Source organism: Aspergillus pseudoviridinutans (genome assembly GCF_018340605.1).
Source record: "Aspergillus pseudoviridinutans IFM 55266 DNA, scaffold_1, whole genome shotgun sequence".
Classification (NCBI taxonomy): Eukaryota; Fungi; Ascomycota; class Eurotiomycetes; order Eurotiales; family Aspergillaceae; genus Aspergillus; species Aspergillus pseudoviridinutans.
Genome location: NW_025091281.1, coordinates 596,678 through 1,661,705, shown reverse-complemented (window position 1 = coordinate 1,661,705; position 1,065,028 = coordinate 596,678). Strand labels below are relative to the sequence as shown.

General features: G+C 50.3%; 359 protein-coding genes and 3 non-coding genes across 362 annotated transcripts in view; 180 read left to right on the top strand and 182 right to left on the bottom strand.

The window, feature by feature from the left end:
- Window positions 1-1,050, top strand: part of CweA (putative GPI anchored protein) — a gene marked incomplete at both ends in the record, with an annotated part of 3,426 nt that extends 2,376 nt beyond the window's left edge. The window contains one exon of the mRNA XM_043296897.1: window positions 26-1,050. Within this exon, the coding sequence (XP_043152832.1) occupies window positions 26-1,050 (1,025 nt within the window). The remainder of the gene's footprint in view (window positions 1-25) is intronic.
- Window positions 1,051-1,853: 803 nt separating this feature from the next.
- Asppvi_000587 (uncharacterized protein) lies at window positions 1,854-2,297 on the top strand (the record flags this gene model as incomplete). Its single annotated transcript, XM_043296896.1, has 1 exon — window positions 1,854-2,297. The coding sequence occupies one exon, from the start codon at window positions 1,854-1,856 to the stop codon at window positions 2,295-2,297; it is 444 nt and encodes a 147-aa protein (XP_043152831.1).
- An 85-nt stretch (window positions 2,298-2,382) lies between these two features.
- Window positions 2,383-3,889, bottom strand: Asppvi_000586 (WD repeat protein; the record flags this gene model as incomplete). Its single annotated transcript, XM_043296895.1, has 2 exons — window positions 2,383-3,586; window positions 3,636-3,889. The coding sequence occupies 2 exons, from the start codon at window positions 3,887-3,889 to the stop codon at window positions 2,383-2,385; spliced, it is 1,458 nt and encodes a 485-aa protein (XP_043152830.1).
- Window positions 3,890-4,178: 289 nt separating this feature from the next.
- On the top strand, window positions 4,179-4,957 carry Asppvi_000585 (uncharacterized protein; the record flags this gene model as incomplete). The annotated part of the gene is made up of 2 exons (XM_043296894.1): window positions 4,179-4,320; window positions 4,368-4,957. The coding sequence occupies 2 exons, from the start codon at window positions 4,179-4,181 to the stop codon at window positions 4,955-4,957; spliced, it is 732 nt and encodes a 243-aa protein (XP_043152829.1).
- Window positions 4,958-5,600: 643 nt separating this feature from the next.
- Asppvi_000584 (putative GAJ protein) lies at window positions 5,601-6,374 on the top strand (the record flags this gene model as incomplete). The annotated part of the gene is made up of 2 exons (XM_043296893.1): window positions 5,601-5,603; window positions 5,712-6,374. The coding sequence occupies 2 exons, from the start codon at window positions 5,601-5,603 to the stop codon at window positions 6,372-6,374; spliced, it is 666 nt and encodes a 221-aa protein (XP_043152828.1).
- A 1,249-nt stretch (window positions 6,375-7,623) lies between these two features.
- On the top strand, window positions 7,624-9,979 carry rim8 (pH response protein PalF; the record flags this gene model as incomplete). The annotated part of the gene is made up of 2 exons (XM_043296892.1): window positions 7,624-8,091; window positions 8,174-9,979. The coding sequence occupies 2 exons, from the start codon at window positions 7,624-7,626 to the stop codon at window positions 9,977-9,979; spliced, it is 2,274 nt and encodes a 757-aa protein (XP_043152827.1).
- Window positions 9,980-10,487: 508 nt separating this feature from the next.
- On the top strand, window positions 10,488-11,206 carry Asppvi_000582 (putative secretory component protein shr3; the record flags this gene model as incomplete). Its single annotated transcript, XM_043296891.1, has 2 exons — window positions 10,488-10,533; window positions 10,608-11,206. 2 exons carry the CDS (start codon window positions 10,488-10,490, stop codon window positions 11,204-11,206), a joined length of 645 nt encoding a protein of 214 aa, XP_043152826.1.
- Window positions 11,207-11,564: 358 nt separating this feature from the next.
- On the bottom strand, window positions 11,565-12,719 carry Asppvi_000581 (uncharacterized protein; the record flags this gene model as incomplete). Its single annotated transcript, XM_043296890.1, has 1 exon — window positions 11,565-12,719. The coding sequence occupies one exon, from the start codon at window positions 12,717-12,719 to the stop codon at window positions 11,565-11,567; it is 1,155 nt and encodes a 384-aa protein (XP_043152825.1).
- A 4,656-nt stretch (window positions 12,720-17,375) lies between these two features.
- Window positions 17,376-18,014, bottom strand: Asppvi_000580 (uncharacterized protein; the record flags this gene model as incomplete). Its single annotated transcript, XM_043296889.1, has 1 exon — window positions 17,376-18,014. The coding sequence occupies one exon, from the start codon at window positions 18,012-18,014 to the stop codon at window positions 17,376-17,378; it is 639 nt and encodes a 212-aa protein (XP_043152824.1).
- A 2,912-nt stretch (window positions 18,015-20,926) lies between these two features.
- Window positions 20,927-21,430, bottom strand: Asppvi_000579 (uncharacterized protein; the record flags this gene model as incomplete). Its single annotated transcript, XM_043296888.1, has 1 exon — window positions 20,927-21,430. The coding sequence occupies one exon, from the start codon at window positions 21,428-21,430 to the stop codon at window positions 20,927-20,929; it is 504 nt and encodes a 167-aa protein (XP_043152823.1).
- Window positions 21,431-25,140: 3,710 nt separating this feature from the next.
- Asppvi_000578 (Zn(II)2Cys6 transcription factor) lies at window positions 25,141-27,328 on the bottom strand (the record flags this gene model as incomplete). Its single annotated transcript, XM_043296887.1, has 3 exons — window positions 25,141-26,855; window positions 26,918-27,118; window positions 27,187-27,328. The coding sequence occupies 3 exons, from the start codon at window positions 27,326-27,328 to the stop codon at window positions 25,141-25,143; spliced, it is 2,058 nt and encodes a 685-aa protein (XP_043152822.1).
- Window positions 27,329-31,416: 4,088 nt separating this feature from the next.
- Window positions 31,417-33,107, top strand: Asppvi_000577 (M48 family metallopeptidase; the record flags this gene model as incomplete). Its single annotated transcript, XM_043296886.1, has 9 exons — window positions 31,417-31,818; window positions 31,946-32,187; window positions 32,246-32,486; window positions 32,540-32,564; window positions 32,616-32,661; window positions 32,743-32,806; window positions 32,862-32,893; window positions 32,945-33,003; window positions 33,064-33,107. 9 exons carry the CDS (start codon window positions 31,417-31,419, stop codon window positions 33,105-33,107), a joined length of 1,155 nt encoding a protein of 384 aa, XP_043152821.1.
- A 317-nt stretch (window positions 33,108-33,424) lies between these two features.
- Asppvi_000576 (chaperonin-containing T-complex subunit CCT8) lies at window positions 33,425-35,362 on the top strand (the record flags this gene model as incomplete). The annotated part of the gene is made up of 3 exons (XM_043296885.1): window positions 33,425-33,483; window positions 33,610-33,980; window positions 34,089-35,362. 3 exons carry the CDS (start codon window positions 33,425-33,427, stop codon window positions 35,360-35,362), a joined length of 1,704 nt encoding a protein of 567 aa, XP_043152820.1.
- Window positions 35,363-35,771: 409 nt separating this feature from the next.
- On the top strand, window positions 35,772-36,462 carry Asppvi_000575 (mitochondrial 54S ribosomal protein bL12m; the record flags this gene model as incomplete). The annotated part of the gene is made up of 2 exons (XM_043296884.1): window positions 35,772-35,996; window positions 36,130-36,462. 2 exons carry the CDS (start codon window positions 35,772-35,774, stop codon window positions 36,460-36,462), a joined length of 558 nt encoding a protein of 185 aa, XP_043152819.1.
- Window positions 36,463-36,982: 520 nt separating this feature from the next.
- Window positions 36,983-38,565, top strand: Asppvi_000574 (uncharacterized protein; the record flags this gene model as incomplete). Its single annotated transcript, XM_043296883.1, has 2 exons — window positions 36,983-37,457; window positions 37,526-38,565. 2 exons carry the CDS (start codon window positions 36,983-36,985, stop codon window positions 38,563-38,565), a joined length of 1,515 nt encoding a protein of 504 aa, XP_043152818.1.
- A 590-nt stretch (window positions 38,566-39,155) lies between these two features.
- On the bottom strand, window positions 39,156-40,738 carry Asppvi_000573 (velvet factor family protein; the record flags this gene model as incomplete). The annotated part of the gene is made up of 2 exons (XM_043296882.1): window positions 39,156-40,089; window positions 40,230-40,738. 2 exons carry the CDS (start codon window positions 40,736-40,738, stop codon window positions 39,156-39,158), a joined length of 1,443 nt encoding a protein of 480 aa, XP_043152817.1.
- A 4,118-nt stretch (window positions 40,739-44,856) lies between these two features.
- On the bottom strand, window positions 44,857-46,044 carry Asppvi_000572 (uncharacterized protein; the record flags this gene model as incomplete). Its single annotated transcript, XM_043296881.1, has 1 exon — window positions 44,857-46,044. The coding sequence occupies one exon, from the start codon at window positions 46,042-46,044 to the stop codon at window positions 44,857-44,859; it is 1,188 nt and encodes a 395-aa protein (XP_043152816.1).
- Window positions 46,045-47,076: 1,032 nt separating this feature from the next.
- Window positions 47,077-48,130, top strand: Asppvi_000571 (pre-mRNA-splicing factor SYF2; the record flags this gene model as incomplete). Its single annotated transcript, XM_043296880.1, has 3 exons — window positions 47,077-47,301; window positions 47,394-48,029; window positions 48,083-48,130. The coding sequence occupies 3 exons, from the start codon at window positions 47,077-47,079 to the stop codon at window positions 48,128-48,130; spliced, it is 909 nt and encodes a 302-aa protein (XP_043152815.1).
- Window positions 48,131-48,262: 132 nt separating this feature from the next.
- horA (ubiquinone biosynthesis protein COQ11) lies at window positions 48,263-49,303 on the bottom strand (the record flags this gene model as incomplete). The annotated part of the gene is made up of 4 exons (XM_043296879.1): window positions 48,263-48,684; window positions 48,751-49,091; window positions 49,147-49,201; window positions 49,258-49,303. 4 exons carry the CDS (start codon window positions 49,301-49,303, stop codon window positions 48,263-48,265), a joined length of 864 nt encoding a protein of 287 aa, XP_043152814.1.
- A 325-nt stretch (window positions 49,304-49,628) lies between these two features.
- On the top strand, window positions 49,629-50,506 carry yaf9 (YEATS domain-containing protein YAF9; the record flags this gene model as incomplete). Its single annotated transcript, XM_043296878.1, has 3 exons — window positions 49,629-49,661; window positions 49,722-49,746; window positions 49,806-50,506. 3 exons carry the CDS (start codon window positions 49,629-49,631, stop codon window positions 50,504-50,506), a joined length of 759 nt encoding a protein of 252 aa, XP_043152813.1.
- Window positions 50,507-51,493: 987 nt separating this feature from the next.
- Window positions 51,494-52,903, bottom strand: Asppvi_000568 (indoleamine 2,3-dioxygenase; the record flags this gene model as incomplete). The annotated part of the gene is made up of 3 exons (XM_043296877.1): window positions 51,494-51,874; window positions 51,943-52,560; window positions 52,610-52,903. 3 exons carry the CDS (start codon window positions 52,901-52,903, stop codon window positions 51,494-51,496), a joined length of 1,293 nt encoding a protein of 430 aa, XP_043152812.1.
- Window positions 52,904-53,397: 494 nt separating this feature from the next.
- On the top strand, window positions 53,398-54,960 carry Asppvi_000567 (kynureninase; the record flags this gene model as incomplete). The annotated part of the gene is made up of 4 exons (XM_043296876.1): window positions 53,398-53,560; window positions 53,617-53,954; window positions 54,008-54,485; window positions 54,545-54,960. The coding sequence occupies 4 exons, from the start codon at window positions 53,398-53,400 to the stop codon at window positions 54,958-54,960; spliced, it is 1,395 nt and encodes a 464-aa protein (XP_043152811.1).
- A 920-nt stretch (window positions 54,961-55,880) lies between these two features.
- On the top strand, window positions 55,881-56,535 carry Asppvi_000566 (uncharacterized protein; the record flags this gene model as incomplete). The annotated part of the gene is made up of 3 exons (XM_043296875.1): window positions 55,881-56,033; window positions 56,125-56,345; window positions 56,439-56,535. The coding sequence occupies 3 exons, from the start codon at window positions 55,881-55,883 to the stop codon at window positions 56,533-56,535; spliced, it is 471 nt and encodes a 156-aa protein (XP_043152810.1).
- Window positions 56,536-56,748: 213 nt separating this feature from the next.
- On the bottom strand, window positions 56,749-60,433 carry Asppvi_000565 (putative C6 transcription factor; the record flags this gene model as incomplete). The annotated part of the gene is made up of 9 exons (XM_043296874.1): window positions 56,749-57,207; window positions 57,268-58,160; window positions 58,208-58,629; window positions 58,687-58,742; window positions 58,800-58,983; window positions 59,888-59,972; window positions 60,023-60,083; window positions 60,159-60,237; window positions 60,405-60,433. 9 exons carry the CDS (start codon window positions 60,431-60,433, stop codon window positions 56,749-56,751), a joined length of 2,268 nt encoding a protein of 755 aa, XP_043152809.1.
- Window positions 60,434-60,825: 392 nt separating this feature from the next.
- On the top strand, window positions 60,826-63,375 carry Asppvi_000564 (uncharacterized protein; the record flags this gene model as incomplete). The annotated part of the gene is made up of 1 exon (XM_043296873.1): window positions 60,826-63,375. One exon carries the CDS (start codon window positions 60,826-60,828, stop codon window positions 63,373-63,375), a length of 2,550 nt encoding a protein of 849 aa, XP_043152808.1.
- Window positions 63,376-64,132: 757 nt separating this feature from the next.
- Asppvi_000563 (uncharacterized protein) lies at window positions 64,133-65,405 on the top strand (the record flags this gene model as incomplete). Its single annotated transcript, XM_043296872.1, has 3 exons — window positions 64,133-64,329; window positions 64,392-64,567; window positions 64,633-65,405. The coding sequence occupies 3 exons, from the start codon at window positions 64,133-64,135 to the stop codon at window positions 65,403-65,405; spliced, it is 1,146 nt and encodes a 381-aa protein (XP_043152807.1).
- Window positions 65,406-65,685: 280 nt separating this feature from the next.
- Asppvi_000562 (thiamine-binding protein) lies at window positions 65,686-66,284 on the bottom strand (the record flags this gene model as incomplete). Its single annotated transcript, XM_043296871.1, has 4 exons — window positions 65,686-65,755; window positions 65,825-65,927; window positions 66,002-66,107; window positions 66,216-66,284. 4 exons carry the CDS (start codon window positions 66,282-66,284, stop codon window positions 65,686-65,688), a joined length of 348 nt encoding a protein of 115 aa, XP_043152806.1.
- A 2,018-nt stretch (window positions 66,285-68,302) lies between these two features.
- On the top strand, window positions 68,303-69,367 carry Asppvi_000561 (inositol-pentakisphosphate 2-kinase; the record flags this gene model as incomplete). Its single annotated transcript, XM_043296870.1, has 2 exons — window positions 68,303-69,136; window positions 69,188-69,367. The coding sequence occupies 2 exons, from the start codon at window positions 68,303-68,305 to the stop codon at window positions 69,365-69,367; spliced, it is 1,014 nt and encodes a 337-aa protein (XP_043152805.1).
- A 991-nt stretch (window positions 69,368-70,358) lies between these two features.
- Window positions 70,359-71,265, top strand: Asppvi_000560 (nitroreductase family protein; the record flags this gene model as incomplete). The annotated part of the gene is made up of 3 exons (XM_043296869.1): window positions 70,359-70,820; window positions 70,883-70,997; window positions 71,060-71,265. The coding sequence occupies 3 exons, from the start codon at window positions 70,359-70,361 to the stop codon at window positions 71,263-71,265; spliced, it is 783 nt and encodes a 260-aa protein (XP_043152804.1).
- Window positions 71,266-71,426: 161 nt separating this feature from the next.
- Window positions 71,427-71,633, bottom strand: Asppvi_000559 (uncharacterized protein; the record flags this gene model as incomplete). The annotated part of the gene is made up of 1 exon (XM_043296868.1): window positions 71,427-71,633. One exon carries the CDS (start codon window positions 71,631-71,633, stop codon window positions 71,427-71,429), a length of 207 nt encoding a protein of 68 aa, XP_043152803.1.
- Window positions 71,634-72,384: 751 nt separating this feature from the next.
- Asppvi_000558 (chitin deacetylase) lies at window positions 72,385-73,254 on the bottom strand (the record flags this gene model as incomplete). Its single annotated transcript, XM_043296867.1, has 3 exons — window positions 72,385-72,446; window positions 72,502-72,866; window positions 72,917-73,254. 3 exons carry the CDS (start codon window positions 73,252-73,254, stop codon window positions 72,385-72,387), a joined length of 765 nt encoding a protein of 254 aa, XP_043152802.1.
- A 632-nt stretch (window positions 73,255-73,886) lies between these two features.
- Asppvi_000557 (CCDC47 family protein) lies at window positions 73,887-75,350 on the bottom strand (the record flags this gene model as incomplete). Its single annotated transcript, XM_043296866.1, has 3 exons — window positions 73,887-74,262; window positions 74,314-75,190; window positions 75,284-75,350. 3 exons carry the CDS (start codon window positions 75,348-75,350, stop codon window positions 73,887-73,889), a joined length of 1,320 nt encoding a protein of 439 aa, XP_043152801.1.
- Window positions 75,351-76,122: 772 nt separating this feature from the next.
- On the bottom strand, window positions 76,123-77,893 carry Asppvi_000556 (MDM34 family protein; the record flags this gene model as incomplete). Its single annotated transcript, XM_043296865.1, has 2 exons — window positions 76,123-77,506; window positions 77,559-77,893. The coding sequence occupies 2 exons, from the start codon at window positions 77,891-77,893 to the stop codon at window positions 76,123-76,125; spliced, it is 1,719 nt and encodes a 572-aa protein (XP_043152800.1).
- A 2,195-nt stretch (window positions 77,894-80,088) lies between these two features.
- Asppvi_000555 (uncharacterized protein) lies at window positions 80,089-82,111 on the top strand (the record flags this gene model as incomplete). Its single annotated transcript, XM_043296864.1, has 3 exons — window positions 80,089-81,264; window positions 81,317-81,606; window positions 81,667-82,111. 3 exons carry the CDS (start codon window positions 80,089-80,091, stop codon window positions 82,109-82,111), a joined length of 1,911 nt encoding a protein of 636 aa, XP_043152799.1.
- A 419-nt stretch (window positions 82,112-82,530) lies between these two features.
- Asppvi_000554 (cytochrome P450) lies at window positions 82,531-84,170 on the bottom strand (the record flags this gene model as incomplete). Its single annotated transcript, XM_043296863.1, has 3 exons — window positions 82,531-82,711; window positions 82,792-82,976; window positions 83,034-84,170. 3 exons carry the CDS (start codon window positions 84,168-84,170, stop codon window positions 82,531-82,533), a joined length of 1,503 nt encoding a protein of 500 aa, XP_043152798.1.
- Window positions 84,171-84,952: 782 nt separating this feature from the next.
- On the bottom strand, window positions 84,953-86,388 carry Asppvi_000553 (nucleoside transmembrane transporter FUN26; the record flags this gene model as incomplete). Its single annotated transcript, XM_043296862.1, has 2 exons — window positions 84,953-86,114; window positions 86,210-86,388. 2 exons carry the CDS (start codon window positions 86,386-86,388, stop codon window positions 84,953-84,955), a joined length of 1,341 nt encoding a protein of 446 aa, XP_043152797.1.
- A 588-nt stretch (window positions 86,389-86,976) lies between these two features.
- Window positions 86,977-89,457, bottom strand: mdr2 (ATP-binding cassette permease mdr2; the record flags this gene model as incomplete). The annotated part of the gene is made up of 3 exons (XM_043296861.1): window positions 86,977-87,468; window positions 87,524-88,159; window positions 88,213-89,457. 3 exons carry the CDS (start codon window positions 89,455-89,457, stop codon window positions 86,977-86,979), a joined length of 2,373 nt encoding a protein of 790 aa, XP_043152796.1.
- Window positions 89,458-90,059: 602 nt separating this feature from the next.
- Asppvi_000551 (Hsp90 co-chaperone CDC37) lies at window positions 90,060-91,581 on the top strand (the record flags this gene model as incomplete). The annotated part of the gene is made up of 2 exons (XM_043296860.1): window positions 90,060-91,018; window positions 91,077-91,581. The coding sequence occupies 2 exons, from the start codon at window positions 90,060-90,062 to the stop codon at window positions 91,579-91,581; spliced, it is 1,464 nt and encodes a 487-aa protein (XP_043152795.1).
- Window positions 91,582-92,162: 581 nt separating this feature from the next.
- Asppvi_000550 (clathrin light chain CLC1) lies at window positions 92,163-93,113 on the bottom strand (the record flags this gene model as incomplete). Its single annotated transcript, XM_043296859.1, has 4 exons — window positions 92,163-92,514; window positions 92,610-92,710; window positions 92,776-93,011; window positions 93,074-93,113. The coding sequence occupies 4 exons, from the start codon at window positions 93,111-93,113 to the stop codon at window positions 92,163-92,165; spliced, it is 729 nt and encodes a 242-aa protein (XP_043152794.1).
- A 453-nt stretch (window positions 93,114-93,566) lies between these two features.
- Window positions 93,567-95,030, top strand: Asppvi_000549 (CTD-interacting domain-containing protein; the record flags this gene model as incomplete). The annotated part of the gene is made up of 5 exons (XM_043296858.1): window positions 93,567-93,664; window positions 93,724-93,815; window positions 93,866-93,924; window positions 93,974-94,115; window positions 94,171-95,030. The coding sequence occupies 5 exons, from the start codon at window positions 93,567-93,569 to the stop codon at window positions 95,028-95,030; spliced, it is 1,251 nt and encodes a 416-aa protein (XP_043152793.1).
- Window positions 95,031-95,519: 489 nt separating this feature from the next.
- Window positions 95,520-96,878, bottom strand: Asppvi_000548 (t-SNARE syntaxin TLG2; the record flags this gene model as incomplete). The annotated part of the gene is made up of 4 exons (XM_043296857.1): window positions 95,520-95,795; window positions 95,858-96,198; window positions 96,257-96,789; window positions 96,856-96,878. The coding sequence occupies 4 exons, from the start codon at window positions 96,876-96,878 to the stop codon at window positions 95,520-95,522; spliced, it is 1,173 nt and encodes a 390-aa protein (XP_043152792.1).
- Window positions 96,879-98,398: 1,520 nt separating this feature from the next.
- Asppvi_000547 (calmodulin) lies at window positions 98,399-99,297 on the top strand (the record flags this gene model as incomplete). Its single annotated transcript, XM_043296856.1, has 6 exons — window positions 98,399-98,401; window positions 98,512-98,568; window positions 98,657-98,672; window positions 98,792-98,917; window positions 98,980-99,192; window positions 99,263-99,297. 6 exons carry the CDS (start codon window positions 98,399-98,401, stop codon window positions 99,295-99,297), a joined length of 450 nt encoding a protein of 149 aa, XP_043152791.1.
- Window positions 99,298-99,675: 378 nt separating this feature from the next.
- Asppvi_000546 (uncharacterized protein) lies at window positions 99,676-100,728 on the bottom strand (the record flags this gene model as incomplete). The annotated part of the gene is made up of 2 exons (XM_043296855.1): window positions 99,676-100,660; window positions 100,715-100,728. 2 exons carry the CDS (start codon window positions 100,726-100,728, stop codon window positions 99,676-99,678), a joined length of 999 nt encoding a protein of 332 aa, XP_043152790.1.
- A 1,623-nt stretch (window positions 100,729-102,351) lies between these two features.
- Window positions 102,352-104,332, top strand: Asppvi_000545 (glycoside hydrolase family 47 protein; the record flags this gene model as incomplete). The annotated part of the gene is made up of 4 exons (XM_043296854.1): window positions 102,352-103,064; window positions 103,118-103,909; window positions 103,977-104,234; window positions 104,287-104,332. 4 exons carry the CDS (start codon window positions 102,352-102,354, stop codon window positions 104,330-104,332), a joined length of 1,809 nt encoding a protein of 602 aa, XP_043152789.1.
- Window positions 104,333-104,565: 233 nt separating this feature from the next.
- Window positions 104,566-106,079, bottom strand: Asppvi_000544 (uncharacterized protein; the record flags this gene model as incomplete). Its single annotated transcript, XM_043296853.1, has 5 exons — window positions 104,566-105,163; window positions 105,237-105,379; window positions 105,439-105,663; window positions 105,717-105,821; window positions 105,885-106,079. The coding sequence occupies 5 exons, from the start codon at window positions 106,077-106,079 to the stop codon at window positions 104,566-104,568; spliced, it is 1,266 nt and encodes a 421-aa protein (XP_043152788.1).
- A 1,553-nt stretch (window positions 106,080-107,632) lies between these two features.
- Window positions 107,633-109,568, top strand: Asppvi_000543 (putative GABA permease; the record flags this gene model as incomplete). Its single annotated transcript, XM_043296852.1, has 7 exons — window positions 107,633-107,803; window positions 107,857-107,927; window positions 107,982-108,095; window positions 108,145-108,227; window positions 108,276-108,677; window positions 108,734-109,059; window positions 109,122-109,568. The coding sequence occupies 7 exons, from the start codon at window positions 107,633-107,635 to the stop codon at window positions 109,566-109,568; spliced, it is 1,614 nt and encodes a 537-aa protein (XP_043152787.1).
- A 2,553-nt stretch (window positions 109,569-112,121) lies between these two features.
- Asppvi_000542 (FAD binding domain protein) lies at window positions 112,122-114,184 on the top strand (the record flags this gene model as incomplete). The annotated part of the gene is made up of 2 exons (XM_043296851.1): window positions 112,122-112,125; window positions 112,191-114,184. The coding sequence occupies 2 exons, from the start codon at window positions 112,122-112,124 to the stop codon at window positions 114,182-114,184; spliced, it is 1,998 nt and encodes a 665-aa protein (XP_043152786.1).
- Window positions 114,185-119,463: 5,279 nt separating this feature from the next.
- On the bottom strand, window positions 119,464-120,637 carry Asppvi_000541 (homeobox domain-containing protein; the record flags this gene model as incomplete). Its single annotated transcript, XM_043296850.1, has 3 exons — window positions 119,464-119,631; window positions 119,688-120,464; window positions 120,533-120,637. The coding sequence occupies 3 exons, from the start codon at window positions 120,635-120,637 to the stop codon at window positions 119,464-119,466; spliced, it is 1,050 nt and encodes a 349-aa protein (XP_043152785.1).
- A 12,653-nt stretch (window positions 120,638-133,290) lies between these two features.
- Window positions 133,291-135,459, top strand: Asppvi_000540 (Zn(II)2Cys6 transcription factor domain-containing protein; the record flags this gene model as incomplete). The annotated part of the gene is made up of 5 exons (XM_043296849.1): window positions 133,291-133,526; window positions 133,644-134,045; window positions 134,120-134,545; window positions 134,602-134,831; window positions 134,888-135,459. 5 exons carry the CDS (start codon window positions 133,291-133,293, stop codon window positions 135,457-135,459), a joined length of 1,866 nt encoding a protein of 621 aa, XP_043152784.1.
- A 623-nt stretch (window positions 135,460-136,082) lies between these two features.
- Asppvi_000539 (alpha-amylase) lies at window positions 136,083-137,682 on the bottom strand (the record flags this gene model as incomplete). The annotated part of the gene is made up of 7 exons (XM_043296848.1): window positions 136,083-136,364; window positions 136,428-136,668; window positions 136,727-136,873; window positions 136,929-137,091; window positions 137,147-137,375; window positions 137,423-137,531; window positions 137,585-137,682. The coding sequence occupies 7 exons, from the start codon at window positions 137,680-137,682 to the stop codon at window positions 136,083-136,085; spliced, it is 1,269 nt and encodes a 422-aa protein (XP_043152783.1).
- A 975-nt stretch (window positions 137,683-138,657) lies between these two features.
- Asppvi_000538 (putative glucoamylase/glucan 1,4-alpha-glucosidase) lies at window positions 138,658-140,803 on the top strand (the record flags this gene model as incomplete). The annotated part of the gene is made up of 5 exons (XM_043296847.1): window positions 138,658-138,940; window positions 139,016-139,302; window positions 139,361-139,457; window positions 139,506-140,143; window positions 140,201-140,803. 5 exons carry the CDS (start codon window positions 138,658-138,660, stop codon window positions 140,801-140,803), a joined length of 1,908 nt encoding a protein of 635 aa, XP_043152782.1.
- Window positions 140,804-141,019: 216 nt separating this feature from the next.
- Window positions 141,020-144,177, bottom strand: Asppvi_000537 (glycoside hydrolase family 31 protein; the record flags this gene model as incomplete). Its single annotated transcript, XM_043296846.1, has 5 exons — window positions 141,020-142,081; window positions 142,139-142,709; window positions 142,775-142,945; window positions 143,007-143,426; window positions 143,480-144,177. 5 exons carry the CDS (start codon window positions 144,175-144,177, stop codon window positions 141,020-141,022), a joined length of 2,922 nt encoding a protein of 973 aa, XP_043152781.1.
- A 2,588-nt stretch (window positions 144,178-146,765) lies between these two features.
- On the top strand, window positions 146,766-148,777 carry Asppvi_000536 (putative C6 transcription factor (AmyR); the record flags this gene model as incomplete). The annotated part of the gene is made up of 3 exons (XM_043296845.1): window positions 146,766-147,742; window positions 147,810-148,260; window positions 148,334-148,777. 3 exons carry the CDS (start codon window positions 146,766-146,768, stop codon window positions 148,775-148,777), a joined length of 1,872 nt encoding a protein of 623 aa, XP_043152780.1.
- Window positions 148,778-149,774: 997 nt separating this feature from the next.
- Asppvi_000535 (glycosyltransferase family 31 protein) lies at window positions 149,775-151,232 on the bottom strand (the record flags this gene model as incomplete). Its single annotated transcript, XM_043296844.1, has 1 exon — window positions 149,775-151,232. One exon carries the CDS (start codon window positions 151,230-151,232, stop codon window positions 149,775-149,777), a length of 1,458 nt encoding a protein of 485 aa, XP_043152779.1.
- A 1,876-nt stretch (window positions 151,233-153,108) lies between these two features.
- Asppvi_000534 (signal recognition particle subunit SRP72) lies at window positions 153,109-155,250 on the top strand (the record flags this gene model as incomplete). The annotated part of the gene is made up of 4 exons (XM_043296843.1): window positions 153,109-153,429; window positions 153,518-153,791; window positions 153,848-153,992; window positions 154,047-155,250. 4 exons carry the CDS (start codon window positions 153,109-153,111, stop codon window positions 155,248-155,250), a joined length of 1,944 nt encoding a protein of 647 aa, XP_043152778.1.
- Window positions 155,251-155,564: 314 nt separating this feature from the next.
- Asppvi_000533 (Gfo/Idh/MocA family oxidoreductase) lies at window positions 155,565-156,707 on the bottom strand (the record flags this gene model as incomplete). The annotated part of the gene is made up of 1 exon (XM_043296842.1): window positions 155,565-156,707. The coding sequence occupies one exon, from the start codon at window positions 156,705-156,707 to the stop codon at window positions 155,565-155,567; it is 1,143 nt and encodes a 380-aa protein (XP_043152777.1).
- A 1,347-nt stretch (window positions 156,708-158,054) lies between these two features.
- On the top strand, window positions 158,055-160,843 carry rfeF (putative transcription factor RfeF; the record flags this gene model as incomplete). The annotated part of the gene is made up of 7 exons (XM_043296841.1): window positions 158,055-158,060; window positions 158,307-158,432; window positions 158,562-158,630; window positions 158,875-159,294; window positions 159,404-160,253; window positions 160,317-160,384; window positions 160,433-160,843. 7 exons carry the CDS (start codon window positions 158,055-158,057, stop codon window positions 160,841-160,843), a joined length of 1,950 nt encoding a protein of 649 aa, XP_043152776.1.
- A 2,071-nt stretch (window positions 160,844-162,914) lies between these two features.
- Window positions 162,915-167,918, top strand: Asppvi_000531 (aminophospholipid-translocating P4-type ATPase DNF3; the record flags this gene model as incomplete). Its single annotated transcript, XM_043296840.1, has 1 exon — window positions 162,915-167,918. One exon carries the CDS (start codon window positions 162,915-162,917, stop codon window positions 167,916-167,918), a length of 5,004 nt encoding a protein of 1,667 aa, XP_043152775.1.
- A 5,036-nt stretch (window positions 167,919-172,954) lies between these two features.
- On the top strand, window positions 172,955-174,877 carry Asppvi_000530 (homeobox domain-containing protein; the record flags this gene model as incomplete). The annotated part of the gene is made up of 3 exons (XM_043296839.1): window positions 172,955-173,289; window positions 173,346-173,545; window positions 173,598-174,877. 3 exons carry the CDS (start codon window positions 172,955-172,957, stop codon window positions 174,875-174,877), a joined length of 1,815 nt encoding a protein of 604 aa, XP_043152774.1.
- Window positions 174,878-175,857: 980 nt separating this feature from the next.
- Window positions 175,858-176,610, bottom strand: Asppvi_000529 (phosphatidylglycerophosphatase; the record flags this gene model as incomplete). Its single annotated transcript, XM_043296838.1, has 1 exon — window positions 175,858-176,610. One exon carries the CDS (start codon window positions 176,608-176,610, stop codon window positions 175,858-175,860), a length of 753 nt encoding a protein of 250 aa, XP_043152773.1.
- Window positions 176,611-177,092: 482 nt separating this feature from the next.
- On the top strand, window positions 177,093-177,611 carry Asppvi_000528 (putative small nuclear ribonucleoprotein SmD3; the record flags this gene model as incomplete). The annotated part of the gene is made up of 4 exons (XM_043296837.1): window positions 177,093-177,149; window positions 177,211-177,271; window positions 177,332-177,461; window positions 177,509-177,611. 4 exons carry the CDS (start codon window positions 177,093-177,095, stop codon window positions 177,609-177,611), a joined length of 351 nt encoding a protein of 116 aa, XP_043152772.1.
- Window positions 177,612-178,154: 543 nt separating this feature from the next.
- On the top strand, window positions 178,155-179,472 carry Asppvi_000527 (uncharacterized protein; the record flags this gene model as incomplete). Its single annotated transcript, XM_043296836.1, has 3 exons — window positions 178,155-178,983; window positions 179,040-179,345; window positions 179,393-179,472. The coding sequence occupies 3 exons, from the start codon at window positions 178,155-178,157 to the stop codon at window positions 179,470-179,472; spliced, it is 1,215 nt and encodes a 404-aa protein (XP_043152771.1).
- A 149-nt stretch (window positions 179,473-179,621) lies between these two features.
- Window positions 179,622-180,473, bottom strand: Asppvi_000526 (protein tyrosine phosphatase-like domain-containing protein; the record flags this gene model as incomplete). The annotated part of the gene is made up of 3 exons (XM_043296835.1): window positions 179,622-179,695; window positions 179,748-179,887; window positions 179,941-180,473. 3 exons carry the CDS (start codon window positions 180,471-180,473, stop codon window positions 179,622-179,624), a joined length of 747 nt encoding a protein of 248 aa, XP_043152770.1.
- A 4,151-nt stretch (window positions 180,474-184,624) lies between these two features.
- Window positions 184,625-185,250, top strand: Asppvi_000525 (Hpt domain-containing protein; the record flags this gene model as incomplete). Its single annotated transcript, XM_043296834.1, has 3 exons — window positions 184,625-184,669; window positions 184,729-184,904; window positions 184,962-185,250. 3 exons carry the CDS (start codon window positions 184,625-184,627, stop codon window positions 185,248-185,250), a joined length of 510 nt encoding a protein of 169 aa, XP_043152769.1.
- A 1,909-nt stretch (window positions 185,251-187,159) lies between these two features.
- On the top strand, window positions 187,160-187,780 carry Asppvi_000524 (uncharacterized protein; the record flags this gene model as incomplete). Its single annotated transcript, XM_043296833.1, has 3 exons — window positions 187,160-187,261; window positions 187,344-187,644; window positions 187,692-187,780. The coding sequence occupies 3 exons, from the start codon at window positions 187,160-187,162 to the stop codon at window positions 187,778-187,780; spliced, it is 492 nt and encodes a 163-aa protein (XP_043152768.1).
- Window positions 187,781-187,894: 114 nt separating this feature from the next.
- On the bottom strand, window positions 187,895-189,409 carry Asppvi_000523 (uncharacterized protein; the record flags this gene model as incomplete). Its single annotated transcript, XM_043296832.1, has 2 exons — window positions 187,895-188,910; window positions 188,959-189,409. The coding sequence occupies 2 exons, from the start codon at window positions 189,407-189,409 to the stop codon at window positions 187,895-187,897; spliced, it is 1,467 nt and encodes a 488-aa protein (XP_043152767.1).
- A 710-nt stretch (window positions 189,410-190,119) lies between these two features.
- On the bottom strand, window positions 190,120-190,847 carry Asppvi_000522 (uncharacterized protein; the record flags this gene model as incomplete). The annotated part of the gene is made up of 2 exons (XM_043296831.1): window positions 190,120-190,538; window positions 190,823-190,847. 2 exons carry the CDS (start codon window positions 190,845-190,847, stop codon window positions 190,120-190,122), a joined length of 444 nt encoding a protein of 147 aa, XP_043152766.1.
- Window positions 190,848-193,491: 2,644 nt separating this feature from the next.
- Window positions 193,492-195,406, bottom strand: Asppvi_000521 (CAAX farnesyltransferase subunit beta RAM1; the record flags this gene model as incomplete). Its single annotated transcript, XM_043296830.1, has 7 exons — window positions 193,492-193,771; window positions 193,831-194,109; window positions 194,162-194,279; window positions 194,334-194,461; window positions 194,523-194,597; window positions 194,653-194,808; window positions 194,883-195,406. The coding sequence occupies 7 exons, from the start codon at window positions 195,404-195,406 to the stop codon at window positions 193,492-193,494; spliced, it is 1,560 nt and encodes a 519-aa protein (XP_043152765.1).
- Window positions 195,407-198,346: 2,940 nt separating this feature from the next.
- Asppvi_000520 (Zn(II)2Cys6 transcription factor domain-containing protein) lies at window positions 198,347-200,782 on the top strand (the record flags this gene model as incomplete). Its single annotated transcript, XM_043296829.1, has 4 exons — window positions 198,347-199,459; window positions 199,518-200,369; window positions 200,425-200,623; window positions 200,682-200,782. 4 exons carry the CDS (start codon window positions 198,347-198,349, stop codon window positions 200,780-200,782), a joined length of 2,265 nt encoding a protein of 754 aa, XP_043152764.1.
- A 3,354-nt stretch (window positions 200,783-204,136) lies between these two features.
- Asppvi_000519 (putative RING and UBP finger domain protein) lies at window positions 204,137-206,385 on the top strand (the record flags this gene model as incomplete). Its single annotated transcript, XM_043296828.1, has 3 exons — window positions 204,137-204,347; window positions 204,415-205,091; window positions 205,159-206,385. 3 exons carry the CDS (start codon window positions 204,137-204,139, stop codon window positions 206,383-206,385), a joined length of 2,115 nt encoding a protein of 704 aa, XP_043152763.1.
- A 481-nt stretch (window positions 206,386-206,866) lies between these two features.
- On the bottom strand, window positions 206,867-207,883 carry Asppvi_000518 (3-demethylubiquinone-9 3-methyltransferase; the record flags this gene model as incomplete). Its single annotated transcript, XM_043296827.1, has 1 exon — window positions 206,867-207,883. One exon carries the CDS (start codon window positions 207,881-207,883, stop codon window positions 206,867-206,869), a length of 1,017 nt encoding a protein of 338 aa, XP_043152762.1.
- Window positions 207,884-214,151: 6,268 nt separating this feature from the next.
- Window positions 214,152-215,602, top strand: Asppvi_000517 (putative C2H2 finger domain protein; the record flags this gene model as incomplete). Its single annotated transcript, XM_043296826.1, has 3 exons — window positions 214,152-214,557; window positions 214,615-214,754; window positions 214,817-215,602. 3 exons carry the CDS (start codon window positions 214,152-214,154, stop codon window positions 215,600-215,602), a joined length of 1,332 nt encoding a protein of 443 aa, XP_043152761.1.
- An 848-nt stretch (window positions 215,603-216,450) lies between these two features.
- Window positions 216,451-218,656, bottom strand: Asppvi_000516 (RMD1 family protein; the record flags this gene model as incomplete). The annotated part of the gene is made up of 4 exons (XM_043296825.1): window positions 216,451-216,671; window positions 216,732-216,917; window positions 216,987-218,526; window positions 218,606-218,656. The coding sequence occupies 4 exons, from the start codon at window positions 218,654-218,656 to the stop codon at window positions 216,451-216,453; spliced, it is 1,998 nt and encodes a 665-aa protein (XP_043152760.1).
- A 1,406-nt stretch (window positions 218,657-220,062) lies between these two features.
- On the bottom strand, window positions 220,063-222,225 carry Asppvi_000515 (uncharacterized protein; the record flags this gene model as incomplete). Its single annotated transcript, XM_043296824.1, has 1 exon — window positions 220,063-222,225. One exon carries the CDS (start codon window positions 222,223-222,225, stop codon window positions 220,063-220,065), a length of 2,163 nt encoding a protein of 720 aa, XP_043152759.1.
- A 5,954-nt stretch (window positions 222,226-228,179) lies between these two features.
- Asppvi_000514 (putative aspartate aminotransferase) lies at window positions 228,180-229,788 on the bottom strand (the record flags this gene model as incomplete). The annotated part of the gene is made up of 6 exons (XM_043296823.1): window positions 228,180-228,281; window positions 228,334-228,393; window positions 228,449-228,736; window positions 228,799-229,439; window positions 229,524-229,602; window positions 229,669-229,788. 6 exons carry the CDS (start codon window positions 229,786-229,788, stop codon window positions 228,180-228,182), a joined length of 1,290 nt encoding a protein of 429 aa, XP_043152758.1.
- A 1,402-nt stretch (window positions 229,789-231,190) lies between these two features.
- On the bottom strand, window positions 231,191-233,212 carry Asppvi_000513 (U4/U6-U5 snRNP complex subunit SNU66; the record flags this gene model as incomplete). The annotated part of the gene is made up of 1 exon (XM_043296822.1): window positions 231,191-233,212. One exon carries the CDS (start codon window positions 233,210-233,212, stop codon window positions 231,191-231,193), a length of 2,022 nt encoding a protein of 673 aa, XP_043152757.1.
- An 800-nt stretch (window positions 233,213-234,012) lies between these two features.
- Window positions 234,013-234,730, bottom strand: Asppvi_000512 (aminoacyl-tRNA hydrolase PTH2; the record flags this gene model as incomplete). The annotated part of the gene is made up of 2 exons (XM_043296821.1): window positions 234,013-234,317; window positions 234,418-234,730. The coding sequence occupies 2 exons, from the start codon at window positions 234,728-234,730 to the stop codon at window positions 234,013-234,015; spliced, it is 618 nt and encodes a 205-aa protein (XP_043152756.1).
- Window positions 234,731-235,172: 442 nt separating this feature from the next.
- Asppvi_000511 (uncharacterized protein) lies at window positions 235,173-236,078 on the bottom strand (the record flags this gene model as incomplete). Its single annotated transcript, XM_043296820.1, has 3 exons — window positions 235,173-235,212; window positions 235,270-235,667; window positions 235,743-236,078. 3 exons carry the CDS (start codon window positions 236,076-236,078, stop codon window positions 235,173-235,175), a joined length of 774 nt encoding a protein of 257 aa, XP_043152755.1.
- Window positions 236,079-237,010: 932 nt separating this feature from the next.
- On the top strand, window positions 237,011-238,010 carry Asppvi_000510 (DUF4448 domain-containing protein; the record flags this gene model as incomplete). The annotated part of the gene is made up of 2 exons (XM_043296819.1): window positions 237,011-237,131; window positions 237,199-238,010. 2 exons carry the CDS (start codon window positions 237,011-237,013, stop codon window positions 238,008-238,010), a joined length of 933 nt encoding a protein of 310 aa, XP_043152754.1.
- Window positions 238,011-239,500: 1,490 nt separating this feature from the next.
- On the top strand, window positions 239,501-241,142 carry hcsA (homocitrate synthase; the record flags this gene model as incomplete). The annotated part of the gene is made up of 5 exons (XM_043296818.1): window positions 239,501-239,558; window positions 239,621-239,850; window positions 239,919-239,999; window positions 240,063-240,130; window positions 240,188-241,142. The coding sequence occupies 5 exons, from the start codon at window positions 239,501-239,503 to the stop codon at window positions 241,140-241,142; spliced, it is 1,392 nt and encodes a 463-aa protein (XP_043152753.1).
- Window positions 241,143-241,877: 735 nt separating this feature from the next.
- Window positions 241,878-243,824, top strand: Asppvi_000508 (sphinganine-1-phosphate aldolase DPL1; the record flags this gene model as incomplete). The annotated part of the gene is made up of 4 exons (XM_043296817.1): window positions 241,878-241,972; window positions 242,088-242,565; window positions 242,620-242,753; window positions 242,813-243,824. The coding sequence occupies 4 exons, from the start codon at window positions 241,878-241,880 to the stop codon at window positions 243,822-243,824; spliced, it is 1,719 nt and encodes a 572-aa protein (XP_043152752.1).
- Window positions 243,825-244,439: 615 nt separating this feature from the next.
- Window positions 244,440-244,724, bottom strand: Asppvi_000507 (mitochondrial 54S ribosomal protein uL30m; the record flags this gene model as incomplete). The annotated part of the gene is made up of 1 exon (XM_043296816.1): window positions 244,440-244,724. The coding sequence occupies one exon, from the start codon at window positions 244,722-244,724 to the stop codon at window positions 244,440-244,442; it is 285 nt and encodes a 94-aa protein (XP_043152751.1).
- Window positions 244,725-245,547: 823 nt separating this feature from the next.
- Window positions 245,548-247,824, top strand: Asppvi_000506 (SNARE-binding exocyst subunit SEC6; the record flags this gene model as incomplete). The annotated part of the gene is made up of 1 exon (XM_043296815.1): window positions 245,548-247,824. One exon carries the CDS (start codon window positions 245,548-245,550, stop codon window positions 247,822-247,824), a length of 2,277 nt encoding a protein of 758 aa, XP_043152750.1.
- A 237-nt stretch (window positions 247,825-248,061) lies between these two features.
- Window positions 248,062-249,627, bottom strand: Asppvi_000505 (uncharacterized protein; the record flags this gene model as incomplete). The annotated part of the gene is made up of 1 exon (XM_043296814.1): window positions 248,062-249,627. One exon carries the CDS (start codon window positions 249,625-249,627, stop codon window positions 248,062-248,064), a length of 1,566 nt encoding a protein of 521 aa, XP_043152749.1.
- A 442-nt stretch (window positions 249,628-250,069) lies between these two features.
- On the top strand, window positions 250,070-250,849 carry Asppvi_000504 (frataxin family protein; the record flags this gene model as incomplete). The annotated part of the gene is made up of 2 exons (XM_043296813.1): window positions 250,070-250,447; window positions 250,577-250,849. The coding sequence occupies 2 exons, from the start codon at window positions 250,070-250,072 to the stop codon at window positions 250,847-250,849; spliced, it is 651 nt and encodes a 216-aa protein (XP_043152748.1).
- A 628-nt stretch (window positions 250,850-251,477) lies between these two features.
- dph3 (CSL family zinc fnger-containing protein) lies at window positions 251,478-251,819 on the bottom strand (the record flags this gene model as incomplete). Its single annotated transcript, XM_043296812.1, has 2 exons — window positions 251,478-251,537; window positions 251,625-251,819. The coding sequence occupies 2 exons, from the start codon at window positions 251,817-251,819 to the stop codon at window positions 251,478-251,480; spliced, it is 255 nt and encodes an 84-aa protein (XP_043152747.1).
- A 258-nt stretch (window positions 251,820-252,077) lies between these two features.
- Window positions 252,078-253,424, bottom strand: Asppvi_000502 (uncharacterized protein; the record flags this gene model as incomplete). The annotated part of the gene is made up of 4 exons (XM_043296811.1): window positions 252,078-252,372; window positions 252,439-253,013; window positions 253,076-253,174; window positions 253,281-253,424. 4 exons carry the CDS (start codon window positions 253,422-253,424, stop codon window positions 252,078-252,080), a joined length of 1,113 nt encoding a protein of 370 aa, XP_043152746.1.
- Window positions 253,425-254,286: 862 nt separating this feature from the next.
- On the bottom strand, window positions 254,287-256,903 carry Asppvi_000501 (putative transcription regulator BDF1; the record flags this gene model as incomplete). The annotated part of the gene is made up of 3 exons (XM_043296810.1): window positions 254,287-254,619; window positions 254,676-256,728; window positions 256,800-256,903. The coding sequence occupies 3 exons, from the start codon at window positions 256,901-256,903 to the stop codon at window positions 254,287-254,289; spliced, it is 2,490 nt and encodes an 829-aa protein (XP_043152745.1).
- A 2,634-nt stretch (window positions 256,904-259,537) lies between these two features.
- On the top strand, window positions 259,538-262,157 carry Asppvi_000500 (WD40 repeat and Utp12 domain-containing protein; the record flags this gene model as incomplete). The annotated part of the gene is made up of 2 exons (XM_043296809.1): window positions 259,538-260,109; window positions 260,168-262,157. 2 exons carry the CDS (start codon window positions 259,538-259,540, stop codon window positions 262,155-262,157), a joined length of 2,562 nt encoding a protein of 853 aa, XP_043152744.1.
- A 384-nt stretch (window positions 262,158-262,541) lies between these two features.
- Asppvi_000499 (uncharacterized protein) lies at window positions 262,542-263,154 on the bottom strand (the record flags this gene model as incomplete). Its single annotated transcript, XM_043296808.1, has 2 exons — window positions 262,542-262,794; window positions 262,877-263,154. The coding sequence occupies 2 exons, from the start codon at window positions 263,152-263,154 to the stop codon at window positions 262,542-262,544; spliced, it is 531 nt and encodes a 176-aa protein (XP_043152743.1).
- Window positions 263,155-263,851: 697 nt separating this feature from the next.
- On the bottom strand, window positions 263,852-266,566 carry Asppvi_000498 (WD40 repeat domain-containing protein; the record flags this gene model as incomplete). The annotated part of the gene is made up of 2 exons (XM_043296807.1): window positions 263,852-265,491; window positions 265,789-266,566. 2 exons carry the CDS (start codon window positions 266,564-266,566, stop codon window positions 263,852-263,854), a joined length of 2,418 nt encoding a protein of 805 aa, XP_043152742.1.
- A 601-nt stretch (window positions 266,567-267,167) lies between these two features.
- On the top strand, window positions 267,168-268,466 carry Asppvi_000497 (Rab geranylgeranyltransferase BET4; the record flags this gene model as incomplete). Its single annotated transcript, XM_043296806.1, has 4 exons — window positions 267,168-267,176; window positions 267,240-267,350; window positions 267,438-268,026; window positions 268,081-268,466. The coding sequence occupies 4 exons, from the start codon at window positions 267,168-267,170 to the stop codon at window positions 268,464-268,466; spliced, it is 1,095 nt and encodes a 364-aa protein (XP_043152741.1).
- An 873-nt stretch (window positions 268,467-269,339) lies between these two features.
- Window positions 269,340-272,138, top strand: Asppvi_000496 (putative GTPase activating protein (Gyp5); the record flags this gene model as incomplete). The annotated part of the gene is made up of 4 exons (XM_043296805.1): window positions 269,340-269,375; window positions 269,441-271,012; window positions 271,079-272,020; window positions 272,076-272,138. 4 exons carry the CDS (start codon window positions 269,340-269,342, stop codon window positions 272,136-272,138), a joined length of 2,613 nt encoding a protein of 870 aa, XP_043152740.1.
- Window positions 272,139-272,775: 637 nt separating this feature from the next.
- Asppvi_000495 (Dabb family protein) lies at window positions 272,776-273,139 on the bottom strand (the record flags this gene model as incomplete). The annotated part of the gene is made up of 2 exons (XM_043296804.1): window positions 272,776-272,988; window positions 273,038-273,139. 2 exons carry the CDS (start codon window positions 273,137-273,139, stop codon window positions 272,776-272,778), a joined length of 315 nt encoding a protein of 104 aa, XP_043152739.1.
- A 1,302-nt stretch (window positions 273,140-274,441) lies between these two features.
- Window positions 274,442-275,774, bottom strand: Asppvi_000494 (4-hydroxyphenylpyruvate dioxygenase family protein; the record flags this gene model as incomplete). Its single annotated transcript, XM_043296803.1, has 3 exons — window positions 274,442-274,826; window positions 274,882-275,046; window positions 275,110-275,774. 3 exons carry the CDS (start codon window positions 275,772-275,774, stop codon window positions 274,442-274,444), a joined length of 1,215 nt encoding a protein of 404 aa, XP_043152738.1.
- Window positions 275,775-276,488: 714 nt separating this feature from the next.
- Asppvi_000493 (Ctf8 family protein) lies at window positions 276,489-276,974 on the bottom strand (the record flags this gene model as incomplete). Its single annotated transcript, XM_043296802.1, has 1 exon — window positions 276,489-276,974. The coding sequence occupies one exon, from the start codon at window positions 276,972-276,974 to the stop codon at window positions 276,489-276,491; it is 486 nt and encodes a 161-aa protein (XP_043152737.1).
- A 1,110-nt stretch (window positions 276,975-278,084) lies between these two features.
- Window positions 278,085-278,684, top strand: Asppvi_000492 (uncharacterized protein; the record flags this gene model as incomplete). The annotated part of the gene is made up of 1 exon (XM_043296801.1): window positions 278,085-278,684. The coding sequence occupies one exon, from the start codon at window positions 278,085-278,087 to the stop codon at window positions 278,682-278,684; it is 600 nt and encodes a 199-aa protein (XP_043152736.1).
- A 477-nt stretch (window positions 278,685-279,161) lies between these two features.
- On the bottom strand, window positions 279,162-279,758 carry Asppvi_000491 (Cnl2/NKP2 family protein; the record flags this gene model as incomplete). The annotated part of the gene is made up of 1 exon (XM_043296800.1): window positions 279,162-279,758. One exon carries the CDS (start codon window positions 279,756-279,758, stop codon window positions 279,162-279,164), a length of 597 nt encoding a protein of 198 aa, XP_043152735.1.
- A 957-nt stretch (window positions 279,759-280,715) lies between these two features.
- Window positions 280,716-282,092, top strand: Asppvi_000490 (MRG family protein; the record flags this gene model as incomplete). Its single annotated transcript, XM_043296799.1, has 4 exons — window positions 280,716-280,879; window positions 281,098-281,329; window positions 281,440-281,824; window positions 281,881-282,092. 4 exons carry the CDS (start codon window positions 280,716-280,718, stop codon window positions 282,090-282,092), a joined length of 993 nt encoding a protein of 330 aa, XP_043152734.1.
- Window positions 282,093-282,512: 420 nt separating this feature from the next.
- On the bottom strand, window positions 282,513-284,923 carry Asppvi_000489 (ARMH3 family protein; the record flags this gene model as incomplete). Its single annotated transcript, XM_043296798.1, has 8 exons — window positions 282,513-283,200; window positions 283,269-283,679; window positions 283,739-284,073; window positions 284,144-284,256; window positions 284,321-284,474; window positions 284,526-284,606; window positions 284,666-284,788; window positions 284,843-284,923. 8 exons carry the CDS (start codon window positions 284,921-284,923, stop codon window positions 282,513-282,515), a joined length of 1,986 nt encoding a protein of 661 aa, XP_043152733.1.
- A 903-nt stretch (window positions 284,924-285,826) lies between these two features.
- Window positions 285,827-286,628, top strand: isa1 (Fe-binding Fe/S cluster assembly protein ISA1; the record flags this gene model as incomplete). Its single annotated transcript, XM_043296797.1, has 2 exons — window positions 285,827-286,526; window positions 286,591-286,628. The coding sequence occupies 2 exons, from the start codon at window positions 285,827-285,829 to the stop codon at window positions 286,626-286,628; spliced, it is 738 nt and encodes a 245-aa protein (XP_043152732.1).
- Window positions 286,629-287,310: 682 nt separating this feature from the next.
- Asppvi_000487 (DSC3 family protein) lies at window positions 287,311-288,252 on the top strand (the record flags this gene model as incomplete). The annotated part of the gene is made up of 1 exon (XM_043296796.1): window positions 287,311-288,252. One exon carries the CDS (start codon window positions 287,311-287,313, stop codon window positions 288,250-288,252), a length of 942 nt encoding a protein of 313 aa, XP_043152731.1.
- Window positions 288,253-288,670: 418 nt separating this feature from the next.
- Window positions 288,671-289,325, bottom strand: Asppvi_000486 (v-SNARE protein VTI1; the record flags this gene model as incomplete). The annotated part of the gene is made up of 2 exons (XM_043296795.1): window positions 288,671-289,081; window positions 289,146-289,325. The coding sequence occupies 2 exons, from the start codon at window positions 289,323-289,325 to the stop codon at window positions 288,671-288,673; spliced, it is 591 nt and encodes a 196-aa protein (XP_043152730.1).
- A 1,198-nt stretch (window positions 289,326-290,523) lies between these two features.
- On the top strand, window positions 290,524-292,202 carry Asppvi_000485 (uncharacterized protein; the record flags this gene model as incomplete). Its single annotated transcript, XM_043296794.1, has 3 exons — window positions 290,524-290,737; window positions 290,787-291,520; window positions 291,600-292,202. The coding sequence occupies 3 exons, from the start codon at window positions 290,524-290,526 to the stop codon at window positions 292,200-292,202; spliced, it is 1,551 nt and encodes a 516-aa protein (XP_043152729.1).
- Window positions 292,203-292,422: 220 nt separating this feature from the next.
- On the bottom strand, window positions 292,423-293,977 carry rvb1 (RuvB family ATP-dependent DNA helicase pontin; the record flags this gene model as incomplete). The annotated part of the gene is made up of 4 exons (XM_043296793.1): window positions 292,423-292,887; window positions 292,941-293,488; window positions 293,544-293,763; window positions 293,834-293,977. The coding sequence occupies 4 exons, from the start codon at window positions 293,975-293,977 to the stop codon at window positions 292,423-292,425; spliced, it is 1,377 nt and encodes a 458-aa protein (XP_043152728.1).
- A 414-nt stretch (window positions 293,978-294,391) lies between these two features.
- On the top strand, window positions 294,392-295,030 carry Asppvi_000483 (mitochondrial 54S ribosomal protein bL28m; the record flags this gene model as incomplete). The annotated part of the gene is made up of 1 exon (XM_043296792.1): window positions 294,392-295,030. One exon carries the CDS (start codon window positions 294,392-294,394, stop codon window positions 295,028-295,030), a length of 639 nt encoding a protein of 212 aa, XP_043152727.1.
- A 677-nt stretch (window positions 295,031-295,707) lies between these two features.
- Window positions 295,708-296,802, top strand: Asppvi_000482 (putative alpha-1,6-mannosyltransferase subunit; the record flags this gene model as incomplete). Its single annotated transcript, XM_043296791.1, has 3 exons — window positions 295,708-295,999; window positions 296,066-296,499; window positions 296,572-296,802. 3 exons carry the CDS (start codon window positions 295,708-295,710, stop codon window positions 296,800-296,802), a joined length of 957 nt encoding a protein of 318 aa, XP_043152726.1.
- A 456-nt stretch (window positions 296,803-297,258) lies between these two features.
- Asppvi_000481 (trans-2-enoyl-CoA reductase (NADPH) TSC13) lies at window positions 297,259-298,342 on the bottom strand (the record flags this gene model as incomplete). Its single annotated transcript, XM_043296790.1, has 3 exons — window positions 297,259-297,941; window positions 298,017-298,232; window positions 298,306-298,342. The coding sequence occupies 3 exons, from the start codon at window positions 298,340-298,342 to the stop codon at window positions 297,259-297,261; spliced, it is 936 nt and encodes a 311-aa protein (XP_043152725.1).
- Window positions 298,343-300,228: 1,886 nt separating this feature from the next.
- On the top strand, window positions 300,229-303,798 carry Asppvi_000480 (peroxidase/cytochrome P450 family protein; the record flags this gene model as incomplete). Its single annotated transcript, XM_043296789.1, has 7 exons — window positions 300,229-300,495; window positions 300,555-300,652; window positions 300,708-300,756; window positions 300,809-301,001; window positions 301,054-303,232; window positions 303,282-303,408; window positions 303,472-303,798. 7 exons carry the CDS (start codon window positions 300,229-300,231, stop codon window positions 303,796-303,798), a joined length of 3,240 nt encoding a protein of 1,079 aa, XP_043152724.1.
- Window positions 303,799-304,888: 1,090 nt separating this feature from the next.
- tom1 (E3 ubiquitin-protein ligase TOM1) lies at window positions 304,889-317,395 on the top strand (the record flags this gene model as incomplete). Its single annotated transcript, XM_043296788.1, has 7 exons — window positions 304,889-304,936; window positions 305,010-308,886; window positions 308,967-312,791; window positions 312,844-312,924; window positions 312,983-316,828; window positions 316,898-317,242; window positions 317,301-317,395. The coding sequence occupies 7 exons, from the start codon at window positions 304,889-304,891 to the stop codon at window positions 317,393-317,395; spliced, it is 12,117 nt and encodes a 4,038-aa protein (XP_043152723.1).
- A 1,011-nt stretch (window positions 317,396-318,406) lies between these two features.
- Window positions 318,407-319,581, top strand: Asppvi_000478 (ribose-phosphate diphosphokinase; the record flags this gene model as incomplete). The annotated part of the gene is made up of 4 exons (XM_043296787.1): window positions 318,407-318,477; window positions 318,543-318,634; window positions 318,720-319,092; window positions 319,155-319,581. The coding sequence occupies 4 exons, from the start codon at window positions 318,407-318,409 to the stop codon at window positions 319,579-319,581; spliced, it is 963 nt and encodes a 320-aa protein (XP_043152722.1).
- A 976-nt stretch (window positions 319,582-320,557) lies between these two features.
- On the bottom strand, window positions 320,558-321,764 carry Asppvi_000477 (40S ribosomal protein eS6; the record flags this gene model as incomplete). The annotated part of the gene is made up of 7 exons (XM_043296786.1): window positions 320,558-320,654; window positions 320,725-321,043; window positions 321,118-321,170; window positions 321,235-321,280; window positions 321,343-321,363; window positions 321,451-321,523; window positions 321,660-321,764. 7 exons carry the CDS (start codon window positions 321,762-321,764, stop codon window positions 320,558-320,560), a joined length of 714 nt encoding a protein of 237 aa, XP_043152721.1.
- Window positions 321,765-324,204: 2,440 nt separating this feature from the next.
- On the top strand, window positions 324,205-325,071 carry Asppvi_000476 (uncharacterized protein; the record flags this gene model as incomplete). Its single annotated transcript, XM_043296785.1, has 2 exons — window positions 324,205-324,920; window positions 324,987-325,071. 2 exons carry the CDS (start codon window positions 324,205-324,207, stop codon window positions 325,069-325,071), a joined length of 801 nt encoding a protein of 266 aa, XP_043152720.1.
- Window positions 325,072-327,161: 2,090 nt separating this feature from the next.
- Window positions 327,162-329,355, top strand: Asppvi_000475 (putative HMG box transcriptional regulator; the record flags this gene model as incomplete). The annotated part of the gene is made up of 3 exons (XM_043296784.1): window positions 327,162-327,603; window positions 327,658-327,803; window positions 327,871-329,355. The coding sequence occupies 3 exons, from the start codon at window positions 327,162-327,164 to the stop codon at window positions 329,353-329,355; spliced, it is 2,073 nt and encodes a 690-aa protein (XP_043152719.1).
- Window positions 329,356-330,198: 843 nt separating this feature from the next.
- Window positions 330,199-333,804, top strand: Asppvi_000474 (DEAD/DEAH box helicase; the record flags this gene model as incomplete). The annotated part of the gene is made up of 2 exons (XM_043296783.1): window positions 330,199-330,220; window positions 330,272-333,804. The coding sequence occupies 2 exons, from the start codon at window positions 330,199-330,201 to the stop codon at window positions 333,802-333,804; spliced, it is 3,555 nt and encodes a 1,184-aa protein (XP_043152718.1).
- Window positions 333,805-334,533: 729 nt separating this feature from the next.
- Window positions 334,534-335,591, top strand: Asppvi_000473 (ribosylnicotinamide kinase; the record flags this gene model as incomplete). The annotated part of the gene is made up of 2 exons (XM_043296782.1): window positions 334,534-334,721; window positions 334,772-335,591. The coding sequence occupies 2 exons, from the start codon at window positions 334,534-334,536 to the stop codon at window positions 335,589-335,591; spliced, it is 1,008 nt and encodes a 335-aa protein (XP_043152717.1).
- A 165-nt stretch (window positions 335,592-335,756) lies between these two features.
- Asppvi_000472 (uncharacterized protein) lies at window positions 335,757-338,596 on the bottom strand (the record flags this gene model as incomplete). The annotated part of the gene is made up of 2 exons (XM_043296781.1): window positions 335,757-338,372; window positions 338,459-338,596. The coding sequence occupies 2 exons, from the start codon at window positions 338,594-338,596 to the stop codon at window positions 335,757-335,759; spliced, it is 2,754 nt and encodes a 917-aa protein (XP_043152716.1).
- Window positions 338,597-339,474: 878 nt separating this feature from the next.
- vosA lies at window positions 339,475-341,363 on the bottom strand (the record flags this gene model as incomplete). The annotated part of the gene is made up of 9 exons (XM_043296780.1): window positions 339,475-339,759; window positions 339,831-339,953; window positions 340,086-340,407; window positions 340,477-340,588; window positions 340,644-340,690; window positions 340,761-340,845; window positions 340,906-341,051; window positions 341,117-341,186; window positions 341,279-341,363. The coding sequence occupies 9 exons, from the start codon at window positions 341,361-341,363 to the stop codon at window positions 339,475-339,477; spliced, it is 1,275 nt and encodes a 424-aa protein (XP_043152715.1).
- A 6,416-nt stretch (window positions 341,364-347,779) lies between these two features.
- Asppvi_000470 (putative histone acetyltransferase) lies at window positions 347,780-351,114 on the bottom strand (the record flags this gene model as incomplete). Its single annotated transcript, XM_043296779.1, has 4 exons — window positions 347,780-350,298; window positions 350,369-350,416; window positions 350,476-350,555; window positions 350,624-351,114. The coding sequence occupies 4 exons, from the start codon at window positions 351,112-351,114 to the stop codon at window positions 347,780-347,782; spliced, it is 3,138 nt and encodes a 1,045-aa protein (XP_043152714.1).
- A 1,409-nt stretch (window positions 351,115-352,523) lies between these two features.
- Window positions 352,524-353,602, bottom strand: Asppvi_000469 (arylamine N-acetyltransferase family protein; the record flags this gene model as incomplete). Its single annotated transcript, XM_043296778.1, has 3 exons — window positions 352,524-353,030; window positions 353,090-353,135; window positions 353,193-353,602. 3 exons carry the CDS (start codon window positions 353,600-353,602, stop codon window positions 352,524-352,526), a joined length of 963 nt encoding a protein of 320 aa, XP_043152713.1.
- A 998-nt stretch (window positions 353,603-354,600) lies between these two features.
- Window positions 354,601-355,589, top strand: Asppvi_000468 (RraA family protein; the record flags this gene model as incomplete). The annotated part of the gene is made up of 5 exons (XM_043296777.1): window positions 354,601-354,657; window positions 354,729-354,804; window positions 354,878-355,197; window positions 355,256-355,354; window positions 355,413-355,589. 5 exons carry the CDS (start codon window positions 354,601-354,603, stop codon window positions 355,587-355,589), a joined length of 729 nt encoding a protein of 242 aa, XP_043152712.1.
- Window positions 355,590-355,770: 181 nt separating this feature from the next.
- On the bottom strand, window positions 355,771-357,160 carry Asppvi_000467 (3-ketoacyl-coA thiolase peroxisomal A precursor; the record flags this gene model as incomplete). The annotated part of the gene is made up of 3 exons (XM_043296776.1): window positions 355,771-356,569; window positions 356,638-357,088; window positions 357,151-357,160. 3 exons carry the CDS (start codon window positions 357,158-357,160, stop codon window positions 355,771-355,773), a joined length of 1,260 nt encoding a protein of 419 aa, XP_043152711.1.
- A 944-nt stretch (window positions 357,161-358,104) lies between these two features.
- Asppvi_000466 (uncharacterized protein) lies at window positions 358,105-358,875 on the top strand (the record flags this gene model as incomplete). The annotated part of the gene is made up of 4 exons (XM_043296775.1): window positions 358,105-358,212; window positions 358,267-358,585; window positions 358,655-358,716; window positions 358,780-358,875. The coding sequence occupies 4 exons, from the start codon at window positions 358,105-358,107 to the stop codon at window positions 358,873-358,875; spliced, it is 585 nt and encodes a 194-aa protein (XP_043152710.1).
- A 652-nt stretch (window positions 358,876-359,527) lies between these two features.
- Window positions 359,528-362,229, bottom strand: Asppvi_000465 (uncharacterized protein; the record flags this gene model as incomplete). The annotated part of the gene is made up of 3 exons (XM_043296774.1): window positions 359,528-360,473; window positions 360,533-361,125; window positions 361,186-362,229. 3 exons carry the CDS (start codon window positions 362,227-362,229, stop codon window positions 359,528-359,530), a joined length of 2,583 nt encoding a protein of 860 aa, XP_043152709.1.
- A 1,641-nt stretch (window positions 362,230-363,870) lies between these two features.
- Asppvi_000464 (NRAMP family metal ion transporter) lies at window positions 363,871-365,737 on the top strand (the record flags this gene model as incomplete). Its single annotated transcript, XM_043296773.1, has 3 exons — window positions 363,871-364,524; window positions 364,585-364,856; window positions 364,924-365,737. The coding sequence occupies 3 exons, from the start codon at window positions 363,871-363,873 to the stop codon at window positions 365,735-365,737; spliced, it is 1,740 nt and encodes a 579-aa protein (XP_043152708.1).
- A 234-nt stretch (window positions 365,738-365,971) lies between these two features.
- Window positions 365,972-366,698, bottom strand: Asppvi_000463 (putative SNF7 family protein (Cta1); the record flags this gene model as incomplete). Its single annotated transcript, XM_043296772.1, has 2 exons — window positions 365,972-366,556; window positions 366,633-366,698. 2 exons carry the CDS (start codon window positions 366,696-366,698, stop codon window positions 365,972-365,974), a joined length of 651 nt encoding a protein of 216 aa, XP_043152707.1.
- A 1,838-nt stretch (window positions 366,699-368,536) lies between these two features.
- Window positions 368,537-372,712, top strand: Asppvi_000462 (uncharacterized protein; the record flags this gene model as incomplete). Its single annotated transcript, XM_043296771.1, has 4 exons — window positions 368,537-369,217; window positions 369,278-370,687; window positions 370,746-371,420; window positions 372,014-372,712. 4 exons carry the CDS (start codon window positions 368,537-368,539, stop codon window positions 372,710-372,712), a joined length of 3,465 nt encoding a protein of 1,154 aa, XP_043152706.1.
- Window positions 372,713-373,514: 802 nt separating this feature from the next.
- Window positions 373,515-376,030, top strand: Asppvi_000461 (SET domain protein; the record flags this gene model as incomplete). The annotated part of the gene is made up of 4 exons (XM_043296770.1): window positions 373,515-373,555; window positions 373,811-374,383; window positions 374,475-374,734; window positions 374,790-376,030. 4 exons carry the CDS (start codon window positions 373,515-373,517, stop codon window positions 376,028-376,030), a joined length of 2,115 nt encoding a protein of 704 aa, XP_043152705.1.
- Window positions 376,031-376,271: 241 nt separating this feature from the next.
- On the top strand, window positions 376,272-377,931 carry Asppvi_000460 (NADH-quinone oxidoreductase subunit NuoF; the record flags this gene model as incomplete). The annotated part of the gene is made up of 3 exons (XM_043296769.1): window positions 376,272-376,532; window positions 376,637-376,708; window positions 376,774-377,931. 3 exons carry the CDS (start codon window positions 376,272-376,274, stop codon window positions 377,929-377,931), a joined length of 1,491 nt encoding a protein of 496 aa, XP_043152704.1.
- Window positions 377,932-381,975: 4,044 nt separating this feature from the next.
- Window positions 381,976-382,888, bottom strand: Asppvi_000459 (uncharacterized protein; the record flags this gene model as incomplete). Its single annotated transcript, XM_043296768.1, has 6 exons — window positions 381,976-382,188; window positions 382,245-382,363; window positions 382,419-382,536; window positions 382,592-382,663; window positions 382,733-382,798; window positions 382,868-382,888. 6 exons carry the CDS (start codon window positions 382,886-382,888, stop codon window positions 381,976-381,978), a joined length of 609 nt encoding a protein of 202 aa, XP_043152703.1.
- Window positions 382,889-383,336: 448 nt separating this feature from the next.
- Asppvi_000458 (putative MFS transporter) lies at window positions 383,337-385,148 on the bottom strand (the record flags this gene model as incomplete). The annotated part of the gene is made up of 2 exons (XM_043296767.1): window positions 383,337-383,961; window positions 384,049-385,148. The coding sequence occupies 2 exons, from the start codon at window positions 385,146-385,148 to the stop codon at window positions 383,337-383,339; spliced, it is 1,725 nt and encodes a 574-aa protein (XP_043152702.1).
- Window positions 385,149-386,096: 948 nt separating this feature from the next.
- On the bottom strand, window positions 386,097-392,983 carry Asppvi_000457 (nucleoporin family protein; the record flags this gene model as incomplete). The annotated part of the gene is made up of 6 exons (XM_043296766.1): window positions 386,097-386,210; window positions 386,276-387,949; window positions 388,006-388,242; window positions 388,405-392,171; window positions 392,531-392,623; window positions 392,887-392,983. 6 exons carry the CDS (start codon window positions 392,981-392,983, stop codon window positions 386,097-386,099), a joined length of 5,982 nt encoding a protein of 1,993 aa, XP_043152701.1.
- Window positions 392,984-394,449: 1,466 nt separating this feature from the next.
- Window positions 394,450-396,755, bottom strand: Asppvi_000456 (acetate--CoA ligase; the record flags this gene model as incomplete). Its single annotated transcript, XM_043296765.1, has 6 exons — window positions 394,450-394,512; window positions 394,566-394,840; window positions 394,895-395,024; window positions 395,084-395,344; window positions 395,405-396,649; window positions 396,717-396,755. 6 exons carry the CDS (start codon window positions 396,753-396,755, stop codon window positions 394,450-394,452), a joined length of 2,013 nt encoding a protein of 670 aa, XP_043152700.1.
- Window positions 396,756-400,345: 3,590 nt separating this feature from the next.
- On the bottom strand, window positions 400,346-401,291 carry Asppvi_000455 (uncharacterized protein; the record flags this gene model as incomplete). The annotated part of the gene is made up of 2 exons (XM_043296764.1): window positions 400,346-401,091; window positions 401,156-401,291. The coding sequence occupies 2 exons, from the start codon at window positions 401,289-401,291 to the stop codon at window positions 400,346-400,348; spliced, it is 882 nt and encodes a 293-aa protein (XP_043152699.1).
- A 1,351-nt stretch (window positions 401,292-402,642) lies between these two features.
- On the top strand, window positions 402,643-406,555 carry Asppvi_000454 (C2 domain protein; the record flags this gene model as incomplete). The annotated part of the gene is made up of 5 exons (XM_043296763.1): window positions 402,643-402,957; window positions 403,015-403,050; window positions 403,104-403,478; window positions 403,536-405,023; window positions 405,077-406,555. 5 exons carry the CDS (start codon window positions 402,643-402,645, stop codon window positions 406,553-406,555), a joined length of 3,693 nt encoding a protein of 1,230 aa, XP_043152698.1.
- Window positions 406,556-407,461: 906 nt separating this feature from the next.
- On the bottom strand, window positions 407,462-408,676 carry Asppvi_000453 (uncharacterized protein; the record flags this gene model as incomplete). The annotated part of the gene is made up of 1 exon (XM_043296762.1): window positions 407,462-408,676. One exon carries the CDS (start codon window positions 408,674-408,676, stop codon window positions 407,462-407,464), a length of 1,215 nt encoding a protein of 404 aa, XP_043152697.1.
- A 1,948-nt stretch (window positions 408,677-410,624) lies between these two features.
- Asppvi_000452 (putative DNA polymerase iota) lies at window positions 410,625-412,565 on the top strand (the record flags this gene model as incomplete). Its single annotated transcript, XM_043296761.1, has 3 exons — window positions 410,625-410,669; window positions 410,760-411,047; window positions 411,108-412,565. 3 exons carry the CDS (start codon window positions 410,625-410,627, stop codon window positions 412,563-412,565), a joined length of 1,791 nt encoding a protein of 596 aa, XP_043152696.1.
- A 1,156-nt stretch (window positions 412,566-413,721) lies between these two features.
- On the top strand, window positions 413,722-416,160 carry admB (ADAM family of metalloprotease ADM-B; the record flags this gene model as incomplete). Its single annotated transcript, XM_043296760.1, has 2 exons — window positions 413,722-413,791; window positions 413,861-416,160. 2 exons carry the CDS (start codon window positions 413,722-413,724, stop codon window positions 416,158-416,160), a joined length of 2,370 nt encoding a protein of 789 aa, XP_043152695.1.
- Window positions 416,161-416,603: 443 nt separating this feature from the next.
- On the bottom strand, window positions 416,604-417,545 carry Asppvi_000450 (uncharacterized protein; the record flags this gene model as incomplete). Its single annotated transcript, XM_043296759.1, has 1 exon — window positions 416,604-417,545. One exon carries the CDS (start codon window positions 417,543-417,545, stop codon window positions 416,604-416,606), a length of 942 nt encoding a protein of 313 aa, XP_043152694.1.
- A 442-nt stretch (window positions 417,546-417,987) lies between these two features.
- cdc31 (putative cell division control protein Cdc31) lies at window positions 417,988-418,895 on the bottom strand (the record flags this gene model as incomplete). Its single annotated transcript, XM_043296758.1, has 2 exons — window positions 417,988-418,479; window positions 418,611-418,895. The coding sequence occupies 2 exons, from the start codon at window positions 418,893-418,895 to the stop codon at window positions 417,988-417,990; spliced, it is 777 nt and encodes a 258-aa protein (XP_043152693.1).
- A 660-nt stretch (window positions 418,896-419,555) lies between these two features.
- Asppvi_000448 (uncharacterized protein) lies at window positions 419,556-421,454 on the bottom strand (the record flags this gene model as incomplete). Its single annotated transcript, XM_043296757.1, has 2 exons — window positions 419,556-421,066; window positions 421,127-421,454. 2 exons carry the CDS (start codon window positions 421,452-421,454, stop codon window positions 419,556-419,558), a joined length of 1,839 nt encoding a protein of 612 aa, XP_043152692.1.
- Window positions 421,455-422,504: 1,050 nt separating this feature from the next.
- Asppvi_000447 (ssDNA-dependent ATPase MGS1) lies at window positions 422,505-424,124 on the bottom strand (the record flags this gene model as incomplete). Its single annotated transcript, XM_043296756.1, has 1 exon — window positions 422,505-424,124. One exon carries the CDS (start codon window positions 424,122-424,124, stop codon window positions 422,505-422,507), a length of 1,620 nt encoding a protein of 539 aa, XP_043152691.1.
- Window positions 424,125-424,775: 651 nt separating this feature from the next.
- On the top strand, window positions 424,776-426,500 carry Asppvi_000446 (kynurenine--oxoglutarate transaminase; the record flags this gene model as incomplete). The annotated part of the gene is made up of 8 exons (XM_043296755.1): window positions 424,776-424,849; window positions 424,912-424,980; window positions 425,042-425,126; window positions 425,185-425,290; window positions 425,342-425,414; window positions 425,465-425,625; window positions 425,670-426,157; window positions 426,210-426,500. The coding sequence occupies 8 exons, from the start codon at window positions 424,776-424,778 to the stop codon at window positions 426,498-426,500; spliced, it is 1,347 nt and encodes a 448-aa protein (XP_043152690.1).
- A 498-nt stretch (window positions 426,501-426,998) lies between these two features.
- Asppvi_000445 (uncharacterized protein) lies at window positions 426,999-429,462 on the bottom strand (the record flags this gene model as incomplete). The annotated part of the gene is made up of 3 exons (XM_043296754.1): window positions 426,999-427,474; window positions 427,540-429,096; window positions 429,183-429,462. 3 exons carry the CDS (start codon window positions 429,460-429,462, stop codon window positions 426,999-427,001), a joined length of 2,313 nt encoding a protein of 770 aa, XP_043152689.1.
- A 1,828-nt stretch (window positions 429,463-431,290) lies between these two features.
- Window positions 431,291-433,513, top strand: prm1 (pheromone-regulated protein PRM1; the record flags this gene model as incomplete). Its single annotated transcript, XM_043296753.1, has 1 exon — window positions 431,291-433,513. One exon carries the CDS (start codon window positions 431,291-431,293, stop codon window positions 433,511-433,513), a length of 2,223 nt encoding a protein of 740 aa, XP_043152688.1.
- Window positions 433,514-433,953: 440 nt separating this feature from the next.
- Window positions 433,954-438,212, bottom strand: Asppvi_000443 (putative xanthine dehydrogenase HxA; the record flags this gene model as incomplete). The annotated part of the gene is made up of 4 exons (XM_043296752.1): window positions 433,954-435,637; window positions 435,691-437,648; window positions 437,712-437,915; window positions 437,979-438,212. The coding sequence occupies 4 exons, from the start codon at window positions 438,210-438,212 to the stop codon at window positions 433,954-433,956; spliced, it is 4,080 nt and encodes a 1,359-aa protein (XP_043152687.1).
- A 799-nt stretch (window positions 438,213-439,011) lies between these two features.
- Asppvi_000442 (uncharacterized protein) lies at window positions 439,012-440,894 on the bottom strand (the record flags this gene model as incomplete). Its single annotated transcript, XM_043296751.1, has 2 exons — window positions 439,012-439,087; window positions 439,159-440,894. The coding sequence occupies 2 exons, from the start codon at window positions 440,892-440,894 to the stop codon at window positions 439,012-439,014; spliced, it is 1,812 nt and encodes a 603-aa protein (XP_043152686.1).
- Window positions 440,895-441,555: 661 nt separating this feature from the next.
- aarA (L-aminoadipate-semialdehyde dehydrogenase) lies at window positions 441,556-446,022 on the top strand (the record flags this gene model as incomplete). The annotated part of the gene is made up of 4 exons (XM_043296750.1): window positions 441,556-441,924; window positions 441,973-445,252; window positions 445,332-445,656; window positions 445,719-446,022. 4 exons carry the CDS (start codon window positions 441,556-441,558, stop codon window positions 446,020-446,022), a joined length of 4,278 nt encoding a protein of 1,425 aa, XP_043152685.1.
- Window positions 446,023-447,027: 1,005 nt separating this feature from the next.
- Window positions 447,028-447,891, top strand: Asppvi_000440 (carbonic anhydrase; the record flags this gene model as incomplete). Its single annotated transcript, XM_043296749.1, has 1 exon — window positions 447,028-447,891. One exon carries the CDS (start codon window positions 447,028-447,030, stop codon window positions 447,889-447,891), a length of 864 nt encoding a protein of 287 aa, XP_043152684.1.
- Window positions 447,892-450,244: 2,353 nt separating this feature from the next.
- On the top strand, window positions 450,245-451,493 carry Asppvi_000439 (aldo/keto reductase; the record flags this gene model as incomplete). Its single annotated transcript, XM_043296748.1, has 4 exons — window positions 450,245-450,276; window positions 450,341-450,491; window positions 450,562-450,927; window positions 450,987-451,493. The coding sequence occupies 4 exons, from the start codon at window positions 450,245-450,247 to the stop codon at window positions 451,491-451,493; spliced, it is 1,056 nt and encodes a 351-aa protein (XP_043152683.1).
- A 393-nt stretch (window positions 451,494-451,886) lies between these two features.
- Window positions 451,887-453,662, bottom strand: Asppvi_000438 (uncharacterized protein; the record flags this gene model as incomplete). Its single annotated transcript, XM_043296747.1, has 1 exon — window positions 451,887-453,662. The coding sequence occupies one exon, from the start codon at window positions 453,660-453,662 to the stop codon at window positions 451,887-451,889; it is 1,776 nt and encodes a 591-aa protein (XP_043152682.1).
- Window positions 453,663-456,576: 2,914 nt separating this feature from the next.
- Window positions 456,577-458,105, top strand: Asppvi_000437 (DUF409 domain protein; the record flags this gene model as incomplete). Its single annotated transcript, XM_043296746.1, has 3 exons — window positions 456,577-456,931; window positions 457,003-457,621; window positions 457,676-458,105. 3 exons carry the CDS (start codon window positions 456,577-456,579, stop codon window positions 458,103-458,105), a joined length of 1,404 nt encoding a protein of 467 aa, XP_043152681.1.
- An 843-nt stretch (window positions 458,106-458,948) lies between these two features.
- On the top strand, window positions 458,949-464,964 carry Asppvi_000436 (proteasome activator BLM10; the record flags this gene model as incomplete). Its single annotated transcript, XM_043296745.1, has 3 exons — window positions 458,949-459,376; window positions 459,437-464,843; window positions 464,902-464,964. 3 exons carry the CDS (start codon window positions 458,949-458,951, stop codon window positions 464,962-464,964), a joined length of 5,898 nt encoding a protein of 1,965 aa, XP_043152680.1.
- Window positions 464,965-465,694: 730 nt separating this feature from the next.
- Window positions 465,695-468,485, top strand: Asppvi_000435 (H(+)-transporting V0 sector ATPase subunit a; the record flags this gene model as incomplete). Its single annotated transcript, XM_043296744.1, has 4 exons — window positions 465,695-465,820; window positions 465,894-465,972; window positions 466,061-467,529; window positions 467,586-468,485. The coding sequence occupies 4 exons, from the start codon at window positions 465,695-465,697 to the stop codon at window positions 468,483-468,485; spliced, it is 2,574 nt and encodes an 857-aa protein (XP_043152679.1).
- A 408-nt stretch (window positions 468,486-468,893) lies between these two features.
- On the bottom strand, window positions 468,894-470,043 carry fbp1 (fructose 1,6-bisphosphate 1-phosphatase; the record flags this gene model as incomplete). The annotated part of the gene is made up of 2 exons (XM_043296743.1): window positions 468,894-469,833; window positions 469,922-470,043. The coding sequence occupies 2 exons, from the start codon at window positions 470,041-470,043 to the stop codon at window positions 468,894-468,896; spliced, it is 1,062 nt and encodes a 353-aa protein (XP_043152678.1).
- A 4,657-nt stretch (window positions 470,044-474,700) lies between these two features.
- On the top strand, window positions 474,701-478,045 carry Asppvi_000433 (uncharacterized protein; the record flags this gene model as incomplete). Its single annotated transcript, XM_043296742.1, has 1 exon — window positions 474,701-478,045. The coding sequence occupies one exon, from the start codon at window positions 474,701-474,703 to the stop codon at window positions 478,043-478,045; it is 3,345 nt and encodes a 1,114-aa protein (XP_043152677.1).
- Window positions 478,046-478,583: 538 nt separating this feature from the next.
- Window positions 478,584-479,897, top strand: Asppvi_000432 (zinc-binding alcohol dehydrogenase family protein; the record flags this gene model as incomplete). The annotated part of the gene is made up of 5 exons (XM_043296741.1): window positions 478,584-478,706; window positions 478,760-478,782; window positions 478,842-478,961; window positions 479,032-479,591; window positions 479,692-479,897. 5 exons carry the CDS (start codon window positions 478,584-478,586, stop codon window positions 479,895-479,897), a joined length of 1,032 nt encoding a protein of 343 aa, XP_043152676.1.
- Window positions 479,898-480,664: 767 nt separating this feature from the next.
- Window positions 480,665-481,938, top strand: Asppvi_000431 (AHA1 family protein; the record flags this gene model as incomplete). Its single annotated transcript, XM_043296740.1, has 3 exons — window positions 480,665-480,887; window positions 480,947-481,029; window positions 481,111-481,938. 3 exons carry the CDS (start codon window positions 480,665-480,667, stop codon window positions 481,936-481,938), a joined length of 1,134 nt encoding a protein of 377 aa, XP_043152675.1.
- A 418-nt stretch (window positions 481,939-482,356) lies between these two features.
- On the bottom strand, window positions 482,357-484,122 carry lys9 (saccharopine dehydrogenase (NADP+, L-glutamate-forming); the record flags this gene model as incomplete). The annotated part of the gene is made up of 5 exons (XM_043296739.1): window positions 482,357-482,452; window positions 482,521-483,384; window positions 483,453-483,739; window positions 483,934-483,987; window positions 484,071-484,122. The coding sequence occupies 5 exons, from the start codon at window positions 484,120-484,122 to the stop codon at window positions 482,357-482,359; spliced, it is 1,353 nt and encodes a 450-aa protein (XP_043152674.1).
- A 376-nt stretch (window positions 484,123-484,498) lies between these two features.
- Window positions 484,499-485,809, bottom strand: Asppvi_000429 (undecaprenyl diphosphate synthase family protein; the record flags this gene model as incomplete). The annotated part of the gene is made up of 2 exons (XM_043296738.1): window positions 484,499-485,485; window positions 485,585-485,809. The coding sequence occupies 2 exons, from the start codon at window positions 485,807-485,809 to the stop codon at window positions 484,499-484,501; spliced, it is 1,212 nt and encodes a 403-aa protein (XP_043152673.1).
- A 1,027-nt stretch (window positions 485,810-486,836) lies between these two features.
- Asppvi_000428 (putative glycerol-3-phosphate acyltransferase Sct1) lies at window positions 486,837-489,297 on the bottom strand (the record flags this gene model as incomplete). Its single annotated transcript, XM_043296737.1, has 4 exons — window positions 486,837-488,030; window positions 488,084-488,352; window positions 488,416-489,010; window positions 489,124-489,297. 4 exons carry the CDS (start codon window positions 489,295-489,297, stop codon window positions 486,837-486,839), a joined length of 2,232 nt encoding a protein of 743 aa, XP_043152672.1.
- A 2,899-nt stretch (window positions 489,298-492,196) lies between these two features.
- Asppvi_000427 (uncharacterized protein) lies at window positions 492,197-493,098 on the top strand (the record flags this gene model as incomplete). The annotated part of the gene is made up of 3 exons (XM_043296736.1): window positions 492,197-492,207; window positions 492,350-492,521; window positions 492,580-493,098. The coding sequence occupies 3 exons, from the start codon at window positions 492,197-492,199 to the stop codon at window positions 493,096-493,098; spliced, it is 702 nt and encodes a 233-aa protein (XP_043152671.1).
- Window positions 493,099-493,615: 517 nt separating this feature from the next.
- Window positions 493,616-494,427, top strand: Asppvi_000426 (cytochrome b-c1 complex subunit 6 family protein; the record flags this gene model as incomplete). Its single annotated transcript, XM_043296735.1, has 3 exons — window positions 493,616-493,925; window positions 494,138-494,260; window positions 494,363-494,427. 3 exons carry the CDS (start codon window positions 493,616-493,618, stop codon window positions 494,425-494,427), a joined length of 498 nt encoding a protein of 165 aa, XP_043152670.1.
- Window positions 494,428-495,093: 666 nt separating this feature from the next.
- Asppvi_000425 (putative cell surface receptor/MFS transporter (FLVCR)) lies at window positions 495,094-496,749 on the bottom strand (the record flags this gene model as incomplete). Its single annotated transcript, XM_043296734.1, has 3 exons — window positions 495,094-495,957; window positions 496,067-496,528; window positions 496,603-496,749. 3 exons carry the CDS (start codon window positions 496,747-496,749, stop codon window positions 495,094-495,096), a joined length of 1,473 nt encoding a protein of 490 aa, XP_043152669.1.
- Window positions 496,750-498,476: 1,727 nt separating this feature from the next.
- On the top strand, window positions 498,477-501,301 carry Asppvi_000424 (involucrin repeat protein; the record flags this gene model as incomplete). The annotated part of the gene is made up of 3 exons (XM_043296733.1): window positions 498,477-498,638; window positions 498,707-501,130; window positions 501,191-501,301. The coding sequence occupies 3 exons, from the start codon at window positions 498,477-498,479 to the stop codon at window positions 501,299-501,301; spliced, it is 2,697 nt and encodes an 898-aa protein (XP_043152668.1).
- Window positions 501,302-501,751: 450 nt separating this feature from the next.
- Asppvi_000423 (uncharacterized protein) lies at window positions 501,752-503,215 on the top strand (the record flags this gene model as incomplete). Its single annotated transcript, XM_043296732.1, has 1 exon — window positions 501,752-503,215. One exon carries the CDS (start codon window positions 501,752-501,754, stop codon window positions 503,213-503,215), a length of 1,464 nt encoding a protein of 487 aa, XP_043152667.1.
- A 585-nt stretch (window positions 503,216-503,800) lies between these two features.
- Asppvi_000422 (F-box and WD domain protein) lies at window positions 503,801-506,534 on the bottom strand (the record flags this gene model as incomplete). The annotated part of the gene is made up of 2 exons (XM_043296731.1): window positions 503,801-506,202; window positions 506,297-506,534. 2 exons carry the CDS (start codon window positions 506,532-506,534, stop codon window positions 503,801-503,803), a joined length of 2,640 nt encoding a protein of 879 aa, XP_043152666.1.
- Window positions 506,535-509,033: 2,499 nt separating this feature from the next.
- Window positions 509,034-511,975, top strand: Asppvi_000421 (Rho family guanine nucleotide exchange factor CDC24; the record flags this gene model as incomplete). Its single annotated transcript, XM_043296730.1, has 4 exons — window positions 509,034-510,008; window positions 510,063-510,311; window positions 510,387-510,573; window positions 510,642-511,975. The coding sequence occupies 4 exons, from the start codon at window positions 509,034-509,036 to the stop codon at window positions 511,973-511,975; spliced, it is 2,745 nt and encodes a 914-aa protein (XP_043152665.1).
- A 1,939-nt stretch (window positions 511,976-513,914) lies between these two features.
- On the top strand, window positions 513,915-515,692 carry Asppvi_000420 (pyridoxal phosphate-dependent aminotransferase; the record flags this gene model as incomplete). Its single annotated transcript, XM_043296729.1, has 4 exons — window positions 513,915-513,996; window positions 514,126-514,601; window positions 514,714-514,999; window positions 515,073-515,692. 4 exons carry the CDS (start codon window positions 513,915-513,917, stop codon window positions 515,690-515,692), a joined length of 1,464 nt encoding a protein of 487 aa, XP_043152664.1.
- Window positions 515,693-516,040: 348 nt separating this feature from the next.
- Window positions 516,041-517,303, top strand: Asppvi_000419 (DUF4129 domain-containing protein; the record flags this gene model as incomplete). The annotated part of the gene is made up of 1 exon (XM_043296728.1): window positions 516,041-517,303. One exon carries the CDS (start codon window positions 516,041-516,043, stop codon window positions 517,301-517,303), a length of 1,263 nt encoding a protein of 420 aa, XP_043152663.1.
- A 321-nt stretch (window positions 517,304-517,624) lies between these two features.
- On the top strand, window positions 517,625-518,766 carry Asppvi_000418 (sucrase/ferredoxin-like domain-containing protein; the record flags this gene model as incomplete). The annotated part of the gene is made up of 2 exons (XM_043296727.1): window positions 517,625-517,981; window positions 518,044-518,766. 2 exons carry the CDS (start codon window positions 517,625-517,627, stop codon window positions 518,764-518,766), a joined length of 1,080 nt encoding a protein of 359 aa, XP_043152662.1.
- A 6,879-nt stretch (window positions 518,767-525,645) lies between these two features.
- Asppvi_000417 (putative C2H2 finger domain protein) lies at window positions 525,646-526,760 on the bottom strand (the record flags this gene model as incomplete). The annotated part of the gene is made up of 4 exons (XM_043296726.1): window positions 525,646-526,171; window positions 526,228-526,307; window positions 526,382-526,573; window positions 526,707-526,760. The coding sequence occupies 4 exons, from the start codon at window positions 526,758-526,760 to the stop codon at window positions 525,646-525,648; spliced, it is 852 nt and encodes a 283-aa protein (XP_043152661.1).
- An 8,680-nt stretch (window positions 526,761-535,440) lies between these two features.
- Asppvi_000416 (3-keto-steroid reductase) lies at window positions 535,441-536,912 on the top strand (the record flags this gene model as incomplete). The annotated part of the gene is made up of 2 exons (XM_043296725.1): window positions 535,441-535,508; window positions 535,628-536,912. 2 exons carry the CDS (start codon window positions 535,441-535,443, stop codon window positions 536,910-536,912), a joined length of 1,353 nt encoding a protein of 450 aa, XP_043152660.1.
- An 845-nt stretch (window positions 536,913-537,757) lies between these two features.
- Window positions 537,758-539,133, bottom strand: Asppvi_000415 (mannose-1-phosphate guanyltransferase; the record flags this gene model as incomplete). The annotated part of the gene is made up of 5 exons (XM_043296724.1): window positions 537,758-537,777; window positions 537,840-538,716; window positions 538,787-538,933; window positions 539,018-539,061; window positions 539,127-539,133. The coding sequence occupies 5 exons, from the start codon at window positions 539,131-539,133 to the stop codon at window positions 537,758-537,760; spliced, it is 1,095 nt and encodes a 364-aa protein (XP_043152659.1).
- Window positions 539,134-540,464: 1,331 nt separating this feature from the next.
- On the bottom strand, window positions 540,465-541,562 carry Asppvi_000414 (uncharacterized protein; the record flags this gene model as incomplete). The annotated part of the gene is made up of 1 exon (XM_043296723.1): window positions 540,465-541,562. One exon carries the CDS (start codon window positions 541,560-541,562, stop codon window positions 540,465-540,467), a length of 1,098 nt encoding a protein of 365 aa, XP_043152658.1.
- Window positions 541,563-542,302: 740 nt separating this feature from the next.
- Asppvi_000413 (i-AAA protease YME1) lies at window positions 542,303-544,945 on the top strand (the record flags this gene model as incomplete). The annotated part of the gene is made up of 5 exons (XM_043296722.1): window positions 542,303-542,332; window positions 542,396-542,542; window positions 542,602-542,716; window positions 542,774-544,491; window positions 544,547-544,945. 5 exons carry the CDS (start codon window positions 542,303-542,305, stop codon window positions 544,943-544,945), a joined length of 2,409 nt encoding a protein of 802 aa, XP_043152657.1.
- Window positions 544,946-545,634: 689 nt separating this feature from the next.
- On the bottom strand, window positions 545,635-547,576 carry Asppvi_000412 (glycerol kinase; the record flags this gene model as incomplete). Its single annotated transcript, XM_043296721.1, has 4 exons — window positions 545,635-545,904; window positions 545,980-546,146; window positions 546,207-547,201; window positions 547,314-547,576. 4 exons carry the CDS (start codon window positions 547,574-547,576, stop codon window positions 545,635-545,637), a joined length of 1,695 nt encoding a protein of 564 aa, XP_043152656.1.
- Window positions 547,577-551,149: 3,573 nt separating this feature from the next.
- Asppvi_000411 (DUF3429 domain-containing protein) lies at window positions 551,150-552,309 on the bottom strand (the record flags this gene model as incomplete). Its single annotated transcript, XM_043296720.1, has 4 exons — window positions 551,150-551,575; window positions 551,634-551,858; window positions 551,972-552,028; window positions 552,082-552,309. 4 exons carry the CDS (start codon window positions 552,307-552,309, stop codon window positions 551,150-551,152), a joined length of 936 nt encoding a protein of 311 aa, XP_043152655.1.
- Window positions 552,310-553,406: 1,097 nt separating this feature from the next.
- On the top strand, window positions 553,407-563,088 carry Asppvi_000410 (membrane morphogenesis protein VPS13; the record flags this gene model as incomplete). The annotated part of the gene is made up of 4 exons (XM_043296719.1): window positions 553,407-560,840; window positions 560,902-562,522; window positions 562,573-562,989; window positions 563,048-563,088. 4 exons carry the CDS (start codon window positions 553,407-553,409, stop codon window positions 563,086-563,088), a joined length of 9,513 nt encoding a protein of 3,170 aa, XP_043152654.1.
- Window positions 563,089-563,565: 477 nt separating this feature from the next.
- Window positions 563,566-565,869, bottom strand: Asppvi_000409 (putative G-patch domain protein (TFIP11); the record flags this gene model as incomplete). The annotated part of the gene is made up of 1 exon (XM_043296718.1): window positions 563,566-565,869. The coding sequence occupies one exon, from the start codon at window positions 565,867-565,869 to the stop codon at window positions 563,566-563,568; it is 2,304 nt and encodes a 767-aa protein (XP_043152653.1).
- A 392-nt stretch (window positions 565,870-566,261) lies between these two features.
- Window positions 566,262-567,250, top strand: sod2 (superoxide dismutase sodB; the record flags this gene model as incomplete). Its single annotated transcript, XM_043296717.1, has 4 exons — window positions 566,262-566,385; window positions 566,562-566,968; window positions 567,022-567,089; window positions 567,160-567,250. 4 exons carry the CDS (start codon window positions 566,262-566,264, stop codon window positions 567,248-567,250), a joined length of 690 nt encoding a protein of 229 aa, XP_043152652.1.
- A 381-nt stretch (window positions 567,251-567,631) lies between these two features.
- On the top strand, window positions 567,632-569,098 carry Asppvi_000407 (uncharacterized protein; the record flags this gene model as incomplete). The annotated part of the gene is made up of 1 exon (XM_043296716.1): window positions 567,632-569,098. The coding sequence occupies one exon, from the start codon at window positions 567,632-567,634 to the stop codon at window positions 569,096-569,098; it is 1,467 nt and encodes a 488-aa protein (XP_043152651.1).
- A 702-nt stretch (window positions 569,099-569,800) lies between these two features.
- Asppvi_000406 (uncharacterized protein) lies at window positions 569,801-572,998 on the bottom strand (the record flags this gene model as incomplete). The annotated part of the gene is made up of 5 exons (XM_043296715.1): window positions 569,801-572,143; window positions 572,199-572,482; window positions 572,570-572,647; window positions 572,702-572,785; window positions 572,860-572,998. The coding sequence occupies 5 exons, from the start codon at window positions 572,996-572,998 to the stop codon at window positions 569,801-569,803; spliced, it is 2,928 nt and encodes a 975-aa protein (XP_043152650.1).
- Window positions 572,999-574,732: 1,734 nt separating this feature from the next.
- On the bottom strand, window positions 574,733-575,565 carry psf3 (DNA replication protein PSF3; the record flags this gene model as incomplete). Its single annotated transcript, XM_043296714.1, has 6 exons — window positions 574,733-574,800; window positions 574,857-574,965; window positions 575,041-575,230; window positions 575,292-575,350; window positions 575,401-575,469; window positions 575,524-575,565. The coding sequence occupies 6 exons, from the start codon at window positions 575,563-575,565 to the stop codon at window positions 574,733-574,735; spliced, it is 537 nt and encodes a 178-aa protein (XP_043152649.1).
- Window positions 575,566-578,043: 2,478 nt separating this feature from the next.
- Window positions 578,044-580,743, top strand: Asppvi_000404 (uncharacterized protein; the record flags this gene model as incomplete). Its single annotated transcript, XM_043296713.1, has 1 exon — window positions 578,044-580,743. One exon carries the CDS (start codon window positions 578,044-578,046, stop codon window positions 580,741-580,743), a length of 2,700 nt encoding a protein of 899 aa, XP_043152648.1.
- A 932-nt stretch (window positions 580,744-581,675) lies between these two features.
- On the top strand, window positions 581,676-584,777 carry Asppvi_000403 (uncharacterized protein; the record flags this gene model as incomplete). The annotated part of the gene is made up of 1 exon (XM_043296712.1): window positions 581,676-584,777. The coding sequence occupies one exon, from the start codon at window positions 581,676-581,678 to the stop codon at window positions 584,775-584,777; it is 3,102 nt and encodes a 1,033-aa protein (XP_043152647.1).
- A 1,067-nt stretch (window positions 584,778-585,844) lies between these two features.
- kgd1 (alpha-ketoglutarate dehydrogenase KGD1) lies at window positions 585,845-589,217 on the top strand (the record flags this gene model as incomplete). Its single annotated transcript, XM_043296711.1, has 4 exons — window positions 585,845-586,060; window positions 586,144-588,188; window positions 588,249-588,622; window positions 588,679-589,217. 4 exons carry the CDS (start codon window positions 585,845-585,847, stop codon window positions 589,215-589,217), a joined length of 3,174 nt encoding a protein of 1,057 aa, XP_043152646.1.
- A 2,968-nt stretch (window positions 589,218-592,185) lies between these two features.
- dscB lies at window positions 592,186-593,158 on the bottom strand (the record flags this gene model as incomplete). The annotated part of the gene is made up of 2 exons (XM_043296710.1): window positions 592,186-592,809; window positions 592,892-593,158. 2 exons carry the CDS (start codon window positions 593,156-593,158, stop codon window positions 592,186-592,188), a joined length of 891 nt encoding a protein of 296 aa, XP_043152645.1.
- Window positions 593,159-593,415: 257 nt separating this feature from the next.
- On the bottom strand, window positions 593,416-595,406 carry Asppvi_000400 (TFIIH subunit TFB1 family protein; the record flags this gene model as incomplete). The annotated part of the gene is made up of 2 exons (XM_043296709.1): window positions 593,416-595,202; window positions 595,265-595,406. The coding sequence occupies 2 exons, from the start codon at window positions 595,404-595,406 to the stop codon at window positions 593,416-593,418; spliced, it is 1,929 nt and encodes a 642-aa protein (XP_043152644.1).
- An 836-nt stretch (window positions 595,407-596,242) lies between these two features.
- On the bottom strand, window positions 596,243-598,305 carry Asppvi_000399 (Leucine Rich Repeat domain protein; the record flags this gene model as incomplete). Its single annotated transcript, XM_043296708.1, has 3 exons — window positions 596,243-597,651; window positions 597,709-598,041; window positions 598,101-598,305. The coding sequence occupies 3 exons, from the start codon at window positions 598,303-598,305 to the stop codon at window positions 596,243-596,245; spliced, it is 1,947 nt and encodes a 648-aa protein (XP_043152643.1).
- A 2,970-nt stretch (window positions 598,306-601,275) lies between these two features.
- Window positions 601,276-602,313, bottom strand: Asppvi_000398 (zinc-binding alcohol dehydrogenase family protein; the record flags this gene model as incomplete). Its single annotated transcript, XM_043296707.1, has 1 exon — window positions 601,276-602,313. One exon carries the CDS (start codon window positions 602,311-602,313, stop codon window positions 601,276-601,278), a length of 1,038 nt encoding a protein of 345 aa, XP_043152642.1.
- Window positions 602,314-604,678: 2,365 nt separating this feature from the next.
- Window positions 604,679-606,115, bottom strand: Asppvi_000397 (phosphatidyl synthase; the record flags this gene model as incomplete). Its single annotated transcript, XM_043296706.1, has 1 exon — window positions 604,679-606,115. One exon carries the CDS (start codon window positions 606,113-606,115, stop codon window positions 604,679-604,681), a length of 1,437 nt encoding a protein of 478 aa, XP_043152641.1.
- A 1,601-nt stretch (window positions 606,116-607,716) lies between these two features.
- On the top strand, window positions 607,717-608,747 carry gldB (putative glycerol dehydrogenase (GldB); the record flags this gene model as incomplete). Its single annotated transcript, XM_043296705.1, has 2 exons — window positions 607,717-608,124; window positions 608,178-608,747. 2 exons carry the CDS (start codon window positions 607,717-607,719, stop codon window positions 608,745-608,747), a joined length of 978 nt encoding a protein of 325 aa, XP_043152640.1.
- Window positions 608,748-610,920: 2,173 nt separating this feature from the next.
- On the bottom strand, window positions 610,921-613,247 carry Asppvi_000395 (uncharacterized protein; the record flags this gene model as incomplete). The annotated part of the gene is made up of 3 exons (XM_043296704.1): window positions 610,921-612,560; window positions 612,632-612,999; window positions 613,195-613,247. 3 exons carry the CDS (start codon window positions 613,245-613,247, stop codon window positions 610,921-610,923), a joined length of 2,061 nt encoding a protein of 686 aa, XP_043152639.1.
- Window positions 613,248-614,374: 1,127 nt separating this feature from the next.
- Window positions 614,375-614,969, bottom strand: Asppvi_000394 (uncharacterized protein; the record flags this gene model as incomplete). Its single annotated transcript, XM_043296703.1, has 3 exons — window positions 614,375-614,427; window positions 614,515-614,847; window positions 614,960-614,969. 3 exons carry the CDS (start codon window positions 614,967-614,969, stop codon window positions 614,375-614,377), a joined length of 396 nt encoding a protein of 131 aa, XP_043152638.1.
- A 358-nt stretch (window positions 614,970-615,327) lies between these two features.
- Asppvi_000393 (uncharacterized protein) lies at window positions 615,328-616,330 on the top strand (the record flags this gene model as incomplete). Its single annotated transcript, XM_043296702.1, has 3 exons — window positions 615,328-615,393; window positions 615,497-615,609; window positions 615,673-616,330. 3 exons carry the CDS (start codon window positions 615,328-615,330, stop codon window positions 616,328-616,330), a joined length of 837 nt encoding a protein of 278 aa, XP_043152637.1.
- Window positions 616,331-616,512: 182 nt separating this feature from the next.
- Asppvi_000392 (glutathione S-transferase family protein) lies at window positions 616,513-619,072 on the bottom strand (the record flags this gene model as incomplete). The annotated part of the gene is made up of 6 exons (XM_043296701.1): window positions 616,513-616,881; window positions 616,937-617,020; window positions 617,085-617,262; window positions 617,320-617,450; window positions 617,675-618,254; window positions 618,327-619,072. The coding sequence occupies 6 exons, from the start codon at window positions 619,070-619,072 to the stop codon at window positions 616,513-616,515; spliced, it is 2,088 nt and encodes a 695-aa protein (XP_043152636.1).
- A 555-nt stretch (window positions 619,073-619,627) lies between these two features.
- Asppvi_000391 (putative MFS multidrug transporter) lies at window positions 619,628-621,438 on the bottom strand (the record flags this gene model as incomplete). The annotated part of the gene is made up of 3 exons (XM_043296700.1): window positions 619,628-620,531; window positions 620,591-620,920; window positions 621,227-621,438. The coding sequence occupies 3 exons, from the start codon at window positions 621,436-621,438 to the stop codon at window positions 619,628-619,630; spliced, it is 1,446 nt and encodes a 481-aa protein (XP_043152635.1).
- A 758-nt stretch (window positions 621,439-622,196) lies between these two features.
- Asppvi_000390 (S8 family peptidase) lies at window positions 622,197-623,602 on the bottom strand (the record flags this gene model as incomplete). Its single annotated transcript, XM_043296699.1, has 4 exons — window positions 622,197-622,550; window positions 622,623-622,711; window positions 622,777-623,221; window positions 623,279-623,602. 4 exons carry the CDS (start codon window positions 623,600-623,602, stop codon window positions 622,197-622,199), a joined length of 1,212 nt encoding a protein of 403 aa, XP_043152634.1.
- A 2,072-nt stretch (window positions 623,603-625,674) lies between these two features.
- Window positions 625,675-626,331, bottom strand: Asppvi_000389 (uncharacterized protein; the record flags this gene model as incomplete). The annotated part of the gene is made up of 3 exons (XM_043296698.1): window positions 625,675-626,084; window positions 626,140-626,257; window positions 626,326-626,331. 3 exons carry the CDS (start codon window positions 626,329-626,331, stop codon window positions 625,675-625,677), a joined length of 534 nt encoding a protein of 177 aa, XP_043152633.1.
- Window positions 626,332-626,831: 500 nt separating this feature from the next.
- Window positions 626,832-628,130, bottom strand: Asppvi_000388 (putative ATP binding protein; the record flags this gene model as incomplete). Its single annotated transcript, XM_043296697.1, has 2 exons — window positions 626,832-628,009; window positions 628,088-628,130. 2 exons carry the CDS (start codon window positions 628,128-628,130, stop codon window positions 626,832-626,834), a joined length of 1,221 nt encoding a protein of 406 aa, XP_043152632.1.
- A 291-nt stretch (window positions 628,131-628,421) lies between these two features.
- Window positions 628,422-630,605, top strand: Asppvi_000387 (putative cell cycle control protein (Cwf19); the record flags this gene model as incomplete). The annotated part of the gene is made up of 2 exons (XM_043296696.1): window positions 628,422-629,720; window positions 629,784-630,605. 2 exons carry the CDS (start codon window positions 628,422-628,424, stop codon window positions 630,603-630,605), a joined length of 2,121 nt encoding a protein of 706 aa, XP_043152631.1.
- An 877-nt stretch (window positions 630,606-631,482) lies between these two features.
- Window positions 631,483-632,757, top strand: Asppvi_000386 (D-mandelate dehydrogenase-like dehydrogenase; the record flags this gene model as incomplete). The annotated part of the gene is made up of 5 exons (XM_043296695.1): window positions 631,483-631,535; window positions 631,603-631,817; window positions 631,875-632,284; window positions 632,351-632,590; window positions 632,659-632,757. The coding sequence occupies 5 exons, from the start codon at window positions 631,483-631,485 to the stop codon at window positions 632,755-632,757; spliced, it is 1,017 nt and encodes a 338-aa protein (XP_043152630.1).
- A 538-nt stretch (window positions 632,758-633,295) lies between these two features.
- Asppvi_000385 (putative C6 finger domain protein) lies at window positions 633,296-635,959 on the bottom strand (the record flags this gene model as incomplete). The annotated part of the gene is made up of 3 exons (XM_043296694.1): window positions 633,296-634,161; window positions 634,229-634,646; window positions 634,928-635,959. The coding sequence occupies 3 exons, from the start codon at window positions 635,957-635,959 to the stop codon at window positions 633,296-633,298; spliced, it is 2,316 nt and encodes a 771-aa protein (XP_043152629.1).
- Window positions 635,960-637,779: 1,820 nt separating this feature from the next.
- On the bottom strand, window positions 637,780-638,734 carry Asppvi_000384 (putative formin binding protein; the record flags this gene model as incomplete). Its single annotated transcript, XM_043296693.1, has 2 exons — window positions 637,780-638,622; window positions 638,711-638,734. The coding sequence occupies 2 exons, from the start codon at window positions 638,732-638,734 to the stop codon at window positions 637,780-637,782; spliced, it is 867 nt and encodes a 288-aa protein (XP_043152628.1).
- Window positions 638,735-639,099: 365 nt separating this feature from the next.
- On the bottom strand, window positions 639,100-641,070 carry Asppvi_000383 (putative tubulin-specific chaperone; the record flags this gene model as incomplete). Its single annotated transcript, XM_043296692.1, has 4 exons — window positions 639,100-640,197; window positions 640,260-640,350; window positions 640,397-640,841; window positions 640,896-641,070. 4 exons carry the CDS (start codon window positions 641,068-641,070, stop codon window positions 639,100-639,102), a joined length of 1,809 nt encoding a protein of 602 aa, XP_043152627.1.
- Window positions 641,071-641,283: 213 nt separating this feature from the next.
- On the top strand, window positions 641,284-642,058 carry Asppvi_000382 (spliceosome assembly protein PRP11; the record flags this gene model as incomplete). Its single annotated transcript, XM_043296691.1, has 2 exons — window positions 641,284-641,295; window positions 641,354-642,058. 2 exons carry the CDS (start codon window positions 641,284-641,286, stop codon window positions 642,056-642,058), a joined length of 717 nt encoding a protein of 238 aa, XP_043152626.1.
- Window positions 642,059-642,737: 679 nt separating this feature from the next.
- Window positions 642,738-644,897, bottom strand: Asppvi_000381 (serine/threonine protein kinase CBK1; the record flags this gene model as incomplete). The annotated part of the gene is made up of 4 exons (XM_043296690.1): window positions 642,738-643,050; window positions 643,106-643,582; window positions 643,688-644,191; window positions 644,260-644,897. 4 exons carry the CDS (start codon window positions 644,895-644,897, stop codon window positions 642,738-642,740), a joined length of 1,932 nt encoding a protein of 643 aa, XP_043152625.1.
- Window positions 644,898-646,040: 1,143 nt separating this feature from the next.
- Asppvi_000380 (Tim22-complex subunit TIM54) lies at window positions 646,041-647,553 on the top strand (the record flags this gene model as incomplete). Its single annotated transcript, XM_043296689.1, has 2 exons — window positions 646,041-646,140; window positions 646,193-647,553. 2 exons carry the CDS (start codon window positions 646,041-646,043, stop codon window positions 647,551-647,553), a joined length of 1,461 nt encoding a protein of 486 aa, XP_043152624.1.
- Window positions 647,554-648,202: 649 nt separating this feature from the next.
- On the bottom strand, window positions 648,203-650,861 carry Asppvi_000379 (peptide alpha-N-acetyltransferase complex A subunit NAT1; the record flags this gene model as incomplete). The annotated part of the gene is made up of 3 exons (XM_043296688.1): window positions 648,203-648,666; window positions 648,718-650,697; window positions 650,780-650,861. The coding sequence occupies 3 exons, from the start codon at window positions 650,859-650,861 to the stop codon at window positions 648,203-648,205; spliced, it is 2,526 nt and encodes an 841-aa protein (XP_043152623.1).
- A 628-nt stretch (window positions 650,862-651,489) lies between these two features.
- Window positions 651,490-652,153, bottom strand: Asppvi_000378 (MIX23 family protein; the record flags this gene model as incomplete). The annotated part of the gene is made up of 2 exons (XM_043296687.1): window positions 651,490-652,001; window positions 652,081-652,153. 2 exons carry the CDS (start codon window positions 652,151-652,153, stop codon window positions 651,490-651,492), a joined length of 585 nt encoding a protein of 194 aa, XP_043152622.1.
- Window positions 652,154-652,641: 488 nt separating this feature from the next.
- Asppvi_000377 (putative formamidopyrimidine-DNA glycosylase) lies at window positions 652,642-653,806 on the top strand (the record flags this gene model as incomplete). The annotated part of the gene is made up of 2 exons (XM_043296686.1): window positions 652,642-653,234; window positions 653,299-653,806. The coding sequence occupies 2 exons, from the start codon at window positions 652,642-652,644 to the stop codon at window positions 653,804-653,806; spliced, it is 1,101 nt and encodes a 366-aa protein (XP_043152621.1).
- Window positions 653,807-653,941: 135 nt separating this feature from the next.
- Window positions 653,942-654,958, bottom strand: Asppvi_000376 (uncharacterized protein; the record flags this gene model as incomplete). The annotated part of the gene is made up of 1 exon (XM_043296685.1): window positions 653,942-654,958. The coding sequence occupies one exon, from the start codon at window positions 654,956-654,958 to the stop codon at window positions 653,942-653,944; it is 1,017 nt and encodes a 338-aa protein (XP_043152620.1).
- A 609-nt stretch (window positions 654,959-655,567) lies between these two features.
- On the top strand, window positions 655,568-657,432 carry nar1 (iron-sulfur cluster assembly protein NAR1; the record flags this gene model as incomplete). The annotated part of the gene is made up of 2 exons (XM_043296684.1): window positions 655,568-655,672; window positions 655,744-657,432. 2 exons carry the CDS (start codon window positions 655,568-655,570, stop codon window positions 657,430-657,432), a joined length of 1,794 nt encoding a protein of 597 aa, XP_043152619.1.
- A 555-nt stretch (window positions 657,433-657,987) lies between these two features.
- Window positions 657,988-658,313, top strand: Asppvi_000374 (Rpo12/RPC10 RNA polymerase subunit family protein; the record flags this gene model as incomplete). The annotated part of the gene is made up of 2 exons (XM_043296683.1): window positions 657,988-658,190; window positions 658,289-658,313. 2 exons carry the CDS (start codon window positions 657,988-657,990, stop codon window positions 658,311-658,313), a joined length of 228 nt encoding a protein of 75 aa, XP_043152618.1.
- Window positions 658,314-658,760: 447 nt separating this feature from the next.
- On the bottom strand, window positions 658,761-660,118 carry Asppvi_000373 (anthranilate phosphoribosyltransferase; the record flags this gene model as incomplete). The annotated part of the gene is made up of 2 exons (XM_043296682.1): window positions 658,761-659,720; window positions 659,789-660,118. The coding sequence occupies 2 exons, from the start codon at window positions 660,116-660,118 to the stop codon at window positions 658,761-658,763; spliced, it is 1,290 nt and encodes a 429-aa protein (XP_043152617.1).
- Window positions 660,119-660,471: 353 nt separating this feature from the next.
- On the top strand, window positions 660,472-661,536 carry Asppvi_000372 (mitochondrial 54S ribosomal protein uL10m; the record flags this gene model as incomplete). Its single annotated transcript, XM_043296681.1, has 1 exon — window positions 660,472-661,536. The coding sequence occupies one exon, from the start codon at window positions 660,472-660,474 to the stop codon at window positions 661,534-661,536; it is 1,065 nt and encodes a 354-aa protein (XP_043152616.1).
- Window positions 661,537-661,873: 337 nt separating this feature from the next.
- Window positions 661,874-663,307, bottom strand: Asppvi_000371 (phosphatidylinositol-specific phospholipase C; the record flags this gene model as incomplete). Its single annotated transcript, XM_043296680.1, has 1 exon — window positions 661,874-663,307. One exon carries the CDS (start codon window positions 663,305-663,307, stop codon window positions 661,874-661,876), a length of 1,434 nt encoding a protein of 477 aa, XP_043152615.1.
- Window positions 663,308-664,569: 1,262 nt separating this feature from the next.
- Window positions 664,570-665,994, top strand: Asppvi_000370 (putative 2-oxo acid dehydrogenases acyltransferase; the record flags this gene model as incomplete). The annotated part of the gene is made up of 3 exons (XM_043296679.1): window positions 664,570-664,725; window positions 664,781-664,852; window positions 664,918-665,994. The coding sequence occupies 3 exons, from the start codon at window positions 664,570-664,572 to the stop codon at window positions 665,992-665,994; spliced, it is 1,305 nt and encodes a 434-aa protein (XP_043152614.1).
- A 460-nt stretch (window positions 665,995-666,454) lies between these two features.
- Window positions 666,455-669,217, top strand: Asppvi_000369 (uncharacterized protein; the record flags this gene model as incomplete). Its single annotated transcript, XM_043296678.1, has 3 exons — window positions 666,455-666,590; window positions 666,652-668,356; window positions 668,416-669,217. The coding sequence occupies 3 exons, from the start codon at window positions 666,455-666,457 to the stop codon at window positions 669,215-669,217; spliced, it is 2,643 nt and encodes an 880-aa protein (XP_043152613.1).
- Window positions 669,218-670,183: 966 nt separating this feature from the next.
- On the bottom strand, window positions 670,184-672,483 carry Asppvi_000368 (terpene cyclase/mutase family protein; the record flags this gene model as incomplete). Its single annotated transcript, XM_043296677.1, has 3 exons — window positions 670,184-670,468; window positions 670,539-672,254; window positions 672,337-672,483. 3 exons carry the CDS (start codon window positions 672,481-672,483, stop codon window positions 670,184-670,186), a joined length of 2,148 nt encoding a protein of 715 aa, XP_043152612.1.
- A 777-nt stretch (window positions 672,484-673,260) lies between these two features.
- Asppvi_000367 (gluconokinase) lies at window positions 673,261-674,043 on the bottom strand (the record flags this gene model as incomplete). Its single annotated transcript, XM_043296676.1, has 2 exons — window positions 673,261-673,716; window positions 673,798-674,043. 2 exons carry the CDS (start codon window positions 674,041-674,043, stop codon window positions 673,261-673,263), a joined length of 702 nt encoding a protein of 233 aa, XP_043152611.1.
- A 2,786-nt stretch (window positions 674,044-676,829) lies between these two features.
- Window positions 676,830-678,610, top strand: Asppvi_000366 (vacuolar protein sorting-associated protein 26; the record flags this gene model as incomplete). The annotated part of the gene is made up of 5 exons (XM_043296675.1): window positions 676,830-677,049; window positions 677,136-677,608; window positions 677,673-677,697; window positions 677,806-677,922; window positions 678,396-678,610. The coding sequence occupies 5 exons, from the start codon at window positions 676,830-676,832 to the stop codon at window positions 678,608-678,610; spliced, it is 1,050 nt and encodes a 349-aa protein (XP_043152610.1).
- Window positions 678,611-678,929: 319 nt separating this feature from the next.
- Window positions 678,930-684,395, bottom strand: Asppvi_000365 (putative endosomal peripheral membrane protein (Mon2); the record flags this gene model as incomplete). The annotated part of the gene is made up of 6 exons (XM_043296674.1): window positions 678,930-683,501; window positions 683,555-683,643; window positions 683,699-683,905; window positions 683,952-684,128; window positions 684,193-684,259; window positions 684,318-684,395. The coding sequence occupies 6 exons, from the start codon at window positions 684,393-684,395 to the stop codon at window positions 678,930-678,932; spliced, it is 5,190 nt and encodes a 1,729-aa protein (XP_043152609.1).
- Window positions 684,396-684,977: 582 nt separating this feature from the next.
- Window positions 684,978-685,555, top strand: Asppvi_000364 (E2 ubiquitin-conjugating protein MMS2; the record flags this gene model as incomplete). Its single annotated transcript, XM_043296673.1, has 4 exons — window positions 684,978-685,050; window positions 685,116-685,195; window positions 685,253-685,378; window positions 685,439-685,555. The coding sequence occupies 4 exons, from the start codon at window positions 684,978-684,980 to the stop codon at window positions 685,553-685,555; spliced, it is 396 nt and encodes a 131-aa protein (XP_043152608.1).
- A 656-nt stretch (window positions 685,556-686,211) lies between these two features.
- Window positions 686,212-687,197, top strand: Asppvi_000363 (LYR motif-containing protein; the record flags this gene model as incomplete). Its single annotated transcript, XM_043296672.1, has 3 exons — window positions 686,212-686,260; window positions 686,332-686,492; window positions 686,565-687,197. The coding sequence occupies 3 exons, from the start codon at window positions 686,212-686,214 to the stop codon at window positions 687,195-687,197; spliced, it is 843 nt and encodes a 280-aa protein (XP_043152607.1).
- Window positions 687,198-687,864: 667 nt separating this feature from the next.
- On the bottom strand, window positions 687,865-688,648 carry Asppvi_000362 (RWD domain-containing protein; the record flags this gene model as incomplete). The annotated part of the gene is made up of 2 exons (XM_043296671.1): window positions 687,865-688,508; window positions 688,582-688,648. The coding sequence occupies 2 exons, from the start codon at window positions 688,646-688,648 to the stop codon at window positions 687,865-687,867; spliced, it is 711 nt and encodes a 236-aa protein (XP_043152606.1).
- A 418-nt stretch (window positions 688,649-689,066) lies between these two features.
- On the top strand, window positions 689,067-690,322 carry Asppvi_000361 (ACL4 family protein; the record flags this gene model as incomplete). The annotated part of the gene is made up of 2 exons (XM_043296670.1): window positions 689,067-689,623; window positions 689,680-690,322. The coding sequence occupies 2 exons, from the start codon at window positions 689,067-689,069 to the stop codon at window positions 690,320-690,322; spliced, it is 1,200 nt and encodes a 399-aa protein (XP_043152605.1).
- Window positions 690,323-690,711: 389 nt separating this feature from the next.
- Asppvi_000360 (putative histone deacetylase SIR2) lies at window positions 690,712-692,447 on the top strand (the record flags this gene model as incomplete). The annotated part of the gene is made up of 5 exons (XM_043296669.1): window positions 690,712-690,964; window positions 691,046-691,356; window positions 691,415-691,969; window positions 692,027-692,206; window positions 692,265-692,447. 5 exons carry the CDS (start codon window positions 690,712-690,714, stop codon window positions 692,445-692,447), a joined length of 1,482 nt encoding a protein of 493 aa, XP_043152604.1.
- Window positions 692,448-692,994: 547 nt separating this feature from the next.
- On the top strand, window positions 692,995-694,726 carry Asppvi_000359 (tRNA (guanine-N2-)-methyltransferase; the record flags this gene model as incomplete). Its single annotated transcript, XM_043296668.1, has 5 exons — window positions 692,995-693,108; window positions 693,276-694,168; window positions 694,220-694,425; window positions 694,481-694,605; window positions 694,664-694,726. 5 exons carry the CDS (start codon window positions 692,995-692,997, stop codon window positions 694,724-694,726), a joined length of 1,401 nt encoding a protein of 466 aa, XP_043152603.1.
- A 177-nt stretch (window positions 694,727-694,903) lies between these two features.
- Window positions 694,904-695,680, bottom strand: Asppvi_000358 (HIT family protein; the record flags this gene model as incomplete). The annotated part of the gene is made up of 2 exons (XM_043296667.1): window positions 694,904-695,172; window positions 695,227-695,680. 2 exons carry the CDS (start codon window positions 695,678-695,680, stop codon window positions 694,904-694,906), a joined length of 723 nt encoding a protein of 240 aa, XP_043152602.1.
- Window positions 695,681-696,692: 1,012 nt separating this feature from the next.
- Window positions 696,693-698,418, bottom strand: Asppvi_000357 (B-type cyclin nimE; the record flags this gene model as incomplete). Its single annotated transcript, XM_043296666.1, has 4 exons — window positions 696,693-696,790; window positions 696,848-696,986; window positions 697,043-698,296; window positions 698,410-698,418. The coding sequence occupies 4 exons, from the start codon at window positions 698,416-698,418 to the stop codon at window positions 696,693-696,695; spliced, it is 1,500 nt and encodes a 499-aa protein (XP_043152601.1).
- A 1,628-nt stretch (window positions 698,419-700,046) lies between these two features.
- Asppvi_000356 (mitochondrial 54S ribosomal protein uL2m) lies at window positions 700,047-701,328 on the top strand (the record flags this gene model as incomplete). Its single annotated transcript, XM_043296665.1, has 2 exons — window positions 700,047-701,159; window positions 701,227-701,328. The coding sequence occupies 2 exons, from the start codon at window positions 700,047-700,049 to the stop codon at window positions 701,326-701,328; spliced, it is 1,215 nt and encodes a 404-aa protein (XP_043152600.1).
- Window positions 701,329-702,318: 990 nt separating this feature from the next.
- Asppvi_000355 (putative C6 transcription factor Prf) lies at window positions 702,319-705,194 on the top strand (the record flags this gene model as incomplete). The annotated part of the gene is made up of 6 exons (XM_043296664.1): window positions 702,319-702,622; window positions 702,708-702,999; window positions 703,053-703,572; window positions 703,652-704,143; window positions 704,194-704,424; window positions 704,520-705,194. 6 exons carry the CDS (start codon window positions 702,319-702,321, stop codon window positions 705,192-705,194), a joined length of 2,514 nt encoding a protein of 837 aa, XP_043152599.1.
- Window positions 705,195-705,646: 452 nt separating this feature from the next.
- Window positions 705,647-706,972, bottom strand: Asppvi_000354 (WD repeat-containing protein; the record flags this gene model as incomplete). Its single annotated transcript, XM_043296663.1, has 3 exons — window positions 705,647-706,345; window positions 706,463-706,775; window positions 706,857-706,972. The coding sequence occupies 3 exons, from the start codon at window positions 706,970-706,972 to the stop codon at window positions 705,647-705,649; spliced, it is 1,128 nt and encodes a 375-aa protein (XP_043152598.1).
- A 986-nt stretch (window positions 706,973-707,958) lies between these two features.
- Window positions 707,959-709,482, top strand: Asppvi_000353 (ribonuclease P protein subunit p40; the record flags this gene model as incomplete). The annotated part of the gene is made up of 7 exons (XM_043296662.1): window positions 707,959-708,102; window positions 708,169-708,313; window positions 708,386-708,448; window positions 708,500-708,601; window positions 708,661-708,807; window positions 708,857-709,193; window positions 709,257-709,482. 7 exons carry the CDS (start codon window positions 707,959-707,961, stop codon window positions 709,480-709,482), a joined length of 1,164 nt encoding a protein of 387 aa, XP_043152597.1.
- Window positions 709,483-709,773: 291 nt separating this feature from the next.
- Window positions 709,774-714,977, bottom strand: Asppvi_000352 (bifunctional ATP-dependent DNA helicase/ssDNA endodeoxyribonuclease DNA2; the record flags this gene model as incomplete). The annotated part of the gene is made up of 5 exons (XM_043296661.1): window positions 709,774-712,304; window positions 712,365-712,626; window positions 712,679-713,173; window positions 713,229-713,324; window positions 713,382-714,977. The coding sequence occupies 5 exons, from the start codon at window positions 714,975-714,977 to the stop codon at window positions 709,774-709,776; spliced, it is 4,980 nt and encodes a 1,659-aa protein (XP_043152596.1).
- Window positions 714,978-715,627: 650 nt separating this feature from the next.
- Asppvi_000351 (uncharacterized protein) lies at window positions 715,628-716,088 on the top strand (the record flags this gene model as incomplete). The annotated part of the gene is made up of 2 exons (XM_043296660.1): window positions 715,628-715,887; window positions 716,001-716,088. 2 exons carry the CDS (start codon window positions 715,628-715,630, stop codon window positions 716,086-716,088), a joined length of 348 nt encoding a protein of 115 aa, XP_043152595.1.
- Window positions 716,089-716,460: 372 nt separating this feature from the next.
- On the bottom strand, window positions 716,461-717,453 carry Asppvi_000350 (carbon-nitrogen hydrolase family protein; the record flags this gene model as incomplete). Its single annotated transcript, XM_043296659.1, has 5 exons — window positions 716,461-716,475; window positions 716,522-716,824; window positions 716,899-716,977; window positions 717,034-717,317; window positions 717,391-717,453. 5 exons carry the CDS (start codon window positions 717,451-717,453, stop codon window positions 716,461-716,463), a joined length of 744 nt encoding a protein of 247 aa, XP_043152594.1.
- Window positions 717,454-717,881: 428 nt separating this feature from the next.
- Window positions 717,882-721,037, top strand: Asppvi_000349 (exosome catalytic subunit DIS3; the record flags this gene model as incomplete). Its single annotated transcript, XM_043296658.1, has 2 exons — window positions 717,882-718,077; window positions 718,129-721,037. 2 exons carry the CDS (start codon window positions 717,882-717,884, stop codon window positions 721,035-721,037), a joined length of 3,105 nt encoding a protein of 1,034 aa, XP_043152593.1.
- A 227-nt stretch (window positions 721,038-721,264) lies between these two features.
- Window positions 721,265-722,858, bottom strand: Asppvi_000348 (MCT family MFS transporter; the record flags this gene model as incomplete). Its single annotated transcript, XM_043296657.1, has 2 exons — window positions 721,265-722,584; window positions 722,631-722,858. 2 exons carry the CDS (start codon window positions 722,856-722,858, stop codon window positions 721,265-721,267), a joined length of 1,548 nt encoding a protein of 515 aa, XP_043152592.1.
- Window positions 722,859-724,056: 1,198 nt separating this feature from the next.
- On the top strand, window positions 724,057-726,651 carry Asppvi_000347 (LIM domain protein; the record flags this gene model as incomplete). The annotated part of the gene is made up of 3 exons (XM_043296656.1): window positions 724,057-724,156; window positions 724,280-726,273; window positions 726,328-726,651. 3 exons carry the CDS (start codon window positions 724,057-724,059, stop codon window positions 726,649-726,651), a joined length of 2,418 nt encoding a protein of 805 aa, XP_043152591.1.
- Window positions 726,652-726,984: 333 nt separating this feature from the next.
- On the bottom strand, window positions 726,985-728,166 carry trm8 (tRNA (guanine46-N7)-methyltransferase; the record flags this gene model as incomplete). Its single annotated transcript, XM_043296655.1, has 3 exons — window positions 726,985-727,691; window positions 727,754-727,941; window positions 727,997-728,166. 3 exons carry the CDS (start codon window positions 728,164-728,166, stop codon window positions 726,985-726,987), a joined length of 1,065 nt encoding a protein of 354 aa, XP_043152590.1.
- Window positions 728,167-728,686: 520 nt separating this feature from the next.
- Asppvi_000345 (ESCRT-II subunit protein VPS25) lies at window positions 728,687-729,361 on the top strand (the record flags this gene model as incomplete). The annotated part of the gene is made up of 3 exons (XM_043296654.1): window positions 728,687-729,067; window positions 729,122-729,197; window positions 729,249-729,361. 3 exons carry the CDS (start codon window positions 728,687-728,689, stop codon window positions 729,359-729,361), a joined length of 570 nt encoding a protein of 189 aa, XP_043152589.1.
- Window positions 729,362-729,581: 220 nt separating this feature from the next.
- Asppvi_000344 (BRCT domain-containing protein) lies at window positions 729,582-732,342 on the bottom strand (the record flags this gene model as incomplete). Its single annotated transcript, XM_043296653.1, has 4 exons — window positions 729,582-730,229; window positions 730,298-731,687; window positions 731,745-732,184; window positions 732,250-732,342. 4 exons carry the CDS (start codon window positions 732,340-732,342, stop codon window positions 729,582-729,584), a joined length of 2,571 nt encoding a protein of 856 aa, XP_043152588.1.
- Window positions 732,343-733,151: 809 nt separating this feature from the next.
- On the top strand, window positions 733,152-734,670 carry Asppvi_000343 (putative toxin biosynthesis protein; the record flags this gene model as incomplete). Its single annotated transcript, XM_043296652.1, has 4 exons — window positions 733,152-733,364; window positions 733,423-733,561; window positions 733,625-733,733; window positions 733,794-734,670. 4 exons carry the CDS (start codon window positions 733,152-733,154, stop codon window positions 734,668-734,670), a joined length of 1,338 nt encoding a protein of 445 aa, XP_043152587.1.
- A 313-nt stretch (window positions 734,671-734,983) lies between these two features.
- Window positions 734,984-736,123, bottom strand: Asppvi_000342 (ceramidase; the record flags this gene model as incomplete). Its single annotated transcript, XM_043296651.1, has 4 exons — window positions 734,984-735,161; window positions 735,215-735,731; window positions 735,786-735,972; window positions 736,028-736,123. 4 exons carry the CDS (start codon window positions 736,121-736,123, stop codon window positions 734,984-734,986), a joined length of 978 nt encoding a protein of 325 aa, XP_043152586.1.
- Window positions 736,124-737,211: 1,088 nt separating this feature from the next.
- Window positions 737,212-738,300, top strand: Asppvi_000341 (putative mitochondrial carrier protein; the record flags this gene model as incomplete). The annotated part of the gene is made up of 2 exons (XM_043296650.1): window positions 737,212-737,263; window positions 737,357-738,300. The coding sequence occupies 2 exons, from the start codon at window positions 737,212-737,214 to the stop codon at window positions 738,298-738,300; spliced, it is 996 nt and encodes a 331-aa protein (XP_043152585.1).
- Window positions 738,301-738,661: 361 nt separating this feature from the next.
- On the bottom strand, window positions 738,662-740,255 carry Asppvi_000340 (uncharacterized protein; the record flags this gene model as incomplete). The annotated part of the gene is made up of 3 exons (XM_043296649.1): window positions 738,662-738,871; window positions 738,934-738,999; window positions 739,062-740,255. The coding sequence occupies 3 exons, from the start codon at window positions 740,253-740,255 to the stop codon at window positions 738,662-738,664; spliced, it is 1,470 nt and encodes a 489-aa protein (XP_043152584.1).
- Window positions 740,256-741,866: 1,611 nt separating this feature from the next.
- On the bottom strand, window positions 741,867-742,353 carry Asppvi_000339 (putative prefoldin subunit 1; the record flags this gene model as incomplete). Its single annotated transcript, XM_043296648.1, has 3 exons — window positions 741,867-742,035; window positions 742,098-742,264; window positions 742,324-742,353. 3 exons carry the CDS (start codon window positions 742,351-742,353, stop codon window positions 741,867-741,869), a joined length of 366 nt encoding a protein of 121 aa, XP_043152583.1.
- Window positions 742,354-743,437: 1,084 nt separating this feature from the next.
- Window positions 743,438-744,651, top strand: Asppvi_000338 (uncharacterized protein; the record flags this gene model as incomplete). The annotated part of the gene is made up of 2 exons (XM_043296647.1): window positions 743,438-743,637; window positions 743,877-744,651. The coding sequence occupies 2 exons, from the start codon at window positions 743,438-743,440 to the stop codon at window positions 744,649-744,651; spliced, it is 975 nt and encodes a 324-aa protein (XP_043152582.1).
- Window positions 744,652-746,179: 1,528 nt separating this feature from the next.
- Asppvi_000337 (uncharacterized protein) lies at window positions 746,180-747,306 on the top strand (the record flags this gene model as incomplete). The annotated part of the gene is made up of 2 exons (XM_043296646.1): window positions 746,180-747,170; window positions 747,227-747,306. The coding sequence occupies 2 exons, from the start codon at window positions 746,180-746,182 to the stop codon at window positions 747,304-747,306; spliced, it is 1,071 nt and encodes a 356-aa protein (XP_043152581.1).
- Window positions 747,307-748,454: 1,148 nt separating this feature from the next.
- Window positions 748,455-749,871, top strand: Asppvi_000336 (Rcd1-like cell differentiation family protein; the record flags this gene model as incomplete). The annotated part of the gene is made up of 4 exons (XM_043296645.1): window positions 748,455-748,938; window positions 749,015-749,170; window positions 749,242-749,617; window positions 749,694-749,871. 4 exons carry the CDS (start codon window positions 748,455-748,457, stop codon window positions 749,869-749,871), a joined length of 1,194 nt encoding a protein of 397 aa, XP_043152580.1.
- Window positions 749,872-750,958: 1,087 nt separating this feature from the next.
- Window positions 750,959-753,752, top strand: Asppvi_000335 (putative PHD finger domain protein; the record flags this gene model as incomplete). The annotated part of the gene is made up of 5 exons (XM_043296644.1): window positions 750,959-751,129; window positions 751,249-751,346; window positions 751,410-751,629; window positions 751,682-752,524; window positions 752,580-753,752. 5 exons carry the CDS (start codon window positions 750,959-750,961, stop codon window positions 753,750-753,752), a joined length of 2,505 nt encoding a protein of 834 aa, XP_043152579.1.
- A 9,819-nt stretch (window positions 753,753-763,571) lies between these two features.
- Asppvi_000334 (HMG-box domain-containing protein) lies at window positions 763,572-765,225 on the top strand (the record flags this gene model as incomplete). The annotated part of the gene is made up of 3 exons (XM_043296643.1): window positions 763,572-763,760; window positions 763,813-763,887; window positions 763,954-765,225. 3 exons carry the CDS (start codon window positions 763,572-763,574, stop codon window positions 765,223-765,225), a joined length of 1,536 nt encoding a protein of 511 aa, XP_043152578.1.
- A 1,446-nt stretch (window positions 765,226-766,671) lies between these two features.
- Asppvi_000333 (uncharacterized protein) lies at window positions 766,672-767,049 on the top strand (the record flags this gene model as incomplete). Its single annotated transcript, XM_043296642.1, has 1 exon — window positions 766,672-767,049. One exon carries the CDS (start codon window positions 766,672-766,674, stop codon window positions 767,047-767,049), a length of 378 nt encoding a protein of 125 aa, XP_043152577.1.
- Window positions 767,050-767,496: 447 nt separating this feature from the next.
- Window positions 767,497-768,274, top strand: Asppvi_000332 (DNA replication protein PSF1; the record flags this gene model as incomplete). The annotated part of the gene is made up of 3 exons (XM_043296641.1): window positions 767,497-767,523; window positions 767,576-768,102; window positions 768,181-768,274. 3 exons carry the CDS (start codon window positions 767,497-767,499, stop codon window positions 768,272-768,274), a joined length of 648 nt encoding a protein of 215 aa, XP_043152576.1.
- Window positions 768,275-769,212: 938 nt separating this feature from the next.
- On the top strand, window positions 769,213-772,694 carry Asppvi_000331 (sulfate transporter family protein; the record flags this gene model as incomplete). The annotated part of the gene is made up of 6 exons (XM_043296640.1): window positions 769,213-769,444; window positions 769,498-770,841; window positions 770,898-771,097; window positions 771,153-771,386; window positions 771,434-772,611; window positions 772,670-772,694. 6 exons carry the CDS (start codon window positions 769,213-769,215, stop codon window positions 772,692-772,694), a joined length of 3,213 nt encoding a protein of 1,070 aa, XP_043152575.1.
- A 3,291-nt stretch (window positions 772,695-775,985) lies between these two features.
- On the top strand, window positions 775,986-777,853 carry Asppvi_000330 (uncharacterized protein; the record flags this gene model as incomplete). The annotated part of the gene is made up of 5 exons (XM_043296639.1): window positions 775,986-776,257; window positions 776,329-776,527; window positions 776,587-776,788; window positions 776,844-777,140; window positions 777,198-777,853. 5 exons carry the CDS (start codon window positions 775,986-775,988, stop codon window positions 777,851-777,853), a joined length of 1,626 nt encoding a protein of 541 aa, XP_043152574.1.
- Window positions 777,854-780,084: 2,231 nt separating this feature from the next.
- cpcA (amino acid starvation-responsive transcription factor GCN4) lies at window positions 780,085-782,025 on the top strand (the record flags this gene model as incomplete). The annotated part of the gene is made up of 3 exons (XM_043296638.1): window positions 780,085-780,191; window positions 780,633-781,243; window positions 781,295-782,025. 3 exons carry the CDS (start codon window positions 780,085-780,087, stop codon window positions 782,023-782,025), a joined length of 1,449 nt encoding a protein of 482 aa, XP_043152573.1.
- Window positions 782,026-783,194: 1,169 nt separating this feature from the next.
- Asppvi_000328 (asparagine synthetase domain-containing protein) lies at window positions 783,195-785,010 on the bottom strand (the record flags this gene model as incomplete). The annotated part of the gene is made up of 2 exons (XM_043296637.1): window positions 783,195-784,247; window positions 784,300-785,010. 2 exons carry the CDS (start codon window positions 785,008-785,010, stop codon window positions 783,195-783,197), a joined length of 1,764 nt encoding a protein of 587 aa, XP_043152572.1.
- A 400-nt stretch (window positions 785,011-785,410) lies between these two features.
- On the top strand, window positions 785,411-787,966 carry Asppvi_000327 (guanine nucleotide exchange factor VPS9; the record flags this gene model as incomplete). The annotated part of the gene is made up of 5 exons (XM_043296636.1): window positions 785,411-786,800; window positions 786,852-786,929; window positions 786,997-787,172; window positions 787,235-787,866; window positions 787,921-787,966. 5 exons carry the CDS (start codon window positions 785,411-785,413, stop codon window positions 787,964-787,966), a joined length of 2,322 nt encoding a protein of 773 aa, XP_043152571.1.
- A 1,174-nt stretch (window positions 787,967-789,140) lies between these two features.
- Window positions 789,141-789,440, top strand: Asppvi_000326 (uncharacterized protein; the record flags this gene model as incomplete). The annotated part of the gene is made up of 1 exon (XM_043296635.1): window positions 789,141-789,440. The coding sequence occupies one exon, from the start codon at window positions 789,141-789,143 to the stop codon at window positions 789,438-789,440; it is 300 nt and encodes a 99-aa protein (XP_043152570.1).
- Window positions 789,441-790,995: 1,555 nt separating this feature from the next.
- On the top strand, window positions 790,996-791,828 carry Asppvi_000325 (uncharacterized protein; the record flags this gene model as incomplete). Its single annotated transcript, XM_043296634.1, has 2 exons — window positions 790,996-791,159; window positions 791,219-791,828. 2 exons carry the CDS (start codon window positions 790,996-790,998, stop codon window positions 791,826-791,828), a joined length of 774 nt encoding a protein of 257 aa, XP_043152569.1.
- A 930-nt stretch (window positions 791,829-792,758) lies between these two features.
- On the top strand, window positions 792,759-793,784 carry Asppvi_000324 (VIT1/CCC1 transporter family protein; the record flags this gene model as incomplete). Its single annotated transcript, XM_043296633.1, has 3 exons — window positions 792,759-792,828; window positions 792,883-793,219; window positions 793,277-793,784. 3 exons carry the CDS (start codon window positions 792,759-792,761, stop codon window positions 793,782-793,784), a joined length of 915 nt encoding a protein of 304 aa, XP_043152568.1.
- Window positions 793,785-793,993: 209 nt separating this feature from the next.
- Window positions 793,994-794,596, bottom strand: Asppvi_000323 (DUF4202 domain-containing protein; the record flags this gene model as incomplete). The annotated part of the gene is made up of 1 exon (XM_043296632.1): window positions 793,994-794,596. The coding sequence occupies one exon, from the start codon at window positions 794,594-794,596 to the stop codon at window positions 793,994-793,996; it is 603 nt and encodes a 200-aa protein (XP_043152567.1).
- An 886-nt stretch (window positions 794,597-795,482) lies between these two features.
- On the bottom strand, window positions 795,483-796,891 carry Asppvi_000322 (uncharacterized protein; the record flags this gene model as incomplete). The annotated part of the gene is made up of 2 exons (XM_043296631.1): window positions 795,483-796,264; window positions 796,381-796,891. 2 exons carry the CDS (start codon window positions 796,889-796,891, stop codon window positions 795,483-795,485), a joined length of 1,293 nt encoding a protein of 430 aa, XP_043152566.1.
- Window positions 796,892-798,366: 1,475 nt separating this feature from the next.
- Window positions 798,367-800,670, bottom strand: Asppvi_000321 (putative C6 transcription factor; the record flags this gene model as incomplete). Its single annotated transcript, XM_043296630.1, has 3 exons — window positions 798,367-799,429; window positions 799,487-800,249; window positions 800,310-800,670. 3 exons carry the CDS (start codon window positions 800,668-800,670, stop codon window positions 798,367-798,369), a joined length of 2,187 nt encoding a protein of 728 aa, XP_043152565.1.
- Window positions 800,671-804,235: 3,565 nt separating this feature from the next.
- On the top strand, window positions 804,236-806,231 carry Asppvi_000320 (Zn(II)2Cys6 transcription factor; the record flags this gene model as incomplete). The annotated part of the gene is made up of 3 exons (XM_043296629.1): window positions 804,236-804,633; window positions 804,687-805,292; window positions 805,352-806,231. 3 exons carry the CDS (start codon window positions 804,236-804,238, stop codon window positions 806,229-806,231), a joined length of 1,884 nt encoding a protein of 627 aa, XP_043152564.1.
- Window positions 806,232-808,107: 1,876 nt separating this feature from the next.
- Asppvi_000319 (uncharacterized protein) lies at window positions 808,108-811,389 on the top strand (the record flags this gene model as incomplete). The annotated part of the gene is made up of 12 exons (XM_043296628.1): window positions 808,108-808,158; window positions 808,221-808,260; window positions 808,320-808,345; window positions 808,421-808,745; window positions 808,804-808,985; window positions 809,038-809,320; window positions 809,381-809,520; window positions 809,571-809,701; window positions 809,754-810,108; window positions 810,171-810,287; window positions 810,342-810,381; window positions 810,443-811,389. 12 exons carry the CDS (start codon window positions 808,108-808,110, stop codon window positions 811,387-811,389), a joined length of 2,637 nt encoding a protein of 878 aa, XP_043152563.1.
- A 289-nt stretch (window positions 811,390-811,678) lies between these two features.
- On the bottom strand, window positions 811,679-813,590 carry Asppvi_000318 (phosphoribosylaminoimidazole carboxylase ADE2; the record flags this gene model as incomplete). The annotated part of the gene is made up of 4 exons (XM_043296627.1): window positions 811,679-811,875; window positions 811,947-812,904; window positions 812,960-813,057; window positions 813,125-813,590. 4 exons carry the CDS (start codon window positions 813,588-813,590, stop codon window positions 811,679-811,681), a joined length of 1,719 nt encoding a protein of 572 aa, XP_043152562.1.
- A 614-nt stretch (window positions 813,591-814,204) lies between these two features.
- On the top strand, window positions 814,205-815,495 carry Asppvi_000317 (uncharacterized protein; the record flags this gene model as incomplete). The annotated part of the gene is made up of 3 exons (XM_043296626.1): window positions 814,205-814,237; window positions 814,296-814,947; window positions 815,005-815,495. 3 exons carry the CDS (start codon window positions 814,205-814,207, stop codon window positions 815,493-815,495), a joined length of 1,176 nt encoding a protein of 391 aa, XP_043152561.1.
- A 405-nt stretch (window positions 815,496-815,900) lies between these two features.
- Window positions 815,901-819,467, bottom strand: ctpA (Cu(2+)-transporting P-type ATPase CCC2; the record flags this gene model as incomplete). The annotated part of the gene is made up of 1 exon (XM_043296625.1): window positions 815,901-819,467. The coding sequence occupies one exon, from the start codon at window positions 819,465-819,467 to the stop codon at window positions 815,901-815,903; it is 3,567 nt and encodes a 1,188-aa protein (XP_043152560.1).
- Window positions 819,468-821,077: 1,610 nt separating this feature from the next.
- Window positions 821,078-822,107, top strand: Asppvi_000315 (PCI domain-containing protein; the record flags this gene model as incomplete). Its single annotated transcript, XM_043296624.1, has 2 exons — window positions 821,078-821,336; window positions 821,398-822,107. 2 exons carry the CDS (start codon window positions 821,078-821,080, stop codon window positions 822,105-822,107), a joined length of 969 nt encoding a protein of 322 aa, XP_043152559.1.
- Window positions 822,108-822,816: 709 nt separating this feature from the next.
- On the bottom strand, window positions 822,817-824,055 carry rgsB (putative RGS domain protein (Rax1); the record flags this gene model as incomplete). The annotated part of the gene is made up of 3 exons (XM_043296623.1): window positions 822,817-823,053; window positions 823,101-823,827; window positions 823,901-824,055. 3 exons carry the CDS (start codon window positions 824,053-824,055, stop codon window positions 822,817-822,819), a joined length of 1,119 nt encoding a protein of 372 aa, XP_043152558.1.
- A 1,053-nt stretch (window positions 824,056-825,108) lies between these two features.
- On the bottom strand, window positions 825,109-826,689 carry gcnE (histone acetyltransferase GCN5; the record flags this gene model as incomplete). The annotated part of the gene is made up of 7 exons (XM_043296622.1): window positions 825,109-825,129; window positions 825,192-825,899; window positions 825,953-826,067; window positions 826,128-826,336; window positions 826,397-826,453; window positions 826,509-826,603; window positions 826,668-826,689. 7 exons carry the CDS (start codon window positions 826,687-826,689, stop codon window positions 825,109-825,111), a joined length of 1,227 nt encoding a protein of 408 aa, XP_043152557.1.
- A 304-nt stretch (window positions 826,690-826,993) lies between these two features.
- Asppvi_000312 (putative DNA repair protein Rad1) lies at window positions 826,994-828,727 on the top strand (the record flags this gene model as incomplete). The annotated part of the gene is made up of 5 exons (XM_043296621.1): window positions 826,994-827,096; window positions 827,149-827,178; window positions 827,242-827,296; window positions 827,357-827,396; window positions 827,582-828,727. The coding sequence occupies 5 exons, from the start codon at window positions 826,994-826,996 to the stop codon at window positions 828,725-828,727; spliced, it is 1,374 nt and encodes a 457-aa protein (XP_043152556.1).
- A 296-nt stretch (window positions 828,728-829,023) lies between these two features.
- Window positions 829,024-832,927, bottom strand: Asppvi_000311 (MRX complex DNA-binding subunit; the record flags this gene model as incomplete). The annotated part of the gene is made up of 3 exons (XM_043296620.1): window positions 829,024-829,032; window positions 829,090-832,779; window positions 832,832-832,927. The coding sequence occupies 3 exons, from the start codon at window positions 832,925-832,927 to the stop codon at window positions 829,024-829,026; spliced, it is 3,795 nt and encodes a 1,264-aa protein (XP_043152555.1).
- A 2,605-nt stretch (window positions 832,928-835,532) lies between these two features.
- Asppvi_000310 (GATA transcription factor LreB) lies at window positions 835,533-836,665 on the top strand (the record flags this gene model as incomplete). The annotated part of the gene is made up of 2 exons (XM_043296619.1): window positions 835,533-836,556; window positions 836,622-836,665. 2 exons carry the CDS (start codon window positions 835,533-835,535, stop codon window positions 836,663-836,665), a joined length of 1,068 nt encoding a protein of 355 aa, XP_043152554.1.
- A 458-nt stretch (window positions 836,666-837,123) lies between these two features.
- Asppvi_000309 (uncharacterized protein) lies at window positions 837,124-838,233 on the bottom strand (the record flags this gene model as incomplete). The annotated part of the gene is made up of 3 exons (XM_043296618.1): window positions 837,124-837,529; window positions 837,587-837,886; window positions 838,001-838,233. The coding sequence occupies 3 exons, from the start codon at window positions 838,231-838,233 to the stop codon at window positions 837,124-837,126; spliced, it is 939 nt and encodes a 312-aa protein (XP_043152553.1).
- Window positions 838,234-839,321: 1,088 nt separating this feature from the next.
- Window positions 839,322-840,640, top strand: Asppvi_000308 (FAD-dependent oxidoreductase; the record flags this gene model as incomplete). The annotated part of the gene is made up of 3 exons (XM_043296617.1): window positions 839,322-839,663; window positions 839,718-840,106; window positions 840,157-840,640. The coding sequence occupies 3 exons, from the start codon at window positions 839,322-839,324 to the stop codon at window positions 840,638-840,640; spliced, it is 1,215 nt and encodes a 404-aa protein (XP_043152552.1).
- A 371-nt stretch (window positions 840,641-841,011) lies between these two features.
- Window positions 841,012-842,790, bottom strand: Asppvi_000307 (metallophosphoesterase family protein; the record flags this gene model as incomplete). The annotated part of the gene is made up of 3 exons (XM_043296616.1): window positions 841,012-841,273; window positions 841,334-842,709; window positions 842,776-842,790. The coding sequence occupies 3 exons, from the start codon at window positions 842,788-842,790 to the stop codon at window positions 841,012-841,014; spliced, it is 1,653 nt and encodes a 550-aa protein (XP_043152551.1).
- A 520-nt stretch (window positions 842,791-843,310) lies between these two features.
- Asppvi_000306 (putative Phosphoserine phosphatase) lies at window positions 843,311-844,398 on the bottom strand (the record flags this gene model as incomplete). The annotated part of the gene is made up of 6 exons (XM_043296615.1): window positions 843,311-843,468; window positions 843,527-843,675; window positions 843,740-844,042; window positions 844,106-844,182; window positions 844,236-844,249; window positions 844,311-844,398. 6 exons carry the CDS (start codon window positions 844,396-844,398, stop codon window positions 843,311-843,313), a joined length of 789 nt encoding a protein of 262 aa, XP_043152550.1.
- Window positions 844,399-845,045: 647 nt separating this feature from the next.
- Asppvi_000305 (tRNA (adenine-N(1)-)-methyltransferase) lies at window positions 845,046-846,552 on the top strand (the record flags this gene model as incomplete). Its single annotated transcript, XM_043296614.1, has 4 exons — window positions 845,046-845,151; window positions 845,215-845,361; window positions 845,423-845,493; window positions 845,554-846,552. The coding sequence occupies 4 exons, from the start codon at window positions 845,046-845,048 to the stop codon at window positions 846,550-846,552; spliced, it is 1,323 nt and encodes a 440-aa protein (XP_043152549.1).
- Window positions 846,553-847,267: 715 nt separating this feature from the next.
- Window positions 847,268-849,585, bottom strand: Asppvi_000304 (CCR4-Not complex 3'-5'-exoribonuclease subunit Ccr4; the record flags this gene model as incomplete). The annotated part of the gene is made up of 2 exons (XM_043296613.1): window positions 847,268-848,457; window positions 848,523-849,585. The coding sequence occupies 2 exons, from the start codon at window positions 849,583-849,585 to the stop codon at window positions 847,268-847,270; spliced, it is 2,253 nt and encodes a 750-aa protein (XP_043152548.1).
- Window positions 849,586-853,120: 3,535 nt separating this feature from the next.
- Window positions 853,121-854,290, top strand: Asppvi_000303 (class I SAM-dependent methyltransferase; the record flags this gene model as incomplete). Its single annotated transcript, XM_043296612.1, has 1 exon — window positions 853,121-854,290. The coding sequence occupies one exon, from the start codon at window positions 853,121-853,123 to the stop codon at window positions 854,288-854,290; it is 1,170 nt and encodes a 389-aa protein (XP_043152547.1).
- Window positions 854,291-855,784: 1,494 nt separating this feature from the next.
- Window positions 855,785-856,938, top strand: Asppvi_000302 (thioesterase family protein; the record flags this gene model as incomplete). Its single annotated transcript, XM_043296611.1, has 3 exons — window positions 855,785-856,109; window positions 856,354-856,523; window positions 856,585-856,938. The coding sequence occupies 3 exons, from the start codon at window positions 855,785-855,787 to the stop codon at window positions 856,936-856,938; spliced, it is 849 nt and encodes a 282-aa protein (XP_043152546.1).
- Window positions 856,939-859,714: 2,776 nt separating this feature from the next.
- Asppvi_000301 (putative ubiquitination network signaling protein) lies at window positions 859,715-862,838 on the top strand (the record flags this gene model as incomplete). Its single annotated transcript, XM_043296610.1, has 2 exons — window positions 859,715-861,464; window positions 861,526-862,838. The coding sequence occupies 2 exons, from the start codon at window positions 859,715-859,717 to the stop codon at window positions 862,836-862,838; spliced, it is 3,063 nt and encodes a 1,020-aa protein (XP_043152545.1).
- Window positions 862,839-863,521: 683 nt separating this feature from the next.
- Window positions 863,522-864,429, bottom strand: Asppvi_000300 (flavin reductase family protein; the record flags this gene model as incomplete). Its single annotated transcript, XM_043296609.1, has 2 exons — window positions 863,522-864,312; window positions 864,378-864,429. 2 exons carry the CDS (start codon window positions 864,427-864,429, stop codon window positions 863,522-863,524), a joined length of 843 nt encoding a protein of 280 aa, XP_043152544.1.
- A 402-nt stretch (window positions 864,430-864,831) lies between these two features.
- On the top strand, window positions 864,832-865,332 carry Asppvi_000299 (mitochondrial 54S ribosomal protein bL31m; the record flags this gene model as incomplete). Its single annotated transcript, XM_043296608.1, has 1 exon — window positions 864,832-865,332. The coding sequence occupies one exon, from the start codon at window positions 864,832-864,834 to the stop codon at window positions 865,330-865,332; it is 501 nt and encodes a 166-aa protein (XP_043152543.1).
- Window positions 865,333-865,863: 531 nt separating this feature from the next.
- Asppvi_000298 (sorting nexin 1) lies at window positions 865,864-867,899 on the bottom strand (the record flags this gene model as incomplete). The annotated part of the gene is made up of 6 exons (XM_043296607.1): window positions 865,864-866,022; window positions 866,079-866,681; window positions 866,740-867,120; window positions 867,185-867,675; window positions 867,750-867,803; window positions 867,866-867,899. The coding sequence occupies 6 exons, from the start codon at window positions 867,897-867,899 to the stop codon at window positions 865,864-865,866; spliced, it is 1,722 nt and encodes a 573-aa protein (XP_043152542.1).
- Window positions 867,900-868,471: 572 nt separating this feature from the next.
- Window positions 868,472-869,312, bottom strand: mde1 (methylthioribulose 1-phosphate dehydratase MDE1; the record flags this gene model as incomplete). Its single annotated transcript, XM_043296606.1, has 3 exons — window positions 868,472-868,583; window positions 868,640-869,115; window positions 869,178-869,312. The coding sequence occupies 3 exons, from the start codon at window positions 869,310-869,312 to the stop codon at window positions 868,472-868,474; spliced, it is 723 nt and encodes a 240-aa protein (XP_043152541.1).
- A 919-nt stretch (window positions 869,313-870,231) lies between these two features.
- clxA (calnexin) lies at window positions 870,232-872,177 on the top strand (the record flags this gene model as incomplete). The annotated part of the gene is made up of 5 exons (XM_043296605.1): window positions 870,232-870,357; window positions 870,431-870,713; window positions 870,774-870,904; window positions 870,970-871,623; window positions 871,680-872,177. The coding sequence occupies 5 exons, from the start codon at window positions 870,232-870,234 to the stop codon at window positions 872,175-872,177; spliced, it is 1,692 nt and encodes a 563-aa protein (XP_043152540.1).
- An 828-nt stretch (window positions 872,178-873,005) lies between these two features.
- Window positions 873,006-874,953, top strand: Asppvi_000295 (CoA-acylating methylmalonate-semialdehyde dehydrogenase; the record flags this gene model as incomplete). The annotated part of the gene is made up of 3 exons (XM_043296604.1): window positions 873,006-873,759; window positions 873,834-874,471; window positions 874,537-874,953. The coding sequence occupies 3 exons, from the start codon at window positions 873,006-873,008 to the stop codon at window positions 874,951-874,953; spliced, it is 1,809 nt and encodes a 602-aa protein (XP_043152539.1).
- Window positions 874,954-875,734: 781 nt separating this feature from the next.
- Window positions 875,735-876,635, bottom strand: Asppvi_000294 (uncharacterized protein; the record flags this gene model as incomplete). Its single annotated transcript, XM_043296603.1, has 4 exons — window positions 875,735-875,857; window positions 875,921-876,376; window positions 876,478-876,519; window positions 876,582-876,635. The coding sequence occupies 4 exons, from the start codon at window positions 876,633-876,635 to the stop codon at window positions 875,735-875,737; spliced, it is 675 nt and encodes a 224-aa protein (XP_043152538.1).
- Window positions 876,636-877,448: 813 nt separating this feature from the next.
- On the top strand, window positions 877,449-879,023 carry Asppvi_000293 (uncharacterized protein; the record flags this gene model as incomplete). Its single annotated transcript, XM_043296602.1, has 3 exons — window positions 877,449-877,487; window positions 877,558-877,617; window positions 877,689-879,023. 3 exons carry the CDS (start codon window positions 877,449-877,451, stop codon window positions 879,021-879,023), a joined length of 1,434 nt encoding a protein of 477 aa, XP_043152537.1.
- A 194-nt stretch (window positions 879,024-879,217) lies between these two features.
- Asppvi_000292 (dolichyl-P-Man:Man(7)GlcNAc(2)-PP-dolichol alpha-1,6-mannosyltransferase) lies at window positions 879,218-881,037 on the bottom strand (the record flags this gene model as incomplete). The annotated part of the gene is made up of 3 exons (XM_043296601.1): window positions 879,218-880,620; window positions 880,684-880,959; window positions 881,022-881,037. 3 exons carry the CDS (start codon window positions 881,035-881,037, stop codon window positions 879,218-879,220), a joined length of 1,695 nt encoding a protein of 564 aa, XP_043152536.1.
- A 1,661-nt stretch (window positions 881,038-882,698) lies between these two features.
- creB (ubiquitin C-terminal hydrolase CreB) lies at window positions 882,699-885,060 on the bottom strand (the record flags this gene model as incomplete). The annotated part of the gene is made up of 3 exons (XM_043296600.1): window positions 882,699-884,727; window positions 884,893-884,906; window positions 884,980-885,060. The coding sequence occupies 3 exons, from the start codon at window positions 885,058-885,060 to the stop codon at window positions 882,699-882,701; spliced, it is 2,124 nt and encodes a 707-aa protein (XP_043152535.1).
- A 4,074-nt stretch (window positions 885,061-889,134) lies between these two features.
- Asppvi_000290 (histidine--tRNA ligase) lies at window positions 889,135-891,014 on the top strand (the record flags this gene model as incomplete). The annotated part of the gene is made up of 2 exons (XM_043296599.1): window positions 889,135-890,628; window positions 890,694-891,014. The coding sequence occupies 2 exons, from the start codon at window positions 889,135-889,137 to the stop codon at window positions 891,012-891,014; spliced, it is 1,815 nt and encodes a 604-aa protein (XP_043152534.1).
- Window positions 891,015-891,325: 311 nt separating this feature from the next.
- Asppvi_000289 (putative ubiquinone biosynthesis monooxgenase (Coq6)) lies at window positions 891,326-892,935 on the bottom strand (the record flags this gene model as incomplete). The annotated part of the gene is made up of 2 exons (XM_043296598.1): window positions 891,326-892,689; window positions 892,767-892,935. 2 exons carry the CDS (start codon window positions 892,933-892,935, stop codon window positions 891,326-891,328), a joined length of 1,533 nt encoding a protein of 510 aa, XP_043152533.1.
- Window positions 892,936-893,815: 880 nt separating this feature from the next.
- Asppvi_000288 (uncharacterized protein) lies at window positions 893,816-894,209 on the top strand (the record flags this gene model as incomplete). Its single annotated transcript, XM_043296597.1, has 2 exons — window positions 893,816-894,040; window positions 894,093-894,209. The coding sequence occupies 2 exons, from the start codon at window positions 893,816-893,818 to the stop codon at window positions 894,207-894,209; spliced, it is 342 nt and encodes a 113-aa protein (XP_043152532.1).
- A 266-nt stretch (window positions 894,210-894,475) lies between these two features.
- On the bottom strand, window positions 894,476-896,070 carry Asppvi_000287 (sorting nexin-4; the record flags this gene model as incomplete). The annotated part of the gene is made up of 2 exons (XM_043296596.1): window positions 894,476-895,672; window positions 895,774-896,070. The coding sequence occupies 2 exons, from the start codon at window positions 896,068-896,070 to the stop codon at window positions 894,476-894,478; spliced, it is 1,494 nt and encodes a 497-aa protein (XP_043152531.1).
- Window positions 896,071-896,593: 523 nt separating this feature from the next.
- Window positions 896,594-899,189, bottom strand: kexB (kexin kexB; the record flags this gene model as incomplete). The annotated part of the gene is made up of 2 exons (XM_043296595.1): window positions 896,594-897,374; window positions 897,439-899,189. The coding sequence occupies 2 exons, from the start codon at window positions 899,187-899,189 to the stop codon at window positions 896,594-896,596; spliced, it is 2,532 nt and encodes an 843-aa protein (XP_043152530.1).
- Window positions 899,190-900,940: 1,751 nt separating this feature from the next.
- On the top strand, window positions 900,941-905,407 carry Asppvi_000285 (uncharacterized protein; the record flags this gene model as incomplete). Its single annotated transcript, XM_043296594.1, has 5 exons — window positions 900,941-903,790; window positions 903,851-903,976; window positions 904,035-904,237; window positions 904,291-904,586; window positions 904,638-905,407. 5 exons carry the CDS (start codon window positions 900,941-900,943, stop codon window positions 905,405-905,407), a joined length of 4,245 nt encoding a protein of 1,414 aa, XP_043152529.1.
- Window positions 905,408-906,456: 1,049 nt separating this feature from the next.
- trr1 (thioredoxin-disulfide reductase TRR1) lies at window positions 906,457-907,728 on the top strand (the record flags this gene model as incomplete). Its single annotated transcript, XM_043296593.1, has 3 exons — window positions 906,457-906,478; window positions 906,569-907,468; window positions 907,529-907,728. The coding sequence occupies 3 exons, from the start codon at window positions 906,457-906,459 to the stop codon at window positions 907,726-907,728; spliced, it is 1,122 nt and encodes a 373-aa protein (XP_043152528.1).
- Window positions 907,729-908,285: 557 nt separating this feature from the next.
- Window positions 908,286-911,531, bottom strand: aof2 (putative lysine-specific histone demethylase Aof2; the record flags this gene model as incomplete). The annotated part of the gene is made up of 1 exon (XM_043296592.1): window positions 908,286-911,531. The coding sequence occupies one exon, from the start codon at window positions 911,529-911,531 to the stop codon at window positions 908,286-908,288; it is 3,246 nt and encodes a 1,081-aa protein (XP_043152527.1).
- Window positions 911,532-912,617: 1,086 nt separating this feature from the next.
- On the bottom strand, window positions 912,618-914,008 carry Asppvi_000282 (TVP38/TMEM64 family protein; the record flags this gene model as incomplete). The annotated part of the gene is made up of 3 exons (XM_043296591.1): window positions 912,618-912,984; window positions 913,049-913,468; window positions 913,539-914,008. The coding sequence occupies 3 exons, from the start codon at window positions 914,006-914,008 to the stop codon at window positions 912,618-912,620; spliced, it is 1,257 nt and encodes a 418-aa protein (XP_043152526.1).
- Window positions 914,009-915,552: 1,544 nt separating this feature from the next.
- Window positions 915,553-917,865, top strand: Asppvi_000281 (CCCH zinc finger and SMR domain protein; the record flags this gene model as incomplete). The annotated part of the gene is made up of 3 exons (XM_043296590.1): window positions 915,553-916,478; window positions 916,537-917,241; window positions 917,295-917,865. 3 exons carry the CDS (start codon window positions 915,553-915,555, stop codon window positions 917,863-917,865), a joined length of 2,202 nt encoding a protein of 733 aa, XP_043152525.1.
- Window positions 917,866-918,313: 448 nt separating this feature from the next.
- On the bottom strand, window positions 918,314-919,450 carry Asppvi_000280 (HpcH/HpaI aldolase/citrate lyase family protein; the record flags this gene model as incomplete). The annotated part of the gene is made up of 3 exons (XM_043296589.1): window positions 918,314-919,024; window positions 919,080-919,300; window positions 919,411-919,450. The coding sequence occupies 3 exons, from the start codon at window positions 919,448-919,450 to the stop codon at window positions 918,314-918,316; spliced, it is 972 nt and encodes a 323-aa protein (XP_043152524.1).
- Window positions 919,451-920,007: 557 nt separating this feature from the next.
- On the top strand, window positions 920,008-920,719 carry Asppvi_000279 (DUF846 domain-containing protein; the record flags this gene model as incomplete). Its single annotated transcript, XM_043296588.1, has 3 exons — window positions 920,008-920,147; window positions 920,223-920,509; window positions 920,571-920,719. 3 exons carry the CDS (start codon window positions 920,008-920,010, stop codon window positions 920,717-920,719), a joined length of 576 nt encoding a protein of 191 aa, XP_043152523.1.
- A 1,616-nt stretch (window positions 920,720-922,335) lies between these two features.
- Window positions 922,336-923,936, top strand: Asppvi_000278 (uncharacterized protein; the record flags this gene model as incomplete). Its single annotated transcript, XM_043296587.1, has 5 exons — window positions 922,336-922,446; window positions 922,501-922,545; window positions 922,594-922,632; window positions 922,700-922,732; window positions 922,803-923,936. The coding sequence occupies 5 exons, from the start codon at window positions 922,336-922,338 to the stop codon at window positions 923,934-923,936; spliced, it is 1,362 nt and encodes a 453-aa protein (XP_043152522.1).
- Window positions 923,937-924,966: 1,030 nt separating this feature from the next.
- On the top strand, window positions 924,967-927,269 carry Asppvi_000277 (putative zinc knuckle transcription factor (CnjB); the record flags this gene model as incomplete). Its single annotated transcript, XM_043296586.1, has 13 exons — window positions 924,967-925,045; window positions 925,189-925,333; window positions 925,392-925,472; window positions 925,524-925,654; window positions 925,710-925,840; window positions 925,921-926,019; window positions 926,085-926,292; window positions 926,356-926,503; window positions 926,556-926,632; window positions 926,691-926,751; window positions 926,805-926,881; window positions 926,949-927,020; window positions 927,079-927,269. 13 exons carry the CDS (start codon window positions 924,967-924,969, stop codon window positions 927,267-927,269), a joined length of 1,500 nt encoding a protein of 499 aa, XP_043152521.1.
- Window positions 927,270-930,353: 3,084 nt separating this feature from the next.
- On the top strand, window positions 930,354-932,259 carry Asppvi_000276 (sugar porter family MFS transporter; the record flags this gene model as incomplete). The annotated part of the gene is made up of 5 exons (XM_043296585.1): window positions 930,354-930,442; window positions 930,516-930,649; window positions 930,715-930,903; window positions 930,975-931,914; window positions 931,965-932,259. 5 exons carry the CDS (start codon window positions 930,354-930,356, stop codon window positions 932,257-932,259), a joined length of 1,647 nt encoding a protein of 548 aa, XP_043152520.1.
- A 1,360-nt stretch (window positions 932,260-933,619) lies between these two features.
- On the top strand, window positions 933,620-935,418 carry Asppvi_000275 (putative MFS transporter; the record flags this gene model as incomplete). Its single annotated transcript, XM_043296584.1, has 4 exons — window positions 933,620-933,765; window positions 933,820-934,131; window positions 934,183-934,774; window positions 934,828-935,418. The coding sequence occupies 4 exons, from the start codon at window positions 933,620-933,622 to the stop codon at window positions 935,416-935,418; spliced, it is 1,641 nt and encodes a 546-aa protein (XP_043152519.1).
- A 592-nt stretch (window positions 935,419-936,010) lies between these two features.
- On the bottom strand, window positions 936,011-937,714 carry glnA (glutamate--ammonia ligase; the record flags this gene model as incomplete). Its single annotated transcript, XM_043296583.1, has 6 exons — window positions 936,011-936,028; window positions 936,080-936,501; window positions 936,555-937,059; window positions 937,404-937,496; window positions 937,592-937,627; window positions 937,712-937,714. 6 exons carry the CDS (start codon window positions 937,712-937,714, stop codon window positions 936,011-936,013), a joined length of 1,077 nt encoding a protein of 358 aa, XP_043152518.1.
- Window positions 937,715-942,197: 4,483 nt separating this feature from the next.
- Asppvi_000273 (RNA polymerase II mediator complex middle subunit MED1) lies at window positions 942,198-944,563 on the bottom strand (the record flags this gene model as incomplete). The annotated part of the gene is made up of 2 exons (XM_043296582.1): window positions 942,198-942,854; window positions 942,911-944,563. 2 exons carry the CDS (start codon window positions 944,561-944,563, stop codon window positions 942,198-942,200), a joined length of 2,310 nt encoding a protein of 769 aa, XP_043152517.1.
- A 483-nt stretch (window positions 944,564-945,046) lies between these two features.
- Window positions 945,047-945,933, top strand: Asppvi_000272 (uncharacterized protein; the record flags this gene model as incomplete). Its single annotated transcript, XM_043296581.1, has 5 exons — window positions 945,047-945,142; window positions 945,192-945,598; window positions 945,651-945,730; window positions 945,790-945,820; window positions 945,873-945,933. 5 exons carry the CDS (start codon window positions 945,047-945,049, stop codon window positions 945,931-945,933), a joined length of 675 nt encoding a protein of 224 aa, XP_043152516.1.
- Window positions 945,934-946,222: 289 nt separating this feature from the next.
- Window positions 946,223-947,607, bottom strand: Asppvi_000271 (SOS response-associated peptidase; the record flags this gene model as incomplete). The annotated part of the gene is made up of 3 exons (XM_043296580.1): window positions 946,223-946,929; window positions 946,989-947,523; window positions 947,581-947,607. The coding sequence occupies 3 exons, from the start codon at window positions 947,605-947,607 to the stop codon at window positions 946,223-946,225; spliced, it is 1,269 nt and encodes a 422-aa protein (XP_043152515.1).
- Window positions 947,608-947,910: 303 nt separating this feature from the next.
- On the top strand, window positions 947,911-949,347 carry Asppvi_000270 (TPR domain protein; the record flags this gene model as incomplete). Its single annotated transcript, XM_043296579.1, has 1 exon — window positions 947,911-949,347. One exon carries the CDS (start codon window positions 947,911-947,913, stop codon window positions 949,345-949,347), a length of 1,437 nt encoding a protein of 478 aa, XP_043152514.1.
- Window positions 949,348-949,797: 450 nt separating this feature from the next.
- On the bottom strand, window positions 949,798-951,230 carry cpcB (40S ribosomal protein RACK1; the record flags this gene model as incomplete). The annotated part of the gene is made up of 4 exons (XM_043296578.1): window positions 949,798-950,223; window positions 950,455-950,772; window positions 950,886-951,012; window positions 951,151-951,230. The coding sequence occupies 4 exons, from the start codon at window positions 951,228-951,230 to the stop codon at window positions 949,798-949,800; spliced, it is 951 nt and encodes a 316-aa protein (XP_043152513.1).
- A 533-nt stretch (window positions 951,231-951,763) lies between these two features.
- Asppvi_000268 (succinate dehydrogenase assembly factor 2) lies at window positions 951,764-952,722 on the bottom strand (the record flags this gene model as incomplete). Its single annotated transcript, XM_043296577.1, has 2 exons — window positions 951,764-952,191; window positions 952,263-952,722. 2 exons carry the CDS (start codon window positions 952,720-952,722, stop codon window positions 951,764-951,766), a joined length of 888 nt encoding a protein of 295 aa, XP_043152512.1.
- Window positions 952,723-953,357: 635 nt separating this feature from the next.
- On the bottom strand, window positions 953,358-954,305 carry Asppvi_000267 (emp24/gp25L/p24 family protein; the record flags this gene model as incomplete). The annotated part of the gene is made up of 4 exons (XM_043296576.1): window positions 953,358-953,376; window positions 953,456-953,756; window positions 953,843-953,969; window positions 954,093-954,305. The coding sequence occupies 4 exons, from the start codon at window positions 954,303-954,305 to the stop codon at window positions 953,358-953,360; spliced, it is 660 nt and encodes a 219-aa protein (XP_043152511.1).
- A 778-nt stretch (window positions 954,306-955,083) lies between these two features.
- Window positions 955,084-958,788, bottom strand: Asppvi_000266 (uncharacterized protein; the record flags this gene model as incomplete). The annotated part of the gene is made up of 2 exons (XM_043296575.1): window positions 955,084-956,229; window positions 956,287-958,788. The coding sequence occupies 2 exons, from the start codon at window positions 958,786-958,788 to the stop codon at window positions 955,084-955,086; spliced, it is 3,648 nt and encodes a 1,215-aa protein (XP_043152510.1).
- A 2,734-nt stretch (window positions 958,789-961,522) lies between these two features.
- Window positions 961,523-961,636, bottom strand: Asppvi_000265. The gene has a single exon. It is a non-coding gene; the product is annotated as a tRNA-Leu (tRNA).
- Window positions 961,637-961,922: 286 nt separating this feature from the next.
- On the top strand, window positions 961,923-962,036 carry Asppvi_000264. Its single transcript has one exon. It is a non-coding gene; the product is annotated as a tRNA-Leu (tRNA).
- A 786-nt stretch (window positions 962,037-962,822) lies between these two features.
- On the bottom strand, window positions 962,823-963,926 carry Asppvi_000263 (uncharacterized protein; the record flags this gene model as incomplete). The annotated part of the gene is made up of 1 exon (XM_043296574.1): window positions 962,823-963,926. The coding sequence occupies one exon, from the start codon at window positions 963,924-963,926 to the stop codon at window positions 962,823-962,825; it is 1,104 nt and encodes a 367-aa protein (XP_043152509.1).
- Window positions 963,927-967,134: 3,208 nt separating this feature from the next.
- wetA (developmental regulatory protein WetA) lies at window positions 967,135-968,841 on the top strand (the record flags this gene model as incomplete). Its single annotated transcript, XM_043296573.1, has 1 exon — window positions 967,135-968,841. One exon carries the CDS (start codon window positions 967,135-967,137, stop codon window positions 968,839-968,841), a length of 1,707 nt encoding a protein of 568 aa, XP_043152508.1.
- Window positions 968,842-969,505: 664 nt separating this feature from the next.
- Window positions 969,506-970,233, bottom strand: Asppvi_000261 (uncharacterized protein; the record flags this gene model as incomplete). The annotated part of the gene is made up of 3 exons (XM_043296572.1): window positions 969,506-969,909; window positions 969,977-970,093; window positions 970,161-970,233. The coding sequence occupies 3 exons, from the start codon at window positions 970,231-970,233 to the stop codon at window positions 969,506-969,508; spliced, it is 594 nt and encodes a 197-aa protein (XP_043152507.1).
- A 554-nt stretch (window positions 970,234-970,787) lies between these two features.
- Window positions 970,788-972,727, top strand: Asppvi_000260 (calponin homology domain protein; the record flags this gene model as incomplete). The annotated part of the gene is made up of 2 exons (XM_043296571.1): window positions 970,788-970,954; window positions 971,014-972,727. The coding sequence occupies 2 exons, from the start codon at window positions 970,788-970,790 to the stop codon at window positions 972,725-972,727; spliced, it is 1,881 nt and encodes a 626-aa protein (XP_043152506.1).
- Window positions 972,728-972,948: 221 nt separating this feature from the next.
- Asppvi_000259 (uncharacterized protein) lies at window positions 972,949-974,688 on the bottom strand (the record flags this gene model as incomplete). The annotated part of the gene is made up of 2 exons (XM_043296570.1): window positions 972,949-974,510; window positions 974,568-974,688. The coding sequence occupies 2 exons, from the start codon at window positions 974,686-974,688 to the stop codon at window positions 972,949-972,951; spliced, it is 1,683 nt and encodes a 560-aa protein (XP_043152505.1).
- A 306-nt stretch (window positions 974,689-974,994) lies between these two features.
- On the top strand, window positions 974,995-975,078 carry Asppvi_000258. Its single transcript has one exon. It is a non-coding gene; the product is annotated as a tRNA-His (tRNA).
- Window positions 975,079-976,126: 1,048 nt separating this feature from the next.
- Window positions 976,127-976,821, bottom strand: Asppvi_000257 (ORMDL family protein; the record flags this gene model as incomplete). Its single annotated transcript, XM_043296569.1, has 3 exons — window positions 976,127-976,180; window positions 976,231-976,589; window positions 976,689-976,821. The coding sequence occupies 3 exons, from the start codon at window positions 976,819-976,821 to the stop codon at window positions 976,127-976,129; spliced, it is 546 nt and encodes a 181-aa protein (XP_043152504.1).
- Window positions 976,822-977,876: 1,055 nt separating this feature from the next.
- Asppvi_000256 (zinc knuckle domain protein) lies at window positions 977,877-979,844 on the top strand (the record flags this gene model as incomplete). Its single annotated transcript, XM_043296568.1, has 2 exons — window positions 977,877-978,821; window positions 978,918-979,844. 2 exons carry the CDS (start codon window positions 977,877-977,879, stop codon window positions 979,842-979,844), a joined length of 1,872 nt encoding a protein of 623 aa, XP_043152503.1.
- Window positions 979,845-980,236: 392 nt separating this feature from the next.
- Asppvi_000255 (putative haloacid dehalogenase-like hydrolase) lies at window positions 980,237-981,303 on the bottom strand (the record flags this gene model as incomplete). Its single annotated transcript, XM_043296567.1, has 5 exons — window positions 980,237-980,446; window positions 980,515-980,677; window positions 980,753-980,962; window positions 981,021-981,053; window positions 981,176-981,303. The coding sequence occupies 5 exons, from the start codon at window positions 981,301-981,303 to the stop codon at window positions 980,237-980,239; spliced, it is 744 nt and encodes a 247-aa protein (XP_043152502.1).
- A 502-nt stretch (window positions 981,304-981,805) lies between these two features.
- Asppvi_000254 (uncharacterized protein) lies at window positions 981,806-982,696 on the top strand (the record flags this gene model as incomplete). Its single annotated transcript, XM_043296566.1, has 1 exon — window positions 981,806-982,696. The coding sequence occupies one exon, from the start codon at window positions 981,806-981,808 to the stop codon at window positions 982,694-982,696; it is 891 nt and encodes a 296-aa protein (XP_043152501.1).
- Window positions 982,697-982,881: 185 nt separating this feature from the next.
- Asppvi_000253 (putative metallo-beta-lactamase domain protein) lies at window positions 982,882-983,901 on the bottom strand (the record flags this gene model as incomplete). Its single annotated transcript, XM_043296565.1, has 3 exons — window positions 982,882-983,070; window positions 983,120-983,711; window positions 983,786-983,901. 3 exons carry the CDS (start codon window positions 983,899-983,901, stop codon window positions 982,882-982,884), a joined length of 897 nt encoding a protein of 298 aa, XP_043152500.1.
- A 662-nt stretch (window positions 983,902-984,563) lies between these two features.
- On the bottom strand, window positions 984,564-989,525 carry Asppvi_000252 (uncharacterized protein; the record flags this gene model as incomplete). The annotated part of the gene is made up of 3 exons (XM_043296564.1): window positions 984,564-984,719; window positions 984,778-986,190; window positions 986,265-989,525. The coding sequence occupies 3 exons, from the start codon at window positions 989,523-989,525 to the stop codon at window positions 984,564-984,566; spliced, it is 4,830 nt and encodes a 1,609-aa protein (XP_043152499.1).
- Window positions 989,526-992,375: 2,850 nt separating this feature from the next.
- Window positions 992,376-994,490, bottom strand: has1 (ATP-dependent RNA helicase HAS1; the record flags this gene model as incomplete). The annotated part of the gene is made up of 5 exons (XM_043296563.1): window positions 992,376-992,627; window positions 992,699-992,959; window positions 993,017-993,656; window positions 993,714-993,795; window positions 993,860-994,490. 5 exons carry the CDS (start codon window positions 994,488-994,490, stop codon window positions 992,376-992,378), a joined length of 1,866 nt encoding a protein of 621 aa, XP_043152498.1.
- Window positions 994,491-998,306: 3,816 nt separating this feature from the next.
- On the top strand, window positions 998,307-1,000,533 carry Asppvi_000250 (transient receptor potential ion channel family protein; the record flags this gene model as incomplete). The annotated part of the gene is made up of 2 exons (XM_043296562.1): window positions 998,307-998,679; window positions 998,741-1,000,533. 2 exons carry the CDS (start codon window positions 998,307-998,309, stop codon window positions 1,000,531-1,000,533), a joined length of 2,166 nt encoding a protein of 721 aa, XP_043152497.1.
- A 726-nt stretch (window positions 1,000,534-1,001,259) lies between these two features.
- On the bottom strand, window positions 1,001,260-1,002,062 carry Asppvi_000249 (putative U1 snRNP complex component Yhc1; the record flags this gene model as incomplete). The annotated part of the gene is made up of 4 exons (XM_043296561.1): window positions 1,001,260-1,001,579; window positions 1,001,643-1,001,726; window positions 1,001,802-1,001,930; window positions 1,001,996-1,002,062. 4 exons carry the CDS (start codon window positions 1,002,060-1,002,062, stop codon window positions 1,001,260-1,001,262), a joined length of 600 nt encoding a protein of 199 aa, XP_043152496.1.
- A 1,149-nt stretch (window positions 1,002,063-1,003,211) lies between these two features.
- Asppvi_000248 (glycoside hydrolase family 16 protein) lies at window positions 1,003,212-1,004,463 on the top strand (the record flags this gene model as incomplete). The annotated part of the gene is made up of 3 exons (XM_043296560.1): window positions 1,003,212-1,003,561; window positions 1,003,615-1,004,065; window positions 1,004,119-1,004,463. The coding sequence occupies 3 exons, from the start codon at window positions 1,003,212-1,003,214 to the stop codon at window positions 1,004,461-1,004,463; spliced, it is 1,146 nt and encodes a 381-aa protein (XP_043152495.1).
- Window positions 1,004,464-1,007,812: 3,349 nt separating this feature from the next.
- On the top strand, window positions 1,007,813-1,008,298 carry Asppvi_000247 (DUF3602 domain-containing protein; the record flags this gene model as incomplete). Its single annotated transcript, XM_043296559.1, has 1 exon — window positions 1,007,813-1,008,298. The coding sequence occupies one exon, from the start codon at window positions 1,007,813-1,007,815 to the stop codon at window positions 1,008,296-1,008,298; it is 486 nt and encodes a 161-aa protein (XP_043152494.1).
- Window positions 1,008,299-1,009,369: 1,071 nt separating this feature from the next.
- Asppvi_000246 (actin-related protein ArpA) lies at window positions 1,009,370-1,010,634 on the bottom strand (the record flags this gene model as incomplete). The annotated part of the gene is made up of 3 exons (XM_043296558.1): window positions 1,009,370-1,009,432; window positions 1,009,496-1,009,810; window positions 1,009,867-1,010,634. 3 exons carry the CDS (start codon window positions 1,010,632-1,010,634, stop codon window positions 1,009,370-1,009,372), a joined length of 1,146 nt encoding a protein of 381 aa, XP_043152493.1.
- Window positions 1,010,635-1,011,310: 676 nt separating this feature from the next.
- Window positions 1,011,311-1,012,037, bottom strand: alg13 (N-acetylglucosaminyldiphosphodolichol N-acetylglucosaminyltransferase catalytic subunit ALG13; the record flags this gene model as incomplete). The annotated part of the gene is made up of 3 exons (XM_043296557.1): window positions 1,011,311-1,011,449; window positions 1,011,503-1,011,641; window positions 1,011,713-1,012,037. The coding sequence occupies 3 exons, from the start codon at window positions 1,012,035-1,012,037 to the stop codon at window positions 1,011,311-1,011,313; spliced, it is 603 nt and encodes a 200-aa protein (XP_043152492.1).
- A 329-nt stretch (window positions 1,012,038-1,012,366) lies between these two features.
- On the top strand, window positions 1,012,367-1,013,577 carry Asppvi_000244 (mitochondrial 37S ribosomal protein mS35; the record flags this gene model as incomplete). The annotated part of the gene is made up of 2 exons (XM_043296556.1): window positions 1,012,367-1,012,919; window positions 1,012,979-1,013,577. The coding sequence occupies 2 exons, from the start codon at window positions 1,012,367-1,012,369 to the stop codon at window positions 1,013,575-1,013,577; spliced, it is 1,152 nt and encodes a 383-aa protein (XP_043152491.1).
- Window positions 1,013,578-1,014,489: 912 nt separating this feature from the next.
- Window positions 1,014,490-1,016,310, bottom strand: Asppvi_000243 (uncharacterized protein; the record flags this gene model as incomplete). Its single annotated transcript, XM_043296555.1, has 3 exons — window positions 1,014,490-1,015,625; window positions 1,015,684-1,015,753; window positions 1,015,810-1,016,310. 3 exons carry the CDS (start codon window positions 1,016,308-1,016,310, stop codon window positions 1,014,490-1,014,492), a joined length of 1,707 nt encoding a protein of 568 aa, XP_043152490.1.
- A 1,149-nt stretch (window positions 1,016,311-1,017,459) lies between these two features.
- On the bottom strand, window positions 1,017,460-1,022,042 carry Asppvi_000242 (putative chromatin remodeling complex subunit (Chd3); the record flags this gene model as incomplete). The annotated part of the gene is made up of 2 exons (XM_043296554.1): window positions 1,017,460-1,021,614; window positions 1,021,683-1,022,042. The coding sequence occupies 2 exons, from the start codon at window positions 1,022,040-1,022,042 to the stop codon at window positions 1,017,460-1,017,462; spliced, it is 4,515 nt and encodes a 1,504-aa protein (XP_043152489.1).
- Window positions 1,022,043-1,022,497: 455 nt separating this feature from the next.
- Window positions 1,022,498-1,023,958, top strand: Asppvi_000241 (RNA methyltransferase; the record flags this gene model as incomplete). Its single annotated transcript, XM_043296553.1, has 1 exon — window positions 1,022,498-1,023,958. One exon carries the CDS (start codon window positions 1,022,498-1,022,500, stop codon window positions 1,023,956-1,023,958), a length of 1,461 nt encoding a protein of 486 aa, XP_043152488.1.
- A 423-nt stretch (window positions 1,023,959-1,024,381) lies between these two features.
- Asppvi_000240 (putative SNF2 family helicase/ATPase) lies at window positions 1,024,382-1,028,011 on the bottom strand (the record flags this gene model as incomplete). Its single annotated transcript, XM_043296552.1, has 4 exons — window positions 1,024,382-1,024,495; window positions 1,024,555-1,027,515; window positions 1,027,581-1,027,811; window positions 1,027,892-1,028,011. 4 exons carry the CDS (start codon window positions 1,028,009-1,028,011, stop codon window positions 1,024,382-1,024,384), a joined length of 3,426 nt encoding a protein of 1,141 aa, XP_043152487.1.
- Window positions 1,028,012-1,028,702: 691 nt separating this feature from the next.
- Asppvi_000239 (uncharacterized protein) lies at window positions 1,028,703-1,029,521 on the top strand (the record flags this gene model as incomplete). Its single annotated transcript, XM_043296551.1, has 1 exon — window positions 1,028,703-1,029,521. The coding sequence occupies one exon, from the start codon at window positions 1,028,703-1,028,705 to the stop codon at window positions 1,029,519-1,029,521; it is 819 nt and encodes a 272-aa protein (XP_043152486.1).
- Window positions 1,029,522-1,030,573: 1,052 nt separating this feature from the next.
- Window positions 1,030,574-1,032,608, top strand: Asppvi_000238 (putative AP-3 adaptor complex subunit mu; the record flags this gene model as incomplete). Its single annotated transcript, XM_043296550.1, has 3 exons — window positions 1,030,574-1,030,620; window positions 1,030,688-1,031,107; window positions 1,031,201-1,032,608. The coding sequence occupies 3 exons, from the start codon at window positions 1,030,574-1,030,576 to the stop codon at window positions 1,032,606-1,032,608; spliced, it is 1,875 nt and encodes a 624-aa protein (XP_043152485.1).
- Window positions 1,032,609-1,033,336: 728 nt separating this feature from the next.
- Window positions 1,033,337-1,035,085, bottom strand: Asppvi_000237 (hexadecenal dehydrogenase; the record flags this gene model as incomplete). The annotated part of the gene is made up of 4 exons (XM_043296549.1): window positions 1,033,337-1,033,704; window positions 1,033,774-1,034,573; window positions 1,034,636-1,034,866; window positions 1,034,940-1,035,085. 4 exons carry the CDS (start codon window positions 1,035,083-1,035,085, stop codon window positions 1,033,337-1,033,339), a joined length of 1,545 nt encoding a protein of 514 aa, XP_043152484.1.
- A 1,122-nt stretch (window positions 1,035,086-1,036,207) lies between these two features.
- Asppvi_000236 (isocitrate lyase 1) lies at window positions 1,036,208-1,037,994 on the bottom strand (the record flags this gene model as incomplete). The annotated part of the gene is made up of 4 exons (XM_043296548.1): window positions 1,036,208-1,037,121; window positions 1,037,178-1,037,520; window positions 1,037,581-1,037,736; window positions 1,037,791-1,037,994. The coding sequence occupies 4 exons, from the start codon at window positions 1,037,992-1,037,994 to the stop codon at window positions 1,036,208-1,036,210; spliced, it is 1,617 nt and encodes a 538-aa protein (XP_043152483.1).
- A 1,648-nt stretch (window positions 1,037,995-1,039,642) lies between these two features.
- Asppvi_000235 (oxidoreductase, short-chain dehydrogenase/reductase family) lies at window positions 1,039,643-1,040,793 on the bottom strand (the record flags this gene model as incomplete). Its single annotated transcript, XM_043296547.1, has 4 exons — window positions 1,039,643-1,039,785; window positions 1,039,836-1,039,949; window positions 1,040,004-1,040,187; window positions 1,040,257-1,040,793. The coding sequence occupies 4 exons, from the start codon at window positions 1,040,791-1,040,793 to the stop codon at window positions 1,039,643-1,039,645; spliced, it is 978 nt and encodes a 325-aa protein (XP_043152482.1).
- Window positions 1,040,794-1,041,589: 796 nt separating this feature from the next.
- On the bottom strand, window positions 1,041,590-1,044,054 carry Asppvi_000234 (alpha,alpha-trehalase; the record flags this gene model as incomplete). The annotated part of the gene is made up of 5 exons (XM_043296546.1): window positions 1,041,590-1,041,719; window positions 1,041,774-1,043,515; window positions 1,043,593-1,043,714; window positions 1,043,787-1,043,859; window positions 1,043,932-1,044,054. 5 exons carry the CDS (start codon window positions 1,044,052-1,044,054, stop codon window positions 1,041,590-1,041,592), a joined length of 2,190 nt encoding a protein of 729 aa, XP_043152481.1.
- A 2,168-nt stretch (window positions 1,044,055-1,046,222) lies between these two features.
- Window positions 1,046,223-1,047,190, bottom strand: Asppvi_000233 (short chain dehydrogenase/reductase family; the record flags this gene model as incomplete). Its single annotated transcript, XM_043296545.1, has 4 exons — window positions 1,046,223-1,046,442; window positions 1,046,504-1,046,807; window positions 1,046,864-1,047,098; window positions 1,047,161-1,047,190. The coding sequence occupies 4 exons, from the start codon at window positions 1,047,188-1,047,190 to the stop codon at window positions 1,046,223-1,046,225; spliced, it is 789 nt and encodes a 262-aa protein (XP_043152480.1).
- Window positions 1,047,191-1,047,680: 490 nt separating this feature from the next.
- Window positions 1,047,681-1,048,676, top strand: Asppvi_000232 (deubiquitinase OTU2; the record flags this gene model as incomplete). The annotated part of the gene is made up of 1 exon (XM_043296544.1): window positions 1,047,681-1,048,676. The coding sequence occupies one exon, from the start codon at window positions 1,047,681-1,047,683 to the stop codon at window positions 1,048,674-1,048,676; it is 996 nt and encodes a 331-aa protein (XP_043152479.1).
- Window positions 1,048,677-1,048,807: 131 nt separating this feature from the next.
- Asppvi_000231 (putative thiol methyltransferase) lies at window positions 1,048,808-1,049,781 on the bottom strand (the record flags this gene model as incomplete). Its single annotated transcript, XM_043296543.1, has 2 exons — window positions 1,048,808-1,049,167; window positions 1,049,290-1,049,781. The coding sequence occupies 2 exons, from the start codon at window positions 1,049,779-1,049,781 to the stop codon at window positions 1,048,808-1,048,810; spliced, it is 852 nt and encodes a 283-aa protein (XP_043152478.1).
- A 731-nt stretch (window positions 1,049,782-1,050,512) lies between these two features.
- Asppvi_000230 (gamma-glutamyltransferase family protein) lies at window positions 1,050,513-1,052,505 on the bottom strand (the record flags this gene model as incomplete). The annotated part of the gene is made up of 4 exons (XM_043296542.1): window positions 1,050,513-1,051,787; window positions 1,051,855-1,052,204; window positions 1,052,261-1,052,279; window positions 1,052,341-1,052,505. The coding sequence occupies 4 exons, from the start codon at window positions 1,052,503-1,052,505 to the stop codon at window positions 1,050,513-1,050,515; spliced, it is 1,809 nt and encodes a 602-aa protein (XP_043152477.1).
- Window positions 1,052,506-1,053,400: 895 nt separating this feature from the next.
- On the top strand, window positions 1,053,401-1,054,842 carry Asppvi_000229 (uncharacterized protein; the record flags this gene model as incomplete). Its single annotated transcript, XM_043296541.1, has 3 exons — window positions 1,053,401-1,053,639; window positions 1,053,700-1,054,018; window positions 1,054,075-1,054,842. 3 exons carry the CDS (start codon window positions 1,053,401-1,053,403, stop codon window positions 1,054,840-1,054,842), a joined length of 1,326 nt encoding a protein of 441 aa, XP_043152476.1.
- Window positions 1,054,843-1,056,328: 1,486 nt separating this feature from the next.
- On the bottom strand, window positions 1,056,329-1,057,486 carry Asppvi_000228 (uncharacterized protein; the record flags this gene model as incomplete). Its single annotated transcript, XM_043296540.1, has 5 exons — window positions 1,056,329-1,056,451; window positions 1,056,507-1,057,056; window positions 1,057,123-1,057,230; window positions 1,057,282-1,057,307; window positions 1,057,361-1,057,486. The coding sequence occupies 5 exons, from the start codon at window positions 1,057,484-1,057,486 to the stop codon at window positions 1,056,329-1,056,331; spliced, it is 933 nt and encodes a 310-aa protein (XP_043152475.1).
- Window positions 1,057,487-1,060,685: 3,199 nt separating this feature from the next.
- Window positions 1,060,686-1,061,097, bottom strand: Asppvi_000227 (uncharacterized protein; the record flags this gene model as incomplete). The annotated part of the gene is made up of 2 exons (XM_043296539.1): window positions 1,060,686-1,060,786; window positions 1,060,953-1,061,097. The coding sequence occupies 2 exons, from the start codon at window positions 1,061,095-1,061,097 to the stop codon at window positions 1,060,686-1,060,688; spliced, it is 246 nt and encodes an 81-aa protein (XP_043152474.1).
- Between the last annotated feature and the right edge of the window lie 3,931 nt (window positions 1,061,098-1,065,028).

Genomic DNA, 1,065,028 nt, shown 5'->3' with positions numbered 1-1,065,028 from the left:
CCTCCTCCTTTCGCTGGCAACCCAGAGCCACCTCGTCCTCAGGCACCTCCTCCTTTCGTTGGCAACCCAGAGCCACCTCACGGAGTGGCCGCGGCAACGAGCGCCCCATGCACCACCTCCACCTTCCTTGAGACCGTCATCAAGACCCTTCCATACGAGCCGGTGCCTACCCAGCCCGCTGCCCCGTACCGGCCGCCTGAGCATCCCCAGGCCCACGTGCCTCAGCCATATGCTCCATCCGAGCCCGCTCATGCCGTCGAGCCCACCCATCCTGCCGAGGCCGTGCCAAGTGGTGTTTCTCCCACCCAAGAGGCTGAGGCTCCCAAGGGCCAACACAACCCTGGCTTCGAGAAGCAAGAGCCTGGCCGGCCCCCTTGCACCTCTTCCAAGGCGGAAGCTCATCCCGCGTCGGCTCCGACTGCTCCTTCGTACCCTCCACAGGGAAATTCTCAGGCCCACCCGCAGGCCAGCGCCCCCGGAAATTCTCAGGCACATCCTCAGGCCAGCGCCCCTTCTGACCCTGGTCACGGGCAGCCTCAAGCCGCCTCGACTCCCTGCCCCACGGGCGGGCCTGGAGGTCACCAACCTGAGCCTACAGCTCCTTCCAATCAACCGCATCAACCCCAGCACGCTGACGCCAAGGAGGTTCCGAAGCACGCGCCCACCTCGGCAGAGCCCCTAACCTCCATCACGTCCACCATCACCGTGAGCCACACCTCCACCTTCGCAGTGGTCCCCGTGTACATGGACAACAACCACAAGGCCTCCTGCACGTCCGCTGCAGACCGCCAGCGTCCCAGTGACGTGGACCCGCAGGCTCACCACGCGGCTTCTTCCCCAGCAACTACCCAAGCCGCCAAGCCCTCGAACCACGCCGCTTCGTCCTCGACGTCTAGCCAGGCTGCTAAGTCCTCGAACCACGCCGCCGCTCCGTCCTCGACGCCTAGCCACAACACGATGTTCACCGGCACCGCGGGCCGGATCGCACCCGCTGCTGGCGTCGTGTCCGCCTTGTGTGGTCTCATGGCTGTTCTTGCCTTCGTGCTGTAGGCTGTAATCGAGCCGTTGATGGGTTATGATATCTGATGTGTTGACATGTTGAATTTCTCCTTGTCTCGGTTCTTTAAATTTCTAATCTTATGTCTTTTATATTATTGACATTTGCTGTTACACTCGCTCTGTCTGTATTCTTTTCTTTTAGGATTATCTCCAAGCAAATGCTAGGTGTAATGTCTTTCAGAATCCTCTTTCCTCTGTAGTGTAACTTCCATCTTGTAGATACTTTCCCTCCAGTGAAGTGGGCAATCGCTCAGCGTCACTTGATTCTTGATCGAGGTCTTGGGTACCTTGCGGCCAGCTCCAGGTCGTGATGTCAGCGTCTCACGAAGCTAAGGATGTGATACTGAACAGTAAATACTTGTTTCTTGAACCTAGTCCATGAATATTTCTCTACGTTCTGCAGTTGTGTACTTGCTCTAGGTGATGTTGGCACCCTCCAAGGTCCTTATTATGTCACTGTTGCCGAATAGAACGTCCACCACCACATCACTCCAGTATGCTGACTTTACGAAACTTCAATTACGATCTGATATCAATCGATGTAGAATTGCTATCATACAGCTATGACTAAGCGATCCGACTGGGTTGACCTCATGCTTCTGATATCATAGTCCCATCATTCTCGAATCAAGGACCAACGGTGACATCAATTGCCCTCTTCCTCATCTCGACCGGAGCAGAAGTGAGTTTATAAGAGCTTCCCCTGCTCTTCATTGTTTCCGACCAGAACAATTCAAAGCTTTGAGTATACCAATAACCAAGCCGTCTTTGTGAAACAAATATACGAGTACAACATGTCTTCCGACGACGCTCACAGAGGAGGCGCCCTGACCGAGATGGCCGAACACGGCACCTCCATCCCCAACGACGCAGGCCTCCAAAACACTCTCCCCTCCGTGCTGCGCCCCGACCAGCTCAGCGAAAGCGGCCAGTTCGATAACCACGGCCTCGCGGAGCCCTCGCTGGCTTTTGCCGCCGACAACGCCACTGATCTGCCCCGGAGCACCAAGGAGATGGGCGCAAGCGGGGAGGTCGTCACGGGGACTGGCGACGCGTTTCCTGTCTCCGGGGAGACGAAAAGGATTAACCCTGGCGCGATGGATCCCGGTGCGCGCGGAAATGCGCGGACGATCAAGCATGCGAACCTCAACCGGAGTAAGTTCGATCGGTCTGCGAGAGAGGATGGGAATGCGCCTGAGTTCATTGGGGAGCATGAGTTCCGGAATCGGACGGAGTGATTTGCATGGTTGGGTTCTGTTTCGTTATGATGTACTGATATACTTGCGGGAAATGGTCGAGTAATCTATTTTTGTTTTGGCTCGTTTATGCTGGCGTAGAAGGGGCGATAAAGCCCCGGTAGATCTCGTCAAGAACGTCTCGTTTCCGCTTCCGGTCGGCTTGCTCGGCCTCTTCGGCCTCGTCGGGCTCGCCCTCGGGCTCCCGTGAGACCCAGGCGCGGATGGTCCCGTCGCCGTGCGCGGAGTACATCTCCAGTCCTTCGCCTGATCCGCCATTCCCGCGCCATACGAGAGAATTAATCCGGGCAGCGCTGAGGGCGCTGGATCGCCCGCGCATTTGCTGCCGACCAGCCATTAGACCGGGGACCTTGAGACGTTTGATGAACGTCCCCTCTCGAAGTTCGAACATAAAAATCTCTCCGCGATCGTCGTGTTCGTTGAAATTGGCCCACAGGAGTGTCTCTTGCCCTGGGGACATTAGTCCACGGGGCACGATCAGCGGAGCCCGCTCAGCAAGATGAGAGGACACGCCGTTCCGGACCCTGGGTCCAAAGTGGACGAGGGTATTGGCGCCTGTGGAGGCGTCCCAGACTCGGATTCGGGCATCTTGGCCGGCTGTAACGAGGTGCGTCCCGGTTGATGTCCAACGGACACCGGTCACAGCACCATTGTGCGCGCGGGCGTGCGGTGAGAACGCCATGCGGCTTTGGTAGGATGCCGGGGCGCACTGCGGATGAACTAGGCCGACCGCATCATCCATATCAAGGGTTGCGATGGCGGAATTGTGACCGGCCCTTCGAACGTCAAAAAGAATCACGCGGTTGTCTGCTGACGCGGAGGCGAGGATATGTGGCCGGTGAGGGGCCCATGCAACTGAGAGAACCGCAGAGCTATGGCCCGGAAGTCCGTGTGTGGATAGACCGGACCGCAAATCGAGCAAGCGGACTGCTCTCTCTGATGTGCCTACTGCAATAAGAAGCGTGGAACCGGGATGCGACGACATGGAATGAGAGTAAGGCGTGCAGTCAAGCCTGAATGTATGCATAGGCGTGATGGTGCCAGGCGCCAAGGCAGAGAGCTTGAGGCTTCCATCATGCGCAGTAGTCAAGATTGTAGACGGAGTCGGATCAAATGGGTATATTGAAACCGACGTAATCGCATGCGTATGGGCATCTTCGTGAGATCCCTTGTGGATAGAGGCAATAGGCCGGTGGATATGATCCAATTCGGCGCCTCTGGTTTCCAGGTCCCAGAAATGAATTGATGGGTCTGCGCCACCGGAAACCATGCTGTTCAATCATTAGCATCGAGTCGGAATTGATTGAAAAGAGTACATACAATCGTGAATCATTTTGATCGATGGCGAGTACATTCACGCCAGCCCTATGAGCAACAGCATCGCTTTCATACCCCGGGTTTACATCAAACAACGCAGAATCACGTCCGGATTGGCCTCCAGGTATGTCCCTCAGGCTTGAGAATCGAATGCGAGGAGCTGGCTCAAGGTGGTGAACAAGCCGGGTAGTTTGTGACACATGGAAGGAGTGCGGAGTAATGGACCCAAGGGCCCTGTTTAGGAGATACGAATTCATTCATCAGGGATCGAGCAACACAAGATCCTTTGATACGTCAAGGCGATGATTAAATCGATCTCCCTTCAATGCTTCCAATCAAGCAGAATAGATCGCCGTCTCTTATCGCAACGCGGGGGCGGAGAAAGGTTGCACCGGAGCTTGTAATTTCGGGATCATCGCAAGAAGCCAAAGTAAAAAGTAATCTGCAGACATAGCTCGTATCAGTCTATTTGCCTCGCTAGGTTCAGGGCTGACTGGAGATTCCCCCTGATGCTCTCCCACGGGTGACCCTCAACACGACAGGACTATGTCCTACAGCAAATCCCTTGCGCTGAGCCAGAATTCCTTCGTCCAGCCTCCGGACCAGGACAATGGCTCGCGCGACATTCAAGACGAGCCTTTGCTCCGGCGACAAAAACGCCAAGCGACTGTCTACGATGCTGTAGCTGGTTGGTAGGGCTATTCCGCTTTCTCCAGAGCTTACTGACAGGTACAGGTCGTGTGAATGCACATGGGTTTCTCCCCTCGGTCTCATATGCATCGAAACACCGCGACACAGCATCCTCCAGCGCTCGTCCCGTTCGTCCCGAGGAGGTACTCTTCCGTCGCCAGAATGCGCCAATACGATACGAAGAAAATGACTTTTACTTCGCAAACGAGTCCCTCCCTGCTGACCGCCCTCTTCCGAGCTCCGAGCTGCTAGAAGCTATTCACGCTTACACGGCCGATTTCTACGATCATGCAACGATCGATCGTGGTCAAGACGACTATCAAAGCATGGATGAGACAGCTCTGATAGCAATGGGAATACTGATGGAGGAAATGGCACGAGAAGCTCTGGGTGAAACCGGAGACTTGGTTCTGGTCGAGGGGGAGGAACTCTCGACGGACGATGATCACCTATCGTCGAGACTCGGAAGTCGCCGCGTAGGCCGGAAACGGGCCAATACCAGCCAGAGTATGATTTTGGCAAGCTCTGGCGATGATCTGGATAGCGTTGTTAGAAAGCGGCGGTCGAAGAAGCGCAAGTTGACCCGGAGGGCGTCGACTACCGATTTTGATACAGAAGCAGATGAGAGGTTGTGAACTCGGACTCAATTTTTGTGAGGGGCACCTCTTCGACGCTTTATGGGGGCCCGATCCACCTCCAGTGATTCGACTTCATGGTTAAGCCTGCCTGTTACGGCACATCGGTCACACTATACTCAAAGACAGCTGAGAGGCAGAGAAACCTAGTTTGGGGATCAATGCACAGAGCAAAGGTATTTAAGGTATAAATTGACTGTGTTAGAGAAACAACTGAGCATATTAAAGAGCTCGCAACTACAATGAATGTCGTGGGTGAAGGTTCGGTCTTACTGTTACAGCAAGTTTCTGCTGAAGATTTTGGAGCATCGGAGGACTGCGTTAAGTGTTCATTATCTATATTAGCAATTTGAATCCCCATTACATCATTTGCATAGCAATTGCACTGTAGACAATGTGAACCGAAGAACAACATGTTGTGTGACTCGATCTGGCATCGCAGAACTCCAGTCCTCTCTTGTGCCATTGTCAACGAGTTTTTCAAACGCATCACCACTCAGACCAGCTCATCATTCCTCCATCTAATCCATATCTGAAAGACACCAGTTTCCTATGCCTCCATCGAACGCCTTCCTAGGCCTTTAGACCAGCTCAACAACTACACATAGCATCGCTTGACGAACATCAACATCCGCCATCCAGCATGGTTTGCTCCCCGGCTTTCACTTTCCCTGATCTTTCAAAACCGATGCATACGCAATCAAAGAAAACAAACTACGTATCTACAGTTACTTGAGGCTAACGATCCTGTCAGCCACCAAAACTCTCTAAAAGCGCTAAGGAAGACTTGATAGTCGCGCATCTCCGGTCCACACGCACGTGCCACACCCTCAAAGACCTCGAGAAGATGCTTCCTTCGGTTGCTTCGATAAATGGCATACAGGTGAAAGAGTATATTCAGAACCTGACGGACGAGGGAAAGATCCGGGTGGAGAAGATCGGAAGCGGGAACTGGTACTGGTGTTTTGGCGAGGATGAGAAAAGGGCGAAGCAAAGACGATTGAACCAGCTGGAGAAAGAGGCGAAAGCTCTGCAGGCGAGCTATGGTGAAGCAGAGGCTAGTCTGACGGCCAAAAGGGACAAATGGGAAGAAGAGGGAGAGGATGGGGCATCAAACCTGGCAGAGAGGGAGGAGTTGACGCGTCGGAAGGGCGAGCTAGAAAAGGAAAGGAACCTGTTACAAGCCCAGTGGATCGCAACTACTACGACGGAAGAAGGGAAAGGAGTGCAGCAAATGAGAGAGGAGATTGAGGAGTTCCAGAAACAGGCGCTTATGTGGACGGACAATATCTACGTGCTGGAGGGGTACTTGAGAAAGCTGGCAGGAGGGGATCGGGATATTATTGCGGCTGTGCAAAGAGAATGCTATGGGGATGAGTACGTGGAGGGTGAGGGCTTGAGAGAGTTAATTATTTAGGCACACCGGATTTCATGAATTCATACATGACGAGGGAGAAAAGTGTTCTATATCTAGAGTGTAGTAGTCCTTGAGATGGATCGCAACCGGGAATATAACCCGACAGATGTGAGGTATCACTATTAGCAGAAGCATGTGGAGGCATGAATAATAACAAATGCAACACGAGAGCAGTCTCAAACTAAGGCCAAATAGCCAGCCCCCAAGAGAAGCTTGACTGTCGGCCTGCGCAAACCCGTTGGGTCTTTCCCATACTCCGCCTGGTTGGGCTTGTTGCTTATCGCGAACTTGTCCTTGTCCCCTCCCCCTTCTCAATCCTGCTGCTGTCACTCGGCCACCACCACTACTACTACTACTACTACAGTCCTTTGTTCAACCTCTTCCGATACTATATTAATTCTATATCGATCTACCACTTACAACGGTTACCTTACAGTCACAAGCGATCGGATATCCCCACCCGCTGCCTCTGGTCCCCCATAACCTCCTTCTGACCAATCTGTGTCTCGCAATCAACTCCATCCGAGTCCGCATCCTCCGACCGACGGTTCTCGCCTCTTCCTTTGGCCTCGACCGACTCGCATCCTCTACCCATCCATCCCTTGCCGACCGTGGGGGAGCACTCACGCATCACACGGTTGTCTCACCTCTGCCATTTTCGGTCATTTGCTGCGTTGTGCTTACTCAAGCATACCCTCAAAGGACATCCTCTGGACCCTTGTCCTGTTGTTCTTGGTCGATACGCGAGAAATAACGATGCGGCCCTCTCCGTCGTTCATGATCATCACGTCCTGACGTCCCTCACGACCGCAACACTCTGTCCCTCCTGTCTGGTTGCGCTCGGACGCGGATCTTCCCCTTCCCGCGACCTCGGACTAGAAGCAAGCCTGGATCTTTAGCTCGTGTCAAGGTTGTGCATTTACGCCCAACGGTGACATCGGCACTGGTGGCATTTCTTACCTGAACTTCCCGGCGCCTGGACGTGTGATCGGTGGATTCGATTCACGGAGAGTTTCCAGGTCCCTGTCATACCGAGTTGCTCTGCCAGTGTCTGATTGCACCTTCATCTACTTACTTTCGTCACCTGAATTGGGGTTATTCTATCCCGAGACAATCGGAGCTGGCTTCTGATAGTCTTGAGCTTAGCAATTCGTCTTATTTTGTCTTTGTCTTGCCTGATCGCCTCCCAACATCATATCACATCATAATTTCCCTCGTGTATGGCTTGAACACAGTGTGATTGTGTGTCATGTCCGTCAAGTCCTTTACCTCCCCATCCTCAACCTCGCCGCTCGGTCGGAATCGAAGCTCGCTATTGTCCAAATTCCGCGCGCCGTTCAGTCACCGGAATCGCAGCATTGCCGACTATTATATCGAGCCTGACGATCCCTGGCGCTCGTACTTTCCCGGTGACGTGGTCAAGGGTACTGTGGCCCTGACCGTGGTTCGACCCGTGCGGATTACACACTTGGTGGTCTGTCTACATGGATATGTCAAGGTGTTCAAGAACACTGTGCCTTCGGGCGAAACGGATCCCGATCTGGGGTTCCTCGGCCCAGGGCGTGGGCGTCGAGGACCAGAGTATCTGGGCAACGGCCTGGCCACTCTGTTCGAGGACGAGGTGGTTCTCTGCGGCGAGGGGCGCCTGAAGGAGGGCATCTACAAATTTCGCTTCGAAATGTGCTTCCCGCCTTATGCGCTGCCCAGTAGTATCAGCGTGCGTGACCTCCTTCCTATTTTGGAATTGATCTCCCCTATCCCGAGCTTCCAGATTCGCTGACTATTTCTGATGACTTCAGTTTGAACGAGGTACCATCTCGTATATGCTTACATCCACTCTGACCAAACCCACGACGATGAACCCGACCGTTTCCTGCCGAAGACGCGTCAATTTCCTAGAGAACATCGATATCGCTCCCTTTCCGGCCCCTAAGGCTCGCATCGTGACCCTTGAACCTGTTACCAAACGCTCAAAACCCAAGGGCAAGGCCAAGTCAGTAGAATCTGACGCGGTTCCTGATATCCAGTCTCGGGAGCCGTCTCTCAGTGGTGGTGGAGCGGTCGGAGATAGTCGCCCGCCCCTTAGTCCGGCCCCGAGTAATGTCAGCTCATCGAGTCGGCTCAGTAACAGCAGCCAAAGCTTTCAACTGGCCAGCGATCCTAGCTCGTCTGCTGGCGCCGGGATACGCAATGGCAGCATTACCCCTTCGATCGCGGATAAGACCATCACAGCGAAAACGGAACTTTTACGGGCTGGTGTGCTGGCGGGTGACACGCTACCGATCGTAATCACCATCAATCATTGTAAACAAGTGCGCAGCGCGCATGGAATTATCGTCACATTATACCGACAAGGGCGCATCGACCTTCATCCTGCCATCCCCATCGGCACTACAGGGGATGGCAAAAAGCCTGTTTACGAGGACTACTATCCGCGATCACGGACAGGACTGGGAGGCCTTACGATAGGCACTAGTCGCACCAGCAGCGTCTTCCGGAAAGACCTGGCTCAGACTTTTGCGCCTCTGGTGGTCGACCCCACGAACATGACTGCCGTGGTGAAGACTTCAATCCGTATTCCGGAGGATGTTTTCCCTACTATTACGCGCACTCCAGGCAGTATGATTAATTTTCGATATTACGTGGAGGTGGTTGTCGACCTACGGGGCAAGCTCACGTCTCCCGAGCGCTTCTTACCACGATTCAACATGGTATCGTCGGGGAGTAATTTCTCGCCGAGTGGCCAGGTTCTGAACGCAAGTGACGCCAACGGCAACTCGATTACGGCGAACTGGGCTGGCAACATTCTAGACACAGCACAGATACGCCGTGAAAAGGGAGTTGTAGCTGTCGCGTTTGAGGTTGTGATCGGGACCCGTGACTCGCAACGGCGCAAGGAGAAAGCCGAACGCACGCCCTCAGTGGCTGCGGTGTCTGAGATATATCCACCCCAGGCACATCCCGCTGTGGAAAGTGACCATTGGCAGAACGGTTATAGCCCTATGCCGACCGCGGACTCGGAGTATCCGCCTCAGACCGACTATGGCTTTCCTGATGAGTCGCAGTGGTCGATGTATATGGACGAAACCGCTCAACACTACCAGTCATTGGGCGGAATTGTTGCAACACCGCAGTCTGAAGAGCCGATGGATGAGAAAGCACGCCTGCGGCACGCAGAGCAGACTCTCTTACCCAGTCGGCCGCCGGATGATCCCGAACAAGGACCTTCGACCGGTCACTCGGCGATACCAACTGCGCCTGTGCTTCCTGAAGATGACCACATCAACGCCTATCACCATGTACCGTCGCCGGTGGAGAACGGTCTGCCTCGCACGTTGGGATCAGCTGAATCTGTGCAGACTGTAGTTGCCAGCAGCAGTGTGGCCGAACCCAATGGAAGCACAGCACCTCCCGGCGAGGATAAGCAGGAATTGGAACGACGGCGCCTCATGATGGAAGCAAGTGCTCCAGAAGACATGGATGTCCATAACGACCACTCCCCCGTGCATGGACCCAGTGCTCCGGTTTTCCATGATGACCACGACGAGCAACTGGTGGGAGGAGCAGCCCACGGAGACGAGTCATTACCGCGTTACCAGCGATAAGCAGTGAAGCTGTTAGGCGATTCATGACGATGTACGATTTTCATAGCTTGTATTTGTGTTCATCTGCCACTTGAGCATGGGGCGTGGATATACCTTTATCTTGCATTTTCGGCCCAAAGAGATACCAACTACGTTATTGAATTGTTTTATTTGTCTGATACGAGCAGCTGTAGCGCCATATTACTTAGCAGATATGATAATAATCGGAAGCAATAATCGGATCGGGCCCGTATAAAATAGACTTTTATCCCGCAATTAAGAGACTTACCCCGAGCTGATAGGCAGATAGATAACTGTCACATTAACCTAGGTTACTTCCAATTCCAATAGGTGTGCGTTCCAAGCGGGCTGGCTTGGCACCGTCTCTAAGCGGCCACGCGACGACACCTAATCTTCAGCGCATCAGCCGTTCGCCCTCGTCTTCTCCCCTATTCCTACCTCATCCTCCCTACAGCGCCCTCTCCCCCATCAATAATCCTCCCCAGCACGTCCTCCATCGCAAGCAACCATGGCCTTCAGGAACGGGTCCTTCGCGACCTTCCTGATCGTGTGTCGTAAGCCCCCTCCCAGTCCCTCCCCAAGAACAGCACCTCAGAAAGCAACCTGTCTAACAAACCCCAAAAAACAGCCGTCAGCTTCTTCCTCGGCATCATCTTCTCCCTCTTCCCCTATGACTACCCCATCCTGTGGTCCACGGCCCCAACCCCCACGGCCCACTATGACTACCTCGAAGCGCACCTGCGCTTCCTCCACGCCTCCCCGCCCCTAATCCCTCGCATCCTGCACATCGTCATCTTCGTCGGCCTCGCAGGCCTCGTCTCGAAACTCTACCGCCCCTCCGAGAGCAACATGCTCTTTGACGGCGCCTCGCTCGTCCTCTACATGTGCGGCATCACCGTCTACATCGCCAACATCGTCAAGGGGCTGCGTCTTGCCTCGGCGGGCAAGTACGGCGAGGAGCTGGCGGCCGCCCCCGAGGAGAAGGAGCAGATTCTTAACCGCGAGGACTCGCTTAAGGTGCTCTCGGCGAGTAATACTATCCTTGCCTTGGTGTTGGTGGGTGTCTTGGTGCTGCAGGCGGGGCAGTGGTATGCGGAGCGCAAGGATGCGCAGGAGTATGCTTCGTTGAAGAAGGGGCATAAGGAAAGTGGTGCTTCGTCGGCGGCGTCGGCTGCTGCGGCGGCGAAGCCTGGGAGACAGGGGAGTGTGAAGAAGAAGAGTACCTAGGTTTACTTTTCCTGTCTCTCGGGTCAAGTTGGCATGACTCGGTGTATTGCAGTTTGATGTTTATGTATGGGTGGAATAGGTCGCTTACCGGGAGGGGCTGATACGGGCGATGGAATGAGATATGCTATCAAAAGTATGCGAGTCATGGCTATATCTACTTGGGCTAGTTCTATGTACATGATAAAAGTAAAAAAAAGAACCAAGCAGCAAAGCCTTGACAATGTTTCGTGATGATCGTATATAAACATTATCGCAATGCAAAAGGGGAATCATACGATGAAGCGCTCAGCGACCATTGACGTCGCTTGGCTTACAGAACGAACGTGAGCATCATGACAAAAGAGTGGATGTGATCGTGTCACATCACTGTCTCGGGAGCAAATGAGAACGGACTCCGCGGCAAATCGGGCGACCTGGGACTCAGCGCTTTGGCGAATAGGTCCTCGCCAGAGTCGGCGCTGGATGTGCGCGTAATTGCAGTCATAGACGCAAAGCCACTGTTGTGATCATTGCTGTTTTGTTGTGCTTGGATGGATTCCGGCGGATAGAGTGCCACAGTCCTAAGACTGGCATCTGGCGCGGGGGAGGGATGCAAAGCGGCGTTGGACAAGGGTTGAATTGTATGGAAGGAGTTGAACGAAGAGACGGMGACGTCGGGCGATTGGGGAGAAAGGAGATGGCGCGCGTCCGCGGATGCTACTACCCCATTAGTTGGCGTCGAACTGGAGGAACGCGACGAGCCCATACCATCCGCCTTTGGAGACAATTCTCGCTGACTGGTCTGCAACTTAAGTCCCTTGAGCTTCTCGCCCAGCTTGCCTCCACTGCTGGGAGACACTGGCGTGGCGGGACCCATTGGATATTGTGAATCTTGCATGACCTGTGTCTGGGCTTCCGACTTGGAACCCACTCCAAAATTGCTCTCGATCCATTCCTTCTCCTGCAGCGCCATGTGCAGCGCGACGCCTTCCGCGTTGTTCATACATTCCTCCCGAATCTCCTTGTCCAGGACCTGCAGCCGCTTCTTGGCCCAGATCGTATGCAAGACACCCTTTTTCCCGGCCGAGCGACCAGTGGCACCTAACTCCGGAGGAAAGATAGCAGGTAGCGGATTGAGTTGAAGCGAATTGGTCTTCTGAGTCGGCGTCGACGCGGCCGAAGATGTAGTGGGAGGCTCATAAGAGAGAGTCACCACGGGAGGAATGGTGGCATGAGGCGGTAGAAGGAAGTAGAAGCGGCGAGTGTTTTCGCTTGTTCGCTCATCGGCAGGGAGGACCGTCGTCTTGCCTTCCCATGAAACATGCCATGAGCCTCCAGGAGAATCCGAGGAGCGGCCGAGGTCGTCGTCATCCCATTCGATCATGAGAATCTTAGTGCCATCATTTCCTTTGCCAGCCTCGAACTCGAAGCGGGCCAGCGCCGTGATGCTCAAGCTCTGAGATGGCACGCGGGGTGTGTCTAGACCAGCAAACTCACTGTCCGGAGTGAAGGGAGGGGAGAGGGCGCAAGACATGGCTAGACTATACTTTTGTGGGAAGAAGATAGCAGGGCGCTAAGCAAAGGGGGGAGGGAGTGCTGGAAAAGGAAAATCGTGTTTGTTTATTTTCCCGTCCCCCTGTCCTTCAGAGGATGGATGGCTGGCGCGTAGGGAGAGATGACACAGAGACCGATGGACAGTCAGGCTGAGAAGCTGAAAGGTACGTTCAAAGGGCAGGAAGTAAAGTGAGAGTGCGAAGGACAACAGAGCAGACCGACAGAGAGAGAAAGTGGTCGATCACGGGATGGCGGAGGGGCTGCGTATCCCAGCCTAGTTGATGGCCATGCTTCTTTATCCGTTCGTATTGTCCAGTCGAAAGCCTTGATACGATTCGATGGCCAATGTCAAAGGGCCCAGATGTCTTCGTACTACGACGTAGATAGCAGTCGTCCGAACGCGAAAGACTGCATATCTTTTGAGGGGTCTTCTTGGCCGCGCTTCTAAATATAGAATTATGGCCTGCAAGGCTACAACGACGGCTTGGCGCCTGACGATGTCGTACTACCGCACACATTGCCCCTCGTGCTACTCTTTACGGCTGGTTTGACCTGATCCGGTCTTTTGGTGGGTAGAGTAGTATATCCGTACAGCCCACTTACCTGGGTAGCAATGAAGAATTTGTCCACAATAGTTCTTCCATCCCAAAGACTGAGGAATGGATACACAGTCAGAGCCGCAGATCACTATCCGCGAGCTCGAGGTCAACGCACGCAAGGGCAAACAAGAGATACAGAAACAGTCTCGTACCTATCAGATTTGTGCATTCCACGTCCGAGAAAGCATAATAAGCATAATTGAAGGTCTTGAATTGACCATCCTCAATTTCGTCACGAGAACCGGTGTCTTGTACGGTACAGTACCATACAAAGGACCTATGGGACCATTGGAAAGACGAATCAAGTGGAGGATGCAGGAGAATGATCGTCTATAGAAGTGATGAGACGGTCGTCACTTCGGGAGACAATGACATGGATAAGGGGCTGTTGCAGATGAATGATGGTGAAGAAATCATCATGCAGGGGAAAGTACTTGACCTATCATGAACAACAACCGCTCTCATTAAGCAAGGAAAAGTTCTAACCTGGGTGCAGTCATGGAGATCTAAGACATTAGCTGAGAGAAGCTCGTTTACCTCAGAGGCAGAGGACGCAGGAGACGGTTGTCTGCAATATGCTAGTGCTGAAGGTGTGCATCAGCATCATGAACGGCGTCACAAGATAACCGCCTTGAACAATTGATGTCGGCTGTTCAGACGAAAGCAGGAACTCTTGACGTGACCAGTATGCATATAGCTCAAATGAAAGATCTCAAAGGTCGTCTATTAATAGAGTCAGCGCTACACTCTGTCCATTGGGAGAGTAGATACAGAACCCAAGCCTTGAGATACCAGGAAGACCAGAAAATCCAAGAAGACCAGACAATTTCTTTATTTGTGAGGGACAGGGGATGCCTCCTACTTGATCCAATAGATCAAGATCTAAATGCAAAGAACAGCAGATGAGCTGCTTGATGCGTATCGAGGGGTTTATCGTTAATAACTATGTCGTCTTCCTTGACATGCACGTTCTTTGAGACAAGCTATTTGTAATGAGTGACAGCAGAAGTCTGAGACTGAGCATTGAAGAGAGAATAATCTTTCAGCATGAGTGTTTAAGCATATCTTCAAGCAGATATATACTAACACATGGCATTGAAGCCGATATTGATCTCGCTAAAAATATCACTCCCTGTAACTAAGACTGCCTAGCTTCTGCAGGTAGTGTACCAGAATAGTAACAATCACCTGGCGAGAGACTAGGAGGTAGTACGTACAGTCAGCAGACAGGATCGACCACCGACCCCTCCCTCTCCATCATACACATGTAGGGATTCCTGTAGTCGAAACCAAAGCGCCAACCAAATGAACAGACACATCCCTCGACCAACGCATGCAATCAGACCTCTACCCCGGTCAAAATTCGTCACAAACTCAAGCTTAGGCAGTAGTAATACAGCTGAGAGCATTTCCTTTTCTTGTCATTCGATAGTCGCTGACAGAGCGGTTAGCTGAGGGGTTGTTGACGCTCATGATCCTGATCCGGGCAGATGATTCGTTTCGAATCCTTCAGATCACGGCGCCAAAACCGCCGCATTGTGTGATATCATGCATAGTGCATATACTTTTGCACGACTCTGTAGTCTGATTCTGCTAAATAATCAGTCAAGTATGGAGAATGGACTGTCTTCTGCGGATCTGCCTCGTAGACTCGAGACTCAGGCAACAGTCACAGACACAGAAACAGCAGTAGAAGAAGGCTTCGAAGCAGGAAAGTCCCATGTAGATGTAGGTGTATCCAAGAATAGCTTTCCTGGCGCTTACCTGGCCTTCCCTATGGAATACTATAGAGACGATGGAGCATCCAAAGTCAAACCACCAGACCCGCACGTCATCCCGGTTCCCCACACAGATGGTGTATCTTTGAGAAGGGAGCCAATCAGTTCAAAGTGCAGTCCCCAAACATCCAGCGGGGAGCCACCGGAAGGATCCACTATGCCCCAGTAGGGCATAGCGCCGGCGCTTAATTGCATCTGCCACGATGCCCCAGTGCTTTGGAACAATATCGCTTGGGTCGCTGATTGGCTCGTCGCTGCCACTGATGCAGGGTGATAAAACACCTGGTGATGTAAAACATGGTGGGTTACAGGGAAGAATTCGAGATGGGAGTAGCTGGTATGGGAGGTCGAATGAGGGGCATGAGGCAAGAGACAGAGAAAGTGTGCTACGAAACTCAAAATGTACTGGAGAATGGAATATGGATATAGAACTGTTGGTGGGTTTGTGTATTAAGAAATACAGGCATATTCGCTTTCTGATTAGTGTGGTGGCTTTACCAAACCTGCGGGACTGTCACATCTACTATCTTATGAAGTCAAGACATCTCGGTGTAGATTGACTGAGGGGCAACGATCAGATTGAATCGGCATGTCCGCACGGCAAGCCTGCATTCGTCATGATGAGTTGAAACTTCCAGCGCGTCTTGTCTTCCAATGATAGCCAATAAGTTGTTGTCTGCGTGGTCACAGTCTGCTTGATGTTGTGATATTGCCGGATAAACCACACCACGAACGAAACGCGCACTAATCCTTACTTGCGGGCCCGGACAAGGATCGTGGAAGATACTCTGGATGAAACCATCTACTAGTCTAGTTTCCAAGCGTCAACTATTGAAATGAAAAGGGGCGCGAGGTCAATCAATGTGATCGCCTGGGGTGTCGTATGAAATAGGAAATTGATGTATCCAGTCTGTAACGGTATGGTAATACGCCATCTCAATTCATACTGTATTTCCAACGTCAACAGCGACGACGCCCAGCGGCCCACCTGGTTGATCGCAACTCTTTTCGCTTCCAACACCAAGCAGACGTAACTAGTCGACCGCACTGATCCCTTGGGCTGCTATGCTGTGCATCCAAGGGACAATGAGCGTCTTGCTACCAACTTGATCGCTGCGACCGACCTCAAGGACAGGCATGGGGATCCGATCTAAGAGTAGCGGGCGTCAAAGGATCCTCGACTCGCCATTGAGATTGTATGTAGCTTGTTGGGCATACGGATCCTGACTCAGGCATCTCCCGCGTGGCAGCGCGTCTGTTTGACCGCCATCTTCTCTTCGCGCCGGGAAGCAGTCCGTGAGCCTCAACCCAGAGCAAGTGCGACTGGCACATCCAATCACCGCTGCTACCATGTCCTTGGGACGTTGGTCGCTACACTCCGTGCGCTGTTGGTCTTTGTTTGACCCGTCCCTCCGAGGAATTTGGGATCTTACCAAGCCCAGTAATGAGCCTCAACGCTGTTGGTTCATATTGACTTCCCCAAAGCCAACATTGCTGTCGCTTGGACTGACACGTGGAACGACTTGGATGCAATGGCGCAGAATGAGAGAACCCGATAGGATTTGTTGAGCAAAAATGAGCCAAAATAACCCGAGATGTGGTCCTGTTGTGAATCAGGCTGGTGGCCCATTCGTTTTCTTGTAGCTCTGAGCTGCCACGATCTGAATGCCGGCTTCGGGATTTGAGCTAGAGTTCAATCCTTGACCAGTGGGCACCAGTGCTTGCGCATGAGATAGTTGTTGTAGATGGCTTCTTTGTGATGTCTTTCAATGTATCCGGCGAATCGGAACGTTCCCAAAACAGAGTTGAGTCATGCACGGTCAGTTGATCGTAGAGTTTCCAAAGACTGGTAACCAAGAACCCATATTGGGCGAAGCTTAGTATGGACCGAAGTATGTCAATACGCCGTTGTGCTGGGCAACAACCAACAGACGTGGTATTGGATCAGACTTCACCAGGTAGAGTTGAACTGCCTGTGAGACTGTAGAACAATATTGTACCCAGGCTAGGAAAAGGACGGAATAGACCGTAAGATTGTGCTCAGCTCCCAGGGCATAACTGACGTATCTTGAATTACTATGTATGCAAAGTAAATGAAGCCCGCACCATGTCAACTAAAAATGAACGTGATGGATCTGCGGCGTACGAATTCGGATGCTATTTGTTTCGCCAGACTCCCCAACACCAAGCCCTGCGCTAATTGACCCGACCATATCCTAAATAAAACCGACTGACCGAAAGCCGTGTATAACAAAGATACTAAGTCTCCTTGTCTTCTTGGCACTTCCTTCGCTTGCCTTTAGGCGGAGCCTCGAGCTGCGTCCTCTTGTAGGTCACCGTTCGAGTCACAACGTGTCTCACACTAACTCGGCCGCTTGCACTCCGCGGCGCCTCAAAATAGCGCAGCTTCCAATCTGACGGAGAAAAAGGCGAGCGAATTGTAGTCGCACTCTGAGGAGACTCCGTTGTCGGTGAATACCTCAATGTCTGCGGTATCCGCAAGCGCCGCAAGGACGTTGGGTCTTTTCTCGGCTGAGATGCCGGTGCTGTGAACGGAGTGGGCGGCGGAAGTGAAGCGGTAGCAGATCGGACGGGGTCATTGAAGACGAAAGAGCCGCTGACTGCACTGGTAGGCTGTGATGTCGGAGAGTGGGCAGGTCTGTCGAAAGGGAACTTCGGGAAGCTCACTCCAGCGCTGGTAGGGCTGGAGAATACGGGGGTGAACGCTTTGAGGAACTCTGTATAAGCCGCAGGAGGCGTGATGGGCGTGGAAATGCCATCCTCTTGCTTCACTCCATCCGATAGACTCGACGAGGATTCATTGTGAAGCTCGGAAGGGAACTTTGTAGTAATTTTGGGTGTCTTTAACGGATGCAGAATCGGTTTTGCGGAAGGCATCTTGAAATTCACCCAGAGGAAACGAACTTTATGGGAGCCTCCTCAGAACAGTCGTCAGCACCGTCGACCGAAGATGCCAGTCCCGCGACTGTTGAGATGTCGTGCGTGGCAGTAGTTATACAATATGATATAGACGGCGCTTAGGACTGGAAGGTACAAAACGCCAGGAGGTTTTGTGGTAGCAATGGCTACAACAAGTCTGATAGGAAAGGGACAGAAAAATGGAAGAGGGAGTCAAGATATGAGCAGCTCTTAGGAAGGTAATGCGCTCCTTTTGATCCCTGACTGCCCGCAACGACAGAGATCGAAGGACGTGGAGTGAGATTTATCTGCAGCCTGGAAACTTGGGCACTCGAATGCCTGTAAGATACGTCGTATTGTTGCGCGAAACCGTAACAGTACGATACAGATACAAACTGCTGTAAAGTTTCCTGTCAGCTATCACGCGCTAAACCCAATCTAGCACTCTCAGCCCGAAGTGAGCGGCTGCGCTGCTGGACAACACAAGACCGCCTCTGCAAGTCAGAAGACGATGCTTTGGGTTGGAAAGCTCTCACTCACTTGTTTGCAGGAGGTAGTGGCGATCTTCCCGAGGAGAGGTCTTTAGACCAAGGTGTGAACGTTTCAATGAGGAGAATGAGGATGAAGTAGAGGGGTTCTTTTCACGAGCTGGCAATTGAGCTTCAAGCACCCTCTCAAGGACAATTGATGGGCAACGATTTTTGTTAGACCAGTATACGCTCCTCCTGCTCTTATATATTCTTCTTTTCGTCATGTTTACGCCATGGGCATGTGTTGTTCAACCCTTCCCAGCTGAATGAATCCTTCGCATTGTCGCGCGCTACCAGAATCAACCCTCTAAAACCTCCTCGCGCTGTTGACCCCCTGCGAACATAAGCATACTACTAACCTAGAGACGCTTAACTCACTCTACTCAAAAGCCACTTTGGGTTTGCCCTCCTATTGCCATCCCTGGTTCGCTCGGCGTCAACGCACGCGGGGTCTGCTGGCGGCTCGCCCACGGAAATTGCCCCTCCTTGAATCAGCAAAGTCGCTTAACGCACATTTAGCTGACAGGCTGGTTTGAACCTCCGAGTTAGATTCCTCTTTCCCATCAACTTCTCCCTAATGATTCCGTAACTAGCAGTCTGCTCCGGGACTTGCGACCCTTGTCGTTCCACCCCTACGCAGGAAAATACAGCGGCTGCATGTATGGCCGGCGCTTCCGAGATTCTTCAACAACCCCTCATTCTCATGAGCGTGCAGAATTGCAGACAGCTTCGCTTGTTGCCATGGAGAAATCTGCAAAAGACGCCGTTTGCAACAGATCTTCGTCGGTTCTTCTGCACTGCTACGTCTTGGCGGACTGATGAGGGTTTCGCACTAATTCTTGCAGAATCGCGTCGATTCGACAGCTTGCTTCTGGAATCCTGGTCCTCTTCATCTCCCGACTGATACTTCAGGCTGAACGTTGACGCTTGAGTATGGAGTTCTCGAGGTTGCGACGACATGGTTGGATCACAGTTGATCGTCCCGTCTACGCGCACTGCAGTCACGAAATTTACAGATGGATGGACGAGCAGGCGCTGAGAAGACAGGCTTCCTAGCATGAATCTTGAACCTGATAGACACAGATGCTGACCAAGCCCAGCCCGCTTGGGAACGCACCCAAGTAACTTAGGTTAATGCGACGCGGTTATCGATCTGCCTATCTATCTAGTTCGGCCCGTCATGTATCAACAACATTTCCTATCAAACAAGTCACTCTGATGTCTCCTTGCAACGAGGCTCAGGACAGCCCTTCCTTGGTGTGAGAGCAGAGCCAAATGTCTCGGTAACTGCTCACACCAATTCAATTTCAGAGGTACTTTCGGTGGAATAGCTGAACTGGTGCTTTCTAGCGCTCGGGGCGATGTCAGGATTGAATCGGATAACTGACCACACTGCCCTTCAAATGAGAGCCTCTCTCAGCTGGACAGACCAGGAAAATCATACAGGTCTTGATCTGAAGGCAGCAGTAAACCTGAGCTGACTTTATCGAGCTTCGATGGAAATGTGGAGGTATTACAGCGATGCAAGGACACGATGGGAAAGCTCTTGAGTAGTCAAATGGTAGTGAGATGTCGACCCGGATCTTTGCACGCAGACCTGTTATTATTCCATCAGTCAGTTAAAAAGCCATTTAAGCAAAAGGTCGAATCAATGGAGGCGTCAGTCACGGCGAAGAAATCCAGTACCCTTCCATGATGGGACAGTGTAGTATTACAACAGGTCGCTCGAAAGGAAAACTCATGGACTTCTTGGGTATATCTTAGAGTCAATCTATCGCTATCCACCAAGAGCGCCCTCTATTATCTCAAAACAAAGAGCTAAGATCATGGGGAAAGTCGCTACTCTTTTATCTTGACCATGACTCTACCGATAGCCGGAAAACATCGAGGCGAATGTCTTCCAAACCGGTTCCCTATGGTCAGTTGCCTAGTTTCCACGACTTCTATATCTTTTGCGACTAATATCTTCCCCCCGTCCTCCTACACGCTGTTATCGGTCTCACCGCCGTCTGGTACTACATTTTCCGCGAAGACTGTGCCCTGAATCACCTACCAATGTTTGTGTCATGCTTGCCCTAGACTGTCATTAAAAGCAAGCCTCTGGCAATCGCGCTCCTATTAATGTGTGTTAGGCTATATTCATTGCACTACTCCTCATACTAGCATACTGTAGAACACAAGCATTGCAGCTGAGGGAGGCAGGTGCGGATGGTGACATTTGAGCTTTCCCCAAACTGCTCTTTCCATAACTGTTCATCCCAGAGGTCAATAACAGCTGTTTCTGAAGTTTTCTAACTTTCTTAGCATCACCATCACCATCACCATCATCATAATCATAATCACCATCACAACTACGAACTACTACACAATGCCCTGGGCGTGGGCGCAAAACGCCGTGCTGATCATCGAGTTGGTGGGTGCGGGGGTCATCCTCCTGCACTTCGGGGTGAAGAGGGGGAGGGCAGCGAGGGAGACCTGGGATAGGGAGGAGGGCAAGCCTGTGCTGCTGCGACTGAGGAGCGCGGCGTGGACGTTCGTCCAGACAGTCGCCAGCCTCGATGCGGCCCGGGAGGGGGCAGGGGCAAGGTGGGGGAGATGGGGCGGGGGCAGAGGGGGAAGCGGAGGCAGCGGGGGCAGCGGGGCCATCGGGGTGTAGACGGGGTTGAGAGAGGAAGAGGAGGGGAGAGGGGGGAGGGGGGAGGGGGTCGGACCAGTCCACCGGTGCCTTGGGGGGGCACCGGTGCCTCGACTGGGGGGCCCCACACCAGCGTCGAGTTCACACTTCTGCGCAGTGCTGGTGACGAGTACCTGTTCGCTGGGGAACAGAGAAACCAAGATGAACTCACAAACAACAAGCAACTTCATGGATAAAGCAGTCATTGGACCCGCCACATACAAAACACATGCATTGCTTCTCAACCCAAGGACCCGATTTTCTCGATGCAGAACAGTCACCGAGATAGAGAATGCGAGCTTCGACTCCCTGAAGCATACGACGTTCTGCTGTGTCTCTATTGAGCTGCCATTCGAATTTCCCTTCTGGACTGCGGATTCGACTGAAACGAGTTGCCGCCAGTTTCTACCCTTGCAAAGCTGTATGAAGAACCATCAGCCTTTTTTCCAACTCGGAGAATAAAACAATCGTCCATGCCTTCACGAACCCGAGGAGAAATCAATCGAGCCCATTGCCACCATCCAAAGTCAGAAACCTCCAGGTGCCGTTGAAAATCAGATCTGCTATAGAGCTTTGGCGATACCTCACAATTCGACCACCACAATCCGTACACCTAGGATGTCATTAGCCCAGACCGGTGGCCGCGATCCAGTATTATGTTATTCGCGAAGACTGTGTTCCTAATGAACTGCTTCGTACCATGTCAACGCTTGCGCCATGCTTGCTGTGGACTGGCATCAAAAGCGATCCCTTGACAGGCGCGCACCTGTCAAGGTGTGTCAGGCTATACTCATCGCGCTACTCATCGCACTAGCAAGTCGGAATCTTCGGCGTGCATGTCTTGCGACATCTGAATAATACGTCGATTATCTTGCATAGTCACGGGGTGATGAGTCGGATATATTTCCGCAAGCAAAGCCACTATCCAATATTTCCAAATGTCTCGTTCCCTTCATATTGAAATGGGATTCTTCTGCATTGAGCCTCTCTGGCAATGCAACCGAATCAACACGACGATGGGAGATTGAAAAACATGTAGCCCCCACTTATGTACCTAAGAAGAATTAGCCATTGTTTGGTTTACGGTTCAAGACAGGATCATCTTATTTGATATGTCGATGGTTGGACCCGTAGGTTGATCGCTTGTAGAATAAGAAAGGAAGCTGCGGGAGGCTTCTTGCGCGCAGTTGATCCGTTCACTGCAAGACTGTCACGGTGGTAAAACCCCTGAATAACATATTGAGAACGTTCTCCTACTGGAATTAAGAAGGGTGAACCTAAGAACTAAAAGAGCTAGATACTAATAGTAATAGAAGAAGGTAAGGAAATCTATGACCATGAAGCTTGACCAAAGTATGCAGATGATGAGAAAGCGGTAGCCATTTATGCCTCAGCTCACCCATAGTAAATGCTACCTTATAGCTATTCTGTCCAGGCTTCCTGAGGCTATCTAAGTGTTGTTTGGATTACCTAAGTAGTTCCTAAGGCCTCATTTATTCAATACTGGTTTGAATCCTCTGATTGCGTCTAAAAGACCCTCGAATCCTCGCACTGATTCTGTGAAACCTGAGATGTTCACCCCTCCTTAAGGTTTTCCTAGGGAAAATGTTTTTAGTATGATTTCTACTCAAAAACCTCCTAATATCTACGTAATCAGACACTGAGCAAGACGTAATACACCATGATGACCATGGAATGGAATGGGTTTAGGTACTTAAGGTCAGCGCAACCTCCCATTGTGTTGACCAGTTCTCAACCTGTACTTGCTACTATGCTTATCCTGCAATATGCCTCTGATCGGTTACAAGAGACAGCACTTCAAAACTTTAATGAAAATTGCCAGTTCAGTACAACTGGACACAGTACGAACCCTTAATGCGCAAAGTCCAGCATCTCTCTACTGTCTCCCTGTTGAGTTGATCTGCCACATCTGTCAATATCTTCCTATCGCTGAGACCTTCTGTCTGATGATCAGCTGTGCTCGCTTCTGGTATGCAAGAACCGGTATTCAAGCTTTTGTCCGTGTGCAACAGAAGTTGGATGCAACAGCCTGCAATAGCTGGTGGCTTACTGAAGCACGTTTTCATATCCTCCGCCTGATGGAATTTGATAAACGTTTTGGGAAAGGCATCAGGTCTTTTTGTTGCTGGGCGTGTATGGAGACTCACAGAAAATCATATTTTTGGCCCTCGCAGGCGCAGAGACCTGTCAATTTGAAGTTCTCAATTGAAGAACAAAGGGTAAACTGCTCAGATGCTGTTACCCGCGTCTGCGGATATCGACGCAGGAGTATCTGGGTTGGCATGTGCCATGAAATGACATTTGTTGAGCTCCGGAATCTAGTGCGTGGAATGGAGACTTGCAAAGAGAAAGTTGGCTCATCTATTATGATCCCTGCTGGCGGCTGCTTTTCAGAGCATGTGGAGTTGAATCTAAAGACCATGCATATCTTATCCCGGTTCTACCTTGGCAGACTCTCAGATCTTGGGCCGGTTGGCTTTAAACATCTATGTCGGAATGCAGGGCTTCCAATATGTCCACACTGGAGAACTCATACGCTTGCAAAGTATTTCTTCCGACCTATGAGTCCAGGTAGTGTCCGTCAATGCCTTTACTGTGGGGCAGAATTCTATGTGACAATCACCTCCGATGGATTGATTGAGCTCCATATCTCTCGCTATGTTGGCAACCTTGCATCAGGGCGTTCTCCCGTATGGCTTACGGCATCATATGGATCTGTCGACCATGCCTTCCTTGATCATTGCCGGGCATTTGCAGACTGGTTGGACAGCATGTATAATCCACAAACTGGTGCAGTGTATAACGGAGGCCAATTTGAGATATTCACGCCAGCTCGAAAACCAAGGTACAGCTTCCGTTCGACTGAACCATAGCCAAGATGGATACAACCGAGGATGCAGGAACCGGTCTGGATGACGACAAGTGAGCTGAGCTGGGATACTCAACATAGGAATCAGTGTTAGGAGATTCTTGGTTTTTAACCTTAATGGGATTTGCTGTTCTTCATTTTGAACTCTGTACAAGCACTGGTCTCAAACAACGAATCGTCAAGGCAAGCTAGCGAGGAAACAATAGTTCTGAATATTAGCTCGGGTTGAGCAAGATGACGGAGCCAGCGTACGTACCATTGATCTCGTTCTTCTAGCCTGGGGAATTTCGGGCCATTTCTCTGTTATTTAGCTTATCTTGGTTTGTTGGGATAAATAAGCGCCAGGTGTTCCAGATCATTCATGTTACTCTATTAGATGGACAGATGCTCTACCTTTTGATGTGACAACCATATTCCTATCAATCTGATAGATAGCGCTCTGTCAGACGAGGCGTAAACTGCTGTGGTCTTTTGAGTAGGGGAAGTGGTCGGGGATATAGTGACATTGCATACAAACATAACATCAATCACTCATAAAGCAAAGCATCAAAACAACAGAATCATATCCCCACTGGATATCATTCACAAAGCAGAAAATCAGCAACACCAATGACTCCACAACCATTTCCATGTGAGAGGAAATGACTGCATATGAGTTTGCGCCTTGAGAATTAACCCCGCAAGTCCTTTGCCAACCTCGCCAGAAAAAAGTGCTTGTCATGTCCCTCACTGTCCTGCAGGATATAACTCGACAGCACCAGGAAAGAGTGGAATAGGAGACTCTGTGTGACGAACAGAATGGAACGCCGATGTTGCTTCGGATTCTCTCGGAATCGTGAGCACGATCGGTTACCCGACTGGAACGTCGTGTCGATGTGCCGCGCGTGGTCCGCAGAATCTCCAAGTTGGTAGTCAAGTGGCACGAGTCCCGTCAAGGGATTCTCGGCCGTCATGAGACTCAATCTCGTGTGAGAACGGAAAAGAAACGCAAGGAAACACACATCTTCCAATTCAGATCAGCAGATAGTGCCAGCCATTCCGCTGCATCACGTCCCGCCAGTGGACCTGTTGTTTCTTGATCTCTCTCATGCCTGACCCTGTGCCGTTGCTCTCTGGAGATGCAGACCTCTCGATCTTGGGCACGGGACTGCCCGACGATGCTGAAGATGACGACGTTTCCTCTGGCGTATAGTAGCCGTCGGTCGGCTCGTCGGTAAGTCGCCAGACCTCCTGCAGTAGTCGATACATGCGGCCAAAGCTGCCCAGGTCGGCGTGATCGCCTAGCAGGGAGGCGCGCTCGGCCAGCACAGCTCGGAAATGGCTTGTCGGCGCAGAGAATGCACCCGTGATCAACAGGGGCCAGACAAGGGAGCGGTCGAAGCCATTGGGGCCGGTGGGGATATAGTTCAAGGTGTTTGCGACTGCTGCAACCAAGTTGAGGTTACTTGGCTGGTTGCGGTCAAAGCCGGGGACCAGGCTGCAGAGATAGATTCTGGCCGCGATGCGGAAGACCGTCGTCATGTTCTTCGTCAGAACCTCGGGGCGAATGGCTCCTGTAGCGGGTGAAAACGGATGCTCCAGGGTTTGATCCACCGGTTCGGTAAACTCCAGTTGTCGTCCGAGAGCGGACACATGCGAACACACGGCCATTGCGTCTACGCGACCTTCGGTCTTCAACGCGTCCAGACAGGTGATCTCCGAGATGAGGTACATGACACGGTCGTCGCAGCCCATGAGCTCCCTCAGACCAGATGACGAGCCACTAAGATGCTTGGCACGATAGGTGTGGGCGAATTGGGGTGTCCTCCCTTGCATTGTGGAACCCAGGATATCGATCCACGATGTTAGTGTCATGCTGAAAGGAGGCAGTAAGTACGGGTTTCCATCAGGGACCGCTGTCGGGAGACCGAGCCTGTTGACCAGATTGGACGCGGCTTGAAAGTGGTCGAACCAAGGGATGTCAGGAAGATAGTCATCCGCGGGACCGACGGAACAGTGGAAGAAAATCATAGCAAGCGTGGCATCCAGGATCTCTTCATGGTTCACGTCCTCGCCGAGAGCCTGACATAGTTGAGAGACAGCTTCGAACCGGTGGCGCATGATGTCATGATCAATCTGCTCTCCGACGAATCCTTCGGTGGTCTTGAGGTGGATGGCGGCAACGCTGAGACAGCAGTGAAGGTAGCACTTATTGGTTTCCAACGCCTGCAGGATAGCCTGGGCCCGTGTGTGGCCCCGTTGATGCGCCTCTAGAACCGGAAAGATGATGCGCAAGACATTGTGGATGAAGTGGTCGAGTAGTGGACGATCATGGTCACTGACTGGAATATTTGACTGTAAAGTAGTGTACGTCTGCCCAATACTCTGCTCACAAATCGCCGGGTCAATACCTGACACATTCGGTGCTTGAGAGAAATATTCATCTTGTAACCACTCCTCGCCGGGGAATGTGGGAAGGGGCGCGCTTAACTGCGGAGCGGTAAAGGTGCTAAAGGTCGAGATCGAGGAATCATGGCGCAAGGGGACGTCATTGATAAAAGTCTGTCGTTCTGTCTTGACATCGATCTCGTATGGAGCGTAAGGTGCATACATCGTCTGGTTCAGACCGGGCGTCGGCAGATGTGATGAAAAGAGATCGTATGTCTCGGTGTAACCCGGGCGATTGAATTCGAATACCGGTGACAGGGGCGATGTGGCAGCCATATTGCGACTGCGAGCTAACGGGTCTATTGTAGCCCTACTGTTAGAGCAAAGACAAGTAAGTTGAGTGAAGGTTCAGTAGTCCTACCAGTCGCGGACCCATTACGCTCATTCATCTTCGTCTGCTTGATCTTATTCTTGATGCGCTCCTTTTGAAGCCTTCGCTGTTCGGCATTTCCCCACCAGATCGGACGCTTATATTCACATTTCACGCAGAGATTGCTGCAAGCACCGCAGGCTGGGTGCTTTTCATCACACTTCTTCCTGCGCAGTCGACATGTGAAACAGCCTAGACTCGTTAATAAGACGATCCGACCAGATAAAAACTGAAAAGATGATGCCAATGGAGCAACCAACCAGATCGAGAGCGCTTGTGCAGCTTGGCGGTCTTCTCTGGCGTCCCTACGGACACTCCTTCAGCGGGCGAGGGCGATTGGGTGGAATCGACCCTCTTGACGGCGTTCGAGGCCGAGGACTTCTTCCTTGACGCTACAGGCATTGTGCTAGCAGAGTTGTAGAAACACGTCTTTATCGGTATCGGTCGAAGTCGTTTGGTGCCGGTGAATGACGACGGGAATGACAGGACACAGGTCGCCTGGAGCTCTTGCTTGTCACACCGAGTATTAAGTCGCAAAGCTGAACCAGCAGCCTTTGCTATATCTATATTAGAGATAAGAAAAGAAAGGCGCGGCTATGCAAAGGACAAGGCGATGGTATAACTCTGACAAGGTAACAAGTAAACATCGGCCGTGACTCCGTGGGATTGATGAACCTTTAAAAGCAAAGTTCACACCCGACAGGCACGCCATGATGTTTCTATTTTGGAACGAGATAGCCGAGAGAGAGGACGGACTTGCAGTGGTGAACGCCTCGAGCGKGGGATGGCAGGGGAGATCATCTCTGGCGTAGTACACTAGCAGGGGGCATAAGCAAAACTAGCGGGAGAATTCCCTGCGCTGATAGTAAAGTGTTGGTCTGCGAAGTTAGCCAGAGCTAATTTTGGATAATTGTGATCATTCTGGGCATTTGCTGCCTCCAAATTGGCGCCCATGCACTGGATGATGCGGAGATGATTGGACTCTTCTTCCATGGCTGGGAAATTGATTGGATTTAGACTCATCTCAAGGTCTGTGCCCAACGAATCCATGCAGATATTGAGGGAAATTGGTGCAGCCATTATGCATGTTAATATGATAGTTTCCTTGATTCTTTGTTCATGATACAATGTCATTTTTTGGGTGAGAGATAACTTCGTATAGCGAAGGATGGCAGAATCAAAGCAGACTGTATGTCGACATTCTACTGTAGGCTCCTCCTGGTTGACACCACCAACCGGGAAGTGCTTCGCTAGCAATGACCAGCAGAAAGCAGAGTTATCGTCCTGTAGAAAAAGTATGACAAATTGCTCGTGATCTCGCTGATAATAAAACTCTATAGCCAATGAGACTCATAGCTCATCTGTTCTCGAGAAGTGGAATTAGCTCTAAACTTCAATCGCTTACCGGATATGGAAAGTGTAATAACAATCACGGTGTAGCATGAAAAGGAGACAACGCATATTGAGTCCAATCGTAGCATCCAGTGACGTCTTCCTGAATCCTGGGGACCTCCAGAGTTCAGAGGGGAAACCAGAGAGTGTTGGCAGAGCCAGCAGTCAAATTGACAAGCACCAATCGATGTCTCTTGACGAGAAGCCTAGAACACTAACAATGCACCATGAGACCAGGATGATTGCCTTAGTCCCACCAATCAGATACACAAACGGAGCGGACGAAATCAACAGAAAGTCGGGAAACACAGAATGACCAGAAAGGCTTTGCGGGGCTAACCTTAGCGGGATGAGCCAAGCTTCCTTGTACAACAGGTGATTGGCTAGAGGCTTCTATATTGGTGGACGCCATCGAGGGTTCAGCAGGATCGTGTTGTGCAGAGCGGGAAACCCGCAGCCAACCGTGCTGGGTGGATCGAGTCAGTGCTACACCAACAGAGTTTTGCCAAGATACTAATTTGTGATGAATCTGATGGTTGATAAAGTTGACTGACAGACCAACATGTAAAGTTGCCTTAATTAGTAACATTTAGCCGCCAAGCAGAAAGCCAAATGCCTGTTAATCTGTCAACCACTTGCTAATTTGTCCCATATCAGCTATCTTCGCAGAGATTACTATTAATAATTTTCCCACTGTTCCATGTTATTTCACAGTAATTAGTTGGGATTTCCTACACCCCATGTTCTTAGGTGATGATGGTTGGCTAATCCCGGAGTCTATCCGATGCGCATCTGTCAGTCAGGGAACTTTAGCTGTGGCTGGTCTGCACACTAGATCTCGAGTCACACCGTCACTCTTCGAGTCTTCGGAGTACTCCACAAACAATCCGCTTGTTTGTATAGAGCCCGGTGTATGTGAACCGACTTCTCTTCCCACTTCAACATTCTCGTAGCTTGAGTTACATACTCTTTAGGATTCAATACATTTCATTATCTTCCTCTCCCCTTTTACCACCTCCAAGAAGTCAAGTTAGTCAACATTCAAATATCATCCTTCCCACTGGCCCCCCGTCGTCACCTGCCCGTGAAGTTTCTTATCACATTCCTGCAGCTGCAGATCTAATTGGAGTGATTTAGTGCAATAATTGTCGGCGATAATTAGCGTCAAGGCCAATCGTAGACTGGAGTGGCCGATCACGGTCCTGCAGGATCCCCTGTCAGTAGCACATGCCAAGATGTGACAAATACCTTACGGAGTTACATATGGGAAGTACACTACCTAAATCGGTATAAGCCCATCAGAAAAGGACTGCCCGTCCTATCTCTGGTACTACGATCATCGCGACTTGCTCTGTCAAACACAAATCAATATGACAGTATCTTATGAGCATTTGGCTGTCTTTGCGACCAACCGTTAATCCAACATAGTTGAGTCCAACGACGGATTTATTAATCCATTATGTGACAATGTGACAATAGCACCATCGAATGTCAGCGCTAACCACTCCCCGCAGCTTAACTTTCGAAAGCTGGGAGTAGATGCTTAGTTACTCTGGGCCAGTTCCCCGTGTTGAAATCGGAGCCCATGTTCTCTCCTCAATGCAGCTAATTAATCAGGCTTATTGTTATTTATAGCGAAATTATTCCTGGAAGAGGAATTTACTGCTCAACCCTTCCTTCTGCCCATTTGGGTATGCACGCTCAGATCTATTCCCCTCATTGTGGGCGGATACCACCTGACGATGTACTCAACGGTTATCACATCAACTCTTCCAGCTCTGGGTTCAATGTAGAGGATAGAGCCAAAGTGCTGGTCTCCTTCACTTGTCTTCCAAATAGTCTACGAAGCACACTGTGTGTTCTCCTTGCGTTGAAAGAGTTGCGGCGTACAGAACATCTTGAGATAACTCTGTATATACTTTCATATTCTTACTTTCCGGGTGAATCAGCCTATTTCTCATCATCATACACTGGAGAGCGATCATAGCTCGAAACCTTAAGCGGCATGAACTGTCGCTGCAGTAAAGACCTTGCATTGATAGTCTGCCATGTGCTCTCAACGTCCTTCGCCCTAGACTCTGAGAGGACCCTTCTAGAAATCCGGATCTTCGTCTTGCCTTCGTCGCTAAGCGCCAGCTGTAAACTTAACTCTCGCTCTATGATTTCGTCTTAAGCCACGAGCAATTCCCCTCGAATCCTTAAGCGCCCACAATATCTGTGAGTTTCAGCCTCGACTTATCCAAAATAGAAGTAAATACTGCTTCTCTTGTCTCAAGAGCCGAGCCTCACACTTGAGTCATTGGCGATGCATCCCTATCGTTCGAAGCATGATCTGGCCTGGGTGTATGCAATGACGTGGTATCTAAACATATCTCAAGGCAGACTTGCCTCAGCCTGCTATCACGTTGTGTCTGCATGGCGAAGCCCCGGTTAGTGTCAAAGGCAGTTGCGTGTGGATCATCTCAGGCACTCTCTCGACTCTGTCATAGGTTAAGTGCGCCTGAGCTTTGTATGACGCTCTTTTTGTTCTTTCCAAATCTGCATGAAGGTGACATGGGCGAGTCTCAGGACAAGAGACCCAGAGGGCCAGTCACACGTATTGTGGAAGAGTAAGAGTCTTTGTAGATACTAGAGGCATTGTCCTGTCCGTGCTTAAGCTTGTAGCCTTCATAGCCGATTATGTGTCCGGATGTCAAAGTGATCAGTATGCTCGTAAATACATGGCAGCACTGAAACAAGTTGATGTGGATCGAGCAAAATATATAATGACGTAAGACCGGCGGGATGTAGTCAATTCTCAAGATAAAAGTCTCAAATGCATTGTTTCGAATTCCGCTATAATTGCTGAAGAGGTCAGTAGTTCTCTGTGTAGGTGATGTAAAACCATGTTTGATGTAGAAAGGCATGTTGATAACAACATGGTGCGAGCTTGGGGCTCACACATGCAGCATGTTTAAGCTTACCGTCAATCGCGGCTGATCTCTCCGCTTCTCGATGATTCCTACTTCCGGCAATCCAGCATTATCTTCCGCGAGACTCCCGCCATCACTCCTCTCATCCGAGCCCAGGATCTGCGATAGCATGTATCTGTGGTCGCCATGTTACGTTCACCGATAGCCCGTGCTATATTCCGCAGCGCTACAGCGCGATCAACAATCCCGTCTTCGTCGCAGTCGGCCTCGCGTTTTGCGGTCCCTATCCTCGATTCTTCCTACTTCTCCGGCCAAACATTCCGATACCCACGTTTTCCTTCTGCAACACTTGGACTCACCTCAAGGACCTTCAAACCTTCTTCGCAGACTTTTCGCTTTCCCAACAGATACCTCTCCTCGTCGGCCAGGCTATCCTACAGATACGGCGGTGATAGATATCGGCGATTTGATGGCCTCAGTCGCGGAACGCTTTTTCAGCGATTGTTGACAAATGCGAGGCCATACCACTTTGTCATAATTGGCGTAGTGATCGGCGGTATCTATACCAGCAATGTCGAAACGGTGGAGGTGAGCTTGCTCTTTTGTCTTCGATAACCAGTCCAGTGTGATTTCTGAGGATACTTGGAGGATGGAAATTGAATGGCGCCCAATCATTCGTTGTCTAGTACCTCATTTCTGACGCCTTTTCTCCCAGATGACCGGCCGCCGACGATTCAACTGTGTCTCCTCTCAGCAGGAACTAAAAATGGGTCAACAGAGCTATGAAGAGGTTTTGAGGTCAACACGCGGGAAGATTCTCCCCGAGAATCATCCGCTGACCATCATGGTAAACCGCGTGCTCCGCAGACTGATACCGCAAGCGCCAATTGAAGGCGCAGATTGGAGAGTTCATGTCATCAAAGATGACGGCATGGTCAATGCTTTTGTTTTGCCTGGGTATGCATGCCCTTCAACATCACGGCCTGTTGTCGTATGCCACTGACCCTACACACAGTGGGAAAGTATTTGTCTATACAGGCATCCTGCCAATTTGCAAAGACGAGGACGGGCTTGCAGCTGTGTTGGGCCACGAAATTGCTCACGTTGTCGCGCATCACCCAGCAGAACGCATGAGCAACAACATCCTGACAGTTGGAGCAGTATTAATTATCTCCCTGCTATTTGACATTTCAGGCCAGATTCCTTCGCTACTGCTCAACTTAATGTACAGCTTGCCTAATTCGAGGACACAAGAGGTAAGACTTGCTTCCCTGCCCCGCAGATGACCCGTACGCTGACTACTTTCTAGGCTGAGGCAGACAATATTGGCTTGAGTATGGTTATCAATGATGAAAGATTGTGTATTTAATGCTAATCTGGACTAGTGATGATGTCAAAAGCTTGCTTCGATCCTGAGGCCGCTGTCGGACTGTAAGTCATTACCCCTGGTCCACTGCATTTATGACAGAAGTATTGTCGACTTTGATATGCGCGGCTCACATATCTTCACAGTTGGGCGCGTATGCAGAAAGCAGAGCAGGAGACACCGCCTCAATTTCTGTCAACACACCCTTCGGTAATACTCAACCCGCCATGAGTCTTGCAGTACCGTGATCTGACCTTTCTAACAGAGCTACAACCGCATGGAATCAATCCGTGGATGGTAAGACCTCCGACTTCCACCGTCCTCTGAGGTGTGCTGACGAAGTTCTAGGCTAGGGAAGGCCGAGGAAATCTATGAAGATAGTGGATGTAGTACCCTGGGAAACTACAGTAAGTGCTCCTAACAAACCAGTCGCTCATCCTGGGGCTTGACTAAACAATAATCTTCAGTGCCAGGATTTCGCCAAGCTTCAAACGACTTCTACAGATGGTGAGCGATTGTTACTGGGATGACCTGGGTTGTATTATAGGATATAATCTTACGTATAATTATGAAATCACGACTCATGCAAATTAATTATAATTGCCAGGATAAGTCATCTGTATGAGTCCAAGTATTATTGTATGTCCCAAAAAGGAAATGCCCTAGCCCCTCCAGATGCAAACCAGCCAAACACCCGCCGCCGCCTGACCGTCTCGAAAGCTCCATCAAAAATTCCCGGAGCAGCACGTAGCTTGTGTGATAGCACTGTCTTGCTTTCTTCTTCCTCTTCCAGTTTTCTGTCTGCTTCGAGGGGAAGCTTTCTTCAAAATGTCGTTGTCTATGCCTGGTCCCAGCCAGGCGGGTCTTTTCAAGCCTGGATACCAGAGGTAAGCGAGTTCTAATTGTGGAAAGTCCCGCTCAGCGCACTCCGCGTCGAGTTGAGGAGATGAGATCCAGCAACGCATTCAAGCTCTCAGAGATAGTCAATATAACTGACACCGCGATTGATGCAGTCACGATGCTGAAGACGGCGCCGTCATTCGCAATATCGAGGCCTGCCAGGCGATTTCCAAGACCGTCCAAACATCGCTCGGTCCTTATGGCCGCAATAAGATCGTCATCAACCACCTGCAGAAGATGGTACTTACGTCGGACGCCGCTACTATTCTCCGCGAGCTGGATATCGTGCACCCGGCTGCCAAGTTGCTTGTCATGGCGAGTCAGCAGCAGGATGCGGAGATGGGTGATGGTACTAACATGGTCATTATTCTGGCGGGAGAGCTGTTGAAGAAGGCCGAGGAACTGTTACGGATGGGCTTGAAGACGAGTGATATTACTCAGGGATACGAAAAKGCACAGAATTATGCTCTCAAGGTACTAGAGGGTGAGTTATTTGGTCATGCACTTTCTCACCGCGTTTTTCAGGGGCTATCCAATATGCCTCGCTTCTGAGCGCATTTTCTTCATGTACTGACCGATGTTGTGTTGATAGACCTCGAAGTCGATCGCTTGAAGGAACTACGCTCTCACGCAGAACTCTGCAAGGCTCTTCGTACGGTCATCGCCAGCAAGCAGTCCGGAACAGAGGATCTCTTGGCATCGTTAGTTGCGGAGGCTGTCCTCGCTGTTCTGCCGAAGAATCCTGTCAATTTCAATGTCGACAATGTTCGCGTCGTCAAGATCATGGGTGGTAGCTTGGAACAGTCTCGTGTGATTAAGGGTATGGTCTTTGGGCGGGAGCCTGAGGGTACCATCAAGAAGGCCCGCAAGGCAAAGGTTGGAGTTTTCAGCTGTCCTATCGATATTTCTCAGACCGAAACCAAGGGCACCGTGCTCTTGAAGAATGCCCAGGAGATGCTTAACTTCTCAAAGGGAGAGGAGGAGCACCTGGAGGCAGCCATCAAGGAGCTTTACGACTCCGGACTTCGTGTTGTCGTTGCTGGCTCGTCCGTCGGTGACTTGGCTCTGCACTATCTCAACCGATTCAACATTCTTGTCATCAAGATCCTTTCCAAATTCGAGCTTCGCCGTCTCTGCCGTGTCGTTGGCGCTACGCCCCTGGCTCGTCTTGGCGCTCCTATGCCCGATGAGATGGGTAGCGTTGATGTTGTCGAGACCACTGAGATTGGTGGTGACCGTGTGACCGTTTTCCGTCAGGAAGAAGCCAACGCTGTAACGCGTACTGCCACCATTGTCCTGCGAGGAGCGACTCAGAACCACCTAGACGACGTCGAGCGTGCTATTGATGACGGCGTCAATGCCGTCAAGGCTATCACGAAAGATCCTCGACTTGTTCCTGGCGCTGGCGCTACTGAGATTCAGCTTGTGGAGAAGATCTCGGCTTTCGCTGACAAGACCCCTGGTTTGCCCCAGTATGCCATTCGCAAATACGCCGAGGCTTTCGAGGTCATTCCTCGTACTCTCGCGGAGTCCGCTGGCTTAGACGCCACGGAGGTTCTCTCACGTCTCTATACAGCACACCACCGCACGGCCAAGGCCTCCGAGTCGGAGGAGTCCGAAGAGGGCAGCTCTGAGGAGGAAGAGCCCTACTGGACTACAGGTGTTGATCTGGAGGCTGGTTCTTCGACCGGTACCTTGGATGCGGTTGATGAAAGTATTCTGGATCTCCTGGCATCGAAGAGCTGGGCCATCCGCCTGGCCAGCGAGTCCGCTCGGACAGTCCTCAGTGTTGATCAAATTATTGTCGCCCGACAGGCGGGTGGTCCAAAGCCTCCAGGCCCTAACCCCAACTGGGACGAAGATTAAATGTTTTTAGCTATGACGAAATCTTTATAGTATGGGGGCACAATGCAGGATGCCATTAGAGGCATGATCTTACGAAAAGTCTATTGACTGGAAATTTGAGACAATATGTATAAGACATGCAACTATAGCGGTAATACTATCTATGACTCTCAACCCAGTGCGACTGGTAGTAATAACACTCAATCCTCGTTCACAATCGCTATATATTGTCAATGAATAAATCTGGCGCGCCGGAAGTATGGTGACCTTGACGGATGTGATGTCACGTGACGAATTGGATTTTCCGGGCCGAAGCTCGACTTTCTTTTTCATGAGTATCGGTTGATCGCGTTGTCGAGGCCCTTCATCGTTCCTGTCCCACACCCTCCCTCCGTCTTTCCAGTTACGACCGTCAATTCCGCTGTTCAACATGTCGCTCACTTCGCAGGCCGCAGCTCGCTGCTGCAGACAGCTCGTCCGCCCCTCCGTTCGCATCTCTTCCACCACATATCTGAGCCAGCGGACACCCAGCCGGAGGTGGAACTCGACAGAGGCGCAGGCTGCTGCTCCTGCCAATCCTAAGATCACCCAGATTGTTGATCAGATCAGCCAATTGACGCTTCTGGAGACGGCGGATCTCGTTGCCAGCTTGAAGGTCGGTTTTCTTCGTCTCCTAGGTGGTATCGCAATTCGGTCCACCATTTGGCTTCTGTTGTATCTCACAACGCTTGATGAGGGTTGACTACTCTGCTGTATCATTTTCATACTGACATTTGTATTTTGTACAGTCTCGCCTGAATATCCCCGACCTCCCCGTTGGAGGCTTCGCCGTTGCTGCCCCCGGTGGTGGTGCTGCCGCTCCCGCCGCTGCTGAGGAAGAAGAGGCTGCTCCTGCCGCGCAGGAGAAGACTCTGTTCAACCTGAAGCTTGAGACAGTGGATGCTGCCTCCAAGGCTAAGGTCATCAAGGAGATCAAGGGTCTGCTCGGCCTTTCCCTCGTCGACAGCAAGAAGTTCGTTGAATCGGTACCCAAGCTCATGAAGGAGTCCGTGCCCAAGGAGGAGGCGGAGAAGATCATCGAGACCCTGAAGGCTGTGGGTGCCAAGGTTGTCATGGAGTAAAAAAGGGCGCGATGATTTTATCAATTGGTCATCCTCTTTTTGTGTCTGCTGAATGAGCGATGAGGGCTTGTATGGATCTGTACGCTGTGGGTTGGACTGCATCATCCTGCCGGAGTTTTATGTCTTGCACCGCCTCTTCTTTATGTGTTTTACTTCTCCGTCATATATCTCTACACGGTTCCTGATATAACTGGAAAGCGGGAAACAGGCGGCAAATGTACATTATCAACTTTTGTTTGGACAATCTGGATACAAGCTGGACGGACAGTTCTTTTCGGGTCGATTCTTGTCGGTCTTCATGGTGTTCGTAATTTTGAAACATGCTTGCATCGCTAAATGTAACGATGTCAATTGTAGATTATGCATATGGCTGAAGAAAGATTATTTGTGCCCCATGGAGTAGCATCACGAGTGCGGTACAGCTCCGAATTTCTCTCCGCCGCACCTCCGAAGCAACAAATCTTCCGCCGCTCATTTTATGAGCAGACATTTCCACACCCGAGCTTTCGCTTGAGCTACGATGTCGCTCGCACGAACATCCAACGCCCTTCGAAGGTGGCCATGTCTCTACGATAAGCCTCCACTCTCCCTGTCTACCGGCTATATCCCAAACAACACCCGTCTATCGGACAACCGCACCCCTCGCACTACCAAACACAAAACCACATCTCCACAAATCACCAGGCCATTCCACTGTACAGCCACCTGCAATGCAGCTCGATCTCCGGCCGCCCGTCGAGCTCAGGCTCAGACTCAGCGGCTGCGGCCAGTCTACTCCAGCGATGGCCTATTCAACCTCCCCGCGCACGGTGACCTGACAGCACGTCTTAGGTACCTCGACGAGAAAGGTCCGCTGCTATGGATGTCTGCATTGGCCGAGGGGCTCCTTGACGACAAAGTCACGAAGAAGGAGTTTTTAGATATCGCGAAGCGGTTACTAGAAACCGCTCATAGAGAGCTGCCGTCCGCAGACGCCATCCGGGGGATATCCTCAGGTGCGACACCACCCACCCTCTCCAATTCCTCCAAAGAACGCATCCCTAACTCTCTAACGCACACATAGATCCCGACCTCATCTTCCAAATCGGCTACATCATCTCCGGCGGTAACCCAACCTTCCGAGAATGGCTCCTCGCCTCCACCACCCACGCAGGCGCCCGCGTCCCCCTCCTCATGTCCGCCGCCCGGTACCTGAACTCCCTGCGCGACGCCGCCCCAGTCCGCACCCCGACCCTCGAGAAAATCGAGCATCTCGCCCTCCACGACCGCGACCCGCGAGCCATGACCCTCCACGCCAAGATCCTCGGCCTCCGGAAACGCTACGCTGATGCCCTCCGGCTCATCGAGCAGGTCATGGCCCTCATCTACCCGTCCAAGGTGCCCGTTGCAAAAGACGGGGGGTTCGCGATGGCGCGCATTGAGCCGCCCTGGCGCGTGTACGCGTGGCTGAAGGAGAAAGCGAACGCAACCACGAAAACAGGCACAGCAACTGCTGCCGAGGCTGGAACCCAGACAGATGGCCTCCTGCGCTCCGCAGCGCTGGATTACCAAGATCCCCAGTCGCTGGTCCAGTACGCCGCGGCGCGGATGCAAGCGGGCGATCTGGCCATGTATGAGGATTGCATGAGCCGGGCCGCGACGGCGGGGAACGCCGAGGCGTGCCGCCGTCTAGCTAACTTCTACTATCTTACTTCGCTGGGACGGTACCCGCGGCGTGGGGTGCGCGAGGCCGAGGCCGAGGCCACGGCCCCCGTGGAAGCAGCGACGGAGCCAACCTMCAGCGCATCCTCGCAAACGAGTGAACCGAGCAATCGGGGAAAGTTCTCTGCTCTGCTTTCCAGTGTCTTCGGGCCGCAGCCCCGCGCGGAGTACCGCAAGCTAGCGACAGAATGGTACGAGCTGGCCTTCAGCCATGGCAATGAGCAGGCGGCGGTGGTTCTGGCGGTGCTGCTGCGGGAAGATGGTTTCGCGGCTCGGGGGTTGCAATTGCTGGAGCAGATTGAGGGATCACCTTCGCTTGGGCCCCTTGTGAGGCAGATCAAGTCTCAGTGGGATGAGCAGGATCAGGAGGTCGGTATCCCCGCTGAGCTGCTGGACGTTTGATCTGCCGGAGATGATTTTCTGGCAAATGCCCCTACATGTCTGTATGTTATTCTGATACCCTTAACGCATGAGATCTTTCCTACGGAGCAGTATGCTTCTGCTGTTATTTTCGTGGCATCTAGCCCCCATACGGCCGCCTACTGGACGCCCCGAAACCGGATATATGGCGGTGTTGTGAGGTGGCTGCGGACCAGATCAAAGCTTCCTATGTTATTGTCTTGCAAGAGGTCAATTCTTCAGGCAGTCTGACCTGGAATAGTTCAATATATTGAAAAGATGTCACCCGACCATGTAGCACGCATTTCGCCAACGTTATAGATCATAATGAATCATCAAGCTCATCTGATTTGGACTCTAAAAACAACAAAAGAGAACGAAGATGGTATCGGCCAATTCTTCTCATATAATCCCATTGTGAATGCACGCTCTCCATGCATAAAATGATTAGTAACCTAGTCCAAGAATGAGCATCCAACGCCTGAGAGCTCCCTGTATGGCCAAAAATGACCCCCCGAAAGAAAAAAAAAATTAAAATAAAATAATAATGCAAGTCATAATCTCGTTGCAGCAAATCGACCTCGTATCGCCCATCATCTCCGCCGCCCCTTGCCTTTCCCCTTGCCCCTGGTTTTAAGCTCCACGAACCCGAGCTCCTTCAAAGCCTCAGTCAGAGGCGACGAGTCCCGCATTCCAGGAAAGTCTTTTGCGGGATACACGCGGAAAGGGTCGGACCAGACCTCAGCCAGGACGGGCATGGATTGACCTGTATCTTCCACAAGACCCCAGTTCATGAGCCGGAACTGGAGCCGATAGACGCCAGCAGCCCGGATCGACAGGTCGGGGAAGACGAAGAAGGTCGCAGGGACTCGCATTTTGGTCAGATCCAAGTCGTTGGTAGAATTGACCGCCCCAGGCTTCGTCTCTACCTTGTGATCCGCGCTTGTCGGATGAGGCGGGGCCGTCTGGGGATCCGGATCCAAGTCGACGTGGAAAGGCGAAACAAAAGCTTTTCCTGAAAGTAACGGCGTGCCTGGGCCAGGAGCATTCTCTTCAACCCTTTGAGAGGCCGTGCGGTCCTCTCGGTTTGCGCACGACCCATCGGCTTCGGGCGAGCCTGGCCACGAATTCGTTGCTGGAACTGGGAGGAGCAGACAGCCGACGGTAAGTCGAGGATCTTGGAGGATGTCCAGATCGGCCTCTGACTGCGGGTCGAAGTCGGTGAGGAGCATCTGGATGATCGGCGGCGGATCTACTGGTCGTCGGTCCCTATCGCCAGCACCGCAAGCCCGAGCAGCTATGGGTTGTTGTCGAATGTGTAGGTGGTAACGTGGGGACGCCGAGACTCGTCTTGGAGGCGGCGATGGCCCTGGAGAATGATTGAGTAACCGATCGAATCCCATCGGGATGCCTGACGAGACTTGTCGTGGCGGTTGCGGGGGTAGGGCTGGTAACCGATTTAAGCTGCCACTAAGCGCTGCTGAGCTGCGGTCAGAATGAACAGGACTGGGGATTCTCGTGGAGTTACTATAGGGAAAGTAGTTGGTTAGCACTGTGGGTAATGAATGATTGAAATAGGAGCCGTGCGGGAGATATCTCCTTGCTCGTTGAGTTATCCGTCTCTCTCTCACTCCTCTCTTTTGAGGTTGAGTGAGCGGATGACTTACCAAGAATCGACGTCCCTTGTGTTATCTCTGGGGCTAACAGCAACTTGTCCATGACTGTGATTTGAGACCCCATGGTGAGGAAATTGTGAGTAGTCTCCATCGGTTGGTGGACCGCTCCATCGCATTTTCATTTGGCCTATGGAATCCGCACTGGCAGGGGCAACACTATCCCAATGATCCGGCCCCCTTTGCTGACCGCTCCGCAGTACCTTTATTTGTGGTACGGAACCAGCACTGGCAGAGGCGACGTTATACCTCTGCTCGACGCCACCGAGCAAAGGATGGACAGAAGAAGAGAATCGGGAGTCGGTCGCAGTGGAGACGACTGGCGGATCGTAGCCTTGGGTGCCTTGAAAGATAAACGGCGACGGCGGTTCATGCTTAGAGTAGGAAGAAGCAGGCTTTGGCGTCACCTCGCCCCGTTCACTGAAGGATGCGGAACTTTTCGAGTTGAGATATCGGCTGACGGAAGTGGAGTAATTCCATTGTGGAAACGGCGTGCCCGACATCTATGCAGAACCGCACCGGTGCTCGAGGGGCCTATCCTCTTTTGCCTCCGTGTAACCATTCACTGCGTGTTAGAAGAAGGCAGAGGGCGAGGTCCCGCGATATGTAAAGAAGCGAGGCATCCGTGAATGAGACTGATTGCGGCTGGAGAATAGGGTTAACTGTGTGAGGGGCTTGAGTGATATCCTGATTGGTGCAGAGAAGCAAACTGATGATGCCGTTCTGCGAAGACCAAGAAACATTTATTGCCTATAGCCTGATGCTGCGCGTTGATAACAAGATCGGGCCGCAAGACAATTCTAGACAGTCGAACTTGGTTTTGTTGGAATAATAGAAGGTGACAAGTTGGAGAAGATCATTCGTTGTGGATCAATAATGTCGAATCTATCTGAGTATGTTGGTTAGCATGGATAATTTGCATATACGTTGTTCTTCGACGACGACGACGTGCGGGCCACGGCCGTAAGGCGCAGCTGTTCTCCACCTTTAGATTATTATTGGAGAGAGTTTGAAAGACACATGCTTAAGGAAACAGAATACAAGGGCCTGAAACGAAAGAGTCGAATCAGCAAAGGACAAGCGTCTGCTTGCCGAATGACAGAGGCTGATGATGCTCCGAAGGCTGAGTGGGCGTAGACTTCTAGTAGGTACTACTGACCCTGGGATGACAACACCGTAGAGCAACTTCAAATCAGCCAATCCCAGCTCAAGTAGAAGATCAAATGGAGCCGACGCAACCAGAATGCCAGGCGGACCTTCCCAACGGTTTTGTCGGTAAGTAGTAATGATAACTAATAGTTGCCTGGAGTCCTTGTGTGTGTGTCGATGAACAAAGAGAAGGGAATGGACAAGCACAGCCGACCATGCAACGGCAACAACAGTGCGTCCCTGGCAGATGAATTACAAGGTAAGTCTCCTGTGTCTGACTGCGGCTTCGGAAGAGCAGATAGAAATCATAATCAAAACTAAAATTACATACGAGTCTGATGGGGGGAAAAGTACACTCACTGTTTTTCAAGAGTCCAGGGCTAATATTAAATACTGATACTCTGATGATCCAGATAGACAGTTTCTAACAAAGAAACAAACAACAAAGGAAAGCTGGGACTGGAACCATGGATTGCAAAGTGGATATCCTGGAACGCTAACTAATAGAGTGCGGCGGAACACTCCAGGTTCCGGGATTTATTATTATTGAGTCTACCTTACCAGGCAATTGATCACAGATACACTAGACTAGGTTATAACAGTAGGCATCGAGCATGATATTGTGTGAGCGCAGAAAAGGGGTTGCGACTTCCAATGGAAGTTGATACTTGATCCCAGACCGTATGCCGGAGGTCTCGTAACAGTAATATTAATGACCGTCTTGGGTTTGCTGGATCATTGATTTGTTTGTGAGATTTTTGTAGGTATCCACAATCGGAGAGCAAACAACAGAGCAGGGAGTCTAGGACTCTACCGCAGTAGAACTTATGCAAGCCAACGGGACTAGTTAGTGCCCACCCAATAAATCCGGAATATAAAACCTAGAGCGAGCCATACCGATGGTTAGTATCGAGTGTTTCTAGGAAATAGACAAATAGAGGGTCTCGTCCGTAATAGTACTATGGAAGCCGGGATAAACGTGAGATCTGGTGTAACCAGGACGCTGGACGCCACATACGGGATATTGATTGATTGGTCGCGACTCACAGCCGTCTTTTTGATTGAATCATTAAAGCCTTTGGGAAATTGGGTTGGCGACTTGATGATCCATTACGGAATACTCCGCAGGGAGTGCCAGGTCATCAGAAGACAAAGACTGGCGAGAATCTAGTCTAGCGGTCGGAAAATCGTCCCCACTTGGATAGCGGTCTTTGGAGAGGACCTACCTTAACTAGGTAACCAAGTTGCTGATCCATCAAGGGCATTCCTTTTCGAAGGGTCCCTCTCCACTTCGTATGTGGAGAGGTATTGAGTATCGGAACTTATCTGTGTGCTCATTGCTCACTGCCGAGTAGACACTCCGTATTGCAGCACACATGAATACTAATGTCTCGTTTCTTCCTGATCTGCATCGGTATGAGAAGATTCGTCGGCAGATGCAAAATCAGATCCAGGAATGACCCCAATGGATCTTCGTAGATGGTTGATGGGCTGATTGCATTGCTCTACTAGGTCATTTGACGCATTGGATATCAGACTAAGAAATGAGGTTCGCTTACTGGAAAGCTATCAAGTCTCCAGAGTCCAGACGTGTTCCAAGAACGGGCCGTAGAAGGTTTCGGTTCCAAATGACCGAACCGCGATGGCAGGGTACGGTTGAAGTGGTTCGATCTCCCCGCATTTCACAAAAACCAGGAAACGATAGTACTAGTGAATTAGTGACAGGGACAAAGTCACGGAGGAGCTACTCGGCGCTTCATTTGCTTGCGGCCCTACCTTAATTAACAGCCAGGCACGATGCCGTAGCTGCATCACAAGATTCACATCGTTTCAACATTCCAGCTGGAGAAAATGAGGCGCAGTTCGAGCAAGGCAGGCACTCGACTTCATGTTTTCGACGGCGATCATGTTTTCCTTTTGCCTTGAATTTTGCATTCGCTCTTCCCAGGCCAGGGATATGCACTCAAAGAAAACTAACGCAATGCGAGGTTGCCTTTTTGCCTAGGCTGGTTGATACGTCACACACTTTGACTCGATCCTCCTGGCAGCCAAGGATTCAAGGCATTCTGTATACCTACGATTATGTGATCCGTGCTCAATATCAGTAATGATTGACTGGTCACACTGGGATCGTGGAAATCTTGCGAGCAGCGAGGAAAGTGTCAAAATTCGGAGCCAATATTTGTTCGAAGTCCTCCATACTAATGTGGTATTTGGAACGCATCAATCTCATGTAAGTTCGCCTGCCAATCTTCCTCATTCGGGGCTTGCAGTGTCCCTCATTCCCTTGGCTATCGCAGGGGCGTGAGGTTTATTCCCTGTGCTTCCTGCAATGCCATGTTATTCCTGCACAGTGATTCTTTGTCGTGAAAATGCAAGGGCCCGAATGTGAGTATAGCTCACCATCGTCAGTCTGCACCGAGCTCATCAAGCATGGCCGGCAAAAATCACAGAATGCTTGAATGCTTCTATGGAACGGCTGCGGCCTCATACCGATAATGCTGACATACTTGAGCGGACCAGAGCAAGGTGATACTGTTGAACAGCAGCTGACAATCCGCACAGGACGCTCATTTGATCAGTGCATTACCTCATCAAGTCCGAGTCTTTCGAGGCAGTCAATCTGACCAGCCGTTCCGTGATTCGGGAAGAAAATAATGAGATAATATCATGTTTTCGCTGGTAGGATCTGCCCATTGCCAACAAGGGGTCTAGGAAAGGAAAAGAAAAACGTCCACAACGCACGCCCCGCTTGCCAGATACGGAAATAAGTACACACGCCCACTAGGGTCGAGTTTGTAAACCGAGCACTGCAGCTTTTAAGCGGGAAGAAACCCAGTAGCCAGATACAGTAACTTTGAGAATACGTCGATTTCTTTTTCTTCATCACAAATCGGCTCAGTGCACCTTAGAGGAGGGATAACGAACAAACCATTTGTCGCCATCAGATATCCAGGGGATTGCCTTATAGTACCATCGTAGATCAGAATTATTAGATACTCCAAATCGTGATAATGTGAGAGGACAAGTTTCAATGGATGGTGACAGCTAAAATAGCGCCTCAAGCTCTGATGGGGTTCCAGGCAGGTACTGTTTTGACAGATAGGCAGGTGTCCGCGCCCTCGCTCCATTGATGCTTGGTTATTGTCCAGGTCGCGCGGGGAAGGCTACCTAATCACATCATTACAGCCATGCCGAGATATCCTGCCTTGACGGTCTCAAGCCACACTTGATAATCCGGTATGTGTTTGTGCGGCAGATGCAGCTCACTCTGTCGAGATCCGATCTGGTCCCTAATTCAGCTCTTTTAGCTAATGCTAACTAACCGCTGGCATTAAGGAATACAGCTGTGTAGATCCAATGAGCTTTACACTTGGCAATCGGCGGGTTTGGGACTGGCTCGCCTTGCTCTAGTACTTTATCGGTGATGAAGTGATCTGAGACAGCAACCAAAGGAAGCAAGGGCACACGTTCAAATCACCAAATCTTTACATGGATCCACATCAAGATAGCATTTGGTGATATCGAGTTCCGGTGACGAGTGATTGCGCCTATGTTTAGTTCTCTTAAAGTCGCTTCGCAGTTGGATTTTCATTATCGAATTGAGATCGAATGGTATTCGTGGCATATGCGACTGGATGCCCGGTCTTATTCGGCCCTGAGCCTTCCCGACAAAGACTGCGAAGAGCTGGCCTGAAGTGCGGTCCAGGGCTACCATATGGCCCGATTCTCTCCATTCGTGCTCCGAACTGGGTGCTTTGGGCTTTATGATCAGATATCCCAGCTGCATCAGGTGCAGTGAGCGAGTATCTGCTGGTGACAACCCGGAATTTTCAGGGTCGAGCCGGAGCAAACCTAGAGAGGAAGGTGAGCTCGTCGTGTGTTCCAAAGGTCTCACTTCAGAAGAGTCTAGAACATCGACGGGGCAGCGTTGAGGTACCCAGGCCAGCTCTAGCGGTGTATTTTCAGTGGATGATTGAACAACCGGAATCTGTTCACCTCCGTGCTCGTCTAAGCAATTGGCAAGTCTGGTGAGATCTGAAAGCGATCCAGAACAACCTAAAGCGTGCATTTCGGCAATCAAGCGTTCGCTGCTTTCGTATCCAGTACTGTCTCCGTCCATCGTAAGAAGAGGGTGTCCGGTCGCATTGTAACTGATGTCAGATATACTCGTGTGAAGAGATTCGTCGGGCAGCCAGCTGATCCCTAGCCTCTTCTCCATGTGTTCGAGTTGGACTTCGAGTATCTTGAGGTATTCATCCTCCCCAGAGAGACGAGATAGCAACTCGCAAACTTCTTGATTAGCGAGAAGTACACTCAGGTTTTTGAACTTCGATATATAAGGAAGCCTGTTATCAGCGCGCTTTGAGATTTCTTCCAGATACGTGGTGGCCATCGCGACATCCCCTTCCAAAATCAGGGCCATTATACAGGAATAGGCAGTGTGGAAATCGTGATCGGCTGGTTTGGCAGACAAACGCCTCAGAACTTGGCCCCATACGGTATCGAGCAATTTACGGCTCTTTAGCTTGAGGAGCACTCTAAAATACCGGTCAATTGATGCGACCGGTTGTGCAGGTAGAGCCCAAACCAGTATGGTGTGCAGATTGACTTCTGAAGTATCATCGACGCCCGATTCGCCAGTCACTTGCTTGAGCATAGAACAGGTATCTGGATGATCTCCTTGACGCTCGAAGGATCGGATGGACATGTAAAGCGCATCCACCAGGGCGACACTTGGCCTCACACCCAACTGCCTATGTCTGACAGCAAGTAAATCTCTCAGATGTCGTTCGAGGGCAGCTGTAGAATAAGAAAGGCATGCGTAGTAAATCCCCAGAGTGTGTAAGTTCCTATGAACAGGCGCCTGCAGTTTCTGTAGTCTTGAAATGATTGCATTGATAGCGACAAGGATCTCCGCAGCCGAGTGGTGTCGTTGACAACGCTCCAGCGCCTGCACCAGAAATTTACAATGATCTGCCTGCAGTAATACACAAGGCGCATGTCCATTAATGTGTCTTTCTATGAAGATCTGTAGATGACGAAGATTCCGCACATCATGCTTGAGACCTTTGAAAAACACTTCCTTATCAGTGCTGGCGGTTTTTGAGCGGAGAGAGCTCCACAAAGGTGGAGGTAGAGTAGTCAGGGGCCATTCGCCTGAGAACACATCGTTCAAATGGTCGTCCAAGTCCTGCTTTGACACATCTTGTCGCAACGTTTTTGTCGTTCCCGTCAACGCATACCGAAGAATCTGAGATGGAGTAGGTTCATGGTTTGGGGCTTTTATTTTAGTGATTGCCGATACCAAACGATACTGTTGCGATCTGTAGCGTTGTGGGAGGCTGAGATGCTTCAATGGATGGTCAACTCGGCGACACAAAAAGTAAGCCATCTGCCACTCTGCATTGCCAGGAGAATCATAAACCGATAATCTCACTCTGAGATATCGGTGGTGAGAGGGAGATTTGGAGCCTGAGTACAAAATACAAGCTATGCTAAAGGCGGTAAGAGGATTGGTGGTCAAGAATACCAGAGCGCTGTCGTAGATTGAATTTCATCATCGATCCTGCATCCAGCTTCCATCTATCTCGCCTAGCCTGCATTTGAATTTCCTTGGCCTACAACATAAATTTGTACCAGGTTCGACGTATATTTCAAATAGAACCCCTGAAGGACCTGTGCGACTGCCATGATTATGCCTTCCGAGTGCGTTAACGAAGTGTCTGCGGCCAAGCCTTCCGACGACAACGCCGCTTCAAACCAGACTCAGTCTAATGAAGACCCTGCTGAGCCAGCAGCTTCGGGAGAGTCTCAACAGAAGACCTCATCCGAAAAATCAGAGAGCAAAGAAGATGATGCAGCTGCGAAAGCTCGCCAGCGGCAAGAAAGATTCAAGGCCCTTCAAGCTCGTGCTGTGAGTAACCACGGTCGCAATCGTCAAATGATCCACCATTTCAGCTTCTCGATTGCCTTCTGAAAGTCATGTATATGCTGATGCTCAAACAGAAAAATGCAGCTGAGCGCAACCTGAAAGAAACTGCGGCCGAAACCCAGCGTCTAGCTACTGATCCTGCATTGCTCTCTTCATTGTCGCGCAAGCACGCATTTGCATCTCACAACCTTCTCAAAGCAGATACAGAGGCTGCCGGCGAAGATTTCGAGCGTAAGAGAGCCTGGGATTGGACCATCGACGAATCCGAGAAATGGGATCGGCGTATGGAGAAGAAGCAGCGTCACCGCGACGATGTTGCGTTTCAGGACTACACGCAGGATGCACGGAAGGTATACAAAAGACAGCTACGCGAAATGCAGCCTGATCTGGAGGCCTATGAAAGGGAGAAGCTGGCTGCGATTGAGAAGGCAGCTGCAAATGGTGACTTGGAGATCGTTGAAACCAGTGATGGTGAGATGATTGCGGTCGACAAGAACGGTACTTTCTACTCGACGGCAGATACGATTGGGTTTACGGAGAACAAGCCGGATCGAGCTGGAGTCGACAAATTGGTCGCGGATCTGAGAAAGGCCGAAGAGGTCCGACTTAAGAAGCGCAGGGAGCGCCGGGGAGATGAAGAACCCGACGTCACATATATCAACGAGAAGAACAAACAGTTCAACCAGAAGCTGGCACGATTTTACAATAAGGTATGGCTCTTCACGAAGACTTCGTCTTTACGAACGGAACTAATGCCTTTCAGTACACTACGGAGATTCGTGACAGTTTCGAACGCGGTACAATGATTTGATCCAGTGATACCTGCTTAGGTCTAATATACAGAGCGGGACTCGTTATTACATCCCAATCGGTGAAGTGCCTAACCTCATCCACCTCTCGGCAGCGGCCTGCCAGGCAATCTCGAAAACACGAGAGGTTGGATTCAAAGCATGCTTTTTCTCCACGCTTTGGTTGCCAGGTTTTCTATCTGCTTCGTTCCTACCGCACCGCGAATGGACTCGTCCTCCATCGCTTCCACTACAGCTTCGCCCACAAGATCCACCTGGAAAGGCTTATCGACCATCGCACCGAGGAACCGAAGCCTGTCACCCAAGAGAGCGTTGAATTGGGAGGCAACAAAACCACCCAAGGCTATCGGAAGCGTGAATTTTCTGCTTGAATCATACATGAAGGGCGGCCTGATGAAGATACTTCGCAACTCTGGCAGTTCGGACGCTATGGTTGTTTCAGCTTCTCGCTTCGTCGTGATATATCGACTGGGTAGCATTGGTGCTCCCGAGGCGGCTGATATGTATACGAATGTTGGAACATGTTCTCTGGATGACTCCTTCGCTAGTGCAATGGCTGTTGTTTCCAGTTCGCAGTCAGCTCCGCGTTTCTAGCAAATTGATAGTCCCAATATATACGAACCAGAATCCCTGTTCATGATCTCATATGTCAATTGTCCGTCTTTCTCCTTGGGCTCCAGCCGCTCTCCATCTCGCATCGTCAGAGGGTTCTGGCTACCCAGTTTCGATGAGCTGAAAGCCCTCTGTAGGCCACTGATAACGGGCTCCTTCCCGCGTACCACACCTTTGTAATCTGCTTCAAGTAGGATGCCCATACTATGGACCACGACGTCGGCATCACGCAAGAAAGGTTTGTATGTGTCAGGCTTAAGTAAATCTGCCTTAGCCCATTCAACGGAATTGGCCCATGTTGGCCGATCGTGTGAGCTGGTAACAGTATCCCATCGAGGTTCTCCGGACCGACTATGCCGTCTAAGCAGGCGCCACCAAGACCGAGGTTCGGGTTGTGAAAGTATACCTTAGAGATGTGACAGACCAGCCTCTGTTCGCTGCCGATTTACAAATCCGCGATCCTAATTGAAAGTCAGCCCTTAGCATAACGCTATTCAAGAGCGGAAGAATCACCCACCCAAGAAGCCGTTTCCGCCGGCAACTACTACTCGTTTTGAAGCCATTCTGGCAAATGGCTGATGAGGAGATTGAGTGTTTTGCAATAGTTAAAAATAAATCAAGCGGACAGTAGAAAAATGGTCCTTCATAAGTGCCTCGTAAGTTCATCAATAAAATTGCTGGAGTAAGCTAAAGCTACGGAACGCCTGCTTCCGACTATCGTCATCGGCCATCGATCATTGATTATCGGTCACGTCACGTGCCGATCAAAGGAGGCAGTTTGCGGTACAGGTCCGAATAATTAAATCCAGAAGCCTACGTTCCAACAGCTCGTTAAAGCCCATCAAATTGCCGCATCTTCAGTTATACTTTGGGTTAATATCACGCAGGATGCCTTCAGCGACCGGAACCAAGCGCGTCAGGGTTCGTGCCAAAGTTGATCTCTTCGATCAGTTGCAATATACTGACCAGTGCTCATCGCAGGGTGTCTCGATTTTCAGACCGTTCGGTATGTCAACTTGCCCATGCTCTTGAATTTGTAGGGCTTCAACTTCTAACCCTTCCCAGTCTTTGGCAGCGAAGCACGGCCATTCGACCCTGAGAAGAAACCCCCTCATGTCCCAGCAGATCACACCCACCAGTGGCGCGTATTTGTGAAAGGAGTCAATGACGAAGACATTTCCTACTGGCTGAAGAAAGTTCAGTTCAAGCTACACGAGACGTACGCGCAGAATGTACGCACCATCGAGCAGCCACCGTTTGAGGTGACCGAGACCGGCTGGGGTGAATTCGAAATCCAAATCAAGCTCTACTTCGTGCCGGAGTCCGGCGAGAAACCACAGACACTATGGCATAGTTTGAAACTACACCCATTCGGGCCCGGCGCGGAGGTCAAGAAAGAGCGCAGGGAGGTGGTGATCAGCCAGAATTACGAGGAGATCGTATTTAACGAGCCTATGGAACCGTTCTACGACCTCCTCACAGGCGGACCTGCCTCCCAGCAAACGCAGAAGGGCAAGGGAGGGAAGAATACAAAACAATCTGCGCAGCAGCGTGGAGGTCGGACCGCCGAAATACCTCAGAATGAAACCCCGGAGAACCCCTACAGCAAGACGACTGAGAATAAGGAGCTGGATCGTTTAGAAGCGGCCAACCAGACGGTTGAGCAAATGATTAAGGAAGAAAAGGAACGGCTGATTGAACGCGAAAAGAGGCTGGCCGAGCTGCGAGAAAGCGAAGGCATCCCTGCCAGCACTAAGAAGAGATGATCGTTCTTTGCCCGCCGGACAGCTACTAAAACGGATGCTCGCTTCGACTCTTGGGCCATCACGCACCCCAATCTATCCACTAGATACGAGACCTCTGCGACATGCTCACTGCGTGCTCTTCGTACCCAGGAACAAGTCGGCCTTCTGCCACCGTCTCCTCCGCCTCCATCCACCCAGCGCCCCGACAGATGAATACCTTACATGAGTATGCAGTCATAGCCCCAATTGAAGGCTCTAAGGTCGGCACATGCGCGTCGGTCCAATCAATGTCTCATGGTTCGCTACTTTCAACGCAATTGGGCATTTCCAGTGAGTTGGCATGGGGATACGGGGCCAATCACGACAATTCTGGGGAGTCAACACCTGTAAATTATCTTCAAAGACCTTCTAGTGCATAGCACCCAATGTCAGTCAGGATATTATTCTCATGCTTGCAAAAGCACCCTCTCAAGAAATGTTTCTCGCGTCAACGTCCTACCATTGATCGTTACGATTTCTGTCTTGTAGCCAACCAATGAAACGATTGTCCCACTTCATGTCAATCTCATAAATACGCGAGGATCGTAGGGCCGCCTTGAAGTTAAATCTTAATTTTTTTTTTAACTGATCATATTTCTTCCCCTTGCATATTATTTAATAGTCACGCGGGTCTTTGATTGGGGTTCCGCTTCCGTATCCGCTTCCGGACGCATTGTCCAATATCCACTCATATCCGCTTTGAGCCGGATGTTATGGAAATGACAGAATGTCAAAGAAAGTTATTCATCATGACATATTTGCGAATATGTGTGGGGCCAGGTTTAACTACATGTATGATATGCAATGGGTAGGTAGTAAAGCTGAGTTCTCATTCAAATGAATAAAGATGAAGTCATTTATGTACAAACCCTAACGCCGTGTTCCGTACTCCATGCTCCGTGCTCTAAAAAGCAGTGAGGATATCTACTCTCTACTCCTTAATACTCGCCTCTGACGAAAAATCCCACCTTAATCAGTATACTTGGCCGCAGCTTTTGTCGTATCCCGAGTCTGTTTCAAGAATGGGATTAGGTCGGTTCCGCCTGTACCACTGTATCCTGCTGGAGTGTCATTCGGACGTGCGACTTGCTTCGCTGCTGTCACGGTTGCGAGATTGACTTGCGCAGACGAATGTTGGGTTGGTTTTTTCCTCGAAGGCGTGATAATGTATCGCGAGACCATCTGAATATGCTTATCCCGGAATGCGCCAACAGCCATGACTGCCGCGTTGTATGCGTTCCTGACCTCTGTATCTGCTTTGTAGCTCATGGAGAATTGGCGCACGTTCGAGGTTCGAATCATCATCTCCAGGAAACGTCGGTGAGGGCCAGGCATGTAGTTTCGCATGTCCTACGTCGAGGATAGTTAGTTGCTGGCTCGACTTTGAATGAGGAGCCCGATTGAAAGTAGATGCTTACCTGAATGTAGCCAATCTTAGGCTTGGACTGAGGTGCACTGTTCACTTTCGCTTCTCCCGTGGCTGAATGCTCCACACCCAAGAAGATATCGAATGTTTGGATTAGCGAGCTCTGCGCATTGCTTCCCCCGCTGTACTGATGCCACTCTCCGTGGCCTCCCAGATCGTAGAAGACACCCTGCGGCAGTCCAGCTGAGGCCATATTCTTGCTACCAGCCAAGAAAGGGCGAAGTTGATAGAAGAAGACGGAGGGGTTGCACTTTTCATACATCCTCTCCAGAATTTCGCCAAGCTCTTTCAGGCCATCTCTCAATTGATAAAGTAAAGTTGTGACTCTTTGATGGTCAGCCAGGTTGGCTGCATATATAGCATTGAGCATCAGGGTAATTAAATCCGCTCCTTTGGCTTCGATAGCAACAGAGATCATGAAGAACCATTCTTCATCCTTGGTGCCGGTGAACGTTGTGATGATAGACAAGTTGTCCGGGTCAGTGAGATCAATATCAGGGGAGGAGACTTTAAAGTTCCAGAGGTTCAAAGCGGCATAGGTAGCACATGGTGGCAGCTCTAAATGCTTTGAGACCTCCAGGATGGGGCACGACACTGCTGGTGGGAGAACCTAGAGGGCCGTGAGAAGCTGCAATCAAATAATGACAAAGGACGCATACGTCTTTTGGCCGCTCGCCTCCCCAAATATAGGCATGAGTGATAAAAGCAAGCACAACATATGCTCGCCGCCATTCTGATTCTTCCTGCAGCCTGGAAATTGAGAGGATAGGAAGACTGTCAACCGCTTGCCGTACATTTCCCGCTGCGAGCCGAGCTGGTAGATCAGCGACAACTTCCTCCCACGGAGAGTAGTATGGATCGGTCAGCTTCTGCAGAGGAAGGGTGTCGGGAAGAAACCCGTTTCGAAGAGAAACGCAGAACTGGTCAAGCACGATTTCCGGTGTGTTAAGCATGGCGAGGGCCTATTCGACAGTATGAGAAGTGAGTGGCCAATTGTGCAAGAGACTTTATAGTCAGAGATTCTGGTAATAAGCTTTAGAAATAGGAATATTCACTCTGTCCATGTCGAAGCCAGAATATATAGGAAGGAACTGGTCGGGCGGAAGAGGGCCGGATCCATCACGGAACGACAAATTGGAGGCATGAGCACAGGAAACAGTAAGGAGGTGATGTGATACCCGAAGAATGGGGACATGGACCACTTGTGAAATCAAATCACCATACCAATAATTGTGAAAATCAATATTGCGGGTATCATTTTGACAATCATTCCTTCCATGAGCACGGATTCCGAGGCGGAAGCGGATAAGCCTCCCGCTTCCGCCGGGGTCGATGGAATCATCTCGAGACAACGTATAAAGCAAGGAGTGTCGGACAGGCTGTCACTGTCAAAATCTTTTTGCTGTGATCTCACACCAACAGCACTGGTGCCACATCTTCATCCATCATGACTACCAACGGCACACTATCCAAGCCTGAGTTCCCTGCCAATGCGGCAAGCAAGGAGTATGCGGCCTCTCTGGACGCTGCAGACCCGCTCGCAGGCTTTCGAGATAAATTCATCGTCCCATCAAAGGCAAACATTACCTCTACCAAACTCGCGAAGCCTGGTAAGTAGGATTATACTCCAAACAACCGCTCATCCTCGCTGACGAATGTTCCTCAGGCCTTTCATCAGAACCATGTATCTACTTCTGTGGCAATTCCCTTGGGATTCAGCCCAAAGCCACCCAGAAATATTTGGAGGCGCAATTGGACACATGGTCATCAATTGGCGTCTGCGGTCACTTCACCAAGATTGAAGACTCCCCATTAAAGGAGTGGCAGAATCTGGCTGAACAGGCTGCCGAGTCCATGTCGAAGATCGTGGGAGCGGCGCCCGAAGAAGTCGCAGCAATGGGTACATTAACAATGAATCTGCACTTGTTGCTCGCAAGCTTCTACAAGCCAACTGCAACCAAACGTAAGATCCTGATGGACTGGAAGGCGTTTCCCAGCGATCATGTGAGTTTGATAGCGTCGCCCTACCCGCGTGAGTTATGCTAATTTGTCACCAGTATGCCATCGAATCACATGTTGCCTGGCATGATCTAGATCCTCAGGAGACCATGGTGCTCATCGGTCCTGATGAGGGAAAATATGAAATCACCACGGAGAAGATCTTGTCTTACATTGATCAGCATGCAGACGAGGCAGCTCTCGTCCTGCTTCCCGGAATCCAGTACTACACTGGGCAGTTATTCGACATCCCGAAGATCACCGAATATGCGCACTCACGAGGACTTATTGTCGGATGGGATCTGGCTCATGCCTACGCCAATGTCCCACTAAAGCTACACGACTGGGAGGTCGATTTCGCAGCTTGGTGCACTTACAAATACGGCAACGCCGGCCCTGGGGCAATGGCAGGTCTCTTCGTCCATGAGAAACATGGTCAAGTCGACTACAGCGAAGGAGAGGATGCGCCAAAGTTCCGACACCGTCTGACCGGGTGGTATGGAGGCGATAAATCAGTGAGATTCAAGATGGACAATAGTGAGTTCTCGTCTTCCGTGCAGATGACTTGACCCTATTCAGTTCTAATGTCAGAGCAGAGTTCAAACCAATCCCTGGCGCGGGTGGATACCAGATTTCGAACCCTTCGGCGATCGACCTTGCATGCTTGTGCGCTACTCTGTCGGTGTTTGATGAGACCTCCATGGCTGAGCTGCGCAAGAAATCTGTCTTGATGACGGCGTACCTCGAATACCTGCTGTTAAAGGACGCCACGGACGAGTCGCGGCAATTCCAAATTATCACGCCTTCCGATCCTGCCGCTCGAGGTGCTCAGCTCAGTCTTCTGCTTAAGCCTGGGCTATTGAACAAGGTAGCTCATCGACTGCAGGAAGCAGGGATTATTTGCGACAAGAGAGAACCAGGCGTTGTCCGCGTCGCACCTGTTCCATTGTACAACACTTTCACAGAGATCTGGATGTTCGTTCAGCAACTCAAGGCAGCTCTGGAAGAATGAATTTTGCTGAGTCGTCATGTTCAAGGCTCAAGTGTAACGTGAGATGATCTTCGGTTACTCCATCGTTGATCTGTGTTCATATGGCTAATTCCTATGCCAAATTCCGCAAGAAAAATGAGGATAGAAGTATACCCAGGATGACTGTTTAGCAGCTGTCCGTTTCAATGAATCGTGCCGCTCGTATCATAAATCTCGTAGGAGAGGTAGCTCCAATCCCGTATTTGTGCCTGGCCCTCCAATGACGATGTTTTATTTTCAATTTGCGACTCTGCTGTTCTAAAATGCACACTTCGTTGTTTTCAAGCCATTTTTGGTTGTCGCCTCGAGGTGGGAATGGGATAAGTGGGTTGGGTCGTATTCGTTTCGATGCCCAAATATGGATAAACCATCTGCGATAATACAAAATATGCCTCCACTCTCCTCCTTCAGTGCCAGCGGGTTTCACCCTTCTGACTGAAGATTGCAAATTTAGACCCTTTTCCTTTTGGATATACTCATTGCTACCGTGTCAATACGCGTATGCGAACCCTGATCGAGTAACCCATACGAATGCGAGACTTGACTGGGAAACTACCTCATATGACGGCTGCTACAATGTTCCTCGGTTTGGAAAAGAAAGAGAGAAAGACAGTCTTATTGCTTATGACGACTGTATTTTTTTAGCTGCCATCAGATAACTGCAAATCTTTGCGTTGTTGGGACAATTCCTCACCGCAAGGCAGGCTTCATCCTGTGCCATCAATACTATTTGCATTGTTAGGCATCAGTCAATTGACCCGACTACTTGTGACGGTCAATTCATAGAGCATCTGTAATGGCCAAAGCGAGATCCACTGGTATCCTACCTCCATTGAGTAAGCTATTTGCATAAATATCGGGGACCGCCGACTCTATCACATTCAACACTCGCATAGGTCAGAATGAACCTCGCATTTGAGAACCACCCCAAGATCAAGCTGCGCCTCCATATCATTGTTGGCGCGTTACTTTTCCCGAACTTCGTCCTCGTCATTGCACGCATAGCGGATAAGGGCACGCCCAAGACGAGGTCAAACACCTGGGGTATTGTCGTGGTGAGTGTGACCGTATTTCTTCTGTGGAGTGATCGAGGCTGGGGATAGCGAGATGCAGCTCAAAGCTGACCCGAGACGTCGAGCTCTTCAGTGTCTGAAGGCTGCCATCTTCCTGGCTTACGAAGTTGTCACGGCTCATGTAGAGCGGTTCAAGCGCTGGGCAAGTGCGAAGGCGTACATGATTCTCAACATTATCGACACCGTTTTCTGGTTTGCTCTCTTCATCATCAGCATCCTGGGAGCGAACGGCGCACACAGTCCGAGCAGCCGTGCGCTCGGTGGCATTGTCGCTACGATAAGCATAATTTTGTGGTACGTGAGTCTCTATCAGAGAGGTGTCGTGATCATCCATGCTTATTGGAGGCGTGCTTCCAAGTAAAAGCGCTGATTATTGAGCTTTTACAGTGGAATCGTTGGCTTTCTCACTTTCATCTGTTTTCGTGGATGGAGATACTTCAAGCAATATGGCGTCCTTCCAGGCACGTTTAAAGGATCGAACTGAGGATCTGATTGATCACGATGTTAACAACGACTCTGCCAATGATGCTTCTCAGATTGAGGGTTGATCTTGCATGGTGCAACGAGAGATCGGGGTGATCTGTTTGCATTCGACGGGTTCGATATGTTTAGGTGTTTTAGATTCTGTAGAAGTTAGGTGTCTCACGTAAAAGACACTTGTATGTTTGTATACAGATGAGTTCGCCAGCAGGATAAATTAGAAGTTACCAATCCCTTCTCTGCTGTCACTGCCACGTAAGAACTCTTGTCCCTGGGAGAAGAAGTTTGTGGCCAAGATAGATAACTCATCGTTGAAGAAATCTGGATGGCGCGGAGAAATTGTTGAGCCCATGGCATAGTGGGGTTCAACCGGCAGAGCAGGTTGAAAGCCATATTCAGACGTTCGTGACCCTGGATGCGATGGTTCAGAGTGTGAGTTCAGGCGAGTGGGTTCGGGTAGAGGAGACGTCTGCGATACTTCCATGTCAATGGTAGGGGGTTCGCTGTACAACGAATCGCCGAACAAGCGACGAGCAGAGCCCGTATCCCTGTTAAACGAGTATTCGAGGATTTCCCAAAATCGGGACAGGTCTATCAGTAGGCTCTTATTCTGAGCCCGTGGCTCAGGTTGATAAGAGCCTGAAACAGCGCCTTCCAGCCGTCGTAATTTATCCGCCTGTAAGATAAGTAGCATTGTTAGTCAACTCATCTTGTAGAATATGAGAGAATCGCTGACCAGCTGCGCCATGTGAGGCCACCTTTGCCCAATGTTTTCCACGAACTTGACACATCTATAAAAGCGATCGCGCTTCTCTTGTCGGATGGTTTTATCTTCAGTAAAACTTAACTGCAGCTCGATGGTCGCCACCACAGCTGCGCTGTACCCTAGTAGTGGATCCGAGACGACGAAGTTCTTATCTTCAAAGTAGTTTATGAAATGAATGATMCAGGTGGTATGTGAAGAGATAAGGTCCGAAGTGTGTTGCAAGAATATCTCTGGAATGGTGTTCCTGAAGTTCCTCAGGCTAAGCGACAGGAGAAGCGGATGATTGAGGAGACAGAGGTTTGTATGATAGAGAAATTGATTTAGGAACCACGGACCCCAGTATCCTCGGTTGGCTTGAAGCTCCTCAGTCGTTCTCTCGCTGAGATTGGCCGGTTTGAAGCGATGGATGTAAGGCATGCGTGTTTCCAGGTCCATTTGCAGCGCGATAATTTTGGAGTACTCTGATTGCGAGGACCACGGTGGGACACTGCTCGGCCGGCCGTGGCGACGAACGTATCTCGTGGTTTTGGCGAAAACCTCGCTTAGAATGATCACATATGCAATGATCCCCTGGTCTTCCATACCAGTAGACCGAGCCTCATCGGTTGGACTGCGCGGCGAAAAGGGAGAATGAGGGCGCTCAGGGCTTTGTGGGAACGGGGGGAAACTTCCATCAGGGAACCCCATGCTGTCAAATTCAACACCATGAAAGCGCTTTAAAAGGCAGATGCTCCAGAAGCAGCGTCGCCGCTCTTCACGGACCACCGCGGACAATGTAGCGTGCGTTTCGGAGCCCAGATTGGCGCATTGAGCCAAGTTCATTGCAAGGCTACTGTGAATGCTCGAGCGATGTGTGTTGCCGTCTGAACGGCGTTAGACTCGAATGCCGTTGACCAATGACTAGACTTACTGGTAAAGTCGATCAAACTTAGAAGGCAGAGACACTGTAGGGTAGATAATTCAACCGGGCCCTCTGAAACTCTCCTCATGACCAGTCCTCTGGCTACCTCTGTGTAGCCGCTCACAAGAGTAGCAAGATCATTCAACTCCTGGCAGACTCCGTCAGAGAATCGTATACTCAATGCGAGGATAGCGTAGAGGATTTCAGGGTCGCGAGTGCTGAGGCTGCTAAGGAAACTTCCTCGGTGAAAAAGAGGAAGGGGCTGGGACTCGCAATATAAGAGATATAATTCTGCCACAGCGAGCACTTTCTCCCAGGTAGGAAGTGGAGTAATGGCACTGATCATCGATGAGGTGATAGGGCTGCTCAGAGTATTTGGCCGAAGAGATGAATCGTCTGTCCTCTGCTGTTCGGCCCTAGAGCTATTCCGTCTAATTGGAATCATCAGTCACTGATCGGGTCTGAGACAAGTGTAGGAATCGCAGTACTCTAGAGCATCAAGAACTTTACCCATCTTCGCCTCCAGGCTCCCGAGACGATCCTCCTGAGACACAGTCAACGTGGAAAAAAAGGGCGGATTCGTACAGAGAAGCGAGCTCACCAATGTTCTAGTAACTCGCACTTCAGGAGCATCAGCGGCAGTAAAAGCGGCGACGGAGGGTGATCCGTCTGGAGTTGCATTTGGTAGCGACCTGCGTCTTTCTCCAGCGTACGCGCATCTCTGGCGCAATCGTGCGCAGAGCGAGCAGACCGGCTGCTCACCAGGACATTTTGCCTTTTTGCGCCTATGAAATGGTGAGCCAGCATGCCGAGTCTCGAAGAAAGATGGTCAGGCTTACCTGCATGGTTCGCATGCCTGCCGTACGCGTTTGCTTGGTCGCTCAAGAGATGTTCGGTTCATCTCAGAGCAGACCGAGTTAGAATCGTGTAGTTGACTGGATGTACGTTGTGTTCACCGTGTCATAGACAGACCATGCTCGAAATCTCATATGAATTGCCTACAGAAGCGCTCTGTGGCTTTTTTTTTTCGCACAAAAGTGAGACTTTTCCACTGTATTTCGTGTCGCATGCCCCTTTCAAATATTTGTATCAATCGCCTTATGGATCACATTGAGAGTCAAGGCATTATTGTTAGTGTTCGAAGCGGACACTGGGTTGTATCCCATATCCGTTCGGTTGATTACTAATCCCACCTTGACGGTACCACAAGAACGAGCAACATGGCTGAGAGATATCGAGATGGGGGCTCAATCGTATAGGGCTACAAAGTGGGAGTCTCACGATTACTAGTAAGCGTACAATACATGAAAGGCGTCTAGCAGATGGGCAGCTCGGAGTATTAGAGAAGGCGAGCACCTGTTCCAAGGACTTCTTTCTTTAAGATTGATTAAGCGATATCCGATGGCATTCAGTATATAAGACCGTCTTGCCATAGCTCAACCGCTGGAATAATTCGACGAATCATTTGAACAGACTGATCAACTCTTGCATTGATACCATTGCTGATCTTATATACAACGTCGTGATATTTCCTCTCAAAGCAACACGTCTGTCGAAATAGAAATACACCGCTAATGGATCCAGGAGACGCTAGTCCATGTGTTTGATCGGAAATTGGCGAGGATTTATCTAGTTCTTGCCGAACCAGGTCTTGTGGCCCTATTTGAATGTCAGTCCACGAACGCGCACAAGCCGCGAGGATAACCGGCTCCAGGGACATCGTAAAGGGCAGGGATACTAACAAGGACCATACGGCACATGGCATAGGTGGTGGCTAAAGTGAGTTAGCTACGAATGACTCCTTCAAAGTGTGGCAGAACTCACCAATGCCCAAACCGTAAACGGAGAGGAGGTAGGGGTACATGAGGTACTTGCTACGCTCGGTCTTCAATGAAGAAAGTACCAGTCAGCGAAACACAGTCATTGAAATATATATGTGTGAGCCCGCGGGCCAACTGACCTTCCACCACTGACGCTTGCCATCGTGCTGCTGGAAGAGACGCTGGTAGTAAGGAACACGGTTCTCGCGGAACACGAATCTAGGAATCCCAGGCAAAATGAGTCAGTAAATAGCATAGCGCAATTGAGTATTCCGAGGAGAGAGATGGCAGATTGCCGACAGGAATTGGACGGTCATAGGCGATCATCCCACCCGAGTCGTGTTGAGGATACCGGTTCGGTAGGAATTGAATCGGGAAGAACGTACCCAGCCATACGGGGAACAGTGCGGAACATCTTGACGGTGTGTAGATGCTATATCGCAGCTTCTAAATGAGGTAGACAAGTTTGGTGGGAGAAGGAAGACCAGCAACAATGATCAGTCGATGCCGTGAAGTGTGGATCCGGATTTGGAGCTGCAAGTCAAGCCTCAGGTGACTTTCCTCGTTCTTCCGCCAATTCGGATTAAGTGCTTAGTAATAGTCACATGACTTGTATTCTCTCTATCACGATCATTCCAAAAGAAGTATCTGTCATTGTAAAGTTGAGAGCTCTATGCGAAACGATTGGAGCCATTCATTTATTTGTCGCTTCATTCTCAATGGTCTGTATCTGTCGATTCTTGGACTGTCGATGAGGAGGATGCCCAGAGGCCGCTCTATCACCTTACCTTTCCATTCTCAGGACTCATGCGCCCGGCTCTCCTTCGATTATTGAAGAGACCGTCCGCCGTTTCGGTTCTCGACTCTCTATTATCGAAGTCCATCGGCATCGAGAACCTGGAGTCCAAAACTAAATGTTTACAATGCAGCTTGCGGAAGGCGCACCAAAATACGGGCGTTCGGCGATGCGAGGTCGAGGAACCCAGCAGCAACGAAACTCATATGCGTTTGAATCAATCATCGACCTCGCGCCCCTCCAGCTTTCATGTGTATGACATACAGTCGCCTCGGAATACAAGACAGGACTGTACATTGCGACAAGATAACGCTCTCAAATCCTCAGTGGCCGACAAAGACACCTCTTTGCGCTTTTATCTACAGCCCGACAAGCTAGACTTTGAATCGGATATCGGCCATACCCAGGACATCGGTACTCGCCTTGTCGACGATCCGGCCTACCGACAGAGGCTGGATCTTTGGGAGCAGCTGCTTCGCTATCGGCAGCGACACTATGGAGACAGAGGAACACTGGACATCTGGGTAGCTTTGACGGACCGAGTGGACGGTGTCGACCTGCCGGTAGTCGGGGAACAGGCCGATTTCTTCTGGCACAGTTTCGTTGATCTGGGGCTCAAGCGGGAAGTTATCATGGGGGAGGTGTTGGCCTATGCGCTGGAGCTTTGGAAGAGGACTGGAAGCCGATGGTACAAATTTTACGAAGTCGTCGTTGGTGGATACCTCGAGCGAGGTATGCCCCAGCATGCTATTCGATGGCATAAGAAACTTCAGCATCCCCATCTATCCTGTCCAAATGATATAATGAGGGTCTTTGAACCAACTCTAACTATGGTCAATGAATCGACCAAAATTGTCCTACCAACGACGGCCACACGACGCTCTGTATCTCCTGGCATTAGCGCTTTCAAGAACATATGCCGACTTACGGACGGTCATCAGATATATGGCTGTGCCATCTCACAGCTGTTGCAATTGGGTCGTGTTGAGGATGCATTTTCTCTGCATTCGTTTCTGGTTGAGAGACATGACCATCCGCAATCCTACGAGGAGATCCAGCCCCTGCTCCAATGTGCGAAGGAGCTCAGCCCGAGAAAATTCTACGAACTCCAGGCTTACAGCAAGGATCGCTTCCCCGACCGAGTGGCATCGGCTGAGGAGCGTGCCTCTGCTAAAGAAGACTATACGCGAGAGTCCAGCGGAAAGGTTTGGCTGCAAGAAAAGCCTTTCAAGGATGAACTGGGCGCACGGCTCTTTGCCACCAAAGCCCTTACCTTCGACACAACCGTCGCGGGGTTACGAATGTTCGGTGTACAGGCTATTGGGCCGCAATCTCTGCGAGAAATGGCAGTTCGAGCTCAAGGGAGCCAGGACCTTGCAGCTCGATTGCGAGAACTTCACAGAGCGGGCATCTCCATTGGCGATTCGGTTTTCGCACGACTAATCCGTAAACTGGCCTCGGAAAATCGCGACATACTTCTGTCGGACTTACTCCATAGCGATCAGCATCCCGATGTACTGGAAGATGCGGCGATGCAAGAGTCGCTGTTAATATCGTACTATATCGCTCGCGACTGGCGCCCTTATAATATGACACTTGCCATACTTACGGAAATATTTGACGATGGTTCTAAACTGAGCAATATCCACTTTCGCAAATTCATCGCCTCGGGGGAATGGGCTTCTGCGTCCAAGATGGTGGACGAAATGACACTAAGTGGTCAGAAACTCGCCCAAGAAAGCGTGGACTTTATGATTAAGCATACTCTTACTCCGCGTCGACCAGGAGTAGGACCTGTCCAAGGGACAGATGTTTCATCTAGCAAAGAAGTTTATTTTGTTTTCCGTGTTTTGCAGCGCGTCGTCCCCATGGGCACATCCGTGTCTCCTGATCTCTGGATTGAGATGCTGAAACGACTCGGGATGACGAATCAATGGGATGAGCTTCGCAGATGCTGTCTCTGGCTTGCTCGCCAATATTCCGCTGTCCCAAAACCGGGCGATGCAGTTTCTCTCATCATAAATTCTACGGACCGGCCAAGGCGTGAAGCTGACGGTGTAGCTCCGGATGATGGCGACCGAATGTTGCAAGCTGTCTTTAGCAAAAACATGCAGGCAGCTATTGTCGCGTGGGGATTCAAAATGCGAGTGTCCCCAAATCCCGATCACGACGGTTATAGTGCCCTAGGGCTTGAGAACCTTGTACCCTGGGTACGAGGTTTAGTGCTTTTACGCGAACTGGAGCACAATGGCGTCCGTCTTTGGCACAGCTGGATTCGTCGGGCCTGCCGACATCGCTTGGCTGTTCTCTTTGGCCACTCAAGGCAATCCAGCCGACACATGAACCGTATGTTACGAAGGGAATGCCCCTATGCTCCAGAGCGTGTGATTGCAGACATCGACCGTGTGTGGGGAAACCCACCCCTTTTCAACGGTCAGCAAGACGACGATTTATCCCAGCTGGTCAATCCTCCATGTTCGAACATGTCCCAACGAAGGACCGGACGAACGCTATGGAGAGAAGCTCGCCTGAAAGGAGCGGCATTCGTCAAAACCAAGTGAATTGCTGTATATTAAGGACCACTATGTACATACAACTTTATATCATTAGTCCTCCCCCAATGCTGTAGCTCCGCGCCACAGTCCATCTAGCAGTCAGGAGTACTACTATGTTTGAGGGTCCAGATCACTGTATCGACAACACGTGATTGGAACCCAGGCAACGTCGATAAAGATGCAAGACACTCTGAGCCACGGCTATGGCGTGTGTGTCGTTCCTTGGCGAGTTAGTTCGTTCATTTTGGGGTATTCCGTTCTAAGAATAGTCCCAAAGGCAACGCGGCCCAGGCTTGCTGAATCATTTCTGACTTTCTCTGTGGGACAGGGGCCCACCAGCGCAGTCAGCACTATCAGATCGCCATCCAATCCTCTCTGGCTTTCAAGCCTAAGTGGATCTCACAACGCAATCACTCTGATGCCGAGCTGTCAAGCACAGCCCGTTAGTGGATAGCGAGTTTGAGTTGATACTTTTCCTAGACCGTGTGGATAACATCAAGTGCCTGGGGCAGATTATAATCAATAGTCAATAATAAACAGTTACTTCAGAGCTTGGTTTTCACCACCATTCTTCATTACATCAAACCCCTTTCCCATTCTAATCTGAAACAAGTTTCTTCTGCATTTTTGTACTGCAGAGAATATCTACATTCCGGGAATCTGCATACCGAAGATCTATTCCTTCCCCAGCCAGTACTTGCATAGTCGCATCTAGATAGCAGTGTCGTGTTCTTCATCACAAGTTACAGGAGAGGCAAGCAGCATGCTAGGACAATTAGGACTCGGTGCCCTATCACTTCTCCCTTTGACATTCGCAACAGCGCTGCTTCCTCGAGATACAGCCTGCAATAACTCTCCTAGTCTCTGCTCAAAGTCCTATGGGGAAATCACACATCTGGGGACGCATGATAGTCCGTTTGTACGAGATGCATCGACCGGCTATTCGACCGCAGCGAACCAGTAAGTTGAATTCGCAACATATTGTACGGCAGCGGCCAAGCGTTTGCTAATACTTACTACAGATACTACAACACCACTTTACAACTAGACGCTGGCGTTCGCATGGTAACGGCGCAAGTCCATTTGCAAAACTCGGAGTGGCACCTGTGCCATTCGAGCTGTGAGCTGTTGGACGCGGGGAAACTGAGCACATGGTTAAAAGAGATCAAGAGCTGGTTAGACTCGAATCCGAATGATGGTGTGTCCCTATCTTTGACTCGGCTATGCATGGCTAGCTGAAGGCTGACATTTCTTTCTCTCCAGTCGTCACAGTTTTGCTGGTCAACTCTGATAACGCCTCTGCCTCCGATCTGAATTCCGAATTCGAAACTGCAGGAATAGTCGACTACGCATATAAACCCACCTCCTCATCCGCACCAAGCTCATGGCCTACCTTGCAGACTTTGATCAATAATGGGACTCGGCTGATGGCCTTTGTGGCGTCCTTGGACTCCAACACAGATGCCCCTTACCTTATGGATCAATTCTCGTTTGTATGGGAGACGAGTTACGACGTAACTTCGCCATCGAACTTCTCCTGCAGTCCCGATCGGCCGTCCACCGTGAAGAATGATCTCTCCGCTGCGCTTTCGTCCAACCGCCTGCCATTGATGAACCACTTCCTGTATGCAACAACCATCCTGAATATTGAGTATCCCAACTCCACTTACGCCCCAACCACAAATGCACCCTCCGGCGGAGCGGGGAATCTAGGAGACACAGCGACGAAGTGCCAGAGCGCTTACGGCCGTCAGCCGGCCTTTATCTTGGTGGATTTCTTTGACAAAGGCCCAGCCATCGATACCGTGGATAAGCTGAATAATGTCACCTCGCCTGTTGGGCGTACCAACCTCACAACGAGCTCAAGCTCGAGCACGACCACGCAAACGAGCTCTGCCTCAACCTATTCGAACGTCTTCAAGGGATTGGTTGAGCTAGTACAGCAGGCCAAATCGGGCTCGAATCCCAGTATGGGCGACTGGGTTTGGGTTGGGGGAGACTGGGGAAGTCTTCTCGGCGGCGGTATAACTCTGTAGCCGCAGCGTCATTTCATGCCGCTCATCCATTACTTCAATTTTGCGATATTCTTGAACCGCGTGTATTTCTGTGTCGTACAGTGCATGGTTGGTGTTTGGGAGTTGGGAATCATCATGCAGCAGAGATATCTGGGTCTTGTGTTGTTATATCTATGGGCGATTTTCAATGTGGATAGTATTCCTAGACCAATATAGAATTACCTGTGTATCCTAGAACCCGCAACGCCTCCGCAATGCCAGACGATCGTACACACTTCTCTTTACCAGCACTCAATTGCGTTCACTGATCCTGCGCCAACAATTGCCGCACCTTATTTACTTTATCCTCAAACGATTGCTCCTTATCAGTCCTGGAACGGGAAATCGAGTCAGCTKGCGCCAAAACCAAATCAGGGACGTAGGAAGAGCAGAGTACAAACCTCGAGCCAACCCGGATATCAGTCTGGATCCGAACGATACCCTGTTGGTGCAATAGCATATGCGCCTGACCAATGACCTGGTGGACCTTGTCCCAGGGACCCTCTATTCCAAGGACCGATATCAGTGACCGCGCCAGTTGGCCAGCTTCAGGATGAATGCAGGATTCCAGAACGTACCCAACGTTGTACCAGCCGAGTGCATCACGTATTTGAGTCCGGACTTTTCGATTAGGCGCTGGACGTCTGCGATTTGGGAGGATACGGAAGGAGAGGAGGTCCCGATCTGTGATTTGTGAGTTCAAGGTCAGTATCTGTATGTATGCGCTGGCCGTCTTGAGCATCCGAGCGGATTGATGGGTTATTGAGTGGTTGGGGTGGATGGATGACGCACCGGAATCAAGCAGAAGTCTGCCGTGCAGTGAGGGGGAGTCGGGATGGATGCAATGTCTGCAGATGCCATGATTTCGGTAGATTGAACGGGATTGTTTGCGCAGTCAATTCGTTGGTGAAGATTTTGCAACTGTGACTCGAAGCGATGGGACTTGACTGGGGTAGGATCTTGAAGACGAGATGCTTGATCGGAAAGGAAACTCTTTCAAGAACGCGGGGTACAAACACTGCAGCGGCGGGGCACTCTCCGTATAGTATCGCGATTGTTCAGAATTTCAATCTGCTGTTTTTGCAGCCAAACTTGCGATACTTGTGCTCGAGTTTACGCAGTTAAGTTATTCCCTCCCAATGACGACATCTGTTTCTAATCTTGCTACTATACATGATGCTGCAGCTACAATTGCTTCTGCAACGCCACTTCTCATATTCACCGCAGATGATATCTCTTGATTCCTCCCCTGCTATTGACGGACTGCCGCAATGTAGCTGTACACTATCTCAAACTGTACATCTTCACTTTCCAGGTGTTATTATCGATTCAGACGAGATGTGATAGACCCACGGATGCTCTGCTGCACCAAGGGACTCGACAGATGGACCCATCGCCCGAGTACTCTAGGTTGATACGTCGGTCATCGGTTATCGGTAGCCTTACTGCCTTACCATTTTTTTCTTTTCCTTCCCCGGATTTTCCGAGAGACCCCAGTAGTTCCTCGTGCTGGTACCAGGCTTTGCCAATTCGACAGGCCGTGAGACGGGTTTTCTGCTTCATTCCTTTCGGGGGAGCCAAGGTGGATGATAAGGTTACGCGAGATGAGAAGGATGCCTTGGCATATCCTTCAATTTGCGTCATCTTTCGAAGATGACTTGATTGAAAGCATGGGAGTAGAGAGGCACCTTATCTTATGATTATTTCTCTATTTGTTGTCCGTCCTCTCCTTTCCGCCTCTATTTGCTCGCTAGTGAGGCCCATTCCACGGTACACAGGGAGACCCCAGCAGACCACTTTGAAACTGGACGTGACCCCCTTGTCCGTCTGAGCATTCGTCCTATGCAATTTTCCTTTTCAGTTTCTCATATTACTTGCATGATTCTACTGCCAGTCACCGTTACGCCATCGCATCAACTGACCACGCATCATTATTCCTTCAGTGCGTTGCAGGTCGTCTGAGCGCATTAATAGGCTTCCGATGCGGCGCTGACCGCCTATTTGTTAGAGCCGTGCACCGTTTGTCGATTGTTCAGTGACAACGCTGTCGGCGTGCCCGACGCCCGAGGATTGAGCATCTGAGCTGCTGGACGGCTTATTATATTGTTTGAACCGTGTTGTGGTCTTCGATGGTTCGTTTCTCGTTTCAGAGACTATCTTAAAGAACTTGCAATTCTCCCCAGCAATACTCCGCTGTCGGATGCACTCGAGCTACTGAACTTATTGAGCCGATCTTCAAATCGTTTCACACTACTCTGGCCGCCACCAACCTGATTGGGTGCAACCTGCCTAAGACTCCCAGGGTCAAGGGCCACAGACACCACGAAGTTGGCAGCTCTGTCTCCATCGGCTATCAACCAGGCACAGACTCCTTGATCTAATCCCACTCGGTCTAAACGGTATCGGGGTTGGGGTTCTTTTCCGGTGGATATCTACCAGTGACACAGTTGGCTACACACTTCCACTGTGTTAGGGTAGAATAGCAGATTCAGGCTGACATAGATACCTCTGAGAGCCTGTTTACTTCGCCCTACTTTGTTGCCTCTCCGGGACCATAGCGTTCAGTCACGCTCAGCGAAAAAGTAACTTGAGACAAATACAACTTTTCGATTCCTGTTCGGCAATGCTACAGCTTTGATGTCCTATCGTCAATTTGAAGTCTGCACTACACTACTCGTTTCCGACTCACGTGCTCGACTTGTTTGAGTATATTAACCGTTATCTAACAGTGTACAAAGAGGAAGGTCAGCCCAGGATACTCGAACAACATCTTCGAGGTTTCCTCCGGAACTACTGATCTTCCAAAAGCCAATTCTCGTCAGGAGACAATGGTTCATATACGGAGAAGGAGTACCATACATCGACAGGCCACTTGACGAATGACAAAACCCGCTTTTCTGGAGCTCCCCGCTGGAGCTCAACTCATATACCTCGCTGAGGGTGGAGCCAATATCATTTATCGTATTGCTTCAGCTCCCTCGCCCAGTCACATCGGCCCAACGGTCATTCATAGCGCTTCTGGGCCTCATTTGACGGTTCCTCCAGAATTCAAGGGGAAATTGCTTCGACTTCGAAAGGAAACAAAGACAGGAATCTCGTACCAGGAGATTGCGCGTAATTTCGACAGAACTATCCGCCCATTGTTCAGTCCTGAGGAACTGGTGGACCAGGAGCTTGTGTACCTTCCGAATGGACTTGTGCAACGTTGCAATGAGCAATTAAGCGCAGCGGAGCACAATGGCGAACGTCCCAAGAAGCGTCAAGGGGTGTATCTTTCGGTCACAGAGCCTTGTGGGCTTCTTGTTACGGATATGACGACTCATTGTACCCCAGATACCGTGCTTGCGGAATTGAAACCTAAATGGCTCATGCAGTCACCATCAGCGCCAGTTAATGCTCGGAGATGTCGCACGTGCGCGTTGCGGGACATGAAAAATCACCAGAGTCGGAGAGCAGGTGGGGCTGAAGAGCTCTCGTTTTGTCCGTTGGACCTAGTATCCGACAAGTTCGAGAATGTCCTTCGCGCAGCCAAGTATGTCAAGGGCAGTGAGGACCAGGCCAGACTGGCAAGAATCCTCTATCGCAACCCTACATTACAGAAACTCTTGACGCATCAGAAGGCTATGCGTGATGTGGGGCTGCATGGGCCATCGGCGCAGTCTCGAGAGCAGTCTCTTGCGATGACCTTGCGAGACTGCACGATGTTCATAAAGGTAGGCCACTCGACTCCCTCTATGTCTGAGACGATTCACTAACGACTTTAGTTTCCGCGTGACGAGATGGGACCAGTGGAAATTCGCCTTGGCGACTTGGACCTCAAAACTGGAGCCGGTGGTAAGGCACAATACTGGCTCAATTTGGAAAGCCAGTTGATCGGAGAAGGCTGGTATCTGGGCAACAATAGTGACTTGTCCCCAAGTGAGTGCCTGCTGCAGCGTTCTTAGGCGTAATGTCATGCCTAGAGACCTTGCAGTCTCCTGACTACGCTCGCTTCTTCATTTAACTGCCAGCATCGAAGTTTTCCCATGGCACCATGCTCTAACAGCATAGTCAACTTTTTAAACTTCTAGATTTGATGAAGGCCTCGGACATATTCAGCACTTTATTTTCGGTTATCAATACCGTCATCTAATCCTGGCGACACCTTTTGGACATTATTATGGGCGGCTTTTGTTTCCATTTAATGTATATTAGAACACCTTCAAGATAGCGTGGCTGCTACTTATGATATCTCACGAGGTTATTTTCATCTGCTTTGATAGTTTTGCATGAATGCTCCTGACCAGTGCCCTGACTAGTCCGTATTAGTTAAGCTCCAGCCCGGAGATATGACGTCATTTCATCCCTATCGACAGTCTTTCAATGAAGGAGGGTCTAGACCGTTATATCCGGAAGTCTAGACTGTTGCTTTGGATACAGTAGAAACCATTATCTCGATGAGAAATCGTCTCAAGTGTCAAAGTACAGATTCAGTATCATCCGGGCTCCTCACAGTCGTCGAACTCAAGGACATCACCACGTTGCGGAATCTACGTAGGCCGTCAGAGGTTGGCATCCAGAACTCCATACGCAGATCAAAGATCAGGACTGATACGGCTTCAACAGACGTGGTTAAAGCCTGCTGTCGTTGCAGAGATCATTGAAATAGGGATTCTATGTCTCTAGACCGCTATCTCAGTATATTATTAATAAACGCCTTCGATCTGACTAGCCTCCGTTGAACTAACGGGTAAAACCGTTAATGATCCATTCTTCCGTAATTCCGAGCGAGCTTAGATTTGATGACTACAGATTATATCAATATTATGCCACGTGGTGTTGATATTTCTATAGCACATCCGACCCTCTATAGATATATAATTGCCCTTCGACTGCGCGGAATTATGCTCCGTTCGCTTTATCCACACCCTCAAGTACAAATACAGATACAAGAACATGGCATCCCCTCGACTCCTCTCTCGTTCCCCTCTATCTTCGTTCCTTCGTGTCCCCATCCAGACCACCAGCAAAGCAGCCCTCATCTCATCCACACTATCAAGAGGTCATAGATCCTTCAGTTCTTCGCAGACCAAGGCGGCGGCACCCAAGATGTCCAACACAGGCACGCTCATCGAGCTGGCCAAAGCCCGCCGCACAATCTACAAACTTGGCAAGAACAGCCCAGTTCCGGACTCCAAGATCGAAGAGCTCGTCAACGCAGCTATCCAGCACATCCCCAGCTCCTTCAATACCCAGTCCACGCGGCTCGTGGTACTCCTGCACGCCGAGCACGAGCGCCTCTGGGAAATTGTCATCGACACCTTCATGCAGCTCGTCCAGAGCGGCGCCGTGCCCGAGGCGACATGGAAGAATCAGACCCTACCTAAGCTGCAGGGCATGAAGAATGGTGTCGGGACTGTATGTCTCTCCATCAGAAGTCTCTTAAAACAGATCCATGAATCTAACCCACCACGCCATAGATCCTCTTCTACGAAGACCCAGCACACATCAAGCCCTTCTCCGAGAAATTCGCAACCTACAAGGAGCACTTCCAGCCCTGGGCGGAGCACTCGAATGCCATGCATCAGTACTTCCGTACGTTTTTCTCTCCGTATCAACTGCGTTTGCGCTTGTGCATACTAATATCCACGATACAGTCTGGACAGCCCTCGAGTCTCTCGGTTTCGGCGCAAACCTCCAACACTACAATCCCCTCATCGACGGCCCCGTCGCCAAACAATGGGACATCCCCTCGGACTGGCGCCTCATCGCGCAGCTCGTCTTCGGTAGCCCGGAGGGCGAACCAGGCGAGAAGACGCAGAAACCCATCGAAGAGCGGGTTAAGATCTTTGGCAAGCTATAACTGACCTCATCCTTGTACCACTACACTAGACATAGTGTGAGTAGAATAGATTTAGATTAGAGATTAGAGATATATATATACAACAATACATATATACACAGCATGAAGTCATCACTCGTCACTGGCCACACTTGACGTCAAACGTCAGGAGGAGATATGATCTATCCCCGCTGATACCCCTGTCCCGCCCACCTGGACGGAGGAAAGTTGTAGTCATCATACCCCTGGCCCGCATATCGACCCTGAGGAAAACCATAAGTATCATCCAGATCTTGCTTGGCGGCTAGGACCCATCCGGCGTCTGATAATCGTTGACGGAGTGCCTTGAGACTCAGTATTCGCTTGAGTTTGGTCAGGAGGTCGCCCATGGTGGGTTGTATATAATTAGTTAGGTGGAGGCGGCGGAGGCCGTAGAAGTATAGGATGTTGGGTGCTCGATGTGCGAAGTTCGATATTCAGTGGAGCAGGTAGAGGACGTTTCGAGTGAGTAACTTCTAATCCCCGTGGAGCTTTTATTTATCCCTTCAGAAATTCAAATCGAGACCCTGGTAGAATGTTTGGGTAGGGAAGAACGGTTCCCTACTTCGCCGCTGATAATGTGACGGCCAAAGAAAGAGGTGACGTGACGTGAAATCAGGAGGACTTGGACAACCATTTTGACCAGCTTTGAGCATTCTTTACATTTATATCTCTCCAAACGGCTCAGACCGCGAGTCCTACAAACAAAATAAAATTACGCATTGCAAAATTTCTCCTACCTTGTTGCTTCGGCGGGCCCGCCGTTCGACGGCCGCCGGAGGCCTCGCGCCCGCCGAAGACCCCAACATGGAGTGGCGAGAAAAATGTTATCGACGCGGGAAAATGCGAGGGTTTTCCGAGTTTCAGCCGAAGATCGATCTTTGTATGCATACATTAAACCTAACTACCTACTCCGTACAATAAGAGATAACTTAGTAAAGTTACCCTTCGCGACAAATGGTCAAATCAAGAAGTTCAACACAGCAGAACATTTAGTTGCAGGGGAAAGCTCCAAATCAATCATTGGTTTTTGAAGAGGATATAAAGCAAGAAACGGCAATCAACGGCAACGAGCACAATCTAACTACAAGGACTCGTGACTCAACGAGATGTTCGGTACCAAAATGCCTCCGGATCCCCCAAGCATTCTCCAACTGTGACCGCTGTCGACGGATTAGCATATGTTAAGCGTAAATCACATTATCAATAGACACATACTCTGCAATCCTCTCGCGCGGATCTCCTCAAGCATTGCCATTGTTAGTGTATGTACGGTTTGCTCATGCACATCGTGGGACAGGATGATGCTTCCGCCGGCGTTCAACTCGTTCCGGAACTTTTCAAAACTGCGGGAGATCAAATCGGGATGGTCATTCTCATAGTCCTTCGTGTCGATACTCGCGCTGATGACATGGTACCCCAGGTCACCCATGACCGACAGCACCAGCCCATTGAAAGCGAGGAAAGGAGGCCTCATGTATGTCGGATAGAATCCTAGGACTTGCATAAAGGCATCTTCCAATTGGGTCATCTGCGCGACAATGGCGGGATAGTCCAGCGAGGTGAGATAAGGATGGCCCCAGCTAAGAACAACTGTAAACTCCTACAATGGATTGAACCGGTGGATACGTACGTATGCGAGCCAATCTGATGACCTTCGTCGAAAATACGCCGCACGACAGCCGCGTCACCATGGAAGCTCCCTTTGTTTTGGCCATTGAGGAAAAAGGTCGATCGCGCACCGTATGCACTGAGAAGTCCCAGGAGATCGGGTGTGTAGACGAACGGTCCGTCGTCGAAGGTCAGAGCGACCGTACCAGGAATGACGCATCTGTCCAAGATGGCTCCGAAGGGCACAGGGGAGTTTCGTTTTCCAATGGTCTCATTCAGAGGAGATGCCCAGCTTTCGCGAACAAGGTTTGAGGCAGAGAGGAAAAGAACGAACATAGCCCAGCGGCGAGAGGAGACCATGATGACGACCGGCAGCTAAGCAAAGAGTAAAAATGAATAAAGAGTGTGAAATATTGATAGTGCTTTAGTAAGTGGTATAGGTAAGGGTCTGGAGGTCTGTATAGGAGGAATGACAAGAAGAAAAGAATCGGCATTGGACACAGTAGACTCAGCGCAGAATATTTATAGCCTTCTGCCTGAGATGGAAAAGGAAAGACGAGGAAGGTGTAGCTCAGGATAAGGAAGGCGTGTCTGCCGCATCGTTGTGATGCTAGCACTTGCAAGAAGTTTGAGTGGAAAGAATATGGGAAGGAGGAGACGAGGACTTCTAAGCATGTAGAGACGCAGGCTTTCAAAGCTTTTGTGGGTGCCTTCAGAGCATGCGCTTTATGGACTATTAACAGTTTCTTTTCGAACTGGAAGATTATGATGACATTAAACAGGCCAAGTGCATGATTTTCGTAAATGATTTTCGAAAGTATATCTCTGTGAAGTCAGCATTCCATCAAGAAAGCTTTCAAGTTCATCTTCCGAATCCCAGCTACATCGCGCACCCACACATGACAAATATAGTTATGAATACATTGATATAAAGGTAAGGAGCAACGAAGAAAGACCGTCGATTTCCAATATCGGAAAGAATCTGAAAGCGATCATGCTCTCTTGGTGTACTTCTTCATAGAACGTCTCTGGCCCTTTTGCGATTCACGCTCAAGGAACTTGCGCTGCTCTTCGGCAGTCATGCCACGGAGGAGTCGCTCTCGCTCCTCCTTCTTGATCTTCTCAGCTGCCAGCCTGCGTTCCTCTGCCTTTTCTTCCTCGTCAGCGCGGCGAAGCTTCTTGATTTCTTCTTCACGGACGTGCTTGATCTTGCGCATCACCTCCGGACGGAAATGAGCAGACGCAACGAGCTTGTCAGCAAAGCAAAGGAACTGGTTGAACAGTGGCATGGTGGCGGAGTAACCAGAAGCAGACGAGGGGAGAGACACGGAATAATGAATGCGCTTCCGGGGTGTAGTCTCCTCGATCCTGGGAGTAGTATTAGTCTCGATGTTCCGTTTTAACCATGGAATGACTCACTTCAAGGGCTTGTCGATGGGCTGGTCAGTGACAATGAAATATCTGAAAGAATCACCAGCCTTCTCGATAGCCTGAATCAATTCAGGTGTGAGGAGAGTGTCGGTGATTTCGGCACTCTCTGTCATAACGGTAACCCAGGATGGTAGCTTGGCATTGTCCTTGGTAAAAGTCATCGACGCATCGTAGCGATCCTGGCGGAACTTGCGCATGTGGTTCTTGTGCACAACAGCCCAGATGAAGCCATCGTAGGCCGAGTTGTTCACCTTCAGGGAGGAAGTATCGTTGGCGGGTACGGGAACAAAATCCTTTTCTCTGCCATCAAAGGTGTAGGCGACTGCGTCGAACGTCTCGGTAGGAGCCTGCCAGCTGTCGAAGAAAAAGCTGAGAGCATAATCGGACCAGTAAATGATGGGGTTGTACCGCTTGGGCAATTTGATAGACATGTCAACGAAGGCGACGTTCTGTCTGCCGGTGGCATAGGAGATGAACTCCTGCGCAGACTTCTCCTTCAAGATGGACTCCGGGGAGATCAATTCCGCAGGAGCAGTATCGGCCTCGCCGGTGGATTTGTGGACACCATCGAATCCCACGACCGCGAACTCGCTCTGGAGAGCCGGCGCATGAGCCTGAGCCCATTCCTTGACTCTCCGTCTATTCTTGCGCGTGCCCCAGAGATGAAATACAACAATCAGAAGGATCAATGGCATGACCATTGCTTCCTGCATAAAGTCCTTGGGAGAGGTCCGCTCCCAAACACGGTACCATTTTGTGTAGGGAACGGCGGTGGCACCCTGGGTGTCGAGGGCAGGGACCGACGACGACCCCGCTACTATGGACGCAGGGGACGGCTCGGGAGCCTTCACAAAGTCGGCAAAATCTAGAGAAGCGACAAGTACAGGTCAGGAGAGCAATGACAATAGGAAGAACGGAGCAAATGATGCCTTCCCAGAACCAATGGGGCAGCACTCACCATCCTCAACTTTGGCTGGATCTGACGGCTGAGAGCCGCCAAACATATTCTTTAGCATGCCAGCCATTGTGGAAGGAAGACCTGATCAACGGAGGCTTATCGCAACGTGGCAGAGGAGAGAGAGGCGAGGAAGCGAAGAGGGAGGGAAAGGGTTGGGGTCGATTTGACGTTCGCGATCGGAGCTGCGCTAAGGTGGTTTAGTCTGTGGAGCCGAACTCTGGGCAGCTCCAGACATAACCCCGAGATAAGTGATACCACGGTGCGCGACCGGTGAGGGCACGAGCTTCGTCTAGACACACAAAAATTTGATATCAAGGGTGACGACGGGGTGTGCTCATGAAGTTTACGATCTCAGTAGTAGATTAAGGAATTGTTGCCAGTAACATTGAGGCTTGTGTTAACACAATTTCGATTCCACCATCCCATCCTATGCCGAATACCAATGGCTAGTCGCTACCACGATGGATATAAAGAACAAAGAGAGATATGAAAGAGAGAAAGCGAGTGGGTGGGCGAAACAGCAGAGACAGATATACAGTTCGGACAAAAGAGTGAGTGAAGGAGTGGTATCCTGGGCAAAATACAAGAAACACCGCAAAGAAGACAAAAAAAACGCCGACGCCTTTTAGATATACAGTTCATCATACAGAAAGTCTAGGACCCGCTTCAAAAGAGACACCAGATGAATAAAATAGTCGAAATAACCAGCAATTAAAGGCATTGTCGTATCGGTCATTAAGTTTCCAGACTCGCTGGATTTTGAGGCACAGAGCCATGGAAGGAAGAAGAGAAGAAGAAGAGAAGAACAAGAGACTCATGAGTGTCCAGAATAATATGGATCAATGGCCATAGGCCGGCGGAGGGGACTCTTCTTGGCTGTGGCGGTCCCAAAAGGGACCGCAGGCGTTGCTTGCCATGAATTTCTCGTCTCTCATGCGACGCGCAATCTCTCCGGCGAGCCTTTCAACCAAGGCCTGGTCGACAACCCCGCCGGTAGGACTGTCATTGATAAACGGAAGGATTGTGGAGGGTAGTTGTCGCGATGACCCTGCAGACGAACCAGCGGCCTGTTTTCCCTTTTCAAGAACAGAGGCACCATGGGCGCGCACAGTGGCACGAGGCGTGGCGCTCATGTCCTCGTCCTGAGTGGCCTGTCCGACAGGGTTGGACGATGGTTTAGATTCTGCCGTATCGTGGATCATCTCTGATGCAATCTCACGGCGGAGCGCAGGCCGAGAAATACTCATACGGTGTCGTTCGGGAATTGTAGGAAGGTGTAGATCACTATCCGGGGACAAGGGCGGCGTCACCGGATCATCGGTCTGTTCATCTAGGACGGGAAGAGGGGCTGAGCAGATGGAGGGAGCGCTGGTCGACTCGGTAAATGCGCTCTCATCGCTCACGCTTGGTGCGTCATCAGTAGTCTTTGGGCGACGCAGATCCACAACACGCTTCTTTCGCCTTCGAGCATGAGCCTTCGAATGACGGCCAGCCCCTAGACTCAAGCCATATCCGCTAAATGTGTGGGAAGGTGTTGAAGACCGACCCTGGCTCGAAACCATGCTGGCCGAATCTGGGAAGGACGACATACTGCCAACGTGGGACTGCGTTCTGGAAAGGACGGGACTGAAAGGTGACGTCACGCTTCCAGAGGCATCGGTAGGATCTGAAGGCGAGGTCCATGCGCGGTAAACCACCTCTCGAATGGAAGGGGTGAAGAGTGATAATGTTCGTTGAGAATCCGTAAGGGCAGCCAAGCGCAAAAGGTTTTTCTGAGAAAACAGCGAATGAGTCTCGACAGAGGAATCCAAGGAAAGCGATTCGATTTCTGACTCGTTCAAAGCGTTTCCTAGAGCGTCGACGGGATCTTGTGGTGGGCTGGCCAGAGGATCTTGACCAGGTCCTTCGCCATTTGTGCTTTCCGTTTGAGTCTGCAATTCCTCTCCAGCTCGGTACTCCGGAACCCACAACCGGAGCGACAATCGATGTATGATAGCGGGTAACTCATCCATAAAGAGGATACGGAGCTGCGCTTCAATTTCCTTTTGCAAGAAATCGCGCACAAACGGGATAGAGTCAAAAGTCGAAGAAACCTTGAGTGATTCGAGCGGATCGTTTCGGAAAACCACGGTGATTCCTTTTTGTTTCGAGAAGACCAAAATGACAAAGCCGGATAATTTAAAATCGGAAAGAGTAATTTGAAGAGGTATTGTCAGAGGAGTACTGGAGAAAAGGGTCAGCTTATGCAGAGGGACAGCAAAACCTAGTCACTTACGCTGCAGCCAGAGGTAGGGGCGTTGCAAAGGAGGGTCGTGTGAGGAGATACGTATTCAGCGGATTCGCTTGGACTCGCGTTTTGAGAGTCAGAAATGTGTCACCCGAATAGGACATCTTGAAGATGCCTCGAAACCGGTCCTCCGCCAGGTCTCCAATCTCCAAGATCTCCAGCTCCGGGGGAATGGAACCAAGGTTGAGCTCCGTTACGATAATATCGTCGACGATGATGGGCGGTTTCGGCGACTTATTGAGCGCAGCTGTTAATAAATCTTGCGCACGAGTGTAGAAACTCGCGTCCGCCATAAGCGGCGACCAGTTGAAGTTGAATGCCATAGCAAAGCATTGAGTGAAGATGGAAGTGTTAGCTGACGGAACCCACGGCGCGCTAAGAAAAAATTATGTCCGTCCTTGAACGACGGGTAAGGCGTAAAGGGGGAATAAGAGAAACTGAGGAATAGGATGGAGTGGGAAAAGAAGATATGAATAGAAGATGGGATGTGAGGAGGAGTTGATGCGATGAAAGAGCCTCGAGGCTATGGGTTAATGCGAAAGGAAGGAGAGAGAGGAGTGAAAAAAGATGGTCGAAGCGAGGATTCCCGAGGCGCAGGGCTCCCGGCGGTACAGTGGGTAAAGTACCCAGATGGCAAGTTGACTCGCGTGATCCACGCGACACCTGGTGATGAGGTTCGACTTAAACAATGATCTTGAGGTCGTGGTTTAGGTTTTACAATTAGCCCATGTCAATGATTACTGAAAGCTATAGGAATACAAACAAGGACTGATGGAGTTGATGTTGTTTTTGGCAACATAGTGGTTGCGTTAATCCGTATTCGTCTTACAATCTTCAAGGGGGCGGGAAGGAAAAATAGCGAAAATAGGAGAACAAAAACAGAAAAAAATACGTCACTCTCAGTCAGCTTCAACAAGGCTCCTCATGCAAGTTACCTCAATTATTGCCTACATACTTAGCGATATTATTCCTTAGTGATAATGATATGCACAATTATGGAGTCTCTCAGGCATACTAAATTAATGGAGATCTCGCAGCAAGTAATGATGCAAGAATAATAACAAGATGACTCCATTTATCCCCATCAAACCCACCATCTTCGTTCCGGACTACCCCGAGTTTTCCGTAGACCCTCGAAAATTTGTTTTTCATCCTCTATCTAGCTAGACTAGGTACGCTAGCAGGTATGTATTGTCTCCGTTCGACCGTCTTCAATAATGACAATAATACTCTCCGCGCACCTGCACCTCCTTGTTTCAATTAATCCAATGTAGTAGATATTCCGTATTGTCAGCACTCGGCAGAGATCTAGGTCAATATTCAATGACTAGCGGCTCATTTCAGACGGGTTCTGGAACGTCTGGCGGGGAGCCAACGGGCCATAACCAGTTGCTATAGTGCAGATCTTAAGACCACCGCTCCCCCCCTGCATCAATTCAGTCGACAAGGCCGTCCCAATTTATCCCGTCATTAAACCTTCATCACGATGGTGGTTTTGGAAGGTTTTGTATGGTGACAGGAGTGACAGAAAACATCAATGCAACCACGCCGTTGGAAGTTATGCTTCGGCTAAGAGCCTAAGGTCGTCGGGCGTCAGATTCCTTTCTCGCTGCTCTCGGGTCTCGTTTTCCCAAAAGAGGTCTGCAGGGAAACAGCTTGAGGAGCCAGCCGTTCTGCCTATCGTCTTCCACGACCTCGCTTCGAATGCTGGTGATGATTGCACTGATCAATGACTACAGACCGTCTCATATGCCATCTCATATGCTCCGACCATTTTCCTCAGTCCGCACTTCCACTAATGCGCGGCCTCATACCATACATGGCCCTGCATAGCTTTGCGTGTGAACTGAACCTGAGGTCCAAAACTCATTTGGCATGCATTGTCCCGCCCTGCTCAAGTGAATCTGATCTCGCGGAACGCGGACTTGCAATGAAGGCGGCTCTCTTCTTCTGTCCCATTAACGAACACGAGACTCGAGCAACGGGCATGCCACCATAGTGGTGCACGTATCATGGTTAAGGGTTGTGATTTATATCCTCTGATGAACTAGTCAAATTCATCAGGACAGTTTCACATCAGAGTACGACATATCTTCCGTCCTTATGGAGTAGATCTGCGAAGTTGAGCAAAGGCCCAGAGATAACAGGAGAATGTGTCTACTCGGAGATTTCACCCGCACTTGGCAGAATTCAGGAGCACATTTGCCCAGTATTCAAGCCTGCAAGCTTTTATTTTAGAAAGAAATGTCTGTTGAACAAGTTCCTGGCAAAAAGGGTTGGATAATGAACAAACAATGAGAGAAGATTAGTATATAAATCAAGTCACGTGATCTCGCCAAATGCCAGGTTCACCCGGGCAACTCCACACTAGTCTGGTTTTGGAAATACATCAATAGCCCTGACGTCCAGATTGTCCTCTTATGAATACCAGAATGAACGGCAAAACAAATCCCATTTGATGGCCGGTTCCCCTGAAAGATAACATACATACAATATCCCGACAATAATCCCCATCACGATGCTGGTACCACCCTCACCAACGACTGCAACCTACGCGACATCATGGGATTCGAAACCAACCTCGAAAGCACGCGGTGCCCAAAGAAGAGTCTATGGAAAACGGAGAGTTGATGCGCCGCGAGCAGTCTTTGAACAGGGCAGCCCAGTAAAGTCTCTGGAAAGGGCGACAGAGAAATTAGTTCAGGATGCCGTGGACTGCATACAAGCGAAACTGGCTGAAGTTACATTGAACGAATCTCCTGTAGATGCGGGGAACGAGCAAAAACCTGCACAATCCTTGCATGAAGGAAATGAAGTGGAACATACGCCCACACCAAAACTCGAGCCGCTGAAGCCAGAGATCGCCCGTACTCCATCGCCAGCGCAAAATACACCGAAATCAGAGAAACGCTATGAGAGAATGGTAGAGGTCAGAATAACTCCGAGAAAGCTTCAGACAGAGCCTACGAGCGAGAAGAAATACGAGAGCGTTACACACAACAAAGCTAGGAAGCCGAGGCAGAAGAAGTCCGCACAACGTCTGTCCTCAGGCTGCGTCCCCGACGGAAAAGTCAACGCGTATGTCCGCGCCGTACTTGACGAGGCTGTATCGCCGATTGCCGCCCAGGGTGTCCAGAAATTCAGTTCGTGGGCTGCTCGAGCTGGCAATGCGCTTGAGGTTGTGAAATTGGCTGAAGGATCTTACGGAGAAGTATACAAGCTGCGTTTGAGAGAGGAAGTTTGCCTGAAAGAAATGTCCAAGTTGAAGCTGGCACGCTTAAGGGCCTACGGCGATGGAGTATTCAAAGTCGTTCCGTTACGAGCGCAGAGCGGCCCCGGTTCGAAAAAGTTCACGAGCATTGAGGAAATCGTTTCCGAGGTCAAAATGCTCAAATACTTGGATCCGATTCCAGGATTTGCTCGTTTTCGAGAAATCCACGTCGTTCAGGGTCGATTTCCGGACTCTTTCCAAGTTGCCTGGGACCATTATAAAAAGACAAAAGACGATTGCATGAATCCTAACCCTTCGAGTAAAAGGGCGTATCCCGATACACAGCTGTGGGCGATAGTGGAGATGGACGATGCCGGCTGCGAATTAGAGAAATTCTCCTGGTCTTCAATCTTTCAAATTTATGATATATTCTGGGGCGTTGCAATGGCGCTCGCCAGAGCGGAAGAATATGCATTGTTTGAGGTGAGTACCAGCACAGTATACACCGAAAAGCCAGTGGCTTACCCTGTTGAAGCACCGAGATCTTCACCTCGGCAATGTGTGCATCAAGACAACACGTCCGGACGGTTGTATGGCGCCTCCATCCGATATCGAAATAATGCGCCAATCATGGACTAGCGGCTTTGGCCTCAGCACATTGGAAACCACTATCATCGACTACTCTCTCTCACGCGCGGAGCTGCGGGCCAGTGATGATTCCGACGAGATTGTGGACATTGCTTCATCAGATCTCGATAAGAAGCAAATTTTCGATGCCATCGGCCGAGACGAGGACGAGGTTCTGTTGAGAGACACGTATAGACAGTAAGACCAACCCTTTCGTAACGTATAATATGGCAATCATGATATTAACTTGACATTTAGTATGCGCGCAGAGCTATACACGGGAAATCCGGTCGATACCGGAAAGACCCCCGATATTCCAGGCATCTGGGCGGAATACGCGCCTCGAACAAATCTCATTTGGCTTTTATTCATCCTCAAGAATCTTCTCAAGAATCGCAAGAGCGAGCCCTCTCAACCGGCCGCAACAAGATCACCCTTGGCCCCCTGCTCACCCAATAAAAATATCGAAACGAAGCAGGCGAAAAAATTCGGCGAGAAAGCTAAGAAGCCACTCCTTGGGCAAATACATGTCACGGAAGCAGATAAAAAAGTTTCTGTCTTAAAGAAGTCACTCGAGGACAGACTAAAGTCCGTCTTAGACCTGCTAGATCTCGAGCATGGCCATAAGGACATGTGCTGTGCTGCGGATCTGGTAGCTTACGCGATTGACTCGCAGTGGCTAAGCGAGGAGGACTTTTTCTGAATCACATCATTGATACACCTGCATCTGGGAGGCGACAGTGGCTTATTTCGGAGTTAGTTACATTGCAAGCATACAGGGTCATCGCAATGGTAGCAGCTGCACCGGACGTTGTATTATTATATTTTCCTTTGGATCAGCCTACTCGCATCTGCACAGCCATCGCCAATTTTGAGCGTTCTACATTTTTTCATCATGTTCATCTTGAAGTGGAGGAAATATTCATCTCTCCTATTTAGGCTGCAATTCGAGGAACTGGCGCTATTTCATTCTTCAAATGCTATTTCATCCATTCTTTCACGATGGGATAACCCAGCTATGAATCCAAGTGCGCAGCTGAATGCGGGCGAGCTAAGTCACGACCGTTGTACAAGGGGACGAAACAGAGTTTTGAGGCTACATTTTGTGAAGGCATCACTGAGCTATTCCATGCTGTCTTCTTCATATCGGCCATCGGCGCGAGAGATCATTACCTTCAGCGGAGGCCTATTCCACAAGTTGTAGGATTCCTGATCAGCCCAGTCACCGCTTTCAGGACATAGTTCCATGTCTAAATGCCAGAAGACCTTGGCTAGGATGAGTCGCATTTCCGCATTTGCTAGGCTGGAACGAATTAATTATCTGATGAATTGAGGGCAATCTATTGAAGATTTGGAATTGGGCTCCAAACTGGAATCACTTACTGTTGGCCAAGACAATTGCGAGGCCCGTATGAGAAGGGCTGAAAAGCCTCTTTCCTGTCCATAGCGAACCGGCCATTTATTTCTTCCTCAGGACGTGCGAGCCAGCGTTCAGGCATGAAGGAATCCGGGTTGTGGAAGTTCGCGCTCGAGTGGAAGATCGACCAGAGAGATATCGAGACCGATGTCTAGATCAGAGTCAGCTGAAAGGAAGCGAAGAGAGTTCATCAGGGGCCCGGACTTACCCCAGCAGGCACGTATTCTCCATGTATCATCGCTCCCTCATCGGGAACAAGCCGTGGTAACATCGCAGGAATTGGAGGATAGATCCGCAGGCTTTCTTCCAGCACGGCATTGAGGTAAGAAAGCGTGGCAATGGACGACAACCGAATCTCCGATGGGTCTTGGAAACTGCTGCGGATTTCAGTCACCAGTCGCCGGTAGGCACGAGGGTTCTTCAAAAGATAGAAGGTACACCCAGACAGCAATGCAGCCGTGGTCTCACTGCCGGCCAGAACCAAAGTCGCAGCGTTGGCGTCGATTTCTTGCCGCGACATGCGGTTCTCGTCGTCTTTATGCCTGAGGATATACGAGATGAAATCTGGGCGGTTTGTCTGTCTGTGCAACCGACGGCTGACTTTCTCCACGGTCAACTGGAAACTTGCCTCTCGTCGTAGATGCAGGTAGCTCGGGACCAGCAGCTTCGTCAAGGGGCTTAGGAAGGGGAAGAACCAAAGAATCTTGAGGTAGACGCTGAGCTTGACTGCATCAAGCATGATGGATACCCACCAGTGATACTTACTATCTTTCAGGCAGTGGAACGGCTCGCCAAAAGCGAGGTCACCGATGAGATCAAACGTGGTGTAGTTGTACCATCTGGTGATATCGACGGCCTCCGAGCGCGAATGATGCAGTTGCTCTCGCAGCTTTTGGACGAGAAGATTCGCATAAATGTGCAGTAGCGGTTCCTGCTCCCTTAGGGCTCTGTCCGAGAATGCATGGGCAAGGAGCCGCCGCATGCGAATATGATCGGACTCTGCCGCTGTGATGATTGCGTTCACGCCATTAGGTGTCGGGACATAAAGGGAAGGATCCTTGGGAAATGTTCTTTGGCCCTTTTTCGTTCTGTGTCCGTATATCTCCTTCCAGGCCTGTGGAGTTCGGTAGACGAGTGCATTGGGACCAATGCGGACCACGTCGCCATATCTGTCATGAAGATCTTTGACTTTTGAGTGCACTTTGCCACGAATCTCCCAGACAAGAAGCGCAATTGGGGATATAGCAGCAATTTTGGGTCCTGGATATCGGCTCAAAGGGTGAAAGTATATAGCATAGATCGAATGGCCGATGAGGTAGATAGAGCCCTGTTGTCCGGTCAGCATCCGACGGCGACAGTTTGCGGTTTGTGATTGCTTCTCTACGAACCAGAAGCATGCTCCAACTCAACATTACCGAGAGCATTAGCCTATCGAAGTCATCGTGAATCCACAGAGCCATTTCAAGTCAGATCTTGAGGTTTACTTGTAATAGACCTTGATATGCGGCAACGCTCCTCATCAAGACTAGAGAGTGAGGACCGCAGGTTGTGAAGTATAGACCGAGAGTATGTCGTTGGTGAGAGATCATCGATCATCACCAGCGAGTTGAAGTAATTCAGATTAGATGATAATATTCCGGCATATTCATGTACAACTGATGGAGGCCAAAGGCCAGCTAGATGCCTAGCCATTGGCGTCTATTCATGGCCTGTATCCCTCACGTCTACCTTACCTGCAGTAGTGATGTAGAGCCCATCAAAACCGGACTCCATCATACTAGAACGACTGCCAATGAGGCACTATCTTCAAATAGGATAACCAATCAACACTTCAAGGTGTACTGCGAAAAGAGCGTGGATGTTAAAGGTAGCCTTAATAGGAAAATGTGTGGACAGGGGAGAAGCGAGGGCGGTTGTCACAAAGTACGGAGGGCAGTGACACGTTGCTACCGAGAAATACAGAACAAAGGAGATGAATCAGAATTCTCGTTCGTGTCCTTGTGCTCAAGGTGGAATGGCGAGTCCTCTTATTGGACAATGCAACAAACCTAGCATTATATGGTCATGATCCGTGATATTATAGGTCAAGCCTATCTCGTCTATATGCTCTTGCCTCCCAGAGGACATTCATATGTTGGCGATAAGGAAGCTCATGAGACTTCCTGCAGCCAAGCCACCCACAAGAACCATGCTCATGAATCCACCAGCGGCCTCTCGTTCATCCACAGAAACCCATTGACCAGTTCCCATCATACAACTGCTGCCAAGGTATCCATTGGAAACCCCGAACAAAAGCTGTACGACGAAGAGATAGAAGAGATCACTCTGTACGATGGCCCCTCTCCCGGCAATGTTACAAAGCAGGTAAAGTGGGATGAACCCAAGGCGGGCCAGAGAAATGAGGAAAAGGACCCAAGGACGATGGGCTAATGAAAGACTGGGGACAATGACTAACATTCTCCCAATTAAATCACCAGAATTCCAAGAGAGAAAAGCCACTGGAATGAAGACTTCTCGAGAGAATAACCGGGAACGATTGGGATCTTGATGTACGGACTCGATTTCTGCGGTGAAGACCGCGTACACCATAGTAATGGCAAAGCAAAGGAACAGAGCCGATGCAAGAAACCGTAGCTTCTTGAACAAAACCCAGAGACTCACCGTCTTATGAGCATGACCAGAAGGAATTGAATCGTGTTGCTCCTCTGACAACTGTAGGGATATACCCGACCGTCGTCTGACAAGGGAAAGGAAGGCGACCAGCGACATAGCAGCAATTGTGGTGGCTGTGATGAAATACATAAATGCGGACTTTGATGAAGCCTGAGGCATGTTTTGTCCCTTTCTCTCTGGCACTGCCAAAGCAGAGACAATTTGCACCACGCAGGGAAGCACGCCGGCTACTGCCTGTCCTGCCATAATTGCTTGTGTATATTCTTCTCTCCCGAACCCAGACACATAGGCAAAGACACCATTCTGATTGATGCCGGTTGCTAAGCTTGCCCCAAATACCATGAACATCAGAAAGCTGAAGTAGGCTTTAACATCGACATCTTTCATAAAGACTGTCGAAAGTGCCAATAGCGAGAAGACGACAATGTTTATTAGTAGAGAAAGCGTTACTCGTCTCGGGTATGACGCCCCTTTCTGCAGTTTGGCGAGAATGAATGCGGAGCCCAGGTTAGTGATGGTCGAGACTGTCAGAATCGAGGGTTGAAAATGGGTTGCTGTCCAGTTGTCCGACTGGAAACGGAGATAGAAATACGGTGCTGCGGCAAGAAACATATTCCTAATCCAGGTAAGGCAAGAGTCAGAAAGCTTTCAGGTAAAATCGGTAGGACAGAGGTCAGATGGCGAGGGAGGTACACAGTCGTGGGAACGTACCATGCCCACAACATTGACACCCCCAGAATAAAGAATACAGCATATTCATATCTGGAGAAAGGCGATTCATGCTGTGATCGTGGGGAGATTGAACCATGATCATCGTCATCAACCTCTGTAGGATGCACTATCGGCTCGTAGGCCTGTGGGCGAGTGATCAACCGCCGGACGCGATCCATTGCTCTTCTATATGGTTCGTTCAGTCCTTTCCAACAATAGAAAATGGATAGATCAAAAGAAAGCAATCAAGCCATAGTTAACATTTGATGGCTTGCAGGAACCACAGCCCGCCATGAAGCCAAGGTGCTTAACAGTGATGGTCGAAGGTGCTGTCAGGAGGAATAGTGCCAAGACTTGTGACCTGCGATGTCATGTGTTGTTGCCTTACTTTTGGGTTGCATTTAGCCAACGGACTACTCCGTAGAGGAGACTCGACAATCACCGATTTCAATTCCACGATTTCAGAGTGCTGCAGATGGGTGCCACTCGTGAGCACTGGTTGTGCCTATACTTCAATTTGACTCACTACATGTCCAGTTATGAGGTTTTCCCAAGGGACCTATTTCAATAATGAAATTCCGCCAACCTTTTGACACTATTGACCGTCTAGGAATAAATTTATAGACACAAAATAAAGGGGATATTCTATATGCCAAGATGCCAAACTCGCGAAGAGAGGAGTTAACGTAAGAAAACAAAAAGAAATAAGCGGACATGCAAGGGAGCCTATGGGAGCGCCTGGGGCCCCCGATAGTCTATCTAAAGCACTAATCACTCTTTCGCGATTCAGGGAAGATGTTGGTATCCTCGGACACCTCTGTCACGTCCTCGCTCTTCATGTCCCAAGCGGTTTCCTGCGCCACCGGGTTGGCAGCAGTGACGGGCTGGTCCGCAACCTCACCGCCACTCATCTGCCATTCCATCAATTTGGTGAAGGCGCCATCAGGGCGAGCACTGAGCTCCTCATAACTGCCCTGTTCGGCTACCCTTCCGTCGGGACCAAGGACAATAATCGTATCGGATCTCTTAATTGTAGAGAGTCGATGAGCGATGCTGATGGTAGTATTGTTACCACGAAGGAGCGCGGTAAGAGCGCTGTTCACAAGAGTTTCCGATTCTGCATCGAGAGCAGAAGTTGCTTCATCAAGTATGAGAATATCAGGATCCTTGATCAGAGCTCGGGCAATCGCAATGCGCTGCTTCTGGCCACCAGAAAGCTGAGCGCCTCTGGGTCCCACCTGGGTGTCGAGTCCATCCGGCTGGACAACAGAGTCAGCTGCATGTGTAAACCAAAATGGAGGTTGATTAACTTACAAAGTCACTTATAAACTGGCAGTTCGCCTTGCGCGCAGCTGCAACGATCTCTGACCGTTTGGCCTGAGGCTTACCATACGCAATGTTCTCGGCTATGGTCCCCGAAAATAGGACAGGCTCTTGGGAGACGATGCCAATCTTTCGTCGAAGGGATTTGGCGTTCATATGGGCAATGTTTTTGCCACCGATTAGAACTCTTCCTTCGGTAGGAGAGTAGAAACGGAGCAAGATGGAAGCGATAGTTGATTTCCCACCTCCCGAGGGCCCGACGATAGCAACGTTGGTCCCTTGGGGAATTTCGAAATTGAGATCTTTAAAAATGGGAACAGCAGGCCGAGTTGGGTAACTAAAAGTCACGTTTTCGAAGCGAATAGGTCCTCGCGCCGAAACGACCTTCTCGCCCTTGGTGGGAGATATGGTTGGCTGACGATCCTGCAATTCGAACAGTCGACTAGCTGCCCCGACACCTTTCATCAGTTCAGAGTAAAAGCTCGAAAGACCGAACATGCTTGACCCCGCGTACGCCGTGTACATCAGGAATGAAGTTAATTCTCCAATGGTTATGGAACCAGTTTGGACCATGCCTCCTCCTACGTAGAGCAAAGCCAGGATGGTCATGTTGCCAGCGAACCCGGTCTAGACAAGGTTAGATCTATGCAAAGCGGTAGGGTTGGGTGACAGATGCGTACGGAGCTAAAGAATGTGGCACTGATCAAGGATTCCCTTTTGCCAAGTTCAAAAATCTTTCGCACTTGATTGTTATACCGGTGAACCTCGAGAACCTCGCCAGCAAAGGACTGGCTAGTCTTGACATTGCCCAGACGCTCCTCCGCAATCTTAGTCAATGTTCCAAGATTTCTCTGGATTTGACGGCTCAGGTTTCGAATCGCTCGTCCGTAGAAAAACGCCCCAAGGCCGATAGGAGGGAGGAGGAGAGCCAATATACTGGAGAGCTTGAGACTGACGTAGGCCATTAGACCGAACCCCGCTGCACCGCTAACTGCCGCGCGCAGTCCATCGGACAGGTTCTGTGTAATACTCTTGCCGACAATAATGGTATCAGAGCTAAGACGAGAAATCAAGTCACCGACCCGATTCGCATCGAAGAACTCTGCATCTTGCACAAACGTCTGGCGGAAGAGTTTCGAGCGAAGCCTGGCAACGATGCGCTCACCAACAATACGCAGGATGATAATGCGACCATAGTTCGCCGCAGCGCCCAGAGTGAGAATTCCAGCCAATGCACCATAGAACATGGGAAGGCTCAGACCGAAGAGCTCATTACCACCTTCTGTAGTCGCTTTTGTAGCCGTATCCATGATCTTCCCAATTGAAAATGGAATGGACATCGTAATACCAGACGATACCAGTAAGAAAAGAAAGGCGAAGACGAGCTTCTTCGCCTCCGGTCGAGCGATCAGTAAGAGCCTCCATATTTCCCTGAACCCGGCCTTCTTTCCAGCAGCACCATCTTTGGCGAGCTTCGCGCTGAGGTTGACCTGTGCTGCCTGAGCGGCTCTCTCTGATAGCTCAAAACCTTTCTCGATGTCCTCAAGCTCCTGATCCTGGCGTATCTCTGACCTCACTTCCTGACCGAGTGTCGATTCGACGTTCGGCTTTGCCTCCAATGGTCGCTGGGAGGTGGAAAGCAGCCTGACTGTACTCACAAATCGCGGTTGAACGGTTGAAAAACCATTACTATAGACATTGGCGTATAACGAGGACGGGATTGCGGATTGACGCGGGCGCGGATTGCAACTGTTGCTCATTGACCCGGTGCAACCCGAAAACTGTCGGACGAGACCATTGCGAGCGCTGTGCGTTGAGGAAATCGCGCAGGCGTTAGGATATAGCTCAGCAAAGAGTGCTTGTCGAGGAACTCGCTTCGTGCTCAACCCAGGAGCCCAGCAGGGAAGCGATCTAATCCCGCGCATCTGGAAGTTTGGAGAGAAGATGCGGAATTGGATGGGGATTCAGAATGATGTCACGGAAGAGAAGCTGGATGCCATATCTCGTCGCGGAAACACTATTGTTGTGCTGATCATGACACTGTCGAGCTCAATTGCTGCTCGAGGAATGGACAGGTGCTAGCAACGCTGATGCGATGTAAAATGCGAGCGTCAGCTGAAGTTGAAACTATGCTTGTTCGGTCGGTCGGACAGGCATCGGAGTCGGCAGCGCGGCTTTCCCTAAAGGCAAGATTTTGCCGTCTTGAACCGCCTTCCACGGAGGTTCGGCCGCAATCGAAGCTGATCGAGAGCTTTCGATGCATGTGACTTAAATATAACATTGAGGTTCACATTTGTTTTGAGCCGCTAATTATCTTGCTGGCCTTGATCGAGTAGCTTGAGTCATTCAAACTTGATGATCTCTAGCAGCTTTTCTCTTGAAACGCACATCTTTGTGAACATAATTGTCTCTTATTATCATTCGTCGTCCATACTGTTGTAATACTTTCTTTCTACCCCGCCTATCGCACCCCTCATAACATACCAGCAACAGCTCTTCGTTGAGCGTATTACCACGAATCGCTGCGATGGTTTTGGACTACAGCAAATGGGATGCTCTTGAACTGTCCGATGATTCGGATATTGAGGTTCACCCTAATGTCGACAAGCGCTCCTTCATTAGAGCAAAGCAGGCTCAGATCCATCAGCAACGGCACCAGCGCCGTATGGAGATTGAGACACTAAAGTATGAGCGAATTATCAATGACGGTCTCCTCTCACGCATAGATAAGCTCCTTGCATTGCTTCGCGAGCATGAAGGTTCTTCACGGGATCCTGAGGAGCTGGTTTTCCAAGCCGTGATGGAGTCGGCAAGCAACCCTGCTGAAGACCAGGCACCTGCCCCACCAGAGGGCGTTCATACACACGAAAAGGAGCAGCCGAAGTACTCTCAAATGCTAAGTGCTTTAGTTGATCAAGTTAAGAAGGAGATCGGCGAGGCGAGTCCCGATACCCGATACCAGGCATACATCAAGGGGGTAGAAGGTCACCAGGACAAAGTTCAGGGGTTACAGAAAGAATTGCTGGCTCGTCTTGCGCAGCTGGAGAAGGAGGAGTCCAGCAAGATTACGAGCGATATGCTGCATACTGGATTCGACACATCCTACGTATCAAAATCAATGGATAAGGGCAAGGCACCGGCTACGGCGAAAGCAGAATCTGTGGAACTTCTAAATCCACGTGCAGTACACAATGATGCACCGAAAGCTGATGATAATGAGGAAGTCGACCCGGAAGACGTCAAAGCGAGCGATCTGGCGAAGAAGTTTGCTCGCATCAACCGTAATGACTATAGGGCATTGCTTCAATTCATCTCGGAACATCCAGAGATTGTCGCAGAGAAAGAGACAGACGGCCTTCTAGTTGAAGCTTTCAACAGCCAGATGGAAGGAAAGGAGGAGTATGCTCGTCAGTGTGTACACCAGGGGCTGTTGTTGCAATATTGCCGCTCTCTAGGTCGAGACGGAATCTCACTTTTCTTCAAGCGGTAAGTTCAAATTGTCAGTAAATGTGTGGAATTGTTGCTAAGATAGTCTGATCAACAGAATAACGACGAAAGACCATCAGGCGTCAAAGCTTTTCCGCAACGACGTGAACGAAACGTACAATAAAATCAAAACCCGTGCAGCGGAACTTGCCAAAGATAGCTCAGCTGCCAATGACCCTGCTGGAGTAGAGCAGATACAATTGCATGCCGTCGATCCCAACACCAAGATCACTATCAATATCCCGCCCGCAGACAGCAATGACCCGGCAGAGATCGAAGCTCGCCAGATCTTCGAGTCTTTCTCGGAAGATCTGCAGAAGGCACTGGCCTCGGAATCCCTTGATGAAGTCAACAAAGTACTTGGTAAAATGCCCGTTAACGAGGCCGAAGAAGTCGTGGAGAAGCTTGGGGCTGGCGGCTTGCTAAGCCTTGAAGAAGGCATCGTTGACGCGACCACAGAAGAAGGCAGGAAGAAGCTTGAGGAAATTGAAGCTGAGGGCAGAAAGGAAAAGCATGTGGAAGATATTGGTGAACCTGGCGGAGATATTACCGAGTTGGATTAACGCAACTGGTGAATGTTATAGTTACTCTTTGAGCCGATTGAGTTCAGTCGTCTATTCTGCTCAGTGTATTGCAGACTGTATCCAGGGTTGTTCTCTCCGGCTTTGAAGGATTCCAATCAAGACCACGTAACAAGTGCCACTCGTCGGCCATCTACTGCATGCTACCATAGGTTTAACCCCTGGCGACTTATACAAATTGTCTAGGGTGGGAGCCGCATGGAAGGCGAACTATAGGAGTAGTTATTTCGTACACATATTTACGAAGCTGATAAATAGAAGGGAACAGACCGAGGTTTAAAAACACAGGTGCCAGAAGGATATGCCAGTAGTAAAGGAATCAAACTGTAGCTGGAGCACATACGCAAGCCATCAAAGCTGGAAACCTCGCGCTCTAATCATTGTGATCAAAATGATAAAACAGAAGGCATCGTTGATCAAACGCAAGTAGTGATGTTCGTGAGCAAGATGCGAGAACGGTATGAAACAGGGTGTATTGTCATTAGATAATTTATTTCTTTCAGTCTCTCGATGATCCGTCGTCCTCCGTCTTGCTTCTCATGTCAAGGACTGGCGCCCGGCCTTTAGATCCCACTGACACCTGGGGCATTCTGATCCTTCTTCAGATCCAGTAGCAACTCACGGAAACGCTCCTTGCCGGATCCACTGGCACCACCTTTTGCGCCCTTTCCTGAGATGTCGACGAGCTTCGCGATGCGCTCCCAGCTGGTGCCACCAGCAGAGGTGTCTTCTCTGTTGGCAAGGAATTGTTCCGCATCAGCGCGGGTTTGAGCCCGGAGCTTGTCCGTCTTGTTATTGTAAGATACATAGAAATCGTCGATGTCCTCTCGAGCTTTCTTGATAGTCGCCTCCTTCTTCTCGTTCGAAATTTCGGCACGGCGGGCGATTTCTGCATCTCGTCTCTCACGCCATTCCCTTTACAATCCATATCGTCAGCGTGTGGATCCTCGCAGGTGGGCGAGAGCATAAGGAGTGGAGCGTTGCCAAAACAGCAAAGCTATGTGACGTACCTGACAGGCTCTGGCTCTTCCTCTGGCTCTTTGTAAGAAGGATAGCCGGTTGGCGGGAAGGGTGCGCCTGTTCCGGTGATTGTACCGCCAGGAGCAACTTGCTGTTAAGGAGAAGGGTATCAGTGCTCCGCAAACAACCTCGGCCCTAAGACGAGCAAAATAATACCTCATTCTGTGTTTCTATAGCAGGAAACGACGACTCAAATCCTGAGATTTCCTCAGGGGCTGCTTCGCCAGCTGCGGCTCCTTCCGCACCACCCAGTAAATCATCACTGATATCTGTAGCAACGTGGTCTTGAGCAGTAGCAAATTGTTCCGCATCATCTCCAAGAATAGCGCGCTCCCGAGCAAGGAAGTCGTTTTCATCCGATGCGCCGTTGGTTTCGACAACGTCAGTCTGGCCTGGGTGTATCCAGATTAGCATCATCAATCAGGTACTAGCGGGATTGTTGCGGGCAACCAACCCGCAGAAAAGTCCTCTAGTGAGGGGAAACGGTCCGCCATTTTTAAGTTGTAATTGAGACGGTTAAAGTCCCAGAATTGGCCTGCAAGTGCTGTAGTCAAGGTTGATGAAGGAAATGAGAATTGAGGTTGAATGTAATGCTCCAGCTGGCGCTTTGAGGAGGTGTGAATGAGTGTTGATGGAGCCCGGGGATTCTGCCGCGAAGGGCGGTCAGGAAGCTTCCGTAGTTGGTCTGGAGCTTCGATGAGCTTCACTTCATGAACACTGTCATCTTCACATTACTTACATATCATATCTTCGATGATCTGCTCTCACTCGAAGGTGCTTATACTGTTTGTGTTTCTCCATTGACCCAACGCCAGCACCCATTCATTTGTCCATATAACTTGCTGCTAAGCAATCTGGAGCAATACCACTAAAGAATCCACTTCAGCTGGTGTCAACTCATCAGCACATCGCTTTCTAGACGCGTTCGGTCGTGGCTTTCTTTCAGCATGGCATACACTGATGATGCTGTCAAAGCCAAACTTTCGGCGCTAAACGAGACGCAGGAGGGTATCGTCACAGTTGCCCAATGGGTTATGTTTCACAGGTAATGGAGCCACAGTAATGAGTCTCTGAGAGGAGATGCTAATTACTTTCCACATTCAGACGACATGCAGAACGAACGGCGCAACTTTGGCTACAGAAACTTCGCGATTCGCCAGCGCCCAAACGGCTGAACCTTATCTACCTTGCTAATGGTACAAATCTTGCAAATCGGACCGGTGCTCTTGAACTAATGAGTGGTTAGAGGTGGCACAACAATCAAAAGCCAGACGGAAGGATGATTTCCTCATCGCATTCTCTCCGGTTGGTACTCCTTTGCGTGGCCGTAAGAATGGACGTTAATTCAATGTAGATCATTGCGGAGGCCGTGGCAACTGCATACAAAGGTGCTTCAAACGACATCCAGCAGAAGCTCCGACGAGTTGTTGAGGTGTGGAGGCAACGGTCAATTTTTGAGATACCTATTCAGGAAGCTGTAGAGGCTCGCGTGGATGGTAAGCTTTCCTCATTATGCCCGGCCTAACTTTCAATTGGCTTATCGAATTATAGAGATTGATAAGTCACGGTCGACCGGTAAAAAGCCATTCTTGGGCGGATCCCTTTTCTCGAGCCCGTCTGGTTCGGTCCCATCCGAACTTCAGCCGCTGGTGCCTCTGCAAGCAGCTTTGTCCAAAGCGACAATGGCCTCCGGTGCATCTGCTACTGCAGCAAATGGAGAGTACGACAAAATGCATGATCCCGCTGCACCCCTACCAACTCCTCCAGTGCACGCTGCACGTCTAAGCCAACTATTGAAAGCGCTTGCAAATGCTGAAAGTTCTGTGTCCGAGGTCATCAAATCGCGCTTGGCACTTATCGATGGTCTTGAGAAGCTTCTTGAAACCAATCGTGCAGCCTTATCAAAAGAGCAATCCGTTCTCTCGCAGCTGTCTGAAAGGAAGGCGGAGACTGAAGCGAAGAAGCGGGACGTAGAAGATAGCATCATGAGAGGACTTTCTGTCGACAATCCACCCGTTGCTCAGCCTAGCGACGCGGGCGCTGAGGCACCTGCCGCGGTTCGTCCGGAGGTCGAGGCTTTAACGCCCCCGCCAGTGGAAGCAATCACCCCTGTTGGGTCCCCGAAGCAAGGCCCCCAGGAGAAAATTCCAGGGCCCGTGGAGGAGGTTCAGGTGGATGGTTTTTCGCTTCCTGGCATCGGACAGCCTACCAATATTGCGCCATCCGATACGGAACTACCAGGTCTGTCGAATCTTTCCAGCCTGCTCCAGCAGGGCAGTCCCAACGGGGTCAACTCGAAGAAGCGTAAGGTTGCCCACGAAGAGGAGGACTATGCGCAATTCGCTAGCGGCGACCTGGACGCTGATGTCGCCGAGTTACTGAATCAGGAGGGCTATCCACAGGAGAGGTAGCATCCTTAAAACATCTAACCCGCCGGCCCTACTTTTCTCATCCGGGCATTCTTCTTTATACTTCTGGCTTTGATCCGTATTCCCCAACATAGCTTCGTTGCGGTGTGAAATTACTTCTGGTAGGCTTGGTCTATTCAATCTCCGTTTGCATGTGACCGATATCGTGCTGGAGTTATTTGTCAGTTCATTACAATGGAACCTTTATCTTGTGACTTTCAATTCTGACTTCCAATGTTGACTCTCGGGTCGTCGCTGTCCCAGGACATGAGCACCGTATGTAGGTTCCGTTCCGATAGCTAGTTCAATGGCTGGCACTACGAAATATCTCGTTTCCCGTTCTATTCAAGATGCCACTTTAAATGCGAGACACAGAGAGCGATGGGCCTAGATAAATTACAAAACTACACCTAATCAGATCCTCACTTCCTGAAGGCGCTATAGATGGTGATATTTATGCATTATTCTTGTCATAACCGTATCTGTCATTGACTACCCATTTATATCCGGTTCGAATAACTTGTCCTCTGAAGACTGAATCGGAAACGGACGTCTCTTTCTACGATAGACAGATGAGGATGTTCGAGGAAAAAGACTCGGCGGCTGCTCAGCTGGCGGCTGTTCGACGGGTGGGGGAGGGGACGTTGTAGGAGCTGGTGAGCTATGCCTCTTTGGTTTGACTATTAGTAGGATGATCATCCCTGCAATCAGGATGATAAGTAGAAGGAGGATTTTGCGTTTTGTCGTCCGCCGTTGATAATTGGTGGCCTTTAAGCAGCATTTGTCAGTCCATTAGCAGCCCATCGATCTCTCGTAAGCGATGAACATACCACTTTCAGTTCCTTCTCGGCTGCTTTGACCTCAGTACCCATCCGTTCGATATTATAGTCTATCCGGTCCAGCATGGTTCCCTGATCGATGACCATCGCTTGTAGTTCACGAAAGATGTCAGACAACTCAATGATGCTCTTTGCGATGTCGTTGATCTCTCGCTCTCGTTGCTCAATGGCTTCGTCATGTTGACCGGTGAGTCGCTGCGACGTTTGCATGAGAGTTGATTGAGAAAAAGACTTGTCTGCGTCGGACTCCATTAAAGAAGGATCCATGTAGGGATTCTGTGGCGTCGGGGCGCGGTCAAAAGGCGCCGCAGCACCCTCCAGCCCTCGTAATTCTGTCAAGTCGCGCGTTACAACATTTTCCCAATGACCATGAAGGGTAACAGTGCATACTCTTCAGATAGGTGCTCTGCTTCTTCCTAAACCGAGCACTAGCCTCTTGTACCCTGGAAGCCAAGGATATTTGGATGTTTTTCGCCATGGTCTCGTCCCCTGCACTCACGCCGCCCTGTTGCTTGGCCTCGCGCACCATCACTTCGATCCTCTGAATCGCCTTCTGACACTCATGGAACCCACGAGTTATATCCTGCGTGAGTCGCTCGATCATACGTTCATCCTGTTTCCTTACATCCTCGTCGCCGAAGCCCGGTAGCAGATGCTTCTGGTGTAGCTTGTCCAGCTGTGCCGACTTTTGCGCAATGTCCGCGAGCAACTCGGTCACCTCGTCTTGAACATCGACCCACCGCGGGGGCAGCAGATCCATCTCAATGATCGCATCGCCATCATCTTCTAAACCGCCGGAGTCAGATATTAGTCTGCGACTCTCTTCGGATTGTGAGGGTGTGTCGGTGAAGCCATTGGACGGCCCGATATAACGTGGCTTCTTGGCCGGGTGGTGCGCGAATGATTGACGGTAGGAGATATATCTGGGAAGGACAGGATTATTGTCAGCTTTTCCTGCCAGCTAAGTCCTAAGGGCTGTAGAGGAGTACAAGTTCGTGCGGTCCCGCCACATCGCGACATGTAATCTGGGGTATGAGCGATTCCTGTGGTAGTCTTTGGTGGAGAGCGGCCTAGCTTGTCCGGATCATCGTTGGTCAAATATGAAGTTCTGTGACGGTGTAGTATATGACGGCGGAAAGCAGAGGCTGGCTAGGAGAAATAATGTGGTCGGAATAGGGTATAGTATGAAAAGGGAAGGAATCTGAAGCTTATAACTCGTCGCAATCACAAAGATATCGCCGACATCCGCAGCTCCATCCCCAACAATGGCCCACGTGAAGGGGCACCAGTCCGTATGACGCCATGCCGCTTCAGGGAAAGCCGTTCTGGTACTTCCCGTAACGGATCTGTAATCTGGGCTCTCCAGAATCCAGATTCATCAGGTAAGTGCCTGATAAATAACAAAGGTATTATTACAGATATCTGGGAAGTCTGTTGTACAGCAGGGAAATTTGGTGACGATGAGGATATTTTACCTTGGATGTTTACAATGTGGACAATACAGCGACATGGGTGGAAGTAATTAGTGTCAGAGGACTGCTGAATCTGATTAAACGAGCAACTTGGCTATCTAATTAGGTAGATGGATAGGTCATGATACATGGAATGGAGTCATGGACGAGAGCGACAATCTCCACCTCAAGTCGTTTGTCTCGTCGGTTGATCAATGTACTAAAAGTCGTCACATCCAGGGGTAGACACATTGGATTCGTTGCTAGGTTCCGGGAATTCAGGCAGATGATTGAGTTTCTGAAGAGGCTTGTATGCACGCCGCGTTCCAAATGTATTAGACAAATTTGAATCGGACAAACGTAGGAAACGAGGCTAAAGGACAGACATCACCAGTTAGGAACATTGACAGGCAAGGCAGCCAGGCTATATATACAAGAATGGCATCTAGATGAGATATTCTGTGCTATAAAAAGCCGAATAGTCGATGTTTAAAGAGCACTGCCACCGCTAAGGAACGGTAGCCAGAACTTGTTGCCTTCAAGCTTCACTACTCGCCTTGGATCCACGAAGGCGTCGTCAGCAATGTAGGTAGTAACAGCCCGGATATACCGAAGGGCGGCACTCCGATGGCACTATGGGTATTGCTGAGCGCAGTTGCACATGTGGACAAAATTCTCCGCAGCAGAGCCACAGGATCCGAGAGCCTCTGCCCTCTGCAATAGATAATGGAGATGGCAGACAGTCAGTAACCTTGTCCTGCCAACCTTCAGCAGTTCAGCCTTTCAGCCCTCTTTGGGCGCTTTGGCCAGGCAGTGCTCTGGGCGGGTCACGTTTTCAGGCCGTCAGTCCTAAGATTAAGCACCGGCCTGATTTGCCAGGCATCTAGCTCGTTCTCTGGCGGGTCCAGTTTATTATTGTCGACTTGGCTCAGCTTCCCCTTAAACACTTCTTCCCCCGCTACCATCACTACCTCGCTAAACCACCGGCTGTCCAGCCTTTATATACCCTTTCCAGGCCACTGTTCAACCAGCTCAACACTTTACATTTTTCTCGTCGCTGTCAACATTCCCTCTTTTCACCATGGTATGCGTTCTCGTTCAATCGCCTTGTTGAGTCCTGCTGAAAGTCCCCCACTTTGCGGGGCAGATCGACTGGTATTCTGGACAAAAAGTTGCTGACATCCAACTGTTTAGGCCGACTCTTTGACTGAGGAACAGGTTTCCGAGTACAAGGAGGCTTTCTCTCTCTTCGTAAGTGAATTGTTTAGCCCCTAGTCGTTGCATAAGAGGAATTTCCGCAATATTGAGAGTGTGCGCTCACGCGAGATTCGGCCTATAGGACAAGGATGGTGATGGTTAGTGACCTTTTTTCCACTCCTCGAACGTCGGATTCCTCGCGATCATGTTCAAATGCCAACTTACAGTATCCGGAAATGACCCATCAATACTGACAATATCTATGTTTGACTATTAGGCCAGATCACCACCAAGGAACTGGGCACTGTGATGCGCTCCCTGGGCCAGAACCCTTCCGAGTCAGAGCTGCAAGATATGATCAACGAGGTGGATGCTGACAACAATGGCACCATCGATTTCCCTGGTATGCGGATGCATCTAGCGTGACCCTGGGAGGGAGGAGAACAATCATTAACTCGTATTCAGAATTTCTTACTATGATGGCTCGGAAGATGAAGGACACCGACTCCGAAGAGGAAATCCGGGAAGCCTTCAAGGTCTTCGACCGTGACAACAACGGTTTTATTTCCGCTGCGGAGCTGCGCCACGTTATGACCTCTATCGGAGAGAAGCTCACTGATGACGAAGTTGACGAGATGATCCGCGAGGCGGATCAGGACGGTGACGGTCGGATTGATTGTATGTTGATCAAACAGCTTTCCTTGGTCAGACCCCGATTTACATGGGACATTTTGCTAATTGTTTGTAGACAACGAGTTCGTTCAGCTCATGATGCAAAAATAAGCGTTTTGTTCGGCTGTTCTGTTCATTCTTAGCTAGTCGGGTGTCAATGCATATATCCACTGTTCCCATCTGATCTTCGTTGCTATTACGACTGTAGCTGATAGATATGGAGTATGGATCGAGGTTGGCTTTTACGACCTTTCTGCTTGAATCTGTTGGTTCGCCTGTGGAGACGCCGAGATGATTGTTCTGTCTCTGACTTAAGCAATTTGGGTAATTGATGAAAGGTCTCAGTAGGACAGTAGATGTCTGGTTACTTCCACATATTCTGTGTGATCGCCTCGTTTGTCTCCTAATGGCTCTTTGCTCGCATTTGATCATCACCATACCTGAATTCTACTCATGATCTGAGTGCTCTCGGGCATTCAGACATTGCATTCATCTGTTAAACCTGAAAATCTCCATAAACTGTCTAGCTAGGTCCGTTCCCGCATCCGGGTCCGGGTCATCGTCCTGGTGTAGGGCGTGATCCTCATTCCTTGGTGCCGTCTGTCCCTTGTTCTCTTGTAATTTTAATTTCTTCAACTGCTCTTTCACCTCTCTGCCAACATCTGGTACAAGGATCGCTTCTCGCGCTCCCTCGATCCCCAGCTTGGCCCAGAACTCCCGGATCAGAGCTGCAGTTGCAGAGTACTCCGCATCGATATCCGCGTCCTCTATACCGCTGAAGAGCGCGAGGTCGATCCCCGAGTCATGGTCATTATCCAAAACATCGGTGGCCCCACTTAGATTCAACCCTCGTTTAGAATGTACGTATTGAGCGGAGATTGAAGTCACCAGCGACGGGCCCCTGTATTCTATCTCCACGACTGTGCCTCGAACCCGGGCCGCGGGCTGCGTCTGCCGCACGTCGCCGATACGTAGTCGGAAATCGCCGACATCGTAGACCATCCCTCCCGGTACAGCTACTGTATGTCGATGGCACCAGAAGGGTTGGCAGGCGTAGACGAAATGCTTAAACAGAGATCCGGAAGAAGGCAGAGGCACGGTGGTCATAACCATGTCTGAACCGCCAGCTCCGGCGGTGTTGCTTGGAGTGGCTGAACCCGAAGCTGAGGTGAGTCCAGGCTGAGGAGTAGCAGAATTCGGGACGGGATTGTGCCCTGTCTTCTCGGGACTGTGGGATGTGTAGATGAATCCGTGATTGGGATAGTAAGATAATGACAGAAACTGCATGTACCGGGGTTGAGCTTGTCGCTGGGGCCCTGATCCAGGCACGCAGGAGGGAGTATCCCTCATCAACTTATGCTCCAGGGCCCATCGGCCTATTGCGACAGGCTCCTCTGCAACGGCGGAGTGCAGCCGTTCTGTGATGGTCGTGAGTGCTGTGGACGCATTTGGGTTTGCGGGAATGAAGAACACGCTGCACAAGCAGTTAGCATTAGATGGCTAGAACCAGAACTCGAGACACGTCTACCCTGTGATAGGCATCGTATGATTATGCCACGAGGCAAATTATGAATCAAAGCAAAGTGGATTAAGTATCAATCTTCGAGTGACAATTCTGTCGCAATATCACCCAAACTGATTATAAGGAAATGGATTCTGAGTAATAGAAGTTTGCAGTGCCGAGAAAAGTGTTCAAAATTAGGCCACTGTAGAGAGCATCCAAAAGATCAGAGTAATGAAACGCCTTCAGAACACCAAAGTAGGACCACTCTTGAGGATTCACTACACTATTGTTAGTATGGACAAAGCAGTGGTCTACTTGCATTGCGGCTCAATGGTACTTAGCCTACCTTTATCATACAAATAGCAAATGATATTAATTTCTAATGATCTCCAGCAGGAGTATGTTCACGAGCAAAAGGAGAAGGTATATCCAAGTAATGCAATGGCGAGGACTGAAGAAATGGCTTTATTGATCTGTATGGAGACTCCGATGCTAAATCCCATCGATGTCGTCTACATGTCGAGGCAACAAGGCACCAATACATGCAAACCATGCAAACTGGTTGAAAAAAGACCCTCCCTTGAAACTCAACGTTTCACAATTCTTTGCCAACCAAGGTATTATTTCGAATGAATGAATCTCATCTTACTACACAAGATTATGTTTCCTTATTTGCTCTATTATCCCCCAAGTTCTGGAGGTATTTGTATAAGCTGAAGCAGAAACTGACATGCGATCATGCCAAGACGCGGACCAAGAGAAGACGGAATTTGGCTGTCTTGGATTGTTAGAGGGCCAAACACTGGAATAGAAATTATCTCCACCCGCTAGAGAGGCCCGGGCTTAGTTTGCTTTTCCCATAGCTATCTAACTATGACTGGTAGTCTGTTCGAGGTATCAAGGGTTTGGGGGACCACCGGCTTACGCAATGAGGATACCAATCCACTTTGATTTGCACACCTATTGTCCTCCTATTCGACACTTCTTTCTCGATCAGCTTGGACGGTGCAGGAACAACATTGCCACGCCAATCTCGCGGGCCCCTTATTTCCACTGCATGCCGATCTCTACTCAGGGTCTTCAGCATACCCATACTCCGTAGACAGGTACAGGAATTTGAAGTCTGAAGGGCTCAAAGAATGAGGATGCGCGTTTCCAACTTCTTGTAAGCAGGCCTAGAAATCAATCATGCTAGAAGCTCCTTGCAGTGCTGACTTAGACAGTCATGGCAATCAATCGCCAGATTCGTCCGCCAATAATCACTATCTGTTTAATAGACGGACTCCCAAGGGTTTATTAAAAGTTTTAAAACAAGGGCGATCATGGCCTAGAATAATTCCTGAGTAGCGGCCCTGACAGGCTATTCTCCACTTTCACAGGGAAGCTGTCGTGTGTACATTAGTACGGCGGCTGGAGCTTCCCCCTCCCTTACTCCGTACTCAAGCTTCATTCTCAATAACCTCCGAATGTTGGCCTTTCTCGTTGATTTCCGACATTCAACATCTGTCAAGCAACTTTGCCTTGGCCATGCTGCATCAAGACCGCCTGATGCTGCCTCCTCGTTTCGCTATTGACTGATTTTCCAGCTTAGAGAAGCTCGGTCCTCTCATTATCTCCACAGCAGCTGTCCCTAGTCGGGGGAGCACCTCGTCTTCAGCGCTATGATACTAGGTCGCAGGCGCTATCGCTATGCCTTACCAACCATTATTCTAATTCTCGTTACCTTCTTTCTTTTCTCGAGTCTACCGCCTGGCGCGGAGCCTCCCTTTGACGACCACTCATACTACGCAGAGTACCATCCCCAACCCCCGCAGAGCGATGACCGTATCCATTGGACCAAACATACAGAAAGATATCCTGTCTCCAGTTTTATTCCTCTCCCTACGCCCGCGCCGTCCGCAATCCCTCGTGTCCAGTACGACTTCGCGAAGGAATCATGGTTTGGCCGAAGGAAAAGAGTGAACAGACAGAAAGCCGTCAAGGAGGCCTTTACGCATGCTTGGAAAGGGTACAAGAGGCATGCCTGGCTGCGCGATGAACTTTCGCCCCTCAGTGCTCGCTACCGAACCACGTTTGCTGGCTGGGCTGCCACTCTGGTGGACGCACTTGACACTCTCGTCATTATGGGTATGGACGATGAGTTCAAGGATGCGTTGCATGCCATTGAGAGCATTGATTTTACTACCACCGATGCCACCCAGATCAATATATTCGAAACTACTATCCGATACGTAGGGGGGTTACTTGGCGCCTACGACCTAACCAACGGAAAACACCCGATCCTTTTGAAGAAGGCAGTGGAACTGGCCGACATGATCTACGATGCCTTTGATACTAGCAATAGGATGCCTCAGTCACGCTGGCAATGGAGCAGGTAGGCTGGCCATTGCTTCTGGACCACCAAAGCTGCTGTTAACTAAGCCATAGATCCGCGCAAGGCCTGAGCATTCAGCCAAGCAAACAAACTATCCTTGCCGAATTAGGTTCCCTGAATCTAGAATTCACCAGGCTGTCTCAGCTGACCCATGATCCCAAGTACTTCGATGCTGTCCAACGAATTACAGACATTCTCGACGACGCTCAGAATAAGACCAAAATCCCTGGACTGTGGCCTATGATGGTCAACGCTCAGGATTTAGAGTTTACAGACCCTCGCTTTACTGTGGGCGGAATGGCCGACTCAACGTATGAGTATTTACCGAAAGAGCATATGCTACTAGGAGCCCAGACGAATCAATACCGCAAGATGTATGCCGCCGCCATGGAGGCGATCAAGAAGCGCTTATTGTTCCGGCCCATGACCAAAGATGGTGAGGATCTTCTCTTCGCCGGGAACATTCACACGAGTCTCGCAAGCAACTCGCCCCCTGAGCCTCAGTGGGAACATCTGAAATGCTTTTTTGGGGGCACTGTGGGTATCGGGGCCAAGGTCTTCAACCGCCCGGAGGAGCTCTCGATTGCAAGAAAGCTAACAGATGGTTGTATCTGGGCATACAACGTCATGCCCACAGGGATCATGCCGGAAATTATGCATCTCAGCCCTTGTCTGAGCATGGATAACTGTGAATGGGACGAGCAGAAGTGGTATCAAGATGTCCGGCGGCGACTGGCCAAGGGATCAAAGGCGAAAGACACTGTTCAAGAAGCCAAGACAATCATCAAGGAGAGTGGGCTTCAACCTGGCCTAACTGAGATATCGGACCCTAGATATTTGCTGCGGTATGTGATTTGCTGATAATTGTTTTCCGTCTTGCATCGGGTGCAGTAGTGCTGATCTTGGCTCTAGACCTGAGGCGATCGAGTCTGTTTTCATCTTGTACCGCATCACTGGGGACAAGAAATTGCAGGACGATGCATGGAGAATGTTTCAGAGCATTGACAAAATGACTCGGACCAAGTATGCCCATGCTGCAATTGAAGACGTGCGGGACTCGAAGGCAAACCAGTTAGATTACATGGAGAGTTTCTGGTTAGCAGAGACCTTGAAGTACTTCTATCTTATCTTCTCCGAACCAGATCTTGTCAACTTGGATGATTATGTGTTGTATGTGCTGATGTCTTGTGAGGAGTTTTGGCCAAAGCTAACGATCAAGCAGGAATACGGAAGCGCATCCGTTCAAGCGTCCCTCTGCTCGTACATAGATTTCTCAGTCAAACCCTTCCTTTGCATCTCAAAATATCGGGCCTTGTGCTTTGGCATGGTTAGGTCGCGTTTTGCTCATGGGAAATGGTCTAATCATTCTATTTACGGATTACAAGAGGGCCAACCTAGAGCATTCACTCTAGTATCCAGTTGGGCTCCTAGACTATATAGAATTCACTGGTGAATTAACATTAAATTATCATTCGGTCTTTATATATGGTACAGTGTCGTATTATGACTCGTTCGTTACATAAGTATCCCAGTACTTTGCATCAGGATTAACACCCGAGTCTGGTCTTTTCCGCTTATACTCAACCGAGTACTGCACGTCCTTTCGGATGATCATCTTCGAGGTCCCATCACTTCCTGCACTGGTCAACCCCTTCCGCTCCGCCAGCTCAATAGGCGGCGATAAAGGCGCAATCGTTGACCCCTCGGTACCGATCCCCCCAGCAGCCAAACACTTCTCAAGGTCAAGGTCTCCCGCATGCCCAGGCTTTGCCGCCCGACGCTCCCACAAGAGCGATCGCCACGTCCTCCTCTCCTCGCCGCCCAAGGGCCCGATTCTAGACTTGGATCCGGAGCTGTTGTCCTTGGGCGTCTGCGATGAAGACCCCAAGCTGCTCTTCAGGTTCGAGTCGCCCGCCGTGCCATAGTTTGTGCTCACAGCCGCCATGAAGGGCCGCAGGCAGAACACGCTGCATGCGATCAGGGCGTAGTTGAGCTCTACCTGTGACCAGATCTTGGATGTGACGATTGAGAGGGTCGGGTCTGGAGAATGGTAGTGGCCTTTTAGGGTGTAGATGTGGAAGATGGTGAACATGATCAGGCTGGATTAGTTAGAGTGAGAATTTGAATTTGAACTGTGTGTATAGAATGGGAGGTGTTGGGCTAAGGGCTTACGGKAGTCGGAAGAGAAAGGCAGAGCCGATTTGCAGTTTGCGTTTGAGAGGCATGAAAAGGCCCTGGAGGAGGGTGACTGCCAGGGCGAAGAGGATGAGTTCGGTAACGATGTCCATTGCTGTTATGAATTCCCATCGTTGGAGCTGGATGTGTGTGAGTGAATAGAATAGTAGGGACGTGCTCTCAGAAGGACGTGGCTCACCAGGTGGCGGCATTGGCCTCCTGATGTCTTCCAGGGGCGGTTCATTTCACAATTGACGGCGAGGATGAGTGCGCTTGGGATAATCCATAACGTGCATAAGATGAGAGTTGCCCAGGAGATTCGGTTGTGGGTCTTTTGAGGCGTCAGCCGGAGGTAGATGCCCACGACGCAGCATTTGGAGACGTAGATGGTGACTAGGTAGAGGACGTCGCTTATTGTGATCAACTGTAGCTTGTGAGAGTTGAGTCTTGGGTTACGTGACTTGCAGGCTCCCTTACTGTCTGGATCCTATTGATTTGCTCTTGCGCCAGCAGGCTGATCGAGGTCCCGAATCCTTGAGAGGCAGCTACAAAGATCAGTGTGGACTGGGCGATAGCAACAACCTGAATATGAGAGAAGTCATTAGCCTGTGATTTGACCCTGGAAAGGTTGGGCTCAAAGCTTACCGTTGCCCCAAGAAGAACGTAGTCATCATACGCAAAGGGAGGACTGAGAGCCAGTCGCACATACACCCGGATGAGAAGACAAACTAACGAAACGACCAGCCCGAAGGCGGCGGTTATAATTATCCAGGCGCCGTGATGCAGGTCATCCACCACCTGGAATGGTGGTGACTGTCCTGGAGGAACATACGGGCCCATAGCAGCATGAAAGCCGAGGGAGATGCTCAGCTGAAGACGGGAGGGGAATATATGTATTCCAGAGCAAACCCTCACAATGCTGGCAGCGGTCGAGTTTTATTCCTCTGCAGCGAATTTGATTCGATGCAAGTCTGGCCAGAAGCATAGTCGTTCCTATTTGATAACCATTATCTGAGCCAAGGGGAGTATCCATCAGGTATGTGATGTGCACTCAAAGACGGTGTCGTGGCTGGCAGTAGCAGCATGGCACATTTCTTTTTGGGTCTCGGAACTGACCGGTGTCACAAACATCATTGTTTTCATGCAAACCCCCACTGAAGGATGGGTGCAGAACAAGAAAAAGGCAAAATTCGAACCCAGTTCCGTCAAGCATGAAGGTGTCGATACTGGGACAGGATCATCCATCCCAAAACTGGAGGACTCGAGCAGAAGAAGGAAGGGGGGTAACCATGTGGGAAAAAAAATGACTCAGTTTCCAAGCAGAACTGACGCGAGGGGCGAGACATTATTTTCGACTGCCACGGGGCAATTGTGCTTGACAATGTGAATGACCACAGCGCTTGGACGATCTACCAAGCCTCATCTCACCGAGAGATTAAGCTCTACCGAGGGGCTTGCATTGCCAGGGTGGTCGGTGGCTGCAGTAACGGTGTGCCCTTTGAAAGGAGGCCGCACGGTTTAATGAAGCCCAGTCACTTCCATTACCGAGCTTGTTTCTGTTGCAGGAGTATCTACTGTTGTGATGCCGAATACTCTTGTCGTCCTTGAGTTCCGGAGCAAAAAGATGACCCAGTGTGGACCAAGGGATCGCCATGGCCCTGTGATCACCATTTGCGCGCGTTACACAAGGGCTACGTGGGGATGAGCTTTGCCTGCATCTCTTTTCTTTCCTAAGCTTCGGGTCGTACATTCCTCGCCTCTGTCATCCTGCGAATGGGATGGATCGGGCGTTAACTATTTCCCAAAAGAATGTATCTGGCACAAAGTGCGGCATTGCATTTCTCGTCGAATCGAAACTCTCGTGGGTAGAGGGATGACATCTGGATTCGCTCCCACGTCTCGTTTGGCTGCACGTTTGTGGTGGTTCTTTTTGATCCTTGGCGTTATGCAAGGTGCCTTCAGAAAAAAGCAAAGCACGATAACAACTCAAATTGCAATCAATTGATCGCCAGCGGGTCCGGGAAAGTGCACTATTGCTTACCCTTGTATACCTGCTTGGACCATGTCTGGTAGGGATGTGCGATTATGCAATGTTGCACTGGCAAGTCCCATCGATTATTTCGCCTCTCCTCTCCTTCCCACATGGCTGGGTGTCTTTCTGCTCTCCTTGCTTTTGGCGTGATGACCATTGGTCGATCATTCTCAGTGAATACTGTAAAGCATTCGCTTTCTTGTTTGAGGCAAACGCACCAGCCGACTCGCTATTTCTCTTCATCAGAAAAAGAGTGCTCCTTCCTCTGTACCTGAGCTGTATGCCGCCAACTTGACTTGCATGCTGAGTTTTTAGCATCAGTATCTGACTAGCTTTCAGTGCTCTCTCATCTGCGGTCCTCATGGCGCCTCAAGATACCCATCTCGGGGAAAGTAAAGCGAAATGCCGCGAACAGGATGATGTCGCTCAGGAGGCCGGGTACCCTGTGAAGGGTCTTGTTGCCCCGAAGTACATGGGCACAGTTGCAGATCAACGAGACATGAGCGCGTTAGGGCGAGTGCAGGTTTTGAGGGTTAGTTGGTGAGGTTTGCTCATTTAGGAGACTTTCTAACAGACCTCCACCAGAGAAATTTCCGCTTCATCTCCATTCTTGGGTTTGGCTGCACGCTGATTTCAACGTGGGAAGTCATATTGACGTCAGTTCATCCTGCATTTCCCAGTGACCAAAGCAACTGACTCCGGAGTTGAAGGCTGTTGAGCTCCGCCTTGACTGACGGGGGCACTGCAGGGTTGATATGGGGCTTTCTCATTGTCACAGCAGGATTTGCCCTCGTTTTCGCAAGTATAGCGGAAATGGCTTCCATGTGAGTGTGTCTTTTCACCCTGGATCAAGCTCTTTTTGACCGTTTTTAGGGCTCCGACCTCCGGGGGTCAGTACCATTGGGTTTCTGAGTTTGCTCCTCGAAGGGGCCAAAAGTTCTTGAGCTACATTACCGGTAGGCATCAAGGATCGGACGTTGCTAGGGCGAAACTGACGTTGGTAGGATGGCTCAGTGCAACCGGATGGCAGTGCGCTATCGTATCAATCGCTTTCCTCGCTGGCACGATCATACAAGGGCTGGTCGTCCTAAATGACCCAACCTATGAGTTTCAACGATGGCACGGCACATTGTTGGTGGTGGCAATAACGACATTTTCGATATTGTTTAACACATTCCTAGCCAAAAACCTACCCATGGTGGAAGGACTCATTCTGATCATTCATGTGGTAGGGCTGTTCGCCATCATTATCCCGCTCTGGGTTCTTGCTCCTCGAAACAGTGCGAAAGCAGTCTTTACAGAGTTTAATAATGCTGGAGGATGGAATAGTGATGGCACTGCCACTCTGGTCGGTCTCTCAACCACTATTACAGCCATGATAGGCTATGACTGTTCGGTACACATGTGTAAGTGTCATGTTTTCTCTTCTGTCCTCAAGAAGTATTACTGAACCGATTCCAAGCCGAGGAAATCAAGGACGCAGCGGAGACGCTGCCGAAAGCAATGATGTCAGCCGTCGCGGTCAATGGTGTTTTGGGATTTATCATGATTGTCACTCTTTGCTTCACGCTAGGCGATGTTGATAGCATCTTGCGTACTCCCACTGGTTTTCCGTTCATCCAGATCTTCTACAACACCACCAACAACTACGCGGCAACGAACACAATGACCGCGATCTTGGTGATCACGCTCACGGCCAGCACAATCACTGAAGTCGCAACGGCATCCCGGCAGCTGTGGTCTTTTGCTCGAGATCAAGGACTGCCATTTTCATCATTCTTTGCCTACGTGAGTCTCACGCCACCAGGCTCCGCCAGGGTTCTAGCAGCGTTACTGATCGCTCGATGCAGGTCACCCCGGGATGGAATATCCCTCTAAACTCGGTCATGGTATCACTAGCGGTCACTATTCTTCTCTCCTTGATCAACATTGGCTCCCAGGTCGCCCTGTCAGCTATTGTATCACTGACAATCACCTCCTTGATCTCTTCCTACATTCTGTCAATAGGCTGCGTGCTCCTGAAGCGTATCCGGGGCGAGGGCCTGCCACCTCGCCGCTGGACCCTTGGCCGCTTCGGAATGGCCGTCAATATTGCCGCTTTGGCTTTCTTGATTCCCATCTTCGTCTTTTCCTTTTTCCCGTTGACGGAGACAGTAGACACCAAAACAATGAATTGGAGTGTGGTGATGTACCTTGGTATGCTGGCCTTTGCGTCCGTCTATTACGTGCTCTGGGGCCGGCATAACTTCATTGCTCCCGTGGCGCTTGTGAAGAGAGAGGGCAGGTACTGCGCTTGAGATTTCGCATACACGAAACCCTGGTTGTTGATTTGTATTTATATTCTTGTTTTGTAGATTATGCTTTAGTGCAATGTGCATACATAGACGTTGTCACGTTGCCACGAATCTCACGATCGACTGGCGCGCTGGACTTCAACTAATTTTCGTTATGATAACAAGGCGGGTTACGTGCATTAAATGTCCGGGACGATTAGAGAAACAATGCCATCGATGTGCTGCGGCATTTTTAATACAATCTTTATTCCAGTAGCTGCTATTCCTAGCTAACAAAAGAATAATATTCTATGAGAACCATCATGAAACACCATTTCATCAGCTACAGGAGCTGTGATAGACTCCCGGGCTAGCCTACTCTTCCCAGTCCTATCGAGGACATCTTGGAAACATTAGCAGGACTCTGATCAGGCAAGATCATCGCTCTGCCGTTTCACTGATCCTTTGGCTGCGCAATTCACTCCTAAGCAGAAGGCAGTTGTGACCTATTTAAAGCAGCTGGAGAATCCCCACCCTGCTAGTCTCACCAGAAGGAGACTATTGCCCCTATTAAAGCAAGAGAAGCCACCGTAAGCCAGACCACTGGGTCAATGACCCAGCCGTAGGATCTGATAACTAAGTGACAAGTCAGGGGAATATCATTCGGATGAGATTCCTATTTGTCGATGGATTTGGCTAGTGCCTGAGGTCTATGGCTGATGGGCGAGATTTGCGTTAGTGGCGACTGGCGAGCACTATTGGTATTTACGAGTCGGGTGATGCCCTTGTCGTTTCGGGTTGTACGACTCTGTCGCGAGTTCAAGGAGTTGATGGATGAGATTGTCCGAGGTGATTTGCTTTGCTTGCGCGGTCGTGGATTTCCTTGAAAGCCTCGTACAGGCATTCAGATTAGCTAGATAGCATGTGGCTGTGGCCCAAATCCTTGGTTCCACCTTTATCAGATCAAATAGACTAGGTAAGGTGTGACTTCGTGCTCTGTATCCGTAAGGTACTTCGCTATCTGATTGATATGATCGAGTCCGACATCGGCATGTCCCCACTTTCGGAATTGACTGTCACATGAATAATAATCCATCACAGAGTACTCCGTAGTGTGCAGAGTAGAGTGAATGGCCTTCAGCGAATGATCTATCTGATGCGACTGCATGATAATAATAAACTCTATCAGTAATGTCAACCATCTGGATGTTCTTGGCAGAAACAGATATCCAGGTCGGTTGGCAAAGCGCATGTGCCCGGATCAGATAACCMACATACTCCGTACCGACCATCGGTTTTCAGCAGGTCCTCCATAAATCAGGTGGACGGAGTCAAATCCGCCTCCGTGGTGGGTATGTACAGTATAATCTGATCTTGGGCATACTGTGTACAGTGATATATCCAACTCATACGAGAGAAGAGAGCCAGGGTGCCATTTTAACCGAGGGCCGACGTATTTCTGCACAACAACAAGGGAAGATGGCGGCCGGATCAGATTAGATCGGTAAACGGTAAGGGGAACCGGCTGCGGTTGGTCGTACGGATTACGGTTCGATACATCATAGCTTACGAGACAAGCCGTCCTGGAGTACTCCGGATCTTTCCAGATTCTAGAGGAGCTTTTGTGATTCTATCACTGGACGTACAATACTAGAGCTGCTGGCTAGATTGTTTTTGACCAGCTGTCCATTCAGCTGCTGGCGATTAGTATCCATTATCTGACTTTGTCGTAGGTTAATGTAGGATGATCCGCTTAGCTGCAGGAGCGGATCTTAGTACAACCGTACAAGGATACAAGGGGAACTGGTGAGATCAGATAAGGGGTAGATGATATTGTTTGAAGACAATCAAATCAATGGCAGTCCGCCCCTGAAGTACAGAAGATTACATAAATAATAAGGAATTGCTCGATTGCGTCAGATACAGTCAGTTTAAATACGGAGTACTGGGAAGTTCGCCGACCGTTCCTACCTACGTAAGAGCGAGTGGCAAAAGGTTTACAACAGGATCGGTAATCTGATCTTCTTGATTTCCCGGTCCTAACATTCTGCCCTTTACTCTATAATTATTATTCCATCACTCTCTATCTGATCCTCCTCCTTGCATCTATACTCTTGAGCGTTGAGACATCGATTCTAAGCTCTGACATTGGAGGCTTTCTGATTGACATCCATATCTGATCCACCCGTTGTTACGCATCATTACCTAGCGCAGCGGAACCGCCATCCCGGGACCGGTTTTTGCCCCAGGCAGGCCTTTTCGTTCCCGCCATCATCCCACCCATTATTCATTCCTTTTTTCTCCGCGGACCATCTTTCCCATATCTCCCCATCTCGCTCGCCCTTCTCTTCTACTGTCCAGCCGAATCTGCATGCTCGGGCTTTGACGGCGCCCTATCTGTCCTGTCCTGACAGACTTTGCAGCTCAATTGCTGGTTTTCGTTGAGATTTTGTTTATCCGGTCATTACTGCTTGTGAAGTCAGCCAGCTGCCCTCCTATTCCCTCATATCCTTCTACTCTTCTGTTCCTCGACAATTCATTGCCATATCTCCGTTTCGAAACTTCTCAGCCGACACAATGGGTACGTCCGCACCTTTACTCGCACTGAGATATTTGAGCCAAGGCCTGACCCTTCGTTGTTTATAGTGCACGCCGTTTTACCACCAACGCCGTCCTCGACAAAGGATTCGAGGTTCAGTCACTCTAGCAATGGGGACTACCGAACCATCCCGGTCTCTTCCACCTCCCACCCAGATAACCCGGTTCCTGAAGAACCTCGCATTCGGTCGCTGTCGATCACTGACACGAGCTTCAATGGCTCGTCACCCGCTCAAGAAACCGAAGGGTCGACCGACTTAGATACCCCGTCGACTCCTCTCACCCCGCTAGATGAAGAGCAGCCTGATTCGCGCGAAAGCCAAAAGACATCAGCAGAGAACGGAAATGGGCATCAGAGACGAGCATCCACTGTCCTCATCTCACAGAACTCCGAGGACATGAGACGGGTCTTGGAGAGCGTGGGTACCGCAGGCACACAGAAGGTTCAGCCTCTCTGCTGCGGTGGTGGATGCTGTCGCAGCCAGCCGTTGACCAAGATCGGACCGGTACCTGGTGCTAACCCTGTCACTCCTCCGGACAACGAAGCCTTCAGGAAACTCAACCTCAATATTGAGTACCTTACATTGGACAGTAAACTTACCAACATCGTTCCCATACCAGAGAAAACTGTGTCCTTCTCAGCGGTCCCAGCATCGGCTGTGGATCTGAAGCTGGGTCCCGCAGATCACCCGCCGACTTTCGTTCAGCCACATCCCCCGTACAATGTGTACCGGGCGCCTTTGCATCACGCCCGAGAGCTCACCAAGTCTGGCGCGGAGAAGCGAACCTTTCACTTTGACATTGACGTGACCGACTACCCTGCGGAGAGCGGAGATGTTGATTTTGTAGTGGGTGGGGCGATTGGTGTCTGCCCCAAAAATAAGGAAGAAGAGGTTGATGCTATCTTCAACCAGCTTGGTATCCCCAAGTCCATCCGTGACAAGAAGGTCACGTTGCATACCACCAAGGGCCGGTGGCCTACGATTTGGGGCGATGACCAGCCTCGAGATTTGATCACCACGCGGAGAGAGCTACTGAGCTGGTGCTCCGATATTCAGAGCTACGCACCTAACAAGCCTCTGTTCCGACTGCTCGCCGAGTACGCGACCGAACCCAATGAGAAGAAGATACTCATGTTCCTTTCTTCGGCCCAAGGCCAGGGCGCTTTCTGCGATCTCCGCACAGGATCCTACATTACCGTTTCCCAGCTACTCCATGCATTCCCCTCCTCCCAGCCGCCCCTTGACCACCTTCTATCCGTTCTGAACACCCTGATGCCACGCTTCTACTCCCTGTCGCATGACCCCCAGATCTCATGCCAGAGGCAGGACACCAAGTGCCGTAGACTCATTGAGATCGCAGTGTCTGTGGCGGAAACCGAGGATTGGAAGGGCGGTATTCGGACCGGAGCCGGATCCGGATATCTTGAGCGGCTCGCCAGACAAGTCATCGATGCGGAGCGGAAGGGCATCGATCCCCGGACACTCGATCTCCACGTTCCCATGTTCCGTGGCCTGATGGCCAATCCTCTGGCCAAGCGGTTTGCCTCTGACGGCCCAATGCTCCTCATCGGCGCTGGTGTCGGCATCGCACCGTTCCGAGGGTTCGTCCAGCGCCGTCTGCAGTCGGCTAACTGCGCCAACAAGGTTTGGGTCTTGCAGGGTGTTCGCGATTCCCTTCTGGATGAGCTCTACAGCGGCGAATGGGGCGTTGAAGAGGACAAGGTGCGGACAGTAGTGCAGAGCCGTCGCGGCGAGAGCAAGTACGTCCAGGAAGAGGTTCGTCATCAGGCCGACCTCGTCTGGTTCGTCATCAATTCCCTTGACGGACGTGTTTTTGTCTGCGGTAGCGGTAAGGGCATGGGTGAAGGCGTCGAGGCGGCATTGGTGGATGTCGCTATGGCCAAGGGTAACCTGAATCGCGAGGAAGCGGAGCACTTTTGGAAGAACAAGAAGGAAGCCGGTCAATATATTGCCGTAAGTTCGCCCTACTTGGGAGGGAAAGGAAGACAATTTACTAACGAAGCACAGGAAACCTGGTAAACCTCGTCCGTGTACATTATTCGCCAGCTCGGCCTTTCTGCATTTCATTCCCCGTGTCAGCGCATCACCAGAGTTGATCTCGGCTGGACCACGGTGGTTCGACTGACCCAAACACTCGGGTTGCAAGGTTCATTTCCTGCGCTGGTTTATTCAGTTGGTTAAGTACTATGTAATCTTGGGACTTCTCGATTGATTTCATCTGTTTTAGCGATCCGGTGCATTGACCTCTTATTGTCGGACGATCATCTGTTTTCAATTTATCATGGGTATATACGCATATCTATATCATAGATCTACCTAAGACGGTAGCAATATCAAGGCATTGCATTCCAAGCTGTACATACCCGACACTGCGGTACAGCATAACAATGCGACGCAGTCCAGGCCGCACGTTGAAGTACTAGCTCAGTCTCTGTTAATTTAATGAAGGCAATCCTCAATTGAGGGGAGCAGACTAAGTACAATCCACCAAGCCAATCCATATCGTTGCACCCATGGTCCTAATACGCCGGGAAGAAGGCATACCAGCATGCAATACCCGCAGCTTGTACATTGTGTGGAAAGAGTAAGTGGGTGGGAAGTAATGAGTACACTTTTCTTAAGTTCTGCCTCCCATCATTGCCAGTCATCATGGCCTTACTTCCAGCAAAAAGCTCCAGGTCCGCCCAAGCGACGGCAGCACGCATCAAAAGCACCACTATCAAGGCAGTTTGTATAACCAGCAGAGCACTAATGTACTTCTTAGTACAAATACACATTAGCTGATAGAGAAAGAGGAGGGCGTACTTGATGATTAGGACCTGGGTAGTGGGCGGCAAATGGAGGACAGGTCCTTAGGACAGTCCCATCGTTGCAACATTGGTCCGTGAGCTCATCGTACTGTGGCCCTGTTCCACTTGGGTCTTGGCACTTGCAATTCTTACCGGCGAAGGCGCTGTTACTTGTCAGTATATAGTATAGAGATAATCAGACATAGTAGGGAGCCATAGGATCAGAGGAACAGAAAAATAAAGTCCTTTACCTTGCCGCAAGAGACAGCACAATAGCGAGAGTGAATCTCATTTTGAAAAGCAGAGGCTATGTTATAAGCTGTTGAGACTTGATTGGTGCAGTTGATGATTGCAGGATGATTTTAATGGAGTCCATAGATACCTTTTTATATGCTTCCCATTCAATATTGGCTCAGAGGAGCTTGCTGCTTAGCTGCTTTGCTTCATAGCAGATCCCACAATGTGACATGATGTATAGTAATCAGTGTATAGTAATCCGATTACTGATAGATAATCAAATAGATCCATGATCAAGTCATATATGATGCATCAAATCCATGGGCTGGTGGTAAGTGAGACTAGTGGGAAAAGCTCCCCTGCAGCGGTATTGGCGAGCACACTCCTGGGAATCACTCCTGACAAGAGGCACGCCCAATGGAGACGCACCATGCCTCATCTCTCCATTTATTGAATCTATACAGTCCGAGGCGAGAGATGGTCATTCTCACTGACTGAGATTTCGACTAGTAGGGGATTCGCTGGAATGCATAGGCCATGTCCGCCTAGTATTGTATCGCTCAACAGCAAGGGTAGTCCTGGGAAGAGAGAGAATAAGCTGACGGAACCCTTTGCAGCGAGCGTGAGCAGTCCTGGTTCAGATGAGAATCATGCACGTTTCATCTGAAGAGAACGACGCTTTGCTTTGCAGTCAACGTTTGAAGTTTAACAATCGAACCTGCGAATTGCAAGTGAAGTGGTTAGTTCGGACCCTGCTCATGACCAGCAAGCACAAGCATAGCAGTCTCACTGACACTGTTGTAAGATCAAACGATAATATCCATCAGTACCTGTACCCTGTACCCCGATAAGGCCATCACTCAATCCAACAACACCACGCTCTCGATCGAGTATCCGCCATGGACAAACAGTCAGCTGCCCTCGATTACCCCTCCTGCTCAGAACAAGGTCACCAAGGCGAGGGGAAACACGTGTGCCATATTTCTAAATGAGGAATCGTCAAAGGTGCAAGCTGCACCTTCGCCTGGACCAGGTCTTGGAGGCCATGTCGTACGACGAGCGATATGTAAGCCACCAGGCCCAACGTGCGGGCCTACAACCCAACGCGTGCGGCGCAGTCAACGCACAAGTGGTGCACCCCAAGCAAGCGTCCGACTCCGTGCCTAGGAGCGAACGCGTCGATCAGGATGTGATCAAAGAACATAGCCCCTCTAGTTGGTCTGAGAAATAGAAAAAGAAAGGAAAACTACTACCGGGACAAGCCGTCCTTGATAGCAGATCCGCGACCAGACCCCGATCGGGATTTGGTGGTTGGAACTAGATACATACTTCATTTTTGGCACGGTCTCTGGCATTATCGGAGGTGGCCGCTGTGATTACTTTGTGCTCTGTATGGAGCAGATGCTTATGAATGCGGTGCCTTAGGCAGTGCACCCAAGACCATCACACAAGACATATCCCGCTGAAAGAGCGATTATGATTGGTGCGGAAATATTTTCCAATGGCGCCTACCCTATTTGTCCTCCGCAAATAGGTATTTGTCAGACTGCGCGGTGAAGCAGGGGTTAGCCCGGTATTCACGACTCAATCTTACCATTCAGTAATCTATAGAATAGACTGAATGTGTACGCGTAGCCACTGCGACGATAAATGATGGAAGTCGAGATGCCTGATTGGGAAAACGGTGGCTCAGCGCCTGGAAAGTGGCAAAGGGACCCCCTAGTTTACGCTCGAACCATATAAATGCCAGACAAGGACGGAGTATTCATGTCCATGACAACCCCTCAAAAGATCAGCCGAGAGGCGCATAGCATAACCAGGTTACCAGGATACCTTGCAGAACGAATGGGAAACAGCCGGGATCGACAAGAGGGAGAAGGCTAATGTCAGTGACGGCTGCACTCGGTGATTAAGCCCGTCAACCAGGAACTGACAATGAAAGGAAAATCAACCCAATTTTCGGCTTTGGATCATGCCGATCCATGCCTAACCCACAATAGCATGATTGGCATCTGCTCTGCTCAGCAGCCTGAAAGCAAAAAATGGGGTGCATGAAATTTAGATTTCTTTGGGTTTGCAGATTGGCTCTTTGCAATTGACGCACCACCCTCTTTCCTCCAATTTCCTTGTTTCTTTTTCTGTGTCTCCTGCTATGTTACCGTATTTCAAGGTGCGATCACAACGCTCGGGCGCTTCACTTTTATGCAGAATGCAATGCCAACTGGCGAAGACCAGTCAGTAGTCAGTACCAGGTACGGAAGACGCGGAGAGTCTGGTGGGCCGTGGTAAAGTGTAATGGACCATGGCAAGTTATGCGACAAAGCATGGTAATTGGCCATTCCCCGCCTCCATGCCCAAAACGGATATTGCACCGCCTCAAAAAGTGTCAAAGTCATAACAAGACCGGCTAGCTTCAAAGTTACCAGTCTGATGGATCTTCATCGGTCGATGGCGATGGCGAGGGGCTCCTCGATGATGATGATGATATCCACCGTCGTAGACTTCATAGAGTACGTCAATAGCCACGAGCATAAGATGGCTCTACCGAGTGCTGGGAATGATCGCCCTTATTCAAGCGCCCGTTTGGTTGAATTATAGCGAGTCCTGTACCAGAATACATCTCCTCACGTCTTGCAGGGGTGGTAAACCAGGAAATCCGTTTCTCCTCGCCTGTCCACCTACGCAGTCGCCTTCACCGCCATGTGATACATCATGATCGGATAGATCGCGAACCGTCGCTCGGCAGCTCCCCCGTGCTTCATGCATCAGTGATATGTGCGCACGGGCTTTGGCGTTATATTTATTCCTTATACGGAGTCATTATAATACACCCTGCCAGATGACAGTTAAAAAGTAAACACTGTACCAATCATAAGTGTCCCTTCCCACATTCTATGCGCCATGCAAGCAGGGGAGGGGACGGTTGAACTGCCACTTCGTGCATGGCATGTTTCTATTGCCCATGGTGGTTGGACCGGGTAGGTCGTCCAGCCAATCACGTATGAATTGAAGAACCCTTCAATATTAGGTGCGGACTGTGGCACAGGATGTTGGAAATGCTCACTAGAAGTTCACATACCCAGATTCGAATCTCCATACTTTTGACTGTCGGAATGACGTGCATCAGTGGGTGCCCCGATTATGCTGATGCTGGAACTTTGTACTGTATAGCGTTGTTGTGGAGAAAGTATCCGCTTGGGTCCAAGACAGGTAGGTATCTTCGGTCCCACAAAAGCAGTTCGACTCCTATGTGGTCGTCCCAGTATTACCGATTCCAACAGGCCGAGTCCGTACTGTAAGCGATATCTATGCAATATTCCAACTTTCAGGAGAAACTTCAAAGTGCCAACCTGGCGTGCCAAGATCTGCGATAGGCCGGCGCAGCAAATCATGATGGGCGACATTTCTGCCTGAGCAGACTTTGGAGCGGGTCGTGTTGTCGCTTCCATGGTTTTGGCCTATTTTCCCCGAACCATGGTTCGTCCTAAGCCTTTAGCAAACTAGGTTCGAAAAGATCGGTCAATCTGGGTTCCATGGCTCACTGTTTTGCGGATGAACTAGAGCAGGCACGAGGGTTTCAAGCCAGACATTGGAACATGGATGGAATACGCCTCCGCATATCGAGCCTTCCCGCTGTCACTGTTGCCCTCCCGGCAATGCGACTCTCGTTTGTATTGACCCGTATTCGAAGACCATACAAAAAGAAGTCAAGGAGTTTGGTTAAATTATGCAATTTGCTTAGTATCCAGAAACGCAGAATCTTGTCTGGTATAGTGGGCGAAGAAGAGATAAAAGTGAAAGCACAGAATCAGTGCAGAGTGAAAGACGTAGCTGGGAAGTTCTACTAACATGACATGATCACATCATCCATACTTGTACAGATCGTTCAGATGCTGAAGGTGTCGCTCAAAAATTGCAACTCATCAGAAACCATATGACAACAACATTAAATGCATATCAGAAAAGGGAAGACACGGAGACGCATTGGTGTAGTATAAATAAGAATCAAACAAATGACAACCCGTAAACACCTGAAATGCATAACCAAGAGTACTTGGACTCTGGTGTCGAGAATTGAGTCTCAGACCGGATAATTCGTCCCGACATTGACATATAATGCCTAGCCGTATAGAGGATCATCAACGCAATTAGATTATTAGGAAAGGTTCGGAGGGTATCATGGTCGTACGGGGTGTAGTCTTGCTTGGGTTGGTCGTCGTAATCAGGGATGTTCCAAGAAGGGAACAGGAAGACGAAGAATGAGAGGGCGGCTCAATGCTTGTTCCCACTACTGAGCCTATTCGGTGACTCGGAAGACGTCTGTTCCATGTCACTAAACGGTGATTGCCGCTGTGAATCAAGGTCACTGGCGCCGTTTCGCATCTGATTGCGAAGCGCGGGAAGCTGTCGTCTCCGTGCATTGATAAACCAGTTGCTAATCTGCAGCGCGCAAGTCGTCAGCGAATGTGATCACGAATAAGGCTTGGAAAACTAACCTGGCTGATAGTAAGCCCTGTGCGAGTCATAAACATCTGTTTATCTTCCTCGCTCGGGTAGGGGTGATCCAGATGCTCATGGAACCAGGCCCGTAAAATATCAGTGACTGGTTTGGGGAGATTTCCTCGCCTGCGCTTGTTCTTCGAATCGACCGAGTCTCCCAAGATGCCAAAATTAGACTGCTGCGATGGCGGCAATGACTGCGAAGAGGCCTGCTCTGAATCGCTTTGATAGATGACCCCCGGATAAGATGGATACTGTGGCTGAGTATGCATGGCTGCCGGCACGCTGCTTCCAGCATATGGATCTCGCCGGTCACTCAATGAGCCCGGTAAACCGGCAGGAGAGTAACTTGGTGCGCCAACGGCACCCCCTCGAAATTCCTGCACCGCAAATGCATCCGTCCGGGATGGTCCCCGGTGATCTGGTAATCCGGCGGCTGGCGCATTCAGAGAGCGATCGGGGATGGTTTGAAGGTCTCGGATGGATGGCAGAATAGGACTTGGGCCACGAGCGGCGGCTGGCTGTACTCCGTTTCCTGGTAACCGTGAGTGAACAGGCGCCCGTTCTCCAGGCATTCTATCGGTCATGGAATAGTCGCGAACGTCCCCTACTGGGAACTTGGAAGGAGATCCGTAGGGTGTCCGGCCTGAGAGGGGCCTGGATCCAGATCCAAACTCATGGTTTAATGAAACAGGACGCTCGTGCGATGATGGTTGTCGGGATGACAGGTATGAGCCGGACTCGATTTCGTCATGCAGATGAGGCGGGAGAAGCTACAGACTGTCAGCTGCCCATGGTTCTATTCGGGAAACACGTCTTGCAAAATTTATGCTTTCCTTACCTCTCGAAACGAGGGCAGAGACTGGGTGTGATCGGCGGAAAGTCCACCTGCATATGAAATGGCCATTTTTCCACTCTTGTCATCCACCTCACCGTGCTGTGACATAAGACAGTCAAGACTGAGGAGTCGAGCTGGGTAGCGATCACTCGTCTAAGGATCAGAGGGAGGGGATTAGAGCAACTGCAGATCGGAAGGTATAGTCAGATGATTGAGAGGCACAGCCGGCCCGCGGCATCGACTCGGAGCCAGGTATTGGACTGCTCGGGCGACGATGATTGTTTGACGTAGTTTCAAGACGCAAGAACAGGAGTGCAGGTGTGCCTGTCCAGTTTCCTTGGTGCAGTTATATGAATGGCCAAGAGAAAGGAAAGTAAGAGGAGGAATATGAAGAGGTAAAGGATTGGTGAAGAAAGGCCGGTAGAAGAAGGGTTGTGGAAAAGCAAAAGGCTGAACTGGAGATGTAATCTGATAATGCTGATGAATGATAAAGGGAGGGGATTGGGCGACAATTATGAGTATTATATTTGATTATGTTACCTACAGAAATGAAAAAAGTAAAATAAATTAAATAAATCGAAGGGAAAATAAAATAAAATAAAAATTAAAAATTAGAAAGAACAAATAAAAATAAAATAGTCGAAAATATTGGTATCTTGACATTGCCGCTCACGATGACGATGGAGACAGCTGAACCAAGGTTATGCAAGGTAAAGAGTATGAGGCAGCTTAACAATTGGATCGGGGCTGGGCAAGATCTGTTGTCGGGGTTCAGACCTTCATTTCCCTCCTTCCCTTTTTTTTTCTGCTTTCTCGGTGGCCCAATTAGAGGATTAGAAAATATGTAAAAGTAGTGTCAGATTCTCACTTTAATACACATACTTGCCTAGATACCCAGATAGGACTCGGGATCAACAAATGTCAAATACGCAAAGCAACCACAATGAGAATTGTGACACACCACTGGGAATTTTGTACGGCCACCTATAAGAGCGTTAGTCTTGTAAACAACTTTAGAATGCTTAAGATTCTTGGAGACGTGAATCCATAAATCGCAGGATCCATCAGCTTGTTCCATACGGAGTGTTCTCAAGCGAATCCATGGAAGCAGTCAAGAAGTCAAGAACAGGGGGTGGGAAGAGAGGCGGATCCAAGACAAATCGATCATCGTGGGTGGAAGTGGATACAGTAGCCACAAACTACAGACGACCGTCAGTTCCTTCGTCGGGAACCAAAATAATGGCATCCATGATTAATCGGGTTTAAAATACGTAGTAGACTAAGAGGCTTAGACTAGAAGGGGAGACTGGCTGAAGGAGGGGAAGGGGTAAGGTAAGAGATTTTGGAGTCTAAAATTTACAATTCGGAACAGTTGGAGTCTTGGGCGGGAGGCTTGGAAACTTCCGCACAGGGGGAAGGTATCGTACTAGAAAAGTAATAATTTATAGAATAAGAACTAAAAAATTGTGATGCCGAAAACGAATTTTCAATTTGAGAAATAATTCCTTAAGCCCTATCAGAAATATCCCAAGTGGTTGACAGATGGAGCCAAGGATCTGGAGCTGCCCTTGATTAGTAGTATGTAGTAGATTGATGCCCCAGTCGGATTGCTGCACCAAATGCGATGACCTAAAAGGTCACGCTGCAGAGACAACGGCCCTTCACACATTGCAAGGAGGCTACTGGCGACGATCTGTGTGTCAGAGGTGGTTTTCCACATGCTCGTTGGCATAGTGGCTATCTCCACTGAAAGGGATCAAACCAGGAGCACAAACCTGGTCTAAGATCCATAGGCTTACCAAAGTATCAAATTAGAGGTATGACCATCCCTATGCACCGCAGGTATGGCCGATGGAGCCGTCAGAATCCACGGATCCCAATCATGAACCGACAGGTCTTCCTAGTCTTGTCGGTTGTCGGCATTTCTGTCAGGAAAATGGAGACATCCCCCAATCCTGGGCTCAAACTTGGTCAGGTTGATCAGAGAGCCCGAACGCTCCTCATGCCCAATGATTTATTACTAGTATCCTTCCAGAAACCAACTAAAAGGATCTAGTGTCTTCTAACTTTTTTAGGCGCTTTTACGAATATTGCTAGTGGCAGGGTGTCGTTCCTGGTGTCTGAACACCCTGTCATCTATGAAGTTTCTTGCCCCCATAGTCTGGGATCCCCAGGCACCGGACTCAGGACTTGGAGGCCCAAGGATGATGGCGCTCAAGCCTTTGCCTCCCGACTTGTTGTTAATGTCATTATCACCCCTAGCAATATCGTCACGCGGTGTTTTGATGGCAATACGTGTTGAGGATGAACTAAAGAGGAGGAACTACTGTTTCCAGAAGGATTTTGAGGCCAAATAGCCAATAAAACGTGGTAGCTTATCTGTAATCTGAATCAGATAGAAGGTTAGTTTGACGGTGGCTGACATTGTTTCAAACTTTCAATAATAACAATGCAAATAATACAAGTCCACCTAGATTCATGTCCAGGACAGCTGTCCACAAGTACAACCGAGGCTGCAACTGGAAATAAGGGACTCACAAATGGGCTTTGACGTTCAGAATATCAGTGGAATCTACCGGAAAAGCGAAAAGTGATCGCCAAGTGCCCCTCGCTGAGTTGGACCCACTTGGGTAATTGTGTCAGAGGGACGCGGAGCCTGGATGGGCAAAGAGTGAGGACAACAGCTGCAGATCAGGATGGTAGAGATAAGTAGGCAGTCTAGGTGAGAAAACTGTAAGATAGTGTAGAGCATAAATTGTGGACAGAAACCGTGTCACCTGAGATGAACATAAAATAATAGAGGACAGCAATGATTTGATCCAGAAAGAGAATGAAGATTTATCATGATTGCAGCATGAGATCCATTAATGGTACGGACTACTCCTCTAGAAATCCACTTTCTCCAATCATCCATTTTACCGGGCTCCCGCTGCAAGTAGCAGTAACTGGCATGAACCAACCGATCGACGGCTCAGAGCGTCGCAGCGAGATCGATCGAACTGTGGCAAAAGAACGGATGAAGATGCCCTGCCAGGGCTGGACTGGGGGGATGACTGGGCGACTAGATGACAGTCGAAACCCTAACTTGTTTGACGTCGGCAGCGCCTACGGTACTGTCAGATGAGACTAGACCGAATCCGGGCATTCCATTTCCCAACTTCCTGGACAAGGAAGGGCTGATCGCCCGAGGTGTTCCTTTGTACTAGCCCCACCCCTACACTGGGATTGGGGCTGCAATATGTGGTGTACCAGGATCCACGTCGTCCTGTCTCCTCCGTCACTGTACATTAGTTACATGCAGTCCACTGCACATCATTCACATCCTGGTCATCCAATTGCTGGATAGGATCGCTCCTCATGACTCCGATGACAGAGACAAGATGAAGGGTCGTGGGGGTGGGTAAGAAAGGTCCTTGCATAGAATTCGAATTATCGCACTGCCTGGCAACCGAGTTCCAATAATTGACTGCACAAGAAAGGGCCAGGTCAAGGCACGACAGTTATTCTGTTGGCAGTGTGCTGCTTGGTCATTGACTAAATAGTAGCCTCGCATGACGCTGATAAAGAGTCAAGAAGACTGATTGGTGTGACAACAGAGTGCCCATATTGTGTGCCCCGTAGTAGCTGTCCGCGCAGTGTAAACCAGGAGGTAATATGCAAGATCCGCTGCCCCGTGCATATGACATCTCAGCTATCGGCTAGGGGGTAGGTAGCGAAACTGACATGCGGCCATACCATCAGACATGGAACCATGTAGTACTAGTGGTTTGGGTTGTGCGCTTCCATATCGTCAGAAATCGAAAGTGTATGGAATATATGCTCCGTCCACTCTATACTTTGTAACTACTAAGGTAGCCATCACCACTTCTGCAGGCCTGTACAAACGAATGATACGACGTGCGCGATAGGCCAGCGCGGCTGCAACCAATTCGACTCAAGGCAGAGTTCCATAGTTTCGGAACCAAAAGACAGACATTTTGGCTTTCCTTCGTTTGGGTTTCTGGGATATCTTGAAAATGGATTCGCATTGTGCCAAGGTTGCGCCAAGATCGTCAGATGTTCCAATTCGGAGGGCCACATGAGATCAGAATACCACTAGTTGGGGAGGATAAATACAACCATGGAATCAACCAAGATAGTACCATGAACTGCTTCGATTTGTGGTTTCACCTGTGGAGTGCTTACATTGCACAACTGCGGATAGTCCCAGGTGACAAGAAAGCTGAGCAGACTCGATAGGCTGGAGTCGCAGGCTTCCATTGAGCTGGAGCTGTGGGCCGATCGGAAGATTCAACTTTCAAGATTTCCAGAAAACCGCATCGTTCTTCAATGATTCTAAGACATGGCGGTTCCAATGCATACATGGAGTTTAATAATAGACAACGTTGGTGGGGAGTTGTCACCCACGAGACATGACTTCGAAGAATCTTCTCGCTAGTCTTTATCCTAACTATGAGTTCATGACTCCCCCAATTCTCGCAGATCACAATGATGTTCCCCTCATGAGTACTAGACACTTAGACTTACTTTGTCATCCATGCTCTACAGCAGATGTAAAGTAGAGGTAAGGGTTGCTGTGGTATGCAGGACAGTGGCAGGAAGCCTCAAATCCCGGATGGGTCTCTAGAGTCTGAACCCATCCCATAGCCACATACACATAGGGGTGCATTTCCTGGGAACGGCAGGTCCGTGGGGCAAGTCCCAGCCCAGCGTACCTGATTGATCTATCGCACCAATGAATTGATCCATGACTGAAATAATACTAGTACGCATTTCGGGTAACCCTGTATGCTCTAATGGTTCGTGCGGCTAGCATAAGCTGCTAAGACTAGCAGTCACCATGACTGTCTAGTGTTCACCGACATTGCTCAGTGGACTTGGCTAGGGGAAAAGGGAAGTCCACGATCACCTGTGAGAGAACGGGTCAAAGCTTTTGTCTGGAACAATATGATGATGTCGGGGGATACCTGAAAAGAGCATTGTTCACTTACTGAGAATGGTAATAAACACCGGGCTGAAATACCTATGAACGAAGTCTTGGTAGTTTGGTACACGCTTACAGCCAAAGAAATTGGAGGTGGCGCCGTGGCGGACAACCTCTTGTTGGATAAAGTTCGACTCTACAAACCGCGGCGGCCTCGGCCCCATTGATGCTCAGCTCGCTTTTGGAAGAGTGTGGAAGTACTCGAGTTTACTCGATATTCAGCACAAGCGCAGATGTGCAACCATGAAATGATTCGCGTGGTTATTTTATTTTATTTTATTTCATTTCATTTTACACACTCATACAAACTAAGCTTTGTTATTTCTCCATTTTTCAGATGCCAATCGCCAATATTGACGGTTCGTCATCAGCATGCTGGGTAAATTTCGGCATGGCGACACAAATGAACGCCAGTAATCCTGATTAATGACGCTTGGTAGTTTAGACTCTAAGCGATGATCAAGCCACTGACATCTCAACCTGATGAACAAGGTTGACAGCGGATGCTCCAGGTCTTGGTCCCTTTTCCGAAAATTATACGACAGCCCCATCATTGGCGCCGAGTATGTTGTTGGCCAAAGGCGCAGTACATACTTCTACAGAGAGTCTTTAGCGTAGCAGTGCTGAGGTACTCCGTGATCGGGACTCCATACCTACGCACTCCATATCCTGGAACTGAATTCCAAATTCTACCAGCTGCAGCCTGCAAGAGGCAGGCTGGACAAGGACTGCCTTTCCGTGTGTCTGAAGTTAGGGGAGAKCCGAGGACTAAATCGAGGCTGAAATGGAGCCTGACAGGACGCCAGTCGCCACTAGTTTTTGCTCTGTAGTCCTAAGCGGCTTGGAGAAAATATTATAGTAGATACGTTATTATGGCGGGATCCTAGGAGGGTACTCCGTAACCCCAGCGTAAGGTATCATAGGCTGTATCTACCTACTACCTTTACCTAGATAGGTGTAGCGAGTCTAAGAGAGGGGGGCGCTGCCAGCCTGCCACAGTACCAGTGCCACGCATACCCACTTCCTACATAATACTACGTACGTACTAGCTTTAGTGCAGTCAGCCAGTCACCCGACAAGAACCAATCATCTCAGAAGACTCAGATCGTGCATAAATGGAGTAAGCGTGCAGATCAATTCTGGATCTTGCAGGATGAAGAATCTATCTTCTTGAAGACGGGATAGGATCGGAATGTTTCCCTGCAACATACCACATGCCTACCCCCAGAGAATTGCTACCATAAGAGATGATTGGAATGAACGATACGATATTGAAGAACCGATCTACCTTACCTATTGCTCAGGAGATCATTGTCCATCTACCCGAAGTTTCGGAACGTACCTCAGTCCTCTATGTAAAGTTGGAATGGAATTTGTCATCTTTAGCTGCCGTGTCACCTTTCTCGACCGAGAGCATTCCTGGTACCTGGGTTCGTCTCACTCTCGGCTGATTCATCTGGCACAGACATAAGAGTTCTTATCATTGTCACATTGAGCCATCTTTCGCTATCCAGTAACGTAGCATCTATCTACTAGTGATCTAGAACCTCCACAGTGGTAGGCGTCCAGTAGATATGCCTCCCCCGGATAGTATGAACTTTGAATTACACGTTGCTCACGGGATGTCTTATACTGTATCGGGTATGGCGTATATCTCGGAAATCTCTTGGGTTCGAACTTCGAATATCTATTGAACATTTAGAGATTACTCCGTCTTATTCTCTTCGCCACTACCTACTTGTTATTACGTTTCCGGGGAAGTGGCCGTTGACATCATTTTTGGATTCAAGATGTCTCATCGACAAGCCCACGCCTCCACGAGTCTTCCAACGCCCCATAGATAAACTACTAATAACACCCCTTTACTTTATAGCAATTCTCCGAGGTTTCCCCACTCTCTCGATATTTCGAGCTTGCCATGTTGGGAACTGGGGAACCTTGAATCCAATAGTCCAAGATTTGTCTCATAGTCCCAAACGTAGCTGGCGAATCATCCCCTCTCAAATGAACAAACCTTCCCCGCCTCGCATTACTTCCTGGAATTAGTCGCAGTGAAAATGCCACCCTGGTTCCCTGGGCCCTAGTAGGACGGTTCAGAAACGTTAGCTCACTCCAGCCTCGTTTCGACTCCGAAACCCTTCCGTAATTGGGTTAGCTAAGGTAGCACTGGACTTGGTGTTCATCGAGTCACGCTGCACTAGTCCGTCATGTGCGGATGATCGACGGCCGATTTCCCTGCGACAGGAGTTCACGAACTTCATGATCGTCTCACGACGGTTTTCTTGATCATGCTTTTTCGTCTCGTAAAGCTCTCCGTGTCTGAGACAATCGGCGTGGCATCATCCTTGACTGTTTATCCCCTTACGGCTCCACGATGTGTAGTTTTTAGAAGCGATGACTGGCAATTGTGGCCTAGGGATGAGTAGTCCACCAGAGCCACGTTTTTCGTCAATCATGATCTGCGCCGAGGCACGGTATTTGTCATGGACTCATGGTACCTTCTCGGTTCCTGTCCTGTTCTCTTGGAAATGAGAGATCCTTATTTCAATATTCGAGTCTCTTCTTGATCGTTCACCAACTATCGGTAGTTGAGTCTGACGAGCCTGGCCCCTAATCCCTTCTTTGGGATCAAAAACAGGAAAAAATGTGTATCTGAGAGAAGTGAAATCCGTCGGAATCAGATTGGGGAGCGGCCTTCCACTGCTGGAGGGTTTCTCGTACCTGTGCGGCTACTGCATTCAATACACAGCATATTGCCAACGTACTCGCCCCTTATCCCTGATGAGTTTCCATATCTGCGTTCTATTTGTTCATCGGTTATACCTGAGTTCCTTGCAAAGCATATAGAAAGTCAGGGCCGAGACGGATTATTTCACTTGAGTCTCCAACGAGAACCCCGCGTGACATATCGTCGGGGTCCGTTGCGATGCACTGCTGGCATCTCGATAGGTGCCAATAGGAGTAACAATTTTCGCGCCTGTCCTTCCGATACCTGTTTGCTAACCCTTCGCAATCTCCCCGCCAGAAGACAACGTTGGTCTGTGGGTTCAGCTTTAATGTAAGGACGTGATTCACTGATGTGCGTTCTCAAATCCGCCCCGTTTGTGCTTCTCACCGCCGTCTACCGGCAGAGATCAGGACCAATCCTCGTTCGGAACTCGCAAGGCGAAGTCCTCTATCATTGCACCAAACAAGGGAGATGGCCACAATACATAAGCGCTGTCCTTTCAGGACTCTGTCGGCGATCATCCAACGTGCGCCGAATTTGGTGAGTGCAGTGTTGAACAACAATTATGAGCCATTGCCCACCGACGAGTGGTGTTCTTCCTGGCTGGCATCGGAAGAATCCGCCAAGCGAACAGACGAAAGAGTCTCAAAATCACTTGATCGTGATCCTTCGCTGAGAGATAAGCCCGTTCATTTTATTGCCATGGTTGTTGTCTGCTTGAGGCAAAACGCTCTTGCTCTTGTCCAGACATGCACTATGGACTACATCGCAGGTGTTTCCACATCCAGCTTTAGAAGACCGAAGGCACACAAATCCAATGGGATTGTAGTTGTTGAGGGGGGTGGTTTTTTTTTTTCTGCGCTTCTTCTTCCGATTATTTCGACGATGGGTTGTCGTGTCCTGGCCGTTGTTTGATCTCAGTTTTGCAGCAGCCTCGAAGAAGATCCCATATTCAACAAGCCGCAAAATTGGAAATACGGACAATTGTAACAAGTGATGATGCTTAACTGTTGCAGTAGCTCTTGCAATTCGGTCAATATGAAGGAGCTTTGGTTGTTTCGAATTTGATTTTGAAGGTAAACGGCCACGCTGTCTTCGCTACAAGGGACTGAGACTCAGGTCAGGACTCGAGAAGAGTGATACTTGCGTTGCATTATCCCAATTCTGTTCGCTGCTTGGAACACATATTGACCGTGAGCGTGTTACTATCGCTCAGGACGTAGCGAGGCCTTCGAGTACCGATCAATGTCATGGTGTATATGTTGGCTGGATACTTGGCAGCAGGCAGTGCGGGTTCCTCACTCCGGTTGACTCCACTGATACTGCATCAGGAGGTTGAGATTGATGTGTAGGAAGCCTATCCCGCAGTGTTTATCGCAGAAGGTAGCATTTCGTTTCCATCCGATTAAGATTTGCAAAGTCCTACGCTGAAACGTACTAAGATTCTTCGTCCCCCGGATGTATCCATCAGCGAGCAATGCTCGCTTCATGTAGGCTTTTCGACTTTTGTGTTCCAGCACTCATCCCCTTCTCCGCGTGTGATGCGCATCATCTTCTAGCATTCGCTAAGAACCCAACCTGTGCACAGGATGGGACGGAGAGAAATCGAGCATCGTCGGCCATGTCCATCACTAGTGGCAAGTCATGAATGTCACCTCGTTTTCGGACTTCCTTGACCACCAGATGTCCAGCAGGGGTCTCCGTCAATGAGACCTGAAGAAGAGATGCATTGGGAAGCCAGTAATGCTCCTATTTCCAATTGCTTCTGGCCTCCAGGGTCCCCATGTATGGCGAGCTGGTTGGGAAGGAGTGATGCCTGCACTTGCTGGGGCATTCTAGACGGACTCCGTAGGTATAGGATCTCACAGGGCGCGGTCAGTTCAAACCTGTCGTACACTTATCAAGGTTAGTATCGCTCATGGGAACGGGCAGGAGCCATTCAATGCGAAGCTCGAGAACACGTTACAGGAATTTTGACCGTCGATAGCCGGCCAAGGTCGATCAATTGATGCAAGAGAAAAAGATTTTCTCTGTTTACTCCTGGGCGTTGCAGAATTGGGACGAATTGGCGCCCCGTTCCTAAAAACATTAGGTAAATGCATTCTACCAAGCACGACTGGCCAGGATCGCAGTGTTACACTGGCTGCACGGAATGGAGTCGTATGTTGCCTGAGGAAGCAAATATCATTTGTCTAGACCCTTTCACGTTTCTTCAATTGACAGTATTTATACTCGCACAGAACCACAGCAGTAAGGATATCTTTTCTGAAGAATGCCCTCCAGTTTATCAACGCCTTTGTTCTTCTCTCTGACGAAATCTATTCAATCTGACATCCGTTCCTGGGCTAGTCTACATACAAGATGGGCTTGATGTGCACTGATCTCGGCCTATCGGTTTCCTTCTGTCATCGAGCTGAATCTTACTTTCCCACTGGATGTTGAAAGATTGGCTTCACACCACCAGTCACTTGACAACTGGCTTAGGAGGATGATCGTCGATCGCAAAGTTTGCCAAATACGAGTGTGCCACCTAATGAGCGAGCCGGAAAAAAAAATTAAAAAGAAAAGAAAAGGGACAAAAAAGGCAGAAAGAGAATAAGTTGGACCTTGATTTGCCCATGCACACCAGCTTCCCCTCAACTTCCTCTTCTGTTTCTCTGCAGTCAGATCCTTTGCTGCCTTGCAGCAGTTTTTGAAGAAATCGTCATGGTCAGGCCATTCGAGCATCAAGCAATCAGATTGGCAAAGGACAATCTCCAACATACTTTCGGATGCAGGTACAATCCTCGATACGGATTGCGTTATCTCTACAGTCGGAGCTCTCCGAAAGCTCTCGGTCATTCAGATTTGCGATAATCTGTCTTGGTCTCAGTGGTGTGATAGCTGATATTTCCTTTGCAAAGGTCAATTGGACGGCATTATTGCGCGATAGCATGTGAGACATGTCTATTTAATAATGCAACCATTTTATCAAAGCTGCGGGGCGTACATGAGCTGCCAAGGCCCATGCCAATTGTTGCCAGCGTCCCACTGGTTAACTTGGACAGCACGATGGGAGCGAAGAACGAGGGCTGGCTTGGCGTCTATCGCAAAAATGAGTAACCATTGGCTGGCACGAGCAGGGGGCTTGTCGCCTGTCCTCTCAGTTGAAGGCACACTAAGCATGATCCCTGTTCTTCATGACCGCTGGTTCCTGCTCCAAGTGTCTTACCCAACGAAATACCTCACAGAGACCGGTGAGGAGATTGGCACATGCTAGTGGCAGGAACTAGCCCAAAATGCGCCTTTTTCCCTTACGCTCAGACATCTACGGTTCCTTGCGGCTTGTCACCTTCCAAAATAAGCTATGCGCCGGTGGCCGAGGTAGAATCCTGCGCTAGAGATTGCTTAACAGAATCTCGACACTAATTAAAGCCTCTTGGCATTGCCTGTACCTTTCCAGCTGGTCAAATGGCCTGTTGTGCTTCCACAAAGTGAAAGTAAGTTCGGACAGTCCATTTTCCTAATTAGACAGGAGTTACGGTCTACTGGCTAAAGTTGTCCAGAGTCTTGACTTTCAGTTACCAATATTATTCTGTCTGGGAACGGGCTCATAAGACTGAGACTTTTCATGCGGGGATGTTGGGAACATCATGGCAGCCTATTCCGATTCACATAGGGTCCACAAGTCAGCTGTTAATGTCCGGTGCCTGTCGGCCAATGGCACGGGATTGACCAATGCGCCTTTACGACGTGGCTTTGCACTGAACAGTCGAACCCCTGTCCTGCACTACTGATCACTGAATCCTGGAAAGTGAAGGCTGTTCATCAAGTACCTGACCGTGGGCTGCAGCAGGACAAGTGCAGAAGCGAATCAGGGTTCTAAGTGAAGCCATGACTCCATAACTGCAATAAACAGTGACTTCTCCTCACAGGACCAGTCCGTTCAGAAGCTTCCCATGGCTTACTGCCCGAACACGAAAGGTGCATCAACTTGTACCATATGCAACACTCCTATTGGGACGGATCGAGATTAATCTCCGACCAGGCAGTAACCGGCAAAATAATTACCGTAACTAGCCGTTTTATTCCACCATCGAAATCACAGTGTCGGCTGCATGGGATAGATAATGGCTATCTTCGCACTGGTTGGTTCGATATAGATACAATTTCGGCGACGATCGCGCCTGCCTCACCAGTCACTAGTCATGCTTTGCAATCGCAGATTCGCAGGCGCCCAAGACTGATTTGCACGATCTGCCGTATCCGGTTGGCCACACTAAATTTTAAATGCTTGGTCTCTTTTCAAAGCCACAAGAGTGATAGCGAAACAGAAGAGACAAGTGAAGGGAAATTTGATTAAGGATGATTAGATGGGACCGGAAAGAGGCCCATCGGAATCGCTGCTCCACTGTGGGAAAATTAAGACTCAACGGCCAAATGCAGCATCCAGACTCCACAAGATTGCCATCTTGGATGATCAAGATAAGCAACGTTGTGTATCAACAAATCAAAGTGTCCCGGACAATGTCTTCCAACTAATTGCGTGCTTGGGTTCCTTTTCTCCTTTTCTTTCCATCGCTAAACCTAACCCCTCATTGCTGTGGAAGCGGGAATTTCAGAGAATCCGGTTCTCGTCGGATGCAAAAGGATTAACATGGCGCATGTCAGTCAACCCCTCTTTGACTGCAGCCTGCAAGTATCGCTACCACCTTCTTCTGCCTGTTTCTACTTTTCTAGAAGCCCGCTAGAGGCGCCTCTTGGTTGCATCGCGCCCCTGATTAGCTTTTACCCCAGGTTCAAGATAGGTTGGCTGGCCGTGGCGGCGCGGAATACCAACTTCCAGCGGAGTCTATTTCGTCAACGGCTAGCAAGCTAACACCATTCATGCCCCTAGCCCATCATGGCCTGTTAAAAGGCAATTGTCTCGCTCCACATATCCAATCTGCTTATGATTTGCGCTGGATCTTCGTTTTCTGGATTCCCACGCCTGTCTGTTCCCTCTCCACCTATTAGATAGTCATTGTCATTGTTTGGTTGCCGATCCATCAGTACCCATTCTCTGATGCCATGACGCGCACCACTTCTGTTGAAGATGTCAAATTTGAGATCCCCACGTGGGAGAACACGAATGTTGATGTCGCTGACGGCAGCGGCCGACCAGGATCCAGTGCCAGCGGCGACACAATTCGTCCAAAAGGTCGCATACGACGATCAATGACGGCCTGTAATACTTGCCGCAAGCTGAAGACCCGGTGCGATTTAGATCCACGCGGTCATGCTTGCCGCCGCTGTCTCTCCTTGAGGTTCGTACGATAGAAACTCTACATTGAAGGATACGAGCTGTTCAAATCCTCAAAAATCTCCCTTGCTTCAATTGACCGGCGAGGATCGCAATTTTGCTGAATATGTTTTCCTCGCAGGATAGAGTGCAAGCTGCCTGAGACAGCTGAGCGCTTTCAAGATAATGCTTCAATGTGGTCGGATGCAACGGCAGCTATTCCGTCCATTGAAGAGCGCCTCAACTCGCTGGAACGAAGTATGACAGAAATGACCAGCATGATGCGACAGATGATGGACCGGTCGCCCAGTATATCTGGCAGCTCGGTATCCATGTTGACAAGGAGTGGTATCACCGAGGAGACCGCTTCGATCGAAGGAAGTCAATCGTCTTCCTTCGCTCCTAGACCTATCCGTCTCATTCAGGACCTGCAGTCCGACTTCATGGGAGAGGCAAATGTCCTATCCGCGGATTCGAGGTCACTCGGTGATCCTTTCTCCAAGGGAATCATCGACCCTAAATTATCTCAGAAACTAATTCAATTGTATGCCACTCCCTTCCCCTCGTCTGACTTTGATCTGTCTTGAGAAACTCCCCGCTAATTCATTCGTCCCAAAGGTTTGTTGATCATTTTGGTATCTGGATCTCGATCGACAATCCGTCCGATATTCATAATGAGTTGAGAGCTACAGATCCGCTGCTCTATAGTACAGCTTGTCTGCTAGCATCTCGCTACGTCCCCGGTATACCATCATCCGTAATCCATGCTATGTATATTCAGATACGGCATGCAGCAGTCAACATCCTCTGGAACAATCCACCTCTCAAGCACGAAACTCTTCAGGCTCTTACTCTTCTTGCGTTATGGCCAACAGCAGTACAAAAGGAGACTCCCATGGATAGTTGGTTGCTGAGCGGGATCTCGATCAACCACGCTATCATTTCCTTTGACTTTCTCAACCATGCTCCTGCCGAGCTTATTGTGGACAATGACATGGTCGCGAAACTGCGCGTATGGAATGCTCTATGTCTGACTCAGTTACAGTATGTGTTCCTCGTATTCAAAGGTTTACTCGACATTTGCTAAGAGAACTTCCTAGGTCTGCCATTGGAAACGCTCGTCCCTTTCACATACAGCAGAGGTACCTTGAGCATTGTCCACGACTTCTTGAGCACCCAGCTGCTACACTTGAAGATGGCAAAATTGTAGCGGAGATCCAGTTATATCTGATCGCGCTAAGGCTGCAGAATTTTAGCCACCGTATGCGGCTGGGAGACTTCGAATACGAGGAAATCGAACGCTGGAAGATGGAGTGGGCACATCTCTTGAGTAAGTAAATAACCGTTGATCGTACGTCGTACGAGGTGGACTAACTGATTGAGCAGCTGGCGAGCAACATTCGACACTAGAGCTTAGCCTTTGGTATTGCCAACTACTACTTTATCGCACAGCAATGAGGTTCCATTGGGAGTCCGAACACCTCATCTCAGAAATCCTTCGTAATTCGCGCCTCATCCTCTCAAGATTCCTATTGGTCCGGTTTCCAAACGCACTCGCCTTCCCAGATCAGATATACTACATTGTGGGCTACGCCGCCCTGAATCTCTGCGACTTTAGCCCGATGGATCCGCTTATCGACCAAATCCAAACCTTCCTTCTTCATTTGTCACCGAACGAAGATCACATTTCCTACCGCTTCTCATATACAATCACAGAGCTCAAGCGGCGGTGCGCAGCAGGTTCTAACCCCAATAGTGCAGTCAAAGGTGCGTTCGGGGATACTCGGAAACTGAGCATGGGGCAGCAGATACCATTCATGAATCCACTGATGGATACCATGATGGGGGAGTATGGTGGCTTGGAGCATCTCATACCCGAAGTTCCTCCACACTCCTTGCCCGATATACTCACCAGTGTAGCCGGTGAGCTGCAAGCGTTTCGTACGGCGATACTTTGATATGCCAATCGTACATGGAATTCTGTATGCACTAAGACCAATATGAAAGTGCTTCGTGCACGAAACAGCCGTCCGTACAGCGCGGCAGTAATGTATTTAGTTTCTTCTTTCCCCAGGGCGAAGCAGGCTTCACCCCCCGGCGTCAACCTATTTTCAAACAAAGTTATTTATTCAACTTTGGCTGTTATAATTTTGAACTCGCTCCCCTCTTTCTGGTGCTAGGTTTCATCAGGTGTAATCATAGGAATTCTGATACTTTATTGCTTAAGTCTATCGATCCTTCTTTTGGAGGCGTAGCGACTCAGGGAGGAGACTTTAAGTTACAAGTACCAGTCTAAATCTTCTTAAAGCCAATTATGGCACGAGCCCCTAGATCTCGATCTTCCAACAATGAACCCTCAAACAACACTTGGCATTCCTCTCTCTCGAGGTATATTTTATCTTTCCGCGATATATATTTAATTGTAGCAGTAGTATATTGATCGGCATAATATAACGCAGCCATGCAATTCGTGATATATGTATACATATATATCAATTCCAAAACAGAACACATACAAAGAATTCAAATGCCAATGGAGCCCTCAGAGAAACCGTATCGCCCTTATTCGATGCCCTGCTGCTCAAGTACAAAATTTACTTCCGTTCAGCCCAGCTGTCGGGTAAAACACCCGGGGCAAGCCACTAGCCATGGCAACGGGGACCTTCCCATCTGAGTCTACGGTCACCGTGGCGCAGGAAAAGACCTCAGTCAGCTGTGTTCCAGCCGCATAGCCTGTTCCACTCAGTGAGAGCGTGTAGGAGTTTCCGGAAGCACCGAGGTTCGAGAGGACGGTGACGACCTGCGCTCCGTCGGTGCCTTTCCTCATGGCGATGGTGGAGGTATCTTGGTAGATGGGGTTATTCTGTGGACTGAGTTAGCATGGGCGCGGTCGCGTATGGTGGCTCCGGGAGTGAGTGCCGTGTACCTTATAAGTCACGTAGGCCGGGTCCTTTCTAATGGCATGATTCCGGATGGCGTTTGCTGTCGCGATGAGCTTGTATAGCTCGCTGGTTTTTGAGTAGCCGGAAAGCCAGACTGCCTCGCGGTTTGCGGGATCCGCGCCGCCGCTGTAATGTTGCTCCTGACCGGCGTAGATGATTGGGATTCCATCGGAGAGAATGGTGAATGCTGCGGCATTTTTGGCGAGAGCCATGTCGTTGGTATACCTGCGAGCAGGGATTCATCAGGACGCTGGACCGAGGGAGAGTCTAGGAAGAAACTTACGATGCTAGCCGGGGGGTATCGTGATTTTCCACGAACGTGCCCAACAGCGTTGAATCTGCGCACTTCGACTTGACCGTGTTGATCATATTGTAGAGGTCACTCATACTGCCACTTGTAGACTGGAAGGCTTTCAGAAGCGGATAATATCTGCTCTAGTTAGATGCGCGGTGTGTGCAGAGGTCTATATGTGTATGCCACTCACATAGGGTAATTCAGCACCCCGTCCAGGACCTCTTGGTAGGGGCAAGTGTACGATGGATCTCCGTTAAATACCTCCCCGATGCAGTAGACGCCCGCAGCGTCATTGAATCCCGGCCAGAAATCTTTCTGGACGTGCTTCACAGTGTCAACTCGTAGGCCGTCGACTGTAGCATATCGGTCAATCCTTGTCTTGTGCAGGTACCAAGAGTACGTCCTTACTGGAATAATTAGACACTAAAGAGCCCACCCAATTGTACCAAATCTTTTGGACATCCGAGTTTGTAGTATTAAGATCTGGCAAAGGAACAACATTGTCTCCCAACCAGCAATCTTCCACGTTTGTCTGATTATTGTAGTTGCTGATGAAGCACAACGGATGGAAGTAGGCCTGAGAATTGAAAGGTTTGAAGACACTATAGTCAACCGAATTGCCTGCACCTGCATATCCCTGTTTCAATCAGCAAGCAGTACATCGCCGGGCTGAACATAACGAACCATGTGATTAGCAACAACATCGACCATGAGATACATGCCTCTGTCGTGAAGAGCTGACGCCAGGGCTCTCAGGTCGTCAGCCGTTCCATAGTTGGAATTGACCGAATAACTTTCCGAGTTAGCAGGAATTGATACCGGTATTGGGGATGATTTGCTGCTCACATGTCTTGCTGCCAGTACCCGTGGTATGCAGTGCCTTCCGATGTATGCTGGTGAAGTTGCTCGGTGACTGGGGTTATCCAGATTGCCGTAAAGCCCATGCCTTGTATATAGTCGAGCTATATTGACCTAAATTAGCCATTGCTATACTCTCAAACTCCACACTAGTTAGAGAACGCTTGCTGACTTGTTTAATGATGCCTTGCCAAGTACCACCACAATATTCCTGTTTCACGTGTCAGTGCACCATAGCTTGGGGAAGGGAGGCTAGTGTAGCTGACTCGAGCACTAGTATCACACGAGGCCGTCGTGGAACCGTCAGTCCGTGCGAATCGATCAGTGAGTAAGAAGTAGATGGATTGGGATCGCCATTGCGCTGAAGTGGCCGCGAAAGCTGTCCCAGCAAGGCAAGAGAGAATCAAGGATGACCAGCGTATAGGCATGCTGACCGTGGTGTACGCGGAACAAGCCCGTAATCTCTTCTCTTGTCACGACTGGGAAGAGCCAGGTAGGGGACTCATTAGGGTGCTTTTATAACCTTCAGACAAAGATGAAGTAGGATACCGACAGACAGTAGATCACCAAATGCGTATTCCACGATTTCCACCCATCTCGAATCGTCAGCGATCAAGAATACCTTCGGAATAACCTCAGAAGCGGACGAGAGTGCCATTAAGGATTCAAATAAATCCCCTGTGAATGTCCGCCCCTGGTCATTTAGCACGAGGATCTGCCGGTCGGTATTCAGCTTGTGGACTACTGCATCGCCCTTGCAGCTTCGATAGAGGAAGATCAACATCGTCGTTGGAGTATAGCAGCTGATTCGACGCCACATATGGAAAATGGACCGATCTCATTTTGCACCGATAGGCTGACGTGGGGAAGATGTGGTCAAGAAGGGGCGTCAGGTGCTTGGTCTTCGGCTCTCTTTCAGTCTTGCAGTGTGACCGCTGAGCTTCTCGTCTCATTTTCCTTTTTCCCCTCCATCATCATTTCTGTGATCCACTCAAGACAGTCCATCAATAAAAGCATGTGAAGGCTGTGTATGCGAGGCAGTCTTCGTCCGCCCTGATGAAATGAAAGATGAAACATCGCGTCCGAGCGAGATGACGACGAGGCAGTTCCTGACGATCGCCATAGGCGTCTTGACCACTGTCAGCGCTCTCTCGGACCCCGCCCAGATTGTAATCCCAGCAATAATAACGCCCCAGACAACGGATCTTTTGGAGTCGTGGTTAGCGCAGGAAACTTCATATGCCCTCGATGGTGTGTTCAACAATATCGGACCGAATGGGGCCAAGGCGACCGGCGCTGACTCCGGCATCGTCATCGCTAGTCCTAGTCAAAGCAATCCGGACTGTGAGTGATCATTTCCTCCTTACAATTGATGGTTTCTTCATTTACTGCAACTGTCAAGGCTGACCTGTGGTTGAGACTACTACACCTGGACTCGAGATGCCGCTCTCACTATCAAATACCTCGTTGATTCTTTTGCCGCTGATAACGATCCTGCACTCCAAAGAATCATAGAGGATTATATAGACTCCCAGGCGCACTTGCAGACCGTCTCTAACCCTTCTGGAAATCTTTCAAGCGGAGGCCTGGGGGAACCCAAGTTGAGGGTGGATGGATCACCATTCCGCGGCTCCTGGGGCCGTCCACAGAGGGATGGGCCAGCGCTGAGAGCAACAACATTGATATCTTACGCAAACTTGATGATTGTATGTTTTTGTTGTCTTCGGTAAAGAATGAGCTTCCTAACTTCGAGCATTTTAATAGGATAATGGTCATTTCCCTACGGTTGAGTCAAGCGTCTGGCCAATCATTCAGAATGACCTTTCCTATGTGACGGAGTTTTGGAACTCTTCTACTTTTGGTACGTTTCTCAGATGCGGGATGATAATCCACTGACCAGATCCGAAAGATCTTTGGGAGGAAGTTCGCGGCTCCTCATTTTTCACGACGGCAGTCCAGCATCAAGCCCTTAGCCAGGGTGCAGCCCTTGCCCAGAGGCTTGGTAAAACGTGTTCGAACTGCCTGTCACAGGCACCACAAGTCCTTTGTTTTCTGCAGACTTACTGGACTGGCTCGTCGCTATTGGCCAATCTGGATAGTGATCGGTCCGGGAAAGATGCCAATTCCATACTAGGCATCATACATACTTTTGACCCCAGTGCGGGCTGCGACGAAGAGACGTTCCAACCGTGTTCTGATCGGGCGCTTGCAAGCCACAAAGAAGTTGTAGACTCTTTCCGCTCGCTCTACCCGATCAATGCGGACATCCCTTGGGGCCAAGCTGTAGCCGTGGGTCGGTACCCTGAGGATGTCTATCAAGGCGGACACCCTTGGTATCTGTGCACTTTGGCAGCAGCTGAGCAGCTATACGATGCACTTTACCAGTGGGAGAGCTTGGGATCCCTCACCGTTACAAACGTAAGCCTCGCGTTCTTCCAAGACCTGTACCCATCAGCTACAGTTGGAACCTACGTGAAGCACACCAGCGTATTTGCCTCTATAACTGCAGCAGTTAGAGATTACGCAGACGGATTTCTCCGCGTCGTGGTAGAGTCACCCCCTACCCTTTACCAGAACCGTGTCAAGTATTAACATAACCAACAGCAAAAATACACCCCCACGAATGGCGCTCTCGCGGAACAGTTCTCGCGCTACGACGGCACTCCCGTCTCAGCGCAAGACCTCACTTGGTCATACACCTCCCTTCTCTCTGCAATTCAGGCGCGAAGACGTGCTCTCAATTCTTCCGCATCGCAAATCAAACCTTTCCCCTCAAACACGACCACCACTCTTCCCCAAATCTGCTCTCCTTCCTCCGCACGAGGACCCTACCGCCCTGTTAAGCGGATCGAGTGGCCCAGCCCAGAGTGCCTCTTGCCCCGGCGTACCGTAGCAGTTCGGTTCAATATCCTGGCAACAACCGTCATTGGTGAGGACATATTCCTCGTCGGTTCCATTCCCTCGCTGGGCGAGTGGGATTCTCGGCATCAGGCGTTGAAGTTGGATGCAAATGAATACTCGAGCATCACGCCCTTGTGGTATGGGACCGTAATGTTGGATGCTGGGGAAGAGTTTGAATTCAAATTCATTCGGAAAAGCGTCGGAGATGGCAAAGTCGTCTGGGAAGAAGGCCAGAATCGAGCGTTTGTGGTGCCGAACGAGTGTGGCGCTGCCAATGCCACGATAAATGCCGTCTGGAGATGGTGATTTCAATCCCTCACTATATATATCGTGAGCAACAAGCTTATGGGGCTTTCAGGCTACTGTGTGGCTTACACATAGAGCTACTTTCTCGGGTTACGTTTTCGATAGTATTTGGTAGTATGTCCACAATGATGAGCTAGTTCTTCCGCTATATTAATCTGAGTAGCTATGCAATCATGAAATCATTCATCACCAGACAACATATGATCTGTAGAGAAACTACCACTTCAGAACCCAATCGCCAGCCCAAGCGCCATGGGGCGTCATGCTTTGCAATCCCTGCACAGACAGCACCTTTGAGGTAGCATTGTATTGCACCGAGCTAGGCTGGACGTTGCGGCCGTTGAAGGTCACAGCGGAAGGCTTCGCAGCCACGCCGAGGACAGTCACCTTATCCAGGCGGTTCTTCTCCTCCCAGGTACCCTTGACCGAGACCTTGATGCTCGAGCCGGCAGCCTGGAAGTCGACGTCGAGGGTGGAGGACGGGTTGACGCTGCTTCCGTCGTCGAGATACAGCGAGCCTGAGGCAGTCTGGTTGCCGCCCAGAGCGGCAAGTAACGACCAGGGGGTGTTGCGGGCGTCTCTGGTGGTGAGGGCGGGTTCCTGCATGGGCAGGATGCTGCCTCCACGGACGTAGACGGGGATGTGGCCCAGCGGAGCGGGGATGGTGGTGTTGACGCCAGGTTTGGCGTCAACAGCGGTCTGGGTGTACCAGTCGTACCAGACTTCGCCCTTGCCGACGCCGGGGAACACGCCCTTGACGGTATCGACGAGGGGCTCGAGCACGGGGACGACCATGATGGAAGGACCGACCATAAACTGGGTGTCGACGGCGGCGAGGGACGGGTCCGTAGGGAACTCCCAAGCGAGAGCGCGCATGACGGTGGAGCCGGTGGTGTGGGCCTGGTGGAAGAGAGTGTAGAAGTAGGGCAGGATGGAATAGCGGATCTTCATGGCGGCCTTGGCGGCTTGCGTGACAGAGGCCCAGCGATAGGGCTCCTGGGGGATAGCCGCAAGGACATTGTGGTTGCGGTAGAAGGGGAAGAAGGCCGACAGCTGCATCCACCGGCTGCAGAGCTCCTCATCAGTGTTACCGTTGAAACCGCAGGTATCCACGCCGAACATGGGAATACCGAACAGCGAGAACGACAGACCCTGCGAGATGGACAGGAACATGGAGCCCCATTTGGAGTTGTTATCACCGCCCCAGTGACCGGCCCACTTGCCCGAGCCAGCAAAGGTAGACCGACCAATGATGAAGGGTCGCTTCTCAGTGAAGACCTGGCGTAGTCMGTAGTACGTGGCATTGAGGATCTGGTGACCCCACAGACTATGAACATCGTATTCCTGGACACCGTCGACGTGGGTAGAGTTGGGAGAAATGGCGTGAACGGCAAGATCATGACCATCCTGAACATGATTAATCACATAAGGAGGGTAATTCACATCACGGACGCCCGGCGTGGGCGTTGTCCGCAGATACGATGTGGAAGTTGACGTAGTGCCGGTCTGGGTAGCAGCAGCAGCCGAAGCCTGACTGGCGGAGGCAGCGGAGGCAGAGGCAGCTTCTGTAGAGTTCGTCACGTTGAAGGCCTCGGGGTACTCGTAGCCGATATTGCCAGGTTCACCGGGAAGCTGAAATGGTGGGTGAACCGGGTTCAGATGTAGCTTTCCTGTTCCACAGCTGCCGACGCAGAAAGAGGATACTTCACTCATATCAATCCAGATGCCATCAAACGCAATCTTCTTCCACCAGGTGACGAGTTCGTTGGCCCAGTAGTCAAATGCCTTAGGGTTGTGCCAATCGGGGAAGACAGTAAAGCCGGGCCACACTGCACCAATGTAGAGGCTTCCATCGGGATTCTTGATGAAAACGTCATCCTTTGCCCCTCGAGCATAAGGCTCGTACCTGGAATTCAAACTTCCGTGAGAACTTGACCATCTAACAAAGAGAATAGGATAACAAGGACTTACGCATCCGATGCGTTGTCGGGATTGGGAATATAGATTGCCGAGTCAACGATAGGAACGTAGTGTCGGCCCGACTTGTGCAGTTTGTTCAGAAATTCCTCGCCTTCATCGTATGAGAACCGTTCGGGATCATTTTCAAAGTCACGGTAGCCAAGCATGTAATCGATGTCGCTCCTGGAAGGGATGTAAGTAAAAGAAACTGGGAAACATGTATAGACTCAGAAACCAGACTGACCAGATGTATTCTAGGGGAATCTCAAATCGCTCAAAGTTGTTGACCACTTCTTCGAGCTGAGACCAATTCCGGTAGCCCCAGCGGCATTGGTGGTATCCAAGGGCGCTGTACTGCTGCATTGCAGGAAGTCCAATAGTGGAGAGCTGGTAACTCTTTGTGACATCCGCTTGCGTAGGACCGGAGTAGAAAGTCAAATCGACGCTACCACCGATTGTGCGCCAAGTGATGTTGCGGGGTTGCAGGAGAACTTCCTGACCATGAGAGTTTCTCAGAAAGACACCGTGGGAGAATGATTCATAGTCCTCCGACATGTCCACCTCGTCAGTGTTGACAAGCGAGTAGGACCCATTCGCGCCTTTAGTATAGTATCTGGTGTCCAGATAGAACGGGTGCTGTCCGTAGATGTTCCTGGAGAGCTGACTGTGAGCTTGTGGACTTTGTTCATTGGGGTTCAAAAATGGTCAGCAACATACCTATCAATCGGGTCTCCCACATCCGCTGCATAGGTGGTTAGGGTCGCGTTCCTCAAAAGCCGCAGCTGGGCCATGCGCTCTCCCAAACCGTACAGGTTGTAACCCTCGGGCAAAGAAGAGACGAACTCGATAAATTGGTTCTCAAAGACCAAGACGGAGCCCTCGGTATCGAAGAGGACGTCTCCAGTAGCCTTGCGAATCACCTTGAGGTTGAAAGAAGGTTCATTGGACCACTTCACTTCAAAGTCACTTTGAGAGGCGGACACGCCAGAGCCTTGAGCCCGGGGCACCAAGTCTTCCGAGAGGAGGTACCAAGAAGCGTTGGAGGCATCCACGTCGGTAGGAACGATTTGGATATTCAGGCGATCCTTGGCCAGATAATCCACCGTTAGCGACAACGAATCGACGTCAGTCCCGTACACGTTGCATGGGTCTCCCGCGAGCTGCAGGCTGGCGGTGAAACCTCGGGACGTTTGCTGCACATTTGAGGCTTTGTAGCCCGGGCAGACAGACTGCGCGTCGACGGCAAGAGGATCGTCGATGTTGGCGATCAATTGAGCACCAGTGTCAACAGAAGATGGTAAGGTGTATTGCGCGTATGCTGAGGTTGCGGACGTGCTAGGGGCAAGCGAATGGCTTGCGCCATAGGCCATGGGGAGGAGCCAAGCACCGGCGACGAGGCCCAGGAAGCTGGCCATGGTGAACGTCTCAGGAAAACAGGACCAAACCGTGCTGTTGCCGATAGAAAGAAAATTGAACGTCATTCCAGCGAGGCATCGTCACCTTTATATCATTTCCAGGTACGGAGCAGATACGTTGGAGAGCGAATTCCTGTCTTTGTGACGGAACCCCACTTACATTACTGCTATGCGTGGTATGCTGGCCGGACAGTCGAGACTCTGGAAAACATCACTCTGGGACACTGATGAATTACTCCGTCAAATGCCCGAGCAGAGCTCCGCAAAGAGCATCCCAGAACTGGAAGCTGGGACGAGAAAGACGCTTTCATCTCGCAGGATTATTAAGAACCGGGCTTCCTATTCTGACTGTTGTTGCTTCTCCGCTTTAGGCCTGTGCGGGGGCGTAAGGTCACTGGAGTATTGCACTGGGGGAAAGCTTATGCACAAGAAGGGGGGAGAAAGGGACCGCGGGCCGGAAAAGCATTCCTCCAAGCCCGGGGTTCGCGCCGTGCCGTGGATACGGCGATGTTACCGTGTATATTACAGCCGATGTTCGAAGCTAGGTACGGGGTACTACAAACACGAAAATTACATGTCGGACCGACAAGAGCACACCGTCACCCACAGCGGCCGGAGCCAGGGAAGATTGTTCGAAGTTAACTCTTACTCGGCAGCCTTTGCCACGCTCTAAACCTTGTCAAATGATGTAGTGGACGTAGAATAGTAACCAAAACAGACACAAATTGCCTCAAGCTTTTACGCTCTGGAATCAGGTTGCAGGACAGGAAAAGGAACCTTATTGGTGACAATGGCCTTCTCCTGAGTACCTTAGTACCTGGATCCGCTTATTGATCATCTGATACCAAGGCCTTGATTGGTTCTGAGCCCGATAAATTCCCGAGGCGGTGGAAATATCTGGATAATGTTGGTTAACGTTGCATGCGAATCATTGATAATATATCCTAGTTGGATCTCTCGGTGAGGGCTGTGAGACTGGCATTGTCTGATCTCATCCGTATAATATCAACGGGACATTAATGAATTCACCTTGGTATAACTCTTATAACTCCCCTTGTGGGTCAATCGTGTTTAGGCCCATCTGTAGCGAACTTTGACCACACAGATGTTCTCATACCTTGATTACGGGAGCAACCAAGAAGTTCAGAGCTGGAGGAACCTCTTATGATCCTATTACCGGCAGGTCATCAGCTCGTCATTTGATACTTGTCCTCGGCTTCCCGAAACCACCTTTACGTGGATGTCAGCACGCCTCCCCTCGGCAAAGTGCGACAAAAGCAAAAAACGGCAGTTGGAGGGACTCTCATTCGTTCTGTGGGCTGTGGCCTTGGTCTTAGTCTAATTAGTGCCTAACAAGGCGCTATTATATGCTGGTTCACTTGTCCATATCAACTCGACCTTATGGCGACTAGGATACCTACCAATATCCATTCTTAGATCCACTATGTGCACCTAAACCAGGATGCATCATCATCACATATGATGATATGATTCTTATAGCTGATGCCTATCTGCTACTTGAAGGGTCATTGCACAAAATAACGCATCCATAACACCATGTCTAATCGGTTGGTTCGCAGACCATGCTGGCGTCAGCCCTTTTAATCAACCCCTCATATTCGGTTTACTAAATATTCCATATTCTTACTCTATGACAATGCCCATGATTGAAACTTTGTGGTAGGTGGCGGCGAGATCCGGGGGTGATGTAAAATAAATCTGTGGGGATGAAGCATAGGAAGTTCCACTGTCCAGCTAGGCTATCTTCCAACTATCCCCTCCTTACACATGCTGAATCGATGCCACATCTCGCGTAGAAGTTAGTGAGTTTCAAGAGCCTTTTAGACAACTCTCTTTTCCCTTCCTTCGTATTCTCCCAGAACAAGCTGCGATCCGGTTCCATGAAGGTTCTAGTGAAAGTCTTAGTGGGTGATGAGGATAACGCGGGGTCCAACCTAATAGAGGCACCCAGCCCCTAGGCTTAATAATAAAATATATTGGATGTTACGAAGAATACCATGGATCACAGTATACATGTACCGTCTTGACTTGATCTGGCCTAGAAAGATACCCTAGTAAACAAATTTGGTGTATTGGCCATAGTCAACGGATACATGTTTAATACAGCTATACGCCCATTACAAACTTCTGTGCCCTGATCTCGGCCGTGCTTAGTACCTGCAGTACAGCTGCATAGAACTGTGAATAGTAGGTAGTATCGAGTCCAGTCTATCATCGGTTTCAAAAAGTGCTCTAAACAGGCTTCATTTTGCTCCTTGCAGCTCCCCGCTTCTTCCCCAGATTTTTTTTTTTCTGTCCATTTTCATGATTTACTCTCCCTCCTTGAACTTATCTCCTCCTTCGACCTCGACATCTGTTTGTTGACTTTCATATCGTGCTGGTCATGGTTGTATCTATGACTGAATTCTACATGTGACTTCATCGTCTTATGAGAAGCGATCTACAATGACCTCAAGACGTTGAGATTTTCTGGCATGCAAGGTCGTGTCCGTAATATCTTCTTCCTGACTTTACATACTATATCCTTCGCTTTTCCGTGAGAAATTTGCTTGTGTCCGAGTTTGGCAATGGACTTTCCCAGTGATACCCCCGCGAAATCTGAACAGAAACCGTGCAAGCAAGCCTGCGACAATTGTAGGCGTCGGAAGATCAAGTGCTCGAGAGAGCTCCCCTGCGACAAGTGCTCCCGGCTCCTCCTTTCCTGCTCCTACAGCGATGTTCTGCGCCGTAAAGGCCCCAAGTTCCGGACTCTATATCCTCTGGCTCCTATCCATCCACTCATTTCACGGCCTCGAGATACCTTGCATTATGGCCCTCGACAGCATACCCTGCACAAGGAGCTCCTTCCAGAGGCCGGAAGTTACCCCATAGGAGCTTCTCCCACGTCTCCTCCGTTTTCCGTGGTGGATGCCCAGTTCAACCCCCAGGAGTTCCTGGACTCATTTACACGACTCGCGCCTCCGGAACTGGTCTCATCCCCTGACTCGACTAACTCAACTTCTGACTCTGGAACCGGTCAATGCTCTCCTTTTTCAAGACGTCTCTCGTCGCCTGTTCTGCTGGCACACGTGAACGTCTATTTCAAATACCTCTTTCCCATCATGCCAGTGGTACGGAAGGAGGAAATACAGGCGGACTGCCACCAGCTGGAAAGACTCTCTTCACGGAGGTATGCTTTCCTGGCTTCGTTGTGTGCCGCGACTCATATACAGCTCAAGTTTGATGGTGCCATGGACCCCTCTGCCTTCCACACTGAGGGACAGTACATGATGTCAGGGGAAGAGTTGCTCGCGGAGGCGGTACGGGCCAGGAAGGAGTGTGATCCGGTGGACGAAATCAGCATCGAGAGTCTTTTGACTTCTTTCTTCCTGTTTGCTTGCTATGGCAATCTCGACAAACAGGAGCAAGCGTGGTTCTACCTGTGCCAAGCTACATCCATGATCTTCACTCTAGGCTTGCATCGGGAGGTGACCTACTCCGAATTCAGTCCTGAAGAAGCAGAAGAAAAAAGGCGTGTCTTCTGGCTGCTCTTCATCACAGAGAGGTGAGTCTATCTGCATCTGACGGTAATTTACTGCTTGGAAGCCGAATTTGACACTTGAGTGATCCAGGGGCTACGCATTGCAGCAATCGAAACCGGTCATGTTACGCAACTCCATCCATAAACCACAAGTCCTCCGCTCGGACGATCCCATTCTGACATATGGCTTCATCAATCTAATCAACATCTTCGAGAAACTGACTCCCAACCTGTACGACTGGATCTCCGCTGGTGGCGGGGATGGCTTCTTCGAGATGCCTCCCATATCCTCCATCCAGTCCAGTCTCTCCAAACCCATGTCACTAGACGGGGTAGTAGAGATCCAAAGAGTCGACATCCTCGTGACACAGCAGTGGCTGCAGGCGATGATCTGGAAGCTCTGCATGGCGCACGTCTCGCAGCCCGGGTCGCGGGAGGACGCCGTCCTTCCCTTCCATCTCCCCCTCCTGGTAGGAAAAGCAGTGATGGACGTCATCAGCGCTGCATCCCAAGGGTCTGTCGATGCCCATGGAATCGGCATGGTGAGCCTTTTCAATTCCGCCTCCTGATCTCCTAACCCGACCAATCGACTGACTGGCTTGCCTTTCTTTCCAGGAACAAAAACTCTTCGAAATAGGCATGGCCGTCGCAGATGTTACCCGCTCCCTCGGCTCAAAAGCCTCCCACCATCTCGCCGAATCGCCCGTTGACCCCCGCGAACTCCTCTGGGGCCTCCTCAGCACCCTCTCCCGCATCCGCGGCTCCCCTTCATACCTCTTCTCCACCCTCCTCAACCGCTCAAAGACCATCCTCGGCCTCGACTGCTCCATCGATATGAGCAACTTCCTCCCCCTCATCACCGCACCGCCCTCGGGGCCCACGCCCTCCTGGCGCGATCAAAGCCAGAGTCGATGGGACCTGCTTACGGCCGCAGATCCAGAGCCAGAGGAATCGKACCGTGTCTCTGTCCCTGTTTCTGTTTCTGTTCCTGCCTCTGTATCGCACATTCCATCGCTCTTGGCATTTCACGATACCCATCTTGTCCGGGCGGCACGATAATCGACCATGAAGTAGAGAAACGGATGTAGATATGGATATGGATACCCGCGTTGTGGTCTGTGTTTTTGGCTTCGATGTATATCCTTATGTTGATTATCTGTACATATGTTTGTTTGTGTACGACTCAGGGATCCAAGGATGGACAATGGGTTGCAGGTGTACGGAGTTAGGCATATTCACTGGTTCCCAGCTGCTATACTCAGCGTACGTTGACTTGAAGATAATCAGTAAGCGCAAGAAACAAATAAGCATTCGGTGAGCTGGCCTGGTCTGCCGGTAACAACAAAGTCTATTAATTTATCGGTCTAGCCTACAAAGAATTGTAAATTCTGCCATGGACTTCAATATATTGATCAACCATCATCGCTGGGGTCAAGCCAAGGTCTGTCCCCATTACTCTTCACCGTAGGCGTATGCATAAGCGTTCCTATCAACTCAGGACTCAGTTCTGTAATGCATTCAAGCCTCAATCTCAAGCTAGACATTGTGCCAACGATGAACCATGAGGACATGGATAAAAGGGAGGCGGCCATGTTTGGGTCTTTTGAGGTGCTTGATATATAGATAGATCCATAACTTGTAATGCCTATTGCGGAGGCCGTGCTATTAGAGCACGAGCACGGTGTGTATAGACATGGCGGTCTGTAGTTGTGTTTTGGGCTTCCTGAAAACTGATTACATTTGTGGAGTTATACGATATAATTGAGATGAAAGCAAACTGGAAAAGAATGGGTATATTGCATATCATTATGGAACTATCAGCAAGAAAGCAAGCCATTTTAGAGCAAGCCACCCCAAAGCCATAGGAAAGAATTAATTATTGGTAAAGGTGGGTGCAGCGGTCTCAAAGTCTATGGACAGTTGAAGAATTATGTACGTGAAAACATGCCAGGCATCAAGGCGTCATCTAGAAAAGCCATCGCATAAGCAAATAGTGAAGGAAGAACGATATCCGCACAGTGAGTGTACCAAAGCCATCTCAGTGTGGGAGTAACGTCTATGCCGTCTTCCAGATCAACTCGATAATCCGATCGCCCTTCTCGGCGTCGCGGTGGACGTACCATTGGCGCACTTGGTTGCCAAAGAACACCGAGTCTTCGAGAATATAGCTGATTTTGCCCATGTCCTTGGGCCTGAGAGGACCGAGCGCATGCAGGAACGACTCGTCGACGGCTCCGTTGTCGCCGACCCACGAGACCTCCATGGTCTTATCGTCCACGTCGATCTCGGTACTGTATTTGGCGATGGAGAAGCCATTGGTGAGGGTCCAGCCGTCTGAAAACTGCCACTGGCGCAGAAAACACTTATCCCCGCAGAGATTCGTGATGACGCTGAGTTTAGCCATGTCGGCCTGGAACCATGACTTCCAGTGATGCACGGATAGCGGTGGCTCGCGCCCGGACTCGAAGAACCCCGACACGTCGCCTCGCATGTCGAGTTGCCGCAGTCGATAATCCACAGTCAGCTTCGTGTCCGTGTGCTGATATATGCAGAGCGAGATTCTCCGGTCCCCGGTGTGAGGCATGGCTTGACAGGCTTCGAAGACGTCGTGATTGCTCAATTGCTGCACCAGGGGACGAGACAGAAAGACGCCCGCGCCGCCGAATCCCATCAGGCCGAAAATGCCAATCTGCGAGACACTCTCCGACACACCTCCAATGTACATGGGTTTCGTGTCGTCGTACTTGGCAAGTGCATCCACCAAAGCCGCCATGGACGGGAAAAAGGTGTCATCGTCAATTACGCAGGCCCAGCGCGTCCGCGGCCGCATGTTCTTCGCCAGATGCGCAACCAATGAAAAGTATCGAGTCTGATACTCCTCCTCCGACTGCGTCACAAACAGGTTGATCCCCAGGCTATCGGCCTTGGCTTGGACTTCCTCCACTCGCTCATCCGGTTCGATTAACGCGAAAATACGAGTGCGCGTGTAACCAGCCCAGTGGGTGAAGGCGTCCAACGAGTCGTTCAACCGTTCTAACGTCGTAGCAACACCAAAGTCAATGTGCGAAGCATCCACATTCGCAGGTGACGGAGGCACCCGCACCGTAACGGGGGATCCAATATAGCAATCGTCCTGCGACGGCAGACCCAGCCTACGAGCCTCATCGCTCGACGATTGTTGCTGAAATAAGGGGATATTGAGCCGCTGTCGGATCGGCAGATTCAACTCCGAGGAACGAGCGACGATCATCTCACGCCGTTCATACTGAGTAAGGTTCCGAACATCCAGGTGGCGGAGAAGGTCGATGTCGGGTTCGCACTTGACGCCCGAGGCGATGGTGATATTTTGTATAACTGTTGGGGGTTCCTCGGGTATATACTCGACGCGGGGCCACAGTTCATAAGTAAAACCAGCGACCAGAAGCAGCGCGACAGAGAAGCGCAGCACTCTCCTTTTCCACATCCATGATGCGCCCATTGCCGGTCGGGGCTTCTCCTCGAATTTCGACCACATTTGAGTTTGTCTTGTATGCGTTCCGCTTTCCCTCGCTCAACCCAAGCTCGAACGGACAGCGACGATAGAGACAGAAACCGATTAACGCGTCGAAAATGGCATGAGCATCTCGACCGACTGCGAGGAAACTGGGTTGGAGTTGGCGGACGCGGACTGAGCGAGGCCAATATAGGAGCCCCTCCGATGATAGGAAAAAGGGACGGGGGAGACTAATCCAATCAGGAGGTCACAGCCGGGTCTAGACCTCAAATCTAATATACAGGGGAAGAAAGAAAGAAAGAAAAGAGAGGATAGAGCTGTAGTCCTTCTTCCCTTCTCTATTTTTTTTTTTTCACCTCAGAAGCGAAGGAAACAGGTGAAAGATAAAGAAAAGATAGAGAGAAGGGAGGCAAGCAGGAAGTCGGTCTCCAGTTAAGATTCCGGATAAAAGAAAAGTATCTCCAATGTGCCTGGGCCTCAACCACGGGATGGTGGGATGCAACACCGACTGCCACTTAAAAAACCCGTCATGGAAACGCAAAGAGGCGAATAAGAAGGGACGAATGGCCAGGGAAAGTGGGGCGGTGGACTAGGGATCAGCGGCCGCGTTCCCTTGACCTTGGCCGTGATGGCTTTTCCGACCCTCAAGGTCACGTCTCATGGAGTCCTGTTCCATAGATGCTGGGCTTCATTCTCCTCATCCATTCGTCATTATTATGGTCCATGTACGGCGGGAGTAAAGGACGTTGACGCATTCGTCGACTATCTATCTACCTCATCTGTCATGACTCCAGTAGTGGCGGTTTTTGATTTTCAGTAGGAACACCACCATGCAGAATCAGTTCTTTTGGAAGTAGGAGATACTACAAAGATGGCAGTGTATCAACTGTCAATCCTGTCGTTTCTTGGCCTATCAGTTTATTTCAATATACTAGTACTATCTATCTATTATTGGAACGAACCTGCAGAGTGTACTCCGTACCTCTTATCCAGACTACGAACGGAGAAACGGGCAGTGGCAAAGACGACTCAACTGGATCATTGGAGAAGGGGTTCAAGCGACCATCACCACCACCATTGAATTATTATTATTTACGCAATGACGCGCCACCCAGCAAATCGCGTAAGAATTGGCAGTTCAATACCCAAGACATCCAAGCAACGAGGCATTCAGACGAAAATCAATGCTCAACACAGCAAGTGGAGATACGGGATGACGACGATTATCTTGGCGGTCACGTGTGTCTAATCTAGACCTGCGGGAATATATACTACGTAGTGTAACTGCACCCTTTTTGCTGGATGCTACGTCCATTCTCTGCTCGTCCAAGTTCATATCAATGACATATGTTCATGTGTGAATAGAGATGAAACGTGCCTCAAAGTGATCGGGGAATCAGGAGAGCTTCAAGTGAGGGTGAATTGTCGGCCACCCTCAGCCAATAAGAATATTGGCAACCCAGCACTTGTACCCAGATAGTGTCCATAGGAGCATTACTACTAGCATTAATAATTAAATCATAGTATTATTATTGTTGAAGTACACCCATAATAATTTTAGCAGATCAATGCAGCATGAGTAGATCTCTTCTGGTGCATGAAGCCGCCATCACTTTAGGCGGCTTAGTCATCAACTGTTCCGCAGGGATCACGGCGGTCCACAAGCACCATAAATGCAAATTCCCAAATAAGGAAATATCTGTCTTCCGCACACTGTGGCATGTGGAGGATTCGAGCCAGAACCCCGGATTATTCAGTTCGCCCTCGAACACAAAGGCAACCTTGTCATAACGGCAGAACTGCACCCGGAGGACTTGATCAACAATAACCGAACTCCGCAGCTCCCATTTCTCGTGCTGGTAACTTCCAACCGCAGCTCCAACCAACCCCCGCCGCCATGGCTACCCAGTCATTGAGCTCGTTGCTGCAACGAGCCTCCATTGACGATCATGAAGAGATGCTCAGCTCCGCCAATGCGGCGCTGGAAAAGTCCAAAGCGGACCTCCATGCCCAGCATGTCAAGGTGGTGGCCTTGTTGAAACTTGACCGCTATGAGGACTGCCTGCGCGTGTTTGAAGAAAGCGGGGATGCCTTGAAGAAGAAGGCTGCGTTGGAATACGCATATGCCCTCTACAAGCACGGTCAGCCCGATGAGGCGATAAATGTCGTCTCCGGTCTAGCTCGTGGAAGAGGGGCCAACCATCTGGAGGCTCAGGCTGTAAGTGCTTTCTCTTTTCTATTTATAGCCCCCAAGAACAGCGCATGAGGAACGGGACGCGGCTTACAATGAATTTCCCTGTATCTAGAGCTATCGCGCAGAGAAGTTTCACCGGACCGCTGAACTTTATGAGGAATTGGCCGAGGATAAGGCGTCGATGGGTAATGAAGAGAACGACCTTCGGATCAATTCGTGGGCTGCGGATGCGCAATTGCAGTGGAAAGGATACCCCGAGTTCGTACGACATGCTAGGCCAACAAGAGAGGATCTGGAGGCGTTCGAGACTGTATACAACGCGGCATGTCTGAGCATCGCCAAGGGAGATTTTGCACAGGGCGAAATGCTGCTGAAACGGGCAAAAGGTTCGCACCGATGGCATGTCGTTCCGACTGGCGAGCATGGCACTAACATCCTGCAGAACTCTGTCGAACCTCGGAAGACCTCACCCCGGAGGACAGGGCCGCTGAGCTGCTCCCCATTTCGGTGCAGCAGCTATACGTTTTACTCCGCCAAGGCAAGTCTGAGGAGGCCGAGTCGGTGCTCAAGGAAATTTCAGTAGATGAGTATGTGAACCCAGTTGCTCACTGTACCGCAACTCAAAGCTTATCTCGATACAGTATCCCCGAGCTTTCCACAAAGAAGATTGCCCAACACAACATCACCCTCGTTCAAGACACCGCTGCCAATCCCTATGCTCTGTACAAAGCCTTGCATCAGACACCCGACTCCACCGACAACGATAAGCTCTTTGACTACCAGAATAACCTGATGATGGGTAATTCTCACGCAGCGGACCTTCTAGTACAAAAGTACGACGGCATCATCCGCTCCGCATCCAAAGTACTATCCAAAGCAGCCTGTCCGTCGCTCGACTCCAGGACCAACCTGCTCTCAGTCTACAGTGCAGCCGCACACGCACAAGGCCAAACCGGGCCCAAGGCCCTGAAATCCATCCTCCCGGTCTTGGAAAGACGGCCCAAGGACATCGGGCTGGCCCTGACTGTCGTTCAGCTCTACGTCAATGCAGGCAATACTACTTCCGCCATCAACACGCTGGAGAAACTGCTGCAGAACCTCGACGAGTCCATTGCCGAGCAGGACAAGGACATCCGCTTCAGCCCCGGCCTCCTTACGGTGCTGGTGTCCCTGTACAAGCTCGAAGGCCGCAAGGGTCAGATTCAGTCAGAGTTAGCCAAGGCAGCGAACCACTGGCGAAACCGCGCCGAAGCCCCCGTACCCCTTATCCGCGCTGCAGCGGCTTCGTTACTACACTCCTCTGACCACGCAGACCTAACTCTCTCAGGAGAACTGTTTAAGGATCTGTACCAGAATAACAACGGCGACCAATTCGCAGTGGCCGGCTACGTCGCCTCGCAGGCCACCCTTGACTACTCCAAGGTAGAGTCGCAGCTGGAAAGCCTCCCCGCCGTCGAGGATCTGATCGCAGACGTCGATATTGCCACTCTCGAGCAAGCAGGCATCTCTCCTTCCTCGGCGACAGCCGCGGCCGCGGCTGCCGCGATTGCCGGCGCAAGGAAGAGGACTGCAGCGGAGAGCCAGACCCGCGCAACGAAACGGGTCAGAAAGTCGCGTCTTCCTAAGGACTACGACCCTAACAAGACTCCGGATCCGGAGAGGTGGTTACCGCTCCGCGACCGGTCGACTTATCGGCCCAAGGGGCGGAAGGGCAAGCAGCGTGCTGCTGAGAGGATGCAGGGTGGTGTTGTTAATGAGAAGGCGGAGGAGGCGCCAGCTACCACACAGCCAAAGGCTCAAGGTGGAGGCGCCAGCTCGAAGAAAAAGAAGAAGGGAAAGCGGTAGGCGCATGTTGCATTGAGCGTTATGAGAGATGCCTTGCATGGGAGCGATCTAGACTATGGTGAATTGTGGCTTGCGAAGCATGTAGATGACCTCCATCCTCCTAAACAATCTTCAACCTCCTGTATTGATACTCAAGAAGGTACCGAAACATATTCAAGAACTGAAATCAGAATATCCGAGCTCCGCCAGTGCGAGATTCTAGGGGCCACGACCGGCATGGAACGAAGTCAGCTAAAGTGACCTCGGCAAATCATTCAAGACAATCGTTGAATTCAAGCTTTCATGACCTTCACGCTTCACCACCCAAAAAGCTTCTAGCCAAGGGGAGTTCGAATGGTCCCACACTGCCGATCGTACTGCTCGAACATCATCCGGAACAACTTTAGATCCTGGAGACCATCTACAGCCGTCGTCTTGGCCGGCTTCCCTTCCATGAGAAACGCATACAGCGCCTTCAGTTCCTCCCGATACCCATCCTCCCAACTACTCACACTCTCCGTCTTCCTGAGCAAGCCCTGATCATCCATCTCCTCCACCACCACCCGCAACAGCTGGTCGCGCGCATACGGAAGCTCGTAGTAGATGCTCACTGTCTTCGTACGGCCGTAGATAGCCAGGTGCGCATCACACCGCGGCACGGAGTCAGTACCCGTCTCGTACACCAGGGTAAACGGGTGTCCGCCCCTCGCCGCAGTATCCGTGTAGTGGAAAATGGCCGAGTAGAACGGATCGTTCACCGAGATCGTGGATATCGTATCCGGCGCGCCGAGCGTATCCCGCATCAGGCCCAGATCATGACACCCCAATGATGCGAGGAACTGGCACAGCGCGACGCGGTCCTGGCTTAGCTCTTGTCCGCTGAACACTTCCTCCAGAAGCCTCTGCAGGAGACGCTTGTCGCCGGTTCCCGCGCCGTTGCTACTGCTGCTGTACGTCTTGGTTACCGTCGGTTTTTGGGGCGTCGTGGCTGAATGCGCTGTGTGCGGGCCTGCGATGTTCCGACACCGAGCATAGTAGATCCGGTCGAGGCTCGCGACTTCTTTCCTGAACACGTCCTCGAAGCACGGAACGTAGCGGCGCGCGCAGGCGACAAAGACCTTAGCCCCTTTCGAGGCGCGCTCCTCGGCTGCGATGATCCGTTTGGTGCTTCGGATGCTGAGGCTTACAGGGGTTTCGACCATGACATGTTTGCCTGCCTCGAGAGCGGCGATGGTGTAGGTCTCGTGGTACTCGTTAGGGAGGAAGTTGAGGATGAGATCGACATTGGGATCATGGATGACATCGTCGATTGAAGTTGTGGTTCGGGAGGAATCCGTATTGTTGGCGCTGCTGTCTGTGCTGTGAAGGACTGCGATGGTGAAGTTCTGATCCAGGGCTTGTAGGGCAGGCAAGTAGATGGTCTGGACTACTTCGCTGTCTGCGCCGAGGATTCCTACTCGGAGGGGTGATTGAGTCATCTCCACAAATTGTCAGCTGTATTGGAGCGAGCTGAGATAGCCTTCGAGTGTACTTGACTGCTACTTAGGTGGGTAGGAAGCTATCTTGACAGGAGCTGTCCATTGGAAGATAGCGACACGAGATCATCTCTCCAGAAGAGAAGCGACACGGTTTTCAAAAATACGTCTGGAGTAAGGGACTTGTTATTGAAAGTCATAGACGGAAGGGTTAAAAGACCACGTAGGAGATGATAAAAGGGAGCGAGTCCTGCATTTCCCCCTTCCTTAAACCTACCGTCAATTGACCGGATCTCGTTATGGGATGACATCAGCCATACCAAGTAGTGGCCAATAGATGCTATATGGCCAGTACATGTGCTGAGATCGCATGGTCTTGGTCATATGACCATAACCATTTAGCAGATACTACCAAATGAGCATAATCCTATCTCAGGTCATGTATGGTGTTTTGCTATAAATTGAGCTGGTTTACAGATTATAGGAGGTTTATAGTTGATGACTCGTTTATATGGAACTGATCAGTAAGCAGCGCATAACTCTCTTAATGCATCAAAATTATGTAACTTGTGGATGAGCACACAAAAGGTATCTTCAGATATTGTCACCTCATACGCCAAATCAACTATGCTGTTTATCCAAAACACTCAGGTTCATGCGATCCAGAGAAATATATCTAAGTCAGCTAAAGCAGTGTATGAATGCCCACAAGGTAACAAAAGTCTCAGCGGCATTAAGTGATATCAGCCACAGCAGGTGGAAAGAGAAGGTTCAAGAGCCAAGGCTTGTGCAGCCCAGCACAGCCTGGAGCCTCCATGGTTCAGTGGTTTGATGAGTTTCGGAGTCAGGAGGGATCCATGGTTGATTGAAGGAGGAAACCATCGCATTGGGATGTACTCGATGCGATGTTTTTCAATGTTCTATGCAATTGTGGCCTCCAGATCCGATTAATAGCTTCATCGCGGTGCTTTCTCGCATTTTGCTAGGTGAACCACATTCATCTCCTATGCCCTCTGCAATCTATTCTCTCGTACATATATAGCTTACAAGTACTCAATCCTGCATCAGCCATATAGTAAAAATCAGTTGTTTTCCTCCTCAACCGAAGTTGAGTTATATTGTGCTAGTTTAGAGAGATACTAAGAATAATACTACCCATAAGCGGGTCTCATGACAGGCTAGTTCCAGCTGAAAGTCGTCATCAGTTACACTGCTGCTCTAGTCGAGCTTCCATCTTTGTTTCGGACTTCATGATCATTCCATCTCTGACATTCTCCCTTCTCACTCTTTCTATTTGTCCCATTGAACTGTGACATTCCTATCCCAGTTTCAAGAGTGCACACCGCAGCCATGGGGGTAAGTATTGCCATCTCTAAAAAGAATGCCCCGCGTCTTCTGCCCCGCTCCCCCTAAACGGAGTTTGTTTGTCTGAAATGGGGGGTGATGAGTTGTGGTCAGTCGATCAAAACAAGGACAGATATCAGAAGGACAAGGCTGTATATGACAAGGATGATGATGATGACGATGATGATGATAATAATGATGATGAATATCAACCCTCCGCTCGCTGAAGACTGACGTTTTACTTGCTTCTGTATACAGTTTGCCTCCAAAATCGCCAACGCTCAAAACAACGCGCAGAAGATGGGCGGTTCTTATTCGGGAGCTCCGCCTGCTGGCTACACGGGAGGTCCTCCTGCATCGCTGCAGCCTGGTGCTGGTGGATATGTGAGTCCACTTTTTTGCTTTTTTTGCCCCTCGTTTTACGATTTTTGGTATCATTAATCATGTATCGGCGTCATCGCTGTTAACTACGGTCGCAAGAATGTTTGCTAACGCTGATATTCGGTTATTCAGCAGCAGCAACAGCAACAACAGTATCAAGCTTACTCAGGTGCTCCTTCGCCGTCTACTCCTAGCAATTCGGTAAGCGCAATTTCTTGCTTACTGCTTGACGTCTTTTTCCCCCTCCCTTTTTCTTGATTTCTTTGTCTTTCCTCAAACAAACGCCCGCTGCGCCCAGCAATCTTTCCATCGAATGAAAGTTGTCCTCCCGGCTACATTGTCCCTCCACATTGCTCGTCTGCCCCTCCTTCCATCAGAGATTGTCGAACCCCCAATTCCTGGGACTACAAACTCAACTTCCCTGCTACTACTCCGGTGATTGAAGACGCCGTCCATCATCATGTCTCGACCTTATTATAACCAACAAGGATATCCTTCTCAGCTTCGACCTGGTTCGGCTCAGCCCCAGTCTCCCTATCCAACATCTACTCCGCCGCCGCAACAGCAACAGTATCAGCCCTATAACGCACCCTCAGTGCCTCCGAACAAGCCAGCTCCTTCGCCTTCCCCGGCACCTACATCCCACTCTCCTTACCCTACTGCTCAGTCGCCTGCACCTCAGGGATATCCGCAAGCACCGTACAGCCCCCATCCACAGTCACAGGGCTACCCTCAGGGTTCACCCTACGGTCCTGGACCTTCATATGGCCAAGGGCAGCCCCAGCAGGGTTATGGACGAGCCGCCCCACCTCCGCCACAGGCTCAGCCCTACGGACAGCCATATTCTCCACAGCAACAGGCATATGTACATACTGCGTTCCCAAATTGATCCGGTTGCCGTGTTTTGCAAATTTTGCGTCACTGTGCGACTCTATTGTTCCTATCATGATTGCTGACTGTGATTGCTTGTTTAGGGACAGCCTTATGCTCCTCAAGGCGCGCCGTACCAAGGCGGACCTGGAGGTCCGCCAGGGGGCCCAGGACAGGCTGGATATGGCCACCCTGGCGGCGCTCCTCCCGCCCGTGCCACTGAGCAGCAGATCGGTGCCTACAGACAGCTCTTGATTGGCACCATTCAAGAGAAGAATTTGCAAAGCTTTTACCCTCCTGACAAGCTGGATAGACTTGTCCAGTCGTTGGCCAATGACGCTCCGGCAAAGGTCGACAGACTTGTCCGTGAGTGGGCAGTGCCGCAGGAAGTGGCAATGGACGTCATGAAACTCGCTCTTTTTGATGTTATCCTTTACGTCGATGACAGTGGTTCCATCGAGTTCGAAGAGAAGGGGATGAGAAAAGAGCAGCTGAGACAGATTCTTGGCATCGTCGCGACCGGTGCGTCGACGTTCGATCAAGATGGCATCTCTGTGCGCTTCATGAACTCCAATGAAATTGGCGATGGTATCCGCAGCGTCGATGATGTCAATATGCTCGTCTCACGTGTTCGCTTCGCCGGCCTGACACCATTGGGTACAAGCTTGAGGAACAAGGTTCTTGAACCAATGGTTGTTGCTCCTGCTCGGGCCGGTCGTCTGCAGAAGCCTGTCGTGATCATCACCATCACTGATGGTCAGCCTGCCGGTGAGCCACACGACACTGTCGCTAACTCCATTCGATATGCCATCGAAGAGGTATCCAGAACCCAGTACGGAAGAGGTGCAGTTTCGTTCCAGTTTTCGCAGGTTGGCACCGACACCAAGGCCCGCGAGTTCCTTGCCAGTCTGGATGAGGATCCCCACATTGGAAGTTTGATCGACTGTACATCCAGTAAGTTGTGTCGCACATGCAACTCGCCCGTAGCACATAACACTAGGCTAACAGAATGGCCAGACTTCGAAGTCGAACAGGATGAGATGTCTCGCGCCAACCCTCCAATTCATCTGACTCGCGAACTCTGGGTAGGTCCTTCCAGGAAGAACCTGTCGTAACTGGCTGACCATTTCCAGTGCGCCAAATTGATGCTCGGTGCCATTGATTCCTCGTACGATACCCGGGACGAAAAGAGTGCAGGCCGTCCTGGTGGTCCCGGCGGTCCTCCCCCTCCTGGACCTCCTGGCCAGTACGGAGGTTACAACCCAGGCCAAAACTATGGTCAGCAGCCCGGCTACTATAACCAACCTCCACCCTCTGGATACAATCAGCCAGGACCCTATGGCCAGGGACAAGGCTATAACCAAGCGCCTTACTCTCAAAGCCAGGGTGGACCCCCACAGCCTGGCTATGGACAGTCGTACGGTGGATATGGAGCCCCTCCTCCCTCCGACCCATACGGACGCCCTCCCTCTGGTGCTCCTCCCGGTGGCTATCCCCCGCAGCAGGGATCCTATGGACAGCCTCCACCACCACCGAGGTACTAATCGCGAAATGCGGATGACACATGACTTGTGTACCTTCAGAGCGGGTTGTAGTCGTTGTCCTTTTTCTTGCTATGGCAGCATATGTAGAGCCTTGCCACGATACTGCTAATTGATACGGCCCTGAGGAAGTTGAGAAAGATGAATGGGCGAGGTTCTTCTGGGAACACTTGCTGGGGTAGGGTAGAGATGGTGACGATGTTGTTCCATAGCTTCACGAGACTTGTATTCTTTCAATTTATGATAGCTTGTGCGAGTTGTTTGGCATCCAAGCGAAGAACGCTACTTCCTCGATCTGCATTATCAGACAAGATATTTAGGATGACTAGCGGATAGTACCCCATTCAGTGCAAGGGGATCGTCGCACCTAAGAGCCGTTGTCGTTTACGCGCATGACGTAAGGCCGCTAGATGAGAGGGTGCCCTGCGTGAGCGGCCAGTCACATGATCAGTGCCTGCTTCGTGCACGTTAATGTGTCGAACCTGCCGACCATCATGCAAAACCATAAGACATGCTTGATTGAATCCGAACCTGAGCCTGGCTTTGGCTTCAGAGCGGCCCAAGCCAAGAAATCTAAGTTTGCCACCACACTACCAAATACTCCGTACACAGCACCCACAAAGCTGCGTAAACTTCTGTCAAGCATGTCCATGGTAGCCCTGACGGACCACAATTCAGTGTCCATTGAGATTGATTCCTCAGATGTACGTACCTATGTACCTATGTTTCGCCCGACGCATTTCTGTGGTAGGTTCAACGTGTGGCCCAGAATTGGAGTATGGAGCGCTCCATCCCGCCACACTCGACAGGGTCGTCCAGAAGTACCCACACGGTCATTCGAGAACTTATTCGCCTTTCTTTTTCTGTCTCATAAGGCCAAGGGGGCTGTGCACTACTGCATTTGCGATTAGGTAGTCTCGAAGGGCTGTGAGATGCAAGACTTGTAGTCTACTTGATCATGGGTATTATCATGTTTCGAATTTATTTTTGTTTTTAAAAATAGTGATAATGCTGAGGGGTTGTCAGATGGTATGGAGTGATATGCTGTAGCCTGGAGATAGACATGCCACTGCTATGGGATTATTTGGACGGGATTTGGAGGTGGAGAGGCCAATGTCCTCTGCCAACCTAAGCCTCAGAGGTTAATCCTAATTATTCTTAGGTCATTCTGCCCACGTTCGTTGCGTTGCCAGCCAGGTTTGTCTAGCCTAATGTCTAATTTGCAAATTGGCCTCCGTAAATGAAGTAGTAGAGATGACCCACGCCCTCCCAGTCCTGGACTCTGGAGTTTCTCCGCAGAGCAAGCCAAGTCTTGCAAGAGACAGGAAATTAGATATCTAATGATATAGCTTGTCGCTCATCTGTCCTTGTATTGCCTTCGATCGTTTCTTGAATCAATCTCTCAGATTATTGTAGCATTCCGCGCTGCTTGCATATCTCTAATTCTCGCCTGCCAGCAACAAACCGGCAAGTCGGCCATCTTTCCGGATTCGGTTCTCCCCGCCATTTTTCGATCGCGGAGCTTTTGTCGCCAGTCTGTTGCAACAAACCGCCTTCTGGGGCGCCGCCTGCGGAAAGGATTCGTTCTCTCTTATTTCTATCTTTCACTACTGGTTTAGGACGCCTTTTGTTTGTTTATACTTTTTCTTCTCTCTCTTGTACGGGTTTTGCAAGCTGGTTTATTTTCTTCTCTTCACTTTCTTTCTTTCTCCGATACCCATCGTGTTGGCTTACAGTCTGTCTTCATTGACCGGTTGCAATACCCACCACAGTCGTTTCTGTTTGAAATAAGCCGTCTCTCACTTTGTCCGCAATTTATCTGGCAATCGCAAGAGCAGAATCTCACGAAATCTGAAATTTCGCCCCAGGTTGCAGCAAATGTGGCAATCGTGGTAAGACGCTGGGATCAAAGCATGAGCCAGCATCGTCGGTTTTGATTATATCCTTACGACATTACCCATATTTCGCTCGATTCTGATACTGGTCCAGTTGACGGGTAAGAGAAGGTGGTAGATTGATGAGCGGATCTCGAGTCAACAAGTGAGAGATATCGTTTAGCGAGCGGCACCTTGCAATGTCCGGGCACGATACGTCAAGAGATGAGACTCGGGTTACGGAAAACACGATTCGAGAGGAGGATCAGGCAGTGACCGAGCAGTATCCAGCACACGGCTCCAATATTTCGGCGACTCATCCTCGATCTTCCATGTCGCCGTCTCGAATGTCGTCGGATCTCGGCCGAAGACCATCTCAGCCGCGAAATGTACGGTTTTCCACTGACCTCGAGCGACTGGAGGAATCCAGGAATACTCGGCCTCGCTCCAGGGGCCTAACAATCGATACGAGTATCACGAACACTGCTGTATCCCCGGTGCGTTCGCCTGTCATATCACCAGAGCGCGGGCCGACTTCACCATTATCCCCCAATAGCGCTCTTTCCCCCACGTCTCCGCAAAGTCCAGATGTTGGTCGCTCACGGTCCCGAAATCGCGGATATTCACTTCGGCGTACAATTTTCGCAAAGAACGTTCAGACGCAGTCTGATGTAACATCGCCGGGGGCTATTGAATTGGGCCCTGCGGTTGGCTCGCAGCAGCTGCCGGACACATCGACAGCGAACAATCAGCCACCGACGACAGGAGACGAGAAACAGTCGGAAGTCGTGCGTCCAACAATCACGTCGGAATCCTCCCCCAAGGATGACGGCTCAACGACGTACTACTCTGATCCCAAGGAGGGCAGGCACCTTTCTATGAGTGTTTCGTATGAGAGGTGGTTGAAGCGGAAAGCTGCTTGTACTATGTTCATGGTGCGACTAGAGAACGCGATTGAAACTGTGCGCAAGGCCATCCTTCGGATCAAGGAAATTCCTCCGACCAAAGACGGTCGTCATATTGATCTCGATGTGACTCGCACCGAGGACTTGATTGACGAAAGGACTGGTAAGCCATACGTTGGGAACTGGATTCGGTCCAGTCGCTATAGCTTCTGGAGTTTCTTTCCCAGACAATTGTTCGCTCAATTCACCAAGTTGGCCAACTTCTATTTCTTGATCGTGGCTATCCTGCAGATGATCCCCGGTCTGAGTACCACAGGTACTTTTACTACACTGATCCCTCTTTTGATTTTCGTTGGTATCTCGATGGGCAAAGAAGGTTTCGACGATTGGCGTCGTTATCGCTTGGACAAGGAGGAGAATAATCGTCTTGCATCTGTTCTTCGTCCTGGTACGAATCTTACCGCTGCTGCGGCCACTGGTTCCAGCGACACCCTTTCTGTTTCTAGCGATGCGCAGGATTGGGCCCTCATCAAGTGGCAGGACATCAAAGTTGGCGATGTGATCAGGCTAGAGCGTGATCAGCCTGTCCCAGCTGACATTGTCTTGCTTCATGCAAATGGGCCCAACGGTGTAGCTTACATTGAGACTATGGCACTAGATGGCGAGACCAACCTCAAGAGCAAGCAGCCTTGCCAGCCAGTGGCTAAAGTGTGCGGGACGGTGGAAGACATCTGCAGCAACTCCGTTCACTTTGCCGTCGAGGACCCGAACATCGATCTATACAAATTTGATGGCAATGTGATTGTGAACGCGGAGAAGTTGCCCCTGACGAATACTGAAGTTGTTTACCGCGGCAGTATTCTTCGAAATACGGAACGTGCCCTTGGTATGGTCATCTACACCGGCGAAGAGTGCAAGATTCGAATGAACGCCAACAAGAACCCTCGGATCAAGTCGCCTTCCCTGCAGGCAAAGGTCAACCGGGTCGTTATGCTGATTGTTTGTCTCGTCATTATCCTGGCGGTTGCTTGTACCGTTGCGTACAAATATTGGTCACAGGATGTTCAGCGCCGTTCTTGGTATCTTGCAAAGGCGAGTGTCAGGTACGGCCCCATTTTTACTTCGTTCCTGATCATGTTCAATACCATGATTCCGATCTCGCTTTATGTGAGTATGGAGATCGTCAAAGTTGTTCAGATGCTCTTGCTGAACGACATCGACATGTATGATGAGGAAACCGACACACCCCTTGAAGCGCGAACATCCACGATCAACGAGGAGCTGGGACAGGTCAGCTATATCTTTTCTGACAAGACCGGTACATTAACGAACAACTCGATGCGCTTCCGTATGATGAGCGTGGCGGGGACCGCTTGGTTTCATGACTTCGATCTCCGTGAAGAAGCTGCGAGAGCAGGTGATCGAGAGAAGTTGATCCACAAGAAACGGAGTGTCAAAGGCAAGAAGGCCGCGGCTCGTAAGTCCAACGCTTCAGATACTCGAGAAGTGTTAAGACCCTCGAATGTGTCGAACGCTCTGGATGTGTCTGGTTCGATGTCCATGGGCCCTCAAAAGATCGCAAAATCCATGGCCGATCGCCGTACCACCGATATGCTGAGATACATCCAACTCAAGCCATACACCCTGTTCGCGCAGAAAGCCAAGCTGTTCCTCTTGGCAATAGCGTTGTGCCACACATGCATCCCGGAGAAGGACAAGTCTGGAAACGTGTCTTTCCAGGCAGCATCCCCTGACGAACTAGCTCTGGTGATGGCTGCGCAGGACCTTGGCTATCTCGTCATTGATCGACAGCCAAACACCCTGACTATTCGGACTTACCCCAATGGTCCGGAAGAAGAGCCCCGAGAGGAGGTCTATGAAATTCTGGACGTCATCGAGTTCACAAGCACCAGGAAACGCATGTCTGTTGTGGTTCGAATGCCGGACCAACGCATCTGTCTTTTCTGCAAGGGTGCTGATAGCACGTTGATGCGGTTGCTCAAACGTTCCTCTCTTGCTCATGAAAAAGCGGTTGAGATTGAGCGGCGTGCCAGCAAACGCAAAGCGGCCGAGGCAAATCAGGTAATGAGACGAAATAGCGAGCACCGGAGCCAGAGGGATAGTGTGGTCAGATCCAGCTTCAGCCGGGCAAGCTTCAGTCGTCCCAGCTTCGGTCGGCCTAGCATGACGAAGAATAGACGCTCCAGTGTTTCCGGGCTGAACGTCTCTGTATTAAGAGAAAGCATTGATGTATGGCTTCGTGATCGTGAGACTGATGGTGGCATTTTGACAAGGGAATATGATGATGAGTACTACAGCCCGCGTCCGTCTGCTCAGCTTGGCAGGCAATCCACATCTTTCTCAGATTMGGGAAGCTCTGTCCACGAGGAGAACCAAGATGATCTGGTCGAGGAGGCTCTGGTAGTAAACGAGTCGGCAGTCTTTGAGAGGTGCTTCCAGCATCTGAATGATTTTGCTACGGAGGGCTTACGTACGCTCATGTATGGCCATCGTTTCCTCGACGATTCCACGTATCACGAGTGGAAGGCGGCCTATCACGAGGCTAGCACCAGTCTCATTGACCGTCAGGAAAAGATCGAGAAGGTTGGTGCTCAAATTGAAGAACAGCTCGAATTGACTGGCGCTACCGCGATTGAGGACAAGCTGCAAAAGGGTGTACCCGAGGCCATTGACAAGTTGAGACGCGCCAATATCAAGTTGTGGATGCTCACCGGCGACAAACGTGAAACCGCCATCAACGTCGGCCACTCTTGCCGTCTGGTCAAAGACTACTCTACACTTGTCATTCTCGACCATGAAACTGGAGATGTTGAACGCTCAATCTTGAAAATGACTGCAGATATTAGTCGAGGTTCTGTGGCTCACTCCGTCGTTGTCGTTGATGGACAGACTCTGGCGATCATCGAATCCGACGAGACTCTCCGGGCTCAGTTCTTCAAGCTGGCCATCCTGGTTGATTCTGTCATCTGCTGCCGTGCAAGTCCAAAACAAAAGGCGTTCCTTGTCAAGTCGATCCGGCTTCAAGTCAAGGATTCTGTGACTCTTGCGATTGGTGATGGCGCCAACGACATTGCCATGATCCAGGAGGCCCATGTTGGAATTGGAATCACTGGCAAGGAAGGCTTGCAAGCAGCCCGAATCTCTGACTACTCGATTGCCCAGTTCAGATTCTTGCTGAAGCTACTACTTGTTCACGGGCGGTGGAATTATATCCGAGTCTGCAAATACACGCTTGGTACGTTCTGGAAGGAAATGCTGTTTTACTTGACCCAGGCATTGTATCAGCGCTGGAACGGCTACACTGGAACCAGCTTGTATGAGCCATGGAGTTTGAGTATGTTTAATACTCTGTTCACATCACTTTCTGTCATCTTTCTCGGTATATTCACCAAAGACTTGTCTGCCTCCACGCTGTTGGCTGTCCCAGAGTTGTACACCAAAGGTCAGCGGCACGGCGGGTTCAACACCAAGATCTACCTCGGATGGACGTTCATGGCCACCTGCGAAGCTATGATTGTGTTTTTCGTCATGTATGGACTTTTCGGGAACGCCCTCTTCACAAACACCGGAAGCGACATCTTCTCGGCCGGGCTTCTCACCTACACCGCTTGCGTCGTCATCATCAACACAAAACTACAGGCCTTGGAAGTGCATAACAAAACCTATCTTTCTTTGATCGTCATTGTGATTTCAGTTGGAGGATGGTTCTTGTGGAACCTGATTCTCTCCCGCCGGTACCAGCTCAAATCTGGTAAGGGCATTTATCACGTGCCAGGGAACTTCATCTTGCATTCAGGCCGCGACCTGGCTTTCTGGGCGGTTCTCTTCGTTACGGTTGTCGCTGTTGTTGTCTTTGAGGTGTCTGTCAGCGCGATCAGAGCGAATCTCTTTCCCACAGACGTCGACATCTTCCAGGAGTACGAGCAGGACTTAGAGATCCGGAAGAGATTTGAAGAGGCCGCCGCGTCCGAGTTACAGCAAGGCTGGGATCATGGTAAGAAGAAGTCAAGCTACGAGCTGGCTCGAGAGGCGGTGGAGATGGAGGCGCGTGAGAAACAGGTCCAAGAGCTTCTGGCGCGGCCCAGGGTCATGACCAAGACCGGCTCTGGCCAGATTGAAATGCAAGAGATCGATCTGAGCGAGTTGAACAGTTCCAGCAGGGATGTCTCTGGATACGCGACGGAAGACGAGGGAACGAGCATGCCACGCCGATCAGTCGAGATTCACGAGTTGTTTTCCACAGGGTTTGGAGCCATTCGAAAGGGCCAGCTGAAATGATCGCTTTTGCTTTTTTCTTTTTCTCTTTTCGACTTTTGTCATTACAGAGCGTCATGGCGTTGGCACCGTATACCCCGGGATACTAGTCAGTCTATCGTTTGTTGGTTTTACTGTTTATATACCGTCCCTGCACTGCTGTACATGAGCCTGAGATCAGTATATTCATACCCACTGTATTAACCGTGTGTCTCGATAGAATACAACGTCTACTGTCCATGGAGTATACCCTAGAGTTTTCTCTCAGTATTACGGAGTAACTGACAAAATCTGTATGGAGCCTGTCAGAACGCTGCAGACTACAATGGTGGTGGTGTAGTGTGGACTCCTGCGGCTCGGCCAATACTCCCCTTGGGGTTGCCGTTCCTCCGGTGGTGAGTGTACGGTAGCATGATGCTTTGATGTTGTTGAGCTTGGTGAGATTTCTTGAGAGGGAGAAGCCGCTGTGCTAGGTCAGCTTCTCAGTCGTAAAGTAGGCAGGGAGGTGGCTGTCCGAGTCAAGGAGAATAGCTATCCGGACCTGGAGCATCAGTACGCTGTTGATTGTCTATAGATATGATTGCCGTGGCCGTGTTGTTCTGTGGCTATTTGGCGGTATGTCCATGCGATGGGGGACACTGCTGGGCTGATTGAGAAGCGGCCCATGCTATCCCTGTCCCGCCCTGGGGGCTGGCAGGTTGAGAATCGCTCGTCTGCGGGGTCTGAGACTAGGATAGTGGCGAGTGTGAGGGTGAAGTTGATACTTATTGCGATGCTTGTTATATCCCAGATAGAGTTGCATTCCCGGCAGGGGTTGTGGTTGCGGTGTTTGTACTTGTACTTGAGAAGCTTGTCTCTCAGCAATCATGTCGGCAGCGCTGGCGCTTGCCATCCAGGCTAAGGCTGAGGCTAAGAATCTGGCGGTCATTGGGGTAGTATACATGGCATACGCACAGGGAATAACTTAGAATCTGGGAGTGGGTGATGGAGGGGGTGGGGGTTTCTTTGTTTAAGATCCATGTCATCTATAAGGCTAATCGAATCAGATTATCAGACTGTGTTATGTATGGAGGTTAATTTAAGATAAATGGGCCGAGTTATCTGGGGTTTAGGAACCATGATTCATCGACGAGGTAACTGGTCAAGTTTCACTTCGCGGTCCGTTTAGTGATCATACGTACCTCATCTTGGCAACATAACATCAGCCTCCTCCGCCATATGGTTGCATGTTAGAGAGACAATCCTCACTATAAAGATTTATCATTATCCTTGTGCCTGCCTCATCAATCAAAGCCTCAACATCTACTACCAGCTCCGAATGGGACATGTGACTTCTTCCTCAGCTGGTCGATGCGAGCTTCGCGAAGCTAAAAGCATCCTTCATGGACAGACAGCTTGCTCCTGGTTGGAAATTTGCACCGTAGCATTGAGCGTATGGATGACTATCTACAGTGCCTCACGTATGGCCTACCGGGGCTACTGGTCCGAGAAAGGAGACACTGAGACGATGACCAACGCCGAGATAACTGCCTGCAACTTCGTCGGAGTGGGGATGCCAGTATGAGAAGGATCAGTTCCTCTTCGGCCAGTGGCATGTGCCCGGTGACATCTTGTCAACAATACTACGATTCAGGGTATCGCGATCTACCAGCACACCCCGCCTTGTACACAGACCAGTTCAACTGGACCTCCCTCGCCGCAGAACTCTACACCTTGAGCATTGACCTCAATTCGTACTGATCAGTGAGGATTGTCGCATCAGCAACCGCCGATCACCGTTGCTACCACCCCATCGTCGGCCCTGATAGCCAACTTAAACAGTTTGAGGGGCATGACAAAGCCCTAGACGACATCGTCTTTGCGAATGGGACTGCCCTCGAGAACCCGCCGCCGAGCTCGCATCCTGAACGAGTCGAAATCCTAAAGAACAGAACTGTTTTCAATAACGGCACAGTTCTAGAGAAGAAGCTCCCGGTCCCGGACATTAATTCCATCTTGGGTAAGCTTGAGAAGCTCGGTAGAAGTTCATTGTTAATGATGATGCTTAGGCTGCGGATGCATGGCACTATGACTACAAGACAAGAAATGTGAAACCTCGGTTGTCCTGCACATAAACTTAGTTGGAGCGTCGACAAAATCAATCTGCCCACGTTTTTGAGCCCACACTCGAATCGACCTCACAGTCTTTCCGTCTGAGCAGGCCTCACCTGCCTGTTTAGAGTGTTCGCGGTTCCTTGATTTTTCTGTGGCTGTAGGTCGTCATTACTGGTGTGGTTGGTCCCTGTCCCAGAGTGGTCTAGCGGCTGGGAACGATGGACTGCGATGGGCTAGCGGTTGGTTGGGCCAATGAGAATGTCAGGTGTCGGACCGAGAGCGCACGGATCGTCGATAGAGGAACCATAGGTGGTGAGAGTATGGTACCTTACAGAGTACGTACCACCTCACTGAAGAAGATGTTTGAGTCTTGTCACTCAATGTTTCTAGTCTCCTTGCTGCGCGCATCAGTTGTAGCATCCTGAGACGCTGCACGGAGTAGTTTTATGTGCACAGGCTCTGTGACCTAAAGGTGACGGCGTTATCTAAGCGACAGGGGACCATCGTAACCACGAGACATTACCGGATAGGCTGCACCCCCACAGCAGAACACCCAATAGAAAGAGTTGGGTACCTTACTCTTTGGCGCTGTCACTACAATTGTGTCCAATGAGCGCTGTGGCTGCTTGCTGGCTGGGTTAGGGAGGGCGGGTACCTGGATCGAAAGCTCGGAAACGTGTCAATTGATTTCAAGGATTTTAGTCCCTTCCCGGCTAGGACGGATTTACTCACGTTCTGGTCCGCAAATCGTATGCTTGACTCCAAATCCTGTCGTCTTTAGGTTCGGGGTACTATCAATAGAACTGAGAAACAAGGTTGGGTTCAAAGACAAAGTTTTTCTGTCCTGGAAACTCTGTCCAGTGGCAAGACAAACCTGAAACCAGATACTTCGTACGTCGGTTAGTGGTCGCATTGAAAACTGGCAAACCGCGGCAGACTTCCGGATCTTGATGTTTAGAATTAGGGCCTTGCTTAGTACAGTTGGGGGCTTGGAGGTCGGCAATAATCGAGTGGCTGCTCCACTGATCAGATCCATTGTGGAATACTTGTGTCGTCGTTGGGATCTGATTTTTCTTTCCTTTTCCTTTTTTTCTTATTTCGTTTTTTCTTTCCTTTTCTGCAACCGGTACCTCTACACGGACTACGGAGTAGAGTACGGAGTAATCGGAGCTACGTGTACAGAATTGACGATAATACCGCGAACCCCGTGCGTCTCCTGTTTCCAACGCCTCACGACAACGTGCATCTACGCACCAGATGAAGGAGTGGCCCGACCCGTTGTTGTACAGAGTACAATGCACCACGTTGGGCTCTGGACTGTACTTTGATGGATGTATTTCATCGTACTCCTTGGATCATCAGCGTCCGGAGTTGTGATACGGATGACCACAAGCCTGAGTCCAAGAATAGACATTGTCTACTATTCGTATGTGAATGCAGGCTAGTTTCTCTAGTCGGACTTACTATCGATACGGGGTACTATTATCAGAACTTCGGACGTAGCTGGCATTGTAGGACTAGTAGGGACTACTCGCGTACTAGAGCGACAGATACGGAGTCACCCCTCTACTTATGCGTCATAAAAAGCATTGGGCAGCAGATGCAGTTTCCGATGCAGGGGCCAAAACACATTCAAAATGGTGACTGATTATTTGTTGCCCCCCCCTACTCGAAGCGACCGCCATCCCGACTTTTATCCTTTTCTTTCTGTGGTACGGTACGGAGAAGACCAGAGTCCAGGCCTAACAGATGCAGCAATGGGTCATGAATCGAAGAATCGGAACGAGATCGTAATACAATAATAGATGATATACCAGATCGCTGGTAGGAAAGGGATATCCCTGCGACATTAAACATCAATACCAGACGATCAGAGACCAGCCTGCGATCTGCCAACCGTCAATACTATGGGAGGATGGGATCCTTCGTTATCAACTGATCATCGGGCTCCCAGCGTCTAGAAGGTACCTGAAAAGAGAAGGAGGGAAAGAAAATACATGACAGTTACCGTCACACTCCGGATGTCCACAAGAGGCACGCATAATAGAGAGAGCAAAAGAACCTCCACTTACACTTAGCCGACAGTAACTCCGTACCTGGTCTGTATCTGTAATGAAAGTCAGGAACAGCCGTGCCAGCCAGCCCCACTAGGCCCCTTTAGGCAATTCCCATCTCCTGACTGCGGTCAACCTCAGGCACTAAAACTTGTCCTTGTCTAGACTCTCTCTCCTCTGGGGCTCTCGCAGTCTCACTCCTCCACCCGTTTGTTTCCCTCGTCTCTCACTCGTTCATTCTTCCTCTCCTCTCTCCCTCTTCCTTACCCCCAGTCATCTGTCAGCCTTCCTTTTTCCTTCCCTCCCCCTCTCTCTTTTCTTTACGCTTCACTCTTTTATTTCTTCCATTCTTTCACTCTGTTGAGTCCACTCCTTTCACTTCCAACCTCTTTTATTGACTTTCCTGGTCGTTCGTTGCACTCCTTTACGACGGCCTTGGAATCCGCTCTCTTCGTCCACAACCTCGGATTGTCATCTCCCTACGCTCCTTTATCGTGCTGACAATTCCATCCAAGATATCCGCCCTGTCGCGAAGATTTCAGGATTCCTTTGATCATTATAAGCTGCTTGGCCAGCTCTCCTTTTTTGACAGCCCCATTTCTCGCCGTCCAGCTTGACGCTTCTGCGACGCGATCAGCTATACCATCCATCTCGGCTTGAGGTCTGGGAAACAATTCGGCCCTGATTCCGATCATTCCCATACCGTTGCCTTTTCTTGGATTACCTTGAATCCTCTCGCGCTTGACGCTGCTTTGAGAGACTCGAAAGAAAACATCTTTGCCTCTCTTTTTTTCTACCGTGTCGGCCGGATCGTCATATTTCTCCTTACCCTTCCCTTGAAACCATCGAACAAAATTGGTTTATATCTCATTTCTCTCAAATCTATATACTTCGAGCTATACTCTGCAAACAATGTCTTCGACAGACACGTCCGACCCTTCGACTATGTCGACAACCTCGACCGCCGCGAACACGGCTTCGTCATCTTCAGCCGCTTCGACCCCTTCTCCCTCCAACTCCAGTGTTACCACGGCTCCTTCAACATCGGCGTCGCGCCGTCCGCCCCGGAAGAGCACTCTGACCCAACAGCAGAAGAACAATAAGCGCCAACGGGCAACCCAGGATCAGCTAGTCACTCTGGAACTTGAGTTCAACAAGAACCCTACTCCCACGGCAGCCACACGCGAGCGGATCGCTCAGGAGATCAACATGACTGAGCGTTCGGTTCAGATCTGGTTCCAGAACAGGTTGGTGGAAGATAGATCCGGCCATGTTGGATTGTATGCACTAACCGCGACCACAGACGAGCCAAGATTAAGATGCTTGCGAAAAAGAGTATTGAAACCGGCGAAGGCTGTGATTCAATTCCCGAGTCGATGAGACAGTATCTGGCGATGCAATTCGATCCTAGCAAAGCGGGTGCGAGAGACCCATTCGGGCGCACAGGTGCGTATGGAACCAATAGTGCTTACCCGAACGAGTCTGCACCCTCAGGGAAAGTCGGTAAGTTCAAACTAAGTCATCTCGCTTTGTAGCGATTGCTGATGTAGCCAAGTCATTCATCACTTCACCTGTCGTTCCTTGACCGTTGGAAGCTGGCGGCGCATCGGGCAAAACGCTATGGATCTGGTTGTCTTCTACTCCCCCGAGAAGGCGTGCATGACTTATTACATCAATAACGATTCTGCCGGATACAAAATCGAGTACCCCTTTTCCTACATCAAAAACATCACTCTCGAGTCGGGTGATCCCAATGCCCAGTCCAACGGGGCTCCCACCAGGCCCGCTGGCCTCCTCGTGGAACTCAATCGTCCTCCGTTGTTCTACATGGATTCGTCGAACTCGGGTGGATTCTATCAATGTGGTGACTTCACGGAGGATCAGCAAGCGAGCCAGATCCTGGTGCACCATCTGGGAGGTCATCCCAAGGTTCTGAGTGTCCAATTGGCCAAGTTAGTGTMGCTGGAGTCTTTCCAAAACCGTCTGGCATACAGCAACCTTGCGATGGCACCGCCAATGTCGCCTCATTTCATTCAGCGCCCTGCCTCCCAGCCAAACCAATTCGCGCCGGCATTCATGAACATGTATCAGGATCAGTCGACCCTGAATGTTCCAGTCGCGCGCGGTCACAAGCGGCAAAGGAGTCGTTCCGTTCCGGTTGCTGTTGACTTCTCTGCCATGCAGATGTCTCACTTCCCGTCTTACACCATGTCCCAGACACCGGCCCCATACCATAACGCGGATTCGGGTATTTTTGCGCCTGTCCCTCAGTCGGCTCAACCGTTAGCCCTGAATCTGCGCATCGACACCTCCCCATCGTATGGTTTCGATCCTCGGGGTCATCCTATGTCTGCTACGACCACCGGCTCTCCTTCTGACTTTGCGAGCCCATCCATTTTCGCCACCAGTGCGACCGGCGAGTCTACCCCGGTCGCTACGCACATGGGCGGACCTTCATTCAGCCTGCCTTATGTGGCGCCTTCGGTGGATTCGTCCAGCATGGGGCATGCAGTTTCTTCCTTCTCGAATGTCAGTCACGCCGATCCTATGATCGCTGAACATTCGCCTCCCTTGTCGAACATGGCGCATACCCCGCAGGATATGTACACCCTGGGAACCGAGCAGCAGACCAATTTTGCAGATGATGGGATGGTTATGAATGACATGTTCGTTAAGCAGAGCATGGATTATTCTGTCCCTACTACCATGGGACTTGAAGGGAACACATTCGAACTGCCCATGCAGACCTTGTCTGGCCAAGCTTCGCCACTGCTTGCAACCGACTATCAAAGCATGGAGGGCGTTGATCTGAACTCAATGGCACCGGGATCATGAGCACCCTACCCCAGGTTGTTCTCTCATACCCTATCTGAAATGACTCTGCTGTCGTCCTCTCCACCTGATAGTAACTGAAGCAACGAGGTGACTATTCTTCTCAAGCCTCTCTTTGCGTTTTACCAGGGTTGGCCATGTTTCCCATACCCCAGGGGCATTGGATGGACTGTCAATATGACAACCCGATAGGATGGCAGAAATGCTGTCTTCCTCAAACTGCAACTTGGCGTCTCTCGGCCCTCGGTGCAGGTGAATAAATGCTTATATCGCCACATTTTTCGATATTTGCTACCGATACTTTTCCCCTTCTTTTTCATCTCTTCTTTTTATCTTCTGTATTTATACCCTTCTATCTTGCGGCTGGTCCTGACGCCTTTTGACACTTCGTGTTCTTGATGTTTCCCAACAATTTCTGTTGATTTTCTTCCCTACTATCCCTGTCCATTTTTACTTCTTGATTTCATTTTTGACCATGGCCAGGGTCATTTAACGTGGTTATGCCAGGAAGTGAGGAAAATGGGCGATATCTGCTGGGAATTTTTACTTTCATCGTTTTTGGTCTTCTTCGGGTCGGCGGGTCAGGAATTGTTTGCATTTTTACTTTGTGATGGTGTGATTCTTCTGGGATTCTTGAGCTTGAGTCTCCTACTCACATTTGTTCCTTTTGACTTCTATTCATCATTTCCGCATGTATGCGCTTGGGTAACTTGGCCGATACCTAGCCAGCTGTCACGCCAAACTGCTGGGACTCCTTTCGCGAGAAATGTTGCGCAGGCGGCTGGTCGGTTGCCAGGAGAACGGCAGACAAGATCCTGCCTGGCTTCAGGGCCAATCCATCTTAGGATCACAACCAAGAATGGTATGCATGTTGTGTACAGTGTCTGTTGACTTGGAGGCACGAGGCCTCTTGAGTATATCTACATATAGCTAGTAAAAGCGGGTATCAAATAAATATAGTACAAGTGATGAGGGGAGCTTCTCTACTGGCTCTCCCATCCCCTTGGCAGCGGCGCCTTCAATCCTCGAGATTCCCTCAGATATTTCTCGATCCAAATCTCCATCCTCTCGAGGATGTTCATATTCGGCCTCCCCTTGTTCGGATCGACGCCTTCGTAAACCCCATCACGACACCAGACGCTCCAAGAACCCATCATGGCCGCCATCAGCACATCCGTCCCCAGCCGATCCCCGACAACCGCAATCTCATCCGCGCGCGTCACCACCCCGCGCTTCCGAAACCAATCCATCACCTCCTTTCCACAAAACGGCTTTTTCTCGCTGCCTTCGGGCAATCGGAAGACCGGAATCCGCAGGGAGGACAACTGGTCCTCGATCTCTCGCACCTCGGCATCGAAGCGCGGATGGCTCCCTGCGCGGTTGGAGACGATGAGGATTGAGTCGGGGGCTGTGGACTGGTTGAAGGGCGAGGTGGGCGAGGTACGCAGCGCGGAGAGCTTGTCAAGAATCTGGGGAGGGAAGGTGGTTGTCTTGGGTGGGCAGAGGGTGTTGTCTTTGTCGAGGACGAGAGCGCGGATTGTGGGTGATTTTGTCGCTGCTGCTGTTGCTGCTGGTTTTTCGCCTGGAGGTTGTCTGTGGAGATGCGGACCGAGTTGTTCAGGGAGGTGGGTGAAGGTTGGGATTGTGAGGTGGGGGAGGAACTGGGAGGGATTTCGGAGGAGGGTCTGTACTGCGTGGTTGAAGCCGCGAAGGTTGGTGTTAGGTGTGCTGGCCATTTTTCTTTTTTCACAGTTGAAGCTGTTGTATGTATACGGAGGATGAGCGAGTTGGAGATAATTGAATGAGTGGGCCGAAAATGGGGACAGTAGAGACTGAAATTGGTTGTAATTACGTGTTCATGATTGAGGCAAGGTACCAATGAGGACAGTCCATGTTTATATACTTGAGGTTGTTTGACGAGGCTGAAGATGAAGCTCTACAAGTGGTACGGAGAAAGTAACGGCAGAGCCGCACAAGTAGGGGACTCTCCGCCTTTGACTGGACCTCCGCTAGCTTCAACCCGGTCAAGTCAGTTTATCGGCACCGCATTCTTTCTCTTCATCGTACTTAGGATTTTTGCTGTCTCTGTGAACGGTCTGCTTGAATTGTGGCCATAAAAAACGCACTCTTTTTTTGTCAGTTCCACTCAATCTGTTCTCGCGACGACCGTCCGCTTTTTTTCGCGTAACTTTGCTCGAATCGCATCCGATCCTTCAACATGGGCAAGTTGACCAGCACCATCGGTATCCCCATCAAGCTCTTGAATGAAGCTCAGGTCCGCTTTACTCTGCTGCCTTTATAAAGTATAATGGACTCAAGCTAACTTGCAATTGCAGGGCCACGTCGTAACGCTGGAGATTACTTCGGGGGTGGTGTATCGAGGAAAGCTCTTGGAGGGTTCGTCGCGCGTGACAATCAGCCCGGTGGTTTCAAGATTATGCTGACACTTTTGCCCAGCTGAGGATAACATGAACGTCCAGCTCAAGGATATCACAGTCACTGCTCGTGATGGTCGCGTGTCGCACCTGGACCAGGTCTACATTCGTGGAAGCCACGTCAAGTTCTTCATCGTGCCGGATATGCTGAGGTATTACATCTCTACTGTTTATGTGGTTTACGTACTGACGTCTGCAGAAACGCACCCATGTTCCGTTCGCGCGGCCAGCGCGGTAGAGGTGTCGGTCTTGCTCGTGGTAAGGCTACGGTGCAGAGGGCTCGGGGACAACGGAGGGGTTGATCTGGTGGAATTTTTTCGTTGGCGTTTCCTTTTTCTGTGTGGTTTTTCGTCATTCCTAATGGTACTTATGTGGGATTGAAAAATGTGATTCCTTGAGAAGACCGGTTTCGAGGCGATACCCTGCGATAACAGATTTTCACTTCTGGGTTCTCTTACGATGTGCAATTGTATGTCCAGCTGCAGGAAAGAATTGGACCCGGTGGAAGATGCGTACTGAGACATGCAGGCGTCGAATACCATCTTGAATTGCACTGGTTGTGGCGATAACCTGGCATGGCAACAAATAAAGCTTCTCTCAATATCTGGCTAATGACCTCAAATCTGATTTGACTAGCGATTAATCTCTCCAAACATGCCCTGCTGCTCCGTAGATAAATCCAACACCCCGAAATCTTCTCCGCCAAAGTTCCCCGCAACAAACCACATTCTCCAATCCACATGGCAGCAGAGCCAGAAGTACCAAGCACCTGAACAATTCTAAATAGACCAAATCTCAGCGACAGGTCTCCCATCCAGCGCAAGCCGACGCGACCCTCCACCGAAATGAGCTCCGCATCCCACCCCAACTCCGCAAGCCAAAGCCAGACCACCACCACCGCACCGCAAATCCGCAACCCACGCCGTCTCCTCATCCTCTCTCCAAGCTCCCACTCGACCTCAACGATCCCATCGCTCCTGCACTCTCTAACAGAAACCCCAGTCGCTGCCCCCCCGGCCTCCTTCGCAGGGTACACCACCCACCCACCCCTCCGCCTCTCAAACAAGTACTACACAGCCGACATCCCGATATGGGTCGACGAGATCCCTCTCCCTGCGGCGGCAGATGAACACGCGCACACACTCGCGCACACGGAAACAGAAACACAAACGCAGACACAGACAGGGGGGGAAGGGGAAAGCGCGCCCTCGCCCTCGCCCTCGCCCGCGCAATGGGCGGTCGAGTTCTCGGGCGCAGATGCACGGGTTGTCCGGGACGCGATCGGGGCGCTGGTGATTTGCATTAGGAATCTGGAGGATACGAGTGCGGGTTTGCCTGCGGGTGCGGGCACGGATGCAGGTACACCCGAGTCTCGAGCCGACGTGAAAAGCCTCAAGGAGTTCCTTTCTGCTGTTGGACGGGTCAAGGGTGTGATTGAGGAGGAGCGCGGGGAGGTCGGGGATGTCCCTGTGCTGCTGGTATTAGTAGGAGAGGGCCATAAAGATACGCGGTTGCGCGCCGAGGACGGTGATTTGGAGGAGTTGGATGCGAGCGATGAGCCGTTTTCTGTTGGGTGGTGGGAGGATCAGCTGTTTGAGATGGGGATGGTGGGGGTGGAGGTGCTCGAGTGGGATCCGAAGGGGGAGGAGGGGGAGCAGCGGAATGTCTACGGGGGTTTGTCTTTCTTCTGTGATTATTGTTGATGGAGTGTGGGCTGATTGCTGTGACAGAATACCAGGGTATGCGGCGCATTAGGGAAATCCTCGAGACGCATGACTGGGCCGCGCCGTCTGAAGATGCGGATCCCGGTGGATTTAGCGAGGATGATCTTGAGGAGCATCTTCTCGGATTGGATCGTGGGGAGAACGGGTTTGATCTTGAAGTCAACGAGCTGGAACGCGAGATGCTGGGTTTGCGGATGGCGATTGAACATGGGGGTGATGACGTGGATGAGCAGGATGAGGATGGGGAAAACGACGATGAACTCAAGGTCGAGTCTTTGGAGGCTTTGATGATGCGGATGCAAGCTATCAGAGGTATGTCTTTTCCCCAGGGAAAGTAAATTCGAAGGCTAATAGACCAGATATGAGTTCCGAGTTACCAGAGAGTGAGCGCAAGAAATTTGCTGCCAAAGCTGTACGAGATATCATGAAAGAGCTATAGATCCATGTTACGACAATATAAATATTCTAAGCTATAGAGGAAATGGATATAGCCAAGTCGTTGGCCTTCCATAATTGTTTAGATAGATGTACATCATGACAGCTCTATCACCCCCAGGGTAATCTTACAGCAACCTTAAGGTCTGACACTTACTCGGCTCTTCCCTTCTTCTTCATGACCTTGCGCCTCTGTGCAATCATGTGAGTGTAGAGAATGTAAGAGCCTGAAGAAAGAAGTTAGCGACTGGCGGCGCGCGTTGCCCAAGACCAACATACCGGGAACATAGATGGCAAGCACCACCACCAAGAACCACCAGTAAAGAGGATTCCATTCTGCAGCGGGCTTCAGAGCCTTCCAGACCATGATGCACTCACTGCTGATACCAATTGGGTAGAGCACATAGAAGGTATTGTACCTGCCATCGTCATTAGACACATACATATATACAACGAGACGGGTGGAAAATACCTCAACCAAGTCCACCAACTCGGCACACCACTGCCCCAAACCTGCAGCGCAAAGAACCCATACCGGATACACTCGGTTACGCCCCACGCCCCCAGACATCCCAGGAACGCATAATCGCCTACCTTGGCGCCAGGCCCATACGGCAATGTCTCGTGGAAATCCCCACCGACGATGCCGCCGTGCCCATCCCCGCGGTCGTGGAAGAGATACATCACGCCCCAGACCAGGAGCAGCCGGCTGGCGACCTGCATGGCGGTTGTCATGACGGGGGCGCGCACGATGCCCAGCAGACTGTGCAGGACCTCAAGGCCCGCGAGGGTCTGGGTCGTTGTGAGCAGCGGGGAGTAGATATGGTGGAAGATGGCGGGGAGGTGGCCGTTGGGCGCGATCGAGAAGACTAGCATTGCGCCGCGGATGACGCAGGTGGCCCAGAGACAGAAGCTGATGGCATTGTAGGCGAGGAGATAGACGCGAGTAAGGCCTGAGGCCGAGGCCCGGGGAGCCGATGAGGCTCTTGTGGTGGACTGGGACATTGTCGCCGACTCCTTTTTGTGTGTCAGTAGATGTGCTGTTTGGTTGGGCACCGGGGGAAGGGAAACTGGTAAGCTTCAAAAAGGGGCAGATATTCAGTAGATTTAGAACTCACAATTTATGATAAATTTAACTTGTCAATTGACCGGTGGACGCAACATCGGAGCTTGTTGAAGGTGGTTATTTTTGTTGATTTGATGGGAGGATGGGCGGTGATTATGTAATAAGTCTAATCAGATCGATCCTCGGATGTGACACCTCATGCGCTCCATGTGCGATTTCTTCGATGTACGGAGACGACGTACGAGATCACGATACAAAGAATGTCATACTGTCCTGAAGAATGGCAGCAGATAACCAGGTCACCCATCGGCAGAGACATGAATTGCTTAATAAACTGTCCGATATTAATTGAGAGGTTGAAGGCAGTGACCGTCTGAGCTATGCGCGGCATAGCAGTCGGTATTTACTCATGTATAAGCCTAAATGTCTGCATCCTGTAGTTCCTTATCAAAAGATAGCAGTATGCGGAGGACACCACTTTCATGTTGACGCTAAGAACAGACGAAGATTTTTTTGACTTTTGTCATCCGACAAGGTTTCCAGCCATGCGGTCTGATGTCATGTAAACAAAGTAATGTAAGTGGTGAGAGGTGTTTTCGAGTATCGACTGCATGCCCAAATGATAACAAGTTAGCGACATGCCTGTTTCTGCTTCTCGGATCAGATCCTTTGATAAATTTGTTCTCTATCAATCTGTTGTTATGCTGAGCCCTACGCAATTCTTAGGTGGTATTCTGTTTAGTTGATCAGTCGATGTGAAGTTGAGAAACATAACAGTATGCTAGTCAGGCCGATCAAGGTGTCCACACTGGTCAATAGTCGTAGAATGTCCTACACCGGGCGCCTAGATAACAGTGAATGCGTGACAGTCGGCAGGAACTGTCTATCCGTCTTTCACTCTCAGCTGATCCATTCTCCACTTTTTACCATTCTATTCAAGATTGCCAGTCTCTCTGATGGTCAGTCCACCCCTATTTTCCATATCAATCAGCTGTTCATAATAATAGTGACTGGATAGAGAGGTATATGCTGTAGGAGAGCCATTCGGCCCCTCTTCATACTTACAGCCGAAAGGACCCGAGCTTCAGCGAGACTTGGCAATGGCCCCCCTAACGTCATAGGCGAGCCAATATTCCCGAATTGGCCGTTTGTCTTCTCCAAACTTCGGATCGAACCCACTGTGATGTCATTTTGCCCACCTTGCTCGGATATTATTGGCTGGAAGTCACACCCAGGGCCGGGACTGACCAACAGCGGTCGAGTTCATCACCCTCAAATGTCGAAAATGGCTGAAGCCACGATGGGGAGAGGAAATGTCAGGTTCCTTGTCCCCCTCGACATGGAGGAGATATAAAGCCACATAATGCCTCTCGACTGGATCTGGCGAAGGAGGAGCAAGAAAGATGAAGCGAGAGTGCTAGATAACTCAATCAAGAGTCTCGGTGCCTCATCTTCATGTGACATCGATGCGAAGCCCACCAAGGCTGTGTGGAATGGCACCAACACTGTCGCTTGGGTATTCCACTTGGACGGATTACCCGTTTCTGTTTTAGTCTGTCAAACCCCGCTGGCTTCTGTTTGGCAAGCACACAGGTAGGGTGAGCACCAAGAAAACGCAGGGCTAATTGGCGAGTCCTTGTCGTTCTTGGGCTTCATTCTGACTCTGGATGTTTGCTTGTCCGGTACGTACTTTCCGGACGTCCACTATATCTGGGACGGTTCCTGAGGGCCCAGAACAGCCCATGGCCAGAGGTGGTGCCGGTTGTGATGTCAGACTGCCGAGAAAGACGGATTCCGTTGGATGCGAAACTCATTCGGAAAGGGTTTCACTCGTCACTGGACTAACGGATCGACAAAAAGTAGCATGTTGATGTCTGAGATAATATGACAGCATGGCCAGGGTCGGGGGAACGAGGACTTGGGAGGAATTTGATGATGATGTCGCAGTGGATCGAACCTCCCCCCCCCTGCCAGCGAACCTAACACAACCCCAGCGCCAATAAGAGGCTGACTGGCTGACACTCTACGTCAGTCTGTGGTGCGATGATTTCAACGTGCATCTCCAGCGAAAAAGTGGGGATGCATTCTGAGAGAGAACACAAGATGAAAATTTTATCTTTATATTCTTAAAGGCTATTGCTGAGGCTACCCAGAGATTCAATCATTTGGTGGAGATTGCATACTCACGAGGTCATAAAATGACGCCAGATGAAGCTAAAGTCCTCGTCTTCAATCATGATGCGTGAAGAAGGAGGGAGGGGGATACGGAGTATCAGAAGAGCGACTATTGCTTTTTGTCTCTTGTCGCTGTCGGTTGACCCCATTTATTAGCCTTTCTGGATTATTCTCCCGACAGTAGGTATTATTATTATTATTATCGAAATAGCTTCATTATTATTCCTCTACCTGAATGCAACTACTTGAGCCTTTGAGGGCATTCACAGCTAAAAAAGGATTCCTCCCTCTTTCTACGTTTCGGATATTCTGGTAGTTTTCTTGAAGTCCTCCCCGTCCATAGCTCATCTACCGAGACACGAGCTTCTGGCTGCAACTGTCAATCGAACATAGTCATCGCTGATCCCAAGGGCTAGTCTATCTCGTCTTGTCCCCGCCGCTCACCAAAAGGAAAAAAATAGCCCACCCACATTTTTGCCCCTCCACACAACTCTCTTGTAGTCTCCTCTTTTGAGTCTTGACCTCTTCAAGCGCGCCAAAACAGAAGGGTTAAACGGAAGAAAAAGGACAAAAAAAAAAAGGGAATTGTCAATATTACGGATAGTTTGTTGAAGGTAAAAGAAAGACTGTCACGCTTTCCCTTTCTCCAGTCAAACAATCAGCCCCATTCCACCTTGGCTGTTTGTGCTCTTGCTTTCTCCTTGCGCTCTGATTCCTCACTTTATCGTTTTTTGGATTCTTTTTTCTTTCGCGCTGTCGAATCTCTAACTTGCAATACTTCCTTTCGGCTTCTACTACGGTGACTGACTCCTCAGTGGCTGGTTTGGTAGCAAATCATATACTCTCTAGACTGCAGACACATCTCTTTGACCATCACTGTCTGTCATCAGCATCAACGGCATCACCATCACCATCATCTTCTACTACCACCACAACAATAATAATACCAATACAAGGTGGGATACCCCAATACCTACTACCCCTCCTCTTCCTCCTTCTCTCCTCCTCTGCTTCTCTCCTGTCCTATCATCAAATCAGTCCTCTCAGTCCAGACAGCTGTACTTCTTTCCTTTTCTTTCCTTTGTCAGCTACTATGATCTGTTCCTATCAACCCATGTGGACCCCTTCCCCTTTAGGCTCCGTCTAGGTTGTCTGTGTGGTTTGGTTTCGGGTCATCCCTCGTCCCCTCCTGTTGCTGCTCCTCGTCATGGCCTAAAATGCCTGTTAATCTAATACTTCCGCCCCATACATCCCTCCCTTTTCGTCGGTCTGCCCAAGTCTCTTCTGTCCGCATTAATACCGGATGTTCCTTTTGTGACTCCCCTAAACCGACCTCCGAGCCCTCAGACCACCGCTTGTTGTGGCGGCCTGTTAAGCTACTTTTGTCCCCGAAGCTTTTGTGCTCGATTGGTTCCACCTTGGAAACAACCCCGCTACATCCTGTGGCCTCAGCAACCAACAGGAAGGAAACGTACCGGAGGTGATTCTCCCTGATTCCCCTACCCCTCGTCCATCAGCCCCCATCATGTTGAGCCTCCTGACCACCTTCCCCTGTTGACTGTATATCTCTTCCCTCCCGGCTGTCTGGACTGTCATAGCCCCTCGCCCCAGTAACTTTCTCACTGCGTAGGGCGGCTACCCGTGACGGTCGAGTCTCAAGCGCTGAGCGCCTGTCGCTTGATCTTGCCGTAATCTGGCCCTGGAACTCGAGAAGCATGAAGCAAGTGACTTGGCGCTTGAACTAACCGTTTTGCACAGTGTAGATCGAATCGGTTTCCAAAATCGTGCTTTGAAGAGCCACATACGCCACGAAGAGGAGAAAGGTACAGCAGGCGCCAACTTCAACGAGTCCTTCTTGATCTATCTTTCGCTCATCCGCTGGAGGAACAGCGCTAAGCATCACATACTCGCAAACATGGCTCCTACAACCACTACCAAGACCAAGGCCGTTGAGGATCCTGTATGTTGCTGCCACTGACCATCGTAACTGCTTTTGAGTGGACACTGACATCTCAACAGCCCAAGGAGACTCCGACACCCAAGAAGCTTTCAGAGATGGGAGAAGTCATCGACAAGGCCACTTTCGACCAGATCTTGGAGATGGACGACGATGAAGACATGGATTTCAGCAAGGGCATTGTGTATGGATTCTTCGATCAAGCCGAAACCACGTTTGAGAAGATGGACAAGGCTCTGTAAGTGCTTGTTGCTCCGTATTGACCCTGCAGTTAGACTGACATTCGACATCACAGAGAGGACAAGGACCTAGATGAACTTTCTTCGCTTGGACATTTCCTAAAGGGATCGTCAGCGACTCTGGGTTTGAAGAAGGTCAAAGATCACTGCGAAAAGATCCAGCATTACGGTGCTGGGAAAGATGAGACCGGCACGGTCGACGAACCCGATGAGGAGAGGTCGCTGAATCACATCAAGGAAACCCTGGTTGAAGTCAAGAAGGACTATAAAGAAGTAGAGCAGTTTCTCCGCAGCTATTACGGCGAGACAAAGTCGCCCGAGGTCACCTCGTCCTCCTCTAAATAGTGATTGACCAAGGGAGAGAGTTTGCACATAGAGAGCAGAGGCAGAACGAGCATGGGGAGAGGGATGTGCTTCTGAATATACCACGCGACAGGTCGAGTTCCTACACATATACACACAATCACTCTTCACTTCAGTCCACATACCCACGAACAGTCCAGTCTGCAAGAGGAATGGAGAACAAAAGCGACAGATAATTTCCACCACTTACCTTTCAGTATCAAACCATTGGATTTCTTAAATGATGTCCAGCGTCTACCAAACTTCTGGTTTTGTATGAGCCATCATCCATAGCATGCAGGATTAGATTTCTTCAGTTTTATCAGACATTGCTTCCCCTTGCCAAAGCCAAAGCCTATACTACCGCTGTAGGCAGGCAGCATGCAACATTCTGACTTCTGTTGCTAGACAGATGGAGGACAATCGAACCAACAGAATAGCGGCATGAAGAGTCAGGAATACGAGTAATGTACAACATGCCATCCTGCGTGCGGCCACCAGACAGTCACAAGCAGCTGTCTAACACATTCCTGCCCCGTACCACAGTCAGGTAGCCTCACCCGTCACCGTTTAATATATTCAGAGTATGCAAAGGCCCAGCGCAGACTTGCACAACATTCAGCCCCTGCACCAAGCAAACCACGCCAGCTTCGAGAGGTTTCCATCATAGCCGGAAGAAGATTGGACGCCCTGTCTTCTCTTGGCTTCTTATTCTCTGGTAAGGCAGTCTCGAAAACGATCCAACTGCAAATACAAACACAGGCGCACTGCACTCGGATGCATGTACGGAGTACCTACGTACCATTCCACCATCCGATCCGAGACCTTACCCTTACACTTGCACTTGCACCATCTCATCTGCTCTTAGCTCAGTCTACCCTTCGGTACCTAGTATCGACTGGGCTCTCGCTGTCTGTGCAAAACGGATCATCAGGGAGGGAAGGACCTTGAGAGCGCGCGTAGCTTAGTCTACGGGCGATGGTTACACAGCAGGCGGATGAGCGTGGGACAGGCAATTCTGCACATTTGCGAATCAACTTAACCCAACCCTCTCTGGAAATATTTTTTTGGATTTGTTTCTGACGTTATTGGAGAATAGGTTGGGATATCAGATTTGGTTAAATGTAGTGGCAGCTCACCTCTAGGATGGACCCTGAGTGCAGTGCTTCTAACTCAAAGGCAGGAGAATGGAAGTGTAGGGGATGAAGAGCTGTCTAAAGTACGGGTACAAGTACAGTACAAGGACGGTATGCCGGCGTATGTGCAGCCAAGCAAACCGACCCCGGGTCGTGTGTGCTTGATCAAACGGTTTGGAGACTAGAGTCTGGAGTCTGGAGTTAGGACTGATTCGGATGTTCAGTCGATTGAATGGTTCGGATTTGGACACTATTTTCATCTACTGTTTGGGTGCAGTATAGTTGTGGTATTCATCAACTCCGTCTAGAGCATACTTATATCAGCTACTATAGCAGAAGAAACAGACAAGACAGTAGAGGAAGTATCATGTCAAGCAGCGCACCCACTAGCCAGGTCCACAGAGGAACGGACGGATACCTACAGCCCTGCAACCGCCGACACCTCAATCGCTCGCCCATCGACAATCGACAACGGCCTTGCAGATGCACGCACCAAACCAAACCCATTTCCGTGTCCTCGTCGCCAATCACAGCCCGTCCGAGCTCGCGGCCGATTGTCGTAGCCGACTGTCATGTAGACTTCGAGGCTGAGGGTGATGGGATGGCAGACAGGCGCTGTGCTACGTTCCTTTTTTTTAACCACGATGGTTCCCGGTCCCCAGAGCTTTTCATGCATGCCTCATTCTGCTTGCCCCTGGGTATAAGTTCGTGTCTGCTTTTGCTTCACGCCTAGAGGCTGTTATCTATACCTGCTACCTACTGAGTCGATCTTCGGGATGCCGGCCGTTGGACCCCGCGTGTCAAAGGAGGAGTTTATGCAGGCGCTGGGGCTGAACTCGCATGATCCTCAGCATGAGCAGTACTATCGGGCTATGAGGGTATTTCTGCCGTTGCTTCCAGTTCTCTATATGCCTATGTGCAGGTGCAAGATGTATTGTACAGTATGCTGAGTATGTACAGGATGAAGCTATCGTCGTATACAATCGTATGAATCAAGGTACCTCGGATCTGCTGGACAGCGTCAGAAACGACCCCAACACCCGACCGCCCTTTTTCTGGCACCATATCCGTCCGGAGAGACAACGATGGGGCATCATGGAGATCTCGCGGAACGCCGGGCCCCTGACGCGGCCGCTGTTCGAGCGCGGAAACACCACGGGAGAGTACGGTCCCAACTGGGTGGCTGGCTGGTTGCTGTACAGCGTGTTTCGGTCGAGGGATGTTCGCAATAACCGTAATCGACGGAAGGGTGACGATCATGGTAGGTTGTCCAAGTCACAGTGTCGATCCAATGCTGACAGCGTCCAGGCCAGGATTCGAAACGGGATAAGCAGACGGCACAATCGGACAGTGGACCGACGAAGAAGACGTATTATGACCCGGTGAGGAATGGATGATGCGGTGTGTTCTTAATGTTTAACGAGGCAACGGTGCTGGCTTGAGCTTTCCAACTTCCTTCTTTTGTATAGACAACCCGTTCATCGCTGGTCAATTTTCATACAATCAATCAATCAATCATCGTCTCTGTCGTCATTTGGCCGCTCTTCTTTCTGCGATCCATTCTTGAGTCTTCTCTCCTTCTTCAATGCCTCGGTAACGCGGTCGTCCTGCTCGTCTTTTCGTTCGTCCCAATCAACGTCATATTCGGCCGCGATGTTTTTGATTTCCCTGCGTATCGCATTGGCTTCATCAATGAGCGATTCCCACACTTGAAGGTCAATCCCTTTCATCTGGTAGAGTTTCTTTTGCCGCGCATTGATTGTAAAATCAAGCGCTGAACGATAGGAGATCTCGCGGTTGTGATACAGGAACCAAAGGTAGCCGCCCATCAAAGTGGACAAGCTGACCAGATAGGTCACCGGCTCCATCGTATCCCATCCCAGCTCCGTCTCAAAGGTCAGTTTGTACACAATGTACCACCAAAAGGCGAGGATGCCAAACCCGCCAAGGGCCACCCGTTGAGCACCCCGGTGCGCCAGCGCGTCACACTCATGCTTGATCTCTGCAAGACCCTGGATTCTGCGAGAGATTTTTCGCAGCCTCATCCGCAGGAAATACGTCCTCTCGTCGAAAGAGGGCACGGCAACGTGAATCTGTTCCAGCCCAGACGGTGCACCTTCGATCGTCACGATGAACTCCTTAGCCCGCGCGGCATCCCGGATGAAGTCTCCAATCTCGGTGGACTGCGACCACCGGATGAAGCGCTGCTCCTTGTCAGCCTGTCCAGGCCCTGGTCGTCGCAGATAGCTGAACGTTTCGTCCACTTCCTGGAAGTCTCCCCCTCGTTTTGCCACTGTCGCGTCATCCTTTCCTCCTTCGATTCTGTGAATTTCAGCATCGGTACCTTCGTACATACCCCTTTTCGGCCTGATGGCGTCCTCTTCAAGCTGGAGCGCGATGAACGATACAGCAGGTGGTTTCTTCTGACCGTTTTCGTCTTCGATTGGCGGTACCTCGGACTGGATTAGACGTTCTAGATGGGATAGGGGCTGCTGCGGGTGGATCAGAATGGCGATCTGCTCAATGTCTTGAAATTGTCAGCCGCAGCCGGAACCCACAACTACAGATAACATACCTTTGCGATTGATGGTCGTCAATGGAATGAGAAGCTTGAACAACCTCGACGGCGTCGTCAACAGCTTGCCTGCAATCGTATCGCCCTTCGTCATCGCCTTCGCAACTTTCCCTCCAGACTTCGTATCTCGGCCCGGCTCGTCCTTCTCAGTTTCATGCTGCTGCTGCACCTTTCTGACCTCGAGCCTCTCCAGAGGATCCGGTTCGGCCTTCTGAGGTTCCCGCTCATCTCTGTTTTTGGCACTCAGTTGGAAACTCCGTCTACCTGTATGTGTCACGCGACTCGATGTGGGCACTCCTGTGTATCGGATTCGGAATGATCTCGACGGCAAGGGCTGAGGTAATCGGTCAAGGATGTTCAAACCATTATATTGGATTGTAGCACACTGACATCCCAGCCTTGCAGACCGCAATGCAGCCGCAATGGGTGTGCGACTAACAAGCGCCCGCATCTGAAATAGTGTATCAGCTGTGAACCATGTGAAAGTGATCTGTAGCTTTACTGAGAAAAACAACCAGATCTATGCAATTATTGGAAGAAAAGAATGACCATTGTTGGAAAGTGAAGTTTATCCCAATTCTCCCCTTTTAATATTTTCTTGGACAGATCAGTTGCTGATAAACAAGGTCATTCTGAGCCGAGGCGGTGCCTTGGAACGTAGATGGATATACGTCATGATGCCTCAGCGGACAGGCAAACAGTGCAAACATAACACACTAACCAGCCATTAAGTATGGCCTCTAGATTCATGCCTCAGGTTTTGGAAACATCAGTACAAGGATTCTTATTGCCAGGTGATCAGGTGTTATCTTCCTTAAGAAACTGCAATATTGCTTCGATTGAACGATAGTAGCAAAGAGACATCCACCATCAAGCAGTGCTGGCCACCACATGCAGAAAAGGAAAAGACAATGCTCAAGCGAATTCCAGTAACTCAATCAGCCAGCCGAATCATCGTCATCTATAAAGGGGAAACTACATATCATCGTTGCATGTAAACCACTCTGGCAAAAGTCGCTTCAATCTATCAGGATATTTCAAGTCATGTCATCAATCGTAACGTCGTAAGGTTGTTTTTCTTTTCCTTTTTCCTTCCCCTGTTTGAGTTCAGCGATCTTCCAAACCCTCACGGTCGGCCATCGTCKGGTGAATTGCATGGCATTATCGTGCCCGGCTGCTAAAGGTGAGTGTCCTGGCTGGGCCTAGAGTCCGTGGGTCGAGACTGAGCCGGCTCCCCTCATGGCTTTCTGGGCTACTCCCACCGCTTCTGCTCTCTCCGCTCGTCGAGGTATCCGCATCGTCGAGGTAGCGGCTCTTCCGGCCCGTACCAATGGCCACCGGGATCCCCTGTACGATACCCCCGTGGTCATGGCCCGCCGGATACATGCCGTCGTTGACGGAGAAGTTCCGACAAATCAAGTACGCCCGCATGGCCGCATTCTCACGGGCAAGGGTCTCGGATTCGCACACAGAATCTGTTTGGTATTCGCGGTTGTTGACGCGCACAATGCACGAGTATCCGCCTGTACCTGCGTAGGACTCGTACAGAGGTTCTGGCCAGCGGCGGCGTCGACAAAGGCCTATTTCTCATGGTTATTGGCCGCTCAAAACGGTAGCTCAGGGCTAATGTGTAGAAGATGGAGAGAAACACGCCGTGGTAGTCATGGGTCAACGACAAATCAGAGTGATGCCGGATAACGCGATTCATGTGGTCCTCTAGTGAAACCGCTTTACAACTTGCAAAATTCTTGAAAGAAGCGAAAACGAGGCCAAATTCAAACAGTTCCAAGCCCAATCAAAGGACAGAGGTTTTGTGTATACAACAATCGGTAGGGCGCCGATAAGGGCAGATGGGGTGACATACTCGCAAGGTAGAGAATATAGTACATCGCGTATACAGATAAGCGGCCAATAAAATGTATGGGACGGAGCGGTATCGGTCTAGTATTCGCTGCCCTGGCTATGTTGACCCTGCGCGGCAATCCTAGCAATCAATCCAGAGGCATTCAACAAGCGTCCTGGGAGGTGTTTGTTGCTGCCCAATGCCCACGTTGTTCACACAAATGATGCGATTTGCTAGCAGGGAAGGATCAAAAGTCCTCTGCAGCGAGTCAATCGGCGTTGAGGATGCTTAGTATAGATCAATGGGGACAAAGAGGGTCACCAAAACGTGAGCACATTGGAACTAGCGGCCGGAGAAAGACAACGACATGGTATAGACGGCTTCAATGATGATAATGAGCGATCGAAAAAGAAAAGAAGGACGACGACCATCGGGCTAGGTATAATCGTCTCAAATAAACAGGTGGGGCTCCAGAAGCAGACGACAAGTCTGATGTCCAAAGGCAGAAGGGGTCAGAGGTTTCCAAGCGAAATTAACAAATTTTAGGAATGCCCTTTGTTCCACCATATTGGCTGGACTAGGAAGGTCGAATGTCGGTTTAATCATTATTGCACTAAGGACCTTTCCTGGGTGTGTTCTCCTTTGTTTTCTCTCAATTCCGAGTCGCGAGCCATATTGGACCGTTGATGCGTTGGCATGGCTTTCGACCAGTGATTAAGCTTGGGAAAATGGAGCTTCCTGGTCCATCCGCCACGGTGTTATTCGCCGCCGATCCATGCGGCAAAGATTGGCATGTCGCGCAGCATAACAATCTCCGAGCAAATCGTGGTCTCAATGTGCCATCGCTGCGCTGCTGCAGAATGAACGCCCAGCCATCTGAGCGGAGGCCTTGTTTAATCGGATTTTTCTGGCGCCTTTTTCGCTTCGGCGGTGATGCACAGTCGTGCGAAGGGGATCCCATAAAACCCCGCAGCATAAAAAGAATGCAGGACATTTACTATTGTCCTCATGTTCGAGACATTGGATCGCATCAGCGCGTTTAATGAAAGGCGCTGTAGAAAACCACTAATGCGCTTTCGTTCGTAACAAGATGCATGCCACGCAGGACGGCAGGAATCCCAATTCTAGCTCGAACCTAGAAGAATGGGAGATAAAATGATTATATAACCGTTACTACAGGGTGTTAGAAGCGGACTGAAAGCTTTTGTCCGCAAAACACTAGACAGCAGGAGAATTGCAAACGCTGTAAAGTGGCGTAAAGCTGCGAAAGAACTCTCATCCCACGCCACAACGGGGGGAGAAAGTCATAACGATTCGGTTAGTGTCCCGGGCATGACTCCTCTTCCAATATCGACCGCTTTCTCGGGATAATGCTTTCACTGTCCTTGGACTCAGAGCAGCCTCAAATTCCATCGGAACTAAGGAGGGGCACACGAGCTCCAACCCCAGGGTGAAAGTTCAAGAGCAAAACGGGATGAGAGGAGCCGGTTTTGCCTGTCTGATTGTGGTGGCCGTCATAATCTGCCATGCAGAATTAGACAAATGCAATAGGTTAGTCCTGGATTTTCGACGGATGATATTGGCCCAACGTCTATGTTGTGACAGGCAGGCATCGGATGCAATGATGAGTTGGCAAGTTCTCACTAGGTGCAGTGGGGAATCCATGCCACTTTTCCTTGCAGGAGTAATCGCTCCTGATGGGAAAGAGCAGCAGATAGAACAGGAAACGTTGATGAAGATTGCAGATGTCGTTGCATAGCATTCCACAGAAGTATACCCCCATAAATCGGGAGGAAATCCTGACGGTACTAAATCGAGTAGACACAGTCAACTTCGATGCTGACGACCCAGTTGTGGACGTAATGCAGGATGACTGTCATGGAAGCCAAACTTACTTTCACTGTCGGGGCATGGCGCAAGTCTGCCTTCTTCTCCCATACAGGCGCTCGGACGAGTCCTCAAGTAACGAATAGAGTATGAGCAATCTGACATGTCCGTAAATTCTTCACCCCAGACGCCGAGAATGGGAGCTAGGCCAGTGGCGGAATGGCTCATGCATTCTCATTTCGTCGAACTGCTGCTAATGATGAAAAAAAGATAAACTAGGTAACTTGAGAGATGGAAAGGAGAAGAGGGCGGCTAAGCAAGCGGCAAGTCATGAGGAGGAAAACAAGCGTCGCTGCCTCAGTCGCAACATCCGCTTAAGGAAACTAGTGAGTGATGGATGTCAAGGCGATGTATCAACTCTATGTTCCTGACGAGCTCGATACCCATACCAGCGATATTATCGATGCTCTCAACCTTCCGGGATGTCAAACTCTAACTGATCACTGAAACCACCGCCCCCTGCCTCATGAATGTCGAGGTAGGGACTGTGCAGACTGCGACTGCACTCCGCGATCCATAGCTTAGTAGCCTTCTATCCCTTGCTTCTAAATCACCAGCTTCACTTCGGTGGTCAGCCACTCCTTGATGACGCTGAGCCCACGTTGGAATAGATAATGTGTGCGACCCATGTGACATGGTAAGCATAGCCCATAAATTTGCTCTTAGTGTAACTGAATTTGAACGAGTTACATGTACATCAAGACTGTCAGTGTGCAGTGCACACGCTGCTATCAGCTTCGTCTCTTCGCTTTCTCAGACCTTTCCAACACCCTAACTCTTACTCCTTACTTTTCTCGGCTAGTCTACAGGTCGAATGATCGATTTTCAAACCAGACACGTATACCTTCGGCTGACTTGTGTGGAATGACAAAAATGGGATGGAAAGGAACGAGTCGGTCATTCTCAGCGAATACGCCAATGTCGGATCCTTGATCGTCCGAGGCGAGGTTAGGTTCGTACTTCCAAGAGAATGCTGAGCTGAAGTCATCCTTCGAGCTCGCACTTGAGTCAGTACAGTAATGGTGATATTGAACCGTGCTGAGCCCGGAGAGCGCATAACATGTATGGTATGAATCCGGGTGTCTGTAGACAATCAGACTATGCGCATTAACTGTGAATGCCGGGGCCATGAATTAACATACTTTCCCGGTTTGTCTCGAAGGCCGCCAAGCTTGCATTGGCAACAAGAAAGGATATATCTTGTCAATCCCTCTCGACTGTAAAGATTTCCGACGGAAGCTCGCTTAGGGCCTGCCACTGGCTGTGTGCCATCTAGCGCAGACTGGACGAGGGGCCAGCAATTCCCAACCCATTGGCTGTAACACCCGTCCACCAATTTATTGGTTCTGCCGGAGAAACCTCCCTCGGGTGCGTGTTGTCGAGCCGAGAGCCAAGAAAGGAGTGTTGCAACATTCATATATCTAATACACTCAGCAAGGGTAAAAAATTTGATCTGTGGATGCGGATTCTTACCTTGGCACAATCACTTCAGGCCGACCAAGGAGACAAAGACAGGCCAAAGCACAAAAGGCATAAGCGCCATGCGCCTCGGTGCCCGGACTCCCGGAGATACCACCTTCATAGGTCTGACCTGCAATTTCACTGTCAATCACAACCAGGAAGCTCAGCAAAGGACGCCACTTACATCGCGAAAGATATTCAGGAAGGCCATCGGTGAATGTCGCCAAACCATTCTGCCGAGCTTCGGCTTCCGGGGGCAATGCTAGTGGCAAATCGAGAAGGGCATGGACTACCATTGCGCAGTAGGCGCCTCTGAGCTGGCGACTCAGTAAAATGCTACATATGCAGAGAGAGACTGATAGGGAAATGTTACCGCACGTCCTCTTCTCCACCCTCACAGACGGTAAAGCCGCCATCAGGMTGCTTCAATTTTCCGAGCCATTTCCACCTCAACAAGGTCAGCGATGACTTCCTAGTAGAGGAGGTGCCTCATAATAACTCACATTGCCTTTCGATCAATCAATTCGAATGCATCTTCACCACCAACCATCGCGATAGACAGCACCGCAGCATAGCTTGATGCAACATGCGACATCTGGCCATGCCCTCCTCCAATCCCACCAGTGGGATTCTGCGCAGCCGTGAATGTGGAGATGACGCTGGCAATATAGATTTTAGTCGATATTCATATCGGACAGGGAGCACGACTACATAATATCAGGGACAAGCTTACCGTTCGCGGAATTGAGTCACATCTTCTCCTAGAAGGCATAGCCCTGCCAAGGCCCAGTAAACCATCCAAGGGCGACTAGCATCGAGCCCGACAAAGGAGGCCGGATAGTCCTCCAGTGAGTCGTAAAGATACTCCACGTGGTCTTTGCGTTGAAGAGCGGGGACCCCACACTGGTTAAAAGGACCTTTTTGACTGTTGTGGATTCCCTTCAGGAACGGCAGACATTTGTTGACTATTTCGTTCTGAAGGTCAGTGGTCTCTGTGGAGAGCGAGTCGTGGATCAGAGGCGGCTCCCTGAAGAGCGCTGGAATTCCGGGATGGACTTGGCTTTCCCCCATCTTCCCGCTCTGGGTGGACGATGAATGGTTGTGGGAACTGGTGGCCGCTGGGGAGCGACTATTGACCTGCAGGTTGGCGCTGAAGTTTCGACCTTTTGGTTTTCCTGCTGTCACGGATGGTCCTTGACTAGTCGAAGAGAAAAGGACCTTGCGACGGTGTTTCCCAGTCGCTGCAATAACAGGCATAGAATATCTAGGATAGTAATCAAGGTTCCGATCATACACTCATTTATACACGGGAGTAGAGCAATTTTCTTTGCGATGTTGCTATATCCTAATCATTGTTCTTTCCCTCGTCAATGGAAATCTTGCCATCGTCAGTCCATTGTTCTTCCGTAAAGTCAGGTGGTGGGCCTCGACCCCTCATGACAAGCGGGTACAATCAAATTTCCAAGCGGAAGAATTGTCCTTTTTTGTTCGCCTCCAGCAAGAACAGATGCGATCAAGGTCGGCGTCTCTTTGTTTTACATTTAGAAGACTAACTCAATCAACCTCAAATTTKGAATAGTCATCCAGTCAATCTATCCGTTGCTTTGTTGCACCCCAGTATCCCTAGCCGGGAAGATCCCGTTCTTCGTCTCTGCTTACTTTTTCTTCCCGAGCTTAGGCTCCTGCCAATGCTGATCGCCGAATGGATCTTCTTCCAGCCGTTCGAATTTCAAGCCCTTGACCTCTCAAGGTAGAGCCTTACAAACTACTCGACAACCTTTGATGCTATCATGCCTTTATGAAGGAGTAGATAGGACAGTTGTGCTGTCTCCGTCGGCAGCGAAAGTCAGCCTTCAAATTACCAATGCACAAAGACACTTAATGAAAGTCTGTAAGGTCATTTCAACGATATAATTGATGAGGACATCAAGAAATCAGTGAGAAAAGCGCCTCATTCCTGCCGACTGAGGACAACGTGATCACTCTGTGTACTCCGTCAAGACCTTCCTTCTCTTAGCACGAACGCATTGGTTCTATTTCTAACCTAACCAACAACCTTTTGAGGCTAGCATAAACAATAGCAGTCGGTTCGAAACTAGCATGCATCTACGCTGTGGAATATTTCCACTTTTCCAGATGCCAGACACTAATGATTGAAAACTCTATTTCTCGGATTAATGATTCAAGAGAGTAATTACTAACGACGTCGCAACATCATCAACGGGTCGTCCTTCAGCCATGAAACAAGAATGCAACCGATATGTTCTGCTTACGGTTGCTGGCGTGGCCCGCTGCAAGTAAGATCCAACAGGATGTCGATATCTATGAAGGGAGCGAATGAGGAACTCGTCTGCACTGTCAAACCGGAAGGTCAGTAAAGTAATCCGTACCCATCTCTCTAATGCTACGAATTAGTAATGACGGAAATACGGTGGCTCTGCCAAATCGATTTCCCAAAGACCCTTACTCACTTGGAACGCAGAAGACGTGCATGACCCCGTGCCGTCAAGCGTTGTCACTGACGCTGCGATCTTCCAGGTTTGTTGAGACTTCAAGGGTGCTCAGAAATATGATCTATCGCGATCTTGCTATGAAAACTGTCGCGAATAGACCTCCTCATTGACCAATAGATCCTGGTCTGTGCAAAAACTCTATGACTTGATCGTCCCTAAGACGAATTCTTGCTTGGCAAAGGACGAAGCTGAGGGGCCTTTGGCAGAGCAAAAACACACAAACAGTCTATCAAGGGAGTCCAGAGCTCTCCTATCGAACAATAATCATCACCGAATCTCGTCTTCTACCTAGCATCACCACAGGTAGCTTCGCCGAACAAGTGGCCTGATATGCTTGCTACATAGGCAATAATGGTCTCATTCTGACAAGCAGCATCCCAGTCTTCGTACGATAATGTCCGTGTAATTACGTACGGTCAAAGATGGAGCTGCTGCACGGTCAGCCACCCTAGTTGCCAACAAATCCCACGCTTGGTCTGAATTCTGGTCGTAATTGGTTGGTGGTCCAATCTATCACTGGTGATTGACAACTGGACCGCGTTAGTCGCATGTACGGCAGACTACACTCACATATGATCCATGATCGCCTCATAATCTCCATACAGATCGTAATGTATGGCCATGTACGATACTGTATGGCTTGTCAGCGGGGTCTGTCCGAGTATTTCCACGACCGTAGAAGTGAAAGGCTCTGCCAATCACGATTGATATTCAGATAATAGCTTCAAGTCAATCCGCTCTGTAAGGTAAGCGGCTGGTAAAACGGAGACTACTGGTAGTATCTTACTGATCTTGTTGACAGTTTCCACTGATCTCCAGTTCCCGAGAGTCTTCCTGGGTCTCGTCCACGGAGCAGTCCGTAGCGGTACCGTGGTACTAAAGCATCTCAAAGGAACTTGGTACGGAAGTCTTTACTCAGAGTATGCTGATGCTCACCTTTCAGAGTCTGTCAGGACGTAAAGTCGAGGTAGGTACATGTTTCAGAAGCGCTGCACCAGATGCATCTTACCTTAGATTCAGAAGTCTCTGATGACTTCTGTCAAATCAATGTACTGCCCACTTGGCAATTACTAGATGATCATCGTGATTCATGAGGTTGACCAACGTATCTGTACGTTCTGTACGCAAAGCGCACCTCTTCCGTCCTTATCCTCACTGTCTCAGACTCTCAGTCAATAAAATACCTGTCTTTTTCCCCGAAGCAGCCTAGCTTGGTAACATCGTCAGAGTAGCCTGGAAAATCAATGAGGCTTTAGCAGGAAACCGGCGTGGCATTTACTTTTGTCCCCAATTTACATCCAATCACCTCACTCATCCTCGACGGGTGACCATCAGCAGAGACAACAACCCCACCCACGATAGCGATAACTCCTTCCCAGGATCCTCTAGCGCAGCTCCGAAAGACGCAGCTTCCGCTCACCGCTGCTTTGTTCCCCACCGCCTCCTCTATGCCTGTGATTTCCCTCTTCTTCTTCCTCTCATACCCCAGGATTTTGGGCATTTTGCTCATCCGAGTGGCCTTTGTCCTCAGGCTTCTGCGACGAATTTACCTTCAACCTCTGTTGCTGTGAACTCTTCTGTACCACCCTCACCTTTGTCTGGTCTTTCTTTGCTGAGACTTTCCTTTTTTTCAATTATTACATTTATTTCCTTCTTGATCTCTCGTAAATAGCTGATTCTGACAATGTCCAATGTTGATATAACCAACGATGGCTTCATCGGGCTTGACTACGACTCGAGAAACTATATCCAGCCTCAGTCATGGCCCGTGGCGGTGGACCATCAGAGCTCCCATAGAACAGACGGATCGCGAGACATCTCTCCTCTGCAAACCAGCGGTCACGCTTATGAACAGTCGGTAGCTCAGGACCCCAACCTGATGGTCGACTGGCACTTCCAACAGCTGCAACCCCACCTTCAGTACACTCAGGAGGATCCTTCGTCGGCTCAGCAATACACGACTTCAAGCTACGGAATGCCCATCCATTCGTCTCCTGTGGATATCATGGCTCCGCCCCAAGGCCAGATGAGCTCAGGTCTTTTGGAAAATTCTTATATGCCTCTGCCTGCGCCAGTCGACATGGTTCCATTTGGCTACCAGGATCTCCAACCCGAGCTGATGTCCTTCCCGGACGGCCTGCAAGATTTGTCATCTTACGCTGCACCTCGCAACTTGATAGGCAGCAGCTCCCCCACGGACACTTACTTGGAAGTACGGTCTCTGTCGAGCAGCGATAACGGCTGGAGCGCCATCGAAACCCGGCACTCTCACGAATTCATGTTCCCCGATCAGGGCATCTTTATCAATCCCACGCAGACGTTGCACGACCGGAGCCTTTCTGAGTCATCGTACTCAACTTCCTACGGCAGTTTCGTTGACATCTCCAATCCAATCAACTCGCCCACCTCTGATCTTAACTTCGAGTCTGCCTTCAGCATGCCGAGACGGGTCTCCTACGATCACACTTCCCACGGCTCCCAATCCCCTACTGCAGTCAGCCCTGTAGCAATTGTGCGACCTATTCCGGTTCCCTCCAAGAAGTCCACTTCGCCCACCAGGTCCTCTGGATCACAGGTGTCGTCCTCATCGCCGCCCAGTAGGAAACCCTCGCGCAAAAGCCCAATCGCTGCCAAGACTGCCGAGACCAAAATCCGCAAGCAATCGCAAGCTGGAAAGCCGGAAGGCGAGAAACGCGTTGGAAAGCGAAAGGGCCCGCTCAAGCCGGATCAGAGAAAGCAAGCCAGCGAAATTCGCAAGTTAAGAGCATGCCTGCGCTGCAAATTCTTGAAAAAGACTGTAAGTCCTTCCAAACCGTAAATCTGCCAGCACTTGACTGACAGGGCAATCTTGGCAGTGTGATAAAGGCGAGCCTTGTGCCGGTTGCCAACCCTCGCATGCTAGATTATGGCAAGTTCCTTGCACGAGGATTGACATCAAGGAAATCGGGTATTTCATGAAGGATTGGAAAGCGGACTACGAGCGTCATATTACTCTCGGTTTTTCGGTTGGAAACATCAAGGGTTTCTCAGAGCACGAAAGGACCTTGTTCATCACCCATGGCTATGGTCAGATTCTTCCCATTAACGCCCGGGAGGTTTATGTTCGGGATGATCAATGCTTCAGTGTTGATTGGGTCGAATCAATGCACCGAGAACCCACTCAGTATGAGGTCGAGACCGCCAAACTATCTGCCGGTATGGAAGGTATCTCACATGCCATGTTGTCTGATTATCTCGACCGCCACATTGATGGCAACGGCACTTTTGAGAAGTTCGTCGACGACTACTTCGAGGGCACACCATTCCTAACGCAGATGCTCAAGACTGCCTTCCGGTACTACTTCCGCACCAAGTTACCTGTGATCCGTAAAGCATTGAAGCTCATCATTGCCTACAATCTGACTCTCCATGTCACAATGGTGGAGGGTATAGGTGAGGAAGATGGCTTCCTTGGCAAGATTGAGGACCCATCATCGAAGTTCAAGGGCAAGATCATGGCGCCTGTCATGATCAATTTCCAGGTCAAGTGCGCCATGGCTAATATGTGGCGCGAGCTGCAGAAGGATGTTCTTGAAGAGCTCTCGAGTCTTTACTCAAGCGTGTATAGCGGAGAAAAACTGAAGAACTGGCCTACGATCTTCATTTTAGCATGCATTCTATTGGCAGTGTGGGAGGAAATGCAATTCGACTGCCATTACCGCACACCGGTGAGTCGCAATTTACGCGCTGCTGTAAAAGGTTGAATTACTGACATCTTGGAAGGATGCTGCCGCTGTGGAGAAGTTCTGCAATGATATGGAGAATATCCCTGTCGGGGTCATCGTTGGCTTGTTCCAGGCAATTTCGCAGAAACTCCCCGCTTTCACTGATTGGGAAACACAAAAGCACCACCACTTGCTGTTTTCGAATCCCGATGTTTGCAACACCATGACCGAGGTTCGCGAACATGTAAAGCAATACGGTAAGCGGCCGTCTGTTTCGCCCTATCTGTTGCTGAGTATACTGACCTGCCCGAACAGAGAGCTATCTGAGAAGCCGCTCGAATTCGAAGTTCGACCGCAATGACTTTGATTGCTTGTCGAACAAATTCATTTCAAGACTTGTGGTCCGCGCAAATTAAGATGACGAGATATGAGGATGAAAACCACGACCTACATCGACTCAAATGCGTTACGGCTGAGCCAGCGCAATACAACACAATATGAGACATGTCGACCTTGATGTTTACGAGATTCGCCTGAAGCGAAAGCGACTATCACTCTTTTTCGCATTTGTGTCTTATTTTACGGCCGCTTTCCTGCTGTCTTGACCTTTTGTGGATTTTGATTGACAGCATTTAGTTCTTCCTTTTTTTCTTTGCTTCTTTCTCAAGTGATATACGTTTCTCGCATAGAGTTTCGACAGCGATGATGAGTATCACGAACGTCATGATATTGTACGGGCACGAAAATGTCTGATAGCAGAGATGATGAGCGCGCAACTGTGTTGCAAGACGTATGCTGGAGGCTAGTTCTCGCGTCATTTCACCGAGTTTTGCATCTTCCTTTTCATTAGCGAGCTTTGTTTTCATTATTGTGTTTAACTATGAGGGGCATTATGACCGCTCCACGGAAATCTAGGAGCTAGCATTGTTTACTCTCCGATTGAACTTCGCTGGATACCAAGGCAGTTTGCAATCCATGAATATTATATTATCACCAGTTGGGTTTTTCTCTCTTTGCTCGAATGGACTCCGGGTTTGATGATTGTAGAGCCGTCTTCTCAAGCAGTAGTGGGATTATCATTGTCTACCACTAGGTCGAGGGTCATTCAAACCGCATTCTGTGAACAATGCCGCATACTACAGAATCTGGAAGAAGTGGATACAGCTGGTTTACTTACGCATTGCCTAAGGCCTAAAGGCAGAGATACCGAATGCGAAGATCACATGACGCCTGATGGCTCTCCCGCATTACTATTTGTGGTAGCCTGGGGCGGCCGTCTTCAGTAACACACTATCAGCTGAGGTGTCCACTTTCCACCCCTCTCCGGCCGATAAGGCACGTCATCGGTGTATGACGCAGTGAGAAACTGAGAATTGGCGCAGCACAGAAATCCGGCGGCTAAATGTGGTAATTAACAGTATCAAGGAAAGCACGGCTGGATCAAAGCTAGATATTCGGAAGAAGAAATTTTCCTCTGAGTTTGGGCAAGGCTATTCGGATCATGGGTGTCGAGATGGTGTGAGACCAACCAGTGGCGTCAGTGGCGGGTGTGAACGGAGACAGACTCTACGTAGGAACATCCTTTCCGGACTAGTGATAGACTGAAAATAGCGATATGTCTAGTCGCGAGCTTTGCAAATAACGGGGACTCTAGGAAAAGAGATTGGAAGGTTTCGAATAGGGGCAAAGGTTAAGGATTGATGAACTTCCGCCCCCGTTGTACTCCGTATCGACATATCCTCACTTCAGAGAACCTTAGGAGGCTGTAGAATAAGCTCCTTTGTCATCAAGAGAGGACCGTTATTACTAACTACGATACAAGGTACTTACGAGGTACTTCAGGCGCCTTTTGAGTCATCGGGCCGAGCAACGACCGGAAAGGCAGTTTTCTAGCAGTTTCCCTCAGGTATCTGTAGAGAGTTTGGCCAGGCGCAGGCTGTGAATGGCCAGAGGAACAGAACCCAGGGAAAGCGCCAGGCGGTGCCAGAAAAATGTTCCTGCCGCTCCTTCTTTCAACCTTTCCTTGCGTCACGTTATCCCGCCTATCTCATCACTGATTCACTCTCGCCGTTTCTGGTCCTGGCCTGGCCTGACTAAGGCGCTTCGCCTCCGCCTCCTCCCCTCACCTCTCTCATGACTACTTAAACCTCTCCTCCTTCCATCTCTCGCTCCTGCTCTTTCATCATTTCATCATCTCCCCTATATCTCTCTCCCTTTTGTGGTATTCCTCTATCTCCTGAATATCTTCCTCCGCTGTTGAATACTCCATCATCGTCCTTTTAACGAACAGACTGAAACACTCCTCGCATCGTCCTCACCATGCAAATCTTCGTCAAGACTCTCACGGGCAAGACCATCACCTTGGAGGTCGAGTCCAGCGACACTATTGACAATGTCAAGTCGAAGATTCAGGATAAGGAGGGCATCCCTCCTGACCAGCAGCGCTTGATTTTCGCTGGCAAGCAGCTCGAGGATGGCCGCACTCTCTCCGACTATAACATTCAGAAAGAATCTACTCTGCACCTGGTTCTCCGTCTTCGTGGTGGCATGCAAATCTGTAAGTTACTTCGCCGTCTCCCGAATTTCGCCACCCTGGTGGCCACATTTTAGGATGGCTCGCTGACTCATTCACAACAGTCGTCAAGACCCTCACTGGCAAGACCATCACCCTCGAGGTGGAATCCAGTGATACCATTGATAATGTTAAGTCGAAGATCCAGGACAAGGAGGGCATCCCTCCCGACCAGCAGCGCCTGATTTTCGCTGGTAAGCAGCTGGAGGACGGCCGTACCTTGTCCGACTACAACATTCAGAAGGAATCGACTCTTCACCTAGTCCTTCGTCTGCGTGGTGGTATGCAAATTTTCGTGAAGACTCTCACCGGAAAGACTATCACATTAGAAGTGGAGTCTTCAGATACCATCGACAATGTCAAGAGCAAGATTCAGGATAAGGAGGGCATTMCCCCAGACCAGCAGCGTCTCATCTTTGCCGGAAAGCAACTTGAAGATGGCCGTACCTTGTCTGATTACAACATCCAAAAGGAATCCACACTGCATCTTGTCCTCCGTCTGCGTGGTGGTATGCAGATCTTCGTCAAGACTCTCACCGGAAAGACCATTACACTGGAGGTCGAGTCCTCTGACACAATCGACAACGTGAAGAGCAAGATCCAAGACAAGGAGGGAATTCCCCCGGACCAGCAGCGTCTCATCTTCGCTGGTAAGCAGTTGGAAGATGGGAGGACCCTCTCCGATTACAACATTCAGAAGGAGAGCACGCTCCACCTGGTGCTGCGTCTGCGCGGTGGATGTTAAACGGGAGAAGGCTTTCTTTCACTGATTTGACGACATTTTACGGCTTGAATGGCCTGCATGGCGTTTGGATGGCTTATGGTTTCTATTGATAAGGCTACGCTGGGCATACCTTTCTTTCTTATCGCCTCGATTAGGGCGCATTACATACTCTATTTAAGAATCCAATGGACCAGTTGATATCTCTGGTAACACTCAGTTCAGGCAAATTTGTAGAAGCTTGTAGAAGTTCACAAATAATCCTTCGGCAACCCCATTCTCTTATTCCGTCGTATGATCTGGTGAGTACGAAGTAGCCCCTTGTCAAATGCTCTTTGCCACAATGCACGTGACTCCGGTGTCAACCAAGGAACCGAAAGCGGAGTGATAAGCAACAATATATCCTGGAAATGTGAGGTAATCAATCAAGCTGCAATACTACGAGCAACTCGGCAATGTGAATGAGCATCGGTCGGGATGCCCTCCTACTTTTATCATTTGGCTATTGAATTGTTTGCTCATCCTCAGTCCGGTCTTGGAGTCGCCTCTCAGAGTGTCGACCATCGATCACCTACGTCTCTATCATTTGACTCCGCATGTGAAGCTCTGCTCCCGTTTCAGAAGCGGGCGCGACAGTCGATATCAACGATTTATAACAGCAACCAGTCTCGAACTACTTCTTCCCAATGTACGTCTCATAGCCTAGAATTTGCAGAACTCTGAAATGCATCATGCGGCTCTAACGCTAAATCCAGCGGCGAGCGCGATAGCAACGACGCATCCTACTGTACCCCACCATTACACGAAATCACCCACGAGTGCGAGCAACTTTGAGAACGATCTCCGACTAGACAAGATATCAATCGAATGCGTTGATATGGTACCCTCGGACCACGAAAGCGCAACGGCTTCAAAACGGATTGGCAAGCGAGACGTCAAGGACAACCCCGTTGCGACCGGGATCGGCACCGATATTCTCGGGGGGCTACGCACCAAGGGGAAATACATACCACTTGACCAGCAGACGTCGGAGAGTATCTGGGGTATTGTGCACCTTTACCGAGATGCAGAGGAGACGCCGTTCCTCGTCGGCGAGGATTACCCCCTGGAGCTGAAAGGGTCGGCGGCGGCGGCCAGACGGCCGTATGATCAGCTCAGTGGGCGCCAGGATGCACCGGCCAAGGGCCACTCACTTTCTCTGCGCCAGGATGAGGATTGTACGACTCTGTGTATACTTGCGGTGCCATCTTACATGTCCCCTTCTGACTTTCTGGGCTTCGTGGGCGAGGCGACAATGGATGAAGTGAGCCATTTTCGAATGATCAGGACGGCAAGGGCGAATCGGTATATGGTTCTGATGAAGTTTCGGAGCGGGAAGAAGGCGCAGGAGTGGCAGAAGGAGTGGAACGGTAAAGTCTTTAATAGCATGGAGGTGAGTGTCGTCGGCTTAGTGCTTAGTTCAATTTGTGTCGCATGTCGCATGCTGATGCCCTCGACAGCCGGAAACGTGCCATGTCGTTTTTGTGAAGACGGTTGAGATTCAAGCCGTCAATTCCGACTCTGACGTCTCAGCTTCCCAGCAGAGTGCACCTTCTGCTTCGCATGTTCCGACAAGCCCCCAGCGGACGGTCATATCCACCTCTGTTCAGCCGAGCTCCATACCCACTGCCACCCTCTCGAGTAAGCCGCTTGCGCCTCCCACGCCCGCGCTCATCGAGTTACCCACCTGCCCTGTCTGCTTGGAACGCATGGATGAAACGACGGGGCTGTTGACGATATTATGTCAACATGTCTTTCATTGCACTTGTCTACAGAAGTGGAAAGGAAGTGGATGCCCGGTGTGTCGATATACACAAGATGATTTCCGCAGGGGCAGTCAGGGAGCGGCCTACGGGGATGAGCCGGCAGAGTGCAGCGTCTGTCGTTCCGAGATCAACCTCTGGGTCTGTCTCATTTGTGGAAATGTCGGCTGCGGTCGCTATGACGGAGCGCACGCCTTCGCACACTACAAGGAAACCTCGCATGCGTTTGCAATGGATCTTGCCAGTCAACGTGTGTGGAGCTATGTAGGCGATGCGTATGTCCACAGGATCATCCAGAGCAAGACAGACGGCAAGCTGGTGGAACTACCTGCAGCGGACAATAGCGCACTTGATCCGCCCGACTGGACCGATGCGGTGCCCCGCGAAAAGCTCGAGAACATGAGCGTTGAGTACACACACCTCCTCACAAGCCAGCTGGAAAGTCAGCGCGCCTACTTCGAGGAAATCGTCGAGCGAGCTGCCGACAAGGCATCGCAGGCTACCGCTGCGGCCTCCATAGCACAAGAAACGGCCGAAAAGGCGACAGCCAGTCTACGGGCGCTGCAGGCGCAGTACGATAAACTGGCTGCAGAGACCCTCCCCGGTCTCGAGCGGGACAAGGCTCGAGCGGAGAAACGAGCGGAGAAGTTCGAGGCTATGACGCGCAAGATGGAGAAGGAATGGCGGGAAGAGAAGACGATGAACGAGAGCCTTATGAAGCGTATCGAACATTTGACGGCCGAAGTCGCGGAGCTCAAAGCTGCAAATGCAGACTTGACCGAGCAAAATCGTGACCTTACGTTCTTCATCAGCGGCTCGGAACGGCTCAAGGATCAAGGTGAGGACGTGGTGCAGGGGACAGTCAGTGTTCCGGACCCCCCGGCCAACAATAAGCGGAAGGGCAGGGGGAAGGGGAAGAAGTAGTTCAGACATCAGCCGTCATGGTTGTATGTCCATTGAGGACCTGCGAGGAGAACTTCTCTGTCGCCGTCCCACCGCAGTACCTTGATCCGTTGATCAGGAAGTTATGCAGAGGAGATTTAGACCAGTTGCTTGTCAGGTCTAATGACACTGCCCTCTGGTACCTTAAGTCCTCTGAGGGACAGTTCCTCGTTCGCGTTGCGAGTGGAATTGCGTGCCTTCTAGCCTACGCTAATGAGGAGAACCCCTGCGCATAACACGCTGGAGATCATTGACAGCTCGCCCTTGTGTGGATTGTTCCACCAGAATCAAGCACTTTCTAGCAGAATAGTCAGTGCTCATACTGGAATCAGAGCCAATATGGTCTAATGTCCTCAGTGAGAGGGATGGTACTTCCGTTGCCATGTCTGATATCCAAATCAGGTCTATACATAATATACAAGTAGCATCAGTGTTGTACATGCCCAGTACACGAACCTCCAGCTCAGCATCCACCCTTCCGCACAGCCCAGAAGTAGTTGCCCCAACTCTCCGACCCGGGAACCAACTTCCACCCTAAGCCAGGGAAGTACATGACACCCGTACATTTCCACTTCATACCCTGCAGCGCATCACTGCCCGCACGCGCCGCAGCCCCATCCACACTCCGCATCAACCCCTCCTGAATCCACCCCTCCAGCTCATCAGGATTCACAAACTTGCTCCATTCATGCGTTCCGCGGGGCACGACGCCAATCGGCCACGGCGCTTCGGCGATCACCTGGTTCACCAGCCACGAGGGCAGGGTGCGCGCGATCGTCGACCCGATCAGCCAGCCGCCCGGTCTGACGAGTCGAAGGCAGTCTGTCAGGAACGCGAGGGGCGAGGAACCCGCGCTTGAGTCGACATGCTCGAGGACCTCGAAGAGGGTCACGACGTCGAATTTCCTGTCTGCTTGGGCCTCCGTCGCTGTCTCGGGTACGGAGTTGGTGCTCGGGGTATCTTGGCGGAGGACCTCCGCGACGAGGTCCTCGAGGGTGCGGTTCTGGTAGCTGAAGCGGCCGGTACGGAGGTGGGAATCTACATTTGGGTCGAGGCGGGCGTGCTCTCGCGCGATCTTGATGAGGGTTGGGGAGGGATCGATGGCTGTGATTGAGCCCGCGCGGGTTTGGGTTGTCGGTGACGAAGCGGAGGTGGGGATTGTGCGGGCGAGGGACTCAGCGAAGATGCCGCCGCCGCAGCCGACGTCGAGGTAGCGKAGGGTGTTAGTGGTGGTGGGTGTGGTCTGACGAGGCGCGGGCAGGGACTCGGCCAGGCAGGAGGCGATGAAGTCATGGCGGAGGGGGTTCATGAGATGGAGGATGCGCGAAGGGCCGACGGGATCCCACCAGCTGCTGGCGAGGGCGGAGAAATGCGAGAGTTCATTTGCGGAGACGGAGGAGGTGGAATGAGCGCGGGGAGTGTCGAGGCGGCGGAGGAGGGGGGCAAGCGAGCGAAATGAAGTTGTCCGCAGAGAGTTCATCTTGATTTAGGTCGAGGATTTGTCGATACGTGCCTCAATATGTCTCTGCGATGGATCAATGCAAGTGCGCTTGCCTGTGGCTGATGCGAGGTTGTCTGGACAAACATGTTAGCGTAAGGCCTGTGGAAGCAATCGAAGTCGCGAACATAGAGTCGCTGAAGCTGATTATGGTCTTAGCATTTCTTACATCTTATAGCAAGCTGGCTTTATCCATCGCTGCTCTGTAGATAGAGGTTGTGGAAGCGAGATCAGTTACTGTTACGATGAAGCAATTCAATTCCGCGGTGGTTGTGATGTAAAGAACAACAAACATGCCAAGCCTTTGACAAGCACAGTACAACTATCCAGGTTTGAAGTTTAGACGATTGCTCTTACACTGACTTTTATACATGGATGATTCTCTTTCCATCTTTCTCTGTGTATTCGATATTTCTCGAATAGCGATCTGGAACAAGAGCTTCTTTCTAGTGTGAGTCGAGCTGGAAGCAAATATGCAGGAATACTAGCAGTCGGACATAGGCCGCAGATACATATATACTTGTCACTTTTCTGCATTTCTTCCATTGAACATGATAAATAGCTCTGGCAGCTATGGCTGACTATATGTCTGGAAGTATTTGTTCACTCCTTCATGTTCTTTGTCAGAATGAACTAAGCGGGGGTTTGCTCCATGCGGACATTTCAACTTTCAATATATATATATACTAGATGGACCTGTATACAGTATGGCACATACAAAGCCAACAATATCGTAATAACATCTATAGATCCCGTGAGAGACATGAAATGCGAGTGGAGCTACACTCTTGTCTCCTACGGCTCGGAAATCAGACGATGCAGTTGACCTGGCATCATGCTCCTATAGAGACTTCTGGTACGATCGACAAGTCCATGACAAAAGTACATCCAAGCCAAGGCCACAAAGACGTGCATACTACAGAATAGGGAAAAAGGGGCAAGGCTAGACTAGTAGTCAAGACTCAAGAGTGAGACAGATCGCGGCAATGGACATCATCGTAATCCAAAAAAGGAAATACGCCAGAACGTTCTTGATTTGCTCTGCAGCAGTTGAGTGCTGGTGGATCCTCCTGCGAGACAGGGAAATTCTACGCGTCTTCCAGAAGTCTTCCTTTTTTGATTTAATAATATCCTCTCGATGAGTAGTATGGTTTATGGGGCAAGGGAACGATCCATCCTATCCACCTACTAACCAAGTCTGTCGTAGAAAAAAGGCCGACTGTGCGACTAAAGTGGGTGATAGGTGGGCTCACTTGTTGATTTAGGAATGGTATCACCAACGAGTACGGAGTATGAACTATGGATAGCAGTACTCCTATTCCACGGACTATCTATCAAGCAGTGCTGACTGCTGGCGAGGGAGTATCTAGGTACCTGGTCTCGTCCACCTTCCCTTTACCCCTGTGCCATCCGTCACTGAGCAGACGTTCTAATCCAATCGGGTGCTCTCAATCTCGCAATCTTCGCCGGTTGGACGGTGAGGGAGAATCGCAGGATGCCCGGTGTGGCTTGCCGCGATTGCGGCAGTGCAGGTTGGGTGGAAAGCTACATGATTACTCCTGCTGTATCACGCTGTTGTACTGTATGTTGTGTTGTGGTGTGTTGTGTTGCTACGGAGTACTGCATCTATGAACTTAAACAACATATTTGCTTGCAGACCTGCAATGGCGGTCAAAGCTGGATGATTGTACAGTCTAGCAGTGTACGAAGTAGTACAACAGCTCATGAGTATCTATCACTCAGAACAGCAGAGTGACGAGGATGTAAGAAATAACGCAAAAAGGGGATACAGACGAACCCATCCATGGAAGTTTTCTAGAACATTACGCAGTCGGTACTAGTACAGGAGTGGCTTGAGAATTTATGCCTAGCGTCCGATAGCATGTCTCATGGTGATCGATATTATGATATTCTTATAAATTACTGGTAGCGTAGAGAAACACACAGACCCATTTTAATTATTTTAGTGCGTGTATCAGCCACCACAAGCGGGTGGGTTCTCCCCTATCTTCGTAGCCTTGTTCTGGCAGAGGCTACGGATCCCTACGGAGAGGCAGTGAGGCACGGCTCGAAAGTTGGGAACCTGAAACCACGTCAAACACTGAGGCGTTGATGGACTAAGCAATTCGTCCAATGAGAATGCTTGGACTGACTTTCCGTCGGTGGTATTCAGATATCGAGAAGCAGGCAATAACAATAGCAGAGTCCTGAACCTCATGAATGGGACCACTGATCATGGGGTGTCAACAATAGACTTCCCGGCTACTTTCGGCTCCGAATAAACCTGTACGGTATAAAGTATAAACTGAATCGCTGCTGGCGATCAGACGAGTCAAAGATGGTTCTATTCCGTACAAGGCAAGACGACAGGGAGAGGGGAGAAATGATCCGCGTCATGGGGCTGATGGTATGTTGATCGAGATTCACCACCACTGACTTCTGCAGCACTCAGATTGCGCTGTGATGATTAGGGGAAGTATACGAAAGAGAGTGGTCAGTAGTTTTGTAGTCCTTGAGAGTTGATGTTCAGACCTCCTAGAACCTTACTCGCAGGATTGCATGTGGCTGTGATGGATGCAGAAATGAGGAATCGGAACAGAGACAATAGAGAACAAGGCTTCCATTACGTCCCTGAATTCCTTCTAGAAGGATTTCGGAAGCCCGGGCTGGCCTTGGCGTTTAATCGCGTGGCCCCTGTGTGTCCTGACTCCTGACTCCTGACTCCTTAGTCCTGTGAAGCACTGAAGTCAAGTACTCTGTAGTCTCTGTACTAAAGTAGGCTCTGAAGTTGATGCGATAGTGGAGAAGCCAATTTGGACAGTTCACCAATAATCAATCCTGATCAGGGGAGAATGACCAGGTGTTAACATTATTATTGTTCCGTCGATACGGATGGTCCATGCAATGATGCAACTTAAGACACATAGTCTGGTTTTAGTGTCTCCAGCCAGCACTAGGCGGCTAGTGAGTTGGGAGTTAGTAACAGGACTATGCGAAACTAGCCCACACTGCTCCCTTGGTGTATGAGCCCACATATTCCATGTCATCAACTCAGTGGATGAAGTCCCCGGCTTCATGCTCAAGTTGGTGAAGTCTGTGATGGCCCAGTAAAGCATACAGTCCAACGTGACGTGCAGACTGATACAACAGACGGGTATGGAGCAGATACATACTACGGAGTACTCACTATCACTCCGGGGCCTAGAGACATAGCGTTGCATTGTTACCCAATTAGTGCCCTGTGCCCACCATCCACAATTCGAAACTTTCTAGAAGGAAATTAACTTTCCCACCGTTGCTGTTCGCTAATCTGACGCCATGCGCAATTATAATTTTCGCCGAAGGGGTTAAACAATGGTGATTCTGTGACCCTTGGAGGCTTCGACTGGGGTTACTCCGTCAGGCCGTCCTATGAAGACGATGCTCGTTGTTGATCGCTCACTCGCCAGGTCAGAAGTCAGCGGCATCCAGCCTTGAAGTCTGAGCAAGGGCCTCCCTGTTAACAAATGAGCATTGTCCCTATTTTTCTTAGTCTTCTGAATATCAGAACATTTCGTCAGTCTTGTGTAATTGATCCTCACTCATTGCCGGTAGTAAACTAGTATGTCTGCACTTGTAAGGTTCCATGTGTCGCACGATGGCGAGTAGTCTTGCAGCAGGGGAATAAGAACGGAGGCGGAAAGTGTCTCGCAAGTCCTAAAATAGTGATCGTATATGGCGTATTATCCACCCGCTTGTCATTGATTTCTCCTTTTTCTCTCTGAAGGTCAGCCTTGCAGAATGATGCATGCTCTTAAGAGATTCCGGGGTAGCCAGTAGAAAAAGTAAGCTTCTCAGGGGGCCATGGTCATGTACTGGTTCGTCTCGGTTCCTGAATCAGAAAGAAATTATAACCGAAAGCGCCCGCCCTGTTGCGTCATGAACCTTGAAGGCCCATGCCCGAGCTTATTAGGAGTCTCGATAGGAGATTTGATAAACTAGGAGGGACGGAGAAACACCCATCCACAGAGTAATTAATGAGCCACGAGATTTGAAATCTTGAGGCATCACAGGAGTGCCAGAGAAAACACCAGGGATCATCTTGTGTATCGTCTTCAATATGCACACATCGCTCGTTATCCCTTACTCGTCGTACAGATCGGCACCAGTCTGAATACGGTCTCCACCAGAGCCGAATCTCGCACGGCTAAGGGGACGGGGAAGGCCACGGTGTGGAGCCGAGGGAAAATGATGGTGACCTTCTGCTGCCGCCAGCTTCCTTTCGGGGGCCTGTTCAAAGTTCAAACAGTTCAAGTTCAACGGGAGCCACTTAGGCCTCTTAGGGGGGCGTTTTAGAAGAAACGTGCTGATACCAGTAGTAGTAGTAGTGTCCGTAGACTACCTCAGGTAGTTAGGCTGCCCAGCCCTGAACCAGTAGTAGGCCGGTAAACTAATAAATAATAAGAACCAATCAAATAAATGATTGTTACTGAAATAAAACGCCCTCAATACTTGCTAATAATAATCATCGCAATTAAAAAATCACGGACTAGATTAAATTGTTAAATAAATAAAAAAATGGCCCGTACGGTAGTGGTATGGTGGAAGAACGTGTTTCTGGAAGCCTTCCATCATAACTTAAGTAGGTACTCGATCTCCAGTAGTCGTCCCTTTATTATTGCTGTTGCTTGGTACCACTGTCATCATCATCAAAATCTTCTGGTCGTATTTCCTTCTCTTCACTGTCCATCATCCATCGAAGCGTCAAAGCACCTTTGTCCTGCCGACCAACGGTGACTGTTTCCCAAGCGGAAGAGGAGCGTCCCGTCGACATCATCTTGAACCCACGGAACTTTTTTTCTGGTCGCAGTTGTTTTTCCCTCCCTCGGCCTCTAGTTTCCATCCAAGCCACCGCTCGCAGCCTATCCATCCGCGGCCAGCTTCAGCACAGGATCTTCTCTTTCATTTTCCTCCTCCCTGGATACGGATTCTTTGTCGCGGGTTGTTCGACTTGCTTTTCCTCTCGCGGAGTCTGCTTATCCCGTATGTGCTCCCCCTCGTTGTTTCGCCGGGGCTCTACATGGTCCCCGCTGTCTCGTCAGCTCGTTTGTGATATGAGACTCTCTTGCCCAACCGCTGGACTCGCTCTTGGAGCGCTTGAGATCGTTTGACGCATCGGAAGTCGTTCAGTTTGGGGAGAATGGTTGGAAGCTATGAACATTCCGCGGACTTGATCCCCCTCTATACTTTGTGTAGACTCAGTTCTTTGGAATGCTCAACAAACAATGTTTTGCAATTTTTCGCAGCTGTCTGGTGCTCTCGGAGTGCAGATATTTACTATGGATTTCATGAAAGCTCAACCTGCTAACAGTACACTCTCAGAGAATAGTGACTTCTCGCCTCGCAGTACGAACATTCCGGTATTCAGCTCCTCGAAACCCTCCTCGCTTGAGACGCGCTCGAAACCGAATACAACCTGTCTGTCGCTGGAAAATCACCTGCATCCTCTTAATCTCCACCGATACCGATCCGAGTAGGCCGGGAGACCCAGCGAGAAACGTGCAACATTCTGAAGCTTGGTACAGATTCAAAGTTTGAAATCCCTGGTTTGTCGAGTTCGCGGGTATTCGCGATTTCCCCGTCGTTGCAGATCTGCGAGGGGGCTTGAACTAGTGTCTCAGTCTTCCTTGATCGATTCAGTCAGGGCTCGCGATTTGCGAAGGACGCTCAACATCGTGAGAATATCACGCCTGTCAGAAGAAGGAGTCCTTTTTCTCGCGCCAGGAAAGACAGGACTTGTGGCCGTCCTACAGTCTGCTCGCATTCCTGTGTACGATTTCGACGAGTCTGGCCATCGTTTCCTTCATCGCGCCTAGTAGGAGGACACGCCCCTATCAAGCAGCTCAGGAGGCATCTGGTGAGTTCTCTCGAATCTCCTTTCTAGTGCCACATTCGAGATGTGTCAGCTATTTTCACTTGTTCATCTAGCTGAATTCAGCGCAATCTTTCCCGGTTCTTTGCGTTCACTTTACTGACGGATACCTTGGTAAATCAGCGCGCAAACCGAGTTTGAAACGATTTTCTAATCACAACATAACGGCAGCACGAGAGCCACTCAGTTGGTTTACGCCGGCGGATCAACATATCGACGCCTCTTCAGGCTCAGCAAAAGCCGTAGAGACAGATCTGCGGCTGCTCATCGGGAAAGTTAGAACAGGACATTTTCACGTGTCCTTGACCGCCGTTTCTCAGCTCGTCGCTGGGTCGGGTCATGGACATCACAACTATTTTGAACAGAAAAGGGTCTACTGCCGCTATCGCTGCAGAAGCTCAATTTCAACAGCAATTTGTGCACCACAACCTGGATCCTGCCTCGTCACCCAAGATGAAGCCTGAGCCCGGGGTGTCGGAAGCTTCCGATCAACAAGTCTTGTCATATCCTTCGCACGCTCCGCTAAACCCCATGTCCAACATGGCCCAAGACATGCGGTATCCGCCTCATGGACAACCCAATAGTGGGATGCCAGTTCTGCAGAATCCTTACGCCCCTGGAGCTTATACCGGCAGTGCTCAAATTCCCAGTGGTGCGCCCCAAAGGGCAGATCCTCCGCCGAAGACCTTCCACTGCTCGACTTGTGGCAAGGGGTTCGCTCGGCGTAGTGACCTCGCCAGACATGGTAAGATTTCCATGGGAATACATGCGAAAAGTAAACATCGAGCTGACCACATTCTAGAGCGAATCCACACAGGGATAAGACCGCACGCTTGCGATTGGCCCGGCTGTGGGAAACAATTCATTCAACGTTCAGCTTTGACTGTGCACTCTCGCGTTCATACAGGAGAGAAGCCGCATATGTGCGAAAGATGCGGCAAGGTATGCAGACATAGTTTATTCTGTAGCTGATAAACCGTTTACTGACTCGAATATCTTGATAGCCTTTCAGCGATTCGTCTTCCTTGGCTAGACACCGCAGAATACATTCTGGAAAACGTCCGTACAAGTGTCCATATGCGAACTGTCAGAAGACGTTCACTCGACGCACGACCTTGACGCGTCATCAGAACCATCACACGGGAACCATCGAGGAGGCCGCCGCAGAGACGGAAGCCAACCTGAGACAGAACAAAGAGAGAGCAAGGGTACCTGGTGATGGGGTTTTCTCCGAGCACGCCTCTGTTCACTCGACGCCTTCCCCTGCGCATCATCCCGTGTCGATTCCACCTCCTGGTGACCTGCCACCTCTGAACATGCCTCGTTCCGCTGGCGACTACTACATGGGGAACGGATCTATCCCTCCTCACATTCGGGGGGATTTCCCACAGGCCAGCCCTCGCTCCTCGCCGACAGCCACGTCGCCGTCTCTCTCGAGCTTCAGCAGTGCACCACACCAACGACCATCCATGACCTCGCACCCCTCTGGCTACGCCCCCCCTCAGCCGCTTGAGCCGCCTGCTAATAGTGATCACCGGCCAAACAGCGTCAGCGGGAGTCCGCACATGACGAGTCTGGGCTGGGCCTCGCCCTCTCACGGTAGCATTCCGTCTCCGGGGTCTGTGAATGATTTCAACTACCCTGAGCCAAGTGGTCCAGCTTATCCCAGCTCCATGCCCCCGCACATGTACTTCCCCAACTCGACCATTAGGCGGCCAGCGAGCACTGAGCCTGAGAACTACGAACTGAAGCCGAGGCTGGGGGACAACGGGTGGTCTACTCCCGTGTAATGCGAGAATTCCCGTATTTGACAGCAGTCATCTACCGGCATTTGTTCGGCCTTACCGAATCAATTCCTTGCTGCGCAACGAAATGGCTCTGCGCACGGAATATCTGCTTTTCCTTTGTCACTTGTCCCCATCCATCTTTTTCCCCTTGTATTCCTAGCAGAAGCTCTGTATCATCGTTCTACTCGTCTCCTTTTGTCTTGTTTTTGCTCATATCCCTCATCATCATAATCATCCTTCTCCCCTTGCAGATTTGTTTTCTTTCTGTTCACTGTTACTTTGCATTGATAAGGCCTTGCATAAGCGCGCTGGGAGGAGTCCGGACTAGCTCTTATTTGTGTTCTCTATTCGTTTCTTTCTGCTTAATGTGTGACACGACCAGGATGAAGCATCAATAGAGAGCTGGATGGCTCATGGCTAGGTAGGACGGGGTTCTGGAATTCGGGTATCTGTTTTCTATCTGTGTTGTCATCGATATTGCTGGTTTTATCTTGCGTGCTTTCAATCTCCTTGCATCCCCCCTATACCTAATTTTGTCTGTGTTGTTGATACATTATTCCCCCTATCGCTTGTCTCGCTTTACCCTCAGAATTTCCTTTGTACCTTTTCCTTTGTCAAAGAATCAACACAGAAACCTTGTAAATGAGCATACACAACTGTATGTATGATAGAAGCATATTAAATATCGAAGGCTGCCGGATGGCTTTTGAGAGATGGAGATATATTAACAAGATCCTGGATGCCTTAGCAAACCACAGCAGTCAGTGCTGAGAAATCGGATATATGGATGTTGGCCAAGACGTAATGGAAAACCTGCATAATGATGGTCAGGCAAATTAGAAATGAGACGACTAGGAATAATGCGTCCCAAGCCCGGTTGCATTCATGCCAAATGCACCCTGCGCAGGACACGAGCAGGTTGCTGGATTCGAAGCGCGAGAGAAAAGCATGGCGCCAAAGGAAATGGAAGAGGCGTTTTCGCGGGCCGAGAGCAGACCAAAGCGGAGGAAGACCTCGGAGATTGTAACGATGATGGAGATAAGGATGAGGACGATGATGATCCAGGTTTGATCTAGTGGAGCCAATTAGTGAGAAAGTCAGTCAGATGGGTTAATCAGTGAGAAGGACGCACGGGATGTTCTGTTATCGGCGATAGAGTCGGAGAGGATCTCCGCGAGGTCGAGGAAGACTCGGCATCGTTCGTTGAGGACTTGGATCCGGGGTTTGATCTCGAGGTATTCGCGGACGGCGTTGTAGAGCGGGTAGAGCGTTGGTTCACTCTCCCAGAAGAAGTTGGGTACGTCCAGCATGTTGGACGCTATTACGGAGTGTGCTTGTTAGCTTGAGGAAAGGAGCTGGGGGCGAGGTAGTAGGGGGATGGACTTACAGAGATTGACTTCCACGCGGCTTTTGAAGAGCTTGCCCAAGATACGGAAGACTTCTTCGCGCTTCATGCCCAGGTTGCCTGTCATGGCGAGTCTGCGCGGGACGTCCTTTGCCTCGGCCATTTGGCGCGCCATGACTTCTTCAAAGAAGCAGAGCTTGGTGCTTTGCGCGATGCCGTGGCTGATGGCTAGTTTGATCATGTGGTCGCCGCTGCGCAGGGTGATCATGTCGTTAAATACCCGTGGCCGTGAAATCTCGGTCGAGTATTCGAAGTGGAATTCTTCTGTTTCAAAGTCCTMTTCGTCCAAGGGCATGGTTGCCAGGGGTATGCGGGACCCTGTGGCGGAGGAGTTTGCAAATGCCAGATCGGCTAGGAGATCCTTTTCTTGTCTCTCTGTCAGGTTCCAGAAAACCACTACGCCATAGCTGAAAACAAACATCTCTGCGACATCGTACGGTAGGCGTGCGGGCCCTGTTGAGGCAGGAGATGCTTGGGCTGGCCGAGGGCCAGGGACTGAGACTCTGTTGGTATCCTCTACTGTATCACTTTCAGAGTGGTGTAAGTCCTCGTCGAACTTGTGGATCAATGTGCCATCGAGCTCCAATGAGTCACTAACATCGCGCAATGAACCGTGTCTTTGATGGTGGCCGCCGACGGAATGCTCCTCTGCATCCATCACATAGTCATCATGATGGTCGCGAAGCTCGTTCCTCTCRATTTCTTCGTCCAAAAGGGATTTGCCTCCGGGTTTCTTCACCATCGGACTGCTTCGCACCCGATAGCCCTCAAGACCAGGTAACAGCGGTAAATGGTACGCCGTATACAGACAATCATCGTACAGCTTAGTCCGTCCGCCATGCTTGTCCTTGACAAAAGCCGCCAACGAACTCATCTTGTAAGCCTGCGCCGTGCAATAAGCAGTAACACGCGCCAACTTCTCAGCACGACGGGCCTTGGGTAGCCGCTCTGCGTAGCTTTTGGCCTTTTCGGGCGCAACTTTGCGTCGATGCAGCAGCTCCTCTTCGGCCAGCAAAGGAGCAATGTCATTGTCGACGCCGAAATCACCCCCAAGCCTCTTCTGTGTCAAGAGTGTCTGTCGCAAAGAATCGGGATCCAGATTCCTCTCCTTGGCCAGTCTCTGGACGAACTCCTCGTCCACCTCGTCTTCTTCCTCCTCGTTCAGATCCCCCTCCACTCCCTCTGCTTCCGGCAGAAGCACGAGCTTCTCGCTGACTTTTGTTGTGCGCGGAGGTAAACGCGGTTGCGCGGCAAGTCGTCCCATCGTTGCTGCGGTGTTGGCCAGCCGACTTCCGCTTCCAATGGGACCAGAGCCACCTGCACTACTTCCTGCACCGATCAATCCGCCAGCTGCAGATGCTAGACGAGAGCGTGGCCGTGGTTGTGTTGTGGTCGGGGGCGGAAGACGTTGTTGCATGGAGGGTACCTCGGAAGCGTATTGAAGGACGTTATCGACGGTTATAAAGCGTGTACCGGGGGCACGACGAACAGTTTGAGGTTGTTGCTCGCGCGAGTCCGTGACCTATTACTCCGTGTAATCCCATAATTAGCTTGATGTATGGGATAGGAAGAGCCTAATATGCGATGAAAGGAAAGCTCACCAGCACGTGGGGGCTTCTCTGGCCGGGCACTCGTCCACGGGCAGGAGACATGATCGAAGCAAGTCGCTGTTGCTTTCCTGTCGTGATATCAACTCCGACACCCAAAGGCCTCCTTGATTGTGTTGTCTCAAAGATGAGAGTACACTCGCAGGTCCAGGTAGTGTCTCAGGTTCTGGTCTCCGATTGCAACAAGTCTTCTCCGAGACTAATCGAAACTCGGGCAAAAAAGAGACTTAAATCAACATATCCGCAGTCTCAGCAATCTCAGAGCACGCAACCAACATCCGCACCATACTTCTTACTAATATAGCGACAAGATTAAAAGGAATAAACCACGCCAATCACTTAGGTAGTTGATGCTCAAACTCCGCCCTTCAAAGCTTCACCTCACCTCGCCCACCGCCTACTGAACAAAACGGTCCTAAGCCTTTTTCGGACTGGCTTGAACAAAGGATGACGTCGTCGAGCCTGTACCGTGGTGTACCTTACCTAAATTACCGTACTGAAACACTGTAATTAATACCTGGCAATACAGACAAATCCCAATCCCGGACTTTCGGCCAGCCACGTGCGCTACAATGGAGCTAGGCCCAGTGAGGCTTAGTGGATTAGCTCTAGGTTGATCCGGGGTAAGTAAGTTCCATGTCTCTCGTATTGGAATGGGACTAAGAGGCCGGGCTAAATGGCTGTGAAAGAGAGGATGTGTGAAGTACAGATGGTGTGGGACAATCTTCCAACTAACGAAGACAATGTAATGCATGATGAACGGCATTCATTTAGAAGCGGAAGAAACTAATGAATCTGACGAACAATGATGGAAGGCTAGAGGGAGGGGTAACAATGGAAGGATTCCTGAATAACCCGTAGTTTGCAGTCCCGAATTGGAACCGAAACGGATTAGATGCAGTAGTCTGAAGCCACGAAAAGTCCAATTACTTTGGTCTCTTTGGGGTTGAGTAGAAGAGCAAAAGAAGACGGCAGGAACCACCAAGAGAATATCAGAAAATGGACGAGAACCCTTTTACATCTGGAAATAACCTTCATACTTCTATTTGATTCTAACAATAGTCATTGCATTGAAGGCCCGCGCCTTGCAGATACTCCTTGCGTGACAACAATCCTCTTTTGTCTCAATTACATGCATATGCTTTTGCAGCACGATATGATAGGCCTCAAAGATGCAAATATACAAAATCAAAAATAAAAAGCAGAGGCCTGGGAAAGAAATTATCATCACAAACGCCTTAAAGCATAGTCCCAGAAAAAAAAAAAAAAAAAGAAAAAGAAAAAGAAAAAGAAAAGCTTGCTTCACTATGCTTCCATATGCAATAAGCTGTATGAAGATTATAGGCGTGCAAAAAATAGGGTCTCAAATGTCAGACACCTGTATCTGACTTCAGTAACAATTTTCAATCAATATGCAAAGGACTGCTTTGTCTCCGGGCCTTTAGAGACATTTAGAGACCATCCCGGAGTCGTCCGTGCTCGTCCCAGATTTCCTTCTTCATTCGTTGTAGACGAATATGCTGTCGTTGCAATCGCTCCAACTCCGCCCGCGGTGGGTCTGGATGCGAAGCCATGGAATCATGTAGTGCACGATACTTGGCATAGTACTGCTTGAATTTCTGCGACTTCTCTCGTAATTGCTGGCGCAGTAGTTCACGACTGAGAGGTGGCGACGCACTCCCAGTGCTGCCACTCGAAGTACTGACTGCTCGCCTCCGCTTGTGTTCTAGGTTGCCGGTTGTGCGGCCAGTCGTCTTGGACTGAATTGCAGGTGGCCGGTCTGTCTCTGCCTTGCGCTTCAAAGGATTCACGGACTCCGTTGACTTGGTAACTCCGTTGGTTTTGATCGCTCCAGTCGACTGTGTGACCTTGTTCGGTTTGGACAACTGCGTGATAAGAGGAGAGGACGAGGAACTAGAGGTATTGTTTTGACTCGAAGAACGACTGCGACTTTGGGCATCCGATGCATTGGCTGGGGGAGAGGATCCGAGAGGCGACGGTTTTTGAGGTGATCTCTGGTTCGGTGCTCGGTTGGACGGAGGTCTCTTCGCAGCGACAGACTTGGTGGCATGCTGGGAGGGTGGTTCGGCTTTGGAAGGCGGGGCTTCGAACTGATTCACCTTGGGCGTCGACGCATGGGAGTGATCTCCGAATTTGCTCGGCGCAGTCTGTTTGGGTTTAGGCTGGACCTTTGATTGCTCTGGCTTCGCCTTCTCTGGTGCTGGTGCAGACACCGGTGCATCCGGCATGTCTGTGTCATCTTCGTCCGATTCCTGAACAAATTCTGCCGATTTGAACTTGCCGTCCGTCTTCGATGCTGGTTTCCGCTCCGCCTTCTTGGTGACCCGTCCCGTCAGCGTGCTATTCGTGGAAGTCTTGCTCTTGGCAGGGTTTGTTCGTTTTGTAGAAGAATCTTTGTCATTGGCCCGTTTCTTCGGAGCTGGCGCGCAAGACTTGGGAGCCGGCTTTGGAGTCGGGCCATTGGCACTGGCCCTATCAGTCTCGTGACCGGTCGTATAGCCATCCTTTCCATTATCGTCAGATGCATGGACTTGAATTTTTGGAGTGAGAGCCTTTTTGATGGGCCCTGTCCGCAGGTCCAATCGTGACAAGCACTTGCCCTTGCCGCGTTCTTCTTTGGGGAGCAGCATTTGCCAGAGTTTATCCGCGCGCGAAATCCGCATCCGATCAAACGCCGATATGGCATTTTCGATAGCTTCTTGGCGCTCCTCCTGGGAAGGGTATGGGAAATTCCATACGTCCAGTTCTTTGTAAGTCTTGTCCCTAAGATCGAACTTTTCAGGGTCAATCCGGTTTTCGATGCCATATTTCCGAGCCAGAGCTGAGCAGTCTTCAAGGGACGATCGCGTTTGGCGTGCAAGAAATTTGGCAGAGACAGCACGCACGGCGAGAAGATGAATAAAAGGTACTTTGAGGGCATCGAGGCGAATACGGTCCTTGTTTTGAGAGGAGGGTGCGGATGTCGGAGTGAGGGGCGGTATCGGTGCTGGAGAGCGAGATACACCAAGGGCTGGGCTCGAGGATAAGGAACGGTTGGCGGTATTCTTGAGGAGACGATCTTTCTCTATTTCCACTTTTGTTGTCGGCTTTCGAGCCAGGATGGCAGCCTCTCTACCGGTGCTGGACCTGAGATCACCCGCTCGCAGAGCCTTGACTTCATCAATGCTCGTAATCATGTGTGTTTTCTTCGATTCCTTCCCTCTTTCGAAAGCATTCAGGCTCTGCTCAAGGTTCGCCAAGGCCTGATCGGTGGCCGCGGTGGCCTCTTTGGCCCGTTGAACCTCTAACCTGTGACTCAGAACGCCTGCGAAGTATAGGTTCTCTTTGTCGGCGGAGCTAGCGGCGTAGACCTCGGACCGGTGAATTTCGGGTGCGGAGTGAAATTGCTGCGTTTTGGAACCATAATATAGGGTCGGGTGTTTGCCTAATCGAATTCGAGCCGTTTGATCTTTCCGTAAGCTCTGTATGAGTTCATCGAGAGTACTCTGAGCCAAATTCAGTCGCATGATCTGAGGCGGTTTGGCAGTGGCATTGTTTCCGGGTTTATCTCTTAGTAGAGACAACCCAGTTTCGGGAACGTCGAGAGCAGACATGGGGAATTGTCAGAAAGTAAACTGATGTACGAACGGCCGATACGTCCAAACTTCGGAGGCAGGAGAGGGATTGGTAGGGTGAGCGGTTGCGAGATCCGGAACAGAGGCGGACAGCAGCGTGGGAGCTGCAGGTTAGCGGCCGAATGCAACAAAGGACGATGTAAGCCGATACGCCATAGATCAAAGCTATGGTTGACAATGGAGAAGGCAGAGGGGAATTTGAATGTCAAAGAACAAAGATTAATCGAGAGTCACCAAAACCCATGGCAGAGGGAAGGTTGGTGGTGAAGTTGTAGCAGAGGAGAGTGGAGGAAGGGAAAGAGAGAGAGAGAGAGTAGAGGGAGGAGAGACCGATGAGATGGGACGATGCCAAATGAGCCAGGCTGAGCAACGAGTGTTTAGTTAGTTAATTAGGCGGACTTGAAGCGGAGGACAAGAGCGACGAGAAGGAAAATAGCGAGGAGAAACACAGTCAATGAGTGGGGAGAGGAAGCGGTATCACTCAGGGTACCCTTTCTGGGCCAAGTTCGAGCCGGATGATAGTGTCAGGCCCGCTGAAGGTTAACCCAATCATTCAGAGGTATAGGTAGTGAATGAGGATGGAGTCCATAAAGCTAGGTAATTATCATACCTCGATTATTATTAATTAGTACAGTAGTCTGACTTCTACCTACTATCCATTGTATTTTTCAATTTCTTTCTCTTGCTACGTACGGAGGGAGTATTTCTCTTCAATATTCTCTTTAGCCACCACTACAATGGGCTTTACGTCGTGTGGAAACAATAGGTGTGGCAAGTCAGGGCCGGACAACAAAGTCATCATCACGAGCATTAGAGACAGGGACTCCCATTGGATGCCTATGTTACTCAGATTTTCCTGCGCCGCATTGATCCTAAGGCACAGAAGCAGGTGGCAGAGGTAGGTACATAACACATACAAGATCTGTTGGAAAAGTAATCAGAAGGGTAAACTCATGGGACACGATAGTACCTTTAGTCTGACGATAGTAAGAGGGTAAAAATGGTCGCTGTAATAACGGGCTCACTACCTAGTCATGACTGGTGTACTCCATCCTTCAGAGATTATTAAACAGATGGTAAGGCAGCTTGGGTAGATAGGTAGGATTGTTGGATCAGCCTGGAGGTTTACATTTAGATGGCTGTACGGAGGATAATCGGCGTAAGGGACATACGCCATGGTATGTAATGTTACCTCATTTTAACCAAGGTACCTTATCTGCTGTTCTTGAGTAGTAAATAATCGACTGCCAATTATTATGGTTGCTTCTAACAATTTCTGCTTCTATTTTGTGGTATAAAGCTATCCCTTTAAATTTTTCATAGTGCCTATACAGTGTTGACTGAATCTCTTCCTCCTTTATGTTTCTATTTTGGTCCATTTCTTTTGTCAGCGTCAAAGTGGCTTTGACGCCTTGGAACAATGCGTCTGAGGTAAACCTAAGGTAAGGTACCTTAAGGTAATCTGTATTGTGTACGGGTACGGAATACCATTCCAAACAGCGTAAAGCTGGGCTGAATAATTACGGATGACGGAACTGCTTGTCTGGACAACGCTACGGACGCTATCTTACGCCATGGCCATGCCCGCTTGTGGCCCCCACCACAACCAGGATCACTGGGTGACAAGAATGGATCCACCATTTGCTCCAAATCCTCCAGTAACAATCATTTATCCGTCCATCGATCCTTGATGGATCATTCTCTTCGTCATCTTATGGGATTCATTTATTATAGACTGCAGAGTGTCTGGTAAGGTACTGTAGTAATTGAGTAGAGAAGATAGTCTACGTTCTTCATTCCGTTCGTCCAGTCTTCTGACGGGGGAGGGCAGTTTCCCGTATGCCGAGGAGAGAATACGAAGCGGAGTACAGGATAGGTAGGTAGGTACAGTATGGCCTTATACCGGAGAGAATTTGTCTTCCATCAATCACTCTCGGTAAGTAATACAGACGCAGTTCGAGAGGGGAAATCAAGCAGAGAAACTTTATTAAATGAGGCAATATTAGCTGAGGAATTCATTCATGATTCTGTCTTTGTGTGTGTACAGTGTACCTTAAGGATACTAGGTGAGACAAGGAGATATCATCATTGTATCAACTTAACAATCCAAGGAGAAGTCAGTCCAGGCTCTCTGGTCACTATGAGAAACCAGGAAATCCTCTGATGACTGATTCAGGAGATTGAGAAGTCAAGCAGTTATATCACTTCTGCCGCTGACAATGAACTCCTGACCTCCGTGTGATTCCCGATCCTTCCTAGTTAGGTCGAATACCAAAGGGTACAGCGATCAGCGTCGAAGGGCTGGTTCAGCTTGATGGTGGTCCGTAGATCACCCGTCCAGACCAACGGCGAGTCTCGATCTTTGCTCTCTCTCTGTTCCTCTCTCGCTCCTCTGTATTACCTGATACTACTCCGTACAGATTATTACTACTACTCGCGCGACATCACTTCCCCACAAGTCCAGGATAAGGTAATGGAATGCAAGGGAATTCCGAGTATGTACTTTGGTGAGCGTGCTTCGACAGCCACAAAAATGTGCTTCCAGTTTCTCACTCAATTTCTATGACTGCCGACAAATATGCAATTGGACGACAACGAAAATGCACACACATAAGGCAATGTAGCGTGTATCAACCATATTAGAAATAATGATGATGTGCAATGATCCGATTCCCAATAGCCGGCCGGGATCTAACCGAAACAGACCAACCTGACGGTCACTCTGCACTAGCAATTCCATTGGCTGGGAGGTGTTCCTTGACTTCCTGGTCGTTCTGCTTGTGATCACTACTGTCCACAACCTTATGGTGGAACAGAAACAGCTTCTGAGGTTGGACGTTGTGTACGAACGGAGATTATTATCTACTGTACGAAGGAGGCACTCGGGATAGGTTGAAGTGATCCACAATCGTTGGACGGGACCTCCCTGTTAATTCGTATGGGTATATCTAACATCCTTGCAATGAAGCGTTTGAGGCGTACAATATCAGCTGCGAGATGGATTTCTTGCTTGACGCTGGTAACCAAATTTCGGCACCTGCATTTCCGATACCACTAGGTGGGTTCAACCTACCTGTTGGAATGACTGTGACAGCGAATCGGGCACCCAGAGAGAAAAAGGCAGTTGAAGTTGGAAGCGGAGCTTAGTCATCAATATCTGGCACCTTTGTAACTAAACTTTGCAAATGGTGGTCGGTAATAGTAGAACATGCAGCGAGTTCTAGTTACAATGACGGGTAATCGATGCGCTGTACGGAGTAGGGCCTGTCTACCATAGGGTCCTCTGTCTAATTCTTTCTGGCGCCACTCCAAGGAGGTTGGAAATTGTAATACCGATTGGACTACTCCAGAATCTATCGGCAGGGAATGAACTAGGGCCCCGAATCAGGTTTCTCCATAACTGTCTCAGCGATCGCCTTACAAGGAGTAACTCTGGCCATAGATACAGTCCAAAACTTGTCACATCTCTGGCATGCTTTGTCCAGTATGCCTTATCCTACGTAGCATAACAGACAGCGTTGCTCTTCGTATTATTCGTTTGCGAGACGGTCGTCCACGTGTTTCTCGGCCTCAACTTCCGCAGTCACTTGGTTGGCTAGCGGAAAAAGCGCTCAAGGAAGAGAGGAAGTGACTCAGGAATGGACGAGGCCCGGGTTAGACAGCTCAGCTCAGTTTTGTCACCGCGATATACTGAACTGTACGGTTGGGCGCAATCTCCTCGTAGATAGAGAGGTAGGCTATGTGATTCACATAGTACATCACAGGAGAATTTACTGGAGAGTGTGGACAATTTAGAGCACGTAGTGCAACCATGAATATGGTATGTACGGAGTACTGACGACGAATTAGTAAAGGCAGGCCCTCGCCAGGTTTCTCGCTGAATTGCAGGAGAACATCTGCTTTGCAATACGTAAGGTAGTTTGTACTATATACCGCGACTGATTGGCTAATCTGGTCATCTCATCTAGGTAGTTCTACAGTCTACACCCTCAATAGTGAGGTTATCTGCCTCTTCCAAAACTGAAGAGATGGCTGGCTGGAAGGTCGATCATTGGTGGGTCCTATAAGAACCAGGCACTCTGGGCAAAGTCGACACATCCAGATTGTTCCAGTAAAGAAGTACCACTCTACCTCTTGAATCTACTAGTGGGGACAATAGACTTTAATCACAAGTGCTGAATCTCAGGGCACCTAGAGCCATGACTTCGACGCCTATCAAGGGAGAGCTCACATATCTATAGTGAGATAATTGTTCGTACGCTACTCTACCTCTTATGGTTGATAGAAGACTACCAGGAGTAAGAACCCCCTATGCTTGGAAGTAGGTCCACATTTTGTACTCACTCCTGATTCGGGAAATTCCTTAACATCCAAAGGTTGTGGAAACCAAGTGGCCCTGTGGTCTCCATATAAGTGTATTCCGACTCCTCCCATGAGTGAACTATTTAATTGCCCCTTTACCCCTGTTTCAACTCACTTCGATTCTCATGTGCTATCTAATTAACAAATTGAAGGATTCTCTGCTAGTTCCCTGGAAGAACTTCCAAAGTTACTTCTAAAATTAACCGCCACTTCGTTGTACTTTCTAACCCATTGCCGGGCCTGATCTGCAAGACTCGAGACACCCAAGCCTCAGTGCTGAATGCGCCTCAGTATTCTACCTATCCTGGCTTGGGAATACCGTACTACCTTAGTAGCGCATCCATTAATTACGCCCAACTAAGAACCGTAAGAAACATGGAATAATAAGCCACTAAGGCGAGACATCGTAGTACCTAGTTGATAGATAGCGGGTAACTGAGAATGGCGCAGCCGCGCTACGCTCCAACTGCTACTGCTAGGTACAGTTTCGTGTTCCGCAATTTCGAGCTCTACCGAACAGAACAACTAGCACGATGTCAGTCCAGATCTTAAAACGGTGTTGCTGCTATTGCATCATTATGAATGGGCTCTGAGTGGTAACGATCCTTACCTGCTTTACATGGCAAACTCCACTGTTACAAGGCAAGGTACTTTAGGTAAGGTAGTGGACGGTAAGATATCATACCGGCCGAAGGTACCTAAATACTTCGTACCTAGGTCACGTACCTAGGTAGCTTCAGGTACCTAGCTTACTTTGCTCTGTAATACCATTACATACAAGGGCTACTAGATACACCCCATCCGACGGGCAAAACTCCTTTTAAAAGTCCAGGTAGGTAGGTAGGCAAGGTGCTCCGTAGGGGGCTGGGCTATAAGTACTACTAGAGAGCATCGCCCAGGTAACAAGCCGCAGGGCCATTGCCCGGAGACCCAGTTTGGCCTGCTCACTCCAAGGCGGTTTACGTCCTCTCCGCGAGCCCAACTCCAGCAGTCAGACCTCAAATCGTTCGGGCGAATCATTTCAAATGGCTCTCTTATCGTCACTGGGAAATGGTTTGATCTGTGCGAGTTGGTCGCACAGGCAAGTCAGTGCATGCAGCAGTGTATGGTCATGGTGTACAGGGTGCTACAAGCACTGCGTGCATTATCACCACCTGGATAGCGCTCGCATTGGTCTGCGGACTCTGTCATACATGGAGATAGGTACTGAGTACGCCTGGAGCTCTGTGAGAATTTTTGGTGGCACAGGTCGGAAAAATGGAAATAAGGACGGAGCCAATCGCAACAGAGTGCTTAAGGTGATTTCAAATACTCTACGCTACCTAGCTCTTGAAACGGGAACGGCCTCAGAAGCATGCTTGTGCGACGTACTCTGTTGTACGTCGATAGTGCTAGCTCAGGCTAACATACGCTGAGAGCTGAACGAAAAGAACTCATCCAATTTAGACCTTCAAGACGAATCATGCTCAAGAATATGCTAATATAACAGACATGGATATCAGTACAGTAGGGCCGGGCCCTGTAGGATTTTGTATATCATTTTCACATACTCGGGTCGCCTAGCTCGGCGTTTAACCGGTGACCTTGAAGATGGCCTCGGCCAGTCTCTTGACGTTGCCCGAGGTGATACCGGCGACCGAGATACGACCGTCCTTGGTAGCATAAACGGAGTGCTAAGGTCATGTCAGTGAGCTGGGTCAAATTTGCGATACCATGGATGCTTACCTCCTTGGCCAGAACTTCCATCTGCTCAGGCTTCAAGCCAGTGTAGGCGAACATGCCAATCTATCACAAATCAGCATTGATTCATTCTTGAGAACATAAAGAACAGTTTTCTCACCTGGCTAGTGATGTGCGACCAGTCGTGCTTGCTGCCAAGGTCCTCCAGGTTCTTCTTGAGGAGAGCACGCATCTCAATGATACGGTCGGCCATGCCCTTGACCTCGCCCAGCCACTGCTGGTTGAGCTCGGGGTCATTCATAATGGTAGAGGCGATGCGGGCACCGTGGACAGGAGGGTTGGAGTAGAAGGGACGGATGAGGATCTTAACCTGCGAGTCGACACGCTTCTTCTCCTCGGCAGATTCACAGACGAGAGAGAAAGCGCCAACACGTTCGCCGTAGAGACCCTGTTAGTTCAACATAATCAGTCCCTGAATTGTTTTCACGAGATCGAGCAGCCTGAGCTTACCATGTTCTTGGCGAAACTCTGGCACAGGGCAATGTTGTGACCCTCCTTGACGAAATGTCTAGGGGCGAAAGCATCACGGTCGGCGTTACCACTGGCAAAGCCCTGGTAGGCCATATCGAAGAAAGCAAAGTGACCCTTCTCCTTCATGACATCGCTAATCTGGCGCCACTGATCCTGGGTGGGATCAACACCGGTGGGGTTGTGAGCGCAGGCGTGCAACAGAATGATGCTGTTGTTGGGAGCGGCCTTGATGTCAGCGATGAGGCCCTCGAAGTCAAGGCCAATAGTGTCCTTGTTGTAGTAACGGTAGGACGCAACCTCCATTCCCGAGTCCTTGAAGACGGCGGCATGGTTGGCCCAGCTGGGAGTGGGAAGGTAGATCTTCTTAGCGTGAGGGTAGAAGCGCTGCAGGAAAGCACCTCCGATTCTCAAAGCACCGGTACCGGAAATGGTTTGAGTGATGACGAGACGGTCCTCCTTGATGACGGCGGAGTCGCTGCCATAGGCCAGCTCCGCAGCAGCCTTGGTGAAGGAAGGAATACCAGTGATACCGGCGTATTCTTTGTCGAGACGCGACGCAACGACCTTGTCTTCGGCAGCGCGAACGGAGGGCAGAACATATGGCTTGCCCTTGTCATCACCTATTCATTCCAAATATAGAAAATCAGTCGTTGCACGCAGCAATTGGCGTCATTTAAGCAATTCAAGAAATGAATAGTACGTACGGTAAGCACCAACACCAAGGTTGATCTTCTCCTTGAACGTATCGGCCTTGAATGCCTCGGTAATACCAAGGATAGCGTCCTGGAATCATCCCATTACGTTAACAATGACCCACAGAGCGACTTTCCGGACAATAGAGTGTATTACCGGAGGACCCTGAGGGACATTGGACCAGGCAGAGGCATGTCTAGCACCGACGACTACGGTGCGCATGCTCGCCTCGCGCGAAGCAGCCTGGCGGCTGGCGACTMTGAGAGTGGACAACATTGCGGTGTCAAGGGCGCTAATTCAGAAATCTAAGATGTAGAACTAGAAGCTCAAGATGTCCTCGAGGGAGGAGTGGTGGAAGAATCAAGGAGACAAGCAGGGGAGAAGGAGAAAGGTCAAAAAGGACACCGATTGGAGATCAGTCCTAATAAGAGTCGGAGATACAGCGGGTGAGTTTGTGTATTTTTTTGACTCATGTGAATAACCATAGGGAAATTCCGGGGAGAAAAGCGGCCGGTTCGGATTGGTCACTTTCTCCGCATCGCGGTTAAATTGGGTCCTGCTTGAGGTACCTTACTTTGTTACCTAGGTTCTCCGGTACTGGTACCTCCTGTTTAAGGGCATTGGGACTCCTAAACATGACTACGAAGAGGTAAACACAATGGCCTAGCTAATTGTCATGGAAATGTCTGATTTTTTAAGTATTGTTGTTGTCTGATCTGTCCCTGTACCAGGCAGTCACGTGACTCGATTGGATATCCTTGTTTCTAAACAAGGGACCGAATGCTTCGGGAGATATATAAAACAAAAATGGCAGTCGGGATTCTCTCTTGTCAGCGGAAGATCTCGTAGACCCATCTTACGTGACACCATGAACGAAGATGAGCCTTGATGGAACTAGCAAAATAACAAATTCTTGATATCGAAGTGTCTATAATAATGGTGATATCCATCAGTCATGGTGCCATCTCCTCACCTCGATTCCCGGTGCCCGCCCTCCGGTGAACTGATTGAGCATGTCGGCCCACTGGCTGGAGCCTGAGGCACTACTTGACTGGCCGGACCTGCTTGTGTTTCCCCTCACGAGAATTGGGGTAAATGGAGTTGCTCACACTTATCTAGACCTTAGAGAAGCTGCAAGTTACAAGCCACAACTGATGTCTACTCCGTACTGATACTCTGTTTTGCGACATACTCCGCTGCGGGTGGAATTATTTCTTTTTTCGGAACGTACTTCATATTGCTCTTCTACAGCGTACGCGGGTCAGACCAGTCAACAGCTAGAAGAGCGAGGAGGACTGCCGAGCTGCTGTCGAGGGTCGGTAAAATTCCACCCTCAAAAGCCAGACCATCAATCGGGATGTTGCACCACTCCTGAGGAGATCCAGATCTATCCAGATAGGGCTGATACTTGTAAGTTGAGCTATGTGATATTGCAAGCGCGTACGTATTTAGGACCGTCTTCCCATGACAAACGTAGTACACCAACTTTCTTAAACACCTTAACAGATATTGAATCAATGAACAGTATTATCAGAAACGAGCAAATCGTGGCGTACGAGGAATCCTCTGGTCTTATGAGCTTCATGGTATATTCAGGTGGCCTATCGATGCTAAACCCATACATCAACCATCATTAAGAATTGCATATGATACTAGAAAGCGGGCGAGTATCCAAGACTCATCCCAACCTCACACCAGCTTGACGGTTTTTCCGAGCCGTGGCCCCCATAGCATTGGTCATGCCAGTGTGTTGGCTGCTGTCTAAAGCGCTCATGGCTTCGCGCTTCTTCTCCTCTTCAATCTTCTTCAACCGTTTCTCAGTCTTCATCCTACCGCTGCCCTTGCCGTGGAACTGGTGACTAAGATGCTTGAAAGCTTCCTTTTGGTTCATCAAGCGACCAAATTCGTCAACGTACTTGAGCTGTACGTCGGGCTTGTATTCACGGTTGAAGACTTCCGCCATGTGCCGTGCATCTTGCTGGTCACGTTGCTTGTTCTCCCACCGCGCGTATTCTTCACGCTCGCGGGCCGACATCCGATCGAGTTTACCGGAGGCTCGGTCCCGTTCACGCTGTTGCCGAGCCCGTTTCTCGGCCTCCGTTTCAAGATGAGTCTTGTCGTGCAGGAAACGCTGGCGAGCCCGCAGGAGCGCGTTGTGCTCAACAGCATCGGAGGGTTTGACCAGTCCGCGCTGCTTGAGCATATTCAATGTGGCACCAAGCCCTTGATCCAATGTAGTTTCTTCCTCCAGCCCAGTTCCGGAGATTTGCTGGAGCTGAGATTCTTCCCTCTTGATGCGTTCCTTGAGATCTTCTTCATCTTCAATATCATTGTACGAACGCTCCATATCCACATCAGCGTCATCGTCGGCCGGTTCTTCCTTGATACTCTCGGCCGGTTCTTCCTTGACACTCTCGGCAGGTGTAGTTGTTCGTCGTCTCTCGCGGCGCTCTGGAAGGGTCGGCTTCTGAAGATTGGAAACAAATTCTGATGTCTCATCTAGGACCAAGCCAGGCTCTTCAGTCTCTTCATTCTCCGCCTCCATTGGCGTTTGCGACTCCTCTCTGAGCTGTCGTGCGATATCCTCGGGGCGCACTTTCTGCCGCTTTTTGAACGCGGCCCTTCTCTGGCGCGTAAGAGAGGCTTGTAAATCGTCATCGTCGACAAAAGATACGTTCTCACTGCTCTCCCATTTTCGAGGAGCTGGCGCGGGCACTCCGTTGCTGGCATCGACTTCCATAGCCCCGTTCTGCGTCGACTCAGTTGTAGGAAATATATCATCTTCGTCAATCACTCTCTGTCTGGTCGCCTTGACCTTCTTTTTCTTCGGCTTCTTGATTTTGATCTCGCTCACATCCATGTAATCAGAAACTGGAGTCGTCTCAATCGCACCAAGGTCGAGGCTGACAAGATTCTGCTTGAGCCTGTCAGATACCTCTTGTCGCTTGGCCTCTCGTTCTTCAACTGTAGACCCTTGAGAGTCAAGCGTGAAGCGTTTCCGCTTCTTGCCTTCAATCTCTTCGTCGTATTGCGCGAGTATGCCGGTATTCTCTTCGGTAGGATCGTAAACAGGTTTCCGCTTTTTTAATTCCAGCCTTTCCGCCACCTTCTCCTTTTCTCTGAGACTGACGTCCTCCAGCTCATCGCCCTCCTCCTCGTTCTCATCTATAGTCGTATCTTTGAGGGTAAGAACATGTTCTTCTCCTTCTTCGAACTCGCCAACCTCATGCCCAACTTTCAGCCCAGCCAGATCCGCCGTGGAGTATTCCGCAGCACGTTCACGCTCCTCTAGTTCTCGAGCGAGTTTGAGGGCGCGTTCCTTTTCGATCTTCTTCTGTCGCTTCTTCGCCTGCAGCAACCAGGCCTTCGTGTCCATATCCACATCGCCAGACTCTCCTAGCGTAGGGCCTTCGAGCATCCGATCGCGCTGAGCAGCATCACGAGCCTTCTTGATCGCAGCATTTTTAGCCTCTCGTCTCCGTTTCGCCTCAGCCTCCTCTTGAAGTTTCTTCCAGTTCTCCGAAGCAAGCGCTTGCCGCGATTCGAGAGTGCTTCCGAGATCTTCTTCAGATGCAGAGCCCTCTCTTGTTTCTTTAAACACCGGACCAGAGGTGGCGTCAGCACCAGGGACGGGGAGGGGTTTGAGCCCAAGGGCGACTCGGATTTTGTTGTTCTGCTCAATGGAAAGAGCGTCCGCCATCCTGGACGATGTAAAAATCAAGTAGTATCAGACTCAGCCAGGAAGTGTGTTGGTGATGTCAGGTCTCGCAGACTGGCATGGATGGTCGGCTTGACTGTTGATAGATTGCCTCCAACCTCCAACCGCAGGCCTTGAGTTCCATTGCCATTACATAATCACGTCCAGTCTCGGTAAGGCTTAGCGCAGCAAAATCTTAGCGCGCACTTGGCGCCAACATAAAAGGCCAGGATTTTTCCAAGCCTTCTCTTCTCTTTTTCTTCTTTTCCTCACCAATTGAACATACACGGATCTGTGTCCAGCGATCCTGAGCATGGAGCTGTTCCTCTTCACGGAGGGGCTGCCTCTGTGTCTCGGTTGATTGCTGGACAGTTCGACGACTTAAGGAGCCATCCCCTCGTGGATGGTTTTTATTTCCGGTCGACAGATCTCAGATCGAATGCTGGCATTAGGTATCACTCGGTCTTGAGCTCCCGCATAGGTGAGCTCGGCTGAGGGCCTAGTAGCTAGCGGCGTCATATTCCTGATCCCTTTACCGATTTGGCCGTCGGCTTGTGAGGTTGGGGAAAAACCATGACTAGCCAACATACCTTTTCCTATATCTTTTTTTTATAGCGCAGTATTTGTAGGATCTGTGTAGATTGAATGAACCACAAGCGATGGTCTCGTAGATACCTACGAAACTGGCCTCGCCTGGATCGTATATCGCGATATACTCTGTCCATTCCAGAAACTGGCTGGTTGAAGCGTTCGCGCATTCTACAATCACATACATACATTCGTCCCATTATCGCCATCGGCATTTACAGCAGCTTTAGATGCCCCGTTACTTGATCCACCACACTCTTTGGTCCCAAAACTCCAAGTACCGTCCTGCTTCCGCTGGCGATCTGTGTCCGCCCAGCATCCTGGATCACGCGAGCGCAGAGACCCAAGCTCATCGCCTGTGCTTGCAGCAACTGTAATTCCTCCTCCGACTTTGTCTGTAATGCGATCTTTGCTTGTCCCTGTTGTTCCCATCTCCGCAGGATAGGTGACTGCGGGTTATGCGCAATGAGGTATTTGTAGCAGGCGAGCGTTGCATGCGAGCACTGAGCGGCTATTTTGCCTATGTTAAGCGTGTCGTGTTAGCTGTATTCACTTCGACAACTCATGCGCTGGATCTCAAAAGCCCAGCCTAGGAAGGGAAGCATAAGGAAAGGATTTACCCTTGGTCATGCCCAGGTCCGTCCTCACAACCAGCACAAGCTTCACTTCCTCGTCGTTGTTGTCGAAATTGGCCAGCTCGCCACCATCGCCTTCCTCCTCGCTATCATCTTCGTAGTCTTCGTCCTCTTCGTCGGAGGAATGCTGCGGAACCTTCACATTGTAGCTGTTGGGCCAGCCTTCCTTCTCTTTTGCCGAGGAAAATAATCCCAATGAGGCGCCCTGTCCAATAAAATAACCAGTGATGCCAGCGAGAATAGCCGTAGCTATCACGTATGCTGTGGTGGAAGGAGGAATCCGGTCTAACTCGGCCATCTTTTTTATTTTTGGAAGTGCAAGAGTGGAAGAAGCTGTTCGGGTATTTTCCATCAATGTTCTAGCTGGTCCTAGTGGTAAACTAAGATCCGATCTGAGCTCGGGCAGCCGCCACAGCTCTTCTCGATCAGTCAACTACTTCCATACGGTACCTTCAAAGTCGACATATTTTAAAACAATCTATCCCACGATCTAAAGGCATGTAATAAAGTTCTCTAATCGAGATCCCATTTAAAGCAAATAGTAATGAATCGATGACATTTCCCCTCCACCTAACCAGCTTTAACCATCAGCATAGCACAAAGGAAGCTGGAGGCTGTTGAAATGCACCGACAAGATCCAAAGCAGCATAACCAAGATTATAATTTCCCAGAAGACACTGCTATTGCATTATATATACATTCCCGACAGTGCTGAGATTAGAGAACATCACCGTCATCTTCTAGTTAGGGCGAGGTCCCGTGTTGCCCATTCGGCGGCTCCTGTTTGGGATTAGCTAAACCAGAACAATGGTGAGAAAAGGAAGAATTGATACTTACATCAGGGTTCGACTAGCAAAGCTGATGAAGATCATGAAGAGCCAACTGGGGATAACGCTGAAACCGTGGATGATATAACCCACGGGAACAAGAAGGTTGTTCTGGGCTAACCAGCCGTCCGTTGGGTGGAGGGCACCTTCGTAAGCGGGTTCCTTTTTGTAGGTCTTCTCGGAATGAACCTTGTAGATGTCCTGGGCCGTCACAGTGGTCGTGTTCAGATACACGATGTGGAGAGGCGTCGCAGCACGACCCTCGCCAAGCTGAGCTTGAGGAACCTCGAAGTACCAAACGGACGGGGCGCCTGCAGACCATGTGGAGCACAGGAGCTGGTCCGATTCGCAGTTCAGATAACCAAGATTAGGGGAGGTAGGGTCTGCKGAGAACAGGAGGAGAGATTCCTTCAAAGTAAAGATGATTAGCCATAGGTTCTCAGGGTACTCGCATCTTCCACTACCCCTGTCTGAGGTCCTTACATTGAAAGCTTTGTCCGCGTTTCCGCAACGACCGAAACATGTCTTGTTACCGCCAGTAATGTACAGCAGCCAGTCTTGGGGCTCGGAAGATGGCTCCAAGTTAGACTGCCAGTTGCCCATATTAAAAGGGGTGACCGTAACAGCCTTCTGTTGGACCTTCTGCTCGACGACCTTATCGACCGTAGGAACGACAGGAGTCGCAGTTGGCAGGTAAGACTTGGCCTTGTTGAACCATCCCTGAACACGATCCGCAAGGGGAACCTGTTCTTGCGCCGCAGCAAGGGCTGGGAGGATAACGAGAACTTGAATGAATCGCATGGTGCAGCTAGCAGTCATGACGCGTGTCAGCAACAGTCGGAAGACGTGCTACCTATAGAGCATCCTCTATTTTGAAATCAAACGAACCTGAACTGGTTACAATGACGATAAGCGCACTTTGGGATTGAATGGACGGTTTGAAAGGCCAAAGTACGGACAGCAGGTAGCTAGGAAGGCGGGCTCCTGAGTTGTGAAGGAAGTGAAACAGCCACGATGGATGAAAGTGACTTAGTCTCCGCGATTGGCGACAGCTGGCCTAAGCGTCGGGAGAGCCAACTTATCAATGTTAGCGGGGGACCAGCTTTCCGGAGCAGTTAACTAGATGGTGTAAAGCGCAAAAGATTTGATTTGGTTGACGAAATGTTTAATGGCATCATTTATTGTGCCAGATATAAAGTCAGACCAACTGGAAAAAGATGTCTTTACATCACTGTCGCAAGAACTTTCCTGTTTGTTTATATAATGTTTTAGGGATGCCATTATGTCACCCTGATATAGTTCGCTTCTTTCGATCCTACCAACAAGATCGTCTCTTTCTCGACGTTCATGACCCAGCAGGAGTTTGAGACGGTAATGACTTTCAACACAGGAGTCGCTGGATATCTGGGCTAGATTCTTAGGAAAGCTCCAGATCGAAGGAGTCTGATGTTCTCCCTTGTACCTGATGACTTCTTTCATCTTTTGAATCTGCTGAGCCGATGTCGATTGGACGTGGCTTCCAAAAATGGCAGCGTTCAGCTCATGTAGTAGCTTCTCCTTAAGTTCTCGCAATAGAACTGCATTGATTGCCTCGTCCTCACAAAACCTTTGTGTCTCAGAGGGGCCTTCTAGCCATTGACATTGCATCTCAGAATCATAGTTTTTATCAGACGCATCCCGTATCCACCACAGAGTCAAAAGTATTGATCTGCACCAGACTATCATCTAAGGATCCATCGACAAATACGGAGATGTGGTGTCGTCTTCTTCCCACTTCAGCCCCGATGGCCTGGTGGCTCATGGTAGCGACCTTGATGGGCCACAGCTTTGGTGCTGCGCTAGGAAGAGGAGCGGATTCCTTGATTCCTCATGGTGAGTGGCTACGTTATACCCATCAGATATATGCCAATGCTTTATGTAGCTCACAAACATTCTCAAGCCACTTCGACTCTATTGAACGGGGCTCCTTCACAAGAGTCGCGCAACACTACAAATACCTCGTCATTCCAAGGCGACTTCCCTATCTGTACCGATTTCAATGGTCCAATAGCGCCTTTTTGTCTCCCTAAGGATGGTGCAGATGTTACAGTTGACGCGACGTACTATGTCACATGGAATGCCGACTTCTACCCTCTGAACGCGACGATCACAATCGAGTTGAGATACGCAAACTCTTCTCAGGGAGAGTCGGCATTCACGTCTGAGAAGACTGATAACAGTTACGGCTACATTTCGCTTCCTATGCAGAAGGAATGGCTCCAAGGAAAGCCTTTCAATGCTCTGACACTCTATATCATCGAGCTGGACCCTACGTCGGGTAGCCGAGCTAGTGCCCGGCAAGGCCCAACTGTCATACTCCATCCTAAGCCGATTGAACACTACAAGCCTTCCCCTCAGATACCCTTTAACAGGACGGCTCTGTATATCGGACTTCCAGTAAGCCTTGGTGTCGTCATTGCTGTTGTTGCGGGCCTGGCTTTTGGCATGCGTAAAAGCAGGAGGACTGGACTGAGAGACGTCGTGAGTGCCCGAGGAAGGGGCTACGGAATTGGGAAATCCAAGAACCAACGTCTTGGGAACAAAAGGGGGATTAATGGGCCGGATTCTTTTGCAGCCTTGAATAAATACAGAGAGGACTCTGGTGAAGGGTTCTCCGAATTCGAGGGTGCGGAGAAGTCTCACGGACTCGAGCGCAGCGGCAGCTTTGCGTGTAGACAAGAGGTGTCAAGGCTGAAGACATGGAGCAGTTGAAGGGGACTCGAGTTCTCCCTATTCCGCCTTGTATAGGGAGGGCAATGGGTAGCAAGAGGTGTCGTATCTTCATTTACCTTCGTCTTGACTGTACGGTTCTGAAAGGATTTGTTCACTTTGATGCCTCACAGTAGTTTTCAAGGGACTCAGGTTCGAAAGTTTTATCAAGCGATGGCTGGCGTATTTTTACCGGGCAGGGCTGATTCTGTCGCTGTGTTGCTTGAACGGGTGATTATTGTATGACAATACTTTGTCTCTTCATCCTGCTCATCATGCACATCTACAAGGACAGTGAGAACTCCAACTACCTCTCTATTTGTGACAGGTGGCATTCAGATGGTCATATGCAACAGTAGAAAATATGATGGCTTCATGATACATGAAACAAATGGTGTAGTGCGGTCTCGGCCAAGTAGGAGAATCCTCTAAAGTACTGCATGCTTTGTCCAGTTTGCAGACTGCAGCCGCGAATAGATACTCTTTCAGTGGATCTCGGTATCTATGAGGGAGAATAATGACTGTGAAATAAGAGTCTCTGAAGTCTGTACTGTATACATCTCTACATCGAGGTCCTGAATCTCTGTGATTATCAATTATTTCTCTTCTAGATTGTTTTTTCTTTTTGTTTTTTGCCTAAATGGAAGTTCGATGCTTGGTCAGAATGAATTCCTGTAACCTTTGTTCGCTCGCAGCCGAAACCCTCCAATCATGCTGTTCTCAGTTCAAATTACCTAGGCCGATGTCGGGCTAGGCACTCCGCACCTCGACTTGCTGCTCTTCAGTACGAACATTATTTCCTTTCCACACACCAGGAAATCAAACAGATGATGTTAATTCAACATGAGGCTAATTTCTGCCGAATAGATGATCCATCGCTTCAGTCAAGAGACATGTGGCGACATACGTACATTCCGTCCAAGGCTTGCCTCTTATGTACCTTGTCGATAAGCTGATTTGCGAGCAATAATATTACCACCAAGTAATGAGTAATCAATGGGGAAAGATCTTCGACTGATGGAGCAATCAGGATTCCGGTTGCGCTGGGAGAAGCAAAATGCAGAAAAGCATTGGTCTGGCGGAGAAAATCCCCACACAAGACCATATTCAGGATCTCAGATAACCACAGATATCATACTAACGGAGTATACGGAGTAGTCGTTTTGAGTTCTCTCCAAGCTCGGCCCTGTAAAATTTTCTTCGTTGCCGCTCAAAGTGCCCAGCGAGTCCGAGTCCGCTTCCCCCTCCGAGTCATAGTCCTTTGCAGACCGCCCGCCTCATAGACTCCACCCACTTTCTCTCTTCAGCGTATGACTCTTACCTCCTACTACACATATAAACCCTGAAATTCTTTGAACATCACCAGTGTCAGTCTCTTGATTTCCATCCCATTGCACTTATTGTCAATTGTTACCTAACCTTCGATCCGTTATACAGCCAGTCTCGTTCACTCCGACATTGTAATAGAAATCACCCCGCTCTCAATCTACAAGATGTGCCCCGGTGCAGACAATGAGCCCAATGGGCACACCAACGGCGCCAATGGCACCGGTATTTTTCACCTGGACACAGAAATATCGTGCCTGATCCGGACTAATCTTCCTTCTCCCCAGATGCTCACCCCGGCTTCACTGCCGTCGAGACCCGTCAAAACCCTCACCCTTCGGCTTCTCGCAACCCTTACGGCCACAACGTCGGCGTGACCGACTTCCTGAGCAATGTCTCTCGTTTCAAGATCATTGAGAGTACCCTTCGTGAAGGTGAACAGTTCGCCAACGCCTTCTTTGACACCGAGAAGAAGATTGAAATTGCCAAGGCTCTGGATGACTTTGGTGTTGACTACGTGAGTCATAGCCAGCTGGAGTCGACATGTTGCTGGGAGACGTGTATTGACCAAGACGTGCAATATAGATTGAGCTCACCAGTCCCTGTGCTTCCGAGCAGTCAAGAAAGGACTGCGAGGCGATCTGCAAGCTTGGCCTGAAGGCCAAGGTACGTTCGCTACCCTGAATCCGGATCTCAACTCGCATTAGTTCTAAAGTGTCATTGTCACAGATCCTCACACACATCAGATGTCACATGGACGACGCCAGGGTTGCCGTCGAGACTGGTGTTGACGGAGTGTAAGTGGGCCTACCATGATTGATAATCATGGCTGAAATCTCACTTTCTCAATACAGTGACGTCGTTATCGGAACCTCATCCTATCTCCGGGACCACTCCCACGGCAAAGACATGACCTATATCAAGAACACCGCTATTGAAGTCATCGAATTTGTCAAGTCCAAGGGCATTGAGATCCGGTTCTCCAGCGAGGATTCGTTCCGTTCTGACCTCGTTGACCTCCTGTCCATTTACTCCGCTGTCGACAAGGTCGGCGTTAACCGTGTTGGTATCGCCGACACTGTCGGTTGCGCTTCTCCCCGCCAGGTTTACGAACTCGTCCGTGTTTTGAGAGGTGTTGTTAGCTGTGACATTGAAACTCACTTCCACAATGACACCGGGTGTGCCATCGCCAACGCTTACTGCGCCTTGGAGGCTGGTGCCACTCACATTGATACCTCTGTCCTTGGTATCGGTGAGCGTAACGGTATCACTCCCCTTGGTGGTCTCATGGCTCGTATGATGGTGGCCGACCCCGAGTACGTCAAGGGCAAGTACAAGCTCGAGAAGCTCAAGGACATTGAGGATCTTGTTGCCGCTGCCGTTGAAGTCAACATTCCCTTCAACAACTACATCACTGGTTTCTGCGCTTTCACCCACAAGGCCGGTATCCACGCCAAGGCCATCCTCAACAACCCCAGCACATACGAGATTATCAACCCTGCCGATTTCGGTATGACCAGATACGTTCACTTCGCTTCGCGCTTGACGGGCTGGAACGCTATCAAGTCTCGTGCTCAGCAGCTCAAGATTGAGATGAGCGATGCTCAGTACAAGGAGTGCACTGCCAAGATCAAGGCTCTTGCTGATATCCGTCCCATTGCCGTTGATGACGCTGACAGCATCATCCGTGCCTACTACCGCAACCTCAAGTCAGGCGAGAACAAGCCTCTTCTTGACCTCACAGCTGAAGAGCAAGCTCAATTCGCTGCCAAGGAGAAGGAGCTTGCTGGCTCTGGTGTTATTGCTTAAGCAATACGCCATTGTATTCCACATTGTGTGATTCGATCTTTCTAGGTTGAATCCACCTGTCCACTTGTTTAGAATTTTGACTCCCTGTTTCTCTCAGCGTTTCACCACAGGGAAGCTCTGGATTTTCTCCCGTCATGATCTGATGTTTTTTTTCTTCTTTTGGTATGTCACGGTGTGTATTGGGATGTTCATATTTACGCAGGGTTTTCAAAAGTCTTCCTTTGTCCCTCAAAAAAGAAAGGGAGATTGGTGTTAAGGAGAGCGTTTGTTCTCTAAGCTGTATATAGCTAGCAGGCCTTTTCAAGGTCAAATGCATTATCATTTCTAGTGCCATCCTTTTGTTGATAGTAAGATTGTCAAGCTTACATGGTAGGGAAAGCCCCCTCTAGTGCCATTCCATGTTGATGCTCTCTTATTAATACTGGCAATAGCTAGGTTGCCATTGCCCGTGCACTTTTCCACAATCTGTGAGTGGCGGAAAATTTCAGGTCGATCGCGGTTGCTCGATTCAAAGTGATGATTGATGTTGCATTTGGCATTACCTGGCATGATTAACATGTGGAAGATGAACCGAGGCAGCTTCGACCGGCGCTCTTCTTAGTCTCCGCAGTCAACTTCCCGGAATCTCCGATTTAGCCACGCTCTCCTCCAGTTAGTTAATCCACCATCGTCATCACTTACCTAGAGGTGACCTATCCTCATCCACTCTCTTCTGGTTCCTAAAAAGTCTGAAAAATGGCTTCCTCGGTTCTTCCTGTTGCTTTGCAGAACAAACTGCTTGGCTACAGCAGGGCTCCCAATGCGCAGTTGGCTGCCTTGAACTTCGACCTGTAAGTGGACGAAACAACCCATCATTCCCGGTCCCCCGCCCATAGGGAGATCATGGAGTGACCGTTTCTGAGCATTGACATTCGAACTCTAACACGGTGGATACGCGAACTACAGACTCCGGAATATCATCTTTATCCTTTTTCTATTCCGTTATGTTCGCAAGACCTATTACTCTCTCCGCGGCTATGGCGTCATTGGCAGCATCCGTAATGTCTACGCTTCAATCCGACTGTTCTTCTATTCCGTATTCCTTCGTACCCCCGGGGTACGTGGCCAGGTCGACAAGCAGGTTTCAACGGCGATCGAGAATATCGAGAACAAACTAGTAGCCAGTGGCCCCGGTGTCACTAGGTATCTGACTCTGCCCAAGACAGGGTGGACGCCCGAGCAGATTCGCGCCGAACTCGATAAACTGGCGAACATGGAGCATACCCGCTGGGAGGACGGACGGGTCAGTGGAGCTGTCTACCATGGTGGCCAGGACCTGTTGAAGCTTCAAACGGAGGCCTTTGGGCAGTTTGGCGTCGCAAATCCCATCCACCCAGATGTTTTCCCTGGCGTTCGCAAGATGGAGGCAGAAGTTGTTGCCATGGTAAGTTTTCGCGGTTGTTTGGTGACGTGCTTGTTTAATATGGAGTGTTTGTAGGTTCTCGCCTTGTTTAATGCTCCTTCGGATGGCGCCGGTGTGACGACCGGCGGAGGTACCGAAAGTATTCTTATGGCCTGCTTGGCGGCTAGACAGAAGGCATTCACTGAACGAAATGTGAAGGAACCTGAAATGTGAGTCTTGCCCTATGCTTCGGACTGCTGAGTGGATTGAGTTGCTAACATTCACGTAGAATTATTCCAGATACGGCCCATGCTGCATTCTACAAGGCTTGCAATTACTTTGGAATGAAGCTTCATCGCGTTCCCTGCCCAGCTCCGGAGTACAAGGTCGATATTGCTGCTGTGCGGCGCCTAATCAATCCTAATACTGTTCTTCTGGTTGGCTCCGCGCCCAATTTCCCTCATGGAATTGTCGATAACATCCCTGCTCTATCCCGACTTGCGACTAAATACAAGATTCCTCTTCATGTCGACTGTTGTCTGGGCTCCTTCGTCATTGCATTCCTTAAGAAGGCCGGCTTTCCCTCCCCTTATGAGGAAGAAGGAGGGTTCGATTTCCGCCTTCCGGGCGTAACTAGTATTAGTGTGGACACACACAAGTACGGTTTTGCTCCCAAAGGCAATTCCGTGCTCCTTTACCGCAACAAGACATACCGCAGCTACCAGTACTTCATTTACCCTGATTGGTCCGGTGGTGTGTATGCATCTCCCTCCGTGGCAGGATCTCGCCCAGGTGCTCTGATCGCAGGCTGCTGGACCAGTCTGATGAGCGTTGGTGAGACTGGCTACATCAACAGCTGCCTTGAAATCATGGGCGCGGCGAAGAAGTTCGAAGCATCAATCAAAGAACATCCAGTTCTGTCCAAGAATCTCGGTATTGTCGGGAAGCCCATGGTCAGCGTGGTCGCGTTCGAGAGTCAAAATGGTGCCATTGATATCTACGACGTTGCCGATGGTCTGTCAGCCAAAGGCTGGCACCTAAATGCTCTCCAGTCTCCCCCCGCAATCCACGTGGCATTCACGATTCCGACAGCGTCTGCAGTCGAGAAGTTGACCACTGACTTGGTCGAGACGGTGGAGAAAGAGCTAGAGAAGGCCGAGGAGAGGAAGCGGCAGGGCAAGTCGTATGTGCTCAAGCGTGGCGACACGTCCGCACTGTATGGTGTTGCTGGCAGCATTCCCGATAAGAGCATTGTCAGCCGTCTTGCTGAAGGCTTCCTGGACACCCTGTATAAAGCCTAAAAGATTCATGCTTGATTGGACGGTTGCCATGGGTTTCACAAGTCACTCGAAACGTTGAATTGTTTCCTCACCTGTAAACTTCTCATCTTTGAGATATTGGGCTTTCGATTAAGTAGCTACGGCAGTGGCGTTTAAGGCGTTCAAGCAGGTTACTGTTTATACATTATATAATCATACAAATTGTTCTTCTCATCAGACCTTTGAAAATCAGTAACACAACACCAATACAATACAAAAAGCGGGGAAAGAAAAACAACCAATTTTGACATCCTGGTATAACAAATGCTGGCACAAGATATGTATAATACATGAATAGCTGAAAAGGACGAAACAGGGTTGGGTTGGCCATGTGAGCGAACATGGCCAAGTTTGAGAGGAAGTGTAGATGAGATACAACGTTTCCTTTGGTCGCAAAGGGCGTTCAAGCATCAGCACACTAGGCACCGGAGCTTCCATACAGAACGATTGCATCGAAGCATGTTGAAAACCATCGTCTCAAAGGCATCCACATATGCTTAGGAAATCGATACCATCACACGAAACAGCCGGAAACATCCCAGCGGACTCACATGGCCGAGAAACAAGAGCAACAAAGTTGGTAGTAAGGCACGCATTCTATGCTGACCTATTCTCGCTCCATTCTTCATTCGATGCCTTCTCGACATAGTATCCCGGATCCGGTCTCCGCTCAGCACGAACTTCTTCCTTTGTGAGCCGCCTGTCGACTTCTTGAACCTCAACAAGTTCCTTGACCTTCATGATCTGACCAGCTACCGACGACGATACAGGGTGGAAGACCGTCGCCATCCGCTTTTTGAGTCCGAGGGCCTTGAGGACGTCTGTTGTTCGTCGCGGGAGACCGATGGCGGAGCGGAGAAGGGTGACGCGGAAGTAGCTCATATTGATGGGTATATGAGTTTTCAGTTCGGGTCGTCGTTTTCGGAGTGCTCGGAAAGTGGAATCAATTGGCTTCTGTCTGTTGTCTTTGCTTGTAGTTGCGGCGTTCGGATATGAAGTGTAACAATGGCCTGGCGGAATTTTCTCTCAACGAAAGGCCCAGCAACTCAAGAAACGCAATGAACGGTCTATGCGACGAACGAATGAAGTCGTCAAATTGGCATAAAGTGTCTTACGCTCCACGCCCGCTCAATTAACTCGATTAGCTTGATATCTATTGTCCGCAAAATAGCGGGATTTTCTTTTGCTGATATGGTCGGTCAGCCAGGCGGAGAGTCACGTGTATTATGTTCTGCCAGTGTCCCAAGCGGCGGGCCGGTGGAATTCACGGCGAAGCTTGACCTGTGTAGCTTAGGTGTACTCTCCGTCATTTGCATTCACCAAAGCACGGTGTCTAGCTTATGGGCTGCTGCTGGGAATTGCGTCCAGCAATCAGCAATCTGGGTATGGAAACCGAAACAGGAGCTGTGGATTCCATAATCTAAGATTCGGCTCGAAACGGTCCACTTCCCTTCGGATAGACGCCCTGCGATAGGAACGCTGCGCGCTTTATCCTTCGCTACGTTTGTCTCGGGCTCTGTATTTGGTCTGTCTCCTTTTGTATTGGACTTACCATTCTTCTGAGGTTGCTCAATCTCACATACCAAGGCGACATTCGGTCCGATTAACGCGCTGCTCTATCTTTCCAACGCCCGCCAGGAGCAAAACATCGCCTGGGGGCGCACTCGGACATTGATAATAACTCCTCAATTACGTGTTTGGCAACATGGCGCGAGAAGGAGACTCAGACAGCACGTTGGCCATGCCCCGGCTAGACGAAATATTGCGCCACCCTGAAGACCTGGATAAGATTGCCGGATTGAAAGCCGAATACTCGCGAAAGAAGGGAGCAGTTGACTCACAGCTCCGGGAAGGTCTCCGGCATCAATTGGAGACAGTCCAACGGAGTATCAATGCCTTGACCGAGGGCCAGCGACAGGTCACGAAGACGAGAGACGAACTTCAGACTATAGATAAACTGTGCGCGGAATCACAAACGAGCGTCGAGGACTTTTCACGGATTGATAGATTGGCTAAAGTACAGCGGAACTTCGAAGCAACCCTGATGATGAAGAAGGGTTTGGAGAACTTCAGTACAGATCTTGCTGAGGTCGAGGAGCTTTTGCGAGAGGATGACGAGGATCTTGAGAATCAGCCGAATTTGTTACGGGTGCACATGCAGATCTCGCGGTTGAGAGATTTTCGAGACGAGGCAATGGATCAGATTCGCAAGGCTCAGGATCCGAGCAGCGAAGCGACGTTGGCGGACTACTTCCAAGGCCTGGATTCTGTCATTGATTGGTTTGACGAGCATCTCGGAACCGCTTGTATGAATCTCATCCCGCTAGTGCAGTCAGACAACCGGAGTATGGTTGTTCGGCTGGGTGTGATTGTCATGACTGAGGAGAAGAATGACGCGACGGTGCGCGCTCTTCAGGAGGCACAAAAGGATCATCAGGACTTGGCAGGCCGGTTTAAGTCCATGAACATTGGTCCTAAAACCGTTCGCGGCTACAAAGAGAAACTCTTGCAAGCAATCGAGCTGTATGCGGAGAACCAGTTTCGGGAAACTAAGGAGGCGTTTTTAGGCGATCCTGAGAATCTGGATAAGAGCTTCAAGTGGTACTTCAATGACCTCTTTTCCGTTCAACAAGGCATGCAAGCGCTACTTCCGAAAAAGTGGAAGATTTACAAAACATATACGAATATTTATCACCGGATGATGCATGATTTTCTAATCGAACTCATCAATGACCCTGAGTTACCGGCAGACAACTTGCTTGCGATACTCCATTGGAGCGAAAAGTATTATAAGAAAATGAAAAAGCTCGGCTGGAAGCAATCTGAGCTCCAACCGAACATTCTTGACGACCGTGAGCCCGAGCTCATCCGACAGTGGCAAAATATCATTATCAGAGCTGTGGAGGAATGGATGGATCGTATCACCGAAACAGACAGGAAAGGGTTTGTTGAGCGCATTCCCGATTCCCTTGACACCAACGCAGAAGGATACTTCCGTACAAAAACCCTTCCAGATATGTGGCGTATGCTGCACGAACAGATTGTGGCTTCCGGTGCTTCCTCTCGAACAGATGTTGTTGAGGGCATCATTGATGCTATGTTCCGAGTGCTCAAGAGCCGCCAAACGAACTGGCAGATGCTCATTGACGAGGAATGTGGGAAATACAAGGCGGTGGGCGGCGACCAACTCGAAGGCCTCCAGCTACTGCAGGATTGGCTCATTGCCGTTGCCAACGATCAGATCGCCTGCATTGACGACAATGACGAGTCGGGACAGCTGGGATACTTGAGCAAATTCAAGCGTGATTTCGAGCCATCCGTGAATCCGAAGTATATGGCCTCACGAGCCATACCTGAACTCGACGCTCTGCGGGACGGCTATGTGGACTTGAGTACGTATTGTCTCACTCAGTTCGTCGAACTGGTCTTCGCTGTCGACTTCCGCACCACTATCCCAGACTTCCTCACGCAAAAATGGTATGGCGACTTCGCCATCAAGCGAATCACCTCAACCTTTGAGGACTACATGACAGATTACGCTGCCGTTCTCCATCCTTCCCTAACCGACATCCTGGTTGAAGAACTATCCGACGAACTTCTGATCCGATATCTATCATCGGTCCGCAACAAGGGTGTCAAGTTCAAGCGGCACGTCGACCCGTATACCGACAAGTTCAAGGACGACGTCCTTACAGTCTTTGCTTTCTTCCAGAAATACCCCGACTCATTTGCTTCGATCAAGCAGAAGTGGCGGCTGGTCGATTGGCTTCTCCGTTTGCTTGAAGCAGAGAAAGGTCCAGCTCTGGTTGCAGTTTACGAGGACTTCAAAACGGAATACTGGGATCTACAGTTGTCTTGGGTTGAAGCAGTGCTGAGGACTAGGGATGATTTCGAGAGAAGCATGATCAGCGCCATCAAAACCAAGGCGGCGGAATTGTCAATAGAGAGAGGAACAGAGACGCTCATGAGCCGCGTGCGGTAATGCTGTTGGTTTGCCAGGCTAAGTTGAAGGCATTGAAGGTGTTTGCTCTTTTCCCATTCTATGGTGGCACTATGACTCGTCATCTGCCAATTGGATCTCCGGGGAGATATCCTACCAGCGAGGCGTTTTGGTGTCTTTTTCTGTTCGAGGGTCATGGATTCTCAATTGTCAGTACGACAGGAGATCCTCTAATGAGCATGCCATGATTATAGTATATATAGAGACCATTCGAATGCTCTAGATTTTAACGCCGCCCTCAACACTGCCGTCGCTGCTGCCAGCGTCATTAGATTCTTGTTTATCCTGGTGGCAAGCTTTGCCCTCGGGGACAACTTTTGGGTCCCCTGAAGATGTGAAATCCAGGCTTCTCTCTGCCACAACTCGGTATTTCTCTCCCAAACGTGCATTCATCCCACTATCGTCAGGATCAAGCTTCTTCGCGCCCATCTCACATATACATATTGTCTCGAGTGGGATGTCCTTCGCCCAGACGAAAGGGAATGCATCTACCCTCTTCAGAGATGACATTTTCTGTTTCTTTTCCGGGGGCGAATTGTGAAACTCGCTGCCACTGCCGTCTGTACTGCTGGCGGAATTTGACCCACTTTCGGTACCAGTCTCGTTGTTAGCGATTTGTTGCCTTTCTATTTCCTTGGGGTGAGAGGTCACTGTAATGGATGTAGACCGTGGCGTTGCCCTTTGACTATCAAGGTAATAGTCTCGGTAGTGAGCAAGAATATCTCGTGCATCGAAGGTGTATTGACTGTTTCGGCGGTTACCGCTGTTTTGAGGGCCTCCTCCTCGCCGTCGACCACGGACATAGATCGTGTTCACCACCGTAGCATGAAGGAGAAGCGGTCGAACTTTGAGCTTAGACTTCGTTTGCGTGGCGGTGGCGACCGTGGTCGTGATGGGTTCGCGAGTTTGCGAATGTGCTTGTGCGGACTCTTCCGCCAAATCGACGGGCATTTCTTGAAGAAGGGCTGTATGATTCTTGATTTGGGTATCTGTATGGGATTGAGGCTCAGCTCGGTGCACTGTACTCGTTGCGTCTCCGGTGTCCATTTCCATGTCTTTGGCTGACTTCTGGGGCTCAGTCTCGTCTGAGCCTGGCTTGTTCTTGATATGTTCGCCTTGCAAAAACCCTGCTTCTAAGAACTTGTTCCGTAGCAGAACGCAAAAGGGATAGAGGCGAGACGTGGAATCCACAGGAGCGGCATGAAGGACAGTAGCCGCGCGCCCCCTCGGAAGCGCATGTAAGGATTCGAGAGAAATCGTCAATGGTGCGTAGGTGCTCCGTGGGACGATGGCGGAAGCAGAGTCACCTTCGTGCTCCAGTCTTGATGGATGAGATTCCTCATGCTTTCCCACTGCGCCTGTAAAGTCAGACTGATGTCGAGGCGACAAACTCCTTTTCCGGGACCGTCTTGATCTCTTGGCAATCTCCTCTGCCTCATGCATTATGGACGCCAAATCAAGTGAGTGGAAGAACTCGATTGCTTCTTCCAGCCGTTCTTTCGTAGGAAGACTCATCACCCCCAGCGTTAGATGGAGAGTGCCGACGGGACGCACCGCGCCATCGGGGATGAGCGGCCGTTCAGCGGAAACTTGCTGTTGTATGGAGCCATTCTCATCTGAATGCGAAACCGAGGGAATGGCAGCTTTGAATGTTGATAAAGAAGATTCCAGCTGAGGTAGCGAGATGTCGTTCACCAACGGAAGGCACAAAAAGTGTGTCAGCGGAGGCCTCTTTTCCCTCTTAGGGAAAGTCCGTGGTGCTCCATTTCTCTTCTTCTCGGACATGTTCAAATGATAAAGACGGAAATAAAGGCTTGTTGATGGTTGAAGCAGAGGCCTGAAAGGCCTGAGAGTTTTCATATGTGATAAGAGTTATGCCGCTTGAGGATAGTAGTGAAGTGTCATATGGGAACTCGCCATAGCAAAAACATGGCCCCCTATATAGAAAAATTATAGTGATAAATGATCAGTTGCTACCACAATGAGTAGGAATAGACATAAATCGAGTCATTAGCTGCTTGAAGAATATGGGGGTATGGAGGAAAGGAAGCTCATGTAGAGCTATCCACAGCTAAGCTGCATCGAGGAAAGACTATGACATATGACGCGCATCTTCGTTTCTCCTCCGCATTTCATCCAACCTTCTCCATCCTCTCCCTGTTCGGCATTCACGCATMCCCTTTATAGTCGATTGAAGGCCAGCTGTATAGCTCAAAAATCACTCAAAATGCTTTCGCGCATTCCTCGATCTGCTGTCTTCTCCGCCGCTCGTCCTTCTCTCCGCGTATGCCGGATCCCAGCAACGGCGCCCGCAGCCATACATCTTCAACCCCGATTGAACAGCGTCAGCCACTCGTCCCAGGCATCCCGTCGAGGGTTCCAATCCACTAGTTGCATCCGCAAGGGCATCTTCCCTGATTCCGCAGACCCTCCCGCCCCGAACCCACAATCGAATAACGTCGCCGGCGCGTCCACTCATGTCACGGAACCCTCGCCATTGACTGACGCGCAGTATCACGAATTCGCGGAGTACTATCTCAATGTGATTCAGAATGAAGTGGAGAAGGCACAAGAGGAGGGATCTGATATCGAGGCAGAGTATAGTGTACGTATTGCGGGCCTGCGTTCTAGATTTTTTTCTTTTCCTTTCCTCTCCGAGGCAACTCATGCCGCCCTCGTGATCTGCAAGACATCTTTGGCTAACTCGCGGTTCGATTATGACCTCTAACTCTAGGCTGGCGTAATGAATATCTCAGTTCCTGGTGTAGGAACCTACGTCCTGAACAAGCAGCCTCCCAACAAGCAGATCTGGCTCAGCTCGCCAATCTCCGGCCCTAAGCGGTACGACTGGGTTGTCGAAGGGGACCGAATGTATGAGAAGCAGGACTCACATCCCTTCGGTGGGCAATGGATCTACCTCCGCGACGGGTCCAATTTAACGGAGCTGTTGAATGCGGAGCTGTCATTGAACATTGCAAAGGACGTCTACACCGAATTTGAGAAATGATTGTCGAGTTGGCCAAGGAGTATGCGGATGATCAGGCGATGTTTAAGGTTACCACATTCCATGACGAAGAGGTTACGGTGTATGATATGGTGATCTTGTTCAACATTTCAGTTTCGTCCATGGAAACGATGTAAAAACCCGCATCAAGTGTATATTCACTTGCTGCGCAGATATACAATCATGAATTGAGAGTTCACCAGAATAATGATCTTCTTTCATCCCAGAGCCAAATTTCTTCACAACCAAAACGCCCATACATGTCATACTTGACGTGACTTAGGTCAACCTTTATCATGACCAGGGTCGGATATAGCAGTGATGTGCCGTTGCCTCAAGGCAATGCGTCCTGACAGTGACGAAGACAATGTAGTCAACAGTTGAGTCGCTCGCAGTGTGCGCACATGCATTGACTTGGATACGCGAAACCAGAAAAGCCACGAAGACCCGACGGCTGCAGTTGTGGCGTGATTCTTATATCCTCCATCAACGGACTAGAATCGTCACTCCGAGGGAGGCCGTTTCGGTTTGATAAGTTGGAGTACGGGCTACCGGTAACTCGTGCGGCGTTTCAGGAATCGGCACGAGAGACCTTGTGTCCTCTTGATGATATCTCCTGTCTCTGGCGGATTTACGCTTGCACAGAAACTGCACCTGGTGCCGGCTGATTATCATCTTTGGGAAGATCAGACTGCAAGTAGAAAACATTGTCAGCGACCCATATTCTGTGATCCTGAGGAAATATTGATTCTGTCGAGGCAGAAATTGGCGAGCGTACCACTTCAAAGATAACCCGAATCATCAAGCTGCAACTAGGGCAAACAGCAATATCTTCGCCGTCGCGCAAATCATCGATTGCGATTTCGAATCTGTCGCCACAGGGGCACGGGTAATGGTATATCTGGAGATTTGGGTCGAAGGTCATGTCTTCGATCTCGATTTCGTCGTAAATCGAAAGAGCTTCGTCGGCCATATTGAGCGCTCGTATCTTCTCGTGTGCGCTGACGAGTCAAATTATGATATCTCTATTGTAATGACAAAGTTGAGAGCAGTCTATATCTTTATCACCGTAAAAATTTTAGTGGGTCGATCATGTGACTGCGGGGAGTTCTGATAAGGGCCAAAGGCACGACTCCGCAACTGACGCGCGAGTCCTACTCACGTCACACGTTGAAAGAACGGCATTGTATTCTTCATGAGCAAGGGTATCTCCAAACAATGTAAAAGGTTTCTAGACACTTAGTCTCTGAATCTCCAACTTCACCGCCTCGATCTCTTTTATGAGCGATCCGTACCGTCGGGCGATCTCTCGCATCGGGCCAGACTCAAAATGCTCTTTGGCGCTACGAGCAGATGGTTCATGAGCCTCAGAGTCCACACCTTCGTAGGCTTTGAGTTCCTCAAGAAGCTTTCCTTGTTTCTCCTCCAGTCGTTCACGAGTCTCCCGGAGATGCTGGCGGTATCGGTCAAGGGCAGTAACAACCTCGGGAGTATAGAGTGTTGCTGCGGTGTCTAGTTTCATTATACTTTCGAAGTCATGAGTTTCAAGGGACCTTGTCATCATGCGGAGTAATTCTTTTGATCAAACGTACCTTAGCTTCGCTTCCACGCCTTGCGCAACCAGAGCAAGATGTTCAGCCTTAGCCTTGGTAGCCCTGGATAGCGCGCCGTGTTTTACGCGCTCAAGCAACACAACCGTATGCTTCAGTATCTCAGCGCGTGTTTCCAGGACCTTTGCCGCTGTTATCGCCATCCGTGCACGAGCAGCTGGTATTCGCGACAACTGTATCTGGCGCAGGTTTTGCAGTCGCTCCCGGAGCTGTGATGCGAGAGGAGCCTGTGGTTTCACTTTGGATTGGTTACGGCTTGTTCGAACACGAGCCCGAGTAGGCAATGTAGATGTATGCGGTATCGCAGGTGCAGACGCCGCGCAATCTGGGCTCTTTCCGGCGTTCGCAACTGCTCGGAGATCTTCAAGGGCGGACGACAAGGCGTTCGAAAAAGGTATGACTAGTGCAAGAATGATGGAATAGAAGGCGTCAATATCCGGAGCCAGGAGGGATAGAGCATGAGAATGTGCGCTCTCGTGGTCGTCCCCATCCTCGAGGTCAAGCCGACTAGGGGATGATTCCAGGTAGAGGGTAATTACGGCGAGAGGGTCGCGATACTGTCCAAACAGACTTTTAGTAAACTAACGCTTATTTTCGACTCAGGTAAGTTTATCCTGACATCATCCGGCAACCCACTGTCAGCGTCAAAAGCCAGCTGCTGTAGCGTCTGTTGCTTGATCTTTTTGCTTGCGCTTCGCACTCGGCATCTTCTCAGTTCCTAGAAGCAGTAAAGCCACGGGTCAAATCTGCATCGTATTTGATTCTTGCACGGCCATTTTCATCCACGCTACCAATGCTCAAGTCAAGTGGCGGCTTGAACGTACTTCCAGTACTGCTTTTCTGGCTGGCTGCTCATCATTGGCCCGTGTCGAGCCGTCAGCATTGAGTAAATTCTTCGTCAAATGCTGATAGAGTTTTCCGAATTGGGAATTATTTTCAAGGATAACCGGGTCGCAGGGTGGTATCATTTTCGAAATCGGCTTGGAGTTGGAAGTTCCCAAGAGGTGTAAACAAAGCCGCAAAATCACCTGCCTATCTCTCCGTGCTCCCGCGTTACCGCCAGGTCGACCCGTGACTGCGGATGTAATCTACGACTAGAGGCACAAACTACAGCTAGGTATAAGTCAACAACCAGAACAAGAAAGGTCGGATTTCGAGGCTTTTGCGCTTTCATTTTCACATTTGTTTCGTAATCATACATGTATCTGCTGCGCCATAATCTTTTCCCAACGAATCCGGGCGGCGTCCTGCGAGCCCCGGGCACTGATACTCACATAGACGAGTACGCTCGTGCCTTGGTTCCAAGTTCCCTCACTCAAAGCTCTAAGGCCGACTTCAGGAATTTTGGAATTCTGCAAGGTGACACATTGTTCCCTCAACCAAGAACCACGGAACCACAAGAACGAGCTCGAGAGTTATGAAGTGGTATCATAGAAACAAGGTAATGGGTAGAAGAAACTGCCATGCTGCTGACCCTCAAATTCAAGCCATCCGCCACGTAAGCTGATCGTAATTTCGCTCCATGGACCTGCGCAGACTCGCCCGATAGGATAGTAAAAGGCAAAGAAAAAGAGGAGGGAAAAAAAAAAAAAAAAGAAAAAAACACAAGGTTCGAACCCGGAAGACGAGAGTAAGATGGTTATGTACAGAGAGTCCAGAACTTGATTTCAAGGCCAGACTGTCTTCCAAGACAAAACGAGTCGCTAAAAGGGCATAATAGAATCTCAAAGTTCATGCGTTGACTCAGGGGAAATGCTGACGAGTGACTAGTCATGGAGTTGCCACAGGAGGGCACCGTGAAGTTCCCGCGAGTTGGAGCAGACAAAGGGCCTACTCTTCCTCGCTTTCTTCAGAATCATCCTCTGAATCATCGCTACTTTCATTCGCTTCCACAGACGGGAGAAGATCGGGAGAACGGCCGCCACCGCCCTGGAAACGAGAGAGGTTGCTCTCGAGCATGTTAATCTGAGCCTCCTGCTCATACTTGCTCATAGGCTTATTCTTCTTTGGCTTTGGAGCAGCCATATTTGCTGCAGTAGAAGCGGTCATATCCTCCTCTTCTATGACATGCGGGGCGTTCTTCTTGACGAACTTCAGTAACATCAATAGAACCTCATTAGGGAGCTCATCGATGTCAAGTTCAATCTCGGTCTCTTGTGTACCCTGAAATGAAACATTAGTACATACCATTTGAGATGAAGCTGGAAGTTAAAACTCACTTTCAAAGCTGGAACGTTGCTTTGGATAATCTTGAGGGCTTCCTGCATCTTCTTGTCCGGAAGACTACTTATCCCGTTCGAGATGATCTGCTTTTCGTGATAAGTGACGTAGCGCTGCTTTTCTGGCTTAGATGACTTGGAGGAAGTCTTCTTGTCCTTCTTGCCCAAGGGGACGGTTCCGCTCTTCTTCGAATCCTTCTTTCCAGACTTAGACTTGCTAGGCTTTTTCGAACCAGGTGGTGTCTTCTTTTTCTTCTGTGTAATCGCTTCCACTTGACGTGACATTTCAGCAATTTGTTTCTGCAGCATGGTTAACTTCTCGTTATCGTAGTCGCTCTCGTCTTCCTCTTCCTCGCTTTCTTCAGAGGAAGAGCTAACGCTCTGGTGTTCTGGGTGGGGTTCATGAGCCTCTAGATAACGTGTCTTCTGAGCCCACTTGTTTTCGAATATCTCCTGGAATCTTTGTCCGGCCATGTAGGTAGGATCTCCAGGAATGTTGAACTTGAAGCAGTTCTTAAATATTTGACGTACGTCAACCTCAAATTCCTTGGCATTCTCGTACTGGCCAGTCTTGAGTTTGGACTGGACAGTGGAAAGATCCATTGGCTTCTTGATAATGCTGTGATAAGTCGGAATGTTCAGTGCAACCGGATCCACAGGGAAGTAGAAGGGGGCAGCCCAGTTATAGTGCTTGGGTTTGTGGAGCTCATCCAAGACTTCCTGACAGAAACGCAGTTCCCACTGGTACTTCTTCTTCTTGGGCTTGGTGGAGTAAGGCAAATCCCGTTTGGGTGGATGAATCGAGCGCTTGGGACGGCCGTCAGTATTGGTAGAGTCACGACGGATCAAAGGCAGGCCTTCTGGTCCAAGAGCAAAAGTCGTGGCCTGAGGGGAAGTGGCGGTCGGGCGAGCTGTAGACGTCCCAATGCTAGTGCGCGGTTCCCGATGGGCCGCTGAAGTTTTGGTGGAAACCTTTTTCGGTTTCTTCTCTTCGACCTCATCAGCCTTAGGTAGGTTCATCATTTGCTTCTCGAATGTGCCTTTGAGCTTCAATCCCTCTTGTGACACCACGTGGTCGGGTCCATTGAAAGTAACTGCATTTTGCACCATCAAATTGAAATCGTCCACGACGGCCTGAGCAGTCTTGTACTCATTATTCTTCAATTTGCGCTCGATTGTTCCAAGATCCATAGGTTGCTTGATAATCTGCGGATAATGGGGAATGTTCATCTTGACCGGGTCAACAGGTTCTCGATAGAAGCGAGCATCATTCATGCGCTTCAAACTCTGAATACCTTTGAGGACGAATTTATGTTGGACCTTAGTCATGGTCGCCTCCCCATTCACAGTGGTGCGGGCAGGTGCTTCGGTCACAGGTGTTGGCAGTTCAGGAAGCTTGACCTCAGCAGAGCCTTCATCTTCCAGCTTGGTACGTTTGGCAGCGGGTTCATCATAGCCGTCTGCATCGCGCTCCCGGGATACCTTCGTCGGAGACATCGGAACATCTGGCGCGTCAGGCATGTCTTGGTCGTTAGTCTGCAGACTCGGTGCAGTCGGCGCCTTACTAGTAGCGTCATCACCGGCCATGGTGTCCAGCTTCGCACTAGTAGGATGATGAGGCAGCTCGGTCTTCACGCCAGCATCCTGTCCATTATTCTCCACCTTGGCATCGGATGACGTATCAGTTGGTAGCTTTGATACATCTTGCGATGCCTCCGTGGCTTGCGGTGAGGCCTGGCTTTTACCAACAGTTGAGCCCGGCTCCCGCATCACAGACGCATTAGGAACAGAGTTGTCCCGGTTTGGCTCTTTGTTTGGTCCATCCGCAGGCGTGGAAGTAAGGGGTTTCTCTTCTTCCTTCTCCGTTGTCGTTGTCGATGGTGCAGGGACGTCCGCAGGTGGTTGAGTAGGTGACTTTGGGGGCGACACAGTGGAGCCGGCGCCATTTGTCAACGATGGCTGTTCAGTACCGTGGCCATTCACCGCGGCGGTCTTGTCATTTTCCTCGTTCGTACCATTGGTCGGCGCTGCTTCCGTCACATGATTCTGCGGGCTACTTCTAGGAAATTAGCGTGCTTGTCAATTTATCAACGTAGTGGAAGAACTCAGTATTGTCAAACGTACCTTGTGCGACCAATATCAACGGATGAGGCACCATTTGGCGACGGCGGCAGTTGAGGCTTGTCCTCCTTGACAACAGGAGGAGCCTCGGGAGGCGGCGTCGCCATTGAGGACAACAGTTATCACCTTTCTTGAGGAGCCCGTAATACAAGGATCTAACGGAGCAGGAAGAGGCTGTTCTCAGTTGAAGTTTAGATAGCGACAACGACAATAATGCACTGAATAGGTATTCTCTGCGCTAACACAGACTAAATGATTCGATTCGGTAACCCGTCAAGCAGAAAATCTGGTTAGATGACAGAAGACACAAGGAGAAGTGTTGCCTCTAGCGGTCGCAAAGAGTCGCGACGCCGAGAAGTGTTGCGGAAGATACAAAAACGAAAGAGATTAGCGCAGGTCGGAAGTGGAGAATGCGACAAGGAGGATTTTATATTGCCAAGAGGCGGTAAGTGAGTAGTCACGTGGGCGGCAAATCAGTTTGACTAAGCTGGAGGCAAAGTCGTAGGAGAAACGGAGAGATAGAAGATTAGCAAAGCGGATAACTTTGCGTCAACCAAAAGAGGAGTCAGGAAAAGGCTGAGAATCAGGTGATCTTCACGTAACAGGTCTCTGACACGTGCCTCTGTCAACACCTGAGGAAAATAAAAGCGTTCAGCAGCCTGGGGGTCAGGTCGAAACTGAAGCTTGGTGTGTTCAGAAATAAGAGTTATTTGACAGGAAATAAGTAGGTGCAGGGGGCTGCGACTGGGATTATGATGTGAGAGCGCGTCGCGAAATACGCGTTGTGATGATAAGAGGCAGTAAGTTGATGAATGTGAGGGCGGTAACCGAGGATACGGAGAAAATAAGATGAAAATATTAATAAATAAGGGCGGTCAGCATCCAGCAGGCAGACGGGGTACCAGATAAGGGTCAAGGTGAATAGGAAGGGCTAGGCGTGACCATGCGCGGGTGCAACGCAGCTCTCAGCTCAGCTCCAGAAACAGAGACTGAGAAAATCCGAGGAGGGTGCTAGAATCCTTAAGTACGAACGGCCGCGTCGCGCTCGTCCGTCCTCTGCCGCTAGCCCCATCTGTGGCGCTAATCCCAATCATTCTAGTTCAAGCCATTTAGCAGTCGCTGATTGGTTGTGCGATGACGCGTTCTACGAGATCTGATATATTATTGGTTGTGGCTTATTCTAGTGTGGGGCCCTTTGTACCAGAAGTTTTTTCTTGTCGGAACCATCATCCATCTTCGAAAAAGACACTCGTAAAAATGATCACAACATTTTCGGGTCGAATGGATCAAAGCAAGCTGCATAAGGAGTCAGAACAAGAGGAGTTAACCCGGCTGTAATGGAGTGAGTCGACAGCAAACTCTTCAAGTCATTTCAGTTCTGTGAGATAATGGTGAATTTGAGGTGAAACTAGCCAACTGGGAGGTCAGATATGACATACCCAAACCTGTTAGGCATTCACATTTAGGAAGAGTAGCATCACAAAATCCTTGGTTTGGAAAGGGTTGTGCTGAGGCTTACTCAGGGAAAAGATCCATGTGCTGGCCGCCTTCTGATTATGGAAGTCAGGGTTGAGCCCTGAGTCAGCCTTCCTTCCCGTCCCCTTGCGTTGTAGGCTTGTAGCTCGTATCAGGCCTAGCGTGTCACATAATGATGCAAGACTGCCTAGTGCCAAGAAGTACCACAAAATTGCGCAAGGTAAACAAGACTCGCCCAAGGCCCTTTTCCTCTTCTGGCAATCGCTCATATGGACACATCCGACCATGACAGAGGGAAGTATCGTAGTAAACCCAGATTGTATGTCTCAATGTAGGCATACGAAAGGACGACTTGACTCGACACACCTACTTCTCCTGAACAGCAAGAGTGATCAAATGCAGCCGAGAGTACTTGTGGCGCTGCCGCAGCCTTGACAATCAGCATCCAGCGAGGAACCTTTCCTGAAAAGCACATTGTACCGTAATTGGAAACTGGAGATGACCGTGTCTGAGCTGCCTCCCTGACTTTGACTGAACGCTTGTTTATGAGGTTGTCTTGAAACAGGGTGATTGGAAACGTACAGCTTCCTGCTCAGAAAGGTCCGTCATAATTGGTGATTAGTAGGCCGGCTGCAGTAACGTCCTCAGCATAGTTGGACGGATTCAGGAGGAGTCAAACATATCAATAGCACTGGTGGTCTGATGCTGTTGCTTGATGTCGAGGTCAGTAGAGATCTGCCGAAAAATGTCATGAGCCCTCATCGTGAAATGAAATGAGGTGAAGGAGACGACGAAGTCTCTTTCTTCATCGGCATGGTCTTCAATTTTTGGGGGGCAAGACAAGCATGACTGAAATTTTCAATCAAGCGAAAAGTAATCATGTTCTGCTGAGGCCTAGCCAGATGATAATCCACAGCCATTTCTTTTCGTGATATTTCAGAAATCATCTGGCAAGGCGACCTAAATAGCACTCTTCGTACTCGTGCTGAATGAACTTTTGAAATCCTTGAGCAGTATTTACTCCGTAGAATGCATGCAAAAGCGGACAGTAGCGGATTAGATAAGACATTTGCTCGCGGAACTTCGCAGACACTAGACCATTTCCAGACTAGCGCAATATAGCCTCTACAGAACTTTTTTTTCCTTCTCAGTAACACTGACCCGGATACGGCGACCGTTGGCAGCTCGACAAGGTCAAAACATTCAGGTCTGCATTGATCCTCATACTTATCGGCGTCTGTCTTGAGTCACCTTTACCCGCAACAATGGGCAAAAAGGCTTCTCGCCCTCCCGTTTCGAAGACTTCGTCCGCTGCTTCGCCCGCAGTGTCCGGCCTCACATACACGGGGAATAAGTCTTCGATACTGAAAGCGTCATTTGCACCCTCTGAGTATCAATTGGCGCTTTTCGCCTCTGTTATTCAGGGTCTCGATGCTCAGCACCTCCGAATTCACGACACAAATACCGGCCGATTACAATGCGAACATGTCCTAGGTCCTAAGGAGACTGTCACATCTCTAGATTGGGGCTACTTCCCTAGCAAACAAAGAGATCGTGATCAGCAAGGGAAGAAGAAGCGGAAGCGCCATTCTGACGTCAATGGTGCTAGCGGTGGATTTGAGCAAGGGGATGTAGTTGTTGCTTTTGGTACAAACGCCTCCGAAATCCGCATGTACTCGCCTACCGAAGACAAGATTGTGGGGGCACTCGAGGGTGTACATGACAAAGGTGTTGTGGATTTTAAGTTCACTGCGAACCGACCGGGTCAGGAAGGTTGGAGTATTGGTGGTGATAACAAACTAGTGCAGTGGGATCTGCGCACCGGAAAGAGTACCAGGTTGGTTTCTTCGACTCATTGACGTCTCAATATAACTCCAACTGACAGTGTTTTGTAGAACAATTCATTTACCGGCATCCACAGGTTATAGCACCCTTTCTCGCCCCGTGCCCTCCAATCCGCCCGTCGTTTGCGCCTCTCAAACGCCCTACCTGATCGACGTTGAGGGAGATGAATCGACAGCATCCTTCCCAGCGATGCGGAACCAGATTCGGGAAATTATCACTTCCTCCACAGAATCCCTCGCGACAGCTCTCTTTCTTGCCTCTGATGGCGATCGCTACATCAATGTCTTTGACGTTGAAGGCCGCAAGCTTGTTTTGAACCTCGTTGCAGATACAGAAGTATCATCCTTGGCGTTGACTACGGGTTCAGGACAAACTCCAGATGACGCTCTGGCGATGGAGAAGCAAATCCTCGCAGCTGTGACCGAAGATGGCACTATTGAACTTTTCACAAGACCATTCGTGCCGCCAAAGGATCAGAGCTCCAAGACCAGTCTCAAAGCGAGGGGAAGGCAGCTCACGAGGCGTGCGGAGTCATCAATCAAGATCACTCAGTCCGAGACTTCGGATGCCTCTGTACCTGTCGTCGCAGCAACTTTCCAAGGAACTGATATTCTAATTGTGTGGGCCGAAGGAGGCATTATTCCGGTCTTTGAGCGCATCAGCTGTATTGATATAGATACTGAGGAGTTAGCTTTCACGGGGTTGAAGAAGATTGTCAAGACCAAGTCTAGCTCGGTTCTTGCCTCGGTTACAACAAATGGAATTCGAGCGGCAGGTGAAACGCAAGTCGATGAATCTCGAGCAGTGGTCGAGCAAGGGGACCTCGTGGAGGATGATGTCGAGATGCAAGACAGCCGGGCGGATGCAACAGTGGCCGACAGTGAGGAGGATTCGGAGGACGACGATGATGATGCGAAGAAGCCGGTTGAGAAGAAGGAAACTCGGCAGCGGAAGCAGAAGAAGGATGCGGATAGTGACGTTGAGATGCGATCAGAAGCCGGAGATGAAGAGGATGCGGAAGAGGAAGAAACGGGAGAGCCATCCTTTGGCGAGCTTTTGCGGGCCAATGCTTCGGAAGAAATTGATGTGGAAGCCGAACTTGAGGACGACGTCCGTATTGGATCTCTTGTCCCTGGAAAACCCAGCGCAGCGGTGCAGCAGATCACCTCTGGCGTCACGTTGTCTACGGTCCTTACGCAGTCGCTCAAGACGAACGACAATGGGATGCTCGAATCATGCTTCCATACGGGTGATCTTACCATTGTCCGTGAAACTATTCAACGTCTCGACTCGTCGCTCGCTGCCACTCTGCTTCAGAAGCTGGCCGAACGTCTCTCATCTCGCCCAGGGCGGTATGGACACCTTCTCGTGTGGGTACAGTGGACGTGTGTTGCTCATGGTGGCGCTCTCGCCGGCAAGCCAGAACTGCTAAAGCGGATGTCTACCCTGTTCAAGGTTATGGACCAGCGCTCGTCGAGTCTGTCTTCATTGCTCTTGCTCAAGGGAAAACTGGACATGTTGCATGCGCAGCTGGGACTTAGACAGTCCCTCCGCGGCGGAGCTGAGGGCATGGACAGCGAGGATGAGGACAACGTCATTTACGTCGAAGGCCAGGAAGAGTTGGAGGATGAGGATAGCGATACCGACACTGCGAAGAACGCTGTAACGCCGCGGACCAAGTCGATACGCGATCAGACCTACGACGAGGACGAGTCCATGATTGACGGTGAGCAGTCTGGTCGGGAGGAGTCGGATGATGAAGAGGATGAAGGCAGCGATGAGGAGGATGAGAACGAGGAAGACGTGTTCGACGTTGAGGCGGAAGAGTCTGTTGGTTCCTCTGATGCTGAGGAATCTTTGGAGGACGAGGATGACGAGGACGACGATGATGCGGAAAGTGCAGGCTCGATGGCAGACTTCATCGCCGACACCGAAGATGACGAGTCGGATGACGGTGGACTCTCTGCGCAACCCCCGCCGTCCAAGAAAGCCAAGTTTGGCGGCAGTGGAGGAAAAGAGAAAAAGTCTGGAAGGAGATAGATAATACCCTGATTCTTCCGCTTTGGGCTCTCATGTCTGGTCTTTGTCTTTCAATTTTCTGTGAACTGCTGCTATGTGGATGGATATTTTTTTTTGAACAAAAGTAAAAGAGACTTTCATTTTTCTGGGTTGTGGCCGCCAACTGTGATTGCATTAGAAGGTGGAAGGACACATCGTTCGCTGTATACATTTAGTTACTACCTAGATTATTGTATATGCTGCACCTAATCTCAAGCTTCCTTCTGGCCCTAGTCATCCTGGATATGAGGCTCATACGGATTCTAAACTATCCCATCATGAACCCCCTCGGCCAATATGACTGATCTGCACGGTGGGAATGATAAATATATATTCTCTTTCCTGGTGATCGCAACCACCCAACCCTCAAAAATCAGCATCCGTCGCTTTACAAGCACCCTGATACAACACTCGATGCGCTGGTTCCTCATCCTCCCTCAAAGGCACAGCTAGCGCGACCGTCGCTTCATCACTTGGATACTCCGTATAATGCCCATCCGCACTAACATCCGCCGTATCCAACGCCAGAATCATCCCATGCTTGCCCCCAAGTATCCAGGCCTCGTCATCTGAATGGGGCAAAGTGATATGTGCCAATCCAGAGACGAAAACCACCCATCTTTCCTCAGATCAGCAACACTCCGGTCCTATATGGCTTTCTGTGGAGGACATAAGCAAGATAGGCTGGAAATGATACATACTGTCTCGTGGGGGCATTGTGTATCCCACCATCAAATTGAGCAGGAATAATACTGTAGGACGCGTTGTCTCCTACAGGTCCCAAGGAAAGCGTAGCGCTGCCTGCAATACCTGGTTGAGTTGATGAAGCGAAACCCGGTTCGAGTGACCAGCATTCCAGGGTCGATTGGTTGTTTCGGGCGCCGATGACCGTGATGTTGAGGGTGGTAGGCATAGATGTCACGGCTGTGGTCGCAATGGCACCTGAGAGAATGGATGCCACAACCTGCAAGGGGGACATCATGATTGCGACAGGCTGCGTGCGTAAGTTGATTGTAAGTTGTAAATCGCAAGCCTAAGCTTTTGAGGATCACTTTCCATCAATTTCAACCAAGCCAGACAAGTCTTCTACTTGAATTGCGCTATTGACCTCTGCGGAATGTCGATCCACGCTGTCTGATTATTATTGAGCCAGTAGAAGGACGCGCGATGAGGCATGCATGACCAGTCAATCCTTGCTAAGATTGACAAGGCCCAATTATCGCTCACAGACGAGACTAATACTATGTTCAACAGTTGCTGAATGGTGCACAGGTGAACCTTCGACCTGTTTACTCTGTGTATACTTCCATCTTGAATAACTGGACAGGGCTGGTACAAATTAGGGGCTAGTACGGAGTGTACACTGTGTACATTATGGTTATGCACAGGGCAAAGACAACATGATCGACACTATTGGATGATCGACCTTTCGAAACAAGATCGTTTGGAAACGAACCACGTAATTGGCCTGGTTCTGGATTCCATAAGCACTGGCGAGGATAGGAGACTATGGCCATTGGACATTGAATAGGAATACGTAAGAATACATTAAAAATATTTACTCTTCTCTGGTCTATAAACAACTTTTTCATCACCGTCCTCTGCCTTCGTGGATATGAATTCATATCGCACCGGAACTGGAACACAGGGGGCATTCCCACAAGAGAACATCCCAACTATCGGATGATTTCGTCCCCAGACTTCTCTAGCCCTTCGAGTCCTTCGAGAATCTGGCTTCCTCCGAAAGGACCGCAAGCTGCCGCCGTACTTTTCTTTGGCCCGCTCCACACCTCGTGAAATTTGACAGTCTGGTCACTTGACGCAACGATAATGCATCCCTCATCCAGCGTACGAGGACACCATAGGCCTCCTTCCTTTGCGCTTGGTCGTAATTGAATGGGGTGCGACGTACGGCGGTACGGTTCGCTTTGCCCTCGCCTGCACTGGACCGTGGACGCTGAAGACGAGATGCTGGTCGCACGATCGAGAAGATCCTGCATAAAGACCTGTGACTTCCCCGGATAACTCACAGCGCAGATAGCGCGCCCACAATGAACTGCACCAGCGTTGCTTATCCCATCCCAACCAGTGCCATACGGACCCCAGGGGATTGCAGCAAGCTGCTCGCAGCTTGGCCACGCAAAGACAGCGATCCTGTACGGGTGCTCTGGCTGTGCGAACCCAAAAGTGGCGACAATCTCCCTTCGTCGTTTGCTCCAAATAAGGCTGGTCACTTGCGCATACACATTGATGGTTGCCAGGCACGCCCCAGACGGGGCGTGCCAGAAATGAATGGCTCGGTCGTTCGAGCCGCCTCCGGTGGCAAGGAGAGACGGTTGCCATGGCGCAAAGGCAATTGCCTTGACGGCTGCCGCATGAGCTAATACATGCTTCTGCCTATTTGGGGGTATCGTTACCGTTCTCTCAGTCCCCAAGGTGAGCGACTCGGTATGTTTAAGGAGTGATGTTTGCGAAGAGCCGAGGCGAAAGTGAGACCACGAAGGAAGCAAATTGAGAAAGTCACGCCGCCTGAATAGTCGCTTGCTTGTGCTTGCAGAAAGACAAGAGAATGCATTCTGACATTGCACGCTTATCGACTGGCAAGTTTGAGCTGATTTACAAGGTTTCGTTGTACGGTTGAGCTGTCGCCAGGGCATGAGGTCACAGAGCTCGAAGATTAGACATGCGTTATCATTTCCTCCAGTGGCCAAGTACGCCCCATCTGGAGACCAGCTTATACCACAAATCCTCTGAGTATGTGCGGAAATTCTGGCAAGTAGGGTGATAGCACCGTTCCAACCAAATTGTTCTCGAATCTCCTCACTGGGCCATTCTACTGAGTAGTACCATATGTTGCCAAGCTCGTCGCCGACAGCAAGGTCCTCTGTATTGACTTCAACGTTGTGGAATCGCTCAGAGAACCTGCGCGTCACTGTTTGCCTGAAAGCCACGGAAGTGATACTGTTGGGATGACTAATTTCATAGCGTGGCTCGGCTTCAGGAGCACTCCAGAGGGTAACCAGCCCGCTTCGCCTACCGACGGCCAGGATGTCTTTGCCTCCGCTCTCGGACGAGAAAGATAGAGAGATTACGAAATTTGAGGGATGATGGTCCGCGAACGGGGGATACAGTACGCCAAAAATCTCCGACCAAACATACACGCGATGGGCAAGACCAACGGCGAGAACGCCAGAAGTAGGTGAATACGCGAGAGTTGTGCAGTAGAAGTCATCGCGAAGATAAGGGGCGTCCAGGATCCGGAATGGGCGCGCTGGTACGATGCACTCAGCGTCCTCTCTTGCATCCGTCGAGGTCCCTGTCAGGCACAAACGTTAGCACATCCGAAGATGGTTTGGAGCCGATACTTCCCGTTGTAAAAGTCTCATCGAAGAATTTACAAAGGACGATTATGTGGTATTATATGCCATTGAAAATCTTTGATATGTGAATGACCCGGGCAAACACAAGTATCTTTTTGTGTCAAAGGGTTGCCATCGAGCATTGTGCTGTAAGCTAACATGCTTTCATAGAATTTGGATAGCTCCCATCATTGAGATTGCCTCATTCAACGTTGATGTTTCACTAAAGGAAGAAAGTAAATTCGTTGACTTACATTGATCTGCCTCTCCCCTTTTCCAGGCACTGCCTTTCCACGTTAACGGAGAGAAACGTTCATAATCAGGGCGAGACGGACTCGGCTTGGACTCGAGCAGAGGCCATAGCCTGCACTTCAGTATCTTGACTATCGGGTCGATATTCAAAGCAAGAGCTACTCTCGACTCGTGCTTTTCTGGCTCTTCAGACGACGCAGCTTGAGAGAAAAATTTGGCCGTATGCACTGGAGCGGTCGCTCGGCTCGCAAGACGACCTCTCGTGTCACCAGGTATCCCTATAGATTGTCTACCTAGCATTGCGGACGTTCCACCGACGCTCCATACTGCCCCAGCGCTGACCTGTCTGAGAGGGTCCCGTGGTCCGAACTCACTGCCACTCCTGATGGCTGAGCCGTTGATGAGGTGGGGAATATAGTGAGGGCTGAAGGTACGCCCGGATTGTGTTCTCGGGGCACTTGCAGATCTGCGCGGCCGCTCAGGCATAAAGGGATCTGACCTCGGTGTGCGTTGTCGCAGAAGCTTTTCTTCAGCGGTCAGGCTCTGCGTAGGCTTTCCCACTCGCAACGGTGTGGACGGAGGATCAACGAATTCTCTCAAAGGGATGAATCTGTCAGGAGAGTTTAGGCTCCTAGAGCCCTTCGCCATTACAACACCATTGAAAGTCCGCCTAAATCTTCCGCGACCTCTCTCAATAGCGGTCTCTTCGGCTGTGCACAGATGCGTCGTAGCTCCAAAACTGTCTGTGCTATTGGGGATCTGCTGCCCGCGGTTCTTCATGCATGAACTTTCAGAAGCAAATGAGCTAATGGACAGCCTCCCGAAGGAAGGCAAAAGAGATTGTACTTCGTCCGAAGATTCACTTGATGTGTCAGATAGAGGCAAAGGAATGGTAGCAGAGTCGACTAATCGCAGGGACTCGCGTTCTTGGGTTGTCGATCGTGTATCATGCAAGAAGCTGCTTGCTGCAGAGACTTCTGAGCTTTTTGAAGAGCGACATGTCGAATTGGTCATTTTGTAACGTGCTCGAGAGACAATATGTATATACTATGTGGGCTGATAAGCGCTATGGAAAAGGAATGAAATATCGTGCCGCTAGCAAAACACGGGGCCATAAGTAGAAACTATGGATGACCAGCACATTGTTGGATCATAACAGGGCCCGACATTGTCAGATGCAAGAAAGTATAGGCAGTGTATGTGGTTGGTTGCGTAGGTTGTCTTTGTATGAGGGCACAACACGTGACCTTTCTGAATCTGGAAGGCAGCTTCTGTTAGGCAAGCGTTACTCCTGCTTCACCATACTTGTCAATCCCCGAAGGAAGTGTCGCAGGAAAAATCCGGAACGACCTGCATATGCTGATGTGACTATTACTTCAATATGGCTGGTGTATATTTCAACGATCTGACCAAATGTAATATGTTCACATCTGGACTAACTCTTGTTCCGTAGCATGGAATTCCCCGCTACAGCTCGTTGGGAGAGCGATCCGAAGAGGCCCTCCAACAGGAACTTCGCAAAATTCAAAACTATCAATCGCTTGACCGGCTTGTTCGTGACAAGGTAGGATTTGATTCTCTTGCTCGTATTTCCTGTTTATCTTCATCCATACCTCATAATAAACGGCAAAGGACTGATGAAGCTTGCAAGATCGCTGGACATGATTACACACCTGAAACTCTGCAAAAGATCTCTGAATTACTGAGCAGCAACCCAGAATACTACACCGTATGGAACTACCGACGGAGGGTTCTGCAACATGAGTTCAATTCGGCATCATCAAACGACTCAGAGGAAGCCGTAACGGGTCAGATAGCAGCGCTGATCAAAAATGATCTGCAATTTCTGATACCCCTCCTCCGGAAATTTCCCAAGTGCTACTGGATATGGAATTATCGCATGTGGCTTCTTGATGAAGCCAAGCGTCTTCTTCCTCGAGCTGTTGCTCGGAGTTTTTGGCAAGAAGAGCTTGCCCTTGTGGGTAAGATGCTTAGCTTGGATAGCAGAAACTTCCATGGCTGGGGTTATAGACGATTTGTCGTAGAGTCACTGGAAAGTCTTGCACCAGAAGACCACGAAGTGCGAAGCATGGCACAGGGGGAATTTGAGTACGCGAAGAAGATGATAGGCACGAATTTGTCCAATTTCTCTGCCTGGCACTATCGCACGAAGCTCATCCAGCGACTGCTGAGCGAGCAGTCCGCCAGTGACGAGACACGCAAGAAGATGCTCGATGATGGTCAGTTCGCCATTCGATCCGAATAGGTGTCTGCTGCTGGAACGATGCTGACAGGGGTAGCAGAACTGGATCTCATCCACCGTGCTCTGTGCGACCCTTACGATCAGTCACTGTGGTTCTATCACCAGAACCTGATGTGTACTTTTGATCCTTCACTATCAGATCAGACGATGGCGCCAAATCTCAGTAATGATGAACGGTTAGAATATTTGCGCAAGGAGATCGATGAGATTCAAGACATGCTTGATGGGGCAGAGGATTGCAAATACATATACCAGGCGCTGATCGACTGTACTCTTTTGGCAAGGAGAGTGGAAGGGACTATGTCGAGTACTGACAAGGAGAACATTTTAAGCTGGCTTTCCGAACTAAAGAAGTTGGATCCGCTACGATGTGGACGATGGCTAGATTTTGAGAAGTCGCTCTGTGCTGATGTATGAACGATTTGGCTATGTAGTGGAAATTCCACATCGATTTCATGATGACCCTCAACTGCATGATCTGGATTATTTATCTACCTTGTACGTTTCTGTCTCTTGAAGTTCCGCCGATCGAGGTGTGGAGCGGGTGACATTCATCTCGAAATTAACATCGGACCAGTTTCAGAATAACAAGTGGCAACAGCGTTTCAGTTACACGATGGGAGCGTATCAGTGGACACAGCAGCTGTTATCTACATTCCTCTATCGAACAGATTGTAGATTGACGTATTCACGTAGACGACCATCAAACTCAGTTGCGTAATAATGATGATGAGAGCTTAAAAATAAGAACAGTGGACAACTCGTACCTGAAACTGTGGGCCAGCCAATTCGCCCTCTCCCAACCGTAGAACTAGATCGAGACCTGCCAATCGAATCACGAAGATACTAGCCAGAAACAGTCTTGGCTCTCCCATCAAAATAACGGTACCTTAGATCCATTATTGAGCGGAGAGAGTTATCAACTCTAACTCCAAGGGACTCAAGAGTAAGTAGGTAGTCATCCATCAAGACATTGGATTTCTTGAAGTTGGGTTTGACCTTCTACTTGTCTTACTTGTTTCCCTTTTCCCCCCCTTTACCAACCCAAGAGTTGCCTGGTGGCTTTGTATCCATTCTTGAGTTCTGACCATCCAACCTCCGCTCCCTTTCGAACTTATCGCACCTCCGCCCACTGCTTGCCTCCCCCTTCCCTCCCCTATCATGGACTTTTGTTGCCCTGATCTCCCGGCACCTCTTATTTCATAATCGAAAATATTTTAGAAACCATTAAAGAGCTTTCTCTAAGATCGAAATCGTCCGCCTAGCTGGCTCCAGGCGGTCGAGTGCACCATGTCTTCCGGACGAAACAGTGCCGAGTACAACGGGGTGAGTCGTCTTTTCCGGCATTTGTTCCTACTTGGGAAATATTGACTGACGATGATGTTGATAAGGACTCATTCGATGACGCCTCTGAAGTACAGGCTACCAGCAACCCCAACCTCACCGTCTCGATTCCTCAGAGCTCATCTACACGCTCTCTCACAGACAGCCCTCCGAGCGGAACAGGTGCAACACCTCAGTTCACCGAAGCGCCATCTCTCCCACCTGTTTTTCAGAACGAAGATAAGAAAGATGAAGATATGGAAGATGCCAGGTCAGAAAGGCAGTCTGGGACGGATGAAACGCCTCGCAGGACCAAATCTCCAAAATCGCCCTTGTTGACGGCACACCGACTATCGACGACTTCTCTTGACGAAGTGAATCTTGCCAGTAACAATTTAGATGACGTTACCCTGCAGAATCACGACTTGGGCCAGGAGCCCATGCCCGACGTTCCCCCTGTACCTTCCCGAAATTCAGCATCCTCCGCTCAAGGCGTGCCCCTCCAAGGACTATCTGGCAACCTCCCTTCCAACTCGTGGGGTTTGCCTCCCGTGAACAAGACCCCGGCGCCAGCGGCCCCAGTTCCAGCGCCGCCCCTAACCCGAAAGCTTACCGGCCCCTTCGCCTGGCTTTCCCGAAGCTCAACGGCGAGTCGCGAGGTCAAGTCGCCTCCACCACAAACTAGTCGGCGGAACACGGCTGCGTCCGTCTCTACTCTCTCGAGCAATTCCGAGTTGACCAAGCATGACGGAGAAGATTTGGATGGTTCAGCGGCCAGGAGACCAAGGCGCAGCAGCCTAAAGGACCAATTCAAGTTACTAAGGATGCGGGATGAAGGACTGGTTTCGGAGAACGACGGAGCAAGTGTCGCGTCAGGACGGGCAAGCATCAGTCATTCTGCTGGAAGTCCTCCCAGTATACCCGAAGAAGAAGAACATGCCTCTGCTCCACCTCTTGCATCGCCGCCCACTGTTCCGCCTACGGTCAATCCCAATCTGCCCCCGGGAACGGTCTCGGGGTTATCTGCCTCTGCCACCGATGCGTCTGCCCCTGTCGATTGGGAAATGTGGCAGCAACTTGTAAATCATGGTCCGCAGGCGCTCAAAGGCCCGAATTCAGAAGAGATTAATGCGGCCATCAAGCGAGGAATCCCTCAGACCATTCGAGGTGTCATCTGGCAGATTCTGGCTGACAGCAGGAATCCGGAGCTGGAAGAGGTCTACAGAGATCTAGTTGCTCGCGGCACGGATAAAGAAAAGCAATACACAAACGGTACAGGGGAACCGGAGTCCCTAGCTTCGTCTCGCGCGTCTGTGCGATCAGAGAACTCAACCGCGCACTCGAACCACGGATCTTCTCCGAGCCCCTCCCAGGAGATTGATCCTGAGAAGCTGGCTAAAGAGCAGGCGGCTAACGAGATAGCTCGCAAAAAGAAAGCCAAGGAAGATGCCGTGGCGCTCCAAAAGCTGGAGAAGGCTATTCGTCGCGACCTTGGTGCACGCACCAGCTATTCTCGGTACTTCGTCTCACAAGGGAACCAAGAAGGCCTGTTTGGTCTGTGTAAAGCCTACGCTCTCTACGATGAGGCCGTGGGATATGCGCAGGGGATGAACTTTATTGTCATGCCACTCCTGTTCAACGTAAGGACTCAACCCTAACTTGCACTCAGTGGGAGAATCATATTGTCTAACTACAAGTCCCCGTAGATGGATGAGGCCGAAGCCTTCACGCTGCTAGTGAAGCTGATGAACAAGTATGGCCTCCGAGAGATGTTTATCCATGACATGCCTGGTCTCCATCGCAATTTGTACGTCTTCGAACGTCTGCTGGAGGACTGGGAGCCAGCCCTCTACTGTCACCTTCGCCGGCGAGGTGTCCATCCCCAACTTTATGCCACTCAATGGTTTTTGACCCTTTTCGCCTACCGTTTCCCGCTACAACTTGTTCTCCGAATCTATGACTTGATATTCGAAGAAGGTCTTGAGAGCACCATTCTCAAGTTTGCAATCGCTATCATGCGCCGCAATGCTGAGACCCTACTGACAATGAAGGACATGACGCCACTCACTACTTTCCTGAAAGAACGCCTGTTCGATGTCTACATTGACAAACAGCCTTCACCATCTTCGATTCTTGAGTCGGGGTTCTTCGGCAGCTCTGGCGCAGCGGACAAGGAGGTCTATAGGGCGGATATTATGGTGCAGGACGCTTGTGCGATTGATCTGGCCCCCGGAACGATTAGCGCCTACACTGCGGAGTGGGAAGAAAAAGTGCGGACGGAGCGAGAGCGTGAAGCTGAACTGGAAGGGCTCAGGAATACCGTGGCCAACCAAAGTGCTCGGATACGCCTCCTAGAAGAGCAAGCCGAGGCATCTGATAAAGAGCATGTACAGCTGGCTTCAGAACTCGTGCACCTCAAGGTGGAAAATGAGGAGCTCACCGACATCAATGATGCTCTGAAACTTCAGGTTAGCGAGTTGAAGATTGTTGTGGACAAGCAGCCCGCAGAGGTTGAGGAGAAGCTTCGCACAGAAATGGACCGGATAATGAAGCGCAATATGGAAGTTCAAAATGAAAATCGATCGTTGTCAGAGCAGATGGCAGAGATGGAGAGGGAGCTCGTGGAGGCGAAGATGCAATGGGCTGAGGTAAGCATTTAGCGATTGTTGAGATGATCTGTCCCAATCTAACGTTTTGCTGCAGATACACGAAAATTACGAGAACCTCAAACAGAAATGGAGTGATCTTCGCAAAGCTCTTGATTAGACTTGCGGATGTGTTATGCAATCCGATTCCGGGCCCTCTACCACGTTCAGCAGTATCTTCCGAGCTCTATTTTTGCCAAACCGCTAATCATACGGAGCCAGTGTGCACTGGCAGTTTCTCACGTACATTTATGACGCCTATCCGCCGGCCATGACCAGCTTATACTGCATGTCTACGGGAGCTCCACTGTGCAATTGGATGGATGTCGAAGTGTAGAAAATGTTGTTTCATTGTGACCTCCGCACGTCTTGCGTTCCCCTCGGCCTGTGGTTACTGGGAAGGGAAGACTACAAGCACCTGTCCTCGACAGCTTTGACGAGATGATGCGATGCCGCTTGCGAGGGACACAACTGCAATTACTGGGTCTCAGTTTGCCGCATTTATGCTGAACCAGTAATCTCCCTCATGTTGACTCGATACTATTGCCAGGTCCCTGACCGGAGAGTTCTGGATTTGCGATTATGGCAAAGAGCATACTTGATGTATGCCATGTATATCATCGAATAGAGATTATCCAAATACGTGCATGAACTCGTCATTCAGCCTAGCTTTCTATACAAGCATGACCGGTCCTGTATTCCCGTAATCATATCACCACAAGTCTTCAGGAGAACGTAACTAAACAATATTGACTTAATTACAGTACACTCTCGAAATAAGTCGTGAGAACATCTTCCTTCGCTGGCCCCGCCACAGCTTTCAGCGCCTTATGCGCCTCACACTCGTTATCATAGTACTTCATGTCCTCCATTGAGGCAAAGGTCGTCTTCACAGAGATATTGAATCCCTTGTTGCGAGGATCCGGGAACGATTCGCCAGCCGCCGCGCTGAGAATGTACGGTTTGCCATCCTGTGCTCCCGTCAATATCCATCCAACTTCAGAGCCGGAAGAAACAAACCTTCACAGCGGTTTTCGCAAGAACCTTGTACTGCTCCAAGATGCGGGCACGGTCTTCCGCCTTGGGGACGTTGAAAAGAGTGATGCGTTCGATGGGGGCCATTTTCGAGACCCGGGGCGCGTAATTTCCGCGGCGTATATACCTATAAGAGGGGATCTTTCAAGAGAAGGTAACGTACTTGAGATGGAAATAGAGAGGAGGGGAGGCTGATTCAAATAGGCTCGAGCCACCCTCTTTCCGCTACCGGATGGATATCGCCGGCTATTTATATGGGCCTGGGGGATCCCCGCGATGTGGGGTATGTGTAGACTTTTGGGTTTCCTAGTGATCGCTATGATTGTTCTTGGAGTCTCTAACTACATGCTTCTTAGAATTGGATCTGATTTATTATGCAAGGTACAGTGTAGTACAGGCCTGACTGCCGACGAGTGAGCACTTCTGACGGATGCGCGCAGTAGTGTCTACCCTCGGTTCAACAGCCACTTAATGTACTCTGCAATATCTGTCGAAAACCACACAGTCCGGGGATATTGAACACTACGAAGAGTATCATCCGTCGTTGTCTACCATTTCGCACATCTGGTTTGTGTGTTCATAGTTGTACACTTTTGAGTAGACAGTTGTGCAGACGAAAAGGAAGCGCGGAAATCCTCCGCTGCGGGCGCCATATTCCGCCCCGTTCTCTGATGAGCTTCGGCTAAGTGAGTTACAACGAGCGCACTCGCTCTTATTCCACTCAGCCTTTCATCTGCATATTGGTCATCGTTCCTGAGTTCTGAGGTAGTCGGACTTGGTTTTCAATTCAGAGTAGTGAGATGGTTCAGAAACAAACATGTACGCTGTCTCCAACCTATTAGACACTATGCGATGAAGAATTGTGTGATACGGAGTATCAACTGTGAAGTGCTCTTTGCAGGCGTTGCGATGGTGGACACTGCTCAATGATGAGGGCATGCTTATAACCACCATATATCGAGGTATGCGGGTTGAACTTGATCGAGGGGAGCTCTGTGAGTCCGACGTGATCTTTCGATCAAATGGGGTCTTTGATCATTCAGCTTCGTAGATGAAGTTCGCAGATCAAAAGGCATCCACGCCTGCATTCCTACAGTTTCGTGTTAACGCACGACTTCATGGTCTCGGAAGCGATTACTACATCCTTTGATACGACCAAGCGAGCGATTCGCAAGAAAATGAGGTGGATATTGACAATGGTAAGGGAAGTAAAGGAGCGTGAGTTGATTTAGCCGCGGATTCCAACAACGATGGATGGCTGAGGAATATTCAGATCAACGATGGAGTGGAGTATCCATTAATTCAGTCCCTTGCCGTGACGGCGGACGTTGATCTAAGCTAGTCTAGTCTACAGAGACGACCTGGGCCGCCAGATATCAGGGAATTAGTCTAAAGATTACCCCTTCGTGCTTGCTCGCGTTCAAAAGCCTCGAACAGACTCTTGAAATTTCCAGCACCAAAGCCGTCAAAATTGTTGCGCTGGATGACTTCGATGAACACCGTGGGCCGGTCCAGCACATGTTTGGAAAAGATCTGAAGCAAATATCCCTTCTCGTCAAAGTCCACCAGAATATGAAGCTTTTCCAGAACGGCAATATCCTCCTCGAGTATCAGTCCGGTGTGTGACAGTCGCTGACGCAGGTCCGAGTAGTATACGCTGGGAACATCGAGGAAGGATACACCTCTTTCTCTGAGTCGAATGACAGCTGTGACGATGTCGTGTGTTCGGAAAGCGATGTGTTGGACGCCAGCGCCGTTATAGTAGTTCACGAACCTGTCGGTTGGTCAGCTCTAAGACTTGTTTACCCGGCGGTGCAGCAATGACCTACTCCTCGATCTGTGACTTCTTTTTACCCTGAGCCGGCTCATTCATGGGCATCTTAATCACTTCGTTAGGCGACGCGACGACGATCGACCGCATGGCGGAATATTCGCCGCACATGTTTAAGTCATCTACAGTCCAGTACCGATGGAAGTTAAGACAGTCCTCGTAGCTGAAATGACGACAGTTAGCAACCTTCACCCTTAAGACAGCGCGGAACAGCAGCTATACGTACTACTTGACAATTGGATCGACACCGTTCCACGGCTGATTGCCAACGCAATGATCTATCTCAATGAAGTCGATCGATGGCAGCAACCGATTGATGGGATCGTCGTCTGTTACGGCTTCATAGCCTGGTAGAAAGGGGCCGGAGTAGTGGTGACGATTGATCAACGAATGCACTGTATCCTCATAGGTACCAATCGTGGCCAGGGTGATTGAACCATGCTGGTCATCCTTCAAGGTTGTCGGGACCGCAACTGGAGCTGCTCCGTGATCTACTGCTCTTTTCCAGACAGCTTCGATATCGCCCTCGATCCGGAATGCAACATCCTTGACACCGTCGCCGTGCTTGTTCAGATGACTGTGAACTTCCTCCAACAATCTCCGATCCGCCTCGGTAACGTCATCGTCATATTCGCCTGTTCCTGACAAGGAACGGATCGGAGAAGTGAGAACAAAGATAGCTTGGCCGTTGGAGACGACGTGCGATACGACGCTTCTAGAACCAGTTTCGGGACCGCGATAAGCGATTTGCTTGAATCCCATCCGGGTCACGTAGTAAGAAGCTGCTTGTTTCGCATTGCCCACATACCACGTAATGTGGTCAAATCCCACATATTCCGGGCCTAGATTGGAAGCGAAGATGTTCTCCTCGACCTTGTTCAAGACTGTCATGGTTTTGGTGACATGGGGGACTCGAATTTATTTGCCTCAGGAATAGCACAGGGAAAGCGAATGTAGGGGTGAAAGCATTTGTATCTTCTCGTTATCATTATTAGCAGTAGAGGTGTAAATAATTATTTAGCTATCACTTCACCGACCCAGTCCCGGCCCTTCGTCACAAATTGTTAATAAACTTTCAGTGTTCCGCGATCCCTGCAACCGGCCAGCCAACCAGACTTGGCTCACGCTTAATAGTGCGACGCCATTTCAATGGTTTTTGGTTTTAGCCCTGACTTGTATGACTGAGACTTGGACAGGTCAGATTTATTCATTGGTACCCTGGTACATTTTGATATAATGGCATATCTATCAGATTCTGTAGGACAAACTTCCATTCTCTGGGTTCATTAGGGATGAGATAGTTCTTTTTGAAGCAAATTGGCCTTCTCATCTGCTGACACTGGACGTTGGAACCAGGTATGCCTCAAAATTAGGAGGCAGAAGCGAGTGAGACCCTATATCACCTGCTCTCGGTCTCGAGTAAGCCACCCGCGACATCCGCGCCTCCGTATCGAAGCCCGTAATCTCGAGGGCCATTCTGTAGGCCATAGCGACAAGATGTCCCGACGCTTCCCGGTTCTCCTGGGACAAAACCAGTGTCCTTCGTAGCTCTCGAACACTGGCTTCTGTATCACATTCACATTTGCACCACTCCAGCACACCCCATCAACTATCATTGACTGGCTCCGGCCGATTCTTGAAGAGCAGCTTGTACTTGATGATCTCCACAATCTCCAATTCCTCGCCCTCGGACTCGGCGGTCCTGTCGTCGTCAGGACGCTTCTTACGCTTCTGCACCAACGCGAGTGGCTGCGCCAGTTTCTTTACTTCCCCCGTCATCCGCTGATACCGGCCGACGTACAGATAGACTCGCTTCATCCATTTCGTGTCGTCCGGTGACGTGGTTTGCGGCGAGTAGTCAGGGAACATGAGTTTGCCAATTGGTGTCTCGAACGCGGTTATGGCAGCGTCGGGATCTTTGGCGTCGGCGGGGCGAGGAACCGCGCCCTGATCGTCGAGGGATGGGAGGTTAATTGTGCCTTGTAGTTCGAGGATTGCCAGACCCGAGGGCGTTTGTAAGATATGGGGGAGTGGGTTGTGGGGGTGAGAGGGAGAGCTCGACGCTTGAGGATGGAGGGGTATCGACGGCATTCTGGCTTGAGAGGTTTTCTGGTGGTTTTTGGGGATTATATTCAACCCTAAAAATATTTTCGGGAAGGTTTTGGCTTTTAGGCTTTGACACAATATACAATAGGCAAATGATGTATAGGTCTTGTAGACTCGTGGGAGAGAATAGCGCGTTGCTCAGAATCAACTGGTCTTATCGCTTATCGATAAGCAGATATAATATCCAGCACAATATTATTATTGCAAGGAGGTATATACCGTCCTCTATCATGCACATAGCCAATCTATTATGTTTTTGAATGTTAAGATATCTTGTTTCCCAATTAGCTGCATTGACCAGTGGTACGAGCACCAGCATTTATGGTTGCCAGATTCCATCAGAGAAATAACAGGAGTAAGTGTTGTACGTGGCCCAAGTTGATGAAGTACATCAGTCCTGCCACTCCTTAGCTTGTGGTTTCTTAAGGACGTAGATACAGAGAGACGATCTTGTAACTGCCATATAGAGCTACTCAAGCGTGGGCACATCATAAATCATAAGCTATGACGTGAATGATCACTAAATGCCTGCAAGACAATACCATCACATTTCCATGACTAGCGTGACCAGTGACGAATGATGGACCAACACATTCACAAACTCACAAGCTCTGTACAAGGTATTAATTATTAGGGTGTCTATAAAACCGAATCTTCTATAACGCTGCTTCTGCATCTTGCCATGTCGCCATTCTCAGGAGCTTTCCTACACCGACAACACAAACATATTTTGCATTCGGAAAACTTCTGCACCTTGTCAAGGAGGAAAACGGGTCACTCCAATGCGATCGACCGAGACTCATATGTAAGTTCAAGAAATGAGAGGTCTGTATCTGTCGATCGTCTTAATTCCTTCTCTGTTGAGCAAGCTGAGACTGCTAAAAGAGTCCAGACATGTTCCGTATCTCTGCACCAGGATATAACTAATCTTTCCTTACCAGAGGCGAGCGATCTTAGTTCAGAGCACTCCAGTATCAAGCTGTTAGAGCTTCCTAAGGAAGTACGACAAAAACCCTGCCATGTGACTGCCAGCAAGTAGGCTAACAATCGAACAAGGGCGAAGGCCACGCTGGTCAGACACATACAATTGCAAACATGCCGTATACTTCTTCCAAGACATGGATCTCAGACATAATCAAGGAATGTGACAAATTCGCGAGAATTTTGAATAACTCTCTGTTTACCGCGCCCGAGTCGCCAAATGTCCCTGAAGCCTACTGCGAATGGCTTGAATATGGAGTGTTCATCAATCAAAGAACCCAGGAGGCAGAATCTCGACGCCGCACACTAAGAGCCTCACAACAACTCAGCCGGGCGAAAACCTCGATTCAGCCATTCGCTGGCAAGACGTTCAAAGACACTCGATCTTCCGTGCTGGCAATGGAGACGATATGGCTACCTTCTATGAGCTTCCATCTTGAACGGCCTGTCGCTCCCTGGCCATGCAGCGACGAGCTCATGAGCGACAGTACCACGAGAAGTATGTCTGGATATTCCCGCTTTCCACCTCTGCCTAGGGTACCAGGCAACGAGACCGTCGATTGGAGAAAAAGAGCACCAATAACGCCGTACCCGTTTGATACTTTTGGAATGCCCAGTCTAGGACTCATCGCCGGCGCGCCAGATACCGAAGATGAGATGGCTTTCTTCGTCGGTCAGGCCCTGCTCGAGGAGATCAATATTGATGAATTCTAGACTGGCACTGACTGGACGGACGATTCTGGAACGCGGCAGTTTTCATGAGGACGAGATACGTGGATTCGGCGAGCGCATGATTCTCTTTGACTTCTCTGCGTATTAAGGTGGTCCTGAAACATGAGTGCACCTCGTTGACTGTGAAAGATTTTCTCTTTTCTTGATCAGATGTCGGACTACTTGACGTAGAAAGGCCGCTTAAATTCTGAATGTTGGACTGTTCCCCGAACGAAAGGGGCGTAAGAGTGTACTGAGAACCTCATGTGGATGATGTGCGAAGGTCATCCGCAGAAGAACACCGGAATCGTCCAAGGTATACCGGTAGACTCCGGAGGGCGAAATATGCATACCCCATCGCGTAGTTTGTGGGATGTTTGGCGTGCTGCGGTCTTCGAATATTTTGTATCTCCGGGAGTTACTACGGCGGGAGAAGGGATGGAGCGTTCCGTTATAGTAAGTGAATGCTCGTAGCAGCATTCACTGCGATATCTTACGATAGCAGACTTGCTCGAGATGCTCGAGACCATCTATAGCCTCCTTTACCATCTCTTCCCCAGATGACCCTGCAGGCCCTTGCATTTTGCCGTACCGCAGATCACTCAGCTCGCCAACTGTGGCGCTGAGTCCGGACAACACAGTTGCTGCATCTTGGTCCACCTGGGAAATCTCATGCTCAATATTTGAGCATGCGGTCTCCATTGCGGACAAAAGGCTGGAAATGGAGTGGTAATCACTGGAAGCAGCATTAATCCCCTGACCAAAGAGCTGGACATCCATGTCCATCTCCCGGCAGTCTTTCTCCTCCATGCCGTCAACGCCGGTCTTCATGATTGCTTTTCGAAGTTCGGCTTTTTGCGTCTCTCCTTGACGGACTTCCTTATCAATATTCTCATTGACGGTGTCCATGTCTTGCTCTCGCAATTGTTGGAGCTCCCGGTAAAGCACTCTGATATGCGGATGAGCCCGCAATTTCTTCGGGAAGAGTTCAGTGAACTGTTGCAACGAAATGATGGTTGGCAATGAAGCAGGCGAAAGCAGAAAATTGCTCAGAATGGATGCCTCAGACGGTGCCATACTGAGGTGATGGGAGACCAAATAATAATGTCAATGAGGCTTCTCTTCCTTCCTTTCCGTGCTTAGAAAATGAAATATATTCCGACCCGTATGATCTGTTTTGCTAGTCTTCGACAATGATATTCCTTGATTTTGTGTTGGTTTCTGACTCCAGCACAATAGGACGCTTGGCGATTAGTGATAGTGAAGACAAGACACGTCTTCAGATTGATGAGGAAATTTCTGAATAACGCTTGGTAGATAAGTACAGAGACCCAAGGAGATAATAACTTATGATGAATTCACAAAAAGGTTGCTGACTATTGTGCAACAATCAACAATTACCTTAAAGCAGGGTTGTTCAAGAGGAAAAGAAACGCCGACAGGAAGGTAGACGCGTGCAACTCTAAAAAGTCAGTCCATTTTTGGTTCCGCTTCATTCTTACCGTCCACCCCGACGCCTCTCTGTCTTCCTTCAAACTGTCATCGAGACCACAACCACGAATCGGTCAGAAGCATCTATCTTCTTCACAGCTGTCATCAATTGAATACTTGCTTGATCTGACCCTGTCGCGTCTCCCGAGGAGGTGTTCGACTTTCTACATCTGGCTTCCGCGGGCATTGAGACCTTCGCGTCTAACGCGGGGAACGATTTGATATACGAAGCTGATATCTTCGTATTGTGATTCCAATCGTTCTTCTACAAAGATCAAGTCTATTGCCTTCGTCCGCCTCTCATTGACGCAACTACTGCGGCCAGTATTCGCTGATATCCCTGGTTGTGTCGCACGTGCTTCTGCCAACTCAAAGCCTTATTAGGCTGCATTGCCAGGAACATCCTCCTTAGTGTCTCATCATTCTCATCCTTCTGGGAAGCCCGTGTTGGTGGCTAAAAGTAATACTACCAAGTCCTCTTCCTCTGCTTCTTCCGGAGCAGACAGCCTTTTATCATACCTCATCTATCTCGCCACATCCAAAATGGCGCCAGCAAGCCAATCTACTTACCAAAAAGACGAAAGAGTCCTTTGCTTTCATCATGAGATTCTATACGAGGCAAAGATCCTCGATGTTAGGCACACCGATGCTGAGGACAAGAAAAGTCCGTTCGAGTACCTAGTTCACTACAAGGGGTGGAAGAACACGTAAGTACCATCCTGTTTTCGCTTTCTTTTGTTGCGGGTGGCGGGTCTCCTACACCCATGCTGCTCTGTTGACTTCAGATTCGTGATTTTACCGCGTGCCTTGAGCCAACTCTGTCTCAATCAAGGCGCTAAATTGCACCTGTTTGAGTACATTGATGGAACTCTCGAATCGCAAGATTTGGTACGTTGAATGGCTGTAGCTGACTTGTTCCACGCAGATGGGATGACTGGGTGCCTCAAGATCGGCTCCGGAAATTTACGGATGAGAATAGGGAGCTCGCTACTACGCTCCGTCGTGAGGCAGAGGCTGCTTTTCGCCAGAAGAGCACAAAGACTACGTTGAAGAGAAAAGCAGGCTCCGACCGCGGCTCCGCCCGGGACAGCGAGGAGCGACAAACATCAGTCCCTGGTCGCGCGACCAAGAGGGCCAGAGACAATGAAATTGAAAAGGTAAGCAAAAGTCTCTCCAAAATGAAGACTGCTGGAACATGCCCGCTATGTCCTTGAGGGATATTGCAAGTCTCGCTGCTCTGCGCATGATACTCACAATATGGCTACAGGAAGAACATTTCTATACACGACCATCCGTGAGGATTGTAATGCCGGACAATTTGAAATCCCTTCTCGTAGATGACTGGGAAAATGTGACGAAAAATCAGCAGGTTGTTGCTTTGCCGGCCAAAGCATCAGTCAACCAGATATTGGAAGATTTCATCGCGGAAGAGAAGCCCAAGCGTACGAGCTCAGCTGACCTGGATGTCCTCGAAGAAGTCATCATGGGTATCAAGGAGTATTTCGACAAAGCGCTTGACAAGATTCTGCTCTACCGATTCGAACGCGAGCAGTACAAAGCCCTCCGCAAGAAATGGGAGGCGGGATCCGGTGAATATTCCGAGAAGGGGCCCCTCGATATCTACGGGGCCGAGCATTTGACGAGACTTTTTGGTATGCTTCTCCATCGTTTGGTCTTCAGAAGTCTACTTACTTATTTATTCGTCCAGCAACTATGCCGGAGCTCATTGCGCAGACAAACATGGATCTCCAGTCCACCAACAGACTCCGGGAAGAGTTGTCAAAATTCACGCTCTGGCTCAGCAAGAACTCAGACAAGTATTTCGCCACGAGGTACATGACTGCAACAAATGAGTACGTAGAAAAGTCAAGGGGTAACCCCAGTTCTGCAGCTGTGGCTGCCACGACACGGCTCGTCTGAGCATGATGGGGTGGCTGGAGTCGTCGCTGAGATGTTTTCTTCGTATACGGATGACATGCGCCTGTCGTCGATCTTTCTTTACGGTGTGTTTTGGTTAATGTGCTGCTCATCTGCAGCGCAGGCTAGCAATCAGCTATGCGCACCATGGTTTATCATGTTTGAACTTGTATTATTAGATCTAGAATTGGCCAGATTTCATCACGAATTCTCGAGAAGACACTGCCTCATCACGATATGCATTCTGGCGTCCTAGGTATACAAGTCAGGACCCAGTTCTCATTCATCGATTCTGATCCTATAGCTATACAGGATGATATAGTTCAAAGAGGAACAACCAAGACAACGGTAATTTACAACCATTTGGGCCTCTTTCGGGGCACCGCAAGCACGCTCTTGCGCTGAGGTTGAAACGAGGAATTTCTACGCAACCAATTGCCGGGCATCCTCCACGGCGCATCTGGCCGCGCGCTTCAATTCCGTCTTCCAGTCCGCCTCACGCCATCTCGTCCACGCACTCAACCCCTCGGGCGGCTGAATACTCAACGTGTCGTAGCCCTGTTTGATGATCCTGTGAACTTCCCGGGGCGAAAGATTCTTCTTCCGGTTAGCCGGGATCGGTACAGGATTCGACACTTCACCACCAGGTTTCAAGCTCGCCTCAACGTTCTTGTCTGGGTTAAAAAGCAAAGTGTAGAAGTGGGTCGAGACGGAGATCAGAGTGTCGACGGCGGCGACGTGGATGTCCTTGCTGGCGACTGTTGTGGGGTCGGGAATCTTCGAGGCAGAAGGAGTTGGGGGCTTGAGGGAGTAGACGTCGCGAAATCGGGTGATGATGGGACCTGTTTCAACGAGTTTGTAGAACAAGTCGTCGTAAGATGCCGGGTCTGGGAGAAAGGTGTCCCCTGCGGAGACGCAGAACGCCACCAGGTCTACAAGGGAGGTGGTGAGAGTGGCGATGTTGGGAGAATTTGACAGATCCGACGCGTACGTGGTAAGGAACCGCATCAGGGAGAGCAGAGTCCTCCAGAGCTCCGACCAGTGGTATGTCAAACGGATTTTGTTCATTGATAGGTAGGTTAGGAGCCGAAGAAGGATGGCGATTGAATGACTTGAATGACGGGTGGATATTAGTCCCAAGCGTCCTGTTAGGTAAAACGAAGAAAAAAGAGAATTTACCTGTAGATGTTGGCATCAAGGCGCCGCCGGAGATTATGGGAAATTGTATCAATCATAATGTCGAAGATAACAGTTGCGAGAACCCTGTCCCCGGTGACGAGCGGGAGATATGGCTGCCTTTGCCGGCAAAGGCGCACTTTCCTTTTCTCCCCGTCACCGCAAAGCTGTTTACACAAGGATGAGTCTTCAGAAAGGATGCGAAGAGTGAAGAGGTTTAGCTCCGCATAGTGTGCAACCCGAGGAGATCTGTAAGCGTGCTGTAACAGGTAGCTCGTGACAGAGAGAAAGCTGGCAAATGGAGATTCCTCGCTCTCTTTCTCTGGCACGGAGTTAATGAGGTGATACCCAAAGAGCTTATTTGCATTTGCAAAGTCATAAGTGGCTAGAAGAATGGCTGCTTCCTGAGCCGGCCTGATTCCTGTTAGCCAACGGGGAAAATGTAAATGGAGGAGTACCCAAAGCGATCTTACAGAGCTGCAAACATCTCCTTCGCTTCCTCCGCTGTTAGCGCCTGTGGTTTATTCCTCGTGCCTGGAGCAAGTCTTCCAAGTCCAAAGAAGACCAGGGTGCTACTGAGTGTCCAGCCCTCAGGTGCATCGTCCTGTACAGCAATATAGCCGTTCCTCAGGGCAGCGCACGAAAGACCGACACCTTTGACGATCTTTTGAATGCTCGACTCGTTGACAAAATCGTCGAGGCGCAATTGGTATGGGTTTTGAAACTCGAACTTGTTGTAGTTCGCTAATAGTCCGAGAAGGAGGAACGGCTCAAATATTTGAATAGGGGTATCAGATTCGTGCACAAACTTCGGGGTGTGTCAGCAAAAACTCTCGAATCCAAGCAAGCAGAGCAACTACGGCTTAGCACAGTCATACCTTCATGAGGGAAGGGAATAGATCCCTATGAGTAAAGTAGGAGACGAGACTCGTCTTATATGCGCCACTGGTAAGAGCAATGGCTACCCGGATGGCTTTAATCCGAATATCAACTGCACGCTCATTAGCGGCCATAGTTTGGTCAACTTAGGTAGCCACTTCTGATTCGGAACTCACAGCTGCTCCCATTGCGAATAATACCATCTAGAACGGTGACAAGGTTCGAGATAACATGGTCGACCTCATCAAGCCCGGCAAGGACAGTGATAACATCAGAGCTAGGATTGGTATACTTCTTCTTCAGCACACATGCTAAGAACACTGTCAAGGTCTGGCTAAGGCATTAGAGCTTGGAGTGCAACTTCCACATCTGAAAGCTCACCTCTAACGCAAACTCGTTCACTGGGCTAACTCCAGAGTTGGCTTCCTTTATTGCACGCGCAAACAGCTGCTGGGTTTGAGCCTGGTACAGAGTCAGCAAGCAATATCAGGTTGGAATCTTTCTTAGGGTTGACGAGATACCTGTAAGTGAAGAGTATCTTCCGGACCGAGCCTATCTAGAATTAATGCAAGCTGGGCCCGATCAGGCGGCAACAAAAAGAACTCTCGCCAAAAACCTTCAGATGGTTCTGCATGATCTGAAGCCTTGGTAAAATAATTTAGCATGAGATGCAGAGGAATTGTAAATGGATCACGCACTTGAAAGAGATTTTCGTATAGTTGCACAATTTTAGGCTTGAAAGTCTCCGGTCTACTTTGCTGTGTTAAGGGGGATTCCATGATGTTATACACGAGACTCCAAAGAGTGTAGAACCATTGCAGCAATACCTGGGGATCAGCACAAGTTAGGAACTGCAATACCAATGATGATAGAAAGATTCCGAATATATGAATATCCAATGTACCATAAGTACAAGTGTCGAGGCATAATAATAGTTGTCTCCAGCCATTTCTGCCTCTTTGGGCCAGAACGCACTAGCCACATAAGCACTTGCGTTGTCAGCAAATAAGCCACATTTCCTTGAGTTTCCTTATTGAGGAGAGTCAACGATGTCCAGCCTTTGAATATCAGATGCTTTACTTCTTAATATGATCTTGTAAAAGCATGAGTGACTCTACTTCCATGGATTTTGAAATATTAAAGCTGTCAAAAAATCTAGATCATTGGTATTTGTTCGACTTCAGTTGTTTTTAAGGATGTTCACATATTAGGGAAGCATTATTAGACAGATAGGAAATCTCAAACTAGGCATGATGTAGATCAGTTGATAACAATCCTATTGAACAAGCCGATCTACCTTTGATCTTCTCAACATTGAAGCGCAATTAAGAACGATATGAGGGTTCTACTAAGAGACTCGACAGCCATCACATGATTTGAAGTGGCGCCACCTCCAGAGTGAACCTGGAAGTCCTGAATGACATTTCAGGGCGGGATGCGTAGAAACACCTCAGCGCTGATTGGCTGGTTGACTAATTATCCATGAACTCTTTGCCGAAACCCCGACTCTCTTCCGCCTACAAAACAGAATCATTTCCCAAAGTACCCATTTCTCTATATTTGATGACAACTTCTCCCCTGAAACCAGCAAGTCCATCGCAGATACAAAAGGATCTACCTCCTATTTCCCATTATTATAGATTGCAGTCTTCTCCTTTATACACATAGATTTGATTCCTATCATGTCATTCTACAGGGTTACTGTGCACCCTTCGKTGACATCATCCGCCACGATGTTGAGAGGCGCGAGCAGACCATTCAATACACAATGCGCGCAAGCGCTCAGGAGTTTCTCCTCATTTGGAAATACATATCGGTCATCGAAGCGTGATATGCAGACCGCTACTGCCTACCGACCCCATACCTTACCGTCTGTTTTCCCTCCTCCGTCCCGAAACGCCAGCACCCCAGACACGTCTATCGCAGCAGAATTTCCACCAACTCCTGACACGACGATGCAAAAACAAGAACAGAGTGGAGGCTATTCGAATGTGAGCCTGCGAGAAGGGGAAGCTCAGAAGTCGAAACCTGTTACAACCGCACCCACCACAAGCTCGACACACGCGGAAAAGCCCCGAAGAAAATTACGGGCAAGGAAGGCGGCCATGAAGTTAACGCCGCTCGCGGTTGAGCAACTCCGTAAGCTCCTGTCACAGCCAGACCCCAAGTTTATTCGGGTGGGTGTGAAGAATCGGGGATGTTCTGGGCTCGCCTACCATCTTGAATACGTTGAAAAGCCTGCAGCTTTCGATGAAGTTGTTGAACAAGACGGAGTGAAGGTTTTAATCGACAGCAAGGCTCTGTTCAGCATAATTGGTAGCGAAATGGATTGGCAAGAGGACAAGCTTAGCCGGAAATTTGTCTTCCGAAATCCCAATATTAGTAAGTCCCCATCATTTGTATACATCTTTATCACGATGCAGTTTGTCTAACGTTGAAGCTACAGAGGAGCAATGCGGATGCGGCGAATCCTTCATGGTCTAGAACATCGTTTTTGGAATGTTCGCTTTTGCTATTGGGTTAATTGGGGTTTCATGGAGGTGCATTTAACGGCGTTATTGCGGCTTGCTCACGATATTCACATAGACCTGATCCCTGGTCTTACGGCTTTCTTTTCTGGTGTTACATGCGTCGGCAACAGTAGATTGATACTCGGCCCAGCTGTGCTCTGCAAGGGCAGCATGGAGAAGGCAAGACTGGGGCTTTCTTATGGACCTAGTCCGCAGCTCCTATTTGCCACTCTTTCTCTTTTCTTAACCTGGCATGGGGTGTAGTCTTCTTCCGCGGAGCAGTTTCCCGGTTTGACGCTCAAGATACATTTGGGCGGAGTTTACAGAGACCTGTCCAGCTTCAAACAGATCGTACATATACCTTAAGAATTATAATGAAACTATATATTATGCTTATTGTCTCCTGTCTCCTGACTTTATTGTTATGTCATTTCCCCAAGCGGATGTCTGGATATCACGTGAGCGTTTGGAAAGCGGAAATCTGCTGGTAGTCGTCATTTCAATCGGTCTCTGTTTGGCAGTTTGCAGTTACTGACTATGCGATGAACCAACGCGAACGATGGATGGCAGACCGTAACCAGGATGTTTCTTCAATTTTGCTAAGCTGGCTTTTAATCGGTCGGCGCTTTGAATTCTAAATACCCAAGAGTGAAGATATGACTTCCCCCGCATTTCTAACCCCAGATCCTAAATGGGACGGGGATTCTGCAGATGGACCTCTTCTCCTGACTGTCCGTTTCTCTGCCTCGATTCCCGACCTCCCTCTTGACATCCAGGACCCTGATATCACCACGGCTGCCGGCTTAAAGCAATTGATCCGCACGCACCTTCCGCTGAACCTCTCATCACACCGCCTCCGTTTGATCTACGCTGGACGTGGTCTGGAAGATGCCACTCCACTCAGTGTTTCATTAAAGCTCCCACCTTCGCCTTCTAGGACTCCCATCGCACAAGACGATGCTACCACTGCCAAGGGAAAGGGCAAAGCACCCGTCCGGGAGCAGCCCCGGCTCTACATTCATTGCTCAATAGGCGATATCGTTCTATCGGACGCCGATCTAGCGGCTGAGGCGGCAATAGCTACCACACTTCAGCAAGAGCAGACGGACGAAGCTTATACAGGTAGACAAAAGCAGCCGCAACAGCAGCAACCTCCGCCGTCCACTACGTCCGCCCCCCGCGGTTTTGATCGGCTGTTATCGGCGGGATTCACCCCTTCCGAGGTGTCGGCGCTCAGATCGCAGTTTATGGCGATCCAGTCTGTATCGCGGACGCCGGATACCATGCCGACTGGAGCAGAGCTGCGCGAGCTCGAAGACCGGTGGATGGATGAGGGATCATCCGCGATGGCAGCGGGCATGGGAGGCGGAGGTGAAGGCATTTCCTTTGCGGCGGATGATGATGGCGGCTTTGGGGCTGGCTCCCGAGGTGCCATGGACGACATGCTTTGGGGCGCGGTGATGGGGTTCTTCTGGCCTGTGGGCTGTGCCATGTGGTTGAGGAGGGAGGAGGGCGTATGGAGTTGGCGGAAGGGATTGGCGGTCTTTGTGGGCGTCGTCATCAATGTTGCATTTGGCGCTATGCGCATCATGAATTAGATGGCTTACTCTAGCCTAGAAGCCGACTTTCTTCGGTGGTGTTTTGTTTCCTACAAATGATACCCTTATGCTGAAGGAACGCGCGAAGCGATCGATTGAGTGACCACTGGCTATAGTAGTAATATGTCTGACGAGTATTAATGCCTGGCGGATGCTATCATACAACGATTCATGTAGGAGTGCCCGCGCAAACAAACAAGAATAAGTCATGAGAGGATAATAAGGAAGAGGAAATCGTATCTACGCCTGTCAAGAACCCGACGCTAATGGAACTTGCTATAAATCACAGCAAAAATCAAAAGGACCAAAACTGTAATAATCGCGATCGTGATTATCCGATTCGTAGCCATCCTGCGAGAAGGGAAAAGTTCGAGATCAGCATCTTGAGATCACAAGACGGGGATTCCAAGGAGAGTCATTACCTACGGGCCATGCCCCTTAGGGTCTTGATGCTCGTATCTACATAACCTTCGCTCTGCTGCAGCCCCGCTCGCGCATGCTCGATGGTCTGCCGTTGCTGGTAGAGGTCGGCTAATGTATTACGGCCGACATCCTCCGTTTCGAGTGCAATCCGCTGGCTCTCCTGTAGACGGGCAGAGCTCCGTTCCAAACGTTCGGTGCCGGAAAGAAGCTGCTGCCTCTGCTCCAGATGCTCATCTTGTGGTTCGTCCGTGTAGCGGTCGCCAAAGAGTGCCCTGCGATCGTCGGAGAGCGATTTGAGCTTCCGCTTGGCTTCGTCGACGTCGGTGGCATAGTTGCGAAAACGAATGTTGACTTTTGACCGTGCTGCTGAGGGGATGTTCTGCTTCTCCATGCGCATTTGATCTAGCTGCACGTATTCAACGAGATGTTAGACGAGATGTAGAGGCGGGAGTCCAGGAAGCGCGACGAACCAACTCATTGGCCTCATCCAAGGCTCGTTCAGCCTGTCTTATTGCTGATTTCCGTTGCTCACCACTTGATTCCGCTATCTGGTCCAGCTTCTGGTTCAGATCGGCTTGTACCAGCTTCAGCTCCGTCTCATAACTGCTGAACAGCTCAGAGCCGGCATCGGTGTCTAGAGGGTTCGACATTGTCTTCGTGAATCGTTGACAGAACACAAAACTAAAGACAGGAAAAATGCGAGAAGACTACGACTGAAACGATCGGCGCGACGGTCGAACAGGTGTCGTTGATAAGCGGACTGTGATGGATCTCTCCCACCTTATCTTCGTGGCGGGTCTCCCTTAACGGCCGGAACTTGTCTCCCAGGCGGAAACGTTTTGAATCTTGGTAGAAGTTGTCACTTGATTTGCAGCTGACAGCCTACAGAAACTGATATAGGGGTAAATCAACAACTTGTAGAACCGAATCAACGACGACGAAAAAGAAAGAAGAGGCTGGACGATGGCAACTGCAGTGACGATCGTTCAGTGTCCGGCGATTAACCTCAAACTCCAGCCATCCACGAACACGTGACAATCGGCCGAGGATGAAGTGTCAAAGAGGTAAATTAAAACAGTTATATCTTCTCTTCACTTACTACTGTTACTCAGAGGGCAAACAATGAGCAAGCACTCTCATGATTCAATCTTACCTAGTCGTACCCCTGGCATGGAACCAGTTCATTGGATCCGCAAAAAGTACTTTGTGTTCCATTTCCTGTAGATGAACGTCATAGCATTTCCCCAGAGTATCTACCTCTCTTACTTTGTCACATTTACACCTTAAATCCTGTCGATTCATTGCCCTTTCCTGAGTTCATCACCGCTGATAGCTTTGACACAATATTCGAGATCACTCTAGAACCGTCAGGTCCATTGGTAATCATTGGCTGAGTCTCAAGTCGCTGTCATCTGATGTGGTCACACTTAAAAACTTGCAAGGAACCAAAGCGGAGGCTACCCTAACTGCCTCTCATAAACCTGTCGGCTGTTATCATAAAAATCAACGCCTCTAGATTCAATCTGCATATGGCTAGATTTCTGCTCTCATCTGCGGTGGACTTTCACCCGAAAGAGAAACGGGGCGCGTGGACGATCCTGGCAATGGGTAAGAAATCGGTATCCGAGGCTCCAACGCTCTCTTTTGCGTAGCATCTGAGTGCGCACATTGTCCAGGCCCTAGTACGGGTGGAATCGCTTTTCTACGGCTTTGTGGTGAAGCAAGCGCTCCTATTCCTAGAGTCCACAGTCATTAACATCTTGCCTTTATTCGCTGGGGCGAGCACTTCTGTTTTCAACCGCGATACAATGATACTGCTCCGTGGCCCCAGACCTGACAGATCGCGTCATGTCTTCCATACAGCCTAAACGTGTCGCTATTGTTGGAGGCGGATGCGCCGGGGTCACCGCGTTCTGGGCTTTACAGAAGTCCCCGCATGATGTTCATCTTTTCGAGGCCTCTGCAACCCTTGGTGGGCGTATCAAGACAATACAATTTGAGCACGAAGGAAATAAAGGCGCCGTGAACACAGTGCCGCCTGTATTCAATGCAACTGCTTCTTGTCAGTGCCATCCGTAATGGAACCAGCCCTGAGACTAATTCCACTGCAGCCAGCCTTGTTTCACTGCTTCGCTGTCTAGGAATTTCCACATCCGCAGCGGAGTTCTCCTTTGGAGTCACCGATGGTGTTGTGGCTGATCAATGGACTGGAAGTATACTTGGGGACATTATGCGTCGGCCATGGCTTCTGCGCAAACTTGAAACATGGCGCATGTTGTTCGATATTGCACGATTACGGTATACGTGTCTAGGCCTACTGGTTGACGGTCATCAGCGGAGTGAGCGCCATGCTGAGCACGAACCCGTGATGCGACATCATTTCTCAAATGAGGAATATTCAAACTCATTTTATGCGAAGTACTTGACATCAATGCTATCGGCTTTGTGGGGAATCAATGCCGGCAAAATTATAGACCTGTTGCCTGTCAAAGCCTTCGTTCGCTGCCTCTCGTACCATAACATTCTCTGTCCACGACCAAAGAGGCCGAAATGGCAACGCATTAATGATGGAGCCAGGCAGTTGGTGCTGGTAATGGCAAGGGGATTCCCATCTCATAGAATACACGTCAAGACCCGAGTGACAGGTATATCGAAGTCGACAAAGGAGCGTTTTGTGCTTATGACCTCTGATGGACAAAAGGCGCATTTTGACCACCTTATTTTTGCCATTCCTGCGAGTGAAATCCAGCACATTTTGGGTGCAATTCCTACTACTGAGGAAACTGAGATTCTACAAAAGTTGCAAACAGCAAGACATATCATGGTCTTGCATTCAGACCCACCTGTGAGTAATGTCAGCTCCTGAATCTCACTGTTATGTGTCAGAACCACTTTGTATTACAAAGTACTCACGAACTTCCTAGTTCACAGCAAACTTCGACTGGTCATGGCCTGCTAGTAGTTTCATAGTAACTTCCTGGGACAGACACAATAAGAACCGTCCTGAAGACCCTCCTGGCAACATAACCCCCAGGACATGCCTCAACTGCGTTATGAATGACGAGGAGGATCTTCCAATGCAGCTCTTCGGCCCGGTCCTCATCACACTGGATCCCTTCGCTCCGCCACATCCTCTCCTTGTCGCAGGAGTTTGGGAGCTCACTGATCTTGAGATCAGCATCGACACGCTCCAGGCTCTAAACTCTCTTCCTGCCATTCAGAACAAACGGGGGCTTAGCTTCTGCCTCTCATGGACGGGCCGTGGGTTTCTCGAGGACGCTATTACCTCTGGCCTCACGGTTGCCGTTGAACATCTCGGTGCCAAAGTGCCCTTTGCTTTTGAGCATCATCCGGACCTCTTGGATGCGACTGAGCTACCACAATTGCATTGGAGTCTGGCAGATCATCTCATTCGAACACTACTTAGCCTACTGCGTGTCTACGTCCTTGTCATTGAAATTTCACTCATCCTCCTGGGTGCATTGCCAGGCTCACTGAAGAATAAACTTTGCCTCCCAAGAAAGTGAAGGACCTTTTCTTAATATCAAGMTTGGATAGATACAAGCCAGAGAAATGAAGCTAGGCTATCTCCTGAACGATTACTGTTTGACAGGAAGAGCTTATGGAGCCAAAGTATCCTTTCCATTACGTGACATAAGAATTTGCATATCAGACATAGCATACATCTTTGCGTGGTTTTGTAACTCCCTCGATCAACCGAACCCCCATTAAATTAAGTGCATTACTTCATGAAAGGAACTTCTCACTGTCCTGGCTAACGATGGCGGCACTTCTCTTCGCATCAAGGAAAAGATCTTCGCACTCTGCAACATCCGCCTCCTCAATGCCTCCTGGTCGTCCATTCACGCGCGCGAGGATGCTAGCAGGGGTGAGCAGTTGCAGAGCGTACCGCAAGCTGACCTTGCTGCCATGCTCGGCGACCTTGTCGAGGGCAGGATCAGTGATATTGAGGCCTTCCGTCTTAGCGCGCAACCGGATGATGGTCTTGATCTCGTCGGGGGTGTAAGGATGCGTTGGGATAATGAGGAGACGCGCAAGTAGATCTGGGGGAATTCCATGCGCAGCAGTGACATCGTCTGTGCCACGAATAACAGTGTGACCCCGGTTGGACGCGAGAATGACGATAGGGGAGATGCTAGACTCGAGAGCGCGGTTGAGATAGGTGAAGCATTCGATGTCAAGCATGTGGACCTGAGAACGAGTCAGCACACTTGGAATGGGATGGGAAAAGGAGCTCGAAATACCTCATCAATGAAGAGCACGCCAGGAACAAGTTCAGCAACACCCTGGTCGATATAGCGGTTGACCACTTTGTTGATCTCCTGGCGCAGCTTGTCCGTGATTTCTGTTTTCTTCGGTTTCATGAGCTGGCCCATCATACTCATGACATCCTGTCCACCCTGTGGCCGTGCGTTGGCCATGTCCAAGTCATGAAGCGTCACGTCTTGCACAATTTCCTTCTTCTTGTGTACCTCTCCCTTCGGTACAGGAACGTATTCTTCCGCCTCAAGATCGAATTCAGTCGCATATGCATCGGACCGTCCAACTCTTTTGCAAGCTCCAGTGTTCGCTTCAATATAGATGACATCTCCGACGGTTACACGCTCCTTCTGGATCGCCTCGTAAATGCTAGGGTCAAGACGCAGTTTCTTGGTTCCTTTGGCCGACTTCAATCCGATAATCAAATGGCTGATGGTACGTCCGTAGCCGCCAAGTGGGTTCTCGGTTTCCTCAGGCGTGAGTTCTGTGACTTCTCCTTCGTATACCTCTTTCGTCTCGCGCACTCTTAGACCTGGGGATTTGTTAGTCACAATCTCAATCAGATATACGCGACGGATACAGCATACCAATCGCCCGGCGAAAGTTTTCCATAAGGGCCTCGGTCTTCTTGACCTCAGCAGAGTAAATTTCACTCCCAACAATCGGGCAGAACGGAACCTTGGTTCCCAGTTCCTGTGACACAGCTAGAGCAAGGGCCGTTTTTCCAGTCCCTGGTCCACCTGCAAGCATAATTGCACGTCCTGCCATTTTCTTCGCCTTGATTAAATCCACGACGACACCGCAGGCCTATCAGAGAAACATGCTAGTTAGCCCAAGCTCATCGTGCAAGGTGAAGAAAAAGACGCATGCTGCGCACCTCGCGGGCTGTTGCCTGACCCACGAAGCCATCGGCAGACGGCTCCGCAGTCCCATCTGGACGTAACCCAAGGCCTTTGATATGAGTGTGCGCCGCTGTTCTGTTCTCCCGCGAACTGCCCTTCACTTCACTAATCTGAACCATGGCGAAATATTGCGGCCTGGCGTGGAAGCTGATAGGTAACTCTCTGGATGAAACGAAAGCCTTTCAAGCCTGGTTCAAATATTAGAAATAGTCGTGAAGGGGGATCATGCAAAGGAAAACCTGCAGCAAGGAAAGTAATGCTTTTAATATCCAGCGAGGTGATGCTTCTGGCCGAAATTCAAGCGCGCAGCTGAAAGGGATCGAGCAATGATAGCGGTGCGTTGCCAAGGCGGTCAGCACCCCAAAGAATCCGCCCAAATTCTTTCCCTCTACCAGACTTCCCGATCATTTTACTAGCGGACGGTGTCTATCTGGCTACGATTCGTCTCGTCCACAGCCTTTTGTCAACTCAGTACACTTAATTTCCTACTGTCCTGCCATTGTTGATGCTGTTTCTATAACTTGATTATCACAATGGCAGGCCTCCAGAGTCGCTCGGCCATGACTCTTCCCTGGTCCCTCTCCGCAGCTTTTCGCAACCTCTCCTTATCAGTCCCGAAGCGCTCGTTCTCTACGACATTGGCTGCGCAAAAGACGAGACAATTACCGGAAGATGTCCCTCCTTACCCMTATGGACCCAACTATATCTTCAAACAATCAAACTCCGGCCTTTATGGTGGGGCTATGATCCAGTTCGGAAACAAGATCTCGAAGGGCCGAAACGAGGGTAAAACGCGACGATTCTGGAAGCCCAACGTCAGGCGGAAGAAGCTCTGGAGTGAAGCCCTCGGAGAGTACCTCTACATCAAAGTTACGCGAAAGGCTCTGCGAACAATCTGGAAGTCGGGCGGTCTCGACAACTACCTTTTGGACGACCGGCCCGGCCGTATCAAGGAACTGGGTATTTTCGGCTGGGAATTGAGATGGAAAGTGATGCAGACACCTAAGATCCAAGAGCAATTTCGCGAAGAGAGAAAACGCCTTGGTCTCCCCGAGCCACCGTCGTTCGAGGAGTGGGTAAAGCAGAAAGAGGCAGAAATCAAAGCCAAGGTGGAGGAAGAGACCAACATCAAGGAAGTTACGAAACCAACATACAACGAGAAACAGTACTAGGAGAATAAAAGATGTGACGGGAGTTTTCTGATCAGCATACCATGGACAGTCGATTCGTTTTTGTATTCTGTTGGCCAAGGACTGGGCGTCATGTACTATTATCTTGGACTATTTTCTGGAATTCAATGTACAACCACTTCAGACAAGAATCACTGGCCGGGAGTCACGAAAACCGCCCATTTTCCGTCTAACCCTTCATGCATTATGACCTAAAATACAATATTGCTTGAAATATTCAGTGCACATGCCATCTTCTCCGGGGCACAATATCAGATAGTCTTTCTGGATAAGCTCATAGGTCTGTGAAGATAGATGTTCGGGGCATGTATCACTCAGCTGCACGAATAGAGGAGTATCGCTGAGCTCTGCTGCAAGTCTTCTTCTTCGTTGAAGTAAATTGACGCTCTCATCTCAGATAACCCACATTCCGTCTGACGGAATCTCCTGAGAGTCCAGATCGTTGATTAGAACGTGCCATATACAAAGATCGGGCGAACGATGATCCGCCGCTCATTTCCGGATTCGGCAGATTGGCCGCCTCCAGGTACGACAGTCCAATCTATACAGCTCGTCCGGTTTGCCTTGCGGATATTACTCCCACCATGTCCTAATAGGAGGCATCTTCAGATCATACAGAGTCGCCCAGCAAGAGTCGCTGGGGACAGAGTCATCTCGTCATGCAGTTTGCTCTACCTCCTCGGAGGAATCCTCATACTTCTTCCCACACCCGCTCCTCCAGGCTTTCTTTACAACGCAAGAAACAGCTCAAGGCCGCTGCAATTTTAGGCTTTGCTATCCTCACCTTGTTCTTCCTTTTATCGCACTTCTTCCATTCGAGCACAGCGTCAATATCTGCCTCCGCGGGAGCTTCAAGCATTGTCATTGTTACGGTTCTAGATCGGGCCCGTTTCAGTGATGCCTACATCCAGAAGATCATCAAGAACAGAGAGCATTATGCTAGTCGACATGGTAGGTGAACTACGTGCAGTACATCAGCTCTACTTGAGTGACTGACTAAAACTTTCTAAAATGCAGGCTATACGAATTTCTTTGCAACTCTGTCTGATTACGAACCCGCGCTGGACAACGCCCCGCGGAGCTGGGCAATAGTCCCAGCAATGCGTCATGCAATGGCATCACACCCCCACTCAGCTTATTTCTTTCACCTCGATGCTCATGCCCTGATCATGAACCCTAGCAAATCATTAGGGTCTCATATTCTTGACAAGAATCGCCTTCAGTCTTTGATGCTTAAGGACGTTCCCGTTGTGCCGCCGGATAGCATCATCAAGACCTTCTCGCACCTGAAGCCAGAGGATGTCGATCTGATCATCAGCACGGATAACGAGGACTTGAACCCCGGAAGCTTTGTGCTTCGGCAGGGCGACTTTGCGCGATTCTTCCTTGATATGTGGTTTGATCCTCTGTATCGGAAGTACAACTTTCAGAAAGCGGAGGTGCACGCTTTGGTAGGTTTCCCTCCTCGTTTTCTTCAAAATGGCCTGTGATGATTTTCCTGACAATTGCCCCTCTTGTACTAGGATCATATCATGCAATGGCATCCGACTGTCCTCGCGAGAATGGCGCTTGTTCCTCAACGAAGCATTAATGCTTACAGCAAAGATTCCCCTGCTGCTTCTGCCGACGGCACTTACAAGGACGGAGATTTGATCATTCGGTTTTTCGGATGTGATTCCGATCCTAAGCGCAGCTGTGAGCAAGAGATAGAACCGTACTACAACCTTTGGGCGAAGAAGTTAAAGAGTGCATAAGCAGCTCCTCTTCTCCTGAATTGATCTTCCTGAGTTTTTTTTGCGCCTCGTTCTTCATATCTGTCTCTTATTATAGATCGGTGTTCATGGGTCATGGATGTAGCTATCATTTCAAACTTTGGATTTGGTTGACTAATGGGATTATATGATGAGACTTCTCTTTTTCATCGCTCGTTGTTTCTATAAACTATTAGGATAGGAGTAAGGCTTATAGGAGTTTGCGAGTTTGCAAGCTTGCAAGCGGCTAATGAAGAGAACATGTGCTCTCGTGAACAGCCGCAAGTGGAATTTGACGCGCATTGAAACTATTTTCGTAGCAAGCACTCTCCCTTTGTTGCGTAGCATCACAGCAACCCTTGCTAGTTGGCAAGTGTCTCACAGGATGCTTCGTGACCTGGCCATTCCTGTGGGAATGCTGGCTTTCCATACGCAGATTGGTCCAATCACCGAATATACTTAGAAGATTCCGGGAATTATGACAAACCTCTTGCGCTTGTACTTGTCACCGAACTCTTTGCGATAGCGGCGTTCCTTCTTGGCGGCCCAGCTAGCCATTATAGAACCTCCAATAGAGATGAAGAACAAGACACTCCAACTCATTCCGCTGACCAGATAGACGCCAATCCAGGCAATGATCTCGAACAAGTAATTGGGGCAAGTCACAAGGTTGAATCCGAAGCCGGATGGGATGCCCCTCTCGGTGGTACCAGGTCGACGCAGGTCGCGAAGCACCAGATGGGTATTCAAATTGGCCAGCTCGCCGAAGACGAAGAGGGCAAGACCGCTGTAGAGGAGGGCCGGGTTGGGTTTGTTGGTAGCAGCAGCCGCGTCTGGGCGGAAAACCCAGTACGCGATGTTGAAGCCGGCAAGAACCCAGTAGTGAGCGCTGTTCCTGAAGATGTGACGGACGGGCATCGTGGCATTGCTGAAACGGTGGACAAAGAGAGTCTCAAGCTCTCGCTTGACAAAGTGAATGGTTAAAAGCCCGCAGATCAGTAGCTGCAGGTCGGAAGGCTCGGGTAGAGGCTTGTCGAAGTTGTAGTAGATATATGGCCGGAGAGGGAACAAAAATAGAGGATGGACGAGAAGAGGCCCCAGGTACTCGATAATGAAGACTGTGCGCCATGCAATTTGGGGGCCTGAAAAGTGATGCAAAATACCACGTTAGTTCTCGTCGTGTTCGGAGAGTATAGCTGGATCAAATTTCAACACACCCAGATCCTTGACATGGACTACACTCTGATCCCTGAGTCCAATATCATTGACACTTGTGCCCTTCGAATTGGGGACAACTGTTCGGTCGCTTCCCTTGGTGATCCTCAAACGGTGGATGGAGAAGCCCGAAGCTTCCGCGAGCGAGCTGTAAATTTCTTGTGTAGAAGCATTGGGACCAATCTGAAGTTCCTTTGGAAGCTTCCTAATGGGTTTTCCTGTAAGCAATAGAATCAGCGTGCTGCAAATGCTTAGATTGAGGGAGAACGAAGACATTCAAATGAAGCGTACCCCGAGGTTGAACGACCAACGTGATTGTCGACGCCATTGGAATTGAAAGCGATCGCACTCCTTTCTGATCTCACGATAGCTCGTGCCCGTAAACTCGATCGAAAGTGAAGTCAACACACTCCGCAACAACAAGGGAGATGTGATGATACTCGAGGTACTACTGTCTGCAGTCTTGCTGATCCGCAAAATACTTCAGGCTAACAAACAACTAGTGTCTACGGTTTTGGCTCCATAACTGTTCAGGCACCTCGGCAACTCTCTAGTCACGTGATATCCGATGAATGAGGGACATGTTTCAGAAGTACCTTGTCGCACTTTCCCCATATGCACGTTACCCTCGAGACTGGGTTGGGAGTCGGAGGTACACGACGCTGCGTTGTACCACATTGAGAATACTTCGTGTCCTTAGACTTCCATCGAAAGAGAATGACTGTGGGTGGGGGCAGGTTGGTGGGGGTGCATGCATTCAATTAAGAGCAGTGAGAACAGAAAATTTGAGATAGTGTTACGATTAAATGCAGACTTCGTATACCTACCTTCTCAGAACAAGATAGGACACACTAATTGACTCAGTCAGCTCTCATAGCACCAAGGAGCGCCTCGGCCCTTGCTCGATGTCAGCCTGTCAGCCGGCCTTCTCCGTTGTCGAGTTTCAGGATATGAATTACCTATGTACTACCCGCTACGCGAACCACCATCTACGGTTGTCAGGCTGTACAGAGTACTGTGAATTGGACGACTCAGCCAGCCTCGTTCTTCCGGGACTATTTAGCGGCAATTTAGCTCGCATAAGGGTCCCACTGTCGTCGGCTGCGATCACCATTCCTTCTCAGCCAATCTTAAGTGACTTAAATGTATCTATCCGGGAGAAACTGTTGCCTGATCTGGAAATCACATGGGCGGCCTATCAGCTGCGTCACGACTCTTGAGCGGACGGGGGATCGGGGATCTGGAATCTGGAATTGACCTATCCTCGTGTCTCGTTCGATTATTGACTTATGAACTTATGACAATATGATTGCGCATTTGCCAACCAAGTTGTTGGTAGACTGGCAACCCCCCAAACATGTTCGCAGCTTTGTAAGAACTGCTGCAGCAGTGGTTGACGAAAATGGTCAACCCCTCGCAGGATCTTCATCATTGATGAACGAGCGCTATCATGAATTCAGAATAGATTGTACTTGATGTGGACTGCATATTCATCCTTTATAGGAGTATGTTTCGATGCTTTACTGATAATTCGTTCAGCTCCCCACACTGTTGCCATCAGCCATGTTCTGGCCTGTTTCTCAGCCATGGGCAGTGTTCCCAGCTGGCAGCCAAACTAAGTTGGTCTTCTTGTGCATGCGCGAATCAAATAGCCATATCGCGCACACTCTCCTGTGGGGCATTAGTAGCTTCGTTGGCGATGATGGTTATGGGGATGATTATTGCTAACTCCGTCAGCCATGAGCAAGGCTCCTTCAGCCGCACTTGTTTCTCACTGCTGCAGCCGCATGATAATTCGGTACTCCAATGTCCATGCACAATTATTCATACTTAATGGGACACTGGTCCTAAGAGGCCCCATTTCACTTTTCGATTTCTTTCCAGTCCACTGGCTCATCGATGGTTCCTAATCGCTAAGCAAAGCTATTGCCTTTGTATCCTTGTTTGGCTGTATTGATTTGTATATCTAGTGTGATTTTGCTTTGCATGCCACATATATCCTCGAATCTGATATTTAGCAAATTTGTGAGTACAAACCGCATTATATGAATACCCCCACGATGGTGTCCCACAAGCAAAGCGCATAGTGGATGTATCGGATGCTGCAGGCCTCTTATATGCCTTTTCTTCTCGCAAACATGCCCAGTGCTGATGTGACTTAGAAGTGCATTTGTATTTCAACCTAGCCACTTTTTGTTTTGCACACTATCCGCCATGTCTGAGAAGCAAACCGGTTCAGCCAATGGTGGACTTGGAAAGGCCCTGGCTCAGCTCGAGCAGGTTGTCTCGGCGTCGCTGCGGCCTATGCCTAGCCAAACAGGCGATGGCACCTATGTCACGGAGCAAGTGAAGACAGGCATTCTCAAAGATCTTCCCCACGTTGACCTGGGCGATGTCAAGACTCTCGTGGATGTCTCGAAGAGTGCCTTGACTGGTGAGGCTTTGGACGACAGGAAGTATATCATGGAGCGAGTTGTCCAGGTCAGTTTATGCGCGTATGTTAATGGCGAATTGGATTATTGATTCTGACCACATCCTAGCTCGCCGCTGGCTTACCCTCAACGTCCCAGATTGGTAAAGAATTGACGAATACCTTTTTGACCACTCTCTGGAATGACTTGGAGCACCCACCAATCTCGTATGTGGATTTCATGGAGCAATTTTCTATGGCCTACTTCTGACCGCACGGGTAGCTATCTTGGCCGTGACGCAATGTACCGAAGAGCGGATGGCTCTGGCAATGTAGGGCTCAATGACATCTGATGTTGGAATGCTTTGCTGACCAGGGGAACAGAACGTGCTTTGGCCACATATTGGTGCGGCTGGGACTCCGTATGCAAGATCTGTACGGCCCAAAACCGCGCAGTCTCCGAACCTCCCAGATCCTGAAACTCTTTTTGATTGTCTTTTGGCACGCAAAGAGTACAAAGAACATCCGAATAAGATATCTAGTGTATTGTTCTACATTGCATCCATCATTATCCATGGTAAGTCTTGGCAAATGAAGGGACAATAATTGGGACTGACAAATATACACAGATTTATTCCAGACGGATCGTAAAGATCCAACAATCAGCTTGACTTCTTCATACTTGGATCTATCACCTTTGTATGGCAACAATCAAGAAGAACAGGACCTCGTCAGGACGTTCAAGGATGGTAAGCTCAAGCCAGACTGTTTCTCGACAAAACGCATTCTGGGCTTCCCTCCGGGTGTTGGCGTAGTTTTGATGATGTTCAATCGTTTCCATAACTACGTGGTTGAGAAGCTTGCAATGATCAACGAAGGAGGCCGGTTTACAAAGCCGCAAGAGTCCGACACCGCAGCATATGCGAAGTATGACAACGATCTTTTTCAAACAGGTCGACTTGTGACATGCGGTCTCTACGTCAACATCATTCTGAAGGATTATGTTCGCACCATTTTGAATATTAACAGAACAGACAGCATCTGGAGCTTGGACCCCCGTTCTGAAATGAAGGACGGATTACTTGGCAGCGCAGCTGCTCAAGCGACTGGTAATCAAGTTGCTGCTGAGTTCAACCTTGTGTACCGCTGGCATGCTTGCATCTCTCAGCGAGATCAGAGATGGACTGAGAATATGTATCAAGAATTGTTCCCTGGGCAGGATCCCAGCAAGATCTCCTTACAGGACTTCTTGCGAGGACTTGGTCGGTGGGAGGCTAAGCTACCAGAAGAGCCTCAGGAGCGTCCGTTTGCTGGACTGCAGCGCAAGGCAGATGGGTCGTATGACGACGATGATTTAGTCAAGATTTTCGAGGAAAGCGTCGAGGACTGCGCGGGTGCTTTCGGTGCCTTGCATGTTCCTACCGTCTTCAGGAGCATCGAGGCGCTTGGGATTCAACAAGCCCGCTCCTGGAATCTGGCTACCTTGAACGAATTCAGGAATTACTTCAATTTGGCTCCCTACAAGACTTTTGAAGAAATTAACCCGGATCCACACGTCGCAGACCAGCTCAAGCGACTCTACGACCATCCTGATCGGGTTGAGATATACCCTGGTATCATTGTGGAAGACGCGAAAGAGGCAATGGTCCCTGGCAGTGGACTATGCACCAACTTTACGATCTCTAGAGCCATTCTCTCGGACGCCGTCGCTTTGGTTCGTGGTGACCGCTTTCACACCGTCGACTTTACGCCGAAACATCTCACAAACTGGGCGTACAGTGAGATTCAGCCTCAGGATTCGGTTGACCAGACCCATGTCTTCTACAAACTCGTCTTGCGAGCTTTTCCGAACCACTTCAGGGGCGATTCGATCTATGCTCACTTCCCCCTTGTCATACCATCCGAGAATAAGAAGATCCTGACCAAACTTGGAACCGCCGATAAGTATAGCTGGGATCGCCCCAATTATACGCCCCCGCCTCAGTTCATCAACTCCCATTCGGCCTGCATGTCCATACTGTCGGACCAGGAGACATTCAAGGTTACTTGGGGTAGTAAGATTGAGTTTCTCATGCGCCACAATGATCAGCCTTACGGCAGAGATTTCATGCTATCCGGTGACAGGACCCCGAACGCCATGTCGCGTCAAATGATGGGCAAGGCCCTGTACCGTGATAAATGGGAAACTGAAGTAAAGAAGTTCTATGAGGATATTACTTTGAAGCTGCTGCACAGGTACTCTTACAAGCTTGCTGGTGTCAACCAAGTTGATATCGTCCGCGATATTGCAAACCTGGCGCAGGTTCACTTCTGTGCTTCCGTATTTTCGCTACCATTGAAAACCGAATCCAATCCCCGAGGCATCTTCACTGAGTCGGAGTTGTACCAAATCATGGCGGTCGTGTTCACTTCCATCTTTTACGATGCAGATATTGGGAAGTCTTTCGAGCTTAACCAAGGGGCTCGCGGCGTGACGCAACAGCTTGGCCAGCTGACGCTGGCTAACGTTGAGCTCATCGAGAAGACTGGTTTCATTGCCAATCTTGTCAATAGTCTGCATCGGCACGATGTCCTTAGCGAGTATGGTGTCCATATGATTCAGCGCCTGCTTGACAGCGGGAAGCCAGCGGCCGAAATCGTTTGGACACACGTTCTGCCAACTGCTGGAGGAATGGTAGCCAACCAAGCACAGCTTTTCTCCCAGTCTCTTGACTATTACCTCTCAGAAGAAGGCTCCGTTCACTTGCCCGAGATCAATCGGCTGGCCAAGGAAGATACCCCTGAAGCCGACGATCTACTGTTGCGATAGTGAGTATCACCAAATTCTATGTCATCCTTCTTTACTAACACTTGATAGCTTCATGGAAGGTGCCCGGATGCGGTCGTCGGTTGCCTTGCCGCGAGTGGTTGCACAACCCACAGTTGTCGAGGACAACGGCCAGAAGATCACACTAAAACAAGGCCAGCATATTCTTTGTAACTTGGTGAGTAATCCATGAATCAAAATTCGCAATTGGCGATCCTCCTGCTCACGATATATTCACTAGGTTTCGGCTTCCATGGACCCTGTCAGTTTTCCAGAGCCCGACAAGGTTAAACTCGACCGCGACATGAACCTATACGCGCATTTCGGTTTTGGGCCCCACCAGTGTCTGGGACTTGGTCTTTGTAAAACCGCGCTTACCACCATGCTAAAGGTCATTGGACGGCTGGATAATCTTCGCCGGGCACCTGGTGGACAAGGCCACCTGAAGAAGCTTTCTGGTCCTGGTGGGATTGCCATGTACATGACTGCTGACCAGACTAGCTTCTTCCCCTTCCCAACGACGATGAAGATTCAGTGGGATGGTGATTTGCCGGAATTAAAGGACTGATCGAGACGGTGCATCAGAATTGGATCCCATATTGACTGACGCAGCTCGCTGGGGGCGCTTGTTATATTGGACATAAAATTGGCGTTCTCTGTCTCTCTGTGTATACATATAAGTCAAATAGCAATTTACGAGGCATCGATCTGCTTATCTGGGCGGACGGACGTCGCATCTGAAGCAGACACCAACTACTGCTTCCTGACGGTGAAGGTCTAGGGAGAAAGGTAGCTGGGAATGACAGATGCCATGTGCTGGCTTCCTGGGGAAAGGAAAATTGGGATCAAGCATCAGAATCGAGATGGACTTAGCCGGAAATACCCTAGCCCCTACTATACTTGCCTGACATCATACAGGAGGAGATAACCTTCAATCTTCTCAGGTGAAACCAGCGAGAGCCTAATGAATAATTGAGGTACGAAATTATACAATGTCTTGATGCCTGCCGTCATGGATAATGGGTGTTTTTGAAGTTTTTCTAGGGTGTAGTCGGCATCAGTGAATGAATTGTTCGGTGGGGAAGAACACCCGCTCCGGGCTGTTCTCTGCTTTGCTTGCAACGGAAGAGCACCAGAGCTCCATCATCTGGATAATTTCACGAACCTTCCAAACTTCACCACACCCTTCATCTTGACCTTTTGCACCACCTCCTATCATCCTGTCTCTGCTTTGGAGTGTCTCTCGATACTCATCTCATTAAGTCTTGACTGATTAGGTTGCTAGAGTTTCAGAGAAACGACCTGCACTTTGTTTTTCTCTGAACTTTTAAACGCCTATCGATACTTCCAAAGCTGCAACAGAATCCGTCATCTCATCTTCACCTTCCCCTCGCCCATCCTGACCTTTTTAGTTGGAGGGAAAAGCTTCTTTTACTTCATATTCATTCCCTCCATCTCCAACATTAATTGCTTCTATCCTAGTCCTACTCCGTTCGTTAGGTTTTTGCTGAGGAAGGAGAAGACCCGAAACGTCATAAGGCTCCTCCGCGACCCTCTGCGCGACTCAGGTCTTCACGACCTCCCCACCTTCACCAGGAGGAGCAAACAGGGGTGAAGCGAACCTCCTCATGAGCTGCTGTCTAATTTAAAACATCATCATGGGGAGAATTAAGAAGGTGGCGAGCCAAAAGCATGAGGCGACAATTGTAAGTTCATTCACCCCGCTCGATCTCCAGCTCTGGAATGCAGGCTGACTGAAAATTTTCTTTCCTGTTCCAGTCACCATACTTGACAGAATTCGTAGCTCGTGCCACGACTATCTCCGTACCAGAGCTTCCATTACACCTCAATACCTTTTCTCGCTTATGGCCGTTTCCCAGAGGTGATCTATATCACTGGATCAATGTATTGAACCGCTTTGATGATATCCTCGCGTCCGTCACCGAGAAGTATGCTCTCAACGCCGGCCCGCAGACCAAGCCCTTTGGCAGATATGTTTTGATCGACGCATACACAAGTTCCGACGTTCAATCCAATTCTGAGGATGCAGATTCCAAACTGAATGCTTTGGGATATGGGCCGGAGGGCGATAGGGAACTTGTGGAATCGATTCTTGATTTCTCCAGGCTTCTGTTAGAGAAATGCGGCAATCGCAGCTTGTATAACAGCAGCGAGCGCTTAGGGGAGCTTCTGAACACCACTTCACTCTCTCTTCTTCAGTCTACCCTCCGGTTGGCTCTTTGCCTGGCGCAAAGATACCATTCTCGTCAGCGTGGCGGTTCCCATCTTCAGCAGAGCTTGTTGGCAGCTCACTATAACATCGATCTAGAGAAGCTGCAGAAGCTTGCCGCGCCTTTTCCCCGTCCTTACACGTCCGGCAAGGCGTCTCTTCCTCTTACTGCCGGGACCAAAGGCAAGGAGAAAGGAGCTCATACCAGACATAATGCGAATGATTTGGTCTCGATTGCTCGCGAATCTGACATCTGGGATGAGTGGGGTCATGTACGCTTGATCTACTATCCTTCGGCCCCGGTTGAACCTGCTAAGGCGCCATCGGAGAATGCGCAAGTTGGACTGCCGTCACAACCTCCCACTACACCGACGCCTCTTCGGAGAAGCCACACCCATCCTACTCCGCAGCTAAGTCGTACGACAGTTGTGGAAGATTCACCGGGCTCCGTCACCAATTCTCCCTCCGGAAAACATGAGGAAGCGTTGCGCGGAGGCAAAGTTCTTGACATCCCTTACTCCAAGGTTTCGGCATCGAAAGCTGAAGATCTTCTCGCTGCGCATTTGGATGAGTTGCCGGATGAGTCGAAGTACGAACTACTTCACAGAGTCCGTACCGCCCAGGGTGTGGCCACATCCAATTCCACTCGAGAGCAGATTCTTGCTATCCGAATCCTTGCAGTTACCAACTTAGCTTATGTCTATCCTGAGACACTGTTCCAACAGAGGATTCTGCAGTACGATAACGAACAACCGAAACGCCTTCAGCTTGCATACCAGTTGGGCGAGCTAGTTCATCTCGGCGCAAGCGGCGATCTTCCGGTTTCCCGTACACTGCAGACCTTGGCTCTAAACGCGCTTGATGCATTAGCAAAGCACAAGTCACGAGCTATTGACGTTTGTGCCGCACTGAGCGTCAATGTCAATCATGGAGTCCTCATGTTCCTGACTCGAAAGGCTGTTAACGAGCTAGCTTCGGACGAAAGTGACAAGGATGAAGCTTATCAGGATGAATGGCGGGACGCTCTACTTGCTCTTCTGCGTACGCTTCCTGGTTCAAGCACTCGAACTCCGGAAACTCTTGTTTCAGCTGGGTTGATACCGATGTTTGTTGATATTCTGAATCTTCGCACTGAGAAGGCTCGCCGCGTTTATTCACGTGTCATGGAATTTCTCGATACCTTTGTTCATGCGGTCCGTGATGCTCTCGCGACGCTCACGAATGCGAAGGGCTTTGAGGCTATCTCAGACCTTATTGACTACGAGACCAAGACATCTTTTGAGAATGTCTCTAGGGGTGCTGGACTTCCCCCGCAGCACAAAACTCCGTCGATCGATTATCAGATTCCATATTTCCAACAACAAACCCTTCGATGGATGTTCCGCTTTGTCAACCACATCATGCAACACAATGGCGGTGGATTTGATCGAGTCCTACGGAATTTGATTGACTCGCCTCAATTGCTGACTTCTCTCCGGCTCGTATTCGAGAATGCTCGGGTATTCGGGTCACATGTTTGGAGCAACGCCGTTAACATTCTCAGTAGCTTCATTCACAATGAACCAACTAGTTATGCGGTTATTGCTGAAGCAGGTTTGAGCAAGAGTTTTCTGGAAGCTGTGACTTCATCTGAGCTCAAGACTCCAGAGAAACCCCCCGTTGTCGAGACGGAGGGTGCTGCACCTGAGGCTCAGCCTGGTGACCAACCAACTCCTATACCATCTGATGCCGTGAGTGGTCCATCGCCACATGGAGACCAGAAAGACCGAGAGTACAAGATGGCTAGATCGAAGGATGCGCGTCTTGCTCCCGGAATCATGCCTGCTGCAGAAGCACTGTCCTGCATACCCTCTGCTTTTGGAGCCATATGTCTCAATTCATCTGGTCTTGAGCTCTTTCAGTCTTCGAACGCGTTGGAAAGCTTTTTTGAGATCTTCGAAAATCCCCAGCACGTAAAGTGTCTAAAGGATGACCACAATCTCGTCCGGTCATTGGGCACCACCTTCGACGAGCTGGTGAGGCATCATCCAGCACTGAAATCATCGATCATGACCGCCATCATTGTAATGGTAGCACGGGTCGGTCTACTATGCAAGAGCAAGGCTTGGGCACATGGCATGGGAACGAAGATGTGGGTGGAAGGTCCTCAAGGAAAGCCTCAGATTTCTGGCGATTACGATGTGCTGGCCCTCGAGATCGGTGCCGCAATGGACGCATCCCTGGATGATTTTCGAAACCTTGGAGTGCGGGAATTGACTTCCAATACTCTTCCTAACGGTGGAAAACTCAACCTAGGGGATCTGACTCAACTTCTTCCATCTTCGCCAGAGTATGCAGAACCTCAGGACGTGGACGCGGCTGGCCTCACAGTTACAGATTACGTCTACCCTGTTGTACGATTCCTTGGCGCTTTCTTTGAAAACCAAGCCAATTGCTCATCCTTCATCGAATCGGGGGCTGTTGAATTCGTTTTGGATTTCGCGACTCTGCAGAGTCTTCCATTCGACTTTCACAATTCAGATGCAAATCAGGAGCTTACGGTACTGGTACATATGTTAGCAGAAACCAAACCGCACCTGGTCTTGCCGTCCCTTGTCACGCGAGCGGAGACTGCTGTCAACAGTCTTTCTGGCTTCTGGTCTGAGCCCAAGGATTCGGGCTTCTTTACTCCTCTGATTAAACCAGCCACCGAGAAGTTATCCGAGGAGAAAGGCAAGGAGATCTTGGACATCGCGAAGACCAATGGAACCTATTTTGCAAAGCATATGGCTGCCACTCTTGTCCTTACCGATTTGCTTCGCGAAATTTTTTCCATGCCTTTGTATCAGACCCGCCCTAGCCAGCACACTTCTGCTTTTGCTCAAGTCAACCTAGCTGATCGATACTGCGTGCTCGTCTCGGCTCTGGGTAGTTTGCATGCTGCTTGCGTGTGGGAGGAGATTCTTCTCGAAAAGAATATTCCTGCCACTTGGGATCAGGCTACAAAAGCGCAAGCAGGAGCTAGCTCGGACAAACCCAATGAAGGGACTGAACTACCTACTGCGGAAGGTGGCACTGCCGAACCTGCATCAGAAGGCTCAGCAAACCGTGGACCTGAACTGCAAGGCGCTGCTCAGCCGTCCAACGATAGCACCAAGGTACCAGAGGGTGGTGCAGCTTTCAAGAATGTGCAGGCACTCCGCTATCTCCTTAGTTCCCTGCCTTCTTCGATCACCGGTTTCTTCCACAACTTAGGACTCGGCCTGATAGGAAAGCGGCGGGTAGACTCATACCAGAGACAGAATGCGACCATGGTAGCGGACGCCATTGCTGGGGCCGTACTCAATCAATTACAGTTTACTCCTCCGAACTCAAGCGACAATCCCAAGCACCGATTCGCCTACCTTATTGTCATCCTCTCATCGTTTTCGCATCTGCTTTATGAAGGTAAGTTGCTCTAACTTTCCTACTTGCAAATTTGCGAGATCTAAACGGTCGTCTTGATACTGATTTAGTTGTGGTAACAGCTACAGCCGAACGTCCACATTCGCACTATCTCACCCTTGTTCTATTTACATTCAAGAAAAGGCACGGATTGAAAGTCATGAAAGAGATTTGCGATGTCTTCATGCGAGAGGTCAAGGCTCTCACGCCGCCTGAGTCTGTCCCTGAGTCCGAGAGTGATGTTTCCGCACGACTTACATCTGCTTATGGAGGCATCAAGATCATTCTCTCTTTCTTCGCGGAATTGGCCTCGGGCAAAAACATCGTTGATTCCAGCCAGACACAGGCCATTGCTACTGGTGATCGGGATCGAGATCGGCCAGACTATTTTCAACCCGGTCAATTTTTGGTTGATCTTCGGATGGAAATATTGCCAATGGCTCGAGACTTGTGGAATTCCGACTTTGCAACGCAGTCGTCAAGCTCTGTGGTCAAATGTCTAGTTGACATCCTTCGTTCATCACTGGACGGCGAATATGAGACTGGAGCTGCTCGTCGCTCCGACACTCCTCCTCTCTTAGCAGAAGCGACAAGGAAGACGGTTGTAGTCAATAAGGATCGCGTCAATAACTTACACGAAGAAAAGGGATTCGACAAAGATCTGGCTACCGAAGCTCTTTATCGCTGCAACAACGTATACCTCGCTGCTGAAGAGTACTGCAAGGCACAGAACCGGTTGCGAGCTCCACCGAGAGTCCCACCAAACCCCGAAGATATCGATTCTGCTGGTGGCGAGACGTCAGAAGATACCGCTCTTGGTGACGCACCACCTTTCAATAGCGGATTCCTGGAACGTTCCACTCTTGCCATGCTCCTTGCTCAGGCATCCGGACGGTCAACGGATGACGGTTCTCGCCAGCAGCAAGACCAGGACAGACCCGATAATGAGCTTGGCAATGGGACTGAGTTTCTGGCCAGAGCGTTGACTCAAATTCTCAATGATGAGCAAAGCGTGGCTGGCGAGGATCGTGATATGTCCTCGCATAGAAATGCTCGCAACGCCGATGCCTCAGGAAACTCTTCTGAGAGCTCGAACCAGGCAGGAACGGCCTCCTCAGAGCAACCTACAGAACAGACCTCAAGACGACGTGAGCTTACTACGGTTGAAGACTTGGACGGGGAACGTGAAAAGGTTCGCTCAAATTTGATCGAGCGTTGCCTGGATGTCCTTAATGAGCACCATGACGTGTCCTTCGAGTTATCAGACCTCATCGCGTCCGCGACAAAGAAGCACAGTGACCCCGAGAGCTTCCGAAGAGAGGTCGGTGAGATTCTTGTTCAGTCTTTGGTCTCGTTGCAGATGGAAAACTTTCAAGTTGCTGGTAAAAAGGTAGCAGCTTATGCCCACTTGCTTGCTTTGGTTTTGCAAGACAAAGACATGTATACTGCTACACTGGACGAGCTGAAGGAATGTTTCACAACCTTCCTTGGATTCATCAAAGTCTCTCCGGAAAAGTCAGCTGACGAATCTTTCCCTTGGATTGGGCATGTGCTGCTTATCCTGGAGAAGCTGCTTTCGGACGATGCGCAGCCACCTCAAATTCGTTGGAATCTGCCCGACAACTCGACTCCTGATGACGCAGGACCGGCGCAGCTTGAGGAGCCTTTGGTTTCCCTGGATCAGAAGACTCAACTTTATGAAGCCATAGTCGAAATCTTACCTAGGATTGGGAAGGACGACGCTTTAGCTCTCTCTGTGTGTCGAATTCTCGTCATTCTCACCCGAAGTCGCAGCATAGCTGTCCGACTTGGGGAGAAGCGGAGCTTGCAGCGCCTTTTTGTTATGGTTAAGCAACTATCGAGTTCTACGAACGAGAAACTTCAGAGCGCCTTTATGTTGATCCTGCGACATATCGTCGAAGACGAGGACACAATTCGTCAGATCATGAGGAGCGAGATTGTGGCCAATTTTGAGTCGAAATCATCTCGTCAGATCGATACTACCGGTTACGTTCGACAGATGTACCATCTGGTCTTGAGGTCGCCAGAACTTTTCGTGGAAGTATCCAATGAGAAGCTGAAGTTGCAGCGGTACGATAACCGTCAACGCCCGCAGATTCTTACTTTGAAGTCGGACAAGACCAGCGGCTCCCCAGGGTCCTCGGCAGCTCGAGAAGGAGGTGAAAACACGAGCCCTAGCAATAATAACGTTGCAAGCGGTGCACCTTCATTGGATGACAAAGACAAGGGTAAAGCTGCGGATTTGAAGCCACCTGTGGTAGAGAACCCCGACGGCGTTATCCACTATCTACTGTCCGAGCTCTTGTCCTACAAGGATGTCGAAGACAAGGAACCCTCAGCTGAAGCCGGGGATGCAGCTGTAAACGATCAATCAGAAACTCAGACCGATATAGAAATGGCGACCGATGAACCCACCCCGTCCGTCTCCAGCGCCGAACTGCAGGGTGCGCGTACCTCCAAGAAATCGGAAAAACCTCCATTTAAGGCGGATGAGCATCCTATTTACATTTACCGGTGTTTCCTCCTGCAATGCCTAACCGAACTGCTGTCTTCCTATAATCGCACAAAAGTCGAGTTCATAAATTTCTCGCGCAAGGCGGATCCCCTTGCAACGACGCCGTCGAAACCCCGGTCGGGTATTCTGAATTACCTGCTGAATGTCCTCGTGCCTTTGGGCACGATGGAGCATGACGAATCAGTTGCCTTCAAAAAGCGAAGTAACACTTCTGCTTGGACAATGCGGGTACTCGTCGCTCTATGCACCAAAACTGGTGAATTTGGGGGCAATGGAAGACGTCGCACTGATCAGAATGTGAATGAGGAAGATGAGCCCGAGCTCTCTTTCGTAAGGCGTTTTGTTTTGGAGCATGCACTACGGATATATAAGGAAGCGAATGCGTCTAATGAACAGCTGGATGTGAAGTATTCCAGGCTAATGTCGCTTGCGGATCTGTTCGACAAAATGCTTAGTGGGTATGCCTTCGTTTCGGGTGACACGACTTTCCCGTCCTCCACCAGGCAGCTCGCGAAGACCATGTATGAAAAGCATTTCATTGCTGCTTTGACCGCCTCGATTGCTGAGATTGACCTCAACTTCCCGGCATCCAAGCGGGTCATCAAGTATATTCTGCGCCCCCTGAACAAGCTTACACAAACTGCCGTCATCCTAAGCGAATCGTCGGATATTTCTACTCTTGGAGATACCGAGGAGGACGAAATCTCCTCGGCCACATCTGTCTCTGATCTTGATGATGACCGGGAAGAGACTCCTGATCTTTTCCGCCATTCTACATTGGGGATGCTGGAGCCTCGCCATGAGGAGGAGACTAGCTCTGAAGAATCGGAGGAGGAGGAAGACGACGAGATGTATGATGACGAATACGGTGACGAGATGGATTACGATGAAGACATGCCCGAAGATGACGGCGAGGTGGTTAGCGACGAAGAGGACGAGATCGAGGGTGTCGGACCTATCGAAGGCCTTCCGGGTGATTCCGGTATGGATATTGAAGTCGTGATTGACGACGAAGACGACGAAGACGATGAAGACGACGATGAGGAAGATGACGAGTCTGATATGGATGATGACGAGATCCTCGCTGGTGAGATAACCGGTGACCATGACAACGATAGCTTGGAGGAAGGGGATGAAGATGAATGGGAAAGCGAGGAAATGTCTGAAGATGACGAGGAAGCAGAAATCATGAATCAGTTCGAGGACGAGTTAGCCGATATTCGGCAAGCAGATCGTCGTGGTGATAGCCAGCGTTTTGACGACTTGTTCCGCGTCTTGAACGAAGCTGCAGGGGGTGTCGAGGATCTTCAGGCCGACAGCCTCGGCGATGCGCATGATGACATGGTCGATGATGATCTGAATGATGACGACGGTCAGTGATCTGGTCGCCATAGGAATTGTACAAATTGCTGACAGCATTTTAGAGGATGACGAAATTGACGAGCTTGAGGAGGAATTAGAGGGCATTGATGATGACGAAGGATCATACCAAGGCTTCGACGATGGTACGATGACTTGAGTTGCCCATCCATCGCTAGAAAATTACTGATTATTATTCAATAGATGAAGATCTGATCGATCCGTGGGGTTGGGATGGCGACGAGCCTCCATTGCACCGTGGACATCACCAGCGATTCCGCGGCCCTCAACCGACCTGGGCTGCCGTTACCGGAATGGTGCCCAATCGCCATGGCATAGTTCCAATTCAGCCCTACCGATTCCATCGAACGCAAGTCCCCGCTCGTGGTACCGACGACGGCACGAATCCCCTTCTTGTTCGAACCGACCGGGGTGCAGAAACTGCACAGCCTCGCTTGCCCGGCAATGAAGCTTTCACCGATTGGGTCCATGGCATGGAACCTGTTTCTACCGGACGTCTTGTTCCCATGGACAGCCCGGTAAGCTTCATGAACGCAATCATGCAGGCAATTTCCGGACAAGCGACACCGGGCTTCGGCGTGATAACTCGTCCAGACGGGATACATGTCCACGTCGATAGGCGAGCTATTCTACCAAACCGTAGTATTCAAGACATCTTCGGCCTTGGCAGACCACAAGCTCCTCCGGCTCGGACTCGCGATGATCCTTCTCAAGCCGTAAGCTTCGCTTTAGCCACCACTAGAAGTCGCTGGCAAGAGGAGGCTCGCATCCTGTTCAGCAGCACTTACGTCGAGAAGACACAGCGTGTCGTGAATTCTCTGCTGAAGATCCTTGTTCCGCCTGCAATTGAGGAAGAGAAGCAACGTGAAAAACAGATGGAAGAAGAGCGCAAGCGACGAGAGGAAGAGCGGGCCGAGCGTGAACGTCAAGAACGCATCGCTAGAGAGGAAGAGGAAAAAGAGCGTAAACGAAAGGAGGAGGAAGAAAACGCTCGACGTCAGCAAGAAAGGGAGCAGGAGGAGGCAGAGCGTCAAGCCGCAGGGATCGTCTCGGAGCCAATGGACGACATTCAAGAAACAGCTATCCAAGAGGCTGCGGAACCACCGACCCAGGCTGAAGTTGGCCCGTCCGAGCCTGCTCGTCGAGTGCACACAACAATCCGTGGCCGTCAGCTTGACATTACCGGCATGGAAATAGATCCTGAGTATCTCGAGGCACTGCCTGAAGAGCTTCGAGAAGAGGTTATCATGCAACAACTCGCGGAACAGCGTTCGCAGGCTGCCGCAGCTGGTGAAGAGCCCAGCGAAATTAACCAGGAGTTCTTGGAGGCATTGCCTCCCGATATTCGTGAAGAACTTTTGCAGCAAGAAGCAGCTGACCGTCGCCGCCGAGAGCGCGAGAGCGCACGCAGGCAAGCGGCGGCTGCCAATGCCCCAGCTCACGCAGAAGATATGGACGCTGCCAGCTTCCTCGCTACCCTGGATCCTTCCTTGCGACAAGCTGTACTTGCGGACCAACCGGAGGAAATTCTTGCTACTCTAGGTCCAGAATTTGTTACCGAGGCACGCGCTTTGCCAGGAAGACGATTGGCTCAGTTTGGCGATATTACCCGAGCTGATCATCGTCCTAGAGATGAACCAGCCGAAGATCAAGAGACCAAGAAGCCACAACGACGCCAGATTGTCCAAATGCTCGATAAAGCTGGCGTTGCTACTTTGCTCCGTCTGATGTTCATGCCTCTCCAAGGAAATGCTCGCCATCAGTTGAACGACATCCTTCACAACGTGTGTGAAAATCGCCAGAATCGCATTGAGGTCATTAGCCTTCTTCTGTCTATCCTCCAAGATGGGAGTGTAGACGTCCCGGCGATTGAACGCAGTTTCGCTCATCTTTCGCTACGTGCGAAGCCTTCTTCGGTCCAAAAGACTCCTCAGTCCGTCAAGCGTAACATGGCTTTCCACACTTCATCGAGTGTCAGCAGCGAGGTTACTCCAATTATGGTTGTGCAGCAGTGCCTGGGCACTCTTTCTTTCTTATCCCAGTACAATCCCCACATTGCGTGGTTCTTCCTTACGGAGCATGATCCTGCTTCCGCATTGAAACTGAAGCCGTCCCGGAAAGGCAAAGGCAAGGAAATTAAGGCAAACAAATTTGCTCTGAATGCTCTTCTTAATCTACTTGACCGCAGCTTAATCATGGAAAATCCGAACTGCATGGAACAACTTTCTAGTCTACTGAACAGCATTACGCAGCCACTGACCTTACTTCTTCGTCGTGAGAAGGAAAAGCAAGAGGAAGAAGAAGACAAAGGCAAAAAGCCGGAGCAGGCGCAGGTGGCGGAACCAAGTGCTGACCAGGAGCATGCAGTACAGCCAAGTGAAACTGCGGAACCGGCAGCTGGCACCGACGCAACCATGACTGATGCACCCGCCACTACTGTGGAAGGTGCAGAGCCCCAAGCTGCTCAGACAACAGCTCAAGAAGACGCTGCGCCGGTCGAGACAGACAAGGCCGAGGCAGCAAAGGAGACGGTGGAAGACGAGAAACCGAAGAGAAAGACTATTGAACCTCCTGTTGTTCCTGATCAAAATCTTCGCTTGGTTGTCCACATTTTGGCTGCTCGAGAGTGCAACGGGAAGACTTTCAGAGAAACGCTCTCGACTATCAACAATCTTTCAGCTATTCCCGGCGCTAGGGACGTCATTGGCAACGAACTTGTCAACCAGGCCCTGAGTCTCTGCACCACGATTTTAACGGATTTGGACGAACTTCTATCTCATATCCACCAAGCTCGAACAGGCACAGACATGCAGGGCTTGGCTTTGGCGAAGTTCTCGCCAGCCAGTTCAGACCAAGCCAAATTGTTGCGTGTCTTGACGGCACTCGACTATCTGTTTGATCCCAACCGTGTGGATAAGGTTAAGGCGCCTGAACCTGACTCCACCGCTAAGGAAGATGTCCTGCAAACGTTGTACGAGAGCTCGACTTTCGGACCTCTGTGGACTAAGCTCAGCGAATGCTTGACTGTCATCCGTCAAAAGGAAAATATGCTGAACGTGGCCACCATCCTCCTACCTTTGATTGAGGCGTTGATGGTTGTGTGCAAGAACACGACGTTGAAAGACACTTCCATCGCTCGCAACAGCCGAGAATTGTCTGTGTCTACCACTTCGGCCGATGCCGGTTTGAATATGGAAGGCTTGTTTTTCAGATTCACAGAAGATCATCGCAAGATTTTGAACGAACTTGTTCGTCAGAATCCTAGACTGATGAGTGGGAGCTTTTCTTTGTTGGTCAAAAATCCGAAGGTTCTGGAGTTTGACAACAAGCGCAATTACTTTACTCGCAAGCTTCATTCTCGTGGAGCTGAGCCTCGCCACCCTCATCCGCCTCTTCAACTTTCTGTCAGGAGAGACCAAGTCTTCCTTGATTCTTTCAAGTCCCTGTACTTCAAGACGGCGGATGAGCTGAAGTACGGCAAGTTGAACGTGCGCTTCCATGGTGAGGAAGGCGTCGATGCCGGAGGTGTGACCAGAGAATGGTTCCAGGTTCTTGCTCGTGGCATGTTCAATCCCAACTATGCCTTGTTCATCCCCGTTGCTGCTGATCGTACCACGTTCCATCCAAATCGCCTGAGTGGTGTCAACTCGGAGCACCTGATGTTTTTCAAGTTCATTGGGCGCATCATTGGCAAAGCTCTCTACGAAGGGCGCGTTCTCGACTGCCATTTCAGCCGAGCGGTCTACAAGTGCATTCTCGGCCGATCAGTCTCCATCAAGGACATGGAAACGCTTGACCTTGATTATTACAAGTCTCTTCTCTGGATGCTGGAGAACGATATTACCGACATCATCACTGAGACTTTTGCCGTCGAAACTGATGACTTTGGCGAGAAGCAGGTGATTGATCTCATAGAAAATGGCCGCAACATCCCGGTGACTCAGGAGAATAAGGAGGAATACGTTCAACGTGTGGTGGATTACCGTTTGGTCAAATCTGTCAAGGACCAGCTTGACAATTTCTTGAAAGGTATGCCGCTTTCCTTCTTTCCTCTTTGCTCGATTCAATCATGACAGCAGATACTCATTACCTTTATAGGCTTCCACGAAATTATTCCTCCTGACCTGATTTCCATCTTCAACGAACAAGAGCTTGAACTTCTTATCTCCGGTCTCCCTGAGATTGACGTGGACGACTGGAAAGCCAATACCGAGTATCATAACTATTCCGCGTCATCACCGCAAATCCAGTGGTTCTGGCGTGCTGTCCGCTCGTTTGACAAGGAAGAACGTGCCAAACTCCTGCAGTTCGTTACAGGAACAAGCAAAGTGCCACTCAACGGTTTCAAGGAACTTGAAGGCATGAACGGCGTCAGCAAGTTCAATATTCATCGCGACTATGGTAACAAGGATCGTCTTCCAAGCTCGCACACATGCTTCAACCGTAAGTCTTCGCTACATAATTGCGATTATGGCAATCAGGGACTAACTTGAGCAATCAGAACTTGATCTTCCAGAATATGAAAGCTACGAGACTTTGAGACAGCGTCTGTATACTGCAATGACGGCTGGCAGTGATTATTTCGGATTCGCATAGACTGTTGGTTCTTTCTTCTCATGCCCTTTCGTGGGGTGATGGCTTCTGGCTCTCTTCGAGTTTGTTTCACTTTCTAATTCTCTCTGATGCTCTAGCATTTGATGGCGTTCAAGATATTTTTCCTTTTCTTTCCTCGTGTGTATCATTTATGCTGGTCAAATTCTTCAGGACGGCACTGCAGGGGGTAACGACCTGAGACTTGGACGGTCTCCTATCAGGGTACTGGTTGAAGTGCAGGTCAACCAGATCTCTGTTAAGGGACAGGGAATGCCATCTCTGATGGTTATCCATGCGCTCTGTTACCTTTCTTCCGAGTTGTTTTCCATGTATGTAGTTCCGGATCTTTTAGAATAAACAAAAGTAGTTTCGTCCCACTCATTCACCTTAGTACTAGAGTCCCTGCAAGGCTTTCCTGCATAACGAGATTTTGTTCATTTGCTTGGCCAATCTCAGAATATGATCAGTGCTTGTCATCGAGACCCTTCGAAAATATATACATGATCTTATCTCCTCTTATCTGGCGATTATCGGCCACTACTATTATCAGGCTAATGGCGCAGCTCTCGCGTCTTTTGTCTGAGCGTATAGTTTTATTCTCACATCATCTGGCTTCTATCTGATAAGGTACCAAGGATGACATGCGTACCTCTGGTCTCCGCGCTTCAGTCAATTTGGGAATGTAGTGGATTGTCCTCCCAATGCTTCGTTTATCTCAGGACAAGGCGGTGAGTCGGAGTGGGGCAGGCAGGCAGAAGTCACGGGACGGCAATGGTTCGACTGGGGAAAAAAGTTCGATCAAAGTTGCCCGCGGGGCTTTTATCTAGGTCTTCATCCTTGGATTTACAGAAATTTGGATCTTTCTCTAGCATGACTCTACGCCTTTTGTTCTGAAAATACATCTTATTGACTCTAGCCTCTATATCTTCCAGCTGCTGTCCGCAGCTGAAGCCGAATCTAATTGAATCCTTTTCTTTTTGTGACCGTTTCCACTCACTTTGAGCCTTCGACACCATGGCCACCAATTCGATCAAGCTTCTGACTGGTAACAGTCACCCTGAACTTGCGAATCTTGTTGCTGCTCGGTATGCGCTTCCACAGCGAAGATTTACCTTGCGGTGCGGTGACTGACAGTGTTTCTTTATGGCAGGCTMGGCATCGAGTTGACCAAGATCATGGTTCTGCAGTATTCGAATTCGGAAACAAGTGTCACAATTGGTGAAAGTGTACGAGACGAGGATGGTACTGTCTCCCACTCCTGTTGTCCGGTGGTACAGGCGATGGTATCGGGACATTGAATTAACCTGCTCGTTTTTGCTCCTTGCAGTGTTCATCTTGCAGTCCACGAAACCCAACGATATCAATGACGGACTGATGGAGCTTCTTATCATGATCAACGCTTGCAAGACTGCCTCGGCCCGTCGCATCACGGCTGTCATCCCCAACTTCCCCTACGCACGTCAAGATAAGAAAGACAAGAGCCGTGCGCCGATCACCGCGAAACTGATGGCGAACATGCTCCAAACTGCTGGCTGCAACCATGTCATTACGATGGATCTCCACGCCAGTCAGATCCAGGGTTTCTTCAATGTCCCTGTTGATAACCTGTATGCCGAGCCTAGCATGTTGAAGTGGATCCGGGAACACTTGGATGTGAAGAACTGCGTCATCGTCAGTCCCGATGCCGGTGGTGCGAAGCGGTAAGCAAGATTGTTTTTACCCGACTTTGCGATCGCGAAGATATTGACTATGTCCTCGATAGTGCTACGGGGATTGCGGACCGTCTTGACCTGCAATTCGCTCTCATTCACAAGGAACGTCCTCGTCCCAACGAGGTTTCGCGCATGGTTCTCGTCGGAAATGTCAAAGACAAGATTGCGATCATTGTCGACGACATGGCTGATACATGTGGTACTCTCGTCAAGGCAGCCGACACTGTCATGCAGCACGGTGCGAAGGAAGTCAACGCCATTGTCGTACACGGCATTCTCTCCGGCAATGCCATTGAGAACATCAACAACAGTTGCTTAAACCGTCTCGTCGTGACCAACACAGTGCCCCACAAGGAGAAGAAGGAGATGTGCGACAAGATTGACACCATTGATATCAGCCCTACGTTGGCGGAGGCTTGCAGACGCACACACAATGGTGAATCTGTCAGTTTCCTGTTCTCGCACGCTGTGGCGTAGAATTGGGCAGAATCGGGGAATTTTGAAGTCATTGGAGAGAACTTCCAGTCTTTTTCAATATGACGGGTCGAAGGTGGCTTCTTGTTCTTGATTGCTCTGTTCTATCACTGCATTTGCGTTTTCTTCTACGGAAGTTGTCAATCAGCTTGCTCTGTTTTTCGAGCTTTGTAGGGCATGTTAGCCTCGGTTTTGCTCGTTTCTTCTTCTATTTATAACATGAATACTGGACATGATGCATGAGACACAAGAGAATGGATGGAGGGAAAAGTAGGCACTTTGCTTCTGATTTTGAAATCTATACCTTTGTACATATATAGAGTACTGAATGGCTGCCGGGCGCATTTTTGATTGCTTTGACGTCTAATTGATATTTCGACGGCAGCACCAAGGATATGGAGTTTGTTGCCTGGGGCTAATGGCTGATTAAATCGGTACCTATTTTGGATAAGAATGTCTCCCAGTAATGCTTGGATGCTTAGCCTAGGACTCACGTAATGTAATCGTGGCCGTGTGGTAAGCCGAGGCTCTTCCATGATTACAAGACCGGAATTGTGTTATGAAGCTGGAAAAAAATGAGATTGCGATGGGAATACAGACATTCTAGGAGAAAAACCAGAGAAAGAAAGAGCTTCGTTTCATTCAAGTAAGCAGTGCTAAGCAACCCGCGGAACCGTTACCATGCCATGCTGAGTGACGAGAATGGGGGAAAAAGGAACGACCTTTGTCGATGGTTGAGAAGAGGCAACCCAAGCAAGTAGGAACAAGAACTCTTTAACGTTTTTTCCCATTCACTCCGTGAAATTGAATTCTTAGAACTGAGTTTTAGTTTTGCACACCAAAGTGGCCCGGTTCCGCAGACGCTCTTCCCCCAAGGGCCTTCATTTTCACCTGGGTCGCCCCTGCGTTGAACTCAAAACCCCTCTTCCCTAGCCATAATAGAGACGTAACCCGACCATTAACCCCCGGAGAAAAACATTTACTTTCTCATCGAAGACGCTCTCCGCTTGCGGAGCTCGTCACGCTTGGCCTTCTCCTCGTGGACACGGGTGGCAAGAAGCTTGGCGTAGTCGTTACTGTTTGGAATGTTAGCGAGAGCAGATTTCCACCGAGCGTTGGGGCTGAAAGAAATAGGGTGGAGCTTACGCAGCCTCCTTGGCAGCCTCAGCGCGACGGCGCTTGAGGGCAATCCTGTGACGCTTGCGCTGGAGGCGCTGGGGAGTAACCAGACGCTGGATCTTGGGGGCCTTGGTGTAGTCGGGCTTGCCCTCACGGGTGACGGTACGACGGATGACGAACTTGCGGACATCGTCCTTCTTGTCGAGACCGAAGAAGCGGCGGATCTTGGTGGCACGCTTGGGACCGAGTCTCTTGGGGACAACGGTGTCGGTGAGGCCGGGGAGCTCACCCTCACCCTGCTTGACGATGCTCAGGGCAAGGACGGCGAGGTCGAAGTTGGTGATGGCTGCAATGACAAGTGTCAACTACGCGTTTCCTTCTCTCTGGGTGTTTCTGATTGTAGGACGGTTCGAGACATACCACCACGGACACTCTTGCGCTTTCTCTCACCAGTACGGCGGGGGCGGTAGCAGCTGCAATGACTCGTCAGCGACGCATTCTCTGGACACATTTCGGTATTGGCAGATGCGTAATTACCTGTGGCCGTCGGCAAGCAGGAGTCTGGTACGAGTGGGAAGGAGAACTGGTGATATCCGTAAGTTTTCTGACTTGTCTCTGATGTCGATTCTTGCAGTCGTTACGTACCACCCTGCTTCATGGGGAAACCTAGAGATATAGCGTCAGCAAACTGAATCATTCCGTCGCTATTTCACAACTGCTTGATTGCTGGCAAGCAGAATTCTCGAATCGTACCTTGCTTGTCGTTACCACCGGTAATCTTGAAGATGTAACCCTTGAATTCATCACCGAGGGAGTCGCCGGGAATCTAGAGAGAAAAATAGCCCGAATCAGTCTTCTGTTCTCCATTCGATATCCAATTCTCTTCCGGCTGAAAAAAATTCTCTTGCGTGGTTTCGAGGTGCCGGATACGTAAAGCAAAATAGGTCTGGGGGTGTGCTAACTTCGGTTCCCATGCGCTTCTCCATGAAGGGACGAAGCTTGCGCTCATCGTCAACCTCGATGATTTTCTGCGACCCATTGGCCGGGTAGGAGATGTTGAGCTTCATCTTGACGGGTGTGCGCGGTCAAGACGGAGGCGCGGGTTTGTCGACAGGTCGAGGAGGTTCAGGTCGTCGGAGGTTCGTTCTTCGTGGGATTTTTTGCTGTGGTGTAGCGAGATTTCCCTGTGTGGGCGGCTGACTAAGGCGCACTAGCCGAGTCCGGCACAGCGCCTCTCGGTAGGGCTTCTTATGTCAGCCCCTCCCATCTCTAACCTATCTTCGTCTTCGAAGAAGAGATCAAATCATATTGTAAGAGTAGTCCGAATGGCTCTTTCGCCCGTTAATGAAATAATCACTTCAATCTCTTATGACAGCTCTCGGTTCTTTTGATGATCAGAAAATTACAGATTGTGGTCGCAGCTTTACCGATATACAATGTTTGATTCCTTAGGCATCCGCTCAGAATCTGGATCGTCTCACTTATTGGACTGATACCTATGAAAAGAACAATATAGATATAGGGCATGAAGTCTTATTCTCCGGGGAGATAAATTGTCTGTTCATGGTCCTGGGGCTTAAATTGAAACATTTCGAATGGACCAATGGGCCATGGCTCGTACATCGAAGGCCTGTTGAACTTTGGTATGGCCGATCCCAGATGGTACCCATGGAGGTTAACGAACTGCACTAGCTGTTCAGCAATGGAGAGATCCTCACTGACTATACAATCCTGCTCTTGTCGCAAGAACCGATGTTATTCTCAATGTCTTCTGTTGGTACATATTGTCGATGGACTCTTATGTAGCAATACCAGACTAAGATTATGCCATCATTTGAGTACCTGACGCCACTCAAAATTACCTAGGTCAACGAGTTCTGGATTTCAGCATATCCAATAGAAGATGAGAGCACTAAACCAATATATTTTGGTCCAAAGTGGCATTAACACTGACTGCATCCCATGATCATCGTTGATACTTGGAGAAGTATTTATACTCCTCACACCACAATAACTTGCATTCCAGCTCCTCAACTTGACCAATGTATTTATTAGTGAATTAAATTGCAGACAGGGAACGAATCTCAAAACGGATTGGTATACATATCGACGATCTAACAAGAATATGACCTCCTGCCGATAAATGCGAGATGTGAACTGGACCTTATATCCAGCGGTCTGCAAAGGCCGAACAGCCGAAGCGCAAGAATAACAAAACCAGAAACGCAAGTGCTTAGCGATTTGGTGGCGCAGTACGCAACCCCCAAGTAGTCGTCGTCGTCCTTTTCTCTCGCATTCATTAAATCGTTCTCGGAAGATAAAACTGAGGCTGAAAAGACTTGAATCCCTGGCGATTATTGGTGTTTCATCAGTTTGAAGATATGACAAATGCATCACTGTCTACACATGTGGACCTGCAGAAAGGACGGGAGGTTGTGAGTGTGCACGCGACAGGTTACCACTACTGCCGCGCGGCCAGCCTTATGGAGGCGCAGTCTGCACTGTATCCATCATCCAACTATGTCCACCGGTACCTGGTTGTCATGAAATTGGTTGGATGATTGGATCTAACCTTTCTCTACTAAGGTAACCGGCCAAATTACACCTGCTTAGGCGTCCAACGGTTGCAACCAAAATTGATGGTGTCATAATTAAATTTCATTTCCTAGACAGCATCCCCCTTATCCCTTTTCCTTTCGGTTTGTCGCGATCGCCTTTTTTTATCCTGTAGAAATCTTATATTTCTGCGGCTTCTGCCAACTTTGGAACATTTGATCCATTATCCACCCCCCACTTGGCTAACTCCGAACTTGCTAATTATTGCACTCTAAATTCTCCTGTCATGCTCTTCAGTCCTAGAACGGAACGGCACTGCCGGAAAGAAGAATAATACCAGTCCCTATCCTCATCTCCCTTGCCCTTTTCCCTGGACAGTTGTCTCAGTATATAACAATCTACTCCTTATCCCCGAGTCAATTGACGCCAGTCCGCTTGTCAACGGAGGGAGGGGACCTGTCTCCTATTACGCCACTAAGTCTCTTTCTTACTCCCGATCGTCCCGGGTGTCTTTCAGGAGGCAGAACAAAGAAAACCGCCGATCGACGAACACTTGGAGAACAGCCTCCCGTCGCACCTTGTGATTGCTCTGGTGTCGGTTTCGGCCTCGACGGCTGATTGCGATGAGACTCTTCAACAGATTCTACTCCTTGTGCGCCTTGGCTGTATGTAGCATTCTGGCGTCAACATTATTCCTCGCCTCGCAGCACTATTATCGCCGAGTAGTTCCGGCCCATTTGGCGGCTACGGAGTTCCACGCCGCGGGCTCGTTTGATCGGAGATTGGTTGTCTTTGGTGATTCGTGGAGCGACAACAATGCAGGCGAGATTCATGGGTCAGTATGGACTGAATGGCTGTGTTCAATGGTGAGGGATATCCTGGCCAAGTTCAACCGGAGGGGCTATGTTGTGTGCTAATAATGAGACTCAGTACTCCTGTCACCATGAAAACATGGCGCAAACAGCAAAATCTCTAAGGGGAACTTACATTGGCTCCGTTGTGGATAACCAGCAGCTCTCGGGCACCATGCTCAATCTGTACCAGGCACCCCTGGCGGATTTCAAGGCGCAGGTGAAACAATGGACGACGGCCGAGACAGCAGCTTTGCAGTCCTTGTCCGACAAGGAGATGGGGTCTCGTCAAAATAATACGATTATAGTTGTCTCGTTTGGAGTCTGGGACCTATGGAACATGATCGGAAAGAGCTACGAAGATTCGACTAGTATGGTTGATCATAGCATCCAGGTGATCATGGACCAACTTAATGTGCTCTCTCAGCTCTGGGTCACAAATGACCTCAAAGTCATTCTCACGCTCACACCGGATGTGACTTTCCTTCCGGCATTTAGGCCGACAGCAGCCGAACAGCGCGTCAGTCGCCACAAAGACACGGTCAAGCTGACGGAATATTGGAATCGCAAACTGCGTGATGCCGCGGAACAGTGGGATCAAGGCGTGATCTACCTGTTCGACACCAACGCATTTATGGCAGACATTATCAAAGATTGGCAGCTCTTCGCTGCTGGGGTGGAGGAATCCAACGGGCTTGGAAAAAATCAAGATCCGGGCTGGGAGAACGTTGAAGACGCATGCGTCGAGACTGGCCAGCAATGGGTATTGGTCACCAAGGAGAAACAATGTGAAAATCCGGACAAGTACCTTTTCTGGTGAGTTCCAGACCTAGCGGCGACCCCCGTGTAGCCAATTCAGCTGGATACTGATGTTATCTTCAGGAACGAAATGCATCTCGGTCCATCAGCTCATCGTCTCATGGGAACTGAAGTGTTCCATGGGATAGAAGAGATGTGGCTCCGGTAAAGCTAGGTAGATGGCGTTTTCTCCGAATCGCAGCGCGATGGAACACTCGACATCTTGACGTAATGACTGCCAGGAAGTGCAGTGTAGAAGCCAAAACTTTGGTTACTCCCCGCTACAACAAACGCCTTGCAGCGGTCGCTGGCGGCAAGCAAGGCAAGCCACGACAGAGATCGATCTTACATTAGCGAACTCCCGGCCAGAAGCTATACTCCTTGCGGCTACATGGGGTCCGATGAAGACCAAGTCCGGAATAGGTTTTCTTTCTTTGACGGGCCCAAAAGATAAGAGTCCATCCGATTCTCGACAAAGCATCATGGTCGAGACCGAATGTTCTGGTCAAGGTGGTATGTCTCATGCGGAAGGAGCTGGGCTTTCTCCACTCGGTTCGATGTGCAACATTGATTGTGGGGTGGATAATCGATCATAACTTGGCAGGGGCCAGCAACATGACTGTACCATAGTCAAGGGGAACATGCTCTCCTTTATTCGCGTTAGTTGGATAAACCCTGCTGCCAACCTATGAGAAATGAGATCATTACAGGCGTGTCGAGCTTCTAGTCTAGGTTCCCTGATTTGGTAATACTCCGTACTCCGTAGATAAGGGGGCTAAGGGGTCGAGTGGAGGATCGATCTCTCATCTTTTCTGTTCGTTTCTTTCATCGATATTTCTTTGTTCCCCTTCCGTAAGTACCTTTAGGAATGATGCTAGTTATGAGAACAAAGGGCCCCAGTGGGGGGGGGTTTTGTCTTTGCGTTAGGTGGGGGAGCACGGGGGAAGCGATAAGGGGGCAGCAAATGAACTCCTCCCAGAAAGCAAATGTACCTCAGGAACTTGGCTACGTAATCAGTAAGCTTGCTGGATTAAGGTTAGCGGGCAGGCTAAAGGGCCAGACCAGGGTGACTTTCCGTGACTTCAGTTAGGCGGATGTCACTGGTCACAAATTGAAGCCAATCATTGGCTGTGCGGCCGTCTCTGGTGATTGGCTGGGGGACTCTCCTACGGCACGCCGCATGCGTCGACAAAAGACAAAGGAAAGCTAAGCTCAGACGAAACACGAAACAACATTAGCAGTTGAAAGAATAATGAAGTGAAGTAAAGAAACTATCGAAATTTAGGGAATGACATGACGGCAGCAGAACGAGGAGAGTGACCGAGTCTGTACTGGTGAACAGCACAATAACAGGCTTACCTACCTTTAGGTGCTCTATATCCAGGCTGTCTTTGTTGACTTCTCCAAAAGGGTACAAGTAGTACTGGACTGTTGCCCTCGAGGTACCAGCCTGAGGTTGCTTCTATTGTGTGATGATGTAGGGAGTATCCCAGCCATACGTACTGCACAATCGCCCCAGCCTGATCGCTACCTGACCAAACCAGAACCACAGTTCCTTTGTTACCTGCTCGTCCACCTATCTGTTGGATCGTGGTGCCAGTACCATCATGTTCCATCCGTTTGATCCCAGAGACAGTGTGTCCAGTGGGGGAAGGGCGCAATCCGAGGGGATATGTGTCATTCATCCAAAGACAAAGAACGTGGTTCGTAGGGTCAAGGTAGATCCAACACCAACAGGGGGCGCGCTCTCAATAGACCCAAAGATAGATTTAAAACAAAGCAATTTGGAAAAGAGCGCCAATCCTGGCTTTATCAAATCGTATTCTCTCCCTCGGTTGACTTTCTTTCATAGAAAACTCCATTTCATTGTCAAAGAAGGGGGGAAAAAGTAAAAAAGAATTCAAGAGAAATGTGACAGAACAAAGACAAAGGTCTCCAAAGAAAAGAAATCAGCCATATCGGGAGTCAAGCAAATCACGACTGACAGCCTGACAGGCATCAGGTCTAAATAAAATTAGGGCCAGCGAATTACGAGGGTTCTCTTGTCTTTCTTTAACCTTATATCTCTAATTCTTTCTTTCTTGCTTGATTGCTTTCGAACAGGCTATCTTCTTGTTCCCTGTCCTGTCCCGGGCTTTTCTACCAGCATCGCCTCCTGCGCCTTGTCATCTATCCATCTAATGTCCTATTCTCTCCGCCGAGCACAGCGACCTATTCCTGCCCATCACAAGGCGGCTTCGCTCCTTACCACCTTCTTAAATGTCTTACGATCGAGTCCTTCCCAAACCTCCTGCTCTGCTCTATGACGCTCCTCAAGTCCCTATTCCCAGGCGGTCCAGTAGCCTCCTCGACCACAAGATCATGAACGACGAGCCAACTACCAAAGTTTCCGTGGTAGACCATCCTGTCGAGGGTGGTTCGTGCAGGTACACTACTGAAGTACCAGCAACTGGGCTGCCTCAGGTGCATCTCTCTTTAAATCGGACGAAGCTCGCTCTGGGCAAGGCAGCCTCCGATTCTCCTACCAAGTCTCCCAAGTTTGCAGCACCAGTGCTCACCAAGGACATGCCCGTGCGAGAGCGCTCTTCTCAATCGGAGAGATCCTCCTCTTCCAGTCCTGTGAAGTCAACAGCGTCAAAGGAGTCAGTCATGCAGTTCTGTCTCTGTCAACCGGATCCCAAGATCCCTAGGCCAAGGAACGGTAAGGCGTTATCCATTGTTAAGTATGGCCACAAACTGACGGGAAGTACTTTAGCTTTTATCCTGTATCGGCAACATTATCAAGCCGCAGTAGTGGCTCAGAATCCGGGGCTTGCTAACCCGGATATCTCCAAGATCATTGGAGAGCAATGGAGGAAGCTCCCTCAAGAAACCAAGGATGAATGGAAGGCTCTTGCAGAGGTATGCAGCCTAGACCTCGATTTCTTTTTGCTTGTACACTTTCATTCTTGCTGACCTTCATTGGCAGGAAGAAAAAGCTCGTCATCAGCAGCAGTACCCTGAATACCGGTACCAGCCCCGTCGCTATGGCCGAGATGGCAGTTCGCGTGCGACCGGCTCTGGCATTAGCCACAGCCCTCCGGGCTCTGCAGTCTGCAACCGATGCGGTGGGCGAGTGATGACCCCACCTGTGTCGCCAGAGGCCGCTTTCACGCCCAGTGTATCTGCTAATGCAGCATCTCCACATCCCGATATGGTCATGGCTCGAAGTTATCAACGCCGGGCTAGAGATTCTGACAGACAACCGAATCCCATCCGAGTAGATAACCATGGCGATTCCTGTCCTCCTCGTCAAATACCATGGGAAGAGGCCGGTTGCCGGTCCCCAGACTCGAAGCGTCGCCGGTTCAACTCTCAGGTATCGTTGAAACCAACTGTTCATGGGGACCGAAGCCCCGAGTCCTCATATCCAATGTCGCCTTATACCCCCCGTACGGATGCACCCAACGCTCGGACTTTGCATCAAATGATCCATCCTTTGACAACGGCTCGATATAGCAGAGATCATCCACCGCATGATCCAAGTCTGAAGCTTCCACCACTACAGACCACAGTGCCTCTCCCGGGCTCCGTGACACCTATCACTCCGTTCCCAAATGATGGATCAAGTCTTGAGGCGACGGTCATGACGATCCCCTTCCTCAACAAAATCAAAGTCCTCGCCAAAATATCCCCACCACTCATTCCGTCCTTCCGTGACAATTCTATTCCTAAGCGAGGAGCCGTGATTGCTGTTGACGGGCAAGATCTTGCACAAGTAAAAGCAATGGTCGATTATCTCAACAATGTTTTCCAGAAGGAGGGAAAATACAAACCCCGCGTGTTCGAAGGCCCCGAGGTCCGCTCGCGGGAGAGTTACTCTGCGGCCGGACAGATGGGCGATGCCACCGTCGATTATCTCAACACCATTTCAGTATGGCATCGCATTTCGGATGACATTGTGAGCTTCGTGAAGCCTGCACGGGAGCCCTCAGAATCAAAGCCGGAGGATGATGACTCCGCCTCTGAGATTTCTCCCAAGACCATCATCCCGAAGACGGCTGATCTGAAGATAAGCTCTCCAGCTCAATCGAGCGAGAACGGTTCGGAATCAGCCTCTTCGGTTCCCGGCTCTGGCCTCTCACCTGTCCCTATTGCACTCGTCCCTCGCTACCAACTCACTAACGCAGATGCATTCGCGTGTTCAGTACCGATCAACGACTCGTACGCTCCCTTGGATCACTGGCAGTGGATGGCATCTCTCTGGCGAGCGTGCGTTGGGCCGGACATCACTGTCTACATCCGGGATTGCGAGAAAGACGAGTTGGATCGCTACGGAGGCAACTCTGTCGAGGTCCGTCTGCAAGATGCACGTACTGTGGTCGTGCGCAGACTAGCCGGCTCCCAGAAGGAGCTGGAAGAAAAAGCTTTGAAGCGCGTTGGTTTTGAGATTGAGGATTTCCTCACTCAGTAAGACTTTTCTGCTCAAATTCTCGTTTTTATTTAGCATGGATCATCAAATTGCGCGGAGGCGGCCTTTTGCTTTTAGTCAACATAAGTATCATCCCATTTTCGGAGGCTCTCGTCTGTTCTCTCTGGGCTGTTGTTCTTGTTGGTATATATTGTCATTTTGGTTGACAATTATGGCGTTTGGTGGACTTAACACTCATTATTTCTTCGTTCGTCTAACTTGTTATCAAATATAAGACTATATTAATCATCTAAGTAGGCTGAATCTGAATGCGATTAATTTGACAATGTTCTTGAAGCCAACTCCGTGTTGCTGCTTGAGGTTCAGTTCAGATAAGTCACGTGGATCTAAACACAACTAATATAACCCAAAAGGGAAGTCCGAGGGCGGTGAAAGGCATGAACCAATGGCGTTCGTAAGCTCGCGGAGTTATCGTCGCGGTCCTGGCGCAGCTTCATGATTATTCACTGACTGTCAAAGAGTTATGGTTTCCACATCCAGGATGGATGCTTCCATTCGTAGGATGACGCTGGTTTGAGACTTGAGTCAACTTCAGCAGGTCTGTGAGACGCCTTGTAACCATCATCTCCCAACTCCCAACTGTGACCTGAGATCTGTGACGCTCAATGGCCTCCTGCTAAGCGGATTTCTCGCGGCAGGGCTTTAGGGTCGATCTGGGGATTGAGTGGAAGCGGAGTGATCGAATATTGTGTTTCGTGAGATCTGCTGCTTTAAAGTATGGCGTTGGCTGGTTTGGGACCGCAACCTCGTGTTGCATCAATTCAGTCGCAGGTGTGTTTCTCCAATCTGCTGGATTCGCCTCTCCTGCTGCTGGGTTTATTCCACATGGATTTGCAGAGGGAATCTGGTTAGTCCATGCGCTGACAGGACGACTATTTGGCATAGATGATGGAAACAGATACCATAAGATTAAGTGAGCGTCCTTGCGGATCTCCCATATGCGACTACTCGTCGTCGCAAGTCACACCTGCGACCACACCCACGCCCTCATCTTCGTTATCTGGCTCTGGAAATAGGGGTATGGTCCCTGCACAGAAATTCATCCAAGAAAAGGACTTGTTCTTATCAAACTTGAACTCATACGTTGCCGTCGGTGTCCTGAGAAAGCGCAACGAACGCCACAATGCTGATGTCGAGCCTTCGATGGAAGACGACAACTATCCAGTTGGAGAGATTGGAATGTTGAAGAAAAGCAATTGGGTGCGAACATGCGAGTATACATATGTGAAGCACCCGCAATGGTGCTATGTTCGTGTCTATGTTCTGCCCGACGATGCTGGGCACAAGTACATTGACCGTTCAAGCAAGACATTGAGGGAGGCACTTAAAGTTGTTATGTCGAAAGTCAATCGGTCTGTCGATGCATGGGATGGGATCTTCTTTTCGGATGAGCGAGTCATCGATGGGAATTCCAACGATACCGGAAACGAGGACGAGTCACTATGGTACATATTCAATACACTGCGAAATCCGGAACCGCAAGTTGAGGCCGTGAAAGACCCTTACGCGAAGCTCGCCATGCGGCAACTTCTTTCTGTGGAGGGCGCTGGCGACACAGTACTCGATGCTGGTGTCACAGGACTCAAGACTCCATTGTACCCATACCAGCGTCGTTCTGCGGCTTTCATGGTTCAACGTGAAGCGCAGCCAGCCCAGATGCTGGACCCTCGTCTGCAGTTGTTCAAGGGTCCCAACGGACGCGAGTACTACTACGACGAAGAAGAAGGCACGATCTATAAAGAAAAGAAGCTGTATTCAGAAGCTTGTGGGGGAATCTTAGCGGAGACTATGGGGTGTGGTAAGACATTGATCTGCCTGGCTGTCATCCTGGCAACACGCTGTCATGTCCCTGCCATACCGCCTCTGTACCGGGAAGGGGAAGTCAAACGTGAAAAATGTGCGAGCCTTGTGGAGATGGCGGCGACAGCTGCTGGCCAGTCTTCGATGCCATGGAAGAGCTATTTTGATCGCCTCGGCCGTTCTGGAATGACCTTTGCACGGTGCATCAAAGCTTGCGAGGATAACAGAGGCGCGTATAAGATTCCTTCACCACCTACAAGGCACAGTGGTCGCGCTGGCGTCGCATATCCCAGGCCACCTCCTCAACTTGTGCGGCTTACTTCGGGGACATTGATTGTTGTACCTCCCAACTTGGTTGACCACTGGGAGGAACAAATTGCTCGGCACAGCCAAGGGCTCAAAGTTCTCGTCCTACGAAGCATGTCGAATGCTACTCCAAGTTCGGATGACCTCTTGCAATATGACATCATTTTGTTTTCAAGATGGCGTTTCGACCAGGAGGCCGGCGAGGCAGTTGACAACAGACGCGGCGTCTTCAACACTGTGGAGTCCCCATTACTTAGCCTTCATTGGCTTCGTATCATCATTGACGAAGGCCACAACGTAGCTGGATCTAGCCAAACTTCAAGAACGAGATATCTGCTGGACAAAATGCATATTGAGCGCCGTTGGATCGTGTCTGGAACACCGTCCAGTGGTCTTTATGGAGTGGAGGTGAGCTTGGCTTCGCACGAAACGAATACTAGCAGCGACACCGATCTATCAGAGGCGACCGAAGCTGTTCTTCAAGGAAAGAGGAAGACAGAGGCGAGAGACGACCAAGATCTCAGGAAGCTGAAACCGGTTGTGGTCAACTTTTTTGATTTGAAGCCATGGTCGAACCCTCAGGGCAATGACCATGCCGACTGGGCCAAGTACATGAGACTCGTAGGGAAGGATGGGAAACGTCGAAAAGTGCAGTCTCTTCGCGCCACGCTTCAGAGCCTTGTCGTACGGCATCGCATGGAAGTGATTCATAGCGAGATCACTCTACCAAAGCTTTACAACAAGGTCGTTTATTTGGAGCCAACGTTTTACGACAAGTTAAATCTGAACTTGTTTATCTTCGTTTTGGCAGTCAATGCAATAACCTCAGAACGGGAAGGCGATGACTACATGTTTCATATGAAAAACAAGAAGCACTTGAGGACCCTGATCAACAATCTCCGACAGGCTGGGTTTTGGTGGGCAGGCTCGAATCTGGATCTTTCGGCGACCGTGAAGAATGCTCTGGAATACCTGGAGAAAAAGAGAGCTCACATGAGCCACGATGATATCGCGACCTTGACCGAGGGAGTAGGGATAGCCGAGAAGGCAGTCTCCAGCGGACCTTGGAATGCTTTTAGGCAGCTGAACGAACTAGGCGTCTACGTTCGCGATTTCCCTTCTCATGCTCGAGGCTTGTGGGCACTGGACCCTTCGAAGTCAGACACTGAGCCCCTCCATATGGGCATTTATCAGGCTTGTCGCGCGCAGCAATTTGTCAAAGAACACCTGAAATCGGTTGACCCAGCCGAAGGCCTTGCTGGAGCGGGCATCAAAGCCCGCCGTGAGCAAGCGGAGGCCGCAGAGAAGCAAGGCCCTGAGTTAGGCTTTGCAACTTTCCCAAAGACTTCGAAGAAGGTGCCGAAGAAGTCATTCTCCAAAGGCCTTACGAAGTCACTGCCACCGGATTCTCCCCTGGCACAGACCAAGTTGCTTGGTACAACGTCGGCTAAGCTGTCGTATCTGCTTAGTCGAGTTATGGAGTTGCACACTGAGGAGAAGATTATTATCTTCTATGACAGCACGAATTCAGGCGTTTGGATTGCCGAAGGTCTTGATCTGCTTGGCATTGAATACCGCATGTATGCGAGTACGCTTAGTCCCGAGCTCCGGACGAGTTACCTGAATCTATTCCGAGAGAGCGAAGAGATCCGAGTATTCTTGATGGACTTGCATCAAGCATCTCACGGGCTCCATATCGCCAATGCGTCCCGTGTTTTCTTCGTCAACCCAATATGGCAGCCGAATGTGGAGAGCCAGGCCATCAAACGAGCACATCGAATCGGACAAACTCGGCCGGTATACGTTGAGACTCTTGTCCTCAAAGACACATTGGAGGATAAGATGTTAAAGCGCCGAAAGGCAATGTCAGAGAAGGAGATGCAAGAAGCCGAGAAGGATCTGCTTGATGATAGCACGATGAGCTCTATTATCCAGAACGAACGGTTCATTCCAATGCCCGAAGACGAGGGGTCGTCCCATGTCGCATATCTCTCTGCACCTTTAGGCTTTTTTGACCGCCATAAACTGGCAATTCCTGACGACGAAGGCGACACGGAGAAAACTCCTCCGAAGCGCAAACGTCCGTCGTCTAATAGCAAGAGCATTTGGGACGCCGAACCAGACATCATCACGCCTAAGAAGCGAAAATCTACGGCCGGTTTGGTGTTTCTTTCTCCGGGGGGTATCTTGATGACGCCCAGTAGAAATTCTCGATCTAAAACCCCTTCAGTCAGTAGCATCAACCAGGAAAAAGGCGGAAGCCGTGCAGTATCTGAGGCACCAAACGGTGTCCAACAGAGCACTGGGTCCATATTTGGGCCTTGAGAGAGCATTTAGATCCCAAAATATTTCATTAACGTATATTACTTCTTCTGAGGGACTGGTTATGAGAGAGGAGTCCGGGTACATATTTTCCTGTTTCTGTTTACTGGGGTTTATTTGGAGGATAAATACCATGGTTTGCGTTGCAAACTTTTAATCTACTGCTGCTTCACTTTCTATCTCGCCTTTTATACAACGGCTGTACCAAATGATTACCGAAAAGGGTACTTGAAGACTCCCCGGCGGCGGAGATCACGTTGTTGCCAGCATACCATTAACGTTCTAAGATGGAAAGAGAATAATGTCTACAATGCATTTGTTATCGTTTTCTTGAAGATGGCCCAGGAATCTGTGCGATGTCAACTTCAATGTTATCAACATTGAGATGCTCTCTGCCAGGACCCGGATTCGATCTACCCCACTACTAGCTGCTACCCCACTATCGCCGATTTAAGCAATAAACTAGCGCGACGCGCGATATCAACTTTCTGCCTATCCTCTTTTGCTCAATGCCTCTTCGTTCTTATGAACTATTGGATAGGACTTGTATTCTGTCATCTAGCTCTTTTGCAGAACCAGATATCCAGTCCATGAACCCCAAAGAAAGCAAACGACCACCCCCACCACTCATTATCATTCGATCCCAAGCATAGCCCAGCCCGCCTATCACCTCAAAAGCATCCACTGAAAACAAGAGAGAGAAGAGAAGCAGAAGCAGCCTTAAAGCTCAAAATGGCCGAAGCCGAAGCTGAAGCCAGCGCGCGATCGAAAAACCCAGTGACCGTAATCGGGATCTCCGGCCCCTCATCCAGCGGCAAGACAACCCTAGCCCGCCTCCTGCAGCGGATATTCTCGCATGCCAACGAAAACATGCAGACCTTTATCATGCACGAGGACGACTTTTACCTCCCTGATGATCGGTCAGTAACCCCCTCAAAAGTAGAGTAAGCAATCACGCTAACCAATCTAGAATCCCATACACGACAACCGCCTCCGGCAAAACAGTCCAAGACTGGGACACCGTCKAGGCAATCGACGTGCCGTTCATGGCGGCGGCGCTGACCTACGTCCGGCAGCACGGCCGGCTCCCGCCTCGCCTGAAGAGCAAGGAGGATCTCAACGAGGCGTCCGATTCGGGCGTCAGCGACGAGACGATTGCCGAGCTGCAGCGCGAGGTTTCAGAAAAACTGCAGCAAGTTGGACCAGCCCTGGCGGGAGATGGGGGAAAGCGGACGGTCGTCTTCTTCGAAGGGTTTTTGTTGTTTAGTCCGCCAGAAGCGGAGGTCAGGGAGCATGTGCTGCGGCCGGTGCATGAGCAGATCGATGTGCGTCTGTTTTTGCCGGCGCCGTATGATTCTGTCAAGGACCGTCGCGAGAAGAGGAGTGGCTATGTGACCATTGGGCCGGCTCCTGTCCCCCCGCTTCCGCACAGGGGATCGTCGGCTTCTGAGGATGTGAAGCAGCATGTTGATTTGGAAGCGGAGGATGACGCCCCGCCGCAGAACTTTTGGACTGATCCCCCGGGCTACGTGGATGATATTGTTTGGCCACGATACATACGAGATCATGCATGGCTGCTGTTACCTGAAAGCGGTTTTGACAATGATCGTTACCAGAACGCTAGGAATTCTGATGCTGACGAGTTGATCACAATTGTGGGCCAAGGGACGAACGTGAGAACTGATGCCGGTGTCGCTGTCGCTCCTGGGAAAGGTGCATTGCCCATGGTCGATGTATTAAAATGGGCTATAGAGGAGGTGATGAAGCCATTAGAGATGGCCGAACGATGACAACGGTTAACAATTTGGCAACATATTTCATTTCAGAGCTGTAATCATGTGAATATCTAAATGACATCAACCAAACACGATTTCTCCAGCCTTCAATGTTGCCACCAGCTTGTGGTTCGAGCTCTGCTCTGTCGAAGGGAAGGCCGTCTTCAATCTGCGGGGAGGCTAGAGCTCATCGGCAACGGGCCCCATCCATCCAAGCCAGTAATCAATCCTGTCCCTGACGGAGAAATGAGGTTGATCCTGGCTGTTACCAGACTTGACGTTCGCTGTTGGCGTGTCCTTGTCTTCCACAACCTTCTCTCCAATGTCCCCTGTCTCACCGCGATCCGCAAGTCCAGATTCCAGATCACTTAAACCGACGCCTGCCATGTAAGTCTCTTGAATGATCTCTGGCGTGTCGCTCGCAATGGCTCGCTCTGGCGCAAGCTCATTATCCAATAGCTCAGGCCGAGATTCCCAGTCTTCATCGCTTGGAAAACCTAGTCCGATTAGCTCGCCGTTTGCAGCAGTCAAGTTCGTGTATGTTTTGCTCAAAGTACAGTTCGACACGCTAGGGCAAGGAGGGAGCTCGAGATAAGACGTGAGGATCACCCAGATCATCGAGATACAAAGGCTTATAATTAAGCTTTGCATGCAATATGCCATGGAGTCAACCACTACGTTCGCGATTGACGTCTTCAACATCTGGGCTTTTTCCTCAGGCGGAAATGGTCCGTCGAAGAAATCCTTTCCTGACTGAACAAGATCTTCTTCGCGATCTTCCGAGTTATCTGCGTTGTGCTGGCCCCGGACATCTTCCCGATCGAACTCCACTACCTTTGCGAGTTGGTGTGCTGTTTCCTTGCGATATTCCGCTTCCAGCTCAGTAAATATTTGGCGAAGATTGTTCCTGTTACTCTCACAAGTGGTTGATGAGACCGGATAGATCCGTGGTAGCCAGTTTATAGCTTGTTGACCAGGAAGTTTGACCTTCCAAGCCACACCAAATGTATTCAGATCTTTGGGAGAGCAAATGACCTGGAGGTAAGAAACTCCGACTGGAATTCCTTTGTTTTCCAAGTTGATCATCTGCAGGCCCGTCTCCTGAGGCTCAAGCCGGCAATGAAAACGACCGTCAGGCCCGCCATCCAAACGTAGGAAGAAGCAACACTTTTCCGCCCAGAAACAGCGATTATGCAGCCTCAATGAGCACATCGCAATGTAATTTATTATCACATCCGCTTGCATGCCATTGTCCTCATGATCGGCGCTGGCAATGACTTGGTGGTCGGCTCGAATCTCCTGGTCCACGGTGAAGTCCTTGACAATGCCGTAGAATTTCTGGTCGCAGACCCGTAAAGGAACGACAAGGTCTCCGTGGTTGACGAATTCAGCGAAGAAGCAGTTCTCCACAATCTTGTAGCGCTGCAAGTTGGTAGTGCGGAACTCTAAGCCATGGTTCTCAGGGATCTGAAATAGGAAAAATCCACTCTCGCCAGCCCTCATCCTAGGAAGACCAGGAATGACCAGATTACTCCATCCTTTCGACTTGTCTTTCTCAAGAAGGACAGACACAGTCACGGTGAACTTGTAGATTGCTGGCCTTACATTTTCGGGGTTTCGAATGCAGAGGATTCCATCCTCAAAGTCGAGCTTGGGCTCGTTCATGGACGATTGGTAGTCTTCCAAGTCACAGGCTAGGTGATCATTAGGACCATGCGCCAGAGTTTGGTCCGCATCATCGTGCTCGGGAACTGGGGTTTTGGTCATGTCTCGATGGGATGTATGGCTCAATGTTTCCGGCTCAACACGTTGGTCAATGGTGATTGTCGGACCCTCGGGCTCGGTTTGAATACAAAGACCATCTAGGACATCGTGCATGCCAAGGGCTGACACAGGGAAGTCCTTTTCAGAGTTAGATTTTGTGCCCTTAGCGACCTCTGCAGCTACCGGTTCATTCGCTTCAAAAGCGCCTGGAAATTCCTCAGAAATCGACGTGACGATGAAGTCTGGGTCTCCCCGCTTTCTGCGGAATGTTTCAGTCATACTGGCCTGGGTTGGTGTGGGAGCATCTCTCTCTTCAGTAGGCTGTTTACTATGCGCAGCGGTTGATGTATCCTGCAACGCATTTGGGGCTGCAATAGAGACTGTTCCTCTCACCATGTCCTTGTCCAGCCGAGTTACGGGCTTTGGGATCATGCTAAGTGTTCTGGAATGTTTCCTGGGAGAGTTTCGCTCTGAAGACTGAATTGAAGACTGGAGCGTTCTTTCCTTCCCCTCGCTTGCATTTTGAGTTCGCTTATGAGGCTCCGAGGCTGATTTAACACCGCCAGAATCAGACCCAGAATCAGTAAGGGATGCGTCAGATGCACTCCTCTTCCGACCTGGGTTCTGCGTCTTGATCCAATCGGCACAATCTGCAACGTTCAAGCGAAGTTCAGAAGAGAGATCGGGTGGTGAGGAGAAGAGGTGTGACGAGGGCTCAAGTTCCTCGTCGTTGCCGCAGTCTGCGATACTTTCAACGGAAGAAAACACAGTTGCATCCTGAGAGCTGGTTGGGGATTCTCTCGCTGCGGTAAAGAGATCTCCCTCTGGAGTGCGGGAGTTGTAAGAAGTGGTACCGTCATCAGACTCTGGTGCGGAAAAAGCGAACAATGGGCTTTGAGGCGAACTGTCACTCGACTGGTTTCCTTGGCCCCATTCGTTAGACCGCAGGCGGATGGAGAAGGTCTTGATGAGAGATATGTTTGCAGATCTGGTGCTGAGAAGCTGAAGTTGTGTGTTTGGGACGCATCGAACCTGTGTTGACAGAAAGAATGACAGAGATCAGTACGCAAGTCCATCAAGAAAGGTACGGGAATCAATATCCAGAGATATCAGCTTACCTCAAGGGAGATTCTAAGGACTACCGGCTCAAGCTCATCGCCATTCCAGGTACCTCGTATCTCCAAACAGCTGAACTCGGGCGACCGCTGAGGCAATGAGCTCACATGGGCCTCGCCCCGTTTTGCTGGAGAAGCCATGTGCTTTCTGACACACCTATCTGCCCTTTAGTTAGCTATCACGGAGATAAATCCCAGCCCCAATGTATCTATCGTCGAAAAGGGCAGAGCGATTGAAGGACCGAAGACGGTCACGATGCACTGCGCTGGGAGAAGGTTGCGCAAGCTAAGGTAGTGGAGGAAAAAGGATGATGAAAGTGAATGAGGTGAAAGTCAGGGAAGCAACGGCCCAAGACACACACGCTCTTTGGTCCAGGAAGGGAAGGAACGCTGTGTTTATACTAACCTGAGGCACCTACGCATGACAATCGCTAAGAACTCTTTATCGTTGTCTGTCGTTCCATACCTTGTCTTAGGAAAGACTTCAAGCTATGCACCTCTTTCCTAAGGGCGCATCTTAACAGGGATGACTTTATATCCTTCAACGATTATTGCCAGGATTGATAATTCAACAGTTGCCCTGAGTGAGCAGACTCAAATGCTAGCCTCCTCACCGGACCGGGACATGCAGGTCCTGATTCGGCACAGCCAATATGTACAAAGAATATTTGAACGCCGTCACTCAGACGCGAACAATGGCAGAGAAGGAATAGAAAGAAGCAAAGTGAAAACAAGAATCAGAGAAACCCGCCAGCACGGTCACTCCTGTTTTGTCCCATGCGCCATGTATAACCCCGCCAGCCACCGATTCAGTTCCCGTAAAACACCCGCCCATCGGTCTATCCAAAACAGAAACGTGATAAAGATAGAATCAAACAGAAAGCAGAAACAAATACAGTCCTCCGAGAAAGGCCCCTGCCAACCCAAAAGACTTTTTTTTCCCCGATGGAGTATAAGAGTGGTAAAAAGACATCAGCCGAAGAAAGTGTAAAAGAGCAATCCGTATTCGCGTAGACCAATTATCGGGGTGTCCCATTATGTGAGCCAGGATGCTCAAAGGTTGTCTGACCGGGCGCAGCACCATATCGATCCCCTTCAGTTGAGCCCATGGGTTGTGATGGGAGAATAGGAGTTGCACCTTGCGATGCCTGATCGAAGTAACCTCGTGCGGATGCACCGTTAGCCCCTTGTGGGTAATTGCGATTTCGTTGCAAAGGTGGTAAAATTGTAGAACTGGTTTGGTACTGCTGCGATCGCGACTGGGGATATCCTTGCGGCATCATGGCGGCCGTCGAATCAGCGGTCTATTTCAGAAAAACAGAAAAATCCTTTAGCTCTCGTCTTTAGGGGTCATTGGCTTGTGGAGGGTCCATACAGGAGTACCAGGTTGATTCATCATGCCTAGAGATTGCATCGTTGCTTGCTGGCTGGAGCGTGCTTGGGCCGCTGGATCCTGCATCTGGGCCACTTGAGCGGATGGCGGGATCCCATACGAAATCTGCGCATCAATGTAAGCAGGTGTTCGAGTTTGCGCCATATTACCGGGTCCCGGGGATTTCACTGCAACCATGGACTCCACCGGGGAACCGTAAGATGACAGAGAAGCCACGGCAGGTTGTGGTTGACGAACCGCATAATCTGGTACTCCTGCATGTCCCGCAGGATATCCTTGCATCATAGGGGTCTGGTATGTTCCTGGCTGATTCGGATACATGGCGGTTGTTTGTGGATACGCGTCTACCTGGCGCATCCGACCTTCGGCGTCATAGATGCCTCTGTTCCCGTAGTCCACAGACGTCCGCTGACGTTTGACCGGTGTCCCGTAGTATGCATAATCTCTGCCTGCTGCCGGATAGCCAGTGAAAGCGTTCCCCGACATCTGTATTGAAGACCGGTCTGGGGAGCGAGGCAGCTGCTGCTGGGGATACTCTTCCGGCCGTGGCGGCCGTTTCCTGACAAAAAGAAGTCAGCCTTATCTGTTATGGGGCCAATCTGAGGTGCGCATCTCGCTGAGTACTTACAGAGACAGTGTGCGGGGCTCTTTTCTGATCCGTAGTTTGACACCCTGGTCGGCAAATGACCGAGAAAGGAACGTGGACTCTTGCATCCCAGGAAAAGTCTTTGGTGGCGAAACTGCACCCTGTTAGTCTGCACCACTCGCAGAATCAGTTGCGCAAGATAGTCTTACCAGTGAAGCGATCAGAGATAATGGATTTCAGGTAGGTAACCACGTCCCTACACGCGGGGAGATCAGCGTTCTGTCATACTTATCAACAAACAATGAAGGAAGGCAGAGATTGCTCACTTTCGCATCTCAAACAAGGTAAACTTCAGTCGGAACTCCCCTTCGATTTTGACTGACAAATCTCCAAATACAAAGAATCCGCCGTCTGCGCCGCGCGAGTCAGCAACGAAGCAGAACCACCTTTTACACACAAAAGTAGGCTTACCATTATTATCCACATCCTTCAACCGGTGAAGCGACGAGACAAGAGTGCCTGCCAAAGCAGTGGCCGGCGGTACGGGAACTGGCTGATCTTCATTGGCATCGTACAGACTGCAGCACATGAAATAATATGGGCTCTGTAGGTAGTGTCTACTCATGCAAATTAGCCCGAGAGTTTCCCCAACAATCCGAGACAAGCTCCCATTGTGACTTACTGCGCGAGATAGCTCCCTTCCTCTCTTACCCGGAGTTGCACAATCGGCGGTGGATCGACTGGCTTGCGTTCTGAAGAGCAAAATCCCTATGTCAACATCTGTTTGATCCCAAAGGAGGCTCGATGATAGCCATAAGTAGAGAGCCTGCAGACTCCCACGTACCTTTTTCCTTCCCACCGGCCACGCGCGCCCGATTGGGCTGCTGGCGAATGATCAACTCGAAGTCAGAACTGGTGTTGGACAACATTGTCAGTTGGAGACCCTGGACAGCTGAGTAAGAGTCGAGAAGACCATCCCGGTGCGAAGGAAGGTCGGACAAACCTCTGGGATTCGCGGGAAAGAGAGGCGTCTGAGAACGTCGACGCACTCATCAAGGCGAAGGTCTTGTCACACAAGTACCAAGTAGAGTAGAGCCAGAGGATCGGTTGTCCGTCAGAAGAGCGCGCAACGAACCACGTACGTATCGTACAGGGTTCACCAAATTCGAGCAAAGACGGATAAATGCACAACGCAAGAATATGTGGTTTTACAATACCAAGGGAAAAATGAGATAATAGGCTGGAGATTTCGGCTCTCTCTGGAACCTTGCAGCGGACACTTGTGGTTCGACGGAGCACTAAGGCAGGTAGAATAAAAAAGGACGATCCCTAGTAGTAGTAGTACCCAGTGGGGTGAAGGGACAGGTCCAGAGAAGAGGGGAAGAGAGGCGGAGGAATTGTCGTTGGTTAAAGACGGACACGACAGAGTATGATTGATTGATGATTCTAAGTAGTAGTTAGAGAAATGGAACTGGTCCAAGGTCCAAGTACCATGGGTGGAGACGAGACGAGCTGTGGGAATTTCAATACCAGCAGCTCTAAGTCCGGAACCGCTTTGAGCCTTGAGAAGCTGAGCAGGGCAGCTACCTTACAGTAGGTACCTTAGGTCGTGCGGGTGAGGTAGGTGGTGTTGTGCGTAAGCTGGCAAGTGGTAGTGTGATGGGTCAATTCCGTCGCTTGCCTCTTTTTCCTTTTTTTCTTTCTTTTTTTTATTTTTTTAACTTGATTTTTTGGTCTTAATTTTTTTTTTTTTTTCCCTCTTCCTTGCCTTGGGTGTGATGGAAAAAGGCGGTTTACGAAAACGGCGCCGCAGGGACCCAAGGAACAGTTCGAATGTAGACTGAGAGAGGATGGATGGTGTCGTCAGAATGCAAGCGGCAAGAGCCAGCCGAGCACGGTTCCAGACAAACCTTAACCTGGGCCTCGAGGAAAGAACTGACGGATTTGCACAGTCCAGCAAAAAAAAGGAAAAAGGAAAAAAATTATAAGAAAAATGTTGTAAGGTAGCAGTTCAAAAATGAATATTCTCTTGTCTGTTTTCGCTCTCGTGACGACGATGTAGATGTCCAGGGATACGAAAGATGATGGAAAACGAGCGAAGAAAAAGCGAAAAGACGAAGATTCGAGACAACCGTTGCCGACCGTATATGTTCGATGCTTGCGATATGGGAGCGCGAACGCTCTTTCTGTCCCTCTTCTTGTTTATCTTCCCTTCTTCTTGATCGTCGAAATGCTCGAATAATATGACGATATAGAGTAGGGTGGAAAAAATTTGGATGGTCAAAGGATAAAGCAAGAAGGTTATTGGGTGTGGTTCGGGCGGGATCAGAAGACCGCTTCAGCCCAGTGTTGAAAGAACACAGCTGAACAATGGGTCAAAAGTCGCCTCCCACAGGTCTGAGGGTCTCTTGACACACAGAAATCCAAGCGAAGAAGGCGAAAAAAAAGAGGAGAATTTTACTCGAGCTTTGAGATACCCAGCTGAACCAGATAATGATAATGTGTTCCGGTGGAGTAGTACCAGGACAGTAGGCCAACGCCCGTCACTTTTTCGGCCGGCAGTCCAGTCGTTCTTGAAGTTGAGGGAGAATCGTTACCAGTCGGGTCGACACTCGACCACGGTTGAGAAAACGGGCTAAGGCGTGTATCAGTCTTGATCATCCGACAGGAACCGTAGAACGTCTGAAGATGATGCGCACATTGGCACGCCTCGAGGGGTAGGAGGATTGAATGCTCGAATGAAACGAAAGAACAGAGGAGGGAGTGCAACCAGGATCTGAGATTCAGTTCGGAGCACCTGCGCAAGCCTCAAACTTTACCCTCGTCTAGGCCGGATCGATTGGGGCAGTTGATCGAGCTAAGCATGAAATCCACCGCGTTTGCGGCAAACCATCACTGGCTTCCCCGAACAAAGCCCCAACCCACAGGCGCAACGGTTTGCGCGGAGATAGAGCCGATTATGCAAGCGATCAGACCCGTTTTCCTCACTATCTAGACGCCGCGCAGGGTCTCCCGGCTCCCTTGCAGACGCCAGAGCCGCAGAGCGTGGGAGCGTTGCTGCCKGTGCGCGCGCCTAAGCATTCCAGTCTGAGTCTGGTCGCACAATTCCCATCGCTTATTCGTTCCACCCGAAAGTTTGATCGTCTCTTAGACTCTTGACCGGCAGTTGGGGTAAATAATCGCCTTCGTAGATCCGTTAGTCTCCTTTTCCCTCTTCGATTCCCCCTGGCTCCGTCTAGGTTGTTTCCTTCAACGTACTCTCTGAATCAATCAACAATGCGCTCATAGTCATAAGAGAAGAACCAAGGGAACAGAACATACCTTAAATCCTCTTGTTCCCCTGATGTCGATCCAATGGGTTCCGTGTTCCAATTGAGCTAGGATCCAAGGGAAGGAGCTCACTTCCAGTAACGAGAAACCCAGGGCACCAAGGCCCACTCGATAACCGTTGAAAATCCCGTCCGATACTGAGAGAGTTGTTCATCAACAAATAAACAATGACCTTGCTTCTCCTGGTCGCTCAATGGAATTAAGATATCCTTCTGTGTCGCGAGTCTCTTGTCCGTCAGCGCCAGGTGATTGTCGGAGGATTCTCTCCTGTCCCTCGAAATGCGCTCCAGCCAGGCCACGAGATGCCGAACCACTTTTCTCTTCGCTTACGGCTGAACCAAGTCAAGCCTTCTTCCTTTCACCCTAATGAGTTCCACTGTTCTCAGCTCGATCACCGTCAGTCTAGACAAAACACCGGTTCGGCTGCGTCAGGGAAACAGTCTTCATGCAAGGGAGTCCTTGCGTGGGGGATAAGGGGTTAATCGGATATCGGCCAACAAGACTTCTGGTCATATAGAGGGAGTGAATTGTTCCACCAGAGATCTGGAGTAGAAAGTGGGAGCGGGGTGCCTTTTTCTCACGGCGCGCTTTGTGCAATGAGGGTCAGGTCGCAAATGGCCAAAACTCGCATGACCTTAGCCTGGGTCCTAGGGATCTAGCTCGGTGGATGTATCACATTGGCTTCTCTAGACATGCAGGATGCGATGGCTGCACGCAAATCACAGTGCTGAGAGCATAGTTCACCTCCTAGTGCATGCAGCTAAATTGACGAGGCCAAGGGGTCAACAAGTCAATATGATGCAAATCGACAGATCTCTTGATCGACGAACCACCCGAGTGCAGTAGTATGTGGTCAATGTGTGAGATAGATTTTCTGCAGCCGAGATGCTGACCTTACTGAAAAAGTGCTGAGCTACGCTGGCCTTCCCCACCCCAAGGGTATAGGTCCTTCATGCACGCTGCGTCTGAAGAGTCCCAATATCGGTAGTGCGGCTGAGTATTACACCTTTCTCTTTGCCATACAGCGAACGGGGCCTTCTTTAGTCGCTTGACCTTCACCATTTACCTCTCACAAAGTCGACGCGCCAATGTCCCGGACAAATACGAATTGCTGCAGCTGCACTCAGCTGCTGTCACCTGCAAAAGTACTTAGAATAGCAGGAAATCCACAATAGCTGCTCGCGAAATCTTGGCCTCACTGCGCTGGCTCATCAACAGTTTGGTCCCTTCATTAGCAGCAAATTCCGGCGCGGGTTGACGACGATGGAATCGATGTGCCACTTTGTGTAAATCCATGAAACCCAACGTTGACGTGACGATGCGGGCATAGCAGTATTAGTCCAATCTGAGCGCAAGTGAGGACGACGCTATTGGCGACAAACACGCAAGGGTGGCATGGCGCCAATGCCTGCATATGTAAAAACGCCGTGACGAATGAGAATCCGACGGAGGGTTGAATATTCAATAATATCAAGCCGCTGAACGATGATTCAATTCCGGGAAATGGTACAAAGCAATCATGACAATCAATACAACGAGTCCAGGAAGAACAGATGATCCATCCACTGACATTCTGGGCTGGGTGTGACAGTGACCCTCGAGGGTCGGGACGACGGGACGCTGCGGTATAATTAAGTTAAAGACACAAGGTTATCAAGCACTGACCAATATCCATATTGCAGTTGAGTGATTCCTGGAAACAACTTTCTGGACGCCAGTTATTGTTGTGTTCGCAGTTGGTCAAAATCCTACCGTACCCGCGCGAGCCACGTTGCAATGGCGTAACATGCTGCATACGAGCACAGCCATCATTGTTGATTGTTGATCCATGGCGCGCGAGATGTCAATATTTTCTGCCTTTTCTGTTTGGAAAACAGCTCCGGCCAAGGCTTTGCGATCTGCACCGTGGATAGGAGAACGCAACGAAGTTTCAGAACTTTTCTTCCTACGCTGTCACATCTGAACAAGTCGAGATCGAGACAATAGGGGAGAAGAGAGACGGCGGGAAAAGAAGGGGGGAAAAAAGAAAAGAACAGAAAAGAAAATAAGCACACTCTGGACTCAAATCAAGCGGCGAACGATTTTTAGCCTTTTAATTATGCTGGCTTCTACTTTTGTCCTACTACATATTGAAGTGGGGATCAAAAGCTGCAGGATGAACTGTCACTCCAGCTGGTCTAGCACAATGGCACACACACTCGAATTGTCTACCCCCTATTCCACTGGATCTCCGTTTATACTTGTCCCCTGGACTAACCATGCTAGCTCCATGTCTTCAACAGAATCAGATTCATGGTCTAGATAGCAGTCGTTGGAGGTCTGGTTTTACCAGGTAAGTATTGCATTCGCACCTAACTTGGCGCTTTTTCCATAGAATCCACCAAGTATCCACGGAGGATAATTCACAATTACCAGCCTGTTCTGCCTGTATCAGCAAGAAATGATCTGCAGGGTCAAATTACCCAGCTATACATTTGTTTAAAGATACTCTGTAAAGGACTTCCTGAACAAAGGGAAGCAGGAGAATATCAAAAAGACGATGAACAGGTCCAAAGCCCTCCAAAGCCGGAAGTACTCACAGACTTTTCCCCACAGACTCACAGCGGAAAAGAAAGAGGTCATTATGACTGATCGTACAAATCAACGGATGGGTCAAAGACCGATCATGAGTCTTGTGAACTCTCAATTCTTTGACAATCGAGACTCGGAACAGGCAACCGACAACAGAGCATGCTAACCATCAAATTCCTTGCTCCATAGGCAAGGGACACTTAGACCTGTCGCAGATAGCTACAGTTTAGGAACGGTGTGGTCGTTAAATAGCACTCAACAGTACCTTTTATTACCTGCGGACTTGATAGGTGTATCTATATGTAGCACTGCCCATGCCAGTGATTCATGGCGCCCCAGCTAAGACTCTAAGCTCCTGGAGTTGCCTTCCTGGCTCCTGCATAGTCTTGAAGTACTGCGCACCACTAGCCTACCTACCTACCTTAGTATCCTACTCAATCAGCTACGCTGCAGTCATCTCCATCATGCACGACGATCAAAAGAAAAGTCAAAATCACACTTATTTCCTGGTTCTTGCACAACGGTATCCGTATTACCACTCCGCATGGGGCCCTTGATCTGCAGCTAAACCAAGACGGAGTTGTCCACAATGCTTAAGCCTGGTTCGGCCGTCACTCTTCGTCTCTGTATGGCTCAACACATCCAAACTTGCGAAAAAAGTACCGACAGTCATTCCTCGAGTCTATTCCATTGAATGAGCAGATAGATTTAATGCATCAATACCTTCCTTACTGCTGTACAAGAGTCTTTCATAGTGCCCAATGTCGCACTGTGAGAGCCACTGCCTTGATCTTAGGGCATCCACGCTCACTTCTAGGTCGCTCGGGTAATAAGTAGTTGAATATAAATGACGAAGCGACGTATTAATAATCTTTAGGACCAGGATCTCTAAGATATGAGCACCTTACTTAAACGCACCCTGTGGACAATCTGCTTGGTTACTATGACCGTATGCGATCGAAACTCAAACAGCACAATGTAAAATTGGCTTCGTTGGTATATGCTACACAAATGCAGATGGGAGCAGAGAAACCCAAAGCTGCCATCGTAGAAAACGAACTTATGAACGCGACCTCTAGAACAGAAGCTCCTCGGATCATGACATGCGGAAGCCAGAAGAGAGGCAGCCGTGCAGCAATGAAAAAAGACCGCGAGGACGGAATTAGGTAGGGCAAGAAACCAGCGCACGACGCGCCAAAACAGCGCTGCGAAATGAATCGATTGAAGCCATGACCGAAACGCCAAATGCTCAGCCTACTCCTTGCTTGATGAGAAGGATACATGAAAAGAATAAGAAGTAAAAAGCCAGGAATTGAAGTGAGGAACCCTCCTGCATGAACTCGAATAACGCCCCATGCAAATGCGTCGTCAAGCGCCTTCAGAGACCGAATGGTCTTACCGCTTGTGTTTTGTCTTCCCCTTTACTATCTGCTTTTCAAGCGCGTCATGTTTGCATGACTGCGTCGCCATCGGCGTCCGTAGCGGCAATGTTGTTTTCCTGAGGCGCGTCATCATCTGGGATGATCTCCACGACCGATTTTCGGCTCGCTGACCGCGATAGCTTCCCTCTGTTCTCGGCTCCCCTTCCCTTGGGTGTAATCGGGCCGTCGGAAAGAGAGACATCGGCATTTGACTTGGCTACAACGGCGCCCGAACTACGAGTCCCATTGATAGTGTGATTTGGGGTGCCTGCTTCCGGCTCGGACGGTGCGGCATCCTGGGGCTCTGTATCTTGTGCTTCTTCGGACCCATCTTGCAAATGATGCTCGCCATTTACAAGCCCATTGATCTTCGCGCTGGACGGCTCTGGAGCAGGGGAGTCCATCAGCTTGGCGCTCCGACCCCGCCGAACACTACCTGAATTCGAAGTTGGCGTCGCCGAGGCCAACATTGAGGTTCTGCGGGGAGTACCGCGACCACTCGTCCGGGCACTTGTGGGGGTCGCGCCCCCCTTAAACACGCTCTTACTGCCAAACGGTCGTCCCGGCTTTCGTTTGAATACAGGAGCTTGAACAGGAGGATAAATTTCGAATCTAGAAGGAGGAATGCCCGCGGCGGGGTTGGAGGGAGCAGAGGTACTCGAACTCGCTGTAGCAGTCGCTTGGTGATGGAAACCGCTGGTGTTAGAGAGCGCTTGGGTTGACGGGGGCCCAGCGGCCACAGTAGAACGACCCCCAGAGTCGGCGTGTCCCGTCCAGCTGGCCGTTGGAACGACCGCACTATCGGTCTTCTTGACTTCTTCGCCTTCCTCCTCTTCCGGGTCTTCCCTCTGTGCAACGGTGTGCAATGGAGCCCGGTCAAATTGTGACTGATTGCTACGACCCATAATGTATGGTGTCCAGACCAAAGCATCTGGGTTCAGCTGGACGTAGCCTTTCTCCTCCCAGTTCCGGATACAATCTTCAAAATATTTGCAGTCGAGTCGCAATGCATAGGTTTTGGTAATTGGATCCCTGACAAGGGCGCGTAAGCCTTCCAAACCAGAGACCACATCATCGGCCGTCATGCCTGTTCGCTCTGAAAGCTCCGCGATGCTGATAGGAGTTTTTTGGTTTCGTAATTGATACGACAGTATCAATCGCCAGTAGTTGCGATAGGACACCAGGCCCATGTCGGAAAGAGGTTTCTCTGGTGAGCCGGTCTTACCTTCAATGCGAGTGAGCAGGTATGAGAAGTCGATAAGCAAATTCCCGTAGCCTTTTCTTTGATGGATGGGCAGTGTGAGAATGCACGAAACATTGTTTGCCGAACTGGGCCGTTTTTCCTTGCTGAAATAGCCGACAAAGTGGCAGCCCAGATCGTCGAATTCAGTCATGACATAAAACAGGAACGGCTCCACGTCGTAGTAGAGCGTTTTGGATCCCAAGAACAATTTGGCGAGCAAGCAAAGATTCTGGCAGTAGACCGGGTTCTTTCGCCCGTCGACCTCGAATATTGAGATGGAACCATCTCGGTAAATTTCATCCCCTGGGGGATGTTTTGCCGGGCATTTCAGCTTGTGCCGCCAGGCCACATAGTCTGAATTCATATATTTCAAGCAAAATTCGCAGATGTAGAGCACCCGGTTGCGACTATATTCTTCAGGGTAAGGAGCTGCATACCAGGTCTCAATCTCGTATCCTCCAAAGTTAATGTATTTAATCCTGGACGGAGGACCCGAAAGCTTCTGGGAAGCGTGCGGGACGGCTTCTCCGCTGTTTTCAGCTTCCAAGAGCTTCCTTTGCCATTCCTCTTCGGCCTTTTGTCGCGCGATCTCGAACTTTTCACGATCTGCGTGTGTCGGCAGGGTCCTTGAGGTGTCCGCATCCGCTTCCGACAGTATACCGCCGTACGGCTTTGACTTTGATTCGTCCGTTTCGCGGTCGTTGAATGAGTAGAAGGGGGAAATGTAGGGTGCAGGTGTAATGGGAGCAAAATGGGATAGAGGTTCTTGTACCGCTGGTGGCGGCTTGGGCGTTCTTCTGCCTCTGAGTTGTGACCGGCTCCGAGAGTTGAGAATTTTGGACACTTTGTTTTCATTGAGACGAAAAGCGAGGACCAGTCTTCCAAATTGCCTCAAAACCACGCGGCAGGTATCCTTTTCCTCGCCGCGCGTTCGCCGAGAACGGGTACGCACCGGGGACTGACCGTCTGTATTTCCAAAACCCTGGTCTCGGGACTCAGCCCGAGCGGATCGCATTGATGATTGCCGTCGCAATTTTCGAAGTCCAGATGTGGGTTCTCCCACGTCGGTCGACGAGGCTTTCCTTTTCCGCAATGATCTGGAGCTGGTTAAGAGCTCATCGCTGACGTCCACGGTGCTGAAAATTGAATGAAACCCAGAATCTTTCTCTCCAGTGTGTGCCGGTAAGAGTTCTCTGCGCATCTTCTTTTGACGAGGTTGTCGCAGGGTTGTACCATTCTGCTCAGTACTAGGCTGCAATTTCTCCCGAACGCAAGTAGGGCATCTCCATGGACCAGCGTCTGTACAATGTCAGTCCCAAGGCAAGGCGCGACGAAACCAGGTAGAGAAGATGAATCGCTTTGAACATACCTTCTGTCTCATCGAGTGCATTCTGTTCGCGCGCACATTGTCGATGAGCTGTAGAGAGTTATATCAGCGACAATTCTTCAAGGTTGGCTCGAAAAGGTGCAACGTACAATGGTCACCACAGACGGTGCAGGTTAAATACTCTTCGAACTCCTCGCTGGGATCATTATCCTCGTCTTGACCGCAAAAGCTGCATTTCCCGTCTCAGCATCAGACCAGATCACAAGAGAGTGGACATGGGAAGAATAATGAACTCACATGCAATTGCCGCGAACAGTGGTATCCACCTCCGCATCCTCCCGGCTATTACTCTCTGCCTCCCAGTCCTCATCGGCCTCCGATTCTGAACTGCTTGACGAGGCAGCGGGTGCATCGCTGTCACTTGGATTCTCAAATGCCGGATCATCTTCTGCATCGGCAGCCGCAGAAGCAGCATCATCGTTGTCAAGAGAGCCAGCTGCGTCAGGCATCTTGACGGCACCAACCGGTTCTGCATCATCATTATCCCCGTTGATATTTAGCTCCGTATCAGGCTCCCCCTCTGCATCTTCGTCTTCATCGTAATCGGCATCCTGATCCACCTCGGCGGTCTCCCCAGAGTATGCCTGATGGACTGCATTTTGTAGCTGCTGGTCCATCTCATAGAGGTCGGTCTCCTCTTCCCCTTCTGCGTCCTGATCACTGTCCACCATATCTGCTGGCGATCTAGTCTCTGGATCGTCGATGGCCGGCAGCACGGTCGCCGGCATGGTGTAGGTCGCCGTAGTCGCCAGTTTGAGCGATTGTGTTTCACGGATCTACCAAGGTTTCGCGATGTTTGAATGAGAAGTTGAGGTTATAGAAGCTTCCCGCTAGGGCGCACAATCATCTGGCCGCGCATGAACGGGACATGGGGGACAAAACGACGAGCTGATTTGAAGGCAGTATTCCAACAATTCAACGTGCCAATCGGTCAAGTCGTAGCATACGTCGTAATCAAGCGTCAGAGACGGATGCGCCAGCAAGACAAGCGCGGAGGGTGCCAAGTTGGAGGCGCTGGAAGGAGGCGGCCAAGACAACAAGCAAACAACGCGTGTAATGAAGGAACTAGAGACGTGATATCAGAGGCGCTAGTAGATATGCGAGAGTAGAGCAATAACCAACGCGTAGATTCGCAGCGGAAACGCCGTTTGTGGAGTTATTCAGCTTCCAAAGCCATCTGCCGCCGCTTCACGCCCCTTCTCTTGCAGTGAGGTTCACGGAGTTGCTGACTCATCCACATTGACCCCGGTTGGGCTAAACCGCTTTAGGAAGTCATTCAGACCTCGACGTTGCGGGATCCAGCGGGCACAAGAAACGGCGCTGGGAATCATTCTGGTCTGCTTTTTACGCAATTGAAGCGGTCCGTTGACACCTGGCTCAATCTCTCTGGGGCCTTTTCTGATCTTGCAACGAATTGAGGATTTGTATTTCACAAAATGGGTGTCCCTTTCGAAGCCCTTATCCCCTATGGGATCATCGTCGCTGTGTGTATCCGCAACCCCCGAGCAGGCCAGCACGAATTACTGATGGATAGTGACAGATGTTCGGCGTGACCGGGGCCGGTCTCACAGCTGCTAAGTACTTTGGAAACGAAGGGAAAAAGGCGCGGTGGAACAAGGATCTGTGGGACAGAGTAAGTGCTTCTTCGCCTGTGGCTTGCGACCGAGTGAGCAAGTTGGCTAATATCCATCTAGCAAAGTACGTGACCTACCGCTTACAATACTTGCAATTTATCTCCTTGTTTACCCAGCCGACGTCCCGGAAACTGACGATATATATCTGCCATAGTGATGGAGAGAGACTTGAGAATCACAGGAACTTTACGAGGCCAGTCAGGCAATGCCGTAGCGCCAAAGGGATTCGATGTCAGCAACCCGTGGAAGGTATGTCATATCGTCGGCTCATTTCGTTTATCCCGGTAAGGCGCATTGCTCACCTCTCTACAGCTTGAGAAACGGATTTTCTAGGTCACGGCAACGTGTCTCCGCTTCATGTCTTTACACCATTTGTTTTAGCTTGTGTTCGCTTGCATTTCCTAAATCAATATCCACGCTACGGTCCTAGAGCAACGTTGTTTGTACAATATCACCGGGCAAGTGAAACGCTGCAAAGCTAGTTTTCAATTGTCAAAAGAATTCTATTTGATCTGCGAGCTCAAGCCCTGTATTCCTTCAACTTCATAATCCTGGAAGTGCATATCGAAATACTTCGCCAGCGCTTGTCTCCGATCATCTTCGTTTGCCAGTGTGGCCACAACTTGTGTCTCCTTACCCAGCCTTTTCTTGACTTCTTTTCCTGACATCACATATAAGCCTCGGGGTTCGAGTCCACCCTCGCTCAGAATAACCTTGGTACAGACAAACGCCTGGGTAAACCAGCTGTCCGGCTTCTGGCTTGTCGCGAAGTTCATCACTGCAAAGTCCTCTGCCAGGAATTCAACTTCCGAAAAGGAGTACGACGGGATCCATTCGCTTTCCGGGTCATGCCTGACCTGGTAGATCCAGAGCTTCTGGCTCTTGTCGACGAAGTCGGGGATGCTGTCCTTGATCAGGCGCATCTCACCGGGTGCAATACAGACTGCAACCTCGTTTTCCTTCAGTGGCAGCGGACTGGTAGGGCCATTGCTGCCGAACCCAACGTCGACCTTTTGCGAGCCCAGTTAGTAGCTGCCCGCGATGAGATTCTCAGCAGGAGACACCTTACCATGTACTTCTGGCCATCAATGGTCACGATGAGAACCATGTGTCCACTGCGTCCGGCGTCAGCGAATGCGACTCTATAGATTTTAGAAGATCAAGTTACATACAGCCACATGTATCCCGCCGCGGCATTGTTCCCAGTGGCTACCGCGCGACTAACTCGGCCTCCTGTGGGATAGACCTGGTAGCCCAGTGACCGTAGGACGACATAAAGCAGGTTGGTGTTCTCCATGCAGTACCCGTCTAGTTTGCGGGTGACCAACTTTTCAAACACACACGTTGGATGGACGGAGATCGCGCGCAGCTGGGAGTAATGCAGACCGGAATTTCCCCATGGGATGGCGCCCAGATGCCGCCTCTGCAGCTCGGTCAGTGCGGCCAGCGGATCTTTCTCGATGCATTGCTGGAGATGTTGTTGCCTGGTGATTCCAGATGTACTGGCGGAGTCCGCGTACCCGATGCGCTGCAGATAGGCCTCTATCTGATCAGGAGTATATGTAGACGGTGGCGATGTCATGATGGAGTGCGATGATCTATGAGACCATGAGGAAGAGAAAGGCTATGTTATCTGCATAAATATTCAAAGCCAAGGTAGTCTCGTATTCTTAAGTTATGATTACCAAGCGATAGTTTGTCAGATGAACAGGCCCAGATTTGGCGCGTGAAGCCGCCAAGATTCGCCCTTCGGGTCGCCGATTAGAGGCGAGCCGACGATGGTCGGGAGAAGATATCTCCTGGACAAGAGAATGAGTGTGTCATATTAAGGAGTAAGTAGAGTCAGTATGATTCAAGAACTATTTATTTTGATCTTTTTTAGCAAAAATTCGATGCCTGTAGAGCAATCGCAATGACGGTGCCTCCATGGTTCTGGTTCCCCCGCGTTTTAACCCCGCGGCAGAATGAGAATCATGAATGTATCAGGACGGACCATGTAGATTGGTATTGAATAGTCATGAAGATGACAGGTCCGCATGGATAGTGTACTCCATATTTGGATGGGAAGCATGTCTCCTAAGGTTGACTTGGATGGTAAAATGGATCCAGATTTCTATACGTCTTTAATAGAGTATGATATTGCTGGTTTATCAGATCCTCGGCTGTCAGTTGCAGGAATGGGAGACATCTGACCGTGAATGGTCGATGTCACTACCTAGTCTCTGCTAGTCACATTACACAGAAGTTTTATTCCAGATGATTAGAAGGACAGACGCAGAGAGCCATAGAGAGGTATTGTATGAGCCAATGCAGCTGAAATAAAGACGTTCTCAGCAAGAAGACTGCTGGTTCGAGGAACGGACAAACGGACAGTCGCATCTACACTGCCCCCAATCTCGGATCTCCATCTTCATCCCAGCACGATCTCATCCACAATTTAGAAAACCTATCTGGTCGACTTCCATGAACTTCGCGTCGCGGAACCGTGCTATCTTTGAACTTCTCCCTTCTCGTCCTACTTGTCGACCAGGACTAATCTTCAAACCATTTCCCGCCCCATCCTCCCATCCAAGACGCACCATGTCCAGCTCGATCGAGCAGAAACTAGCCGAATTGCAGAAATACTCTGCATGCGATGTAAGAGCTACAAACCGCGATCATCACCTCTAATTCTCTAGACAGCTTCCGCTAACCAAATCAAAATCCAGGTATCAGATGCTCTCCTCAAACTACAGAAACTACCGCAAGGAACAGCCGCCCGAGCAGGGCACCTGGCCGACTTCAGTAAGGAGACCTCGCTCTGAAGCATCAATCTCCCCTTCTTAAAGCCAACCAACCCGCTAACAAATCAACCCAGCCCCCTTCTCCCCCTCCATAGACCGCAACGCAACACAACCCAAAATCATCGCCCCAGCGTCAACCTTCAAGTTCATCTCCAAGGGCGACCGCATCCCACCCAGTGCGAAGCCCGAGGACTTGCATGGCTTCCCGTCAGGCACGCACTGGGTCGACTTCGCCAAGCCAGGCACCATCGCCGTGCTCGAGCAGCCAGCGGACCAGCACTGCGCCGTCCTCGGCGGGATCATGGCCGTGCGGATGAAGGTTCTGGGTGTGCGCGGGGTCCTGGTGAACGGGCGCGTACGGGATTTGGCAGAGATCAATGAGTGCAAGCTGCCGGTTTGTGATTCCCAATCCCAATCCTGGATCGGGGGCGGTCGGGGGCTGATTGATGTAGGTTTGGGCGAAGGGGACGTCGACGGTTGGGTCGGGTGCGGAGGCGAAGCCGGGGGCGAGGGATGTGCCCGTTGATGTGGGCGGCGTGACTGTCTCCCCGGTATGATTTTCTGTAGGGAGGAGCTGAGGGTGGACGGTGATGCTGACGTTGTTTGCAGGGCGATATAATTTTTTGTGATCCTCTGGAAGGCGTGGTTGCTATTCCTCACGAGCTCCTGGATCAGGTGCTGGAACTCATGCCGAAATTAGTGGCCATGGATGACAAGGTCAAAGAGGCCGTGTCTCAGGGGATGAATGTCTTTGATGCGTTCAAGCAGTTCCGTACCAAGATTTGAGAGACTCTTAAGGCTGTATATAGACGAGTGATCAATATAAATAAAATGGTGGACCATCATATCATTGGTATTCGAACAAGTATTCAATACAATCAAGAAGGTGGTAACATGATATATGTCATCGCTATACAAAGAAAAGCAGAGAAGAAAAGCAATGAAACCAGCTCATTCCTTCTTTTGTTTATTCGGCAACCCAGACAGCGGCCATACCCATACCCGTACCCACACACATGCTGGTGACACCGACCTTCTTGTTGGTGCGCTTCAGCTCTGTCAGAAGGGTGCTGATCTGTCTAGCACCGGTGCAGCCGAGAGGGTGGCCAAAGGCGATAGCTCCTCCCTTGGGGTTGATCTTTTCCTGAGGCAGGCCAAGCTCGTTGACACACCACACACACTGAGAAGCGAAGGCCTCGTTGATCTCATAGATGTCGACCTCGTCCTTGCTGATGCCAGCCTTTTCAAGGGCGACAGGGATGGCCTTCCAGGGGCCAATACCCATGAGCAGGGGCTTGACACCGACAACGCTGGCGGCAACATACTTGCCAATGATCTTCTGGCCCAGGCGCTCGGCGGTGGAACGCTTCATGAGCAGCACGGCGGCAGCACCGTCAGAGATCTGAGAGGCGTTACCGGCGTGGATGGAACCATCCTTGGCGAAAGCAGGACGGATCTTGCCGAGGGACTCGGCGGTGATGCCGTCACGGATGCCGTCGTCGGCCTTGACGGTAATGGTCTTCTCCTCGCCGGACTTGGGATCAGTCCACTTGACCTGGAGAGGAACAATCTCCTCGTTGAAGAGACCGGCCTTCTGAGCCTTGACGGCCTTCTGGTATGAAGAGGCAGCGAAAGCATCTTGGACGGCGCGAGAGACGTTACGGTCCTTAGCCATCTGTTCCGACAAGACACCCATGGGGACCTTGCAGTTGGCGGACTCGGGGTGGCTCTCAAGGAGCTCGGAGAACTCGGTAACGGCACCAGGACTACGTGACGGAAGTTTGTCAGCATTCGGGCCTTTTTTTCCGTATTGCAAAAGAATGGTTCGACTTACCCGTACTGAGAGGACATGCTCTCCACACCTGCACCAATACCAACTTCAATCATACCGGACTTGATTGCGTTGGCAATGTCCACAATGGCCTGGAGACCACTGGAGCACTGTCTGTTCAAGCTCTTGACAGCAGTCGACTCGGGGAACCCGGCAACAAGGGCAGCAGCACGGAACTCGGTAGCACCGCCACCAGGGGCAAGGACGGAGCCAACAGCAACATCCTCCACCACCTTGGGGTCGATGCCACTGCGGTCGATGACGCCCTTGAAGACACCGGCCAACAGATCAGCGGCAGCGGTATCCTTGAAACCACCCTTTCCGCCCTTGGTCAGGGCAGTACGCAGGGCACATGTGACAACGATATCATCGGGATGCTTCTCGGTGATGGCGGCGACACCCTTCTTGCCTCCCAACGTGAAGTGGGAGGAGACCTGAGAAAGACGCTGTTGAGCTGTGAACCCCCAACGTAGTCAGTATATCTCAAGTCGACCGAGGTGAAAGAGTACGACTTACCAGAAGACATGATGACGTCAATATAAACCAAGGGTATATGCAAAGAGACCAAAGGACAACAAAGTAGAGCTCTTCAAAAAGTATGGGATACGAGAGTGATGCTAAACTGGGGAGTCCCCTTTATAACCCCAGAAAAACCCAACGTGGAGTAATCATTAAATCTCTCGGTCTTGTTACCCTTTGCAGTCGGCGTGTATCCAAACCTGTGAAAGTACCGAGGTCCAGCCGCATCAATGTTGTTCCGCTAAAAAACCAGAGTCACGGGATCTCCGGCGAGGAACCATGTCTCTCAATTTTCATGTGAAGAATCATCGATCAGCAGATGACGGTGCAGAAGACTGCAGATGATCTTCCCTTGTGCCTTGGAGCCTAGGCATTAATGAAGAAACTGAGCTATTGTAGGCTTGTCGTCATTTGATCCGAGTTACTCAGCTATTTTGACAATGATTATGCATGATCTTGTGAATGCCTTCGCTTATGCATCATTATACACTGCGTTGACAGGAATTGTTTTTATATAATCCACTACATAGATAGTAGTACTGACAAAGTGGGAGTCTCTATTGTGATGGTACCTGAAAATATGGTCTTAGAATACTCTGAACTTAATATACTTCATCATGTTTGTGGAATTCAACATACAGACACAAATGATGTTACTGCTGCACTTTAGTGTCCTTGTCAAGCTTCCTCTGCTTAGATCTCTTTCAAGATTATTAAAGATCATAAATATCAATCAGAATTGACCACTCCATACCTCTCCTATAGAGAGCTCAAGTATTAAATCCGAGCGGAGAGTCGGCGGCGGAATCCCCGACATCTTTTTCTCTCCGCATTGTATCCAACATCAAAAAAGTTCCGGCCACCTCCACAAGATCTCAATAGACAATAGCTCACCAATCTCCTTCGCTGCACCTTCACCTGATCTATTTCATTTTGCTTAACAACTGCATAATGCGCTCGCAGATACTGCGTGGTCTGGCAACAGCCGCACGCGCATCCCCCTCCCGATCAATCCACATCCAACCCTCCTCATTAAGACCATCCCGAGCAACATGCAGCGTGCGATCTTCCTTATCCCTCCCCTCGTCGTTCCTTTCTAACCACCTATCCTAGCAGAACCCGAACCCTCTCTCACAATCAGCTCTATCCCGGCCATTCTCCCACTCCACTCCTGTCTCGTCATCCCCGTTCCGCCTCACCTCGAAACCCGACACCGACCACACAATCCCCCCCGAACCACCCCTCGACGGCGAACCGGCCCCCTACTACAGCCCCTACAAGCCAAAGCGCCAATGGCCCCCGGATATGTCCAAGCTTTCCCCGAAACACCAGTTCCGGCTCGAGCGCAAGTACCGACGGCGCGCCGCGCTCAAGTTCGCTCGGCCTAAGTGGGTCAAGGCGACCAAGTTGCTTCAATGGGGGGTAATCGGATGTAGGTTTCCTATCTTGGTCGGGGAAAAGGATAGAAAGAATGGGCACTAATGTGGCTTGTCTCTTGTAGTTGTTTTGATATATGCTTTGCTGTTTATGGAGTGGGATGAGAGGGGAAGTCCGTTCGATGGGGTAGGCGTTTCCCCTGATATACTGCTGAGAGGTGTCGCTAACCTGCTTGTTCTACAAAAACAGATTCGACGGGCTTTCTTTTCCGGCGTTAAGGATACATTCTCTACTCCGCCGCCTCCACGCCCTGTCAGGAGAGCTGACGATACTACTCAGGAGTAGACATCACCCATAGAAGATCAATTGGCGGTCTCGCTTGTCCCAACTCGATAATCAATCTAGTGCTGCTGTACATAATAACTGTAACATATGTATGAATCAATGTACTATCCGCAAAGACTACCAAAGCAGGGCGACTCCCTACCTGACAAGCTTGAAACCTCCGCTATACTGCTCGCGGACTTGGTCAGTGTCAATCTGAACTACGAGTTGCATGTCCAAAAGAAAACAAATTCATAAGAGTTCACTGCCGTCTGAAAATGTGTTTGAAAAGGAGAAAGGAGAAATCTCATCATGTTGGCCCTGTTGCTTCATTAAAAGTCGTGTCGCCATGGCCGTAGTTCAGCTGACAGATGCGCCCAAAACACCAAAGAAATGCCAACGCCGTTCAGTATCCAATTACTCCAGTAAAACAAAGTCAGCAAACCCAGATGAAGGTGAACGAGTGACGGGAGTGCTCATGAGAGGGGGAAAGAAAAACGCAGCAGAGAGTAACAGCAACAGAAAAGCAGGACCTAGAACGCCGGGTCATGATCGCATGATGGAGTTGACTTCACAGAGAAAGTCGATGAGTTATTGAATCAAGACATCAAAACTCATGAAAGCAGATTCGCCACAAATATGAATTCGCATGCTGTAACACCAAACGGGCTTGTCACAGCCAATTGCCCAGGCCATCCGCCTTCTGAGAAACTTGATTGTTGGAAGGCAGGTCCAGTGCAAGCTCCAACCTGGGAGGCTTTTCGTCAAGGATACCCTTCTTAGGGATACCACCTCCGGCCTTGACTGGGGACTTGACAGGAGATCCAGGTTCCGGTCGAGGCGGACCCTCCCGAACGAATGTGTACGGCCACCCGTCCTCGATAGCAGCCGCAATCCATGTCCGGAGACAATCGTGGACGGAGGAGTAAAATTTCTCCTTGCATGTCCTCAGACTACCGCCCATTACCTTCTCAAATCCGGAAGCGCGGAGTTCTGAACGCAACTTGTTGCGTTCTTCGACAGACGGCATACATGCGATGAGGCCGTTCATGAGGTCAAGATGCGCTGCGAGATAGTTGGTGGCATCCCATTCAACCCCACCTACATACGGCGCAGCGGGAACAGGCGGTCTAGGTGCCGGAAAATGACGCTCTCGGAACGTCTGTTGCTCCAGTTCTGATGGCGATTTGTCGGACTTGACGATGGGTATGACATTGAGATGATGAAGGAAAATCCAAAACACCTCTTTGGTTACATTGCTGACTTCCTTACACCACACTCGATAAGGGCGAGACTGGTAGATATTGGCAATGAACGAGAGGGGCTGGTTTTCTTCCGGGGGACTTGGATCCTGCAAGTAGGAAAGGATCCGTGAGGCACATGCTGTTGCCATCTCGTCGGAGGGGGCTGTAGCAAGCTGAGTAAAGAGGAGGTTCATGATGATGCTACGAGTGGTGTATTCGCTCGGTCCTTTCTTTTCCTCATCGAAGAGCATCTTCAACAATGCTGGGAATAGTTCGGCTTCAATTTTGGTCAGGTGCTTCAATGCGACAGAAGTTGTGCAAAGAGCCTTCAGGCACAAAAGGGTTTCATGAAGCAGGGTGTCCTCATGCTCCTCCCTGACGAAGATATCAGTATTTGTGCATAAAGCCATCAGACTGGGCCACAAAGAACGTACCGCCATTCAACTTTCATTATCCTGTAAAGCAACTGGACAATTTCGTCCATACCGCCATCGGTAATGAATGTATCAACCCAGTTGACGGTCTCATTGCGCAATAGAATACGGAGCTTGTGTACCTTACCAATCTCGATCATCTCGGGCTTTTGTATCTCACGTAGATAGTGGACAAAGTCCGATGGATCGGCAGCAGTGTCGCGACTGGCTGTAGCGGAGAGCGAGACGGTAGACGTCGCTGGTGTCAGGATTTTTGAGAGACTCGCCGGTTGGGACAAATCAGCAGACTTTGGACGCCGATAGAAGCTTCCGCTTTCAGGCCGCTGCTTTTTCCCAGGTGAGGAGCCACCTTTAGAAAAGGTAAATCCGCGACTCCTGGATCTCGATCGGGACCCTTTTCCGTCATGACTCTGTCGCTCATCCTTCGACTCGCTTTTGCGACCTCGGCGACCAGTGCTGTCATTGGCCGAGGAAGGAGCAGCGCTCTGTGGAGTGTTGTTCTCTGCTCTATCCTTTTGGATAAAATCAGCCTTGATGCTAGTGTCCAATGCCCTCATCTTGTCCCTCATATTGTGGGGAATGTTCCGCGCATCCTATGTCACTAGTCAGCATGTGCGTGCCGGACGAAAGTAGTTCTTAATTAGGCAACTGACAAGGAGCTTTTCGAATTCGCTTTCCAGGTCCTTCGGGTTCAAGCGTCGTTGTACCTCTGCTTCTTTCTCCTTCGCGTTGAAGGCGGAGATTGCCGCCTGCACGCGTGATGGTTTCTTTGGGCTCGCATCTGGCTTCATCTCAGGCTCTGGGTGCGATTCGGACCTTGACATACGAGGCCTTCCTTGACCTCGCTGGGACTCAGTCTCAGGCTGATCCACCGCAATTGGGTTGTCAGACGGCACTGTTTGGATACTACCCAGTGCCTCCCTTAACTTTCGATTTCCTGAAAGATTATCAGATTTCGGACGGGGCTTGGCATCAGAGCGATTAGCGAGAGAGGGCTGATGGTAATCATAAAAATTTCGCTGTTGCGCTGGGCCATAGCCTTTGGGCGTGTACAGCGAGACTTCTTCTTGTAATGTTCGGCGCTTATTTGGGGACTGCGGCACTTCAGTCTGGTTGTGGAAGGAGTCGGACCCGTACGGGTTCCAGACAGGAGATGGCATGCTGTCCACCAGATCAGAGGGGCTTCGATTTTCTTTGTCTCGGACGTCTTTTGATCCCTCGGCCTTCCTTCCCCGCTGTGATCGTTTTAGGATGGCACTGAGGCTGTTTGCCGACTTTGCCTTCTTAGGCTTCCAACCCAACGACTCGTCCTCCTGCGCACCACCGGCCTTGTTTTCCTTGCGTTCCATGTAGTTTCTCAACGACTTCAGCGACACAGTACTCTTCGTCTTCTTGTGCAAGCCCCCTTTTCCTGTCTTTTCGGGCGGCTTCTGCTGGAATGAAGTGCCATCTGCCGCGTCACGGTTGTGGGCTCTTTCGCCCAGCGGATGTTGGTTTAGTGCAGGGTAGGCCTGGTCGGCTGGTGACCAAGATGCGCTTTCCGCCGGTGTGGACCTGGGGAAAATCTTTGGAGGGATAGCATCGTCCGCAGATTGGTTTCGTCTATGAGCTTTGGCGAGAATCGCTCGGAACCCAAGTTTGGTAGGAGTTCGGGTGGCATCGTCGAAGATCTCGGGGGGGTGCATGTTGGGAGCCATTTCAATCGCCTTTGACCAGAAACTAACCGAAGCATAACGACAGCCGTCAGTGACGTTGCAAATAACAATCATGCAAAGACGAACCTCTACTGGGACGGATAGACATCAATAAACTTACGGTGAGAAGATGCTCCGATCGCAGGTGAGAAGAAGTAATGTAACAAATCAAATGGTAAGTCGGACAAGAAAGCACCAGACAGAGCAAGAACGACAAAATCACAAATTGCAAGCAAGCAAAAAGACACAGCAAGATGGGAAAAAACAAGACATTGGCGAGCAGGTAGTATCTGCTTGAAGTCAGGACTCGACGGGGGCAGACAGCAGGAAGTAATAAAAAGCCGGCGACATCGAAGGGACAGCGAGACCCAGCACGGCACAGCGAATGATCACCAGGTGGATAGTCCGGAAGTGAGAAGAGTCTCGGATGAGTCGAAAAAGATGACCAACAGGCGCATGCAGCATCCATCCACCAACTTTATCCACCAACGCCGTTGCACAGTGGCTGGAATCGAGGGTGGTGGAGGGAGTAAACAGAGAGTGGCAGTGAGGTTGCTGGGGGCAACGATGAGGGGGCAAAATACTTATCAATACGGAGTAGTCTATCTATACTCGACAAGCCAAGGTAGAATTGTGTCTAGACTATCTACATGACGATGATGATGATGATGATCAACTGTTGATCAATAATTGATTGTCCTAATCCCATACATCCTCGACGTTACTGAGGACTGTCGTCACTTGTTATGATCCCCGGATGACGGTATTTGAGCCTGGTGATATCCTACTACGTTATCACCACTAAACATGATACTCGAGCGTTCTTTGATCTTATCACCAATCCCCATCAGGAGTCTCAATGTTTTAGATATCGAAGTCAAATTCTTGACTCGTTCGCAATTCTATATCTCAACGTATTAGGAGATAGATGGGAGATGGTACTCCGCAGATACCACGCAATTTGGAAAAACCACATGCGGACGCCAAGGCAAGGCTTCATCAGTGCGATCTTCTGGTTCGCGGGGGTGGCCCAATGGTGGTAGATCATTTACTACTAGGTACTACTTCGTCCCCTCATTGTACTCAGTAATCTTCTTGATCTTCTACTTACATAAGTACCTTCGATTTATCTATTGTATAACAACTAAGTGCAGTCGGTTCAGTCTCCCGCATATTTGATCGATTTTGCTTTGTCGTATCGGGCCTTATGGCTTCTCTGCTTGATCTTAACCTTATTATTTCTAGTATGGAACTGACGGACCTCACTAAAAATTCTGATGCAAAGGCTAGGCCACCATGCCGTCATCGTTGACCTTACCTTACGAAGTAGTTTTATCCATTGTTTTTGTGTCGAGAAGATCCAAATTCTTCGCTGTATCCTGCCGGTCGCTTTGGCCATTTCTATGCGTCGACCTGGTGGATCTAGGATATTGATGCGCGTTTGTCTACAGCGAACCAGCGCAATCGGGCAGTTTCGGGCCTTCTGCCCCGCAGGTCCTCAGCTTTGATTCCGACGTACATCGACAATTCTAGATTCGTCTATGAGATGAATCAGTTTCAACATCCGAGCACGAGCATCAATCATACTTAATCGTGCTTCGGCAATTGGCCTGACGCCTGCACGATCTGCACCACGGCCCAGCGATGAATTGTCCGTCACGAACCGACGACACTCTTGAGCATCCGGGCTGGAACCAGAATCCTCCCGCGTTGAATGCAGATATAACTACTCGAAATGATCTCAATGGCATTGCCAACTCCAAGGTACACCGGAGGCATGCGTCGGGAATGGGAGGAGTCTCGGGACAAGACATGATGGAGACAGACTCTCAGCTACACCGTCAAGACGGTACCGAATCCAAAATCGTGGAGACGAAGACGCTAGGCGGAGTGGTCGCTGCTGCCTCTGGATACGAAAATCCCCAGAGTCACAGCGGATCACCCCGCCGTCATTCAGATTTCACTTCGATAATCACCTCCCATATTCTCCATGTCGGGCAGAGTCTTGCCAAGTTTGCTCGCTTCGTGGGCCCCGGGTTCTTGATTGCTGTTGCTTACATTGATCCCGGAAATTATGCCACCGATGTGGCTGCTGGTTCAGAGTTCCGATATGCGCTGCTTTTCATTGTCCTGCTTTCTAATCTCTTCGCCATTTTCCTGCAGTCCTTGTGTATCAAGCTTGGAAGTGTGACTGGTCTCAACCTGGCGGAGAATTGTAGGGAGCATCTTCCTAAATGGTTGGTATACATTCTGTACTTTATGTCAGAAGCCGCCATTGTCGCGACTGACATTGCCGAGGTATGGCCTGCCTACTCGACTGTACTTCCCTCTCCAAGTCCTGACTGATCTTATTCCTAGGTCGTGGGTTCAGCTATCGCTCTCAACCTCCTCCTTAAAATTCCTCTGGTCGCTGGATGTGCCATCACGCTCGCCGATGTTCTCATCCTTCTCATTTTCTATAGACCCGACGGATCCATGTGGGGGCTGCGACTCTTTGAATACTTTGTTATGGCATTGGTCCTGGGAGTGGTGGTATGCTTCTGTATACAGCTTTCTCTTATCAAAGGACAGTCCGTTGGCGATGTGTTCAGAGGCTATATACCCTCTTCCGCCATAGTACAGTCCAACGGGTGAGTGGGTCCCCGTGCAAGCTACGTTAAGATCTAAGGCACTGACTGAAGCTCATTTTCCCTCCAGTTTGTATCAGAGCTGCGGCATTCTCGGTGCTACAGTCATGCCTCACTCCATATTTCTTGGTAGTGGTGTTGTCCAGCCGCGCTTGAAGGAGTTCGATGTCACAAAGGGATATGTGGACCCGGCCGTCTGTCTTGGAAGCACTAGCGGAGAGGTCGAGTACAGGCCATCTATCCACGCCATCCGAGGCTGCATGACGTACTCGATCATAGAGTTGTCGCTCTCGCTTTTCACCTTTGCTCTTTTTGTAAACAGTTCCATCCTGATCGTTGCCGGTGCCTCCCTATACGGGAGTTCTAGCGCTAACGGCGCTGACCTCTGGGGAATCCACGACTTACTATCCAGTTCCATAGCTCCGGCTGCCGGCTTGATCTTTGCGCTGGCACTGCTCCTGTCGGGCATTTCGGCCGGGATCGTGTGCACTATGGCGGGTCAAATGGTGAGTGAGGGGATGCTGAAATGGACCATCAAGCCCTGGCTTCGCAGACTCATTACTCGATCCATCAGCATAATCCCCAGTATCATCATCGCAGCAGCTGTGGGAAAGGACGGGTTAAACAAAACCCTTACCGCCAGTCAAGTAGTACTGAGCGTAATTCTACCCTTCGTGTCGGCACCCTTGATCTATTTCACCTGTCGCAACCGTTATATGACCGTGCCAACCGATCGCGTTGGCGGCGACGAGGCGGATATTCCGTCCGAAGGAGTCAAGATGCGAAATAACTTTCTAGTTTCTGCGATAGCCATACTAATCTGGTTGGTAATGGCAGTGATGAACGTGGCGTTGCTGGTCCTCGTCGGATTGGGCAGGGCCTGATACAAACTTCGTCGTTGCCTCGCCTTACATGACATTAGACTTAGACTTAGACGCAGAGTTGCGGAATATCATCCCAAGTGTTATAGAATAGAAAGATAACCTCCGGAGGAGCGCAATCGAGAGCGTCTCGTAGAGCAGAGACTAACAAACCAAAAAAAAAAAAAAAAAGGAAATGAACATTCCCAAAACGCCATTGCTTTCATGCTCCAGAACATCAATCGTCAATCTCATGTATTAGCCCAGCCCGCCAGCAGGCTCCTTGACCTTGGCTTGTTCCGGAGGCTCGTCGATAAATTGCGGCGGTGCCACCTCATCCTGCATGAAGCTAGGCATGGCACTCTCGCCCATCGCACTCTCAAACATTGACTCCTCACCCAGGGCCTCCAACTCCGCATCGAGTTCCGCCTCATCCACATCCTCGGGGATATCATACGCTCGCGAAATACTCTCCTGGATCTCATTGCCGATATCCATCAGATCGGCCATCTCATCCTGCATGCGCTCGATCTTGTCTATGTCGACCTTGCCATACTGCTTCTTCAGCTCCTTGGTCGTCGTCTTCATCGCGTCAACTGTCGTCATCACGTTCTTCAAGTTATCCTGCATCATCCCTGCCTGTTCCATGTTCCAAGATTGCTGGGACAGCTGATCCCGTTGGGCTTCGTATTGTTTGCGGCGCTGCAGGACCTTGAGTGCCTTCTGGCGAAGTGCGGTCTTGCCTGGTCCGTCGCGCATCTTGGCGATTTTGGCTTGGTAGGTTGAGAGTTCGGCGTTGAGAGAGGCTAGTTTGACGTCGATGCTCGCGACGCGGTTGTCCACCTTTATAACGGCGGGGTGTTAGCTCATGCGGGGAGAGGTAGAGAGGCTAGTTGAAGAGAGTCGGAAGGGGACCTACTTTGGAGATCGCATCGTCAAGCGTTGGCTTGGGAGCCGTATTTTTCGTTCCAAATAGTCGGTTCATCTTTCTTGAGGTTGTGTGTCAAGTATGAGATAGTGTGGTGAGTACAGTGCGGAGTGATGTAGGGGCGGGGATCAGCACCAGTTGATAGTGGCAGGGGTGTTGTTGCCGCCTAAGGACGCGGGAAGATGCCCTAGGCTACCAACGGGAATCGTACAGAGGTCTTGGAACTGTCAATAATACCTCAGTAGAATTCAACAGAAAATCTCTATTGTCTACCATACTAATTGGTCTATCAGAACTGGATTTCATGAGTATGGTTGCCTGAATCCGGCATACACCGATCAAGGTTATAGACACGTGATGGGATCATCAGTTCGTCAGATCCCATAACAAATAAGGCTCCGTACTAGTAGTCTTGGAGTCCATTAACCTACGGAATAAACCATCATCTGACGGCGATTTAAGCCATCCACTCCAATCAGAGTAGTATCGATCATCCTGGCTAAAAAGTCTCGCTTACAACCTGGCATTTCGTAATAATTGGGGGCTTATAGCACGTGTGACCACGTTGATTAATGTCTGTGTGGGTGGATGGTCCCTTTAAAGTCCTTGTTGTCCATCGACCTCAGTGGGACGTAATCACGGAGACCTGCTTGACTTCGAAGTATTTAACACTTAGCAGTCCCAGTGCAGTACCTGATCTATATTTATCAATTTGGCCATTGCAATTGTCATATACGACACACTCAGCAAGCGACTACCGAGTATTGTGAGATCGTTCAGGTCGCAGCGCATCGGAAAGCACCAACTTTCCTCCATCGACAACGAAAGGAAGAGAAAAGAGTCACAAATGTCGTGAACATCGACTCATATACTACGGAGTACACCTGAATATAGAAAATATGATTTCATTCTTCTTATCATAAAGTTTATCTACTTCAAGACCATCCTGAAACGATCTGTCACATTTTCCAGCTCTTTTCATCTCCCCCTCCACCTCTCGCCTAGAGGTCGCGTGGAATTTCCCCGCCGCCGCTTGTCGGATCTCGTTGGGTATTTCCGCTCAGCCTGGTTCATCAGTCCTCCAGGGATCAAAGTTGCCGGCCGATCCAGACGCAGCCGCCAGCGCAGCACGTCGACGTGATCCCTGAACGTCAGCTGTGACTCTGTCCTCTATTGACCGTCTACATCTGTACCTTGACGACCGACGGTTGATTCTCCTACCAACTTGACCGACTGGTCTCGCCTGTGCAACAGGTTCCTGTGCCGCGCAAGGAAACACGGACTCGATCAGCTTACGCCGGTCCTGCAAAACACTCCACAAGGAGTCTGGCGCCGCCCTCTCTTTCTTTGTCACTCTCTTATCATAAGGTCTTGAAGGTATGAATCATTTCGCTCTTATTTTCTTCCCTGTTGAATCGCTATCTCGTCTTTGATCTGGCGTATTTGCCTCCTTCCTGCCAGCCTCCCCCTGCTGCTATCCCTTAGTGTCCCTTTCCCCTCTTCAGAATGAATGACTCCCCTAAGGCTTTGATTACTGGGCTACACCTTGGTTTGCACCATTTCAACCGCTTGATCATGCTCTAGCTAGTAAATGATTGCTGACTTGCTGAGTTCTGACACGCAGCGCTTGGCCGCTCCGACCGTATTCATTTCGCAACTATTATCATCGCCTTCCCTTGAGACAAACCTCACGAATCGAACCGTTTTGGAAACATTTCTAATCTAGCAGGAATAACTTCCGTACGTTGAACCAATCGGCGTTTCTTACTCGTTGCGCTGTATCATTTAGACGTCTCCGTTACGACTCTCGGAGCGGATCAGACCAAGAACAAAAGTGTGCTTGTTATACCTTACTTGTTTTCCATGACGATTTTCTCTCGAATCTATAGTTCAAGATGTTTTGGCGCTTCGGGGGATACGCGAGTGTCTCCACCATTGATACCCTGCTCGACAAGCCTGATGTCAGTCTCGAAGAGCTGTTGGACGAGTCAGAGTTGATCCAGGAGCTCAAGCAACATAATACGAAACTCATAGAATATCTGCGAGACGATCATGTCTTGAAACGCCTTATGGACTACGTGATTGCACCCAGCCTGGTGAACGAGGATGATGATGACGACGAGGACGATTCGAACGACTCTAATGCCCCTCAAACGAATAAAGATGCTCCAAACGAAGGAGAGAAGAAAGTCGACCCGCTGAAGGAGATCTTGGATCCTGAAGATCTGGACCGAGCTGAGAAGAACCGTTTGAAGCATGCGTACATCGCGTGCGAAATTCTCTCGTCTGAAACATGGTCAATATTGGAGTCAATAATGGCGAATACAAGCTACCTGCGCGACTTTTGGGGCTTTGTGAGGAGGCGACCCTCCTTGGATCCTATTCAGGCGGGTTACTTCACGAAAGTCAACGAAACGTTGTTTGATCGAAAGACCAGTGAGATGCTGGAGTTCTTCAAGTCTCTGGACGGTATTGTCCCGGCGATCCTCCAGCATGTCGACAATCCCATGGTCATGGACCTCTTGTTGAAGATTATCAGTCTGGAGAAGGCCGAAGGAGGCCAGGGAATTGTGGATGTGTGTTCATCATAAAATAGTCCCCTGTTTTTTTAAGGTCAAGACTGACACCCATCGCAGTGGCTGAGAGCACAGAACCTGATTCCTACACTTTTGTCCTTCTTAACCCCAGAGCATCCGGCCTCCGTGCAAACCTCTGCAGGAGACTTTCTCAAGGCCATCATCACTATTTCGGCAAATGCGACTCAGAACGACCAATCCTGCATTGGACCCAATAGTCTCACTCGCCAGCTCGTCTCCGCAGAGTGCGTAGAGACTCTAATCAAGGCCATGTTGCAAGGTGGAAACCCGCTGACAGTGGGCGTTGGTATCGTAATTGAAGTTATTCGGAAAAATAACTCGGATTACGACCCAGAGACCATCGGTGGCCATGATTCGCCTCCTACGACATACGACCCTATCTATCTGGGCAACCTGCTACGGATTTTTGCCAAACATATACCGGACTTCATGGCACTGATTCGAAGCTCCAAGCATACTATCAATGACAATGGAAAAGTACGAAGCGTGGACAGAGGACAGCTCAGCTCTGCTTGGGGCGCTAAAATTGAGCCTCTTGGCTTTGACCGTTTCAAGACATGTGAATTGATGGCAGAGCTGTTACACTGCAGTAACATGGGTCTTCTGAACGAACCCGGAAGTGATGAGTATGTCCGCCAACGCGATGCTGAACGAGAAAGACTTTTCCGCGAAGGCGCCTTCAATCCGCACAAAGAGTCGTCTGCCCTCGAAGGCAACGATTCTACCGCAGACTTTATCAATGGTTCTGTTATCGACTCCGGTTCCCCTGAGGATTCTCGAGTCCTTGAAGTTTCGAACGCTGGTGAAGATGGGTTCGAGGACGTCGATTCTTCTGGCGTCCTGGTCGACAAGGAGAAACTTGCCGAGAGAACGGATCCTGGTAGTGGGCAGACTGAGCCGGAAGTGAGTGATGCATCGAGAACATCAACCTCGATGAACGACAAAGAAAGTGATTCTGGCGAAGCCCATGATCATGCCGAGGCTGAAACGGACACAAAAGAAGGAAGCAACTCTGACAAGAATCTCCCACCTACGGTGTCTGACCTTACAGACCAGCTCAATGCAATGGATTTGGGAGACCAACGGGTCTCCGAGGAAACCACGGCCCAGGAAGATGTCGGAAAGTCTGAGATCCTCCCCCCAAACGACTCGGAGTCTCCCTCTGCTGCACAGATGTCGTCCGACCCCGAAGCTGTACCAGCGCCTCTGTTCTCCACACAACAACAGGAAAAGGAATCAGTAGCTTCAACACCTGATACTGCTGGCCAGGTCGGGAATGCTCAAGATTCCACCGACCGTGGATTAGACCCGGTGCCCTCAAACACCGATGCTGAAGACTTGCGGGCGCACATCAATTCCTACGTTCAGCTCGACTCGAACGGCCAACCGGTCGTTGGTGATTATCTCAAAATTATGTTTGTGAAGAATAAGGTCGTACCTACGATACTGGTAAGTTAGCCCGCGCGAGATAGGCATTGTGTCGGAATCTGACCCCTGGGTGCCCTAGGATTTCTTCTTCCGCTTTCCATGGAACAATTTTCTTCACAACGTTGTGTATGATGTTGTTCAGCAAGTTTTTAACGGACCTATGGAGCGCGGATACAATAGATGTCTTGCAATCGATCTTTTCGAAACAGGGCGCATTACGCAGGCGATTGTTGCTGGACAAAAACGAAGCGATGAAGCGCAGCGGACGCAACGCATCAGACTCGGCTACATGGGTCATCTTACCCTCATTGCGGAAGAGGTTGTCAAGTTCAGCGAGCGTCATCCACCCGAGCTACTTTCTCCTACAGTAATGGAAAGCGTCTTGAACCCGGAGTGGATCGATTACGTGGAGCAAACTCTTTCCGAGACGCGAGAGCGAGATAATGCAATCCTCGGCGGTGTACGACCAGATATGGCTATCGGGCACCGTCAGGGCCTGCTGAATCAAGGTCAAAGCATGAACGCTTCTTCAGCGCTCGCCGAGGCTGGCTTGAATGGTGGCGTCGGCAATTCAGGCTTCCAAAACTTCGACATGAACCAGGGCAGTGTTTCTGGTGGCGCTTTTGGTCTTGGTGGCGGCAGCAGCTCTCTGCTGAGCGGCTTCGGAAGCTCCAGCGACGATGAGGATGAGGAAATGGAGGAACAAGACGACAGAAACCTAACCGAACAATCCGCCGAAGGTGGTTCTGAAAATGTGGGTGCTGATTTATTTTCTGACATTGACATGAACGATGCATGAGCTCCCTCTCGGCTTCTTCTCTCCCAAATTACTCCGTCCCTCCAGTTCTACTCCATTTCCACTTCCCCTTCCTGATCAATCTTTCTTGTCTCTCATCAAACGGTCGATGAAGACTGGCGCCGTATAGGTGTTGATGGTGAAGGAGATTTGAGGTCATTGGGGAACATAAGCATAGAGCGTGTATCTTCAGCGCTTCTTGTCCATGTACAGACCCATTTTGGGGATGAATCCCCGGAGGTCCTGCGGCAGCCGTCTGAACGGATGGTCTAGTCGGATATTTAGTCCTTTGGCTGCTCCTTCAGGCATTGATATACAAACTTGATTCCATGCATCTCTAGAGGACCAGCTGCATCTGAATGATGACCGATGATGGGTTATGGACTTCTGGGTCTGTTCTCAATTTCCTGAGTCACTCAGTTGTCTGGACACGGTTCTGGCCCGGATGATTTGACTCATGCAGACCCTCTTCCTCCCTGCCTTGATAGTTGATCCAATCCCTTTTGCTGTAATACAAGCCACAGCACTTGCTGACGACGTTGTGAACTTAGGCATCTACCAACTCAACAAGTCATCCTATACCGATTCTTCCTCCACCTCCTGCTCCTCTCAGCCTCGGACCGTCTCGCGCGCGACGGCAGCTGGCAGCACGGCTTGCCGCACAGAAACAGCAAGCTGCTGAAACGGGCGGCAATGAAGGCGAGCCTCAAAACCAAACTAACCAGCATGAGAATGGCGATGTTCAGTGGCCATCCAACCCTTTTGTGATTGCGGGCTTGGACGATGACGGTGATGGTACGGACTCGCCTTCCCGAGCCGCTTTTCCCTCCAGCGACTTTCCACATACGCGCAAGGACGAGCCTTTCTCATCGCCTACTTTTCCCGAGTCTGGCTTCAGCCCACCTGATTCAATGTCCACTAATTCCTCGGATGATGACGGGGAAGGCAGGGTAGACATGAGGCGCAAGGAGCGCGTTCCCCTGGAAGTTGATGACGATGAGGATGACATGGGCGAGATGGTCGGTCCCTCACTTGGTTCTGAAATGCTCGACTCAGATGAAGAGGATGAAGCTATCATGAACGAATCTCTAGGATACCCAGATCTCGGGCCTGGCCGCTACAGGAGCTTCCGAAGATCACAGTTTGGTCCGTCTCCTTTTGGGGACGACGATGACAATGACAGCAGTGACGGCGAAGATGATGGACTAGTCGAAATCTTAGTTCCTGGGAGAAAATCTTCCACGACTTAACTGCCATTGATGGATATGGCCAAGATTGTCCTCTCAATTTATTGCCTGCGCTGGTTTGCTCTGCATTTCATTTCTTGGCGGTAATTGTGTTTGGCACTCTGGGACGAATGGACTATTTCCTTTCTCTTTTTCATGACGATGTACACTATTGAAATGTGCATGACCTTGTATACTGTCGAGAGCGGAATAGAGATGACTTTCTCTAAACAGGAAGATCTTGGCACTAAGATTAGCCTACATGTGGCCGTGTGCTGTTCTGAATCGTGATACTTACTTCTAGCGACTGACCAGTGTGGCGGCAAGTGCAACATTACTGGCGTTTCATTTCCAACTTAAATGCCTCTGTGTTTATTGATATAGCCTGCTGTCTTTTCCTTTCTTCTCTTTACTGGACTTTGTACGATAATTGAGCAGAATCAATTCACAGTTTCTTTGCGTACTATAGTGTCAGAAGTTGACCCCTGGTGACTGAAGACTATAGGGCTAGAGAACCAAAAACAAACTTCTAAAACCATTATTTAAACGTATGAGAATGTACTGTAGAGCAATCAAAATTCTCGCTGTCATGTTCATACTTGCAAGCTGTTGATGACTTCCATGACTTTTGAGACGCCCGAGAAAAAAAAGTGGGACGCCGCATTTCATCATCCCAAAATTGCCCCTCCGAGCAATTGTATGAGTTCTCCGTGTCCATCGTCGACATCGCCACGATCTCAGTCTTTCCCTTGAGAACAGCTGCGAGGGTCGCGAGGGCTGCCTAGTCAGTTAGACAGGGAAAGTCTCGCTAGTTGATTTGAGCACCATGACGGACAGTGGTGATCATTCAGCGTTGCTGCCACCGGGGTAGGTCTAAAGCTCAATTTTTATGTTTTGCTATACTGCCTGGGATCGTTCTTGCGGTGAACGACTCAGATCTCCGTATACAGTCCTATAACTTCTGTTGAAGGTGAAGTGCGAAGCTGGATGTCTCTATTCGTAATAGCGCAATCTTGCCCTTCAGCGTTCGCATTTTGACGAGACAAACTTTCCTCATTATCTATCTTCATTCCTAGTTCATATAGCCAAAAATTTGCCATTATGTCTAATGGAAGCGTCTAGGTCTACTGGTGATAAGGACCTAGAGAAATGGATCACACTCGTGCAATGGATGACCAGCAATGGCGGCTACCTGCACGAAAGTGTTCAGATCGCCAAAGACGAACAACGAGGTGTTCATTTCAATGTCAAGAAAGACTGGAAAAATGGTGTCGCAAAGGACACGCATCTCATCAAGATCCCAGTTGCTGCAACCATGTCATACCTCAACGTCGTCGAGCATCCTCTTCCGGCCGACAAGGAAGGCAATGGGACGGCCACTTTCTCTGCTCATGGGGTGCAGCTTCCGCGCGATTTTGTCAATGCTGTTGGACCCCATGAATCATCTATTTTCTTCTTGATCAGTCAGTATCTGCGGGGCTCAGAAGGGTTTTGGTTCCCGTATATTCGGACCCTTCCTCAGCCACTTTCCCTGACTACGCCATTGTATTATGAGGGGGATGATTTGCGGTGGTTGGATGGGACAAGTCTGGCACCGGCAAGAGAGCAGAGAATGGGAGTATGGAAGGAAAAGTACGAGAATGGGATTACTGAGCTTCGGAAGGCCGGCTTCCAGGATGTTGATCAGTACACATGGTATGTGTAGACGGTTGGACACCTCCCTCTCTATGTTGATTCACGCTCTCGGCGTTGCCCGGCAAAAGTGTATTAACGAAACCCACAATAGGGACCTCTACCTCTGGTCTTCGTCCATACTCGTATCGCGGGCGTTTTCAGCCAAGGTGCTTGCCGAGGCAGTTACTGATGTGGAGCTGCCTGAAGATGGTGTCTCAGTACTTCTGCCCTGCATTGACCTGATGAATCATCGGCCTCTTGCCAAGGTAGAGTGGCGCGCTGGCAAGCAAGATGTCGCCTTTGTGGTGCTGGAAGACGTTGCCTCCGGGCAGGAAATCTCAAATAATTACGGGCCTCGCAACAACGAACAGTGTAAGTCGAAAGTAGAATAAACCATGTAACAAATTGAGAGTTAACTTCAACCCAGTGATGATGAACTATGGCTTTTGCCTTCCAGACAACCCATGCGACTATCGGATCGTCAGCTTGCGAGAACCTCCAGGTAGCCCCCTTGACCAAGCCAGATCCTATCAGCAGCAGATGTATCCCGAGAGGTCCAAAGCCACAGAGAATCATTACTACGTGTTCAATATCTTCTATCCTCTCCTGGCACCAGACACTGCCATGGAACATTCAATCTTCTCGCCCGCCCTTTTCAATGCCGTTTCCATACTTGGTGCGAATAACAGGGAGCTAGAGACCCTTGAAATCACCGAGCAGGACATCCGAATCTCAGATGCATATGGCAACTCGCGGACGGTCCTAGCCGCTCTCAGTCAGATAATCATTGAATTGATCACACATATTGTGAAGTTGAGGTCTTCTTCAGAAGGCTTGGGAAATCCCGAAAACATCAAACAGACACATGCGAAGATTTATCGTGACAGTCAGATCCGCTTGTCAGAGACAGCTCTCGTTATTGCTGCCTGGACGCTCAACCGCGCACGGCAGCACGATTATAATGGAAGCTGGGAAGAAACCAAGCGTTTGCTTAGCGCTCATATGGCTCGTTTACCTGCGAAGAATTTCTCTGACGAGGTCAAGTCCCGTATACAAGTGAGAATCCTTGAACGGAAATCGCTCCTTGCTAACAACGGCGAACTTTTCACCTTGAAAGAACTGTCCAGCCTTCTTCCCGCTGAGATACAACGACCTTGCAAAGTGTTCTTCCAAGACGTTTTGAGAAACTCTGAAAAGGCGATACCCATGCTAGAAGGAAGCGACGAGACTTCGCCATTTGCCTTCCCGATGTTCTTGTGTTTTGTGGTCGCCACTCACAGGAACACATCGGCTGATAAATCACAACTTTCTGCTAGACTGTCTACATGGGCTAGCTTTCTTCTTGAGAAGTATTCGCCGCCCCCAGAGGATGTGGCATGGATGCTGGAGGATGAAGATGATGAGAAGATGGTCAGCTTGTTCGACGACATGCTCGATCAAATGAGAGATCATAACCAAGACATCTTCTCGAACCTAGCTTCGTTCACCGGAGACTGGAAAACAGATAACTGGTGGCTCTCTCCGAACTGGTTGCGATGGGCCTGGATGGCTACAGAGGAGGAATGTGTGCAGGCGCCTGAAGATCCCTTGGCCTTGTTACGAGCAGGACGACCAGGTCAGGACTCCGTGATGCTGTCTACAGTGACTTATTTGTATCTTCCGCAATAGCTCGTAGTGGAAACAGAAGTATTCTAGAAATCTGATCATGCATATATGACTAAGCGCAGAGCACGTGACTCATACGGGCCAATCAGCGGATAGCCAAAGGCGGATATTCAGCAAGCGCAGGAATTGCCGCGCCGTGAAGCTCAACGACGGTGATCATCCCCAATTGACCCTTCCACACCTCTCCCTTCGAGTCAATCCCTCTATCCCCCGTCAATTCCCAGCAACTGGGCCATCTACCACCATGATATCTCGAGCGGCGGCTCCGTCGCCTTCCTCAATCGCCAACCTCTCCTCCCGCTCTCTCCGCGTCCAGGGTTCGGCTGCCCGCTCCTTCGCCAGTGTCCAGGACAACGCACACCCCGTACGACATCATGGCGGCCTGCGGGACCAGGACCGGATATTCACCAACCTTTACGGACATCATGGCGCTGATTTGAAGTCGGCAATGAAGTTTGGAGACTGGCACAGGACTAAGGATATTGTTTTGAAGGGTCATGATTGGGTACGCCTGTCCTTTGCACCCACGGAGGATATTCTGTGACCGTGCACTCGTGTTGCGGGGTTATACTGGACTTTGAAGCTAATATGTGCTTAACTTATCTGCAGCTGATTTCCGAGATCAAGGCTTCTGGTCTGCGTGGTCGTGGTGGTGCTGGTTTCCCCTCGGGTTTGAAATATGTAAGTCCTCCACCGTGCCAATACGGTGAGCCTCGGGAAACCCATTAATCTCTTACCTGCGTTAGTCTTTCATGAACTTCAAGGACTGGGACAAGGACCCCAGACCCAGATACCTGGTTGTCAACGCCGATGAGGGTGAACCGGGCACATGCAAGGACCGTGAGATCATGCGCAAGGATCCCCACAAGCTGATTGAGGGTTGCCTCGTTGTCGGTCGTGCGATGAACGCCAATGCCGCCTACATCTACATCCGTGGTGAATTCTATCACGAAGCAACCGTCCTCCAGCGGGCCATCAACGAAGCCTACCAGGCTGGTCTCATTGGCAAGAACGCCTGCGGCACGGGCTATGATTTCGATGTTTACATTCACCGCGGAATGGGTGCCTATATCTGTGGTGAGGAGACCTCTCTCATCGAGTCGATCGAGGGCAAGGCCGGCAAGCCTCGCCTGAAGCCCCCGTTCCCCGCCGCCGTCGGTCTGTTCGGCTGCCCCAGCACCGTCACCAACGTTGAGACCGTCGCCGTCTGCCCTACCATCATGCGTCGTGGAGCCAGCTGGTTCTCCTCGTTCGGCGCTGAGCGCAACTCCGGTACGAAGCTGTTCTGTATTTCTGGTCACGTCAACAACCCCTGCACGGTCGAGGAGGAGATGTCCATCCCTCTGCGTGAGCTGATCGACMGTCACTGCGGTGGTGTGCGTGGCGGCTGGGACAATCTCCTCGCCGTCATCCCCGGTGGTTCCTCCACCCCCGTCATCCCTAAGTCCGTCTGCGACAACCAGATCATGGACTTCGACTCCCTCAAGGACTCCCAGACCGGTCTTGGTACTGCCGCCGTCATCGTCATGGACAAGTCCACCGACATCGTCCGCGCCATCTCCCGTCTGTCCAAGTTCTACAAGCACGAGAGTTGCGGCCAATGCACCCCCTGCCGCGAGGGAAGCAAGTGGACCGCCCAGATGATGGAGCGCATGGAGAAGGGCCAGGCCCGCGAGCGAGAGATCGACATGCTCCAGGAACTCACCAAGCAGGTCGAGGGCCACACCATCTGCGCCCTCGGCGAGGCCTTCGCCTGGCCCATCCAGGGTCTCATCAGACACTTCCGTCCCGAGCTGGAAGCCAGAATCAAGGAGTACGAGCGCGAGCTGGGCGGGAAGCCCTTTGCTGGTGGCTGGCACCCGGACAGCAAGGCCGAGGGCAAGTTGATCTCCCCTGGCATGTAAAATTACCATAACCATTCCATACCTTTCTGTCTTTGATCCCATCCCGCGGCGATAAAAATGGTTTCTCATCTTTTCCCCGCCTACTTTTCACGCAACCATAACCGGGATATAAAAAGATATGGTAAAACATACATCCTTTTAGACCCGCCCGTCGCAAAGCCATGGAGTGATTTGTGTTTCGTCTCTGCGCGTATAACCTCTATCTTTCTTTTCTCCTCCTGCTCTGTTTACGTTCAGTCATGTACAGTTTCCTGGTAGCAATTCAAATAATCTCATTTGTTGAAGTATTGTGTCTTTTTGAGCAGTCCTAATCGAGTAAGCTTTCGGTTACGTAAGCTCATCTAGCAAGGGCTGTGTACACAGCCCAACCGAGCTACTCTGAAGTCTCGCGTGATCTATACCCCCAACACGTGACTGCCAAGCCAATTACTCAGCAGCTTGATCTCGCGCCACCTATTTAATACTTTTACATTTGCAGCTGGAATTCATTTTACCTTCACTTATTTTATCTTTACATATTAATATTTTCTTTAAGCACTTAGGAACTGGTTTTTAAGCAGTTTCGAGATGGAACCTACTGAGTCGAGTATTTGTCTTGATGATGACCTCTTTAGATGGGACAACACCGACAAAGAAATAGAGGTATAACCCTTTCTATAAGAAGCAGTTCTTAATCACTTACTAACTGGTTAGGAACCAACCATACCTATCCCTCTTACTAATGCAAAGAACTCTCCCCTTACAACACTCAAACTTGAGTATATTAATGACCTTCCAGAGTATCCAACTAGTCATATCCATGGATACACATATGTTGTTGCAGCAGGGGGACGCTCACAGACTGAAATGGAGCAGATACCATATGAAGTAAGTATTAGCTAGTACTTTATAAGTACTTACTAACTGCTTAGATTCAATATGCTAAGAAGCAGAGCTATGGACAGAAACGTCCTGTTTATTGTCCTTTCTTATCATGCCAGGTTAAAAAATGGACCTGGAAATGCTCTGGTATTCTTACATGTGAATATCTTAGCCCAACTCTGTTATCTTGTCATCATACATCTGTTGATGAGGCTATCTGGGAAAAAATTCAGGAATCTCAGCATCAGATTCAAATTCTTGAGTCGGATATTCGCAAGCGGAATGCCTACAGGTAATATTAATATAACTAGTTAGGAACTGGTTTCTAACTGCTTATAGCTACTACCGCTCAAAGATTACTCTTTTTAATAAAGGCTATGCCTGTCTTAACCAGCTCCCAACATGCAAGCCAGTCTTCAAAAGATACTCACAAGTGGTATATTTAAGTACTTCCTAACTACTTCTAAACCAGTTACTAACTACTTAAGAATGTACAAGGAGAACATCCCCCCTATATTGGATGTGTTAATGAAACATATGATTTCTTAACAAAGCATCATCGAGGGGCAGTTCAAGGTCATGCAGCTATTGATCTTGAATTTCTAGAGGATCTTTTTAATAAAGATATCTTACCATCATCTGAAGAGTGTGGTTCCTTTGAACCACTATCATCCCGACGAAAGTACTGCGGTAAGTAGTTCTTAAGCAGTTTATAAGTAGTTATTAATTATTTTAGATCGTGATCATCCACAGGGCTCTGGACGCTTAAAGCATACCCCCTGTGATGTTATCTTCAATGCTTTAATCCCTGTGGATATCTCTCAATGTCCATATATCTTATTTACATCTCATGGTGTCCATAAGCATCCTCCACCACCTCCAACTAAACCACCTGAACGGATTCTGCAAGCAGTTAAGCGGATTATTCAGCAAATCCAGGACCCAAGTCTGACAACTGGTAAGTACTTATTAACCAGTTATTAACTAGTTACTAACTAGCTAGTATAGCACAATTCCTTCGAAACCCCCAGCTTGAAGCCTTCTGTCAGCAGTATAATGCATCTACATTAGCAGAGATTCACTCTAGCTTCTGTAATAAGGATAAAATTACTGCAATTATTCAGAAACAACGGCTTCTTTCATATCCAAATGGTCAAGATATTAACGGGCTTATATTTCTGCAAAGGATGGATGAACATATAAAGGTAAGTACTTACTAAGCAGTTAGGAACTAGTTATTATATACTTATCTAGAGTCTAGAATTATGTTCAGGAGGTGTTCCATGACTCTCAAGGCACTATGGTTTTATGTGCCTATAAAGAGCAGATTCAGCTTCTAGCTAAGCTCTCTTCATTTGAGGTAGATATGTCTTTTAAGCGTATTCGCTCAAAGGACATAAATGAGGTGCTCTTTGCAACATTTCTACCTGACCAATGCAAAAGTAAGTATTTATAAACCACTTAGTAACCAGTTACTAAGTAGTCTTTAAATAGTTATTACATTACTTCGAGTCTTCACAAGTCTGGATTCTGCTGAAGGGTATTATCTACTCTTTAAAAGGGTCTTTACTATGATTCAGAAGGTTTTACATCAGCCAGTCTTATTTGACCCTATTCATGGCTCTGGAATATATGGTATTATTGTTGATATGGACCCTAAACAATACTCAGGTAAGTAGTTGTTAAATACTTTCAGAGCAGTTACTAACTACTTAAGGTCTTGGCCGCTATCTCTCTGAGGTTGATCCTCAACACCGAGATATAACATGGCAGTTAGAACATATCATTCTATTCTGCCGTGTTCATTTTCAGCGATCGATTTTAAAGGTACTTGGAACTAGAAGCCAGGGAACCCCTCTTTGGAGCCGGATGATGAGTCTATTAGACTGTAAATCAGAGGCTGAGTATGATGAATTACTTGAGCTACTAATTAGTATTTAACCCCTTACTAAGTACTTATCAAGCACTTACTAACTACTTATTAGAGTATGAAAATGAGAATGTTAGGAACTGGGCACAGCAGAAAAAGAGTTCAGTGATTAAAGCAGGCTTAAATAAAGCATGCTCCAAGATTCAACCTTATTATTTTGATTTATTATGCAATCATACTAATGCAGTTGAGCAATCACATCAAAAGTCATATGCCTCTGGAAAGTACTTAACATTACTTGAGGCAGTAAAGAAGTAAGTACTTTCTAATCACTTCCTAAGTATTCATATTAAGAAATACTAATATTTATAGTTCTGCTAAACTGGATAAGGATGATATCTTACAATATCAAAATTTCCAGCAGTTAAATATTCATCATTCTTATCGGACATCAAATATGGAGGCAAATTACCTACGGCATATGAGTCGAGAAAGTAAGTAAATATCTAACTAGTTATTAAGTGGTTACTAACTAGTTACTTTAGGAGGCCGTAAGCGCCGACGCTCAATATCCTCAAGTACTTCTGAAGCCCAAAGTACTTCACAATCACTTAGAGGTAGTGAAAGACTAGCTATCTCAAGGTCTTCCTCTCAAAGAGAAGATAATGAGTATGTATCCCTAAGTACTTAGGAGGTACTTCTTTAGTACTTACTAACTAATTAGGTCTATACAATCTTCACAAGCGCTTCGTCGTGTTGCCTCAACAAATGCACTCAATTTAGAGCAGAGACGTCAGGAACTTGAGCTTCGAAAAATGGAAATAGAACTAAAAAAACAGGAGGAGGAAATTCGCCTGAAGCAGCTTGAGAATGAGAAGTTAGAACTAGATCTTATGGAGCGGCGAATTCGAATGCAGGAGCGACAGTCAAGTAGTTAATAACTGGTTAATAACTACTTAGTATTTATCACTCTTTAAATATATATATACTTCAATAGACTTACTCTTAGAGTTTACTTTCACTTTACTTTCACTAATAATAAAAAATAACTATTTCTAACTACTTAGTAACTGGTTAATAACTACTTGGTGTTTACCGCTCTTTAAATATATATATACTTCTATAGACTTACTCTCAGAGTTTACTCTCACTTTACTTTCACTAATAATATAAAGCAACTGTTTTCTAATCAGTTTTTAATTACTTAGTCCTTCTCTGTAACCTGCTATTCTTTTAAGAAGTGACCCCCAATACTTATTAACTATGAAAAATGAAAAGACTATTAACTGCTTGCAAATCAGTTACAAACCAGTTCAGGCCTCAGCACCCTGTTCCGCCTCAGCACCCTGTTCCTCCTCTGTCTCCACGTGCGATGCAGGACTTGGGCAGACTGAACCACAATCAAAGAGAATAAAATAATCGCATTTATTCACATCCTTGCAGCAGTCATTGCGCTTTCCACAAGAGTCACAAGGCACCTTGTGCCCAAGCTCAGCGACTTTCTTGCGCATATTAGTCACATGAACCTAAGCAGTTAGTAACCGGTTTCCAAGTACTTTAGAAGTAGTTCAGAAGTACTTACAGTACCGTCCTTCTTCACAGGCAGGGCAGGAGTAGAAGAACTAGCATTTTCAGTGCTAGAAGCACTACCCTCTCCTGCCTTCTGGGGTTCTGCGCCAGCAAAAAGACTTTTGTAGAACTCTAAGCAGTTCCTAATCAGTTCCCAAGTACTCTGTAATTAGTTGGTATCACCTACTGATTGCTTCATCAATTCCCTTCTGTTTCACACGTCCGCCAGCCAGCCCCTTTTCCAGTTTGATGCCGTCATGGGTGAGCAAATGGGTACGGAGATTGTTCGTCGCGGTATATTTTTTCTAAGCAGTTCCCAACCGGTTAGTAAGCACTTAGATAGACTGTAAATATACTTACCTGAGCTCTCACGCAGTCTGGGACCCGACAGAAGAGTTCACCATAGAAAATCTTCAGCTCATCATCTTCATTCTGCAAGTAGTTTAAAACCAGTTAGAAATCAGTTAGAAAGTGCTTATTAGAGTAACACTTAAGACTTACCATTTCGTAGTCAGGCAACACAAGTTTTCCGCTCTCAACCTCACGAAGATACCACTGGTACCACTTCTTGAGTAAATTGTCAGCTTTCTCTGATCCTAATCACTATTTAATTAGTTAATAAGTAGTAATACTGACATTCGAAGCAAGCGTGGCCATGTTGATATGAGGTGGTGGTGAGGTAAAGGTAAAGGTAATGAAAGAGGTGGTGCGAGTTGAAATAAAAATCTGACGTTACGCGAGAGTCACATGACTGCCAAAAGATTATTAAGCAGTTTCACCACGCCGGACTAAAAAAGTGACCATAGCCGATCTGCAACCACGCAAGGGCTACAGTATATTCTCATAGTCCGACTACAGATAAGGCCTCTAGCTGCAACGACTTCAAATAGTTCTTCAATTCTTCCGTGTAAAGGCTGCATAGCTAGCAAGAAAACCAATCAACCTCTTGAAGCAAATTAGATAATATCATCATGTCTGACACGCAGAAAAAGCAACCATATTTCGACCCCAGCCATCATGCCCATGTGATATTCACTGCTCCTCCACCTTTTTTCAGCTCAAAGTCGTTTTGTATCAAGCGAACGTCACCCAGAATATCTCGATCTCAATTTTCCGAGTTTGCCTCGTTCTCATCTCGGTGCGCCTCCTTGTTCTCGCTTGCGGCCTTCTGCGTCTCCTTCTCCACCCGTTTCTGATCCAGCTTGGCGAGTCTTGCCAGACGCCATTTCATGCCATGGTGGTACTCCACCCACAGCAGGCCTAGACCTGCCAGCATCAACAAGCCCCAGAAGACGAAGCACCAGCCCCAGCCCATGGCGGTGAGCATATGGTCAATCACAGCGGCACCGACGGCTCCCAGCCAGCATCGAACGAGGTTCGATGCCGCAGACGCGGTAGACGCTCGGTCTGGGAACAGATCCACCATGAGCGTGTTTAGTGTGTTAAGGGAGGCGATGAAGCTGAATCCGATGATGAACTGCAGGACAAGGGGTGCCGCCAGCGGCGCTCCCTGCTGAAGGACCCAGCCATACGGGATGAAGGCAGCTACACCGAGAGCCATGAGGGGAAAGAAAGCCTGTAGACGAGCCTTCTCGATAGGGAAGCCCCGCAAATCGTCACCCTTCTTCCGATCCACTGGCATGCCTATTTTATGAGCAATGCGGCGATAGTTGAAATCCAGCAGCTTGCCGTTGAGAATCGCTGCGATGCATGAACCCACTCCAAGAGGACTATGGTTTCACGAGACAGATATGGTCAGCATATCTCTGGACCTCTGACAAGCCATCCCCAGGGCGGATCAACAGGGAGAAACTTACATGTAGCAAAGACCAATTTGAAGGTCGTTAAAGCCATACAGCTTGCCAAAGAGGTTGGGTGTGCTTGTCAAGAGCGCAGTGTTAGCTAACATGGCCAATCCGACATAGGAGACCACGATGAATGCATCTTTTTCCAGCAGGATCGCGAAAGCCTTGAGTGGATTCGGAAATGAAAGCTTTTTGTCTCCGCGTGCTTGGTTGAGATGTGCTCTCTGCTCCTGATGAGCGAGGCGTTCTTCGGCTGTCATCTTCTTTAGTCGGCGACGTGCGGCCAAGTACTGAATGACAGACATCCTCCACCACTCCTTCGGAGGGACACTACCATTCCCGACGATATTACGATTAGTCTCTGGCATCGTGATCATGAACACCACCAGGTAGCCACCGCTGATGATAACCAGAAACCAGAAAACACTTCTCCAGCCGAGAAACTTGGCCAAAATACCTCCAATGACAGGCCCGAGAGCCGGCGCCACCATAACACCCGCAGACACAGGTCCAATGAAGCTCCCTCTCTCCGCCGCCGTTGCAATGTCCGCTACAACCCCATAGCCAAAGGCAATGGTGCCACTGCTACCAGCGCTTTGGATACAGCGAAGAACCATCAGCGCCGCGTAGCTATTCTGCAATGCGAGGCCGATGTTAGCAGCCAGGTAGACAGTGAACGCAAGAATGTATGCTGGACGACGACCTCCCGAGTCGGCAAAAGTGCCAATGAAACTCGGAGCTAGACCCTGCAAAATCAGGTATGTGGTGATGGTGAGATTGATCAAGGCAGTAGTGAGATGGTAGTTTTTAACAAGCGTGGGCATGACAGGGAAATAGATCTGGGCGGACAGAGGAGAGAAGAACGACGCCATGGTGGTCATTAAGACGATGAAGCGCTTCTCATTCTTGCTAAAGGCCGAATGAGCTTCACCCTCGGTTTCGCCGTCTGCCTGCAGGGTCGTGGCCTTCTGAGCTTCAACAGCAGAAGGATCCGAGCCTGAGGATGCCTCTGCCGGCTTGTCGACATGGTACTGAATCACATTCTCGCCGTCGTTGGAAGAAGAGGAGGGCGCGACTCTCTCCTCCTGGACTTCGCGCACTCCGCCAGACATTGTCAATGAATTCGGTACTTGTGGGATGGCTACAAGAAAGAGATTAGTCCTCGGAAGGAAACACAGGCACCGAGCCAGGACAAGGGTACGTGCATCTGCTTCGCTGTATTGCGTTACTTCCCGGTCTTTCTCTCCTCCTCTGCTTCCGCCCCTTCTTGGAAGAAGCAAGGATAGATCTGCCCTGGAGGACAGTGTTCTCGTATAAAGAAAGCCGGACGCTTGAATACGTTGGCAAATCCGACTGATTGTGCTGCGCTCTTGAAGTGCGTATCTAGGTCCCTGACTGGCAGAGGAGACAAACGGCGATGCACCTAGCCAGGCGCAGGATAGTGAAAGGCTTTGGCAAGAAGACAAGACAAGACCAGAAGTCAGGAAGGCTGTCGTCTTCGTTCAGTCGAAGCTCTGTGTCGCCTTTGCACGACGGGGCCCCGGTATCACTGGCCACAAGCCCAATCAAGACGAAAGCCGGAACCGGGCCTGAAGCCTGAACCGGGGGTCGTCCGCCGCTCTTTCCTCTTTTCTTTATTCATAATGAGCACAGAATGACGACCAGATCAGGCAGGCACCGATTCATGATTACCTGAGGCATCTATCGAGGCAATCTATTCCTAAGGTACACTAGAAAGACACTAGAAACACCATGCTTGATTAGATCTAACGGTAAAACAGGGTAGTGAGATACACGCAAAAGTGGAAGAAAAACGCGACTTCGTAAAACTAGCTCAGTTCCCTTTCTGGATGACACGCTGCACGTTGTCTTTCGAACCCAAGCAATAGCGTAGAGAAACCCATTTGCAGGCAGAGCTGACGTAGCAACAGCTGGCACATCCAAGAAAGCGAAAGTGAGTGAGGAGAACCAAAGTAAATGTCATCAAAGTCACCTCAATGGCCACAAATGCACACATATCTTTCATAATACAAAGGACCTCCTTGCTTTTTTTTCCCTCTTCAATAACCTCCAGCCATGATAGTTTTGTAGTACCTCCGACTCATCTCTGCTGTTTGCATGATGCGCGCGTCGCCGGTGAGAGGTAGGTTGAGCACAGAGGGCAACTCGATCGCCTGTTGTTCGTCAGTTATATTTGAATCAGGGACATCAGTAGCGTTGAGACAGATGCGGTACTTACGCTGACGTCCTCACGTGTTGTCCAACCGGCTACGGCTCGGCTCATTTCCTTGAAGGCGACTCTTGCCTCCAACCMCTCCACTCCAGACCCCTTGCCAATCGTCTCCCCCATCGTGACAAGCGCATTTACTAAGCGGCTCAACTGACTAGGATCACGCTTTCCATTCTTGGCCGTGACAAGGCGCAGGAAATCGTCGTAGATTCCACCGCCGCTCGCCCAGCCTTGGACCTTGCGTTCCGGTCCCTCGCCAAAGCCCGAGATCAATGCCTCCAGAGTGGCGTAGTCCCGTTCAATAACCGCAGTTGGTCCCACGACGCGGCAGAAAGTGGAGTGCGCATCATTCCAGTTGTTACCACGGATCAGACAATCCACCTCTCGGGCGGCATCGCCGCTATCACGAGCAAACAAAGCCTTCGCACCCCAGATCCAGGCCTCCGGAAGCTGCAACTCCGTGGTGAGATACTGCCAGGTGGCATCTGGTGCACCCTCCGCAGTCACTGGTTCGGGTAACGAGGATGCGAAGCGTGCCAACGTCTCCTTGACAGCACGTTCACGATCCGACGCTTGAGAGAGATGGAGCAGAACGAACAGTGCCTGTCCAAGCTCCCCACTAGAACTAAGCTCCCAACCGTAATCCCACACCAGTTGGTCAACCCGCAGCGAGTTGATCTTGAAACTGTCGTGTTGTCCGACAGCGGCCGTGAGTAGCTGATACAGCTGGAACGGCAACCGGTTAGAGAGTTTGTCACCAGTGACAGACTCAGGAAGTAGGGCAGCCGGGAATTCGAGTGCTGGCAAATCAGAGCTCTTGGTAGCAGCAGTAGTACCCGAGTAGACCTTCAGTAAGACCCAGAGAGGAGATTCCCGACCCAGAGTGTCCGACGCGGCGCGCGACATAACATCTCCCTCCAGGTGGGATGCAGAGTAAGGAAAGGCAGATTCGTCCCCGCTCAACTCTTTGGCGAATTTCAGAACGGCATTTTCGATAGGCTCGTCGTCGGCAATACCGTACCACAAACGAAGACCAAAGGCTTGGAACCAGTCCAGCTCGAATCGCTCAGTGAAGGTAAATGTAGATGCACGATCCTCCAAAGCACCACCGGACTTGCCCTCGCTGCGGAGTGAGTTGCCAGCGAGAAGCTCGTACAGAGCTCGGATCGGTTCGGTCATCTCGGAATAGACGTTGTGCTGGCGCCACATCTCAATCTGTCTGGCCATGTCTGATCTAGTTGTGGCATCTCGACCAATTTGCGAGACCAACGTAGCCAAATGAAGATTTTGGCTCGCAACCAGAACTTTGCATGCCTCTTCGACTCGGTGGGAACACAAAAGGTGAACAGCCCGTTCCTCAGAAGATTCAATTTTATCCAGGTCATGGGCGTGTCTCTCGCGCACGATGCTCTCCCATAAACGACTGAGTCGGTCCTTCTTGATACGTTGGAGGTATTTGGGACGGACTTGTGGCGGCACCCCAGCAGAGATATCATCTTCGATCTCATCATTGAACAAGATGTTAGCGAGCTGCCAGATGAGTCTTTCCTGGTCCGATTGTGTGGAGCTCAGCGATGTCTGCGTGAACTGTCCAAAATCGGCCTTAGCCAGACGAGCGGCAGGAATGCCTTCAACGCGCTGGATTTGAGTTTGCTTTCTTTGGGCATCTACCATCTCGCTGGGCTACAACTCTGTGTCAGTATGTGGATATCCTAGGAATGCACAGAATCGGTCCATACCTCGCTGTCTTTCTTGAACACCATCACCTTGACGTCTCTCTCTTCGCTGGTGACAGAAATCTTTTCCTCCCAGCGGGTACCTGTCTGAGGAGAGACTTCTGCCATGTCGTTCCTCGCGCAGATAATTGAATCCATCGGGCCCCAGCGCGGTTTGAAGGAGTGGTGAAAGGCCAGGTCGTCCTCGTTTAATTCATTCGATTCGCCAGCGAAGGTTTTCGGTTGCTTGTTATAAGGCCACTATGAGTTGAAGAAGAGGATTAGTCAATATTTCCACTATAAATTAGTTGTGATTCGACTATCTGTAATAACCGCGTGCAGCGCATAACGTCTAAACTACATCCTAAACAAAGCAAATCGTGAAGGGAAACAACAGATAGCAATGAATCAAGGGAGTCAAACCTCAAAACCTTTCGGCTGTACCGGCTGCGCCTTCAGAGGAGATTGCCCCTGCTGCTTACGCGGCTGCTGGAACAAAGAGTTCATCAGATCGATGCTCGTCGCAAATCCTTTCTGTCGGTTGTCGGTGACAGATTTCTTCGGCGTATCGTCGTGAAGAGGTCGGTCTGTAAAGGCATTTCCTTGTATTTCGCGAAGTGCATCCCGGTTTTGCTTCCTTGGACTGATTGTCCGCTGCAGCTGTTCGGCCCAGTCGCCGCTAAGGTTGAGACGTGCCTTTGAGGGCGTTTCCCAAGGTCTCAACGAGGGTTGGGTGTTGTCAATGTAGCTGTCGGTGCTGTTGGCATCGTCGTGCTCCACGGTATGATCAAGGTTGGGAAAGGTGCCCGCCATATCCATTTCCTCGCCTTCATCGAATTCAACATCTGATTCGCCAGACTGCTGGCTCTCGGTGACATCGTCGCCATCCTGCTCAGTAGTTGAACCCGTGGAGCCGTCCCCTAAAAAAGACTCATCCTCTTCCATATAAGCCGCGTCCTTGTCCCCGATTGTTTCCATTACTTGATTACCAAACGCCCCCGGCACCATCTTGCGCTTCTTGAAATCGAAAGTGTCGTCCTCGACCCCGGCCACAGATCCAACAAAAGAGTCGTCAGTTGTGAATGTGGAGGTTGGCTCCGAGCCCACGGTGTTCGCGAGATTGGCGGGAGTCTGGGCCTTCGGAGTCGGAGTGTCAGGAGCAGCACTCAAAGTGCTTTGGTTGAGGCTCTCACCTTCATCATCGCTTTCATAATCAAGGCCATAGGTGGTGAAGTGGGGGACCTTGAAGATCCATGTTCCCGTCTCCGTCTCGTAGTCGATAAACTCAGTATTGTGCACCTTTCTCAGACGGTCGACGTGTTTCTCGAAAAGGGGCCCGCTTGTAAGGGGTGAAGGCGACTTCTTGTCCCTACCTCTCGGCCACGAGTTTTCTATCCGTAAAATAGATGGCACGTTCAGACCCTTGCCCATTGGAGGCTTAATTGCTTCATCGGGGTACACCGTGATCTTACGCACGCCGATTTCCACGAGTCCGCCAAAAATCTGGTCGAGGTCGATGGTTGTCAGATCGACAGGCTCATCGAAAGTCACCTGACCGCAACGTTGACGGCCGACAGTGAAGCCAACAACATGCTTGAGGTCTTCACGGCTCATCTTACTGAGTTCGGCACGGGATGGCTTCATCCAGTACTCGCCAGGTTTGGGGTCACTGCCGGAAATGAAGGGAAGTCTGCTGGAGCTGTCGGTGATAGCAGCATGCTCAGAGTCTTCTGGAACAGAGGGGAGATCTTTGCTACGGACGGATTCCATCTCCGGACGGGCAACCATGTCAGTGGACGTCTTTACGCCGTTAATTCCGTTGACGCTTCCAGGCTTGCGAATGGAACGCAGGAATCCAAGTTCCTCCGGGGTAGGTTCCGGGCTCTCAGATGCCACAGGAACGATTTCCCCGCCAGTAGTTGCTTCAGGTGCCTTTGAAGATGAAGCATCGAAGCTCACTCGCTTCTTCATTTTGTCGGTCGACTGAGTAGCATCCTCGCCATTAGTGATCGGAGCGGCGGGAGTGCTTGCGGGACGCGCGAACAGGTCGTTGCGCAAGGACCGATCGATGGTCAAGCGCTTCAGGCTTCCACTGGACAAGCGAGAAGTACCAGAAAGCGCACCGGGGGACAAGACACTGTCAGTCTCCGGGTCGAAGGTCTTGCGCAGGTTGCTTGTCGAGAAGCTCTTGCTGAAGCTACCCCGTCCAAGGCTGCCGCCAACACTTCCGCGAAGGCTGCCGCCCAAGAGACTGCTTCCCAGGCCAGTAGGCGTGCTAGTAGAGCTGGAGGGTGATCCGTAAGTGGAGTAGGAAAATCCGTATCCCTGGCGCTTTGGGGGTGTGATAAGACGATTTGCTGCAGTTGGTGTAATCTTGTAGACAGGCAGTGGAGTGCGCTGCTTTTGCTTGATCGACGAAGAGAGCGGTGTGGCCAGGGGGCCAGGGCTTGGGGCACTAGGAGCAGGCAAGCCAGAGAAAATGGACTGGTTGCCATACGGATTGCCATCGAGCAAAGAAGCCTGCAGACTTCCAGGAACAGGCTGCTGTGCCTGCTGCTGTTGCAGTGGTTGTGCCTGTTGAGTTGTACCGAAGAGGCTACTGGTGCCGAGGCCAGTTTGTTGTTGTTGGCCCTGAGTGTTGCCGAAGAGCGAAGAACCCGTGGTCTGAGCAGTTGCACCTTGGCCCCCAAACAGAGAGCTACCGGTACCAGTGGCGCCGCCGAAGAGGCTCGGCTTCTGTTGCTGCTGAGCTTGACCACCACCAAACAGACTGCCTGTACCCGTCTGTTGATTCTGGGTTCCTCCAAAACCTCCGAATGCGCTAGTGCCAGTGCCAGTGCCAGATGTTCCCGCGCCAAACAGGCTCTTTTGGCCCTGCTGCTGATTCCCACCGAAAAGAGAACCTGTCCCAGTTTGCTGAGTATTACCCCCGAAAAGCCCGCCACCTGTGGTCTGCTGCTGAGGCTGTTGAGCGTTCTGACCGAAAAGGGAAGTGCCCGTAGTACCAGCTGTACCGCCACCGAAGAGGCCGGTGCCAGAAGGCTGCTGCTGTTGAGTGGTCGCGCCGAAACCGCCAAATAATCCCTTGTTCTGCGTCTGGTTCTGAGCCTGGTTCTGCTGACCGAATCCACCAAACGCACCCGTACCACCAGTCTGCTGCTGACCGCCAAATGGAGAGGAGGTTGCGGCAGTACCACCGAACGGAGTGGCGGTGCTGGTATTTTGCGTGCCGAATCCGCCGAACCCGGTGCCGGTACCAGTCGTAGCGGTGCCTGTACCTCCGCCGAACAAAGGCTTAGCTTGCTGTTGAGTGTTGCCACCGAATAACGAACCTCCCGTTCCTGTCCCCGTTCCAAATCCAGTTGTACCAGTTGGCGTGGAACCAAAGCCGCCAGTCGTGGCAGTGGTACCACCGAACAGGCTGGGCTGAGAAGTTGTGGAGGTTCCTCCTCCGAAGAGGGAGGTTGCTGGTTTGGCGGCTCCAAACAAAGGGTTAGTGGAGGTAGAGCCAAATCCGCCAGTGGTCTGGGTCGTGCCAAATGCGGAGGGCGCGCTGGTGCCGGCGCCAAATGGCGAAGAAGTAGTGCCAAATCCAGTGGACGGTTGCGCTCCGAAGCCGGATCCACCGAAGGCTGAGGTTCCAAAAGCACCGGCCTGTCCACTTGCGTTTCCGAACCTGCGACCCTGGTTATAGTCGCCCAATCGCAGCTCCTCGAAGGAATATTTGCTGTATGGTTGCTGGAAGGAGATGCTTTGATAGTGGTTGGTCACATTGGAACTGCTATCCTTCTCCGTGAACGGGCTGAATGGAGTGCTACCGGTGCCTTCACAGGGAGGCACTGCCTGTTGGAAAGCCGTTCCCGTGCCACCGACAAAGGCAGCAGTGCTTCCGAAACCGCCTCCTGTTCCAAAGCCACCAGTAGTACCGGTGGCGGGGGTGGTGGTGGTGCCGAAGCCGCCAGCAGGCTTGTTGCCGAACAGTCCACCGCCAGTTGTTCCAGTGCTTCCAAAGCCTCCAGTCGTTCCTGTAGTTCCTGTCGAGCCGAAGCCACCAAATCCAGTACCGCCTGTGGTGGAAGTTCCACCGCCGAAGAGACTACCACCAGATGTTGTACCAGTGCCAAAACCGCCAGCGCGATTTTGGCTGCCGAATAGCGAGTTCTGTTGGTTTTGTGTATTTGCTCCAAAGCCTAGAAATAAAACCCCGCGTTAGTACCTGAAGATGAGCTTCATTTTGAAGAAAATGGCAAAGCATCAATGATTGAAACAGTCCGTCCTCGGACAGGGATCCCATGTAAGCCTTGAAGACAATGTTCCCGGACAACTCAACACTCGCGGACCATATCAAGTAACCCAGAAGTGGAGCGTCCGCGACCTGGGCCTCTGAATACCGGGTCAACTGGTATGTAACGCAACTACGGTCGCAGTTCACTTTAAACTGCGTGGCGACTCCAACCAAAGGAGCGCGGAACCCCGGGATCTGTCCAAGGATGGGACGCAGAGAAGAGAAGAACCGCGAAGCTGATGAACATCGTCATTGTGCACCTACCTCCGCCGGAACCAAAGCTACTGGAGGTGTTCCCAAATAGGCCACCGCCTGATGTGCTACCGCCACCAAAAGGGGACGAGGTGGATCCAAAGCCTAGATGACGGGGAAGATGCGGTCAGAGACTGTAGTCAAGCTGCGATTCCTTCTCTTGTGGCTACTGCGTCGCCCTTCGTCGCGAGTATCCGCGGGGTGGTGGCGAGATCCAGTGGTTGTGAGAGACCGTCACGGGCCGACGTCAGAGGCACCAGCATAGTCCTGGACAGAGATCCCAAGCAAACGAGGCACGACAAACAGTTTATGAATGATGGGCGGGATATGAATAATATCGCACTATGATGATGGATCACAAGACCTACCTCCTCCAGAAGTTGTACCACCAAAGCCAGAGCCGGCGCCGAAGCCAGAGCTCTGCTGGGTGTTTTGTCCAAATCCTCCGAAGCCACCGAAAGACATGATGATTGACGACGTTCTTTGGGGATTAAGAATTCATAAGTTGAGAAGCGAAAAGCGTTCGTTGACCGAGTTATTAGAGAGGTCCTGAACGTAAATAAACTGTTAGAAAGGTGATCTATCGCGACGCCTTCGCACGAAGTCGAAATTCGAAAAGAAAACTTGCGAGTCAGAGTGGCTTCGACGCGCAAGAGGAGGGAAGCTCACAAAGAGTTTGTGTTTGTTTTAGCTTTTCTCTCGGATCGCTCCCTCTGCTTTTATAGGGGCGAAATGGTCAACCCTAGCTTAAGACGGATTGTAAAGGACTGTCAAAGCCAGAGAGCGAAGTATCTAAAGAGATGGTGGCAATGGGGTTAGGAAAGATGGCAAAGAGGACGGGGGGTGGGAAGGGAAGAAGTGACGCGCAGAGATCAAGAAAAAGAGGAAGAAAGCTGCCCCAGAGCGAAGTGAGATGGGAGGCGGCCCGCAAGTTCAGTGGATTGCCTGTTGCGGTTTAGCCTCCGAGGCACCTTGGTCACCTAAGGTACGGTTGTAGTTACTTGTAGGTATGTTTGGGCCTGGAGGACCATTCACTACTCACTACCTTACTCACTACTAAGGTATCTGAACTGGGGAAAGTGAACAGGAGGAAAGTGATTCAAGAGTGAAGTAGATTGTGCTTTTGTAGTAGTTGCTCCCATGGTAGGTTTCCCTTATTAATGCCCCATTCAACGGCGGCACTTTTACTGGGAGCGTTGTCGACCGACCGTCATGTGACCACGGATGCCTGATCAGGTGGACGGCATCAGAGGCATCTCTGGCGGATTACTGCACTCCATAATAGATGAATGGATAATGTCAATAGACAACACGGTACAGCACTGAAAACCTGTCTAATCAATAGGGCCGTCATTGCCTTTGGACTACATAATTCCGTCGAAAATAATGTGGAGCACCACACTGGTTTCCATTTCTCGTCTTTCGCTGTAATGAAGTGACTCGACATGTTCTTCATGTTTCACGACCCTATATTGCTCGTACTGGTCATCCTTACTCGGTCTACTATTGGGGAAACAAGAAACAATCGCATAATTTCTAGAATGAGATGCCGATGAGGTGCTGACTTCAAAGCCTTCCATGACATTTCTTTAGCATAGTACATTCGCCCACGTTCTTCCCTGTCCAGTCGGTTCCCCTTTATGGTGGAAGAGGTGACAACAGGCTCCGTTCCCTACAAGGCGCACTGGAACATTTGAAGATGTGTAATATATATAGATAAAATGACTATGGCTAAATTATACGCCAAATTTCAAAGTGGGTACAACAGGGAATCACGGTATAAGAAAAGACGGCTCTGCTTCCCGACAATCCTGGGTCGGAACATCAGCTCAACGTGCGAGAAAGTTCCCTTCCTTTGATTCATTTTGTTTTCCAAACGCTTCTTTGGTTCATGGCTCTTCTGTCATCGATAGTCGTGTCATCATTCAAATCTAGTTGGCTCGGGCGGCATGAACAGTCTCAATGATCTTGTCGACCACCGAAGGATCCGACAACTAGGACTCAGTCAGCACCAGATAGTAGTCAAATATAGGTTCGAGCAACTCACGGTCGAGGTATCACCCAAGCTATCTTCTTCACCGCTCAGAATCTTCCGTAGGATACGGCGCATAATCTTGCCACTGCGAGTCTTGGGGAGGTCTTCTACGACGTAAACCGCCTTGGGTGCGGCAAATGGTCCGATTGACTTCCGAACCTGCATCACAAGGTCCTTGCGAACTTGCTCGGTGGTTTCGTTGCCCTGCTTGAGAGAAACGAAGGCGTTGACAGCTTGGCCAGTGAGCTCATCGGTAATACCGACGACAGCAGCTTCGGCAACCTGGTCTGTAGCGACAATTAGCTCGCGACAGTCGCATTGGATTCTGCAAGGCTACTTACGGTGTTCAATAAGAGCGGCCTCAATCTCAGCAGTAGACAAACGGTGTCCAGAGACGTTGACCACGTCGTCGACACGACCGCGAATCCAGTAGTATCCGTCGTGGTCACGGCCAGCGCCATCTCCAGTGAACTAGAACAATACAGTCAGCCAAATGTCCTTGCAGAAATCGTAGGAATAAAGTATCTTACGTAGTAGCCCTTGTAGACGTTCAGGTAAGTGTCCATATAGCGCTTGTGGGCACCCCACACGGTCCGGGCCATGCTGGGCCAGGGCTGCTTGAAAGCAAGAACACCCTCCACATCATTACCAGAGATCTCCTCGCCGGAAACGGGGTCGATGATAGCGGGCTCGATACCGAAGAAGGGCAAGGATGCACTGCCTGGCTTGGTGGGAGTAATTCCGCCGAGGGGAGTGATGACGTGTGAGCCGGTCTCKGTTTGCCAGTATGTCTGTCTCAAGCATTAGTCACAGAGTAGGGAGTTTAGAAAGGGGTTTCTGGAAGTTCTTACGTCGCAGATGTGAGCTTCCTCCTTCCCAACCTTCTCGAAGTACCACTTCCAGACCTCAGCGGCAATTGGTTCACCGACGGAGCCCAGGATACGTAGCTGCTCCATCTTGTGGTGGATGTGCTCATCACCAGCACGCTTCAGCAGACGCAGAGCTGTGGGGGCGACATAGAACTGAGTGACCTTGTGCTTCTCGATGACATCCCAGTAGCGGGAGAAGTTGGGGTAGGCGGGAGTACTTTCGAAAACGACAGTAGAGCAACCAAGAAGAAGAGGCGCATAGACGACGTAGGTGTGTCCGGTAATCCAGCCAACGTCACCGCCGCAGAAGAAGCGATCATCGTCATGGATGTCAAAGACGTACTTGCCGGTCATCGCGGCACCAAGGAGGTAGCCGGCAGTAGTGTGCATGACACCCTTGGGCTTACCGGTGGAACCGGAGGTGTAGAGGAGGAAAAGAGGGTCCTCGGAGTTCATTGACTCAGGAGCGAGATAGGAGGGGTACTTCTCCACCTCCTCGTGCCACCAAATGTCACGGCCTTTGGTCCAGGGAACCTCAGCACCCGTACGCTTGTAGACCAGCACACTGGTAACATCAGGGCACTGCTTGAGGGCCTCATCGACAATGCGCTTGGTGCCAATCACCTTGCCACCACGCTTACCCTCATCTGTGGTGATAACGACCTTGGATCCGGCATCGAGAACACGATCACGAAGGGAGTCCGAGGAGAAACCAGCGAAGACAACGGAGTGAACGGCACCGATACGGGCACAGGCGAGGAAGGCCACAACGGCTTCAGGAATCATGGGAAGGTAGATAGCGACAGTGTCACCCTTCTTGACACCGTGTTGTTTCAGGACCCAGGCAACGCGGGAGACTTCGCGGAGGAGCTCGCCGTAGGTAATGATACGGCCCTCATTAGGCTCGTCGGCCTCGTAGATGATCGCGACCTTGTTAGGGTTCTTGATAGCATGGCGATCCACACAGTTGAATGAGGCATTCAAGCGACCTTCGACGAACCAGGCATTGTCACCATTCTCGAGGGAGCCGACGTGGGTGGTTTGGAAGTCTTGCTCGAAAGTGAGCAGCTCACGGGCCATGCGGGCCCAGAAGGTGTCAGGGCTACGGACAGACTCGTCGTATAGTTTCTTGTACTCGTCCAAATCTTTCAGATGAGTCTTTGAAGGGTGCTTCTCATAGAATGCCTTGGGGACGTGAAAAGTGTCGACTTCGTGGGCCTCGAGCACCTAAACAAATGTTATTAGCCCACAGGCCGAAAAACTCCCGAGAAGAATCCGAGGGAAATTTGCTCACCACGGCCGCCTTTGGGGGATTAACGTCGCCGTCAGACATGTTGGCGAGCTCTCAAGAAAAATGTTGAGCTTCAACAGATCGAAATTTGAAGAATTCAGGAGAAAAGAAGTGAAGAAAGCTGAGTTGGTTGAGAAATGCTGCTAAAGATGCGGGGGTCAGCTTTTGTGAGCACTGGAAGCATTGCAAATGCACGTGAGTTAAAACAAAGGAAATTAAGCTAAGCAATTGCAAAAGCAGTTAGACAGGAGTAGTGCGGCCGAGGGGCTGCTTGCTTGTGGTGGGGTAAAGCTGAGCCCATGCTAGGTACCTACCGTAAAGAGAGAGAGAGCTAAGGTAGGGAGGGGGGTAGCAGTAAGGTCGTAACGTATCACTCTACTCGAGAGTACGATATGGACCACCTTCGACACGAGGGTAAATGTAAGAGGGGAGAGATTAGGATGAGGAGTAGAAGGGAGACGACAGAAATAATAGAAAATAAAAGCACTGAGGAGAAGACGGGAAGGCCAGGCCGTTATATCTATTAGCCGTTCAGTACTACTGTTTGGTGAAAGACGCTAAAAGAGGATAATGTTGAGGTCCCGCTCCCCGGGTGTCCGGTGGTCGGTGGAGACGACGAATGGTTATCCTTAGTGTTTGTTACTACTGTCTAAGGATTAGATGCATTTGATCGCTCTACCGAGTATAAGATAATAGGTCGGATTCACCCAAGGATCCATACGACTTCTACGGCCTTGGGAGTTTGGAACTTGGGGAGAACACATCTCCTTCCGGACGACCGTAGTGACAGCATAACAGACGATCGATGTGAAGGAATAGGTCCATATAGCTTCTCTCCATAGCTTCTCTCCATAATAGCAAGGACATATTCTAATCCATTCTTGTCCCCCTCAGCTAACGCTGATTGTAACTACAATAACTCGTCTACTCAAAAGCTAGCTAACAACGAGAAGCTTACTCTCAGTCTCCCAGGTCTCCAGGTTTCGACACGCACTGGCCCGGGACGCATCCAGAAATTGGGCTCGGCCATGCGGGGCTTGACAGGTGATCGTTCCGTTGCTCCGGGGAAGGAATTTGGAGGGTGGGATGGTTTCTGAGTAATCCAAGACGAAAACAGCCACTACAAGTATTGCACAATAAGAATCGCTGGAGAACTCCTGTAAGTGTTGGTTATTGGTTCATGTCGCTTGGCGGTCCCTACATGCCTACTTACCTTGGGATACAGGAGGTAGCTACCCCGCCAAAATTGTTATCATACGGATATGCTTGTCTATCACCATGTTGCTGAGTCCAGTGAACAGGTGCCATTATTATGTTTGCGAATCCTTGAACATACCTGCTATTTGATTATTTGATGGCCAAAGAGGCAGGTCAAATCCACGACCAATGGAACTAAATAACTTGGAGGGGGTAGATACCTAATATCTACTTCGTACTGGTGATCTACGGACTGGATTCCTAATGGAACTAACCTTACCCTTAGTACTAAGCTCACTAAGTCGAATCTCGTAATTGTCATCATTATTATTACCACTCGGGTTGTAACGCCGTAAGCATGCGGGGAGAGCCATAGAGTTTACTACTACTTTTAAAAAAAAAAAAGGAATTTGTGATTTCGGTCGTGTCAATCCACATTGGCAATTAGACATACAGAGTATATCAGATAGAAAAATATTTCCGTCTAGATATTTCTTCTAATACTCTAGACTATTTCTATCGGTGGCAACGTTCTCTTCTATTCAAGAATGAGATCTGATGCCTCAGGTTTATCCCTGAGTACCTAACAGACAAGGCCATTTAGGCCATGCAGCTAGGAGAATCAACGAGCAGGCGGGGCCAGTGGATGTTACTGTTCAGGTAGAGATGGTCTGTACCTGTTTATTAGGTAACGCTAGGAGTCTACCTACTTCTCTTGCAGCATGACTGGCTGTACTTACCGAATTGATCAACTCTAGACCTCTGTAACTCTACGCCTATATGATGAAAATGAGTTTTCCTTACCCAGACTGACGGATTGGTGCTTGTCATGGTCTTCTTGGCGGCTTGAACCGGGCATTTCGAAATGATTAAGCATGGATGGCGGGAAAGTTGAATGCCCCTCCTAGACTCCTTGGGTCCAAGGTTGATCATTTGGACTTCTTTGCAAACTGCAGTGAAAGAGTGAGGACCATGAATATCATTATCTCGGCTACGACTCCACTGATGAAATAGATCTTCTATTCGGCTCGATTGAATACGGTCGCACGGAAGCTCGGGCATCAGTCAAAGCGTACACAATGTCATGTACTGCTTAGGGCCGAGGTAACGGTATATACTCCGTAGGTAGTTTGTGGTTCGGCATGGATATATCTGCTTCTTTTCCTTTCATCCTGTTCACCTCAGTCCTCAAATAGTCTTGGGAGGTCAACCGTCTCTTGTGGTGGACACCATTTTGATTTCGAGACAACTCGGTTGCGTTAGCCTCCTTCCGGCATGTCTAGTACCTGACGGGCCCTCGTCTGATGCTTTAGCTCGCCCACGTTGCATTCTTAGAGAGCCTCTAATGCACCCTCCTTCCCCTGACTTGTCTGTCAGTGTATGGGTCTGGCATCCTGGCGATGTTACGTCCCTCAGACATGGGACCAATGACACGTATCCCATGATACGCAACCTTGACATCCTTTCGATCAGAGAGCCGACTGCTTCCATTTTCTCAAAGCAGGTACCTTACATTAACGCTCTGGCGCAGTTCAGGCACGGTCCGAAAGACTTAAAGCATGGTACGAAAGTGAGTACTACTCTACATAGCCGTACAATAGGAATACGTACTCGCAACAGTTTTCCCCCACCTAATCCTTGACAGCAATCTACCGCGATTGCTTTAGCAGGTGCGCCGGCGTCAAATCAACACTTGGTCAAATTGTCACTGGCTCAGGGGAAAAAAATTTTTCACTGCTCCTATGAGCAATCAGGCGTATTATTTTCTCGTCCCTGGTTCCCGGTCGTCTTTACTTTAGTCCAGGTTGCCMAGTCCATTCGTATGTCCACAACTCGGCCGCCAAAGACAAATGTAAATACCTGGCGCGCCTCAATAATGCAATTATTCCGCTCACCCAACGCAAGGTAACCTGACGCTATCTTTGTTGATCTTAACCTCTGGGAATCTAGTTGACTAGTAGTGATCGCGAACTGCTCGAGACACCTGCCAGCCGCATCAGACATGCTTTGTCCTTTGCCGGTCAGTTGGCAGAGAAGGAATCGATCAACGGCTACTCCGTAGACGCTACTAATTATAATAGAATTGGGTGCCTAGCAATTGAGCTTGCAGAAATACTCGTACATTGTTATCAAGACAAAGTAAGTTCAGGCGGAATTATTACTACTGCAGCCCACCGCTCCACGGACAGGTACCAGTGTCGCTGGCAATCACAGGACATTGAATGCGAAGCACGCTTATGCAGTAAGTCATAGATAGGAAAGGTTTATTCTTGACAGACTGCCCCGAGCTCAATAGCTCAATAAAATTCGTAATTAAATCATCATGCACAAGGGAAACGCTTGAGCCTGTTTCCATGCATTCGTAAGCTGCGGAATAATTCAAACCCACTAGTCAAATAGGACCGAACTCCTCGACTCAATCATGCCATGCCTATCTAAGAAGCCAGCCAATCTCGATGCCACCAAGCGCTCATTCCAAGCAAGAATAGCACTATACTGCCGTCCTGGATAACATCCCTGAACAACTGAATCCACATCCCAGGCCCAGCCAGCCCCCCGCCCCTACTCCTTAGCATTATCCTGGCCCCGCTCAGCACCATCTCCCCCGTCGTGAAGAGAACAAATGGGTTCCGGGCTGTCGCAGGAGGCGGCGGCTGGCTTCCGTAGGTCGCGACAGACGTGCTGATGATCACGAGGAAGTAGACCCCCATGACAACGGAGAAGAGTACATGAAGCACCTTCCACGTCCAGATCTCCCGCTTCTCCTCGTCCGTCTTGGGTCGTGTCGCTGCGCCGAGCATGCTTGAAACGAATGGCGGGATGCCAAGGGCGGATGCTAGTTCTGCTTGCGAGACTCCAGGTCCGGCCTCGCCGCCGCCGCCTGGGCCTTGGTCCAGTCCTGGCATCCCACCCGCCATGAGGGAGTTAAGCAGTTTCATCGTGGGGTCTTCATCGGGGCCTTCCTGTGCTGCAGGCGGCGCGTTTTGGCGCAGGAGGGCCCGGATATACTCCTGTTGTGCTTGGAGGTCTTCTGGGCCCTGGTCCTCGACGCTAGCTGTTGGTCGGATGGGCGCTGGGTGTGTTTGACGGGGTGCCCCTGTTTCGGGGACGGAGACAGGTGCAGGAGGCTGGGGTGAGGGTGAAGGCGAGAGTGACGGGGCGGAGAACGATTCTTCGCGAGCTGGCAGTTGCAATATGAATCAGTAAGGAACGCTGACGAGAAAGCAAGGCATAAATATTCGTACCACTTTGCGGTGTCCGTCCGCTCAAGCTTGTAATCTTGTCCAAGCGTGCTGCACCACCTTCTCGGATTTTGGCCTCACGGCGCTCACGACGCAGCCTGGCTGCTCGTTGAGCCGGCGACTCTTCTGTAGATGACATATTCAGGCTGTGAATTTCGGCGATGGCTGTTGAAGATGTGCCGGATGCTGAGGCGTGGCGGATGTTTCGAGCGATCTACCGCGACAAGGGAGGTATTTTTGATTTGCAGAATAAGGAGCTCTGGGTTCCCAACTGCAACTTCAAAAAGGCAGGAGCTTGGTGGGTGGTTAGGTTAGGAAAAGCTGCCCACCTATTTTGTGAGGGTGTGGATTGACATTTGGCACTTGACACAACAAGGTTGTCAATTATCCGCCGCTGTGGCGCAGTTTAGCATCTCTTGAGACCTACATATGGACAAGTGCGGAATTGCACTGTACCTTAATGCCCATAACCTCTGCAATCAACACATCTTAAGTATAGAACTGGCATTGTTATATTATGAAATATATATTGGTTTTGCTTTATTCGCAGGGTTGCAATGTTGATTTCTCAGTGGCCCTGCAAAGGCCATATCTTCAGTGACAGGCCATGAACGTCAGACCATTAAACTCCACGCGTATAAGTAAACAAGATAAGTACATGAATTACGAATTTATACCTATGCTGTTAGAGGTATATATTGCACATTCAGGTTAAATTCTAAGTATTACATTAGTATACTCTTGCTGCGGGTGGTGACCAAACTAGATATATATATCACATCCCCCCATTAATAGATTAGCAAAGACTGGCATACAATTCAAGTAGAATTGCAGATTTTACAACAGATCACAAGCTCATGACATTCTAAGGACAAATAGTAAGGGCATGTTCCAATGTGTGTCAATGCACAGATATCACTGATGAGTATGGGTGACATCACCGCATCAGTGACCTAGGTACAGCCAGATTCCAAGTCCACAGCAGGTCACCGCATTACTCCACAGTCTACATCTACACGCTGACTCGCCAGCTGGAGCTCTGGGCACTCTTAAGGCAAGATGTCAGGGAGCTCCGTAGATCATAGGACAATGACCTCTTGTTTTACGGATCAGCCTTGGAGGCGTCCAGACAATTGGCTGACAATTGGCAGCTGTTTTGGTTCCCTCCCTCCACAATGACGTAGGTCTACGAGCGGAAGGTCAACTTTCGTTGTACCACTCTCTACAGGACTATTTCACTCTTCGAGATGCCTTGTCCAGTCAATTCTTGTCTTCTTGTCCGATGTCCATGCTATCACTGGCAGAAACTGCCATTGAGGATCTCACGCGACTCTCCCGTGTCAACTTTATTCTTCTTTATATACTCCTTATCCAGAACACATCGAATCCAATTTGAATGGGATGAGAGCTTCCTTTTGCTATTTATACTACAGCTCATAAGGTTCTTTCTTCACTTCCCCAGTTCGATCAAGTCTTGACTGGCATTCGAAATGGCGCCGAATCCCAATAGCATGGGGTCTACTTCCCCAGAGCAACATCAAGTTGGAGAACATTGGAGCGGGACCTACCCCGTTCCAACCATCTCTAAGTTTATGGAGCGTCTCAAGAGTGAAGAACAGGAACGGAAGGAATATGGCGAAGCCCAGACTGCCAGAGAACGACAGGGCGAAGGTGGTGCTAGTCCTCATCAACCGCGCAAGAAGGCCAAGGGTAAGACTCGGAAGGTGAGAGACCCGGTTACCGGCAAAGACATGGAGGTAGAGGACCAGAACGAACACTCAATGGACACCGTGAAAGATCCCAAGGTAATTTGATCCGCTTCCTGCGACGCAAAAGGGAACTTCTGCTAAATTGTCTTCTAGTTAGTGGTCCCCAATGCCAACCTGGGAAAGCCAACAGTAAGTCCTTGGGGGATAGTTATGCCGGATTGTGTCTGACGTCTGCGATGCAGGAAATCAAAACCGATACGCACCAGAATCTGTCGGAATACAAAGAGAACCAGGATGTGACCGCACCACCTGATCCCATCGCTGACGGCACCACATCCGATGTGCCGATCCACGGCGAGAAAACAAACATTCTGTTTCACCCTACACCGACGATTTCCTACAAGCCTATGTTCGATCAGTTGGAAAAGCGCGCGACCGGAGTCTGCTTGGGTCTTTTTCTTAGTATACTCTTCCTCGGTCGTGTTTTTGGTGGTTCGCTATGGGGCCTCATACCCTTGGCATGCTGCACTACAACTGGGATCTGGTTGTGGATGAAAGAGGTCATCCGGAGTGGTCGTGAAATGGAATGGAGCAGTGAGCAGCTACGAGGGCAAACAGTAAGGTTCTCCATCMTGTACGTGTCTAAGGAACATTGACTAAGCCAAGCCAACCAGGCTACCGCCAACTTGTTGCCGGAGTCTGTCGAATGGATAAATTCTTTCCTCGGCGTCGTCTGGGGCCTGCTGAACCCCGATATGTTGGCCCCCATAGCCGATACTATCGAGGACATCATGCAAGCTTCTGCGCCAAGTGTTGTGGAGAACGTCCGCATCGCTGAAATTGACCAAGGAAACAACCCTATACGAATTCTGAGCATGCGGGCTCTTCCAGACGAGCACGTGCAGCAACTGAAAGACAATATCCGCGAGGAGGACAAGAAAAACAAGGATCCTCAGGAGGCAGCAGCTACTGAAGAGGGTGGCAGCTACTACAATCTTGAAGCTTCTTTTGCATACCATGCAAAGCCGAGTGGGCAAACTGCTTCCTCCAAAGCACGTAACATGCATATGCAGGTTATATTCTTCCTGGGAATCCAAGGTCTATTCGGAGTGCCTTTCCCGGTGTTTGTGGAATTGATTGAGATGGTTGGAACTGTACGCTTGAGACTGCAGATGATGCCAGAAGCTCCCTTTATGAAGCAGGTTACGTACAGTCTTGTTGGCATTCCGCATATTAGAGCCGGGTGCATGCCGATGGTGAGACATGGTATCAATATCCTAAATCTACCGCTGCTCTCCAACTTCGTCAACTATGCCATAGGCACTGCCTGCAGCCTTTTCGCAGCACCCAAATCAATGACCATGGACCTGGGTATGATCCTCAAGGGTGACGATATCATCAAGGAAACCCAGGCTATCGGTGTGATGTGGGTTCGGATCCACCGTGCCGTTGGACTGAGCAAGCAGGATAAGCGTGGCAGCCGTGGTGGCGGAAGTGATCCTTATATCAATCTTTCCTTCTCCAAATACGGCAAACCTATGTACTGCACGCGAGTGATTACAGATGATCTGAATCCGATCTGGGAAGAGACTGCAGCTTTGCTTGTCACTCCGGAACTAATCAAGGTGGATGAGAACCTCAGCGTTGAGCTGTGGGACTCGGATCGTAACACGGCCGATGACATTGTCGGCAAAGTGGAACTGCCCATCCGGGAGATGCTGGCGCACCCAGGCCGCATGTATCCCCACGTCTCCAAGCTTCAGGGTCTGAACGAGGGTACCGAGATGCCCGGTGAGCTGCATTGGGAAGTTGGGTTCTTTGGAAAGCCGAAGTTGAGGCCGGAGCTGAGAACGGATGGCAAGAGGAAAGACCTTCCGGAGAATCTCCAAAACATCCCCGAGTTCCAGGACGAGAAGGGCACTATCATTACTGAAGAAGAAGATGCGATCACGCATACGCCACCCGATCCGTTGTGGCCTAGCGGTATTCTGAGCGTTGTGGTTCATCAAATCGTGCACCTGCAACTTGCCAATATTACAGGTACTAGTGGTTCTCGAAAGGGAAGGGAGTACGAGCCGGCAAAGAGTTACGGCGAAAGCACTGAAGAGGAAAGCAAAGAATTGCCCACCAGCTATTGCAAGATTATACTCAATGATGAGCTGGTGAGTGCTTTCTGGCGCTTCTACCGAATAATAATAACTAACGTCTCGCATAGATATACCGGACTCGAGCCAAAGCACTCAGCTCCAAGCCTATATTTAATGCTGGTACTGAGCGATTCGTCCGCGACTGGCGTTCAGCAATGGTCAACGTGACCGTCAGGGACCAGCGATATCGGGAGCACGACCCAATCCTGGGCGTGGTGCAACTGAAACTTAGCGACCTCTTCCAAAACTCCTCACAAGTCACCAGATGGTATCCTCTCGATGGCGGTATTGGCTTCGGGCGGATTCGTATCTCGGTACTGTTCCGGCACGTCGAAACGAAGCTCCCCCCCAACATGCTCGGGTGGGATGTAGGAACGTTCCACTTTGTGTCGGACAAGCTTACGCTGCAGGGTTTCAACCATCGGGCTAAGATCAAACTGCGCACCGGTGGAAGCAGTGGAAAGATCCCACGTGGCCAGTGCCATATCGAGGGGAACAACTCATACTACGACCTGACTAATGAAGACTTCCGTCGGAGCATTCGACTTCCAGTGAAGCATCGCTATCGGTCCCCGGTCGTATTCGAGGTGCACACGCAGGGCAAACACGGAGCTGCGGGTTACGCAATCCTGTGGCTGCAACACCTCGTGGATAACGAGGAGACCGAAATCGACCTACCTATTTGGTCGACAAAGAATGGAAGACGACTCACCCAGAACTACATCACCGAGGAAAACTGGAAAGCGAAGGAAGTACCTGGCCTGGAAGACCTCCAACAAATCGGTCGTCTGCAGCTTCGGGGTCTCTTCACCCCCGGTATCGATGACTCCCACGAGCAATACGTGGTAGACAACAATTCCCGCGAAACCTATGAAACATGGGAAGCCTGCATGGCCGAAGGCGTGCGGCCTCACAGAGTCACCGCCGAGATTCCCGAGGACGTCGAGAAACTTCACGAGCAATCCCTCAGAGCCGGCCGCGACGTCTTGAAACAAAGCCACCCCAGAGAGCGCAAGCGCTGGATCGACAAGCACGGAAACGACTGGAGCGGTGCGTTTGGCGACGACCCGTCCGCTTATATCGACTCCAAGGGCCGCAAGATCGCGGAGCCAGGTCGCGACCAGCCCCCGCAAGACCCAGTAAACCCACCGCCCAAGGATGTCGAGGTCACCGGGGCCGCGCACCCCAGCGATATTGAGGAGTTCTCATCGGAGTCGTCATCAGACGAGGACACCCGACCAGAACAGCAGGAGCAGCAGCAGCAGCAGGAGCAGCAGCAGCAGCAGCGACGACTTCCCGAATCTCAAACTACCGCGGACACCACATCGCCGAGGCCCAGCGAAGCCAGCTCAAGCAACGCCCCGTCGAAGCGGGCAGCCAAGCGCAGCGAGCAGCGCCAGCAGCGCGGTCTGATGCAGTGGAAGCCGGCGCGCAACGCGGTGTTCGCGCGGGATGAAGCCAAGTATGCACTGCGCAAAGTGAAGTACAAGTTCACCGGCCATCTGACCGGACGAGAGCCGGACGTCGAGACTGAGACGGGAAAGTAGTCTGTTTAATCCTTCTTCTTTTGACTGCGTCTATCATCGTCTTAAACGAAAAATGTCTGTACGGGGTACATGGTACATGATTGGTTTTCAATTGATTCGGGGATACCGTATTATACTTGCTCTATGAATACTCTATTTAGTTCTAGTTCCTAGTTGTATACGAATATGCAGAAGTAATTAGTCCACAATCCACTCCAAGTGATAATTACGGTAATAAGGGTCTAAGCAAGGGTATCTGCAGGCTTATCACTTATCACAGCGGCAAGCAATCAGATCAGTCGAATAGCCTCTGCCAACACTCCGTACTGGCCTTAATTAAATGATTATTGGGAAGGCTATTGCCTACTAGGCAATCCTGGGACAGGTTCCAATAGTTTGTTGATGTGATTGCCCGAAAATACCTCGAAGTGACGCAGGACTGCATTTTTCACTGCGGGGTTTCAGACTCTCCATGGTTTGCCACTTGTTACCAGTTACAGGTTTAGTTGTTACTATATTAATCTTCATGTTGGTGATCGCCTATCCTCGTGCTCGGGAAGAGTCTCGTATTTGGCGAGGGTGGGGTTCATGACGCAGAGAAAGGGACAGTTGGAAGACGTGAAGAGAATAGTTAGATTGCCAGCAATCACGACGATATTAGAATATGACAGTAAGTGTGTATATACGGTGAATTAAAACAAAAATGCATCATGGAGTGGAGGTTGTCAAGCCATCGACCAGGGGTCCCGGTGGTCTCAGACAACGGAGCGACGAATGCTTTGAGGTGATACATGGAATGCCTGAGAGCAAAGAACTCCAGAAAAAATATAAGAATGTAAGGCGCTGAATAGGCTCGATATGAGGAGTATGCGTGTCTATATGACGTAAATCGTAACCAAATAAATCATCAATGCGAGGTGGTATAGTTCAGGAATCTTGAGATCTATCGGTATCTGGCTGCCCAGTCTCAAGGGCTTGATTTGTGTTCGAGCCCTCGACCTTGTCCTCCGGAGATGCGACAGATGAGGTTGGGGTGGAGAGCCTCTGAGAAGCGCTGGAAGACCGACTATCCTCCGAGTCGCTCGTGGCCAAGCTCTCGGTGTCCTTGTCATCGGGAGTATTCACATCCGATGCAGGTGTGGCATTTGCCCCAAGAATCTTAGAAGATGCATCGTCGGGTGTTTGAGGTATTTGGATAAGCTCGTTCCGCTTTTCCAATGGTCCCAAGGTCCATCTCCATTCGCAACGGCGCTTGACGCGATGCTGGCGCGGTGTCTGGGGAGTTGAGGAACCATACGGATCGGTCTCTAGCCCATCCAATAGTGCCACTGCTCGAATCTGTCTTTCCGCAGCTAAAGGTTTCCTCTTCTTCCTTTCGCGTTGAGACTGTGATGTGGCGCGATATTCGTCCTCGTCGGATGTGCTTATGTCGGACGAAGTAAAGCTAGAATTGGCATCCGAGTCCTCGCCAGAGCCAGCCTCTCCAGAAGGGTAATGTTCCACCTGGTCAGCGAGGTCGGAATGGCGCGCGGTATAGTGCACGGTCGTGATCTCCTCCTCAAGTGGATACCGATAGCTCACCCGTTTCTCGGCGGGGAAGAACATCCTGCGCGAGCTCGATCCTCCATTAGGCCCGTTCGGGGCCACGGATATCGATCGCCGTCTAGCAGTAGGTTCTAATGGCGAGTTTCGAAGAATACTCTTCACCCCAAGAGGTTGTTGATATGGATTCCCATTAGCACTAGAGGGATATGGTGACGAGGGTTTGCCGAATCTTGATATGGAAGATTTGGAGGGTGACACGGTAGCAGAAGGCGGACAGGAGGAGACATCATAGGCGTTTCTAAAAGTGTTGCGCACAGTGGGAGACGCTGTGGCACCGGCTGCTAACGAGGGAGACAGCCCTGTTGTTGAACTGCCGAACGTCATTGGTAGTGATTTGGTCTGAAGCGTGAGTTTCGGTCTCTGTGGGATGGTCGACCGCCCGTCGCCTGCTGTGTTTGATGATATGCCGCACGACATATTTGTGGAAGCGATGCCTGTTTGACACGAGGTCTGTGAGATTGTGTGTGCGTTCGTTCGATCAACATCGGAAGGAGGGTGAAGATGAGACGGTAACGGGGGCATGGGGGCTGCGAGCATGGCGAAGAGACGGAGAGAGGGAGGTCTAGGAAATGGCGCAAGATGATCGAGAGGAGAGCCCGAGGAAATAAGGATAAAATCAATGTAGAGAAGAGGAGACAGACGACGGACTGCGCCCCGCACGAAGAGGCGATGGAGGGGAGTAGACTATAAGTAAAGCCCACAGTTGGCCAGATCGATTCCAAACAATAAAACCGTCAGATAATCGATGGAGACGTTGGAGCTAAGTGGGAATTATGGAGATATTAAGATATCTACTAAGAGATGGGAAAATTTTTGAAAAAAACAAGAATAGAAATACAACGATGAAGAAGGGCGCTTGGAGGGTTTCCTATTTTAGAAATGCAACTGCGGAGGCAAATTCAACGATAATGACTTTGAGCAGTCTTTCTGCGGTCAAAGTCGGTAGGAATAAAGGTATGGATGTGAATATGAAGAAAAAGAAGAAGAAGAGAGACACGTTGAGTGAAAATACTCCAGAAGAGCTTTAACTGACCTGAAGAGAAGGAAAAAGCGTCTGTCACATTCATACTCCGTAGTTGGCGTGTTATTCAGAGGGTGCAGGGACTATTGGACGCCATCCTGGAGCAGCCGGTCTATTTCTGTCGTGCTAATACGTATGTCTACTGTCGATCCGATCGTTAAGTCCAACTGATTCACCACCAGACTTGACTTCGGTCAGAATAATATCAAAATCAGACAATCCGATACAGTCACTGATGGAATCGGCACATTGTCCACAGAATATTGCAACCTAAACCCCGTTTATAGACAAGACATGATAGCTTAGGTTGTAGGTACCTGAATACTTCCAGTGCCATATCCAGGTACGGATTAGGTACTATAAAAAGATCAAGCCGACACGAGGCGGTGGGGAAGGCTTCTACCTAGTATGTACTCCGTTTTAATACATACTAGTCACAAAACGGTAACTAAGAGTTGTAAGGTAATGTAACATTTGATGCGTCCGGAGTCTGGACTTATTTTAACCATGGTTCCCTAGTCCCTCAATTTGGACCTTTTGGACTATCTAGAAACAGTGCCAGCTCAACACAGTCTAAACAGAGAACAATGTTTCGAGTTGTTCACCCTCTGAGATATCTCAGTCATGGGATTTGTCCAGCATGGGGCTTTGTGTTTCCACTGCTTGTCTCATGTATGTTGCAAGTCTTCCAATCTACCGACTGAATCAAACATAACCCGATGGTGAAGAAGAAATTTCATACCTGTTTATCGCTCAAAGAAGCTAGAATGCACTGATTAATACAGCGCGTCAGTGTACTCATACATTCAGAGTGGCTGTAAAGGCTTGGAGGTCTCCGAAATTGCTTGCAAGTGACTTTATTTTGGCTTGATGGCATATCCCTTCCCTTCTTCTCATCCCGAGGATCATCCGAGTGCTCGAGAGTATGCCTAACATAAGGGCCAGCATAATACGCAGTCTGAAGTGGGTTTCCAGCTTCAAGTCCCAAATAACTTTACGTACTCCGTACAGAGTAGTCCATTCAGATCATTCAAGATGATTCAAGGCAACATGGAGTAGGTGCGTGGGTGAGTGAACATCTCCACCATTCAGCCACTCAGTTTCCCGTGCCACGATCCCAGCCTCCGCTTCCGTCCAATCATCATCTTCAGCGGAATTCGGGGTTGGAATAACTTCATCTTCGCCGCTCAACAGCTCTATTCTCGAGTCAGACAACGTGGTCACTCTCGTTGACTCATTTTCATCAACACGGACTCAGCTGAAGTTGTTGCTTAATATGTCAACTAATTAATGGGGGCTCTTGCCACCGACTTTTCTCTGCAACCTCGATGATGCCCACTGTTAGATAGTCCACCAACAGAACCAATGCCGCACAATACCATTACCTCGGCGTCAAGTGGATGGGGCATAGTCACGTATCGAACGAAGACAGATCCTTACGACTCCAAATTTTGACCAGTCTAGATGGCTGCGCCTCGTAGGGATGACGGTCGAATCGTCATTCACTTTGTTAGTGCCCTTCGTAACTATGAGCAGAAAAGCGTGGAGAATGACTGGTTAGATTATGGTAATGATCGCTAATAGCCCCTGAAAATACAGGATTATGATTGCTTCTATGCTTCAGTGTTTGAGGCGGAACAGCCAGTGCTCAAATCCCTGCCTCTGGCAGTGCAACAAAAGCAGATCGTGGTGACTTGTAACTACGAAGCTCGACGACGAGGACTGCAAAAACTGCAACTGATCAAAGAAGCGAAGCAGATCTGTCCGGAAGTTGTCATTGTTCTGGGTGAAGACCTCACCAGATTTCGCAATGCCTCCAAGGAGCTCTATCTCTTTCTTCGGGACTTTGTCTGGGGAAACCGAGTTGAGAAATTGGGCTTCGATGAGGTAAGTGTATACTCCATCTGTGCTTTCAGGATTTGGCCCGATACTAATGATCAAGCATAGGTGTTCCTCGATGTGTCTGAGATGATTACCTACAATGTCGAGATGCTGAATCGTAATGACCTCAAAAACTCGTTCTTTCACCTTGACCGTCAAGATCCCACAGTGGGTTTCACGTACGATGCAACAGGCTTTCAAGGACACACCTATCCAGCTGTTCCCGACGTTGTAACAGACGCCGACTCGGAGTGGCTTCGCATTAGACTGTTGGTTGCATCCCATTTGGCAGCTTATCTTCGAAACCAACTTGAGCACCAGAAGGGCTACACTGCCACTGTGGGCATTTCAACATCAAAGCTTCTCTCAAAGGTAGTCGGAAATACGCATAAGCCCGACAGTCAGACAACTCTCCTGCCGCCTTATACTGTGGCGGAGCATGGGGCGAAAAGCAACGTGCTTCACTTCCTTGATGCTCATGAGATCAGGAAAATCCCTGGCATAGGCTACAAAGCCGCGCACAGAATCAAGTCATACCTCACTACGGCTGTAACTGGGGCCGGAACAGAGGTTGACCGGGCTAGCGATGCAAGACCACAGTCAGATGACCACGTCGTCACGGTTGGGGACGTCCGTCTCTTCCCTAGCATGGGCCCTCTGTTACTAGAAAAGATTCTAGGCGGCCCAGGATCTCCCAGGGACATTGGGGCGCGGATATGGGGCCTGATACACGGGGTGGATAACACTGAAGTTCTACAAGCTCGAGATCTACCGACGCAGATCAGCATCGAAGACTCATACGGTCGCTTAGACACCTTCAAAGAAGTCAGGAAAGAGCTGGTTGCTCTGACAGTCAGCTTGATCCGGCGCATGCGGGTTGACCTGACTGAGACGGACCCTGATATCGATTCTCCAGTCGGCGAATCCGCTGCAGCTGATGGCCTTAATGCAAAACGACAGCTCCGATGGGTGGCTCGCCCGAAGACTCTTCGTCTCTCGACCTCTCCTCGCCTATCTCTAGGCTCCGATCAGTCAGAACGCCATGGTCTCAACAGGATATCTCGTTCCGCGCCTCTTCCATCCTACATCTTCAATCTCGATGAGAACGTGGATGCTTTGGCAGAACGACTTGTGCAGGACTTGGCGATGTCCATGTTCCGCAAGCTTCACCCTGAAAACTCGGGTTGGAACCTCCGTGTTCTGAATATTGCCGTGACTAATATGATAGAGAGTGCTGGTGACAAGAAGAACAGCAGCGGTCGAGATATTGGAAAGATGTTCCGTAAACAGGAAGCGACGCAGCAGGATGATCCTACGCCAGAGCTGGAGAAGATTACCTTCAGTGGCATTGCTCAGGCAGACAGGGATTCGAAGACGGTTGATTCCACCAGAGCCAACGATACCTGGGAGGAGAGCGACGAAGATGTCGATACGCCGTGTGTCGCCTGTACAATTTGCGGGATGTTGATACCACATTTTGCCATGCTTGCTCATGAGACTTACCACACCGCACCGGATGATTGAGAACCTTGGGTTCGAGGATGTGGCTATGGTTGTCCATGAGCTACCACGTTTCTTAAGTTTCGAACGTGTGATCGAAGCTTCTTATGATCACAACTGTAGCCTTGATACTTATCCATTTTCTATTTTGCTTTGTATCACTATTAAGTCTGATAACCCTATCACCACTTTATCCAGCGCAAACCATACAAGTCCCTCAGAGGGGAGACATGCTTCGCAATAGCAGTGCTTCCTAGAATCTTCCGTTCTAACTCAATCTGGTAAGACAGGCATACGTATGTTCGAATTAAAAATGGCCCACAGGGCATCAGCCGCCAAGATCCTTCGGCGCTTGTTATGGTGGAGGGTTGTCTTGGACGACGGAATGCACAACGGCCATTCGCCATCTTAATGCTCCATCAATAGGACTAGCGATGTATTCCGGATTATTCTTACAGAAATGTACTCAGATGACGATTAATAAGCCTCTTAATTATCCCTCCATGATCACTATCGATGGCAATGGCATAAATCCTCTCAACAGTTTCTTACAAGACCCTGAAGACCCTTTGTGTGAGAGTCGAGTGCATCAGGAATCTTCGCTCCACCTTTACCGCGCTTCTCCATAACCTCTCCTCCTGACCGTCAACCATTTCGTCTCATCCTCCTACCGTGTATACGATCAGGCCCCAATTCATCTCTCTGCATAATTCAGTCATTCGCTTCTCCGGCATTCGTTCATCAACTTCGGTACCGCCAAGCCGCTGCGCCCCAGTAAAACGGATCTGCCTGGCGCCCAGCGACCGTCATCCCTATTAGTCTTATCCTGGTGGAGGCTTCTCGTCAGCCATTGTTCTATCTAAGGGTGAATTAAGTGTCTCAGAGTGTGAGCATCAATCAGTCGTCTTTCCCTCGATACTGAATCGATCGCTTTTTCCTTTTTCATAGACAACGAAAGATTCTTGCAGGGTGCATATCTCTGTGTTGACGTTCTCGGCTGATCGGACCAAGTCCTAAGACATTGTTTCATCTTATTTCCTCGGTCATTCTTTTATATTGTTGCCTGATGCCAGTATCATTCATTCGAACCCCTTAAGAGATTGAAAGGATATACGGAGAAGGTTACGTTCCACAGCCTGCTTGATTGGAGTGTAGGGGTTCCGTCCAGTTGTCGACGGAGATGAGGTTTTTTAGAAGTGCTCTGCCATTTGTTGCGAGTGCACTTTCTCTCTTATCTGTTCAGGTTGGAGGTTAGTTCGCATTACTTCTTCGACGAGTCTTCATCAAAGATAGCTAACTTATCATCCAATGTCGTGCAGCCCGATCGCAAGAACCTAGTGCCATTCAACATGTCTCGATACTTGAACATGCGGTAATCAACACGCCCTCTCATGAGGTCGACCACCTTACAGATTTCGACGTCACATTCGAACTTCCCGATAAACACCAAACAATAAGATTAGAATTAGAACCCAATCATGACATCCTAGCCGATGATGCATACGTGCAGTACCTTGACGCGGAAGGAAACATTCAACGCGAGGAGCCCATMCAACGACATGAGCACAAGGTTTTCAAAGGGCGATCTCTGCTGAGGAGAGACAATGGTCTGTGGAGGCCTGTGGGATGGGCACGGATATATGTCCAACGGGACGGTTCCGAACCCCTGTTCGAAGGCGTTTTCAGTGTCGACAATGACAACCACCACGTTGAACTCAAGTCAACTTACCTGCAGAAGAAGCGCGTCGAAGATGCCGGCATTCCCGACCGAAAGGATGAATATATGGTTGTGTACCGTGATTCCGATATGATGCGACAGGTCCGCAATGAGTTGAAGCGTTCTTTGATCAGCTCGTCGTCCTGCCAGGCCGACAAGCTCGGCTTCAACAGTGACCCGCAGCATCCGATCTTCCGCTCTGAGTTTCAAGCCATGGACTCGGGTATGAGCAGCTATGGTTCCATGTCTCTCAACTCGTTGTTTGGCCTCACCAAACGGCAGTCGGATATTGGTGGTGTTTCAGGAAATGCGGGTGGTGTTAACCTGGCCCAAACCATCGGTAGCACATCCGGGTGTCCCAAGACAAAACAAGTAGCCTTGGTCGGCATCGCGGCAGATTGTTCATTCAGGGCTTCGTTCGACAACGACGACGCTGCCAAGCAATGGATCGTCAACGTGGTCAACAGTGCCTCGGACGTCTATGAGAAGTCGTTCAATGTTTCCATCGGCCTGCGGAATCTCACCATAACCGACAAGACATGTCCGCAGACTGCACCAGCTTCGACGCAATGGAACATGCCATGTGATCAAAGCAACATAACTCAGCGGCTCAACCTTTTCTCCCAGTGGCGTGGACAACAGAACGATGGCAATGCCTATTGGACCCTTATGAGCAATTGCCCTACCGGCACCGAGGTGGGTTTGGCATGGCTTGGACAACTTTGCAATGCAGAAGTTACCAGTGATGGCAGCAACTCGGTGTCCGGGGCCAACGTTGTCGTCCGCGTCTCGGGTGGTGGATGGCAGGTCTTTGCACATGAGTCGGGTCACACCTTCGGAGCGGTGCATGACTGCGACAGTATGACCTGCGCGCAGAACTTGGAGGCGTCCTCTCAATGCTGTCCGTACAGCACGGGGACATGTGATGCCAATGGAAAGTACATCATGAACCCGAGTACTGGAACAGATATCACCGCATTCTCACCCTGCACAATTGGAAACATTTGCTCTGCGATAGGTCGCAACAGTGTCAAGTCCAGCTGTCTGTCTGATAATCGCAACGTTGTCACCTACACCGGCAGCCAATGCGGCAACGGTATTGTTGAAGCCGGCGAAGACTGTGACTGTGGCGGTGAGTCGGGCTGCGGCAACAACACCTGCTGCGACGCCAAAACCTGCAAGTTCAAGAATGGAGCCGTGTGCGACGATGCCAACGACAGCTGCTGCTCGCAGTGTAAATTCTCCGCCGCCGGGACCGTCTGCCGAGCTAGTCGCGGGGAATGTGATCTGCAAGAGACCTGCACTGGTAATTCAAGCACCTGCCCCGCGGATTCGTTCAAGAAGGACGGAGATAAATGTGGTAATATCTCTGGCCTGACCTGCGCCAGTGGCCAATGCACCAGCCGTGACTATCAATGCCGGACCGTCATGGGAAGTTTGATCCACGACAATAACACATATGCATGCCCGCAATTCGATTCGTCATGCGAATTGATCTGTACATCACCGTCCCTGGGTACATGCTACAGTATAAACCAGAACTTCCTCGATGGCACCCCCTGCGGTAGCGGGGGTTACTGCCACAACGGGCGCTGCGGCGGCTCCAACATCGGGTCCTGGATCGAGGAACACAAGAATCTCGTCATTGGCGTCGCATGCGGTGTTGGCGGCTTGCTTGTCCTCTCAATTCTCTGGTGTCTGATCAACCGCTGTCGCCGGCCACGAACGGTCGTCAAACGGCCACCCATGCGGCCTTGGCCAGGCTCTGTGCCACCACCGCCACCTCAAATGGGACAATGGGCTGCGCCCAATGGAGGATACCAAGGTTTCCGGGCTGAGCCGCCACCTCCCTACCCCGGACCTTACCCCGGACCTTACCAGTCAACACCACGGTATGCCTGATCTTCTTTTTTTTGCCGTCACGGTCCATGTGGGATTGATTCCCGCAGCGCTTGCATAACACGATCATTTATATCCGGTTGTATATAATTTGGAGTTAGAGAGTCTTTATTTATGGTCTGGGTTAAGGCAATTGGGATCATAGGGCTCTGGTGACTTTTTGTGGGCGTATCAGATGTCAGACCTGTTTACACATCTGATCTCATAGTTAGATTTGGTTGGTATTACTTGCATATATCTTCACGTTTCTCAGAGAATTATAAGCCGCGTTGCGGGCAGACGCGGTTAGCCCTAAAGGCGTATGGCTGCCACCAGTATCCTGAGATATTTAGGTTTACTACTTTGGTCCATGGTGACTTCATCTGCAGCTGAAATAAGCAACTAGCATTCTCTAAGCTATTACATGTATGTGGACGCTGTAACACATCGTTGGTATCGGGATCACTTCAAAGTCTTTCCAGCTCGCGTCCCAGTTCAGCACCCGTCAGAGCACCCGCTTGTCTCAGTATCTTCCGCACCGACGCGGACGCTGCCACGTCAAGGGGGGTATAGGCGCTGTAATCAAAGGCAAATGCATCAGCCCCCTTATCGACAAGCAGCTGGACGGTCTCGTGCTTTCCAGACTCCGCTGCAAAGTGTAAAGCTGTGCAGCCCTCGTCATCACTTGCGGCTATATTCGCTCCATGATCCAAAAGCAGGCTTATGGCCTCGGTGTCTCCATCAATACTAGCCCAGAGCAAGGGAGTCTGCTGTCGATCGGGCTCGACCACTTCGGTCAGGGCGCCGTGCCCCAAAAGCAATCGTAGAATGGCTATCGAGTTCACACCGTACTCTAATTCTTCGTCCGTATCCCAGGCCTCACCCTCGGAGGCGTCTTCGCGTTCAGGCTTCCAAACCGCGTAATGCAGCGAGGATAGGCCCCCCGCGTCAATCGCGTTCACGACCGCCCCTAGCTCGAGCAGCTTTTGTGTAGCGGCTTTGTTTCCTTGTTCTGCGGCCTCATGTAATGCTGCCCTTGGCAATAGCGAATATTTATGAGATACCATGGCAGAGAGGTTGGCGCCAACTGTCCGAATGAGGTATTCGAGGTGGCCAACCCGGTTATGCAACACGGCGGTCATGAGCATGCTGTCTTTGACTTGGGGAGGGATATTGACTCGTTTGTGCTGTGCGCGTGTGAGTATCTTGCTGATTATTTTCTCGTCTCCTTTGGCAGCAGCCCACAGGAGTATCTCCAGCTTGGGGTCAGCAAGGCCACGGTCTAGGAGACGCAGGCCTAGGAGGTTTGCAAAAGAGCTGGCGGTTTTGACCAGAGCATTGAGGTCTTTGGGCCTGAGGAAGTCGGCAATGACAATGATCAATTCGGAGGGGAGGTTGGTTAGAAACATGTTGGCTGAGGCCTGAGGGTAAGATGCGTTGATGACAGATGATAAAAAGCTTGCTCAAGTCTCCAGGTTGCAAATTTAGACAGGTAGGAACTGCGTAGTACTGCCACTGTTGTTTGGAGTGAATAGCATGACCTAGGTGATGTAGCGCGTGGACCGGGCTGATTGACCCAAAATATCACTTGCCGTCGTTTGAATGCTTTTTGAAGAGTGGCCCAATTCTAATATTGAAGCTCGTTCAACCAAAGGACCTCTTTGCACTTGTCAACGAGGACGAGTATGTCGAAGACATGAAGCTACTTCAAGAATGTGACACGCCCATCGATTGCCTCTGTATGTGGTGCAGAGATCATGGAATGGAGGACAGTAAAATGTTTCATTACTCAAAGAGAACCAGAGCAAGCATGAGAGAAGAAGCATATACAAGCAGATAGCAGCACGATCATCATTGCCAGCAAATACTCACAAACGCATCCCTCGTAACACCACCAACACCTTCCAAATCAAACTCCTCGATCATTGCCCGTAGCTCCTCCTCCTCCAACCCTGTCTCCCCCAATTCCCTCGCAACCCGCCGCAAATCCTCGAGATCAATGTAGCCCTTCCCGCCCTCGTCAAACAGCTCAAACGCCCGGAGGATCTCGTCCCGCGGATCCCGCTCCAGAATCTTAACGGCCGTCACGGCCTGAAAGGAAGACAGCGGCATGAGGAGGTTGGAAGGGTGCTGGGGGTTCGTAGCCGGCGTCGTCTTCGACTGCGCCTGATGCTGCGCTGCCTGTGCCGCGGATTGCTGTTGTACTTGGGGACGGGGGACGCCGTAGGTCGTGAGGAGGGAGATGAGTTCTTGTTTCGAAAGCGTGAAGCCGAGGGCGCGGAACGCGACGCGGAGTTCATGGTAATCTAGATGCCGGTCTCGATCGAGATCGAAGAGCGTAAACTATCCACAACCATATAACATTAGCTTGAATCCTCCACAAAAGAATTTCCATATGCCTTGGTTCATCTGGAATCGCCGTCGCTGGAACAATGCACAGGCACAAGCCAGAACGAAGTATCAGATCTCCTTACAGCTTCATTAATCTCCTCCCTCTGCTCCTCCGTCAACCGGTTCAACGGATTCGAGTCCTGCGAGGGACCATGTGTCTGCGAATGCACAGGAGGAGGCGGCGGTGCCTGCTGTGTTGACTTCGCGCCTTCTGCGCCAAATTCGCCGGGCCCAGTCGCTCCCAGCCCGCGATGACGAGAGAAGGACGACGCGCTGAATGGAATCGCATTGGCGTTCACGGATCGATCGGGTAATTTGCCGCCTCCGTATGAGCGCGATCCGAACGGTTGGTGGGCTGATGAGGCCATGATGGGGTGGGTTTTCGAAAGCGTGTCACCAGGACACGGGTCGGTAGAGAAACTGTCTTGTGCTGGTAGAAGCGAGAGTGGACTAGGAAGATATTTAACAGCGATTTTCGAGGCTATGGAAATATGACAATGCTGTGGTGTTCTAATTGTGGGGATTCGTTTCGTCTTTGTCTGCGGAGAAACGCGCAGGAGCTGTCGCAGCAGAGAGACGCGAAGCGGTGGACAAAGCTTCTTCTTGTTCCTTGGGCGACCATACAACAGAATGCTACGGAGTAGGTATTAAATGGTCATTGCACCTCACTTGAGAATTATTCTAATTTATATTACTACTAGCACAGAGAATCGCAATCACTTAGATTCAATGGTACTGATTCCAAAACTTTCTTTGTCCTTTGATATCGTGTAGCAAGGTTATGTCACATGTAGCAAGATCCACCAAGGTCTTTGTTTCAGGAAGCCAACTTCGTTGCAAAAAGATTGTAGAGCTCATAATACACTAGCCAACTGATATTCCTGCAGTGAAACCATAGAGCAGAGCCAAAATACATTGTTTCCAGATTTCGGTGTTCATATCGCTGCTGGGTTGTCAGGCGTTGGCGGATTCTGGCAGCAACATGGTGATCATTGGAGCGAAAAGGAATATAGTTGAGCAGATAACAGCTAATAGCTTCCAATCATACTGGATTCAGCCGAATTAACTAACGTCGTCCCACCCCAGGAGTCGGTTGGGGAAGGGATAGACCAGTCACCCATTAGGGTGGTACTTCCAAATGCCTCAAAGTCGGTGAGACCTTCGTCGAAGGGATAAATCTGTGATAATTCTACTTCCAAATTTTCCCAGTCGTTCGCACCGTCCATCATCTGCGATGGATCTTGAGGCTGGCTTTCGAGGAAAGGTGCGACAAGAGTTGGAGGCCAAAGACTCTCGTTAAGAAGAAACTCAGCATCGTATGAGACATCCGAGGACTGATGGGTTTGTCTGTGAACGGCTGTGGATGGCAGATTCTGATCAAAAGGGCGTGAACAGATCACGACGTTGAAGTATTGACAGCAGGTGACTGGCGGGATTTGTTTCTCAAAGAACGCCTTCTTCTGGGCCTCTAATTTTTCTTTCTCCAGCTTCGACCCGAATATGTGCGGGATCTTCTCCTTCACACAATAGATGTTGGAGAGTACCATGTTTGAGCGAATTTTAACCCCAGTAAATATGCTAGCCATTGGCTGTGGCAGTTCAAAGCTGGAAAGGGCTTCCAGGACTCGGTGGTAAAGGCCAACAGCGACCCAAACTGGGTTGAAGCAGTTTGCACCGCTGCAGTCGTTCTTCATGCCAGCAGGCTCACCGTCGCAGTCTGTTTTCTGTTTGATTAAGCTGTAGGCTTCGGAACCCAGCTCGCCTGAGAGCTCGCAGAGTCCTCGTAGGCAGAGAGCCAGCATGTAGAACATCATGATCCTTGTTTGCTCTACATCAGTCGCTCGCACATATACTCGCGTCTTGGAAAGGCATAGAATCGCCGAAAGCAGCTTGTGCATGGTCACAGCAGTATGCACAAGAGAGCTGCCAGGAAATTGCTTCTCAACTTTATCCATCTCTTCAGATTGGATGCACTTCAGGATCTTAAGAACTAGCTGCTGGCTCAAACCGCTGGAAGTGTCCATATTTGTAGTGTCGAGGTCAGCCGCATGCATGACCCAATAATCTATCACTTCGCCGTTGCATTGGCAGAAGCTGACAACAGCCTGGGAAGAGGCACACTGAGATATCTTTTGCAGACAAGGAAAGATATCTTCAGATTTCGTCGTTTGGAACGAAGTACTGTCTTGATTCATGTCCTGAAGTGTTATAATCGTGCATGGAAGCAAGGACAGCTCTGCAGGTCTTCTGATGCACTTCGACTTGCTGTCTTGGCAACGAGGACAAGGAAGTTGCGGTTCGCAGGTTTTCTTCATGCGGTAACACCAGAGGCAAACACCTCCCATTTCTTTGAGCTTCTTATTTTTCTCTCTTCTCTCGTCTGACTCCTCTTTGGTCTGTACTCGCGATTCGCGATGACGGGCTGGCTTTATTCCGTCCTCCATTACAAATGTAAACCCGGAGACATTGCCAGGAGATCGATCATGCTGGAGTGACCCGGCTGGAGGAGGACAGTGGACCCCGGTGAGGTTCATGGAGCCTTGGGATGTGACTAGTTCAGTTACTATATATACAGATAGCGTGAGCAAGAGTCACTTACACTCGGAAGGAATCCGATCGGCTGATGATGCGAAGTCATATACATGATGCTCGACTGGTGACACTGTGCGAATTCCAAGGGTATCGTATGGCCAGGCGGATAGCTGATGTTCCAAATTCATATCCGATGCTGGTGGATTTGGCGTATGAATCGGTGTACCAAAAGGGACTGAAACTGGAGCGATGACGGGCCCGGGAGAAGTAAAACAGTTGAAGCCTTGGGAGAAGTTCACTGGATGGGCATTGGCAAGGTTTGCCGTGCTGTCTGGGAAAGTGTGGTGGTTTACCATGAGTTCAGTTGTAGGGCCGCGCACGAACGGAGGGTCCATTTCAGCAACAGGAAATTGATGTACATGCTGTAGTGACTGTACTTGTGGTAAATTTAAGCTATGAGATGATGGTGTATCGTATGTCGCTTGATGATTGATCAGAGCTTCGTGTGATGATGACGCAAGACTCTCCATAGCGAGTTAGTAAATACTGACAGAAAAGATTCAGATATTTGAGCAGCGGGAATGAGAAATGAGACATCCTCAAGCCTGGAACAGGAATAACTTACAACTCCATTTGGAAGTTCTATGCTCTGATGTCGAGGGTCAAACGACGTTTGAATCGATTCAAACTGCGAGGGAACGAAGGGAAGCTCCGAGATTGGAATATAAGACATTGTATCAGATTCTATTACTTTACGTGCATAGTAAAGATGATCGAAGTCGAAAAGATACTATATAGGTAGATCCAAGGCGGTCTCAAAGAGGTCCGATAAGTAACGAAGGACGTTAGAAGTGAGACAGTGAATGATGAGTCCAGAAGACACTGTCCGAAGAGGTCGAGGTTTGTTGTCGTCGAAGTATGACGAGAAGGCAGGAGTCATAGTAGACCCAAAGTTAGGGCAAGACCAGCATGACGACAACAAACCTTCCACCAAGCAACCACCATTCATCAGCAGTCTGCAAGCAAGACGGGGCAAGGCTGAGTGCTCAGTACATGAGCAGAACAGCGACTGCTCTCTGGGTGAACATCAAAGCCAATCAAAGCCAAACAAGACCAATTCCTCTTCGGCAGTGTCTGCGCTTGAGTTGACTGGACATAACTGGGCTTGCAGCCTAAGGCAGAAAGCACTTCTCGACCAGAAAACTGTAAGCATTCTGACCGTCCCGTTGCTGATTACTTATCAATAGCATCATCAGTTGTTCATGCGAAGGATAGCGATGTTTAAACCGACTCAATATCCGTCCAGGAGAGTAGATGACCCTGCCGAGAGGAGAAGTTGGAAATCGCTCATTAGCTGTCCCTAGATTGCGATTGAAGGTGCACCGCTCCTTGATCAAATTCGCTTCTTGGTTTCATACAGGAAGCGATGTAACCACTTCCACACTTCAAGGCTCCAGATGCTGTTCATCCTGTGGTATAAGATCAGGGTCAATCGCAGTGCCCAGATCCCGGTCTTCAAGAAATTTCCGGCCAAGTAGTTTTTCTGGAAGGTAATCTTGCACTACCTGGCCATCAAGGTAATTCGGGTTGTACTTGTACTCTTTCCCATACCCCAACTCCTTCATGAGTCGAGTGGGGGCGTTCCTCAGATGGATCGGTACTGGCAAGCCCGCAACCCCCGGCTCCTCCAACGCCGCAAAAGTATTGTTCAAGCCGCGATACACTCGAGTACTCTTTTTAGATAGCGCCATGGCTACCGTAGCGTGCGCGAGGTTGATGCGTGCTTCTGGAAGTCCAATCTTTTCGACAGCGGAGTGGGTAGCAATGGCAAGTGACAGCATACTGTTGTCTGCCAAGCCGATATCTTCCGAAGCCACAACAACCAGGCGACGTGCAATATACAAAGGGTCTTCGCCAGATTGCAGCATGCGTGCGAGGTAGTATAGAGCAGCATCTGGGTCACTGCCCCTGATCGACTTGTGGAAGGCCGAGATTGTGTCATAATGTTGATCCCCTGCACGGTCATACACCAAAGTCTTGGTAAGCGATCGCTTCAATTCTTCTTTGGTCATGCCGGGACGATTTGACAAGTCCATAGCCAGCTCCAAAAGATTGAGGGATGTTCGAGCGTCGCCATCAGAAAAACGAGCAAGATATTCAATCAACTCATCATCTACGATTGAGGACGGTGAATAGTTGGGCCCTTCAACTCTCAATGCTCGGTCAAGGATAGATTTAACGTCCTCATCGCTCAGTTTTGACAATGTGAAGGTCCTGCATCTGGAAAGGAGAGCATTCTGGACTTTGAAAGACGGATTCTCGGTCGTAGCGCCAATGAGTGTGATTTGCCCACTTTCTACAGGGCCTAAGAACACATCCTGCTGTGACTTGGAGAAGCGATGGATCTCATCGCAGAACACTATCGTCTTCCTTCCAGTCAGACCGAGCTCGCTTCTGGCTTCTGCAAATATCTTTTTGCACTCCGCAACCCCGGTACTGGTGCTGTTAATTTCCACAAATCTGCTCCCTACCATCGACGCAATGACCCTCGCAATGGTTGTTTTGCCCGTCCCCGCATGGCCCCAGAGAATCATGCTCGGGACCCGATCCTGTTCAATTAGTCCGCGGAGTACGCCATTTGGCCCGACGAGCTCCTGGCCACAGACTTCATCGAGAGTCCGTGGTCGCATGCGCTCAGCCAACGGTGCTGCTTTCTGAAGCGCGTTCACCTTCAGCTTTTTCGGATGAGGCTCTCTTTGCGCTTCATCTTGATCCGGCTTGTTCCCGTTCAAGAAAGACTCCTTCTCTTTTGTAATCGTTCGTTTCCCGTTGACGGGTCGTAGCGGTGAGGGTGCGGACGGGGAGTCACTTTGCGGTATGCTTTGGGAGGCAGCCTTTCGGGCAGAGGTCGGCTGAAAGAAGCTGGGTACCGGAGTCTTCTGAGAAGACACTGGCTCCCCCGTGCTCGATGTCGGCTCCTCAATGAAATTCTCACAATTGGAGTCGATATGGTCGTTGATCTTTAGGGACGGAACGGAATTCCCGCAAATGGGACAGGAAACCATGATGACTGCCCATAAGCAATGATCGCAATTGGATTGGTGATCAATCAGACAAGTTCCGTGGAGATACCATGAAGAATGAATGAAAATCACCACATCCTGGCCCTAACTAATCATTGAGCTTTTTGGACGCGTGAACGCGTCTGTGACACCTACGCCTGACTGTGTTTAGTAATCCGAGGTTCTTGAAATGACGCACATTTACAGCCTTAGTGCCTGATAATGTTGCATCTTTGAGGACAGAAGAGCAACAGTGAAGATAAATCAAGCACAGCAGCAATTATAGGCAGCCAGTAAAAGCTTTATATGAATGCCACAGAAACAGTTATCTAATAATACTTCAGTCTTGTGGCACAATGCGCTTAAAGAATGTAACCTCCGACAAGGCCGAGCACGCAATTGTGCCAATCGGTAATCACCGCCCATGGATGTAGTCAGAAATGCCCCATACTGCCCCCCCCCATTGACCAGGAACCCACTGTTCTTATTTATTTGTAGGTTTGCAGTCATAATCTTCTCCTTGTCCATATGTTCCTTTCTTCTCGTAGTCCTGCCTCGTTAGCAGTCCTTCACAGTTTCAGCACTGCATCATCACCAGCAGCATCCGCATTCAAAGCTGTACCTCCCCGCCTTCATAGCCGAACAGTGAGAGCGATGTCGGCGACAGCAGCGAGACCAGATCCGTTTCGTCCAGCGAAGAGAGTTGCGGGCCAGAGACAGGATGTCTGGTGCGATATACCTTTTTCAGCACTTTGGGCCAGAATGGAACGATATCCTAATGCCGCAACAGGTCAATTGTGAACGAAGCTGCTGCCGCTTCGCCGGTTCAGCCGATTGTGAACATGGGTCAAGGCTTCTTGTGAGTGACACTTCATTCCGAGGAGTAAGGGGCGGAAGGCTGATATAAATTTATGTAACAGCGGCTACAACCCTCCTCAATTCGCTCTAGATGCGGCCAAGGAAGCTCTCGACCGGGTCGACTGCAACCAGTATTCGCCCACGAAGGTACAACACTGCGATTCAGCGAACTGGCAATTGGCCTTCGGCTTATAATGTGATACAGGGCCGTCCGCGACTTAAGAAGGCCATTGCCGAAGCATACTCTTCCTCCTTTGGTCGTACCATAAACCCGGATACAGAAGTTTCCATCACCACCGGCGCAAATGAAGGTTGGGCGCGATAAGACCTCCGTTTGGATGCCCTTGCTGACAACTGACTAGGGATGTTGAGTGCTTTCATGGGATTCATTGAACCCGGAGACGAGGTCATCATTTTTGAGCCCTTCTTTGACCAGTAAGGGAGCCTTGACCCTGTGCGTAGGATCTCTCTAACGCGCTGTATAGGTACATCAGCAACATCGAGATGCCTGGCGGTACAATTCGATATGTCCCCCTTCATCCTCCCAAGGACGGTGCGACAAGGACTTCGCCTGCGTCTGAGTGGACGATAGACTTCGAGGAACTGGAGAGGACGATCAACTCGAAGACAAGGATGATTGTAAGAAGTAGCCTTCTACCTTATTGGGACTGCAGCTAACTCGCTCTGTAGGTTTTGAACTCACCGTAAGTGTGCCGGATCAATCACATGCGTATGAAGCTAACAACCACATCAGGCACAACCCCGTCGGAAAAGTCTTCTCGCGCGCCGAACTTGAACGCATTGGCGAGCTGTGCGTGAAGCACAACCTAATTATCCTCTCCGACGAGGTCTATGACCGTCTCTACTACGTCCCCTTTACTAGAATTGCTACCTTATCCCCAGAGCTCTGGGAGCGTACTCTCACGGTTGGCTCCGCCGGAAAGGCCTTTTACGCTACTGGCTGGCGTGTTGGATACCTGATCGGACCGGAGCATCTCATCAAGTACGTCGCCGCTGCTCACACGCGTATTTGCTACAGCAGTGTATCTCCCCTCCAGGAAGCTGCTGCCGTGGCTTTCGAGCAGGCGGACAAGGTCGGATTCTGGGACCAGAGCCGGACGGAAATGAAGCAGAAAATGGAACGCTTCTGCGAAGTCTTTGATGAGCTCAACATTCCCGTGAGTCTATTGCAGATGGCCGAGGAGAGTTACCGTTACTGACTATTACTAGTACTCTGACCCTGAGGGTGGCTACTTCGTCCTTGCAAACATGTCTTCCGTCAAGCTCCCGGAAGATTACCCATTCCCTCCCCATGTCGCCAGCCGCCCTCGTGATTTCAAACTATGTTGGTTCCTGATCCACGAAGTTGGGGTGGCAGCCATCCCCCCGACGGAATTCTACACTGATACGAATGCCCACATCGCCGAAGACTACCTTCGCTTCGCTGTTTGTAAAAACGATGATGTCTTGGAGACGGCGAAGGAGAGGCTCCGCGGTCTGAAGAAATACATTTCGAGGTAAGACCGCTCAAAATTCGGTGGGTTCTTCGGTGAAATGTGCTGCCAACGACGGATGGACATTCACMGGGCTTTGTGTGCCCAGGACTTGCGTCTCGTTCATAGGGGCTGCAATGAAGCTTTCTTGGCAGGTCTCGGAGGATTTGAAAATCTAGATTAGCGGGTTTTCGTTCTATCTTTTTGTTATCTCAGATATCTCAGCGTCTTGCTGTTCTTGCCTTAGGACTTGTCAATCTAACCTTGAAGAACATATTGGCCATCATCATTGCATATCGTTTCTKCAGATTCCAACTGAGGCTTTCGGCTGGGGGAGACAGTTAGTATGGCGGAGGATTCATTATACTCGTTAAAGGAAGGAGCTGACCAGCGATGACTATCTACTCTAACATCCAGATTCCTATGTACTCTCACAAGCCACCGTAACCAAACCCTCGAGCGACTATCTTCAAGATGAAAATCGCCAAGAACAACTCACGTTAGTCTTTAGTCGTCAGAGAGACCTTCAAGCATTGATGCCCTCAATTTCCATAGGTCCAGTTCCAGCACCATCCCATCCTTCTCCGCGCTGAAAGACCCTTCTATCTTCCTCCGCCACGCCGTCGAAGCCCTCCCCTCTCATGCGCGCATGCACGTCGGACACACCAGGATGGGTCGTTCTCGCAGCCCGCAAGATCCAAAAAGATTCTTCCAAATGATCGACAGTCTGGCGATGACCATTTCCTCCAACCGAACCGAGAAGACGACGATATTCACCGCGGCAGACGGCATCCGGGCAGTGGCGACGGTTTCTTCCGGTCCAGTCAGTCTCGCAAGCGTGTCTCTCTCCAGTGATATCTGGTAGTATGTTGATTGCGAATTCAGAGTGGATCTGATACTTGAGCATGTTCTCGACCTCGGGGGACCATATCTCTTGAGATCGCAGATCATCCCTGATTAGTCGGTACATGTAATCGACAAGTTCGTGGACTTCGATAGTCACTGTGATGAAGCTTGCGATTAGCAGTCAACCTCAGTGGCATGCGCGGCAGATAATCATGACTTACTGAAAAGGCATGCTGCGAGGATGCGTCGGAATCTATCCTTCTTCTCCCGATCTTCGAACTTGATTGTGTAGAGGACCCGATGGGAACAACGCATCTCGAGATTGTTTTCGGGAAATCCTGCTTGTACCCAATCTGCATAGTCTGAGAAGACGAAATAGTCTCCTTCACGAATATTCACGTTGAAGTACACAGCCTGACGATGACGCTCTGGGGTATCATAGGGATGAAGGCAGGGCACCAGTGGTGGGCCATCTCGTACGTCTCGAGGAACTGAGTTCTCGCGACAGGGCTGTGTGAAGGTCCTTTCTCCGCAGTAGATCCAGTGCCATTTGATGTCCTGGAGAAGATGATCTTTGCAGCAATAACGAACTTCGGAGAATGGCCCACACTTAGGGCAGATGACGGTTCTTCCATCCCAGAGATTGCAACGCTTGTCGCAGCTGTGTTTTGCGCACGGAAATCCATGGCTATCGAGTTGCCAAAAGAAAGCCTCCGGTCTCTGGCTGGAGACGTTTCCGTGAGCCTTCGGTATGGAGAGCATTAAAACGTCACTGGCTGCCAGGGGCGACGGGTGAGAGTGGCTGTTGCTGAAATGAGGCGGTTCATGGTCTTCAAAATGGGTGGTCAGCTGCGACCTCTGCTCAATTTCAGAGTTGGAAACGCTTGAAGAGTCCTTCTCTGTCTCTGGTTTGCTAGGGGCATTTTTGTCAGTCGTCAATATCGCGCTTACAGCCTTAGATGGAGAGGCTTCTCGAATCTGCGTTCTGGCTGACAAGCTTTCGCTTTCCACTATGGAAGTGGACGCATCAGTGTACAGGGAATCCTGTGTAGCTTCACTCGCAGCTTCTTCTATAGGAGGCAGCCTTTCTTTTGCTGCACTCGTGGATCTGCGACTCTCTTTACTGGCACCAGGATGTTGAGAGGAGGATGGCACAGGAGAAACTTCTCCAGCAGAGATCACTTTGTCATGCAGTGAATTAACACTGCTACCAGAATTTTCTCCCAGGTTAAGCATGTGACTCAAATGCTTTTCGACAGTGCTGGGGCCTGGCTTCAGGTCTGCGTCACCTTGCTGAAACTCACTTTGGGATGGAGCGCAGTCTGCAGAGACCCAATTGCTCTGAGGCGTACCAGGGTCATGTAGTGATGCCGATCTCATGTGCTGGTTGTCCGTCTCGCCATGGGCTTGAACGTTCGAGCCCACATTGGGTCTGACGTGAGGTGTCTGGCGCATATGTGTCTCGTTTCTATCCCCAGAAGGCCCTTCACCCACAGAATCCTGGTTGTTCCAACCCCTATTCCTGTTCTTGGCGTTCTTCTTCTTCTTCTTCTTTCGCGACGTTGGTACTGGCTGCATGATGACAACTGAGCTGGGATTTGACTCTGCAGAATGCGCACTGGACGAGTGAAAACGGTCGCTGGATGGGCTGAAGGTGTCCCCTGAGGATAAGGATTCTGTTGGAGACAAGCGAGTGATGGTTCTTGCGCGTATCAAGTTGATTGCAGATAAGCGAGTAATGAGCTGGTCTGGACTGATATTCTGCCTTTCTTCCACGTCTTTGCATCAGTTAGCGATGCGTTTACCTGCGGCTCAGAAACATCTCCAGAAGTTGGTGGAAAGAAGTGAATGCTAGCCCACTTACCCACGTCACTGCTCTCAGTTGGAGAATGACTTTTACTCATCTTCAGTGGGGAGGTGGGTGAGCTTGTCTCTTTGTCACTCTCCAAGCTATTGGCAATGAGACAGGTGGAGTGGTCCGTCATCATGTAGTTTGCTTGGTGTTTGACACTCAGTTCCAGGCTGCTCAGGTTCAGTGGATCAGAGAGCCTTCTAGGGACGTTGGCCACTGAGGCTCTCTGCATCATTCTGGGCGAACACTCTGTTGCCTCGAGGACCCAGCCCTCTATGTCCCCGGTTGCCATCATATTTCCGGAAGCTCCTGGGAAACCCAGAGCTTCCTCAGGATGTGATATCATCACGCGTTACCTGCTTGTTTGTTCAGCGCCGGTAAAGTTCAGAGTAAACTGGTGGGATATTGCTATTTCTGTCAGTCTTGACAACTCTTTGGTCTCTGGTATCTCAACAAAAAGTCTATGAATCATTTTCTCCTTTCTAGAGTCGATGCTCTTCCTAAAGAGGGTCTCTGAAGTAGTAAAAGAAATGAAAGTGTCTACCAGAGAAAGTTCCGTGTTCTTGTTCACTAACATCGCCATGGCGATGGTGACCAACTGATTTTCCGGGAGTCTGTCTGAATTCTGCCTTTCTCTCCTGCTTTTGAGTACACATAATAGGTCTGGGCAAAGATTGACTGGTATGATGAGCTTAGCTGATTTTAGGTGTCTATCATTGCCTTCTTAACAGGCTTTAATGATCAATAAATAACTTTTGGCAATGCCTTCTTGTTCCTGTGACCATAGATATTTACGGACCCCCATGCTGGATTAAACAGTCTCCTTCTCACAAACAAGCTTCTTGATTCTAAGTGGACGATATTGATTATCCAAGAGTTAAGGCTTATATTTCGTATGTAGGACAGCGCATAATGTCAACTTTACAATGCGCTCGTCTCTATCCCATATTCTAGATGGCAACAGAATACTTGGTTTGTCCTAAGCACTTTAGGCAGACTTCGCGAGTCAATGGCCCTCATCATTCCTCATATAATCTGTATTATTCTAGTACCTAATGTCTAGATTGCCTGGTCCTACGTGCAGTCCCTATGATCACGTGGTAGTTGCTTCTTCCAGTCGCGTTCGCGAATGCCATTGCTTCATCCTACAACCATCGTCCACCATCTGGAGATCTTCTTTTGTGGAATAGAAGTTGTTATACATCCACAATAAATATAAATAACTCCCTCACAGCGTTTGTTTCTATGTCGAATTACTCCCTCTATCTCTCATATCCAGTCAAATGACAGGTGATACCCTAACATCCGGCAGGCCAGCGGTAAATGGAACAAGAAGCAGCTCTGCCGGTGTCAAAGGGAGTGAACAAAGAGCCCTTGTTTTTCTTCCTACTTAACTCCACTAAGCAGATCTTTGTTCATAATATCTAATTGATTGGCTGACGTTTTCTGCACTATTTGAAGGATTGGTTGAGCGATCCTGGAGCTTAAGCGCCGGCCCTGGGAGGCTATATTTGGCCTGCCAGCGCTCTGAAGAGACCACTGAGATGAGCTGCTCGACATCTCGCGCAAGATGAAACGACCTGGTTGCAGAAACCTTAGATCTATGTTGATCTACGGAATAGCAGCTGGCAGCTGTTTTTTTTTTTTTTTGGTTCCTCCTGGTTGTGGTCGGGCTCGATGGCAGGCTTCTAATGGCTGTCTCAGATGTCTTGCTCAGGTCAGAAGGAGAATATTTCCATTGAAATAGGAAATAGGCAACTGCTTTGCAGATATAAATTCTATTTGCCCCCGGTTTTTCTATTCATTGTGCTTTATTAAGTCATTGTTGCCTTTCCTTTGTTGTTGTCTCGACAAGCGCTAACACTTCTATTCTTTGTCGCGACAGCCTCTTTCATTCATCTTTGATAGACCCGAGCATGCGTCATGAGACCTCAATAGACTGATTCATTCTCCTCATCTGAAGTCCATAGTTGCTGGTCAACTTTTTCTTTGATCTTTGCGGGTTCGTCTATATCCTCGGCTTCATCTTTCACTTCCTCTCTCTGCACATTCTGCCTGCGACTGCATACCTCAACCGGCGCGCCTATCGTCCAACGTTGTTCTTCATATAGATTTCCAGCATGTTATTCTCAAGATCTGGTCGATCGATATTTCCTCTTCTACCACCTTACGCAGCTCACGCCCCAAGTCCGAATCAGGGACATATAATCACATTGCCTCCGGACGGTCTGACCCCTTACCTTGGCCTCAGGGCTCGCTTATCGCAAGTATGGATCAATCGATGGACGATACTGCTTCTTCTCGTTCTGGCCAGAGTTTTGCTAGCTGCTTCAGGTCTGCAGGCAGACATGAACACAGCGAAACGGGAAGCCCTTTCCGCTTGCACGAGCGTCGAATCCATGGGTAGCTCGATGGCTTCTATGCCCCATTATTTATCCCAAGGCGTCAACGAGTTAACAGCAACCGGAGTCGAGAAGGCTGTGAGCGGCCTCAAATCAATGCTGATGCTTACCATCACTGGTGTCGAAGAATTGGTCCTCTTCATCATCAAAGTGCTGTACCAGACTTATTTGTGTCTTTTCACCCTGGCGGTTAGAGGCAGCGTGCATGTTGCGGTGGGCGTGATTGAAGAGGCCGCGCACTTTTTGAACTCCACTGTTAAAGAGGTCGGAGACGACATTGGCAAAGCCGTCAGCACGTTCGAAAGCGCATTCAATAAATTCCTTGATGGTGTGAACACCGTCGCCAGTGCTTTTGGAGCCACCGTTCCAACATTGAACCTGAACAGCTCGATCAGCACGTTGGAACACCTCCAGCTGCCTTCTTCAATTGACCAAGGGCTTGACAAGCTCAATAGCTCACTCCCGACGTTTAATGAAGTCAACAATTTCACGCAGACAGTCTTGCGCACACCGTTTGAAGAGGTCAAAAAGCTCGTCAATGAATCTCTTGGAACATACACATTCGATCGATCCCTCCTACCTGTTCCAGCAAAAGAACAGATGGCATTCTGTGAGGGCAACAACGGCATAGAGTCGTTCTTCGACAGCGTGGCAAATTTGGTCATGACAGCGCGCAAGATTTTCATCGCTGTTCTCATCGTTGCGGCGACGCTGGCTTGCGTCCCAATGGCATGGCGGGAGATCCGTCGCTGGCGCTCGATGAAGGAACGCTCTCAGCTAGTCAGGAAGGAAGCTCATGACCCCATGGACGTTGTCTACATCGTGTCTCGCCCGTACACTGCCGCAGCCGGCATCAAAGCCGCGAGCCGATTCAGCAACAGCCGCAGGCAGATCCTTGTACGCTGGGCGGTTGCTTATGCAACGACACCCGCAGCGTTATTCGTCCTCTGTCTCGGAGTAACTGGACTACTCTCTTGTCTATGTCAGTATCTGCTCCTGCAAGCCGTTGAGAAGACCGTGCCCGAGCTATCGACGGAAGTCGGCGCGTTTGCGGACAAGGTCGTCGACAAGCTACAGAATGCCTCAGCGGAGTGGGCAAACGACGCCAACGGCGTCATCGGACACATGAACCAAGACCTGAACAAGCACGTCTTTGGCTGGGTCAACACCAGCACGACCGCTTTAAACGATACGCTGAACACTTTCGTCGATAAGACGACCGGCGTTCTCAACGAGACCTTCGGCGAAACCCTCCTTTACGAACCTCTCATGGACGTCTTCGAGTGTCTCGTTGGACTCAAAGTCCAAGGTATCCAGAAGGGACTCACCTGGGTTCATGACCACGCGCACATCGACTTCCCTCTACTCCCAAACGATACCTTCTCCCGCGGGGCGGCGGCCAGCATCGCCAGCAATAGCTCCAATCCCTCAGACAGCTTCCTCGCTGACGCGGGCGACCAGACCTCAAACAAAATAACCGAAGTAGTCATCCGAGTCATCAACAAGGTCGAGGACGGCATCCGCATAGAGACAATCATCTCCACGGTCATCCTCCTCATTTGGGTATTCATCGCCCTCATCGGCATCATCCGAGCCCTAAGTCTGTTCTGGGTCCGAGACCGAAACCGCGGTGAGGGAGGAGGAGCCCGGGTCAACCACCACGAGTCAGACTCCGGAGGATTCGTCGACGTACCCTTGACGGCTATTCCAAACACAAACACAGACGCTCGCTCGATGCCTGCTCCGGCTCCAGCTCCTCGGTATGAGGCCTCCACAAGCACCGTGGTGGCTTCACGTGCTGTTCCCGCGAGCAGTAGTCACCGTGAGGATGAAAAATTGGGGTTTGCCGGGGAGAGACAATACGGGTCTGCGCTCAAGGTGGATGGCGCCGCGGACCTGCGGGGAAGTAGTTATGTCGAGTATGACATGGAGAAGCGCTAGCTGGATTATACGGATTTGATCCAGTGATGTCTTGTTCGTCCTGTTTATGGTGCTTTTCATTTGTATTGTAGCATCTTTGGCGTGAAGCGTTGCTATCATACCCATATATGCAAGTTACTGATCTACTCTGCATGACATTCGTTTACATCGTGCGTCCCTCGAAGACATATGCAGAACAGATGTCTTGCCTTCAGTCTAGATTTCACAGGATAATCAATATATTGAGCATTAAGTTCTGAATATAGAACAGTGTTCGAAATAGATAAAAATGCAGATCGCTGCGTCGTGTCATTCATACCCTATTATAACTGCTGTACAAGCATTGAAACATGCATATATAGACGGATCTGTGCCCGGAAATATAACAGAGACCAAAAGCTTAATGCCATGTGTATAGCCAAAATGTCATAATCATAAACCCCCTCATCCATAGACAATAATCAAATCGCGACAAAGAAACTCTTCTCTCCTTCTCGAGGCGTGACCCTGACTCTCTCAATAATTGGATCCGCACAGCTGACCCGAATGCGCTCGGGCGTGGCCGGGCTCTGCAAGCTAAGCACCTCATTGACATTCCATTGCTTGCGCGCAGCTTTAAGAGCATCCCGGATGGCGAAAAAGACAGCGCTGCCCATGAATAGCGGTGGTTCACCGACACCCCGTGATCGCTGGATCGTGCGGAGATTCTCCCACTCTACGTCCTTCAGAAGACTGACGTTGAAGACTTGTGGAATGTCCCTAAAGCCAGGGATCTTGTAGTTTCCGGGACCCCTGGTGAAGATCTGGCCCGAGGCACGATGCCAGAGACTCTCTTCAGTGGTGAAGAGGCCCTGGCCTTGAATAAACGCGCCCTCAATCTGCCCGTAATCGATGGATGGATTGATGGTGCGTCCGACGTCCATCTTGATGTCGGCACGCAGAGGCGTCCAGTCGCCGGTCAGTGTGTCAATCTCTACCTCCGCGGCTGTTACACCCTGCGTGAAGTAGAAGAACATCTGACCCTTGTTCTCCCCCCAGACGTACCCGATATCAGGGGTACGGTAGAAGCCCTGGGCGGAGAGGTTAACACGATCGAAGTAGGCTGCATGGGCGAGTTCCTTCAAGCTGGCCCCGGGCATCTTCTCACGGTACGGACGCAGTCGCTCGTTCAACTGTTCGCATGCGTTGAAGATGGCATAGCCGTTGAGGTCCGAACTGGCGGACGCTGCTGTAGAGGATGTGTTGGCGACAGTGTTTGTAGCCGTCTCCGAGATAAAGACGTCGGACTGGGGAACACCAAGTGCTTCTGCTGCAATCATTGTCATCTTTGTATGCAGTCCTTGGCCCATTTCAACTCCACCGTGGGCGACGAGTACGCTGCCGTCGTGATAAATATGGACCAATGCGCCAGCCTGGTTCAGAAACAAAGCTGTGAAGGAAATGCCAAACTTCGTGGGAATGATGGCCATTCCACGCTTGGACCATTTGTGTTTCTTGTTATACTCCTCCACGGCTTTGCGGCGTTCTGCGTAGGAGCTTTCCTCCAGCACCTGCTTGTACATCAAAGGAACATGCCAGTCTTTGAGCTCCTGGTGGAAATGAGTCTTGTCTCCCGGCTGATACATATTCTGCGATCGGAACTGTTCGACAGGAATGTCAAGATGATCGGCAATCTCTTCCATGAACGACTCGGCGAAGAACATGCCCTGAGGGCCACCGAACCCACGGAAGGCAGTGTTGGAAACGGTATTTGTCTTGCAGACACGGCCACGGACGTGAACGTTTGGAATCTTGTAAACTCCGTCGATGTGGGAGAGACTTCTTTCCACCACGGCGCCAGACAGATCTTGCGTATGGCCTCCGTTGGCATATACGTCGGCGTCAAGTGCGAGGAGTTTTCCTTCTTTTGTCACGCCGACCTTCCAGTGACAGAGGAATGGGTGGCGCTGTCCAGAGGTAATTATATCTTCATCCCGATTCAACATGCATCTAACAGGCCGTTTGGTCTTCGCGGCTGCTGTGGCACAAATGCCTGCTAGTTGCACCGACCGCGTCTCTTTGCCGCCAAAGCCGCCACCCAGTCGTTTGACTCGAGACACAATCTTGTTGGCTGCCGCACCAGTAACCTGAGCAACATATGTTTGGCTATTCGGAAGTTAGCTTGCATTGTGAGATGCAACAAAGGGATAATAACTCACGTTTCCGTGGGATTCTGAGTACTACTCCAGATCTCCATCTCCCCATCCTCAGGTTTCGGAATGGCTACGCAAGCCTGAGTTTCCAGATAGAAATGCTCTTGGCCACCCATCCTTGATACTCCATGGAATACGCGATCCGCTTCTTCGAAAGCTTTATCCGTGTCGCCACACTTGATAAAGCGGAAGTGGTCAAAAAATGATTTGGCCTCGATTGCCTCCTCAATTGTGAGGATTGCGGGCAGTTCTTCATACTCAATCTTCACAGCTCTCGAAGCCTCCTCGGCAATCTTAGCAGAGCTTGCAAGTATCATGCCAATGGGCTGGCCAGCAGTCCTGACTTCATCCACCGCAAAGAATACTTCATCGCACTTTGGAGCACCCCACCAATTCGCTTTGGGGTTAGGAAGGTCCCTATGGTCCACATAGTCATAGACTCCAGGGATATCCAATGCGGCTGTCGTGTCGACACTGACAATCTTCGCATGAGCCTTGGTGGAGAGGACCAAGCAACCGTACAGTTCATTCTTCTGCACAGGAATATCGTCCGTATACTGCGCTTCTCCAGTGGCTTGCTTCAACGCAGACACGTGAGGTGTAGCTTGACCCAGAACCCTTTGTTGGTAGGCCTTCGAGGACTCGTGGTCTTTCTGTCCTGAGGAAATGGCTCTTTCAATCTCAGCAATGACATCTCCGTCAACATCTGTGTCTTTGACCTCAATCTCAGAGAGCACATCATGATAGAATCGGTAGAAGAACCCAAGGGCTAGAGACCTGCGGTAAGTTGCCATCCCACCAGGGACGCCAAATTTTAGGTCAAAGTCCCGTTCCAAAGCACTCATGGTCCCCTCGAGCGTCGCCGGGTTCGTGAATTTCTTGCCAATCAAGAACGACTCCGCGTTGCGCGCGGATACCGTCATAGGTGCTAGGCCACCGAAAACGAGGTTCACGCTCGTCACATCATTTGATGGGGAAAGCGACACACGCAGAGCGGCGTTGACGATGGCGATGTCATCATCCTTTCTCTTTGACTGTTTATAAGCCCGAAGATACTCTCCCTGTTTGGACGAAATCGGAATACGCAAGCTCGCAATGACGGCATCTTCTGGAAGGGCAGTCAACCGGTAGCCTTTGAAAAACTGGTCCATAGGGATCTCGGTCTCCCCTCTCAAAGACTTGGCGATGAGTACAGTGTTCGTAGCGACGAACACCGGATTTAAGTCGGAGATGGGAGATGCCGTGGCCAGATTTCCCGCGGGGGACGCAACATTCCTGATCTGCCTCCCTGCGAAATACCGAAGTTGTTTCTTGATGGCGATGAACGGCTGACCCTGTACCGGGCCGTACTTTTCAACCGCTTCGTCGCAAATTGACTCCAAGTCCGTGAGAGACACATTGGCTCCGAGTTCAAGATGGTCGTCTTTGAGAGAGTATTGACGAAGTTCTGGAATGTCGCCCACGTAGACAGACGCGTTGTATTTCATCGCCTTGAACTTCACTTCAATCTGAGTCTCCGTACTCCCACCGATGATTTTGGACGCAGGGTGTGCGCTTTTAATCTCCAATAGTTGCTGCATAGTGACGGGCCTGTACCACTTCTTTTTCTTATTCCCAAAGACAACGGGTCGAAACTCGTGTCTCTGGAGAGCCGGCGGGAATATCAATTCCGTTCCTGGATCGTATTTGATAAAGTCAGGGGGTGTGAACTTCGGAGAACTACCATCGTTGGTCTCCTCGTTTGACAACTGTTTGCAACACCCTCCTTTACCATTCTGTTTTTCCATGCAGCAACCTGTTCCACCGTTAGCACTTGCTTTCCCACATACATTTGTGGCCGTGAAACTGTGGGCGGCGTCCAGAATCGGTCTGTACCCTGTACAGCGGCAGAGATTCCCGTCAAAAGCTTCTTCCACCGCATGTTGCGAGGGCTCGGGGGTATTGCGAAGGAGGGCATAGAGGCTCTAAAATGTAATCAATCAGCTCAGCCTAATCGACAGAGATATTGTGGTGTACGAAGATCATACCATGACAATTCCAGGCGTACAAAAGCCACATTGACTGCCATTTCCAATCGCCAGCCGCTCCTGAACTGCGTGGGGGTTCTTCACATTCCCGATACCCTCAACCGTTATAACATGCTTCCCGTCGACGCTTATCACCGGTGCCAGGCAAGCATTGACAGATGCGTGGTAAATCTTCTTGGTAGTCGGATTGAGGTGGGAGACGACCTGTAAGGTGTAAGAATTCCTGTCGTGAAGACAGAGTCAGATGTCAATGTCGTCTTGACTTACAACTGTGCAGGCACCGCAGCCTCCCTCTGCACAACCCAACTTAGTTCCCGTCAACCCTATCCCTCTCAAGTATTCTAAAAGAGTGAGCTCTGGATCGACATTATCGAGTATGACTTTTGTGCCATTGAGGTAGAAACGGATTGTGTCATCCCATTCCTCGGTCAACTGGGCCAAGGAAATAGCCTTGGAAGGCTCCACCTCCACAAGCGGTGAGCTCAAGATTCCAGGCGCCATTGGAGTCTCAGACGGAGCTCAAAGTCTGATTTCCTATGTGTGAATGCTCTCAGGGAGAGCTCTCCCAGCTGAGGCGATAGCTTCGTTTGTGTGGAGTCAAACGGAGAAGCTGGCATGCATGAGTCCAGCCGGCGATAGAAGAGACGGATCAACAAAGAGAGAGATCCGGATTATGAGCAACTGTAATGATATTTGAGGTAATAATTCAAGCAGCAGCAGATGAATCCATCACCTAAAGTGATATGGAAAAGATATGTGTGCAGTGTCTCAAAACTGCGATGCACAGACTAGTAAAATAGTTTATCGCCTCTTATCCACCATTTTGTATCTCCACCCCGCTCGTTATCCCCCCTTCGCGGGGATCGCCACCATCCGATGAGCAATGCACGTGGAGAGCGGAAAGCAACGGCCTCCGTCCACGGTTGGAGTTCCTGCCAATGACGAGCAACACTGCGAGGCAAGCCCCGAGACAGCGTACTCCAGAGTAGCATTCATTATGTCTGAGATTTCTGAGATTGTTTGGCATGTGCGCAGATCGAATCAATTGAACATCACTGGCACTTCTTATTACTATCGAGAGACTACGAGAATTCGAAAAAAGCTTGATTGAATTCCTCAGGCAGCAACGCCAAGCCATATGCTCTCGCCCGGTGTCACGGGTTATCGCCTATATAAGCCAGATAGTATAACACAAGAAGACAGATATATATCACAGAAGTAAGGAAACTTCCCAAGTATCAAAGGACACAAGAGACAGGCGATAATGTCCAACCTTGCAAGCAACTTTTCAATTGGTCCTCTATTCTCTGAGTTTAGCACCAACGAAATCCTTCTCATCTTCCTCCCATTTCTTTCGCTCAACGACGCTCCGGGCCCTATTTGTAGTAAAGTTAGTCAATGAACTGCCTTCGTGCGCACCGTATATAGGGGACATGAAAGCACGTACCGATAAGCTCTGACGAATCGCCAGATTTCAGTGTCCGCCAGGTTCCAAGCTTCAGCCACGTCTTTGATGCCAATCCTGTTGGTCTCCTTGCTCTTCAAGACTTCCCTTGCCTTTGTGATTAGATCATTTTCCTTCTCAATGCCCTGTTTGCTTGGGTTGGCGTTCTGCATTGAACCTTTGTTGGTATTTTGCGCAGACTCTTTCGTTTCGCCTTCTTTCTTGGTTTCGGTGGGGCCACTGCGAGGGATCTTGAATCCGAATTGCCATTCGAACTCGTCCAGAAGTTCAGAAGGCAGGACCTGGCCGTTGTTTGCTGGCAATGATTCCACAGTCATCCACAATGAAGTGCCAATTGCCGAGTCGTCTGCAACGGCCTGCTTCAGCACGACCGCTCGGGCGGCGCCTCCAAACTCACTACTCAATTGCTCTTTAGTCACTTCCGTCAGCCATGGGTCGCGTTCAGTTTCGCGGCGAATATGTCGAGTGGTCACTTCCTCAGATCCCTGTTGCAGGCTAATCAGAGTGTACGGGTGAGGGAGAGTGCCTATCGTAAAAACGTGTGATGAGTTCTTGTAGGTAGCGGGCTGACTGATATGCATCGGCCGGTCAGGGTTGCACGGATGACACTTCTGCAGATTTGGAGGGCAAGATTCAGGTATGGGCGAGCTCGGGCATTGACCGAGAGCTCTGGCAAGGCGCAGGGCGGGTTCCACTAGGGCAGTCGTATGCTCAGGGAATGGCTTCAAAACAGCAATGCCGGCCTGGAAGGCGTTCTGGAATGTGTTATGTAGATGTGAGTTGACCAGCTCGACGAGCGCCAGTCTCCCAGCGGTCGGCGATGAAACGATCTTCTCTGCGAGTGTCGGATAGTGAGTGGTGATGGTCGCAGAGGTGTAGAAAGCCAGAGCGCTCGGCTGTTCGACCTTGAAAATCTCCCCGGGCATGATGTCCAGCATGGATCTCGCCTTTTCGTCCACACTCTTGAGGGCATTTTGCACCACATTCTTGAGCGCGTCGTTGATAAGCGTCTTCTCGCCAGCGAAAAGAGCACTGCCAATGTGGTCGAATCTTGTAATCTGCGCAGGATCGACCCCCCGACGAAAGTAAGACAGCAGCGGATCATCATATCGCGCCATTGGGAAACAGCGCCAATCGGCGAGTAACCCGGTGCCCATATGACCCCAGGCAAGCCACCTGAACAGATCATACTCAAGATCTTTATTGACTTTCAAGGTCTGTACCATCTCGTAGAGCTTATTGTTCTTCGCTTCGCCACGGCTGAGCACGACTGGCCTAAACCCCTGAGCGAACCAAGCCCGACGCCAGGCAAGAAGAAGCTGCGCATCAGCATTCTCTGCATCCTTATTATCTCCGTGAATCGATTCGTAATAGGTATAGATGAAGGGTCTCTCTCGAAGTGGAGGCAGTACGGAACGGTTCTCATCGAGAGTGATGGACGACGAAAAAGGGTTGATCCATGCAAAATTGCTGAACCATTTCGACTCGCCGCTGGTACTATTCTTCTGTTCTGGCGGTTTGTGGGAAGCTGGCCGGAAGAATGGCAGGTGATAGTCACTCAGAGACGGGAGCTTCGGCAGGGGTACATATTTCGCTGGGCCAGAGACCGCTTCTTCCCCAGAGGATGATGCGGAACTGGGGGAGGAGGAAAATATGACCAGTACGAGGGCAACAAAAACGATAATGGCTAAGAGAGCGGTGCTTCGATGCGGAATCATCTTTCTCTCTTTCTAGGGAGAGAGCAGATTCTGATGGTTACGACAGGGGGTTGGACTCCTGCTGTAAAGTGGGTAAAGAACGACGTTGCGCTTGCGATCGCGGTAATTCAAGTGGAAATTTCAGAGTAAAAGCAGATCGGCATCACAGTTACATTTGCAACGAGTCAACGGCATAAACAAGACGAAGTCTCAGGTCATCGCAAGCAATGAGCAGAGCTGAACCAGTGCTGATGCTGTGAAGGCCATTCGTATCTATACAGCGTAGGTAGCCTGACCTTGACCCAGATCTTTCGATACTACATCAAGAACTGAGGTACTTGGGACCCAGGAACAGTATGGTCGTAGCCTAAACAAGTTAGGTACCAGGTACCTGCACAGCCGCATCCATGAGTGAAGGACAAATAGGGAGTAACACTAGGCCTATTCCGGTGAGCAGTGGCAGTCCACGTACCTTGGTGCCTTAATGCCTGGAACCCCAAAAGGCGGTGACGGCGACAGGAAGATGAGTGTGGGGCTTGGGGCAGCGAAATCGGCACTTTTCTCATAGATGCCCCTCTTGACTCATACTATTATTCTTCTGCTCTGTCACTCAATAATTATCCGGCCCCTGTTGTGAAAGTCGAGTGCCCAAACAACAGTTTCGGGCCTCTGGACCGCAATAATGGGTATTGAAACAGCCTCCTTACAAGATCGCCTCGAGAGATGGGCGCAGAGGCTACAAAATTTAACAGTATCTCCTCTGACCCGAGACTATCCCGAGAACCAAAAGGCGGATCTGAAGAGAGCAATTGAGGCCTTTGAATCTCTCAAGCTTCCAAAGGATGTGCATACCGGACTGCAAAACCTCTCCGGATCATCGTCCGGATTCATTGCTTTCTTGACTGCTTTTGTTGTCCTCGTAGCTCGTTTGACGGGCGATGAGGATATCGCTGTTGCGACCAGCTCAGCAGAAGATGGCCGGCCATTTGTCTTGCGGGTCTCAATTGAGCAGTCTGAGACCTTCGGACAACTATACTCTAAAGTCGAGAATGTATGTGGTACTTTCGTTCATTGTTGGCCATCTCTGACCATATAACAGGCATTCAATCAAGGAGCTGCCGATATAGTTCCGTTGGGTAGCCTACGGTCCTACATTCAGGAAAAGACCAAGTCAGAACGTGCCCCGATCCTGTTCCGCTTTGCTGCCTACGATGCCCCCGCCTCGTCACAAGAATACCCTGCCAATACCTTCGAAACTACCGACCTGGTTGTCAATGTTGCAAACGCGAACGGGTCCACATCCGAGGCGGAACTGGGTGCATACTACAATCAGCGTCTGTTCTCGAGCGCCAGGATTGCTATCATTCTGAAGCAGCTTTCACAGATTGTGCAGAACGCCTCTAACAATCCCGAGGAAGCGGTTGGAAGAATTGATTTCATGACGGAGGATCAGCGGTCGCTGCTACCAGACCCCACATCAGATCTGCATTGGTCCAACTTTCGCGGAGCCATCCATGATATCTTTGCACAGAATGCTGAGAAGCATCCGGACAAGCTCTGTGTGGTGGAGACCAAGTCGGAGCAGTCTCCTCACCGCGAATTTACCTACCGGCAAATCAACGAGGCGTCGAATATCCTAGGCCACCACCTGGTCCAGGCTGGCATCGAGAGGGGAGATGTTGTCATGGTCTATGCCTACCGTGGCGTTGACCTTGTGGTAGCTGTCATGGGCATTCTCAAGGCCGGTGCAACTTTTTCGGTCATCGATCCTGCCTACCCGCCTGAGAGGCAGTGCATCTACCTCGATGTTGCCCGCCCGCGAGCACTCATTAACATCGCGAAGGCCACCAAGGAAGCTGGCGAGTTGACTCAGCTTGTTCGGTCTTTCATCGATGAAAACCTTGAGCTGCGGACGGAGATTCCCGCGCTGGCACTACAGGATGACGGTACTTTGGTTGGAGGATCTGTTGACGGTCAAGATGTCCTCGCGAATCAAGTCTCTTTGAAGTCCAAGCCAGTGGGCGTCGTGGTCGGCCCCGACTCGACCCCGACCTTGTCATTCACCTCCGGTTCTGAGGGTAGGCCAAAGGGCGTCAGAGGACGTCATTTCTCTCTGGCGTACTACTTCCCATGGATGTCCGAGACCTTCAAGCTTACCCCCAATGATCGTTTCACTATGCTGAGTGGTATCGCTCACGATCCTATTCAGCGAGACATCTTCACACCGCTCTTCCTGGGTGCCCAGCTATTGGTTCCGGCCCGTGAGGATATTCAGAACGAGAGACTCGCGGAGTGGATGCGCGAGTATAGCGCTACTGTTACCCACCTGACACCTGCAATGGGTCAAATTCTTGTCGGTGGTGCCTCTGCGCATTTCCCTGCTCTTCATCATGCTTTCTTCGTTGGTGATATCCTGATCAAGCGAGACTGCCGTTCTCTGCAGGCCTTGGCTCCTAATGTCAACATTGTCAACATGTATGGAACTACGGAGACTCAGCGTGCGGTCAGTTACTATGAAATCCCCAGCTACTCTAGCCAGGAGGGCTTCTTGGATACTATGAAGGACGTCATTCCCGCGGGTCGCGGAATGGTCGACGTGCAGATGTTGGTTGTCAACCGGTTCGACCCTAGCCGCATTTGCGCCATTGGCGAAGTTGGTGAGATCTACGTTCGTGCAGGTGGCCTGGCAGAGGGCTATCTGAGCAATGAGGAATTGAACAAGAAGAAATTCCTCACCAATTGGTTCGTTGATCCGCAGACGTGGGTCGAGAAGGACAAGGCTGAAAGCCAGGGCGTGAACGAGCCCTGGAGGCAATTCTACGTTGGACCCAGAGATCGCTTGTACCGCAGTGGAGATCTGGGCAGATACACTCCTTCTGGCGATGTTGAGTGTTCCGGGCGTGCTGACGATCAGGTGAAGATCCGAGGGTTCCGCATCGAACTCGGTGAGATTGATACGCATCTTTCTCGGCATCCTCTTGTCCGGGAGAACGTCACTCTGGTGCGAAGGGACAAGTTTGAGGAGCCGACTTTGGTCAGCTACTTCGTGCCAGACATGAGCAAGTGGTCCTCATGGCTCGAAAGCAAGGGCCTCAAGGATGATGATTCTGCCGAAGGAATGGTTGGCATGCTCAGACGATTCCGGCCTCTTCGCGATGACGCTCGGGAACACTTACGCAGCAAGCTCCCTGCGTATGCAGTGCCTACGGTCTTCATTCCTCTGAAGCGGATGCCTCTGAATCCTAACGGCAAGATCGACAAGCCTGCATTGCCGTTCCCAGATACTGCCGAACTCAGTGCGGCAGCGCCTCGCCGCAGATCATCCGTCCAGCAGACTCTGTCCGAGACCGAGCAGGTTTTGGCCCAGATCTGGGCTAACCGCATTGCCAACGTCACCGCTCACATGATTGGACCTGACGATTCATTCTTCGATCTGGGCGGACACAGTATCCTGGCTCAACAGATGTTCTTCGATCTGAGACGCAGGTGGCGCGGAATCGACATCAGCATGAATGCCATCTTCCGTAGCCCTACCCTCAGAGGGTTCGCTGCGGAAATCGATCGCTTGGTCAATTTCGAGTCATTCGCAAGTAATGCCAACGAGGCTGATGCCACCGCAGATGCTCTGGCCACTTCCAACGAAGCTGATGACGAATATTCCAAAGATGCTAGGAAGCTGGTTGGGACCTTGCCCAAGTCCTTCCCTGGACGAACCGAGGACATGCTGTCGGGCGAGCCTACCGTGTTCCTGACCGGCGCAACTGGATTCCTCGGTGCACACATCCTCCGTGATCTTCTCACTCGTAAGTCGCCTTTGGCGAGGGTCGTGACACTCGTTCGTGGTAAGAGCGACGAGCAGGCTCTCGATCGCATACGGTCTACATGCAGAGCGTACGGCTTCTGGGATGAGTCCTGGACTAGCAGGCTGCAGTGCGTCTGTGGTAACCTGGGAGAGCCACGGTTCGGTCTGTCGGAGTCGCTGTGGAACGATCTTACAGAACGAGTGGATGCTGTGATTCACAACGGTGCTCTGGTGCACTGGGTGTACCCTTACTCGACTCTCAAGCCAGCCAACGTTTTGGGTACCATTGATGCTTTGAAGCTTTGCGCTAGCGGAAAACCCAAGCAGTTCTCTTTTGTCAGCTCGACCAGCGTACTCGACAATGACCATTATGTCCTTGAGTCGGAACGTAGCATTGCGGCCGGCGGTGCGGGTATCAGCGAGGATGACGACCTGGAGGGTAGCAGCGTCGGACTGGGAACCGGTTATGGACAAAGCAAGTGGGCTGGCGAGTACCTCGTCAGAGAGGCCGGCCGGAGAGGATTGAAGGGAACCATTGTTCGTCCTGGTTACGTTCTTGGTGACTCCAAGACCGGAAGTAAGCATCATCCATTACACCCCGACCAGTTTTCCGCTTAAGATTGGGTTGAAAAAATTGACTAAAATTTACTCCTTAGCCACAAACACGGACGATTTCCTCATTCGAATGATGAAGGGATGCATTCAGCTTTCTGCTCGCCCCAACATCCACAACACTGTCAACATGGTGCCCGTCGACCACGTTGCTCGCGTCGTCATCGCCGGTGCCTTCCAGCCCCCTTGCACGCCAATCGGGGTCGCGCAGGTGACCGGACACCCCAGGCTTCGTTTCAACCAGTTCCTGGGCGCTTTGCAGACCTACGGATACGACGTACCCCAAGTCGACTATGTCCCATGGAAGATGTCTCTGGAGCATTACGTCAATGACGGAAAGCACGATGATCCCGAGTCACAGCACGCACTGTAAGTCACCCCTATGGAGATCGTTACAACAGGCGCAAAACACGGACTAACTGCTGCCTCAGTATGCCTCTCTACCACTTCGTAACGGCAGACCTGCCCTCCAACACTAAGGCTCCTGAGCTGGACGACGTTCACGCCGCTGCTTCCCTCCGTGCGGACGCCGCCTGGTCGGGCATCGATGCCTCCGCTGGCGCTGGCGTGACCGAGGAGCTTGTCGGTCTCTACGCTTCCTACCTCGTTACAATCGGATTCCTACCCCCACCATCTGCCTCTGCGACGGGGGCGCGTCCATTACCTGAGGTCCAGCTCAGCGAAGACCAGAAGAAGGCTCTGGCGAGCGTCGGTGGACGTGGAGGTACTTCTTGAGGAGTTTCTTCCTGGGTGGATCTGTATGGGTTTGATGTCATTTCTTTCTGGTGTATAAAAATGAGCGGTTCAGCATGGCCAGAAAATTACGAGTGTATGTATGTATATATAGAAGTGAGGAAATAAAAGGAGAGTGCGCGATTTTCAGAGTGATACAGGAGTACTACTGTAAAGAGTAATTCAGAGGGTGCCCCGTAGCTGTCATATTTCCCGAAGCGGATAGAGCGGCGGAATCGAAATGGCTCACTTTTGACTCCTGACTCCTGAAATTCACCCGTAGATGGGAATCATGAGACTCGGATGATACTGGAAGGCGGATATCAGGGAATTTCTAATTTGAAGCAAGCCACATATCGTGATATTGGTGCTCCTACTCTGTAGTACAGGCAAAATCATGAGATGAGATGTTTGATTTAAGCAATGCCGCGATGCCGCTCGCAGTGTTTCCGGCTCACCGGGCCTTTTCGTGGTCCCCCGCTACGCCATGGACAATTCCGTCCTTGGTCAACCGTCCAACATTTAATCTCCCTCTCAACCAGGTCATTTATCTCACCTGTTCTTCCTCGCGAATATTCTCATCTTTAACTTCTCTGCAACCGCTGTCGTGATATCCTCAATTGCTGATAGACACTCGCTGCGACAAAATGAGTCATTCCGGTACGTGCGCATTTCCCTTTCTTGGCGTCTGCGGATGCTCTGTTCGTGAACCCTGATCAACTCGTGGTCTTTGTCGTTTCTCTGCCCCTCGAGCCTTTCGCATCATTTGGATATCGTCATTCTCTCAATAATTATCCATCCAAGGAAGATTGTTTCTGATCGGTTTGCGGCGGTTGTGCTGAGCTGCCCCGTCTGTCCCTTTTCCGATTTCGCCGTTCCCGTGTTTTTCCTTTTTTTCCCTTTTTCCCCTTCGATCGCTTTCCATCGGATCTTCCCCCGCTCCCGTCGTTGCTTCGCAAACAGCAAGCCCTTCCTCAAAATATTTGCTGTATATTTGTATTCTTCACGATGAACATCACGAGGCTGTTACCGCGCTCCAATGCTCTGTATTTGCCGACGGCAGTCGCACGAGCGTTTCGGGGTCGCGGAGCAGGCGTATATCCTCCATCATCGCAGACCGCATATATGTGTCCAGCCTCCACCGTCAGCTTAATGCATTGCTCGCCCTGTTCCACATCTGCGCCATTGCGATCGAGTCAGAAATCGGAAGTCCAGACGAGTGCTAATAATGACTCACTTTCAGACAAATTCTCTGCCGCGCTTGCGAAGAACAAGGAATGGGCTGCCAAGTGCTCCCAAGAGCACCCTGAGCTGCTTCCCACACTTGCTGTCGGTCAACACCCTGAAATTCTCTGGATCGGCTGCTCCGACTCCCGCTGCCCCGAGACCACCATCCTAGACCTTTTGCCCGGTGATGTCTTCACCCACCGTAACATCGCCAACGTGATCCACCCTGCCGATCTCAGCTCTGGCGCCGTCATCGAGTATGCTGTGCGCCATCTTCGCGTTAAGCACGTCGTAATCTGTGGCCACACCAAGTGCGGAGGTGTTGCCGCTGCCCTGGGCAACAAGGGCCTGGGCATCCTCGACCCCTGGCTGATTCCCCTGCGTCAGCTCCGTGAGCAGCACCTCGCTGAACTGCGCTCTCTGTCCGAGGACGAGGCTGTCGTCAAGCTGGCTGAGTTGAACGTCAAGGAGGGCCTGAAGGCATTGACGCAGAAGAGCGTCGTGTTGGAGGCGATGCAGGAGCGAGGCCTTCAGGTGCACGGGCTCATCTATGATGTCGGATCTGGCGTCCTTCGGGAGCTGGACACCGCTGAGCCCGAGGACGCGATCAAGGCACGATTGACATCGTTCAAGACCGATGCTTAGGCGGTAGGCATCTTCATTGTATTGTGTTCGATTTCAGCGATTTTCGGATTCCATTTTGGTCGGATGTTGATTATCTGTGACTGTTGATTATGAGCGAGAGGTCAACATTGGAGCGTGCATAGTCCACAGGATGTATATAGTTAAATACCTAGGTCGAAGTTCTGAATCTAGGACGATTGAATTCAAGGAGAAATCCAACTGCAAGTCCAGTAGGGTGCCATGTCAATGACTGTAGGCTTGCAAATGTCGTCGCTCGCAAGAAAGCATCATTACCGTCCAAAAGCACAAACACAAGCACAGATGCAGGAAAGGAGAGAAAGAATCAAGGACGAAAATCGATTCTGAAACGACTACGGGTTAGCCCACTGGATTTAGATTATTCAGACATCGGCAATTACGCAGCAACTACGCCGTTCCAGAGGATGCATGCAACTTATACCCTGCTAGGCAATGTGTCTCCGCCATGATGCCAATGAAATCTCTCTCGTTCGGGGAGGAGAACCTTGTGGCCTGCTGTTTCGCACCCGACGGTTGCCGTTTCGGGTATGGTCCCGGCCGAAGCGGGCTTGTGTCAGGCGAGAGTGGTGCCTGAGGTTTTATGTTTGTTGATGTGGGACTGCCAAATACGGAGAAACAGCAATGACTGTTGCAGAAGACTAGTTGGAGAGATTATACATTGCCATTACTGTCATCGATCCAGCTTTAGAAGCTATCACAGCTTCCGGGACACTGTTTAGCTTCATATATCATACAGACTACAGACAAAACGGATGTTCATTGCGATATGGAATGTCCCTCTATGTTCAAAACTCCAATTGCTGCCAGATACGAGATTGAGAACAATTATAGCGGATAGAAGGCCTGCAAGAGGTCGTCAATAGAGTACTATCGTAGCCACTTAGCCAGGAGATATACTTCTAACAAAATTCTCTTGGCTGCGTAAGAGGACTGTTTTCGAGCAATTGACTCGATGTTGCTTTGGTTTGCAGGTAACATGGCCGATATGTCAGACGATCGTTCGATCAAGCCTTCCTCTGATAGTTTCTCAGGGATGCCGTTATCTGCGTGATCTTCGGTGCTCTCTGGCTTGTTCTGTAGAAGCCGGCTCTTCCGTCAACTAACGCAACCAGCTCCTCCCGGTTCTCAATTTCTTCTCCTGGGAATTCTTCGCAACTATTTCCAGCTGATCTTTGATCTCGGAACTGTTCAAATCAGCGAACCTGCGCCCCTTTTGAACTAATGAGGAATAAACGCGCACCTTGTGATATACTGGAGTGGCAATCCCTGTTGACTTGGCACCTTTCCAGCATATTCGAGATGTCCTAGATGCCCTTTTCGTACCATAGATCTTTAATCGCACTGCGTACGCTCTAAAAGCTCGAATTGGACTCTTTCGGCTTTATCTTATCTAAGAGTTTCAATATATCGTCAGCCACACTCTTGCATTCTTTGTGAGATCACAAATCGCTTTGTCCTTTTGTTGACGGCTTGGTAACCTGCTTGTTCTTCTCAGGTGATTGATAAGGTCGGAACGCGGTCAGCTACCTGGTATTAAATAGGTATGCACCGACGCAGTTTGCAGTGCAGCAAGGTCTCAAATCCGAGACCTTGTCGACTGTTTCTGGCAGTAATTTGAGATCTTGCTGAACTTTTTGGGACCTGCTGAACTGCATACCCGCACCGACAGACTGAAGGATTGGTAGCTGGCATCCAGCAATTGAGCATAAATGATTTCTCCATCTCGGCTCCTTTTGTGACTGTCCCTGCTATGTGACATGGACTCTGGCGATCACCAAAATAGAAGATGTGATGATGATTGGAGATAAGCAGGTGATAGGCTTAACGTCTGGCCCATTTAGAAGCTACTTAGGACTGCGGGCCCACTTGGCCCATAGAAGCATCGCTTCATCTGACATGCTTCTTTGCTCCAGCACTCGGCTATTGAAACATAATTCCTTTCTTTTGCTTAATGCGAACCGTTAAAGGAAGTAGGGCCAAGCGGATGCTTTAACCGACTTTCTGGGCCGAACGATGAATATCCGAGATCAGCAACAGCGCTGATCGGTTACTCTTCGGCTCAAGCGCATCATCGCTTCAGACTTTCGGCAGATCCAGTAGACCAAGATTGAGTCACGGATGGTTCGTTCTACGTCAGTTCCCGGAGCTTAGGCCAGCTTAATAATAATCGCGGCTTTAAGAATGGGTTATCGTCAACAGACGGCCTTGCTTCGACCCTCGGTCATTTTGTCTATAATACTGACTCTGTCGATTTCGGCTGCGTATTATTACCTGTTTTCTACTCGCTGCTACGCATTGAGCACTCTTTTCCGACAACTTACCAATAGTGCATACAATGGCTTCCAACAATGAAATGGAATATGTCCGGTACGCTCCAATGCTTTACTGTTTGTCCAGGCCCCGCACTGCTAACCTGACCCAATGGAAATAGTCTGGGCAACTCGGGCCTCAAGATCTCCAAGGTCATCCTAGGAGCCATGTCCTATGGCTCCAAAAAGTGGCAGGATTGGGTCCTTGACGAGGACGAGGCCCTTCCTCTGATTGAACATGCCTACAAACGCGGCATCAACACATGGGATACGGTGAGTGGGCACTCATGGGCACAAATAAAGCGACGCAGCCATATCCTCTGACCGGAGTAATGCATTGAAGGCCGACACATACTCCCACGGCGTCTCGGAAGAGATCATCGGCAAGGCTCTGAAAAAGTACTCCATCCCCAGACATCGGGTCGTCATCCTAACCAAATGCTACTTTGGCGTCACCGACGAAGACAACGAAGGCAAAATGCCTCTTATCTCCGCCTGCAGCCGGAACGACGGCGACTGGGTGAACCGGGTGGGACTCTCCCGCAAGCACATCTTCGATGCCGTCGATGCCTCCGTCAAGCGGCTGGGCACGTACATCGACGTGCTGCAAATCCACCGTCTGGACCGGGAGACGCCCCGCGAGGAAATCATGAAGGCTCTCAACGATGTGATTGAGAGCGGGAAGGTCCGGTACATCGGCGCCAGCACGGTCCGTTCCCCGGCTTCTTTCTGACTGTCCAAAATGACCCTGGCCGCTGACGTTCTCAGATGGCCGCTTGGGAATTCCAAACCCTCCAGAATATCGCCGCCCGCAACGGCTGGCACCAGTTCATCTCCATGCAGAACTACCACAACCTCCTCGCCCGCGAGGAAGAACGCGAGATGATCCCGTACTGCCTTGACTCTGGCGTCGGCCTCATCCCCTGGTCGCCCATGGCGCGCGGTGTCCTGGCGCGACCCTGGGGCTCGCGCAACTCCGTCCGTGAGAAGACCGACGCGGCGATTCAGCTACTGGTCCGCAGCCGCGAGACCGAAGCCGACCAGGCGATCGTCGAGCGGGTCGAGGAGATCGCGAAGAAGAAGAATATTTCCATGGCGCAGGTCGCCATTGCCTGGGTGCTAAGTCATCCCAAGGAAAATCCTATTCTGGGTCTGTCGAGCAAGGAGCGGATCGACGAAGCGGTTGCTGCTATCAAGGTGCAGCTGACGCCGGAGGAGATAAAGTACCTTGAGGAACCTTACCGCCCCAAGGCTCTAACAGCTCTTGAGCGGTGATTGTTCGTATACATGCATGCAAGGTTGTATCCGTCAGTATCCGGGTAGATAAGTGGTTGCATTTATGCAGTCAAGCTGCTGAGGGTCAAACAATAGTTTCAGACGCTTTTCTATGTACACTCTTCTAGGTTATATCATAGAATGAGATGCCCCTTAGGTGACCACACGGATGAGATACAAGACTATGAAAATGCAGAACCGGAAGTAAAAAATCATTTGATAGCGTGGGAATCATAATGCTAGAAATGCGAGGAGATGAGATGATCGAGTGAGAAGGCCTCCAGAGCCGGTGGGTGCGAAACCATGCGTAGTCCATGGGCCCGCATGGAAACATGGATTCGCGCACAAGATGCAAGTTACATAAATGGCGAACAGCGAAGCACCAGTCTTCGCTCAGTGGTGTCCGCTCTTTTTAGTGAAGAAGTCAAAGAAACCGCTTAATCGATGTCGTCGCTTTCCTTTGGACGGGGCAGATTCTACCGCTCTGGTTTCAAGCAGTTTGCTGGCCTTTTCCGAGGACGCCGTCGAATGCTTCCGCGACCGCCGTTTCGTATCAGTAGACTTGTCTGGCGCTGTGTCTGGGCCGTCAGAAGTCGTGAAATCGCCTATTTTGTGGCGAGAAGACCCGCCAGCAGTATGAGTTTCCGTCGCGTCAGTGTTGCCTAATTCGTGCGCCGCCGGAAACATGCTATGTCTATTGTGTTGGGTTTCCAGCCCGGAGGCACTTCGCCTATTGGACCGCTCAATAAAAGCGGCGCCAGTGGACCTCGAGCGTTTCGGTAAGCTGGCGTACTTCATCGACCTGGCACGCTCAGAAGGACCCGGCGTTTGCAACGGAAACGTACTCGACGTCGACGATCGATGCGCGATTTTGTTGAGCACCGATCTGTCCAAATATGTATCCCGTTGCTCGGAAAGAAAATCGTCCGGCGGTCTTACGGCCGTTGGAGAGCTCTGTCTGGACACTCCGGGCGAACAAAGTCCTTTCGGATTCAACATTAAAGCCGAGTCATCATATGTGAAACTTTGCGACCAGCCTTCTCTGAATGCCACCCATATTGCAGTCAGTATAATGATTGTCCGAAGACCATCATCCGTTTTGATCACTTCTTGGTCCAGGGGCATGTCCAATTCTGAGGAGTCACTGACCACCGACATCCCACAAGTAGGTGAAAGAGTGGGGTCAGAAGGCATAGAATACTCATCAAACACTTCAAGGACATTGCGAGTCATCGATGCGATGACAGGATGCCGACGGGTATTGCGGTTGATAACACTGAATGTAAAACGTTTGCCGTCCTCGTGCAGGGAACCCCCAGGAGGTGCTGATACACGGCGGCTGCTTTTTGCTCCACGCGAGACCCAACGCAAAACCTGCACCCCATGATCCGTCTGGGCTCTAAACTCATACGACCCATTGGGCAACGGGATCGCCTCCCAGGCCGGACCAGAGCTCAGACATATTTCCGCTCTTCCCTGGGACAAAGCATCCTCCCTGAGAATTTGACAGATCGTCGCAATAACTTCCCGGTTGTCCTGGCTCTCTTCGTCCGAGCTGAGATACTTGTCTGCGATATCTCCTACTGTTCGTTCGTACAAATCGCTTGTCACGACGATCAAATCATTCGGTCCTAGTCCTTTTTTCCCTTTGAAAATTGTAGGGAATTTGCGAGCCAACCGCGGCAGGAAAACTGTTGATGGCAGGACATCCAAGACAGGCAGGGGCCGTGGTGTCTGAGAGACTCTCTGTAGCTGCAGAAGAAGCTTTGGTCGAAATTTCAGCCGCCGATGACGCGCGTGGGCCGCCGGGTGGGCTAATTGGTAGATACTTTTCGGGCGTGACGATTGTTTCCTAACTGAGTGAGCGCGGCTGATGGGAGGCCGATCTGCAACTGGGGCCACTATTGTATAGTTGTCATCGCTGGACGAGATCGATTCAACTTGACTCAGCGGCATCGTACGCAGTGGTGCTTGGTGCGATTGGTTAGTTTCCGTTGGTTTGTATCGATGATATAGGTCCGCCAGTCCCAGAGAGGATAGAGTAGGAAAGGAGATGGTTGGGGAGGGATGTGGTGCTGGACTGGAGAGTCGTGACTCGGATGAAGGTGCGACAAGGTCGTTCTCATGGGCAGCAGCAGCATCCGCCGTCCAGCCAAGGTTGAATAGCATTATTTCATGAGTTCGAAAGACTGCTGTCTACCCACTAAGAGGAACATCGATGGACTAGGGCAGAGGCGAATGCAGGGGTACTTTGTGATGTAATCGCCAAGGATTAATAGATTGTACAAAGTTCAACCCACATAGGCTGAATCTTGTGCTGATCCGGGGTGAGATGAGGGAAGGAGGTCGTTGAATATTTTATTCGGAGGTAATGAAAGATTGAGAATAATGGAAGAGAGAGAGAGAGAGAGAGAGTAGTGAAGATGATATTGTATGACAAAAGTGGGAAGTCGTAAGCTCTTGTGTGACCTGCACAGCAACAGTAAGGATAAATTGTCCGCCCCAGTTCTGAGGCTGAGCTGTGGAGTGTGGAAGTATCGGAGGAAAACGAGAGTCAGCGACGATGGACGTGGGGAAGGAAGGAATTATGTTAGAAAATGAGAGACGCAAGAGATTAGAATAGGTGCAGTAATGCAAGGGGAAGAGGCTGAAACTGTCTTAAGAGCATTGGCTGCAAAGTTGAAGGGGAAAGAAAGTCTTGGTATGGAGACTAGTCTGCTGGGTTGACGATGCAGCTGCTGAAGACGATGAGAGATGACCAGAATAGTTACTGTGTACCTCTAAACTAGCTGGAGAGGAAGGCTGCATGATGTGTATAAGTAGGAACGTATGGAGATGGCGGTCAGCGTGAAAGAAAAATTTAGGAATTTGAAGAGGATATCCACATTAGAACCACATGTGTCAAAAGTATCCATTATTACGGAGTATAGTAATCATTATTCTTTTTGCTATCCATGAATCTATCCGAAGAATTGTACACAGTAGACTAAATGCAAATCAGGTTATGGATACCATCAGCCATCAAACTGTACCCGTTCGTCGGATATCGGAACAGGCCAATCCATGGGCGCCAACTCGCATCCGTAACCCAAATCAGTCTAGACGACGATCTTCGGGGCTGAAGGGTAGGAAAAGACCGAGACATGCTTGGTGGAGTCTCTAAGCCATGAAACAAATCTTCACGATCTGACTGCCATACAGTAGATAGTAGCCCGTTAGTCATACTTACACTTTGCCCTGTCAAAGCACGGAGGAACCCTTCAGAACATCGCCGCCGAACAAACGCGATGATCACCCAACATGACATTTTACTACCTAGCACTTACTTGGCAGCAATTAGCTTTCCCAGCATAATTACCTGGTGACATAGCGCCTCAGGAGCTGAAGCTCAAAGCAACTGACGGCTTGCGTCCAATCAGAAACCCGAGCTCGGAATTCGGACGGGTTTTGTCGTTGAGCCGGAGGTGTGGACGTCCGAGTTGCCGGTAAATAATTTTGTAAAGTAAGGGTACGGAGTATGGAACCCTTCCACCAGCTTCCGTCCTTGGCTGACCAAAAACGGTGACAAACTCATCCACGGGACTCAAGTCAAGGTTGGTCCGATTGAAAATGAGGGTGCGAATGCGAGACGACGCCATCCTATGAGATACGGTTCGAACTAGCTACCTGGATGTATCACGTTAGCCCAAACCGTTAGCTTCATGCGACATTGCTCCTCCAGCTAACACTCCCGTAGTGGTACGCGTATACTAGTAATACAACTATACAAGTTCAACACTGAAAAAGAAGATGAATGAACTGGTCAGACGTCTTGATGGTCTGATGGATCCCTGAAAGTGAAAGTCGTGGTGCCACAGCAATCTGGATTTGGCTTGTGAACATGTACTGGACATTGCAGAACAATAATGCTTTGGTGTTACCACGGAGGTACTAGAGAGGTATAGAAGAAAAGAAAAATAATTCCGACTATTTACTAGTTAGAAGGGCAAAACTCCACTCTGTAAAGCATGACTACTGATGAAGGTGAGGTCATTTCTGCATTGGCGCAGTCTACTCCATACAGAGGACAGGTCTGCTCAGGCTACCACTGTTTTCCCAGCAACATCCATATGATGGACCTGTGTTCGTAATTCTTGCAAGTCCTGTCATTCTTTTGCTGGGTATGCGAGGCAGAAGCATTGATTTCACCATTCTGTTGAAATATGTGAAGATCGATTATGACCTAGACTACGGAGCAGCAAGAATCATTCCCATGGTACTGTAGTCGAGTTCGCTGTATTAGCTTTGAATGAGACCCATCTACGGGCACATGGCTATCTGGTTATCAGTAGGTTATCCCACAGCTGACAGCACAAGATAATTATGTTGGATGCTGTGGTTTCCAGACCCGAATTAACCCATAGGGCTGACTAGGGCCAAGGTAAAAATGTGTCAAAAGAATGTCTAGTCAACCAGTGAGCCCTCTTCTTTTTCTATAACTAAGTGATTGAAATGACTCACAAGAGACTCTTCCGGTCAATTTCTATGTGCATTCCGATCTATCAGTAATCTTTAATCTTACTACTACACCTTCAACTAGCTAGTAAAACATGCCTAAATGACTGAAAGGATCGCCACCAAATCGATCGACGTAATGCCAGTATGCCACTAATGAGACCGGGTATGTGTTGAAATCGCGCATTTAGGAAACTAGTTTAAGTTAACTTATTCGCCGCTGCGCTGAATCAGCGGTCGGATTTTTCTAGGTACAATATTGCTTGGTATTAGTATTCTTATGCATCCCGAAGCCGAGCAATCCGACATGCTGGTCCACCTGACTTGACGAATCTTGGCATTGACTGTGGTGCGGACTTTTGATGACTTCTTGGTCCCGCCAGTCGAGAGCTGCCGATTGCTCATTGCTGCATTGCACCTCGGCATGTCAAGGAGCCATTCTAGTGCTCTATTTCGTACGAAGTACGGAGTACAGGCGGCATCCTTTTTCCTTTTCGCTGATTTGATGACCTTGCCACGGTTATCGGTATCCCTCTTGGTTTACATGGGCCCACAGCAAAGAGACAGACCCTGTCTCCATTGAACAGTGATGACTTCGCCGTCTCGACGCGCCGATTCTCAATCGGCATCCTCGCTCGGTCTAACCCTTGTCAATCCCCGCCGCCCTCTCAGGAGCTTATCCATTTTCTTTGGGCTATGGAAAGCTCTCATCTTCCTAGTAGTAGCTTTCTGCCCTGGACTAGGCTATGACACTTCAACAAGTCTACTCCTCTATCCAACCAGAGACGTATCGGACGTTGCTCCATTACACTTTCCCCTTTCACTCAAATTTGCGAGATGGGATTCCATCTACTTCGTTCACGCTGCCGAGCATGGCTATGTTTTTGAACAAGAATGGGCCTTTGGGTATGGTTATACCAGGCTTCTGGCCTTCATTGCGTCTGGTATTTTACAACAATTTCCTTCTAGATTGATAAATGTCCGCCTACCACAAATGCTAATTATGAGTGTTCAGTATTACCTCGATCAGCCAGCTTAGATGAATCCGCCCGAATTGCATCTGTAGCAGTTGTGCTGTCCCACGTCGCTCATTACCTATCAGTCCTGGTTCTATACAGGCTCTCAATCAACATCTTTGGCGGTGACACTGCCAAGCAGAAAACCATTTGCTTTCTCTCCGCTGCTTTGCACATCATCAGTCCCGCGGGTGCATTTCTTTCGGCACCCTATGGGGAAGCTCTGTTTTCCCTTCTCAGCATCTCTGGGTTCTATCTTTACTCGTCATCTGGTCTCGATGATAGTACCAACCAGCGACTTTCAAGGGACTTGAAACTCCTTACAGCTGCTGTACTAATATCAGCAGCCACAGCAGTCCGCAGCAACGGAATTCTTGGTGGGATCTTGTTCGCGTATGATGCTCTTCTACAGCTGCGGCAGATTCTCAGTCGAGGTCCGTCATGGGCGGTTGTCTCGCGCCTTGCGGTCATTGTCCTCGGAGGCTGTGTCATCGCACTGGGAATGGCTGTACCTCAGTACATCGCTTTTAATGCTTTCTGCATGACTCCGAACGCCCCACGTCCATGGTGTGGATGGACCATCCCGAGCATATACCGGTTTGTCCAAGAACAATACTGGTAAGTGAAGTTATACCAGACTGTCCCATGGCCATTGCTCAATCTGTCATACAGGAATGTCGGGTTCTTACGGTATTGGGTCGTATCAAATATCCCTCTATTCCTCTTAGCCCTGCCCATGTTGGCATTGCTTCTTCGGTCAGCTCTCTGGGCATGGAAGCTGCCATCGATCACCAGTAGCTCTTCAAAGAATGCTGCCAGTGCAGCATCAACCAAAGCCACGTGGTTTCTCCCTCGCTTGGCAATCATCCAAGCCCTGCTCGCTGTTCTGGCTTTCACCAGCTATCATGTCCAGATCATTAATCGGTTATCTTCTGGGTATCCATTATGGTATTGGCACCTGGCGGCTCAGCTTATAGGCGAATTTGAAGACTCTCAGCCCACTAATAAGAGCACCAGCATATCTGCAGTTGCTATCCAAGCCATGATGGTCTATGGTTTAATCCAAGCGGTTCTCTTTGGCTCGTTTCTCCCTCCCGCTTGAAGATATTACCTGGCAAAGTCTACTTATTTCGGCTGTGCAGCTCAATGAATCTCACCAGGTTATACTGTTAGCCGATCTATCTAGCATTAAGTGAATTGATCCATAGCATGGGGTAGACAAATGACAAGGGATAGAAGATAAGATGAGGAAAGAAATAGGTACAAGAGTCCACGGTTTTAATCACCTAAACATCCCTGTTTGTGCTCAGAATGTCTGAAACCACCATGCATCAATCCCCAGAGAAATCAATTCGCTCTTATGTCCTACTGACCAGACCATTGTTGTGGGTGTTCCGCTCCTGGTGGCCGAAAATGAAAGTAGCTTTTAGGCTGCGGTGCTGTTACGTAGAATTATGTCATCAGTCGTCGCTCAGGTCGACCGAACTCTCTCAACTGATCTTCAACTTCATTGCTTCGCGTGAGCTCACATTAATATTGACCACCACGCTGCTAATCAAATTAGGCAGCTAATGCTGACGAATTTTTACTTATTAAAAAGAGATCATCTCCGTTTTTATGTTTTTCCTGCTTATTTCCATTCATTCTAAGCTCTGATCGTTGTTCCCGGCCGCCTCGCTGATTTGAGACCGAGATTCACTGAGCTGCCCCATGCGAACAGGACTGGCAGCAGCCTACTGTCTGGTATCGATATCTACAGCTCGATATCCGGTTACAATCTTCATGACTAGTGTACAATAAGCCCTACATTCTCGCTCAACCAGTTTGTTCCATTCGTTTGATAGACGGGATGTGTAACTGACGTCTTTTTGTATCCAGAGCTCATCTGGTCCTCCCACGAATTTGACCCCTACAGCGCAGTAACTGCCGCAAACCCTACGCAACTATGGACACCTCAGGATCCAAGGCGATTCTAACCCAGAATGTCAACCTTCCGCATGAGATCTCCCGAGCCACTTCGCCCGGTGGTGAGCCCGCGGGGATGAATGGGGAGGGCGAGCCTAAAGCCCGTGTCCGTCCTCGCACCTATCCTTACTTCAAATACCTCCCATATCGGACAGAAGACGAAGCTGAGAGGGAACGAAATTTACGAGAGATATTGAATCAGCTCTACATCGCCGTTGAAGCAGGGGATTTCAGTCCCGGCGCGGTCCACTGGACTCGAGAGCTTAGGGGTTGGCTATCACTCAAGTTCGACCCCACTCGTACAGAGCGAATCAATCTGGTCAAGCTATATTATGAGCTCTCCCTGGCCCCCGGGATTGATCCCAATGTTGCCGAACGCTTCGCTAGCATGTTCATGCTACTTACAAAGTGAGCAGATTCTCCCGCGATGTTGCTTAGCTGGGTTCGGGGCGCTGACACAATATGCAGGCGGAAGCATTATCTACGGCCGGTGAAAGATCTCGTCTTAGATTGGAGGCCCTTATACAAAGAATTGAAAGCGTTTGTTTTGCCGACAGAGTCGGGTCTAGTGCATTCGACCAACCTGAAGCGTAACGTTAAGACGCTGACGAAGCTCTGTGCGTTCGTTCAGCTCTACGTTGACCCGTGTGAGCTGCCGGCTATGTTAGAGGAATTTCTCCCTCACTTTTCAACGTCTTTCTCAGAAGGTGCTTTTGTCGTTGTTGGGTTAATCAATCTACTTCTTCCAACCTCCCCGCCTCCCCAGTCCAGAGAAGATCTTCTACCGCAGCATTACCTGCCAACACATTTCCACCTATGGTCGCTCGTCAATCGTTCCAAGACCTTTGATATGACGTTTCTGGACTATCTTTCCCGCTTGGCACGAGATTCCTTGCCGGCGGAGCATATCCCATTTTCCGAATATGGTCTCTTCACCAAGGAGCAGTCAGCACTCATCTTCACTGCCATCCTGAGACTGCTGGAGATTCCTGTGGGGCAATCGACTTCCCCCTACAGTGCTCTGGTAGATATCTCGTCGGGTTTGGGCATCATGCTCGATCGAGATGCTCGAAAGCATCCGGTTGCGCATCACATTGCTAGATGGGTCGTGATGTCACTCTCGCCGGAATGCGCTGAGGCTGAGGAATCCATCCTTACGCAGCTCGAGGGCCTTATTCAGGCCGTGGAAACATTTTTCCATCCTTCCAATTCGGGAGGTTGGACCAAGACATTGTCTCAGCTTGTATACTATCTCTCTGACTTCTTCTTGATGCGGTGGAACCGAGAGCAGAGTGGTGAGATGGAAGTGCCGGTTGGACGCAGATTGACTGAGCCAGTGAAACGCCGTTTTGTGCTCTGCCTGCGCGATGTAGTCTTCATGGGCATATATGCCAAGAGCGGCACCGCAATCAGCTTCTCATTGTCGACTTTGCAGAACCTTGCATACCTAGAACCGCACCTAATTCTTCCGGGAGCCTTACAAAGAATATATCCTTCTTTACAAGGTCTCGTGGAGGTTCATCGCACAGCGTCTTCTCTCCGGGCCCTTCAAGTCCTGTCTCGAATTATTTCGAGGACGAAAGGCTACCGCTGCCATATGACAACCTTGCTTGGACTCGCTCTACCAGGTATCGATGCCAACGACTTGGAGAAGTCTCTTCACGCTCTTTCTTTCATTCAGTCAGCGTGCTACAACATTCCCTTATTTGACCTAACAAAAGGCAGAGAAGACGTCACTTGTGACATGCTGGCTATGCAGTGGATTGCTGGCGAAATGGGACGAATGGAGGCAGAAGGTGTAGAGGTACAGCTGAACTACGACACCGACTTGAGCGATGAGAACGAAGAAATGATCTTGCGCTCATCGACATGCGGCTTTGGAGATTTCATCGTTTCGTTCTTGGGACGTGTTTTCACTCTCCTTGAGAACCTTCCAGACGCGAGCAGAGTGCGGAATGGGTCGCCAGAGGAGAACATCGTGAACACACTTCCTGCAACATTCATGCCTCTACTCTCGTCCCTTTCGCCTGAGTACTTCGACATTGCTTTGTCCAAGGTTGTCGATTTCGTGTCAAACCATGTCATTCACCAGGCACGAGATGCAATGGCTTTTATTTGCAATTCCATTTGCAAAGTGAATCCCGACAAGGCTCTGAAGCGTTTCATTCCGGTGTTGACGCAAGCCATCCGAACTGAAATTGACGACAATGGCGCAGGCTCAACCCGGACGACCGGAACTGATGTTCTCCCGCGGGATCGTGCTCTGGTCTGGAACATCAGCATGCTGAGCATGTGCGTTGTTCACGTTGGAGACGCGGTCCTAGCTCACAGGAAGGAGCTTTTTGATATTGCTGTTTATATGCAGCAAAAATGCAGGGGCATACCCACTGTTCACATCTCGAACTTTATACACCACCTCCTTCTCAACCTTACGGGAACATATACAACCGACTACTTGCTGTACGAGCCTGAGGTCCTCGCCCAGGGAATAACCCCTAAGCTCTGGAGTTATCAACCAGACCCAGATAATCTGACTGTGAAATGGCATGTTCCGAAACGTGAGGAGCTTGAATTTGCTGTCGAGCTTTTCCAAAATCAAGCAGAAACTGCTCTGAAATCGTTGACTGCACTTACCAATGGAACAGCAAGTGTGAAAAGGGATGGTAGCGGCAAAGATTGGTCAGATGAAGTTTCCAGGAATCTTGTCTTACTGCGCCTTATTCTCTCCGGAATCTCTGTTCTTTTCGACAGCAAAGCGGCATCGAAAACGAAAGATGAAGGAGTGGACGGGGTAGCGAAAGATGTCGAAATGTCCGATGCAAAAGACTTCCCAGTCGCAAATGGTATTGGAGACGAGGACCCTGACGCATCACTCGACACCTCTGACGAGGCAACCGTCAGGCCAAGCTTCTCCTACCCTACAGGCTATCCTCTGGAGGAAAATGACGTGCTCTACAGTTGCATTCACGATCTTCGGGAGAGAGCTGGCTGGGTCCTGCACGATGTCCACAGGTTTTTATCGGATAAGCAAGAGGACGATGTACCTTGCTTCGCAGCTCTATACTCGGCTTTCCGGTCTTGGTTCGTTGACGTTGGCATGGAACGGTCTGCGCATGTTCTAGACAGAGTCACGCGCCTTCTTGCGGCCGATATTCATCCTTACAAGATGAGCGGTATCCGGAAAGACTACCCGCGGCCCCTACTGGTACGGAGAGCCAATGTATACCACTTGCAGCGCCTGAGGCACAATGCCGCCCCAAGACAACGGTCTCGCCTTGACGAAATCCTGCTTCTGGATCTCGCCGAGTCGTGCGTCTCACTTTACACGGAGACTCGCCGCAACGCTCAGAGCGCCGGCGAATCTGCTCTCAAGGCTATCTGGGGGTCACGACTTCTTGTCATTCCACCTTTGCTCACGGCCMTACAGAAAGGTATCAAGGAGAATGATCATGCGCGAATTAAAGGTGCATTGTTCTCTCTGCTGCTGAGTAGCGTTGCGAAAACTGTCGGACGTCACTGGAAATATGCCCCCACTCTGATCAGAACTTTCATTGACGCAAGCGCGGTTGATAAACCATCTGTGCAGAAGATCTGTTCTAGTGCAGTTTTCCAAATCATGGACTACGGGCGTGCAATGGAAAGAATGGCCGTGCTTGACAGAGATATTGTGGAAGCAATCGCTCCGAAAGAGGATGTCCAAGACCAAATTACGCAAAAGCGCAAGAGTATCAACAACAAGCGTGCTATTATTGAGAAAAAGAAGGCGGATATGGCCGAGGAACTGGTCAATCTGGCAAGAGTCTCCCACTGGAAGGTCGCTAGCCGAGCAGCCACCATTGTAATCACAATGGGTCTGAGATTTGACTACATCGCAAGCGGCAATCTCATAGAGCTCGTCACTCTAGGGTCCATCGATGACCATCCCGGGCTGCGTGGCATGTACTCTCAGGCTCTCATTGCATTGTTTACTATGATAGATGTCCGAGCGATCTGCGGCCATGACTATAAGAATTATATTTTGGGCAATCAGCACTTCCCATCCAAAATCAAGGTCGCCACCAAGCGCTACGAAGAAGGTTGGACAGAGCAGTACCTGGCAAGCTTCGCCAAGCCAGAGGCCGAATACTATATTGACCACGACTTTCCCGGATGGCTCGTATGGTCGGATACTATGCCCGCATATAAGTCTAATCTGGAGCGCGACATTGAGTACGACGAGGTGGAATGGAACGTACGCAAACAGATGGGTAAACTATTTGATCGAGGGTGGTTCTCCAAGTTCTTCATGTACCTGAAGCAGGAGCCGCGGGACCCGTCAGCCGACAAATTCCGCATGCCCTGTGCCATGATGCTCCTCTACGCATTCGAACTGATGCTTCGCGACGGGCTCACCGCTGCGACATTTAAAGACATTCAAGAAGAGATTGAAGCAGTCTTTGAAGACGGTAGTGACAAGCATCAACACAGAGCTACTGCAGAAATTCTTGGTGCACTTATTAGTTCTGTCGCGGACTCAAGCGTGGAGAAGAGGACGCTGGTTTGGGAATATGCTTTCCCGATCGTGCAAAGGATCTTCACCGATGGATTGACCCCGGAAAATTCTGGCTACTGGACCACTTTTCTCCATATGGTCCTCCAATGTCGGGATCCACGACGAGCTTGGCCCTTGGTTGACTGGCTTGCCAGCTTCCGGCTGGATATGGCAACCAACGCAGCCTTCAAAGAGAGCTCCAAGATCAACCTGCTGCATCAATGCATTATAGATGCTGGCTGGCACTTCCAGCTGGAGAAGCCAATTGTCCAAGATTTCCTCGCACATCTCGATCATCCGTACAAGGGAGTCCGTGAGGCAATGGGTCAGACTCTTGCAACGATCCACCGTACACGATATCACGAGTCGTACGCAGACCTTCAGCGTCTCCTCAAGGCACAGGAGTCTGCTTCACCCGTCGGCTCATATGCGTACCTCCCTAATGAGGAGTTTTCTAAGATGGTGCGCGAAGTCTTTGCCCGGATCGAGAAATGGCGCCATGAAAGATCTCCCGGTCAACAGACCCCATCTTCCTACACTTCTGGCAGCAAGACAGTTCTCCTATGGCTCGACTCCACTCTTTCATCTCACGAATGTACTCAGCTTGTTCCGTTCTTCCCTGATGTGTTCACAGGGCAGCTTTTGCATATGATGGATGTCAAAGAAGACCCGGAACTTCAGTCATTGGCGTATCATGTATTCCGTCACTTGCCAAATATTCCGTACCCTGCCGAGCAGGACTCCGGCTTCATCAGGTCCCTGATACACATTGGGCAGACGTCACCCTCGTGGCACCAGCGCTTGCGAGTGATGATCAACATTCAGATCATCTACTTCCGCCGTCTGTTCCTAATTTCTCCCGTCGATCGGGAGAAGTTGTTCGATTGTATCGCGAATATGCTTGAGGATACACAGCATGAGGTGAGAGCCGGTGCATCGGCTACCCTTTCGGGCATGATTCGGTGCTCGCCTGTGTCTCTCCGGCGGCGCATGGTCAGCAAGCTAAAAGAGCGCTTCACGAGGATTTTGGTCGAGAACCCATTGCCCAGGAAACCAAAGAACCACGCTCGCTCTGCATTGGCTTCTCCAGTCTCCTCTCGATCCGGTACACCAACTCCCGAGCATACTAGACTCATCCTTGTCAGACACGGCGCAGTTTTAGGTCTTGGCGCTTTGATACAAGCATTCCCTTACGATAGTCCGCCCCCGAGGTGGATGCCTGAGGCTCTGACCACCCTGAGTACCCGCGCCGCAAGCGATCCTGGCATTGTTGGTTCAAGCGTCAAGTCAATTATCAGTGAATTCAAGAAGACGAGACAAGATACCTGGCATATAGACGCGAAGGTTAGTGACGAACGTACCACCAGGTTTTCGAGGGACACAGAAGCTAATTTATCAATAGGCTTTTACATCAGATCAGCTTGAAGACCTATCTGGGGTGCTGTGGAAGAGTTATTTCGCGTAGAGCAGCGGTCGGAAGGCTATAGTGTAGAGCAGAACGATGGCTGGTCATGGTCTGTATGATAGGTAGTCTAGTTACTCTTAAAATCGGGGTTTGATCCTTGCATGGGATTCTTGTTTGGAGCAGCTTCATCTTCGCTTTGGACATGGTCTGTACATAGCAATAAAAGCAACTCTGGGTAATTCTTCAAATGTATTGCCTTTTTATTTCAGGGATTAGGTACCTTCCCTACATTATCCTTTCGTCCTAGTTTGCCTAGGACATTACAGAACTATATATGTTCTTGTATTCCAACCAACCTATATGTATGAGCACAAATGAACTTTTCCAAAGTATCAGACCCTGTATTCCTCAAGGACCAGAAAAAGACTGAAAACATAATCTCTTTTCATCGGATTGGTCCTTTTGCCATATTCATGGCATGAAATATGCCAATGCTAATGGCCATTACTCCCATTGTTCTTCCCCATAAACAGCTGGTTGGATAAGCTGATGACATAACCATCACGTGATTGAGAGGCGGCCACGCCGCTCTCCGAGAGCGCTAAGTGCATCACCAGTTGAGCAATCCATAGCTGTCTCCTTGCCAGCGGCGCTGTTCTTCCCGTCATTTCTTGTCATTTTCTATCTTTAAGAGACGGTTTGTCACAAGTATATATTTAAATACGAAGCCCTCGCGCGATACCTGTCCCTGTGGTGGAAAGAACCTGCTGTAGGCAGCGACGCTTTCACCATGGCTCCGAGGGACACCTTCTTCCGCTCGTCTGATATGAGCTTGACCCAGCTCTATATCGCCAATGAAATCGGACGAGAGGTTGTTAGCGCCTTAGGAGAACTTGGTCAGGTTCAATTTCGGGATGTAAGTTGCACCGTACCTGGACGAGGTGGGTGATACGATGAGATACAGGGGCTAATTTGGATATTTACAATAGCTTAACCCCGACACCAATGCTTTCCAGCGCACTTTTACCAAGGAGATTCGTCGGTTGGACAATGTGGAGAGACAACTGCGTATGTATAACGTCCTGTGGTTGCGGTGGTGGTGGTGGTGGTGGTGGTGGTGGTGGCATCTGGCTGAACATCCATGATTTCCTGGCAGGCTATTTCCATGCGCAGATGACCAAGGCGGGGATCCCCATGAGATCTTCTACCGAATTCTCCGATACCTTGGCGGCTCCCCTGGCTTCGGAAATCGACGAACTCGCCGAGCGCAGTGAGAGCCTCGAGCAGAGAATCGCCTCCCTGAACGATAGCTACGAGACATTGAAGAAGCGCGAGGTTGAGCTTACGGAGTGGCGGTGGGTTCTTAGAGAGGCCGGCGGCTTCTTTGATCGCGCTCATACGCATACGGACGAGATCCGCCAGTCGTTCGATAACGACGAAGCTCCGCTGCTGCGAGATGTTGAGCATCAACCTAGCCGTGGACCGAATGGCGATGCTCAGGCTCAGCAGTCGTTCCTTGAGATGAACATTGGGTTCGTTGCGGGTGTTATTCCCMGGGATCGTATTGGTGCCTTTGAGCGGATCCTTTGGCGAACTCTGCGTGGTAACCTGTACATGAACCAGTCGGAGATTCCTGAGCCGATCATCGACCCGACTACCAACGAGGAATCGCACAAGAATGTCTTTGTGATCTTCGCTCATGGAAAGCACATTATTTCGAAGATCAGGAAGATTTCCGAATCTCTTGGTGCTTCGTTGTATGGTGTTGATGAGAACAGCGAGTTGCGAAGGGATCAGATCCATGAAGTGAACACCCGGCTGAGTGATGTGGGCAATGTTTTGCGCAACACCAAGAACACCCTGGATGCCGAGCTTACCCAGATTGCCCGCTCCCTTGCGGCTTGGATGATCATTGTCAAGAAGGAGAAGGCCGTGTACGATACGCTCAACAAGTTCTCCTATGACCAAGCAAGAAAGACTTTGATTGCCGAGGCATGGTGCCCGACAAATTCTCTGGCGTTGATCAAGTCGACTCTGCAAGACGTCAATGACCGCGCTGGACTGAGCGTGCCTACCATTGTCAATCAGATTCGGACGAACAAGACCCCGCCTACCTATGTCAGGACGAACAAGTTTACCGAGGCCTTCCAGACCATTGTCAATGCTTACGGTATCCCTAAGTACTCGGAAGCAAACCCCGGATTGTACACCGTCGTCACATTCCCTTTCTTATTCGCTGTTATGTTCGGTGATTTCGGTCACGGTGCTTTGATGGCAATGGCCGCTTCTGCGATGATCTTCTGGGAACGGAAGTTGCAGAAGACGAAGCTCGACGAGTTGACCTACATGGCCTTCTATGGTCGTTACATTATGTTGATGATGGGTCTTTTCTCCATGTACACCGGCTTGATCTACAACGATGTCTTCTCCAAGTCTTTCACCGTGTTCAGTAGTCAGTGGAAATGGCCTGATAACATCAAGAAGGGACAGACAGTCGAGGCTTCGTTGACGGATGGCTACCGTTACCCGTTCGGTCTGGACTGGAATTGGCACGAGGCTGAGAACTCTCTTCTTTTTACCAACAGTATGAAGATGAAGATGAGTATCATTCTGGGTTGGTCACATGTAAGTGATATTCTGCTGCTTGTCACGAGGGCCTAGCTGACAATAACTCTCTGTAGATGACATATGCCCTCTGCTTGCAGTATGTCAACGCGCGCCATTTCAAGTCAAAGGTCGACATTATTGGAAATTTCATTCCCGGCATGATCTTCTTCCAGTCAATCTTTGGTTACCTTGTTCTCACCATCATCTACAAATGGTCTGTCAACTGGGAAGCCCGGGGCCAGTCTCCGCCAGGTCTTTTGAACATGCTCATTTTCATGTTCCTCTCTCCTGGAACTGTGGAAGAGCAGCTGTACAAGGGCCAAGCCGGTGTCCAGATTGTGCTGCTGTTGCTCGCTGTTGTTCAAGTCCCAATCATGCTCTTCTTCAAGCCATTCTACCTTCGCTGGGAACACAACCGTGCTCGTGCTCTGGGATACCGAGGCCTTGGAGAGCAGGCTCGTGTGAGTGCGCTGGAGGATGACACCGATATGAACGGTGGAGTGCCAGGGCCTCGTGATAGCATGGCCAGCGACGGAGAAGGCGTGGCGATGATTGCCCAAGACCTTGGCGACGAAGAGCATGAGGAATTTGACTTTTCCGAAATCATGATCCACCAGGTCATCCACACCATCGAGTTCTGCCTCAACTGTATCTCCCACACCGCCTCATACCTCCGTCTGTGGGCTCTCTCTCTCGCTCACCAGCAGCTTTCGATCGTCTTGTGGGACATGACCCTCGGCGGTGCCTTTGCGCAGGAGTCGCCTACCATTCGCGTTATCATGATCGTCGTCACGTTCTACCTGTGGTTTACTCTGACAATTGCCATTCTGTGTGTCATGGAAGGTACAAGTGCCATGCTTCACTCCCTTCGTCTACACTGGGTCGAGGCAATGAGCAAGCATTTCATGGGTGATGGTATACCCTTCACTCCTTTCAGCTTCAAGACTCTTCTTGAAGAAGACCCAGTTGACTAGACTGGGTTGTACATTCTTTTTTGTGTCTTTCTTTATAGATCCATAGCTGTATCTTTTGAAGAAATGAATTGGATTTAGATTTCCATTGATACATTGGCTTTCTGCCGCTCGGACCTTCCATATTTTCCCGGCTTTACCAGAGGTACTGTAGACACGATTACCAGGGTTAAAGATTGCCCACGTTGTGTGGGGCTTTGACTTCTCCGGACAGAATGGTCCAGCCTACATCGTTCCTTGTTTACAGACAACATGTCATGTCGTGCATTTGGATTAGATTCTTTTCATTGAGGTCTTAAATACAATACTCCATACATGCAGATCATTTAGTCCAACGCCAATAGTCAGGCTATTGCAGAAACCCGAAACTCCTTCCCGACATCGTTCCGTTTCAGCGGGGATACATTGCACTTATTTCTTGTGCTTGTTGTACGTGTCAACGATCTTTTGGACTTCATCCTTCGAGCCAAGGAAGACGCCGCTGCGGTCGTGGATGTGCTCGGGAACGACCTCGAGAAGACGCTCGGCGCGGGAGTTGATGGCGAGACCGCCGGCATTCTCGAACAGCATGGCCATAGGTGCGCATTCGTACAGAATACGCAGCTTGCCCTTGGTGCTCTTCTTGTCGGCGGGGTAAGCAAAGACACCGCCGTACAACAGGGTGCGGTAGGCGTCAGCGACCATGCTGCCGATGTACCGCGCGCTGTAGGGCTTCTGGCCCTCGCCTGGGTACTTGAGCGAGTGGAAGTACTCGTTAACCCAGTCATCCCAGTACATGCTGTTACCCTCGTTGACGGAGTAGATTCCTCGTTTGGCGGGGAGCTTCATGTTGGGGTGGGTCAGGATGAACTCGCCCAGGGAGTTTTCCAAGGTGAAGCCGTTGACTCCGCCGTCGCGCATGGTGATGACGAGCTGCGCGGAGGCGCCGTACATGGTGAAACCGGCCGCGACCATCTCGGTACCGGCGCGCAGGATGTCATTGGCGGTGACCTTCTTGTTGGGGCCGACCAACTCGTCGGGGAGCTTGAAGATGCCGAAGATGGTGCCAACCGAGACGCCCGCGTCGAGGTTGGACGAGCCGTCGATGGGATCGCAGACAACGCCGTAGCGGGCGTTGGGGTGCTCGTCGAATACGATTGCCTCTTCCTCCTCCTCTGAGACGAGTATACGGCACTTGCCGGAGCCTCTCATGGCGGAGACAAAGATGTCATTTCCGATTACGTCCAGCTTCTTCTGGTCGTCGCCGGTTGTGTTTGACGAGCCCGCCAGACCGGTCAGGTTGATCAATGACGCACGACGAATGTAGTAGGCAATGGACTTGAATGCGAACTGGAGAGCGTGGCAGAGCAATCTGTTCGCAGCCATGGCAGTGTGGTCAGTTTCGGCGCACAGTGATTCAATTCGTCTCAACAAATCGTAAAAGGGGACAACAAACTTACGTGAAGTCACCAGTGGCTTCTGGTACCTTGACCTGCTCTTCAGTGAGGAATCGAGTGAGGGTGATGATGTCTGGGTTGATGTTCTCCTGGCCCACAGCGCCGTTGTTGCCGTGCGAAGTCATTTTGAAGGTGGAAGGATGTGGTGTAGTAGAGGACAGCGGAGAGAATTGAGACGATGTTGCTTGAATAGTTCCGAAGGGGCGCAGAACCAGTATAATTCAACGTACAACCTCGGTTCGACGGAGAAACAAGGAGAGTTCGAGCAGAGAGCTACAGCACAAAAGATGGGAGAATGGAGGTCTACAAGACTCGAGGCAAATCGTGGTGGCAATGGAATTGGACTGAGATGAGAGAGATAGGTGATGAATGGTAGCAATGGGAAACAGTAAAATCTATCAGCTCGACACCAGAGGACCCGGATTGTCCCTTCTTATAGTTATAGATCCAGGGCAGAGGGAACTCCAGGGCAAGAAGCAATAACTCTTTGCCGGTGGATCACAAGGAACGTCAGAGCCCCCGCGGATAACAGGGCAGAACCGGTCGCATATGATTTGACGCAATCAATCCTCCTCTCTGTATTTCTCTCTTCTCTTTTCTCCCTTAGTCAGAAGAACCAGATGGTTCATCCGTACGTAAGGTCTCCATAGGAGTTCCATAGTTCGATATCATTATTTCGTGGCGGTTCAGCAAGATTGACCTGATCATCATCATTGTTTTCGTCATTACCCGTAAAGAGGCCCCCGCAGTGAGTGTTCCCTCCCCGCTCTATTCCTCTTCGGGAAACTTGCCGGCTTTTCTTCTTCCTCTGTCCGAGTCGCCCCGTTGCCCCGATATCCCCCGCGCTCTTGATAGGCCTCAATACTGCGTACTATAAGTAGGTATTATTATTACTATTTGATACATAGATATCTAGCAGTTGCAGATAGTAAGGAGTACTCAATAGTACCTGGACGCTCGGTCTATTGTTACGAGACGACGCTGTACTACTTCGATTGAGCCGGTGATATGCGTGCTGCGGAAACATATATTTTACGCACTGATTATATGACAGTTACTGAGACCATTCCATTCAATGCGCCGCGGGCCCCCAGAAAAATCCCTCTTAATAGCAAAGTGGATTCAGATGGTCAGCAGATTCGCAAATTTGATAATAATGTTCCTCTGAGTTTGAGACTATTCGAGTCTCGCCCCTTCCGGCTCATGTCAGCTATTTCTAGCGCCCAAATTGAGGAAGGTCATGCGACCGGAATAAAGAAAGTCCTCCATTGAAGAGCGGCGATTTCTGAGATCAGCTGACTGGCCGATTATATAATCGCCATCTTCTTCCATGTCTTTGCTCTAACCCACTTCAGACTAGCGTGCTCGGTAAAATTAGCTCGGTCAAGGGAGCTTGAAAAAGTTCGAAACAGATTTTCCTCCGAGACTTTTTACACATTCTACAACAACACCAGCAGGATTCTGGCATCACTGATGCATGATGGCTGTTCTTCTTGATGAATGGGGAATTGCCTGAAGCGATGTTCTACATTGCTTCTCTGAATTTGCTCATCTCCCTCTTTTTGTGTGCTGACTTTGACTGGTTCTCAGACATCATGTGGCCTGGTAAGTTCTGATCTTTCCCTCACGCTCCTCCCTATCATGATGAAACCTACAACCATTTTTCAAACTAGAGTCTTTGACCCCTTCTGGGAATGAAAACTCGGTTTTGCACGTCAGTCTGATGCTACTTGCAAAAACTTTATTGGTTCAATAGCCAATTGATTTTGCAGTGTGCTAATGTTTCGTTTTAGGACTAACAATCCCTGATTAGCTCTACAAGGAGTTTCGGTTTACTTTCAGACAATGGTATGTAATACCAATTTCCTTGAACCCTTTCTCGATTCCTATCATATGATGCTTTCGTATTTTTATACGCTGGAAATTACCGACTGAGACCTTCGGGTCGTCGACGATATCAAATGGCTATTTCTGATGATATTCCCATTCACCTTTTTTTTTTATTATAACCGCCTATTAGTTGGCTGTACACTGACAGCAACTAGTTTTCACAAACAGAGGATAGCTTCAGTGGTACTGGGTGCGGTGGTAAGGCTTTCCGGCTTTTTTGCAGACCCCAAGATTCGATGATGAAGCGGCACTGGGCTCCGACGGCGTCGAACAGACGTCCGGTTCGTGATGGATATGCCTCTTTTGTGGCAGGCCTAGAAAACCTCGCCCACTGATACCTTCTCATTATGATATCTCTTACTTCAACCTAAATTCTCAGAATCATACTGATCGTCATGGTCAGCATGTAGTTGCTACGATGTTATCTGCTTGCACTTTACAACAGGTAAATATTTAGTCTTTTTTCCCTCACCTGAGGTCCCCCCTACACTGTGATGATTCCCTAGATGACGAGTCTTATCCGAGTTATCGATGCAGACAACATCTTTTTTTACCATTCATGCCTTTCTGACAACATGTGTTCCTCAATTCTTCTTGGTCTTTGCTCCTCTTCGCAGCTAATTCCTTGATAGGTCTCTACTTTTAGCGGACTCTTTGGGCTTCACTAACTTGCTGACGTATGCGGAAAGATGGAAAGAGGTGTATGTAGGCACCCAATCTCCACCACCACCCTTACAATGATGAATCGACATATTATAAAGACAAGCATATGTCCAAGTCGGCATCGCTGACCAAGACGATAATTGTCATGACTGATCAGTCGCAATACTTTGCCCATGTCTGTTGCGCACATCTAGCGTTCGATGCTGACATGTTGTTCGATTAGTTGTCCCAATGTGTCCCCTTTTTTTGGGAGATGCAGTTTGGCGATGTGTTTCGACCTTTTCAGCACCACTTGGAATCATATCTGACAGTACGTACCTCATTTTTCCTTTCCTTCTGCTCCCATCTTGAATGATGATTTACTTTTATTTTAATCACGACGGTCAACATAATCATTCATTGATGACCACCGCCTGTGACAGGGCATGTATCTGACACCCTCCTTTTCATATCAATCTAAAATGTTACATCGTCTGACTGGATGCTAACATTTCATCAGTATATAACAGGTGCCGTAAAGCTTGATCACTGCCTTAAGCTCTCCCAGATCCATCCTGCTTCCTTCTAGGTTGTTATCTTGCGTGTTATGACATCTTCGCAATAGAAACATTTTTGATTTGCAGCAGATTAGCCTTAGTGATACACAATAAAATAAGATCTTATTTTTATACCTCTCCATTTCAGCTGCTTTTTCATTCCTTTGTAGGATGATACTGAACACCATGCCCTTTTCATCGTCCGCAACTACTAGTGAATGGGACTGCTGACATTTTTTGACGTCCCGAGGACCATCTCACCTGGTCTGCGCTACCGCAACTTTAGTTTGTCCGCAGACAATCTTATTAATTCTGGAGAACTCTAGGTGTGATACGAAACCTCATTTGCTCATTGAGGTCAATTCTGGGCGTGGAGTGACGGGGATGTCGACCTGTGAAATCGCGCGGTTTCGGGGGGCTAAGCGCCAACACCACGCCGCGTGTGACGGGCGTCCTTAGGCTGCATCTCAGGAAAGTATCAGGGCAGAATCGCTATGCGCGATTCTGCAGACTCTTTGTAGACTTGCTCATCCTGGGCGACGGTTCCATACGTCCAGGTCTTTGATGTTATTTTTATCTCTTTCCCCAACTGCGGATCCGACGAGTTATGCCCGTTGAGCGGCCGATTCGTCTCTTCCTTGCAAGCCTCCTCCGCGGCTGATGGCACTAAGTGTTGCAAATAATAGAAATCTGCATCACCTTCTCGTATCCTTTCATTGATCTGTCGCATTTGGTGGGTTCCAGGGTCTGTGTTATCGCTCCAGATTCTGATCCTATTCCTGTGCGCGGATAACAGTCATGGCCTCTTGTTGCGCCCCCTTTTGATCTTCCTGCCAGTATGAATAGGTGCGCAGGCCCCTCTTGCATACTMCTCTCCTCTGGGTTTTTCCGTCTCGATCTCAGAAAAGAAAAAAAAAAGGGATAATTGTACTGATTGCTGGCTGTCTATAGCTGGTTGTCTCCAAGTAATGCTGGTAACGGGCCGCCACTGAATTCATATCCTCACACTGGCTGGCCGTCAACTCATGCCAGTACCAGCAATCAGCTGTCTCCAAGTCGCCGAGAACATGCTGTGCAGCCGCCACCTATATCGACCTCGCTAGGAACTCATCAGGTTCTAGGGCTGGGAGTAGCACCGGGTGCTGGTTACGCATCCACGCCCCTCTCAACGACATCACTGTCTAGTCCATTTACTCAAGCCTACTCGCCTGCGGTTGCCTCCCCTGGTGGCGCAGTGTTAGGATCGTCTCCCATGACGTCCAGACAATACAATGTCCCTTATAATCCTCAGGATTGGGGGCCGGTGAGCGGTGCTGCTTTGAATCCCGGACATGCTTCATATCAACAGACGACTAGTATGCTTCGTGTTGTGTCACATCCGCGACAGGCCGCAGGTCATTCAGGTCTGTACCACCTTATTTTTTCACTTCATACGCCAGTTGTGGTTTCTTTCGAAGTCACTCCGAGGCGAACCAGTGTCTGACCTGTACGTCTAATAGAAGAATCTTTATCACCGCCGCCCCCGCCTTATTCTCCTCCGAGCCAACAACAGCAGCATCGACAGTCAAGAGAGCATGTAAATCATGACAGCTCGAATAGAGGCTCCGTATCTCCATCCGCCGTGCCATCATATCACGTTGAACCACATGTTGAATATAGGCAACGAGCCATTCCCCGAACTCGCCCCTTATCAATGGTCAATACTGGCGATGCAGGGCACAGCAGGCACATGTCACTTCCCCCGCCTCCTCCTCTACCGCAAGGTGCTACAGGATCGAGGTCATCATCCCAGAGCCGCGTTGAAACATATGGCGATCGAGCTCCGTTTGGTACGGGGCAGAGACCGTCTATCGCCGTCTCTCAGGAGAGTTTGCAGTCTTCATCCTCGGCCAGTGAACCGTACCATATGGCTCCTACTCCCCAGTTTGATAATTTCACTCGTGCACCAGGCTCCAAAAGAGCTGTTTCTGCAGGTCCCATGGTCGGTAGTGCGAGCTCTTCTAGGGCCACGAGTCAATCTCGCAGCCATTCGCCGTCGACACATGGCTGGGAGCCAGGTATGCCGCTCCCACCACCACCTCCGGGGCCTCCTCCTACCGCCAGGTCGCAGAGTGTGAGTGGCCTGTCAGAGACATCGGCGATGCGGAACTCGCAGCTCTCGACGCGACGACGGCCGCCCCCCGTGATGGGAACAGGTTTGGATAGCATCCCACCAACTCCCGCCGGCTGGGTAGATGAGGGATCGGGAGAGAGCAGACACAGGCGGGATAGGGAACTCCCGAACATTGATACATCCAGCGCGGCCCTAGCTAATCGCACGATTACTGGGTCAGAATCCAGGGATCCAACCCACACCGCTCAAAGTTCAGCCAGCAGTGGTCTCTTCCGTAGCCCAGCTATTCGAGACGCAAGCGCCAAAGGTATTCGCGAGAGGCGCATCGAACGCCGAAATAGACAGAGTCAAGTTTTCGAAGATTTCAGCGCCATCTCGAGCAGTAGCAATCCTTGGGCCGATGCTCTAGATCAATTGAAGCCTTCCGATCTCGTCCTTGACAACTCAAACGCTAGCCATGAAAACGGGCGGCACCCCAATCCAACTAAGTTTACGCCTCGAAGCACCGCTAGCGCCGGCTCTGACGGGCAGCAACCTGCCACACGGTCGAGGGCATCCTCTACAGGTCTATTCTCAGGCCGTTCCTCCTTTTCCACTCCCAGAGCGGAACCCAGTCCGGCAGGGCCATCTCGGACCTTCGCGCAAACTCCACCATTCTCACCCGACAACGAGAATGTATCCCCAACATTCGCAAAGGCCGCAGCCTCGCAGGCTTTGCCGCCAAAAGCTCTCCCAACGCCCCCATTGCAGTCGAGTCAAGATGTGAGATCATCGGTTCGGTTGACCCCCGGTGAGGAACGTCCGGTTTCCCACATATTACACCTTCCTAACGATACTTTGTCCGCTGTCGCTCCGCTGTCTCCGCGACGCCTGGCCGCACAGCAAGGATCGTCACTGGACTCTGTTCTCAGTCAGGATCTGGGGTTTATTCGTGATGCCATGCAAAGACACAAAGAGTTCATCGAGAAGGAGGCCAGCGCTGTCAATGAGACGGAGGCCTTGAGGATCTTCGCGGATTTCATCATTGCCGAGTCTCAGATCAGACGCGAGAGATACGGCAAAGTCTGGGACTCGGGCACTTTCGACGTTGAGGCAGCGCGCCGCAAGCTGTTTGAATTACCGCCAAAGCCAATTGTTGAATCCCAGGACAACGTTGCAGCAACTGTATCCATTTCTCGGCAGCCTTCACGCGGGCCACGAGCAGTACCGGCATTAGACATACCTACGAGCCGCCCTGAATCTACCTGGTGGAGTAATTACAAGCCTTGCTTGTCTCCCATCGCGAGCATGAGTATGAGTAACGACGAGATGAGCTCCAGGGGCCGGGCGCCCAGTCGCTGGTGGGAGTCGAGGACTGGCTCAGAGAGCGAGGGCGGCGAACGAAAGGTTCAGCGGTCAAAGCGCGAGTCAAAGTACATGGGAGTGCCTCGGGAAGCTATGCAATGGGCGGAAGGGCAGGAGTCCTTCGGCGCGAGTCAACAAAGCTACGGATCAAATGCGACGAGTCAATACGCCGCTTATGGACCAGACGAATATCCGCCTGAAAAGGTCGGATGGCATGAAGAGCAAGAGCCTACTTCCTCGGATTTCTCCAGCTCCGCGCCACGTCATGGAATTGGACGGACGAGGGAAGTCCAGAAACTCGATGTCTCGAGATTGATTACTCTGCCCCCACCTTATCCACKGCATCATCCTGCTGTCAACAACAGCCACCCGGACCTCGTCGCATACCGGACGCTGGTGCGATCAATCAGTGATCTCTCTGAAATCAAAGCAACAAGACAGCGGCATCAATCCGAAGTGGAGCGCTTATTAAAGAGCCATCGGGAAACAGTTGACGAAGGTCGCCGACAGTTCAAAGCCAACATTCAAAGCCAGATTCAGCAAGGTAGTATTACCTTCGCGGAGGCCGCCGAGGCTGAAGCCGCTCTGATCGAAGAAGAAAATCGACTTGAGAGGGAACTGGTTAAGAAAGAGCTGGAGACGTACCAAGAGTCGGTCATGAACCCGATACATGCTATCCTAACGGACCGGATCAACCGAGCTACCACCTGCATCGAGGAATTGATCGGAAAATTGTTTGATGATGCACAGCACGAAACTCCGGACCAGACGCAAGAAGAGGGCGACGAAAAACCGGAATTGCTGGAGAAGCTTAAACAGCTGAAATGGCTGTTCGAAGGCCGGGAAGGGTTGCATCGGGAAGCGTACGACCTTGTTGCAGATCGCGATGAGAAGTATAAAGCTGTTGTCCTGCTACCATATAGACAAAAGGGAAACGAGGAGAAGATCCGCGAGACCAACGCCTTCTTTGCCCAAGACGCTCTCGACCGACGGGTGGCGTACGAAGCGAAAGCACAATCCCGTCTCGAATGCTTCCTAAATGTAATCGAGGAGAATGTGGTTCGGGGGGTCGAGGTGCAGCTGTCAGCCTTCTGGGACATTGCGCCCTCTCTGCTGGCTCTGATCCAACAGATTCCGAACGACCTTCGTGGCTTTCAGATCCAGATCCCTGCCAAAGAGTTCGAAGAGAACCCGAGTTACCACGAACACCCGCTACAGTACCTCTACACTCTCCTGTCGCACGCGGAGAAATCCAGCTATCAGTTCATCGAGTCCCAGATTAATCTGTTCTGCCTGTTGCACGAAGTGAAGTCTGCTGTGATGGGAGCCAACTGTAAGCTTATGGAGGCCCAGCGTATCCGCCAGGGCGAAGCAGAGGACGCTGTGCGACGTGAAATGCAAGAATCTCGCGCCGATGAAGAGCTCGCTTTGACCAACGATCTGAAAGATAAAGTCGCTACAGTGGAGGGTCAATGGACTGAAGCTCTGGGGAGCCAGATACAGGACCTCCGAGAGCGAGTGAAGACATATCTTATGAATGAAAATGGCTGGGATGAATTGGAGCAGTTGGAAGAGGCATGAGACAGGACATCTGCTCACTCCCTCTTCGTCGCTTTATCTACTTGTTTTGTGTTTACGAAGATACCCATATACGTTCGTTATGAGATACACATGTTTCGGAAGCTACACTGGATTGCAAAACCGGTGCAAACATCTATACTCTTCGATTATTTCCCAAACCCTATGCCAAGTAACACTAAACCATATACAAAAGGCCCCTGAATAGCTATATTCCATAATATATAACATACTGCGCAGAACCGTAAAATAATATGATGTCATATCCATGGTATCTGTGTACTGGATCGTATGATTCTGCGGGGTAGCTAGAAGCCTGGGAAGCATCCATGCAAAGCAGTTAAAGCGCAAGCACAGGTGCCTCTGCCTCTCAGATCTGGTAATCTGTCAACAAGCACCTTCCTGTTCCTATCAATAAGAAAAAGAAGCTTCAACATTGAAATTGCAGTAGATTCGCCAACTTAACATCCCTGTATCAGAGGTTCTTTTATTCAAACTTAATCCCAACTGTCTACCCTGTATTTCCCCCCGCCCTCACAAGATGACACAAAATCGGGCTGCCTGGATTATGGCTTCTACTGCGCATCCGTTTAGTATCCAGGATGCCCCATATCCCACACCGGGACCTGGGAAAGTCGTAATTAAGAATGCTGCTGTTGCTATTGTGCGATCGAATCACCAATTTCATGATATTAGGCTGATTTTCGGTTTCCGTAGAATCCCTCTGACTGGAAAATTCAGTACGATTGAACTTTCTACCCCTTGCGCAGCGTACGGGTTAATCTCATTATTCTCACAGGACATATGGTGCTCCTTGGCTGGGAAAGTGGCCATTTATTATAGGCACAGATGTCGCTGGAGTGGTGGTTAATGTAGGCCCTGGTGTGATCCGCTTCACCACAGGCCAGCGGGTCGTCGCGTAAGTACTGTGGCCGATTTTGCACGGAGATATATATAAATATAGCGAGACCTGCTTATTGCTGTTGTAGGTATTGCCACTGTCTGGGGTCGGGGGATCCTGCCAACTCGGGATTCCAATTGTACCCGTTGGTGAAGGAAGTCACTGCAGCAGGAATCCCAGATTCTATCAGCTTTGAAGAAGCCGCTGTGCTACCGCAGGCTATTTCGACTGCCGCGGCAGGCCTGTTTCTCAAAGAAAGCCTCGATCTTCCCTTACCCTCTGCTACTGGTGTGAAGCCGTCAGGAATGTCGATTCTCATTTGGGGTGGCGCGTCTTCGGTTGGCGCAATAACAATTCAACTCGCAGAAGCAGCAGGTCTAACCGTGATCACGACTGCATCGACTCATAACCATGAGTTGGTAAAGTCTCTAGGCGCAAATGCTGTTTTTGACTATAAGTCTCCTACTGTCGTCGAGGATGTTGTCAGTGCGGTCGCCAATACTGACTTTGTTGGTGTCTTCGATGCTATTTCTGAACCTACAACTTTTGAGATGGTGCGTGCAATTCTGGACCAGTTGAAAGCAGATGTCAGGACTATAAGTGTTCTGCCATATGATAAACCTACGGAACGGTTTGCTCCAATATTTAGTAAGGCCCCTTGTGATAACGTCTTATTTTTTCCTTTTGCTCATCTTCGCTACATATAACTAACATTCTTCCCTTTTATTCCTTTCTTGGCCTCATTTAGTCAGTTCCAATTTTCTAACCTATGACTCCAACAAACATGTCGCCGACGGTATTTGGAAAGACTTTGTCTCAAAGGCTCTGGAAAACGGACGCCTTAAACCAAAGCCAGACCCTGAGGTTGTTGGGAAAGGACTAGAAGAAATCCAGGATGGTGTTGATACCCTAAAGAAAGGCGTCTCGGCTAAAAAGCTCGTTGTCACTCTGTGATAATCGAGATGCTAGGAAACTTTTTGACCTTGGGCATTAGCAATATGGAAGGAGACAACTATCTGTAGTGGGAGTTTTAAACAACTTGCAGTCTATAGTAAATAGAATCTATGAACAACGTCTAAGATAGGGTTTGCGGAATAATTATAAAAGTAGTTTAGTGTATCTTGGCATTAGGGAGGTCCATATCACGTGATCGCTTGGCTTCTAGAGCTTTCCTTTTGAATCTGCTCAGTTTCGAAGTTTTTCCCACTTCTGGTGCACTCCCGAGGGCAGACTGCTGTATTAATAACCACCCCTCCCCCATAACGGTATTCCCCTCTCTGCCTCTCTAGATCAGCACATCTCCGCAGTAAGAAAGATTAATTGATCTACGTCTTCTGCAGCGTTCTTAATTTTGGACCTAGTCTGCGTGTCACTGTGAGTAATCCTTCCACCTTTCCCTCCACCGTTTTCCCTATCGTTTGCAAGGCCATTGGACCTTGCAACCATTTGAGATTCGCTTCATATGATGAGATATCATAGCTGGCACCAGTCAGACGGGGTGGTTATTAACCATTCCCACTGCTGATTAGCTCTGGTCCGGGAACGCTACCCGAGATCCCTGACAAAGAAGCACTCATTTTGCATTGGAATCTTCGCTCCACTCACGTCAATTGCTTGATATTGGTTGCTAATGCGATTGCTCTGCAGAACCTAGTAACCTGGTCTCTCCACCGCGAGCAAATCGTTCCCATATCAAGAACCTCCAGCTATAAAAGATCATCATGGTTCTCCACAACCCCAACAACTGGCACTGGGTGAATAAGGATGCCTCTCCTTGGGCCAAAAATTACTTGAAAGAGAAGCTTCGCACGCTGTCCGCTGAGGAAGATGGCGTCTCGGTGAAGATTTCGGACCTACTGACTATGGACGGCGACGTAGACGTCAGCCAGAGAAAGGGCAAGGTCATCACATTGTTCGATGTCAAGTTACAGCTAGAGTACGAAGGTTCGTAAGACTCTTGTGGTTTAGCTATCCCGAGAGTACCACTAATAGCTCCCCCATAGGTAAGACGAAGGACGAGGAGTCAGTTAGTGGCACCATTACTATTCCTGAGGTTGCCCATGACACAGAGGAGGATGAGTACGTCGTATGTGTCCCGCCCGCCCCGCGAAACCTCAGTACCACTGGATTCGTAGTTCGACGAGTTAACAAGATGTTCTTGCTGTAGTTTGAGATCGAGAACTACTCTGATTCTGCCTCCAAGCAACCGGTGAAGGACCTCGTTCGTTCGAAGCTTGTTCCCCAAATCAGACAAGAGCTTCGCAAGCTTGCTCCCGCTTTGATCGCCGAGCACGGAAAGGACATCCAACATGCTCCTGGCGTTAACCCTTCCAGCGGTTTTGCTACACCACCCTCCTATCCCCAGACTTCCAAGAGTGCTAGCCCTGCTCCTCAGACCACGACCACCACCACCAATAAGGTGGCTCTCAACACCACCACAGTCACTGCCTCGGATGAGTTCCGTACCACCGCTGAGGAGATGTATACCACCTTCACTGATCCTCAACGTATCGCCGCTTTCACCCGTGGAGCACCTCGTCAATTTGACGGCGCGCAAGTCGGTGGAAAGTTCTCTATCTTCGATGGCAATGTCAACGGAGAATTTGTCAAGCTGGACAAGCCTAAGCAGATCGTCCAGAAATGGCGACTGGCGCAGTGGCCTGAAGGTCACTTCAGCACTCTCGAGATCAACTTCGATCAAAACGACGTTGATGCCGTCACCCAGATGCGTGTCACCTGGACCGGTGTTCCTGTCGGCCAGGAAGATGTGACCAAACAGAACTGGGACGTTTACTACGTCCGCAGTATCAAGCAGACTTTCGGGTATGTCATTCTTCACTGTCCCAACATCCAATTGCTTCCTTACCATGTTCCTCTCAGATCTCATCCTACATCTTGGAGACAGTTGCTGATTGCTTTGCTTGTTCTTTTCGTCGGTATAGGTTTGGCACTATTCTCTGATCGCATCTACCGAATTCTGGAAACCACATATTAAATAGTACTTGCCGATTGGGGGTCGAAGGCGTTGAAGACCGTGCCTTCAGCAGCACGCCGGGGCGTGGCTCGTTCCGGGCTGCCATGGCCTTTTGTATCTCAAACGAGGCATTTGAAGCCTTTTGATCACAGCCCCTTTGTAATTTGGACCCCCACTCTCACACCTACGAGGGTGTAGCTCGATGATGTTACGATAGAAAGTGAGATGATCACACCAATGTACAGACGAATTAGAATGCAATCCTCGGTCTAAGCAACGCCAATTATAACCATAATGATATATTTCTATTTTTGTCCTAATTTTTCTACAATATTCAAATGGCTTCAAGCTGTTTGGCTAATTGTGAAACCCTTTTTTTGATCGTGAACATTGTTTTCATAACCGTAGAAGTCTAATGATTTTCATACAAAGAGGAAGCTTAGATGGTCTTCTCGATCATCTCAATGTCGTATTCCTCCTTGAGAGTCTTGAGGAGAGGCTCGCAGATATCCCAGGTCATTGGGGCAAGGACACCCTGAATTGAAGCACACATTCAGTCAGTCTCTGCTAGCCAAACACGGGAAAAGAATGTAGAAGACTCACCTTCTGGCTGATAGTGCCATCGAGGACCAGCTTGACCGCAACACCGCAGGGGACACCGACGGTCTTGGCCATGGCGGAGTAACCGTTGGGATCACCGTACTCGACAAGCGTGCTGGTTCTGGTCTCCTTGGAGCCGTCCTTGTGCTCGATACCGAACTTGTGTTGCAGCATGACCATGTCCCGCTCGCCGGGGCCGTACTGCATCTTGCGCTCCAGAGTGGCGCAGAGAGTGTCAAGCGGGTTACCGCGGGGGTTGATCTGCTCGTCGGAGAAGAGGCCGATCCAGCGAAGGCCGGAGATGATGCGGTTGCGCTCGTCGTTATCGGTGAAGGTGGTCTTGGAGGCGATGGCCCACTCCAGGTCCTTCTCGTCCGAGGAGGTGGCACCCAGGATCTTCTGCGTGGCCTCCTTCCAGGGGATGGGGGAGTTGAGGAAGTCCTGGGCCTCGTCGCTGAGGAAACCAATGTCCACCAGCACCTTGATCATCTGGGGGAAGCCCTGGTAGCGCAGGGTACCACGGATGACAGTCTGGGCCTCGGGGATCTGGTAACGCTCGCGGTAGGGGCAGGAGTCACGGTTGGGGTAGGCGACGAAGGCGTAGCCGGGGTAGATGTAGTAGGGCTTGGCGGTAGCCATGAGGTCGGGGCCGGCAACGCTGAACTCCTTGCCGTCCTTGTAAAACTTGGCGGCGTTTCTGAGGGCGAGAAGAACACCGCGGCTGGACCACGAGAACTTGTAACCCAACGGGTTGTCGGAGCACTCGGGGGCAGGGAGACCACCGCAGTAGGAGAGGAAAGAAGTGATCTTACCACCCTCGGCGTGTACCTCGGAGATGGTCTTGACAGCGTACAAGTGGTCGATACCCTAGAAGCAGAGTCAGGAGAACAACTCAAATCCCAACGTAACAACCGCAATGTGGATGCTGAACATACCGGGTCCAGACCAATCTCGTTCATGACTGTGATACCGGCCTTCTTGCATTCCTCGTCCAACTCCATCATGGCAGGGGAGACGTATGAGGTGGTGACGACATGTTTCTTTGTGCGGATGGCGGACTTGATAACAAGGGCGTGGAAGGTGTAGGGAATCAGGGAAATAGCGAGGTCAACCTGCTCGAGAGCCTTGTCCAGAGCAGCGGCATCGTTTACATCAAGGGCAATAGCCTTGGTGTGGGGGAAGCCTTCGCAAAGCTTCTGGGCGCTCTCAAGGGTTCTGCAGGCTGCAATCACAGAAAAGAAACATTCTGTCAGTCTATGCAAATCAAAATTTTGTGATGCGAATGAGATGTCCAGGATACATCCATCCGGCTTCATCTATTCAAGCCAGCTGCCCCTGGTCCATTGGGGATCATGAAAGGCATATGCAACCTCCAACTAAAGAAAAAGGAGTTATGTTAGCATAGTGTATACGTACCAACAGTGACATGGACATCAGCCTTGGTGAGAACCTCAACGGTGGGCTTGGTGACTACCAGTCTATCAGCCAAAAGAGTCCAAGAGAATGCGGGGTTCCATGTCTCCGGAGCATGATCAGGAGAGTAAGAGTCATACCGAAGCCTGAGCCCAGGAGAAGGACCTTGGAACCAGCAATTTGCTTGACCATTTTGGTGATTGATGACAATTGAACGCCAGATAGGTGAATTGAGTCCAAGACAGGGAAATAATCACTTGTGCTTCGACCGTTTCTTTCCCACCTCTTCCCCGCTGTCGCTCTTGTGGAATGAGTCATGTGCAGTCACGTGTGCTCCATATGATGATAAGTGTTGCGGTATCGGAGACTTCATATCCCCAGAACTGTAGCTATCCGTCCTGCCTTTGTGATACAATTCACTTCCCACAGGGAGATGTATTTGTAGTGCTTATTATTGTAGTATCAGGCTTGGTGTCTTTGTCAATATATACAAATCGATACTTTGGTATAATGTTATTCCTAGGAAAAACTCCAAACTCCCAGCTGCCCCATGCAATGGCCTTTTTATTTACAAGCCCTTGACCTTTCCACTGGAACTGAGTTCGGCATCGGAAGATTCAGTTATGTCACCATCAAAGTTCCCTTCGGCGTCGGGGTTCTTTTTCGCCTTAGAGATCCTCCTTTGCCAGCCGAGAAGGACAGGCAGGAAATGCCACAGATCGAATTCGGGCCACAGGACATCCAGGAAGACAATCTCCGTCTCCTCATCACACTGCCAGAGCATGAAGTCACTAAGGCGTTCAACTCCAGATGTTCGGACCAGCAGATCAAGGGGGGGGKTGCCCTTGGTCAACATATGATCTGTCAGTGTCTGACGGGTGATGGTGTCTGGTGATGGGAAGACAATCTTTCCCGATTCCGATGAGTTCGCTAGTTCTGGGGCCTTCCCATTCGCCGCGTCCTGAAGCCCACCGAGATGAAGGGTTGTAGAGGAGGAGAACCCGGAACCTGCTTCATAGACCTTGTCTGGACCTTCACTTCTGTCACTTGCATCTTCTTCTTGTGCTGACGACACGGAGGTAGATTCGTTATCGCTAATTGTGTCTTGTTCCACCTTCGCACTCTGTGCTTGAGCACGAATTTTGAGCGCAATTTGAGCCTCGGAAAATGGTGTTCGCGCGGAAGAGCTTGAGCGGATGGATTTCAAGGGCTTGCTGTAATCGGCCACAGTATCGCGAATAGCACCGGTGATCTCGTCTCGTGACGTATACGGGAAACAGATATTAAGGACACGTTCACCATTGCGGCTGGTCATTTCCACAGCTCGGTTCACCGCTTCAAGGACGTCGGGCTTCAACAAGTCCAACCGACCCAGCACGCGAACCTTTGCTCCGTAGCGATCCAGAAGGTCCCCGTGTTGTGCCATTTGTTGTAGTTTCACTTTGGCCATATCCATCAATGCATCCACCTCGAACTTTGAGCGTTTGAAATTTTCAATACTAAACGCGTATATCGTCACAACTTTCACACCACATTTGTAGCAGACTTCAAGAATCTAGCAACCAGTCACGAACAGTCAGTACCAGACGAATGACCGAGAACCCGGTGGTCGCTTTTATAGCAACAGGCAAATCTTCGAAAAGGGGCAGCTTACCCTTGCCAGAGCCTCAAATCCCAGATTATGCCCCTCTACAGTCTCAATGCCATGCGATCTTGCAAACCTCCGGTTCCCATCCATAACAAATGCAATGTGCTGCGGGACCGGCCCTTGCTTGAGCGCTCCGATCAATAGCTCGCGCAGTCTGGCTATGATGAACTCGGCAGGAGGCGACGCGAGGAACCAATTCCGGAGCTTCGATAGGTGCATTGACGTGGCCATGGTGAATAGTATAATCAATGATTCTGGTCGGAGGATCTATAAGGAATGATGGCCGTGGCTTCAGAGCACTGGCGACGCTGGTGGAATCCTTCTCCTGTTGAACGAGCGGATGGATGCGAGAGAGCGTCGAAACAGTGTCCCAGATTTCTCGACGCCAAGAGAACTGGAATTCCGACCCTGGCCTCTCACACGGAAACGCCACCGACTAAGTACGGTATTGACAGGAAGAAGGTCCTAACTCGTAGGGCTGTGTCCATCAGGCTACACTATTTTCCTGCCAACGCGGAATCGAAGGTGCTAAATTTGGACGCAAGCGGGCGGTGATTGTATGTCGTAGGAGGCAAAATCGCCAAGCAAATGAGCAGACAGATAGCTAGCTGATCGACGGCTGTGAGCTGAGAAGAAAAGGACAATAGAGAGGCAGATAGCTAATGCCAATAATAATGAGAAGGCCAGATCATCCAGTGCGCCAAAATGGTGGGTCAAAGGGGGAATGATGTACATTGTATGTAGGATAATCCACTGAACATTCCTGGCCCACGTGTAAACTGTGGTTCAAAATTCCAACGTCCGAGGTCTTGGCCGGCCTATTCCGTTCATCATCAGCGGCGACGGCAAAGCTATCCGCAATAGCAATAGACCTACGTCAAATGAATGCATCATGCCTTCATGGATCACGGATGCCGTTGGGATAGCTCGCTCCTCTCTTAAAACCCTGACAATGGCCACCTGACTATCTCAATGTGCCCAGTTCTGACAGAGTTGAAGCCATCGATATACCGCCTGAATGAAGAGGTAGGAAGACCATACTGTTAGTTGCTGGTTAAAAAACGGAGTGTTCGCAGGAATCAGATCACTATCTCATTACATATATATATTCTAGCAGTGATCGAAAACTAGGCTAGCCAATACACAAGATGTTCATCCCATAATTCATTGACATTAGTGAAAGGACCTAAACACATGCTCCAACCTAGCGCTTGTGTGCGGAATACATGGCTACCGCGCTGGTCGCACATCTCCAACTTTATAAGTCTTTCCGGCTTCCTTCACTCGAAGGCGTGCCTGGACCAGAGCTGGCCATGTCCCAGCTTCCGTCCTCGCTTCTCCGGCGCCTGCGTTCGCCCCGTTCTCGCATAGCGTCGCGAATCTTCGAGCTGACTTCTTCAAACCCGTCTTTCGTTGTCACCTGGCTCAATGGCTTCAACTGTTGTCCTGAGGAGCCAGGTCGACCACCAAACGAGCCACTACGGCTTCGAGAACGGCTCGAAGGTCTTGTAGAGAAAAAGCCAATGTTGGCAAGGTTGTGGAATGACTCATTGCGAGGAAGAGGCTCCCGTGTTGGAGATTCCACCTCCGTCTCTGTCGCGCTTGTTCTTCTGATTTCAGGCACGGCTGCATGATCAACCTCTTTCTTTCCGGCTGGTCGGTGGTCTTCACGGAAGGGATCCGTGACGATTCTTGCAGCATCAAAGTCAGGGAATAGCTCTGGGCCCAGAGTATTTATGACTTCGGTGACTTGGTGAGTAAGCGCAGCGCGCCTTTCGCGCACCTTCACAAGAGTATTGGCTGAGGACGGATTCAAGGATAGCACCAATGGTCTCAGAGATTTCACGATATCCATGCCCACCTCGCCGATGCGAAGCGCTGCGAAAGTAATGGTTGGGAATAAGATCATCCCGATAGGCACGATCAACCACAAAGGCATCCAGTCAGGAACAAGCCCCTGGATACGGTTGTGGTACGCCCACCAGGTGAAGGCTGCAGTGTAAAATGCATACACTGCGGGGGCGAAAGCAAGGGCGACGAGTAGCTTCCAGGTTGCCATGACATCACGTCCTTGAAGTTTCACGGTAGATGCGGCCAGTGCTTCTTGCGACTTCTTCTTGGAGATATATTTCGTTGCAATGAAAACAGGTGCGAAAAGAATCAAGCCAGGCAGTGTCCCGATGGCCAGGAGAACTAATTTGCCCAGCCGATATATCAAGGTAGCAATGACCTGAACCCACGAGAACTTCGCATACTCTACCTGATGATCACGGATCCCTAGAAGACGGAGTTGCTTGTTGTAGTCGGCAACACCCTTTCTGAGGTTTATAACACGAGGGTCATCCTTAAAGTGGGTATAACCTTTAACAAGGCGGCGGTTGAGTTCGACCACCATGGGAAGCGGGAGGTTCTTTCCCTTGGTGTTATATAGGCGACGAGCGGCTTGAATTACCTAGAAACATGTCAGTCACAAATACCATGGTTGGAAAGGGTCGGTTCACCCACCATCAAAGTCTCATAATCAGGACTAGTTACAGTTACAGATACAAGACCCTGATAAATGGTGTCAAGCAGCGCGCCGACAGCTTCTCTTCTTTCACCTCGTTTGAACTGATCTACCAGCTCCCTTGGTACCTCTATAGGGTTACCAAACTCAATCACGGCCCTTGAACGGAATTTATGAGCGTGGAAATAGTTCATTCCGCATGGGACGATCTTCAAGCCACAGTCCGGATTGTCCGCCAGAGTACCCAGCGCCATCAATGCCACACCAGCTAGAATTCAATCAGCCGAGGTTTCCGCAAGTAGCGAGGCGAATCGAAGGGAAAGAGCTATACCTTTCAATGGAAGTAGGTTTGGCCTATCATGGCTGCCACCTTCTGGAAAGATACCCACACATCCTCCTGCGTTGAGTCTGCCGAATACTGCTTGGTAGACCGCCGTCTGGTCGACGTGAGGTGATACTTTGAACTTGGATCCTTTAAAGTTGGGGTCTTTGGCGGAGCTGTCCCCGGTAAATGCTCCATCATTAGTGATATCATGACGTCCTGTGAGCTGGAAAAGTGCATCCTTGGCTTTGAACGGTTTCTTGAGTATCAATTCTTCTGGACCCCGAATTTCGGCGATGGTAGCACTGTGCGAAGTACCATTGATGGTAGGAAGAGAGATCGTGCCTTCCTTTTCAAACTCAGGCCCTTCAAAGTTGGTCCCTACCCCTCGCAAAAGAGTCGGCTGATTAACAGGATCAGGCAAATATATTGTTCCAACACCAGCTTTGACATTATCCATCGCCCGGGCCACGGGGACAGTTCCTATTCCCCTAGCCAACAATCCGATGAATTTGCGCTTGAAGGATTTCTCTGCGATGAGCCATGAAATGCGACGGTGGGCTTCGTTACGCAACACTCGCATCAGAATCAACGAATCGACAAACTATCATAGGGTTGCAAAAGTCAGCGACTAGACGATTTAACAAGTATGAGCATGAAGCAAGCACTACAGCCGAAGACAAATATAAATGTAAGGAAACATGAACAGAAACCAACCTGATTCGCATGAGGCGCTGCAACTAGGATCAACGGACCCCTCCGAGGAATCTTCCAAGAACCGCGAGGATGGACTTCCCGGAAGAACAGGTCAATTAGCACCGAGAATGACCATAAGACCAAATCATATAGCCACCCAATTAAGGGGGGAATATATGGTTGTTTCGTCCCCATGATGCTGTAGAATAGATCTAAATGCCCTTGAGCCGATCGTCCCTCTTTGCACCTAGCTGCGGCGATGGCTCAAGGCCGAGAAAACAATGGGGATCTTTGATGGACCAGTCTCTCGAGATTGTGAGTTCCTTCCCAGTCGCTGTCCTATCCCGATATGATGAAGCCGGAAGCACGCGTCAATGCGACCGAACCGGACATGCGCCTTCAAAACCAAACCACTTTTGATAGACTTTATCTCACTCAATTCCTGGGATTTGGAGTATAAGAGCAGTGAAGTCTTACTCTCTTTGGTGAAGAGCTTGAAATCAGATGCCTAGGGGAAAACTGAAAAGTAGCTAAGCTATGTAGTGAGCAAAGTCCAGCACATGTGACACTGCTTGGCTTAAATAATAATGTCATAGAGCACCTTTTTAATAGTGGGGGGAGCGCAGGAGGTCCCAAAAACCTGCGGTTGCGCCGTTGTGCACGGACTGCACACCGGATTGGTTGAAAATACAGCGACGCTTCTAGAACTGCGACCACAGTCACCTCTTAATTAAGTATACCTAGAGTAGATACTATCTAGATAATGCATCTATCTGCTAATGTCTCAGGGGACAGTATTAGCTGCATCACTGTTGCACTATTCGCACAGCAGATTTTCAATCAGCCGAGTTTCCCCGTTTCCTCGTTTCCTATCGTCCGTTACAACCAGGATCATAAGGGTCGTCCAATAGTAAATAACTAATACTGGTGACATACAGTCTGAACTCATAGGTAGATATCACTTTGCCCGTTCACGTAGCACGAGACCTGGAGCTTCCAGCAAGTGTCCATGGGTCTGATGATCTGATCCTAAACTCAATTCTGCGGGGAGCTCAAATCTTTCGATAGACATGGGCAAGATCCCGATCTTTACGTTTCGGTGCCCAATCAATCCTTAATTGGAGAGGACTAATCATTTAACAATCTCCTGAGATTGCTCGCTGTGGATCAACATGACCTGGAGCGTATCCGAGGAGATGCTTGTTACTTGCCATTCTTTGCAAATACCTGATGATTTCATAGGTATGCTCAACGGTCTCTTGGCAAAGGCATGGCGAATATAGTTGTCGCTCTTTCAGCTACAAAGGTCTGATGCGCTGCTTGCTTGCTCCAGATCCAAGTTGCTGATAGCACTGCGGCTTTTTTCGGTGCAAAAATATACATAGGTCTGGTCATCCACTTCGAGTACGTTGACGTCGTCATTATAGCCACCTTAGCGGTCATCAAGCACCGGCAGCGGTGTCATAGGCGCTGCAAAAGCCCACAGAAGGACCCCTGCTTAGAATGGCATGTTCAGCTATATACTGGACTAAGCCTCCCCATCCAGCTGGGTCTGTGACCGGTGTCATTGCTGTCTTCTCACCCCTAAGGCAAAGACTTCGAAACAAAACCCGACGATGCGTACTATGAGTAGTGTATAGCTACGACTCAGGATTCACTGGATGTCATTGTTCTCCTACCGGTGCTCACCTACAGCTGAGCTTCAGGTTCGCATCCGTCTGGGGAGACATTACTCCTGACACTCTTCTATGTCGGCGCCTTCAATCCTGTCCATGTTTCTATAGGCACCATGGCCCGGCCTGACATAGGCCTTGCCGTGCTGCAATCCGTCCACTTTACAAACACCAGCGATGGAGTGGAGCACTTTGGGTGATATCAGGCAAGCTGCAAAGGCAGCCTTAGACTCAGAAGTCCAATGGACCGCGCCTTGATAAAGGGGGGGTCCCCTTTCTCAGGAACCCGGGAAAGCCGTATACCCACTGCCTTCTGGACACAAGATGTGTGATTTTTATACAGGGTGATTGCAGCGAGCGTGCGTAGTAGCTGTGTTTTGAGCCAAAAATTCCTATGTGCAGTCCACCATGATGGCGGGTAAATACGTCGTCTACCTTGTAATAGCTAGCATAAGGATTCTCCGCAGATTTAGAAGAGAAATAGTGCAGTAGCTTGATACTACCAAAGCTGATGAATAGGTGCTGATCAGATTGGGATAAGGAGCATCAAAGAGAAATAAGTTAGTGTTGGGAATGCGGTCCTCAAACGGCTTGCGTCGGTAATCCTGGTGGATACAGCAAGAAAGTTCTCGCAGCAGCCTCCATTGTTTCAGTGTTTGCCATCCCGATAAAGCACCCAGGTTCTAATCGTCCATACGATGCGAGGTCAGTGACAAAGACTCAAGGCAAAGGCCGTCAGATTTATGCTCTACCTTGTGCACTCATTAACACCTAATACGTGTCATACTGCCGCTTTTAGGACCAATTTCAGTGTCCTCAATCTCCCCGCTCAGAGGGCTGCCCCACGCTACGGAGTACATAGCGAGTATATAGTGCGGATCGTCACGAATATCACGCAGCTACAGTCCAAAACTGCCGGCTTATCGCTGTTGACGTTACTTTGGTTATTCTCGAACACGGCGACGGATTTTGCTACAAAATTTCCGAAGCTGAAGAGTTTACCATCACTCTAACTAGCTGCGGCATTTACGCAGCGTGGAGTAGCAAGGCTGTTAAACTGGACTGCGACCAACAGCTCTGACCATCTGGTCAGCGCATCTTTTTTCACTCGCCCACGGGTCTCAACGAGTCTAGGACTTTGATGAGCGCATGTCAGGACATCTTTCGGACAGATTTCATTAGCATTTATCTAACGCCTCGAGCCTCTGTTGGTGCTCCAGCAGCTACATACGCAACTGGTACAGTGTGAAGACCGACAAAGCGCTAACATTACTGGATCATTCTGTGTGGCTTTCAACAGCCACACTTCTATGAAGAGTCCTTCAACAAGTCAACCCCGAGACACTTGATAATAGCGCTTGAGCGTGAGCGCGAGCGCATACATCGACACTTTTACGCAATATTCTAGCCGGCCAGGCAAGATGTCAATCAAGTATGTGGACTGACCCTAGGTTCAGCGCCGTCTCTTCATTGTGCATGGTACCTGAATAGCTAGTCATTTGTCACATTTATTGCCCCTTCACCCTGATTGCCCCTGAAATGCATTGAGACATCTCTGACGTTGGACTGTACAGCTGGGTGATGCTCCATGACCGTGAAGGCTTCGTCAAACTTCCAAATGAGCAGTTGATATACACCTCTCCACCGCGCACGAGTCTCTCTCTACAACCTCTCAGTTCGTACACGGGCAGTGATTCAATATCCCTGCAAAGCGGTGCCGGCCAGATCTATCTTACCAATCAGCGGGTTAGAATGACTCTTTCCATCATCTTCTCCTGGAAAGTCTGCTGACATTTGATGATAGGTTGTCTATATTCCCTCCCAGAAATCAGAAGACTTTCAATCATTCTCGGCTCCGCTTCTCAACATACATGACTCGCACGTTACTGCACCTTTTTTCGGTCCAAATATGTGGATAGCCCTGGTTCAACCTGTGTCTGGAGGAGGAATTCCCCCGTCATTGCCAGCCGTTCAACTGAAGGTAACGTTCAAAGAGGGAGGCGCGTTTGACTTCCACAATAACTTTGAGAGACTCAAGGAGCGCATGCAACAGGCACTTGAGCTCTCACAAGAAAGCGGCCGAGGATCGAGAAATGTGGACCTCTCTGCAATCCATCTGGAAGAGCTGCCGGCCTACACGGGGCCACAGAGTGATATGACTGGAGCTCACTTTCACGACCAAAGTCTATCACCAGACTCGTATAGTCGCCAGGACACTGCAGGAATAGAAGCCGAACCAATGGATCCACCGCCAGGTTATGAAGAAGTTCAACAACAGAGTGTTGCCAACGAGCTTGAAGAAAGGCTACGCCGTGCCAGTTGACGCCGCGTGGGATGTGGTTCTGATGATTCTAGACATTTGCTTACACATTCTTCATCTCCACGATTTTTCCTTTCCCTCATCTCTTTGTCAAAGGCTTTCCCATTACATTACGAGATATCTTCAGTTTTAATGTACAATAATTGGGGAATTAATCACTCATCGCGATAAAATAGACAAAAACAGGCTCGAGTTCGAGAAATTATACGCCGGGAGTTCACTTCTCTCTATGAATGATCCAGTCAGCCGTACAGATAGTGTGAGCTGTAGAGAAATCAAGAACAAGTAGTTTATTGAACGACACAGGTACAGAGGCATCCCTCCCGAAGCGTTGGCCAATCACGTGTGCGACAATTCGACCTCCCCGGCGCCGGGGTGTTCCGATTTTCCAGGACGGTCGGAGCCAAAGCTTCGTAAAACCACCATCCTCATCAAATCTCGCTCGCTGCTGCCATTGCACCCCCACACTCTCGACCCCAGGCCCTCCATTCTCGTCAATTGATACTTTCACACGGTCAGGATGGGTCTCGCCGACTTTTTCTCCGATATGATCTCCTCCCTGAGCTTCCCCGAGGCTCAGGCTGAGGCTCCCGCCGACACCGTCGAGCAGACCAGCCAGGAGGCTGAAACCGAGGACAAGTCCGACGTGAGCGAGGAGAAGACCGAGGAAGAGAGCACCGAGAGCACGGAGGAGTCTGGCGAGGAGACTCCTGCTGAGGAGTCTTCCGAGGAAAGCCAGGAAGAGCCCGAGGAGGAAGAGGAGCCCGAGGAGGAAGAAGAGGAGGAGGAGGAAGAGGAGGCTGTGGACATCAAGCCCAAGCTTGAGGAGGGTGAGTCTCTCATTGTCCACCTGTGGTTTTCCCCTTGGCCCATCTACGACGTTGGATCGATTTGTCGTGTATTCATTGGAATGAATACACACGCTTTCAGATCTCCGGTTGTCCGCCTCATCGTAGGGTTCTCTGGACACCGGCGCAAAGACGCATTTCTATTCATTCATCCAGATTTGTTATGTGATGCTTACTGACCTTATCATAAACAGACTGCGCCAACGGTCCCCAGTGCGCCCCCTACAAGCACCACTACGATGAGTGCGTTGAGCGCGTAACCCGGCAGGAGGAGGACCCTGACCACAAGGGCCCCAAGGAGGACTGTGTTGAGGAGTGTAAGTGACCGATTGGAGATTGAGATTGGGCTAGCCTCGTTGGCCTTCAAGATGTGTTCATGAGATTTCCGACTAACTAATAATGGCTTTGCCTGTTAACAGTCTTCCACCTCGCCCACTGCGCGACCAACTGCGCTGCCCCCAAGCTCTGGAAGGCTCTTAAATAAGCTATTCGCCCTCGGTCTGCTCTTTTTCAGCATTCAATGACAAGCGACACCCAAAATGCCACGTTGGTTATCTGATCGGATAGAAGAAGAGCCTGGAGGAGTTGAATAGAAGTACATGACGGCCGACATAATTGAATGTCAGCCTGCCGATATAGAATCCGGCATTGAATGAGCTTGGGGCCTTCTCCACCGGGATATATGCTGGGAATGGGACGGCCCTATCATTCTGTTGCTGGCCTTGTTATGTTACGGTATGGAGGATGGTAAAAAATGGCATCCTTTGCCTGTATGTACAGATAGCTGGTCTCCGCCTGTTTGAAACTGTGCTTTTGCATTTTCTTTGTTTTAGAATCAATGTTTCCGCTTTGCTTAGACTTGGGGTGCTCTCCCTCTCCGAGGCCTGGTGGCTGTAGATTGCTTTCCCATGATTTAATGTACATTGAGTACTCAACAGCGGACTTTGACGTTAAATTCCACCTCAACTGGCAGGTTAGAAAGACGTTAAATTTTCACAAGGTCATCATTATCGACAGGTTCCACCAGAGATTTTACAATCAAAAAGCAGCTCCGCATAAAACAAGGAAAACAGCAGAGTATAAGTAAAATAGATCGCTCAAAGCATTCGCTGACACCGACTCGTTATCCAAGAGCATTTTCAGATCATCCTCAAGATGAGTATTTAGTTGCCAGCTTCGGCATGTCAGAAGCAGGATCCAGTCCCGTATTGGGGTTCTCATTGCCTATGCCCCCATCCGCACCGGCCGCCTCCCGGCCCCGGAAAACAGCATCCTCCAAGGCGACGCCGCGATCGACATCCAACCGGCGGCGGCGGACATCCCGGCCAAACAACCCGATGCAAATCGGAAACGGCGCCGCTACGGCGGCCACGACCGCGGAGAAAATCAAAGCATTTTTCATGTTCTGGGGCGGCGAGGCGTTGTCCGAAGCTTTCAGGGCGTCCTGAATGAGGATGAACGCCGCGCCGAGGAGCTGGCCTCCCGTCCAGCAGATGGTGCTTCCTATCTCTGGCGAGAAGGGGTACGTGATCTCCACGAGGTACTCGAGCACGACGGGAAGGAGGCCGAAGGAGGATGCGCCGAGGAGGGCGCAGACGACGTATGCCGGCGCAATGCCTGCTGGACTGGACGGGGCGAAGATGAGGGCGATGTAGCAGATGGCGACGATGGGGACCAGGATCCTGATGGTACCGAGGTAGTGCTTGAAGCGGTCGGTGATGGGAGAGATAATGGCCGAACTGATGAGGCCGACGATGATGAGGATGCCGCCTGCGATGCCGGCGTCTGTTTCGGAGAAGCCGTATGGTTCGAGAATCTGGTTCAGGAGGGAGGAGACGCTGTTGAAGAAGCCCACATAGACGGAGAAGGGGATCAGGATGAGCCAGAACTCGAGAGTTTTGAGAAGCTGAATGAGCGCCGGACGGAGGGGTGTTTTACTGCCCGCTGATGAGGCACTTGGGGGCGTTGGGGGTGCGGCTGGAATGAAGAATGATGGGATTGATGCGACGGTTGCCTGTCAAATTATGGATGCCATCAGTATTGCTGCAGTTTATGGGTTGTTTTACCACGACTGGCACTGCGTGACAATTCACTCCTGCTGATGGGATCCACGATGCACCTACAATGATCGAAATGTACAGAACCATATCTGGAACCTGCTCGGGGGTTGTCGCCCAGAACGAATCGATCAACTGCCCCAAGGCTGCCCCCAATGGATTGGCCAAAGTTGCAACAGCCGTTGCGCTAATGCGCCCTCGATCAGAAAACCAAAGATCGCTGTACCTTGTCGGCGCACTCAAGCAGAATGGTTGCGCAAGACCGATGAGGATCTGTCCAAACATGGCCACACCGAAGATGCCACCCCGGGCTTTCGTTCCGGCATATCGAACCCAGTTGCCCACGAGCAGGAGTGTGGATGTTGTGATAATGGCAGGTTTGGGACCGCCTTTGTTAAGAGTGAGGATGACAACTGGACTGGCGACGCAAAAGGCAAAAAGATAGCCCGTGCTCATCCAATTGATAGCGCTTTCCGAGACACCAAAATGCTGCGACGCGGTGGTGGATATAGAAGAAAAGGTGAGCCACTGAGTTTCTCAGGAACGTGCAAAGATTAGCCAAAATCCTGGTTCTGCGTCTGTTGTTAGTAAAGCGCACTTACGTCCCAGCTGACGACAATATTCAATAATACTAGTTGAGCCAGCCCCCAAAATCGTCGTCTATACACCTTGTACACCGTCACCGTAGAAAGCGGGTCTGGTGATAGAGAACCATCTTGGGAATCAGTTACAGAGTGACCTGCGGGCATCTTGGATGCTTGCGACACAGACAGGTCGACTGGAATATCATGACTCCAGACGGCAAAGGATGGGGCAAAAGATGTCTATTAATGCAATGAGGAGATGAGCGAGACTTTGCTAGGCGATGAGAGGTGTCACTGGCCATCCACATGCTGGTTAATATCAGTTAGTTGCTTTAGTTCGTCGACATCCTTGTCCGTAGTGAACCCCGGCGTTATTTCATGAAAGAGTAAGTTTCATTCCCTCCGCTAAGCAGATAATCCTTGAATCCTTTTGGTTTGTCCCGAGGTTCCTAGTTTTAGTACGTAGTTACATAGATAGTGAACGTGAGTCCGAGTCATCAAAGACAGACGAGATAAAGTGATCATGCGGGCGCGTGCGATCAAATGTGGGGTATTAGGCTAGACACGGAGTCCTCCGGAGCGACTCCGCTTGCAATAATCATACTGCCAATCGGTTTAGTTGGTAGCATAGTACCACTGTTTCACCTAATTTCGAACAGTTCATAATCATAATTAAAAAAGTCTGGTGGAATCCTAGACTAAGTAGATTAGTCTAAGGAGAATTATATCCTGGACGCCGGGGAGATACTGTCTACATGAACATGTCTCGTGTATCTTCGTCCGCCCATAAAAGATCTGAAAGGATTATTATCAAATTGTCAACTGAATATGGACCAATCCCAGTTAATGTTGCAAGGGCACTTCCTCTACCCGCTAGATACAACATTTGCTTCGCTCTGTCAACTTGAGACACCTCTCTTGTGTATTCCAAGTACTCCGAACCCAATGAGATCACTTCGGATGCGCCGTCATCTTGGGATTTAGATTGTGCAAAAGGCCTAACTCTTCAAGTTCAGACAGCCATATAGGCAATTCCACTGATCATTTTGATCATTGATATCGAATACTATGGATCCGATACTTCTCGGAATAAGCAAGTATCCTGCACCTAAGCAAAAGACAAGATCATTGGCTAGATACCTCGTACGTTCAGTAAGTCTGGATTTCAGGGGGGAACATCCGGGGCTGAACCAGGGGTTGGGGTTGGTTAAGGAACCATATTTTCATAGGATCAGAGTATCAAGTTCCAAGTGAATATTATCTACTAGCAAAAGGAGATCGATCAGATAGAGAAGATTGTCTCGTGCATTCCACAAGTCTAATTGGTGGTCTAGAATGCGAGAGGCTTTTGCTGATTCCATTGCTTTGTTACCTATCTAAGCGCCTCCTAAGTAGCTGAGATGCAGAAAAGTAACGAAGCATATGCATGTAGTTACTACCAGTCATATCTCTTCTCCTAGAGCCTAGATAGTTCGTGCGACCGTTATTATATTCCCAATCATATCAAAAATGGTTTGATGAATGATGTACTTACGAATGTTGACTCCTCATATTATGGTCCGTTGGCCTGTCCTTCAGATAGCCTCCTCGCCCTCTTCTTTCTAGGTTAGAATTTAGACTCTTGCTGATCTTCGCTCTTCAATTCCCCCAAAGTCATTTTTCCCTCCCACCTTATCCACTTCAATATCCTCTGAATAACTTGCCATTACTCTGTTATATCTCTTTCCACACAGATTGCCATTCATTGACCTCGGTTGACGTGGAAGTAGCTGCTGCTTTATGATAATGATCCCTGTTTGGTGACGGCTCGTCCCTGAGACAATTCTCCACACCAATCCATTGCCGCATTCCATCGCGCGTTTCATCGAGATATCTCCTCTCGAGAACTTAAGATGAACGATCACGATCGCTTTAGCCAGTCATCCTATGGCGATCCGAGATACCTATCGTCCGCCTCTTTCGAGGCCCCTCGGGCGCCTCCAGCCAAGGTTCTCATGGACGGCTACCGCGAGACGTTCGAGCCCCAATATGCGGAGAAATTGCGATACAATCCGGTGCGTTGAACCCTCACTCGGTTTCTCTCTCATATTGAACCATGCTTTTAACACAACTATCCTTATAGCTCAATCCGACCCAGCCACGAAGTCCAGCTTTGCTGAACGCCAACGACCCCGTCGCCATGTACCTACTCACCGAAACCGCTATGGGGGACAGCATGAATTATGAGATAATGTCTTTGGAGGAAGTTGAGGCTTTGAAGAAAGATTACTCCTTTCTGTCCAGTCGCCTAAACGCAGCCAACCGGAAATTAGCCCTGGAAATGAAACTGCGCGACGCGGCTCTGTCGCTCAGCAGATTAAACAACTCGACAAACCGTAGGGGTAGCGAAGAATACGACGCAGGGATCTCGCCGAAGTCTCGTCACAGCCCCAGTAATGGGTTCGACGCTACGGGCTCATTGGACAAGACGGATGAGGAGCTGGCAGCGAGCACACGAAAGTGCGAGGAGCTTGCTCAGGAAGTCTGGAAGTTGGAACGCAAGGCGCAGCACGTACGCCAAAGGTTATTGGAACATACAGCCGGTGTTCTACAGATGACGCATAAGGGGTTGAAGAAGAACCTGAGGAATGTCCCACACACCCCGGAGAGCCTCTCTAGCCACAACACCCGCGGCAGTATCGACGACTTTGACGACAGAAGCTTATACAAGACGTCAGACAATCTTGATGGGCCAGCTGGTTCCGGTAGCCAAGAGATGATTACACTTGAAGTTATCGGTGATACTGAAAGAAGGCTGGAAGCCATGAGTGAGAACCTGCGCGACATGGTTTTAAGGCTGCAACCTGAGAGCGACTATGATGCGATTCCTCAAACCTCGGGTGATGCGACATCGACCAATCCCACAGCGGCAATCGAAGCGCTCCTTGCTTACATTGAGCGTGGTTTGGATATAATCACTGCAAAGCCAGCTGAGACTCCGCGCGCCTTAGAGTTGGATCACGGTACAGAGAACCATTTAATGGAAATCAACGCCCGACTACACCACATTGTGGGGCAATCTGGATTGTCTCGTTCACAGGCACTGTCTCCTCCCCCGGCGTCGTCCGGGAATGGCCTACAAGCACATTTCGATTACCTGAATCTTAGTATTGATGATCTTCACAGTCAGATTGAGAAACTCCTCGAGCAGAAGAGCATCCTAACCACTCAAATTCAGCAACAGCGGGAATTGAACTCCAAGTCGGACGCGGAACGAGATGCACACATAGCCGATCTGGTCGAGCAGATCGCTCATCTCCGGAAAGACCTCGAGCTGTCTGAGCAGGAGGCTCAGAGTGCAAAGGATGAACTCGACCTGTCAATCAAGCAACTCGAAGCTCTACGTCAGGAACTCAACGACCTTCAACAACACAAGAGCGTCGCCGAAAACCACGCGAGCGCTTTGGCATCCGAAAAGGAGGCTCGAGCGCACGCCGAGGCGGAACTGTCGCGCTTACATACTGTCATGCAGGAACTTGAGCAGGGGAGGGACGCTCAGACGGAAGCTCATGAAGCACGTGTGCGGGCTGAGCACGAGGTCGCTCGTCTGGAATCCCATCTCGAACAGCTTCGATCCGAAAGCGTTTCTCAAACAGAGGAACTCACTGCCGCTCGCTTGAAGGCAGACAGTGAGGTCACACGTCTGCAGACTCTGGTTGATCAACTGCGCCAGGAAGGAAACGCCAGAGCGGAGGAAGCTACCGAGGCCCGGGACAGAGCCGAACAACAAGTACTACAGCTGGAGAAGACGATGCAGCAAGTTCGCAACGATGCTGACGCACGGATCAAGGAAGCCTTAGATTCTCGCGTCGCGGCAGAAGAGAGTGCGACTCGGCTGCAGGCTGAATTGAGTGAGATGTCTAGCGAGGTTTCTCGCCTGCAAGACGCTATGGAAAAGCTTCGCACTGACATGGAGTCACGGCTCAGAGAAGCAGTTGAGGGACGTACAAACGCAGAACAGAGCGCGAGTCGTCTGCAGGCTGAATTGACAGAAATGGAAGGCGAAGTAGTCAGGGTACAAACGGAACTGACAATGGCCAAAGCGGAGCTCGATGGTGCGTACGGTAGCAGAGCCCAACGAGCAGCAGAGGTGGCCGCCAATCCAGCTATCCAAAAGGAACTTGATGACTTGAACACTAGAAATCTTGAGCTTGCGGAGGAGCTCGCAGCCCTCAAAGCCGGAAAGCCTGGTAACAGCGATCTTCACCAGCGAGTGCAGATGCTGGAAAGGGAACTCCGGGAAACTATTGACGATTATGAAGTCATGACCAAGGCAAGCATCGAGTTCGAGAAAGAGCGTGAGAGGTACGAAGGCATGATTGACGGTCTACGTGACCGCTGCGAGCAATTGGAGACGCAGCTCAATGAGGAGCGAATCAATTGGATGGGTGTCAACAACGCAATGGGACGAGATGGCACGTATGAGACCACTTCTACAATGGTCTTGAAGAATGAATTCAAGAAAATGATGCGTGACACTCGCATTGAGAACATGAAGATCCTCAAGGTCAGTTACAAATTTCGCGGCCTTCCTTTGCTGTTCTTCCATGCTAACGTATCTGTGCAGGCGGAGCAAGAAGAACGAAGGCGACTGGAGACTCAGATACGGAATCTGAAGAAAGAACAAGCAGCAAGCGCTGGCAAGTCGAGTCTCAGCCACAGCGTCACGGCTTTATGATCATGATATCCTATAGACTTTCTTTCTTTCTTTTTCTTTTTCTTTTTTTGGGTTACTCCGGCTTTCATGTCACCTACCAATCAGTACAGCCATTACTCTCGATGTGCATATTAATTCTCTAATTCCCTCCATGTACTATTTCCGAACTCTGGCCATCTGTGTTTATATTTGTCTCCGCACATATGACAAGGAAGCTGACATTGTATCGTCAATCGTCTTGCTTTCGATCGCTTTCCATCTGTGGATGCTGCAACCGTATCCCTGCTCCTGCCCTGTGACGAAGACAAAGATCGCGTACGAATGATGCGGAAGGTGCACAGAGCCATAAGGATGTCTCTTGCGAAGGTTATATCCCATGGCCCCGATCCTCGTTCACACTTGGTACACAGCGTCTTCTGCAGCCTTACTGATCATTATTCTTTCGTTCATGACCCCTGTTTGTCATTGAACATGTCACTCCGATGTCGTCCTGTCTCGATCGAGTCTGTATCCCCCGATCGACAATCATTTCCTAGTGGTCGAAAGACCTATCGTGGAAATGCCCGAAACACGAATACAGGACTCTCTGTGCCATTGACCAGCGAAGAAAGCTCCATCTACAATGCTGCGCGAGCGGGTTCCGTGGACGAACGTTATTCATTGACTCGTAGCACTGATAATCCCATGGACGAGATCTTAGACAGTGGGATAGCAGCGAATATGGCCATGTTCATTCCTTTAGCCCATGAAGCACATGCTTCCCATGCTCTCCATCTCTCAAAGGGGCAGATGATCAAATGTCCAACGCGTGACTCGCATCCGTTATCAGACAACTGCGTCGCAGCGACCGCGAGGTGTGACGAGAAGTCTGAACTTGTTTTGTCGGCCGTCTCATTGAGGAAGCACTCTCGCGATACGTCTCGTCATCGTAAAGTGGCTAGTCTCAATGACGTAGACGACGTCCAACGAGTTCCGAGATGGCCAGGACGTAAATGGTCGCCAGTGCGTCCTGCTATTCCACGATTTTCTCCACCGTATAGATCACCCACACCCCCGGGCCTTCCATCTTTCGGAAGTCCCGAAGCGATGTCCTACTCTACCCAGTTCTTTGTCCGGTCCTTTGTTCGTGAGGGACATATCCAACAGAGAGCTCCACCAACCACAGGTACACTCACTTCGAATGGTGGGGGTGTGGCATCTCGTGGGGAAACCTTGCGCAGGCTCTTCGGAATCTCTTCTCCTGCCCCTCCTCGGCCTCCTAGACAGCCGATCCCCGTTGCAAGGGCTGAAGATGGTACGGCAGTGCTAGGACGCTTTCCCTATCKGCATAGCGCCCATGGTACGAGCTTGGTCAGGCGACTGGACGACCATCCTTTCCACCGGAGAGAGCTTCCTGCGACTGATTGTGAGGCTGTCGAGGAGGAAAGAGATGCTAACCGTCCGAATGAATATGGTACAAGGTTCGTGAAGCTCGCAAGCTTAGTGCAAGTCGAAGCATCAATGCCGACTTTGCGTCCCGCTGAAGAGACTCATAATTTCGATCCTTCTAGTGGCACGCCAGCAATACCTAAACCGGCCGTGACTGGTCGATCTCAAAACACACGACTTGCTACGGTGTCCCGAGCAAAAATCCTCATTCCTCGACAGACTAGCAACTCCCAAGCACAGCATGGTCGCACTTCACTGAGTAGCAATGCGCCCCAGCAACAGAGTTCCGACCGAATTGGCGAGACTCGTCGATCCCTCGACGTGACTGGAACAGTCCACGGGTCAGCAGACCCTTTGCTGCAGTTTCTACAGAACAGGGCGCGTTCTCTCTGCTGTTGCCTCCCAGGCTTCGGTGAACAGGACGATATCATATACTCGCAATCTTCGAACGACACGTACACCACTGCAAGAAGCTCGCCTGCCAATGGGATTAACTGTAGAGTTTAGTATTATCCGTCAAGCGACTTCTACAGACCTGAGCACGCAGAATCTCTGTCTGTCAAATTGGGCAATCACGCAGCCGAACCCTTCTCTGGACGCTCGGATTAGCATTGTTACTTCACTACAAAACGCGGGGAGCCGTGGGACAATCAACCCCATCAGAACCTGTTGCTAATCATAAATTGCACTTGGCTCCCTTTGGTGTTGCATTATAAACAAGCACCAAGCCTTGTAACTGTATCATTATTTCTTTTATTATGATTGGAAAGAGAACCAATAAAGACATCCAAATGGTTAAGGCATATACCAGGCAACTCCGCTGCTCACATGCAAATATGCTTGGACATATAAAAGTAAGGGACAATATGCGTGTGCTGTGGTGGGAAGAATATGGAAAGTAAGAAAGGCTTGGAAGGAAAGGCTATGAAACCGAGATGCAGAGGCAAGGATTATCGGACATAGAGAAGAATGACTGGCATAGATGCACAGAAAGTGAAGGGTCATGCTGATAAGGACAGAGAAAGAACTATGTGATGAGATATGGCCTGAGAGAAAGCGCTCTCGAGCCGGGAACGAAGGTCGATTGAAGTATTATAGACCGGTAAAGAATTGGCACGCTTCATTGAGCTCTTCATCGTCACCCACAAAGTCCCATCCCACGATCCTAGGATCCTGGCTGGCGCAGATAATCTTGCGAGCATCGAACTGCAGTTTGAAGATCCTCGATGTAGGGTGGCCGCCTTGCGGGTTTAGAGCTCGGTTCACGCGAACATGGTGGTGGTGGTGCGGCGGTACGGGGTTCGGCATCGGCTGCGCGTTCTGCATGTGATGTTGGGCTTGGATCAACAGTGCCGGATTCGCAGCGTGCCCCAGTTGAGCGTTGGCGTTGCCTGGGTTCCAGGAGTCCCAGGCAGCATTTTGTTGACCAGGCGCAGGATGAGTGATAGGAGCCTGTTGATGAATTTGGTTGATGGGGGGAAGATGCTGCGTGGGAGGTGCTTGTCCAGGTGGAGGCACAGCAGCTTGCCCTTGAGGCAAAGGCGGGCCCTGATTCTGCGGAACCCGCGGGGGAGGAACCATTGTCCGTGAAGAGGACAGGTGCGCCTGTGACGCGTTGGCGACGGCGTCGGCCTGCCGTAATCGCTGACTTATGACCCATCGGCCTTCTTTGTCTTTTTTCCAGATGATGATTGATTCGTCGTATGACCCCGAGACAATCCGACCCCATTGACTGCCACCTCCGCCTGGAGGTATTTTGGCACCGAGGGCCTTGATGTCCCGAGGGTTCCGCGAGCCCGCAGTGTTTTGATGATAGCCGGCGCGTCTGAGGGCACTTGGACCCAAATCGACCCCTTCGCCGGAGCGTTGAGCATCCCAGAACTCATTCTCGATTGCCAGAGCTTCGAGTCTCATGGCTTCCTCGGCGCCTGGTGGATCACCGAAGCCAGCCTGGACGGTCCTTACCAGGTTGGCATGTCCATGTAAACAAGCGACCTCTGCGCCAGAGGCATGATCGAAAATTCGGACTGTATCGTCATTGCTTCCACTGATAATACGTCGGTTGTCGAATTGCACACAGGCAATGCCTTTTTCATGCCCCGGGAGAGTCTTCTTGCATGCTCCGCTGTGGATGTCCCAAATCTTGATGAGACGGTCTCCCGACGCGGAAACGATCTCATCGTCGTTCATCTGTATGGCATTAACGGCCGCACCGTGTCCATCCAATGTCATCAACAGAGAGTAAGGCCTCAAGCTTCTGATGTGGTTTTTGGCAAGCTCTGCTTCCAAAACGGGAGATGGAATTTCGCTTGTGTCAATAATATAAGACGGATACGTAACTCCGAGTCCTTGACGAACGGTGGGATAATGTTTGTCTAGAGGTGTAAGTTCTCGTCGATTCCAGACCTTGATGAGTTTATCCTTAGAGCACGTAACAAGATAGCGCTCGTCGAATCTGAGGTTCAAGACGGAGTCATCGTGAGCGGACGTGATTTCATGGATTTTCTCACCGGTAGAGAACCGCCAAATTATGACATTTTTGTCACTACTCCCCGATATTATGACATCTTCCGACGGCCGCGGGTCAAACTGTAGGCATAGCACCGACTTTGTGTGACCGACAAGGGGACGATACCGAAGTCTCTTGGTCTCCAAATCCCAAACTCGAACAGTCCGATCTCGGCTACCGCTGACGAGCCACCTGCCTGTAAACTGAATTGCATACACACACTCCAGATGAGCCTCTTCTGGGTGGGCCGGATGCGGGAGTTGGAAGTTAGTGAATCTGCCTTTCGCCCAGTTTTCTTCCAAGCGTCTTCGTTGTTTGTAGAGGTGAGGCCAGTTGATTCGCATGGCGCCATTCGGCATTCGAATCATGATTTGGGACTTTGGGGAAGTGGACAACGGCGGACCATTCGATTTGGGTAAATCGACAGCTCGGGAACCGCGTCTGTGACTGGGAGACAGGGGCGAAGATCTCGAGGCTGCCGACACGGAAACGTCGTTCACAACATCACTCATCTGGTGGTCTCCTTCATTATCCGCTTCCACGGGCGCTCCGAAGTCCCGTCCTGGAGCGTCATCCGATACTGTTTCTGTAGCACGCAAGTCCAGCCAACCCTGAGGGACTCTTTTCTTATTCTTCGGCTCTCCAGCATCCGGATCCTCATGTCTCGACCGGGACTTGCGACTCTGCGGAGAGGACAGCGCAGATTGTTTCTGTTCGAATGTGCGGATGGCGTCGATGTCGACGCGCCAGCCTTCGCTGACGTATAGGTCTCTCCATAGTCGAGTGTCACATATGCGGCTCCGCCAAGCACGAGATGCTAATGAGGCCGTCAACAGGGTCTTGGGGTCAAGGTAGGAGAAGATCTCGGATGTGATTTCGGGCGGTAGCTTGAGAACAGGGTCCATGTGCAACAAAGGGGCGAGTCGATCGACGACCGAGGCAACAGTAGAGGCTCGTAGGGTCCGGAGCAAGTTATACGCGAATTCTGTACAGCCAAGAAGGTTGCCCATTAGTCTCCATGGTCACAGCAAGGGCTTTCACCAGACGGGTTGTCACTTCTGGCTGCACGCCTAACTCACCAGCTTTGTCCGCTTCTCGGAGCGCAAGGAGCCAATCCGGAAGGGACATCGCATCGCCTGAAGATGGTTTCAAGCAATCATTGTCCGACTGGCTTTTTGTCTCGTCAGCATAGCCTTCATCAAGCTTGAAGCCTGCTGGAGACAATGATGGGGCGGTGAAATCGGAGGAGCAACTGGGGTCCCGCAGCCGCATGAGACGAGGAACTGCAGCCTCCGCCGCAGCGGGCTCTTGCTCCATGTGGAAAATGTTTCGTCAGATAACAGTCGTGTGGTCGGATAATCGTCTCTATAAGGAATCTTCGTTGTTCAGTATGAGCTTGGTTGACTTGGGTTAGGATGTAATCGAGTCGGTCACTGTTCTGTCAACACATAAAGGTAGGACATTTCCGTTGATCGTACAGTCAGGAGATGTGATAATCGATCAGAACAGTGGATCATGCTAATCAAGCCTGAATTTGAAGATCGATCAAATTATCTTCAACGGATCGGATCTTTACAGTATTGGTGTGATGGCAGCCAGAAGGCTTGGCCAGAGGGGAAGTTGTTTGTGTCGATTATGTCAAGCTGAGAGCGGTATATCATGTCAGAAATACACGCATATACGTATATCCTATCCCACGATTTGAAGTTTGAGTATCTAAGATTGCAATCGATAATCAAGTTTCTTGGAATTCTATCTAAGTGACAGTCATTGACCTCTATCATTTTCCATTGACTTTTCCGGTAGAAGTTTGACCGTTATTCCTACAGCGAAAAAAAAAGCACCATGACGGAGAACCCGGAGGTGCTGTCTGTCGTAAGGGACAGTTTCGGCCATATCATGGATAATGCCTCACCGTACAGAGGTAACTGTGACCGAACATTATTATGAGCCATTCATTAACGAGAACAATTCCTTCCTTACTTTCGAAGAAAATATCAAGTTTCGGAGATAGTCAGAAAGATACTAGTTATCCAGCCCACATCGAATCTGAGTGGGAAGTACCGTGCGGCATTTCTGGTATCAGATAGATACAGCAGCAAGGACTCCCACCCTCCTTGACTCTTGAGGTCAAGAGACCAGATTCATCATGACCGCTTACTATCTATCTCCTACGAATGCCGTGAACTTACTTGGAACCGGAAGAAGCATATGTATCATGCAATTGCCCAGTCTCCCTCCCTTTTCTCTGCACCAGATAGATACACAGTACTCCGTAAGTTGATAGAGTTGAGAGCCGAAACACTGACTGATCGAGGTATCCACTTCCCAGGTCCGCCGTCCAATCCAGTAATCAATATCAGAGTCTATCAGCTTAGATCAAGGCTCCATTGTCAATGATGTGTTTCGGATTCTGATGCTCTGAATCGCCTGTCACTCGAAAGTTTTGGGAGATACTGTGTAGATTGACAGACGTAGCACTTCTGGACAACATCATGAAGCAGTGTCACCTTGACTGCCAAGGAGCTGACAAAAGAGAGCAGAAGTACATTTCTCAAATTTAAGCATACTGTAGATAAGTTGGATGCAGTAGGTATTAATTAAAATAGTTGGAAAGAGATTCCGTCGAAAAGTTTATGCCCCCTGCCTCCCATGCAGTTCATACATTTACTGTGTCTGCACCAGATCATCAGGATCATGTGCCTCTTAAAGCCTGGGGGATCTGTAACAGAATCATGATGCTTCTTTCTTGTCCCTAGTCAATAAGTTTTAGACGGCCTCTTCTTGCTCTAGGATTCTATCTCTTTTCTTCTTCTGTGACATTATTATTAGCACAACAAAGTAAGAAGAAAGTTTTAAAGACTCCGTAGCTGATACTAGGTATTCAGTCTGCTTCTCCCCACCTCTCCACAGCTACTTTAAATACTCAGGTACTGCCTACAGACTACAGTACTACTACTTCTATAACTAGATATACATAGCACTAACGCGCGCTACCCTGCTTCAGCAACTAAGCAATCCATTGGCCTGGATTCTCGCGAGGGTCTGTCTCTGGCGCTCAGTACTTATCTTTCTTCTCCTTCTCCCACCCCTCCTACCTCTGTGCTCAAAAGAGTCTGATTTCTTGGTGTCTTCCTTTCTAGGATATTTTTTATCCTGGTTTCTGCTGCAGTGGTACAGCATCAGATATCCATCCCTCCCCCCTCTCCCCTCCCTTGTGCCGTGGGAACGCCTCCTTAGTTCTTGGGCTTCTTGAGAACGCCCGCAGCGGCAAAACCCCACACCACCCTTTTTTTAATTTCTCAGTACAGAAGATCCCTCCTGAGAATTTCCGATACTATTGATACCTGGAGCTGTTCGCAGCAAGGGTCGGGGAATTTACCAAAATAAATCAAGGAAGATAAGAAAGCACAGAAAAAAAGAGGAGTCCTACAAATTCTGTGCGTTGACAAGGACGCGAGTGTATTAATACTTCTTTCTTTGGTCGCATTTTGACATCTCTCCCAAAGAGTTAGGGCGCGGGAAAGCTTCGTCGTTTGGCTCGACCAAAGGGATAGTTATTAGTTAACTATCTATCTACCTATCTCCACTCCCCTTCCTAACAACCACCTACCTTAACCTCTCTGCTCGCTCACACCCATACATCCTGCATCAGTCCACCAGCTCGAAATCCCGTGATCCATGATCGGCATTATTCCCTTTGACCGACGATTTGCATCTCTTTCGACCTCCTTCCTTCGGTCTGCTGCGCGGATCTGATTCGACTCACACTTTGGTTTTCGGTGCCACTACGACTTCGAGTGGTGGCCAGCTGAGATGATGGAGCCCGTGGTATCGAATGGCGGTCCTGTCGCCGAGGACAATATCATCAACCGTCGCGGTGGTGAATCGATCTATCAGAGCTGTGTAAACCTCAAAAAGCGACTGGCTGAGGTACCGAACTTCGAGCCCCACTTGCGAGAGATGGAGGAAGAGGACGAGAAGCTGGGCAATACCGACCCTGTCGCATCGCTCTGGAATTGCCTTCGGAACGGATACCCCTTGTTGACCATCTACAATGCCTCTGATCCCCCCGAGCTCCTCGAGATCGATCCCTCCAAGGTTCCCGAGGCCAAGCGTCCCAAAGCCGCCACCTTCAAGTTCCTACAGGCCTCGTTGCAGGAGCTGGCCTTTCCCCAGCAGGACTGCTTCTTGATCACCGATCTATATGGCGACAGCACGACTGGCTTTATCAAGGTGATCAAGATGGTGAATCGCGTTTTGGACATACTGGAGATGCAGGGCCAGTTGAAGCGGTGTTCGGATTCCACAACTTCGGCTCCAGCGAAAGGGACAGTGAAACTCACCAAGAGGGAGTTCATTCTCAAGGAGTTACTGGAGACAGAACGCGACTACGTCCACCACCTACAGAATCTGCAGGCTCTCAAGAAGGAGCTGGAAGAGACAGGGGCTCTGACTGGAGATGCTAGCCACCAGATTTTTCTCAACTTGAACAATCTGCTTGATTTCGCGCAACGGTTTCTTATTCGGATGGAGCAACATTACGCCCTGCCTGAGGATCGGCAAAATTGGGGTGAGCTTTTCATTCAGCACGAGGAGGCTTTTCGACAGTATGAGCCGTTCATCTCGAATCAGATGCGCTGTGATGAGGCCTGTCTCAAAGAGTGGGACAAGATTCGGTCAGCACCGCGGCCGCTCGACCTTCAGCAGATGGTCGCTCAGCCTGCGACCCTGAACAGTTTCTTTGTCAAGCCTTTTCAGCGCATGACAAAGTACCCCCTGATGCTTATGGTGTGTTGATTTCCGACCTAATGTGTGCGCACCGTCATTGACCGCCTGTTGCAGGAACTGCGCAAACAAACCGAGGATCCGGATCTCCAAGCTGATATCACGAAAGCTATTGACACCATCCAGTCTGTTCTCGACTCTGCAAACGACGCAATCGACAAAGAGCACCTGGCGTCGGCCTTTCTCGATCTAGATGAACGAGTAGACGACTGGAAGTCTCTGAAGATCGACTCGTTCGGCGAATTGCTCCGCTTTGGCACATTCACTGTCCTGAAAGGCGACACCGGCAAGGATTCTGAAAGAGAGGTTTGTACCTGTTTTGCGAACCATGTTATTTGACAAGCTAGCGCTCGTTAAGCTAACCAAACTGCGTCCGTCCAGTATCACATCTACCTCTTCGAACGGATATTACTCTGCTGCAAGGATATCAATCCAAACAAACAGAAAACGAAGTTGATGGTGAGCAAGGATAAGCCGGCCACAACTATCAAGGGCAAGCCACGTCTGCAGCTGAAGGGTCGCATCTACATGGCCAATGTGACGGATATTGTTTGCCTTCAAAAGCCAGGTATGAGCATTTTCACTACCCTCGGGAATATGCCCACCACAGTTCTAACGGGTAATCCCTCCCCGCAGGATCCTATCGGATTCAGATCTTTTGGAAGGGCGATCCTGGTGTTGTGGACAATTTCATCATTCGCTTCCAGAATGAGGACGTAATGCGCAAATGGTACAAGGAGATTGACTCGCAGCGAGCGATTCAAGCGGAGCAGCGCAGCGCCCGAAACACCGGTACCTCTGAAACGGAATTCATGTACATGAAGGGCATTGCGAACATACCGAATCCTTATCAGCAAGAGTACGACGCTGAAGAGCAGGGAACCAAGGAGGCAGCGTTCTTCTCCGAGTTCCCAATGAGCCGTAATGCGTCCAGCACGAGCCTTCGGACCCGGTCCGCAACAGGAGGAAGCGGGAGCTCTGGACCTCCGCTGTCGTCCGGCCGGCAACCTCGCTTCCCGCCTGACCCCAGTCTGTCCGTCCACACGCAGTTCACGCCCGGTAGCATGTCACCCGCAGAGAGGAATATGAACTCGTACTTCTCCCCTGTCGCCGAGACACCGTCGACCAGATCAAGCTCCCAGTCGACTGGCTACTCGTATGGCCGACAGGGCACATCTTCGAACAACTGGAATGAGGAGCCTAATCGATACACCGCTCCTGCACTGTCTCGCGGCGTATCCAGAGATGGTACCAACTTCTTCAACAACGCGCCCAATGGTCGGGGTACTCGACCTTCTCTGCCGCCTTTGCAAGGACAGGCCAATGCGAACGGCATGGCGCAAAGAATGCGTTCCGCTAGCAGCCCGGACATTCATCATCACAACTCCGAATCGCGTCGGTATATGGGAGCCCACACGATGCAGACCGTGGACAACGTCCCGGTACCACCCATTCCTGCTCACATGGCTAGTATGAAGGCACCAGTGAACAGAAGCCAGAACAATTCGCCTACGGGTATGAATCTTCCAATTCGCAATGGTCACAGTCAGCAAGCGTCTACACATTTCCACGAGCCTCAATATTCGGAGTCTCGAGCCACAGGGCCCGCGTCCGATCAACCGACGTCTCCACTGAGCCGCGAGCCGGACGAAGATCCTCTCATGCCGACCCAGCTCAAAGCCAAGGTCAACTTTGATGACAATTACGTGACCTTGGTCATCGCCAGTAACATCATGTTCCGATCGCTCACTGATCGGGTGGATGCCAAACTGGCACGGTTCACCAATCGATCCATCGGCAATAAGTCGGTTAGGTTGCGCTACCGCGACGAGGACGGGGACTTTGTTACGATTGACAGCGACGAGGCTGTGCAGCTAGCTTTCATGGAATGGCGCGAGCAGCATCGGGACATGCTTGCGAAGGGCCAAGTAGGGGAGATACAACTCTACTGCCAAGTGGTTGAGAATTAGACTCGATAGAGCTAGAGCATTGGATTGCTCTGCATATGTTTGTTTTTGCCGTTTTTTGCTTGGTTTTTCTCGAATCGTCCTTTGCCTGTCTTCCATTGATGTGGGGGAAATCGGCAGGAGGACGGATTATATCCCCTGGGTTTTCTCGGCCTTCCATTGTCTCCTGGATTTCCCAGCTCATCCCCCAACTGGATTGGCTTGAGGCTGTCAAGATGTCAATCTTGAAACTTGCAGGCAAAGTGGGAATCAACTCCGTTGCATTGTCCCTGTGTTGATCACAATGAAGAGCGATATTTACCATCTACTCCCGATGCTCAACCATATCTGCCCCTGATTTTGTCCCTGGGGGTACTCTCCCCAGGTCGAGGAGATCTTGATCATGACTTGTTCTATCTTTTTGCCACGTCCATGAACCATGACTGCATGATGTATGTTATACCGCTGCGTTTCTTCGTTTTCCTCTTTTGAGCAGACAGTTTCTTCCAGGTTATCAAGAGACAAGATGTACAGTGGTTTTCGTTTTAGGGCTGGTTCTTTGTCTTTTTATTTCGACTCATACTGTCCATTGAGCAGAAGCGGCACATTTGCATTCTAGTCTGTTTTTCCCGTTCCTTTTCTCTTGGTAAGAAGGTTTAATGGAAAAGTCTAGTAACTATCCATTGCTCCAAAGTTCGCTTGCAATTGTAGCAAATTCTCAACGTAAGTCTACGCAGATAGTGATATACTATGTATCCATCACAGCGTCTTTGGACATTATTCATTATTCTGTACTCGAGCTTCAACATCATCAATCAGCAGATTCCTACCCCTGAACATTATCGTATCAGTAAAGCCGAGATGTGGAATTGTGGACCCATATGGAGCCTGGCCGCTATCAATTTAGCCTGAGAGAAATGGAAGCTAGTCTCCCACCTCTCTCCGTCGTCGACCAAGACTCTGGACGTGCAAACCACAACGACCATGTTGAATCTTGGGAGTCGAGTTGCTTTGGTATGCCATTCTCCCTGTAAGGGTGCCAGAGCTATCAATTATCATCTAGATACATAATCCTGTTGTCAGCAGCGCGCATGAACAGGGCAGCGACGACGCGGGACCCATATCCAGGAACCCAATGCATGGGGCAAGCGGCTGCTTAGCTGATAAGGTCGGGTAGAATCCGAACTCTTCGTATGGCGCCCAACGTTTCCAGACTTGTCGATTGGCATTGAAGATCGGGCTGGACTGCCTGATCAGCCTTGAAGGAACGGCGGTCTGGTGCTGTATGAGGCATTTTATCTACTGAGATCTAGTATCTAGTTCTTCTTAGACGGTTGATGCTGGCATGTGTTCACTTCGTAATGGCCAATGTCTTTAGCAAGCAAAGCGGATTCTTCTTGTATCGCTTGAGAGAGTCGAGTCCTCATCTGTGTCCAGGTCTGAGAATAAGGAATATGAGGGGGAGGTTTCTTATGTATGCGGAAAGCGACACCGGCGGGCGAAGGAGCTGGGATATTTTGTTTCATCTAGGAGGCCTAAATTAATGATGCCTATGGTCACTTTTCAAAAGGGAATCTGGTAGACTAGACGCCGTGGCACCCCCAGGAATTGAAGTATCTACGAGATCCTATCCAAACTCTGGCCGATGGATAACTCCGTAACATGGTTCAGCTGGCAGCCTCCGATTTCGTAGGAGAAACTTGGAGTAGGGCGGGGTTTCTCTTATCCCAGTTTTTTTTTTCACTCTTTCTGCCTTGCAATCCTATAAATAAATATAATTGATCCTCTGCTTTTGAAGGAGTAGAAGATTACTATCAACAAATAGGCCATCATTGTCACTTCTGTTTCATGAACATCCTTGTTTCCTCTACGAAATAATTACGGCGTCGCCAAGAAGGATCCACATTCCTCGCATATTATACATACTGCCACATCAGGACAGGACCACTGACAGTCTACGAAAATGTCGTTCTCCGGTCGTCGCTTGAGCATTCTGCGTCCCTCTAACCGGCGGTTCTCCCTTGGAAAGGAATTGTCCGAGAATGGTGCGTGTCTCATATGTACACTTGCGGCTTCGTCTTGAGGAAAATACCTGGAAGTTGTGGGCATTGCGGACTTTATCCACAGAAGCTTCCTACCAAGTACAACTGCGCTGACAAGCTGGACCTCTGCAGAACTTCGCTCGGAAACTCATCGTCAGTTCAGAGCCGCCCATGAGGGCCACCGTCCCCATGCTGGTCTCGATGCTTCCCGTGCCTCGACCGGTGTCGTCTGGTGTACAGAACGTGCGGTAGAACACGGATACGCAGAGGATCCTTCGGGTTGGGCGAACCTGGGCCAGGGTGCGCCCGAAGCCGACGATGAGATCGAGGGAAGCTTTCCCCGACCTACCAGTATCCCGATCACATCTGCTGCCCGCGAATACGGTCCTACTGCTGGTATCAAGCCTCTGCGCGCGGCAGTTGCCAGACTATACAATGAGCATTACCGTGAAGGAAAGGAAAGCCAGTATACCTGGGAGAATGTCTGCATTGTCCCTGGAGGCCGAGCGGGACTGATTCGAATTGCGGCCATTCTGGGCAATTCCTACCTGTCTTTCCCTATTCCCGATTACTCTGCCTACTCGGAGATGTTGACGCTATTCAAGAATGTGAGTAATCCATCTTTGTCGCATGTTCAGGCAGTCTTGGGTCCTTTGGGCGCCTCCTGCGGTCTGGAGCTGTTGGTCAAGAACGGTCACTCACAAGCATTCTCCTACATAGATCGCACCTATTCCCATTCCTCTCGCCGAAGATGACCACTACCATATCCACCCCAACAAGATTGCGGAGGAGATTGCTCGCGGAACCTCTGTCCTCTTGACATCGAACCCCCGTAACCCTACCGGACACTTTGTCTCGCATGACGAGCTTGCCGAGATCCAGGACATCTGCAGAGATCGCGCAACGCTCATTCTGGATGAATTCTACGGTGGCTACAACTACACCACTGACTGTGATGGTTCGACGATCAGCGGTGCCGCCAACGTCGTCGACGTCAATCAAGATGGTTCGCCAACCTCTGCCCTTCCTTTCATTGAATCAGGACTATCAAGTGAAAACCGTGAGGCTAATTCTGACAGATGTTCTTCTGATCGACGGTCTCACCAAGCGTTTCCGTCTCCCTGGCTGGCGTATCGCCTGGATCGTCGGTCCCAAGGAGTTCATTGATGCACTGGGTTCCGCCGGCTCCTACCTGGACGGTGGTGCCAATGTGCCTTTCCAGGAGGCTGCCATCCCTATGCTCGAGCCTTCCCTCGTGCGCGCGGAAATGAAGGCGCTGCAGCGGCACTTCAGGGAGAAGCGTGACTATGTCCTAAAGCGACTGCACGAGATTGGTTTCCGCGTCAAAGATGTGCCCCAGGCCACCTTCTATATTTGGCTCGACCTGACGTCCCTCGAACCACCTCTTCCCAAGGAGGCCAATATTTCCGACGGACTGAACTTCTTCAATGCCCTTCTTACCGAGAAGGTCATTGTGGTCCCTGGTATCTTCTTCGATTTGAACCCGGCGAAGAGAAGAGATCTGTTTGACAGTCCTTGCCACCATTTCGTTCGTTTGAGTTATGGACCAAAGATGGATGTCCTCAAGATGGGTCTGGACGGCATCGAGAGAGTGATCCGTCGTGCTCGTGGAGAATCCGTTGAGCTTCGGCCTCAGATTGATCCTCAGTGGGAGGATGAGGTTGCCGTGTCGGATTAGACGGTCTCATCCGTTAACCTTTCATGTTCGTTATTCTTTCGTTTCCTCGTTCACGCGTAGAACATTGTTACATAAGCCTTCGTTATGAATTTGGGTAAATCAGCATAGGTAGATATCACGTTGCGGATTATGGCTCGCTCTAGCTGGAAGCGAGTGTCTAGCATCGTCCACTGGGTTCATTCTGTTTCAGCGCAACGAGTAGTGTTTCTTCTCCTATTCCATATCACGTGACCTTTGAGGTATCACGACCGTGGATAATCTTCCTATCTTGCATCATCCATCATCCACGTTCCTCGAGCTTTGAGATTCAATGAGGGCGAGAGCTGTGCAGCGCAGTAGTCTGCGCCCATGACTATGGTCCTGAACTTGTACAGCGTCATCAACTATGCTGCCTTCGTTTTGCTTTCCGTGCTCCTAATCTGCCTAGCAATACTCACACCCGCCGACGCGATCTACCAATGCTATAAAACGCACCGGCTCATCAACATCTTCTTCATCACCGGTGCGTATGTGGCGACATTCATCCTCGCAGCGCTCATATATGCGACACGGATCTACACGAATCGTACCGTTTTATCTGCCATCCCCAAAGCATGGATTCCCGTCGAGAAGGAAGATGTCGGAAAGAGCGTCCGCCGGCTAGTAGTGGAGGGTCTTGCTCGCAGTGCGATCATCGCCTACCAGGCGCGTCCGAGAGACATAGCGGCAGACGGGGACAAATTCGCTGACTATCCGATGCTCCTGGTGGATCGCGACCGGCCGCCGTGGGGTAAGGTCGAACATCCAGGATGGTCGTCCCCTTCGTCGCCTGATCTACCAGACCTGCCATATCGCGCAGTTGTGCAGGAACTGCCACACCTGATCGAAGCCAAGGCGGTTTCGCTTGCGCCTCCGGATCCCTTTCTGTCGGCTGCCGCCCATCATCGGTTCGATCCCTCCCTCTCCGATCATGGACAGTCAGTTCCGGATACGCGAGTTGTGGAAGTACTACGGAGACCCGCGTCGATGGGATTGAGGGAGTATTTTCAGCATCTTACGGCATTGAACCTGGTCAATCCCCCGGAAATCGGTGCGGAGTTTCTGGCTCACTACGAACGGGCCCGGTTTTCGTCTCGCGAGCTCCACGAGGATGAATTCAGGGAGCTGATGCACGTCTTTGCGGATGTCTTGCGGGGGATGACATACCTGGATGCTCGGATACTGGATGACATCAGAGGAGGAAGTTCTCGCGGTGACAGCGAGTCCGTGATTGGACCCTCCGATGAAGAAGGCGAGACGGATACCATGGAGTTTTTGGATGACAGCGACGCGATGTCTCGTCGCCGTAGCAATAGCTTGCAGCCTTCGGTCGCCTCGTCGACCTGGGAGAGCCGCTCGGTGCATACTGCACCTACTGCACAGAGTCGTGGATCGCCGGTCGCATCCAGACATCACGATCGGTATCGCACATTGGCCCCTCCTCGCACGCCGTCGATCCGATCGCTTAGACGCGTGCAGTCGAATATCTCAGGCAGTTCATCGGCGGGCAGTGTGATTCGCTTGGTAGATCCCCGCGGGCCGTCGGATCTGCCTTATGCTTACAACTTGGGTCCTACAAATAGTAGATCATGAGCTTTTTTGGTTACAAGAAACCAACTAATATATCTTTGGCCTCCATTCCTTAAATGTAGCTAATGCTGTCAAAATATTCGCACGTTCGCTGGTCGCGGTATGTACATAGCCGTGACGTAAGCCAATCGGAGATGCGGCATAGCTTCGTCCTCCGTACCTGAGAGTGAGACACTATGTACGTAGTTTCCACTTGCCGGTCTTTTTTCCGTTCTTGGCACAAGAGTTAACGTAATCTTGATAAGATCTGATTAAAATCAGATCAAATCATCCAAAACAATTGCATTGTTGCATGCAACCTGCGCACTTTGATTCAAAACCAGCATGCAGGCTTTTCTCCGTCGAGGAGCTTCGCTGTTTGGCTCGACGCCATCCGGCTCCCCCAAGGAGAGCGGGGATTTCGATGAATTCCGCAAGGCGCCGTCACACGATGTGTTGTTCCCCAAGGTCGACCCGGCTGTTGATGGGGAGGAATGCCTCCACGACTGTGCGTCGTGTACGGTGAAGTACCCCGCCAGGTTCGACGTGGACTACGAAGATGAGCTCTACGGGCACGTCAACGGGTGGGCGACGCATCTGCTCGTCGCGACCGGGAAGACAGACTGGGTGAGGGATGTTGCGGACGAGAAGGGCAGCTTGATGGAGGCGATCGAGAAGGGGGGACTGGAGCCGAGCAATGGGGTATGTCATGTCACCGTGCATTCAGCATTCACGGATGAGTCTTGCTAATGTATATTTGGTAGAATCTGAAGCTGTCTGCGTCCAACATGCCCGTGCCGGACGAGTATCACCACCACGAGCCAGGCGAGCAGCCTACCAACGTCCTGATCCTGCCCGCCTTCACGGTGGTGGAGCAGGTGACTCCGGCTCTTGCGCCCGACCTCATCAAGTACTTTGTCAGCCGCGCGCCGACGACCACCACACCGCTCGGAAGCATCCCGGAGCCCCTGACAGGACCAGAGGGCGAGGAGCAGCCCGCCCCAGTGGATATCAGCTCGCTGACTCCGCTGCGGTCCCGGCCCTGCGGCCATGCAGCCGTGATCCTTCTCTGCTCGCAGCGCACCCGGGACGCGCGCTGCGGGCAGTCCGCCCCGTTACTGCGGCGCGAGTTCGAGCGCCATCTGCGGGCCCTGGAGCTGTACCGCGACTTGAACGATGAGCGGCCTGGCGGCGTGGGCATCTACTTCATCAGCCACGTTGGGGGGCACAAGTACGCAGCGAATGTGATTGTTTACCGGCGGCGGGACTTTGAGTGGTATCGCAAGGAGAAACCGGGGCAGGACGCGCAAGGGAAGACGACAGGCGAGGCAGACGAGGGCGCGGCGCAGGGCATCTGGCTGGCGCGCGTGCGGCCGGAGGACTGCGAGAATATCGTCAAGTATACGGTCCTGCAGGGGAAGGTGGTCAAACCTGGGCTGCAGCTTCGAGGCGGGTTTGATCGCGAACGAGGGAAGATTAGCTGGTAGACTACGAGGGAACGCTTGACCTTTGGGGTAGATTGTAAGTATACTGTGATGATACCATGACATTGGACGCATATAGAGTATGGCACACATCTCGCGATACACAAAGAGGGCTTTTACAAAGTATCTGCATATCAGTTATGCCGTGGATAAGGGCATTGTGCTGTTAACGATGCTATGCAATCACCATCGCAAAGTACCACGTACTATCGCTGTGGCACCCCCACGCTCCAACATCCCACTACCCCAGAGTATGCTGTATTGCACAATCTTCGCTCTGGTCGGGTAATACGGTATGCAGCATCTGTACGGAGTATGGAGCACACTGTACACTGTACAGCATACAGCATACACCATCAGACATGGGGTCATAGTCATAACGATAATCGTAATCTCCCCCGTATGATCCAGACCAGATCGGAAAACCTCGGCCTCAATCACCTGCTCAAGTGTCAAGAGAAGCCAGAAGCGAGATGTCAAACTAAAGAGTCCCCGCCCCCTACCCAAATACGAGCTCCTAATATAACTAACTGCCCCAGTCGCGGGCCCCACGCCACATTCCCAAGTCCAAGTCTAACACCCAAATTAGTAAACACGAAGAAAACCACTCAGAACCGCTCATGCGCGGATCTTTCGTTAAATTTTACTCGAATGAGATTAGCCCGCGAAGTTCCCCGAGGTCCCCTTCAGTCGACGAGATTACTATCTGCTGAATGGTGATTCGCTAATCGATCGTCTGCCATGAAGCCCGGAGGCTTGGGTTCGTGAGTCTCTTGAATCATGAATATGAAGTTGACTTTCTTAGGTAAGATTGGGCGTGGCTAAAGAGTATCCATATTCCGAAAAGAGTGTCGGGTGCCGTGGTCATAGCCACAAGATCTAGTCTATGGGGTATTCGATGGCGAATCTAGAAAAGCAGTGCATACCGTTATGGGTACATCTAGACGACGGATGGATTTGCCAGATGCAGTTTGCAAATTTGCCTGTAAATCATAATCTCACCTGGAGTGTCGTACTTAGTGTACTTGCGAAATCTGTACTACTGTGGAAAGTTTGCTTGCTAGCTGTTCTGGATGGATGGAGCCTGAGGCGGGAAGCTAAGTGTCTACCTTACCTTACCTTAACCTTAGGCACTCACAGACGGTATGACACTGCCATGCTCTGATTGGACGGCTGGTCACGCCACAATATTTGGCCATTTCTACGGAGTATGGCGGACACAGTGAAGTACCCAAGACACCTTACTTTTAGGACTATGGTCTTCCAGTACGGTCAGTTGGACACAGTTTACATGAAAGCAAATTCCATTTACAACACGGAGTAACACTTTCAATGCTTGCTAGAGTAAGGAGACACAGGTCACTGCAATATCAGGATCTAGGAGCTCATTTGGCTACCAAAGTTTAAACGGCCCGTTGGACACAAGTCTTCAAAGTGGAGCGGACAGCTAGACGGATTCGTGTTACAATACTTGACTTGTGTGACTGTCCACTGTCAATCCATTGTATTGTGTGACCGCTCACCCTGTGGGAGGGTCGTACAACGTTGATACCCCGGATGGGATGGTTTGGGGGAGCGCAAGGATAGATCCAGCGGGTACAGAGAATCAGGTAGCAATGAACCCCCTGGTTAGACTCGGTCAACCAAACAAGCTTAAGGCGTCCGATTGCGTAAGCTTAATCACTTAACTTTTCGATCCCCAGGAACTCGATTCTGGTTCCTGTTTCAATCAACCAAAGTCAAAAGTTATAGAGAGATGCAGATGGAGAGGTGAGCAGGCCATTAATGCCCGTCAAATACTCCGTACCTTTGTCCACATGGCCCGTGTAGATATCTCATCTCATAGCGAATCCGCGGACAAGCCATAGGCTCAGCATCCAATTACCCTGAGCGAAGTACGTAGGTGGATGTTACTCGGTGGAACCCGCGAATAMCAAACCATCCTGTGCACAGTGCAGACTGCAGTGGGAAGTTCGAGACTGGTCTCCTTTCTGGACCCTGTATCAAGATTTAGATGTGGGTAAACGTCTTCTGCTGTATCGTACTGCAAAGTGACTTCGAATTCTCCACCTTGGCATAGGGGGAAGATCCAAAGGCATTGATCCTATAGGGTGGAACGATGAGCCCTAGAAAGAGCACAGCAGATATTAGGAATCACATTGTCAACACCGAATGTACGCCGAGGACGATAACGAGCCCAGCAATGCACGCCCCATCTGCCATTGCAAAAGCAAAGATGGGCATTTTTAACCGGCACATGAGGAACCTGCAACTCCATTGAGACAACTAGATCATCGTGATGACGACGCAGAGCATCAAGGCACCGAAAGCCGAGAGATCTTCGCGATGCCAGACATTCTTTTGCCTCATCTGCCGGCTGGTTCCACCTATGGTGTATTCCAGGAATCGTCCTCGCCTGCAGCAGTAGGAACAGATTGGCCGTGCATAACCGTCCGCAGAGTCAACTCAATCTCAGTTGCCACCACCAAAAGTCAAGTTCTCCGGCCTTCGCTGCGACATTTTGGAAGTACTTGACCAGGTTCTCCGAGCTATGTACCTACGAGATACAAGCTGGAGAAGCTATAATATGCAGCTCTACAGCAAGTACCCTAGAGGTACTCCGGAGATACACCGGGTGAACCAATTTCCTCTGGAAGTGTGGCAAGACAGTTCAAGCACAAGCAGGCCATAAGTCTCGTACTGGGATTTTTGGCCTATCTGGACCTGAGTTAGCTTAACCTTTCGACGGAGATATTCGGAGAAGCGTCCTCGGCCTTCGCCGCAGCGGACTATCTTGTCTCTTGGATCTGTATAGAATCAGCACTTTTGAGTTTGATTATCGAAGTGTGAGGTGGAGGTTGGCCACTGTATGGAGTAGGTACGGGGTATGTATGTAAATTTGTATACCTCGTACCACGCGACAGAATAAAACGGTCCTGTACGTTCTGTAATACCAGAAACACATGTTACACGAGTCAGCCGTCAAATAACATTGTGGGTCACAACAGGCAAACCCATGGAGCCGGCCTGGAGTTTAAGTGGTAGGACCCGTCCCTGTACAAAGCTTAGAGCCAAGCTGTCCTGAACCTTGATATGTGGGCTCACAGGATCACAGAGTTAGAGATCAAACTTACAACTTCAGTCCTGGCCAGTGCATGGCCCAAGCTCTTGCACTCTATCCAGATCAGAGTTCAGGGTATTTGTAGCATCCAGCAAGTATTGCTTCACTTTGCTCGATCATCAGAAGCAAAAAGGTAAATAGCAACAGGTGATTCTGCTCTCGTTGTTGATTCGATGATTTCGAGTCCCCAAAAAGCCCAAAGTTTGTAACGCCTCCAGCAAGACAAACTTTACTTCGCCTTGCGACTTGCCCGTGTGTCAGCGCGTTACCTGTCCATTTTCACGTCTTTTGTTTCGTCTTGGCCGATATTCCCACGCGCCGGAACTGTCCAACAGTCCAAGTCCCTGCATGAGGTGTTCAGATTAAGCCAGTGAGAAAGTACGAAGCAGGCAGTGTAAACATGGCACACAGGGACATGTGAATGCTCGGCGTAACGTTCGGTGGCTATGAAGTAGGGAGCGATCAGCCATGCGGTACGAAGTACATTCAGTATCAAATGAGACAGCATCCCCAATCCTCGGGGTCAGCTAGTGGCCTCGTTAACCTCACCGAAACAGTTCAAGGCTCCTACAACTCAATTGTTCCCTTGTGGATTGTTAAGCCGTGGCCCCTGTCGTCCCGTACCTTAATAGAGCGCTCCTTAAATTTGCCCAAGCTAAGCAAGATTGACCGTCTGATCTGATTTGATACTCCCTGGTCGAGTTTTCAACTGTATCTCCGCCTCAATTATACGGGGTGGATACGTCGATCCAGCGTGAAGGTTGGCTCGGAGAGAGTCAGGGGGAAATGATCAAGAACAGGATACAGAGTAGTTACTGGAATGTTATTGTCCAACAAAGACTAATATGCTCGAAACTGTCTAGCCTCATTCTGACTCGAACAAGCTTACCTAAAGTTTTCCTGGCCAGGTGGCCGGGACACCGGGTATTACGGATGATGACCAACGGTACGCATTAATGTGAGATCTGTTGCAGCTTCATAAATTCAGTGGAACAACGCAATCAGAGTAGGAGTCCATTCTACTTATATTTCACTAAGCTACTACCCCTTAGAGCCAATTCAAGTCGGAGTCAGGATTGCAGAATCAGCGTGACAGTTGAAGCTATTCTACCTGCATACGGGACTCTGGACTCTCCATCGCGACTGAACATCCCACAGTGGACACACGTGATTGCAAAGGGAACTGCTGCATCAGGCGCCTTCTCGGTGACATGGAGTACCTAGCGAAGTTTATTTCAACTTATCATAATAAGCAAGGTTCAAACGCAGGAATGATTTCCAGGTCTTCTTGACGCAAGGTAATCACAGTAAGATATCACAAACACTACTGACAGCTTAGTAGCTATGGCTAAAAAAAAGAGCGGTGATTAGCTGACAACCCCGCGATTTCTGTTGCGCCCTAAGGCAACCACAGCTGCAGCTAGCTGTCAGCTCCGTCTGTGCTAGCAGCATCCTTTCTCGTGTCGACGATGAGTCGGGACCCCGGGAGCGAATGAGACTCGACTTCCAATCTCCTGGTACCCCATGACAGCATGATCCTTGCTGACAGAGATAGTTGAGCTCAATTACTCCGTACTCTATGGTCGCCCTGTAGTCAGGTGTAGACATACGTAAGATGCTGGACTTGATGCCGTGCGCTACTCCGTAGAGGTGTGAGATACATTGATCACCCTAATCCCCGTCCACACTGGAGACCGCTAGTTATCTCCCCATGGGATCTAGACCTTCATAGTCGTACAAAGTCCGATTTTAGGGTCCTGAGTATGGATAGTCGGATAGCCCCAACGTCTCCTGTCTTCAGCATGCTACTTGACCTGTCTGTTTGATTGTTGTGGTAAGAATGTCTTGGCCTAGATCCTAGTGAAAGTGAAACACCTGGTAGGAGCTAGACTAAGCTAACTAATTATGTATGATTAATGGACGTATCCGGTATTTTTCGGGGTCAAAAGCTGATACCTGGGCTGTACACAAAAAAGTATCGGTGCGTGGAAACCCATTATTCCTGTCACTAGTGGCATAAAAGTGTCATCAATAAATAAAGCAAGCAACAGCAGATAAGCCATCACCCTCAACCCCCTCCAGCCAAATAGTAATTCCACCTAACTACTGCACAGTCTGCACTGGGTATGCTGTGTGATTGTGTCATGATAATTAAGGCAGCATTAATGCCTCACTCTCATCGGCCATCGGCATATCCTTGTACTAGACTAAGCCCCAAATCTACTAGTGTCCGTCATTGAAAGTGTTACCTCTATTGGCTCTCATTTCTCATGTTCCCCTCTCCCCTGGAAATAACGGAATGTTATTCATTCCCCTCTCGTCGCAATCTAGAAATCCAGAAAAACTCATCTTTGCGGATCCTTTATCCGGAAATGTAAGGAGAGGACGATCAACAGCGGCATGTACTTTTTTTCCCCTTCGTCTCAAGTAATGTATGCGAACCCGCCAGTCATCTACACACCCCAGACCGCAGGAGTGTCCAAGTATAGCCTTGGCCAACCATTGCGAGGTGATTTGTGCCGTCGATCGTGCAAGCCACAATGGTGGCGGCGTGGTAAACCTTCCTTAGTTCCTCAGATAGATGCTGGCTGGAGTAGGGAACGAAGTGCTGGGTATCGAATTTCGGATTCTAATTGGTCGCGCCCCCCTCCTCCACTATGGAATGGAATTTGCAGCAGGTAAAGTATCAAGCAGAGAAAAGATTTGGCCTTCTGTAAATCCTGAGCCGCAAGGTTAGCAGCCAAACATTGACATGAGTCGTTATCTTGTATTCTGAAACAAGTATCTCTCTACTGAGGGAAAAAAGAAGAATTAGTCTGTCTACTTACATGACACTAAGTGGGAGCCACAAACCGTTCCCGATGTGGCGATGCTTGGCTGACGCTTCCCGTCTATGGCAGGTGGAAACTGGAATCCTCGCGACTTGCGACCTTTTTTTCGATAAAGGCCCCACTTAACTCGGAGTCTCTGCGATTCACTTAGTAATAATGTAACAGGCCCCTGGACCTAGGAAACAATTTTGGATGACATTTACAGCGCCCCACAAGCAGAAGCGATCAAAGAAGAGTTGTGTCTAACAGGACAAAAGGCAGAAAGAGAGAGTGGGAGATCAAGAAGCGGCGCCCTGGAGCTCGGCTTCCCAACTACAAAGTTGCCGTTTCACGCGATCAACTATCAAATGTCTTTATTTGCTCTTGCTGCATCTAATCGACTGGTGTCAAAGAAAGGCAACCGCTGGCTTCAAATCATTTGTTGATTGGCTCGAGTAGTCACCTTGAACCCGGTAAGTTGTAAACTATACTAGGTCCCTAGGTTTTGAAGTAGGTATTAGATAGTAATAGGATTAGACGGTGGATTTGAACTTATGGAAAGCCACGATAGAGAAGGGACAGGGTTAGCGCAAAACTCAATTTGCGGCATATGGTATCAATAAGGACAGAACGCCTCTCCAGCCTTTTAAATCGGGTAATCAAATGCAAGACAGTGTCGCAAGGGCTAAAATCAAGCGTGGATCAAGTGCACTCCGAGTGCACGCATAAGACAATTACTCGATATCTCGAAAACATCTGGCCTCGAAGAAAAATCCATGACAGCGTCGGGGTCAGCATCACAGGACGTACAGAGGAAGATTGAAATTGCTGATCAAATATAGGCGCAAAGGCATTGGGAAGAGCAGAAGCCTGGGGTATCCATGTCGCAATATATCAAAAACGTAACGTTGAGAGTCCATTTGCAATTCCAGGGTCAAGCTCGAGGCCACATCAACCTACTCCGAGGAAGCCCCAGTCTGTTCCTTCAGGTTGATTTAAAATTCGGGTCGGCTGTTTGTAGTGAAAATTCGGATTGTACGAAATCATGAGCGGATGACCTTCGGCCATAGGCTGCGCAACAAATGTCTGCTGCTGCTGCTGGAACCCGGGTGGCATATAGCTCTGGTGTGTTGTATCGTACCGCTGCTGCATGAGCTGCTGCATGTACTGCTGTTGCGCGTGTTGTACATCAAGCGGTGACGTGACAGGGATATTCTGGGACATCATTGGCGGCGTATCGTGCACTGGAATATGAGTCACTGGCAGACTTTGTTGTTGATAAAAGTCCTGACTCGGCGTCGAGGGCTGGTGGTAATACTGTTGCTGAGCAAGTATATACTGGTCGTTTGGGATTGGAGCAGCGACTGGGGCTTGGTAAGACTGCTCCGACATTGCATCCTCAGATGGCGGTCTGGTCATTGTTCCTGGCGGATGGGAACGGTGTTGATGCTTGGTTAGAGTTGTCTTACGGCAGAAGCTAGACCAGAATGTCAGAGGTCTTTGCAGTCTTGGGTGCAAGATCATATTGCTTACCTTCTCTCGCATGTTGGCTCCTGGCATATGTAAGGTCGCTTGCCAGTGTGAATCCGCCGATGGCGGGCTAAACTTGATGACTGCGTATTTGTCATTAGCAATAGTCCCTGAAAGCAATGCACGGTCAAATTTATGATGGTAATCATCGACTTACATCAGAAAAGGCCTTGTGGCAGCCTTCGTGATCACAGACATGAGGCTTCTCGCCAGTGTGTGTCCTTGAGTGTACAGTCAATGCACTGCGCTGAATGAAACTCTTGTTGCAGTCCTTGACGGTACAGTGATAAGGTCGCTCATTGGTATGTATCCGGTAGTGTCTGCAAAGATCGGATTTACGGTTGAACGACTGAAGGACGAGAATGATAAACCATTAGTTAGCGCAAATGGCTTCACAATAGCCGCTGGCATCATTGATTCCCAACAGAATGGGAACAAACAAGGGCGGAAAAAGGCCCAGTAAGAAATAGAGGGAAGCCCACCTTTCCACAGTGCTCCCAGGAACAATTGAAATCACGTCCAACACCTGGGGCCATGGTTGTTGCGACGGATCGATATGACTTTGGTAGATATGCAAATAAATGCTGTGGACCAGATAGAGGTTGGCGGGGTTGTGGCTCAACTTGGAATTGGCAAAAACAAGTTGGGAGTGGGGAGATAAGCAGTACAGGCAGGTCGAGGCAGATATATTACGAGGAATTATGCCAGGGAGATAAATGTCACAGGCCCTAAAATGAAGACGAGCATGGAGAGGGTATCCAAAACAAGTGGTAGGCGGATAATGAGGCAGTTGAACAGGAATCTGCTTGGGAGACTCAGTAGCAGATTGAAGGCAGACAAGGGGGACAAAGAATGAAGAATAATGCTAGTATCAACCAAAGGCTGGAGATACTCGGCTTTAATAACTCGAAAGTTAAGCAGTCAAGACACAGTCACGAGAAAATCTCAAGAAACGATTGCCCGATGCGCTGACGGTACAAGCAGATGGGCTGATGGCGAAATTGGATGAGACTATGCTTTCGATTCCAGGTAGAAGCATAATAAGAGAAAGTGCTGTGATAGTGGTGGTGGTAATAGTTGATGTTATATAGTCGAACAATAACAAATAGAAGACATTAAGGTGTCTGGTCGGGTGGAGTTGTAACGCACTGGTGATACGGGCGGGTGTGTCTTCTATACTTCAATATCACTGAGGGACAGCTGTCAAGCCAGGCAGACCCAAAGATAAAACAGGTACTCCCAAACGATCGATACAACAGCACTGGAACACTCAAAAGGATAAGAGAATATCCAGATATCGGATGGAAAGGGGGAGGTAATAAGGAAAATGGGGTGAGAATAAGAGGAAGTGGAAATCGAGAGGAAGCCAGGACGATTTTCAGTGTCTGAATTCTTAATTTTCGTTTCTATTTTATTTTAGTTTATTAATTTTTATTTTTAAATTTTTCATTTCCGATCGGTTTTATTTTCTAGGTAGTGAGCAGGACGTACAGCATGTATTTTTATCATCAGGTAATAATGTACATCAAAATAATATTATTATTATTAGTGTACAAGTTGCCTTTAGAACCCATAGGTACCTCAGACCATAATCAACTACCATTAACCAAGGCTACCTAAGTGGACAACTAGACTTGGCAATTTCCCCCGGAAGGCTGGTGGCTGCTAGTAGTCTCGAGTCAGCCATTCTGAGGTACAGACCACGGAGTAGTAGATAGATACCCTTGTAGGTGCAGCGATAGATAACTTGGATATTAAGGTAATGGATCAATGGTACCAGAACGCAGAGGGAAACGATGGCGGAAACAAGAGGAGCCGTCAGTTCGGATGTTTTACAGGAACATTACCATACTGTACGGAGTAGGGCGGGCGAGAAATGACAAGGCTGGGGTAGTCCAGTCCCATAGTCAGGGTCCTAAAGATTGTCCTGGTATTGTCGTTGTACAGGTCGTGGAAAGGACGCAAAAAAGGAAGAAAAGAAAAGAGAAGAGAAGAGAACATTGATACACGAATCCCAGGTAGCTACATCCTTTTAGATAGTCAACGTAGATGGTCTTACAAAGGTTGATTGCCTACAGACTACGTCCCTATGTAACTTACTTTGAGGTACCTCCAGCTGTATCCATGGACCTACCGATAAATGTACTCAGCTACCATATTAGGAAGTACCTGATAGTGACACCCAAGGTTAAGTACGGGACACTATATTAGTAACTTTATCATTCCAGTAAGTTATTCAAACTGCTCCGTGGGCCCGACCTAGACCAAGATACCTTTACTACTCTAGTCTAGTTTCCTCGGAGTACTAGTGCCATGACCATAAGGGCTCTTGACTCTGGAGTGCGACTGCTCCTAAAAGTGCTAACTAGATACTGAACAGTGTTCCGGTCAATGTTATTTGGCGGGGATCGGAGGTATCCACCCGGGTTCCCAATACCGGCCTAGACCCTTTACAGACTAAGTGGGAGTACAGTATTAGTCAATGGAGAATGGTGGCTTGTCTGGAGCAATAAATTCGCATCAAATGGAAGCTGGCCTTGGAAGAGACTTGAACTAGCGCAATTAAGGTCTAGTCTTTCTGCATGGCGCAATACAACCTATTTGATTGTCCGATTCATCTGTATTGTATGCACGGTAAGGTTTCCAATCCATTCATGGATAGGTTTCAAGAATAATACGACCTTACCTATGTAATTACTGATAAGACGACTGGTGGTATACTTCTGGCTCTGCTGTTGAGGCTACTATTTCCATACCCCAGGATGACTAGACTGAGTCATGTTTGGCTTTAATGATCATAAGATGTTATAATAAGGTTCAATCGAACAGAAGAGGAGACTAAGGTAATTTAGCTTGTTCGACCAGTTTGGAAGGCTCGTAATTTGTATGAAAGTAGCAGGGCCTACCTGGGTAGGGACGACTTCCTCAAGGACCTCTTCTGTGGTCTGTAGTACTCTGCACCACCCAGTCACCCACATAAGCACTTAGTACCTTGAAAGGCTTTCCATAATCCATACTTATACACTACCTTAGGAATGCTTGGAGCCAATCTCCCACTAGCGGATAAAGGAAGCTAGCCTGTCAGCTTGTGTCAAGCTCCATCCAATGCGCCTTTTTACAGGAAAGCTAGGTGATTATTGTTGCTGCAAGCCGGCAGACACTGAGTATGCAATACAAAAGCCAGCCTGAGGCAGACTGCAATCGCAACTACTATGATTGACGCTCTCGCAAAGGACGGTCGAGAACGAGAAAGAGCAGACATACATTGACAGTGCCAGCAAGGGATAAAGAATGGCCTTTCTGACATGATTATGAAGAACAGATCGGCATCATTTCCGGGACTTGGGAGTATTAGTAAATAACTTATCGGGCCTGCTTACTCGACTAAGGCCCGCGAATCAGCGACGTTCTTTATTGCCTGAATTCGATAGTGAAATGAGAGCTTAAATCTGACCATTCTGACACTGCAAACTGAACAGTATTCATACTGCATAACATTTCACACGTGGTCTATCGAGATTTCGAGGATTGTTGTATCAGGTATCATACGGAGTTTACCGATGTCTTTGCTGAAGTCGGTCAGAAGGAATACGGTCTTCCCATTGCCGAATGGCCGACTCTTGATTAGAGTCTTCGTTGCCACATACCCAAGGTTACTGTGCCGACGCCATATGGTGTCGCAAAATTGTATATTTTCGGTTTTTGATCAAAGCGTCCACTTGGTTCAGGGGCCGACTGTTGGGCCGTTGATGGCATGCTGCCCATATGGTTGGAAGTAAAATTGAAAAAGCAAAGAAAAAGGAAAGGAAAAAGAAAGGGAAAAAGAAAGAAGCTGGTTAGTGTTGGACTGGTCGGGAGATTGGATATAGTGGAGGCATCATATGTTGGAAAACCTCACTCATGCCTGAAGGAATGATACATCTCAACCTCATCAGTGGAAGGTTCACCCTTCCTGTGCTTACCCAGCAGTCTTCCAATGTTGATCCCAACTTTATCCAAATTCAATGTACAAGGTCCTCTGTACCGGTGTACAAAGGATGGCGAGGCAACCCTTGGAGGGTTGAAAAGTGACAGATCATCACCGCCAGCCAAATAGAATTTCTACTACTTTATTCCACGCGTACCGCGTACCCAGTGTGTACTTATGAATGGTGAATCACGGTCTTCTGGAATGTGAAAATCTCTCTTGAATTTATTCCTGCGAAGTTGCAATCAATTTGCTCGGTGTCTGGATATTCGGGAATTGAAAAAGTGATCCCTTACGACTAGCCACAAATTTAGTTGTACGGGGTTTACGAAATGTCGTTCGTTGGGTACTATGTAGATCCCTCCCTTGTCATGCTATTGTGATGAGGATATTTTGTTTTACTTCTTAATGCTCCTGCTTGTTTCAAAACGCAGACTAATGGAAATTATTTCCAAGCACCACTGATTAGTCGGGGGTCAAGATCAGTTTGGGGTATGCTCACCTCAAAATTCTCAGATACCATGTGAGAGAGCTTCAACGAGGAACATCCAACGACAAATGCAAGCATGCCTTATCCTCGAGGAAGGATGCTTACTGACCTCTACTCCTGGGTATCTAGATAGTGCATGTTTGCCCTCCTTTCCTTATCCTCACAAGACAAGTTGCGCCGTTCGAATCCATCTGGGAATCCGATTGACTTGCAGCCCATCCGTCCCCCACCCAAACTCACCACCAGCTATCCTACTAAGAGCCCATAATACTCTAAAGTGGCGCAATATACTGCTGTGCCACAGCTTATCTGTAATTACAAATCGTTGCGCTTAAAATTCTTTGTGCACTCTGACGCGGAAACCCGTCAATGAGATGGCAGCATTGGCATAGATGCATCGTGCTCGCGCTGCAAGTCTACGTAGGGCGCTGATCTTTACACAGTGATTTCAAGGGGCCGAAAGAGCAAAAGACCACTCGAAGCATGACTGCTTCTGATTGGTTCCAATGCAAATAGCTTCGCGATGAGGAGGCTTGATAAGTGCCTAAGGACGTAGGTAGAGTCATTGCTCGCGTAATTAAATGCCGAGGAAGAGGTTCACCAGTCACTACGTCACGGATGATCTAAACAGAGATGTCGTTCTACAATTACCTGATCTAATCTGGACGATCATGCAGCAATAGCAATGGAGATCGGAATTTTCATGTTGCAGGATAGGTTTCTTATGCACCTGTTCGGTGGTTCTGTCAGGGCCAATGGATTGCAACGGTCGGCCGTCAGAACTACTTAGAGGTACTTGATGACCAAATGGGAGCTTTGCCTTCGCTTCCTCTGACCAACTGCTGGTTTGCAATTATATGACCAACTAACAAAGTCATCGCAATAGGATGGGTTTCGTGAGAAGGATTCGTGCTTTCCGCTTCGAGAGGAATAAAGACCCTTGGCCGTTGTGTTCCTTCATTGCACCTTATTTTGCTGCTTCTTGTTGTCCATCTCTCGATCCATTTGTCATGGTCAAAGATTCCCGCTGGCGATTCGTGTTCTTCGCTTATGCCACTCGTCTTATGGAGCAGTCGGCCATCTTCATTCATATGAAAGCGGGCTGAATGTCGAAGCAATAATCAGGAAAGTATAACGATACCCCGCATTTTTGCAATCTCTAGCTTGACGCACACTACCAACTTAACTACTGTACAGGAGAACTTGTCGCTGCAGCCACAGTCGTCGAAGTCCTCCCTTCCCGTCTGTTTGTCCTGGAAAGGTCGATCCGAGAACCGAGAATCGAAGAGACCCTCTATGATCATCCACTTTCTGCCGTGAAAATGCACTAAAGGGCTTTGGTCCTGGGCGAAACTAGGTATTACTCCTGTTTCACAAGCGTGCATTGAGACATTTAATGGCTTACGGACCCCTTGCGTCGACAGCCAATTGACAGAAACAAGGCCGTTGGGTACGGAACATGTACTGTACTTGGCCACTTGCTCTTCCCTTGCCATCCAAGAAGGCTGTGGCTCAATATTGAAGGTCCTGATCGGCCACACAAAATTTCTGGGACACAGCAGCTTCTCTGCGTCTCCCAGGCCATCTAATGTTGGGCTGCATGGATTATCCGCTAGTAGTACGATGCCGAAGGAAGAATACTAACGAAGCACTTCCCCCTCTTTGTCTCAACGATGCGAAACATGCATTGCTACACTAGCCGTGCATCGCACTACTCGACATTCTTGGCCAGCGTATGAAAATCTCCGACTTGCATGGATCTTGTAGACTTATGCACTGCTTCGAGTGGATTATGTTATATTTATCTAGGCAACCGTCACACAAAGACGACCGGCTCGGCTCGGCCTTTCCTGTTGGGCAACTTCTCTATCACAGGCTCAGAGGAGCACTGAGATGTTCATTGGAAGCTGAGCCGAAGCGAAAGAGACTTGAATTTCTTCCAGCGGATCCAACCTTCTTCATCCAAACAGGTACAGGGTTACAGTTGCACCGGCCTTGATAATCAATTGATAATGAAGATAACCTACTACTTCAGGTGCTGTTTTGATGATTTGCGTTCGGAACATTTTCCCAAGTGTCGGTGAGGCGTCTGGATAAGCGAGCACGCAACCTATCCAGTTAGCGAAACCGCCGATTTGAAGGTGTCTTGGCCCCCTTGCAGCCAGGGTTGGTCTAACTTGCAAGTACTACTCCAAGTACTCCGTACTGTAGTATTCTTCCAAGGTACTTTGAAGATATCGGTCAAAACTGGGGTGGTAATCCTCCGACTTTGGCGATCGGACCAGTATGGAATGGTGGAAGCGCCCTTAGGAGTTCACGAGTCAAGACCCAGATTGAGGCTGAAAATACTTCCAGCCATGTTGGTCACATCAGCAGCGCCACATGTTGTTAATGTGTCTGCTGTCTACTCGTTTGTCGTATAGGCGTCTCTTGTCCAATAAACATCATCGTCATCATACTCGCCTGTTGGTGGCTGGATATTAGTTGAAAAACGAAAACTCAAAAGGAGGGGGGCAAGTCGTATACATATGTATGGCTGGGGACTGGAGTACTTCGCAATCAGGATCAGCAGTGTATTACTCAGAGTCCATTTTTGGAAAAAGTACGGAGTACTCCGAGCGTCCATAACAAAGGTCCTGATGCTGACGAGGAATTCTTGCGGAATACGGCGGAGCTGTGTTTTACAGATACGCTTCGCTTCCAACCTGTCGGATCCCAGAAGGGCCACCTGATTTTCTCTAGCTTCCTCATGGGCTTGATCGTAAGTTCTCGAACACGGGGGTTTCTATATGACAGACATCGAACGGAAAACGGATGGCCACCGTCCGATTCCCATTTCGATCTTGCTTGAGAAGACTACGCCAGCAGGCTAGGCGGTTAGGCGTTCCGTCTCTTACACTAGGTACCTTCTTGGTCGTCTCCGCGCCGGTTCTCTTCATTAACATCGCCATGTCTAGCCACATCCGAACTTTGCTCGACTCAATCGCTTTACTGAACCGCAACACGGGACTTACTTCCGAGGCCGTGTCGCCTGAACGCTGAATGGAGACTCTAGATTGAGGACAATCCTTGATTGCGCTGGAAGGTTCGGCTGAAATCTTGGATTCGCAGTCCAGTATCAATCTGAAGTAACCATAACAGTTGATTTGAGGGTTCGCATTTATCCTAAGGTTTGACATTGATTGTAGTTGTACCGTCACGGCTTGGCCAGAAGATATTTCTCGATTTGGACCGAAACCTGATGATCCTTCGCCATCAATTGCTTGAACTTCCTGGTGCGAGAGAAATGCAGAACATGATATCATACCCTATACCGGCCTTCCCTGCTCCAAGTCGCACAGTTTTCCATCCTGGTAAGACGGCTGCGTCGCCCTGGGATCCCTGGGATATCGACAGATTTTTCTTTCCCTTGCCCTCCGGAGATCATCCAATTTACCCGTTGGACTAAGACGCTACCACTTTCGGCTGACCGATTGATGGAAATTTCTAAATTTATGCATGCAGGTTCTAGGCGATGTCACCTTAACTATAATGTCGTCCATCGCATCGCCGTCTTGCCGTTCGACAGGGGAAACCATTAAGAACCCCCACTATTAGGGACCAGAACGGTCGGATTGAGTGAACATGGCTTCACAAGCATTTTCCTGATAGGGACCTCGGAAGAGGCGTCCGAGCCGCTTTCATTCGATGGCTGCTCCGTACACTGTATTGCTTCAATGCAACTCTGCGTATGAGCCCATTGCCACAAATCCGCTTCGTTTTATGAGACATGATCTCATATCTTACGAGTCGAAAAATCTGGGAAACAAACTAGTGAGTCCTGGTTGAGATGAAACTTGCAAAATGTCGCATATCAACCGTAACTCACCGGGTGCACAACAGAGATTGTCATCGCTGCGCATCATTGAGACGACGGAGCACTTCAACCCCTTGATGAGTCCGTGGATTGAGGTGTTATCCGCACATACTAGGGTTAATTGATGTTATTATGTCGCGAGCACCCCAAGTGTGTTAAGAGTGCGTAGCAACTTCTGGTTGGTTCTTACTTATATTGAGGCTGGCTGCCAAATACGAGTCTCCCGGGGTCTCTCCAAATCGAGCGTCCCTCGACCGAGTCCAGACGCTGTCACTTGTTCACTTATGCTTACCTCGATGGATTGAGTTGAGGTATGCTCAAGCGACAGGCTCGTCTTTCAACCAATCGATGCGATCAACAGTAGTTGGCACCCAACGCCATGGCTGCACACCCTGCTTCGAGTTGCTCGTGACACACTGGAGATAGGATATCACAACGGGACAGGAAGCCTATCCAGTTGTCCACCTGACTTACATCTACCACGACTCGTTCCTCAAAACTAAGCATAGCCGGGTGCCAGTGCAGAAGTTTGCTGGATTTGTGCTTTTGTCGCGCTCATGCTTGCGATCTATCGGCTTTTAGACATGCATCTCTGCGTAGAGTCACCAGATATGCTCGTATACCAACTCTAATGGATGGTACTTGCGAGTCGATGTATGAAGTTACCATTTCCGATATTTGAGTGATGGAGTATGAAACAAAAGTGAACGTGAATACCAGACAGTCCCAATCGATCGCGATCACATGACGTGGTTGGGGAGCGGGAGAACCAACGATAAACAATTTTGTAGTTATCGGTCTGTCTTTGAAGGGGGCAGTTTGATAATCACATCGGCTACAACAACAGCTACTCAATTGACAAGCCGTGACCGCACAGATACTCGCGCTTGAGAATCTGACTACATGTCTGACAGGGATACCCCAAATGACCTGCAAGACAAGGTCTTTGTCTTGGTAACCGGTGCCAACAGGTATTGTACATTTCTCCGCGTCCTCCCTCCCCCAAGGGGTGACTTTACAATCGCATACGCATAAGTCATCGTTTCCTGACGTATTGTTCCTTCCCTTGGTTCCGATTCTCTCATTACAGTGGCCTTGGTTTCTCAATCTGCTGTCGACTGGTGGATGAATTCTTGAAATCTCACCGACATCCCCACCAGTCTCTGACCGTTATTTTCACCACGCGGAGCACCAAGAAGGGAAATGACACTCTCCTTCGCCTACAGGATCACCTTCGCGGCGCCTCTGCCTCTGTCCCTGCTTCCGCCGCAGCATCAGCGCGAGTCACCTTTTTGCCCGAGAACGTCGACCTGTCGAACCTGGTCTCCGTCCGCGCCCTCTCCCGCCGACTGAACCAGACCCTCCCCAAACTCGATGCGATCGTGCTGAACGCCGGCCTAGGCGGATGGACGGGTATCGACTGGCCCAAGGCGATTTGGGGCGTCATGACAGACCTGGTGCACGAAGTCTCCTGGCCATCGTTCAAGATCGCGCCCGCGGGAATGGTGACGGATCCCCAGACCGCACTGGGCGACGACAAGGAACCGCGTCTGGGCGCGGTCTTCTGCGCGAACGTCTTCGGCCACTACATGCTGGCACACAATGTCATGCCGCTGCTGCGACACTCTGACCAGCTCCACGGGCCCGGCCGCGTCATCTGGGTCTCCAGTCTCGAGGCGACGGTGAAACATCTCGACGTCGACGACATCCAGGGCATCCGGACCCTGGCCCCCTACGAGTCCTCAAAGGCGTTAACCGACATTTTGGCTCTGACGTCGGATCTCCCCAGTACGGCACCCTGGGTTAAGAGCTTCTACTCGATCGACGAGCAACCAGAACACCACAAAGAAACAGAACAAGAACTCCGGCAACCAAACATGTTCCTCACCCACCCCGGAATCTGTGGCACAGGCATCCTCCCGCTCTCCTGGCCACTCTTCTACTCCATGCTCGCGGCCTTCTGGCTAGCCCGCCTCCTCGGATCCCCCTGGCACACGCTCTCCACCTACGCCGGCGCCTGTGCCCCCGTCTGGCTTGCCCTGTCCGCTCAGGCCGTCCTCGACGATGCTGAAGCGCCCTACCGGCGCAACGGCGGCGGGCGAGTGAAATGGGGCTCCTCGTGTAACCGTCTCGGTCGGGACCGGCCGGTGTGCACCGAAGTCGATGGGTGGGGGTATGGTGGTGTGGTTGGGCCGGCCGTCCTGGACGATGACCGGTGTCGTCGCCGCAAGAGGGGCGCGGCCGATCTCACTGCGGAAGAGAAACTGCAGTATGAAGATTTAGGCAGGAAATGCTGGCAGCGCATGGAGGAATTGAGGATTCAATGGGACAGGCTTCTTGACGAAGCTGAGGCCCAGGCTGGATCCAAGGCCTGACCAGCGTTCTAATCCTGTTCCATAGGGGCCCTCCTGTACTTTTTCGGGTCTATAGCTTGCTTAATGTGTAATTGTACATGCCCGTCTCTCGGCGTGGTTATTCCGAGACCTACCAAGTGTCGTCGATAAGAGCTTTATTCTGTATCCATAATAATGCAGACTTGGACATACTTCGGGAACAATTATCACCTTTATATCTGCCTTCACTATTTACATTCCAAGAAACCCCATGTCCACGTTTATCATTAAATCAGGTGTAGTATTATTCCTTTTGCCCACCATCCCCAAGAAAGCACAAGCGGAGCACGCAAGAGAACGGAAAGCAAATAATCCACAAGAAGAGAAACACGACAAGAGACAGCTTCGAGCTGGACGAACTGTGAAGATTATATCGTCGAACGGGGCTGTTTGCCAGGGACGAAGACAGGTTGGTAGAAACCGAGGAGGATGAAAGTCAGGCGAGGGGAAAGATGGCCAAAAGGCTCTAACAGGAACAAAAAAGAGAAGAGGCAGACGCAGAGACACGCCTTCACCGTCAAGGCTATGGGAGTGCTGAGCTACGGGGTGGGAAGGAAGTAAAGGGACGACGTAAAAGTTGCTGCACTGTTCTGTGCCTGGTGCGAGGAAAATCTGAGTGGAGAAGAGGCGTAAAGTATTGTACCCAAAGACTTGCACCAGACTCGGCCAACCGATGAGCCAAGCTTCAGTCGCGCTGGAATAGAATCGAAGAAAATGACAACCACAACAACGACTCCGGTTATATGCATCTTGGTGATCGCGAGGTAGGTAGAATCAATGAAGATCGAGGTAAATTAGGACATGTCGGCATTAGAAGGAGGAGAAGATCACATGATAATGGCGGGAACTGTGCAATGCGTTAGTTTTTGCAATTCGTAACGTTTGTAAAAAGCGAGCGAGGAAACATACCATCGATGTTCTGCTTGATGCTCTTGTGGGGCAGAATAGAGCCGCCATTGACGTACACCTCGTCTGCAATGGTGACATCGTCACCCAAGACTGTGACATTCTCCAAGCGAGCCCACTTGCCAACAGAGCTGTTCCAGCCGACAATAGTCGACTTGACCCAAGCATGGTCCTTGACCTTGCTGTTCTCCAGGAGCACACAGCGTTGCAGACGCACGCCATCGCCAACCACAACGTTGGGACCAATGACTACATTGGGGCCAATGCGACAGTTCTTGCCGATCTTGGCCGAGGGATCAACCATGACGTTGCCGCCATAGACATAGGGCTCGCTGTTGGGAGCCAGCAGCTTGGAATTACGCTTCGCGAGCGAGGTGAGGTAGAGGCAGGTGCCCGTCAGGAAATCTTTGGGCTGACCGACATCCATCCAGAAACCCTCGAGATCAAAGGAGTGGAGCTGACCGTCACTGCAGATGGCGGGGAATGTCTCCTGTTCGATGGAGGTGGGACGCAGCTCAATGCGCTTGAGAACACTGGGGTTGAGGATGTAGATACCGGCGTTAATGCGGTTACCAACGAACTCGACGGGCTTTTCGACGAAACGATCAATGCGAGAGGGGTGGTTGGGCTTGTGAACAACGACACCGTACTTCGAGGGCTCGTCGACCTTGGTAACAACAATGGTGCCCTCGTCGCCATGTTTCTTGTGGAACTCCGCGAGCTGCTGGAAGGGGTAATCGCAGATGATATCGGAGTTGAGGACGAAGAAGGGAGAGTCGTCCTTGCCCAAAATCTTCTCTGCCAGCTTCAGGGGACCAGCGGTACCGAGGGGTTCGGACTCGACGGAGAACTCGATTCTGACGTTGTATTGTTCCTCATACTGCAGACGAAAATCACACATTAGTCACAAGAACACGTTTAAGCCGACGGAAGGGAAGAGATCGGTGTACCTTCTTGAGGGCCGCGACCATGACATCTGGGCGGTAGTTGACGGCCAGAACAATATCTGTAACACCAGCAGCAGCCAAGCTCTCGACCTGGTGAAGGATCATCGGGCGGTTTCCAAATTCCACCAGGGGTTTGGGAAGAGTCAGAGTCTAGCATTGAAAGACGATGATGTTAGCATCAATTCGAAGTATTAGACAGACACAAGCTTCAACTGCGGGGGAGAGACAACTCACCAAAGGGCGCAGACGGGTACCGAACCCCCCGACAAGAATGAGAGCTAGAATCGAAAGGTTAATCTGAATGAACGCATTGACACTTGATTGCAAAAGGAGAAATCCGTACCCTTCATGGTGATGATTGATTAGATAATGTAAGAAAGATAGGTCAAAAAGTAATATTAGAAGCTGGTAGAGGTAGATGTTTTGGCTTTGCGACAAGTGGTCAGGAGAGGACGAGGGGCTGTGGAGGGAAAAGAGAAAAAGGGAAAAAGGAGGTCCCGCGGGCAACGAATGTCAGAAGCAAAGTCGACGACTGGTAAGAACCGATTCAATGCCGATTCTTGAGGTTGCAAGGCGGATCAAAAAGATAGAAGACGTGTATATAGAGAAAGAAAATAATACTATTATAGAAAAGGGTCGAGAAGCAGAAGCTCAAGTTACAGGAACGAACACCTGGCGTTGTTTCTTCCTTAATAATAACCTAGAATAACAAATAAGGATAGCATAACATGATGTTCCCAATTATGAGCAGGGGCACTACCACTAAAGCAGTACTGCGTACGACGACAGGTTCCAATGGGTGGACGGCCAGTCTATGGGACCACCACACTAAGAATGGGTTATGGAACAGTACCTTAAGGTACTCCGTACTTTGACCCGCTAATTGGCGATTCCACCTGAATCAGTCAATGCCACCTTACCTTGAACAGCCAGTATGGACATGGCGGGCAGTTACACGTTTTCAGCCAGAACGCCACTTGCAGCCTGTAGCAAATCAGGTATTCTACTCTGTACTCCGTAGATTCTAGGTAGATATATCTCATCTTAAGACTGGCAAGTTTAAAGGGGGCATATAATCTTAGGAAAGGCCCAGAACCACTGGATCAGGTGCTAGGTGGAGCCAACCCAATGCCCCTGATATTATTTGGTTATATTAATAGGACTCTTTCCTGCATATCCAGGACTCACATGACCGTTCCATATGGTTTTGAATAACAATGTTAATACTGAAGAATAATGAGTAGCTACAGCATGACCCTGAACTGAATCTATAGGAGGTTTTCAACTTTTATTGCATTTTGCGTATGTCTGGATCTACAGTGTGGATTAGGTAGGAACTGCGACAATCGGGGTAGCCGCATCGGGCAAGACACCTGGGGAATATGACGCCCCTGAACAATGCACGTTGATGCGCTTAGGTTACATGCGAATACTTCCTCCAGGTCCTTGGGGATCTTTTCCTAACGGGATACCACACTCGATCGATCCTCTGCCACGCTTGTATCAGTCAATTACCACTGTTAAATGTATAACCCTGCTAGACAAAGCTAAGGCATATATATCGTTATCGAGCGTTGAGTTGGCTACCTGTTGTCAACCTTGTGCTGGAGGCTCTGTCGTCGTCCTTGCATTATCACAACTTTAGCCCCCGCAGTCCTTCAGCTTCATCGATAATTGACAATTACTCCTGCGTGTCTGGAGGCAAAGGCTGGCCATGTTTCCTTGACGTACGATTCCCACCGCCTACTAGATCCGGTGCAGGGTCCACAAACAGACGGATCCACTCCCGTACTTTGCACACCTTCATCAATGGCAGATCACCATGCTTGGTTTCATCGTCTCTGAAGGTTTGCAGGCGCCTTGCACTGTAAATGCCTCCTGCGTCCGTTGCGTCAATCCGCTGGCGGTGCAACAGGTCGACCTTTGTTACCCCCCTGCCCACACTTTGCCCATATACCCGTTCTCGGAATGAGCTCAATCCTACCATGCGCAGGAGAACAATGTCTCGAGGTCGGAGACTAGACAAAGACGTTCGAAGCTTCTGAGCCTCGATGTCACATCGGCCAGTGGCGTTTGTTTCGTCACCCAGGGCCAACCAGAAGGTAACTCCGAATCCTGTTCTTGTCTCATCGCCCACCACCACTTCCACGAGGTCCAGCTCCCTTTTCCACTGCCGAGTCACTATGCGGCGTGGAGGATGAATTGCGATGATGCCGACAATCAGGTTTACTGTCATTGTCTGAGGCACAATCGATTGTAGATATGTGGCGCTGGGGATATCCTTCAGGTCACTGAGACATCCTTGAATCGCTAGGGAACCCAATTCTGGCGCTTCTCTGTCACTGGACGATGCAACGGATGTTCCTGTACTGTCGGCTGATAAGCCGCTCTCCTGAATAGAGTCTCCCAGATGCGCTCCAGGTACAGAGATCTCGGACGTCTCGTGTACTGCAAAGGAATGGTCGTAGAATTGAGAGATTGCCGAGTCATTTGGCGAGACTGATGATACGCCATTTAAGGTCGTGAGATCTTGGGTTCTCAAAAATATAGCATGCCTGCCTGCTTCGGGCCAAGTGTTTCCTCCTTCTTGCCCTTGAACCTTCGGATCCTGTAACAATCTCCATTTAACCGCATGAGATTTTGAGACAGGCTGGTTCACTTGTACTTCAATATCTGGACCAGAGAACGGAAATATAGGGCTGTCGAGCAATCCCTCCTCATCCCAGCAGAGATTCTGCTGCGTTGGAGCACCCATGAGGAAAATGAGCTTTGTCGACATTGCTGATGGGGCTCGTGTGAGAGAAGCGCTACAAACGGATAATCAGCAAGCATGGCTCTCACACACTATATATATAAAATCAGTGGGAAATGGGCTTGTAGGGATCTGCTGCTATGGCTTCAAGCCTAGTTCCCTAGGACCAAATAGCACGATATGTCCAGGAGCGACGTTCCATCACTGGCACAGGAGGAAAGGCAACAATAATAAGTCGAAGTTTGACAGATCAGAACCACGGATCGCAGACGATCGACCTACTTAGGTTGTACAACACTCTACATATGGTTTGTTTTTCGATGTCAATTAACCACTTGGATTACTCGTATAGCAGTGCCAATAATGATGTGGGTCAGAAAAACCACCTACATACCACTTAGTCTATTGCCATTGCCTTTGGACAGGGGAATCACGATGTGGAAGTTGGAATTAAGATAAACGACGTATGTTTCTGCCTGAGGCATAATATCACCCGACAAACCCCAGCTACGGTCGCCCGTTCAGGCCGCAGTGGCAATATCCATACGAATTTCGCCGCCGCATCCTTGGCCGACTGTCTGCCGGAGAACGAACTACTCCTCATTCCTCATCTTAGCTTGCATTCGCCATCGTTTGAATCTCGTTGGCGATGGCAGTCATCCTGAACAAATAATAAGCTATTATCTATATTGTCTTCGTATCTGCCACTCTTTGCGTGGTCGACATTGATTGCTGCGGCCTAGTGCCGCTCTTGACTCGAGACAACTATGGCTTTCCAAGTCCCGGTCTCAAGACCTGTAAGGGCCCCTACAGTTCTTATGCCTCTTATGGCATCTATTCTGACTTTCGCCTTTTCACAGAACTTTGCGGCCGTCACTTCCGATCTTTGGCCATCGATGTCAAAGCTATTAAATGCGCCTTGGACTAGCATCCAACGCACGGCCACCTCCTCGTCTCCTACAACCCGACGACTGCACCAGCGGACGCTTGGCGGAAACGAACCAAGTGTATGCCTCTACTGCGCCCATAAGTCTTTCTCAAGTGATTTATACTGACAGTAAGGTAGGTAACTGGCCGGATTCCGCTACCTGAGTGCCTGGACGCTGTCCCCCTTGAGGCTCTGAACTCGAACGTCATGCAGCGCCCTGTCCAACATGGGTTGTCGCGGACTTTCCTAAGAGGTAGGCTGATTTTATCGACTTCCACACATATCGGGGTACTTACTTTTGCCATGGAAGATTCGCTCTGGAGTTCCGCGACTGTATCCCGCCGTCCTCTCGTGTCTCATTCCGCTCGATCGTATTCGACGCTATCCGCCACCCTGAACCGGACTCGTCAGGCTCCGAAACCCAACAGTCTTTCGAAGCTCCAACAGCAGCGGTTCATGTTTGGAGGCCCATCTCACAGTCTGTTGGCCCAGAAGGAAAAGACCGCGAACAACAACCCAAGCAGTGCCAGCGCACAGAACGCTTTCTATCAGGCTCTGCTCCGAGCGAACATGCCGGCTATTGTTGTCGAACGATACCGCAGCGGTCACTTTGCGAGTAATGCATTGTCTGAGGCTATTTATTTGAAAGCGCTGCAGCGTGTTGGTGGCACCGATTCCGCAGCGGCGGCAACCATCCAAGGTCAGCACCAGCATCTCAACCCTGACCAGCTGCAGGCCATCGGTCAGGCCGTCGCAGCACGGAATCACGGTAGTCAGATCGGACTGGCGACAAAGCAATCCGGTACTGGTGCTAAAGATAATCCTCTGCATGTGGTTGTCGAAGAGTCGCTGGGCAGCGCTGTCTTCCGATGGGTCAAATTTCTGCTCGTTTTCGGCTTCTTCACTTACATCTCTCTTGTCGTGATCACCATTCTTGTCGAAACAACCGGCGTCCTAAAGAATATCAAGGGTCCGCAGAGCAATGAGGCTCAACCTCAGCAGCAGACTGTTCGATTTTCCGATGTACACGGATGCGACGAGGCCAAGGAAGAGCTCCAGGAACTTGTTGAATTCTTGTTGAATCCGGAGCGATTCTCTTCTCTTGGTGGCAAATTGCCAAAGGGTGTGCTTCTTGTGGGACCTCCTGGTACGGGAAAGACTTTGCTCGCCCGTGCTGTCGCTGGAGAAGCGGGTGTTCCCTTTTTCTACATGTCTGGTTCTGAATTCGATGAGGTGTATGTCGGTGTCGGCGCTAAGCGTGTTCGTGAGCTGTTTGCACAAGCCCGGAACAAGTCGCCCGCCATCATCTTCATTGACGAATTGGACGCCATTGGTGCCAAGCGAAATGAGAGAGATGCAGCTTATGTGAAGCAGACTTTGAACCAACTGCTTACGGAGCTCGACGGATTCTCGCAGACCAGTGGAGTCATCATCATTGCCGCAACCAATTTTCCCCAGTTGCTTGACAAGGCTTTGACACGCCCTGGCAGATTCGATCGCAAGGTGGTTGTCGATCTTCCGGATGTTCGGGGTCGGATGGACATATTGAAGCACCACTTGAAGAACATTCAGATCGGCACCGATGTCGACGTTGGAGTACTTGCGCGCGGTACTCCCGGCTTTTCTGGTGCCGATCTGGAGAATCTGGTCAATCAGGCCGCCATCTACGCTAGCAGAAACAAGAAGGCCAAGGTTGGACCCAAGGACCTTGACTGGGCCAAGGACAAGATCATGATGGGCGCAGAAGCTCGTAGCAGAATCATCCAGGATAAGGACAAGCTTCTGACTGCCTACCATGAGGCGGGTCATGCTCTCGTTGCTTATTTCTCTCCTTCGTCTACGCCATTGTACAAGATTACCATTGTTCCCCGCGGAATGGCGCTGGGAGTGACGCACTTCCTACCTGAGATGGACATGGTTTCCCGGAACTACACCGAGTATCTGTCTGATATCGACGTCTCCATGGGCGGGAAAGCAGCGGAGGAGCTGGTTTTCGGTCCTGACAAGGTCACAAGTGGTATTTCGGCGGTGAGTTCTATCTTCAAATTTTGAAAGTATGTTCACGATCACTGATGGTCTACAGGATATTCAACAAGCCACTGAAACCGCATTCACACTGATCACCCGATTCGGTTACTCGAAGAAACTTGGCAATGTCGATCTGTCGACCAACTATGATAGTCTATCATCTGAAACCAAGCAGGAAATCGAATCCGAAGTGCGACGACTGGTCGAGGAAGCGCGGATGCGTGCCACCAAGATTCTGACTGAACGGAGACACGAATTGGAAATTCTGACCAAGGCACTGATTGAGTACGAGACGCTGACGAAGGAGGAGATGGAGAAGGTTCTAAGAGGGGAGAAGCTGGACAAGATGGAGTCGGTACCATCGGCTCCGCTCAAGCTGCCCGAGGCTCTGCAGACCGCAAAATTGAATCATCCATCCACCCAGGCCGAGGAACCGTCGGCCGCAGCCAAATAATAGGTTACTCCCTCATGACTTTGTACTTTCCATATCCCTTCCATCGCCAGCTCCTCTCTGCCGAAATCAGGCGGCGCATTTTTGACGAACTGTTGTGTTCTCTCTATCTCGATTCCTATTTTCCATATGTTTTCTTTCTTCGTTCCTCGGTCGCGTTTCTGACTTCTTGGTGCTTCTCGTCTTTTCGATATGGAGTCTCAAAACAGCAATTGTTGCATATGAGGTGTGGCATATCGGTTTAAGAATGAGCGATCAGTGTACTGTATTGCATATACATACTTATAACATATTCATCCGATATCAATAAGTTATGTAAAGTTGGGGTTTCAGACTTGTGCTCATAGAGATTCATCTGGCTGGAAATTATATTTCTTCGAGCAGCTTCCGTAAAAGGCTACACGACAACCAAGGCACAGAAATGATGCTGCTGAAATTCCGGTTTGATTGATATGTATACAGTTATCCGTAGGATACGGTTTATATAGGCGTAGTGTAGGAGTATATACTGATGATAGCGGGTATCCAAGAAGAGACCTAGACCTCCACCCTAGAAATGGACCTACTGACCACCGACCAAGAGAAAAATGCCAAAATGCCATTACCCCAAGAAGATGTAAAACGGAAACGCTCAATCGCAAGCACATTGCACACAATCATCACAAGATATTTATATGTAAGAAGAGATGTCGTCACTCTTGGCCCTCGGACTCGATCTCGCTCGTGTCCAGCCAGCCCCGGGACATTTCGACGGCCTTGGACCATTGCTTGTACATCCGTGCGCTCTGCGTGGGCGAGATGCGGGGTGTGAAGGTGGTGCGGTTGGCGCGGTTCATGTTCTTGAGCTCACTGAATTCCTTCCAGACGTCGATGGCGAACCCGGCCGCGATAGCAGCGCCCAGCGCGGTGGTTTCGTGCATGGCAGGGCGCTCGACGGGAATTTGGATGATGTCGGCTTGTGTCTATACGAGTAAAATGGATGTCAGTTTCACTGGCATCGTGATGCGGAAGGCTTTCTTAATTTTTCAGAGACGTACCTGCATGCAAATATCGGAATTACTCATACCGCCGTCCACGGCCAATTCCGACAATTTGTGTCCACTGTCCCTTGCCATGGCATCGAGGATGGCCTTTGTCTGGAAGCAGGCCGCTTCCATTGTCGCGCGAGCAATATGTCCGCGCTGTGTGTGTTGCGTGATACCAACTTCGTAGGGGGTTAGCATTACGACTTCGTCCAAGGGTAAAATGCGTTCAGGAGACTTACAGATGGTTCCCTTGGCATCATCAATCCAGTAGGGAGCAAACAGACCGCTGAAGGCAGTGACAAAAACGCAACCTCCACTGTCGGGGACAGTGGCGGCAAGATCACTGACTTTGCGCGAATCACGAAAGAATCCTAGGTTGTTCATGAGGAAGGAAATACCACTTCCGGCGACGGCAACACTTCCTTCGAGGGCATACACCGGCTTTCGATTTTTACCCAGCTGGAAGCCAACGGTGGCAAGCAAGCCGTGTTTGGAAATGACGGGCTTCTCGCCGACGTTGTAGAGCAGGAAGCAACCGGTACCATATGTGTTCTTCGCTGTGCCCGGTGTAAAGGCGCAGTGGCCGACCAAAGCTGCGGACTGATCGCCCAAGCAACTGGTAATCGGTACTCCGTCGAGAGGTCCAAACCGGACGTATCCATAGCCGTCAGGGTCTGACGAGGGAAGAATCTTGGGGAGTCTGATCTTCTTCCTGTCGACACCAAAGAAATTGAGCAGTTTATCATCATACTCCAGGGTTTCGAGATTCATAAACATCGTTCTGGATGCGTTGGTAACATCGGTGACATGACGACCAGCTTCGGGCCCGCCGTTGAGGTTGTACAGAAGCCAAGAGTCAACAGTTCCAAAAGCAAGTCGTCCTTCGTCATACGCCTGCTTAACTTTGGGGCTATGGCGAAGAAGCCATACTAGTGAGACGGACGAAGGGTATGTGGAGAGAGGTAGACCGCAGATACCCGGTAGCTCATCCGCCCCCTCTTGCCCTTTGAGCTCTCGAACCAGATTCTTGGTTCTGGTATCAGGCCATGCGATCGCGTTGTGCAACGGTTCGCCAGTTTCCCAATCCCAGCAAAGTGTTGTCTCTCGTTGACTGGTGATCCCAATGGCTTCAATATCTGATTTGCTGTGGCCTAGAGCCAGGAAAGTCTTCATCGCTTCTTCAATGCATGTGTACACGGAATCCACCAGCTCGAGGGGATCGTGTTCGTGCCATCTAAAGGAGAGGACAAGAGAATGGTCAATTGCAATCCACGAAGTAGCAAGAAAACGGAGTGGAGCAGGTGACTAGGTATATATCTTAGCCACAAAGACAGAATTGAACTTACCCTGAGTGCTCGTGGATCTGGCGAAATTCGGTCTGATACTTGGCCACAGGAACACCTGTGCAATCGAAGATAATAAATCGTGAACTCGTAGTACCCTGGTCGATGGCACCAATGAAGCGGTCTTTCAGGTTGTCGCCTCGGCGATTTTCATTTTGGAGTAGTGAGCGGTTGCCGTCATGCGATTGATAGGCGGAAATATCAATGTGAGCTTGTTGCTCTTCGACGGCATTATCAAGCTCCGTCAGATCGAAAGGGTTCCTCATTGTGTCGGTTGCAGTGGGTTGATGTTATATATAGAGTGAGAGCGAAATGTATATAAATCTGTCGGCTTCTTCCTTTCCTAAGGTGGCCAGTGGAAAGGTAAATGGCAAGCGAGATTGAGGAGATTGGGGATTGGTGCAGTAGTAGCAGCAGCAGTGGTGGTAGTAGGAACGGGACTGGTGGGAAAATTTACAGTCCCTAATCTGGTCTAACTCCAATCTATAAGACAGCGAAGCGGATGGAAGATAGGAAAAGAGAGAGCTGGGAGACGCAGAAAGGGTCGATCTCAATCTACAAATGAGGAGAGGTGGCGGTGCGTGGTACGCGGGGGCGAAAGACGCTCTTCTTGGTCAACTTTGAAGAAGAGCAGAGTCAAGACTGGGTTCAGTGACGTATAGGTGACTCTCAGGGCGGGGATGAGGAGGGGTGACGATGGTTAGAAGATCGGAGGATATTCGGGTGGAGTGCTGAATAAGGCAGAAGAGAATCTTAAGAGGATGCCTTTCCTGTTGTGCGCGTCTTTACCCCTCGGTAGGTGCTCTAAATTATGATGATGATGATGATGTCGGAATATTAGGGTATTATGGAGAGTAGTTGGAGGATCCGGTTTGACTGGCGACAGACAGGACCGGGACAAGAGGACGATGAGGTCACCGGTTGGGTAATTGAGTGTGGTTTATTTGGCGGGGTGTGGGGTGGGGGAGTTCAGATTAGAGAGGTGATGATTAGTGGGAGTTATTAGAGGTAGATAGGAGGAAGAGACAGAAGAGGAGGGGATATGAAGAAGAAGCAGGAAGAAATCAATCAATTGTTTCATGAACACTCATCAGGACGTGGCAGACTCTTTATCCAAGAGGGTGGATCTTTTCTTGGGAGGAGAAGGAAGAATTAAAATTATTTTCTACATGCCCGTGCTTTACCTTCAGGCTTACAGGAAGAGGACTAGATCAGGTACCATATAGAGTAGAACAATCTGTAAGTTTTCTCTGTAGGGACTGCCCTGCCCTGGCTTTAGGATTAGAGGCAGGAGAAAGTCCATCCATTCATCCATGGCGGAGAAGTGGGTGCGTGGGGGACAAATCCTATTCTTTGCCTCTTGTTAACTTGCATCTTTTTAAGCTAGTTTTTTTTTTTCTGATCAGACGACCATCTGACTTCGTCAGCGTTGACATTTCCCCTTTCTTAGGAATAATATCTAGTCCAGTAACTGTACTTAGTACCTAAGAGCGCTACTATCCCCTAACTTCGTCCCAATCCTATCTTGTCCTTGTTTATCTTTATCCTCTTCTGAACTCTTTTGTCCTTAGTGTCTAGCTTGCTTTTTACCTTTCAATGCTATTTTCCTGGGTGTGGTTACAGACCTTCAGAGGCTCCAGGTCAGAATCGGCAAGGTACCCGAAATCCGATATGGAACTCTAGACCTTCTGGACGCATTTTGAGAACCAGCCAGATACTCCATCAACGCCGCTAAGAATAGTTTCGGACTTGCACATGACATTGATCCAGACCCATCGGTCTTGTAAATTCCATGAAGTTCTTACCTAGTATCATCACTATCCTGCCTACCCCAAAAACCATATATCTTCGAGCGACTGTTCAAGCGGTCAAGTCAAAATTCTAGGTTCATTAAAATAAGCTCATTTACAAACTCAATTCATTCAAAGTCGGAGAGGTAGGTACACCTATTAATCCGAGAGGCCATATTGAATCTTTCTAGTCCGATGTATGCGACTAGTCTTGTACTGCAGCGTGCAGACACATGCAGATCCAGACACGGAGTCTGGAACTGGAAGACTGGAACTCATCCCTTTACTACCAGGACAGTATACCTTATTCCGAAAACGAGCATAAAACCTGCAGAGGGATCAGAAGGGACCCTCCTGTTCGCGTACTCCGCTATCATCCTTTAGATAAATTGTCGATCAAGCACATGTGCCACATGACAATGTTCAATTTTCTTCTCGTCCGAATGTACCTAGTACTACTCCGTACTACGATATGATCTAGAACCCGCAATTCAATTAATAATTCCTTGCTACTCGGTCTGTAAATTTACGTACCCAGTATGCATCCCCCTATTGGACATGTTCTTTATTCCGTACATCGGCATTTATCCCCTGTTGTAGAATCTAGATTGCTTCCCAGACAGAGAAGATCCAAATAAGCTTGGGAGATATCCCGGGCGGCGAAGGGCCTAGGAACGGTTGGCACGCTGGCACGCTGGCACGCTGGCAGCTCGTCCAGCGCTGTGATTTATGGAGAAATTTTGTCAAATCCGGATACTCGGTTCGGCTATTTTAGTCCTGGTCTATAGAGCCGGAAGATTTGTCTAAACACAGAGCAACTGCACGAGGCTCAGGCATCAAAATATTTTAGATGTCTAATCATAAATATTGTGATAAAGAAGAGGTTAATGACGCCCCTCATCTACAGTATTACGTTGATGAGGCCTACGGTACTACCAGTAGAACTGTAGTTATGGCGCAAATAGTGGGCGGATTGTGACGTCTTCAACCAGATTTAACCTGCCCGCTACTCCGGCTTCTCTCTTTACTCTTGCCTCTTTGGATCATTATTCTGCACCCAATGCCGAGAAACGAGCTGTTCCACCTTTAGATGATTGCGCAAACACATTGACTATTGACACTGCAAGGGTAGATCGTCCTGTCCATCATGAATAGCCTGGTGATACTCGGGATAAAACAGGGTGCTAGACTGAATTTAGAGAGAAATAGACAAAAAGAAAATAAAGAAAAGAATGCTGGCGCTGGCACTGGCACTGTACTAGCAGCAGATGCACAGTTCGGCCTAGTTGGCCAAAACGGACGGTAGTACGGCACCTACAGGCAGTCAGGCACTCAACGGGACGGAATCGTTGTTCTCTCTTAAGCGGGCCGAGTCCGACATACCTTCCGCACTTAGCTTTGGACTTTTGGGGGGTATGCCAAGCTAGAATCATTGACCCTTACGCCCCTCGCAGGTTTGCAGACTAGACTATACTCTTGTTCCGAGGCTTTCATACCTTACTTAAGATAGTCCGTTCTGATCCTGCAAGGCCGTTGTTTCCTACAATTGCAACTGTAACTCGTCATCGAGCTTTTTCGACTGGTCATGCAATATATCTTTAGCTTTTCGACTAATTCATACCTCGGTAGTGTCTACCTTTTACCCTACCAGTCTCTTCTAGTACGGTTATTCTACTCTGTATCTCTAGATTAATTGAACCAATCAAATGGAACGGTTTTGAATTCTCCAGACTAACCGTCGTGACGCTACTTCTCCGTACCCCTCTTCCGCTTAATCGAGCAATTTTCGAGAACCCACCGAATAAGTCTAAACTGTTCATATACAGTCCAATCGAAATTCAAACAAAAGAAAGCACCAGCGTCCGCCAGGTCATTGAATTCGCATGTAATCTACAAGAACTCGGTCAAAACAATGCGACGTCTTTCCTACTGTCACATTGAGCTGCCACAGGCAGCCCGGGATATCACCCACCCCCTCAATAGTTCATATCATGTGCTATGAGCATGTCAAAAATGCACAGTATCACATGTATCCCGCAAGTCTGTCATTTACTCAGCCTCCTCGCCGAGCTCAGCGCGGCGGCGAGCATCAGCCTCCTCCTTCTCCTTCTTCTGCAGGAAGAGCAGAGCGTTGATCTTGTCGGCGATCGTGTGCTCGGTGCTGATGGTGTTGGCGATCTGCTCACGGCCGATCAAGCTGGCCACGATGCTGGCTCCGACGACGAAGGTCAGGACGAAGCGGTACATGCCGTACCAGTGGGGAGCACGGCCGGCGGCAGCAGCGCGGGCGTCATTGTAGTACAGGAACGTGAAGGCGAGGAACTGGCTGATCAATGCATATTCGACGGGGAGCAGCAGGGTGGGCCAAGCAACGGCGGGGGCAATGACACCGGCAGCGTAGCGCCTGTAACCGTGCTTTCCACCGTATCCAGCCCATTCAAGACCCCAGTGAATAGCTCCAAGGAAAGAGAGGATCTTGAGGGTTGCTTCGCGTCAGATAGGGAGCTTGCACAGCCAGACGGATTTAACTCACCACAGCACCATAGCCGACCTGGATAGGCTCGAGCATGTGAAGCATCAGCTCGGCAGTCTGACCGGAGAAAATGAGGCCATCGCCAGTGGCGGTAGCGCGGTTGATCTCGTAGGAAAGGTAGACAGTCTCGAGGGAAGTAGCGAGGTAGGGGATAACACCAGCCATTCCGAGGTAGAGAGCCTCCTTGGGGGTTCCCTCAAGGCTGAAAGTGTCCTTAATGACTTTCTGAAGGTCATCAAACGCCAAGTTTTAGTAATATATTCAATACATAACCATAGGCATGGCAGGCCCGCGTCATGAATGCCAGTCTGGAAGCATATCAAAGAAAACGAACTTACCGCCTCGGTCTTGATACCCGCCATCATGTCGGTGTCCTCCTCGGCAACCTTGGCTTCCTGCAAACAAACATCAGCAATTGACCAGAACTCACAACACGGGCAGCACCGACCTTGGGGACGTTGCTAGAGCCGGGGACGCTGGAGGCATAGCGGACAAGCGCAGTGGTGACGGGCTTGCGGGTAGCCAGGGCCAAGCTGGATGCGCGAGCGGGAAAACGAGCGGAGGATGTCAGATGAGCCTTGAACACATTGCTGGAGAAAGTCGAGCGGGCGACCGAAGCATTGGAGCTAGAGATAGCCCTGAGCACAGAGCGGGCAACCGAGTTTCTGTACAGCATGGTTGACTGGGGTAGCTAATTTTTTCCGATGTTTGGTTAGTGATCAGGTCTGGAAAGCTCGGATAGGCGGGATATAGCCGGCAGAGGACCCAATTGAGGCTGCAAAGTGCTACAAAATGGCTTAGAAGATAGAGGCAAGACTGTTTACCTGATGCTTTACCGAGTTGAACTCGTAAGAGTGGAGATTTTGTGGTCGTGGAAGCAGTCAATCCTGAGGGCCAGGAATGAAGTGATACAATGATGAGGTGTGGTAACGTCTGGCTCCGGCACACCATACAGACCAATCCCGTAGCTGCCATTGGCAGTTGTTGCCTCAGGCATTAAAACCTTCAGTGACCTCGGATCGAAAAATAGACGCCATAACGGGATGACCCGAGGTCACGTGGATTAGTCAGCACAGCTCAAGGGTTGCAGCCCTAGGCATCTAACTAGATCCAGTCAGGACAAAGTCTCCAGGAAAGGACCGACGTCACTCCTCGCAAGGTTGCCCGCTCGAGATCCGCCGCGTCACGGCTGTTCAACGGCAACCATTACTAGGAACTGTTGGTACGCAGACCCCCCCTAATCAGTCGGCCAACCCATGTTTCCCCAGGCACAAAATAGATTCTCCGGAGAGCCATACATTTTCTTTACGACGCAATTGGGTAATCCGCTTGCCTTGATACCCAACTATCTACAGCCCTGACCACCATTATCTCATCCAGGTTTCCTGTCAAGTGGACACACGACCTACCGCTCTGACAGCTTGCTTTCATATTTGCCCCGTTATCCACGACATTGTCCGGTTTTGGAAGACAAATAGACTTCCTTCTTGAACTGGCTGGCCCGCATCACTCTTGAATGCGCATTTTGCCAACCACCTGGATGGCTAAGACTATCGTTACTTGCGAGTGTATCTAGAGCTCGCGCAGGTATGCCGTTTCCTGCGAATTTATTCCTCAAGCATTCCATATTTTCACCATCCACCAACTCGTTCAAACAAACATATAGCTCATCTTTCCAACACTGTCATCACTAGGTGCGAGTGATTGTTATCATCCGTCAGCAACCTCTGACCTTCCCTATCCCGACCTGGGTCACGGTCGCACCCCGCAGTCATGTTGGAAGGCTTGGTCGCAAACCTGCTCAATCGCTTCTTGGGCTATTATGTCAAGAATTTCGATGCAAAACAATTGAACATCGGTATTTGGTCCGGCGATGTCAAGCTTCGCAATCTCGAGCTGCGACGGGAGGCTCTTGATCAACTACACCTTCCCTTAAATGTTGTCGAAGGTCACCTCGGCGAGCTCACCCTGTCCATACCCTGGTCTAATCTGAGAGGGAAACCGGTCAAAGTTGAAATCGAAGATGTTTTTCTCCTAGCAGCCCCGAAGGAAGATGCGGACTATGATCCGGAGGAAGAGGAACGAAGAGCTTATAACCTCAAAATGGAAAAGATTGAGAGTGCGGAAATCCTGCGAGAGCGGAATACAGAGGGCATGAGCCAGGAGGAACAGCGACGGAACCAGAGCTTCACCCAGAGCCTCGTCACTGCCGTGGTTGACAACCTCCAAATATCCATCAAGAACGTGCACTTCCGATACGAGGACTCGGTTGCTTCACCGGGTCACCCTTTCGCCATCGGCCTTACACTGAAGGAACTCAGCGCTGTGAGCACTGATTCCGAATGGAACCCTACTTTCATCCAGTCGACCTCCACTACCACCCACAAACTAGCTACACTGGGTGCTCTATCGGTGTATTGGAACACCGATGCCGAGCTTCTGGGCACAGGACGAGGCTCTGACCTGGGCGCAGAAGCACAAGGCATCAGTCACGCGGAGCTGATTGAGAAACTAAGAACAGCCATTGAGAATGAAGAGAGCCACCAGTTTATGCTTCGCCCCGTGAGTGGCCGTGCTGGCTTGGAGTTGGATAAGTCAGGAAAGCATGACCGGCCAGCCATAAAAACACGGTTACTGTTTGACGAGCTTAGTTTCGTTCTGGACGATGATCAATATCGCGATGCTTTAATGCTAGTCGATCTTTTTCATTACTTCCTTCGTCATCAGGAGCACAAGAAGCTCCAGCCGAAATGCAGACCGAAAGAGGACCCCCGGGCATGGTTCAGATTCGCCGGAGAAGCTGTTCTCAGCAAAATCCACGACCGAAACAGGCGCTGGTCATGGGATTATATCAAAGAGCGACGGGACGACCGTATAGCCTACATTCATCTGTTCAAGAAGAAAAAGCGGGACGAACCCTTGTCTCCACAGGAGGCAGAGGATTTCGAATGTCTACAACGAAAGCTCAGTTACGACGATATTCGATTCTGGAGGTCATTGGCGAGAAATCAACTGCGGAAGGAGAATATTGGCGTCAAGAAGCCCGCACGACAACAAACTTGGTCAGAATGGATATGGGGCGCCAAGAAGGAGGAGTCTGAAGAGACCACAATGACCGAGGAGCAACGACAGGAGCTCTATAATGCCATCGACTGGGATGAGAAGAAAGCGATCGCCGAGAGTGTCGAAGTACCAAGAGAGTGGGTAAAGCTTCAAGTCAACTCCGGTCTCAGAGCCGGGAGTTTCACATTGAGGCGTGATCCCCACGGAAAGTGTAGCGAAGTCATGAAACTGGTGTTTGACAATCTACGAGCGAAGGCTTTACAGCGCCCGGATTCCTTCTTCATCGAAGTTGATCTAGGTGGGCTCAGAGTGTATGACGGAACAACCGAAGGTAGTCTGTTTCCACAGATAGTCAAAGTCAAGGATTCTCTTCCACAGTCCGAGGACAGTCAAGCGCAGTCTGCTGAAGGTGACGAGTTGCATCCGGAGGCAAACGATGAATACGAGGAGGCTGAGGATAACCTATTCCAATTCCAGCTTGAGAAGAACCCTCTGGAGGGTGACGCCGACTCGGTGGTGAAAGTCAAGATGAAGAGTATCGAGGTCATCTATAATCCGAGGTTTCTTGTGGAGATTGTCAAATTCTTCGAGCCCCCTGAACGACACATGGAGTCCATTGGTGCCCTCTTGGACTCGGCAGGAGCAACTGTCGAGGAAATCCGCCAGCAGACCCGAGCAGGCTTGGAGTTTGCCCTGGAGGAGCACAAGAAGGTTGATGCTCACTTCGACATACACGCGCCTCTCATTATCGTGCCAGAAAGCATTACACAAGAAAGCTCCCTCTGTCTCATCTTGGACGCAGGTCACATCAGTGTCAATAGTGAACTGGTCGATAGGCAGACCATGCGAGACCTCCAGGCCAAGCAGAAGCGTCAATACGATGAAAACGATTACAAGGAACTGGAACATTTGCTATACGATAGATTCCTGCTTAAGCTTGACTCCACCCAGGTTTTGATCGGCCCTGGAATTGAGAGCACTAAATCCCAACTCACGTCCGACGTCAAGACCCGAAACCTTCATATTATCGATCGTATAAACGTGGACTTTGTCTTGGAACTGTGTATAGTACCGAAAAGCACCGAGCTCACCAGGACTCGAATATCAGGCCATCTGCCGGAGTTACACGCTTCGATGTCTGATACAAAATACAAGGGTCTGATGAAATTGATCGACATCGCGATTCCACGATTTGACGAAGGAGGCGTTTCCGATCCTCCGCCCGCAAAGAGCTCGGGTGAATCGACAACAGTAGGGAATAGAGCAAGATCGGCTTCCTTCCAGCCCTCAATACCAAGGGAACTGCCTGTCGTCGACGAAGACTCAGATTCCGAGACAGATCCTGAGCAGACAAAGAAAAGTGTTGATAGACTGCCCAACATTCACCGCAAAGATTTTGAATTTAAGTTCACGGTTGGCTGTCTTCGTGGCTCATTGTTCCGGTCGGATCCAAATGACCAGTTTCGAGATCAATTGTTGGTTGAGCTTGTTGCCGAAGGTTTCGAATTAGACTATTACATGCGACCGTTCGATATGGTGGCAGAGATCGTTCTGCAGTCTCTGAGCGTGGACGACTACATTGAGGAAAACCCCATCCCTGACTTCAAGAGGATCATTTCCTCCAAGGGATTCGACGCAGACGAAGATAAGGACCTCTTTCACCTCAAATTTGTTCGAGTCAAGCCCGAGTCGCCCGAGTTTCTGTCTACCTACGAAGGTATAGCAATGAACCTTGATATGTCCATATCTACCATAAACCTTGTTGTCACTAGGAAGACACTTCTCACTCTACTGGATTTCGTTCTTCTCACCTTCACAAGCCCAGAGCAGCCAAGAACTCAGAAACCGTCCTCCGAACCGACTGTCCAGGACACCACTTCTCTCACTCAGGACACCGAACAGCCGGGAAAGATTCGGATCAAAGCTGACCTGAAGAGCATCGCCCTCATMCTAAACAATGACGGCGTCAGACTAGCTACATTGAGTCTTAACACTGCGGGCGTGGGAATTAACCTTGTTGGCCGCTCAATGCTTATCCAGTCTCGAATCGGTAGCTTAACCCTCATAGACGATGTCAATACCGGCGCTGCAGCAACCTCCGACCTTCGGAGGCTTTTGACCATCGAGGGTGACAACTTCGCTGATTTTAAATATGAGACCTTCGATCCCGAGAGCACAAATTACCCCGGTTACGACTCTGAGGTCTATCTGAGATCGGGTTCTATCAAAATCAATTTCCTGGAAGAGCCATATCGCAAGATCATCAACTTCCTTGTCAAGTTCGGCAAGATGCAGGCTATCTTTAATGCTGCCCGCCAGGCCGCTGCTAATCAAGCTAACCAGCTGCAAGAGAATGCTTCTAAGATGCGATTTGACGTCGTTGTCAAGACTCCAATCTTGGTCTTTCCCGGTGCCATGAGACCTGATCGGCCCCGCGACACAGTTACTGCCCATCTTGGAGAGATTTATGCTAAGAACACTTTTGTCCCTCTGGATGAGCATATGGAAAGCCCCGCCGTTAACCTGATTTCTTCAGGCATACGCAATATCCGCCTGACATCCAAGTTCCACTTCGGGGAAGATGTAGTCGAGGAGCTGGAGATGATCCAGAAAGTCAACTTGGACTTCAGCATCTGCTATCTGGAGCATCAGAAGGATAACCCACGTCCAGATATGGAAATCGAAGGGTCTATGTCTGCCATAAACCTTAGAGTGTCGCAAAAGCAGCTCAAATTTCTGCTAGAGCTCTCAAAAACTTTGCCCGGTGCTTTCTCGACCGATTATGAGCAGCAAGAACTCGAAGCCTTTGAAGATCTCCCTACATCTGTAACAGACACAAGCAAAGGAGCAGACTCGAAAATCGCTCAAACCCCCGAGGAGCATGAAAAGACCGCCGAGGAAACGGGTTTGGACGACGAGACCTGGGCCAAGCTAGATATGATTTTCAAGGTAGATAGTGTCGGCCTGGAACTTATTCTTGCAAAGGACGACGAGCCAGTGGGTGATCTGGAGGACTCGAGTCTGTCTAAGTTTTCGCTGAATGACACCAAAGTCAAATTGCGCATGCTTACCGATGGGTCTCTGGAATCCGAGCTCTTGATTCACTCCCTGTCTGTTCGGGACAGCCGCAATCAAGACACGAACAAATTCAGGAAGATCATGTCACTAATCAATAACGATGTGCAACAGCAATTCATGGCTAGTCTGTCTATGTCGCCTGGACCAGAGAAGCATCTTATTACGATGTTGACGATCGACAGCCCACGTATCATACTGGCGCTGGACTATTTGTCCGCTTTGCAGTCGTTTATGAACTCGGTTTTCACCGCAGAGGAGCCGGTGGCCTTAGCAGATATTGAGGAGACTGATGAAGCTTCTGAGCCAAGATCCAGTACCACAGAAAGTCCAGACCAAACTGCCATCACCACCCCAGGGGAGGACTCGACAAGCTCGGCCGGACAGACAACGATTTCATTCAGAGTGAACCTTGTCGACGCCCAGATTATCATGATTGCCAACCCTGCCATTGCACATACTGAGGCTATAGTGCTTGGTACAAAGCAAGTACTCTTCTCCCAGCAAAACGTCTCTACATTGCAGATCAACAAAGTCGGCATGTTCTTGTGTCGCATGGACAAATTCGAGACCAGTAGGCTGCGGATTTTGGACGATTTCACGCTGGAGCTGTCCATGGATAGTCGGCCACAGGAGAAAGGCTCATCGTTAACTTCCATAGACGTGCACATTGAACCGTTGGTGCTACGCCTTTCCCTCAGAGACATCTTGATGGCAATACAGATTGTCAATAAGGCCTCCGAAATGAGAGCAAACAGGACACAGGAAATAGAGGGCGGCGACGTGAAGAGGGTATCAGATGGTAGACAACCCAGCGCAAAGTCCGCTCGAAGGAGATCAAGCGCTGCGCGCTCGTCACATGCCCCTGCCTTGAAATCACGACGAGCATCGGGGGCGAGCGGCAAACCTGGTAATCAAGGAGCTTCTTTGCAACGCTCAGCTATATTGAAGCGCGAAGAACTGAGCGCGCAGATCGATGGCGTCAGAGTGATTCTCATAGGGGATCTGCATGACCTTCCATTGCTCGACTGGAGCGTCAAGAAATTCGCTGTTGATGTTCGTGATTGGTCGTCTGCACTGAATGCTGACACCAGCTTTGATACCTTCATCAACGTTTACAATTTCTCCAAGTCGGCCTGGGAACCACTCATTGAACCCTGGCAGCTCGGGTTTCACGTCGCCAAGGAGGTCGACCCAGAAGTCTTTTCAATCGATGCCTACTCACATAAGAACATGGAGCTCACTTTGACCTCAGCTACAATTGCATTGGCATCCAAGTCGTTCCAATTCCTCTCTACCGATGAAGATGTTCTTTCCAAACCCCGCGGAGCTGACGCACCCTACCGGATTCGCAATTATACCGGCTTCGATCTGCGTGTCTGGGCGGATGTCAGCACCGGCGAGGAAGGTCCGGCTGCTAAACTCTCTGACGGCGAAGAATACCCTTGGAGGTTCGAAGACTCGACTGCAGTACGTGAGACTCTTGCACCTGAAGGCCACGGCGGCGTCGTCGGGGTGAAACTCGAGGGGAGCGGCTTTGAGAGCATCAACCGCATTCCTGTGGCTAGGGAGGGCGAATTCTTGTATAGCCTCAAACCCAAGGCAGATGGCGTTCTCCATAGGCTTCTAGTCGAAGTTAAGCTGGGTACCGACAACGTGAAGTATATCACCTTCCGCTCGCCGATGGTTATCGAAAACAACACTCAAATACCGGTAGAGCTGGGCATCTTAAATCACAGAGAAGGACATCTCCTCAAGATTGAGAAGATTCTTCCTGGGGAAGCTCGACCTGCACCTGTAGGTGCCGCCTACTTGCATTCAGTCCTCATCCGTCCTGATCAGGGCTTCGGATATGAATGGTCAACAGAGCCACTGCACTGGAAAGATCTTCTGCGGCGACCTACTCGCACGATCAAGTGCATCAGCGAAAGCGGACAGCAGGCTCCGCCCTTCTACTTCCAAATGAATGCCACCTACAACCCCAAGGATTCCTTGACGAACGTCTATCCTTACATGCGTGTACGAATTTTCGCTCCGGTGGAGATTGAGAATCTATTACCATACGATTTCAAATACCGCATTTACGACAAGAACACAAAGAAGGACTGGACCAACTTCCTAAGGAAGGGCGGTGTCAGTCCGGTACATGTTGTTGAGCTATCTCATCTACTGCTTCTCAGTATTGACCTGGAGGACAGCGTCTTCAGGCAAAGCGAATTCGCCATCATTAACGGCAATGCGCAAGATTTCCGAAGGGAACACATGCTCTCACTCAAGGATGAACAAGGCATTCCGTTAAGACTGAAGCTCCATTACTTCAACGTTCCAGATAGTGGGGGCGCTTTCAAGGTGTCGATTTACAGTCCGTATCTTATCTTGAACAAGACAGGACTGCCAATGGAGATCCAGAGCAAGGCCTTCTTGCAATCAGCACGTTCCGCAGCTGGTCAGGGCCTGAACCCCGACCCAAGACAAGGCGGGCGGGCTCTCCCATACATGTATGCTTATCAATCGGAAGATCCGAAGAACCGATCTATTTTGAAGATAGGAGATTCCGCCTGGAGCAAGCCACAGAGTTTTGAGGCTCTTGGAAGCAACTTTGAAGTTGTCTTGCCCGATAGGCAAGGGAAATGTGAGTTCCATGCGGGGGTGTCTGTTATGGAGGGTGAAGGCAAATACAAGATGACCAAAGTCGTCACTATTTCTCCTCGCTTCATCCTGAAAAACAAGCTGAGTGAGGACATTTTGGTTCGCGAACCCGGATCATCGAACGTGCTTACCATCAAGAGCGGCGATTTGGTGCCCCTCCATTTCCTGCGCCAGATCGCAGAGAAGCAACTCTGCTTGTGCTTCCCCGGCGTGAACAATCAATGGTCATCGCCTTTCAACATTGCAGACGTTGGAACCGTACATGTGAAACTTGCCAAGGCAAATCAACGTCAGAGGCTTATCAAGGTTGATATCATCATGGAAGGCGCTACGCTTTTTATTCACTTCAGCTTGGAAACTCGAAATTGGCCCTTCTCCATGCGGAATGAGAGTGATTCTGAATTTATCTTCTATCAAGCTGTAAGCATTCCTGGGCAACATACGACTCCTATACATGCTAACGCACTGACTGCCCTTATAGAATCCAAACGTGGAGGATGACGAGGATGATCGAACAAGTGGCTGGCGGCCCATTCGCTACCGGCTCCCTCCCCGCAGCATCATGCCCTATGCATGGGATTATCCGGCTACGAAGAACAAGTCTCTCGTCTTGACATGCAATGGAAAGGAAAGGCATATCAGACTTACCGAGATAGGCAACCTGATACCGATGAGAATACCGCCTTCACGACCTGGAGAGCCGCAAAGGATTGTTGATATCAACATCGTGGCGGACGGGCCGACCCAGACCCTCGTCTTGTCAAATTTCAAGCAATCTCGAAGTCTTTATAAGCAACAGAATGCACAGACGTCCCAGACTAGTGTGTCAACGGGATTTGAGGTAAAGGAATTGGACTCAGATGTCAATTTCAAAGCTCAGCTACGTCTGGCGGGCATTGGGGTCTCGTTGATCAACAAGAACCTGAAGGAGCTGCTATATCTCACTTTCCGCGAAATCGAGATCAAGTTCAGGGAATCAAGAGTTTACCAGACTTTGAACACAACGATCAAATGGATCCAGATCGATAACCAACTTTATGGTGGCATATTCCCCATCCTGTTGTATCCAAGCGTTGTGCCAAAGACCGGAAAGGAAATGGAGGCCCATCCGATCTTCCACGCCATGGTTACCCGCGTAAAAGACGACTCTTACGGTGTACTTTACATCAAATATGCCACAGTGCTTCTTCAGCAGATGACACTTGAGCTTGACGAGGACTTCATCTTCGCCATGCTCGATTTTGCAAAGGTTCCTGGTGCTTCATGGTCCGAGGAGCAGGAAGGAAAACTCTGCGATGAAGATCTAAACATCCCAGAACCGCAGAATGAAAGTGCTAGCCAAGATGTGTACTTTGAGCTCCTTCATTTGCAGCCCATGCAGCTGGATATTTCCTTCATGCGGACAGAGAGGGTTAATGCCGAGAATACCATGCAGCCCTCCAACCCTCTCATGTTCTTCGTCAATGTTATATCCATGTCAATGGGCAACATCAACGACGCCCCCGTTCGCCTCAATGCTCTTATGTTAGAGAACGCTCGTGTCTCTTTCGGAATCCTTCTGAACAATATTCAGAGACATTACACTCAAGAATTCCTTCGTCAAGTCCACGTCATTCTTGGGTCGGCGGATTTCCTGGGAAATCCAGTGGGTCTGTTCAACAATGTCAGCTCTGGTGTTGCTGCTATCTTCTACGAGCCGTATCAGGGACTGGTCATGACCGATCGGCCTCAGGAACTGGGCATGGGTATTGCAAAAGGCGCTACAAGCTTTGTCAAGAAGTCCGTCTTTGGTTTCTCAGACAGTATGGCCAAATTCACCGGAAGCATGTCCAAGGGACTTGCTGCTGCCACGCTAGACAAAGAATTTCAAGATCAGCGGCGGATGTCGAAATCTCGGAATCGGCCAAAGCATGCATTGTATGGTATCACGGCCGGTGGAAATGCGTTCGCAACCAGCTTAGCAAGTGGCATTGGAGGACTTGCTCGCCACCCGCTGCAGGGTGCGGAGAAAGAAGGTCTCCAAGGTTTCATCAAGGGTGTCGGCAAGGGTGTACTTGGTCTGGCCACCAAGCCGGCAATAGGCGCCTTTGACCTTGCCTCAAGTACGTCGATCTTTAGGAAAATAAAGATGCTCATGCTGACTGTCGTCTAGATCTCGCCGAGGGCGTACGAAACACCACGACAGTGTTTGACGCGGAAGGTCTCGACCGTGTTCGCCTAACCCGTTTCATTGCCACGGACGGTATAGTGAGGCCATACTCGCAGCGCGAGGCTTTGGGTCAATTTTGGCTTAAGACAGCCGACGACGGCAAGTATTTCAACGAAGACTATATTGCGCACTTGGAGCTGCCGGGCAAGGACATGCTGGTCATGTTGACGTACGACCGAATAATGCTTGTGCGTAGCAAGAGACTTCGAACAGAATGGGATATCCGATTGACGGACATCCAAACCATTTCTAAGGAGCGGACTGGTATGAGCATTACGCTCAAGGGTGGTGCAAACGGCCCTTTCATTCCCGTGCAAGACGAGAGCTCGAGGAATTGGCTGTACCGCCAGATCGCCATTGGTAGGTCTATCCCAGATTACCTACGAAGTGAACCAATGCTAACCATCTGCAACAAAAGCTGTGAACGCATTCAATGAAAGGTACAATACGAGAGTTTGAGTTGGGATTCCTTCGATCTTAAATACTCAGGCCACGTCTATCAGACGAAGACCAACACGAGGACGCATGATGCATTGAATGTACTTGGTCAGATTTTACACTCGCATTCCTTCTTTCAGAGTATATAATTCTACCACAGCCCTTTTAGTGATGAACATGATATTGTCAATGTAAATAGCCACACCTTTTTCAAACAGAACTGACTCATTCTTTCTAATGGTGTCAAAGTAGTGTTCAGACTTTGTTACACTACCATCCGTAACCAGATCTGTTTCAAATTGATCTGCCAGTGTGCTTGAAGGGCATGCTTAGATTCATATAGTCGTGATCAGACGAAGCTTTCATTTCATCACATCTGTAAATATAGACTTATCATAGAGAAAATAAAGTGAACATGGGTATCATCAACCTCCCAGATGAACGCGCAGAAACAGAGGCTCCAGGGGAGCCTAGAGTACTTGAGACAAGGCCGATACGTCACTTGCCCTCGGCACGCTCCACAAGCCGGTCCTCCAGCCCCATAGGCTCCCATATGTCCTTCGCTTTCTTGTTTTGAACCCAGACAACATCTCCCTGTACAAATGCAACCACCCCGCCCTTCCCGGTGGCACTGGCCGTGATGCGGAACAGAGGCTGGCCGTTCTGCGGGTGGGCTTCCCGCAGGGGCAGGATGATAAGGCCCTGCTCCATGCACCACGATTCGAGAATATCCTTGAAGGCGATCTCCTCGACGACMTTGGGCTTGCGAGGTGGTGCAGGCGCCTCTGGAGCAGGGCGTGGTACGTCTTCTGCGGGGGCCGGTTGCGCTGCGACGGTGGGGGCTGGCAGCTCGGTGGCGGGGTCATCCAGGCGGGACGCAAGGTCCATTTGTTGAAGACCTTTGTTCCATTCGTCGTCGACCACGGCGAGCTCGTTGATCTCTGCGGGGATCTGAGTGCGCCACCAGGAGAACCATTCGCCGACCTCTTCGAAGTTTGGATCGTTCGTAAGCCAGATGTATAGGATTTTGTGCCATTTAGGGAAGAATTCTGCCACCAAAAGAAGGCCAATGACATTGGGCTTGAAGAATCCTTTCCACTTGAGGATATCCTCTAAAGCAGTCAAGTCCTGGTCTTGAGGGTTTACCTCGAAGTCGTCCCGCAGATGAAGCGCAAGTCGGGGCAGCAGCTGGTTACGTAGGGTAACATCGAACTCAGACCCTAGCGCGTCTCGCCAGAGTTCGATACCACTTATCAGACCCTTACGGAGATCCCACGAACGCAGGATCTCACGGAACTTCTTTTTCGCATCTGAAAGTAGACCCGTGGGTTGTGTCGGATTCGTGTGACGCTCGTCCAAGTATTGGAGCCAAGTGAAGAGCCACCATGGAGAGCGCGAGCCCTGATGGGAAGAGGGATGACGCCTGCTGCTGCTCCTGGGCTTCCACTCCTTCAGACCGCCGCTGAGCTTGGGAACGACGAGCTGGTCGAGCACGTTTGCGAACACGAAGTTTGGTAGGATCTCTTTCCAGGATACGATCAGTGATGTGGCAGGGGCCGGGTCGAACACGTCCCAGTCGTTAATGAGCGCAGAGCGGACTCGGGGGAGCCAAAGAGTGTAGATCATAGTTTCATATGGCGACGTCGCTGGCCTTGACAAGGCTTCGTCGTTTTTCTTCCTGCTCAGAAGGGGCTGAAGACGACGAAGATTGGATACAAGAAATGTCGGCTCCTGAAGAGGATCCCAATCCTCCATCGCTTGGCGGAAGAGGGGGTGAATAGCAGCGACCGCCGTCTCTGATAGTCGATACTCGTCGATCTCGCTTCGGTACTTCATCTCTATCGATTCGAGCTTGCTGGTCAATTCGTCAAACCGTGCAAGCGTACTGTCTCCTTCGAAAATTTCCAGCTGCCCAATAGCGGTGATAAGGTCCGTGAGTTGATCTGTCTTGAGCTGATTGGTGTCCAGTTGTTCCACGATCTGAGCTTCCTCCAACTCAGCAAACTTCTTTCGTTCAGTCAACCCTTTCCATTCATCGGCAAAGGCCTCGAGGTCATGACGCGCTCGTCGCGCGATCTTCAATGCCTCTCCTTCACCTTGATTGACAAACTCCAAAGGAGTCATCAGGCCGGCTGTGGAGGTCAGAACTCGCTGTTCCTTGCCAGTAGCATCAATCAGCGACTTTAACACGTTTGGCACCTCCAGACCATCCATGTCCGCCTCAATTTCGCGTGCGGTCCTGAACCGAGGTTTCGCTCGAGGGACCGGTGTCCCCGTCCCACTCCTGCTCTCCCGTTGACGCTCTTCCTTCTTTTTCCGTCGTCTTGTCCGTTCTTCATCTGAGCTGTCTTCAACGACTTCACCTCGAGCAGCTGCTTGTCGCTTCTCCTCCTCTCGAGCTTGTTTCGTCTTCTCGCGAACGGCACCCAACCCAGCGCCCATCGGTCGCGCTTGCGCCTCGATCGGGTTGACGATACCCTGTCCACTCGCACCCAAACCTTGCCCTTCTTTGTAACCCATTTTAGCCATCATACGCGCAGCGAAAGAATTCCCTCCACCGCTGATGCCTTTGCCGGTATTGGCATTTCCGCCTCGGGGGGCAGAGGTGGCTGACTCTATGTTGTTATTCCACGGATTGCGACGGGCACTTCCCAGGCCGAAAGAAGGAGGCGATTCGGAGCGAGGGGAAGCTCTCGCAAAGCCGCGAAAGCCTGTAGGAGGGCGAGCATCTTCCTCATCTGAGCTCATATGGACGATTTTACGCTTCTGGCCAGCGAATGACGAGGAGGTCGGTGACTCCATGGCCGGTCTAACGGGGCAAACGCAATGAAAGCACGGTTGGAAGTCACTGCCTTTTCAGTTTAACTGAGGGCGTGCAAAGTGAGGCTGATCTGATCTATGAAAAATCCATGAAAAATGAGCTGGCAACGACGACGTGTGATCGGCTTCTAGAACATGATAATAATAAACCCGTATCTGATTTCTTTCGTAATCGTTCGGGCGGTGACGGGGCGGGGAAACGCGAGCTCCGAGGCGAGAGAAACAATGACGTTTGTTTCCCGTCTCATCCTTCGAGTCTATTCTTCCCCCCTTCTCTCTTCATTTCTTCTTTTCTTTTGCCTTTGAGAAGCATCAGAATAGTTTCCTGTTTGTCTCTTCCATCTCTTCAGTGGTCGACATCTCTCAATTACACAATGGCCGCCTCGCTCATCCGTACCTCTGCGCGTACCGCGCTCCGCTCCGGAGCTTCGGCTGCTCCAAGAGCTGCTGCGAGCTTGACTTTTGCCCGGGGCAAGGCTACTCTGCCTGACCTGTCTTGTATGTTGGCTTCCCCCTCATCAACGCATTCCTCGTCTCAAAATAGGAGCCAATTTTCCTCGTCCAAAGTTCAATACCGACGCTGTGTTCGAGCTACATAATCTCACCTGTCACATATAACTACTAGCGTAGCATTACAATTGCAGTCTCTGAAGGGAACTAATCATGGATAACAGACGATTATGGTGCTCTGGAGCCTTCGATCTCTGGCAAGATCATGGAACTTCACCACAAGAACCACCACCAGACCTATGTCAACAGCTACAACCAGGCCATCGAGCAGCTGCAGGAGGCTCAGGCCAAAAACGACATTGCGTCCCAGATCGCTTTGAAGCCTCTGATTAACTTCCACGGCGGTGGTCACCTCAACCACACGCTCTTCTGGGAGAACCTGGCCCCTAAGAGCTCTGGTGGTGGTGAGCCACCGAGTGGTGCTCTGGCCAAGGCCATCGACGAGGCATTTGGCAGCTTGGGAAACTTCCAGGGTCAGATGAACACCGCTCTAGCTGGCATCCAGGGAAGCGGATGGGCTTGGCTTGTCAAGGACAAGCAGACCGGACACATTGGCATTAAGACCTATGCCGTAAGTATAAATATTCTGAAGAAGTGAATCCCAGACAACTAACTTCGAATTAGAACCAAGACCCTGTTGTTGGCCAGTTCCAGCCTCTTCTCGGCATTGACGCCTGGGAGCATGCCTATTAGTAAGTGGCCCCTTCTAGCCTTGCCGTCCAAGGCCGGTCAACAGTAGCTGATACAAACACAACTTCGCAGTCTGCAATACCAGAACCGCAAGGCCGAGTACTTCAAGGCCATCTGGGAGGTTATCAACTGGAAGAGTGTGGAGAAGCGCTTCTCCGCATAGACTATGCAAGAGCACTGTATGTTGACACAGCTTTGGTTGGAGCGTTCTTTTGTTGGTTTGTCGCATATGATTGTATAATGATTTTCTGTATCTGATATAGCCCTAATCAACAAAGGCACCAACAACAGCCAGTCACACTCGCAATTTTTACCTCATAGATTGTAGTCACAGTACGAGTCCTGCAGCTCTCCGGATAGTCGCGGATATAGTCTCCCGTAACAGCCGGTATTATTACCGTACCGAGCTCTCAGCGTCATCCAAGCTCCAAAAACGGAAATTCAATCCTCTAGGTCCATTCCGCAGTATGACGAGCAGATAGCAAAAGGAAGACACCAAGTCTTCAACTACCTCCCACTCATTGCCCGTCGCCTTTCCAGCAGGATGTCTGCAGAGAGCCCGGGACAGAAAAGTGGCTTTCGAGCCTTTTTAACCAACGCTCTGCGACCGAAGAAATCCCGCCAGGTTCTCCGCAAGAACACCGCATCTACACCAAACCTCCGAGCGGCTGCACAACCGAGCATTGCCAGCAATGAAGTCCCTGAAGTTCCTCTTCTTGCACCATTGCAAGCTCATCGGATCAAGTATCGGGAGAAACATGCGCTCGTGGATACCCAGCTAGGCGAGACTCGCGACCCTACGGCTATGCTACATACGATAGGCATTCTTGATACAGACGATTCGGATGGCTTCGCATCAGAGTTACAAAAAGACAATCGGCCGGCCGGGGAGCCGATGATTGCAAGCCTGACACAAGATCTGTGGGCGCTTGTTGCAGAATACCTCAATCCGGCAGAGCGAGCCAGCTTAGCATTTGCCAGCAAGACGCTTCTCCTCCGGCTGGGCCAGGGGCCCTGGATGGCCTTGAACCTCCCCGAGAACCGCGAGTATAGAATCGACTTCCTAGTCCCACAGGACCGATACCTACGCCATCATCTCCTCTGCATGCCTTGCGGCCGATACCACCGCCGCACGCAGGAGGGCCACGAAAGACTCCAACCCGCAACGGTCGTCAACCCGCTCTACAACTGCCCGAACGCCCGCAACCCCCTCCTCCCCGTCCCACGCCACCGCATCACCCACTCCCGCATGCTGTACTTCACCTTCGTGCAGCTTGCGCTGCGCGCCCACCGGTTCGGTCCCTCCTACGGCATCTACCTCGACTCCCTCTCCCGTCGCTGGCGACGGGACGGCTGGTCCCACCACACGCGGTACCACATCCACAAGGGCAAGCTGCTGATGCGGGTGGTGAGCTCGACCTTCGCAGACCCAGACATGGCGCCCAGCTCGATGCGCCTGCTCCTGTACTCGCGCGAGGACTACTGGCCGTACTTCTCCGCGTGCGCGCACTGGCGCGACGGCGAGCTCATGGACGTCTGCAAATGCGCGCTGGGCCACGTCCCCAAGCCCCGCGCCACGGCCGGCCTGCAGGGCATCGAGCACCGCGCCAAGGACATCTACCACGGCCGCACGTACAACCCCAACGAGTTCGCGACCCCGTGCGCCAAGTGCCGCCCCATGCGCCGCTGCCCCGACTGTCCGTCCGAGTACATGGTCGAGATCAAATTGTCCGAGGACCGGTCCGATCCGCGGAGTCTGCGCTTCCGGCATGCGATTGTGGTGACGAGGTGGTGTGACCTGGGCGATGGGAGCTCGCCGCATGGATCGCGCGAGTGGGCCGCGTGTAATGGCGATCTGACGGGGTATGACTCGTTTGCGGTGCTGGGGAAGCGGTCCATCTCCGGGGTGTTTGAGTCGGCGTTCACGGATGATCATATACCGGGGCAGAGGATCGTCTCGATGAATCCGAAGGGGATTAGGCTCGGGGAGGCGGGGAATAGCTGGTATTGAGTGTTCATTGTCTTTTTATCCCCTAATTCTGGGGCTCTTGCACGGCTTTAATCATTTGTCATGGGGTATGAAGGAAAAGAAAAGGAGTATGGTCCGGATAGCGCAGGCCGCATTTTGGAAATGATATAGACTGGGTTTGGGTTCGGTTTTCTGGATTAATATTTGGGACAAAATCTTACAAACATTAAATTCGTTATGAATAATCCTAGCTACCTCAGTAGTGTACAAGTAAGTTCTGAAATAGAAATGATTGTCTTGGACAAGCTTGCGCTTGAAGGTAAATGAAATCGTTATCATGTGTGACTTGCGAAAAAGCATAGAGTAAGTCGTCCTGAAAAAGGCTCGCCGTGCAAAGTCGTACAAAGGGACATAAAATCAAAACGAGAGGTGATGCACTGGTGATAAATTGGCAGACCCGCTGAACCATAACCAGGACAAAAAGCAGAAAGACGCCCAATTGCTTAGTATACCGTCTGAGATGTGTCATAACTTGATAGTAAATAATGCTTGCATTCCATGGAAACCGCCCATGCAATCGGTAGTCGTACAGTCTCACCTGAAATTATCAAAGGCTCGGGGTATCAAAGCAGGTCATAAAAATCATGCACGAGATACACGCGCCGTGATAAGAGAATTAAAGTATCATAGGACGGGTCATGTATTCGCGGATTTGGGTACTTTTTCATTACTCCGTCGTATCCTTCAAGGCCGACGGGTTCTTCGCTCAATATATCGCGGCCGACGTGTCAAATCGTCGTCGTCTTGCTTTTGAGCCATATGTCTGGCGGAAGCTGAGGTATCCTGAAAAGCCCCATATGTACCGACGCTCTTCGTTGCCTCAGGCAAGGCATTGGAGCTGTCAGGGCCCCACCGAGACATCGGCCGTTCCTTGCTGGTAGTCTGCGTAGTTGCCGTCGAGTCGGCTCCAGCTTTCTTATGATGAGAACCACTGCCGCTCGAACCTTTCATCCAACCAAAGCCAAAGATGCCAAGGGAGCTACGTCTCTTATGCCCTTTGCTGGCGGACGTTGACGGCCTGGCCGTAGATGAGTGTGACCAGAAGTTCGATTCTGTGAAAGAATGGGGAAGAGTCCTGCTGGGGCTGCTTGCAGCATTCGCGACAGCGTAGGTCGGTGCCGATACGCAAAGCTCCCCATGAACCCGTTGTGGAGCATCCACAGCCTCGACGGTCTTGATTATCTTTGGCGGTTCCATGACTCTGGCTTTGCGAATGACAGGGGAGGGCGCACCGTCTCCACTGTCCTCTGAGTCAGTTATTGGAGATGGCTCAAGACGACGAGGCTGCGCCAGGCGGCCTAGGAATGGTGGCCGAAGATTGATCCGTCGTCGGTGTTCCCGTTCTTGAGGTACAGGCTGTGTATTTGTATCTGATGGAGGCAAGGGAAGCGTGGGTACTTCTGGGACTCCCGGGTCTCGGAGAGTCGAGTCCACACTATGCCTACGAGTTAGGAACGTGGATTGGCTGGGAGCCCGTGCCCCGGCCGCTTTAGAAGGATTCGGCGGAAGGTCGGCATAGGTCTTCGTGTTTGAAGACCTATTCTTCGTGGGCCGAGGGCCTGGCTTTGCCGCCTCGACCCAGTCCTGAGGAGTCAACGGCGGCGATAGAGATAACATGTCTGCTGTTGGCTTGGCTGGCGGAGAGTAGTAGTTCTTCTCCATCTTTGAGATGACTTTCTCGATTCCCACAGGGTTGAAAATAACGTCATCAACGTCGCTGAAATAACGCATACTTGGTCTTGAAGAAGCTTGATCAAACACGTAGTCCGTCTTGGATGGGATGCCGTTCAAGGGAAAGATAGCCGGGGTCGCTTCGCGCTCTTCAGTACTAAGACGAGGGAGAGTCACATCACTCAGCGCAGGGTCAATTCTTTCCAAGTCTCTATGATCGGAACTTTTCGTTGTCAGCTCGCCCGCAGACCGTGGCCGGCCAAGTTTTCGCGGAGCAGAGAACTGCTGGTAAGGCTGAACCTTCCCCCTGGCGCTACTGCCGTTCGATCTATTCGTCCCCGACGCACAGGCCGTACTCATTGTGTCCGGAGTAGGGGGTAATTTTGACCCTCCAAAAACGTCATCCAACCGTATCTTCTGGCGAGGGGCGCTTGAGAACATGCCGTTCTTGATAGTGTAGTCGTCAATTTCCCTTGAAGCATTGGTGAGAGCTTGGTCCCTTTCTTTTGGGAGGCTTCTTATCGGAAGTAGCTCCGCTCGGGGCTGATTCCAACTAGAGCTGCGAATATGACCGCTTGCTTGTATTTCGCCTTTGGGTTTGGGGGTAGTCTCACTTGTTCCCACTGATTCTTCCTGGCGGACTGGCGTGTCGACTTGGTTGAAAAGGGGCGCCTCGTTCATAGTGTCATAGGGCATGAGCTCGCTACATTCACTGAGAGCGCTCAATCTGGGAGACTCTGGTTCCATGGTTTCAGTCATCGAGTTCATACTCTCCGTCTTCGTCATAGCGCTTCTCGCAGAGCGTGAAAGATGTTCAGAGGTAACAAAGAGGCTGCGTAGAGCTGCGGTGCTCTGCTGCTCTTCACGAAGGAATGAAGGAGCCCTGGTGAGAGAACGACTCTCCAAAGAAATTCGGTGGTTGTCCCCTAACACGGTGGCCTTCTTGGATGAAGATCTCTCCGGTATATCTGGAGTGACACAATTCTTAGGTGTAGCTGGGTCTGGCCCATTGCTGGACGAAGGACGAGCTGTAGAGGCTCTGGACGAAAGGGTACTAGCCTCCAGCTCCTCCACTCTCGCTTCAAGTTGACAGATCAGTTCCACGGCTTCTGTGACCGCCTGGTCTCGCTTATCGATCTCTTGTCGGAGCTGCTCATTTGACTCGCGAAGTCTCTGATTATCCTCTTCCACATCACGAAGCTCTTGCAGTTCCTCTTCTAGATGGCGCATGCGCTGAACGTCTTCCTCCAGCTGCTGCATACGTTCCAATTTTTTCTCCAAGACGACCATCTGCTGCGCGCGATGGAAGATGTCAAGTTTCAGGTCAAAGTTTTGTTTGTTAATTTTCGAAATATACTGGCTGGGCGTCAATTCATGTCTTGACTCACGACTCTTCTCGTGCGTAACTTACTTGGTCCATCTCCCTGAAGCCCATCTCTCGTGGCTGCTTGAGTCCCGCCGATAGTGCGCTATTAATCTTGCGTTGTCTCTCAGAGCCTGCATCTTCCTGGGACAGGGACTGAGTCTGGGTCTGAGATTGTTGAGAGCGTTCGGGTGTACGGGGTATGTACTCTTCACAGTCGTCTGGAGGAGGAGGACCCCGCGAAACTCGAGTCGCACGTTGTTCTCTTAAAAGGTCTTGTAAAAGCGTAGACGAAGGGTTCACTAAAGGTGTAGAAGCAGGTTCTGGGGTCCCTGTCGCACACAGCAGTTGTCAGCATTCTGTTCTCCATGGTGTTACAGCTTCGCGGAGTGCAAGAACAGCTCGACTATAACTCGTACCTGATCTAGACCCATGTTTCCTTCTTGTGGCACGAGGCGTTCCAGTCAATGGAGACTGGTTGTTGAGCCAGGACGATTCTGTGTACATGCATTAGCACCAAGTTACTCTTGTAGAACTCAGGCACGCTTTACCAGAACCCAATCGCGACGGACTATTCATAGTGGACGTGCCCTTGACACGAGCAACTGCCGCAGGAATTGGAGGATCAGATTTGTCTGTGGAACACAGCGGCCAAGTCAGTTCTTTTGTGTATTTCAAACGCGATTTGCGAAATCAAGGGCGCACTTACTGTTCGAAGAGTGTCTCAGAAGCGCTGTACGGCGAGCAGGGACAGGCACAGAGGAAGAGGGCTCGAACGAGCGTCGCAGGGAGGAAGGGGCAGTTGATTGCACGGAAATTGTGCTACGCCGCTGGGGTTTCGAATCCATGCTGATGAAATGTAGACAGCAGCCACTCAGCTAGCTAGCTAGCACAATGCAGGATCCGACTAATTTGCAACAGGATGGCCAGTCGTGTGTCCTCCAGGGATGACAGGACTCTTCATCAAATTGGGGAAATCACTTCATCGATCCAGCAAGGGTTGACTCAAAGAGCTCTCGCGATACGGAGCACGGGCAGATTGCCGATGCGAGGGGCCCAACCTTTGAGGCTGGAGGCGCAACCATCAACGAGGCGAAAGAACGGTGGGTTCACCTAATGCAGGAGAGAGGAAGGTGGTGATGATATTGGAGAAGCACCGCGTACGTAACCTTTTGGCGCGATATCAAGTGAGGGGAAGATAAAGAGGATGATGACAAGCGCCTGTGACGAGTCAACCGTGAGTCCGTAAATCTTTAAGCTAAGCAAGAAACGGAGATTCCCACGATATGGAGGCTGGTTGGGGAATGTCAGGTGTTGCCATGCGACCGATTGTCACGCATTCAAGCAGTGGCTGATCTATTGATTTTTATCCCTTGAATTGCGACTGTTGTCACTCTTCGTTGTATTGTCGAAATTCATCCTCATACCTCAGATAACACAGGTAATTGAGTCCGACACCATTCACTTCTGCTGTCAGGATATCAATTCCTGGTGAAAGTGAAGCTCTGCCCTGACTTCCCCTTCCTGGAGGATCAAAGAAACTACCAATGGGGTTTCATCACTTGCCAATCATCTTTGGCGCTTTTTGGCTAGTGACCACTAAAGAGTAAGCACTGAGACTAAAGTACGGCTAAAGCTATAGGTACCTTAGCCTTTCATCCTGTCAGAACTCAGGGGCTGGACTCTTATCGACCATTGTCTTGGATAGGAGACAACCTTGAAGTCAGTCTGCCATGGTCGCAAATATCCCTTCACCTTCGACATGATTTAAAGATACTTATGCACTCAGTAATAGGAATGTATACTTCGAGCCATGATTCCTTCTGTCTCAATTGCTCAGGTACGGACGATCCAGTACCTAGTAACAAAAGGAATATGACGCATCTCCTCAAAGCCCCATAGACCCCACCAGGCGGGATGAACCACAAATTGCCCATGTGCGGTACGCCAGATCTATCATCTATCATACTGCACTTCAATAGAAATACGGCACAAATGGGAATAATCTGAAGATATCTGATTGATCAGTCGGCAAGAGGATCTGCCTGACTACGGATATTATATCATCGCCCCATTGCTGATCCTGGCATTTGGTTCGAAATATATTCAGCCAAATTGCGCTTAAACATGTACAACATGCTCATATCCAACTGTGTCCTGCAAAATTATAGACTCAATGCTACTACGATTATCCATACTAAGCACACGGCGACATTGGTCCTCCACTTCCGTTGGTGTGCTGAAGACAATTAATGGTCCCCGAAAGCAAGTATTCTAATGATGTGCTACTCAAACGATCTGGTAAATGTCAGATCCCAAAGAACACAGACAACCATGACTTGCATGGTGGCCAGCATTATATGAGTCAATGTCGAGCCAATTTGCTTGAAATTAGGGCTGATTATTCGGACAAACTGATATCTTGACGCTCATGCTTGAACGTCCTGCCCCATGCACCTACGAGATACGATCATGGAATTAATATCTTGGTTTTCTATCATGAACTAATCAAAAAATTATCCTTAACCCGCTAAGAACGAGCACAGCTCAGTCCTTTACAAAATTGTTTGAAATTGGCTCTGTCATCTCTTCTTGGCCTCCCCCGCCCAGATTCTTGTCTCCTTTGCACTATCATGGGCCACGCGGAACACTAGTTGAAGATAGTTATTAGCCGAGAATCGCATGTCAGGAGATTAATTCACATACACTGTCTTTCCGTCTCATCAAGTCCTCGAAGAAAATCTGCACCCTCCCCTAAAGCGCCTTTGGGGTTATGCGCGTGGTCAGCAATCTCCGCTGCGCGCTTTTTGAATGTCTACCAAGACCACAATTAGCAGAGAAAGGTAGAGAAATTCATCAACTCCACGCAGGATGGTAGATTTATACGTACGTTGATCAGAACATCCACCATCTCTTCCTCTTCAAAGAGGTCGAGCACCCGCTCGCTCAGACTGTAGAAGTGCGGTGCCAATGAGCGCAGGTCGACGGTTCGGGGATCGGCTTTCAGCGCATTGATTACCCGGTCTGATAATGCTGATGGAAGGTCAAGTGTGACTAATCGTGAGGTTCCCAGACGTGCTCTTTCCTGGGAGTTAGCGGGAATCTACTTCATGAATAGCACATGTTGCGCAAGATCCTGACCCAATTGACAACATCACCCCCAGCCATAATGGGAGATCAATTCGAGTCCCTGCCTTAATCTATACAATCGTCAAATTCTGAGTCCTTCTCCCCGGCCATTATTACTCACATTTTCTCCAGGATTGCCCTCCAGGATGCCAAGCCCGGGCACCTCAAGTTCAAATGTGCAGGGCAGTTTCTGGTATGCAATCGTTAGATCAAGAAAACGTTGTCAAGGTACCGACTGGCATACTTGAGCGTCTGTCAGAATAGAGTCAACGTCATAGTAGGACATCTTGAAGTCTTCTCTGGGTAGTACGATTGTCAAGATGCCAATTTTAAAAGCAATGTCAATTGTGATCTATCTTGCTCAGCGGCGCGTACCGTTGTCGCGTGGTCACGTGATGATCATAATTGAGATTGTTCCTCGGTACTTCTTGGCACTTCATAATCAGTTGACTATCGTATGCTTCACTCGGCCATCTCAAGGGCGTCATGTAAGCTCTACGGAGTAAGTTTGACAATCTGTAGCTGAAATTAATGAAGTTATCACGACGCTCCCTAAGCTAGGCTCAGGAGGTCCTCTGCCACTGCGCGAAAGATATGGTTGCCAATCTTGGACGATCTTTCCTTTTAAGCCGCACCAGGCTCGTTTGATTTCAGAAAACTCCTTGCGCCTAACCGATGGACACGAACTCCGACGATACTGACTAAGAAGCACATGCTGGAAAATTATGGAGGAGTTTGGCTTGGATGCGGCTTTTAATCCTTGGACCATCTCGAAGCATAGAGCGGGCGGCTGGAATCATCCCAGAACTACATGCATCCACGACAACACAGTCCACAAGGAGGGCCCTGAACGAAGATGATTATTGAATGCAGATTCTGGAATCGACGACGATGAAGGACGACGACATCTTGCAGCTTAGTCTAGAGGATCTGACAAGTGAATTAAAGTTTTCGAAGATGTCTCACTACAGAAGGTACACCGTACCAAGACCCGAGGTCACAATGAACCTATGTGAACATTGATCTTTTTGTTCCTCTGCCTTCATCACAAATTCAATGGGATCCTATTGAAAGAGTCGCAAGTTAACGGATTTGGTTGGATTGAAATAGGCGGACCGATGTAGATATAGACAGCCAGAGAAAGAAAGCATGAGATATCGKTTCGAGGAAGAACGGTTTTGTTGCCGTTTCAGGACGAACCAGGAGGATCTAGAACTGGGGATTTTCAGGGCAAACCGTAGGGTGTTTGTTATCTAAAATAGTGCGACTCCACCAGGCAGTCACACTGCGAACGTGTCTTAAATACTGGGAATTGTCTATCTATTACTCAGGGATTCGAATTCGAATCATCTCGATGCTGTGGGCCTTAAGCTGATGATATCCAGATAAATACAGGGCAGCTACTCTACCATCCTGATCATGCCTTCTGTAGGTAGCTATAGAACCATTGTCGAGATAGCTCAGCCGATAACACCAACCAATGATGCCGAATCACAACTTAAGCCTATCATGGTAACAATACAACAACAGGCCGCATTTTGATAGTTCCCTGAGCTTATCGCTCGAATCATACCCGGTTCCTGGACCCTAACATGCCGCTGTAGAAGCGGAAAATTGGTGAGGGAACGTTGGTATACGTACGGTACCACCATTCCTTCCGTTTTCGGACAGATAGTGATCTGCTGGAGTCAAAATCTGTTACCATCCGTGTTGTCCCCGAAATTAATGCGCAGCCGTGCAGTCTGAACACCGTCATCCACAAATCTTAGCATTCTCTGTGTTCAGATAGGGCAGCTACCTTGCTTGTTTGTTCGTGTCTCCAAGTAATATCTACCATCATCGCATGGCTTGGCGCTGGGTTTTAAATGAGTGCTAGCTACAAGTAGTCGGGTCTAGCCTATGTATTTAGTTCTTGTCCGCTGATTCTCACTGGCTAGGAGACATCTAATATCTTGAGACTAGGAGCTGCTAGACCCCTCTCTAAGTTCTAAGATGTCTGGAAAACCATCATCCTTCTCCAGTTCCTTGTTTTTGAGAAGACTTGAGTAAGAATGTGGCTTTTGACTACATCATACCCTACAAGATTTTTTTTTTTCTGCTCCATTGTATGCATATATTCGAGTCGGTCACATCCCGATCCAGAGATGGGCGTACCTTACGTAGTACCAGTTAAACCCTAGGTAGGTACCTTACCTAGGTACGTACTTGGGTTGTAAGTGTAACGGCAGTGTAATAAACATGCAAGCGGTATGGGGACGAAATAGGTGCAACATTAAGCAGCTAGGAACGTACCCTAGTTCCTTTCTCATCCAAATATAGCACTTTATCCTGATAGCCGGAGTCAAGGTCTTACAACCCCATACATACATACGTCGCTGGGAAATCTAATTTAATTTATCGACGTTCAGCAGTCAATTCATTAGATCAATCTAGTCCACATCTTCTTCTTTTTCTCTCTCTCCTTTGTTTATCGGCTTTTTTAGAAGCGCCCTATTATTCTTTTTTTCTTTTGTTTCTCACCCTCCGTTCCTACACTCAGCTTGCCCCTATCTTTCTATTCTTCTCATATTATCACTCGCCTCCTTCGAGAAAGTATTGCATCGGATACACTCCTGTGCACTGCTGCATGAGGGTTGCCTTATCTCTTCCAAAAACTCTCAAGCAATTATCGATAAATCCCCCTCACTTCCACTAGACCTTACCGGCTGCCTTGTGCTCTTGATGGCCCTTGGGGACGTCCACTACTTGTCCACCACCAAACAGAATGGCTTACAACGCCGTTTCCCAGGCCGACGTCGAAGTGGCCTCCAACGCGACCGATTCTGACGCCTCCCGCAGTTCATCGCCGCAGTCGCAACAGCGCCCCACCTTTCAGCAACTGCCCCTAGGTACAGACCATATCGGAGGAGGGAGTTATCTACAACCAGCAAAGACCGCAGAGGACACTGGGATTGGCAGCTTGAGCTCCATGTTACGGTCCATGACATCGACCAGCTACGACATGGTCGAGGAAGACGACTACGAGGAAACGAACGTTAGTGCAGATCGACGGTCCGACGATCTTCGTCGCGTGATTCCTCCGCTCGATACTACTTCCAAGCCACAAGTGCAGACAGACTCCGATGAACCACCCCTGCGGACTCCGACCACCGATACGCCAGTACCTCTCAGTCATCCAACGCCAGATCTTCAATCCTTACAAGGAGCGTACGTCACTAATGTGGAGAGGTTGGAGAGGAGTGCGGAACGCTTGAGCTCGAGCTCGGCGGATATTGCGAGTGAAATTCGAAAGATGAATCTCGAGCAGAAGAGGCGCTCGTGCAGCTCCGTCTCCAACTCTGTTCTCCAATACAACACGGAAGGCTCTCCCTTGAGGAACAATGTTTCCAGCCCTCAGGGCTCCACTCATTCGGCGTCTCGTTTGGCGCAAGTGTCGGAAAGTGGAAATGAGGGTATTTTCACCCAGCCTGCGCTTGGGACTGCGCTTGAGCACATTTCTCCGCCTCAAGAGACCTTCTCGCCCCAGTTCGCCGCCGATTTTCCTGATCGACACGGTCATGGTGCAGGCTACGAGATTGAGAGGCCTTCGTCTGTAGCTTCTGGTGACACCTTTCAACAAGCGAGAGTTCTGTTCACTGATTTTGACGGCGTTCATTTTGTTGACAAAGGTCCGGACCCCATGCGCCATGTGTCGCTGACCAGACCGCCTCTCGCAAGTAGCTCCGAGTCGTACAAGGAACCACAGGCGGGAAATAATATGGTATACTACCCTGCGCCTGTTCCGATGATGCTGAATTTACCGCCCCGGCTATCGCAAAGACGTGATGCGGAACGGGAACGGGAGAAGCGTCGCACCCAGCTCCTCAGCACAGTTGCACCGGAGAACAGAAAATCCGCGCCATGGCTGTCTAGTCAAACTCAAGAGGAGGCGAACGGCCAGAAAAATTACAAGGATTTGCCTCCGCAACTTCGAGCGAGCGTCTTCTTCGATACGCCGGCCGCACCACTGGAAATCGAGGTGAAACAGGCATCGGCCGTTGAAACGCTTGAGAGTATACTGGATGCGTCCGCGCATGCCCCTGTCACTGCCTTCACAGAACATCCCTTCGCTGGAAACCTAGGGTCAGATGTATATCGGAGCGCCAAGCCCAAGTCGTCCCACCCGAATCTCTCCGAACAAAGGAAGAAACGTGCATCTAGAACCAATCTCGTCTCTGAGTATCACGTTTCCAATCCTGACCTCAGAGCGGCCTCCATCGCGTCCCATCCATTACATAAGCAATCTGAAGCAGACGCTGCAGTTAGACATGAAGATGCCGCTCCACATGTGGATGATGATGCGTACGATGAGCAGTCAGAGAGCGATGATTCAGAAACAGGCGATGAAGAATCAGAGGAGGAGGAACCAGATTTCGAATACACAGGACCCCCGAATACTCTGCTAGCAGAGCTAGAAATGCGAAAGCAGGAACTTAAACAGCGGCGGCGGACAGCCGCTGCCTCCAATGGAATGCACTCCACCCTTCTTCAGCTTGAGGCTGTCGCCCAGAAACAAAGTGAGCACAGGCGACAGAAACCGGTTACATTAGCTTGGGAAGATCCCGACGTTCACAAGCACGAGGAGGACGAGGATGAAGACGTTCCCCTGGCCGTGCTATTCCCTGAGAAAGCCAAGATCCCCGACGAGGCCAGACCTTTAGGTCTCATGGAGAAAAGGGAATTGGAGGAGAGTGAGCCGCTAAGCAGACGTCGCGCGAGGCTCCGAGGAGAGCCCTTACCGTCAGCAAGCCTTGATAAGCGCCCAACCACCATGTACGCTCAGAATCTGCCGGAGCCCCCGCAGCCCGACAGCGGAGACGAGGAAGAGACGCTAGCGCAGCGCCTTAAGCGGTTGAAAGCCAAGGACCGCACCAGCACTGTCGCAGAGAGTGAGTTTGCCAGTGAAATCCTTGCCGAAATAAGCCATCTACACGAGGACGAACCGAAGAACGAGGAAACCGAAGCCGCGCCGGAAGATGAGACTCTGGCTCAACGACGAGAGCGACTTCGACGGGAGGCCGCCGCCCAGAAGAAGTCGGCCCAAGCTCCAAGATACCGGAGAAGTATGGCGGACATCCTTCATGCCCGTCCGATCAGCGTCGGGCAACCGCCAACGAACGAGCCTGCTGCTCGTCGTGGACCGACCCATCAGCGTTCATACGACAACCGTCTATCAACACAGCAACTGCCGTTAAATTTTGGGAATCCAGCTTCGGCAGGATTTGCGCAGAACCAGGGACTAGCGGCAGCGAACCCTCAGACTTTTGGGATGGTGCACCCGAATACATTCTACAGCGATGCTATCTTGGGGATGAATCATTTGAGCTATGCTATGCCTCATAACTACCATTCCAAAGGCCTACAGCCAGTGATTGATAATGGCCAGCGGGAGATCATTGATCGTTGGAGGCAAAGCATCAGATAATTCTCCTCTAGCGACCTCAGTCTTGCTTTTGATGCTGTTGTTTCTTTCATTTTTTTACACTCTTGCATCTGATTCTAAGCGGTATGCCATGGTTGTGATGCATTGAAAGCATAAGCCCTCATTGTATTGGTGATATCCATGTAGAATTAGCGATTTTGCTTTGTCTGTGTAAACTCAATCTCTTCACAGACCTTTATTCAAGTCTAAGCCTTTGTCCTTGCATGAAACTGCAGCACTGCGGTACTCCGTATGTAGGTAATGCCCTGCATTTACTTTGCGGATGTTATAACCAATCCAAAGCATGATTGATCATAGAAAACATAACTATTTCAATCCAGGCCCGTGAGGTTGATGGATGTTAAGAGTCAAGAATAAGTGCTGCCTAGCGAAACCACTGGCTGAATCGGACGACATAGTGCAATCATTATTAGACTTTTGTGCTGAAAGTTTGGGTGACCCGTTGATGATGATTATCCGTTTTCGGATGATAGGTAGATAACGGATGACATTCCTTCTTCCAACGTTTCTGTCAACAGCAACGATAAATAATGGAATAACACCAAGTTCTTCTCATGGCTAACCCCTTAGTCAGTTTTCATTATTGGCAATCGTTCTTCTCATGATCCTATTCTTTGACATGACTTTTGGATGACTATATCACCTAAATATCGGATATTTACCAGGTCTCCCTCCTAATCTAATAATTAATCCCCCCCCTCAAATTGTCTCCCTTGCTTGTTTAACTATTGTTAGAACAGCGACCTCCGTGCACGGCTGAGACGAGCCCCACAGCTCTATATATTGATTTTATCAATTTGCAAAGCTCAACAGGACGCGAACGACAAATCTGAAGGCAGAATGGATGATTTCTATGAGTCCTGAACGGAGCGACCACTCATAAGGAAGCACTGCGTGCTGGGGCGCTGGTAATCATGCCACCATCCACAGTCTTCTCCTACTGGCGTCGTGAACATCGTCGCTCGAGTGCACCTCCCATCTCATCATCCGGACAGGCCTCTTCAAGAGGCAAAAGCAACGGCAACCCTCCTCAGCTCCCGGTTATTCAACACACGCCGATTCTTGCGACGACGATCGAGGAATCATCTCCGTGCCCCGATGCGCTGACTCCCCTTACTTCGAGCGAATACTCGCCTGCAGATGGCGATACTGATAAGGGACATGGTGTTGGTTCTACAGTCTCGACAGATGCGCCGTCATCTGCTGCGACCAACCTGGCAGTACCGTCCTCTACTTCGGACACGCAAGCGCGGCCTCAGTCCAGTTCGGAAGTCCGCGAGAAGAACTTGGACCTGATTGCTCAGCCAAACTCATCGCAAGTGTCCTTTACGGCTTCCCGTCCCGATTATGGCGATAGTGATTCCTCGAAGCCGAACTCGCCTTTTCGGCTATCCTTCGGCAAAGGACTGCTGAATTCTCAGAATCAATCCTTTGACGCCAATATTAAGCGATCTTCAACGCCCGTGTTGACATCTACCGTTGACAAATCGAATACAATGCACAAGGACCACAGGTCGGAAGGCTTGAGTTACCGTCGTCAAACGGATCGGGACTCGTCTGCGGAACATACATCGCATAAATCTGGGAAGGCAATGCTTCACCTCCTCAACCCGATGTCTCTGCTAGCCCGGCGGCGCTCTTCACAGTTGGCCGGCCTCCGAGCGGAGGACATCAGCATCGGTGCTCGAAACGTGGTCCCTGCGATACCCGATGATTATGATCCTAGGATACGTGGGAACATCGTGCACGACTTCTCTGCCCCTCGTCCGCGCCGGAATTTGTCCACAGCCCCAGTGCTCTTACAAGATGCTGCAAATCAGTATAATCCCTACAATACTCCGCAGACTGAGAATGTGTCTCATCCGCACGGGAGGGATGCAGTAATTCAATCAAGCGAGCACTGGAGGAAACACAGTGAATACTCCCCAGTTTTCAAGGAGCACTTCGAGGACGATCAGAATGTGCTGCAGGTTGACAACAAAGCTTATTTACAGTCATCTCTTCTCACAAACCCGTCTCTTCAGAGCAATGATCGATCGGTCCCTGTATTTGCAAGGCGACTCCCGTCGCGGCTACCTGATCATGAGGAGCACCCTGAGGAATCCATCCCTCACCAGTCCGAGTCCCGAGCAGGACCGCCAAGCAAAGAACAACCAGCGGTTCAGCAAGATTCAGATACAATTGAAATAATACCCCATCAACCTTCTGGCCTACCGAAACACTTCAAAAGCAATGCATCCCGATTCAGCTTTGACATGAACGGAGTCGAATCGTCAGCACAGGAGAGGCTTCTGGAAGAGAAGCACAAGGAGAAAGAGGCGGCTCGCAGGGCCAAGGTTCAGCTCGAAGATAGGGAATACAGTGACGTCGAAGACGATTATGACAACGACCTTTTGGATGACTTTGACGGCTTGGAAGAGAAGATCCCTGGAGTCAACACCGACGCTGAAGAAGATGAGTTCAGTGGATTCTCCGGCCCCGGGGCTGCATTGACTACCTCATGGTATGCGCCTGGCCTTTCACCAGTCGTCGCGAGCCCGATCAGCGCCCCGGGTCTTGGTCCGGCAGTCGATTTAAATCTGCAATCGGATCAAGGCGGCGCTCCTCAGTTATCAGAGCTTTCTGTCACCGAAGACAATGTCCCTTCGTTTCCCCCGACGACAACCCTTTCAGAATCTGCAGGGGTAGGATGCTCAATGCCGACGGGAACTCATTCTTCTACATCACAGCTAACCGAAGAGGACGACGACTTATACTTTGACGACGGGGAGTTTGGCGACCTGGCTGCTGATATAGGCGGCGAGACGTTTGACGAATCGATTTTCGATGACGAATCCAGTCATTTGTATGCTCACAAGACGACAGCTGTACATGCTGTGCCGGTTGATCCAGCCACGACGGACCAGACGGAAGACAAGTCTAGATCGAGTGAAGCACCTGGATCCCACAGCCAGAGCCCCGAGCTGGATCAGAAAGATGGTCTTAAGCACACACCGAGCGTTGCTAGTGATTTCCGAGACCGAACAGTCTCCAGATATGGTAAACTTGACGCTGAAATGACCCATAACCTAACAACAACAACAAAATCGCATGGTGGGGTCTTATCCGAACATAACCTTGAGGTCTTGCACAACGCGCTGGAGAAGGCTGCCAATGAGACAGCCAACATGGACAGATTCAAGCGCACCACAAGCGCGAGCGAGAGTTCCCTAGGCCAGGACAGCGTTGCCAGAACGAACCAGACTATGGACTCCTACTCAGGGCTCGTATCTGACGATAGCCATCTGAGCCAAGCTATGGATGCAATGGGCTTTGAAGAGGTTTTTGACGATTTCAACTACKACGACGACGATGCCTTTTACGATGATCCTATCATCGCTGCTGCCAATGCGGAGGCACTGGAAAACGACGACGAAGGCTTCTATGGGCAAGAATTTGGATTTTACGCCCAGGCTCATGGGGCGTACAGCTCAGAACTTACCAATGGGGGATACTTTGGTCCGCGTGGCATCGAAGGCATTTCGCGTAACCACAGCAGCCGAGGCAAATTCAGAGAACCCAGTTTGACTCCTATCACTGAACGAAGTGAATGGAGCACGCGGAACTCGGTCATTTCATTGACAGCGCACGGGACGGCTCACTCCAATCCCGCCCTCTCTGGTCCAGGACTGGCGCAACTTGTTGACATGGGTACCATGGACGACGAGATGTCCTTGAGCGCCCTGTTGAAACTGCGACGCGGTGCCTGGGGTGGCAGTAATGGAAGTCTTCGTAGCAGCAGCGGAAGCCCACCACCCCACCATCACTCATCGTCGAATCGCGCGAGCTTCACGGCCTTTTCTGATGTGAGCCCGACTGTATATACGGTTCCTCCGGATTACCTCTTTGGAGGACCAAGCGCGGCTGAATCGCCGATCATAAGACCAACAAATGGAGATGTCGCCCAACGGATGGACCAGCCGGTATTTGGAGAAGCGGACTCGCAAACGTATCCTAAAGAAGCTGTCGCCAGATGATGCAGTCCATCCCACCGCAACGAGCCCGCCGAGCTAAAGATATCACGATACGGAGGAGAAGTGTGGCGAGTACATATACATGATTTATACCCCCAATATTGCATCTTTCTTGGTTTAAATGGATTCATGATGACCGAGTGTCTATACTTGCTTTATGACGTTTCCTCGCTCCAGGTCTTACCTAGCCTAACAACCTATAGTTACTTAGTTTCTTCCTCCCAATGGGGTAACTGACCATCTACTGTATACATAATTCGATGCACCCCTCAGAATCTACTGCCGTGTAGATAGATTATGATGCGCCTTAAAAGCTAATTGGCAATGAGTGATCGAATCTTCTCGATGGTAGCTCGTGCATACAGATGAAGTCATAGTATGGATTTTCTGTGCTGTCTAGGATTACTATGAGTAAATTAATCCATGGCGATGATTGGCCTGCGACTCCATCCGCAAAGACCCGGAGCGGGAAATGTTCATACCCGGCCTGTGGCGGTGCGTAATGCTCTATCGTGATTCGCGACCGGCCGTACTTGCCGCTCTCCAGCGGGCCGGCTGCCCGGCGGTGTGCTGAGTAAGCTGTGGCTGTTGTCAGGAGGACAGCAGGAACTGATCAGCCACATCCGCGCTGGCCGTCATAACCGTAGACACTCGGCAAACCTCTTCTCCCAGTTCCATCGTCACTTGAAATTACTTGTCATCTCTACCCCGGATATCTCTCCCCTCTCTTCTTTTTTTCGCAAGGAAAAAAAAAAGAAAAAGCTTTGATTGTCTAAAGAGAGTGTTTGCTCTCTGATGAGTTCTGTTTTTGTGCAGGTGCTACGGCAATCTTAGTCGACACCTGTTTTCTAATTTTTTAGTGACTACCGTGTGTCTTCCCTTCATCCGTTAAATCTACATCAGCTCCTGGGGGCGTTGCACAGTTATATTGACAATTTACGAAACAGGTCTCTATACTATACCTGATTGATCCTTGCTCTCCAGTGTCGTTGAGCATTACCACAAAGAGCTGCATTCTGCTTGTCGCATCAACTTCATAAGACCTTCATCGGCGACGGAAAAATCCCGCAATGCTTCGTACCACAGCCGTCAAGGCCACCGGCAGCGGTCTGCTGCGTGGCCCCGCCTGCTCGGCCTGCAGGCGGTCCATCTCCCTTGCTTCCACTGCCAGAGCTACTTCCAGCCGTAGCTCAAAACTTGGCTTGACCGCGAGAAGACCTCTCGCCATTGTTGACCGTTTGTCCAATGGCAGGAGACACTATGCTGCTGCTACCGATGTGGGAGTGGTAAGCCTAGCGCGCCCCTAGTCCACTATTTTAGCTATCCTGAAGGCATGACTGACTTGAACGCGCGAATCCGCTGTCTCTAGGACCCCAATGACAACTTCCTTTCCGGAAACACAGCCAACTACATCGACGAGATGTACCTGGCTTGGAAGCAGGATCCCTCTAGCGTGCATATCTCATGGCAGACATATTTCAAGAACATGGAAGGAGGCAACATGCCCATCGCCCAAGCTTTCCAGCCTCCTCCGACTCTTGTGCCTACCCCCACCGGTGGTGTTCCGCAGACTATGCCTGGCGAGGGATTGGGCCTCGCCGCTGGCACTGACCTGACAAATCATCTCAAGGTCCAGCTTTTGGTTCGTGCATACCAGGCTCGTGGTCACCACAAGGCCAAGATCGATCCCCTTGGTATCCGCGGCGAAGCTGAGGCATTCGGCTACAACAAGCCCAAGGAGCTTGAACTTGACCACTATGGATTCACTGAGCGCGATCTCGACCAGGAGTTCACCCTCGGCCCCGGTATCCTGCCTCGCTTCGCTACTGATAGCCGCAAGAAGATGACTCTGCGTGAGATCATCGCCACCTGCGAAAGGATCTACTGTGGTTCTTACGGTGTGGAGTACATTCACATTCCTGACCGCAAGCCCTGCGACTGGATCCGTGATCGCTTTGAAATTCCCGAGCCCTACAAGTACTCGGTTGACGACAAGCGCCGTATCCTTGACCGTCTGATCTGGAGTCACAGCTTCGAGGCCTTCCTGGCCACCAAGTTCCCCAATGACAAGCGTTTCGGTCTGGAGGGTTGCGAGACGCTAGTGCCCGGTATGAAGGCGTTGATTGACCGCAGCGTCGAGCATGGCATCAAGGACATTGTCATTGGTATGCCTCACCGTGGTCGTCTCAATGTGCTGTCCAACGTCGTTCGTAAGCCCAACGAGTCCATCTTCAGTGAATTCTCCGGCTCTGCCGAGCCCTCGGATGAAGGTTCGGGTGATGTCAAGTATCACTTGGGTATGAACTTCGAACGTCCCACGCCCTCTGGTAAGCGTGTGCAGCTCTCTCTGGTCGCCAACCCCTCCCATCTCGAAGCCGAGGACCCCGTTGTTCTTGGCAAGACTCGCTCTATCCAGCACTACAACAATGACGAGAAGGACTTCAACAGCGCCATGGGTGTTCTTCTACACGGTGATGCTGCCTTCGCCGGTCAGGGTGTCGTCTACGAGACCATGGGCTTCCACTCTCTTCCCGCCTACTCGACCGGTGGTACCATCCACATCATCGTGAACAACCAGATTGGTTTCACTACCGACCCCCGTTACTCGCGTTCTACCCCTTACTGCTCGGATATCGCCAAGTCCATTGACGCCCCCGTGTTCCACGTCAACGCTGATGATGTTGAGGCCGTGAACTACGTTTGCCAGGTTGCTGCCGACTGGCGTGCCGAGTTCAAGCGTGATGTTGTCATTGACATTGTCTGCTACCGTAAGCAGGGCCACAACGAAACTGATCAGCCCTCTTTCACTCAGCCCTTGATGTACAAGCGCATCGCCGAGCAGAAGGCCCAGCTTGACAAGTATGTCGAGAAGCTGATTGCCGAGGGCACCTTCACCAAGGAGGACATTGACGAACACAAGAAGTGGGTTTGGGGCATGCTCAACGACAGCTTCGACCGCAGCAAGGATTACCAGCCCACCGGCAAGGAATGGTTGACCTCTGCCTGGAACGGCTTCAAGACCCCGAAGGAGCTGGCCACCGAGGTTCTGCCTCATCTACCTACCGCTGTTGATACTTCTTTGTTGAGCCACATTGCCGACAAGATCAGCGGCGCCCCTGAGGGCTTCACCGTTCACCGCAACCTGAAGCGTATTTTGGCCAACCGCAAGAAGGCCGTCGATGAGGGTAAGAACATTGACTGGGCCACCGCGGAGGCCCTTGCATTTGGTTCTCTGGTCAAGGAGGGGTACCATGTCCGTGTCTCCGGTCAGGACGTTGAGCGTGGTACTTTCTCCCAGCGTCACGCCGTCCTGCACGATCAGGAGAACGAGGCTACCTACACCCCCTTGAAGCACATTGGTGAGGACCAGGGCAGCTTCGTCATCTCCAACTCTTCTCTCAGCGAATTCGGAGCGTAAGTTGACTTCCAGTGACCGATTTACCTTTGCTCGCTCAAGCTAATGTTTCTCTTAAGCCTTGGTTTCGAATACGGCTACTCTTTAACTTCGCCTAACGCCCTGGTCATGTGGGAGGCCCAGTTCGGTGACTTCGCCAATAACGCTCAGTGCATTATCGACCAGTTTATTGCTTCTGGAGAGTCCAAGTGGCTGCAGCGCTCCGGCCTCGTTGTCTCCCTCCCTCACGGTTATGATGGCCAGGGTCCTGAACACTCTTCGGGTAGAATGGAGCGTTGGTTGCAGCTTTGCAACGAGGAACCTCGCCAGTTCCCCACTCAGGACAAGCTGGACCGTCAGCACCAGGACTGCAATATGCAGATTGCCTACATGACCTCTCCTGCCAACCTTTTCCACATCTTGCGTCGCCAAATCCACCGCCAGTTCCGCAAGCGTAAGTTTTGATTCTCTCCCTCTATGAATGACTTCTCATTAACTCGCTTGCTCTAGCCCTCGTGATCTTCTTCTCCAAGTCCCTCCTCCGTCATCCTGTTGCTCGCTCCGATATTGAGGAATTCACTGGTGACTCACACTTCCGGTGGATCATCCCTGACCCGGCCCACGGTACCGCCATTGACGAACCCGAGAAGATCGAGCGCGTCATTCTGTGCAGTGGCCAGGTCTATGCCACCTTGGTCAAGCACCGCGAGGCCAATGGTATCCGCAACACTGCCATCACCCGTGTTGAGCAGCTGCACCCCTTCCCCTGGGCTCAGCTGAAGGAGAACCTGGACAGCTACCCCAATGCCAAGGACATTGTCTGGGCTCAGGAAGAACCCCTGAACGCCGGTGCTTGGAGCTACACTCAACCTCGCATTGAGACCCTGCTTAATGAGACTCAGCACCACAACCGTCGCCACGTCCTCTACGCTGGTCGGGCCCCAAGCGCCTCCGTCGCGACTGGTCTCAAGTCCGTCCACGCCAAGGAGGAACAGGACTTCCTTGAGGAAGCATTCACTGTCCACCAGGATCGTCTGAAGGGCGAGTGATCGGGGACGTCTGTAGCCACTGTTGGATTATCATCTTAGGTGCTTTGATTTGTAGGAGCTAGCGTCTATTCATTTCTGTCTCCTTTGTATGAATTCATTCTGTTGTCAGCATCTACTGCGGCTTTTATCCTAAGTCATGCTGTCTTGTCTTTGATATCTCATTTTGAATGTTCCGGGCACCCCTGTTACGGGTTGGCATTGACTTGTCTATTCCTAGAACATGCCGGAGCATGTGTTTGTAAACTAAGAAGGCCTGATTTACTAGATATGCAGTATTTTCTTGTTCGTGAACATGTCCTGTCCTAGAGAGGTTCTTCTGTTTCTGAATTGATGCATAACGCTGATGACGTCAATGTAACCAATTGGGTAAATTAAGCAAGCAGTTTATTATGCCTGAAATACAAGGCACCAATCACCTGATGCGGGCCGAAAGGGGAAAGTCTTGCTTCTCCGCACTGCAGAACTCCCGTCTCCTCTCGCCCCATTATCTGACAGACGGTCTCATCAACACCTTCGTCCATGTTGTTGGGTTCAAGAAGTATCCCAAACCTTTGTTTGTACTATTTTTTTCTCACCTGATTGAGCGGTTTCTGATCTGCTGCGTTTGAACTTCCTCCTCAACCATGGCATCCGTCGTTTCTTCGTCGGCCGTCAACGCTCAGGGTCAAAATGCTCGCCAGTCAGCGCGCCAGACACGTACGAATCCATCCAGAACGTCCAAGACGCTGGGACGGTCGTCATTTGCCTACGGTCACGGCTCAATGATTGAAGCGCCCCCTACGCCTCCTGCGCCTCACGGATTCTATCCTGCCCTCACTCATTTCACCGACGCCATTACCGCTCTGCCGCGAGAATTTCGCCGTCACAATTCGTTGCTGAAGGAAGTGGATGCGAAGGCTTGGGCGGTTGAGGATAACCTTCTCCAGTTGTTGAAGGTTTCTTCGGAGTCGCAACCTGTTCCCTCTCYGTTGAATCCAGCGCCTATTGTTGATGGGGTAGTTCGGGATGATATTGTGCCAGCGGTAGGTGGTGATATCTACAACAATTAACGTGCTTGGCTAACCTGTTTGCTTTATGATAGGATCCCTCGCAACCTCCTGAATCGCAAGACAGCAAAAACCGTCGTCTTCTCTTCGATCGCGTGCGGCGTACCCTAGTGGATCTGATGATGACCGCGGACGAAAAGAACCATGTCATTTCCAATGCCAACGACGAACTAGACCGGCAGCTTCTGCGCATCGACGGCGTATTTCCATTCATTGCAGGGGAGATCAGTGAGGAGGCGCGCCTGGGCAGTCTTACACATTGGGCCTACTCGAACAGGAACGCCGCGAAAACTACTACGAATGAGCGTCCGCGCCGGGAAGTCACATCTAACAAACAAGACCTGAACCATGCGCTCGAGACCGAAGCTGGATCCCGTAGCGATGCGAGGCGGGATGCCGCTCGCAAACAGCGGCGCACGCATGCCGATTCAGACTTTGACGATGCTCGTGCCTCTGGTTCGCGGAAGGGGCAGGTTAGCAAGCCTCGTAGCGGCGCAGGTGCGGCTACTGGGGACCTGTCTGCAATCGGGCATGGTACACAAATTTCGGGTGCCGCGGGGGCCCCGGGTGCGACGAAACGCCGCAAGGTTGAACGACCTCCAGCGGCCGATACTGGCGCAGCGATGGAAAGATCCGCCAGCGGTGTTGGGAATGTTTCGGGCCGTGGAGCATCGAAGGACGCGACAGCTTCAGATGCCACCAAGAAGAGATCTCGTGCTCCCAACACGAATGCAGCCGCTCGCAAGAGGTGAGCCATTTTTTGGTATATGCAATTCTAACCTCGTGCCTTTGCTAACCAAATTGGTAGAAATAACACTGGAACCTCTGCGGCAAACTCGCCTGTTCTGGCACCTGCTCCTCTGGCGGGGGTATCGAATACCGTGCGTAGCGCAGCCAGTCCCGGACCTGGAGCAGTCGCTCGGCCCCAGTCTTCTCGTGCCCAGCAGAGCTCTGGACAGTCGACAAATGGTCGCCAGCGGCCATCCTCCTCGGCGTCCAATCGCCTAGCAAGCAATAGTATGTCACCTGTATCTTTGGTCTTTCTTTTGACTAACCTTGTTTTCGATTCAGGCAAAGTCGCCGAGCCCAAGACATTGCCCAAAGAAACTCCCAAAGCGGACATGGTTGCAGCTGCACTTAATTCAGAGTTGCAACGCCAAGCCGAGGAAGAGAACCCCGCCGCAGCTGCAGCTAAGGCTGTGGGACCCGTCAGCATGAAACGCGAGGATACAGAAATTCGCCCTACGGAGTCGGTCGAACCTCGGGAAACGCCAGTACCTCAAGTTTCGAACGCAGCTCCGAAGGGCCGGTCGTCGAAGACGTCCACGCCTGTGCTCTCGACGTTCTCAGAACCCAACTCCCAGCGCACTCGACCTACTCGCAACACGGAACCCGCGCCTGCGAAACGATCACATAAGAAGAATGGCAGTGTGGCGGTAACCCAGCAGCGAGCGGTGTCCGAGGAGGAAGACTCGCTGCATGAAGGGGACGACGAGGACGAAGATGGCGAACCGCGGTACTGTTACTGCAACGAGATCAGCTTCGGTGAGATGGTTGCTTGTGACAACGATGCGTGCCCGCGGGAATGGTTCCATCTGTCGTGTGTTGGGTTGACCAAACCGCCAGGGAAGAATGGTAAGTTCACCATTGCCCAGATTGATTGTAACTTGCTGATCGGATACAGTCAAATGGTACTGCAATGAATGCAAAGAGAATATGCGGAGAAGTCGAAACGGGCGGTAACCAGTCGCAGTATGAGGGTCGACTATGCTCAGGTACAGTTTTGTTGATTGGAATGGTCTCTTGATTTGGCGTAGGAGTAGGGCACGTTATGGACATAGCGTAATGACTTGATTTTCTACGGCGGATCTTTGAAAAGGTCATTGTCTTCATAGGATCCAGTGTTCTCTCCAGCGTAAGAATTACAGCGCCCTCAATCTATCCATAAACCCTCCCTCCCGCCTTCGCTGTCTCTGCCCAGATGCCTCACTCCCCAGCCCGGCGTTCCCACTCGCCGCCGCAGCAGCCACAGCCTCACCCTCCAACCTCCTCCTCAAATCCTCATACCGCTCTCCCGCTTCTCCCCCCTGTCCTCCCCGTCTCCCCACCTCCTTCTCCCCAACCACCCAAGCCGGAACCCTCCACCCAGCCGCAGGCAACGGCAACGCCTCCGCCCGCCACGCAAGCCCAACAAACCACCCCACCGCCGCGGGGAGAATCATCCCAGGAAACTGCGACAGAGCCAGCTGCGCCGCAACCAGGTACGTAGTTGACTTGTCAGAGAGATGGAGCGTGAGGTATTTCCCTTGCTGACGTCCTTCTCCTCTATCATCTGTATTCGAGGCCGTAGTCGTAGACGTAGACGTGCTTATCCTATACCGAAACGTATGCGGGATCCCAGCATGATACTGCGCCAGCAGGGCGAAGAGCGTGGCCGTCGGTCCGCAGGGGAGATAGTTCAGTTTGTAGAGGGTGAGCGGGCGGAGGAGGATAAGGAGCAGCGGTGGGAGGAGAGAGGTATATGGTAGCGTGGAGAAGATGAATGTCTGTCTCATCAGCATCAGTATCAGCATCAGTATCACTAGAAACAAAAGGAGGGGGGAGGGGGTGGCTAGAGGAAAGGCGTACAGCGAACTTGCGCTTCCCCCATGCGCGCTCGACCACGCGGAGATGGTAGGCGAGCATTGCGGCGAAGAGGGCCTCGGTGGAATTGGCGAAGCCGGCGAGTTGCCATGTTGCGAGGCGCCAGAATTGGGCGTAGGGCCAGAGATGCGGGGAGACGCGGATGCTGGCGAGGTGTTTGATGTCGAGGATGGAGAGGGCGATGGAGGAGGCGATGGTGTAGATGAGGAGGAGTTTGGTGATTGGGGCGTTGGTTAGGCCGGAGGTTAGCATTTTGTTTGGTGTTTTTCTATTTTCACTTTTGTCCTTTATTGCAAGGGAGCAGACCGTGTGGTCTGAGGGTGCGGAGTGTGCTCTGCTGGTGTTGGGTGGTGTTGATGATGATCGTGAGGGGAGATGATGACGGTTGGACACGTCGCGCCAACTACGGGCCGAAAGCCGAGTCAGTCGGCATGCCGATCAACTGAACTACATATACCGTACTCGTCTACAGTCACGCTATACTGGATGAAGATAAAAGATCATATACATTATCTATTTTCCAGCGATTGCAATCGCTGCATTTCTTCAGTGTATGCCGTATTGTACTTGGCCAAAGCAGTCTCCAATGCCCGGATCGTGGGACCCAGCAACTGCTTGACGGCCTTCTCTCCACCTGTAACTCCCGCAAGATTGAGGCGGATCTTCCTACCCGTAGCCTCTAGTACCTCGCGTGCATGCTGCTTGAGTCGGTTTACTTCCACCTGGCGTTCCGCCTCGGCGTCGTTTGCGACAGACTGGATGCGTTCCATCGCCCGGTTCAGCGATTCCACAAGCGATGCTACCTCGGCCGCACGGTCCGGATTTCCGGACAGAAAAGCCTGCCAGAATTGATGGAGGAACTCCGTGCTCGTCGCATGGGTCAGGGTTAGCCTGTCATAGAGATTGGTCGACAATCCGTACGTCCCCCCGGTGGATGACGCCTCCGTCTGGTTGCGCCGGTCACGGATGGCGTCAAGGATCTGCTTCGATGCGCGCTGCAAGTTGGCCTGCGATCCGACCCGCTGATCATGTTTCTGCTCGTCCTCATCTTCGAGTTCCTCCGGTTCCACAAGCTTCCCCAGTGGCGCTGTCCCATCGGTCGGCAGGTCCCGGTCGATCTGGCCGCGCAGGTCACGGATGATCTGGTCGGGATCCTGCTTGGCAAACAGCCGGCTCTGCTCATCTTCGGAGACTTTGGCCTGCGAGAAAAACCGACTCTGATCCCGGATATTCAATAGGATCCGGTTCTGTTCTTCGTCCCCGCGCAAGTCTCGCAACTGCAGTTCATTGTACGTCTCCTCGTCAATACCGACGGGCGCCGACGGGTCGCGATCCACCGGCGCCACATTCGCCATAATCTTCTCGCTCAGCGTATTGAGCGTCCGAATGATGGGCACCTTGTCCACCCCAGACGGCCGCATGTCCAGATCCGGCCGATTCCCGCGCCTCTGGCTGTTATTGACCTCGTTTCCCGCCAGATTCAAAAAGTGCGGTACGTGCGCCTCCCGCTCGAGATTCGCCTGCTCGTCCTCGCGCAGATATTTGTCGAGAATGGCATCGGTGGCATCGTTCTCGGAGATGCGCTCGCCGCGCAGTTTCTTGAACAGTCGACTCTGAAAGAATCGCGACCAGAACTGCTGCTCGCTCAGCTTCGGCACATTCTCGTCATATACCCTCTTCACAAGCGGGTGCTGGCTGAAAATGAGCTGAATCTGCTCCTTGCTGATATTGAGCTTGGTCACGTTGTCCTCGACGCGCGGCTTCAGCGACGACAGCACATTGTACGAGCCGCGGGTCTGCGACCGCTCGATCGCATGCGCCCGCAGCAGGTGCAGCCGCGTCGACCAGAACTGCGACATGAATTGCGAGGCAGACAGGGTCTCTGGTTTGGTGTGCAGCGATTCCATGAACATGCGCTGTAGGTTCGCATCGGCCTTGAGCAGTGACTGCTGCAGCTCCACGTCCGTCTTGAGCCGCTGGTCGTCATCCCAGGGTTTTGAGGCCCGCCCGGCCGAGGACACTGCGCTCGCGATCGCCATGGCGGCTGACATCCCTTCCCCGCCGGCCGGAGTACCTGTCCGACCCGGTGTCGGAGTCGGGGTCGCGCTCGCGGCGGTTTTGGCGGCCTGGATGGCGGCGCTAAGTGCATCTTTGATGGCGTTCGCTTCCGGACGGGCGTTGGCTCCGGCCGTGAACGAGAAGACGTATTGATCCGGGGAATCAGTCGGCGTGTTGGGAGGGAGAACGAAGATCTTGAGCATCACTTTGGGGTTACTAGCCGGGGTTTGCTGTAGATCTGCCTTGGTCAATAACCATATATAAAGAGAGAGAAACCAACCGAGTGGTCATCTCACATACTAGTGATCTGGGAAACTGGAATCGTAATCATTCCGGTAGCGCCGCCAGCTGCAGGAATCCACGAGATGGACTGGCTGTCCTGAGACATGGTCAGGGTGCCATCTTTCTTCTTGTATGCCGCCGATCCGCTCGGAGGTGCCATCGTCCTGGAACTCGACAGCTTCCACTGTCCTGAGCGGCGTATCGGGATGCGCCCATCGGGAGAGGAGAAAAAAGTCCTTCCAAGGGCGAGGCCGGCGAAGAGGAAGGTCAGCGGCCTTCTGTGAAGATTCAGTTGGTTGAAAGTGGGATGATTTCGAGGTCGCGTAAAATTGGGCTCCGCAGCTCTCGTGGAAGTCTGTAAAGGATCACGTGACATCTGCCGGTCTGCACGTCAGAGACCCGATCCAGAAAAATCCACGGCCCAAGTTGGAACAAGACGAAGGAGACTACGAAACTGAGCTACAGACAGCATTTAAGCATTCTTGCTAGCTTTGAACTGAGATGAGATTTAGCTATAAGATCAAACCGAAATGTACAGAGAGCAGAGCAATGACGCCATTTTCATGAAATTCCCAAACGTCAAAGGAGACTAACAGGAACTCTTTACACCCAGAATTGCCCTGAGAATAACATGCAGCTAGGATTGACCTCAAGGTTATAATGGAAACATGCCATGGAGCGAGGATTGATCAACAACCTTAAGAGACTAGCAACCATCCCACAGAAGCACAACCGTAACGCTATGAGAATCACTCCCGCTATGCAGAACAGAAGATGCTGGAGAATTCATGGCAAAGGGAAGCAAAGCAGATTATCAAACAGAGTAACCAGTGACCTCCCGCACTTTTGTCGCTCACGCTTGCAATTTGGTATCATAAATGAGTCCGCCCATTTTTCATCAAAGGACAGCAAAAGAAAATGAAGCATAGCAAGGGTATTTAAACAATCAAAAGTCGTAAGCAACAGTCAGGAAAAAACACTCTTCATCACCAGGACTTATTTCTTGAACATGTAATGGCCATAGATGCCTCCAACGTCTCCTACCACAACCGGGATCTTCCTCATCCCCCACCAACGGGCGCCCATTTTCCAGGGACGAGAACCGTCGTCGGGGACTTGGTTTGGCATAGATGCTGGGTCACGTACGTACCAGCCGCGTCTGCCGAGCTCACGGACGGTCCAGCCGCTGGAGGCACGGTTGTTCTTGATTCTCTCCCTCAGGGGAGCAATGATCTTGTCACTGAATTCGATGACTTGCAGAGGATAACTCTGCTGCGAAAGGAGCAAGCAAGTATTGGTGTTGAAGATGGTGCCAATCGACAACTGCGCGACTTTGTTGAGATCCAGGTAGCACAACGACGATGGCACCCACGGTTCCTTCGCCTCGGTCGAGCCCGCATTGTCCGACACTGGAGGCGGAGCGAAGAACATATTGAGATCTTTGCAGGTCAAATCCGCCGAGCTCAAGCCGAGTTCCTCGAGATGCTTGGTTAAAGGCACCAGGGCAGGTGCATGAGCAGAGGTGATCTTGGCACCTCCCAGGTTCAGCGAGCGGAGGGTTTTGGGCAACCGAGGAAGAAGAGCAGAGACATCCTCCTCCTCGAGAATCCGGTAGCGAGTGGGATCGGTCAGGAGGTTGAGGTACACAAGCGAATTGCACACTGCGGGATGCGTGGTCAAAAACTCGACCACTCTCGAACCCTTCAACCGAGTGCACCGCGAAAGGCTGAGATGAGTAATCTGTGCGGTCTCCGGGATGGAGAAGAGCGCCGACTCGCTGATCTGTGTGTGTGTGACATCGAGATGGGTCAGATTGATCAGACGAGGGAGAAGAACCTCAAAGGTAGATGGAGGCAGACTGCTGCACTCGTGTAGGGACACCCGCTTGAGATTCGGTAGGCTCAGAGGCAGACCGGGTCCTGTGGTCAAGGCTTCTTGGAAAACCGCCGAGAATGACTGGGTAGCGCAACCGCAAAAGTCAACACCATGCAGGTTGGGCAGGCCGGTGAATATCTTCCGCACGATTTCCACGCTAATATCACCTTCCACATGCTCCTGCAGCAGGCATTCCTTAAGGTTTGGCAGAAGATCCAAACATTTCAGCAACGTCGTGGAGGTGAGGTTCTGGATCTCTGCATTCATCTGCTTGGTGCGTCCGAGTCCTACGGAGGTGAAATGGGAAAAGTCCAGACGACGCACGAGCGTCCCGAGCGCGGGATACTGCGACATGTGGTTGAGAGCCTTGGAGAAGATGATGGAATGCGGAAAGGTCATGTTTCTGTACAACACGCCGAGTGTGGCAGCGTGCAACGTACGCGAGGTCAGGAGGCACGACACCAGGTCGACATTCCGTGGCGTGTACCCATTAGGAGGGATGTCCAACGCCAGGTTGGAAATGATTTGATCTGCAGTGACATTGTCAGTGGACGAGCTGATATCCGACATTCAGACGGGAAACTAACCGAGAACTTCCGGGGGCAGTTTCTCTAGCCGCGAGGAGCCTGGAGGGGGTTTCTGAGACTTGGATTGCACCGTCTTGGTGGGAGGATTATTCACCACCGCATTGTTCTCCCACGCCCAACCCCGAGTGTGCATAGCCCCCAACGCGCGAAGATCGCCATAGCTCCGGCTGAGACTCTTTCCTCCGAGTCGAATCTGCTTCCAGCCAAGGAAACCACCGCAAGGACAACAGAAATCAGGCGTGTGTTGCATATCAATCGCTAACGGCGATGTCTGTTTGGTCTGCTCTGTGGGAGACTGAGTGATGTGTGTATCAACGAATGATTGAGCAATGCCTGTATGGAGAGGATCAATCAGCATTAGAGACCTTGCTGATACATGTGCAAGTGCTTACCGTCGACGTCCTCCTTGATCGAACCAAACGACGGACGACGGCGACTGCTGGATCTGGATCCGTTGGGTGAGGAACAAGCGGACGAGTGAGACGAGGACGTGCGCGACAGTTGAGGATGACCAGTGTCAACAGCCGGACCCGTAGTAAACCGAGAGTAGGTAGGCTTCTGTAGAGGAATGGCAGAGGAGGCGGCGACGGAAGACATGACGAACTGGAAGGGGCCTGCAAGAGGCCTCTGAACTATATAATCCGCCGGCTAGGTGAGGAGAAAAAAGGGTCGGACGGGATACGGATGTGTAGGAAGGAAAGGGGAACACAAGAAGGCCGAACAAACGGACTTTTTTTTTCTCCTTCCTTTTTTCTCTTAGCTAATTAGTCTCATTTTTCCCCAGATTTACCAGCAGATTCTTAATTCCTTACCGAAGCAGAGAGAAAAGAGGGGCGGCGGAGACTTTGTTAAGGTGAGGAGAATGAGGAAGCTGTTAGTCACAGAAATTCGCTATTGAACTATGACCGTTCGATGGCAGCGGACGTGCACACCACCGCGATTCCCGAACGGATGCACGATTCCTGGTTGGAATGTGACCAGTAGGAGGAAAAGGACGGACTGTCACTCGCGCAGAAGGTTATTTGCGGACAGTACCTAGTCTGAAGAGTTTGCAGATTGATGGAAGACGGATGAATGGTTGAGAGTTGAAATGGGAGGGAAGAGTCAGAGCTGTCAGGAGACCAGAAAAGCAAAGGCAAAACCCAAGTTTATTGCTATTGATCCTACCTAGGTAGTACGGTACAGCTTCTAAATAAAAACTTTCTCGAAAAAAGTGACAGCAAAGCGGAGGCGGCAAAAAAAAGAGCATGACAGAGATCAAGAGACACAGAAAGAATGAGAACCACCCGGCTGGGCGCCATGGAAAAGGCAAGATGCGGCCACATGGGGCGAATTGGCCATGATGAATGCGGCAAACAAAGTACGGGGTATGTGGACATGTTTCTTTTGTTGATGGTAGGTAATTGATAGTCGTCTTGATAGTACTCCGTACGTCGTACTTAAGAAGAACTGGACGTTGCAATGATCGTCATTCTTGCCCTTCTTTTCTTTTTCTCCTGCCTCTAAAATGCTCTAAATCTGGAATTAAAATTTATCAATCGGACGCCGGCGGTGAGCGCTAGTATCACTTGGGAATAGCTCATTTCCCTGCGATGAAAATATTGCGTCATAAATCACGACAGCCTCAACATGGATGAGGTAGAAAACCATCCCTGAGTGTCGGTATGTTTGATAGCTTATAAGTAAAGTATACAGGGGATGATAATGCTTGTCTGTCCATTATTGCAGATACCTTAGGGATGTTATTATTGAATCTACCATGGCCCATTTCTTGGCTAATCTTCTTTGGGATCGCCGCAAGCATTTTATGACATAATGCGAACGCTCTGCTAGCGCATTATTAGCGCTTTGGTGGGAACATAATTACATAATCATTTTATACACGGCTCTAAACACTTGTGTTATCCTGCAGATAGATAGACAACTTGAATAGATGATCTATTGTCTTCTTCAACAAGTCAACCAAACATTAATCAGTAATTTTCTTGACATGGATACACAAAACGAAGAGGCAAATCCGTCGTCTGTCAGGAATCCATAGACCAGAGAATGTACCGTACTGCCGAGTACTGAGCACTACTGACTAGTCTAGAGTACCCCAGATCCAGCCACGTTCTCCAAAACTAAACCTGCGCCCCCTGTTTTGCCTTACCTAACAGTTATGCTTAGCTTCCACACTAGCTCTCTCAGCTTGATCTGTCATTCGTCGTTCCGTCAAGCATTCTCAGGATGATGATTGATCATGCGGAGGTCTGACACTTACATTTACAGGAACATCAGCGGATCATGATGAGCTGTCTCTGATTTGTCACTTGACCTTTCTATTAGCAATCCAAATCCCCTGGCTCTGCAATAGTCATCACCTGACCGTCTTCTATAGCAAACCCGGATATCAAGGATCCCCAACTCCAACCAACTGGCAACAGATCTCCGACCAGAAAATGGTTCGACTCGGTCCAGCAAAACAATACTAATGCTTGGCTCAAATACGTGGACTATTATTGCACAATGGCTGGACTTAATGCTCACTAGTCTAGATAGTCCTGCCTACGGACTCCGTTCCCTAGTCCGTCCTTGTCCTCTCAAAGACGTACCACATGACCTGATCTCCTTCGGCGTTTCCTTTCCCTTACAGTCCGTCGTCCTCGGCAGCTGCAACATATCCAATTTCTCGGGGTTTGGATGATGATCTTCTTCTTCCAACTCCTGACTATGGTATGTTGATCATCAAATTAGCATTCAGCATGCATGTCTAGACCGGTTAACCATCCCTTCGCCGTCAACATTACCTCTCTGTCCGCTCAGGAAGAAAATGCCAAGGAGGATCATCCAGCCAAGACTTGAACTATCTACTCCGTCCGCTAGTCTGTCTATCCCATATTCCTAAGGAGCACGGAGTTCACTTGCCTAGACCCTTTCATTCTTGGTCGGAACCCCTTGATTCCTTGGATCAGTCCGCTATGTCATACACACTGCATCTACCGATGGGTAGTGGTTCCATGATATGCAGCTAGTGCAGTCGCCGGGTTAACTAGTCCAGTAGGTCTAGGGAAGACAAGGGTTTCATTGCTACTGGCGCATAACCAGGGAAGATCACCCCAGTCTACGATTATGTCTGACTGGCTGCAACAATTATGCACCCTCGAAATCGAAATGTCGGACCCTGAGTCTCGCCTCCAGATGAAGGAGAAACACTCCTTCGATATGCTGAGTCAGTCCATATTAGAGGACCTCATTCGATTTCTGAAACATCAGTACTATCACGATCAAATGATCGAACTTTTAGGGAGGAAGTGCCTACGCGCTTCTGCTTGAGCTGCGGCCTTGAATGGTCTCGAGCTTCCGTAGGAATTACAGGCAGTCCTGCGGGGCCATTCACGAGGAATAATATAGAACTGCGCCCAGTAGCAACTGTTGGGTCTGTTCTGACCTAGAAACATCCTGTCTTCTTCGTGCGATCTGTTCCCAATACCTGACAAAAAAGAGTCCCCGGTTGTGTTACCTCTAAGCCAGCACTCTAAAACATGAATCGAACGACGAAAAAGCACAACTAACAACCTAAGAGCTCTACTGCAGACTGATGACATACTTCTTGGCTGACGCACCCTTCTTCACCTGATCGAGTCCCTCCTGAATCGATCCCAATCCCTTACCCACCACCTCGGCAGTCGGGGCAGGCTTGAATTCACCTGCTGCCAATGCCTTGGGAAGAAAAGCCTCAAAGATGGCTGGTCCAACCTCATTATCCTTGACAGCAGCTCCAAACACAAACTTGGACTCGATACTCTCCGGCAATGCACCACTTGGGGGATTGGTCAAGGACACAAACTTGCGCGAGTTGACCTTGGAAAGGATCTCACAGCAAGGGCCTGCCGCCTCCGTGCCGATAGCCAGCGCACCAACTCCCATTTTGCCGTCGTAGACCTTACTGATATCGTCGACGAGAGTCGGGCTGCGATAGTCGAAAACATGACTAGCACCGAGAGACCTGACGTACTCAAAGTTCTTCGCCGATGCTGTGGTGACGACCTCGTAGCCCGCTGCAGCAGCCAGCTGGATAGCGTTGCTGCCGACGCTTGACGAGCCGCTCCAAATCAGCACGAGCTGGCCACTCGACGCAACCCGCGGACTCGTGGGTAACCGCAGCGCCAGGTAATCCTTCTGAAACAACCCACAACTCGCCGTCGATATGCCCAGGGGAATGACGGCGGCGTTTTCGTACGGCAGGCCCGAGGGGATCGGAGACGCCACCTGCACCGGGATGACCGTGTAGTGTTGGAACGCGCCCTCAGCAGGATTGTTGTCCTTGAGCTCGCTACCCAAGCCCAGCACGCGGTCGCCAGGCTTGAAGCGTGCCGCTGCGGCGCCGGAGCCCACCCCGACGACCTCACCCGCCACGTCAGTGCCCATGATGGTGGGATAGGTGATCCAGGAGAACAGCGCGGCCCCCTGCTCCTGGCGGAGATAGTCGACGGGATTCAGGCCGATGGCGCTATTCTTGACAACGATCTCATTCTCCTTGGGAGGGGTGTAGGCGGCGGGCCTGACCTCAAGAGGCTTGGCCTTTTCGGCAATCTGCCATGCGGCGGTATTTGTTGGATGCATTCTGTGAGATGACGAGAAGCGGATAAAAGACAGTAACAAATGAGGGATGATCAAAGTTGGTCTGACTGACTGAATGTCAAAGCCTTGGAGTCTGGAAAGCCTGGAAGCCAAAGCATGGGGCGGTCTGTCCCTTAAGTTGCGGGATGACCATCATTTTGGGGCCTTCGGTCGGCGTATTCTGACAGTTCGATGATATTGCTCTCGTAGCCGATGACTGCAACTTGACAGACGAAGGTTGTCAGCATGAGCTCATTGCGATGGTGACCATTAGTTGGCGGTTGCAACACTCTGGGACCTGACTAATAGGGATACGGCCGGGTACACTGCCATTCTGCAATCAAATTACTCGTTTGATGGCTTCACTTCTGGTCTTCTTATTGTCCAACGATCAATCGAGCTTGATAATCCTGATGGCACTAGATCAATGTGGATCTCCGATATCAGACTAAATAGGACAAGCCTTCGGAAGACGCCACCCAGCAGACTCAAAAGAAGCTTGGTCTCCCGTCACCGCATTAACTAGGCAGAGTGCTCTGGCACCAGACACAATTGTCAGTTCCTCACGTGCGGAGAAGTTGTACACGATCTGCACATGGACTCGACATGCCACGGAGAGCTCTCGGTGAATTCCATATCGATTCTCTCACTATGGTTGCCAACACAACCTGCGGCGGCCCCGTGAATCTATGACAAGATGATTAGTGGCGTAACAATCATCCTGCATGCTACGTTGTCCATGAGCAGAATCAGTCATATGTTCGAGCCACACGTCCAGCTAGCGAGGAACCTCACTGACACCTTGCGCGACTGCTGGCCAGACAAAGCTGGTCCATCTGCTCTTCCGTTACCAGTATGAGCAATTCTTCTTGGACCAGCAAGGTCAATGTCCAAGAGGAGTGTAATTCATTAATTCTGCACTATCCAAGGGATACGGCGACGGCAAGGGATGTCTCCCAGCGTAAGCGGGACGAGACGCTGTACTTATCCAGAGATTCCCGCGCCAGGGCCGTGCCAGGAGCCAGATCCTAGCTAAGAACCGAGACGTATGATCTTTGCAGCGCCGTGTTACTCTTCACCTGACGGACCGTCATAAATCGTATCAACGACGGGCCGGCAATCACTCTCACCACAAGTAACCACTTGACACGGATGATTCCCATGCTGACGGACATCTGCCTATCCTGATATCAACAATTGGCACGGAGGGTCCGGTCCATTGAGGTAGACAACTTTTCAGCTGGTCGAGTTTTAGCAAAGTATGGAGTATCTTGCTCATGTCCGCGTATCGTAGCCATCAGAGCATCATCCTGGTGGCTGAATTTCTTCAGCGCCTAAACGAGCAACGCCATCGACTGTTAGCGGAGCCGGATATACACCGAACGTAGTCCGTATACGCATCCCCTGTTGTACGTACTTTACAGTATCTAAGACATGCTCGGCAATGATATCTCCGACAGGTAAAACAATCTTACTCCGTCCATTCGTGTCGTACTACGACAGGAAACTAGGTACTTCGTAAGAGATCGCCACACACCCTAGAAATCATAAATCATAAATCATATTAAATCCCTGCAAGCGAAAAGCCACCATTCCGACCGGATAGAAGCCGGCTGGGCTTGCGTCGTGGCTGCAGTCTAGTTTAGTCTGCATTGGTGTCAACTCTCTACTCTAATAACAATACGTCGCCTGCGGTTGCCATTGTGGTTGCCATTCCTTGCCATTGCCACTGCCACGTTGGAGGCAATACCCGGCTCATGATTGTGTCAACAGCAAACCCTGCTCTGCTTGTGTACATGTAGGTAGATAGATCTACGGTCTAGAAAGTTCCTTTTTTATTATTTGTTTGTCCCTGACAGATAACTCGGTCGCTGCCGAGTCACTTTTGCCACTTAGTTGAGAGGTACTAACAGTACCTCTTTAATTCTCCGTATTAGGATGAATCTCGGAGAAATTGGCTTGTTTACCTTTTGCGGGTAACCTTGATTGGACAAAGTTGGTTGAACAKATATACTCGTCAGTATGGCGTCAACGATGACCGCATGACTTCAATGCAAAGAACTAGAAAACTCTATTCATGACGCAAATCGAAAGAGGTCTATTTGCAAGCAAAAGAAAATCAATTGTAACCAGTTGTAGCAGTGGTCGACTTGCCGGATGGCATCCAGACAAGCGCCGATGGATATCAGTAGTCCTAGCCCATAAAACCCAAGATGCAAAATCGTCTAGATCAACATGATAATGATGACCGTAAATCAATGAACAGACAGTAAACCAGACGCCCAGAATAAAGCTCAACCCCATTCTTCAGCCACTTTTCCCTGTTTTCAGATCATTTGTCAGTAGTTGTAGTGCCAAAGTCAATGATTTATTCGACAGCGGAAGAGCCATCGCCGTGGGTGACAGGGTTGACCTTGGGGTTCCACTTGAACTTGAACTCCTGGCCAAGCTCCTTGCGGACGGCAGCCTTGACGGCCTCCAGCACGTTGGGGAAGACACCAAAGTTGGCCGGGTTGTTCTCGTCGTTCTCGCCGCCCTGGAAGACACCGGTGCGCACCAGGCAGGTGTTCCAGCCGTACATGTTGCCGCCGACAATGTCCGACTGCGGGTTGTCACCAATCATGTAGATGTTCTTGGGCAGACGGTTCTCGTTGTGAATCTGCTCCATCCAGGACTTGAGCACCTCGTCGGCGTAGGTGTAGGTGGCGCGTTCGGGCTTGCCGTAGACAACTCGCTCCAGGTCAACACCGGTCAGAGCCTTGTACTGCGCCTCGATGGCAATACGGAAGCAACCCTGAGTCAACCGAGGAGGACCCTTGTGGTCGGTAGGCATAAGCAAGTCACCCTGGGAGAAGTAGATGGGGATGCGGGAGGAGACCGGGTCCTTGGCGCGGGTCAGCATCTTGCCGTCCTCGGCCAGCAACAGATCGATGATCAGCTGCATGTCGGTGGCGTAGTCGCGAGAGTCGGCAAAGACGAGAATGGCATCGAACTTGATCTTGGAGAAGTCGCGGGGCTTGGCCTCGGCGCGGTCCTCCTCGGTGAATGTGCGCCAGGGGGAGACGGTGGGGTCCCAAGCAAGGATATCCTTGGGGTGAACAACGTTCTTGAAGCCGTAGTTCTCGGCCACCTCACGAATCTTCTGACCCTCGCCACCCAAGACGAGAACAGTTTCGTAGTACTCGGACAATGCCTGCATTGGAGTATGAGACTGGATGAACTGGTCGGTCGAGATAGGCACCTCCAGGATCTCGGACAGCTGCTCGCAACGGGCGGCTTCGGTCTTACCACCACCGTTGGTCAGGAGGATGTAGGGGATCTTGATGCCCAACTCGTTGTCACCATTCAGCATCTTAAGGGCCTCCTTGGCTTGGGGGATGGCGTGGTTGCCGTGAGCCAAGACACCATCGATGTCGAAAGCGAACGCCATGTTCTTAGCGGCAGCGACCTTCTCCTTGGACATATCCTGTACCTGAGAGGCCAGGAGGTCACGAGAGACAGAGGCGGCGTCGGCCATGCGAACAGAAGATAGGCGAGACACACGAGGGGATCTGGGAATGGGGAGGGAAGTGCCGAAAGAGTTGCGAGAACCCCGACGATCCCGCATCGAGGGAGACAAGCTCAGGTTGTGCATGAACTGAGCGGCATCACTGATGGAGCTTCTGGTGGCAGGGATCTCGACAGTGTTGCCAGCCTCGTTGGGGATGGGAAGAGAGCCCGAAGCACTGCCACGGGGGTCTCTGGGCGAACGAGCACCGGGAGGAGCGGGCTCGACGCCAAAGTCAGCATCGTCGAAGCGAGGCATGGTGATGGTAGATGAGAGTTGAAAGAGTATGTAGCTGTAGAGTAAGGTAGAGTAACGTAGGAGGGAGATGAGTGGGTAATAAGAGAAGGAAAGATGATATCACTCTTATATGGGGAGGGCGGGCCGGATCAGTGTTGTTTGAAGGATTCACTAAACGGCTTCCCGAGAAGATAAGGAAGGATTGGATGAAGGGAAAAAGGTGAATGAAGAAAAGTCAAGGTGATAATGAAGGAGATCAGGTATTTATTAACCTGAACATGGTTTACCAGAACCAGTGGCGGTCAACCATTCCACTGTTACTGTCTTTCTCTCTATCCAACGCCGCAGCATAATGAGAAAATCAGGCTCCACTCAGGCGTATCATCATTCCTAGGAATTATCGTCATCATCGTTTTAGGTATCTGGGAAATGGGATGGTATCATGGTAGCAGCAATGATTGCGGGATGGACTACGCTGTAATTGTTTCCAATAATGGATGGTACCAGGGAATAGTGATACGCCCAGCGGGTACGGCGGAGCCGGCTTCGGGCTGGCTAAACCCTTTTCAGCCCCGACAGGCAGGATTGCCGTGGGTCTCTTGGTACTTGGGCTGTACTGCGTATTCCAAAAGGAGGTATTTAGGTTTCATTATAGAAGGTAGACCCTGTTTGATACGGTCTGTAACATTATCAGGAAATTATTCATCAACCTGAAAGTATGGAAAGAGGGCGGGGCGGGGACTGAGTGGCCGAAGGTGGCATCACTGACACTCGCACCCACCCATTGGCTGATAAGGGCTCAAGTTGGAAATTTCATTACCAGACGAACCACCCAAGAAATGATCCTCTCAGCCAGCATGAGGCCAATCTGCACGCTGAGTGGACAGGAACCCACTCAAACTCGCTATTGATTGGCTGTTCAGGGTTTTCCACCCATGGAATATCCAGAGATCGATGGAGCCGATGACGATCGAGCGGGCGGCGGCGGGTCAAACGCTCGCGCTGTTTCGTCCTTTTGATTTGCTGGTTGCATCTAGGCAGATATGATGTCATTGCTGAGGGACAGTGTGTCTTGGTGGGGCATCACATCACTAAGGGGAGAAGAGAAAGACACGCAGTAGTAATGGTGAATTGACTTTTGGGAAATAATTCTTTAAAATATTGGGGAGATTCAGAGTAGCGTTTAGGTATTATTCACCATCATCAGCAATTGAGTGCAGAAGAATAGAGGCAGTTCTAGTGAAGAAGATGTGCAGTCAAGGATGTTTGTTGCTTATCTCCTTTAAGCTGCAACAAACAGGAATTGATACTTAGGATAGAAGATTCTGTAGATTAAAAAAAGGAATCATAAGAATCTTAAGGGGAGAAAAGCAGCATCATCATCATCGTCATCCCAGGTTGCCGCCTTCGGTCGTCTTCTGCAACCCCACCTAAGCTTCTTCTTACTGCACTGCTACCCCTCCGTCTCAAAACCACCCAATAATTCCTCCCCTCTCCCACCTAACCGTCATCCATTCCAATACCCCTGAACATCTTGTTTCTTTTGATCAGTTTTCCATTCTTCATTATCCTCAAATTCTTCTACCTCAACTACCTCAATTGCGCCTCTATCTCTCTGCAAAATGTCGGCCGGTGTCACTTTTACTCTCAGCAACGGCGTTAAGATCCCCGCCGTCGGTTTCGGAACCTTCGCCAGCGAGGGTGCCAAAGGCGAGACCTACAATGCTGTCACTTGTGCTCTCAAGACCGGATACAGACACTTGGATTGCGCCTGGTTCTACCAGAACGAGGACGAGGTCGGTGATGCCATCCAAGACTTCCTCAAGGAGAACCCCTCGGTCAAGCGCGAGGATATCTTCATCTGCACCAAGGTCTGGAACCACCTGCACCGTTACGACGATGTCATCTGGTCGCTTGAGAACTCCCTGAAGAAGCTCAAGGTCGACTACGTGGACCTCTTCCTAGTCCACTGGCCCATTGCTGCGGAGAAGGAGACGCAGGAGAAGCCCAAGATCGGTCCTGATGGAAAGGTAATTTGTCCCAGTATCTCGGCTTGAACCCTTACTAACTAGCAAACAAATAGTACGTCATCCTGGAAGATCTCACGAAGAACCCCGAGCCCACATGGAGGGCAATGGAGAAGCTCTACGAGGACGGCAAGGCCAGGGCCATTGGTGTCTCGAACTGGACCATCGAAGGGCTCGAGCAGCTGCTCAAGATCGCCAAGGTCAAGCCTCACGTCAACCAGATCGAGATTCACCCCTTCCTGCCCAACGAGGAGCTCGTTCAGTACTGCTTCAAGCACGATATCCTGCCCGAGGCCTACTCGCCATTGGGCTCCCAGAACCAGGTCCCCACCACCGGCGAGCGCGTCAGCGAGAACCCGACCCTGAACGAGATCGCCAAGAAGGGCGGCAACACCCTGGCCCAGGTGCTGATTGCCTGGGGTCTGCGCCGCGGCTACGTTGTGCTGCCCAAGAGCTCGAACCCGGCTCGTATCGAGTCCAACTTCAAGAGCATTGAGCTGTCGGATGCCGACTTTGAGGCGGTCAACAAGGTCGCCGAGGGCCGTCATTTCCGGTTCGTCAACATGAAGGATACTTTTGGTTACGATGTGTGGCCCGAGGAGACGGCCAAGCAGATGTCTGCTTAATTGGTTTCGCTTTATGCGGGTCATAGAAAACCATTTAATGTCGGGACGAATATCATGATTGTTGACACGGTACATAGCTACATCTGAAACAATCCAATAAGCTAGCTGGATTAGCTGGTTACATATCTTCGTCCTGACTAGTAGTATCTACCAGTACACTCTACAAAGTAGGTACTGTTGGAGTACAGTAGACAAAATAAATGAAACTGCAAAGTACTTCGTATAATAATAAAATGCGCCAAGATGTCACCAACCACTAATAGCACCTCATGTCAAATCCATCCCGAAATTGCTTGAAAACTCTTCAACTCAAAATGCAGCCGTAAATCCAATGGGATGCCGAGCATCCTACAGGCTGCAGCGTCGATGTAACTGCATGCAGTATCAAGAGGTCGTTGTAAATGTAATACAATAATGACTCGGAGGACAGTCCTCCAAGTCAAGAACTAGCCACGCAGTATGACGCTATGCTATGCGGCTGTCTCCATTGTAACATTAGCACCTGGCCGGATTTGGACATCCAAGAGAGCTCCGTCAGGGGTTCAAGCCAATGCAGCCAACTGCATATCCAGCCTTATTTACCTAAGATTTACTACTGCGAAAGCTAATTGGAGTCTGAAACATTATCATCCTCTGTAGCCTATGCAATGCACCGCCAGTCACCAGCCTCGAGTAACGAGGATCGGGAAATCCCGGGCACTCAGCCACGCCCGGTGGGCAAAAACGGAAAAGCCCTAAACACCGAGATTCCTGAACGGGAAAAACCGAGTTTAGCCCGTGGATCCGTCAGTGACTTGAGACATGCCTACCTTAGCAATAAAGGCTGTAGCCCTACACTAGTAACATTACTCTTAGGAGTAAGTAGATAGGATCGTTTGAGGAATGACGGGGAGCAGGCCATGACGTAGATACGAGCTTCATTGGGCTAAGGATATAGGCCAAGTGGATCACTGAGGTCCTTACTGTTACTACGGCGCCGCTGTCACCTAACTTACTCCGTACACCTCCTTTGAATGGTAACACTGAATAAGCTATCCTACTGATAGGCTCAAGCTCAAGGTTAGCAACGGAATTGATATGGATATGGATATGGGTATCATTTCCCCTAATGAACAGGAACATATGGGTCCACATGGTCCCGGACAATGATTTGTCCATCCTGAATCCATACTCGAGACAAAGGTACTCACAGGTAGCTTTGACTGGTTGACCCCATCCCTTGAGTGATTTTCTGTAGAGAGAGAACCAGCTCGGTACGTCTGAGTTGGATCAAGATGAAAAATGAGAGATTATTCTCGTATAGATGCAGTACTGTTAGTTTACCCGTTGTTGATATGCTCCCGTTCGAACATACGCCAAGGTCTGCAAGGCTTATGATGCATCAGAAGCATGCAATCTGCAGCGGGCAAACCTTCCTCATAAGTATTGTCTAATTACCGAAAGTCAATTGCTGATACGGATATTAATGATAAGATTCAGCCAAGAGCATGGGCCGTCATCTTGGTTTGACCGTACCTTTGCCCACTTGCTGCCTGTATTCCTATATTAGGCAGCACTTGGATAGCCTGAGCGACCTCACAGTTCATCCTGCTCCTGCTACGAGTCGGATCTACGGAGACAACAGTCGGTAATGCTCGGCATACGATAATAGTGATTAACATGATCCAACAAATGACGATGCGACGCATCTCTTCTCCCCCGCACTAAACAAACTACGCTGGACTATCAAAGGCTAAGCGAGATCTCCATGAACACACCCCCAGTTGGTAGCTACGTAGTCAACTAGATTCTTCAGTGGTATACAATACTTGTAAAAAGATCGTCGAGTTATGACAAACAGTTGATATGGTTGGCTGGAATTGACCTTTTACCACCTTGACAGAAACTAAACCGAAGTGATGGCGGTAATATTCACATGAAAGCAGGACTGAAGATCAACAGATCAACAAACCACTGCAGATGAACTCATACAAGGTGTGGCTCTTACACATAACGCCTTACCCACTGATAAGTCGACAGCAACAATAACAATCACAATACGACAACGCCGGATTCGCCAGTCCATGCGCCTTGCAAATCCCGTAATCAACTGACTGGCGGACCAGGCTATGTACAACCTCCAAAGGAGGATCAGTATTGGAAACAAGATAACGATAGAAGTTGAAGTGCACAATCAAGGGCGGGGACGGATACGTCTCGGCATCGGTGTCGATCCAGCATGTGCCTTGAGGATGTTCTTGGATCTTATTCGCGGAGCGCTACCGCTGGTAGAGTCGGACGAGCTCCTATCGTCGGTGTTGGCGCAAGGTAGCATCTTTTTCGAAACAGGAGTACCCGTTGCGACAGCGCTGGGAGGCCTGGGGATCAATTTTCTGCGCTTCTCAACACTGTTGCTAGTGCTGAGAGTCGGGAGAAGGGACACCTTCTTGTTGCCTGTGGCCGCGACAGGACTGGAATTACTTTTTGATACTCCTAGCCGCCGGACACGCCGCGCCTTGGGAGCTGCAGTAGCAGGTGCAGTATTTGATGCAGCCACTTCTTCATCACCACTGGTCTTAGCTGTCTGGGACCGGGTGCTGCGATTACTGGCTGCCTTCTTGTTATCGGTGCCCTTCACCGTCGGATTCGAAGCGACGTCATTGCGCTTCCGCTCCCCTCCCTCATTGTTATCCTCCCCTTGGTACTGCACAAGGCGCTGCTCGTTCCATGTCACATATTTCTTGGCCACTGTGCGCTTCCGACCAGGATCTGCAGCCTTGCCATCATCGACATCGAGGCTGGCGTTCTGCGATTGTTCCGCCAAGGCCTGAAGCACGTATTTCGGCATGACCGCATCTCCTTTGTTGTGACGAGTGTTTCGACGCGTCGCCAGTGCAAGCTCCTGGGCTTCTGTGCGCTGCAGGAAGACGAACTCCGTCCCCTTTGCGCGACGAAGAGTCAGGGTACGAAGAGTGGGCGTAGTCGTCTGAGGTGGAACTTTGGCAGCACGGTTCCTCGAACTTCGACGAACCGGGCTGGCTGCTTGATTTTCGTCCTCTCGGGCATCAACGCTTTTCCGTGGTGGATCATCCCGATCAGGGTCGTCTGCAGGATCAGACGCTTTGACTGGAGATGGCTGGACTTTCGATGGCGAGGGCGAATTGGCGTCCAGCTCTTCCAGAGCCCGTCGAGCCTGTGGAGTTGGTACGTCGCTCACTTCCTGGCAGGCCTGTTCTGCGGCCACATCCTGCGCAGTCATAGCTGCGGCTTTGGCGGCGCGAGCTGCCTTGGCCTTGGACAAGAAGTTATTGAGCAACTCGGCATCCTCCCCACCCAGCGAGCTGCGTAGTGCCGAACGCACCAGAGTGGACTCTTGTTGCACACTTAGACCCTGCTCCGATGTGACTTCTGCTGTGATTGTGGAGTCTGCCCAGACTGACAGATCTTGTCGATCATCCGTCATATATGTATCCACGGCTGCATCTGGGGCAATATTGGTATGAAGACTCGCTACACTGATGTCAAGTGCGGAGTCAGGTTGAGCGACCTCGCCGGGGGCATTTATCTCGAAACCGTAGTTGTTTCCAACGCAATGATCTGCACTGACGGACTTGCCATGTAGCGTGTGGAGATTCGCTGATAAAAGAACCGAGTCCGTGGGTGTGTCTGGGGTCGAGTCAAAGGATGTGTCCGTGTCCTGTTCGGCGATTGACGTGGCCGCGTCCCGTGGCTCATCCTTGTCAGCCACAGCGTGACCTCCCTCCTCCTCTTCATCCATATCCATCGGCTCCGTTTGAAGATCAGTAAAGCCGGCATGCTTCGTGGGCAGTTTCCCTATAGTCAATCAGCACGTGTCTCGTAGTCGCTAAGCTTGGCTAAACCAAACATCAAGCGAGCATGCATACGTCTTCTCCCCGTCGCTTCAGTCTCCCATTTTGTCTCAAGGAACGAACGCCCTCGTAGAACTGTACTGTCCGATTGACTCTCAGGGCCCTCCAACCCAAAGCACCGTCGCTTGACACCGCGGACGAACCCTAGATTCCTGGACAGGTTGATTTCAGCGAAGAGATCTTCATCGACGTCCTCGTGCGATGCAGCGACGAGACGTTGTAATGCTTTCATGCTGTTAAAAGAGGTACGAAAGCGTTTCCAGACTTTGCGCGACTTCGAACGCCCAAGGAACGCGTTCGACGGTTTTCGGTCCCATAGACGAGGGGCGGCGGTGGCCTTGACGGGCGTGAAACTGAACTTTTCGTCCTGATTCTGAAGATGACTGTGAAAATTCAACCCAGCGAAAGTGCGCGCGATTGGCGCACACAGCCGCAATCGTATCAGCGATCGTACCTTCGTCTCTGGGAGTAATGGAAAGGGAAGCAAAAAGGGGCAGTGGGAATTCTTAGCGCTTCCCCGGTCAAAGCACCCATCATAATTTACAGGAATGTCAATCGGAACAAAAGAAGTAACTCACCATGCTCGCGACAAAGAGCCCGATTGAAGGGTTGGATCGTGACTGGTGGCCATGGCTGCTTGGAGCCCCGAGGAATGTTGATGCCGTGACGGAGCTCAACTGTATGTCAACGGGGAATGCAATGTAGAGGTTCAAGCTTCTAGAATACTGCAATAATAGGATACAAGCTTAATAATTGAAGCATAAATGCGACGCTGATAGAAAAGAAAACCATCTATCCTAAGCAATACAAATACGCGTCAAGGCCGATGAAAGAAATCATAATAATAAGGTAGACTAGGGACCTAACAATTAAGCCGGACGGACGTGTTGATTGGCGGTGGGTGGGCCGTTGCTGTGCCAACCACTTATCAGATATACTAAGAGATACATACGGACAACTCGCTTGGAGACGCTGGATTATCTAGGATATCTCTTTCTATCCAATACTGTGGGCGACTTGGTCATCCTGCACTTCATGTGTAGTGAAGAAGAAAAAGGTGGTCCTTTGCCTTGATACACCCAGGAAGACAATCGACAAGTCGAACAGCAGCACAGCACGCTTTCCTTCCAACACCGTGATCTTGTTGAGAAAATGGATAATCAGCACTACTGTTATGATTGAAGAGACTCTGGCCGTCGTCCCATCTACTTGACTTTGTGCTACGACGCCCTACACTCGTCGTATCCATGACAGGAAAAGGCTTGTCATTGTGCGAGATGCTCGGCTTTCAACTCCGCATGATATGACTATTTATCGCTGGAAAGAAATTAAGTCAAAGAGACATTGTTTTCGCAATGCCAGGATGAGGTATTGTATTGACCGGAAAAGACTGCCTTTATCTACTGGATCACATCTGGGTGTCAACGAGCCTTTCCGACAGCGTCAAGCCTGAGTTTGGACACGTTTTCTTGATTACACCACTGGCAAACAATAGCTTTCACCCAACGAAGGGACTACTTAGGATCTCGACGTCAACTGACGGAAGTGGGCGTAACATGGCAATAAAAGTTCCAAGAAGAGGCATAGCGAATATCATTCAATTCTAGCTTACTGGTTAGCCATTATCGCGGAGAGCAAGAAAAGACACTAGTTGGGCCATACCCCGGTAGGCATAAGTCATAAGGTCGTAAACTACTGTCTCTAAATCCCATTAAGCAAGAGACAGATAAACTGGCCCCGTAGATTCAACTGCAAACCCTAGAATACCTCCTCCTCCATGTCTCGGTCATCGAAAGGGTCACCGAACTCATCTAGGCATACTATTAGTCATAGACCTCAATGACAAGTACCAGAGGAATCATGACAGTAAGTAAGCACGCATTGGCTATTCAACCCACCCAGATTAAAGTCCTTATCAACGATATACTCCATCGCTCGCTGGTACTCCTCCTCGGCCCGTTTGTTCATCCACCGTGCCCCGGGTTGCCTATGCTGCTGCTGCTGTTGTTGCTGCTGCTGTCCAGCAACCTGTGACGAGAAATCCGAAGGTCTGTTCTCCGTAGCTTCAGAGAAGTTTTGTGTCTGCGAGCCTGGCGGGGAGAGTTCGGAAGCGCCAGCAAATCCTGGCGTGGAGTCATTGAGACTATTATTGTTCGTAGGCGTGCGGGAGCCGGCTGGCGAGTCGGTAGAAGATTCGGGGGATGAGGCCATTTGGGAGTCGCCGTCCAGATCTGAGCTTCGTTAGTAAAGCGAGTCATGCAGCTATTGAGACGTACTGGGCGCGGAGGCGTAGGGTAAAACGTGAAAGGGCTAGTGGGGAAAGCATCTGAGCATAGAACTTACCAGTCGGCATCGTAATTTATTTCCAGAAGCACGACAAACGAATATGAGCTGGCAAACAGACGGTGATCGTTGGTTATAGATGCAGATCCCGGCGGAGTCGAGACGCCTGAGCTCCGCCGCAGTTTAACTAATCAAGCAACAATGATTTTCCCGTCTTCGCTGGCTTTCCCCGCTGCTGCTCACTATTCTTTTTCGCACGCAACAACCGTCGAGACAAGACCGCTGTCAATGGACATATTGGGTTGGATTTGAATTGGCGTCTCTCTCCCCATTTTTTGCTCCCTTCTACACCACTAGACCTTGACTTGTCGCCTATATCCCTAGTGTGGTGGTCAATCCAAGTCTAACTCCATTCCCGCCGAGTGAATATGAGCGCAAAGCCTAGTGCTGACTCCCCCGATGCTTGGGAAGATGACTGGGAAAGACAGGCAGATGTATGTCTTCTAGCTCCAATAACAGGTTATCTACCTGCAGAACCATTCTACATATGTGTCCGCTCGTTAAGAACCATCTGACCGGAAAATTTCTCCTGGACAGAAATTAGCCGATGATCCAACCCCTCCTCCAGAGAAGAAGGTATCCTCGAAAGTTACGAAGGCGCAGCGCAGGGCGCAACAGGCCGAGTTCAACCGGCAGCTATGGGCCGAAGCGTGCGTGCATACACCCTCTACTATCAATCTCAATTGAAAATTTATGTGTTGACTATGTGATAGTGAATCTCCGCAAACTTTCCACTACCTAGAGGCTCGTTCCGATGTCCCTTTGAAGCAGGATTTCAAACCAACGGTGACTGTACTCAGCCGCACGCCTCAATTGATGACGCGCCAGTCATCGTCCAGCGGAGTTTCTTCAGCGACTGCGGGAATCAGTCGGCTCGGTTTGGCGACCAATGATAGCCTGGAGGATTCAGATGACGACCAGAAACGGCCAGAACCGACTCCAGAAGAACGGCATGCCATTGCTCTGAAGAATCTGGAAGAAAAACAACGGAAATATGAGGAAGTGCGAGAGAGACTATTTGGGAGTCCGTCTGCGACCACTTCGGGTGCATCATCACCGCGAAGCGCTACTCCTCCCAGACAGTTTGACGGCAGAGGGAAGGGAAAGAACCGCGGTAATGGCAGAGACAACAACAGAGACAAGAGAGACTCTTCTGCATCCTCGACGAAGTCAAAACAGCTCTTTGACCCCGGATATTCCTCCAAACCTAATTCCACCTACGTGCAGAAGAAGGAGAGACAGCAAGCTGGCGAGCGGGTATTGGATGACCAGCCACAATCTCCGCGGCAACCCATTCGCAGTCCTAGAGGCCCAGATGCCGGTGGACGAGGTGGTTTTAGAGCAGGCTACAGAGGCGCGAGGGCCACTTGATTACAACACGTCGAGACGACCGGGGCGGGGCCTTGAGTCATTCGCGCCGGGATGTGTCTTTAGTGACAGAACCACTCCTTGCTCGCTGAAGAAATCATGGCAACCCCCTTCCGGAGTTGATTGCGTTTGCGACCTGCGACGTATTGGGTCGATTTTCTGGGGGAACGTTAGTCTTATGCCAGTCACGGCATGAAGATATACTCACGGGCATATCGCTCATAACTGTCAAGATACAATTCGTCAGAGCTAGTTGTCGCCTTGACGTGCTCATTGGCCTCAATCGCATTAACCCATGCGGCCCACCGGCTTCCAGGCTCGGGGTCTGGCCAGCCACGGTACGGTTTGAGCACCCGGCTTAGTCGGAGGATCCAAGGGGCAATCTGAACATCCACAAAGGAGATGCTCGGTCCCAGGAAAAATGGACCTTCAGGATTGGCAGCCGTGATTAGCGTCTTGAGACCGTCTTGGAGCTCCTGCATATTCGCCGTCTGTTTTTGTTCCTCCTGTTCCTGGAGAACTCTATAGAAGCTGGGCACGATGTGACGATTTATCTGCGGCCATTCAGCACCTAGTCTGGAAACTAATGCCGGACCGCACGATACTTACATGGTCGGTCCAGAGCCGACAGTGAGCTCGCAACTTTGCATCGCCCGGCGGCAGAAGGGGTAGACCAACGTCCAAGTCTTCGAGCTGCAGATCCTGGTTAAGCGATGACGGCCTCCCCGTGGGAAAGGAAGTGTGGGTTGAAACCTACATATTCGAGCAGAACCGAACTCTCATACGATCCCCAATCACCGTGCCGCAACGCTGGCACCAGGCCTCTGGGGTTCACCTCCAACAGAGATTGAGGTTTTTGGTATGGATCTACTTCGATATATTGGTATGGGATACCCTTGATTTCCAAGGCTATCCAAACGCGTTGTACAAAAGGACTAGAATATGCTTTGTTTAGCTCGGACTGGACTGAAAGATTTGATGCTCAGACATACCAGAAGCAACTTCCGAACAGTTTTAATTCTGCTTCGTTGGAATGATTTATAGCGGTTAAGGCCGCTAAGCCAGTAGCTTTGGTGTGGTAGTTTTTTTGCTGGGCTTCACTTTGGGAGGACATCGTTCTAGTCTTAAAAAATTTGTTAGTCTCAAGATATACTTATGATTCGAAGCAAGTCTTTCAGTCAAGCAACCGTCTCGTGGATGTGTGTCAGTTGTAGCAGCTAGGACAAGCGGGGAAGCCGGAGGTCATTTTATGCGGCATCCAGCAGTGACGTAAATAGCGGAATCATATACACCAACACCACAGCGCAAGCTTCAAAACTAGTAAAAAGAAACAGATGGCACACTTACTGTGACTGCCTTCTTCTTCTCCTTGGCCTCTTTCAACAAATAGCGCTGAACACTATTTTTCTTGACCCGGTCGCTCTCTTCCAATGTATGCCGATGGCCTCCGCCCACGCCGTCATTTTTCCCATTCGCACCATTGCCATTGACCCGCTGGATCGTAAAGAATCTCTCACCATTCGCTCCGGGATGACCCTCAGGTAAGGTCGGATTCGGCGTGAGCACGCCAAACGGCTGACTGTCCCTCCTCTGTCCCAAAGCAGACTCATGGAACAACGAGTTCACGCTGGGCAGAAACTCTGAGGAAGGAAAGGATGCCTCGGGCCCGTTCGCGGCAAAGTCCGATACAGCGGCCACACCGTACCCGGGAAAGTATTCGGTGATCTTGATCTTGACGTCGCAGAGGTCTCGTTGTCGGGCGGTGCGTTTCCGCTTCTTCTTGTTCGGGTCGTCGGATTTAGGGGTTCCCGGTGGGCGGCCTTTGAGTCTGCAGTCCCAGTAGTGGGAGACAAAGGGTTTGCGCTTGTAGCGTTGTGTGGAGCGGTGGGAGTAGACGTTGTCGACGTGAGGGAAGTAGGTTCGGAATCTAGTTGCAGGGCAAGTGGTTAGATAAGTGCGTTTGGGATTCAATGAAAGAAGGGGACTGCGTAGAACGTACTGGTCTTCAGTCAATGTGATCGTCTCGTCCACGTTGAATAGCTTTTCCCTCCAGTATTCAAGGTCCGGAGGATCAGGGACCAGTTTCATGTCTTTCAGACAACCATCCTGTTTCGAGAGCTCCGGGGCTACAGAGTAGCCGTCGCTCTGCGGCTGTAGCTGCAAATGATGCGGAAAGGATGGCGATACCTGCAAGGCGCTGTTGCGCATGTGCGCATCATCGTCGGCGCCATTACCGTTACACGCAACGGCGGTATCCGCAAGATCTGAACGTACTTGCGACAGGACCTGCTCGTGGTGTGCGTCTTGATCGCCGTGAGCTAAACAGGATTGCATCTGCTGGCCATCCGAAAGGCTACCCGGGAATGCCTGCTCTCGGGATGTTTGCTGGTAGGTATGCAGCTTCTCGTGGAACTGCTGAGGGGATATCAGCTCGGTAGTAACCGACTCGCCAGTCCGGGCCGGCCGCATAGACGCTGGTCTATTGAGCGGATGAACCGCATTGTGATGGTGCCGTTGCTCCTGCGGATGATGGAGATGGAGGTCCGAGTGTTCAAGCGCAGACTGTAGAGGCTGAAGCGACTGCGCGTCCTGAGGATCTGCAAGCTGTTGTGTGTGTGACTGGTGATGCTGCTGTTGGGTTGCAGCTAGAGCGGACGCGTCGTCGGCGAGAGATGACAGCGACCGGGGTTGTCCATCAGAAGTATGAGAGTCGACGCGGAATCGCTGAAGATCCGGGCCGTCCATTTCTCGAGCGGAACATCAAAGCACGAAGGCGGGATCAGCGAGTCTGGATCATGTCGAGTGCTGCTTTTGGAGGAGCGGAAGGGGAATTGGTGGGGAAGTTGAAGCGGCGTGTTGATGTGGAGAGCTGGTACACTTAGTCTAGTGGGAGGGTGGTAATACAGCGGAGAATCATATTGTTGCAAAATTGCTAAAGACATCTCACAGAGGATGAATCCACATTTATACATGCCTCCCCCAAAAGCTGCGCAATGGCTTTGATTCCACTTCTCCTTTGTGGGACTCTATCGAATCTGTTGTCACGGTGAAATCAAACAGCTCGAAAAAGAAAAAGCAACTATCGGATATTGTGACATGGAAACCGACCAACAAACTAGTCAGCTCTACAATTGACAGTTCATATCAACAGGACAACTCCGCGTTATTTGTGTCATATCAAAACAGAATTCCCAGGCAATCTTTGTTTGACCTATGTCAGTCTCCTCCTGCCGCCTTGAGGTCCAGTGCTCGATTTCGCTGAATGGCGTCCAATAGCGATGCTCCTCAAGACTCGACACGTCAATATCCATTCTCGTCAACACTATACTGACGATACATGGTCAAACTCTGCTTGGCAAACGCACTCCGAGCCCGAAGCCTTTCGCCATATCGCGTAAACAGGGGCGGAACAATGCAGAAGATAGTTGCCATGGCCGCCAGCACGGTCACAGCAAGATTTGCCCCTAGAGCCGAGAACAGATGGGGCGAGACTAACGGAAAGACAGCCGATAGGATTGATCGGAGGAAGCTGAGTGCTGAGAACCCGCTCGATGCGTAGCTTAGATAGCTGTCCGTGAGATAACCCCCAAGGACATAGTCTATCTCGGTCAACGAGTATCCGACCAACAACAGCGCAATCACMGATACGCTCCAATGCAAATCTTTCACGCCGGGGGGAATGGTCCAGGCAAAGACCCATAGCCCGCCCGCGAGGATAGGTGCTCCCAGCCATAAACCAAGCAGCTTGTGCTCGGGAAGGAGGACGCGGCCCTGCCGCCGGTGCTGGTCGATGATGTACAGGTCAAGGTAGCGAGTCAGCAAGCCGAGACTAAGCCCAACACCGATAGCGATGAAGGGTAGACTGGCTTGTCGGGGGCTGAAACCAAAGGATTCATAGATGGGAGGCAATGCTTCCGTGAAAAGATAAACCAGTGCAATTGAGATTGCGCTTATCAAAGACACTATGAACACGATAGGTTCGGTGAAGAAAAGAAGTACAGGCCGAGATAGGGCAAGCCGCGCAAAGCTATGCAGATCCGGTGTATGATCTGGATTCGCTCCTTCCAGCGACTCGACCTTTGTCGCCTTGCGGAGCTGTGCAACTTCTCTTGCCAGCAAAAGCGATGGGCGGGATTCTCGGATGGTGAGGAGGATGAAGGTAAGGAGACCTGTTACAATGGCTGCCATGTAATATAGCCAATGCCTTTAGAAGCCAGTCCGTCAGCAGCTCTTCCGGGCCATCAATCGTCAAGCAACGCTTACCAGTCCAGATCTGCCACTATGTAGATGCTCAAAATTGGCCCCACGATGAGACCCAAGTTGCTTGTTACGGCCCAGATACATACCATCCAAACTCGGTCGCGAGCGTTGAACATATCCTCTATACTGCCTATTACCACAGTGGTGGGAATCGCCGATAAAAATCCACTGACGAAGCGGCCCACAATCGCACCAGAAAGTGAAGGAACGGCGGCTACGACGAGACAGCTGACGCTGTACAACGCAGTGCTGATGATGTACAGCTTCTTGCGTCCGAAAGCTTCAGAGTAGGGCGGGAAGATGATACCACCGAATGCTTGCCCGAGAAGATACCTATTGCGCGTCAATAATGACACCCGCCCGCACATCCACTGTCACAAATTGCTTGGAATGACCCAGAGGCGAGGTAGGTAACGAACACTGATACGAATATGAAGATGGATCTGGTCTTCTCCAAGCCATATTCTGCAGCTGCAACCCCGGCGGCGGTTGACTAGGTAAATGATCGGTATAAGTCGATGGTCTGTTAAATAAGTTCATACCGACATGAAGGAACATACACCAGAAGTGCTAACAGCTGTTCTGATACGCTCTTCAAATTAGCGCTGATCACATTGTCCCAGACAGACAGGCACATACGTGAAAAATTCGAGGAAGAAGATGAGGCTGATATCATAGACCTTCCGAGAGACATCCCAATTCCGAGGGTGTCGACGGTTGCCTATTGCCCATTGCACATAAAGCTCATCGGTGGTCATTTTTAGCCCATATTGGGAAAGATGGAATTGTAGCGAGTCCGTGTTGCTCAACGGGCTCAGCTTCTCCTCGGAGATTGCGATAGTGGTCTGCATCAGGAAGAGATCAAGTCATAGGAATACCCAATTCGAGATTCAGGTGCAAAGGATCTCGTGAACGAGATACATCCATGAGAGCTAGACACATTTGAAGGGCTTCAGAGCACCGGAGCCAGGGATACCATATAGGAGCAGGACGTTGCTATCTTCAGAGCAGGCTTCTAGGGAGGTATGCGACACCTTTCTCATGAGGTAAGCGCTCCTCAATGTGCATTCCATAGCCTATTGATATCGAGCTGTTCATTGGGTCCTGAGCAAGGATACCCAGCTCTCGTCGTGTCAGTGCGGGCCATTAGCATGCTTCATTTGGAAGGTCGGAAGGTTCATCACGATCAACATTCCTCGCGGCTGGATATGCTCTACCCATTTCCTTGGCATGTTCGTCACACTGTTCGTCATCACCAATCTTCCGGTCTATCCTTGAGGTCTAATGTACGAGGATGTGAGCGTCAGCCGGAGCGGAAAACCTCGCAGGCGGGTGGTGCTTAACGTACTTTAGCCGACATAGTTGAAATGTGATTTCCCCCCGTCCCATCACATGTTATTAGATCAAGCCGAAGAAAAGTTTGTCTGCATAGAATGTGGAATATCAATCACGCAAATCATTCCATTGCTTTGTTATATAACTTAAGATTCATAGATTCATCAACCTGCGGAGGGCATCCTCCGCGCTCGCTTACCCCTCCCGATCATTATCCGTCAGTTAAGACTCGCCCTGCGCAGTCTCTGTAAACCATCGGCCCTTCGGTATAAGCTTAAGCATTTCCATTGTAAGCGAGCTTGTTAGGGCTACCCTGAGTATCGGTGACGACACCATTGGTGGCCAGCTGCTTGATGCGAGCGGTCACAGCAGCAGGACCCGAGAGATTCTCGAGACCCATCAAGTAAACGGACAGGCCAACAATATGAGGGGTGGCCATGGAAGTACCAGAGATGGTGTTGGTGGCAGTGTTGGAGCCAATCCAGGCGGAAAGGATATTCTGACCGGGAGCGAAGATGTCGACAACGGAACCATAGTTGGAGAAGGAAGCGCGCGCGTTACTCTTGCTGATCGCAGCAACAGTCACAGCGTTAGGAGCGGAGGCTGGGCTTGTGTCCGAAGCATCAGACTGGCATGATATGTTAGTCTGACTAAAACTTGCAATGTTCATATGTAAGTTTTCGAAGACGGGGATACATACGTTCTCGTTTCCAGCAGCGACCACAGAAAGGACACCTTCTTGGAAGGCGTTCTCGACAGCGTTGTTGAAGGCATAAGAGTAGCCACCGCCTGTCATTATCCATCAGCAGCCGTTACCTTCAATCTAGTCGAACGAGCAAGACGGTGCATCTTACCTAGACTCATGTTGATTGCAGCCTTCGTAGTACGACCCTTGCTCACAATGTCGTTGACAGCCCAGTTGAAACCGTCAAGAATGATCGAGGTGCTAGAGGACTCGCCCTGGAAGACCTTGACGGACAGAAGGTTGGTCTTCTTGGCCACTCCGTAGGTCGAGCCGCCAATGGTACCAGCAACGTGCGTTCCATGGCCGACGCTGTCGACATGGTTGCCACCAGCGGCGTTGTATGCCAGGGATGCGCGGCCACCGAACTCGACGTGGTTGACATTGATGCCAGTGTCGACAACGTAGGCATAGGTGCCAGCGCCAGCGCTGGTGTCGTAGATGTAGTCGGTGCTTGCTTGTCCCTTGTGGGAAATGCTGCCAAGACCCCATGGGGCGCCCTTTTGAGTGGTTAGGGAGTTAATGTACCAGACTTGGTCCTCCTCAACATGGGCAACCTGTGGGCTTGTAAGTCACTGATCTCATGAAGTGGTAGCGTCCTGAGGAGTACTGACATCTGCGCTCTTGCGGATTTCCTCGATGGTAGCAGCATCGAAGGAGCCGGCGTAGGCCGCGAAATCCTTGATCTTGTAGTTCTTCTCGATACCGACGGGAGTATCGCCGCTGGTGGCATCACGACGCTCCAGATTGCGTTTGTGGAGATCCGTGGCCCAAAGAGTGTGAGACTCAATGGTAGCTGCATCGGTGCCCGGCTTGAAGGTCACGATGTACTTGCCAGGAATCTTCTGAGCAGAACGACGAGTTTCCTGGACAGGCGCGCCAAACACGGCTGGCAGGACAGCTCCGAGGAGCAGCAAAGTGCGTTTGATAGAAAGCATGGCGAAGACACAGAGGAGACTCTGGATACCGGATCAGGCTGGGAGATGTTGGACTGAATGGTCTGATGAATACAGATCTTTGGAGGACAGACAGGTATTTATAACCTTTCCCTTTTCGAGTTCCGTTCATGTTCTTCTGCTCTTGCGCCATTTTCACGCCTCCGGATCTCCCAGTCACCACCGGGAGACGACGATGGAGACAATCGGGGGAGTGATCCGGAGAGTGCAATGGGAACTAACAGGGTAACATTGCATCGCACACCGTCGGAGAGCCAGATAGTGTACGTAGCGAGCATGAGGTGAGATGAACTATGCAGATGATGGATAAGATCTTCATCAGTCCGACATGACCGAGTCCAGGACAAGAAATCGATGGGTCATCAGAAAGACGACGTTGACCACGGTGAATAGTCACTGATGCCGCTGATTCGTGCAAGAACACCCCGAGCACAAGAGAATTCTCTCATTAGATGCGCAAATAGCGGCATGAATTCCTCTTGCGCCCGCATTCTCCTTACGGAAGGTAATATGTCTTTTCTTGGCTTCCTCAGTGACTCCTCACACCGTTGCGCTGACTGAGGTCCGTCCCAAGGGCAAAGCTTCGGGGAGGAAGGGTCAAGCGACTTGTCTGCAGAGCCGGATGTGACCCTACCAGGATACTTGGCAATCTCACGCGATTTCCTCCTTGGCATTTCTGCACGCACTCGAGATAAGGATATTGACTAGGTCGCTCAGCCTGATAATGGCCTGCCAGGGTCCTCCTAGACGGGACCCAGTCGCATGAGATTGGCAAAAGGGGGAAAAGCACATGATGGCATGCTTAATGGCGCTGCAGATCGTAATAACGTTTGCATTAGACTGGGGGCCTAGTAAACGCCAATCGAGCAGCCAGCGGTGCTGGCTTGTAGCCTTGTAGCAGATAGCCTTGTTATTAGCCCTGTACAACGCTTACTGTTTCTCTGGCAATCTCGTCGGCTCGCTTTATGGACGATGGTAGTACACATATATCATAGGTGCGCACATGTGGTAGTACTGATCTCCTGATGCAGTCATGGTTCGAGGGCAACACACTCGAACCTCTCGAGGTGACTCTTACGCTGACTCGAGCACGCCAAGCAGGGCTCGGGGTAACTGTCGAACGAAGGGGACAACCAAATTCCCCTCTCCACATGGCCTCGGCTAGTGATAATGGCAGACTGGCAATTGGCGATCGTAAGCAGTTCCTTTGACCTTTGTGGCTAGCCTAGATACATCCCGGTATTCACTACTCGCCGGCGGGCGTCCGAGGAGCCCTGGGCCTTGGCATTAAGGAAACATACCGTAGATAGATTAGGAACAGCAAGACAATCATTATTATTGATGATAGATACAGGGCCCGGACTCCAGAGATATAGAGTAGGTACTCTGTGAGACACTGAGCGCCGAGGGAGTCCCATCTGGCAATCAGGATTCGCGGGGGCCTTCTCCGGCTTGGCCAATAGCTTAGCATGTCTGGTGATTTATCCCAGTTGCATTGAGCTCGTGATCTTGATAAGAGGGTCTGTCCAGTCGGCCAGGTCCGGCTGAAGAGTGGGATCATGGGGGTGATGGTGCCTTGTGGACGAAAGGCCAAGAGTCTCAGCGCAGCATGCCGACTTGGCACGTTCTGTTCCACCGGGAATCCGTTGGGGCTTAGCATTATTAAACCATTTATATGTTGCAATAATATGCACATATACTTGTGAGATGACGACATGCATGTATACATGCATATGTCTCAAAGATAAGGCATCTACTACAGTTGAACCCTTGCATTTGTCATTTCCATCAATGATGAAGAAACACCAGATAATAACGTTGGCGAAAAAAACGCCGGGCTACCCTGCGGCCAAGACCTATTTTAATGTACAAGGCTAGATATGGCTGATGAACATCAAGGACAAAGCAATCAAGGATATAGTGTGAAGAGACCTCGGTGAGAATTACCTTCGCAAGTACATGAGCAATAATCCAGTTCGAACCATTCTCCGAAGCTGACCATATCACTAAACTCGACAAATATCTCGTCGTCGTTCCAATACAATTTCAGATCCTTATTCACTCTTCTCTACATGCTTCCTCTCCGCCACTCTGTTGTGAAACGGGAACCCCGTAGTCCTCTTGTCGGCTCCGGTCTTGCGACTGATCTTCCCATGGTTGCTGGCAAAGAGCGCACACCACAATCCGAGGGACGCGACGGCGAAGTATCCGACCATGGCCGCCGCGAAGACCACTTGGTCGGTTGTGGTATACCAGGTGTACGTATAAAAGGCCGACATGGCGTGGTAGACGGACGTTATTACCAACGTAGGAACGGCATACGGAGCCTTAGGGTCGGAGTCCTGGGTTGAGACTGCTTCTGAAACGGCTGAGCTGAGAGGGATGGAACCACTCAGCATGATGGTCAAGGTGGCGATCGTGAGCAGACTGAAGCCAAGGCAACGAGCGAAGTAGATCTCGATTTCTGCGATGTTTAGCACCGGTTCGTGCTAAATGTCTTTCCTGAGTATGGTGCTTACGTGACGGCTGCCTGGCTTCTTCTAGCATGATTCTTACGATCATCTGTGGCATTCCAATCAAAGGTATGGCTTGCAGCGAGAGCCATCCCGCTGTTGAGTATGTGTAAGCGTAGAATACCTGGAGTACAGGATAAGTTATCAGCCACCAGAAGTGCTTGGGCAGTATAGCGCATCCATAACACATACATCCATGATATGCGAAATGATCTGTGTTTTTGTACTATGTTGTTGTGGTCCCTCAGTGTTCAGTATTGGGAGTTCGACAAATGTGTCAGTTGTAGATAGATACAAGTCTTAGTATAAGAATATTATTCCCAAGTGCAGTATAAGTACCTAGAGAAAGCGATCTGAAGCAATTCTGTGGTACGTCAGTTTGATACTGCACGGCGGTCGTGTGACATCATCCACATGGCATCCTGGAATGCTTGGAATGCGCGCCTTTTGTCTTGTTTGCATTGGATACATTATCCTGTTTTCTTTTTTTACCTGCATCCAACATTCAAAATAATATCCATAAAACTAAAGGTCTATATGTTATGCAATCTTATTGTTCCTTCGTGCCTGCGGAAGCCGATACCGCTGGATAAGAATGATAAGTACGATAACCCCGTATCAAACCCGTGGATGAGATCAACAAGGAAGTTAAAAAGAGAAATAAAAGACATTAATCATGAAATTTTTGATCGAGAAATCTATCGGTTGATATTACTAGAGCGTAAGTACCGTGCAAAGCTCAGGTCTTCGTCGTTCGGACCACCTTGAGATTCTGAAAGAGCTTCTTTGTATCGCTGGGACAGCCCCGCCTCGTCCCCAGCTGGAGGAACACCTTCCTCGTCATCGTCGGTATCATCGTTCTCCGAAAATTCCAGATCCCCCTTGCTTGCTGCAGCAGCGGCTGCTTCTTCCTCCTCTTCTGCTTCGCTGACGGTCTCGGCTTCGTTCGCGGCACGCGGCTTCCGCGAAGGTCCAGAGACACTCATATCCTTCATCAGCTTGCCCAGCTCCAACTCGCGCTGAGCTGCCTGGGTTTCCTCGCGCTCCTTCTTCTTGCGTTCCAGTTCTGGCTTGTAGTCCCGTTCAAACTCCTGGCGCTTCTCTTCCACTGCTTGGAAGAATTCGTCAATGCCGTCGCCTGTCATGGAACTTACGCCCACGACACTCAGATGGCGATAGAACTCTTCCAGCATTAAACCCATACTATTGAGAAGCGAACCCATGTATCCGCTGCCTGCCCCGAAGCCCGCGGCGCTACCCTCCCCTCCGAAAGCACCAGACTCCTCCTCCTCTCGCAATGCTTGCTGGAATGCATCGAAGTCGGTCATCCATTCTTTCGCGAACTCTGCATCCTGGACATCTGTCTTGTTGAACACCAGGATCATTGGCAGTTTTGTTTTGTATAGGATACTGCAGGCGTAAAGCATGTTGCTCATAAAGGTACTTGTGGAAGTCGTACGCGGGGTATCAATGACATAGGCGATGACAGTAGGAAACGAAGAGGCTAGTGTCTCGAGTAAGATGCTCCCAGATGCACTCCAAACGAAGACTTCGATTTGTCCGGGCGTGTCGACCAAAATGTGCTCGATGGGCTTGGCCGATGGATTTTCGGGATTGGGTGCGGTACGCTTTTCCAGTAATGATATAATCTGATCAACCTTTGTTGCGAACAGATTCAATGATGTCAAGATACCGCCGTTAGGTCCGAGATTGTACTGCTTCATAACTTCTTTGTAATTGATCGAGTCACGGATGTCGATATTGCTCTCAAACGGGACCGAGTATACAGCGGGGTCGAGGTTGAGCACGTAGGGGATTTTTTTCTTTGAATGGAGGTACGAGTTGATTCTCTGCATGAAGGTCGTCTTTCCCGAACCTAAAGTGAGGTAGTATCAGCAATTATCGCTCATTCCTAGAAGGCCTTTTGAGCTAGAACGCCCTGTGAATGATATACCTGCCATGCCGACACAGACCACCGACACGGGAGTCGTCGCCATGATGAGAGATGGCTAGAATATGATAGAGTCTTGAGTACTATCTTAAGATCTCAGTAGTAAAGAATATTTCTCTTCAAATTAAGAAAATAGTTAGCTTGATGGAGAAGTGAACATGTAAGTGAATAATGCGGTTCGAAGCAGAAATTCTTTTGTCGCGGGGATCCGAGGAGATCTGCTCGCGGGTGGAGCCCGTAGTCTGGACCGCCTAGACGTCATACTAGTGTTTTTCATGCTGCGGCCGCTCCCTTCTCACACGAAAGCTCTATGCAATCGTGTTGACAGATAACAAACATGACTCTAGACGATTTTGAGAAGTCGCTGGCGGAGGATCAAGAGCGACGACGCGAACGAAGCGACAGAGAGAAGCATCGACACAGAGATCGAGACCGAGATCGCAGCAAAGAACGATCAAGGCACCATCGTCATCATCACCATCATCGGCGCCATTCGTCGAGGTCGAGAGAACGAGAGTCGGATCGCCCTCGAGAGTCGCGTGATAGTGAGGAAAATGGACATCGACACAAGCGATCACGCCATTCCACCGATCACGGCGATGACCGGGATCATTCCCACAAGCGCCGGCACAGGAGGGAGAGTAAAGGCAATGAATCAGAAACTACAGCTCCGGTGAAGGAGATAGTTCAGCAGGAGCCTAGTCTGTTGCGGCGGGATGCCTGGATGGAAGCGCCATCCGCCCTCGATGTCGATTATGTTCACCGACGAGACACTACACGGTTGGAGGAAGAACCGAAAGCCAAGATGCTCCAAGCGGACTTTGAGCTGAAGATACACGACCGAGAACTGAACCAGCATCTCCGTGATCTGAAAGACGAGAAAGAGCTGGCTGAGGTAGAGGAAAAGCCAGCACAGCACGAGGTGGATTACACTATCGGGGATGCTGGCTCCCAGTGGAGAATGACAAAGCTCCGAGGCGTATATCGGGAGGCAGAGGAGAGTGGGAAACCTGTGGAGGAAGTTGCAATTGAGCGCTTCGGGGATCTGCGCTCGTTTGATGATGCGCGTGAAGAAGAGGCGGAGTTGGACCGCCGCGCACGGTATGGCGAGGGTTACGTGGGCAAAGAAAAGCCAACAGGGGACCTCTTCCAGGAGAGAAAGCTTGAACAAGGGGTTCATAGGAAACCTCTGGAACACGTTAGAGATCCTGAACAGGAGCTTGCAGCTCGTGGTCAAGGTCAGAAGATCGACACGGTGCCTCCTTCCGGCGCCACACAGCACCTTGATCTGACAGCTCTCAACCGACTCAAAGCGCAGATGATGAAGGCAAAGCTTAAGGGATCGGCTGAAGCAGCAGAGCTTGAGGAGCGTTACAATGCGGCCGCAGCGGCAATGGCCAATCGCAAGGAGTCCGATGTTGTAGTGCTCGGAGTCATGGAGAACCGAATGCTTGCAGGACAAAGAAACGAAGCCAAGCCCGTCGAGACTAGGAGGGGCCGGGAGCGAGGACAGCTGGAGGAAAATGAGGATATGACTATTGAAGACATGGTCCGAGAAGAGCGGCGGACGCGGGATCAATTTGGTGGAGATGGGAGACGACTGGCGGAAAGGATCGCCAGAGACTCGAAATTCGAGGTCAGTTCATCTCCMCACTCACGCAGCTATGAACTTGTTACTGATTTTATTTGTCTGAGTTAGAATGATTTGGAATACATGGACGATAATGCCGCCAAACTCGCCAAAAGGGTGCATCGGTCTGAGATCAACCTCAAGAACGCTACTATCAGCGAATTTCAAAAGATGAATCGGATCTTGGACAACTGCCCGCTCTGTCATCATGAAGATACCAACACGCCCCCAATCGCTCCTGTGGTGTCTTTGGCGACCCGAACCTATCTGACTCTCCCCACCGAACCCGAGCTTAGCGAKGGATGCGCTACCATAGTTCCTATCCAGCATCGCACCAACCTGATGGAGTGTGATGACGATGAGTGGGAAGAGATCCGGAATTTCATGAAGAGTCTAACCCGGATGTACCACGATCAAGGCCGCGATGTCATTTTCTACGAGAACGCAGCTCAGCCAAATCGGAAGAGACATGCAGCCATGGAAGCCGTTCCACTGCCGTACAGTCTTGGGGAAACATCGCCCGCCTTCTTCAGGGAAGCGATTCTCGCAGCAGACTCTGAATGGACGCAGCACCGAAAACTGATCGACACCCTTGCCAAGGCGAAGCAGGGACTGGGTCGGAATGCGTTCCGTCGCACTCTGGTCAAAGAGATGCCCTACTTCCATGTTTGGTTCGAGTTGGACGGAGGACTGGGCCACGTGGTGGAGGACGAGCACCGCTGGCCACGCGGCGATCTGTTTGCCCGCGAGGTTATTGGAGGCATGCTCGATCTAGGCCCAGAGGTGATTAAACGACAGGGCCGCTGGAACCGAGGAGGCGATCGCAGAGTGGACGGGTTTAAGAAGAGATGGCGGAAGTTCGATTGGACCCGAGTGCTTGTGGAGGGATAGGTCGAGAGAGCGTTCAGTTAGATGTTATTCAAGCCAAAGCAGCTGATATTATGAATATACATGATATGACTGTCAACCAATTTCAAAGGAGATCAAACGATGAGGGAGATAGTGCTGGTCTTTATCCCCGTACCAGATTTGTGATAATGGAAGAGGTAGTGCATGCTCCCGCTTTTCAGGAACATTAACGTCCCTGGAAAATTATTGACTGCTAAATAGCAGCTGGTCTCCCCATTCTGAGGCCATTCCATGTCCAGACTGATGTCCTTCTGCCTCGCAATTAGACCCGATGCTCGGACGGATCTCCCCGCATAACCCCCACGCCGCGTTCACATATCGCAGGCAAGTCTGTGGTAGCTTTTCTCACTGCCGGGAAAGCCCAGTGCTTACCAGAACGGATCCCACCGACATCGGTAATATCGCCTCATGTAGACTTTTTTTTTGCAGTTTGTCAATCCCTGAAGATCTTGACTGGTCAGTTGGGACCGGACTCCGTAGATAGATAGTGCGGGGGAGAAATACTGGGAAGGCGCTCCGATAACAACAGGTGGGGCATTGCAATCTTTCACGGCCAAGTGTAGGCAATATACTCTTTGCTTCCTTGGACTTTTTCTTCACCTCTTCTCATCTCTGACGATCGTGTGGATATTCTTCTCGTAGGCTTTGCTCTGTGTGCTATCAATTGTGCTCAATAGACATTGACGCAGCTGGCGCCTGATATACTCTCGGACCTAGCTTGTCCGCCAACAGTCTCGCTCGGCATAATTCCAGGTGCGACGCTTCTCGCTAATAAGTGAGTCAAACCCGTGCTTATCTATCTTCAATTATCCTTGGAATAGATCCCTAGATTGACTTGAAGCCACACAGAGACCTCACAATGGGTTCCGCCGGTACCAAACCCAAGGTCCTTCTTCTTGGATCCATCGTTCAGTACGCACTAGCCTCTCTCCCTGTCTCCATGAATCACTCTTCTGACCCAGTCTCTTCTTCCATCTAGCGCACACAAGACATGGCAATCGCTATCCGAGATCGCAGAACTGGTCACTCCCACCGCCACAAACCGCGCAGAGTTCCTGCAGGAATGCCGCTCCGGCAAGCTGGACGGCGCCGTCGCCGCATACAGAACCTTCGAGTCCGTCACCATCACGGGCTTCATCGATGAGGAAATCGTCAACGCACTCCCCAGCTCAGTGACATTCCTAGCGCACTGCGGTAAGCTCTCCTCGCACTCTTCTACAAACGTATCGCGGTGATCTGACCCCCCTCCAGGCGCGGGATACGACCAAGTCGACGTCCACGCCTGCAGCGCTCGCAATCCCCCCCTGCGCGTCTCCAACGTCCCCACAGCCGTGGACGACGCCACAGCCGACGTGAACATGTTCCTGATCATCGGTGCCCTGCGAAACTTCAACGCGGGCATGCAGGCCCTCCGCGAAGGGAAATGGCGCGGCCAACCCCTCCCCGCGCTCGGCCACGACCCTGAGGGCAAGGTCCTCGGAATCCTGGGCATGGGGGGAATCGGGCGCAACCTCAAGAAGAAAGCCGAGGCGTTCGGCATGCGGGTCATCTACCACAATCGCCGGCGGTTGAGCGAGGAGCTGGCCGCTGGAGCGGAGTATGTGACGTTTGATGAGCTGTTGGCGAAGAGCGACGTGGTCAGTTTGAATTTGCCCCTGAATGTAAGTTTTCTATCCTGCTTTTGAAGTATTTGCGATTATGTAGTTGTATCCTAACCATTGGAGAAGAAAAACACACGCCACATCATCAGCAAAGCCGAGTTCGAGAAGATGAAGGACGGTGTCGTCATTGTCAACACGGCGCGAGGCGCAGTCATGGACGAAGAGGCCCTCGTCCAGGCCCTCGATAGCGGCAAGGTCTACTCGGCCGGCTTGGATGTCTTCGAGGAGGAGCCCAAGGTGCACCCGGGCCTTATCCGGAACCCCAATGTTCTTCTTGTTCCGCACATGGGGACATGGACCGTCGAGGTGAGACACAGTCTACAGCGCTGGAGTCAACATGGCAGACATATACTAATCCGATTGGCTTTTGATAGACTCAAACGGCTATGGAAGAGTGGGCTATCGAAAACGTGCGACTCGCAATTGAAACAGGGAAGCTGAAGAGTCCTGTTCCGGAGCAAGCCGACCTTTGAATGAGAATATCACCAGAATCTTGCACTAAGCCCACCATAATTTGGGGAGATGCACTTATTTCTTATTATTGATATGTACATGATTTTGATGATAGAGTAGATGAATGGATACACTTGTCACTGTGCGTTAAAATGCACACATCAAATCGATCGCTGTAATTCTTCGATCAACGGACGTGTATCCCTCGAGGTTCTTCTCGTCCATATGCAGGACACCCCGAAGCGAAGCATGCCAGAAAGCATGCCAGAGCCAAACCCTCAACCAAGTCTTATTCGAAATGATAAGCAGCCAGAACGCCGTGATGCTGCCATTCCCTAGCTTCAGAGTGAATTGAGAACCGAGAAAAACTCCTATGCCATGAAAGCTTTCGCTGAGCCGATTGGACAAGGTGCGTGAAAAATCGAAGAGGAATGTAAGCCCGTACATGTAGGGAAAGAAAAGGAAAAGAAAGAGAAAGCGAAGTCAATGGCCAGATATTACCAACCGTAAGGAGATGTCGCCAATGCCGCAACGCCAGCTAGGTGAATGCAGAGTCGACTACTCCCGGGAAACATACCAGGACCGCACGACCATGCCGCAGATGCGTTTGACAACCTGTGTGGTGCCCTTGCCGCTGGCTTCTTGCTCGAGGAATTTCTGCGCTACATATAGCTTGGCTCCCGCATCCTTTTCGTTCGTGGTGACATGCTGAGGGAGGCTGTGGGGAAAGTCTGCCCAGCGCTGTCCAACGTGGCGGGCAATGGCAATGGAATAAATCACATCGCGATTCTCATAGGTGTCCAACAGCGTTCTGCAACGAGCCAGAGTATCATCGATTTCTTTGGCAGAGCTGGCTTCGTTATCGTGGAGTGTCAAGAAGTGGCCAAGCGAACTCCAAAAATCCAATGCTCTTCGCATCAGTTGATCAGGAAGAGTGGGTGGATCAGCTGCTGGCTCTGGAACGGGCCATTGGGCCAGCGGGTTTCTCTCCAAATGCTCGCCTGTTATCAGAGCCTCAATCACATCCAGTCTAGACGCGGTAGCCAACAGCTCGAAATCCTTTCCATGGTTGCCGTTCGACACATTCATCACATGACGGCACAATGTCATGGTACTCCAAACGACGGACGCTTCAAAGCTCTCCAGCTGCGCGACGACGTTGGGATCGTTAAGGTTCCGATCGTTGAATGCATCAATAAGAGCAGAGTACTCGGCCATCAGCTGCGCATTCGCCAATAGGTGACCGAGCGCTTTCTCCGAAAACCAGCGAGTCTCAAAGAATCTATCAATGGCAGGGGCATATGTAGCGAGGAACACGGCCTTGATTTCTTCGAGACGGTTCGGGGGAAGAGATGTGATAGGATGAGGGGGCGGAGGAGGAATGCCTCTCAGCGCCAGTAGATCGCTAATCTGAACTCGTTTCACTACTTTTGTATGAGTATGTACCACAATGGTATATCAAGGGATGAATACCGCGCGAGAAGGACGTACATTTGTAGCTGGCAGTTTCCGACGGAGTGACCGCGACATTTGTCGTCGCATTGAGGGTCGGCTGCAGTCCTCCCTGAGTGACATTCTGGGTGCTGGCCATATTGGCAGAGTTATTGCCCCCCAACGAAGGGTCAGCGGGAGAAGCGCCGTAGTCGTATTGTTGGTCGGTGGATGTAGACGGCGATTCTGAATGAAGAGAGGGAGCGAAGGGCTGGGATGCCGCAGGTACGTAACCCGGAGGCGCCGAGGGGTAGGAAGGCGTTGGATCCTGTGGATTGACGACGAGTGAAGGAGCAGGATTGGGAGCAGGTTGAATTGCAGAGGGAGTCGACGCCTGCGGTCTAAAGACAGGGTCGTAACCTAAACATTCACGCTTGCTCTTGACGCAATTTCTGCAAACAGGATGTCCCTCGTCACACTAGATAGCAACACCAATGCTCCGTCAGCCACTTCAAAACAATATCAAATAACTAAATAAGTGAATCGGAAACACGAAAAAAAATTGTTGCTGTTAGGGCGGAAAACAGTGGGCGACAGAAGAGCGGGGTTCTTTGCAGGTGGGCAGCACAAGCGAAGCGATAACTTTGCTTGCMCGCCCGCGATCCCCGCACACGATGATCGCTCGCTTCGGAATGCATCCAAAACAACACGGTCTGAAGATCCATGCCATGAAATTTTCTCATGTTCACAATTACATACCTTGATTCTGCGCTTTCGGCACGTTAGACATCCGGTCTTCGTTCTCCGCTTAACTTCCTTCTTGTGCCTTCCACCAGACAGCATCTTGTTCGGGTCGCCAGGGAGCTGGTAGCGCATCTGCGCGTTCGAATTCATACCCATTTGCGATACATTGGTGGGATATCCTGTCATATATTGGCCTACAGAAGCCATTGGGGGCATGTTCGAGGGCATGGGTGACCCAATGGGAGCCTGAGGAATATGGGATGGCTGTGGCGGAGCGTTCATCTGCGATGATGCGAGTTGATGATTCTGGTACACATCATGATTCTGTTGCTGGTATTGCTGATGTGTTGGCTGAGAATGCTGCGGCTGCGGCTGCGCATACTGTTGCGACGACTGATGCTGCTGTTGCTGATAGTGCAAATCTTGCGGTTGCTGCGGTGGCGACGCCTGATGCTGCTGTTGAGCGGTTTGCGATTGATAAGTCCCATTCGAATATTGATAGGGTGGCGTTTGACCGGAAGGGTGGCCTGACTGGTGGGATGTGGGATGCTCAGTCGCCCCGGATACTGTGCCAGTCGACTCTGAAGCAGCAGGTTCCGGGTTGGATGCTCGAGTACCTGAAAGCAAGAAGTTTGCCTCGGCAGCAGGCAAAGTTGTGTCTAGAGGTGGAAGAGATGTATCGATTGGAGGCAAAGATGGCACGCTCGAGTCGAGTGGTGGCAGTGTAGAATCCAGGCTAGGTAAAGACGTATCTATTGGGGGCAGAGTCGTGTCGACGGCCGGCATGGACTTGTCAATTGGAGGAAGTGACGTGTCGAAGGCTGGTAGTGCTGGTTCTAGAGCAGAGTTGCTAGTCTCCGTAGGCTGTTCGACAGCCGCTTGAGGAGCTTGTTCGGGCGTTGGCTGAGGTGCGGTCTCAGGGGCACTTTCTGCAGTAGGCATGGGAGTCTGATCCGGAATCATCTCAGCAGCGGGCTGATGGGTCAATCCAGCTGCTTGTTTGGGCGATTCCCCAGGCGCGTTCGCCGATTCTGCTGATTCCGCCATGGCTGTTGACGAGGATAGGGTTCTGCGCGCAATGGAGCCCTCTGAAGGGAAAAGCGTGCGAATTCGATGCAACGGATGATATACGACGTCGCAACTTGGCAGACACGCCTATCCGTGGTTCTGTGACTTCGTACAGTGGCCTGAAGGTTTGGTGCCGGCTTGCATCTATTCCTGCGGTCTTTCGGCCAATGCGATGTTAGTATCAAGAACTCCGCAAATAGGCTAGAATACAAAGAATCGCGCGTTTAGAAATCACAGTAGTGCTCCTTTGACGGGGATGATTGGAACGGAAAATGAGGGTATTGGCCGATCAAACTTGCTGGCGCATTCTCTGATTGCCATGAGCTGTCATCTCAAGAGGCCCGCTTGCGCAACGCAAAAGCGCATTTGCGGCTAATGACAGAAATATTTTCCACAATAGATCTGGACACTTGTGCAGTACTCGAGACTCGCCGAGCATGGGACCTCGAGGGTGACAAGGCATGGGTTTGGAATGTTGCCGGGCGAGGCAGTCATGATCTTCTCCGCTCGGGGCAAGCGTAAAACAAAGACGACGCCGCAAAACAAGTTCCAGAATACCGTAGCAACATCGCAACGAGTTTCAACAAACAAATATTGCTCTTTGACAGAACGAGTACAAATCTCAAATAGCTCATGAAGCTAAAGAAATAAAAGACATATCGCAAGCGAGCAGGATTGCGCCCGGCAAAGAAACAGAGAGGTCCCGTTTGGGTTACTTACCAAGTACTACTACTGGTCCAGATAAGCGAAAAGAAGCGAGAGTAGCCAGCCGAGTCAATAATATTCCACCAGATCTCTCGATTTGATCATGAAAACCTCCGCATCAAGTGTGGGGAGAATGGTTTGCAATGAGGTCGTTGCGCGTCAAGAAGATCTTCTGGTGTGAGCTCCGGAACAACACTAGAAGAAGCCCCGGCCTTTGACTACAGGAGGGAAGGAAAAAAAAATTGGAGGGAAAAAGGGACAGTAGTGGCGAGAATCACTCAACACCGCAGATACGGCAGACGTATCTAATCTTCACTGATAAAATAGCTTCACAACGGCTATTAACTTCCTCTGTGAATACCAGTTTTTTTAGCCAAAAATATCTCCTTCAACTCTCACCTTGCTGGTTTTATGTTGCTTCTAATTTCTTCAATTCTAGCACTGTGCCTTTATTCCTCTCATTCTAAGTAGGCATACTTACCCACGTATTGTGACTTGATCATTTACATTAATACACTAGTAGCTGGTACTGGCTGTCTAGTAGGAAACTGTGGGACTATCGCCTGACAACCAAAGCTTGATCTGGCTCAATATTGCTCTTCTTGTCATAAGTCTGTTTTTCAATGAAATTTGTTTCGTATGCATGCTATCATAGATTGCACGCCAAAGGGAGATGTGAGAGGTCACTAACGAGTTGCATAGGGTGTCGATCTCTTCTGGTGAGCTGCATCTGATGTTTGGATGCGTAAGAACTGATCATTCTCCATCCACCGCATGAGGCCCCAACGTCTCTCTGCGGACGTATGGCCAAATATTATCTGAGAACATGCGTGGGTGCGAATCGGTACAGGCTAACACAAGGCCAGCAAGGCCTTTCCTGAAGCAAATCAAACCATGAGCTGAATTTCTTCAGGGACGGACAATTTGAGGCCATATGCATCATTCCTGGTTCGCCGACACTGTGGTTTAGTGAGATGAGTGCCACGATCGCTTCATTGGAACACCGGTATATTGGACCATGTGCGACCATAACGCATCGTTCGTAGATTTATTCGCAAGGGAGATAATAAATATTCCGTAGCCGCACAAGCTGGCTATTTTCTCAGAACCTTCGGCTTGCGCTTCTTGAAAACAACTCCTGTAGGCGCCGCCTCGTCTTCCTGCTTCACCGCTGGAGTATCTGATATAGAAAGCTGCGCCGCTTCTTTTTCCTCAGACTTGACCGATGGTAGTTCTGACTCCCGTGCCGCAGCATCGTTGTTTGGGGTAGCACCCTCTTTGCTAGCCTTCTCTTTGGACTGTTCATCCGGCGTGGACAATTTGACCTTCTTTACATCCTTGGTAGAATCAAGAAGGGCATCCAGATCTGCATCGCTCTGCGCACCAGGGTACTGCCGAGTCCTCGAGCCCCAACCCTGACTCACGAATCGCTCAGCCTCCTGTCGTGCCTCCTGCTCTTCCTCATCACCTTCCATCTTTCGTTTGCGAACCCCAATAGAGCTACCGGGTTTTCCTTCCTCGGCATCGTCAACTGGTCGGATCACCCGTTCGGATACCGTCTGCCATTCGCCAGCGAGCGCGAGTTCACCACGGTATTCATTTGGGACAGCGATTCCCATCTCTGCCAGCTGTGCAATCTGCTTCTTTCTCTCTTCCAGGGATACAGGTCGTTCCGCCGGGGGAGGCGCAGCCGGGGTGCGTTTCCAGGGTGCTCCGCCGCTGTCCTTTGCGCCTGGTTTTCCTGCGACAGTTTGCCTTAATCGCTCGACTTCGTCCTTCGCCTTCTGTGTCTCTCGTTGCTTCCGCTCATTTTCCCGGTGGATATCTCGTAGAAAGCGCTTAAGGTTTCCCTGGTGTTTGGCACTCGCTTCATGCTGGGTTTTCTCGAAGGGTGTATCACGAATGAATATCTTGCATTGTTTGCACCAGAATCGGGGCTAGATTTACGCTGTCAGTCGATGCTGAACTTCCTTCACGTAAAGATGAATCCGAGGAAGATTCTGGGACTGAATAGCGTGCACTTACAGCTGATTTCCAGTATTCTGCCATGACGATATCTGTGTTGAATATGTTATATGAGAGGGAAATGATATCACCGTTATCGCAAAATAGTCGCGGTGATAATCTGCCACTCCAAATCGACCTAGTCCTAAAACAGCAGTCAGTGTTGCTCTCCAGCTTGAATGTATGCCACACATATCATGTTGTAGGAATAATCAAGTGATTCTAAATCCATTCGAGGAACAAAAGGTACAAAAGCTTGCAGACGAGATTTAAAATTTTTCTATCTTTGTTGGCCTTGTTGTATCCTAACTGCACGAGTCGCAGTCAACTATATATGTATATTTCCCCACTAGAATATTGTAACTTAAAAATACCCCTTCACAACTCCTATTTCGAAATTGTTGTCAATTCTATGTCGCAATTTCTACTCTGATCCTTGCCTCAACAGTATCGGGTTGGAACCAAAAGCCTATGTCCCGTGTTGAATCCAGAAGCTCGATCTCTCTTCTGACGAACTCTGCATCCTCAGTAGTTGGTACGGACGCGCTGCTCTCTCCTAAATCGGTAGCTGTGGCTTCATCCTCATCACTATCCCAATCGTCTTCATCATCCTTTTTCTCCTTATTAACAGGGTCCAACTCGTCGGTCTCCCAGACTAGTCGGCACTGGTAAGGCGGCAGATTGAATAGGCGGGAGGCGATAGCCTTGACTTGATATGTATCAAAGGATCTCGGGATCTCTTGAACTTGAATTTGGTCTTGATTTGCATCGGATCCAATCGATGATTGCAAACGAAAAGCCAACTTCACTAATCGGGCGGCAACAGAGCGCGGATTCACAGCAGCGCCTGCCAACTCGGCTCTCTTGATTGTGGGCGGGCCATATTTCTCACAAAGCTCCTGATAGCGGGGATGTGTAGCAAGGATCTCGCGCTCTGCGCTTTCAGGGTACGCGGATAGCTCCTTACCAATGAGAGAAAGGTAATAGAGTTCCCCATTACTTCGGTCTTGGGCAGTTATCTTGCTGTAGTTGAGGGTTTGAATGGAAGCGAGTCGAGAGAGTGTTAGCATGTAGGCCTCGTCCACCGTCATTGGCTTCTCGGGCAGCTTTGTGACGTTCGACGGGGCAACAGGCTTATCGTAAAGAGGATTTCCTGATATCCGCAAAGACTGCAGCCCAGGAAACACAGATTGAAGATCATTCACAAACAACCATGAATCGATGCTGTTTCTGGATAGGTCCACCGATTTGAGATTTTCGGAAAATTGAATAGAGCTTCCTTCCATGCCGGGCGCATAGACTTTCTCAATGCAATTCTCTCTCAGCGAGAGATGCTCGAGCTTGCTCAAAGAGGTCAGACATGCTAATGAGGATAGCGAAGAGATGTCATTATTTTCCAGTGTCAAAGTTGTGATAGTACCCGCGATAGGCGTTGAGATGTGGGTAATCTGATTTGCGGAGGCTGACAGAGCAGAAAGTGATGGGAATTGATATGTCAAAGCCGAAATCTGGAGAAGATCAAGGGTCAGTCAGTTCGCTGGTTACCAAGCAGTAGCTTTGCACGGCATACCTCGTCCCATTCAAGTAGAGTCTCATCCAGATGGAGCGCCGTGATGTCCTCGAATATCAGACCTTCCTGGCGAGGACCCAGACGATTTCCGCTGCCAACCGTCAGCATGCTTCTCATAAACGTACTGAATGACCTACATTAGCTTTAATGTCTTCAAGCGCTTCAGCTGTCGACATATGTTTGCAATGTCAATCCAGCTTTCTAGTAAGTTGTAACTTAGATCAAGCTCAACGATCTTAGGACAAGTCTGTTCTATCTCCTTGCAAGCCTCTGCAAGCTCATGTGGGCTCGCTGCATGAGCCAGAACTCCTGCGATACATAGGCGATCCAGGAGTACGATTTTCAATTCCTGGAGCTCTGCAAGCTTCTTCCGGATCTTGTCGAAGCCGACCTCTTCCACTACTTTATTACTAAATTTGATAGTGTCCCGTGCAGCAGAGACTTCGCCTGACTGTTGTCTTGCAAGTTCCTCTTGAAACTCAGAAGCATACTTGTGGCGCACTGCCTCAAGGAAGCCTCGAGGTTTGTCGGGTCGTCGCGAAGGACGGACAAACGACCCAGCTGTGGGGTGTTTTCTTCTACCTTCCATGCAAGTCAGTCAACACGCTCCATACAGTCTTGAAAATACATTCATACATGTAAAATATCTCACTCCGTTGTGTTCTCCAGAATGCTTTCCCCGCGTGGGGTCATCCCATTCCACTCCAAGCCAGTCGCCGGTGGTGCCTTCAACTTTACCCACGTAACGAACTGTGCATAGATCACCATTGTAGGATCGCCGTTGATTCACATAGCATCCGACGTCCATCATTGAAGCTAATAGTCATGCACGCCCGGCGTCGCACTCAAGAAGCTCTGGGTGGTTGTTTGATAGCGCACCAAGCCCAATGAGAAGCCCGCGCTGGTGCTTACATAACCCAAATATATCGCGATCTCCGAATTTCCAGTCGAAGCTTATCGTTGCGCATCATCTGTTTTTGTCCTCTCCCTCACTTCTTACGAGTTTCGGTGGACGTGATTCAAGATGGATTACCAGGTAAGCATGAGTAGCATGTATATCCACTTTCTTTGGCTTGATCTAATCTCTCTCTTAGAACCGCGCTGGATCCAAGTTCGGTGGCGGTGGTGTTGCATCGCACTCCGCAACGAATGCAGACCGTCGTGAGCGTCTTCGCAAGCTCGCCCTCGAGACAATCGACCTCGACAAGGACCCCTACTTCTTCAAGAACCATGTCGGAAGCTTCGAATGCCGTCTCTGCTTGACGGTCCACCAGAACGATGGCTCATATCTGGCCCATACCCAGGGCCGCAAGCACCAGACAAACCTGGCCAGACGTGCCGCGCGGGAGCAGCGCGAGGGCAAAAACCAAGACCCAGCGATGTTGCCCGGTGCGATGGGTGTGCAGGTCAAGAAACAGACTATTAAGATCGGACGGCCCGGTTACAAGATTACCAAGATCAGAGATCCCTTGACGAGGCAGCTCGGTTTGCTGTTCCAGTTACAGTATCAGGAGATTACACCTGGGGTCAAGCCCCGAGTACGGTTTATGTCCGCTTTCGAGCAGAAGGTTGAGGAGCCGCCTGACAAGAACTTCCAGTATCTGGTTGTCGCTGCCGAGCCATATCAGACGTGTGGTTTCAAATTGCAGGCCAGGGAGATCGACCGCAGAGAAGGTCGCTATTGGACCTGGTTTGATGAGGACAGCAAGGAGTTTTGGATCCAGATCATGTTCAAAACTGAGCGAGAAGAGAGATTTAGTGGTGTGCCGGGTCTGGCACCAATGGGACCCAGGACTTAATGAAGGGGGCGTTGAAGGAGTACAGGTGCTTTCCTGAGCAAATCTAACGGCATGTACTATTCAACTGGGGCTTTCTCTCGGCGTTAATGTTGGATTTTCCTCGCATTGTGAATCGATCTTAGTTCTCAGAATGGGCGACTTTTCCCCGCGAATAAACTTTTGGAAACCATTCTCTTTCACTGGTTTACTTTCTACCAGGCACAGAGGAGTAGCTTGTCTACTTTCTGCCCTACAAGGCTGTGCTGTTTCTCAGGTGCATTTCTCCCCGAGGTTTACTTTCATTTGTGAATACATTGAGGCGCGGTGAGCGCCATATGTATGACCTAGCTAATAGACAAAACAGCCAGTCAAACCATAGTCTGTCCGCTTCAGTGTATCAAAGAATTTTGACGACMAACAAACAATGCACTCGTATGTAGTTCTTTGCTGCTAGATAAAGTCTATACCTAGCAGTTGTCGTCTTGCGACAGAAAATGCATATGAAACCAAATATGCTCAGGCCATTATCACAAGGGAAAATCAAATGCGCTATATGCTCATGATGAAGACCAATGGAACGACTAAACCGTCTAAAATTGAACATCCACCGCTGCCAGGGTTTTCCGCGCAAGCCAGCCCGCTTTGAGAATCCCCGGCTCGGTTCATGCACAATCCACCCACTTGAAGGCCAGCTTTAGGTTCAGTTCGCCTGGAAAGCATTGAACGCTTTGTATGTGTATCCAATGAATGGGAGGCTCATCTCAGCCTCCTGCTCCTCTGGCATGGCACGGGCCTGAGCACGGTGGATAGCGCTGGTATCTTCCTGCGGAATCTCGTCGATGGGGAAGTACGAAACGTCGATGTTCGAGCTGAGCTTCGGCTCGAAGGGAGCGCGAATATTACGAAGTTGTTCCCACACCACTCCACGGAAGAATGGGTGGTTCTTGATTTGTGTGGCACCACCGAACTGGCCGCCTTCGTTGCCGATACGGTGCTCCGCGTCGCATAGGAAGCTGCAGTATGATTAGCTTTCAAGTCAAAACAATGAAAACGGTAACTGGAACATACTTCCGTATCAACGATTCCGAATCGCGGGACAGCGTAAGTTCCTCGGGGAAATACAAGCATTCTCTCCAGTTGACGATCTTACGGTAGGTATCCGTGGTATCCTCGGCACAGAACGGGGGCCAACCCACAAGACATTCGAACATGATAGCACCCACTGACCACCAATCACAAAGATAGGTATATCCCTGACCATTGAAGATTTCGGGCGCAATGTAATCGGGTGTGCCGACTGTCGAATAAGCCATGGCCCGGCGGGACTTTCTCCAGGTGTTAATCTGCCCACGGTTCGAGACTGTGAGGTTTATCGCATCGTTGAAATATCCAGAGTTGCGATTCTTATCCTTCGAAGTTGAGTTCTTCAAAAGATTCTGGTAGTATGAGTTGTCGTGTGTTTTCTTGCCTCCCGTTGAGAGGCCGAAATCAGTAAGCTTGACGTGACCACCTCGGTCGAGCAGAATGTTGTCAGGTTTGATGTCCCTGTCGAGCGCGGCTGAGTTAGTACTTGTATGACAATCATAGTTGGGTAATGCCCTCCGCATAGCTGGAGGGCAAAGAAGATGACTAGAAACGGGGATAACTCACCGATGGAGGAAGCCAAGCTTGTGGACGGCCTCGATGGCCATTACGATTTCTGCCATATAGAACCGCGTGATATCTTCGGAGAAGATTTCATACTTGATGAGCATGGTCATCAGATCACCTCCAGGTAAGAACTCCATGAGCAGATAGAGATAGGCGCTGTCTTGGAAAGAAGCATGCAGCTTCACGAGCCACGGGTTGTCCTTGGAGTCCGCCAAAATGTCACGCTCAGCACGAACATGAGCCAGCTGATCCTTCTTGAACATTTCCGTCTTGATCAAAGATTTGAGGGCATAGATTTTGCCGTCGGTCTTCCGTTGCACGAGTTTGACTTCACCAAAGGCACCCTTTCCGATAATCTTGATGGTCTGGAAGTTGGCAGGTGTCTCTTTGGTCCGGAGGAATCGTAGGAAGGTTGACTCCTTTCTCGCAGCAATCTCGGCCTCCTGGCGCTTCTTTTCCTTGGGGGTACTAGGGTCACGGATCATCTTATCGAGCTCGGCAGAACTGTTTGAATGGAAATGAAGGCATTAGCGATTTCTCCCTGGCCACGTGAAAATGTCTTCACCACTTACCGCATGTTGCGATCGCGTGCCCGCTCAATGTTCTCATGGAAGAACACATTCACCAACTCTTTCGCCGCCTTGCCACGCTTATGAACGTTCTCAGAGTAGCGTTCGGGATACCGTTGAAGTTCTTCGTTCTCAGCCGGGGTTCGGGGGCTCCGAGGCATAGGAGGGGCCAGGTGGGCCGGCTGCTGTTGTCCGGGGGCAGAAGAACCAGCAGTGCGAGGTCTCTGAGCAGGGGAGGCAGAACGACCAAAGAAACCCGTGCGCGTCGAGTTCAGATCCTGGTTAGAGAACTGCTGGATAAGTCCATTTGTCCCATCGTTGGCATTGTAGGCCATCCGTGACTGGTAGGTGGGCTGAGGGGACGCCAGATTGTGCTGTTGCTGTTGCTGCTGTTGTTGCTGCTGCTGCCCGTAAGGCGCCTGAGAATACTGGGGAGGATAAGGGTTGGCCATAAAGTATCCTCCTTGATTGTAAGCCCCATTCTGAGCATCGACATAATCCTGAGGACCCTGATTCTGGTATATCGGCTGAGGGAAAGCAGAAGGGGTTGTTGGGTATGCGCGGTTGTTGGCCGCTGCATTGTATCCATTGCGATCGTTGAACCCGAAATTCAGGTGGAGACGATTATTGTTAGGATCCATTTTGTGACACCCTTTCCTCGATTCAACTACCTCGACGTGACAGACGTTGGGGGAGTGGGATCGGAGGGTTGTCGATGTGAAGACGAAAAAGTTGACGACCCAAGGGGGAGGGGAAGGGCACGGGTCAATATTCAAAGGAGCGGTGGCTCAGGAGTAGTACGAAGAGCCCTTTGGGGAAGAGAGGGGGGACTGCCGGACGGGGGAGAAGCCGCACGTTGCTCCGTCCTCCACGTTCAGGAGAATAAGGACAAGAAACGAGGGTATGTATCTGGCAAATTCAAAGAAGACTTTGAGAAAATATGCCTCTATTTAACAAGAAGAAGACAGAATCTGAAGAAACAACGAGTGTCAGAGCCAAACGATCAAGAGGCTACTGTGTCTATCTAGTGTACCTGCTACACTCCAACTCTGCGCGATGTTTGGTTCGTTTTGCGACTTTGCGGAGTCTGGGCTGTCGGGATACGGCAGACTACAGAGACCAACTGTGCAGGACAGGGGGCTAGTGTTGGCCTGGGGCAGTCAGGCACCAATCTGGGCAGAGGGTTCCTGAGGCTCTTTTCCAATTGTCCATGTCTGCATTCTCGGATTTTGAATAATTCATCACACTTCTTTGCGCATTACATTATTTACTCATGTTGTAGTATCTCGCCTTCGCGGATCAATAAGGTGCCTTAAAATACTAGGTCTCCAACCAACAACAATGAAAAGGGCTTCGCTTTCGCCATCAAACCGTTGGGATAAGTAATTAGCAGCACGAACTAGAGGATGATTCGACAAGGACAATATCACTGAAGCCGTAAACACTTTATTAACATAGCATGGCTAGTGTATTATCTGCAGTCAATGTAGTCTGAGTTTTGGAGGATTCTTGACTATTTGTCTGGACAGACACTAGTCTAGCTCTCGAACATCGCTCCAATGCTCTTTATATACCGCCCGGATAAACCTGGTCCCGTGCAGCTTTGGAGGATGCCGAAGTTTTTTGAACTCATCTCGAGTCATGACCGGAAGCTATGCGGTTTTCTTCAAAGAGGATCTGCTCACCTTTTAAATAATTTTCCTCCCTTGGGCTTGGCTCATTAACTAAAAATTGAAATTACTCGCCTACACACTTGCGCCCCATTACCTCCAACATCTTGAGCCATGGCGGAGTCCTCCAATTCCGCCGCTGCCTCGGGCCAGGCTCAAAATGCTGCTTCGAAATCTACGCCGAAGCCAGCCAATCCAGCATTCAGAATGCTAGGTAATTGCTGGTCGACTCTATCCCTGGCTAGCTGACGTTAATCGCTCTACAGGATTGCCCAACTTCCKTTTCAAGCTTCCATCCCGGAATTGGATGATCTTTTTCACCATCACCGGCTCACTTACGGCTGCCATCGTCTACGATCGCCGGGAAAGGCGTCGCGTACAAGAGAAGTGGTGTGACTTGGTTGCACACCTCTCCAAGGAGACCCTCCCCATTGAACAGACACGGCGGAAATTAACGGTATTCTTGGCCGCGCCGCCGGGTGACGGACTTCGCATTGCCCGCGAACATTTTAAGGAATACGTGAAGCCTATATTAGTCGCGGCCGCTCTAGACTACACCGTCATCGAAGGCAGAAGGGAGGGCGACGTGCGTGCAACACTTGCGGAACGAATCCGCAAGCACAGAAGGAAGGCTGGTGAGCCAAGCTCGGTTGTGGAGGAAATCGGCAACGAAGACATCATCGCGGACGCAAGACAGAAGATCGGAGTTGTTGAAGAACCAGGTCCAAAAGGTGACCTGGTAATTGGACGGCATACTTGGAAAGAATACATCCGGGGGCTCCACGAAGGTTGGCTTGGGCCGCTTGATCCTCCGAGTCCCCCAGCGGCACCTGCGGAAGAGCCGTCGATACTTGTCGAAGGCTCAGAGACACTTGACGATGGCACGTCTGCTGCAGAGAACACTGAGAAGAAGGAGGAAGCGGAGAAAAAGGATGACAAACCGGCCAAACCTAGTGGACCGACACCAGCATATATCTCTCCGGCCGAATATTCATCGCGGAGTCTCCCACCCACCCTCCCGCCGTCCTTGGAGAACTCCGTCCCCATCCCTTTCCCGCATTTGCTGGGTTTCTTGAATACGCCTATCAGACTCTACCGTTACCTGAACCGACGCCATCTAGCCGATGAAATTGGACGGGAAGTTGCGGGGGTTGTCCTCGCCTCGTCAAGCAGGCCATATCTTGACAATTCCTTCAGCTCCGACTCCGAACTGAGCAGTGCAAGCGTCGACGCTGATGCCTCACCTCTGTCTTCACCCGATGACTCGATGCCTTCCTCTTCCGCGAAGTACGAACAGCAAACCGTCCTCGAAAAGGAAGAGTCCGAATGGCACAAATCAGTGCACAAGCGGGACGAGGCAAACGCTGACAAGGAACGCGAGTGGCTAGATGATATCGTCCTGGACCCACGCATTGCGTCTCGGATGCAGCGCTCCCTTCTCTCCGCCGATGAAGAGGCCCGCTCACAACGCATCACCGAGGGCAAGGAATACATTCTCGGACAGGAGAGGCCCGCCCCAGTCCCCTTCTGGCAGCGGATGTGGATCAAGTATGGCTACGGGGAGGATGAAGAAACCATCAAGAGGAAGCCCATCATTGGTAATCTTGATGGAGCGGATGGCGAATGAAGATGAGGCTTGTCATTGGAGGATGAACCTCTCAACTTCTTGATGTACCATACTCTCCCACTTAGACTGTATATTAGTGCGGCCCTGAGGGTCATATATTGTAGGTTATCCTGACTAAGGGACATGACCATGTCGCTGATTCTAAATCGGAGGACGACATCATTGCATATAACCAGCCCGCTCCAGGTAGCCCTATTTCAACAGCTAAGGTAGCGTCCTGTTCACTCGGCGGACAGCGCTCGGACAACCTCTGATACTAGTGAGTTAGAAGGTCAACGATCAATGTTGCATGACGTACAAGATTATTGATCTTTTCCGGACAAGGACGAAGGAAAACCTCATCAGAGAAACTAACGAAGCAAATACCAAGCCAGTCGTATCTCATTTTTATATTCAAGCCCCAGGAAAAGATAAGAGGAGTGTAGTATCCTACTCATACATCAATCACATTGTATCTCTTCCCCTACTCTGGACTAGATTCCTTGTTCCCTTGAGCCCCCAACTACAGGCGCATCAATTTCCACACGAAGAGACCGGGTCAGATACCAAGGCAACGGATTGACGAACCCTTAGCCCCAGAGATCCACCGCCGTGATTCATGGATGATCCCGAGTTGATGGGATGATGCTCTTATCATTCGTGCAATGGCTCAGCTGAGCTGGAAAACTGTCGATTCAGGCCATTTGCTGGTGGCCTTCTCGGTGTATGCGGTCTTCGCGGCCTGATCACTTCCCCACTCGTACAGAATCTCGAGACCCGCCAGAGCAGTCTCGATAGAGGCATTGTTCATGTCAAGCGTGGCGACCAGATCCTTTTCGCACTGTGCCTTAGAGTCAGGCTGCAGAATGTGGCGGCATTTAAGGCCGGCTTGTGTGTGCAAAGGACTTTCCTTGTGGGTGGACAAGAAAGAATCGTTCCACTCTCCGAGATTCTGCGATTTGGGCAGCAGCTTTTCGAATTCAGCATTGACAACCTCAGCGACCTCAGGGGCAAGGGGCTCAGAAAGATTGTCAAGGGCTTTGCGGAAGCGCAAAAGTTGAACATGGAAAGTTGGGTTGCTTGCGTCGATTTGGTGGGCGGCGGCAAGACATTTGAGTGCAAGTGCGTATTTGTCTATCGAACGTGTGAGCCAATTTCCAAAGGTATTCCAAGGATTGTACTTACTCTGTCTGAGGTACACCTCAAATCCAAGACACTGCGCCTCGATATTCTTTGGGCTATGCTCTAACAGGGGCGTCAAGAACTTGATCGCATCCTTGAGCGGGTCTTGCGTTTGGACAAGCTTGGTGCCCAGAGGATCAGGGTCCTCTTTCTTTGTCTCCCCATCGGAGGCTTTCGCAGTAGCGGCGGCAGCTTTCCTTGCCTCTCGCTTTTCGGCCTCGATCTTCTCCAGACGCTGCTGTTCCTTCTTGGCTTTCTTGAGGGCCTTCTTCCTCTCGGCGTCGTCTTGGTCGCCTGAGCCATTCAGTCCGCTAGGTAGCGGCCCGTGAGCCAGATCCGGTTCGCCATGGAGTAAAAGATATGCTTTTATGGCAGAGATAGACATTCTGGTGTAGAAGGGATGTTCGCGCAAACGATCCTCCCACCGTACCATATCAACGTACGCCCTGATCATGCCCTTGCGAAGAGAAAAGCTATGGAAGTCAAACTGATCTTCCTGCCAAACATCAAAGATGTTGTTCACCCCATGGAAGCGCTTCAAAGCGAGACCAAGTTTCTTCTGTCGTAGATAGGACTCGCCATCCTCGGTAAGATACCAAACACACTGCATCTCGTGAAGATCGCCCAATGCCCCTCCGACGGTCTCATTCCTGGTGAATTTGCTCATATTGTCAAGTGCCTTTTCGTTGTCGTTATTCCGCAGTTGATACTTGGCCGCTTTCGAGTTGATATAGCGGTCCTTCTCATCCAGGAGTCGGGCCTTCTCCATCTCCTCGGCAGCCTTTTGAGGGTTGCCATAGTGCTTCCATATCCTGGCCTTGGTCATCTGGTACTCAACAGCCTTGGGGGCTAGTTCGATGGCCTTGTCGACGCTCTCCATGGCCTTCGACAAATTGCGGCTCAGGTGGTAGTTGTAGTGCTGAGCGAGGAAGTAGTAAGTGGAAGCGAGGAACTCAGTGTTATCCTTAGCGGCCTCTCCTTCCGCGGAGCCGTTTGATTGTGTCATCCCATTACCAGACACATAGCTTTCCACAAGCTCCTGCACCGTGTCGCGTTTGCTAGTGTTGGTGTACAGGGATTTGATGTTCGCAAAGAGTGATGGCACGCCCTTCTTGAGCATGCGCTGCAGGTACGCATCTGCCGCTTGCTTGAACTCTTCGCCTTCCAAGAAGTCCAGCGGAATTCTGCGAGGAGCGTCTCCTCGAGGGTTCTTGTCCGCCCAAGCGTCATATACAGCCTTTAGCGCCGCATGATCATTTTCCGAGATCCCCTTCGCCCTTATTAGACCGTCATAGTAGATAGAGTTCTCCGGGTTCCGCTCAAGAAGGGCAGTGTAGGCTGCCTCGGCTTCAGCCTTTCGGTCCAACCGCAAAAGGTAGTCTGCCTTCATTTCCATGACCGCGAGCACATCTGTGATTCTGTATCCGATAGTCTCAAGGTGTTCCAAAGCCTGTTCGACCTTGCCTGCTTCTGCCATGATCATATTCTTGTACAAAACAGCCTCTGAGTGCTCCATATCGGATACCGGCGGCGGTTGCTTGAGCGTCTCCTCATATGTGGTCAAAACCTTCTCCGCCTCCTCGAGGTCACCTGCAAGATGGTGTGCAATCGCCAAAGCCGTCCAGTTCTGGCGGAAGCCCGGACGGGCTTGCAGCATCGCACTCCTGCTTTGGACGTAACCCTGGTAATCCCGCATTTGCATCTGGAGCAAAGCGAGGTCGCGCTGGATGGGCTGGGAATCCGGCTCAATCCTCAACGCGAATCTGTATGCCTTGATTGCCTCCTCATAGTTCTTCTCTGCTCGGTACAGCAGCCCATAGACGTGCCAGCAAATGTGCGACTTCATGTCATTCCGGAGGGCTTCCTTGGCCAACGCAAATGCCTCCTCTTGTTGTCCGAGATTGCTCATGATCAAAGCCTTCATCGCCTGCGTATCGCCATGGTTAGGGGTTTTTCGAAGGATCTGGTCGGCAAGCTTAATGCCTATACAAGACGCAACGGAGTCAGTCTTCTCGAGTCCACCTTTCCGGAAACTTTGAGCGCCTCAATTCGGTCCCCAACCCACCCTTTTTATATTGCTTGTTCTCATAGTGGCGAACCACCTGTCGGAAGGAGGACGCATCCTTGGAGCTCAAAGGCTGCGGCATGGTGGCTGTTGTGCAAGGTTGGCGGAGTTGAAGGTGTCAAGTTACTTGTGCGCAGATAAAGCTGGTGGATGTTGTGCGGGGAGTGGGCTCTTCGCTCCGGAAACAATGACGAGCACTTATATTATTCTTCTTACCCTCTGAACAATATCAACGTCAACTCTTCGGCAATTATTTACTTAATTGAGGACAATGGATAATTTTTCTCTCCCCTGCTTAATTTTTCGTAACACAATGGATGGCTTGCCTGTACAATCCTCCCTCTCCAGCTGCGTTCGCTCTCAACCAACGAGGGCCGACCAGCGTCAAGTCAGCATAAGTATCCGACACGACGCTTGCGTGCATATGCGGCCCAGAGAATCCTCTACAAATTAAAGTCCGTTGTCGTGCTACCGTACCTGGCTTTATGGGTATTCGACAAGTTGAGGTTATCATAATGGTGCTGAGAAAGCTTGTGTCTGGATACCAAACGCCTGAGATATGCAAGTATAATATACAGAAATATACATCAAGAGATATAACATATCGAATCATATCAGCATCTGCTGTACCAGCAGAATAATAAATGGGGGAGTATCCTTCATCTTTTCGGCGTAAGGATAACAGTCTCTGTTGGCGCCGCTCACAATCCTCACCGTTGCTTCCTCTGGCGCCAATTGTTCAAAGCCTCCTCCCAGCTCGAAGCCGAGTCAGTGCACCTCTCAGTAACCACGCCCCAGGTTCGCGCTCGTATGATCTCTTCCACTGTTCGCTGGTTCCGAACCAAGTTCGCAAGCGACTCTGTTCTCAGCTCTTTCGGGAAATACCGAGCAGAGTAAGGGTCCAATCTTTCATCGACAATCTTCTCCCGTTCCTTAGCCGACTCCGCCTGTCGAAGAATAAGATCCGGATCGTCGGGATCGGGGCTGGTCGCCACCCCCGCGCAAAAGTTCAGTACATCAGATCGCGTTTGCCATGACTGGAAGAGGACATTGTCTTTGAAGTTCTGGCATGCTTCGGGATCTATCGGCCTTCCGGCTCTGGAGTCCGTTTGACGGACTGCAGTTGACGAGGGATCAAACCCTTCCCGGGCCGGGGTGATCAGGGCATTGAGATTCTGCGAAATGGAGTCATCAATGGTCGTCCTAGAAAGCCGCAGAAAATCTGCTCGATCCAGAGAAGGCGAAGTCAGTGATGTTACTCTGGTGTAGCTGTGAGCGATCTTGAGCTGAGCATCAAGTACCTAAAAGCACCCTCTCATTGAAGCAGAACTGAGGACTCAATTGTGGGGTTGATGTCGATGATGCCCCAGACATTTCACCAGCCCTAGACGGTGCAGGTCCACCGTCTTTCCCAGAAGTAGAAAGAGCCCAAAACCACTCCAGTTTGTAGATCTAGATTGTACAGCAGCACAAGAGCGGGATATGGGGACAACGATCAGCTTCTTGATTCAAGGAGCCCTCAAGCACACAAACACGTGAGGATCTTCCAAGTCTGATAATGTGGCAGACTGAACACTCTTCAATCCGAAAGACGTAAGGATGAGTCTGGATATTGAAGGTGGCTGCGGCAATCCAGCGAGTGATGCTCTTATCGATAGTGGCTAATCCCAATTGAGTAGGGAGCTATGGATCACGGGACTTCGTGACCATCGACGCGTCTCTCATAACACCTTCGTGTTCACAAAAGCTGACGTTTCTCATTGTAATTATCATTAGACCTCAAGTATCATCATCTTACATCTAAATTAATAATTCTGCATATACATCAACAGGTGTGGTCCTTAAGAGGTTCTTCAGCTGCAATGCCTGAATTAGCTGAAGTCTGGCGCATCGTTCACTTTATCGATCAACATCTTGTTGGGAAGACTCTCACAAAGGTTTCTGCTCAGAACGATGACATTGTCTACGGGAAAGTTGGGACCAGCGCCTCTGAATTTCAAAAGGCTATGGAAGGGAAAAAAGTCGTCGGCGCAGGTCAACAAGGAAAGTATTTCTGGCTCATCATGAACGAACCTCCTCATGCAGTGATGCATTTCGGAATGGCAGGCTGGCTCAAGATCCGAGACGCCGATTCATACTACTACCGCATCGAGAAACCCGAAGATAAAGAATGGCCACCGAAATATTGGAAGTTCCTGCTGGAAACAGACGGGGACCCAAAAACCGAGGCAGCTTTCGTTGACTTCCGCAGATTAGGCCGAATCCGACTTGTGGATTGTCCTGCTGACGAGATCCGCAAACATAGCCCGCTCAAAGAGAATGGTCCGGACCCGGTGGCCGATAAAGACACCGTCACAGAAAAGTGGCTGGCGGACAAGCTCAGGAGCAGAAAGGTTCCCATCAAGGCCCTTCTCCTGGATCAGGCTAACATCAGTGGGATTGGTAACTGGATGGGGTAGGGCTACACAGCTATGTATGCTGCCGCTTTAATGAGCCTCAAAAGCTGACAGCTGCTTCAGTGATGAGATCTTGTATCATGCCAAGATACACCCAGAACAATACAGCAATACTCTCAATGATGAGCAGATCAAACAACTTCACTCTTCCATCCATTATGTTTGTACCACGTCGGTAGATGTGCTTGCCGATTCCGAGAAATTTCCTGAGCACTGGCTGTTCAAGCATCGATGGGGCAAGGGAAAGAAGAACAAGCCATCGGTCTTGCCAAATGGTGAAAAGATTGCTTTTCTGACTGTCGGGGGTAGAACGAGCGCAGTTGTGCCAAGTGTTCAGAAGAAAACGGGCCCCGTTGCTAAAGATATTGGCGACGAGGATGCCAATAGCCCTAAGAGCGAGACTAAACGAAAGCGAGTAACGGCTGTTAAAAAGGAGAAGGATGTGAATGACGATGAGGAGGAGCCCAAATCGAAGAAACACGGGTCGCGGTCCAGAAAATCTGAGGATGCGGAAATCAAGGAGGAATCGAAGCCGGAGGGGAGACGACGATCCACTCGTCTCAGAAAATGAGGGCCTTTCTTCTACACGCAGAGGTCCGAACTTATAGGGGCGCAATTCTATCCGTCTTCATATACATATCTTGAACATATTAAACTTCAAATATGGCCACGAGAAACACAAAAAGAAGATATCCCTTGTATMTCATCACAACTTCACTCCATCGAGGCATTCTCGGAAAATACCCAAATTCCCTGTTCTATGACCTGGATCCACAATGCCGAATACAATTGCTTCAAACCATCCTTTGAATTCCTTCTCCTTCATGACTTCCAACCAGCAATCCGCGACGTCATGCTTGGGATTCTGGAACGCGCCACAACCCAAGGCGCCCAAAACGAGCCTCCGATGGCCATGGGTCGCAGCAATGCGCAGCACAAGGCGCATCTTGCCCTTCATCAGATCTCGATCCTCCGCATTCGCATACCGATATTTCTTGGAATCGTCAATCATGACAGCCGGTCCCACCTCTGCCGCTATGCTGACAACACCGACTATTGGGAGCCACTCAGGCTTTCCCAAGTCCATCCAGCGATGTCGTTTTCGCGTGTCTTCCCGAAAAACAACAACAGTCGGTGAATAGATAGCACTAAGGCTACCGATGGGATAGAACTTCTTTTTGAGAGTGAAGCTGAGGCTACTGCGGAAACAGAGCTCCTCTTCTTGAGCCATTGCTCCATGTTCCCAACCGCCTCCAATGTGCTCCGCGTTTGCCATGTTCAAGACGCAGACAGGTTTGGTATCCTCATGATCGAGGAACTGGGCGGCATTGGCAAGGTTGATCGCGGTGTTGAAGGTGTCTCCTTCCACAACTTTGACCACTGTGCGGACCTTGGGGCAGTTCTTCTGATCCAACTGAGGCAATTCATCGAGCAAATATTTACGCCCATCGGGCGGAGCCTCAGGCGTCACCGTCAATATCGTCGGGATGATGGCCTTTGTTTCTTGGGCGACTCTTATCAGGCGCACTCTCCTCGCTTTGCTGTCTTCCTCGCCTTCATCGGTTTTCTGTATCTTTGCGGGCCGTTGTTCTTCTTGCCGGTCATTCGAGTTATTTGCGCCGGAAACTTGAGGCTCATCCTCTTCGACTGCTGCGCGCCGTTTCTGTTCTGCTTTAGCAGTTACTGGCTGCTTGTTGGAGCCATCGGCTGGTGCACCAGCCATGATTGGTAGGAAATCTGAAATGTACAGAGGGGAGTAATGTGAAAGTTACGGAACTTGATATTATAGATTCTGAGACTTTCCTCCTAAGCTATATATGTCTACCATCTCGCTGTCCTTGATCGAATCCCAAGCCAGCAGCCAGGCAGAGCAGAGCAAAGCAAACCTGCGTCTCGTGTTGGATCCAGCCTGATGCTACTAGACAAAGAAACGGCAGAACCGCCTGAACGAGGAGCATAAACAGGCGGAATCTTCTTTGAGCACGCGGCGGTGAGCTTATCAACGCCGATTGCGGGGTGGAGCAGCAAATCAATTTGGTCGCCACTTTCGGCAACCATGACAAAGCGCAAGATTGGCTTTACTAAACAGCCTACTTTTTTTATCAAAGCCACTTGGGTTTGTCGGCTTCTTTTCTTTATCTTCTGAAATAGCGCTTCTTTGGCCAAGCTGTTCACCAGCCCTCACTACCGTTTTCTTTGTCGCTATTTTCATCCGCATTGCAGCTACAGCACAAAAAAAGGGCTCGAAGAACGCTGCGAGATCCATACTTCCTGGGTGGCGCTTTTCGTCCTTATCGCATAGCGGGGGAGCTCGACCAAAACCCCTGCCACGATGAGTGCAATCCTTTCTGCAGACGATTTGAACGACTTCATCTCTCCCGGGGTTGCTTGCATCAAGCCCGTTGAGAGTCTACCACAGAAAGAATCTCAGTCGGAGGTATGTTTGATATCTTACCAATCATCTGTCGTTATCAGCCAATAGGCTAACGCTCATTTCCAATTTTATAGAATCCCTATGAAGTGACAAAGGAAGACAAAGTTCAACCGGAAAACCTTCCTCCGGCTCAGATTTCATTGACCGACTGTCTTGCATGCTCCGGATGTGTCACATCTGCGGAAGCAGTGTTGATATCGTTGCAGTCACATACGGAGGTTCTCAATACTCTTGATTCGTACCCCGAATTGCCGTTGAATTTTGGAAGCGATCAAAGAGCTACGCAGAATGTGGAGTCAGCAGACGGCGATTGTCGCATCTTTGTTGCTAGCGTCAGTCCTCAAGTCAGGGCGAGCTTGGCAGCCACGTACGGAATCACCGAGCGGGAGGCAAAATATATGATTGATCAATTTCTCATGGGCCCTCATGGTCTCAGAGCTGGTGGACAACACCGCAATGGGTTTACATGGGTTGTGGACACGAACATCATGCGTGAAGCAGTGTTGGCTCTCACGGCAGACGAGGTCACCAGTTCTTTATCATCAACCGAACCCGGTAGCCTTCCCAAGCGACCAATCCTTTCGTCTGCTTGCCCCGGATGGATATGTTACGCTGAGAAAACACACCCTTTCATCCTTCCTCATTTATCTCGCCTCAAGTCTCCTCAGGCTTTGACCGGCACGTTTCTGAAGTCGGTGTTAAGTAAGGCGCTTGGGGTCTCGCCTTCTCAGATATGGCATTTAGCTATCATGCCATGCTTCGACAAGAAGCTCGAGGCAAGCCGGGAAGAGCTCACCGACATCGCATGGGCTTCAGCCTTCACTGAGTCACAGACAACACCCGTCCGCGACGTTGACTGTGTCATAACCACCCGTGAGCTACTAACCTTAGCTTCTGCTAGGGGGATCTCATTATCCAGTTTGCCGCTTAAAGCGTTGCCCGCGTCGTATTCCACGCCGTTTCCAGACCGAGCCTTGGACTCATTCTTGTTCTCTAAGAGCTCGTCAGGTCAAACCGTCGAATCGGGGACATCTGGAGGCTATCTTCATCACGTCCTCAAAATCTTTCAAGCCAGAAACCCCGGCAGCAAGATTGTCATACAGCGTGGGCGCAATGCTGATGTTGTGGAATATGTGCTCATGTCGTCTGGAAATGAGCCTCTTTTGAAGGCGGCTCGGTATTACGGCTTTAGGAATATACAAAACCTCGTCAGAAAGCTTAAACCTGCACGCGCGTCTCGGCTTCCAGGTGCTAAGCCGCGAGCAACTTCTTCAAATGCAAGTCGACGACAACTCATGTCAAGGAACGCAGCCCCCGCTGGAACAGGCACTGACTATGCATATGTTGAAGTCATGGCTTGTCCTGGCGGCTGTACTAATGGGGGTGGGCAAATAAGAATTGAAGATGCTAGGGAGGCCGTTCCGACTGCACTAAAAGAGCCTTTGACTGAAGCTACTGTGGCTGCGTCGAAACCTACGCCGCATGAGCAGCGCGCCTGGCTTGCCCGGGTAGATGAGGCGTATTACTCTGCGGACTCGGATAGCGAGGGATCTGTCACGACTGAGCCGGTTTCTGTCCTGTCAAGGGATACCGAGATTCATGAGTTCTTGAAGTATTGGTCGGAGAAGATTGATATACCCCTTTTCCAGCTGGCGTACACGTCCTATCGCGAAGTGGAGAGTGACGTGGGTAAGACGCAGAATGCGCCCAACGAAACTGCTCGTGTTGTTGAGTTGGCGGGAAAGATCGGAGGTGGTTGGTGATACAGCACTTGCTGTCTGGGAAAACATTGCATATATCATCTATACCCATCAATTTGCTGTTGAGGAGAGCGCTTTTTTGCATCGCTGGTTGCCTGCTACGCATTTGGAGAGATACCCTTTTATTATAGATTTCTCATTTGAGGTTTGTTGGGCATTTGGGAGGATTTATCAGTCATGAGATACGTATAAGAAGTTCCATAGACGTACAGATCAAGGTAAAGCATGCCACCATAGCTTTTTATACCATGGTCATGGATCAAACTCTTGGATTCAATACTTCGAGTGTGGACAGTAAAGTAGGGAGTAAACATGTGGTAGGTACCCGAGGTAAAGCCGCGCTAGTCCCGACTCGGTTAGCGTATTTTCTTCGAACCTTCCATCGGGATGACAAAGCAGCCTAGAGCATTCGGCAGAAAAAGTGCTCTATCCCAAGCCTGAACTCTCTCCAACTCGCCTTCAACCACTCTACATCTCGAGTTACACTCAAGCGATACCTTCGCCAGCGATATATTATTTGCTTGGGAGACGCCCTCGAACAAATCACCTCCGATCACCATGTCCCGCGAAGCTTATCAGGTCCCCTCTCTCGGCGCCCAAAATGCCTTTGGCACTGAGGGTATGACCGCTGGCTCGATGGATGGGCCTATCGTCGCCTATCTTTGCGGCGAATGCAATGCGCGCGTCTCCCTGAAGAGAGGCGACCAGATCCGCTGCAAGGATTGCGGTCACCGTGTCCTGTACAAGGAGAGAACGAAGAGGTGAGTCTATACTTTCGCGAAATCGAGATCCGTCCGTGTGCGGACGCTTGATTCTACTCTTGCTATGGGACGGTTGCTAATTCAGCTTTTATGAGTAGAATGGTCCAGTTCGAAGCTCGTTAAAGGACTCTGCACGACGAAGTGTTTCGAGCAAAGATTTGCAGGGCCTCGGCCCGTCTCGTCCTTTTTACGACAGTGATGTGCATTCTGTGGCGCTTTGGAGTTGGTTTTTTTGAAGTTGAGAACTGCGGGCATGCCTGATGCTCTGCAAAGGCGGCGCTGAGGACGACAGGCAGCAGATATTTTTTGGCAACATCCTTATACTATGATCACAGATGTTTTCAGTCCGATCCGATTCAATGCTAAAATATACCCCGTTCTGACGGTGTTGAATTTCCGTCACATGCAATATGCTCTCTGAGTAACCCACAAGTATTCCAAAACTTCGTAACCCAGTATATACCTGATCTATCCAACTTAAGCAGTCCCAGCAAAGAACTAAAGAAACAACCCCGAAATGGAAGGCATGAGGCATCACACATAACCCTGTGTCATCAATGGACAGTTTTGTTAAAGTCTGTTTGTGACTTCGATGAATTGTTCCAAACATTTAAGCGCCGAACCGCTTTCGACGGCCCATCTTGCTCGTCGAACACCCTCCTTCCAGCGACCGCCGCCCGGACCACGTTCGGTGATCACCTTGCCATCGTCACCAGGGCCCATGTTACTGGTGTCGGCTTCACAAAGACCCGAAATCACCAGGAGGGCGGCAACATTCATCAAGACGAATGTAAGGATGGGATCATCCGGAGGCAGCTCGTTTCGCAGAATACTCATGATCTTGGCTGCGTTTTCTTTCGGCATCTTTCTACCGTAGACTGCGCTCAGAGGGTGTGTAGGCAGACCGAAATCAGACGGGTGAAGCTGGAACGTTTCTATCTTGATCAGAGTCCGGGGGATATCTTCATTCTCGTCGCAGGAACACTCCTCATCGGCGCCTTCGTAGGCGGGATTGGGGTATTCCGTAAGTTTCCAGCAGTTTGTTGGACCCGCGCAACTGATTTCGTCCATGTCCTCCGCACCGCAGACAACAAGGGCCTTCTTCGCCCCACTGGTGCGCAAGGCTTCTGCGAACACGGGCCCCAGGCTCTGATAAGCCACACCAACCACTCTCGCTTCCAGCGCCCAGTCGACCGGGTTTGCCAATGGGCCCATTAAATTGAAGATAGTTCGCAGGCCCAAGCCCCGACGCACTGGATTAGCGTACATCATACCGGGGTGGAAATTGGGGGCGAACAGGAACGCGTAGCTCGTCGCTTCGTAGACTTGGGCAAGGTTCTCGGCAGTAACTGCGGAGATCTTCGGGGGAACGGGGGCGATCGCGTTCAGGACGTCGGCCGAGCCAGAGAATGAAGTTTGTGCGCGGTTGCCGTGCTTGGCCATCATAAGGAGCGGCGAGGCGATAATAGAGGCAGTCGTCGAAATGTTGAATGTTGAATGTGAATCACCACCGGTCCCAACAATATCACACTGGAACAAACGAAATTGTCGAATTAGCAAGGCAGTCAAGCTATCGGTTCCAATTTCAATCCACTCACCAGGCCGCCCCCATAGTTTCCTTCCTTCTTCCCACGAGCATTGACGACCTTTTGCAAAGAGCTCTTCTCTATCTGGCGAGCTGCCTCTCTCATGCGAAGCGAACATAATGCAATGACCTGAGCATCTCGATCTTTTGCAGTAGAATGCAAAAGAGTCAGAAGAGCGGCCGTCTGGATGGCCGATAGTCGATCTTCAAAAATCAATGCGAATGCTGAAGCGATTTCGGAGGCTTCAACCGGGACCTGGGAGGTGGGGTAGGCAAGTTTCTGAAGGAGGGGTGAGATCGAAACCTGATTAGGCTTCTGGTCAAATTCATGAGCTGACAACATGGTGACCTGAGTGAAGTTCTACCCTTCAAGACACTTGGAAATGACTCCAATTGTAAGCAGTGACAAAGGAAAGAGGGAAGTCGCAAAGCAGCCCCTCAGCTGGTATCCCCGGACGAGTCATCAGCATATGGCAGAATTCCACCGCCCATCCAATGGTCTATACCGAATTGGGAAAGTCAGCCATTGTTTCTTCCAGATTTTGGTTTCTTTAGAGAGATACGTGCTTTCAATAATTCATCGGCCAAGATTATCGGCGCCAACCATTGCGCAAGATTATTTCGCCCTGTATCTCTTGAGGGCTTCACAGATATCATCACACCCTCAGCTAACCAAATCCTACACTTCGATTCACGATGCCGCCCCGGTTACGACTCTCCAATGGACGCATTTCTCAGTCGTTCCGACGCCAGAGAGTCCTATGTCAATTCGAAATACCAGTCGCTGCTCGTTATGCAAGCACTGCAACCACAGCGACGACTCCGGCCGCATCTTTTGAACAGATGACAACTTCTATTCCTCCAATCGCTAGATATCCTCCTTCTCAGCCTCCATCTCATCGCAATCCCGAGTACCGACGATCACAGCTTCTCCGGCAATACACATCGCTTATCCGCACTACACCTCTCATGGTTTTTTTCCAGCATGATAACCTTCAGTCGGTGGAATGGACTGCAATCCGGCGGGAACTGAGCAAGGCCATGCAGAAGGTCGATGAAAAGATTGCCGCTGAGGGTCGGCAAGCTGCACCACTGGCGCCTCACATCAAGGTGCAAATCGTGCAGACCAGCATCTTCGAGGTCGCTCTCCGCATTGTCGAATACTTCCGCCCAGATGGGGCCACAGCGGCCAGTGCCAAACCTCCCAGAGCCGTCGACCCCGTTACACAGACCTCCGCCGAGATTCCTCTGTCGGGATCCAAGGATGACCCGGCTTTGACCCATGACCTCTCCCGTGCGGCCCATGACGCTGTGATGCACATGAAAGGCAAGCATGAACTCTCAGCGCTTCTCGTGGGTCCCGTCGCGGTCCTTTCTATCCCACAGGTGTCTCCTGAGCACTTGAAAGCCGCCATGTCGGTTCTTGCCCCCAAGGCGACCGGCTTCCCTGCTCCCACTCGCAGGGCGAACCCCGCGTGGCATGAACTCCCTGTCCAAAATGGATTGCAGAAATTGAGCTTGCTGGCTGCTCGAGTGGATGATCAGGTTTTCGATGTCGACCAAACGAAATGGGTCGGCAGCATCGAAGGTGGTATGGATGGCTTGCGGTCTCAACTCATCATGGCTCTGCAGAGCATGGGATCTAGCATTACGAATGCCCTGGAAGGCGCCGGAAAGAGCCTCTATTTCACCCTCGAGAGCAGGAGGAGCGTTCTGGAAGATGAGCAGAAGGGTCCCGAGGGTGACAAGAACGAATCTTAACGCCATAGCAAATCTTGTCAGGTCAGCCATGTATAATATTTCTTGTACTTATCTCAATTAGATTTCCTCGGAAAACCGCTCGGTTACATTTCTCCCAACTTGAATAGCATACCTTTGGTCAATCAGGATCCATTCCGTGCGATCAGTTATTGTTACTCCCACCTCTGCCCTCATACGGTGTAATTGATTCCCTCCCTACATATGAGTGCATGTATGAGTCTAAACTATCGACATATCAGAATAACCTATAAAAGCATTGATGGGAAATGATCAGCTGCATGGTCAGGCTGCTCAGGTCGGCGAGGGCACGCGTGAAAGCACAAATCAAGTATCGCCGTTAAGAGTGTTCCTCCTCTCTCATCTGTCTCATCTTCAGCTTAGCGTTCATGCCCACAATGCACCGCACAAGGTCCCAGTCGCCTTCGTGGCCGACCCAGTCCGTGACAAGAATGCCGGTCGACCAGTCACCGTCCTTATCGCTGTGTCTCCGGCAAAGATAGTCAACGGTTGCCGGGTTCAGCTTCGCTGCAACCTTCTCGGGCCACGTCCCGACCTTCCAGAAGTTGCTCGCACTGAGGAAATTAATATAAAATGGGTGCGCTTTGCTAGCTTCGGGATCCGGGAGGACACCGAACGGGTAACAGTGCCCGCCGGAGCGATCACAGTGTTCCGTTACATATTTGATCTTGACGTCGATGTTCTTCGCCTCGAGAACCTCGTAGAAGTCCTGAATACAGAGTTGACCGCTGCTGCAGGTTGCGCTTGGAGTATTATCTGCCCAATCGCTCCCATCGATGCCCCAGCCGCGGCCGTCGTGCTCATTCTTTAGCTCTTCTATGATGTTGAACCGGCGAAGCAGGACAACTTTCCCGCGCACCTCGCCCAGAGTAGGGATTTTGGGCTCTGTGTACCACCGGCTATCTGGACGAGCATAATGGTCGCGCAAAATCCGACTAAGTTGTTCGTCCGTATGATTCCCTGGGCCTTCTCGCTTCAGAGAGATGATGAGCGTCTCAGATGGGTTTTGGTCGAGGAACTCATTGACCTCGTGCATCAGATCGCGAAAGTACTTGTTGCCCGTCAAGGAGATGGGGAACACGCTGTGCACTAGGACAAGCTCGTCCTTGGACGGGTCTTCGAGAAACTGAGGCTGCACACGGATGTCGAAGAAGCGAACACCATTTCGGAGCTGTTCGCGTGGACTGACAGCTTGGCAGCGAACAGACGGGGCCGCAACATGGCACGTAGGAGAATTGTGTGTTCCTGGAATGGACAGCGAGGAGAGCAACGTGCTATCTTTGAGCTCTCCCATCCACGCTTGCAGATTGGCCGAGGAGTAGATTGCAAGATGGGATTCAGGTGTCACGTAGACGCCAGTGAAGCGAAATCGAGGATTATCGCACAACGCCTTCATTCCGGCAGACTCGGTCGTAGGAACCGGCGTCTGAATTTGATGACGCTCTCCCTCGGTTTCAAAGCTCCAGCGCAGGCGCTCTTTGTCCGAATCAATGAATGTACGAAGTTCTGTCTGAACTGTTTGGAAAGGTTCCACATGAATATCAACCTCCTCGTGAGCAAATGGTTCATTGTCATCCGTAATCGCGGCGACAGTCTCATTGGTGCGAGTGACATTACTTAGAATTCGAGTGAAATTCCTGGCCAAGAATTGCATGTCATCTCGAGGATCCTTATGGGGGTGAAAACGCTCAATAAGCTTGAGGGTTATCGGGGTTGTGGTGAGGTTGCGAATGGTTAAATGTTCGGCCACCATTGTGTGCAGCAAGTCGGTGCTCAATTGAACGGTCTATCAAGTACAGCGGAAGCCAGTCTTGGAATGCAAAACATGAACTAGATGGATCGGAGAACGAGCAGGGAGTGAGAAAGAGAATACTGCCGCCTGCTCTCCTCAAACCTCAGGGATGCTTGGCCGTGACAGGGCTAGATTAGGTTGCACCAATGATGGTTCGATCCTCCGCAATGCGATCTCCCAGTCCCACGTCCATAATGCCGGTAGCTGGAACCCTAAGGTTCATCTCCAAGACAACATCAACATTGTCTTCGGATAACAGGTACCTTTACTCGCTCTGAACTGGAGAGTGAGCATTGAACAGATAGCAATTTCACTGCCGTCCAAAGTCAGATACTCAGAGACTCTCGATCACAGCATAGGCGAAATGATGGTGGTCGGTTTTTATCGCTCACTGTCGTATTCAGCTCCACTGCGCCGAGATAATGGTGGGGTTTCACAAATTGAAACCAGAGGGGAAGTTAGACTAGGCTAGTCGTCGAGATAAAAACCTCGACAATAAACATCATCGTCGCTATTTTTGCATACCAAATATAGCTCTGCTTGATGATGAAGAAAGCACTTATATTCGGTTGCAGAAAATACCACTTGCTGAACCCGTATGCCCTGCTCTAAACAAAGGAGCACACAGTGAACGTTGTTTGACGCTGGACTTGAGTTGAAGCAACTTTGAACTCAGCCTGATTGACTCGCAAATTCCAGTCAAATTCAATCCAGTCACAATCTTTTGCTCATACAGGGAGGAAAGGATGAAGCCGAGCTGTTCATCCAGGTACCACTGTCTGTTGAAGCTCTCAGCAATTGAGTCCGGATGAAGAGACGGACCGAACTACGGAGTATTCGCTTGATAATGCGGAGTAAAATCACGTGGGGTGACGCCGTGCTCGGTTACTATCGGCGATGGGGAGCAATAATGCGGAGAGACCCTGTGTAGTCCTCCTCCTACTAATAGGGACAATTCCATGATGCCTCGCAGTTTTCTTCTTTGGAAAACTACCCTCTTTGTTTATTCTCGTTCTTCAGTTGCTTCATAATCGACTATGAGCTTTTTGCGCTGCAACAGAGGTGTTCTGGGGGCTCTCAGGTCTTCTCGGCCTCAGAGGATCATCCCAACCACCTTATCGTCAAAAATATCAGTACCTCGACGGAAATTCCACGCTGCATTACCTTTGTGGGGCATAAAATCTCAAATACTGAAGGATGTGGGCGAAGGTATATGCTCTTCTATGCAACCTCCCCTGTCTGTCGTTCAATTGCTCACCCGGATTCTCTACGCAGGGATCACCGAAGTCCAGATCATTCAGTGGTATGTCGAGGAAGGCGCTCACATAGAAGAGTGGAAGCCACTGTGCCAGTATCAGTCTGATAAAGCAGTCGATGATGTGAGGAAAATTCCTCTATCCCGCTATTTACCTATCTGACAATTTACGAATCTAGATAACTTCGAGATACGAAGGAGTAGTCAAGAAGCTCCACTTTCAAGCAGATGACACTGTTCCCACAGGAATGGTACGCATGATCTTGTACAATTGGGAGACGAAAACCATCCGCGTCTAACATTATGCTCTTCTCAGGCACTTTGTGACATAGAAGTTGAAGACGGCAAATACCCAGATGACCACACGCCCACTGAACCCAAACCCGAGCAAGTGCGGCCAGCTCCCGTTACTGCAGATACTCTCCCTGTACAGCCAACAGCATCGGCTCCGCTGCCCTCTTCGCAAGTGAATGAGACGGCTGTTGAAACCCCAAGGTCAAAGTATGCCTCTCTCGCTACCCCAGCAGTCCGTGGGCTGCTGAAGACTTACAACGTTGATATTCTTGATGTCAAAGGGACGGGGAAGGATGGTCGTGTCCTCAAAGAAGATGTCAATAAATTTGTTGCCATGCGCGACGCACCAGCGCAAACGCAAACGCATCCTGTGGCACCTGCCAGTCAGCAGACAGAAACCACGGTCAACTTGACACCGATTCAATCTCAAATGTTCAAGACCATGACCCGCTCTCTCACTATCCCGCACTTCCTCTATGCTGATGAGCTCAAGATCAATGATATTACAGCTTTGAGGAAGAGGCTGGCATCTGACCCCAAAGATCCCAAAAAGGTCACCTTCCTCTCGTTTGTCATCAAGGCTGTGTCCCTTGCTTTGAACGAATATCCGCTTCTTAACGCTAAGGTGGACTTGAGCAATCCTGAAAAGCCCAAACTGATTATGCGGCCGAAACATAACATCGGAGTCGCTCTGGATACTCCACAGGGCTTGATCGTCCCGAACATCAAAGATGTCGCAAACCGGACAATCATGGAAATAGCAGCAGAAATCAGGCGGCTAAGTGCACTGGGCAAAGAGGGTAAACTCACACCCGCTGACCTCAGTGGTGGCACGATCACTGTCTCAAACATTGGTAACATCGGCGGCACCTACGTTGGCCCGGTGATTGTACCAACTGAGGTGGCTATTCTGGGGGTGGGAAAATCAAGAACAGTGCCAGTCTTTGATGATGCTGGTCAGGTCACGAAGGGCGAGCTAGTGAATTTCAGTTGGAGTGCAGACCATAGAGTTGTGGATGGGGCAACTATGGCAAGAATGGCCACCAAAGTTCGCGAGTTTATCGAGTCGCCAGAGCTGATGCTTTTGAATTTGAAATAGAGCAAGAGCAGTTCTCCCATCACAGTGATACCAGGTTTTAAAATATAGTACTTATAGAGTTCACCTGACAAAGCGATTGAAGGTCAACAGGAATTTTGCTTCCGGGTCTGTGATTGAGCCATCAACACAAAGTCCTACTACTGTGTTCAATGAAGAGTTGTTTATCCCAAGACCGTTGGTAGTGAATTGTCATTCACATTTGAACTCGGTGTTTGGATTTCCTTTGTTTGTTTGCTCAAGCCTGCGCGCTGGCGTCAACAACCCCTCCTCATAGCTCTCAGCCTCTCACTACTCACCAACCTCTAACCTCTGATTTTCTCCTTTGTATTCTCCTCCTTTCACTTGATACTCCTTGCACTCCTCTTGCACTATCGCCGCTACTGTGTGAGAAGAAGTGTAGCCCTCAGTCTGCCTCGTAGTGCCTGTCTCTGTTCCTTGATAGTGTCACCGAACTGTCAAGATGGGAACAAGAGGACTTCTCTTTATCCGCTGCCGTGGCAGATACTTCGTCATTTGGAATCAGTTTGACAGCTATCCTGAGGGTCTCGGAGACGCTATTGTTCATGAAATACCCACCGATCCTGAGGGCTACCGCAGTAAGAGAATGCTATGCATCTGGGAGTCGTGCACACCGACTGACACATCTGTTCTCGCTAGATTGGCTAAATTCGATGAGGGAGATGTATTCTCGTTCTGCACAGAAGTTCGAAGATCAAATACTCACGGTGGATGTCAATATCGAGCAAGACGATCTTAGCATCAGTGAGCGTCATGCAAAGAGCTACCTGGCTGTCGATGACCGCCTTGAATATGCTCCAATTCAGACGATCATGAACAGATTCTCGAATGACCTCTTCATTGAATGGACTTACACCATAGACCTTGACCGTGAGATGTTCGCTGTTGATGATGCCGCATGCTTCAAGCTGTCCAATATACCACATTGGGGACAGTGGATCCGATATCTCTCTGAGGACGCCCGACAGCGCAGAAAGCTGCGTGACAATACACCCAGGGACATCATTGCTGATATTTCCTGGAAACCGAACATCGATCCCAACTATAAGGTTTTGGCCCAAGCTCTCAACATTGAACTTCTCTCGCTTACCGATTTTGCTGCTGAAACTATGCTCCCACTGGACTTGGATGCCGCCTCGCCCTCCACTGCTGTCAAACAAATGATGCCTGCCCGCATCAACTTTCTGATGACCACGTTTTTGCAGATGAGTAGGGCGTATCGGAAGGTTCTTGATCGCTTTGTCCTTGGGTGGGAGCCCAGCTGTTTTATGTTCAGGGAAATGGCGTTCGCTGTGCTGTCGCTCGCAGCTGGAGAAGCGTTCTTCGAATACCCTGAAGTCCTCAATGCGAAGTACCGGACAGATGGCTATTACCTGCTTCCGAATTCCAAGGCTCCAAAATACCATACGAGGTTGCTCCCGCGATTCTTACATGAGAGTCACCTTCCCGGCATCGAGCCTGGATCAGCACCAAAAAGCACTAGCTTCTGGTTTCACAACGTTCTCGTTCATCTCAATTCTAGACTTGATTTCAATGATGTCGAAGAAGCATCACTGGTAGCGGTGGTAAATGATGGACTCGGTCAAGGATACGAAGAGTTCGATGCCATGGTACTCTCGATTCTAGACGTTGTTCTGATCCGCGTGCAGAAGGGACGTGGCGGAAAGCCATATATCAGAAGGTCTCGTCTCATGCCTCTGTTTGAGTTCACTGACGAGAACTCTGAATATGCTCATGGGCCTCGTACTCGCCCCTCTCAGTCCCAGCAGGGTCTCAACAAACCAGATCGTCACGACATCAAACCGGAAGAGGATGATGCTTCAGAAGAGGACGATGCTGCTTCCAATAAATCAGCGGAGCCAGCTGCAGCGGGTTATTTCACCTTCATGCTAATGTATCACTTCTTCAATGCAGCTGCAGTTAAGAGGCTTGCTGGTACAGGGTCTCTTCTGTTTCCGAATGAGATCTTGTCATTGATCATGGACTTTTCGGATATGCCTACATATTTGGCCCTTGCACAAGCATCTGCTTTCTGCCACGAGATAAGTCATCACAAGCTCCGACTGAACGATGACTACGCTGTGATCGGGAGTGGCGAAGATCCTGAGACCTTTGTCCTAGAAGACTTGCATTCAGGGAAGAAGACCCATTCTAAGCTCAGCATGTACCAAGAGAATTGGCTTGGCCGCGCAATCACAGATGGACTTAAATTGTGTCCTGTTATAGGCGTCGCGGATCCAGACAGACTCAGTATCATGGATGACGTGGCCATTCAGTTATCGGACGTGACGCCAAAGGATCAGAAGGATCCGATGTTGTCTGAGACAGAAGAAGGTCCTTCCCGGTAAGTGGTACATCTCATTTGTAATTTGTTAAGGAAGCAATAAAGCTGATATGTCGTAGAGAACAGTACGGCTGGTCTTTCCCTCCGAACGAGAGAGATGGTGATTTGATTTTCAATCTGCCTAGTTATGCGTATCTCGGTGCTGTCGAGAACGCTTGGGGACAATACCTGTCCAAGCTAGCAAGAGACGCTGGTGATCCCCACTCAAGGTTCTTCAGTACTATGCTCCGCAACAGACTGTACCGCTGTCTTCTGCCCCCTGGATACCGTGAATTAGGCATGGAGCCCTTCCAGTGCAGTGGTTTTCACGCATTCTTCCGCCATGAGCGTGATGAAACTCTAGAAGAGTGGGAACGGACTCTTCGGTATGTCGTTCGCCAGCTTTCCAAACTTGAAGCTCGCCCCAGGGATAGGTTCCAGAGATGGGGCCATCCAGTCATTGTGGCCTTTTCAACAAAAGTCAAATTGTTCTACTATGTCTTTCATCGTGAGGTCAAGCCTGCGATTTGCTTGAATGCGAAATCATACACGGTTGAAATCGGTGCCAAGTGCACTGACCCCGACCCTGGCAGTCGGCTTGTCCAGCTCATTGCCGGAGACGCCCCAATTGATCTGAAAGACGATGATGGCAGGATGGAGTTTGAAAGCTGGATCATATCTCTCTGTAAAAACAGCTCACTACAATACAATCCATTCACCGAACAGTTTGAGCGGGACGCTGAGGTGGATGGTGGGGAGGACAATGGAGAGGACGGCGAAGAGGGCAATTGGGACGACCAAGGAGGGGACGATGGAGACGATGGTGAAGGGGATGGCGAAGATGACAATGGAGAAGACGATGAAGGGCTCGAAGATTATTGACGCACAGGCGGGAGTCAGATTGAGTCAGCCATGTTGCTTCTTTAATAGCTTGATGCGACCCCACATAATTCCTTGCCTATCTGTTCAGCTTCTTGCTGTCTATCCTGCTAATATCATCATATCAGTCTCTTCTTCCGTACACCGTCCTCTGGAAGTCTATACATCGCTAAGAGAAATGAATATTTGTTACCTAGATGGATGAATGAAACCAGCAGGTTATGAGTATACTGGACAATGTGGAATGTGTCAATTGACTATACATAGCTAACGGGGGGGGAAAAGAATATCAAAAACATACAACAGCCAGCATTCGCAGGCGTGTGTCCTTAACTACCTAGACTTCAACACGTAAATAGAGATCTGGTACATTACATGCAATTACACCTAACCTTTGCATTTGCATTACAGCACAGGGCAAACCTTGAAGAGGAAAAAAGCCCGCCCCAAGACCCCAAGATGTTCCAGGAGTGCACCATAGGTATACATAATACCAGTATAAAACAAATGAGGTTGCGGTTTGTAGAGTGATGAACTTTAGCGCTTGAGGAACTTGATAGCGTCCTTGACCTGTTTAATCAATCTCTCTTTTGGCTCACTTGGTAGCAGCACAAAGTACTTGAGGTCATGATGCAGGCTATCCAGATCGAAGCGGAAATTGGATCAGGGAACAATTAACCTTGGGTTAGATCTCTGCAGGCCCGCGGGCGGCCCGGCACGGGCTCTAATAATAGGGTTGGGGCCGACCGGGTCCTCTAGCTGCATGCATGCAGCGGATGACAGTAGATATGACATGTCACCACTCTGCTTTTTTCCTTATCAGGTTGTCTGTGACATATCCGAGGTCTGCCCAGGGAAGGGAAGACTTAGACTTCAGATTCTGTCTACAGCCTATCTACGGAGCCCTCGGTTGAGAAAGGGAATAAGGCACAATAATTCCTGCTTTATTGATTGATGTCCCGCCACCTCCTACATGAGGTGGGGGTATTTTCTCCCAAACTTGCCTAATGCAAGAATCGTGAAGATGAATTTGTAATTCGGATATGTGATAGCACAGCTCTTGTTGAAGATGCCTTCGATACCCTCCTGTAGCCATTCCCCGTTGCGCTTCTGTCTAGACATAATCAAGCGAACTCCACGGTGGATTGGCTCAACATCGGGGTAGTCGACACTCAGGAGTGCGATGACAGCGAATGCCGTTTGGACAACTTGAGACCCCATAGAATGCTCGATATACATCATTTGTTCGCAGCTCTGAATTCGTTAGTTCTCGGATACCTCTATCGAAGCATAGGGGTAGTGGCTTGTGAGATAAAGTACTCACCTGAAAGCTTTCTGACCATCCACCATCCTCTCGTTGTTTCGAAAGCAGGAACTGGCACCCCCTGCGGACAGGTTCACTGTTCTCATAAGTCTCCCCCACCGATCCCAGGCATTCCAAAGCAAACATCGTGCCATACGTAAAGCATACTCCCCAGCTTCCATACCAACTGCCATCAGGACGTTGCGCCCTCCTGATATAATTCACTCCCCGTTGGATAAATGCCTGTACCTCTCCTTGCCTATAGTCAGGCCAGTGTTTGGAGAACAATATCAAAGCCGTCAGCACAGCGCTTGTGCACTCAGTATAGTCATATTCAACCATAATGCGTCCAAAGACCTCTGCTGTATTCAACATTTCGAGGTATTCACTTCCCCTGGTCGGCTCATACGACGCACAACCGCCCGACGGGTTTTGATACGTGAGCAAGGTGTCCACGGCATCAAAGATCCTTTGGTCTTCAAGCAGCTGTGGATATCCATCGGCCTCTTTCTGAAGCACAATAACAGCCTTCAGCGCCTCTGAAATGCAGTCACTCACCCCATATCCCTGGTCACGATTGCTGAAAGCCCAGGCTCCCTTACGGAAATGACGATAACAAACGTCCTGATCCTGACAATTCTCGCGGATCTGCTGTCGATCGAGGAATTCCAGTGCCTGTACCAGCATATGCTTGAACTGTGCGTCTTCAGCTAGACCGGCCGACCACACAGCCTGAATCAGAAACGCTGTGTCCCAGCATTGTACACCATTCGTCCCATTAACGAACATCCCATCTTTATTCACCCAAAGGAATTCTTCCATGCGTTCCCGGTGACGACGCACAGAATAAGAATCGGGCCCATCGCGGATATAGCAAACGATCAGATTCATAGGTGCATTAACGGATGCTAAATCGGCATAGTCTGAATTCGAATCCTCCATGTCAATCAATTTACTAACCCAGTCTTCCGCCCGCGTAGCCAGGCTTCTCGGTCGAAGGTATGGTGTCCAAACATTCGACAGGAGCCAATTCATTGAGTTCAGCGCCCAGGTCTTGGGATGATAATTGTCGGTCGGGGCAATGTCGTTGCGGTGTGCCGCCCACTCAATGCTCTCCCACGGCTGGACAAACAGCTCCCGTCGCAGGGCCCTCACAACGTCCGTTTCCGCGGCCGTCCACCTTTTAGACCAGATCCATGACATCGGGAGAAAGACCTGTCGGATATGCACCCACCATCTCCATGGAGCTACTGGTACCCAGTCTGGCAGCAGCCATGCCTCTGGAGGGACAGGATTAACAATCTCCCAGTCACACACCCCTAGAACTGCTAGCCAGAACTTCGACCAGTGCGGCGCATTCAGGGCGCCTCCGAGCCGGTGGAGAAGGCCTCGCGCCTGCACCATGACTGGGTGCTCACTGTCCACCCCAAGAAGCCGCAACACGGTGTAGTTCAGGGATGTGCCAAACACAGTGCTGTCGCCTTCTGAATGGAGGCCCCATCCTCCATCGACCGGGTTCGCGTGCGCAATCAGGTAATTTTTGATCTCTGTCGCATAGGCCGGCGGAATGGGTGTCTCCGTCACCACCCACGCAATGACCACCCCGGGAAGCAAGAACATTGGGCCACCATATTCGCAGCCCCAATTCCCCGGTGGAAGCTGCAGTTTCGAGAAGAATTTCAGGCCATTGATCGCACTCTCTAATGGTGAAGTAGCAGTAGGAAGGTCCGGGAGATTCTATTCCATACCAAATTAGAATTTGATGCTTGGGGCCCCGCGCGCCACGGGGGAAGGTTTAAATCGCGTAAGGTGGAGATACCAGAGGAAGCCCTAAATAATACTTATCAGCGAGTGTTTGGGGCCATTTCCGAGCCGCTTCATCGTCGTCGAGATAATGCCATGTGTGCTTTCCATCCTCGTCCAGCATCCGCCAGCGCGAGTAATCCGTCTTGTCAACTCCGTTCATGCCAGGTATCCCTTAGAATGCTGCCAAGGTGAACAGACAGAGAAACAAACAAACAAAGTCAGCCGTTGCGAGGACAGAATTGGTGCAATCGGCCCCTATCTAGCCGATCTACGCTAGGTAGGTAAACAACGGACAAAACGGACACTAGTTTGCGGGTGTCGCCTAGACTTATCACATGCTACACACACCTGAGGTTCCTAAGAGGATTAAGTACGGCTCAGCGGGCGGGAAGCCGTGTTTTCCGCACCCTACGGCTATGTGCTTAACTTCAGCCACTTAGGAACCATAATGGTATTCTGTAAGGGGCTAAAGTCAGCTGTGCAAAGTTGCGCACTACGACGTGAATCCGCCAGTGCCGGTGCGAGCGCCTAAGTAAGGCGGCTTCAAGGGAACTATCAATGATGACGTCAGTTACCACCAACTGCTAATACCAGTGTTTAGAACACTGTGAATCAAGTTAGAATGTAGAAAACAAGGCAATCATCTTTCTAGTCAAGGTATCAGCTATGCCTAACGCAGGGAAACCCTCTTGTGTACATGAATCATAACAGCAGACAGATCACCATGACAGACATAAAAGATCAAACCAGTGGGAACTCCAGGATATGATGCGGACTCCGTAGACAAGGACAGATCATGATGCTTCCAAAAGCATGAGTAGGCAGCTCTAAAACTCCAAAGACACCTGACGGTGCAAGGGATCCATGCAATCCGTGTAATTGAAACCCAGCCAAAAAGCAGCAAAATCATAAAGCACGCAGACAAAGAAAAACCCGGTTACTGGTACTCTGCCAGCTTCTCCGACACCAACTGAAGAACCGTCTTCTGAACCTGCTCCCGCGGACCATCAGCATTGACGGTCAATGCATCCCATTCGCCCTGGGGCTCCTCGAGAGCCTGCAATTGCGAGTGGACCATGCCGCTCTTCATATAGTGGGAGGGATCACGCTGCTTGACACGCTGGATCAGGACGTCCTTGTCCAGCTTGAGATAAATGAAATGGATCTGGACGGAAGGGGAGCCGTAGGCGGCGACACGCATGACGTCTCGATATTTCTGCTTGAGGGCGGAGCAGGCGACTACGACGCCGGACGGAGGGTGGAAGTTGTTGGCTTGCGAAGGGGAGAGGGCCTCGATGGCAGCTTTGCGCAAGGAGATGAGCCAGTCCCAACGGTCCTCGTCGGTTAGAGGGATGCCATTGCCCATTTTCTCCCGGTTGGTTTGTGAGTGGAACTGTATGGGTGCTTGTTAGTTCGACTTGCGCATTTTGCAAAAGGTCGTAGATAGGATATCCGGTGGATGAGAAGTACTTACATCATCTCCTTCGAGGAAGGGCAGACCCAGCTCCTTCTGCAGCATCCGTCCAACGGTACTTTTCCCGCATCCCGCAGGCCCAGTGACGACCCAGATATGTTGGATATTCTCGGCTTTGGATGTCTCTGACCGCATTGAGGTGGCCGAGTTGTGATTCAGAGAAACTTTGGTGACTGGCGTCCGAGAGGCATCTACAACCGCATTGGTATTTAAAGGCGGTTGAGGCCTTTCCCCAGCAGAGAGCATAGTGTGTACAACAAAGAAGTACGGCTCAATCAGAAAAGAGAAAACAACGGCGCAAGAGAGCCGCGGAGTGAACAAAGACTATGACGCTCTAGTGATACACGGATTTCGGTGGGCGGTGCCGGATGGTTCAACCAACTTTTGAGAGTGTTGTCGAGGTTTAGTGGATTATATAGAAGGCGACGCTTTTGTGGTTTAAGTGCTTTGAACTAGGTGGAATGCATCAAAACCAGGTTGTTGAACAGCGATTGCAATCAAAGGTAATAACAGTATCTTTCATGCAAGTTATAAGAGGAATAAGAGAAGAGACAAGGGAGTAATGGCTAAATAAAAAAGGAAGAAATCCAGCAGGCGGATATTAAGTATGAAACCTGGGTCTGTGGGGACTTCCATGTCGAAAGCCGATCCTGTAGGGAATCTTGACCTATTGTTTTTCTTTCAGGTTGAAGTTTCAAAAATATCGAATCATACAGACGTAACGGGAATTTTCCGACGACTTTTAACTGGAAAGTCCGAACAACCTCTGCAGTGTTTGATTTCTCCATAGCCTAAGCTTAAGGTGCCTTACAGAGTACAGAGTATAGATTACAGCCGAGTGGGGGAAATCGCGAAAACAGCGAAACATTCGACAGGTGGGGGACATTCGAGAAGATAGGGGGTTCCGCCAGCTTGGGCGTTAGTGGGAGATCGTTTCTTATTCTAGCCATTTGGACAGACTCACCATTGCAGAATGGAAAGATAAAAAGAAAAGGTACTATCTGGGATAATTCTAAAAATTTGAAGCAGCTGGAGTAGGTTATATATCGCGCCATACACAAATTGTAACACTGTATCTTTTGGAAGAGCATCAAATACGTACGAAATTACGACCCCGTGTCATCCCATCTTTTCATGATGTCACGGGTAGAAAAGAAGGTTGCCCTGCACCGGGGATCCGGGACTGATACAGCCAATAATACGATTACAAGCGAGTTACAAACGCTCATCATCAAAACCCCCACGCTATGCCAGAATAGGTATCCAATGTACAGGGCAAAAGCAATTTTCCCGTGTTATTTTCATCCATTATTCCCTCAAATCTAACGGAAGACCATACTGTTCAAATTTCAAAGGACGGGGAATGCAGACGAGACTCTCAGGAACTACTCAAAAATGATCGCCGGGGACCAGATACCAGGATGCCGTGGCTAGTATGGGCTGACGGGAATAAGGTAGCGGCCTGACACAAGAACGTTCTACATAATATCAATCTATTTATCCGTCTACTGACMAAAGTCTCTCGATATTGATTGCAATTAATGGTAAGAATGAATGGAGTACACCTAGTATTTACTCTGTAATCGGAAATACTCCCCCACGCAATCTGCGAGATCTTCAATACCATCAACAACAAAAGTGGGAGGATTCAACCAAAGTGCAAGCATCTATCCCTAGCTACACGCCGTAATGTGTTGCTCCTTCATTTCTAACTCATCCCTGATGATATAGCATGGCTGTACAACACTTCAATCTGCCAATGTTTGATCCCGTGGACAAAGGGAACAAGGGGGCAGACGATAATAAGTGCAATATGGACGGACTAGTACTCCGCATTTCAGGAGGTAGTTTGGCGTCTCATCCCTGATGGGCGCTCAGCAGACAATCATCTTCCAAACAAGGGTTATGGCTCAAAAGAGCGAATCTGAATGTCCGATACCGCCTTTTCTTCAAACTGTCGAGCGTCGACACTCCACCACTCAACAGTCAAAGCCGTATGTTGGCTTGAACAGCAGTGCCAGCCATGTGGCCCACCGCCTAATTGATTGAACTTGGGTCCTTGTGGCTTGCAGGGGGACGTGGCTCAATCCGGGGAAACCCGCCAGCTTGCATGCAAACAATTCGCTGGCCAACATCTTCACGTTCCTAGCATTGAGTGCTCCAGTATTTATCCAAACCTTGTTGGAACTTGGGACTTGGCAGGTATCACGAGACTCGGGTCTCAGCCTCAGAGGACGAAATCTTCGGGAAACAAGGGCTGCGGAAATGTGTTTCCAGTTACCTTACTGGTAGGCTGGCGGATTTCTGCCCAAATCCGTTCGTCCTGTCAAGCCCAGGACAAAGACGTGTCGAACCTGTCGAAAACTGCATTATTTTCCGCGTCCCCCTTGTTCGAAGGTTGAAATCCGCTTTGAATATCAGATGTAGTATCTTTACCCTCTATTTTGCAAAAAATATATTTCGCGACGAATGGCGGGGATGCGGTAGCAATACTGATACCTACTTCTGTATTTTGACCTAGTCAAGAGATGGTACACTGCACTCATTATTCTCCATCTTGGACCCTTAGGTGGGTATCCAGAGCATTGCTCTTTAGCCAATTTAGCACGGACATGACATGAGCAAGTATGCAGTCCATTGGTCAGCATCTGTGGCGCGTAACAACTTAGTAGTATGTTACAACTGCTCCTAGCACTGAAGATGTCGAGTCGCTTCATATTTTCTGGGCCGTTGGGAAAGTGACTCGTATGTGTTCAACTGTTAATCTACGAAAGCCGCATGTACAGACGCAACAGTTGATGGAATAACGTCTACTAACTACGATGCGGGATATTACGTAATCACCATATGACAGGCTAACCGTCAGGCAGTCGTGGATCGCCTTCTGCGGTCAACAACCCAGATGGAAGCTTGAGCGAAGCTAAGCGGCATGGCAATTGTGTGATCCTATCTGATTTGACTGCAAGAACTTCACGTGTGCACGAGTTCCAATCTGGTTTAACCTTCCTAAACCCTGCCAGCCGGCCTCCGAAATGACTTCTCTCTTCTTCTCCACTCCCGTCGACATTGACGTCGTGCTCGAAGACAGCGATGAACGCCAGACAGTAGATGTGAAGCTCGATAAGGGCCGCCGCGAGCGAGTCCCCCTTTACATGGATGGGGAATCGGTGAAGGGCGCTGTTACGGTTCGACCAAAGGATGGGAAGCGATTAGAGCACACAGGCATCAAGGTGCAATTCATTGGCACGATCGGTATGGGAGCCTGCCCGTTCAAAGACTGTAGCACTTACTGCCACTGGTGGTTGAGACTTGAACTAACCAAGCATTTTGCCCAGCAGAGATGTTCTACGATCGAGGCAACCATTACGAATTTCTCTCGCTGGTGCAGGAACTTGCAGCTCCCGGAGAGCTGCAACACCCACAGACATTCCCCTTCAACTTCAAGAACGTTGAGAAACAATACGAATCATACAATGGTATCAATGTGAAGCTGCGCTACTTTGTTCGAGTGACAGTCTCGAGGCGGATGGCAGATGTGATTCGCGAGAAGGATCTCTGGGTCTACTCTTATCGCATGCCGCCAGAGACCAACAGCCCCATCAAGATGGATGTCGGTATCGAAGACTGCCTGCATATTGAGTTTGAATACTCCAAATCCAAGTATCATCTGAAAGATGTCATCGTGGGACGTATCTATTTCCTCCTCGTGCGGCTGAAGATCAAACACATGGAACTATCCATTATTCGACGTGAGACGACGGGGTCTCCTCCAAATCAGTACAACGAGAGCGAGACACTGGTACGATTCGAGGTAGGTCGGCCCCGCTGTTTTGGCACAAAACTGGAGATGCGTGCTAACGTCCTTCTTCTGATAGATCATGGACGGGTCGCCTTCGCGAGGTGAGTCGCATCCGATTGAAATTGCCTCATGCCACACTGCTGGCACCCCATAAGAAGCAATATACGTTGTTGAACAAATGGGAAGAACTTCCTGCTGATCATGGCTAGGCGAGACAATTCCTATTCGTCTGTTCCTGGGTGGTTTCGATTTGACACCCACTTTCCGTGATGTCAACAAAAAGTACTCCACAAGATACTATCTGAGCCTGGTGTTGATCGATGAAGGTAAGCAGAACAAAAAAGCACTTGCTCGTTCAAATGTTCTCTTCATTGGCACGGAATCTGTCCGATCGATTTCTCTGGCGAACCAACTGGCAGTCCGTGCGACTTGGAAAGCGCATGACCACTATGGAGGCGTTGTTTGCTACCTGCATTGGTACCTGAGGTTTCCATATGTTCAAACTGCCCAATAATATCCCACGGCATCCCACTCAACATTTCAATAGCCGGTCGGCTATTGAAACCTCCTCGGACCAGTCATGGTGGTCATTCGGACCGGCTGACTTGAGAGGTTTCTTTCCGAACGGCAAACCCCCCACGCTAAGCCACACTTGGTTGATGAACTCGCGTGGCGGCCCCACTAAGCCCCCGGTTTTCGTCATTTCATACGTTTTTGTTTTGAAACACAGCTGTTTTTCTCTGTTTTTGCATTCCCTCTGCGGTTTGATAACGTACTGACCTGAACACCCTGTGTCTAGATGCCCGTCGGTACTTCAAGCAGTCCGAGATTACTCTCTACAGACAAGCTCCCGAGTTCGCAGCCACCCCTCAAATCGCTCAACAGCAACAGATCCAGCAGCAGCAGCTCCTTCAGCAACAGAAGCAACAACAGCCGCTACCAGAAGGCTCAGCTACTGCCGGACCTGGACGCGAATCATATCACACTCAGAAAGTATCCGCCCCTGCCGCTTAGCCAGTAGGCTGAGTATGTCGCATGGTGTCTCGCTTAACAGTTCTATTTCATGGAAATTGTTGAGTTTTGGCGACATTTTCTACTCCGTACATATACCCTATTTGACTCTGTATCCGTACCTTGTGCTTATTACGAATTCTTGCCAATCAGATAAACTGACCCTGTAGCTGACGGTCAATGATTGATTCCTAAATAAAGTAGCTCTCTGTGCCTAATGAGGATTGAGAATGCAACACTTGCTTTTCGCAAATGTTTATCTATAAAAACATACCCGACTGAGATCTATTTGAAATGATCCGTAAAATGCAAAGTATACAAATTAAATATCGTTGCCGACCCGATCTAAAACCGCTCCGAGAACCTGGAGAACCTCTCCGTCATCTTTTTCCCTCCCAGCGACCTGCACTGCCTTCACAGCGAGTGGATATATCCATTCCAGATGTTTCTTCTGATGTCCATTTCCAGCCTGGCTTGAGTCGCCGGATGATATGACCACTGTGCGGATTATAGGCGGAGCAGGAATGGCAGTTGGTTCGCTCCGCAAATCGATCATGCCGCGGAGAAGATGTAGAAGCGCCTTGCGCGCCGGCGTGGGCTGGGGCATGAGTCCGCGGAGTGGCTGATCCGCGATGTATGCCTTTAGGGAAACGGCGCACCGGAGTATGAGATACGGGGAGACAGAGCGCGAGAGTAAAACGCGGGCTGTCGTTTGCTCCGTATTGATTGTCTCTTGTCTGGATGGATCGTCATTGCTCGGCGAGGTTTCAGGCTGGGGGGCTGATGCGAGCTCAAATAGCGTGTCGATCAGCACATATGCCATCCGACCGCGTGGGGTTGGCGGTGGGTCAAAGGTTCGGCCAGGCCGGATATCGTATATGCCCTGCAAAGGCTCCTTCTCCGAATACTTGATAGGAGCACCAAAACGCTGTTGTTGGTAGATGAAAGACGACTCGAATATCGTACGTGCGAATTGGCGTCGAATATTGTCTGGAATGATGGCTGCGCCTAGAGATGGAATGATGATGGACTTGAGCTTGTTCATAGCGTCGACGTCGAAGGTTTCGTCTGCGTGGATCTTTGCTGTAGGAATGGATCCGTTTCGATATCCTTTGGCAGATGCAATGCCGTTCGCAATGTCTACCACACACTTCCAGAACCGCGATATCTCTTTTAAATTTGCGTTTTCGTATTGCTTTTCGACGTATGGAACCGCCACAAAGAGAATATCCAGCACTGCAATGGTCGATTTCTGCCATAAACTGGGATCTCGGTCTTTTCCTGTCCACTCGTATTTTTGAACAATTGGGTTTCCAAGATGGTCCAAGGCAGAGGATAGAGAGCCATTGGAGAAGATATCTTTCTTGATACCAAAGGCAGCAATATACCAGCCCAAGAGCTCTACCGCGCTTTTCGAGAACGCAACAAAGGTTGGCCTTCTCGGATCTGAATCGGTGGACCATTTCGTCAACGCGGAATCGACGAATTCAGCGAGACAGAAAACAATCTTTGGCTGAGCCTCCGGCTTCTCTGAACACAGCAATTTCACACACTCGAGGATAATTGCTTGAAGATCCGAAACCCGATCCACATCCGGCGAATAACGAGGGGAGATGGAGTTCCAAGCGAGGAGGCGCAAATGATGGAGAATATGCTCAATATGGTCGTCTCCTATATTGTCCTTGTAGAGGCGGTACAGCTGCTGAAATGTCTGCAAGTATGCAGATGATGCCTCCTGATTTGGGCGTTCGAGGTCAATCATGTCCTCCCTGCTAGCAGGATGGCCACCAACCCACAGCGACCAAGCGAGGTCAAGAGCGTTCTTACTCATATTATTTGCCGTCTGCGCACGAAGAAGGATGTTTGCCAGACTGGAGAATACCGCTTCGCTTAGCTCCAGAAAGTTCGAGCTGATAAGCTTGTGGAAATATCCCAGGAGTCGTTCCCAGGAAGCGTCAAAGGCATCGTCTCCGACAATAGGCTCGAAAAATGTAGTAATCAGATTGGAAAACCCCTTGATCGTGACAACTGCGGTTTCTATCCAAGACTGAAGCACCTCAGAACTCCTGACCTTCTCCGCTGTCCGAGAATTTGCGAGTTCAAGTTCGATGGCCTCAACCATTAGGAACAAAACACGATTCAGGCACAGACGCCATGCCTTGGGTGAAAGTTGTTGCCCGTACGCATCAAAAATCCTTAGGAGTGTTTGAATCGCGCAGTTTCGGATCTCCAGCCTGCTATCCCTCGCAAGGCTTACAATCCTAAGCAGAAGCAGCAGCCACAGGGCATTTCGTGAGACTGAGGGTTCATCACCTCTTGCAAGAGTCGAAAGTGTCTCCTCACTGACTGAGAGTTCAACATGCGACTCAATGCAGAATTCCTCAATTTGCCCTTGCAGAAAATCAGAGACATTCCAGAAAGATGATGTCGTTGTCAATGAGATATTGAAGTCCTCTTGCTGTAAAGCGAAACGGGACAATGAATTCACGAGGTCCAACCGACATTGGCGTGGCAAGAGAGCGATAAAATCAGAAGCGACTAACTGCAGAGATTTGTATGCCGCACGAACGAGCCGAGGCGAATTGGCTACCGAGCGTATGTCACGCGCCCTGCTAGAGGTATCTCCTGCCGCCGTTGCACTCTCGCCGTTGGAAACGTCTCCAAAAACACTGGATATCAGACTAAAGACAAGCATCCATCCATCATTGAAAGACTCTGCATACTGCTCCAGAATACTCTTCAATGTCTCCAGACTCTGCTCATGAATCTCTATGACGGAGGTAGTTGGTGGTAACCCTGGCATGCAAGCGTTAACCGAATAGAGTGTGGAGACTTGCATGTTCAAAGTTTCCAGGTTTCTGATATGACGTGCGTTTCGGACTGAATCATCCGCATCGTCTCTCTGTTTCATAGTCTCAAATACGACATAGCTGAGTACACCATTCGCTTTTAGACGAAGTCTCTGGCTTATCTCTGGGTTCGCGGCGGTGGCAATCAACCTCTCAGTAAGCAGCTGCCAGACGCCACGGTCGGTGTCGGCCAACGACGACAATCGTTCGAGGTTTGCTTGGGCGAGCTCTTTTGCTTTGTCCAAGACAAACTTCAGTTCTTCACCCCGCACTCTGGACTTTTCGACCACAAAAGACACGCCCCGGTTATTCCTCCGTGCCCGACCGATGTGCTTTTGCGACGGTGACGAGTCAGACGGCCCATTTTTAACTGGTTCCGCAGTCACGCTGGAGAGGTCAAGGAGAGCAATCAGCAAACCGTCGAACGAATCGCTCGGGTAGTCACCAGTGCTCTCGAACAATTTCGCAGAGGCTGTTTGAACAGCTGTAATTTCTGCCCCGAGGCTGGCTTTAGACATATCGCCTGACACATCCCCCGCAGTATTAATAGAGTTATTTGTTTTGCTTGAGGCCATGCCGATGAGTAAGTCTACATCCTGCAGCGTTCCCAGAATGATCGACCAGGCCGGCTGGTCTAAAGTGGGACCGAGGGCAATCCCCAGATTCAAGAGCGCACGCAGACACAGAAGATTTCTAGTGCTTAGTGACAAGGAAGCAATGTCCGCAGATGCTTTCGGGCCGTCCGCAGGAAATGGGGAGCTAACAAGTGTCACCGCGGCGCCCTTGCGTTTTTCATCCATGGCGGTAATGCTGTGGGAATCTGAGACGGCTGCAGTCGAAGCACCAGCCACGTCAGCTGGCATTGTAGCCTTCGCTAGAGTAGTTAAAAAAGCGTCCCGCGGAACGGACAGTCTGAGAAGGCCGGCAACATGAGCGAGCTTCTGCAAAGATCGAACAAGGTTGTGATAGTATTCTTCATCCAACGAAGCGTAGAGAAATGTGGAACATGTTGCAAGTATAGCAGGCCAGCAATTCTCAATGATGCCGGCGCAGGCCTTGATTGCTGTCAATTGAGGATGAGAATCTAGGTCCAAGGGATTAAGGGGCATCGCGAGTTTCTTGGAATTCGATCTGTGTATGGTTTTGCCGGAATCCACCCTCTGAAGATCATGTGCAGGCCCAGTAGACATGCTTTCGTGGGGGCTCGTAATCCGACTTCTCCGCTTCTGCTTTGGGTCTGGGACAGTTAATGGAAGTATGAACCTCGCCAGCCCTTCTGCAATTGAGGTAATACAATTGAGCACTAGGTTGTAGATGTATGTTTCAGGGGGAGATGGCGGATCAGTCTTGTCCAGCAGTTCGATGTACGGCGTGCGGACTGTGCTCCACTGACTGCTAATTCCCTGGAAACTAGTCTCAGTAGAAGGGCCAGTGGCCCCGATAACCCCAGCAACTCCACCGGCTTCAAGTGTTATCTGCTCTTCTGTTATGGACCGTGCATGTTCAGCTCGCAAGGGTACAGTTGAACGACTGCTGACTCCAATTAACGAAGGCTTCTCAGACGCTAGACGAACGAGAGCGGCCATGTGATCCCTGAGAATATTCTTCCTGTTGTCTTCTCCGTCATATAGAGAATAAATGAGCCGAACTAGCCCCGGCTCTGCATAAAGTCCTCTGAAAACTTCCATACAGAGTACTCTTTTCCAAGGCGACGTTCCATCAGGTTCGAGAAGGTGAGTCAGCAACCCAAGAGCCATCTCGCATTCCGCTGTCAGAAGAGACATGTGACGCTTGAGAAGTATAAGAAGAATCCGAGCAACTCGACTGGTAAGGGCAAAGCCGTGCCTCTCAGAGAAGTACCTGACAGTCATTGGCATGAGCCGAGTCCGCAAGACATGCGTGAGCTCCGCATGGCCACTAAATAAGTGTCCGCTGTTAGTGAGAACGCTCTCGATGAGTTCCAATGTGAATGTTTGAGAAAGTGACTTGATACGCAGAAAATGCAATTGCTCGCCATCTAAAAGACGGCACAGATCATCCAAGACCTTTACGCGCTATGTCAATGAAGCCCAAATAAACGTAGGAGTCTGATGCTTACCCGCAATGCATCGTATGCAGAGTACCCGATGTTCACAGAGTCAGTTTCAAGCTTGATAGTCACTCGTGGCTTGCCTTCATCGAGAATTTCTGAAGATAAGTCAGCAGACATAGTAACCCAGGCCAAACAAAGGTAAATTCTAACTGTCTTCTTCAGCAACTCGTTCGAATGTCGAGACTATTAACTGCTGTAGTGTGGCCGCTGCTGTGCTAGATACGGCAAGGGTTTTGCTTGCTTGCAGCGTAGCGCATATTTCTAATGTACTTGCAAGAAGCTCTCCTCCTAGGTCATTGGAATAATGCTGCAAAAGTGAGGGCAGAGACTGCAAAATTTTGAGTTGGATATCCAGGCCTGGATGAGTTAGTGATTTGAAGGATTATCAGCTATGAATGCTTACTCAGGCTAGTCGTCTCTTTCAATCCTCCAAGGACATCCTTCAGCCTCTCAGAAGGTAGAGACCGTGAAGCCACAAGTCTCTGCAAGCAGACAACTCCGATTCCAGCAAGCTTTGCGTGTCGACTATGGCAAGCTAAGATAAATGGATCGACAAATCTAGGTTTGCGCACCAGATCTCCTGGGTACTCAGTAATCTTCCCAAGCAGCAACAAGGGCGAAGTATGGCATTGCTTGACACCCACCAGCAGATATCTGAGCCTCGGAAGTTGAAGGCAACGCCTTCAAATCATTCAGTGACTCCTCAGCAGCCTAGGCCGTCAGTAAGCGTGAGTTTCATGGAACCGCCTCTAATAGATGGGAAGCAAACATTTCGCAAGTCAGAATTCTTCCGTTTGGACTCCTGAATCAGATTCAAGAGTTCTGTTTGCAAGAACTGTGAGGACATTTCCGATCAGTGTGTACAGTCGCACCATGCCCAGCGCTACCAGTCCGAGGAATATCTCCTTGACTTTTCTCCCTACTGGCGATCAGGCGTTGGCTGTTATTCGTTCATGGAGCATTTAGTGGATTGTCAGGAGACTAAGAAATTCCACACCCGAAACAGAACTCAGCACTTTACTTCCCAAATAACAGCCATGAGTCGTCAAGGAGTAGAGGAAAAGATAATTGTGTTGCAGCCACTCAGCAAAGACAATGCAATTGTGTTGATCCACATACACCGTTACTGTGATAGATAGCTCTATCTGGTACTAGGTGGCTTCTCCAGGGAATGCCAAGACATCAGTGGCTATGTCTGCCCCACGTGATACATGTGGCTGGCGTTATCATCACGTGAGATGACTCTTCTTGAAATCAAGGCAGCGGTGACTTTTACCTCAGGCACGCAGGCTAACCAAAATAAGTAGTTGCATTTCAGAGTGCCCCTCTTCCTCCCGCCTTGATAAGGTAGGATAATCTCGCTCTCTCCAACAACTTTTTGTCCGAGTACATAACTCGTATCGTCCCGTCTTCAAGAACTGTCACTGCAATGGCCGCAAAGATTCCAAGAAACTTCAGGCTTCTTGAGGAGCTTGAAAAGGGAGAGAAGGGCTTGGGAGCAGGTGAGCATGCGACCAGTTTGTCATGACGCATCACTCCTCTGATATCATGATGCTCTCCAATTTAGAGGCGTGCTCCTACGGTCTTGCGGATGGCGAGGATATGATGATGAGCAATTGGAACGGCACCATTCTTGGCCCACCCCATGTTCGTCCTCTCTTTCCGATCGTCAAACCTACAAGCCAGCTGATCTAAGGAAATTAGAGCGTCCACGAGAATCGGATATACAGTGTCCAGATCCATTGCGGTCCTGACTATCCTGATAACCCCCCAACTATCCAATTCATTTCGCGCGTCAACATCCCATGCGTCGACCAGAAAACGGGAAAAGTATGAACCTGGGCCCGCTACTTCTCCAGTCAATAAGGATATCTCCTAATTGTCGCTTAGGTCGATCCTGCCAAACTCCCCTGTCTGGCCCAGTGGAAACGAGAATATACCATGGAGACGATTCTACTTGAGATCAGAAGGCGAGTATTCGACCTTCCATCTACCTTCCGAGCGTAGGCTAACCAATCGCTCAGATACATGGCCCTACCGCAACACAAGAAGCTTCCCCAGCCCCCAGAAGGCACCAACTTCTGAGTCTATCGCCTTGTACATGGATCAAGCAATGATCATTGGAGTAACAGGTCGGTTCTTACGTTAGGTCTCTCTCCTTACCACATTGAGTTCTAGAGCGTGTACAGTCTATGCATATCAGCAGGTATTGGCGTGGTTTCGTTAGAAGCCCATTTTTCAGGCAATCAAAATGCGAAACGTGCCAGAGTTTATATCTGACTCTAACCTGGTAACAGCGACTATGAGAGTAATGTGGCTTCATATTTAATATTTCAGTCGGGGGTTATTTGCGTCCAACCTATATAGACCTAGACAATGGGACCAGACATGCTTCCGAATGTCAGACATCAGGGGGCAAATGCGATTGAGAGCGTAACGAGGGCTCCCAGACAAGATGGCTGGTTAATAGGTGAAAGTACACTGATAGATGAAAGGGATCTTCCGAATATGTTTCTGAACAACATCCGGACGTCAAGCATACCTATATAGCTCAATGCCATCACGTGATCTCAACCGACATCATTATAGAGGTATCTTGTTTCATAATCACATGTTCTTGAGATTAAATGAATAGCAAATCATTATTAGTTATTGATCAAGCTATGCATCGACTTATCGTCCCAAAATCTTCCGGGACGCATCGATATGCTTGTGAGTACCATATTAGAAGATTTCTTTATTATTTAGAGCATATTTGGCAAATGCTAACCAGTCGTCTCTAGGTCTGGCGCTGTATCGAGCACTCCTCCGCCAGTGCAGCAAATTGCCAGGTGCAGTACCTGGGCTCCAGCCATCCAAGTCGCTAATCCAGCAAAAGTTCCATAAGTACAAGAATCTTCAAAGTCCGTCACAGACTGTCAATGCCCTGAAAGCTGGATATGAGGTACGGCTCTCAGTCACTCAGTGTCGTCTTCCGTGACATTACCACTAATACACTATCCGTTCAATCTGCCAGGCTCTCGACTTACTACATTCAGCGTCTCAGGGCAATGAACATGACCGCCACCGTATTGCGACACTAGTTTGGGAGAGTCAATCGATTAAAAAACAGAGCACTGAGTTCCAAAAAGCATTAGCTAGCACGGTTCAACCAAGGCCTTTATCCAAGAGAGAACTCAAGAAAGAAGAATCGAGGCGCTTTCAAGAAATGACTGCACGAAGGCATCCGGACGCCACTTCTATCCTTTCCCGGCCCCGAGCCATGGTGAATGGAAGACGCCGGGTCCCTGTGCTCGTCAGCGCACGGGGAATCCCTTTCCTGCGCATCAAGAAGCCTCAGCCCAAGAATTTGAGCGGAGTTATTCGGACAAAACTCGATAAGCGCTGGCGTCGGATAGAGCGCCGGGAAAAGCTCGGTGTTGAAATACTATTCGCCAAGGACGAGGATGAGTGGGATCAGTTGACTCTTGGTCGGCCAGAGACAGAGACATGGGCTGCTGAAATCAGGAAAGCTTTGACCGAGGTGAACACGCAGCTAAAGGAGTCAGATTTAAAGAATAAGGAGCTTGCCGAGGCGATGTGGCAAGTTGTCCTTGCGGAACGCAAATTGGCTGCGGAAGAAGAAACACAGAGGTCCACCCAAAGATGAAGGGTTGTATCAGAAAGGCGGTCTTCCTTTCTTAAAGGCCACGCTTTATATTGTGAAGTTTGCGCTCTGCGAGGCTCCATAACCTTATCCTACTATCCGAGAGATTGCCGTCTCGTTCAGCTGCAGTGAGCACAGCTGACAGTTTGTTGCCGAGCAGCTCACTTATGCGAGAATTCCAACAGCATCGAAATGACTATGATGCTGAGGGGTAACCGTGGGCCCACGATTTCATCCCCGTAATACTTGATGCGGGCGTTAGTACGTCACCCTCAAGTGTTTCGAACGTGAAAATTGGGTGGTCAATCCTTAGAGAGACTTAGGGACAACCAGCTCTACTCCTGTTGCAGCTTGCGGTATGAGCAAGCATCTAAATGGGATAGTTTTGATCAGCCAGTCTATCCCGGAATCATACCCTTTCGTCCTTGGGGACAGCGAGATTAGCTCAATTAGGACATGGTACGAATTATACGGATTACACGGTGTCTGTAGGTGGAATACTTCAGCCATCTACAAAGTCATCGGTGAGGATATCTCATGCGTGATTCTTCTCGGTGTCCAGCGCTACTCGCAGCAATTGTATTTAATGTTAGATCCAGTTATGTACAGGTGAATGCTGGAGCAAAATCAATCCAGATATACCAGCACTCTGTTAAGACAAAGCACTTCTTCATGCAGTAATTTTCATCTTCTCAACAGCGACTGGAATAGCATCCTCATCGTCCTCATCATAGTCAGCTTTCCCTGCCAGACCTCTCTCCCATAATTCCTTGCCAGTAAGCTTCTTCTCTTCTTTGGCCAGTGTCTTCTTTGGCCTCTTTTCGTCCGCCTCTTTCTCCTCGCGCTCCCTCTGCTCCCTTTCCTCCATTTCTTTTCTAAACCTCTCCCGCCACTCTAAAAATGTTTCAGGAGTCACCGCTGTACCCTGGAATTTCCGATTCTCCTCCTCTTCTGCCTTCGCAGCTTCCATCTCCTTGAGGGCCTGGACAGCGTTCGCCCGTTCAGCCATGAGTAGTTCGGCACTATCTTTCAAAGTGCTGACCAGAGTGAAGACCATAGCCATTCCCAAGTTTTCCTCAATAGTTGACTGCAAGGCTTCAAGGAGTCGATCACGATCTTCCTGGATGTCTAGCAGAGGGTGCTTGGGTGCGTTTGGAGGGGTCGAGATGTCAAGGTCCGGGGCAACGTCGGGGTATTCTGGCGGATATGATACCTGAAGAATCAGGACTGGCTGCTCAGTTTCTTCCTCATCTCGGACGTCATTTTCGGGCGTCTCTAAATTAATGGATATCCGGTATGCGGTGTCGGAAATATCTGTGTCAATTCACCATCAGCAGCTGACTGCATTCAAGATCGCAACTGCGAATCAAGACAGCTGAAGTCCAACCTGTAATCTCTTCGGGAAAAATAGAGTCGAGCACCTCGCGCTCCTCGACCTGCTCTTCGCGGCCCATTCTGCTTCAAATGTGCTAGTGGTTGGTGGGGTATTGCGAGTAGGTTTTCGCACACAGATGCACTGTAAGGACAGTAGTGCAGACACTCAGACGTCCGAATTAGTACAAGAGCCCTGACCCCAAAGACTTAAACTATATTCATTTGACAGCTATTCTCAAGCCTGGAGTGCACAGGAATGCCCATAGACGATCTTGCGGTCCCGCATGCAAACCAGGCAAACAGATAAGAAACGTCCAAAATTATTTCATCCAAAAAAGGGAATAATTTCAATGCTACTCCGCCTATCTGGAATACAAACTCGACAGAGCCCACGCTGTTGGATACTTGTTATGATAATCTATACAATTTGAAACCGACCTCTTCTATTCGCGACGAATTCTACAGTACGTTCAAGACATACCAGCCCAGTAAGATACCATGGGCAAATCTAGACCTCACAAGAAGAAGGCTTCGAAGTCTCACGAAAAGTCCGTTCTCCGAGCTGGCGGTTCAGTATCCAAACAGAAAATGAACGAGGATCCTGCGACACTCCTTGAGCAAGCGGTCGTCTTACTTCAAACGGGACAAGCAGACGCAGCGCTTGCAGCAGCTCAGCAGGCTTTCAGTTCTGCGCCCGCCAATTCTCCCAGTCAACTATCAGCCCTGAACACTATTGGCGAGATTTATGTCGAACTCGGGGATATCAATGCTGCAAGAGAATGCTTTTTACGTGCGGTGGAGCTCGACCCGAATGGCACAATACCCGAGCCCGATGGGGGTGGTGCTGAGAAGTTTTTATGGCTGGCTCAATTGAGCGAAGCTGGAGGGAAGGACAGTGTTCAGTGGTTCGAGAAAGGTGTTTCGGCTCTAAGAACAATCATCCAGCAGCTGGAGGAAAAGCAGGACCCTCAGGCTGCTGCAGAGTTGGCAGAAAAGAAGAAGAAGATGGCGAACGCACTCTGCGGAGTAGCTGAAATCTATATGACAGATCTCTCGTGAGTAGCATTTTACCCAAACATATTCATTCTTGGAATAATCTGACAGCCTCCAGTTGGGAAGAAGATGCCGAAAACCAGTGCGAATCTCTCATAACGGAAGCTCTCTTGGTTGATCCTCAAGCGCCTGAAGTCCTCCAGACACTAGCATCCATCAGGATATCCCAGTTACGACAAGATGATGCCCGAGCTGCACTCTCCCGAAGTCTTGAGCTATGGAAAGACTTGCCTCCTGAAGATCCAAGGGTTCCGGAGTTTGCAACTCGAGTCAGTCTTGCGCGTCTACTCATGGAGGTTACAATGGAATTGGAAGCCCTCGAAGTCTTGGAACGTTTGATTCTGGAAGATGACCAGAGCGTGGAAGCATGGTACCTGGGTGGTTGGTGTCTTTATCTTCTCGCGGAGAAGCGAGAGGCGCCAAAGGACGCAGAAGCAGAAGCATCGCCCGAGTCACAGCGACTAGCCTCCCTTGTGGCCAGTCGCGAGTGGTTGAAACAGAGTTTGACCCTCTACGACCTGGTCCAGTATGAAGATGAAAGACTCAAGGAGCATGCTCTTGAGCTGGTTGAAGAGATGAACAAAGAAATAGGCGAGGATATGGAAGATGACAGCAACGCAGAGGATGCCGAAGGGGAAGAAGGGGATTGGGAAGAAGAGATTGAGGGCGAGTCAGATGAAGACCACGAGATGGCGGATTGATAAAAGTTACCCAAGTCATATATGTTTGATGAATATCTGTCATGATACCAATAGAGATGATTATATTAATGCACAGAAGCCAGCTGGATTTGTCTCCATTAACAAAGGAGGTTTCCATAGAAATCGCAGTGATTATTCGACGACTACCCAAGCCTGCTGTGGACCAGCCTTGGACCAGTAAACGCCAGTCTCAACTGCTTGCTATATCAATGATCCCTGACTTGTCACTCAATATAGGAGTCGGAATCGGATTAAGTCCACTCCGACCGCTTTACCCAGAGATACCCAGAACCAAATTTATCCCAGCGATCGACTTTGAGTGGCAAAAAGCTCAATGTGAGTGAAGGTCCCTCATAGAGGCAGCTGGCAGTGTCCAATCTTTATTCAGGATGGACGTAATATCAGTGCCCGGCGGGGAGAGCGCGTCCTTGAAGGATCCGGTGGTCGAAGTGGAAGCCGTTGATATGGCAGCCGTGGAGACGGGAGGGACCATCAAGGCCGAAGACAAGGCTGCTGTGGTGGGCGAGACATCCCATTCCGAGTATGAGACTGACAGCGATGACTCTGGGGAGGACTGGGAAGCTGAGTCCCTGTACGAAGATGCGATTCAAGTACTGAAGGATGAGCAACTTCGCGATGGCGGTAAGATCCTTCCTTATGCGCCTGGCTTATACATGCCACTCCCTTCAGTAGCGTCTTTCCGCTAACCATGATCTTGATCAGTGCCGGGTGCTTGCACACTGGAAGAAGCCATAGCTTATCGCGAACGACTACATGAAATCGGAAAGGCTGCCTTCGTTGAGGAAACGATAGCTCGTGATACAGTCACCGCGAAGAAGCTATGTACTGCGTTTGGAATTATGCCTCCAGCTTTCCTGGAAGGGGCCCCGGATGAAGCATATCACCCTCTTCTTGCGATCGGGATTTCGCGCGAATTCTCAAGGCGGCCGAAGCTTCCTCAATACAATACAATTGACGATGCCGTCCGGTTGCTCAAGGAATCCAAGAATATCATTGTGTTGACTGGCGCAGGTGTAGGTTTTCAGATCCAGATGCTTGTTTGGCTAATTTGGTACTGACAATCTTCGCAAGATCTCCACGAGCCTTGGAATCCCCGATTTTCGCTCGAAAGATACCGGACTCTATGCTCAGCTAGAACACCTGGGGCTAAGTGACCCTCAGGAGGTTTTTGATATTCATGTGTTCCGTGAGGATCCAAATATTTTTTTTTCAATCGCGAAAGATATATTGCCCACGGAGAAGAAATTCTCTCCCACTCATGCGTTCATCAAGCTCCTTCAGGATCAAGGGAAACTATTGACCAATTATACTCAAAACATCGACAATATCGAGGCCAACGCAGGTATTCTGCCGGAGAAAATTCTGCAATGTCATGGCTCTTTTGCGACAGCTACGTGCGTCAAGTGTCGTCACAAAGTGAAAGGCGAAGAGATTTTCGACGACATCAAAAGAGGCATTGTTCCCGAATGCATGGCTTGCAAAGAGAGGCTCGAAGACGATTCTTTGAAGCCGCAGGGGCTCAAACGCAAACGGCTGTCCAACGGAACGCAGAAGAACAGGAAGAAGGATGGCGAGGACAGTTCGGAGGAGGAAGATTACGAGATTCCCACTCCTGGCGTTATGAAGGTTAGCGTCAACAATCATTGAGGTCCTAATGGCAACTGACAGCTAATTGTTGTCTAGCCTGACATTACATTCTTTGGCGAGGACTTGCCCGATGAGTTTGGCCGTCGTCTGCTTCATCATGACCGCGATAAAGTGGACTTGGTAATCGTGATTGGTACATCTCTGAAAGTAGCACCTGTGGCTGAAGTGCCGGGTGTTCTCCCACGCCATGTCCCTCAGATCTACATCTCTCGTACTGTACGTTACGCTCCAATCCCATGGACATTTCTCGCCTTGGAACTGACCGATTGTGTAGCCTGTGACGCATACGTGCTTCGATATTGACCTCCTGGGTGATTGCGATGTTGTAGTCTCCGAATTGTCTCGTCGGGCCGGTTGGGACTTGAAACATGACATGATACCCCCCGATGAGAAGGTTGAGATTACTCGTGTTGAAGGATATGATTCACGACATGTATTTAAGGTTGTGGGCGCATAGCGGCGGAGTCTTATCATGGTTATTTCGTTACTGTCTATCGGTTTGGGGATGGGCGCAGGTCTATGGGTTTATTCTAATATTCGCATCTTGCAGTGTCGTCTGTCAGAGGTTATACAAGGTTATACTGAAGGTCAACTTCAGTAGAGGATTTGTTTGTCATTTATTTCACTGTTTTACACGGACATAAGAGCTGGAGCTGGCAAGAAGCGAACCCCTCACCAAGAATAGAGTCCTTAAGGTCATGGAAGTTATTTTCTAGTAATTAAGATGATTTTGGCACCGAGACGAGTTGTAGCGTATTGTCCTCATTTTTCTGCCCATTCCCTGCAGTGTGGGTTGGACCGATAGTAGCAGGTTCCGTTTCGCGGCAAAAGTAGAAGAATCGAACAAAAGTCATCATAGTGGAAGCAAGCACCATTTGACGCACCATACAGCTAAGGCTGGACTAGATTCATCCTTACCCGCTCATGCATACTTAGGAGTAATTCATTGTCCTATCCTCGTCTATTCAGAACCAAAGGCCGCATCCTGGCCTGGTCCCATCGCAATGGAATACTTGATCCGCTTCGCTCAAGTGCACGAAAGTTTTCGACGGCCGGAGATCCAAGCACTGGCAGCTTTGGCTGAAGTCGACCTTGAGATTATTTCTTACAACGAATTTGTAGGTGCTCTTCTTACATTTTTCCCTGACCGCGGTTCACCTTCCATGTCGGATCGTAATGATCTTGGAGGGGGTTCAGGTTGGATTTTTTTTTGTTCCCCGCGCCTCCATCATTCGACAAAAATATATCGATATATTATTACATGCACGGCTGACCGAAAGAGCAGTCACCATATTGCATTGTCAAGTTAGCAAATGAGGAAGCTGCACGCGCACTTATTGCTCGTAGCATCCTAGCGAAGGATATCTTCGAGCTCTGGGCCCAAGGCACCAACTATGAAGAAGTTCATTGCGACGTCCGCAGGCGGACCCAGCATCGCTGGAACGACTACAAGGAGGTATCATTCCGGTTTACCATCGAGAGCTTTGCGGGAAAGCGAAGTAATGAAGAGAAACGAGACATTATCCAGTCGTTCGCCTATCTTGACTTCCAGGGTCCCATTCGGATGAAGAACCCAGATGAGGATTTCTGGGTGCTGGAGGAGTACATACCAGACGTTGCAATGTCAAAGACGACGACCTCATCAAGTACAACACAACTGGCTGAATTACAAACTCCGCAGAAGATCTTTTTCGGACGCTGGGTTGCTAATAGTAGCCGGGAGGTCATCAACAAGTACGACCTTAAGAAGCGTCGGTATATCAGCACCACATCGATGGACGCTGAGTTGAGCTTAGTCACGGCTAATATGGCTCATGCAGCGCCCGGAAAGCTGTTCTTTGATCCATTTGTGGGAACTGGAAGCTTCTGCGTTGCTGCTGCTCACTTCGGCGCCCTGACTCTCGGCTCGGACATTGATGGACGTAGCTTTCGTGGTAAAGAGATGGGGAAGGGTAAACCGATGGGAGTACTGTCGAATTTCCAGCAATATGGCACTCAAAGCAGATTCGTGGATGTCTTTACTTCCGATCTGACAAATACGCCTCTCCGCTCCAGTCAGTTCCTAGACGGCATCATTTGTGATCCTCCTTACGGTGTCCGTGAAGGGCTTCGAGTTTTGGGTACTCGCGATGGCCGTGGGAAGGAAGAGGTCTTGGTCGATGGGGTTCCAGCGCATCTGTAAGTTCCCATCAAGGACGTATCGATCCATGGTTGCTTATGCATCTTCAGGCGGCCGGACTACATTGCGCCGAAGAAACCTTATGGATTTGAGGCCATGCAAAATGACATCCTCCACTTCGCCTCGCGAACCTTAGTTACAAATGGACGGCTGGCTATGTGGATGCCGACATCCAGCGACGAGGAAGGGGAATTGGCCATCCCGATGCATCCAAACTTGGAGGTTGTGTGTGTCTCTGTACAGCCGTTCAACAATTGTAAGTCATGTAAAGAACGCAGTGCAATAGCACCATGTCTGATTTGGCGTCTTAGGGTCCCGCCGCCTCATCACCTACCGCAGACTCCCGGAAGGAGAGACCTCAGACGTCTCTGTGGGACGAAGGAAAGCTGATGCAGAGGGGATGTATGCCGATGAGCTTAATGCCTTCAGGAGAAAGGTCAGTCATTGTCTATTTTTCTATATCTGCAGAGAGTATATGACTAACAGAGGTTCAGTATTTCATGAAAAACCCCAACTCCAAGTCTAAATCCGGCACAGAAAGCGATGTATCTCGATGAAATAAAAAGCTTGTGTAGAAATATGAAGGCAGCTCACAATCATTGTCACTTAACAGATTATAATACCCCTCATAGGAGCCAACTTCAAGTCCCGTTTGAGAGTATCACAAGATAGAATGCGACGTAGGTATCATACATCAGCACAGATATAACGAACAGTAGCATAAGGCTGCACCCTCACAGCCTCCCCTTTGTCCGATAACGCACATCCGTAGCCGCCATATTCAAATCAATGCCTTCTTTCTCTTCCACTCGGCGAACTTCCCTCGCCAGCTCTTCTCTCAGCGCCTTGGCTAACGTCTCTCCCTCCTCATCATCCAGTTCATCCCTCTGCCCCCGACCAAACATGACGAAACTCATTTTGGCTGCCGTAGGCGCAGGATCCAACGGCGGCCTGGGAATGACATGGAAATGCACATGAGGCACCTGCTGTGCGGCCCTGATGCCTGTTCGATGCTTGAGTGAGAGTCCTAACCAGCGAAAGTGGGTAGATGACGAACCATTATTCTGCACCACGTTCCAACTCCACTCTGATTCAGGCTCCGTGCCAAAGACAGTTCTCATCACGACCCGCGAGATGATAGGGAGCCACTGGCCAATCTGCGCGGCCGGATTCTTTAGAATTTGCTCTTGTAGCCTGAGCGGAGGGCTCGAGGGTATACTGACCTCTCTGCTGACTTCAACGCCCATGTCCTTCAACTTCTCGTAGTGGTCTCTCGTGACGACGAGAACATGGCCCCTTGTCAACGGCATGATATCCAAGAAGGCCAGGACATGTGGAGTCGAAAGTACAAGGTGCGCATGTGTTTCTTGTGCCGTATCTGTGGGGATGATGCCTGATTCTTGTGCGCCATCCTGTTTCTGGCGAGGATGAAACATCGATGGCGGGATGGGAGGATATGCTTCGGCGATGCGGCAGAAGGGGCATGACGTTGATGGCGGCGGTACAGCCATCTTGTTATTCTGTCTCAATAGAGCCTGGATTGGGTCTCTGTTGATGAGAGCATCAATGAGGTCCAAGTATGGTTGCGAGCGCTTGGTAGTCTGAAGCAGAGGCCCATCTGCCTGGGCGAATTGAGGGGACGATTGACCTCAAAACAGTGTATCACTACAAGCTTAAAAGCTATATATTCTGAGCCAATGTATCAGGAAGCTTGTGACTTCAACTATTCGATCGTTCTGGATGAGTTGTGATTCTGACCTGATGAATTCAAAGTGGCTGGGGTGAAAGTGATACTCCTCACTCGGGGCCTCGGCTTTAATTTTCACACCTACCTACCATTCTATACAGTTTTGTGGTGTCGCTCTACCACATTTTGGACCTCTAGCTGTGAGAACTACTCGAGAATTTTAATAGAAACTTAACCAAGGCAAAGCTTTGCAGAATTGTTCGAATTCAAATTATACTTTAATTTCGACTACTGATAGCTGCGGTTCTTTGCTTATCCGTATATCTCGACAGGACCTTGACAACCCGGATTCTCGTCTTTAAACTACAGCGGCATTGAAGCGTCATTGACCCGTGAAGTCAGCTGCGTACGAGGAAAATTCGGCACATACGGAAGACCAGACGTGATCGAACCAAAAATTAAGTCAAATGGAAATACATTTCCAACCCTGAAGCTTTCAACAGTTGTGATACCCATAGGCGGGCAAGAAGAAGAATTTGTAGAAGGTATCAATCAAAGCTTGTGCGAAACAACCCCGAAGACAGTGCCGAAACCAAAAAAAGCTTAAAGAACTTGAACAGACGATGCGCCAGACACCCCCGAGAGAAGCGGATAATGCCAACGTACGCAAACTGGAAAACAGAAATGCCGTCATAACCGTATGCAAGAGGTGCCCTTTTACCATCACAAACAAACAAATGCCGACATATAAGTTGAATTGAATCCGTTGCTCTAACACGGAGTTATGTGGCATATCGAGGCCATGATCAGCATGCTAGCACAACATCGATGCGCGCCTATTCACTTTCTTTGATGAAGTTGTACGGTTCCGTGAGTGCGCTATCAATGTACATGTGATGGTATTTCTTGGCCCACTGCCGGGTAAGGATGGAGGCTAGACAGACTGATTAGCTGCTATTGAATTTTGACGGTATGATCCTGGAGAGCTTACCCTTGAGGAACTTTTTGCTTGCATATTTCTTGAAGAACGCTTCGTGACATACAGGACGGTGAAGGTAGTCGATCATCAATCGGAAAACAGGGTCGATCTCTTCCTCGGTATAGCCAGCATAGTGCGCTAGGGTGGCATCCTGGTTTGAATTAGCTTTTCAAAGTCACTCTGCCTCGCAAGTGCGAAGGTCCTTACCCAAGCCCCACGTTCCAGGATCAACCGAGCGAGATACATCGCGGCTGCGGCGACGTGACTTTGAGGATAGCACATGAAACGATGGTCCAAAAGGCTAATTTCCATGAGGTACTTGCCGAGGGTACGAGTCTGGATGTCATAATTGTCTGCCTTCGAAATACGACGGAGGAAGTTCATGGGGTTAGGATAGCTCATGTTGTACTCGAGAGTGGCTAGGATGTGGCGTTCGGCATCGAGAATCTCCTTGTCTGTGAATGTCTCGTCTGCGACGTGACTGAAGTTGGCCACATGGGGTGAAAGAACTTCCTCATACTTGGAAGCAATGAACATGGCGGCAACCCCGACCAATTGAAGGCGATCAAGTGCGACGACTTCAGCAGAAAGGAAACGGTCGATGATGTTCACAGCGAGGAAAAGCGTCTCGGGGAGGAGACGGAAGCGTGTGTGAACTTCAATCAGCCAGTCGACAAGAATGCCACGCATCTTCCACTCAAGGTCTGGTTGGTGATCAATGTAGTGAGGGTTGGGTAATGTCTCCAACTCCAGGTCTCTCAAGTAGTCAAAGATCTCCACCACATATTCAGCGGCCATCAGAGGATCGTCCAAATCTTCAGTGTCCAAGTCGTCGACTGCGTCCTCAGGCTTCTTGGCGACTTCAGGCTCAGCGGCAATCACAGGATCTTCTTTCACTGTGGAAACTTTCTCCATGGCTGTCTTTCTCTCGTTGACCTTCTTCTCGACTTCGACCTTCTTGCGCGGCGGTTCGTCGGTCTGCAGGGTTTTCCCCTGCACCGATTTCTGGCTGGACGTCCGTTTCATTTGTGTGCTGCCGGTACCAGAACCACTTCCAGGACGCTTTCCCTCAACCGCAGGCTTCTTCGCGTTGTTATCTTTGGCGCCCAAGGCCGTACGTGATGAGTTGTTCTTGCTCAGCTTCTGAACACCACCAGTCTGCATGGTAGCTTTCGACGTCAAGCCGACCTTGCCAGACGCTGATTTCTTCGTTTCCTTGGCCTCGCCATCTTCCGTTTTTGTAACATTGCTGACATCTCCAAGGGCAGCGCGTCTTCTTTGTGTTCCCGTGGTCGTCGAGTTGGTGGCGGCCTTTTTGGTCTGAAGAGGTTTTTTAGCAGCCGCGGTGGTTGTTGGAACATCTCCTGCTGACAGAGCAGCGGCCTTTGCTCGTGTCAGACGCGTCGACGGCCCGTTCTCGTCATTTTCGTTCATTGTACCTCGTGTACGAAGACCTCGGGCCTGGTTACAAGATCAGTCAGAATACAATTGCAATCATCAAACCAAAGAGCGCAATGGCATTCGAAAGGTGATAGATAGAAACATTACGCGTGTCTCTCATGGGTAGAACTTACCGGAGGCATGATGCTGAAGAGATGAGAGAGAAGAAGTACGTAGGAAAGCGAAGGAAAAAGAAAGGAGATATACTGTAGCTATTGTCGACCTGCAGAAGCTCTCCAGTCAGCATTCCAGGAGATCACCCCGGTGGGGATAAAATACCTGAGAGCCAAGGCTCAGATTGCACGTACCACGCGTGGAAATACGTTCAATGACCAGCAATGCAACTTGAAGGAGAATTCCTACTTATAGGAAGAGAATTTTGTTGCAGAGTCGTCAAAAATAATCGCATATATGGGTCCAATGATGTTGTTGACAGAACCTTTTGAGGTCTCAATCACGTCCTATTCGGGCGCGCAAAACAAGTAGAACTTCGTGTCAGCGAGCAGATTTTCATAAAATGTCTCGATGGCTAGAGACGACACGCGAAGAACCGATGATTGTGTGTTTTTGAGATCCTATTCACTGTCTTGAAGAAGCAGTACTGCTGGGGTGGTGTAAAGAAGGTTGGTAAAGTTGACAGGGCAAAGGCGATGTTTGGCCCTACGCTTAGCGTGGAAACAAACTACGCTGGCAAAGCTGCCCCACAGCACAACCACCAAGTTGTATGATGTAGATACCGCGTAGAAGATGGAAGAGCTGATCTTGATAAACCCCGTATGAAGTATGAGATATGAGATACTTGGCTCAATTAATATAGTTTATGAGCGAAGAATGGCATCTGATAAAAGGAAAATACGAGACACCTCATGAGACACTGCAGAGAGCCAAAGTAAAAGATGGACGGAAAGGGGTGGTGACGGTAATAAAAGGCAGTCTCCCAGATGGTAAGGTAATAGGTACTAAGGTATTGTACCTTATGGATCTTCACTAGATGGACCAGAAGAAGTATCGAAAATCTCCGGTACCTACTACAGGGCTACCAGCTCGACTCACTAATTATTCTTTGAAAAGTGCTCCAACTTATAGGGCATATTCAATATCTCTTCTCAAATAGCTTAGCTACTACTTCCAATAGATTCATACAGTGACTGCTCTCTACACGTAGATACAGAATGCATTCAAGGTGACAGGCAGGAAGCAAAGCAAGGTACGGAAATCTCCGTATAGATATCGTCATCGACAGAACGATTATTTACAGTGGTGGAGGCTCTCTGTCGAATCAGTATCGATGCCTGAAAGTTTGTCCCCAGGCAGGAAGTCAGAACAGACGCCATCGCGGGCATCAAACGTGATGCAGCGCGCGCCCGACCAGCAAAACAATATGTTGTTGCCCAGCAACCGGCTGAACCTCTGAACCTTGCATTCGACGTGTTGCCGTGTCGCGCAGTCCCGTGATCTCCCCCTGCTGTGCCACAATTGGCATGCGGTGGCCGTGCAGCAAGTCAGGTGATCTCTCGCGAGCCACATCCGCACCAGAAAGCCGAAGACATTTTCCGGAGCACAAGAAGATCACGACGACACTCCCATTGGCGAAGGAGTGTTGTCATCGTTGAGAGGGTGTCTGGATCTTATCTCTGATTTTATCGTTCAGCATTGAGGGGGTATGCTCTGCCATTGATTGCTTACTTGCTCCTCAAATCGCGCACTCCGAATCTCGCACCTCCGGCAGCGCCTGGAATATTTCCGATCAATCGAGATACAACTTGACATCATGCTTCAACCTCGGTTTGTCCTGACGGGTCTTCGCCTACCCTTCAGATGCCTGTCTTCAGTATCATCCCGAGCATATGCAACAGCCATCCACGAGCAAGAGAAGCCCCCGGTCGAAGACTCATCCAGCTCAACCTTCGATCCAAGCATCGCCTTTGCCCCTCCACCAACCCGTGATGACGCTGGCGTTCTCCTTCGATCGTACAAGCCGCGGACTCCCGGTATCAGACATTTGCGAAGGCCAGTCAATGACCATCTGTGGAAGGGACGTCCGGTGCACAAGTTGACATTCCCCAAACGAGGTCAGGGCAAGGGTGGTCGAAACAACACGGGTAGGGTCACTGTTCGGCACCGTGGTGGTGGTCACAAACGCCGCATTCGGATTGTCGACTTTGCACGAACTGCTCCGGGGCCACATCTAGTAGAACGCATCGAACACGACCCTGGGCGAAGTGCCCATATCGCGCTCGTGCGCAGCCAGGAAACCCAGAAGCTGAGCTACATCCTGGCTGCGGAAGGTATGAGAGCTGGCGACGTTGTTCAGAGTTATATGTCTGGTATTCCGGAGGATCTTTGGAAGAGTATGGGAGGTACCGTTGATCCTGGTGTTCTCGCTGCCAGGACCGCTTGGAGAGGAAATTGCTTGCCCTTGCACATGATTCCCGTAGGTACTTTGATATTCAACGTTGGACTTCGTCCTGGCAAGGGGGGTCAGCTGTGCCGGAGCGCGGGCACCTACGCAACTGTCATCTCGAAGGGCAGCGATACTAAAACCCGGGCCAACGAGGTCGAAACCCAGGAGGATGGAACGGAAGTCCAGAAGCCCCTCTCCCAGCGCGAGAAGCAGAAGCAAGAACGTATCGCTCAACATGTCACCATTCGTCTCCAAAGTGGTGAAGTTCGACTTATTCACAAGGACTGCTGCGCAACGGTTGGAGTGGCCAGCAATCCTAACCATCAGTATCGGCAGCTCGGTAAGGCGGGTCGGTCACGCTGGTTGAATATCCGTCCTACAGTCCGTGGTCTCGCCATGAACGCTATGGATCACCCTCACGGTGGTGGGCGTGGTAAGTCGAAGGGTAACGTCGATCCAAAGAGTCCTTGGGGTCTACCGGTATGTACATGCGAAATCACAGGACCTAATGCTTTTATGATCGTTCATTTACTGACATCTTGTCCAGGCCAAATCCGGCTACAAAACACGGCCCAAGTGGAAGATCAACAAGGCTGTGGTGGTCCCAAGAGTCCGCAACCAGGGCAAGCGTCGCAGAGGCTACAACTGAGCTTCCCTTTTCGTCTGCGTTGACGTTTCTTCTCCCCTTTATTGCATCGGGGGACTGTTTGACCATTGGGGGAAACGTGTGCAAGGGCTGTGTGTCACTGATCTAGCATTGTGACATGTCCTTGCTTCCTTCAGTTCCTCATTGTATTCCTCGAATATTTTCATGTCTAACTGCGGAGGATGGGTCCTCCGCTCACACTGTATCATATTTTGACTCGATTTGGGCGCCAGGCATGCTGTCTTCGATATCTTTCAAGATTCTTGTGATTATTCCTTCGCTTTTATGGTTGATAGATTGTATTTCCATGCGTCGCCATGGCTGTCTGGTCTACGGTCGGGACACACATGATCACCTGGGGGGAAAAAGGCCTCCTCTTCATATCCCAGTTGTCTTATCGAACAGCATGTTCAGAGAATTTCAAACCCAAATTAGCCCTGAGGCCATCATTTAGACACCGACCTAGATTACGAAATCAGATGGCTGACGGTGGCATCTACTGATAACGGGACTACCACTCTCAGGGACAACTTGTCGTATCTAGACTCCAAAAAAATACTCAATGCGATATGACCCGTATTTCATTTAGGTTGGTAACAGACATGTCCAATTATATTCTTAGGCACATAGGGCTCTTCCAAAACTTTAGACCGTTACAAGTGCTTTGAGGCTGGCTTTTTTGAGGACGCGGGGTGATCACCAGTTCCAGATTGGGGAACAATCGTGGCGCTGTCAGCCCGTCGCCAACCTAAAATGATCAACGTCAACGAATCTTCCTACTGCCTGTTCTCGACCCGAGCATGACCCTTCTCTCCTGATTCTTCTTTTCCAACTCCCTTTCAAGCCTTCCAATGCTGCATTGGTATGTCTTTTCGTACTTCATCATTGAGGTCGTGAAACCTCCGTTCTTGCGCCTTTGTCGAGTCGCATAGTCCCGAGAGCCAGCGAATTTCCTTTAGCGATACCTTTTCTACAAAACTCTACTACCAGGCCATGGCAGATCTCTTCGGCGAGAATTTCCTAAGCGTTACCTCCTCTTCTTCTCAGTTACGGCCTACACCGACAAATCATGACCCACCATCAGCATCCACCGACCATGGCGACGCGGATAACCTCCATCTTCCTCGTACCAAGCGCATCGCATGTGTCGTCTGTCGGCGACGGAAGCTGAGATGCGACGGGAAGAGGCCGAGCTGCGGGACTTGCTCTCGATTAGGTCATGAATGTGCTTACGATGAGGTTCGCAAAAAGAGTGGTCCAAAGCGAGGTTATGTGAAGCAGCTGGAAGCTCGCCTTGGTACGTGATACCCTTTCCCTTTCGGCGCTGTCTCTGAACTGGAGACTCTGCACCCTGCATATTGCTAATATTAGTCTTCGTGAAGCCCAGGTTGAAAATCTGCTAAAAACCCAGGAGCCGAGTGCAGCCCAGACTCAAGAAAATCATAACCATATTCCAGTATCGAATGAAAATGAGATGACGAGCTTACCGGACGTTCCCTTACTCGCAACCGATCTGAGCACTTCTCTGTCACCTCCGCAGGCAATAGCCGAGCAACAAGCTTTATCTCAGGCATACCTACCGCCAGGACTCAATACTGGGGGTAACTTCGGTTGGGATATGTTGGGTCTGGGACTCGAGGAACCGTTGCCAACTCAGGATGTTATCGATGAATTGTACGCCTATATCATTTCTCACATCTCCAAATCAATATCTCATGTGTTGACAGGAACCAAATCTATTTCGACAAAGTGCATCCTTCGCTACCCATCTTGCATCGTCCGAGACATCTAGCAGCCATGAACTTAGCCTACAACATACGTCCCGCTGTGTGTCTACAGTATATGACCTGGTGCCATGCAGCCGCGGTGAGTGAGAAATACTCAAACCTGCATGCCCTTTTTTATCGGCGGGCGCGCAAATACGCTGAATTGGATGAAATGAAAGGCTTCGGGGAGAGCATAGTTTCTCTGGCACATTGCCAAACTTGGATCCTGATCAGCACATACGAGTTCAAAATGATGTATTTCCCGCGAGCCTGGCTTAGTAGCGGTAAAGCTACGCGACTGGCGCTCATGATGGGCCTGCATCGGCTAGATGGGTTGGGCCCCGAAGTGAAGCAATCTTTACCACCCGCAAGAGACTGGACAGAAAAAGAAGAGCGACGAAGAACCTTCTGGGTGGCATTCTGCATTGATCGCTACGCTAGTGCCGGAACCGGATGGCCTGTCATAATTGATGAAAAAGATGTCAGTCTTGTACCCAGTTGCCCACGGCACCTAACATGCTACACCCTGGTTGATAGCAGTTGCTGACCGTTGGCGATAGGTCATGACAAATTTACCCGCCAGTGAAGCATCATTTGTTAAGAGCAAGCCTGAGCGTACTCTACGTCTCAGCAGCGTTATGCAAGGGGATGGAATCGCGACTTTGTCATCTCTCGCAAGTGTTGTACTGCTGTCAGGCATGTTCGGTCGCAATCTTAACCACCTCCATCGCCCTGATCCGAAAGATAACGACCACGATCTAAATGGCGAGTATTGGAAAAGGCACAGGTCTCTTGACAATATTTTGCTCCATTTCGCGTTGACAATGCCCAGTCATCTGCGGCTTCCAGCTGGAATAGCCGACCCGAATGTAGTCTTCTGCAACATGGCTATCCATACGTCGACTATTTGTCTACATCAAGCTGCCATTTTTAAAGCGGAGAAGAACAAGATGCCCGACCAAATTATCACCGAGAGCAAGCGGAGGTGTATTGTTGCGGCGGACCAAATTTCAAGCATTATGAAAATGATCAGTCATACAGATTTGACTCTTGTTAGTCCCTCCACTTTTCGTTGAGCGGCCACCGCGCTAATTTGCCATAGATGAATCCCTTCATGTCCTTTTGTGTGTACGTCGCCGCTCGGGTCTTCGTGCAGTATCTGCAGTCGCGGCCCGACGACTCGGCTGCTCGTTCATCCTTGCAGTTTTTCTTCTCAGCCCTTGATGCTTTGAAGAACAAGAATCCCATGACCGAGTCGTTCCTTGTACAGCTCGACGTTGATATCGAGGGAACGGCGTTCCGCGATATACGGCGTCCAATGACTGAGAACAGGGTAAGGCCGCACACCATATTATTTATTTATTTATTTTTTTTTTTTTTTTCAATGGGCAATGTCCGGCTGGAATTGCTAACGTTACCTTGTTTTAGTTGCCTGGGTTTGTGAACGGAAAATGCACGTCCATGGTGCCTATGCACAACGAGTTCCAGACCTCTACTTCACTTCCAAATCGCCAAAGGCAAACACCAGCGCAAGACCAGAACTCGGGAGGTGCACCGATGGCTGGTGTTTCGCAGTCTTTCGTTGAACCGTCATATAATCTCAGCTCCGGGCCTGAGACGGTAGGCTCAGGGACAGATATGGACCTTTCGCCTGGTTTCGACGACAATGGAAATCCGATATCAGAAGGCTCAACATCGTCAGCCGTGAAATCGTCCTCGAACACATCTTACGTCGGTGCTAGTAGCACATCGTCGCCAAAGGTACGGCAGCATTCGCCCATGAATTTCTCGAATCAAACAACCAGCCATGTGCTCGGTAACAGTGAGTCGGTGCATATGCCATCGGGCACCACGAATACTGGGCAGTTTGACGGTTTCACATACAATGATAATATCTTTTCAACCGGCGCTATGCCAACTCTCGATCCTACTGTTCCAGAGCCACCATTCCCCATTCCTCCATCATGGGATTTTGCTGCTATGCAAACATCCAACGGAGAAAATACCAATATAACGCCCGCGACAATGGGTTCTCTCAGTGAGACCCAGTGGGCAGAACTCCTCAGTTCCAATAACTGGGACGCCTGGCGAAACCAAAGCTAAGCCGAGAAGGCGGCCTTCGAGGGCCAACATTGTTGATCCAATTTGCAAGCTTCTCAAAAAAAAAAAAGGATTTGGGAATTGAGTGTTTGAACTCATCTGCTGGATATACATGATACCCCTACACTGGGCGGGTGTCTGATAACGGCCAAGTCACGATTTTTTTTTCAATGGCCTTGAAGTTTGGAGTTTCGGTGTATGCGACTATTTGGATTTTTTCCTAATGTAACATGATGACACCTATGGAGGAAGTATCGTGTTTTTGTATAATGCTCTATCAGCACATACCAGATTCAATACTTGGAAATAGCCTTAATGCAACACATCCCACGAGCGGAGATCCCATTTCATTCTCCTGGTTCAGTTTCGCCGCCAAACCAGTCTTCCAAACCTAGTACATACTACAGTACGGCGAGCAAGGCTGAGGAAGCTGCATAGCATATAACAACTAAGCCTCATAAGCTTCCACCAGCCGCGCCGACGATCTTCAGTCCGCCGGCACCCGCACTTCCGGGCCCATCAGCCGTGGTAGAATACGCAAGCCAGTAACGCGAGGGATGCCACGCAACCGTAGGTATGCCGGAAGCACTGCTGCCGCCCGTAGGAACTGTGTAGACGCTCTCTCCCGTTTCGGCATGGAAGATCTCCAGGCCGTTCCCGCCGCAGCCTACCTCGTCGCAGGCGCCGCAGACGAAACGTCCATCAAAGCTCCAGCTTACGCCGCGGATGGCACCCCCGTTGTTACTCGAGACTGTGCGCCGGCAGATCCAGTCCGTTGTATCCCAGAGCGAGATCAGGGCGTCGCTGCCGCCGACGGCGAGGTACCGGCCTGTAGGCGCGAGAGCTATAGAGAGACATGCGGATGTGTGTGCGTGAAGGGTGTGGAGAACGTCAAAGGACGGGTACGACATGATCTTGACGGTGCCTTCGCCTGTTGTTGCGAAGAGATGCAAGTCGGGAGAGGTGGGCGTGGGGATGTGGTGGGAGAAGGTTGTTGCGTTGGTCTGTACAGGCTGTGGATGGGATTCTAGTGCGGTGTAGATTGTCGTTCCTTCTTTTGAATTCGGAGATGTAGGGGGAAGGTTGGTAACGCCGTCTGTCAGAATATATGATGAAGAGGGCGATTCTATCGAAATGGGGATCAGGGTGTCGTCCTGGGATCCGGGAAAAGTCAGTCCCCCTTCGATACGTCGCTTCTCATGGCTCATGCTCCGAGTCCGCGTTTAAGGATTCTGAAGTCCCAAGTCTAATCCGTGGTTGTTTCAACACACCTTTCTTCCCACCATAAGGACCCTCCCATCAGCCGACCACGACATTGTGAATGCCTCTCCGCCGACATCGAGACGGCTTACACACGTCTTCGATCGCACATCCCAAAACCTGACGGTACCATCCGTCGAGCAACTCGCCAGCTCGGAGTCTCTAACCGGGTTAAATAACACTTTCTCGATGCCCGCGGAATGGCCGCGCAGTTCGGTCGAGTATTTGACTGCTGGGCGCTCGGGGTTCCAGATGCGAAGAGTTCGATCAGCCGAGCCTGTAGCAATGAGCTGCCCGGTAGGATTCCACGCTATTGTGCGGATACTATGGCAGAGAAGCAACAATCGCGGTCAGCTCGGAGGTTCTGAAGGTGAGGTCACCAAGTGAACAAAGGTGAAGACGCACGTGTGGGACCCGGGACCCCTCGCAATGGGGTCATGATAGCTTTGAGTCTTGAGGCTACCGAATGCGAATGCGAATCGCTCCTTTGGCAGGAGATTTCGTCGTGGTGGAGGAGCCATCGCTTGCTAATGCTGCGAGGGAGCTGCGGGCAGAACTGCGTGCGACAGCGGAGAGCAGTGGAAAACCCACATGCATGCCCCGAAGGGCTGTGGTTCGTGCTATTAGGAATTGCCCCTCGCGAGTGGCAGGAGGAAGCCCAGAATATATACGAGACCGGACTAATATTGATAGCGAGGTCAATTGCAGAGGATTGCTCAGTAAGGGCGCATGAGAAAGTTGGAGAACAACTGATAATGCGTCCGTTGCACTTGTTATCAGGCAAAGATAGGATGCATGCCTCAGGCACAAACATGTATAACAAGCTTCTTCCTCTCTTATGAGGTTGAGCGCGATCCATGCAATAATTAATTAATTACTTGAGGCCGATGATCACATCTGCTCCATAAGATTCATATGGGGCCACCTCGATGATCGACTCTCAAAGAGGATTTCTGTTTGTGGTCAGATCGCTATATAGTCTACCCTGTCTTCGCCAAGTCAACTGTCCTCGAATTGCCTCCAAGAGGCCATGTCCTAATCGTTCTGTTCAAGCGTTGATGGTTTCTATCACCGACAAAATAATACTCTGACTGCTTAAGGAGGCGGGAAGGCCTTTGGTGGGAATCAGTGATATCTGTCCATAAATTTGGTTAGAAGGATGTTGCCAGGCATAGGAATATCTGAGTAGACATACCGTATCCATTCAGACAATGGAGATCATTTTACTATCCAGCTTTCTATAAGGCGTAGACCTAGAACGATAAATTGAAAGACTAAGTCTGGATATATGTATGCTCCAAAGGACAGCCTTGTAGGGCTGAAGAAGTGTCCGGTCCGCAAGCTCTATCTACAAATCCCACTTTTCCGACCCAAACGGCAGTAACGACAACACATCTTCAAAGTATACCAGGCATAAAGCGCCATTCCGAGTTCATATCGAGTCGGACTATACTCTGATAGGATTTCAAACGTACATCTTGAACTTATTGGCTGGGAGTATCCTATCATGCTTGACTTCGACGACGACGCGTCCAGGCGTGAAAAGTGCTTCACCACCATAGCGCAATTGCCTACATTTGTCGACCCTAAGCAGCCACCGACAAAAAAGCCACCCTTTTCGGCCATCGTGAACCATCCATTTGTGCACACGGTAATTTCAAGAAATAAAGAACTCCTTTGGACTCCTGAGCGATGGTGAACTAATCGTTGGAAACAGGTAGAGGTCATATTTCCAGAAGAGGTCTATTCAAGCATAAAGGACTCATTGGAAGCCAAAGTCCAAAAGCTTCGATATGCGAGGGTGTTCATGTCTCCTTCTGCACTGCTTGAAGGAGACTTCTTCAATACGTACATCAAGACCGGTACACCATTCTTTTTTGTCTTTCATGACCCCTTCGCAAATCGATCTCCGTTAGTTCTAACCTCTCACTCAGGCAATATCCTCATGATATCCGAGGGGCGGTCAGGCTCAGACAACGTCTACACGCTCAAAGATGGTACGTTCAGTTAGGAAGATGCGCACTAGATCCGAACTGACAATGCTTCAGGGATCTTGAAATTAGAGCTCGGCAAGGAGGTCTACGAACGGACAGGACTGACAGGGAAGCCCATCCGCAGCGGGGGAAGGAAACATGCCAAAGAGCGATATCGTCCGTCAGACCCGTCATCATCCCATGCTCACTCAGAAACTAATGAAACGAATCACTAGTTGTGGAAATCAATCTGCGGCTGCCTTCTATGCTGCATGGCAAGAAAGGGTTTGACAGAATCGTCTGGGCATTCAAAAACGTTCTTGACCACTCCGTAGCCTGGCTTTTTTACGACCTGGCACCAGGCGCCAACGGAATCTCCGAAGGTACCACCTAAATCTCATGACAAAGATAGTAGAACTGACAAAAGCCAAGGAGATACCACCCTGAAAGGCAATCATCCACAAATCATCGACTGTGCTGTCTCCCGTACCCACTACCCCAACATCATCGTTCCCTCTTTCTGCGAGACAACCTTCACGGAAGCATCCTCAGAACATATCTTGAAAGAGGATTCTGAGAATCTTTCTGAATGGCTGGCAATGGTAGCCCTCGGGTCTCCGCGGGTATCAAAAGACGACAACATCGACCCATACCTAAGCCGCTACAGCGTCCCAGATGACGGACCTCTCAGATCTACCAATCTAGTCTCCCTGAAATGGCACGGTTTCGTCCCCGCGAGCTGGATTTTAGATCTGTTCATCACTGTGCTGTAAGTCCTCTTCTGCCATATTCGCCAGAACTATAACGGCTCTGCTGACTCGTTGCCTACTAGGCGTGAGACAGCCTCAAAATTCTCGCCGGCATCCACATGGTTTGCACTCTCGTCAAGTGCACTGGGAAGGGAAGCTGTGGAAGCGAAGGATGGATATACGGTCATGTTGTTGCCACAATCCGAACGCACTGACAGTACTCAGGACAATCAAGGAGGAGCAGACACTCCTACGAAAACCAGTCGTACTTGTATTTGCTGGGAATATGTGGGAGCCTCAGTCTTATAATGCTACAATGACTATCATTCCACAGAAGCTTCCCTTCTTTTCGTAACAAATGGCGCAAGCCTTAACGGCAATTTCATTCATTATTGTTCAAGCTATACTATCATGTAAGTCAAGGTCGTGGTATTATCCAAAAGAAAGCCTGCAAGAATCAGAAACCTCCATGAGATCCGGTTATCGCCCCAACTCGGTGAAAGAAGACAGTTAACCAAGGTAAAAAAGTTATACAAAACTCAAGAGCGACGAAGCAACAACGAGAAAAGTCATCCATAGGCGCACCAACTCCGCGAGTCATTAACCAATGAGTTCATTTACCACGTCCTGTAACACAGGCCTATTCCCAATGACCTTATTCCCGCTTAGAAGCTTGGCCCCTTTCTTAGCGGGTTTCTTGAGACCTCGAAGCGTTGGTTGGCCCTGTATTGGGCTGAGAGGATTGCGAGATGCCTTTGGCGAAGGAGAAGTCTTTGCGGGACTCCTGCTCCCCTTGGATGATGATTTGCCTGCATCGAGTGATGGAGTAAAGCTCACGTCGCAGTCGAAGATGTGGCTTTCCAAAGCACCTTTGGGCAAATCATATATCCACCCTCGTTCTTCCACCATGCTTATGTATTTGCGGAGTAGATCATTGCCATCTCGCAGAGTGTTCTTGCTCCCAACAACGAGCAGCTTTGTCCGCGCGCGGGTAAAGGCGACGTTGATCCGTCTCCAGTCTCGGAGAAGATCGCCAACATTATTGTCCGCGTTGCTTCGAACACAGCTTAGTATCACGACTTCCTTATCTCGGCCTTGGAATTTGTCGGCTGTATGCATTTCAAGCTCGGGTAGGAATCGACGAAGATTCTGCTTCAATAGGGAGAGCTGGCTGCGGTAGAAGGTGATAACACCAATGTTACGTGCTGGGATGCCGCAGGAAACCAATGACTCTACAAGCTGTGCGCAAATAGAAGACTCAGTTGGATTTACAATCCTGGCGCCGTTTGCCACGTCTCGGGCTGGAATCGCAAGCGTATCTGTGTTGATGAAACGGTTCTTTGCAGAGGGATCAAGCACGTCACGTAGCCAGCAACGGCCTTGGTTCGTCCCCAAACAAAATTGCCGCTGATTCGCTGATTGCGGTAGTTGGTTGGTATGATGCAACTTGAGACCGGCAATGTTGGGCAGATCCAAGGAGCGCGATGCAACCGCAGGAGTTCCACATTTCAAGCGCCCCGAGTAGATAAGATTGTTGGAAAGGACCATAATATCCTCGCACATACGATATTGGTGCTCAAGATTGACCACCGACTCAGGTTGTGCGTCGGAAAGGAGCTTGAAGAGACTGACATCGAGTCCTCCCTCTTGGGCTTCCTTGTTTTGCACCAAAGGTGGCAATTGGTAATGGTCCCCGACGAGAATGAATGTTCGCGCCATTCGAATCGGCCCTAAGCATACCGGAAGAGTGATTTGCGAGGCCTCGTCAACAATGCAATAGTCGAATATGCGTCTATTGAAGATATTGTGGTTGACCCCAAGACAAGTCGTCGCGACTACTTGTGACTCTTCATAGGATGCTTTCAACTCTTCGACGGTGGATTTAGGGACTGCTGCAAGATCGACAAATTGCTGTACTTCGGGATGCACCTTTGCAGTAGCTCCTATCCGCAGAATGCGGAAATTATCGTCTCGGATCTTCAGTAGGATATTATCGACTGCGGTGTGCGTGTAGGAGGTCAGGAGAACACTCTTTCCTTGCGCCACCAATGCTCGAATGATATGGGCAATGGTTGTCGTCTTTCCTGTGCCGGGCATACCAAGGACTAGTGCATAATCTCGCGCACTCATGACCTTGTCTATGGCTCTTTTCTGATCGACATTTAGGCTTGCTTTGGCGGAGTCAGACAACGGAAAAGCAGATGGTGAGGGCTTGAAAATGGGTGTTTCGCCCTCAATAATAAGCTTTCTGAGTCGATTCGCTTGAAATAGGTCCTTTTCCATCATGGAAATGAGATTGTTTCGAACGATTGCCATGCCATTGCTGAATTCGTCCTTATCCAATCGGTAAACAATCTCCTCCTCCGGGTCGTTAGACGAAGTTGAAGGGAAGGAGCTATCTTCCAGTACTTCCATGATGCCTCGGAATGATTGGTTCTTCTTAGCATCAAATCCCTTTGTCTTTGTTCTCGGATTGTGCAATCTCCGATCGACTGCGACCATTATGTGCTTTGGGCTGACTTGCACAACGTATCCATTGGCCAGTGCGAAGTGACCTTTCTCATCGGATATAACGATCGGCTCTCCCACTGTCAGCTGCGACTCAGTGAAAGAGAACGAAGGCAAGGAGTGCTTCTTAACAAAGGTATATCTAAAGCGATTAATCTTTGTGCTCTCTTTATCCTCGTATGCGGACCCGGGTTGTATCACGACATTGCCGAAGCAACGCCCGAGAGCCTCTCGCTCACTGCTCAACAAGGTCCAGAGTTCTCGCTTGAATCGTATCATGCTCTGTTCCTCCTTCGTCAGCAAATCGTCCCATTTTTTAAAGAAGTCTCGATGCTGGGGCGTCAAATAGTCCATAGCCTTGACGAATTCATCGCCAAGTCCGCTGGTTTCGCCATCTCCGTCGTCCGCAAGCTTGTGATAGATCAAGCAAGGCGTCTTTGAGTAACATCTGTTGCACATTCCCGGTTTCTTAACCATTGGTGGAAGTTGGTGTCTTTCACGGACAAAACCCGCCAGGCGGTTACGTTCCTGGATCATTTGCAAGAGCTCATGTCTGATACCACGGATGCGGAATATCTTCGATATCTCCAAATAGTAGAGGAGACCGAAGGTTACGTCAACGTCTTGAAAGAGTAGCATCAGTGAGACAAGGTACGGTGCATAATTGGGGCTGGAAAACTTACCGTAGCGATCAGAAAGCAACAAGGTATAAAGGGCAGTCTGAGCCCTGTGTGCCTGATTTGTGTCTCTGTTGCCCGTCTTGAGCTCCAGAGGGACAACCAGATTTCTGTTGCCCTCCCCGTCATTGCAGGCAACTTGGACTGTAGCATCAATATTGCCTTTGAGCCCATACATCGGGGACCATATGTGTTCCTCCACCTCAAGCAGCTTATTGATGCTCAGATTGACCTTGGAGCTATGCCGGTCTTCAACAACAGATTCGGCCTGGAGTAGGGATTAATCACCAAGCATCCCAACGCCTGCGGGGTGCACTTACACTCGGAGTAGTTCGAAGAAAGACCTCTGCCCAGGCTTTCAAAGCAGGGACTCTGCTCATCATATACTCGACAGCTTCCGGAGTGCTCATTTGGATCAAGTATAAGTCTTCGACATGTCTGACAAGAATAGCTTCTACTAAAGCCCTTAAAGAGCCCAGGTCCCATTTGTTGACTTTCATAGCTTCCTGAAAGAGCTCGTGAAAGATATTTCCGAACACCTGAGGCTTGCTAATATCGCTTGAATTCTTGATACGGTCCTGGAGAACTGCTCTTCGCTGGCAACTGATGGAGTCTGCGACAACGGTCGCAGATATCAGATGGTCTGGATGAAGTATGATCATATTATGGGCATCATCGACAATGCATTGCCCTGTTGCATCGAAATCGCCGGTCAGGTGAATATATGCACCCTTACTGCATGGGCTGTCGAACCAAGACTCTCGCAAGATTACTACCTTTCTGATTTTAGTCCTTTCATCCTGAACCAACAGCACCTGTCCGATTTGTTAGCCAGCAACGGCATATTTGATGAGTTTGGACACAACAAACCTGCTCTGGCTGAGTGCGACCTTTTTGAGTGATATACGTATTCTCTGCAATATCAACAATCAAATATCGTTTGATAGCTTGCCGGTCTGTAAGGTTCTAGCTCTGATGTATTTAGCAAAATCCTATGGAAAGTACCAACTAAGAGCGACAAACGTTGACTGATCCATTTCTACCTGGGTCCATAGACTGCTCGATAGCCTCCACGTCAAAGTCGTCATCATCAAACTCGTCACCAGAGGACGTTTCCAAACTCCCCTTAGAAATGTCGTAAAATCCTTCTGTTTCAGAGGGTCGTATCGTATTCGGTTTTATACAAGGTTGTTCGTGAGCCAGCTGCTTCGCTGACGCTTTTGGTCCTTGATGAGTCAAGCCTGCGGTTCCATCGCATTCGGCCAGAATATCCTCTATATCGTCGAAGTCATCGTCAAATTCATCACTGTTCACAGCTTTATTGACACTGGACTCCTGGTTGTCCGAACCAGGAGCTCCTGCGTTATGGTTCGAGTCTTCAAAAGAGCTAAGTTGACGTCGAGGCTGTTCCACAGTAGATTCAACAGCGGCTTCGACGTTCGTTGGATTCGTATAGTTATTGGGCCGGGTTGGTTCAAGGAATGGGTCCTCAGATGCTTCAGCCAAGGTGAGAAAGTCCTGATCCAAGTCATCATCACCGAAATCAGATGAAGAGGCTCCTACGCCTTCGGGTTCGTTTGGTTGCACAAGTGAGTGAGCAACTCCGTCGTCATACTCAATGACTTCCCCTGGAATTTGGGCGGCGGCCTTTCTCTCGACAGGAGAATTCGATCGGCTCCATCGCACTTGCTTGCGTTTCGGCACGGGTGAAGAATCCGACATTTCTGCTGGAGCGACAGAGGGCTTCTGCAGGCTTCTCTCAATTTTTTCCAACAAAAAGTTGAGTCTGGAAGATTTCGTATTTGCGGACTCCAGTACATTACTCTTAGATCGAGAGAAAATGTTGCGCCCACTACCAAACTCTTGTCCATTCAATCTTCTCCGTTTTGCTTTAGATGTGGGCCATTCCGCATTGCAACTAACTGACCTCCTCAAACCAGAAGAGTCCCTACTTGTGCCGGCCGAGGCAGGTGTTTGGGGTGAAGACGAGAGAAGGTTAGCTAGGCGCGGAGGAGGAAAGCTTTCCTCTGGATTGATCGAAGCCTTGCCCAGGTAATTGTTCCACAGGTCTGTTGCGAGGTCGCTCTGCGGTGTTTTGAGGAGCGCTTGGAAGGATTGCATATCAAAGGACCGTTTCCGTTCACCCTTCTTGGTTGCACCTAGTGGAGAGCTGGTGGGGGACGAGCTGTGACGCCGTTTCTTTCTCGTTGCGGAAGGTTGAGAGAGTGTGTCTGGGTTCGAGCTCGCAGGTACGTGCTGCCAGATAACATGATCCTCCGGCGTGTATTCTTGTCCTGGTGCTCGGCTAAATGCGTCTTCTGCATTGCTAATGAGGTCGGCCAGCGGTATCCTGTTCCCTGGCGTCTGAGGACACTCCTTGGCCGGTTTCGGCTCATTCGGTTCGCCAGAAGCCTCTTCTTTTTGTGGCTCTGATTGCAATGGTTTGACTACTCCATTCAACCACGAAGTTTGGTTTTCCTTGTCTTCGTGACCTGCCTTTAATACCGACTTCGTAGGCGAGATTCCTCCATTGTTTGTATGTTGGTCGTTGAACCGGAAGGCATTCAACTTGGAACGTGAATTGGAGGATATCGGGTAGGAGTTCAAGTTTCCAGCCATGGCTCAAGAGCTTTTCGAAATTTCAGCTTTCTGTAGGACATTGGTTCATGTAGGCCTGGGACTTCAAGGACTACAGATTGACAGGAGCTGTAGCAATGAGTAGAGTGTCGTATCTACCATTGAAGTAGGACGTTGGACAGAGGAGGGTTGTTTTCTGCTCAAAGCAGAAGTCCAAGTAGAATATTCGTCCACATCATGGCTGGTGGTCGTCTCGATGTAGTACAATGATTGATTGCCTTCCATGAGGAAATGGGGTAAGCGAATACTCGAGACGCGTCGCGCGTTGATGGCTCCTGCCTGAGGCGTATGTTGATGCCTGTAATGTCAGGCATGAAGGCGGCGTCTAGATTGCCTCAATAGGGACTAGCGTGGTGACTCCAAGCTCCCGCTCCATCGGCCTTTTGCGGCTTCACGAACATCAACCACTGGACACCAAGCGCCCCTCCACATACCGCAGCCTCATCAACAGCTGCGAATCGAGCTATTGTCCAATTGAACTCACGGCGGCTGTCGCCAGTCTATACCGTTCTTTACAGATCTCCGAAGTACCTCCTTAGCATATTTGGCAGGGGTCCTCTACCTAGCGTCGCCATCAAACTATCAACCGGCTCTTCAAAGGAACACTGCCAGTTTCCTTCACAATAATCACAATGTCTGCTCGTCCTTTGTCGCAAGCCCTCCGTGCTCGCTGCCTCCTCCGCGGACCTCAGAACACTAGGGGCTTCTCGACCCGGAACGCTCTTCGCGCCGCTGACCACGGTAATCACTATGACCCTCCCACCGGGTGGCTCTTCGGCGTCAAGCCAGGTCAGAAATACGTGAAGGAAGGATGGGAAAACATTTGGTACTACGGATTTATTGGCAGTTTGCTCGCTGGTGGTGTTGCATACATTTTCAAGCCTGATACCTCGTACGTTCCACCCCCGTGCCCAGCTATTCATCGGAGGCCTTTCCCTTCTTATGAGCGGCTGTACCGTATCGACTTGTTTTATTCCGAGATCATAGATACTGATTGTCTTCTAGGATACAAACGTGGGCTTTGGAGGAGGCCCGACGAAGGCTGGAGGCCGAGGGCATCCTGGAGGACCCTGACAAGGTCCAGCAGAAGTGATCGCATTACTCCCGATTTTCCTTGTACACTGTACATAGAGTGATCGGCTATGAAAAGCGCCTTACCACCTGGTCTGTGATACATATGGCGTATGAGCCCAACTTAGACGACGTGCTTTTTCAAAGTCTTTGTTCGTTCCTTCAACTTTCGTTCCACGCAGAGGGATTTTTGTCGTCGTTGTATTTCTGAAAGTCTATAAATGAACTCACTCAAGAAATCTTTTCAAATGGGAAGACTTTTAGCCTGATAGAGCAATGTTTGTTGATTACCTTTAAAGACGCCTGAGACGAGCATTACGTAGCAGATATTACGAAGTAGCCTTTAACATGCACAAGATCTACTGGGTTTGGTTTGAATGTCCTAGCAATTAAATCAGGTGCTATACCTCTGGATATATGTCAGTTCTCCTTAATAAGGGCATCTCTCTCCTGACCTTCTCCAAGAGATTGAGGTCAATCTCTGCGGTAGCGATTGCTGGTTCTCGATATTCGTCTCCAAGTTTCGCCACGATCTCTCCCCATGGATTAACAATCATTGAATGGCCATAGCTTCTCCGCTTTTCATTGTGAGGACCAGCCTGAGCCGCAGCCACCACATACGCCTGCGTCTCGATAGCTCTTGCTCGGAGCAATGTTTCCCAATGAGCCTGTCCCGTTGGAACCGTGAAAGCCGATGGATACGTGATGATCTGCGCATTCTGACGCTTTAATGCCAGACTGATTTCAGGGAAGCGCAGCTGTAAAGCAAGTAGCATGTAAGATTAAGATATCTTCTCCATCAGGCTTTGGAACTTGGGGCCACTAGACTCACGTCGAAGCAAATAGAGAGACCAACACGTCCTAGAGGGCTGTCGAATGGCGGCAGAATTTCCATACCCTTTTCAACGCTCCTTATTACCGCAAAGGTGAGTCGTGCATGCATGCTTTCTACTTAGGGTCTACTTACGCGCTCTCCTTGAGGACCGGCCCATCTTTGATCTCGACATCGAAGAGATGAATCTTTTGGTAGCGTTGAGTAATCATACCCTTATCATCAATCCAGATCAGAGTATTCTTGACTTTGCCGTTCGGCGCCGGTTCATGGATGCCAACGTTGATATGCAGGCTTGCCTGCCGGGCTTCACGCTGGAGTCCCTGCACAAATACGCTGTCCTGCACGGATCGTACAAGCGATATGCTTTCTGCTGGCGAAGAGGCAATGTAGTCTGATGCCTCTGGGAGGAACAATGCCTGTTCAGCATTAGGCTATCAAAGTCTCAAGAGCGCCTAAGCTTCCATAGAGAGGAGGTAAAGTGTACCATACTTTAGCACCAGATGCCACAGCTTTGCGCACCAGAACCTGACACTGAGCCAGGTTCGAAGTCATACTCGCGGTCGAGCATAGTTGCCCGACGGCCTGTTGTGGTTCTCATTAGTAAGGTGGCTTTGAGCTGAAATTGGGAAGTTATTCGGCTCTTACAGCAATGGCCATTGTTATATTACAGGGTAGTCTATGATTCCTTTCTGATAGAAAAGTGTCTATGTACAATCCAGGGTCAACGAGTCGTGGGTAGTAAGATGGTCACTGACAAGGGTTGTTAATACTTAATACTTAGGTAGCTTGATACCGAGTGCCGATAACGGGAATGATAGCGATATGAGAGGGGCTTACCTAAAACCGCCAAGCTCCGCCGACTGAGATTCAACGCCGGAGCAGATCATGCACAAACGTCAATCACTGCGCTGCGGCTCGGAAATACACAGTGTTCTGTGCAAAACCAGGTCTGACAGGAATCAGATCACTTTCCACGAAATATGAAGAGCCTACGGAGGGAATTCTCCTCTGATCCGCAGGCCGCCAATGTCACCAGCAAAATCTTCGTCAGGTCCACGAAAAGTGGAAAGGTGCAGAAGATTGTACGTGAGCTTTATCTGAGACAGGATATTCCTTGCTCGTCCAAGTTGTGTTCGCTATGTCCTACAATCGCGCCAGCAGATGCGAATGGGAATAGTAAGTTGGAGCTCCTGGCGTATGCGGAGGTTGGTTGCTAATGTGGGATAGTTGCGCCTTTCGTCCTCTCAGAGCAACCCGCTGGCACGAGCGCTTTCCCTCGCGGTCACTACCTCGTCCCTGATACAAACGCGCTGCTGAATGGTATGGATCTGTTTGAACATACGGGAGCTTTCTATGACGTTGTCATTCTTCAGACGGTCCTCGAGGAACTCAAGAACCAGTCACTGCCGCTCTACAACCGCTTGCTTTCTTTAATTAAGACGGACGAAAAACGGTTTTACCTATTCTTCAATGAGTTCAGATTGGAAACTCACGTGAGAAGAGGTCAGAATGAGTCCATTAATGACAGAAACGACCGAGCAGTACGGGCTGTGGCAAAATGGTACTCTGAACATCTTCACAGCACGCTGAAGAAGGGCAAGAAGGAGAAGTCGGTACCAGCTATTGTCGTTATCACAGATGACAAGGAAAATCTCCGCAAAGCAAAGGAAGAATGTGTGACAGCGCTGTCGCTGTCCGACTATGTCTCGGGCTTGGAGGACGCCGACAGGCTACTTGACATGATCAGCGAGGCGAGGGAGGCAAGGGACGCAAAGGGCGCCCGCGGCGAGCTTTTCTATCCAGAGTATTACTCGATGTCGAAGATTATGACCGGACTGAGAGCTGGCACACTGCATCAGGGCGTATTCAATGTCTCGCCGTACAACTACTTGGAAGGGTCTGTGAATGTCGCAGCTTTTGATAAGCCACTCCTCATCTTGGGTCGTGATAATAGCAATCGTGCTATTGCAGGGGACATTGTTGTTATTGAGGTCTTACCGAAAGATCAGTGGAAGTCACCATCCACAAAGCTTGTTGACGAAGAAGCAGTCACGCGGAACGACAATCCCGAGGCGGAAGATAATGAAGAGGTGGTGACAGAAAAGGAGCGGAAGGCTCTGCAGGAAGAAGTCAAGAAGGCGCATGGCAAGAATTCTGAAGGGAGGCCGCAACCCACAGCTAAGGTTGTTGGTGTCATCAAGCGGAACTGGCGCCAGTACGTCGGACATGTTGATCAAGGTTCGACGGGTGCGTCAGCCAGCTCTGGACGGCGGCAACAGAACGTTTTTGTCTTACCCATGGATAAACGTATTCCAAAGATCCGAGTCCGTACCCGGCAGGCTAGCGACCTGTTGGGCCAGCGGATTTTGGTAACGATTGACGCCTGGGACCGCGATTCTCGGTATCCTACTGGACATTTCATTCGCTCTCTAGGAGAAGTAGAGACCAAAGGAGCAGAGACGGAAGCCCTACTTCTTGAGTATGACGTGCAGTACAAACCATTCCCAAAAGCCGTTCTGGATTGCCTTCCGCAAGAAGGACACGACTGGAAAGTTCCTGCCGACAAGGAACATGTGGGTTGGAAAGGACGAAGAGACCTGAGGGATATTCTGGTCTGCAGTATTGATCCTCCTGGATGTCAAGATATTGATGACGCCCTCCACGCGCGGCCTTTGCCTAACGGTAATTTTGAAGTTGGCGTCCATATTGCAGACGTGTCACATTTCGTCAAACCGAACAATGCCATGGATCTGGAGGCTAGCGTCCGTGGAACGACAGTTTACCTAGTCGACAAGCGTATTGACATGCTTCCGCATCTTCTCGGCACTGATCTCTGCTCCCTCAAGCCATATGTCGAGCGCTACGCCTTTTCCGTCCTCTGGGAGATGACTCCGAACGCTGAAGTCGTGTCTGCTGAATTCACGAAGTCCGTTATTCGCTCGCGAGAGGCCTTCAGCTACGAACAGGCACAAATGCGCATCGACGACCCTTCGCAAAATGATGAGCTGACTCAGAGCATGCGCACCCTGCTCCGTCTGTCGAAAATCCTCCGTCAGAAGCGAATGGATGCAGGAGCGCTGAATCTTGCCTCACCGGAAGTTCGAATCGAAACGGACAGTGACGAAGTCGGCGATCCGCTCACGGATGTCAAGACGAAGGCAATGCTTGCAACCAACAGTCTAGTTGAAGAGTTCATGCTTCACGCCAACATCACTGTCGCGGCCAAAATCTACGATAGTTTTTCCCAGACTGCTTTGCTACGTCGGCACGCCACTCCCCCGCCACAGAACTTTGAGKAGCTCATCAACCAGCTCTCGAAGAAGCGCAATCTGGAACTCGATGTGTCGAGCTCGCGGGCCCTCGCTGACTCCCTTGACCGATGCGTCGATCCAGAGAACCCATTCTTCAACACGCTGGTCCGTATCCTTGCCACCAGGTGTATGACATCCGCGGAATACTTTTGTGCGGGTGCACATGCCGAGTCTGAATTCCGCCATTACGGTCTCGCCTCTCCCATCTACACACATTTTACCTCTCCTATCAGACGATATGCGGATTTGCTCGTCCACCGACAGCTCGCAGCTGCGATTGGATACGAAGGCGAAGACGGCCGGGCGCAGGTTGAAGGTGTCATGACACGCAACAGGCTCGAGGACATCTGCCGGAATATCAACTACCGGCATCGGAATGCCCAATTCGCCGGCCGTGCTAGCATCGAGTACTACGTTGGACAGGCGCTCAAGGCTCGTGGGGAGAAGATGGCGGCCGATGGTGTTGATGCGGGTATTGAGGAAGAAGGATACGTCATGCGCGTCTTTGAGAACGGCGTGGTTGTCTTCGTTCCCCGCTTTGGAATTGAGGGCGTTGTCCGCCTGGAGGATTTCGTACTTCCCGGCGAATCGGCAGTTCGGTCCGTCGAGGAAAGGCGGGAGCTGCTGTTGCGACGGGAAAGCGATTTTGACGGCGAGGAGTACACGCTCCGTGTCTCCGAGAAGGGACATCCTGAGAAGGAGCGTGGCGTTGCCATCGAGCTCTTCCAGCGAGTCAAGGTGAATGTCAGCTCAGTGAAGGAAGAAGGAGGCCGTGGAGCTGGAAAGAGACGGGTGCGCATATTGATTCTGGGGCCCGGGAACTAAAAGTTTTGAACTTGCCATACTACGATATCCGGATGTAAAGCATAGACATAGGGTTCCTGGCGTTCAGCGGTACGAACATACATTTGCGACGGCTGCTTGATCACTCAAATCTATAATACTTCCAAGCCTAGAGTGATGTAATAAGGACAGATTGAAAATTTTATGTAGGGTATCATAATGTGCAGGCGAACAGACCCCAGCAACAACAAGGATATTGCCCATCTCTGTCATACCCGCTTCAATGCCACCATTCCACGTAACAAGGTCGCAGGCGTCCAGGGGCTCAGATTCGACGTCTCCCGCACGGAGAATGCAGGATCGTCCGCTTGACCATGATTCTCGATTTCAGCGTCCTTGGCTGAAGGCACATTCCCAGCCGCACCATCACCTGCCTGTCGGGTGTCAACCGCAGCGACAGCTTCTTCCTTGGCGCGAGCCAAGTCGCCTACTTTCCAGCCTCGGACAAGCCAGAGACACAGGGCACTGCCGATATACATGAAGCCCGTGAAGATCTGCACTCTCAGATACTTCGAATCCGTGGACTTGTTATCGCGCAGCAATAGGGCGATCGCCTCCGAGACCGTCGTCGGAGGCACGAGCGTCAGCCAGGTGATGCTGAGGCCGCTGGGAAGATCCCGGAGACCGAGGATCTCGGCCGCCACGGGGGTAGAGGTAGCCCAGTATGTGCCTGCGACGGTGCCGACGAGGACGGCGAAGAAGGAGACGAGACCCATGCTCCGGGCGAAGATCCAGATCACGAGGCAGAACAGACCGCAGAGGAAGGAGAGGAAAGTGGCGATGTTGATGCGGCCGAACTTATCGCTGAACATGCCCACGAAGGGACGGCCGAGTCCTTGGCCGAGGTTGAGCAAGGCGCTGACGATGCTGCCCTGGTGCGGGGAGAGGCCGACGGAGAGGGCGAAGTTGGCGATGCTGAAGAGAAGCGCGACGTAGCCGAGCATGGTTAGGATGCCCCAACCGAGGAACAGGAGGAACTCGGGCCGTTTCAGCAGGGGCAGGTGGAAGGCTTTGAAGCGGCTGCCGACGGCTTTGTTGCGGTCTCTGAGGAGATTGGCGCAGACCAGGTTGACTACGCAGGCGATGATGCCGAGGACCCGGAATGTCCAACCTAGACCAAGACGGGGGATCATGGCGCCTACTGCTAGAGACCAGATCAGGCCTCCCAGTCCTGAGCCGGCGGCGTTGATGCCCATGGCAAGACTTCTTCGCCGTTGGAACCACTGCGGAGTGATCCCCACGCTACCAACGAACAGGAAACCCATCCCCCATCCGAAACAGACGCCCTGACTGAGGAAGATATGCCACTTTTGCTTGGCAAAGGAGGATCCAATCAAGGAGAGGGTTTCGAAGAAGACGCCTAAGTTGAGGACGAACCGCGTTCCGAAGAGATGGATCAGATGTGTGGCCAGAGGGGCAACGAGGAGCGCGCAGGAGATACTCAGACCACCAGTAAAGGCGTACGACAGCGCACTAGTGTTAGGGAAGACATCGTGTGAGAGATAATAAGAAAGGAAGACCCCGTAGCTCTGCATAGAATTAGTCCTCATTCCGCCTGGCATAGATGGTACTTACACTGTTGATGCCCCAAGTGTGCGCATTGATCCAGAATACACAAGCCACACAGACCCATCCATAACCTCCATCGGGTACGTCTTGGGAAGTTTTGTGGTCCGGTTCTGTCACTGGCGTTGAATCATCCAGATCCTGTCGATGATCCCGCTTGTATAGAGGGTCCTCAGCGGCCGGATCTCGGTCATGATCTCTTGAATGAATAATATCAATGGGTGGATTATCTGCCATTGCAACTTGGTAATGGTGAATTCTATGCAAAGGCAGGTTGACCCGAGTTGAATATGCTTGTCACCCCACGATCACACATATCAGGAGCACAGCAAGCAGAATCCGAACTTGGACCCCATGAGTAGTCCGAGGAAGAGAGAACCAGAGGTGATCAGGAACAGCATGACCGATTTTAACAAGAGAGATATAAGCAAAGGACAATATATTCAGTCTAGTCTATCTGTTGCGTGAGAAGGAGTAAAAAGAAACGGTTTGTCATCGGTTTGACGCTTTCTTGAAACGGCTCCTTGGCCATACGGTTTCGGCGATCTATCCGACTGTCCATGCGCCATCATTGGGTAGACGGCACATGGCACCCAGCAGCTACCGTGCCGATTAAGCGGTGCGGAGTCATGGATTTTTTGTAGTCTGTGGATACTCTGGAGGCAATCTGTTGTTTCTGGAGACTGGAAGTTGAAGGTAGAGATTAAACTGGTGGAGTACCTCTCTAACTGGGCTGATATTCCGGGGAAGACGGACCAGAATGCAAGGCTTGGTGAAAACCTGGTCAAGGGTTTCCTCATCATGATGCTCTACTATATAGGCAAGCATTTGCTTTACATCTGCCATCGCCAGTCATAGCCATGTCCATCATCTGTCATCCTCGGCATTATTTTAAATACTACAAGACAAAGTACCATCGCCACGAGGAGGACAAATGTCCGAAATACGCTAGACTTGTTCTGGCTTAGGGCCAAGGTGTCAGCGGCTGACATAAGCACAACCCCGCGTTGCCTCGCGACGGGAAGTTTGGCTTGTTTGCATCTTTGTTGTTGTGGTGGTCAAAGCTTCCACCGTCCAGGATGAGGGGATGATAGCCCGATAGCAATAATAATCCGACGGGAGTTAGTCGAGTATTGCTGGATTCCCTGCATTAATTACAAATACAAGATCTTAATCTAACTACTTGAACAATCCAATCTAAGCATATTCTAATCTGACTCCTCATAAATTTAGTCAACCTAAAAGATCTGTCTAGTTCATTCCATCCCTGTCACTCCAGCCACCGTCTGCGAGCCCATTGGCTCTGCCATGACTCCATAGGTACCTTATCTACTTAGCTCCGAGCTGAGAGTACAGCTCATCAGAGAGATCTCCATCCCCATTGAGCCCCAACTGTCGTCTTAGACTTCTTCACATCTCAAGAAGTTAGACCAGGATGATGCATAGACCTCATCTTCCCGGCCATACTAAGGCCAAAGACGGCCAGCGGAAGGTTTCCCCTCCGGGCCCGACTTATATGTCCAGCGATCAGTTCGGTGAGTTTGCATTGCTCGCTGACTCATGGCATTCTTGGAAATTGTCGCAGTTTTTTGACAGATTGACACCTTTGGGGTTGGCTCCGTGATGACCTTGAGCTAATAATGTGACATAATCTCCAGCAAACTACCTGAAAGACTTGCGAACGAATCGACCAGCCCGTCCGAGTGGCTCTAGACCCATTCCAACAAGAGCAGCAGGATCAGGCTCAACCCCTCGAGAGGCTCTCCCTCCTCGAGCGTCATCGTCAATGTCAATGTATGGACATCCCAGCACCCAGTCTACTTCGCCCGAGGCGGAGCGCCCTCGAGCCAGCAGCTCTCTGTCAACCCATCGCCCATTCGAACCCCACGTCTCTCTGGGGAGCTCAGCTGGGCGCCCATTAGTACAGGAACCAAGAATGGTGCCGATACGCAAGAATGTTTCGCCCTCGCATGTTTTCTCGCGCCCGTCGCCTCCATCTCCCAATGCGGTTTATCGTGAAAGTGGTCAGCGGCGGGTAGAGAAGGAGGAAGCACGCTCCTTGCGGGATGCGTTGCAGGAATTTGACTTGCATGATGAGATACGCCTCCATCAGGCTGCACAAGACGAAGCCACGGAGCTAGTCTGGATGCATCAGAACCCCGGCGTGCCCTACAAAAACCCATATGCGCCGTATCATAACCCCGACCTGGACAGATCATCCCAGACGTCAAAGAGCGCTGACCCTTCTCACAGCCAAAGTGACAAGACTGGCGGGCCTATGAATAATCATCGGTCGACCTCAGAAAGCTCTTCTGACAGCTATTTTGCTGATGCTGGGGGGATAGGTTTAGCTCTAAAGTATGACCGACAACACCATCATGTGGTAGAGAACTCGGCAAGCAGCCCTGCAAAGGCCTCGTCGCCGCGGAAGAATGTCAGAGTCGATTTTGCATTGCCCGCCGATGAATCGCCCTCAAAATCTAGAGGCGGGAACTCATGTCTTTCCAGATTCAGTAGCGAGTCATCGAGAGGGGTTTTTCGAAATCCTCGTGACTCTATTTACGAGGAACCGAAAGACCCTCATGGCTGCGAGGAGGATGGTCGACCGGAATTTTCTAGATCCGACTCATCAGCTCTCAGAACAAAGCCACGCAATGCCCTACCGCGAGGCTCTCGACCCCTTCCCGGACGACTAAGCAGTCTTCCGTTCGTTGACAAGTTGGCGCGGTTCGAGCTACATAAACAACATCCAACCCAATCGAGAAATCCGGACTATAGGACGAACAACCCCCTCCCGCAAGCAGTCCCGGATGAAGAAGCGGACAAAGAGCAGGCCGTTCAGGCCGTTCCTACGAAGAATGGGATTGAGATTCGCAGCGATGAAATCAGGGCGGCTACAAGTAAGAAACTTAAAGATCGAAGCACGAAGCTGCCTATGCCCACAGCCGTCAGCAATCGCGTTGGCCGTCCGATCGTGAGTTTCGACCCGACTTGGAAGCCTACTGAGGCCCAGTCACCGCAAAAGCGTGACAGCCTGAGGCAGGATTCGGCCTCCCCAACGCCACCACCGCAGCCTGCTGCCCCTACCATTGAAGTATCCGAGCCGCCGGCGATACCGGTTATCAATGTTCCGGATGAGAAGGAGCCCACCATTTCGGAGATGGCAGCACCATCTCAGAAGGGAAGGGGAGATACTAGGCCTCTGCCAGATCCAATAACCACAAAGCACCGCCCGCAATCGTCTCCTCCGAAAGCTGCGCAGTCCTCACAGAAACCCTGGTTGTCAACGTATACCCGCTCTGGAGTACCAACAGCGAAATGCGAGTCCTGCTCCCTTCCCATTGCAGGGAAGATTGTCACAGCGGCGGGGGCTCGCTTTCACCCAGAGTGTTTCGTGTGCCATCATTGCCATACGCCCTTAGAATGTGTGGCCTTTTATCAGGAGCCCGATGCCAAGCGCAATGAGCGATTGGCGGAGGCGCCAAGGGACGACGAGGAGGCGCGTATGTTGCGCTTCTATTGTCATCTGGATTTCCATGAGAAGTTCAGCCCCAGGTGCAAGAGCTGCAAGACCCCAATTGAAGGCGAAATAGTCGTGGCATGCGGAGCCGAGTGGCATGTCGGCCATTTTTTCTGTGCCGAATGTGGTGATGTATGTTCTGACCTTGTTCAACACTGTAAGCGAACCCGACTAATTTTGTTATAGCCCTTCGATTCAAACACTCCTTTTGTGGAAAAGGACGGGTTCGCATGGTGCCTCCAATGCCATTCTCGGCGCACCGCGCCTCGATGCCTGGGCTGCAAGAAGCCTGTCCTGGAGGATATCGTGATCAGCGCTGTCGGGGGCCAATGGCACAGTGAATGCTTCGTCTGTCACGAGTGTGGCGACGGCTTCGGTCCGGATGGCCGGTATTTCGTGCGAGAGGGCGAGCCCAAGCGAACGTCCAAAGGACGGATCATTGGGGGTCCTATTCAGTTGGCTGTATGTGAGCGATGTGAGAGCATCCGACTCAAGGCACCACGCAAGTGATGATGCTCAACCTAGGCTCGCTGCCATTCAAGATTACGATCTACACTCTGCATTTTTGATTGATCTTCTCAGATTTTGCCTACTGTGTTTGAGATGACTGCATATGCAAGCAAGCGGGATTTACAGCGATATGGTGTGATTATGCATGCAGCGGGTGCTGTAAGGCTGTGATTTTTTGGTTTGAATCATCCTACGGAGTTCGACAGGCAGCATCCTTTTCAGAATAGCATGTTTCAAATCTATCAATGCCATTACCATCCATAGTCGTTCTGTACTTTGCGAATGTTTGTATCATATTGGTGACTGCAGTGGTAATGCTCAATGACCAAAGAGTCATGCAGGCCATTCGGGATCCGCCTTGCGCCGAAAGACAGCCACGTATTTATTTCCCTTATTCCGGGCCACCTTCTTCCCTTCCTCTGTGGCCTCCTTCATAACCCGCACACACTCATCCTTCTCCAGCTCCTCCTCCGAAACCCGCTCAAAGAGGTCCGTCACCCCAGCATTTCCACTTGCACTCGCGCTCTTCTCCTCATTCCCCTCCTCGTCACCCGCTTCCACCCCAAAATGCTTCAGAACCCAATAATGATACTCCTCCACATCGGTGATCGTGTACAAGAGCCCACCGGGCCGAAGAGCGTAGGCGTACTCTGCGTTCAACGTCTCGGAGATAATGCGAGCCTTGTGCTTGCGGGCCTTGAAGTGCGGGTCCGGAAAGCAAATGAAAATCTTCGAGAGTTGCTGGCGGGCGAAGAAATTGGGGAAGAATTTCATGGTGTTGCTGCGGATTGCGGAGATGTTTTCGTAGGAGCCCGGGACGAGGGTGGTCGGGATGTTCTCGGTGTCGGTGGAGGGAGCGGGGGAGGCTGCATCTGCAGCTGCGTTTGCGTTGGCCGGTTTCCCATCTGCCTGGGCTTGCTGCTGAGACGGATTTTCCGACCCTGTTGTCGCAGTTGCAGCCCTGAGCTTATGCTGCTGGGCCCGGAGGGCTTGGATGCGCGTCGTCACGTATTCAAGGACCGAAACGCGGATCTCCATGCCTGATTCCCAAGCCCTGTTAGCACTGCTCTTTCACCGCATGAGTATGTGTCTCGTAACCTACCAACTATCAACGACTCCGGCAGGAGAGGGGCAAGCCCAATGAGCAACCCGCCAAAGCCACAACCGATATCCACGACCTCGACATCCTTCAGGAGCTTCCGGGCCCCGGCGAGATTGGTATGCGACGGATCCGGATCCACAAAGGCAGGATAATGCGAGGACCAGTCCATATGCGCCGGGCTGAGGGGACTGCATCACACGTTAGCGACGGAGAATGCCAGTAGACATTTGCGCGGGGACGTACTATTTCAGCTGGTGGTCCGAGAAGGGATTTGCGTGCGCCCGCTGGCGATAGTACTTTTTCTTGGGCAGCTTGATCTCCGCGACGTCGCTGGGGCCGGGCTGCGAGGCGGCCTCTGCTGTCGCTTTGCGGTATTCATCGCGCTTTTGGCGTTTGGGCGGGGGTGGTGTCATGGTTTGAAATCTGTTCTGGGATTGATTTGGATGATTTCGGACGGAGAATGTCCTTTACAGAAGGGTTTCAGAACCGTGCTGAGCAATTGCAATCCTTGATAGAGAAATATTCGTGCAATGGCCAGAGGTGTGCTGGTGGAGGGTTGCACTTTTTTTTCTTAGAGCGGAAGCGTGACGTCCCTCAGGATGTCGGAGGTCAGCTTGGCGGAGTAAGACAACATCTCCGAGAAGATAACCACCGCACAGCCTCGATCGCTCATCGCTCTCTTCTTTTGCCAAATATCTTCTCCATAGATAGCATACTGTTTTTTGTCTTCCTGCAAAGCAATGCACAGCCCGTCAATAGAATAACCTCACCAGCATCCCATCAAGCAATCCTCCATACCGCAACCAACCCCCGCATCCAAAGCATCACTATCGGCCTCAAGTATGTCAACAGCGTCCTTCTCCTACAACGCAAGCACCACATACTAACCATATCACCAGTTCTCCCTCGAATTGAACCCCCAGAAACGAAAAGATGTCACAGTCTCACCCCACAACAACCTTTCAGTTCCCACCAACCTACTCCTTCCCCCCCTTCTTCACGCCCCAACCAAACAGCACAACCCGCCTCTCGCAGCTCCAGAAATGGTCCTCGCTCGTCCAATCCTGGTGCCGCCACCATCGCATCTACCGCCTCTCGCTGATTGAAGCGATTGAAAGCCCGCTCTTCCACAATGCTACGCTGCGGAAACGGTTGAGTCTGAGCGAGGCCAGGGCCGTATTGGACTGGATGGCGAAGCCTGAAGAGGAAGGGGGTGGTGGGAGGCGGGCGGAATGGATCGATGGGGGGAGTAAGTCGGTGGCCTGGATTTGGTGGAGGAGACCAGAGGAGTGGGCGGGAATCGTGGCGGATTGGGTGAGTACTTCCTTTCCCTGCTTGTTGGCTAGCTTGCTAACGCTTTGGTTCTAGGTGGAAGCGACAGGGCAGAAGAATGTTGTCCTGACGGTGTACGAGCTGCTGGAGGGAGAGGCTACGATGTCGCAAGGTATGGTTATGGCTTCTATCCTTCTTGTGAGTCGTCGCTGACATCTTCTAGAATGGCATGGTATGGATGCAGACGTGATGCTCAAGTCTCTAAACGTTCTTGTAAAACGCGGCAAGGCCCAGGTGTTCGGCAGCGAAGGCCAGGAAGGTGTCAAGTTTTTCTGAACAGAACTCGCTATGAAACGCTAAAGTCAAACTTTCGAGCTGCATGACTATTTGCACGGAACTGCTAAGCGCAGCATCAAATCTGTCCGCAAAGAAGAAATCCCAATATACCTAAAGATCCAGACATTGATCCATCATAACCATGTGCAAGGTAAGTACCCGAGAAACACCGGCTTGGCTATGCAGCAAACCTAATACAAAAACCAGGCAGACGCCCTGTCTAGTGATCGCCCTGGTCAACCATGTCTTCCTTCAGCTCATATCCCTCAGCCGTACGCAGCTCCTGGGACATGGCAATGTCCAGAAGCCAGTCAACGCGCACGATTCGTGGTGTCTTGCCCATGCTCTGTGCCAACTGTGAAAATCGCGGCCAGAGCTTCTGATGTTCGGGCGATACGCTGCTAAGAAGGTAGACCTCTTTGCGGCTGAGATCACTCTCAGATGAGCTATCGTCTTCGCTCTCTTCCCGCTGCGAGTGGTAGGAGACCCTTCCGCGGAAGAGGGTGCAGGTGCCTCCATTGACATCTACAATGGACTTGAACGCTTCAAATCCTCCACGGATAGACTCAACACAGTAGATTTGATAGCCCTGCAGGAGCTTGTTCTTGTTCTTCTTCGCCTTGGCTCTCGCTTTTTCAAGAGAGAAGCCAAATCTCTTTTCGGCGGTTTTGTCCACCAAGGGGAAGTCGTCAGGGTCCAGAAGCTCGTTCTTCTTGAGGCATTCTGTGATAAAATCGATGTTCACAATCGCAGGACCGTATGCCAGCGCATTGACGAATTTGGGAGTTCGCAGTATAGACGGGGCGGCGAGATGTGTACATCTTCGTGCATCTTGCACAACCATGATCCCAAGGTCGCGAAGTTGGCGCTGATCATCATTAGCTCTTTGCCAAATATGTGCGGGTGCATATAGTTAAATATGAATTGGCAACATACCTTGTCTGCATCCTCTTTCTTCAAATTGCCCACCCACTTCTGATAACCAGTAATAAGGAGATGCATGGCAATAGGAGGTTTCGACTTCTTCTGTCTCTTCGCCTCCGTCGCATTGTCTTCGTCGCTTTCTTCCTCCGGTTCCACTGATCTGCGTTTCTTAGCGTTGTTGAGCACGACTCTGTCCTCGTCGCTCTTTCTTCGCCCGCCATAGATCACACCTCCGACTCGCTTCTTCTCCTTTTCGTACAAAGCGATATCTGGTGCGAGTTCCTGGAGTCGATTGAAAGCCGCTTCCTTTGACTTGCGACTGCTCGTTGAAGATGGCGTGTCGTTCTCTTTGCCCTCCGACTCCAACCGAGCACGTGCGGGAGTCTGCGGCTTCTTGTTTTCTGAAATTTTACGTGACTTGTCAGCTGCTCGCGGTGTCGCACTCCCAGCATCAACGGTCTTGGTTGTAGGTGGCTGCATAGCGCTTGATGTCTTTCCAGCATCAGCATTCTGGTCTTTGGTCTGCATTGCTCGTCGAGGACTATCTGACGATTGAGTTGTGCTCTCCAAAGAAGAAAAGAAGTGGCTCTCTAGCACAGATCTGTCCAGGCGTGTCTGACCGACGACCTCGCCTAGATTCGTCCGCTTAGGAAAATGAGTGTAGCGAGGATCAGATACCGGCTGCATCTTCCATTTAGCATAGCTTTCCTCCAACCAGAGGTGATTCACAACGTGCAACCCCCATTCTTTCGCAGCAGCGCATTTCTCACTGTTTCCATGGGCGGTCACTAGGTGCGTGTTTTCCTGCTTTAGGGTCTTGGTACACTCTGCGCCCGCCGCTGCGATCAAATTCTCCAGATAGATTCTCGCTTCGCCGACATAGTTGGACAGACTGATTTTGAGCCCTTCGAACCCAGGTATTCCTACGCGCGAGATGGGGTAGTGTAACATCCGTCGTAGCGGCGAGGTCCATGCATTGTAGGTGATCATATGGTAGAGCCATGATAGGTTTCCAACGTCTTTATTTAACCTTGACGCCAAGCGATAACCGAATCCAGATCTGTAACGGCAGATGTAGATGTCTGCCTCGGAGACGTCAGATGTCACACGGCCGCCAGCGTCCCTGATCACCTCGACAATCGTGTTAGTTAAATGTATGCCGATCCCAAGATCGGCCGAAAGCATGATCTTTTTTCCTTGGAATACATCGAGTTTTGGCCGTGGGTGAGAAGCGACAATAGACGCTGGAAGGTTAGTCGGCTCAGGCGTCGAGGCGCCAATAATATCGCGATTTTCCGATGATCGAATGGGCGCGTCTGTACCTGCGCGGAGGATTTCAGGATCCGGAAGAGTATATGGGCGCTCGTCGATTCTCCTTCCTAGCTTGAGGCAGTCATCGAACCTTTCAATTGAGGTCAATCAGAATACAATAAAGATAGTCGGGTAGCCACGCTCATACCAATGCGGAAGCACAATCTTGATGTTCAGCTTCCTAGAAGTGACTATTCGCGCCTTATCGGAGTCCACTGTCAGATCGACCAAGTGAGTGACCATACCCGACACCCTGGGACTGTAGAGACCGCCTTTGGCCAAAACACCGCCAATGATCGCGTCCTTATCACCTTCTGGAATATCACCGCACATAACGACAACATCGTTCAAGAATAGCCTAGGATCCGGGTTGTACTGTCGCGGATTGGCTAACTTTTTCTTCGTTAGAGACGCCTGCACCCATTGCGGTTTCACGACGGGAATGAGAGCATCATTAGCGGCGTCGAATGCAGGAAAATCCACAGTATTTGATATCAGATGCGTGAATCCTTCTGTAAGGGGCGGAAAGTCTGCTGGCGGCTCGTAGATTACCGTCTCCCCGCCATGCGCCTCAAACGTTGACGCGAGCTGGTTTAAGAAGTCAGCCGGGCGAAAGTTGTACAGTCAACAGTACCAAGAAGACATAGGCGTACCTGATGAGCCGTATCAGGACTGAGGTCTTTAGAGCAAATTATACAGACTTTGCATTGGTCGAAGAGCTGAAACTCTTCGTCGCGGCCCGCCATGGCGGAAATAGAGACCGCAGTCTGTAGAAAACGTCGGCTTTTTTTATGACTCTTGTTTATTTAATTGATCCTCCTGACAGATGACCAATACCAGTATCATGACGATGAAGTAGGTAAAGTGTAAATGGGCGCAGCACCTAGACGTTGTCCTTACGATTGAGAATCTGCAAATGATGCCTGAGGGATGCGACGCGCCGACGCGAAGGCATCACGACGCCATGTCACGTGATGTGGGCATGAATGTGATACGTCGTTTTCCTCAGAAGGCAACACGAGTATCAGTGATTTCAAGCATAGTTCGATTGTTGTATTATTATTATTGGTTGCATTGCAATGCTACCACATCATTGATGCAGTGTGCGAACTTTGATCCTGGTATTCGAGTGCGCATTCTGCGACAGACTTCAACGCCTGGGCCAAATCCAGAGACAGCGGGTTTTAATTACACATTTACCAGCTATCCAGACGATTTATGAGATCTTCCAAGTAATTTGTCGAATATAACCACATGATATGGTAACAGGACTTCATTACTACCGCCAATCTGGCCCGATCACCAACTAACCCACTCTCCCCGGCAGTTGGGCTGATCCGCCTTGTCACTTTCTGTCCCCATCGGCCTTCAGCTTCCTCGGCTCATCCCCCAAACCCCGGCAACTAGTACTGCATGTCCCCAAGAATGATCATGATAGTGGGGTCCCCGGTTTATCGATATGACAGGATTAATAGCTATTATTGAAATACAGCAATCTCTATCTGCCCTTTTCTCCTTTTCATTATTTCATTCTTTGTGGGGTGATTGATTCAAAATGTCTTCGTCTTCGTCATCAATATCAGGGCCCTTCCGCATCGTGGAACATGTGGTAGATTGCCAGCATATCAGAGAATATCCCGGAGCCACTGCGAACGAACAAGAAGACGTTCTGCATCTGGCTGTAAAACAATACGTTCCCCTCGATAACCCTGAACCCCAGCCTGGCGATGTGACCATACTCGCCGCCCACGCCAATGGCTTCCCAAAGGTATAATATCTGGATACTCTACGGATCACACGCGAGCGCATACTGAGTTCATGACCAGGAGCTGTATGAACCACTCTGGGAGGAGATATATGCGCGCTCCAAAGCCAATGGGTTCCGCATTCGAAGTATCTGGATGGCAGATGTGGCGCACCAAGGACAAAGCAGCGTCCTCAATGAGGATCTTCTAGGAAATGATCGTGCGTTGATTGTTATCTGGCCAACCTCTCGAACGTGGTAGACTGACTAGTCCACGTCAACAGCTAGCTGGTTCGATCACCCCAGAGATCTGCTTCATCTCGTCAATGTCAAGCGCAAGGAAATGCCCCGTCCAATCGTCGGAATCGGCCACAGCATGGGCGGCGCTCACCTGTGAGTCCACCTGACTCAACCCTTGAAAGGCCAACGCAAGCGACTCTAACGCTATCGCAGTACGCAGCTATGCCTAATGCACCCCCGACTCATCCACACCCTGGTCCTACTGGACCCAGTCATTCAACGCCAAACCACCCAGCTCGAGCCGCGACCCCTGTTCAAAGACCAGCTCGTCATCGCCAAAACCACCCAACTCTCCACCTACCGTCGAGACAAGTGGCCGTCCCGCAAAGCCGCCGCAGAAGCCTTCAAGAAGAACCCCTTCTACCAAACCTGGGACCCCCGCGTCCTCGACCGCTGGATCGAATATGGTCTCCGAGACCTCCCTACCGCCATCCACCCGCTAGACGAGACCGCAATCTCCCAAGGCAGTGACCGACCAGTCACTCTCACAACGACTCTCCACCAGGAGGTCTTCACCTTTTCACGGCCCAACTACGATGGGCCCCCGGGCAAAAATGTCCCGATTAACCGGGTAACGCATCCCGATCTGAACCCCAAGCACGTTGGCTCGTTTCCTTTCTATCGGCCGGAGCCATCGCGTATTTTCTCTCAGCTTGAGCACCTCCGTCCGAGCGTGTTGTATATATTCGCCGGCAAGTCGGACATGTGTCTCCCCGACATGATGGCCGACAAGATAAACAATACAGGCACGGGGCTTGGCGGCAGTGGCGGTGCGGCCGAGGGACGCGTGCGCAACGTATATCTTGAAAAATACGGTCACTTGCTCGCCCAAGAGGCGCCCATTGAGTGTGGTGAGGCGGCGAGCCGATGGCTCGGCAAAGAATTGGAGCGATGGAGGGCGGAGGAGCAAACCTTCCGAGAGCAGTGGAGCAAGAAGTCAAAGGTCGAGAAAGTGACTATCGATTCACGGTGGAGAGAGCATGTACCTGCGCCCGTGAGGCCTAAGAAGGATTCCGAGGCCAAATTATAAGAGGCTCAGATTTTCCTTTACAGCCATGCGACGAGAAGAGTGCTCGTATAATAGACAAATACACAAGGATCCACTACGCGACGTCAATGCCACATAGACAAAACTTGCTTCGAAACCTGTCAAGCGACTTTCCTATTTTTCCATATACTTCATTTCTCGTCTAGAAGATAACCCTAAGTGGATATTTATGCTAGTTCATTCTAATGATCTACATAGACCGTTAGAGCAACTTGAGCAAGCCTGGAGCGCCTGGTTCCACGTGTCGCAGATAAAAAGGCAGGCTCGAGTCAAAAGGATATTTGAACTAGATAGATCAGATTGACTTCTTGACCGGTCGACTTCCGGAGTCAGTATTGACGCGAACAATTTCCGGGAAGTTCCAGAAATGGGGCCACCACAGGTCATATTCCTCTTGCCGTTTGTTCAGGCAATGGCGCAGCCAGATACCCCAGATGATATACAGGTAAGCTCCAATACCAGTCATAACATGCCTGCAAGAGACATTAGCAAAAAGCCGAGTGCTGGATTAATAAACTAAACGTACCACCAACCATGGCCCTCAAGGAAAACACCCCAAGGAAGGCCCACTTGCCGGCGCCATCTACGGAGCGTGGGGCAAAAGCGATTATCCAGATTCCAAATGAGGAATCCCCCCAGAAACAATGTCAGTCCATAGGCAACCATGAACCACATTGTTTTGAGAGTCCTCAAGTCCCTGGCATTCTGGTAACGCTGTTGTTCCTTGGAAGGCACGGGGAGACCTTTCTTTTGACGAGCCAGCCGATTCTCCTCAGTCGAGTGCCGCAAAGATGGGCGAAGTGTCACTTCCATGGTGTACATACTTCTCAACACGACGACAATCGTCAAAAGCGCATACGCAACTTGATGGAATACGGGGTCCTGGAGGTAATGGTAGTAAAGAGTGATAAAGACGGCCAAACTCGTCAATGCGATGGCGAGAACAATACGAAAGCCGAGGGGTCTTGAGTAAGAAAACAAGGCATAGCACATCAAGCAGGTCGTGTAGATCATCGAGAGCTCATCAACTAATTGCATCGGATCTAGTAGGCAGTCAGTAATATCCGGACGTATCCTTTCTTAGTGACTGGACTTGCATTTGAGAGTCGAATGGAATAGGAAACTTCCAGTCCCAACTATGAGATATCCGTAGAACGCCACCTGGAAGATCGTATCATGTCCATATCGCTGACAGCTCCGGATGCCCTTGAATCCAAGCCACATGAACAAGAGATTTGTAAAACTATTGACGACTTCGGCGGAGTAGATGGTCGCATAGTAGTCCTATAATTCATAACACGTGAGCATAAGACAGGATCCCAACCGAAGTTATACACACCTCTTCACACCAGTTCAGTGTCGATGTGCGGGGGCTCCAATATCCAGCCTTGGAAGGCGAATATGGAATGGACGTTGGGAAAGGCCACTGAGGCATACTTGCTCTCCGCGGTGGGTATAGGACAGCCTCTTTAAACTGCGCCGAGTAAAAGGGTTAGGATATGATGGCATCACAGCGAAGAGGGGAAAGAAGAGATGTAAGAAGGAGTCAAAGAGGCACCCTAGTCATGTACCATGTCTAGTAGCCAGATACTATTCCCTGGTCAGGTCGCATCTTCCTACCTAGGTATGCAAGGAACCTAACGGTTCGCCTCCGCGCAAGCCCGTGACGTCGATTTATTACACAAATCAGCGGGACCCATCAATGTCAACTCCGATTTGCAGCGTGCCGATTGGCCAGACCGAACCTCCGCAGGCTGCCGAAGCCCCGGCGGAAAGCGTATCGTCATGGAATTACCGGTCTGAAATGTACCTACCTTACTGGAGCTGCCTATGTAGTACAGATAGTTTTACCTAACTATGGATGCTGTTTTCAGATTACCTATGCATTCTTCATCTGCATGGAATGCATGCGGACAATTATCTCGAATGAGGCCAGGTCGTTAAATAGGAATACATTAATTTCAAATATATCGCTGCGGCTATGCACGTATCCTTCTCAGAAGACATGGGTGGACATAATGTAGCGCTCTAGAGGGTGTATCTATGGCCTATGGGTACATAGGTAGGCAGCTCTGTATCATCGTATGCCGTATGGTTCTGTAAAGGGCGGTAAGGTACATCCAGATGTGGCTGGTGCTTGGCCATCTGCAGCCAATCATATCGCAAACGGCCGGAAACTTGATGACTTCACAGATAGTCGTGCGTCTGAGGAAAATGTTGGGAGACCCTCTGCGCTGAGAAAGGCACAGTCAAATCTCACTGATCTCACTTGCATAACTAGGAAGTGACTCATTCTTTGTCTTTAATAGACCTTTCATCGCTCTTCATAAGCACTGGATTTCTCTTTGAAATGTGGTCATTGCATATTTTGTTGTAAATCGACCGCTGAGCGGTCTCCAAGTTCTGGTTCATATACGGTGCTGGAGCGCCGTTGCTAACACGAATGAGCTCAAGCCTATATCGTCAACCTCGATAGAAGATAGTGAGCTCCCGGGGCGGACCTGTGGAACTCCTGCAAGGGAAATGTCGAACAATGCTACATACGCAGTGACGCCGGTGAAAACCACCTCCACATGTACGAACGTTGTGACTATCTATTTTTTGAACAAGACCAAACCCCAAGGTCTCAGCCCTGTGACAAGATTGCTAATGCTCTGTTTCTGTTCAGCATCCAAAACCACATTCCATTTCGTTGCCGGTCTCTGCTCTGGCTTAACCTCCTCCATTCTTCTACAACCCGCAGACCTCCTCAAGACCCGCGTACAACAGTCTCAGGAAACCGCTTCTCTCCTACCGACTATCAAGACGATTCTCTCCTCTCCTAATCCCATCCGCGGCCTATGGCGTGGTACACTTCCTTCAGCCCTTCGAACGGGCTTTGGCTCAGCTCTATATTTCACCAGTCTGAATGCCTTACGCCAAGGCTTAGCGCAGACAGAGGCTTCCCTGGCCGTCGCCGCATCAAGCGATGATGGAAAATCTCGTACTTCGTCGTCTGCGCTGCCAAAATTGTCTAATTGGGGCAATCTAGCCACCGGCGCCGTTGCACGGACAGCTGCGGGTTTCGTGATGATGCCGGTCACCGTGCTCAAGGTACGCTATGAATCCGATTATTATGCGTATCGCAGTCTCTACAGTGCGGGGCGCGATATCGTCCGTACAGAGGGTGTACGGGGCCTTTTTTCAGGATTCGGGGCGACTGCCGCGCGGGATGCCCCGTATGCAGGACTTTATGTTCTTCTCTACGAGCAATTGAAACGACGTCTAGCCTCGGTTGCGAGCTCAGAGCAGTCAGATCAGCCACTGAAATCAACTTCGTCTTCATCCATCAACTTCGTGTCTGGTGGATTGGCTGCTGGCCTGGCCACGGCGATCACCAACCCTTTCGATGCCGTCAAGACCCGTCTACAGCTCATGCCTAGCAAATACGGGAACATGATACGTGCCGTCCGGTTGATGATCCGCGAGGATGGCATCCGAAGTCTGTTTGGCGGCTTGGGGCTTCGCATTACGAGAAAGGCACTCAGCTCAGCACTTGCCTGGACTGTCTATGAAGAGCTGATTCTGCGGGCTGAAGCTCACTGGGCTGAAAAAGACAATATCAACTTATGATGACAATATTATGACCTTGCCATACTATATCTTTCCTTCTTTGAGACTTCTCGGTGCTCGTGCAGGGTTTACAGGCAATTACGGGGAAACAGAACATGGCGTCTCATCCTGATATTGAGCTTCTTGTATCATATATGTATAACGATGAATATCTCATATCAACCAAAAAAAGACACAAACTCAAAACCGAGTACAACTTGACGGCTAATAACGTATCATAGATCATCAGACATCACCAAAAACGACACCGTCTTCAGCAAAAGCCCATGAGTGTTGAGGTTGGGCATTCAGTATGAAAAGGCCCGAGGCAAAGGCAATCTGGTATCATTCCAATATACCACCCAAAAACATCAACAGACCATTATGTGAAAATCCATGCCCTCCGGTTGGGGCTCTTCTTGCGCACAAGGAACATCTTGTCTTTCTTGCGATCATTGACTTTGAGCTCGGTTAGGGTGCTTGAGGTCTCAGTGATGACCTTGCCTTCGCGTAGTCGCCGTGTGTGGGCGAAGAGCTCTTCCTGGAAATCTTCAGGGATCCATTGCTTGATGATAATGTAGTTGCCGTCGAGCTATGGGGAAAGGAAGGTCAGTATGGCGCCTTCTTTGATTTGCAGGTAGACAGATGACTTACCTCATCGAAATCCCAAGGCAGACGATAAGCAATCAGTGTATCTGGGAGGATATATTTGCGGTGGACCTGCAGTCGATGGTGTCAGACCTCATGCAATAGCTTGGGCCCGCTGAATCCAGATCACTTACCTTGATCCATGTACTCTTGTGGTGTTCAATCTCCTTCTCCTTCTCTTTTTCCTTTTCTTTCTCCTTCTCCTTTTTCTCTTCCTTGTCTTTCTTCTTCTCGTCTTCCTTGGGTGGGTGCTTCTTTTTGTTGATGATGTCCTCAATCTCTGCCTCGGAATACCCAAACTCCACCTTCAGTCGAGTCCTGAATTCGCGGTCTTTTCTCTCCTTCTCCTCCCGCTCAGCAATGCGCCTCCGCTCTTCGGCGATCTTGTATTCCTCGATAGCAGCCTGCTTCATTGCCGCCTCCTTCTTGTCACGTTCCATCTGCTCGAGCAGCTGCCTTGCTTGCTCATCACGGAGTTGCCTCTTGAGACGCTCGCGCTCTTCCTCTTCCTCCATCTTGCGCTGAAGCTCCTTAAGTTTCTCCTCACGCAGCTTGGCCCGGACTTCTTCCTGCTCCGCAGCCTGACGCTCTGCCTCTTCGAATTTTCGTAGCTTGAAGCGGAACTCGGCCTCCTTCTGTTCCTCGTCCATGCGCTTCTTCTTCTCGAACCGCTCAAGTCGTCTTAGACGTTCACTGATCTCATCTTCGTACCAGTCTTCTTCTGCTTTAATAAGTTGAGTCTGGTTGTTCTCATGTTCGCCGCGCCGGCGAGCAAGCTCCCGCTCTAGACGCTCGATCTCTATCTGATGCTTCACGAGCTCGAGGTCCTGGCGTGTATCGTTCTTCTCGAGCATCCGTTGCTCAATGAGCAAGTCATAATCACGTTGGTGACGAGGAGAAGCCTCGCGAGACACGCTGGTGCTAGCACGAGGTCGGCGGTGCTTTCGGAGAACAGTTTCATCCTCCGACTCGATGTCGACAATGGTTGTGTCCTGCTGGCGTTGCTTGCGGTTCTTGTTGGCACTCCTGTTGGTGCTCCTGTTGCGGGAGTCGTTCTTGATATCAACAATGACTGCGGGAGCGGTAGGAGGGGGAGGGGGCTGAAGTTCACGGCGGCGCCGACCGCCTGTTGAAGCGGAGCGATGGATACGGACGTCTTCATGCAAGACAGGACTGAGATAGGTCGTGCTGCTGAATTCAGGATCATAGCGATGACGAGAAATAGAACGTCTTCTGACGGAGTGTCTGTGACGGGGAATGTCCATGGAGACGTCCGACTCTGAGTAGTCTGACTCTGACTCGGTAACTAAACGTGCATGACGAGGCATCTCGATCAGCGTTTGCGTCTGTCCAGGAATTTAATTATATATGTGATCGTATTGTGTGGTCGAGGCTGACAAGGCTGAATCACGTCGGGTATCAGAGCGGGGTGGGGCAGGAATCTATATATGAGGTGGGCGGCAGTTGTATAGAGTTGCAAAGACTTGAGAGGAAGGATAGGTCGATAAGAGGAGAAAAGAAGAGATGAAAGGCAAGGACAGAAATAGGACTGGCCCTAGAAAATAGAGAGGAGGAACCAGCCACAGCTTTCGTAAAAGCGGGAACGGCCAGCGCTACGAAGACCAGACGAGAGTTAAATGGATGATGACATTCAGCTGAAGTGGGGGAGGAAGCAGGTTTAAGTATCGCAGGAGACCTGAGAGATCATCCCGTCGCGAACGGTCGCAGCAGCCTAACTATGGAGTACTGGTGATCATTCTTATCTATTTCCCTTTTGCCTAAAACCGTGGATTTGAGAATGATAGAAAGACAGCTCCAAAATATTGACTCTCCTCGAAATCTATCTAGGGCGCATGCACCATCTTGAGTGCACATTGTTATTGTAGGTGAGACGCCAGCTGGCGGCTATAGAAACACTCGACCAGAACGGTCTAGATGGGATTAACCTCGACTGGATGCCAATCTTACATCTTCACTGCTTTAGGCGCCTAATCACTTCTAGTACAATCCCCAGATCCGTATCCAGTAACCTATGCTTCTTGTTCCTGATCCAAGGAAACTAATCGGTTGATCCCGCTGTGACCCAAGAGTTATGCCCAGAGGCAACGTCGTACCTACTTGTCAGACTTACTTCAGCTGCCATCTGTGTATCCACACATCTGACACTAGGGCGTGACATCCCTCGTGATGAGGATGAGTACACCGGAATCTGGTGCTGTTGCTGCCCGATTGCACATGACGCCACCCACGCTATATTCAGGGCCGCTAATACTAGATTCAGGTGGGCCTGTGGCGGATGAGATTCTATCTCCCTTCTCTGCCTTACTTTAAGTACCAGAGATATGAGACTACGGGTAGATATGATTAAGCTCCACCCTCGGAGCTGCCTTTTTCGCCTGACAGCTCGTTGGGATATCGATGGCTGGTTTATCGGGTTTGAAGTTGATTGATCAGAATTCACTTTGGCCACAGTTGATTCCCCGCAATGGGCAGAAGTATGACTATGTGAAGAATTTCATATATGGTTTTTGTATCAGAACCGGTCATCTCTAGATATGGTTCTGACCCACACTATCCCTAGTTGTATCGGTACCCCTGATGAGAAGTGACCTGCCTTTGTTTAACCCAACCCGATCGGATCCGCCGGACACACTTCGCACTCCTGGGTATCCTACACGAGTAGTTGTACACTCTCCCAAACAGCGATTGGACGGTGGCTTGTTCACAGGGCATCAGTGGGGCCTCATCGCACTTGCATCTGCTCAACGGCCCCGGGAACCTGACAGATCGAAGCACCTTGCAGATAATGTAGAGCATTTTGCTCTGCCCCATACCGGGGATGTCTTCAACTCATCCCAGGTTTTCCCAAATATATTATTGAGGCGGTTGTTGCCTGCCAGCTTGCCGTGCACATGCGACATTGTGTTTGATTTCATTAATCATGCTCGTCCACCGGACTTCAGAATCTGCTCCAGATTCTCACGACTGTTCTTGTGCGTCATCTCGAGATAGTTCAACTTCTTCTCCAGACCCTCGATGTCTGTTTTCAGCTCAGTTTTCTCGTCCGCTAAGCGCTTGTCAACGGTGTTCATCGGAACTGCCACGAACCTACAGCCAAAGAGGAACTATCAGCCTTGTTCTCTAGGGATAGCCACAGAACCTGTACTCACATTTTCCCAACGCCCTCGTAGACCTTTGTATCTTTGGATAGCGATCCGATTTCTTTCGATGTCAATTCGAGGAGGCGAATATTCTTCTGCTTTGCCGTGATCTGTGCCTTGGTGACGCCAATCTGCTGCTGCGAGCTGATCGCTCGAGCTTCAATCTCTTGCAGCAACTATAAAACCAGTATTAGGAGGCGAAACTGTGGAGACATACGCCCGTAGCTACTCGTACCTTCTGGAGAGCTTCGTTGGGGATAGACATGTCGAGAGCAGATATAGGACGTGGAGGGGTAGTTGATGAGGGGAAAGGTTCGCGTCCTTTGGATTGATTACTTGGAACGTGTTCAGTGTGGTGGCGGTGAGTAATATGAGATTTGGAGCTATGAATTTTCCTCAGGAACTTTGTGTTTGTTCGAACTATCCGCGGATCCTCGATGCAGTTAGCTGGAGTTGAACGATACCAATATACCGGAGTTGTAAGGTTGTACCCCATGAACCCGTAMTTGGCCTGAGCTCCTCTGATGGCCGGGCGGTAGGGGAAATTACCAGATACGGCTACCTAGGGCATAGGGTTTGGGCTCATGCTCTAGAGGTACAGATCTCTTAGTATCTCTCGAGGAACTTATTATTTTATTTTGCAATAGTTAGTTAAGATGGGATGTGAAGATATGCAGGTCTTGTGCCTACTCACTATCAGCTTGTGATCTTGTGGATCAATTACAGGTTGAGATTACCCATGTTGTAGTCAGGATTTATATACTTCGATGACTATAAATACTCCCCAGAGGAGTCAACGGAAAGTAGTGATTGCAGGGAAGCAAAAAGATTAAGCTTGACTTAGGCCATATTCTGTCAGAATCCTGAATCCGGGGCTGGTCATGATACAATATATTAGGTACATCAGCAGATGCCCAGACAGCCAGGAGTTAATGCCTAAAGAACCACGATGAGACAAAACAGGGTCAAATGGGTACGCTTTACATCCAAGTCTCTATGACAGTGACATCATCTCGAAATTATTTCTAGTTCATAAGAAGCACATTATATGTACCAGTGTTCTTGTCTCCTAGTTTGTCATTATTCTGCAAGGACTGAAACAGCATAGGCTGGAGAGCATGCAGTCTCCTTGAGCAACTCGTATACTTCAAAGCTATGACGATATTACCAGGGAGAATACTAAGGTCAGTAAGGCTAGTGGTCACTAGCAATTAGGTAGTGGGTGTGGCCAGAACCAACAATGACTTCTCGAAAAGAAGTTAAACCAAACGAATGTATTTCTCGAAGACTCTAAGAGCCCAAAGTAGGTTATTTATCTCCGACAAAAAAACCAGCAAGAAGAAAGGTACATGTGGGCAGGGATTCTGCGGTTGGCCGTCGGACCTGATGGCCCTTCCCATCGCCCCGTTGCTGTGGCAGGGATGCTGGTGGAGACTGTGCTGGAAGCGCAGCCCGCTGTGGACTATGGAGGCATACATCATCCACGCCTCGCTCTCCATTTCTTGACCGATCTGAGTGTTCCAAAGATAAGATTCAAGCAAAAGAAATTGTGAGTTTTGCTAATGTCCCATTGTCATCATTTTGGGTCGTCGATTCCCTGTGCGGTTTCCACCATCCGTCAAAACAATACTAATTGTTTTGGTTTACTACAGCTAGTACTCAGTTTGTTGTTAGCCGCCAAAGTCTTTCGCCCTATTTGGCACCGAATCTCCAAAACCATATTTGGAAAGCCCTTATAATCGTTGTTTTCGACGAATACTGGAACAGCTGGGTGTGATAGGGTTCCAGTGGGCGGATCGAGCCTCTGGCAGCCAGAATGAAGGCTTCATTGTGGATCACGGCCACATTCCTCGCTTCCACGGTCCTATCTATAGAGACGTTGCCATTCTCTCCCCCACAATTCGCAGAAACCAGCAAAAGAGCATACGATGTCTTACAGATCCTGAGGCGAGCGGATAATAATTGCCCGGGGGGTTACAATCCTTGCACCGACCTAGGCCATTCCGACGTTTGCTGCAGAAGCGACTCTATCTGCTCTCGAGACGCCGCCGATAATATCGCTTGCTGCCCTACTGGGGCAAAATGCACAGGAAGCCTTACGGGGACGTCAACTGGCACAGACACCAGTTTTAAATTCCCTGGAACCACAACCGCGACTCCAACTACGACTACCAACGATGCTACAATAACCGGCTCGACGTTGACGGGGGCCTACCCGTTCATCTATGTTCCCACCACATTCCCCAATGCAGGCATATGCTCGTCGTACTGGTCCGTTTGCCAAAGCGAGTATTCGCAGTGCACCGCGGCACTTGGAGGTCGCTACGGAGTCACCGTCGCAGGAGGCGGTGCGGGAGTCACGGTTGCGGGCGGTGGTGCAACGACGGCTGCGTCTGTTTGCTCGAGTCTGAGTCAAGCTGCTTGTCATGGACTCAACCTGGCGTACTGCGGCACGTATGCCACTGGAGGGAGCAGCCCGAACATTGCTGTATCGGGCCGAACCTCCAGCTTGCAGGACTTAGTCTTTGGTATGGTCGTTGGAGTGGCGGGAATGTTCATCTGAGCCTTTGAGGCGCTCAACTACGAGGTCGAACTATGAGGTCGACAGTATGAGACGCCCTCTTAATTTGATTGACAGCAGTGCCAACAGGGCGTCGCACGGATTGGCCTGTTTTCACGATTTCTTTCTCTTCTACGTTTTGGATGACCCATGAAACGATTGACTGATGATATGTATGCATGATTTTGGAATGGCGCTTTGTTTCCCAACATTCTTGTATATAGAAGACGAGGTACTTTCATCGATCAACATGACGAGCAGAACCAGATTGATCCGACAAAAGCTTCACCTCCCTGCCTTATCTCTGACGACATATTCAAAGGTATTCTGTATGCTGTTCAATGTTGATAGACCCATTCATTAGGCACGTTGTGAAAATCTCTCCTCCCTCTCAGTCATTGGTCGGTCAGAAGGAACTCGATCAAGTGCGGCCTGAACTGGTGGATACAGGGAAACTCAATGCCTTGGCTATGCGCAGGAAATGCCCAGTCTCATGCCCAAGATTTCAAACTTTCAAATTTCCAAGGCATTAGCGTCTCCGGATTGCCTGAAGATGTGTTGTTCCTACATGAGTACGGAGCACATCTGTGCATACACCGCTCTAGCGATTCGAGCCGGAGCATCCGACACGTCAGTGAGTCTTAATACTTAGCTAGCTCAAAGACCGGGGACAAAAGGACTATATCAATGAAAAAGAGGTGACGCGTTGGAAAGCCCGATGTGGACAGCCCTACATCGGCCTGATGCAATTAAAGGCTGGCCGAGATACTAAGCCGGGTAATTTCTGGGATCTTCTGTTGGTGGGTGGAGATTCTAGACGGTCAATCGCCCGTCTGACGGTCTGAGTAAGTCTCGCCAGCCGTTAAAAAGTCAGCCGATCAGAAGAGTCAGAGTGGCCACGGAGTAATGCCGTCAGGGACGGCACCCAAATGAGCGGGGGGGATTCAATGTGAGGGGCAGTGATGTGATGCCAATCACACCGACGGATGGTGCTCAGTCATTATTATAGCTGATAGGACAGAACAGGAAACTAAGGTATTATTCCCAGCCTCCTAGATTTCCAGGTAGATAGTGTCTGAGTCTGAGTTACTGCAATCTATCGTGCGTCAGCTGTGTCGTAGCTATTGGTTGTTGGTATCAGGAAATCCGGTGGTTGGGTTTGAACGAGAGGAGGCTGGGAGTTGTACTCAGTCTCGACAGTTGGACCTCCACGAGCTGCCGGATCGCTTCTCATTCTTCCATTCTTTTCTCTCATAGAAACATTTTTGTTTACTTCAATTATTATCACAAAATTTTTACATTCCGTTCGTTTTCGAAACCTCGTGGGATCTGCTTTATCGCATTCCTGCTATCGGAACTATCCGAACTATAGCCTGTCAGAAAGTGTCGCTGCCTCTGAGCTGGTCGACCGCTCAACGACTGACGGGCCCAAGCTGGGTTGGTTAGAGATCGCAGCGAACAGTCCAGTGCGGGCGACTGATCGTTACCCCTGCGCCAGCCGTTCAAGCATCCTCGAAACTGCTCCTTCGCCATGAAGACAATTCGTATAGTACGGCCAACGATCTCGATACTGGCTGTTCTGAGTCAGTTGCAACTATCAGCTGCAACACCGCTGGAGTTCGACGAGGGCAGTCTCGAGAAGCGCTGCGCAAACCCTTGCGGCTATTACAGTCAGCTATGCTGCACATCCAGCCAGACCTGCGGTACCAACAGTCAAGGACAAGCAGTTTGTTTGGACTCGTCGGGCGGCGGCAGCGGCGGAACTTGGGAATACTATACCACTACCTACGTTACCACCGAGGCGGATACTAAAACGATTACTTCTACATGGAGTAGCCTGCTCCCTACCGCGACAAGCTCAACCAGTTGCAGGACCGACCTCGGCGAAACGGCTTGCGGCAATACATGCTGTGGTGCTGCATATGTCTGCGCCAATCATCAGTGTATTGTGGGAAGTTCATCGATGTGGGTAACAGCCACTGCGACACCTCCAGTACGGGGAACGACCCAGTCGACTATGACCCAGACTGCAACTGCGACGACCACACAAGGTTTCATTGCACCTGTGGGAACAGACGGCGCAACTTTGATAGGAGTCCATGCTGCCGGAGGAGGACTGAGCGGTGGCGCTATTGCGGGTATAGTCATCGGCGTAATTGCTGGCGTCTTTATCCTGCTCCTGCTATGCGCCTGTCTGTGTTGCAAGGGAGCTCTGGACGTCCTGTTCGCCTGCCTTTGTCCTGGTAGACGGAAGAGAAAGGATACCACGTATGTCGAAGAGCGATACCATCACCATGCGCACGGAAGCAAACCCGAAGGGCGTACCTGGTTTGGCACTAGGCCATCCGCCTCAGAAGGAGGCGAAAAGAAGTCCAAATGGGGAAGTCTGGCTACCATTGGCATTATACTCGGCGCTCTTGCGCTGTGTCTAGGCTTGAAGAGGCGCAAGGATGAAGACGAGAAGAGTGATTACACTTACCCCAGCTCTTACTATTATTACTCTGACTACTACACGAGCGCAAGTATGTCTCCCTCGCTCCTCCAATTCACCGTCAGTAGCTAACTGTCTGCGTTGTAGGTAGCGAAAGCTCGGATAGGCGAACGAGAGACACAAGACGATCCAGAAATTCTCGCCCGCCGCGCTCACGACGATCATGATCTAATGACTTGCTCCCAATGATTCGACGACATCTCTGAAACAAATTCCACGTCTCCCTGTGAATGACTGAGCATTCTCAAGGAGCTTCCCGAACAACTGATAATGCATAGATCGGTGCTGGCCTTGTATGTTATGAGTATGCTTGCTCTTTTTCCATTGTGATTTGTGATTTGGGACGGACACGTGTGACGATTATCTTCATGTGATTGTGTTTTACCTTTATGACCTTAATGGACTGGACGAGAAAAATGATGTAAATATGAGCAATGAATACGAATGGTCCGAGTTATACGGCGATACCGAAGCCCGTCAATCCAACAGATCTTAATCAGTGCAGGGTTATTTGACCTGCCACGCACATAAGCTGCTATAGGTCTGTCTTGGGACAAATATATTCATATCCGGACCGCAAAGCATCGTGAGCTCGAAGATGAAGAGGGCATCTGGACGCAGGTACCCTTGTGGCCTAACACCGACGCCGGTTATGATTTCATGCATTCTGATCATCGTCGCCAAGGGGCATTTTGAATCTCTGATACCCCGACTTGGCGAGGGTGAGAGCAAGGGTCTTCATAGTCGTGCACCTGCCGGATGGACTCGTGCGCCTTTCAGTGTAACCTGCAAGTCGGTACTTTATTTAGTTAGGTTAGGTATTTGAGGAATGCAAGCCCTCAAACAGCTTCTGAATAGCTGAAGAACTGTACTTGATGGTAAATATGAAGCCAGCAGAAAGAGAGAGAGGGCTGAGAAGCGAAGGGTTCTTGGTGTTATTTTGCAGCGGAAAGCCAAGATCATAGTACTAGGATTAACTACCTTAGTGGAGGCTCCACAACACACAGGACCCGACCCTTCTTCATCGCCAAAGTCACAAACCCAACTAAACCGCCTAAGCTCAACTTGCGCGCGCTCCCCGCCCGCCTCCCGAACTTCCCTCTTCAATAACCCTCCTCTATCACTCCCGACTTCTGCTTCCTATTATATCCACAACCTCTACCAGTCAACGCTACATCTGACTCCTGTCAGCACAGATTTATCCATGAATTACATTTCCGAGTTTCCTGCTTGACAATCTGAACTAACCTATCCTCGCGACGCTTCACCGTCTCTATTTGTCGCCTAGGGTACCTACGTCCTTCGTCGGCCCGCCATGCTTCAGACACAGTCTCAGCACGTCTTTTCCCACCAGCATCAGTATCCGCAGGCTGATCCTTCTTGGCTGCAGCATCAGCAGCAGCAGCAACAGCCACAGCAACAGCACCATCCGGCCCAGCCCCATCCACACCAAGCCCAACAGCAGCATTCCTCGTTGGTGGCTCAACATGCTCAAGTTCAGGCTGCCGCCGCCGCAGCGGCTGCCGCTCAACAGCAACATTATAATCGCATCGCTATGGCTGGAAACGGCGGTGCTGGGAATGCAGCGCAAGGTGCCGGTACCGCAGCCTTGAATGGAGAAAGCGCTTTGTCCGGTGCGGTGTCGGTCATGGATGGTGGCATCAGTGATGAGAACAGAAAGGTCTTCATTTGGGTTGCAGAGCTGCTTGATCCGAATCGTCGGGAGGCGGCTCTGATGGAACTCAGCAAGAAGAGAGAGCAGGTTCCCGAGTTGGCGCTTGTCATCTGGCATTCATTTGGTATGACTTCGGACTTTTGCCCGCGATTCTGGTGGAGTGGGTGATTTGAACGCTCAATACTAACGTTCTCTCGAAGGAGTCATGACTGCTCTACTCCAGGAAATTATATCCGTTTACCCCCTGCTCAACCCTTCCCAGCTGACCGCTGCGGCGTCGAATCGAGTCTGCAATGCGCTGGCCTTGTTACAATGTGTTGCCTCCCACAACGAGACTCGGACACTTTTTCTGAATGGTATTTTCTCATCCTTGATTTTCTTACGTGTCCTGAGAGACAGCGTTGCTGACGAATACGTCGCCTTCTAGCTCATATCCCTCTTTTTCTTTACCCTTTTCTCAACACAACTTCGAAGTCTCGACCCTTTGAATACCTGCGACTTACTTCACTGGGAGTCATCGGGGCGTTGGTCAAGAATGATTCGTCCGATGTGATCAACTTCCTCCTAACGACCGAGATCATCCCTCTGTGCCTTCGCATCATGGAGACAGGCTCGGAGCTTAGCAAAACCGTCGCCATTTTCATTGTACAGAAAATTCTTCTTGATGACATCGGTCTTGCATATATTTGCGCCACATACGAACGATTTTACGCCGTGGGAACGGTTTTGAGCAATATGGTCACCCAGCTTGTGGAGCAGCAGACTGTAAGATTGCTGAAACATGTTGTCCGCTGCTTCCTTCGGTGAGTCTAGACCTCTGAATCTCGATATCCTGGCAATTGTCTGCCGATCGGATTCCATGTACTAATATCGCATTAGTCTCAGTGACAACAGCAGGGCTCGTGAAGCTCTACGCCAGTGCCTCCCCGAACCGCTTCGCGACGCCACCTTCTCCTCCGTACTCCGCGACGATGCGGCCACGAAGCGCTGCCTTGCACAGCTTCTCATCAATCTCTCTGATAATGTTTCCGACGGCGCTCCGGGAGTCACCATGTAGACGACGAAAAGTATCCTTCCTCATCTAATATGCTTGGTATATTTGCCACCTTACGACATGCATGGGACGGTTTCTAGGCGAAGACGGATCACACGGCGCAAATAGTGTTCAAAATGGCAATCTCTACACATTGAAACAAGAAAAGCAAAGGGAGGGACATGATCGACGATGAGGCCATGGTTTCGATTCAAGAAAAGCTTTTATTTCTCTTTTTCCCTTTACCCTTTTTTATCGTGATCATCTGAGTTGGTTTCATTTCGGTGACTTGGTGCTTGAGTGATCTTTTGTGTTCGAGTGTATCGATTCTCTGGTTTCCATTTCGTCCTCTTCATTGTTCTTGCCTTCTTGTACGGGTTTTGCTGATCTTTCATTGCAATGGTACAAGGCTTCTCGGTGGCGTGGATATGGTTGGGCGCTATCTTCTCTTTTGCGCATTTTCCTTCTCTTCATTCATGATTCTTTTACCAATCCGTATACCATTGAGATAGACCCTCTTTTGAGCAAGAGATACCAATATATATAAGTTTTTGTTCATTATGGATGGTGGTTGAACTGTTTCTCGCGAACTATTATTTCTCGCGAGATATGAAATTAAGTGTTGAGATCTCCAATGTTTGCCTTGGAACTCTGTGGAACAATGTTGTTCAATGCACTTTTTCTTTATGAATGCTTTTTTATTTTCATTCTGATCTACACCTTTCCATTTCTTGGGGAACTTGACCTCTCTGAGGATACAGAAAGACGATCTACCGTGGAGTGCCTTATCGGGTGTAATTAGCCTGGACCACAATCACCTGACGGCGTCCCCAAGTTCGACGCGCCTCCCTCTGAGCTCATCACTGTCTCGCGCCCTGGAAAAACTTCCGCCGTGTCTGCCCGCCGCCCTTCCAGCCAGGTCAATTACAACAGTTTACTGGGGATGGACTGAAGTCATTATTATTTACCCATCCATCAACAATTAACATTTGGCTCGGAGATTCTATTTTCTAATCTAGACAGAAGATCAGATTGTTCCTCGCATTGAACCTCGCACCTTCTTGGATTTTCGTCTGCGCTGTGGCGCCTTGAATGGTTTTGAGTCGCCGCCATGGTATCGCGAAAGCGCACCCGCTCCGAGGTGGAAGCTTCTCCGGAGCAGCCATCTGAAGAAAATGGCTTGCTGAGCCGTCTTCGGAATTGCTGGGAGTTCGCGAACCTCATGCAGTATATTGCGATTTTTGGTAAAGTCATGAAGATTGACGAAGACTTTGGAATTGATGTGAGTGTTATCTTTCCTATGCTCCTGCGCAGCTCCATATAGCGCGAGCGACAGTCTTTGTGCTATTTGTCCCCCGTCTTTCTTGCAAATGCTGATTGTTGGTCTTCTTCGCTTGCTAGGATTTGGAAACCGAATGCCTCAAGCCTGAACCATCGGAGAAGCTCATGGAGATTGGACTCTGCCTTCTCAAATGGGTCTCGTCGCATCGAGGTCTTACGTATGTGAACGGTCTCTTACCTTTCTCTTTGTCGCATAAGCTGATGTGAGGTCTGGAATCTAGGTTCGAGAACTTTGATGAATATACGCGACGCCAATACAATGCCAAAGCTCCCCATCTTCTCAACCCCTTCGGTTACGACGAGGTCCCGAACAAATTCTCGGAGTTTGACGTATTCCAAAAGCTTCGTGTTCTCCATCAACTGTCTGTTTGGACTTTTTGGAACCCCGATCGCATCCGCGAGAAGATGCCGGAGCAGAAAGAGATTGACCAAACACAATGGGTGGGTTACCAGGTTTCCCGTGATCTTCCACAGAAATGCTGATACGTTGCAGCGCATTGAAGAACTTGGCTATGATCGCGAAGGCCGCTACTATTACGTTCTAGATGACAACCGGTTGTACCGTCGGACCGATCCTGATATCCCTCCCCCGAAGCCTGCAAAGTCGAAGCCGAAGAGCCGAAGCGCAAGAGCATCGCGAGCCTCCAAGCGACGAAAAGTCTCAAGCGCGGCGCCGGTTGAAGAGTTCGATGAAGACGCTGACAATGTCGATGACAGCATTGCTAAAGATCCCTTTGAAAACATGAAGTGGGAATGCGTCGCCATCACATTAGAGGACTATAACCGCTTCTTGGACTCGATCCGTAAGACCAAAGACGCCGACGAGAAGATATTGCGGGATAGGATCGTAGAGCACGTGTTACCAGTCATCGAAAGGGAGGAAGAAGCTCTACAGCGGAAGCGAGCCAAGCGTGAGAAGGAGCTCTTGAACATGCAGCTGCTTGCTGGTGCCAAACGGTCGGGTCGACTCGCTCAGAAGGCGGAGAGGGAGCGACAAGAGCGAGAGGCGGCCGAAGCAGCTCGGAAGTACGAGGCGGATTTGGCCGCGGCGCGCAAGGAAGAGGAAAGGCTGAGGAAGATGGAGGAAGAACGACGCACTCGGATGATGACCCGTGAGCAGCGCATCAAAGACCGGGAACGAAAGCGTCTCCTGCATGAAGCTGAGCTTCAGAGAATTGCAGAAGAACAGGAGAGACTCGAAAGGGGCGAGAGCAGGCTGTCAGAAAGGCAGCTCAAGGCTGAAATGGAGAAGCAGAGGAAAAACTTGGAGGAGCTTCAGTCAGACGATCACTGGATTTTCGACTGTTCAGGTTGTGGAGTCCATGGGGAAAATTTGGTATGGAATGGCCATCCTCAACTGTATCAGCTGCAACTTGCTAACAAGGAAACAGGATGATGGCTCCCATAGCGTAGCATGCGAAAGGTGCAATGTGTGGCAGCATAGCAAGTGTCTAGGTATTGCACAGGATGATGCCGAGCGCGAAGATTTCCACTTCATCTGTCGGGACTGCAAGCGTCGGGAGGAAGAGGCGAAGCTGCCGAAAATCCCACCTTTGAAGTTCAAAATCGGTTCTTCACCACCATCCGCTACTTTGGCTACTCACCATTATCAAGGCTCGGAAGAAACAAATGCCGCCGCAACGGCGCAAATGAGTTCTCCTTCAAAGCCACCGAAGGTAGAAGCACACGCGCCAGCTTCAAGTACAGCTCAGGCAGTGGCTGTTGTGCCATCATCGCCTGAACGCGCCCCCCAGCACGCCACCCACGGACAGTCAGCTCCTGTTAGCGACTCTCGGCCTTTGTCGTCGCCAATGAAGGGCATGAATGGCTTTGCGCCTTTGTCTCAGGGACTGCCTTCTAGGCTGCCATCCATCTCACAAGCTACCAATCTCCCTCCTATCGGTCGAGGCACCTTTGGTGCTTTCCATTCTGGACGGCCGTCGTCTGCCCACTCAGCTCAGAGCCCGGGTCTTCCCTCGCCTATTCAGAACCGTCCCTCAATGTCTCCCACCCAGGGCAATCATGATGTTGGTCCACTTGCGGGATTCCCACCTACAGGTCCCTCGGACGGCTCGGCTCCCTGGACGCCCTTTGGACAACATCGGGCGGCTCCGCGGCCCGACGCTGGTAATAATGCCTCCTTTTCTTCGATCCATAGCGGTCGGCCATCTTTCTCAGCGGCAACTCCTAGTGGCAGCAGGTCCTCGCCCCCGCAGAGCTCTCATGGCGTACCATTTTCTGGCATCAGCCCCACCAAGCAGTCTCCGCGACCCATGACCTCGGGCAGCCTTGTTGGGGCTCCAATCCTGCCTCCCATTCAGAAACTTGAGCCGAGCCCGAAGTTGATGGGCAGAAGTTCGCCCGACGCGCCCATTCCACCTCCAGTGAAATCTATGACTCCTGAGCAGGAAGAGCGTCGGCAGAGGGAAAATGCTCTGATGTTCCAGTCTCAGCCTCACGCCATATCTAATGGCCAGTATCCAGCCATGTCATCCCCATCGCTCAATCGGATACACCCTTTGGGCCCATCAGCTCTTAGTCGGAACAACGAACCGCAGTCATAGGCGGCTTGGCAGGACAGGAGAATTGGAAGCTTATTCTTAGTCGATTTGGGGTTCCACATTGCATTTGATATCGGATTTCATACCACTTGTTACACTGCATCATGGCCGAAGTGTGCTTCATTTCTGGATCTTTCGACAAGCAATACCCTTGATTACCTGAAACGAAAATTAGGATTCGCGATAGTGGAGATTCACTAAACGTTGGCGCTGTTATTCCCATGATGGGCGAATACTGAGCGGCCGGAAAAATCTCCCCCAGCAAATGGAAATTATCCAACACCTGCGAACGGAACGTCATATCGTCTATTTGACCACTACCCGCGGATCGTTGTTTCTAGTTTGCAAGGTTAATTGGACGTCTGAAATATCCGAAGATCAAAGCATTTACTTTCGGGCGACCTTGAAAATTTCGCATCGGTCGCGCGGTCGATGAGCAACTATGCCTTTTGGCTTTTTCTTGACAGCATGTCACTGTATCAATTGATCGTTTCTTCTGCCGTACGCTGGACGCATTATCTTTGTTTGGCCTGGCCGGATGGTTTTCTGAATTACATCCACGGAGTTTTACAATGCAGTCAAAGACGTTGCACTGGGTTGATTGAGGAGTTTATAGAGGTTGACGGACCGGATGGTTCTTTGTGTATGTTTCAATAGATGCGGTTATGGTCTGAGCCTCAAGGCAGAAAATGAACATGCATTCATGACTCCTTTCTTCAATTATACTATAGGGAGCAATAGCCCTCTAGAGATTGCATCGCCTGGTTGCCTCAGGCGTAGACTACCACCATGAAGTCCGCACGAATCCAAACCCCTATCTGGCGAGCTGCATGGCTGTCTCAGGATCAATTAGAGGGATCACAGTAAACCAGGGCAGCCTACAATGTACATATACCAGTGACCCATAGCGCAGGCCAACCCCATTCCTGGGACGAGACGAGACGGCTGCTGCTCAGCTGCAGGCTGTAGGACGCAGCTAAGTAGTTAAACAATAACAAAGACACAAAGACGGAGAGTCTACTCCGGTAGCAAACAGCGAGACTCTGTCTCAGCCGCTGTACCAGGAGCAAAGGGTAGAGCCCGTGTGTGAGATCTGGACGGGGCATTCCAAATCGGACTGGATGGGTCGTTCTTGTCGGACAGGTATGTGCTGCTCATGGGGATGGGGATGGAGGACAGGACAATTGCCTTATTGTGCTTGCTCTTCGCATGGTGTATGTGCATTGTTTAGGAAGCCAAAGCAAGCAAGCATGTCCCTGACGCTTGGCTTGTGGGGACTGAGGTACGGATACACCGTAGGCTTGTGACATTTGCTCTGCTGTCGATGACCTTAGGACTTTAGTTGTTCGTGTAACCTTGCGGGTTGAGGAGTGTACTCCGTACTCCATTCATACTTGTATGATGGTTTAATGTCGTCCGGGTTCCCCCTGAATCGATCGTCAAGGATAAGAGTCCTGTTCTAGTAAGATGGTCCGCACTTGGCAATGAGGAGAACAAATTGACCGTCCAGGGTAGATGGCCTAGACAATCTGATTCGTACAATTCTCGTGAAACCAATCAATCTGTTGGTTTAGTGTAACGACTGTTATGGTGTGCAACGCACAGTGCACACGGGACGGATAATCGTTAGCTTACCGGGGTGGCAGATTGACATCCTGGCAGCTGCTGGTACTTTTGTCCCGTCTTTGCTTTTTCTTCTCTCTGCGTTCATTTGCCGCTCGGATGAGGCAGGATACAGGCACTCAAGTTTCCACTGCAGGATGGACGCAAGTAGCCAAGCACTCATGATGAACGAGCGAGCACCTAGTACGGAGTACCTCCGTATCATAACCAATGTAAGTATGAATGAAGTACTTAGCGGGCCCCTCCTCACCGGCCATAGCTAAAACTAACTCGATGAAATTATTCCAAACCATGTATGCTTGGCGGAATACCTTACCGAATCTAACGTCGGGTATCGGCTCCAGTCAGTGCAAGCGTGTGAGCCTCCCATGACTTTATGAGCCGTATCTCGTATTATGGGCATGGTGGTTATGGTACTCGGCTATATCATCCAAGGAGGGACTAGTGAAAGCAAGATGAGACGACTAGATTGACGATGGCGGGTGATGGCCCGGCCGTGATTGCAGCCGTGATGCAGCTCATGATCTAAAGATCGTCTGAACTCAAAATCCTGAACTGTGACAGTTCTCGTTCTCGGATCATAACTCGGGGAAGGACACTTTAGCGTGGTTCCCGTCACCCCGTGGAGCTAGCTAAGCACGCACATTTAAGAAGGCGCTCGTTGTTTAGTAATCGATTGGAGTAGAACGGGAAAAGCAGATTCGAGTAAGTGCAGATGTCGACATAGGCAAGGGGCTTTCAGTCATTTCGTACTAAACTAGTAGCATTCCCGGCCTTCAATCTTAGGCTTGTAAGTGTGATCAAGTCCCACGCTTTGACGCCGTGACGTTTGTCTCTTGCTCAAGTCATTGGCCTGTACGGCGTAGACAGATCCTCATCCACATGGTCTGACTGTAATATCCGGTGCCAGATAATCAGAATGGAAGAATGATATGGACAGTATCCAATGTATCATGAATACATTGGAGGATGCGTTGGAGAACTGCTCCGTCGTACAAATTGGAGTAAGTACTTTGGGCCAAGAAGCAACACGGTCCAGGCCAAGGGTCTCCAAGTGGGGTCCGGATGGGTTTCCGCCGGCACTAGAGTGCACTAGACCGGGCACTGACAGCAGGGATTACCTATCTCGAATTCACATAATCGCATTAGCCGCGAGACTCCTCAATTTTCGATCCACAGTCGATTGATAATAAAGTGCCGCAGCTGCTCAAAAGTCTAATCAAATTATATTTATCAAAATCTAGAATACCCCTCTACTCTGACACGAAAGCCTAAAATTTCTCCATAGGTGTCGGCCTATTAAGGTATACGGATCGACCTTCCTCAAAACAGATCTTGTCCCCGGAGCGTACGGAGTACTCCGTAGACTCGACGGACTATGGTACTAGATACTCCGCACTAGTATTTCAATTTCACTTTGACGTTTTGAAGCTGTGAAAACCGATTGTATCCGTCCACTCGAGGCGGTTGTTCGGATCCGATGCAAAGGCAAATTGCTTAATAATAAACGACGAAGCCGCTGATCGTTGGTTACGGACCACTGACAAGCCAGTATTGAAGGTGATGATGCTTAGAAGTCAGCAGTCAGTTATGTGTCACTGAAAGTCACCGTTATTTTGCCCACTAGGGCTTTCCAATAGAAAGGCGTGTCACTGCACCATAGTGTATATTACTGATCCGAGTAAGCAACCTTATTATTAAGGTACTGCACAGGGAACAATCAACCAGCTACTCCGTACTGGAGCATCTGCACACAGTCACATATGCCTCATACTTTATTCTCAGGTGCAGTGTTGCATACACCTCGTAACCTGGGTCTTCGAACTAAACCGTCCGAGTCAGGGTGCCAATGAATATCTATTGTAACTTCGCGTGGCCGAGAGGAATCAAACATCCCTGCATATGCAAAGTACATCATGACGTTGATGGCACACAAGCAGAAAGCACCGGCCGCGGACATCCTCGTGCTATAAGATAGTGTCTATACTAAGTCCATACGCTGAGAGACTCCTAAAGTACCATGTATCGCGCCCTTACCACTACCAGCACCTTGGACTGACTGCGTCTACTCCATAGCGGAGTCCTAAGTATTTAGAGGCGTTAGTCCAGTGATAAGAAGATGCATTGAGGTTGTCCTTACGGCTCTTGCAGTCTTACTAGTGAATTCAACCAGAGTACTTTTTGAGTATAGCTCTATTGGCCTGTATATTAAGGCATCTGCTATCGAGTTGAATGACCTAACTAGGGAATAAACCAACGGCATATCCGACCCTCGGTGTACTAAGCCCACCAACCAAGAGGCTGGAAAGTATGACAAATTGCGAAGCTTGAGTCTAAACCCTACTGTTCCATGCATGTATCATCCCTACTGTAATTGTTCGTCACTTTCGAGTCATGTGCCTTCGGTCTGACCGCGGATGCGAACCATCGAGGAGATGGCTGACGTGAACCAGGCACCTGCAGCACATTTATTCGTTACCCAATGAGAAAATTGCACTTGGGCTAGACTAGATAGATAACTCTAACGGTGGCAGGTGATTTAGTACGTACCATCGTTCGAGCCATTCCATATTCCGCCCAACTTTATCCCCCAGGCTCCATGAATCCAGCCCTATCTATCCTTGTGTTTAATTTCGATACTATCCACACGAGTGACAAAAAGGTTTTCTGCCATTCAAGGTTGGATAAGAAACCCATGTACCTCTGTATTCTTTTGTCAAACCCTATTAGACCCACGTGGGAGGATCGCCATGGCATTACTCCATAGTCCACGGAATAGAACCGTAGATTCAAGGTAGGACCAACTCTTGCGTTGTGGAGTCTCAGTGCCGGCACAGCGGGCGGATGTGAGAGCAGGAAAAGCATGCTTGAGCTATCCTGCGATGTGCACCACCGACTGAAGGTGAATCGGTCGAATTCCTTTTTGCCTAGCTGCCACTCAATGGGCCAACTTATGCGCCATCACACCGCAATAGCAGGAAAGTTCGCCTCGAGGCGCAGGTGTGATCTACGTCACCAATCATATGGGCCCAACGCCCTGTTGGTTACTCAACTGTGCGCACCCCTCTCCTTGCGATTTACCTTTTCCTTTCAACCTCTGATTACCCCAAAGACCTCGTGGCATAAGGTCTGAAACTTAGGTTTGAGCCAACGCTGGCGCTTTGGCTATGATTGCGGTGGCTTCCCTTCCACCACCACCACCACCACCACATGTTTCTGGGAGGCCACGTTTTTCGTTGATCGCAGCCACCCTGCACCTTATTTCCAATCGAGCCATGAATAGCGCAGGTCCGGATGGTCTTGCTCGGCGATGTACGCTTGCCATGTGGTTGAGACTTGAGAGGACCATGGAAGCGAGTATGACAAAAGGCCTTAGTCCCAAACAGACTTTCTTGCGTCTCTCACTTCCATACTTGACACATGCCGCTCAAGTGAAAAGTTTGACCAGAAGGCATGCAGAAGCAAAAGTGTGATAGCTAGTGCAGAAACAGATAATGCGGTTGATCATGTGGGTGTTGTCCGTTGAGTACTTACTCCTCTACCGGTCTCTCAGTTTGCTGTGCCTGATGCGGGATAGCATATGATTGGAGTCCCTGGACGTTAGCAGGTATCCTGTTGGCAATCCTGACTACAGATCCTTGTCGGCCGTTGACTTGCGTCTATTGATCGGCTTTTTGACAACTCTTATCTTCCAAGTCGAGGGATATTCTAGAAAAATATCTGAAGACCAAGAAGACGAAGGAAAACTGGCGGTATCTCTGATGTGCGCTTGCTCTGCATTCCTGATAGTGCCATCTAGCCTATAATGAAAATCTGAGTCCTTAGCCGATTGTTGACTCGCCGAAAAGTCAATAGCCTCTTCCAGAAAACTGATCCTGCCATGTTCTCGGAGACATTTGACTCGGAGACATTTGATCGGCGGGTTTTGGAAGGAGCTTTGCGTGGCTCGTTCCAGATTTCCTCGTTTTCTCTTCCCACCATTTGCCCTGCGAATGGAATCCTATTCTTCACAACTTTGTTTCAAAAATATCTTCAGTGTTGGATGTTTGGAGAGAAGAGGCGCAGACTTCGAACCTGAAACGCGATTATTATTAGTTTCGCCGGATTTGGTGAGGAAAGAAGCCATTAACCCGTTCAGGGTGCCACGAACCAAGATGCGGTAATAAACGCCGTGGTCGAGACCAGCGACTTAACAGTCCCCTGTCACCAGACCATCGAGGCTTTGCTCTGTCTGCTGTCCTCGAAATGCTACACTCAACGGAATGGGAAAGGCTCGCTTCTTGGCGCAGATCTAGTGATATTCCAGAAGCTTGTCGGACACCCGGGGATGTCGAGATTGTCCTAACGGATCATCCTCTTCCATTTGGAGGAGGCTTTGCCAAAGGGCTTGCATGGTGACACCAACGGGCTGACATCAACCCAAGCGGTCAAAGCGTCCCTGCAGGAGCCATGAACCACTCTGAAACTTGCAAGATACTTCAACAATGAGTGCTTTCATTTTGAGGCAAAGATCCTTGATGAAACCAGCCCTGCCCACAATAATCCATGAATGCCTTGTGCAAAAAATAGAGAACACGAACTGCATCCACATGAGACCGAGTTAGGAAAGTGCTTCAGGTTGTTGGGTCTCTCGAGTCGAGGGCTGATACCTATTGTCAAAGGCCAGAGGTTCCTGTGTCCATAGATCAAGCTCGAACAAAGAACTGACGCAGGGCCATTTTGGTTCCTGCGCAAGCCATATGGGGCCTTTCCAAGCCTATCAGCAGCAGCAGCCCACTTGACAGCCGCAGATCATGGGCCCATGCAAGCCTCCACTCGACAGTATGCCTGCTTCCTCTGATGTGGTGGACAATCAACAAAAAAGATCAATTAAAATGAATGAAGCCGAAGAGTAGCAAGACCATTCGGWACGTAGATTGGTGACAGCCTGACAGGTATCCACCATAGGTACCGTCACCGCTTTCAGTTTGACACATGACAGCCACATGCTTGGGGCTTGCTGCACGGTCCAATAGCTGCAAGGATATGTACTATCAACTTGTTGGTATCACCACAAGCCTTTCCATAAGCAGATCAAGGAATGACAATTCTGGCAGGGAAGTAAAGTATCTTATGCATGGTCATGATCCATTGTATGCGACTTGCCTACAGAGTCCAACCAAGTTCTTCCTCGAGTCAAAGTAGGCTATGGAATTATTCGTTCATGCTGCATACGGCCTAGTCAACACGTGACCGAAACAGGTCCAAGTGTAAGGAACCTAATGGCAAGGATAGGAAGCCATTTAGGCACATCGATCTGGGATTCTCAAGGGTAACATGCATAGTTCCTATCATTATAGACGAAAAGGGGAGGCGAACGTAGAAAGCAGTTCGTCAGGCTATCGGTATTTTTGGCCATAAGATACGAGACCTGACTGTCTTTGACACTTCTTTTTACAAACATCTGCGCTAGTAAGGTAAGATTCGGCGATCTGCTAGAGCCAGCGGTACTAGTGCGGCGCAAATTTGGCCCACCCAATAATAAGCACCGATGAGACGCTCGTGGCAGGGAGGTAACTTAATTGTCATACAGCCACAAATTGAATAATGCCTAGTGATAGCCGGGCTTCTCTACTACCGCCCGGCATTTACGAATTGCAACATAAGGCAGACTGCAGGTGAGGGATCGACGGAGAGGAAAATGGAAAAGTTAGAGAAAGGAAGAGAATGTCGATACTGAGGGATTCTACATGTTGTCAAATCCACCTCTGAACGAGGTCCTGTCACTTCTGAGCATCAAGCTCCCCGCAGAACCGGTCCAATTAAACCCTGTCCCCATCGGACCCGTGCTCGCCGTTTGGTCCGACTTGCGCGCCCAGCCAACCACCTATCAATGACAACATAGCGGCAACTCCGTTTCCCACTTAGGACGTCTACATACAGGTAGGTAACCTCTCCTAGAAGCGGACCCGACGGCGATCGATGATCTCAAGTTCCCATATTCTGCCGCACTTTAGGTTGACTTCTGGCAAATGTCCATGGTCCTCTTGAGAATACGTACATTATTACATATAGTTCAGATTGGATGATTTGCTGGAAGTCATTAAGCTCCCAAAAAGCCATGTGGAAAACGTGCAGTTCCGTGGGCGAGTCCTGATGTCTCTTCACCATACAGAGTAGGTCCGGAATCGATATACCGTTTCGGAGGGAAGGGATTCTATGTAGCTAAGAAGTAGGTACAATAAGCGCCTCATGTCATATTTGAAATATCCACCCCCGGTTCTCCAATGAATGCCGTCCTATATCCACAGATCCATGGAACGTCGCTCCTGATATCATGATCAGTACTCATCGCGGAGAGTAGAGATGTCTTCCCCTTCTATAGTCCTAAGCAAATCATGAGACCTTGTATCATACATACAGTCTAGATTTGTCATGTACATACTCCATAGTGTTTCACGTTATCGCTTTGAATCGTAAGTCAAGCCGTGGAGAGATAGTCAGTGCCCGGTATGTACTATGGCTCAACTCTTTACGACTGACCACTGTTTGACACTTCAGGATAGTGAAGTACTGACAACATCTACTGTAGGTTTATGTAAGTATCTACCAGTCAACTTGCATCGTTTTTCCTTTTTTGGGGGGGGTTCTTTTCCTTTCTTCGCCATTCCCCTTGGCCGTTTTCTCTCCTCTTGAGTTCGTCGCGAGACTGATAGACCCTTTTCTAAAGTTCTGTCACTTTCGTATAGCTAATTAAAAGACGGCACATTTATTACCTTTAACAGTTACTATGACAGGTAAACCAGAAGCTAGAGCCATATGTGGATCTTTCCCCGTCATGCGTGATAATGCCTGAACATTGAACAGTCCAACCTAGATAGACAGAAAAGTATTCATAACAGAATTATGTCTTTGAGCCTGAAATTAGATTCTTCTTTGTATCTTCCTTTTTTTTTCGTTGATATTAGAATTATTCAACTTCTATCAAAATCATGACCCATGGATAGTTCCATCCACACTGCGCTACTTACATCCACTCTAGCCACTCAGTCCCGTACTGATTCACTAACAAGGGATCTAGAAGCAGTTCCAAGCATCTGTATCTAGAATTGGCACAAAGGAGGGGCGCAGTTTCTCTCTCTGTCTCTTTTATTATAATAATAATTATTATTTTCTAATTATATTTTCTTTTTCTGATTCTTTGGGAGGAGAACCCACTGGCGTACATTTAGTTCAAGCCTTCAAAGGGCACACCAGAAGAGAATAGGAATAGGACCTGATAATATTAATGGCAAACCCCGGTCTCCTCTCGTCCCAGCATAGTGGAACAAAGACAGCGCCCAGAGCAATTTTGGTTTGATTTTCCCAGCAGGTGCAACACCGCCATTGACTCAGGGCCTCAGCCTACTGGAGTGCAATGCACCAGCAAGGAAGGAGTTCTTGACTGACTGATGTCTGTCTGTCTGGCCCTCCGGGTCTGCAATAATGATGCATGGAAGAACCATAATACAATCCGCTATTACCCACTGATCAGACATTAAAATATTAAAAAAGATCGACGGGGCTCTTGAGATTCACCATCTCGTTCACATCCCCATACCCTGATCAATCAGTCTGTCAATCAATCAGTCCTCACTTCCAATTGATCCCTCCTTCCATCCTGTTTGCTGAATATCTTTCATAAAACATCCTTCATACCCGTCCTCTATCCTTCTTCTTCTTCTCTTTTTCTTGGTCCCATCTATCCCGCCTACGTCCACTCTTGAGCGCTGATTTCCAGTGGTACTCTTCTACCGCTCCGTCTCCTTCTGGTACCCGTCTCCAAACGACAGTGGATAACGCTGGCTTGTACAGCGTTCCATCTTCTCGTCGGGGTCTCTGTTGCTGTGGGGCATCAATTCACTGGAGCCTCAAATGCTCAACTTGCCTCTCAAGCGTCCTCTACCTAATCATAAAGTTCTTGTCATTCCATTCACCTTCTCAGGTGTCTCTCTCCGGTTTGCCAGATTGTTTCCCCGGCTTGTCATCACAATCCGACTGTCTCAGCCTTCGCACAAGAGTCAGAAAGGAGAAATTTCCGGATCTCCTTTCAAGCATCTGATCTGCTGACGGAAGTCCTACAACCACTCCCGCTGCGTCCTAAAGACGCATATTTCCACTATCGCGCGACCTTTCCTCCCAACATCTCTATAACATCGTCACCTCTGTTCTGCGACCCCGATGGCCGCTGCCGCTGCGACTGCGAAATTCATCCAACCTCCTTCTCCCCCTCAGTCGACAGATGGAGATCCCGCTTCTGAACAGTGCAGCATGCTCAGCTCGCTATATTGCTCCCAGAACCCCTTTGTCACGTCTAGCTTACCCTGCAGCGCTGAAGCTTCATACAGCGAGCTTAAGCCAGAAGCGATGGTGAGTTGGAAGCCTTTTCCAGCTTGTTGGTTACCCGCTGACTGTTAATCAGACCTATGGCTCTTCGTCGTCACCGCGATATGTCTCCCAACACGAGTACCCAACACCTCTACCACTTCAGCATTCGGTAGGGTGCCCTCTCCCGTTCTCAATGACACGTTTAGCTAGCCAAGCATGTGCTAACGAACGGCAGATGCTACCCTCAGATATTCAGATCAATACTCCGCCTCCTGCCGCGGACGATGGAGTTGTTCCTAGCAGATTAGAAGCGACTCCTCCTCGCTGGCCATCTTCATCAGCCTTGAAGCTTTCTCCAGGGAAAGTAAGAGTGGTTAAATCCCCCAGAATTAGGCGCAGAACCAAGAAGGCGAGCAATCGGGAATCGAAACCTAAGCTACCTGGTCCCTTAAGTGAAGTTACCAAGAATATGACACATGTTCCCCTCAGAGACATGGACAGCTGGGTTCAGCGGCCCAAGGAGGTGCGTCACGCGGAGGTTGCCAAAAAGAATGGCAAAGTCGCCAGACCCATGAACTCGTTCATGCTCTACCGGTCTGCATACGCCGAGCGGACCAAGGAGTGGTTTGCACAGAATAACCACCAAGTCGTTTCAGAAGTCGCAGGCGACAGCTGGCGCATCGAAACGCCAGAGATTCGCGAGAAGTACGAGCTTCTAGCGAACGTCGAAAAGGCCAACCATCTCAAAGCACATCCGGGGTACAAGTTCTCTCCATCGAAGGAAAAGAAGAAACGATCTGAAACGGATGACGACCAGCTGACCGTAGATGGTGGCGAGATGCGCTCTGGATCTAGCCCGGCGTTCCCCCAAGTTCGTGCCGTGGGCCTGTCCGAGGTCGACAGCAATGGCTGGGGCAGCCGCGACTCAACACCCTTCGATTTTCCCGAGCATGGGTTGCCCACAACGACGTATTACGGTTCTTCGTGGCAGACCAGTCATCCCAGCAAAGACATGCTGTCAGCTCCCAAGCCCTCTTCATACCTCCAGCAGCCAATACATCAGAACCTCATGGGCCCTCCCACTGAAGATCCTCGATTCAAGCATATTGGTCTTCAGGACATCCACTTCACCTCGTCGACGGCGCTGGCCGGGCTGCCTGGAGCCGCCCACCACGACCTTCTTCAGCCCCAGAACACCACTGGAACTGGGCCTGATGGGCAGCTGGATCCTCAGCTGCTGTCATTAAGCGACCACTCTAGTCAGCATCCGATGTACAACCACTCACACTATGCAATCTGGCAAGAAGTCCCGACGAGCAACTGCTACGTCCCTGTTCCCTCTCCGCTGCCATCCACATACCATGTCGGCGCCACCTATCATCAAGACATGCAGACTCTAGGAGAGAACCGGGATACTTGGGATTCTGCCAACAACGAAACCAGTTTTGATGCTTCCAATGGCGAATTCGAACACTGGATCAACTCTCATGCATCTGGATATCCCTAGTCGACAACGTGACATGAATCAAGGCAGCTTCCTTTTGTGTCCCTGTCTTTCTGCAACGAGACGATGAGCATCATTTCATGCTTACTGATTTGTGTTTTGTGATTTCTTTCTGTCATTGGGCCGGCCTTTTGTAATTTAGACGAAAACCTCAGGGTCGGAGTTGTACAGGCGCGGAGTCTAGTATGGTGGGACTGGGTGATACCCTGCTTTCTTCAGGTCTCGTGGTGCTCCTGTCTCTTTGGTGGTCTGTGCGACATCTTTCTTTGGTCTGTTGGAGTTGATCTTTTTCTGGGTGGTAATCTCCTTTGATATTCCGTGGAAATATCTCTGCTATTTATGTTGTTGGTATCTTGGACTTTGACACCATATTAGACTGAATGGCGCAAATCATTCTGTTCTGCTTGGCTCTCCTCTTCTGTGGGCATCTCCTTTGCTCTGCACTGCCACTACTCCTTGTCCAAGGATGACCAATCTTTCGATAGCCAGTATCTTCTCTGCCAAGGTTTGCTGGACCAGAAGGCTGTTGGTCCGTTGGATCGTGAACCAATTCCATGGATTGAACCCATAGTGCTCTCGGAAGTCAATCGGCAAGAAGTATCTCCTCTACTCAGATCCTCGATGGCTACCGAGCCCCTTGTTCGTAGCCAGATATGCACTAACAAGTCTACCTCATCAGGCCATTCAGTATGTTCTCCTTGCAATACTGAACATGCACAAGTCGTCAACGAGGCTGTTTGAACGAGGAATCGACTGGTGAACGATCGGCCGGTACACCAGGTCGGGTATTCCTTATGTTGAGGCTTTGAGTCAATGCATTCCGCCATTGATTCTCATGCAATATGCTTTTACTGAGCTTCCCTGCTTCGTTGTCTCCTCGATTGTGTGATGTAAGGCATATCCTCTCTGTGACGAGCCGATCATTCTTGGTCTCTCGGCAGATCGCTGATCTAAACCGGACATCTTCAAGAGATGCGCCAAGTGTAAATTCTACATGGATAATGGACGGTGCTGACAAGTCAGTCGGACCAGTCACAGGACAGCAGACATACACTGAGCAGGAAGAATATGACTCGGACCACCTAGTGACACTTACTTGTCCACTGTATGTAAATGCTCTCGCTGGACTCAGCTAAAGTTCCCGGATCATTCTAAGCTGTATAATCTAAAAGCCTCAGGCTACTCAACCCTTTCCGAGACAGCATCCAAATCAATTACCGACAATGAAGCTCGCAATCCTCGCAGCCTTGTCTACTCTCGCCTGCGCAACCTCTCAAAGCTATCTCGTTGGCGTAAGTGTCTTTGCCCTTGCCATGGATGATGGCTGACAAGGTAGTATGATTTCCTGAACTCTGGCCCCATCGACCCTAATCCCTTCTAGGGCCTCTCATACGGCGATCAATTCACAGTCGCTCGTCGCGCTCAAGTACCCCAACACTCTACAGATCCATGAAGAACCCAACGCTTTGGCCCTCGCTCCAAAGCTTCCTGGGATGTTCTTCGGTTCCGTCCACAACGCCCCGACGGCGGATACCTCGAGGCCAAGAAGATCTCCTTTGCCTGCGTGACAGATCGGAAAGGCAAAACGTGCGCGTTAACTGTACGGTCTTGTTCGAGGGCACGCAGAACAGCGATCTGGGGATTCCGAAGATCCAGACGGCGAAATACGCTAGCACGCCCCGGTTACAGAGAGTGGATTTTGAGCGATTTACGGATCTTAGGACGTTGGACTTTACAGTGACCCAGGCTGGGGAGGATGACAAGTTCGGATGTCACGTTGCTCTTGGACAATTTTTGGGCGTGTTGTTAGCACAGCTGGTGTTGTGAACTGTGCGACCTTCCAACCATAAAACACCTTGAACTGTCGCTATTATTGTAACTCTATGAGAGACTCGAAAATGCATCCTGTTGTCTTACTGTTCGAATTTAAGGGGTGCTTTTGATTCTTCATGTGCAACCCGATACCAATGATGGCCTCCATCATTCATCCTTTAATGCAACAGTCCATATGTAAGAATAAAAGACAAGTCCCAGTCCCTGTGACAGAGTAGTTGTAAATCGGAGCTACCTACTCGGTAGGTTCCTATGAGACGACCGCCTTTGCGAGGCTTGGCATGCTCGGAATTGTATCAACCCGGCAGAATAATAAACTTAGCGGGCGATCATTGACACACGCGTCCAGCGCGATCATCAATATACAACTGCAAATTGCGCCTAGAATTCCGACATTTCTTCCATCAGTCCATCAGCCATCCTTTTTCTGAACACACGACCATGTATGGCGAACTGGGAAACAAACTGGTCCGCCGCGTCCTACTCCCCCAATTCCAATCCGCGCTAACAGCCCTCACAGGTCCAACACGCCAAACGCACGCAATCCCTCGTCCACCTCCCCCCCTACCAGACAGAACTAGTGCGCACCGTCGCCCGCGAAGTCCGCGATCTCGACCGTGACGTCGCCCGTCTCCTCGAGCCCTTCGGCGGCAGCTTCAACCCCTCCGCGGACCCGGCGATCGCCTGCGCCCTGCTAGTCGACCACATCTGCACGCGCCGCAACAAGCGCTGTCTCCTGGCGTATCACCGCGTGCGCACGGAGAAGCTCGAGGAGCTATGCTGGAATGGGGTTGATGTGCTGGAGCAGGAGCAGCCGAATGCAGAGGAAGGGGCGGCGGCGCATGGGGTGGTCAGCTCGCAGGCGGGGAACCATAGCTCGTTGAGTCCCGAGGAGGAGGAGTATTTCCGGCAGTATAGTGATATGCTGGCGGCGTATAAGGGGCAGTGGACGGATATTGATTTGACGGGGAGCTTGGAGCCGCCGAGGGATCTGTTTATCGATGTGAGGGTTTTGAAGGATGCGGGCGAGATTCAGACGGAGTATGGGTATGTTGTGCTTGTGTTGTCTGCCGGCTGGGCAATCCTTCTACATACATTGAGAGCAGAGCTGATGTGTGCTTACAGGGTTATCAATTTGACGAAGAACAGTCAGCTCTACGTTCGACAGGGCGATGTGGAACGGCTGATCGCGCAAGGGTTCCTGGAGCGACTGAGCTGATAGAAACTGGACGATGATGAAGGGTTGGCGATTTTGACGACTTGATGATACCCATTGTATATACGGTGCATTGAAACTTTCTTTCTAAGGATTGTCGTATAGTCTGTAGAGGGATTCCGATATGCGGAGTACGAGGCTTCAGTATGATTCCATGATGATCAGGCATAAAACAATTTTAGCCAGTTGATATTTGAAAGCAATGATTGCTGTCATATTCTATAGCTGACCGAAGCTATAACTAAGTACTGCGATTGTGGTCTGCTGGTATGTCCAAAGAAGCAAAGACACAGACTAAGCATGCATGCATATTCCGTCCGTGTGCATTGATCAACCACGGCGATCATACTACAGAGCACCTCATCAATTCAGATTGTTTCTGCCCAACTTTCAAGTTTCAACTCTTGCCCCCACAGCTCGAAGAGGCGATTACTCAATAATAATAACGACTTTATCCGTGCGGTCATCAATTCCAGGAACTACTCATAGTTCCTGATCCACAATTGCCAGAATCGGGTAAAGCGCCCCAGCGGAGACAATGATAACGGTCGGTGATAAAAAGACTCTTTTAGTCAACTCACGGACCTGGATTGATAACGCGGGCAGCTTCTGGGCTTGGAGCTTTGATATGGAATAACTCCTCCCAATGACACATGTTCGCTTTCAAGAACACTGTCAGTCATCCTCACCCCTTCTGATGCATCGGATTTTTGCAGGCCTTCTTCCTCTCAATTGTGTGGTAACTAAAGAACGCCAATTGCTCCTCGTGCCTTAACTCTTGCGTCATCCGGGATCCCAACCATTTCCTCCTCTGCGGCCGTTGGGGTGCGGCGCGCACACCGAGAAAGAAGCCTAGGCTTCTCGCTCTCAATTTATCCCCTCATTCCTCATCTCTATAAACGGATTGTGTGTGGCGCAGGCAGTAACGGTTTGGGTTCGCAATGGGCGTCATCGGACGTCGAGACCGCAGTGATTCTCGTGCGTCAGGATTTTTAGCCCGTCGTCCGTCTTTGATCAACACTCCTGCTCCAAGTGTGACAGAAATACCGATCGAGCGGGCCAATCATGGCAGTACTCCGGACACTTCAGGACTCGAGCCTTCTATCCACGGCGGGTCGAGCTTCAAGACTCCGACTAGGTCATTCTACCATCGGTCCTTCAAAGGTCCTCAGGGTACGATAATAGGAAATTCTGAGAGGGGTTTAATGTTCTAACCGGCTGTCTAGATCCGGCACACTATTCATCGGAGGGTCTGAGAGAACAAACAGCTGAATTAGCATCGTTAGCGCTGTCGCTTCCTCACAAACTGAGCTCTCTTCCGCGAAGCTTGGATATCTTTCAATCGAAACAACGGACTGATGTCGCCGCATCTTCCTCAAGCTACTCCAGCACTGCGGGGGAGCTAACCGTTGTTGAACCGGAACCGATCCCCGCTCCTGCCACCGGCTCCTCGGTATTGACCCAGATGATTCGGAGTCCTCCCTCTGGGTCGTTCGGGGATGAAACCGACCACTACGGAGGTAAGCTGAGCCCAAGCGGCGCGGCTGGTGTGGAAAACCCAAGGCTCATATTTAATGATGGCGAGGAAGAGAACACAAGTACGGAACGGACATCGTTGCTGAATAAGACGGCGCAATCTAAACCATTCCATGGATACGGGGTTGCGGACGATATTGAAAGGCAGGAGTTACTGAGAGAGCGCGAGTCGGGCGTACAACCTCATGCTCTAACGACAATCAGAAGCTGTCTTCGTCTGATAGCAAGCCCAAAGTCCTGGGACGGGCGAGCGGTATGGCAGCAGGGGGTGGTTTATCCCGTCAGCCTGCTACCTTCGGTGTTCCTCGGCCTACTGCTGAATATCCTCGATGCGCTCTCCTACGGGATGATCCTGTTTCCACTGGGAGAGCCTATCTTCTCTGAGTTGGGGTCAGACGGGATCTCGATGTTTTATGTCAGCACAGTCATTGCCCAGCTCGTCTTTTCATGCGGAGGGTCAATCTTCCGTGGTGGCATCGGGAGTGAAATGATTGAGGTTGTTCCGTTCTTCCACCAAATGGCCATGACAATTTTAGCTCGTGTTGGTGACGACAATCCGAAATCGGTCCTCGCAACAACTATCCTCGCATTCTCCGCCAGTTCGATTCTTACGGGGCTTGTCTTTTTCTTGATGGGAACGTGCAAGCTTGGTTCTCTCATTGGGTTCTTCCCGCGTCATATTCTGATTGGGTGCATTGGTGGTGTAGGATTCTTTCTGATGCTAACCGGGCTCGAGGTATCTGCCCGACTATCCGGCTCTCTCGAGCTTACCATACCAACCTTGCAGAAGCTTTTTCATGTGGATACATTGCCACTTTGGATGATACCCCTGTTACTTGCGATTGCTTTTCTTATTTTGAAGCGCTTTGTGCGGTCCAATTTCCTGGTCGGTGGTTATTTCATTGCGGTAACCGTGGTTTTTTATATCGTCAAATTCAGCGCGAGAGTGTCTATGGATACCTTGCGTAGCAGAGGATGGGTCTTTGACGCTCCATCGTCTTCCAACCMTTGGTATCACTTTTATACGCTCTATGGTGGGTTATCTCTTCAGGCTATTCCAATCGATCTTGACTTAACATCTTCTTCACAGATTTCTCGGCCGTCGACTGGTCCGCATTCGTTGATACAATTCCAGCGATGTTTGCATTGACGTTCTTCGGAGTTCTGCACGTCCCAATCAATGTACCGGCACTGGGTATATCGACTGGAGAGGACAATCTAAATGTTGACCGTGAGCTCATCGCTCATGGCATTACTAATGCACTGTCAGGTTTCGCAGGAAGCATACAGGTATGGTTCCGCAATTCAAGGGCACCGCTCGTTACATATGCTCATGCAATTCTAGAACTACCTTGTATACACTAACAGTCTTCTCTTCATTGCCAGCGGTGGCAATTCTCGACTGGCAGGTATCATGCTTGCCTTTGCTACAATGGGTATTCTTGTTGTTGGTCCCGTGATTATTGGATTTATTCCTGTCATGGTTGTCGGAGCTCTGATCTTCATGCTGGGCATTGAGCTTATGGAAGAAGCTTTGATCGACACGTGGGGGAAATTGCACCGACTCGAATACTTAACAGTAAGTAAGCCCTATCTCGTCAGTGAGCTGCATCCTGATTCGTACAGGTCGTCATTATCGTCGTCACCATGGGTGCCTGGGACTTTGTGGTTGGCATCTTTGTCGGAATTATCTTGGCCTGCGTGAGTTTTATAGTGCAAACCTCACGCAAATCAGCTGTCCGGGCTACCTTTTCTGGCAAGATTACGGGCTCGACTGTCAGGAGACCTCCCATCCAACAGCGATTCTTAAAAGAGGCAGGGCAGCAGACACTCATCATCAAGCTTGCAGGCTATCTATTCTTTGGGACGATAGTCAGCGTTGAAAGTACCATGCGCGGACTCATTGAAGAGGAAGCTTTCAACAGACGACCTATCCGGTTCCTCATCCTAGATTTCTCGCGAGTGTACGGGCTGGACTTTTCCGCGGCAGAGGCCTTCACGCGTATAAACCGGATTCTCCGGAAACGCAATGTGCAGATGACTATATCCGGGCTTGATACGACGAGTGAGGTTGGGAGGAGCCTTCAGAACGTTGGGCTTCTTGCAAGCGAGGGCGGCGTTGAGATTTTCAAGGACCTCAATTCGGCCCTTGAATTCTGCGAGAACGATTACCTCAAGGTCTTTTACAGCCATCGCGAGGCATTGATACGAAAGAAGAGCGGGACCCCGCCCCATCTTGAAGTTCCTGTGTCCCGGAACCAAATGCAGGCCGCGGAAGGGATCGTTGGCTCTCCCCGCCGGCTGTACCTCCAGCAAGCTGCCACGACTACTCTGCGCGAGGACGAGACGGCAGCAATGGCCTCGGTTGCATGGTCGGCGATGCGACAACCGCTCCCTTTGCTCCTGCAGACTTTCCAGGGGCTCACCACCAAGAACGAGGATTTTTGGTTCAGGGCCTGCCCATATTTTGCTCGAGTCTGCTATGCTGCGGGTACCGTGCTGTTCCGAGAGGGCGACCTACCTGACGGGTTCTACCTGCTCGAGTCGGGAATGCTCCGAGCTGAATATGAGCTGCCTCAGGGTCATTATTTCGAACTGATCGTCGCGGGACGGCCGTGTGGCGAGCTGCCGTTCTTCAGCGAAACCCGACGGACTGCGACGGTCAAGGCGGAACAGGACTGCGTGACCTGGTGTCTGAATGCCGAGAAATGGCAGCAGTTGAAGGAGGAAGAGCCCGAGATCGCGCAGGAACTGTTGACGGTGAGCTTGAAATTGACGAGTGAGAGAATGGACAGCATCACATCGTAAGTACCTTGGCTTTACAACATTGCCTGCCAGCGATAACTAACTGAGTATGTTTAGGTATGTCTTGACGATGGCAGCTTGATCACTATACCTTTTTTTACATGTAAGATGTTATTGGATGAAGCAATTGGGCGCTGCAAATCTCGCATCGGCGGTCATCTGAGCTCTTGATACTCGCATTAGCTATTCAATGTATAGTGGATTTCCTGGCCCTGTAGATAATATGAAATCTTCAAGGAACTCTAAAGACCATATTGCCAAGCCATGAATAGACTGGAGTGATGCATGCTTGACGCCTTTGATGCCCTAGTTGCCGCCATATCCGGTATTCTGATGCAAGATGATGCGATGCATGGCGGGATGCGCATGACATGAGGGGTAGGTCCTGCGTATGTGGTCGTCTGCTACGCATTTTGATGCTGCATCTAGCACTGGTGTCTAGAAATACTTAGACGTACGGAGCTTACTACTATTCTATCACATGATCTGCAATTAATATAGACAATGCAGCATAAGACTGCTACGGACTGCGCCGTAGAGACGGGGAGTCGGCGACAACTGGTCAAAAGCTGCCAACAGGACAAGCAGCGATCATCAGATTTGCAGGATCGACATTCGACAGTAGTGGCATGATTGGCCGTCGCTTGGTCGGAGATTGTGACTGGCAGATAGCTGGTGACCGGCGACAAGAGAAAACAGTTTGAAACGGCCAAGAAGGCGTAGATCTTGATTGTCTCTCTCACCGGCTCAGGGTCTCACGCCGTGACTCGCAGATACTAAATATTCGTGCTCCGTATTCTGCTCGTATTGAGTCAACGAGTCTCGTCTCGACGTCACCAGCTAAGCGTGGAACCGGTACGCCCATCGGAAAATGCAGGGTCAATATAGGGCTGGCCTCGTAGCGTATGGTACCTTTAAGCGACGCGATGGGACTTGAGGATGTGATAGGTTGCAATTTGCGACTTGAGTGAGAGCGGGTTACGCAGTGGGGCTCGTTTTGCCTGACACAGCACCTAAGGTACCTATGCGAAGGTACAGCGGGAAGTTGACTAAATTTCCTGTTTCGGGCAGTTTGTCTACACTCAGAGTAGACCTGGAACTAGGGCTATTGAAATTTTCGTATTCGCTTTACTGGTTGCTGATCCACACCCCTTTTCTTCGGTCGATAGAATATAGAAAAGCGACTCTAGGATTAGGCACCACGTTGGGCCCCTTATTGGTATTTATGACTTCTCATACCTAGGTGACAGGCACGATAAAGGACTATGCATTACCTACCTTACCTAGCATGTGCAATTCATACGTGACAATTGGATGGATCATGGAGGGTGTCAACGTGTTGTGGTTGGTCAATCGCGAAGATCGCAGCAGGAGTCACGGGGCTGCAGTCGCGTGGACTCTCACGCAACTCACCACCCTACTTCCTCCTCTCGCAAAGTTGTGTAGATAAAATGATTGGAAAGCCGCAGAAGCGCGGATAACTAGAATGTTCCAAAATGCGCGGTGCGACGACAAACCAAGGACGCTGCTTCTGATTTGCAGAGTCAGAATACAAGGTGGCGGCGGGTTTCAATTCCAATCGCCTCCTTGAATCGGAAATAATGCAGAGCGCAAGTTCCCTGGCGAAAATGCAGAGCGTTTGGTGGATCCCGCAAGGACAGGGTGAGAGTCTGTGGGTGTGTCAGCCTGTCAGGGGTGTGCTACTTTTGGTAGTTGGCTTGCTGTTTGTCGCAAGGATTTGGATCGTCATTGAAGTGTTGAATACGGATATCGAGAGATGAATGAGAGAGGTAGTGAGATTGTTATTCTTTTCTTATTTTGTACTTGTGTCCATTTCTCTATGCTGGAGGATATCTTGATGATAATACGAAGATGCTTGAAGGAGTTTATCCGTGCTACCACTAGACCAGACCATATGATCCATGTAGTTAGCGTCTCACAATTTTTATGGACGATCTGAAAGAAGACCCATGGATCAAAAGGATCCAGCGGTGGCTGGCGTCCCACAAACAGATGAGCGACGACGGGCCAGGTGACATGATTGTTGATCTCCTCAAACTGCCACTCAAAGAATTGTTCTTGAAGCCATCGACATTGACATTGGGGGCTCAGTTTTGTGGATTCAACAATACCTGAGGTACCATGGGCATGTACTCATATCCTCAAGGTCGCAAGTTGAAGGATTTTTTTGTATCATCATAATACGCAGAACACCGCTAAAATGGCACTAAACCGACCAAAATTAAGTTGGACTCGGCCCAAAAATTTAGGGACAATTAGTGGGTTAATTCGGAATGGGTCCGCCCAAGCAAGGCCTAGTTAGTCTAGAGCCGTTTAATATCGACCTATCTATCTGCACGACCGGTAGGGGAGCTCCTTGAGTTGATCACGAAGCTACCCACATACGTAGTCGGAAAGCGACCTTAGTAATTAGTCTGAAGGACTAGCTGTCATAGTGTGCTCCTTAGCATCTTAACTACACCAGTGTTTCATTATTCCTCCTTTTTCTGACTTTATTAGTAGAGGATCATGGCGGCAAAAAGGAGGTAGATAGATAAAAGATACAAAGGCAGATTACCTTCAATAATGGATTGCCCTTGGGTTGGTCGAAAGTCTTGGGCACCTGCAGCGCATCCAAAACATACAAAAAAGCTTCCCGAAAGGTTAAACAAACAGTCACGGGTCCCTTGTGTAAGGATAAGACCACCCATCTTTTTGATATTCGTCTGGAGACGTTCAGTCTTGAGCAGCTGGAGCTCTGATGGGCCTGACTAGAGAAGTGTATACGAGCATATGGAGCCACCCCTAAAGTGTACCAAAGTATCAGGTATCAACTGCTTCCCAAAGACAAACAAGAAAATTTCAGCCAAAGACTTTGTACCATAGTAACCAAATTAACCAATAAACCATCCATGCCTATCATTACCGTCCTTCTTCTCTGGCTAGACCTAGTCAGGCCATAGTGAGGAGGACCGCCCTGCAGCTCATTGCCCTTCTGGGCTGATGCGCCATCGACCCAGGCTGCATCCACTCACCCCCCTCCTTTCACCCCTTCTCCTTCTTTTTCTTTCTCTTTTTTCTTTCCTCTCCCTCCCTCTCTTTCTTTCTTCTCTTCTTCTCCTCTCCATTCCATTCCTGATAACTAAGCTATCGCGCTTTTGTTCGTTCCCACGAACCTTTCTACCCATTCTTCCCTTGTGATACCCGAGCTATTCTTTGCCTTGTGCTGAGAGAGCTCCTGTTTCCTTTCTTTTGAGATACCCCCCTTGAGATACCCATACTCGACCTTGATACCCGAAGCGCTTATAGCTTCTCTAACGGCTACTTAATCAAATTCACTACCATAATAACCTTTTAATCAACCATCCTCACCATGTCGGAAGTCCAGAAGCCTGTTGAGGAGACCCCCGTGGCCGTCCCTGTCGTCGAGCCTGTCGTCGAAGCTCCTGCTGCCGCTGAGGCCGCTGCCACTGAGGCTCCCGCTGCTGAGGCTCCCAAGGAAACCCCCGTTGAGAACGCCGAGGCCACTCCCGCTGTGGCTGAGACCACCGAAGCGCCTGCCGAGCAGCCCAAGGAAGAGGCCAAGGAGGAAATCACTCCTGCGACTGAAGGTGTGCTCGGACACAAGGGACCTGGTCTGGTGAAGTAAGCGCTACTTGCGAACCTTCGGATGCCGATTTGAGGCGATGGCTGACTTGTTACTTTTTGCTCAATAGGGGTCTGCGTTTCTCCAAGCGATTCTTCTACTTCAGCAACGAGCCCGTCGAGGCCAAGCACCTGTCCGTCTTCCAGCAGAACGAGAAGCCTGCTGTCGCCAACCCCATCGTCGCTTGGGCTACCCAGACCGGCAAGGGTCTCCTGTTCCTGACCAAGCGCGCTGAGGACAAGGCCACCCCCGCTGGTATCTTCAACTTGGTAAGCTTTTTTTTTTTTTTTTTTGACATAGCATGGATATCCGTACTAATACTCTTTAGGCCGAGATCTCCGACCTTGCCAAGGAGGGCACCAACGAATTTCTCTTCAAGGTTAACGGCCAGAAGCACACTTTCCAGGCTGCTAACGCTGCTGAACGTGACAGCTGGTTCGTTGCTCTCGAAGCCAAGGCCGCTGAGGCCAAGGCTGAAAAGGAGACCATCGTTGCCAGCGAGGGCTACAAGGCTGAGCTGGAGAAGCTGAGTAAGTAACGTTTGATCGAGTTGTTGAATACGGATCAATTCTAATCTTGTTGCAGCCAAGCCTGTTGTTGTTGCTGAGCCCGTCAAGAAGCCCGCTGAGCCTAAGGAGGAGGCGAAGAAGGAAGAGGCTGCTCCTGTTGAGGAGGCTAAGGAGACCAAGGAGACCACCGAGGCCAAGGACAAGGCCAAGAGCCGCTCTCAGTCTCGCAAGAGGGCCAGCATCTTCGGCTCCTTCCTCGGCAAGAAGGAGGAGACTGAGGAGAAGAAGGAAGAGAAGACCGAGGACGCCAAGCCCGCCGAAGCCGCCGCTGAGCCTGTCGCTGAGTCCTCCGCGACTGCTGAGGCTTCTGAGGGTATGTTTCATCAACGTTCAAAATCTGTCACGAAGCCGAAAGCTGACTATCATCAAGCTCCCGTTGTTGCTGCTGCTCCTGCCGAAGAGAAGAAGGAGGAGACCGAGGCAAAGAAGGAGGAGAAGAAGGCCGAGAGCCCCGCTCCCAAGTCCAAGCGTACCTCTCTGTTCGGTAACTTCTTCCAGAAGGTCACCAGCCCTTCCCACGAGAAGTCCGAGAAGGAGGCTGCCGCTCCTGCTGAGACCTCCGCTGTCTCCAGCACTGCTCCCCAGCTGGAGAATCCCGTCGAGGAGGCTGCCGTGAAGCCCATCGAGCCCGAGACCGTGACTTCTGCCGCCGCTGCCACTGAAGCTCCCAAGGAGACTCCCGCCCAGTCTCCCACTGCCGAGACTCCTGCCGGCAAGGACAAGCGTCGCACCTCTTTCTTCGGTAACTTTGGCAAGAAGAAGGGCGACTCTGACAACGAGGGCACCGACGGCGAGACCAAGGCCAAGGGCAACAAGCTCGGTGGTCTTTTCCGCAAGCCCAGCAAGGCCGTGAAGCTCGACAACAAGGAAGCACCTGCGGCCAAGGAGGCTGAGGACAAGGCCGAGCCCACCGCTGAGGCAGCTCCCGCCGAGGAAGCTGTCAAGCCTGCTGAGGCCCCCGTCACCGAGGAGGCCACGCCTGCGACTGTCGCTGCTACTCCGGCTGCCGTCCAGGCTGCAGCATGAAGTGCTCATTCTCAGAGGCGTGTCGTCGAGTTTGAGAAGTGGTGGGATCAACGTTATGCGTCTCCCAACGCCTCTGCATGCTGTTGAATCATTACCATGACGGAAAACGAAAACGAAAAAGTGTTCAGAAAAACCCTCAAAATATATTTCAAAAAAACGTATATGTCCATCCGGTCTGCCTTTTTTTGCTGTCATCGAAATCGCTCTATATCGTTTCCGCAGGCACTCCTTGGCCAACCTCGTTGCTGACTGGTCTAACGAGAATTTGGGGCAAGGAATGTCAATGATACCCACATGCTGCTTTGGCGGTCATTTCTCACTGCATCGACGTCACCGGTGCATTTCGTTCCTTAATGATATCCATTCGCGCAGGTTTATCCTAACCGAGGCTTGCGTGTGTTCATGTTTTGCGCCGTGCAACTAGATTGATACCACTTGCTGTCTTGCTTTGATGTTTTTGGTTGATCTACGATCACTAGTTTGATACTTTTGTGTTGATACCCGAAGGGGAGGACTGGATTTGGTGGCTTCAACTCAAATCGAGCCCGATTGTTGACTGTTTGCTTGGAGCGTGTACGCCATGTATACTTGCGCACCGCATCATAGTAATAATTAATAGAATCAATAATGCGTTTTGTATGTTTTCGGCAGTTTCTAGTAGACCCCGAGCTTGACAAATCAATTCCGAATTTGCACGTGAGAAGTAGCAAATGAATCCAAGGTGCTCCATACCCTGCTCCCGAACTTCAAAGCAGGTAAACTAAGTTTTTCTGTCGACGGGGCTCAATTGTGGGCCAAACCGCCATGGACGACGTAGAGAACAATTCCTCGAGATTCAAACTCAATTACACTTTTGGAAGTTTCGATTGTCCCCTGTCCCGTGTGCCGTGGAGATGAGATCACTGAATGCAGCGCCTCCTATCGATTATTAGACAACACGCAGGATGATTACAACCTCCGGTCGACAAGGGCAGATGACATCGGAAACGGTCAAGGGAACAAAATGTTGGCGAGTGTCGCCGACATCTACGGCGATTCCCGGTAGGGAGGATCCGTAGGCTCGTGCATGGGTCTTTCACTGCAGAGGTGGATTTCCGCGAGGTGCAGAATGTGGACATTGGACGCGATTGACCCGAGGGTTATTCTAGACTATTTGGCTTCGCTTGGTGAGAATCCGACCCTCCTTGGCGAAGGTTTCGTAGGAAGCTGGTACAGAGCAAGGTAGTGATACGTATGGTACTTTTCTCAAGGCCAGAAAGTTAGGAGGAATATATATAAGGCACAGACAGCTGTCCTTTCCTCTCCAAACGGTTGAGCCAGTTGTGCTTCAGAATGCGTGAGAGGAAATACTCGCTACTACGCCGTACTCAAAAAAGATTCTGGAAACGAAATCAACGGACTGTGCGCGGGCTGATAGAGTTTGGGCTTGCGGAGATAGTACAACGAAGTCCACGCCCTTTGATGACACCAACTCCCGAATGGGCAACAGGTGGGTGAAACCTGAGTTGGCGGGGAGAGAAAAGGGAAAGTGATGTGAGTGGAATAAGCCGACCGATCCCCGGTTTTCCTGTTTTTCTGTCCTTTTTCCTCAGCTCCCTTATTAATCCAATTTATTGTCTAATGCTCTGATTGGTTTATCTGGCGATGGCGTGCTGAGACATGAGGCTCCCAGGCCACCAGGCTGCCAGGCATGAGGGCTCAGCCCCCCGTGCCTTGTGACTTGGACTGATTTAACGGCTTGCATATGCCGTCTGGAGTGTGGAGTAGATAGGTCTATGGGCCCGTGGCTAAGATGAAACTGGCTTTATATGACGGACACGAAGCTGCGGCTTGCGTGGATTCACCAATGTAATATTAATGAGACAGTTTAGGGAGGCTGTGATGAGACCGGCTTTCTTAGTGCTGTCGTAGAATTGATGCCTGGATTCTGGACGCGATGTTGCGCCATGTTATTGGACAATGGGTTCGTGAAGAGGTACCTGTTGACTGGTACCGAGTACGCGGCGGAGTTAAGGATGGCGCTCCGTATTGCGAGGGACCCAGACCAGAGAATTTCCAGCGTCATGGAGTCGTCATTCCAGGACTGTCAATTGCCAATTGATGGATTGTAGTAATACTGATAATCCTCTTCGTACGTAGTGTTTGATGAACTGGAATTATGAGCTCAATTGAAGGCATCTTTGTGCCGCTCCCTGCTGGACAGGTACGTACCTGAAAGTACCTGCACAGGAATGCCGCCCTGGGGCGTGTTTCCGCGGGCCCGACGGTCCAATCATAGCGGCACATGGTCCTATGACTCACACCTGCTGACTGCGTCAAGGAGCGCTATCCCGACACGGTTAGTGCTCGAAGTGGGACATTGTTGCGGCGCCATTGGCTGCTGCCGGAAACGCACGGCGCACACACACAGGTTAGGCTAACCAGACACTGGCACACTCGAAGGTTTTAAGAAGTGCCTGATTTCCCGTCGCTGCCTGGCGCTTTCCTTTTCCCTTTTCCTTTTTCTCCTCCATCTTTTCTTACTCTCAAACCATCATCACCTATTATATTTATAAAACATCTTCACCATACAACCACACAATCATCAAGAATATCCGTGTCAGTATCCATTGCAAAATGGCTTCCTTTTAAGCTCCTCGCCCAGAACGAGCTCGTCTTTCTCTCGTGAGACAGACACCATAGATCCTTCACGGTCTTCGTCACTTTCCAACATCTCCTCTCAACCTTTCTCAGAGTCTCCTGTCCCAGGACCTCTGAACTTAAGCACCGCTTCGCGTAGCTCAAGTTCTCTGAACAACATTCTCCCGTTCGACGTCACGTCGTTCACCACGGATAACCACCAGCAATCATGGCTCCCCACGCCCCCGCCCCAGCAGCCTACGGCTCAGAATCTGAATTCGAATTCCAACAACGACAGCAACAGTTCCCCGCAGGAGGACTTCGTGCTCTATCCCGCCCCGTGTCCGCAGCCTCGTGTGAGAGACTCGCGTGCGCCAGTACTTCCGAGTACAGCCCCTAGATCTGTTTCATACAATCCTTTCCTGGTCCGATCTCAGTACCAGCAGCCCCGACGGCACTCGCTCAGTCTGTATCAACAGCTACAGCAACAAAAACTTTCGGGTTCGCCTGTCCAGGTTCCTCGTGTGACCAGGCTTCACTCACAGTCTACCGGGTATTCTCTGTCCTCGTCTCTTCGGTCTAGTCCCTCCAGCCGGACGCACTTTCAGCGTGTCCACGCCGCGTCTGCGCCTTCGAATTCACCAAATCCCAACCGTCCTCCTGTTCCATTGTTTTCAGCAGCCAACGGCACTCAATTCACTCAAAAACAGCTCCATCAATTACAACAGTTTTATCACCGCCGCATCATGTCGACCCCCAACATCGCTCAAGGTGAGCTGGTAGAAACTACATTGGCTTCGACTTGGTCTAATTCCGCAGCAGATATGCCTGACTTCTTCGGTCTGCCCTCGAATGACTTTGGGGATGATTTCGAGTTGAGCACTGAACCCACCATGCTCTCTCCCAATCAGATCCCCACTGGCCTCATGGCTGTCAAGGACTCTCTGGCAGGTGCCCCTTCGGGCACCATCTCTCCCAAGGACTTGTTCATGGATGCGTCGGCACCCCCGTCGACCTCATTCACTGATCTCAGCACTCCTTCCTTCGAGTCTCCTGGTTATTTCAGCCAGGACACCTCGCCCATGTTCCCCACCGATCTAGAGCTGGGCCCTGGCTCCGAGGAGTGGGGCCCACTCTTCCCTGCTCAAGATGACTTCTCCACGGCTTTCGACTCCGCTGCCTTGGATGTTGCACTCGCTCTCTCCCAGCCCGAGCCTAAGCCCGCAGAGGTCTCTGTTCCTCCTTCTCCTGCGGTTCGCAACTCTGCTTCGCCAGCTCCTTCTCCTGCGCCAAGCAAGTCGGGTGTTAAGCACTCGACCGTCGCCGGTGTCAATGCTCGTCAACGCAAGCCGTTGCCCCCTATTAAGGTTGACTCCAGCGATCCTGTCGCGTTGAAGCGTGCTCGCAACACCGAGGCTGCTCGTAAGTCTCGTGCTCGCAAGCTCGAACGCCAGGATGAGATGGAGCGACGCATCCGTGAACTCGAGAAGTCTCTGGAAGAAGCTCAGCAGCGCGAACAGTACTGGAAGGCCCTTGCCCAGAACAGGGGTTGAACGATGATCGATAGCTTATCTTGAAGACATGCTGCGTTTGTGATATCTTGTTTGTTTCTTTGTTTGCTGTTTTCTCTACCTTGGCTTCTAAAATTGGGACGTGCAAAATGGGATTTGTGGTGGCGGGGGCTCGAGCCCCTCGTCAACCGAATGCCAGAAGTACCAGTCAGTCTCCGGGATGGTTACCTGACGATGACGCTTCTGGCAGGATAAAAGTTTTCTTTACTTAATGCCTTGAATGGTGGGCAATTGAAACACCATCTTGTTTCTGCCTTTTCGGGTACTCTCCGTCTGGCTTTCTTACAGTTATCCTGATCCTCATCTAGGGTGTCTGTTTCTGTTTCTTCATGTTTCTTTTACTGATGGTCGGTTCTGATGTCTCCTGTCAAGCAGGATTGACTCGTGGCCAATTAATACTTTTCCTTTTCTCTTGCCCTGTCAGTCGCTCACCTCCCGTGGTTGCGGGTTTTGTCGACGTGGCTTTCTGTTTCAACATGTCCTGCGTTTTTACCAGAGACTGTCTTTACTAAATTGAATTCAACTATGTCACTCTCTACTCTTTTTTCAGCGTAGCATGCATCTCGCCCGTAGCAGGTCACCTCCATCTTCACCGTGCGAACATCTTCGCCGTCACTACTCCGTGAGGAGTACCAATACCGAAAGTGACTGAATTTTCTGTCTACGGATTGTAAAATCTCTTAAAGTTACGGGGGATGGAAGATTTATGATTTAAACCTGCTCGACTCAGCTCAGACTTGCCTTTTTAACCCGTCATCGACCCAGAACCTCTTGATTCTCGGGAACCTGCCATCGCCGCGTCATCCATACCCTGACATACCACAAGGAACACAGTGGCACCAATACCCGGTCTACCAATCTCGTCCCTCATAAACACGCCCAACCAAATATATAATCCAGTCCCACAGCGGGAGGATTACATCTCGGAATGAGTGGCTTGCGATGAAACGAGCGGTAGAGAGGGAGAGCCTGCTCTATATGGTAGATTGCACGACAAGGGGATGGTGGACAATGAGAGGGTGAGAGAATGGGACAGAAGAGGCGGTCTCGGAAGTATCTGATCAGTGTTTTGTCATCACAGCTGGCCAATTCATGCGGCAGGGATTACATCGCGTTGGTAAATGGTGTGGTCGAGGATAGGACTGTTGTATTCAGCTCAGTGCATCGGTTCCCTTGGTTCTACCCTTTTCCATCTTTGCTGTCCTGGAGCCGAATTGGATTGCTCGTTTCTTTTCCCGAGCGACGGTTGCCATGCCCAGCTTGAGGGCCAGGAGGCGGAGCGCTTTCTTCTCCGGGTCGATGCCGGTGTAATCCACACTGGTGGTTTCTGATGGGTCTGGCACCCCGAAGCCACATTTCTCCCATACGGGGGCTTCGAGCACGTAAGAGACGAAGTCTTCGTCTAAGAACGGGTATCGCGCCTCCCGACCCGAGTTTGAGAGGATCCGATCGTCGCGGCCGAGATTTCGCTTGCCGAGACGACTCACGTCCAGGTGGATCTCGTCAATGAGACCTCTAAAACCGTTGCGGGCGAACGCTACTCCGTGCCGCGCGTAGCCCGCAAACAGTTCATCTGCTCCCAGGCCGGAGAGAAGCACTCTCGCTGGGCTTGTGTACTGGGTCGGTTCACACGAGGGATCCCGACTATTTAGCGCCGTGCCTCGCGCGCGAGAAGCAAAGTATAGCGCGCACGCGATGGACAGGTCCATCTCTGTATTGTGAGGCCTCATCAAGCGCTTCACCATATCCCGGTGTGCGACAGTCTCAGTGTAGGGTATGTCTATCGCGACGAAGCGCCAGTTGCGGTCTGGGCAGACTCTCTGGAGTTCTGCGAATGCTGCGCGCCCCGTAATGCGATCCGGACAACTTTCGTAGACTGATGGTGTGCCACCTTCCTTTCCAGCAGCTGCGGCGGCGACTCGCGGGTTCTCGAAAGCAACGTTGAGAAGATCAATCGTCTCATTTTTGGGAAGTATGTCATGGGACAGTCTGGCAAGTAGAGTGCAATCAAGGCCACCAGAGAACAAAACGGCGACTTTCACATCACTTATAGTAATGGATGGTGGTTCGGGTACATTTTGAATCCTAAGGTGTAAAGATTGACGAAGTTTTCGCTCAAGCTCTTGGATGGGGCAAGAGTCGACCGTCAATGACGGGGGCGTCCCATTCGGAATAGATTCGTTCATGTGTGATATTGGACTTTTCTGTCCTTTCTGTCAGCGATTGTGTTGAGCGAGGAGGAGAAAGCGTGTATACCAGGCAGCTGGTAGTTGCATCTTTATGTTCCCAGCGAAGAGTTTTGATGGCGTCAGGATTGAATTTAATGGCACCTGATACAAGAGCATTCTGCAGCACGTCTTGTCCAAAGTCAATAAAATGCACGCCATCTGTGTCAACTTCCTCGAAATGTGATGACGAGGAACTATCGCAGACACTGCAAATTCTCAGATTTCCAGATTCATCTAGACCTTGCAACAAGGACCGTCGCCCAAGGCAGTCCCTACTGAAATATAGCCCCGAGTTCACCGCATCATAGAAAACAAAGGAAAAGGGCCCTGTAATGTTACTTATGACACCCGCAATTTTCTGTACGGGATCTTCATGATCAACAGCGTCCAAGGACGAACGGGTAGCGCGCAAGAACGACTGAAAAATGAACTCAGTATCATTATCTTGGATAGGTTCGCCAGCTATCTTCCAGGCCTCGCCATTCCAGCAGAGCACTGATTGCGTAGACGAATCCACGAGTGGTTGAGCATAGACATGATCTCCTCTCAATGAAAGCACCGTGGAGATGAATGTGAGAGTGACAGTCACCTTTGTCTGGCCCGTATGGCTCAAAGACCATTCCTGTTGTCTCGTATGTACTTGGTAGCTGTCGGGCCCCCGTTTGCGCAGTAGATTGCAAGTCTCCTCATTTGGGAGCACTGACCCATTAGTGCTCAATGAGAAATAAATGCCACACATTGCAGCACAGTGGCTGCAAATACAATGGATGAGGCGATCAGGGGACCAGAAAAGATAGATTGAAGAAAGTCAACCTCGGTGTTATGTTTCCTCGGTGGCCGGATCTCGGGGCAACGATGATCCACATAGCTTCGTTGGTGGGCGGTGATAACCAAATACTCCAGGCTGCCTAACATGGGTCCGACCGACGTTCTTTCATGCCCTCTCTTGGGTTAAATAGACATTTGCTATCTACTTTGAAATATCCCATTGTTTGTTGAATGATTTTTCCTTGCTGCTTTTGAGCTTGACCGCTGTGTGCTGGATATTCCTCATAATGATCCGTGACCTCGTCTGAATCTCCGTCCTTCCCCACCGAGCTTCTATATTATTTGACCGTCAGCGTGCATGCAGATTGCTTATGTCTGAACAAGCGATTTCCACGACCCCGGCTCCGGACGGACGACCGGACCCTCAGTTGGATATTCATGACGATCAAATAGAATCGAATCAACAGCAAACGAAATCCTCAGGTACCGTATCATCGGTGTCGGCGCATAATGACCGCTCAGCAACACACGAAGATCCACATCAGGGCGACCAGTTGCGTGAAATGAAAGAGATACATCAAGATGGATCACCAACCTCTGCATTTGACTCGCCGAACATGACGTCTGAGAAATCCGCTCCGGATTCCTCAGAATCAATACCCGAACCCCAGGGGATGTTGTCAGCGCGTATGGAAGGATTGTCGGTCTTGACGAATACAACAGAAACCGGCTCATTAGTAGACATCGATATGCCCCCGCCTCCCCCAGAAAAAGACGAATCCTATCTTAGTACGAAATCCCAGCTTGCACCGCCCCTGCAGACGTCCGTGAATGCGACTTCTGAATTGAGCGAGAAAGAGCTACCGGATGTACCAGGTGACGGAGAGAAGGAAGATAAACAGGACGCTGGCATGGAAGGTGCTCGAGGGGATGACTCTGAATCCGAGATTCAGAGCATCATGGGTCAGTTTCAGGACCCTGAACGGAGGGGCAGCCAGGAGCAGTTGATGTCGCCTCGTTTGGAGCTGGCTGAGCAATTCCTTGGAGGCCAGGGTCATTTTCCGCCGCGTCATTCGAGTCTTTCAAAGTCAGCAGAGGGAGGTCCTCAGGTGAATGCAGGGACACCACCCTCGGCTGCCGAGAGGCCACCTGCTCCTATTTCGAAGAGCGCACGTAGAGCTTCCGATGATCATTCAGCAGTGACTCGACGATCTTCTACGTCGACTGTTCCTCCACCGCCGCCAGAACCTGAGCCCGATCAACCGTTCGATTTCCATCGTTTTCTGGAACAGCTCAGGCACCGCACTGCAGATCCTGTGGCCAAGTTTCTCCGCTCATTCCTTAATGAGTTTGGCAAGAGACAGTGGATGGTACATGAGCAAGTGAAGATCATTAGCGACTTCTTGACCTTCATTACTAATAAGATGGCCATGTGTGAGGTCTGGAGGGATGTTTCCGACAGCGAATTCGATAACGCTAAAGAGGGTATGGAGAAGCTGGTCATGAATCGATTGTATTCGCAGACCTTCTCACCTGCTATACCGGCTCCTCCCTCAATCCCAAGAAGTGCAAGCAGGAGCAGACGAAGGGAAATGGAACGACTTCATGGGCCATGGAGGCGTGGTCAGCACCAGGAAGATGTCGAACGCGATGATGTATTGGCGCAGAAGATGCGGATCTACGGTTGGGTGAAAGAGCAGCATCTTGACATACCGCCTGTGGGCGCTCACGGCCGTCGGTTTTTGAACCTAGCACAGCAAGGTAAGTCTCGATATCCGTGTATGCTGGGACTGTATCTGACACTGAACGTAGAGCTTCTGAAGATTAACGGCTACCGTGCACCACGTGATAAAGTTATTTGCATATTGAATTGTTGCAAAGTTATCTTCGGTGAGGCAGCAGAATGAGTAGCCCCTGAGCATGTAAGGTACAGCGCTGATGCCGATTTCTCTTGCAGGGCTGCTAAAAAATTCAAAACAAGCCGACACATCAGCAGATTCATTCGTTCCCCTTCTAATCTACGTCGTGCTACAAGCTCGCCCTGAGCATCTGGTTTCCAATATCCAGTACATTCTTCGCTTCCGAAATCAAGATAAGTTAGGAGGAGAAGCGGGGTACTACCTATCTTCACTGGTATGCCAATCAAACATTATTTGCCCTGATAATGTAGGAAACGTAGCTGATTTGATAAACAGTCAGGTGCTATTCAATTTATCGAGACCCTGGATCGCACAAGCCTGACAGTGAGTGATGAGGAGTTTGAGCGTAACGTCGAGGCTGCCGTGTCTGCTATTGCCGAGCAGAATCGCGAGTCCGAGTCTTTCGAGCCGAAGAGAGCAGAGCGTCCTACGGCGGAAGGCTCTCAAGCTCTATCGCGGGTTTCAACCGATACACAAAGACCTGCGGCGCGGAGAGAGGCGCCGCAAACGAGTGACGAGGAAAGCGCACCAGTAGCAGGACTATTGCGGACTATTCAGAAACCACTATCAACAATCGGAAGGATCTTTTCGGACGAGCCAGATTCGCCACACGAGCGGCCAATACAGCCTGCCGGCACCCCGCAGCCGGGGGCACCACCGCGACTGTCCCCTAATGTATATCAGCCGCCCCGTAATAGTAGTGAGGGGCCCCGTAACGCGGCACAGCCGCAGTTGGCCAGGGTACTGGATGCGGAAGATGCTGCTGCACGTCAAGCTAGCGCCGAGGAAGCGGAGGCGCGAAGGATTCAGCGGGCTGAACACAATAACGTGGTGGAGACACTGTCGAACATGTTTCCGAATCTTGATCGCGACGTCATTGACGATGTGGTCAAGATGAAAGAAGGAAGGTTGGTTTTTCTATGATATGACGCAGAGAAGCATTGCTGACGCTGTTGCTGCAGGGTTGGTCTGGCCGTCGACGCATGCCTCGCTCTGAGTGCGGAGTAGGAGAGTACTACTGCTAGTAGGATATTAGAAAGCCTGCATGAATTTTGAGGCTGTCATACTATTGCTTTGATAGCCTCACGTTACAGTATGTCGCCTATCTGGTAGCCATTCAGCTCTTCTAGCCGAGCATGTGTTTATATTACTCGGGGCACCTATGACCTCCCGGGTGCCGTCTCTAATGCATCGACCGAATGATACTTGTGGTCATCTGTGGGCTATGTCGCAGTAAATTCCTCCCAATACTTAACCGAGCCGAGTCGTCATATAAGTATAAAGGTAGTACTATATGTTGTAGATTATATCACGTGATTTGTTATTGATCGGTCGTGTTCCCGTCAACTGCGACATTGACCACGGCTCAGCCCATCAAAGTAGTGGCGAATCAGAGCGCTCCAAAAGCACCTCGCTTGCTGCTAGCGGCGTTTGGCATTCCCCACCAAAACATATATAAGTCTCGTCGAACCCCCTTCCTTTTACCTTTTTTCTTCTTTCTTTTCTTCATACTTACCTTGTTTGGGTGGCTGCGATCAAGAAGGCGGTCCACCACGGATTGGTCCCTGCATTGCACAGCGCGGCGGAACAATCCGTTCAACGGCCTTCGGGTCATTGACAGGCGTATTCTTTGGCACTTTCCACCTCGTGGATATCATACTTTCCTTTTCATCAGTTCTTGAGCCAGTGGCTCGAGGTTGGAGAAGAGGTCTGATATGGTGCGTCTTATGGACTACCATGTAATGTAACGTAGTTTTCGGGCTGTATACTAGTCGGTTGTCTTTTGCAGGAGTATGGTTTGCCCGTCACAAAAGGTTTCCACGCCGTTGGTTACACATGTCTACGCTGGATGCTATATGACCAATAAAAGCGCCATAGTCCGTAACACAAAGAAGAATTCTGTTTGAGATGGTAAACCTCTGACCTCGCGGCTTGTCTTTCTGCTTTGGAAAACAGACTGCGCCACAGCGTACAGTGGCGTGTGAGTAGAACGCCTCAGCCACAGCAATGTACAGAGTGACGTTGTCGCCACAGCTGTCAGTATCCACCACGGAATACATAAACACATCATTGTCAGCTGTTTACGAAGGTCATCATCACACGTACAGGCTACAATCATCTAAACTACTATTTCTTCCTGTTTGTGACTACCTATACCGGAAGCAATCTCCACAAACCCAAGATGCCTCACCCAAATCCTCCCTCTAATGAAGGCAAGGAGCCATCGACTGGGAATCGACCTACTGGCTCTGCCGGCTATGCATCATTAGAAGCGCTATCCACAAGAGAAGGCAACGCCAGCGGACGAGTCTTTGGTACAGGCACCGGCGGCACGGTCACATCGCCGGAGTATTCGTCCGCCCAGAACTCGGATGTCCTGCAGAACGCGGAGAGCGATCGTGCAATGAGCAAGGAGGAGGCCGATAGGATGTACGAGCAGCGTATGGAAGAGGAATATGCGAAGAGAGAGGGTGGTGCTTGAACCATATGGCGATGCTGACACTGCAAAGTTAATTAAGAATCTCTTCTTCATGTATTTATAGTTCCCTGAATCAGAATGCATATTATAGATGAGTCGTTCGCGTGCTAAAATGATCCTTATGGTCTCGGCAGAGCGTGGCGTTTGAGTCGTAGCTTGTAGGTAGGAACTGTGAAGGTTGACACTGCAAGGAAAAAAGAAAAGAGCGAAGTCAGTCCGTTTCGAACGGACGTACTCGCGATATTCCAGCAAGATGGCTGACACTCCTACCTCCAAACGAGGTCTGTAAGTGTGGAAAAAAAACTGGTAGCTTCTCTTTGATTGAGCGTGTCATCCTTAGTGCAGGGGCCATGCTAATCTTCTCTGTATCGTTTCAAATTGACCAAATGCCCGAAGGCACTTGAGAGGAAATTGAAATGGTTTATATGCCTTTCAGGAGGAGGGATTCCGGCGGCATGATTGGTCGGTAAGCGAGAGTGTGAGGAACACCAAAACTCACCTTACATTCTGTGGCCCTAGGATAGCGACGCAACGAGATTAAGGAACGAGCCATTTCAAGGTGAACCCTGTAACAATTATGAGGCTATGTGGTCCCAGAAAATTGGAGGTATATATCACTTGATCTCAGGCTCCGACGACGTGGGGAGCCATGTTCGAGCACAATATGAGCGGGATCCTCCAAGCCCCAAAAAGGAAACAAAGGCAGCGAAAGGAGAAACACAGGCAAATGTCAACTGATCCACGAGATCTTTTCAGTATTCACCCCCAGATGTGCCTGGTGTCTGGTGACAACTCACGAATGTGATTAAGCGCCCTATCAAGGAGCTGAAGGGATTTTCAGGGGTACCAAAGTTGAGAATCTAGTTTGAAGTTGAACTTTGCTTAAATGGGGCCTCGTATTCCACTATTTTTCCTTGCGATGTGATTGGTGCGGGAGGTCCTGACAAGCAAATTCGTATTTAGGGTTCAGATCAATTCGTCCTAAAGTTCCCGTCTATACGAGCCTCAAGATCCATTTTGGGATCTGATCATCCATGCGAAGCCTTTCTTTCAGGGCCTCTAGCCGTTCATTTGCTGCCGCTCCCACCTTCAGGACTCCAATTCTCAAACAGACTCAGGGTTTGACAACTACGATTCCAGATTGGGATGTCGGTTCGACTCCGTAGGAGCCATCTTAGACTCTTTTTCTCCATCGATAGTTACGCGAAGGCCTACAATGACCGTCCTAGTGTGCGATGATAGGCTCTTCGTTGGGAGCCCTTCGTCTGAGAGGCCAGAAGAAGCAATTCATTTGCGTGGGGCTTGAAAATCCGTTTCCAGCCGCATTCGATTCTAATAATATAAGTTGAACGGCCATGGGTAGTATAAAGTCTCTTGTCGCCAGTAGATGAGGCTGAATCGACGTGTGCAAACTTGAGTATTCTTCACGTTTCCTCCAAACTCCTTTCATTTAAGGTTATTGTCGTCTTCCAGAGGACATATTCCTGTAGTCCGTTTCAATACAAATCGATCACACACTGTCCTTACCTTCCGCACGACAGTCCTTTCGGCTTTCACCATGCAGTACAAGACCCTTTCTTTGCTCCTTCTGACTGCCACTGCCCTGGCTGCACCAGAGGCCAGGCCCGAGGCGGACCCTGAAGCTGCTCCTGAAGCTTCCCCAGAAGATTTTGGCAAGAGGCAGTATGACTACGCGAGCCTCATGAACGAGCTGAACAGCTTGTCAGTATATCCCCAGAAGCAAGTAAGCTGAACGATACTAACCGATCTTGCGGCAACAGGACTGACTTCTTGACCAACACCGAGTACCAGCAATACTTGACCAACACCGACTGGGAGCAATACTTGACCAACACCGACTTTGGCGGTTTTCCAACCAATACCGCCGTTGGCAACGCTCCTACACACACCAATACCGCCGTTGGCAACGCTCCTACAAAAACCAATACCGGCGGCGTCCCGACTGACCTGGGAGGTCTCGGCTCCTTCTCCATGCCAACCGCCCCCGCCCTCACCTACGACGGCATGCCTCCTCCGTCCATTGCCTCTGTGCTCATCACTGCTGTTCCTTCCTCATACATGTCTGAGCTGGCCAATCCCAGCGTTCGCTCATCCCTTATCAACGATATCCAACACGGTCACTACCCTTCGTGGTACAGCGCTCTGCCTAACAGTGTCAAGCAGTGGATCTCGACCAACTATGCTTCCATGACTGCTGCGGCAGCAACGGCCACCGCCAAATCGGGCTCTGGGTCTGGATCCAACGGATCTGGTTCTCAGAGCTCTGCGTCGAGCGCCAGCTCGCAAGGCGCTGCTCCTGCTGCCACTGGTTCCATTGCGGCTAGCATTGTGGGTGCTGCCGGTATCCTTGGTCTTGCCCTCGCCCTGTAGGTTGATCAACGTACAGAGTTGACTGGGTGACAATACTTCTGCTTCGTTATCGATGATATTGAACTGGCTGGAATGTTCAGTGATAATTATGATGTTTAATTCTTGAAAATAATACCTTAATGTCAGATTAACCGTTGCGACGGACTACCACGAAAACCATCGGCGTTCTGCCATCATTCCTGTGACAATCTTACTTAAACGCAATTGTAATCCTTCATTATCGGCGGCAATGGCTGCCACAGCTTGGACTGGAGGCAAGGGCAGCCCTAGCATTAGTTCGTACTCTCTTCCAATCATAAGGACTGCAATATCCTAACTCTCAAGGTTGATCGGGACCGCTGCCACTAGAGATGAAGGGTGGTCCTCGAGAAAGCATCTGCCTGCAGCCTGAAAATCATCGAGACACAATCAGCCAGTCCTAGACGCTGCAAAGGTCATCTTCTTGGGTCATTCGCCAATGAGACTTTGCGGATTGTCATAACACAGACCACCAGCTGCGGGGGATACGGAGTTACAAAGTTGCGTTCCAGATCTTCGAATGCTGACAATTACGGATGCGTTGATTGGCGGATCGCCACGAAGCTAGAACCACCTTGATGTATCAGCAAGAGAAGCTACACAAAATTTGAATACCTTATAAGAGTCTAGGGATATTTGAGACTGGACGACAAATACAAGGTGTAAGCATCGCTTCTTAACGGGCGTCAAGCATATTAGTCCTCTGCTGTGACTTGTGGTTATCAATTCATCTCACTGTCAACTCGCGTCTGTCTGTCTGTCTGCAAAGGCCTAGAATCGCCTGCTGACTCTGACGTCAGTGCCACTGCTTGCCTGCACTACTCTATATTTCTCTTCTTCCTATTTTGGTCCTTTTGGGGGTTCAGACCCTCGAACCCATTTCCAGGTCGAGCTCATAAATCATCTCCTGAAATGGCGTTTTTATTTCTTAAACAAAAGCTTTTTCCGACTAAAGGAAAACAACGCCGAGCAGATACATATGGTTCGTTGAACGCGGCTATTTACCGAAGTATACACAACGCTAACCAGACAACAGGCAAGCCTCTTTTATCAGCGAGTGATTCCGACACTCTAGGTAGCGATGCGGACCAAGACCTCGAAGCTCAAAGATCCTATCGTACCTTCCACGCATCTCGACCTGACTCCGACTCCGTTTCATCAAGTTCCTCTGCTCCCCGATCACGCATCAACCCACGCATCATTTCGGATGCCATCCTGGGTCTATCCGATGGCCTCACTGTCCCCTTTGCGCTGAGTGCTGGTCTCTCTGCGCTGGGAAATACCAAGGTCGTCGTGCTGGGTGGGCTTGCGGAGCTGGCAGCTGGTGCCATCTCCATGGGTTTGGGTGGATACGTCGGGGCCAAGAGTGAAGCGTACGTTTCCCCGCCCACGTCCTTGTTGTAATATGGCTGTGGACTAACAGCATACAGAGAGTCGTATCAAGCAACTGTCCGCGAGACAAAAGAGTTGATTGAGACTTCCTCTGACGAGACCAGCACCATCGTCCGCGATACATTCTCCGCTTACGGTCTACCGGAAGCCGCCATCTCGCAGATCAACGCATCGCTGCATGCATCGCACGATCGTCTACTTGACTTTCTCATCTCGTTCCATCACAAGGAGAGCCAGCCAGATTGCAACCAGGCTTGGATCTCAGCCATCACGCTCGCCCTGGGGTACTTCGTTGGAGGCTTCATCCCGCTCATACCCTACTTCATGGTCGACCAGGTCATCGTGGCTCTGTACTGGAGTATCGGCGTCATGGCTGTTACGCTGCTTGCGTTTGGGTACATCAAAACCTGTGTCGTTCGGGGATGGAGCGGTAGGGACAACATCATTGCGGGTATCAAGGGTGGCGTGCAGATGTGCTTTGTTGGAGGCGTAGCGGCTGGTGCTGCTATTGCGCTTGTGCGGTTGATCGACCATGGTTCTACTTGACTTCATGATACCACAGACTCTGATTTTGTTATACATCAAAAGTCCAGGGACTTATTATAGACCGAGCGCGGCGTTTGGGACAGGGACAGGGAATGACACTTAATTTTATGATGACATGTACAATACTTAACTCTATACAACTTTCCTCAAATCACAAACACACCTAGGCCCGGGTATCTTCGACATTACTTCTACTAGCCGCAAACCTATCACCCGCTCAAAGCCTTCTCAACCAACCCCTTCGCCCTCTCCGACATCTCAATCTCCAACGCCAACTCATGCCCCCGCTCCGACATCTTCCCCCACGTCTTTCTCAGAATCCCCAGAATCTTCTCCTCATCATGTCCCCTCTCAAACTCCTCAAACTGGTCATCCAAGAACACAAGACAAGCCACATCCTCCAGCACCTGCGTCTCCTCATCCTTCCGCAGATCCTCCTTCCGCACCAACGCCGCCACCCTCCCCGCCTCGGCCTCCGAGAACCCCGCCTCCAGACAGATTCGCTCCGCGAGCTCGGCCTGCCGTTTCGCGAGGTACGTCCGCCAGGCATAGTAGCCTGCTTTTGTGGCGGGGTACGAGTCGCGGGGCACCTCCCAGCGTTTGAGATGCTGGGCGCGGATAGCGAGTTGGAGGGGCGCGGAGGGATTGGCGGTGCGTTTGTGCAGGTAGGCGGTCATTTTGTTGGCGTAGTGGAGCTCGTAGGGGACTGTGCCATTGTTGGCGACGGTGATGCGGCGGGCATCTTGGGCGTGGGCTTCGTCGATGAGTGCGAGGGCTTTGGTGAGTTTGTCGCTGGGGGTGGTGGTTGTCATGGTTGAAGTTTTGCGATTGTTGGTCGCGATGATGGTTTCGCCGGTATTGGTATGTGTTGACAGAGATTGAAGGAAGGTAGGAGATTCCCCAAGTAAGCACATTGCAATACCTAGTGTTGTAGATAATCGGGACCTTGGGATTGGTCCTCCTCTCCGCCCCGCTTGATAACACATTAATCGATCTTGCCCCGCTGAGGGGTGACAGCTGGAGGGTGAGACCTTAAGACGACTATACTAAAGAGAGGCTTCAGGCAAAACCGTTCATATGCATTCATCTAGATATTGTATCACATTGGCGGCATCCATGTGCCAGCGGAATCTCCCTAGCTATTTGTCCCTAGACAGGAAAAGACGAAAAAGAATACACAACCTCCCCCGGGTACTTCAAGAGAGAAAAAGAGAAGTGTACCGCCATATCACCAGCATGATTGATGTGCCTTGACCAAAAAGTCATCCACCGGGGCGACGGAAAAGCACAATTCAACAACAATTGACCCATCGAAGATCCAGCAGAAAAGCTGAAACACAAATGAAAAAGGTAATGAAATGAGAACATTCAAAAGCGGCAAGAGCATCCGTTTCCGCAGCTGATTATTGCTCCCCACCGAACGCCGTCCCATTGTGTAAGCCGGGTATATCCAGCACCGTAATGCAAAGAAAAAAAAAAAGAACAAAATGTACGGAGAAGTAATAAATGGGTCCAGGACAAGGTCATTGGCCTGTTATCCGAGCACAGCGATATCTCTCTATCGCATGCATATTCATGCATATGCCACGGATAGTCAATGCCTCGCCTCCTGGTCAGGAACATCTCGAAGCCTTATTCACGAAGAGGAACATTAAATAGAAAATTGCTTTTCATGCCGTAGATCTTAAGGCCGTTCGGTTACCTCGCTCCAATGCCAAACATACCGACGCCGTAGCTACCGCCTCTATCGGGCAGCGGAGTCGAAACCTTTGAAACATGCTCCTTTAGGAAAACAAGAACGATCAGTCGTGTCCACGACCCATCCCAAATGGCATGTGATCTTACCTTCTTTCGTTTCTTCTTTCCAATTCCTTCACTGTTGGAGTAGAATGCGGCGTCATCATCGTCATCGGCGTAGCCTTCGCCATACCCGACGAAGCTGTTGTCGTCATAATGCCTCTTGCGCCCGCGACTAGGGCGAGCGCGTTCCGGCTCAGTAGGAAGAGGTGTTTCATTCGCTTGGCTAGGCGATCGGGCAGTATTAGGAAGTGTAGCTGCTTTCTTTCCGTCTCCATGGCCCACATGTTTCGATGGCTTCTCGTGACCCAAGACGTCCTCCCAGTATTCGTTGTTTGGAACTGTACCCGGCTCCATCTGCATCGCCTTCATCTGAAGGTTATGCAATGCGGAATCAATGTCGGCGACCTTGATTTCCTTTCCATAAACCTTCTGGTTCTGCCATTCCTCCTCGGGCCACATGGTCAGATGTCGGAGCCCGCCAGGAGCAGAGGGGTCGTGCTTGACGGGTTTGTTTCTCCCTGCGAGCCCCAACCCCTTCAGCTTGCCCTCATAAGACTTCCTGAGCCTGTTGATCTTCTCCCCCGTGACAGGATCCATCCTTGCAACCGATTTCGCAACCGGACCTAGACCGTAAAGTGAGATGAGATCTAGCGCTGGGTCCGGACCGGTCGCAATATGGGCTGTAAATTGCATAGAGCACAGCGTTAACAAATCTCAGTTCAGTAAGATATGGAACATAGTGCATTGTGAAACGGCACGAATGGCCGTATAGAGAAGTCATCAGGGGTATCCTTACAGCTTTTGCAGAGATGGAATGTGGAAGAGAAATCCTGCTGCAGGGACTCTAGGCTCAGTGCATCGGATTTAGAAGAGGCGTTGCCGTCCTTGTCAACATCCATGGCATCTGTATCACTGCGTGTATGGCTTGCAAAATCGCGGACATCTATCCCTTGAGTTGGCCCTTCCAACTCCCGATCGTGATCGGTCCGTCTATGCTCTGACTGTTGTGTAGATGATGAAGGCAGGCCTGAGGCGGTAGTTGCGCCCGAGTCTGTTTGCATATGCTCAAATGATGTTCCCGCGTGCTCTGAATCCTCGACGGAAGTCGGTCCCATGAAGTGGCCGCTCACACTGCTGGCCGGAGTAGGAAAAGAATTCGTTGCACCTAGGGTCGGCTGTTGTGAGGTCTGTGTAGACATCGGAGCTGAGGAAGGAGGGGATGAAAGGTTCGCAGGTTGTGACGTCGCCTGACTCGGAGGTTGGGAGGATGCGATATTGGTGGCATAGTTAGAAGCGCTTACCGACATCAACGGAGGAGATGTCGGAGTCTGTGGAAAATGCTCAGAGGATATATACGGTGGATGGTTCTCTTTCAATGACCCGGAAGCGGGAGATGAYGGTGAAGGAGGCCCTGCTCGGAATGACGCTGATGAGGCGCAATCAGACATGGGGATCCTAGATGAGATACCCAGAACAAGAGACAGGCAAGAAGCCCAAGCAGCCTGAGCCCTGCGACCAACCGTGAAAAGATCCTATCTAGAAGATCTTTGATACGGGTGTAGCAAGCCAGGGCAGATCAAGGCTTTGAGAGGGGGGGCGGAATGTGATCACGCCGGTCGAGGTTCGCTCAAGTAGGACGCTCCACGACCGTCTAAATGCCGCGCATTCCAATCAAATCACACGTTCTGTAACTGAAGAGGCGAGGTATCAATATTTTGTTGAGTAAAAGGAAGAAGTGGAAGGCGATGTCTGGGGTTGGTGGTGAATAGTGATGCCCTTTGACCCTCAATAATGGAGGAGAAACGACTGGCGATGTTGGATGACGGCAAAGAGCCCGGGCGCACACGTGATCGGGTGTCGTTTCGCGCTTGCACTCGGGGCCGGGATTAATTACTTTCCTATTCGGGTAATGCGCCGTACAGAGTATAGAGACCATTGGTGCCTGGGAACGGCAAAACATGTTGAACCTGAGATCTTGACGTGGTATTTGAGAATGACCTCTCTTCGGTTTTGACAGAGGAACTGCATTAAGCCTGTGCGCATTCGCCGTAGATTGTTGACTGGAAGTCTTCGTACGTCTTTTGCAAGAATCTCGGTACCTTTGTACAGCCGTAATCCCCTAGACACAGCCAACTTCTCACGGATAGCGGACGAGCGCTTATTTATGGATCATAGATGTCAGCCATCGAGATCTTACGCTTAATTCTCTGTCAATGCTCGCAGGTTCATTGATCAATGAACTGGACTCAACCTACGGAGTTCTGAACTCAAAATGAGGTGGTGAAGTCTCGAAGATTGTAAGTATCGCTTCAATCAATAATGCATCTCAAGAGGGTCATGTGGGGGTCCTGAACTTTTCCGTATTATTGTCTGCTTTCACAAACATGCGTCCGCAAGCCTGATATAATTGACCTTTGAATGTGGTATTTGGCTACAAGTGGAATCTGTTCAAACTTGTTGGATCTAGCGCTGGATTGCCCATGTTAATTTTGAAATGGATTTGAAACGTTACGCTATCGATCAATAGAGTCCATGACTGTCAAATCGCTGGCCAACGTTTCAAATACAATATAACCTCTCTCCCTTCAAACAGTTGAACGTTAATCTAGGATAGTAAAGACATTGATCTGAAGTGAGTGGTTGCCCCAGCACCAAGCCGAGCACATTATTGCAGAATATCGAAAGAGCAGGATGGGGTATAGGTGGATTCGCAGACAATGAAGACATGTACATCGCGAATAAATCCGAGATGAGTGATCATCAACCGGGAGTCTCGCGAAGGTCATGACTGATAAAATGTGGCCGACTCTCTCACAAGTTGTGCGGAGACGTCGGGGATATTTTCCTCCAATGATGCCATAAGCTCAATCTGCTCTTGCTGACTGAGCGTCCTTCCTCGCCATGGTGGAATGGGAAAAGCTCCATTGAAATACTGAGAATATTGATCATCGATCGTATCCATCCAGCGCATTGGGTCAACGGCAGCATCAACGTAGGTCAAATGGCTCGCTGTCGTCGAGGCAACAGTGAAATTAGGATCCCAACCGGGCAACCCGGGAACTACTGAAGGAAATGAATTAAATGGTGTTGTGGGATTGAAAGTGACATCGGAGAATACGGTGGATGACTCGGTGTACCCCTGAGGTGTGTATGAGGCCTGCGTAGAATTCGAATCAGACGGTTGCAATGGAGGGGGTTCAGTCTCCCAATGTGAGTAGGATGGAGGCTTTTGTGATTCGGCTCTCACGGCTGCCGCCGGAGATGCTTGTGAGTACGGGAAAGTCGGGTCCGCGGAGTGTCCTCTTGAGACAGTGCCCACTGACACAGTGTCATGAATTGAATGATTTCCAGCTCGGAATGATGTTGTCGTACTAGAAGGGCTGGAAATTGAAGGCGGAGTCATCGCGTCCTGTGTGGATGACGGTGTTGCATGGTTGGAGGGCGAATGAACGACAAACGATTCGTCAGTATTATAAGCCTTGAGGCATGCAGTCACAAGATTTTTGTACAGCAGCAACGCGGACTCAACCCCGGGCCACCTCTCCGCAGCAAGCATCATCGCTTCCAAAGCGACGTCGAGATGAGCCCTGACCTCCTCTACGGGATGCTCCCTTCGAATATCGGGGTACGATAGGGACCAGAGAATGGTATTGAGCGCCATAAAGAGTGATTGTGTGAAAATCCAGGTCAAATCAACAGACCCAGTTGCGATTTGCTCTCGTTGCATTGCCACATTGAACACCGACGCTTCATAGCATTTTCGTGCAGCCTCAACGGAGGGTTCGGGAACTTGAGGCGATGGTCGGAACATGAAGACGATCATCGTATTCCGTCTGCCATGAAACCTATAGGGAAAAGGTCGGTGGTCAACAAAGCCAACAAGATGGGATTTCATTTCTTACCATTTTTCGCTCAATCCGCTACCGCCATCGTTTTTGGGACAAGAAGCCACCCAGTGGTCAAGCTTGGCTAGCATCTGCGAGAACCATGGGTCTTGATCATTCGCAGGGGTGTCACGCTTGTTCAAATATAGAGTTCGCCGTATCTCTAACTGTAGCAATCTCATCTTGAAAAAGTGGATGGCTATGCACTTGGCTAAGATTGGTGTGCCTCCTGGAAGAATTCCATCGGCTGTGATGTATCGATCGTCCACAAGTTCGAAGAATTTGACGTTGATATAATCATGGGGGACGGAATAACAACTTGGCCGACCAAGGCTATGCGCGAGGCCGAGTTCCATCGAGGTGACAATCCAGAATAACCGTCTTCGCATGTCAACCTCCAACGGGTTCAATGGCCGCCCATCCGGCGACTTGGTAACTGTCGCTTCTTCGGTCAGGCCGAGGTCTTGACAGAGTTTGACCGCCATCCCGACCACCCAGTACGCAGCCGTTCTTGTGGGCGTCAGCAGAGAGTATTGGGCTATGAGGATGAGGCATTGCAGAGCCCTAAGATCCATTCGCCTAAGGGAGGCCTCTAAATATGGTAGTGCTGCCAAGTAGTAACTGTCAGCCAGTCCTGCATACTCGGTGCTCATTTTTTGCATGCTGATGGCAATGACCATGCGGAGCTGGAAATTGAGGCAAGGGTCATCGGAGCCATGGAAGACCTGTTCAACCTCCTGGCGAAAAGAAGGCTCGTGCAGGGTCGGTAGCATCGCTTGCGCTGTAGATATGGTCAAATGAAATGCATCAAGAATCATCGACTTAGAGGGGCAGAACTCACCCTTGACTACAAATACATCAATCAGTCGATAAGTCAGATTACGCGGGGGCAAATTAGGTTGAGGGATTGAGCTGATCATGGGGTAAACTTTCGATGTCGGTTTAGAGCTTTCTAGCGCAAATGCTGCTTTGATCTCCTGTGCTGTGAACTCAGGAACAACATCTTTGATGCTTTTTGAGTCTGTGTTTTGCTTGGCCATCTCCATGACCAAACGAGTAATTGCGATACCGCTGGATGGCCCAAGGTACCTCGACTCATCATTCTCTTTGAATCGAATGCGCCCCGCCCCTCGGACCATGAGCTCGGCATCTGCAGCATGTTGAATATCTTTCTCCAGATCGGCCAATTCTTTCTCCAACATGCGAGCTTTTTCACGCAGGGAGATAATGTATGTTCTCGGTATGGTGCACTTGCGGGTGGAATCGTAGTATACGCACTTGGCGTTACTGCGCTCGCACGGGGAGCATCTTGGAATACCTGGATCGCACCTAGATTTTCGCTTGGTAACTCTTAGCTTAGGAACGAGGAATTCGAGAGGCGGGGTAGATGAAAGATGATGAATTCGCGAAAAGAAACATACCTGTCGGCACCTGGTACACGCAGTCAGTGTATGCGCAATCCGCCCGTCGGGAGCTTCTCCTGTCTGCTGTGATAATTTGACGGATTGCTCCTTCCACGGATTTGTAAATCGTGGATGTGATTCCAGCGGACTCGAATGTGTGGCCATGGTCGTGCGTTGGGTATACAGCCCACGTGTTGTTGCGCACATTCAAAGGGATTCCGAGTCACAGAGCACTACGCAATACAGCTTCCATGCCTTCACATGGAGCTGCCCTTGTGAGGGGTTCTTGAGTTTAAGTTAGACCCACAGTAACAATCGATATTTCGAGCACCGGCAGAATAATGTTGACGACAGAGCACGGTCGACATATTCAGGGTTCGTCTGCAAGGAGGCGTAGGCGGCAGCACCCGTAGGAAACCATCAATCTGGAACGTTAAATCAGAGCACCCTGACTCGTCTCAAATGCTCGCGAGCGATTATTCTATCATTTTGTGAGCATAGCTGACACGGTATATATTTTCATCTTTTGAATGCGAGGAGGAGGGACGTGGTGGTACCTCCTCGGTCCAGATCCCGTTGGATTAACAAGGGCGCTTAGTCAAGTGATGAGCCAACGACTCGTTAGGTGGGTAGTTACGTAGGTACCTGCGGGAGGTAACATTAACCACTGAGACTGACCAGTCGTAGGCGAGTATTTCTTTCCACCCAACCCAACGCTCAAGGTCACAACTGTCCAAAAGAACAGACTACGGGAATTATTTCTGGCTTTGCTAAGGATTTCTGAATTGACCAACTGTATCGTACTCAATCACCCATAGCTGTAAGTTGCTAGGGGGTCATTCAATAGAGACGACGAGCTTCTGATCTTTATCGAGCAACTGTGGTCGTCGATTAAGGAAAGTCTCTATCGTTCAGAATTATGGGCAAAAGGTTGCTGGAGCTAAGCTGGAGCTGCCACAGAATTAATATACACGGTTCAGCAAATAGGAGCTTGGCCGTACCATATAAACTAGGTCATATTCCTGGATGATTGCTCCTGAGCAGGAACTCTGCTTCCTGTTGCCCCTCGAAGGGATGCTTCGTGTTATTGAAATTTACAGCTGTTGTTGACGTGCTCTACACTGCGAAGGGGTTGCGCTGAGGAGACTATTCATGCTAGATGTTGAGCACACTGCTGTTGTTGCAGCAGGTCTCTCCGATTGAAACATCGACTGCGACTGCGACTACGACTACGACTATACTTTTCTCTGATTGCTCGTCGGACGGTCCATCACGAAAAGCATTGTTGCTAACAGCGACAAGCATTGCTCGAGGTTTCATATGACTTGGAGCTTCCTAAATCGAGCGGAAACCAGATCCTGGCGAAGTCAATATATACTGCGGTCAACTCAGTGTAATGCGTTTCCCAGTGACTTGCTTATGCTTTTTCCTAACCTACCTTATGTCCTTCTGGAGATCACATAATGGCTGACATGGGAATTCTTATTGTCTTCAATTAGTCATAGGACTTCCGCAACTAAGCAAATTGTGGAAGTTCTCAAAGCCATGGGTGAGGCAAACAGACTTTCAACTATGTTTCTTTGATGCCGCTGCAATGTGGATGAATTTTCTCGTCTTCTTTCTGAGCAATCACCAGAAGGTTCCAGTCTTTCGCTACGACAAGTGACTGGTCGGGTTATTTCACCGAATCGAAGGCATCCGAATTACTGATAACCTTCACTAGAAGCGAAGCCACAGGCTTCAAGGGTGGACGTATTGTATTCACTTTGGGATTATAGGGAACGATGGCGCTAGGGAGACCAATAAGTCTATAGCCCGGTATATTCGAGTTCTGACCGAGTTTTTTGAGCTGGCTAACCTAGTGCCTAACCAATATCTCATTATCGGCAACGAGGGATTTGAAAACTGGCATTGAGGTCCTCAAGTATTAGAAATCCGAGTCTGCAGGGTCAAGCAAGCTTCTTGTGGAAGGAAGGACATTTAAAAACTGATATTGGAATTGGTTCACAAATGACAACCAGCCAAGATCCAGATTGGAACCTGTGTAAGTTGACAGGCGTAGGGTCTATAACAGATGTGTGTTGGATATGCACGTGCACCAACCATGCACTATAGACAAGGGACATAAAGCAGCTCGTTCCGGACATCCGACAGTTTCATAGTGGAGAGAACCAGGATGGTAGTCTGCAGCATTACAGCCGTCTGTGTTGAAGTTTGTTAATCCGGGCAGGACTCCTTGTCTCCTTGTCCGGAAGAAGATGGTTGGCGGAGGAGATGTGTATGCGTTGGCCTGTAGCATGCATTTGAAGCTCAGGAGGAAGCCTCCCAATCAAGTTTCATCATCATCTCCGAGGCGCCTGTAGTATTCATGGAAGGGAAATTAGGACAGTTACGCTTGTATTCGACTACCGGCACAGAGATAGAGTACTCCATTGCCGAAGAGATAAGCTGCTGGGCATGGTGGAGAGGGTACGGAGAACGGAAGGTGGGGTTGTTCTTAAGTGGTGGGGAAAAAAAGGGAACCCAACGGAAGAGGAAGAGCCAAATCAGTCTAGGAAGAAGATCAGCCGATGCTGATTTCTCCTATTTCCACTATCTACAACGACGTATCTACTGCTCACACTACTACTGCCTTACCCGCGGCATAACGGTCATGCTGCTTTGTTGGTTGCACACCACTGCAGGCTGACCCAGTTGGTGGCATGAACTTGTCTGGTCGCCTTCAATTACGTACTTCCACTTTTTGATCAAGGTAAACCCTTCTACCGCTTTGCCTTGCCTAAACCTATCCCTTTCTATCTCCTCAAGGTACCCCAATTGGTGACTTCGACGCGGAGCAAATCCGCTACTTACTTCCTCCATTGATGACCTCGTTATTTTTTCGTAAATATCACTAATATTTTTACAGGATATGGTAGTCGGCTATTCTTGACATTGACATCGGTATTATCCTCTGCTGGGTCTCTCGATACTACTACAAAAGTACACCGTCACAAAAAGCAAACGAGATCCACAGGAGCCCAATGTTCTGATAAGAGCAGTCTGTCAAAGCAACTAATAATCGATCCCGAGGTACTTCTGCCATCTCTTTTGAATTCCTTGTTCCCAAAGTCATTAAGGTAGTAGCTGAATCTATTTTGATCTTCTTTCGGTCGCGCTCTTCGCTCGCAAGACTTCTGATTGCTTCGGCAGACCACATTTCAGCCACCGTTCTTATATCTGACATGCTGCGCGCATTTCACATGAATCTTAGCCATTGTCCGTCCGCCATTCGGTATGCGCCTGGTGTTTTCAGACGCGTCATACTCTATTGCAATCTGTTTCCCAGTCTTCTGACATGCAGACCAGGTAATACTATGTTAGAATGTCGGCAAACTCATTTCTAGACAAACCACTTCTCAAAGTTAGTCGGCCGGTTGCCGCCTGCTCGAGATGCCGAACAGCGAAAATAAAATGCGATGGAAAACTTCCTGCCTGCTCCGCGTGCGAAAGAGTAGGGAAAGCGAGCACCTGCTCTGGTGCCAGTGACGAGTTTGCCAGAGGAAAAGAGAGAAGTTATGTAGCGTCCTTGGAAGGCTACTGTGAGCGACTTGAAAAACAGATTGCGAGCCTGCGGTATCGCAGGGAATCTTCATCAACGGATGAAATAGGACCTGTCCGGGAAAGCTCTATCACTACAGGTTCATCGCCGGATTGTATCGCTCAATCACATCGCAAAGAGGTTTCCGACATTGACGACCTCGTTGGAGATTTCGGCTTTTTGTCCGTTCATCTTCAATTGCCCTCATTGTTTCGCTGCTGACCAGCCGTTCTAGGTCCGTCAATGCCACCTCACGAGATTTCCACGGTATTACTTCGAGCACGTCTTTCGCCAATCTTCTACTATCACTGGCAATTGCCGAGCCGCTGCCGAAATTATCATCGCAGTTATTACCCTCACGCCATGAAATAACACCCCTTTTGCGTCATTATTTTGACAACCTATACACACAGCTGCCTTTCTTCGTCGAGACCAGTTTTTGGACGTCTGTCGATGCCGTATATCAGTCCGGTGGTCGTTTCGCCAAGCCATTTGATCATTGGATATTACGCCTTGTTTTAGCCATCTCGTCTGCGTCGACGTCGTATCAGCCTGGCGACGGAGATCATCAAAGGGCATTATCTTTGATTTCTGGGGCGCTGAAATACGCCGAAGAAGTTCTTCGCCCAGGATCCGTGGCTGGCATTCAGGGGATACTGTTGCTTGCCCAGTATTCCTTCTTTGATCCTAACCACTTTCGCAGTTGGTATCTTGTAGGCACGGCCGTCCGAGCAATGGTTGATCTTGGCTTGCATCAAGACCCTCCTTTGGAAGTATTGTCTACTCCTGATCGTTTAGATATTCGCCGGATTGTCTATCATTGCGTCTACTGCTTGGATAGGTTTGTGCCTCTAGATCATTCTGATACAACCTCAATTTCACTGATTTGGTTGAGAATAGGGGTGTAAGCACCGCGTTGGAGAGAGCACTCTCCTTCTCTGATGGGTCTGTCAATGTCGCTCTACCGTCAGTTACCACAGCACCTGGCTTTGCTGTAGCAGATGCGAGCGATGTCTTTTTGCACAGTGCGCAACCTGCTTGGCATATGGTCAAAATTCGGCAAATACTGTCCACTGCTTATCATAATAAGTACGAATACGAAAATGAGGCATCCCTCCCAAATGCGACCTCCACCTGGAGCCTGTGCTACAAAGCCCAGGAATGGCTCGAGAATGCTCCTCAGAACACTGCAGGGCCTTTCACTATTTTATATGCACTGGAGTCGCTTTACACGACTGTCATCATTCTGTCGCCCATGCATCGATTTGTCGGGACATCCGACTATTCGAAGGTTCTGTTGTTCGAGCGTTGCATGGATTACATCCGAAAACTTCACCAGATTTTGGAAACCCCGAGCTTAGTGCCATTGATGACATATCTTGACATTCAGCGAGCATACCAGGTCAGTAGCTGGTTTCTCGACCTCTTGGACCGACATTCAGAACTTGTCCTGAACCCCTCGGTGCCACCGCCTCCCAGCATCCCTTTTGAGACACCAGAACCACCCATGATCAACAATAAGGACCGCGTGAACTGTCACGCACGAGCGATCGTATGCCTGGATTATACCCAGGATCTCCTCCAGTACTGCCTTAGAAAATGGGGAATCGCAACTCTTCTTGACGCATTCCAGACAGTTTCAGCGTCTGCTCGAAAACGGCTCATGCAGTCACCCGCGATTTACATTCCAGGTGCAGGGCATTATGTGGCCGGACCACCCTTGCACCCATCTCCGGGTGGTGGATATCCTGGTTATGATCTTGGCCATTATGGTCTATGAACGAATCGAAGAGCTGGATATTAGTCCGCTAAATGAATGATCCTACCCATTGAGGTACTTCTTGTCGTCCTCCAGAGAAGGCTGTCGAGGACAAACATGGTAGCAGCTGAGTGCGAGTTAACCTGTGCTCATCTACTCTAAGCTGCAGAAATGCGCCTATTTTGGGAGTCTGTAAATATGTAGGCATCGAAATGCACGACCTTGAGACGATAGCTAGACTGTCTCAACAACCATTCCATATGGGACGAAGTGGAACATTCAACCGCTATCTTTTCTATTTGGTGCGCATATAATTAATTGCGATCTCTCCTATATGGTACTTACAGCTGCTTTCCCGTCCCCACTTTCTTTATCCAGGAAACTCGGCGGAAGAAATACCTGCAATTGGCCATAGTATTGGGCTGAATAAGTGGTGCCAGAGTTGCCAGAGGTGCCTCGTATACAGCGTCTGTAGACTGGACTCTGGACTGCTGAAGTGGTGGGAAGATCGACTCCTGACGTCAGACTGATGATCCACAAAAAGCTCCAGTACAACTTTGTCTGGACCTTGTCCAAGTCATAGCGGGAACGATTCCCAGCGCATCGAAACCTGCTCGGGATGGCAAATAGACCACGTAGCCCGTCTTATGGAGCTATGATTTCACATTGCTCGCTGCGAACTTACTCTCTTTGCCAACCTCAAAACTCTACACTAGATAATTCATGCTTTGTGGCCACGAAAAACGATGCTCAGTGCCAAGCCTTCTGGATTCAAGGTTACTGGGACAAACTACCAAGTGGGTACGCCCTACGCCAAGTCCCTGCTCCGTAGAAGAAATCGAGCCAACAAGAGCGCAGGGGCTTCGGTTTTTGTTTCTGCCTTGTGGGCTGTAACCCGTGGGCTGATGCAGATGGGGGATCAGCATTGATTGACTTTGGCTCTACCATGTGCATTTCCTTGTGTGAACATAAGATGAATCGTCAAGACTCAAAGGCTAGCTAGGTAGAGCTCAAGCTTTTCGTCATTCTCTGAACTTTATCGAGCAGGCGATAGCTAGTCCTTGTTCATCACCTAGTACAGATGAACTCTTGGCCCCTTTAGTTTAGTTGCCTCGTCCCATTGATTGACTGATTATCTTCAGCCAAGATCATGTATGAGCTCATATTCGTCGGAACTCATATGCACATGCTGAACCAAATTCCAAGACAAGAAAAGAACAATGCTTACAGACAGGTCCTCTCTTACGTATCGTTCATGCTCAGGAACCCAACCAGAAGCAAAGAGTAAGGTACCTAGGGTACCTAGGTAGTCGCTCCTCTACCCGGCCACCTCAGGTACTCCCTACCTTAGTAGCTTTAACCCTCAGCGCAAACAGATAACACACGACACAGTGACGTCAAGTATCCAGGGAAGGGTTGCACCCCCTATCAATAACGGTCATAATCGATGTCACCCACGAACAACTTTTCTCTCATCTTCCTTTTCCCCCTTGATCTGATATCAGTAGTCTAGAAACTATTTAAATAGGTCACCACAATCCACCCACTCCAAACACTTTTGGCCTCAATCACTCTTGATCCATAACTGTCCTGTCTTCCTCATCACTGATCTTCATACCTCAACTGAACACACATTCCTCTCGCCCTTCGCGTCTTCCATTCCGGTGATACCCCTGTGACGCGATCTTCGTTATCTGTTTCTCTTCTAGTTCACTTGATTCTATCTGTCTGTTATTCGTCTCTTTCCTTCCCCCAAAAAAAGTCTTAGCGGAGCTTATCTATCCCTTTCTCGAGTGACCATCGAGGTCTCTGTGGCAGCCATAATTTCTATCTCAACATTATCTGATTGTCATTGCTGGTCGCAAGCCGTCCATTAGCGGTGCGAACAAACCTCACCATGCCGTCTAGAACTGTCAATCGTCCTATGGACCCTAAGCAAAAGGAAAAGGTACGCATACCAATGCAACCCTACACTTCCAAAGAAGTGCTCTGACAGTGATATTGCTCCAGGACATCAACCAGAAGCTGCAGTTGTTCGGAATCTATCAAGGTAAGATTGGAGCACCTATCCTTCAGCAATTATTTCAGGCTAATTGACGGACCATACAGCTTTCAAAAACGGCAAGCTTCCATCGGTTAGTCCACGGATCATCCTCGCAAAATGCGTAAAGGCGCGTATGTCGTGCATAATACTGATAAAGTGTCTATAGAACAAACAATGTGATGTCGCCTTGAACAGTGCCATTACCTCCAAGGCCCTGTCGTCGCCTTCTAAAGAACTGTCCAGCGAGGGCCAGACCCTGGTTAAGGATCTCCGGGTGGTCATTGATGAAGCTAAGAAACTCTTTCTTAGCAAGAATGAGGGCCAGTTATTGCAAGACTTTATCTGGGAAGCTCAAAAGATTAGCGAAGCGCCGATACAGCCAAATGTTCCAGTGAGCAAAGAATCAGCCCAGCAGGACGTCGACAAGGCTATGGAAGGATTAAAAACCCTGGGTACTCTCCTGATCACAAACGGGGAGTTCAGAAAGCTCTGTAAGTGGACTCATTTGGAAGTCAGTGCCGAGGTAAGTAGCGTACTGACGCTTCACAGTGAACGATGCTATGATCATTGCTCGTGACATGGCTGGTGATATCTCGCAGCAAGCTGCCGACAGGGTTCGACCTTCACAAGAGCAGCTGTCCCAAGTCGACCAACCCGCTGAGGAGAATGTCTGGCACGAGAAGCCTGATATCCCCAAGAACCAGCTCAAGTCTCGCGTTCAGAAAAGCAAGGTAGGACCCTCTTCTGACAGCTTATGTGCTCGCATGCTCACTTCTCTCATAGGAGGAAGCTGGTGATGTAGCAAACACTGCAACACAATCTGCAACAGGTGGCCAGGATCCTGCCACTGCCAAGGATGTCGATGCCCAGGCTGGCGTCAGTTCGGCAGCCCAGAAGGCCAAAGAGAAGGTCCCAGAGGATGTCTCTGAAGAAGCGAAGAGTCGGGCCCAGGAGCTCAAGGAGCGGACTCGTAGCTACATGGAGCAGAAAATGCCTAAGGAGAGACGCGAGCAAGTTATCTGGCGATTGAAGAAGATGGTTATTGAAATCCAGGGTCATCCTGATTGTAAGTTCAATTCGGAGATCAGAAGCCTTGGATAGACGCTAACGTTGCGGCCTACAATAGACCAGCAAGCTGTTGGCACGCTCCTTTCTCTCGCTGAGAAGTACGGTCGCCACGGCAGAGACATTTCCCAACAAGGTGCTGGAACCACAAAGGAATTTCGTGGCAATGAGAAAGTCAGATCGATGGAAGCCAATCTCAAGGTGAGTGACCAGAAGAATAGCGCTGACGGCGAAGCTAATATTCTTGCCAGACTCTCATTGAACGATTTGCAAACAGCACGTCCTTGGATGATTTCTTCGATTCCCTCGACAAAATCTACCGTGATGCAGACAGGGACCCGGAACTTAGAGGCTGGTTCAAGAACATGGACACTTTCATCAGGTAAGTCCGGCCCGCCAAGGTGGACCTATACGGATAGCTCTGACTCGAGCAGGAAAGCATTGCAGGAACAAGGCTACATCATGCAGGAGGACTGCGACCGTGAATGGGACCGATTGTACGATCACGGTCGTTACCTGTTGCGCGACCGCTACAAGGACCATACCGATCGGATCCTTGATGAGATTAGATTCCTAGGCGATCAGTTCAATCAAGACCCTCAGAATCGAGCATTCCGCTCAGCTTTGGAGAAACTCTTCAATGACCTTGGTCGAGACGCTAGTGGCAATGTTGCTTTCAAGAAGCACCTGCTTAAGGATATCAGAGATGTCATCTTGCCTTCGGTCTTTGAGAACGTTCGCTATGTCCCTGTGCCTCGCATTGAGGTGTCCGATCCGATGGCCGACGTGGTGAGTCTGCTTCAAGAATCTGTCTTGAGAGTTCCATGTGACTAACATTGCAATGTTCACAGGTTGTTGAGAATCTCGTCATCGAGAGTGACAATCTGATGCCGAATGTCGTGGAATTTGGTAGTGATAATTATTTCCGCTGGGGTCGGAAGAGCATCAGTAACAAGAGAGACAACAAGGTTCGTCACGCGTTATGCAGTTATGTCCGTTGCTTAAACTAATTCCCTGCTCAGATCATGATCTCCGCATCGGGTATTCAAGCCGACCTAAGAGGTAGGTTCAATGTCAAAACATGACGGTTTTATGGATTTATGTTTTACTAACTCCTTGCTAGATGTCAGTTACTATATCAAGAAGAAGCAAGGATTCCCTTCAATCACAGACAAGGGTGTCATGGACATCTTCCTCGGTAACGAGGGCTTTGGTTTCAAGATCGCGGCCTCCACGGCCCATAAGGAGGACCGTCAGCACTTTGTCAAAGTGGACAAGGTGACGGTAAAGATCCACGATCTCGACATCAAGTTGAGGAAGTCCAAGCACAAGATTCTCTTTGCCATCTTCAAGCCTATGCTCTTCAACATTGTTCGACCTACACTGGAGAAGGTGCTTGAAAAGCAGATCCATGACGCCTTCGTCAAGGGTGATGCATTTGCCTTTGAAGTCAACCAAGAGGTTCAGCGTGCAAAGGAAGCTACCAAGGAGGATCCTGCAAATGCTCCTAACATCTACTCGCGCTACATGGACGCTGCCCGCGCGAAGCTGACCGAGAAGAAGCAAAAGGCTCAAGAAATTGCTCAGCGTGATACCAAGATCCAGACAGTCACTACTCTTCACGACTCGATGTTCCCCGACATCAAGCTCCCTGGAGTAGTCTCCACCAAGGCTACTGAATACACTGAGCTCGCACGCAAGGGAGAGCGCTGGGAATGCCCAATCTTCTCTATCGGCAGCGCTTCTGAGTCCAAGGACATCCCCAAGCTCGCGTCCATCCAACGCAAGCCTCACCAGACGGCCGAGGGCCGGCTGAGAGAGAGAACTGATGGCCGACCCACCGAGGGAGCCAATGGTCGAGCAACCCAAGGTGGTCAGGTCGGCGCTGATGGATATCCAAAGACTGGAGTTCCCTCGCGTGGATTCGCAGATGAGATGGACAACGCCTTCAGCAACGGGACCACCAACGGCCACACCAACGGTCATCAGAATGGGGCCGCTGCGAAGGTCCCTGCTGAGGTGCTTACCGTCCGAGGCACCCCCGAGGCCTTCAACCCACAGACCGCTTAAAGGTAACATTAGCTATGAGGACAAATGCCTGCCCACTCCCTTCAATATTTCCTTTGTTTCTGACTGATGACGCATGTACTGGCTTTGAGATATCATGTTTTCGCTTTTTGTTTTATGCTTGCAGTATCTGTGTATGATGTCTTGTGGCTGTCACGCTATGATCTGTATGACTAGTTTCGAGTACGTAATCTCTAATTCTGTCTCGTTTTTGTCATCCCTTGATATTCCGTAAGTCGGTAGAGTCATTCAGCCATTCTCATCAGTAATCCAATCTAGCTATTATATTCTGTTACATCTGTTCAAAGTACTTTTCCCATCCGAGTTCCTGCATCTTGGTCCCCTTCAGCTCCATGTTCTCGTATCTAGCCTGCTCGGCATACGCCTCCACCTTACGCTGGATAGTAGGGTCGAATGCGCCAAGGATACGAGCCGCCAGGAGGGCAGCGTTGATGCTATTGTTGATTCCTACCGTCGCGACGGGGACACCTGTACGGATGACCGATTAGCGGGCCTTCCACGGGAACAAGAGAGAGGATGAAAGGAAGATGACGACATACCTCTAGGCATCTGGACGATGCTGTACAAGCTGTCCACACCGTCCAGCGAGCTACCCTTGACCGGTACACCGATTACGGGCAGGACGGTGTAAGCGGCAGCCATCCCGGGGAGATGGGCGGCGCCGCCCGCAGCGGCGATAATGACCTTGATGCCGCGCGCCGCGGCGCTGGCCGAATACTCGGCCATGAATGTTGGGGTGCGGTGGGCGGAGGTGATGTCGACGGCGGGCTCGATGCCGAAGTAATCGCGGAGGAGCTTCAGGCCCGGAACGAGGGTCTTGAGGTCGCTGTCGGAGCCCATAATCACGGCGACGGAGGGGGCGGGCTTCGACGGGCCGGACTTGGCGGGCTGCGTCTTGATGTCGCTGCGCTTGGAGCGGATCTCGTCGACAACATCGATGAGGGGCTGGATGTATTTCTCGGCTTCGTGCATCGTGGGCGCGGTGACGGTGACGTGGCCCATTTTGCGGCCGGGTTTGGCAGCGCCCTTGCTGTAGAGGTGGATGCTGGCGTTGGGGATGGAGAGAGCGGCCTCGGCGGCTTTGAGGTGGGTGTCTGGGGCGGCGCCGCCAATGATGTTGAGCATGATGGACGGTTGGCGGATTTCGAGGCTCTGTCGGGGAATGGGGAGATCGAGGATGGCGCGGAGGTGGGCGTCAAACTGGGACAGGGCGCATCCTTCAATCGTGTAGTGGCCCGAATTGTGGATGCGGCTGGCAATTTCGCACAGCATGATGCTGTCGTCTTCGAGAAGGAACATCTCCACACCGAACGCACCCTTGCCGTCAAAGGCTGCGACTGCCTTGCGGGCTAGCTCCTGAGCTTTCTGGTTGATGGCGTCGGAGACGTTGCGGGCAGGTGCGTAGACGAGCTTGCATATCGAATCTTCCTGTACTGTCTCGACTGTGGGGTATGAGAGGACCTCGTCCTTAGTCTTCACGACCATTACGGCCAATTCCTATGAGCGTTGGTATTAGGTCCGAAGTCACGTATGAAGTGAATAAAAGACCAACCATCTTGAAGTAGGCCCACTTCTCAGCGTACAATGGCCGGTCCTTGAGCGCTTCAAGGGCTTCTGGGATATCGTCCTTGGAATTGACACGGAAGTTTCCTGGCGTCCATTGTCAGCCACAAGAACATATTATATAGCCTTTACCATCCTGTTCTTAATCACTAACCACGTCCGTCGTAGGCCATCGTCTTCGACTTAAGCATCAAGGGATACCCAAGCTGCTCGCCGATTTTGGCGAGTTCAGCCGGTGTGTTCTCAAGCAGCTCCCGGTGCTCCGCCATTGGTATGCCATATTTCCGCAGGTGTTCCTTCTGGTTGAATTTGTTCTGGATTGTTCGGATCGCTTGCCAGCTGGGCTCAATCTTGACCTCCGAGGAGATCTCCTCAAGAGCGTAGGTATCGACATGCTCGATCTCGGCCGTCACAACGTCGCAGGTCTTCGCTAATTTCCGCACAGCTTCACGCTCCTTGAATGAGCCAGTCACATGGCCGTCATGGGCACTGATTTGCTTCGCAGGCGAGTTATCTGCGTCCAGAACATTGACTTGGATGTTAAGTCGGTTCGCCGACTCAACGAGCATTCGGCCCAGTTGACCTCCACCGAGGACTCCCACCTTTGGAGAGTTCCACATTTTGCACAGACTGATGATGGAGGCTAGGAAATTAGAATTGGTCCGTTTCAAAGGTCATTCACTGACCACAGTGCTTGCAACGTCTGGGGAGAGTGAAACAAGGCCCCTCCGTGTGCCCGCCGTGGGGAACTTCGTGACTCCATCGAAAAATTGGCCCGATAACCGGCACGTGATGCTCCGATAAGCGATTACTGCAGCCAATCACCAGCTTTGACTGCCGGGAGAGCCGCTCCGCACGCGTATAGCATTCCATTGCATTTATTAACCTAGAGCAAAGCAATTTGCGTCTGCGGACTACCTCGACAACAGAGTGACGAGAAGGAAGCGTGGGGTTAAAATGTCACTAGGTAAGCTGCTTAGAGCGTCTCTCATAAAATGAACATCTGCCCATGAGCGCGCTTTGTGTTCGTGTCTTTTATCCCTGGCAACAAAGCTTGGGAATGCCATCATGAGCTGCTAGAGCAATTTTGTGCTGACTTGTTGCAATTATAGATGAAGAAAGCTTAGAGACCGTCGCCAATGGCGGCCCAATGGACTAGTATGGGCAACGATCTATCAATCTATATATATCGTGATCGAATACTAACAACCCGTCTAGCGACAAATGGCCCAATATGATCGAGCCTCTCCTCGAGCGATTAGAACATGTGCGCAGGGTCTACTCATCCTTCTATCCACTTTGCACGAGGGCTGACAGATAAGTAGAATGTACACAATGCGTTTCCCATGCCCAAATTCCACGCCGAAACACAGTCACCAGCCGCTCAGCAACGGCCATCTTCCTACCCTCCCGCCTCGTACTCGCAAGAACCCAACTCAGTGCCACCGAGCAGCAACAAAGAGAATACTCCTCCAACAGAGTTAGAGCATCCCTCACAGTCGACAGTACCCGCATCAGCTGCCACACCGCCTCCATCGGGCGAGCGAGTTCCTGACTCCAAACCACAGTCATTCGTTGATTCCTCAACCGATACCGTCCCCCCACCGCTTATGTTATTGCTGGATTCCATCAAATCGACATTAAAGACATTTTTTTCGTCGAAGCCTCCGCACACCATACAGAGACTGGCAGAACTAGTTCTCCGACCTAATGCACACTATCGAACCCTCCCTGCGTACCTGCGAGCCGTCGACCGAGTCGTTTGCGTCACAAGTACCGCTGATATATTTCCACTTCAAACAGAAACCAGCGCAGGTCAGGCCAATGGCGTCTTGAACGGAGGAGGGCATAGTTTCATATTTCCAGATCATGCCCCAGGAAGCGATGAGTCGCTGGGTGGAGCCCTGCTCACGCCGATCCCTTGGTTGACTGGCGCATCTTCCCCCGGCAACGACGGTGGAGCTACACTCAGTGAAGGTAACGCTCTCACTTACTCGTCTCCATACATTCCATATTGACAGTCGTTCCTCGTAGGTCTAGTTTCTGGTGACTCATTATCATTGGTCGCGCAAGCACCACACTCAGAGCAGGTTCAGAGCGACACCGCTTCGGAACCGACAGCACAAGGCCAATCTTCAGAAATGACAGCGCAAAACGAGACTATGGGTGGCACTAGCCCCCCGCCAGCCGATTCGTCCGAGGAGATCCCCCACGCTCGTGGGCCGCCGATCCTAGGAGTAGAGGATATGGGCCTGCAGGACGGCAAGGGAGTCCAGATGACTCTGGCACAGGACGCAAACGCGCTTGCTACTCAGTCGCCAGCACAGGCCGAACAACCTAGTTCCACTGCTGAGGAACAAACGGAGAACCGAGAGCCGGCGTCTCGGGCTAATGCAGACAGCGACGGGGATATCCAGCTTGACGATGCGAAAGAGGCGGGGGAATCGGCTCCTGCCGCAACAGCAACAGCGGCGGCGGCAGAAGCTACTGAAACTCCCCAGGCGACAGAGGACAAGGATGTTTAGACGCTGTTTGCCTTGGTTGTGTTTCTTGGGCTTGCATTGTTTCATATAATGATGATCAGGAAATCTATGAGCGACAGTCTACAGGTCATATATTGACTATTGGCCTTCAATGATGAATGATATGAAGCGACTCGACTACCTACGTGTGACTACAGGACTATTCCATGGATTCAAGTACTGCTGCTTCGTATCTTTTGGATTTTTGCATTATACTAGGGATGCAGTCGTAAAGATTACGTATCAATGAACATCTGTAAAACCCCCCGAAAACCACATATCTATCCCATTCATTAATAGGCGTAAGAAGAAACATCCAACCAGGTACTTCATAAGCCGAATCCTAGCTATGAACAATGCACGTGAGACGAACCACGGAAAAACATGCAAGCAGGGGAACAGAGGTGATTAACCGACAGGCTCTACCGCCTGTAGCGGGACATAGCCGTCGTTGGTGTCTACTATTCTCGAACTCCGTCCGGTAACAGTCGACCAGACTCTCGCGCCTGTCCGCCTGGCCCAACCCAACAGGCCTGTACGACTGCCGGGACCAGAGACAGAGAGAGCAGCCGCCCACAAGCTTTTCCGGGAGGCGTGGGAGCTAGCGCCGAGCTGGGCTTCCTTCTCCAGCTTCTCGGCGTCCATCCATCTTGGACGTTTCCAGAAGTTCAGGAGCAGGCTGCTGACGACGACGGAGACGCTTGATGCTGCCATTGCCGCGCCTGAGGCCATGGGCGGAAGCATGAAGCCGCCAAAGGGCAGGAAGAGACCCATGGCGAATGGAAGGCCGATGACGTTGTAGAGGCAGGCCCACATGAGATTGAGCTTGATGCGTCTGAAGACTGCGCGGGAGAGCGACAGACTGGCGGGGACGGATAGGAGATCATCTGGCCGCATGAGCACGATGTCGGCGGCTTCCATGGCGACKTCGGTTCCCGAAGCCAGAGCGATCCCGATTGATGCGGTTGCCAGCGCCGGGGAATCATTGATTCCATCGCCTACCATGGCGACGCGGTCACCGGATTCTTGCATCGAAGCGATTATGGATTGTTTGTCGGACGGGGAGGCAGAGGCGTGAACGGACTCAGAGGGTATACCAACAGCCGAAGCGAGGGACAAGGCAGCAGACAGGGTATCTCCAGTGACGAGCGAACTTTTGAGCCCCATGCGATGCAAGGCAGCGATCGTAGCCACGGCAGTCGATTTCACAGTGTCGCGGAGGAAGATGGTTCCGGAGAACTGGTGATCGATGGCCACATGAATCTGCGTGATGCCAGCGGTAGGCTTCGCGCTGCCGCTGGGCTGATCTTCAGCTTCAACAGTTTCAGGAATCGATACACCCTGAGACTGCAAGAAAGCGGCGTTGCCAATCACAACACGATACCTTGTCCGTTCTCCATTGAACGCGGGCTCAATCAATGCAGATATTCCCTTACCAACATGGGCATTGAAGTCACCCAAGCTGCCTGGTAGTCCGTCGCCCTCGAAGTGGCCTGATTCCGCCTTTGCTGCTGAGAAGATGGCCTTGCCGATAGGGTGCTCACTGTTCATCTCCGCGAGACCCACGATCAACCACCAAAGTCGATGACGCCCTTCATTGGAGGCCCACTGGCGTTCAATTCTGGCCTCTGCAACAGTCATCTTCCCCGTAGTCAGGGTGCCAGTCTTGTCAAAGACAACGTGGTTGATTTTAGTCGCGCCTTCAAGCACAGCACCACCCTTGACTAGAATGCCCTGCTGCGCACCAACGCCAGTACCAACCATGACGGCTGTTGGAGTGCTGAGGCCCAATGCACACGGACAAGCAAAGACGATGACAGAGATGCACAGCTTCAGGCAAACCATGACTTTTCCGCCACTGCCTTCGGCAACGAAGATCTTCGGCGGATGGGACAAAACGTGGCTAACGAACATCCAACCAAAGAACGTGATGAGACCGAGACTGACGATGGCCGGAACGAAGTAGCCAGCGACGATATCCGCCACCCGCTGGATAGAAGCCCGGCTTGTCTGCGCGTCCTGAACCAATTTCACAATCTGGCTGAGCTGAGTGTCCTTGCCGGTTCGGGTGACCTTGAAGTCAATCGAACTAGTGCCGTTCACAGTTCCAGCAATGACGGTACTGCCCTTCTTTTTACGAATGGGTAGCGCTTCACCAGTGATCATGCTCTCGTCCACGTAACCTTCGCCTCGAATGACAACTCCGTCTGCAGAAACTTTGTCTCCGGGGTGAAGGACAACTATGTCGCCTATTTCAACGAGCTCAGTTGGGATCACTCTGTGACCCGGACCAGATCTTTCTGCGCTTGATGATGCCGGCTTCTTCTCCTCGGGGTAAACTTTGGCGGTTTCCCATTCCTCGGCGAGCTTCTCAGCGGCAATGGGATCATCATAAATCGTCGTCGTAGACGGGGCCAGGCACATGAGTCGCGAGAGAGCGGCTGACGTTTGACCTTTAGCCCGATTCTCTAGCCACCTTCCGAGTGTAATGAAGGTGATGAGCATGGTGCTGGTATCGAACACGGTGCTGGGCCGTTTGTCGGCCATTGAGAACATGGCCACGAGCATGATGAAGACACTGTAGAAGAAAGCCGTAGATGTGCCCAGCATGACAAGAACATCCATAGTCGGTGAGCGATGCTTGAGTGATTTGTAGCTGCTCACGTAGAATCGCTTTCCAATACCGAACTGTACAGGGATGGTGAGCAACAAACATAGCACGTCTCCGAGGTACACGCCTGCGCATAATGGGAGCTTGCCGAAGTCGAGCATCGGTAGATACATGGGAAGCAACATGTTGAGGACAAAGACGGGCACCGCGAATGAGAGAGAGAATAAGAACGCACGTCGCCACTCTTGGACCTCCTTGGTTTTGGAAAGAGATTCCAGTTGGGCGTTGGTGTCGTCCGACTCAGACAGCAAGGCGTTGTAGCCGGCAGCCTCAATCGCCTCGACAATGGTACGAATCCCAATTTTCGCGGAATCATACGAAACTGCAAGCTTGTATGTGCCCATATTGATGGACGCCGAGTAGACCCCCGGTCTCCGGAGAAGGGAGTCTTCTAGGACATTCGCCGCGACTACATCGCGCAAGCCGTGTAAACTCAGGGTTACGCTGTTCATAGAGCTAGAGGTAGACAGTTTAGGCTCTGAAGAAATGATAACTGCATCAAAACCCGCATCTTCGATAATTGTGGTGATTTGTTGGGCTGAGAGAACAGCAGGGTCATGGACGATGATAGCGCGCTCAGCAAGTAGGCTAATGTTGAACTGAACCACACCATCAACACCATCGAAGGCACTCTGGACGCTGGATGTACAAGCGCCGCATGTCATGCCATCTATAGAGACGGTTGTGGTCATGAGGCGAGGTTTAGCGTCCGCATCTTCCCGCGAACCACGAGGACCGTCCTGCGGCGTTGAGGTTTCCAGCACCGTCGCGCCGAAGCCACGATCCTCGATAATGTCCGCGAGCTGTTCAGGCGTGATCACAGAAGCATCGTGCTCCACCACTGCCCGTTCTGATAGCAATGAGACGTTGATCGATTTGACGCCTTTGACTTCTTTGAGTCCTCCTTCCACAGCAGACGTACAGGCACCACACGTCATCCCTTCCACCGCCAACGTCGTGGTCGAGAATCGCGGCGTCGGATCCTGCGCATCTCTGGGGATATCGGCTTGTATCGACGGGCCGTCAGTGGAGATGATCTCAGCATCAAAACCAGAGTCTTCGATTTTTTCGGCTATTGTTTCCGCAGGGATTATGGTCGGATCATGATGAACGACGGCTCGGCCCATCATCAAGCTAACTGACACCTCTCCTACACCTTCCAGACCCTTGAAGGCGCCTTCAACAGCAGAAGTACATGCCCCGCATGTCATTCCATCCACCTTGACTGTTGTGGTCGCCATATGCGCCGGGGATCTGACAGCGGAGCCACTATCGTGGGCGCGTACAAGATCGGAGGCCGCCATCGCGCGGGGTTTGACTTAAAGCTACGCAACGGAAGCTTGTACTGCAGCGTGTTACCGCATGAGGGTCGGTTATGGAAAAGAGACCACAGAGTTATGAAAAGAGAGACCAGGTGCCGGCGCCTACTGCGAGCTGGGTTGACGTCAAAGATAAATAGCGGAGAAAAGACCAACGAACGGAGCACAGGGACGGATGTGGTCGGAAGCCCGATAAGGGCATATCATTTCATCCCTTCCTTCTTCGATATTATTTCTTGAGGGCAACTGAAAGAAACAGCCGGAAAGTCTTGGCTAGAGGTCCATAATCCATAAAGAGTTAAAACACAATCAATCAGCGGCAATGGTTGTGGTTTGGGCCGTTTGGCGCTATTATTAATGTTAATCTAATCAGCCTGTACTATTCCTAGTTCCTCTTGATCGCCCTCTCGGGTAAATCACAGGGTCACCGAGCAGGCGCTTCTTGCACAAAGTACCGAGTACATATCTCGATACTACTATGAAGAATGCTTTTCCATTGCTTTGCGAATAATGTCACATACTTGTGATCCATTCCGAAGCAGAAATTTCTCATGTCTGTACACCACCCTTTTGGGCTGACTGCGCCGAAGCTGCAGTGTCACCCCTTTCCAATGCTTGACTTGATACGCAAGGGGTCCATCACCGCTCCTTGGTCTCTTCCCTTAATCAACGCTTGTTGTCTGACTCAATAATTGGACTCTCCAGCCCAGAAAAGGCTAACCGAGGTTTGCATGTTTGGTTCAATTGATTCTGTTGCTGTGTGACGAGTCTGCTGTGCGTACACTACACCATTATTGAACACTATTGATGGCATGCTACCATGATCAACCGCCAACTTCCATTATCGAGGATAGTCACAAGTTTGCAAAAGCCTCAGTCAGGTGCCATGTACAATTGCAGTACAGTTCACGGTTGACCTTCATGAAACAGTCCCTGAGTCCCTATCCTCATTGGGATACTGTCCAGTTTCAAGTAAAGGCGGAACCGAATCATGATACAGTCTAACCCTCAGATAGCCACCTTAAATGAACCAGGACTTGACTAGTCCTGATCACAAAGTCTAGATATCATCTCCGCTGACTTTGAAGCTTCATGTGAAATATGGTCTTGATCTTTCGCCTCTCCCAGGCGTCAACAATAATGAGCAAAGACTGCATAATGCTGAGGAGAAGGGGATTGAGCTGCTTGATTGACAGAGTGTCAGCTTCTCAATTCGCAGTTCCATTATATAATGTGGGATCTGATGTAACATCAGCGATTAACCAAATTAGAGTAGTGCAGAGTACTTCGTATCGATCTGGAGATTATCAGAATTGTTCTTGAATCCCAGCCAGAATCTTGATCTTGTTTGCATCACAAACAAACAGCCCCAATTCGGATGGCAGCTGGATAGGTATCATCATCACCATCAACATCCCCACTGTTATCGATGTCAACTATTCTATCAGAGACAGCTCCAGCGCCGAGTCTCACGTACGACCCTTAGACTCTCACATCTCAGTTTTGCCTTGAATGTAGGTTTACGCTCGACTATCTCGCCGAGTGAGCAGCAGCAGCAGCTGACCTCCATCAAGCACCATACAACCAAACCCCAAATGGATCAAATACATACTCGGGCCATCGAGGCCCTGCAACCCTTCATCCACCTGGCCAACTCAAACAGTGCTACCTCTCCACGATTCATTGCGAACCTGATCACAAATGCAACCTCAAACCCGCACACCTACGTCTTCGCCGAGCTGCTGGAAACGGAGACAATCCAAGCCCTCCGCTCCCCAAACACCCCAGAAGAGTTCCAAGGCTACCTGACCCTCCTGGAAATCTTCGCCTGGGGAACATGGCAGGACTACCAGAGTAAGCACGCCAGCCTTTCAAGCTGAACCATTAGGCCGATAATAGCTAACAACCCCCTCAGCAACACCCAACCTCCCCAACCTCAGCGCCGAACAAGCCCTCAAGCTCCGCCTCCTCTCGCTCCTCACCCTCTCCGCAACACTCAAGCCCCTCACTTACAAGACCCTCATGGACGCCCTCTCCATCTCAGCCCCCGCTGAGCTCGAATCCCTCGTCACAAAAGCCATCTACTCCTCCCTCATCACCGCCCGCCTCTCCCCCGCCTCCGATCCCCCCTTTGTAAACGTGACCTCCGTCGCGCCCCTCCGTGACATCAGACCTCAGTCCCTGCCGACGATGATCTCGCTTCTGACACAGTGGGAAAGCCGCTGCGGCGACGTCATCAGCGACATTGAGGCCGAGATCACCAGGATCAAGAGCAATGCCGCGAAGCGTAGGGCGAAAGAACAGGCGCGGGCTGCTCTGCTTGAAAAAGCACTCGTCTCCGCATCTGAAGGGAGCGCAAAGGATGTGGCGGGGGGCGGGTCCGGGTCCAAGAAGATCGGCGGAGCGCAGCGGTTTGGCCAAGGAGGTGGCAATAAGCGCGAGTTCAACGCTGATGACCACGATGATGAGGATGATGGGTACTGGGATAATGGAAATGATGGCGGTATCGATCTACACGCGGCTGGTTCGCGTATGGACATTGATGAAACTGCAGGATCTTCTAGATTCGGGTTGAGCGGAGCTGGCGCGAGACATGCGAAGCGCATCCTGGGAAAGAAATCCTAGTAGTAGCGTTGTCACTGACTACAAGAGATGAACAAGTGCGAGTTAACAGTAGACCTGTAATGGTCATTACGAGCTCATGATGTATCTTCTTCCGAATGGTTTACTCCTCCGCATAGAGCCATCATGCCAAGGCTACTTACGAAATGCAATATCAGCATTTGATCGAGGTTTATTTGCCATTAAGATTGCATTATTATAGCAGATTAGCGGACCAATGCCTGAACACCAAAAGTTTCACCGGCAGTCATTGAATTTGAACATCATGCAGGATAGACAGAAATGGGTATTGTAAGAAGATAAAGAGGTCAAGAAGCAATCAAGAAGGAAACATTCACAAGACGAAGCGACTAGGAAAGTCTGTTGTGGCTAAAGGGACCAGTACGGCGTGGCCTTGAGCCAAATGACACGGCGTCAGCCAGAAGGATGTACCGCGTTTTGCTCGAATCGTTCCAGGCGTGAGGAAGGGCTCAACGGAGCGCAACGAGGATGAGGATATCMTAAAGTCTCGGTTTCGAGAACAAACCGATACGGAACAGCTGCTTTTCCAGGCCGAAAAAGAAGGCCTGCACTGCCCTGTTGGTCCCGCGTAGGACAGCTGGGTTCACATGGCATGACCATAGTCGCCAGAGTTTTCCAATGGATCAGAGAGCCGTCCGTAGGCGAGGCCTGGGAGAGCGGACGTCTGCCTACCAGCCTGAAAATGACCAAATCATAGCATAGTACCAGGAACAAAAATAAACAGAATGCTCAGTGCGGCAGCGACCAGTAGGGCAATGAATAAAGTTGCAGTGGCTCGTTTATTCAGGAGCTTACGAACATAAGGCTCGCGGATTTGAGCCCAGTTCATGAATGTGTATTCACTGTACCCCAAATACGCCATTACCGGATCGATCTTGTACTGGTACGAAGCTATGAAATATGCAGCCACAATGAAAGGCAAAATCACCTTGTCCGTCATTAGCAAAAGCGCGCAAACAGAAAAGAGGGACTTACCCAGCAACGAATATGCCGCGGCTTGTCTCGTAGGACAACATAGAAGGCGCCCCAGAAACCACCGCCAAAGCTAATCAAAGCCAAAGCCAAGCGAGTCACAACGGTCAATGGCACAAGATTACCCAAGGCTTTTGCCTGCAAAAACCCAGGGTATGCGTCGCGTTCCATTGCTTGGAAGACATAGTCTTTGGCCTGGTCGAACACTTCTGGGTCGTCTCTCCCGTCATCCTCAATCAGATTGATTATCGTTGATACCATTTCCTCCGGAAGAACGATCTCTCTTTCAGCACCGGGTAGTAAATACGTGTAGAGAATCTTCTCAGCAGACGCGCGAATATCGTGTCGCGTCACTGTATGGCCAGGCGAATTCGATTCGTTCTGTGTCCCAGAGCTTGGACGAGGCTGCTGTTCATTGGAAGGAAGGCGAGCAGCGTTCTGTGACCCGAGGCTACTCTGCGGTGAATGCTGGGATGTGTGGCCATCTGAGCGAAGGAAGGCCGACAGCCTTTGATCGGCGTCCTTGTCGTCGTAATCACGAAAGCCCCGGCGCAAGCCAGAGGGACCGGCTTCTGTAAGCGGGATATCGCCAAGATGTTCCAAGTTATCCAAAGCGGCGGATGAGCCTTTACTGTCTGATTTTTCAAGATCAGGCGTCGCAACTAAGACAGACCGACGCAGTTCGCGGACATAATGGCGACATAGCGACATATGTTGTGATACATCGAGCCTATTTCACTTCGAGGTCAGAACTTTCCCGTGATTCATGCGCCGCGGCACTCAAGCAGAGATCTTGCGCATACCAGAAATCCAAGTAATCGACCGAGCGCTGTTGGTCGCGCATGTATATGTAGAAAGAGAATAGATCGACAGGAGCCAAAGTGCGACGACTCAGGACCTCAAACAGAGTTGGGAGCCGATTCCTCGGCTCCATGTCCAAAAGTGATGGCGACGCCATTGTAAGGGAGGGCGATAGACAACCAACAAGGCAAATCCAATAAGTGATCCAAAGGAGCGAAAATTGGCGTGAGATCAATAGCGAAAAAGTCGGAAATGATGGAGGATATCGAGTTGGTCCAAGAATAGGAGTGGCCCGTGTTTACTGTTCCACCAACGTCTCAATAATAATAAGATGGCCAGCTCACGATTAAAGATCGCAAAGAATTAGAAGATTAACGAATGACTGGAGGTAATTTAGTCCCAATTAAGACATTAGAGCAATGAACGATAGAGATTCGCGAGTCTAGGACTTTCAGGCTCAGGAGCCCCTGGAGAGAGCGCCCGAAGTGGGAAAAGACGGGTTAAAAGTAACAATCCTCCAGCCGCCCACTGGCAACAACAACGGACAATAAGGACAAGGAGGAACAGGGCACGCGGTGCGATATTATAATAATAATTATAACAGCAAACGAAGGACGGTGGATTGCCCCGACCACCTGCAGAGCAACTTTTTCTAGTAATTGTCTATCTCTTGTTGACCTGCCATCTTCATGATGCGCAGCCAACAAACGGCCCGCCGCAAAGTTATTCCGAAATGAAGGACCCACCATCTAATGATCATCAGCAGCTCACCACGTTCTCCACCGCTGGCAGAGATTACACGCAAGGGAGGGATGGACTATGATGTTAGAATCATCTGGTGGCTAGAGGCAAAGGGCAGCGACAAACTCACATGTTGTGATAGATCATTTCGCGTCTCAATGCAGCAGTTCGCTAAATTCTAAGCTCCCTTGCCGGCTTTGGCTGCTTTCCAGCCTTTCTTTTGGTCTCGGGGTGACTTACGAATAAAGCTTACAGCAGCGGTTTCCCGGGTAGAGAATGAGGAATGTACGAAGTGATGTTTGTGATATTGCCATATCATTTTGCTCAGTTACCGAACGCTAGAAATGGCCAAAAATGCTCCCCCATGCATCCATTGGGTATTTGTTCGTTGAATAGAAGAATAAACGCCAACCAAACCAAAACTCCATCGCTTCAATGTCAGGAAAGGATCGATCAACCATCAAATAAGTCAGTGCCCGTCGGCCAGATGCTGTGACAAAGTCAGCCGAGTTGCTCTTCCCTCTGGGAGGACTTTMCAAGAGAAGTACTTACCGACCACTCCGGGATGTTTCGAATCTGCTGCCACATAAACTTTTCCAATTTATTCGCGCTCTTCGCATATGGTGTATTCTCATTGTTGTATTTCCGGCAGTTGTCAAAGATCAACATGGCATCTTTGATGAAATCTTGCGGGGTCGGGTACATGTCCTTCTCATGCTTCTCTTCCATCGTCGATAAGTCCATTGGCTCTTTGATGACTTCGTAGTAATCAGGAACTTCATCGCGGTTGACAGGCTGAGTGAACGGCCACGCAGCACTGTGGTTCTGCATGTCATTGAGCAAGTGCAGGAGCTGATTGTAATTCGGTCCATGGCGCGGTTGCCGCGCCAATTCATCCATATCGGGTGACCATCCGGATTCCTTAATGGCTGGAATACTCAGAGGATCGATCTTGCAAGCTCCGTTCTTCCATTCCCTTGGCGGAGGGTGGATAATATGCGAACGGCTGAAAGCCCTGATTTTCGCTTGCACCGCTTCCTTCTGCTTCAGAAGCATGCGACCTGCTTCCAAGTATCGGATCTTGGGGAGCATGGTACATTGCATGATGGTTCCTCCCTCGTAATCCTTGATATAACCCATCCATATAGCCTTGTCGAGCGTGATTTCCTTGGTGAATCCCTGCTTCTTGAAATAACCAATCGCATAGTTGTCCGCATAAGTCAGGAAATGCATAATGGGCGAGGTCGCTTTCACATAGTCCTGCTCTTACAGTTAGCTACCACTCCAGCTGTGGCTTTAAATCCCAGCCATACCTTCAAATGTGACATCAAATGCGCACCGTAACCCTTGACTTGCTGGTCGGAAGATATGGCACAGAAGACGATTTCCGCGAATCTGCGGCTATTGAACGGCCGGTAGGTGATTCCTCTAGACAACAATTGGTGAGCTCTTCAAGAAACTAACCAATGCCATTTCTCCCACACATACCCTACAACCTCTAATGGGTGCTTCACAATGGCGATAGACAAATGCGAACGATCGTAGACAAGTCGTGCGATGTAATCCTTAGGCATCTTTGGAAGTTGCTTCTGAAAGATGCACTTCAACCCAGTGAGAACGACGAAACTATCTCGCGAGCCATCATTATTGACCACTCGAAACTCGATTTCACCTCGTCGTTCTTCTAAAACAGCGGGCTATTGTGGGAGATCAACATCAACCTCCGCGTCGAATCAACATCCACTGGTGAAGCTTACCTTTTCTGGGAAGGGAACGATCCTCAATGGTGGCTTTCCAAGAGGTTCATCTTCGGTCTACAAACAAACACTGTCAGAACGGCAACCGGAACGAGTTCAAAGTGAAGCCAACCTTTAACTCTCTTTCAGGAGAGTCAGTGCGCGCCTTTTTAATCTGTTTCTGGGAATCCGGGGAAGCCGCATCTTCCGAAGCTTTCCGCTTGGAACCTGTATCTATGGTCAACCGAGTCTGAAAACCACAGAAACCAAAACACCCGGCTCGCGGACTCACTCTCTGATGTAAGTGCCGGCATATTGTGCTTGAGGTTTCTGTTATAAACTGTCTTCTTCAACCTCCTGTACCCAAGCGGCGCCGAATTGCGGTCTCCGCGTTATAGGCGGAGACGGGGGCCTAGGATCGGGACTACGTTGATCCGAGATTGATTGGGCCAGATCAACCATAAGCTACTTAGGCCTGACGCCTTGCCCTTATCTAGAAGCTCTGCGATGGCGGAGTAATGTAGACTAGTTGTTATTTTCCATTACAGACATCAATTGCTGTATAAGCTGTCTGATAATTGATTTTTGCTCGATTTGAAGTCTAACCAGCTTATCCTCATGTCTCTGAACGAAGTCTGGGAGGCAGCCTCCGCAAGCCCATACTCTCCCCTGATATCGAAAGATCACCAGTTCTTCGTTGGCTTTAGTCTGCTGCTGAGTGGTAAGAGATGTTATGGTCTCCACCAAGATTGACAGGGCTAATTGGCACCTAGCATTGGTTCTTACTGGTCTTTTTGGTCTGAGTATGTCTCATTCTGCGCATCCAAGTCAAACTGGGTTATAGCTCACCATTGCTCGCCAAATAGATCGCTCCTTCTTGAGCATCGCAACATTCGGGGTTCCCGCGTCATTGGCATTCGGGTAAGCTGCGACAGTTTCTGATTCGGAGCCATGCCCGTCGCTCACATTACACTTCTACAGATTCGGTGCCGTATACATGATCTGCGCCGTTGGTGTCTACGTTTGAGTGACTCGCATCCCGATTCTTCTATGTACTGTAAATCGGAAAGTTGAAAGACAAAAGACGTGTAACCAGGCGAGAGCTGTTTTACTAGACACGCCTTTACAAGCCCACCAGCCTATTCCATAATCAATCTTTCCGAGCTCATTGTTCTATGCGTCTTTCTGGCTATCTGTACAGACAAGAGTCCTGGGGCCATGGCAAATACCGGCCCTATCTTTTCAGCTGTCTCCAGCAACGCTCACCAGCTCTATACTCTGCTGCAGTGCATTGGATTCGTCCCAAAAGCCACCGTGCAAATAACTCCAGACGGAATCCGGTTTTCGGCAGAGGAGACCAGAGTGATACAAGGACTTGCCTTTCTCGACAAAGCGCTCTTCACCAGTTATACCTTCAATCCCCCGACGACCCCAAGTAATGAGGCCAACGACGCAGACCACCATGACGACACCGCAGAGACCGCATACTACCCGTGTTTCGTTGTCTCACTGTCTGCCCTCTTGGAAACGCTGAAAATCTTTGGCATTAATGATGCGTCGTCTGGGAGCTTCAGCAGAGCAGCCAGCGTCCAACCGCCGAACCCTTCAGCATCAAGCGCATTCACATCTCCCGCACTTCTCCTCGACCGTTCCTGCACAATTCAGTACTCGCACGAAGGCGCTCCGCTGAGCATCACCCTCTCCGAAACAGGAGTCAAAACAACTTGCGATCTAACCACTTACGAACCAGAAGACACCGACACCGATATCCCTTTCCAGCGCGACGGCATAGTAATGAAAATCATCATGCGTTCCGCATGGTTACACAACGCCATCACAGAGCTCGGCGCAACTGATCCTACTGTCCTCAAACTCTCGGCCTCGGCGACACGAGAACCATTTTTCGCTTTGTCAGGCTCTGGTGGTCCCCTCAGCGAATCGACGGTTGAATTCTCGATTGAACACCAAAATCAAACCAATGTCCCGTCTCAAACCCATAAGGTACTCACTGATGATGGCTCGCGAGCGCGGGCGAAAAGGGCCAAACTCGCACCTACCGTCACGGAAACCTTTCTCGTCAGCCCGCCGTCGTCCATGGGCACTCGCATCAACCAGAATTATCGTTTCTCCATGATTCAAAAGGCAGCTCGCGCTATGGCAGTAGCCAATAAAGTGAGTATTCGAGGAGATAGACAAGGCGTTCTCAGTCTGCAGTTCATGATTGAGTTCGACAACAATGGGACTAGTGGCGCGCGGTCTTCAGGAGCAAGTACTGGGGGCACTGTGACTTTCGTGGACTTCCGTTTTGTACCATTACTAGACGAAGATGATGTTGATCTGGAAATGGATTAGGGGGTAGTGCCTCGACTTCGGCGGTATTTTTGGTCGAAGTTGGAAGGGAACGGTGTTTTGACAATTAAGACATCAATAAAAAATTCCGATTGCTTATGACTATTTCCCCTTCCCCAACGCCAGTAAAAATGCGATATGTAACACAAGATCACTTGGTCCCAGATAATAATATGCAATGAAAACAGACATTATCAATGCATGCCACCTGGTCGATGCGCTGGTCATCTTCCCTTGTTCAACGATAAAGTTGAAGTCGCTTTGTGGCATGAAGGAATTGTACGGGTTTTGGCAATAGATTACATGACCTACAACTCATTAGTATATAGGCGATTATGCTAGCAACGCAGATAATCATAACTCACCTCTGCAATGGATTGTCTCTCGATAATCGACTTCTGTTTCTCGTTGCGGGAGACTCGGTAATAGTAATCACTGAAGTCACCGCATTGCATATGCCGMAGGAACTCCTCATCGTGAGTAATCACAATAAGCTGAAAGTTTGCTTGCTGCTGACGCGCCCGAATGATGTCGTGAAGGGACTCAGCAAGAGAGCGAATATTGTCCCGGTCGAGGTTGGTCGTCGGTTCATCGAGTGCGATCAGGCCGCAGTTGACGCCGAAACACTCTGCCAGGGCCAACCGAATGATTATACTCGCGAGCACTTTCTGTCCTGCACTGCAGCGTCCTCGCATGTCCATCTCTGCGCCCGATTTGACCATGCAGACGCGGTAGTTGTAGGATCGGTTTCCTTTTGCATTTTCGTTGTCGGAGCGGATAAGGATTGTGTCAACGTCGGTGCCTCTGTATGTCTTTTGCCAGAGCTCTCCGATGATTGCATTGATCTCCTCCATCTTCAACGAATGATACTTCATGATGGCTTTGTCCAAAGCACCCCCGTACCGAGCTAAATCGTCAACAGCAGCCTTGGTAGTCTCCACCTTGATGTGCGCTTCCTTGTACTTGGAAGCGGCGTCTTTGTAGTCCGTGTTCCAATCCGCCAGAAGCTGCATCAGTTGATCATCCTTAGACTTCATCTCTCCCATCTTGCTCGCTTGCTTGGCAGCAAGCGCGTTGTGCTCGCGGGTTCGGCGCTCCGATTCCTCCTTGAAGCGGCTTCGGTCTACCTCTGCGTTCTGAGCTGCCAAATTCTCAATTTCTGCGGACACCTCTGCCAGCGCTCGAGTTGCCTGGCGGTATGTCAGGTTGTCGGAGTATTGGCGTTTCGTGTTCTCGCTGTCTTTCAGCTGAGCCGAGATCTTATTGATCTCTTTGGTAATATTGGCCTGTTCCGCTTCAAGCTGGCTGATTTCAGTCTCAATGGTTTGAAGCTCGCGTCTACTACGCTCCAACTGACTCGGTCCGCCTCGTTCATTGTAAGAATCAATCTCCTCTGTCGCCAGATCCAATTGGCGTATATTTTCCGACAGTTGAGATATTCCTTGCTGCATCTCCCTCTCCCGGGCCTCGACCCGCTGGCTGATATCGTCATATTGAGCTTGGTATTTGAGGAGCTCCGGTGTCAGCTCCTCAATGTCTTTGTCAGCCTTTGCGATTGCCTCCCGTTGCTGGTTGTTAAGGTTCCTATATTCCTCAATGCGAGCAAGCAAATCTGACTTTCTCTCTAGTTGGAACTTCGCATTATCAAGCTTGCTTCTGGCATCTCGGAGCTGCAACTCCAAGTTATTCATTTCAGTCCGTGTCTGCTCTCTGTCATTGGTGAGCTTGGACAGGGTCTTTTTCAGAGCTCTAGTCTTCTCGCCAATGCCGGCAATCTCCTCTTGGATATCTTCCAGAGTACGTGTAGCAATACTGTCCTGTTGATTGGCGGACAGATCCTGTATCTGGGACCGGATGGTCTTGATTTCGCTCTCGTATCGCACGATAGTATTGACAGTTTTCGATAAAGCGTCAATATCTCTCTTCTTTTCAACCTTCTCGCTGACGATCTTGTCATGATTCTCTAATTGGTCCAGGAGCTCATCCCGCTGATGAACATACTGGTCTTCTTCTTTCTCTAGATCCGGAATCTCGGTTTTGGAGAGCCGAATCCACGTATCGTAAGCTGTACTTACTGCACGGGCCGCGTCGAGTTCGGCTTCAAATCTTTCAACATCTTCTTCCTCCACACCAATCTGCGCTTTTTTCACCAATCCCTCTAGTCGTTTCTGGAACACGGTGAATTCTGCGTCGGCCCTGAACGCTCGTTGGCACAGTCTACAGGCTTTTACCTGCTTGGCTGTCTCCAGACAACGCATAAAGTAGTCGCCGAGTCCGGCGCTCTGCTCCGCATCCCTTCTAGCGACGTCGAGTTGCGCTTGTCGTTGTTTGAGCGCATCGGGATACTCTTCGGGTTCCTCGTTGATGGCTTCACGAATTTCTTTGGCGCAGCTATTGAGCTCTTTCTGTCGCTGAGACAGTGCCTTCTTGGCGGTCTTGAGCTTGAATTCGACCTGCTCCAACTCCCTGTTGACGCCGTCACGTTGGCTTTCGGCACTAGAGACGTTTCTGGTCTCCTCTTCAAGGACACGCTGAAACTCTTGCTCTAAAGTGGCTGGACCCCAGTTTGCACCAATGTACTTTGCAAGGCGTTCGCCATGTGCAGCTTTCATAGTCTCCAAGCTGCGTTCTCGTTCTTTGAGTTCCTTCTTGAGATGATCTAACCGGGCAAAATCCCCGGCTCGTTTTGTGGCCTCGATCAATTCAGCATTGAGGCGTGTGCCTTCATCCTCGAGAGTGTGGAGTTCTGAGTTCACCTCCTGAATCTCTTGGTCCAGTGTAGCCGATCGAGCACGATCTTTGGCGTCGTTCAGACGAGATGTAATGTCCTCAATGTTTGCTTCAACTGCAGCTTGGACACCCTCGTCAACGTCAATTTCGTTGAGCTTCGCTTGATAATTGGAGGCCTCCTTGTCATTTGCAGCAATTTGACGCTTGGCTGCATTCTTACTTTCCTGCAATGCAGACTTCCGCTGCCCGATCTCATTTAGAGTAGACTGTACTTCGCGTAGCTCAGTTTGCGCCTCACGCTTAACGCGCTCCAGCGCTTGGTTTTGCTCCTTCAACAGCTTTCGAATCTTTCGCATGAAGTCGTCAATATCTGATTGATCCTGGATATTATCAAAGCCTCTGATGTTATGACTGCGAGCAATCTCCCTTGTCATCCTCTGTCTTCTTTCTACCTGGCGCTCGAAGTTGGCTTTGTCATTTTCGTATTTTCCGTACTCGGCTTGTTTGACTCCCAGCTTCTGACGGGCTTGCTCAATCTGGTCCTTGATCTCCATGTAATTCTCCTTCTGAGCTTCCTCTTGTTGTTGGTATTGAAGTTGTTTGGACTCAAACTGCTCTAGATTCGATTGCAGCCACTCATCCGGATCATCAAGCTCAACCAAGTGCCGTTTGAGATTGTCAATTGTCGATTGCAAACTCTTTGCCTCGATACGCTTTCCTTCCAAAGTCCCTAAAATCTGAGCATAGCTCTCAGACTCTTTCCAAGCTTTGTCGGCTAGTTCCGCAACACGGCGCATCTCTTGGGAGAGCTGATGGGTTTCAGCACGGAGCGCCTCAATCTCGTCCTGCAGCTTGATGGATCTTTTCTCTGCACGATCAGCCTTTTCTTTGTCTTCTTTGGCATGCTGTTCCATGATTTTATATTTTGCCAGCTCCTCATTCTGCTTCTTCCGGAGGGCTTTGATATTGTCGATGGCTTTCGTATATTTCATAGCTTCGAAAATCTCATCAAATTTCTTCTTGAGCACGGAGGGTTCGCTCATGGGCCAGAGACTCTCATCCTGGTGGCAGAAAATGACGGAATCTAAGACAGCTCTCGAAACGCCAAGATATTGAGGCATGATTTGGTCCAGCTCTGCTACTCGGGATGAGATAGCTGTTCTTTCACCATCCTTGACCATGAGGAGCTGTCCCTCGAGGGTTTTTTGTTGTCTAGTTGTTTTCTTCACTGTAAGTTGTAGACTCCGTGTAGCAACCATCTTCGCTCCGGATGTACTCTTGAAGGATAATTTCACTTGGGCTAGGACTTCTTTCTCTCCGCAAAGCTGCGCAATAATTTAGTAACATTTCAGTAATAGGAGAGAGCTCCAAGTTTACCTTGGGGTCATGGATGAAAGCACCGCCCTTACTGTTTGGTGGAAGATCGCCGGTTGTAGCATATTTGAGGCATTCAATGATTGTCTGTATTCCCATTTAGCATGAATGATATTCATAAGCCGTCCGCTTATTGAAGCCCTACCGTCTTCCCTGAGCCATTATAACCGACGATCAATGTAAGAGGTGTGTGAAATTGGATGGTCTCACTGCGGGTGTTGTCGAATGAACGAACACTGAGAAAGAATCACGAATCAGTATACAAATCAAAATCCTGCGCGTATTTCCGTATGAATGCACGCACCCAAGAATTGATAGCTTGTCTATCTTCGCTATAGTTGGAGCAAAGCGTCAGTCTTGTGCTTCGTCATCGAGCTCCGCATCACTTACACCTGCCAAGCTTATCAGTCTTCGATGTTATTTTGTTGTGAAGCGCGCAGACTCACATTTTGAAATCAAGCACTACAGCGCTACCCACCAGACTCTAAAGGTCTTTAAAGGATGTCAAGCCACTATCTGTCCCAACACTGCCGGTGCATCCCAAGTCTAATCGAAGCTCGTTATCAATATCGCCGCTTCTGCCTGCGCGTCACAGACGCGGAAAGGAAGCGCGAAGTCACGTGATATGCAACAAATGGCTTTATGAGCTTGAAAGAGCCCTTAGTACGTTGCAACGTTATCTTTATTATTCTCTACAAGATAGCGTGCTCAACATGAATGGCATTTGTTTGCTTTGGGGCTACGGCTGAGTAGATTTTGTACAGCGCCTAACATGTGCTAGTTGAGAAGAGGGAAGTCGGCGCAAGGCGAAGGGCAGCAGCCCCTTCAATGTGATTGCTGTGGATGAGGCTACGCGCCCGACTGAACCTGAACTCTGGCCCATGCTGCCTGGTTTGAACCGCGTTCCATTCTAGTTGGAGCCCATCAGCAACTGCGGTCCCTCGCCTCGCTGCCACGATGAGAACACTTTCCAAAACCAGCTTGGAATACCCTTTGTCACACAGCTCAAGCTCAATGGTTTTATGGACGTTTTGTTCACCGAACCGCACTGGATGGTGAACCAACCAATACAATCCGGCTTCACCTGAAACCTTCAGTATCAACTGCGAGTTGGATGCGATGAAATCGGTCCTCTGCAAGCGGTGTGCCTGCTGCCGTGCAACTTATACTTGCGTATGAATTGTTTTCCTATGAGTTAGTGGTATACCAGTCGTCTAGAGAGCGTTGGGCATGCTCGAAAGTGCGTACGACTTACCGACGATTCTGGAGTGCGACGAAGAAACTCTGTGATATGTCAGTGGAGTGTTCTATAACTCACAGCTTTTCACCACCCAGTCCCTTCATGTCAGTGTTGGCCAGACCATGTTTATGGTTTCCAACTACAAACCATTGAGTCCTCTGCAAGACTGGTTCCCTAATTTTTGTCGATGTGCCTGAGGCCAAAGATCACTGCGATTTCTTACAGCGCTCCCGGATCAACCCGGGCCTTGCTGCCGTGATGTATGCTCTAATTTCGGGCCTGCTTGCCAACACACCTCTCATTCCTCATCTGACGAAGCAGATGGTCTGATGTCGTCACGAAATGACCGAGAAATTCATTGCCGAATGGCAAAGCATTACGGCCTCCGACCTGTGCAGCGGATATCGACGAATCTCCAGCGTCTGATGCTCCTCTAAAACTGGCACATGGTGCTGAAGCTGCGTCAAGGCGTGGAGTTTATCAATGAGCCATTTGAGAGCCCATTGCTCAGGTCTTCCTTTCAAGCTTGTAGGCTTTTCAGAGTCGTTGATCAAGCTCTACCGGGATGTAAGATGATTGAGGGGGGTACCACTCGCACAGTCTTCGTTCTCAGGTTTGAACGACCTTGTCGCCCACAAGAAATGGGATTTGGACTTCTAAGAGATCGTGATCGGCTTTTACAACACACGGTAAAGGTTTTAACTGAATGGTCAATATTTCACCATGATCAAAGAAGGGAAGATGGAACAGTATATTGTTCTCGATGTCCAGATCAACTGCCGCGGAGATCCCGTCCAGGTAATCCTGCCGTCGCCCACTTAGAGTTAACTAATATCAAAGTAAAACTAAGTTTCAAGAAGTCATGACTCCTGTAACTTCGCTGTGCTTCATCTTGTCTGCTTTTCTAGTTATCTATTATAGCCGACCAAGCGCAGCTTCTTCCTTTATCTCGCCTATCGAGAGTCTTGCCAGTCATTTGTTTCTCCTCTCCCCTCCCAGAATACCTATTAATTAGAGGACACCTGGATGTACAATGCCCAGAAAATCAACCACTCTCTCCTTTCTCATAGAGTTCAAGAACTCGTTCACTCAGAAGGTAAAAGGTTCTATGCCAGCGAGAGCAGGGCCGCAGGGGGTTACGGGTTAAAATGCGGCCGTATACAGCGTCAACAGCGGCCACTTTCGGCGTAGATCTCACAGGTCCTCACATTCCATATGGAATTGCTTCGTCCTTTTCTGTGCACATCTTTTCCATCTTCGAACGATCAAATTTCGCGTGTCTCTTTTACATTATCTGCACCTGTATCATCAGGACTCTCGCCCAATGTATTAAACCTTCTATAGTGACAATCATTTCGCCATTCCTGGTTCCGCGCGACCATCGAATTCGCCCCTCCGGAGGCGGACGCGGTGAGATCAAACAAGACATACGCATTGCAGCGCGAGAGAGATACCTGAGATACGATGGATGTGCAAGCAGTTCCAGGGTCAATTTCTAGCAACGAAAGCAGCAATGATCATTCGAATGCAATCCCCCAAGATGCCGAACCGCAGCCGTCTCTCGATGCGACTACAGAACAGGTTTGGGTGCAGCGTGCCCTCGCCGAAATGACAGACATGCTCCTCCTCCTTCGTCCCGATGGCACGGTTCTCTACGCTTCGCCGTCCTGCAAGTGGATTACCGGATACGAGTCGAAGCAGATCGAACGTGATGCCCTATCCCGCTTCATTCACGATGACGACAAGTCCGTCTTCACCCGTCAACTCGAAGAGTGCATCGCCACGGCCCGTCCGCTCCGGTGCCATTTCCGCTTCTACAAGTCGAATAATACCTTTTGCATCATAGAAGCGCACGGTCATCCACATGTCAAAGACGAGAATAGTACCTGCAATGGTGTTTTCGTTGTCTGCCGGCCGTATCCCACCAGGAGCTCGGCGCTACTCGATTCCTTTCTCGAACACAAGATCGAGAATATCCGGTTAAATCAGCGCATATCACAACTCAGAGCGGAAGAGGAGGAAGATCTAAATTCAGGTCGACAGGCATACCTCAAGCAAAATTCGGGATCATCTGCCCTGCGCCAGAACTTGCCTCCGTTCACATCTTACGATGCGACCGGCTCCGGTGAGGAAAACGAGTCGTCCGATACGGTCAACACCGATGATGGAGAACCGGGGTCGCTTCTTGAAAGCACTACGCGACAGGCGCAAGATCTGGCCCACATCGACGGAATTGAGATGATGACAGGGCTGCGCTACCGTGAGGGCGAGCGGTCTCATGGCCTCAGCACGGGCATGCGCCAAGGCTGTTTCGTCCATTGCGATATTGATATAGCCACGATCGAGCAGCAAGCTCAAAGCGCACAGGAGATCGATCGAAGGAAGAGATTGAAGGGAGAGTATCTGTGTACCGACTGCGGTACCTCTGATTCCCCCGAATGGAGGAAGGGACCGGACGGACCAAAGACCTTGTGTAATGCCTGCGGATGTAAGTTGCTTCCCTAAAGCTACTCCTGTTGTTACTCGACTGAAACTGACTGCTGTCTTCAATAGTACGTTGGGCTAAGAAAGAGAAGAAACGTCAGGAATCAAATTGATTATCACCCTGGACAATATCGGCGCATATTATCGAGTTTTTATACTCCTTTTGTGCGAAGAGATAATCTTGCGTTTCTTTCGCCGATTAGCATATGCGGCGAAACTGAGCGCCCTCTCGTTGGCTTCGAGACATAGCTCAGCCTTACTCCCCTATATGACTGGAGATAGTATGAGTCTCTCGGGTTTACGGATCATAGCTCAGTTTACGCCGAATGACTCGATCAACTATACAGCATCGATACCAGTCGCAATTCTTCTTATCATCTAAGAGACGAGGGTGAATCCTTTCTCAATGGCACATCGATGGCTCACAACCAGCTGAATCAACAGACCTTTGATCGAAAGGACGGACAGACATAGGGGAATAGAGCAGCTATCAACAAATCTGGTGAAGTCTCACACTCAATAACGGTCGCACACATCCTATACACACTTCAACACGATCGAAAATGCGCCCTCACTTTTTGGCAGCCTTCTTGGGAGGCGGAGGGAAATACATCTGAGGTTGAGGCTGGGCCGTTGCTCCAGCCTGAACATGTTGCCCTGATGCGAGAGTCTCCGCCGACGACTCCTGCTGCATCGAGTGGCGGGGATTCGAACCATCGAAATATTCACGAAGAGGTAGGTCGGATGAATTGTCTCCTCCTAATCGGTTGAAGGCAAGGCTACGGGGTGTCATAGCAGGCATGCCCTCTCGTGGATAAGCTGGGCTCATCGGAATCACCGCGGGAGACTTGAGAATGGCTTCTTCATATTCCTTCCAGGCTTTCTTCTCTTCGGCCTTCTCCAATCGTTCCGCGCGCTCTTCCGGAGTCAGGACGCAGGAATGGACACTCAGAACAAACTCGACAAAATAGAGGACGCTGTGTCTTCCGTCAATCACAGCCTTGAGGGTCGACTCGCAGGAACATGATACTCACATGATTATTATTGTGACCGCAAACAGGGCCTTCGCCTGATTACAGTAATTGATATTGTCCTTATTTGCGGCAACGGTGCACTTCTTCGTGATGTACCACGGCGCACCAGGCTGTGGGTGCGCGGGATCCGACATATCACTGCCGGCCTGGTACCGAGCTGAAACGATGTATACTGCAACAAGACCACCGTGGACGATAACCGACAAGAGCGGATAAAACAGTCGAAGGAAGTGTATGGGGGCTTTGGTGATCAGGAAAAATGTGCTTAAAACACCAATTACTAGGTTGTAATCGGTGATGCTGTAGCCCCAACCAGCGTCAGCGACATTCTTGTCCGATTTCCGGATCAAACCAACAAGGACGTTGGAGATGAGAAAAGAACCAGAGCGAAAGGCAAGAGAAAAGAAAACGTACAATGAGCTCCAGACTGTAGGAACCGTGTAAGGCCGATAGTTGGCAGCCGCATACAGCTGCTCATCGGGGGAACTGTTGAAGCCGTTGTCTGCGCCATCCTGCCACAGTTTCGTACGGTATAGATTATGAGAAGCGATTCCAGTGAGAGTCATGATAACAATGGTAAACGGCAGCTCGACAGCCATCAAGTACAAAAGTACTTTGTGATAGCGATGAGTCCGTGGGAAATACATGGCGACCGAAACCGAAATCTTCGGATCACTCACGAAACGGCCAATCTGAAAAGTCAAGTATGAAAGAGCTAGACCTCGTCTTTGTCGAATGTGTAGTCGAAAATAACTGTCCACTGGCGGCCAGACCGGCTGGCTGGGCGTTCAGTTCACTCGCATTGAAGGAACCAAACCACTCAACCAGAGGAAGGAAGTCAAGCAAGCAACAATCACGATAATGACTCCGTAGACCCGCCGGAAATACAGTTTAGATATAAACAGAGCAGAAGCACCGCCAGACTACTACAGACTACGGAGTACCTAGGGGTCAAATATCGCCTACGGCGCACGCTTGTCGTCTATGGTGCCCTGTAAGCTGATAGCAGACCTGAAGAGGGGCACCAACCGCAGCGACGATAAGCCAGGAAAGTCGAGGATCAAGACATGCAAAAGTTTCCTGCTGATGCGTCTGGCCAATGCTGGCGGGTTTGAAAGCGCCAGCACAGGCACGAAGCCCGGGATCTATCGCCAATGAGGCTGCAGAACACGCACATTGGATGCCCGCCATCACACGCTAGTCCGTGTGACGAGGAGATCAATCTGCATGTCTAAGCGGGTGGCCTTAGTAGCAGACCTGAGGAGATGTACTAACAGCTAGTTGTCACCAAGTCAACTCTTAGTATGCGAATGGTCAATTGGCTTGTTGAAAAGCGAAGCGCCAACGGGAGGAGGATCATGGGTGTCTGTGATTGTGTATGCAGCATGGTCTAATTCGCCTTATATTCATCCTCGACATGCTAATTGGCATGACTAATGCAAACAAGCATTCGTACTCTTATAGTATCTCATCGCCGAAGGTAAATAGACCTAACTCAAAAACTGAGAGGAAGTGCTAAGGAAGAGAGATGGAATAGTGATGGGAGGATGATTCCAGTATGACACGCTGGCAAACGTCATACCACTCATCTCCCATCAGAGGTGTACTCAATCTAGACTGATCATACAATGTCGTGTTAGCAAAGTCTCCGAGCTCAAAGCCTAGTCTACGTGGATGATTTGAAAATATAGATTAGATACTTGACGTCAAAACCATTAGTAGGTCGAACATCCGAATGCAGACGCCCCGACTATTGTGGTGCCACCGACTCCACCGTTCACCACATCCACCAAGCATCCTCATCTCTCAGCGCGTGCCTTTTCTCGCGCGGCTTCAACCCCTGTCTGTTCACCAGTCTGTTCCGGGTGCGATCCGACGCCAGATGGATTACGCATCAACTAGGAAGGCCTCCGTGCCGCATCTGGTGCGCACGGCGGCAGAGCCCCGACAGAACCGCTTGTATACCGTCCGACTCTCACATATTGACGAGGTCAATCCTACTGTGCGGCTGATACAACTAACAATTCCTCCTCATGTGCAGAGCCTGGAGGAGCAAGAGGAGCGAGCTGATGAAGAGGTATCCTGTCTCGCAACTATGCCAATTTACTTGTATATAAACTAACGATCTCAGTCTGATCAACCACAACCACTCACGTTCCTACCGGGCCAGTGGGTAGACGTGCATATACCTGGCCTCGCCGACGCGGGGGGATACAGCATCACCTCCACCCCGGCAGATGCTCAGGTTCTTCCCTCGCCAGGGCCTCCCGTGGAGTCTCCTGTGGACGAGGAAACGGGCCTGCCTCCGATGGACCCGCGAGGCAGAGCGCCGTACGTGGAGCTAGCCGTCCAGCATGCCCCATCCAACCCAGCCAGCGCATGGCTCTGGAGACCCAAGGACGAGATCCAGGGACAGGAACTGAGCATCCGCATCGGAGGCAGTTTCGTCTGGCCCCCATCGGGAATCAACCTGGATGAAACCAAGAAGGTTCTCTTCATTGCAGGCGGAGTGGGTATCAAGTATGCACACCCTCAAAGTCATTTGAGATTAGTAGCTAATCATCGTCCAGCCCTCTCATCTCCATGCTCTCGCATCTGAACAACAACGACGAAACAGCTCTACACCAGGAGCACTCCGACATTCACTTCTTCTACTCCACCAAGATCCCCCGGTCAGCTGTCCCGTCCCTCCCTGAAAAAAGCCCCCAGGCATACCTGGACCAAATCCTCTTCCTCTCACGGCTGCGCGAAATCATTCGCTGCCAGTCACAGTCGGGCCGTCTGCGGATCTCTTTACGGCTCTTCCTCACTAATCTCCACGATGACTTCGCGCCACTTCTGTCGGAACCTCAGAAAGATTTGACTATTTATGCACGAAGACAGCAGCCCGATGATCTGAGGCAGGCGCTCCAGGGACCTGACGGTGTCATTAGACCTGAGGAGACGGTCTGCTATATATGTGCGCCTCCCAAAATGACAGATGAAGTTGCGAGTACTCTTCGAGGGCTGCTGGGAGATGGTAAGGAGCGGATATTGTTCGAAAAATGGTGGTAATCAAGTTTCCATTCGTAAGATGTGGGAGAATGTATTGAGGCAAGCCACGCTAGCGCTGCCACAATCACAAATGTTCTAGATGAATGTTTCCGCAGACTGAAGTCCCTTGTCCTCTGCCCAATGATGAGACAATTCAGACTCATGCTAACCTGCCTTCTCAACTCAATATATAAGGTACAAAGACTGCAGGAAAAAAGCGCCCGAGATAGCAAGATGTAAACCATAGACAGCGTATCTATGCCGTGACATCAAGGTATGGGAGTGTCGATACGCATCACTGCGAAGTTGCTTCGAAGCCACATGTAAAGATCATCCCCCGACGGAAGCGGCGAGTCAAGAAGAGGAAACACATGTGCAAGGACTCAGAACGCTCAATGTTCATCAGGCCCTTTCACTGCACCTCCGTCGATGATCATCATCTCGTCGATCTTGGCCTCTACTTCGCCGTATTCAAGTCGCTTGTACGTCACAACACGCCCGGGGTTCATGTCAAAATCATAGAAACGAACGCGACGGACATAGCCACCATAACCTCCGTAGCCTCCAAAGCCAGCACCGCCTCCGTAGCACATCCAGAGAGACGGCTTCTGATCTCGATCCTTGTTAAGCATACAGTAATCATTAACATGATCGCTAGAGACACGTTAGCAAACAGTACAGATGTCGCTCCTGAGTATCAAAAAGGGTACTTACTGCCCGCAGCTCACGAACAAAATTCCTTCCTCTTCTAGTGCATCTTTGAAACCAGAGTTGAACCCTGGTGCGGTAGGTGCCTCCGACCAATTTCCTCTATAGTAATTCGAGGAATCACGGTATTCTGGAAGCGGAATATGAATAAAAGCCATGTTCATGTGCATGTGACTGTATTCATGGTGTTTTGTTTTGAGGCTTTGCGCTGTGTTTTTGAACCACCGAATCTGGTTCGGTTTGATCCAATCGTAGCCTCGGAACTGACGTTCATCTGGAGAGTAGGAATGAGAGTCGAGCAGGTACAGAGTCAAAGCCGAGTGCGCGGTCGTTCCGCGACCGAGGACTTCGACAATATAGTTTCCAACCCCATCCACATCTTCAGGGCCGGCGGTCGACAATGAGTAAGGGAGATCTTCAAGTATGGTCATAAGCTGTTCTCGACTAAGGTTGCCTTCGTCGTCGTGATTGCCGAATATGGCTGCGTAGGGTATCTTGCGGTCGACAAGTAACTTGACAGACTTGAAGAGCGCACTCTGAGCATCTCTCGAAGTTTCACCGTTGACTTGGTCACCGCTCAGAACAACAAAATCGGGTTTCTCCTCGTCGAGGAGTCTTTCCACAAACTCCAAGGTCCGAGGATCCGCTTCACACTTCTGACCGGGCACAGGCTCTACCGGGACTGCGTCTCGACACACTCCAAGTCCAGTGCTCAGATGAAGATCTGCTAATTGCATGATCTTGAATTTCCCATTCTCATTAATGCGTGGAATGGGCTTCTTGGTCTTTGGCGGGTCTCCCCTTCGAATACTGATGCGCGCCTCCAACTCCTCCGTCTTGCTATCAAGGAGCAGCGGCGTATCTTTCACCTCCCAGCCCACACGCGGATCAACCGCGTCCGCACCGAACAAGACATCGATCGAGGTGATCGCTTTCTGCGAGTCACTCGCATGACGCTTGGCCGTCCGCTTCAGCCAGATGCCACCTGGCCTCTGCTCCCAGTCAATTTTCTCTCCATGTGGATCATTCGAGGACTGCGGCGTCAGTCGGCTTATCTTCAAGTCGATCACCACCTTGTCAGATGCGAGCAGTTCCTCTTCCTTCTTCCGTTGGAATTGTACGTAAGCACTGGACGTCCACCCCAAGCGCAGATAGAGGTCCTTTTCAATTCTAGACCATGCCTTGGGGTCGACCTTGCAACTGGAAAAAAGACTGAGAGAAGAGCAAGTGACCACGGTCACATCGGTAACGACGTAGCCAGCATAATGAGAGGGAAGGTGGCCATGGATGGACGCCGGTAGCACACGGAATTTATTGTCTAGAAACACCACAAGAAGTAATGCAATAGAGGCGATGATAGCGAGCTGCACGCCCGTCCGAACCTAATAGCATCAAGAACATTAGCAGCAAAAACATGAAATAATCGACACTCAACGAGTGATCCATACAAGCCGGCGAGTCATGTTAATGAAAGGAGCCCCTGGTGATCTTCGAGCGGATGGTAAGCAACTGGACGCTCAAGCATGATGGGGCACACGAGGTTATAAGATAAAAGCAGGCCACACCACGGACAAGACCTGATTACCGTCAGTCCATCTCAAGGGGGCCAAATCTGGGGATGGAAGAGTCGATTGTCCGAGCCCCGTATTTGTAGCACTTGGAAACTCGAGACTGGAAGGCGGTCACATGTGAACTAAAGTTTATTATTACCACTTGATTATCGGCCTTTTGAAGTCCCTGATCCGCGGACCCGCTTGGTCTAGGCCTATTTGGGAGTTCCTTGATAAAGCCTTCCTGATTGGCCAGTCACAGTTGTCTCAGTACTTGTCCGATGTTGGTATCCTAGGTAGAGATCTTCTATATAGCCATCCCTCTCTATATGCATAGATATTATCGGAGGATATTTCCCCTTGTCTATTGAAAACTTGAAACCAGTCGAAGAAGTCCAACGTCTCCGGAATCTATACAGCGGCGGTGGATTCATCAATTGCCTTCCTCATGCACCTTTTTCAATCCTTCTTCAGCCACTTTCTTCAATGATACCTTGCCGCTCAGAATGTCTTTTGTAGTGGCCAGGATCGTCTCCCAACTTTCGAACGTGGTGAATGGCATTCCTTCCCGCTCGCAGTAGGTCACCAGATCTGAATTGTGATCAGCCGCATACTCGAAGATCGAAGGTCCAGGAGAGTTTTGGCTTACCATGCCCCTTTCTGGCGAAAAGAAGGTCAGTCTCTGCGGCAGCAGACAGATCGGAGACACCATCTCCAGCATAGAGCAGAGTAGGACGCTTGTCGACTGGCAATGCAGCATACGGCTTGATCTCCAAGGATTTGTCATGTCCGAAATGACTATCGAAGGCGCAAATTAGGCTCTTGAAGCAACGTTTACAACCAGAGTCTTCGATATCCTCACCTGTCATCGTGGTACTTGATTTGCCAACCGCCTGTGGTGTTGATGTCCTTGCCGTCGCGGCTCTCCACGTCGTTAGAAACAATGTGCAAATGGCTTCGAGGCTTGTGTCCCAGCAATGACTCGAACAGGGCACTAATGATGGGCTTCATCCCCGACGACAAGACCACAATTGGAACGTTGTTCTCCTCGGCCCAGTAGTAGAACTCGACAAAGTGGGGGTCAAGTTTCATGTTCTCCTGAAGGATCTCGATGCACTTGTTGAAGGGCGTCTTAACGCTGTCCAACATATCGCGGAAGGCATCACTGTAGAACAGCCGAAGAAGTCAGCGGACGCCTTCGCTGGAGCAGCCATACACTTGCACATACCGGAAGCTAGCTCTGCCGTGGAGCACATCGTAATTCCCTTGGCGACGTTTTTCTCGTCCGTATCCGAGATTGTCGGTCTGAATACATCAGCCCTGAGACGCCAAATCGGGTTTCATGTCAAGAAGTTTACCAGAAAATCATTGCCTGAGATTCAACGGAGGACAATTAGCTTCTGATAGTATAGTTTACAGCCCGGTGTGCTTACTATCTGCCAGTGTAATGGTCCCATCAAAATCAGTGAAGAAGATGATTTTGGGATTGGTCTTCATGTAAGGGAGTTCGGTGGAACCCATTGTGACAATAGGTAGTCCTTGAGTACGATGAAAGCCTGAATATGGAGAGTTATGGTAAGATACTAGCTCAGTGATGCAGATGATGTCAATGGAGACCCATGTGAGAGGGGAAACTACCAAATGGCACAGATTGGCTGGTAATTAAGTGTAGGGCTGGATATTCCGAGGTTGAATCAGGATGATAAGTAGATGGCTCAATGGATTGAGATCAATCGAAGAAGTGAAAGAAAGATAGCGTCCCATGAATCATCCCGCGGGGTGGGATCAACAGTTATTACTGCCCCGCGCATCGGTCATAACGCAACTAAACTGGATTTGATTTGACCTCTTCACTTTACTTGCTTCACCGTTCGCATTTAAGTACTGGTGAAAGAATTCAGCATGATAATTGGGTGATTTTTCGAGCTCTTCTGGGCCAGTTAATGTGGGGGCGCCGGATTGGGAAGATGGAACTCCCCCAGTCCCCACGCGCCCCTGTTTTGATAAGTGGACAGAGATAGAGAAGTGCCGATAGCGACAAGCCCGATAACCGTCAAAAAAGTTTCTGATTCCGGCCATTGCCAAAACTCCCATCGCAATTGAACAGCTGTTTTTCTTGACTTTGCCTGATTCTTCTTATTCCTTCTTCTATCAGCAAGCAGTGTTGGATGGCTCGTCTTTTTCAATCTCTGCGCCGAGCCTTGGGGCTGTCTGCCTCTAAGCCCGTTCCAAAATTTTCGGGGTCAATTGACACGAATTTTTCCTATTTTAGAGGTCAGCCCTTTCAGATAGTCAATACCTTTTTGTTCCTGTGTATGCTGATAAATGTTATGTTAGAGGGGGACAGGGTTGTTGTTCATGGCAAAACTCCATCCTTAACAAAGCCTCTTCGAAGAGGGCAGAAGACAGATGTGCGACGAGGAGTGCTGGAACACGATAGCATCATCGGCCAGCGAGTACGGGATCTTGTCAAGGCACATAAGGGTAGGTCAATTGAGACTCTTGATCAAGAGGAATATATAACTAATTGCCCGTCGCAATGCAGGCCCTGACTACCGACTCAGCCTTCCGACTCTCGACGAATATGTTTCCATGACCCCCCGTCTCGTCACACCAGTATGAGATCAATCGCCATTGCTATCTGATCCGTGCTCCTACTCACGAGCGTCCCAGTAGATATATTCCGCCGATGCCAACTTGATTGTCTCCCTCCTCGATATCCACGTCACTCCCCCGGCAGAAGGATCCCAGGAAGAGCCACCGTTGGAGATCCTCGAGTCTGGCACGGGTCATGGCTCCCTCACTCTACACCTCGCGCGCGCGATTCAAGCAGCCAACTCAGTTCCACCTCCTCTCCCACAGAAATCCCAGATCCAATACCTCCAAGGCCGACCGATCCGGCCCGGAACCGACGCGGAAAAGGCAGACTCCAAATCAGCCAGCAACACCTCCCAAGAATCACCAGAAGAACCCGTCGAGCAGCAAACTCAGCAACAACAATGGGACACCTGGCGCGCCCACCGACGGGCCATCATCCACACCGTCGACGTCTCCCCCAAATTCTCCGCCCACGCCGAGAAGATCGTCCGCGGATTCCGCCGCGGAATCTACGCCGGCAATGTCGACTTCTACGTCGGCCACGTGGAGAACTGGATCGCAGAGCAGAAGAAGTCTCGCGCTTCGAGATCCCTCCTCTCGAGCGGCCCCACAGTCGAGCCGTTCCTCTCCTACGCTATCCTCGACATGCCCTCCGCGCACCTGCGCATTCCCCACGTCGCCCCCATCCTGAAACGAGACGGCATCCTCGTCGTGTTCATGCCAAGCGTGACCCAGGTCGGCGACTGCGTGGACCTCATCCGGCGACAAAAGCTACCCTTCATCCTTGAGAAGGTTGTGGAGCTTGGTTCCGGCATCAGCAGTGGTCGGCTCTGGGACGTGCGGTTTGCCGTGAAGAAGTCGCGTGCGGACCCGTCCTCGTGGACGGAGGCCGCGGACTCGGTGGAGACCGAGGAAGACTCTTCTGACGCTGCCGTAGAAAGTGCACCTGCTGCTTCTGAAGAAGCCGCAAGGCAAGAGGATAGCGTGCTGGTCTGCCGACCTAAAGTCGGGACAAGGATCGTGGGTGGAGGTTTCGTCGGCGTGTGGAGAAGGATAGAAGATTCGGCGAAGGAGTAACCTGTTTTGCCTGTTTCTTGGATGAGGAACATGGCAAGATACCCATTTGTGACAGATATTGCATTGCAACACATCATCCTCGTGCACTGTACAATACACACTAGACTAGAATTGTATACTATCTTCATTCCTTACTTGTGTCTAAGCCTTAGCCGGTACAACGTCGTCACTCATTCAGTGAATCTCACTTATTGCTACAATTACACCAGCAATTGAAAGTCCAAAGAGCAGCAGGCCGGTCCTCTCGCTTCGAGAGGCCACGGCGTTCATTCATGGATGAAGTAGCGAAATCATGAAAGACGTACACGGCAACGATGAACCCCATTCGCCTAGTTTGAGAAGATGGAAAACCAGGGCGATGTTTCTGTTACCTCAAGCCACATTCACTGCCTATGGTGTCATTCATGACAAGGCACAGCTGAGTTGGCAAGGAAGCAGCACTCAAGAAGACACCAAAGGCGCAGAAGATCCAGGAGCAGAAAAGGATACCGCACGATTGACTAATTTCCAAGAACATGACAAGCGCGTTCAATTGAGCAAGTGCCCTCGGTTGACAGCAAAAGCAAGGAATGTAACCACACGAAATGTAGAAAACGACAGAGCAAAGCAAATAACAACACCAGAGATACATGAGAGGACCCCAAAGTTTCCGAAAGAACAAGACAAACCGGCTACACAAACACCAGTCTCATGACGTTCAACATGCTCCATTCCCTCAATTCCGTTGCGGCCCAAAGTCCGCCTCCACAACCTTACCCTTTTTCCCTTTAACTGTAAACTCCGCCAGCAATGCGATATGATCACTTGGAAAATGATAATTAGGGAATCCGGGCACCCTCTGTAGATAGTCCTTGTCCACCTCCCCGAGTAACGCCGAAACATGAAGCGAGTTTGAAGAATACCAGATATAATCAAGGATATCTTTGAAGTCTGGCGTGTAGTTCGTGAAGGGGAGTTCGCCAATGGCTCCATATGCGGACTTCAGCTTGAAGGGATGCGTCATACCGACTTTGCTGAGATTGCCGTAAAGACGCTTCTCCAAATCCGGGTGCTCCTCGTCCAGCCGACCATGCGCAATCAGATTGTATGCTGCGGACCCCGGAGCCGAGTTCAAATCTCCACACATCAGGAGAGGGATCTGATCGCCACTGGTATACTGCACAGATGGCGCCGGTTCCTCCAGGGGTGGCGTTTCTGACTGTCCCTCCTCTTTGGAGAATCGGAAAGCCGCCTTGTCGGTGCACGGGGGCCATTTGGCATACGTCTCCGACAGCTTGGTGAGTTCTTCCATCAAAATAGCCGTCTGTATCAGTTTCACATCCTTGAACGCTGGGTCCCAGTAGAGGTGGGCATTCACGACAATGAACCGCGAACCGGTTTGCCTGTTTTCAAGGAATATGACCACTGCAATATGATCCTTCTGCCATAGACGGTTATAGATGTCGTCTTGACCTTTTGCATCTGGGCGCCTCACGGCTGTCTGGCCAAAATTGATCAGCTGTTTGTCGAGAAGGATGAACTTGCTGCCCTTAAAGAAGGTGGCACATCCATCCACACATTTGGCGTCCTCCTCCTGCATCCCCATAGCCCTTCCTCGTGGCCAGTAAACACCCTTGTAATCATTGTAAGCCAGCTGTTCTCGGAAATATTCATTATAGCTTCCTTGGTCGATTTCCTGAAGACAAATGATATCCGAATCGTGAGACCTGAGTTCGTTCAAGATGAGCTCCCTTCTAAACTCCCAGGATAGAACGCGAGCTGGAGCGTAGCCGTAGTGTGACTGAGTGGCGGAGGAATCACAGAGTGTGTTGTACGACAAGACAGTAATTTTGTCAGTACGATGGTTCGAGGAGCTGGCGGTTTCGTCGAGGACAATCCAATCCCGGTCCGGGGGTGGGAGGTGAACTGCCATCAGTGTCAGTATGTTTGTGAAAGAAAGAATGCTTAAAAATATTTGCAATTCCACTAACCTGGCATCTCTTCCTTGAGATATTTGATCAAAGCCTTGGTACCCTCTTTCATAATGTGAGACTTCAAGACATCATTCAGCGGGTTGCCCTCAACACCGAGTGTTTCCAGCCTGTAAAGGTAGCCCATCTCGTAAGGAAGTGTGCGGATATTGTTGTCGAACAGGTAGAGCTTCTTCAGATTCGTGAGCATGCCGATCTCCTCTGGAAGCTCGGTGAGGTCGTTTCCTGACAAGTCCAAGTGATTTAATTTTCGAAGTTGCCCGATGGTCGGTGGGAGGGTTTTCAGCTTGTTATGATTCAGATACAATTTCTCCAGGAAAACATAGTTGAACAGAGACGTGGACAGCGCGCGCAGTCCCTGTCCGCCGAAATCCAAGGCGTGCCAACCCTGCCGTGAAGATGCCTTAGCCTTGACCATCCCGGTCTGCCCGTCGGGGACTTGTTCTTGTGTCTCCGGTTGGCTAGGGGCAATCTGGATGCCCTTGGCTTGTTGCGCAACGGACCGGGCATGATAGTGGGGAGAGCTGGCCTGCCGTGATTCCGCGGCCAACTGAAGTTGTTGCTGCCAGTGCTCATTCATCGATTCGTCAATATCTTCGTCAACATTAGTGTGAGCCCCATTTTGTATGTGGCTCGGGGTAAAGTGGGGAGTCGCGGAAGCCAATGCCCCGCTCGAGAAGTTGTGTTGGTGGTTGATGTTGTGTGAAGCTTGGTTGTGGTGCGTGTGATGATGAGGTTGCTGCGTATGGTGCGGGTGATGACTCTGCGACTGAAACTTGGGGATCTGCATGCCAAAGCGCTGATGGGCTTGGCCGCCATTCATCATTACATGCTGCCCTTGATGAGTTTGGCTGTACATGTTGAATGGATTGAGAGCCGCGGCTTGACTGAGAGGAGGAGATCGGGAAGGTGAGGGAGTATCGTGGTTGAACTTCAGTCTTCCTGTGGGTGAATTCGTCCCGTTCCGTGCGATGTGTCGTTGGTGAGAGTGCTGTTGTGGTTGCGTCTGAAAGAAGAACTGCCCGGCCCCAGGCTGCTGGAACCTGTAGGTACCATCTGCCATTTAACGTGGCAGATGAAACCGTGAGCGGGTTGCTTGAAGCGAGATTGTGAAGATGCTCCGAGTCGACGACGCAGGGCTAAGAGTAGCAGAGCGAGAGAAAGGAGGAGTCGAGGATCGAATAATGCGGTCTCTCCTTCTCTTCATGGGGTCCTGAAGCGGAACCGCCCCCTAGATAGTCCTTCCGAAGTATTGACTGCAGCGGAATTCACCACGAACAGCCTCCTTCCAGTCTCTAGATTCGCTAATCTGCCGACCGAGCAAGCGATGGTAAAACGATAGGGGCGGGAGAGCGGGCGGGCGAACGAGTCACAAGTGCTGAGGGAGGAGGTCCCGGTCAATGAGCCTGTACCAGATGGCTATCGAGGCTCCAAAGTGTGAATGATCCAAGGAGATTGGAAAGTGCGAACAAGTAGCTTTATCGATTGATGAAGTGGAAGTATCAAGGGTCTGGTCGAGATGGCAGTCTTGTCGCCTTGATGCTGCGAAGTGGTTTGCATCGAAGGCGGGAGTCCATGATCACGTGATGTTATGTCGGAGAACATGATTCGCCAACAATGACAGAGCCAAGACCAGCCCGACACGCCAAATCTCCAACTTCCCCCTCGACACTTGGCTTCAGATCTTGAAATCGATCACCTCAGCGCTATTAATTTGTTCATGGATCTTTTAAGGTTGTCGAAGCAGTTGAGCCGCACATATGACTTACTGAGACGAAAGCGATGATCGAAGTCTTTTCCGCATCGAAGACTCCGGACTTGTGCTACACTACTCCATACGTCCTCGATACTGCTCCAGGATGCTGGCCAACAATTTCTGGAAGGAAATGTCACTATCATCCTGGAAGACATGCTAATCAATACAAGGAATAATCTGACAATTCCGTCTCATTCTAAAAGCATATAGGCTTTACGATGTGTAAACAACCTACTATAGCCTCTTCTGTGTTTCCAGTACACCGTCGTGAGCTGCTTAAGAGCGCTTTATACTTGATCGACTTTTCCTCATTTTATGCTTGCTTAGGACAGGGGCCTCAGTGCACCAGCATCGACCATCGAGGACAGAAGCTGACCTATAATGCTCAGACGCCGCCACCAGTTCGGCTTCACCGTAGTACTTGCTGACCACGGATGTACTTGTTTCAGCTTCACCGTCGCGTGAACAAGAGAACAACTGTACTATGTGCTTAGCTGCACAGGTCATAAGTTTACTATTATCCGAACTTGCTTTGCAAGAATAGAAATACCGTTGGACTTTTGCCAGTTGTGAATCCTTCAGCTGTGCATGGACGTGCAGTTGATACATGTACGAGAAAACTGTACTCGAGGGCTGCAGCTGATATCAAGTCCGGAAATGGTACGCCATGATTTGACTGGATGACCAAATATGATGGATAAAGCATCGTGCAGATGGCGTAGTCAGCTGTTGGATCAATGACAGGGAGAGACAGACAATTATTGCACATATTTGACGACATATCCATTGTTAGCATGGAAATCAGGAATAGCAAGAAACTATCACGATTAAGGAGACGACCCGAGTCGTCAGTCGGCCATGTTGATCGCCTACAGTATGCCAAGATAAGTTAAGAATTGGAGAAGCATTCTTCATTTGGAATGTCTGCCTTGGGATAGGGTATCGTAAGCCCGGGTATATGATAATCCCTCGTGGATTATTTGATCAATTTTATATTTCATGCTTCTGTTCCAAGCCCTTCAAGCTACGGAGCAGATACCCGAAGATACTATCAATCCGCCTGAAACCTAACTACACCACCCAGGTACTGTTAGGTACTGGCGCGGGCACCTAAGGTAGTGTACTCAGTACACAATGTGACCTGTGCAGGCACGTGCACATATTGCAACGGACCGCCACCCGTAACTTCCATCTGCAAGAGCCCGTCTGCCTTGTTCGCCGTTTTCAGCACTGTTGGATAGATACATCGGATAGGTGTCAGATTTGCACCTATCTGTCATTGGATGATACTTCCTTCTGCACCACAAGTAGATAGGCTACAAGTACCCAGCTAATCACATGAAAAAAAGACGACGTTGGACTATTGTACTTCTTTCGTATTCGTCTCTCCTGGACTTTCCTCAGGTACAATTCGGTGACATCGAGACTTCCAATAAGAGAGACTAAGGTCCTAAACTAGAACCACTAGTGTGACTAGACTCATGTAGGCTGTACCGTACCTACGTTAGCCTGCTCGGGAACACAGACCAAGGAGTTCTGGTTGGGCTGGGTGTCCGTTACAGTTGGCAATCTGCATTAGCAATTTCCGTCTTGGGTGAGGGTTGGTTCAATACTTTGAATAATATTGTTATTATTACAAGGGGGAGAACTTGTTTTCTTGAAAATCTCTAGTTCAACGGGCATTCATCATCGAGTTCCCGTTCGGACGATCACCCCTTTTGGGATAGATAGGATAGCTAGTATTACTTACTTGAGAGCGTAGTCCACCAGACTTTGTAGTACAATGTAGCAATCATGAGATGATCGACTATTGCCGTTCCATTGTTTCATTTTGTGTAACATGGTCGATGCTCCTGCATCTGCATTCAACACAGATTTTTTTGTGTAGTAGTTTGTACTAGTGTGTAGGATGTACTTTTACTAGTAGTCCCTGCAGGCTATCACTGCAGACTACCTATCTATCTACAKCCTCCATCGTCTGGAGTCTGGATATGTAACCGAGACAGAAACTCAAAATTGAAGGAAATGAGAGACAGAAGAAGAGCCCCTGATCAAATTGATGGGCGTAGGCCAGCGGGGATATCTGCTTCTAGCCTACGGAGCACGTAGGGTCAGGCTTGGAATTCCGCCACCCACGGAGTATCGCTCTTTTCTCCGTTCAGGACAAGGACCGGCTAAAATGAGAGTGATGATGGTGGCATCCTAGTTTTACCACAGTACATCAATGATAATGGTCAGAATTATCGGTCTTGATTGTGTCTTGGACGATCTTGAAATCATGCTGATGTCTGGGACTGTTCAGTGTACTTTTCCCGTTGAGCGGTAGCTACGGAGCAGTAATTTAGATGACATTATAGTTTCTCCTTTTAGTCTTTAGACTCCCGGCAACCGACGAGTCCCAGTCTCCCAGACCTAGGGAAGAAAAACTTAGGCACTTTGTCGGAGTCATCCCAGTGGAGTTCCACTGCCGATTTTAGGGTCGTGGACCGGAAACTTGAGGGCTGAGGCGCAATTTTGCGATGGTCTTTGCCCCCCTCCTTCTCTTCATGTCTTCTAGTCCCATGGATCAGTCTCTCTTTCTCCGCAGTCCAGACTTTGCTTCAACTAACTTACCTGAGCTCTCGTTTCTTGCGGTGCCCCTCCTGTCGCGTTCCCCTGCGACTCTTGATCCTTTGTCCGTTCCTCTGTTCTTAAACCATCTCCTGTTACAATGGTATAATCACTTCGCTCAATTCTCCCTCCTACAGTATATTCCGAAGGGGGCCGGAATGCATATAGCTCATCGCAGAATTTCATTATTTCTCGACTGGTGAAGAAAACATAGAGCTTCCAATTCAGAAATATGGATATTATGCCAAGTACCTTCACCCCCGTGGCCTCCGGGTCCGACCTTCATTCCACCTTGAGTTCGACTGGTCCTACGTGGGCAGGCACTTCGACCTCCTCCCTCTCGTCCGTTAACGACTACTCCTCCTACCCCCTCATACGCCAAGGTGACCGCACCTATCTCAGAGACCCCGAAAATTTATATCCTTTGCCATGCGACCTGCCAGAAATTCACCGCCAGACATTGCGCTCCCTTATGCTCATTCGTGTCTTCGGGGGCCCTTTTTGTACGCCTTCGCTAAACGAGCAGCCCCCCAAGAGGGTCCTTGAGATCGCATGCGGGTCGGGATTATGGTCCAGTATGTGTCACGACTATTTCACCCGTCGCGGCCATCGCAACATCGCCTTTCACGGCATCGACCTCGTCTCAGTGGCCCCCGATTTGCGCAAGAAAGGTGTGAACTGGCATTTCAAGCGGCATGACCTACGCAAGCCTCGCCTGCCTTACCCGGACGATTACTTTGACTTTGTGTTCATCAAAGATGCGGGAATGTGTCCGTCTAGTCCAGCACAGCAGGCGTCTGGTCTCAGCGAACCATTGCGTGTTCTCAAGTCTGGAGGAATTTTGGAAGTATGGGATTCTGACTGGGTATTTCGATCACTGCTTCCAAATCCCGCCCCAGCCCGCAAATTAGCTTCGAGAGAGCAGGAAGTCGCGGACAACACCGCGACGTATACCTTTTCGCCAGCCACCCCCTTCACCGGAGCTCAGAACAAGTTTCTCCAGGATTATAATTCCTGGGTCGAGAAAGCCTTTGATCGCCGAAAACTCACTGCTATACCGTGCGCCACCATTGGGTTGTCTTTCAACGCCGAAGTTGACATCCTTGAAAAGGTGGACAGTCGTCGTATCGCCATTCCATTGGGTGAATTGCGATGGGAACGCGAAGGAGGTCGCCCACGCAAGCAATTGACCGCGGAACAGATGTCAATCCGACGAACTGCACTTCTGACTGTTATTCAGATGATCGAAGGCATGGAGCCAATGCTCATGGAGGCCAGCGGGAAAAGCAGAGACGAGTGGGACAGGTGGTGGACCGCCATGATAAACGACCTGTTTCAGAAAGGAGGCCTCGCGAGTGGCGAGTGTCTGGAAGTGAGTGCTTGGTGGGGTCGGAAAAGGTAGACCCGGCTTGACGAAACTTCAGATGAAGTCATAAAGATGAAGAGGCTTTGGTGTTTTGGATGCCAGAGAAGTCCATCGACTATTGCTCACGATCCTAATTGATACCCCCAAGTCTATTTTGTGTTTTCATTTGTACATTTTCAGAACCTTAACCCAAAGTTTCCGGCAGCGCCACTGTATTTATTTATTCTCATACCGCTGTTTCAGCGTGCGGTACCGCTTCAGATAATACCTGCTTTGCTCGTCAGCATCATGTCTGAAGGTTCGGGTGTGTGGATGCATGATATGAACGATCTGCTCATGATAAAAGGTGGTCCAGCAGTGACTATCCTAGAATATATGTAATAATTTTGTTTTCTTGAATCCATCCTGCTCGGAGTTGGTGTAGAGAGTGGTTTGTGGAAGGTGTAGGCTCTCGGCGTTGGTGGGTGGTGGGGGTGAAGGTAGAATCCGCGTTCTTACAAAGCTTCAATCTCTGATACGCAGATAATTAGCAGTTGAAACTCTAACATCAGGGACCCCCAAATTTCTGGAGACGATGACTTCAATCATACCCTTTTTCACAAACTGTGCCCTCGCTATCCCATTCCGAATCTGTTCTTCGTCGCTCAGATGCGCTTGGCCGGAGAACGCTTTGTGCAGCCTTTGCCTGAAATAATCATATCCAAGAGGGTATTCTCGCCCGAGATAGAGGAGTTCTGTAGTATCCGAATTAGTTTCGAATAAGATAAACGCATATAGTCGTTTAATGAAGGTCATTCCGGTTCGGTGTCGAAATAGCGGAAAAGATAAGACGCAAGATGCGGAGTAAATACCTTTGTAAATATTGATGACTTGTCGACGGAGTTCCGGATTTGTCATTGTTATTGCGTCGACTCGAAGACAAGGACGGTCAGCTTCAGGGTGGGATGGCTGCAAGACGTTGTCGGGATGTTGTTGTTTCTGCGGCCGGAAGATGTCGGTGACGTCGTTTGGCGGGCCTTATGTTAGGTGTGGATTAGACGCTACCCCAGCCTGCAGCCTCGGCTGAATTTCCTTCAAATCAATCTGCTAGCTTTATAGAGAGGTAGAGTAACGATCGTTAGTAGATGACTCGCGCCTAAATGGTACATGATGTCGTACTTATTGCCAAGGAACTATCCCCGAGATGTTGCGGAATATATAGCGCCGATGAAGGTGCGGAGAAGCTAGAAAGAAGTGATAACACTGCTCTTCAATTCGAGCCTGACTCGACCACCTTCATGTATTACTATCGGATGCTACTCAAGAACAGTGCTGCTCTGCTTCCCTGGATGGTAGTCCATTACCCTATTGACCCGGCAATCACGTCAGGTTAATGTCTTCTATTTCGGCATTTGCGGTAGGTGGAGAGTGGGGAGAGCCCGGGGTTAGCCGTCTGCCCCATGCTTCTTCGATCCCGTTGAGTGTCGGTGGGAACTAGACTGGCAACAATCCTAGACTCTCTCCTATCCCTGTTGTACATAGTCCAGCTGAATGATGATCGCAATCCAAACCCTCAAAAGGCAGAGCCTCACTGCGATCACATCTCGAGCCTCAAGTTGCTATCCCCGGTTCTTCTCAATATCGCCCACCTCCCAGGATGCTCACACCTCAACTTCGAGGCAACCGCCATCCAAACCTCACTCCATTGATCCGCGATGGCTTACCATGATCAAAAGACGAATTGGAAAATGCATGATGTTCGGCCTGAAGCCACCACAGATCGAGGAAGCAGGAAACCTACTTCAGCGCATTGCGCGGGATTGGCGCGAGCTGATCGCCGGCAGTGAGGGCTATCTGACAGATGAATGGAGGAGGGGTTTATATCGGCAGACAGTTGCTTGGGGAGAAATGGTAGGGCCTATGGAAGCAAGACTCTTGTAATGGAACTATGCTGATGGAGGACGTTCTACGCTGGCAACAGGATAGCATGGTAAGCATTGCCGATTCACCTGTTGTTTATACTGAGATAAACTGACCATTGACTAGGGTATGTGGACTTCCGCTCTATACAATCAAAAATAGCTGCGGATGTAGCTGAGCTTTGTGACAATGCCATCCAGGACACGTCAATAACGTCACGTACCTCCGATACGCCGAAACCGCAAGGGTATACTTCGTTCGCAACTTCGCCGTACACATAGACCCAGCACACAGGAAGGAATGGATGAATCTGGTTAGCCCGAAAGGAGTTGGCGTCATTGTCCGAAGTCTCAAAATCGACTACAAATTTGTATGTGGGCATGTCACTCTTCCCTAGGTTCTTTTGCTGACGAGTGTCCCTGCTGCTGCAGCCCATGACGTACCCCGACAAAGTCACCGTCTACCATAAGCTAGTCCACAACCCGTCGGCTCAGCAATCCCAATACGCCTTCGACCTTCAGGCTATGATTTTATCCGAAGCGCGTCAGCGACCTGCTGCCCGCGTGCACGAGGACATTGTCGTGTACGATTACAAGCAGAACAAGAAGACTACTCTGCCGCCATTTGTCGAGGCGCAGTTTCAGACCATGTGGGAACTCCAAGAGCGAGCCAGGAAACACTGGCAGCAGCAGATCCTTGATATTGAAACGCAAGTCCGCAAATTGGAGGTGGAAAGCTGGGATCGGGAGGATGCTGTTGAGGATATGGGTTCTGCGAGGAAATGAACGCTGTAGGTTCTAAGGTGAGGTGGCTTGCTCAAGATCTTCATTCTCATATGTTCTAGAGTGTGTAGAAGCTAGTCCCGGGGGAGGGCAGCAGCCATAGACTGGGTAATGAAGAGAGTCAGTAAGTGTGAAATGTGCCTTTCGCGGGGTCTTTCGTCCCCTTGGTGTTTGTAGCTTGGCCAGCTCAAGGAAATATTTGCAAGGTACTAAGGTGCATTGTCATGTTTCTCCAAGCTATGCGTGGATTTTTCACTGTACCCAACGTTCTAGCTGGTAGAAGTGTGCAATTACGGGATGCTTGTTATCATTGCCATGCAGGCAAACCATTATGGCGCGGGGTGAGAACTACTGCTAAACGGTGTACATGCATCAGCACAAGCTCAACAGGTGCAACTCAGAGCGAAAATGTCAACCCGAAGCTTGTAACGCTGCATCAATTACTCGTTGAGCTCTATTGTTCAGTCTGTTGCCCTTCGTTGAAAGACTTGATTTCGACGAGCTCTGAGTAAAAACCAAAGAAACTTGCGGTTATGTTTACAGTCCCCGTCCTCTGTACGGGTACCGAGCCATACAGTGATGTACCAGGGAAGGGTATGGCGCCATAGACAATTATCGTCTCCGCCGAACCATCATCGATGTACATCCAGGTGCCGTGGATTTGATTCCTTACCTAGGCAGATTTAAGCCACGAACAAAACCTTAGTATCATATGATACTCGACGCCGGGGCATCTCCGACAAAATACCCAGAATAAGTTTGGCACGTTTATCCTCTTTAAGGTAAAACCGGTCGATCATTCGTCGTTATTCCCAGTTTCTTTCATTTGGTCCAATGAAGAGTGGCCTCAGATAGATTGATTGACAATCAAGAATCAAAAGTCATGCAAGGCAATATGCTGAAAGATCGTCGTCTACCTCTCTACTTGTTTGGCTATCATGCACCGAGCCATATTATGGCCTCGAAGGCAACTCATACAAAGGGTCAACTCAACCATCGGAGTCAAGGGTTATTGCTCGAATTTGATGTGCGAATCTCTCAATCGTCGACTACAAAATCAGACGTTGTACCCTTTATATCCATCAATTTGGGAAAGTCAACCCCGCTGAGAAAGTGGAGGATTCGATCGTCGGATGATCGTCCTGCATTGACTGATTTTGAGCAGAGCACATCCCCTGTGCATGGCGGCAGAAGATAGCTTGACAGAGAAGAGAATATTTGTATGGCCAGTTTCTGCGTCAGTGAGGGGTAACTGGAAAGTAAGCAGTAGGTCATGACCATGGGCCATGGAAATTTTGACCTATCAGGCAGCAATCTCATTGCGATAGATGCCAGACACGTAGTCGTGCTAAGAGTAATGAAAGATGAGTGACAATAAGGCTGAATTATTTCCATTTATCCCAGAGATAGTGGACGTATGTATACCAGCTTGTCAGTATCTTAGCCACACAAGTACTGTAGTAGTACCAGAGGACTTGGTGAATCAATTATACGGTCATCTTAAACCACTTGACATCAATCAGATGCAACTCATCTTGGACGGATTCTAGACTCCGAATATCTATCTGTTTTTGAGGTTGATTATAGAGAAGTAGATATCACGGGGAAGGTTGAAACTTGCAGGAGTTTATCTGAGAACCGCCAAGCTAGAAGAAGCTTGCCCCGTTACAGTCGCAATCATTTTGAAACAAGCGTTATGCAGTATATTATAACCAGGCAGATCTGTTTATGTCAGATTGACTTGTCATAACACAGCCACAATGTTAACAAATGAGAGTACTCTGAGTACGTTGATCTGAATAGTGCCATGATGCTCCTGATTCATTATTATCTCCTTGTGCAAAGTGTAGGACAGAACATACCAGCAATCGACACAATCTCTGGTTGAAGATCCCAAAAATAACAGACCTCGGCAGCCAACCGGAATGAGGCGCTGCCCTGATGTGCTCTTCCATCAGCCCATCTGGCCGTACCAAATAATGTAATCTGTAATCCGCCCGCCTGGATCTGCTGTACTGTATTACGTATTTCCAACATTACGCGCCAACTGGTGAAGCATGTGGCATTTAAAAGTTGGTTTCTGATGCCTCAGGCCTCGGCCCTTTACCCTTCTGGTGCTTAGCAGACACGGAAGCCTTACTGCCTTGGGCTGAGGGTCCTTTTCCTCTCCCAAAGTTCCAGTAGCAAATCTGGCTGAGCGGCTTACATTGGCTCAATCGTCTTCTCTTTTCTTTCTTTTTCTGGTCCGGTTCTGACGATCAGTTCCAACCTTCCTGTGAACTAGACTCCTACGGTAAAAAGGTAGACTAGATTCCTACGGAGGCTACTTCTACCTGGAAAGACTCTCTCCCTTCCCGCCTCGTTTCGTCTATCTGGATAATCCGAGAAAACCAAACCAAAAAAACCTCCGTTCTTTTTCCCTTTCCTCTTTCCCTTACCATCTCTACAAACCCGCCCCTCCCGCCACGCTATCTCAGCCCTCAGTTTCTCCTCCTCCTTCTCTACAGTCTTGTCTTTTCCTTTTTATCTCTTCATTTACCATTAGTCCTCTCGACCGCCTTTGCGAGACCCCTCTTGTCGTTCCTTTTCATCCCGCTCCCGCACATATTGCCAACCTGATATCTCGCCATTCTCCCTTCCTGCTCGCCCCTTCCAAGTCGTCCTTCCTCCATTTTCCTTTTCCTTCAAATTGTCTTCGAGTTCACTCACCTGCCTGGTCCAAGTCCTTGGCTCTAATCTGCCAAGCTGACTCGGACCTGGGTGTTAGGCTCGTCCGTCGATGCCACGTTCATCGGCTACGGCTAGGAAGAGTCATAGCAATCGGCATGAGAATGGCAGCGCAAATACAGGGAAAAAAGTGGCCAAACAGAAATCCAATGGACATCTGAACGGAAATCTCAACGGCGGCTCTGCGTCCAGTTCTCTTTCCTCCTCTCAAGTCGATTTGCCGTCGTCTCGCTCTTCTAGCGATCCGGTCATCCCCACAACGACCGCAGCATCGACCAAGCTCAACGGAACGCCGGACAGCTCCAAAGGGGATTGCAATGTCCCTGATCATTTAAACGGATACGCCAAGGGCAATGCCGACATGTCGTATGTGCAGAACAATGGTGTCGCCTCGCAGACCAGTGGCGATGTTGCAGGACTGGCTTCGCGTCGTACTGAGAAGTCGGCGACCGGTGCCAAGAGGTCGCCTTCGAATGCATCGATTAACCCTCTCCAACTCGCGTCAACCATCCTCAAATCGTGCCCCATGTACGACACGATCGCGATCTTGATCTTTCTGCTCCAACTTCCGCCGATGGTTCTTACTCTGGTTCAGTTTTTGTTCGCCTCTTTGACCTTCTTGCCTCCTAGTGGTGCGACGGCTGGTTCCTTGACGTCCAATTTCGACATCTTTCAAGGGCCCGCCGGAACTCCTTCCCTCGGTACAATGATTGCGATGGATGGATTCTGTCTACTCATATGGGGCTTGTTCATGTGGACCTGGGCGCAAAATTTCGCGCTTGACTTGGCCCACGTTCAAGTTGCCATCACGCTAGGTGGAGGAGGATTTGGGAAAAACGGGGGGGTGAATACCCTCTGTGTTGGTATAGTTTTGATAATGCACCTTGTACGGAGCAAAGGTATACAGGATTTTGTTATAGGTCATCTTCTTTCCTCGAACATCATCAGTCCCGATATGTTGTCGCAATATTCGCATCTTTTGCCTACTGAGTTTCGACGCACCGAACCGCAAACGTCGCCGAGCTGGCTTCGGAGTCTACTGGCAGTCCATATACTGGCCCAAGCCGGCACCGCCATGGCTAGACGGTCAATGGCGAAGAACAGAACGCCTAATCCTCCTCGCACCGGCAAGCGCATCGACACGGAAGCGTCCGCCGGCTCGCAGACACAAATCGATTCTGCCTTCGAGTCAGGGGCCAGTGTTTCGTCATATATCGGTGCTGATGGGCAAATTGTCACTCCGACAGCGCACAAGGATGGTAGGGATCGACTACTTTCGGCGAAGAAACGCAGGAGACAGGCAAATCAGGTGCGGAGTCGTCAACCGTTTTGGGCGGCACTGGCAAGCACAAAGATAACCGTCATGAGAGAGTATGAACACTCTAGGACTTTGTCGAAGACAGCTCGCGGTCTTCCCATGACCGAGGATGATCTTCAAGGTCTTACCCTGGACGACGGACTTGTATGGATTACGGAAATGGACGGTTCAACGATAAAATTTGCGGCTGGTGATTTTTCTTCGGCGGATGATTCGACCGGTACGGGAGCCTGCGAAGCTGGATGTCTAAGGAGCGAGGATATGGAACCGTTCTATGTGTGCGTGAATGGAGCTCTTTGGGCCACCGCCACAATATGCAAAGTGCACGATGCACCGAAAGGATCGAGTATGGTCCATTGGCGGGGCGAGATTTCTGGTCTGGCCCCCAATTGTGCTTACACTTGCTCGTTTGTACGGAGCGATACCGATGAGGAGATATGCGTCATTAGTGTCAAAACTCCTGCGACCAATGATGCGGAACAAGGTAAGAACGATCTACTGTGGATCTTTCACACTTAGGAAGTTTTATTAATTCTTTGAAGCAGCAGTCTCGTCGGTCTCAACCCCACCGCAGCCATCGTATCGTCCTTCATCCCCAACGACTACGCTGAAGAACTCTATCGTCAACGCTGAAGCCAAGTTGAATGAGAAGCGGTCTCGACTCAGAAAGGCCAAGAACGATCACAAGCTTGTCATTTCCAAAATCAGGAAGGAGCTTGACAACTACAAGCATCGTCTACACAGCGGAACAGATGAAAACAGGCAGAAACAACGCTCGCTGCAACTGGAAAGGAACATTCGGCAAACGGAAGAGGCCACTGCCTTGCTTGAGGATCAGCTTGACAACCTGGAGAATGTCCCCGAGGAAGAACTTCGAGAGTGGTCGGATCAGAAAGCCAAATACGAACACGAATTGAGTCTGCTCAATTCGGCAAAGGAGGAGCTCGCCTCTGCTCGGTCCGCTGTTGCCCGTGAAGTGTCGTCATTGGAAACTGAGTTGAGCTCTGCGATCCAGAGGCGGGAGCGTCTTCAAAGCCGCCGTACTAGGATCAACGAACAATATGAGAGGATTGTATCTGCTAATGCGCAAGGGCTCAATGAGCGGGAGCGTCGCGCTGCTGAACAATTTGCCCGAGAGCAGGACCAAGCAAAACTCGAAGCGACTTTCAACGAGCAGTTTGCCAGTATTGGGCAGTCGGTGCAAGAGTACCAGTTGCGCGCACAACAGATCTGGCAACAATGTGACGCTATCGAGCAAGCCATCCAGCAGCAACAACAGCAGATGCTCTTGGATCCTGGTCCATTGACCCCCGAGGGCAATCTGCCTGGGACAAATCCGTTCTCCGAGGCGGCCTTACCACTTGGTGCATTGACATCGACTGCTCCGAGCAACAGATCACTGCTAGGGCTCAGTTTCCCGCCTTTGAAGTCTAGTCCCCTTCAGATCGCGTCTTCTCCTGTTGGTGCGTCATCTTCTCACCCCACGAGTCCGGTGCAGCAGCCGTCGTATCTCAACTTTCCAACTTCCCCCCTCGTCAATGCCAGCTCTCACCTCGATTCCGACTTTGTCTATCGCGATCGATCTTTCTCGAACCGGTCTGCCCGGAGCAGCCTCTATGGCTCCGACTTCATGGACTCAAGTCGTCGTCAGCCTTTCCAGCTCGACTTGTCCGAGCTGCTTGCTGACAAGAGAAGCCCGGGATCCGATAGCAATACCGCTCTGAATTCGGGCTTGAGACCTGTTTCCAGCCCTTTTCAACGGGCGGGTAGCCGTGGAAGCGGTAGCGGAAGCAATGAAAGTGGTGGAAGTGGTAGCGGAAGCGGCAGTCCTAGCTCTGTGTACGGTAAAACCAACTAGGACAGGGGTTGGTTCAAGAGGCTTTCGCTGAGTCTTCTGTGCGGATCCCAAGGGTGCTCCTGGTTGCGTGTGTTCTGTCTCCAATTTCTGCTTGTGTTATTCTCTCGGTGTGATGTGGTGCTTGATGTCGAGATGGGATTCTTAGGTCTCTCCGACTTCTAGTGCTTCGCTCAATTCCCGTCGCCTGAGAACAGTCGATCCTGCGTCCTTCATCCTGTGTAGATTTCTTGGATAAAAAGAATCAAAAGCCTACCATTTGCCGTCACTTGATCGTTTCAAAGTATCCAATATCAATTCTGTCGATCAATTTTCGCGGTGCCAGAATTCGACCTGTCGTAGAGGATCTGGCTGCCGAGAGTCAGCAGTGAGTAGTATGCCTGCGTAGTCTGGGTTACAAATTCAAGGCTACAGATCCGTCAACCTGCAAAGGAGTGAAAGGTAGATAATCTGTACATTTCTCGCCGCGTCTTTTCGATAAGTGGCCTTTTCCCTCTTACACGTAAGAGAAATTCTATGTACAAAATGGCCACAAACCTGTATGCGGCGCAAAATCTTGGACACATCGCACACTTGATGAACATGAGTGTTATTGCACTCACATATCAGTGGACGCCAGGAAGCAATATATAAGTGTGGGCAGAGTGATGGGTCCCAATTGAAACCCATACTTTAGGTTTCGATAGTTATATTTCATGGCCCATTCCCCAAAATTTTGTATTTGCATATGTCAGGCATAAATCCTTTGCAGAGCCGGACGATACTGACGTATCCGCCTCTGATTCAGGAAGATGCCGCAAGAGCGCTTGCACGACGGTTCCAACGACGATTGTGTGGTCGTAGACCTCCACGCGCTGCGGATTCAGCTGGCACTCGAACACAAACGGGAAGTCCTCGACGCTCTCCTCCTCGGTGTTTGTCTGGCTGATGGCTCTCCGTCGCAGGATGGGGAGTGGTCTTGTAACGGACCCGTCGGCTGAGACATGCCGCGCGAATTCAAAGTCTCCCTTTCCGCTCAGGAGGGCCAGATTGTTATTTCCCCTGGAGAAATCCCGGGCCAGGGCTGCGGTTGCTGGGGACGGGGCAAGGAGGTGGACGAGGAACCGGCCTGAGGACTGGAGGGCGGTTAGGGTCTCTGATGGGCGGCGCACGTTGAACGAGATGACGGGTGAGGGATGGAGAGTGACCGTGTTGAAGGAGGAGACGGTCATGCCGCGAAAGGCTTTCTCGATGGGGCCCTGCGGATCTGTGGCTGTGATGATGGCGACGGGATAAGGTACACGGCGCATGAGCAGGCGGACTTGGTCGGTCAGTGAAAGCGCGCTGCGGGCTGATGCCGGCTTCTTGGGTTCACTGCCAGCTTGCGAAGCTGGAGCCGAAGTTCCGTATCGTCTGCGAGACCATGGTTGCTTTGGTGCTCCGCATCGGATAGGGAAGTTGGACAGTCGGTTCGGTAGAGCTAGTATAGATTGTTGCTCTGGTCATGCTTGGTTAGACGATGAACAGGTGAAATGTGTAAGGAACCGGGGCAATCTCCCATACCAACGCTGGTATTTCTGGCCGACAGCACGGATAGCGAATATGGCAGCTTCATCCCGCCGATGGGAGAGCGGACGGAGCTCTCGACGAGTGCAGCTCAGGGTATAATGGGCGAAAGCACGAGGGAACGATCAGAAAAAAGACCATCAAGTCTCTTAGCACTCATCCTGAAAGCCCAGCAAATCTTCGACAACCTTCAATTAACAGCCATCATCACTTATCGGCACCAAGTCATAGCCACGCTGGAACCTCCGCGGCCCCGGACGATGAGAAAAAAGCAGCGGAGGTTTACTGCTTACATAACCGCAGATCCGTGAATCCATCCGCGAAATTTCTCGGCCAAAACCCATCGACCGATAGACCACCGCAACACTGCTCGTGATACCCCATCCAATTGAAACTCCAGGAATTGACTATCCTCACTCTGCACCACTGGGTTCCATATCAGCAAACACAAATGTCAATCCACATCCCTCTCCGCCGCAGCGCGGTCAGCACCGCCCGAGCCCAGACATCCACCACCTACATCTGCTCGCAATGTCGACATGCCACACTCCTCCGGCGTCCCAAGCGCCCCTACACCTTCACGCAGCTCATCACACTCTCCGACGGCAGCACCTTCACACACCGCACGACCTCCCCCACACCCGTCTACCGCTCGACCCGAGACACGCGCAACTCGCTGCTCTGGAACCCCTCGTCCAGCAAGCTGATGAACGTGGAGGAGGACGAGGCCGGTCGACTCGCCGCCTTCAGAGCCAAGTTTGGACGGAGCTGGGATGCGAATACGCCTGTTGAGGGAGAGACGGATACCAAGGCCGCCGCTAAGGGCAAGGAGGCGGCTGATGCTGCTGCTGCTGAGGCCGCGCTGGCAGAGGAAGAAGACGACAATTTGCTGGACCTGATTAGTTCGTTTGGACAGGAGATGGAGCAGGAGCCTCCGAAGAAGAAGAAATAGGTTGATCCTTTTGGGGCCGAGGCTACGGTGGATTTGAGTGTATGGTACGCAGCGAAGGGCGGATGGCTTCAACGCAATCTTCATCTGGGTTTTATGGTGAATTGACTACGGAGGGCCACCTTTGATGTTGTACGGAGAAATTTCTCTATTTTCTTTTTGGTTCCACGGCTTTTTTTCATTCGTCTTGTCGGTTTTATGGCCTATGTACATGTACATCATACCATCTGAAGGGATTTCAGCATACTATTTGAATTGGACCTTGAACATGTCATTTTTACCAAAGTTTGAAGGAGTCAGATATAGTTTACACGGAAATCAAACAGTTCAGGGAAAGCATCAATCATACTACGCTTCGAACGGTATCTGGGTTGCGTGCTCATTGGGAGATAGAACAAGTGAGTGCGGTTGGTTCAAAGGGCTATGGCCGCTCGCTAGCGAAGCAATACGTAGATCCGGGTCAAACTAGGCCAAAGAATCATCGCAATCCAGTTATACATGGCGAGAAAAGGTCGAGAGCTAGCCTAGGATGAGCTACGTCGCTTCCTCCGCAGCTACTGGGGCTGCACCGCTGGCTTCGTCTGTCGCCTGTTGCGCAGGAGCATTGCCTGCAACAGGAGGAGACGCAAAGAAGGGGACACCCTCTTCACCAGCATCCAACTGCAAGAGGAACGTCTCCCACAGCTCAATCAACTGCAAGACTCATCAGTGAATCAGATCAGAAGCTTGACTAGTTCGGTAAAACTCACCTCCTTCTGCGCCTCCACTGCACTTTCCAGGAATGTCTCAACGCCAGACTTGAAATCCTCCACCTTTTCTTTCTCAAATCTTTGCAATTCGTTACGCATCAAACGGCCCATATCGTCGAATAACAGCCTGGCCTGGTGCACTTTTCTTTCCGCGTCGGCCACATCGGCGTTGGCTTGATTGAGGCGATCCTGCTGCGTCTTTCCTTGTCTGAGTAGCTTCTCCTGGGTGTTCTTCCGTTTTTGCAGCTCGGATTCCGCCGCGTGCCAGCTATGGAACGCTTTTTGTCGCTGAGAGAAAGCTGTCTTGACGCTTCCGATGATGCGAAGGTATTCATCGATGGTGATTCCTAGTGTCAGAACATCCTGCTGTGCTTGGCGCTCATAAAGTTCCTTGATGCGCAACTGCAGATCTGAAAGTCCGTCCAATGGACTAGAAAGGGCGGGAGACAACTCGACAGCCGCCAAGGCGTGAAGTGAAGACGAAAAATCACCAGCCGCTTCTGCCAATCCCTTGCGCTGTGCGACCACGACATCAATCGCCTTCAGCAAAGCTTTGAGCTGATTCTCAAGCGCATCCATGTATATCTTCCTATCGTGGAACCACTATTTTGACTCGAGTTAGCTCAATGACTTGACAGTATGCAATCCACAAGGGACTCACATCATCGTGTTCGATGAACTTTCCACCTCCGCCTACGCTAATTCCAAAGGAGCTGAACATTCCCTTGTTCTGACCTAGATCCGGTTCCCTGTTCTCCTTGTTCTTGACATCCATATTAAACGATTCACTTTCCAGGAATATCTTCAGATCCGCGTCATGCTGCAGGATAGGGTGTGCCGCGATCTTGTTGAGCATACGCTCAAGCGCAGCTCTTCTAGACTCGACGAAGTTCGTATCAAAACGGCCAACAGCTTGCTTTTCGGGCGGAGGAGGCACAACGACACCGGGGTTGTTATTATGCATGGAATTGTAGAGCCATAAGAAATCACGGTATCTGCGGCTGACCGTAAATTCTGATTGTCGGTACGCCTTCGATGTCGTCTGTACCCAGTATCAGCGCCTTGCGCCCCATTCATGATTGGAAATGTAGAAAGGGGAGGTTCACCTTCGTTCGAACTTGGTACACGATGTGGCTACTTGTCAGATCTCCCACCTTGTGCGGATCACCCACTGTGATTTCGAATGTTGGCTTCGCAGCCTCTTCAATGCTGATACTGGGCTGAGATTGCCTCTTCGTCCCGTCCGCATCTGCCGCGGGCTGTACTGGGGGCGGTCCCMTGAACCCCGTACCATCCTCTTCCAGATGTACTGAGTCTCCCAACCCACCAGCACTAGATGTTTGCGATGTAGATGACGTTGGACGAGCACTGCGACCTGCAAAAGGCTCCTTCTGGGGTGGTGTTGGTGCTTGCTCGTTGACTGGAGCGAGACTGTCGGTGGGCTTGTCTCCGAGCGGACCAAGTGGATCTACGGTGTCATCCACGGCTTCCAGCTTGGTGGCCTGCGCGCTGATTTTGCGAGCAGCGCCTCGCAGGTTTCGTCGAACAGGAGAACGGGTAGCGCTTGGGCTGGCTGGTTGTGTTGATCGTTCCGGTGCTACAGAAGCGATGAGCTCATATCTCTGGACGTGACGAGGAGTGCGCGGTATGCAATACCGCGAGTGAACATACCGACTTCTTCAGTTTCCGGCCTCTGTGAACCATGACTTGACTGCGAGGGCACATCTATGCTTACAATCAGAGACGGCAATTTGGAGTTGAGTGGTGACACTGTGCTGCCTGCTTACCGCCCCACGGGGAGTCTCCAGTATCCAGATCCATGATAGCTGTATGGGATTAAAGGCAATGGATGCGAATATTTTCAGAGATGATAAGACTAACAGTCTGTATAAAAAACTCGAAACGACGACAAGACCCAGAGCCGATGAGGGTGTATCGATTGCAGTTGGCAGCCGGAGATTGTATGTAGAAGTCGGACAGATGATCCGCGCGGTTCGTCCTGCGACTAAGTTCCAGCCTGGCTCCCCGCCAAGGCTTCCCTGGCTGGGTTGCATAGGAAGCTACCGTTGAGCTTTGATACCGTTATTTCTCGACAACGCAGGTGATCGAGAGATAATTGATACTTATTGAGCTTGTATTACGGTGATTGATCGGATCGTGGCTTGAATATCTCAGATAGGCCTATACATTTTTGCCTGCTTAAGGACCAGTACCACTAAGTAGTCTTGTAACTTGCAGAGAGGTTCTCAAATGTCTACAGACAAATTTCATGTATCGTCATATACAAAGTGCATCCCTAGTCATCATATCGCGTGCTTCGTCGTTATTCTGCTGGTGGACTCCATTTCCTGAGCTAGTCCTCATCCTCCGATCCTCGTTGTTGGCTTGAGCCTTTATTTCACCCACGGAAGGCCGAGCTTGTGCATTTCAACAGCGAGCTGGAAGAGATAATCCAAGCTCTCGCACTGCGTCTTGGCTTTGGCAACATCATCACCCCAGACATAACTGTATACAATCATCAGCTTCAATGGCTCAATATAACACGAGCGGATACAACTCACATTCCATGTCTCCTCACCAGGACAGCGTAGGTGTCCGGGTACTGGTCCATGGCCTTCTCCAAGCTTCCAGTGAGGTCCTCCTCGAACGCAGTGTTCTCGATGATAGGAATCTTAAGGGTGTCGAAGAAGCCCAGCATGCCCTTGCCCTTGCCTCGAGGAATACCCTTGATCTGCTCAATGTTGCTGATCTCGAAGCAAGCGTCTGGACCCTTCTCACGCTCGACCAAGAGCGTCACCAACACGGCCCACTGCGAGTGCGTGTGGATGCAGCAGCCAGCACCACGCTCGAATGCAGTAAGGAACAGCGGAGTGCATGCGGACGGCTTCAGTTCGAGGGGCTTGCGGATGTACTTGCGGTCGGAAGGAGGGTACTTGGGAGTAGGGAACTCCAGGACAAAGATATTGTGGGGTTGAATCAATTCCTTTTGGACTCCTGAAGGCGCGATAAAGATATGGTCGCCGCGACGGATCGAAGTCTATGCATTAATTGTACTCTCGTCAGCGACAGTCGGCTTTCGCGAAGGACGCGACTACTCACTCCACCACCTGTACCAGTGACCCAACCCCAATTGTAGAATTTGCKGCAGAGCTCGGGGATCAAGTTGGCTGGGTGTTCTGGGTCAGAAGATTGGACCAGATGGTCATTGTTGTTATTTTCAACTTCTTGGGCCATGCTGCAAGCTCGATGTTGACGACAGAGTGAGGTGGTTACGCAGTCGATTGCTGAGATAATGGTGTAAATTTCGAATGATTACGCTTGTGCAGAGACAATATGCCTCGAGTGACACCCACACGAGGGTAATTGAAATCAAAAGGGCAGATAGGTAGAGGATCAATGATGTGGTTGCGCTGCGCKGGGAATGGAAATATTTTTGGCGGGGACTCTATCGCGCAATCTCCGTTGCCTTATCCGTAGTAGATTGTCCAATTGACGAGGCGGTAGACTCCTCGTGGATGATCCATAAATCAATTCTGGACATAATCGGAGCAGAAGACCTGTTACAAGCTTAAGATTATGATATCGAAAAGTTAAGTTGAGCTCAATGATCTTCCTAGCTATCTGCTTTAGATACCATCTGATAGCAGATATCTCCTCTCCTCCGGACTAGAAAGTTAGATCAGCTCTGGCTATCGACAGAACATTGGAGAACCACCGCTAAACCGCAATAGGCAGGCGGGACCTTACCCCAAGAAGCAATCCAGGCTCAAGTAAGAAGAGGCCACCTTGAACTTCCCGGCACTCACTGGAAGCACTGCTGCTTTGTCACTTGCATATTTAATGCTCGTGTAGTCTAATTGCTCTGAGTAGTCAGTGGACCATCACACCTGGCCTCACCTCTATCCCTTCTTACTACCTAGGTATATAACAATTATTCTTGCCCAGCTGTCCTCTTCTTCCCTTCTCCTCCCTTGCCTTACTTCATTCTGTGTGGATCATCTTGTAGTACAGCTTCCCTCCCCCAACCAAAACACCTTCCTGTTTCCTCTACGGAGGTTCAATTGCTTGTTTGTTTGTCTGGTTGCTTACTTGTCCATCTTTTGTATTCAGAGATTCTCGGGTAATATCAGTCTCAAGCCCGTCATCGTCCATCATGCGTTTCAACGCAGCTATCACTGGCGCCCTCGTCTCCTCGGCCACTTTGATGGGCCAAGCTCATGCTGAGGAGACTGAGAAGGCTGCTGACGCTACTTCGCTCGTGGAGAAGCCTACTTTCACCGTAAGTAGCGTCCCGTTATTCCACTATTCTCCATCGTCGCTCCGCATCGCTGACGATCGACTCTCTTTCTTAGCCTACTACCATTGAAGCTCCCTTCCTCGAGCAATTCACCGCCGATTGGGACTCGAGATGGACTCCTTCTCACGCCAAGAAGGAGGACTCCAAGTCAGAGGAAGATTGGGCCTACATTGGTGAATGGGCTGTCGAGGAACCTACCGTGCTCAACGGCATGGTTGGCGACAAGGGTCTGGTTGTCAAGAACGTCGCAGCTCACCATGCCATCTCTGCGAAGTTCCCCAAGAAGATCGACAACAAGGGTAAGACCTTGGTTGTTCAGTATGAGGTCAAGCCACAGAGTAGGTCATATCATGTCCTGACAATTGCATGGAGTATACTGATGCCTGTCCGACAAAAAGACTCCCTTGTTTGCGGTGGTGCCTACATGAAGCTCCTCCAGGAGAACAAGAAGCTCCACGCCGAGGAGTTCTCCAACGCTACTCCGTACGTGATCATGTTCGGTCCCGACAAGTGCGGTGCTACCAACAAGGTATGAAATTAGTGCTTTGTTGCCGAGGCAAGGTTCTCTACGAATTATCGCTTACAATACTTCAGGTTCACTTCATTTTCCGTCACAAGAACCCCAAGACCGGCGAGTACGAGGAGAAGCACATGACCGCGCCTCCTGCCGCTCGTACCTCCAAGCTCACCTCGTTGTACACGTTGATCGTCAAGCCCGATCAGTCCTTCCAGATCCTGATTGACGGCGAGGCTGTCAAGAATGGTACCCTGCTTGAAGACTTCAACCCCCCCGTCAACCCGGAGAAGGAGATCGACGACCCCAAGGACAAGAAGCCCGCCGATTGGGTCGACGAAGCCAAGATCCCCGACCCGGAGGCCAAGAAGCCTGAGGACTGGGATGAGGAGGCTCCTTATGAAATCGTGGATGAGGAGGCTACCATGCCCGAGGACTGGCTTGAGGACGAGCCCACCAGCATTCCTGATCCCGAGGCTGAGAAGCCCGAAGACTGGGATGACGAGGAGGACGGTGACTGGATTCCTCCTACTGTTCCTAACCCCAAGTGCAACGAAGTCTCCGGATGTGGCCCCTGGACTCCTCCCATGAAGAAGAATCCCGCCTACAAGGGCAAGTGGACCGCTCCTTTGATTGACAACCCCGCCTACAAGGGCATCTGGAAGCCTCGCAAGATCGCCAACCCCGCCTACTTCGAGGACAAGACTCCTTCTAACTTCGAGCCTATGGGCGCTGTAAGTACCTTCATTCTGTGTCTGCAGTTGTTTGCTGCGTTCTGACATATGAGCAGGTTGGTTTCGAGATCTGGACCATGCAGAACGACATTCTTTTCGACAACATCTACATTGGCCACTCCATTGAAGATGCTGAGAAGCTCCGCAAGGAGACCTTTGACCTCAAGCACCCCGTTGAAGTTGCTCTGGAGGAAGCCTCCAAGCCCAAGCCCGAGGAGAAGGATGCCACTCCCAGCGTCAGCTTCAAGGAGGACCCAGTGACATACGTCCGTGAGAAGGTCGACTACTTCGTCGGTCTTGCCAAGCAAGACCCCATCAACGCTGTCAAGCAAGTTCCTGAGGTCGCCGGTGGTCTGGGAGCTCTCCTTCTGACCATGATCCTCGTCATTGTGGGCGCTGTTGGAGCCAGCAGCCCCGCCCCTGCCGCCGCCGCTAAGAAGGGCAAGGAGGCCGCCTCCGCCGCCAAGGAGAAGGCCAGCGAAGCTGTCAGCTCTGCGGCCGACACTGCCAAGGGCGCAGCTACCAAGCGTAACACCCGGTCGTCTGCCCAGTAAAGTAGATGTGCCAATGCTTGGAGAGGAGACGGGGGACAAATAAGCCATCAAGACGAAAACTTGAAAAATGGAAAAGGAGACATTGAAGAGCCCAATTTTATATTTATTGCAGCGTTCAAATTATCGTTGTACTCTGATATCCTTGGTTGTTCATGGTAGGTGAGGCAAGACTTCTCGAGGGAAGAAGGGCCACCTGTGACGAGACATGAGAACAAAAGAAGACCATTGCCAACTTTCCGAAGGGGTGGTTGATGCGATGGATTCTGTAAACTAGTATTCAATTTGAGATAGCGAATTTCATCAGATCTCGGATCTTAGCCATAGTGGGCCGTCAAGATGCCATAGTATCCGTGCTTCAGGTAATACGGGCAAACCCTCATTTCAAGTACAGAAAGCTTGACGGATTCGTCCCGATTAAGGTAGATTGCGAGAAGGATATAGATAGTAGTACTAAGGTAGACTCAGATAAGCGTTGACGGGGCTTATCAATGTTGATTATCTTGTTGCGTTGGATCAGGACATCAGGCCCAGATCCATCGAGAAGGTTAAAGCAGGAAAGCCATTCCTGTTGTTATGATTGGATTTCCCCGCCGAAGGGGGTTCGGTTGACCTCGGCGCTGCTGGACGTGCCTCAGGATCGCAGCCAACCCCGGACTCGGTCCAACACAAACAGCTGCTCCCTTCCGTGGACTTTCCACTTATATCCTGCTCTATCCCCCTCCTTCCCCAAAGCTCTCTTGTAACTTTGATTTGCATTCAACTACAGACTCCAGTTTCGCACACTTTCCATCTTCAACCCTCCCCTACCCTCACCCCTCTTGAATCGTCATGGCCGCCAGTCGGTCCTTTGCTCGTTCTCTCCCCGCTCTCCGCGCTGCTTCTCCCCGCACGGCCATAGCCACTGTCTCTTCCGCCAGGATAGCAGCTTCATCCGCAGCACGGTCGCTGTCGACTTCCTCAGGCTCCTCCTCTTCAGTATTGGCTTCTCAGCGCGCTTCTGCATCAATGTCGGCATCATCATCGTCCTTTGTTGCTACCCGCAGACTACACGCCACTGCGCAGCAGCTCGCCCCCGCAACCACTTCCGCGGCTACCACCGCCACCGAATACCCGACGGATCACACCGCGATCGCCAACCCCATCGATACCACCAACTTTATTGATAACCAGTTTGTGTCTTCCAAGGCTACCACATGGATTGACCTGCATGATCCCGCTACCAACAATCTCGTCACTCGCGTGCCTCAGAGCACCAATGAGGAGCTGCGTGCCGCCGTTGCCTCCGCGGAAAAGGCGTTCCCTGCCTGGCGGGCAACCAGTGTTATCGCCAAGCAGCAGATCATGTTCAAGTTTGTCAACCTCATCCGTGCAAACTGGGACCGTCTCGCAGCTTCCATCACCCTCGAGCAGGGTAAGACCTTTGCCGATGCCAAGGGTGACGTTCTTCGCGGTCTGCAAGTTGCAGAGACCGCTTGTGGCATCACCACCCAATTGACCGGCGAAGTCCTGGAAGTCGCCAAGGATATGGAGACTAGAAGCTACAGGGAGCCCCTGGGAGTCGTTGCAGCCATTTGCCCTTTCAGTAAGCCCTTGCCTTTTACCGCTTGTCTGGTGGATACCCCCGTGCTTTCTCCGTGACTAACCGCTCCGCCCCAGACTTCCCCGCAATGATCCCTCTTTGGTGCATTCCTATCGCTACGATTACCGGCAACTGCATAATCCTGAAGCCTTCGGAGCGGGACCCCGGGGCTGCTATGATCCTGGCTGAGCTGGCTCGGGAGGCCGGCTTCCCTCCAGGTGTGATCAACATCGTCCATGGCTCTGCCAAGACCGTTGACTTCATCCTCGACGAGCCAGCCATTAAAGCCATCAGCTTCGTTGGTAGCAACCGTGCGGGTGAATACATCTACACCCGGGGCTCTGCCAATGGCAAGCGTGTTCAGGCCAACCTGGGTGCCAAGAACCATGCCGCGGTGCTGCCCGACTGCAATAAGAACCAGACCTTGAACGCCATCGTCGGTGCTGCCTTTGGTGCCGCCGGACAACGGTGCATGGCCCTGAGCACGGTCGTCATGGTTGGCGAAACCAAAGAATGGCTTCCCGAGATGGCCGAGCGAGCCAAGGCTCTCAACGTCAACGGCGGTTTCGAAGAGGGTGCCGATGTCGGTCCTGTCATCAGTCCGGAGAGCAAGAAGCGCATCGAAGACTTGATTGCCAGTGCCGAACAGGAGGGTGCCACCATCCTTCTGGATGGCAGAGGCTACAAGCCTGAGAAGTATCCCAACGGCAACTTTGTAAGCTCACCCTGCTATGATCAAATCCTTTCCGTTTCGCCTTCACTAACCCATTGCGCGCGTAGGTGGGCCCAACTATCATCACCAACGTGACCCCCGACATGAAATGCTACAAGGAGGAAATCTTCGGCCCCGTCCTTGTCTGCCTCAACGTCCCCACGCTGGACGACGCCATTGAACTCATCAACAAGAACGAGTATGGTAACGGAGCCGCCGTCTTCACTTGCTCCGGCTCGACCGCCTCACGCTTCCAGAAGGACATTGAAGCCGGCCAGGTCGGCATCAACGTCCCCATCCCTGTCCCCCTGCCCATGTTCTCTTTCACCGGCAACAAGAAGAGTATCGCCGGTGGCGGTGCGAACACCTTCTACGGCAAGCCCGGCCTGCAATTCTACACCCAGCAGAAGACCGTGACCAGCCTGTGGCGCAGCGAAGATGCCATTAGCACCAAGGCGCATGTTGTGATGCCCACACATTCATGAAAGCACGTCCCAATCTGGAGAAACAAAAAAAAAAAGGCATATATAGCAGGGGAAGACCAAAATTGCAAAAACTAATATTCGATATACCATTTGATGACATGCACGCCTCTGATTTCCTCGTCTTTCGGGAATAAATTGACATTTTTTTCTGCATAGTTCCACAAGCATAGGCCTTTGTTCTCGATTAGCCTCCACGGCGTATGTATTACTTGTGTTGGACAAATGGGAAATTGTACTGAGCTATGGCTATGAGATCATATGTCAATGAAGTCAGCTACAGGATTATCGTGCCACCATTATAGTAGGTAGGTACCTAGGCCAGGTACCTCCATCTAGTCGCTGCATACTAAAAGAAGCTGCGTCAGGCAGTTTTGGTTGGCTGAAGGAAAATCAAATGTGTCGGCTGCAAGGGACGAGGGTCAATTTAAGTACTCCCTAGGTACCTATGCGTAGATAGCTCCGCCTGTTCTTCCTTCACCTGCCTTTGGTGAGTACGCCACGTGCCCCAGACTTAAGCAACTTATGAGATCGGTGTGAACAGAACTCCAACAGCCGGAATCTACGTGGAAGCAGAGCAGGGGACTATGGACACATAGTCAATTCTATCACTAACAATAGGTCAATAGGACTGGGGGTTTGACCAAAGGCCGCTGCACATAACGTGACATTTCATAGCTCAAGAGCGAGCGACACAACAAGTCCTCCTGACCCTCAGATAGGGTCTACAGTCAATTCCCATCCGATGATGCTATCATACATGGTCTAGTAAAGAGGACATGGTTTACGCATCCAGCCTCTTGACATAGGTATAAACAAGACGGGCCATCTTGAACTCGCCACCCTTGGCGACAACCACACGGCGAGTGTGGTAACGCTGTCCGTTGATTGTCTCAAAGCCCCAGATCTATATGAAGGTTAGTATCTGCCGCCAATCTCCGGCAAATTGTTTATCAAGGAAAATACGAACCTGTTCTGCGGTCCAGCCGTATCCATCGTCCTGGTTAACGACGAAGCTCTGCAGGAAGAGACCTTCGCCTTCACCATACTCCTCGCCCACATTGTCCACGAGGAAACCCTCGGACGGGCTACCATCTATGAGGATTTCGCCCCGCAGGAACTGCTTCACTTTGGGGTCATCGATCTTGGTGTTGATCTCGACGGCCGGGCGGACTTTGCCATCATCGCCCTTGGAGCCGCGGATCAACCGCGACCGTCCCATGAGCTTGCCAAAAATGTGGTCGTTGTGCTCGCGCGCCACCCAATCGGTTTGGCGCTTCTCGCTAGTGCCCTTGAGGCCCCCTGTCAGGACCTGATCGATATCGACGTGCAGGAGCTTCGCATCTTGCGAGTCGGAATACTCCTTGACGATTAGGGTGACAGTGGCGTATGAGATAGCTTTGCGAGTGACCCAGCTAACACCTTGCTGAACGAGGATATCAGTAAGCATGGAATGACAATGAAACGAGCAGAGACAGGTTATGCAATTAAGCTCAAGAGACCAAGGAATAGGGCTTCATGACATACAAATGAGAGAATAGGATCGGAGGGGTCGGAGATGTTTTTCTCCTAGATTTATCATCTGTAGTCAGCAAGATGCGAAATAGAACTTGAGCGTAACCATTCCATACCATCGTCCACTCTCCATTGAGGTTCTTGATAGTGACGTCTGCGGGGGCGGCCATGATGGATGATGAGGGGTAGTAAATGACAGATGATAGGATAGGGATCGATTCGAAGCGATTGTAGATATGGAGGGAAGGAAAGAATGATGTCTTTTGACACTTGGAATGAGGGAGAGGACTGGGATTAAAATAAGGGCGTCCGGGGGAAAGTGGTCACGGTGACTTTCATGTGCCTGTCTGGGCATCCTCTCCACAACTCCCCAGTCAGGAACCCTTCCCGCCTCGTTGCCTTCCCCCACTCATCACCGAGGCTGACACGTGCAAGACTGAAGTCCATGCTACTGCACGATCTGTCTTGATCATGATTATTACTGGCGCAGACTGCACAAACTGTTGGTATAATCCTGTCATCTCACTGATCCAGTGACAGTGCTGGGGCTGTTACTGTTAGACTCTTTGCGACTACATAAGGAGTATCTGAATTACTATTTGTTGATATTCGGTGCACGTATAGAGTACACGAGCTTTAGCCTTCGAATCCGATCGCAAATTATAGTTAGTTAATCCATCCCAGCTCTCATGACTAAGCGCAAATACTTGTTCTGTCTATCCCTCTAGTGTTTGGTATGACGCAGCAACCAGTATCATATGAAAATGGGGAATCAATACAAGGTGGGGGAGTTGTTATTGATGGTACCTGAAAGTTCAGGCCGCAAGGGGTGGATACCCCCTTTCATGTGCCAAGGCTCCGCGGAGGTACCGAAAGCCGGAGTAAATATACGCGCAAAATAAGCTAGCTCAGGGTTAACAACAATAATATCATCATCTATTCAACTTTATACAACAGGCATATTGCCATTGCAAGCTTGCGGCATGTCATTTAACAAGAAATATGCCGGTCTTCCCGACCTAGTAAGTTGTCGAGTCTCGCCCCACTCGTGTCAACGTCCTCGGCCTCAATTAACAATGCGTGTCTTGTTAGGATCCAGCTCCCGATATCTATGAAACCCCAGACCTGACCGATGAGGCATCCACACTTCCCGTTAGTTTCCTGCCAATCGAAAGCAGAGTATACTCCCATGAATCAATAATCTAACGTACAAAAACTTGAAGACTGCAACGATTCGCACCGCCTCCGACGCGGATGATGACGCTGGCTCAACCTCCGACATTGACCGACAAGGAGTCGATGTGGACGACGCGCGTGCTCATTTCTTGGGCGCTACTGTAGACGCCCGCGATGTCAACTTCTCCGATAGCATTGCTCTCAAACGAAAATCATATAGAAGCAAAAGCCGTCGACGACGGAGAGGTCCTGATGGGACAGAGGAAGTGGGTGATGCCAGCGACACGGAGGAGGAGAGCTTCGAGAGGAAGCTGGCTCGTCTGCGCAGGGAAGTTGAGGAATTGAAGGATGAGATGACCTCACGACAAACAAAAGCGGAATCGAACGAGGGACCTGTCGACGCGGTAGACGACGGTGTGCTGGAACTGAGCCGGGCGCTGGACAACCTTCATGGATCTTCTCGAAATGCGTCAGGACCGCATTCCGCGGCCACAGTGCTGTCCCAGAAGCTCGTGTCGACTTCTTCCCAAGGCGTTCCAGGCGAATCAAAGGGAAGCGACGAGCCGATTGCGACAGAAGATGCAGAGACTCCATCGTCCGCTGGCGTTCTGGCACATGCTGCAGCGTTTGACGGCCGGCTAGCATTAATTGAAGCCGCCATGGGCATCTCCAGCTCCTCCAATCCTTTTGTTTCTGACGGCATCTCCGAGCCGGCACTTCAGCCCGTCCTTCCGGCGCTGGACCACCTCACTTCCCGACTATCCACACTTACAAATATCCTTGTCGGTCCAACCCCGGCGTCAGCTGTACCAACTACAGGGTCCGCTCAACCATCAGCAACATTCACAACCACCCACCTCGAGGCCCTATCAAGCCGGGTACGAAGACTGACCGCGGACACGGAGGCACTGGCTTCGGCGCGGAAACGTGCGGTCGACGCCGCCAAAGCCGCTCAGAACGCCCGCATCGCGACCGCCACGATAGAGCACACCTCCGATATGTCGGTGTCATCCTCGTCGGCCACCGAAATCGACCAAGCAGCTACTCAGCGCGACGAACAAGCCACGAAGATCCAAGCCCTCTACGCTACCCTCCCTACTATCCAGTCCCTTCATCCCATTCTACCCAGCGTGCTCGAGCGGTTACGTTCGCTCCGTGCCATCCACGCGGGGGCCGCGCAGGCAGCGGATTCACTCAATGAGCTGGAGAAGAGACATGCGGAGACGACGCGGGAGATCGAGCAATGGCGTGAAGGGTTGAAGGCGGTCGAGGAGAAGATGGGCCAGAGTGAGACAGCAATGAAGAGCAACATCGAGTTAGTCGAGCCATGGGTCCGCGACCTGGAAAAGAGACTGGGCCGGCTGGAAAGCCATGAGGATTGAAGAGAGAAACCAATACTATACCCGGGCCTGCCTTAAAACGCTTGTAATAATGGTAGTAAGACGCTGATTTATCGTTGGTGTGACATACGCATGCAGTGATATCCAATAACTTGAGTTCTGGTGTACTTTTTGGCTCTTTGGTTCATAACTACCAAGCAAGATAGAGAACAGAATTACACTGCCAATAACCAATATCACCTAATCCGACGCAGGATCTTGATCTTAGGCTCCATCCTCGACTCCGCCCACCACCCACGCGTGACATGTTTCCGAGTATAATCCCTAACCATCGTCCAGTACCGAGCACCCTCGGGACCAAGCATGAGGCTGAAAACCCGCTCCTCCAGCTGCCCAGTAGCTCCGTCGCCAGGACGCAGGACACTCAGCCCCGCGAATCCATGGATCACCTCGACCTCCTCCCAGCTCTGAGGCCGGCCCGACGCAGTCCGGACCTTCTTCTCTTCGCTCGGCTCAATGAGCACGTAGTCGAACCGTTTCCAGAAGGGAGGGAAAGCCTTGGCGGTCTCGTCTTCTGTCTTGTCGTATCGCCAGACTGAACCTGAACCCGCACTCTCGAGGGCGGTCAGCTCGCTGTTTTGGGGAGGGGGCATCTCCAGGAACCTGGTGACGCCTGTTTGGCAGGCGAGGTTGCCGAGGTAGACGTTGATGACGGGTTTGGTGTTGTTGGCGCGGTTGTGGAGGGTGTTGAGGGCGCGAGCGCCGGGATAGTTTGCCGATGAGGCGGGCAGGAGGACAAAGTTCGAGAGGAGGAATGAAGCGGCTGTTGAGGCTATTAGGGCGAGGGAGAGCAGACGGTAGATGATGGATTTTGTGCGGTGCGTCCAGATGTAGGAAGCGCCTTGGGCAGCGGCGGCTGTCAAGGGTGGGATTGTGTATGCGATGAAACGCCATTCCTTGTGCGGCTGAGCGCTGTAGATGGCGACAAAGACAAGGGAGGGGATAAGGATGTACGCTGCGGAAGAGCGGGTGGATGGATGCGTGAGGGCGAAGGGGAGTGCGAGTAGATAGGTCAAGGGGTTCAGCAGCAGGCGCGGGATGGCGCTACTGAAATAAAAGTGCCACGGGTGAGTTCCCCATGCGGAGGCTTGCCCTGAAATGACATTGAACTTGAAGGCAGCAAGCTCTGGCCACAATGGGAACTGCTGCCAGAAGAACGAGTCCACCAGCACGGTGATGGCCAGTCCAACCACCAGGCCCAGAGCTCCGGCCGGGATGATCTCCTGGACGATTCGGATACGACCCGTAGCAAAGAGAAACAGTGTATGCGCGGCCAGAAATATGGCCAACTCGGACCGGAAAATGATGCCAGCAATCGTCAACAGGAACAACGCCACTCGGCATCTCTTCCTGTAGACATGGGGAGCTACAGGTTCCGGGAGAAGAGCCCGCATTGCCAGTGTAGTAATGCCAAAGGCGAACATGTTGGAGAGAGTCCTCGAGGCATAGTAGATGATATGGAACTGGCTCGCTTGGAACAGCAGATACCAAATGGCCGTAGTCTTTCCGAATGCTCGCCGTACGCCGAGCGCGAACAATACCAGCGACACGGCATTGAATAGGCCTAGGATACCTCGCGCTATATGAGAATAACATCAGCTGCTACTCTCGCTATCAAAGCGCAAGCTAGTAGAGCGCATACCGAGAGTTTGCTTATCAATATTCTCATTCAACCAGATGAACGGCTGCGACAGCCCAGACAAAACAACAGCCCCGACAAAGGTCCGAGGAACCGCTCCTGGAAACGTGGAATGATCATAGTGTGCTAGGATACCGGAGACATCACTCGTAGGAATGCCATATTTCAGAATATCATGTACAGCCTGTATATGGAACGACTCCTCCACCTTGGTGTAGGGAGCAACGAGCAGGTGGAGACAAACAAGGACCGGAAGCGACACGATCAACAACAGAAACACTAAACGAGATATCAGCAATTAGTGAGTTGCACATTGAGCATAGCAATCGGATCATTCCTACCAACATTACTCCCCATTGTGCTGCAGCAAGGAAATCAAACATGAACCCCGTCCCTCAGGCCAAGTGAAGTCATTCCAGCAGAGCTCCCCTTCTTCCCCACACGTCAGCGAACATCGACCGCCGAGCCAAGTCATCTCCGCCTCGACCTTTATCACCACAGTCCGACTCCGACCTTCCACACCTCCCTCTCACCACGCGCAAGCGTATAGAGCAGTCGCAAAGATGTTCCTCTTCGGCCTTGGAAAACTCGTCTACGGTACGCACCGTCCCCCGTCTCATACAGCCGAGTAAACTAACACCATCGCAGTATGCTGTCTATTAATCAACGCCATAGCCATCCTCTCTGAAGACCGATTCCTGGCAAGAAGTACGCTATCTCCTTTCCTCTATCCCTCCTCCGCCTTTTTTTACGCGCTTGCCAAAGCTAGACCAATACAATACCTATAATGAGACTAATCAACTGCTGTAGTTGGATGGGGCCGCACACAGACAGACCCTGCCTTCGGCGCGACATACGACAGCACAAGTATCAAGGCCAAATCCGTGAATCTGATCGCTAGTGTCCGGACCGTGATGCGAAGTAAGCCACTCCGATTCTGCCGTTCACTCCTGCCTGTTTTGTTGCTTCGTTCGACCGGGAGTTGGGCTCTATGAGGCTGAGCTGACCGTTGTCGATCTGGTTGCAGTACCCCTAATCGTGATCAATACGACGATAATCATCTACGAGCTAATTCTTGGGTGAATGTTGTCGTTGCATAATCTTGTTTTCACCTGATAGAAAGACTCGGATAATCGTCTTGGCTCAGGGGTCCTTCAAACGCATGATCGGCCTGTCTCTACGCTGTGGAATGGGGACAAAAAGCTGGAGCTTACCGTGTAGGATGAGTGAGCTACGCGCTAAACGATGTTGAGGAATAGGATACTCATCAGTGATTGTTCAACCACGAGATCTCGAGTCACAAACTGCATGAATGACAGATGATATGATTGATTCCCAGCAAGTTGTCCTTTAATTATCCCGTCCTAGATTCATGCGACAATTGTATGTTCATGAGCATCATTGATGTTCTCAGTCGTAGATGCATCTACTCACTTTAATTGATACATAGATTTCTTAAAAAACCGCAACAGATAAATCTCGACTGTTCTATGGCAATGAAAGACCAGAAAGGTCCTGTAACAAAGTAACTGCCGGACTTAGAAGACAATATTCACCTTGTAGATCCACAACCCACATGTCCCAAGAGAACACTTTGACTCTTCGAAAGCCGTACGAATATTCTCATGACCATGAGGTAAATGTCACCTGTACACCGTTCCCGTGGCACCTGAAAAAAGAGAAAAGAGTCCGCTGAACGCCTCATGTACGTGACCCGGGCTTGGGTATCACAACATCGACCATAAGGAAAAGAAGATAGACACATAGATGCGTGAAATGTAAAGAGATCATCGAAGGAAAGGAAAATAAGACAAGATCGGTCTCATGAAATCGCAGCTACTTTGACAGCAAACCGTGCCGTAGGTGTCATCTCGCCGCAGATCATAGATACCGGTACCGAAGGGAAAAATTTGATGATACATCAAGCGAAAATATGTACGGTAAAGATCCGGGTATTATGTGCAAAACTATGCAAGTCCGTTGAAATGCATCAATGTCGACCTTCGAGATAGTGGCCGCTATGAGAGAATGCTGAACGACTTCTTTCTGAGGCTGAAACTTCTCCACTTTCCATGTCCGGTACGTTCAGGTTTGGAGTCTTTGTGGTTCACTTGCTCGTCCTCTTTTATCGTAGGCTTGCCAAGCTGGGGTGAATTTGGGGGCTGGTCGTGATTTGGGGGTGATTGTTGTTGTTGCTGTTGTTGCTGTTGTTGCTCAGATGTCGGCCCACTTCGCGAAAGGGTTGGATGCTCAGGCATAGGTGCAGGTGGTAGATCCGACGACACACTCCGCGTCTCTTTGTCTTTGCCGAGTCTGTGGCTCAAGCTTTTGCTGCCCCGTTTAAGTCGGCTCAGACCACCACCTTGTTTTTCCTTCCCGTTTTCAGGGCTAAGGCGACGGTCCTCCTCGGCCTTGGACGCTTTGCTCATTTCCAGAGCAGCCTTTAGCTCGGCCTCCTCACGGCGTTGGCTTTCCTTCATTTTTGCTTCCTGTTCCTTGCGGCGCAACTTTTCAGCCTTTTCTCTTTCCTTCTCAGCCGCCTTTCGTTCCTTTTCTTCCCGGGCTCGTTCCTTCTTGGCCTGCGCATCATTCTTTGGTGGGATTGCAGCTGTGGCGACCTTCTCGGGAATGGGAGGGACAGGAGGGACCGGAGAAAGCGGACTGAAAGGAGTGCTCTCGAGATCCCCATGCTCGTGGTGAGTAGAAAGTTGAGGCGCGGTAGGGAGTCGCCTGAGGCCGTTCGGTCGGAGGTTGTCTTCGTGAGAAGGGATCTGAGAAGCGCTGTGAACGTGAGCCAAAGGCGACTGAGGGAACCCATTTTGTTTCAAGTTAGTGTCATTTGCGTCGGTAGCGGCGAGGTTCGAGTCCATATTTTCTTGTTCCTGTTCCTTCAACACAGCCTCAAGGGTGGTCTCCTGGTAGAAAAGAACATAAGCACATGCTAGACCGGGCTTATCGCCAAAAAAGTTTTTGACATAGTTCTTGTCCACCGGCTCAACCATCTCGTCGTCGAAAAGTAGCCATCCTCGATCTTCAGTCTTGATGATTGCAACATAGTGTCCGTGATAGGGCCCGCCACCGATATGTACCACAACCGCATACAGCTCATAGAGGCGATCGGGATCTTCGGCATCATCGGTTGTATTGAACAAACGGAGATGGTATGGATAAACAACTCTATGAAACAGTTTCTGAAGTCTTTGAAGGTCCTCGGTGTATTTGAACCGTTTCAGGTGCAATGCTAGGATACGCGGCAAGCGTTTAATTTTCATCCTCTTTTCAGCCTCTTGAAGACCACCACAGTTGTCACAGTGGAATTTGTTTCGTTCACAGAGCATCTCCTCCGCGGAGAATTTCCTCAAGCAAGATGTAACCGATGAATGTTGCTCCAAATCCACGGAAAGGTCTAAAAATACTTCGTCACGCTGAGACACCTTTTCGCATGTAAGGCACTGCGTTTCTGAAGTCAAGAGACCCTCGAATAGTTCGTGAACCCAACGAGTAGTATTGGGGGTTTTCGAGCCGGAACTAGACGATTGATCTCCGGAGTCAGTAGTCTCTGGCGCAGGAAGGCTTTTCTCCAAGAAAGGCTGTTTGGAAGCCTCGGCTTCGACGTTAGCGACAACCTCGTTGAGCAGTAGATTCAGAAATTCATGCGCATCTTGATGCATGGCCGTCCGGAACATTTCGTGGTCTCGCCTGAGGACCTCCAAGAACTGTTGCGGACGAACAATGCCGATGCGGGACTGACTCCCAACGACGGACTCGAAAATGTCCTTCAAAGATGTAAAGAGAGATTCAGACATGCCGTAGCTCGCGGCGTTGTTCTGTGTTTCCAGGAGAGGGAGGGTCTGCAGTGCCATCTTCTTCTTATATTCCGGCGAGTCCTTGTCCTCGGGCTTCTGCTGCGGATTTGGCGGCATGCCAGGTCGTTGAGCATTGGCAGCTTTCTGCTTCTCAGCTTGAGCTTCCGCTTCCAGGTGCGCATTCGGGTTCGGATAACGGAGACTCTTCGCTAATGCTGCTTCCAAACTCTCTATCGGCGTCCTAGTAGGGTAGTTGATTACCGCTTCGCGAAAAGGAACCGAGTAATAAAGACATTGCAATATCGAATTACAATAACTGTCGAGATAAAAGTTTTAGCGGCGTTTCTTCCCATAGTCTTTCCTATCCTTCTAGGGCGACTCGATCTTAGTGCGCGAGATGACTTACCAGGTATTTCCATACTAAAGCAGGACGAAATGTCAGCAAATCGAGAACTGAGCGCACAATAGAACGGCAATACGACGGTAAACTTACATTCTCCATGCCATAAAACTTGTCACTTCCATCCTCCCTGATTGGGCCCATGTCCAGCAGTCTCTTTTCTAGAGGCGTCATCGGGGGAAGTTGGGGTTCTTTCTTTGCGGGAACCGCTCCGACCGAAGGCGCAGTAGATCCCTAGGTAAACAAGGTGACAAATTAGCAATTGACCAAAGCGCTAGGGAGATGAAGAAACAATGAAGATAAAGTAGAGAGCGTCTTTCTTTTGCTTCCTTAAAGCCGACAAAAAGACAGACATAGCGCCAGTATGGCAAAAGGAAAGCCCTCCGGCCTAGAAAGCCAGACAAGTAGGCAGAGAAACGGATGAAAGGACATACCCCATTATTACGGAAACTCCTCAGGAACGACCCCATGCTTGTCACAAGATATCTCTATTTGCAGTATCCGGCTTCATCTGGTGACTCCCGCTGGAAAGGAAGCTGATGCCAGCAACGCTGGACGTGTGCGGAGTTCGTCGCAGGGAACGCGCGAGGGATGAGGATGCGGTAGAATAAGCGGGTAGTGACCGAACAAGAAACAGTTGGCGATCAAGACGCAGGAGGTATGGGGGAATCCCAGAGAATCGCAGTCAACAGATAAGTTCGAAGAACCCACGGAACCTAGAGAAGCGAAAAGGGCATGGAACTTTGATCAGAGGAAGAGAAAGATTGCGGCGGAACGTCGTTGAACGGTAGCGGAAGAGAGAGGCGGGACTACCCCATATGTTGGGAGGAATACAGCGGTTGAGAGTGGCTTCCACGAAGGTTGTGGAGAGTGAGAAAAACGAATTGAGGCGGCCGGTTGACAGCAAGATCCCGTTAGGAAGGAGAGATGAGTACAGAGATCAGAGAGTGGATAGGAAGATGGGAGAGGTAGAGAGAGCGAGTGGGCAGGCGGTTATCTGAGAGCAGAGGAGGCTACCACCAAGAAGACGTCGACGAAGCACTGACCTACCTTCGTTTCTCCATACAAACGGGGGTTAATAAGACCGAACCATAATTAATCTCCGGACTGGGAGACATACTAGACGGCTAGTTAGCCCACTGCTAGTCGTTTAGTTATGACGGAGAGAGTAAACGGCGGGTCTGAGCGAGTTTTGGGGGGCGAATCAACCGTTTTGGGCCGGTGTGGATGTTCTCGTCGTTGGTGGACTGGAGTCAGACGATTTCTCTGAGTGTCTACATGGTAGGTATGGTTCATTAGAGTCCGCAAATCCATAAAGCTGTGATCTTTATGTACAAGAGTCATTATTCTAAAATTTAGAGGTTCTTTTCTATACGATATGATCTGATCAGGATATACCCAAAGAAGCTGTCACCATGGAGAGAACTCCTGTCAGTACCTCATGCCCTCCATGGGACGGGGTATGTTATCACAATACCAGTGACAGTAAGGTACAGATACCTTCGGTATCTGTAACTAAGTGGGCTACCCGAAGCTGTAAGGTATCCTCCTGCCGTTCTTACAGATTGATAGGTACTTCAGATACTTGTCAACTCGCCATCAGATTATCCTTACCAATCCAATAGTTATGTGGAAAACTGGATATAGTCAATAGGTTCCTTCAGGATCAATCACCAAGGATCAAGGAACCCACTGTACTGCTATGGAATCTTCCAATCAGTCGACCCACTGTCTCCGAATTGCTGCCTTGGATGTTCATCTGACGAGTACATCCTGAACTGATCGATACAGGACAATCGGATAAATTCACGCCAAGCGTACCTACCTACATGGTGGTGTACATGAAGTGACTACATCACCCTTGAAAACCAGGCTGACCTTGAATATATCACTAAGAATAGCAGAGACCAGAGTCCTACGCCATGGCGTACAGGTCACTGTATTCCGAAAGGACACCTTCAAACCTGGTCTTCGCTAGAAAAGATATTCTGATTCGATGCCAGCCCATTGGCAATGGCTCAGGCTTATGTCAATGGCTTAGCTGGTCTTACCTTGTGTTACGGTGGCACACTCAGCGGATCGAGTTCCTGGGGGCGTAGGCCAAGTGATCCTCCATTGATACAGATATGTAAGTCAATTTCTCAGGGTCGGATCATCTTCCGCTTGGACTTCAGGAATCTGACCACTCGCGATTCTCTACTCTATATTAGCGATCAAGGCGTGCATCGCTGACTTTGAGTTCTTGGATTGCTAATAGTAATGTTGTGGTGAAATACCTCATAAATTCTTACCAGTCTGAGCTCAGCGACCATCTTGGTGCTCCTTGTCGTACTAATAGGGTGCTGACAGCCTGAGACTTAAGGCCATAACTTCAATAGACTTTATCCTATTATTATTGTTGAGATGTTGAATTACCGCTCAAAACAGTCAGTTTGGAGCATTTCCCCAACATATGGACTGAATCTGTGTCTCGATTCTCGGAAACCGAGGGACGAGAGACGTAAGGTACTGTATCGTATGTATCACGGTAATCTGGCCACCGAACCACGTGGAAACACAAGGATGATAAGACAATTCCGGTTATGTACATAACCAATCGTCAAATTTAATCAACCCCACATTGTTCGATAACCCGTAGTTCAACTGTTCTATGATACTAGGCAATACATGAAATGCACAATGCTGTATGTTTTGCTGCTGTACGAAACTCAAAAGGTATGTGAATAGGCTGAATCTACGGAGTAGTCTAAGGTAACACCGCTTCAAAGCTGTCAGGTACTTTGAAGCTAGTTCTAGAAAACATCCTGGAATAATAATCATAGCCCATTACCTTGAGCATTCTTGAAAGATTAAGAGCGACCAACCGCTGTTGAGTGGTCGCGAGCCAGGCCATAACTTGCTTCTTGAGTGGCAGGTTGGCAGCGGCTGGTTAAAGTCTAGAAACGGTCAGAATTCCAACCAGGGGCCGAGTCCTACCTAGTGCGCCCAAGGACCAACACCCGCGATGACATCCAATGGGACCTGGGGAAGGGCTCATAGCAGAGGACGAATGAAAATGCTGGCTTGCATTTGGTTTTCTGGGCCATGTGCCACCCCCTCGCGTGGGGTTAAAGTCTGAGCCAATCATCGTACACATTTTGTGGGGCCGTAAATACCGCATTGTACTCGGATTTACTGGTCCAGGGAAGATCTCGGTATGCATTTCCAGACTGGTCTTGAACTTGGTCAGTATGTTCAGCCTGGCACTTTAGTCACAGAGAAATAATGCAAATTCAACAGCAAGTACAGAGTAGGCTAGGCCGTCAGGAGAGTGCCAAGAATCGGATTTGATTTTGCGACTGGCTGATCTTGCAGCAGATAACTGTGCTGATGGTGTACTTTCACGCAACATGAACAATGCAACTTTGATAATAATAAGCAGAACTCGGTCAAGGGCTTTGACATGTCAAACGTCAAGGATATGTAGATCGACGATCCTACGGATGACATCTACCCCACTTCCTTGAAGCTCGATTACGGAAACTATGGGGTAGTCTCAAACCTTCAGAACATTTACCTGGGTTGTGGAATTGGACTACCCGTGATGCTTTGCTTCTGTATTTTCCTGTTCCATGATACCTGTCAGTCGGGATTTACCCCAGTGCTCTGGCAGAGAGGGCTTCAAAACATACTATACCTTCCGGATGCACACCGCGGTCAAATACAGGTCATCAGAAGAACTCCTGGAGCGAAGTAACTGGATTATCTTGGGCGAATAAGTAAGCGCTCAGTCGGGATTGAGTAGAGGCTGGCGAGAGCCTAAATTCTCCTTTTGTTGGTTCATCACTGCGTAGTGTACACTGCATTTGTAGATGTTGATTACTGGGTCAACTGGGCTCAGCTTGCATAAAATGTAGTCTCTTCGCTCCGGTTGCTGAGTGGCCAACGCTTTCTTCGTCACTTATCTTGTCTTGAATAAGCTTTTCATACAACGGTAATAGAGCACAGTGTCCCATCACCAGTAGAGAGTCTACAGAGGTAAATCGGAGAGTGGAAGAGCCACACGTGACTTGCCCTAAGCGGAAGCCCTGAATCCCTGTTTGAGGACCGGACACGGAGAAACTTGCTCTTTCAAGCAACTCTTCAGAAAAAGTAAGGAGGAAACTGAGTCAGAAGCAACATCAGATCATCAGATTGGCCAGAGATATATAGAGACTCATCGATTTATTGTCTACCTGCCGGCTCTGCTTCACCATTCCAATCCCTTGGATGAAGCGCACCTTTCAATCCGGCTTTTTGCGCTCTGCACGACAAGCAATCGTTGATCCCATTGTCGTCGTACCTGTCCGTCGGGCCCTTCCCAGCGCAGCGGCCGTCCGCCCAACAACCCTCACTCTCTCCTCCAGCGACCCCACCATCCCCCACTACCGCCACTCTTCTTCCCTCACCCTCAGATCTTCGCACCCGGTAGACACGATGCCCAAGGATAACAAGAATTCCTTCACCCTCAAGACGCCCAAGGGCACGAAGGACTGGTCTGGGTCCGATGCACTCCTCCGCGACCGGATCTTCTCGACCATCGCCGATGTCTTCAAGCGGCACGGCGGCATGGCGCTCGATACACCCGTCTTCGAGCTGCGTGAGATCCTGGCCGGAAAATATGGCGAGGATTCGAAGCTTATCTACGACCTTCAGGATCAGGGCGGCGAGATCTGCTCCCTCCGCTACGATCTGACTGTCCCCTTTGCCCGCTGGCTCGCCATGAACCCCGACGTGCGCAGCATCAAGCGCTACCACATTGCCAAGGTCTATCGCCGTGATCAGCCTGCTGTGAGCAAGGGCCGCATGCGCGAGTTCTACCAATGTGATTTCGATATCGCTGGTGCTTTTGATCCCATGGTTCCCGATGCGGAGATTCTGCGGATCGTGACAGAAGTGTTTGAAGAACTTGGATGGCAGGGTCGTTATACTATCAAGGTCAACCACCGGAAGATCCTGGACGGTGTCTTCGAGGTCTGCGGCGTGCCGCCAGAGAAGATCCGTCCTATCTCCAGCGCCGTAGACAAGTTGGATAAAATGTCCTGGGCCGATGTGCGGAAGGAAATGGTCGAGGAGAAGGGACTGGATGGTGAGGTAGCCGACAAGATTGAGAAGTACGTGGCTGGGAAGGGCACTCGGGATCTCCTCGAGTCTCTATGGAAGGACGAGTCTTTGACCGCGAACGCGACGGCTAAAGCTGGTCTGGAGGAGATGGGATTGCTCATGGACTACCTCGAGGCCTTCGGATGTCTTGACAAGATCTCGTTTGACATGTCACTGGCTCGCGGCCTTGACTACTACACCGGAGTCATCTACGAGGTTGTTACCGAAGGTTCTGCGCCCGCCGTCTCGTCCTCAGCCCCCGAAGCACAGAAGCTCCAGAAGTCCGGAAAGAAGGACAAGTCCAAGAGCGGGAACCTCGAAGATGAGGACCGATCAAATGACCCGACACTAGGTGTTGGCAGTGTTGCCGCGGGTGGCCGCTATGACAACCTCGTTGGCATGTTCTTGGCCAAGGCTCAGATTCCTTGTGTTGGTGTCTCATTCGGAGTCGACCGTATCTTCTCCATCACCAAGGCCAGACTCGAGCGGGAAAAGAGCATCGATGCACTGCGCAGCAGCGAAGTCGATGTCTTTGTCATGGCCTTTGGTGGAAAGGGCTTCACCGGCATGCTCAAGGAGCGTATGGATGTATGCCAGAAACTCTGGAACGCCGGAATCAAGGTAAGCCCCTCCGCGATTGTCTCTACGCAATACACGCAGAAAGACAGCTGACCGTTCCCATGTAGGCTGAATTCTCATACAAGATCAAGCCCAAGCTGCCCCAACAATTCAAGGCCGCCGAACAGGGAGGCGTCCCCTTCGCCGTCATCCTGGGCGAGGACGAACTCGCCGCCGGCCAAATTCGTATTAAGGAATTGGGTCTCGAGGAAGGTCATCCCGAGAAGGAAGGTGTCCTGGTCGACCTGGCCGCCCTCACCGACGAAGTCAAGGCCAGACTGGCCAAGAAACAGAGCCAGACGTCAGCTAAGGCGGATATTTCCGGCGTGACGCAACAGCTCGAGGCCGTCAAGGTTGAAGCTCCTAAGACGGAGGATGCGGGGGTTTAAGCAGGGTACGTCGCATATAGCAGGCTATTCACATAAAAAGGAACATGTAGAAAACGACACAGCAGGACCGAGAAGTACCTGCGAGATTCCAAAATACCCAGTTTAGATTGCAGTCGAATTTGGAGCATGACATGCAAAAGTTTATTAACATTTCATTTTCTTATTCCCTGTACTCGCGTTCCCGTCCTCATAGTGTACATGTGGAGTATCGTAAGCTAAAGGATTCTGTCTCTGTCAAAAAGCTAACATACAGCCGAATAACAATGGATAATAGAAGTGGGAGGTGTGGTGATGTTAAGGCCGAGGCAGTCTCAGCCCTGCGCATTTTTCATCAAGAAATTCTTGACAAACGGTAAGCGGTCAATGACATCGAGACCGAGACTCCGAGCCCATGTAACCGGCCCCTGGCCGGGAACATTATACAGCTTGTGCAGGACATCGCAAGCAGCGCCGATCTTGGCGTTAGTGGCGTATCGCTCTGCGGTATACCGTTCCAGAGTCAGGATATCACCGACGTCCATCCCGTGGTTGACGGCGTACTCGATCGTCTTGGAGAGGGAGGCCACGTCCCCGAGACCGAGGTTGAGACCCTGTCCGGCCAGCGGGTGGATGACGTGGGCCGCGTCGCCAACCAGAGCTACTCGGGGCGAGATGTAGGTCGACGCGTGGCGAAAGCGCAGCGGGAAGGAGGCCACGCTGCCTTCTTGAACTCCGTTGACCATAGGTGGAATGTGGGATGGCTGAGGGGTATGTTGAAGGCGCCATGTGAGTTCGTCTTCGTGGGGGTCCTCAGCATCTGCGATTGGGTCTGCTGGGCGTTCCATGTTTATCATGTACTTAAGATCGACCATGGAAAGACGAAAGGCAGCGTTCACCATGGCGATGAAAGCTCTAGGCGACAGAGACTTGAGGTAGGCTGCATTTTCAACCGTGGTGGACCACACTAGAGTGGCGGTGTTGTTGGGAAGAGGAAGCAGAGCGATGGGGCCCCCTAGGGATGGCAGGAAACGCTGGTAGGCGGTTCTGGTGCCGATGGGAAATGCAGGCGAAACTGGATCCGACAGAGACAGGGTGGCTACTACGCCATGCCTATCGTAGTCCCAGCCATCCGTCGTGATGTCGGCAAAACGACGAACGGGGCTGTTAATACCGTCGGCACCAACCAAGAGCCTGGCAGCGATGCGCGAAGGGGCCCCGGATTGTCCCGCGGGTCCAGTAGGAGAGAGTGACAGCACCGGCCAAGCCGACAGATTAGGACCACGGGAGTAGTCAACGCCATTCTCTATCGACGAAACCGTTGTGTTTGAGAAGATGGATAGATTCTCTTCGCCTGATGCTTCAATACGTGATAGCAGTCCGCGGACGAGATTCGCATTCTCCGTCATCGTCGCTACAGTGGGGAGATTCTCAAAGGGTGATGTTTCCATGGACCAGTCGAATGATATGCGCGATCCTGTCTCTCCGTCCCATACCTGCATCTCCTGGTACTCCTGAGCACGACTCGTGTCGACATGATCCCACGCACCAATTTTTCGGAGGAACGATACAGATGACGGTGTCAGACTGCTGACTCGGTTGGAGAACTGGTGCGGTTCGAGCTTCCACGAGCGGGCTCTGCTTAGATCCTGTGTCTCAATGAGAGCGACCTTGAGCTTTGAAGTGGCTGGAGAAGCTCCTGTATGAGGTTAGCATCGCCACATCACCGAATACGAACTCAATTGCGCGAATCGAGGGCGAAGAAGGATGCCATACTGAGAGCGGCCAACAGCCCCAGGCCCGCAGGACCACCTCCGACACAAACTACATCGTAGATCTCGGGTACAGAGGAGGGTTGAGTTGCGAATCTCCTGCGCGTGACTGTCCCCGATCGACAAGAGGGACAGATATAGGGCCGAAGGGCCGACCGAGAAAGAGGGCGCATGGTGAGCGTAAGCGTACTGGAGTACAGTTTGAAAGTCGATCAGATCATCTCGTTTCGGTGATGCTCTGAGCTGTGACGGATGCAAACGCAACAAACACTTTCCGGTATTATTAGCATAACGCGATGAGCATCATGCCATCAAGCATATATTCTTCAGGGCCAAAACGCAGGCTGGTAGAGAGGTATAGCTCTGTCACACAGCTGCATCAACACCGAAACAATTGTCTCGCAGTCATATCCCGTCGAATGCTGGATGCTCAATCCGGATGTCCCAGAATACAACCGCCGACGGAGATCACCTTAGTCGGCCCCGAGGGACCAGCCCCCAACGAATAAGCATCAATGTAACCAGACATGATCTCTAACTGTCCTATCATTTCTTCATCAATTCACTGCCACACCCGGTGCAGGACGCGGTGCTGCGGCAGACTGCAACTCCGCCACCACGACGGGTCTCCTCTCGGACTAACCCGTACAACTTCCATATTCGAACCCTACTGCAGCTGAATGATCGTTGCAGAGTCTAGTCTGATGCCACAATAAGCATTGAAACGCTGTCCCATTGCCACTGAGATGCATGATCCGCATTGCGAACGCACTGTAATACTATTTCCCCTGTCGACCGGGAAGTACTTCGTAGGAGGCGGCTTAGAAGAGGTCCATCCCGAGAGATATATTATGTCGATATCTCGTGAACGGCTACTGTAACTGGCAGATGATCTCTGTTAAACTAAAAGGCCTCGATTGACTAACTCAATTATGCCTGTTGATTCGCTTCTTTGCTCCTAGCATCTTTCGTATTCTACTCAGTTAGCCTTGACATCAAGATCACCAGTGGAGGGATAGTGCCACCACACTATTACACCTCCGTCGTCAACAAATGGCATCTACATCAACATCAACATCGACTGCCACCTCCAAATCAAGCACTACGGTCACAGCCCCAACACAAACCACCCTCCATCTCAGCGCCAACTTCGCAGGCGCGCATTCCAAGTCCCATGCGGGAAACCCCAATGCTGTGGGATACGACCATGAGATATACCTTCAGTTGACGGCCGGCGAGAAAGCGAAAGAGAAAACGCCGAATCAGGTATACCGAGAGGTGTGTGGTTGTGGTTGATCAAGGAGGAGCAATGCGACTGACGCTGTTGCAGGAGCGAGCCCGAAGACGCACGACAAGGGCTTTGGATCCAGCTATTTTAGAACCGCAGGGCGATCCGAGTCCGATTGATTTTGAATGCGCCGAGGTTCAGTCGAAGCGAGACTGGTAGACGGGTGTGGGTCTGGCCTTACGATATTCAGAGTTCTTCTACCCGGCGTGCAGGAATTGGCCTAGATGTGTATGTATTGATTTGAGGGTACGGCATGGGACTGACTGATAACTACCAAACTATACACCCGCAAGAGCTGTCACTGAACAGACAAGAAAGTACACCCTCCGGTGACTACCAAGTAACAAGAATCGCTGCCTTGTAAAGAAACGAAGTAAACAAAGTAATGCAAGACCTGTCCAGTGCCCTCACAGTTCCCTTTCTCTCTACGCTGCCACCCCCTCCCCGCGACCACCTTCTGACGCCTCGGGATCGTTATCAAGGTCTCCGTCCATTTCAGCAACGAATCTCTCCCACGTATTAATCACACCCTGGAAAAAGTCGATGTTCTTTTCAGCAAGAGCCCCCAGCGTATCTCGAAACTCAACCGCCTTTATCCGTTCAAAGTCGGCTACTTCGCGGACAACCTCCTCATCGAACATCTCTGATGTGGTCTTGGCCGATTCCACCTCCCGGGTGAGCTCGTCGATGCGCAGCTCCAGCTTCCGGACGCGCTCCCGACGCGACTGTTCGTGGTCGACCCCGCGCATGTCTTCCATCTTGGAGCGGATGAACGAGGCAGGCGATGAAGTTAGAGGGTTAGAGGCGTAGTAGGAAGATGGGTTGGCGGCAAGCGAGTCCCGCTCAGCCACCGCTTTGTTGCGATAATCGACCAGCGCTTCAAAGTCGAGTTGTTTCTGCTCGCGGGTCTTGAGGAGGGCTTTGAGGGAAACAATGTACGCTTCCATATCCCGTAGAGAGCCCAGGTAGTTCTGATCCGTGTGGTCTTTGAGCGTTTTGAACCCCCGCGCGGTCTCCTCCACCGATGCCGCGAAGATCTGTAGCGGGACCTCGACATCCGGCTCGAGGGGCACAAGTTTCCGGAATTGCGTTGCAAGATCGTTGTAGTCTGCCTCGAGGTCGCTCTCCCGACGCGCTACTCGGGCGACGATCTTCTCAACATGGTTGAGATCCTCATCCAGCTTGTCGGCCTTCTCCTTGACCTCGATGAATCGGCGGTCTGGCTTGTGAACCTTTGTGAATGCATTGACAAACGTGTCAGTGAAGTTGTCAAAAATCCCCGTGCCGCTACCATCCGAGTTGCCCGTCGAGGTGCGGGTAGTGTGCAGTCGCATGTGCGCATTCCAGTCTGGTGATTCAAGGAAAATAGCGAGCAACGGAGCTCGACGAAGGACAGGATGCAATGTCAGGCGCTTCAAGAACCGATGTAACGACCAAGCGCGACGAGTAGTGAACTCCGGCCCGAAACGATCTCCCGTCACGTACTCCATCTTATGCTTCTCCGGCAGCGGCGGGACCGCGCAGGCAGGATATTCCCGGTAAAGCGTCTTGTACAGAAAAAAGAAATCGGTAAATCGCCTCCGCACAGCAAAGTCTGGCTTCTGAAAGGACTTGAAATCGGTCTGCATTTTATCATGTTGTCAACACCTCATTCGTATGCATCTCCTGCCAGGCAGCCGGCAAACGGGCACAGGCCGCCCTGATGAGAAAGAAAGTAACCCACATGTGTAGTGACGAGATACGAAATGTACGCATCCTTAGTTCCATCGTTCTCCTTCAACGGGGAGTCGACTCGACATTCCAGTACCCCATCCCCGATACCCGCCAGGTCCACAGCGTCCGCCAGCGGCCCGGCCTGAGGCGGGTCTTCGTGAACTGAACTCATCCTCCGCTTGCCATTGGTATCACGATTGTATCCTTGCGATTCTTCCGCATCTGTCCCTGATGTGGTGGGCCGAGAGACGTCGCTCTCTGGGTCCTGTCTCCACGAGACGCTATCGAAGTCGTCGTGCTGATCCATCGAGGGGCTCCCGTCCGGCGGTGTCTTGGCCTACGGCGTTGTTGCACTGACACTGTCTGGTGGGGACCTGATGAATAAAGACCCAAGAAACTATAGGTATCGAGAGTCCGATGGTAAACGAGAAATATGTGAATATATCTTATCGGGTGCTGGTTGGTGGTAGCTGATGATGGAGAGTTGCGCAGGAGCCATCAATCTGCTTAGTGGAGCAGCCGGGGAGCTGGAGAACCACAGCGTCATCGGCCAAGGCTAGAGGAGCATCCAGCCCTTCGATTTTATCCATGGGACCATGATTAATCACCACTCCATCTCCCAAAACCATCGTCGGTCTTATTTACTCCTAGCCATGTATTATCTCCAATTATGTTCATGATTGAGTTGTTGTTCTTCAGAAAATGATTATATACAGATCTTTCATTCAGCACCAGGCTGAATCGCATTGGAGATAAATTAAAACGCCTACTATGTACTGAAACAGAAAATCCAAAAGGGAATTTCCACAGTAAACAAAAGGGTAAATGCATCAGTGATCGCCGTGTCTCGGACTATGGCCATCGCTCGAGGTGTCGCGAAGACGATCCTCACTCAGAGCCCGGTCTCTGTAAGGCTCATCATCGTTGTCGCTGAACAAAGGTTCCTCGTCGCTTTCCCCCGCAAAGGCATTGTACAGTTCGCCGCCTCGGCGCTGGGTGCGACCGGAACGCCCGTTGGCGGCGTTGAGCGCGTCCTCGTCCTCGATCATTTCGAAATCATAGTCGTCACGCGGGTTATTGAGAATGCGCTTGCGCCGCTGGACCTGGAAGTAGATCCCGAGACCAATACAGAACACAATAATGGACCCGATGGCGGCATAGATCCAGACTTGCGTCCTCTTGGAAGCGCCGAATGTGGGCATGAAGCTGGGCAAGAAGCTGTCCGACGCAGCAGTAGGTGTGGGAGAAGACGTCGCCGTGGCGGCCGGCCTGGTCTCGGCCGGAGGAGCTAGCTCGGTTGCGGTCGTCTGGGCGGGCGATGGTGTCTGAGTTTCGGTGGGCTTTGCGTTTACAGGACGATTGATGGTGTCGTCCGTCGAGTCCGGGGCACCGGTCTTGGTAGGTCCTGTCTCCACAGTGGTGGTAGCCACAATAGCATCCTCGATGCTGTGATCGTCGTCATGCTCATCGGGAAAGGGATGAGGCTTTTGGTTGGCGCCATCGATAGCCTCTCCCCAGAGATTCAGTCGCCAATCAATAAACTCTCCGGTGTACTCATTCACGTTGGTATCTTTGACAATTACAGTCCATCTTCCCACACCGGACTCACCCCTGCAGGGGAAAAAAAGGTGGTTAGAATCTCAAAATCGCCAACTGCAGAAGAAAGACTACTTACCAATGAGCAACAGTCATGAAAGTCCAGTCGACATAGCCCGCTTTTTCATTATCCGCCCGTCTTGGGGTGCTCAGATGGCTGACAATGCCTTCTGGACTGCGTAGCTCGACACTAAGATCACCACGGCGTGTATGATTGACATTCATGGTCACAGTAACGTGCTCCAACCTCGCAATGTTCGCATTCTTCATCATCTGCTCAGTCACCTCGTACGAACTGGCTAGACCCTGCTCGCCTTGAGGCACTTTGTGCTGCACACGGAGCCAAGGGGAGTGGAACCAGGCTTGCGGCTTCACCAGCTCCCAGGTCTTGGCCTTCTGGACCAGGGCGTACGCATCAACTTTGCCATAGCCCCAATCATGACTGAACTTCCTTCCAGTCTTGGTGACCTGCCAGCTACCGTCGTCTTCATGAACCGGGACGGCCGTTTCCACCATGAGATATTGCGCATCGCGCCATGTTAGTTCTGGACGAGCGCTAAGAGCCAGCGCTACGGCCCCCGCGGCCAAAGGTCCTGCCGCCGATGTTCCACCGTGCAGAGAGTAACATTTGTCAGTTCCAACGTCGGTGGTGTGGATGGCGTCGCTCGAGCCACTGCTGTAAGCTACCACTAACTGTGCGGAGCAAGACTCGGAATAGCTAGGGTGTTTCCCTTCCCTGTCAATAGCACCCACAGTGATACTGTAAATGCTATTCGTATAGCCGTCGAAGTTGCAATTATCGTCGTAGCTTGCACCGTTCCCAGCAGCAAATACGAATATCGAGCCCTTCCCGCCGCGCCCATTCTGGACGCCATTGACAAAGGCCCGCTTGATCAGAATGCCAGGACCTTCCATGGTCGCGCCATCATCGGGAGGACCCCAAGAACACGAGAAAATATCGTTTTGCTGATAAGCGAAGTTGATGGCCTTCGCCTCGTCAGCGTCGTCGATAGGCTTAGAGAGAATCCGGACCCCAGCAATCCTGCTGTCGTATGCAACGCCGACTCCACAAACGTCGTTTCGTGCTGCTGCAATCTCACCGGCGCATCTTGTACCATGTTTGTCCTCAATAAGTCGTGGCCTAGGTTCTGGGGTCTGATCATTGAAATCGTAAGAGCCTTCGGGAAAGTAGTTCGGCTTAAGGTCATTGCTGTACATATCCAATCCGTCATCGACCACCGCCGTTGTGACACCTTTTCCAGTTATGCCTTCCATCCATACACCAGTGACGTTAAGATCATGACCGAGCTGTACGGTATTAAACAAGTGCCACTGTCCATTAAAGATGGGATCCGCAATCCCGAGCGTGGAGGCGATTCGCTTCTGAGCTTGGGCAGCTACTGGGTCCTCTTTGCCGGTCGCGAAAGCTCTCGCAAGCTTCTCCGGCGGTGGTGCTCGCTTCACTAAACGCTTCTTAGGTGCCAGCTTCTGTGACCAGAGAATTCCACCCAGTGCATCGTTGTCCTGCTCTTGCGACGTGGCCTCGTCTCTCGAACGCCGCCGAATCTTCCTCGAAGCACGAGCACGCTCCAGCAATGCGTCTAAGTCTGAGCTGCTCTCCCGGGGTATCGAGAACGTGTGGTGGTTTGCGAGTTCTCCGATTTGACCTTCATGGCGAGCTCCCAGGAGCTGAGCGACATGGGATGGCGAAGCGGAGTCGTCGAGGTGGAGAGCGAAGAACTCGTGGGTATCGTAGGATCGAGGCTGGACGTTTGCAGTGGCTGCAGAGATGAAGCTCAAGACTAGAGCTGTACTCCCAAGAAATCGCATCTTGAATGGGTAGGACGTCTTATTGAACTGAACAAAAGGAAAAATGTCCTCTCAGTGAGGCGGAATAAAGGAGAACGAATTGGCTGCCATGAACGGGGAGCCAACAAGATCCACTCAGAAAAAGATCAGGTATCGCAGAGAGGACTTTCCAAGTCCAGGTTATTTAGTAACAAGTAATGATAATAATAAGGAGAAGAAGAAGAATTTGAACATCAGTCCGTGCTTCATGAAAATGCCAGCGTTGTCAGTGTCGATGACCGAGAAAAGGTAGTTGCGGAGTTAAGAGGCATTTAACTATTTTGACTACAAGTGTCGCCTATTCAAGCTGATCTACCTCTCCATTCGGGGGCCCTCAGCAAGGGGGCTTTCACCACCAAGAAAGAGTAGACAAAGAGACGGGTATGCGACCGCGGCAAAATGATCTCTAGCAGGCCAAAATACAGACTGTATTGACTTTTATTGATTTCAGATGAAAGAAAGCTACCCGCATACTAAATACTAATTCTGTAGAATAATACCTCCCTACATGCATTGGTGGGCCACCATCTATCATAAACCTCCATAGGCAGCTCATTCGAATCTTAACCAGTCCGAAAGACCACGTTCCGATTGCGTAGACCCTTGTCAAAGACTAAGTGGCCGACAGCCACTGTCACTCTTGCTGCATCCAATTCCTGGAAATGGCGAAGCGACCTTCGCGCTTGAATGCCTTGGATGCTTCTATAAATTTGTGGCACCAGAACACTCAATTCTTAACCCCTAGTCTAACCAAGACGGAGGGACCTGAGTTCCTACAGCAGAACACTGACTATTCTTTTTCGTGGCACATCCAGCTTCAATTAGACGTATATAGTCTGACTGCCACAGGATCGTTGTTCTTAGGACAAAATTGGGCAGCTGTCAGAGCAGCGAGGCATACGGATCATCCAATCCCATTGTCTATATTTTGAGCACGTTCTTAATAAGGCAGTGCTGCGGACACGAACCATGATCACCAGTATTGGAGACACAGTGAAAGGGTCAAGGATCCCTTAATAGAAGATCGGTGGTGCCTGGCAGTGTTGATTCTGCTGCAGGTCCGTCCAGGTCGTAGTCCAACAACAGCCCCGCGGCGAAGGAGTCGAAAAGAGGGCTGGGCGAGTAAATCAAGTTGCCAGCCACCAGGTTTAAATCTAAATCCATACCGGACTGGCGCTGCACGATCAATCTTGCAAAAGGCATAATATCATTATTGTGCATTACTCCATATCACATTTTACTCTTATCATTCCGTCATCTTCTATTCCCTTAATCCTTTTCCTTTTTTCCTTCTGTAAAGCTCCATAGCTCACTCTCTGCATTGAGATCCTCCATTGTTTTCTTGTATACTCCACATCTGTATACTTCATTATCACAACCAGCGCCGAACTTGTCCCGCCATTCCACAGCCTCGGGGCTCAGACGTAATTTCGAATAGGCGTACAGGCCCAGGATAGAGTTCTTTCTCTACTGGTTCGTCTATCTTCTACGGTACCACCGCCAACACATTCGTTTTCTCCGTCTTGATTGCAATCCTAAAGTGAGAGGTCAATCGCAGGCAATTCACTGTGGAGGTATGTCTTTAGTTCTCGTAAAACTCGCAGTCGTTTTACCCCCCTGATACAATTCTTCGGAACGGATTTGACAATCGTCATTCAGGTGTAGGTACTTAATTATCATGCTCTCGAGTACGGATATTTAAGAGTTGCTCCTGCCTACAACCGAGTCGCAGAATGGCTACAGCAGCCTATCGAAGACCTATCGATAGAGACTCCATGTCACCTCAACAGATGCGTCCCAACGAAGCTCAGCATCAGGATGATAATATCAGAACTGCCCATATGGACTATTTGCACAATGACAAGCACATGTTAAGAAATCCAGAGGCCCATGGCCAGTCGCATCCTTACCGCAGCAATTCTGCTGCAACAAAGAGAAGACAGGTTTCCAGTTCATTTTCTGCAAGAGCTCATAACCGCCCAGAGGGTAACATAATCCCACCGGAAGATTATCTTACATCCTCCTCTCCTTCCATCAAAGGAAATGGAGCGTCTACGAGACGTCCAACCAACCCAGAAGCTGCTGCCTCGGGATCAGCGAGGCAAATGGAGAACGGCAAAGCGACGTCGCCGGTAGACTCTGTCAACCAAATATCGCCGCTGAGTCGATCTAGCACGTTACGGTCTTCAACGACTAAGCAGCATGACTGGGCCCCAGATAGATCCCCTCTTCAAAAGCTTGAAGTTACGTTGAATGGGATTAGCAAAGAGGAAAAAAGAGCGCGCGTCTTGGAGGCCGAGATGAAGCTCAAAGAACGATTGGCACGTCAACAGATGGAGGCAGAAAATCGAAACGCCTCTCTCCCACAGTCTACAGACAGCAACTCAGCCGCAGGCCCAATTGGAAGTAGGTTGCCTCAGCAATCAGTCTCACAGCGGGATGTCAGCCAAGGAGAGCAGGAGGATCGGACCCGAAACACCAAACAAAGCATTGGCCAGAACGCTGTTCACCAGGGGCATGAAGCGACGATTGCCCGTGACCAGGGACCTCCAAGACGGGCAAAGTCTAGCGCCCAAAAGCCCGCACCACCAGCCCTATTGGTCGCTCCTGAGATGCAACCCTCGAAGATTAGCAATACAAAGCCCCTGACGGGGGCTATTTTGAATCACGGCAGCGTTCCCAGGCGATCTGTGTCGGTGACAAACAGACCCGCAGGTCATACCATGAACACCACGAGAGATCCTAACTCGTCTCGAGATGGGAGAGATCTTCCTGCGGTACTTGGGCAATCACAGAAAGACCATGCAATGCCGAGTGTGGCTCAGATGCAGCACTCACAACCATATGCTGATTCTCGGGTCCAACAGAGTCGAGCACCCCAGAGGGGCCCCGGGGGAACTGATCCTTATGCACAAGGAATAGCTTTCCAGCAACCAGAACACCTGATCACAAATACATATAATGCTGTACTGAATGATCTTTCCCAGGACGATTTAGGTTCACACACAAAGCCCAAGAGAAACACTGTTTCGTTCAATGTGCCTCCGCCAACGCCTCCTCCACTTTCAGAGTGGAGGAACGCACCGGTTGCTCGACTCGGTGCTTCAGACTTCGACTTTCAACATCTCGACGTTGACCGAAGCAAAGCCTGGTGGGAAGGTGGTGGCAGTAATCGCAGGAAGAGCAGAGCTCTCCCCAACGCCTATCAGAAGCCTGTTCAAAAGTTGACAGGTAAGTGGTTTGACCCAGCATTGGGGGGCTCTTTCATTTATCCGGTCCCATATTCTCCCTTTTTCCAGTCCACTAACCACAGAATCCACGCAGAGAATAAGTGCTTCCAGCCACCGATCTTCCTGAAATGTGGCCCTCTGCTCCGCTACACAGGACTGAAACGAGTCAGTATTGACGGACCAAACGGCCCTTTCGACAAGGAGACTTGGAGAGGTAGTATTATGATTGTTACCAAAGATTCACGGTCTTCCTATGAGCCACCGCCCACTCTGAGATTATTTTCGCAGCCGACGGATCTCCTGCCGCCTCCGCCTGTCGAAGTCAGTGGCGCTCAGCTTGCACCAGAGTACGTCGATCCCACAGCAGGTCTCATGAAGCTGGGTAGGGACGGCAGGCCGCTTTATGTCAAGCCAATTGACCATACCGAGGAAGGAGTGGACTTGTCATTCGTGGAGAATGACGACGGAGTCTACGAGATGTCCCCTAGTAACCTGGACTACAATAGTGACGGCGTCAAACAGTCGATCCCCGCCAACAGGCTTCACTCAGTGGACGGAGAAACAGTGGGAGCATACAAAGAAGTTCCCGGAGCGCGCTTGTACGCCGACTCAGCTCGAGATGTCACATTCTGGAGGTTCAACATTGAAATTGAACTGGGCGAGACGCAACAACGAATCGCGTACCGCCTGAACCACGGACCGGCCCTGGGATTCTGGGTACCGGCCAGAGGGCAGTCTATGAATATTATGTTCCATAGCTGCAATGGCTTCAGCCTAGGAGTGGATTCCAACAAATTCTGCGGTCCTGACCCTCTGTGGCGCGACGTATTGAATGAGCATCAGACTCGCCCTTTCCACGTCATGGTTGGCGGCGGTGACCAGATCTTTAATGACAAAGTTATGGTGGAATCGCCCCGATTCCAAGAATGGATCAAGATAAAGAACCTGAATGACAAGTACGACACGCCATTTGACCGAGAATTTCGAGCGGAGATAGAAAGTTTCTACCTCGAGAACTATTCGGCTTGGTTCTCACAGGGACTTTTCTCTCTGGCCAATTCCCAAATCCCAATGGTTAACATCTGGAACGATCACGACATCATTGAAGGCTTCGGGTCGTATCCGGACGAGTTCATGGCTACACCAGTGATTTCAGGACTGGGTAGAATAGCGTTCAAGTATTATCTGCTCTTCCAGCATCACAGTGTCAACGAAGAGACAGAGGCAGATGAGCCTAGCTGGCTGCTTGGCGCGCAGCTGGGACCCTACATCAACCAGCGAAGTCGAAACGTGTTCATGTCAATGGGCAAGGAAATAGCTTTTCTGGGGTTGGATTGCAGGACAGAGCGACTGGTAAGAAGAATATGCTCTCTTGATGGTCGGGAGAAGGGCAGACGCTGACCAATCTTTCAGAGCGACGAGATACTCAGCGAGCAGACATGTGATTTGATCTGGGACCGATGCCACCGCGAGATTGTCCGTGGAGAAACAAAGCATCTGATAGTGCTCTCGAGCGTTCCCGTCGCATACCCAAGAATGGTCTGTACTCTCGCAAACCCACCATGACATGAGTTGTGTCTCTGACATTTTAACACAGGCGATGCTCAAAAATATTCTCAATAGTCGCAAGTCGCTGGGGAAAGCCGGGATTTTTGGAGGTTTCGTGAACAAGAATGGCAGTAAGGTAGAGATATTCGACGATCACTGGACGGCTAAACACCACAAAGCCGAACGCACTTATCTGCTTGAGGACCTTCAAGACCTTGCAGCAGAAAAGTCCGTTCGGGTGACCATCTTGAGGTGAGGATATGCTCCTGGGCAGTGAATTGGAGGTAGCTAACATGACGCTCCAGCGGCGATGTCCATCTGGCAGCTATCGGACAATTCTACTCCAATCCCAAGTTAACCCTGCCCAAAGACAAGGATTACCGATACATGCCGAATATCATATCTTCTGCGATTGCAGACATGCCAGAAACCGAAATGGTATCGGACATGCTGAACAAGCGCAACCACGTTCACCACTTGGACACGAACACAGATGAAGACATGATTCCCATCTTCACGCACGACGTCAACAGCAAGCCGCGTAACAACAAGCGCTTACTTCCACGCCGGAATTGGTGCGCAATCCGAGAGTATCAACCAGGTGAGCCGATGTCCCATTTTATATGAGATATCAATCTCTGACTGAAGATAGGTTCCACACCTCCAGGTTCGCCCGAATCCGAAGAGGCGCCTCCACCGGCTGAGGAGCCGCGTCCGGGTAAACTGCAAAGAACTCTGTCCTTAGGGCGAGGTGACAGACCTCAGGGTGGCTTGCTGCGACGGCTCTCGCTGCGTGGACCTCCACCGACAAAAGAATTCAATCTTGGAAATACACCTAATCGCCGAATGAGTATGGACGGACCATTTCCTCCCGCAGAGGCCGAAGGCAGCTATTTCCCTGCTCCCGAACCAGAATTTCGCCCGGGCCCCTTCCACCGTCGCCCTACGACGTTAAGCCAAAAGGCAGCCAAGAAAGCTGCAAAAAGGGGGGATGACGGGGTAGGCGCATATGTGAACCTGGAAAAGGGTCTAGCTATCACGCTCAACCTGGAGCTCAACCCACAAGATCCATCAGGTATCACGACGCCGTACAAGCTTCTTGTGCCCATGCTGCGTTATGAAGGCACTGAATACGACCCCCCGGCCAACCCAGTTGCCAAAGGTTGGAAGAAATGGCTGGCTGTAGGGCGGAAGAAAGAGCGTGGCTTCGTCAAAAATGTCCCTGGCGATGTGGAGGATACTGATTACGATGATGACCCTGACTATGAAGAAGACTATGCAGGAAGTGATTTCGATGAGCCTGGTGAGAGGCCGCCGGAGAAAATGGACCGCATGGGTCATGCACCAGCACTGGGGCCCGTCAATGATGGGCCGGAGGAGACAATCAAGCGGAAGAAGAAGTGGTTTGGACGATTGGTATGAACGTGCGATGACCTCTCACGATTCTAATGATTGAATGCCTTATGAACTTTTCGCGTCTCATGTGTGCTTCCTAAATTTGTTATTTTGTACATAATTGGTTGTCCCACGCAAGGTCCCGAAAGGTCCTCATTTGATGATAATCCAGGCACCATGCAGTTATGAAGACTTGCTTAGGTAATGAAGTGGCGCGGATCAGATATGCAGATGCTTCGAGAAGCTGAGACAGCAACAGCCAGCAACAGCCCCAGTACTCCGTTATGTGTATGAATGGTCTCGTGAGACCGAAAATGGAATCGAATCTGCTATCAGAGCTATAGATCAGCCGTGTACCTCTGCAGGCTACAGCAGTATTTTATCTGCAAACCCGATGGTGATGGTGATGGTGGTGATAATGAAAGAGTCTCGGCCAGCTGCTTGCTAAGCATGGGCACGTGACCTGGTCTCGCCGGGGATTGATTCCTAAGAATCGACGCTCTGGATGAGCTCAAGCAGGACAGGATTTGCCAGGATTTCGGCCGCCGAGAGACTATCAGCAAGTGTCTTGCGAGGAATTACCGAAAGCTTCTATCAGGTAAGTATCCCTCTGTTATCAACTGATCGCATCCTTCGCCGCCGTGCTTCGATCACATCATTAATTATCAATCAAATCCGTCGATCCACTTTTTTTGTTCCATCCCCACCATAAAAGAACCGCATAACCAACCGCATAAGAACCCCATCACTAATACCGACCAGACCAGATTTCGATACTTGAGCCCCTCTTCTTTTCTTTCGCCATTTATCGTTCTCTTTCTTTTCCTGATTTTGAGTTGGCTTAAGATCTCCCCCGTTGCCCCCCTTTTTCCAACACTCTTTTCCCTCCAGTCCTCACAAAAACCGTCAAACTGTTTTCCTTCGCTTTTCGTCGGATTTCCTCCTCTCTGCGATCCTCTCTTGGACTGACTGCCGCTGCCGCGTCCTCGCTACATCAAAAGTCTTCCCCGCCTGCCTCGGTTCTATCAAATTCGTTATCGACGCCGTTGCGCGTCAGTTCAACCTCCGCTTCCAGAATGGTGCACACAAAAGTTGTCAGTAAGTATCTACCCTTCCTGCAACCAAAATATTTCTCAGTTGTCTGCTTAATTGGTTGTACCCCGTTGCTGACGTGGTGTCACTCAATAGTTATCGGCTCCGGCCCCGCTGCCCACACCGCTGCTATCTATCTTTCGAGAGCGGAACTCAACCCTATTCTCTATGAGGGTATGCTGGCAAATGGCACGGCAGCTGGCGGTCAGCTCACCACTACCACCGACATCGAGAACTTCCCCGGGTTCCCCGATGGCATTGGTGGCGCGGAGCTGATGGATAACATGCGCAAGCAGTCCATCCGGTTCGGCACAGAGGTGATCACCCAGACTATTTCCAGAGTCGACCTGTCCTCGAGACCTTTCAAGCTATGGACAGAATGGAACGATGGCCCTGATAAGGAGCCCGCTTGTACTGCGGATGCCGTCATCATTGCCACCGGTGCCAATGCTCGTCGTCTGAACTTGCCTGGCGAAGAGACCTACTGGCAGAATGGAATCAGCGCCTGCGCCGTCTGTGATGGTGCGGTGCCCATTTTCCGCAACAAGCCTTTGTACGTGATCGGTGGTGGTGACTCGGCTGCCGAAGAGGCCATGTTCCTGGCCAAGTACGGCAGCAGCGTTACCGTGCTCGTCCGTCGTGACAAGCTTCGTGCCAGCAAGGCGATGGCCCACCGTCTGCTGGCTCATCCCAAGGTGACCGTCCGCTTCAACACCGTTGCCACCGAGGTGCTGGGGGAGAAGAAGTCCAACGGCCTGATGACTCACTTGAGAGTCAAGAACACCATCACCGGCGAGGAGGAGGTTGTCGACGCCAACGGTCTCTTTTATGCTGTCGGTCACGACCCCGCCACCGCCCTCGTCAAGGGGCAAGTCGACCTCGATGAGGATGGATACATCATCACCAAGCCAGGCACCAGCTACACCAGCCGCGAGGGTGTGTTTGCTTGTGGTGACGTGCAGGACAAGCGTTACCGCCAGGCTATCACCAGTGCAGGTTTGTGACCACCGATTTCCAAGTTTCTGCTTGATTGTAATACTAACTGCCCTTCGTTAGGATCCGGTTGCATTGCTGCTCTCGAGGCCGAAAAGTTCATTGCCGAGGGCGGGGCCCCCGAGGAAGAGCACGCCGCGGTATCCGCCGAGAAGTCCGTCGATAAGTCCACTGTCCAGCCCGCCGCTCAGGAGGTCAACGGCGACGTCAAGAAGGACCCCAACGGCGCCGTTCCAGAATACAGGTCGAACCCTCTTCTCTAAATGAATCGTCGCATCTTCACTATCCTGCCATCGCATTCTTCTCGCCTTCTCCACGCCTCGCCGCCTCTCATTATAACCCCTCCCTGCCCGTCTACCTCGACATATCATCTTGATATCTCCTTTCTATGACCCTCATGGGCGCGTTGGTTCTCTCCACTAGACTTCAGCGTTTGTTGCAATTTTCCTAATGACTTTTTTGTCCCACCATCTACGGGACTCTCTTCGGGATTAGATGAGATCGTTTCTGGGAATCTACTTCTACACATAGAATAGACATAGAATTAATCCCAAAGCTGGAATTCAGACTTAGATTTCGGTACATCGTGTGCATGGAAAACCCCGATGATATCAATATAATCCTGCTTGAGCAATGATGCCTAGTATCAATTCTGTCTGCAGCGATCTAGGAGTATACTTTTGTTACATAGCTAAAACGCTGTCTCAGTATTAGTAGACATAAGCAGACCATATTTAGCACATTTCCAGCGCCAGCCCCTTCATACCCGTGTCCCCTTGATATTAGAAAAATAAACTGTAACTCATACTGAGTCTAGGCATCACCTCTTCGCTGGCGGCTGCCACGTCTCGAACGGATTGGCCGCGCACCACCGCTCCTTGACCTCGCGCGACTTCCTTTCCCACTCCTTCGTATTCTGCTTCCATCGATCCCAGATCTCCGTGTTGGTCTGCCGGTTTACCTCCGTCTGTTCGATATACGGCCGTTTTTCCTCTTCGCTGGCCTGCCGCCACATGAGGCCCAACGTCTGTCGGATTTCGTCGCGCGCCGCCTTGGCATTCGGGTCCTTGGTCGTGGCTTGTTTGGCTCCGTCGCATTGGGCGCGGGCTTTACCCCAGTAGTCCTTCTGGTAGAGGAGGAAAGGGTTGAGGCCTGTTCGCGCGGGTCGGGGTTCGGGCGGGCCCAGCTCGGCGTGGATGGCTGCCCACATGGCTTGTTCGTAGGCCTGTCGAAGAGCCGTGTCGCCGGAGAAGGAGTTGTTTGATCGTGCAGGTGCCGATGCGTCGGTTGGATCTGCTGGTGTGGAAACGGGGGCGGGGAAACCGTTTGAGAAAGGTGGTTCGTTTTTCTTTTGCGCTGTTGCTACTGGTGTGCCCAGTTCGATTGTCTTGCCCTTTTCGGGCACCAGTGGGTTCGGGATCTCTATAGGTCCGAGAACGGACTCGATGATCTCTGATGCGGCTCGCAGACCGGAGAGATAGGCGCCGTGGACGGTGGCCGGGTGGGTGCCGCATGTGGCCTCTCCTGCGAAGTGTAGGTTGCCAATTGGCTTTGCCATCAGGTCGTAGTCACCCGGCAGCGCCTGCGCGGCTACGTAAGAGTAGCTTCCCCGAGTGAATCTGTCGGTTGCCCACCGCGTGATGATGGTCTCTAACGGATCAGGCACCGCGACGTGCTTGAAGACATTCCGAAGCTGACTCGTCACCTCCGCAATGATCTCCCCGTCAGGTGTGCACTCCGCCTGATGGGCTGCGTCGCCAGCCATCAGGGCGATCAGAACTGGGAGGCCGGTTGTTTTCATGCAGTTCCAGAAAAGGTAGAATCGGCCTCGATTGGCAGCATAGTCCTCCTGCACCATGCTGTCTCGATTCTTGGGTTCTCGTAGCAGCCCAAACATGTCTCTCTCCGTATCCCAGAAGGGTTCCTCGAATACGAGTATCACTTTGTTCATGACCCCGAAACCGAGCCTTTCTATAGCTCCACGCTTCCAATCAGGAAGGGGCGGCGAGAATTCTATAGAGTCATGCTTCAAGACACCAAGTGACCCGGTGAAGACTATTTTATCTGCAACGAACGATTCGCCGTCTTCACAATGAACCACAGTTTTCCGCTTCCCTGAGCCCGTAGAATCATAGGCGATCTTGCTCACGATCTTATTCGTTCGAACGTCGAGTTTCGTGGGCAACGACCACAAGCCATAGGGTACCTGTTGATAGCCGCCGATGACTTGTGAATGCTCGCCTTCGAATTCGTTGCCCAAATCTTGGTCCCAGCCAGAGAGACTGAGTTTGCCGATATTGGTAGCGTTGGCGTATTCCAGGTTTGCAAAATGCCAGTTGATCAATCGCATATCTTTGGGTGTAAGAGGAAGCATGCGTTGATATTGCTTGACTCCCTCGTCCATTACGGCGCCCAGAGTTGGTGGCCCTGAAGCTTTGGCAACAGGATCTAGGTTCAGAGATGCTGTTGGAGAGACCCCATCCTTCAGTTTCCATCCCATGGCTTGACAAGCAAGAGCTGCGGGCTGCTCTTCTGCGGGACCAAGATCGGTCGGCATAGGGGGCACAGTTGCCCTTATGTCCGCTGTTTTGTGGCCCACACCTCGTCGGACCTTTTTATTCGGGAACAAAAGCCCGACGGTACCAGCCGCGCGAGCCTCTTCGTACTGTCTTACGGTGAGACCGTCGCTCATTGTCAAATCGCGGCCCGAGTCTATCAATCCCCTATCTCCTTCGGCGGTAGGTACAATAACAGCCTTGTGACGGTAGAGCCCGGAGCGGTCAAGAACATCAATATACAGCCGTTCATCCATCGCGTCCTGAACTTCATCGACTGCCAAGCCGTCGATGTCATAGATAGTCGATATATCACGTAACAAGTGATAGGGTAGCGCCAACTGCCCTCGAATTATCTGGTCTAATGGATTCCCATGCTCGAAACCGACGATGATTTGCGCACCCATCTCGGCCTTGGGCACAAATCCTGGGGCTAACTTCGACGACTGAAGGCTCCGTAGAGGGTGAGAATAAATACGGCCTCCGATTCTCCGCCTGCCCTCCAATACGATAACCCGCGGTGAGGTCAATGGATCATGATATTGCTTGAAAAGACCTTCCAATTGTCTTGCGCAACCCAGTCCTGCCATTCCAGCCCCGATTACAACAATGACAGGGCCGTCCTTGCGTCTTCCTTTTTTAGGGGCAACTAGAGCCGGTGGTATTTCAACGCAACCAAAGTTGATGTATCCATTCCGTACAAGCCATTCGTAGGCAAACGAAGCCAATCCCATCCACCGGTAGTCTTTGGCACAGCCTAGAGCTTCATCTTTTGTGACACTGACCATTGGGTTTCGCGTCCAGAGGCGTAGGATTCCGTTTCGTATATTCAGATAAGCTGTGACATGCAGATGGCACAGATGATCCTGTAATGCTTCCTGTTCCTTCCTGTGTAGAGAGTAGGGATTGAGTCTGCATGCATACGCTGCGGCAACACACTGCTGAGCGTAAACGGCAGCTGTGAGCTTAGAAGGTATGGACGACCTTGGCCGATATCTGGCATAGTCTGCACTGCCACTGAGCCCTCTAGAGTCAGACGTAATAGAAGATGAGAACGGCACATTGTTGACAGTTAACGGTGGAGTTGAGTTTTTCTGACTGGGTTCATACATCAATGACACGGAGGTAGCTGAGCCACTAAGTATATTACTCGTATCCTCATTGGAGTCATGCGTAATAGAATCCGTGCTCTCAGATCCACCAGCGACTCTATTGAGAACTCCATTGACATCTTGAGGCCTTGTTGATGGTTGGGTAATCGCGGCAGGACTAGACGTCTCGCCATTCAATTGATTCAATGCATTGTACGAAGGAGAGCTGCGAAGCCGCTTCGCCGGAGGCTCTGACTGGTCACTAATTCCAGATATCGTTTCATTTGATAATGATGGGTACTGCAAGTGTGGGTTACCATGGGCGTATGAAGCTGCCTGAGATAAGTAATGGTCGAATTGTGATAGATCGTAGGACAGGCCATTCAGACCCTGCAGTCCCATAGATGTGGTAGTCTCCATCCTCGCTAACAAGGGGTTTGATGGACATTGGATGGGACGACTTGAAAGTTGATATTAACCAGACAGGCTTCCACCGATTCAGATGAAAGCCGATTATTGCTAGGTTTCGAAAACCAGCACCCCTTCCCTTTCCAAGACGAATATGGCGATATTAGATGTCAGGATTTCCATCCATGGTGGGTCCACTTAGAGGGCGCCGAAACAGAGGGAAGGGGTTCTTGGAATAGTGCAAAGTATGATACTTCTATGAGATTGTCAGATCGGAGTGATCACCCACGTGAAGGGTCCAAACAGGCGAAGATGCTCCGTATTGCAAGAACATATGTAGTCGGTTTCATCTTACCTTGAGGCGAAGAGTAGATAGATCGTACAACACTGCGGGTCGACAGAAAAGTATGATCTTAGGTCATCAAACAACGCACGCCCTTCAATCTAGTTTACAAAGATATTAAATGGGGACAACGAGTTCATCAAAGGACGTGCTTCAATAGAGAGTAAGAATAATTCAAAGGCTGTGCACGATGCTTCTGCGTTCTCACTGCAACTGTGGTCTGAGCAGGAAGACTCGATGGTGCTGGACGGGAGCTTCGGGCGAACCCAGCGTATTTCTCAGTCTGAAGGAAAGCCGCATTCTACAGTGTGTCTACTCTTCTTCACATCGTCAATCACCTCAGATATGTCGTTTCACAGTCTTCCTCTGGGCTTGTATATCAGATGCATGTCTGAGACTAACAATGTTACTTATTCAAGCATTCTTTTTCCCTTTTCCTTACATAAAAAGCATTGCAATGCCCAAGCCAGTAACAGCTTACCCTTGAAGTGTCAGTGATTCGATACGCTCTTCTCACCTTGTATGTGCCGTTTAGAGCACAACTAGGGCTGAGAAAAGGTTCACCTGCTACGTCTAATCCAAGCGAAATTTGAGGTCTTTTGAGCTCTTGAACTGTATCCGATGCCTTCTCTTTACGCCGCAATAACACTATGTGACATGGCTTGTAATTGGCAGGTCTATACTAATAACAGTGTGTACAACATAAACTAGGTACATCATCGTGAAGATATGACTCGTGGACAACGCGACAGGTCTCAGCCCGATCGCACGTGTGTATGGAGACGGAACGTCTGACTGTCGGGTCCGTCGCCATCCCCGAAGACGTCTGAATCATTGTCTGTGAATTCATCCCTATAGGGTCCCTGGAACTGCTTTTTCGTGAGATTGGGCGAATTCTCGCTGCCGCTCTCGTCATCAATAACAAGGTCGACGTTGTCATCATCAAAGTCGTTGAAACCGATTCTTTCCTCCTCATCGCGCGCGAGTGTAGTGGCAGCGGTGTTGACGTCTGGGTCTTCGGAGAAAGAACCATGAGGACGGTGAGCAGCATGATCGGCTTGTAACAACCTCCGTATATCTGCTCTCTCTTTGGCTTCCAACTCTTTTGCTCGAGCCAACGTCCTATAACCATAGTTCTTAGCCTTTCCAAGAGTCCAAAGCAGTGTCCATGGCCAGAGAAACTTACCTCCTGTATATATACCAGCCTGTAAAGATACCAATTCCAATCGTAAGGATAATGCTACAGATATTCACAGCCTTAGACCCGGCGCTCATTTCCTCGTTTTTCTCGGAAAGAATCCGAATCCTGCTTCCAATGAAAGCCGGGACAAGCAGTTTGGGTGTGATGAGAGCAGTTGCAAGTCCATACATCAAAGGGTGGACCGTCGGAAAGGTCGAGACGGCACCATTGCAAACAGAGTATGGTAGGGGACATAGGCGAATCATGCACAGGAGTTTAAGACCATCGTACTTCAATGTCAACGCGAGAGCAGCAAATCGTTTGTCCCGTTCCATCATGCGGTTCACAAATTTCGATAGGATCGTCCGCGACACGATGAAGGAACATGTTGATCCTAGCACGGTTGCAGTGGCATAGAGGATCCAGCTAAGATGTTTGTCAGTTTTAGGCTCAGAGTAATCGATCAAATAGAGCATGAAAGTATATCAAAACCTACCCTTTCCATATGCCAAAAATGAAACCAGAAATCGTTCCAAACGTGGACCAACCTACCAATGGTGGAAAAGAAACGAAGAAAACGCACAGCCAGAGGACGAAAAATGCCAGCCATGACTGTTCCCATTTTTCAGCTACGGGCCCCAGCCAGAAGAACACTTGTCCCGTGAAGATCATGAATGCCAATCCTAGCAGCACGGCAAGCAAAGCTGCCCCAATAGCCCCAATTCTCTGCCAGAATGTTAGTCTCCGCCATGTCTTTTTGGTGCGTCGCAACATCTTCGTGACTTGATTGACGGCTTGACCACGGAGGCCAGTTGCTTCCTGGGTAGAGGGACTGGAAGTACTGCGTCTGCTGGATGCAGGATGGCTCCATAATGGCTGTGTATCTTCTTCGGCGGGCGACAGGGATTCTGCAGGCGACATTGGAAGAGATAGAGCCCGCGCAGTGGACGTATAATCTGCAGGCATCTTCAAAAGCGTGGAATCTTATCCGGATTGTCCTCCGATGATCGTGAATCGGCAATGACAGGGATCGGTGCTTAGAGGAGTAGGAGCATGGATAGAAGCCAGCCAACACTTGAGAAATATGCCAATCAAAAGATTGCAATCAACTGCGCATAAAGATATGAGCCTTCTGGAGCTCTGTCAGGGAAGGGAGCTCCGAAAGTGTGCAGGAAATAGGTAGGTAGGTAACGGAATACTCGATGAGCTGCGAAGCAGGGAGTGCCGAGGGAGGAGTCGAGCTGAAGTCTCAGGAAACCCCCATCAGATGTCAAAATGGAAGGATATTAGGGTGATGTCGTTACCCAACTTGATTAACCCTTGAAATTAGCCGTCATAGTGAGATGATCTCTAGGCTGACGCCGTGATGTTGTACCTGGCCATTCGAAGTTGGAGGTTTCAGCTGCTGACTGTACACACAAAGCCTAACTATCTAGTCACTAGTTAACTAGTTAAGTTACCCGGTACGTAGGTGGGTGACTAAGGCATTCTTCGTTTACTTTTCACCAGACTCAGGCGCAACTGAACTTTGTCATTTAGGTGATGTCTATGTCTCTCTGTTTACAATTTCTGTCAGTAGAGCTTCAATGATGTACATCAGCTGCGAGCGCCCCGAAAGAAGAATAATGGATATCAAGATGTCGTAAGTATTGCACCTCCTCCGCTGATTGACGATCCTTTTTTGTTATCGCAAGCCAAGGAGTTTGGTTGCCTTTAGGCCTGAGGTTCCAGATCCTCCCCCACATCCGCGAACCTCATTTCGTGGTTAAGAACAACTTTAAACAATTGAAGATAGTGTCTCAGACTTTTTGGAGCTGATCTTGTAAAGATTAGGAAAGAATCTCGGAAAAGACACAAAAAAGAAAATCGTGTTTTTTCCAACACAAGAAAATATGATCTCTTCGTCCTAGTAGGAGTAGATACGTAGCAGAGTAAGTATGCCTAGATCCGTTGTTGGAAACCAGTTGCTTGAGCGTCTCGAGTGTTACGGCTGTCAATTCCCTGCCTGAGTCCCGTCCTTCCATCCAGTAGCTTAAGCTCCGTTGACCACGATTCCCGATCTCTCGTCCACCCACCTCTTTTCTTTTCTCATCCTCGTTTATATCCTTCCTTCTGTTGTGCAAGCGTTGATCTCTCATTTTATACTGTTCAGTTGAATTCTCTTGCCGCTCTCGTTCATCGTCTTTGATGGGTTCTTTCCTTTGACAGATGCGATGTGATCTTTATCTTCAGTGTTCCGCAATCTGTCCCCCTTTCGCATGCCTACGCCCCTCCTTGAGCTGACACCACCACCAACCGATTGTGATTCGCAACGCTCTCCCGTCTTTGGAGAACAATGGATTCTAATCTCTGAAAGATTCTCAATCTCAAGTTTCGATTACGCTCTCATCGCCGTCCGAGAATTTGACGACATTTACCCCTCATCTTCATATTACTGTGCCGCCTTACCTCGCTCCGCTTCTTTCGTTCTCACCTAGTCGTCTATCGCTTCATCGAAGCATCTACTCAGGATGATATCCGACGACCTACTTGACAGTTGTCTCCAGATCCTTCAGGACAAAGCTCTTGATGAAGAAGAACAGGCAGAGAAAGTGGAGAGTTTCCTACGGGAGAACACCTCTTTGTCTGGAGCATCGCTGGAGAACGCTGTGCTCGATGTCCTTTGGCGGCATCGGAATCGCACATTGCCCGACTCTTCCCCTCCCCCTCCTCGTCATACGGTGATCCGCCGGACGTCGCCAGCGCCATGGCAGATGGCACGCTCCTCTACACCTTTATCTCCTCCCTCCAATCTAGGCACAAGCCCTGGCGGCTCATCTTGGTTCCAAGGCTCACGAGGCTTTTCTCGCGCACCTCTTTCATCGACCGTATCACCATTCACCTCCCCGCGACCATCCCCAAGATTAGCCCTTGCGCAACCTATCCCCCATTCGCCGAACCTTAATGCTTACGAATTCTCGGACCAGAGTCAAGTATCGGACTTTTACAGTGACTTTGGCAACGATAGCAATGTGGATTGGCTGGTTGCAGACGATGCGCAGAGCACCACCTCGTCTGTGGGGACATTGAGCGCCTCGGGTGTCCTCAGCGCCACTGCCCCGGAATTTGTCCCCGATATGAGCCCCCACGATATCTTGCGCACTGTGCTTGGAGATAAAAGATCCAATGAAGAGATCGAGGCTGCGCTGGAGGCAAATGGTTATGATCTCGGCGCGACTATTGCATCTCTCTCACAAGATCACGGTGGAGGCAGTTTCAGTCAGTCGGATGATGGTCGTGTCGTCGTCGGCAAATCTATGACCATGGAGCAACCGAGATTAAGCACGTCCCCCAACCACAGTCGAAGCCCTGTTGTCTGTAAGTATTGGCTTTCTACTGGACAATGCMTTCGTGCAGATTGTCGGTTCAGCCACGACCTTACCAATCATGTCTGCAAGTAAGTAAATGAAACGTACATGGTTTATGGGGCTTCACACTGATACGTGCTTCAAAAGGTACTGGATCATGGGCAATTGCCTTGCGGGCGATGGATGTCCTTTCTCCCACGACCCTTCAGCACTAATTGCGAATCTCAGTGTGGGAGATGGCAACCAACAAGGCGGTCCGACATTTAACGTAGAGAACACCTCAGAAGCTTTCCCTCCGTTACAGTCTGCAGGAGGAGCTGGGGAGCAATGGACGAATCACTACATTGGCAAATATCCTCATCTATCAGGTCTTGCGGGAAACAAATCTCCACAAGCAATGCAGCTCACCCCGGGGAAACGCAACGGCCATGGGTCTCGTCCGCATTCTCGCCCAACGAGCCGTCACCAACATCGTGAATTGAACCCTACAGCGCTTTCCGTAGATGATCCAGATGCATTCCCCACGCTTGCTGCAGTGAGCGCAAAGAATGCTAGTAAGAAGCACGCGAAACGCAATAACCGAGAAACCGGTTCCCTCAAAGAGAATCTGCCTACATCTTTGGCGGATGTTGTCCGTATGTCTCCGTCCCCTGCGCCTGGCAGAGGCAAACCCACATCCAAGAATAGCAGAGAAGGGACCAAAAGCCGCGAAAACAGTGCTGCTGCGCAGTCTATCCCAGCTCCGCAGAATATTCCTTGGCTTGAGACTGGCTCTCGAGCCAACCAGCAGTATATCAAATACCGTACGGAGGCTATTCGCCATGGTACAGTGAGAAACAAATTTCTTCAAAGGTAAGGGGACTGAGGTAACCGCGATAAATTGCGCAGACTAACATATCTCTCAGCGCTGCTCAGGCCTGGAACCGGAACGATGCTAGAGCTGCAAAAGCTTTGTCTCTTCGAGGCCAGGCAGAAAACGAAGCGATGCGTAAGTGCCATCGCGAAGCGGCACGGCAATTGTATGAAGAGCGGAACAAGCACCTCCTTACTGCCGGTTTGGATGAGTCGTCCGAAGAACTTTACGTCGACCTTCACGGCCTGCACCCTGAAGAGGCAATTGAATATTTAGAGAAGATCCTTCTGAAACATGCTCGTGAGGGACGCCGCGTGATCTACGCCATCACAGGCACGGGTCATCACTCGAAGAATGGCAAAGACAAGATCGGAAAGGCTGTCAAGGCTTGGCTCAACGAGTGGAAGTACCTCTTCCGTGAGTTTAGTGTGCCCGGGGAGAGGGGAGGATATGTAGGTGGCATCCTGGGAATCGATCCCACCAGCTATGACAAGACTCTCGCCAAAAGCCTGGAAGAGGGTGAGAATGGGAATGGCGGTGACAGCAATGGTAATCAACCCGTAATGACAATGGGCAAGATTCAATTGTTGAAGCGCGAAGATTTTGAGTCGAAGAGTTCATAATCGCGTGTCGTTCTCTTTTGAAGGACAATATGCGCTGTTTTCCGTTATTGCACTCAGGAGATGACTCGAAGGACCTCTCAATCCCAACAGCTTGACCGAAAGTTTCTTCTCACCATTATTGGGAGAGCAAAGTATGCCACCATATTCTCGCCGCACGCAGACAACGATTATGAGATTAGTTATTCTCTCCAGCACTGCTCCATGAAGAGCGCATAGTGCTTACTAGTTTGCTGTTGCTTGCTCTATGGACAGACCTGATCGCGCCTCGATCGCGATGGTACTTCATCAATTACGACGTATATACGAGTTAGATACATTTATCAAACACTCCTAACGTTATCTTCTTGTCATCAGCTATTGGAGATCAGTCATTAACCTTCCTAGTAAAGCCGCTGAGAACTTGTATGTGATGGCAAGGACCGAGATGCGAGTGGCGACAAATTCATTTTCATTCGGGCTCTTGATGCCGCCACTTATCTTGCAATTCCTCCACATCAAATCCGCAAGCCTCCGCCTTCTTCACAATCGCGCGTGCTTTCTCCGCCACAGGGATGTCAATCATCTTTCCATCTAGAGTCCAGGCGCCGCGGCCTGCCTTGGCTGCTTTCTCATCCGCAATCGTCACTCGCACAGCCCATTCGACCTCGGCCGGTTCCGGACCAAAAATACGCTGCGCCGTCTCTACTTGCGAAGGATGAATACACTGCTTCCCGTTGAATCCCAGTTGCTTTCCTCCGCGACATTCTTCCTCCAAAACCGCCGGTGGAGATCCATCACCCTTGGTAGACTTGTAGGCTGTACAAACCAGATCAATTGTAGAAGGCAGATTCGCGGCGCGAGCTGCAGTCACGATGGCGGACCGAGCGAACAAGAATTCTGTTAGAGATGGAGTGCGGGTAAGACTGAGGTCGAGGGCGAAATCCTCCGCCGCGAAAATCAGACCTTGGAGAAGTGGAGTCGCTGCACAGATCTGGGTCAAATTCGTCAGGGGTTTAGCCGACTCAACCAGAGCCAGAAGTGAAATAGGGGGCCGTGAGGCTGCATCTTGCGAGTGTGGCAGTTGCGAGAGCGTGTGGGAGATGACATCCGTGACAAAGGTGAGATCCGAGGCGGAATTGACCTTGGGGATGACGATGGTGCTCAGGTTGGGGGATTGGAGCTGTTCTTTTCGTTAGCTGGATTGTTGACTTTGGAGGACTTGAGACTTCACATACGACTTCGGTCAGATCTGCCAATGCGAGACCGCTATCTACTGAGTTGATGCGAACGGCGCGTTCGCGGATACCCGAGGGAGCGGGTTGGTCAAGCGCTCTCCGCACCAGCGAGCGAGCTTCCGCTTTCTTGTGCGGAGTTACGCTGTCTTCCAGGTCGTAGGCGACGCAATCCGCCGTCAATGAGCGGGATTTGTCAATGAAACGCTGGGAAGATCCGGGAACTGTCAATAGGTGTCAGCAAGAAGTATTACTGAAGATCGTGGTCGTGTCGTATGTGCCAAGAAAGGGGATGCTCGTCTGCGGGGAGAGCTTGTTCTGTGGATTAACGTACTGTATAGAAGGGCGCGACGGAGGGTATTCCTCGACGCCATTGCTGTCAGGAATATATATATGATTTAAATCAAGACGATATGCGCGGAGTAATTCGGTGTCTTCGAAGCACTTATTGCCAGCTGAAAAGCAGGCCAGGATGACAAGGATATTGCTGTGCTATATCCTCCGGCTGCGATAAGATATAGTCTAGGTCCGTTCTTAAGCATAGGCATCTGGATTGGGACCCGAGAGCTTAACCAGGCCGCTTATCGACGTCACTTGCCATAAATTCTGCTGGCAATTATGTTCTCGCCTTATCTGTTTGGCCATCCAATGGCCAATTATATCCATCTAAAACTGCAAGCTGGGCTCTAATGGCAAAACGATCTGTACTCCGTGAATCCACAGCTTCTTTTCCCCATGCAGACGGTTTGTTTTGCTTTTCCGCTGTGGAGCATATTCTGCCCTCATCTACCGCCTTGTATACGTACGCAAGAGACACGCAGCATCATGTATACACATCACGCGGATTGCCGATCTCCGTCAAACGTGAGAGCTTTATAGCGATTGCCATCTTTCTGTTTAGCAAGAGTTTGAGAACTCTTCGTACAGCATCATGGACCAACCTCTCCAGCCGCAGCAGGGTGAACTGAACTGGCGTCTCAGCGCCCATCCGATCACTCTTCTGTTCTTCCTGGGGTTCCGCACCAGTGCGCTGTTGATGTATCTATTCGGTGTTTTATTTATCAAGAATTTGTAAGCGTCCCAAGTACTTGGGAGTTTACTGGTCACTCCGTCTCATAGCTTCTCTTCCGCTAACACAATTCACAGCGTCCTTGTCTTCATCCTAACTCTCCTCCTCCTCTCCGCGGACTTTTACTATTTGAAGAACATCGCCGGACGTCGATTAGTCGGCCTACGCTGGTGGAACGAAGTCAATACCGCTACCGGCGATTCCCACTGGGTCTTTGAATCCTCCGACCCTACCACGCGCAGCATCTCGGCCACAGATAAGAGGTTCTTCTGGCTCAGTCTGTACGTGACACCTGCGCTGTGGATCGGACTCGCCGTTTTGGCGATCGTGAGGTTGAGCAGTGTTATTTGGTTGAGTCTAGTGGGTGAGTTGTCCTATGCTGATATCAATAGTTGTAACGAAGTCAAGGGCTAATACAGTCTCAGCCATTGCRTTGGTGCTGACCATCACCAATACGGTTGCATTCTCCCGTTGCGATCGCTTTAGCCAGGCTTCTACGTTTGCTAACCGAGCGTTTGGGGGCAACATTGTGAATAACCTTGCTGGAGGTCTGCTGGGCAGACTTTTCAAGTAAACTGCGGCCGAATCTATGCCATGTATGATTCTGTGTCATTTCCTTCCAGGGACAGTAGTCCGAGATTCTCCTTACTTTTATGTCATTCTTAGGGATGAGACAGATAGCTGGAGCGTTGTATGACTATTCACAATTTTATACTAAAAATATAGGTGATTCTCAATCAAGCAGGATCGAATGATTATGAGATTACTGGGGTTATAATATGGTTGATGACCAAGTATGTTGATGGATTTGTCTTTTACACAGATACTAAGCTGGTTTCATGAGCACAAGGTACTTTTGTTATTACTGAGAATGTTACTAGGTACCTACGGCTGAGATAAAGTGAGAATTTTCAGACTGTATTATGCCTTCTGACATAGGGGTTACACATGCCTGTCACTTTTAGGGCAGCAGGAGTATTTAAGAGAGTTTATGACCCAAGATAATGCTACTCAGATTCTACTCTAGGGACTTTTAGTCTTAGAACAGGGGCCTAACTTTACATATCTCAGGCCCGTTGTTGGATTATACAGATTTGATGTACTAGAAATGTGTGATCTCACACACAGTCTTATCAAACCCGAGACAGGACTCTTTCAGATCATATGTCAGAGTATCCATCAAAGTCCTAGTAGTAACCAAAAAAAATCCGAGAAATTCGCGTTCTACCATATCCTAACCAAGCGCCATGGACCCTAATGTCTGCCTTGGAAGAATCCATGTCAATTGCAAGGCGGAAATCAAAGAGCATCAAACTATTTCACCCCTAATGCAGGTTGACTGTGCCGCAACCTCGATAGGAGTCTTTCAACGCCCTCGTGCCACATGAACAATCTCTCTGGGGTATGCAGCTAGCTCAAACGAGATGATGGGATGCGTAAACGGCTGCTTTTTGCTTTTTGCCTTCCTTTTTTTTTCTTTTTTGGGTTTCAATGGCTGTTGATTCTGTCTTGATATAACTAACTACCCTGATGTCGTTTGGTTATTAGAGGCAGTCTGTGAATAGGATTTTTGTGTTTGATTTTCACATACCTCCTTTTTTATTGATATATCAATATCTCTCTCTAATGGTTCTCATCAATGCATATTGTCCTGAGCAATACCAGCTCAAGTAGACACTCCCCTATTGTTATATACGGTTGCTTATAGGCAGCATTCAAGTCAATGATTCAGTAGACTTTGTTAAGCATAGAAGAGAGCTATGCTGCTCTTTCGGAGTCTTTCCATTCTGCTAAGGTGATACTTCACCGTCTGCTGGATGCACTCAAAGTCTCGGCGTAGAGGGCCGTTTTCACAGTCTCGGCGTAGCAGGACTTTTTCACACGATCTCAGCCAGTTCAGGCTTTGATCCTTTCCTCTGGTTTCAGCCTTTCCAGTCCTTCATCATCCTAATTGGTTTCTGTTGGTTACCAGCCCTTTTCCGGAGAAGATACATCGACTCATTAGCTGATTATCCTGGTCTTATTTGTCTTGTCCGGAGAGTCTGAGCCCAGGCAAACACAGCCAGTGCTGAAAATATCTTCCACAGCCAGGACAAATCCAGTATAAAGGCTTGGTTATACAGCCTTTTCTCAGACTGTGTCTTTTTGCTCTCTTTTTTGTTTGTTTCCTCAAGTCCCTTGTCTTTCTCGATGCCGAGAAACACAAAGATCCCTAGAACTCGCTGGTCAGATTCAGAGAAACGTCGGCTTCTCAATTACCGGGATAGTCATCCTGACTTGCCTTGGGATCAAATCAAGCTGGTAACATGACTAGACTTCATATATCTGAAGAATCATAGCTGACCTCTTCTGTAGGCTTTCCCAGGCCGCAGTGGGACTGCTCTCTGCAAGCAGTACTCTGTGAGTTGGGATGATACGAAGCAATATATGCATTGCTAATTCTTATAGGACCTGAAAATTGGACGTGAGAAGGACGCGCAGAAAAAGGTATGTTATCTCGTGGAGTATCTTGTGTAATAGTCAGAGCTTGATGCTAACGTACCTCATGCTGCAGGCGAACAATGGTAATAAAGCGAATGAGGAAATGGTATGTCATCTCATTTGTAATATCGCATGCAATAGTCAGAATTCATGCTAATATACCTTGTGTTGGTCAGGCGAACAATCAGAATAAAGTGACCAACACTACCCAGCTCAGTAAAGAAAACAAACGTCCGATGGACCTCGAAGGAGACGACGAGATGCTCCCCAGAAAGCAGCCGAGGACTGGGGATGTCGCAGCGGACGCTGATGATGACCCAGATTTCGATCCTAGCGAGGATAGTGACTCAGACGGGGGCGACATTGACCCTAGAGGTGACATTGGCCGCTCGCCTACTGCTCGTCAGCTTCGTAATACACCTCGCAAGCAGCTGAAAGATATTGTCGTGGGCTCGGCTTCTGGCCTCAAGCGCCCATCCAAGATTACAAAGCTCCAATTCACTGGTCAACCTGGTGCACGCGATTCATTCAGCACAACGCCCGCTAGCCCTGACCCTCGCACACAGCAGAACGCGAAAACATCTACCAAAATTACTAAATCTGCATCTGCCTCGTCTCGCCCAACACTTTCAGGTTCTCACTCTCCTGAGAAAGCAGCAGAAACGAACAAACCTTACGCAACCTCTGGAATAGCGTCACCGGTGCAGAGAGCTCGTCCAAGTTTATCTCCTGCAACCAGTCGTCATTCTGCACAGAATCAACAACCTACTGCCAACGAACATTCGCCATCAAAACCTGAACAGGAAATGGCTCCTCGTCCTCCCTCTCCTCCCCCCTCTGCAACCACTGCTCTTATGGAAGCTGGAAACAACGGATACCCATCCATGCAGCACGGTGCACACCTGCTTTTCCAGGCAGCCATCGCCATGAGAGATTTCCCGAGAGAGCGTGCCCGTACCGCGCAGTTGGAAGAGAACAATGACAATCTTATGATGGAGTTACTGAAGCTGAAGGAGAAGGAAGTCAAATGGAAACAAGAGATTGGAGAGCTCAAAGTCAACAACAGAAACCTCGAAGGCGACCTCAAGAAACAAACCGATCAAGTCAAGAAGCTCGAGGCTGGACTGAAGGAGATGAGCGAGAAGAATCAGAGTGCTCTCGATTCCGCCAATGGAGCCACCAATACCAAATGCGAGCACTGCCTTGAGCATGTCACCCGCCTCAACGCTCTAACCGAAGAGAATAAAAAAATCAAGCAGAGATGCAAGCTTTTGGCTGAAGCATTCGCGGCTGGCAATGATCAAGCCTGATAGTGATGCCAGACCAGGCTCACTTACTTACAAGCCAACTTGGTCATTAGCTTGGTCATTGCATGGGCTTGTGAGAAAGGGATCTGATTGCTGGCATAATGATTCTGGAGCTGGAGCTGATGACCTTTATGTACTTTTACTCATCGCCATCTTGGTGTTGTTCTTACCATTACTCGGGAGAACTTGCCCAGTTATCTCTGTAACTAGGGCTCTAATATGATGATTTATGACTTCTGAAATGATTCTTGTCTCATGGTAGAACTGTAGGATTGCCTATGTCGCGATACCGGACTGGTATGGTATGAAATGTACCTTAAGCCTATCAGTAGCTGGTACAATATAATCGCTCTTCGACAAATATGGACAGACGGAGAAAATGAAGCCATATAGCATGACGATAACTCCCAACTGCCTACATGATATAATGAAAACTATGGCAATCGGATGTTCGAGCTATATAAATCAGACTGCAGTTTCATCGGCGCTTGCGCAGAATCCATACAGGTCGGTTGTTTGCCTGAGGGCACAGGCATGCAACAGCTTGACGACGGGGAGTCAACGCTTTTCTTGTGAATATTGGCCGTCCGTGCAAGATTTTTCTCAGGAAACAAACAAAGGTTGAGGTGTTGTCGTTTGTTTGTTGCTCCTCGAGCTCACCTACTCTTCTTCCTCCCTCACTTTCTCTATTCTTCACGCATACCCCATTCATTTCCTCTCTACATATTTGCATCTTTCTGAATCTGTTCCCTTTCTTTACTTGATTTCTCTAAGAAGACTCGTGTAGGGGTAAGTCTTTCCACTATGCTTTGATCAATTCAAGTCTGCCGGAATACTTTTGATTGTCGTCCATCGAACACGTTCTGTGTGTTTCTGAAGATTTTCCATTTGGGCATTTGCCTTTTCCATTTCTTTACCAAGAAAGACATCTATTTAAAATTCTCACAGAAGCATATGTTACGAAGCCAAAGCTTTGACAACACCGACGTCTAACTTGCTTCTCTTTTAGTTCAAGCGTAAGCCAACAGTCAAAATGTCTGGCTGGAACTCCGGCGAGGCAGATGCCTGGAATTCCGGTGAAGCAAGCAGCTGGAATGACAACAACGGCGCTGGTACGTACGCCTTCGTACTTCCTTCCAGCAGTGGTAGATGAGTTGACAGTCCTGCTCTGTTGTGGGGAGCCTCATCATCTCGTGCCGGTACCGGCAAGGACAAGAGCTGCGGAAACGTGTATACTCACTTTTTTGCTTAGCAGGTTTCGCTGACGAGAATGTCAACCCAATCAGCTCCACTCCTGCTGGAGACTTCGGCGAGAGCAAATGGGGCGGTGATCACTCTGGTGGTCAGTTCGAGCCTACCTCCGGCGCTGGCGAAGACGGCAATGACAGCAAGTGTCGCAAGTATGTGTCTTCCTCGTTTGGGAAGCTCTACGAGGTTTCTGCTGCTGACAAGGCCCAGTTGTGGAGGTGATGGTCACTTTGCACGTGAATGTCCCGAACCTCGCAAGGGTATGGCTTGCTTCAATTGCGGCGAGGAGGGGTAAGTAGTTCTAAGTTACAAGTCATGTTTGTCAATGCTAATGTTGTATAGTCATTCCAAGGCAGAGTGCACCAAGCCGCGTGTGTTCAAGGGTCCTTGCCGTATCTGCAGCAAGGAGGGACACCCGGCTGCGGAGTGTCCTGATAGACCCCCTGACGTGTGCAAGAACTGCCAGTCCGAAGGTATGTGCGTAGCCTTGCGCAGATAGATAAAGGTAGTAACAAAAGCATGCCCCAGGTCACAAGACTATCGAGTGCACCGAGAATCGCAAATTCGATCTGAACGATATCCCTGACAAGCTTCCCGAGGAGGCCTGGGCTGCCCTCAAAAAGGCTAGTGACGAGAGAGACCTGGAGGACTTCCGTGAGGTAGGTCAATTTCATTGACTTATTCGCATTGTTGATATATACACCTGGAACACAACGGTCGGTTGCTGACAACCCTTCAGGGCCTCAAGGTCTATTCCAAGGCGGTTCCTCAGGCCACTTTTGTGGATATTGAGAAGAAAATGCGCGAGGAGAATTTCAACATTTACCTTATTGGCATGGTTTGTTCGGAAGCTCTTCATGTTGTACGATCCTTGAGAAATACTGATGGTGTCTATTACTGCAGGAGAAACCAGTCGGGGACAGCATCAGCTTGATCAATCTCCAGGGCAAGTTGAACTGCAAGTATGTTGTTGCGTTCTACTTCAGCCCTAAGCCGCAGCGCGCCAACCTCAAGGAACGGTGGCCCGCCGACCCCGAAGAGAACCTTGAGCGCCTTGAGGACGCTGGCTTCCCTTACGATAGGCAAATTCCCAAGTGCAGTAACTGCAGTGGTAAGCAAGAACTTTTTCTGCTTGGATGTCGCTGCTCTTAGGAATAATGCTAAAAAAGGGCAGAAATGGGTCACACTGCTCGTGGTTGCAAGGAAGAGCGTGCTCTGGTTGAGCGCGTTGAAGTCAAATGTGTCAACTGTAACGCCAATGGACATCGTGCTCGTGACTGCACTGAGCCTCGCGTCGACAGGTTTGCCTGTCGTAACTGCGGGTATGTCGTTCTTCTCCTCTTCATCTTCCGAGGCTTGTGTTGACTTGAACAGATCCCCGGAGCATAAGGCAGCCGACTGTCCCAATCCCCGCTCTGCTGAGGGTGTCGAGTGCAAGCGCTGCAATGAGAGTAAGTGCTACGTTTGGATGTCGCTGACCACCACACATGCATATACTGATGACTGCAGTGGGCCACTTTGCAAAGGATTGTCCTCAGGCACCTGCCCCTAGAACCTGCCGCAACTGCGGGTAAGTCACGGAGAAAGGAGGTGTTGTCACCGTCGACATTCTAACTGCAGCAGATCTGAGGACCACATGGCGAGAGATTGCGACAAACCTCGCGATGTGTCAACCGTAACTTGCCGTAATTGTGACGAAGGTAAGATGCCATTTGCAGAGACGATGGGCTATATGTGGTACCTAAAGTCTAACGGATGATATTCTAGTTGGCCACTTTAGTCGTGACTGCCCCCAGAAGAAGGACTGGTCCAAAGTCAAGTGCAACAATTGTGGTGAAAGTGAGTGATTTGTCAAGGGATGCCAGATGTAATGATTATATGTTAACCAATGTAACAGTGGGCCACACCGTCAGGCGCTGCCCCCAGGCTGCCGGTGAGAGTTTGGGTCAGGAAAACAACGACATCCAAGACAATGCCGCGGGCGATGATTGGAATACTGCTGCCCCCGTCAGCAACGAGAATACTGATGGAGATGCCGAAGCGGGCGGTTGGTCGGGCGGTTGGTCGGGCGGTGGTGGTGGATGGTAAATATCTGGGCGCATGGTGGAGAACGCTGTGCCTGGTGGTGTCTGCCGTTCGGTTGAAGATTGACGATGTCTAGATTTGATGCCATGCGCAAGCGTCGTGATCGTCCTTGGATGTTGTCTGCTCGACCGCTTTGACCATTTCCGGTCTACCCTCGATGCTACTGCCAGTGTACTCCATATTCGCTAGCCCCCTGCCTTTGCTGCCGTCGCAGGCTATCCAAACTCAACCGGGCGGGCCCGGAACTCTTCTAAACCAGATCTGAAGGAAGACATTCGAGGTACAACCGGACAGAGGGCTCGCATTGACTGTTGACTGTTTGTGATGTGGTCGACGGAAGGCAGCCGTTCGGTCTGTGATCTCGGATATAATGAATTTACGACTTGATATAAATGACCTCCGGTGTAACATTTAGATGATCCGGCCCGACTCCCTGTAGCCGGGTTTGTAGTCCTACGCAGAGCTCAGACCTGCATTATCGGCCTTTGACTGCTCCAGTAGTGTAGATGTACCCGATAACCCATCTTACCAAAACCACCATTGATGAATCGGCACCGTTCCTGAATCGTAGCGGCGCTTTGGAGTTTGAATCCAAGGAGCGAATGAATGGGGTCGATTAGTTTCTCGTTTAATGTCTACAATGACCATTCACTCGACCTGTTCGACAATCGAGATCGCATTTCGTGAGAAATGTCCCTCCATCTAATTACTGAACATATATATATATGTGGTAGCTCAAATCGAATGAGATTAGGGCCATGGAGGATTTCCGGCCGGCTGTGGCGTCACCGTATCATGGATCGAATACGGGAGCTTAGGCACCGATGGTGTAGGTTTGTAAATTAATGAGGAGGTTCAATAGAGTATAGACACTTGAAGTTGAGCCACTGCCGTCATTAGGGGACGTGAAAGTTAAGATTATAAGCCCAAGGTCGAAAGTCACATGTTATTATGAATGCTACGTAAAGGTTGAGCTCCAGCGAACGTAAGGCGCAGTCAATGGTAAGCATACGGACTTACCACGAGCAATGGAAATCCAAACGGCCTATTATGATTTATGGGTCTTGTCAAAGACTCAAACTATCGACGACGAAGCGAAATGAGGCGAAATGGTATGATATGACCTGGCCGGAATCTCCTGAATAGGCAGTTCCGGCGGGTCTCCAGCACAGGCAGACATAGCAACGGTGCAACATCAACCATCAACAGGCCATCAATAACGGCTAAACGAGTCAATCAGAGCAATGCAGACGGTGGAGCGGCTGTGCACGTTCCGTTTCAGTCGCGCTTGACCCTCCCGAGTTGAGGATACATATGAGGACTCTGATGGAGGGTAGGCGACTATTCGTGTTCTCCACGTTTAGTTGGTCCAAGTTGGAATGGTCAAAGAGGCATGGCGAGACAAGCGACCTGGGGAAGTGGACCGAAGGTACCAACTACCAACTACCAACTAAGGCACTTTGGTAATTGGTATCGTAGACCTACAATTCACAAATAAGCATTCACGCGTCTCTACTAAGAGTTATGTATATTGGTCCTAGTCACTCTGCAGCATAGTCTTCCTTGAATCCGTGCTTTTTCTTTTCTCATGCTTTCTGGGGGTTGCCCCGGTCTTGGTGGTGGGCCGATCGTATTCTCGGCGAAGACACTGGGCATCCCGGACTGGGTTTCTCCGGCCCGTGTTTCGGCCTTGGACTTTGGTGGAGATCGGGCTGAACTGCCAGACGGAATAGTTAATAGTCTCTCCACTGAGTCAACCCTCTTGACTAGCTATGAACTTGCATCATTGCATGAGACAGCATCTCGAGAAACACGATGTATGTAGTTCGTACTCCGCTGCCTTGATGCTGGCAAACAAGGATACTGTTACCTTCTTTACAGAAGACGTAGACAGTCTATGGACTACGGATCAGTTGTCTCCGAGAGACTCTCAACCCCAGATTCATGAATAATCAAGTCATAAAATGTCAAGTGAGATCACCCAGTTGACTGGCCTATGTCCGATTGCGTACTAGTCAGCCGTGGCCCATAGATACGCAGCATGCTTAGAATTCAAGCGACAACCACGCGCAGGACCACGCGAGCAATCACAAGCTTCAGGGACGCGAGGGATAATTACATGTTGAATAGATCTTTGTTCCATCATCCAGCTTGGCGTCTTATGTAGAACCACGATGAACGCCAAGGATTCAAAGAATCGGCAATTTTCCGGCCGCGGGAATCATCTCCTCACTCTCGTGTGTCTGCTCGAAGTATTCCTCGGGTTGCCCAAAACAGGTTAGCGCATGGACGTCTGTGGTTAAACCAAGAGAACCAAACCCACACCATGACGGCATAATAATCCTTAGGAATTGGAAGACATCAAATGATAATATGTTTTCAATCAACAGTTCTACATGCTAAATCTAAATCTCGCGCCGGTCATTCCCCGCCGATCAATCAAGCCACACCACCGTAGTCATTTCTGGTCCCCCCATCAGGGTCGGGGTCAAAGTGGGGAACCTGCCTGTATACACCACGCCCCCATAACCCCCATACCCCAATGCAAAGAACGAGCCACTACCCGACTCACGAAATGACGGGCAAATCCGTTGCCTCGCTCGATCCGGAGAATGGTGGAGTTCATTTCCAACTGTCCCATCCAATCTCCTCGACGATGGTATTCGCTGATTTGCCCGTGAGCTCGTCTGTGATACCAAATCATGCCGCCAGTTGGGATGATTTCCCGTTCATTGCTGCTTTGGGCGAAGTACCTGCCTTAGGTTCCCTGCTTGATCCTTGAGCTCTTACTTTTTCACCAGGATCCTAGTAATAATAATGATAGTTATTGGCTCTTTCCTGAACATACATTTAATAATCCCTGTCTTTTAAGAACCCCATCTCTTCCCTCGTGCGACGCTGATCTCTTTTCCTCCGAATACTTCTTTCTCTTTTCCGTCTGTTCAAATCAGTTTTGGACTTCCCTTTCCGTCATATGAGTCTGTCTGCTTTGGGGTCCTAGCCTTCCCTACCAAGCAGTCTCTTTTCTTCGTCCGGATCTTGTATAGCATTCACTGAAGTATAGAGGCACACGGTGCTGTGCACAAGATGGGAACCGAACGGTATCTAGGCCTTCAAGGCCACAAGCTGCAGCTGGCTATCGGTCTCATTGCCGGTATGGACTTTCTGCTGTTTGGGTAAGTTTGGGACGGATCCATCTTCTCTGACATTTGCACTTCCTGCTGGCGATATCTGACCTTTTTCGACCAGGTACGATCAAGGTGTCACTGGTGGTCTTTTAACGTTGGATTCATTCGTCAAATACTTCCCAACAATCGCCCTTACCGGACCTTATTTTGAAAGCTTGAGCGCGTCTGAAAGAAGTTCGCAGTCTACGCGCCAAGGTGGGTATCAATTCCGTGTCTTGACTGGCCTGTGTTTCTCGGGCTGTCGCTTACGTCTCGCTCAGGTATCGTTGTTGCTGCTTATAACTTGGGATGTTTCGCCGGATCGATTCCCACCATCTGGGTGGGTAATTGGCTGGGTCGCCGCAAGACAATCTTCCTCGGTTCCTTGATCATGGTGGTTGGAGCGATCCTGCAGTGTACATCCTACCATCTTCCGCAGTTGATTGTCGGTCGTTTGGTTACCGGTTTTGGTGAGTTCGCCTGCCAGTATAGGCATGGTCACCGACTCCAGAGGACCCATGTGCTAATGCAGGTGAAACAGGTAACGGTATGAACACCTCGACTGTGCCCACATGGCAATCGGAGTGCTGCAAGTCCAACCGCCGCGGTCAGATGGTTATGATCGAGGGCGCCATGATCACTTGCGGCATAACCATCAGTTACTGGATCGACTTTGGTCTGCTTTTTGCGGACCCCAGCGAAGTGGCCTGGCGTTTCCCCTTGGCCTTCCAGATCTTCTTTGCAGCGATTATCCTGGCTTTCGTCATGTGGCTTCCCGAATCGCCCCGCTGGCTTGTTCTCAAGGGCCGCGAGGATGAAGCAAGGCGGACTCTGACCGCTTTGCTGGGTAGCGAAACCGACGAGACTTTTATCGAGACTGAATTTACCGCCATCAAGGCTACTGTCCTGGAGATGAGCAAGGGTTCGTTCCGCGACATGTTCACCATGACTGAGGATCGCCACTTCCATCGTACCGTGCTTGCCTACGTCAACCAGATGTTCCAGCAGATTTCCGGAATCAACCTGATCACGTATTACATTCCTGTTGTGCTGGAGCAGCAGCTGGGCATGACTATGATCAAGTCCCGGCTGATTGCCGCTTGCAACGGAACCGAGTACTTCATTGCTTCCTGGATTGCCGTGTTCACTATTGAGCATTTTGGTCGTCGTTCCCTGATGCTGTTTGGTGCCGCCGGTATGTCGATCTCCATGGTTATCCTGGCCGTCACTGCCAGTCTCGGCACCGACGCATCCAAAGTCGCTTGCGCCGTCTTCCTCTTCGTGTTCAACACCTTCTTCGCCATTGGTTGGTTGGGTATGACCTGGCTGTACCCTGCCGAGATTGTCCCTTTGAAGATTCGCGCCCCGGCCAATGCCTTGGCTACGTCCTCGAACTGGATCTTCAACTTTATGGTCGTCATGATTACTCCGGTGGCATTCGAGAACATCAAATGGCGAACCTACATTATATTTGCCGTCATGTAAGCTTTCTTCCCTTTCTGTTTCCGGTACAGACGCTAACCAATGACAGCAACGCGGCCATCTTTCCCGTTGTCTACTTCTTCTACCCTGAGACTACCAGACGGTCTCTGGAGGAGATGGACCGTATTTTCCGGAAGACCAAGAGCGTCTTTTCTGTGGTTCGCGTTGCTAGAGAGGAGCCACACATGTATGGCAAGAAGGGCGAACTTTTGCTTACACTGGATGATGTGGAGGACGACGCCGTGCGCCGTGCAAGCGTGTTGAACCACGCTCACAAGGAAACCGGAAGCAACAGCGACGACAACACGAGCTCCGAGAGAGTAGAGCGCGTGGAAAAAGCCTAGATGGCTTGACCGTACGAATAGAAGAGATTCTATCATGGATGCCTCTAGATGAGGCACATTGTATGGGTGGGACGATTGATACTGTCCACCTGCACGGCTATATACCCCGCTTTGGGTTAATGTTTTAGAGTTATGCCATTTTCATCTCATCTTAGAAGTGCATATCTATAGTTCTTTCGTCGTCATAGCCTTCCCCCTCGGGTTAACTGCCATCGCATCACATTTCGTCTCCTTCTCGGAGCTATGTTGCAGGCTACAATCCTATCAATCAGTGCACCAGTATTTACTATTTACAGAGTCTAAGTAGAAGAGCAGCTAGCAATCACCGGCACTCAGTCCAGTCCCATACTAGTCCGGTTCAGACGGCTTGACCGACATCGGCAGCTCGAAGCTAAACTATGCTGTGACTCATTCACGGTTTGGAGGGTCTGCTGCAGTGAGTGTTGAGAAGTTGGCGTTGTGACCAGGCGGCTGTTGGGTGTGAAACAGGATCCGTTGAATAGAGTTTTTTTCTTTCACGATACCATGGGAGGATAGGAAAGGGAAAGATGAAGCTATATAAATAAAACCGTCGTTCAAACAAAGTTTGGCGGGAGGAATTTCCGCTCCGGCTTTAAGCGTCGAAGCTTCAGGAAAGGGAAAAAAAAAAAAAGCAAAAAAAAGGTTGGTCCGATTGTCGGATTGCAAAAAGTCCACTCCACGATCAGATTAATATTGAGACTTGGGGATATTCAGATACCCTGGCTTCATTTCTTGTGATTTTCGTCTTGTGAATTTGGTTGAATTGGCGGGTTCTGTGCACCAGTGTCTGGACCTGTCTGCTTGTTCTGAGTCCTGACGGGGTACTCAGTAGGGTACTTACTACTGCGTATAAAGTGCTAATATCGGTCTCTGTCCGTGACCCATCAACCAGGTACGTCGAATAAGAAGGTGGTGTCTCCTGCAAGTCTATCTACAGAGAACGCTGGAGGAGATTTTAGCTGTCTCAATTCCTCTCATTTCCTATTCCGGAAATTGAGACTTACCTATCTATCTGGACGGTGACCCATGCTAATTGACGATCATCAGAACCATCCCCAACAAGCCAGCGTGGAGACCCTATCTTTATCCGTTCTGAAGCAGTCGAATTGGTCAACACGGTCCTGATATTTGACTCTTCGACCTGTCTGGCCGTGCGGGGCTTGTAGACCTCTTCGATGCGCTGAAGGTTCTGCATTATCTCCTGTGATTCCGACCGTTCTTGTTCTTTCTATTTGATTCAATCATTTTAGAATTCTTACTTGCTCTGGATATTCCTGCACCATCAATGCAGCTCTAATCATAATCGATATCTCACCACCCATTCCATCAGCTCTCCAAAATGTCCTCATCAGAAGGAGAAATCCTTCCCCAAGGTGTTGGAAAGCATTCAGACACCGAGAATCTCCGGGAAGCCTCATCTGACCCTCAGAATGACATCGAATCTGGCGATGAGCCCAGCGTCGCTGAGATTGAGCGCATCTATAGGTGAGTCTCCGCCCAGTGTGTTGATACTACGGAAAGAAGCTCATAGTCATCCAGAAAACTAGACTACCGAATCATCCCTGCCTTCTGGGTACTGTACTTTCTCTGCTCTGCCATCCGATCCAATGTCGGTCTGGCACAGACGATGAACATGGATGTAGGCCACGACCTCGGGTCCGTGCTGCACCTGACGCCTCATCAGATCTCGACGGGTCTCGCCTTGTTCTACGTCTGCTATGTGGTCTTTGACTTGCCGTCGAATCTGGTGATGACCAGACTCAGCCCGCACGTCTGGATGAGTCGGATCGTGATCAGCGTGGGTATCATTGGCAGTTGCATGGCGGCCATGAAAGCAGCGTGGAGCTTATAGTATGTTTTCTTTCTGCTCTTTTGGAGTTTGCAATTTCTGACCACACACAGCCTCCTCCGTCTCCTGCTCGGTATCGTCATTGCCGGCATGTGGCCCGGAATGACCTATTACCTCACCCTCTTCTACCCTCCCTCGCGGACGGGCAAACGCATCGGACAATACTTCACTGCCGCTCAGATCTCCGCCGCCGTCGTGGGCCTTGTCTCGGCAGGGTTCCAGAAGATGGACGGCGAGCGCGGCCTCGTGGGCTTCCAATGGATGTTCCTCGTCTACGGCATCATCACCATCGCCGTCGGCATCCTCCTTCTCTGGTGGCTTCCCGACCGGCCCATGGCTCCCGGCGTCGAACCTCCCCGGCGCAAGTACCTCCGGTGGCTGCCACGCAGCCCGCCCGCCCTCACAGGCCGGGACGCAGAGATCCACTACCACGACCTGAGGCGCGTCTACCACCGCCCGCAGTGGTCCTTCCGCGACCTCCTCCGCGTGTTCCTGGATTGGCGCCTGTGGCCGCTGCTAGTCATGTACTTCGGCGTGGTCGGCGTGGGCATCGGCGTCCAGAACTACGCCACCGTCATCATCAGAGGAATCGACCAGTCCCTGACCGGGATCGACCTGAGTCTCCTCACAGCCCCAATCTGGCTTGTCAGTCCCCTCCTTCCCCCATCCTATATCCAACACAGCACTAACAGCAGCAGATGGACCTCCTCGGCATCCTCCTCGTAACCCCCTTCTCCGACCGCTTCCACAAACACCGCGCCCTCTTCTTCTCCCTCCCCGTCTGCCTCCAGATCCTCGGCCTCCTCCTAACAACCTACGCCGGCTCCCCCACTAACCCCTGGCCGCGCTACGGCGGCCTCCTCATCGTCGGCTTCGGCCTCGGCCCCACAGTCCCCATCACCATGTCCTGGACAACAGAGGTCTTCCAGCCCCGCCACGGCGAAGTCGGCGTCGCCGCCGCTTCAGCCGTCGTCTCCGGCTGGGGAAACCTCGGCAGCATCCTCACCACCTACGCCCTCTACACCGGCTGGCCCAGCGACAGCGCTGCCCCCGGCCGCGCCAAGTTCCGCAAATCCAACCTCGTCATGGTGGGCATCCTGTGCGCCAGTATCCTATCGTCGGTGCTCATGCAGACGGGCCTCTGGCTGGCGGAGCGGAGGAGGCGCGCGAGCGGAGCCGATGAGCCGGGGAAGATTGTCGATGGTGCCGCTAGGCGTGAGGCTCAACAGCGTGGTCTGCAGGGCTTGGGTTCTTCGGGCCTTCTCCGCATCTTCAGAAAGGGCACGTAGTCTTAGACGAGTGATGAATCGATAGATCGGTCATGATTGGCTTTGGAAAGATGGAGATAGATACTGGATTCTGCACTCTTGTGATAGCATGCAGTGTACATGCAATATAATCAATAGACTAATAGTTGCTCACTTTTTATGTGTGGTTTTGACAGCATATGTATATATAGCGAAAGCTGATATCTACTTCAGCGGATACAGCAAAGATAAGACTATACTACTGTCATAAAGGCAGTCATGTCTGGTGATAAACCTTGATTGTTCATGACTCAAATGATTGTTCTCCGTTTCACCTCGGAAAGAAGTCCTCTATGCTGTACGTGACACATAACCCACATGGGAAGACAAAGAAATCTGATTAAAAATGCAACAGCAGCAGTGGGTAACGAACGCAAAGGCGCAAGCTCTGGCATCTCGAGAGTAAGAGTAACAACCTGAAATACCGACATTAAGGATGGGAAAAAGAGAAAAGAAATCTATGTTTGCTCCACACGTTGCCAGGCCGCTCTTGTAGTTCTACACCCAGTTGACGCTGGCGGGTATACTAGCGCTAATGAAATGTTTGCACATTTTGTTGTGATATCGAAGATATCTAGTTGCCACCGCAGAGCTATGGCGTGGTTAGTAAAGTTCACCTTGGTATGGAAAGGTGTAAACTCACAGTCTCGACGATGATACCGGTGATCTGGTAGGGATCAGCGTTACTGGCGGGACGGCGGTCCTCGAAGTAACCCTTGCCGTCCTTGGCAACCTGGCGGGGAATACGAATGCTCCCACCACGGTCGGCGACACCATAGCTGAACTTGTCGATGCTGCCGGTCTCGTGACGGCCAGTGAGACGCTCTTCGTTGCCCTCACCGTAGACGGCAATGTGCTCGTTGTGACGGGCTTCCAGCTTCTGCATGTAAGCCTCAATGGCCTTCATACCACCTTCAGCACGAGTGGAGGCAGTAGAGACGTTGGTGTGGAGACCGGCTCCGTTCCAGTCACCCTTGATGGGCTTGGGCTCGAAGGAAATCTTGACGCCGAACTCTTCAGCGACGCGGTGGAGCAGGAAGCGGGACATCCAAAGGTGGTCACCCACTGTTGTATTTAGTCAGTACTGGCTTATGCATTAAAGGTAGATTATGACGTACTCTCAATACCCTGGCAGGGACCAACCTGGTACTCCCACTGGGAGGGCATGACCTCAGCGTTGATACCAGAGATCTTGATACCGGCGTACAAGCAGGCACGGTAGTGAGCCTCAACAATGTCACGGCAGTAGACCTTGCCAGTTCCGACACCGCAGTAGTAAGGACCCTGAGCACCGGGGAAACCGCCCTTGGGCCATCCGTAAGGCCAGCCGTCAGTGCCGAGGAGGGTGTATTCTTGTTCCAGACCGAACCAGAACTCTTCCTTGGCGTGGATTTCCATCAGGCGGTTGGCCTCATGACGGTAGTTAAACTTGTTGGGGGTTCCATCCGAATCCCAGGTTTCGCAGAGAACGAGAATGTTATCGCCACGGCGGAAGGGGTCAGGGAAGATAGCAACAGGGCGGAGGTAGACATCGGAGTTGTCACCGGGGGCCTGGCCGGTGGAAGAACCGTCAAAGTTCCATTCAGGGAGCTCATCGACAGATGTAACAGGCTTGGCGAGAGTCTATAAGGACGAACGTTCGAATTAGCAAACATGAATCTCAAAGATCGCACTGCGTTGTATCGCCTGTCACGTGTCACGGGAAGGTGCAGATATGAAATCATGGGCTTGCAGTTTCCAGTCACCGTGCGCAGAGCTTATCGGAAGAGGACATGGGTTAAGATAACAGCACGCCTCATGTCACTTCACCAGCCCATCCCACAGTCACCATAACCAGCAATATCCAGGTATTCATCTCGTCGCCAAGATTGTACACTCATTTCACAAGGAATTCAAGTTCCACAATCGCATTTCCACGTAACACGCAGGATCGAATCTGCTGCAAGGGAGGGAAAAACATTGCATACCTTGGTCTTGCAGCGGCAGTTACCGACAGCGTCGATCCAGACATACTCAGCCTGGACATGTCCCCGTTGGTCGAGGCTCATGTACTTCATGAGCTGTTGCCAGCACACAAAAGTCAGTATGACTGTTTCCTCTGAACCGCAGAGGCGGCTGAAGGAAAAATTGTGAAATCAATAAAGAGGAAACGCACATTCTCCGTGTTGGAGATGACGGTTGATGTCGCGGCCTAATAGCAAAACGGTATGAGTCAGAACACCAGTCTTCAACGAAATCACCCAAAACATTGCGTTGAATGTATTGAAGGACTCACCATGATTGGCAGAATATGTGATATGAAGATAGAGAGATTTCTTTTCTTGACGAATATTTCAGGCTCGCAGAGGCAGAGCACGCAAAAACTTCAATTACTCAAAATGAAGTCGATTGCAGTAGAGAGAGAGATTGACGACGACAATAATCCAGGGATGGATGAAAGCGACGATATACTGAAGAGCAGATTAGAGAGAGAAAGCGGGTTGTGTTAAATAAAGAGGAGGATAAAGGATGGAGGTGAGGCGAAATGGATATATGGGAGTCACAGTAGAAAAGCGGGTGGGGAGGCGAGGATATCGTTCAAATTTAAGGCAAGCAGGACGACGTGAGGGCAACCAGATTTCTTTGGGGCGCCGGGAGGCAAAAATTCAGTTATTTTACGGGAAAGAGGAAGGAACCCAGAATAATCGCACTGGAAGATCCATCAAAACTGAAAATTAGATAGGGAAACAGTTTGAAAATTACCTTACACATTGGTTGCTGGGCGCCTTCCCGTAATACCAATTCCCACCAGTCAGCATCATTATCCACTTCTATTTTCAAACGTTACAGCCTGCCTGCATGATCGAACCATCTGGCCTCTAGGAAGTATTCTGTACCTAGATTTGTTGATTCAGAATAAAATTTTGAGGACTTTTACTTTCTAATATTCTCACCAGAATATCAAGTGCTGGATACTTTCATTCTCAACTGGAATGAGGAAAAGTAAAGTGTGGGCGGAATTTAGTAAGAGATTAAGGTATCACCACATCAGTACCATACCAACCATATATCCCTCATAATCATTATCATAACTGATCTACCATATAACAGATCAAAGTTATCTCTACCACTGTAGAAAGCATACTGTAACTCAAGAATTAACTCAAGGATAGGATCTTCTCCACTCAATGAATAATCTCGAAAATCCAATGATGTCCTCCATGTATGGATGCATATTGAAATCCATCAAGCTGAACAATAATACCCGTTTAGGAAATCAGATGGATCAAAAATGACTCCCCCTTTCTCCCGTTGCACGGGCAGAACAGGCATGTGCCATGTAATGCGAGACCATTCATTTCTGATAGGCAGATGTATACAGAGTATGGACTAGAGTTCTTTGATAAATTCATTTAATAATTTTGCCGTCAAAGCGATCAATATCGATTGCAGCCACCGAGGCGATTGGGACTTTCCCCGGACGCTCCACCCCACGCCAGAGCAAAGACTGCTACCGAACAATGCATACTGATAAAGACCTGCCGCGATTCTCGTCGATATACATTCGTACTGATGCGCGATAACGTGTCGGCTGACTCTGTTTCAAAAGCAATATCAATGGCATTGCCGGATGCTTGTGTATAACACTGCAGTCGAAAAGATAGCACCTTGATTATGTTGCTAAAAGGTATTATCAAACAGCGACAGGGGCAGATGCATATCAATTGCAAGGCCTAATTAGTACGAATCATGCATGCGCCTAATGCAAAAGACCCAAATCCTATTGGTAGGTGTGCCATAATAGCCTACGGGATGCATCAGACCTTAAGAAGACATTCACAGGCTATCTGACTAGTTAGGTACGAAGCACTCCATAGTTGAAGTACCCTAATTGCTTCCTGAGCGCTTATCTCTCCAGACGATGGAATCACGGAGATGATTCCGAGAAATTGGACACACAATTGATCCAAGATACTCAGGCTAAGGCAGAATCAATTGGAAGAGACCTTCTCTCGTGATTTTCAAATACTTCCATGTAAGCGGTAAATAATTGCAGTGTAAATGACAAAGCGTAACATCGCATACCTGCGACTTATCAGTGCATAGAATTTGGTGGGTATTCTTAGTCAGTTCCTTATCTATGACTGCCCCTCAAAACCCCGCCATGTCGCGTGGGTGGATCATAGCGCGCCTGCCACATTATTCCATGTCAGACAGTCAGGAAGAACTCAAGTTAGTGGCTGAATTAGAAGTTACTATCCGTAATATCATCTCTGTTCGAGTTCTCTCTGCGGAGTCAAAGTTGTAGGAATCAATACCCGATTCCAGACATATCTGCAGCCCAACCATCCCTTCAGGCGGGAAATTCTAATTTGGGTACACTTTACCCGGTAAAACTATTACATACACGACCCAGAGACGAGTACCGAATGTGGGGCGTGGCAACGGTCCTTGGACAGCCAGAGGGCCCGCCGAAACCGGACTGGTGTTACTAAGTATACTCTAGGACTTGGGAGGACCAAGTAATTGGATAATTGTGCGTTTTTGCACCGCCTCGAAATTGGCGAATGATGGGAACATTGGGGGGTTTACCGGAAACTGGAAGGATAGGTTGTTGAGAGAGTCACTGCGTCAAGATGATTCTGGAGAAACCATCTTCTCCAGACTTTTGGGTGGCGACCCTTGCTAGTGTCCGATCTGGGTGATGTGAATCCTTTAGTCTTCCCGGCCTGTCTTGACAAGAGGGCCAACGACAACGGAGTAGAATCGGGAGATTCAGGAATCAGCTGCCAAAGAGTGGTTGTTAACTTCAGCCCTGTGGCCGATTTACATTTTGTGTGGACGCCGAAGAAACCTTGCAGGCACTGTCCTCCGTACTACAGAGGATAATCACCATTACCATCATGGGCCTGGAAGCTTCTGTTTTCAGTACAAGAATCAGAGACATTCTCCAGATCATGAAACACAGCCATCGTTCTCTATCAATAGCAGCGCAGTGGTGCGGCTAGTGCAGTCATAAATAGAACATGTGTGTGGCGGTCTGCAAACACCCTTCTAGCCGGGTGCAGCTTAGCGTCATTCGTACCTCCACAAATCGAATACATCATCTGCGTCCACTGTCCGGTTTCGCCCTTGATCATATGCAATAATATGAAGTTGACTTTGACTTCTGATGCCGACTGTTGACGATCTATTTGGATTCAAAAGTCAACACAGGAATATGTCCCGTTAAGGCACTCACGACCGAGGATAAAAAGAAGTCTATGACGGTCGCCTCGGTAACTTCGGTCCTTTGCAATTCACAAACCTCGAAATACGCGTAATTTTTCTCGAGTCGAAACGCAACGTCAATGTCCATAAAAGATAGTCCAAAAAAGACAAGTTGCGGGTAATAGGAAATATATCCCTCACCGATACTCTAAAAGCCTTCACACATTTCGATGGATAATCGCTCATTGCGTCGTCCAATAGACAGCGGATAATAAATAATTTCCAGTCCAGCATCTCATATCAGGGAACCTTGAAATTTTGAAACAGAAAAACAGCAATTATTATCCTTGCCATCGCCAAACGCGTCCGCTGCTTGCCCAGTCATTTCCGCGCTCAGAGAAATTGCTTATCGCAAGACGCTGATTGGATGATTTTGTCGAACCATGACAAACTGCGCTGACTGGATCCCGGCTATTGTGATAGTATCACATCTCAGGTACCATTTGCACGTTACTACATGAGTACTCCACCCAATATCGAAGTTGCATGTAAAAAAGTCAGAATGCTCGACTCGAGGTCACCAACGTCATGTAGACAGATACTTCTTGAATATGTCCTACCACACAGGTGATATTTGGCAAATCAGGATCAGATCCATGTGACATAAATCTCAGTCTTCGGTGTATCAATGTAGCGGGCACTGCAGGCAGCATGGAATAGTCAGGGACAGTAATTCGCGCAGTTGATCAAACATTCCATGCCCCCTTGCCACGCTCCAAAAAAGGAGTCAAGCATTTCGCATGGCAACTCATGGAGACGAGATCGATGCATTCTTCTGATACGTAATGGAAACGATGCTTGTGTATAGTCCCTTGCATGATACTGAACATATCAAATATTGGTAACAAATCACGCATATTGGCCGCTCAGACACGTAGTACACCCGGTGTCCCTCGAGAGGTCATATCGTCTTACTTCAAAGTGGCATGAATTGCTTTACCGGTAAGCAACTGTACATACGAGACAAGAGGAGGTCAGGCATGGCTTGACTGCGCTGCGTTGGGGATGAAGTCATCCTTAGATTGCCGTTTGATGCTGTTAATGAAGGCTTCCTCCCATGAAAGGGTAATTGTGGAATTGCGGCCATCAGTTCATTCAATTACCACTTATGCGGTGCTATCTTGCCCCCTACAATTGCGAGTCCCGTTCCAAGGTCACTTTTGACTGCGTGCCTTCTTTGGTGAGCTATATGGAGCCTTATTGTTGGCCCAAACTCTGTGATCTCAGCTTCACGTGCGGCTCGTGGACCTCTTGCTTGAACAGACTAACTGGGGCCGTTGAGTAGACGCGGAGTTGATCTTTGGCAGCCTTGGAGCAGTCAGGCAGTATCTGTTGTCAAGGTTCCTTATGGCAACACTACAAGGCTAGTGCTATGCATGCAGCTCTATCACCCGGCGCGCAGTAGTATATTGCAACGTGGAAGTCAAGGTACTGTATTTGACGGTAAGCCAACCGACAGGCTGATTAGACGCTGCTCTCCACTTCAAGGACGTCGCCATTCGTCACAGGTTTCACCCGCGTGCTTTTTGCTGCCGTACCCACCGCGCAACCCATTCTACCAATATCCCGATGTCTTGGGAGATTTCCAGCACCCTGGCTATCTTCTGTTGCAGCTTGTACGACTCACTGTTATGTGCACCTTTTTCACTGTCCGCCGCCGTTTCATTATCCAGCAGTCCAGTCATGTCCACAACTGAAATGCGGCCATTAGGGCCAATCTCCAAACTGATAGAGACTTTGCTTAGGGCAGCCTCTGCAGAGGAACTCGCCAAACGAGGATCTTCCACGGTGAAAAGTAACATTATGACTGGCGACTGTCCAAGTTGTGTCCGTAAGGTCACATCTACCTTGATCTCTTCTTGACGTGCAGCATGCTCATGCAGACTTATTGATGGTGACATTGCCATGTCCTTCCCCGAGCCGGTAGCAGTAGCATTTGACTTGTTGATTCCATTCAACAAAAAGTCGAGTTTCTGCTCATTCGGATCTTTATTGCTCAGGACGATCACTTTGTTTTTCTTTGTTGGCATGATCGCTTTTGAGGAATTCGCTTGCCTAGGAGTCCCCTCTGTGGCTGGTTCGGCGTCCTTTTTTGATCCATCGTCCTTTTGTGGCGAACTAAATATTTTGTGAATCAGATTTGCAAGCAACGCATACTGGCGCAAAATCTGGAAAGCGTATAATGTTAGCAGATTAGCGCGGCGCGAGCACGACTTGTACTTACTGGGAAAACGTCCGCAAGTTGCCGCGGATGGGAGAAGGGGATGTCACGCATCGTCCGCCCTGCAACCGACTCAAACGCCTGAAAAGTGTAACTATGATGCTTCGTGCAGGGATTTCCTTCTTGGTCGAAGCCTTGAACAGACGTTCTGCGCCTTTTGCGGCCGGGCTGAGTTATATCCTCAGCGCCAAGACTTACTGCACCCGTTGCTGACAGAGGTGACCATCCAGGAACTAGTAGACCGTCATAGGTGACCATTCGGAATTCGTGTGGAAGCTGAATGCCTAGATGCCTGTAAATGTCTGAAGCTGCGAGGATCGGAACATCAAGAGGTGGCTCCATTCGAGCGACAAACCGGCGGTTCAGTGCAGAGGAGCCCAGCATGTTCGAATCAAGGGCCATTGCGTCTGAGCCACCGGAGCTCAGGGTCGGAGGCGGGTCAGCCCAGTTAATAACTGCAATATCTGAAGCTGAAGCCTCATTCGAGGAGGAGCCATTTGCAGCATTGTTGACCACTGTGAGGACATCAGAGTCAAGCCATTCTTTCGACACACGAAGTGACGGATAGCCTTCTTCGCATTCGATCATTACAGACCATTTTCCATTTTGTGGCTCTGCGACTTCACTAAGCGCTCGATTAGCTGGCCTATCAATGTCCATGGCGTCAGGAGGTGAATCCGCGTGCTTCGCGTCTAAGACCTGCGCTTGAGGGATCCAATAGTCTAGGCTTAGTCCGAGTCGACTCCCCTTGTGGAGGCTTGGTCGGCCAATGGATCCAGCACATAGATGTTCGTAAACACCTGAGAATTTAGGAAGCTTCTGCTCTTCATCCCATATCCGCTTCAGGCTTTGGGAGAGGCCCTCAATGGCCTCAAAACAGTTGACTTCTTGACTGAGTCTGTCATGTTTTGACAGCCACTGCAGGTTTCCATGGAATCCGGTCAGTGATTTCCATGAGCCCCGCTCTCCGTCTTCCGGGTTTTGCACAAGATCTCGCTTCAGTACAGCAGTAGCTTCTTCCCGTCGTTCGCCATCTGTAGCGTCCGGTGTTGCATAGCTAAGACTGACGTCTTTCACAACGTTCTGGCCGCGATGAAATTCGATCTCAAGGTCAACAAAGTTTCCGGCAATGTTCAGATTGTCCTCTTGCCAGATAGATTCAAATCCTTCCAGTTGAACCAGACGCTCAATACCCTCTCTGCAGACTGCTCTGCCGGATATGCGAGTCCGTAGGAGCTGGACAACATCTTCAATGTGTCTTTTCCGCTCTTCGTCATTATCTCGAGCAGATCCAAGTTTGATACCTTGCATTCCTAGCGCCTGGATATCATGCTCATTCATACTCGGAACAACTAGAGCATCATGACCGGCAGGAGACGGGCTGATCCCACCAAAGCCACCCAGCGCCAGCAAGGCAGATGGTGAACTGAAGGTGACAGTATCCTCAATGCCTGATGTTGCAGCAAGAGGAGTAGCATATTGGTGAGAGGATACACTTGGCTGATGACCATGGCCTTGCCCCGATACTGATGGTGTCCTTATTGATGGTGACTTATGCGCAATGGGTCTTGCCATATGCGCGCCAGTAGGTCGAGGAGAAGAGGTCAAGTGGGTTGGGGTTGCTCCCGGATTTTGTTTTGTAGATGGAGTCGCCATAGTTGTCCGTTATTTGATAAAGGAAATCACATGAGAAGAAATCAAGTAGCAGCCACTCGAGACGACTGCTTTATAATCAACTGGGGTATCATGCAAGGTATGAGATACAATCAACAACCAAACTAAGGCTGCGATGCTTCCTTCCCACGTTACAAGGGGATGCGCAGGAATCCAATGTCGAAACGTCAGGTATCACTAAATCAGCGGCATCCTACGGAAAGGTTCATGAAAGGAGCATTTTCAACTAATTAGATAAAGAATGGAAGGAAGCCATCAGCAAAATCGTCAATGGGAGGAAAGGCATGGAACACCATCGTAAGGCGTACAAAGCAGCAACAATAAATTGCCAGTATCGACTCCGCGGGATCACATGATTTTGCCTTGTTTGTCTCAACAGCGTCATAGGCAAAGCAGCAATTGAAGCTCCAAATAATTCTGAGCAGACCAAGCGACTGCTTCTCAACTCAGCGATATATTTACAATATGATCTCGTCCATGTCGTTTGCGCGACAGCCGCTCAGGTTACCGAGATGGTGCCAGATTCGCACAGTGTCTACCCTAGAAGGCAATCCCCATATCGTAAGTTCAGCAGCCAGAGAGTCTGCCATTCTCGGGCTCACAATCACAGTATGTTTTCTCGAATAAACCCCAAAGTGGAAGTCATACCTTGTCGCTCTTGTCTTCAGAGCCTGTCAATCCCAAAACAGCCATTGGCGTCACATCCAAGCTCCCTCCTTCGACGGACTCTTTCAGGGAAAATCCAAACTTCCTGAAGATCCTACAAGAGGTCATTTCTGAGTACGGCCACAAAGATCCGGACGCTATCTCTCAAGCCCAAGTTATGGTTTCCACATCTGGGGCTAATATAGGCTCGGGAGGAGTCCTGATGACAGGACAGGGTGGCAGAAGACGGCGAGAGAGCAAGGACTCTAGCGGAGGAGCCAGTGGCCAGGTTGGTGTCGGCTCTGCTGGTAGAGGCGGCTGGATACACCTTTCTGACAACAGGAGACCTCCGGAGTTTGGTCGTATTGCATGGTAGCGACCCTCTTCGCCCAGTTATCCAATTGAACCACTAACGAACTGGCAGGCCCGAGGATATCTTCGGCAGTCTAGAAGTTGATGCGAACGGGAAATTTGTCGGAGACAACGGGAATTATCAACCAAGCGGTACGATTATATATTTATGAAACAAATTTTGGCGCAATTTTGAGCTAACCAGAAAACAGGCACTTACAGAATCGTTACTAGAGACGGAATGTGAGTTTCCTCGCCCTTTGACTAGTTCTGAAGCTGACGTGTTGCGCTGCAGACTCGGATTGAGTCCTTTTCTAAGAGAGAAGCTGGTTCAAAAACTACGTGAGCTACAATAGGGCAGCCTCAGCTTCAAGCCAGGGGTTATACCAAGCTATGTAACACCATGATCTCACTTGTACTATAATACCACATGTGTGAACACATCGAGTATAGAAACTGCTGGACAGTTGGCCCGTTACATTCATATCTCATTAGGCGATTCGACTGCTACGCCGCACTGCAGTCTCAGTGTCTGCGCGTGTTGCGGCTGGACTGATCCTACTGAAAGCCAAGATTCCTTTCCCTGATTTTGAACGGTGCAAAAACACTACACATCCCATCATGATGCCGGTGCATTTGTGGTTGTCATTTCTGAAAAAAATTTGTGATTCGCTGAGAACCGTCAGTCGTCTTCCCATTTGTCTTCTTAAAAGGCTTGTCGTTGTGCGTTGCACTTCGCGTTTTTCTACTCGATGTGGTCGTCTTCCGCTCAGACTTAGCCTTCGGCTTATGTGCCTTTGCTGTTGGGGAGGGTGAAGGTGCCGGCTCGGTTTTCTGTTTCTTCGGGGCTTCATTGCCAATGTCATCACCATCCGGAGGGTACTCTCTTTTGACGCCTGGTTCTGGCAGCGGAGCATTATATTGACTGTCCTGGGTCTTGCGCGGCTCATCCAAATCTTTCACCACCTTTTGTTCGGCAGAGTGCAAGGTTTCCTTGGCGTCCTCATCCCTGGCGGAGGAGACTGCTCCCCCCTTCTGTTTCTTCGCATTGGCGAAGAAACTGGCGATATTACTCTTATTGTCCTTACTGTTGATCGGAATAATGAAGTCAGGCGAGTTGTTTCCCACCTTGCCAACATCCTTAGAGACCGGATAGCACTCCAATTCTCCTTCATACGGTTTCAGAATGGACTGCAGTTCACTGGACCAAGTTGTCCGTTCGGGATCCAGCCACATCTTCATCGCTTCGCTGTTGGGCTCGAGTATCACTGGCATTCGATCGTGGAGAAATTGCAAGTACGAGTTCGACGAAGTCGTGATGACGGTATATGTGTAGAGCTTCTCGTCTGAGCCTGTACCTGGACGTCAGCGGACGATGAACATCGCAAAGATAGCAGACAGGATTGAATACCTTCATACGCCACGCAATCCCACAGTCCGGCAAAGCACAGCAAATCCCCGTCCTTGCGCTTGATGAAGTGCGGGATCTTCTCTTTACCTCCAGGTCCTTTCTTCAACCATTCGTAGAAGCCTTGGCAGATCACAATGCATCGCTTCTTCCGCTTCATGGACGTCCACATCCCACGATCCTCGATCAAAGAGTCATCGCGACAATTGATCGTTCGCATCAGAGAGCCGTAATCAGGTTTCCTTTTTGTCCAAAATGGTATGAGGCCCCACCTCATGCTCTGAATCTTGTACCTCCATTTCCTATCATGGTCTTTTTCTACCCTGTCGACTGTTTCTGGAGATGGCTCCCGCAGGTGGTCTGTAGTGTCTTGCTCTTGCGCGTCGTCGACGAACCCGCGGTCAGAGACATCGGCCCGGTAGACAGCACCGTTATACCCCGGTGCAAAATTGTATGATTCTCTCACTTCATCGTCCTCGGGGACCTCGTCAACCTGCATACCTTGCTCCTGCAGACGGCGTCGGATAAATGCCATCCGCTAGCGATAAGATCAGCACTAGACATAGAAGCATTGGGATTATCGGGGGCTACGCACCACTCCAAGGGCATACCGTCCACACATGTTGGAGGCGCCACTTTCCTACACCAGAAAATTATTGCGCACGTTGATATAAATAGTATTTCTGAAGATGAAACGGCTATTGAAAGAGCGATAGTGCTGACGCTGAGCGATGACTTCGACGTCATATCATATCCGCAGGCGGAGAAGCTTGGACCACTAAACCCTTGAATTTGATAGATGCTCGGTTTGAATTTCAGTCTCTCTCGCCGCGGTTTTTCGATCGCTTTCATCCACAGTTTCACCATTCAACATCCGATCGGGGTGCCAGTTCATGATTTGACGACTCACAGAAAAAATCAGACAATGTTTAAGGCAGCATCACGGCGCGCCTGCGCCTTCATTTCGAGGCCGAGAAACCTACAATACAACAAAGCTCTCTCAACACGCACGGCATCACACAGATGTCAAACCGGGAACAGCACCAGATCATCACTTCAAAGACAATCACAAACCCAATTCTCGTTACTACAACATATCCGTCCTCAATGCCGACATCTTAGCTATGGACAGCGGATGAAACGCGGCTTCCAGGAAGCGTCAAAAGGAATCTGGCGCAAGAATCCCATCCTCCTCCCACTCGCCATCATCTCCGTCGCCGGAGCCACGGCCATATTCGCATATATATCCTACGTCGAGTTGACACGCGTCGGCCCGCAGTATCACAAGTTCCCACCTCCGGTTGCCGAGTCACTCCGGACGGCCGTATACTACACTGAAGTTGATCTCAATCCAGCCAAGGCGCTGAAGGCGTACAAGGAGGCTTTGAGGAAGGCGGTCGAGCTGGGCATGCATCCATTCTCTGATGAGATGATAGGGATACATCTCCAGGTATCGATGATGCTTGAGAAGGCCGGGCTGGCGAAACCAGCCATTCAGGTTCTGGAGCGCACAAAGACCGAGTGCCTGAAGTGGGTGGAAGAAGGTAGAAAGAAGAGGGATGCACAGAAGCCTGAAACTGAAGCGGTGACGGAGTCGATTCAGATCGACGATCCGGACGCTCTAGCGATGCATCAGAAGATGAAGGAGCTGGACGAGTACGAAGACCGCCAGCGAGACAAGGTCCTGAAGAAGGTTGTCGGAATGCACATGAAACTCGCTGAGCTGTACGCAAGCGACTACATCCAGGACGAGAAGAAAGCCGAAAGCTACCAGGAAGCCGCGGTGGAACTCTGTCTGAAAGAGCTTCGCCGTCGCCAGGAGCTCCGACTTCCCGTCGGGAGTGCCTCTGAAGACGCCAGTACAGCCTGGCTTAACCTCTCCGAGATTGCGACTGCACTCACAGACCTGGGACAAACGTACTTGAAGCAAGAGAAGAACGAGCTCGCCATGCCGCTCTTGCTGCGCGCGCTGGACCTCCTGCGCGCAGACGAGGGCAGCAGACCCTCCTGCAAGCAGGTGACGCTCCTCGCCGACGTGTCCACCGCCATCACCGGGGAGTTGCACAAGAAGACTCCTTCCCGTGGGTCAACTGCTGCGCCTCAACAACTCATCGACTCGGGCAACCAGTGGGCGCAAAAGGCCCTAGACGTTGCTGCTAAACTGCAGCCTCCTATCCGCGACGAAGAATGCGATATGTCCTGCCTTGCGGCACTGTATAACCTGGGAGAAATTGCCCATCTTCAGGGTAAGCGAAAAGAAGCCGAACAGTATTGGAAGGAGGCGAAGTCTCTGGCTCGGGGGTTGGGACTGGAAGAGAATGCCGCCCATGTGGAGGAAGCTCTGGCACAATTGAAGAAATGATTGCATTCTGTGTACAACAGAGAGTCCATGTCATGACTGTACAATAGTATGAAAAACGAAACAATTCGAGATTGCTACCTTAATGACTGTCAGAAGACGTAAAGTAATGCCTTTCTGCAGCGAGTTGACTCAAAGACAGGGCACTTTGTAGACAAAGCCCCCAGCAACAGGGAGTCATACGATTAAAGAGTAGGAAGATAAATAGATTTTTATAGTATGTTTTTTTAATTGGTATTAGAACATTCGGCATGCCGACCTTGACAAGACTCCAGGCGTACGAATTTTACGACGAATCAAGTAAGCTAGACATGTCGGAGAAAAACCCTGGGCCCAGGCCCGGAGTGCTTCATTGCTCATGGCTCATACATCCCAACCAATGCCAGCGCTTTCTTTTTTATAACAAAGAAAAAACATGGATTTCCTCTCCTCCGCCTAAACGCTCGTCATCATCTATGCCCTCGACATGACACCCCAGGCACGGATCTTGTTGTCAGTGTAACCAGCGAACAGAGTCTGGCCATCAGCGCTCCAGGCGAGAGAGATACACTCGGGCTCACGGGCCTTGGAGCTCTTCTCAATGAACTCGGGCTTGAGCTCATCAACCTTGCTCTTCTTCTCGAGATCGAAGATGGTGATGGAGCTGGCGGTGGCGGCGCAGAGCCAGTAGCGGTTGGGGGAGAAGACGAGGGCGTGGATCTCGTCGCCGGCGTGGAGGGAGTAGAGGTGCTTGGACTCGTTGAGATCCCAGAGCATGGTGGTGCCGTCCTTGCCACCGGAGGCGCACAGGGATCCATCGGGGGAGATGGTGACGGTGTTGATGTAACCGGTGTGACCGATGTGGTCGGTCTGGAGACGGCAGGAAGCGAGCTCCCAAACCTAATGGGTACGTTGTGTTAGCTTCGATCTCCCAGGGGAATAAAAGAGCTAATCCCAAGTAAAAAATGTGCAAAACCAAATTGCGAAGTGTCCATCAGGGCATTGGTGATTGTTTGTCTCATGGCCGTGGAAGGCTCTGAAGTAGCAAATACGTAATATGCAAAACATCATTTGGGCAGACGGTTTCGGATTCGGCTGTACATCGCGCCAGGGAAGACCAGATAAACGTACCTTGACGAGCTTGTCCCAGCCAGCGGAAACGATGACGGGGTTCTGGGGGTTGGGGCTGAAGCGCACGCAAGAAACCCAGTCGGCGTGGCCCTTGTCGGTGATGGTGAACTTGCAGTCGCCGAGGGTGTTCCACAGCTTGATGGTGCGGTCACGAGAACCGGAGACGATCTGGCGGTTGTCGGCGGAGAAGGAGACGGAGAGGACGTCGTTGGTGTGGCCAACGAAGGTACGGGTGGTCTCGCCGGTAGCGAGCTCCCACAGGCGGAGGGACTTGTCCCAGGAGGCGGACAGAGCGTAGGCACCGTCAGAGGAGATGACCTGCACGGAACACACGCTGTCAGCCAATCTGGTGATATTTTTTCGGCTTCCTCCACCAGCGATTGCCAATCCTTGTACTCTTTCTAAGCTCAATGGGATTTCGGGTAGCATACACAGTCAGAGACGATGTGGGAGTGACCCTCGAGGCTGCGCTTGGGGTAACCGTAGGCCTGCTCGTCGCGGGTAAGGTTCCAGATGATCAGGGTCTTGTCGCGACTGCCAGAGAGCAGCATGTTGGGGCTATTCGAAAGAAACATCCAAGTCAGAATCTATTTGTCCACATGCTCAACCAATGCCCAAAGTCTTCCAAAACAAACGTTTCTTCATCCTTTCGGCATATGATTTTCTTGCAACTTTCGATATTCGGTATTCCCTTACTTCTCCAGAGAGGTAGCCAGGGAAGTAACCCAGCCATTGTGGCCCTCAAGGGTACCACGAAGAACCATCTGCTCAGCCATATTGACGATGAAGGGGCCGCGAGAGGAGGGAGGAGGATGAACGCGGGCGGAGCAATTGTCGTTGACTCTGGGCCTGAGATAAAATCGCAGCGCTTGAGGATGGAGGAGCAGAACCAGCGTTGCCCGCCTAAGCCCTAAACTAGCCCGTTCTGCCGCTGGTTGTGTGGTCCACAAGCCCTAAGCCTAAGCGAGTCACATGACCCGGAACTATACAGAGTCGATATCGCGATACATAGCTGCAATCAAAAAGGTTGAGATGACCTCATTCATGCAGATTTTCTTGATGGTTGTATCGCGATTCTGCGAGTTGACCAATTTGAGCATACAACAACCAGCAACCTAGCATAGGCAGAGGACCATAGTCACGCACCATGAGATACCATTAGAGACAATGCTGTGAAGGCTTTGATATCTCCAGCAGAGCGCTCAAAATATTCAAGGCATACTATAGTACAAGCTGAGATATACAGTACACAAATATCCGTCCCTTTGCGTCGTACCTTGATCTGCCCTTTAGTAGTAGCAGTCAAGGCCTATTTATCAAAGACCTGGATGTCGGGCATTCTTCCTAGTCCAGTACCCCCAGTCTTCTTGTTCTTCGCAGCATGGAATCCAACAGCGCTCTTATCGCGCACATGCTGTCTCAGAAGCCTGAGGACCTCCGAGTCGGCCCACCGCGAGGGGACAGGCCTATAAGCAGCCTTGTAAGCACCAACGGTCTGCTTCCACTCACCACTCTTGGCTCCGGTGCGTTTCCACGTCTCTGTGACGGTATCCTCGGCTGGGCCGTCCGTGGCAGACGGAGGGTCCTGCGTAGCCCAGTAGTAGATGTCCCAGTCATTCTCGTCCAGGAAACGGTCGTACTCCTGGAGCTGTTCTGGCGTCATATCTTTCAGATAGACATCGGCGAATGTGGATAGCAGCAGATCCGACTCGAGGATACCTCGCTTTCTACTCTGATCTGCATTCGGTCCCTCTATTAGCTTCAAGGACCAAGGACCGTAGGAAGCGAACGGAAAGAACTAAACTTACACAACAATCGAGCCCTCATGGTCGCCGGGTCCTCTCCAGTTCGCTTCAGCGGCTCAACCTTGAAGGTAATCCCTTCCATCTCCCCAACACCAAGCTCCGGTTTCTGTGCGCCGGGCTGCTGTCTACCACCAGTGTAATGCTCAACACGGCCTGGATAGGGATCTGCCGGCTTATAGTTTGGATCCACCGCGCTCAAGAGCTCCGGAGGCGGTGTCCTCTCGCCGACACTGGGGAAGTCATTGGTCATCGTCGAAGTTGAATTGGGGACAGCCTGGTTTGGAGGCCTCGAAGTCTGGTATTTGCGGTGCTCCGGAGCTGTAGAGGGCGCTCGATCCTTCCCATTGCCATCATTTGGACGAACAGCCGAGCTGCCGAAGGAGCGACGGGCAATTGTTGCAGTGAGAGAGAAAGGAGACCTCGAGGGCCGCGAGAGGCGTTGAATGAGCCGTGGGGCAGACATTGTAAAGCTCCTAGTCAAGATGAATTTGATATAGAAGCTTAGCAGGGGAGTGTCTCTAGTCAATGAAGCCCAATATCGAAGGTAAGCAACATTAAATAGTGACACGGAATTGACATCATCCGCGGCAATGCAGCGTGCTGTTTGCAGCGTTTGCATCAATTAAACATGCCGATGAGATCGTTATAGCTCGAGTATAACTCGAAGATAACTGAGATCACCGACAGCAAGTATACAATGTGTCAACTAGATGGATTTGAGGAACTCAGATGTGACTGCATGTTGCAACAGCTTGGACTCATCGCCACGACCCTTTCACAACTACTTCGTACGAGTAGCGCATGTGATATTAGAAAGCCCACAACAGTCAATGTGAAGGCGTGAGACGCTCATTTTTCAGGTGATATAGTACTACGAAACAGGAGCACACACTGGAAGCACTTCTATTCATTACAGGTGTCATTTCATAAGTACGGAAATTGAAGCAATGCACCATAAATATACCTGAAAATACACGAGGCCGAATCCCTCAAATACGACTGAAAACTCCGTGTCTGTCATGCAATCCAACGGAGAATCAACCACGAGTAGCCTTGCCCATATGACAGGTGGGGATCAAAACACAACACGACAAGATCTTAGATAAGATGCTTGGACCTGTTCGAAAAAAGAGCAGCAGTTAGTTATGACACCGTCAAACCCACGACGGAAAGAGCGACACGGGAGCTCAACATACCTAAAGTAGGCCCTGAGGTATATAACCTGCCAAACACCCAGTCCGACCAGCATCCCCATAGTGCCAAAAGCAAACCACTTCACACGCTCGTTGGTGCTCTCGTTGGTATCCCGCAGCTTCTGTTCACGGGCCCGCAGGTATTCCATCTCGTTGACGATCTCCGCCACCATCTCCTCGATACGACGGAGATCAGTTTCGACCGGCTTGAGCTTCTCCGCAGCCTGAACGCTGGACCAGTCACGGGCGTCGGCGCCAATCTCGACGTCGAGCTCGACAGACTTGTACGGGTTTGCAACACCGTCTGGGCACGTTTAGATCAGCTCCCGAGTCAAAAGAGTCAAGCCGGGGTATCATGCGAAGCTAGGTAAAGTAAGGGTAAAAACTCACGGTGGGAAACCAGCTTATTCTCAAAGCAAACATCAAACGCAGTGTCCGCAACAGAGGTGAATGCCTGACGAGTCTCGCCCGCGATATCCTTAGGCCGACCATGGTCATTCCCAAGCGCATCCTTAATCTATAGCAAGGAGAACAGTAAGCATCACTTCAGTAAGCCCGATAACAGTAATAACGAAGCCGGAAGTAGCCCCCACGACCCAAACCCGAAAATCTCCCAGGGCAGTGGTGAGAATCAACATACGTGCATATTCACAACCTGCCCATCACCCTTCTGCCCGCTCACAATAGCAGTCACAACGACCAATTGGTCCTTGAAGACAAAGTTGCGTATACATCGCTCGCTGTGGCCGCTGCTGGCGTGCAGGTCGAATTTCAAAGCGGATGAGAGCTGGATAAGGAGCAGAACGAAGATACCGAGGAGTGTCCTCGTGCTGGATTGTGAGGAGGTGCCCATTGTCGATGAGTAAATTGGCCGACAAAGAGGTCGTGGCTTGTTCTGTCGGTGTATTTGAGCAGCGATGGGGCTCTACAACATTATTGATGCCACGCCGCGTCTACGGAGAGCGGCCGGATTAAAGATCTTCCGTCTCCTCCAGTAGTATCAAACTGGCTCTCTGAATCTATGCTATTCTTAATGCCTTCGCATTGAAGAGATTGAAATGATTTGATCAGCAGTCTTCTATGGAATTGCTTGGGAAGGAAAGTACGACTGAATCGTGGACGACGCACGCCCAAGCCTCGCTGCGGACGTCAACACACTACTAGTCTCTACTGTTGATGGGCTGATGATGGATATAATCCCAGATGATATGAAAATTTTTGCTGAAATAGAAAGAATGTAGTCGCTCAGGGGACCGCCCGAATACTGGCTACCCAAAAGCATTATATACACAATCGCACTCCAGTGGAGGCCTTCTGTCAACAAGCCGAGAGAGTCGAGATGCGGACAATGAAACAAGAAAAGGGAAACATAAGATAGCACAAGTGAGTGCAGCGCGAAAAAGCCAACATAAGTTTGCATGCGCAAAGAAATCGTAGGCATATCACTGCAAGGAGTATCACAAAGAAGAAAGACGCAAGGAATGTTTCATCACTGGCTCAGAACGCTCAAAGACACATGTCATCTGCCAACCATTTAACAATTTCATAGTCGCGAATGAATTGGAAGACTCGTCTAGACCAAGACGGGAGAAAAACAAAAGAAGAAGAAGGGGTATATATAATCTGATGCTTCAAACTTCAACCTTCTTGCGACGAACAAACAGACGGGAAAAGCCATTCGAATCTTTGCCTCTGCTGCCAGACAAGGAGGGTCGCCGATCAGCAGGAGGCTCCGGAGGACCTGTGCTCCTGAGAAAGCTCGCTAACGCACTGGTTTCGGTCTGCTTCTCAGGCACGGCGGACAACCCGTACCCAGCGTGAATTGCTCCTCCGTTACGCTCCATGCCAACCTTGACAGTATAACTGGACTGTCCCGTCAAGTGACCTTCCTGTTGTTGACGCAGCGATGATTTCGAGGATTTCACGGAAAGGGATTTGTCAAAGGAAGTATTTCGAAGAAGCCGTGCCTTCATGGCTGACGCACTTCCAAGTCCTGTGGAAGTGCTTTTCGATGTAGGCATATTCAAGGCCAGAGGCTGGGGCTCAACCTCCGGCGGAGGAACATTACGCAGGAAATCTATCAGGCTCTCCTCCTCCCGTTTAGGCTTGGAAGGTTCTAGAAGCTCTTCAAGATATTCGTCGTCGTCCGAGTCATCAATAGCATAAGGATCCCGCACCCTACGTTGTTTCCGCGCCGGCTGAGGATCGGTCGAATCCCTACTGCTGGACAGATTGGCCGCACTGACCGACGAGGCCCCTTGTGCAGTTGAACGGTTGGCGGATTCGAGAAGGGCTGTGCGAGAACCGACGGAAGCAAGTGACCGAGTAGCCATTGAGCCTCCTCGTGTGCTAGCAACAGAAGGAGCTCCTTGTCTCAATTCATCCATGTCCATGGTCTCCCGAGACACCCCAACTGTGCGTGGGACCTGGTGAGCCCCGATATTCGGCGGTCCTTCTCGGAGAAATTCAGCTAATTCGGCTGTCCGATGCCCTCGTGGTGCCACAGCTGAACGCGCTTCCAGACGTGGAGCGCCGCTGCGGGGGGAGTTCCTGTCTCTCTGCTCGGGACCTGTGCTAGGTATCTGAATGGGTATGTATTTCGCCCTCTCGGAGGACGTAGACTTCGATGCCCTTGGAAAGTCGGTCGGTTCCCTAGAGGATGATTTGGATGTCCTTGGCCTAGGTGTTTCACTTCCAGGAGGGCCAGTATTCTTAAGAAAATCGGCCAAATCCGCGGTTGGTGATCGCTGAGGCCGCCGTCTGGGGGAGTCCAAGTCCTGTTCAAGGGTCAGCTTTGGGGTTCCGCAAAAGAGGGTTTTTCAATTTGAACAGACCTCTATATCCCTCATGTTTTTGGGTGTCAGGGTATAATGAATCGTCTCCTCGCTCTGAATCAATTCATCCAATCCCGATTTATCATCATATACTGAGTCATGAGTGACAGCGGATGCTCTACTGGTTTCTGAAGAACTGCGAACAAGGAAAGTAGCGGTGTCGGTTTGGCGACTAATAAGGCCCTTGAGCTTGCTCGAAACCTGCGACGTAGTTGACCCCGCAGTCACTGGACGCTTCTCCCGATGGCTGCCGAAACTGTCGGACCGGCGAGATTTTGGGTAAGTAGACGAGGCTACCGAGGTTGCGGGGCGTGATATCCGTTGAACCGCTGCGCGCTCAGTCCCAGAACTGCCAGGGGTAGCTAATCCCGGGCTCGTTGGCGTGAAAGACTGCAGGCCTGCGGTGTCCAAGGACAAGGGAACGGGTACGGGCCGAGTCCGCGGTCGATCAGGAAGAATTGCCTCTCCGGCTTTGGAAACCGGTTCGGTAACCTCTTTTCTAGAGGATTCGGCTGTGGCCGGTGCCAATCTTGAGGGTTTGCCGTCCACGGTGAGATCAGACGCCCTGGCAGGAGGGGCTTGCGCGGCGGTTAAGTCCTCATCAGGGGTCTTGGAGGCGTCAGAGCTACCGGCAGGGCGGGACGACTTGGCGCTTTCCCCTTGCATCTGCAGTCCATGGTCAACGACAGTCACAGTCCGCAGCGCTTTTTCTTCCGCTGGCGATTCACGGGCACCCTGAGAAGAATCCTTATTTGTAACCCGTTTTGGTCGCTGCAACGCGGCCAGCTTTGGCGGTTCGCATAACCCATGTCCTTCGATAACCTCGGAAACTAACTCTTGCTCATCGCTCAATGATGCCGTTGATGTACCAGTGCTACTCGCTTGACTTGTAACGGCGTCAACTGACGCCGCCGACGGCGAAGACGCGGTGGTCGCATCCTGCACAACAGCAGAGCAGCTCTGCTCACCGGATGAATAGCCTGTTTCAAGCTGCTCGACTTGTGGGGTCACTGTAGATTTCTGAGAGACTGATTCGTTTGGCACCGCTTGTTCGTCATCCTCATCGTGCTCATACATCGTCTCCAAGCGCTTCTGTTCTTCGCTTGTGGAAGGGGAATTTGCTTGAGAAGCCGGGGCATCTTTTGGAATATCACCTTCGGGGTACGGGGCGCTCGGTAGTGACCGCGATCGAACGTGACGGGTAACTCTGGCACTCTGTGCACTGAGTGGAGTAACCGGGGAGTTCCCTGTGGGTGAAGGGGATTTTGGAGGAGCGAGGGTGAGTACCATAAGGCTGCGAGGCCGCACTTTGTGGGCTACGACAGCTTGCATGGTTCGAACCTCTTGTATGTCGTGCACTTCGCTGCCATCCAAGTCAGCCACATATCCCGGGATCTCAATCTCTTCGACATCGTGCTCGCTCATTGGCAGAGCGACAGATGCCGGATCAAGCTCCTTGTTGTGCTCAACACTCGGCGACACGGGCAGACTGGGTGGGCGTTCATCGACAGTAACGATGCTGCTTTTTCTGCTGCTAGCCGAAGGTGCAGTCAATCTGCGACGCTGAAAGGACTCCCTCGAAACCGTCCGAGATAGGCTACGCGTTCGAACACGTCTTCGCCAGGTTCGCCACAGTCTTCCTAGTGTCGGGTTCAAAGCTAGTTTTTCCATGTCCAGATCCTCCACCACTAGCCTATCCATACTGCCTCGCTCGGCGCCAGATTCGGTCACTTCGTCATGATTGTCGCTGAGCTTCACAGATAACCGGGACCGCGCAGTTTCACCTGCAATGATGAGGGCCTGTTCTCCAATGTGCTCGATGATAGACGTTAGAAATATCGCGGCGGCCGGAGTGATGTTGCCCACGTGGCTGTTGAATCTATGCGGAATCCCATCGTCAGACTCAACAAGCCGGTCTTGCGCGATGTACTCGTCTTCGTCGTCTTCCTCCATGTCGCCCAACCTCGTGTACACCATGCATCGAAGCCGAGTCAACTTCCAAGAACGGACAAGGTCAAAGTCATTGCCGGAAGTCTGCCCGCCGCGAAATTCAGATTGTTCATCTTCCTGGCCGCCCATGTACTCACACAGCTCATCATCCGCAGCAGAGACGACTTCTTTCGCGAGTCGCGGTTTGAGGACGTCGGCTATTGCCGGTCGAATGCATGCCAATTGAGTTGACTTGGCGGTTGCCAGAATGTTGTAAAGAAGGTGGTCGAGAAACCCGTTCAAAGCCGAAAGAGCCTCTGGGGTGACAAGAGCGCTCGCGTTAGCACCATTGTCTTCTTCGCTAGTCACAAAGTCCGCAGTGTTAAACTCCTGGTCTGCGGTGATGATTTGAGAAGCTGCAGATGATGCGATGAACGAGGGCGGAGGGTTCACTGGTGGGGGAGAGAGAAGGTGGACGCGTGAGAGCTGGGAGTCGCTGGACATGCTAGTGCTGCGCGAACGCGACAGTGTCCTTCCCAGCTCGGGGGATTCGGGCCCTTTGATGTGCTGCATGATTCTTTATATTGATCGCATGCAGTTAATGGCGGCCTTCCGCGGTTCCGGAGGCTTTCGAGTAGAAGGCTGGTCTCTTTAAAGAGATATACGAAGTACAGAACGGAGTCGCTAGATCATTCTGAAAGAGTCAAATATAATTAGCATTCCGTCAGCCGTGTAGTCAGAAGAAGTGGCTGTGCGCACTGCCTGCTTTTTAGGGGGCCCTGATATTCTTTGCGGCTGCTAACACATGATGGGTACGCAAATAGCACTGCAAACGAAAGTGTTGGAGATGGGACAATGGACCAAAAAACATACCCGTCAGCTCTTAAAGGGAGCAGCTATTCATTCATTCATTCCCGCGAGTTGACAGTCGTCGGATTCTTAGAAGCGAAAGAAAGGTATAGCTGATAAAGAGAGTATGTGAAAGAATGGACTGGCTAAGCTTGGAAGAGGGAACGAAAAGAGAGCTAGAAGGTAGAGGAAAATAAGAATCTGAAGTTGCACTGGGGACTGGCGAAACTTTGAATTCAGGAGGTCTTCCGGATAACTTGGTAACTACAGAGTACTAGTTCAAACGGGTATGAGTTGCCCGGACTATCGTTAGGTTTTCAAGAAGTGCTCCGTAGTCAGGACACGGAGGGAAAGATGCAAATCAGGAGAGGTGGAGACGGTCTTTCTACCATTGAGGTTTGAGGATTGGGATCAAGAGTGGGAGTGGAGAACAGTAGTACTAGTAGAAAGATGACGGGAACAAAATAATAATGTTCATCCTTATAATAGGCGTTCAGGGATAATGATGGATGGCAAGTGTCTAGACTACAACAAAGTTCATGGCTCTAACGTCAGAAGTATCACATCGTCTGTAAAGTATCTAGTTGTGATGAGTTACATTTCTATAAACCAATGTAGATACTCTTAGACCTCCTACATCTGCAGCACGACCAATCTTCCCCACGAGTTGGATACAGTCTCACTCAACACGAGGGACTGATCCTGATCGGCACCAGCTGTTGCCACTCTGTACATTGTCTATCAGTCCACCTTGTAGTGGTAACTCCAGAGGTACGTTGGAAATAATAAATCGTCAATCATAGTAGTACTATACTCCGGAGCAGTACTGGAAACTGAGAATCAACGTAGTTCTTCACTACCTCTACTCCAGTTGGCACTGCTACAAGTAAGAGGTACGGTGTACCTGGGTAGATGAGTCCTAAGGTAGCAGCCAAAGTACTCCGTACCCAGGGAAAGAATAAATGGGGCCGAATTCAGAATTCGGAAAGACGAAAGCTTAGTGGATCAGAAACAGCCCCACCATTCCATCTAAGCGTCCCGATTCCAGGGTCAGGGGAAGAGACCGAATTTGGATGGAAAAGGAGAAGAAGCAGAGAAGAATACACAGACACCCCTGCAATTAATTTGCGAATTCCAGATCGTTTGCCACAATAAGCACTAATCAGGCTCAATCGGATATTATTTGCTTTTTCTCTTCCACACTCGCTTGAACGGCCTTTCCGACCAAAGCAAAATTGGCGTGACAATCCTTCTAAATGGTAGGTGACTCCGTACTTAGACACTCCTCTGAAAACTCTTTTTTCAGACTATTAAGGTACCTTAGACAACGCCGATGGGGGTGGCCCACCAGCTGCAGCAAATAGCAGTCCATCATTTCGATGGCTCTGCGCAATTTCCATAGATCGCATGTCAAGTCGAAGATCGCTCTTAGTCCCATTCCTTCTAAGATCAACTTTCTACACTTGGCTCTTGGCTGTAACAAGCAAGCAGTTACACACAGAGTTCCAAGTAACCTCCCATTGACCCGTCTTTCCATGACCGTATCATCAACTCACATCTGAAGATGACATAAGAGCCCATAATCATATTTCACTTCTTGTCGCAGTAGAAAAATCATTCAGCGTAAGCCACACGTGGTCCTCAGAACGCCTTCAAGCCTTGCCTTGGAGGAATACAGACTGTGGATCACCAATGTCGCCTCGTAACCAATGAATCTATCCACGAGTCAGAGACAGGCTCACTATCGGCCTATCGATTTCCCCGGTTTGAAAATGTATCCGGGATTGCGACTCAGCTGGAAAGTTTATGAACCATGGTTTTACAGCCGAGCAGTTGATAACTAGTTCAGCTGATACAGCTCCGAAGTGTAAATGGCTCATTGAGAGCGGAGAGCACACCATTTTGATCGTGCATTCGGATCATCTTATTGGCACGCTTCCCTCCGACATAGTTTTTATCCTGGGCGAGAGGGAATTAAGTAGTGGGACTGCTAAACTGCTAATCATGGATCTACTCGCTTATTTGCGACTCTTGACTCTCAGTACCTTGTGGCACATGGCTAATTGGTCTGATTCACCTAGACAGGAAACGTAATCGTTTCGGAGATCTCCAGCTGCCAAACATAGTGTTAGGGCTGACCGGCTGAGTGACTGCGCAGGAGCCAGCAAACCAAGCCATTGAAGTTCGGTACTCGCTCTGTTAACCTTTTGAAACTGGAGTTAGATGACTGCACCAACAGCCTCCAGGATCCAGTATGCGCAGGCTGACGTGATCGCATACGATCTTACATGCATTTGCAGAGTGGGCTAACTGCTGTAGCAGTGTCCATTAATTGGGCAACAATCTGACTAAGAATTAGTCTTCGGGTCTTTGGGTCCTATAATGGATCTTGGAAAGGCAAGGACTGAAAGTTAGGCATTGAGAGTGTGCTGAAAAAACCCAGGAAAAAAAAAGAACATGGTAAGACTGGGAGTCGAACCCAGGCCTCTTGCGAGAGTGCATGACAAATCTAGTTTTCTAGAGAAAGCTAACCAGCTTGAGTGCACCACCTTAACCACTCGGTCATCTTACCATTTTGGGTTGATGTTGGCTCAATTTTTTGAACTATTCAACTACGGAGAGCAAGGAAGATAGCAAAAGCAATGCTGATAAAGGAGCTGGGGAGGACCTTTAGAAGGGAGCGATAAGATAATAATAATGTTGCTGATCGATTATGCTTAGGTTTGTTGAGAAGAGATTGTCTGGACGTACCACTTTAGTTTTAATCAGTGTTCTCGGGTACGGAGAACTTTCTTTGTTTAATAGCAGATAGTTCTTCAGAATAGATGGCAAGATGCGACGTCATTTGGCAAAGTAATGGTAAGATGACCGAGTGGTTAAGGTGGTGCACTCAAGCTGGTTAGCTTTCTCTAGAAAACTAGATTTGTCATGCACTCTCGCAAGAGGCCTGGGTTCGACTCCCAGTCTTACCATATTCTTTTTGTTTTTTTGCATTGATCTCTATGGCATGCATGGCACAACGAATGGGCATATGATGCTTTATCCACATTACGGTGCTACGACGTCCTGCTTTCATAATGATAATAGTCGGCTTCGTCTAGGGCTCGCGGTGGCCAGCTGGAAGACTCTCTATCAATATGCCCGCCGCAATTGGTATACACCAGCAAGGGTTCCCAGATAACACTACTCATAATCTGAGAAAATGCAAGAGACGCAACCCACTTCTCATTCCAACACTACTTGAGAGCGAACCATGCTAGCACCCTCCAATCTTCTTGGTCTGAATTGGAATCAGCCTCGGGCCATAAGTCGAACTTGGTCCTGTTTTGACCAATCTTGGAGCATTTCACAGTGTTTGGCCACATGTGGTCAGTCACTAATCAATGTGTCTGGGTTGATCCATGTAAGTTGAGTCATGGAACATCCTGGCATTATGATATGGTAGACGGTAGAGCTATGAGACTCGACGGATAGTTCCTAGTTAACCGCCTGTCTAACGATTAGAGCCCGTCTTCGACGCCGCATTGCATGATGGTGTCAGGGAAGGACAGGCGTCTCTATAATAAAAAGCGGTCCCAGGAATACACCACAATCAAGCTAAAGGGAGTCACAATGAAAGTAAGCAGGGCAAATGATATTCGAGTACCCGAAATGACGTGGACTTTTATGTACATAACTTCATAACGTTTTTGAGTGAATATAGCCGTTGTTTTTATTTATCAAGCATCGTAGAAGAGCTTCCGGTCCACCAGTCCTTTTCAATGCGCTCTATACGAGGCCCAATTTTGAAGGGCATAAGCAACGCCGCCTGCGAAAAAGCTTAGCTCATCGTGGCCGATTTTGACATCATCCCCTGCCAGTCTCTCAGAAAGAAGATGTTCAATCTTATCCAATAGCTTGTTATCGAGTCCTTCAGTCGCCTCAGTCTGTTGCCGGGATCCCCTCCGCTCAGTGAGAGTGGCCAGTTCATCAAGCTCCTCCTGAACAATAATGTTGCGGAATGTACCCAGCACGTGGTCCAGTACATTATCGAGGTACATCCCTGGCGCATTATCAGACTCCAAGTATGGAGATTGCGTGTGTCCCTTTCTAATATCATCAATTCTTTCGCGGAGACGCGCTTTGTATCTGGGCTCGGCAATCCCGTTGATGCCGTTGATGTAGGCAATGAATAGTCTTTTATCCAAGTCAACAATATCACTCGGGTGCTCCTCTGGCCATTGTTTGATTGAATCACTGAGCTCATCATGTTCGAGCGTCTTATCACTCGAATCAGACTCGGCGGCTTGTCCGCCCTGGAGCCGAAGAGCGCCAGATGCCCTCGCCATTTCCATTAATTCATGGCAGGTTAATTCGGTTCGCGGCATCTCGGCCTCTTCTTCTTGTGGCTCTGGCGCCTCGATATAACGCACGTTGGTGTCAAAACGCACCACGGATTCGAACGAAATGAATGAACCGTCCACTGATTCACCATCGTCACCGCAGGCTTCGGACATGGCATCCGAGACATCCGAGGCCTCGTCCCATGTAGAAACCGCATACATTTCGTCGTCCTGTTCATCGGACACAGAAGCGTAATCGTAATCAGAATCGTCTGTCCCGTAGCCAGACTCAGGTTCCTCATCTTCCTCAATATCAGAATACGGCCTTTTCAAAATGGGCTTCAATAGCGACTGCAAAGGATCCTGGCGGGCTGGCGTAAAGGAGGAGGCTAGCGACGTGCCAGCTGTGATAGGATTGGTTGGACTGATGGAGAGCTCGTCCGAGGCATAACAACTGTCCTGGGAAACGGATATTTCGAGGTTGGAGAAAGTCGAAGAGAGAGACTCCCAGGACTTCTTATTCACTGTGTGCGTGCTCATCTTGGTGAGCTGAATAGCCTTTAATTTCTTGAAGTAGGCAAGACTGCGTCGCAAAAAAATCACAGTGTGACTAAAATATTGCGATCCTCGTCTCAATGAGATAGAAGTTCGCAGATTGGATATTGGTGCAAGGAGAGAAGTTGGTAGTACAGTGGTCTCAAGGTGTGGCTTCGAAGGCCTCCGAAGAATCGGTGGGAGTCCATGGCGAAGCTCGTGTGTGAATCTAATTATTCACCTAATGGAGGCAGACGAGGACCCCCTCAGCTGGAATAAACTTGAGACCCATTGCAGAAGCACCTGATGATATTGAAGTTTTATTTGACCAGTCGAGCAAGATGATGATTATAGAGCATGCAATTGTGATCGACTGATTTCCGTTTAATCGAAATATTCGCTTTGTCTCCCTGTCTGCCCTGCAAAACAAATCTGGTTCTGATAGTCTGGTTGGTGTAAGACATATAGACTGTCGCAGAGAATGATGAAGTGAAATAAGGCGCGAGATCGCTGGTATGTTGGGAGCACAACGCGTTGCGTACTGCTAGAACTTCTGCCTCGCGTATTTCAATCGCGATAATAACGGTTTGTGTCTTATACAAGCAGTTGCGATCAGTTTGAGTACTTGATGACACCAAGTCGTCCTTGTGAAGTCATACCCACCTTGCGTGGGATGTTCTGACAACAGCGGGGATCAGAGGGGTAACAATCGAAAGTTGGTGACGGCTTTCGTACGGAGAAATCTCAGATACAGACTGACATCGACGCTTCACGTCGAGCCAGAGAAAACGCGATGGATAAGCCAAGGAAGTTCAGCACAATATACAGTGCCTTGGAGAAGGGGGGAAGAAGGTCAACTACGCGGCGGCTGCGAGGAGTCAGATTTCCGTCATCGGCACCTGACCTTTTGTTGCCTCCCAATGCAATTAGCCTGACGCTTCCCACAATTGGCTTAGCCGCCGCAGTGCTGACATGAGCCGGAGTAAATTTCCTCCGGTATTAAGAAGGATGAGTTCCGTGACTTTCTGCGAAGCCACTCGATTTGTCCATTATTAGATACTGACGATCATGAGTGTCTTTGAGACAGATTCGAGATATCACCAAGAATGTTATTGAACACACACTAATCTCTGCCGCTGAAAATGCTGACCATAACTGAATTCTACTAGAGCTGCCGGCCCAATATTCATATTAAGTCACAGCAGATTGTTACATGACTCGAAGTATTTCCCTCTACGGAGAACTAAGCCTACCCATCCATCGAAGATGTTTCTTTCGTGATAATAAAACCGTGCTCTATTGCCCTCTCTTTGAGGGTTTAAGCTTCACACAATTTGAACAGTGGTTATGCCTTGTTGACACCAAGCTACTAACCCTAGCCATGGAATTCTTTCTTGTGGCTTGCTGTTGTTACTACCTAACCACTGACGGATGATCCCCCCTTGCAAGAACCTAATTTCTCAACTCTGACAGAACATTCAGTGACGCTTTCAGACAGATCTGGTCTAGTCTCGAAAATGCCAAAAAAAGGCTCGCACTTTCTATTCTGGTTTCTGAACCTTTGTCCTATCTTTAGCCCTCGCTCTTTCGAGTTTAATGGACTGAAGAGTCACTCCGCAAGATCGGCTCCCAACCCCGGAACATCATGTGTGTCCTCGTAGCAGGGAGCTTCCCAGTTACCACATGGCTATGGGACACAAAGAAGACTTTGGAGAACAAAGAAATCGGCTGGGGAGAACAACCTAACTCTGATACGAGATTCCTTCTACGGATCATACTTACTGGGCCTGCCAACCACATGAGTTGCTTTCCCGCAGAGAACAAAGAACGCATCACCCCATGGCACAGTGGGTTCATGCCTCCTAAAGGTTGATTCTCATTGAGTACCTTTCTAAATAATTTGAAATCACCTCTGACATGGCAAAGTCTGCAAGCCATTACGATCTAAGCCGAGATTCAGGTCCGAAGATCCCCTAATCTAATTCTTCCCTCACCAGTATACTGGAGATTCGTTACGTGTATAGAGCAGGATAATTTTAAAAAATTTGGCATGAGGACAATCACACAGGCCTTTCTCATAGGCCGTGCCTCGAGACTGACTGCTGTTAGAACTGTGTGTGCGCCTTAAACCCCGAAAGCCAAGTCGTTTCTTTGCATTGTTGTTGTGGGCGCGCATTCTTCCCAGCCCTCGCATTCCGAGACACATTCGCAACAAGCTTATCGACGGCTGTGCCGTTGAAGGGAGCGAATCATTGCTAACCAACAGCTCCACTGAAACATCAACTGTCAAGCAGGATCCAAAAGAGTCAAAGGAGAAGACCAGGGCATTGTGGCCCTATGCTGTCTAGTGTGGTGTTTGTGATGCGTGCTGACGGTGTAGGAAAACCGTATGACGCTTACACTTTTGAACACTCGGGATTGACCAGATGGACGCCGATATTGGCATTTTGCCATCGTGGATACTCTGCTCTGGTTCCTTACGGATCATACCGCTCAAGCTAACGGACTTCCCATGATCGTCTCTCGTCMCATGGACCGCTATCGAGCAGCTGTCATAAGCTCTCCCCAAGGTGGTGCACTATACCCGGCTGCTGAGAACCGCACATTCCTCTTCTGTTGATTCTTCCTCTTTCTGGTTCTGGTATAGGGAGGGTTGCATTCCAGCGGGTGGCCAACAACAACCCAGTCCACTTTCGCCCAGAGAGTGGATGAGGGTAGGATATTTGCATCAGCCACTTGATTTTCCACTCCTTCTGATTGGTTACGGGCGTCTGGGGTGCTCTCTTGAATCATTCGCATCACCCACCTGGGATCAGGTGGGCCATATCGAGGCTTCCCCGACTCCTCAATGTACATTCCTCTCCCATCTTTAGAGCAGAAGGAATGTGCGCAGAATCCTCGAGGCTGGCAGCCATCGCGACAATTCAAATAGGGCCGTCTGTCTGTTGTTTGTTTGCTTTGTCTTCTTTGCATCTTCTGCAGTGTTTTCTTTGATTGTCAATCTATCAAACTATTCATACATTGCATTCCACCATAGCCATACTGCTTATGCTTTGCATTAACGGAACACCGGATCGACACCCGAACTCTCTTTGAACCATTCTTTGTTCCCGCAGTCTCCTTGCCAATCATATCTGATCCGCCTGGCACCCGTCAACCAGTCTCTGACACTTCTCAGCTCTTTGCCGCAAACGGAAAGACCGAGCAGCCAAAGATGTTCGCTCAACCATTCGATCATGCCTTCAATGATTTGTTCAGTCAGTATGTCGACATGGATTCATCAATGGTCGATGGCAACAAAGATGTCTCAATTGCAAGCGACTTTGACCAAATCTTCGCTCTTGACTCGTTGTCGAGCGATTGTGGCGATCATTCTCCCCCAGTCCCCACCAAACCCACCCATCAGTCACCGCAACCCTGGGCCGCAGACTTATGGTCTGTACCGCAAGATGCAGCCTCATCTGCCAGTCAAGGCAGCTTTACCTTTCAGGACACTGTGCATCCCTCAGCTGTCTCAGACTTAAGCTTCCACCTTGAAGCTCTTCCTACTTCACACCCCGCCCCTGCAGTTACCTGCAAAGCATCTTCGCGATCACCCTCCACTCCTCCCGCAACTCCCCGCCACAAAGCCACCAAAAGTGCTCTGGTCACTCCGAAATCTATCCGTCGTCACCGAGATTCCCATGAGCGTAAACCGCTGCGCAAGCAGAGCTTCTCCCCAAGCTTGATGCGCCCTTCCCAGCTGCAGGCAGGCAGAATGATGTATCCCGAAGCATGGGCTCAGCGGTTTCAGAACTTCAGTCTTCATAGCTCGGACGAGCACTTGCCGCTGTCACCCCCTCCCTCTGATATCCTTGTGCAGCATGAGAACATTCCTGCAGACAATGTTGTCACCCGTTTAAGCCATTCGACCGAGGGCTTGTCGAGAAACCCTGCAGAGATGCCTTCTCATTACGAGACTGGTATCTTTAACCAGTCACCGGCCATCTCTATGCCATCACCGTCAGCCAAGTTGCTGGCAGCGCAGCAGCAGCAGCAGCAGCAGAACTATTTAAGTCAATCGAATAATTCCACGATGGCCACATCGAGCCCCCCTTCAGGCGACGACATATTTTCCTCTCCACATTCCTCTGATCCTCAATCCTTGTCCTCTTGGCATTCCGACTCCCTTGGGGGCCCTGCACTCCCTTTCACGCCTGACCTCCAAGGCCACGATGGTCAAGCATGGTGGCCATCCATGCCCTCTCGGGTACCACGACAACCTTCATATCAGCACGTGGTGTCCTCTCCGGCTCCACAAAGGTCCATTCAAAGCAATAGCCAGCATGATCTGATGCAGGGAGGATTGATGATCCAATTTGATTCATCTTTTGATGTGTCTACCTCGGCAGACCCATCATTTTCGTCTGCCGTGGCTTCGGCCCCTATGCCCCAGGAGAATCAAAATACGTACAACCACATTCCCATCACTCCTCAAAAGTATATGAACTCGTCCGCTTACGCGACTCCTCCTGTTCAACATCCGTCACGATCACCATCTTTGTCTCCAAGAGGCCGCGGGTCACCAACACAAGGATCACCCTTGCGTAACGGAGTCCATACAAAGACTAGTCCTCACCGCCGCGGCAACCATGGCAGGAAGTTGTCTTCTCAATCAATGAGCGCACCTAAGCCCGTCAAAGGGCCAAACTCTAGTCCCCGAGCGGGATCCAACAAGTCACTGACAGTGTCGTTTGTCAACTTCACTCCAAACGACAGCAAGAAAATCCTTACAGGAGTCGCCCCAAGTGGGAGTTCCAAGACTAAAGCAAGACGCGAACAGGAGGCCCGCGATCGACGCCGCAAGCTCAGCGAGGCTGCCATCAATGCAGTACGAAAGGCTGGCGGAGATGTCGAAGCACTCGAGGCTGTCCTCTGCTAAATCCTACCCATGTATACCTAATATCTGTTTAACATAGTGATTTTTTTTCCCCGCTCTATACCTGTTTGAATTTATTGGCAATGGTCGTTTGGGCGTTTAATTTGCATATTGTTTCAGGCGGAGGTGGGTTACAAAAAGCGTACTTAGATTTCCACAGCTTTTTGATACACACACACACACACACACACCCCTAATCATGGAATACATTATCCTAATGTTTCTCGAAGATTCTACTTCTTTGCTCTTGAAGATTATGACTAGCTGTCCGATTTCTCTAAGGATTACTTGCTCAACTTTTGAGCAGGTTCTCATCGCACGCGTGCTGCCGGTGTGAGGTTTCCGGTTAGGGTTAGGCCTGTCAGATGTACAATGTCATAGGCTTCGTTTCCGACTCCCTTCAAGGGGATGTCGATCTCAGTACAATCATATAGTTTATATGGACAAAGCTGGTGTTAAATAAATGTCGTATATTATACAGGGTGGAGAGCATTCCACAAAATTGGTGACAGGGATATTACAGACATGAAAAAGTCCCCCCAAATGCTTTGAACAATGTGCAGTGAAACGCCAGGTTGCCGACTGAATATAAACAGAAGCTCGAACAGCTTTTCTGAGGAAAAGGATCTGGAGAAGTTAAGAATGAAAGTGACTAGTGTTTGCCTAATCACCTCCGCGAAGCAGACGGCGTCCATGACTCTGGCTGCCAGTTCTCACTGTCGCTCGTTCGAGCTTTAGCCCAAGGATCCTCTTTCGCCGTCGGTGCCACATCAGGTGTTGGTGTCGTCGTTCCCGCTGCTTTTGTCGTCTCAGCGCCGGACACTGCGTTATGCATCTTGGGACCCTCGCCAACTGCTCCCATCGGTGGATGCAATGTGGCATCGCTTGTTTTGGTCGCGGGCCCTGGCTGATGAGTTTGCGGCTTGTCGAGGTAGGAGGGCTTACTTGCCCAGCGCAAATCGGCTAAATGGGCGAGTTGCTTAATTTGAAGCTGGCGGAGGACATCCTGCTGCTGTTCTTCAAGCGACGGAGGGTCGGCGCGGACGTATCGGAGCCATTGGTGCCACTGGGCTGTAAACACTTTCTGTTAGCTCACCTGGACAAGTTCACTGCCCATTGTTTTAATCAGGATACTCACGAGTCACTTGCACGTCCGCATAGTGGGTTTTGGAGTTGTACTTGACGATCCGTCGGTATCGCCCGGCATTCAGTGAGTCTTTGAATTCCCAGTATGTGTTTCCGGATAAGTCGGTGCCTGAAATATATTGTCAGAGGACCTGGAGGCAACGTAGTAACAGACTGTTAGTGCTGGGGATACCAACCGACAAGGAAGGATCTTCGCCACGGCAATCGAAGGCTTTTCCACTTGAACCACAAGCTGTTCACTGGACTCATTAGGACCCAGGTGAGATGGAACTATTGATGGCAGCCTAGAACAAACACCGATTAGGCGCGATGTAAACGTGGCTTGCTGTGTTGCGACGTAGATGGAGGCTATCGATAATATTGAGGGCGCAGAAAAACGTCATCGGGCAGTGCTCGTAATCGTATTGGGATTTATTACAACAGGCGTAATTTGTTTGGCCAACAACCACATTCCATTCCATAGATCAGCGACAACTATCTAGGCCTCCTCTTCTTCTCGGAAGTTCTTTATTTCACCATCACTTCTATTCTTGTAGAGTCACTTTCCATCTTCAACTCCTTATACATAGGGTCTCCGCTCATCGTTTCTCAATAACCCCCCTTAATCAAGCTTCTTCTAGAACCTCTTTCCCCCCTATTACGCTACCCCTTGAAGCCCACATAGACCCGCGGTTCTTCCCACCGTTCCTGTCGGGCAGCATAAACAGGGGTTAACATCCCTCGGTCTTCGGATCCTGGTTCCTCGAGTCTTTAGTGAACTTCCGTATGATTGCAGAGTCACATTGATTTCTATTCAGCCCGGTATGGCGTCAGTTACATCACTAGATAAGGACCTGCGCAGTTTGCGCTTGTCCCGCTATACCCCGCAGGCTGCCGCAGAGATCCGCGAATGGATTGAAGAGACGCTTCATGAGAAACTTCCAGCAGGGGATCTCTTGGATGCGCTCAAAGATGGCGTCGCGCTTTGCAGGCAAGTATCTCCGTGCAGGAATCACTGCGAATAAATACTGATTGGATGGAATTTTACAGGCTCGTCAACCTCGCCGTTMCCCCCGGCGTCAAGTATAAGCAGTCATCTATGCCCTTCGTACAAATGGAAAACATCTCGCATTTCCTACGCGCATGTCAAATACCACCTCTCAGTCTACCGCCACACGATGTCTTTTTGACCGTCGATCTCTACGAATCAAAGGACCCCGCGCAGGTCTTACAGTGTCTGATGGCCTTTAGTAGGAGGGCTAATGCGCTTCAACCCAGCAAATTTCCTCGAGCAATTGGCGTTCAGAGCAAAGGCGGCGCCGTGAGTCCTCATTTGACCGGCTCAAGTCAATCGGCCAATACTCCTCTACGATCTCGAGGACTCAGCAATGTCAGCAACAATTCTGGAACATCTAGCCCAGCCAAGTCGCCGGCTATTAGCAGCTGGAGCAAGAAGTCAGACGAGCATGTGACAATGCCGGCCTGGAATATCCATCAATATGGGTACATGGGCGGTGCCAGTCAGGGCAACCAAGGAGTGGCCTTTGGCGCTCGTCGACAGATCACGACACCTTCGCCGTTCGTCCCAAGCCTGGAAGAGAAGGAACGGCGCAGGCGGGAGGAAGAGGAGCGGCAACGCATCGAGAGAGAAGATGCTGAACGCCTCCGCCGTCAAGAGCGGGAGGCGGAGGAAGAGCGCGCCAAGGCGGAAGAAGAACGCAGGTGGGCTGAAGAGACCGCTCGTCTGAAAGAGGTGGAGCGGCGTCGGCTGGAGGAGGAGCGTCGGCAGTGGGACGAGGAACAGCGAAAGTGGGAAGAAGAGGAACGGAAGCGCCAACAGGAGGAGAAGGAGGCAGAGGAGAGACTAAACAAAGCAAGGCAGAGTCAGCGGGAGGCTGGTGATGTCCGACTTACAGGACAATTTCTCAGTCAATACCAAGCTGGCCTTGCTGGGGAGTCCACGGAAAGCCAGCGCATCAAGGAATTGGAGCGGGAGCTGGAACTCGCCCAGGAACGGGAGCGCCAGTATCAGCGCGAGCGTCAGGAGCTCAAGGAGAAAGAAACAGGCAAGCCGCAATCGCAGAGTCCCCGCCCTGTGCCTGTTCCTCCAAAGCCAAGCTACAGCCTTTCGTCTCTCGAGCAAGAACGACGAATGCTCCGTACGGAATGGCAGAAGCATCAAGCCCACGATGAGACTGCCGAATCCGAGCCCAGCAATGCGCCGCCTGCGATGCCGCCCCGACCACTTCCAGAACCAACTACCCCCCAATCAGCGGCCGAATTCAGCTCTTCAGCATCGCCTCGGCCTCTCCCCGACCCAGCCGCTTATGCCAACAAGTCCCAGGACCAGGAGAGCCGTGTCGACCGCTTCCTCGCATCTAATCGACCACCTGTTGCCCCTAAGCCTGCGACTCACCGCCCACAGGACTACACCACCACCGCCGAAGTCGACGAAGAAAATAGCCGCCGAGTAGCTGCGCAGCAGAAGACAAAAGCAGGCGGGTGGGCCTCTAAGTCGCTGCTGGAGCGGGAGATGGAGCGCGAGCGCGAGCGCCAGCGTGAGTGGGAAGAGTCTCAGAAGCAGACACGCGAGGCAGCCGCAAAAGGTCTGAAAGATCCTAACGTTGGCGTCGGGCCGGGCCAGGGCGCCTGGGATGTGCACCAGTACGGTTACATGGGTGGTGATAACCAGAATCGAGGCGGACCCGGCCTGGGTGTAGGAGGAGCAAGGCGGCAGATCATCGGGCCTCGCCCGCCGCCATAAATGGCATGGCCAGATTTACCTTGTTATACTGCGCTACTTGAAGTTGCTGTTGTCTTCAACCTCGATTTGCTCCCGATCATTTGTACATAGGCAATTTAACTTTAGATACCATGTTTAGGTGAATCAATTTGAACGTCAACACTAGACAAGGCTAATGCGAGGCAGGGGTATCATGAAAATAGAGACATAAAGATATAGAAAAAGCGGGCCGAGAACAACAACTACTTCGTAGAAGGGCGCTTCCGCGAGAGAACCTCATCCACCAGAAACATCAACCGCTCTCCACTCTCCAGCAGCCAGCACCACTCCATATCCTCCGTCTTGCGACTACTCTGGTTCTTCCGCGTTCCCACCTGGACCTTCTCCGCACGGGCCATGATCCCCTCCTGCACGGCAGCCTTCAGCTCCGGCGTGGCAGTCAGCATATCACTGTCCGCCAGGAGCACCAGAAGCGACTCCAGCGCGATGGACATCTTGGCATTGTCGACGATGCTAGGCGTGCTAGCCGTATACGGCAGGAAACACTCCTCCAGCTTCGCCTGGTTCAGATACTCCTCGTCTGTATCCGGGGCTGCGTTTTCGCGCATCCGGAACAGCAGGAACTCGCAGAGGGTGGTCTGCGCGGCGGCGGAGAAATGCGGGAGGACGAAGGGGCTCACGAAGGCTTGGTAGATGGGGAGGGGCAGGTGGCGGATATTTTCGACGAAAAGGTGGTAGAGTTCCTCGAGGGTGGTGAACGAGGCGGGCAGGTCCTCCGAGACGGCGGAGAGGAGGTGCAGGAGGCGTTGGCGGAGAGCGAGGGATGGGAAGCCGCCGAGGAGGGAGACGCMTCCGTGGACCTGGACGGTGCTGGGCGTGTCGGCGGTGACTGCGTCTGCGGTTTGGGTGTCTTTGCGAGCGGCGCCTCGCCTGCTACGTTTGGATTGACGGGTTAGACGTCTGGCCAGGGCCAGCGCTGCGGAGTCTGTTGCGTCGGATCCGTCCTCGTCCTCGTCCTTGGACAGGTAGTCGCCGAATTGGTCCTCGTCGATGTTGACTTCGCCTTCGCGCTTCTTGATGTTATTACTCTCGCGCTTGAGCGTTTTCAGTTCGTTGTGGAACACCTCGCGGAATTCGTTGACGGATGCTGAGCTGCCATCTGCGAAGATGGCCCGCAGGATTCTTCGATTCCGCCCATACGGAGTGCTCCCGCCGGCGATGTACCGGAAAATCAAGCTTTTCTCAAGTATTCTCCGGCGGGCTTCATCATCCACGGCACCCGTGCTCTGCCTCTTGCGCTCGTTCCAGTCGTCCTCAAGGACCTCACACATGAACTGCAGCCATATCTGCCATCTTGCCCACCGTTCCGGATGTAGGACAGAGCAGTTGAACGCCCACCCGACGGCATGCCAGAAGTCTTCTGCGCGAGACCAGAGAGATGCCGATTGGCACAGGTCAATGTTCAGTGTCCTCGTGTCGTCATTCGAGACATCGCCATTTGCGTTCTCGTCGTCTTCTACGCGCCGCCGCCTTCCCTGCCGAGAGGACCCGAAGTGATTGAATGCAAACGCCCCTGTGAATCTGGCAGATATTGGTCCGACAAGCGTGTTGGTGAGTCGAAGCAGCCGCAGCGCTGCGTTCGGTGCCTCTTCCTCCTCTGCTGTCTTGGCTCGGCTGGTGGTGGATGGGTGGACGAGAAACGTGGCTGCGACTGCAAGGTACTGCGGCGAGGGGGCGTAGACGGGTCCTGAGGCAATAGCACCAGGCGACAGTATGTTCAGAAGAAGATTGAGTGCTTGTGTGTCTGGGTATGGTTTTGTCAGTGCGTGGCATCGGTGATATGGTGACCGGGCAAACCAACATAGCTTTTCTTCAAGGAATATGCCACAATGTTGGACGAGTTCGTAAGGGATGGCCTTGGTCGGGCGATATAGGGGCAGAGACGCCCCTTCTTCTGTGGCCATAGCTATCGTCACCGGCATTGATCTTTGCTGGTGCGGTGAGTTTCTAGGTGGGTGACAGTGGGCGCATAATTTGGTTATCGATTAGGCGCGTCAACGCGAAGCCGCGACGCTTATCGGAGCGGTGCCATATGTGACTACGCAGAAGGTGCACGGCGATTTCTATATTTTGAGGTACGTCAACATCGTATTAGTCACAGCGACCGTCTCCTTCGCCATTTACTGATAGTTATAACGGAGCAGGAGAATGTGGGTCAGCAATTTCTCGTACAGCAACCTTGTATTGCTATATCAAGCAAACAGTCATCGGCCCTCCCATCAAATCAAGGTGCTGTAGTGTAGTGGTTATCATGCGACGTTGTGGCTCCCCACAGCTCCGTCTCGACCTGGGTTCGATTCCCAGCAGCGCCATCATGGCGTCTGGAACTTGATTTGTTCTTTTTTTGCCGTTTCCTTATCACTCTCCTCATTTTTCTTTCTTGTTCTATTTTTCTACCCTCTTCCTTAACGCATTCAAGAGTGATACATGTCTATAGTATGTCTTACTACTTCATACGTTGACCGCGCCAATTGACCGCGGACTTTCGTCCGCACCGCAAAATATATATTTACCCAACCCGAAAAGACAGTCGGAAATGGTATCCGCTCGATCGACACGATACATTGCTGAATAACAAATATATTATCTAAAATATCGACATGGTAGAGTATCGTGTCACCATGGGCTACATACAGAGATACCATACATCGCTGGCATTTTAGGCATCTGAATTACTGCCTCGGACGCAACATCTCCGGKATCGGATCACCATACCAACATTGAGCTGATCGAGGGTTGGTTGATGCCCCTTTCCCTGTCTAGGAACAAGCATCAGTGTACGCAGAGTAGCCTAGCAGTTGCGGAAATACGCGCTGCCATATAGAAAGCCTACCATGGCATAGACCCAGAGACCTCCTGGATGTAGAAGCAGTGTTGCGATAAGCCCAGGGTAGCCCATATAAGCAAGAAACCGACGTATTCCCCGTACGTATAATGAAGGAGGCCTGGACTGGTCCAACTCAGCAAATGGTGGTTTACCGGTCAATATGTTGGCTAACGAATTGGCTCCAAGCCCATGCAAAGCATGAGAAGTAGGTAGGCTAATGATGGATTCATAGGTATTTAAAACACAGCTCTATTGCAGTACAAGGAACAAATGCTCCTTGCCGCGCTCTAACTCGGCTCACGCCAATTCATATATCAAGTATTCTTTATTGAATTACCCCCAAACCCCCAGTCACAGCACGAACATGCAGCAGATAAGGAGATTGTTGTAAGCGTAGTTGTAAAGCTGGAGAGAGAAGGCGATCCCGTAGACGGTGCTGTCCAATAGACTAATATAGCAAGCAATGGGATGCTCGTAAAAGACAAGGAAAAGGAAACACTGAGACGCCAAGTGGTAGTGTAAGAAAGGAGATACTATGTCGACTCATCCGGTAAGTCGGAAAAGAGACCTATCCGCAGACGGTGTGACTATGGTCCAGATTAGCAACGACCACGTGATCGAGTAGGAGAGGACATACAAATGGTAATTTTGGAATGACAACACCCAGAGTGGCCAGGAAATTGATAGTGAAGTATGTCAAGTCGTAGTGTGTGTAATGTGTGCTGAGGAGGAAGAGACAAATGGGGACACAAAGGAGAAACTTCTTTGTTGGCGTGTACTGGTCGCCGTTGTCAATTTGCTCCCACATATTGAGGTTGTCGTATGCTCCAGCGTTGAACTCGAATGGAATACCTCGCACCCAGTGAAACATGATGAAGGAGCCGAACATATAGCTGATATTCGTGAGGGTCCATGATGTCTCCTGCGAGACGCCAGGAATGATGTCGAATAAGATCTTCAAGGCAATGATGAGAACGAAATGGATTGTCCAGGCACCTGCAATTTGACGAGCTCGAGTCAGCTGTTTGCCCATACCAAGCTGCGTCCAACCAGATCACAAGGACTCGCTTGTATCACAATATGTAGCTCACGTACCCTTGGCATTGACCCAGTTAGCATTGAGGTTCGGCAGGGCAGCCTGATCACTGGTATGCTCGATTGATTCCGGCGGTTCCTGGTAGATGATACTGCTCGACCTCCTCCTCCGTCCAGCCTTGGATTGAGACATGTTGGAGTCTGGAGACAACCGGCGCGGACCAGTGCCGACTTCCGGAGGGAAGGAGATGGCACGGGGAACGAGTAGGGAAGACAGTTTGGCGGTGTTTCGTCAGGACGTACGGGGCGAGGTCGAAGAGGTTGCCTGAGATAAGCTGGGAGGCGCAGAAAAAGCAAGACCAGGTACCACCAATGAACGCAGGCCTTCTTTTTCCTCCCTGAAGAGTCTCACTCTTTTCCAATGAGAATGCAAGCTCTCGCAGAACTTCCGACCGCGAGATCTTAGAGGACCGGCAGTAGGATGGGTCACAGGAGTCAGCAGACAACAACTGCACTGTTGGCAAATACAAGACTTGGAGACTGGTCAAAAGCAAAGAAAAAGGATACAATGAATGGCGATACTATGATAGACCAAAGAAGTAAAAGGAAATTCGAGCAGTGAGTGACAAGAAAACCTGAGGAGAGGGTCGTTGCGCAGCTGGTAGTCGAGGGGCAAAAAGAAGAGAAGGTCGGCGGAAGGAAGAAAGATCGGAGATTCACCAAGGAGAAGCAGAAGATGGTGAGGAAGAATTAACTAGTGGGGAGGCCAGACCTAAAGACCTCAATGATTGCTTCTGTATTGGATATGTTCTAGACTACGTAGATAAACTACAAAATAACGTGTTCATCAATCTGGATTGTTATTTTTATCTCCCCCTGGCTACACACATGGGAATTGAGGCCACACTAGTGCTCCGTACGCCGCCCGGAGTTATCTCCAAACTGGTGGGCTACACTCAATTGCAGCCCCCCTGTCGATACTCAAATAATGCACAATGGATAACATCACAACAGCAGGTCGACAATGGCTCCCAGGATAGATTCCAGTACTTCATGGTCATCCTCTCACTCACCGTAGACCCTGTTCCAGAGGCGACAAATGACGTTCCTGGTCGCTATCGGCTACCGTAAAATTTCTCGATCGGAAACAACCCCAGTATGCACAATGTTAACCTGTCTCCTAATTACCTTTGTCAACAAGGCGACTTCCTGACCCCTCGTAGGTGTCCAAACCCCCGATGAGGCATCATGACGGGATCTTCCGATAATGAAAATGACTCGCGAACCGCCTCTGTTGGCGTCCAGCGCGGCCGCTTGAACGACTCGACCGACTCTTCGCGCCCCAACTCGTCGGATCCAAACCCGAATCCTCGAAAAAGGCAACGGAGAAATGGCAAATCTGCGGTGCCGGACGTGCGAGACTTTGTTCCTCAAGGCGCTGCTTTCACCGCAGCATCGCTGGAGGTAGATCCGGACAGCACGTCCAGCTCTGGTTCTGACTCGTCTGACGGCGAATCGACTACGTCCGATGCAGAGAAACAGAACATCGCGCGGACGGATCCTCAGGCACCTGCCATTAACTGGAACAAGGCGAGCAAGAGTGGCATCAGAACGTCGCTATCCAGGCGAGCAGACAGGACGGGCGAGAACAAACAGGATTCTTCTCAGTTCAAGGCCGTTAACAACAAATTCTGGCGCAGTCGCAGTGCTTCCGTGTCTAGTGAAGGTGGCGACCAGGATGTTACGCAGGTTGAAAACGAGGATGACATGGAGGAAGGGGAGCTTGACGAGGAGACATCCGCAGAGTCAAGTGACATGGATCAATCTGGAGATTCGGATGACTCTGTATCTCTGGATTCCGAGGCTGATGACTCCATATTGCTGAATATTGGCGATCAGAATGATCAGACCGATGGCTTGTCCGCTGAAGTAAACCCTTTTTCTGTGAATGGCACCGCCGCGGAGGTCGCAGACCGATCGACAATATCAAAGGAAGAATCACATCGTCTCTTTTCCCAAAAGTACTCTGTCGCACCGACAATACTGGCGGATCTTGATCGCAATGATATGGAGGTACAGGCTAGGTGCTTGTTCTATGACCGTGAAATCAATGACATCAACCTTCAATTGCCGATATCGTGCACCGAATGCTTTAAAGAGGGACATCTTGCAGCAGTATGTCCTTCTAAGGAGGTACGTTCTCGAATTCGGCTGAGTGCCAGATATATGCCTTCCATGACACTCAAGGTCTGCTGCAGTCTATCAAATGCGATTACTGACTACCTATAGTGCGTACATTGTGGCGCGTGGAATCAGCACCAAAGCGTCTTCTGCCCATCCTGGCGGAGATGTCAACGATGTCGAGAACGCGGTCACGATGAAGAACAATGTTCCTCGCTCCTCAAAGGCTCCGCATCCGAGATACCTTGCGATCTCTGTGGGTCATCCAGCCACCTAGAACTCCAATGCGATATGATGTGGAAGATCCCACGGCAGGAACTGCCCTCGGGCCCCGTTCTAGTGTCAATCTCATGCTCCCACTGTACCAGCAACCGCCACCTTGTAGGCGACTGCCCGTCCCTCCCACGGTCGATGGTCTCCTCATCATTCACCCTCCGAGGCATCGACCCGCACATGGTGACCAACATCAACTCAGTAACCAGCGGCAGGCAAGGTGGCCCAGCCCCCCGAAGAGGCCAGAGCGGCATGCAAATCCGGGGCCGCGCGGACCGGCCTTCGGCATCCTCAGACAGCGAGGACATGATGCCCAGGGCAGGCCGGCAAACAGGCGGTCGGAACGCGAACGCGAACGCAAACCGGCCCAGCATTCGATTCGGCAGCGGGATAGGTCGCGGCAAGAATCTTGCGCCCGCTGGCCCTCGCGCCTCAGACCGTGATACCCGTCAGACGTACCGAGACCGTCAGGACTATGGGGGCCCCAATTCACGCCAGCGCTCCCTGTCTCCTAACGCACGCTCGAGCCGGGGTAGAGCCAATGATCGCCGGCAGCCACCGCCTCGCTCGCCTCCTCGGAATCGACCGGAGCTGTCCCGTCAGACAAGAGGCGGAGGAAACAGCGGGGGTCGAGGCGGTCGAGGCGGGCGTGGGGGTGGTGGTGGAAACAAAAGAGGTGGTGCCAGCGGAGGGTCCAACGGAGATGGCTATCGTCCGATGCCTAGTGCCGCGAAAAAGAACTGGGACAGATACCGACTATGATGAAATGGACAGTGTAATGATACCCATGAAACTGCAGGGGCCTCATTTACCTTGCCAAAGGCTGTGAGTGACTCGACCTTGCCAGATGACCTTGTATATTGTACGCGGTTATTGTTGGAGGTGTATTAGGGGCAATGGCGTTGATGGGTTTACGTCCTCTTGTTCAAATCTTGGCTTGAGGGCTTTGTTTATGACAGCATTATCTTCCATCATGTCCCAATTCGGGCACCATGACCCGTGACCATGTTTTCATGAGTTCTTATCCATAAAAGGCATTGAGAATATGCCTTTGCGTCCAACTCCGGACTGTATATACTCCCCGCATATTGTACACCAGGTTACGCTTTATACAAGACCAGTCCATGTGATGATTGAAGGTTACTTTCTATCCTCTATCCCTCCCTGTCAGTTGTGGGTGGCTTATCTCCGCCCTGGTGACCAACGAAACCCTTTTCTAGTATGTCAATCAGCTCGTCTAAACGGTCTATACTAAGATCCGTATGAGCATGGTCTTTGAGATGAGAATTGTGCTCGTTGACAAGCAGCACGGTGGCTGCGCCTGCCGTATGGCCGGCAGTCATATCATCAATGCTGTCGCCGACCTGCGACATTACCAAGGGAGACGTAATTAGGTTCTGCATACAAGTGAATCAAGGATATGCTGACTTACCATGATCAAATTCTCAGCGCGATTGTCAAGCCCCCATTCGCTGGCAATATGTAGAATCCCAGCTGGATCAGGCTTGGGAAGTAGACCGGGCGTTTCGCGCGTAATAATGGGTAGAAAAACGTGAGTAGGAAGGTGATTCTGCAAGAGATGCATCACCGGCGCCCTGTCGTACATAGCGCAGTCAGCGACTTCCTCTCCATGAGTGATTAGAAAAGCAGTGGCAAAGGCTTCGACGCACTCGAAGTTGCGTGTACAGAGGGCCCTATGCAACCCTCGAGACTGGAGATAGTCCATCAGGTCCACCAGACCTGGCTGAGGCTGCTGATGGCTCATCGCCACTCGCTCGATGGCTTTGATTTTTTCGGCTGCCGCGGTGCGCTCAGGAGCGGTGGGAAGTTCCCGGATATGGTGCAGAATGTCGACTTTCTTGTCAATCCCCAGAGCTTTACTAGGAGCTGTTAGGGATTCATATCTTTTCAATAGGGTATTGTATGATGGGTGCTTACCGCATCTCGGTAAACATGTAATTCTGTGGTAGGCTGTTGCGGTTAGTTATGACTACGAGTATTCTATTGCAACACAGACGAAAGTGAAGTGTATCTCTTGGATCACAATAAAGAAGAATATTCCAAATGGTTTCTTTTAGTAGTAGAATTCTCACCATAGTGTGCCGTCAACATCGAACACAATTCCTTTCAACCGAGGCGCATCAGATGATTCCGCGAGCGCTGGATTGAGGGGAGCGAAGCGTCGTTGTCGGAGGACATAGTTCTCAAGTGACGGTGCCATTGAGACGACTGAAGATGAGGATCGGCTGAAAGTACGAGATGCAAGCATAGAAAGGAATTGCTGTTGTTTGGGTGCGGGGAGATTTAAGGTATAGTGGTGAGGATCGAATCAAGTGACGTGATGGGGGGAGATGAAAGGAGATAGGCAGTGGCAGTACACAGGACTAGCGGCATCTCCGAGAAGGGCATCTGGTGTGACAGATCGATGTCCATGATGCTTGAGCTGTCGAAGACGCTATTAAGGCCAGATGATATTTAACAAGTCGACCTATATTACCGATCTTGTCGGGAAACTATCCCATATGCTGAAAAATGCCATTGCTGGTTGCTCCTTCTCAAAATACAGCTTGCTACTTTGCCAAATTCCCTAAAACTGGAACTCTCACTTCTTTGTATAATGGCTAGTATCTCGATTCTTTTATGGCCCTCCTGCTCTATATTCATTTTTGTGACATATCCTGTCCCAGCATAGATAATACCGCTTCATCTCAAGGACCGCATTCATGACGACCTTAGAACCCAAGGACCTGTCTCAGAAACATGAACCTATCGCGATCAGTCTGGCACAGGCTCTCAAGCTAGTAGGAGCATTATTGACCCTGAAGATGCTGCATGCTGTGGCGCTGGTCTTTCGCATAGAGCAACAAGCAGCACGGCACCCGGTTCGKGGAGCCATCCATCGCAGAGAGCAGCAAATCGTACAGATCTTTCTATCATCAATTCCGGAAAGCTACTATGTACCGATTATTGGGAACTTCTTCTCCAACGACCTTCCCTTAACCTCCATCGCAACGAATTCGACTTCGATTCAGCAGTCTCAGAGACCGACAAATGCGGCGGAAGCACAGTCGACCGAGAGGACATCGTCCAACCAGAACAGTCTGCTGATGCAAGTCTCCTCCAGTATTGAGCCTGCAGTCCGCATGTCTCAGGGGCTCGTGGATCGTGAGACAGAGCTCGCCAAAAACAAATCGGAAAGTGGCATGGACTCAATGATTCCAGCGGCTGGCAGCGATTCACTTTACTCCAACACGACGATAAAAAGAAGTACTTCTGTTCGCAGAATGTACTCGCGTTCCTCGAGTATGCAGCAAGCTATGGCAGGTTCGGCGGCACAGTATGCCAAACTTGTGTCTGGCAGGCCACAATTCAGCACCACCAGCCGGCCAATGTCGATGGAGTCCACGGATGGACAGCAGCCTCGACCGACTGATGACTCCGCGGACGATCAGACTCTGCTTGAAATGGAGACTTTACGAGCAACCCACTCGGTGGAAAGTTTTCCGGGAAAATTTCCCATAAGTGACGGACTGGAGTTTAGTTCTCTTGCCACGGCACCACACCATATAAGAGGCCGAGGAACCACTTCTGTCAGGCCGTTTTCGGACGTTTGACGGGAACTTGGATTGTTTGTTCTGCTCTTGGTTTTGCTTTTCCTGTTTGGGGTAATGGAGAGTTGGGCGTGTTTCATCATTACTTGGAGTCTCGCGTGTAAGAATCAGGGTTAGCATTCAGGTTAATACCCGATTCCATAATTCAGATAAGCAAGAATTCATCCAAAACCAACAGAGAAGCAGGCCTACTGCTCTTGGTGTATGGCATGATCCAGATATCCCATTGCCCGAATGTAGATTTTTGCGCTCTCCAGAACCCGCTTCTTGCTGTCGCCATGGGTGTCCCAGCCGACAAAGGCGCCATGAGCATCATCGAACTCTGTATGCTTGATAGCCTTCCAAATATTGTGCACCGCGTCAGGCGGCAGGGGAATCTGTCCGGTCAGTTCATCCTATACCAGCAACCAAGAAAGGACCACAAACCATATTGGGATACGACCACATGAACGTATACGACGCTGTACCCGGCGCCCGATCCTTATGATACACACCACTCGGCACGACCGCAATCGAATCCGCAACCAGCAGCTTCCTCAACGGCTTGAACCACAGCACCGAGCTACCGGGGAAATGACCACCCGTCTTGACCGCTACCAGGTCCGCATCCGCACCCCCCTTACCGGGCAAAGGGATCCCTAACTCCCTGCCCTCCCAGAAAACCTGCCTCTCGGACTTGCGCATCATCCACTCCTTATCCTCCGCGGCTATGTAGACAGGACATCCGAATACTTCCGCCCAGTGCACATTCGCCCCAAAGAAGTGGGGATGCGAGATGACGATCGCGGCGAGGCCGCCTAGCTCGTTGATCCGGCGGATTGTGTCCTCATCGATGTAGGAGAGGCAGTCCCAGAGGACGTTGCCGTGGGCTGTGCGGCAGAGGAATGCGCGCTGCCCAATGCCGACTTTGGGGCTTGTGTGGATGGTTATCAGTGAGTCCGGGTGGTCCGGGTCTGGGGCGAAGTCGTTGTGGTATTGGTTTGTTGATTGTAGAGTACGAAGCGTTGTCCAAGATTGGCTTCATTGAGAATGTTAGTGGATACCTTGCTTCTGGTCTTCGGGTTGCTGGGTAGGAGTGGGTGCAATGTTTACCCTGTTGGAGGGAGGTATTGGCGTGGATCGTCGCAGATCTTACAGGAGGACTCGGAGATGGTATCGTACTGTGTTCCACAGGTGGAACACATAATAAGGTCTAATGAGGCAGGCATGTTTGCGTCCAAAAGTTGTCGCTTATCATAAATGTAGAATTGTCGTCGCTGTGGTTTGGGAGAAGTTTAAGATGTTCTAGAGACAGAGGCGATCAGGTGAGGGGATGATGTCGTTCTTGATAACTTACCCCGCATTTCGATTGCGCACTGCATCTATGATGGCCACAGTCCCCGGTAATCGTGTTAGGATCATGAATTCAAGCGCTGGCTCTCTGAAGTGGAAGAGTAACTGGTGCGAAGAGCTCAAGCATGCTTTTATGTCCAGGCCATGCATGTGACTGCGACGTACATTCATCACCAGCATCATCACAAGTGACCGACAAGACTGGTCTGCTAATAAACAGAAATATGCAGGAAGGTGAAGAGAGTAGGGAATCATTCGTGCACAAATAGGACAGAAGAGTACATGTAATGCCATGAAATCAATGTTTACAACTTCCACCCGTTCCACCAAAAGCAAGACATCAGGTAGGGCAAAAAGAGGCTGCAGATGTGATATGCAGGAACGCTGGGATCAATTATCAGGTAAATGTTCAACTGCAAAGGTCATTAAGGTCATTAAATCTTGATCAGCACAAGGATCGCAATCCCTAGCTGAGATTGGGTAGCTCTTGGAAGCGTCACTGAAAGTCTCTGTCTGAATAATGTTGAGAGACAACTGATCAATGGTCGTGTTCAACGTCAACCTGGTCGGGGCTTGCTCGATACTGACTCCTCTTCCTGCGGCTCGGGCTATATTGGGAGCCGGAGTTGAGAGGTCGAGGCCCGGTAGGTTTGCGCGGAGAGGGCGTGCCACGTGGAGAACGCATAGCAGAACTCTGCAGGTAAGAAATTAGTATATTCTCGTCCCTGATGTGATAGACAAAGTGAGCTCACCTGGGAGGCAACACGCTCCGCGTACGATCGTTCCTCCTCCTTAACTTTGGGCGGCCTCTCAGGGACGAGCGGCCCCTCGTCCATGATCTTGGGTGGTCTCGGGGGCCCCTGTTGCCCAGCTCTCGAACTTGTTTGCGAGTAGCCTGTATCTGAAATCGGTGAAAGTCGACTGGCGCCACTGTACCGATTCTGATTCGGATTAGTGGCAGACATGCTGGGATTGGAACCCCATTGATCCGAAGTCGCTCCGGTCATTGGCATTCCATAAATCTGCGCCTGCGTCTCCAGCTGGGATTGGTAGCGCCCGGTAGGCCCTTGGCGCGGTTGGGGATGCTGCAGATCGAGACTGTCGCGATGAGCGCGGTACTTCGGAGCCTCAGAAACCTGTGATGGGACGAGAGGCGACGGAGGTCGATTCTCCTGCTGCTGGTCGTTCAGGGTATAGTTGGACCGTAGCCGGTCATCGCCTTCCGGATCGTACCAGTCAGCCGTTTTGTAGTGCCCGTTGACATCGGATCCAGAACGTGACGCATCGAAGTACGGGCGTTCCTTGCGTCCTGGTTGGAGGCTGTTGCGGATATTATCTCCCATAGAAGATGCGGTGGTTTTCGACCATCGGGAAATCTTAGGAAAGAAGGAAGAGCTGCTCGACTTGTGCTTGCGTGCCTTTTCCGTCTTGGGGCTAGTCTCGTTGCTGAGAGCGCCCGAAGCCACCGGCACTCGAGGTGGAGTTGAAAGAGGCGCAGGTTCAGCCCTCTCACGAGGGCCATTCGCGTTCTCCTGAGATGGCAAGTTCGGGCTCAAAAATTCTCCGCGCTCCTCGTAATCGTCGTCCTCATCGTCTTCTGGGACGGTGCTAACGCGGTTCTCGAGCTCTCTTCTTTGTCCATTGCTACGAGATTCTTGAAAAGGTCGAGAAGATGTTGAGAGGTATCCTGTTCCTGGGGAGCCAGAACCGGCGAGACCCTCAGGCTCGTACCCTTCCGGATCAACACTCGCTGTTCGATTGACACTGCGGGCGAATCTGTCGTCTTGACCTGCGCGCAGGGCTTCAACCTCCTCGAGAAGCTGTTCCAGCATCTCCTCGATCTTGGTCAAATCATTCGAAGACTTGAGACTCAGGCCCTTGAGCGCCCGTTTGAATATGCTCTTTCGCTTCGAACGCATGTCCTCCATATCCTCCGCAGCCTGACGGAAGTTTCTTGAGCCGCTGGCAGGTAGCGGGCGCGGTCCACCGATAGCTTTGTATACACGTTCATGCTGCTTGTCGCTGGCCTCCATGATCATGCCGTCCTGTTGAGCGATGAACTTCTTCATTTCCTCGAATGAATTGCGCATTTCCGCTGCACTTCTGACGAGAGTCACCAGGATCTCCGTATCCCTGGCATTACGCTGAGCGTCGCGAACAGTGAGCTAGTTAGTGGAGACGTCAGTGATTGTTCTGTAATTTCAAAACGTTCAAAACGGAGGGGGGAAGAGATACTCACATGATCCATAAGGGCAATGATATCTTTTGACTGGATTCTGTCGATCCCTCTCCCTGTTGCGCTATCATACAAAGGAGAACCAATGCCGTGTGAATAGCCACTTAGGTTTCTCTGGTGAGAAGGCCCCGTTGGGTCGTCGGCCTCCAGAGGAGTATCGAAAAGGCCCATGTCATTGCCATCGATTCCACCAAATCCCTTACTGACCGGCTCAGGAGTATCGGCACCTGGAGACAGAGGATTGGCGGCGGATACATAACCCTCGTCCTTGACACCCCCAGAGGAGCCGAACATGTGACCACCAGCATACGGTTGATCAAAGTAGCTGTCAGGTCCATAGTCGTCCGCAGCGTAGTAATCCTTGTTGTAACCATGGTGATCCATAGATTCCACTCCTAGGCCCGCTCTACTGGCACCTGAGTCATTTTGATCACCCTTTGGCGGTGTCTGGTGATATGTCCAGTTGCTATCCTGAGCAACACCCCCTATCGGACCTTGGATGATGGAAGGATTTGTATTGATTTCCGACTCAGAGTCTGGGCTCACGTCGCGACCCTCACCTATTGGACTTCCTGCACTGCGGTGCTCATCAGCATATATTTGGGGCGATTGCGTCTGATCCTCAAGCGACTGGGTCACACTTTGGGGAGGCGACGTGGCGCCCATTCTTCTCGGGAAAGAGGTCTCATCCGGACTGGATGCATCTTGGCGTTGCTTGAGAGGACTTCCCTGGCGAGACCCATGAGTTGTTTTCTGGTGCGGCTCAGGGCTGCGGTCATTTTGTATGCGAGGCAGATTCTGCTGTGAAAGGTTCCCGCCTGACTGATTGGACTTGGTATCCAGAATTGAAGGATCCAGGAGTGAAGCAACCGCTGATTCAACGGCAATGGGTTGGACGTATTGAGGATTTGCACCGATGCCCTGAGCAACACGCTGGCCTTGGTCAATTTTCTTGATGTAGCTGACTTCGCTTTCATCAGTATAATTGGTCAACCGTTTGCCCTCGCTGTCAACAGTGTCTGCCATAGAGTGTCGGTTACTGGGGCCGTCTAATTCCGAGTCTTCATGCCAACTCTCGTTATGGGGTGTTAGCCTCGGCGTTTCCTCATATCCCAACTCATGATCGATTTCGTCCCGATGTTTCAGAATCTCACTATGACTTGTCAAGCCGTCTGGTCGTGTTGACCGCGCGAGACTCGTGCTTGGCGCCGAGGAGAGCGATTCAATCGACAGTCGTGGCTCCAGCTCCCTCTCGCCCTCAGAATATTCATGTTGATCATGCTGAGTGGCATACTGCTGGTGTTGAGAGCCACTCTGATAGCTGGCCACGCTCTGGATAGGACTGAGCGTGCGTCGGCGCGAGTCATTGTTGAAGTCGGAGTCTCGACGGTGGGAATGGACGTCTAAGAGGTTAGCCGCTGCCGCAGCAGCAATAGCCCCAGCAGCAGCCTCGCTGACGGGCGAGTGATCCCGATCGTGAAGAGAAGGATTCGAAGTGCTGTGCAATGAGAGGTTGTGTTGTGAGAGGTTGCTGTGTTTCAGCGCCAATTCATGCCGCGAGCCCAAGGGTGTCCGATTGGATGTGTGAGAGGCAGGAGAATTAACTTGCAAGGGCGAGCTGCGAGATACGTCCTGGACTTTGCTTTCTTTGTGTGGAGTTTCAGTCTCTGCGGTCCGTTGAGACAACAGAGAGTCCCGGGTCATTTCTGTCTCGACGGCACTACGCAACGGCATGGGCGCCACGTTATGTTTTTGGAAAACGAGCTCTGTTTCATTTATGCCCTCTGCGCGGTCCCTGTCGACACTTCTTCTGCCTTCATCCTGGTCAATGCTGGACTGCGATTCATGACGTCTCAGAGCGGCCGCGGTCAATGCAGTCCCTACAATCGCGGCCTTTTCCGCATGGCGCAATCCTTTGCTTTTCTGTCTCCGCAACTTGTCTTGTTCGGTCAGCTCGGGCCGATTGCCCCAGACGGCGTAGGTCGGTTCGAGTTTCTTCTCGCTGTCCTTGCTTGTGCGGCGCTCCTTCGTGGCTGGCACAGGGTCGCCTGAGAGAATGATCCCTTCATCCTTGCTACCCTTGTTAAGGACAACTTTTGGTTTCATCACATCTGGCGCACTGGCATGCTTGGACAGACGCCGACCCAGCTCATCCCGAGACGGGGAGCTGGCAGAGGAGGTGTAGGAGGCATTGAGATCACGTTCAAACTTGGAAGTGTTAGAGATGACCTTTTGATCCTTTTTGAGTTCCTTCAACTCGGGCAAAATCAATCGTCTGATCGCATCCTCAACCGTCTCAAGCAGTTTTGGATTATTGATGGACGATTTGGAAGTTCCCGACCGGAAAGAGTATTGGTCGCCGGATTTGCGGTGAGAAACCGCTGAAGCGCTCAATAGACTGGACTCAGGGCTCGCCATGTCGTCGTCTCGGTAGGCTCTGCTTTTCTTGCTGGTGGCGCGGTCGCGTGGATCGTTGCTCAATTTCTCAGCTACTCGATGAGCGATTCTCTCCGTACTCAGACTGCGGCTTCTCTGGCGGGTCGGCGTCTTGAGATAGTCCTTGGTTTCGTGATCGTGTTTCCTATTAAGACTCGAGCTTCGTTTGCGTCGTGGACCAGCAGAGGAGGCTTCGAGCATGCTATCCGCGGGCATCGACGAGATGTCCGATGTTGGCTGGATATACCTGTCCCGCGAAAGGCTGGACAGCTCACTGCCCTGGTCCCGATTCACGAATTCGATTTCCACCGGGGGATGCCGAGATGAGTGGTGGCTCTCGTCAATAGCAGAGTTGGAGGAGGAGACACTGTTATCATCTGGCTCTATCAGGGACTTGTGCTTCGAAGGGGAGCTGAATGAAATGCGGCGCGAGTAGACCGGTTTTCGGTTCCCGCTCGACTCGCTGATCTGGATATGATCTTTTTGCTCTTTCGCCTTCCGAGCTGACGAGGGAGTCACTCGGACACGGACGCTTGGCCGCGAGGTCAAGGAACCAGAACCCTTCCCTCCTTCGAAGTACTCGATAAGAAGGGAGGTCTGGGAGTGATGCGATGAGCGAGACAGTTTGGAATCGTCGCCCCGGTCACGGTGTCTCCGCCGGGTGGAGATGATTACGGGGCTTCCGTCGTCAGGGATTGAGTACGACGTCTTGTCTGTGCGCCGAGAGAGGTCAGTGGCTAAATCAGTCCCTGTAGCACTGCCGCCAGTGGTATCGACGATGGATTCAGTGGGGGCGGGCAAGATCGGCCTGCGGGTGTCGACACCCATCTTGGGAGGAACCAGTATGTGAGGTCCTCAGCCACACAAGATCATAGTAGTCTGTGTCTATTTTGTCGATATACTTCTGAGGGGAAGGGAAGCTTGAAAGGGGATTGACGAGGCAATTGAGGCAATCGGGGAGGATGACGAGGGGTCTGACACCGAGATCCAGAGAGCTGAACGATGGTTTGTCACTACAGATTGTAGACATGCAGCATGGACGGTGATGGTGGTGGGGTCGGGAAATAGTGAGGCAGGCAAGTGAATTGTTGCAGGGAAGATGAGTGGTCTGGTACCACAAGAGGCAGAGAAAAGGAAAAGGAGTCCAAGCGTACCAATGCAGAGTAAATTGAAAAAGAAATCAAGCAGACAGCAACAAAACCAGAAAGTCGAACAGACAAGCCAACAAGCCGACAGACGTTAACTCGACTTTTGAATGTCGCCGCTAGACTACGGCGATCCCTCACCTGACGGTAACAGCAGCTGTAGCCTGTAGGTATGGACGTGCGTACAGTGGGAAATAGATAGAGCTTGACCGATAAGAGAGCCCAATCCCCAGACCGTATCTAAAATTCAGATTTGGCGCATAAGGTGGTGGAGACGAAAAAGTCACAGGCTCACTGTCTCTAAGATGGAAGCTGCGATCATAGGCTTTCAGAAGATAAAAAGGATAACAGTGATCAAATCAGATAGAAAGCAAGCAAAGGAGGAAGATGAGAGAAAGCCAGGAAGACAAGGGAAAAAGACGAGGCTGGAAAGGACAGGAGAAGGTAAGATCTATCTAGCTAGCTAGTCAACCTAGTGTTGATGGGATGATGAGTAGCCGGCCAGCTGGCGGAGGATCAGAAAACCAGATTATCCAGCGGCAACACACAAGCGGCGACAGGTGCTCTTGAATCGCGTTGAATTTTGGATTATTTAAATGGGAAGGAAGCTCTCAGAGACGGACCTTGTTCTTCTTCTTTTTTCCTTACCATCGAATCTTCTCTTTTACTCTTCCAATGTTTCTGCCCCTTCTCTCATCCTACAATGTATATATGAAGCCCTTCCTCGGAGGAGTCCATGTCTCCTTGGAGTAATGCAAGGTATATACTCCGTACCTAGTCCGAGTAGTAGCGACTCACTGTAATAGGAGGAAACAAGAGCTACCGTTACAGTTCCGATTGGCAAGACTACAAGGTGACGCCCAATCTCATCACCCTGCAAGGTGGCTGGGGACAATTGTACAGTACCCAGACTTAACCTGAGGGAATTGTTACCGTCTCATTGAACGCTCCATGGACTTTCTATGGAATATCTTGTGTTATAGTCTCTCCGTTTGTGTGCCGTGATGCTCATTTGAGATCGTATTTACATTGCACTGTAGTTCCTCAATTGCATTATTACATAGAGCTGTGTCCCAGTCCGCGGTGCTTATACACACAATCGTACCTACTAAATGTTGAATCTGCCATCAATGATTACTTCCTGAGAAAATAGCCCTAGTCGGGCAATTACCTATACACAATGGCAGATAGTAGCCGATCAGTATCATTGATGTCCTCTCAGGTTCGTGCTCTTGAGATCCTGTGCTGGTGGTACAGACGAACCCCTAATTGGGATCCAGCGACCAGAGTATCTTGAGTCATCAGTTTGACAAAATATCCGGTCACCAGCAAAGAAGACAGTATTCGTAATGACCACCTTACCACGGATAATCTGAGCTCTTTTCGAGCCGTTCAACCTCAGACTGAGTGGTAAGGTTTGTATCTACGTCCAAAACAGGACCACAAACTCTGAGTATCCACCGTCGGCGCGGGATCAGGACCCGCTCCCCAGGAACCACTGGCGCTGGCTCATGGCAACAACACTCAAACCAAAAGTAGAAGGTTAGTTTGACTCTCAGAGTCTCATTTCCTCCTTGGTGCTGAATCAATCCCCAATCGATGGAAACTCTAACACCTATCAAGGCCGATCGGCCATCTCCAGGACGACCCTCGTGTTCTCTACATCATTGGGCGTGATGGCTCCATGCGGCCGCCAACTCATCACATCCCACCTTAACGCCCGTGATGTGGTTGGTTGATTCAACGCAGTTTCCCCAGCCACCGCGGCCGACATCACCAGCCACCGGGTTCTTGTTTGCAGCCTCGGGTATCACCATCCTTCTTTTCACTTTTCAAAAGGAAACGAAAGTTTAGAGAATAAGCAATTTTTAATCGGATGACCAGGGTGAGTTACCAGTCACATCCGATCGCTTCGGAATCGTTCGTAAGGATGTTTACCTCTTGTGCCTGAGAGTACCGTGGTACTCCGTACAGTCAGTCTTGCATTTCCTTGGTTCCCTGTACTCTTTCTACACTTCGATGAGAGGAACCGAAAAAAGCAAAGGCCGGATGGGCTCCATGATGCATACTTGCATAGGGGGAAATCCTGGGTGCAAGACTGTACCTTACATGGGTCACCTTGCATCAAGGGATCAATCGATGCCATTTATAGAGATATAGTTGTATAGTATCGGCTTTGTGACTCCGAGAATTCGCCCGACGTTCGAACATATGCTTCATCTCTCGTCTTGCTTGTTATGCTCTCGTTGTAGACTTACATCCGGAAGCGTCGTGCTGTTCTCTTTGCTGAAATATAGGTAGTTAACTCGGACCATTTTGAGCCAGTAGTTCAACTCGATACTTCGAAGATATATGGTTAGGAGAGAAATTTCAACGAAGGAACATAAAATGACTAGAGCATGTAGACAAATTATATACCCGCAAATATGTATAGACTCCTGCACTCCTATGAGACATGACGCCAATATTCACAATGATCAAACATGATTGCTTTTAGGCTTTCCAGATAGCTCTATGACCACGTAATAGTCTATTAGTCTTCATGCTTCCGCTTGAATTTCAATCCTTTGCTGTGCGGCTGGCTGCCGTAATTGCGCCGCCCCTGCTGTTGCTGCTTTTTGTCGCGGCTCAGACTAGCTCCCAGCTGGATGTCAATGCGTGGTGGGGTGGAGAAGCCGAAGCCCTTGGCGACCTTGACGAGATCGAGCTTGTGTACATCGAAGACAGAGCGAAGGGAATGGGAGGCATATGCCTGGAGGTAGGAGCGGTAACCTTCTTTGGCGGACTAGATTGGAGTCATGTCAGCATGTTGTTCGCCTACTTAACTGGCCCCACGGGCCCAGTAGCGAAACGCACCTTGTTCAGATAGTAGTTCTGGCCAATGAGCTTCTCGAGTTGAGATTGAACGTTGACGATCTTGCTCGCCGGGAATTCGAACTCGACCACCGGCACGCGTGCTTCCTTCAGATGCTTCAAGAATCCGACTTCGGACGGCTGCAGGAACATCAAACTGCGACCCTTGGCATTGGCACCACGGGCGGTACGACCGACACGGTGAATGTAATCTCTCGGGTCATCCGGGGGGTCAAACTGAATAATCCAGTCCACAGCGGGAATCTGAAACGATGGTTAGCATAAAGCAAACAGAGAAATCGTTGTGGAGAGGTCACTCACATCCAAACCTCTAGCAGCCACGTCAGTGCAAATCAGGGTACCCTGCTTGGCGTTGCAAAATTCGAAGAAGGTGTTGGTACGCTTCTGCTGCTTCTGCTTGCCGTGCAGCTCAAGCACCGGCAGATCAATGTAGTTCAGAAGTTCGGCGTGGTACTTGACGCAGTTGCAACTTGAGAAGAAGACAATAATCTTCTTCTTGAGGTTGCGCTTCAGGAAAGAGAAGAGAAGCAGGAAACGCTTATCCGCTTCACAAATGACGTAGCCTTGTTCCAAGCCTTCGACCGTACTGTGTTCCTTGCGATGGTCGACGTTGATGTAGAGGGGACCGGGCCGAAGAGAGATACGCGCCAGGTCCTCGACCTTTGTAGTCTGGGTGGCAGAGAACAGCATCGTCTGTCTCTCTTCGGATGGCAGGATCTTGACGATCTGGCGCATTTCATCTTCGAAACCCACTTCCAGAATCCGATCCGCCTCATCAATGACGAGTGTCTTCAGATTCTTGAAGATGAAACCTTGAGTGTTCTGCAGATGATCCAGCAGACGTCCGGGGGTTGCAATGAGGAGGTTAACACCCTTCATGAGCTTCTCCGCCTCAGCTCTCCGATTCGCACCTCCAATGACTATACCGTATGTTTGAGAGCTACGGCCACAAGTCAGCAATTGCAGAGTAATAAAGTCGGTGCTGTAGGTCACTTACTGGTATTGACATAATTCTCTAGCCACACCGAAGATCTGAAGCGCAAGCTCACGTGTTGGGGAGACGACAATGACACCAGTACCTGCATGAAAAGACGATGCCCAGTCAGTAAGCCGCTCTCACATAAGAAGGAAGAATATCCTTACCGTTTCTAGGCTTGAACCGTAACGCGCTCAGCATCTCGACAGCAGGAATTAGAAAGGACAACGTTTTCCCTGAACCGGTCTTTGCGGCACCCAGGACATCCCGACCGGCGAGAAGTGGAGGAATCGTTCGTCTTTGAATCTCGGTCATAGTGTCAAAGCCCATATCATTGATGGCCTTCAATGTCTTCTCCGATAAACCCAGCTCGGTGAACTTCTGAGGCTCGCCCTCTACCGTTGGGAGACGAAGAGCGTCCGCCGAAGGAAGATCTGTGGACTCAGAATTCTTCTTATCCCCAGTGTTTTCATCCTCAGCTTCCGACTGGTCCTCGCCATCCTCCTCGTTGTCGCTGTCTCCGTCGGCTTGAGGAGGAGCGGTCTCTTCTTCCTCGCTCTCACTCTCTTCGTCGCTAGACGCGTGGCTGACCTTGCGCTTCTTAGTGGATTTATCTTCTCCATTCTTCTTGGCCTTCTTAATATCCTCCCTCTTCTCAGGAGAAGAGGTCACAGCTCCATTTTCAATGGCTGGCTGAGTAGTCGCATCGTCGGTCTCAGTTGTTGCACGACCACTTCCACCGTGCTTTCTCTTGCGCTTTTTCGTAATCGACTTCGCTGTATCCACAGGGCCCGGCATCTCGACTGCCTCGTATCGTAAAAGAGACGAGTTGTGTCTGGAGTCCGAAAGTGGTCTGGTTAAGAAAAGCCTAAACTGTGAACTGACAATCCCTTCTATTTTTCCATCTTGCTTTTTTTTTTCTTGGGGTCGACCCACTGCAAAAAACTCCACGTCACGTGCTGATAGGCCCTGATAGCTGCTGTTGGATGTGTCAGCAGCCTGATATGCCAATTTCCTAAKGCATCAATTTAATGTACAGATACTGGAGCACATTTCACAGTTCAGGTAGACCTATGTCTACTTCATTGTGATGAAACAATAACGGTATCTTCGATGAGGCCGATCTTATATGCAGATATGACATTATATACTGATACTGCACGACTCACTTTTCGATATCCACCTGCAGATATGAACTCCCCAATCAATGACATATGCATCGATGTATTGCACTCGTCCCAGCGAAGCATGCTGGCGTTGACAGCACACATTGGAATAAAGACCTGAGCTCGCTCATGCTTGGACTAAGCGAATGAGCAAAAGGCCTCTAGGGAGCACCTTGCCCACTTTGTCGTGCTCTCACCCTACTTTAGCTTCGAGGTTGTTTTCTACCGATCTAGGCGCATTTTGTCTTGCTGTAACTAGGTAGATTTTGATCTGGACTGCGCTTGGGAGAGGGCCAATGTCTTCGTGAGTCCTATGCGAGGCAGACACAAGCCCAAGGGATGAATTGTGGAGAATTAGGGGACATTGGTACTTTGGATTCGACTGGTTTCTCTCAGGTAGACGTTCTCTATTGACTTAGTAGTCATGGTGCAGATTCCAAAGCCGAGATATGGCTAATCGGTACTTAGAATCGCATGCGGTCTAAGGGGCACGTTACCAAGACGTACTTTAAGGATCACAGGAAGAGCTGTATATCTCAAGCTGCAGTAGTTCCTGATATTGCCGAAGTCTCATCACACTTCCCAATGAAGGCATAAGAGCGCATGGCAACTCTCGCCCCCAACACTGTCATTTTAACGGGGCTAGGGCACTACAGGAGCAATGTGACCTTGAAAGCCAAGATACATTCAACAGATTAATTTTGCTGCCTTGGATTCAAGGTGAAGAGGGCTGGGATTTCACTTGTAGCCGAGTACTTGGCGACGCATTATGTATTGATCTCGGTCTCGGCTAGATGCAAGAAGATTAAATGTGCTGAGAGCCATAATAAAGAGAACCACGAGAGGTATCTGTCTATGCAATTTCTATTACGAAGTTAGGATTGAGCATGGAACGCTAAAAATAGCAATTCCTGCTGCCTATGACCTGATATTTGTCAAGTCTTGGAGTTTCAATATACTGAAACTGCATTTGCGATTTCTTTGTCCTTGAGACTTGAGTCCATAAGGGCCGAAGTACAAAGTACTATTCCTTGATTTCCTTCCCAATGTCGTGGATTGTTGAAGTTGTCATCGCATGACGAGTACAGGTGCGATCCGCGAAGATCGGTCAGGATGAACGTCATGGCGCGCATTCCAGTGGGAGGATCGGCTCCAACCTCCAAGCCTCTGATGCAGATCAGGGACGGCAATACGCGACTATCATCGGACCATGATGCTTGAGCTGAAGTAGTATCGTGTGCATTGTCCTCCAGATCATTGCTGTCAATATGAAACTGGCAATCATCTATATCTACTCCCTAGACTAGAACTAACCATCCTAACGTCTGCAGCAAAACCATCGTTAAATGCGCCGAGACGTCTTCTGGAGGCTGTGCAGAACCCAGACATAGGCGCTAACCAGATTCGCATGGAGGACGATTCAGTACTGTTTAGACTCTACATCAATGATCTTGTAGTGATCTTGATTGAGAAAGGGCATTCAAATAATAATGTTAATGTCCAAAGAATATGAGTTTTGTCATCATGATAATCGGTCACTGATATAGCCTCAGGCTTGAGCTTAAACACCAGTTTGCATGATCGCATTAAAGTTGGAGTGGGTGGCGGAGTTATTAATAGCATCCGCTTGAAATAATGATCCAAGGTTGAAAGAGGACCAGCAGGAAGACCGCTACCACATTCAAACCTGAGGTAGTCCACAGTCCACATCCTGTCAATACTTGGCCTCAATTTCTGAACCAGGTCTCAAATGATAGACACTGGACGTGGCTGGGTGACTGCTAGGAACATACAGTAATGCAATAGACAGACGCTGAATCGCCAAGGCGAGTAACGATGAGCATATCATTTTCAACGGAACAATGGGACAGCTCCACTGGTGCCTTTGGAGCGCCTAATGGATGTAATTTCGCAATCCGTGGGGTCCTTGGTACCATCTAGGATATACCCAGCCTTCACGAATGACGATACTGCTCCCTTGCCCTTTTTGGGAGGCTTACCGTTATTCCAGAAAAAGGAAGAGAACGAATCGAAAAAACATCACCAAGATAAAAAGTTTTCAGTACGTAGTACAAAGGATATTGTGTTCCTGTTGCCGCCGACGCAAAGGCAAATTTGAAATGGATTAAAATTATAACCAATGATATGGTGCTGCGGTCCAGCAAATATGGCGCCCCTGAGAGACGCGCGTGCATTATTGGGACACAGAGGCTCAGCACGGGCTGGGTTGATCAGCTCTGGTGGTGGACGCTGTGGGTGGTTGTCCGCCTAGGGAACTTTTGCGAGAACACCTAACAGAGCATGATCCAAGCATTACGGCAGTTTCAGCAAGAAATTCGATGGCTGACAAGGTCATCCATCATCCTGCGCATGTAGACCTTGTCATGCTGAAGAATCTTCGGCATATTGTAAAACCTAGTTCCCTCCCTGCATAAGTACACTGTAGACTTAATCTTCCCAGTATTATTTCCTATCCTTTGTTACTTGCTACCTACCTCTAAAATTCTGTCTCGAATTGAAACTGCAGCAAATCCACTCGACCCAGGGACAGCTGCCGGATAGTACTCAGTCTGTGACCTTAATTAAGGAATGCAGTGATCGCCTGTAATTGGTCCACTTCACAACGCAACCCCCCTGCTGACTCAGCTGTCGAGGGTGTTTCATCGGCATTCCAGTGGTCTCTCCTGCGACCAGACCTTCCCGTCCCATCCACACCCCCCCCGTTTTGTGTTTTCTGGAGAGTGTCAAGTGTGAAAGGGTGCCAGTTTTTTATCTCTTCTACTACCTTCGTTCTTTTATTTCCTTTCTTTGGTATCTCTCCTTACCGCTTCTCGACTACTGGTCCAAATCGGAGCGTTTTGAGAGAGAAAACAGAAAGAGACGGAGAGAACGACGGCTATCATATCTTTGGGAAACCCCGTCCCCTTGGTTGTCTTACCCTCTTAGGCTATACACTGTGTGTCGCCGTCCCGCTCGCTTCAATCGTCCAACGACTTCAATATCGCTCTCGACACTCTTTTATATACGCTGCGACATTCGTCACTCTTTCCTGGAATTTGTTACCGATCGCTTCGCCCTTGATTCGTGCGATCCTTTTCTCTCGTTTACCTGGCCTAGAAGACTCGCGCTGGATATCGATCTATGGTCCCTTCAATGCCTTCTTGAACAGCACGCCGCAATCAACCCGATCTTACTCGAACAATCTTTGAATCGACACTTTTATCTGGGTTCTACTGCTCGTTACCCTCGCTCCCACGTCATTACAATACAACCTTTGGTCGATACCACATTTCCGCATCCGGCCGGTCCTACCTGGTACTCTGGAGTACCACCTCCCATTCGACAGTGATCATTCCATCTTTTTGACTGTGATCTATTCTCACCTCCGTCCACGAACTTCTTCCCCGCTGCCGAGTGCAAAAACACAGCTCGACAGGGCCCTGCCACCATGCGGTTAATATCGCTAATCATCAGTTTGTTCGTCGCTTTTCTCGCAACACCGCTTGTGTCTGCGACTAAGCTCATCGAGTCCAATGCCTTGAACCTGTGTCAAGACAGTTCGAACTTCACAGCAACCTTCTTCAGTGTCACCTTCACGCCCAACAATCGAACATTAGCCTTTGCCTTTGATGGAGTCGCTGCGATCTCCGGTAAGGTTACCGCTGAGCTTGTCCTCACTGCCTATGGATATGAAGCACTGAGGAAAGAGCTGGATCCTTGCCAAATGAATCTGGCGGGTCTTTGCCCAATGAATGCTGGTCCCATCGATGTCCCCAGCGCCAATATCGTCGTGTCAGAGGATGTGGCTAAACAGATCCCTGGTGAGGATGCCTACCCTGACTGCTGTCTGAAAATGGTGTAATCTCGCTAACCGGTCATTAGGCATCGCATACACGGTTCCTGATCTTGACGCCAAGGTCCGGATCTATATCAACTCTACGGACACTGGCAAGAGTATCACTTGCATTGAAGCTAGTCTGTCGAACGGCAAGACGGTTTACCAGAAAGGCGTCGGCTGGACAACAGCCATCATCTCCGGTTTAGGTCTTGCTGCTTCCGCAATCACCTCTGGTCTCGGTCACTCAAATACCGCCGCTCATGTCGCAGCCAATGCTCTCTCTCTTTTCGGCTTCATGCAGTCGCAGGCTATGTTCGGCATGATCTCCGTTGCGATGCCGCCGATCGTCGAAGCATGGACGCAGAATTTCCAATGGAGTATGGGTATCATCCACGTAAATTTCCTGGAGACCCTTTGTACTTGGTATCAACGGTCGACCGGTGGAACGCCTACAACCCTTCTTTCGGAGTTGTCTACCACATCCGTCGAAGTCCTGAAACGCCGAAAACGTTCTACTGAAGCTACAACGACCCTGATGAAGAGGGGTGTCAACGAAATCGTGAAAAGAACTAGTGCGGCCAACGACGCGGCTACTTCCTCAACCGTCGTCGTGCGCGGCATTAAGCGTGTCGGTTTCGTAGCAGGCATTGAACAGACCAATATCTTCCTTACAGGTCTCATTTTCTTTGTCTTCTTCGTCTTCATAGTGATGGTCATTGTCGCTCTCTTCAAAGGCGCGTGCGAGATCCTCGCCAAGAATGGAAGGATGAAGAGTGACAAATTCTCTGATTTCCGGAATGGCTGGAAAGTCGTGGCACGAGGCATCCTGTTCCGACTGACCCTGATTGGTTTTCCCCAGATGTGCGTGCTGTGCCTCTGGGAATTTACCCAGCATGACTCCGCCGCTGAGGTGGTACTGGCGGTTATCATGTTTCTGTCAGTGCTCGGTGCTCTGGGCTGGGCTGCTTTCAAAGTGATCCTCCTGGCCAAGCGGTCGGTTGTCATGCACAAGAACCCAGCCTACATCCTCTACTCGGATCCCACATGCTTGAACAAATGGGGATTTTTGTACGTGCAATACCGTGCGACTGCCTACTACTTCGTAGTGCCGGTCCTGGTGTACCTTCTTATCAAGGGCATGTTCATTGGTCTTGGTCAACCGGCCCCTGTCGTACAGACCGTCGCCCTGGTCATCATCGAGGCCGCCATGCTCATTGCCGTCAGCGTTCTGCGGCCTTGGATGGACAAAAAGACGAACATCTACAACATTACTATTGCCGCCATCAACTTTGTCAATGCTATCTTTTTGCTGTTTTTCTCGGAGGTCTTCAACCAACCAGGAATCGTTACCGGTGTCATGGGCGTTATCTTCTTCGTTTATAACGCCGTTTTCGCGCTGATTCTATTGATTTTGGTGCTTATCGCATCTATCTACGCCATTGTATCGAAAAATCCCGATACCCGTTACCAGCCCATGAGAGACGACCGCGGCTCCTTTATCAAGTCGCAGAGCCAACTGACTACGGAGTTGGACGCGCTAGGTGCCACTGCACGTGGTGATGTCAAGGACACATCGTACAAGTCGAGTCCCTTCGATGATGACAATGGTTCTTTCTCAAGCGGCAACGGAGCCAGCATTGGACGTCAGAATCTCCAAGCATCTCATGATACGACGCCGCACCGGCAGGCCCCAGTCTCTCCAGTTGATCCTTCGGTGCCTCTATTCCCCAGCGATGGACGGGGGCCGCCTCATTATGGACGTTCACCATCGCCAATTCCCTACCGCGCCCAGCACAATGCTAGTCCGTGGCAGAGAGGGGCCGGGTATGATCATTAGAGGATCCCACTGCTATTTTTCTCTGAGCCTTGCTGGAAATGAAGTTATGGCGTAAGCGCGGGAGTGGACTGACCAATCGTCCTGTCCTCTGAACTCTGATATTTTCCTTTGACCCTTTGGTTGCTCATCCACCCTTTCTACCTCTTTTTCTTTTTGCTTCATTGTGATATACTCCAAAATTCTCTTTTTCAACCTCTATTGATCTTACTATATCCTTACTGGATGTTTTCTTTTTTCCCTTGCGGTTACAGCTGGCGTTCTGAAGCATCGGATTTGGATATCGGGACCTGGGTTTGTGGACTTTTCCCGAGTATTTTAGGGACCTAGAGTCGTTTGTGCTCTGCATTATCCGGTGGTGTATCATATCGCGGTTCCATGTATGAACAGGAATCATATTGCTAGAACTTGCGTGAGAGACGCATGGTATCCCCAACATGCTCATCATTATAGAATACGTCTTGTTGTTACCCCAACTAGATAGTAGCGTGAACTTATGTTGGAATGATATAGACCCGGATGATCCTCAGTTCGAGGTTTGAACGTAGATGCGTGTGGCAATGGTTATATTGCAGTATGATTAATCATTGTCACTAAATGCATTCGTATAACATCCTGTTAAACCACGCTGAAGTAGAACAAAAGAAGAATTCGTAGAGAAGATCTACCGACGAAAAATGCCCGAGTAACATCACAAGTAATACAACGCAATAATTAGCCCGAACTCAATCATCGCCTTTCACCTAGTCCAGGAGGAGGACCCGGCAGACTGGAGGTGTTCATCCCCGGCGGCGCTGGGGGACCAGACATACCGGGCCCCGGGCTGGGGCTGAAACCGGGCTGGCCCGGGGGAGGCACAGGAGGGAATCCCCCAGCGCCGGGAGGGGGAATCTGGAAATTAGGCGGGAACCCGCCAGGTGGCGGGACAGGGGGAAATCCCTGACCGGGAGGCATGTTGGCGAGAGGAGGCGGGGGAAGACCTCCTGGGGCGCCGCCTGCTGGTGGGGGGAAGGGAGGCGGGAAGGGGAGGCCTCTACCGCCGGGTGGTGCTATTGGGAGTGTCAGTATTAGAGTGGGAGTATAGTACTGGGATATGGAGGGTGTGGACGTACGAATGGGCATGCCTGGGGGAATTCCATTGGGACCTCCGGGGGGAGGAATGCCGAATGGAGGAGGTGGGAGTTGACCGGGGCGACCTAAGCCAGAGATATTGGTAAGACGGTTTCCAACACAAAGAGGATTGTCGATGAGCAGGGGTAATGTTCGCGTACCAGGGAATCCGAATGGTGGGGGAAAGGCGCCTGGGGGAGCCATGGCAGGGTTGGGGACAGCTTGGCCCTCGGCGGCATATGAAGACGTGATCGAGTCAATGACGGATTGTGCCTTTTCCTGTCCAATCTCTGTACCAATTGTCAGCATCATCAGTGACAGACAGTGGTTGGAGCGAGGTAGGACTTGTGCATACGTTGATAGTATTCCACCACGTTCCTCAAATGATTCCGACCCGAATTGTGAGCCTTACGCACGCTCATCGAGTCGTGCGTGAGATATACATCGCAGTAGTCACCTGTATACAGAATCCACCGTTAGAATCACTGTGCTGAGAATCAAGTCCGTATTGATAGACGATTCCTCTCGGATGCGCCATCGCCTCCGAGAGTCTGATATGTCCCGACGGGAGAGAAGACCTACAGAAGAGTAGAGCGGAGGTCAGCTTGGATTTTCACATTATAGGGAAGAGATACTTATATTTTGGCATTTTCAATTGTAGAAGCGATCGCTCTGCAATGGTATGGTAGAAGTTCAATGGGTGGCGCTCAAAAGGCGCGCTGCGCGTCGGACGAAGATTGTGCGCTGAGTCAACACAAATTTTGCTGGTCAATCGAGCAACTCTCAGATTGCAGTATAACTCTTGTCGTCTTTGTCAATAATTCAGTCGCAAAGTCGGGTTGTTAATCAAAGCAATTTGTCGCAAGTAAATTTAGCTACGGAGCGGAGAGATTCGATCTAACGGAGGTTATCAGAGCGGTGGAAAGTGGCAGAATATGATGCTGTCCTCAGGCTCGAGTGTCAAGGCTAGCGACGTGCCTGAGATGAACACCATGCTATGAGGTCGCAATAATGACGATATTCGGTCGATTATCTCAATCCTAGCTCATGCTATATAAAGCACTAGCTCGGAACCATGTCTCTCATGGCAATATGGAGGAATTGGGAGCTAAGTCTTCAAAACTGTTGACCATCACTCGTCCGACAGAATCAAGTCAACATCGCCTTACCATGCGCTGCACGTCCTGATGGAGCACGAACTAGGATGAATACGTAAGCTGAGCGAACAAATTGTTGTCTTACTATTACATTCGCATTGCTTCTCACTCAAAGGAGGATATCCCAATCTGGCCATATTAAATGACAAGAGTTGTCGAAGCTGTTTTGCTCATGCTTAGTAGATCAGTAGCGTTGTCTGTTCTCACAATGGATTTCTTCCTGAACCACTCTTTATAGTCAAGTCGATCTGTGGTTGAGCATCGTGAGAGATCCGGGGAACTTCTCTGATTCATCTCAGCTGTGATTCATGATGGCGTCGATGTATCAAGATGTTTCTCATGGACGGACTGTAGTGTGCTTCATCTGCTTCGCACTTGCAAGTCTCAAAACATCAAGATCAGAAATTAGCAGCTATGGCAGACACAAGCAGTTTCTACCAAGAAGATGCATTGTACAAGGTCGAAAGAAATCCAACGTCCCATGAGATTCAGGCAAATAAACCTTGCAAGGCCGACAGTCCAGCCCAGCGTTCATGCAGCAAGACCAGGGGGTGGCCCCGTGCAGTCAAGATCCTCGTCCCTGTTGCAGTGGTTGCTGCAGTGCTAGCTGGAGTCATAGTAGGCACTGTCCTAGGAACGAGGGATACTCGATATCCGGATTATTTACCTCTTGACTATTTCCTGGTCGACGAGTACCACCCATCCTCCTTCTTTGATCACTTCTGGCACTTCACAGACGAGGACCCTACCTATGGATTCGTCGAGTAAGTAAACAAACTTAGGCAATCTGCATTGAGCTCGCGCTTACAATCTACAGGTATGTCGATCGCAAACAAGCAGAGTCCCTCAACTTGATACACTCTACAAATTCCTCTGCGAGCATCAGAGTCGACAACAAAACCCGCTACGCGCCTCGAGGCAGAAAGTCCGTCAGACTCGAGTCCAAGAAAGGCTACGACACGGGCCTGTTCATCTTCGATATCATCCATACACCCTACGGCTGCGGAACCTGGCCCGCCTTGTGGCTAGCGGACACATACAACTGGCCGCTCAAGGGGGAAATCGACGTCCTCGAAACAACAAACAGAGCTACAGAAGGCAACGTGGTCACCCTGCACACAGATAAAGGCTGCAGCGTCAAGGGAAGACGGAAGCAGCTGGGCAGCGCGCAGTACTCGACCTGCGACGATAAGCACGGGAACGCGGGCTGTGCTGTCCAGGGTCGCCCAGCGACGTATGGGGAAGGGTTCAACGAGAATGGCGGCGGTGTATGGTTCCCGTCCTCTGCCTCTCAAGCCTCAAAAATTCTGACCCGTTGCAGGTATACGCGGTCGAACTCCGAGAAGCAGGAATTCGAGTCTGGGTTTTCCCTCGCGACTCCATTCCGGACGATTTCTCGAATCCGGAGCGCAGGCCTGACCCGTCCTCTTGGGGAGCGGCTCTGGCTGACTTTCCCAGCACGCACTGCGATATCCCATCTCACTTTAGCAACCAGAGTATCATCGTCAACATTGATCTGTGCGGCGAGATGGGCGCCCAACAGGAGGACTACAACGATTTGTATGATTGTCCGGCAACATGTGAGGAGTTTGTCGCTCGCAACCCGCAGAATTTCTCGCAGGCTTATTGGGAGTTTCGGAGTTTTCGGATCTATCAGACGATGTGAAGGGGGGTTCTGTATTTGATATCATTTTGACTGGCTGTACTTCTGTGGGAGTGATGGATTTTCGTGGTTATTTGATGACTTCTGCAACGGCTCGCGGAATCTTGCTATATAGGTGGACTTGCGGGGGTCGTATTGGTGATTGCTGCTCCTCCTGGCGTATGTCTCACGCAATTGATACCCGGTTTGATCTTCTCTCTACTTGATTGTTGGTGAGCGTAGGACTACTAGTGCGAGTGCTAGTATGAAAGCCTACCCGAACCCTAATGACAGGAGACTTTGCATAAATCACGCAAACTCGATGGACAACTCGCCATGACGTGATCTAGGATGAAACAAAGGGCTTCTACTGAGACCACGATAGTCACGTTCCCACTCCGCTCCAGCTGATTTGAGTGGCACACTGACTTTCGAGGCCTGTCAAAGCACCAAGCGGGAGATTAACCAGTCGCCAGGAACCGGGGCGGTCAGAACCCCAAGCCGGCCCCAGACCAGGGCATTCTGTTACTTAAGATTATGCCAGCTGCCGGGTTCTAGTCCTTCTGATCTTCAAGCTTTAGCTAATATTAATCATGACTTGACGACTCCAACTCCGCAGTGATGCAAGAGAAAGAAATGCCGCATATTGGGAATGTGTATGCAGTTTCGTGCAACTGTAACACTGGATGCTGATGTGCATGCTGGTGCTACACTCGTCACAAAATGGATCAGTGGAGAGTAATGGGGGATTTTTGTTGGGAAGGTGATCTCCGACTGGAGAGACCAGAAAGTATATTGTTCTGCAGTAGTCAGTTGGAGCATGGGGAGGAGGGGCTCACCAAACCCAAGTCCCCAGACAGTTAACAGTACTCAGAGACCCTCTCAAAATAGAGCAGGAGGATTTAAGTCTAGGGGGAAAAGGGATCTGCCACAAGGGGTTGAATACCCCTTAGAACGCAATAGATAATAATACATGAGATCACGGGGAGATATCACGGGATGCTGATCGCAGGCGGTGCCAGCATGACACTTAGGTACGTGGTACTGAGCCACGCTGGGCTGGGGGTGGAAAATCCGGGGAAGGCAATTTCCTATTTCATCTTGTCAGGCTGGCGAAGCCTCGGAGCGCTCGGTTTGAGTTGGATGGACCGGCCATTTGCCGGTAAGGTGATCCGGTTGCTGGTACTGGTCAGTGGTCACTCGGCGAGAACCACCAGTGACTGTTCGTCTTGGTAAGTTGACATGACGACTGGTAAAGCAAAAAGCGGAAGGCCAGTTTTGCTGGTGGGTGTTGGCAGAAAATTTGCTACCTCTCATGGGGAAACTAATTGGTGGAGAGCAGGGTGGGTTACAGAGAAAAATAGAAAGAGAGGGAAAAAAAAAAAAAAGGAAAAAAAAAAAAAAAAAAAAAATAGAAAAAATCATTTCCCTTTCATGCGTCATTTTCTGAGACCCACATCTGTCTGCAGTCCAGGCTTCTTCCGGTCTGGGGAAAGCTGTCCTCTTTGAGCCTAGTGTCTGTTCTCCTGTCGATTTGCGGTCAGGCCTGTCATAAGCCTCTACCACAGTACGGAGTATACCTAAGGTATCTGAAGGGGGCCTAGACAGAAAAGCCCAAGTATGATCGAGGTTGCAATTATGACGGTATCAATTACGAAATGGCTGCTTCCGTGAAACCGATGAGGATTGCCTCAGAATGCAGTAGATACTTGGTAGAATCCAAGACAGAAGATTCTAAGAGTCTTCATCCTTTTGCTGATCGCCCCTGACTTGATCTCGGCGCTAGACTCGAGCAAGGCTAGTCGGATCTACAAATGCCAAGCCATACAATTTGTCCCCTTCTACATCAGACCCCAAGACTATTGAAGACTCTCCTGAGACTCAGTGACGGGATGAATTATTGTCTTGCCATGAAAATAGTGCCATGATAGTAGGTCCATGACCAAGTGCTCATTCTCAGAAAGGGGTAGGTACAGGGAGAATATTCTGCAGCCTACTATGGAGATTAACGATGGTAGTTTCTACGACTAGAATGATGCAATTGTACCTCGATTCGGTACATGCGGGGTTTTTTCCATTTTATTTCTTTTTGCTTTGTCCGCTTTCTTTACGCCTCGAGAAAGAACCTTCACATAGTCCAATAACAATAGGCCATGTTACATTTATCTAATGCTACGTAGAATCTATTGTAGATGGTGAGGAACGATTGTCTGAGATTCCCCCATGCAGCATCCTCCAAATAAAGATGCCACGAGACTACCTTAATTAGATTTCGCCGCATGATCAAGCCTCCAGGAACTGCGACGCAATAGCCAACACAGAGGATCTGAAGCATCGCCGGGGACGGTGAGGAAATGGAATTGGAACAGTCGTCATTTACCATGTCTAGAACCATCTGCTCTCCTCATCGTGACCGACAGCTGGATTGCTTTGGTGGCATTTTGGGAAGGAGGCGAGCACAAGCGACTCGTGACTGGCCATCCAGGAATTTCCATTACCCCCAGAAAATTAGGGAGCGTATATGATTGGCTCATAAGGCCGTTTCTGTTACGTTTGCCACGCCGCGAAGGGACGGTGTGCTCGTCAGATGATCTCCAGGAATTTCTTAAAGCAGCAAGAACTGTTGGCTGCGAAATGGAACTTTTACCCAATAGGAGACTGGCCTGCTGACACAATTCCAGCAATGTGGCTCTCGATTGGCTGCTGTGGCACTGAGTCAGCAAGTTATTCATGCTGCCGCCTTAATGCCTGCCGAAGAACCGCGCGCATACTCTCGGACGCTTACTTGATACGTCGACCATGAGAGAATTTTTGCTGGGGAAAATTTTTTTTGGTTTTGACGACAAGACTAACCGCCAACTCCACTTGGTTATCCAATATCCACAAACAGCACCGCGTGTGACCCCTCTGGGTTTGTCCGTGACTCTTGTGCCTGGCAAGGAACGCCCCAGCTGAGGCACTAATGGTGCAATTTGGTGCAATGATGGTAGACCATGACGGCACAAGGGGGCATAACTATATAAAACCTTCCCCGCCAGAATGTTTGGGTCCCATACTATACAGTCTCCATCCAGCAAACAAAGAAATTTCTTCTCATACCTCGCGTCCTCTAATACTCAGCGTGAACCCTCTCTCTTTCACGTCCTCCATCTATACAAACTTATCTACTTGATATTCGAGCATCCTGCTTCTGCTTGCTTGAAGTCGCCTACAATTCCGCGCGGTCACGTCAGCTATAGACTAGACGTTGAACTTCATCCATTAGATGGTACTTTGCTGAGAGTTGGCTCTTGAGTCAATCGTACGATCCGCATACCACGAGCTTGATTCGAGTATAATCCAGTCAAAGGACATCCACACCACTACCTACATTATGCCTACGAAAATGAACTACCGCGTGATTGAACCTCACCCGTCCGTTCCTCACACCAACCGTCCAGCCCTACATACAGCTCGCGGAGGCGCTGGCAACGTCATCAGCCTGAAAAACACCAAGACTACCGATTCGCAAACAGCCACCGGCCCCGCCTCCCTGACACGCCTGGATTCAAATGTCCCAAGTACCTACAAGTCCGGCCGCGGCGGCGCAGGGAATGTCCACAGCAGCAGCGAACGGGCAATCTTCAGCTTTGACGAGGAACTGGAACGGGAGTTGCGTCGCGCCGCTCCTGTCTACCATGTGGGCCGAGGAGGTGCCGGCAACATGATCTACAGTGATAGCTGCAGTAGTGGCAGCAGCATCCTCACTCGCAAGTTCTCTTCCAGCAGCACGGCATCAGCCAGCAGCACCGGCTCGGCTCGGGAAAAGGCCCTTCGTGGCCTGGAGAAGGGTTGGGGAAAGATTAGGGGTATGGCTTAAGGGGTAGCCATTCCCTTTTGCATAATGCGCTGCGCTGCGCCTAACGACATGACGATTTACGACCACCAACAAAAAAAGTTTTCTTTTTCGAATTTTTATCTCCTTTGGAAGTCAAACTATCACCTACATTTTTCTTAATCCAACTTCAACATCCTTCAACCAACGTTGTTGCTGTGGAGCGTCCTGGCCGACAATCACGCGACTACATTCTGTTCTTCTGCCTCAACATGACTGTATCGACCTGATACCCCTGCTACTATACATCTGAAATCTACTTCTTTGTCCATGATTACCCAAGGATTTTCAACATCCGCTGCGCCCATCTCCCGTCACTCATACCATTCTGTTTCTTCAAATATATTCAGCGTGTTTGTGCCATACCAGATCTTTGGATTGGCATCGGGGAGGCCATCTGCATCTGCATCTGCATCCCTCATGTATCTTAGCGTACCACTGGCGTTGGCCACACCAATTGGAAACAAGAAACAGATATCTGCTGTTGTGAATCTTTACTCTACCATGTATACTTTACAGTAACTTGTAGTCCGTAGTCATGTCACCCTTAGACTCAGACCCGACTGAGGCACCCGTACACGTACATGTCGCTCATTCCGTCTATATTTCCAATGTCTATTATGTACAACATCTGCCTTCAGACGGCTCCCGCTGATACAGGGCAATCACTACCTGAACGCAACCACCGCCCACTGAAGCGTGAAGTAAATTACTTGCTCTTTGATCGATTCGGCAGCGGGACATGGATTTCGTGCATGTAGATTGAGGCGCTATCATGTGGTATGTTGCATTGTGCCCAACATCAAGAGAAAAGAAAGGTATAGTGCGTGATGTGATCGAACGATGCATCAATGGCTCAAGAAGAGAGGGAAGAAGAAGGGTATCAAAAGCCCAAGCCTAGCCGCTACAAGTAGTGGTTTGACTTGATCTGAGCCTGCCGGACTTGGTGGCGGCTGGTCTGGAGTCTATGGGCCAGAAAGTGGGAGACAGGAAAGAAAAGGACGAGGACGACTCGTCCCTTCGTGATCACCGCGTTTGTTGGTGTGGGAGAAATGTCTAGGCGAATTTCCTGTGGATGATCTCCGGGTCTTCGTGCCATTCGTCTGCGCTTACCCACATCTGAGGGAGCTGTTAGTTAGGTCTGTTTTGGGTATACTGTTGGTAAGTTTGACTTGGACGTACCTTGCGGAATGTGCTGAGCCCGGCGAGGATACCACCGCCGATCCAGGTGGTGTATTTCCGCTCTGCCGGCGCAGAGATGCGGATCTTCATGTCCTCCACGGCCAATCTCTTGATCTCTCGCATTAGCCGGTCGGGGAAGTTCTTGCACAGTGTTGAGCCCCCTGAGAGGACGATGTTGAGGTATAGGGATTTCCGGAGATCGAGATCTGTGCGGGTGATGGCGTCTTGGACGATTTGATGAACGCCGGGGTATTCCAGGCCGATGAGTTCGGGCTCGAATAGGATCTCAGGGGCTCTGTAGCGCTCTTGTCCGATCTATCCTGGTTGATTAGCTCGCCTTCTCCGGAAACTTGATTGTAGAGGGGGCTGACCTTAATCTTGTGCCCATCAGGCAATACGTAGTCGACGGCTTTCGCCTCCGACTTGTGGTAACTGTTCATCCAGTCCTTCTCTTCCCGCTTCGGATCCAACGACACGTAGCAGACCTTCTCCTTGATCATCCGCACCACCTCCTTCTCCGCACTCGTATGCAGCACATGCCCATTCTTCCGCAGCAGCAGCTGCAATTGCTCCGTGACATCTCGCCCCGCAACATCAATCCGCCGTATACTATTGGGGATCGCGAAACCCTCAAACACAGGCACCGCATGGGACACTCCGTCCCCTGAGTCCAGCACCACGCCCGTCGTGCGCCCGGACGCGTACAGCGACAGCACCGCCTGGATAGACGTATATAGCGCGGGCACATTGAACGTCTCGAACATGATCTGGGCGGCGACATCGCGGTTCTTGCGCGGGTTGAGCGGCGGCTCCGTCAGGAGCACGGGGTGTTCCTCCGGTAGCGTCTTCAGCTCGTTCTCGTACACGTAGTGCCAGATTTTCTCCATGTCGTCCCAGTCCGTCACGATGCCGTGTTCCAGTGGGTATCGGATCTTGAGCAGCCCGCGCAATTCCTGTGCTCGTTGCCCGATAAACACGTCGCCCTCCAGACCGCCGGCCATCACCCGGGGGTGTTTTGGCCGCCCGACGAACGAGGGGAAGAAACATGAGGGAATCTCTTCTCCGGCAAAACCGGCGCGGATTGTACCGCTGCCATTGTCGATGACAATGGGGGCGTTGTGAAGGGTTGCCTCGGCCATTGTGTGAGGAGAAGGGTTGTGTTTGGGGAGGAGGTCGGTAGGGGGGAGGCGGCGCGAATTGTGGTGACAATGGCCCTGAGGCCTATCCTTGCTGGTTGTGACACGTTAAGACCGGTAGATGTGAAAGATTATAACTGGCAGCTTGTGAAGTGAGTTTTTGTTCATCGGCGTGGACACTGGCGATTGTAGGCAAAATAATTGTTTTTAGAGGGGATGTTGAATCCCGCAACTCTTCGCGTCCGCTCTCATTTCCCATCAACAAGGAGGAGCTTGGGCCAGCCGACTATCGCTGCTACAGAAGTACTTCTACGACTATCTGCCCCAACACAATAATTTATCATAAAACACGACGATGGCGGATTCTGAACGCTTTAAAACAATATAAATACCTAAGCCGGCAAAATCCAATGTTCATGAACGGTCCTCCACTAAACAAACAAGGCATCGGCCTTTCTTCTATCTGACCACACGGCTCGGTCGACCAACAAATCCGCCTCGAGGGCCCGTACACGCGGCACAAAAAATTTGGACCAGATATCCTAAGATCAAGCTTGGAGCAATTCAGACAGTGAGAAGCACCAAGGGCGAAGGAGTAGCGGCGACCTGATCTTTCACAGTTCAATATGAAGTAGCCAAGAGTAGCATAAATCATCATTCATAAGGGAGTTGACGGTATTCAATCCACAAATCCCATCTCATCAGACATTACTTGCTCCAGTGTCGGCTGGTTCTTTTGGCCAGGGCCACGCACAGGCGGCCACCTTAGCATGCGAGCTCGCAATTGTTCAGCTTGCTGCAGTGCTTGGCAAAGATTCCTGCCAGGTAATTAGCAAAGCCTGAAGCACATATGGAGGAATCTGCAACCTACTGATAGTGGCTAGCAACGACGTATCCTTGTTTCTGTAGCTGGCGCGCTAGTTCCTCTTGATGGTTGTCCTGAAGAGAAGGATTGGGCACGACGATGAGGGGGATGCCCATCCGTAACACCTCGAGAATAGTGCCGGATCCTGACAAGCATTCCATGTAAGATTTCAGACGACGCCAGTGCCGGGTAGCGGCCAAGAAGGATGATCAATACCTGCGTGACTGATAACCAACCCACCACTTCGTCCTTTACTTATGTCGGCCTGAGCCAATGCAAACTCCCCTCCCAGCCCATGCTCGTGGAAGGAAAAACCACCGACATCTATTCTCTGCCAGGGCCTGCGCTCAGGTGGATACTGCTTGAGGAAATTATGATAAATCGCCGCATTTTTGCCGTATTGAACCATTAAATGCGAGTAGCCATTTTTCTCCAGGGCCGTCACAAATGAGGGATCTAGTGCAGCGCGTACAAGCTCTTCAAAAGAGGCAGTTGCGCCGACTGTCACAAAGCATACCTTGTTCGGGAGCTTCGCTGACATGACTGCAAACTAAGTTCCCAAGAACTCCGTTTGACAGGGGATTTGATCGATGCCTTGACAGGGCTGCAGAAGCATTTCAGCTCCTAAGCTGGAGATGCCCTTTGAATGAATATGCAAGTCCGTTATCAACCAACATCAGGTTCAGACAAAGGAGATGATGAATGATTGTTGCAGTACTTCGGAGTGATGCATTGATATGATGGCAGCAGTGAATGCGCTTAACCAGATTGGGCTTAGCGTTGCCGTGCGAAGTTCATCCGCAGAAAACATCTCCGACATCCAAATCCCAGGAGGAATTAGACAACCCCCCACGGCCAATCTCGCCCGCAATGGCCTTTGTCGCAAGATATCTGGGCCGTACGGCCTTTTCGGTCGCTCGAAGAGGTCCTGCTGCAGTTCAATCCCGCCCATTCTCAGTCACACCCTTCAAATTCATGCCGGAAGATCCGCCAGTTACCAAAGAACCTTCGCCGGAGGATGAATTGCCTGACGTGCGGGAGTACTCGCCAGATCTCCTCAGCAAGGAGGAGCGGTCAATGTATGATATGCTATCCCCGGAGGAACGGGAGGCCTTTGACGCGGAGCAACGTCGGATGATCGAAGAATTCAACAACCCGCAAGCGCGAGCGGCCGCATTTGCGGAGATTGAAAAGAGTGTGAGAGACATAGAGAAGGAAGTAGGGTTGCGATTTGAGGATGTGCCGGACAAGTCCCGGGGCTTCTGGGCCGAGGAAGAAGACGATGAATTCGGTCTTGTCGAGGATGCAGACGACGATTTCCACGACGACGAAATCACCTCCATGGCCCACGCGGAGGTTGAACTGCACCGCGAGATTCGTGAATATGCTCGCATTGCGGCTTGGGATATGCCTTTACTGAGCAGTAAGTTCCGCTGTTTCTAAGCGACTATAGTTCAATGCTAATCTGGCGTCCATCTCTAGAACTCGCCAAACCTTTCACCCTTCCTCCCGAAACTCACATCCTTCGCTTCCGCTACACCACGTATATGGGTGAACAGCATCCAGCCGAGAGCAAGGTGGTCGTCGAATTGGCCAGCAAGGATCTGGTCCCCAAATATCTCTCCGAGGAACAGCGCCAGACCTTCCTTAAACTCGTGGGAACACGCTACAACCCCGATACAGACATTGTACGTATGTCCTGCGAGAAATTCACAACTCGCGCCCAGAACAAGCGATACCTGGGTGACATTGTCAACACACTGATCAAAGAGGCGAAGGAAGGCGACTCCTTCGCGGACATCCCTCTCGACGTCCGCCATCACAAGCCCAAGACTCAGCTGCGCTTCCCCGAGTCCTGGGCCATGACAGAGCAGCGGAGGAAGCAACTCGCCGCCACACGGAGAGAGAGACAGATCAACGAGCAAACACGGCGGGCGGTCGTGGATGGGAACGCCATCGTTGCACAGGCCACTCTGTCACTGCCTTCCTTGAACCCTGCCTTGAGCGCCAGAGCCGCCGAGGAGCGGGAGAAGGTTGCTGTCAAGGTTGGAGCCAAGGGCCAGAAGAAGAGAGTACGTTAGACCATTGATTGCAGCGGTGTATTGGACTCATCTGGTTCATGTATTCGATGGATGTCTTCTTTGCGTTGATTTTGAGTTCGAAAATATCAAGGGCGGGCGCACATGTCAAATGGTCGTATAGACTATCACTTATACTATTGTACAATATTCTACTTTATAAGCTTTTCCCACCTTTTATCACCGGGATGTAAGTATACTACGTTTCTGCTTCATGTCTGTACGACGAAAAAGGAATCAGAGAAAAGCTTCCAGCAAGTCAAATGCAATCAACCATCATATGTCATTAAGCCAGTCCCTTTTTTTGTGATTTTTATTTAAAGATATAGATACCCCTCAACCGTCGTTATAACAGACGACAGACGCGGAAGGACGATGAGCGATCCGCCCAAGTTCAAAAGTCACGAGAACAATATTCCGGCGTGGTCAAAGTCGAAGCCAACTTCAACTCATCAACCTCGTGATGGTTTTGTTCAGCACCTCCAAACTAGCAGTTCAATCTCATATCCTTCCTCTGTTCGTAATTAAAATAATCGGTTGAAAACTCAAAGCCACCCAACGAAGCTAAGAGAGAGAGACAACAAGGAAAAGATCAGGAATCGGAAATGTGATGATGGAATGTCAAACCGTCGACGAACGTCCACAATATCGGTATCCATGCAGACGCTGTCAACTTGAATGACATCCATTCTCCATGTTGCCCTCCGCCATCGAGTGGTGGGTATATTTAACCATGGGCGAGTGAGTGAATATTGGATGAGCCACCCAGACCAGCTTGGTGTGTCATCGTAGGGGGAAAGTGACTAAGGGGAGAAGAGAGGCCACGGTCCGCTTGCCCTCACGCGAGGGTGAAACCGACTGCAAGAGCCATTCATTCAACAGGCGAACCGGGCAAGAAATCTCTCTTATAAGGGGTTACTTGGCATGTCCTCCGCCCATGCCAAAAATGTCGTCGGAGGAGACGGCGGGACGTTTGAGGACGGTAGGGTTCTTATGAGTGAACACGCCGATAGGTGGAAGGAGCGGCTTGAGACGTCCGTCGCCGTCGTTGTTTCTGGCGCGGCTGTTGAGGTAGGCGGTAGGGCTGGGCTCAGAGCAGGAGAGGCACGACTCGGTCGAGGACGAGCGGCGGTGGTGGGGAGACTCGGAGGACCTGGGAGTTCCTTGCACGACGCCGGACTTGGGACCTACAAAGAAGTCATCGTCATCATCGAAGTCTTTGACAGCCTCAGCAGCAAGATTGTAGAGGCGGACACTCTGCTGGCAAATCTGGTTGGCATCCGAGGCATTGGTCTCGGCACCTCCACTAGGAGCGGGAGGACGGTCCTGGAACAGGCGACGAGACTTGGGTTGCACGCGTTTAGTGCGAGGCTGACTTGCGAAGACGTCCGTGTCGGCGGGCACCATGTTGGTTTTTCCAGGCATGGTGGTAGCTGCGAACATGTCATGCAGGCCACGCAAGAACTCGTCACGCTTGGCACGCTCTTTGGGATCAGAGATAATCTGTTGACCAGAACGACTCAGATCGGCGGACGTGTAGTCAGGAAGATGATCGAAGGAGAGCAGGTCGATCTTCTTATTGTGCACATTCGAAACACGATTCTGGGATGCGGAAGCAACATGCCCTGGGCCGCCCTGGTTGCGGACGTGTGAGCTAGAAGTCTGAAGCTGTGCACCCTGTGCTTGCTTGGAACCGTGAGAGTGAGCAGAACTTCTAGGCGAGCTGACATTGCTGAAGTTGGGGCGGCCTGGAAGCGCAAGAGGAGTGGGCTGGTGTATGGAGACAGCGCCCTTGCCCTTGTTACTTCTTTCAGTATCGGAATGCTCAGCAGTTACACTGATTGCCAAACGAGAGCCCCTCGTAGCACCGCGGTCGGAAGCAGGGTCATCGAGCAAGCCGGCCAGAGCACGCGACTCACGGATCTGGTTGCCTCCGCCAGACAAAAGGCTTGGGACGTTGTATTTGTCACGGTACCAACGGGGAATGTCGCGCAGACCAAGCTTTTCGAGCATGGAACGATCAGTGGGCATCTCATGCTTAAACAGGCAGCCTACATGATCCGTTAGCCCTCACTTGTCAATCGCCTGTGGTCATGGATTGGACCATACCTTGCTGCTGATAGTCGCACTCACCGTGACGGATCCAATAAGAGCAGTATTCCTTCTTCTGGTGACTGCCCTACGCCATAGTCAGTCTTAGTCTTGCTCCTTGTCGTGAAGCGAGGAACGACTCACCTGTCTGGGGGTTCCGCCATTGTTTCCAGCAGCGTGACCCGCAGCAGCGCCAGCATTAGGAGCAGTACCCATATTAGCGGGCACAATCCAGCCGTGGTTAGGAGGTGGAGTAGGCATCACCCAGTTCTGACCATTGCCCTGAGGATACACAGGTTGAATTGCCAGACGCTGCTGGGGAGCAACACCGTTTTCATCCGGCATGTATCTGGGCGCGGGCCCTTGGCCTTGGTTGCCATACTCCCTAGCACGCTGACCGGGGACGTTGGGGACGTCGACTGGAAACTGGAAACGAGAGAAGGGAAGAGTACTCTCCACAACATAGAACGAGCACCGAGGGCCCACGGTACCAAGGCTGGTCATACCCTGGGTATCTCCTGGAGAAAGAACGCGTGGTGCCGAACGAATATTGATATGGATAGGAAGCTCGTCAACGGCGATAAGAGGAACAAGGGTACCATTAGGTCTGGCGCAGAAAAACTGAGGACGCAGAGGGGAGGACATGACGTGATGATTCGCTCTCCTGGGCTTGACTCTGACGCGCAGAAAGGCCTACAACTCAGAAGAACTGAGAGGTTATCAAAGATGTGGTCTTGAGAGATGCTTTGCAGAGGACTGTTGATGAAAAAGCTTTGCAGAGGGGTTGGGTGTTGAGAGAGAGAAAGAGGGAGGCGAGAAGAGGTCAGGCAGGATATTTCTCGCGTCTATTGCTGAGTGAATGCTCGTGAGGTGTTTTGATGTTCTGTGTGCGATGTGAAGCGAGTTGGACATTCACTGCTGAATAGGGCAGAGGCTGAAGCAGCACACTACCTATGTGTTGTGATCACAATATGGATGAATCTACTAAATCAATGACAGCAGCCTATATAGCGGCTTCAAGAAAAAGATCTAAGAGAAGGAAAAATCAGCCTCCTGAATAAAAGAGTATATAGGTAGACAGGATGAAGCTATCCAAAGTCTGGATACAAAACCAAACTATATCGACCAAGCTCCTAGAAAAGACAGTGAACAACAATAAATGAAACGAGAGGGAAGAAAGGGAACTTTTCTTTAGGATTCAAAGGATTCAAAAGAACAAATAAAAGCTTCAAGCTTAGTCCCTTAAAAAAAGCATAGAGTGTTTGCCTCCATCCTAGACCATATTGTGTTGGCATTGGTACAACAGCTCAACGGATGGCTGCATTTTGCTCTCCCACTCGCCTTCTTTGCTTTTTCTCACACTTCCCTGGGTCTTCTTCTGAGAGGGGCAACGGTTTTCTGGAAGGATAAAGAAGGGTCTAATTCTTTGTGTGATTGCCTTATTTCAGCGTCGTGATTGTCTTCTTGAATGGCGGATCCTACGGATGAGGCTGATTGTTCGGTATGTAAGGCTGCGCCATTTGACTACTGAGGGTGTCTTCTGTTGGAACTGTGGAGCCCGCCAGCTTACTTTACTAGGCTCAAGAGTTGCATGATAGATTTTGAATGGACGTTCTCACCCTGATCGAAAGTGTGTAAACTAAAGTACATCATGGTATCAAAGTCGTAGAAAAGATTCCATTCCGATTCGTACGCCATTGATGCAGCCGCCCCTATGTAAGAAACCACGTTCCAGTTCGTTCCTATGCACAGCAAAAGTCGAAGAGCGCAGAAACGACAGAAAAACAGCACAGATTATCTTTCTGATGTTGAGAATCCTTGTCCTGGTTGACTCGGGCCGAAGGACGTTGTTCCATGGCCTGCTGGATAACCGGCCATATCGATAACGGGCGACCCAGTAGGACCGGTGTTGGTTGTACCAGTAACTCCATTACTGGCGTGGCTCGCTGCAGCCCTACTGGTCAAAATCCTTCGACGCTGTGCAAGGGAGCCGCGAATCCCTTGCAGGTATTTCTTGGCTTTCTCAATAAGCTCGCGATCCTCAGTGCTGTGCTTCAGAGCGTCTAACATCCTTGCCACTTGCGTCTCAGACCGAAGGTGAGGACAAGTACGCGCTATTCCGTAATGCGCAAGCCCGCATAGACCACAATGTTCAACGCCGGCCTGCTTCAAGGGGCAAGAGCCCACTGGATGATGCTTGGCACAGACAAAGCAGGGCGGGTGACGCGTCTCCACATTGCCATCCATGCCTGTTGCACCGTATGCAGGGACTTCATCCTCTTCGGTGATACGCTTGAAGGGACGGACTGTACGCGTGATTAGTACCGAGGAATCAGGGCTCAAGCGAGGAACTGCATTACCTTTGGACTTCTCGGCGGGCCGGCCCATCTCAACCGAATCCATCCCAAGGACATTGTCTGATTCCGATTCTATGGCCTCGTCCGCCTTGTATTCAACGTCATTATCGGCCTCGCGGCGAACCTTCACGGGTGACACGTCCGTCGTGTCTTTTCCGTAGTCTACTGCCGCTCGCTTTCGTTTGCCGCGACCCAGCGTCTCTGCCTTTCGCCTGGCCTCTTCTGCCGCCGCTTGCTCACGCTCCTGCAAAATCTTCTCCCATAGCGTATTACTGATAGCTGGATCTTCACCTTTATCTTCAGTGTCCTGAAGTTGGCCTTCCAGATTTTGGTTGTCATTCGCCCAGATCCTGGCGAAGCTGAATTGAGACTCCGGTGCACTTTCGTCAGGCGTCTTCGCTTGCTCTTCCTGACTACGATCAAGGAGCTTGTCAACAGATTCCGAATCGTACTGGACGTCTCCCGAGTCATCATCATTAAACAGTGCTTGGGCTCCGTGGCGCAATATAGATTCCAAATCCCGCCCATCATCATCCTCCGCGACCATCCGGTCAATGAGAACATGGTCAAGAACCATCTTCTTCTTGCCAATCTGCATAATTTTCTCTTCGACACTTCCGCGAGTCATAAGCTGAAAGACAAGCACTTTATTCTTCTGGCCGATGCGGTGAGCGCGAGAAAGTGCCTGCATGTCCTGATGAGGATTGAAGTCTGGATCCATGATGATAACAGTGTCTGCCGTGGCGAGATTAATTCCCACACCACCGGACCTGGTGGAAAGAAGGAATGCGAAATATGGCGAGTTATCAGCATTGTATTCATCAATACATTTCTGCTTCTCCAACGAATTCATTCGTCCGTCCAGGCGGCGATGCAGCAGGCCGAGGCCGTCTAGAAAATCTTCAACGATATCTAAATTATCAAGGAACTGGCTGAAGATCAAGACTCTGTGGCCTCGCTTCTTAAGCTTAGGAAGCATAATCTCAAGTAGCTTGAGCTTTCCTGATGCCTCAACCAGGTGCTTGTGTGATGCAGCAGCATTAGCGGTGCGTTCCTCAATTGCTTCGCTGTATACAAAAGGATGGCATAAGCATTTTCGAAGCTGCATCAGGATATTGTTCAGATTATGGCGATCTGCTTGCTTAACGCCTTCAGAGTTATTGCTCCGCTGAAAAATTGCCTTTATCAGCTGCGGATTCTTCGCCAAAATAGACTTGTACAGCTTCTTCTGAACAACAGACATGGACACAGGCACAATGATTTGAGCCATGGGAGGAAGAAAGGAGAGGACTTGCGCCTTTGTCCGTCGCAGGAAGAATGGACGAATCATGTTGTGTAGTTCAGGAATGTTCTCTTTTGAGAGTGTGCCGTATTCTTCATCTAATTTTGCAGCGTCTTTGGTTGGATCACAGAACTGAAGCAAATTGAAGAGCTCCCGCGTGTTGTTCTGAAGTGGCGTACCAGTGAGGAGTAGCTTAAACGGGAATTTGAATCGCGACAAAGATTCATATATCTGGCTCTTGTCGTTCTTCAAGCGCTGCCCTTCATCGACGACCAGACCTGCCCATGGTATCCTCATGAGGACCCTTCGAGACGCGTCATTAATCATAGTCTCGTAGGATGTGACCACAACATGACATCGAAGATCTGGCTCGTCCTGGGAGAACATCTCGTGCTCCTGAGCCAACTTGCGGGCGAATGCCGAACCATAATACGTGACGACGCGAATGGAGGGAACCCATGACTTGATCTCCTTGCGCCAATTTGGACAGGTTGAGTTCGGCACAACAACAAGGAAGGGCCAGCACTTGTGGTACTGGATGAGAGTCGCGAAGAAGCCAATAACTTGGATAGTCTTTCCTAGTCCCATCTCGTCTGCAAGGATGGCATTTTGTTGCTTGAACCACATGTAGTATAGCCAATTCACCCCATCTTTCTGGTAGTCCATTAGCTGCCCCCCGGTCATTGTCTCAGGCTGAGTGTCTCTGACAATCTGAGACTTAAAATTTTGCTTCCGAATGTGAGCAAGATGTTTCCGAAGTGCATTTGGCTCCGGCATATGGATGTAATCACGCCTAACCCAGTCCTCATAAGCAGCTTTGAAATCATTCCATCGTTCAGTTTGGCTAGGATCAGGAGGGGAGTCCCACTCTGCCTCCTCATATGGCAGGCMTTTGAATTTCACGTACGCCCTGGTCACCTTGTGAATCCTCTCAAGGTCTGACTCAAGGCTTCGCTCTTCTACTTCTTCAGAATAATACACTTGGAAGACAATGTCAACGCGCAGGAAGTCCTCAGGGATCGCTTCCTCTATCGTCATATGGGGTTGCAAATTTTTCTCTGACCTGAAGAAAGCCCTTCGCATAGCAGGACTAACAATACCCCAGACCCAGCTGCCGGGCATCCATGCCGTATGGTGGTAGGAGTGCCCCTTCCATTTAATGAGATATTCCTTATCCACTTCCTTCACCGCGCCCGCAGTGTACCCAACGAGTCCGATGTCTGCTGGTCGCCATGCAACTAAAGCACCAATCTCACCAAGAACTGATGAGCAATCATGGCACTTCCAGGTATAGGAGTATTCTTCAAAGCGGGCCATTGGAGCATCATCGGTCGTGTCGGAAATTGGAGGTAGGTGTTCAAAGTGAAAGGCTCTGTGGCAAGCTGTACATCGGAATAGCACATTTTCCACATTGTTGACAGTAGTCATGTCCACAGGGGTAATCGGATCTTTCCCACCATTGTCCTGGCGAATCTGCTGTTCTTGCTTCGGTGTCAAGCGCTCCCGGAGAGGCTTCGACATCTTGCCTTGATCGTTACACTTCATACAACAACCTTGATCGGGCGATATGGGGTCCTTTGCATGGGAGACTCCTATGCAGCGACGGCATTGGAGAACAAACTGTTCATCAGCAACTTTGGTGACCAGATGATCACGATTCGATCTGGGGCCTAAGCAGGCTTGGTGATAGGCACTAGTACAGCCCTGACAGAAAACAAGAGGACCTCTAGTGCTATCATCGCCTTCGATTCCACAAAGCTCGCAGGTGCCATGATGGCGAAGGCGGAACGCATCGTCTGAAGGAATCTTTTGAAAAATCTCCTTGGCACCGACAAATCTCTTTTCTCTTGAAGAGTCTTCCTTTTCAGAGATATCATCTTCCATCCTTTCACGCAGATTCCGCCGCAAGGTCTTCCGCTGACGAGTTGAGAAGCGTTCGCCTCTAGGTTCAGCGTACTCGCTCTCCGAACTTGACTGTCTTGATCGGCGTGACACGCGGTTGCGGACACCTCTCCTGAGGCGGCGAGTCTTTGAGGTGATAGCAGAGGAAGAGATAATATCCTCACTTGAAGCAGTATCCCTCACAGACTCGTCCTCGTCACCGCTGAGCGGACCAAAGAAATCCGTGAAGCTAGCGTTCTTTGTGCGTCGAGAACGCCGACCTCTGGTTTTAGATCCAACATCCTCCTTGTCTGAGGAGTGAAGCGTTATGTGAGAAGTTGTGGGAGATGACGAGCGGTAACCAGTGTTCTGGAAATGGAGCAGGGCCTTGGGACCGTCGTCTAGTGTCTGAAGCTGAGAGAATGTGACCTATAGGCATAGACGAAGATTGAATGATCAGCTCAAGCATAGTGAGAGATATGTAAGGTGAGTCTCACTATGTCCGATTCACCACTTCGTAACCGCACGCGGTACGAGGGCTCATTTATAGGATGTGAAATTTCGCTGATCACATAGCGGACCGCAAAATGACCGGGAAGAAATTTATACTCTTTTGGGTTGGCGATGGGAGGTATTTCGACTGCAGCAAGTCGCATTTCACGAGGCATCGGATCTGGCGAGAGGGATTGCTTGTGTTGAGACACTTGCTGAGGTGTTGGTTGAAGCGTAGATTGAAGTCTTTCCCATCGAGTGTGCGTCGTATGCGAACCATTGAATCTAGCTAGCAAATCCGCAACAAGATCCTCGTTGTCATCGTCTTCATTAGAAGGAAACGCTGATCCGTGATATAGCTCCATTATATTCACTAGGGGATGCTCCACAACACACAAAGTACTCGGCGACAAGTAAAGTAAAGAGTAGGGAAAAGAACTAATTAGACACGAAAAGAAGTGACCAACCACATAATACAAATGAGAAGGTGAAGGGAAATGAGAAAGGGCTATGCAAGGCCAGTGACATATTTGACCGCAGATAATCTCTTTGACATGCTTAAAAGCGTAATATTAGGACGCCCCATCAACTGGTGTTCATCACTGACGCGTCGGAAGACAACGCGAAATTGTTCCGGAACAATGATGATGCGCTTATCTTATCAGTTTCTGATTGCTGGGGAAAAAAGAAGAATTCAAGACAGGAAGATACTACACGATTTCTGAACGCATTTTCTTCATTTTCTTCATCACTGACTATGTGCTACTAAATCTTCGTAATCGAAAGGCACCTTATTGCCTGACTCTATCTTGCACTTGAAATGTTTTTGAATGCACCCTTGAGAGCCCTCGGGACCTGCTTACAGCCATCGAGAGCTCCTTCAATCCCACTCCGTTCCATTCGCAATGCCTCCTTGAATTCGGCCATTGGTCGCGGCATCCGCAAGACTCAGTCCGCGGAAGGAAGAAACCAACCGCAGAAAAGCTCCACAAGTAACTCAGACCAAAGCCGTGGTAGGAGGCATGTTGGCCGATCCGAGAGTCGCAAAGATGTCGGCATAAAAGCTTTCGATGAGGACGAGTTTATTAAGACAGGTAGATATCGTGGGCTCAAATCGAAACAAGATGCAAGTTTACCGGAGCCGAAGCGACCTAGAATACAAGCCGACGAACGGCCCAAGACCATCAAAGAACAGAGGAAGGAGAGGGATCTTCAAGAACGATCCAGGCTGAACAGGGGCGACAAACGTTTCACAGAGAGGGAACCCGAGCAGAAGAAGAAACACGTGCTGGTTCCTKATTCTGTTCCGTACACCACTCCTGCATCTGAATTCATCTACGGAACCAGTGCCGTGGAGGCGGCGCTGCGCAGCGGCAGACGCCAGCTGTACAAGTTGTACATATATCAGGGAGACAACGAGGAGCTTGGTCCCACACGGTCTATGCTACGCAAACTCGCCCTTTCCAAAAACATCAAAGTGAAAATGGCATATGCAGGATGGGACCGGCTGTTCGATCAGATGAGTTCTGGCCGACCCCACAACGGCTGTATACTTGACGCATCCCCTCTGCCACAACTGCCCGTGAAGAGTCTCTGCGCCGCTCCGACCTTGGGCGCGGATGAGTTCCGCGTGGTCCTAGCACCCCAGTCAAAGGAGGAAGCAGTAGTGAATAGCACGAACAATCGCATTCCCGTCCGTCACCTTCCAGGCAAAAACAGATACCCAGTCGTCCTTCTTCTCGACGGGATCACCGATACTGGCAACCTTGGCGCCATCATCCGCTCTGCATATTATCTGGGAATTGACGCCATTGTCTTCGCTGGCCGAAACTGTGCGCCTCTCTCCCCGGTAACGATCAAAGCATCCGCCGGAGCCGCGGAAAACATGCCTCTCATTAAAGTCAGCAACGAGGTGGACTTCATCCAGCAGTCCAAAGCCAACGGATGGCGATTCTTCGCAGCGGATGCACCGACGGCAGGCTCTACTTTTTCTGACACATCCGGCGATATCGACCTGACCAGGAACACACTCACGCAAGCACCTAGCGTCATCATGCTGGGCAGTGAAGGGTTTGGGTTGAGTGCCCATATCAAGTCCCACGCAGATTCGATTGTCAGCATTCCAGGGGCGAGAAACGTCAGTGAGTGGGGATATGAGAAGGATCCCGCCAGAGTTGACAGCCTCAACGTAAGTGTTGCTGCGGCGGTTCTGATGGAACAGTTTCTACGAATCCCGATCTTGATCACTGAGGTGGCGCCAAAGAAGACAGTGAATGGATGATAAGGGAATAGTTGTGAATCAGAGCCATTATCTGTATATAGCTTGTACAATACCCTAAAATATTAACATCTTACATCTCCAAGTGCAGTCAGTCATACAGGACAACTCAATGATATAATGCCTTAGAAAGTAGGCCAACTACCATGGTATGACCGAGGAGCCTTGTCAAGAAACTACTACGTCTGATGGCTTTTCTATATCGAGTACTGCCGGTCCGAAAAGGTACTGTTGTACAATTCACATTTCGCGAATGAAAGTAGAAATTTCATGAACCACGACTCGTCGGTGACATCTATTGCCAACGCCATACCAAACACTCGGAAAAATACCAACCCATTCCATGGCCCAATAATCTTCAATATAAGGTACAGGATAATCATAAAGATTTTGTTGATCGGAGCGAGAATGGAGGGAAAGACTGAATTACTTTTTCTTGCTCTTGGACTTGGATGCAGTAGTCGATGAAACACTGGCAGCTCGTGAGGTTGAAGTGGAATTGGCTTTGCTGCCACTTTTGACGGCCTTGACCTGTTTGTTCTGCATACCGTGTTAGTTGCCATTCATAATGCACCTGTAGGGAAAGCAAGTCAACTTACCACTGCGCCGTTTTTGCTCTTTTTCTTGGCTGGTGCGCCGACTTCCTCGTTCTCTTCATCCTCTTCTTCACGATCACGTCCCCGGCCCTTGCCGGCCTCGCCATTCACTCCAACCTCAAACTCTTTAGCGACAGTGTTCAATAGTGTAGTGCAGCGACGGCCGATCTCGACCGGTGTCCGGCTGAGAAAGAACCAATCAAAACGGAAGAGGGGAGACTCGCGAATCTCATCGCGAATCTTTTCGTAAAGACCCTCGCCATCGACTCCATACTTGTCCAGCATCACAAGAAGGAACCTGTCTTCTTCTTCTGTGTAAACCTTCTTGTTGGTGGTAGACACAGTGTAGTTGATCTTGAGCTGTTGCAGAGGAACGCGGTACATTTCCATTTTTTTGCGAAGCATCTTCCGTTGATGGCTCATTTTCCGGAGCTTCTCTTCACCCTGCTCGATAATACGGATATACTTGGGGTAGTCTTGAATTTCGGTGTATCGCTTCCAGAAGACTTTAGCGTACTCTTCCACTTCGGCTGCATCTTTGCTGTCCACTTCGGTAGCGATCCCTTCATAATCAGTGCGGCCGAACTTGGCAGACCCGTTGATGAACTGCTGAAAGTCCCGACGATTCCAAGTCGCGAAACCCTCTTCGGACATCCGGGCCTTTTCCGCCTGTTCCTCCTCAGTCAATGGCACAGCATTGTCAATTTCTTGCTGCTCCAGGTCACGCTCAGCTTCTCGCTCGCTGAGCTCCTCTTCAGGGCCCTCAGGGAGCTGTGCCTTGTAGCCGATTTCTTTGTGGAAATAAGCTGTTTCCTTCTCCTGAAGTTCTTGGAGACCCGGGGGAAAGAATTGCCAATCGTGGATGGATATCTGCTTTGGCGCGCGTGGAACCTTCGGCTTTGGTTCCGCCGTCCTTCCGCCGGTGGCCAGCGCCTGACGGTAGTATTTGTCGATGGAGTAAAACTGTTCCTTTCGCTCGCGCTTTGCTGGGTTGATCCAATTAATACCGATATCTTTCTTTTTTTCTGTGAAATCCTGGCCGTTCCACTCGTATGCGCTCTCAGAGCTGAATTTCTGCAGATCGTCGATACCCAACTTCTCGTACTTCTTGTTGAGTTCAGCAGTTCGCTCCTCACCCTTGCGGAAGATGGCATCGATATCATCATCGGACAACTGTTTGTCACTAGTTAATGTGCCGGTCGCACCTTTTGTGTTGAAAACGTTTGCGGCTCCATGCTGGATCATTCCAAGCAGCTCATCCTTCGAGGCTGCGTTCTTGACTTGTTGCTGAGCACGGCCTTGTTGAATGACAAGCTGGTCCAAGCGTAATTTCTGCGCTGCTCGCTCCAGGACCTTCTCCTCAATAGCATTTTCTGTAACGAATCTAAAGACCACCACTTGCTTGGTCTGACCGATACGATGGGCACGGTCCATCGCTTGCAGGTCAGCCTGCGGATTCCAATCACTATCGTACAGAACAACAATGTCCGCAGTCGTCAGGTTGATACCCAGCCCTCCTGCTCTTGTTGTAAGAAGGAAGATGAATTTATCCGAACCCGGCTTATTGTACTCGTCAATGGCGGCGATTCGATCTTCGTGCGCCGTTGTACCATCTATCCGGCAGTATTTGTAGTCTCTAAAGACACAATAGTCTTCCAGAATATCGAGCACACGACTCATCTGGGAGAATACGAGAACTCGACTTCCTTGCTTTTGCATGCGTGCAAGTAGCTTGTCCAGAATGACCATTTTGCCGGAGTTAAACACAAGATGCTCGTCAGTCGTATAAGGAGGACCGGGTTCGGCGCCCTCAAAAAGATACGGATGGTTGCAACATTTGCGCAGTTGCATGACGATATTTAACAAACGCGTTTTTGATTCGCGTTTCCCAGCAGCGCCATTGACTGCATCGATATCTTTCTCAAGAATCTTCTGATACCACTTGACCTGCATTTCCGACATAGGCACATAGAGGTTGACTTCTTTCTTTGGCAGCAAGCTTTTCTCAACGTCACTCTTCACACGACGGAGAAGGAAGGGCCGCAAAACGCGGTGTAGCTGCTGTACAACGGTATCTTGGTCGGCATCCTGACTGGAGAACCATTGATCGAAAGCCTCCGAGTCGCCGAACACATCCGGTAATAGGAAGTTCAAAAGAGCCCAAAGTTCATGCAAATTGTTCTGAAGGGGTGTACCGGTGATCAACAGCCGATTGCGCGAATTGAATACACGAATGATCTGGGCTAGTGACGATTCCTCATTCTTGATCCGATGCGCCTCGTCGATAATGATATACTCCCAAGCGAATTTCTTAAGGTGCGCCTTCTCTCTGAGAACCATCTCGTAGCTGGTGATGCAAACGTCGAAATCTTCGTCAAGAAGTCGCTCATTGATGAGCTTATGACGTTCCTCCTTGTCGCCCTGGAGAACCAGGACATTGACTTCTGGTGTCCATTTGTGAAATTCACGCTTCCAGTTATCGAGGGTGGACTTGGGGACCGCAACAAGATGAGGTCCAGTGATATCGCAGAGATGTCGCAAGTACCCAAGGAAAGAGATGGTCTGTAATGTCTTACCCAGACCCATTTCATCAGCCAGGATACCAGAAATGCCGTTCTCGTGCAGGGAGACCAGCCAATTCAATCCTGCAACCTGGTAATCGCGCATCTCGCCCTGAATAAAGGGAGGGGATTCCCGAAAGACCGTAGCAGTTCCGGCACCAGTTTTCTCGTCCTTTAGCAGCTCGGCATCTTCCTCTTGTTCAGTTCGGCGACGTCTATCGCTTCCTGCGCCCCCTGTGCGTGATAATCCCTTCTTCTTAGCCTTGGCGTCTTCTTCAGCATTCTGTCGGTCAATCTCTGCCATGATCTCCTTGATTCGGGGATTTGGGTTGGTTTCGATGAAGTGGCGGAACAAATCGGTGAGGCCAAGAAGATAACGGAATCTTCTGATAGAGTCGTCTTCCTATGATGCGCAAAGCCAAATATAAGTGCCTGTACCAACACAGTGAGACTGGACACAAAACCCACCTTTGACTCGTCCAATCGCCCATGCTTCTTGCCAAAGATGTTCTTCCTCATTTGGAAAGCCTCGGATCTCCTTCTCCGGCCATCAATGGGAGCGGCATCGCCAGCAACACTGCTTGCCGTTGTGTTAGGGTTCGTGTCTGAGTCCTGATTTTCAGTCGTTAGAGAGTCGGAATTGCCGATCTTAATGGGGTTTGGCGCAGTTACCGTGTAGTCTGGCGTATCTTGATAGCCCTGTAGAGCGAAAACGATTAGTATCATTTGATGGATGAAAGTCAAGTGCCAAAGCCGCAGCAAGCTCGAATCAGACTTACCGTCATTTGCGCGTCTACATTATCAACGGGTACTGACGTGACAGCGTCTTCATTCCCATCCGTCATTGGAGTGTCCGCCTGGGAGAGTGTATCAGAGTTGAGGACTTGTGAAGGAGCCATTTTGGTTCTCCGCGCACTGAGCGCAAGCGTTTCTTATGACGCGAAACACGACTCGAGAGTGCTTCGAGAGAACGACAAAAGACCAAAGAAGAACTTGAAAAGATGAAGCTGATGTTAGCTGGACTGTCCTGCAACTTTGTATGATGATTATGGCGGCCGAATCGTTAAGCCTCAGGGTACAAGGACAGGAGAGGCAGTTGGACACTGAGGAACGATAGAATGTCGCCAGTCGCGCTGGGATGGCAAATGGACTTGCATTTCATCGCAGCAGCAAGGCGACGAGACGCGCTGATTGGCTGAAGTGGGCGGCTGCAGCTGACTCAGCGCTGAGACCTTCTGGCGCGGAATAGGAGTTTCCCCGCGGTGGATCACGTTACCGGGACAAAGCAAAGCAAAGAAAAAGATCACCTGCACAAGAGCATCGTTACAGTCCATCAATCACCTGCTGGCATCCGCGCTTCTACGTCGCCTTTCTTTCTCCTTTCCCGTTTCTTTTTCTATCTACCTCACTGTCAGTCATTGGTTTCAGTGCCTGACATACTCCTTTTTACCCTTTTTTCTGGCTACATCATCGTGACTTGATTGGCCTTTGATCACGGAGCACGGTTCACCTCACCCCTCCTTGTGGCACGGAAGCAACTACCGTCTTCACTCTTCCATCAGGACGGCTTCTGTCGCAGTTATAATAATCATGGACTCCATGAGATCTTTGAATACATCTTTACCGAGCTCGACGCCTCGCCCGCAGCCTCCCGAACAGCTCCTACAATCATTCAAAGCTGCTGCTTTGTCTGTTACCAACCTTTACAAGAATGCTGTACTGGAACAAGCCCAGGCGAGACAAGCGGGTTATCAAGAAGCAATTGAAGATCTTCTTCAGTTTCTAGACAAAGAAAACCTTGGTCTTGGTGATGGGGAAGGGTGGAGAGTACGACAGTGGGCGACTGAGCGAAGTGACGGACTAGGTACATCTTGTGACGATGACGAGCGTGGAGATCTTGAGAAGAACAGAAATACTCCGCAGGCCACAGTCCGTAAGGAGCAGCCTGATTTAGAAGCTGTCCGGCAGGCAACGAAGTCGGAATCGCCTCAGAAACCCGGATTGTCTCAGCGGGACGAACCTGCCGCCCCGGAGCAGCAGCCACCAGCGCTTTCTACCCCCTCAGCCAACGATATCAACGGCTTGGATAGGCATACTATTTTCACCTTCACGGCAGGACCATCTTTCCCTCAATACCAGGAACACGACGTCGACATGCAAGCCCCGGATAGCTCTACAGCATCGTCTCAGGATAGTTCCCCCGTCAGCGTCTCCGTCTTGCCCCGAAACTCCCGACAGCAGAACCGCCAAACCAACCTATCGCGACCAAATCCTCGAAACTCTCCCCGTGACTCATCTGTTGGAATAGGGTCGAAGCGGAAGCTCACGTTTCCCGACTTTTTTGACCTGTCCGGTATGGGAAACAACAAAGACATGTTTGGAGGTGGCAAACGCGGCCGCTTCGCCTAGAGAATACAAATGTCGACGATGGGACGAATTTTATTCTTATAGTCACGCAGCGGTTGATTGATACTTTTGATTTTTCGGTGCATTTGTGGGAGTATTACTTGTGATTTTTGGTGCTCTTTTCTTCTGTGCATTTCATTATCATCTTTCTATTCCTACCTTCTTTCACATTATCACACTTTCCAAAAACCTTTTCGTGCATTTGTTTGTTTCATGCATTTCAACCTATAGAGGATATCAGATATGGCGATACCCAGTGAGGCAGTTGTTGTGAACCTTGAATCGTATATATTTTGAATTTTGGTCTGCATATGCACCAAGGAATCCTTTTGTCTTCCTTCTTCCCAGGACATATAATATACGATCGATATGCAAATAATGTACATTATGAGCTCGTCAATAACCGAAAGCTTTGCTTCCGGTGATTAATTCAAAGCCCTCCATATTCCCATGCCTACTAATGTTGCAGATATAGTTGCAATGCCCAATTTCCGAGATCCCATCTTGTATTTTGTCGCACTCCGCATGATTGTTTGTTCTTGTTTTCGTAGGTTATTCATCCCTGTGTAGTAACTGTATACTCCAAGGCCAATGAACGCCGCCGAACCTGTAGTGTCTTCAAGTAAGCAAAAAGCCACCTTCTATGTACAGGAGTAAAGAAAGGACGGGAGTGACGTACCTGTTATTCGGCAGGAGAGGCAATCATCGTACTTGTCTTCTGCTAGAAGACGCTGTGCGTCTTTCGATTGAGCATCCCGAGCGCTCTGACTTTCTGATGGCGCCATTTGTAATTCGGTCCTTATCAGTGTGCGAAGGTAGTGTACCAGTCTCGGAACGGGATCGACTCCAGATATGACACCTGAAGTTAATCAGCAATCTGGAAGGACATAAACTTTGAATGCCTCGAGGATCCTCTCCCCAGCGCCTTGTAAAACTGCACCAGGAGGCGGGATTCAGCGGCAGAAACACAGGGACATTTTGGATGTCGTCAACCAGCGGTCGTATCTGATCTCCGCTAATGCTTCCCCACCAATTGAGACACACGACACACCAGCATGATGAGCGGCGAGGTCGATGCGCTCTACATCTATGATGAACATAAGTATGCGCTCTCTTAACATTTTCTTCAAGGTTCAATTCCATTAGTGCTGACTGTCTGAGCTCTCAAGCAACCCGCTCGTGGAGCATGTATATCGCTCCCGGCCGCCCTCCGCGGCAGCTATCCTCCCCCTCTATCTCGCCCACTCACCCCCGCGTCCGTCACTCCTCTACATTCCAAATATCTCGCCCCCAGTGACGGTCTTTTCTATCGTACAGTCAAATCTGCTGTTTTTGGCCCTTTCCGAAGTTGATACCGAGCCGCTTCTTGCGCTGGAGTTCTTGCACCGAGTTGTCGATGTGCTTGAGGACTTTGTCGGGGCTCCATTACTCTCTTCCAAGCTTCAGGCGAACTACGATGTGGTTGCACAATTGCTCCACGAAATGTGCGATGCGGGCATCGTGTGTAATACGGAACCAAATGCGCTGCAGGAAGTTGTGGAGATGCCGGGTTGGATGGGGAAGTTGTTAGGAGGCGTTGGACTACCGGGGTGAGTATGGGGTTGTTGCTCTTGCAGGCCGGTCTTCGATGCGGCTCTCCCGAAATCTGAAGTCCCTTACTGATTGAGTTACGCTGCGCACAGATCGTCCACACCTATACTAGGGCCTCCCAACCCTCTGAAACACTCATTATCTTCCGCAAATGTCGCACAGGGCCCTGCAATCCCTTGGAGAAAGGCCGGTGTGCGGCATACATCGAATGAGTTATATGTTGATATCATTGAATCCATCTCAGTCACGATTGCTCCATCTGGGCGGCTTCTGTCTGCACTGGTATCAGGAACAATTGCGTTCACGGCTAAAATATCCGGGATACCCGACTTGCTCCTCACATTAACCACTCCCAGCGGTCCCCAGGCTGTTGGGAAGAAGATAGACCTGCCGGTATTCCATCCCTGTGTCCGACTAGCTCGATGGAGGGAGCGACCTGGGGAACTCAGCTTTGTGCCTCCCGATGGCCGATTTATTCTTGCGGGTTATGAGGTGGATCTGCTTCCTATTGACCCTAGTATCGACCAACCTCCCACGCATATGGAGAAGGTGTTCTTACCCGCCATTGTCGAAGTACGCAAGTCACTCGGACCGACGGGATCGGAATTTGAGGTCCGATTGATCTTAAATACAAGCTTTCCGGGATACTCGTCTTTCAACCGCCCCGTAGCAGGGCGGGGCGGATCGGGCACTTCCACTCCCTCGTTCCTTGGAGGAGGGGGGAGCTCCTCGTCACCCGTCCTAGAAGAGGTCGTGGTCACAGTACCAATACCGAAGACGGTCCGAAACATCACCGATATGCAGGCAAGTCGCGGAGAAGCGATATTCGCGCCCGGCAACGATACACTGGAGTGGCGGATACCCACCAAAGACTCTGGAACCGTTGCAGGCACAGCGACTCTTCGCTGCACGGTCGTCGGACACCAGAATGTGGAAGATGATCTTGAAGACGACAATGAGGGGGCTGACGCGGACGCAAATCTCTTGCAAGGGTACTACGACGCCTCGACAGCAGCGTCTTACCAAGTTGCGGAGGAAGCTGCAACAGGTACAACGAAACGGAAAACGAAGAAAAAGAAGAAGACAACGAAGACAACAAAGACGAAGAAATCCTCCAAGTCCGCCGCCGCCAGCGCGCTCGTCGCCTCCGACCTCGACAGCGTACCGCAAACCTCCCCCAATCCCTCGAAGCCTCAAAGTCCTGCACCTGAATCGTCGTCATCGCCAGCCGCACCCGCACCTGCACCGTCTTCCTCCCAGACTTCTTCCTCCTTATTCTATACACCACCTCGTAAAACCAAGGCACAACTGAACGCCAGCCTCATGCCGAACTCCGCCTCTGTCTCATTCTCTGTCAAAGGTTGGCTACCGTCGGGGCTCCGAGTCGACAGTCTGAATATCGACCCGCGGCGCAGTCGAGGCCTCGGAGAAGGCGTGAAGCCATACAAGGGCGTGAAATATCTGTGTGTCAGCAAGAAGGGCGTGGAAGCGAGATGCTAAGCAAAAATTCATCGTGCTACCTGGACAGAAGCTATCATTTATCTAGACATGCATGAGATGAGCCATGATATATCATTACTTTGCAATATACAGTGTTCGTAGGATCTAGCTACGAAGATAATTTGGGGTTCGAGGCCTCGCAATGACAACAGTACATCTCATGACATAGTGACATGCGCACATTCAAGATCGCCGGTCAGATTCAGGCTATATCATGGACCAATTTTGTATGACAGTACAAATAACAGAACGTGACAAAAGTGCCGTATCGAGTAGCAATTTGCAACCGAGAAAAGGAAAAAGACAGGTCCGTCACACTACCTTAGAGTTTTGATGATCGACGTTCGAGAATTTGCAGCACAATGTAGGCCACTAGATATTCAGACATGTAAGTAGATGTATTAAATCAAGATTATAGGTATTAGATGATAGGATCATTATCGATAGATGTCAAATGTAAGGGTATCTCCAAGCCACCGGGTATCCAGAAATCATTCAAGGGGCCAAGAACCGAACAGAGAGAAGAAACGAAATATAGGGCAAGGAAATGTAGTAGAGCGAAGGAACGAGAGGAGGAAGATTCCTCGAGAGCGCTTTGCAGGTGTGAAGGGCGGAGCGGGGGAGAGTTCACTCTCGGTCTGCCGAGTAAAGCGGAGAAGTGAGAAGTCGGGAACAACGAAATACATCACAGGCAGCGAAGAGGCTTGCGGGGAGAAAGAAAAAAGAGATCACTCACCAGCTGCAACAACTACGGCCCTGCCGGCACCAGCCTTCGCGGTTCCCCCGCCGAGGGTGAGGATGGTGCGCAGCCAGCCGAACCGGAGCTTATTGCCGTCGCGATCGAAATCGGGCACCAAGGTACTGGCGACCTTGAACTTGCTCAGTTTGCCGGCATACGGGGGGTACCGGATGGAAAGGATCGCCTCGAGCCAGCCGGGGCTGGTGGTGATGGGGCGGCGATGCACGAAGACGTCGAAACTGGTTTTTCCTCTGTAGGCGCCGTTACCACTCTCACCGACACCACCGAAGGGAAGCGTGGGGATGTGCAGGGCGGCATCGTTGACGGCAGCTCCGCCCGAGCGAGTCATGGCAAGGACTGTGGATTACGTCAGTTGGGTTGATCGCGTGGCAAGTATGGCTGCGCATGGGCAAGTGGTGGACTTACTCTTGTCGGTATCAGCCTTGTTACCGAATGGGTATACACCCAGGGGGGTGCTTTGGATGCTGTTGGCGATATTGACGGCCTCTTCGAGGTTGTCGACGGGAAGGATGGGCATCAATGGGCCGAAGCTCTCCTGGATGATCAGAGAGTCATCGGCCGAATCGACCTGAACGAGGGTCGGTTCGATGAATCTTTCGTTCTCGTCCATGGTTCCTCCCATGAGGATCTTTCCCTTGGAGTTATCGATCATGGACTTGAGTTTACGGAAGGCACCCTCATTGATGATGCGAGAGTAATCCGGTGATGCTTTAGCGCCCTGGGGGTAGAATTCTTTGTAGGCCTTCTTGAACTCCTCAACCACGGCGGGCAAGATGGCTCTGTCGACCAAGAGGTAGTTCTGCGATGTGCAAATCTGACCCGCATTCAGCGTTTTACCCCATAGCATACGGCGCGCGACCAGTCGAGGGTTGGCATTCTTGGTGATGATGGCGGGGTTGATGCCTCCCAGTTCCAGCACAACGGGAGTCAGATGAGGAGCGGCTGCTTTGGCGATGATACGACCGACGTTGGCGCCACCGGTAAAGAAGATCTTGTCCCATCGTTCGGCAAGCAATGCCTGCACCTCCGAGGGTCCACCTTGAACAATTGTGTAGCATGACGGGTCGAGGGACGCCTCCACAATCTGCTGCATGACGGCGGCGCTCTTGGGAGCATTCTCACTAGGCTTGATTACCACAGTATTACCAGCAGCAATAGCGCCAATGACCGGTCCAAGAGTCAACTGAAAGGGAAAGTTGAATGCACTATACTCGAATCACCAAACGTTAGTGTATATTTTGGCAAGTTGTAAATGGCTAGCTTATACCCAATAACCAGAACACAACCCAGCGGGTCTTTACGGATCTTAGGGTTCATGAATTTGTAGTTAAAGTCGATATCCTCGGCCTTCTCATCCTTAACCCACTTGTGAAGATTCCGGCTCACAAACACGATGTCATTCTCCATCCATAAGGTCTCGGAGACTTCGGACTCGAAACGTGGCCTGCCCAGATCCTGGGCCAAGGCCTCGACGATCTGCTCCTCATGGTCCTTGATACTGAAAACAAAGGCATAATTCATTAGAAAGAAGTCCCAAAATGCGCAAATAATACAATGGATGGTTCACTCACGCCCAATAGAGCTTGCGAAGCTGCTTCAAACGAAATTCGACATCGCGCGTCTTGTGCTCCAGAAACGACTTGCGCAGTCTCGAGGCACGCTCCGGGATATCTTCAATAGGAGTAAATTGAAGTGGGGGAATGTCCGACGCAACCATGATGAAAAAGGGGTGAAAGTTGAAGAGCTACAACTGAGAAGGGAAATTTTTGGGCGGGGGAGGGAGCTTAGCTATATAGATGGAGCTTACCACAACCGGATGATTGTTTTTAAGGAGACGGAGAAGAGGGTCAAAACGCTAAGATTATATAGTTACCTCCCCACTACCTGGTCAAAACTAAGCCCGGGAATATTTTCATTTATTTGATTTGCAGGAGGGCTAGATTGATCATGTCTGTCAAGATCGTCACCACATGCGTCAAACTGCCAGAAGCTTAATAATGCTCTTCCCCCTCGCTTTGCGCATCTTGGAACCGCGGCAACTCCTCCATTCTCTCTCTCCCTCGTCCATGGTTGCACTGTCCTACCATCACAAATGATATTGATCCATCCACCAAAAGGGCAATAGCTTCATTCAGGTGATCACTCGATTGAATGACCTCAGTATCTAAAAGTATCTCCATAGAAGAGGTGTTGGCTTCATTCTGCAGCAGTACCCCTAACTATGGGACATTCACATTATGCTTCCTTTGATTCGGGGTAACTCCACACGATCGGCAACGCCCTCGCAAGGTTCTCTCAATCCGTCAACTTGACCGGAGCAACAGTTCGGCCGAGATGCTTAGGTTCCTGTCCAAAAGTCACCGTTTACTATCGCGCACATGAGCCCTATTATCTATGTGACCAATATCTAACCAGCAGCAAATCCTGCTAAGATTAGGTAGGTACAGTACTCCGTCCGGAGTACAAGTAGAGACTCTTCACGCAAATTCTAAATCTCAGGAGTGGCCATAATCCTCAAGATTGTCCCTCTCACGTAGAGCTCGTCTAGAATGACGCGGAAATTTCGAGAGAATGTATTATGGAATACTTGAAAACGGAGCTTGAAGAATGAAACGACTTTGATGCGAACTATCTAGGTATTGGCTCTCTCTGTATGAGAAAACATTTCAAAAACAAAAAACTCCAAAGATCCCAATGCGTACAGTCTACTGTACACTGACAAGACTTGACAGTGTCAAGAACGAGATGTCAGATCAAGGAAAAAAAAAAAAAAAAAAAAAAAAAATTAAACGTCAGTGTCATGCGAAATTTTTCAGGCGGTTCTTGACTATCCACCATCTCAGTGCTTGAACTGATCCTCTGTCACACCCTTACCCATGGCGGCAGTGCTGCTGACACCGCCAGTAACCATCTTCAAGAGGTTATCCACATAGTTGGCACCACTCCATTTCTGGTGAGTCACCACGTCCACACCCTGCTCCATCTCAGGCTCCTGCACCAGTTCGCCGTAGGCGCGCATTCCCTGTTTCGCGTAGGCCCTGGCGAACTGATCGGAGATGAGCGCAGTGGTGTGCAGACCAGCCAGGGTGATGAACTGCCAGGCATAGCCCAGAGCGCCGAGTCTCTTGATGTAAGTCTCCTGCTCCTCACGTGGCATAGCCTTCTTCCAGTTGAAGGATGGCGACAAGTTGTACGCCAGCTTCTGTTCAGGCCAGACGGCGTGGACACCGTCGGCAAACTCCTTCGCCTGAGCGTAATCAGGGAGCTTACTCTCCATCCAGATCAKGTCCGCAAATGGAGCATAGGCAACAGCACGGTTGATAGCGCACTGCGTGCCTCCTTGGTACCGGTAGTAGCCCTCCCGAGTACGGGGAGCATCCCAGTCCCAGTAGATGTCAACGCCAGTGATGCCCTTGGCGATAGCACGAGCCTCGCTGTTGCTCTTGCCCTTGACGGCAGTCAGGTACTCCTTGATGAGGGCATCCTTGTTGACATGCACACCCTGCTTGATGGTGTCGACAACAGCATCGTTGAACAGCTTCAGACCAGCTTGGGCAATCCATTGATCCTCAATGGCCTGGAGCTCTTCGCCAGACTTGCCGGCCTGCTCACCCGCCACCATGAGGTCGTTCAGTGGCTGCAGGTTGGGATTGGTAGAGCCAACGATGAAGCCGTGGTCGCGGTGGTCGATGGTAGAGGTGATGAGTGTTGCGGCCTCAGAGTCGGTACGGGCAATGGCAAGCAGGTCGGTTCCTGGGATCTTGTTAGCTGATTTTCTGGTGGAACGCATTCTGTATGTGTCTACTCACCCATGATATCTGCCTGCGCGCGGATGGCAACCAGACGGTTGATGTGCTCGCTGATAGGGACAAGGACCTTTCCGGCCATGTGACCACACTTCTTGGTACCAGGGGCCTGATCTTCAATGTGAATACCAGCGGCTCCTCTCTCGATGAACAGCTTGGTCAATTTCATGACAGCTGTGAGACCACCATGGCCGGTATCAGCATCGGCGATGATGGGGCGCAGGTAGTCGACGTTGGGCAGCTTGCTCCGCTGGTCCTTAGGGGTTGTGATGCGTTCCTCGCGTTGTTTCCGGTCATGGAACAACTGTGCCATGAACAGCTGGTTTACCTTGTTCGGGACGGTGTTCTGCGAAATACAGAATTAGCACGAGCGCAACAGAGCTTCAAAGGCTGAATACGAGCTTACCATTGGGTAATCGGCAAGATCGGGGGAGGGCTCATCGGTGGACGAGGCGGTAGAAGAACTCTGCCAGCCGGAAACGTAGACGGTGTCGAGGTACTTGGCCATCTGGGTGAGCATTGTTGGTTCGAGACAGCCGTAAGTGAAACTGGCAACTTTTTTCTGGAGCGAATTAAGGTCAGTGCTGTTTCTCTTGCTCGAGTCGAACCTGCGTACCTCAAAGTTGCTTTCCAGTATCTTCCAGAGCTTCTTGCTCTGGTCATTGGAAGGGTACTGAATCTTCAGGTTTCCACGCTTCGCCACGATCTGCTCTGCAGTGTACGGGCGTTTTGTGTACCTCCATCTCGAGTCCGTCCACCAGGCCTTGACGGCTTGGACGTCGTCCAAGTATTTCTGATCTTCGTCTTCAAGGAAACCCATTGTGACAGGTAGTAACAGGATTCAAAGAGTGAGTTGGGACGTATTGGCCACAGAAAGGTTGATTCACAGCAGTAATGTAATAGTAGCTAACCCTACACTAGGAGGAACATGCAAGACAAGATATAAAAGGACAACCGAACCCCAGAGAGGAGAGAGGAAAGCAGGTGAAGCTGAAGAAGAACAGGTAGAAAGAGAACTGCAATCTTAAATCCAGAATCACAAGCCAAAAGCCAGGCTACTTATTACATTCGAAGCATGCGCCATTGCGAATGCGTCAGAAGGTCTATGGTCGGTAATCGCTCGGCTCAGCGGGACAACGAGGAATCCAATGCGGGCCGGCCATATGAGCATTGGACTATTATTGAATAGAGTACCAGAGAGTTTCGCAAACCGCGGGGATTCATTCGTCGACTTGGTCATCAAGGAATTTGGGTCAACATGTTCCAAATTCACAAGCTAGCCCCGAGAATCGGCCAAGCTCACTGGTGGTGGCTCGGGAGAGAGGATCGAGACTTGCTGATGATCCTCGGCCTAATGGACGCAGCAATACAGGAGTGCCTGTATTCGACGCCCATTTGCCACTCAACCATTTTGCATGCGAGTGACTGATATAATGCCAACTTCTTAGTATTCATAGCTAGACTCCTTCTACTACTCGAGTAATACCAAATTAATTCGAATTTCTACGAGGAAAGGCTATAGAGCTGAAAAGCGAGGCTGTCAAATGCGACAGGAATGACGTAAAAACATGTGCTAGATTGTCATTACAGTACGTGACAGTATCCAATAATATACCTCAGGTACCTTAGATCGTGCTCCAACATCTGACTGTTCAGAAGCACACTCTCTTGACACCGATTCTCGGAGCTTCAATGACCTTGTCAAACATTATCGAACTCTGGATATCCTACTATGCCGAAAAGGAATATATCCCGAATGTTCCTGTCCATCTACTCCGCAAAATTCAGTGAGCTCGGTGCCGATATCAGAATCTGAGTCATCTCAGGTATCGATGTCAGACCCCGGTATTGTACCCCACATACCTTCCCCCTCTACGTACGGCTACCATCGCAGAGCTTAAATCAGACACAACCGTGCCTCTGGCAGTGGTATCCCATCACAGCATGGTGCCACGAGTAAACAGTCCCATACTATCAAAGAAAGTAGGTATAAGAATACCACATTGTACTACAAAGTCTTAATATTTTGACATGACTCTGTATCCAAGATGAAACAAAACAGCCACACATATCGAGAAAGTACCTTAAGGTACCTAGGTAGGCATCAACCTCGGCACAGCGAGCACCAATCACAGGCCCGGAACGCTTTCTCCAGGAGTGACTTGCGTCTGTCCAAAGGATCACGAAAATCAGCCTCGGGAAAACAAGGAGGCGAAAATCGTCCTGTTTCCGTTCCATTGTCGACGAAAATGCCATCATCGCCTGTCTGGTTGATGACTCGATACTGAGTACTTGATATGCGTGACTTGCCAGCTGGGTGATGTATGGTGCCCATTTTGGGCATATTTCCGCTTGGAGGCGGAGATGCTCTGCTCTACTGTGTGCAAAGTTCACATGCAAATTGTACATCAGATTAGATTACATCTAACAAACAGTCACGAGGCATATTGCTGGAACAGGCACTTGGTCTAGTATGTGAACTTCTCGCCTACTAATTCCTCACTCAGCTTCCACAATCGCTCAGCTTCGATCGGACTCGTAGCCCATGGCTTGACTGTGTCGACCCACGGGTCTGCCACATGGCAGTCGATCAGGTATTTGCCGTTGTGCTCTGGGTTGTGTCAGTCTGTGCAACTCAATTCTTACAAACGGGGCTCTTACCAGCAAGATCAGGATCAAAGGCTGCATAGATATGGGTCGAGACGCCTGTCTCCACTGGCTTCAGCTCCAGTCCCTTCCACCCTTCGGGGTTACCCTGCTCGCGATCGAGAGCACCTGTTCTGTCAGTCAGATTAAGAACAATGAGACTAGAAAATGAAAAGCACATACCGAGCTCCTTGAAGTCTGAGTCCAGATCAAGGTGGTTCGCGATATTCGTGAAGATCACTCCCGGGTGCAGACTGAACGCGAGAAGATTCCGGGACGCAAGCTTCTCAGCCAGAGATATGGCCATGAGCATATTCGCCGTCTTGGACTGCGCATAAGCAGGCCATTTATTGTATACCTTGCCATTCTGATAACATACATCAGTCCTGCTCACAGCAACTAAAGCACCCGTACTGAAGAACAATCGACCACTTACATCAAAGTTATAATCCGTAAACCTGATTCCACTTAGGCGATGCCCATCACTAGCAACCATCACAACCCTCGGACTCGTCGCCGCCAGAATCTTCCCCATAATCAAGTTCGTCAGCAGGAACGGCCCGAGATGGTTCGTCGCAAACTGCGACTCCACCCCCTCCCGTGAAAGCGCATACTCCGTCGCCATAATGGCCGCGTTGTTAACCACTACATCGATCGCCGGGATATCAGTCCACGAGTTGATCTCCGCAGCTGCCTGCCGGACGCTCTCCAAGGAGGCCAGATCGATTTCCACGAGGCGGGTCTGGACGTTTGGATGCGAGGCCTTGATCTCGTCGGCCGTCTGCTGGATCTTGCTCCTGTTGCGGCCAGCGAGGATAAGATACCTTGGTTCGGCGGCCGCGATGGACTGCACGAAGTAGCTGCCTAGGCTGCCGGGGGAGACGCCGGTGGTGAGGATGACTTTGCCCTTGATGTGGTTGGCATAGTTGTTGACCAGTACTTGGGCGGGTGTGTTCTTGTCAATGGGAGCCATGGTTGTCGGTGCGAAGGATTTCTGGATTGAGTGTGTGGGTGTACATCTTGAGAAGACGTGTGTCTTATTTATATACGTAGGGCCACGCTAGATAGCACTTTGGTAGAAGCAAGAGGGCACTCTCGTATTCGGAGACGCATCCTGCTGACTGCGGAGATAGCTTCTTTTATCTCCAAGGCAACAGTAATCGGAGATGACGTCCTCCCGACTGATGTGTGGCGAAGATACCTTCTCTGTCTCAAACGCAGGTTTGGTAATTTGAAGACATTTTTATTAGAGGTATTAGATTCATCAGAATCCAAAGCCTGTGAATGAGATGATGTTATCGAATCGATTATACCTATAAAAGTACTCTATGTGGATGTTTCCGCCAGAGAAAACTTATTTTGTCTCCTCGCAGACAGATGGCAATTTGAGTAAATGACTGTAACTTGGGAAAGAAAGAAAGACATTCAGATGGTAAGACAGAGTTAGACGAGGAAACTAATTTTCCGTTCCTTTCTGCTTATGCTGATATGGCTTGGGAAGAATCACACCGACTGGGACGACACGAGGATCTGCAAAATCCAGAATCACATCAAACTCCATTGTGCCTGAAACGGTCTTCTGCATTCGATTCACTCGAACTGAATATTGAGAAATGACCCGCAATTTAGCGATTAAAATGATAATACTACCGAAACGAGAAATCAACCTGCCTCAAACCATGATGGATGCTTCTCTAACCAGTAGTAGAAGATGCTCCGAAGAAAGGAGAAACCTGAAACTGGAAGTAGTAAGCGTTGAATCACCGATTCTAATAAGCGTCCTGCACAGCTATAGCTTTGCTATACGTCTCCCAAGGGGTGATGGCTCCCAGCGCGCGCCGTTGATGGGCGTTCAGGAACTCCAGGCCGTACACATAACTGGCGTTAACCCAGCCAAACCTGTATCCAATCGTCAGTCATCTGGCGCGAGTGGCTGAAGACGTAGACACTTACCCTTCTCGAGGCGCACCCTTGAAATCTACACCCTGATTACCATATTCGGCATCGACCCTGTGTGGATCGATAGGCCGAGTGACGTCGTATTTCTCGACGACGACACCGTTAAAGTCAACAAAGGCCTTGGTAATCATATACAACCACTTATAGGCCAGACGCTCAGCTTCCTCCTGGTAGCCGTATCTCAGCAGTCCCGTCCAGGCCAACATCTGCTGCGGAGCCCAGCCGTACGGGTAGTCCCATTGCCGGTTAGGCCTGTCAAGACCAACAGCACCGCGGGACTCCTCAGTTCCGGAAACCAGACCACCGTAGACCTCAAATCTGGGCAAAGCCTTCCTCACCATTTCTGCCGCTTGGTGCGGTGTCGCCAGTCCGGCCCACATGGCCCAGAATGTCGTGGCGCTCTCATAAGTCGTCCGCTTCTGGAGAACCGTGTCATAGTCGAAGTACATGCCCTTCTCATCATCCCAGAGGTAGGTATCCATCCGCACCTTGCGTCTCCTTGCACGACGATCCCACACAGAGGATGACTCGCTTTGAATATCCTTGGTCGACTCAGTGCGGAATTCAGGAGGGATTTCTAGCCTGTCTTTGAAATAGGTCCGGATAATCCTGGCGATATCAACCTCGTACTTGTACAAGAGAGAGTTCAAGTCTACCGTGGCCAAATTCGCGCAGACTCTCTCAAGACGGTAGCTGGTATCGTGGCCTGATTCACGGACGGCCCTATCGTGCAAGAAGTACTCGTCGAGCTCAGGTTCCTCGACTTTGCCTTCGTTGTAAGCCTGGACAAATTCTTTGAACCCCATACCATGCTTTTCAGCGTAAGGAGTGAGGATATGCGTGAAATGGGTCGGTTCGGTTTCGGGAGGGACGCCCCTTCCTTCTGGACGGTACCTGGACAAACCCGACAGCTCGTCATAACGCGGCGCAGCCGTCCAGACGCTGTAGTATTCCTTAATCGCAGCGAGTGTTGCGTTGCGAAGGAATTCCATTGCGTCCGGCTCGTTCTTGATACGCTCATAGACGCGCAGGGCCATGTCGGTCAAGAACGGTGGCTGAGAACGAGTGAGGTAGTATGAGCGGTTGGCGTTCAATATCTTGCCGTAATGCTTGATACAGAAGCAAAAGTTGATGACCATGGCCTTGGCCAAGTCCACTCTGTTGCTAACCAACAAGCCTAGAGACTCCATGTAGCTGTCCCATCCATACAACTCGTTGAATCTCCCTCCTGGGACAACAAATGGCACACCAACGTATTCGGTCTTTTGGGTGGATTCATTATGCTTCTTCTGCATTGCCAACGCGAGCAACCCCGGCTTAGAGTTAAGATCCCTCACATAGTCCGGTGTAATGTTCGCGTCGAGCATCTGCACATCAAGCCGCAAGTCGGGGTGCTCCTTAGCAATCCCCTTGTAGTACTCAAACTGCTCGGGGGCACCGGGGGGAATATAAATTCGGGGCCGCGGGTCATCAGTCCAGTCTTTCGGATCCCTGCCGGCGACTTCAATATTGGAACCATCAATGCGACGAGTAAGAGCGTCCCAGAATGAATTTTTGATAAGGCGAGATAGACGCGCAACAGGGTTCTCACTCAAACGAGCTTCGTCGAGAATGATGTGCTTCCTCCCATAGTCTTTGGCGATGGTGAGCTCCTGCAGAAGATTGGAAAGCATGTACGTTCCTCGCACGTCGAATCGGTTGTATCCGGATGACGCAGCAGTTCCTACGGACAACACCTGAACAGCACGAATCAGCCGTCGCTCGAAGTATGACGTGCAGCATTCTGGGCCAATGAGAAGACCAAGTCACATACCTTCGGACCAACATCCTCAATTGTTATCTGCATGTTCCTGTCCGTATCCTCCCGTTCCAGCAAGCTCTGCAGGGTTGTGTCGACATCGATAAGGAACTTTCGTGGTTGTGCGGAAAGCTCATCTGTTGAGCACGTGCAGGTCAGTCACCGCAACTTTGTTCCCAGTGTTCTTCGCAAGGGCTTCAGATACGTACCATGGCTGCCTCTCCTGGCAGGAATCTTGCCCAGAAGGTCCTGGATATCCTCGCGGTTGAATGCTTTCAAAGTCTACGTATTACCGAGATCGTTCAGCAAAATGCCCCGGTCTCCTATCTCTCTGGTAAGCATGTTGTAACTCACCGAAGAAAACGCACGCCTGCGGTCCCGAATCCGCGCAACTGAGTCCTCGTCTCCATAATAAACGTCAGGATCAGAAAATGGATCGAGAGAATTCGTTCGTCGATGCTGTGTATTCGAGCTCATCGTCTGTTGGTCGTGGAAGAATAAATGGAAGGGGATCTCGGAGTCAAAAGGCTAAAATAATGATCAGAGCAAGGATTGTTGGGCTGAACGTGGTAAAGCGAGATCAATGACCGCGCCAAAAGTCGTCCGTGGCGTTCTTTCTGTGCCCCTTAAAAATTGCTATGATGCTGGGTGTCTAAATTCCAGATTGCAACACTGTGAAAAGTTCTCAGTGATAAATGACGAAGGGTAAAAGATAGACAAAAGGGAGTTCCACACAAATTGGCCACACCGATCAATTATTAGTTACCACAGACGACGGAGTACGGACGGAGGAATGACAACGTGCTCCGTGGGGGGATACACTGTTATTTTTGTTTTGCTTTTTTCTTCGGATTCCGCTTGATTTGGTTTTTCTTTCTTTTTCCTGTCCAAGTGACTTCCGAAGTTGGACTTTCTGAGTAATTCCTGGACAATTCAACTCCGACAATGATAGATAAAGAGGTTCATTGTGCTGGTATGACGGCATAAGTGAACTGATGATGTCGCCGCTCCACAGGGATCCATCACTACATCATTGCCGCTCATCACTACTAGTATCTTTCGTAGCCTGTAGATAGGGTATCCACAGAGTCAAAGAAAGTTATCGATAGCAGTCTTGACAAGGATTTGCTCGAATCGAGAACGTGCAAATGGACGGGGAGGGGCAGAATGAAATTAAATCTTATCGAATCAACAAATCATAAGTAACAGATCCGAGCGAAGAATAAGAGGGAAATGCATCGAAATCGGTTGGTTACGATCAAACGGTTGAATAAAATTTATCAGTGTCGACCACGGGTGCATATGATAGATCTAAGGCCTTTACCAGAGGTATCAACAACAACAATCCAATATAAATTCTAGCTATTTGCTTGGAGATGTCATTCCTCGATTATTCTTCCATATCACCACGCCGCTTCACTATTTTGTATGGTATCGTCTAAAACTGCTCCGCGTTTGAGATCGACGTCCAGCAGGAGACCCAGCAACGAGTCTGTCATCTCCCGCAGGGGATTAACCAGGAAGCAGTATCGCACGATCAAGTTGAACTGGTAGCCAGCGATGGCGTCCTCGTATCATCATGGCACAGTTGACGATTTTGACAAAAACGCTAAACTATCCACAGAATGAGGTTGTCACATTGGGTATCCCAGACTGAGATCAACGTTTCCACTGCAATAGATCAGACATCTCCGGAAGGCAAGGAATAGATACTGTACTCACTATGCAGAGACAACCTCAAAGAAAATGGCAAACACGCTAAAGGCCTGCAAGAAGTCAGTGGTGCGAGCTCTAAAACGGAAACAAGACTGGAAAAGAACAGGTTCCATAGGGTCCATGATTCTCCGTGCCTCAGTGGCACAGATACAGAATATATTAAGAAAAATATACCAAAGATCAAAGCTGAGTTGATTGCTCATATGTGTTAGCGCGTAATCAGTCCCATCGTTCTCATCCAGCTCATCCCGATTAGAGGGATATAGCTCAAGAGCAGGTTCTTCGTATATATTCGATGCACGGATGCTGATGGCAATCGGAGAAATCGAAATGTGCATCATGATTAGTAAGCTGAATTGAACAGCAGGGTTCACTTCTGCGAGATTGAAGGCCGAAGCTCTCGTATGGTGTGCCCAAGCAGCCTGAAAAACGGCGGCGAGGACACGCTGCCCACCGCAAAGGACGATCTGTCAACCTGAAAATCTCAAGTCGGTCAAGGTGAGACAGGCATTTACCTATCACAACTTTTACGGCACGATGGCATATGAAGATCTGCTCAGTTGACTCGCTGATGCTGGGGAGTCGGGTTGGTCTATCCACTCCAAGGCAATATTACGCTCTCTGAATACTGGGTAAGGGTGACTATCTCGCGGACAGAGGCATCATGCAAACTTCTAGAGATCGACTGAAGTGCATAAGTTAGATTAGCCATGTGGATATCTTTGACCCTGTTTAGCTATTATTAATGCCAGAGGCCAAGGCTTGTTGCATGCTACCCCTGCTCAACTGTTCATAACAGTGGAAGGCAGCTACAGCCAAGGGAATGGTCTGAGATAAAACTCGGCAACGCCTTGAATAGGTCATAATAAGCGTGTCCATTCGAACATTTTTGCTTTTCTAGTCTGCGCTAAGCTGGTTGTGTATGTTGTCTACATCTTCGCAGCAATCGCGCTACCACCGTCCACCGTGATCGTCGCACCATTGATGTACGCGCCGGCCCGACTGCTGAGGAAAAGGCAAGCACCAGCGACGTCCTGAGGCGTGCCAATACGGCTCAGTGGGATAGCACCTTCGATAGCATCCCGGAATTTGTCCAACGTGGCGGCCATCATCTTGCTCTCGAAGGGACCGCAAGCCAGGGTGTTGGATCTGCGGAAAGCTATGTCAGTTGCCTTCTTTGAGCCACGGAATCAGCATAGGGTGTACGAACGTGATATTCCTCCTGCCAAGGTGATGTGCGAGGACACGGCTCAGATGGTGCAAGCCAGCCTTGCTAGCGCTGTATGCGAACGTCTCTAGAGCCGGAACTCTCAGCCCATCGATGCTACCGATGTTAATGATACGAGCTGGATCATTCGGCGCACCAGCCTTCTCAAGAAGAGGCGTAAGGAGCTTGGTGAGATCAAAGACTCGTTGAAGATTCAGGGTGAGAACTCTGGTCCAGGCAGACGAGGGATATTCATCGTAAGGAGCACCCCAGTTTGACCCGGAGTTGTTCACGAGGACATGAAGCTCTGATAGAGCATGAGATTAGCATTCCGCCTGAGCAGGGCTCCCAAAACCAACTTACTGCTTTCGCGCTTGGCAATCTCCTCAGCTAGCCTCTTGCATTCTTCCTCCTTGTAGAAGTCCGCGGGAATAGCATACGCCTTTCCCCGGCCAATAGCATTCAGCTCCTGCACGGCTTTCTCGCAAGCCTTGGCATCTCGGGACGAGATGTAAACTGTTGCGCCGTTGGTGACGTAACCCTCAGAGATCATGCGCCCAATGCCCTTGGCTCCGCCGGTGACCAGCACCACTTTGCCCTACATAATTGTTAGCAATATGCAAAATGTTGGCGGCGCAAGCGAAGAGCACCAGTACTAACCTCCACATTGAAGAGACTCTGGGTATCCATGGCAATAGTGTCAAAGTGAATCTAAGGCGAGAAAAAAGAAACGAATGAAGGGAATGAGTTCCGAAGAAGCTTTCAAGGGAGATGTGTCTTTCACCATGGTCGAGGCGAGGAATGCCTCCTCATATAGTCTAGCTACGATGCTTATCCGACGACCGAGAGACTGTTGCACGGCTTGGCGAAGAATACCGAGGCTGTTCGGAGCAGGAACAACAGAAGCACCGACACTTGGGTGCTATGCCTATTCTAGGAAAATCCAGGGCCGTCTGGGCGCTTGTGGGGGGGCAAGTGCTGTTTCATGATAAATTGTCTTGAGTTGCAGTTGTTCTACTGTGGTATGGCGTTGGTACCATAGATAGCATTGTCGATTTTCAGCACCTTTTAATTAATTGCATTTACATTCTCGCATATTTACTTGGTTTAGTCCTGCTCTCATACCCCAGGATTATAGATTTTTCGCTCTACCTTGCATCTTGCCTGCGTTCATCTAAAAATGGAAGAGCTATTAGCGAAACATCGCAAGGAGCAGAAAGATCTTCAGGCGCGCATCACACAGAAGAAGAAATCAGCTACAAAGAAGACACGTCGAGGAATAAACGAGGAATGCGAGAGGCTACAGCGAGAGCTCTCCGATCGGCACCAAGCCGAAATTGCAGCGCTCAACGGCGAACCTATCCAGCCAGTCGATGGCTTCGAGGACCTTAGGCTTCACGGTGCCGATGTTGAAGATGCAGATACAGCAGATAAACCAAGACCAGATGATACACAAGGCACAGACAGCCTCCCGGAGCCTTCAACGATCGACTCGACTGCGACATCCCCACCTGCCTCAGCGCCGCGCACGAAGAAACCGAATCGACAGAAGGCTCGTCTGGCACGTCGGGCAGCGGAACAGGCGGCTCAGTCGGCGCTCGCCGCAGAAGAGGCCGCAAAGCAGGTTGACCATCGTGGTAACGAAAAGGAGGTGATGGAGGCTGTTTACAAACGACTCGGCTTGAAAGAGGTGGAAATCAACCCAGATGGTCACTGTCTGTACTCAGCTATTGCCAATCAGTTGGAGGAATCAGGGCTTGGGCTAAGGCCTGATCCACAAAGGATAGTCATTCAGCCCCAGACACAGTCTCGGATTGATACGGTTGCTTCGCCCAAACATGATGGCTACAGAGCGGTTCGAGCAGTGGCAGCGGATTTCATCGTCGAGCACAAGGATGACTTCGAGCCCTTTATGGAGGAACCGTTGGATTCGTATACACGGAAGATCAAGCTTACGGCGGAGTGGGGAGGACAGCTGGAGCTGCAGGCAATCGCTCGGGCGTATGGAGTTACCATTAATGTCATTCAGGGCGATGGCAGGATAGAGAAGATCGATGCCGGAGATATGGATGGAATTGATGAGGAGGAAAGAAATAAGCGGGTAATCTGGTTGGCATACTACCGGCATACATACGGGCTTGGAGAGCATTATAATGCACTTACGAAACAATCATAGAGCAGCCATTCTACAAGGGAGAAACGTGCGATTTGATATCTGGTTCTCAAATCTGCTAATTGCTCTTAAGCGTCTCAGGATCGTTGTCAGGGTCCCGAATTACCGCCACAAGGAACAAAAGAATTGATGAGCTAGTTCGGGCGGCGCCATATCGATACTCGGTCTTGGACCTCTCCTTCCGCATTCTTCCCTATCTCATGCGTCCGAGCTGGTTGCCAATATGCCACTCGCTCAAGCCCCTGTGGGCTTGGCGCTTTTGATGGGTCAACGCTACATTGACGGTTTGCATCATATGGGATCTCTTCGCCAGGGTGGCTCAGATGTGCCATATAAGCCTCGGACGTAGAGGCCCATGGAGGGCCCTGTAGTGACGGATCCTTGTGCCTTGGAAATTCAAGGCAAATGAGATGCCCACGCGGCGAATCTGCCAGAAGCTGGGTGTGTCTGAGCGCCCATTGCGGGCGCATTGACGGGTTCAAGGCGCAAAAGAACTATCAAACACACCAGTTTAGCGAGAAAACCACAGTACTGCGATATAGAAGCTAGCTGACTCTGCTCCTGAGAAAGAAAATAGAAACCAGGCCGGTTGCATTGGACAATGAGATCCACATACCGTGTAGTCGTAGATCAAATCGAAAGAATTGCGAGGCAATTGCAGCTTCTCCAACCAAGTATCCTGGAAGAAATCACCCTGCACGAAGGTGATTTTGCCTTGACCAATCTGCGCATCCCGTACAGGGTACTTATCCCCGTTCTTTGCCTGTTCCTCTTTACAGACCTCAACGGCAGTGGCGCTATATTCCAGACCGTATGCATCATACCCGAAGCTGGCTAGGAGGAGTACATCGACACCTCTTCCGCACCCCGGAACTAATGCCTTCTTCCGGTACGTGTTGCCCTGCGCATCTCGGCCAATGGGGCTTCCGATGATATCGCGCTTCTCGATCAAGGTATCCTCCAATGCTGGATTGGGAAATCCTCTGTCAAAGGGGAGAGGTTTACCGTTACTCTTATTCCAGAGCTCAGCCCATCCTTCAACGTAATTCTCCTTGTATCCGGCCAGGAATTCCGGGATACTGGAAGGGAGGTTGGGGTCGTTCGACATGAATGAGATAAAACGGAGTCTGTGGCGGTTTGGCCTTCAATGTTGCTCGAATCCAGCTCGTCCGCGAATCGAGGCGCAAAGCCTTATATAGTACCTAGGTTCGAGGCGGGGTAAGTTATGGTTCTGGGAAGCCCGAATACACAGTTCGCTTGGGTTCGGTCAGTATGCCCACTTCTCCTCCGGTATTTCATTCGGCGATGTCTCAAACTCTCTCGTAATGACTACTTATTTAAAAGCCGAGCCATCAATTATATTGTTTCTGTAAAGGAAATCCTCAGTTATGCACAACTGTGCTGAGAATTTGGGAGATCAATGAGGGGTCTCAGTCTCCGCGTCCACTCCATATTCGATAGGAAGGATTCGTCGATATGCAAGGTACCTATTATTTTTGACGTGGCATATTACCTTTGACAGCAAATGAAGACCATTGATCAGAAATAATCTTAGGCAATCTTGAGAGTACCTCGCTATATCGGCGTCCACAAGAAGCCGATTGATGCTAAAAGCTGGTCATCTAGAGTGGTAACAAGCATAGGAAACGATATCACAGGGAACTACACGATTACACTTGGGCCATGCGGAAATTAGCAATATTTTGAAGCTTGGGGAGACACTGGCATCCACTGCTACAAGATGGCTTAATCACCTTGCAAGTCTATCTTTCAGAGACGAGATTTGCGAAAGGTCCACGTTCGTCCACTCATGCGTATCAGGAAGCTGAGTCAATCATTTCATACTGCAGGGATCGCCATCCCATCTCCTCTGGGGTCACTCCCCGCACTGTAGACTAACTGGCCATCGTCGTGATGACAGCGAATGATCTGTCCGCGACCAAACATTCCCCTCTGCCACCCGGTCAGGACCTTGACGTGATGGCCAAGCCGCCTGAGGCCTTCAATCGCTTCGTCACTAATACCCTCCTCGATATAGACAGTCTGCTTGCCAGGCTCAGAGTCAGCCGCGATACAGATCCGTGGAGCATCCAGCGCTGCTTGAGGGTGGTAGTTGAACGCAAGCATGTTGAGAAGAACCTGCACATGGCCCTGTGGCTGCATGAAACCACCCATGACCCCGTAAACAGAATGAAGAGAGCCATCTGAGCAATTGGTAATCAGCGCAGGAATGATTGTGTGGTACGGTCGCTTTCGTGGAGCCAACGCATTAGGATGAGCTGGGTCCAGAGAGAAGTTGGCTCCGCGGTTCTGTAGCGTGAAGCCACAACCTTTCGGAATGATCCCACTACCGAACCCAGCATAGTTACTGTTGATAAAGGAAATACCATTGCCCTCTTCATCAGTCACGGCGAAGTAGACCGTGTCGCAGTGATTGTGAGCTGGACTGCCGTGATCGACGATGGCTGCCGCTTTCTCCGGGTTGAACAGCTTCGCCCGTTCGGCCAGGTACTCCCTGGAGATCAGCTCTTTCGACGGTACCTTTTCCACATCTGGATCCGTGACCCACCATGAAGCATCGGCGAAAGCAATCCGAAGACTTTCGATAACAGCGTGAAGGTACTCTGTCGAGTTATGCTGATCCTCGGTAAATACAGGGATCTTTCCCGTCCGTTCGAGTTCCTCAAGAATACCCAGGGCCATGAGAGCAACGATGCCCTGGCCGTTGGGTGGGTGCTCCCATATCTCCACCCCTTGGTTTACTTCACCGTCCGTTCCAGCGGTCTGCTTTTTGACTATATCTTGGCCCGTGAATTTGAGTGAGATAGCTTCTGTATTCTGTGTTCCGGTCTCTGCATGATACTTAAGATCATCCAGAGCCATATAGCCACCCAGGCCCTGGACGACCTTGACCAGCTCTTCTGCAACTTCGCCTTCATAGAACCCCTTCTTACCCTCTGCAGCAAGCTTTCGGAAGGTCTTGGCCAATGTCGGATTCTTCATAATTTCACCAGGAAGGGGGCTTCTAGCACCATCCTTGGCTTTCGGATCAGGCTTGAGCATCTCCCGAAAATTTGGAGATGCATTTCGTAGAAGATCTTCACTCTCACGCCACTTGAAAGGCAGTCAGAATGGTACATTATACTACAAATGCTGGACAAATGAAAAAGGACAAACTTACAAAGTAGGAGGATAATTCTGACACCGCGAATCCTTGCTCGCCCAATTCAATTGCTGGTGTTAGTATCTGCTCCAGGGACAGCTTGCCACTGCCGAATCTCTCCACTGTGTCTACCCATCCAGCAGCTGCGCCGGGGGTGGTCACCGATAGGACACTGGTCATTGGGATGCTCCCCTTCTCATTGACACCGAGGTTCAAATCCTTTCTGATCTTCTCGAGCGTCGCGTTGGCGGGGTATCGGCCAGAACCGTTGAGTGAATGGACTTTCTTTGACTTTGCATCATAGAAGAGGCAGAACATATCTCCACCAATCCCGGTTGATGAAGGCTCAGTGACGTTCAATGCGGCGGCTATTATTGAAACGAGTCAGATCTAGTCAGCATGGCTCATTGCATTCAGCACTTACCCACCGCCACAGCAGCGTCCTGGTGATACATAATAGTCAGTGGAACTGATGTCCGGATAAATGTCCCATTGCACACCTACCGCAGCATTTCCTCCTTCCTTCAAGATTCTATGGCCGGCAGCGGCTGCCAGAGGTTGAGTACATGTTACGATGCCTTTGGTACTGTGGACAGTACTCCTTCTACTGGCAAACGGGACAAAGTCCGGATTCAGTTTGGAATAAACGGCGTGGGAGTTGAGAGGCATTTTGAAGAAATGACAAGGGAAAACGAAAAATAGTAGACCGTGAGCTTGAGCAAGCAGAAGACGGTGGTTAAACGATGAGGGGCGGGCGACTCTTAAGTAGGACAACAGATGAAGACTCATAGGGCCCTACTACTACATTACTACTATCGGGATGCTCCGCTCCTTTACGCCGTCGTGGAGTCCAACCGTAATCTTATCAGTATTGGGGTAGGTTGAACTTGGGAATACCTTTGCGACATTCGCAGAAGAAACATACATGACATTAATTGAGGTATACTATGCTTGAAGTATCTTCCTGTCATCATCAATAACCCCCATTAGCTGCATCAAATATCTCTTGTTTGCGACGACACGTTGGACATCTCCCCGAGGAAACAGAAAACATGGAGAAGTTGGGGTCACCTTCCTCTTCGGGAATGAGGGGCAGCTGTACTGCTTCTGGTTTAGTGCGGGAGGGATACGCGTGACTTCCCGATAAGATGGAGGGACACTGGCGTCATATCACAACCACCATCTCTCATCGAGACGCTGATGCTCTGGGTAACCAGCAGTATTGTCATAGAGACTGTGTATACAAACCCTCAAAGGGAGCCTTGTCACGCTTAAGGTCTTCCGTTCGCCTTCGGCTTCTCCATTCCCGAAACGAACCACGATTTTGGCGCCCCGTTGCCCCGCGCCGACAACGGAGTGATCGTCCTCGCCCGCATCATTCCACTGTATATTCTGCACGGATGGCTGCTATACAAAAGTGACAGCCTTTCCCTATTATCGGTGTGATAGCTGTCTATATTAGATTTGATCCTTCAATGGTTCTTCTGCTCCAGACCGAGTCTACCATCTGTGGGGCTGCCTCGTGCGGAGCGCGTCCTCTTTCTCCCTTCCGTTTGATGGCATAATGGTTGTATTTGTCGATTATGACCACGATGTCTACGTTAGAACCCACGAGGGCACATATCAAGGGTACCTTCAACCCGATAAACCTGCGCTGTCAAAGTTGAAGGCTATTGGCTCTGATCCACCAACTCTTCCTGCCAATGATCATTCTGCTGATTCGATGCACAATCATACAAAAAATGACGACTCTCATGAGATACTGAATCGAAATGGATTTTCAGCTGCTTTGAGTTGCTATCCGTATGACTTGCTGACCGACAGTTTCTGCCAAAGTCACCTGGGTGCTGACTGAAGCTTCAGAATTGTCAAGGAAATCGCCCGACAAGTCGATCTCAATACGCTCTATGCCCTCTCCCGAACTTGCCGTCAGTTCCATGCCAATCTAGCACCATATCGCCATCAGCTGGTGAAGCAGACCCTTCGTTGCGAGAACGAGTATGTTGAAACTTTGTCGGACCTCTTGGATGGCAGGGCGGCTATTCCTGACAGCGTGAGATCTGTGCTCCGGCTTGTGAGTCAGGGAACCTTGACTTCCGGTAGACTGGTCAGGGGCAAGGTTGGTAGATGTGCTCGGGATATGGTAGCGGAGTGTCGGAGATGCTCCAGGATCGTATGCAGGGTATGACCGAAGTGGAGCTTTGTGGCATTGATGAGTTCGACTAATGGCATCCACAGAATTGCACCATCAAGACCCCTACCAGAAACACTCTCAAAGATCGCGTTCGTCGCCTCTGTACCACCTGCCGTACGGCACCCTTGGCCGCCCATCTTACCCGCAGTCCTTCCACTACAACTTCTTCTGAAACGCAGGTGCCGCCAGACCTTTCCAGTTTCACAGCATCAGCTTTTATACATTCGCCATGCTCTTGCGAAGATGTGGTATGGCTTTGCTATCCATGCGGCAAGACCCTACGTAGTAGCGACACTACATATCGCCGTGTGTGGTCTTGGCGCACTCGGTATAGCACATATCTTGGAGGCCTGGGCACAGGGATTGGAGAGGGATGTCAAGGGGTGAAATGCGGGAGGGAGGAGGATTGTTTAGCTGCTCAGGAGATTGAGCTGGAGGTGGAGTGTGAGGCAGACGAGTCGTCACCCTCAGGAAGTCCGCACAACCATCATCAGGGCGATGCACGCGCACATGGTCACCTCAGTCCTCAGGATGAACTTCTCCGGGATCAGTCTTTAGAAAGAAGTAACAGTCGTGATGAAGAAAAGCCGGGGTACTTCAGACAGGAAATCATTGGGATAGGCGGACGAGTCAAGCAAAAAGCGAAGAAGCGCGTCACTGTCGGAGCTTGTGTTGTGGAGTATGAGGATGAACGTGATACCGGCCAATATTTGACCCGAGAAGAGCAGGGATTGAATAGAAGCTGGTGCGGTTGGTGCTGCAGGGTTATCCCGTCCAAGGATGACCTGGCTTATCCATTGTCTATACTGTGATGACATAGCAAGTCTTAATGCAAATCAGCCGGAGTATATAGTGATTGTGTAGTGTGGGCATTGGAACATAGTGACTTTTATACGCTTTTAATACAAAAGTTGAAGCTTTCGTCGTACACAGATACGAATATGACAGGACTAGTGAGTTAGTAGGCATACCGAGCAAAAGAAACCATGTCAAGATCCATGGTCAACCCTCGACCACATTGTAATATCTATCCCCAACTGCAAACACAGTATACCCATTGACCAACAAGATGAGCTCCTCAGACACAATGAATCCACGCAGTAACGGCATCCTGCTAACTCGGAGAAAGCCTATTTATACGAGTACAGCCCCGCACACTGCATCGCAATCTCCCGATTTAGCATCTTTCCGGTATCCTATCTCTGCGCTTGCCGCGACGCCCTAACCCTTCGCACAGCAGCCGCGCAGTTCTAGTGCTTATCAGTTGGAGTCAGTCTTCTCCACGTCAGGTATGCTCTTCTGAACCGGAAGCGAGCCATATGGGAAGCATGTAGCCGTAGCCATAGCCTTGTACTGCCTGCCTTAGCTCTCACGGCGTCATTGCCAGCGACACTTGTGGATAGTGTAAAGCAGAAAGGGGCCGGGAATGATTGTGGTCATCACTATGCAGAAATGGCGGATCATGAAAGAAAAATACGAGTCCTGATCTAGGACAATCCCAGAGGTGCAGAGCTTCCACTATTGTCTTTGAAGAGCTAAGCATGTACGCTAGACGCGCGGTGATAGGGGAGTACTGGTGGACCCTAAATGAGGGACAGGTCAAAGCGAAGAGAGTGGAAGAATAATTGGTGATAATTACACCAGTTCACATAGTCTTCCAGCGGTAATGACGTGAAATGCATTCCTGAGGCAAGAGCATGACATATATCAAATCTTTGGAGGTTTAGAGACATATGAATTTATTGTCATCAACGCCAGTATCCATTGATAAACTGTTAAAGGAAGAGAGATCTCTATCTGTCAATGAAGCATGAAACCAGATCAACCAGCGCCATGAATCCAACAAGTTCTATCATAAGGGCGTCCCTGTCCTGAGACCCATGAAAGTGAAAGAAAGTTGTAATGTAATTGTACAATACTTGGAAAAGATCGTATTGTTGCAGTTCTGTAAAGCGAATCGTGGGTATATGCTCGTTAAGCAACATAAGGAAGGACATAAATGAAATAAAGAAAATCGCATCAACCAATGGGATGAGCTCCTGAAACCTGAACATATGATGATTGTGGTGAGCTATACAAGAATGCGCCTGGCCATGAGGTTTTTATCAGAGGATATAGGTGAGGATAGATGATGGGACATGGTTTGATGACACTGCTATGGAGTGTGGTTGCGGACCATATAATGGGCTGGAAGTCCTTGCAACCAGCCCTTTTGGTGATGTAGGAGGTGAGAGATTATTCAAAGGTGGCGCCTGCGGTAGTCTTTTCTGTGGTAGGCTCGGCTAATATGAATACTGATTATAGTGTCCAGGACTTCCAGGGCACAGCTTGAAAGGGTACGGCTTGGGGATGGTGGTGGTCATCATAGGTGACATGGTGTGAGGGTGCCCATGTAGGAGAAGGATAATGGCAGGTAATAGGCTATAAAACTGTCAGTTCACAAGAGTGAGTAATACAGAGAGACATGGCAACGTACTGGAGAGAGCAGGCTTCCATTCAAAGAGATGGGAACCATTGAGGAGAGATTGGCTTCGGCTGGATCCCAACCCCGCAGCGTGGAGTGCATAGGAACCGGCGAAGACGTCAGATCAGAGTCAATGATGCTACTTGGATAGGAATCGACCATGGTAGCTGGGGTAGATGAGAGTGAGGAACGGCTATGAGGCGGCAGAGAGAGCGTGGTGCCGTCCGAGGCGGGCGACGGGCAAGTTTCCGGAGTTGCGTAGAAACGAGTGTCCTCAACTGACTCAAAAATCTGGTGATTGCCATACATGGATACCTGAGGAGTTGAGTGCATATCCATCGCGTTCCACATCATAGTACAGTTGCTCGCGAGGCTCGGGTTGATGGACGAGCCCACCAGGGCTCCGATGGACATTGAGTTTGGTGACTGTGTGGCAGCGAGGTATGTGTTTATGGCTGGATCTATCGGCATGCACTTGGACACTCGAGGGGGTCCTGGAATAGTTGGGATATGGGTGTCCCGCTCCCATTGCGATGGGCTTTCCATCTGTGCCTCAAGTTCACTGTGAGGTCGACTGTCAGCTGTGCCTCCAGAAGAGCCAGAGCTCCATTCCCAGGGTGAGACTTACTGTCTTGCCATGTGTCGGGTTAATAAGTCTGAACGATGAAACTCCTTTCTGCAGTTCTGATGAGGGCAGCGGTATAAAGCTTCAGGCTTGTGGTTCAATTCATGACGTCTATAGGATGATAAGTAAGTCTGTTGTGGCACAATTGGGAGGCTATGCTACCTTCTATGTTCTGCTCTTGTAAACACCTGAAGATCTTGTCAGTAGACGTCCCTGAGACAGTAGGATGTCCAGCACCAACCTTGTTGCATCCCGGGAATTCGCAAGCATGCACACGCTTGCCCTTCTTGGCTTTGCTGATACGATGAGTGGTAGGTGTATAAGTGATAGGAAGAGGAATTTCTGATGCTGCATTGCTCCGACGCATGGTCACAGTGGTCTGTTTACTTCTTGTGGAGGACAATGATCTTTTAGAGGCAGAACGTCGCGGTTGATACGCTGTTGCTGCGGAAGATGTGCTTGATGTGTGGATTGACGTGGAGAGGTGAACTGGTGATTGAGAGCAAGATATAGCTTCAGAGTTTGAATAAGAACCTCTAAGCATGTCACAGGTACGCAGGACAATATGTGGGGGAGGTAGGCTGTGATGAAAGTTATTGTTGCGGTCCTAACAGCTAGCAGCGATGAGATTGGTCGATGGCGAGGAGGGTAAGACCAGATGTTGTAGAGAAAAAGCCTCGCATGCAAGTGACAGAGATGCAGTGGAGGGAAGGAAAAGGAAACAGTCAAGATGAAACTGACGGAATGGTGGCAAACAACTGGAGAGACTGAGGGGATGGAGGTGAGAATGAGGAAGTTGATATAGATAGTTTGAACCGTCGGAGTGGATATGCGAGGTACCAAGGCAGCCTCCTCCAGAAGATCTTCCTCACCCCCAGGCCCACAATTGGATGGTTTGATATGAAGATGATAGTAAAGAATTTAGGGGAAAAAACCTGAAACAATGGTATTATTGACGATGATTATTTTTGGTCAAACATAGCAACAAATCATGTAAGTAAGCGAGAGGTGCAGGTTTGATGATCAGTCTGCAGGGTGATCATACAAGCATGGCTATGTGCCTGCTAGCTAGGTTTACCTTGGATGACTCGGTAAAATCGTTGTACACACTGTTATCGATGCGTTTCCTGGCCGCAGAATTAGTGTGAAACTAGAGTAAAAATACTGCAGAGCCACATTAGCTCCAACAGTCTTAGTTACTGTGGAAATCAACCTTGACTGAGGTGAGGACTCTGGACCTCGAAAGTGGACATCAGTGAAGCATCAAAAGTTCAAAAGTTTATTAAATTAGAATAAAGCATGGTGGGCCCAGCGAACGAGGGCAGATTGCGGAGGTTACATTACACAGAGATAGATACCTTACAGGAAAGTCAAAAATTCCCCTGAAATTTGGATAAAAAAAATTGGATAGAACTGAAAATAATAATGCCTCCCCATTTCAGTCATAAGCAGACCACCAACATCCACACTGGGCCAAATGGGCTCGGATTAGCTCATGCGGCTGAGGCGCATTCGAAAAACATGGACATGCAAAGATTTGAAATATTATTTTTACCCTCGAGCCAACAACGTGTACAGCCAGGATTACCAAGTCCCAAATATACTTCAACGGTTTTTGGTTAGGCTGATTCTTATGCACAGGGACGAAGCCAGACTGGATCTTCAATCCCAAGCCACAACTTTTAAGAGGAAGGTCCAATTGCCCGTGGGATCAAAAGGAATGTAGCATTGTCTGAATACTACGTCTATGTTAGAGTTGTGCACTTTACTCATTTCACTTCTAACGTTTCTTTCCATTTGAAAACAAAGGCAGGGTGCTTACCACTGTGGAGAGTAGCGGACGGAGTACAGGTGCCTCAAAGTCATGATGACGAGATGATTTTCTGATGGTCAAGGGGTGTAGAGGCCATCCTAGACCACTGCAGCAGCATGAAAGGCAACAGAAAACAAATAATCACGAGAGGGTAATATAATAATAGCTGTCCATAGGACGAGGTTGAAAGTGTTGGTTGAGTAACGACTCTGATTGGCTGATTCGTAAATACTTCCATATTAGCTGCATTTTCCCGTGGAATGTGTGCTAATTATACCACTTTTCTCTACCCATTTGAGTTTACTTCGCTTGTCTGCAGGGATATTTGCTTTTGTTCTTTTTTCCTTTCTTTTTTTGTCTTTCTGCTCAGGCTGCTCCGGCACCGCTGACACCTTGGACCAAAGGCATTCAGGCTTCGCTCAGGTCAGCCTTAGACAGAAGTCTATCACGAGCTGAACAAAATTACCTATTATTGACTCAATTAGTATGCTGAACTTTTATGGGCTCCTAACATTTGCCAAGGACCAAGCCGTTGAACCAGCTCGGGCGGCTCATTTGGCTTCTGACAGACAGCAAAAAAGAAAAGAAAAGGAAGAGGATTCTGCGATTGGTCGTCCCCCGAATGCCTATGTAGGTCTGTTAAGAAGTTATTCCAAATGGTCGTTTCAAATTCCGACCCTTGCGATTATCCCTTCTGTTGGAAGTTAGAACGAGCCAACCAGAAGAAGTTCATCTGTCTGGCCCTCGTGGCCATAACACTGCCCCGCAACCAACACACACCATTTCAAGGAACCCCCAATTTCGTCTCGCTGATAGATCAACTCTATTATAGCCATAAGTCAAACATTAGTTGCAAACTTCCCCTTTTCGATGCTAGAGAAGGTTCGTCCCGTGTCGACTCTGCCTCCCAAGGCTGTGACGTCCGTATTTGTAGTTAAATATAGCTACGTATCTAGGGTCTATGCAATCTCGGGACCCGTCCCGTATTTTACATTTTACAAATCGTTCATGCTGCTCGATTTATTTAAAGACAGATATTTGAGTAACATTCCTCCATCAGAGGTATGGAGTAAGGAGCAGTAAGGTGCTCCGTAAACGTGGACAAGCACATCCACGTGTGGATAAATGCCATAAGCACCTTGCATCCTTCGCTTGCAGTGTCTACTCCCGGACTCCGTGCTCGTGCTCGTGCTTTCGGCACTAGTCCTTACCCGTGGCTTGTTGACAATTGACACTTGACAATCAACTGATACCTTACCTATGCAGCCCTCCGGGGGACGATCCGGCAATCTGCCCCAAATGTCCGGCCGATTTTGTACCACCTCTGTACTTTCCACGCTTCGCTTCCCTGTCAAGATCTCCGGATCCCGGCACCTGTAATAATACATTGTCCGTATCTCTGGACTCCTGGAGAAACTGGCAAAGAAATTAGGAGGAGTGGGCCATTCCTTGTCCATCCAAGCATAGGCTTAGCTTGTTTCATCCGGGTGATCAGGACGCCATTTAATGGACGACTGCCAGTTCTAGGACATGCCAAATTAAAGGAAAGAACGAGTCGATACCTGGATTTTACAGTTATTTCTGAAGCTTGTCCCAGCGTGTAGGGTACTCTGGCTGCGGGAGTTGTCTCCATGTACTCCGTATTCTCCATCATTCGGGGATCAACAACAACAATCGATCCCCAGTACGATCACTGAAGGTCTTATCAAGTGCCAAATTGGTTAGCCTCGGACCCAACGTCCGAAACATTTGTCTACTCGTCATCTGCACCCTCTAGTAATCTGTTTATGCATCCAACAAAATGAGTGCATCCATCATCATCATCATCATCATCCTCATCCTCATCCTCACTCTCTGTAAACAAACAGTCCTATCGGCTCATTCTGCAATTAACCCACACCTGCAAAACCTAGCCAATTACCCAGGAAATCAGTCCTCCGTAATTTCCTTGCAGGTGAACATACGACAGTGAGCTGACTGACGATTTCTCGAAATTTCCATCCAATACGCAATAGTTAACCCTCCTTGCCGGGAATGATCGTCGCTTCCACATGGACATAATCCGCATTAGAGTGCATTAGCTGGAATGCTGCAGTGAGCATGGCAGCATGGGTTGATGGAGGGGGAAATACGTGGCCGACCACCCATGACTTGGACACGGACATCGTTCGAGTCCTGGATTTCTGCAGAAAACTGTTCTTGATACTACAGAGTACATACTGAGTTTACGGCCGTTGCAAACGAAGTACTAAGTGCCCATCCACTCCGTAGCCATTCAGTAGTAGTAGGGCTGTGGAACCAAGCCTTGGAGGCTGCAACCCGAAGCTCATTGGCTCTTAAGTCCCTCAGATCTAGGCAAGGGACCTTAATCATTCGCACTTTGTTCACCTTACTCCGTAACAAGCAACATCCAACATTCCACAGGATTTTACATTATTACATTCGACTCGTGCTCGCAAAAGCCATGCGTGCAAGCGTCATGCATGGATGAGACCTTCGACGCTGACACAATGCAGCCAGGCTGCAGTCTAGCGAATCCACTCGCGACTCTGGCGTGTTGGTTGTGCCAGAGCCATCACGTGGCGGGGGTGGCATGCAAGGTTCCTAATCCTTCGAGTCGGGCCGGTGGATCAAGAAACAGGCGAGAGTGCGTTAGGACTGATAAATCACGGACTACTTAGACTAGTATTTCTGTAAATCGCCATTATTATTGATGATTATCTAGCTGTGTTGACGAAGGTGGCAACTGGCGAGCGATCGGCCAATATACTTCTATTCTTCCTTACTGTACTACGTGCTTCTGCCCTGGCGAGTCAGGCGGTGTCCCAAAATAGTTAGAGTGTTACAAGGGCACAAGATTAGATGCAGGCAATTCCAAGTACCGATCCGGTGTTACACAAGGGAACTTAGGGAAGCATGGTTGCGAGACGTGCGAACCTTGAGATTCCAAAACTCAAGTACTAAGGTATGCTAGTAGCACGTGTTGCTGGAGATTGTTATGAGAGTGAGACAACAACGTGGTTGTCTGTGGGGAAAAGGCAAAAGGCCCCTCTGTTAGTGTCAAGGGTGGTGTCACTGGTGTCACCAGTGTGCCAGTGATTCCTCAGTCATAGACTCATAATAGAACCTGTATAGAACCAGGATACCACTAGCCTATTACGGTATAGCTATGCTAGTGGAGTAGGTTCTCCACAAACCGCACCTTGCCTAGTCAGGAAATCGGCAAGGTCCGACAGGAATCGTAAGATCAACTGAAATTTGAAGTACTCAGTAACGGCAAGGTATCCAGGACTAGATAGCCACGGATGCAGTAAAACAGGTGCAAACAAGAAGGCAGAGCTTCCTAAACGTCGGTCATTAAAGCAGAGAGTAACTGAAGAGTGAGGATTAGCTCTTGAACTTTATAAACATTGCCCTTTACTTGACTTCGTCGTGTAGCCTCCCATTTTGAACAAGCCGCAGCCTAGACTTTGGTATTTGATTAATGGGTCCATTGCAAGTCGGAGAATCGGTAGACAGAGTAATCCGTGACAAGGATCCCGCAGCCGGAGCCCAATCTCGCCCCGGTCGAAAGGCCGTTCGATTGTGGACCTAGCACTAGGACCTAGTCTAAAGGTTAGATAATGGTAGATAGATAATAATTTGCAATGGTGACCAGATTTGCCAATCTTTCGGGTTCGGGCCCGACACGGTCTATTCTCGATGACGCTTATTAGCGTCTGACTAGATATCGATGGCATCATAGCGGTATTATTGAGTCTCGACTCCTTTAGTGAAATTGACAGCTAAGCCCTGCACGGGTGCACGGTTTGTAGCACTGCCATGCGATCGACTCCTGTCATTCATCTATCCCAAACATGACATAGGTAAATTTGCTGTCATCATGGAGACCTTGATTGAAGCATCGAAATCTGAAACGGGAAGGATGAGAAAGGTTGGTGTTGATACTGCGCCTTGTTCATAGGGTTACCCGTTCTCCATAAGAATTCAGCCTCGCCTGATTGCCTCAGGAGTGTGGGTTGGGACTTGGGATCTGCAAATCGCCAAGAACGTTGTACTGTAAATTTTTTCATGAGCTTAGGGGTGCAGAGTAAATTACAAGCTTGAATCCACTTTTGATCCTGATTCTTGAAGCCGAAAGGTAAAAAGCCTCAGAGTGGAGAACTCGGCCTTTCTCTTCGGATGGCGGAGAGAACTCCGGAGTACCTTCAGGTTTCCAATTGGTGCAATCATTGACCCTCCTGGCTCTGGCTCAGCCAAGTTAACGGGCTCATACCAATTGCCTATTTCGACGTTCATGGTCCTTCAGACATGCTATGGAATCGTGGATACTGGAGTGACTTGTAAGACTGGACCCTGAGCAAGTGACGACCCCTGAAAGGAGCGGAATCTCACCAATCACAATTGTCACTATCAATAAGGATTCTGCCACCAAGTAAGATCAATCCTCCAGATAGCATCATCTGAGGATTCAATAACCACTAACTCATGTGGCTTGCTGGCTTGCAGCCAATACCTCACCAGCAGATAAATTAATTGATCCCAACGCTGAGACAGTTGTCTGTATTCTGCTTGGATTCCACGGGACCAGGATCTGGAAGACCAAATGCCACTCTAGTGTGTTAACGATAGTTTCTCATCGATAACTCCTATGTTGGTCTCTATCTCGAGAGTTTGGAGTCCATCGCAGACCGACCGGCAGGAACCGTCTGTGCTCCTACCAGTAGTGGAAAAGCGGCCCAGTCATCGCCAGGTGCCGCGACCGAATTTAGCGATGAATTGGAGTATTGGAGAACGATCTCAAGCTCGACTCCTTTTATCTCTGGATATATACCTGATTGAGTAGGAGTCTGCTGTCAAGGAACCTGTAGTTGTCAAAGTTTTCGAGTCAATCCACCCCATCAGATACCGTCCGCATGATTCACTAATACTCCGTAGCGTGTAGCCTAGTCTACTGCGTACTATTGCAGTTCAGTGGTAGGTCATATTAACTTTCTGTCCCTGAGGAAACTGGCTCGGCAGTCTCCCGTCGTCGTGACTACTTAATCTTGCCTAGCACCGTTGTGTCTCTCTTGACTAGTGGTGCGCGATCGGCGCCATACCAATCAGCTCTGTATCCGAGCATGCAAAGAGCGCCAAAGGCCTTGGCAATCTCCATCCTCCAGCTGCCTTTTTGGGAAGATATCTACTAGTCGACGAATTGGACAATGACTTTACCTGGAGCTATGTGGGCTCTGAAACTGCTGCATGAGTATGTTCGCTTCTGCCAGCCAAAAGGGGAGATGTGTTCCTACAATTAGATGTGGAAGCATTTCCTTTTGAAGATGGGCCTAGCTCCTGTCTAGAGATTTTTTTCGGGAGCGGCAGATGGTCTACCGTCTACCCTAACATCCCAATCACTGGTGTCGCAATTGTAGATCTTGAAGCTTTGGTAACCTCCTGAATTGCGCCAACTGTGCTAAAATATACTAGCCGGAATCCGATCTGTCATGTCCCCGCTAATACTCCGTACAACGGCCTTGTATTCTGAGCAAGATGGGTTCTCGTCCAGCTAATGAACAAGGGTGTTGTTAAACCAAACTGTTAAGAAGTGAAAAACGCCCTTAATTAAACTGCTTCTTTGCGTTTGGATAGGATTCGATTCCTTGCTCGGATGCAGAGATTGTCTAACACAACGTGGCCAATGCCAGTGGCAGCATTAAGTGCAAGCCAACAGAGATTAGTTCAGTAATTGGCTGTTATATCTCATCTACATAAATTACAGCGTCGCATGAAAATATATGAAGGCTGAATTAAATTAGTTGCTCAAGCGAGGCCACTGTCAGCTAAAGACAGGGATTCTCCCTGCGTACTCTGTACCTACTTTCATTTTGCAGGATGGGAAACTGGTAATGGGTAACCACTAATACACGGGCATGTGCCATAAGGCGATTAAGGGATAGCCTGAGGTGTCGTTTTTAATATTATATTATTGTCTGGAGAATATGTCAACGACCTAATCGATCAGTCATGCTCTCAAGGCACCCGCACACGCAGTCACTCGAGAGTGCTTATCTTACCAACTAACTGCTTAACGACGTTCTGCACACCATTAGC